Raw genomic sequence first — 1,113,139 nt, 5'->3', positions numbered from 1 at the left:
AGGCTTTTTCATTGTTACTGTATTTGATTTGGTGACCTACCTGCCGCCCACCCCGCCGTCTGTCCTTCTCCATGGGCCTCCCTACTCCCTGAGACACCACAGTATTGAAATTAGGCAAATTTAGAACCATACAGTGGCTTCCAAGTGTTCAAATGTCCATTTATTTATCGATGGACACTGTGTTGCTTCTATGTGTTGGTTACTGTAAACAATGCTGGTATACATAGGGGTGCAGATAACTCTTTGAATTAATATTTTCATTTTCTTTGGGCAAATGGCCAGTAGAGGCATTACTGGATCGGGTGGAATTGCTGTTTTTAATTTTTTAAGGAACCTCCGTACTGTTGTCCAGTACTGTTGCTGCACCAGTTTGCATTCCCAGCAGTGCATGAGGGTTCCTTTTTCTCCACAGCCTCACCTACACATAGATGTTAATCTTTTTGATAACAGCCATTCTGACAGGTGTGAGGTGATATCTCATTGTGGTTTTGATTTGCATTTCCCTGGTAATTAGTGATGTTGAGCATCTTTTCATGTGTATGTTGGCCATCTGGATGTCTTCTTTGGAAAAATGCCTATTCAGATCTTCCACCTATTTTTAATAGGATTTTTCTTTTTTGTTATTGTGTTTTAGGTGTTATGTATTTTGGATATTCTTCATTGGATAAGTCATTGGCAGGTATCTCCTCCCATTCAGTAGGTTGCCATGTCTCTCACTGTAAATGAAAAAGCTAAAGATGACTAAGCTTAGTGAGGAAGGCACATAGAAAGCCACGAAGGGCTGAAAACTAGGGCTCTTGTGCCAAACCTGGCAAGTAGTGAATGCAAAGAAAAAGTTCTTCAGGGACATTGAAAGTGCTATTCTGGTGAACACACATAGGTTAGAAAGCAAAACAGCCTTACTGCTGATACAGAGAAAGGTTTAGTGGTCCAGTAAGAAGATCAAGCCAGCTACAACATCCCCACAAGCCACAGCCTGATCCAAAGACTCTAACTCTCTTCAATCCTGTGAAGGCTGAGAGAGGTCTGGAGAAGCTGCAGAAGAAAAGCTGGAAGCCAGCAGTGGTTGGGTCCTGAGGTTTAAGGGCAGAAGCCATCTCCATAACATAAAACTTCAGGGTGAAGCAGTAAGTGCTGATATAGAAGCTGCAGAAAGTCACCCAGAAGATCTAACTCAGATAAATCAAGGAAAGTGGCTCCACTAAACGACAGATTTTCAGTGCAGATGAAAGAGCTTTCTTTTCGAAGATGCCATTTAGGACTTCCATAGCTAGAGAGAAATCAAGGCCTGGCTTTAAAGCTTCAAGGGACAGGCTGTCTCTGTTAGGAGCTAATGCACCTGGTGACTAAGTTGAAGCCAGTGTTCAATGACCAGTCTGTAAACAAAGCCCATGGTTGAGGCCTACAGATCAGAAATAAAAGACTTCTTTCAAAATATTACTGCTCATTAACAATGTACCTGGTTACCAGAGAGCTCTGGTGGAGATGTACATGATTCCTGCTATTTTCAGCCTGCTAACACAACATCCATATTCTGCAGCACATGAATCAAGGAGTAGTTCTTTCAAGTCCTATTATTTAAGAAATACATTTGTAAGGCTGTAACTGTCCTAGACAGTGATTACTCAAATGGATCTGGGCAATGTAAATTAAACCTTCTGGAAGGAATTCACCATTCTAGATGCCATAATCAATTGTGATTCATGGAAGAGGTCAAAATATCAGTGTTAACAAGAGTGTGAAAGATGCTGATTCTAACACTCAAGGATGACTTTAAGGGGCTTCAAGACTTCAGTGGAGGAAGTAACTACAGATGTCGTGGAAATAATAGAATTAGGAGTGGAGCCTGAAGTGGGGGGTGGGTGCCTGGCTCAGTAGAGCATACAATTCTTGATCTTGGGGTTGTAAGTTCAAGCCCCATGTTGGGTAGATACAGGTGTGTATGAACTGCTGCAATCTCATAAAACTTGAATGGCTGAGGAGTTGCTTCTTATGGATGAGCAGAGAAAGTGGTTTCTTTAGATGGAATCTACTGGGGAAGATGCTATGAAGATTGTTGAAATGACAGGAAAAGATGGAGAATATTACATAAACTTAAGGAGCAGCAGGGTGAGAGGACTGACTCTAATTTTGGAGGTAGTTCTGTGGGTAAAATGCTATCCAACACATCAGTATGCGAAAAAGAAAGGAAATCATTTGATATGGGCAGACTTCATTGTTTTTTATTTTAAGAAATTGCCATGGCCAACCCAGCCTTCAGCAACCACCAATCTTTATCAGTCAGCAGCCACCAATATCCAGGCAAGACCTTCCACCAGCAAAATGATTATAACTTGCTAAAAGCTCAGATGACAGCATTTTTTAGCAGTAAAACACATTGTTTTTTCAGTCATAGAGCCATTGCACAGTCAATAGTCTACAGTGTAAACTTTTATATACCCTTTTATGAAACCAAAAATATTTGACTCACTTTACTGCAGTAGTCTAGCACCAAACCTGTAATATCTTCAAAGTATGCCTGTACTACTTTCACACCATCATCAAGTTGAAAAATTCTAATTCCAACCATCATTAAGTTAGGGACTGTTAGTATATTAATGAGGTTTGTAAGAGACAACTTGAACTCAAGCTCTATAATGCAATTTGTTTTCAAAATATTCAAATCCATAACTTTCTGTAAATAGCTGGCCCAAACATTATGAGTCTGGGCAGATGAACTGATAATTAAAACTCTACATTAATCAAAGTTATTTAAAGGCACAGGATTCCCTTCTCTGTTCCTTAATGGAAAATGAGCCAAGCAGAGACACCAATGATTCTGAGGAAGGAACCAGATGTATAAAGACAACCAACATTAAAGTAGCAATTAGAATTATATGGCAAGAACAAGAAATGATCACTCTTCCAGACAAGGCAACTGGGCAGCTGTATTTGCACAGTGAAACATGTGACATCCAGAGCTCATTGTTTCTTACAGGTAAAGAATAAACTCTTTATATTAAGTAAAACTGGGCAATAAACAAGAAACATGCCAGTCTAACTTTTGAGTAATATGAGAATGTTTTCTACATAGTATATGAAAGAGATATAGTTAGGAAATAATTACAGAGTAATTCTATTATTTCTATATTATTATAGTGTAATTATATGTTATTTCTAATATTTATATTATTTATTGTTCCTACTGTAAGAAAAATGCTCTTAAATTGGTAAGTCCTCCCTGACTAGATGTTGGGTCTCTATTTTTCATGTCTTAGATTTTTTGTTTGTTTGGTTCTTTTTTTCTTACATTTAAAATTGTCAAGCCATAAATAATTCTGGAATAAATTCTAAGGCATAAATGATTATGTCAGTTTAAATGAAAATGCAAATTCATGGTTGTATGGAGGATATACATTTATTAACAGTGAAAAAGCAGCTATGCAAAGTGAATGTTACAAAATACAAAGAGTACCTGCACAGTCTGGTGAGCTATTTTAAGCATTCTCTCAACCTGCATAAGGTTCTCTCATTTTCACCTTTTCTTCCTCTTTTATCTATAACCAGATTTTCAACCTAAACATTAACGAATAGGAATATTTATTGCCTAAACTTTGAGCAACAATTACTAAGGAAAGGGTCAAACAAGTTATCTGATCTTCAGCCCCAGAGATTTTAAAACTGAATTATCTTCTAAAATAAAAAAGAGAAGATGACAGCAACTGTAACACAAGTCACAGGTGCTAGGAAAATAACTCCGATAGGACTGGTCTTCCACTGGATCGCACTTTAATCTGCAGGTAGAGAGACACAGCCATAATATGCGTAAGGCTTGGTTTGAATGTCAACATGAAATTCTCCCCTTTTTGTTCAGAGTCTAGAAAACATACATGTATAGAAACTTAAGTATACATATAATCTAATTTGTTTCAGCTTCCCAGGAGTCAAACTGGGTAAGAATTCCTGATTCTGAATGGTTATCTGAATAGGTTTTTAAATTAATGTTGGGGGATCCCTGGGTGGCGCAGCGGTTTGGCGCCTGCCTTTGGCCCAGGGCGCGATCCTGGAGACCCGGGATCGAATCCCACATCGGGCTCCCGGTGCATGGAGCCTGCTTCTCCCTCTGCCTGTGTCTCTGCCTCTCTCTCTCTCTCTGTGACTATCATGAATAAATAAATAAAAATCTTTAAAAAAAAAAAAAAAAAAAAAAAAAAAAAAAAAAAAATAAATTAATGTTGGGAGAGCTATACTTCACATAATTAGCAATATAGTAAATGTCCTTAAAGGGAAATCCTCATTTAACACTCCCTGACTGGGCATTATAATTTTACACTGAAGTATACAGCAAATAAAAATTTTGAAGGAATACCAACCAAATTCTTTGGGTATTTCAGTAAATTGTTAATAAATTTTAAAGACCACTAACTGAAACTAATTCTTCATATTTTATTCAACAAAAAACCTATATGACTGAATTGTTAACTGGCTGTGAAGCCTTAGTTGGGTATATTGCAAGTTTGCAAATCTAAAGATAATTCACTTTTGAAAAACTGAGTTACTTGGTGATGAAGAAATTCCATACATATTCATTGCTTAGTACTTCATTTGCAAATCTGCTTCTCTCTCACCACACACATAATCAACTGCTATGCTTTGGTCTTAAAATTACCATCTCAAAAGGCAAGCTTGTCTGAAGACATATAGAGCCTTAACATTCTGGTACATAAAACTTAGTTCTGTAAATCCCTACTTGAGAGGGTTTGGTTCTTCATGTAAAATTTATCACAGTGTTACTTGTTTGTGCAGAAATACTCCCTAATTATATAACTTTTTTTTTTTTTTTTTTTTTTTAAAGACCGTGGCAACATAGATAGGAACTGAATTCTGGAAAATACTTATCTGATAAGGACATGTGTTCTAAACATCCAATTTGAACAGAATATTTATATGCTATAACTTCACCAATGTCCTGGATACCTTTATAACTTGCCTGTTCTTGCACAAGAATAAGACATGCAGGTGTCTAGACCCAGCAGCAGCAACACTGACACTATTTGGAAGCCTGGTCTAATGGCTGGTCTTACTAAATTCTGTATTTCTCTAACTCTTGCTCTTCTCTGAATATCCGAATCATATAGAAGGGTGACTTACTGTATAGAATTCAACATAATTTCCAAAAAAAGTACTTTACAGAGAAGTCCAAACTTTATTTAAAACTACATCTTAAATTTAACGATACCAAACATCACAAAGGAAGGGGAAAAAAAAATCGACAGAAAAATTTTTAAAAAAAGGAAAGAAAGAAGAAAACCCCAGAGTGTATCAAGGCTGGAATCTGTCCAGAATTCAGTTTCTGATGTTTTAAACTGCCACGGGCAGAAATTAGCACACCTATCAAGAATGCAGTGTCAAACTAATTTACATCTTTATACAGATCAAAACAGATGTTTATTTAGTGCCAAGTTCATATATGCATTGACTATGTAAAGCGAGTTAGATGAGCTTCTGAAGACCTCTCATACGCTTTGGGCTCCCACTGTTTCTGAAAAACAGAATAATGCGCTTTAAGTTACTGAATTAACACCTTACTTACTAGAATTTAATACTGTTCTCTTTCATTAAAACTTTTAGCATAAAGTTATTATAAAGGAGATACTAATTTAGTTTAAAAATAGGTGACGGGGGATCCCTGGGTGGTGCAGCGGTTTGGCGCCTGCCTTTGGCCCAGGGCGCGATCCTGGAGACCCGGGATCGAATCCCACGTCAGGCTCCCGGTGCATGGAGCCTGCTTCTCCCTCTGCCTCTCTCTCTCTCTCTGTATGACTATCATAAATAAATAATAATAAAAAAATTCAAAGCATACTTAAAAAAAAAAATAGGTGACGGTTTCCATTTGAAGATTGCATACTGAGCAGATACTTCTTAAGAAAACTACCCACCAGAAAAGAAAACTATATAAAACTGACTAAATATCAACCAACAAGAGTGGCTGGGAGGGAAAGCCGGCCAGATGACAAATCCCTGGAAAGTTCAAAGCAGATGGAGACAAGATGAAGGGGGTGGGGCTCAGCCTGGACCCATTAGGGGGCAGCAGGTGAGATTCTAACAAGGAGAACTGGGCTCAATACTGGGAAATTAATTGAAAGTTTGAAATTTAGTCTATGCTTCTCTTCACACCTCATTTCTAGGGGGAAAAAAAAAAAAAAAACTCTTGTATGATTTTTTTAAAGATTATTTATTCATGAGAGACACACAGAGAGAGAGGCAGAGACACAGGCAGAGGCAGAAGCAAGGTTCCATGCAGGGAGCCTAATGCGGGACTCGATCCCAGGTGTCCACGATCAAGCCCTGGGCCAAAGGCAAGCGCCAAACGCTGAACCACCCAGGGATCCCAAAATCTTATATAATTTGATTAATGTATTGATAGAGTAACAAAAAGAAAATCGTTTGATTTTTTTTAAGTTTTTCTTTTTCTTATTCATTCATTCATTCATTCATTCATTTATTTATTTATGATAGTCACAGAGAGAGAGAGAGAGAGGCAGACACATAGGCAGAGGGAGAAGCAGGCTCCATGCACTGGGAGCCCGATGTGGGATTCGATCCCGGGTCTCCAGGATCGCGCCCTAGGCCAAAGGCAGGCACCAAATCGCTGCGCCACCCAGGGATCCCTGAAAATCGTTTGATTTTGATGTAAGACACATTCTCCTCTGGGTGGCCCAGGGGTTGCGCTATTAGATCCATAGAGAAGGAAATCTGGGATTATCAACTGGCTCTCCAATGAGTCATCTTTACACCAAATGGTCTTCAGAAAAAGTAACTTTTAACTATTAGTTACAAAAATGTGTTTTTGTAACCTTAATGTAAGAAGATGAGTAAGAGTGGACAGAAAAAGCAGAAAGAAAAGGCAGTAGCCGCGGAGTCATGACCAAAGCTAATGGAACTAGAAAACAAATATATTTAAAATAAAGGTCATGAACAGAAAAACCAAAAATAATAAAGATCCAAATGCTCACTTTTCATATGGAAGAGAAGAGATGTCTGAATTTTTTAAATTAAGAAAATTTATAAGTATATTAATTCAGAAATATACAAGATCTCACCCAGAAGAACTAAAAACCAATAGTTAAATGGGATACTGCCAGGTTATCATGAATTCTTTTGTATCTTTCCTTCTTAAATTAATGTGCATATCTTACACTGCTAAAACTCAAGATTTTAAAAACAAAAAAATTATCTGATAATACCATTTTATAAATTAGGCAATGGACCAAGACTTTTTACAGAATTAGGCTTCCCTTCCAGTATTTGGCTTAAATCTTAAGTACTAATAGTGGATTTAAAAAACAAAATGATGGTACCAAGGTTTCTTAATTTTTCAGTATGATATGGTTGAAACTCTTACCAGGTTCTTTTAGTGTCTGAGAATTCCCAGCTAATTCTTCGGTCTGCATTTCACATAGTATTTCACCAGATAAATGGTTTTTCTCTTGCTCTTCTACCATTTTCTTCCTTAGATCTGCCTTTGAAATGAAGGAAAAAAAAAAAAAACCTGAAAAATCAGTTTTCATCCCAGTAGTATTTGTTATATAAAGACAAGTTTAATTAAAGAGAGCAAAATACCTCTGAGTATATTGTCAGTTTAAGTGGTAAATCTTCAACTTTCACAAAGTCTTCTTCATCAGATTTTTGACTTATGTTACCAGATTCTGCTTCCTGTAAGATAAATTATATTTAATAAAGGCAATCTACTCTATCTCTGGATCTAAGCCTTTAAAATCATCCATGTCAACAGATAAAATGGATTCTTATATAGGAGTATACAGCAGTAATTCTTTTTTTTTTTTTTTTTTTTTTTACATCAGTAATTCTATCCTATTTGGTTTTTCTGTGTTCAGCTCTATGAATAAAAGCAAAGCTGGAGTGCACAGGACAGGTCGTGCACTTGCAGTTAGGGGGAATGCTGTCAAGCATTTCTGTCTCCATTTGAAAAAAACAAAGAGCCAGCTTATTATGAAGGTTAGAGGAAGAAACAGTAACACTGAGGACTAAAACAATCAGAACAAGAATTCGGGTTTTTTGATAATTTTGTGGAATCCCATCAGAGTGTACGCAGCAGAATATAAGTAAACATTTACAGGCTTTCAGTATCAACTCTATGGAAGTTCAGAAAGATGAGGCATGAATCTAGTAACTCATTTCTGTGATCACTTCATTATTTTCCTACTTCTCCTTTCTGATTTTTAATGGTATCATTTTACCAATTACTCAAGTGGAAACCTTAGATTTTTCCTCTTTCAACATTTCTCATCCATCTCTATCTCTCATTAAGCTTGTGCTTGATATTCTTATGGTAAGGGAGCCTCCTAACAGCATTCTTGACATTATCTTACACAGTCATCAGATTCATCTTCAAAAACCATGACTTCAGCCATTTGTTATTCTTGTGCAAAAACCTTCAGGAGTGTCCCTTGCCTAAATTTCAAATTCAAGTCCCTCTATAATCAGACTTAATTTCAATTGACTGCCTCCTAGAGCAACTCTGTAACAGAGGTAACTTTCAGAGTTGTAAATGCTAATTTTTTGTTTGATGAAGCCATCAAAACAGTTAAGTTACTCTACTAATGTTTTTGAAATATTATATAGACTTCCTTAATGAGAAATTATGAAATCATAATTGTAAACTATATCTTTAGGAAGAAAACTGATGTTAATTAAAAAAAACAAACAAACAAACAAAAAAACACACATTCCTGCTTAGACCTAAAAGTATATTGTTAAAAATCCCTCAATTTTCGCCAAGTCTATAAAACATAATTCAAGATCCAAAAAATAACTTACTATAAAATTAAACTGAAATGAAAATGTCCAGAGTAAAACTTATCTACTTACATCCTAGGTACAGATTTGCTAACATATATGTCTTTCATTTGCCATATATAGAGAAGGGAGTCTTCTGCTATCAAACTGTAAACTTTCAGGTTTATCAAAGATTTATGAAATGTTCTAAAACTATTGAGATGTCAAGCATGGGTTCTGTAAGAGATTAATGATGATTCACAAATCTGTTCAAGATCTGAACTTGAACTCTCTCAAGGTTGCCACCTAAAACTCAAGATCTGGGTCATAAATTTATAAAGAAGAATAGGTTTTGAGATGATCATCCTAATTCACTATCACCCTTCTGTTCAAGTTTAAAGTAAGTTTGAGTAAGAAATATCTTTCAGCAGTTTCTAAACCTAAATACAAACACAAACACACCTAGTCTGTGTTTACAGACTGAAAATGTTAACCTGAAAATGAAGAAATATGCACGGAAATGAAATGTAAATGATACATACATAGTCATTCACTAACACTGGAGATTCAGTATCAGGACTTCCAGCCAGAGAGCTTTCAGGAGTTTCTTGAGCAGATTTAACTTCTTTGACTGTAGGCACCAAGGTTTCGATTTCAGGTAAAGGTAAAGGCAAAGGGTTAGGCTGTTTAGATGAATCGATGGTAGTCAGAGAGTCTTTTTGGACAGCGCTATTCAAAGGCTGCTCATTTTCCAAGATATTGAGGTAACAGGGTTTCACAGGAGTACTATCTTGGTCATCTGTTATGAAAAGAAAGTCTTATCATTAGTGTAATGCAACAGCTGTTAAATTTTAAAATTACACCAACTAGTATGTATGAATGAATAATCAAGACATTTAAGACCCAAAAAAGAGACAATTATAAATTTTTCCTTATCAGTGATTCCTAAAATTATTGATCAGATTTAACAGAAGATGTTTTAAAAATTAGACTCTTGACATCCACCCAATTTCTAATTAAGCAGGATATTCATGAGTAATACCCAGGAATGGGTATTCTAAGAAATCCCCCACATTTATATCTAAAGATACTTTCTTGTAAGATTTTTTTCTATGTGTTTAATTATTTATCAGCTTTTCTCGAGCAGCTATTTGAAGGAAAAAAGTCCTGTTTTCTACAAAGGATTTAGGAGAAGAAAAAAGACATACATCAGGTCCAAAAATACCTTCAAACTTACATTAGCTAAGAATTTATTTTTTTAGCTTTTAAGCACATTAAGGGCACTTTAGATAATCTTAAAATTGAACACTTTACATTTCTTGCCTTTACTAGTAGTGGGATCTTGTTCTGATGGGACATTTTTGCTTTCTCCTGATTTTTCAAAGTCATGTTGTAGTACCTAGAAGGAAAAAGTGATGTCTTAATAGCAAGGCCTAAAATATATGGCCATTATATAGGAGATGGTTAAGAATGTAAGGTTGTCTGTCCAACCTGAGACTTTCATACAAGGGAATTTAAAAATATCTTCTGAAAGTGTTCAAGAAGGCGGCTGTAGTTGAAACTTTAAGATGGCTAAGTAAAAAGGTTTTACTTTTTCCTTAACCTCAAAATAGAGAACTAGAGTATTATGGATTTCACTTTTTTTTTTTTAAATTTTTGTATCAGACTGTCTTGAATGAAACTAAGAGACATCCATTTATATGTAGATGTTAAGTGAATGGAAGAGTTGAGGGGAGAAAGATAAAGCCTAGTGCCTTTAGCAGGAGGAGAGAACAAAATCAGAATCCCCTCATGCACGGAAGGGGAATAGTGTGGATGAAAAGAAGGTGGTGCTGGTGGTTCTTGAAAGCTGTTTAAAGAAAATGCAAACACTGAAGTTCCCTCCCCCAACTTTGACAGAAAATGGGAGATTATATTTTGGATAAGTTGAACTAGTAAGCCTCAAACCTCGGGGGTTGCCAGGGTTAAGGGTGGGGTGCAAAAAGCACAAATAAGGATAGGGTAAAATGTCATGCTGAAAACAGAAGGATTCAGCACAAGTCTATTTGAATAGTGATGGGACCTTCAGCACCATGCCCACATCTAGCTCCTGAACACAGGCACCAAGAAGTATAAATATAGACCTCCTCCTAGGCAGGAGGAGAATAGAAGACCCTTTGCAAAAACAAACCACTCCAGAGAAAGGACCAATAGCTATCAACATTTGGAATTTTCTGTCAAAAAGCTATCTACCCAAATGCCTGACAGTGAAGCCCAGAGCAAACTCAACCGGCTTTCTAGTGTATCTTTTTAGTATAAACAATGAAGGCACCACTGACATTTGAAGAAAGCCTCCAGATGGGTAATAGAAGATAGTGCCTCTCTAAACTAACAGGGTGCTATAAAAAAGTAATCAGAAAACAAAAATATTTAGAAATTAAAAATATGACATTTGTATAAGTATTAAATCTTCCAGAAAGTAAAACAACAACAACAAAAAGCAATGGGACAATAAAAGGAAGAGGAGAAAATCAGAAAATCAACCCATGAGGGCTAATAATATCTGACAGTATTAATTCCAAGAGGAATGAAAGAAAAACGGTAGGGAAGAAATACAAAAAAAAAAGAACATTTACCAAAATAAAGGACATGGTTATTGATTACTTACAGACCCACTAAGTACCCAGTAGAGTGAATGAAAGTAGAGGCACAACAATGCGTATCACTGTAAAACTCCAGAACTCCTGGGGGCGGGGGTGGAGATGGGGATGGGGTTATGTGGGAAAGAAGTAAGATACAAAGAATCAGAACTAAAAAAGGTATTAGCCTTCTCAACAGAGGCACTGAAAACTGGAATACAAAGGAGTAATGCCTCAAAAATTTGAGGGAAGATAATGGTTTAACATGGAAGAATTTAAAGATTTTATTAGACATTTAAAGTCTCAGAATATTTATCCTTGACGCACTCTTTCTCAGAGAAGTACTAGAGATCTGCTCTACCAAAATGAGGTAAAAGGAGAAGACTGGATTTCAGAAACAAATGGAATAAAGAATGACAAGGGGGATTCCCAGGCTGCTAGCTAGTGAGCAAGTCTAATGAAGAGCCAAAGCCAGGATGGAGCAGGAAGGGTATGTGCAGAAAAGTCTACTGAGAAGTTTATACAGCTATTGGTGGGCAGAACAAAGACTTCGGTGTGTGTCAAAGAAAATTAGGCAAATAAAAAATTGAGACAATTATTAATTTCAGGTGAAAAAATTGTATAAGACTAAGCTTTTGCTTAGTTTGGCAGTAATATTTACGTAGTCTGATAAAATCTATGGTTAAATGTAGATTTAAGCAAAAGATACAACTGAATGAGGATAGGATTAATATAATTAAATGAGTCATAAATGATCTAAAAAGTCTTCACCTACTATAATAGGAAGTCAAAAGAGAATGTCAAGTGCATAAGTGAATAAATAAAAATACACACATGCTATTCAGAAATAGAGAGTCAAATAGCCAAAGAAATCATACAAAGTGCTGCCTGTGGGACATGATGAAGTGGAGGTAGCAAAGGGAATGATTTTGTTATATACTATTTCCATGTATGAGTAGGAAATACATAAAGATAAATGAAAACTCCAGATCTTCCAAGTAATGTCAGTTTTTAGGATTTGTTACACACACAAAAAAAAAAAAAGAAAAAGAAAAAGATTAAAGTGCTATAAATATAAGCATTGCTAAATACAAAAATAAACTAGTGTTTTAGATTTCAATAAGGATATTAATGAAATTTGTTTATTCATGAAAACAAGAACAAGGAAGCTGTAAATTTTGACATCTTTAAAAAGATCTGCCTTCAGTAATTAAAGAAGACTGGAGGAAGATGTGTTGGTCTGGAATACCTGATCATCGTGTTCAGTTTCTTCTGTAGCTTCAGTGTTAGCCTGAAGTGACGTCTGGACATCCACAGGTCCCTCTTCAAATTCTTCTATTTCTTCATCCTCATTCTCATCTTCTCCACTTCCATAATTAGTCAAAGCCTGAGTTTCAGCTTTGGACAAGTCTAAGTTAATTAATACAGAGATTTTAGTAAATTTCCAGCACTGAATCTTAATAGAAGCTACCATGTACTGCATTCCTGCATTACACAAGTCCTTTACATATGGTATCTGAGATCTTCAAAAGAGTAAGCAGCTGGACAGCGTGGTGCTGAAAGGACAGGTCATTTGGTCAAGTCCACGCCAGACTGTTCAGAATTGTTGGACACACAATTCTACATCCATTACATTCCACCCAACTGTTTGGATAAGTGACCTAAAAAGGGCTAACGTATACACCCGGTATGGAATCTTTACACTTACTAATAGACACCGGACATTCTTCACTTTCTTCATCTTCCTCTTGATCAGAAACATCTGATCTCACATTTTTGGGACCATCACCATCATATATCTCAGATGTCTGAGTCGGCTTAACTGTTTCAGTTTCATCCTTGTCCTAGCCACAAATACATGTAATGAATTCCTTAAAATATATTTTAAAATATATAAACTTATCAAAAAAATTAGTATCTAATATAAAGTTTTTTTAAAAGAAAATTAAGTTTCGTCAGAAGAAAGGACAATTGATAATAAAGTTTTCTCTCAAACAGGGTAAAAGCTGTTAAAGTTATTTAATCTTTTGTCTCAAAAGCATTATATTTAGACATAAGTTAATTAGCCACATACTTTGTCTTCATCATCAATTTCTCCAGCAGGTGAGCCATGATCTCCTTCAAGAATCCTTTTGGCCTACAAGCAAATTAAACAGAATTTAGGGATGACCTTTCTTAGGATTAAACTTAGATATTCAGTAATTTAACAAATGCTGCATTTTTACCACAATCCAAAGAGTTGAATGCTTTCTTGAATTCTTTCCAAATTAAACTCTTTCATTAAAATCTTTTAAACTAACCAAACTGCCTACCAGACATCTCCCTAAATAATGAGCAGCTCTAATTCAGTAATTCTAAAACAAAAACCTTCACTTCCTCCCCAAACCCCAGCCTCCTTCAGTTTTCCCAATCTCAGTAAATAGCTCTTCAATGCACAAGTCAGACACCAGGAACCAGCCTGTGCTCTAACTGTATTATCCACGTCTCAATCACAAGAATGCCTCACTGACTGGATCGTCAAAATGTTGGTGTGCACTGGAAGCTAATCACATTTCCTCCTGGACTCGTCCAACAGCCTTACCACTGGTCTCTGCTTCCCTCTCTTCTCTCCTACAATTCCAGTATAATATGATAACTAGACAAATCTTCTGAACTGCACATGAGAGATCACTCCTCAATTTCAAAATTTTCCATGAGTTTCCATCATGCTAAGAATAAAATCAAACAGAAGGTCCTTACCATGGTTGCTGAGGTCCTATACTTTTGGTCTTACCTACCTAGGTGACCTCATCTCCTACACTCTCACCTCATGGGAGGTGTTCCTGCTGCCCTGGCCTTCTTTCTGTTTTCCAAACTGGTCAATTCTGCCTCAGTGTCTTTGAACTTATAGTTCTCTCTGCCCGGAATGTTGTTCCCTTTCATTTTCATTATAAACTCTTTGTCTTTCATGCGTTAGTTCATACTTCACCCACTCAAATGGCCTAACAGGACTGCCTATTTTTTTTTTTCCTTTAAAGATTTTATTCATTTGTTTATTAGGGACAGAAAGAGAGGCAGAGACATAGGCAGAAGGAGAAGCAGGCTTCCTGTGGGGAACCCGATGCAGGACTCAATCCCAGGACTCCTGGGATCGTGACCTGAGCCAAAGGCAGACGCTCAACCAATGAGACACCCAGGCATCCGAGACTGCCTATCTTAAAGTAGTCTTTCCGATCATTTATTATGGTTTTATCCTGTTTATATTTTCTTCAAGCTTTTAGCAATAGCTGGAATGATCTGAAACTTATCTAGGTCAGGAGTGAAAGTATTAAGTGTGAAATGGATGGCTTGAACCTTATTTTTTAGGTTTCAGGGAGAAGGGTTTTCTCCTTGTGTTTTGGTTCTCAACATGCTTTCCTTCTCATTATTAGAGAGTCAAGAGGAGGGAGAGGTCTAAGGCAGAAATCTTTTGGTGATGCCTCAAGTTAAGGAGAAAAACCCCATCCAATTTCATATGGAGACCAATTTCATATCAAGACCAATTTAACAGGGTGAAAGAAGCTACAGAAATATGCAACCAAAGCCTTAACTTGTAAACAAGCATGTGTGTTGGCCAGAGTGATAAATATTCCTGGCAGATCTGAGATCTATCGAGGTTGAAATAGCTACTGCAGACAGCTGGCCAAGGATCAGATCCCAGTCTTCCTCTCTTCTCTGAAGACTTAAATGACAGTAAGGTAAGGTATCTGATAATTCCTGTCACCAATTCCTGTCTGCATTCCTGATCTTTGAGCCACTGCTGTTATATCTGAGATTCAGTGTGTGGCTAGCATATGTACTGATTTATGTAATCTGATTAAGTGCCATTACTTAGAAAATACATTGGCTGAGGTCTAGTATAATTTTAGTTAATAACGATCAAGAACTGTATTTTTAGGCTTATTATCTACTCCTAAAATCAAAATAAATGTCACTTACCTCTTTGGCATAAGACTGTATCACTCCAGCTGCTTCTATTTTCCTTTTGCACTTCTGTTTAACAGTTATACTATTATTATCCAAATCTTGCATGAGCTTAAAGAAAGCCAATTCATTAAACAACACTTCAGATATCTCTACAAGAAGATCTTCTCCACAGTCTTTCAGTTTTCTGCCAGCAAATTTTGCCAGTGAATCCTATTCAAAGGTAAACCAAGTAACTTTAAAGATAAACTTTAACTGTGAGTAGAGCAATACAGAGGATTAACAAATTTAAATACTCAGAGAAAAACTATTTTAGTACTTTTTAGTGTGGAAAAAAAGCTAAAACTAATGGGTAAGATCAAGCAGACTCCGCACTGAACATGGAGCCCTATGCTGGGCTCCATCTCAGGACCCCAAGACTATAACCTGAGCTAAAACCGAGAGTTGGACATTTAGCCGAATGGGCCACCCAGGCACCCAAGATAGTTAATATTCTAAGTAGGAATCATGCTAGTCCTGCTTAAAGAGTATACAAAAGGAAAGAACATGTGATCATCCACAGCTTTTGTCCTAATTAATAGAACTGGTAGCCACAAATGAGCAACCCAGGGGATACATATTTACCACAGTGAGAAGCTGAGGTACCCAGAGAGGAAAATACAAAGTCCTCTCTAAATGTTAACGTCAGAGTACTTTTTAAGTTCTCCCCTTTTATATAAAGCCAGCCAGTCATTCTAATTTAAACTTTCCCTTCAGAATCAGTTTAAAAACAATGGCACTTTAGCTCTATTCAAGTTGAAATACAGCATCATCAAATGAATAAGCCAACTATATTCTACACTTTTATTTTTTTAAACATAAAACTGCAGTTCTTTTTCTTCCTAAAAATATGGACTGTGCCATTTAGAAAACAGGTAAACAACTATGTTCTGTGTCTCCTCCTTCCAAAAAACCACCTTATCTAGCACAATCTTGGAAGAAGCACAAATGAAGCTGCCTCGTGAAAAAAAAAAAAAAAAAATTCACTGAATAGGTTTCTTAGAAAAAATGTAGAAGATGGTATTTTAAGCTCTACCTCATGAAAGATTTTCAGTACTCTGGGCAAGATTTACTATAAACTGAACTTTATTCTTCTCTAGGTCCCCTTGTGGGGGAAAAAAAGAATCAGGAATAGCATTAAAAGAAAAGCAGCCAGATTTTCTTAAGGAGAAAAAAATTTATTTCCAAATTAATACTTTGGCATCTGTCTCAATTATGGTAACAGTAGACAAACTGAGGTAGGATTACATGGATCTTGATAAACAAAAATACAAAAATATTTAATTATAAATGATTTATCTTTGAGCCTGATTCTAGAATGGAGTTATTTCTTTCTATAGGAATAAACTACTTAAATTTATAAAAAATAATAAAATTATCCTAAACAGTTTTAAACTGCATAACACATGTCTTATATTCCTTATAGATTATGTGTTAATAAAATTAGAGACAGCACAACTTAAAACCTATTATTGAATTTATAGTTTAGCCTTAATAAAAACAAAATGGAAAATTATAGTGATGGAAATTTGCATCAAGCCTAAGGTTTTTAGAAAGTTAATACACAAAGTGATAATAGTCTCTCTAAAACACAAGAATAAGAAGGAACAGTTTTATGGAAAATTTTTGTAATAAAGATAAAAAGAAAAACCTATTTCCTAGTTTGGAGTAATAATAATACAAATCACTAAACTATCTCAATGGAAAAATACATGAGTGTATTTAACTGTAAAGATGTTTATCAGATGAACTAAGGTAGCCTTACTTAACAAAGGGATTCTTAACCCCAGCACTATTAACAGGCCACATGATATAGTACCAGCCACTTCCTGCCTGACAAATGTCTGCAGGCATTGCAAAATTGCCCTCAGTTGAGAACCATGACCTTAACATTAATTTAAAGTTACTCATACAGCCTAAGAAGTCTCTATAATCAACAGTTTTCTAGTTTCTATGATTTCCCACACTGATAAAAAATTATTTTAGAAAATATCATAGAATTACTTTCTAAACATCCCAACCTTGAAATGTTCTTACTGGGAAGGAGAAAAATCAAAACAAAATTTTATCATAGTTTGGACAGGCCTTAGAAATTATCGAGTCAAATGAAGATGCAGGCCCTAATACAATTTTTTTAAAACCAGGTAAAGGAATAACCTCAAAAGGTACTGAAATGTCTTCCCCAATGGATGCCAGAATGAATATCTATTTGAATAAATTGCGTACTGCCAGAAAATGACAACAAAAAGTTCCAAACTAGAGGGTAGGCCATATAAGTATAAACTCTTACCTGTAATATACTTCCAAGTTGTTTATGAAAGAACTTCACAAATTCTTTGCTCTCATCATTTTGTTGGGTGAGGGTCAAAACCATACGCCTTACTGAAGTTAGAAGTTGAGAAGAGCATACTTCATCCATGTGCTCCTGAGAAAAAATCATAGTTGGTTAGGATAAAAACTTAATATTGTTTTAAAAATATTAATTCACATGATTTTTTTTTCTTGCATAGATGTTTCGCAACATTCAGATATACATTTACAAATATACATTCATAAGAAGAGCCAAACTCCTGCACTACACGTTAGGGATTTGTGTATTCTGACCCACCACAGCAGATTAACAGCCAGTAAAAGAATCAGGCTGAATTAATACTTTTTATCACTTCTTTTCTATATCTTAAGAATTACTCATGCCATGGTTTCCATATGGCCTGTCTTCCCATTTGCAGTTCAGTTCATTTCAACCATATTCTTTCAACTCACCTGCTCCCCACTTGCTCCATGGGTCTTCTAACTCAGCTTTCTCAGTCTTGGCATTAGGGACAGTCTGTGTGGTGTAGGATGATCAGCAGCACTCTGGCCTCTACCCACTAGATGCCAATAGCACCCTCTACTCTCCTAAGAGTCCTGAGAACTAAAACTGTACGTAGACATTACAAAATGTTTTTAGTGTCAAAGTCACCCCCAGTTGAGAACCATTGTCCTAACTTCCCTAACAAACCTTTCTGGGCAAATCTCTTCTCCCTCATCTTCCTTTAGAAGCATGTGCAAGCTACCTAATAATCCAAATCACGGTTTACTTGTGGAAGTGAGTCCATAAAACATCCACATCAAGTATGTCATGATTCTAATCCCTCTTCTGCCGCTAAACTCATTTGGGCAGATCTTCTAACCTTACTCAGGTAAGTTTATGTTCTGGTTTTCTGTAGAAATGTGTAAAATGAGGTGGCTAAACCAGATGATTTCTAGGGTTCCTTAAACTGAAGGATTTAAGGTCATTTTTGAAAAAATCATGTGACAGAAAAGGTAGTTAAAAAAAAAGGGGGGAGAAACAATCCCTCGTCTTCAAGGGCTCAAACAGCAGAGGAGAAAGTCAGATAGATGAATAATCACTACATGCTATGCACTGTCCAACTGATAACACTTTTTAATTCCAGGGGCTATTTCTTATTTATCCCCTAGTACTGGGGCCAGCTCACAGCAGACACTCAGTACTTGCTGAATGTACAGATATCCTAAAAGCAGCACAAACCAGGTTCTGTAAGTAGCTGTGGTAGCAGATTGGAAACAACAATTATCTCTGAAGAAAGGATATTTTAGCCAAGCAGAAAAGAGTGGAGCATTTAAATTTTCGATAATGGCAAACTGTACTAAGAGCTGATATATGAAAATGCAATGGCAGGAATAGGAAATACTGAGTAATTTGAAGTGAGTGAGTGAGTGGAACAGTAGGAGAGTGGGGAGAGATAAAGTTGGGAAAGTATGTATCAGGTCCAGTAGTGAAATCTCTTGAAGGCTAAGGAGTCTCCTGAGTAAACATTCATTTCATGCCCATTATGATAGGCTGGCTAGGCAAAATATGAGAATCTGAGTTAAGATTATGTATTGGAAAGAAGAAAAGTGATTGCTCTTAAGATGAAAATCAATTTTTGACTTCTGGTGACAGAAGTTGTGAGAGTCAAGAAGTCTAGCTTAGGTGACTGGGTATAATGCTGACTTTAACAAAGAAGTTCTATAATCCTACCAAGAAAGTCAAGATTTGAAGTGAAATGAGACATAACAGTTAAAATCTAATCATTAGTTCTACTCACTGGTTGGCCTCAAAAACTTCCTGAAATGCTAAATTTAGTAAGTGAATATTTATGAGAGGACATCAATTAAATCAGACACAAAATGGTAAAAGCAATAAAATTTCCTAACTGCAGATGACTGCATTCCCTAAGCATAAAGCTAAATCATCTAGATATTTTAAACCTCAGAAAATAATTACATAGTAAATAAATATTGCTACCAATAAAGGTTTATAAGGTTTTGATATTTTTACATAAAGCAGGCGTGGTGGTTAGAATTGATTTGTTTATAATAAGAAGGGAAGTTAACCATAAACCTAGATCCCCAGGAGATCCCCATAGCTCAGTGAAGTTCACATAAGAAAGAGAAATAGATGAACTCTGGGTTCTTTTAGTCATATAACTTGCTAGCAGATGCCTCTTGTGCGGCTTAAATTCTTACCCTGTGGTGACAAAGATGCTCTTCTAAGTATCATTATCATCTGACATTCTTAAGCATTAAAGCAAAACTTTGCCAAGCTGCAACTGGTTGTCATTAGGATTTTAGAGAAATCTGCTTGTCCTGAAATCACATATTTCTTCCTTTTTTTTTTTTTTTAATATTTTATTTATTCATTCATGAGAGAGACAGAGAGAGAGAGAGAGGCAGAGACACAAGCAGAGGGAGAAGCAGGCTCCATGCAGGGAGCCTGACGTGGGACTCGATCCTGGGTCTCTCAGGATCAGGCCCTGGACTGAAGGCGGCACTAAACCGCTGAGCCACCCAGGCTGCCCTGAAATTACATACTTCTTTTGAAATGTTAAAGGAAGCACTACATTCTGGGCAGACTCCCTCTAGAAAGTACTTTATTCCAATAAAACACATTTTGATTACTGTATTCACTAAGAACTCACTGAATCCTAGTAGTCTGATAGAGAAGAGTGGGTAGTAAAAAGGGAGTACTCTTTTCTTCCCTTACCTCCTTTTCCTCACTATGACTTCCGCCATTATGGTGCTACTTAATTATTTGATAAAGTTTTAGGAAAGGACTATATGAATAAATTATCTCTGATCTTTGTATTTTGGAAGGACCTACCAAAATCTGAGGAAATTCTGAAAGTCTTGTTTTTTTCCTCCCAATGACCAGTATGTAAATCAGCGATTCTATCCATCTGAGGATCTGTAAGTAGAATTTTCCTGAAGAGCACATCAATGGTAACACTCTTCCTGTACTTTCCTTCTGCACAGATTATCCTATGCTTAGAAACTATAAACGTGAAAATTTTTGTTTTCATTTTCTCTTAAGGAGTTTTCAACTGTGTTCACTTTGGAGCATGAGTGGCAGGGAAGGTCTGACATAGAAAAGTAGTATGTAGTGTGACTTCTTGTTGCTTTATGAAGTAAACTATACTTAACAGGAAGACCAGATGGCATACTTTTTTATCATCCTATTGGAATACAGCTGTTTTATTATCTACTTGATTACACTGCAATTGCCAGCAGGAAAACAATGTGCAGACATTTTTAAAAACACATTTAAAATGAGAGGCATTCTGGTGTCTTTTGGGGTTTTTTTTAGTCCTAAAGTAAAATCTCAATGTCTCAAGTCTGCATTTAGGCAACTCTATTTATCAGGATTTTAAAGGCAGTATGTCTTAGCATATGGGTTTTTTTTGGGTTTTGTTTTACTTAAATGTTTACTTCTATCTTGAGGTTTTAACATGGTCTTCTTTTGTAATGTCAATTTTATTAGACACCATACATACATTTTCATTCTTTAGCTAAAACATGTATTTGTGTGCACTAAATTTTAAAACATTAAAAATTATTTCAAGATAAAAAATATTGCAAATATACTTAGTATATTACTAAGTAATTATAATTTTTTTCTAAGTAATTATAATTTTATCAAAAAAGCCATGCTTAAAGGTATTTATTGGATCGCTCATGATAAAACAAAAGCATTAACACAAAAAAGGCAACACTTATCTATGCCTAAAATGAAAGCAAATAAATGCTTGCATAGTTTAAGTCAACTCAACCTCAAAGAATGGTTTCAAACTATCAAATGTACCCATCTACACAAATATATCTATGTAAATATATATACATATTCTTATAACTTATAGGAAAAGAAATATCCTTTTCTGGGGGGTGAGTATATATTTTACAAATAACAGGAGATAAATTTACAGAATAATTGATGAAACCAATGTGTTTTTAGCTTTCTTTTGTTTACCTGTTATTTTCTGAATTTACTACAATGAAGTCTTTTATAAGTATTAGAGAACAAAACACAGAAAGTATTTATTTAAAAAAAAATATTGCTTACCTTCAAAAAAGGAATGACTTCTTTCATAATGGCTTTAATTTGCCGGTCCAGCTGCTGAGTATCAATTCTAGGACATGGAACAGTAGAAACTTCACTTACAGGTTGTTGTGAACCATGATTTTCAATAGGAGTTTCTATTTTTAAAAAGAAAATGATTCATTAGCAAAATAAAGCCTGTGACATTAGACATATGCGTTATTCAGAATTCTAAATATTGAAATCTGATGATTTTATGCTGAAATAATACAAAGGAGAATCTATATAGTTTTAGCACCCTTATTTAAAAGAAAGTGGTAATAAAACTATTAGGCATCAGGTGAGGCTATACATTTTCTTTACATATAGAACAGTTTTTGTACTTTTACTCAACCGAGAACACACCTTCTAAATTAGTAACCATACTTGTGGCGGCAGCACCATCCTCATCCTCAAGAATTCTGCAGGTGCATCTTATATTTGTGCTACTTTCAGCCTCAGTCTTCATACGCTCGTATTCCCTCATTCTGGCTAATGCCTGATCTAAGTGAATCACAGTGTTACCTACATATGAAACAGAAACATTTTGAGAATATATAAAGCAAACTTTACCATGTATTCCTCACAATGTATTAATTAAAAAAAAAAAAAAAAAAAAGGTCTGACCATAGGTAAGGAAAAGTAGCAAGTTCCAAACACTATACTAGTTGGGTGACTTGGCATATATTACTCTTTTAGATTCTGAAGCCCATATTGATTTCATAGTCACTATGTTGCTTCATGTAAACAGTACAAAGAAAATAAATCCCAAGATGTCACCCAAATTCTGATGAAAAGGATCTAACTGAATGCAAGTAAAGAAGGTAAGGAAAAGGCCTAAGAAAGAGTTCCCAGTTTTCATCTACTTTAGGCAAAGCTAGGTAGGGGTGAAGGATTTTGAGAAAAAAAAATCAGTAAATGAAACAAAACAGAGAGGACTCAAAGTCATTTTGGTAACTCAGAAAGGGGGAATAAATGAAGGAAACAGAGCGGGACACAGAGAGATTTGTCTCTATAATGGGATGAAATCAGCTCAGACTTGATTTCCTCAGAAGAGAGCTAGGCTTAGAGTCCGTGATAGTCACTGTAAGGCAAAAGAAAGACTTACTGCTTTGGTAAAAGGTGCATACCTAATAACAGGGCAAGGCTTGGCCCCTTTCTTTGTAGGCCTTTGGAATCATCTAAATCTAATTATCCTATGAGCAAACACTAGAATAATAGGACGTTAGATCATTTTATCAACTAAGTACCCTAGAGGTCTGAATGATCGAACCTCTGGTATCTGAATTGGCCACAGCCAGGAAAACAAACTGAGCATGTGTTTCTTTTCCCGAGTCTCCTTTCCAAGTCCTGAGATTCTGGCTTTTATTCTTTCCTTTGAATTATATACCCCACCAAGCATCTGTTTTACTAATGATGAAAACAAAAAGTAATGCATCAATGTACATTCAGAATTAGCTGGGTTTCTCACTGTATTATCTATGCTAAGAAATTTCAGTTCTTGCAAATTAGGAAGTGAGTATTATTGAAAATGTGATTGGATGAAGCCCTGATACCTCTAAATTTTTCCCATTAACTAGAAAACCTTAAGGGAAGTAAGTTAACATTTCTTGAGCTATCAGACACGCTAGAAAGTTCTATATATTTTTCAAAGAACATAGAGCAAGATAGGTTAAGACTCCCATTTCCTTAGAATATGCAGTCAGAATATGAGATGATTTGTCAAAGGCTAAAGAGTTAACAGAAGATTCTTGATTTTACACTGATAGACTTTTAAGTCCAGTCTTTCCACCACATTTTGCCTTTTTTAGACTTTTGTTTCTTAATCAATATAATTCAAAGGCTGTATTAAAGTCATGTTCCTAAGATTATAAAAAATTCTGCTTACCTAGATCATCTGTTGCAAAAGGCTCAAAATTTGAAGATACAGACATGACGCTAGCATTATCAGCATCATTTTGCTCACTTATTTTATGTGTTTCTCTCTCAAAGTTCTTCTCAAAAGTTTCCTAAGTTATAGTTTAAAGAAAATAAAAATCACTAATATTTCTTTTAAAAATTTTATGACAAATACTAAAGATTTAATATAGAAGCTAAGTATTTGCATAAAACTATATACTTAAAATTGTGATATAACCAAAGCTATTAAAGGTTGAACAGCCACAAAGAATATTAAAATATTAAGTAACCTTTCAGAACATGTATCATTAAGTAGATGAAAATACACAGAGCCAGCTGCTGATTAAATTCTAACTTGGAAAAGTAAACATTTTAAATTATTTCTACACCCTCAGGGAAATTCTCCCATCTCGGAAGCCTAACAATGCCTAGGACCTTACTATATCTGGTTTTATCAAAAGAAAAACATGACAGCATCATTCGTATTTTTTAAAATGAACTTTATTGAAATATAATTTACATACAACAGTGCACCCACTAAGTGTACACAGTTTGAGGAGTTCTAAAAAAAACATACACCCATGTAACCACCTTCCCTAAAAGACCATTTCCATCAGCCCAGAACGTTCCTTTGTATCCTTCTGTAGTCAGTCTCCACTACACCCCACTCATAATATTTCTATCACCACAGATCGTCTTGCTGGCTCTAGAACAATTCAGTATATACTCTTCTGTGTCTGGCTGCTTTTCTTTCATTCAATATGTTTCTGAAATTAATTCATGTTGTCATATTTTAGAAGTTCATTATTTCTTAATGGCTGAATAGTATTCCACTGTAAGCATATACCATATTTTATCCATTTATCTGATGCTCCAGTTTGAGGCTATCATGACTAAAGATGTTATAAACATTAGAATACAAATGTTTTTGTGGACTTAGGTTTTCATTTCTCTTGGATGACTATCTATAAGAAAAACTGGTCACATGCCAAGTTTATGTTTAACTTTTTTTTAAGAAACCGCCAAATTGCTTTCCAAAGTGGTTGTACAATTTTATAATCTCATAAGCAGTGTGAAAGTTCCAAATGCTCTACATTCACACCAACACTTCTAATTGTCAATCTTTTTAATTTCAGCCTTTCTCGTGCATGGGAGGTAATTTCTCCTGTGGCTTTAACTTGCACACTGACCACTGTTTAGAGATCTTCTTCCTGTAGTGCCTGTTCAAATCTCTTGCTCCTATTTTACCAAGTCGTTGGTCTTATAAGTGAATTGTAAAAGTTCTTTATGTAGTCGGGATTTGTCATTTCTATATAGTCCTTGTCAGATATATGTACCAAGATTATGTTCTCCTAATGGTGTCTTTTGAAAAGCAAGATTCTATTTTTTTTTTTAATTTTTATTTATTTATAATAGTCACAGAGAGAGAGAGAGAGGCAGAGACATAGGCAGAGGGAGAAGCAGGCTCCATGCACTGGGAGCCCGATGTGGGACTCGATCCCAGGTCTCCAGGATCGCGCCCTGGGCCAAAGGCAGGCGCTAAACCGCTGCGCCACCCAGGGATCCCGCAAGATTCTATTTTTAATTAAGTCTAGTTTGTCAATTCCTTTCTTTTCCAGTTAATGCTTTGTGCACCCTAAGAAATCTTTGCTTATGTTAAATCATGAAGATTTTTTAAAGACGTTTTATAGTTTTAGACTTTTCAGGACTTTAATTTCAAAATAATTTCTGTGTATAGTGTGATTAAGGGGAGTCTCACATTCTAAAACTCATTTCACAACTGTGTTCTTTCTCCTAGCTATTAATCTTTTAAACTTTTCAATTATGAAATAAAAGTTCTTTCTCTGATTAAAGGAAATTTAGGCATTATGGAACATGTTTTAGGAAACGGAACCATTTTGTTCCTCCTTCAATGAAAATTGGAAAGTAGATGTGCTTTTGCCATTTTACGGCACTTGGAATACAAGATAAAAAGTGTTTCTTCCTCTCCCTAAACTTCAATTCTTAATCCTCTTTGACTTCTAATTCTCAGATGCCTTTTACTTTTCTCTTTCCTGGCCATAAAGGCTCTTACACACTCTGAAATATGTCTCTGGAATATGTATATGCTAGCTCAAAAGACCTTGGCCTGGGGTGCCTGGGTGGCTCAGTCAGTTAAGTATCTGACTTTGGCTCAGGTCATGATCTCGGCATCCTGGGATCGAGCCCACATTGCGCTCTCTGTTCAGCAGGGAGTCAGCCTTCCCTCTCCTTCTGTGATCTCTCTTGTTCTCTCTCATATAAATAAATTAAAATCTTAAAAAAAAAAAAAAAAGACTTTGGCATAGAAACCTGGGAGAATGAGAGTCTGTATCTGTTCAACAGGGAAACTACTAGCCATGTGGCTATTTATGTTAAAATTTAGTTCCTTGGTCCCATTACCCACATTTCAAGTGCTTGATAGCCCATGTAGCTAATGGCTACCATATTAGACAATGCATATATAAAACATTTCCATCGTTGTAGTAAGTTCTACTGGACAGCACTGCTCTAGATAGCTGAGTAGGAACACTGGATGTTGTGCTGCTGCTGATTAAAGAGCACTAATAAAGGGAGGATGTTAAATTAATGACAAATTTAAGTTCTGGATGAAAAATTAAAGAACTGATTTAGTTATTTAAAAAATGATACTAAAATAACAAGTACAGTTATTTGTGCCGGGTCTGTGTGGTTATGGGCTGAATCTCTGTGTTCCCCCCCCCAAATTCCTATGTGGAAGCCTTAACTCCCAATGTATTAGGAGGTGGGCTTTTGGGAGGTAATCAAGTTCTTAGATGAGTTAATGAGAGTGGGATCCCCCATGGTGGCATTAGCGCCCTTTTAAGAAAAGACATACCAGGGCAGCCCTGGCGGCTCAGCGGTTAGCGCTGCCTTCAGCCCAGGGTGTGATACTGGAGACCCAGGATTGAGTCCCACGTCAGGCTCCCTGCATGGAGCCTGCTTCTCCTTCTGCCTGTGCCGATCTCTCTCTCTCTCTCTGTCTCTGATTAAATTAATGAAATCTTAAAAAAAAAAAAAAAGAGAGAGAGAGACATCAGAGCCATGTGAGGACACAGGGAGAATGTGGCTATCTGCAAGCCAGGAAGAGGGTCCTAACCAAGTACCAATCTGCGGACACCATGATCTTGGACTTCCCACTCTCCAGAACTGTGAAAAATAAATGGCTGTTGTTTAAGGCATCCAGTCTGTAGTATTTTGTTGTGCCAAGCCCAACTAAGATACCTACTTATTAAGGTCAGTATCTTTACATTTATTTAAGTTATCAACAGTTATAAGGAAAAACTTCTAGAATCTTGTCAGATTAACTTTATCATACATCGTATCTCAATTTTCAACTTGCTATTTATTGATACTAAAGGCCAATGTGCTCAAATATTTTAAAATAACAAAGTTAATACCATCTATATAAAATCTGGATAAAAAGGGAGGCAATGGAGTTATGGGAGGCAGAGAAACCATTCCTGCTCTCACCAAGTTATTTCAGTGCATAATAAACTTTAATATAACCACATATTCCCTATTTATGTATATGGCTGGACCACACTTCATTTTCTACAAAAACAAATATACAATTTTCATCAGTTATAACAACAATCCCAAGAAATACTTACATTAATTTATATTTGACATTGTAAAGTGATTTAAAACTGTTATCATTTTTGGACACAAGTTTGTGTTCAGCATAGTAGTGGAGTTGGAGCAGAAAAGAGGACTTGGGGAAGTAGTTTTTAAACACAAGTTAAAAAAAAAATAAACACAAGTTAAAGAGCAAAAATTCAGAAAAAGTCCTCAACAGTTACAAGGAAATTACTAAATGTGAAAAAAAAAATCTTTTGAGGAAATACTATCTTATCAAAAAAACATACAATGCTAGTATATCAGCAATGGGCAGAAACAAAGTAATACCACTTCCAGCTCTCTACATAGAGCAGATATTTGGCATTCTTATCCATGAAAATCAACATACTAGAGCTGGCATAGAAAAGAAATGTATTTGCCATCCCAGGACCCCATAATATCTTTTATAATAGAATTACAGTCCAAACCTTTAAGTAGGTGTTTTCGAAATACCTAGCATATTACCTCTTCACTATCCTAGCAGTTTGCCATCAAATCATTCACTGGCTTATGTGCTATGTGGGGGCTACTGAAGGACACAGTTTATTGAAAATATATGATTTCCCTCACCACTCTCCCATTCCCAAGCTCCTTTACTTCATTCAAAATTTTCTTCATAAAATTGAATACATTAAATTTCATGTTTTTTCCTGGATGACATTCTTTTTGCCCAGGCTTCTCTTCAAACCCAAAGACTTGATTTATCTTGTATTTATTTATTATAGGGTTCTGTGATCTGACTACAGTCTGGTTTACTGAGTACCTTAAATAAACACAAATTTTTACTAAATGTCTGTTGTGAGTCAATTCCTTATATTGGGCATCAGAAATACAAACACAGCTATTTTACACTTTAGCATTTATCTATAATTTTTGGTGTTTGCTGATATATTTTGAGTTATATACCTCACCTCAAGATAATGTGCTACACTTAGCTTTTTAAGAAAGCTAAAAACCAAGTATCGAGTATATTCACAATTTATAACAACTTACTTCTGTTTACTACATACTAAAATTACAACTACATTCATTAATCATTATCAGCTTACATCATCAGTGGTAGCAAGGCTTTCACTGGGGGTAAGCTCTGAGTTTGATGCTATCCAAGTACCAGAATTCACTGACTTTACATTTTCTCCTTCTTTTTCATGGTTCTCAGAAATATGTCTGGTTACTATGTCCTAAATAAGAAAATAAGATAGTTACTTATGTAAAACATTTATTTTTTATCACCAATTTAAACGCATAAGCAAACAGGTAAGTAAATACAATACTCCTTATCTCATACCTTACTTATGAGAAAGAAGTAACATTTAAGGTAAAACACTAAAGAAACTTCTCAGAGAAAGACTTTATCTAAAGGCTACTTAAGCTATACAATAAGTTTTAAAATGGCAAGGAAGCACACGAAAAACATCATAACACCTATGGAACAGGATGTACTTCAGTGTAAGAAAGCAAACAGTAAAATCATGAAGAAAATCGGTACCAGAAAGGGTTAAAAAAGAATGTTGGGTACCAGATACCTGCAATGCATATAAAGCCCTTTGTCTCAAGTAGTCTGTATTAAGTAGCTGAAGTTCATGGAAGAGTTCAATAAGAAAATGTGGATGAGATTCATTTTGAGAAATTAATGTAGCTACTTCAGAATAAATAGTATCCCGCAAAGCTTCAAACATGGAAAAATCACTCCCAGTTTCTGGAAGATATAAAAGATCAGGAAGGTAATAATGGTAAAATACATTCCTAACAATTTCTATTAGCTGATATCATTATTTAGGTTTAAATTACTTAAAAATCAGAACAGACTCAATTCTATTTCAGGACTTCTAAAGTAGAAAAAGAATCTTAAAAATTACCAAGATAAAAATAGTCTCAAAAATATCAAGATATATACTATAGAGAAAATACTTAAATGTATGAATAATATTACCTAGCATTACTCAGGCCATGCTTATTTCTCAAAAAAACTATCTGGAAAATTTTACACATTTCATAGAAATGACCAGTGGAAATCTTTCAGCACTTGAACGGAATTAACTACAAATAACCCTTTTTTTTTTTTTTTTTTTTGCTAATATGAACTTTGTTACAGAGAAGGAAATTCTTTTAGTTAATATTTAGAATAAACTGAATGCTGGCAATAAAAGTTACTATTTTAAGGTCTATTTAGTTAGGACTACTAATTCTCAAATCAGCTATGTTGCATTGATGAAAAATTGAATTTGTGAGGGTACACAATATAGGTCAATTTTGCTAGTGTCTTACTGACCCCACTCAGTGTAAGTCAGACTGGCATGATCCAATGCACATTCTCAGTTTCACAAAATCGGCATCACTCAACAATTCTGCTATATGTGTTTGTTAACACAGAATTATCACTGTTAAAGGTATATATTCAAACCTTTATTGTTAAGAGTGCAAATTAGAAACTTCCCATTTTGAGTTCTCTATTAAAAAAAAAAAAACCTCTAGAGCACCTGGGTGGCTCAGTCTGTTAAGCATCAGACTCTTGATTTCTGCTCAGGTCATGATCTGAGAGTCATGAGATCAAGCCTCACACAGGCCTCCACAGGCCTCAAGATTCTCTCCCTCTGCCCTCACCCCTCCCCACTCTCACACGTGCACACATGCACTCTTCTCTCTCTCTAAAATAAATAAACTCTTTAAAAAACAGAGTTTATTTATTTTAGAGAGACACAGAGACCTAGGCAAAGGGAGAAGTGGGACTTGATTCCAGGACCCCTGGATCACGACCTGAGGCAAAGGCAGATGGCTCAACCACTGACCTACCCAGGTGCCCCTAAAATAAATAAAATCTTAAAAAAAAAAAAATCTCTAAGTAGCTAGTCTAGCTATCAAACTCTGTACCCTTTCTAGAGCAACAGTAGAACCATGGGTAGCTAAATATTTGGGTTCCGCAAATATGTGTGACAAGTTACCAAAGAAAAAGAATTTAAAATATTGAGTGAATATATTGTGCTTTTTAAATAAATATACAAAGATTGTAAATATTTAATTCACTTTTTGCAAGAGAGGGTAAAAATATGCAAAGCAAATGAGGCCTAAAGAAAAAGCTTCCTACTAACTTACATCTTGTATCTTAACATCTTCAGGTCCTAATTTCTACAATTATTATAAAATAATAATAAATATAAAATATTAAAAGTTATGTTAATAGTTTTAAAATATTCAAATATGGTATAAGTAGGAACTAAAATTATCTCTGTAGTAAATCTTTACTTAAAGGAAAAATCCAAGAAGATATAATTTAATATGCAAACTTCCAATTTATATACTGTAGTTTGACCAATTAGAAAATGCTTATTTCAAAGATATAATAAAGCATATTTAATGGCATCTGTCATACCTCCATATATAAAATTATCATTTTAAATTATGTATCATTAAAGATGAAATTATTCCTGAATAATGAATTATGCTGACTGAACACATGCTTCACTGCCCACACTTCCCTAGCCCTACAATAGAGGTGGAGAGTTTTTGCCAGTTTCTCCTCCTAAACTAAAATGCATTAGTGTAGGCTAGAAAAACCCTTGATCTTACTCAGGTTTCTCTGAATCCATCTTATTTTTATCCTATTTTCAGAGTTCTTTTCTTTAGGAAGTGTCAAAAATATAATTCAAGCGTTGTCTGTGCTAAATCTTTGTTTTTCTTTTTAGAATCTCCTAAGATTCATAATAAGCTTTTATTTTTCACTTATGTATAGTGCAGGAGGCATTAATATTTATAATTCTAAATCACACAGAAACATGTTTAAAGAAAATACACAGTGTAAAGACAAAAACGGTATTTTGGAATCTTTGTAACTTTCCATGTATTTTTATTTATCATGGTCTTTGCATGTCATCAATTTTATTTAATGGTTTATTGGCTTTTTTTTATAGATACTGACTAGTAATGAAAAGTAAGCACAACAGAAGTTACACACAATACTTAACACTGCAAATCACTGTAAAGCTAGGGAAAAAATTGTTTCAAAAAACATTAATGCTTTTAAGCATTTAAGAAATATAAAATAAGTAACTTCAAATAAAACAATCAATTTAAAAAATTTTTTTCTACTATCTTTATGAATGTGTTGGTTATGTTACATACAGTAATCGAAAATGAGAACAAGAAAAGCAGCTAATTTTACCACCCAAAAATTACAAATGAAAGCCTTCAGAATTTTATGAATATGAATTCTCTCTCACTTTAACTAGCCAAATGACATATATACACTAAGCTATATCTTAAAATAAAACTAAGAATAATATTTAAGACTAATGGAAAAAAATTAACAAAAAGTGGACACCAAAACTAAGCAGGTTGTTACCTGGTGCTTCATTGCATGCATTTCTGTTAGACTGCTGTAGTATTCTCCTAGCATGTGCTGTAGGAAAGGGCAGACATAAGGATGAACATAAAATGTGTATGAATAGTAAAGACAGGGTATATAATATGAGTAAGTGAATTTTTTTTAAATAAAAGCAAATTTCTTTAAAACTGCTTGCCTGAACTGAAATATTATCACAAAATATGGTTTATAATTTGTTTAAAAATTTTAGTAGGGAAAATATCAGAAGACTTGTTATAAGCTTATATATAAACTTAATGTGACTGATGATGACTATCATATAATAAACTTCTGCTGTTCACTCTCAGAAGCATACACATCAAAGTGAACCTCCTACAACCCCTGAGGGACGAGAGGACTGTAAAATTCAGTACTAGCAGTCAAATATGCTGCACTCCAGTAATCATATAACAAAAACCATTAGTCTATGTTATAAAGAATCTGAAAGTAATGATTAAATCTAAAAATAAGTCTTTGATGAAAATGAATATGTAAATACACACAAGGTATATTTTATACAATTCAAGGATTTTTTTAGTGCACCAAAATTCAATCATTATAGTTTTCTAAGTAACAGTTATAAGGTCTGAAGTCCTATAACTATTATTTAGGTAACTTGATAATATCCAATTAATTAAACAGCCCGCCTTTCAATTTAGTGCCGTTCCCCAACTTCCACCAACTGTTTACTCTTTGAAGATCTCACTCTTCGATAAAGACAATGAGATGAGATAAAAATTACTAAATTTTGTAAAATGTAGGGGTTGTGTCAGAATTGATAGTTTTGCCAAAAGGATCCTTTAGACTTGAGAGAAGGCCAGGATTAAAACTTTCACTCTGCCATTTCCTAGCAATATGACTGTGAGGAAGTTGATTCGAAATACAAACAAATGTGAGGTTTCTTTTCTGATTAAATAAAAAGAAATACTCAATTATGAAAGGTTTAGAAAATACAGAAGAGTTTAAAGATGATAAAATCACTCTTAACATTTTGATATACTTTCTTCTAGTCTTTATGCATTCCAATTTTTGTTTAAACACAGTTGGAATCATACTGTTTAGACAACACTGAACCCCAACTTTTTTTCCTTTTTGTTTCCTTAGCATAGATAAGTACAATTACTGAGATAAGGCCACAACTTTTGAAGCTTTCAAGAAAAACAGTACCAGTTTATGTTACTAGCTGTTTATGAAGCTGGGGAAAAAGGAGGGATACTCTGACCATGTTTCCTCATCTACAAAATGGAAAAAACAATTCAAAGCACTATGAGGCTCAAATGAGAGGAGTACATTTGTTTAGTTTTTAAGTAGTAAAGCATAATACAAACAGTACTACTATGATTTTTTACCAAAGCTCTTATTGACACCTGAGAGCTGAGGATCTCTATTTACTGCCCCCTCTCCATGTTTCTTTGAGATGCACTTGTTCTTTATGAATCAGGAAAGTACCAGTACTTAGAGTACAACAGTGGCAAACATGTACAACTCCATTCCTTCATTCAATTAGCACATACTAAGTGCCTACCATGTGTCCAATGCCATGGGAACATTTAAGGCACAAATATGAAAAGGTATTTATCTGCTGCCAAGAGGCTAAAAAAGGTGACAAAGACACTTAAACAAGCACGAGATGTGACACGGGCAACGGAAGAGATTTACAAAGGCTACAACAGAAACAAGAAAGGGGAAAGAGAAGTTCTCTTTCTCAGATAAGAGAAAGTTATCTGAGCTTCGATGTGATGCAATTTCAGAGTTGCAGAATTAATCTTTAAGACTCCAGTAGAGAAAAAGGCTTACAAAGAGCAAAAAGGACTGAAGGCAGAAGAGACACCTGCTGCGGTGAGTAACAGCATGATAGCTGTGGGAAAACTTCAGTTCTGCGCCAGGGAAAGAGGCAACGTCAAGGCAGAGGGTGGGGAGAAAAGAGCCTAGATACGCAAGAAAGAGCCAAATCTCCACTGGCCAGATGTTACATTAAGGCACTTGGACTCTCCCCTGTAACCACAGTGAAGCCAAAGATTTGACGCAGGGAATGATATGATTTTATATCAAATTCTTATCTGAGATTTTTCAGAACTTCAAATCAGCTCCAAATTACTATCAACTATACCTTTTTGCTTAGAATTGCATCAGAAAGTGTCAAAAGCTAGTATCAGAATATTAAAAAATATTTCCAGTTTACATTTCTTGATGTCAAGGACTTGCACATGACAGAAAATTGTGACACACCAATTGCTTTTCAAATCCAAGATGAAACCCTTAAAGCAAACCAAAAAAGAACATACCTGAAGATATCTCTGTAGACCTACTATATTTTATTATTTTTTCCAGCTGCTCAAGATTCTTTCTGCTGAATACTTTTGCTTGAACAGGCTCTTCAGTCTGGGCTGAATGTCTGTTCCTACTTTTGCAAGGTTCACATGTGCTAGACACACTGGCACTTTCATACCCTTGAGTAAAAAAAGTGATAACTGTTATCATTTGCAACTAACTCAAACTGAAAGGGAAATTGATTTCCATAGTGAAACAGTACAGGTAACTCAATTTAGAATGCTGTGAAGGCCTGGTATAAAGAGAATTCAAAACAGTAAATACAGCATCTTGTGATAACCTTGAAATCATGGAGTAATACTACTATATTCTAACACTTCATCATCCTTTGACACCACCTTAATAAGTACATCCCACCTCAAACTATACTGTAGGCCTTGTAGGACCCAAAATCTCTGCTAGTCTCCAAGTTAACCATTCTTCAATATTAGGAAAGAATCACATCCAATCTACATAAAATGTCTTTAACCGAGAGAAGAGTAATGGGCATACTAGCGTTAGGTATGTCTGCCTTATTATAACTTGTGTATAACAGGACTTGATTTAAAATATCTTACCCACTCATAGGTTATCCATATATTCTACTAAATTTTCCTTGCTATATGGCACAAGTTAGAAATTGAACTATAGGGATTCCTGGGTGGCGCAGCGGTTTGGCGCCTGCCTTTGGCCCAGGGCGCAATCCTGGAGACCCAGGATCGAATCCCACGTTGGGCTCCCGGTGCATGGAGCCTGCTTCTCCCTCTGCCTATGTCTCTGCCTCTCTCTCTCTCTCTGTGGGACTATCATAAATAAATAAAAAAAAAAAAAAAAAAAAAAGAAATTGAACTATATTTTGTTTCACATGGATATTTAGTTATACCTACCAGACTCCCAGTGAAATGAAATGCAACCCTGGTCAATATAGTAAATCTCCATGTTTACTGAGGTTTATTTCTGGGGCATTCTATCTGTTTAACTTATTTATTCCAATGCCATCTTCATTCTTTTAGCCACATAAGTTTTACAGAATGCTTAAACATCTGGTAAGGCAAGTCCTTAAGTAGGTAGTTTCTTTTCTTGGCTATTCTTAGACTTTGTCCTTCCATATAAGCGTCAGGATTTTTTTTTTAATTTCAAAAACAGTCCACAGGGATTCAAAATGAATCACATTAAAGGCATTTATTAATTCAAGGAGAACTGATATTTAATAATTTTACACATTCTCTTCTAAAAACACAGTTATATTTTTTACATCTGTTTGATCTTGTTTGGGGTATTTCAAAAACATTTACAATTTCTTATAGATCTAGTACTTTTCCTTATTTTATTTATTCCTAAGAATTCCCCCCCGCCCTCAAAAAAAAACCTTGGATACTATGGGAAGAGTATTCTCACCAACCCTAATTCCCATTCTACAGTTACTAGGTTAGAGAAAAATATTTGCATACTTATTTTATAACCAGCTACTTTATTAAATTTAGTAATTATTTTCCAATGTCTCTTGGCTCTCTCAGAAAATATAAAAATGTTTCCCTTTTTCAATATTTATTCCAATTATTTAATTTGTCATAATGCTTTCCAAACAATGCTAATGATGATGGTGATAGAGCAGAAACCCTGTTTAATTTCTGAATTTGATACAGATTATATCTGGAGTATTTTCATTTACAGTGGTGTTTGTGACTGGCATTCGCTAACGCTTTTCATTATATTAAGTAACTGCCTTCTTAGGTGCATTTTACTTGTAATTTTTATTAGGAATAATTCCAAATTTTATCTCATCTACCACTAGGATTATGAGACTTCTGTCCTTCAACCTGTTGATATGAAAATGATGTTGACAGATTTCCTGATAATGAACCATGGTTACATGTCTATAATAAATCCTATTGACAACAGTCTGATATTCTTCTTGATATACTGGCAGATATATTTGGCTCTTTTACTTTTGATTTTGTATTAGTAACTGAGATTGATCTATTTTCTTTACTGAACTGTTACCTCTCCTTTTTACCTTTCCCTATAAAGAGGTCTAATCTGACTCATATGTTGTTTCTGATAGGATATACCAAGATCTTTTCATCATGACAAGTGAAGGCTCTAGCTTGAATACAGGATTCTTGAGCTGTGGTACTTTTGCCTGTATGGACATTATTTCACTGTCTTCTACTTCCTCTGTTGTCTGATATCTGTTCTTTCTACTGTGTGTAACTTGTTCTTGCAGTCTGGAAGCTTAGGAGGTTTTTACCTTTTACTTGGAATTAAGGAATTTTATCAGAATACACACAGGAGTATGTGTATACTTTCCCACTTGCCTGCTGGCTGGACAATAGCTTTTGTCTGCAGTCTCCAGTCTCTCTTCATTAAAGATTTGATCTGCAGTCTCCAGTCTCTCTTCATTAAAGATTCTCCTTTCTTATTACTTAAGGAGTACCTTTCTACCCATTTCCCCCCCCCCACCTTTAGTATTTTCTATATATCCTCCTATCTCCAAGATTTGTCATTAAGCCTCTAATCATTTTCCTCCTGATTTTATCTTAGTCCTTTTTGCCCTGTACAATGGCGTAATTCTTCCCCTCAATTTTCTAGGCCAGTAATTTGGGACCTAATACCAGTCATCTTTTTTTGAACATTTGTTTAAACATTAAATGTGAAAATCACTTTTTCTAGTCCTACAGAACTTGTTATAATTCAATCTGCTTAAATGTTTTTAGGGTTTTGTTCAAGTGTGTATTTCCTTCAATAATTGCTTTTACTCGATTTTACCTGTTCCAGTATTCTGCTTCTGTGTCTTCTCTCTGGCTGTTGGTCCCTTTTACATGCATTTTTATATTCATTGGGTTAGTGGGGACTCCTATCTACCCTTAAGGCTGGACTCAACTGCTGCCGAGTTTCACTGGCATGCTGACAGTTCTTGGCTGTCTCACTCCTATGGTGAAGCAACCTCCAACCAAGTTTTCTCCAGGAACTGTAGAGCTCTGATCTTTGCCTGGCAGTAACTGAATGAGCCAACAGAACCTAAAGCCTTGCTACCTACATTCTCCAGACTATAGCCACTCCTCTGCTAATAACAAGTTCCCAATAAACTGTCAATTTATTCTCTGTAATATCAAATCTGGAGTTAACCTTCCCTTTTTATTTTTAAGGCTGTCATTCAAGCTAAGACTTTATCATCTTATACTTCGGTTCCTAGTTTCTTTGTTGGTCTCAGACTTAAAGTCTAGCCACTCTGATCCATTCTGCATGAAACTTACTGGAAAAAGAGCCCTCTTAGTTATTTTTGACCTTCACATAAACAGGTCCAACAATAAGGATATCTAGCTGCCAAAAGTAGTAGAGAAAATGGAGAATTAATGAAGATTCAGGATACCTCTGAGTTACACTGCCTACGTCAGCTACTGTAATACCACCACATGATGGTCATTGCCGTTAAGGGTATGACCTCCTATCCCACTCATTGCTCTTTGTCTTGAACACAATCTGTTTTTCGCAGCATGAGTGGTGAGATATTTAGAAAAAATAGTTCTAGTTATGTCTCCACTTTAGGAACATGACTCAGTGTGTCCTCTGGTGGCACATACCCGTATAGGCCACAAAGGTAAGGACTGCAGCTGAATGTCTTGCCAAAAGGCCTGATGAGCCTCCTGGAGCAGGGAACTCAAAAACATAGGAGGTTTGTGAGGAACTGCTACGTGGCCATTTTTTCATTTGCCTCCTCCCGCCTCCTCCTGTCATGAAGAGTTTATCTCCTCCTGGGTTCTGATGAAATAGGAGACCTTTCCTTCCCACACTTGGAGGACACACCTCCAGACTATAAACTGGTTTGTAGTTGCAACACAGCAATGGCTCCTCAACAGCAGGGGTCCCACCATGCAGGCCGTAGTTGTCACGTGGCCTCTTCTGTTTCAGCGTTCCCCTTGTGGCACATGGAACAAAGAACACAAGGAGCTGGGACTCCTTGTTACTCTTTCTCTGCCTGGGTAAATAATAAACTCTCTGAATCTAAAAAGGATTGTTTCTTTCCTGGCCACAACTGTCAGGCCTTGGCCTTCCTAATGCTTGATAGCCATTTCATCTCTATCTTTGTTAGTTAACAATAGTAAAGGGAAGAGAAAAGAAATGAAAACACTCAGGAATGGTTACAGTACATTAACAGTTCTATTCAGTTTTCCAAGAAAAGAATCAGGAAGGTCTAGACTATATGATTCCACTGCTCTCTAATAATACCAAAAAAAGGAACGGACCTGGTAGACTGTAGCTAAATTACAGATCTGATACCTGAAACACAGAAAGGCAAAGAAAAATGTTCAACTCAGAAAGCCTTAATTAGAATACAAGTTTAAAAAGATTACCACTATCACATAATTTGTAAAACCTTACTTCACATGCAGTGATATATACCTTTTCATATGAAAACCTTCTAAAGATTAAAATACATTAAAATACATACTATCACTGGAAACAAAGTTACATGACGATTTCACATGCCATTTCTGAAAACTGTCCAAAAGTGCAAAAACACACACAAATAGTTCAGTCCAGTAAATCTGGGACAGTATAACTGGCTGTGCTGCCTCTCTCAAGGCAGCAACTTAAGTCCCATCACGCTGGTCTATTTGTCACATCCTATATTTCCTTCCCCAGCTGCTCTCATCTTTTCCTGACTCATCCCACCTTAACTCTTTTTGTTACTACAGTTTGCCTTCCAATATTCTCTCCATCCACCTACATTTAAGACAAGTAAATATTCTTTTGCCTAAGAAATCATGGCTGCTCCTATCCCATAAAACAGCACTAGTCTAGCTCAGTGCCTCTCAGACTTTAATGAACACATATTCATATTAAAACACCTGGATTTGGGGCACTTGAGTAGCTCAATGGTTGAGCATCTGCCTTTGGCTCAGGTCGTGATCCCAGAGTCCTGGGATTGAGTCCCACATCAGGCTTCCCACAGGGAGCCTGCTTTACCCTCTGCTATGTCTCTGCCTCTCTCGTTGTCCCTCATGAATAAATAAAATCTTAAAAAAAAAATTTAATTTAAAAAAACACCTGAATTTTTGCTAAAATGCATACTGAAAAACAGTATATACTCATTTGGTTGGCATAAGATGGAACCCAAGAGGTTTTTTGTTATTTTAAAGATTTTATTTATTTATTTGACAGAAAAAGAGCGCATAAGCAGGGGGAGTGGCAGTCAGAGGGAGAAGGAGAAGCCGACTCCCTGCTGAGCAGGGAGCCCGATATGGGGCTCCATCCCAGGACCCCAGGATCATGACCTGAGCCAAAGGCAGACGCTCAACTACTGAGCCACCCAGGTGCCCCAAAGAGTGCATTTTCAATAAGCTCCCAGATGATGCTGGTGTTGCTCATCCATGGTTCACACTTGGGATACCAAGGGTTTAGCTAATTTGATTTCACTACTTATTAGCTTAATCTGCATACTAGTTGCAGGGTTTAGCTAATTTGATTTCACTACTTATTAGCTTAATCTGCATACTAGTTGGATTCTGCTATCAAGTCTTTGGTGTATGTTTTAAAGTAGGACTCTGACAGATGGGCCTTGAATGCTTGTCAAAAAAATGTGTATGTTAGGTTTCTGGCAGGTATTTTTATACTTCTACAAGAAGAGAGCACACATCAGAATGTCAATCTTTGCTTGAGGCAAAAAAGCTGCATTGTATATACAGAACCGTAACTCCTCAGAATAAAGGGGTTTCAAAAATGCAAATATACCAATTATTTCTAGGTTTAGGTAAACACAGCCATTAGTTGGCTTAAGGGTCCCTTAAGACCCTGGTACTTAGAAGTCCACAAACCAAGATCAACAAGACATGGCACTTGTTAGAAATACAGACCTTTCGATCCCTACACCTAGACAGAAGCAACCTGCCTTTAAACAGGTTCTCAAGGAGAAACTTAAAGTTCAAGAAGCACTGCCACAGCACACCCACATTAACTGGCTAAATATGAAAATGATGGAAAATAAGTATTAGTATTTCTTCATATGACAAAAAGCATTTCTATAGGGGCAAGGTAATAGAGAATAAAAAGTTTGATGAGTTACCGAGGGAGCCACTCTCTAAAAATGGCCGTGGTTCATTACCTATTTAAATGTCCTCTGGTGGCACCAAAAGTAGTAATCTTGGAGAAAGCAGAGTAGTTGGATTTCCATTCATTTGAATCATTGACTGATTTGCTACATAAAATCAGCTCCTCCCAAACCTACTTAACTGATACATTTTTAAGAATAACTGTGTGTGCTGCGAAAACTACATCCCTGTTTAAATTTGCTTGTTTCACCATCAAATCAGACTCCTCAATAGGAGTAGGGGCAGAAGCCAAGGACATGAAGGATACATGAAGAACTGAAATGAAATAAAGAAGCAGGTATTATTCTTTCCTATATCCACAGTTTTCATTAGATTTTTCAAGCGTTTCATTAACCATTATAAGATGAATGCTGCAAATGTTTACAAGGGGTTTTTTACCATCGAGTTTCCTAGGACCTTCATATCCTTGCATATATTGTGAACTTTTGAGAGAGAGTTAGCTGTATGTGGTGATTTTTCAAACTTTTGTCATTATAAGTCTGAAGTACTTTGATCTTAAGCACCAAATACTAACTCCTCAAATCCAGAACAACCTCTCAAAGCCACAGCCAAAAATCATCCCTTGCAAACTTGCAGGAGCGTCCTTTAACTCGAATATTCCGGATTCTAGTTAATAAAACTATTTTTACCTAGCACTAGACTTGAGTAAATTCTTCAAAAATAAAAGAAAATCTACTTTTTAAAAAAAATTACATGCAATAAACACTACAATGACAAGATTCAATAAAACATGGGTTAATGTTTCACCTTATTTAACCAAAGTTAATTTCCTAAAGGACTAAGAGCAAACTTGTTTTAAAAGTGGTTTCATCTACAATATTCAAAGACAGCAATGTAGTTACAGGCCCAAATTTCTCTGAATGAATCAACCAAAGATGTAACAATAAATCATAACTGAAGTGTTGGGTATAGGACAAGATGTAATATTCAAATAGAGTAGTAAAAGCTGGGCATTTTGGCAGTTTTTAGTAACCTACAAGATTTGGAAAACATCTTCTATGCTCATAGTAACCACACAAGCAGGAAATACAAGTTTTAAGAACCACAGAAAAGAATAAATACGACGTCTTAAAATATCTACATTAAAACCTATTTAATAGGGCAGCCCCGGTGGCGCAGCGGTTTAGCGCCGCCTGCAGCCTGGGGTGTGATCCTGGAGACCCAGGATTGAGTCCCATATCGGGTTCCCTGCATGGAGACTGCTTCTTCCTCTGCCTGTGTCTCTGCCTCTCTGTCTCTATGAATAAATAAATAAAATCTTTTAAAAAAATAAAAAATAAAAATAAAGCCTATTTGATAAATTTTAGATAAAAATTGTAAGAGTGACTAAAAATAACTTCATTCAAACAGTGCTTATCCAATTAGCCATAATGAAATGAAGTATGTCAACATGCCAGAATAAAGTTACCAACATTTACACTGAACAATATTTAACAAATTTTAAGACTTACCAGTATTTTTAACTCTGCTTTTTAGTTGAGCAGAATGCCTTTTCTTACTCTTTGATTTAGGAGTTTTATCTTTAGATGCTAGGCTGGCCTGTGCAGATGCTTTTCTCGTCTTGAATGTTTTGGTTACTGTTGTCGGATCTACTGGATCAGGCATACTGCTAAAGCTTTCTAATGACTCTTCATCAAACTGGCGTCTTCTTCGGCCGGTATCTAATTGATTTTTGCGATTACTATTTGTAGTTTTCTCTACAGACACTGGAAATCCAGTCTTGATAAATGGTTTTTCTACTTCACCTTCTTGGTCATATAACCACGCTGTCCTACTGTTTTCCACCTCCTCTCCAGGCTGTTTTTGATTCCTTACCAATGAAAATAAATTTGTACAGTTATGATGATAGAGGCTATAAAAACATTTTCACAGAAATATGTAAATATTATATAGGCTAATGTACTAAATTCCTTTAAACTTTTTTTTTTTCTAAAGAAAGAGCAGAGGAGAGGGAGGAGAGAGAATTTTTTTCTAAAGATTTACTTGAGAGAAAGAGTGTGTGTGTGTGTGTGTGTGTGTGTGTGTGTGTGTGTGTGTACAAGTGGAGGAAGGGGCCGAGGGACAAGCAGACTCCCCGCTGAGTACAGAGACCCACTTGGGGCTCAATCTCAGAACCTTGAGATCACAACCTAAACTGAAGTCAAATGCTTAACTGAGGCACCCAGGTAGGTACCCAAGAGAGACAATCTTAAGCAGTTTCCATGCCGGGCTTGGAGCCCAACACAGGGCTCAATCTCATAACCCTGAGATCATGACCTGAGATGAAATCAAGAGTTGAATGCTTAACCAGTTGAGCCATCCAGGTGCCCCTCTAACTTTAGTATTAGATCCTTCTCACTAAACCATTTTCACCGGCAGAAATTCCAAACAGGTCTAGCATTCATGAAGGGGGGGGGGGGGGGGGGAGGGTAGAAAGTTTTTTTAAAAAGGATGGGACATACAAGGAAAAAACAAAACACTTGGAGGAATAGCTGAGAAAGAGTCATATGTAGTAGAGGGTTTGGGAATATACATGGATCTGTGTCACTTAAATCCACTCAAACAGAACTGGAATTTGGTGAAAACAACTGTTGGTATAATTAGTAATTTATTTCTCCACACATTAAGTCTAGTTTAGTTCTGATGGTCTGGTGTCATTTTCCAAATTTTATCTGCTAACCATTGGCATCCTTTAATATGTTAATAAGTACTTCTTGATCATCTAAGTTTGGAAAATAGACAACATTAAATATGTCTGCAATATTTCTCAAAACTTTATACATGCCAATGTGCTAGACAAATGTCTTAGAAGGGAACACAGTGAGCAAGATGTCCAAGATTTTTATCACAGAATCTCACAGGAACAACAGTGTTCCAAAGAACATGATTTAGGACACTGACCTATGGAGTTCAAATTAAGACAAGATTAGCAAACTTACAGTCTACAGGCAGCCAAATTCATCCTGCTGACTATTTCTTATGGCCTGAGAACTAAAATGATTCCCTTTTTAAAAAAAGATGTTATTAAAAAAATAAATAAAAATAAAAAATAAAATAAATAAAATAAAAAAGATGTTGTTTATTTATTATTTATTTTGGTGGGGGAGGGGGGAAGGCAGAGGGAGGAGAGAAAGAATCTCAAGCAGACTCAGCAGAGCTCCACACAAGGCTTGATCCCACCATCCCGAGATCATGACTGGAAATCTAGAGTCGGCGACACTAAACCAAGTGAGCCACCCAGGCACCCCTAAAATGATTCTTCTACAAAAATAAAGTAAAATAAAATAAATAATTCTTATATTCTTACATGGATGAAAAAAATTAAAGAAAAATAGTTTGTGACACGATTTATATGAAATTCACATTTCAGTACCCACAGATAAAGTGTTACTGGAACAACACAGCTGCTTGTTCACATACTGTTTATGGCTGCTTTTGTGCAAAAATGGCAGAAATAAATGGTTACAATAGGCACTATATGGTCTGCAATATTTATTATCAAGTGCTTTCCAGTAGGAAAGGTTTTCTGACCCCAGCTCAAGACTACAATGTTTCATCTGACCTCTTGTTATCTCCTGTCATTTAATTCAGGGAATCTACCTATAATAGTTGAGATATTGGGGAGGAGATGAGATCTAATCTAAAGTAGGTCAAATATCTTACAACCTTCATCTAGTAGTATTAGTTTCTAGCTCTCAAGTGAACTTAAGGACAGATATCAAATCAAGGCAAAAGACACTGTGTCAGGTCTTATCCCTCCAAAATGAATCCCCTCGGACACTCTGACTAAAACACTGAACTGTTCTAACAGGATTAGTGGCAAATGTATGCCTGAGAAGACACTTGGTAAGATATCAGTTTAATATTCTCAACGCTAACAAGCTAAACAATAACAAGCATCCTCCCTGTGTTTTCAAATTGTGTATATAAGATATAATCACAAAAGTGATATTTAAGAATATCATGGATTATGTTCACAATCAAATACCTTTGTTTTTCTGCTCCAATAGAAGAACTGCTTTCAAAAGGTTTTGGAAAAGCCATATATTCTGTTTTCCCTGAAGAATTCTGGGCTAATGGTTGCTGCTGTTCAGTAGGTGTAGAAATATTCTGAGAAAATTCTCCAAAATTAGAAGGAAATAAAGGGCTAAAATTCATACCTAATAAATAAAAGAAGTAAGATATCAATAAAGAAGTACCTAAAGGTCTTATGACGAAATTAAAAGACAGTTTTAAGTAGATGTGTGGCTCAAATCCATCAGAATAACTGTTATATATAAACTAACACTCATTTGTTCAATCACTGTTAGAGAGTTCAGCCCACTAGGTTTTTGGCATTGATAATACGAAGATAAATAATCCCCTTCAGAGCTAAAAGTTAGAAGTAACAGTACTTGACGTTCATCAAATTACCAGTACCACACACTCTTGTAGGCATTTACCTATTGTTTTGTTTAATGCTCGGAACAACACCATGACATAGGTATTAATTCTATTACGGAGAAAATCAGCTCAAAGATTAAATAGCTACTAACTGGAATAACTCATTCTTTAAATAACATGCTTGGCGGGGGTGAGGGAAGGAGCAAACGACACAGGACACATGCTGACAATCTTTTGCTCTAAGGAAAGGAGGCCACTCCCCTCATTTGTACCACTACTACCGCACCCATGGCACTCCACTAAGCACTACTGACATTCCTAGCTTCCTCACGAGACTCTAAATTACTTTATTATTTTTTTAAGATTTTATTTATTCACGAGAGACACAGAGAGAGAGGCAGAGACGTGGGCAGAGGGAGAAGCAGACTCCCTGTGGGAAGCCCAACGTGGGACTCGATCCCAGGACCCTGGGATCACAACCTGAGTCAAAGGCAGATGCTCAACCACTGAGCCACCGAGGTGCCCCGACTCTAAATTACTTTAAGCTGTTAGTTTTACTTATCTGAATCCATCATTTATATAGTATCTGAGACATACCAGATGCAGAAAAAGTCTGAAAAAAAGCTGAAGCTGAATAAAATTAAATCTAAGCCTACGCTAAGCTTTAGTCTAGAAGTATATCTCCCTACCAAGACTTGAAGCTCCTCTGGAAGAGCACTGCTTTAATCATCTTTTATCTCCTAATCTTCTACACAGGGCCTCGTGTGCGCAGCCACAGGATAGGTTAATTCCCTTTTTCCTTGATAAACAGTTGCTGAATAATTCAAAGGTGTAAGGCTAAGCAATCATTCCTAGTAGTTTACTTAATTTCATTAGCAACCATTTCAACCTTTTCACTATAAAGAATCAACACAGAAGGGTTCGTAACTTTCTGTGCACATACCTCCTACCATTCCAGGAGACTGATAAAAATCCACGCAATAGACAAACAATATTCTCAAGCACTTTGCATTTATTTATTTTCCTCTTAAGTTTTCAGTCACTTACCTGGTGCAAATGATGAAAAATTAGTAAACCCGGGTAGGTTAAATAGATTTACAGGCTGTGATGGAAAGCTGAAAGGACAAAATAAACTGGGAGAAGAAGGCTGTGGTGCACTACTGCCTCTTTCCTGGCTTCCAGGTTTTTCTGGGTGCTGATTCTGTTGGCGCATAAGTTCATTTAGCATTTGTTTCAACCTATAAATATTTAAGAAGTAGGTAACTCAAATCAGTTATATAGCCTTCTATTTACAATACTTTTAGAAAAAATACATGTAAAAAGTGATGCAAGAGCATGCAGAAGAGGTGGACTGTCTTGATATTTACTACCAGAAACACCTACTCATCTGGCAGGCTTTCTTCAGTAACTTGGCCTTTGGAACGACAACTGCACTTACCACTTCGGCCACATAGTAAGCAAAACATAAGAAACTCATTCACTTTTGTTGTTAAAAGCTTTACTGAGAGAGAATTCATATACCATACAGTTCACTCAATATAAGTATGAAATTGAACACTGAAAATTTTTAAAAACTAAAGTCTATAGTATTAAAGGGAAACATTGGGCAAATCACTGTTTACAAAATTCTCAGAAATAGAGAATACTTGAATATTCCATTTTGCTTCTACCCTTTACTCCCAGAAAATAACCATAACACACATGCTCAGTTTTAGCATTTACTATACAGTGTTACTGCTTCTAATAAACAGATTACCTTTGCACATTATTCTGTTGCCATGTTAGCTGAGTATAGCACTGATTCAACTGGTGCATTATAAGGTGTACTTGAGGAGAAGCTACATTGCTGGGCATAACACTGTAAGGACCTGTGAGAAGAGTTTGCAGCAGACAAGACAGCGTCTGTGGAAAGACGAGTTGTCATGATAGTTACTGATGACTTGAGGAAAAATGGGCGCTGCTTCAAAAACAAGATGTAAAAAATTTACTTTCATAATAAACTTTACCTGCTGGTCTTGCATCAAAGTCTGACAAATATTGACACTGAAATCAAGTTGTTTCTTCAGCTGATTAATTTGTTCTTGCCATTGTTCTTTCTCCTCTACGTAAGAGAGTTCGGACATCCAACGAAGGTTTTCCTGACGTTGCATGCTGATATTCTGCTGTCTTGTCTTGGCTAAAGGACGATAATTTCCATCTGCTGTAAAAGGGCGACTATTCTTCCACCTAACACAGATATAAAGCATTAGGTCACTATATGTGATTAGTTGGTTTTTTAAATCTGTAATACATCCTGATACCATGGTTCATAGACCAGTATTTTCTTAAGATCAAAGTTTAAGTTCAAAGGACTTCAAAACTATGGTAATGAGGGAGAGGTGGAGGGCAGGGGAGAGATCGGAGAATGGGAATTCCAGATTTCTAGCTTTGTGCAATTATTTTTAATTTTTTCCACTATTTTTTACTTATGTCTTATACAGAAGTGTCCATGTAATTCTATATTTTACAAAATGAAAATACTGTATCACAAGCATTTTTCAATTCTTCATGTTTTAAACTTAGCCACAAGATATTCCATCATCAAGTGGAACTCCTTAACCATCTTTTGTTCGTGAAACATTTTTCATTGTTAGAAATAACAATGTAAACGAGTATTTTGTTGATAGGCCTTTTTCAATTATCTATGATTTTCAGTTTTGCTTAGCTCCCCCAAACAGCTTTGCTTAGCACAGATCAATGCTTATGAATCTTGATCCAGTCTAGCTGGGATCTTGACAAAACTCTTATGATACAATTAAAAATATATTTGGTCTTTTACCAGTTGCCAGCAGAGCTCCCAAAACTCTCAGCAACTCCTGAGTGACAGAAGTATCTTTTGATATTCATAATGGCCCCCTTTCAACCATAGCTAAATTCATGCTCATGACTCTTGGCAGGCCCTAAATAGCTTCATGAAGGGAATGGGTCACTAGAAAAATCAACCAGGTGTTTGCAGGGTTGGAACTTTCAGCCCCACCTCAATCTTCAAAAGAGGGAGGCACTAAAGTGAGTTTAATGTCAATGGCCAATGCCTAGGGAATGAGACTTCTACAAAAACTCCTTACCAAGCTGGTTAGGAGAGCTTCTGGGTTGAACACATTTAAGTGCTGGGAAGGTGGCGCACTCAGAGAAAACCCTCTTCCCCCAGCCATTCCTTGTTCTATGCATGTCTTCCATTTGGCCGTTCCTGAGTTGCATCCTTTATAACAAGCAGAGTTCATGAGTTGTTCCAGCAAATTATGAAACTTAAAGAGGGCTCGTGGGAACCCCCAAATTTTTAGCCAAGTCAGACAGAAGTATGAGCACATGGAGACTTGGGGCTTGCAACTAGCACTGAAGTGAGGGCAATCCTGTGGGACTGAGCCCTTAACTTGTGGCAACTGCCCTAACTCCAAGTAGTTAGTATCAGAATTGAACTGAATTTATGATACCCGGCTGGTTCAGAGAATCAGAGAAGTGCTTACTGTCACAAAGACTTGAGACTTCAGGAATCCAAGAAAAAGTTAAGACAGTGAAACTAACCTATTCTTAGTTTCTTTTATGTTGTAAGAGTTATGATTCGCACTGTTAGGAGGATACATAGAAAAGTTATCATTCGAACTTGCATCTTGCTCTTCTTCTTCCTCCTCTTCATCTGTCCGAACAACTCCTTCAGAAAGGTAACCATCTTCATCTCCTTCTTCATCTAGTGCACACTGGGTAGAACCTCCCCATGTTGCCATGGTTCTAGAGATTAAGAGCCAAAAAGTAAGAGATCATTTTGGAGATCAGCTAAATACTTTACTATTTACTATGTGCCAGTCATCGTATCATGTATACATGTATGCATATGAACCTTGTGTGCCTGTATAAAATTTCACTTAATTATAGTATCAAGGTGGGTGGTACTCTCTCCACTGCTAATACACAGAATATGTTTACTGTGCCTTCCACAAAACAATTCTTCAAATAAGTTATAAGTGTATCCCCTAGAACTTTTTTCCTAAACTAAACCCCTTCAATTTTTAACTTCTTGAGCAACAGTTTTCTAGATCAGAGCTGTCCAAAGAACTTTCTGCAATAGTAATAATGACCTATATATGTGTATCCAATATAGTAACCACTAGGTACACATGGCTAACGAGCCCTTAAAATGTGGCTAGTGGGACTGAGAAAGTGAGTTATTAATTTTATTTAATTATAATATGAACAAGTACATATAGGTATGGTGGCTGCCACACTGGAAAGCACAATTCTAGAGCCATGGTTCCCAAACATAGATGCTTATCAAAACTATCCAAAGAACTTTTCTAAAGTTCAGATGTGTGGTACTCAGAAGAGAAAAAAAATACTATGATATAATTTGATAAAGTGTGTTTGGGACTTCAAAACAGAATAAGCTCTTCCATGAGGAAAAGAGGTTTGGTGCAATGCTCCAGAAATGCCACTGGAGGATACCAAAAGGTACAGTCACAACAAATGTGCATTTCAAAATGTTATCTCTGAATATTCCCATATAGGTAAGTAATTAACCAACCTTACAGATGGCTAATTTTTTAGAAATATTCTAAATAGGAAATTTCAAGTGAAAATTCTAAAAATTACATTTTTTAAAGCATTACTTTTTTTTTCCTTAATTTTTGAGTGAGTGAGCAAGCATGCGAGGCGGTGGGTAGCAGAAGGAAAGAGATACTCTTAAGCTCCACGGAGCGTGGAGCCCAATGCGGGGCTCAACTTCATGACCCAAGACCATAACCTGAGCTGATATCAAGAGTCAGCCGCTTAACCGAGACACCCAGATGCCCCAAAACTAAATTTCTTAATCCTTAGGAAATTTACAAACAGGAGATTCCTCATTTAAGTAAAAATGTGCTTATTTCTGGCCTGTTGGGTACTACAAAGTAACAAGTGTTTCACTTTCATAAGCGTAAAACTTAACTAAGAAAATAACGTTTATACGCTCAAGAAAACCTATTATCACCATTTGATCAAGTGCCTTGAGAAGTCAGAAAAGAGCTGGATTTAGTTAAACTGAGTCACTAAGGTGATGCTTAAGGATTAGCCTCACTGGAAAGAGCAGATTTGTGCTAAGAGGGGAAATGAAGCTGCCTGCCCACCTCACATGCCTTAGGTAGGTGGTTTTGTTTTTCTTTTTTAAGATTTTATTTATTTATTCATGAGAGAGAGAGAGAGAGACAGAGGCAGAGATCTAGGCAGAGGGAGAATCAATGTGGGACTTGATCCCAGAACCCCGGGATCATGTCCTAAACCAAAGAAAGAGACTCAATCACTGAGCCACCCAGGCGCCCCAGGTAGGTGATATTAAAAGAAGATTTAAACACTTCTCTTACTTTTCTGTTCTACTCTGTTGAGGCGTACACAGGTTCTCAGATCCATCACTTCTCAATGACACAGCCAGAGGGGATGTAGTTTCAGCTAGACCTTGCCTCCTCTGATGTTCAGCCATCAGTGCTTCAAGCTGCTTTCTTCTCTGCCGTAGCTCTTCCCTTAACATCTCATGTCTTCGCATTTCTGACCACAGCTATTATTTTAAAAATCAGAGTCAAGTTAGTACGAATATCTGGATTTGTCTTAGCCTTAAAGAATAAAAGACAAAGACTTCTATTTTCACTCTATGCTTTTAACACTAAGAAATCCCATGGTTAAAATAATATTTTTGTGATGCGTAAGAAAAAATGAGGCATTAATTCTAATGAAAGCAAGTAGTAGTCAAATATACTTCATCAACTATTTGGAGAAAGTCCTATCTACAAATCACATATAAATAAAAGGCCAAAGAGAATAGGTCTTTCTAACTAAAATGATTATGGTTTGCTGCAGGTATTCCTGAAATACAATTCTGCCAAATATTTGCTAATAATTTTGAAATTATTTTGAAAAGAGCCCAACTTAATTACTTTTTTGAAACAATTATTTCCTCTCAACTAAAAGACACAAAACAAGCTGCACTTGAAATCATCTTTCACAGATACTCAGTTTTTCCTTCAAAACGTGATGTAAGACTTGGGAACAACAGATACAATATACAATACCTCATTATCCACTCCTGAAGGATCTGCAGGCTCAAAAGCAGATTTGCTTGTACTGGTTTCATTCCCATTAACAACTGGGGTTGAAGTAACAGCTGGGATATATTTTTTTGTGGGACAATTACCCGCACTAGTGGCTGACAGCTAAAAAAGGATTAGTAAAAAACTATTATGAGGAATTAAAGCAATTGTTAATTTAATTTCATAAATGTAGTTATTTTACCATTTTCCTGGGGCTCTAATATCAAATTTAATTTGTTACTATCAGACCTCAATTGCTATCATGAGCCAAAGAAAGCCTGACATAACAAACGGATGAAAAGAGAGGGTAAAGTGGATGAGTAGCAGCTACACCTCAGAAGTGGCAGAGACAAGAGGGATAAAATGCTACTGTGCAAATTTTTATATACTCAACCCAACCCTCATATATATTCTTCCAGATGTTAGACTAGGGAGAAGGGAAAAGGACTAAAGTAGAAAAGATGAAGAGTTTAGGAAAAAAAAAAACTCGTTACAGAGAAACATCATTTAATGTGCTTCCCTTTCTTTGAAAATAAAACCTGACAGTAATAAAGCTAACCAAACATTTTTCTTTTTTTAATTAATTAATTAATTAATTTATGATAGTCAGAGAGAGAGAAAGAGAGAGAGAGAGAGAGAGAGAGAGAGAGAGACACAGGCAGTGGGAGAAACAGGCTCCATGCACCGGGAGCCCGACGTGGGACTCGATCCCGGGTCTCCAGGATCGCACCGTGGGCCAAAGGCAGGTGCTAGACCGCTGCGCCACCCAGGGATCCCAAGCTAACCAAACATTTTAAGAAAAATCTCAAAAGAAACTGATGTTCGTGTCCTGTGTTAACCTTACTCCTACTCCTGATTATCTGACATGGTCAAAACTTACTCATTCTCTGTCCAGTCTCAAAGGGTATTATTTAATAAGCAAAGTACAAATATTTAAATTCATTTCCTTAGATAATTCACGATGGTTTAAGAGCTTTATTATGCAATTTTAGGCCAATAAAAGACAGAAATGCTATTCCCTTAAATGCAAAGCTGCAAACAGAATACTTTAATATATTAGTTATGAATACTCCTGTTCTGAATATAAAGTAGCTAGCCCAACAAGTGAAAAAATAGAAGTAATCAGAGTCAATTCCTATGTGCTAACTTTCACAGTAATAAATGTATATCCCTAACCCATTTCATTAGTTCACACATTTCATTAATCATAATAGTGATATAAATGTGTCACCTCAATACTAGAAAAGAGAAGAGTACTTTCCAATGACATTAGGTTTTAAACATCTTTTTTTCAGACAAATGGAAAGAAAGTAAGTTCCTAATTACCTGTAAGTCAGGGCATGCCTTCTGTAATGCTTGAATTTTCTCTTGAATCTCAATCAGTTTCTTTCTTTCTTCCTGCAATTGTCTGAGCTCTCTCTGTTGCTGCTGTAGTTTAGCCTCATAAAACTTCTCTCTATAGTTAAATTGACATTACATTTTCAGTCTCCAATAAATCCGATGGTAGCATTAAGCATGACCTAATACAGTATCTAGCCAAGTAAGTACCTTCTCTATAATAAGCACTAAATTTTTATTAAATTATGCCAATGAGCTTAACATACCTTGCCTTCTCATTTATTCCAGCATCTTTCTGTGTTTTATTGGCATTTCCTCTAGTATTATTTGCACTTTGTTTGTTGTCTTCTTCTGCTGGGTAAAAATCATCCAAATTTGAAGTATTGGCAGAGATAACTCCATGATCTGCTGCATCATCATCCTAAAAAGCATCATTAAATTAAAATAATCTGGAAATCTGACATTATCTGATTCATACCTTAAATACCACTATTTTGTAAAATTTATAGAACATAAATATTAAAGTAGATTAAGTAAATGATTTTTAGAGGACACTGAAGTTCATCCTCTACCAATGGCAGCAAAAGTACTAAAACAAAAAAAGGGTATATTTATAATCTGAGCCGCCAATTACCACTAATGACAAATGTTAAGTTGCCTTTTATCTTGATCAGATACTGAGGTATCAAAGAACAGATTCATAGAGAATATGAAAAAGAACAGAAGCATACCATGAGAGCTGGGAACTCTTGATACTAAATTTTTCTTAGAATGTAACTTTTAAAAAAAATTGTATTTATTTATGTGAGAAAGAGAGAAAACATATGAGTTGAGGGAGGAGTAAAAGGAGAGGGAAGACAATCTTAAGCAGACTCTGCACTAAGCAAAGAGCCCAAGGCAGGGTTCGATCTCACAACAGAGATCACGATTGGAGCTGAAACCAAGAGTTGATGCTTAACCAATTGATCTACTTAGGCACCCCTTAAAATGTAACCTTTACATTTATTATTCCAAATAATCATATCCACTGTCACTTGCTTAAAATTTTCTATTCTCAGTTTGGTCTTTAATTTGCCTAACCAGTGCCAATGGCTCATAATACAAAAACTAATGAAAATATGTGTCATGATTATTGGAAAAACAACTCAAGTTCTTAGCTTCCTAAGGATAGGTCTACATCTGTTAAAATCAATGTACTTATCCTAAGGGAGGTGGAAGCTTGTTGGATAAAACTATTGCATTTTTTAAAAAACATTTAACTCTACATAATTTTATATTTACTCATGTTTTCTCTGAGGACCTCAACTGAAACTTTAGCCTTTGGAAATATCATTCTAATAAAACCTTAGAGAGAGCAGACTCAATTATAAAACTGACTAGGCAATTTTAAGTTTATAGACAGTGTTATTTGGTCTTCTTACTCATCTAAAAACTAACCTAATTCATTCCTAGTGTGGATAAGAAGATTGGAAAGAAACTGAATTGGACTACAATAATAGAGAAGCTGCATCATTAGGCCTTTTCACATAACAAAAAGTGGAAAAATTAAAAGTACAAGAAAAAATACAAAACAAAACTGCCTGATGTTTCAGAGCCAGTGAGAAGGTACCTGAATAACTGTATATCAACTCCAACACTAAAAGAAGAAAGTGACTCAAAACTTACTGTTTTACCCCAGTTTTTTGAAAAAAATCAATCAGTATTTACCTGTACCATAGCAACAAGATCTTGTAACTGTCTTAATTTCTGTTTGGCAGCCATAAGTCTATTGATCTTCTGTTCAAATTCAGCGTCTTCTGCAGCCTCATCAACCAGACTGCTCCTATGACTAGTTAATGAAGCCCCACTGACTCCTTCATCTTCTGCTTCTTCTTCTTCCTCATCGTCTTCACCTTGTGCACCATGAATCCCCTGTTCTCCTTCTCTATTATAGTGACAATCTGCTGAAAGCATGTGTCAATGAAATTAAGACTTTAATAAACTTAAGGAGAGTATTAAGAAAGAAAATCCACTTCAAAAAAACCATTAATAGTCAATCATACCTAAAGAAGGAGGCATGTTCAGAGTCCTTATGTTGGCAGCAGATCTGTTGTTAATTTCACAATTAGAATTAACTGATCTCCCCTCTCTATTATTAGAAACACACTGTGCATTAGAATTACTATTTACTTCATTCCAAGTGGCAGCTACTTGAGGATTTCTAAAAGAAAGGAAACAGCCTGAAGTTACTTAAGGTAAAAAAAGAAGAAAAAAGAAAATCAAAGTTTTAAAACTGCTGATAAAATAATCCCAAACTATGAACATCATTGGCTATTTTTCCATTTAAATTCATATTCTGAATAATCGGCTCTTGCTTTCCATAAACGTCTGCTATTTAGAAATTTAAGAAGAAAAATACCCAAAAGAATCAAAATTATACCTAAAAATAAAGAGGAGGGAAAATGTTAAGTTAGATACTTCTTTATGATTTACTTGCATTTGATCTAACAAACAGCAAATTTACTAACCTACTATACTTAGTGCTTCTCTATTTGTTTTTTTTTTTTTTACAGGGCAAATAAGATTACACTGGCCAAAACAGGAGACTTAAGCAGACTTACAAGAGAAAAGCTTAAATAAAAAGGAAGTACCATTCTATTGAGGTTTTTTGGTTCCATGTTAGAAGCATTCAGTTAGGAGAAACATGTTACAAAAAACAAACTTTAAGTTCTTACCGAATGTTAGTAACAGGTTCAGGGTTTTCATGTTCAGAATCATATTCTGACTCTTCAGTTTCTTCATCTTTTGTGTTTTCATTTACAGCATCTGTCATCATATCTGATGTTTGTTCGTAATAATGAACTAGTTCTCTTAGTTCATTCAATCTCTTTCGAACTTCATTTAACTTCCTGATAAACAACAAAAATGTATATATAAGACCCATTTTAGCAAAATAAAGTATGCAGTATTTCCATATAAGAACAGCCAGCAGAGACAAAATCCAGACCTAGTCAAATACCCAGGGGGTGTGACTACAAAGTAATGAATTTAATTTCAAAGATAGAGCTTACTCATCACTCTATTTTCTTATGACTATTTATTTATTCATAAGAGAGACAGTGAGAAGCAGAGACATAGACAGAGCTATCTATTTATTTATTTATTCATGAGAGACAGAGAGAGAGAGAGGCAGAGACATAGGCAGAGGGAGAAGCAGGCTCCTTGCAGGGAGCCTGATGTGGGACTCGATCCCGGATCCCAGGATCATGCCCTGAGCTGAAGGTAGACACTCAACTGCTGAGCCACCCAGGCATCCCTATTTTCTTATGTCCTATCAGGAACAAAAGCATTAAAAAAAAAAAAAAGTTTCAAGAGGTTATTTGAAGCAGGCTTGGTTTCTTAATAAATAGTGAAGTACTAAATAACCAATTTAAATACTATCTCAGGCAAATCAGGGATGCAGACATTATTAGGCCTTTATAGAAGATTCCTGTTTATAACATATAGAGGTCTATAAAGTGTATAACATGTTTACTCAAAATATTAAGTTTGTTGAGTTTCCATTAAGTGCCAGGAAATATGCCAATTTTTTTTTTTTTTTTTGCCAATGTTTTTTAATCTGTCAAACACCTGTATGAACAGGTATATTATTATTCCCATTTTGCAGATGAAGAAACAAGAGGCTTAGTGAGGATAAGTTATTTGTTCATGGTCACAGAGCCTTGTGAGATACAATTTCAAGGCTTTCTGACTCTAAGCCTGGGCTCTGAATTTAGAATCATTTGAATATAAAAATCTTTTGTTGCAATCCCAGCTATTTCTAATCTTTTTTTTTTCTTAAAGATTTTATTTATTTATTCACAAGAGACAGAGAGAGAGAGAGACAGAGACACAGGCAGAGGGAGAAGCAGGCTCCATGCAGGGAGCCCGACATGGGACTCGATCCTGGGTCTCCAGGATCACACCCTGGGCTGAAGGTGGTGCTAGACCGCTGAGCCACCTGAGCTGCCCTATTTCTAATCTTTTAGCTAGAAAATGGGAATGCATTAGCTCACAAAAATTACCTGTATTACAATGTCACATTTCTCTTAGACAGCTCAAAGAATATAGGTGTCACACACACACACACACACACGCACACTCACTCTTCTACCACCTCTTCAAGAATATTTATCATTTGGGACACCTGGGTAGCTCAGCAGTTGCGTGTCTGCCTTAGGCTCAGGGCATGAACCTAGGGTCCAGGGATTGAGTCCCACGTCGGGTTCCTAGCATGGAGCCTGCTTCTCCCTCTGCCTGTGTCTGTGTCTCGCGCTCTGTCTCTCATAAATAAATAAATAAAATCTTTTAAAAAAAGAGTATGTATATTATGTAAATTCGGTTTTTCCAGAATTTTCAACAAAAAAAAAGCCATAATTTATCCCCATTATTCAATTCTAATCTATGTAAACAATGTTTGTAAAAAGGTTTTACTGGAGTTTTTCAGTTGGATTTAGATGTCCTTCGTTTTCACTCTCATTCTGAGAAACTAGAGAAGCAACAGGATAAGGAACAGATGATGTGAAGCTGTTGGATTCTCCATTGACAACTGGTGCTAAGCCTATAGGAGCAGAGGGTGCTGAAGTTGTACTTCTCTGATCCACACTTCTTTGTGGAGAAGCTGAAGAAGGCACAACTACAAAAAAAAAAAAAAAAAAAAAAAAAAAATTAGACAAGACCAGGTAACGTAAGTAAACAAATACGGCATCAAAAAATATTCACGCAGCTTGCTTATATCTAAAACTAAAAAGTAAAAACCATTAACATCTTAAATTCTGTAGCTTTAAATTTCAGAAACTTAAGGACATAATAGCCAGGCCACTTGTTCAACCAAAAACATTTAAAACAGAAAAAAAAAAAAAATAAAATAAAAAAGGAACAAGGTGGAAATTGACAAGAACTATTACATTCCATCTTAAAAAGTGACCAACATGTTCCTCTGATAAACCTGATTCTAGGTTAAGTTATACAGGGCAAATGTGTATGATGTTCAGCACCCCATCTACAAATCTTTACAACCCTATCAGATTAGGTCCCTAAGAGTGTTCCAAATCCACAGCTCAGAGTAATTATATCTGGTCTCCAGGATGAAATTTTCCTTGCTCCAAAAGATAAAACAAACTGTTAAAGTGACTGTAGTAAATTCATGCCATAAAATACAACTCAACAATAAAACTTTCTAATTAGATGATGGCTCATCTTCTACAGTCCTTGAACTCTGTTAATTACTTTTCTGTCCACATGGATCAAAGATATCTCATACCTTTAAGGCAATGAATGATGATTAAAAAGCTTTGCACTTCTCCATCTCCATCACTTTAAAACTATGTCATTTATCTCTTTCTCAGAGGGACAACTATAATTATTTGTTGCTCATATTATCAATTGCTACAACTGGTTTCCAGCAGTCTCTTTGCTCTATTCCTGACTGTTGTACCTTTTGCTGCTGAAAAGACCTTTTTTTTAGAGTCATCAGTAGGCAGAGTGCTACTTTTTTATGTATATAAAACTGACCACAGGGCCTTGAGTACAACTTTGGAGTATTAAGTTTTTCTTAGCTGTGTCCATCTGTATAAAATAAGCACTGGGATCAGATTATAATCTAGAGGAGAGACTAGCAAAGGTCTGGGAAAAGAAAGGATCATGTTTTAGGCAGAATTATTAAGGTTTTTCGAGGGGATAGCAAAGAAACAGGAGAGGAGTAAAGAACAAGGAACAGGGACTCCAGAGAGGTTTTTGGTATCCCTTGTCTTTTTTTTTTTTTTAAATATATTTTTTAAAGATTTTATTTATTTATTCATGAGAGACACACAGACAGAGAGAGAGAGGCGGAGACACAGGTGGAGAGAGAAGCAGGCTTCCATGCTGGGAGCCCGATGCGGAACTCGATCCTGGGTCCCCAGGGTCATACCCAAGACAGGCACTCAACCTCTGAGCCACCAGGCATCCCGTTATCCCTGGTCTTTTCTTTAATAAGACAGCTGGCATGTTGAATAATGACCAGCTAAGGTTGACTACAGATCAGTTTCCCATACTAGAGTTCCTATTACTGTTTGGGTAAGAGGCAGGGACCCGGCTTGAGAAGGTGTGAAGACAGGAACTGAGGAACAGTAACTGGATTTGAATCAGACAGAGGCAAGTAAAATATCTGTGAGGCAGGAAAGGTAATTCCTAAAGCATAACTAGTAGGACTATGCTTTTCCTATCCCTCTTAAGATGATTATTTATATACTGCAAAGAAGTTGTAAACTTTTTAGTTATATAGTCTACAAGTTATAAACTATAGAAGTTACTAATTTTCTGCATTAAACTGTATGTACTATATACGTTTTTCATGTCTCCTTTTTGTATAAACACTTTCTAAATCTGTTTCAGAGTTTTTAAATCCAAGTACAAATTTGGATTAATTTTTCCTTTAAGGGAAAATTAAATATGGTAAAAAATCCAGTAATGTATGTTCAAGTATCTAATAGTTTACCTTCTCTTTTTCTTTCCCCTAAATTAAAATCCTACCTAGTTTCTAAGGCCTAACTTTATTCTTTCCCTTTACTGAATTATAGAACAGATCTACCATCTATTTGGTTATCATCATATATTGCTGTGTTACTTATTGCCATGTTACTTAAAAACTTTCCCCATGCAAGTCCTATCTCCCCTCAAATACTGTAATTTTCTTGAGGAACTAGTTCATTCATTCATGACATATTTACTAAATAACTACTGCATGCCAGTACACAGTCATGTGTCCTCTACCTAATATTGCAGAGCCAGATTTACTTACATGATGAATTGTTCAGATGTTGATCTCGAAGTGTATGAAGTTCTCCAAGTAGTTTGTCCATTTTTTGTTTCTTTTCCTGTAATACTCTCATTTTGCTAAACAGTTGTACTTTCTCATCAGGTAAGTGTTCTGAAACTGATGGATTCCTGCTCTGGGATACCTCCCTAGTTAATGAAAGACTTTCTGCTTGTCTTCTATTGTCTGGAACAGTTGGAGGCTTATTTAAAATAAAAAAAGAAGACGAAGACCACCAAAGTAATTAAAGGTTTCATTCTCCTTTTAAAACACATTAATACTCTCCATAAAAAGCAATAAATATTTGTCTAGGTTGTGCTGGTGGGTAAGCATATGCCTTTCCAATTCCAAAGTTACACACTATTTCCTAATGTGCCACTATAACATATATATGGTTCTATGGACACACATAACTACATAGTGGTCTTGAATTCACTAGACTGAATTACTATCTGGATCTAAATTAAGTGCTAAAAATGTCATACATTCTGAAATTAAACTTAAGAACTTTCTCCAAAATTGTTAGTAAAATGTTTAAGGACAGATATTCAAATATAACCTAAGCTTTAGAGGTTAAGATGACCATACAGAATCATTGAGAGGGAAAAAGAACATATTATCTAGTAGCACACAAAAAGAAAGTTTCACTCATCACTCCATTCAAAGTAGATTTTCCTCTAGTTTAGTGTTTCTCCAACTGTAGTCCCGACACTGCCAGCAGTGGAATCCCATGGTGGGGAAGCCCACCTCAAATATATGAATCATACATACTTTTGGGGGTGAGGGGATCCCACTGATCAGAAAACTACGTTTTTGGTTTTTTGTTTGTTTGTTTTTAAACAAAACAAAATGCCAGGTGATATTTATATGCTTAGTGAAGTTTGGGAACCACTGGTTTAATTACTATGATTTTAAACTCAGCTATACTAAAAATAATTAAATTACCTGAGAATCACGAAGCTGATTATGAAAACGCTGAATTAAATCATTCAATTCTTCATTTAGTTCAGAGGTGATACTAACTCCAGATACGCTACCTGTAGTTTCTGTTACAACTGGAAAGAAAATTAGCCATTCATTAAAGCAAAAAAAAATCAACAGATCTTTTCAATTTCTGTGAAGCTAAAAATAAATTCTGGAGGGATAAAAATGAATAAAAAAAAAATCTTACGAAAAAAAAATCTTACGTAATAATTTAAAACTAGTTAACCCTCAGATTTACCTCTCAAGCAATCATTTTAATAGAAATTTCCATCTAATCTGAAAACAGAGACACAGAAAACTCTGGTATAGTGGTTTATCTTTTTCTGTCCCATCCAATTAAGAATAGTGACTCAATGGAGCAGGGAGAGGACAGGCCTATCAGATTGGGTGAGGGGAGTGGCAAGGAGAGTGGTTAATTTGAAAAAACACAGCTGATGGGGATCCCTAGGTGGCACAGCGGTTTAGCGCCTGCCTTTGGCTCAGGGCGCAATACTGGAGACCCAGGATCGAATCCCACGTCGGGCTCCCGGTGCATGGAGCCTGCTTCTCCCTCTGCCTATGTCTCTGCCTCTCTCTCTCTCTCTCTCAGTGACTATCATAAAAAAAAAAAAGAAAAAAGAAAAAAAAAAAAAACCCACAGCTGATACTGACAGGTCTCAATCCTTACTTCTCCCACAGAATCAAGACAGGTGCTGGCAAACTTTTCCTAAAGATTCAGATAGTACATGTGTTAGGCTTTGTGGAAATATAGTTTTTGTCCCAACTACCCAACTCTGCTATTGCAGGGAAAAAGCAACCATAAATATATAAACAAGCATGGATATATGCCATAAAACTTTATTTTACACAGTGGGCCAAATCCAGCTGGCCACAGCTTGCTGACCTTTGCAGAACAGATAATTTACTAAGTAGCTGCATATGATACAACTCATACTACAAGACCATAGTCTTTAGCTTCCTATGGCAGTATTCCTGAGGCAGTATTCTGAACACAATTTTGATAATGGTTACTGCTCTACTACCCAACCAACCCTTGCTTATCCTTTCCAGTTCTAAAACAGACATTGGCTATAAATTTTTTTTTATTTTTAAATTTTTTATATAAATTGTTTTATTTTAATTTTTTAAGATTTTATTTATTCATGAGAGACAGAGAGAGAGAAAGAGAGAGAGGCAGAGACACAGAGGAGAAGCAGGCTCCATGCAGAAGCCTCATGTGGGACTCGATCCTGGGACTTCAGGATCATGCCCGGGGCCAAAGGCAGGTGCCAAACTACTGAGCCACCCAGGGATCCCCCAATACCTTCTGTTTTAAAGAAACGTATTAGCCTTTTCAATAAGAAGTTAGAATTACAGGGCTAAACAGAAGCCCAAGTTTCTACTGCAAACTCTACTTTGAAAAGAAATAAATTCCAGTGTAGATAACTAAAACATTGCTAATTCAGTAATTACAGAACTCTCCCATGACTATTATTTTGCCTTGCTTACATACAAGAAGATTAAATACTATCATTCTAGTTTTTTACCAGAAATCTCATAAATACAAGAGAAAATATTTCAAAATTACTAACCTAAAATTCTTTTTGAAATAATATAAAAAACAAATTTAATCTTAAACTCTTGTTCATTCTCCTGGTGCCTGCCTCATTAACTTCAAAGAAAAAGGAAAGGTTCATATATTCAGAAAAAGACAACCTCTAACCTAGAATTCAAGAAATCTGATCTTTCTAATATTTCATATTAGTACAGGCAAGTCACAAACTCTTGTGTTAGAGCTCCTTCTCTACAAAATAAGACTAAGAGAAAAAACTGATGACTAATCTACAATTTTGTGATAATCAAAATGAGATGATATAAACCTAAGTATTTCAAATAACATCACCACCTCAGGCAAATCTCTGAAATCTAGATCTTGGAAAATATTTAAAAGGTTAGTCATTAGCCATTAACTAGTATTAATAATTATTTAAATATTTTATTTTAAATTATCTATTTCCTAAATATAAATGTAAAAGCTAATGAGCTCTGGACTTTTCAACGAAAAAATGAGTTGAAAAAATATGTAATCACTTCTATATATTACACATACATGTTAAGATATACAATTATATAATTATTACAAAAGAGTAAGTTACTTGCAAGCCATAAAGTTCCATATGCAAATGCATAATTAAATTATATGTAACAGAGATCAGAGGGCTAAGCCACTGGACTAGGTGTGGACAGCAGCATAAATTGAGTAGTAGTAACAAGGTAACCTCAGTGAGGACCTAAAATATAAAATAGTTCACAGGAAATAAATTATTAGTACCCTAGGATAACAGACTGGAAAATATACCTTAGTTTTACTGAGTTTTAATAGGTGACAAGTTGTTTTCAACTTCATGAAAAATTAAACAGGTTTGAAGATGATGAAACAAACTATAAATTTAGATTCAATACTAAAGAATTCAATGCAATTTCTACCTAAATGATACATGGCTATAAAGGAAGAAGGAAAAGTGAAAAAAAAAAAAAAATGTTTGAGTCTCAGAAAAGCTATATATAGAATATAAATACAGTTCAAAGGAACTAGTGTATACAACTGAGCACCTGACACAACAAAGCTACTATGGACATCAGAAGCTAAAGCAGCTCTACAAATGTACTCACTGTCTCCCTTGAGGTTTTGACCTTCCCTTGGTAGGCAAGAAAAGTATGGTAATCCCAAGTGAATAGAGTACAGAAGGTGGGGAAAAAAACCATGAAGAGCCCTATCAATGCAAGGTACAAAAACAGAACTACAGCCTGCCCCTTTTACCTCTTAAGGGTACTCTCTGATGAAAAGGAGAGCGAGCTGGCTGGCTGCCCGGTACAGTATGATGGCCAGGTGTTGTCCCTGCAACCTTTTCTGCATAACCAGAGATAGAAAAGCACAGGACAGCGTAAGCCTCATATGTAGGTTTCTAAACTAGTCAACAATCAAGATCTGACTATATAATAACCAGCATCCACCTTGCAATACCATTATTGAGACTTGCTTATAACAACATGCTAGGCTGTAGCATACCAGAATCATCCATCACAGCAATAGCTTGCTCTGCTTTGTGCTGCAGAGCAAGAAGAGCAGCCTGTCTTCCCTGCAGAGCTCTCAGTTGCTCCTGCTGTTGTAACATCCTTTTTAATAAGTCATGCTGTTTCTTCAAATTTTCTATCTCTTCCATAGGCTCCTGCTGAGGATCTCTGGCCTGGAAAATAAGACCAACAATACTTATATATCTGATCATTAAAATTCATACTCTTGTTTCAACTACCAATGGCACAGTACAGATATAGAAGATAAATTAGTATTAAATACTCAATCCCAGATACAGTTTTAGTAGACTTGAAGAAAAGAGTAAGAATAAAATGATGACATAGAGATAGCCTGCCATGTTAAGTAGGCTAGATAATTTCACAGTAAAAGATAAGCAACAGCTTAGCATGAAGAGGAATTAACCAAGATAAAAAAGGAAGTCAGAAGGTCAAAAAGAGCGCACGCACATGAGCACACACAAGTGTGTGCACTTATAAGGCTACTATTTACACACACACACAAATCCAGGCCTTACAGCAAAGGAAGAATAGATCATACCAGGTTAATATCCTAAAATATCCTTGAAGATCAGACTAAAAAAACCTATTGCCCCACTTCTAGAAGCAATATTAAAAAACACTAATAAACGAAAACAAACCTACTATTTTCTAATCAAGGACAAAAATTGCAGAAACACATTTTTACTTGGCAACTTGATGTAAACAGCTTTCATTTACTTGCATCTCATTCCATAAGCATAAAATAAAGCAGAAAACTTCATATTTTGTATCCAAGATATTATGTTTTCTCTTAAAATATGCTCATTTAGCTGAGTCTGAGAACATAAGGAAGTAGAAAGACTATGATTGGAATATTTGATGTAGAAATCAGAGAAGCCCAGTCAGTGCTGCCTCAATCCTGTACTGACTGACTAGACTTCATGAACATGGAAGATAAGTAACTATCTTGGTCAAATCAGTATTTATTGAAGATTTTCCCATTGTCTTGAATTGCCAAAAAAAATTAAAGCCCTTTTCAAGTTAACTTCTATGTACTCAGTTCTCTCCCAACATTATGCAAGAAAAAAAAAAATATATATATATATATATATGCAAGCAGAGTTAGGTTGCTAACATTTACATTCATCATTCATTCCTGTCAAAATTGGTCTTAGTTCTGGTTTATTCCAATTTAAAATCCTCCCATTTAAAAAATACGTAGTTCAGACCTCAAGGTAACCTTAAAGCTAGCTAATTTTAAAGCGTTTAAATAACATTCTGGAGTTTTACCCTTTAAAAAGCAAATTTTTAAAAAGAACTTTAATCCTTGTTAGTCACATTTATTTGCAAAACTCTGATACTCAAATTGTAAAGATTTCTGAACTTTTTAAGTAAACACAATTATCTTCAAATTTTTCACTAATCCAAAAATGAATTCTCAAATTTTGAAATTAGTAGTTTATTACTGTTTAATAAACTCTGCATCCATATAAGTAACATTTCAAACTAATACTCAGAAAATCTGAGCTGAGGGAGGCAAGAAGTGACTACAGTAAAATATAAAGATGAGAAAATGGAAAAAAAAAATACCTAAGGATTAGAACATGCCAAACAGATGGTGCATGGAATAGGAATCCAAAAGAGAAGTGAAGAATATATTCACCCTTCAAACACATATTTTCACTTTCACTTAAACTTTTTGAGTCACCTCCAACATGTACATTTTTAGTTTACAGATAAAAAAATATCTTAGACATGAACTCCAAAGTTGCATACAGGTAACAATCCAACTTCAGAAAACTCTTATCTTCCTTTCCTCTAGTCAAGAGGTTCCTCCAATCATTCTTCATGATCCAAATATACATTTGTAACTTTAAAGTACTTCAGAAAATATGTACTCCATTTTTTTTCATGTGAAAAAGGTGAGGAACTGTAAGTCCAGAGAAGATAAAGCTGTGATTTATCCAATTATCACAGTTAGGGCAAGTCAGGTTCCTAAGCTGTAGGTTAGTGTTTTCCACACCAGATGGCTTGCCCCAAAATTACAGGCTTTAGATGGTTTTAAATACAAACACCTAAGACACAATGTCTAAGGAAACAATCTGGTTTGGGAGACAAAATTAGGCCATGTGAAATAACTAGAAATGATGAAAATAATATCAGAAAAAAGAGAGCAGATAATATCAATAAAAGCTTTATAAAGTTTCTAAAAGCGGCAAGCAAATGTGCAGGAAAGAGAGAATGGAAAAATGATGAGGGCATGGGTACTTGTGGAAGGCTTCTTTTTTAAAATTATGCTAAGTGTTATGTCTATAAAATATTCCATAAAATGGATTCTGTCCTTATAAGCAGCTGGAGAATATCAACCATTTCCCATCAAGCCATTTCCTATTCAAGGCTGCCCTTGAATCTCAACTTTTTTTTTTTCATTCTTTCCTAACAGAAAATGGTATCTTAAAAGGATAAGTAGGGAATGAAGGTGAGGTGGGGACAACACAATTCTGCACAGCAGAGGAAAAATAAAGTCAGTTGGCGAGAATGAGTGTTTTCCTAATAAAAAAAAATACTATGAACAGAGTATTCAAAGAACTACCCTAGAATAGCTCTAAGAATCGAAAGATTAAAAGAGAATCAAATTGAATAACCTCCAACAAAAGAGTTCAGTAAAGAGTAATATTCACTTATAAGGCTACTATTCAAGGAAACTGAAAAACAGAAAAATGGTTTTTAAAAATAAATATATCACCTTAGGAAAAAAAAACTGGCAGATATGATACTACGCTGTAGTTACTTCAAAAGTTCTGTTTGTCACTGTTCAGACTTAAAGAGAACAATAAGTTCCAAAGAATATTTATTGTATAACACTTTCTCTTTTCCAATGCTACTAGTTTTAAAAATAATCAGCTACTTAATTTACTTTTGGGCACCTTTTGCTTACTACTTCATAGTAAGATCATTTTAGCTGATTTCAAGCAGTATCCTCAAATTCTTATAGGAGCCGGGGGGGGGGGGGGGGACTGCAAAAATACTTAGAGGCTTTGTTGTTTCCAAACAGCCAGAAAAAAAGTATTATGTACATAACAAAATAAAGACTAATCCTAGTTAATACAAGCTACTAAAAAAAACATAAGAAATTAGTATAATCTATACTTAATAGAACTGTATTTTATTCTTGCCAAATGGATATGAACACTTTTTTATAAATGCTTTCACTGAAACTTGTTTTAAGTGTACTACACAAAGAGCGGTCTTTAAACCTTTCCTAAGGGTCTTTATGCAAATCACAGAAAATTAAAAGAATATTGGGAGCAAAAATTGGAGGAAATAAACCAGCAGAAACAATTAACAGACAAGTCAACTTTTAAGTATTTTTCTAAAAAAGAAAAAGAATGGAAGAGGTTTTCATTTTCAACAAGAACAAAAATATACACTACAAAAGGAAAAAAGGGGAAAAAAAGCACTATAAAAATACTTCATTCTTAGAAAAAACAGGGAAACTAATAGCTTACTCCATTTTTTTTTTTAATGAATGACTACCAGAATTAAAACAAAACTTAAAAGTACCATGTTCATCCATGAATGCAAATATCAAGAAACAAAAGGCAACTAATGGTTAAGGTTTAAGAATGTTCTGAGTTCTCAACAGCAAAAAAAGAAAATGGATTAAGTCCTTTGTTAACACAAATTAGATACGGCTGCCACACATAACCCATGGAGTATAAGAAAGCAGAGAAGAATAAAAACACTAAGGGAGAGCATTTTTACTAGGGCGAATTACAATATAATTAGCCATGTTAATAACATATATTTAAGAGTAATAGCAACAACAGAAAGGCAAATAAGGAAGAGGAAATGTGAACAAAAGAGGGGCTCATTTTAGAGACTTCCCAAATTAATATTGTGAAATATACCTTTGAGGGAAATCCACGTTTTCGGTTATATTTCCTATCAGGCCTCAGTTCCCTGTCACTCTGAGGAGGTCTGTCACCTTTCCCTTTTGGACTTGTGGTAACGTCAATGTCTGAAACCTGTTCTTGTGAAGCTGAATTCCCTAGTTTGTCCTCAATGCACGGCCGAATTCTCAGACTAAAAGATTCCTCCTTTATTAAATAGTGTAGCATATTAATTTCTTAACACAAACTCCTGTTTAACATACAAGCCAGCCTTGTGAATAAATACAAAAATTTTACCAGTCCATCTCTTTAAAAATCAATCCACCCTCCCCCAAGTGGCAATAAACTTAGACTTTTAAATTTTTGTAGACTAGACTAATGCTTACTATAATCAAGTATCATATTATATCCTAGGCAGGCAATTTCCAAACTATACAACTGAAGCACTTTTAATATTTATTCTGCTGTTATTAATATCAACTTTCATTATGTCGTTTTATGCTTAAAAAAATTCTCATCATGGTGAACACTTTATATGCTAGTATATAAATCAAAATAATAAACTATACCATTTCCCACCCCTCCCCAACAGAATTCCTTTACCCACATTCCCCAACTCTTCCATTTCTGCTAGAATGAAATATGAGGAAAAAAATTATTCTCAGCACCACTGTAAACAGACAATTTCCCCACAACAGAATCTATTTTCAACAGTTGTTTGGATCAAGTCCTATGAATATCTATCTCCTGGTGAAAATATGTAGGAAAAAAAATTCAAATTTCCTCTTCAAATTAGGAAGGGCAGGGAAGAGAAAGGATGCAGGTAAGAAACTATGCAGGCCAATACTAAAAGGAAACAAACCCTCAAATTTCTCATGCTGAATGGTATTTTGGAACGTATCTCAGAAACAAAAGATATACACACATGGTCATCATTTCATAAGAAAAGCTTTACTGGTAATAGGTTTTGAAGTTTACTAGTGCATGGTTATAGTTGCACCTGCTAAAATAAAAACGCTTAGAAAGCATGTTTTGAAGCACACTACCTTCTATGAACTAAGTTTATTTTACAAAGCTTTCCTCAAAGTTCTGTAAATCCCTGATTATTTTTCCAAAAGATAGTATTTTGATAAAGTTCATTTTACAGAGTTAGAAATTGTGTTTTTCTCACCGTGAATAAATCATAATGTAAATGCTACCCTGTACAAACTTTATCTCCATATTTCAGGTCATCTAATTTTGCTACAGTTCAAAGCTAGCCCAAGGTGTGAAAAATCCTAGTGGCCTTCAAATGAGTCCTCAATAGCAAAAGAACTTGGACTCTTCCAAGAGACAATATACTTAGTAATGATACTTTGTACTTCTAGCTCTTATATCCATGATGAAGTTTAACTTTCCCAATGCTTCTTAAAATGAGTAAAGCTGTGCTAATGAAACCAAGAGATCTGCAAGCAGATCACAAATCATTAGATTTTCAAATCAACCATGAAAACATTTAATGTCACTAAGTAAAACTTTTATACTTCCACGTTTAAAAAGAATATATACAGCATTAACAATTTGAGGGTTTCTTCCCTGAAATATACTTTTCATTAAGGAATGCCTATAAAAGATATCCTCTTGAAAAATAGGGGAAAAGTTTAAATCTTCATTTCCAGCACTTTTAATTACCAAAAAGCCGCTTACCGTGGTATCTGAAGCCTCAGACTGCACATCTATGTTTAGCGATGTGCTCTCAGCTACAGAACCAGATCCCACAGCTGAATCTATAGTCCGAACATCCTCCTCCTCATTTTCTCTAGCCTGAAATATTTTAGTGGTATAAATCATACAACTATTAAAAAGGGCAAGAAAATGTTATAATGGATGGCACGATTTTTTGAAAACATATTAACTCCTCTGGGGTGGAATCAGAATGTCATCAGTATATGTATACACTAATAATACCAAAAATATAACTCAATATATCACTTAAAAGGTCCAAAACTTACAAGGATTTTTTGAAGAAATTTCATATATGACTTTTCTTGTTCTTTAAGGTGATCTATTAGATGAGTAAGGCGCTCAACATTAGCAGATCTTTCATTTTTCTCTACAAGATCTTCCCGCATGGAACTAGCTTTAGTAATATAATCACGAATCTGAACGAGCCTGCTTACAATCTGCATGAAAAACATTTGGGAGTAAAAAAAAAAAGCATGAAAATAAAGAATATGTAAAACTGAACATAATGCATTTCACAGCAACACTTCTACATATTTTTTTATTTCAAATATAGTAACCAAAGATGTGTCTAGGTTTTATCATTTGAATTCATACATGGAAAAGATCTGAATCATATTTAGAATTTAACCAAAAAATAACTGTGAATTTAAAATTTTCAATAAATAAATTTCACAACTGGTTTTAATTTATATTACCTAAAAAATTTTATTTACAGAACTGCATGCCTTTAAACTGCTACTGATGTAAATTTTTTCTCATGTTTACTTTTTCCTTATAAGTATAAATACTTTTTTGAAAGTATTTATAATGATTTAAGAAAATTCTTACAACAATTACTCACATTGTAACTCCTCTCTACTAAAAATTGGCAACACAGACATTGGCAGGTAAACAGAAGATTTTAATTTACAATATGCCATTTCTACAATCATTTTGGGTAAAAAGAAATTTATACTAGATTGAATAAATCTGAGAGATTAATGAGGAGAGTCTGGAAATACCTAACTAAAATTCCTATGTGCATAACTCAATAAAAATTTCTTAATATTTCTGCTTTGAAGTTCGTGAAAGGAGAAAGAGTGAAAGAAAACATTTTTCACCTGGCTGCTCTCCATTGCAGGCTCTCCTCTTCCATCTTCTTCAGAGACTTGACAGTTTTGCAAAAGATCATTACTTAAAGCGGAAGCAAACAACTCTTTACATTGTGTTGACCCAATCATTTCTCTCTTTGGAGGACTTATAGCAGCATCTTTGCTCTTGTTAGTATTAATCTGCATAGGTAAAAAGTTGAAGGGCTTTCGGTTCTCACTAAGCTGACGTTTGTTGTTAGCAGCTGTTGCTCTCCCTTGAGAATCGCTTCCAATGCTTCTCTACAAATGAAAAAGAAACCAAATCCCACAAACATTAATTTTTCAACAATGAAAAAAAATGCCAATGTTCTTAATTAGTTTCATCATCAGATATTGATTCAGGAAGTAAACATAAACAGCTCTGTCCAAAGATTCAAAAAAGATTCAAATCTACAAAAAAGTCTTTTACTAAAATATCAAAATTTGATCAACAACTCCTCTTATTCCTCATTTTGTCAGACATAATTCAACTGATGAATATGAGGAAAATCAATCTAAATGAAGTACCAGGACTACGAACTGTATTTATAACTTACATTGCTAATCATACTTGTTTACCAAATTCTGTATGGGCTATGGACCCAATGAGTAGATCTTAATATAAACATTAGCATTAGAATCTCTCTAGATGAAGCACTGCCTGAAAAACTGCTCAGCTCAGTGCCTGGTATGTAGTAAATGTTCAGTAACTGGTAAATAGACAACTAAATGGCAGATGATGACCACCATCATCGTACCAGACTTGAACATAGCTTTATGCATATTTGGTAAACTGTTTCTCTCTCTAAAGCACAGATGTTGACAATAAAACATCTGTTAAGAGTTCATTATCATATCCATTTACTTTTAAGTTCCAAATTTTATTCCAGTGATTATAAAACCAACCAGTTTTATTTTAAATTTGAGGTAATCAAAATTAATTAATTAATTAATTAATTTGAGGTAATTAGAACATCCCACACTTAGCCAATGATAAATATTCTAAACTGGATCTTCCCTGTTGCTTAATAGCAATCTTACTCACTAACATGTAAAATTTAGTTTCATGATGAAATGATTTACATTAGTCATAGAGTAGTAGTAATAAATAAAATCACAAAAGAGTTGTCCTTAGCAAGTTTAGAAACAAAACCTTTGCTGTCCCAAAGCTCATAATACCACCACCACCAATTAAAATTCTTTCCATATATGAAGAAATTAAGAATAAGGAAATAAAGAGCTCACTTTTTATTATTAAATTATTAAACCCATTCTAAATATTTCCCATAGTTATAACTTCATTTTTAAAATGCTTCACAAACCTGATCTAAATCACTGAAGTTTATCCGCTGTTTAAGTTTCTCTAGTTCGGCCTGCTCTGGGACAGACATCTGAGTCACATATCTACTATGTGGAAACGAATGTGGAGTCTTTGTTCTTCGCCTTCCCACTCCTGGTGATGACTCCGGAGAAATATCATTAGTTACCCTTTTATCACTTTCTACACCAAACTTTTTCTTATTCTTTTCTGATGATTTATTTGCTTTCTTCTGTTGGCCACCCCAATCCTTTAAAAAAGTAAAGGCACAGGTTAATCCAGCCTCTGTCAAACCAGAAAAGTAATTTTATATGCTTAAAAATTTGTAGTCAGTCTTAAAGATAAAAATGACAAAATATTTTTCACATAAACATATAGCCTCACAATTACTTACTTCTACTACTGTGTTTTCTTTCCCCCCGTTACATCTAACCTAAACTTCACAGATGGTCCTTCAGAAAATAATTACTTTCTATCATAGATTTTTAACAAACATAAATCCCAAAATCCAACCATAGACTCAGTCTGAATATTTTCAAAAGCATTTTCTAAAATGGCTACCTACTATTTATAAATTGGATAGTGAAAATAATTATAGATACCTTTACTGGCTTCCTTTAAAAACAGTGTATAAGAAGACAGATCTAGAATCAACCTGGATCCTAAAGTAATTATTGTTATCTATCTGAAGAAATGCTCACTGTGTGACCCTCGGCCATTTACTTAACTTCCCATAGTCTCGTTTCCTAATCTCTAAAATAGTGACACCTTTAAAACATGATTAAAAATGACATTTATAAAATATCTACTAGCATGGTGCCTAGCATATAGTAACCAATAAACAGAACTATTCTTACTTTTCATAGACAAGAGTGTACTATATAAGACCTGACATGAAATAACAAAAACGATTCATGTTTTACCAGGAAAACATTTTTTTTTTTTTTTTTTTTACTTAGTTATACCCACATAACCTAGATCATTCAACAAAAAGGTCTATATAAATTCTTACCTTACCCATATTGAAAGAATTGTTTAGTTTTACTACCGTACAACGCTTTGGGATATTCTCCTCATTTATAACACAACTATTTCTCTAGGAACTGTCCGCCCACCCCAATCCATGTTTGAGTGTTCTTTCCAACCTGTTGTTCAACTTACCCTACCCCTTCCTGGCCACAGATGATTGGAAAAGAGATGCATAATCTCTAATCCAAAGTGGGATAATCATACTTTAAAATTTCAAATTGGAACTAAAAGATAACTAGTCAGTATATAATTGTAGTGATAACTGAAAAACTTTAGAATGAAAGGTCAGCCATAGTACACTATATAAACCAGAGAAGAGAGAAAGCTGGTGTGCAAAAAGAAAGTTATGTTAAGCAAAAGCACACAGAAGCAAAAAGTCAGGGCAGTGAAAGTGCAATTCTTGACAATTTTCTAGTTCCTTTTTCTAACCCCTTCCTAAAACCCAGCTTCATTTAATTAACTTGTTTTCCATAAAACATCTTTATACACTTAGAATAAATCTCCTTTTTGGCTTAAGCTAACTTGGGTTGATATCTGTTACCTGCAAACAAAAATGTCTTCAACTAGTTTAACAAACAGCTCAGGGTTATTTAATGTCTTGGTCAAAAAGAAAAAAATGTGTTTATAAAATGTCTAAGTGAATTTGATTTGGCTAAGTCAGGGGAAAGTTTCGTTTTAATATTAGTAATTATGACACACCATCAATAAATTATCATACCATATTGTTGAGTCGGTCATCAACACCCTCATTGCTCCAGTTTGGTAAATCCTGATCATTTATGCCTTCTTCAAAAGGACCTCCTCCTGTGGCCATCCTAGTTTTACCAATTAATTTTCTGTAAAATAAGTGAAAACATCTTTAACATATAAAAACAAACTAATTTTTAAATCATCTCCTGAAACTTAGTGATATAAAAGAATCTCAAAAAAAGTTTATGCAATAAAAAGTGGTAGTATCAACCACATATAGACAAATCAATTTAGCTGCCATATACACATTATGATTGACTAAAGTTAAGTTGTTGGAGTGATGGAAAGGGGAAGGAAAACTTCAAAATACCTACTATGTGTATTGGCCTGCACGCTTTCCAGGCTATTTTATTTAGTTAATTGAACACAGTCTTAAAAGGCAGAGCAATGATCATGTAGAAAAAAGTTTATAATGGCTTGAACCAAAACAGCTCTTAGGGAAAAAACCTAATACTCCCAAAGACCTGGGAATTTGTTTGGTGTCAAAGTTTCAAAGAGGGTAGAACTGCTCTGCATAGAGAAAGGTTTGGTTTTAACAGGAACATATGGTAAGCAAGATAAAGAGAAGGCAGGGAGAGAGAAAAGCAGGCCTAGGTGGGTGAATGGGCAAAAATACAGTGGCCTAAAATATTTTAGAAAAATGTTGCCTACTGCTTTAAATTGTATTGCTTCTACCTCAGTTTTGCCTAAATCTTGAATGGTCTAACAAAGTCGCAATTTCTCCCCACTATAACAAAACAAAACATACTAAGAATTTTGTGAATATCAAGGAAGGTACTGAATTTCATACCTGGGTCAAAGAGATGAGAAACAGAAAGAGGAATGGTAGAAACAGACATTCAGAAGCAGAGATGATCAGCAGAAATGAGATTTCTACATAACCTCGTGGAGGACTGTGGCTTTGCACTGGATGTGGAACTGCGCAGGATGGAGAAAGACTGAGTGAAAGAGATGGGAAGATAACTTTATCTAGAATCCAAGGGGCAGAGAAAGCCATTAGTATGGTTATAACAGGTTTCTGATTTTACAAATAACACTAATACTCAAAGAGGTTAGATAATTTTGCCAAGGTCACTCAGCTAAAAATGTCAAAAGAAATTCATATCCAAGTTGCTTTGACTATAAGATCCTAACTTATCCCATTCACTAGAGAAAAAATTAAAAGCATTACCACCCATGACAAATTAGGAATTATCTATGTTCTAATGCTAGAATATCTACTAGAATAATAGATATGCATAGAGTAATAGATTACAGAGTAATCAATAATAGAGTACAGAGAGGTTAAATTTTTATCTCAAAAAAATGGTGATAAAATTCAACACTTAATTTGGGAAAAAAAAATTTTCTTTTTGGAAAATTTTTTTAAAGTACAAATACACTGATGCTTCCTTACAGTTATATGTATTATTACACTATTTGTGGGTTTTTTTAATGAGCACATATTACTTTAATAATCTTCTAAGGAGTTGAAAAAAGTATACTTTAAACCAATAGCCAATAATATTAAAATAAGATAGTAAGGACATCTCTATTAAGATAAAGACCAAAATAAGAATGGCACATATCAGTTATTTAGCATTGTTTTTAAAGTTCTACAAAATGGAAAAATATGAAACAGAAATATTAACACTGAGAAGACGAAAGGTGGTATTCCTAAAAAATATGCATTAAAAAACAGAGAATGTCAAAATATCACCAGCAAGCACACAGAAAACATACTGGAGAAAAATGGTGCCACTTGTAATAGTGACAAAAAAAAAAAAAAAAAAAGAAAAGAAAAGAAAAGAAAACATCTAGGAATAATGTAATTTCACCCCCCCAAAAAACACCAGTAAACTATAAAACAGCGTAAGGGAAAATTCACTAAGTAGAAAAATAAACTATCTTCCCTGATGGGAAGACAAATATTATAAACATACCATTTTTTCTAAATATGGACTTAATGAATTCCCAAAGGGATTCTTCTTAAAATGTGACAAAACAAGTCAGTATAAAAAATTTAAATATCTGAAAAATAAAAGCAAAAGTAGCAATAGAGGTTGGGAGGGTAGAAAACTAGTCCCAAGAGATATTCAATCATACTGAGTAACTAAATGATTAGATTAGTATTAGTTCCCCCACGAAATCCTGAAATATACCCAGTTAGAAAAATGTAATGAGGAAAAATCATCGTAGCGAACACCTATTTTGTTCACTATATGCTAAGCACCATGCTAAATATTTTATAAGCATTCTGTCATGTAATCCTCATAAAAATACTATGATGTAGGATGATCCAGGATTATTCAATTATTGAGACAATTTGCTAACAATTTTGAAGATTAGAGATTTCATATAGCATTTCTCAACTAGAATCCTTCATCTCAAATACAGAACACAGAAAAATGAGCTCAGTAACAATTTTTTTCAATTCTTCAAGGATGGTACATACCCAGTACCATTCCAGACATAGAAGAGGTTTTAATCCACAATAAACAGTAGATGCCTTAAGAGCTTAATACCCTCCCAGTTGAAAAAGGCTGCCTTGTACCAAACACCAAGAGAGTAAGTAGATTAAAAATAGATAAGGAAGATTTAAAAAATCAAACAACAGACAGACAGGAAAACAGGATGGGACTTAATCAAAATCTTAAAAACATGGAATGCAGAAATAAAAGGGAAAAGGTTTAACAAATTTTTTTTTTCGCATAAAAGTAAATCCTACGTTTGTAAAGAATAGTAAATGATAAAACAGGAAAAATCTGAAAGAATGTGAAACATACTGTCAATATCTTTACCTCATAAAGAATTCATGGGGGAAAAAAACAAAAATACATACACATACACACACACACACGCACGCACACACCCAAACCCAAGACAGACAAGTATACACAGGTAATTTAAAAAAAGTCAGTAAACAGAAAATGATAAAAATATTAATAATGAAGTCCAACTGCAAATTAAAATAAGGGACCATTAAATTTGCTACATTACACGTACTTTCTAGTCCTGATGACAGCAAAGGGAAACGAATTCTCAGTCACCGTGGTGGTGAGAGTGTAAACTGGCATAACCTTTCTGCAAAGTATTTTGGCAATACTGCATCAAGACCTAAAACTGAGTTTTGACCCAGTAATTCTCTCTCTCCACAGCTAATACAAGAAAACAACTTAAATATGGGGGGGAGAAGGGACTACAATGCAGGACTACGCTATAATTGGGCTAAACTGAAAACAAACTAAATGTCAAACAATAGGCTGGATGCTATTAGACAAGAGTACCCTTCAAAATATAAGTATGAAGGCTGAACGATATTGCCTGTTTATAAAATCATAGAGTATAAAAGGAAAAAAAGAAATGTAAAATTGCATATAGATTAAAAAAACTAAGAATACATACTAAAGTGCTTACATGAAAGCAACTGTTGGTTGTGGGGGTAGGAATGTGGTAATTTTTCCTGTCTTCTCATATATTTTTAGTAATATTTTGCATTATTTTTTACACTAGAAATATATTTAAGAACTTTACAAAATAATTGATATCCATAGAGGTATGTCCAGTGAACTGAAATGACATTTAAATGAATCATTTTGCACCTATTTCCAAGATTTACCAATGTATTTTATAATATTAAAGAAAAGGTACTGCAGAAATTCCATATGCAGTAGAGGCAATACCATCTTCAAAAGTGCTAAAAGCTAACTGTAAAATGTAAGTTAAATGGAAAATTATTAAGATATTCAAGTAAAACTCCTACATACCAATTTTTTCCTAAAATAGTGTATGCTAACGCTTTCTATTAGTAGAGTAATAAAATTTACTTTAAGATAAATTAAAAATGTATCTGGAGAGAGAATGGTTTACATTTTATTTTTATATTATGATGAATTTCCCTAAATGAAGAGCTTCTTCTAAGAACCTATTTATAGGCTACAAGACTGTGAAGACTATTAAGGTTAAGTTTTTAAAATAGCTTATAAACTAAATATTAGTTTGGGAAAAACAGGTCAAATTTCTTAAAAATCTTTTTAAAGACTATTTACTATGTAAAGTCTATTGAATTTACAGAATCAAATAACTGTCTATAGCTACACTGTGATGAGATAAATACTCATGAGGATAGAATAGTGACTTACTGATACTAAATGTGTTTAAAAGGCACACTCCTAAAAAATTTTTTTCAAGTTAAATAAAATAAAAATAAAAGGTATATTCCTATAGGAGTATTACTATGAAGCTAAAGAAATAATAGCATGTATATCAAAATGATAACAGCTGATTTACCTAAGAGGGTAAATTAACTCCCCCTATAAAACACAGGCAAGGATATTTCTCTTCTTCAAGCCAACTTCTCTAACCACCTTCAAGTGACCTTTAGAAATGATGCCTGTTTTTTTTTTAAGATTTATTTATTCATGAGACTGAGACATGAGACAGAGAGAGAGAGAGAGAGAGACAGAGACACAGGCAGAGGGAGAAGCAGGCTCTATGCAGGGAGCCCAACATGGGACTCGATCCTGGGTCTCCAGGATCACACCCTGGACCGAAGGTAGCACTAAACTGCTGAGCCACCCGGGCTGCCCCGATGACTGCCTTCTAAATTTTGTTCTGTAGACACATTAATGTTATTATTCAAATAGTCTGTTATTATTTAAACTATTATATGGGATGACTTTTAATAATCAAAATACTAGGTATGTAGACAAGAAGACCAATTCAAGTAGGCTTCCAATGGTAGAATCAATAGGACTTCGTGATTATTATGTGGGAGATGAGGCAGTGAGAAAGCTGTTCAAGGTTGAGTCCTAGGTTTTGAGCTTGAACTGGGTGTATGATACACTCACAGTGACTGGAAAAGGAACAGGTTTTTGTTGAGAAATTATGAATTCAGTTTTAGCCATGCTGGGTTTGAGGTGAAATCTAGGCTAGAGAGAGATATGCAACTCATCTACTAAGAAAGGTACCTGAAGTGGTACAGCAGGCACAGGGAGGAGAGAAGAGTAAGACTGTGCCCGGAGGGACACCGATATTTAACAGACCAGAAAATAGCACTAAAGAAGGTAGAAAAAGATAGGAGGGAAACCAGGAGAGTGGGTGAAAATGTACAGAGGAGGTTATTGGTAAGAATGCCAGATGTTACTCTGTCACATTAAAAAAAAAAAAAAAAAAAAAGTACTGGTAAGTGTCAACTTGGATTTAGCAACAAGGAAGTTACTAATGACCTTGGTACGAGCAATTACAGCAGGGTGAGGAGGATCAATCCATTAACTGGAAAGCACTTATTGATGGGAAGGGGCAAAAATAAAGGTCACTAGGTAATTTTTTCAAGGAATTAGTCTGTGAAGGCAAACAGGCAGAGAAGGGTATGAAGAAAGTTTTGTTAAAAGCATGTTTAAAATTTGTTTGCCAGGAGCTAGTAGAGAAAGATCTTGAAGATGCAGAAAAGAAAGGAGATAGTATGTGGCCTCTGAAAAAGCGGGAGCAACTGGGACTCAGGGTGTTAAGAAAATGACTAGCTTTAGACAGAGGAACACCTCTTTTGTTGAACAAAAGCAGGACAGATGGAAGTAGATAGAGGCTAGTCAGCAGATCTGTTGGCAGGAAGCTGAGAGAGTCTCTAAGTGACGTGAAGTAGAAAGAGTTGATTCTTAAATGTGAGGGTGAGACAGCAGTGTCGGAGATGTGAGAGGAGTAAAGGAGAATGGCTGTGGGCAACACTAAGGACTCGGGAGAGCAGAGAAATCACTAATCTGCAGTGTGGATTTCTTTTCCCCAGCAGTGCTCAAAAGTATTCAAAGTATTCAAAGGATAGAAATACTCCTTTGAATCCATTCAAGGGGTGGAGAGAGATCTTGCCAGGCAGATTTATTAGAAAAACAATAAAATGGAAAAGCTGAAACCACTGGTAAACAATTAGCGTAACGGATGGAGAGGAGTATGGGAAGAACTAAGGATAAAAGTTAGATTCTTCTACTTTAAACAAGCACTTTTACCCATCCTATGACCTACTAAACTAATTTGCAACTAATTAAGTTTCATTTAGCTATTTTTGAGAGCCTTATCTGGCTCCCTTTTCTCGCAAAGGTACAAAATGCAAAAATACTATGGCATTTACAAACTTTCCATGACTGATCTTATTGAAGAAAATCCTGCCGCAGGACTCTTACCATAGAAAAGTGTGTGTGTGTGTGTGTGTTCAATTACAGTATTAATTGCCACAGGAATACCTATGACTGACCTAAGGTTAATCTTTGAAATAAGAATATAAAGAAAAAAATAATTAAGTAGAGAAAAAAATGTTATTTTTCTAAATTCTTTAAATTCAGATATTATCTGTGAAACGGCATTAAATTACTCTTAACCATCTCTGGAAATACCATCTTGACGACTGTAAATGAAGATTTCAGAAATACTCATCCAAATAATAATGTAGGAAGTACTGTTTTTTTTTTTTTTACTCAGAGTCACAAAAATAACCAAAGGTGGTACTTTATATATCGGCACAAGTTTTCTAAAGTTTGCATTATTTGAAGTACTTCTTTTACTTTATTTTTAATTATAAAAATACCTGGTACACGGTTTTGAAAGTCTTCATACAGTGTCCAAGTGTATTAAGCACTTTTAATGGAAACTGAGAAGAAAATGAGTAAGTATTTAGTTTTAGGTGTTGTTTAGTCAGTTTCATTTGAGGAACTTCTCAATTTCTTCTCTGTGCTTAAGATGGTCAAGTACCTAGAAAAAAAAAAAGAAAAAAAAAAAGGATTAACACAGGATCTTCCCCACAGCACTTTCAATTTGAGACCCTCTAGACTTTCCAGAACTTAAGATATCTTGGTAATTACCCTCTTCAAATTAAAAAAACAAAACAAAACAAAACAAAAAAACCCTGTTAAGACATTGAGGGGAGGATAAAAAGACTAACAAAACATAACATTCCATTTGAATCAATAAAAACCATATCAGAACTATGTACTAATTATTGCATCAGGTCTATCTCATGGTATAGTTATTCTGTGTAGAACATTTCACATCAACAAAATATACACGTGCTCAGAGAAGTGAGAACAATGAGGTGAATTAAATTCTGCTTGCTAAGACATCTCCCTCCCTACAACTTATATTCAAAGTCTATCACTTCCTTGTCATGGGTTACATATAACACCCAAATAAATCTGCAGGCCCTGCTATCGCCATTAACCTGGAATCTCAGTCTTCACTGCCAGTCCCATACTCACTGGTAACAGCTTCCTATTATCCCCTTCCACTAGAGCATTACAAACTTCCATACATCCCCCATCTGTCCCCCAACGTTCCTCCTATTTCTTTAGGTTCAATATAATTCCAAATCCCTCTAAAATCACTATTTCCTCAGCAGGAAATCCTTTCTAAAAGGAGTTCTGCTCTTCCTAGTCCCTCAGATTCACAAGGATCACATTTACCATTCTTATTTAACTAATGCTTCATCTTCCTCTTCTGAACAAATTAGTCATCAAAATCTCACCCCCCTACCTTGGGTACCACTTCCTACTATCCTCTCCAAGACAGTCTTGCACTTTTCTTGGTAACAACTGGCTCGTGGTTTCATCCTCCATGTCATTTCCTACTTTCCTGATTTTTCTAAGACTGTAAATTGAGATCTAATGTCTATCTCATCTTCTCTATTCCAATACAGTTTTCACTCTGGACTGGCAATTTGTTCAAGGTCCTGAAGTTCTGAAATCCTTCCTTCTGATTGTTAAGTCCTAGCATTTCACTTTCTTACTTGGTCATTCTCCCTGAACCTGCTCTTGGCCCTGCTGCAAACTTCCAGTCCCTTGGTCATTCTTCCTTCCAGAAACCCATTAATCCCTTGCTTCTTTACTCAACCCCATACACAAGCCCAAGTAAGTCATTCCAAAAATGCCTTGCAAACATCCTTGACTTCCTCACTGATTTAACCGTCCTATCAATTCAATTCTGGATAAACCCCACTACCTGCTCTTTGCTTCTACTTGCAAACTGTCAGAGAGCAGAAAAATAGTTATAAAATGTCATTGGCTATGTTCACTATTAAGGTACACTATATCATACTGCACACACACAAATGAACACTTTCAAAACGTAGATTTATTCGATAAGGCACCTTGCCTGTTTTGCTCACTACCATATCTCCAGTACTTTACAGTCATTAAGTCACCCACTGTAGGCACTCAATTAAATTTGTAAGATGAATGTATTACAATGTACTCTGTTGGCTTCTAAATGAATCCCCTAGTGTGATTTCTATTTTTCCCAAGTGTCAAATAAACTTGTCTCTTTTACAAATGGTCAAATCCTCTAATGAGAAAATCAAGGCCTTCTAAAGTGAGTTAACATAATTGCCCTATATTTTTATTCCATCTCATACATCTTTCATAATGTGTCAAAAAATAATTATTTATAACTGGTTTTATAATTCTTTTTATTTTACTAAATGCCTGCTGTATCAAGAACTCTAATACGCAAACATTTGACCTTCCCTGAGTTCTATTTTTCTTGTCCTGTTAGTCTTCCAATTAAAAAAAAATACTGAAAACTGTAATAAAGAGATAAATCAACTGCCAATCTGTACTTTCTCACGTTAGCTTAGTTCATAAAGGAACAAAGGACTTATCTGCTTTCCTGGAAAGCAAAGATATATTAGATTATATTTTGAAAATGGGTTATCTTAAAATTTCAACAGTGGACTTAAATTCAGACTCTGACACTTCTTAAAAGAGCAATTACTTCTTAAACATTTAACAAAAATTTCTTCTGATCCTCATCCATGAATCATTTAATTTCTCAGCTGCCCTTGGCAAATAACTACTTAACTTCCCTCTGAACTTACATGGACATTTTTTGCTGGTCAGAGAGTATCTGTACATAACCAGCATTTGATAATGCACTGTGCATAAAAACTTTAATTCTAGACACCTAAAAGAAAAAAAAGCAAAACTTAAATCAAAAGTGGATGTAACAAGTTCAAGAAGTAATCTGTAAATAAAAATTTCTAAAATCAACTAATAGAAAAGTTGTAGAAAAGGACTTAAAATTACATAGATTTGTAAAAAGAGGCAATCCAATAGCTGTCATAGGACAAATCTAAACTCGAACGACCTGAAAAAATTCTGGAAAGAAAGACATTTCAAAAGGCATTGCTTAAATTTTTCCAGTATTTAATAATTAGGAATGACATGGCTCTTTTCTAGCAAAAGTATGAAAGCAGACCAAAGTGGCATGCCAAAAAGCAATGCACACAGGGCAGCAACCCCTGGTCTGTTTACTAAATACAGTGAGTGGGTCCTCAACCACGCACTGGTATGTTGATAGCAGTCTCCATTTTAAAGTCTCCAACTATCAAACAAAAAACAGTAACATAGATAATGTCAAATTACCTGTTTAAAAACTAGTTTTAAACTACTTCAGAAATGGCTCCTTCCCTGCTTCAGGCTTCAAAGCTGTTGCCTGCTTGTGATTTAAAAAAAACAAACAAAAAAACCACTTTAGTAAATTTACTTATACTATGGAGTATAGAATAACAAACACTATACTTACAACCTAAAATGTCTAGAAAAATGAACAGAAAAGGAAAAATCCAACTTATCAATATTTTAGACTGGTTACGTTAGTGCTTGTGAAAAAACCACGTGATCTACGTAAACGTTTAAATTATCCATACTTCTAAGATTCTACCCAACAAAGGGATACGTTAATAGCTACTCTGGGATGTGGTAAAAACGGTTAACTCTAATTATCCTGAAAAGAGCCATGCCAAAGTTGACTGCTCCTGTTGTCATGAACTTTCTGCCACTCCCAACCATTCAAGAACTTTGTATATCCAATAATAATAAAGTTTCTTTCCTTGAAAGCTACCCTACAAGAAAACAACTTTGTCACTGGAGACACACAAGGCTTACTGCCTTCAGTTTAGACCCTCCGTCTTACAACGGTTTCCAGGACGCTCACCGAGAAGGTGAGACTGAAAAGAAAAGAGCAGGTGCACCAGAAGCCCTAGGGCACCCACTCCAGTAACCAGAGAATACCAGAGGGCGGAGTCTGGAGGGCAGTAGTGGGGCGGGGGCCGCAGGGGGCCCAGCGAGCCCGCTGCTCCCAGCGCCAAACTACCCTCCGTTCCTCATAGGGCGCACGACACGGACCTCAAAACCCGCCAAAAAGAAAAAAAATAAAAAAAAATAAAAAAAAGAAAAATATCCGACGAGGCGAGGTCCTCCGGAGTGGGCCGCAGGACGAAAAGTTTGGGCGACCCGCCTCCCTGGCAGGGCCAGTTCTCCAATCCCCAAACGCCAGTTTCTGCAGAGCAAGCAAAGCTTCCCGAATCCCCACTCCGGCGTTTACGTTCCCCGACCCTCGGCCCCTTCTCACCGGTCCTGCAGGACACACAGCTCGACTACTCCCGCTCGCCGCATGAAGCACCTCTTGGCCCAGTCGGGGGCGCCTCCCCCCCCCGCCCCAGGCCCCTACTCCCACCCCGCCGTCCCGCTCTTCTGCTCGGAGGATCCCCGAGACGGCAAACCCCGCGCGGCTCACGGCGCAACGCAGAAGCGGCGGCGCTCCTCACCCGGCCTTCTGCACCCCAAAATCCGGACGCCGACGGGCCCCCCCAAGGGAGTCTGGGAGTGGGGTTGGGGGCGGGGCGCGGTCACGTCGGCCGCGGCCGCTCTGGGACCCCAACTAGAGCCCCGGCGCCCGAGCCCCAGGGCGGCCTCCTCCTCGGGGCCAGAAAATGAGGGGCGGGGAGGCACGGCCGGGGGCTCTGCAGCCACCAACGCGTCCCCCGGTGCCCGCCCAGGCCGAGCCCACGTCCTCCGGCCCGACCGCCTGCCCAGGGGACGTGACGCCGGAAGCAAGAAGACCCAGGCGCGGGGCCCCACAGGGTCGCGCGTCCAGGAGCCGCTGCTCTCCCGCCCCTGCGCCGCGCCGCCCTCCGTTGCCAAGGGCCGGGGACGCGCAGCATTACCTGTAAACGAAGCCGCCGCTCCTGCCGAAGGTAGAGTAGCGGTCAGGCCCCACGACCCGCCACCTTAGAGACCGCAGCAAGGAGCGCCCACAAGTTCCCCGGCTGCCTAGGGCCCAATGGCCGCCTTCTCCACCTCAGCTACTCGGCGCCAACCGCCGCAGCCACCGCCATCTTAGATCTCATTGTGGTGGGAGAAGAGGGGCGGGGGGGGCACTGCAGAGGGGGCCGCGCGCCGGGAGACTGCGCCGTCGCCTCGGCAACGGCCGCGCGGGGGCGAGAACTCGGCCGCGCAGGAGCCGCAGTGCGACCGACGCGCTAGCCCGGAGTCACGTGACCGCCCGAGCCTGTGGTGTCACCTCGGGGGCGCTTTGAGCCCGGCGCCGCTGACGCAGAGGAACGACCGGAGACTACATATCCCAGAAGGCCAACTCGACCCTGGTTTATCGGCGTCCGCGCGTCCATCGCGAGAGGGAGAACTACAAATCCCGGCATGCTGTGGACCTGCGGGCGCTGCTCGGCGACCTGTGCGGAAAGGGAGTTCGAGCCTCCTCCTCAGCTGGAAAAAACGGAGGCTCGTTCTGGGTTTCTGTGTGGCTGGCTGTCAGCTCCGGATCCCGCTGCAGGGCGGGGAGAAAGACCGAAGTCCGTCTTCTGTTTCTTGCCCACCCACATCCGGGTTACGAAGAGACGAAAACCAGAAGGCCCTTTAGCAACGAACTAGTCCTGATTGTACACAGTGGCCGTTGATAATGGGAAGCTAATTGGGTAAACCAATTAACCAGATAGCTAGCTACTCGGGGAGAATCCTAAATGTTAAGGATGAACACCACCTTGGATTAATGTCTTCCTTTTTTTCCTTTGGAAGAACCAGATGATTTTAATCAAAATTTAGTATTGGGGAATTTTCTCTTAAAACTAAGTCTCTGAATTCTCTTTTTATTTATGCTCCCACCTCGGCAGTAGCTCTATCAAGAACGGTATATGGACAGATTTTTCTCGTTTAAAAAAAAAAAATAAGGAAAAATTGGAAGAACCAGATGGTTTTAATCAAAATTTAGTATTGGGGAATTTTCTCTTAAAACTAAGTCTGAATTCTCTTTTTATTTATGCTCCCCACCTCGGCAGTAGCTCTATCAAGAACGATATATTGACAGATTCTCTAATTTAAAAAGAAAGAAAAATTCAACCGAGTGAATGCTAAGATCCAACTGGCTTTATTGGACGAATTAGGAATTAAGCAGCGTTCCATCTAGCAAATAGGGAGATCCTGCAGCTGTAGAAACGGGAATGTTTGTAAGGGCAGATTGGGGGTGGAAAAAAGGAAATTATTAGCAAAGAATGGAAAAAAGGAAATTACTAGCAAAGAATGCATTGATTCTGGCAAGGTTGCCTTCCTAAGTGAAAAGGAAAGCCCTGCCAGGTGGATTACTGACCTACTGATGGCCAAGTAATTCTGACTAAAGGTTACGTTTACTGGGGTGTTGAAACTGCATTTAGGTCAGATATTAAGGCTGAGTTGGTTGAGGTGGGGTTTAGCATACACGTTCCATTTGGGGGCCTGCTGTTTCCCTTCTAACACTCCTAACACGCCAAAAAAAGGGGGGGGCGGGGGTAATGACTTTTAAGGCCTTTCGTGTACTTACCTGAAAAGTTAAAACACTTCCAATTTTACCTGAGTGCGAGGGCATTCTATATTTCAGACAGTTTGTGAGATGAGCTTAAGCAAAGAGTAGAATGAATGAATAATGGGCATTTAGGTTCCAACAACAAATTGTTCTCAATCCCCAACAGAAGTTGTTCAAAGAAGCCGAGTAGTAGTAGAACTGTTATCTCGATACATAATTCAGGTAAATTAAACTCTTTCTGAGACTATATTCAGGTTCAAAGTCATCGCAATGATCTTTGTCACTGTCTTATGTTTTTGAGTACATTTCTGTGTGTCTAACGTTGATGATTAGGTGACGAATTCATAGTCCCTGCCCTTGAAGGCTAATATTTTAAAGAATGATGGAGAAGTAGGATGTGATGTAAATAAATTCTGTTTTGTAAGAAAACAAAGTGCTATGAGAATCCAAAGCACAGGGTGCCCTATGCCCCATTCTAATTACACCACTAGATAGCTCTGAGATCTTGGGCAAGTTTCTGAACCTTTCTGAGTTTCAACTGCCCGCTCTATAAAATAAAGGGGAGGGAACAATAATATTGCCTACCTTGCAGGGATTTTTTTAAGTAGTATTTGATAGAAGGCACAAATTAAGCATTTTATCTGTTGTGATTTTCTTAATTCTCCTGACTCTCCTGAAGAGATTGATTTCACATTTGTTCTATTTTAGAAACAAAAGGTTAAATAAATAACCAAAATTCTGACAGCTCCAAGTGGTAGAGTCTAGGTTATACTGGGGTCTACTAAACTTGGAGGGATTGGGGGGGGGGACTTTTTTGATTAAATAAGAGAATGAATGGAAAAAGTTAATATGTGGTAAGGCCTCAAAATATTAGCTATCTTTATTATCATCACCGTAATCATCTTTTTGTTTATATATACCTATTATTTTTAAATATGTAGAGGCTATTGTCATTAAAACAATTCAAATGATTAAAAATATTATTTAAGTCAATATGGTCATTATGCTTTCAAAATTCATGGTCTCTAAAAAAAATGTCAATACTATTATGTCTGTTTAGCAGGGGGAGGAGTCTGAGAAATTTTTACGTTAAAGAGAGATCCTCAAACTCAAATATGAGCATACTGATCTTAGCAGAGAACAAGGGAAAGAAAAAAACATGAAAAACTATATAATTATTCCAGATCTCCAAAACCTTAACATTCAGAAAACAAACCTTATACAAAAGAATCAATTTAGTATTAGTAATGTATGAATATCGCCAATAAATGATACGATAGTAAGTGCTGTAGGAATTCAGAGAAAAAGTATTGATGCATTGCTTCAAAGATAATGATGGCTTCAGGATTTCTGCATAGGATGAAATTAGGAGCAACAGGTGGAAATGTAGATGGGGAATATAGTGGTCTCTCAGAGATACATGTTGAAACTACCTCTCAGTTTTCCACATTTAAGAACAACTTGATATATGTATTAAACATGGGAGAGGAGGCCTAAATGGAAAGCACGCTTCAGACATATATTTCATCCAGAATTAGTGATGGATAAAGCAGAAATGAGACTATATGAAGCAGAGGATTCCTATGGGGGGACAGGGAGAAAAGAAAGAACTGATGAACAGGTTTCTATCTATTTATACAAACTCTAGAAAATCTTAAATGGTGATCTGAAGAGATTGGACTTTGTTCTATAGATAGTGTAAAATCACATGGAGTCTTTGAAAGAAGCAATGATATAATGAAGTAGTTATTTTAAGACTTTAATCTAGTAGCAATGTTTAGAACAGGCTAGGGAGAGCAGAGACAAGGAGAACAGGTGGCAACTGGCATGAAGTAATTAAGGTCTGGCCTAATGTAGCAGGATAAATCAAGTCAAAGAGTTGCTTTCTGATTGTTGTGTAAAATAGCATTTTTATGATCAGGGGGTGCTTACAGTAGAACATTTTGGGCTATCTCATTTATCTCTTTAATGTGTTCTGTGTTCTATATCCACAGGATTTAAGTACAGTGAGAGCAGAAACTGTGCCTTTTGTAGTTCTTTATATCACAAAAGCCCAACAGAGTTCATTTACTGTATTTTGATATTCACGAATTTGGTCTTTGAAATAACAAGTTTTCGCAATACCTAGGTTTAACCTGCAGGTGGTGATAGAACTTAAAGGAAAAATCCTTAGTGACCACTATACTATTATAACTGAATTTTGTGGTTGTTTTTATATGTGATTTTTTTATACACCCAAGAGACTATATGACACTTCTGTAAATTATATAGCACAATAATAAAAGAAATACTCAATAACCCACCGCCTAAGCTAAAATATAGAATATAATCAATCCATTTAAGGACACTTCGTGCTTTTCTCCAAACTCATTCCCCTTTGCAAACATAATTACTATCCTGTATGATCTCGGTGTTACTATTCTCTCATTTTCCTCATATAGTTATATGTATATATGCCAAAATAATGTATTGTTTGGTTTCACTTGTTTTCTAACTATAAAAACGTCATCACACTGAATATATTCTTGCTTAACTTGCTTTTTCATGCAGCCTTGTTTCTGAGATTCATCCATGTTGATGGGTGGAAACTCAAAATCTTAAGAGCAGAATGTAAAATTAATTTTGGAATATTTCAAAAGTTGAATCCAAATGACATTATCTTTATTCTTCATATTAGCTTTGTGAGTAACTTGATGGAGGAAGGAATTGATTATATAAACAAGAAATCAGTTGAAGAACTCTGACCTAGTTCTTACATTTTTTGGTTAAATTTAAGCATTTCTTTCCTTTAATATAGCCCAGAATTTCTCAATCATGGCATGATTGACATTTTGGGCTGGATGACTCTTTGTTGTAGGGGGCTGTACTGTGTGTTATAGTATATTTATCTGCATGACTGACTTCCTCCCCTTAGATGCCTATAGCACCCTACCTACCCTGATGTGACAACCAAAAGTGTCTTCTGACATTGCCAAATACCCCCACACACACACCTAAGGAGGGTAGGGTGGGGGCTGAGGGCAAAAATCATTCCTGAGTGAGAAAAACTGGTCTAATCTTTGCATTGAGAAAATCATGTTACTGAGGGTTTTTCTTTTTCTTTTTTTTTTTTTTTGAGGGTTTTTCTTATGTACCTCTTTTGCTCAAAAACCTAAACTTTCAAATACTTAAATCCATTAATGACTATATGTAATTATATCGACTAATTATATCAAATCTACATACATAAGTAATATTTCAAGGCTCTTCTTACCCTCCTCCATTTTCTCCTTATCTAATTACTTTGACATCTCTCATTACTGCCTAGTTCAGACTTTCTATGACTGGATTCCAAATACCTAATTCCTGCTCTCAACATACAATGTTAATATTTACACCAGTCTGAACTACCCTTTCCTCCATAACCAGTTTATATCCTTTTCTTTCAAAAATCACTCATTCAATAAATGTACATGACAATCCTAACCATATTTGCATTTCATCAGTCTCAACATGGCTCAGCTCCTAGAATTATGATATGCTGCTGCTTAAATATTCTTCTGTATATATATATTCTTGGGGGTCTATATATTTTTACTCCACTTTCTCTATTCATCATGAACCTAATTAGAGCTGCAATAGTTTAGTCCTATGTGGAATGCTTACTTCCAAGGACATATCAAGTTAGAGGGGCTTAAATAAAGGGATATAATAATTTAAAAACTACAAAGAAAATAATCTGTACCTTATTTCCTAGCCTCCCATCACCCCTACATCATATAATATTGAAAATATTAACTATACATAGATGTAAGTTAATTAAGTAGAGAAATCAGGCAATTAGGTAGGTGAGTTCCCAAAATATGGAAATATAGGCTGGTATAGATTTTGTTTTCTAATTATATGAAAGATGTTAGAAAAGTATGAAAATTCAGGGTGCCTAGGTGGCTCAGTTGCTTACATGTCTGACTCTTGGTTTCAGCTCAGGTCATGACCTCAAGGTCCTGCAATCAAGCCCCACATCTGACTCTGCACTAAGTGGGGAGTCTGCTTGAGATTCTTTCTCTCCTTCTCCCTGTGTCCTCCCTCCTACCCCTGCTTTTTCTAAAATAAACAAATGAATCTTAATAAAAGTATGAAAGTTAGTCCTCAGCTTTTACTTTAAAAACCTGTTAGTTGAAAATAAAATTATGTAAAATGAAAACTCAACAATGCCGTGGTTATAAGAGAGTAATCTGGAATGGAATGACTTTATAAAAGATGAACCATGAGCCAGAAAATTGTCTTTTCTCAAATAAGGAGATCTACAAGTGACAACTGGATTTGGTATATGCTTGCATATAAGCATGGGCTAGTGAAGAAGTAGCCAATGTGATTTGGGTATAGTGATCTATATAATATCCCTATTATATCATATGTTGGGAACCAACAGATGCATGTGTTATAATTTTTGCTCTTTTACCATAAAAAGGCTTCCCACACTGCATTTTGCATTCTGTAAGAAAGATTCAAAGGTAAGGGAAAAAATGGCAACACATATGTGAACTCAGATCAACCAGCAAGAGGTTAGAATGCTCTTTCTTTACTACAAGATCACTAAATAATTTCCAGTGTTAAAAACTGGGGGAAGCTGGGTGGCAGGATGGACAATCCAATCTAGATAAGGAAAAATGTAAAACCTTGACAACAGGTGCAGTAGAATGATGTAGGGCAAAGATTGACAAACATCTTCTGTAAAAAGCCAGATATTAAATATTTTAACTATTGTGGGCCACACAGTATCTGTCTCAACTACTAAGTTGTGTGATTGTAGAGTAAAAGCAGCCAGGCAATGTGTAATGGACGAGTACAGCCGTGTTGCCATAAAACGTAATTTTGGCTACTGAAATTTAAACTGTATATAATTTTCTCATGGCACAAAATATTAATCATCTTTTTTTTCAACTGTTTAAAAAATATTAAAACAGGCAGTGAGCCCAATTTAACCCATGGGCCGTAGTTTGCTGACACTTAATGTAGAGTACTCAAAATTGAAAGTTTTTCGATAATTAATGATAAATGGAAGGAGAAATTAACAATGCAAGAAAATGCAGTTTCATTACTTTGCAGGATGGTTATTTTACAAAGAATAGTTTGAATAAATAAAGGGAAGATATAAAGCAAATGTAACTGAACATTTGTAGATTTTAGTTTATACTATTTTCTTATATATTCTGCACACACACCACACACACCCTTGGCTAGTTGCAGCCATGCATTGCCTCCAGGAAGGATTGGCAGCCACTAATACCAGAAACAAAAGATACAACTTTTAGACCTAAGAGAAAAGATTAAAATAAGTCAGAGCAGTTCCCACTGCCTGGGTGGAAAGAGGAAGAACTGCTGGGAAAGTTAAAGAATTTTATGCTTTTCCCTGCATCTCTGAAAATAATGAAGGAGAGGAAAAGAAACTCTGTGGGGATCTGTGACCAAAGAGAGCCTAGAAAGCTCTATGGTTGCAGCAGGGAGCTCTCTGCAAGGCTCACCCACCACAAGCCCAGGAAGTCATGTGGAGCTCTGGGAGGAGAAAGACTCTAACCAGCTGACATAATGGATCAAGAATGAGTTTAGAACTCCCCAAACCTATCAAATAGTCTTGAAATCCAATCAGAAAAACAAGAGTTACATTCATCTTCCACATGTGAGTTTGTGGCATAAGAAACATACCCACTTTACTTACACAGTTCAAATGTCAGCTACCTGAGTGTTCCCAAGTCCTCAAGGCTGTTGGGGTAACCATGTCTCCATCATATGTATTAGGAAATCTAATATAGGAAATATATTAGATTTATATTAGGAAATCTAATTTCATATGCTGACATCTTCTAGAATGCTTTGAGCTAATGTTTTTCTATTATTTCTGTTTCTGCTGAATTCTTGATTTCTCTCAAGTCTAGCTTCTTTTGGCTGTTCTTTTTCTCCATCCCACATCATTCCCAAGACAGAACACAACCTCTTTCCCTTTATTTTCTCAAAATACCATGGAAACAAGGCACCTCTGTGTGGAATACTGCTTTCCACTGAAAATTCACAGTTAATAGTGTAAGATGGGGAGGAGGAAGAGGAATTTATACTGCAGCCATTTGGACACCCCTGTTCTTCAAAGATCTTTGGCCATAGCCTTGTACTTCTCTCTGGCTGCCTCTCACCCAACTCCCTGTCATTTGGATACATTATTTCTTCACATTCTACTCCCCACTGTCATCTCATTAACTCCTTCTCTTTCACCCTTTTTCTCTTGGGATACACATGGAAACTCTAAATTCTTCATTAAATATTCATTAACAAAACAATTTAAAAAAAGATTTAATTTATTTATTCATGAGAGACATACAGAGAGAGGCAGAGACACAGGCAGAGGGAGAAGTAGGCCCCATGCAGGAAGCCTGATGTGGGACTCGATCCCAGGACCCCATGATCATGCCCTGAGTCAAAGGCAGGTGCTCAACCGCTGAGCCACTCAGGCGTCCCAACAAAACAATTTTGTTCTCTTGGTCTTGCCTCTAGCTTATCCCAGTGAGACCCACTATTAGAATAATGCTCTTCCTCTGCTGATTAATATGATCCATTTCCTCAGCATGGAGCTCTAAGAGAATTATGTCTTTTTTGAATGCTAAAATCAATTGCATAAGGCTCTTCACTATCCTGATTAGCAGAAATTGTAGGAAGAAACATCTTCATTCCCCTGACATCTCCACCCCTAATCATCAGAAATGGGGGGGGGGGCAGTGGCTAAGTTAGTTTTTAGTAGCCAGTTCTTAGTCTAATCCATAGTGTGGAGAGGTCTCTAAATACAGAGACTGTATCTAGTTTTACAGATAGGTCCTGGGTTTTATTGTTGTTGTTGTTCTTTGTTATACTGCCATCATCTTGTCATTTTTGAAAACCTTCCCACATAGTCTGGGGCCATTATTATCCTCTACACCAGTGATTCTGCTCCTGATCTCTCAGAAGCTTCTCATGGACTCCTGCGTGTGATGTGTGTGTGTGCCTGTGTGTGTGTGTATGTGTGTGTGTGTTGGGTAGAGGAGTTGTAGGACATTGAGGTTGGGGAAACAAAGATTCTCCTTATAATGTTATGGTCCAGGTTTAGGTTGTCCTCAGCCATGGCTGGCTTGGGCTTCCACCCTTTGTCTCTGATTAGCAAAATCCCTGCACAGGCTATAATCATGTTCTCAGATTGGGCAACCCCACTGCCTCTTGTAAAGCTAGTGAAGCACTGTAGCAAGTGGATAAGAGCATGTTTCTAAGGCCACACTACTTCAGGTCAAATCCTATTGTATAGCACCCTTTCTGTCTCAGTTACCTTGTTGACAAAATGGCAATAGAAATAATAATGCATATCTCAAAGGGCTGTTATGAGGATTAAATGAGTTAATATACTGCTCAGATAGCACCTGGCTCACGGTCAGTGATATATAAATGTTTATTCTTATTAAGTTTACAAAGAAAGCTTTGTGCTAATACTGACTTGGGCCTCCATGTTTTTGGAATTCCAACCTGCACCCCCATTTTAGCATAGACTTCAAAACATTTACAACTATACTTCATTGGTTTTAACCATAGGGACTACATGATAGAAACTACTATGAAGACACATGTGGTCTCATTATGAGCACTTGCAGTTAAAGGAACGGGTAAGAAGTCACTGGCTTTGGCTGAGAAGTTAATAGGAAGTGAGGCCCTGGAGTCCTTGAGTGTATATCATCCTCTTTACAAAGCTTGGTGGAAAGGGAAAGAAGAAATCAGAGGTAGGTAGAGACAAGAATTGAGGAAGATTTCATTTTCTAGGGCTTAAAAGAATTAAGCTTGTTTATAGGGTAAAAGAGGGATGAGACTCTCAAAGGAGGTGATATTAAAAGTGAGAAAGGGGAAATGTAATTAAAGAAATGCAGTTCTTGAGAAGAAAGAAGCAGCTGGATTCAGAGCCCAGGTGGAAGAAATAGACTAAAACAAGAGGAATTAATACCTACAGAAGCAACTCTCCAGCAATGGGGGGCTGGCAGTGGTAGACATACACTCCAGGGCTCTGGTCACAGGAGAGAGAAATTCTGATGTGGGCTTCTCAGAGGCCCAGTTGCTGAAGGTAATAGCACACTGATGAGACACCCTTTATTGGCTCTTCTCCCTGTTCCAACTCACTTCACTATTCCCTTGCTTATGCTTCCTGGAATCACCACTCAAATTAATTACTTGCATCCAAATCTTTGTATCATGCTGTGCTTCTGGGAAACCCCAATTTCAACAGATTGTGAGAAAGAACGTTATCTCAGGCTTTCTGATTCCAGGTACTTGGATTTTTTCAGCCAAATCATGCTTTATCATTGCCCAAATTTAAGTTGTGCATTTTGCTTCTATGTCTGGCATACCAGTCATGCTATATCATCAGAGGAGTAGCCTAACATAAGGACATTCTCAAGAGAGATGTGTGGAAGCAGTAGAAGCTAACTGTCAACATGTGTCATTCTCCTTCACTTCCATTTTTCTGAAAATGACTCTTCATTTTGGGGAATAGATGGGTATGTTATCTCTATGTCTACTCCTTCATCTATGTCTAAAGTGATATCTACATTTTCATCTACATATATGTCTGTACTAAAGTGTGGATATATGTTATCATATATATATATATATATATATATATATATATATATATATATAATATGTATATCCACATTTGATAAAAATAGGTATCAGCCAGGGCAGGACAGGCAGTTGGGATATGAATAGGAACAAGGAGGTAGTGATGTATCAGAGTTCTTTATTGGTTTCTGGCTGGCTAATTTAGGCAAAAGTAAATTTATTGGAATTTACGGGAGAATGTGGGACTCACAGAATCAAAAGATGTCTGGGACATCAGGCTTCAGAATAAACAGGAATTAAAGGAGCTATGGGAAGCCAAGTAACAGAAAGCAAGGAAAGAGCAATTGTGTCATAACCTGAAGTGTTTAGCCAATATACTGCTGCCTCTGCTCATTCTGGAATGAATGACCTTCCTTGGGTCTCTTCCTAAAGATGCAAATTCCCTGGAGAAAGTACTGAACTTCCTCATCCCACTACCCACCAGTGTCCCTGATAGGGTGAGAAGATCTAGCCATTTTGGCTCCTGCCATGAAAGTCCTGAATTATTTTTCCCAAATGTTATGGAGAGGCTGTGGCTAGAAATAGAGCTGCTATTAGAAAGGAGGAGCAGAAGCCAGAAGACAAAAGAATAACAAATGTCAACTGGAAACCTCATCAGGTAACCAGGCAGGGCTTTTGGCTGGGGCTGCTTACTGACTGCAGATGAGATAGGACTGGTCTTTGATAAGTGAATAACTGTAAGAACCTTATGATCTAGAGTACACAAGAATCCTTCACTGTAATATGTATGATATAACATTTAAAGGACAAACTTAGAAATATGGGAATACATTGAAATAAGCTTTAGTAATTGAATGAAGTGATGCTAAATAAAATTACCTTAGAATAGGAAAATAATTATTGATATTTTGCTGTGTTCAGACCTGCAGGTCAAAGTTGGCTATCATGGTGCTTCTGAGAAAAACGTTCTGCAGGCTGAACGAGCACCAGGGGCAACAGCACAGAAGTAGAAAGTATAACTTGAGTTTGAGGAATGGCATATATCCAGTCTGGCTGGGGTGCAGGGAACATGAGATTGTTCAGATATTTTCATGCAGACTTTAATTCTTTTAAAAGCTGAACAAATCTTTTAAAGACAATTACCTGCTTTACAAAATGGTTTTTAATTCTCACTTAGCCTGCATGATCAAATACTCAAAATCTGACTCTGGATCTCACCAATTGAAGTTCATAGTTCATCTTTTGGCCTCTTGTCATCTTTTATTTTTTAGCAGGCACTAAAAGGAATTAAAGGGCAACTGACATATTTGTACACCAATGTTTCATAGACACTATTAACAATAGCTAAAAGGTGGGAACAACTCAAATGTCCATAGATGTATGAATAGACAAAATGTGGTCTATACATACAATAGAATATTATGCTATATCATCAGAGAATGATATAGGCAGGAAATTCTGATACATGCTACAACATCAAAACTGGAACCTGGGAGATATTGTGCAAAGTAAAATTGGACACAAAAGGACATATACTGAATGATTCCGCTTGTGTAGGTAACTCGTGTAGTCAATTCATAGAGACAGAGTCAAATGTGGTTCCCAGTGTCTGTGGGCAAGGAGAAGGGGAGTTAGTATTTAATGGGGTCAGATTTTCAGTTTGGGAAGATGAAAAAAACTCTAGAAATGGATGGTGGTAATGGTTACACAAAAATGTAAAAGTTCTAATGCCACTGATGTATACACTTAAAAATGGCTAAAATGGGAAAAGATGGTTGGAATGGTAAATTTTGTGCTGTATATATTATATTACAACTCTTTAAAAAGGCAACCGATAGTTTTTCTCATTGAATCACCAGAAAAGTACAGCAATAGACACTCTCTAGGGTATCTGGACTCTGCTTTCTTCCCCAAAGCCAATGAATAATTCCTGCAATTGCATCCAAAGATGTAGTGGAAATGAGAAAGACTACCTCCAGATCCCACCTTCATGGAAGAATTTGTTGCTCCATTACTTGGTGTTTGTGGTCAGCAGTCTGACCCTTTAGGGATCCTCTTGGCTGTGGACAGCCACTTCCTGCCAAGGTCTCTCTCCTTTCTGGGGCAGCCCACACATAATGATCCATCTAGCAGGGGCTAAGGCCCAACCATTCTGGCCCAAAGCAGGATACCTCTGATGGACCATTTTAGTTCTGGTCGACCATTTTAACTCCCCATAGGTTCTCCCTTTCTCTAGTTCTTTTTCCTTCCTCTCCCTTCTAATCACAAAACACTCCCTCATAAACATCCTGTGCACAAAATTCTATCCCACAGTCAGCTTCCTGGAGAATATAGCCTGAATAAACAGACCAAGTTCCTTAAAAACAGAAAGAAAGGAAAAGATGTACAAAGGAACAAGGATGACAGTGGATTTCTTGTTGGAAACAATGTAAGTAAGAAGCAATGGAGTAACCAGGATGCTACATGCAACAGAACCCCTTTCAGAGTCTAAGCCACAAATATTTTCAGATATGCAAAAACTAAAAAAATCATTCACCAGCATGTCCACACTACAGAAAAGGTCAGTTTGAGAAAACTCATGAAACTATATGCTAACAATTTGTGCACTTTTCTCTATTTTTTGCTTTGATGAATAGTTCATTAAAAAAAAAAAAGGGATCCCTGGGTGGCGCAGCGGTTTGGCGCCTGCCTTTGGCCCAGGGCGCGATCCTGGAGACCCGGGATCGAATCCCACATCGGGCTCCCGGTGCGTGGAGCCTGCTTCTCCCTCTGCCTGTGTCTCTGCCTCTCTCTCTCTCTCTGTGACTATCATAAATAAATAAAAAAAAAAAAAAAAAGAGGCAAGCAGAGTAGTTGACATTTGTTGTGTTATGAGTAAGGATAGCTTTCTTCTCTACACAACCTGATCCTTTGTCCTGGCTGCCTTAATAGTCCCTGATGATTTTGTACAGATGGTACCTCAGTATCTCTCTAATCAATCCAATTATTTTTTAAAATTTTATCTAATTTTTCAAGTTTTTCTTGATAAGAGTGTTGTGCTGATATAACCTCTTTCATTATAGATTAAAGCAGGGTTTTCTGTTACCTTTCTTTATTTGTGAAATTCTTGTTCTGCTAAAAGTGTGAATGAATTTGGCAATATTAGAAAATGATTTTAGGAGAAGGGTATTGTTTCCATCTATACTCACTGCTTCATGTATATACTCTCAATAATAACAAGGGCACAGATAATTTGGTTAATTCATTGGTGAAAATAGTCAAGGGACATGAGATAGGTTTGTCAGGCATCTTGCTGAATGAGACAATCTTCTACTAACTCAGTGGATCGATCCTCCTTTCTTTATCCTTTAAATTCCCTGATTGGCTATTAGGTGAATGGTACATACTGGGAGCCTCCCTTACATATGAAAGTCACCATAGCACTCATGTCTGGCAAAAATTTCTATCCCTGGATCCATCAACTGTGAAAAAGACAGCAGAAGTGTAGCCTGGATGTATGAGTGTTATATGTCTATGGTACCCTAAAATATAGGTGACTGGCTAATTGGATTTTTTCTTTTAGAGATGTGGAATTTGTATGGAAAGATGTAGGGACTAAATTTCCAGTAAAACTAAAACATTTTAAGGGCTGCTGCTACAGAATAAATTGAAGAACTCCTCTTGTTATGGTTTTTAGAGCTGTCCTTATTCTGCCTTCCTTCAGCTTGTTTGTGGCAGCCTGTTATTGATTCTGCTACTTACCTCAACAGCCCTCTAATGAATCCAAATTTTTTTTTGCTCAATATGGCTGGATGAAGTTTATTTCTTTAGCTTGCAAACAAAAACAAAACGAAAACCAGTGTAAGTGAATTACTCTGAAATTCACCCTTAATATTTCATAACCTTTCATTGCTGGAGGGAGAGACAAGGGGTCTACTCTAAAAGTTCTAGAATTTTTCCTCAATGTCTCTAAGAGGGAAGCAGGAAAAAAGCACTTCAATCTTAGAGAATCACTTTAGTGTATACTCTTATGTCATGCACACATGAGTCAGGTCCCTATCCTTTGTTTTTTTTTATGCAGACCTCGTCATTGGTATACCTGGTAAAGTAATTCAAGTATAAAATGTAAACTTTTTAAATGTAAAATTTTAAAAGTTTAATATGCCAGCTTCTGGTCTCAAATGTACATGCAGAAAAATAAGTTCATTGTAGTGAGCCATGTGTGGGCTAACCAAAAAATGAGTTGGAATGCGTGTATAATTGTATAACAATGAATTTTTCTTTCTCCCCAGAAGATGTACAGTTAATTTGAAGTGAAAACAAGGAACTATATCTCAGAGTATTGTATTTAGGTGGTCTTATTTTTTCTAAGAAATAAAAATAATAATAAAAGATGAATACAAAATAAGGACAAATTTTAAATTCAAATGTGCAAATATTTTTTTGTCAAATGTATATTTTCAAAATCTATCCAAGTGTCCAGAAATTTTGTTGGAATAGTTGGCAACCCTAGGAATTTTACCTTTAGATGTGGTCATAGAAACATGAATCATCATGTGTTTTCCAATTAGTTGAATAACGTTTTAAGAGGAGATAATACTTAAGGAATCTAAAACCCAAAGGATAAAAAAAAGCACACATCGATATTGGACTTACATGTGTGAATGAAAGAGATTTATAGCAAATTTATAAAAGAAGGCAGGGAAGTCATACGGTGGAATAGAATGAAAAAAGACATCTTGTGTTACTGCCTATCTCTCTTATGTACAAGGGCATATTTTAAAATGTGATTTTACTTAACATGAACTTGTTTTCTTTTTTTCTCCTACATATTTTTATACGATATAACTGAATTTCTTCCTCATGTGTTAAGTGTAAAAAATATGCCTTCTATTAAAATTCAACATTTATTTGGTTGCAATTTTTTATGACATGTTATCTTATGGAGAGAGTCTTCTTTAATAAGAAAGATGTTATTTTTCAGAAGCATGAAATAAATGTAATTCTGAAGTTCTTGCATACACATCGAAAGAAAAACAAACATTCCTTAGCCAGAGCTCTTTTTATTCTTTGCAGGGGGAAAAAAATGAATAAGAAAACATCTTTTGCACTTTGCTGTGTTATGGAACCAAGTTAAACTTGGTTAGATACCAGAGGAAACTAATTTCAGGTAGACAAGAAACCCCTGAAAAGAAGAGTAATGAATAAGCATTTCATTTTATCCTAACTAGGATGCAGGCAAGGATACTCTGCAATCTGAAGCTACACATTTTGGGGGATCTGTCAAATGTCTGTCAATATTACTTTTTACATGCTTTGTGTAGCAGGCCTAGAGAGTGAGCAGTCCAGGTTTGAGCAAAGGAACACAGGATTCTGGGACAGAGTTCTCCAGGAAACAACTGCATTTGGAGAAGTTCCTCCTCAAGGATTTGGTTTTCCTGTTTGGGATCCTGTAACAGCTGGAGTTCAATCAGAAAAGCAGAGCTTCTAGAATATATAAGGGATGACCTTATGCAATCGTGGGGTCTGGTGAAGTGGTCTCAGAAAGCCCCTTTTTTCACATTTGATGCTGGAGCTACACAGCAGGTCAGTGTAAAGGGCAGTTGTCTGGCTGTAAGGGAAACACTTATCCAAGAGGATGAGCTGAAACCTATATCAGTTCTTATTGCCTCTGACCTTGGGTGTCCCATAGGAGCTGAACCCTAAGCCATGAGCTGAAGGAAGATCCAGGGGAAGGCAGGGCAATTCCAGGCCTGACCGAAATCTTTTGCCACCAGGATGAGCCAACGGGTAGGCAACAGCACATGAAAGCCATATCTGTAGAAAGCATTACTATATTTTAGTATCATTAATTTTTTTTCTATGGGACCATTCCATTTCTCCCAAGAATTCCTGTCTCCTGTCAAGAAATATAAGGGCGTCTGACAGAAATCGGATTTGAAAAAGGTGGTTGGGCACACTCTTTCTATCCATATTTTCATTTAATTTCTCTGTGTATGGCTCCTACCTTCCAATATTCCTGATGTATCCAAATGAAATGACTTTCCAAATCAGATTCTTGTAGGAATAAAAGATGGGCAAGTGGTAAGTAAATAAAGGTGACACGGGGTGGGGAAAGGCTATTGGGCCCAACTACACTTTATATATTATTTCATCAATTCCACTGCCTACCCTCCCCCCATTTTCACCCTTTACAATTACCCTTGAATTTTGTAGTTCCTCTAAAACCTCTACCAATAAATTATAATCTCTTATCTTCTCATGTATCATTTCTGTTTGCTTAGACATTGCAGATATGTGCCTTTTTGTTTCTTTACTGTCATTTTAAAAAGATTTAGGGAGAAAACATAGATAAAAGTGTATAGTCAATCCACCACATTTAACAAGGTTTTGATAACAATTTTCTGTTTAGTGACAGGCAGATCCATATTTATCTTCGGTAGAAAACTTTTCTTCTGCTTGGTGGGTGACATTTTAATGAGCTTTTATTATACAAAGTACAGCCCATATTATATTCTAAAAGGAGAAATTTTTTTGATGTAAGAGGCAAAATTTCTCTGTGTAATCCTGTAAGTGGTTTTCTTTAATGTGGGCATAGCTATATCACCACCAGTGCTTATGACTTAATTGGCTGGGAAGATAGGATTTTTCCCTTTCTTATGAAGAAGGAGAGGAGTTAAGGGTAGGATCTGGTCAACGATACTTCTACCCATGGAAGGTTACATAGCCCCTTCAATATGGGAGTAGTTTGGGTCCATGGATAAAATGAGAGAAGGCTCATGGGGGACCTCTGTGGAGAAGAAAATAGTCATAATTATTATCTCTGTTTATACTTTCCTTCTCTGCATCACAATTTCCTTCTATTTCAGAACAGTTTTGCAAACATCACAGCCTGTTAAAAGCTTGTTTTGGGGTTTCAGAAAGGGACTTATGACCAAGTCTAGGGTAGATTAGGAAAGGAGAAAGTAGCCTTTTCCCACAACCACCACCTCCATCTTGAAATCTACCTGGTAGCAACAGCAGCATTTCAAGACACTACCATGGTCCCAGAACATCAGGAGCTGGCCAAGAACAGAGCAACAGTTTTTTAGTGTAATAATATGGGTTTTCCATTATACAATGTTATGTATCAGTTATACTTTAATTTAAAAAAAGAGTTTAACTAGATAAAATAATAGTAATATGGGTTTTCCAACTTGATAATTGCAGTAGCTTTGTCATTGTCTGTTTAGAACACCAGAGAAGCTGTGAAGGAGTCTCTGACTTATACGACTCTGTGTCTGTCTCAGCTCCAGCCTAGTTGATTCACACATTACATATATTTATCAATATTGCCTAGTTATCCACGAACTCCCCTATGATATAAAATGTTAATCCTCATTATGTTCTCAGGAGGTTCCTTGTAGATGATAACAAATGAGCAAAAGAGAAGAATTTAGGGGCACCTGGGTGGCTCAGTCCATTAAGCTTCCAACTCTTGATTTGGGCTTAGGTCATAATCTCAGGGTTGTGGGATCAAGCCCCATGCTGAGTCCCTTGTAGGGCTCTGTGCTCAGCATAGAGTCTGCATATTCCTCTCTTTCTGCTCCCCCCCCCACTCGCTCTTTCTCTCTCTCAAATAAATAAAATCTTTAAAAAGAGAAAGAGAGAAGAATTTAAGAGTAGGAGTGGATTTTAGGGACTAGTTGATCTAATAGCTTTGTTTTACGAGGAAATTGAGGTTTAGAGAGCCATGACAGAGCATGAATATCAATGCAACTCTCAATTTTCAGTTAATTGTTTCCACTCATTTGACTGTACCATTCATACTGACATAACATGGATTAATTCCATGTCTAGCACATTCCAGAGCTATTTACTTAGGATCTATTAATTTTTAGTTTTCCCTAGTTATATAGACAATAGAAATAGGGTCATTTACTACAACATTGGTTTAGTTTTACTAATTCAAAATGCTTCTCTAAAGAAATCTCTCAGACCCGTGCTATGTGAGAACAAGTTTTGTATTGTTTGAGGACTCTGCCTGTGATGATATCCAAACCAACATTTTAGGAAAGAGTTTTGTTACTTCCCCCTGAAGAGGCTCTGTTGCTTGAATGAAGACAGTTCTTGATGACATTTTTGCTTGATACTTACAATATACTTCATTCTAAATATTTCAGTAAAAGGCAAATTTTAAGTTTAAAATGTGATCATTGTATTCAAAGCACAGGATTTCGAAAGTTCCATAAAGGATGCATCTCTCTGAATTGAGAGTTAAGGCTGGAAAATATAACCATCAGAATATCTGCATACATGAAAGGATGTAGGATCAGCTCTCTGAGTCTAGTTCATAATGGGGCTGAGAACAGACATGTTTGATGCTGCAGCCTTGAGCAGATTAGAGATGGGGAGATCTGGAATTAAACCTTCCCACTGGGACTGGGTCAGGTATCAGATAATGGACAGGTGTCCAATCCAGCAGACACAATCCAGGATCCAGAGGGTTTGGATGACAATTGTACTAAAACTGATGTATGAATTGAGTTCTCTGAATAAGGTCTTCCAAAAGAAGAGGGAGAGAACTTGTCAGTGCTCATCTAATCCTGTCCTGGAGCCAAAATGACCTGATCTTGGTGCAACTGTAACTGTTGTCCAGTGGAAATATTCTCAGGCCAGAGAAGAAAAGTATATCTAATTACTTTACTGTGGAAAACAAACAAACAAACAAAAAAGCCTCTAAGATTATCAATACCTTTATTCATGTTCTTGGTGCACCCAAACTGCTTTTGCCTCACTCTCCAGGGTGATTTTGCCCGCCCATGAGGAATCTTCTGTGCAAATAACTAAACAGATTATCTTACTAAGCAATTCTCTTTTTCTAAACTAATGAGCTAGTTTTTCTGTTTTATGTATCCCTTGATAAACTGTTGAATGTAAGTTAGTTCCTGAGAAACTAATCACACTTAGGGTAAGTGAATTAAATCCAATTTCTTAGACAAGCTAATTTAAGATATAAACCTTAATAACCTCACTATTCTGTTCAGTGAAGCTGTCTTAAAAAAAATCCCCAAACAGCCTGAAAGTATGCATGCCAACCCTTCTTCCATTTCTGGTCCATCTCCTCCAACACTGAATCGAACCTGCTCCTCTTAGAGTGTTTTCTCACTTCTTTCAGCCAGTTATCTCTGGTCCCATTCTCATTTTAAAGGTTTGGTACAGTTAGCAAGGTCACAAATTTGACTTTTTCTCTTGAGAATTCTTCCCCCATATTCTTCAATGCATCTGTAGACTAAAGGAATAATATTTCTCCTATCAAGCTCAGTGTCTGTCAAGCTTTCAGGGAACATTGACCCTAGATTCTATCCTTATTGTCTGATTAGCTTTCTCTGGGTTTTTCTTGAGACAATGTCCCCAAAGACCACGTCCCCAATAGACAGCATTATCTATCTTTAATGATGAAGAGCGCAGACTCTCAGTATGACTATCTTTGAATCCTGGATCCACCTGATGCTACTTGTGTGACCTTGGGCAGGTTGCTTAAACCTTTGTGCCTTGGTTTCCTCATTTGTAAAATGGAGATGGTAACAATATCTTCTCATAGGACTGTTGTGGCTGACTGAGTTACTATATTTACCATGTCTAGCACATAAGTGTGCCACATGTAAGGGGCATTGTTATGGATATTATTGTTCCTTCTCTGATGAAGTGAGCACAGTTTATTAAATGCTTGACCGAGGAGAAGGCAAAAGGGATACAAGGAGGAAAAAACAGGTTGTATTTCAAAATATTTCATTTTACCACAGCCAAATAATCCCATACTTTTGCTTTTGACATTTAATGCCAGCAGCTTGAATTCTCTATGATTATGAATGCATAATTTTCACTTCCGTGTGTGTACATCACTGTCAGGGAGGAAAACTTCTAGTCAACCCGTCTATGTTCTTTGACTAGCCTAATAATTAAATTAACATAAAACAGATTAACAGGAAAGAAATTAATTTTGTATGTATGAGAGGCCCAAAGACAGAGACGCAAAAGGCAGTCAGACAGTTGAAGCATGATTAGCTAAGGAGAAGCAGGTAGTGGTTTGGGGCTTCAAAAGGAGAGGAAGAAAAGTCACTGGAAGAGGAGTAGGGCAAATGTTTGATAAACAAATGTTTGCCATGCCATGCAGATATATCTTTCTTTTCTTTTTTCTTTTTAAGATTTTATTTATTTATTTGAGAGAGAGTATGCACACAAATAAGCAGGGTTGGGGTAGGGGGCAGAGGCAGAGGGAGAAGCAGACTCTCAACTGAGCAGGGAGCCTGGGATCATGACCTGAGCCAAAGGTAGATACTTAACCAACTGAGCCACAGGTGTCCCCAAATATGTCTTTCTGACAAAAAGTTCTCTTTGGTATTAACTCCCTCCTGGTACAGAACCTCTATTTAAATTCTTTTAAGCAATTAAAGGAAAGATGAACAGCTCTTCTTGAGTCTGTTGAGATTTGATGGTCTTCAGCTTGAAATAATCCACATGTCAAAGTGGCATATTTAGGGGTCACGTATTCTGTTCCCCACTCAACTTCAACCTGTTTTCCTTTCCAGTAAATCATCAGGATTAGCTTTTTCTTCATAAACTTAAAATTTCTGAGTGAATGACAGGAAAATGTTTAATGGGAAAGTCAAACACTAGCAATACTTGAGTGTGGAAAACAACAAACGACAGAAAGAAAACACAACTCCTGTATTTTACTGGAATCTGAGTTAATAAATAGGGATCACAGAATGAATAGCAAACAACAGCTTGAGTTACATCACACAAAAAAAGAAATGATGAACCTGGTTTCCAGCCTGAAACTATTACTCAACCAATAGAGCTAGCAAGTTGAGTGTTACAGATTTGAAAATCCTCTAGAGTTTAAAACAAAAGGAACAACTCGTACAGGGTGTGATTGATGCATACAGATAAATTTCGTAATTTTGCACCTCAGGGAGTTTTTGTTTTTCTTAAAGATTAACTAAACTGACCATTTCATCTTGGCAATTATTAGCTTGCCACATTTTTTATAACTAAGAAAATTTGGACATATTGTAGTCGAATGACACTTTAACCCATATCTTTGTAGGTAAAACTTTATTATCCTTAGTACTATAAAGCAAAGCTTCAGCTGAACGTTGGTGTTACTTAACCTTCAAGTGAGAATTATCAAAGTTCCAAGTACAGAAATTCTCTGGATGAGTACAAAAATATGAGTTAAAAAATGAGAGATGAATTTTCATGAAGATACATTATTAGACCTTTCATAAAAAATTCATACAAATAGAAAAAAAGAAAAATATCTGAGTACTGTGATTTGTCATTGAATTTCCATTTTTAGCTTTCCTTCCAGTTAAACTGATTTCCTCATTTATTTGTTTCTGGATTAAAGCCAGAATCAACATTCTCCCTATTTCTAATCAAATAACAGGGAAGCAATTACAAATTCTGAATGCAGTTAGAGGATCCTGGGAGGCAGAGTGGCGGGACCTAGTCTGAGCTGTGTCTCTGACTCATTTTTTACTTCAAACAAGGTATTTAACATCTCTGTGCTTTTGACATAACTGTAATAATGCTAATTGATTTCATAGGTATGATATTAAGCATAATTCAGAAAACAACCATCGACTCCTAGGAGAGGTCAGGTTAACTACAGAGAAGACCACCTCTGCAACTTGGAAAATAGAGTTTTATCTCCTTTCCACTCCCAGTACATCTTGAATGTATTGGATGGGAATATGATGCAAAAAATAGGATTTGCAGTTTTAATATACAAGACGGGGACAATATTATAATTTCCATTTCAGAAGCAAAATCTTCAGAAATGCTTTTCTTTACTTCTCTTTTGGGAATCAAACGTATTTAGCTTTTTAAAGCTTTCACTGAGTATAAATGCTTAAGATAGGTAACAAAGATACTGTTATACTTCACCTTCAGAAAAAGAAAAAAAAATAGAAGAAAATAGTCTAAAAGGAATGTCTAACTCTGTGTTAATGGGCAAACTTTTAAGTAACTGTCTTATATTAAGGGTATAGTCCATTTGTGAATGCTAACTTACTAAACATGTTTCTTTCCAATAGCTCTCTCTTCTTATAATTTCTTATATCTTGTATCCTTTCATAATAGCTTGCTTAAAACACCATTTAAAATTTTTTTACATTAATATGTATTTTTGTTTTGTAATTGTTTTAAAAAGTTATATATCAGCTGAACAACATTTCAGTTTAAAACATAATATTTTTGTCTTTATTTTTTAAGATTTTTATTTATTTATGAGAGCTACAAAGAGAGAGGCAGAAACATAGGCAGGAGAAGCTGGCTCCCTCTGGGGAGCCTGATGCGGCACTGGATCCCAGGACCCCGGGATCACACGTGAGCCAAAGGCAGACACTCAACCACTGAGCCACACAGGTACCCCTGCCTCTAAGTTTAATTCACTATCAACTGACCTAAAAAAATTTTAGTGAGGGAGAAATTGCACTTTAGAGACCTAGAAAAAATTATGTCAAATAATACAGTACATCAAAGAATAGTCATTTGAAAACTATTTTTGTTTTACAAAAATTGAAAGTTTTGTAACAGCCTAAAGCAAAAACACTATAAAAGAACTACAACTGTATAGTAAGGAATTGGATAATCTGATGCAATTTTATCATAAGCCAGATTTGCAAAATAATAATGGTTTACTATGATGAATGATAGATACCAGACTTTCAAAGCATTTGAAATACTCAATACCTAAGCATTTCTTCAACATTGTAGAAGATATCTAGAATTACATTGGATGGAGGGTTGTCTGGGTAGCTCAGGACATGATTTCAGCTCAGGTCATGATCTCAGGGTCCTGGGATGGAGTCCTGTGTCAGGCTTTAGGCTCAGCAGGGAGCCTGCTTAAGATTCTCTCTTTCCCTCTTCCACTTCCTCTACCCACCCCCACCTCCCCACTCCTGCTATCACATGTATGCTCTCTCTCTCTCTCTCTCAAATAAGTAAATAAGCCTCTAAAAGAAAGAATTATAATTGGGCACTGAGGAATTTATATGATTTGAGACATTATCAGGAATTATTCTAAAGATTATCAAATTAAAAAATATATTTATAACGACATCTTGAAATGCCTTATTACTGAAGGAGCTGCCAGACTAGAGGCTGCCTCCTTTCTCTGGGAAAGATCAGATTTGATTATTTTAATGGCGATGAGATGGAAATTTGAGGACACCAAGAGTCAGAGCCTGCCAAAACATTTTATTGACGCTTTATTTTCTATAACATCTCATGTATAGCAATATGTATACATGCTATATAATCTCCCAGCATCTCCCAGAGCTCTTTCAGCATACACTGTCTCTTATACAAGACCTAGAAACAGACATAGATGTAAGACCATAATTTGTTTTGAAGCTCTTTAACTTTTTAAGCTAATTTATTCATTTCTAAAATAAAGTACTTGACCCCAGAAATAATAAAGGAACTTGATGAACCAAAGAAAATATGCTAATTTCAATAGACAGTATAAAAGCAAAGTCTGGAAGGCACAAAAATTTTGTGACTTTGAATTCTTGACTCCTGAATAATTTATCTGATAGCTGGAAGTGGATTAAAATAATGAAGATTTGGTTGCTATCACATTAGAAAAACGAGACATTCTTTTTACTACTGGAAAGAAAAAGGGAAAGTCCCAATCAATAATCCATTAAAATATATTGTTTCTTTTCAGTCAGAAGACTAATTTGAATCAGAGTCACAAATGAATGGTAGTACATCATATTTTTATGCTAATCTCCCAAATCAATGTGAATATACTTAGTGAAAATTTATTTTATTTCTTTAGCTAAATAATTTTCCCTCTCTGAGCCTTGTTTCCTAAGGTGTTAATGATGTTTGGATGATCTCATTTCCTTTTATTATAGTTTTATTATAGTGTACTAGGTTCATGGGATAATGCTTTCTACTTCCAAAATCTCTTTATGTGTTTTTAAAAAAAGATTTTAATTTTCCATCTTCATTTTCTTTTGCTTGCTTATAATAAAACAATTATTCTTGCTTCTTATTTCCTGTAACATTAAAAAATTTTACATGTTTATGACTCTGCCACTGATTAAATGTTAAGAAACTTCCCTGATGTGGAAGGGTAATTTTTTTTTAAATTTTTTTTTTAAATTTATTATTTATTATAGTCACAGAGAGAGAGAGGCAGAGACATAGGCAGAGGGAGAAGCAGGCTCCATGCACCGGGAGCCCGACGTGGGATTCGATCCCGGGTCTCCAGGATCGTGCCCTGGGCCAAAGGCAGGCGCCAAACCGCTGCGCCACCCAGGGATCCCTGGAAGGGTAATTTTTTACTCTTTATGACTTGAACTTTATGACAAATTTAAAAATTAAATGATAAATAACCATAAAGGTACAAATGAAATTTTAAAAAATTAGCGGTATAGCTGTTGTAGTTCTGCTTGAGAAATACATTTATTACTGGGATGCCTGGGTGGCTCAGTGGTTGAGGATCTGCCTTCAGCTCAGGGCATGATCCCAGGGTCCTGGGATACAGTCCTGCATCGGGCTCCCCACAGGGAGCCTGCTTCTTCCTCTGCCGGTGTCCCTGCCTCTCTTTCTGTGTCGCTCATGAATAAATAAATCTTTAAATATATATATATATTTTAAAATATTTAATATGTATATATTATGTAGATAAATATATTTTTAATCTTTTAAAACCTTTAAAATATATATATTTATTACCAACTGAAAAATATGAGTCAGACTAATAATTTGTATTGAGTAGGTATGATAATATCTTTAGCCCATTAAGATAGCCAAATTTTAAAAATGTAAGGTTTTAAGTTTTCAGTTATTTATTTATTTATTTATTTTAATTTATTTTTTATTGGTGTTCAATTTACCAACATACAGAGTAACCCCCAGTGCCCGTCACCCATTCACCCCCACCCCCCGCCCTCCTCCCCTTCTACCACCCGTAGTTCATTTCCCAGAGTTAGGAGTCTTTACGTTCTGTCTCCCTTTCTGATATTTCCCACCCATTTCTTCTCCCTTCCCTTATATTCCCTTTCACTATTATTTATATTCCCCAAATGAATGAGAACATATAATGTTTGTCCTTCTCCGACTGACTTACTTCACTCAGCATAATACCCTCCAGCAGTTATTTATTTTCTCTTGGGATTTTATAAATTCAAATATCTCTTTTTAAAACCAATATAAGCTAGCACACACCACAATGTCATATTTGCAAATCAATACAAACTTTAAAAAGCCATAGTTTATGAATGTTCTCTGTCAATGCTGAAAGAGGGGAGATGACAGAGGCAATCTGATAGAGACATCTAATAAATTCAATAGACAAAAAGAATTTGGTCTCTAATAAGCAACTGTAAAATTACAATAACAGAAGTTCTAAAATTCTAACTTTGTTTCATAAATTTTCTTCTCATCAATTCACCAAATATTTTGTTGAGTATTTGACCCAAGTTGAATTGTTTCCCATAAAGTAACATGTTCAATCCTAATTTGCATTATCTGAGAATGTAACCTTATTTAGAAAGAAGTCTTTGTAGATAGAATCGAGTTAAGATAAGGTCATCTGAGTTAGGATGAACTCCAGTCCAGTGGTCTGGTGTCCTTGTATGAAGAGGGAAATTTAGACACAGGGAGACACAGAAACATGTGAAAGTGGAAGCAGAGAGTAGGGTGTTGCTGCCACAAGCCAAGGGATGCCAAGGATTCCTGGCAGCCACCAGATTCTAGAAGAGGCAAGGAAGCATTCTCTTCTAGAGGCTCTCAGAGGGAGCATAGCCATGTTGACTCCCTAATTCCACACTTCTATCCCCAGAAATGTGAGACAATAAACTTTTGTGGCTTTAAGCCACCCGCTGTGTGGTCATTTGTTATAGCAGCCCTATGAAACTGATACAGTACCTAACTATCTACCAAGCACTGGGATATGGCAGAAATAAAAAGGGTCAAGTCCTTAATTTCATGGCACTTACATTGTAGACAGCAGTGGAGGTGGGTAGACAATAAACATATGTATAATATTTCATTACATTTGAATATATTTATAATTTCCTTAGTGCCTAGTTGTCCTTTCTTAATTAGGTTGAACTGTAAGAAATGTGTGTTTGAATGTTTTAGGCCTACAAAAATGACAATTTCTTACACTTCAAATTAATATACATAATTCATCTCTAGGAATTTGATTACTCTAGGTACTTTATACGAAGGGAAACATACAGTATTTGTCCTTTTGTGTCTCACTTGTCTCACTTGGCATAAGTCTTCAAGGTTAATATTTCATTGTGTATATATCACATTCTGATCATCCATTAATCTGTGGATGGACATTTGGATTATTATTCACAATACCTTTTGGCTGTTGTGAATAATGCTGCTATAAACATTGGTGTACAAATAACTATTCATATCCCTATTTTCAATTATATATGTTTTTTAAAGAATGCAGTTTTATTTGTTTTTCTTCTTAAAATTAGAATTAAAAAATATTTATTTATTGGGGTGCTTGGGTGACTCAGTTGGTTAAGCATCTGCCTTTGGCTCAGGAACCTGGGATCAGGACTTGTCCGGCTCCCTGCCCAGCAGGGAGTCTGCTTCTCCCTCTATCCTGCCAGCCCCACCGTCATGCTCTCTCTTCCTCTCCCTCTCTCAAATAAATAAATAAAATCTTTAAAAAATTATTTATTTAAGTAATTTCTATACCCAATTTGGGACTCAAACTCATGACCCTGAGATCAAGAGTCACATACTTTTCTGAATGAGCCAGGCAGGTGCCCCTAAAATTAGAATTTTAAAATCATAATTTTATCACAATTTTATATAGTACTGAAAAATATATTAACTGAGAGAATTAGCAATAGTATTAAAGTCTAAGGATAATTGCCTCTTCTATTTTGCAAAAAGATAGGTAATTCAGAAGATAGGCAATGTAGCAAAAAACAGTGCCCTTCGAGTATTTATGATTCAAGTAGGGAAGTACTACATAGATTTTTATAAACAACTCGGCAAATTCAAGTCTTGCATAGATAGCTTTTCCTTTCTGATGATCCTTAGAATGTACAACTCACCATTTCAGCTTTTCTTAGGAAAGATCAGTCCTGTTTCCAATGAAATACTTTTAATAATTATGAAAATTTAAACAGACAACAGTAAATACATTGTCAACCTATATCATTTTCCCATATGATTTATGAAGTATAATCATTGAAAGTAATTTGCTTCTTTCTATTTTTTTCTTCCTATTTTTTCTGTCTTTCATTCTGATGGAGGAAAGGAAGAAACATGTTTTAGGGGTTGTTGTATTTTATAAGGCCTTAATTGCATATAATTATGTTTAAATGAACAAGAGTATACAACTGGTATAGCTATATCTATATCTACAAGAAAATAAATCTTACTGTAGTAGTGTTTGATTGCTATGCCTAATTTGAAAGATGGAAATGTATTCATACCTAAATATATACAATATATCTAAAGTAAATTATTATAATTGTAGGAAGAATTTATTTTTCTGCTGGCTCTTTTTCCACCAACAGACCCTTGACAGGTAGAGCAATTATAATCACAGTTCCTTCCAAGAGCTCCTGGACAAAAGAAACATGAAACTAGGCCCACAACGAGAATGAAAATGTGTTTGTTTAAAACATCAGATGCCCTTGGGTAGGGTATTCATTTCTGTCTGAAATTTTGCTAAATGTGCAAAATCTCAATATCTACAATGCAAAGTTGAGGACACTACTGTATTGTAAATAAGGTTTTTAGTATAGTTGATGTTGGCATCTTAAAGAAGATGATTTTGTCTTTCATGACAATAGTAAAAGCCACCTAGAAAAGTTTTAAAATTATAATTCCAAGGTTATTTTATCAATTAGAAAGTACTAGTTGATAGCAAACCATTCATCATACTTCTGTTTCTTGGCAATTCTCTTCTCATTTCTGTCCTCTCTAAAAGCTCACAGAAAGGTTTTTTGTTTTTTTACATTGGAAATTATTTTAAATGTCATAATTAAACCTCATTTTATGTATATTTTAATACAAGCTAATATTTTATGTTTGTTTATTGAGAGAGAGCATATGTGTGTGCACGCACATGAGAGGGTCTCCTTTCTGGTCAAGGAGCTTCTCTAATTGATGGTTGATATTTTGCAGGTGGTTTTCAGCTCCCAAAAGGGTTCTTGCTTTGAATAACAGATCTGGAAGGCTGGATGAATCATATGTTTCCTTTACACGGGGTTTTCTCTCTCTTGAATATCCGAATAATCTTGATGAAGCTGTTTTTGTTTAGATAAGAAACCTGTGGCATCCCTAAGGGAAGATTTTCTCTCTGTAAATTCATCATACTTTATTTGAGTATGATGAACAGTTGTTTCATCTGTGGTTCTAACCAAAGCAATTCATCCTGGAGTTCAAGCAGACATTGCTTTTCTTTTCAATATCTGAAATAATCTTCGTGTTCTTCCTTTTCAGAGTTTTTGACATCTGGACTTCTTTAAGCATTTTGATGAGCTTTTCTTTCATATGAGAATCAAACTTTTTGATGGCTTCCTTACAAATTTTAGATTCTACTTTTTTGTTTATAGTCTAGGATGGTTTTCTCAAATGCATACAAAATGACATCTAGTTCATTAGATGTCATTGGCTTTCTTTCCTTTCAGACACCAAATATGTACACAGTCAGAAATATCTGAGTCTATGGCTTGGGGTCAGAGTCTATGGGGGATGGCAAGAGGGAGAGAGAGAGAATCTTAAGCAGGCTCTATGCCCAGTGCAGAGCCAAAATGGGACTGGATCTCATGACCCTGAGATCATGACCTGAGATGAAATCAAAAGTCAGATGCTACTGAGCCACAAAAACCACCCAATGTAAGTTAATACTTTAAATGTAATTCAATATCTTTAATATAAGCTATATATAAAAGCATCTAGTGTACATAGCACCTGGCATAAAGCAGTCGTTCAATACATGTTTGAATTTTAAATGGTTACTAAGATCACATAGTAAAATATCAGTTTTCCTAAACTATGTTGCTCTAAATTATATCATATGAAGTCATAAAAGGATGACTAACTGAAGAAAAACTGGATCTACAAATACTTACTAGAGCTTTTCTGCAATGAGTTATTGTATGTGTTCTTCTATTTTGTCTGACTTCTTTGCCCACTTAGCTGTGCAATATACACAGCACTCCACTTCTTTCTGTACATTTTGATCATTTAGTTTACAATGTTAGATGAAAGGATTAAGTTATAACAGGTAAATTATATATCTTCGTGGTAAATTGATTGCTATTGTATGGATTTCTGCTCAATGATATTATACAGAATGTTTGGTCTTTACATGTTTCTCACTTTATTTTTAAATTTTTGAGAGAGAATGAGTGGGGGGGTGTGGGGAAGGGACAGAGAGAGGATCTTAAGCAACCTCTTTGCTCAGCGTAGAGCTGGACACAGTGCTTAATCTTACCACCCTGAGATCATGACCTGAGACAAAATCAAGAGTTGGACACTTAACTGATGGAGCCATCCAAGCTCCCCTTTAAGTGCTTCTCTTTAGACTGTTAAGTAAATATGGATATAGGAAGAAACTTAATATATGCCTGCCTTCAGAGAGAACCCTTTTGAAAGAAATAAACAAAATACTGTGCTTATACCTTTCCTGTGTGCATGAAAGAGACTTGTCAACCGGTGGAGTTCTTTGGAGAATGATCAGGCAAGAACAAGGCTCTTCTGTTGGAGTATCACTCAATGTTAGCCTCTGATTATCTTTTCTGTGAGCTTGTTCAGTCCCCCAGAGAGGATCCCCATGGTCTCTGGCCTGGAAAGTGATGGAAGGAGTAGAAAGCAGGTTTCCTGGCCGCCAGGACAAAGTATCCCAATTGTGTGTGTGTGTGTGTGTGTGTGTGTGTGTGTGTGTGTGTGTAGGTGCGGGAGTGTTTGCAACTTATAGAATAAAGTACTCTCCCTTGACCTCTAGTGTGCCTGTGGTCATGCTACCCAGAGACTCTCTGGTTTAACTAGTGAAAAGTAAGCCTGTCTGATGGGGTGAGAGAAACAGTATTCACAGACTACTCAGGGTTTAGATGAGGATTTAGATGAGGTTTAGATGAGGATTGAGTGTCAGCACGTCACCTCCAACCCTGCATTTGAAGCTAGCCTGATGCCTTTAGCGCTGTACCTGGCTGGCACATTGCAGTGCAGCTTAGCTTGGTGAGAAAGAGAAAATAAATTCATGTCAAAAGTCTCTACCTCCTTCCTAACGCTTACTTTCAAAAATACACTGAGCCCATTGTTTTCCCCTTGACCAGGATAAACACAGAGAAGGAAGGAGGATGTATTGTCACTGCAAACAGACTAGTTTTATGGCAAGGGAGGGACATTTTCCCCTCTGAGAAAGATTTTCCTTCCTGGGGAATATTTTCTACAGAGACAAATGACTTTTTTGGAGGTTACTGTAACAAGTTAGATGCGGGGGATACAATTAGCAAGGTGGTGCCTTTGCCTTCAAAAATCTTATTCTAAGCAGTTAGAGAAAGACACGCAAAAAAAAAATCACTCCATCATTTGGCATCGTGCCTGGAACAGAGCAAGCATGCAAACAATGTTTATCCAGTGGATAACTGCTATTTTGGTCTGTAAATATAGTATGGGGGGTCATGGTAAAGGAAGTAATTAATTTTGTCTTGGGGGTGGTCTGGGAAAGTTCAGTTTTTAAACTTAATCACATTTGGGTTCACATATACTTAATTCATATGGTCCTTAATTTCTTTTTTAATAGTTATTTTCATTTCTGACTTGAAACATTGCCTTGCTGAGGCTGCCCTGTTTCTGCTTCCACAGCATGCAGCACAGTGCAGAGCGCAGCAGATTGCTGATCATCAGTAAAGGCTTGCTAACGCTGCTGTTCCCTGACATTGCTGCTGCTTTGGTGCAGCTGTCTCCTCTCCTACCAGATTCACCTGATGTTCCTTTGCAGAAGTGCATGGCTCAGGAACAAATAAGTCACAGCCACATACAGGAGTGAGGTTGAAGTTCACCGGAGAAGGCCAAGTGGGATGTCCCCCATGTGTCCATGCAGTCCATTTCCCTGTGCGTTGCAGGCACATGTGGATAATGGGACAGGCTGTGTGGAGTTCAGGTTAAGGTCATGGGTGGTCAAGGTGGAAAATCCTCCACTCAACTGCCGGGTCTTATAAACTGCTTGTGTGATCTTAGGGAAGTAACTTAACCTCTCTTATTTATTCGTTTGTATGAGGATAGCAGTACTTGCCTTGGAGAGTTATTTGAGAATTAAAGAAGGTGCATCTAAAATACACAGCACAGTTCTAGATTCATAGTAAAAAAAAAAAAAAAGTCAGCCAAAAGTAAAATTATACAGTTATATCTAGCAGACTTTTTATTACTCCCTGTAATGCACATACTCTAAAAACTCATATTCTATTCTATGGTGCTTCCCAAGATGGCATGTGCAGTATTTGTCCCTGAATTTAAGTGTCTTTCCCGTTGTTCTGTAACTGTTTTTGTTGGCCTCAGAAGGACTGAGAACGAACTACTTTGTTACAATATCCATAAAAATTTTTGAATATTAAGTCCTTAAATCATCGCTTCCTGAACTTTGCTACACATTGGAATCAACAATGTTTTAAAAACCCCATGCATCTGACTGCCACCTTTAGACATTTGACTAAATTCTTGGGTATGGAGATTTTTTAAAAGCTCCCCAAGTGATGCTAATGGGCAGTAAAGTTAGGGACCACTTTTTTAATTACATAAAAGTTGAGAAAGAGATACATGAAAAGACCTAGTGGTCATGGGTTCTATAAGAATAAAAATAGGCTAACAATAATTCAGTTGATTCCAGTTTTCTTTTTTTCAGTGGAAACTGTAAGCATAAAATTTGAAGATTATGCAAATATTTCTTCCTGTCTGTGCTCCTTATCTTCCAAAATGTATGAAAAATCACCACTGGCAGCACATAGAAGTTATTTTGAGATGAACAAAATTTTTCATCAAGACTCATGACCTCAAGAGTGATTTATTTTATTTTATTTTATTTTATTTTATTTTATTTTATTTTAGAGAGCACATGCATGTGGTAGGGGGCTAGCAGGGGAGGGAAGAGAGGGAATCCCAAGCAGGCTCCACATTCAGCAAAGAGCCCGATGTGTGGCTTGATCTCACGACCCTGAGATCATAACCTGAGCCGAAATCAAGAATCGGACCCTTAACCTACTAAGCCACCCAGATGCCCCTCAAGAGTGATTTTTTAAACAATCTCAAGAAGTGGTAAAGTGAGTTTTTCTCTACAACTTTAAATAGAGCTTAAAGACATATCATCTTGTTAGCTTGCTTATCCATTAAGACATCAAGAAAAACATTACCTATCATTTCTTTAGTTGTAACTTTTTTCATTTTTCTTTTTTTAAAAATAAAAGCAGTCTTCCATATACAATATGAGTTCTTGTTCATTAGGCAATTATTGTATACCAGGGTATCTAAAAGTATGTCCAAATGGCCACAGTCCTATCGGGTAGAAATTGTGATTTCCATTTACAAATCAGAAGCATTTTAGTAGGTTGCCTAAGGACTACACAACTAGGAAGTGGCTCAGCCAAAACACTGGAGGCAGGGCTTTGTGTTTACAGAGCCTTTGCTTTTTCTGCAAAAGCAACACATGAACAATAGAACACAGAAGCAGAGTCCTTTCTCTATTTCTGCAATTGAATGGATTCAATCTATTTAAGGTAACAGCATCATTCTGTGGGAAGCAAGCATGGGAAAGTTCAGGAGAATTTCCTTGAAGACTCTCAGATTAGAGATGAAGCTGCATTGGACATCCTGGACTCTGCCAAATCTGAACCCAATTCTGGTCTCATGAATAATTCGCAGTAAATAAGTTTATGAAATTTCTTTTGTTCTTGTAGTTGTTTCAGTGAGAGAAGTGTTGAAGATGTTCAGTTTCATCCTTGTCACCACCATTCTGGTAATTGGCAGGGAAAGCTGGGTAAGATCATTTATTTATATATTTATAATACCTGCTTTGACCTGAGTTTTCTTTTATTTTGCAGAAAACCTTTAGTAATTTGGTGTTGAAAAAATTAACTAAGGGAAAAATAATGAAAAAGGTTTCTGGAAGCACCTGGCACATGATGGACACTTAAAAAGTGACATAAACTTTTTTTTCTGAAAGTAAAAACCAGTATTCACAATAAATGAGTAAAAGCTTTTTTAATTTACTGAGGCTATTTAGATAGTTAAATAATCTTAGAAATTCAAAACTATCCTTAGTGATTAAAATTGACCCGGGGCTTTCCCAATATTGAGCTTTCCAATATTAAACCCTATTAGTGTAAATTAAACAAATTATTTGAAAGTAATTATAATGAACTCATGTCTTCCTCCATAAATAAAAGGGAGAAATACTCATTTACTCAAAGTTCTAGGAGTGAGAAAACTTCTAAATTTTAAATAAGCTCACTAAAACCATACATGCAGTCTCATAAAGATTGAAGACCCTTGCCCTGTACTTTCAGTAACTTTTAAATTACACAGTGCAATTTATATTTAACTATATTTAACAATATCACAACCAATGTCCATTTGTTGGAAAACAGCACAGGATTCCAGACACCATGAAATGTCCTTGCTATTCATTTTTGAGACTAGTAGGAATCAGGGAGCTAAGCAAATAATTCAGAGTGGATAAATCAAGGAGTATTGAGGAGAGAGCACCAAGTGCAAATAAGAAATGGTCCTTGAGCAATAGCCAGGGGGGATTCAGCAACGTGGACTTAGAAATGGGAGAAGACCCGTACCACCATTTCCCTATTTTCTTGCTATGTGACTTCCAGTTTTGAGGCTGAATTTTTGTGTTTACAGTACAGGCCTTCATAAGAAGGGAGTGTACCATCCAAATAGGGTGTCTAGTTGTGCTGTTCCGGGCCACCGAGCAGCGGGCCTGGAGTATAGTAGCTCCTCCTATTTATGGAATGAATATAAGGCAGTACACAAAGATATGTACCAAAAGGCAATTGTAAATGGTGAAATCTATCTGGTTGCTGTTTTAGGAAAGAATGTGTATAAAGGTAGTAGTGAAAGCAATCACACATGAAAACATAGAATTTCTCAGAAGTGAACATTGACACTTATCACAGGAGATCATGACGTAAGTTGAAAATAGAGATGTCAAGGTAAAAGAGGCAAAAATTGGTCTTTTGTCCTTTTTTCCCCCACCCTACCTCCAGGAACTCTTCCAGCACCAAGTACTCAAGAGCCTTTATTGAAGCTTCTAGTCCTAGTACCTCCACCAGTTTACCTCCCCCCGACCTCACCTTCCCAGTGAACCCCGCCCCACCATTTTTGCTTTCTCTTTGGAAAGTTCTCAGCCAGAGGCTGAGAAAACTCTTAGAAAGGAGCTGATAAACTCTTTCACATTCAAAATTCTTGGGATGTTTGCCCTTTTAGAGAAGATAAACGACTTCATTGGAAAACTCAGGCTCCTCCCATCCCTTTCTGAAGTAATTGAAGGAAAAAAAAATACACAAAAAGTTAAAGTGACTTCATAGAATTTCCACAGGTAAGTGGGTGAGATACTCAAGGACATGAGGGTCTAAACTAGCATCCTTTATAAAGGCAACCACATGTCATCAGATTATAAATCAAATTTTTAAAACAGTAATGCCAAAAGGTCATTCAAAAGCTTGTGTATTTTAGGGATGGATACACCAACAATGTACAATGGTGCCATAAAAACTTTACTGTCAGGAAAGCATTTAGGTGGCATCATGTAGTAACAGAGTAGGGATCTTGAACTGGATTTGAATCCTGACTCTTTCTACCTGCTAGGAATTCCTGAGCAAGTTTCATCACCAGGGTTGAGCCAATTCCTTCCTCCTGGAATCATTATGAGGATGGAATGAGACGAGTCTAAAGCTGCTAGCATAGTCATTCAGATTACTTTATATTCATATATAATTTTTTAGTAAGCACTTTGCCATAGTTATAACTACTTATTCTTCAAACAACAAATGGCATCAGAACTTTCAAACTGCATTCTGGTTAGAATAATATCCTGAAATTGGAGTTGGGGACAAAATTGAATCATTAATTTGTCCAACTGGTTAGGAGCATTTATTTCCCAATGAGAATGAGATGCACATCACTTTGCAGGCTCTTGAGAACTGTCTCCAGGAGCAGGCGCGGCTCAGAGCCCAAGTGCACCTGCTCGAGACCCGGGTCAAACAGCAACAGGTCAAGATCACGCGGCTTTTGCATGAGAAGGAAATCCAATTCCTCGATAAAGGAGAGGAGAATAATGTCATTGACCTTGGAGGCAAGAGGCAGTATGCAGGTCAGAACCTATTTTTCCTAATTGCTTCAGGAACTTAAAATATACACCCATGTGCAAAGGTGATGCTCATTGTTTGGTACTTCAGGTTTTGCTAAAGAGCTTTTCCTATTCCAGTAACGAGCAACATGAAGCATTATACCAAATTTAAATACCTTCTACCACATTTAATCCTTTTCTCTCTATAACCTCTGCAGGCGATATATAATACCAAAGCTAAATATCTCAGAATTTATATATTTTAATGAGAGATTAAAGACAATAGATTATTTAGATACCGGTGGGCAAATAGTCAATTATATTTGTGAAGTTCTACAATTGAGTTTTGTTTTTAATCGTGCATCATTTCTTGTTACGTTTATACAGTTTTCCCTTCTGAAACTGTTACGTGCTTTAGGGTAGTAAGTAAGGTAATAGAATAAAAAGGCAGGGAAAGAAAAAGGGTCACAATTATTTAGGGAAATACAAGGGCTGTTTTTCCCTGTATATTTTATGGTTTGGTAATTTCCTTGTTGATTGGGTCAGTGTTTCCACCCGGAAACTTAATGACCTTAGATTGTCAACACATTGCACATATCATTGTTCCAATAGAAAATTACTCACATGCCTTCCTCCAGACATCTTTTAAAGTAACCAAACCATAATTGTCAGAAACAAGAATGTCATCTAGAGCACTTTGTTTCTATGTTCGCTCTAGCTACTGCAATGATATGTTATCATTTCTTTGTCTATGTGTCTGTCCTGATCAATCAACCAGGCACTTTGTAAGGTCTAGGATGATGTTTCATCATTCTTTCTTCCCTCTTGCCTATTAGAGTACCTGGAATATAATAGAGCCTCGCACTTATGAATGAAAGCAAGGTAGTACATAGAGATAGGAAGAGCTAGATAAGCAAATATAAGTTGGAAAATAGATCTGACTATAAATGGAAAACTGTAGAGGCTAAAGAGATTCCAGGCTGATAGAATAAAGACATCTTTATTTTGTGTTTCTAAATACACTCATCAGTGTAGGATATAAGAATTGGGAGGATTTTAGAAACTATGCTTCAACAAAGTGCCCCCTTTTTCTTTCTTTACGAAGAACCCAATCTCTTTCTGGTCAGACTTGCATCTAGAGGCTCCTGACACTCTATTGTCCAGCCCCTTGATCTCCTACCTTTGATTCTTGGGAGTCCAACTGCCCTTCCTTCACGTAGGGATCAGAAGAAGGCCTGTGGTGAAGGGATTGAAGGTAGTGTGAGGATGGCCGGTGGCTCTGCGGCATGCAACAAAGAGGAAGCAAGGACAGCTTGGGTAAAAATAGGCTTGGGAAATAAAGGCACTGTCTGAAGCAATCTCAGGGGCAGAGAGCCAGGAACTAGAATCTAAGAAGAGAACCATGGTGATGATTAGGCAATACAATGAAAGAAAGCTCAGGAAAGCCATCAAACAAAAACAGAATCAGTAGAAATTCCTTGAAGACCATGATCCTCAGCCAGGGCTACCCATCAGAATCACCTGGTGACCTTGTAAAATGCTGATGCCAATAAAAGAACTGTGAAGGGTCTGAGGTTTTACTCTATTGGCTGCTTGACAAATTAAACTGCCGCTGTTTTATGGATGCCAGGAGAAGATAAGAGACTGGGTCAGGAGTCTTCATGTTTGTACCAATATCCCTTGCTTGCAAATACTTCGGGAGCAGAGCAGAGTAATCCAGGGAGAATGTGGAGGCACTGGGCTGTGTCCCTGCTGAGGAACCTGAGTTTAAGAAATCAATAAAAATCAATCTTTTATTATGGGTTACAACCAAATTAGCCCATTCTTTTTTCCTTTGTAAGAGACGTTATTGTTACGAAAGTGGACAGAAACGAAACTGTCATCTGCTTTAGAGGGAGACACTGTCTCTATCTTCTAAGGCTATTTACTCTATGAAGATCCTTGAAAAAATAGTCCAGAACATAAACCCTGCTTGCAAAACGTGTAGAAAGGCAATGACCCACGGGAAACTATACATATAGTGCCTAGGTTCTATTCCAATTAAATGAGAATTTAGGTCGCATTTAATGAGAACCCCTACAGCACTGAAAAGGGATGTGCTTTTGCTGATGGATGTGGATGAGATTGTTCAAGACCAGAATCAGGTCAGGCTTCTCCCCAAAGTTCTTTTCATAGGCTGAGGAGGACCATGATTTCCTGGGGTCACCTGGTAGAAGGCTTTGCTTCCTTTCAGGTAGGAGGTAGGTTATTGGGGCAATTCAGTGCCTTTTTCAGTTGATGATGCTTGGAGCCTCATGGTAATGTGGTCAGTTATCCACTTAGCAGGTTTTAGCTACCTATCCTGAGACTGTAGAAAGTGTAAGATACAGATGTTGGGGTAAGATCTCATTGGATTAATTAGGCCAATCATTGTTGATAACAGGGTTGACTCAGAGAAGGGAGTAACTAGAATGGCCAAATGGCCATTTGATTGATGACTTTGTCTTATGGGCTGAGTTGTGCCCCACTCCCTATTCATATGTTGAAGTTCTAACCACTAATGCCTAAGAATATGACTGCATCTGGAGACAGAGGCTTAAAAGAAGAGACTAAGTTAAAATAAGGCCATTAGGATGGGTCCCACCAATCTGACTAGTATCCATGTAAGAGGAGACACCAGGGACACTGGTGCACAGAGGAAAGACTGTATGAGGATGCAGCAAGAGGCAGCCACCTGCAAGGCAAGGACAGAGGGTTCCGAAGAACCCAACCCAATGCTACTGGAGCCTTATATGATTCCAAAAGTGGTACACAGCTAATCTCAAGGGCAAAGAACTGACGGGTGGAAGGGAAGTTCCCATTATTCCAAATTCCAAACTAAGCTCAAAACCCAGGGTATCTACTCAAATATAATCTGAGCAGGTTGTGAACACAGATTCAAGTGTTCAAGTGTCCCATCATGCCAGGAGGCAGGTGATTGGATGATTGTTACTAGTACTGTGCAACCAGTCATGGGAAGAATGAGGTTTACGAGTTAAAACTCCAATCCTTGTGTCAGGAGCGCTGCGTGGAGTCCTTGGGAAACGAGAAGTCACCAAGGAATAAAGCACAAATTAGTTACTAGGAAATGGAAATGCCACGGTCAGTGGAAGACTGTATAAGCAGGAGTTGGATGGAAGAACACATGGACAGGGTCCAGACAAACCATTATAGTGTGTGTATGTCTTATAATGTTACAATGCATGTAATTAGATAGACATTTTCTGGTTTTGGATATAACATTTTTTTAAAGGTCTTATTTATTTATTCATGAGAGACACAGAGGGAGAGCCAGAGATATAGGCAGAAGGAGAAGCAGGCTCCCCGCAGGAAGCCTGATGCGGGACTTGATCCCAAGACCCTGGGATCATGACCTGAGCCAAAGTCAGATGCTCACCTGCTTAGCCACCCAGGCATCCCAGGATAAAACATTTTTTTAAGAACCCAGAAGTTAGTAGATCTGTGTAATATTCTTCATATACAGTAGAATCATGAGGGAAAAGGAGGAATAAATTATAATTTGGCTTTATCTTTTAGCATATAGGCACATAGTACTGGAGAGCCTGCCAAGGGCAAACCCTGGATAAATGAAATATATAACAACCATAAATACTAAAAATATATTTAACATAATATATGTAATATTGTATAAGATATATAAGAACTTGCTACCAAAGTTTGTTTTTGGCTCCCTTAAATTAAAAAAATTAAATTTTCATGTATACCATCTGTCAAAATATGAGTTTCTTTGTTTTTATTTACAAGTTGCCGTATTAGTACTAATTTGTTTTCTGAATTCTAATTCATCTCATGGTAGAAAACACCTGGTTGCATACAACTTAGCAATTTGTACAAATAATGCACAAATCATGTGATTTTTATACAACATATAATTAAATGCATCTTTTGTTGAAGCTTTTGGCTGCTATTGAATTATGTATATAAATTAAAAGATAATAGTGGTACAGTCACATTAATTGGTGACCATCACAACAGCCTGTGGCATCATATCTATTCAACCAACAAGATCACTGGTTTAACCAGATCCCCTTCTGCAGGGCCCTCAGTCTTTATGAGACAAATCTCTTGAGGCAGTACGTGTAGTGGTTAAGGTCAGAGGAGGCACTGACTATATAAGCAGGAGTAGGATCGAAGAATCCCAAGAATAGGGTCTAGACAAACCATTATAGTGTGTGTATGTGTGTTTGTCTTATAAAATTATAACACATATAATAAGATAGATGATAGTCATTTTCTGGCTTTGGATATCACATTTAAAAAAAGAAAACCCAGAAGTCACTAGGTCTGTGTAATATTCTTCATCTATGGTAGAATCATTGAAGTCTGGTTTCAAATTGCAGCTGCCCATCTTGCTAGCTGTAGCCTTTGAGCAAGTTACTTAACCTTTATGGCCCTCATATTCCCCATCTGTAAAGTGGAATTTTAAGAATGCTTCTTTATTGTAAAGATTAAGAGTTACCACATGTAACATGATTACAATAGCAGTTAGTACAAAAGAACCGCCCCATGAAAGTCAGCCATCTATCTGCATTGTGTACTCTCTCCCTTGTTTTCACAGGAGAGAGCCCACACTCCCTATCTCTCAAGAATCATGCCCTCTCCAAAGAAGCAAGATCCTTTCTTCCTTTAAGTTTCCTTCTTAATGTCACCTGGGGGTGAGAATGACTATAGCAGGGCTAGCTCTAGCATTTCCCAGCATGCCCCTGAGTGGCTGCTGAGCTCACATTGGCCTTTCTTTGAGTTTAGAATGTGGGGTACACTGTGTCTTTGGTTCTCAGCTTTGAGCTCAGCCACCATCCCGGGACAAGAGGGAAGTCCATTTGGCAGGCTGTCATGTCACTTTGTGAAGCTTAAATGTTTAGCCTTCCAGCATGTCTTGCTTTCTGCATGATCAGAGAAAGTATTCACCTCGTCCAGTTTAGTGCAGTGTTTGTCAGAGGGCAGGAAATCTTGGCCTCAGTCTAGTATTATGTAAGTGCCCAAAACTCCCTTTTTGTTTTTTTGAACTCCTATGAACACAGAGCTTTGTAACCCTGCCTTTGCCTGCCTATTATTCTTCAGAGAGTTGAGTGGGTCGAAAGATTTTGAAAATCATAGTTTTAAATACCTAGTTAATGTTTCACAGCCTACATTGCTTGACCTTCCTGCTATCACAGTGCAAGTCACATTTCCCCAAGGCAGGTTCCTTGTTTCTAACTTATTTCTTATGAGCAATTTTAATACTGGTGGGTTTTTTTTGGTTTTTTTTTTTTTTTATGTTTTTTCGCTTGATGGGTATTTTTGTGTTTATCCCCCCCCCTTTTTTTTTAAGTTGAAAGCTTTCCTCTGGATTTAAGTTGTGTTTGGTTTTTTCCTCTGGGAAGAAGGAAAAAAAAATTTTTAAACACAAACAAACTTGCAGTTGGCATAAAATAGAAACAAATAGAAAATATTGGCTGCAAATGCTATTTTCACAAAGTTTTCCAGAGGAAAAAGTTATAGCTAATCATTTCCATATTTGCCTGGAAAATAGTTTGAATCTTTGGAGTCTTTACTATTCAGCTCTTTGGTAGGAGATTATATGTAAGCAAAGAGCTCCTTTCTTAACAAGGTTAAAATCTGCTTATTTTAATGAAAAGTGTTGTACAATTTACTTGACCACAAAATGTAAGCTTTTGAACAACACTGAACCAATTTTAGGTAATGTTTTTCTTCTTGTTTAATTGCCAAAAAAGGATTTTTTTTTTAAGAATCTAGCACACATAAAGAATGAGCTTCTGAAACTCAGAAATAAATACACAAATAAAGCCTAAATCATTACAAAGATGAACATCTCACCAAAGCAGTAGTATATGATTGGTCTCAAGCTGGTGAGGGCTTTTTTTTTTTTTTTTCCAAGATTCTATTTATTCATTCATGAGAGACACAGAGGGAGCAGCAGAGACATAGGTAGAGGGAGAAGCAGGCTCCCTGGGGGGGGGGTGGGAGGCAGCCAGAGTGGAACTCGATCCCAGGACCCCAGGATCAGGCCCTGAGCGGAAGGCATACCCTCAACAACTGAGCCACCCAGGTGTCCCTGGTGAGGGCTTTTGGAAGTGACTAAGTTTATTTTCCTTTCTCTTTTAATTCATATTGCCTATTCACCAATTTAATGTGCAGTATATTTTATTTGTAACAAAATAGAGTTGTAGACAGTTTGGCATCAAAACAGTGAAAATGAAGATAGAACTTTAAAATATGCTAACAGAATAGAATTATCCAATCAGGAACAGAATTTTTTTTTTTTAAAAAAAGAAGGAAATTAACAAAATGATAAGGGTAAAGAGTGAAAGTTAGCTATAGTGTTAAGCTATAGTATTTTTACTCAAAAGTCTGTAACCATCTGAGACCATCTCTTAATGCGACCACAACTTCAACCAACCTGTAAACATAGCTTCCTAGGCATCGAAACAATGGTGAAGTCCATTCTCTCGCCATATTCTCTAAATGTGTATGTATCTGCCTAGATGAGACCCGGGGCAATTAATTTATCCTACCCTCAAGCAATTTAAGAAATTCATATCAAATTCAATTCATATTGAAATTCATTATTCAAATTGGTATCTAATGCTTGCTTCAATAGTCAAAGAACTATCATGGCAAAGAAGAATACAGGGATAAAAGGAAGAGTGGAAACTTGCAGTTTTTAGCAAAAACATCTAAGAATGCATGGACTGTTAGAAATTTCAGTGGGTTAGCCTGGGAGGTTGAGCCTGGGAGGTTATAAGACTCTAACAAGAAGATTACTATTTTGAATTCATCTCCAGATGTTCAGAATGATTTATAATGCTTGAAGTCAAGATAACCCATATTAAATTGTTTGAGGTTTTATTTCTACTTCCATTTCAGCATCATAGGAGTGATCAGTTCTGTTATCCTGTCAGATAAAGCTATAAGCTCCACTTAAATATACTGTAATTAACTGAATATATATAATTTTTTCATTATTTTCCACAAAAATCAGAAATAAGAAATCAAATCCCTATTTTATTTTTGTGATCATGTCAAGGAGTCAGATGATCATTAAATACTAGGAAAGGAAATGAGACTTGCCTAATATCTACTGGAAGACATCCAAGATGCAATTTTAAAAAGCTGATTATCTATACCATGTGTTTATCTGTCTCCATTAGTATTGAGGTAATCTTATCCAGAGGCTCCCATGGGGGTGAAAAAAGACACATAACAAATGTTACATTACTTTGTTTTGCAAACAGACTGTTCAGAGATTTTTAATGATGGGTATAAGCGCAGTGGATTTTACAAAATCAAACCTCTCCAGAGCCCAGCAATATTCTCCGTTTACTGTGACATGTCTGATGGAGGAGGATGGACTGTAATTCAGAGACGATCTGATGGCAGTGAGAATTTTAACAGGTGTGCTAATTATGACATAAGGATTTATTTGGAGTAGCATGTGTGAGATTAGAAACTAAGCCTTTTTATTATATCCTGAGGTCTATAATTAGAATTTCACTCTCTAAGTAAGAGACTGAAAGTTCATTTAGTAATCAAGAAAATGTTGGGGGTTGTGAGCAGTAGTTAGGAGGGGTGGGTACCTGGGTTACTCCAAAGGTCCTTTCGGGTTTTGCTAAAATCAGCTTTTACTTTAAATTTTTTTAGGGGCTGGGATGACTATGAAAATGGCTTTGGAAATTTTGTTCAGGAAAATGGTGAATATTGGTTGGGTAACAAAAATCTTCACTTACTGACCACGCAAGGTAAGGTTTGCCTGTTACCAAATTCACTTGAAGTACGATTAAAAAGAAACAACACTAAAATGTTTTCACTAAACCATAGGCAACAGAACCAATTCAGTAACTGCTGTGTTTTGCAGATGGCCACGATCCCTTCTGGGCAATAATCCCCCTTATAAACTGTGGTCACTTAAAACTAGGACCAGAAGCAAAGAAAACTAGATCTGGACTGGAATGGGAGATTTCTCATATATTTATTTTCTATTTCCAGAAAGGAAATATAATGTCATCATCTTTTTTTTTTTTTTTTTTTTTAATGCTTCAAGTTCCTCAAATTATACTTGGGTCAGCTATCTACTGTCACAATAATAGTATGTAACAAACCACTTCAAGATTTATTGGCTTAAAGTCACAAACATTTATTATTGCTCACAAATGTACAAGTTGGCTGGGCGGTGTTGCTCATCAAGGCTGCGTGCTGCCGATCTTGGCTGGGCGTGCTCATGGGTCTGTGACCGATGTCCTGGTCTGCTGGAGGCTGGCTATTATAGTGGGTCTCAGATGGAACCACTGAGCTCTGCTCTTTACCGTCTCTCACCTTCCAGGTAGCTTGCCTGGACCTGTTCTTGTACTGCAGGCAGTGTTCCAAAAAAGAGAGAGTTCAAGTACCGAAGTTTCTTGAGACCTAGCCTTAGAACCGGCACATGATCATTTTTACTGCCTTCTTCTGGTAAAAGCAAGTCACAGGAGCAGCGCAATTTAATGGGAAACAAAACAAAACAAAACAAATCAAAAAAGGGAAACAGACTTGATGGAAGGAGTTACAAAGTGGCATTGCAAAGGTTGAGGCCAACATTTAGGTCATTGAGGCTGTTTTTGCAAAAAACACCATAAGAAATCTTCTTGTCTCTATCCCCTTCAGCTTTTATTTTGAAAAATTTCGAAGATACAGCAAAATTGACAAAAGATTCAACCTACGACCTAGATTCTACACTAACATTTTAGTGTTTTTATTATTTTAATCACATATCTAGCCATCCATCAAGCGGTTTTATTTTATTGACACATTTCAAATTGAAGACATCTGTATGATTCCCCTTGTCTTATGTACTGCATGGGTATCTTCTGTTAGGGTTCAGTATTTGCCTAAAATATCATTAGTTTGATGAATTTTCTAAGTTTCTCTTTCCCATGATCAAAATTTACTCCAGCCCATTGCCTTCCTTGTCTCAAGTGTAAAGCCAAGATCATAGGCAGCCCCACTGAGGTCTGATGCAGAATGTTTTATAAAAGGCAATTGTATTGCTCAAGAAAGTATGCTATATCATACTGGCAATGCATTAAACATAAAAGCAAGAGTTTGCTTGTTTCATCCAAGTTAAGGAAAGTTATTGGTATTTCTATATTCATAATTCATAAGTAGGATTATAATTATAGGGATCTTTGAGACACCAGAATAATAGACAGAGAGAATAGATAATCTTAGAATCCTGAGAACTTTCTTTGCTTGTCCTTCTTGTGATCAATGCTCTCTAAATTTATATAAGATATCCCTTCCTTCAATGTATTTATTTTCATAGTTTTGAGTGCTTTATGATAGATATATAACACTTATCATACCTGCTTTTTTTGGGACACATTAATAGTTATCTGGTTTCTTACTGAAACTATGAAAACTCTAAGAAGTAACACTTGGCTCTTTCTAAATACACAAAGTTCAAAATTATTTGTCAAATTATTATTTTTTTTCAAATTATTGTTAAATGCTTATTCACCCAGATGTACTTTGCCAACACATCTGCTTCCCCTTTATGTTTTAATTGGTGTTCAGTCTCCTACTCTCATGACAGCAAAAATGTATTTATCAGTTCCAGGCTTCACAACCACATATCACATCATCCCAAGGAAAACCCATGCTTTGTCCCTGCATTCTTTAATTGTGAGAGCACTTAAGGCTAGTGAATTTCCTCTGAAAATAGCCTTATCCCCATTACATAAGTTTTGACTGGAAGTGTTTGCAATAAAATGAATTTAGGAATGGTCTGTAATTGCATTTTGATTTAGTTATTGACCATAAAGATATTTAGATGGTTACCTGAAACATTGAGACTGAGACTTCGTATCTCTCCTACAATGTAAAGTATATTTTAGGAGAGTTAACTTAGCCTGCCTTACTGTTCTCATCCACTTCACAGTCTTGGTTCATATAAGCTCTCCTGCCTTTCGATAAGATTAGAGGGGTTTCTTCCAGAATTCCACATTAGAGAGCTCCAGGGGAGGAAGAGTCTGGGGGCTAGAGTGCCACCGCCAACAGAAGCCCACACTCCTCCCACACTCAGTAACAGCCAATCCAGCATTCCCTGCCCAAACAGCCCTGAGCTTGTTTCCAGGACCTGTTCATGCCTCTTTTTATCTATCCCCCTTGAGAAGATTGTGTTGCTGGTGGGCACATCCCTAAGCCTGAGGGGAGGTAAAGCAATAGCTTTTCATGTGGGTGTAAAGAGAGCTTGGATGTGCGGGCTGGAATGTCCACAAATGTGGACAAGGCCCTTTTTGTGCATGATGGAGAATAGAGATAGGGAAAGGAAGAGAGGAAGCAGACCATACACGAGACCCGTGCGATGGAGTCCAGAGGGCCTCTCCCTCTGGGCTTGCAGGTTCTGACTTGGAATCCCAAGGAGACGAAGACACTAAATTCAAACCCAGCCTCATAGGTCATTGTGAAATATTACCTATCGAAGTAAGAGGATAGAACGTATATTATCTAAGTTAGTTTGGTTTATAACTCTCTGGCTTTTGACAATAGTTCTGTTTTCCAAAAAAAGAATAATCTTTGTGATTCACAAATGATGGGACAATGGAGAAAAGATCACTTGATGATACCAACTAGTTCAATTATTATTTACTTTTATGATCAACGTTCTTAAAGAAAAAGCAGACAAATCTTTAAACTTCTTAAAACTTCTATTGTTTCATTTTTAGATTTTTTTTTTTTTGAGAGAGAGAGAGATTGAGAGAGCATGTGTGTGTGAGCAGGGGGAGGGGCCGAGGGAGAGGAGAGAGAGAATCCTAAGCAGGCTCCATACCCAGTGTGGAGACCGATGTGGGACTCGATCTCATGATCCTAAGATCATGATCTGAGCTGAAGCCAAGAGTCCAATGTTTAACCCCCTAAGCCACCGAGGCACCTCTCATTGTCAGATTTCTTAATCTGGTAACTAAATAATGACTTATTTTCTATTGTTCTTTGTCAAATGGATTTCACTAGCTTTTACCAGTAATAGATCTATAAAAAATTTCCATCTTTAATATTTTGTCCCTAGCTATTTTCAAGTAAAATACACAATAAAATGTTCATGCTGTAAATACAATGGAGTCACTGTTTATTCTTTGAAAACTGACTCATGGCAGAAGGAAATGGTTCAAGTAAAATAGAGCCTTGAATTGTTTTTAACCTCAATTAATCAATGTCATCTCACACATCAGAAATACTCAATAACTTCTTGCTTTTTTTTTTTTTTTTTTAGGAGACTACACTTTAAAAATTGACCTTGCAGATTTTGAAAAAAACAGCCGCTATGCACAATATAAACTTTTCAAAGTTGGAGATGAAAAGGTACTCAAATTTTCAAATAAGTAGCATCAGGAATTAATTGTGTAAAATATAAACCCTGAAGCCAGAGGAAACAAAGATATACAGTAAAACCTGTTCTTTTGTTTATTAAATAAGCAATTATTAACATTAACTTAATTATTAACAGTAAATAAAACATTATAGTGACAACTAATAGTGGAAGTTGCCTCTTTTCCTTTAGAATTCCTATGAGTTGAACATTGGGGAATATTCTGGAACAGCTGGAGACTCCCTTGCTGGGAATCTTCATCCTGAGGTGCAATGGTGGGGTAGTCACCAGAGAATGAAATTCAGCACATGGGACAGAGATCATGACAACTACGAAGGGAACTGTGCAGAAGAAGATCAGTCTGGCTGGTGGTTTAACAGGTTTGCATTTTATAAACATAGTTGCGATGGCGTTGATGATATCTTACTGGTCGGCATTAATTATAATATGTGAGGTAATGCTGTCTTCTTTGTAGTACTGGTATTATTAAGTAATCATCCTTATTAGAATTCTTCAGTGATGACGTATTTTTGAGGATTTGCTCATTGTGTGCATTAATAAAGCTTGAAAGGTATTATAGAAATAAATCAAATTACTGCTTATACAAAGATTGCTTGCAAACTGAATTATGGGCAAGTTATCATAAACAGTTGACCACATGGACATGAAGATATAGAGAGCATTTATATATGAGAAATATTTTCAGCGCTCTAATAACCAGTTTGGTCTTTCACCTTCTCCTATCTCATGAAATGGCTATGTTATTTTTGCAATTTTTTCTATGTGAAACTATTTTTCAATCACTCTGCCTTTGGCTCAGGTCAGGATTCTGGGGTCTGGGGATTGAGTCCCACATCAGGCTCCCTGTAGGGAGCCTGATTCTCCCTCTGCCTATGTCTCTGTCTCTGCCTCTCTGTCTCATGAATAAATAAAATCTTAAAAAAATTTTTTAATCATTGAATCCAAGGTCCTCCCAATACAGAAATTTCCTCTAAAATGTTCTTGACACCTAATTCCACCCTCTGGCTGAATACTTCAAAGTTACTTTATCAACTAGCTCATTCTGTTTCTTAATTGTACTCAGTTTTTCCTTTTATTAGCTTGAAATCTGCCTTCTTATATCCTGCCAGATTTTTTTTTTCTCAGTAGTTATAGAGAGTTGTAATTCCCTTTCAACATAACCCTGCAGGCAATGGATGAGAAGATATTTACTGTATTCCTCAATATTTTCTCTTCTCTTGGCCAGATATCCTTGACTCATTTCACTGTTCTCCACCCAAGATGGTTTCCAGATAGCTCCCTTTGTTGTAATTACAAAGTTTAGGCGAGAATGGAAACTTCATACAGTCTTCCTTAAAAATAACCTGAGGGGTCTGCTCTGTCTGCAAAGCAGATGTTCTCCATTAGGCAGTGCATGAGTTTTGAATGTCTTTTCTCTTTAGAAAACAAGGACCACCTCAAAATGTCTGAACATTTAGATTTTCCATTATAGAATCTTTAGTGAGTGAGTGTTTCTGGAGTGTCAGGTTTTCCTATTTTTGAAGACTATCCATTAAGTTCCACAATCCAAATTTTAACCTTATTTTTGTGATGTAAGTCTTTTAAGAGCATTCTGCAGTCCTCTATCTTATTAAGTGGAGGTATATCAGGCATAGTCAATTTTCCCTAAAATGAGAGTCCTTCGTAGGAACATCAGTTATTGTGATGTAGATTTTAGAGTCGAAGATTCTTTTTTTTTTAATTTATTTTTTATTGGTGTTCAATTTACTAACATACAGAATAACCCCCAGTGCCCGTCACCCATTCAGATTCTACGGAGAGAGAGCTAACTGTAGGTAGTGTGCTGTATGTGTCATGTTGAAACTAAGTGGTTGTAAAAACAGTATTTCTCTGGATTTTGCTTGTTTAAAAGTTTTAAAAATAAAACAGTATTTCTCTGGATTTTGCTTTTTTAAAAGTTTGAGTTTTGCATTTAGTTTTTGGTCACTTGTAAAAGAATTGGAACAAATACAGCAGTGAGAGAGGACAGAGAAATAAAGGGATCTTTCCTTCTTACCAAACCAAAGGTGATGATAGTCTTTTCCCTGGTGGTTTTCTTGTGCTTTTAAAATGCCGTCTTTGTTACCGTCTCTTCCTCCTCCTTATTCCTCCCCTGTCCTTTTAAGTTAGCATTGTGTAAAAATTATCAGCATTATGTAAAACTTACCTATAACTCACTAAGTTGTGAGATCCCTTAATGTTTGATTTTGAACGGAAGACCACACACAGAAATAACAATTATATCTGTTAACAGTACCATGAACCGACCTCGTTGACTGGCTGCTATTGTGTCTAGAGGACAATTGGCACACATATCAACATGGGCAAATAAATGATTTACTTGACTTTAGATATAGGAGTTCAGACATGATAAAGAAAGGCAATTCAGTAGCTGAGGCCACTGAACTTTTCATTATCCCTGAAGTCAAAGAAGATAAGTCTGTACAGATGGAAAACCAGTAAAGCTGGAGAAAAAGTCAGTTGTTCCAGAAACTTGGTGCTACTTCTGCCATGCATTCTATTCCTCTTACTTAATCTTATCATTTTCTTCCCTCTTACCCTCTTAAAAAAAAAAAAAAAAAAAAAAGCTTTTTTTATAGTTCTTCTTTGTTTTTAAATTTTATTTATTTATTTATTCATGAGACACAGAGAGAGAGAGGCAGAGACATAGGCCAGGGAAAAGTAGGCTCCCTGTGGTAAACCTGATGTGGGACTCATCCCAGGACCCTGAGATCATGGCCTGAGCCAAAGGCAGATGCTCGACCACTGAGCCACCCAGGTGTCCCAATCCTATAGTTCTTCTGAGTTACATGAAATGTTGGCACTTCATAATTATCACTCACCTGCAAGATGTTCTTTCTCCACATAGTAAACCACTCACAGGGTGTTTATTAATGACTTCTCTGCTTTGCTCACGCAGAGCTCATGCTTTGCTTTTCAACAGTGTAGCCCTAGCCATCTTCCCATCTAGTCGCAAGTTCAGGGTTTTTCAGAAACTGAAAGGTGCTATAAAATTGGCCTCAGAATAGCTAAAAATTTTTATGTTGACCATGCTGTCAGTTTTCCTAATGGGATTCAAATCACAGACCAAATAAAAATTGTTTATGTCTCTAGGAATATAGAGATAGGCCAAAATATATATTCTGGAGGCTTAGAGTATTTTTTTCTCTAACATTACTTTCCATGTAGTTTTAAAAACACAGTAGGCTTTTGATTCTTGCAGATTTAGCATACGTGGTTTCTGTTACATCCAGTTAAATTAGGAGACTGTCCAGATGGTCAGCAGGAGCAAATCACTAATCTGGTTAAGTGATCCAAGCCAAAAACTCAGCATCTATGGATAAATTATATGCTCTTTTGATTCAATAATTTGGGTACTTTCCATAGATTTTTCAAGACTATCCCTTGTGAATGTTCTCCTTATATCCTATTGTCCTTTGTTGGTTAACCAATAAAGAAATATGTCGTAACTCATTCCCAACAGTACACAGAAAATTATCACATACTCTTAGTTATCCCTATCAGGGACAAAATTTATAGATTTTAAAGGAGGAAGTGGGACATTTTGAAATTTGTGATAAGCTAACTAACTTATCTAGATTGGAACAATATATGTTAAAAATTTAGCTCTGCAACTCGGACAAATGATTATTGGTTGATTGCTGGGAAAACTTTAAACAGTAGTTTAGGCTTTGTTTTCCTACCCTTGAGGTTAAAATAATGGAGATGTTGGCGATTTTTAAAAGGGGAGGAAGGGAGTTTGCGGCGTGAAAGCTAAGTCTTGGCAGCAGATGGATGAACACGTAAGAGCTAATTATCCAGGGAAGCTGGCAACAGAGTACCATGCCACACCTTGTTTTGTTAACCCATACCACTCTTGCAAAGGCCAAAGGTTACAAGGTCATGTTTTTGTTTTGTTTAAAAGCTATTAAGAACAGAAATGCTTCTTTTATAGTACCTACAGGTGACCTGGGTTGTATCCTAGGATTGGTTATGGCACTAAAATCCATCACTTAAAAAACCCATCTGCTGATGAAATATCCTGGCTTTGGAAATTAATAAATATTACATTTTCTAAAAAATACATAATTCATAGTTTTATTTTATTTTATCATTTGCTAGCAAATAAAAGGGCTTGGGACATTTATTTTTTCTAGTCCGACTGTTCTGTGTCTTTTTCTTCCCACTAGGTGTCACTCTGCAAACCTGAATGGCTTCTACTACCCTGGCCCCTACACGGCTAAAACAGACAATGGGGTTGTCTGGCATACCTGGCATGGATGGTGGTATTCTTTGAAATCTGTGGTTATGAAAATTAGGCCAAATGATTTTATTCCAAATATTGTTTAATTTTCCCTGCTGGGCTTTCTTTCTGTAATTCATCTAGGTTTAAAGGGATTTGAAAAACAGCAGGCCTAAACACACACATGCATATATGATGATGGCAATTGTTACGTGTACTACTTTTCATTCCTACTTACCTTTATTACTTAATGCACTTTCAGTACAGCAAATATGTGTACTCTTCAAATAAATATAGATTAATGAATTCCTATGTGCAGAAGGTTATGATAAGCACTTATGTTGAACAAAAAATAAAAAGCACAGAATATATAACATGTCTTGGGTAAATATATAATAAATTAAGTATGAATGCAGTTGAAAAAAACACATGAAAAAATCCAGTAAATAACGAATTGCCAAATCCACTGCATGGACAGTAAATATGAGTTCGGATTTGAACTCAGGTCTCTGACTACAGAACTGGAACTCATAAACACGATATAGGGTCTTAATCACTACAAAACATATTTTGGGGATGTTTGTGTAGGTTAGACACTTCTTTCAGAAGATTCATTTTCATTCTTACACTAATCCTGTGGGACATTGTTATCCTCCTGTAACAGAGCTAAACATTTGATGATCTGAGATTTTGTGACTGCTCTCAGTTACAAAGCTAATGATTCAAGGAACAAGGACTCAAATCCCAATTCATTCAAGTTCCAATCCAAAATTCAGTGTTTAGCTATCATGCTACAGCTTCTTGTGGATAGAACTTGGATGAGGTGTAGTAAAAGAGTAAGAGTAAAAGGGTAAAAGTAAAAGGGTAAAGGCAAGATATTCTTAAAAATATTTGAGTGCTGGGATCCCTGGGTGGCGCAGCGGTTTAGCGCCTGCCTTTGGTCCAGGGAGCGATCCTGGAGACCCGGGATCGAATCCCACGTCGGGCTCCCGGTGCATGGAGCCTTCTTCTCCCTCTGCCTGTGTCTCTGCCTCTCTCTCTCTCTCTCTGTGTGACTATCATAAATTAAAAAAAATATTTGAGTGCCAACTGTCAGGCACAAAGGACATAGTTCAAGCCCAAATGAGGCTCATTCTTTTTAATTAAGACATGCACTATAATCAGAAATATAGAAATAATTTTAAAAGCTGATTAGTATGAAGGAGAAAATATGTTCCTGGGGAATGTACAGCAGGGGACCTGACCTGGCTTGGTGGGAGGGGATCCAAAAAGCTTCCTGGAAGAACTAACATTTTGAGCTGAGATTTTTAAACTTGGTGTATGTGGGAGATCATTGCAGGCTGAGAGGGAAACCTTGTGTAAAGAACACAAAGTAGGAAAGTGCACGAAAACAAATAAAACAGATCAGAGAGACAATAGAGTTTCGTGATCCTTAAATCCTTAAACCAAGGATTCTGCTACTTGATAGCTGTGTGACCTTCGGTAAGCTACTTAACTTCTCTGAGCCTCAGCTATCTCATCTATAAGATGAAGATTAGGATAGTACCTGCCTCACAGGGTTAGGTTGAGGATTACACAAGTATTTCAAATAATGCCTTGCATATTATAAGCAGTGAACAAGTACTATGTGATTATTAGTGTAGTAGGCATTCAGGGAAATAATAACAGATGACTTGAATAATAGTTCACATAAAAATCCTAAGGTTAGTTGTACTTTATCCTCTCTCCAACCAGTCCTCCAGAAGCAGTGCTTCTCAACTTTTAATGTCACACAAATTACCTGGGGTCTGATTAAAATGTAGATTTTGATTTGGGGCTGGGGCCTAAGGTTCTAGTTTTTTAAACAAGTTTGCGGACGGCGCAGATGTTGCTGGTCTAGGGATCACAAGCTGAAAGCAACAGGGTAGGAAACTGAGTTCTATGGGGAGAGTCATAATACAGGAAGAAAAGGGCTCCTTGTTCAAATGACTTTAGGAGATGATCTATTGAACAAAATTAAACAGATTTCTTCTTTTAATATTCTACTTTGCATTCTGAATTCCTAAGAGGGACATATACTATGTTGCATTTTTATATCTATTTAGGAGTGTGGTCAGCTGCAAGGTATAAGTCACCTGATTCTGGCAGTCCAAACAAACAAGGATTTGTTCATCTTAACAAGAACTCAGAAGGTGGAACATTCAGTGCTTTGCAATGTGGAAGTGGGTATCTCTGCAATTCACTTTGCTTTTCCCTCAAAATCACAGGTTGTCCACCGCAGTTCCTGCTTTGAGTCTGAGTCAAAAACAGGAAGAAGGGTGAAGGGTCAACAGACTTCAATTTATACCCTATTGGCCAGACTTGTGTTACGTGGCCACCCCATCTGGAAGTAAGATCATGAAAGAGCATATCTAATTTTTCAGTCTTCAGAACACACAAGCAAGAAAAGTGTCTGCTGTGACTCCTCAATGTTTGTCTTTTAATGCAGTCTTGTGAGAACATGATTTCATATGTCACACTTTGGGAAGGCATAAATAATGGGGCACGAGTGATAATTTTAAATATGGGTATTATTTGCCCAAGTAGTAGCCTAAAGAATTCACACAATTAGAAGATCAAAAGAAAAGCTTCTGAAGGAGAAAAGAAATGACTCCACAGAAAAGTGGGAGGGAGCTAAACAAGTATAGTGTTACATAAATCTCAGAATAATAGTTTTTCAATGCAGAAGGAATGATAAAAAAATTAATGCCATAAGAAGATGGAAGAGAAAGCATTCTAACGAAAGACCACTGGATTTAGTGATAATTTTTTGTGCCTTTAATTTCAGTGGACTAGCGGGAAAATAGCCAGAAGCCAGAAAATAAAAGCAGTTAGAAAAAAGTAGATCATTTGAGGAGTTTATACATAAAAGTGGGAGATTGGACGGGTGTACCCAAAGTCAAGACATGAGGAAGACCCCAGTCCAATGTCCTCTGAAATTTCACCACTAAGGAGTCATTTATTAGGCTTTATCGCTTTCTTTTTAAAATGCAAATATGCTTTCAATTTATATCAGCTGATTACATGTTAGGGCCAATAAACTCATGAGTGCTGTGTGTGTCTGTTTTAAATAGAGCAAAGTATAGAGAAAATGCAAGGACGCTGATTGGCTGACATGGGCAGAAGGAGTTTCTACTAAGAAACAAAAGGTATTTTTAAGAAAAGAGAGGGGCTATGTTCCTGAAACCTGAAAGTACTCACTTCACAAATCTGCCCAATACCTAGAGTTTCAGAAAGACTGAGTCATAAAATCACAACCCATCCATAAAGCCCATAATCTCTCCTTTGGCCAGCACAAATTTAGTTGGGGAGAAAGACAAGTCAATCTATAGGATTGACATGAAGCGATAAACAAGATGGTTAAGTGTTTAGCTGTTGCCCAAGAAGATTACAGTCAGACTGTTAAGAACTTAAATTTTACCTTTGCCATTTTTTAGGTGGCAAATTACATCTCTGTGCTAAAATGTGAATAATAATACAGCTGTCTTACAGTCATGTTGCGAGGATTAAATGAGCTAATACTGTGGTTGGCACACACAGAAGTCCCACCTTCTCCACAGTTTCCATGGCTTCAGTTATCAGCAGTCAACCACCAATGGGAACCAGATGATCCTCCTCCTGAAGTATTGTCAGGTCAATAGCTGCCTAACAGACATCACAACACCTAATCTTATCATGTAGGCATTTTATCATCTCGCAGCATCTCAGGAAGAAGGCTGTGTACAGAGCAACAAGCAATTTTGAGAGAGAGAGAGAGAGAGAGAGAGAGATGACATTCACATAACTTATATAAAAGTATATTGTTATAATGTTCCATGTTATTAATAATGGTCAAGCTCCTACTGTGCCTAATTTACAAATTAAACTTTGTCATAGGAATGTACTTATAGGAAAAACTTTGTGCTCCTAGGGCTGGGTATGATCCACAGCTTCAAACATCCATTGGGGGTCTTGGAACATACATATACCCCATGGATAAGGGAGGATGACTGTACTGCGTTCTCTGTAAATGCTTACTGTGATGATGATGATGGTAATGCTAACGAAGAAGAGGAAGGTAGAAAGGAATATGGTAATGGCGAATTCTGTGTTCTGTGAACTTCTCCAAGGGTTGAAGGTGTGAGAAGAGAGGAGATGGTCAGACATTTTCCTGATAAGATAGTATATAAAACGAATTACGACTCTGGGTATACTGTATCTTTTTTACTAGCTCAGCAGTTCAGTGTCTTACTATTACTGGGATTTAAAATTCTCAACAGCAACAACAAACAAAAAATTAGACACCTGGCTTTATCACTTTTTGGCTCAGTCGGTTAAGCAAGCACCTGACTCTTGATTTCAGCTCAGGTCATGATCTCAGGGTTGTGAGATAAGGCTCTCAGCAGGGAATCTGCTTGAGATTTTCTCTCTCAACTGGCCCTCCCCACCCTGCTCTATTTCTCTCTTTCTCTCTCAAATAAATAAGTAAATCTTTAAAATCCTCAAAAATTAGAGGTTGACAACTGTTGTAGAGATTGTCCGGTCCCGTGGTCTCTAATATGGGCCCCAGGGGAGCCTTAGATTTTGATAATGTACCTCAAGCTTCTTGCAGGGAACAGGAAGGTCTTCCCCTTTCTCCTTTCATTTGCTGTGGCTTAATTTGTATCTATTTTATATGTTTGGGTTCCAGGTAACACTTTGTGATTTTATTTTGTTTGAAAAAGAGAAAAAGAAAGAAAGCTTTCATCTCTAAAAAAAAAAATAATAATAAGTTCAGATTTCTCCCTTCATTTTATAGATCAAGAAATTTTCTGCATTTTTCAGATGACAGGTGTTTCTGGGAAGGACTCTTACTCCCCTGACTCAGATGAATTAACAAGCGTTGTAAACCCAAGGCTGTACTCTGTTCTCACGAATGTTGGCACTTCATTTAGAATACTGCCTTAAAAAGCATATACACCCAGTAAAAACTGTGCTCTATGGTGGGCAAGCCCAAGACAAGCTGCAACCTTTCAAAGAGGATAGATAAAAGGGGGAATTAAGCATTCAGTCCTAACAAGCCAACCTCATCTCACAGAGAAAATGACATAGGGTATTGTCTCCTTAACTCCTGGGGTGTTGGCACTGGTTGCAGTTTCAAGGCCTTTCTAATTATAGATGTGCTGTGTAACATTGCCTCCACCTGTACCTATAACACTAACAACGTTCAGCACTTAGCATTATCAAAGACTTTTCCAGCTTGAACTAATTAATTCATACAATTCCAACCATCTGGGACAGATAGTATTATTACCCAGGTTTTACGGACACAGAAAACTTCAAAAGAGGTTTCTCCAAGGTCACATAGCAATTGGAATGGGGCCAGGAGTATATTTTAGAAGTACTAGATTTTTCCATTCATTAGAAGGTGACAACATTACAGTTTAGATTTAGGGGTAATTTGATTTTTTTTTTTTCTTCAGGGTGCTAAACAGATACTGCTTTGTTCAATACCAGCTCACTCTTTGGTTTCTTTTGTAGCTTGTCTCCCAAATGGAATGATTATACCCTTAGGAATTATCAAGTACGTCAAAATTCTTCGGAATACCAGGTAGTTTGGAAGCAATTAAAGGTAGCTAACATGAGCCAGCTGTTTCAACTCTCTTCTTTTCTTCCTGTATTACACCTGTAGTATCTCTTTTCAGTTGAGTGATATTGGAACACAGAGCTCTTGAAACGTAAAATGAAACCTCAGAAAAGTCAGTTATAAAGGCTTCTCTGTTCTCTTCTGGTAGCTAACCAACTAATTCAGATTCTTGGGAAATCGCATATTCCTCAAAGAAGGTCCTTTAGAGATAATACTGGCTTTTTCATCACTAGTTTTAGAAAGATTAAAAATAGCCCATGTTACCCAGTTATGAGAAAGTTAAATTTGAAACAACACTAACTCGTGAGTAGAAAATCACCACCATCCCCTTGCAGCTTTTGTGCTAGTCTAATAGTTGTGACTTGAAAGCATATTGTATCCTCCCATGTTTACTCATGGTGAAGAAGTAGTAAATCATATACTTTGGAAAAAAGATATATATGTATACCTTTCCAAAAAGTCAAAAGCCAGTACATTTTTATATAGACAATAATTATGCGAAGCAAGCAATGTCAAGTTAACATATCTTAATCAGAGTTCCATGTTGACTCAGACCAGTAGGACCAGAAAAGAAATTATTGTAAAAACTTTCAGAATATAGAAGGAATTTGGTGAATATGATTAAGAACTTTTTCTAAATAGGCATCTTTTGAAACACAAGGTCAAAGAACATCTGCATATTGTTTGTATGTGAGTCAGCATATAGTAGGATGTATAACTCAGAGGAACTTAGAGTTTGGAAGGATAATGTTTTACTATCAAGCCTATTTTCAATATCAAGTCATAGGTCTAGGCCACTTAATTTTTAACAACTTCCATAAATACGTCTGATTCACCCTAAACTTTAGAGATTCTTGGTGTCATTCCTCAGAACTCTTCTCACTCAGAGAAGCTGAGCAGTTTGATGTATTAGTTTCAGTTCAAGGCTAATCTTCCAGGATAAACCTAAATGTGAGAAAAGTTTATGTGAAAAGTTCAGATCTATATTCTCACACCATTTTCTGAAACAGAGCAGGAAAATGCAGTGGTGATTGCAATATGCAGATGGCTCTCAGGTGTGCTGCACAATCCTTGAGCAACTCCTGAGGATCAGATGGCCTGGGGCAGGATGCTGAGACAGCTGGTGGCTCTTCACACTCATTCCTTCAGTCAGCAAGCCTGTATCAGCCTACCTGCCAAGGGCATGGATGCCAGCTCTCCCTCTCCTTGTTCCATAATTTAGTAAAATACTAATCCCTGGAGCTCACTGATCACTTTATTTTTTTCATAGGAAAACATTTATCAAAGCTGAAGCAGGGGTGACACACTACTTTTCTTTATACCATCTTTGCCATCATCCAAAACTTCCTGAAAGAGCCTTTTTAGAGACTCAAACTTTTCCATGCTGGATATAGGCCCAGAGGGATCTTTTTCTTTCTTCTAAAGTGTGGGGCGGTCTGTTTGGCCATTTTCAGTTACACTTTCTTTCCCCCTATATCCATAAATAAAACCTGTCAAAACAGCTTTCCATCCCAAGATGTGACAAGTCCTCAATAAATAATACTTTTGGGGCCAGCCAGCACTTTAAAAGATAAAGATTTAAATATTTTAAAATAAATATTTGTTCATTTTACCTAAAAAATAATTCGCTCAAATTTCCTAAATTAATCTTGCTGGAAAATCTTGCTCAGAAAAATATAAGGAAACTCCTTATGTATGAGGAGGGGATTTTGCACAGTGGTTGATGGAGAAAGTTTCCAGAGGTGGCAAGTTATGAGGACACTCTTGTTTGCCTTTTTTTTGTTTTTTTTTTTTAACCACTGGTGTTTATTGGCAGGAAGGTAATACCAGACCTAAGGCCCTTCATAGGGCTGGGCTCTGTCATCTTGGTAAGACACTGTGGCCACTGTTTCCAGAATCAAATACAGTTTAGTCCTCTTCTCCCTGCCTGTACAATGTGGGTTCTAGCAGGGTGATTGCCTCTACTGACTCACAGCCCAAGGGGTCTGCTCCTGCTACTTCTTGGGGGGATTGTACTGATTCGCTTACCCTGCAAAGTTATAGTGGCAGAGGACACCATCCATTGTCAACTTTCTTCGCAGATCAAATCCTAGGAGAACCCAGGCTTTTTCCTCTCCTGTCTTTGTCCTTTCCTCTGGAAGAGGCCAGCCTGGTGAACTCCCTAGACATTGGCTGAGGTCTTCATGTTCCACTACTGCTTGACATTCTCTGCCACAGCTGCTCAGAGTCTCCAGAAAGGCTCCATGTGTGGGCAAGTTCAGTCACTAGGAGCTGGGGTTGGAGACTTAGTCCTTCAGATAGGTTCTCTCTTGTGCCTTTTCAGATGCTGATTCACCAACGCCTCGTAAGGTAATAAGAAGGAAGGGCTGGAATGTCTTCCCTTCCTTCTCAGGTAATGGAAATGCCCTTCAAGCAACAGCTTTAAATTAATTTTGGTTCTAACATTCCTGTTGGGAATTTCCAGATAGAGAGGAAGGGAGCTTTGATGGGATGCACCCTGTATATCACATCAAAGACATGGATGCCTCCTTTTTCAGTGTTCCAGATCACCTGAGTGCCCACAAGAGCTCATTGTTAGAACTTGTTTCAACATTTTCTATTATCACTTGGAAATATTGCTATCAAAGTTAAGCTGGAAATTGAATATCAAGTTTGCAAAACTATGTAGAATTTAAGGTCTTGAGATAGCTGTTCCTCTGTGTTCAGTATAGCAGTTGTTACCAAAGACTACGTATTGATCAGATAAAATAAGAAAAGGCATGAAGTACCTATAAAAACATAGGTGACATAAATACAATATAAAATCATCTAGGCCGCCAGTGTTTAGTATAAGATCAGATTCATTGCAATCTCCTGAAAGTCATGCTTATTCTCTAAGTAAGTTTTCTTGGTCCAGACTGTTGGATGGCATGTAACTGCCAAGGCAGCAGAATTCTCTGAAAGTTTCCAGCATCAGGTTTCCTTGGAACAGGTCCGTGCATGGGTCAGTCTTCTAAAGCAGATGACCTTGCCATGGTTGGTGCTGACTGTCCACTGTAAGCCATCCATGCTCTTACATGTTTCCAAAGGTTGTACAGTTGGAAATATGCACAGGGCATATACTTGGCCAGCATTTGGGTTTAATAATCCCTTATCTTGTTGCTGATTAGATCCAAGTTATACAATCTTTCAGCTGGATGGTTTGGTATAAGCAGAACTCTAAGAAAGAGGATGGGTTATTCATTTCCATGGACCTCTTCTATCAAAATTTTCATGTGACATTGATCTTTGTTAACTACAGTTACCTTTAAAAAGCAGTATGAAGGGATTAGTTCAATATTTATTTGACAAATGTGTTTTGAGCAACAGATATGTTATTAGTCACTACAAGAAAATAATGAAAAATGAACCTATGCAGAATTCATAGTCGAATGCAAAAACACAATGAAATAAATAGAATGACTTTTTACTTTGTCTTACAATAGTAGTCTGTACAAAATGCTATGAAACTTCCAAGGAATGAGCCACTAATTAGACCTGAATCAGGACAGTGAATTGGGTAGAATTAATACATGTTAGGGCAGCCTGGGTGGCTCAGGGGTTTAGCACCGCCTTTGCCCTAGGGTGTGATCCTGGGGAACCGGGATCAAGTCCCATGTTGGGCTCCCTGCGTGGAGCCTGCTTCTCCCTCTGCCTGTGTCTGTGCCTCTCTCTCTCTCTGTGTGTCTCTCATGAATAAATAAATAAAATTAAAAAAAATTAATACATGTTATTTACAAAGATGATGTAGCTACCAAATATAAGCAAATATGATCTTGGGTTCCATAATAGAATTATAATAATTAGCATCACAATAGTAGATATAGGTAGTGACTACTTGGGCTTATCCAACTATATATGGAATACTGGGTTCAATTTGGGGCCAAAATTAAGAGGATTTTAATGAACCATAAGCTGATTCAGAAGAAACTATCCACAGTGAATAAGATGAGTAATATTTAGCTCAACTGGTATATCCAGAGAGAACTTTAGGAGAAACATGCTAGCAGTCACAAATATGTAGGGGATTTTTATGAAAAGATGTGTTTTGTTTATCGCACAGGACCTCAAGAGTAAAATAAATAAATCGATTAAAATATATGATGGATGGAAACTGAAAATATACCAATTTTGGCTAAAGTTAAAAGAATATCCCAGAATCAGAGCTCTATAAAAGATAAAATAATCTGCCTCTTGAGTTCTTAAGCTATTATCATCAGGGAGCTTACTTAATTGAGGCTAGACCTTTTGTAGACAATATTACAAATGCACCTAAGCACTAGTTGGGTAGTTAAACCAAGTGACCTTTTTTGACTCTCCCAAATCTTAGATTTTATGATTTGGAGTTGTGGTTTTAATATTACACATTATTTCCAAGGAATAACAAAGTAGATGAGTGTTCTTTTAATCTCCGCCTTTTGATTGTCTTATGACCAATGTATGACAGCAGTGGGTGATAAATGAATCACTTAGCAAGTGACAGTCTTAACATTCTATACTAAAGTCTTGGTGGTTAGTAATAAAGTCATTCTCTACCACCCAGAGTATCTTATGATTCAAAACTGTTGGGGAAGATGAATACCAAGAAACAAACAAATGAAGTCAGTATGTTGATGCTGAGCAAAGGCTACATTAAGGCTGAGAGAGAAACAGCACCAAGAGGGGCAAATCATGGAACAAAAGGTACAAGGGTATCCTTCAGCAAGAACAGGAATACAGCTGACACTTAGCATGGTGTTTACTAAATGCCTGGTGTTTCATTTCTGCTTACACAGCAATGAACACCCAAACACCAAACACCCCTATGAACTAGATTCTATAATCATCATCCCCTTTTGATGAATGAAGAAACACGGCACAGAGAGGTTAAGGAATAATGCCTAATATCACATAGCTAGTAGTTGATGAACTGGGATTTGATCCTAAGCATCGATGCTCTAGAATTCACACTCTTAACACCTATATCAAGAACCTCTAAGCTGAGGAGAAAGAAACAAATCATAAAGGAAGCAAGAAGTAAGGGCAAGCATAAAAAAAAGGGAAAAAAAATCTAGTTCTTTAAATTCCACCTTAAATAGGTAAATAACCATTATACATGAATGTTTTATTTAAAATCAGGGAAAAATGGGAAGACATTCATAATGAAACCCCAATTCTCCTCTGTTAGAATCATTTTAACAAATTCACTTTTGACTGTCTTTTAGGCACTTGCCAATTGCGACTCATGGATCGCAACACCCCAATGATACAAGCCTGAAAGGATTCCCTTTGCAATTATCTACAAGGACAAAGGAAAGAAAGCACTGCCTTTAATCATAACCTCTGTACCAAAGCCCAAACGCAGGATGAGTGAGAATTGAGGCACCTTCAGATGCAGAGCAATTAGAAAAGGTTATATCTTTCACGTGGCTGGTGGTGGGGAGCAGTGGAAGAAACACACAATATCAAAATGCTATTCCACCCTATAAGCATTAATCTGTACCTGCTGCTACAGGCCAAGGGAATATAAAGTTCAGTTCTTCCTCTGGGTCCTAGGATATTTCTCTCCCATGAATTTGGTACAGTCAGTGTTGAGTGAGGGAAGAGCTCACAAAAAGTCTTTACTATTTCTAATATTCTGGCCTTACAAAAAAGTTTAAGCCATGCGGCTATGCAGAAATTTTAACTTCTCCCTTCTGCCTACATGGTAGGATATATCCTTGAACCTGAGGGTAGGAGCCAACTGAATTCTACTTCTACCAGTTAGTTACATTTGATGTGTTTCACATTAGTTTTACAGAATGCAGAATGATACACCAACACGTTGACATTCATAGAGACATCACAAAATTTTTACTTTGGTAGATGTAATCTTTCAAGCAATTTCTAAAAGTTTGTTAATAAAATCTTGTGGGATTTACCTTAATCAAACACTGCCTAGAGCACTGCAACAATAAGCAAATGAAAGTCCAAAGTAAAAACCCAATTGTTACTTCTTAATTCAAGTCCAAATGTCCAACCCATGTTATATTATGAGTAAAGAGGGCAGAAGGATGGGAAGGGATAGAAGTGGCCCACAGGGACGTCTAGAAAACATCTAAGGCATCTGCAGGCCCGAAGCATGTGTCATTTATTTATACAACTTGTATTTTAGAATGTGGAAAACCATAAAATCTGACAGAAAACCCCTAATAAGAGTCAAAGCGAAGAATTTGTGGTCAGTAGGGGCGCCATGTGGGAGAAGAGGGTGGGGATGATTCCATTTCCTCCTCCTCCAGATTCTGACTCACAAATTTAAAGCAATTAGAAACAAGCATTACTCAACAGAAAGCATATTCACTGTATATTCGTTATTTAATATTCTCCCCCAAATGCTCCAGTGATGCATTACACATAATGGGTAAAGTATAATATTACTATGTCAATTCCAAAGTCAGCTGTGAATCCTTCTGACTAGATGAATATTCAATACTTTTTCAGTCTTTTAATCTTTCCAGAACTAGAAAATATTTAGTGTGGCAATATATATTTCATAATATTAATCAGAGAGATTGGTTTTGCTTTCCTCTTTATTGAGGTGTGACATATGTACTGTTAAGTGCATAAACCTTACTTGCACATCTTGATGAATTTTCACTTGTATTCACCTGTGTGACAACTACCTAAATCAAGATACAGCATATTCCAGTACCCCAAAACTCTATTATGCCCCTCCAATCAATTATCACTACCTATCTTCCAACATTCAACACAATCACTATCTTAATTTCTGCTTGTTCATGAACATATAAAGTTACATATGTGTGTATATGTAAATATGAATGTGTGAATATACATATATATATATACATGTATTGTGGGTATATATACAAATACCTAGACAGACATATAGAGAGACAAAACAGTAGAGTAGTAGAGTAGGTACATTTATGCCTGGCTTCCTTTACTCAACATTTTGTCAGTGAGATTTACTCAATTTGTGGTGTGCAAAGATAGCTCATTCCATTTTATTGCTTGTAGTATATTCCATTGTATGAGGATACCACAACTTTCATATCTATTTTATTCATGAACATTTGGTTTGTTTTCAGTTGAGTCTGTTATGAATACATCTGCTATAAACATTTTTGAGACATTGCTAGGCATGCTTTCCAGTGGGCAAAAACATGAATTTCTCTCATGTATGTACCTGATTCACAAGATAGGCATATATTTAGCTTTAGGAAATCCTGGTAGTTTTTCAAAGTGGTGTTTCAATTTAAATCTCCACTAGCAATGTATGGGAGTTTGACTTGCTCCATATTGTCAACAACAGTTGGTATCATCAGATATTTTGTTTTGTCTTTATTTCTTCTTAATATTAGCCTTTCTAATGGTTATGTAGAGGGGTCTCAACTGGTTTTAAGGCATTTTTCTGGTGACTAAGAGTCTGAAAACCTTTTCATATATATACACCATTATGATCTGTTGTATATCCTATTTCAGAATGTGCCTATTTAAGTCTCTTTCCCATTTTAAAGTTCAGGTGTTTATCATTTTCTTAAATACTTTATATATTTTAGCTATGTGATCTATATTGGATGTAAGGTCAGCAAATATTTTCTTCTCATTTATAACTTGCCTTTTCACTCTCTTAGTGATTTTTTTGATGAATAGCTCTTAAAGTTAACAAGTCCAATTTATCAATCTTGATTTTGTGGTGTTTCTTGTGACTCTTTAAGAAATCTTGGCCTGTAGCCAGAGGATGATGAATTTCTGATTAGGCACAAGATATACAAAGGATTATCCTATCATTCTGAAGTTATAGTGCTTGGTTGTTTAGTGGTTATATTCTATAAGATAGTAATTTCTATGGAAAAAACAAATGAGCTAATGAAATATTTCCTTTGATTTTAGTCAGCTAAATATTTATAAATGATATGACATTCTTGATAATCATTTCCATGTCTATATCAAAAAGACTAGAGATAACAAGTGTTGGCAAGGATTTGGAGAAGAGGGAACTTGTGCACTACTGGTGCACTACTGGTGGGAATATAAATTGTCACAGCCTCTGTGGAAAGCAGTATGGACATTCCTCAAGAATTAAAAAATAGAACTACCATAACAATCTAGCAATTCTACTTCTGGGTGTTTACCTAAAGAAAACAAAAACACTAACTTGAAAAGATATGTACATCCCTGTGTTGATTGCAGCATTATTTATAGTCAAGATATGGAAACAACCTGTGTCCAATGATGGTTAAATGGATAAAGAAAATGTGGTGTGTATATACAATGGAATATTATTCAGCCATAACAATGAAGGAAATTTTGCCATTTGCAACAACATGGAAATAACCTGAGCTCATAGGCACAAAGAACAGATTGGTAGTTGCCAGAGGCAGAGGGTGGTGGGTAGAGGGTAAAAGAAAGAAATGGGTTAAGGACGTCAGGAGGTACAAACTTTCAGTTATAAAATAGATAAGTCATGAGGATGTGATGCACAGCATGGTCACTCTAATTAATAACACTGTGTTGAATCTGAAAGCTGCTAAGTAAGTAAATCTTGACATTTCTTATCACAAGAAAACATTTGTAAGTCTTTCTGGTGACAGATGTTAACTAGACTTATTATGGCAATCATTTTGTAATTTATACAAATATTGAATCACTAAGGTTGTTGTACCTGAATCTAATATAATGTTATATTTCAATTATGCCTCAATTAAAAAATGTTCAGAAAAAAAATTTACCAGAAGCTAAAAAAGAATATGATGCCTAACATACAGATACTGCCTGGATTTTAAGGCTTTCTATTCAATGATCTTATACTACATTTTGTGCACACACAAAATCACAAATTGTACAATCACCTATGCAAATGTGTTTTCCTTACATTTATAATAACTTATATCAGGGAAAAATATTTAAAAAATAAAACGAACAGAAGGCCGTTTATATGTTGGCCTTGGAGAAGCTCCTTAACCTCTCTGGACTTCAGTTCACTGCCTGGAAATGGGGATGATAATAGCACACATTTCAGAAAGTTGTTTTGGAGAATAAATAAATGAATGCATGTAAGGCACTTAGTAAGAGTCCAATAGATATTAGGCATAGTGATTACCATCAAGGAACACCAAACTTGGGGTATGTGTAGTGATATCCAGTTTTACTTTTTTTTTTTTTAATATTTATTTATTTATTTTAGGGAGAGAGGGAGAAAGAATCTCAAACAGACTCCATGCTGAGCTCGGAGCTCCACAAGGGGCTGGATCTCATGATCCTGAGTTTAGACCCTGAGCCAAAATCAAGAGTCAAATACTTAACCAACTGCATCACCCAGCTGCCCCTGGACCCAGTTTTAGATGAGGAAACACTATGAGAGAAGTTAAGCCTATGACCTTAGCAATAAAGCTTGTCTTTAAGCCTACATCTGTATTTCATGGGCTTTCAATTCACCATGTGACAATTGTAAATTGTTCACTGGATACTGAGCATGGACATACCTGAATTTGGGTAAAAATTAATGAGAAATAAGTACAAGGGGTACCAAAACTTATTAAAGATTCTTGAGCTATACTTTCTATGTAACTCACTGTTAGGAGAACCATTTAAACAGATCATAAAGGGGCTCTCATTTGTTTAAACTTGTTGCAAAGCCTCTTGATAGCAGAGCAATGTCTTCTATGTCATTGTATTATTCATAATAAATAGCTCAGTGCTGGGCATGGTGTTGATTTATGGATCACTGAGAAGACCTCAGAGAAGCTAGCTGCTGAGACATGTTATCTTTAGATCCTATTACATTTTAGACTTTAAAAGTCTTGCTTATGTTTTCTATAGTCTGATTTCTAACTCATCACACATTTTCATTTTGGCTTTGGAGTGTGAAGAGGTGTTCTACAATGCTGGTGACTCATCTCTGATGGAACTGATAGGACAGTGATTCTCAACATGTATTCCCCAGAGCAGCAGCAGCAGCACGTAGAAGTTTGTGTGAAATGCAAATTCTTAGGCCCCACCCCAGAACCTATGAATCAGAAACTCTCAGGTGTAAGGCCACATAATGGTTCAGAACAAGCCCCCCTGGTGATTCTGACACATGCTAAAGTTTGGGAAGAATGTGTTGGAGAAGGATTACTAGCTTACCCATCTAACCATGTGATGTAACTTGACTTATTTATTAATAAATTGATCACGAACTCTCCAGAAACCATGTAAAAAATAATCATTTTATTTGTAGTCATTTGATTTAATTTATCTGCTTTTTGGACCACTATAAAACTAACATGAATCAAATTTTAAACATACAAAAGAACATACAAAGAAATCCCTCTTCTTTACTCTTATGTCCTAGAGGTGAACCACCATGAAGTCTCTTTTTGTATCTTTCTAGCATTATTTTGTACATATACCAGCAAATAGTTGTGTTTCTTCCTTGATTTCTTTTCTATACAAGGTGTAGCATGCTCTATACACTGCCCAAATGTAACCATCTTTAATAGTGCTCAACATATATAGTTTCCACATTAAGTTTTGTGGTCTTTTCCATGTTTTGTAAAAGAGGGTATGCTTTATAGAACCTTCTTAAAATAGGGATTTGTTTTGCATTTATGTGTTTCCATTAAACAAATTCTAATGCTATACACTAATAATATCTTTTCTTTTAACTTGATTTCCAAACATCCCATTTAAATGATCACATATATAGAATTATCATATCACCAGGTGTAATTTCTCCTACATCACTCCCCAAAACCTCAGCCTTCTACAAATGTCAAGGGCTTCATCATATATAACTAATTTAGTTTTCAGATTTAGATTTGAACCATGTGTTATTCATTCAATAATGCTGGAATTTATTCCGAATTATGCTGGAGGCCCCTTGCTTTTAGCTTCCTATTAAGAATTATATTGAAACTCCTTTTTGAATTTACTTTTATTTTAGTCTTCTATACCTGGCATAATGCCAATTCATTTTTTTCTAAAAAATGCAACCATATTCTCCTTCTTTATTCTTTTAGCAATATTGCAATCCTGACATTTGATCTCTGCAAGCAATTATCTTGCTTCTTCAATTCTCCCTTTAATATACTTTAAAGGGGTTGAAACATTTAAAATAGCCCTCTGGTCTACGCCAAAACGTTCCCAGCTGTCTTAAAATATGTACCAAATTATACCAAGGGACTTATCTCTTGAAAATAAAGCCCACAGGAATGGTTCTAAATTCCCTAACTTTGAATTCAAGGCCTCCAATATTCTCCCTTTTCAGACATATCTCCCCTAACTAAGCTCTCAGCTCAATAAAGATTGTTATTTTTAGTTTCTTGAGTTTTTGTGGTGTCTTTCTCTTTCCATGGCTTCATGAAGCCCATTCCCCATGATAGCCTGTCAACTTGTTTGCTATCCCTATGTCAAGATTCCTATGACTGAGATGCCCAAGTCCCTAACAATACTACTGCTTGCTTGTAAGCGGGCATATTTTATCTTACTGGGCTTTGTAACCACCTTCCAAGATAAAAATTGTGAGTATCCTTACCCCATGTTACCAATAAGGAAATGGAGACTTATTGGGCTTAATCCTTCTCCTTGATTCTTCTGTGTTGACACACTTGGCACTCACTCTACACTACCTCATAATGTTATCTTTCTATATGTGTATGACTTGTCAACACAGCTCAATTTTCTTAAAAGCACACACTTTATCAGACTGTCCTTCGGTTCATCCCCCTGTGACTTGAACAGGGAAGGAACATGGTAAATGCGAGTTGTTTGACTTGTTAGAATCAAAGAATCAAAACTTTGAGCAAAAAGGGAGCCTTATAGATCACTTAATGAATACTTGTATGTCTCAACAGATTTGAGGTTTGCATAGCCCTGGAGATAAAAGGTACGATGCCACTCATTTTTATTAAAAGATTGGTGATTAAAATTTCTTTAGTTTTAAATAAATGATGACATAGGATAGTATGAAATTTGAAATTTAAATAAGTTATAAGATGAAACAAGAAATGAATTTTTAAGATGAAACGTGAAACTTCAAAGAAACTCTAGAGAAATATCAGAACTGTAACTGGCTGCTTCAAGCTACCCAGACTTCTGGGCGGTAAATTTTTTTTCTCTTCTGCAGTTGGTGCTATTGCTGTTGAAAAAGTTGAGAAACATAAAGTGCAATGTTAATTGAGGCCTGGAGAAGGTAAGCAAATTGCTCCTACTCACATTAACTCAACCAGTATTGATTCAGCATGTGCAACTCACTGTGCAAACACCCAGGCTAAAATAATAAGTAGAACGGACAAGGACACCCACCTTATAAAGTTTGTATCTAAGTGGGGGTAAAGGGAAGAGAGATTCATTAAATTAATATTCAGTGTCTGAACCCATATAACCAGCCGCTCACTTGGTTAGTGCAGCAGAACACATTAAGTAAAACAACTCAAATCTTTGTTGCAGCCTTCCCAGAAAACACCCAAGGGAGAGTCCACTCTCATTGCAAACCAAAACATCTTTAGCATGTTTTCCTGTATCTTACATCCCAATATGGCTTTCAGCAGCTGGTCACTGACAAAAACTTAACTTTCCCAATGTTCTTCCTGAACTTCAGCCTGAAGAGCTCCCAGCACTTTGGCCTCTCCCCTCATCTCTCTTCCCATCCATTTATTTATTTATTTATTATTTATCTATCTATCTATCTATTTATTTATTTATTTATTTATTTATTTATTTATTTATTATTTAAAGCATTTTATTTATTTATTCATAGTGACACACACACACACAGGAAGAGAGGCAGAGACACAGGCAGAGGGAGAAGCAGGCTCTGTGCAGGGAGCCCGACTGTGGGACTCGATCCCGGATCTCCGCGATCACGCCTTGGGCTGCGGAAGCGGCGCTAAACCCGCTGAGCCACCAGGGCTGCCCTATTTTTAATTTAATTTAAAAAATTTATTTCAATTCAATGTTATTAACATATAGTGTATTATTATTTTCAGAGGTAGAATTTAGTGATTCATCAGTTGTGTATAACACCCAGTGCTCATCTATCATGTGCCCTCCTTAATGTCCATCACCCAGTTATCCCATGCCCCCCACCCACCTACCCTTCAGCAACTCTCGGTTTGTTTCCTATAGTTGAGTCTCTTATTGTTTGTCTCCTTCTTTCTTTTAATCTTATTTTTCGGGGCATCTGGATGGCTCACTTGGTCAAGTGTCTGCCTTCTGCTCAGGTCATGATCTCAGGGTCCTGGGATCCAGCCACAAACCTGGCTCCCTGCTCAGCAGGGAGCCTGCTTCTCCCTCTGCCCCTTCTTCTCCCCCTGCTTGTGCTCTCTCTGTCAAGTAAATAAATAAATAAATTTTTTAAAATCTTATTTTTCCTTCCTTCTATGTTCATCTGTTTTGTTTCTTAAATTCTACATATGAATGAAATCATGATATTTGTCTTTCTCTGACTGGCTTATTTCACTTAGCATAATACCCTCTAGCTCCATCCATGTTGTTGCAAATGGCAAGATCTCATTCTTTTCGATGGCTGAGTAATACTCCATTGTGTGTGTGTGTGTGTGTGTGTGTGTGTGTGTATATGTATATATAAAACATATATATACATATACACACACACACATCTTCTTTATCCATTCATCTGTTGATAGACATCTTTTTTTTTTTCCCCACCATCGCCTGATAGACATCTTCTTCCCATCTATTCTTTCCTCAAAAATGAAGCTACCTTCTTATAAGAGATTTCAGTGGTTGTAGTGATGGGAAAAAATGTGAAATCTCATGAACTGATTTTCATATCTCTCACTTTTTAAATCCATACAGCATGGTAAATGTAAAAATGCAAAGTATTTGACCTAGCCTGGGGAATTAGGGCAGACTACTCTGAGAAAGGGACCCATTGAGCTGAGCTCAGACAGTTAAATAAGCATTAACCAAGAAAAGGAGGTAAGAACATTCCAGGCTTAGGGATCACAGTCATTGAAATTTCATGGTGGGAAAAGCATGGAAATAACAAAAGGCCATTGTGGCTAGAATACAAGGTAAGAGGGTAAGGGGAAGAAGCTGGAGCAGGAGGCAAGGTCCTGTAATGCAGGGCCTTGTGGACCATGTTTAGGATTTGGTCCTTTTCTCTGAGAGCAGTGATAAGTTACCAAAAGGAAGAAGGGCAGTAGGGGGATCAGATTTGCATTCTGATGCAAAGAATTGATGTAGGCTAGAGATTTGGGATATTTGTAGGAAGCTCTAAGTAGATTCCTGGTGAGTCAAGGTTGTGTCAGAGGAGATGAAAAGAAGAGTAAAAATTCAGAAGCTTGGGGCTCCTCAGTGGCTCAGTCAGTTAAGTGTCCAACTCTTGATTTCGGCTCAGGTCTTGATCTCAGGGTTGTGAAATCAAGCCCTGCATTGGGCTCCATGCTAGGTGTGGAGTCTGCTTTGGATTCACTCTCTCCTTCTCCCTCTGCTGCTCCTTCTCTTTCTCTCTCTCCTCTTAAAAAAAAAGAAAAAAGAAAGAAAGAAAGAGAAAAAGAAAAATAAAAAAAATTAAAAAAATTAGGAGTTCTTTGGGAATAAATGGTCAGGATTTAGTGCTTGATTGGAAATGGGTACTGAAGAAGAGAGATATCATGGGTAATGTCCAAGCTTCTGGCTTGGGCAACTAGATGGATGAGAATAATAGACAGAAACAGGAAATTCTAGAAAACCTGATTTTGTGGAGAAATTTTAAAAACTAAAATGGCTTGATAAGACAAAAAATTGTGCTTTTACTCAAGCAGTCATGAAACTTCAGAATTTTTTACTTAGTCTTGCTTGCTTTGCTTTTATTGTTTTATCTCATCAATAACCACTTAAGAAATGCATACAAAGCACTTTGAGTTTACTGGGCTATTTTTTTTTTCACTGCTTTCACAGAATGAAATATACATAGTATCATTTAGTAAAATTGGTAAGAAGCAGATTTTATTCTAAATTTCTTTTTTATTTATTTATTTATTTATTTATTCATGAAAGGCACACAGAGAGAGGCAGAGACCTAGGCAGAGGGAGAAGCAGACTCCTCGCAGGGAGCCCAATGCGGGACTAAATCTCCGTACGCTGGGATCATGCCCTGAGCCAAAGGCAGACACTGAACTGCTGAGCCACTCTGGCTTCCCTCTTTCTAAATGTCATATGTTGTACTGTGAAATGTAAGCATAAGTATTATCTGTGTTCACAGTAGGAGTAAATAAGAGATGTTGGGCTATTACTGTATAACAAATCACTCCAAGACTTCGTGGCTTAAAACAACTATATTATTTTATTACTATTTTTCATGATCCTTGAAGTTGACTGGATGAATGTAGTTATTCTTTCAAGCTTCCTTAGTCGTATGTCTGACTGGTAATATGCAGCTTTTGACTGGAATATCCATCTAAGACAACATGTTAACTTCTCCATGTGGCTATATACACGGAGCTTCCACATAGCACAGTGGGGTTCCAAGAGTGATCACCCCAAGAGAACTATGCAGAATCCATATTGATCTTTATGACTCAACCTCAGAAGCCACGTAACAAAACTACTGTACTCACAGGCCCGCCTAGATTCAAGGTAAGGGAATACAGTTCCCACCTCTCAATGGCAGGAGTGATAACTTCACTGTAAGATGAGCAGGTAGGGTGGGATATGTTTTTGTAGCCATCTTGGGAAATAGAGTCTTACAAGATGAAAGCAGAGGGATATTGGACCACAGTAGAGGAAAAGCCAATGCCACTGAGGTTGGATGAATGTAGCCAGGAGACAAGGAGAGCCTGAAGCCCAAAGAAGAGTCTTGCAAGAGAATCTCCCCACGAGCTCCAGATGGAGCTACCCACAGACACCTTGACTCCAGCCCCCTACAACTTATTTTGCACTTCTGACCTCCAGACTATTGAAGAATAAAGAAAGTTGTTTTGTTATAAGCCATGAGGTTTGTGGCAAATCATTATAGCAATAACAGAAAAGGAATACTGTAATAAACTAATGAAATGGAAGAAAAATAGTTTGCATTTCAAATAATTCAAGCCTATATAGGAAACAAACTGAGGGTTGCTAGAGGGGAGGTGGGTGGGGGACGGGGTAACTGGGTGATGGGCATTAAGGAGGGCATATGATGGGATGAGCACTGGGTGTTATATGCAACTGATAAATTATTGAACACTACATCTGAAACTGATGACGTACTATGTGTTGGCTAATTGAATTTAAATTAAAAAATAATAAAATAAATAAATTTACACCCCTAAAAAAAAAGAAAGAAAAAATAATTCAAACCTATATGTTCTTCTACTGACATAAATAGAAGAATGATATGGTAAATTAAAATGCTGAATAAAGAGTATATATATTAAAATGAGTATATACGGTTATAAAATTTTTTCTTTTGATACAGGTAGAATAGTAATTAATCCTCCATCTTTTTCACATTACAAGTTGCTGCCTTTAAAATCTTATGGTTTTATTGATATCTTGCCTATGTTCCGGCTCTAAGACTAAGATAAACTGGGCCAAGAGTTCCATAAATTTAGATGACTACATTTTGCATAATGTATTATTTTAAAGTGATTTCAAACTTACAGAACGGTTGCAAGAATAATACAAGAAACTTCTGTAACCCTGCACCATATTCACTATTTCCATTTTGCCCCATTTGCATGCACACTCTTTCTGCCTGAGCATGCGCACACACACACAATTTTTGAACCATTTGAGAGAGTTGGAGACATTTTCCTCTTTTACCCCCAAGTACTCCTGTATATTTCCTCAGAATATAGACACTCACTTTCATAACCACACTCAAAATTTCAAAATAATTAAGCTTTGACAAAATGCTATTATCTAACTCCAAACCCATTTTTAAATTTTGCCAATTGCCCCCAGAGTGTCCTTTTGTAGCTACTTGTTCTCCCAGTCAAGCATCCAATCCAGTCACTCTCACTGCATTCAGATGTCATCGCTTTGAGACTTCTCTCCTGTGTGACAGTTCCTCAACCTTTCTTTGTCTTCCCTGGCCATGGCACTCTTGAAAAGTGCAGGCCAATTACTGTGTCCAATTACTGTGTATCCCTCAGTTTGGGTTTGTCTGGGGTTTATTCCTAGTTCAGGTTTGCATGCATCCTAGTTCAGGATGCACAGTACAATGTGCCTCAAAGAGTGTATCTCAGAACATCAAATCAGGAGTCACTTGATGTCAGCTGGTCTCTCCATGTTGATGATCATTTTGATTACCTGGTTAGGGTGATGGCTAGGAGGTTTCTCCACAATCAAAGTCATTATTGTTTTCCTCTTACATTAATTAAAGAAGGTTGTGGGGTGAAACTCAGAGACTCTGTAAACACCCTTTCCTCTCTATACTTTCACTCATAGAATGAATTTCTAATTCCACCATCCCCTCAGTGTTTGGTAGCATAGTAGAAAGCATTTCCTCTTTCTCGTTTTCTCTTCTTTCTTCTTCTTCTTTTTAAAGATTCTGTTTTATTTATTCATGAAAGACAGAGAGAGAGAGGCAGAGACACAGGCAGAGGGAGAAGCATGCAGGGAGCCAGATGCGGGGCTACTGTGAGAAGTGAAATACGTCAGACAAGAAAGACAAATATTGTGTGATTTTACTTATATATGGAATCTGAAAAACAAAACAAGTGAACAAATAAAGTTAAATAGAAGCAGACTCATAAATACAGAGAACAAACTGGTGGTTGCTACTGGGGAGAAGTAAGGGGGAAATGGAGGCACAAACTTTCAGGTATAAAATAAGTAAGTCACAGGGGTATAATGCACCACACAGGGAATATAGACAATAATATTGTGATAACTTTGTATAGTGACAGATAACTATTCTTATCATGGTGAGCATTTTGTAATGTATATAAATGTTGAATCGCTATGCTGTATACCTAAAACTAATATAATTTATGTCAACTATATTTCAATTAACAAAAAAATCATGTAAGTGGACTCATACAGTGTTAACTCTTTGTGTCTAGGTTCTATCTTTCGCTGATTATAATGTCCAAGGTTCATCTGTGATTTCAGGTATTCTTTCCTTCTGGATAATTTTCCAGTGTTTGAAGATACCACAATTTGCTTATCCCTTCACCTATTAATAAGTGCTGGATTGCTTTCAGTTTTTGATGGCTATGAATGTTCTTGTTCATGCCTTTTTGTGTATGTACGTTTTCATTCTTCTTCAATAAATATTTAGGAGTAGAGTTTCTGAGTCATAGGGTAGATATATGTGTAACTTTATAAAAAATTGTCAAATGCTTTCTAAGTGGTCGTACCACCTCACAATTTATGGGAGTTCCACCACAATCTGGCCAGTATTTGGTATTTTCAGTGTTTTTATTTTTAGCCATTCTAGTTGGGTATAGAATGGTATCTTATTGCTGTTTTTTAAAAAAATTATTTTAATTCCAGTACAGTTAATATACAGTGTTATACTGGTTTCAGGTGTACAATATAGTGTCTCAGCAATTCTATGCTTTACTCCATGCTCATCATGGTAAGTGTAGTCTGAATTCCCATCACCTATTTCACTCATCCCCCCACCCACTTCCCCTTAGGTAACCACCAGTTTGTTCTTATAGTTAAGGGGCTGTTTTCTTGGTTTCTCTCTCTCTCTCTCTCTCTCTCTCTCTCTCTCTCTCTTTTTCCTTTGCTTATTTATCATTGCAGTTTTAATTTACATTTCTCTGATGACTAATAATATTGAGCACTTTATTGGGTGTTTATTAGACATTCATAAAACTTCATCATGTGTCTCAAAGTTTTTATTGAATTTTTTCTTGGATTTATGTCTTTTTAAAGATTTTATTTATTTATTTATTTATTTGAGAAAGAGTGCATGTGCGCACATAAGCAGGGGGAGGGGCAGAGGAAGAGGGAGACGGACAAGCAGACTCTGTGCGCTGAACACAGAACCTTAACTGGGGCTCCATCTCACTACCGTGAGATCACAACCTAAGCCAAAACCGAGAGTCAGAAGCTCGACTGGCTGAGCCACCCAGGAGTCCCTTGGATTTATGTCTTTTTATTAGTGAGTTGTAGCACTCATTTTAAAATTCTGAGTACAAGTTCCTTGTCAGATATATGTTAACATGTATTTCCCAGGCTGTGGTATCCTATTCATTTGCTTAAGTGTCTCTTGATAAGGAGTCTTTAATTTTTAATTTTGAGGAAATTTAACTTATCAATTTTCCTCTGTGGTTGTTTCTTTCTCTGTCTTAAAAAATCTTTGCCTTCCCCCAGGTTTTGACAATATACTTATGTTTTCCCTTTAGAATCTTGAATTATTCCTTTACATTTAGGTTTGTGATTTATCTTGAACTAATGAGGTAGAGGTTATAGTTTTTTGTTTCCATGCAGATACTTAGTTTTCTAAATAATTTATTGAGAACTTTCCTGTCCTCACTGAATTGCTTTGGCACCATTATTAGTGTGGTTTCATCATGCAGTTTGAAATCCGGGAGGATGATACCTCCAGCTTTGCTCTATTTTCTCAGGATTGCTTTGGCTATTTGGGGTCTTTTGTGGTTCCACACAAATATTAGGATTGTTTCTTCTATTTCTATAAATGGGTACCTTTGTACAAAATGAAATAACCATTCAGGTGTTGGTCAATTTCTGCTTTTTATTCCATTCCATTGATCTATTCTATTGCCAATACTACACATCTTGATTACTACAACTTTATATTAAATTTTGAAGCTAAGTGATCTAAATCTTCTAGCTTCATCCTTTTATTTCATTGTATTTTGCCTAACCTAGGTCCTTTGCATTTCCGCATTACTTTTAGAATGAGATTGTCACTTTTACAAAAATATCTGCTGAGATTATGGGTAGGATTGCAGTACATTTCTATGTCAGTTTAGGAAGAATTGACATCCTAATAATATTGAGTCCTCCAAAACATGAACATAGTGTATCTCTATATTTTTTCAGGTGTTATTTAATTGCTCTTATCAGTGTTAATTTTTAGCATTGAGGTTTTGCATATCTTTTGTTAAATTTGTCCTTATTTTATGTTTTTAATGCTACTGTTAATGGAATTATTTCTTGCTTTGATTTTTTAAATTGTTTACTGTTAGTACATAGAAATACATTGATTCTTTATATTGACCTTATATCCTGAAATCTTACTAAGCTCACATTTAGTTTCAGTACCTTTTTTGTAAATTTCTTAAAATGTTCCATATAACAATTATATTGGACAGCCCAGGTGGCTCAGCAGTTCAGCGCCACCTTCAGCCCAGGGCCTGATCCTGGAGACCTGGAATCGAGTTCCACATCAGGTTCCCTGCATGGAGCCTGCTTATCCCTCTGCCTGTGTCTCTGCCTCTCTCTCTCTCTGTGTCTCTCATGAATAAATAAATACAAATCTTTTTTAAAAAATAGAGGAGGAGGAAAGACTTCCTTTAAAAAAAAACAATTATATCACCTGCAAATAGGAATCATTTTACTTCTCATTTTCAATTGTTATGTCTTTTGTTTCCATTTCTTGCTCTATCAAAATTTTTCAGAATACCAATAAAATAGAAGCAAAGGGGGAGTAGACATCTTTGCCTTGTCTCCATGTTTAAGAGAGGAGCAGTTGTTTACCATCGAAAGGGTCCAAAAGATGCTGCTTCCAAATATGTCACTTTGACATAAGGATTATTTTGAATTGAAGGAAGCTGAGAATCAACAGATGGAAGAAAACTCCTCTGCTTTCCCCTTAACTGCCTAAAAGCAAGACATAAATTTCCCTTTATGAAGGTATCATTGGCATAAACTTCCTCCCTCCCCCTGCCATCTTCTGAACCAGGATGAGAGAACAACTCTTATCACCAGAGATGGAGGGCTAGTGTGGAGATGAGGCTGCATGAACAAATTTTACTAAAATAATATTTACCTCAAATTAATTTCCCTATATATTTCCTACCTTCCCAAAATTTATCAGCCCTAGAAGCCCAAACTTCCTTTCTTTTGTCAAGTCACTTTTCTAAAAAGATATTATTTTTTATTTTATTTATTTATTTATTTATTTATTTATTTATTTATTTATTTATTTAGGATGTGAGAGAGAGAATGAGCAGAGGAGATGGGAAAGGGAGAAGCAGACTCCCCGTGGAGTAGGGAACCTGACTTGACTTGGGGGGGGGCTTGATCCCAGACCTCAGGACCATGACCTGAACTGAAGGCAGATGCTTAACTCACTGAGCCACTCAGGTGTCCCTGCCTAATGATTTTGTCCTTTGTTGAAATGGTATATAAGCCCCTAAGTCTAACCACTTCTTTGGGTCTTCACCTTTCTGTGATGCTCCTATGTGCATAAAAATATTAAAATTGATGAACTGGGTCAGCCTTTTTTCCTGTTTTCTGTCTTTTGTCAGTTTAATTTTTAGGCCTCAGTCCCTAGCCATTGAACCCAAAAGGGTAGAGGAAAAGTTTATTTTGTTTTTTTCTCCCCCCTCCATATCATATCAAGTATGATATTAGCTGAGGGGTTTTCATAAATGCCCTTTATCAAACTGAGGAAGTTCCTTTCTATTCCTAGTTTGTTGAGAGCTCTATCATGATGGGCTCCGCTTTATCATGTACCCCAAACTTTGCCCTTTAACTTTCCAAGCCACTAAGACTATATTTTTCTTCAATTAAAAAGTCACATATAATGCCTTTCTTTCTTTCTTCTTTCTTTGTCTTCTTTCTTTCTTTCTTTCTCTCTCTCTCTTTCTTTCTTTTCTTTCTTCTTTCTTAAGATTTTCTTTACTTATTTGTGAGAGACACAGGGAAGGAGAGAGAGGCAGAGACACAGGCAGAGGGAGAAAGCAGGTTCCATGCAGGGAGCCTGACGTGGGACTCGATCCTGGGACTCTAGGATCAGGCCTTGGGCTGAAGGCGGCGCTAAACCACTGAGCCACCCGGGCTGCCCTAGTACCCTTCTTTCAAGAATTGACTCTCCTCTAGTTTCTATCCACTTCTGGTCACTTTCCAGTGCCTTCAAATAGAAGGCACTGTTTATATTTTTTTCTTAGAGTATAATTTTTTTTCAGCAGCAGGTCTAATCTGATACAAGCTACTCTGCCATTAACAGAACTGAAATTCCAAATGACCACTTAAAAAAATATACTTTTATGCACACATGAAGCAGAGAAGCAGAAGGAGAAGTCACTTAGAATGTCAGGGGATAACACTCAAAATAATTTTGATTTCAAGTGCTTTGTTGACTACTGATGTGTCCACAGTTCTTGAAGGATTGACTACTGATGTGTCCACAGTTCTTGAATCCTTCCTGTAATGTACATCACAAAGTTCATCGTTAAAATAATTTATTGACATTTCTAAGGGAATTATTGTACAGGGAAAGGAAGGATATACATGTTACTTGAAATTTCAGATCACAACCAGAGTAAGAAAATGAGTTTATGAAGTCCAAGTAATAAAATAACTGGTTAAAAGAATAATGAAATGGGAGAAAATATTTTATACGAATTTCAGGTAATTATTACATACTAGCTTTTTTAGGACAGGAACAACATTTTATACATTGTGTTATACTTTATACAGTGGATTTTTAAGAGCATTTGCGCATGGTAAAGCACACAAAAAACATAGTATCCATTTTATAAGTATTCTGGGATGAGTTACGATAAAAGAAAATGACACATTGCAAACTCATATATTTTATCTCAATTTCATCTCCATTAAACTGGAAAAAATAAAATGATTATTACATGTATCCAAGTATTCCTTTTCCATAATAATAATTGGGCTCTCTTAAATATTTACCACAACAAATACTGTGATTAACATATTTTAAATTGTAGGGGGCATTATTTTATTTAAATCTACTTTAAGGAAGATAAGACATACTGTACACTCAAACCAAAGATGTGCTCTTCATTGGAAACTGGATAAATCTGCAATAACTGTCCCATAAAAAAGAACTGGGTCCACTTGGAAGGATTCTATAAATCACGAGCTTGGGTTGAAATCGGTTGAAAGTAAATCTTAATAAAAGCACTTCTCAGTTAAACAAAACTATTTAGTTATTCCTCAAAGAAGGCAAAACTATACCTGAAGCCCTTTAGGGGCTTTCGATCTTTCCAGTGACCCCATTCTTCCTTTTTAAACAATTAAAATCATGTCTGGTAAAAGAATGCAAAGTTATTCTGTTTCCTATTTTAATATTCTTGTAAATAGAGTTCAGTTACAGTTTAGTATCACTTGAGGTCTTCATTAATAATGAGAGGATAGACTAGATAAAAAGATCTAGGTTCTAATATTTCATTTTTGAAGCAAGAAGAAAGAAAAATACTTGCCAGTCATGGAATAAACCTAAGAATCTTTCAAAACCATTGAATCTACTGAAAGCTTTTCCTAAGGACAACCCACGATCAATATAAAAGGCACTGCAGAGAATGAATATTTAATGATCAACAAGCCAATATGCTGAATGTAAGGAATAATGGCTTGGGAAAGTAGATAGAAGGATTTTGTTACATTGAGAGATCAAATGAATTACAATTAGTCTAATGATGAAACCTTTTAAGTCTTTGCTTTATTGCTGTTGCCCTGAAATTCTAGTCATGGGTTTATTATAAATCCTATTTTCATGGTCCACTGAGCCTCTCCACATGCATGCAGATAATACAAACTCATTATTATCCACAATGGGTCTATGAACCAAAGATTAAATTTAACATTATTATTATTATTATTATTATTATGTGGCTTGTCATTTTTACCTTGAGTACAAAACAAAAGACATATCTATAGCCTATGATGTTTTTAAAAAGCTGTTTCAAAGATCTCCCAGCTTCCAGTTCACCTTGGTCTCTGAATGAAAGATAAGGAATAAATCCATCAAGCAGCAACAAAGAAGTGTAATAGGTCAGGTTGACCTGGGAACAGTCAACCTACAGAAGGCTTGAAATCAATCTAATCCGAAAAATTTCCTCCTTAAAAGCAATGGCTTTCTTAATCCATTCCCTTAGAGATGGAAATGGCCAGTCCTCTGATTCTACAAGGATTTTTTTCCTGGAGGTTTTAAACTTTTTTCTAGAGGGAGCCATTCGATTTCCTCAAAGCCTTAGGATTATTGGGGCTCAGTGAGTATGGTGTGTCTTTGCCAATTCATGAGTCAGGGAATTAGGTGGGAAATGATTCTGTGTGTGTGTGTGTGCGTGTTTATGGTAGGGGAGGTAGCTATGAAAAAGCCTCTTTTTTGAGGCTCTCCTATGCAGGGAGCCTGATGTGGGACTCGATTCCGGGTCTCCAGGATCACACCCCAGTCTGAAGTCAACAATTCATTGTTTTCACTTCTTGGAATGCTCTTGAGATTTTCCAGTCTTTTCTTTTTTTCACACTAGAGAAATGAGGATATGGACAAGAGATGTAAGGCCCAAAATGTGGGGGCAAGTTAAAGCAACCAGCAAATAGAAATCGTCTAAACTATTTTAAGGCGCTGTCACTTTGGAACAGTTAAGCTAAGCTGTGTAACCTAGAGTAATTTATTTGACCACTCTGTGCCTCAACTTCTCTGTCTAGAAAATAGAGCTTAAAAATAGTACCCAGTGTATAGGGTATAACCAAGATCAAATAAAATTAATAGATATAAAAACACTTAGAACAATGCTTGGCAAATAACAAGTGTTCTGTAAATGTTACACATTACTATTGCAATTATTTGCATTAAAAAATCTAATGAACAGTTTTATGCCACTTATATCAATCAAAATCTCTTTATGATATAGATAGTATTTCTATATAATTTTCTATATAAGTTTGTAATGTGGTCATGGGTTCAAGTTCTTTTACTTTATTTTCATACAAACATATCCATGTATTACATCTTCTAGTTACTTGTCATTTTAATTTGTATATGGTAATATAGGATGGTTTTACATATTTAAATATTTTTTGGCATTTAAACTAATGCTTATTCTCCCCATTACAGGTAATGCTACATTGAAAATTTTGATATATTAGTTTACTTCCACCAAGAGAGGGAGAAAGGGTAATGGGTCAAAGAATAGAATACGTTATAGATTACTCTGAAGGAAGATGTAGCCATTTTATATTTCTACCATTAACATATAATGTATATCCTCTGCCTTTCCCCAAAGACTTGTCAAGATTGGGTTTTACAATTTTTAAATTTCTTTCTTTAGTATGTCTGTCAGGGGAGATTTCAAGTTAGCTGGGTTTGCCTTTTTTTTTTTTTTTTTTTTTCATTTTCAGTACAACTATGATTTTTTTTTAAAAAAAGCATGATGATTTAGTTTATATTTTCTTGAATGTCTACTGTTTGACTATTCACCAAGTGGAAAGTGGTTATTGATTTACATAATTGCTGATTTTCTCATATATTCTTGGAGAAATCCATTACCAGTTTATGTTGTAGTAATCTATTTTATTTTGGAAATTTTCCTTTATAATATTTTTATTCCATATTTTGTCACATGACAATTGAAAGTTTTCAAAATATGTTCAATGAATCCATCATTCCCCTGGTAACAACCTTCATTCATTTCTCCAATGATTAGAAATGCATGTTCTCTTCACATCTGGGATAAATAAGCTACTCTTCAGTTTTTTTAAAAAATCTTTTACTCTTTGATACAGCTGGAATTTATTTTAGTGTTTGAGTCTCATGTGTTTATGTAGCTGAGTTGATTCTTCCAAACTGTCAGCCAACTATTTGGAAGACCATGTATTAAGCACTTACCCCTTGCCCTATGTTTGTTTTGTCTCTGTTCTAGGTCAAGTTCATGTTTCAAAGTGTGATAACTCAATTCCATATGATTTTGATCATTGTTGCAGTGTGTTTGGTTTTCCAACTAGGCTTGATCTAGGCTGGTCTGAATCTACCTTCATTACCTATGAACATATTTTGACATTTTCATCCATTTACTTTTCACTAGTAATTGTCATAGGAATTTTAGTTGTACTGCAATAACTCTATCTAGCTATTTCTGTTTTTTTTATTTAAATTTAATTAGCCAACATATAGTAGCACACCATTAGTTTCAGATGTAGTGTTTAATACCTCATAAGTTGTGTAAATTAAATATATATATATATATATATATATATATATATATATATATTAAAATAAAAGATTGGGTAGCCCCGGTGGCTCAGCGGTTTAGTGCCACCTTCAGCCCAGGGTCTGATCCTGGAGACCTAGGATCGAGTCCCACGTTGGGCTCCCTGCATGGAGCCTGCTTCTCCCTCTGCCTGTGTCTCTGCCTCTCTCTCTCTCTCTCTCTCTGTGTCTCCCATGAATAAATAAATAAAATCTTTTAAAAAAATAAATAAATCAGATTTATTCCAAGGTATTTAATGATTTGTTGATATGGTGAATTCTGTTTTCTTATTGCGTATAATGACTAGTTTTTGTTTGATTTCATTTAAACTTTAAGTATGCAACCATGTAACATGCAAAGTCAGATCTGTTCATATTCTTTAAGCAGTGATAGTGGTGACAAGATTACCTTTTTACATTTCTGTTTTTTGAGTAATTTGACTCAAATGTGACCTGATTCTAGTGTTCCTTTGTTGAGAGATCTTTAACAACAGACTGAACAATTACTCCTGTTTCTTTTCATTTAAAAAATACCATTAAATTTGTATATTATTTTTGAGATATACATTTGGGATTGAAACACAAAAGCAAACCTAACACAGAACCAGGAAGAGTTGGGCTCCTGGGTGACTCCATCAGTTAAGTATCTGCTCCGGTTGTGATCCTGGGGTCCTACTTCCTCTGTCTCTGCCTTTCTCTCTCTCTCTCTCTCTCTCTCTCATAAATAAATAAACAAACAAACAAACAAATAAATAAATAAAAATAAAATATTTTTAAAAAAAGAACTGGGAAGAGTTATAAAGGTTCAGTTGTTTGGTGCTTAGAGGTCAGATTGACCTGGTTTCTATCCTAATCCTGTATTTATTAGCTGTGCAACATTGGACATATTTATAATTAGACTGGGTTTCAATTTATCATTTGTAAAGTGGGTAAAAATACTCATTTAAGGAGTGCCTGGGTGAGTCAGTCAGTTAAGTGTCTTCCTTCAACTCAGGTCATGATTCCAGGGTCCTGGGATTAAGCCTTGTGTCTCTCTCTCCCTCTGCCTGCCACTCTCCTGCTTGTGCTCTCTCTCTCTGTCAAATAAATAAATAAAACCTCAAAAAATATCTACTTAATAATCCAAAAAAATGAGAAGATATGAATAGACATTTTTCCAAAGAAATAAAGAGATGGCCAATAAACACATGAAAATACGCTAAACATCACTGATCTTCAGGGAAATGCAAATCAAAAGTGCAATGAAAAAAGAAAATCTGCAATGAGATGTCACCTCACACCTGTCCAAATGGCTAAAATCAACAACACAAAAAAACAAGAGGTGTTGATGAGGATGTGGAAAGAGGGGAACCCTCTTGCTCTGTTGCTGAGGATACAAACTGGTACAGCCACTCTGGAAAACAGCATGGACTTTCCTCAAAAAGTTAAAAATAGAAGTACCCTATAATCCAGCAATTGCACTACTGGGTATTTATCCAAAGAATACAAAAATGCTAATTCAAAGGAATACATGCACCCTAATGTTTATAGCAGCATTATCTACAATATCCAAATTACAGAAGTAGCCCAAGTGCCCATCAACTAATGAATGGATAAAGACAATTACTATATATATATGTATATATATAGTGGAATATTACTCAGCTATAAAAAAAGAATGAAATCTTGCCATTTGCTAGACATAGATAGAGTTGGAGTATAATGCTAAGCAAAATACGTCAGTCAGAGAAACACAAACACCATATTGATTTCACTCATATGTGGAATTTAAGAAACAAAACAAGTGTGCAAGAGGAAAAAAGAGAGAGAGAGGCAAGCCAGGAAACAGACTTTTAACTACGGAGAACAAACTGATGATTACCAGATGGCAGGTGGGTGGGGGGATGGGTGAAATAGGTGATGGAGATTAGGGAGACCACTTTTGATGAGCACCGGGTGATGTTTAGAAATGTTGAATCACTATATTGTTCACCTAAAATTAATATTACACTGTATATTAACTAACTGGAATTTAAATAAAAAAATTTAAAAACCTTCTACTTAATAGGGTTGTTATGAGTATTAAAAAATTAACATATGTCAAGTGTAAAATGCCTACATAATGCATTGTACATCATCAAGAGGTTGTGGTGCTCAATAGATTAAATCATATGAAATAAGTATGGAACTACTAGCAAAATATCTGGCACATAATAATCCTCAAATAGAAGAAGATGGTTGCCTTCTGATTTTTCACTTTTATTTCTCTATGGTTGCTTTTAACATCCACAGCAGGCTTCTACAAACCTGTTTAAACATTTTATGCTCTGTGTTGTCAAGGTGTGTACATCATACAGGGCTTCTGGCGATGAAAATCTTCCATTTGATAGTCACTCATGCCTGGAAGATGAGAGGTCATCATTTCTGAACTTGTCAATCCCCCTAGGAAGAAAGAGGAACGAGGAGAGCAAAATTAAAACCCATGGACAATATCTATAACAAATAGATGAAGGTATGTGCATGAAGCCCAAAACACTAGTAGTTGAGGAAAGCTACAGACAGCTACAAGAGCTGAGTGGCATCAGCAGCTGTATTAGAACCCAGAGGGAAGCAATGAAGCATTTTGTCCTACAGTGACAAAAATGCCAAAAAGGCACAACTACCAAAAAGCTTAAAACCACTACCTACTATTTCTACATGAGCTAAAAAAACATTAAAGAAATCATATAAGATAGGAGAGGGTAATAAAAATGGGAATTAGAAAACCTCAGAGAAGAGGTGCTAGAATCAAGGAAAAAGAAGTAGAAACAAAATCAATTCAGAAATGAAGAATACACTAAAAATAACACAAGAATAAATGAGAACAAGAGATATTATGTAAGAAAATAGAAGAGGGAAGAGAAAAAATTAAAAGGAAAAAGTAGAAGGGAAAATAGTAAAAGGATTTGAGAGGGAGAGACAAATTCAGAGACAGGCAAGGAAGATGTAACATATGTTTAATAGGAGTCCCTAAAGAAAAAAAGCAAAGCAGGGAACACACACACAGAAAACAAAACCCTACCCCCCCAAAAAAAACCCCCATAATCAAGGACACTTTCCTGAAATGCAAAACAATTGAAACTTTGAAACTGTTGGAAAGCTACACTAAATATTTATAAAACTTGACCCAGAACTAGTAATATAGATAAATATTATATATATTTAAGCTAGATTTTATTTAAAAAATTGTTTTTCATATTACTCTCTTCTACTTTGACTTTTTTTTAAAGATTCTATTTATTTATTCATGAGAGACACAGAAAGAGAGAGAGGTAGAGACACAGGCAGAGGGAGAAGCAGGCTCCATGCAGGGAGCCCGATGTGGGACTCAGTCCTGGGACTCTAGGATCACGCCCTGGCTGAAGGCAGGTGCTATACCACTGAGCCACCCAGGGATCCCCAGTTAAGCTAGATTTTAAAGGGAAAAAAATTATTGTGGACATTCAGGCAAAAAAGTCCACTCATAAAGGAAAAAAAAATTAGATTTGTTATCAAACTTTTTGACAGCAAATATTTAGACAGAACAAAATGGACTAACATTTAAGATAAAGCAAAAAATATGAGTTGAGGGTTTTCACAGATAAAGACTGCATACAAAATATTATTGCTGCACCCAAACTTAGCAATGGGGTTCCCATGAGCACTTGCTGAGAAATCCACTTGAGAACAAGACTTTTACAGCCAATATGTGTAATATTGAGACATATTGACACATTAATAAGGATTAAGCATTAAACACACACATACACATAGGTATAGATGTGTAGGTATATGTCTGAATACAGTAGTACAGATGGACTAAGTAAGGATATATGAGAGTACAATCTGGAATGGCAACACACTTGACAATGCAGATAAAATACAACTATTAAAAACATGGAAAGATAATAGGGGAAGCAAATACAAAAGAAAATTTTAGTTGTTTTCAGTAATCTTTTTGGAGTTGGTATTAATGGCGTTATATCCTGGAGCCTTGTGTGTGTACCGTGTGTGATTAAGTAAGTTAATAATTGCATAATATTCTAATTCTATCATCTCTTTTGTTCTTGGAAACCAAAATTCTCAGTATGGAAAAATTATATAGGGTCCAGGTACAGATATTAGACAAAATGTAATAGATACATTTATAGAATATTGCCAAATATTCTATATATATTCTATATTCAATTATTGCCAAACTCTGTCCTTGAAATAGTGACTAACCTGCTATCAATGAACTTCTTTAATATCCCGATTGTCCTCTGGGAATACCTTTTACCATTAAAAGAAACTAGCTTCTTAGAGAAATGGCTAATTCCAAGTCTAGGTCAGGAAGTGTTTAAGATAATCCTGGAAAATATTGTCATCTCAGATAGCAAGGAAGTTCTTAAAGGTGACTAATATTACATGATGGGGCCTTAGGAGCCAACTTAAAGAGGTTCTCAAAGGCCAAAGATGAGAAAATTTAATAACTATAATGGATTGAAATACATGAGTTCATAACTGAAACAAAAACAGTGACCCATTTAGTTACTTTTGTGGGATTCCATTCTGGACACTTCCAGACCTCTAGAGTGAGGTTCATCTCTTTATCTGATTGTTCTCCTGTGTCCTTTATATCTTTTATAATAAACCAATAACTGTTAAGTAAATGTTTCTCTGAGTTCTGTGAGCCTCTTTACAAATTGATCCAGCCCAAGGAAGAAGTCACCGGGATCTCCAATTTATAGCCCACTGGTCAGAAGTGCAAGTGACACCCTGGACTTGGATTTGGCATCTGCAGTGGAAGCAGTCTTGTGAGACTGAGGCCTTAACCTGTGCAATCTGACACTAAGAACTGAGTTAAATTTGTAGAGTACCCAGTCAGTGTTCATGAAGAACTGAATTGCTTGTGCTGGGAAAAACAACTGGAGAAGACTGAAAAAAATCCAGCCATGTCTTTCTGGACACAAGGTTTGAAATAGTTAAATTAATGTTTAAACTGTTGTTTCCAGGTATATGTATTTAAATGAAAACCTGTTGAAGTTTCCTTAAATTGCCAAACTGTTAAAATAGGTAACTCTAGGTGTTTACACTAAAAGTGGTATTTATTTTTGCCTTTTGATTTTTTATCAATGGAAAATTTTTCTACACTAAAGGCCATTGAGAGAAATGGGATCATTTCTTGGTACCAGAGTCTATCATACTAGTGTTCTCTAGTATGGGAAGAAAATACAAGAACTTTTATCTGGCTGTCAGCCTGTGCATCTATATTCTTAATCTTATTCTTTTTGTTTTTGTGTATAGTTTATTGAGTCCATATTAGCACTCTAGTGTTAAGTGTAAATAGTGTTAAGTGTAAATATAATTTACAATTAAGTGAATATTGGGCATGCATACTCATTTTTTTAATAGATAGGGAATTATAAACAGAATGATTTAGAGACCACTGGTCTACTCACTTGAACACTTCAGGCATGAACTGAGGGATGGCAGGCATTGGTATCCTGGAGGGAATGATGTCTTGGGAATGCAAGTCTGTCCATAGCCTTAAGTTCATAAGCCAACGGGAAGAGAAATGAGTGTTTTCAGTAATTTCAAATGTGAGATCATATACAAATCATAAATACATGTAAAATAAATCCGTATTTTATCCTTACAACATCCCCATGAGATCCAAAGAACTAAATTTATAAAAGAGAAACAGAGATCCAGGTAAGTTGAATCAATTAAAACATATCTAGGTGTCAAAACTAAATCTTCTAACTCCAATTGATATCCTCAGTTTTGGGGTGATAACAGTATTTTTTTGTTTGTAGTAGATGTACATTCTTATATCAGATTTGTAGACAATACATTTTTTTCCTGAGTTAAACAACAAATAGTTAGCTGTAGGTTTCTATAGCAGATAATCAAATTGTACATTAGTGGGGATTAACCATAATTTTGTAGGTACTCAAAAAGAGATCAGAAGTATACTTAACCAAAATAGATAAATCTTTGGTGGTGTTAAATTACTGTCCTGGATCAGCAACCTGACTTCTCAGTGTTCTAGATACCCAAAGGTAAGATTGTCTTACTTTCTGGTAACTAATCAGGCACTGACTGACAATGTTGGCACATTGCAATGTGTTTCAGGCAAACATAGTATTAGCCTTACTCATTGTTTGGAGAAAATAATGATGATAATATTCTCATCGGCTCTTTTCTGATTTGCCAGCCTATGTTTAGAAGAGTGATTGTATTCTGAGGAATGCTTGTGTAACAGCATGAAGGCTAATTGCTATTGTTCATTTAGTTTATGGCTCTTCCTAAGTCATGATTTGCAAACATTTGTAAGAATTTAGAGCACTAAGCCCATTTGACTGCATACCATCTGCAAGGGGTAAGATCTTCAGTGTCAAATATGGATGGGGAGCTATGAATTGAGACCAAAAGTTCCAAAATGAACACATGAAGAGTCCATCAGTAGATCAGGAGTGGATGCTGGTTTACCAGCCACAATGCAGCAACACCGAACCCATTAGGCTTCATGGATTTGCATTCTTTGCACTCTTTTCAAGGGATCACGGATCAGTTATCAGGGTCCACGGTGGACGGGGGCAAAAAGGAAGGCAGCCCCCAACTCCCTATGGGCCAGAGAATAAGGCCAGTGGTATAAATTAAAAGTAAATTAAAAAAATCTAAGTAGACTGTGACAGTCTCAAAGGTATACGACTTCAAAGCCACAGACTTACTATATTTGTCATGAAGCAATAAATACTTTGAAAATGAAAATACATCCCCTTTCTTAAGGGAAGACTCTGTCTGATTGGAGCAAAAATTAACCGATTCCAAGCATGACACAGTGATGATTCATTGTCAAGAGCAGATTACGCACACCAGTAGTTTCTTTAGTCATGACATTTTAAGCACTCAAAGTAAACATTTTCAAAGTGGTTGCATAACAAACTGGTAGTGCTATATTTTTCTTAATTTCTTCCTAATATGAAGAGGTCAAAAGTAGAATTGCAGAACAAGTTATTTGTGTGTGAGCTAAGATAATCTTGGCATCATGCTATAAGAATGGTTCCTTCTCCAGAGTCTATAAATGGAATAGGAGGACTGCTGCAGATGCCTTCCACGGTATGGGAGGATGAACAAGTTTCTCAGATGCTCTCAGGTCATTCTCGTAAGAGGAAACTGTACTTCCTTATTATTGCTTCTGTTCTGAACTTGCAATAGGAAATTTCTTTCTTGAGATACTTGATTTATAAATCTGCAGACTTCTACACAAGAACAATCTTATTCTGCTAGTCGCCCTTCCGGAATATTGATGGGAGAGTCTACTTGAGTCTCCAAGTCCACTGGGAGGATGGATGGATAATTAGAAACCCAGGAGAAGTTATTTGTGAATAAATCAAGACCATTGACTGCTCTCATACTGTTTTCTTGCAATCATGGCTACAGCGAGTCAGTGCATTAATTGACCATGTATGTCTCACCATCTTGGGACACAAGAATTAAAGATCATGTGGTTATTTGCAATATATATTTTCTCTCAACAGAAAAGGGAAACAGGTCATCAACAGTGCCACATAATTCCAACATTCTGGATCTTTCTCACGCCTACAGTTCTTCAGCACTTACTGAAGCCAAGGGATTTTTGGACATGTTAGAATTTTACTATGAGCATATTTGACTTTCAAAAGCATATATGAAAGAACTGCCATATATATACATATATGTCTGTTTACAGTCAATCCTTGAACCACTGTACTGTTATAAAGCTTGATTGGCCTTTGCTTGGTCCCTGACTGGGCAAACATTTTCAAGTTGAATAATACTTTGGTTTTATTGAAAGCCATTATGAAAAATAACGACATAAAGTTTCTTATGGTATTATATACAATATATTGTTGTTTTCTTTCTTTTTTAAAATATTTATTTATTTATTATTATTAATTTATTTATTTATGATAGTTGTTTTCCATTCCAGAAGTCTTGATTTGAAACACGAGTCCGAAAATTTTCCCTTTGGAAATTAGTGCTAAGAAGAGCTTTGCTTCCCTTGAAGAACTATCAGCCGCTTTTTGCAAATGGCAATTATGTAACTGGTTGGGGCACTTGACTAGCAGGAAGCTCAGTGGTTTAATTTGGTTACTCAATAGTATGTTTACTCTTACCTGTATGTTTTTCCTTGGATCCTATTATACGCTTCTAAATATTTATTTTTAAAAGTTTACTGTGCCTGTCTTTTGGAGCTATTCAAACCCCTCATTTAATGAAGTGGTGGGATAAGCAAATATTACAAATAAGTAACTTTTTAAAAAGGGATCAAGTTTGGGAGTAAAATAAAATGACCCCGTGGAATTCCCATGGAATTACTTCCTCACTACTTAAATCAATGTATTGGAGTTTCCTCTTTGGGAATTAAGCTTGGAACTCTTTTTTTTTTTTTTTTTCCATTTCTTATTGAATGCAACATTGGAAAAATTAGCTAAAAAGCTCTACCCTAGGGAGATGTCAACGTTAATAAAATTCTAAGGAATTTGCTAATTTCTAATAAAATGATACCAACTCATCATTCTCACCATAATCACAGCCTGTTAGAATTTTATGTACTGAATACTTTCTTTTTAGATAGAGAATAGTTTGAAAGCATCAATTAAGCATTTTTCTTTTTATCCCCTCATTAATGCATGAGAAATGTGACTATTTTATCTGTAAGTGAAATTAGTAGGGAGGGAATTTTAGTCATTTTTGATGGCAAAACTTCACATTTTGAAGTTTTGAAACTTAAAATGTGTCAAGTAAACATTTTAAAATGTTGGAATGGGTATTATTTATGATTCAAAATTCAAAAAATACAAAATTATATCTAGTGAAAAGTTTCTCTTCAAATCCTGCCCTCCAGCTGTCCAACTCCCTTCCCAAGGTGCAATCAATCTCAGCAGTTTCTGATATATCTTTTCAGAGATATTTTATGCTTATACAAACAAACGTATATATATATATATGTTTACATACAAGTGTATATGATTTTTCCCTTTTAATAGAAAACGTAGCATACTATTAGGTAGTTGTTTTACATTTTTAAAAATTGTGCACATAATGTGTCTTGGAGATCATTTCAAAAGACTACAAAGAGCTTTCCCTTTTTAAAAATTTTTTGGTTACTAGAACATAGAGCAGTGCTTATTAACGTTGGCATGTAACACATTTGTTTAAATGCAAATTTTCTTTTAGTTTCTCTTTTCTTTTTTTCTTCACTCTTTTCTTAAGCCCTCATAGGATGCCATTCACGGCTGTTTCATAGCTTACCAGTCCATTATTAATGAACATTTATACTTTTTTCAATCTCTTGTTATTGTAAACAATGCTGAAATGGATAAGCTTATACACATCTACCATTTCTCGTGTGTTGTAAGATGAATTATGTTTAGACTTACTGGCTCAAAAGACATGTGCTTTTATAATCTTGTTAGGTAGTATGAATTGCCCTCAGTGGAGTCATTTTAATGTACATGCACATCTGCATTGTGACTGCCTGTTTCTCCACCCTCTTGCTAAGACACAGTGGTAATCAAACTTTCTAATCTTTGTGGTTCTGATAAATGAAAAGGTGTTTTCTCAGTGTAGACTTAATTTGCATTTTTCTAGTGGAGATAAAAAAGTTAGCATAAATTTTTAAGGACAAAGGACCTGTAAGTTATGTGGAGTATTATCTGACCCTTATTACTGTTCCTGGAGCCTGTAGCAGGTTAACATTGGAGTTCAGAGATCAAGAACAGTGGCAAAATGCCCAGAACCAAGATTGGAAAAAAAAAAAAAAATCAACAGGCCCCATTTCAAGCATATTTGCCTTGACAAAGTCCCTGATGATGTCCCTAGAAGGTAACTTCTGTTTTTATGTGCATGCAATTAGAAGCTAAGTTTCAGATTCCCCGAGGACCACAAAAGTTGCTTCTAATTGCTGAGGAGAGGGACATTCCCCCCCCCCCCTTTGCTTCAATCTATCTCTTGGAAAAATGAAGTAAAACAGGTTCTATATTTATAGATAAAACTAAGCCACACAATAGAACTGTGGGGGGTTGGACCAAATCATCTGGGTCACATGAGGGTTATAAAGATTAAATGATATGTTTAACACTAGGACTATTCTGCTTAGGAAGGAAGCATGTTGCTAATTAGCATAATTGCCTCATGACTTGTAATAACTATATCAGTGCATTGATGTGTTTTTTGGTTTTGGTGCTTTTGCATTCAGGAGAATCATTCAATGGTGTTTAATGCTCTTCTCTTTAAAAATAGTCACACACCAAGAAAAAAAAATCACACGCCTTTTAAAGTCACAAATATGTTAGTTACATGTCTGTTTTTGCAATAGGTACATTCAAAGCAAGTTGGCACGCGAAAGAATAGAAAGACAAGATCATGAGTTAGGCTAGATGGGTTTGCATCACCTCTCACTAGCTGTGTGACCCTGAGTAAGTCACTTGACTTCTGAGCTTTCATTTCTTCAGCTGAAAAATGGAGATAATAATCTGACCTATTTACCCTGGGTCTCATTGAGGAAATATTGGGACATTGTAATGTGAAAAGGCTTTGCAACTCTAAATGGCAATACATCTGTTAGTTGATTCCACGTTGCTGGTATAGAAAACTTAGTCAAATACAATATCCTCAGATTAATTCCCTGAGAAAGCTTCTCTTAAAAAGCTTTTAGCAAATTCAAGCCGGTTATAATTATCATTCTTTTTTTAAATTTGGGTCTGGGTTGTCTGACAATAGCGAAGCAACATTATTATACATATTATACATCATTTCTCGTAAGCGGAATAGCGTTGAATGAAGGATATATCTACAGAAGAAAACATTTTATGAGTCTAATAGACAGCTATGGATGAAATTCATTCAGCTTAGCGAAGAAGGACTGCCTCTGTGTTTAGAGAAAAGTGGGTCGGACCTCGTTGATCCCCCTAAGTGTTATAGAGTCTTTCCACTTCTTTTTCCAAGATCTTTCAGCTGAAGGCTCATTTCTTTAACCTTTCATAGGCGTTTGCTAGTCAACCTCTTAGTGGTACGAAGATAAAGCAGACCCGGAGTCGGACGCTCTCAAAAGACAGTCAGTGCCTGTTCCTAGCGGCCCTCGGTCGGGATAATTCTGCAACCTCCGGGCTCCCCGCCCCCCCCGGCCCGCCCCCGCTGCAGTGCCCCGGGGCTCGCTGGAGCCGGAGGCTCGCGGGGACAGCGCGGCGGGCCGGACCGGGAGCCGGAGCAGGAGCCGGAGCCGAGCTCAGCTGCGACCGCCCGCGGGGACGTGAGCGGCCCGGGGACGCGCGGCTCAGCCAGGTGCGCGGGCAGCAGCCGCCGGGCGCCGCGTTGTGCACGTGGCAACAGGTGCAGCGCGGCCCTGGGCTGGCGGCGGGGGGGTGGGGGGGGGCTCGGGGCGCGTCCGCCTGTAGCCCGGGAGCGTGCGGGGCTCGGGGACCCGGACGGGGACGCGGGAGCGCGGGAGGAGCGGCCGAGACGCGGGGCAGAGCGCGGCGGGAGCTCCCGAACCCGCCTCCCGAGGTGCCGCCGCGCCCTCCGCGGCTCCCTCCCGGGGCTCCCTCCCGGGGCTCAGCGCCCCCTCCGCGGCTCCCTCCCGGGGCTCCCCTCCCGGGGCCCAGCGCCCCCTCCGCGCCGCCCGCCTCTGTCTCCAGCAGCGGAGGCGCAGGCTGGGGCCGCTGGGGGGGGGGGGGGGGCGGCGGCGGAGCTTTTCTATTTACAAGTTTCCCCGACTCCCCGCCCTGGCTCCACCCCCCGCGGCTCGGGAGGCGGGGAGGCTGGGGCGCCCGGACTCGGGGTTCCCGCCCGGCCGCTGCAGCCTCCCGGGGCGGGGTGCGGGCCGGGCCGTGCGCGCCCAGGTGCGGACGCCGCGCGCGGGGCGCCTCCGCGGGGGACCCAAGGGCGCCGGGGCGCTCGGGCCAGGGCTCCCCGGGGCTGCGCCTCTGCACGCCCCCCCCGCCCCCGAGGAGGAGGAGGAGCTGCGGGTGAGTGCGGGGTCGAGACCCGTCCGGCCGCCGGCGCGCGGCGGGGTGTGGGGCGGGGGCGGAGGGGACGCCGTGAGCTCGGCGCTGCGAGGCGGGCGGCCCCAGCTGGGGGGGGGGGGGGGCTCTCCGGGGCTCGCTGCCTAAGGCGGTCTCGCCGGGTCCGCGCAGCTGGCGCGGCGGGGGCGGATGCGGAGCGCCCCGGAGCTGTCACCTTGAAAGTGACCGGGGCGGGGGGGGGGCTTGCAGCGGAGTTGGCCGGGCTGTGCTGGCAGCTGGAGGCCGCCCGCCACGCACGCGCCCCCGGGCCCAGCCGCCCCAGCCTCCTGGCGCTGCGGGTCGCTCGGGCCGGTTCTCAGCATAGGCGCCCAGGGCTGCGGTGGGGCTCCAAGGAGGTTGCCGCAGCTCCCAGGGCCCCCTCGTGCCGTGCCTCCCCCCTTCCTGCAGCTGCCTGGTGCTTTTCTAGCTCTCTAGAAAAATCTACGCCTGAATCCAGTCACCCGATTGACTGCTACGCTGCACTAATTCTTGGACTTGTGGGTTGACTCCCCTTAAATTCTCCTTTTTCAAGACTCACTGCACGTGTGACTAAGTTATTTGTTGACTTTGACTTAGCATGATCTTGGAGTAGGAATGGAGAGATCCTGCCGTAGCCTGCAATCAAGTTTCACCTACTCTGGGAACTACTACTGAGAACTTCGTAGTTTGTGTGCTAAGAAAGGAAATCCAGTGTGTCGTGTTTGAATAAAATCAAAGTCTTATGCCAAACGGTGGTGGGGGTGGGGAAATGACAGGGTTCACGTTTTGCCAGGTGATGGGATTTCAATCATCAGCAAGCTAAATCCTTATCCCTGGGCGTGGAGGGTGGGGTGCAGGTGTTAGGAGGAGAGGGAAGGAGGGGGGACCTTCCAGGAGGGAGGGGAATAAAAAGGAAACAAGGCGCTGCTTCCTGGGAACCTATGACCTCCTTAAGGAGTCTAGATACACCAGAGAGCAGTGTGTGGTTAACCCGAAGGGAAACTGAAGAGTTTGGAAATGCAATAGAGTAGACCAGCTTCTTTTTCAGGGATAATTAGGGCAGGAATTGGACAACTTAAGTTGAAACAATGATGCCTTATTTACATGGTGCTTTGCAATGTGTAAAATGCTTTTATGGACTTTTTTTTTTCCCCTTAAATACAGTATTCCATGAGGAAAGCTATACAAAGAAATGCTTAGAACTACTTATCCTTAAAACAAACTTAGTGGAATGGAGTTTAAATTAATATGTACTATTTATTTAACTTGTGCCAACTTTTCCCTCTTTTAAAAATCAGAATTGTAGAGAAAATAGTGCTTGTAGAAGATCTGCACCTTTTAATTCTGTATCAGTAATACATGATTACAGTTTTGGATTATTTCATAAGGTTATAAAGTTCTAGCTAGATTTCTTTCTCAGTATTTCAGTTATTAGACTGAAGCATTTAGGAAGCATGTCATGTCATTGTCCTCTTCTGTTGGCCTTGTTCTCTGTATGCTTGTTGTATAAAAATGGGTAGATTCAGAAAAAGTAGGAGTTAAATAATTCCACTACCCAAATATCACATTATTTTCTTTGTGCTTGTTAATAGAACATAGTTTTTTTTTTTTTTTTACAGTTATATAGTTTATACAAATAACACTGCTGACTTTTTTCCTGCTTAGCATGAGGGAAAAGTTTCCAGGTCACTACAGTTCTCCAGGAATCTTATTTTAGTGGCTACATAATGTTACATTATAATGAGGTAACAAATTATTTATAAGCTGAATTTTATTTCCAATTATTATTAAATATACACTGTTGCAACAAATATCCCTTATAAAACTTTATCTACAGGGCGTATTTCCTTAGGATGTAGTCTTTGAAATACAGTTTTTGGCTCAAAGATATAGAGGGACCATTTGCTTTGCCAAAAAAAAAAAAAGTCTTACCCAAGTATGATCCCGCCAACACTCTGAGTACCTGTGTTACTATATGCTTGTTAATAAAGGCGGAATCATTCTTAAAAGGAAAAGTAATTTTTACAGCTTTATAAGTAAACAGTGCTTTCTTGATACCTAAATTTCCAGGTTGGTTGGTTTGTTTTGAGAACAGCAGGCACAGGTAGGAGGAATGGCAGAGGGAGATGGAGATGCAGGCAACCTGCTGAGCAGGGAGCCCAATGTAGGGCTCAATCCCAGGACCCCGGGATTAGGGCCTGAGCAGAAGGCAGGTGCTTAATGGACTGATCCACCCAGGTGCCCCTACTAAATTTCCAGTGATTTAATTACAAATCATGAATATCCAGAGAATTTAGTTATTTTTCACTTTTATTCACTTTTTTGAATGTAGTGCCAAATTTCTTCTGCTGGTTTGTTAGTATTTTTCTAGTTATAAGAACTTTTATGGATTAATAATAAAGTTTTGCGTTCTTATTGTAGATTTTTACCCCATAATATCTTGGCCTTTTAAAGACCAATACCATGTATTTATAGTGGTTTTGACTTCGAGATGTTCTATAATGTAGTCAAGTCTGTTGACTTTCTCAACAAAATCAACACTTCTGAATCATAGCTTCAGAATTGGGTGATGATGGCGGGCGATGACTTTTAGGAGAATCTCACCACCTCCCCCCGTCAAATTCTGAGTCAGACTTTTCAAATCCAATAGAACAACCTCCAGGTCCTGGAGTAGAGACTGTTGCAAACCAGATTAGGTTTGTTGATAAGAAATAGTTGTGCATGGTATAGACCATTAGGAATAACATTCTTCAAAATCAGAACAAAGTTTTAAATCCCAGGAAATGTTTCAGATCTGTTGTTCAGTGATTATGTAAATAGTGATTAGGCTCACAAACCATTTTTATTGATTTGTAGGATTCGTTTGTAGTGTTTTGTTAGATTGTACAATCATTACAGTTCATACTAAATTGTTGATGCATCTTTTCTTGATGTCTAGATAATGTATATATTTAAAATTTTTCCCAAGTTTCCAACACTACTCACAGATGAAACTATTTGAAGGTGGGGATAAGCAGCCTGATTTTTCCAAACTTGAGTTACCTTTCCATACTAAAGAAGCTTAAATATATCCTGAGAACTTCTAAAAGCCTTGCTGAACATATTCTCCATCTCTTATAGCCCCCAAAGAAGCCACCAGACCATGTAGGAACCTTGAAGATGAAGCTGGTGTGTGTTGTGTTTGAGGGCGTGTAAAAAAAAAAAAAAAAAATGAGCCCAAACTATCTCTGGAGGCAGGTGAGCCTCCTAGGAGATGACTGCTACTTGCCTGGCAGGGACCTGGGCAGCGGTGGTTTTGGCCTTTGGAGAAGTAAGGAGTGACTGAGGATGCGTGATCCTATGCTGCAGGAAAAGAATTAGGTCATATGGGGTAGGACTTCACCGGCTTGAAATTTTTTTTTTCCAGAAAACCCTGCTTTTACCAGGGTTTCCCCATACTTTGGGAAATCTGTTATAACCAGTAGCTGAGTTCAATTGGCAACTACTTCTAAAGATGTATTTTTCTCAATCGGTTTATACAAGATATCTCTGATTTTTTTTTTTTTTAAGAAATGATAGCAATATTATTTGAAATCAGTTCTTACTCTTCTGTGTGGGCAGTTATCCATGATATTAATGCATGACTTTTTTCTTACTCAGGATGAAAAGACTTTTACAGTTGAGGGTGACGTATTTGGGGGTTAATCTTTACTGTGTAGATAAATACAATAAAACTTCATTCCCATATACCATAAGGTATTTTGCGATTTACGTAAACAATATACATCAGGGTAATCACAATCAAGGAAGAGAGGGTTTGCTCAACAAATAGAGAATAATAAGATTGACTCTAGAGGTGTTAGGTAAATAGCTTTCAATCACTTCAGAATTCCATTTTTGGAATCTTTGATTCCAAAACAACTTTATGTATTAAAGCTGGTAGATTTTCTGTAGCCTGCAGTTGAAGCCCGATATTGAAGAGAAAATACTTAAACTGTACTCGCATCTTGTTAATAGGCTTATTCCTAAACTTAGTGTTCTGTGTACGTATTACTTGCATGAGTAAAAGTAAGAAAAATCATACAACCCTCCATTCTCACATAGAAGTTTTATTTCATTTTGAAGTTGTAAAACTAAGTAGATTTAAAGTCACTTAAAAGTTCTTTTGAGGAGACCTGTTTACTTTTTAGTAGGCTTGATTCCATTCATTTTGAGCAGTAAAAGAAGATCACATGCAGGTCATAAGCTTCTCAGACTAGCTGCAAAGGGCAAAATGGTTGCTGGGAAATTACTTCCAGGTAATGTGAATTTTGCCTGAAATTGTAATGATTTCATGTTTCAGTAAGAGTTCAGCTCCACTTAAGCTGAAGAGCAGATCTGGCCAGCTTCCCACCATGTGCACACAGCAAGAGAAAGAGCAGACTGGGAAGAAAACAGACTGAGGAGACCCCAGTCTTAGAGACCCCAGTCTTAGAGGCAAGATGCCATGGAAAGAGGGGTTTAAAACCATCAAATTCCTTATTTTCACTCTTCTACATTCTTATAAGTATTTGTACCTTGTCAATTTATACTTACACTGAATGCAAAGAAAATTGGTGCTTATGTTCGTGGGCTAATCAACCATGATTCAGCTGATCTTCTATGATTAAAACATTCCAGGACATGTGTGTCCTGAATTGGCATTGAGAAAGCAGTTCTTGAGAAGAGTAGGAAGGAGATGTGTAAAAATATATTCTGTTTAAATAAGCGTAGAGCTTATATAATGTCTGTGGCTGTGTTCCTTATGTCTTGACTGTTGAGTTGTTTAGCTTTATACTTTTTTTGCATTGGAAAAACTTGGTAATATTTAACTTGGGGATTATTTACATATATACCAGTATTGAAGAAAATGTCACTATTTCTTTATTTCAGGTGAGTGGTTCATACATGTTTAGAAGTATTCAGCGACAAATGAAAAATTCTCTTAAGTTTATCTCTGTTTTCATGATTATTAACAATAATATCAAGTTAAAACTGCATGTTCTTTTAAAACCTAGCTCACTTGGCTAGCTGCATGGAACAAAAATAGAAGCCTTTATAGATACAGGTCACATAAGAGCTGACATTGAAACATGGGCCCCCTCCTTCTCCCAGCCTTTGTGTCAAGTCAATTGAGCTATATTTACCAGAATACTACCAGTTAAATCACCTCATGCTATAAAAATCCTGTTCTTTAGTTATATAATAAATTACTATACTATAGGCCTCTTATCTAGGCAAGTTATGGAATTGAATCATATGTGCATATTTCTACTAACCTAATTGTCATGTGAGCCAGGGTTTCAGAATTCCTACTTGTTGGTGAAAAAGTCCAAAGAATTGGAGAAATGAGAAGTGGGTTAAAAAGGGTAAATTTTTACACTTGCAAGAAAAATACACTTGTTTTATTAGATCTTCAATCTAGACTCCATGGATATAATGCAGTCATTTATGGAGAGTGTATAGTTAGGATTATGTTTTCACATTAAATGGTAAATGGCATGAGTGAGAATCCTTACTGTTAGAATTTGAAGTTTGCTAAGTCTCAGGCCATGTATTGAGCACTACCTGTGGGCAAACACGGCAAGGTAGAAGGGCACAGATGTGGAAAAAACTTTGGCTCTAGTTTTCAAAGGAGTCAGCAGAAAAGTCCCCAGAGTGAGGTTTTGGAAATGTTACTGTTGAGGGTCCTAGAAATATCCCTCCCAGATCCTGAACATTGTGCCCTATGTTGGAAACTCTACCTGCTACTTTTACTAAACTTTGGTAAAGCTAAGGCAGTTTTGACACTTTTGGTTATCTAAAGACTCTTAATCTGGTGTGTGTGTGTGTGTGTGTTTTAAGATTTGTTTATTCGTGAGAGACACACAGAGAGAGCCAGAGACACAGGCAGAGGGAGAAGCAGGCTCCATGCAGGGAACCCAATGTGGGACTCCGGACTCGATCCTAGGACCCTGGGATCATTGCCTGAGCCCAAGGCAGATGCTTAACCAGAGAGCTACCCAAGTGCCCCTCAAGACTCTTAGTCCTTAATCAGGAATCAGGATTACTCCTAGAATTGTCGAGAAGCAGGATACTTAGCAGTGTAGTCTAGTTTCACCTGCTTGCTCTGGACAATCTTTTCAGTGACCTCTTCCAACATAATTTTGTTAAAACTTGTAAGCTTCTTGAGGATAGGGTCTGAACCTTATGATGTCGGGGTACATTTGCAGTTTTATAATTATTTGTACCAGATGTAGCCTGGGGTAAATCCTCTAGAGCACTAATGGCATAGGAATTTGAGATTCTTTCCTCCAACAGCCACAGCTCCTCGAAGGTCTTTTTTAAGCCAGACACAATAGTTTACTTTTCTAGACTCCTTCCTCTTTGTCCTGTCCCTCGCACTCTTCCCCTCACCCTCTAGGGGAGACAGCGAGAGCAGAGAGAGGTGGCTCACCCTGCCTCCTTCTGAAAGCCTGTGCCTTTAGGCGTTAGGGTAACATGAGCTGGAAGGTGTGAGGTTCGTATTCCTTCGGAGTTATAATTCTGTTTTATTACCAAGTGCCATTCTCAAAACATCTGGCAAGCCCGTGTGCAAATACTTGAGCTGAATTAATTCCACTTGTGCTAATTTATTATAGTCTCCATTTGTGCAGTCCCAAGTTGACAGCTTCTCAGACTTGGGCTGTTTCTTGTTTAGAGAAATATGTACTTACATTTTAAAGAGTAATTCAGATGAAGTTTCAGTCTAGAATTCTTCTTTCTCTCATTGCATTTAATAAGATTTGTTTCAAGAGTTTTTTTCGCCTTTCTGTAAAACTTCTTTATGGCCCACAAGACTTCCTGGTTATTGAATTTGATTCTGTACTTTTAAGAGTTGACTTTTTGTTTAATGCTTAAAAAGTCTTGATGGTGCTTTATGGAGATGCTAATTGCAACTCTGCAAAGGAATTTACTAATACATTTTAATTCCAATATAAGAGGGGAGTGGGTTTAGTCAATAAAATGGGAATGGGCATAGGAAGAGTCCTGCATTTCTCTTTTCATAAAAAAAGTTGAAATGGTTTTATATTGCAGGTATGACTGTTAGGTTACAAAATGGTTGAATCTTGTTACGCCGAACACTTAAAATTTGAAACCTTAAATATATGTAACCAAAGGAAAACGATTTTCTACTTAGTTTAATTATTAGCCTCCAGGGCAGGGTATTGCCTTTTCCTCCCCCTCCTTTCTCTTGCTTTTATTAAGATTGGAATAATAGAAGAGGTATTTCATCATTTTGGCTAGATCTTGTTCACCCTAATATCCAGTGTGAAACCTTGGAGACCTACTTTGTTAATAGAATTGGAAAAAGTGTTACTGGCATCCAGTACATTCGGTATTGGATTATAATGGAGAGTACACAGACTTCAAAATATGACCAATTTGGACTCATGTCTGAGCTCTTCTGTGTTAGCCATGTGGGTTTGGCAAGTTACTTTCCTCTTTTGCACCCTTTCCCCCTCATCATGACAGTGGGGGTAATACCCATTGCTTGGGGTTATCACACTACAGTGCCAAATATATGGCACCTTTTCTGATTTAATTTCTCAGTTGAATTTTGAGAGAATGGTTGCTTAGGCCTGCTTGTGCTCTCTGCTGGGAATTAAATTCCGGGCACAGGAGCCTGATAACTTTTCCTCTTGCTTAAAAAGAACTGGTTTATACCAGTAGTGATTGAGAATATTTATTTTTGGACTCCAGCTTTGTTACCTTTTGGTTTTCTTTGGAGTTCTAGTTTAGGGGATTGCTGATATTTGGTTATATTTGAGCTGTAGTTTTTAAAAATCGAAATAGAGATGAAAATCCCAAAGTGCCTGTGTGTGTGTGACACACACAAATATGATTAAAATTAAAGTGAAATAATAACTCTGGTTTGGGAGAGTACCTTATAAGTTTGACATTAAGGACCTTTAAATTTATTTAGCACAGCAACATTTGAAGTAGACGGTATAGGTTATGAGAGGTCTGTTTTATTACAGGAGAAGATTGACTGGAACTACTTGGATAAATGTTTTATATTACGATGAGTCAGTTATAGAACCAGGATCAGGACCTGCGTCTTCTCTCCTGGTCTATTCTGTACTTCCGGTAGAATACTGATATTTGACTACTTTTAATGCCATAAGAAGTAATCACTGTTGCTAGGATTTTCTTTATATAGGTGCTGAAGTGGGATCAAAAGCGTCACTGGTTTGAGTATGTGACATTTCAGTTGACATTGGTTGGAATTAGGGCTTGTTATTTTTCCACTAACTACAGAACATAAAACAGAATGTTAAATCCTGTAACCAACTAAGATTTGTAGCACAAATGGAAAATTGATAGTTCTATAATATTTTGCGGCTTTTACACCACTTCAAAGAGAACCAGATAAAATTCTAACAGTCATCTGAATCATTAGATTGTGTACAATAATACATTGTAAAATGTACCCATTTTACAGATAGCAGCCCAGGGTCATGTATGTTGAATAGGGATTAATACTTGTTTTTGTGAAACACTTTTTTCTATAGAAATACTGAATCCTATTTCCTTATTTTAAGCTACATGGGGGCAGGTAATTCTTGGGCAGATGGAGTTAATCCCAGGTAGAAATTTAACTAGGAGGTGAGGCCTGGTGTCATCAGAACGGGGAAGAGAATGTCTCATAAAACCAGTTACATCCTGAGTATCAGTCATGGTTTTTAGCCCTAAAGGTCAATAGTTCTGTGTTACCAAAATGACTTCTATGGAATGTATGGTGTTAGGACTTGACAAGTAGGTCTCTTTAGGGAGGTTGGCTCTTTCTTCCTTGGGGCTGACCCTATGAGTTTGATGTACTTACACTGATCCGTTAAAGAACTCTTATTTGCCAATGGAAAGCCTAACATAGGTAATTATTTTCCAAGTAAAAGGTACAGGAAGTTGATGTTTAATAAAGGTTGGGAGATAGTGTGAAGTGCCAACTTGCATAACCACACGCACACATGCTGACATTTTTCAACTGGTCTTGGCAGGATTCAGATGGAAAATTATTTCCTTTTAGCCAAGTGGACTCTGAGGAGATGCGGCAACTGTCTGAATGATTCTAAACAAGGAGCTGCTCATAGGCATTTAACGCTTTCAGGCAAAAGAATTCATTTTAGCTTAAAACTCTGTCCTGCATACTGTGTCTAGCCCCATTTCCCTACAAAAGCTGTGCTACCTTTTGAGGAATTCCTTTACATAACTGTGTACAACTTGGAAACAGAAGAATGCAGAGTCTTCATGTCAAGTTATATCTTTAGCCAAACTGTACAGTCCCTGGCAGTGGTCCTTGACAGGCATTGTGTGTAAGTGATGCTATGGTTTTAGTGGTTTACTTTTAGAGGGACAGCCAGCCCCTTCTATATGGGCTCTGTGGCATCCTGGAATGTGGTTTTACTGTTTATGACTCTCCTGCTTCTTAATGATTCTCGTGAAAAAGCTTACTTTGTGATGGAATTCATGTCGACCGTATGATGTAATCTCTTCAGGAGGAAGAGTTTAATTTTGTTCACCTCTCTGTCAGGAGTACTTAGAATAGTGCTTCTGTTAAGGCACTTAATATTTTAGTGTCTCAGTGGTCTCTTGATTTGAGACTGTAGGTGCCTGGCATGTGGTCCTCAATTGCTTTTCAAGATGATTTCCAGTCTGGGGCTATAGTGCCCTATAGGGTCCTGGACAAAGCCTCCTCTTCTAGGAGGGTTTAGGTGAACGTGTATTGGAGCTAACAGTAAAATGAAAAACTGGAGAAGTAAAGCAGGTCTTATTTCCACAAGATCAGACAAATATGGTAGTTCATGTAGTCAACATGCAAGATTTTCAAGAGGGTCAGAAGGATTAGTTGAAAAGTAGATTATAGAACAAGAACGGGGGGGCGGGGGGGGGGAGACCTCTGTAGGTTCCAGAATGGGTTAATGGATATGTTTGGGAATCTGTGCCATTGTTTACTGGCCACATGATCTGTGAAAAAAATTTTGATTGATATAAAATTAAGTATCACACAATGTACCTAGGTCTTGACAGATAATCTCCCATGTGAGCAATGGTCATACCAGTTGAGATCTAGAACATGTACATCCCTCCCCACCCAGAAAGTTGCCTTGACTGAATGACCAAGTTGCTAAGTCATGGTGCTAAAGTGAAGGTAGTTAATAAAGCTGTAATAATAACAACAAGGTTGTTGACAGTATAACAGTAGCAACTAACAATTGTACTTGTTAGGAAGTTTCCAGAAATTTCATTTCACCCCTAAAACAACTCTAAGGAATGGATTGTTACTGTTGCATCAGTTTTTAAGGAGGAGGAAAATGAGGCCAAGGTTATTTTTGGCTTGGCCAAGCAAGACAGGTAGCCCAGTAACTGAGCACATGAGGGAGCCCTCCATGTCTAGGCAGTTTACAGAGCTGGGGCTGTGGCTAGCAAATGTTAACCTTATTAGCTGTGGAAAGGAAGGTGGGTAGAGACCAAGAATACACATTTGAACTGGGTTTTAATGTCCATTGTTACTTATTAACTATGTTCCTTGGGCAAGATCTCCCACTTCTGGAAAGATCTATAAAGGGGAAGAGGCGTAGGAAGGAGGTAACTGTCATGGAGCCTGTCTGTTATGGGGCTGTCACCTGGGAGGACAACTATGAAAGCACTTTGTGGACTTTGAAGGGCTGTGGGCTGACATCCTTACTTCTGTGGAAGAATTCACTGCCTGCTTGCCCATCCTAGCCTCACATATTTCATAGACTGCGGGCGGACAGGGAGGAATGACAGTGTGTCACAGAGATGGTCCCCACTTGACAGTCTTGATGGGCCGAACAGTGTGTTTACTCAGCTTTTTCTCTCACAGGTCTCTCTGACATTCAAAGCCTTAGTGTTTCCGCTATTATGTCAGCCAACCTCTACAATATTTTAAGTATCCTTAGTTGGCAAAATTAAAACCCGACTTTCTCATGTTGTCTCTCCAGATTTTGGGAGGGAAAATGTTACTAGTTGGTAAAATCTGAAAGGCTCAGAAACACTCTCCTGCCTGTTCTTACCCCCCAGTCCAAGCTTCGTCTTCAGGGAGCTACACTCATTCTCTCCTTGTCCACACCAGTGGAATCCATCCTTTGGGTTCCCTAATGCTGAGTTCCACCTCTACTTTTGCAGCTTTTGTAGTTACTTACTTGTACTTTCTTGTGTTAAGTATTGGCTCTTTGAAGGCTCCTTAAACACGTGGACTGTTTTGACCATTGTCTCCCTACCACAGCAGCTGGCATGTGGTAGGCAAGTCATCAGTATTTGTTGAATGAATGAACATTCTTCTAGCAAAAGTCACTTTATATCAGGAGTATGGAAATGGGCACGGTGGTGCATGAAGTGACTGACTCCCCACTTAACTTCTCTGGGACTGCTCTAGTCCTGTTGTAGGGGATTCCTCTTTTTGTAGCTAATTGGAGGTTCTGAATATTTTTAAAAAAATACTGAAACATCTGCTGCTTGAAAGTCTTTATTATTAAGAAAATAATTATAAGAAAATCGGTGAGGTTTGGATAGCTAACTATAACATCTGGCATTTATGTAATGGTAGGAATAGAATTTTTCTAAATTGTAAATGTGGATTAAGTTAAATCACACATTTTAGGTATAAAAGCTAATTTAGAAAGTTCTTATTCCAAATGAGAGATGTTATTTTGTTTAATGTCTGATTAAAATACTTTATACAGGGGTTAGAATCCTTTAGAGAAAGGCATGAGTAGATCCTGAAATTCTTCATTTAAAAAAAAAATCAGACTGTTGAATTCCACAAATATCATTTGAGTGAGCATGGGTACAAGGGTACAACCTTTTTCCTCCCATTTCTAAGTTTGAATCTTCTTGCATACATCTCTTCCTTTAAACTCTGGGCCAGCCAGTCATGCCATCAGGGCCCATACACCTGTGAAATAAGAGCAGTGTTCCTGAGTTTGGTAAGTTTGAGATTTCTTGACCATACCTGAGCCACAGATTGCTGTTAAGGATGGAATCCTATTACTGAATTGTTTCTTTTGAGAATTTATTGCTGAGGGTAGTTACTTAGGAGCTTCTGTTTGATTGACTTTTATGTGCCATTGATACTAAAGGCTATTGCAGTCAGGCTATCATAATTGGTAGCCAGACTTGGACCCTTCTCATGAACCTAAAGATTTTGCATTAAACACATTAGCTTTAGAAATATAAAGCCAAAAAAAGCTCAATATGTGAGTTTCCAAATTTTTCTATAGCACAACCATATGCATATTCCATGTCTTTTAAAAAAATTATACCATCTATCCCTCCAAATCTGTTGAGGACAGAGTCTAAGATCCCATAGGCTCCCTCTTCCTACTCTCCCTTCTGAGAAATAAATTTTAAAAAAATTAGCTAATTTTGGAGCAGTGGGATTTTTGTTCTGCTAATGAGGGTAAGGGAGGGGACTTGGCTGGGTTTCTTGCTTCCTGAGGTCCATGCTATACTTCTTTGTTCTCCTGGCACACTGCCACATTCAGCAATCCTTCATCCCCAGAATGGATGGAGAAAGGACATCGGAGCAGAGGTGTGCTCATCTTTAGGGCCAGAGACTCCCAATGAGCAGATGTCACAGCCAGAACCAATGAGTAAATCTTCTTTACTCATTGGTTCAAGCTTGTCCTTTCAAATACAAAACCCAGTGTGTGTTATCCTTAACATTTTCATGAGGTCTTCATTTGATGGTATCAGGAGAAATCTGGAGAACAAGCATTTTTGATGCTGTCAACCTATGGGTTCAGAAAAGATGCACAGTTCTTTACAAAATCCAAGATGGGGGATGAGTGAAAGAGATGAATTTTGATGTCATATGATATCCTTGGAGGAAAGGTATAAAATGAAATATATACATGTAGTTTACCCTATTCTTTCAGATGTGCTCTCCCTTGAAATTTCAGTTACCAAATATTCAAACCTAGTTTGAGGTTCTTCTTCTTTTTAGTAGTGAGCTGGAAAAACCAACAAAACGCTTAACTTGAAATTTGTGTTACTATAGTTGTCTTTAATAGAGGTGTAGCAGTGATGGTGTAGAGTTTTAACATCAGATATATTTAGTGTTTCTGGTAGGCCTGTACCAGAAACACTGTATAGATGTTATAGTATGTGGTTATATTAATAAATAGCACAAGGAGATACTTAACTTTTATTATACCATCTTGGTATATTATTCCTTTTTTTTTTTTTGAAAGGTAACTAAAATTTTCTTTGAATATTTTTATCAAGATGTACCTCTTTCCAGGGTTAATAAATCCAAAATTTCAGTGTTGCTACTGTATGATGTTTTGGGGAAAAAATAAATCTCAAAACCAAATTGCTTTAAATTTTTTAGCACATGGGTTAAAACTTTCAGAAAAGTAGAAAATCTCAGCTTTGGTGTTTGGTTGGTTGTTTTTTGCCTGATGAAATTATGGATACCATGGATTGCATGTCTGGAATGGGAGCCCAGCCTTGATTGGGCCAAGTGAGGGTGGTGGGTGGGTTGGGCTGTAAAGATCATGACCCTGCTATGCTTGGGAGGTCATTCTCCTTTGTAGCCTTTGGGAGATTCTTGTAGTGGAGTGTTGTTAATCCTACTGGGACTTGCCTGGCTCCTGAAGGATTTCTCTCTGCTTCATGATTACCTAGGGCCAAGTTAGGAATCAGAGAGGGGCCGCTGGCCTAAAAATAGTCACAGTTTGGGAGGAGGGCCTGAATGGCACAGCGCCACTGTTCCCTTCCTGCTGCCAGAAGATGATGCCATAAGGAGAGCGTCAAATGGGAAGAGTGTGTGTGTGTGTGTGTGTGTGTGTGTGTGTTTGAAGACAGGTGTGAAAAATGTAGAAGAGAGTGAATGTTTTCTTCCTGGCTTCTGTAGAGGAAGATAAAATGTTTTTAGAGATTGACTTTCAAAAAGCTTTAGAAGTAGTAAAAGCAAATATGGGAGGCTGTTCTTTTTATGAGACTGGGCTTAGTGGGATATATTTCTAGATGTTTCTAATTTGTAAGAAAACATTTTGTATTTAATGTTGGTCACAGATTGTTGAGGAATGGAAACGGTGATGTGCCTTGTTGAGGAATGGAAACGGTGATGTGCCTTGTTTCCTAAAGTGCTTGAGAACATAGAGTGAAGCATTGTTTGAAAACTTGAAGATGACAGGTCATTTAAACAGACATTTTTTTTCTGATTCAAGTGTAGTTGACATACATTAGTATACTAGTTTCAGATGTACAACAGTGATTCAACCTTTTTGTATTATGAAGCAATCACAATAAATCTAGCTAACATCTATCACTATATAAAATTTTTGCAGCATTAACTGTATTACCTATGCTGTACATTGTATTCCATGTCTTATTTTATAACTAGAAGTTTGTTCCTTTTAACCCTTCTGCCCATTTTGCCCATCTCCCTGCCTTGCTTCCTTGTAGCACCCACTAGTTCTCCATATTTGATTCTGTTTCAGTTACCTTTGTTTTTGTTTTTTAGGTTAACACATTTATTGTGAAGTTACGATATTGTCTTAGTATGGCTTATTTCACTTGATATAATACCCTCTAGGTCCATCTGTATTGTCACAAAGGGCAAGATTTCATCTTTTTTATGGCTAAGTACTATTCCATTGTATATACCCCATATCCTCTTTATCCGTTCATCTACTAGCAGACACTTAGGTTGCTTCATATCTATTGTAAATATGCTGCAGTAAACATAGGGGTGCATATATCTTTTCAAATTGGTGTTTTTTTCTTTGGATAAATAGCCAGAAGTGGAATTGTTGGACCATATGATAGTTCTCATTTCAATTTTTTGAGGAACCTCCCTACTGTTTTCTATAGTGGCTGTACTGGTTGTATTCCCACTAACAGTACAGGATTCCCTTTTCTTTACATCCTTACCAACACTTGTTATATCTTCTTGATACTAGTTATTCTAACAGATGTGAGGTGATACCTTGTGGTGTTGGTTTGTATTTCCCTAATGATTATTGATGTTGAGCATCTTTGTATGTGTCTGTTGGCCTTCTATGTGTCTTCTTTGGAAAAATCCCTATTCAAATCCTCTGCCCATTTTAAAATCAGTTTGCTCTTCCAGTGCTGAGTGATAAGAGTTCTTTATATATTTTGGATATTAATCCCTTATTGGCTATATCATTGCCATTCAATAGGTTGTCTTTTCAGTTCGTTGATGGTTTCTCCTGCTGTGGCCCCACTTATTTTTGTTTTTGTTGCCCTTGTCTAAGAGACAGATCCAAAAAAAAACATTGCTAAGGCTTTTGTCAAAGAGATTATGTTTATGTTTTCTTCTAGGATTTTTATGGTTTTGGGTCTTATGTTTATGTGTGTAATCTATTTTGAGCTTATTTTTATGTATGGTGTAAGAAAGTGGTCCAGTTTCATTCTTTCAGTTGTCCAGTTTTCCCAGCACCATTTTGAAGACTTTGCCCACTTGTATGTCCTTGCCTTTTTTGTCATAGATTAACCATACAAGTGTACATTTATTTCTGAACACATTCTGTTCCACTGTTCCATGTGTTTTTTTGGTACCAATACCATACTGTTTTGATTACCATAGCTTTGTAGTACAAAGAACATGTGGTATTATATGTTAATATAATAGAAATCTGGGCACCTTATGCCTTCAGCTTTGTTGTTCTTTCTCAAAATTGCTTTGGCTATTTGGGTTCTTTTGTAATATAAATTTTAGGATTATTCTACTCTGGGAAAAATGGCTATTAGTATTTTGATAGGGATTGCATTGAATCTGTGGCTTTGCTTTGGGTAGTATGGACATTTTATTAATATTAATTCTTTCAAGCCCAAGCATGGCATAGATTTCCATCTATTTGTGTCAACTTCTATTTCTTTTATCAGTGTCTTATTTCAGAGTAGAAGTTTTTCACCTCCTTGATTACATTTACTCCTAGGTATTTTGTTCTTTTTTATGCAGTGGTGGACCTATACATTTTATTTATTTATTTAAGATTTTATTTATTTCTTCATGAGACACACACACAGAGATAGAGGCAGAGACACAGGCAGAGGGAGAAGCGGGCTCCATGCAGGGAGCCCAATATGGGACTTGATCCTGGGACTCCAGGATCATGCCTTGGGCTGAAGGTGGTGCTAAACTGCTGAGCCACCCAGTCTGTCTGGACCTGTACATTTTGAACTAAAGTTTCTGGGAAGATTGTTTTACTTACTAACACTTTAGATACCTTTGGTACACATTTTATGTTGAAGCCCTATTGGTTAGAAGAAATTTCTGTCTGAAAGTGATAGACAATCTCTTTCAAATGGTGGCTGTTTTCTGATTGAGTATAATAGATTCAAAACTTTAGTATTTATTTTCCAGTATCCTTTTCTATTTAAGGTGAAACAAGATTACTTCAGAAATTTAAAATATCTGTGATCAAAAGACCAAGAGCTTTGTTTTCCCTCCCAGCCTTCAGGGTGACTGGGAGATCTGATGAGATAAGAAGTAGAGAGTATTTTGTCTGAACACATTGATTTAGGGATGGATGGTTATTGATTTTTTTTTTTTTTAAGATTTTATTAATTTATTCATGAGAGACACAGAGAGAGAGGGAGGGAGGCAGAGACACAGGCAGAGGGAGAAGCAGGCTCCATGCAGGGAGCCCAACGTGGGACTCGATCCTAGGTCTCCAGGATCAGGCCCTGGACTGAAGGCAACACTAAACCGCTGAGCCATCCGGGCTTCCCGATTTTTTTTTTTTTTTTTTTTTTTAATTAAAGGGATCCTTTCACTGCATCTGAGTGTTGATTATTAAGTTTAAGCAATATTCTCTGATTTAGGGGTAGCAGAAGGACTGGACTCACTTGACTTTGAAGATATTTCTTACTATCTTCAGTGCAAAGGCTAATGTGTTGCTAACTTCTATATGAGTGGGTCTATATTTTTTGCATCATGAGGGCCCACAGAGGGCTTTGAGAGGGGATTTCCAATGAGCTGAATTAAAATGCAGAGAGCTCATTCTGATTGCTTTGTGGATAATGTACTGTAAGGAGGCAAGAGGCTAATGATTTACTTAGGCCTTCAGGAGAGGGAGATGGGTGTCTTGGACCTGGAGTAATAGGGAAGGTGAGAAATAGTTGCATTTGGAATGTGGTGCCTATTTGGGTTGCTCACAAGTTTAAGAGGGGAAAGAAAGGAATCAAGGCTGACTGCTAGTTATTTGGCATGGTCAGCTTGGGCTCGTAGAGATGTCTTTTATTGCGAATAAGGAACACTGGGGCAAGAAAGAATTTATGTGAGTCTAGAAGCCCGAAGTTCTTTTAGATGCAGGAAGTTTGAGATGCCTGTTAGATAGGCAGGTGCAAATGTTGGGTTAACAGTTGAGTCTTCAAATCTGGAGCTTTGGGGAAAGATCCGGGCAATGAAATGCTTGTGGGGCTTGCCATCAAACAGAATGTTTTAAAACAAGATGATGATGAGTGTAGCATGAGAAGGGGAGTAAGGAAAAAAAAAAGGGGGGGAGGAGTAAGGGGCTGAGCCATGAATTACTCCCAACGTTAGGAGGTTGGTCAGAGAAGTCAGCAGAGGACTTGGCTAAGGAGCAGCCTGTGAGTTGAGGAGGTAAAGGGAGAGGAGTGCCTCTGAAGCCAAGTAAAGGCGGTGTCTTGGAACTTGAACCCTATAGTGTGAAGAGTTTGTTTATCAGACAAAGGACACTTCTGTTCACTTTTTTGGTAAGTAAATGTATGTTTAGTGATTATTTAGAATCTTGATAAGTTTGAGGAAACCATGGCAAAGTCAGCCAAAATTAAAACAAGTACAGTACCTCTCTTGAAAATACCAGAACAGGAGATTTAATTACCCTTAGGCAGTCTCCTTTCAGGGAACTGTATGCATTCTATTAATCACTATTGAAATCTCAACAGTGGATGCAGGAACCATAATATTCTTTGAGGGCCCCCCAAATCCACAACATTTTTAAATATCTGGCTGCTGGCCATAGTGCTGTTTTGAGAGCTTTGTTTGCTTACCTAGGAAACCTCATTCTGCATTATATCGAAATATTAAAATATAACCACTTCGTATATTTAAACAGTTGAGTTGCTATTCAGTTGTTATTAACTGTTAATATAATAGAAATCTTTCCATTCTTTTCGTCTTCCCTGTTACTTATTCCTCAGCTCTCAGCTAAACATCTGATTTGTTCTGAGACTTTCAACCTATAATAGCAACCAGAAAAGCCTGTGCTTTTTTCTTCACTGACTAAAATTTTTGTTTGTATAGTTGTTTTTTATTTTGTTCACTCTGTAGTAACCCCTAGAAGAGTGTTGGGCACATGTGGGCACCTGATAAATTTGAATGCCATCCAGTATTAGAAAAGAGGTGCTTCAGTAGCTTTGGTTTGGTTTCCAAGCTCAGTGTCTCTATCTTTAAGTCAGATTGGCTGAGGTATCATTTAATCATGGCAAAAAATTTAGGTGGATAGTTCATTGAACTTCAGCAAATATCATCAGCCACAATAAAATTAGAAATTTCCATCATGCAGTTTCTTTCTGTCCCTTTCAGCCTGTTCCTTGACTCCAAGGCAAATACTAATCTGTCTTTATGGTTTTGCCCTTCCAGATATTCTGCAAGAGCAGTACATGCCTTTTGTGTCTGACATCTTTCACTTAGAGTGCTATCTCAAGCACTTAGGCTGTTGTATAATGATCTACCTTTTGATTGACAAGTGGTATTTTGTTATGGATGTACTTCCATTTTTCTTTTTCAGCCACCACTGATGGACATTTACATTTTCTAGTTTTTGGTGATTTATTAGCTTTTTATTCCTGGTTTTAATTAGTAGATAGGAAATTAAAACAGCATCAGTGACCCATAGCCACATACCCCTCTTCATGTCTGTTTTCATTTTCCCATGTTTTTTTCTATGTGTTTTGCATGGCTATCATCCTAAAACACACTAACCTTTTTCCTAGTTCTATAAATTGCATAGTTTCAAAATGGTTGCATTTCACAGAGTTACTATAACTTTCTAGTCAGTTCCTTGGTGAAACTCAGATTGTTCCTAAGCCGTCACAGCTGTAGCAAATGTGCTAACATCTGAAGTTTTCCTATGATAAATTCTTGGACAACAGTTTAAGACTCTTAAAGTAATAGAAATCAATTCAAGCTACCTACCAGGGCAAAAAAAAAAAAAAAAAAAAAAATGGGTAGGGGTCAAAAGGGTATGAAATATTTCTCAGAAGTTAGTGTCCAGAAAGTTGTCAGGTCATTAATTCTTTCTCATTGTTCCTATCTGCTTCTCTTGGGACTCTGGTAGCATTCTCTCTGCAGAGACTTAGTTCACCTGATTCTGGGTGCATGGCACTACTCTGTAGTGCTGGGATTTATGGTTTCCAGTTCCCAGGACTTGTGCAGATCCACTGTGCCTAACTCGCTATTTCAAATCCAAATGCCGGGGGAGAGGCAGCTTGACCCATTTGAGGTAGTTGTTCATAGCAGGACCATTCACTGTTGTGCGTGTAGTGGAGCCCACCTCAGTGAGTAAAAAGGCGATATTCTTAGAGAAAAGGGGTGGCTATAAACTAAGCCCACACTCAGAGATTCCCATTTAAGTAAGATTGCACAAAATCCATTTTATCTGACTGCTAAGTTGCTTTTCAAAAGGGTAGTTACAGTATGATCTTAGGGGGGAGTTGGGAGGGTTATATAGATCTATTTTTTATGTTCGTATTTAGATATTAACAATCATTTAGGTACCTGTTTCAGCAGTTCACATGCTAAGATTGGAACAATATAAAGAAAGAGTCTCATGGTTCCTTCCCAAGGATGACACACAACTTCACGAAGCGCTCTGTATTCTTAAGTCCTGGGGCTGTAACGTCCAGCATAGTGACTATAACGAATAATACTGTATTGCAACATTTAAAAGTTGCTTAGAGAATAGTTCTTAAAAGTTCCCATCCCAAGGAGAAAAAAAGAGTTGTTTGCCTCTTCTTGGGTTTGATCCGTCCCCTACGAACGATGTTTAATGGATAGCTAAGAAAATCTGATTTGTTAGCATTTATTGAATGCTTGCTTTATGTTAAGCATTGTGTCTGAGACTTCTGTAAATACAGGAAGTTTATCAGACAGCTTTTATTCTTGGAACCATGCAATCAAGTGTAGATTTTTGTTTAACCCAGGAGGCGTTCATTACTAAGTGGGCCTGGAGTGGAAATGGTGGAAATGTTTCCTATACAGGTAATCGTGTCAGTCTTTGTCTGGAAATAATAACAACATGGTGCTAAGTGGTTTGGAGGGCCCAGTAGGAACCTAAGCGCTTTAACTATGGAATGCTTGCCTAGAAGCCAGTTCCTAAGTTGTGACACATTGTTGGGTTAAGTGTCTTATGCTTGCTTTGAGTTTCAGGCCCTAGCTGGTGTCCCCTAGGCTGGCCAGGCTGCTTTACCTGGAGTCTGCTGGACTCACCTGGGGACTATTGGCCATGGGTCCCACTGGTTGTCCCAGTGCTACCTCCTTAATTTTAAACAACTTCATCTAAAAACCTTTGTCAGCAAATGCATTCTGGTTGCTCTCATAATCTTACCCTTCTCTAAAATCCTTTTTTAAATGATTTTTTTTGTTGATCTAGGAGAATCTAAATGAAGATTTTAATGATGAAATGTGCCAAGTTAAAGTATCTGTGTGTATAAGTGGATTTTTTTCTATGTGATGGTCTAACTCAGCTTTTCCTTGGCAGCTGTGTAGTGCCACAATGGTCAGCATGATGACGCATGCTATAGCGTAGACCCTTCCCTCTGTGGGTTTAGTATTTCAGATACCAGATAGTCATGAGGCAGCTCAAAATTCTAAGATACGTAATATTGTGTGTTTTTTCTCCTATCCGTAGACTGGGAAAGTTGCGGTTGCAGTGAAGTTATGCTATTAGCTCTGGCTCTTTTAGTTTATGGTTTGCTTTTGGTTTATTTGTGGTAAAATATACATAACATAAAATTTACCATTTTAACTATTTTTAAGTATACAGATCAGTGGTATTAACTGAATTTATAATGTTGTGTAACCATCACCACTGCCTAGTTCCAGAATTTTCCATCAATGCAAACAGAAACTTTGAGCTCATTAAAGAATAATTTTCCATTCAACTTTCCCACCAGCCCCTGGTAACCACTGTCTGTATGAATTTGCCTATTTTGGTACCTCCTGTAAGAAGACTTCTACCGTATTTGTCCCTTTGGTCTGGTTTATTTTATTTAGCATGTTTTCAGAGTTCATCTATTTGTAGCATGAGTCAGAATTTTGTTCCTTTTAATGACTGAGTAATATTCATTGTATTTATGCACCACATCTTGTTTATCTACTCACCTACTTATCTAGTCATGTGTTGATGGACACTTGGGCTGCTTTTACTTTGTGGTTATTATGAATAATACTGCTGTGAACATGGGAATGCAAATATCTGTTCAAGCCCCTGCTTTCGGTCCTCTTGGGTACATACCTAGGAGTGGAATACCAGATTGTATGGTAGTTCGATATTTAACTTTTTGAGGAGCCACCAGATTGTTTTCCACAGCTGCTATGTCATTTTACATTCTGACTATGAATTTGAGAGGGTTGCAGTTTCTTCACATCCTCACAACATTTTGATAATAGCCATGCTAATGGGTGTGAAATGGTATCGCATGGTTTTGATTTGCCTTTCCCAGAAGACTTCTGATGTTGAGCATCTTTTCATGCACTTATTGGTCATTTGTACATGTGCTTAAGGGTAATGTCTCATCAAGCCCTTTATTTCCCACGCAGTGTTAACCTTTTGAATTAAATTTTCTGTTCCTTGGTTTCACTTCACGATCCTATATATTAGTTTTCTTATGTATGAAGAAAGTTGGATTCAAAATTCAGAGGGGAAAGTTTTCTGTTTTGGTGAAAGATGTCTTTTTTAAAAAAATGTCATTTTTTAAACATTTATTTATTGGAGAGAGTGTGTGTATGTGCCCAAGTTAGGGAGAGGGGTAGAGGGAGAGAGAATCCCAAGCAGACTCCCCACTGAGAGTGGAGCCCAACATAGGGCTTGATCTCAGGGTCCTGAGATCAGACCTGAGCTGGGACTAAGAGTTGGCTGCTTAACCAACTGTGCCACCCAGGCACTCTTGACAGATTTTAGCTTTTGAAGCAAAACTTTCTCCTTTTTTTTTTTTCCTTTGCCCCCCACTCCCCTTCCTCTACTCTCTTCTGACTTCTGAGACTGCAGATGATGGCCACTGGAGTCACGTAGTAGAGCAGCTGCTTCCGTTCTCTTCTCGGCGAGAACTGTGTTTCCGCATTGACACCATGACCTAACTGCTGTTCTGCTCCTTGGTCTTTATACAGCTGTTAAGTGCTAGGTGGGTCTTTCTTACATTATGGATTCAATGGGCTTTAGTTTGGGAACTAGCCCTGGAACCTAATCATCATTAATAGCATCTCTCTAGGAAAATGAATTTAAGCTAGAATACATTTCCAAATAAGCTTTGGAGGATTACTTGTAAGTTGGGGACTGCCTATCCCAGCAGTATAGCTCAAGGGTGTGTGATGAGGTGCCTGGGATTTGGAGGATGAGTATGTGCAGGGGCTGCGGAGTGGGTCAGACTGTGGGCTTTGGAATGAGTAGATTTATATTGGAGCCCCACTTCCCTGTTGTGTGCTTTGCACCTAAGTTTCCGTCTTGGAGATGGTACTGTTGCTCCATGTGTATGTAGATACGGTGTCTGAATGTGGGTTGACTCCAACCAAAGTGATGAGGGAGATGTGAGAGTTTTTCCTCAAAGTCCCTGCAGCATTTTTGTGCTATTCGAATTGCAGCATCTTACCTAAGCTTTCCTTTGTGCAGAGAGGCCACTGCTGCAAGCACTGGGTCTTCTGACTTGCTTCCAGCGTCTTCAGAGCACCTCTAGGCATCTTCAGAGCACCCCAGGCCGTCTGTGATAACCGGTGTCGGCTGAACCCTTGAAGACCCTTCCCCCGCCACTGCACCTGGGCTTGTGGTCTGTGGCATCATAAAACATTTTCAAAGTTTGGTGCAGAGATGTTAATTTCCAGTGGTGATTAATTCAGTATTACTTTTGCTTTGGGGATGGTTTCAAGTCTTTGTTTTATTGCATAACTTTTTTCTCTTGGATCCTCACTAGCATGTCAGGAAATAGATAAGTTTCTCAACACAAGTTAACTTTTTAAAAAATATTTATTCATGAGAGACAGAGAGGAGAGACATAGGCAGAGGGAGAAGCAGGCTCACTTCAGGGAGCCCGATGCATGACTCGATCCCAGGACCCCTGGATCACGACCTGAGCCAAAGGCAGATGCTCAACCACTGAGCCACCCAAGCACCCCCAAGTTAACTTTTCAAATCAAGTAGGAGAAAGGAAGGAAAGTTCTGAGTGTGTGTTGCACGTGCCTAGGAAACTAGAAGAATGATTTAGTTTATAGTAGGGGGTTTGTCTTTCTTAGGAACACATTTTTGGAGGTTGAATCTTCTTGATTCTCTTACGTGGATTAATTTGTCTTGTCCTATAATCTTCAGAGTTCTCATGCCACTACTTTTTCAAAGACCTATGTTGATTTTTTTTTTCCTTCTACTCTATCCCGTTGATTATTTGTGCTGATGAACAAGTAGTTGTGCAGTTTCAGGAATTGGAAGAACTGCTCTGTTTCTTTACTCCATTGAGTAATCTGAAATGTTTTCATGCCTAGATCATCTTTATCATTGAGAGATACTGGGTTGCAAAAATGTGGAACATAGGGTGTTTAGATGGGGGCCTAGGTTCTCTTTGTAGAAAAATGTAATCTGTTTTGAGACCCAGTAGAGGACTGAATGTCCTGGCTGCTTATCTTAATTGGCATCAATGATGGTAGCCACAGTGCTTCCCTGGTATGACATTAATGCAGATGAAGCTGGCCTCAGGACCAGATAGTTTTGTCTCCGTGGACGCACATGGCAGTCATAATTATGAATCACTTTATCTCCTTTGTGGTGTAGTCAGTGAGAGATAAAGAACAAGAGGGGTTTGGGTTTAGGTAATACAAGTGAAATATTTACTCCTGTTTACGTCTGTAGCTTTGGGACACAGTCTATGCAATGTGTTACATTAGTGTAGGTTGTCTTTGGTCATTATTTGTTTTTTTAGCAAGTTGTTTTCTGTAGATTTGTCTCTAGTTCGTGCAGATTTTCCTTTTAGTGTATTTGATCTCACTGTAGGATTAGTCTGTAACTTAATGCCATTTCCTTTAACATAGTTGAATGCATAGTGTTTAAAGAGATAAAAATTTGCTTATATCTGAATAGCACCATTAAAGAGCAGCTAGAAATAAGGGTTCTGATCCCAGTCCTGTCTCCAAGCAGCTGTATGAACTCAGAAGCCCTCAGGGCTACTACACTTCACAATTCTAAGAACACTTACCATCCTCTTCAAATGGTACTCCTGTGTTTCTTTTCCCTAGAATGTGGTGTGAATGGTGACCCCTGGAGTAAGGCAACAGGCACTACTAAAAATCATAATTTACACTATAGACCACCGTTTTCTCACATACAGAATAAGGTTGGGTAAAATGAACTCAAGTGCTCTGAGCGCCGGAAGATGCATCCATCATCACTGTTAACCTCTCCCAGGAGAATTGTAAAATTAGTTTTGTTACCAAAAATCTTGTTATAGTTCCAGAAAATTGATGTAATCATTAACAATAGCATTTCTCTAGGAAAATGATTTTGAGTTAGGATAAATTTCCAAATGAACTTTGAGAAATCACCTACTTCTACACTGCACTCTGCCCCTGCCAGAGCAGAGCTCAGGATGGTGTGTGATGTGTGTGGGGCTGGAGGAGACCCGCGTGTGCAGGCTCTGGGGCATGGGGCAGAGTATAGGCTTCAGCACCACCAGGTTTGCACCCGAGTCCCACTGTTAGAGCTCGTGTATAGACTGCCTGCTTGCAAGATTTCTCGGCATGGTTTTCAGGAACTGAATTAGACAATCTGTTGTTGGAATTTAAAAGGCATTTATTTTAGGGCCTATATTGATTCTTGGGTGAAGTCACAGCTTTAGTGACACTACTTATTCATAATGAAAAAGAGTGGTTTTACTGGTTCAAGGTTCTGATTAAATGATCTCAATCTTCTGATCTCAGTTTCTACCAAAGAAATGCTGATCAATCAAAGTACAATCTGTAAAGAGTGGGTTTTATTCCATTGGAGCATAAATATTTTTAATACTTTGGTATTTCAATAAGATTCTCAAGATCATAAATATTTAAATAATTATGAGGCAAATTTTACAAAGGTCCCTTACACATAAATCGCTTGGTAATCTGTGAGCATTCAGAATTCCCTGAGCTTAAAGGCTATGAAAATCATAAGAGTTTTTAATATAGGAAATAGTATTCCTGCACTGGTAGGAAATGAGAAATCAAATTGTACATAGATTAATAAAGATTATACTTTAAATCTGAATTCCTGTTGTGATGTAGATACATACTTAGTGGGTTTCCTTCAAAACTTTTTTAAGTCACTGGAATATTCTGGGTTCCTTAATTAAGAAGCAGTCACCCAGCAACAGTGAATGCTAATTTAATCTGACAAGCAAAAGTCCCTCCTATTTGCAGAGATGTTCCAGATAGACCAGTAAGTTGCTTGTTGTACAGAACTTTGCGTTTTTGTTTTGTTTTCAGGCTTACTGTAAGTGACGTGCAATATAATGAAGAGACATCTGTGTACAAGTTTTCCCCTCTTTTAAGCTTCAGACAAGGCTGTGATGTTTTGTTGGCAAAGAGTCCAAGGAAAATTCTTTAGTTTGAGGGGGTAAAAGGCATTAACGCTCAGTTGAATTACTCTGCAAGACCCAGCTGGTCTTTGAATAACCATGGTCTCCTGAGAGGATTCATTGAATGGTCTGGTGTTTGGATTTCTTTTAGTCGGCTTGCAGTTTCTGCTCTATGAAAAAGATAATTTCTTTTGTACAATCACAATTTTTTTTTGAACAAATAACTTGAGTAAGACCTCTCTTTATTTCACAGGTGTTGATTTTGATACTTTGAGGAATGTAGGCAAGTTACCTTGATACAACTGATTAGGACATTTACATTAAGCAAAAACTCCAGAGTTAAGTTTTAGAAATGATCGTTTTTTTTAATAAGCTATTTTTAAAATCTTTTTATCTATACTTTTCATCTCCTTAGATTTTGTGTTATTTATCAATATGAAAATCTCTACTTCAGGATAAATTCTCAAATATGTAAAAATGGAGAGATTACTATGAACAAATGTGAGACATTCTTACGTATTTTTTGGAGAGGAAGAGTTAACAGTGTGCTGTGTTTTGGGCTTATGTTGTCAAATACCAAAACTCTAAGCAACACATAAAAAAAAAAAAAGTTTGTTGTTAAAATGGACTGTGGTCATTTTATGGTCACATTTGCAGTAGCATGGAGTGTGGCAGGAAATTATATGTAGTTTAGTTTATGTTATTGTTTTTTGGTTATAGCTCTGAGGCAGAAGGGGAGGATCACGTATAAGAATAAAGAATAAGTGAATGAGGCAGAAGGGAAGGGGAGGGTAGAAGGAAACTAGTGCTATCTGAATATTTAAAATGCTTTGAGAAAGTGTGTAAGGCAAATTGCCAGGCCAAACAATCTTAGTAACAAGATAGGAGAATTGGGGTAACACAGCTTTGTTATTTATGCTGCCTTGTGTTTAAAGAATATAGGCTGTCCTGAAACATAGTTATTTGTAAAAGGAAAATGTTTAAACATTTTACTTAAGGAAATTACTGACTAAGCTTGCAGGAATGCGGTTTTAAGAGTTTGTGAATGTGTGGGGTCTTCTACATGCTGGTTTTGAGGTTTTAGGAAATTCTTAAGACAGAAAATCTTGGAATAAAAGTATACTTTTGGAATAAAGTCCAGGAATCAGAATTCTTGAGCCTCAGCAGGTCAGTTAGTTGGTTTTGTGTTGACTTTTCAGTAGACTCTAGCTAGGTAGTTTTCTTCAGTGGTGGTGTCTTTGTCATCAGCTCCGGGCCTCTCTCTACCACCCTGGAAGGCTTTTTAATTACACAATGTGAATGTCCTAAGACTGTACTACATGTTTAACAGAGTAAGTCTGTTTTGAAATGCCAGTTCTCATAAAAATGCATCCATAGGCTTAAAGCAAACTTTATTTACCCACAAGGTTTAAACAATATCAGTTAATTTCTTAATCTTTACTAGTATAAAAAGTTGTTTTTCCCTTGGAGGAATCTTTGTTCTGGGATGCTTGATGATGGTTTTGAGGACTTTGGTATGCCATCTGTCCACCAGCACTATCTCTTACCGCTTGCTTGGTGGTCTTGTAACTGGGGTGATTTTCCTGTTTTTTTTTGTTGTTGTTGTTGTTTGTTGTTTGTTTGTTTTTGTTTTTCGAGGCGAGGGGATTCCATCTATTTTAAGGATTCTTGGCAACATTCCATTGTTCCTACAAAAATATTCTAACTAGTGAAATGCAGCTATAAAGATGTTTTAAACACAAACCTCATGTGCTTTTGAGGGCGGATGAGGAAAGAGAGTGATAAATTACGGGGGTAGTTTTAATTGTTTTACCATGGCATAAACAAAGTTTCTCTGATAGAGTTCATCGTTGAGTAGTATTTTCACTTAAAAACACTTAATTCTGGGTGTTTTAGAAAGAAGTAAATTACTTTTCCTTGGATGATTACATAGTATCTGCCTCTGTGCTTAATATTAACTTTAACCTAGATCTCTTGTTTGTTCTTTGAATTTTTCCTTTATTGCTCGGAGTGGGAAAATAAAAACCTTTTAGCACCTTTTAATGTAAACAAACTAAAGAAAAAAAGAATCAAAAGCACATGTAATTTATACTAAAAGCTTAAATCCCTTTCGTATCTACCTAACATGATTATTTATGCAGCTTTCCTGTACTGTCTGTCGTAGTTTCCTTCTTAAAATATTAACATAAGTGAAATAATGTTTTATTTAACACTTGTGTGTTGGGCACTCGCTGTGTGCCAAGCTCTCAGCCGCTCTGTGCAGAACACAGAGGTAAGCCTTTAAGCTTGGTCTGGCATTTCGTCTCCCTACCATCACTGTGTTCAGATCCATCCCAGCAATTTCCTGCCCTTGGTCTTTCCTCACTGGGACGTCTTTCACACTTCAGCCAAACCAAAGTGTTAGTATCCATTTTAACAGTGTTGGCAGACTCACGTTGTTCCCAGAATAGAATGCAGAGTCTTGAGCTTACCCAACTGCTGTCCTTGATCCTCCCATGGCCACTTTGAGCTTCTTACTCTTTCCAATCATCGTGGTCATTTCAAACATCAGAGCCAGTATGATTCCTTCTGACTGAATTGCCTGTCTTTCCATCTCTACTTGATATTTTCCTTTGACTTCATTTGGCACATGTAAATCTCCTCTCAGTGGTGGTCTGTTGGTTACCTCTGTTGTGTATACATATGGGTCGTCTTTCTAATGAGACACTTGCCTCGATGCAGACACAAGTGTTCCTAACCGTCTACAACAGCCCTAGCCCTTAACTGTGCTCCAGCACATGGTTGACATCAAATACATGTTTCAAACAGTATCCCTGGTTGTATTCATTTTGTAATTTGAAAGTGCACAATTTTTGCTTGGATACAAACTTTAGTCCAAGATCCAAAAGCACAGTTGCCATTTATTATCACGTGTAAGAAGTGAACCGTTCAAGGAGTTTTATTCGTTGATAAGTAAAACCAGACGTAAAAGGAGCTTGATTTATGATCTTTATGAAAACCAACTAAACTGTTCTGTTATCAGAATAGTTCAAAGTGATCCATGAGCAACCCTACCACCATGGTTGTCATAACTAGTGCATCTATGGCTTAACTATGAAAGGACCATCTTCTCCCCTACATCTGGCCACGTACTTTCAGAATACAGATCTGTGTTGAAGGCTTTCTGGTTTCTAGAAAACCTCTATTAAAATGTACAATAGATAATCATGGAGATCTAGGTTCAAACCCATTTTCTTTACGGTGAGAGCAGTGATCTGTGGAGTAGGGCATTTGGTCTGTGGGGAGTGTGGCAGAGATGGCCATTTGCCTCTCAATCCCTATTTTTCCCTATCTTTCATGTTTATAAGATCTTTAGCTGGGTACAAGTAGCTGGTATTGGTGTTCATTTCCCACCCTGCCTTGTAAACATCTGTGGCCATGTGGTTAGGCTATGGATCCTGGAATAGCGTAGGGAAGTAGCTTCCATACTTGCTGTCTTTCCATCCTGCTCAACAAAATACAGAAGGTTCTATTTTGGGCCATAGGTTGAGGTCATGCAAAACAGAGGAATGAGAAAGGTGGAGCTGGGGCTTCTGACAGCTGGGTCACTTAATCCTGGACAACCTATGCAGACTTCTGCATGAGACAGAAATAAAGTTTGGTCTTTTGCCACTTCATTTGAGGTTTTTGTCTACTGTGGCTAGCCTTTGAATCCCAAATATTATAGTATGCTTTATGACTCTGGATGGGAAGTGTCTAGACCAGGGAAGTAGGAACTGCCTTAGAAATGTGGTACATTCTCTGGAGTGGGCAGAGATTTGGTTGATTATGGTCTAAGAGGATTCAAGGTCTGAGTAGTGTTAAGATTCCATAGATCATTTTTAAGGCTTCCTCTAACCTCAGAGTCCATGACTTTGATGTGTTCAGCTTTATGTCAATTACTATATTTCGTCATTTCTAAAATGGACATTTCCATACCGGAATGTTTCTGATATTAGGATATGTTTTATAAGACAGCCCCTTAGCTTTGGCATAAAATCAGAGCAGAATTTGACATTTGACTTGATGATACATAGGCATCCCCCAAAGAAGCTAGAATTAGCAGAAAAACAGTGAAGCATGAATACTGGCTTAAAATGAACAGGTTCCAGTAACCAACCAGGACTGATAGTATGAGCAGTAGCTGAAGAAGTGACTAACCTTACATTCAGAAGATGGCCACTTGCAGCTTAAGTTTGTAGTTTCTTCATGGAGCCCATTTGGTGGTCACTCTTGGCTTTTCCTAAGGTTCAGACCAAGAACAGCTGAGCTGCTTTAAGATTTAAGGAGGAACTAAGAGAGCAGCCTGATTTGGTAAGATGATTCTCTATGGAAGGAGGAAATAAGATAGTAAAGGTTTGAAATAATCCTCTTACGGAATTCTTTAGTTTGTGTCCTATGCTCAGTTAAGACAAATGGTGCTAGAAGGATTGTAAGAAAAAATAACCCACCCTGTACTCTCAGAAGCAGTTTTCCTCTCCACTACTTATCTTATTTACTTCCATATTTTAAATAAAACTAGGACTGTAAATATTGTCTCTGTGACCGAAGTAATGTACTATTTTTTATTTAATCTTTTTTCCTATTTGTTTTCTTTGAATATCTTGGCAGAAATAGCTCCTATCCTCCAAAAGCACCCTCAGATTTCTCTCAGTTCTGTTTTTCAATTGTTAAAACTTTTCAGTGTGTACTAGTTCCATGTTGTTCCCAGAGACATCCTTATTGGGTCTCTGACTTCCTGCTGCCATATGGGCTGCTTGCCATCCAGATGTTGAACACAGGGTCATCCAGGTGTTTCTGGGTATTCCTTTTTCCCTTGTCCTCCTGGATGACACTCATACCTGGTTTATTCCTGTTTCCTGGAGGACACTCCGACCTGGCTTAAATTCTTCACTTTGTTGGCTTTCATTCTTAAATTCCTGAGAAAGCAGGTAAAAGGTAAGATTGAGGCTTTCTTTGCCTAAAGATTCCTTTATCAGCCCTCATATCTGGTGTATGGTTTGGCAGGATTGGAATTCCAGTCTGAAAATATTTTTCTCTCAGAACTTTGAAGATAATGCTCTATTATTTTCTAGCTTTCAGTATTGTAGCAAAGTCTGTAATTCTGACATCTGGTCTCTGTATGTCCCATTTTTTTTTTTTTTTTTGGCCTCTGGAATTATTTTTTAGCATATTAGTTAACAGATGAGTACAAGACCCAACTGCTTAGCTTTGTCACTTCCTAGCTATGTAACTATGGCATATTATCAAACTCTTATGCCTCAGGTTCTCGTGTGTACAGTGAAGATAAAAGTACTTTATACCTCTGAACAGTTGTTTGTGGATTGTAGGAGAATTCATGTAAAACACTTAAAGCTTTTTTGTGCATGAGGTACATATTGGCTGCTATTTGCTGTAATCAAGCTATTCTAAAATATCACAGTGATAAACAGTGGTCAGATCTTGTTTATTATGTAGAACAAACAGTGGACCTCTTTATTTTGGAGACTTTGTCCTTCAACTCTGGGAAGAATTCTTGTATTATTTCTTTGATTATTTCTTACCATGCGATTTTTACCCCCCCTCTTTCAGTTAACTCTATCAGTTGAATGCTGGATCTCTTGGATGAAGCCTTAATTAAAAAGAAAAGAAAAAAGAAAAGCCCTTCTCCTTTTGTACTCTTGTGTGTGTCTTTTGCTTAAATTCTTAAGCTGGGTCTTCTAAAAATTTTAATCATGGCTTTCATGTTAATTTCTATTTTTTTAAAAAAGATTTTATTTATTTATTCATGACAGACACAAAGAGAGGCAGAGACACAGGCTCTATGCAGGGAGCATGACGTGGGACTCCATCCCAGGACTCCAGGATCATGCCCTGGGCCAAAGGCAGGGGCTAAACCACTGAGCCACCCAGGGATCCCCATTTTCATGTTAATTTCTGAGCATTCTAATTTTCTGCTTATATTACTTTAAACATCCTGTTTTTGTATGAATATGATACATTTTTTAAGATAACGATCCTCCTTGCCTCAATTTTCTGAGTTTTTTTTTTCTTGTTTACTTTTCCATTTCAAAGAATATCCTCAAATATTAGGTTGATGCTTGACTTCCTTTTTAAGATTGAGTTCTCTGGACTTAATTTAGTTTCTGCCAAGAATGATCCTCTCCTATTTTGCCTATGGGCTATCAGCCTGATTATACGCTTATTGTGGAGTGGAGCACAGGAAGTAGGCTGGTAGTCCCACAATTCAGTGTACAGAGGAATGTCATTACATTTCCCAGTATGCACCCTGTGCCTCGCCTCCCCTGGGTCTAGTAGCTCTAAATTTGGAATGTCTAATCAATTTCTTCTAAGATTATATAGCTGTTTACTGAGTGGGGGTAGTTGTCTAAATGTACAGGGTATTGGTAGGTGTCTGGGGGCGAGGGGGGAGAAGGGATGTCCCGTGGATCCGTACAGAGAATTGCAGTTGATCTACCTGTAGAGGCCCTGCCTCTCTCTACCTTCTGTTACTCATGTGTCCAGTACCCGGGTCATTCTGGGGTTCTGCAGAGTGTCCTGCCTTCCGTCCTGTGTGATATGTTCTCTGTGACCTTGTTTGACCTCCCTGTGCTCTAATAAATCATTCTTGCTTTCAGATATTGAGGTTTGTGATTACAGTGTCGTATACTGTTGCATTTTTTGTTACTTTTTTCTTCCTATGCAAGAAAACAAATATTTAAATTTATTATAACGGCTTCAAATTAGGAAGCATAAGTATGTTTGCCACATGTTGTTTTGACATAGAAGTGGAAAGATGACCTTCCTGTTTTAGGAAGTATAGGGAAAGGTATTACTGTCCAATTTTAGTTACAGAATGAAACATTCCTGGAAGTGCTATTGTGTTTATAACATTTTTATCATAAATGTTAAAATCACTTTTGTGATTGCCGTATCACTTTTGTGTTACTATGTATGTGCGTTGCACTCACTAAACTACCATCATGCTCAAGGTTAAATTTGGTATTTGAATCTTTCATAGCAATTAGTGAGTTTTAAATGAATTTGTGAAACTTTGAGCCTACATGGGAGTCTGTTTTGATTTTTTTTTTTTTTTTTTTTGGTTAAACTTATACCGATTGAAACTCTAAGCTGAGGATTTTATTAAAAGGTATTCTTGAGAATATAAGAAGTCTTAAGGGCACAGGGTGTTAACTGATTTTTTGCTGGACCCCATGGATTATCAGCACTTTCATGATTGGCTTAGACCAGTCAGAAGGTACCCTGGGCTGGGTGGAGTCTTCTAAATTACGATGAGATGGACACCTATATGAATCCAGGTTTCTGTGAGCAAGGAAGAAGGGCAGGATGTGGAAAAGGGAAGCACCTAGTGGTAACTGCCGTTAAGAGTAGAAGTTGCGGGAATTTGGAGGCAGGGGATCCCAGGAGGCTGTAGCTGCAGGAAGAAGCTGAATAGAGGGATAGGGCCTGTATGTGGCCTTTGGTGAGTGGAAGTGATACATTTTCGCGTTTCCTCCGTGTCCAATCAAGGTAGGTGATTACTTGTGTACTGGATGTACTTGTGTGTGGTACTCTGGGGACATTTAATCACCCACCAGTTGCCAAGTATCTGATATTGTCCTTAAAGTGCAGATACTGGTAAGATTTATTCTTGCTAATGAAATATGCTTTCAATTTCTGGTGTTGGGCATCTCAAACTTGTTGAATAAATTCACTAAAATGGCACCTAGTGTCAGCTATTCTCATATTGCCTCTAAACTCAGAATTGGGGTTTTTTGTTTCCACAAATGCTAGCACAAATGTCTTTACTTTTACCCTATGACAAAATTATCATATAGTATCTTACGAGAATTGATGAGGGAGGATTTGTGCAAACAGGAACCAATTTTTAGTGATATTTTTTGTGTCAGTATGTAATTCCAGGAGTCCTGTGGTACTTGGTTTTGTGATCAGGTGTCTTTATCAAGATAAATACTTAATTGACTGTACCTAAAGAGTTGAGACTATACTGTCTTTGCACTAATTAACCTTACTGAGTCAAGAAATAAAAAGAAACAGTTTTTTAATGAGAGTATAGTGCTGGTGACCGCTCATGCTGATGCATTAAAGAAAGGACTAATGCAAAGGTCATCATACTGCGGCCTGAGGGCCAAATCTGGCCCACTGCCTCTGTTTTATCTATTAGGACATACCCATGCTCATTTACTTATGGTGTAGGGCTGCTTTTTTTCCTACAACACTTGAGTTGAATAAATGCAATAGAGATAGTATGGAACATAAAGCCTAACATACTTCCTGTCAGGCCCTTTATGAAAATAGTTTGCCAATCCTTGGACTAGGTTAACATAGAAAGACTTCTTAGAAGAATCAAAGTTAAGAGGAATTAAAGGGGGGGAAAATGGGACAAAGCAGTTTTTCAGTGCATAGGAGATGCATTTTGAATTACTGTTTGTATATAATTTTCTTCCATACCAATGCAAGGCATAAAGACTACTTTTTTCCTGTTTTTAGATATCACTATCTTTTATGTCTGGACATTATCAGTAAAAGGGCGATTGGAATGAGCTACTCAATTTGTATCCACAAGAATTTGTAGATCTTAGGCTTTTTCATATTTTGGAAATGCTATCTATAAAATCTACCATTTTGCCAAAACAAGAGCTGACTAAAATGATATAGTTTGTAATGATTACACCTTTCCTTCAAAGTAGTTATGGTATTAAGAATATAATCTGCTTTTCCTCTGCCCTGCCCCCCCCCCCAAAAAACCCTCATAAGAATACACTAAAATAATAATTTAATTCTTGTTCTGTTGCAGTCCAGAATTGGTAATTCTGATGGGTAGACAATAATCCTCTAAGCAGTGATTCACAGATCCAGGCTTCTTCCATCCTGTGGTTCCAGTTGGTTCATCTGTGTCAAGCTACATAAAGAGGAAAACCTAGGAAGGATTATTTGTGAGTTTTATGGTCCAGGAATAGAAGTTGTATCTACAATTCCTGCTTACATTATATTGGTTTAGAGAATATGGCATTTACCTGCAAGAGAGGTAGGAAAATACTGTGTGCCAGGAAAAAAAAAAAAGAAAAAGAAAGAAATGGGTTTTGGTGACCAGCCAGTCACTGCCACAATTCCTTACTTACTGTCACTAAATCTGCATTTTGAAAGCATTCAGATGCTGATGACATAGAAGCCTTCACTTACTTTTTTATCTTTTCTTTTTTCCATTTTGTTCCCCTTTCAGGGAATCCCTGATAAATTATCTCAGCTGAAGTGGTATAGTTTGGGCAGAGGAATTGTAGTGTCACTCATGGCAGATTTTAGTGAAGATCCTATGTTTGTATGATGTGCCATAAACTGAATATTGACATAATTACCCCATGTTAACCTTAAAACTAAAACTGCCTGTTATTTTACCACCAAAAGATGGGTCTGTTCAGAAATGAGAGAATTGCAATCCAGGGCAAACAAGCTGTGTCAAAACCGTAGACAAGTCCAGGGGGCATCCTTTTTTCTTTTTTTCTCTTTTTTTAAAGATTTATTTATTCATGAGAGAGAGAGGGAGAGAAAGAAAGAGAGAGAGGCAGAGACACAGGCAGAGGGAGAAGCAGGCTCCATGTAGGGAGCCCGATGTGGGACTTGATCCTTCGGACTCCAGGATCAGGCCCTGGGCTGAAGGCAGTGCTAAACCACTAAGCCACCCAGGGATCCTCTGAGGCATCCTTTTTTTAAGAAGAAAAGGGGTCAGTTGGGAAGGCTGTTAAGAAGTCATGGGCAAAAAAAAAAAAAAAAAAAAAAAGAAGAAAAAAGAAGTCATGGGCAGCCCGAGTGGCTCCCTGGTTTAGGGCTGCCTTTAGCCAAGGGCCTGATCCTGGAGATCTGGAATCGAGTCCCACATCGGGCTCCCTGCATGGAGCCTGCTTCTCCCTCTGCCTGTGTCTCTGCCTCTCTCTCTCTCTCTCTGTGTCTCTCATGAATAAATAAATAAAATCTTAAACCAAAAACTGCCAAGTCCATTAGAATAAACTGGGAGTTCAAAGTATGATGGTTTCTCATTGGTTGACCTATTTCTTGGTGGATGGGGAAAGCAGCTCTTCCTCTGGCTGCGGTCTAGAGTAGTACATGTATGCAAGGTCGAGTGTGTCTCTTCCTGTAGGGTCTGCAGCAGTAGGACATGAGATCTCTCCCTATCAAAACTTCTTGACTTCATTGTAGTGAGATTTCCATTACTGATTTTCACACCTGTAGTGGAGATAAATTCTTCTAAAACTACACTAAAGCTCTGCATAAATATATCTAGTTCTCTCACTCCTTGGCAAGGGTAAGATCGCACTTTCCAACTTGGCTGACGGTGTTGTCCTGTGGCCTGCTTTGGTGAACTGTGAGCAGAAGTAATGTGTGTCACTTCTTGGCAGAGGCTTTAAGAGTGAGTGGGGCACTTGGTTGTGGTCCTTTCCTAGTGTCTGAACATTATGGAAGTTTGTTTTTGTTGTTGTTGGTGGTTATTTGTTTGTTTGTTTGTTTGTTTTTTGAGATGAAGACTCCAGCAGGCTGACTTCAGGTTGACCATGAGTGTGAGTGGGGCTCCCTGCCGGAACCCCTGGACATTTAAGCCACTAAAGTTCCAGATGGCTTTTGCACTGCACCTGTCCTGAGGGGTAGAGGGCAAGTGTTCATGCCTCACGGTCTTCACCCCACTAGCATTTAAGGTTCTAAACTCACATTATATTTATAATTAAAAAAATCCTTTTCTTTTATTTCTAAGAGTGCTAACCATTTGAACTATTAGTTGCTACCCATGTAGGCTTCTCTCAAGGACAAACCTACTTTGGGATTTATACCAAGATTTTCACCCCAAATATCTTTTCCACTGATACTCCTCTTTGACAGGAAAGACTCTTGACTTCTGCCTTTACAAGTGGTGGGAGAGAGTTCTGGAGGTCGTCTAATCTTTCCTGTCACTACCTGTACAGCTGGTGTGGGTAAGGGGAGCAAGGATGGAGATCTTCTCATTGTCTGGGCAACATAGAACAAGAAATCACTTTCTCTGAGTGGATGGGTGAAGAGTAATTACTGTCTCCTCGGGGCTATGGCTGCAGCAAGGGATATGTGGTTTCTAACCTTTGGGGCCACATGTGCAATCCTGGCTGTATTTCTCATAATTCTGGGGGAAATAGCAGTATTTCTGGGCAATAGTTATGTTCCAGTATGGGTTAAAATGTCATGTATAGGCTGTCTGGAATCCTAACAATTGTTTGTGTATTTTTTTTTAAATAATGGAAACTGTGTTCTGAATTCTAAACAACCAATTCATAAAAGGACTCGAACAATGCACTAATTTTCTATGAAGGGAGTTGTGCTAGTTTGTGACAAAGCACCACAAAATGGGTGGCCTAAAACAACAGATTTATTCTTACAGTTCTGAAGATGGGAAGTCTAAATTCAAGGGGTCAGTAGGTCCCTGCTCCCTCTGAAACTTCTGTGGGAGGATGCTTCTTTGCCTATTCCTAGCTCTTGGTAGCTTTGCATATTCACTGCCTTGTCAGCGTGACTTCAGTCTCTGCTTTCCCATTGCCATCTTCTGGGTGTGTCTGCATCTCCATGTGGCATTATTGTGTTTCTTCTCTTTCTATAAGGATTGTAGTCCTACTGGACTAAGACCTACCCCAATGACCTTATCGTGGCTTGATTACATCAGTGAAGATCTTATTTCCAAAAAAAGGTTCCATTCATAAGTACTGGGGGTAGGATGTCAACATATCTTTTTGGAAGAAACAGTTCAACCCATAATAGGAGTTGAAAAATATCTCTGTTCCAGTGTACTATTTAAGTCCATCCTGCTTCCCAGAGAAGAGGAAAATAAGCCCCTAAATCATGATTTTTTTTTTTTTTACAAAGTTAGCTAATTCAATAACAAAGATTATTTCAAAAATGGGCAAAGGACTTGAATAGACATATCTCTAAAAGAGGTAAGCAAATGGCCATTAAGTACATTAGAAGATGCTTGGCATCAGGAAATCCTTAAGCAAATGTAAATCAGAACCAGAAGAAGATACCACGTCACAAACATTAGGGTCTCTCTTATATAAAAACAAACAAACAAACAAAAAACAAACAACAAACCAGAAAATGCTGGTGAAATGTAAATATATTAGAACTCTGCATTGCTGGTGGGGATGTACAATGATACTCCATAGCTGGTGGGATGCTATGGAAACCAGTTGTGATTCCTCAGAAAAATTAAACCTAGAATTACCATATGATCTACTAATTCCACTTTGGGTACATACTGAAAAGAATTACGAGCAGGATTTTGGAGCTAGACATTCACTGATGTTCATAGCAACATTATTCACAACTGTAAAAGGGTGGAAGAAATCCAAGTATCCATCAATGCATGAATGGATAAACAATGTGGCATATACAATAAAATATTACTCAGCCTTAAAAAGGAAAGAAATACTAGCACATGCTACAACATGGACAAACCTTATGTTGAAGGAGTTAAGACGGACACAAAAGGACAAAATATGATGTGATTCCTCTGAGTTACCTAGAGCAGTCAGATTATTTAGACAACAGTAGAATGGTGGTGGGTAGGGGTGGGGTAAGAGAATGGGAGGTTATCATTTAATGGGTACAGAGTTTCATCTCAGATGAAAAATTCTGGAGATGGATGATGATTGCACAGGATTGTTAATGTGCTTAATGCTATATAATGGTACAATTAAAAATAATCTTATGTGGATTTTTACCAGAATAAGAAGTAGACTTCACAGAAGTCATAGATTTAAGATAAGAATTAGAGAAAAACAGGTCAGTAAGTATTACATAGTTTTTGTCTGATAAGTAATACCCCTCTTCTCCACCTCTGTTGAGGAGCAATGGAGAAATGAGATGGAGTAAGGTATCTGGTCTATGAAGAATCAAACAATCTTTGTTGAAGGCTATTTGGAAGGGGATAGCTTAGTGTGAGTGATCAGGGAGCTCCCTAACAAAAAAAAAAAAGAAGCTCCCTAACAGAACACCCCAGAATTTGGTCCTCGCAGTTACCACAGGGCTGCTCTTGAAGATAGAGTGCTCCCGTGCTCTCCACGAGCTGAAACATCCCCAGGAAGACAGTGGGAGGAGCTCTGTTTATTCTCCCAAATTTTCAAATCAGATACATTACTGTACTACTTTGGGCAGGATGAAAGTAAAAGGTCAGATTAAAGCAAAGAAGGATATACTGAACTCCCCCATTGGAAGAAGCATTCCCCTGCAACATCCCTACTTCTTGTTCTCTTCACATACCATGCTTGCAATTTAGTCCATGGTTAATCAGTGCCTCCTATTCAGGAGGTTGCTTCTCAGTCCATTGTCCCTTTGGGCACCTTCCTGGCACTTCTGAAGAGCAGTAGAGATTTGGAAGGCTCTGGCAATTAATTATATCAATCCCAAGATTATAATTAATTATATCAATCCCACTCTGTGCTCAGGGCTTAAGTTTGCTTTCCTCTTTTCAATCTCAAATGATCTATAGCCATGTTGTCTTGCATAGCTTTTTAGAAGTGTGTAGTGAGATCCTGTGACAAAGTTAAGGTGCCAGGGACATAATGGTGCCTACATTTGAAAATAAACTTCTGTCACATGCCCAGGAAAAAAATTAATTGTAGGATGGTCTAACTTTGCAAGTTCAAGTCCAATATGTTAAAATCCAATGGAGTGAAAAGTTCAAAATAGGGGTGCCTGGGGGCTCAGTTGGTTAAGTGTCTGCCTTCAGCTTGAGTCATGATCTTGGGGTCCCAGGATGGAGCCCCGTGTCAGACTCCCTGCTCAGTGGGGAGCCTACTTCTCCCTCCCTCCCTCCCTCCCTCTCTCTGTCCCCTTCTTGCTCATGTGCCCTTTCTCACAACATCTTTTTTTTTTTTTTTTTTGGAGACTTTGAAGCAAAACAACAACAACAAAAACCCCAGAATCAAATTCCAATAAGCCTAGCTTACCAGGCTAAAGTATTCTAGAAGCCTCGGTGGTCTGATTGTTCTGGAAGCCATAGTCTGGGCTGCTTCACAAGAAGGTCTGTCTTCTCGTGGTGTCTGAAGTTGTGCTGGTTCTCAGCCCCTGGTGTGTGAGGAGGATGCAGGTGATCACAGAATGGTCTTCTCTCCTTCCCACTGCCCCCAAATCACCACGTTTTGAAAACAACCCAATCCTCTAATCCTGAAATAATCAGGGCAAAAATCACATTCTTGGAATGTAGTTGATAGTGTTTATGAAGACTGCTGTGGCACCAGCTGAGCCCTGCCTAGTGAGTGACCTACCTTTCACTCTTTGACGAACAGGCATTTTCAGATTTCTGCCACAAGAGCTACTTCTACTGCCTCTTGCTCTGAATCTACTTCTAAGAAACATGATTCCTGAGGAAGATTGATCTCTAATATCTAACAATCCAATCAAGTGCTTATTGGGAACACTGTGGTGGTGGGGGTGTGAGTGTGTGTGTGCACACGCGCACATGTGAAGTTGTGATTCTTGAGTCCTTAAAAAAAAACAACACATGGATTGCAGCTTCTCCCATCCACCACTACCTTCTTGTTCTCAAATACAGAGTGGAATTTCAGTGACTTACTAGCCTAGCATTGCCTATCAGACCTATTATTAACAATTTAAAGCTGGGAACAATCTAGTTTTCTGTAGGGGGGACAGAAAGCTGCTTTGCTATTTTAAAACAATAAGTACCGTGTCGGCCACTCATGTCAAAAAGGGCCTGTAAAGATGCTCTTGCCTAGAGTAATTGTGTCACACTGGTATCTGCCTACCAGCTGTCTGCACACACCTGCCAGGAGGGTAGTTGAAGGTGTATCCGTGTGGCATGCACAAAAAGCGTGCTAAAAGCCAGTGCTTGTGCTGAGGTCTGAATGGTTTTGTTTTAGCTATGCAGCCTGGGCCTTGTTTTCTTTGAGTTACAGACTTGTGCAGTGTTCTTCCATGGAACCGGCCACACCACCTACCGATAGAGTTGCCATGAGCTAGAGTTTCCTACTCAGATCAAAAAGATGTATGGTCTTAAGCTTAAAGTTTTTCCTCAATCTGTGCTATTTAAAACCATCCTCCTCACTGAAAAAGTGAGCTGGATTAGCCAGATATAGGTGGCAAACCACCAATATGTAAAAACACCTGACCTGTGCTTTGAGCCAAAGTGCCATCTACGTTGCTCATGGCAAAGGCCTGGATTACTCTACGCGTGTTTTGCTCCTGTAGGTGTTACTCCTTGTTGTTTTCTCCTGGTTTGTTCCTTCAGTTAATATCTTTACAGTACTGAGAGGGCGCAATGAAGAATAACCCCTTTTCTTTTCTTTCCTTTTTTTTTTTTTTTTTTAAAGATTTTATTTATTCATGAGAGATACAGAGAGAGAGAGAGAGAGAGAGGCAGCGACACAGAGGGAGAAACAGGCTCCATGCAGGGAGCCCGACATGGGACTCGATCCAGGGTCTCCAGGATCACGCCCTGGGCTGAAGGCTGCGCTAAACCACTGAGCCACCGGGCTGCCCAAGAATAACCCCTTTTCAAGAATGCTATTAGGAGTGGCTGAATTGGTTGTTTCAGGAGAAAATATTTTAACAATTTGTGAAAAGTCACTTCCCAAAACCCCATATGCTTCTTTGGGTTGCTGCAGCCACTGCAGTCCTTTCTGGATGATTCCGTGGACCTCCTCCATGATCCTACACCTGAGGGGTGTGGCTGGCTCACCAGGGCTCTGGCTTCCAGGGCTGTGGTCAGTACATGTTCAGGATTGGCTGTTGACTTAGGAGTAGTGTTCGTGCCCTTTTTTTTTTTTTTCTGGTTATGAATGTTTGAGAAACAAAAAGAATAAGGCCCATAAATTATTATGGATGACATTGTAGATGAATTATAATTGCAGATTCTATAACTGTAGAATTTTAGCCACAATTATAGACAAATTATAGATGAAAAGTAGTTTGACGGGCTGGACTATGTTTGAAAGACCCACTTAGGCTTGACTGTAGAGCAGAAGTAGGGCAGTTCTTGCATGCACCCCTCTGCCATAGGGACAGGGTCTGCTCCGGGGGGAGGAGGGGAGAGTTTGTACTGTGTGGTTAGCAGGATTGGGACTAAGGTAGGATCAGGTGAGTGAGGGCCTGGCCTCAAGTCAAATGTGAGGGGTCCCAGGAAACCTTCAGTGATCAAGATAAGTAATACTTAACACATTATGGATTTTTCCATCAATTCTGTTTATAATAATGAAATATATATATACCCTTACAAGGTAGGGTTGGTATTCTGACTTTTCTCTTTGCCTCAGGCTCCAATATGGCTCAAAGGGGCACAGTTAGTTATTGTCTTAAATTTAGTGCCTGAGGGATGCCTGGGTGGCTCAGTGGTTGAGCGTCTGCCAGCGGAATCCCGGAATTCTGGGATCGAGTCCCATATCGGACTCCCTGCATGGAGCCTGCTTCTCCCTCTGCCTGTGTCTCTGCCTCTCTCTCTGTGTCTCTCATGAATAAATAAATAAAATCTTCAAAAAAAATTAGTGCCTAGGGTGAAGGACACTCCCCTCACCCCAGTCCTTGCCCAGCTAGGTCTTCCCAAATTTACCTAATCTACTAATCCACTCTATTTCTCCTGGGTGGAGCAAGTAAAAGGACAGAATGGGGCAGGAGAATTATACCAACTGAACTTCCTCTGCAGGTGGATTTAGAAGCAACATTCTCCATGACTGTACAAATTTCCAGTTTTCTATGAACGGGAGTATTCATGCTCAGAGACGAAAGTATAAAAGCCTACATTAGGGTTCAGAGGTAAGGAAAGCCTATCTTCAGAGTAACAAGTTTTATAGTTGGGTGTGGAGGTAACTGGCTCTGACAGTCCACAGAGAGCATATTGATTGGCTTGTCTAGATGAACATTTTTTCCTCAAGGCTCTGCTACATCCTCCTTGCTCCAACAGTGGTCCATGGATTTAGAGCTTCTCCATCACCAAGGAGATGGAGAGAAATGCAGAATCTCAAGCCTCAACCCAGACCTACTGAATCCATCTGCATTTTCTCCACAAAAGGTCCAGTTGTGTGTAAAACCAGCTGTGCTGTGAAACTTCCATAGCCTTCATTTTGAAATCCATTAAACCAATGCTAGCCATCCTTCTGTTTAAATGGCCTCACCGGAAACCCTCCTGCTCTTAGGAAATGGACTATTTGGTACGCTTGTTCTTGGTTCTGAGGGGTAAGATGTGCTTTACTAAACTCTACTGGAGGAGGTCGAGTTTGTGAAAAGGTAGGTTGCAGGAGCTAACTTAAGAATTCCAGCTGAAACTGTGAAAAATGATACTATGATGAGGCTTAAGGGTAAAACTTTTAGTACCTTGAATGGTTTCAACAGGAGAGATTTATGAGTATGTCAGCAACACATGCTGATGATTTTTTGTTCAACTTCTTTATTTTTCACTTTCGAATAAAATAAAATGGGTAGCTCAGATATTGTACATAGATCGTCTTTTTTGTTCTAAAATAAGTTCAAGACCAGATATATTTTGGGTTTTGAAGCCTAGGGAGCTTTAGTGGTAGGATTAGTGAGTTCATAAAAACTACAAGAGCTGACATGATTGCATGATTTGAAAGCTGTAAATTATAACTATATTCAAATCTTAAGGCTGGTATGCCATATGTAGACATAAATAAGGAGTAAAATTAAAGTTCTTTATGGTTACAAAGTAATGAAACTAGTTTCCGTATATGACTTCTGGAAACCTTTCTTAATTACCATATGAGGTAGCAAGTTTATCTGTACTAAGTTCAAATTACCAGGTTAGATATTATAGGTAATGGGAAGATGTAGAAGATATGTACTGATGTATAAGCCTCTACCGAGTTTATAGTTCAGTTGGCAAATAAAGCACATAATTATTGCATAACGTAGTAGTAGTGTTCTAGCACCCCATTTTTTTTTTATTTTTTTATTTTTTATGATAGTCACAGAGAGAGAGAGAGAGAGAGAGAGGCAGAGACACAGGCAGAGGGAGAAGCAGGCTCCATGCACCGGGAGCCCGACGTGGGATTCGATCCCGGGTCTCCAGGATCGCGCCCTGGGCCAAAGGCAGGCGCCAAACCGCTGCGCCACCCAGGGATCCCTCTAGCAACCCATTTGACGGAGTCCTGTAGTTTCTGTCGTACAGGTGGTTTTCTTATTTGTAAGATGTTTGAAATATCTTCTAGTATTAATATAATGATGGTGAGTTCAATTGAATCACAAGGATTTCATTTATATAAATGATCTTTTTAGGTGTATCTGTTCAGTGTAATAAAAATGGAATTTCTACCTTTGGAAAACAATCATTGTTCTTTTTTTTAAAAATTTTTTAAATTTTTATTTATTTATGATAGTCACAGAGAGAGAGAGTGAGAGAGGCAGAGACACAGGCAGAAGGAGAAGCAGGCTCCATGCACCGGGAGCCCGACGTGGGATTCGATCCTGGGTCTCCAGGATTGCGCCTTGGGCCAAAGGCGGGCGCCAAACCGGTGCGCCACCCAGGGATCCCAACAATCATTGTTCTTAAACTAAGATTTAGAAAGTAATCTTATGCTTTCCAAAAGTATTGAAATAGCTCAAATATTACACTGTTATTTTCATTGACCTTTTCTTTTAGTACAAATAGTTTTTAACCTTATAAATCATTATAAAAATATATATTTTGGTAACCTTACTCCTCTTGAATCAAGAGGAGCTAGCCTATCATATTCTCAGATCTTAGTAGGTAGGGAATTTGTTCTCCCTCATCCAAAATGTTCTCTGAGAAAGATCTCTTTATTTTCCCAAATGACATTCTTAAAAAGGAAACTTGACCATTCTGTTTGTTCTGATAGATAATGCTGCTGAAAGACAACTTGAGAAATGAACTCTTTAGGGGAGAATAATTTATTTCAACCTTTTTGCCTTTTTTTAACTTTTGATTTTGCTTAATAATAAACGTTGCCCAAATAGTAACTTTGAAGGTGTCACAAATGACATTGGAGTTATAGAAATACAAAGACACAAATTCATGGATCAGGTGAGATTATCACAGAACATGAGTCCAGCATGTAGTAGAAACTTAGTCCAGCATGTAGTAGTACTGTTCTTTAAGTGGGAGGGAAGGAATGAAATTGGCCTTCAGGCAAAATAGCTTTCAGCTTTTTTGATAGAATTCCTGAGGGAATCCTTTCCTGACCATGGATTTATCTTCATAGTGATGACTTGAAATTTTTGTTTTCTTTAGAGAAAGTTGAGCTTCCAACTAATTCTATAACTGATAATCTTAAGAAATTTTTAGTATCCAAATCTTTGTACTGCAAATTCTTTACTCTTAGCTACAAAGGTAGAAAATACTTCTGTAAATTCATTTCCTATCAAAACTCTCCTGAAGTACTTCTCAATGCATTGTGTGTGTGTGTGTGTGTGTGTGTGTGTTTTATATAGCTTTGCTCACTTAGTTTGGTTGTTTGTGAATTTAAAAAAAAACACAACAAAACAACAAATATATTAAGCAGTCATGTGAAGATTAGAATGGTTGATGGGTTTTTTCATTACACTTCGTAAACTACTAACTTATAAATGTAAAACATTTAAACTTTAGTGAAATTTAACAACCATTAGAAATGTTTTTATAGTATAATGACTTGGAAAAATATTTGGGGGAGAATGCTGAATAAAATACATGAACTTTAAAAGTAAAACTCAGGTCCTATATCTGTTACATATATATATATGTGTGTGTGTGTGTGTGTGTATATATATATATATATATATATATATATATATATATATATATATGAATATTTTTTTAATAAAGAATCTCCCCCCTTCCACCTAACAATTTGGCGAACTATATCAAGACTCTTTAAAAAAATCACATTCTTTGCCTTGATACATGCTTTTTTTTTATTTAAAGGATTTTTTTTTTTTTTTTTTTTATTCATGAAAGACACAGAGAGAGAGGCAGAGACACAAGCAGAGGGAGAAGCAGGCTTCATGCAGGGAGCCCGAAGTGGGACTCGATCCTGGGTCCCCAGGATCAGGCCCTGGGCTGAAGGCGGCACTAAACCAGTGAGCCACCTGGGCTGCCCTGCCTTGGTACATGCTTATATTTCTAGGAAGTTGTTCAAAAGGAAATAAGCATAGGTAGTCAAAGATTGCAAGTATGTTTAGTGTTATTTATAAAGGAGAAAAACTGGGGAAAAACTAAATATAGAATGTCTGTGTCCTATTATACATTTGTATTCTATTATGCATTTATTTCAAAAGTAACTTGAAATGCCTTGACATATGAATCATTTATTCGGTTTTTATCAGAGTTTTTTAAAAACATAATTTTCTACGTACTTTGGAAGAAGGAACTCAGATAGTAAAACTCCTTAATTGAATCTAATGATTGTGTTTATGTAGACAAAAAATTTCTTTGAATTACATTAAAAGCTTCTGTTTATAGTGCTCATATTTTCTACTACTACTAGAATCTCTTAAATGAATATTGACCTTCATGGAAACAGACAGTTATAATGTATTTACTGCTTTTTGAAATTATAGTCCACACACATAAGTCTAAAGGTGAATAAATATACTTCTTCGTTTAAATATTTAGCTTGAGGGCAGCCCCGGTGGCGCAGCGGTTTAGTGCCGCCTACAGCCCAGGGCGTGATCCTGGAGACCCAGGATCGGGATCGAGTCCTACGTCGGGCTCCCTGCATGGAGCCTGCTTCTCCCTCTGCCTGTGTCTCTGCCTCTCTCTCTCTCTTTCTGTGTCTCTATGAATAAATAAAATAAAAAATCTTTAAAAAAATAAATATTTAGCTTGAACATATTTCCTACTCCCCATAATTAATGCATCTTAGCAAAACTTTTATTAGGGTATTAGCCAAACAACTATTACTTCAGTGAATTTATTGACTTCAGAACTGTGGTGGAAGGGCTCCTGGGTGACTCAGTTGGCTAAGTATCTGCCTTCAGTACAGGTCATGATGCTAGAGTCCTGGGGTTGAGCCCCAGTCAGGCTCCCTCTCCCTCTCAAAGAAGTAAAATCTTAAACAAAAAACAAAATAAACAAAACCTAATGGTGGAAAAACAGTAATTTATATTTCCCATCAGTATATATAAATCATATAGGCCTTATTTTAGGATTCAGAATGTCCTTTTGAGTGTGTGCATGTGTATGTGCTTGTATACGCACACATGCATGCTATTGTGCTGAACATTGCAGCCTTTCTTTCTCCCCACAGTAGAAACTGATTTCAGGATACATGGCCAGAAACACACAGAGTACTGTTAGCGAAGATACTGATCCTTTCAGTTCTTCCATGGTTCCAATTCTGGTTGTATTTAGGTCACTGAAGTTTGATTACAGAGAGGATTACCAAATGGAAAAATGAGATCTCTTAATTCACAAATTTACAGGTCACGGAATGTCATTTCCCCCCCTCATATATATTTTATTTCTTTAGGTCAGAACAGCGACATCTGATTGACCCTTAATACCAGGATTAGAAATTCAATTCAAGTGAATGTATATCTCTGTGACTTACTTGCAGTCCTCTCTTGAACATTGGGTCTTTGATCGAATGCATTTTTTAGGCACGTAACTTTGGCCAAAAGCATAATAAACTTAGTTATTTGCAGAAATCTTTGGATTGGAAAGCTTTAGTGGGTTGTTTTTTAATGATCTTTTATGTGTTCAATTCAGTAGTTTTAAGTGGTATATATAGTATATATAGTGTATATATATATATATATATATATATATAGTATTGTGCAACTATCATCATAGTCTTTAGAACATTTTCATGACTCTCAAAAGAAACATCATCCTGATTAGCAGTTGATGCTCATTCCTTTCCCTCTTACCCTTTCTCAGCTCTAGAGAATCACTGATCTATTTTGTCTCTATAGATTTTCCTATTCTGGACATTTCATGTAAATATAATATATAATAAGTAGTTGTCTACCACTGGCTTTTCACTTAGTATAATATTTTTGATTTGTAACACTATGCATGTTGTGGCTGTGTCAATACTACATTTTTTCTTTTGCTGATTGTTTATTCTGTTGAATGGGTATCAATGTTTTGGTATTTACCAGTCTTTTTTTGTTATTTACCAGTTTGACATTGACTTCTACTTACCTCTTATGACTAATGCTTCTATTAATCCTGTACATTTGTACAAGTGTTTGTGTAGGCATAAGTTTTCATTTCTCTTTAGTAGGTACTTCAGAGTAGAAATCCTGTGTCATGCAATTTAACACTTTTAGGGACTTCCAACAGAGTACCACTTTAACTATTAAGAATTAACAACTTTTTTTTTTTTCAACTTTGAAGTATGTTTAAGAAATGAAAGCAGGGAAAAGAGAAATGTCCTAAATCTTCATTGATCTTCAGCTCATTTGCTGTGTTTGACAGGTCTGTCTGGTAATCACCCTTTATGGACACAATAAGGAACCCTTCTGAAAATGGAAAGGATATTATTATAATTATGTTGGGGCAACAAGCATAAATTGGAACTGTCCTCAGCAAATTAGGATCAATGGTTAACCAACAAGAAGGAAAGGCTCTTCTGAGATTTTCTTCTCTCTTCTGACAAATAATGAGAATATGGGGAGAGAAGGTATCTCAGATGTAAAGGCAGTCATGGTACAATTTTAGCAGTGTTTCTGTCTTCTGCCCCATTTCCTCACATAAAAAAGCATCTTTGAAAGGAGGTGATACTGAGCTAAAGATATTTTTTTTTACCTCTATCCACAAGTGTGGATAGAGGTATCCACAGGTTCCAAATGTAAAAATAAAGTGATTGAAATCAAGCAGTGACTTACTAATTTTAATAATACTTATTTGAATTGATCATTTTGTTTCTTCCAGGGAACAGCAAATCATTATAACTTCAAAGCATCTTAGAAACTTTGAACTGTGCTAAAACTTAGGAGATGGACAATTTTTTCTTGCCTTTCATTTGAAAGGATTTAACGAAGAGAATAAAATGGCAGAGGTTTAAAGTTAATATTCAGGATGAATGATGATAATTCAGATGAGAAGACAGAAGATGAACTGCATTCCTTATTTATGAGTGACAAAAACGGAAACGCATATGCATTCAACCCAAAATCTCCACATACACAAAACTCTTCAGCCAGTAATGTGAATTGGAATTCCGCCAAGCCTGATGACATGGTGGTTGATTACGAAACCAACTCTGCTGTAGACATTGACAAAAATGTTGCTTTAACCCCTCCGTGTTTGGAAGTACTTGATTGCCAGAAGTCTTCAAGTGAGTTGATTGGTAGGGAGGTGTTAGATCTCCATAAAGATTCGGCACTTCAGTCTTACGCACATGTTGTAAGTACAGAGGAGCCCAAGTACCTGTCTAACAGTTGTCATTCCCTAGAATCCTTTCAGGACCAGAGTGCTAAGACAGCTCTGCCTTTCGTGTGGAAACCCAACAACGAGGATTTGTACTACGCAGACTGTCCTGCTGCCTTGGAGCTAAACCAAACATTTGACATGACAGTGGATAATGTTAACTGTACCTTTATAACACGTCATGCCATTGGAAAGGATCAGTCTTTGCATACCCCTGGAAATCTGCAGCCAACCAGCACAAGGAGTGGAAATCCATCTTTATCCTGTTCCATTCATACATCTTCCCATTCTGCTGAGGTACATGTGAGAGAAATGAATTATGATCAAGACCGCTTTGAAAACACACAAGCCCCAGCAGCAGAGGCCCAAGACACAACTTACACATTGTTTTCTGATGTGATGCAAACTGATAGTGGTGTTCCAGATACTGGCAATCAGTGTCAGTATTCGTCAGGACAGGTCACCAGTGACTACACAGATGGGTCACAGAGAAGAGTGGTTGGCGAAAAAGAGATACAAGCTCAAACACCAGTTTCTGAGGGCATGGATGTTCCCTATGGGTCTGTATTACAAGAGTTCTTTTGTTTATCTAAAGATGAACCAAATAGTGAGACACATTCACAGAGCTCATATGGGCAAAAGGAAATGGGCCAAAATCTAAGAGAAACAGTGTCCAATTCTCTTAGGGATGATGAATGCCCTTTACTGGTGCCAGCTTTTGATAAAAATGAAGCCCAGCTACTGAACCCAGAACGCAAAGTCACTGTGGCTGAAGACACACAAAACGCCTCTAATGAAAAGGATTTGGAAACCCAAAATCGTACCACAGAACTGATCTTGAGTAGCCCAACGGGACAAAAGATGGCTTCATCAGTTGAATTGAGTTGGGATGCAAATGATACGGTCATTAGCACAAATCACACAAATCGCATGTCAACGCCAATCTTAGATTCCCCAAATGCAACCTTTTCTATTTCACCTATTGAAGCGACCAAGAAATGTAGTAAAATGGAGAAGAGTCATCGAGAGCTTAGAAATTTACCAAACTTGAAGGGGGCACCGATGACCATGTCTAAGCCTAATCTAGGAAAATTGACATCTAAAATAAATACCCCTATAGGGAGCAAAGTTAGAAAAACCGAAATTATAAGTTACCCAAGACCAAACTTCAAGAATGTCAAAGCAAAAGTTGTGTCTAGACCAGTGCTGCAGTCCAAAGACCCTGCTTTATCAAAGGTCACCCCCAGTCCTCAGTTAACCAATGCCTCACCACCCTCATCTCTCTCTTCAAGACAGTTGACAGCTTTGAGCAAAACCCCAAGGTCTGACTTGAATGCAGATACAAAAGCAGAAATCCTAATTAACAAGACGCATAAGCAGCAATTTAATAAACTCATTACTAGCCAGGCTGTACATGTTACAACTCATTCTAAAAATGCTTCACACAAGGTTCCAAGAACAACATCTGCCATGAAATCGAATCAGGAAGATGTTGACAAAGCAAGTTCTAATTCAGCATGTGAGACCGGGTCCGTGGCTCCCTTTTTCCAGAAGATTAAAGACATACTCCCTGTTAAAATGGAAAGCACAGAATGTTTGGAAATAACATATGCCTCCAGCATTGATAGGATTAGCCCTGAAAAGAAGGGTGAAAAAGAAAATGGGACACCTATGGAAAAACAAGAGCTAAAAAAGGAAATTATGAATGAGACCTTTGAATACGGTTCTATGTTTTTGGTAAGTAAGATTTTTTTGCTTGCTTCAGGGAAGGGTGGAGGAAGCTGAGAGATGTATTAGCAATTATCACAAGTAATCAAAAATGTTGCAGACGTAGTTGTGCATATTTGCTTTCAGGTGTTGATTATTCAGTAATTCTTTGTTTTGTAAGGTGCACACTTTAGAGTGTCTTATAGGTTGCACACTTTAGAATGTTAAGGTATTCTGAAGTGTTTCCTGTATATTACAACATCAGAAAACTGCATATGGGGAAAATAATCAAGTGCAATATTTTGTATTGCATACCAATGTTCCTTTTAATAAGGTGAAACAATAAGTTAATATTTTGGTGTAATAGTTATTTGGAGTTAAGTATCTGATTATATTTTATACATACGAAAATAAAAGAAAGATTTGTTCATGAACTTTAAGATGTGTTGGGCCATATTTAAGAAATGGCATGGCTGGGGAGAGCTGGTAAACAGTATCAACATAAAAATAACTCCTGGTCTCTTGTGGAGGAGGCTGCTCTGGGAAGCGGAGCCCTCTCCTGTGAACAAGGTAATTGCAAATTCTGCCTTGGATCAGCCAGTGTGACTTTGGTGGAAAAATCTTGGACACCCAGATGTGAAAGGGTTGGCCTGGTAGATGTCTGAGGTCTCTTGTAGCCCTAACATGTTGATTCCTGGTCCGTTAAAATAAACCCCTTTGATTCATGTACAGTGAAAAAGCAGCCTGTTGTCTATAGTACTTGTGGCATATCTGATGTTTGTGGGGTGGGAGGAGGAGACTAGATCATTTAAACAAAAAATTCATGCAGTTTGAAGATTATTTTTCTTTAAATACACCTATATTTTTGTCAATAGCATGAAGAAACTAGTTTCTGAGTTTTAAAAATGTTTGTCAGGCCAGTTTTGAGCTTTGTGTACTTGTCCTGAGCCCTGTTTTTCACCATAGGGACTTAACATGTATCTTTGGCCCCACGTAGGCTTTTCTTGGCTTCTGTCCTCTGGGCCAGGAATGGAACTGGGTGCCAGGTAGGAGGGATGTGAGACATGGGTGTTCACCGTGGAGGGTTCATGTCTCAAAGAAGCACATGTGGTGTAATGAAATGTCAGTGGGCTGTTTTAGAAGTGTTTTTAGGGTGTGTTAGGGAATTGTTAGGTCCCTTTAGGAGAGAAGTTAGGAAAGACTGGATATTCTTGAGCTACATCAGGTTAGAGATGTTTTGGCTTTTCCAACTTTTTTGGGGGAACAATGATACCCCACGATGTCTAAACTAATGCAACTGTATTTTGAAACTTGTCTTATTTTTAAGTTCTTTTCAGGTGAAACATAGGAAGCTTGTCTTATATCATTGATAATTTGATGTTTTGCCAAATTAAATTATAACCTCTGGTAATTCTAATCAACATTCATAGTTGAATAAATACATTTATTCCTCCTTGACTTATGGTAGGCTTTCATTGTGTATTGACATCTTACTGCCAAAAAAAACAGCATAAAGTTTCTCTAAAGAACATTTGCCATGAATATAAATTCATTATATAATTTTGAAATTAAAAGTTTTTCTGTGTGCATTGAGTAAATCTAGGCTTTCATTCTACACATGGGAAACAGAAAGCCGTTTTTCAGACTCCATATGGAGTCAAGTGATAGAATCATTGGGTTAAAATGGATTCCAGTACCTTGGGGAAGAAGCACATTCCGTTTCTGGAATCTTGCAGTTAGGATTCCCATATTTTCAGCACAGACACTTATCAAATGGTACTAAAACAAAGCAAACCCAACTTATTCTTTATTGATGTCTTCAATTCAATTCCCTCCAATAGCACTGGTTCACCTCTTAGGTATTTTCATATATCCTGCTGAAGGGAGAGGACAAACCATCACAGGCCACAGATTCTGTGCTTATTGTAGAGAGTTGAATTAGTGAAAATTTGCTTCATGCTGACTCAAACTTCCATTTCTTGATCACTTAAGCAGTACCCAGAGATTCTAAATACACCCTGGATCTATGATGAGATAGTAACGGAGGGATGTTAATTTTCATTGTGTTCTTTTGGTCTGGGGGCTAAAACAGGCCTTGAGTTTAAAAAAATTTTTTTTAAGATTTATTTATTTTAGAGAACACGCCCACACGTGAGTGGGAGGAGGGGCAGAGAGAGAGCACAAGCGAGTGAGAATCTCAAGAAGACTCTCTGCTGAGCATGGAGCCTGCCATGGGGCTTGATCTCAGATCATGACCTGAACCAAAATCAAGGATGGAACACTTAACCGACTGAGTCACTCAGGGGCCCCTAAGTTTATTGAATTCCTCAGTTGCCTACAGTCTCAGTTGTTTGGTCAGGGTTTATCTGAAATTTCAGAAAGGCTGCTTATTTGGAAGAAGGAATTTGATTTTAATTTGATACAAGTTGAGCATAGCGACCCATTACAGACGTTATGTATTGGTGATAGTGATTCACCGCCCCTTTAGCTAACACAGTAACAGGGAAGGAATTGATATTTTTGTGATGCCTGCTCTGAACCACATTGCTCAGGTTTAGTATATCTATGTCATAAAATTTCCCTGTAATATACAGGTTCTGGACTGAGCCCTCTATTTTGTTTTATTGATCTCAATGTGTCTATTTTTTTCTTTTTTTTACCAGTACTATACTGTTTTGATCACTATAGCTTTGTAATATAACTTGATGTCTGGAACTATGGTACTTCTAGTTGTTTGTTTGTTTGTTTGTTTGTTTGTTTTAGGATTGCTTTGGGTATTCAGGGTCTTTTGTTGTTCCATACAAATTTTAGCATTTTCTTCTGGTACTGTGAAAAACGCTTTTGTTGTGTATGTATATGTTTTGTTTTTTTAAGATTTATTTATTTATTTGAGGGTGAGTGAGTATAAGCAAGAGGAGCAGAGAGAGAGGGAGAGAGAATCTCAGGTGGACTATGTGCTGAGCATGGAGCCTGATGTGGGGCTCGATCCCATGACCCTGAGATTATGACCTGAGCCAAAACCAAGAGTCTGACACTTGACTATGCCACTTAGGCACCCTGTTTTTGGTACTTTGATAGAGATTTCATTAGTCTATAGATTGCTTTGGGTAGTATAAACATTTTAACATTTGTTCTTACAATCCATGAACATGGAATGTCTTTCTCTTACTTGGAGTCATCTTCAATTTCTTTCATCAGTGATTTATAGTTTCCAGAGTGTAAGTCTTCCCCCTCCTTGGCTAGGTTTATTCGTAGATACTTTATTATCTTTGGTGCAGTTGTAGACATGATTGTTAATTTCTATTTTTGCTGCTTCATTATTAGTGTACAGAAATGAAACAGATTTCTGTTCAATGATTTTTGCATCCTGTGACTTAATTCATTTATCAGTTCCAGTAGGTTTTTGTTTTTTGTTTTTGTGGGTTTTTTTTTTTTTTTTTGAGTCTTTAGAGCTTTCTATATATAGTATCATGTTATCTGCTAATAGTGAAAGTTTTACTTCTTTTTTACAAACTGGATACCTTTTATTTCTTGTCTGATTGTTGTGGCTAGGATTTCCAGTACTACATTGAATAAAAGTGGTAATAGTGGACATCCTTGCCTTGTTCCTGACCTCAGGGAGAGAAGGTCTCCATTTTTTTTCCATTGAATATGATGTTACTTGTAGGTTTTTCATATATGGGCTTTACTATGTTGAGGTATGTTCCCTCTAAACCTACTTTGCTTGGGGTGTTTTATCATAAATGGATGTTATACTTTGTCAGAAGCTTTTTCTGCATCTTAGAAATATGATTTTTATCCTCTTTTGATTCCCTTTCTCTTCTTGATTACATGATGTAATATATCATGTTGATTTTTTTTTTAATTTTTTTTAAATGTTTATTTATTTATGATAGTCACAGAGAGAGAAAGAGAGAGAGGCAGAGACACAGGCAGAGGGAGAAGCAGGCTCCATGCACCAGAAGCCCGATGTGGGATTCGATCCCAGGTCTCCAGGATCACGCCCTGGGCCAAAGGCAGGCGCCAAACCGCTGCGCCACCCAGGGATCCCTATCATGTTGATTTTTGTGAACATTGACACACTCTTGCATCCAAGCAATAAATCCCACTTGATTGTGGTGAATGATTTTTTCAATGCATTATTTTTTTTTTCAATGCATTATTGAATTTTGTTTGCTAATATTTTGTTGAGAGCTTCTGCATCTATATTCACTGGAGATATTGGCCTGTAGTGTTTTTATTTTTTAATTTATTTTAATTAATTTTTTTGGTGGTCTTTCCAGTTTTGGTATCAAGGTAATGTGGCCTCATAGGATGTATTTGGAAGTTTTCTTCCCTCTTCTATTTTTTTTGAATAGTTTGAGAATAATAGGTATTAACTCTTTAAATGTTTGGTAGAATTCACCTGTGAAGCCATCTCATCCTGGACTTTATTGGGAGTTTGATTCAGTTTCTTTGCTAGTCATTGCTCTGTTCAAATTTTCTAGTTCCTGCTTCAGTTTTGATAGCTTATAAGTTTCTAGAAATTTATCCATTTCTTCTAGTTGTCCAATTTATTGGCATATAGTTTTTCATAGTATTCTTATAGTTTGTATTTCTGTGGTGTTCTTATTTCTCCTCTTTCATTAGTGATTTTATTTATTTGACTCTGCTCATTTTTGATGGCTTTGTCTAGAGGTTCATCAATTTGGTTGATCTTTTTTAAAGAAATAGCACTTGGCTTCATTGATCTGTTTTATAGGATTTTTAGTTTCAATATGATTTATTTTTGCCCTAGTGTTTATTATTTCCTTCTTTCTAGTGGTTTTGGGTTTGTTTGTTTGTTTGTTTCCTAGCTCCTTCAGACATAAGGTTAGGTTGTTAGGTTGTTTATTTGAGATTTTTCTTGTTGAGATAGGCCTGTATTACTGTACACTTCCCCATTAGAACAGCTTTTACTACATCTCAAAGATTCTGGACCATGGTATCTTCATTTTCATTTGTTTCCATGCAATTTATTTCTTTGATTTCTTGGTTGACCCATTCACTGTTTAGTAGCATGTTATTTAACCTCCTTGTATTTGTGTTCTTTCTAGTTTTTTTTTTTTTCCTTGTGGTTAATTTCAAGTTTCATAGTGTTGTAGTCATACAAGATGAATGGTATGACCTTGGTCTTTTTTAATTTGTTGAGACTTGTTTTGTGTCTTAATATGTGATCTATTCTCAAGAATGTTCCACATGCACTTGATTAGTATGTGTATTCTGTTTTAGAGTAGAATGTTCTAAATATATGTTAAATCCATCTGTTGCATTGTGTCATTCAAAGCTATTGTTTCCTTGTTGATTTTCTCTTTGGATGATATGAGCATCAGTGTAAGTGGGATGTTAAAGTCTACTACTACTATTGTATTGATATCAATTAGTTCCTTTGTTATTAACTTTTATGTATTCGGGTGCTCCCTTGTTGGGTGCACAAATATTTACAATTATTATTTCTTCTTGTTGGGTTGTCCCCTTTATTATTATATATGTCCTTCTTTGTCTCTTGTTCCAGTCTGTTTTTTTAATTTTTTTTTTAAAGATTTTATTTATTCATGAGAGACACAAAGAGGCAGAGACACAGGCAGAAGAAGAAGCAGGCTCCCTGTGAGGAACCTGATGTGAGAATTGATCCCAGGACCCCAGGATCATGCCCTGAATTGAAGACAGATGCTAAACCACTGAGCCACCCGGGAATCTCTAGTCTTTGTTTTAAAATCTATTTTTTTCCAATGAAACAATTGCTACTCTGGCTTTTTCTTTTTGACATCTATTTGCATAATGTTTCTCCATCCTCTCACTTTCAATCTGCATGTGTCTTTAGGTCTGAAATGAGTCTCTTGTAGGTAGCATAGAAATGGGTCTTATTTTTTTATCCACTCTGTCAGCTTATGGCTTTTGATTCGCGAGTTTGGTCCAGTTACATTCAAAGTAATTATTGATATGTATTGCTGTTTCATTACTTGTTTTGTGTTTGTTCTTGTAGCTATTTTCTGATCTTTCACTTTCTCTGTGTTTGCTGGTTTTCTTTAGTGATATACTTGGATTCTTTGCAGATCTTTTACTGGTTTGCTTTGATTCGTGGTTAACATTAGGTTTGTATGACAACTTCGGCAAATAGCAATCTATATGAAGTTGATGGATTCTTATGTTGAACCCATTCTTTACTCTTCATATCCCCCTCCCACCATGTGTTAGGTATATGATGTCATATTTTACATCCTTTCATAAATCCCTAGACTGTTTTTTACAGAAATATTTACTTTTACTTATTTTATGTTTCCTACTTTTCATACTCTCACTTATGATCTTTCTTTTCCACTCAGAGTTCTCTTTAGAAGTTCTTATAGGACTGGTTTAGTGGTCATGAACTCTTTTAGTTTTTGTTTAAGAAGCTCTTTATCTTTCCTCCTATTCTGAATGATAGCTTTGCAAAATAGAGTATTCTTGGCTGCAGATTTTTTCCTTTCAGCGCTTTGAATATATCATACCACTCCTTTCTGGCCTGAAAACTTTTTCCTAGCCTTATGGGGTTTCCCTGGTACGTAACTACCTTCTCTCATTGCTTTTAACATTCTTTATCACTACTTTTTGCTATTTTAATTACTGTGTGTCTTGATGCGTGGACCTCCTTGGGTTGATGTTTTTTGTGGGGATCTCTGTACTCCTAGATTGAATATATTTCCTCCCCCAGATTAGGGAAGTTTTCACCTCTTATTTCTTCAAATAAATTTTCTGCTTTTTCCTTTCTTCTGGGATCCCTGTATTGTGAACATTATTATACTTGATGGATTCCCTGAGTTCCCCAAATCTGTTTTTATTTTGCATAGTTGTTTTTTCTCTCACTTGTTCAGCCTGATTACTTTCCATAACTCTGTCTTCTAGGTCATTAATTTGTTCCTCTGCTTCCTCTAGTCTCTTATTCTGCAAACATATTTTTAATTGCAATTATTGGATTCTTTATCTCTGATAGGTTCTTTTTTGTTCTGTGTAAGGGTTTCACTGATGTCCTCCACTCTTGTCTAGTATCTTCATAATCATTAGTTTAAATTATCTATCAGGTTTATTATCTCTCTTTCACTTATTTCTCTTGCTGTGATTTTGCCCTGCTCTTTGATTTGGGACACATTCCTCTGTCTCCTCATTTTGTCTAACTGTGTGTTTTCTGTGTGATGTGAAAGTCAGCTATGTCTGTTGCTCTTGAAAGCAGTGAAACCACACTTTAAATAATAAGGCCATGTTGGTCCTCTTCACAGGGGACTTGCCACTGCCTACAAGATCAGGCCTACCAGGGTTGCTTCATAAAGTGCATGCAGGTGGGGGCAGGGTGCTGCAAGCTATTCCTGTGGGTCCTTTTCCACCAGGATCATGCAGCCTCTGTGGAGACTGGAGGCCAGCTGGGGCAGCTCTGGGAAGTATGGCAAGTGAAGTCTTGGTGCCACAAGCTGTAGGTACCATTCCTTCTCCACAGGAGACACTGGAGAGTGGGGCTGCCCATGGCAGCTCCATGAAGTGCATTTGGGTAGAGGTATAGTTTTAACAAGGTGCATGCCTCTTCTGAGGGAGGTCGGAGATGCAGTGTTGGCAGGGTTTGGGTGGGTCTTATGGGGGAGGGAATCCACGGCATCAGGAGAGGGGTTGGCCCAGCTGGAGGGAGCAGGGCATGGGATAAGCAAGTTTGGTAGTGAGTGCTAGCTGTTTCCTGCAGTTGGCTTGGTGATTATGCTGGAGGTAGGGGAGGGAAATGGTGCCTGCCAGCTCCTTTGTTTCTGGAGAAGTCCCTCAGGGAACTCTGAGATTAGTAACTAACTTTCCTTCTTGTATACCCCAGGCATTTTCAAACTGCTGCTTCTAAACTGTATCTCCTCAGGCTGTTCTTTCTGCTATCTCTTTAAGGGCAAGGACTCAGCTTCCTGTTGGCCCTCCAGTCTTTCCCTGTGCAGCCTGCTGATTTTTAAATTCAACTGGTTGTATGAAAATCAGCTGCTCTGATTTTCAAAGCAGAATGTTATGGGGATTAGTCTTCCCCATGCAGCTTCCCTGGTGTGATTGTTTCTTGTGGCTCTCCTGTGCTTAAAGCTCCCTCTCTTCTGTATCCAGACCCTCTGTGTTTAGCTCTCCACCATGTGTGTGCCCTTCTCACCCTCTTTAATGTGACCTCTTTTTCACATTCAGTTGTGGAGCTTGTTATGCTAGTCTTCAGGTCCTTTTCCAGGTTATTTGCAATAATGTGAGGGTTATGTAGTAGTATATGTGGGTGGACATGAACTTAGGGTCCTGCTATTCCACTATCTTCCCTAGAAGTCTTGCCCTACTAAATTTTTAATTCACCTGGTGTATGAATTCAACTGTCAGTGAATGAATTACATATCTGTGTTAGAAATCATCTACTTATGACTTATTAAAGAAGGGTACCAATGGGGAATACACAGGATAGTTATTAGGAGTATGGATTTAGAGTTACATAGGCTTTCAGATTAGCTCCATCGTTCAGGGGAGAATGACTGGGCAAATTACTTAGTCTCTATGAGACTCAGTTCTTTTTGTAAAGGGAGAATGCAAATAATAGCTTATGGTGTTGGAATTTGCCCTTGAATAAAGCTCAAGGTCTCGTTTCCTGTGGGTAGAATGGGAATATTTATTGACTGCCTATTGTATATTATGGTGACTGTTGGGATACAGAAAGGAAAGCTACCACCTCTGGTCAAACCTCATACCTGGTGTGGTAGGTAACAGTAGAAGATAAAGGGGATGTTAAATATTAAGTTGGGAGTATGTATAAGCTACTGAGATGCAGAAGGCAGGATGGGGTGGGGGAGGAATGGGGAGAGTTGTCAAGGGAGGCTTTAGGGGAGCTATGACATTAGCCACTAGCTGGAACTCAAAGGGTATGTATAAATTGGAAGAGTACTCTGGGTAGAGGAAATAAAATATACAAAGATGAAGAAATATGAGAAGATACTCTCATTTAGGGGATTCCAGGGTAGTGAGTATGATGGGAGCCAGGGGTATAGGACTGTGAACATTAAGGGTTAAACTGAAGGGTATAGCAGAGGTTGCTAGATCCAAAAGGGTTGGGTGTGCCTTGTTAAGGGTTGACTTTATCTGGAAGACAGAGGAAAGCTGCCTAATCCAGTTTGGCCTTTAAGGAGATTACCTAAGCAATGGAGTAAAACATGGATTCGAGTGGAAGCTGGTGAAACCAGAAATCCTGAGGTTACGGTTTCAGTAATTCAGGCTCATGTTAAGGTGGATGCAAAAGAGAAAGCAGTTTACCAAGCTTTAGGAAGTAAAGGAAGCACCTAGAAATAGCTTTTATTATGTATGTTGGGTACCTGGGTATGTTGTGGTAAATATGGGAAGGCAGAGGTGCCTAAAGGATGCTAAATGGAAAGGTAAAGAAAGCTGGGAAATGCAGGAAGTGCTAACTTGGACACGTGGACTTCAGATATAATAGGGTGTAGGTGGCAGTTGAACAGTCGACAAGATCACCAAGGGAGAGCAATATAGCAAGGAAAGACCTGGGTCAAGTTTAGGACCCTTGAGACCACTAACATTGAGACAGGATCCAGAGGAGAAATAACCAGGCAGGTAGAAACAAAACCAGGAAAGTGCTCTGTTGGAGAAGTCAGAGGAAGACCCTGCCATCAGAATCCTATGCCTCAGGAGGGGCTACAGGGAACAAGATGAAAGCTGTAGCTTGACTTTAGTTCGTGGCACTGGTCATCTTGGGAGTAGTTCTGTGGATGGGCACAAAAGACAGATCTTGGTGGATTTAAAAGAGAACTATGAAGAGGTTTAATTCCTTCATACTAAAAATGACATTTAAACATCCATCTGGCACATCTGCATAGACAGAAATTGTTGCTTTGACGTAGTGCCAAGAGGAAATGGTAGGAGGAAGGTATGATCTGGATTAAAATCTTAACTATTTTTTTCACAGGGTTCTGCTTCAAAAACTGCAGCCACATCAGGTAGGAACATATCCAAGCCTGACTCCTCCAATTTAAGGAAAACATCTGGTTCAAAAGCCAAAGTGGGGCCTTCTGTTTCCTGTTTGAGGCGGAATAGTGACAGTAGAAATCTCAATTCTGATCGGGCCTTATCTCCACAGAGGATCAGGCGTGTGTCCAGTTCTGGTAAGAATAAAATAAATCAGCTGTGCCTTATAGCAGTTTATGAATTATTTGAATGTAGGAATAGGCATGTCAAAGAGCAGAAAGACAGGTTTTGGTTATAAAACTAACACATTCTATCCACTACAACATTTAGGCTTTTGCTGACCAGCATCTTACACAGGGAAGGTAGAAAAAGAAGTTATAGACATAGCTCTGATCTTTGAGTGATGTAAAGGCTAGTTCAGTGAAAGATATAGGTGTATAAACCAACTTATAATACTAAGAAAAATTATAAGCAAATAATTGGGTCCCTCTTACATACAAATAATTTCAAAATTAGAAAATTTTTTTTTTTTTGTAAATGTTTATGTGCTTAATAATACTTAAGTATTATATCCTGGACTCATGGTGGTGGAAAGAGATTAGTTTTTCCTTAACTTTTACTGAAAGATGTATTATAAATTTGCAGGGATGTAAGAGTGACTAAAAAGTTAAACTTCGCTAAGATGAACATTTATTTATGTTTATATTTTAGAAGCAGTAATTTCAAATTCCTGCTAGGTTTATGAAGTTGGAGCACTTTAAGAGTAGCTGTTAAGTGTCTTACTGAAATTTGGCAGATGGACAGACTTCTCTGGGTTGCAGATCAGAACAGGAAATGGAAAAGTCAGCCTATGTTGTAGAGACTAAGACAAAAACACTGCTAGCCATTCCAGTTGATTGAGAACACTCTGCAGGGAACAACCTTTATTTTAACAGGTACAACCTTGAGCGAATTAAAGGCAAGCCTGATGGATTTAGAAGTAAGTTCCCTTATAAAAATAGCAACTACTGTTGAATGATCTGGGGAGAAGAAAAAGTGCCTCTAGACTGATGTGTCACACACATGAGAACATTTTGCAGAAACTAACAAAACCAAGCAGATCCCAGAGGATCTCCATACTACTCTACACCTTGATAGTTTTAGGTTTTCTTTTCTAATTCTGTTTTGAGAACTCCTGTTTGAGAAGCCTATAATGAGCAGAAGTATTTTAAGGGTGATTTATTTAGATTCAGACCTAGCATTAAGATCTTGAGGTTCTGAGGAGCAAAGCCAGGAAGCAGTACGGGGGGAGGAGGAAGGATCTGCAGCACATTTCTATTCCCATCCCTGGAGGAGCTGCATAGGAGGAAAGAATTCACTTGAAGTCGTCTTCATTGGAGAGAAAAGAAGAGAAACAGAAGAGAAACAATGATCCTGATTATAGATATGCCACAGTTAGGGAGATCAAAGCTTTGGTTCTTATCATTGATGATAGGTAAGCGTAGTGGTGGTTGCCCGATGATGGGGAGTTCTCTTCCTGTTTGGATATTAGGAGCACCTATGGCTTGGTGGCGCTGCAGAGTCATGGCCAATCACTCCATAGCCTGTAGTTTAGGAGCCCTATATTCTAGTACTACTCCAGCACCAGTGAGCTGCACAAGCAAGTTGTTTATCCACCCTGGGCTTCAGCCTTGCATAGTGAAATACGAGGATTTGAGCATGTAAGGACCTGTCAGCTTTCACAGTCCTTATCTTTCTGGGTGAAGTTTGAGGACTCGCCAAATTTTCTGAGCAGTGGCTACAACTAGTATGATTCTCTAGGCCACAGGATGCTTAAAACTCAGAAAACTGGAAGCACACATACTTTCAGGAGACTAGGCCAGTACCCAGGATAGGATAGACAGTGGTCCCCAGCCATCTGGGGTTCTGCTTTCAATGATTTCAGTTAGCCATAGTCACGCATGGCACAGAGGCAGGTGACCCTCCTTCTAATGTGTTGTTACAGTCAGGAGTAGCCTAACACTGAATTGTAATGCCTAGATCATTCACCTCAATCCAGCTCCTCATGAAGGCATTTTATCAGCTCACCCCTTCACAGGAAGAAGCTGAAAAGAGAGAGAGAGAGACCACATTCACATAACTCTTATTATAGTATATTGTTATAATTCTTTATAATTCTTTATTGTAATCTTTATAATTCTTTTTTTATTCTTTCTGTGTCTCATTTATAAATTAAACTTTATCACAGGTAGATATGTATAGGAAAAAAACAGTACACATAGGGCTTGGTACTATCTGTGATTTCAGCCATCCATTGGTGGTCTTGAAACCTATCCCCTGTGGATGGGAAGATGGGGAGAAGGAGGGCCAACTATATTTTCAAAACTAGGATTCATTTATGTAGGTGATCTGTTCTACCAAAAAGTTAAGCATTTTAAAAGTCCCTTTTCTGTATATTATATAATATCATGCCTTAAGAGAAAGTAGGTCTGTTTACTCTTATGAAAAGACAAGGACATTTATTGAGCTTTGATTAACCTGTATAAAGAAACTTGATAACTAAGTTATGTATTCAAAGTTTTCAGTCTGAGTTAAAAACTAAGTTTTCTTTTACCTGGTGGATTTCTGTATAGAAATGGAAAAAAAAATTAATATAACCAGAAACTTCATGGATTTGCATTTGAGTTTTTATGTGAACTGTTTGAAGACTAACTTGATTATGCTGTATTTAAAAAAAAAAAAAAAAACAACAACAACTAGCTTGTGTGGATGCTCACGATAAATTGAGAGGTGTTTGTCGTGGGGGACAGGAAATTTAATCACCACAGAGTTAAAAGTAGAGCAGAAGATCAAGGAGCAATAACAATGTGCCTTTAGATCATTGAGAGTGTGTTGCCATTTACTGTACAATGTGGTGTTTGTGTATTAGAAAATTGAAACCAAATGAACATCCTCTGTATTCTGTATACAAAGTTACTCTCCTGAAAGGTAAGCAGCAGGAATGTTCCAGCCGACTGGGGTTTTCAATAAATCCTTTCAGAGAACTAAGTAGAAAACCAGATCTGGAATTGAAATAGCCATTTTCTTGAAGCTTTAAACTGAGCAGGACAAAGAATTAGAATTAAACCCAATGGAGCTCTTCCATTTTACTTGTCAGTATCTGGAAATGGTACAGCATGATGACCATAGCTAATGCTGCTGTACGATCTGTATGAAAAATAAGAGAGTTAAATCCTCATCATAAGGGAAAAATTTTTTTTTTGCTTTTTATTGTGTCTGTGTGAGATTGTGGATGCTAATTAAACTTATTGAGGTCACCAATGCACAGTACATGTTAAGTCAAGCCATTATGCTCTACTCCTTCAACTTACACAGTGATGTGTGCCAACTAGATCTCAATAAGACTGGAAAAATAATTTTAAAAATCGGGAAATTTGTATAAAACCAGATTATGACCAGTAACAGACCAAATTCAAAGTATCTTTGTTTAGAATATGGATGTGTTTTAACCACTCCAATTAAATAAGATGAGGTAGTGAGGAAAACTAGGATAATAATAATTATAATGCCAGTGAGAGAACACACTTACAAAATGCTTATCAAGTTTTAGGCTCTGTCCTAATCATTTCATTTATAGATGTGTTTATCCTCACAGTAGTTTTGTGAGGCTTATTCTCATTTACAGATTGAGGAAAACATCACACAGAAATTGAATAACTTGTCAAGGTTGTGCAGCTAGCAAGTAGCAGAGGTAAGATTCAAACCATGCAGTAGAGCTCTGGAGCCCATTCTCCTAAACTTCACATTATCGGTCTAAAGAACTACTCTTGAGGCACCTGTATTGGTCAATTGGTTAAGTGTCTGCCTGCGGCTCAGGTCATGATCTTGGGGTTCTGGGATCGAGCCCTGCGTTGGGCTTCCTGCTCAGTGTGGAGTCTGCTTCTCCCTCTGCCCCTCCCCTGTGCCTGTACTCTCTCAAATAAATAAAATCTTAAAAAAAAAAGAATACAACCTACTGTAGTAGGACTCTGAGTTTTGAAAGATTAAAATTCTCACACTCAGCTGAGTGCTTTAGAAATTGGCATTTCTCTTTTCAGGGCCTTGGCTTAAAGTTCTGTCAGTTTACCATAATTTAAAAGATGTTACATGATTATTGCAAATTAATGCTGCTAAGGAAATCACCGCACAGTTAAATACTTCATGATTCATTCAGGCATTTTCAGGCCTACCTGCCACCCTCTTGTGAAGGCGGTACCAGTTCTTATCAGGTTTTAGATTATGAATGTGTGTGTTCCTTCAGACACACCTGTAATTGCCCTTCCAGTGACCAGCCTGGGCAAGGTAGGATTACGGAAGTGAGACAAAATACACTCCCTGCCCCGTGGATCCTATAACCCACCTGGGGAGGGTAAGTGCATGCTTATGATGCAACCAAAGAGCAGCATAAAAAGGGTGTATTAAGGGTGTGGGAAAAAGCCCCTAAGTACTTTAGGACTTTGGGCAAAAGAAGAATGTTCAGGGGTTGGTCTGATTATACCAGAGCCTGAAGAAAGGCCTCATGAAAGAAACAGTCTTTAGTTTTTCTTCTGGAGAAAGAAAAATAACTTTTTAAAAGGATAAACCTTTGTTGTAATTCAGTTTATTGTGGGTTAATAAAATAGATTCTTCTCAAACCGGGAGTACATCCCAAACTTGTAATGACTTGCCTAGCATCATAGGTTTCTGAGCTTTCTTGCTACGTTGTTTTTTGCATAGTTGTGTTTTGCGAACTAATTTTGTCTCTTTAGTGTTAAAAGGGAATTTAAAATTATTTCAATTTTATATCATTTTATGGTGAGGTGAGAGTTTGAGAGAAATAGCTAGCAAAATTATGAGGGGGGGATACTCACTATAAATTCATAATAACCAGAAATTATCACCTAATAACTTATTCTAAAAACTAATGTGTTGGTTTGGATGTTTCTGTGTTTGCATGTAATTAAAACCTCTTGTAAAAAATGTATCCTAAATTTTCTTGGCATAAAAATAATAGTAGTAGTAATGTTTTTGAGGGCCAGTGATGTGCCATGCTCTGTTCTAAGCTTTCTAAAGCCTCACTTCATTTACTCTCACAATTCATGAGGTATAGACAGTATGCTTATCCCTCTTCTGCAGATGAGGAATTTGAAGTTTTGAAATCTTAGTAACTCACACAAAGTTACACAGTTAATAATTGGTGGAGACAGGAAACCGAACAAGTAGTCTGGTGCTGGGGTTGGCGCTCTTGGCCTCTGTGGCGTATATCCAGGAGTCCGACACACTGACTTCCTCGCTTGGCAAGTGTCTAGTGAGTGCCTGCTTGTGCTGGGCATGAAGAAAGGCACAAAACAGATAAATTCTGGACTTTGTGGAGCTTCAGTTCTAGTCAGGCGTGACAGAAAATTAAATAAAATATTTAGAATGTAATATGATAAGTGCTGAGGAAAAAAGGTGGTGAAGGGAGTTAAATCTTAATATCAGGTGGTTACAAAAGGCCTCACTGAGCAGGTGACAAATGAACCAGTGCCTGAAGGCACAGAAGGAGGGAGGCATTAGGACATGAGATGACAGGCCTTCCGGGGCAGAGCGAACAGCAAATGCAGAGGTGTAGATGAGGGAGCACTGGGGTGCTTGAGGGACAGAGAGCTGCCCAGTGTGTGCAGTGGGGGGCCGGGGGGGGGGGCCGGGAGTAGCAATGAGGACAACCAAGTAGGGTCTTCCAGGCACCTGGGTGACAAGTGTCTTCTCTTTTATTCCTTCCTGACATTTTCACTGTAAATTCTCCATCTTACAGGCATTCCACTCAGTTCTTACTTGGCAAGTAATTGCAGAGAAGATTGCTTTATAGAATGACACATAATGAGGCTTCATAGGTCACTATGAACTTTCTCTTACCTTATGAATTCAAGAAAAGTCTTGAGAGCCTGCTGTGTACTGGGCAGTCTACTAGATTCAGAGAATACAAACATGAAATAATAGGCCTTTATAATCTCACTAGTTGGAGGCTGAGGTGGAAAGGGGTATTAAATCACATCATCTGAATGTAAACTAATTTTTCAAATTGCAGCTGACCTGGCCTGATATCTTGCATTTATTCTGTACTGTAACTATTTTTGTACATGTCTGTCTCCTAAATTGTGAGGTCCATAAGGAGAGTCCAGGTCTTATTTTTTTTTTTTTTTTTTCAGTGCTCAGCACAGCAGACCTATTACACAACAGGTGTTTAAAAATGTTGTCTGGCCTGATTCAAATGGAGACATCTCTGAAATACTGTGTGTCCACAGTAAAGGGAACACCACTGACTGGGCCTAAGGGCAGGCAGGAGAATAGTGATGACATTTGTACTGGCCTTGGAATGTGCCCATAGAAGTATGCCAGACGTGGAAAGTTGCTGGCATTCCCAAGGGTGCAAGTGGAGAGTTATGAAAGGGTATGGTGCGTCTGGAAACACCGAGGGCAGGTTGGCATGCCTTGAACAGATGGAGTGTTGGGGTAAGTGGTGGATGAGTCCCATAGATAGTTGAAGCAGATCAGTTCTTTCGTAGTTGAGACACAAACTTGTAAGAGTCGTGCCAGGATGTGGGAATAGGAAGCAGGGTGAAAATATCAAAAATGTTTTGGAAGAAGAGGGTCTGCTAAGCTTCTGTGGGTGGCAAATAGTCCCACATGTCTCCTCTGTTTGCTTTTTGGGTGGCCATGAAGCAAGATGGAGAAATAGTAAGAAGAGATTATCAGGAGGAGAAAGAACAATGGGTTTAGTTGGGGACATGTTGAATATGAAGAGACTGAGAAGCACCTCAGAGAGTGTGTGAATGTTTCAGGTTTAAGATGATAAAAATGTGTAGAGAGCAAGGAAGCATGTAGGAAAAGACCTGATAAAGATCAAAGCAGGGACATCTGGGTGGCTCAGCGGTTGAGCATCTGCCTTTGGGTCAGGTCATGATCCCGGGGTCCTGGGGATCATGTCCCACATTGGGCTCCCTGCGAGGAGCCTGCTTCTCCCTCTGCCTATGTCTCTGCCTCTCTGTCTCTTGGAATGTAAATAAAATCTTTAAAAAAAAACGGGGGTGGGGGTGGGGAGCGGATGGCTGATGGTCAGCTACTGAAGCATTGGAATGCGTCCAGGGTACAGGCAAGTTAAGCCTTAGAAATAAAGGGAATGCAGCAGTGTGTCGGTATAGACCTACCTGGAGATCAAGTGGGGAATTTTGAGTCAAGAGTCAGAATAGCAGTGGTGGATAATGGACCGGACAGTTTCCTCCTTCATATTGGCCAGCTCACTTTTCTGAGGTTAGGTGATATCTTTGAAGTGAGTTTGTGTAAGATCTGTTCACATATTTATTTTTGTAACCTTTGAAAAGGAAGTAAACTGAAGATGATGTTTGCTTTTGAGTCTCCATGACCTCATCAAAAGAAGCTCTGCTGCTGAGCCTTGGCTTCTGATGAGCCAGGATGCTCACCATGTGCCTTTTCCCACTGGAGTGCCAGTGAGCTCATTCATCACCACATAAGTAAATCTGTTGACAAACCTATGAAGACCCTTGTTCATCCTCTTTGTATGGTAGCTAGGGGAAAGGATGCAACTCTTTTAAGTTTCCCTTGAGTATATTACACTCTCGAGTTTATTATACCTTTAGTTGTGGGACACATATTCTCAGGCCCGTGACCATGGAAGTTATTTTGGTTTCATTTCCACGTGAAGCAAGAGACCTCTTGTGAGCACACTTGCAGAGGCAGGTACGGACAGTATCACCATGAACACTGGGCTTCTATGCAACTCAAGCCCTCGTGAGAACCTTGCTCTGTGGGATGTTCTTGTTTCTCTGTCAAATTACCACCCTCTTAATACTTGCTGTGTTTTTATTATGACTCACCTGTACTACTGTGACTTTGTTTTTGCGTTTACTCTTGAGTTTAAGCTGTCGTTTCTTATGCCTTACTAATACAACCTCGTCTTGGCTAACTCAAGAGTGTGGACTATGAAAGTCACATTTTGCAGTACATATATATAGAGGGCTACTGAAATTCTGTGTTTTGGAAGATAATTCATTCACCTGACAGCTTGGGAGTGTGTGCTCTGTAAGTCGTACTGGGGACCCAGAGGAATTGTGGGATAAGTAAGACTTGGTGTTTACCCTCAGCTATGACCAGTCAGGTAGAGGAGGTGATGAGTTCATTCCTTATCACGTGTATCCTTAGGATACTTTAAAGAAAACTGTAGGATTTCAGAATAGGGTAAAATTATCAATACCAAAGTTTGCTGAAAAATTTTTGCTAGAATATAGATAATTCTATAAGATGATTGAAGTATACCCTTAAAATATAAGTACCAGTCTTGGTTTAGTGTTAATGCTTTCTGCTGTTTAATTTTTGCCATTGAGACTCTAGAAATACAGGGACGCCTGGGTGACTCAGTGGTTGAGCATCTGCGTTCCACTCAGGTCAGATCCCAGAGCCCTGGGATTGAGTCCCACATTGGGATCCCTGCAAGGAACCTGCTTCTTCCTCTGCATATGTCTCTGCCTCTCTGTCTCTCTCGTGGGGGGGAGGGAGTGGAAGGAAAAGTCTTATAAAAAAAAAAAGGACTCTAGAAATACAACTAAAAAGGATACATCTGGATTGAGGTAATTTTTAGGACTTAACTGATGTACTAGGAAGTAGAAATGAAGGGACAATTAGAGTTCAGAGTATAGAATGTAGAGATTGAAGACCAAGTCAATAAATAAAGGTAATTGGAAATACAGAGGAGGGCAGCTGGGCCCCAATCCATTGGTGTTCTGGCCGTCAGTGGGTCCAGACAGAGCCCAGGTCAATGGGCTCAATATCAATGTAAGGAAAGGAGAAACATGGTCTCAGCAAAGGAAATCTTATTTTACCTCTCTTGTATCTTGAAATTAACCAGTTAATTTGGATAGCTCATCAGGTTTCTGCTGCCCCCTTCCTAGTAGGCTTTTTTTTTTTTTTTTAAAGATTTGTTTATTTTTGAGAGAGTGAGAAAAGAGAGCGCAAATGTGTGAGAGCATGCAGGGGGGGCAGAAGGAGAGAGAATCTCAAGCAGTCTCCCTGCTGAGTGCAGACCCCTGCATGAAGCTGGATCCCAGGACCCTGAGATCATGACCTGAGCTGAAACCAAGAGTTGGATGCTTAACTGACTGAGCCACTCAGGCACTCCCACCCCTACTAGTAGGCTATTTTAAAAGTATAACTCTTTCAGTGAAAAGTGGGAAAGAAAAAAAAAATTACTCTTGATTTCATTAATGCCAAATACTTCTAAATTTCATAATAAATGATTCAATACCTTTTCTTTTTGCATTCTCTCCTGTATGTGTGCTTAAATATATTTAATGGAGACAAACAGTTCCCACTGTTTCAGAAATCCCACACCTAATAGGCACTTAATGAGTTGATTGAATTTTTTTTCATTTAAGAGGTGGAGTGCCAACTTTCCTAGATTCTTAAGTTCTTATTCTTTAATAACATGATTTTAAATGACCTTAAAATATTTCATCATTGAAATGCCATATATTTCTTCGACTTCTTTGAACGTCCAGTTGTTTCAGGTTTTTTTAAGATTTATTTTAAAGAGTGTGAATGAGCATAGTGAGAAGGGAAGACAGAGAATTTCAAACTGACTCCATGCTCAGCTCGGAGCCAGACGTATGGCTCGATCTCACGACTCTGAGATCACAACCTGAGCTGAAACCAAGAGTTAGACATAACTGACAGCGCCACCCAGGCGCCCCATTATTTTGTTTTTATAGTGCATGAAACAATTCCACACTGAAGAACTTTGTACATGAGTATAGAGCTGGTCAGATAAATTCCTTGGATACATTCCTTTAGATGGAATCAGAGGGTGTGAGCATTTTTAAGACTTTTGATACATGTTGCCAAATTGCCCTTCAGAAACAGCATACAAGTCGGTTCTCCTACTCTGAGTATATAAGTGTTTTCCAACACCCTTGCCAGTATTTTGACATTGCTAACACTCTTTTCAAATGTTTACTGTTTCAGAAAGTGCAAAACGGTATCTTATTTTAATTGTCATATGCTTGGCACTGAAGTCTTTATTGAGTAAATGTAGACTTGGTGATCAAAGTGCTGAGGTACAGAAGTGAATACAAGATAAAACCATGCCCTCTTTGAAGTTACATTCTGGTGGGAGAGACAGGTAATAAATACATAAGTAAAAGTATATAGGATGCTTGATAATCTAAAGTACTAAAAAGTGATAACTCTACACACTTTGGGTGCAAACAGTGGAAGGCCAATGTTTCCATCCACTGAGATAGGTATAGATGGTGGTGACACAGATATTGGGAGATGGGTAGCAAGAACCAAGCTATAGAGATACTAAATTGAGATGAATAACTTATAAGTGAAGATTTTGAGTAGAAAGTGAGATATACAAGTGTAGAGTGCATAGAAGTCTGATCTACAGGTATAAATTTGGGATTCATCAATATTTAGATGGTATTTAAAACTGCCAGACTGGATAAGACCACTAAGAGAATGCACAGAAGAGAGAACAGGTCAAGGATATCACTGGGGAACTCCTAAATTTTAAAGGATTAGGGAGATAAGGAGGAATCACAAAGGAGATCAAAAAGAAACAGCCAGGAGGGTAGGAGGGAGTCAGTTAAGAGTGTTGTTCTGGAAGCCAAGTAAAGAAAACCTTTCAAGGAGGAAGGAGGAATCAACTGCATCAGATGCTGAGAGAGGAACACTTGGTAGTTAAGGATGCCATTTGGTTCAAAACAGAGGTTGTGTGTTTAACAGAAAGTCTAGAGATGGTAGGTCTAGGTTTGGTGATTCAATAATGTCATCTTCCTGATGCAGCATGTCGTTTTGTCAGTGACTTCAGTTAAAATGTGGTCGCTACGAGTTCCAAGTGCTAAGTCCTCCTGCTACTATGTAAAAGGCTAAAGGTGAAGGACAACATCCTAGAGTTGAAGCTTACTCCCGGCATGTGTGCCTATCTCTATCGGGGAGGAAAAATCCTGTTCAGCACCTTACGTCTAACCCTGTGTCTTTAAGTCGTATTGGCACAGACCAAGATGCATGGTCACTCCAACTTGAAGAAAGATTGGGAATGCAAGAATTAGGGTTTTTAAATCTTTCTATAGTGTGTGAGCAATGGAAATGGGGGTGAGGGATGGCAGTTGGGGAGCCAGGAAAGATGCTAGACACAGTAAGGTTAAACACTTTTAAAAATTATATGGACTATTTTTATTTACTGTTTCATTAAGAGCTTTTGCTCGCTTACATTTGGAAGCATATGATTCTTTGTTTTGATATTGTTCATTGTCCTTTGTAATTTCCTTTTTTTGTGTATATGGTGACTTAAATTTTTCAATTTTTTTATATGGTCCAATATGTTTTCCTTTAGTTTTGCCTATGTTTTTATGCTGAACAAGACCTTCTCTATTGAAAGAGACTAATCTATATCGAGTTATTACAGCTAATTTGTATGGTTTTGTTCTAAACTTTTATTATAATCCTATTTTATTTTTTGTGGTGTGTGTGTGTGATAAGACTAGTGGCTAAATATTTAGGTCACTTAAGATGTTACAAGTATTGTTCTAAGCATTTTAAAAATAAAAATTATTTAACTTTTAAAAGAAGGCATAAAGTAAGTAACCTATAATCATGCCCATTATTTCATATGTGAAATAACAGCACAGAGAGGCTAGTTAACCTGCTCACAGCCGGTGTGTGCTGGAACTGGGTTTAAAACCTAGGCATTCTGGCTCTGGAAAGTTCACTTTTAATCACTACATCATACATGCTTCTCAAATTGTACTTTTTAAAAATTCAGTTGTCTTAAAACTACAAATAAATCTCTTATTTGAAAAACTCTCCCTTATCCTATTCTAAATTTTTATATTTCTGGGATTTATACAGCAGTTTATTAATCTGTCAATATAGTTTTGTGCCAACAACAGACTATTATTTTGTAACATCCTATAATAACTAATAATACAACCTCTTAATTTTTTTATTGTGATTAAATTTGTCACATAAAATTTACCATTCTAATCATTTTTAAGCTTGTAGTTCAGTGGTATAAAATAGATTCCCTCTGTTGTGCAAGAGTGACCATCATCCCATCTCCAGAACTTTTTCTTCCCCAACTGAACCTCTTTATGCATTAAAGACTAACTCCTCGTTCACCACCCCCTTAGTCTCTGGCAATCACCATTCTATGTCTCTGAATTTGACTACTCTAGGTGCCTCATATAAGAAGAATCGTGTGATATCTGTTCCTTGTGAGGGGCTTATTTCACTTAGTATAATGTCTTCAACTTTCATCCATATCCTAGTATGTGTCAGAATTTCTTTCCTTTTTAAAGGATGGAATAATATGTCATAGTACATATGTACCACATTTTGTTTATCCATTCCTCTGTCAGTGGACAACTTGGGTTGTCCATTGGAACAACTTGGTATATACCTAGAGGTGGAATTAGTGGATCATATGCTAGTATATTTTTCGTTTCATTTTTCAAATGGCCATACCATTTTCCACAGCAACTTCGCCATTTTACTCTCTAAGCAATTCACAGAATTCCAGCTTCTTCACACTGAGCATCTTTTCAAGTGTTGTTGGCCATTATATATATTTTCTTTGGAGAAAGGTCTATTCAAGTACTTTATCCAATTTTTTTTTTAAATCTGAGTTTTCTGTTCTTCAGCTGTCATCCCCTCATGTTTATATTCCAGAATTTTTAGCTATTCTTAGTTACTTTAAACTAATTTAAATGGTTTTCTAAAAATTTTCCCAAATCCCCCTTTAAAGTAATCACATGTATTTAGATTGGAATATGATTCAATTAATATATTAATTCAGGGAATAATTAACATGGATATTCACTTATTCAAATCTTTTATGTCCCTCATTTAAATAGTTTTCTGTCATAGCACTTTTTGATAAATTTATAGAAATAGTGTGTACATGTACATGTCTCTGTGTGCAAGGATTTTTATTGCTAAAGTAAAGGATCTTTTTTCCATTTGCTGCTACATTGAAAAGCTGTTTTACAGTATTGATTTTTATAAGCAACTTATCAGGTTTATTTATGTAGTTTTTAGACAATAACACTTACCATTGAAATTAAATTTTTCTAACATCTACATTAGTATTAATGAGAAAACATGGTCCTTTTGGGTTAAGTAAAAATGAACCTGCAGCCACAGTTTTGAACATAATTCATTTCTCCCATAACTTATTTTTTTTTATCCTTTTGGGTAGACTGATCTTAGCTTTATAATAATTCCCAGCTACTGTAGATAATTATCTAAAGGTCACTTTTTCTATAGACTTGTGCTAAAACTGCCCAAGTTATAATTATAGCTATAAACATATTCTCATCTTTTAGCTGTCTATTTGGCACTTTCTCTTCCTGACTAGTTAATGGCCCTACCTTATTGATACTTATTATATTTTATAAAATAACTTCTATTTAAACTATATATGTTAATGTGTAGTTTCTGTATTCTAGACTGGCCTTGGCAATTGTTGCCTTGTCCAGTGAAAATCTCCATGGCCTCCAGCGCTGGCAAGTGTGCTAGCCTCCCGAGCCCTTCTCTGATTTCAGACTTGAATTCAAACTCTTCCTGCTGGTCGGTTAAGCACACCACCACCCCTTGATCAAACCCCAGGGCAAATGCCAAGAAAACTGCAGTCCCCTGCCCTCTCAGTCTTCCCACCATATCCCACCCACAACAGTTAAGCGCTGAAGTTCTTAGCCTGGTATTTCATGCCATCCTAAACAGTAAACTGTCTACCTTTCCAATGTCATCATCTTCTTCCCCATGATACCTGCATACCTAGTATGCCACGTAAACCACAATCCTGTTAAAAAATTTTTAATGAGATACTACGTATTCTCTAGTATTCATAATTATTACTGAAAATATTTGGCAGTGATTTCTATAGAAAGATGTCGGGTGTTTCTAGCACACTATACATCTATGCTTTGGGATTACCTTACTTTCCAGTTACCTTACTATGCAGAGAAGTAAATGCTTCTATAGCATCACCCCCTTGTGAATCTGTTGTCCAGATTTTTATTAAGATCTGTATCTTCTAATAGAGATTATATAGCAGTTAAGGTTTCATTTTTTTTTCATTATTGTCAGTTCCTTGAAACTTCTTCAGAACACTTAAATTTAATCAAATGTGAAGAACAGGTCATTTGGCTTACTGCTGAATCATCTCGTGAAAAATATATTAAAGCTGAATTCTCCTGGTCTGGTTGAGAGTTCAGAGAGGAGAACTTGCTTTGACGGGTAGATACTTCTGTGGCCTGGAAAACTGCTCTTCTTACTTTGAAGGCATTTTGCAAGCTTCTGGGACCCACCTTCTTTCCCAGCCTTCCTGTCAAGAGCAGAGGAAGCCAGGCTGGAGCTGAGAGAGGACACTGTACACCTGTGAATGCCCTGGGAGCTTTCTCCTGGACAATGAATCCTTTAATAGAAGTGTCGAAACAAAGGAGTACCATTCAGGAGTTCCTTCTTTGGCTTTAATTTTGAGTCCTAGGAACACACCATTATGGCCTCATGAAGAACTTTCCAGTAGCAAAGGGACTGTTTTCATCATAACCATATAAAAGCCTCAATTAGGCCATTGATGTCTTTGTTGTGTTTTTCTTAGTAAAATTAATGGGAGTGAAGAATACTGATGCTTGCAGAAGCACAGGAATAAAAAAATGATTAGACTCTCCTTACTTTAATTGTTGATCCAATTTATCTTTTCTTGGTTTATCTGTTTTGAACATCATTTATCTGATTAAATATTTGACTCCACTGACTTTAATAATATCTATTAGTGTTTTAATGTTTTATGTTAGCTTTTATGATAAAATATGCTTATTATCAAAAGAAAATACACATGGAGTAATAAGCATATAAAGTGTGAAGGGAAAATTGCCTATTTCTGCCTCTTTCCTTCCTCTTTCCTCTGTGTGCCACTGTGCTGCATTTCATAACCGCCTCCTAAGATCCTGGCAAATCTTCTGGAATTTTTGGATATATAGGTAAGTGTGAGCTTAAAAAATAGGGTAATATTAATATCTTTTTTCCACTTAATAAATCATTTTATTAGATTTTTAGTTTTACAAGGCATCCCTTAATGATGTTTTGCTGTTAAATGCAGCACGTTTAATTGGATTTTCCAAGGTGGATGTCCAAGTACATTGCTTGTTGATGAAGCCATACTTTAAGCCCAATAGACTCTCTGTATTACTGTCTGAGGCTAAGTGCAAATGCTGTTCCTTCAGTGTTTCCCGTAGACAAAAGATGGTAATAATTACAGGGTCAAAACAAATCTGTTGTCTCTGTGGAAGATTATGCTAACAGCTTAAGTTTAAAAAAACCGCTGAGGCTAGTGATACCTCTGCAGGTAGGTCTTAAATCTTGATGGTTTACATCTAGGGTGGGTTACATGCTGTGAAGTGAAAGGGTAAATACTACCCCTCTGAACTGTAAGAGCAGTCCTATAAGGATTTCCTTGTTGAAGAATTTGGTGTGCAGGTGACTCAGTCTCTCAGCCCAGTATTGCCACATCTTTTAATATTAGTTATGGTATATATGTTTTACTGCTTCTTTAGATGAAGTCTAATTACAGGTACCTGAGGTCAACTTTGCTCTACAGTTAAACATTAGGACTGTTGGTAAAACAGTGAAATACCTTGGTCGTATCTCCACTGTGTTTACCATTGCACTAGGGGAGCCCCCTTCTAGAAAGAGAAGCTCAGGAGGCCTCCAGCCTAATGCTTCTTCTCTGCTGCTGAGTAGAGAGAACTCTGGGCTGGTGGTGGTAGGTTGCCTGCCTTCCTGGCATCACTGTCACTACTTCGGTGTCCGACCCGAGGAAGCCGTTTAACTACCCAAGTAGCTCTCTCCTCTGTGAGCTGGAAATAGTAATGGCAGTGCACTGTTAGGATTATTCTGAGGTTCAAAGGTGCTGAATCTGTGGTGATGGAGGCGTTGTTTAGTACCCTTACTGTCCTCTAGTCAGACTAATGGCCCAATGGGGAAGTCTTTTGCTACGACTACAAGTTGCTATTAAGTGGAGGGTGTGGATCTGGGTGGGAGGGACAATGAGCCATGTGAATGTGGTAGGGCAGGTCATGGCAATCACAGGCTGACGGGGTGACCTTGCTTCTGGTGCCTGGCTGTTTGTTACAGTCAGAAAGGATGCAGGTCTGTAGTAATTCTGAGGCACGCTGGGAAATGTCTGTAAACTCACGATGCTGTCAGAAACAATGCTATGAAACATCCTTTTCTGAAAGACAAGTTGAGTTCCCAAACTTGTTTGGCCTTAACTATACTGTTGCTGTAGCCCAGAGATTTTCATCTGTTACTTGCTGTATCTACCTTACTTACTATTTCCAGTGATGATGCAGACTCATCATATGTTTTTGCTCTCAAGGGGCCCTAATTTACTAAATGCATATTCTCAAAGATATGTTTCTGTATCTCCAAAAGCAAGTAAAACTGGTGGCTAGATATATATTTAAAAATCAAATGAATATTTGAATATCTGTTACTTGCTAATTATTATAAGGACTATAAAGGAAAATGTTTCCTTTTATCTAGTTAATAGACTGAAGAGTCTATTAGTATTAACAAAGGACAAATAAGCTTGTAAAAATTAAGTGTTTAATGCTTCATTGTAGATGACAGAAGGTATTATCAGAATTTACTCCTGGCCTTTGAAAAAAAATTAATAGCTATTACTATCATCTGTATAATTCTACATCTAGTTTTTTCTAACTTGATTGAAGTCTAACTGACAATTAAAATTGTAAGACATTTAAAGTGTACACTGTGGTGATTTGACATACATAACAGAATGACTTTAGTTATGGAGTTAATTAACCTATCCCTCACTTCATGTATTTCTCTTTTCTTTTCTTTTCTTTTTTTTTTTTGGTTGATGTCCTTTAAGTTCAACTCTTAACAAATTCCAATTATATAATACAGTGTTATCAGCTATAGTCACCATTTTACATTAGATCCTCAGACTATCTTCTTATAGCTGAAAGTTTGTCTCCTTCCACCAACTTCTCCCTATTTCCCAAACCTTGCTCTTGGCCTTAAAAAATTCATTCAGCGAATATTTATTAAGTCTTACCCCATACTAGACACTTTGCTAGGTCCTGAGAGACAGATGGAATTGGGTCTTTTTCCTGTTCTCAGGGATCTTAGAGAGTAGTCTGAGAGCCCTACTGAAACATGCTGTGGTGGAAGCAAGTGCTGGTGTGGTAAAGGAAGGTATGGCCCATGGCACATGTGGGAGGGTGACCTGGCAGGAGAGGTTTTACAAAGAAGTTAGGATTCTCAACAGTGTTTCTCATACTTATGTGTATTTGAATCACCAGATTTTGTTAAAATGGAGGTTGTGATTCAGTAGATCTGGAGTAGGGGCTACAAATGAGTGGCAAGGATTTAAAAGAGCTGTCAACTTTGTATTCATCAGGCAAGGGAGGGCACCAGATGGAGAAGAGGCTAGTTCATTCACAAAGATGGGCATAGCTGAAGAATAGAGTAAAAATAAAAAGGCCTGTGGAAATAAGGTGGTGTGTGTGCACGTGTAGGAATAGGAGCATGGCAAAGCATAATGGGGGAGAAGTTGATTGGAATCAATCCTAGGACTGCCATTTCCACCTTTAAAATTAAATGTTAAGGTTAAAAATAAGATTACCCTGTAGATAATGGGGAGCCACCAATTTTAGACTGGGTCATGACCTTTTTTTCATGTTCAGGAGATCAACATTATGGACTTAGAAAAAGTGGATGGACATAACTTTAGGAGTCTAATATAGTTGTTGAGGCAAAACATTAAGGGGGTGAATAAGGATTAGTAGGATTTGGATAGAGAGGAAGACGACCTCCTCGAAAAGAAATGATGTGCCTCATGAGATTAGAATAGTACTTCCTCGGGGATCCCTGGGTGGCTCAGTGGTTTAGCACCTGCCTTCAGCCCAGGGTGTGATCCTGGAGTACCGGGATTGAGTCCCACATCAGGCTCCCTGCATGGAGCTGGCTTCTCCCTCTGCCTGTGTCTCTGCCTGTCTCATGAATAAATAAATAAAATCTTAAAAAAAAAAATAGCACTTCCTGGTGTCAGCAAACTATATTGATCGGAGCAGAGCATATACCCCTGTAAAAGAATAGCATGTATAAAATTAGTAATGGGAACCCTCACTATAATGAAATTGGAGGTTTGGGCAGGGGGAGCCCTACCACCACTTTGTTGTCAGTAACAATACCTATGAGAAGACTAACTTGCAAGCAGATACTATCGTCTCTGCAGGAGGAAGCCCTCCACCCCCACCCCACAAACAACCCAGCCAGTGAAAAGCCTTTATACATCCAGCTCCCAACTTACTCCAGCAGACTTTTTATCTATGACAGCCTTCCCAACTTCCCATTGCCCTCTCCTATGTTCGAGGGACCTGCATATGGCTTTGCCATGGCTTGCTGATCTTGAGTTGCAATTCTCTATTACCAAATAAACTCTTCTTTTGCTAATAAAATAACTGGCCATTTGATTTTTATAGTTATTAAGCACAAGGATATGGCTGGAGATATGTAGAACTTCAATGTGTGTGACTTTAAATGCTGGATCTAAGGAGTTGAAGCTCCTTCTCTATTAAGATGAAATTTTTATGAGCATAATCACTGAACTTCTACAAAGCAATGAGCATCACTTCCCAGAAATACTGCTTCACTCACTTATGAGGCCATTAGGAATATATGACACCATCTTTTTCATCTAAGTTTTTTCAGCTCTTCATATTTTTCAGTGGCATAATACTATTTAGTATTGAGAATCTTCATGTTAGATCATATGGGGATGTGAGGAAGAAAGGATGATTCCAGGGTTTTGAGGCTGGGAAAAAGGAAAAATGGATTTATAATTAGCAGAAATAGGGAGAAAGGCATCTAAGTGTTGAAATTGAAACATTCAGCAAGGAATTTAAAATATGAGTGGCATTAGTATCCAGAAAGGATAAAGCTGCAGGTGAGAATTTGGGCTGCATCCATATGGACAAGGGTTAGAGTAAAATAAATGAAGATTCTGTGAGAGATAGGAAAGAAGAAAGTTGTAAAGGTTGAATTTGGGAAATGCCCATAATCAGGTAGCAGGTGTGAGCATCAGGATTGTGTGGTTTCAAATATGCCAGAGAATATGAAGCATACATATTTCATTGCCAGGTGGAAATGCTTCTGCAAGAAATTTTTTTTTTTTGCTATTTTTTAAATAGGAGTTCGATTTGCCAACATAGTATAAAACCCAGTGCTCATCCCGTCAAGTGCCCCCCTCAGTGCCCGTCACTCAGTCACCCCCACCCCCCGCCCACCTCCCCTTCCACTACCCCTGTTCGTTTCCCAGAGTTAGGAGTCTCTCATGTTCTGTCTTCCTCTCTAATTTTTCCCACTCATTTTCTCTCCTTTCCCCTTTATTCCCTTTCACTATTTCTTATATTCCCTGTATGAATGAGACCATATAATCTTTGTCCTTCTCTGATTGACTTATTTCACTCAGCATAATACCCTCCAGTTCCATCCATGTCAAAGCAAATGGTGGGTATTTGTCGTTTCTAATGGCTGAGTAATATTCCATTGTATACATAGACCACAGCTTCTTTATCCACTCATCTTTCGATGGACACCGAGGCTCCTTCCACAGTTTGGCCATTGTGGACATTGCTGCTAGAAACATCGGGGTGCAGGTGTCCCGGCGTTTCACTGCATCTGTATCTTTGGGGTAAATCCCCAGCAGTGCAATTGCTGGGTCGCAGGGCAGTTCTATTTTTAACTCTTTGAGGAACCTCCACACAGTTTTCCAGAGTGGCTGCACCAGTTCACATTCCCACCAGCAGTGCAAGAGGGTTCCCCTTTCTCCACATCCTCTCCAACATTTGTTGTTTCTTGCTTTGTTAATTTTCCCCATTCTCACTGGTGTGATTATTTCCACAATAATACAAATCTTATTGTGGTTTTGATTTGTGTTTCCCTGATGGCAAGTGATGCGGAGCATTTTCTCATGTGCATGTTGGCCATGTCTATATGTCTTCTTGTGAGGTTTCTATTCCTGTCTTTTGTCCATCTCATGATCAGATTGTTTCTTGGGTATTGAGTTTAATAAGTACTTTATAGATCTTCGATACCAGCCCTTTATCTGATCTGTCATTTGCAAATATCTTCTCCCATTCTGTAGGTTGTCTTTTAGTTTTGTTGACTGTTTCTTTTGCTGTGCAGGAGCTTTTTATCTGATGAAGTCCCAATAGCTGCCAGAAATTTTGTTGTTGTTGTTGTTGTTATTGTTTTAAGATTTTATTTATTTATTCATGAGAGAAACACAGGGGCAGAGACAGGCAGAGGGAGAAGCAGGCTCCATACAGAGAGCCTGATGTGGGACTCAATCCTGAGGCTCCAGGATCACGCCCTGGGCTAAACTGCTGGGCCACCAGGGCTGCACAGGCTGCAAGAAATTTTGAATGAAAACCATTTTAAGTGTGACAAATAAAGTCAAGATGAAAGGGGAATGAAAAAAAATAGTACAGCACCACCTGGTGGTAGGCAATAGGTAACTTTTTTAATGAATTTTTTTCCTCAAATTTTTCTTTCTGTTTGGGTTTTTAAATTGTCATCTATTTATACAGTAGCCTAGTGTGTGAATGGACTAGTTTGTTTACTTTTTAATCAACAGTATGAGCAGAAGTCATAGCTTTGATTTTAACTTTGCCAGAAGCTCCTGTGTCACATGGCTCTTTTGATCGATTGCTCTGTCCCACAAAACTGAGTTAATTACTCCAGGTTACAGGGTTACATCTACCCTTCACATGTCCTGATGGTCTCCTCATCGCCTCTGCTCTTCTGCCTCTAAATCAAAACTAAAAAACCACGTCTGTGTGAAGATTTCATGATTCTGAGTATTCATTTTGTGTTTTGACTCAGTAGTTAGCACAGGAGATTAAGTTTATAAGCCTAAAGCTTTCAAAATGAAATTTTTTTTTTTTAACCTCAAGGAAAGCCTATGAGGAATTCTGTTTTCTGTGTATAAAATGATTGATTTAATTGAGCTATGTTTTTCCTGTTCGGTATTAGTATCTATTTGCTCATTTCCTCTTTAAAATTTCCTCACCAAACAACTAACAGATTTATTAACTTGAGCAGTTGTGGACTGTCAGTGTACAGGCACCACGACAGATGCTGTGAGGGATATGGGATATCAAAGAACTGGTCCATATCTAAAAGGTAGTTGAAGAGGATCATCACGTGAGTAACTAGAATACCGGATAAAACAGGATTATTGGGAGTGAGGTTGGAGAGGAGGGCAATTCGCTCTGCTTTAAGGAGGCATCAGTTTGTTTCTGGTGGAAGAACAAGGACAAAGCGGTCATAGTTCTTGAACCTTCTGGGTGTGGAGCGCTGTTACAGGGTTGCCATACATTCATTCTTTCTTTCTTTTCTTTCTTTTCTTTTCTTTCTTTTCTGTCTTCTCTTCTCTTCTCTTCTCTTCTCTTCTCTTCTCTTCTCTTCTCTTCTCTTTTCTCTTCTCTTTTCTCTTCTCTTTTCTCTTCTCTCTTCTCTTCTCTTCTCTTCTCTTCTCTTCTCTTCTCTTCTCTTCTCTTCTCTTCTCTTCTCTTCTCTTCTCTTCTCCTTTTCTTTCTTTTCTTTTCTTTTCTTTTCTTCTCCTATAACTTCTACCACTGCCCTGACTATATACATGAGGTGAGCAAGGGAGGCTCAGAGAGGTTGTCGATGGTCCAGGGGGGCCCTCAGCCAGCGCGTGAGAGAAACAAGAATGTGAGCGTGTGGAGGACGAGGCATCCAACTCATGGCTGAGTTCCTGAGCACGTTTCCGAGAGGCAGCAGTAGCTTGTCTCACAGGATAGTGAGGAGCCGTGTCCTGGAACTTGGGGAATATTAAAATGGGTCACTTAAAATTTTAAAAAGGTGACTGTCCGCTTATCATTTCACCTTTAAAGTTGTGGCATAACCTAAGAAAGGTTTGCGTGGAACCAGCAACGCTCTGTGACTTTGCCGAGGCCGCTCGCACGCGTGTTACCTTAAGGTTACTTCCCCTTGCAGCTTTCCCCGGGTGCGGCGTGAATTTTAAAAGCAAACCGGCGAAGCGGGCCGCCCAGTGTGCTCCCGGGGAGCCGGTGGCCGAGGGACGTGGCCCTTGGCTGCAGTCCCCGGTGCCCTGCCCGGCGCCTCCCAGGGACAGCCCGGTTGACTTGGCCACCGTTCCAGTTCTGTGTCTGACTCTCCGAAGGCGGTTGTAAAATGCTTTTGTCCCTTCCTTTTTGTCTCCTGACAAAGGAGTTTACCCTACACCCACAGAGCCTGTCTAGCGGCGATGTGTCCCCGTTGCAGATGAAGCATTGAAATCAATGAGTCTTTCTGAGTGTGATTTGCTAGCTGGTTTGATCTGTTCTGTGTAGCGCCTTGGAGCTTACAGACCCCCCCCCCCCCCCTAATTCACTAAGAGCAAGCATGAGGGTAGGGGAGTGAACATGGCTGCAGTTTTTCCTGCTTAAGATCGCTTTGATCTTTTTAAATGACTGTACCAGGAGGATTTCGCAGTTGTACAGAGACGGATATTTCTTCAAAAATATTTATCAATTCTACACTCACCCCACCGGCTGGCTCAGAGAGGCACTATGATGCTACCTTGTTGACACTGCTGGTCCTCGGATCCTACAGCCTTTGTATAGTTCCTTTGTTAGCCACGCTTACTGGGAAGAGAAGTAGGTCGCCGATTTCTGGTTTGATTCTTTTCTTTGTAAGCATGCTTGCATTTTATTCAATAAATGGATTTAGCATCTCTTGATTGTTATTTTTTTTTTTTTTATGACTTGTGATTTGTTGATGGCCATAATTGTGGGGCGTATTTAAATTTAAGTTGTGAATGGTTCTAATAGAGTCGATCTTATTCTAGATTTTTCTGTGTTTTTAGACTGTTAATATAATTCAGTGGTGTTGTCGATGTGCTGGGCACATGGAATTACCTTATTATTAAAGAGTCTTTGGCCTCATTTCTGATTAAATAACCAGTAGTTTTACGTGTGTTGCTTACAGTTGTGTGAGTATAGAAAAATATTTTTCTAGAATTCAAACCTCACATCTTTGATGATTTTACTCATTATAAGCAAAGATTTTAAAGATGTGTACCTTTTAAAGATCACCTTAAAACATGAAAAAATCATTTTGAATGGTCTTTTTTCTATTTCTGATAATGATGGGTCATGTGAGGAAATAATCTCTTGATCAGTTTTTTGGTACATATTGGGTTAAACATTTAAACCCCTTTCAAGAATGTATTCTTGCTTTGCTGCTCATTTCTTTGTGATGCGATACTGCTAGTGGCATCATTTAAGAACTTCTGAGATTGCACAGTGCTGTTGTAAAATGAGCAGCTGGTTCTTGGTACTTTGGAATCCTTTAGAAATTACCGAGTTATAAAACAAAAGACTAAATATATAAGAATAAATTTCTCTTTGGAGGTTTTAGCAGGTTCTTTCTGTGTATTCTTCTATGCATAGAACATTTAAAATTTAATGGTTTTCTTTTGGATATTAGCCTGAAATATTGCACAGTAGTTTCTATGTCAAATGTGCTCATGGATAGAGTTTAGACATTGATAAGCTCTCCGAGATTCAACTAAAGTCCAATTATTAAGATCATTGGCTAAAAATACATATTGTAGGTTTGGGGCTATTGTATAATTGTAGAAGCAGTCTTTAGCAAATGTGTAATTTTGCCCGCTTTGTGAACGTGAAATCCAAAGGCTTCCTTCTTCAACGCTGGCAAAAAACAAAAACAAAAACACTTATTTTTGAGAGACAGTTGATGGTGAGGGGGGAATTGCAAGAGATGCACACCAAAGCTGCTTGTACTCTTGGAATTGAGGCAAATAGAAGCATAGCTAAAGAAATGGAGTATTCTTTTACCTTCACCAGCCCTGGCTTAGCAGGTGTGCTATATAGAAAAGGGCGTTCACCTCAGACTCATCCTAGTTTTTCTGCTCACCCCTGGGAAGTTGAATTATCTTCCACTATCCTTAGCCTCGGGATCCTCACCTGATGAACGGGAGGGCAGTACTACATCATCTTAAAAATCCTTGCAGCAACAAATATTTCTGACCACTTCGATTTTCTTTACTACAATAAGACGGTGTCTGGTAGTATGGAAGGTGGGTGTTTGATTTGTTGGAGTGATCAAGCTGATAGAAGGGTTCTTCTTATTTACCCACAGTCTGATGGCAAGTGAGTATTGTCTCACCTGCCAACACAGGTCAGTTGGTCAGAAGTACCTGGAGTAGATCATTGAAAAGTTTATGTTTGACTAGGGATGTCTGCCATAGGTGCGGAAGGGGTGAGAGGCAGTGGATGTACTCTGGCCCTGTATTACATGCTTGATACTATGCCCATCCAAATGGACTACTTAAAAAGAAAATGCTATTATCTAGACCGGCATTAATTTTTTTTTCATTTTTGCAGTGTTTTTCTGGGGTGCAAATGAGACATTCTTGTTACTACACAGTTGAGTAACTTTGCTTTTAGAATTTGAAAGTGTAGATTTCAGTAGCGACTTGGTTTCAAGCCAGGTGGGCAGATGATCTGGCACAGTGGGTAGCATTACACAGATTGACAAAAAAAAAATTCAAGAAATAACAGAATGTTGGCTCTGTGTATAAACATAACTCAACGAACAAAACAAAAGCTAATGTTAACCAGATGCTAGAATGTACTATGAAATGTTAGTTTGCAAATAAGTCTGGTACAATGAGAAGCCCTTCTGTAATAAGAAAATAATTTCTTTTGCCTAGACTTCTCTGAGAATTTCTTTGTGTTCTCTTCAGATTCCATCATCTCCCTTACTCTTTTATTTTGTTTGAATCACATTTCGACCATGGGGAGATGAAACTAAGGATTCCAGAGAATCTATTATTTTGCCGTAATTGAGGCTGCTAGGACCAAAGCTCACAACAGAACAGGGGCAATTCTAAATTGTTATCACAGGTGCTGGGGCCTGGGTGACCACACGTGGGATATCATGTATTGATTCTACAGACAAACCGTCACCGAGGGGTGGTGGCCCGTGTAGCACTGTGTTGAGAATTCTGAGGATGCATGTGGCTTCAGTGGGACTATAATAGAAAACCTACAGTTCTTCCTTCCCATATAAGGAAAAGCCAGTCCTTCCTAATGTGTGTCTCCTTGACTTTCACACTGCTACCCCACTCACAACACTCTGGTCACAAGATGTGTGGCAGTTTTTACCACCACAAGCAAGTCATTAGACACCAGCTGGGTGGTCTGCTATCCTGACACCGTCTACCAGAGATGGCATCTGATTCCACAAGTTAAGGGCTCACCCCCTTCAGATGCCAGTCAGAAGTCCAGGTGACAACATGGACTTCTCACAAACCAGCTGTAGATGGAAGATTCCAATGACTCCTATCTGGGTATGATAAATTTGCTAGAGCGGCTTACAAAACTGAAGTACACATTTATTTACGTTTACCAACGTATTATAAAAGGATATAACAAGAGGATACAAATGAACATCAGAATGGAAATGATGCTAGGGGAAGGTATGCAGGTAGGGTGAAGAGTGTCCATCCCTCCACAGGTGTGCTACTCTCCCAGCACCTGCGCATGTCCACCAGCTCAGAAGCTCTCTGAACCCTATAGTTGGGGATTTTTCTGAAGGCTTCCATAAAAGGGCATGATTGATCATTAAATTCATTTTTAGCCCTTTTCCCTTCTAAAAAAAACGAAGAGCCGGACCGAAAATTCTAAGATTCTAATCATGGCTTGATCTTTCCAGTGACCAGCCTCTGTCCAGAAACCTACACAGAGTCACCTCATTAGACAAAAGCTACTCCTGTCACCAAAGAAATTACAAGGATTTCAGGAAATGTGTGTTAGGAATTAGGGGTAGAGGCCTGATATATATTTTCTATTATCTCATAGGTACTGACTACCATATTTGTTTATGAGGGCCCTGTGAGAGCATATGTACCATTTCCAAACTTGATTTTCAGACCCACTCATTATACATAGATGAAGGGATTCATAACTAGGCAGTGGCCAAGTCAGGGCCAGAACTGAAATATCATAGATCCCATTCCATTGATTGAAATTATGAGTTATGTTGGAACTTTTGCCACTAGAGTTTATCATTTGGATATAATAGCTCTGGACAAGGGGAAATTTAGATACCATCAGGATATCCAACCAGCTGTCATGTTAGGAACTGAAAGAGAAGGCAGGAGAAATATTTTCAGCATATTATGCCTCATAGAGAAATAACATTTTTCAAGTAGGGATTACTAGAAAGCAACGCACAAACAAAGAGTATTTAGGGAATTAAACGATGTGTAATTGTTGGTCATCAAAGTGTGTGCAGCTCAGTATAATATGTCCCCACCGTTAGTGAACTGGGAAAGACTGAAGGTGGGAAGTATGTGCCGTAGATGATCAGAAAGAGTATGTTAGTACGTGTGTGTGTATGTGTGTATGTGATTGTACCTAGTCAAACTCAGAAATTTTATCCTTGTGTATGGATTTTGACCCATGTTATGAAATTGATAGATCTGTTGTTGGGTCTAATATTCATGCTGAGCCTGAAGAGTGGCAGTTTGTTTCTGGGACAACACCTCCTGTCTCTGTGTGTGGCAGAGTCCAGGGATAGGAGTATTGTGCCTCTTGAGAAATTTGTGCTTTAGTAAAAATCATTTTAGTTTGTTCTTTGGAAACTGAGGTCTTTGTTTTTAAAGCTGAGAAATGAAAAGTATGAATGAATTTGGGAATCATACAATTTTTTATTAGGTCTATAAATTAAACTCAAACTTTTCAAAATCTGAAGAAGTGACTTATGATGTCGCTTATTATGATCATCAGTGCAGCTGATGAATTAAAAAAAACATTCCAAGAGGGGATCCCTGGGTGGCTCAGTGGTTTAGCACCTGCCTTCGGCTTAGGGCATGATCTTGGAGACCCGGGGTTGAGTCCCACGTCAGGCTCCCTGCATTGAACCTGCTTCTCCCCCTGCCTGTGTCTCTGCCTCTCTCGCCCTCTCTCTGTGTATCTCATGAAGAAATAAAATCTTTAAAAAAAAAAAAAAAAACAAGTTTCAAGAAAAGAAAGACAAAATCCGGATTGTTATAATACATGGTTAAGACCTTAACATGATTTACTTCTTTTTGGAATTTTGATTTAGCAAAAGCTAAATGCTATTGAAACCCAATATCCATTTTATATGAAAACCTTAAGATAGGTTTTTGATGAAATTTTGCTTCTGTTAAGACTGTGAAGTCCTATCCCATCCATCCTTTAAAAAGTATGTTGAATTTTATAGTAGTTGTATCTTCACTATTATCATTTATATTAGCTCCCTGTAATTTTAAGCTTGAGAAAAACCAAGTCTTTGGGTTCTGGAGAAAGAGAACTGGAAAGCAAAATAGGAAGTTGACAGATCTCTCAGTAGGAGGGAAGACTCTGTTGATATGACCTAATATTGGAAAGGTTACATGGTCACAGGAAGAAGGGACAGATGGTTCATTGTAGAGTGACTTGATGTCTTTACAGTTTAATTGTGGCATCTATAAACACTATTGTAGGAGTTAGGATGGTATAACCTAGCGAAAATTTCTGCTTTCAAATTTACAACAGTTATAAATAAAGTAGAATCTTACCCTTTTCTAATGTGAGATGAAGAATAGAATCAAGGTTGGTGATAAATGTATGATTATGTGTTGAATATTAGAATAGAACTGGATGCTTAGAACTAAGATTTGAACACCATTGAAAATGATGATAAAAAATCCAATCTGGGTTGGTGGCAGGGAGCTTAATCTTGAGAACCAGGTAGTGAATGAGTGCACCTGTAGATTTCCCCTCTGGCCCAGTGAGTCTATAGGTATATGAAAATGCCAGTGGTTTGTATGATTAGTAACAGAACATGGATAAAAAGATCAACTTTTATAGGAGAAGGGGACCAGAAAACTTTCCCCAAGTATTTTGGTTTGGATTTTTTTTTTCTTGGCTATGGAGAAGTGCTGGGTTTATGCTTGAGCATTGTGTAACATGGTGATCCCTTAGGAAAAACAAAACGGTAATGTTAAAAATCCTTATAGAAGCTAAACTTCTGGACAGTGTACTTTTTCAAAGATGACTTAGTTATAGAGAATGGTGAGTTTAGAATGGCGTTTTAAGGAAAGACTAATTTTTTAGTTGTTCCCACATTATTAACACAGTTGGCTGCCTGTGTTTATTATGTTAGATTATTGGCACATCTGCCTTGTCTTCTTGAAGATAGATGCTCTTCCTACCTGTACCTCGGGCATGCTTATTACATGGCATGGATGGCCATATAATTTATCTTCCAACTTTTATTGGGGATGAAAGCTCAACTGGACAACATATACTTCAAACTTGGATTATGCCAGGATGTATGGTTGCTTTGGTTGTAGCATTTACCTTGCATCCCTGAGGACAGGAGCTACATATTATCAATCATTACATTTCCAAGGTGCAGTAATGACTGGCACATTGTAGATGCTTAGAGAACACTTGTTGATTCATGGAGGAAGGAATACATCTTGGAAAGTTGATGCTCTATTTATCTATAAATAAAGTGCACTTCTCTGTTTTGTTGCAGCTGGTAATGCCGCTGTCATCAAGTACGAAGAAAAACCTCCCAAACCAGCATTTCAGAATGGTTCCTCGGGATCCTTATATTTAAAGCCTTTGGTATCCAGAGCTCATGCACACTTACTAAAAACTCCTCCGAAAGGTATGTTCCTCATTGCAGTGAAAAAAGGGAAGACAAGACTCTTTTAAGTCCTTACCTTGTAGAGAGTTAAATTTTGACAGCTAGGTTCGTGGTATATTGAACAGTTATTTACAGAGTCTCTCTGAAAAAAGACACGATACATTTTTACAGCAAAGGAACTCTTCTTCTGAGAGTGGGTAGGTTTTGTAGTTAAAACTTGACATATATAAATTAAGAGATAGAACACAAGTATAAGGTAAAAATAAATGAGACTTCCAGAATTAAATTATTCTAAGCTAGTGCTCTTGAACAGTGAGATAGAAATGCATAATTTACTTCCCACCTTTGGTCCAAGCCATGTTTTTTTTTTTTTTTTTTTTTTCTGTTCTTTCCCTTGGTGTAGTACTCGGTAACTGCCGTGGCTATGAAGGACTTTCAGGTTTATAAAATATGTGGTATATACTTAATGTGCAGCTTTATCACCAAATCTCAAGTGCATCTGAAGCCCATTAGAAGTTGGATTCATGCTTAGGGAATTGAAAGACTGCTTAACTGAAAGAATTATGGATGACAAACTTGAGCTCTGATATGTGACCCATATTATAGGTAATGGTTCATTAGTTTTTTTTTTAGAAAAGTATTTTATTTATGCTACTTAGTAGATCTCAGCTACTGTAGTTACTCTAGGATATGTATGTCTTATCAGTAACAGGAAAAATATCTTCCAGTATTCCAATTTTAACAGGACAAAATTGCTTAGTTATAGAGTAAGAAACAATTAATGATTTTGGGGAGGAGGAGTTTAAAATATGTACGTACCCTACCCTGATATCTAGGTTAAGACCTATCTAATGAATTTTCTTGATTTCTCTTAGTCATAAAAACAAAGGAAAAACAGATTGCAAATATTTTCTTAATAGACAATTTCAATGAGAAAACAGTTTGATGAAAACAATGCAGTGGTTTGTGTAAGTGAGCTGACAGGGAGGCAAGAGAAGTATTCCAGCCTGGAACAGAGAACATCTTGTCAAATATGACTGAAGAATATCTGCCTCGATGACACCATGTACAAGAAGTAATTAGACTTTTATATATCTCAGTTTTACCTTATGTTCAAGGGAAATACAAGTCAGCAGGTTATGATCCTGAGTTGTAGTTAAGGACCCCCTCTTTTTTTAGCCTGTACGAATTAGCCTTTTGATTTGGCAATTCCTCTACTTTTAACAATGACTGAATGTGTCAGTACCCACAGTGGTACACACTCGCTCACTTTAATGTCCAGGAAAACAGAGAAGCAGACAGAGTCCTCTTTCATTCCATCAACCACAGATAGCTGTTGCATTCCTTCCACTTTTCTCAGGGTGCAGCGTGTACACTCTGCTCTTTTTATTGTGTGGCGTATCACAAAAGCTGCTTCCTTTTTGATGGCTATGACCTACTCTGTTTTCCAATTCCATAAGTTCCTGGACTATTTCTGACTTTTACTGTGGCACATAACACTGAGAGGAACAAACATCTCTTGAGTGTAAGCATTCCTCCTTTCTGATTCTAGTTAGTTCTGATGGGATATCTCTGAAAGAGGAATTACTGGTTAAACTGTATGAATCTTTTTGAAATTGTTAATATGTTACTCAGCACTTTTCCAGAAAGGTTTAATCTCTCACGGCAGTGTGAGAGTGTCCATTGCTATTCATCCTTCTCCACGTGTGTGAATCTATGTAAAGAATCCTATGATAACTTGAGGTTAATCACCTAGTAATACATATCCGTGCTTTCTCTTTTCTACACCATTGAAGAGAAAATAGGCATAAATACTGGCAAAAAGATTCTTCAGTGTACCAGCAGGTTATTATCTGTGCATGGTCTTAAATACGTTTCTAGTACATCAGATGACCCATTGCTGGGAAGACATTCTTCCTGGAATCACATCAGTATGTGAATCTACAGGTTTTATTGACAATAATAAAGTCCTAATATTTACACAAACACCAGTAACTAAAAAGAGATGTCATACTTTGATGCTAAATAACTTCAGAGAATTGGGACTTTGATTCCACTGACAACTTTATGGAATAGAGTTGCTTGTCTTGCTATTGAATTTGAAAGCTTTTATATAATCACAAAGATTTTACTTGACTGAGAATGAATGATTTTTATTTATAATGGCCACATATTTTTTTTTAGAAGATTGATGATTGAGAAAAAGAAATGCTAGGGGAGGGGCTGGGGGAGGGGGGTAGAGAGAATCTCAACAGGCTCCTAAGCATGGAGCCTGACACGGGAACTCTGAGATCATAACCTGATCTGAAACCAAGAGTCAAAAAAGAAAAAAAAAAAAAGAAACCAAGAGTCAGACACTTAACCAACTGAGCCACCCAGGTGCCCCTTGATGGCCACATATTTAAGAGATTCACATATTTAAGAGATTATGGTCTCTGTAAAATTCTATAGATAGAATGTGGCAGCTATTCTAACAATCTACAGATTACTCGTTACATAATTTTACATAATTTCCAGATTATGCTCTGGAAATGACAATTTCTGGTCAAGTAGAAGCATTCCTAGTTTTCTTCTAGTGACGTATCTTTGTAGCCCTGTATGTATTACCACCACCACTTGTATTTTTTGCCATATTTGTTAATGTATAATTAACAAAATTGTAATACTTATGGTGGTTTGATAGACATACACATTGCAAAAGGATCCCCTAGTTATGTTTCATATTGTGTCAATTTGGAGAAAAAGTTTCAGTATTTTTTCCTTCATAGCTGAATAGCAGGTGAATTGGATTTAATGGCTGGCAGTTTTAGAAATCACACACTAGTCGCTGTCTTTCATAAATACCCTGCTTTTTTGCTCTGTCAGCAGTGGGATAGCATAAACTGTGTAATATGTGTGTAAATTCAGTACGGTTAACATTTGTACTCCAGCTGTTCTTGACTGAAAAAATACTTTAGTTTTCATATCATATTTAATTTGTGACAGTGAATTCATATCACCCTTAAACTAACATCCTGATGTTATTTGGAATATCATTTTATACCTAGAGTGTACTTGATAAAGTTGGTTGTATTTCAGTGGTATTTCTCATCTGGAACCTAAAATGTAGACAGTGGATTGTTTTTGAAAATACTTTCTTTGTTTTGAAAATATTTTTGTTTTGTCTTTTGTGTAGAAAATATTTTTTTAGAAAATATTTTTAAATGGCTAATTTTTGTGTGATATTTTACTTAAAATGTGTATTTTACATTTTTTTTTTTATTTTTTAGGTCCCGCAAGAAAAAACCTATTTACAGCTTTTAATGTGGGTAAGTGACAACTTTAAATATGGAAGGAGAAAAAAGAATCTTTTTGTAAAGTCATGTTATTGTTGCAAGTATTTAGGTGTATTTACAGTGATGATTTTCACTATTTTTGCTTAAAAATTGAAAGAATTTCAGGCTTGTGGCATGAATTTAACTGCTGATGACTTGGACCAGAATAGTTTAAAATTTGGTCAACATGATTAACAGCTATTGGATGCAAAAGGACATTTTATTAATAACAGATAATTTTAGATTTTTAAAATTATTTTTAAAAATGTGATCTAAAGTGGAGAATATACTTTTTCACAATAAATGCTCTTTTAAAATTGTATAGTCTTCCATTGCTAAACCTTAGCATCAGGTTTTAACACCTTTTAACAGTTCACCTTAACATTTTTCTGTTCTTTTTTATACTTCTGAACAAACTTGCATCTGTCCTTAAAACAGCTTCACCCATTTGAAGCACTACTGGGAATCTAAAAGTTTTGTCTCTTGAAAAGCCTTAAAAACTCATAAAATGTCTTTACTACAGTTCCTGTATTTGATCGAGGCTAACCAGGTCCCCATATACTACTGCATTCTCTAATTTATTATTTATTCATAAGACAGTTATGTGGTTTCTAAATGCATTGAAGGTTAGAACAACAATTTAAAAGGGAGAAAGGTTTTGTAGTACACTGACTATGGTTTACCATGCTTGTGACAGTGTTGAGTGCTACGGATAAAATGGTGAGCCAGAAATGAACAAGGCCCTTTTCTTCAGGAAGCTCGCAGGAGGTATAAATTTGTGAGGCACTGTATTTAGGCAGTAATTTAAGAAAATAGGATTGATATATTAATGTAGGGAATAACTAATATGCTTGATGTTTCAAAATTGTGTCCAGTTTCTCAGCTTAAACAGGGATGCGTGAGGGAATTATATCACAATTTGTTAACCTTTTGTAACTTCTTAAAGCTAGAGAAGACTCAGCCATCCAGAGTGATTTAAATTCTTTTTCTTTTTAATTTATTTTTTATTGGTGTTCAATTTACTAACATACAGAATAACCCCCAGTGCCCGTCACCCATTCACTCCCACCCCCGCCCTCCTCCCCTTCTACCACCCCTAGTTCGTTTCCCAGAATTAGCAGTCTTTACGTTCTGTCTCCCTTTCTGATATTTCCCACACATTTCTTCTCCCTTCCCTTATATTCCCTTTCACTATTATTTATATTCCCCACATGAATGAGAACATATAATGTTTGTCCTTCTCCGATTGACTTACTTCACTCAGCATAATACCCTCCAGTTCCATCCACGTTGAAGCAAATGGTGGGTATTTGTCATTTCTAATAGCTGAGTAATATTCCATTGTATACATAAACCACATCTTCTTTATCCATTCATCTTTCGTTGGACACCGAGGCTCCTTCCACAGTTTGGCTATCGTGGCCATTGCTGCTATAAACATCGGGGTGCAGGTGTCCCGGCGTTTCATTGCATTTGTATCTTTGGGGTAAATCCCCAACAGTGCAATTGCTGGGTCGTAGGGCCAGAGTGATTTAAATTCTAAAGGTCCCCAGTGGCATGAGTTCAAATATATTCTTACTAAACTTTTTCTAATTAAAAATACACAAAAAGGGGATCCCTGGGTGGCGCAGCGGTTTGGCGCCTGCCTTTGGCCCGGGGCACGATCCTGGAGAACCGGGATCGAATCCCACGTCGGGCTCCCTGCATGGAGCCTGCTTCTCCCTCTGCCTATGTCTCTGCCTCTCTCTCTCTGTGTGTGACTATCATGAATAAATAAATAAAATCTTTAAAAAAAAATACACAAAAAGTATCCTTATACACATTGAGATTTTTATTTTCTTTTGTTTTAAATTTCTGGCACATCCTGGTATTTAGGAGAAAAAGAGAGCTAATGTGCTTTAGAATGATTTTATGTTAGAAAATCAGGTAACTTTTAATAGGAAGCTAGATGGTATGATAACTCTGTTTAACTGAGAAACTTCCAGAATGTTTCCCAAAGTGACTGCACCATTTTACATTTTCACCACCATGTATGAGGGGTCCAGTTCCTTCACATTCTTACCAACACTTGTTTTTATCTTTCTTTATTATAACCATTTTAATGGGTATGAGGTGGTATATCTCACTATGGTTTGGGGTTTTTGTTTTGTTTATTTGCATTTCCCTGATGGCTAATGGTATTGAGCCATTTGTATGTCCTCTTTGGGAGAAATGTTTATTCAAATCCTTTGTCCATTTAAAAATTACTTGCACTGTTGAATTGTAGGAGTTCTTTATATATTCTGGATACCAGATCCTTATCAGAAAATGATTTGCAAATATTTTTCCCTACTCTTTCGGCTTTTTCAATAGTGTCATTTGAAGCACTAATATTTCCAATTTTGATGAGGTCCAGTTACTTGATTTTTTCTTTTATTGCTTAGGCTTTTGTTGTATTTTTTAAATTGAAGTAGAGTGGATATACAATATTAGTTTCAGGTATATAATGGAATGAGCATTTATATACATAGCCAAATGGTCACCACGATAAGTCTAGTTACCATCTAACACCATACAAAATTATTAATACATTATTGATTGTATTCCCAATGCTGTACTTAACATCCCTGTGACATATTTATTTTATAGCTGCAAGTTTGTACCTCTTAATCTCCTTCCCCTATTTGCCCATCCCCCCACCACCCTATTCTCTGGCAACCACCATTTTGTTCTTTTATAGTTGACCCCAGATCAACATGGGTCCACTTTAAGACTTTTTTCAATAAATACAGTACAGTAGTGTAAATGTGTTTTCTTATGATTTTCTTATTAACATTTTTTCTCTAGCTTACTCCATTGTAAGAATATAATATATAATATAGCATACAAAATATGTGTTAATAAACTCTTTAGGTTATCGGTAAGGTTTCCAGTCAACAGTAGGCTAATAGGTAAGTTTTAGGGGAGTCAGAAGTTGTATACAGATTTTTGCCTGGGAGATTGTCAGCACTCCTAACTCCTGGATTTCTTAAGGGTCAACTGTATTTACCATCTATCTCTTTTGTTCATTTCTTGTTTTTTAGATTCCACATATAAGTGAAATCATCTCTACCTGTTTGACTTGTTTCTCTTAGCATAATACCCTTTAGGTCCATCTATGTTGTCGCAAATGGCAAAATTTCATTCGTTTTATGGCTAATATTCCATTGTATATCTATACCATGTACTCTTTAGCCATTTATTTATTGATGGACATGTAGGTTACTTTCATACTTGACTATTGCAAATAATGCTGTACTGAACATAAGGGTGCATGTATCTATTCAAATTAGTGTTTTTATGTCCTTCAAATAAATATCCAAAGGTGGAATTGCTAGATTGTATGGTATTTCTATTTTAAAAAATTTTTTTTTATTGGAGTTCAATTTGCCAACATATATAGTGGTATTTCTATTTTTTATTTGTTGAGGAGTCCACCATACCATTTTCCATAGTGGCTGCATCAGTTTATATTCCCACCAGTGGTGCATAAAGGTTTCCTTTGCCTCACATCCTCACCTATACTTGCTATTTCTTGTCTTTTTGATAATAGCCACTCTGATGGGTGTAAGATACTGTCTCATAGAGGTTATGATTTGTATTTCTCTGATGGTTAGTGACATTGAGCATTTTTTTCATGTATCTGTTGCCCATTTATAATATGTCTTTGGGGGAAAATGTCCAGTTTCTCTGCCCATTTTTTAAAATTTTTTTATAAATTTATTTTTTATTGGTGTTCAATTTGCCAACATATAGAATAACACCCAGTGCTCATCCCATCATCTGCCCGTTTTTTAATTGGACTCTGATTTTGTTTTCATTTTTGGTGTTGAGTTGTGTAAGTTTTTTATATATTTTGGATATTAACCCTTTATTGGATAGATCACTTGCAAGCATCTTCTTTCATTCAGTGGGTTGTCTTTTAATTTTTTAATGGTTTCCTTTGCTGTACAAAAGCTTTTTAGTTTGATACAGCCCTAATTGCTTATTTTTTCTTTTATTGTCCTTTGCTGAGGAGACAGATCCAAAAAATATATATATACTGTTAACGCTATATATATATTTTTTAGTTTTATTGTTTCAGGCCTTACATTTAGTTCTTTAATCCATTTTGAGTTGATTTTTCTGTATGATATATAAAAAAAAAGGGGGGTCCAGTTTTATCTTTTTGCTAGTAGTTATCCAATTTTCCCAACACCATTTATCGAAGAGACTGTCTTTTCTCCATTATATATTCTTGCTTCTTTTGTTGTAGGTATTGACCTTATAGACATGGGTTTAGTCTGGGCTCTCTGTTCTTTTGATCTATGTTCATTTTTTGCCAATACTATACTGTTTGACTACTAGCTTTGAAATATAGTGTGAAATCTGGGAGTGTGATACACCCAGTTTTGTTTTTCTTTCTCAAAATTGCTTTGGCAAGGTATTTTGGGTCTTTTCCGGTTCCAAAAAAATTTTAGGATTCTTTGTTCTAGTGCTGTGAAAAATCCTATTGGTGTTTTGTTAGGGATTGCGTTCAATTGCTTTGGATGGCATGGGCATTTTAACAATATAAATCCTTCCTATCCATGAGTATGGTTTATCTTTCTATTTATATGTGTCATCTTTGATTTCTTTCATCAGTGTCTTACAATTTTCAGAGTGCCAATTTTTTATCTCTGGTTAAATTTATTTCTAGGTATTATGAATGGAATTTCTCCTTCATTCCTTTTTCTGATAGTTTTTAGTATATAGAAGTGCAACAGATTTCTGTGTATCAATTTTGTATTCTGCAACTTTATTAAATTCATTAATTCTAGTAGTATTTTTGTTTTCGGTGGATTTTTAGGGATTTCAGTGCATAGTATATGTCCTCAGTCTCTTCCTTACCAATTTAGATGCCTTTATCTTTTCTGTTGGCATGTCTAGAATTTCCAAAACTACGTTGAATAGAAGTGATGACCATGAGCATTCTTGTCTTACTCATGCTCTTAGAGGAAAAGCTTTTAGCTTTTCACTGTTGAGTATGATGTTACCTGTAGGTTTATCATATATGGCCTTTATTTGTGAGGTATATTCCCTGTATACTCATTTTGTTGAGAATTTTTATCATAAAAGGTTGTTAAATTTTGTCAGGTGCTTTTTCTGTATCTATTGGGATAATCATATTTATCTTTCATTTTGTTAAGGTGATGTATCATGTTGATTTGTGGATGTTCAACCATCATTGCACCCCTGGAATAAATCTCACTTGATCATGGTGTATGATCCTTTTAATGTATTGTTGAATTTGGTTTCCTAACCTATTGTTGAGGATTTTTGCATTGATTTTCACCAAGAATGTTAGCCTGTAAATTTCTTACAGTGTTTTTGTCTGGTTTTGGCATCATGGTTTTGGTAGAATTCACATGCCAAGCTGTCTCGTCCTCAACTTTTATTGGGAGCTTTTTGATTACTGATTCAATTTCATTAGTAGTAATTGGTTTATTCAGATTTTCTATTTCTTCCTGATTCAGTCTTGGAAGATTGTATATTTATAGGAATTTATCCATTTCTTCTAAATAATTCAGTGTTTTGGCATATAATTGTTCATTGTAGTGTCAGTTGTAATTTCTCTTTCATTCTGACTTTATCTGGGTACTCTTTGTTTTTCTTGAAGTGTCTGGCTGAAGGTTTATCAGTTCTTATATTTTCAGTGAACCAGCTCTTACTTTCAGTAATTTTCCCTTTGTTTTTAAAATCTATATTCCCATTTATTTCTCCTTCTGGGACCCCACAATACAAATGTTAGTCTGCTTGATATTATCTCATAAGTTTCTTAAACTATCCTCATTAAAAACATTTTTTTTTCTTTGTGCTGGTGAGCTTGGATCATTTCTACTCCTCTGTCTTCTAGATCTGTCTTCCAGAACACCAATCCATTTTTCTGCATTCTCTAATCTGCTGCTGATTCTCTCTAGTGTATTTTCATTTCAGTTATTGTATTTTGAGCTATGATTGTGGGTTTTTTTTTTAAATGTTATCTATCTCCATATTGAAGTCCTCACTCTGTTCCTCCATATTTCTCTGGTGTTAGATGAGTTTTATTTAGGCTTAGGACTGTGATCTCTTATCAGGTAGATGGCTTATCTTTGTTTCATTTAGTTCTTTTTCTGAGGTTTTGTCTTGTTCTTTTGTTTAAAAACCTATTCCTGTCTCATTTTGTCTATCTGTGTTTGTTTCTATGTATTCAGTAGATCAGCTATGTCTCCTGATCTTGAAGGATTGGCTTTATATAAAAAGTGTCCTCTGGCGCCTGGAAACACAATATCCCACCGCCCCAAGTCCCCCAGCATCAGAAGCAGGTGCTCCATGGTGTTTTCTTTTTTGGGCTATGTGTTCATTCCCCTTTCACTGGATCACTACTCTTGTGGACAAACTGGTGGGTGGAGCTGGTCTCTCTCCAGTTCCTGGCAGGAGCTGCTTTAGCTTCATGCTGTCTGAGGCTACTTGCTAGATGTTGCAGATAAAAACTCCTTGATACATTGCGGGGGAGGGGGGCGGTTGTCCCAACTGGGATCTCCTGCTGGGTGAGGTAGACCTAGTAGGCTGGAGGTGTGTTTTCTGTTATGGGTATGTTGAGCAGGGCACATCCACAGAGGGGTGCTGGGGTAGCCAAGTGGTGCTAGTAATATAGAGGGAGAATGTCAGAAATGGTACCCACCAGTGTTAGGCTAGCTAGTTAGGAGGGCAGAAAAATGGTACCTGCTAGCATTTCTGCCCCAGAGAAAGTTCCTGCAGATCCCTGCACCTTTGGCACATGCCCTAAAATCAGTCAGCACATCTCTTTCATATATAGCCCAGGTGTTTCTCAAACTGCTGCTTTGATGTGTCTCAGATCAAGTAAGTTTGTGTGCAGGCCTTTTAAGAATGGAGTCTTGGTTTTCTGCAGCCCTCCAGCTCTCTCAGAGTTAAGCCTCATTGATTTTCAGTGAGGGACTCATTTCTTGGTACCAGGATCCAGGGCTGGAGGCTTGAATGCCTTGCTCGTCAGGGAGGATCTCTAGGGCAATCCCTCCTGCTTGTGTATTGTTGTGCTGGAGGTATGGATCCCATACAAACTGTCTCTCTGCCTCTCCTACCCATCTTGATCTTGCTTTTCCTTTATATCTTTGTGGAAGAGCTGTTCTACTAGTCTTAAGGGCATTCTCTGGAAAGTTGTACATGTAGTTGAAGCCTTGGTGTGTCTGGGGGAGGAGGTAAGCTCAGGATCCTCCCGTTCGGCCACCTTCATCCTCTCTCTGATTTTGATGTTCTGTGGAAGAAGCCATTGATTGATGCAAGGTTTATGCCTATGTTTTCTTATAACATTTTTATACTTTAAGCTCTTCAGCTTAGGACTGTGATCCATTTTAAGTTAATTTTTGTAAATGAAGTGGAGGGTCCATCTTCATTCTTTTACACATAGATATCCAGTTGTTCCAGCACCACTTGTTGAAAACAGTAGTCTTCCCCTCATTGAAATGTCTTGGCACTTTTGTTAAAAATAGTTGCCTGTAAATGTGAGGATTTATTTCTGTATTCTCAAATCTATCCCATGGATCTATGTGTCTCTCTTTGCTAATACCACACTGTTGATTACTGTGGTATATAATAAGCTTTTGACATCAGGAAGTGTGAATTTTCTTACTTGTTCTTTTTCAAGATTCTTTTGGTTATTCTGGGTTCCTTGAATTTCTATGTGAACTTTTGAATCAGTGTCCATTTCTGCAAAGAAGTCAGCTGGGATTTTGCGAGACATTGCATTGGATCTGTAGATGAATTTGTGGAGTGTTATCATTTTTACAATATCATGTTTTGATCTTCTTTAGTTTCTTTCAATAAGTTCTTTTGTGAATATTTGTATGCAACTTTCCTATGCTTTGGAAGGTGCTATTGATATTGGTCACAATAAAAGTGCTGGTTAAATCAATGTAATATGCTAATCTTAATCTCAATTAAATCTGAAATATGGAAAGACATTCTTCATGTCTCAATTCTATATGTAAACTGTTATAAAGGATATTTTTTTCTGAGAGGCATAGTAAATAATCCCAGTATATTATTCCCTTTCTACAATAAACTATTTGCGTTAGACTTTTCTACAATAAACTCTTTGCGTTTTTCCTTTTTACAATGTTGGACTAACATCATGCCATATTTCCAAAGCATATCATTGACCCTTGATGCATCAGTAACCCTTGACAAGTGTGGTTATCAGATTGGCAAATTAACTCCTGATTAAATGAGAAAGGAAGTGGAAAATAGGAATCAGATTGTGGTTTTCTTTGGCAAAGCCTTTATCTATGGAGTAGAAATGAGGGATATGATAGAGAATTCTTGTCTCCAATTAACCCTTAATAACTAATGTTATAATAATTGCAGTGGGGAAGATTTTTTAAGGTATCTGGATAGCAGTTTAATCTATATTATGTGGTATAAACATGTATTTTTCAAAATTCATAAACATGATTTTCCATTTTTCCCCCTGGCTGATGGTTACTTATTATTTAAGACTAACCTAGCATTATGATGAGCCCACTGAGGAAAAGTCAGTGTTTTGGCTTTTGGAGAAACATCTTTGATTTTAAGAAGTGGTATCCAAGTAGCCAATGACTTTGGGTGGATCATGTAACCTCTCTGATAATAGTTTTCTGTGTAATTGAAACGAATGATCACTAAGGTTTCTCTCTGCTATAGTATTCTATGACTACAAAGCACCTTGACCTTCCTTATATTCTGCTTGCAAATGCTCTTTTAGATGATACAGAAGACAATGTTCCACACGCAAACATGTTCCTCTGAGCATTAAATTTAAAATAATTATACCATGGCTTTGAGATAGTTTTTTTTTTTTTTAGCAACAAATAGTTGTGAAGATTAATCTGGCCATCTCTTCATATTTTGTTTTAGTAAAATGGTCACTTAATTGTAGAAGTTTGCTAAATTCTAAAAAGTTTAGCATGTAGAGGTTTAAACATCAACCCAATAGTTTTTTTAAATTTGTGATTTTAAATAAATCCAGATAACTTTATGTCCTGTTTTGTTACTTAACATGAGTAATCACTTCTATTGACTATTACATTTAGCAAATGCAGAAATTTTTAACTATTCCTCTTGAATATTTGAGACACCTCTATCACATAAATGATTCTATGATGGACAAGTCTCTCTTTCAAAGTTTGGGGAAGTTTCTTGAGATAGATTCTTAAAAGTAGTTTAAACAAATCAATACCTTTGCATATCTTATAGTTATTTCACTCAAGTGAATTACTTTCTAAAATCTCCATATACCTGTATACCATGATTGCAACAGAAGACTGTTGGCTTCACTATACTCTGGTTAACATTGGGTATTATTTTTAAATTGTGGCTAATGTAATAATTGAAAGCTATATGTCACTGTTTTAGTTTAACTTTTCAACAGTTACTTCAGACACTTCCATTATCTCATTAGGCAATAAAGAGGAGCAGAAAGAGAATAAACTTTTGAGGCATTGAATATTGGATTGAATCTTGGTCCTGTCACATTCTTTTTGTGTCCTGACCTTAGGCTGGTTTCCAAGCCTCTCCAAGTCTCAGATTTCTCATTTGGGAATATGAGAATGTTATAGGAATAATTCCCAGTATAAAAGTAATTTTGGCTTCATAGAATTTTTGTATAAAAAGCTCTCAAATGGTAGCTGCTTCTGGGGCTAGGGATCGTGATAATGATAACCCTTTCCATTGCTTAGGGTTCTAGTGACTTATTCTGAGTTCTTTTGCAGATGTTTAATTATTCTCAAAGCAAGTAGGAAAAAACACCTAAAGTCAAGAACCATCCTCCTGGGATCTAGCTGCTGTAATTTATTTAAAGAATCTGATGCTAAAAGATTTTAGCCAACATTGATTCTAAATAAAACATGGTTTTAGAAGGAAGATGTCCCACATACCACATACTATAATTACCTTGGTTCTACCACACATTAAAGCTGTTTGGGATACCAAAGCATGAGAGATGTATTTATCCAGTCCCCTGAGTGTTTTACACAAGATCATCAGGCTCAGGAGCCACAGTGTCTGCCTTGGAGACTGGAAAATGCACTGCTCTCTGCATACCCATTTACTAAATACAGCACAGGAGGATAAGGTTGCTTTTTTGTATCCCTTATTTCCAAGTGTTAGGAAACAGTTGAGAGTTGGAAACCTGCTCTGATGAGGTAATACTCACATAGCCAGCATTTCCTCTGGTGAGAAAAGGGATGAGCCTGTCTTTCACTGTTGGTTTATGATTATAACTTTTATCCTACTTAAAAAGCAGATTTTGTTTTGATATGTGATAAATTTAGTGTTTCACATCAAAGTGTGGATTATTTAGCAACTCTTGTTGGGACACAAAGGGTCTCTTTTCAGGAGGAGCTAGATTCCCACTTTACATACTACATACAAATATAGTCCATATTGATGGAAGTTTTAAACAAAAAAATAGGATGACGAGAAACACTAAGAATATCGACTTGGAAGAAAAGACCTCTTCCAGGAACATTAGTACAAAAGAAAAGATTAATAATTATGACAACAAAAGTTTTAGACTTCCCTTTTGTCAAAAACATTGTAAACACAGTGATGGACGCTAACCATAAGTAAATTTATTGTAGTGATCATTTTTCAATCAATACAGGTATTGAATTATATTGTACACTTGAAACTAATATGTTCTGTGTTGGTTATATCACAAAAATTATAAGCAATAATAGCAAACAACAAACTGGGATGGCACATGTAACACATTCCATATTTCAAACCAGCAAGTAAAGATGACCCCAGCAATAGACAAATAAATGGACAGACACAAAAGAAAAAAACATGAAAAAGTTTACAAATGGCTAATTAAAATAATGTGCTAACAATGCTTGTGTGTTTTTAAAACTAATATTGGTTTTGGTGTATGAGTGAGGACCAGGTACCACACACATAGTACTGAGGCTGTATAAATTATAACAGCCTTTCTGGAGGTACTATGGGGGTATAAAAAAGTCTTCTACTGGGCAGCCTGGGTGGTTCAGTGGTTTTGCGCTGCCTTCAGCCCAGGGCCTAATCCTGGAGACCTGGGATCGAGTCCCATGTCAGGCTCCCTGCATGGAGCCTGCTTTTCCCTCTGCCTCTTTCTCTCTTGTGTCTCTCATGAATAAATAAATAAAATTTTAAAAAAGGCTCCTACCCAGGAATTCCTTTTATCAGAATTGTTTAAAGTGAAAATACTGATTTTTTAAAATTGCCTTTCAAAGTTGTTTAGAAGGGGAGAGGGAATTGGAAACAACCTGAATGATTTCAGCAACACCTGTTTAAGTTAAACCACTTGTTGAAATTATGTTCACTGACATTTCAGTGACATTTTTGAAGCCACTAAAGCAATATATAAGAGGTAGCTAATGCCTTGGAAAGATAGGAAGTTTTTAAATATACTAAGTTTATTAAGTTTGTGTTAAGTTCAAAAATTGGTTACAGAGCACTATAATGTATAGGTAATTTCACTTCTATTTTTTAAGAAATATTCTACAGTGAAGACGGGTTTTTGTTTTTAAAAACATTTTACATGGATAAAACATAACAGCTTTCATTTTTTGGAGATCAAAGAAATAGTAGGCAATGTCACTGGTCTTGGAGAACTTATAGTCTTATGGGTAGACAGAAACTAATTTTTCTTTCTAATAGTTTTATGTGAATTTTAAAATATTCATAATATAGGCATTCCTCTTCCTACTAAGGAAGAGGACATTGTGGAAAAATTGGACCCTGAGTTGAATTTCCTACAATTGGAACAGAGATGTGAACATAAGACAGTAAAGATTACAAGGTATAAAAATGAAAAGAGTGTGGCAGTTGTGTCGTGTTGGGAAAGTAAGGAAATAAAGATTAAGATGGATATACTTGGTGTTAGAATTTGGGGGAAGATTGGATAGAGATGCTTGAATCCCTGGTTTAAATATTAATCGGCAGATTCTTCATGATCATTAACAGGACACACATCAGCCCTGGTGTAGTTGCATTTCCTAGCATCTAAGCAGCCCTGCACAGCATATGCTTGAATCCCATCTAGAATCATAACATCACTGTATTCTAAACTGAGTCTGATTAAGTACCTGCACATACACACACATGTGCACATACACTTCCATGCAGACTGCAGTGGAATCTGCGATTCTCTTGAATGTACTAGGATACTGTAACATATTGGCCTGCCAAAAACTTGTATCATTCATATCACATCTTTTTTTGTTTGTATATTAAGCCTTCCTAAAGACTCTCCACAGTTTTTTATTTGTGCCATTAATAGAAACTCAGCTTATTCTGTACCCTTTTAATAAAGCTGTTCTGTTACTTCAGTTTGCTTAATTTAAAAGTCTATTTTTTCTTTGGCTCCTATAATTTTTGTTTTTAAATATGGGAAAATAGAGAAACCTATGGCAGACAAATTGAAAAAAATCCTACCTACTCCAACTCTCGGTGGTGCAGACATTTTTGTATACTTGGCTTCAGGTATTTTTTTTTCTTATTCTTTAAAGTTGAGATCTTACTATTCATACAATTTTAAATCATGGTTTTTGTTTTTCCGCTTGATATCCTAATACAAGCTTTGCTCCCCTTCATAAAAACTCCTCTTATTCCTAATTTTTATAACTGTAATAACATTGTTCTTAGGTAACAAAAGTTCCTTAGGTTTTTCTTTACTGTCCTCAGTGATCTTTAGACATTCTCTTCAGTTAAGTCTTTGTATAGTAACCAAGATGGGCACTTATCTTTAGGTACTCTTCCTATATTTGGCATAATTTCAGAAACTACCGCTAGTGCAGAAGTGATAACAGCTGACCAAATAAGTAATCAAGGAACCTTTTTGAGCCAGTTTTTAAATCCATACTTCCTTATCCACCCCTCCCCAAAGTTCATATGTTATAAAAATAGTTGTAACACCTTAATAACTTCTCATTCACTTATTTAAAAACAAATACATATAAAGTGTTTAGGGGAGTACCTGGCACATTTTTTTAAGAGTTGGCTGTTAGTATGAATGAAAAGAGCATCCCTTTGCTTTGGCTCACGTGTGATCGCCACCAGGGGGCAGACTGTGCTGGGAAAGAAGTGAAAACCCAGCTGGAGCTGGAACACCTTTCCTGTGCGTGTGTGCCTGTGGTGCACCTGACTGCACCAGCAAGAACCGCTTTCTGACTTTTGACTTTCTGACTAGTGCTGCTGCTTTTTATTCTCATAGTTTCTTGTTCTGTTTAAAAAAGATCATTAGCGACATTTACTTCTGATAGATGTGGGAGCTTAGTGCAGTTGAAGTCAAAATTTTAATGAATGTGATGAGCTGGTGGCATGTTGCTAATTTCTCCTTTTGGATAGTCTGGGCTAAAGGATTTCCCTTTTGCACCTGGATTGCTCAGTCGGTGAAGCGTCTGCCTTCTGCTCAGGTCATGATTCCAGGGTCCTGGGACTGAGTGGAGCATCGGGCTCCCTTCTCAGTAGGCAGCCTGCTTCTCCCTCTCCCTCTGCCCCCAGTTCATGCTTGTTCTCTCTCTCAAGTAAATAAAATCTTACAAAAGATTTCCATTTTAACCAGGATAACCTAGAGTTTACTATTAACTAACAGACAAAAAGCCATCCAAAACAAAAAACTGCATGACATCTGAAATGGGGTGGTATCAGGTCTGTTTTTAACACCAACATTTAATTTGATTCTATTTATGATTGTCATGCTGATTGATATTTTATTTATTTTTTTTCAAATTTAAAAATTCTTTTTAATGTTTTGCTTCCCTTGGTTTTCATTGTCATTATGATATCAACAGACTTTTATTAATAAAAATACATTTTTACTCATATTGAAAGCCTGTGTTTTTCATTGTCGATGGATAAGACTGGAGGGATGTTTCCCGCTGTCCAAGGTAGGCCTAGTTCTAGCCCTTGACCTGGAAACACAGACTATAACTCTGGTGGAGTCCCAGATCCCATCAAGGTTATTTGCACATTCTCAGCCTAATTACGCATGAACACCTTAAAAATATTCTTGACCACTAGGCAGGTGGGAAGTTGTTCCAATTGTCAGTTACTGGAGAAAAAGAAGCTGGTACCTAACTCTGTTCCATCTAGAACAATCCATGTGGCTTTGGGAATGGCTGTATGAATGTCAGCATACTGGCTGAAATGACAACAACACATCTGACTGTAATTCCAAGGAAAGATGAACTCCTTTGTTTTAGCTATTCAATTTTATTTTTTAAGTGAAAAAGTAAATATTAAATACTATTATCCAACTGTATAAACTCTAGTATTATATATATAAATATGCATATTTATATTTATAAAAATAATAATTCATTTTCTGGATGAAGAACAGAGGCTTGGAAGTTAACTAGGTGATTCACAAGCTCTGCTGAGTCTCAGAATCAAGGGTAGTAATGTTCAGGCCACACCGACCAATTACATCTGAATCTCTTGGGGTAGGATGTTCGTATTCTCCTTTTTTAAAGTTCCCCAAGCTAAACATGAGAACAAATGAATTAGGTCCTATTAGGTCAGAGGCCGACACAAGTTGTACTATTGATTATCTTAACTCAAATATAGCTTAGCTTTTGCTGTGTTCTTGTGTGTGCAGTTTCTAATAAAAGGAAGGAAGCTGATCCTTTGCTCAACGGTACTGAAAGGTGAGCTATAAAATTGTACCCCAAGAATGTAACAGTGCTCTATTTCTAACCTGTAGAACTAGTCTTCATCCACAGGTGCTTATCAGGCTCATTCTTCAAACTTCAAAAGAAATACAGATATCCAGAAATTATTCTAGAGCAGCTGAATCAAAATCATTAGGAGAGGCACCTGAGCTTGTAAACTTTAAAAAAAGTTCATGATTTTTGATGCCAAATTTTGGCTGAAGATCTTTAGAGGTGTGCCACATGGTATGTGCTTAGCTGTATTCGGTTAAATTATAGGGAAGCTGATTTTTAGAAAAATAACTTTAAAAAATCACATAGAGTTATCCAGCAATGGAACAATCTATTTTAAGGCAGTGAGCTCTCAATAGCTAGAAAAATAAAGGCAGAAGTTGGATTACCACCTGCTGGGAATGTTGTCCAAAGGCCCTCAAATTTAGTAAGTAGTTGGATCACCTGATATCTAAGGTTACTCTCAATTCTTAAGTTTCTTTAGCCAAAACCTGCAATCGATCACCTACAATGGATGTTCACATTGTTGTGAAAACTCATGATTTTTCCAGAAGTATCATAATGATATTGTTTCTAAAACTGGCTAGAATGAAGTAATATCAATGAAATAGTGTTAATGGAACATTGTCTCTTATACTGGTCTTACCAAGGGGAATACCTTTCCCCTTGCTCGAATGGACAGAAGGGACTTTTTCTTCCTCCCTGGGAGACAGAAGTGTGGGAACAAGCTCTGTGAATCCTCATTCATTTCCTCTCAAAAGACTCTCATCTGATGAGTGGTTTTGGGAGCAGGAACTCAGCACGTGTGGCCCAGCCCCCAGTGGGTTCTCTCACCTTAAAAGCTAAATGGTCTCAGAATGCCAAGGTGGCCTCTATCTCTGGCAAGGCAGAGGTTTGCAGTTGTATGCAGGCAGCGAGATATTTTAGGGAGCCTGATAGGAAAACAAGACAACCTGGCTCTCTACTTTGGCTTCCCTTTTATAATAAAGCTGACATTTTGATCTCTCTCAGACTCCCATGTTTTATTTCTTAATTTGTTCCAAAGTAAAGAGGGGAATAAGAGAGTTACCTATTGGTGTCCTTAAGTCCCATAAGCATCACAATCGAGTCATAAATTGTAATTGCCCTTGAGTTCTGAGATAGCATTCCATTATTTTCTTGAAACTGATGAACAACCATAAAGTACAAAGTATTTCCAAAGTTACAAAAGGAACACCACATGTAAAAGGCCATCTTTCTTTACTGACATAATTTGGGAATTCTAACTGCTCAACTATCTGTTTTTAGCAAACAATAACATTTTCTAAGATTGTACTTCTTGAGAGTAATCTTAGTCGTGATCTGCAGCAGTTGGTCCTGGGCAATTTGAAGAGAGGTCTTCTTTATCTTCAGAGGCTGTTCCACACCAAATACAATACAGATGTTCTTCTCTTAAATAACCAGTCAGTATTTGTAATTTTTCCAGTATACTTAAGTCTTCACTTTTATAGTCATCTTCATCTTGCTCTTTTTTCTCCTCTTCGTCAGTCTCCTCTTCAAGCCCTAACCAGTACCATGCTTCCCTGGGAACCTGAATGTTCTTCTGTGTATCCAACTGCCGGCAGGCTTGCTGGCTTCTTTTCAGGTCCCCTTCCAGCTTCACTTCATCTTGCTTATATTTAAGTCGCAGTCGAAACTGCTCTGCAGCTGTTTCTTCAGCTTGGTTTTTCATGTGAATCTTTCTCCTACAACTTTCTAGTGTTTCCTCTGCTTTCTGTTTCAGTAATGCCTCATGACCAAGGCCGCTTTTTCCTGTTTTGACGTTAAGGGGGATTGGCTCAACAATACCATCTCCACTCTTGCCAAGGGGCTGACCACTTTTATATCCCATCTTTTGCAGCAAGGTAAACCCTTTGTTTTCACAGCCTAGAGCATTCTTCAACCCAATGTCACGTCTTTCTTGTTCTTCTTCTTTTAAACTCTTCTGCCTGTTTTTCAAATTGGCTTCCTGTTGCTTTTCTTCTTTCCGACGGGCTTCTCGGATCTGCCTTAGCATTGGCAATCCTGGTCTAATGGACATTGGACATTAATGGACATTAATGAAGGAATCAGACATATAGTCCTCTTCTTCTGCCGTGTTCAACTTCATATGGCAAAGGTATCTGGTAGCTCTACTAGCCCTGGACCAGCTGCCGAGAGCGCGCGCTGCACATGCGCCCACCTACCAGCACAGGACTTCTGAGCCTCAAGTCTCACCTGAGTTTCCCAAGCAAGCAATCCTGATTGATATATTTTAGTCACAAGTTTTTGAGGGATGTTGGCAGGAGGAAAGGTAGTTACAGCATATTAATATGCAGAACCTGGGAAAAGGGTAGTTGTTTAATAATAAACTGTGATAAAGTGAAAAGACAACATCTAACTGTAGCTCTTCCTTAATTCCTTGGATATTTGTGGTTCTGTTGCCATGGATACAGGGTGTTTTTTTGAGATCCATCCTGTGTGTGTTAACAAGTTATATCTTTCCCACAGCTAACCCTTGATAGAAAATTGGGTTTGTGTCCCTTGTTGACAGCTTTTAAGATGTTAGGCTCCTGGGTGGAGGAGGAGAAGGGAAAAGGAATTATTCAAAATTTATCACTAACAGTTTCTACATTTATTTCTAAGTCTTGTTTTCTTAGGAAATCTTGGAAACAAGCATAGATCCTTTTTTATACATTGTTTTCTTTTTTAAATCAAAAAGGGTTAAGTGTTGGGTTATTCCTGGTTATTAATAATATTACCTTTGCTTAAGTGAGCATGTTGCCTGGCTACTTTATTTATATTCCTACCTTCATCTTCCTTTAGTTTTTGCCACCATATTTTAATGTACTTTTACAAACTACCAAAATAAACACTGAACAGATCCCAGTAAAACAGATCCTAGCTTGTTCCTAGTTTCAAAGCATCACCATGAAAGGCCACCTGATTTTCCATAAATGCAATTTATAAAGCAGTAACTGTAATCTTAAGAATGTGGCTTGATTAATTTTATTCCTCTGGAACTATTCTATTACATCCGATAGAGAAAAATTGCATTAACCTCTTCTGTAGATTAGTGCAGTCCTCAGAACCTATTAAAGTTGAACTTTAACCTTTTTGTCAATCTGTTATAATAGAAGTTTTATTAAAAACCGTACCTGGGAGCATCCATTACCTGAAGGCATTTAAAAAAAAAAAAAGTGTATCCAAAGTATCAGGTTTACATAGAGATTTATGTTCAAAAGTGTTAGGTTTTTGAGATCAAAAAACATATGTTATATGTTTTATGTTTATTGGGAAAAAATACCCAGTGTTATTAGTGTGAATATAATTAAAATTTTTAAAATCAGAATATAGATTACTGAAAAGAAATCTTAATTTTCTCCTAATTCCTAAATCAGCATGAAATACTCAAAGTAGTTAATTTCCCTCATCCATCTTTCAAGTAGTGAGAGAATCCGTGACATTATTGGTGGTTATATAAAGCTCCTAAGACCACCCACTTTCTCCTCCCCTTTACCATCTCTGATGAAAACCATAACAACCCCTTAAGCGTGCACAGTGTGATGTCATTCGGAGGCTCCTTACTGCTGGATCTGCTAACAGGAGATTTTAGTCAGAGGACGGGTATTGTTTTGGCAACATCTGGAAGTGAAAACGGAAGCCAGGAACACTTGGATAGCTCTGGGTTGCCTTTTTTTTTTTTTCCCCCTTTTGTGTCTGTACAGTGGAATGACATTTGCTATGTAGGCATGTTTTCTCCTGCGGTTATTTCTTGGCTTTGAAGAGTACTGAGTTTAAAAAGACAGTATGTGATAGTTCTGGAAGCTGTTTCTTCTGTGAAATCTTTTTACCTGCTCTGAAGACATGTTGTTGTCTCCCAAATTCTCCTTATCCACCATTCACGTCCGACTGACCGCCAAAGGACTGCTTCGAAACCTTCGACTTCCTTCAGGGTTTAGGAAGAGCACTGTCATTTTCCATACAGGTTTGTCTTGCATACATGTCGGTTTAGTGTTGCTTGGGGGACATCTTGATTAACTTGCAGCTGCTTATCAGAAATAGTCTAAGGAGATACCTAATTGAGGAAAGAAAGCTGGGAGAGAATGGGGCTTTCTTGGTAGAAACAGGCATTTTTGTTCTTAACATTTCAACACATGAGCGTCTGATACTTTGATTCCGTGTAAGCAGACGTGTGTGCGTTTTGTTTGGAGAGAGCAGAATTGTTGCCTTGGAGCTCCCTGGCTCCTTTCTGACACTTAAGATCTGTAGAAAACCACACCTGTTAAATTACTTTTTGCTTCAGATGATTTTGGAGCTGGGACATATGGACGTTTCTCTGATCCTTAAAGGAGATGAAAGGAGAGGGTTTCTATAGTTTTTTATTAGATACTGTCTCACTGAGATTATGATAGGTTAGTTTAATATGCTAAACGGTTTCTAAATTCAAAATATTTCCAAAGTAAAACATCCTAGTAGTTGTGGAGAGGTAATAAGTGAGCCCCCCACCCCTAAAAAAAAGTAAGTTTCCTAGCTTCCTGGTGAAAATGTTTGCAATCGCAAAAGACTGCCTTTGATATTTATGCTTGTATCTGTCTTTTATTCTCTGTGCCTAAGATGGAAATAAATGTAGTGTATATTTTAGGCATATGTAAACCTGCATGGGATTCAATTAATTGCCTCACATTGCTCCCTTTTGTTCACATAATAACTGCAGCTATGGGTAAATTATGTTGGTTTTATGCTGTAAAAACAGGTGTGGTAGTATATTTACTCTGGCTGGTTAGCATTGACTGTAACAGGACTGTCTGAATATGTAAACAGATTTTTTTTCTTCTTTCATATTTGTGTCAGCCCTGATGTGTCTTGTTTTCCATCCCATACCTAGTGATTTTTTTTTCAGCTGACTGTTCTTAGTTTTCCCAGAGGCATCTCCCTTCCCTGAGGGATATCTCTCATTTTTTTCCAGCAGCTTCTCCTCATGTTTCATAACTCCCCTTGACCTGTCACTGAAGTCTGCCAACCTTTCCCTTGGTCTGAGCTGGCAACTGAAGGTAAAACAGCTGTTAGGAGGCAGAACAGTGGCTTGCTCTCTCCCAGCCTAAATGCCTTTGTCATTTTTTTCTGCCTTTATAAAAAAAAAAAAAAAAAAAGGAAAAAAGGCTGCCTTGTATTTGCAATAATCTGTATGATCTAAAATAGCTCCAAGTTAAAAAAAAAAATCTGTGCTCCAAGTGAGAAAGTCAAACTGTACAGAGGTTATATAATTTAAAGTGAGTCTGTGTCTTGCCCGGGACCCCTGTCCTCTCTCCAGGGACCACCACTCTCGTGGGTGCTTGCAAAGCCTTCTGGTAACTTGCTCATTATATGTAAGCCTATGTAAATTTTTATAGATTCTTTCCTTATACAGAAATAATATATATATATATATATATATATATATATATATGCATTTTTCTATAAATTGCTTTTTAAAGTTAATATAACTTAGATTTTCATGTTAACACATTTATCCCTGCTTTTTAATGGTTATGGGCACCATGATCTATTTAACCAGTTTTTTTTAAAAAAGATATTTTTCGGGGCCCAGGTGGCCCAGTGGTTTAGTGCTGCCTTCAGCCCAGGGCGTGATCCTGGAGTCCCAGGATCGAGTCCCACATCGGGCTCCCTGCATGGAACCTGCTTCTCCCTCTGCCTCTCTCTCTCTCTCTCTCTCTCTCTCTCTGTGTGTGTCTCTCATGAAGGAATGAATGAATAAATAAATAAATCTTTAAAAATAAAAAAAAGATATTTATTTATTTGAGAGAGAGAGTAAGCATGAGCTTGGTGGGGTGGTGGGCAGAGGGAGAAGCCGACTCCCCCTTTGAGCAGGGAGCCCGATGTGGGGTTCAATCCCAGGACCTCAAGATCATGACCCAAGTGAAAGGCAGAAACTTAACCTACTGAGCCATCCGCACACCCTTTACCAGTTTTCTCCTAGTGAACATTTCAGGTTGTTTATTGTATTTCTGTGAAGCAGATAGATTTCCAAGGCAGTTTAAGCAAAAAACAAAAGGCTTTTATTATCAGAGTTTGACTAATTGTTGCTATTTTTAGGTACCTTTTGATTTTGGAATTTCTCTAAAAACACTTTTCAACATTAATTTGGCTGCAGTGAAATTTTTAGAGCCTGGGTGTACTTAGAAGTGATCTAGTTGGGCAGCCCAGGTGGCTCAGCGGTTTAGTGCTGCCTTCGGCCCAGGACGTGATCCTGGAGACCCGGGATCGAGTCCCACATTGAGCTCCTTGGATGGAGCCTGCTTCTCCCTCTGCCTGTGTCTCTGCCTCTCTCTCTCTCTCTCTTTCTCTCTCTCTCTCTGTGTGTCTCTCATGAATAAATAAAAAACCTTTTTTAAAAAAAGTGATCTAGTTTACCTTCTTTTACGCCAGGAAGTCAGAGGCCCAGAGAAGTGGATTAACGTGTTCAAGGGCACACAGTAGCAGACATGGGATGAAAACTGAGACCTCTGTTTAGAACTCTTGGCTTCTAGATTTTCCCGGCTCTGACTTTTGCTGTAATTCTGTTAGATCTGGTGAATAGTCATGATGAATAAGAGGGTTGTATTTTTTCCCCCTGCGTGAGAAGCATTTAAAAATTATGTAAAGAATGTAATTCTACTTAGCCCCTGTAAGAATCTTTTGTGAGCTTATCCTGTATTACATAACTTTAAGGTCAGAGAAATCTTGCAAGGAAATGGGTACTAAAGTCCCCGCATGTATTCTTAGGGTCTATAAGCTGTAACTTGTGTTTGTATTCTTAATAAAGTGAATGCTGTTGGTTGTCAGAGTGGCAGTGGTGCTGACCTCGATTCCAGGAACCTGGGGTTGTAGCCTTGGTTCTGCTAGTAACCAAGTGAATGGCCTTCATCACTTACACATACAGAGCTATAAAATAAAGGAATCAGATGAAATGATTTCTGAAGTCCCTTTAACCTCACATGCTATAAATTTTGCTGGCTATAGATTTAAAAAACCCTGGATGAATTACATCTGAAAATGCATCTTATCTAAATCTTATCTAATTCTCTCCTTATTGCCCAAACTCAGTTAATACTCAGGACACCATGTTTTTCATGGTGTCTCTTTATGACACCATGTTTTTCCTTTATCCTGTCATATAACATCAGTCATGGTGAATCCTTGTTTTTCCTCATTTAACCACAACTAATTGGTTGTAAGAACCTAAGACTCTGTCCTCTGAAATCTCTATTTGGTTTTACTCTGCCACTGCTCTGGTTGTCTTTTTTATTAGGTGGAAGCACTTGAAATTACTTTTCTTGTAAGTGAAAAATGGCCAAATATTGGCAGTTTCATATGTTTGGGTTATTTGAAGGATTTTGTATTTGGTCTTTGCCACTAGCACCCCCCTCCCCCATTTCTCTAAGTGATGAATTTTTATTTTTATTTTTTTAAAAAAAGTAAGCTCTACACGTGACTCTTCATCTTAGGGTTATGAGTTCGAGCCTCATATTTGGTATAGAGATTACTTCAAGCAATTTTCTTAAGTTTTTATTTATTTTAAATAAGCTCTAAATCTTTAATAAACCAGCATGGGGCTTGAACTCAAGACCCTGAGATCAGGAGTTCCATGCTCTACTGACAGAGCCAGCCAGGCACCCACTTATGACTTCTTCCCAAATGTCTTTCACAATCTAGGATTAATTCATTCATTTTATAAGTAAATACTTATTTAGACATGGACTGTGTGCCAGGTTCAGTGCTAGATGCTGATAATCTAACCAGGACTGAGTCACACATGGCTCCTGCCTTCACACAGCACATAATTAAACAGAACATCAAGTGATTACAATAGAGCATAGACTAGATGCCCAGGCAGCTCCTAGCGGGTGAAGCTAACCTTATCCTGGCCTTCCAGAAAAAGTGCTAGTTAAGCTGAAATCTCAGCATACGTGGAGTTAGCCAGGAAACAGTGTTTGAGGCGAAAGCCTGGAGCTTAGGGAGAGGTTGGCTCCTTCAAGGAAACAAAAGAATTTTAATAGGTGTGAGCATAGAATATAGACAGAGGTGTTAGCAAGAAGGAAGTAATCACAGGGACCCAGGTAGACCAGGCCCTCTCATTGAACCTTTAGATAAGGAGCACCATCCAGTATGTTGTTATCGTGTGGCACCCATTCACAGAATGTGTTGTTGAATCCAGGATGTCATGGTGTCTGTAAATAGGGCCAAGAAAAGGAAGAGTGAATTTGTCAGAGTTCTGAGTGATCTTGCAGGAGGGCAAGCGTGGATGAAGATCTCTGCGTCAGGGAAGGTGCTAATCTTCTACGAAGTCTATAAGTGGTTTCAGTGACTTGCCAAAATGCTGGCAATAGTCTCTCTTGCTAAAATTGTCAGCTCTATTTCAGAATTTTGCTTCTGCATATTGGTTCTGATTTTATAATGAGTCTGTGGAAGGAAAAGAATCTTCTCAGTTGAAATCTTACTTACCACTGGTTTTATTAGAATTCAATTTTTCTTTGAACCTGGAGATACCTGTACTAGTTATTATAAAAAAAAATGCCATTTTGAACCTCAAAGAGTTAATATATGTTTTTATTAAAGTGAAAGCAGTTTACTGCACTTAGAATTCATTTTGCTGAGCTAGTGATATTAAAAGCAGTTATTATAGGGGTTTCTGGGTGGTTTAATAAGGTTAAACATCCAACTCTTGATTTCAGCTGGGGTCATGATCTCAGGGTGGTGAGATCTAGCCCTGGGTCATCTTATGTGCTGGGTATGGAGCCTCCTTAAGATTCTCTCTCCTCTTCTCCAAAAAAAAAAAAAAAAAAAAAAAAAAAAAAAAAAAAAAAAAAAAAACACAATTATCATAGCAAAGGGAAGGGGTGTAGTACATATATATTAAGAGGGGCAGAAATACTATTTTTTTATTTTTATCATTTTTTAAAGATTTTATTTATTCATGAGAGAAGCAGGGACATAGGCAGAGGGAGAAGCAGGCTCCATGCAGGGAGCCCAATGTGGGACTCAATCCTGGGTCTCCAGGGTCACGCCCTGGGCTGAAGGCAGTGCTAAACCACTGAGCCACCCAGGGATCCTGAAATATTATTTTTAGAGCGAGAAGAGGGGGAGGAGGAGGAGGAGGAGAGAGAATGTCAAGCAGACTCCCACTGAGCAGAGAGCTGAAGCGTGATCTGACCCTGAGATCATGACCTGAGCACTCACCACTGAGCTGCCTGGGAGTTTCAGAGGAGGGACAGAAGTCTACCTGATAGAACAAAATATTCTATTTACTTAAAGCCACACGAAAGAGAAACATTTTGACTAGATGGTAAGAGCAAGGTAGAATATGAATAAATCTGTTTATTAGAATGGAAGTCATTAAATGTTTGGCATTCATTTTTGAGACTGTCAAGAACAATTTTTAGCTGCGATTTAAGACAGCTTGACTAAGAAGTAGGTTATTTGTTTCACCTAACTTGTTTGTCTCAGCTAAAATGTTGTCCAGTGGCTCAGCAATGTATCAACATCTCTGCTTATTTTCTTAGCTTCCTCCTCGTGACCGTTGTCTCATGATCTCAGGATGCTGCTCTAGGCAGAAAAAAAGGTTGGAGGTGGTGCCAAATCACTAAAGCTTAATCTCATTGGCTAATTCTCAGTCACCTGGCTAGCGACCTGCAAGGTAGGCTAGGGAACCCAGTGACTCATCCAGTCTCTAGAGCATGCAGGTGTAAGAGGCATTAGAGCCTCAGTAGAGTACCTGACCCAGAGAGGGTTAAACCCTTAGTTCTCCAAAGCTGATATTGGCTGCTTATAAAAAAGGGGAGTATATCATTTAACAAGTCTGATCTTATAACAGACTTAATTTTTTTTTGTTTTGTGACATGGATGGGTTTTGGTTATGGTTAGCTATTTTGTCATTATTTCAGTTAGACACTTTGAAGTCACTCTATTTGATTCTGATGTTAAGTGAAGTAGTTTTCAGTGATAAAATAATATGTTGAGAAAGAACGTCTCAACTCGACATACGGCTTTTATATATGTAAAACATGTTAACGAAAGGTTAATGTTTTTATTAGTACATTTGCGGTAGGTATTGCCAAGGTGACCCTAAATAAACTTGGATTTCTCTTGTGTTTCTCTCTCACATGGCAAAATGAAGGAGTCAATGAAGCCATTTTAGAAAGCTTCCATTAAAAACGCTATGTATTAGAACTTGTGTGTAAAAAGTTAAAAGATTCAGTCGTTTGTAGATTACAGAAGACATCAGAGGGACCAAATTCAAGAATAAAAGGTGAGAGATGTAGCCTTCCACCACTCCTTTGTTACTGTACTGTGAATCCACATTCTTCTTTTGGCTTCCTTGAAAGCAGGCTTGAAGATCTTGCTGGCCTTTTGCCACACTGGCCACTCACCGTTGTGCATGACATTATGCTAAAAACATTTGTCAGTGATCCATACTGAGCTCCTGTAGTTGGGGCAGTCTTAGAGCTACAGCTTTGGTATGATGCTAAAATGTACCCTTAGGCAGTTAGAGCGGTCTACTTAAGACAAGGATGTGTTAAATCAACTTTCACTCATAACAGGTTATATTTTGATAAATTTTTAGAAGTTAGATGTAACTCACAAGTTTCACATAGCTGAAGTCTTTTACTACTCTAAGTTGTGTTTTAATGTAGTAATCTGTTTTCTCACAAACGTGGAAACTACATCATACATTACAGTTTGGAGTTGAATTCAGGATGGGAAGAATAAGCAGTGTTTTTCACCAGGAACAGCTGGAGGAGTGTGGCAAGAAAATTTAGTAAATACGTAATTATAACAATTAGAATATTCTGATTGAGTTTTGGTTAACAGCAAATCATCCTATAAATAAAACAATACAGATTATAATACTTTGTGTTAGCTCTAAAGCATGTTTTAGAGCTAAAAACACGAATTTTAAATACACATTATTTATTATGTAAAAAGACATCAGATGTGGCTTTAAATGTTTCCAATGTTGAACATCATTTTTCTGTGGTTGTCTTAGGTGATATGTTGTTATTTTAGCACAAGAGAGTCCTCTTTATAAATACCATTTGTCTGGCTCTTGGGGGAAAATTAAGACTAATAAAGCTTTCTTTTGGGTGAGAGACTTGCCCTTTTTCCCTTTGTTCCCTGAGAACAAAGGGACCTGAGTTTGAGGTGCTTGTCTTTTCAATTTCTTTTCCTTAACTGGTTAGTATTTTTGAGAATAACCTTCTCTTTTTTCATTATTTGTGTCATAAAAATTTCTAGTGTTGGTTGTTTTAATTGGCTTTTTCATTTCAACTGTAAGACAGTGTGTACTGTAATACACATCTTTGACCCACTCTGGCACATTTGGGCACATTTTTCCCCCACATTCAGGTCTTATCGCTACATGTGCCTGGGCTCAGTCATGCAGTTTTCCTAGGGTCCCTATTTTGCAACATAGGATTGCAGGAACAGAGATACAGTGGTTACGGATGCTCTCTGTGGCTGCAGAGCACTGACCCACAGGGGATGGCCTCATTGGCACATCAGTGACCTCATGTCAGCTGGCTAGCTCAGCATGTAAAAGTCAGAGAAAAGAACGCATTTAAAAATTCCAAACTGGATACTCCCTCCTATTAGAACATGTATTTCCCAATAGTTCCCATTTAGTGCTTTGTTTCCATGGGCTATCCCAGGGTAAGCACCCATGACCCAATGCATAGGAAATGGACTGAAAGAACTTACATAGAGATAGGGGTCCCTTTAAAGGGTTTGGGAGTGCTGGGTCAGGTTAAGGCAGAAAGAAGGGAATTAGTTGTCTGTCCAAGCTGCTAGCAGAGACAGGACCCTCACCAGCCCATTAGTTCATTAGCTACATTTTGTTAACCCACACATAATAGTTTTCAGTGCAGATAGGTAGATACTAAGATAGCTGAACAGGAAGATATCAAAACTAAGGAAATATGATTCAGCCAAGATGCTGGGAGGGGGTCTTCATGCATCCCTGTATACCACCACCTCCTTCTTCCCCAGAAGACACCAGGACAGGTCCTCCTACCACCGCAAGGTTATCATGGTAGATTTCGAAAAAAAAAATATTTGGTGAACAAATGACTAGGTCAATAGGTATACAAAAAAACTAGGCAATGTTGGTTACTAAACAGTGTATAGTTTTGCATTTCATGGAAGCCAAGGCAAACTATTCTTTCAGGGCTTGTCTCTTACTTGACTTTAATATTTGGAAAGTCAGCATGTTCAATAAATGGCTTGTTTGACCTTAAGGTGAATGTGTCTTCAGGAGATAATAGGTTGGTCCACGTCTTAGTGGTTAAACTTTTCTCAAAAACCTTTTTGTCTTGTCATGGGGGTCTATATGCCTGAATGTTGGAAGCCTAAAAAGAGGGCCTATTTCTCTTTACCCTACTACTTTCTTCAAGACAGTGATAAATACATGCATTAGGCTAGTCTGAAATTTTATTAAATTGAAATTTTGGATTGAAAGGAGCAAAGATAGCAAACAGTGTTATCCAATTGGCTTTCAAGTAAGCACATGTCTTAAATTCACGACTTTTGTTTTCCTGATGGAGGTTTCAATTTCATTAGAGTCGGTACCAGGAAGATTGGATCACACACGATATTCTAACTATCTTGTTGATGGATATCCAGATCTGTGTAGAAGGTAACATGCAACTTTAAGGGTTTCTAAGTTGATTCTTTGAAATCACATGTCCTGTTAATGGTAAAATAAACGATTTTACATTTTTAAATTCAGCTGCATTATAAAAATGGAAACATGTTAAAAAAGACACAAGGGCAAGTTTGGTTCATATTTTGATTTGCAATAAATCATGATTCCTATAGGATTTAAGCAAAACTGTTCTTTTAGTATTATGAAGTACCCTCTTTATGAGCATTAGGGCTTTGAGCATCGCTGGAGATTTTTGCATCATCTCTGATCTTCAATTGGGCCAGGAGTGAGGAGGGGGGAAAGATGCTCAAACTAGGTCATCAGCTACCATGTACGATTTTATCCTTTGGGAGTACTGTATATGGAGCAGAAGATTGAGGTCACAACTTGATTTTCCAGCTCTAGGTGGAGGGCAGTCTGTTTACAGTTTATTTGCTCTTAAGTTAAATTTTGAAGACATCTACTCTTAGAAGACAAATATATCAGTGTTTTCTTTCCTCCTTAAATGTAAATCTATTTTGAGTTGTCACATATAACAACAAAATCTGTATTATTTAGATTCCCATCTCTATTCCCCAAGGAAGAAACACAGACTATTTTTTTTTATGGCTAAGTGTTGATGATTAAAGGGCTCAGAATTCAGTTTAACCACCTTTAAAAAATACTTCTTAATTTTGAAAAGGTGATAGGTTTACCCAATGATTAAAGAGTATAAAAAAATATACTAGAACACCTTGTATCTGTCTGGTTCCTATTCTCTTTTCTGAAAAGGTAAACATTGTCAGTACTTGTATGTGTATTATGCAATAATTTTGTTAGGAATTTATAAGCAAAATAGAAAATGTACTCTTACATTTTCATTGTCTTTACACAACAGAGCTTATTATCTACATTGCTCTGTACTGTTTTCTCATTTACTGCAGAATCTGTCCTAGTTCTTCATTACAGTTGTGATATTTCACTATGTAAATGTACCATAAATTTGTTTAGCCAGTCCTCTACTTATGGACAGTTGGCTTGTTTCTTGATCTTGTCTTTGCAAACAAGTTTGCAGCATCAATCCTTCAGTTATGTCATTGCACTCCTGTGTAGGATTCACAATAAGATAAGTTCTTGCTGACCAGCTATGAAGTCAACAGTTGATGTTAGAATGTAGTAGAGAAGGCTTATCACAAAGCTTTTAAGTTCTTAAACATCAATATGAGTGTATAAAGTTATGCAGACCAACATGATCAGAAGTGTTTTAAATGTTTGAATGCAGTTCTTGGTGGGTAATGTTGAAAATGGCCTCATGATGCTCAGGTCTGACTATTTCATTACTACCAGAGGCAGACCAGTGTTGCATTCAGGGGTTGCATCTGAGGTCTTCGTGACTGGATAGGTAAGAGCTGATGCTGATACTAGGGGCTCCCTGACTCTCAAAATGCCAGTTCCCCAGCCATTAAGAAAGCCTGAAAGAAAAGGTGGCTATCATGTGAACAGCTGGCTTTTATTGAAGCACAGGTGTCATCGCTCCCCCCCTCCTATCCTTAGAGTTAACACCTTAGCACCAGAGCTGCAGGTGAAGCCGGAACCAGGCAAAGCACAAATGAAAAACAGCTAAGCACCAAGAGATGTGTGTCACTGGGGTGTAGTCAGACTTGGGCAATTGATGTTTTCCAGGCTGTACCTTAACAAAAACTACTCACGTTCATTCTAGAGTGATCTTAGCATTCCTAATACATTGTTGGGTCCGAGAGAATTTTCTACCCTTCCACAGAGTTTATGTGCCCTTGAAAACAGTTCACAGTCCCAAAATATTGGAGAATAGGACTTTTATAAGCACAGATGCCACTTTGTTATGAGAAGCTAAAGCAAACAAAATAATAAAGGAAATGTATAGTTGCCAGTCTCACTCATGGACTTAAGCCATCTGAATTCTCAGCAGCAAACTAGGGAACGGTTGATCCTGTTCCACTGACATATTGGAAAAAATTAAGAGTTTGTCTTGGGGAGTAGGGTGGGGTTGTGAAATGGGTGAATAAGGTCAAAAGGTGCAAACTTTCAGTTTTCAAATGAACAGGCCGTGAGTATGTAATATCCAGCATGGGACTAGAGTTGATAATATTCTATTGTATATTTGAAACTTGTTAAGAGAGTAAATATTTAAAGTTCTCATAAGAAAAAAAAAGTTGTAGCTGTGTCTGATAAAATGTTAACTAGACTATTAGCATCATCATTTCCCAGTATATAGTGAATCATTACATTGCGCATCTGAAACTAATATAATGTTAAATGTCATTTATACCTCAAAAAATGGGGAGAAATTATATTTCAGATGGTAAAAGGGGGGCAATTAATTTAAAAAAGGAAAGAATGTGTCTTAGGAATTTGAAGCCACTATGGCTTAAGAAAACCTTTAATGGGGGATCCCTGGGTGGCTCAGCAGTTTAGCACCCGCCTTTGGTCCAGGGCGTGATCCTGGAGTCCCAGGATCGAGTCCCATATCGGGCTCCCTGCATGGAGCCTGCTTCTCCCTCTGCCTGGGTCTCTGTCTCTCTCTGTATCTCTCATGAATAAATAAATATAATCTTAAAAAAAAAAAAAAAACCTTAACAAAATTGATCAAATTAAACAAGCTAGTAAAAACCATAATGGTTTCAGAGGCCCGGTATACAGTCGACAAATCCAACTTACGTTTTTTAAACACCTCAAAAACAGTATGGACAGATTCTTGGCATGATACAGATGTATTATTTTAAAATCTACTTTATGTACATTGAGAAACATAGCTAATCTTAAACCAGAGAAAAATAAAGCTATCATTCTTTTTTTAAAATAATATTAGAAATGGAATTAAGTGTTTAATAAGAAAAAAGATAAACAATATCAAGTGATTTATCCAAACAATATTACTAGCAAATACTTTAAGTAAATCGTAAGAACATACAGTGAGAGAAATTTAGTTTACGAAAAAACCAAACATGATATGTAGCTCTTGCCTAACTTTGGCATAAGAAATTTGAAGGAAGATATAAAATCTGGTGTTACAAAAGGAGTACCTGTATTTTGAACCTGAAGGTGGAAAAAGAATGTTCAATAAACTAATTTAAATGTATCTCCCTATGAAATAACTTACTAGAATATGACCAGTGAAATTCATCTGGAAGTCTCAGTAGGCAAGAATTTTAAAGAATGTTTTCTTCAAAAATGTTAATATAAAATATTTACATCTCAAATTTTATAAATAATTATAACCTAACATTTTTCAAACTCTGATGTTGTGTTAAATTAAAAAAATAATTAGCATAGAAATTCTAGAAAGAGAATCAAACATTGTTAAGGGATTCAAGAAATAATAAAGCAATCTATCAATAAATTAAAGAATATTTCAGTAAATATTGGTAGGACATAGCAATGATATTAGAAGAATGAATTTATATCAATAGGTTATGGGAAATTCTAGATTACCAAAGAGTTAAAGGCTATTTTTTGCTGTTTGTATACAATTATGTAAAACTGTAATAAAACACAGATGTTTATCTATATGTAGGTTTATTGAAGAGTATCCAAATAACAGGCTTGATATACTAAAATGACATTTTGTTACAATTATAGCATAAATAGTTATTTTTCGTTTTTTTTAATTTTGTTATTTATTTATTTATTTATTTATTTATTTATTTATTATTTATTTATTCATGATAGTCACAGAGAGAGAGAGAGAGGCAGAGACACAGGCAAAGGGAGAAGCAGGCTTCATGCACCGGGAGCCCGATGTGGGATTTGATCCCGGGTCTCCAGGATCGCGCCCTGGGCCAAAGGCAGGCGCCAAACCGCTGTGCCACCCAGGGATCCCCTAGTTTTATTTTTTAAATTAGTTTTTAAAGACTTTTATTTATTCATGAGAGACACAGAGAGAGGCAGAGACATAGGCAGAGGGAGAAGCAGGATCCCTGTGGGAAGCCTGATGTAGGACTTGATCCCAGGATCCCTGGATCATGACCTAAGCCAAAGGCAGACTCTCAACCACTGAGCCACCCAGGTGCCCCTATTTTTGGTTTTATAGGACATCTCCACCCTATCTCCACTTTCCAAGGTGGGTGGGAACAGTAGAGAATGCGAGGAAGCCTAGCTTCTGACTTTGAACCTGTCCTATGGATGCCATCCGTGCATGGACAACACCCTTCCCATCCTGGAACCTTGCTTTCCCTGTGGAGAGCTACTGAGTGGATGAAAGAGAGGAAAAGTGAGAACACTCAATGAGCAATAAAACACTATGTAATTATTATATGTTACATGAGAAATAGAACACCTAAGAACATTTTAGGAAATGATTTAAATAAAGGACTACTAATTTCAAGTACTTTGACAAACTGTAAAATATTTAGATTATTTTTCATTAATTAGTTCATTAATATGGGACCTTATAAAGTTCTCCCTTCAGGATTTTAATATTATGACTATGAACTAGGTCACTTTTCTTCATCTGCTTTGGAAGTGGTGGTTAGTGCTAAACAGCCGTTAATGATTACTGAGAAAGACTAATAGGCAAATACTTTCCCCTTCTCTTTAAGTATTTTTAAAACACAATAGATATTTTAGTCATCTTATAATCATGAGTTATCAAGTATTAACACAAATACGAATTCTTTAACCATAGAAAGTACCATAGAAAATGAGAGCCTCCCCCCATCTCCTATTTTAAAAAGAATATATTGAGTGTATTTTGTCACTGGTTCTTGGAGCATAAATACTGAGGATTGTTTATTTTCCTTCAAGAAATTACTATAGCTTTCCTCCTCTGAAGAATGTTTTTTAAAGAAATCTGATAGATTTCTCTCTTTTTTTTTAAAGATTTTATTTATTCATGAGAGAGAGAGAGACAGAGACAGAGAGAGAGACAGGCAGAGACACAGGGAGAGGGAAAAGCAGGCTCCATGTAGGGAGCCTGATGGTGGGACTCAATCCCGGGTCTCCAGGATCACGCCCTGGGCTGAGGGCAGGCACTAAACCACTAAGCCACCGGGGCTGCCCTCTGAAGAATTATAGAAAATAATTCCTGTCTATAAAATGTTCTTAGGTTTGCTACCACAGAATGTGAATATTGTAGGGAATGCCTCTGAGAACAAGGGAACATTTTTTTTCTCTCTCAGCTTCTTGTATCTTTTTTTCAGATTTAGTTTTGTTTTGATTACTTGGCCTACTTATTTCAAGAAGCTAAGGAGCTTGTTTTGTGTGTTCCGTTAAAAAAATTGTTTGATATTTAAAGTGACTGGGACATTTGGAATAGTTCCAACACTGAACAGTTGTTCATTTAAAGGAGACTAATTCCCAGGACACTGGGGCATAGAAAATGAATAATCAGCACAGCATCTTAGTTGGATTTGGAGTATTAGTATGAGCTTAAAAAAAATACATAGGCCCTTACTACTACTTGGAGAAGGGAAAAACAGTAAACGTTGTGTTTCATAGAAAACGGAAAAGTATAGTCAAGAGTATAAGTGCTTTTAGCACTTAAGGAGCAAAATGTGAGTAGATTTTTCAATATATGTAATGATTTACTAGAGATTAGGAAATGACTCATCAGCAGTATAAATCTTTGTAATAACCTGGCCATCAGCAGGAAAAGATGGGAAGATGTAGAAAATGTGTAGGAAGAGGGAGAGGCATTGAAAGGCCAATCACTTATGTTTTTCTTTCAGCATATGTGATCAGAATATAGTCAGGGAACTTGTCACAGGGTACTATACCAATTTACCTAGAAAATTAGAAATTATGATATGAATATTATTTTGCACATAATTTTCATGTTTTTGGATTGCTAAATCTAATTGTTTCATATACATAATTCTCTGCCCCACGTAAATCTTAAGTCGGAGCTAAAGACATTGTCTGTGTTTATAAGTTCCAAACATCTAGATAGTTGATTAATTCCTGTTCTGATCCATATGCTTTCCTTACGTAAACATAACTTAAATGTATTTCTGTGGTTTATCTAGTTGTTTTTGAACCCAGATGGTAGTGATTATAAAAATTAAAGTCACATATTTTCCTATGTATACTTATTCCCTTTACAGTTGAAAAGGGCAGGCAAAAGAATCCCAGAAGTTTGTGTATCCAGACACAGACATCTCCAGATGTGCTATCCTCTGAAAAAACACTTGAGTTGGCCCAGTATAAAACAAAATGTGAAAACCAAAGTGGATTTATCCTGCATCTCAAGCAGCTTCTTTCCTGTGGCAATATCAAGTTTGAAGCATTAACAGTTGTGATTCAGCACCTACTCTCTGAGGTAAGGATGTCTACCCTCTAAACAGTTTTTCTGATTGAGTTGAGGGGTGTAGGAGGGGGGCCAGTGTTCATGCTCTTGTCTTGTGAGTACTGTTCAGTTAATGAATGATAAGACCAGATATAATTCTTGCAATTATGCTTTGTCAACTCACTTGATACCTGAGTCATTCTCTAGAAATTTGGGATCGAAACATTTCTCCCTATTTTTTCTTTTCCAGAATCATTTAGACCAACAATGACATAAGGTAATTGTTACGTACATCTCCAGCCTATATTGGCATTATTTTACAGTTGTCTAACTGTATGTAGCTTTCCATATCACCTTTAATTTAATGCTTTGAAAAACGAGATTTATTATATTTGTGGGTCAAAGAACACTTCTGAAGTAACCCCCATTATGGGTCTGGGGACTTTCAGAATTTCCATCTAATTCTAAACTAGTTTCTGGTACAACAAATGCAAAACAGGTTTTCTTTGCTTACTTATTCTTTTGTGACATTCTACAAGGATATTAGTTCAGAGACTGCTTAAAATTCATTGAGAAAACCAAGTTTCTGTGAACATATGCTACTGGCCTAGCAACAAAAACTACAAATATCTAAGGGGAAAAAAAAAAACCACTGGGATGAGATTATACTTAAGCTCTTTAGATTTTATTTATTTATTTTTTAATAATAAATTTATTTTTTATTGGTGTTCAATTTGCCAACATACAGAATAACACCCAGTGCTCATCCCATCAAGTGCCCCCCTAAGTGCCCGCCACCCAGTCACCCCCACCCCCCGCCCTCCTCCCCTTCCACCACCCCTAGTTCATTTCCCAGAGTTAGGAGTCTCTCATGTTCTGTCTCCCTTTCTGATATTTCCTACCCATTTCTTCTCCCTTCCCCTCTATTCCCTTTCACTATTATTTATATTCCCCAAATGAATGAGACCATATAATGTTTGTCCTTCTCCGATTGACTTATTTCACTCAGCATATTAGAGTGTGTGCACTTGAGCTGGGGGAGGGGCAGAGGGAAAGAACCTCAAGCAGACTCCCTGCTGAGTTTAGAGCCCAACCCAGGGCTTGATCTCATAACCCTAAGATTGTACCTGAGCCAAAATCAAGAGTGACATGCTTAACCGACTGAGCTACCAAGGCTCCCTCCCCTCTTTTGATATTTTTCAATCACAGTTTAAAAAGAGGCATATTACATAATATCTCAAGAAGAAAACTGTCCAATTTGCTTGTTCTGTAGTTCAGTTCAACAAATCTATGTTCATTTCCTGCAGAGGCTACTATGATATGGTTGCTGGTCTGGGGCAGGAGAGCCAGGCACTTGCTCTGTGCCTTTGCAAGTTACCAAGCTAAAAGATAGTAAGATCAGTATTTGATGAACATTTTACAGCTTTGTCCAAAAATATTTTTTTGAGAAGGAGTTGTAAACATTTACCTAGTTTTTAAATTACAGTAGTATATAGTCTTTCTGTTTCTCTTTAATATGTAAGGAAGGAATTGGAAAGCTGGTTTATATAACCAACTAAGCTAAATTGGAAACCATGTAATATCAAATGTAGGAAATAATTTGTCTATTTTCTAATAAACCAATTACTTTGTTTTACTATATCTAGCCCAATCAATCCCATGTTCAATGCTCGCTTCGGCAGCACATATACTAAAATTGGAACGATCCCATGTTCAACCCCTTTCTCTCCTTTCCCTCTCACATGAGATGAGTCACCAAGTGCTGTGAGCCCTCATTCCCACAGTGTGGCTCTCCTTCATCCCCTCTTTTCCATTCATACTGATGCCAACCTTGTTCAGACTCTGGATAACTGTCCACTAGATTATGATAACTTCTTAGTCTTTAGACCTGCATTCTTTTCACTATAATCTACCCCAAGTACTGCTAACAGATTTATCTTTCCAAAGCATTCCACTCTACTGATTAAAACCTTCAGTGGTTCTCCATTGTCTACAGCTGACCTGTCCAATATGGAAGCTACTAGCTTTATGAAGCTACCAAGCACTTGAAGTGCAATGAGGCTGAATTAAGATATGCAGATAGGCGTTAAAATACACATGGATTTCAAAGACTGTAGATAAGAGGTGATGTAGGATTCCTTGTGAATAACTTTTCTGTTGACTATATGTTGAAATGGTGATATGTTGGATATTCTGGGTTAAATAAAATATATAAAATTTAATCTTTTAAACTTTTAAGAAATGTAGCTAGTGGAAATTAAGGTTATATACATGGCTAACATTAGATTTCCTCTGGATGACTCTGGGGTATAACTTGGAATGTAAGTTTCTAATTTGGCACAAGCTGCCCTTGTTAGCCTCACCTCACTGCCTGTCTGCTCCTGCAGTATGATTAGTGAGGTAGAGGAGAAGCAAGAGGAATCTAATATTATTGAATATTTACTAAGTTTTTTTAGGGGGTGTGGGAGGCTATTGGTACTTTTATTTTTGTGTTTTGTTTTGTTTTTAAATGTATTTTATTTAAATTAAATTTGCCAATATAACACCCAGTGCTCATCTTATCATGTACCTTCCTTAGGATATTTATTTACTACATCATAGACATTCTTATTAAGTCTTGTCCAAAAACATAAGTTGGAATTTACTAGGAAGAAAATGGAGATGTAGAGCTGTTAAGTAACTTGACTATCAGCAGACAGCTGGTTAGAGGAAGACCAGTACTTGAACTTGGGTCTAGGATACAAGAAACTCAAAATTGCCTATGAACTTCCTGTACATTTTCATTTTAAAAAAAAAGATTTTATTTATTCACGAGAGACACACAGAGAGGCAGAGACATAGGCAGAGGGAGAAGCCGACTCCCTGCAAGGAGCCTGATGTGAGACTCGATCCCAGTATCACGTCCTGAGCTGAAGACAGATGCTCAATGGCTGAGCCAGCCAGGTGTCCTACTTCCTGGATGTTTTTATCCTTTGTTCATATTCCATTGCTGGGCTATTGCCCTTCTCCCTAATACCTACATATTCAGTGGCATCGCATCACTACCTATGTTTAATTTACATGAATTTATTATACAAACAAGTAGAAAATGCAAATTAAATAGATCAGGCAAGGAAAGGCCTCTCAGTGAGGAAAGGCCCAGAAGTGAATGTGAGATGAAAGGTGTCTGCTCTTCCTTTGGTTCCTAAATCCCTAACATGGCATGAACCTTCCACAATCCATGTAATCCCAGTGTTTCAAAATACTTTTTCCCCCTATACAACCTGGCCCCCAAATACAAACCAAACACTTTATCAGATACTCAGTTAGAGAAGGAGTAGATCAAACACTAGAAGAAAAACCTCGCTTGGTTGGACATACTGAGAGATGTTTTGTCAGTCCACAACAGGGCAAACTCTTTTTTTTTTTAATTTTTTTTAAATTTATTTATGATAGGCACACAGTGAGAGAGAGAGAGAGGCAGAGACATAGGCAGAGGGAGAAGCAGGCTCCATGTACCGGGAGCCCGACGTGGGACTCGATCCCGGGTCTCCAGGATCGCGCCCTGGGCCAAAGGCAGGCGCTAAACCACTGTGCCACCCAGGGATCCCCAACAGGGCAAACTCTTAATGAGTTTCTGGGAGACTTTAACTGTATGTGAATTTCATCTTGCATCTGATTTAGGTTTTAATGCCCACATAATTGTAACTCCACTCCATTTCTTAAAATCAAAAACTCTCTTTTAGGGGTACCTGGGTGCCTTGTTGTGCGTCTGGCTCTTGGTTTCGGCTCAGTTTTGATCTTACGGCCATGGATGCATCTGACTCCAGGCTTAGCAGAGTCTGCTTGAGGATTCTCTCCCTCTGCCCCTCCCCTCACTTGCACACATGAATGCACGTGCACACTCTCTCACAGTCTGTCTCTTATTCTCTCTCTAAAACAAGTCTTCAAAACAAAATAAAACAAAAAACCTCCCTATTTCCTGGTCCTTCTATTTCTCTATTCCGTTCACCTTCTGGATGCTAGGAGCACTTATATTTCTCTGTTGCTCTCTACTATATATTACAGATAGCCATCTGTAATCATTTTGCTTAAGACCAGAAGCTCACTGAGAGCAGGATCTGTGTCTAGTTCTTTCTTAGGAAACCAACCCAGCATCTATGGTAGGGCTTTATACATAACAGATGTGCAGTGTATGCCTGCATGAACAAATGAATGGACAGGGTGAACTCCCAGATGTGAGATGAACATGTAAAGTCTTTATGTAAATGTTCTTTGCTCTTTATAACCAATCGACAAATATTTACTGATTGCCTAATATGTACAGGGCACTATTATAAAACAGTTAGAAAGGAAAGACATAACCAGGGGAAAAGTTAAGTAATTCTGCAGAACAATTTTCCTCTTAACCCTTTGATTCTCTCATACCCATTATAGAAGTGATTGATTGATGTATAGACAAGATGTAGATTGTAGATGTAGACTGATCTATATATACATATGTATCTTATTGTTTTTCTAAATGGTTTTAGAACATTAGAGTATGGGTAAAGATTGATTATAGGGAATCCTAGAACCAAGACTTATCTTTTTGTTGCAAGTCTGTTTAACAACTATAACTTTCCACTTTTGTGGCAGACATAATTCATTACATAGAAGTTCTTTTTTTAAGATTTTATTTATTTATTCATGAGAGACAGAGAGAGAGAGGCAGAGACACAGGCAGAGGGAGAAGCAGGCTCCATGCAGGGAGCCCAATGCGGGACTTGATCCCAGGACTCCAGGATCACGCCCTGGGCCGAAGGCAGGCACTAAACCACTGAACCATCCAGGGATTCCCATTACGTAGAAGTTCTGATAAGTATCTCATCAATCTGGAAACTAATACCATGCTTTCTGTCTCCCAGAGTACTCACTATTGCTAGTTTTAATTTGTTCCCATTCTTGGTTTATCCTTGCATAGTTGTGCAGTGTTCTGTACAAACAGCCAAAGTGAAATCCAACGTAAAGTAGCAGCCAAATAAGGTGAATTTGGAGTGACACTGTTTACTATAAGTAAAAATATCTCAGAACAACAACAACAAAAGAGTGGATATAATTCATTGTGTGAGTGGCAGGAAGGAGAGGTCAGAGATAGCACACATCTGAGCCATCTGACGTGACTCTTTTCTGCAAAATCCCCTGTGCTGTTGATGCTTTTCAATAGCCAACAAATTCAGGCCCACTGATGGGACAGCAGCCAGAGATTAAGTGCCTGTGTCCCAGGGCCTCCTAATTAAATTATGGTGAATCCATTTTTTCCTTGGAGCACTTAATATATTTAATGCATGCGTACGAAAGCATATTTCTATCCAGATTCCCACCTCCCTCTTTTTTGCACGTTGTGTGGAATTCTGTAGGTTAAAATACAAAGAGGATTAAAAAAAATTATTATCTAGACTATAAAGAGTTTATTATCTAAGGCAGAAACACTGATATAGGAGCAGCTGAATAAAAAGAAATAGGCAATCAGTACCTAAGTGACAAAATGTGTTTTTATCATCTACAACTGAAGGGTAGGTATCTTAAAGGGCAAGCTCCCAAAGAGAGGCAGAAGCTGACACTTACTATGGTGTGGGCACTGCAGGTGGCATTTCACATAGGATCATATATAAAGCCCTTGGTTTTTCCATTATTCTGTACTGCTTCCCCCCAGATGAGGTCATCTGCCTTGAGTGATGACTGAAGAATTGAGTATGGACATTTTAGTTCTATCTAGGTCTCAAGCTTCTTTTTTTAAATTAAAAAAAAAAAACACTCATTTATTGATGTGAGAGGCAGAGAACTAGCAGAGGGGGAGAAGGAGAAGTAGACTCCTCACTGAGCAGGGAGCCCAACAGAGTACTGGATCTCAGGACCCTTAACTGACTGAGCCACCCAGGCACCCCCATCCCAAGCTTCTTGAAGGTGAGAACCAGATCTTAAATTTCCTCCATGTTTTCCCTAGCATTTGGAATGGTCCTTGATTAATTGGTACAGAGTAATAACTTGCCAATCAATTCAGAAAGATAAATGTCTTATCTAGGCTTTGGGGGGAAGGAGATGGTGACTATGGTTGACATGGAGTATTCCCTGAAAGTTTATATAACAGGTCAGATAAAGACCATGCATCCAAGATTGTGGAGATAGGACACGCATGGCAAGCATGACTTGACCAAAACAGGAAGGGATGTGAGTCTAAACAGGTAGTGGAACACTGAGGTTCATGGAACTAGGGTAAAGTTTCTTTTTCGTGTACTCCATGGAATACTCTTTGTGAGGAAGGGCATTTATGTGTACAAAGAATATGGGACATTGATCTAGCAGCCCTCTGCAGGGTCGTGGGAAAGGTTGCTTTCACTAGTACAGGAATGAATGGTGGAGGTAGCAGTAATAGAAAAAGTGTGATAGATTCATGACACCTTAGGAAGACGTGACTGAGTTTGGAACAACCCATTTAGACAAGAGACAGAGATGACCTCCCGGCTTTCCTGCCACCATGTACTCAGATTGACAGAGCTTGGGAGAGAGACATCAGTGGCTTCTGGGCTTTAGTACAGGAAGGGTGAGCACAGTAGAGCTGGGGGGAAATGTTCACGTGGATTGAAATTCCTTGTCCCCAGAAATCTCTTTAATAAGCCAAGAGATCACATGGTATGTATTTGGGCTAAGATGTAAGCATTTTCACAAAATTACTCCTGGAAATGATATACCAACTTAATTTTCCAGTCCTCACTTTTCACATTTCTGGAAGTTTGAAAAGTAATTTAGCTTCTTGCAGCTTTGCCTTCTACTAGAAAATTAACTCTCGTTGGGAAGGGAATTTTAAGCAAGTTTCTTAATGTGTTGCAGGATTGTTTATGGGTATTATACTGTCTTTTAGTTTTCTTGACACTGAGTGACAAAACTTGCTTATATTTACTTGACCTAGATTACTAAGCAAACAAAATTAAGGCTTAAGTTTATGAGATCAGGAGAAACGTGTATTGTATGCATTTTTCTATACTTTTCTTCCAATTTTATCCAGCTTGATTTTCCTCAGTTTAATTTCTACATTAGAAAACTCCTGACTTGTTCATTTTTAAAAAACTGGGACTCACTGATTTGGGATTTCAGAACCATGTAATACTTCACTTTAAAGATCAAGCATCTAGAATCCCAAGAATGGCAAAATGGACTCATGAAGAAGTGTTCCTTAAATCTCATCACTGTTAATTATCCGTAAGACAGCGTTGGTGACTGTTTGTTAACCTCCTTAGGTCTTTAGTAAGAGACCATCACAAAGTAAAAGCTTTAGAAGGTTATCTGATCCCCAACTCTCAAATCAGCATTTCACACTTTACCTTTATAAACACCAGCGGACCATGTTCTAAAGCATCCCGATTAAATTTCGTGGCAAACACCATGCGCTGCATCCTAATGTCATTTTCAATTGTAAGTCACAAAACACACACTTGGATTGCTCTTCACCTAGTTCATAGGCTCCTCTCGTCCACAGGTTTTGGAGAACAAGTTTTTCTTTTCTCCTAGTAAGTGTGATAATCTAACGTCCTCAATTAAAGAGGAGACTAAAAAGGCTCACAAATCTAAAAATAACTCCATCATCCAGGCAGAGGAGGTCAGTTTTTCTTTCCACTGTACCAGCTGATATTTAAGTAAGTGGCCATCGATCAGTCTAATGTCTGGCTCTCGTTTTTCATAAATGAAGGGCTGTGGCTTTAAGTAATCGCAGGCTGCTCGTGCCAAAGGCAGAGGCTGCAGAATCAGCTTCTGCCAGGAGAGAGGCATACGGTAACCTGCAGGACGGGAAGGAAGGTTCCCGAGGACCAATGGCGCTCCTCCTGGTAGAGCTTTGAATGTAGGCAGACCGACCGGTGGGTGGTGTGGCCACCTGTGCACTTCTTGGACAGTGCGGGGGGTGGGGGCAGTTGGAGACAGAAGCTGGAAATGGGCTGCTCCAGCAGCAAAATGTGCCTCTATGCTCCATGTGCAGCAACAAGGGTAATTAGTATTTGCTTATAGTGCTTTTCTGGAAGAATGTCAGAGACGGAGGCAGAGGTTGTCTGGAATTAGGGGGGGAATGCTTTGAATGACAAGCAACTTTTGCCCGCAAAAGACTTGGGTCTCATGATCTCTGCAATAGTGTGATCAAGATGCGGCGGGAGCTCCGTCTTGGGTGATCTAGTAAGGGCATTTTCAAAGAGCTTTGAATCCTGCTTTTTTTCTCAGTCATGCCCTGATGGTAGGGAATCTACCTTTTAAGAAACTGTATCTATTGCTATACGTGTGCGTGTGTGTGTGTGTGTGTGTGTGTGTGAGAGAGAGAGAGAGAGAGAGAGAGAGATTGCTTTGAGTTGTGGTAACTTGGAAATTGTTCTTTTTTTGCAGGATAAATAGCTTTTTCTGATACTGAAACAGTTGCCTGATTTTCTTTGATTTGTTTCTCTAACATCTCCTTACAATCATAGCTGATCCCAAATATAATAATCCTTAGAAAAATAATGTGGAACGGGGTAAAATTAGTTTAATTTTGCCTTTTTTTTTTAAAGGGTCCTTTTTTGCTGTAGCTTAACCACAAACTTCTATCTTCTTTTTAGAAGGATTGACCTTATAATGAAACTTTTTTATTTGCAAATACAGGACAAAGTGCATATAAGTGCATATGTTTAGAACATTAAATATTTATCTTAAACTGATTAGTGCTTTATTGCCCTTGGAGGAGGAGAATGCATTAAGACTTAAGTATGCATTTGCTGAAAGGTTCTGCGAATCAGCAATGAAGCATGGCTCAAAGTAAATATTTTTAAAAGTGCCTCAAACGAAAGTTTCATGGGGACCTGAGAAAATAAAGATTTTTTGAAACATGAATTTCCTTAACAACTAAGGGACATCTGTGTTTTTTTACAACACAAACTGTTAGCCTAAATGATTCATATCTTGGCTTCTCCGTTCTGAGTCTCATTTTCCTGGTGATAACAAATGTGTGCCTTACTGAAAGGGACCCTCTTGAAAACATTAGTAACTTGATGTGTGTTTTCTGCAGCGGGAGGAAGCACTGAAACAACACAAAACCCTATCTCAAGAACTTGTTAACCTTCGAGGAGAGCTAGGTAAGAGCCTTTTTTTTTTTTTTTCTGCCTAAGTTTTATAAGATGAGGGGACGAATGGAAAATTTGGTTTTCCTCTCTGCATTGTGGCTGGAGTTGCATGCTGGCAGTTGTTAGCTGTCCCACTCTGGTATCTGTGCAAACACTTAATATCAACATTTCTTTTGAATCTTGGCAGCTTGACCTCAAGTTCACAGAATTCCTGGCACTCATCTGACTAAGCCTAGCAGAGCTTCTGATGACCAAAACATGGCTCTTCCTGAAGGCAGGGACAGAGTGATTTTTGTGATTGTGTGGGTTCCTGTTAGATAATCCCATCATATTTTTTTCTGAACCTCTGTCCATATAGAAGGATGGTGAGAAAATGCCTTCTCTGATTATGGCACTCACATTACACTTGCTCAGGGCACTTTGCTAGGAGTGAGTATATAGAAAAAAAGGATGCAATGCATCCAGGGTTGCCTGTCTAAAGAAGGCCTATTCTGTGCTAATGTCACAATATGAACAGCGCTGGTGGTGAATAAGGACCCAAGTAGGGGCACTGGTAGGCTTGTGCCTCTGATGTCTGTGGCACTCATCACCCATTGCTGCTCTTCCCAGGCTGAGCTCCATTTGAGTTCTGGTCTCTCCTGGAGGGGTCTTCAGGGCTCATGCAACAGATTCAGGACTGCCTTTTCCTACCTCAGCTGCTGTGCTGGAGTGAGCCAGCTGTCTTGGGATTCCCCTGTCTGCCACGGGCACCTCAGCCCTACAGAATCAGCTTCCTGCATTAGCCTCAGCCAGGTCTGGAGTTGTTCATTAAAAGGCTGGGTTCCTTGCCCTTTGCAATTTCTATGTATGCTGGCAGCTTCCTCTTAACGTGTGAGTAGCGATGTGTATAAATAATGCAAAAGCAACAGCCAGAGATGAAAATTGTGTTTGTCCAGTTCTAAAAGAAGCTCTGCTCACTTTTCTTTGGACGAGACTAGAATTTCAGCACTGTAGATGTAATTTGCTGGACTTGAAGTTTTGAGGTCTTTCTGCCCCTGCAGCACTCCACCCTCACCAAGGCAAAGATCAGATAGCCATGAACGTGGGCCCAAGGCCTGTCCCTGTTCCTCATCCCTCTTCACCTTCCAACAGGAGGCAGCCCTGAACTCCTAGCTAACCCTCCAGGTTCTTAATACCTAGCTGGGGCTTCATTTTCTCCTGACCTTATTTTAGGCTATGGAAATGAAGAACTCTTTATAGAAAAGTAATTTTAATACAAATGAAACTTCGGGACCCCAAAGACTTGTGAGTTCTAGGGGATACAGTTCAAGGAAATCACAGCTGAGAAACAGCCTCCTGGCTGTAGTGGTCAAGGCTTTCTGCCATGTTACTTAACTTGATTACCCAGATGAGCAACTTAATTTGCTTTTGTCTGTGCCTTAAATAACGTAATGGATATAGAGTGAGCAGGTCAGGAAAGAAGCCTTTTTGTGTATGTGTTTCAGAGTTCATTATGGCCCAGTGGAGGTGGAGATGAGCCTACCTGATGGTTCACATTTCAGCCTCTCCCCAGAATGAGGCAGAAACGCCAGCAGAACACTGTTCTCATTCATGCTGCTTGAATGGGGGATCCTCTTCTTACCTTTTAGTGGACAGCTCAATTAAATGATTTGAATTGGGACCCAGGTCCTTAGCACCTCCAGTTGGTCACATAGCCTGACAGGAAGTAGCCATGTTTGTACCTCATCTGTGATAAGGAGAGTGTGCCCTGGAGTATCCAGATGCAGTGGGTGGCCTATGCCTATTGTTCAGTCACCCAGGTGGGAGCTGGGTGACTCCAGGAGTAGAGGACTCTTGTCAGGGTGATGAGTGAGACAACAGTGGGAATGTCTGTCAGTGGAAAGGACAAGGGGGAATGTGACCATGCTCCAGGGTCATGAGGTAGAACTGCTGAAGGAACTACGAAAAGCATTTTGGGAATGGTTTCAGTCCTGTGAGGGGAGAGAAGAGAAGCCTTTATGTAGTTCTTCTGATGAAACCATCCAGGACAGATACTCGGAAAGCTGCCGGTGGGATTGTGTGTAGCATCAGCTGAAATGGAAGACTATAGGTTACAGAGCAAAGTTGGAAATGCAGTTTTATAATTTGAGGCAGTAGTTTATTTATTTTTTTTGTAAGATTTTTTTTTAATTTTTATTTATTTATTTATTTATGATAGTCACACAGAGAGAGAGAGGCAGAGACATAGGCAGAGGGAGAAGCAGGCTCCATGCACCGGGAGCCCGATGTGGGATTTGATCCCGGGTCTCCAGGATCGCACCCTGGGCCAAAGGCAGGCGCCAAACCGCTGTGCCACCCAGGGATCCCGAGGCAGTAGTTTAAAGTGGTTAGACTGTGTGGCCACACTGTCTAGGTCCAAAGCTTCAGTGGCTGAGTGACATAGAGCAAGTGACATTACAGGTCCTGAGTCCCAATTTCATTCTCCGTCAAATGGCACTAAAAATTATCTGCTCAGGGGTGTTCATGAGGAAGTAACTCACTGTAAAGTGCCTGGCACCGAGTGTTACCTACTAGTAAACAGTAGGTATTAACGTGTGTGCAGTTTACAGCTGTGTAGCAATTGCCCACATTTGCTATTTTGTGGGCAGTGACTACTGCAGTAAGGAATTGAAATTAGACCAAGTATTATTAGAAATCCCTTGAGTTGGGTTGGGTTTTGTTTTTGTTTGTTGTTGTTTTGTTTTTTTGTTTTGTTTTGTTTGTTTTTTTGTCTTCAGACTCCAATGGCAGTGAGACAAGATTGATTCTCTCCTCGCCCAGTAGAAGTGCTTGCAGTAAGGATGGAGTCCATAGTCTAGGATTTCTGTCTGTGTATCCCCAGCTAGGAGTTGCTTGACTTCTTTGAGCCTAGTTTCCTCACTGGGAATGCGAAGTTATTATATATTTTGCTGGATTGTCATGGAGCTTGGTAAAATAATAGTCTGTATGAAGCAACTGGCATAGTGCCTCATCCACCACAGGCACTTCGAGAAAGCTGCTACCATCACCGTCATCCAAGTAGCCACCATTTCTCTCCAAAATAATGGGGTGGGGGCTGTTGGTGTCACTCTCCCGTTGAATAATGTTTCTTCTGCTTCTCTATGAAAACAGAGGCAAGGTTCCCAAACTAAGAACTACAAAACAAAACACAAAACAGCTGAAACTTAGGAGCAATGAAACCCAAGTAGAGTCTGTGATAGTGACCTTCAGAATCTAATTGCCTCCAACCTGTCCTCTCCATTGACCGACTTTTCTGTTGTCTCACTCGTTAGTCTCACAAGTGTCCTCTACGGCCAAGTTCACCCAACTGAGCTCAGAACAAAACCGCAAGGCTCCCCTCCCTCCAAGGAGTCCTCTGTATTTTACAATCATGTATTTATTTAATCTTGTGCTTTCTTGTTGTCTTCAGATAGTAAATTGCTTAATTTCAGAGATTCTTTTCTTCTTCCTATGCAAAAAAAAAAAAAAAAAAACCCGTATATATAAGCTTTTCATTTTCATAAGTAATTGATAAATATTTATGGGCATTTGAAGTATTTGAGGGTTTTAAAATTTCTTTTTATTTAAGGACGTTGTGCAGAAATTAAAATTGCAAAGTGAAAGGAAAATAGCCAATGGTTTTAGTACCCCTGACAGAGCTTTTATTTCTGCATATTCTCTTGGTTATTTATATGAATATTTATGACTTTATATCTTCAGTTTTTTTTTATGAAGGTATGACTTACAAACAACAGAATACTTATTGACACATATACTCTTGTAACCTACATCTTTATCAAGGTATTAAAGGTCTCTGTCCTCTCAGAAAATCTCATGAGATGAGGATGACACCCCTCCTTCCCCAGAAGCGAATATTGATCTGATTTTTATCACATAGGTTAGTTTTGTGTATTTTAGAATTTCATATAAACAAACATGCATTCTCGTCTTTTTGTGTCTGGCTTTTTTCATAAGCAAAATGGCTTTGAGATTTATCCATGTTATTTTATGTGTATTCTGATCTGTTTAGCTTGTGTCAAACACTTTGCCATGTTGCCTTATAATCTTTATTAGATTATGCTGAATGACTTGAGAAAGTCTTAGTGAGTGGATGTAGCTTAATTTCACTTGCCCCTGTAGTGTTAGAGCGAGGGTTTCATCATCTGCTGTTATCCCATCTATTCCCCTGGTTTTAACTACAACCTATAGGGTGATGATGTACAGATTTATTTTTCTAGTTCTCTCTTTCTCAAGCTGCAGATACATTTTGCCTAGTGAAGAGCTGCCTCCAGGAGAGCCAGTTCAATGTAATCAGACCTTTCTGACTCTCCAGCCCCTTGCTTCCTAGAACCCCTGCAGTGTCTCCTGATTCAGACCTCTTCCTCAAGGTCTGTTCATCATCATTTGCAGTGACCTGATAATTCACTCACCACCTAAAGTATCACACACCTTCTCCTCCATCCTCTACATGATAATGATCTGTGTTCTGAGTATCGCCTGAATCTTTCCTTCCTCAGCCTTCTGGCTCCTGCTGTTCTAATTTAAGCCTCATAATTTGTCACCCCAAATATATTCCAGTGGTCACCCAGCAGGTCACCTTGCTCCAGGACTGCTTCTGTCCTCTGTGCTACCAGGACTGTATTTAAAATCTCACATCTGTCCTATACTAGACATTTTTAACAAACATAAATGATTTAATTTGGGCTTTGACAAAAAGTTCAGATATACTATAGGCACCATGTATGATTTGACTGGAACCTGCCAGCCCAACTTTAGGATGTCAGGACATTCTTTTGCCTTTCTTTACACCTTCTTTCCCCTCCTCATGCCCCAGCCATGAGTCCATTCATACCTCCTTGGACCTCTTTGGCACATGTTATCCTCTCTGCTTGAAATGCTCTCTCCTTTTTCACTGCCTTTCTATTTTTGTCTCTTAAACTCCTCACTAGCTACAATACCTAGCTAAGTCCTAATTAAAATACCATAGCTTCAGTTGAGTTTTACCTCATCTTTCAAGCAAGTTACTTGTGCCTTCTGTGTCCTTCAGGATGCTCTGTTCTTAGGGTTGTTTCTAGACCTCCTCTCACAGTCCAGAGCCATGAACCCTGCAAAGGCAGCATCTCCCTCACATTTGCTGCTCCACCTGCCGATACCTTGTGCCTGGCACTTAACTACCTCAGTGAATGAATGACTTTCACATTAAAGATGGTAACCAAAGAAAGTTGGTTTTATCCTTATAATATTCTAATAGTGGTTTTTGTGTACAATTGTTTTCCTGTAAACCATTTAAAAATAACATGTATGTTTTTAGGAATGAATAGTAATATAAAGTAAGGCAAGCTGTAATTCTCTTGGAAACATTTTATAATTATGTCTGAGCACCCCAGTTAGATCATATTGAAAGTGTCAGCCCTTGAAATAGATAACAGTTCAGTTTAATGGTCTGTTATGCACAGCAAGCATTTGGCCTCTGAGATAGAGGATAAACACATCAATGATTTTTTTAGGAGTTGTATTGGATCAAAACCAGTATAATAGAGAACCATAATTATGATCTTTGAAGGTTCCTACTGCTTTTTGGTAATGTTCATCATTAGAGTCCTATTTTTATCTAAATTAATGAAGAAAAGGTATTTTCTTTCAAAATCTTTAGCCATCAGAATTAATAGCTAATGTATATCCCTTTTAGAGCCTTCCATCTATTTTTATTTAAGTTTTTTTCTTCTAAATCCTACTGAGACTTAAATATCTGGTCAAGTGAACTAGATTTCAAAACTTTGAAATGCCTTTATTCCCAGGCATTCATATAAACTTAGAACGGTTTTTACTGAGCTGTTCAGACAATGCACATCTTCTCTATACATTTATCCTAATTGTTTCTATTTAATGACACAAATGGGATTTGAACCTTTAATTCACTAAGAATTACAGTAATTCCCATAATAATTATATAAAAGACCAGTTGATTTTTTCCTGTATATATAAAAATAATGAGCTGAGTAGGCAGTAACATTTATTGAATGCCAACTCTTTCCTGACAGCAATATTCAGCTCTAAACCTGCTGGTTAGTATTTTATTAAAAGACAGGACAGGGAAGGGAGGGAAGAGGAAGGAAAAGAAACTGAGGTTTGAAAGTGAAGTAACCTAAGATCAAACAGCTAGAGAGCAAAGTGCCTGGATAAGGACCTAGGATAGGTAGGTCCAAACTCCTATTCACGGTAACAGGAAAAGCATGATGCAAATACTTGAAAGATCAGAAAATGATGTGATATAAATCCTCCTTTGTGTTGGTAGCAACTTTTGGAATCTTTTTATTTGATTCAAGAGTTCAAGAAGTACTGTTAGATTAAAATAGGACTTGTTATTATCAGAGGAAAGTGACTTGATTCTGCCAGAAACAGTATATAAATTGTCTAATCAACACTTGTGTCTATGAACTTGAGGCTACCATACACCTTGTGGAATGTGTTAATTCTTTCATTAGTTTTGTTTACAAAATTAATGTCTTGGCCTAACAGCCTGTGTATTTTAAAGTAATTTTAGAACTCTTTACAGTGACTTAACTTTAAAGTTAAGAGTTACAGCATTCCAGAAGTGATTTTTGAAGTGGACTTTAATGAAAAAAACGGTTAATATAATGAAAACCAACCATCTACCAAAAGAGAATTCTTTCTCTCACTGAGTTGAGGATAGGTTTTTTTTTTTTTTTTTCAGATTTTATTTATTTATTCATGAGAGACACAGAGAGTGAGAGATATAGGCAGAGAGAGAAGTAGCTGCATGCAGGGAGCCCAATGAGGGACTCGATCCCAGGTCTTCCAGGATCACACCCTGGGCTGAAGGCAGGCGCCAAACTGCTGAGCCACCCAGGTGTCCCAATTGAGGATAGTTTTGATACCACCTGAGACTTAGCTCATTTTTCCCCAACCATATCCATCTATCCCAAACTCAGCCTTTGGCTGGCTGTGTCTGTAAGTAAAAGGTCATGTACAAGTCACCTATACAGATGCACGGCATTCCCAAGGTTATCTGTTTTCAAAGCCTATGAAGTCGTCTTCCTTGTTCTCTTCCTTGTCCTAACTTGTCCTTGTCCAGTTTTGATAGGTTCAGTTTGGACTAATTTAATGTCATTTGTCCAGAACAGTGGTTCCCAGACTTCACTGTGTAATAAAATAGATTGGGTTAGAATGCTGATTCACAGTTCTGACTCAGGCGGCTTGGGAATGGAGCCCAGCAACCTACTTTTAATGACCATGAAGGTGATTATCTTGTAGGTGCTCTGTGGGCTATACTTTGACACCACACGGGTTGTCCAGAATGTTGTTTCTTTTATTTAAAGTGTATACAAATCAAATAAGCACAATGAGAGAGTAAACAGTAATTCCAAATAACACCAGCTGAACTGAGTCCATTCTTGTACATAGGCTTCCAAATGAACATTACATTTATTATTTTTATTTCAATGCGATTTCTTTAAAGTCCTAACTGATTTTTCTCAGGCCTGAAGCTTAGAACATTATTGCAATTACGCAGCCAGGCTTGCATCTCTGATCCACTTTCATGCTCAAATGTTTTCATTGGTCCATGGAATGTTACTGCTGTGATTATGAGAGCATCTGTTTTGCAGCATGTTGTTGGCCAGTGGGTAAGTTGAAAAACAGCAAAGCCTTTTCAGACTCATATTGGCAGGAAGAACCAGAGGCTCCATGGAGGCCCAGCTGGCTCCTATGTACCCAGATTAGCTGGCTGGGCCAGATCATCTTCCCCCATTCGAGTAAGATTTTGTCAGGACTAATCTTATTCGAATGGGGGTAAAAAAAGATTTGTTTTGTTTACCTGCCTTATCTTGCAGTCAGTCTTTCTAGCTTGCACAAGAGAATGAAGCCCTAAGACTCTCAGGCTTAGAATATGTATGGATTAAATTCTCTATTACGCATCTAAAGTTGAGAAAGTAGCCATGCAGGTCAGGTTCTGGGCTCTGCGCTGTGGAATCCGCATTGAAAAGGTTGAACGGATTGGAGTCCTGGACACAGTTCTGCCACTTTGCTACTTCAGTTCCCTTTCCAGGAAAATGAGATTTAAGAAAATATCTTATTAACTTCAAAAACACTATTACATGAAATCATAGGCATGAGAGCACTTTGTAAAGTACGAACTGAATTTTAAAAGTAAACTGGTATGAGTTATGGGAGAATTGAGAGTGCAGGCATTTTGTAAAAGCAAATTCCTCATAAGTTATGACTATTGAGGGGCTTTTGAAATCAGTTCATGTTGGTTCATAGAAGTCCCAATAGCTATCAGAAAGCCATCTGTGGCTCATTTCGAAATTTAGAAAGAGACCACGGTCTGCCTCATGACTGCCAAATTTCTTGATCATATGAAAAAGTAGTACCTTTTGGAAAGCAAAACTGGAGCTCTTGTGAGTTGATCACTCTGCAGACAGTTTGTGAAGACTACAAAACCATCACCAAACAGTAAGGTTGGCAAAGCAGGTGGTATGTGCTCCGCCTGCCTTGCTCCCCAGGGAACTGAGAGGCGGGAAGTTGGAATCTCCCACTGTTGGATAGTCTAGGTCCCTACCCTGAGGTTTGTAGGCTACTGCCCCTCTATTAAGTAGCTACTGCCCCTCTATTAAGTAGCAATTTACTACTTAAAAATGGCATACTGATGACCTTATTCACTTATATTACTATCTTCAATTTTAAACAGATGAGACCCTGGTTTAAGAGAGTAACCTACATAGGCATTCTCCTGGGAGTGCGTCATGACTAAATAGCCCTTGGTAGAATAAGAATAATATTTTGAAGTAATTATGCTACTGTGGTAAAGTATAGTGTTCCCATTCATGGTTCTGGGGCTGGGGTACAGGAGAAGTAAGATAAGTTACATATTTGTTTCCCCTTTACTTTTATACACAGTTGGGAGCATATTATACATGCATTTCTTTTTTTTTATAGATTTATTTATTTATTCATGAGAGACAGAGAGAGAGAGGCAGAGACAGGCACAGGGAGAATCAGGCCCCATGCAGGGATCCCAATACGGGACTCGATCCCGGGTCTCCAGGATCACACCCTGAGCCAAAGGCAGGCGTTAAACCACTGAGCCACCCATTTCTGCACCTTGCTTCTCAACACTTAACATTCTTTATATATTGAACTTTAAGAACTGTTACCAGTCTAAAGAACTATTAAATAATCTTATTTTTTGGAAAACATTCCATTGTATGGATACACTACAGTTAATTTAACCAGTTCCTTCCTAGTGGACATTAGGTTGTTTCTGATGTTTTGCTGTTATGGAAGTACTCCAGTGAAAAACCTCAAACATCTTCATTTTATATATGTGGGAATATAAGATAAATTCTTACTGGTGGAATTGCTGGGTCAGTGGACTGTGCAGAGAAAATGTGACAAGCCAAAATTGAGGGACGCCTGACTCCATTATGGGGAAGAAAAAAAGGAAAGACCTCACAGACCAGGGAAGACTCAGGAAACATGACAACTAAAGGCGATGTGGTGTCTTGGATGGGATCCTAGAATAGAAATAAGGGACAGAATTTGGAGTTGAGTTCATAATATTGTACCGAGGTTGGTTTCTTAGTTCCAACCATGTCCCTTGGTAACGTGCAATGTTATTAGGGAAGAATGGGTGAGAGGTATCTGGAAATTATTGCATTTTGCAGCTTCTCTGAAGATCTAAAATTAATCTAAAATTTTTTCCTTAAAAAAAAGCATTAGTGGAAAAACTCGTGAAATCCAAATGAAGTCTATAGTACAGTTACTAGTATTGTTCCAGTGTTAAAACCTTAATTATGACAAATGTCCCCATGATTATGTAAAATGCTAATATTTGAGGACAGTTAGGTGGAGAGTGTATAGGAACTCTGTGTACTATCTTTGTAAGTTTTCTATAGATGTAAAATTATTCCACAATTAAAAGTTTTTTAAAAGCAATTGTATTTCCCTGAAAAGTGTGTACTTTTTTTTCTTTTCAAATTTTTATTTAAATCGTAGTTAGTTAACATAGTGTGTTATTGGTTTCAAGGGTAGAGTTTATTTATTTTTATTTTTTTATTTTTTTATTTTTTCAAGGGTAGAGTTTAGTGATTCATCACTTACATACAACACCCAGTGCTCATCACAGAAAGTGCCCTCCTTAATGCCCACCCCTCATCTAGCCCATCCCCCACCCACCTTCCTCCATCAAAACTCAGTTCTCTGTAGTTAAGAATCTCTTATGGTTTGCCTCTTGCTCTTTTGCCCCCCCCTTCCCCTGTGTTTATCTTTTTTGTTTCTTAAATTTCACATATGAATGAAATCATATGGTATTTGTCTTTTTCTGGCTAACTTATTTTGCTTAGCATAATACCCTCTAGTTCTATCCACATTGTTGCAAATGGCAAGATTTCATTCTTTTTGGTGGCTGAGTAATAATCCATTGTGTGTGTGTGTGTATACACACCACTCCTTTTATCCATTCATCAGTTTATGGACATTTGGGCTCTTTCTATAACTTGGCTCTTGTTGATAATATTGTTATAAACATTGGGGTGCATGTACCCCTTCAAATCTGTATTTCTGTATCCTCTGGGTAAATATCTAGTTAGTGCAATTGCTGGATTATAGGGTAGTTCTATTTTTAACTTTTTGAGGAACATCCATACTGTTTCCCAGAGTGGCTGTACTGGTTTGCATTCCCACCAACAGCACAAGAGGGTTCCCCTTTTCTCTGCATCCTCACCAACATCTGTTACTTCCTGTATTGCTAATTTTAGCTATTCTGACAGGTGTGAGGTGGTATCTCAACATTGTTTTAATATGTATTTCCCTGATGATCAGTGATGTTGAGCACCTTTTCATGTGTAACCATCTGGATGTCTTCTTTGGAAAAATGTATTCATATCTTCTGCCCATTTCTAAACTGGATTATTTGTTTTTTTGGGTGTTGAGTTTCATAAGTTCTTGATTTTGAATACTAACCCTCTATAAGATAGCTCATTTGCAAATATTTTCTCACTCCGTAGGCTGCCTTTTAGTTTTGTTGATTGTTTCCTTTGCTGTGCAGAAGCTTTTTATCTTGATGAAGTCCTAGTCGTTCATTTTTGCTTTTGTTTTCCTTGCTTCTGGCAACATGTCTAGTAAGAAGTCACTATGGCCAAGGTCAAAGAGATTCCTGTCTGTGTTCTTTTCTAGGATTTTGATAGCTTTCTATCACACATTTAGGTCTGTCATCCATTTTGAATTTATTTTTTTATACGATGTAAGAAAGTCGTCCAGCTGAAAGGAGTAAAGGTCTCTAGCACTTAAAGCAGGTGCCTTACGTCCTGAGTGGCCAGAAAGAGAGAGGGACCCAAAGCAGGCAAGAAACACTGGACAAAAGCATCTCATCTCTCTCATAGCTAGTGCAGAGAAGGGGAACGCGGCTCAAAGAAGAGGTGGCACCTATAGCAGGCCTGCCGGAAGCACCTAGAGAATGTGTGACTGTCTAGTTGGGGAATGAAGTCCTTTTATTCTCCTCTTTATTTATTTATTTTTTTTCTGTTACAACCTCCTATGTGGCATCATGAAAATTGGTATGATTTCCATATGACCTTACCTCTTCCTTTTTTCCTTTTTTTTTAGATTTTATGTCCAGCTTAGATAAAATCATCTAAAAGTTGGCAAAGTTCTATTATACCCAATGTTAAGAGCAATAGGAAGTGAAGATTGGAAGTGGGGTGGGTATTATAGTGCTCTATCGTGTGTGCATTTGTGTGTGTGTATGTGTGTGTGTATTTGAATACTAGACAAGCAAGTCTTTTTTTTTATTTTAAAGATTTTATTTATTTGAGAGAGTACACAAGTAAGGGGATAGGGGCAGAGAGAGAAGCAGTCTCCCCATTGAGTAGTCAGTCCAATGCAGGACTCCAAACTAGGACCCCCAGATCATGACCTGAGCCAAAGGTATAGATGCTTAACTGACTGAGCCAGCCAGGGACCCGCAAGGCTGCTTTTTAACTATCACATTCTGTTATGGAACCTCAAGCGTGCCTTTGAGGACTCTTCAAACACATTTGAACTGGTGGACTTTTGCAAGACCAGGAATAATAATAACAGCACCATTTATGGTGTCCTGACTCTGGTCAGGCACTGGGTCAGGTGCTTCACATGTATTACTTTATCTAATCCTGCAGGGGAAGTACTAATATTATCTCCATTTTTTCAAAAAAAAAAAATGAGGAAATAAAGGCTTAGGAAGCTTAAGTAATTTGCTCAAATCACATGGCAGGTAAATGGTGTGACTGAGAATTAAACCTAATTATTCCAGCTCTATTAAGTCATTTATTTATGTTCTTGAGAATTAAAATATTTTGGGTTGTCTCATGATGAAGCATGCTACCCAGATATAGAAGTGAAGAAAGCTCTGTATCATTGCAGAAGAATATTACAACTTCAGGGCCATGGTTGTGTAATGCTTTTCTCTGTAAACAGTACATTTATCAATCTCCAAAGGGAAATTGGTCTTTATGAAATGGAGAGAATACAAATCTAACCTTCCCCTGTCAGAAAGGACTAATTAGGTAATGGCTGTGCTTCTGCTCCTCAGGACTAATAGCTAAAGGGCCCAGGATGAATCCAGTTCTATTTTTCAGTGGTTATAATTGACTATGACAGTGGGCCTTTTCTAGAGGTCATCCAGATAATTATATGAAAAGAGAAAATTTTTAGCACTTCACTTTTTCTGAAATATTTTTTCCTTGATCAGTTATATATGCTTAAACCTTGTTGTTCCTGTTTTGTCGCTGGCCTAGAATTCTTTACAGGCTTGGTTTGTCCCAGGGTGAAAATGTCAACTTCTGTCACATGGCCTCCTGCTTTAGGGCTGATCTTGTAAATGAGTTAGTTTCTTTCTTTCCTAATTCTGAAAATTCTTTCTCATTCTAAGGTGGACTGCTGGAGAGGGCTTTTGTAGTTGACCCATGTGTACAAAAGTTACAGTTCCTCAGCTCTTCACCAGGCATCCTTCATCACAGACAGGCTTTTTAACAATCACCTAATAGAAATGTTTAAATATCAGGACAAAAAGAATACTTTGTACTATATGGACTTTGTATTTGTGCAATAACTTCTTGAAACAGTATTACCTAACACTGTGAAAACTCCTTGCTTGCTTACTGGAAATTCTGAAAGATCTCCTCTTGTTTTGGCTTTTGTTGGGTACCTGATAAATTGCCTGAAAGGGAGTGGAATTCTGGAGAGTATTTGAGGAAGAGACAAGGCTGAGAACAAGGGGTAAGAGCAAGCACGGGTGGCATTAGTAATCTCTCCTAAACTGTCACAAGCACAAAAAAAAGTCCATGACTAAAGCCAGAGGGTCACATCCATCACCCCCTGGTTCCCCGCACAGTGTGTGTCTGGCAGCAAAGGAGCACTCAGACCCCTTGATGTGATGTTTACATGGATGTCCTTTAAAAAAGTACTTCATGAGTCTTTATGCCAAATAAAAATGATCCTTCAGGAGCCCGGGGCCAATTAATTCAAAGTAAAGCTGTTTGTGTGAGGGATGATTTCAGCCCAGCTGTCGTCCACATGGCACACCAAGCCAGTAGCAGAGCAAAGGTCTGTGCACAGCTGTGGGCTGATGTCACTGCTTGGGGTTGGGCCTGCGCTTCGGATTGTTGTACTAACAGCAGTAAATCCTCTGCTTCCCATTCTGACCCATTTTTCCTTCCCCTTCCCTTCACTTAGCTCACTTAGCTTCACTTAGCTCACAGTGGCCAACCAAATGTAAACACTTTTAAGTTTTGTTTTCTTTCTTTTTTTTTTTTTTAAAGATTTTTATTTATTTGAGAAAGAGAGCAGGCATGAGTGGGAGAGGGAGAAGCAGACTCCCCAGACTCCCTGGGGAGCCCAGTGATGCAAGGGGGCTCGTTCCCAGGACCCTGAGATCACGACCTAAACTGAAGGCATACACTTAACTAACTGACTGAGCCACCCAGGTGCCCCCCGCCTTTTTTTTTTTTTTAACAGTGGCTCATGTGAGAGGATTTCCATATATCCTATTTGATTTTGAAGTCTGCACCATAGGTATACATTCAAACTGACGGTGGTTTCACTACAAATAAATCTGTTAAAATTCAGCAGAAGTAACATACTGTTAACTTCACATACAAGATCGTCTAGTTTTAGGTTCCCTTAGACATTCTGTCTCTATTAAGGAACATTCAAATCAGCTGGAAGCATACTATAACTTTTTATTTTTTGACATTTGAAATTCCAATGGAATTAAGTGAAAAGGCTGTATGAAACCAGGAGTGCCCTGACTAGAAAGTTGTTTGATGTATTTACTGACTGCTTGCAGAATATTTTTCTATTGGCTACTTTCATATAGTGTGTGGAATTCACACACAAAAGCATGTGGGGCTGTCATTTTGTTTGTGTACTTGGGAAGGTTAGTGGAAGGTTAATGGAAGCTCGTGTTGTGTGTACTTGCTTGACTAGCATTTGTCTTTAAGTTTTAAAACACTTTTTTCAAAGATTGATTGATTGACTGATTGATTTGAGAGAGCACACACAAGCGGGGAGGAAGAAATAGAGAGGGAGAAGCAGACTCCCGGCTGAGGAGGGAGCCCAATGCAGGGCTCAATCTTAGGACACTGAGATCATGACCTGAACCCAAAGCAGATGCTTAACCTACTGAGCCACGCAGACGCCCCTAAACATTTGCCTACTTGAATCATTGTGAATAATACAATAAAAAAGAAAAGTGGAAAGAGTTTTGTGTGACCATCAGCATAGTCATTATCTTTCATTAAGTTCTTTTCAAGAAAAGAAAGAACTTCCAAAATTTAGTTCCACAGGACTGCTTGTCAGTGATGGTGCATTTGATTGCCTCTATAATTGGGCCCCCATCTACCTTGTTGGGTCTCATCTCCCATTGTTCTGCCTCATGAACGTTCTAGTTCCCAAGGCACACTGACTGCATCATCTCCCACCGTTGCTTACGGTAGAATAGTTGTCACTCTCAGTATCAGAATGGCATTTATAATCCTATGGCTCAGTTTTTTAAAGTGCTGACGTAATCAAAACCGCAGAGAGATGACATTTCACACCCATTAGGATGGCTCAGAAGAAAGGAAAGCAAGTTTTAGTGAAAATGTGGAGAAACTGGAACTGTCTTGCATTGCTAGTGGGAACATAAAATGGTGTAGGCATTATGGAAAACAGGATGGTGGTTCCTCAAGTAACAGAATTACCAGCTGACCCAGCAATTCCACTTCCAGGTACATACTCAAAAGAATTGAAAGCAGGGACTTGAACAGATATTTGTGTGCTCGTGTTTATAACGGGAACATTCACAGTAGCCAAGAGGTGGAAGCAGCCCAACTGTCCACTGACAGCTGAATGAATACACAACATGTGAGCTATCCATATGATAGAATATTATCCAGCTTTACAAAGGAAGGAAATACTGACATGTACTACAACATGTATGAACCTTGAAGACGTGATGCTGAGTGAAATAAGCCAGGCACAAAAGGACAAATTCAGTATGATTCCATTTATATGAGGTGCTTAGATTCGCAGAGACAAGGTAGAAATAATTGCCATGGGAGGAGGGATTGAGGAGTTACTGTTTAAGTGGTAGGGAGTTTGAGTTTGGGGGAAGGGAGAAAGTTCTGGAGATAGCAGCAATGGTTGCACAACAGTGTGAGTGTACTTAATGCCACTGAACCATACACTTAAAAATGATTTGCAATGGTAAATTTTATGTTGTATATATTTTGCCACAACTGTACAAAAATTTGTTTTAATATGCTACCAAACCTTCCAGACCATCCCAGCTGGATGTAAACCACTTTGAGGGCCATTTATTGGATCCTTAGGTACTGCCCTGTATTGTTGCTTCTCAAAAGTATATGTCTTGTCTTATCAATTAGACTGTGAGCTTCCCAGTGAGCTCCATGTTGTTTCTCACTAGTTTCTAGCACAAAAAAACAGCTGGGTGGGATGGGAGAAAGCACAGGCTTTGGGTGCAGACCATCAGAATCCAAACTGCTTACCACAGTCCAGCTTCTGCCACTTACTTAGCTATGTGCTTATAGGCGAACTACTTAACCTTTGTTGGCTCCCTTGTTCATTTAGTGATGAGGTTCTCACAGAACTTCTGGGAGGATCGTATAATGTGTAGGGAGCTTCATTCTGTGCCAGTCACTGAGTAGTAGTTTTATTCTTTTTTTTTTTTAATGCTCCTTTCCCTTTCAATAAATATTTATAGATTTATTTGAATCTCAGTGGTTCTCTTCAGCAGACACTATCCTTGCCATTATTCAAGATGGTCCATTTTGCCTCTGAAAGAATCCCAGTAGGGGACACATGACTAATATTTCTACTGCCACATGGCATATTCCCCAGAAAACAAGTCTACCTCGTTGTTGGAAATTCATCCCAGGAACCAGCCAGTTCACATGACTTAAGTAGAATGATCATTAAGCTAACCTATCCTTCTCTCTGCCCTAAAACTCCTACTCCTTCCACAGCTGCAGAAATATATAATCCTTACCAAAAGAGAGGTGAGGACTAACAGCTGACTTACTGGTACTGATTTTATATTAGTCCATGGGTATTTTAGGATATTGAGAACTTGCATCTTCCTGACAGAGTAGCACTCCTTTCACCTGTATTGAATGTCGGTAAAGGAAGGTCGGAAAATCAAAAGTCAAGCTTCCTGGGAAATGATAGAGATCTTCCAGGATTTATTATAGTGTGAGTGGGTATGCAGTTATGTGCAAGTTCTGCAATGTATTGTTAATCCTTATGTGTTTTCAGTAGTGGTGATGAAGAGGTAAGATGATCTGATTTTAAATTATGTTTTTCAGATTACTTTGTCTTTAAAAATAATACCCTTTTGATATGTTTATATATAGCTTTTTTTTTGGAGATTTTATTTTTTATTTAAATTTAGTTTGCCAACATAGAACACCCAGTGTTCATGCCATCAAGTGCCCTCCTTAGTGGCCATCACCCAGTCACCCCATCCCCCCAACCACCCCCTCTTCTGCAACCTTTTTTTTTTTTTTTCATTTGTTTCCCAGAGTTAGGAATCTCTCATGGTTTATCTTCCTCTCTAATTTTTCCCACTCAGCTTAATAAAGATTTTATTTGACACACAGAGACAATACAGGCAGTGGGAGCGGGAGAAGTAGGCGCTCCTCTGAGCTGGGAGCCGGATGCGGTGTCCCATCCCAGGACCCTGAGATCATGACCTGAGCCCAAGGCAGACATTTATGGGACTGAGTCACCCAGGCACCCCTATGTTGTAGCTTTTAAAATGTGTTCTTTCTAAAGTTGGTATGCTCTGGTGATTTGTGTTCAACATACTCTAATACTTTGTTTTTATTACTGTATTTTTGAAATCAGCTTAAATTAAGTAGAAGCTTAAAATCCATTTATTTCTTATCTCCGATCTTCCTTGCCCCTTGTGTCTTAGCTTCTCCCTACAGGCTCTTCAGCCTTAGAGACGCCTCAGCCAGTCAGAGCCTCCCCTCCTTATGGCCCCTGCACTGATCGGTCAACACACAAAGGGTGCTTCTCCCTTGGAAACCTGGTTCTTTTCAAGTACTAACGTTACTACTTGCTAGATGGTTGTGTGTTAGGCGGGGTGAGGGGGTCGAAAAGGGGTATTGGTTTTGGTTTTTATTTTGTGGTTATGGGGCTTTTATTTTGCTGCCAGTGACCATTTCTTCTTGTTCCTATTTATCGTTCACTTTTATACCATTATATTTGAAAATCTGGTCAAGAGACAACAAAGTACTCAGAGTACTGTGCTAATGTTTCCAGAGTCCTCACAACTATGTGAGAATGTGGTGAATTTAGGATATTCAGCAGATGAATTTTTTTTTTTTTGCCTTTTTCCCCTCTTTTAGTCACTGCTTCATCTACCTGTGAGAAATTAGAAAAAGCCAAGAATGAGTTGCAAATAGCTTATGAAGGATTTGTCCAGAAGCTGAACCAGCAGCACCAGACCGATCTATCAGAGCTAGAGAATCGGCTTAAAGAATTTTACACCGGGGAATGTGAAAAGTTCCAGAATATTTATATTGAAGAAGCAGAGAAGTATAAAACTCAATTGCAAGAGCAGGTCTGTGCCTTTGGAGTCTGATCATGTCCTTGGTCATGACTATTTGAATTCTAATTGTTTGATGAAGAACTTCCTTTGAACTTCTTTTTATTTAAATAAGTGAAAAGAGGTTTTTCGATTTTTTCTTAGGATCAAAGCAATGTTGAGTGAAAGAAGGAAAGAAAAAAAGAAAAGTTAAAAAAAAAAAAACCTTCCTTACTACCTGGAAGTAATCCCTTTTGATGTTATACTGCTACATGATTGGTTTGCATTTCTTCTTTTTTAAACTGACACTTAATAACCCACATTTTTCATTTAATAGTATATCATAAGCTTCTCTTTAATTTTCTCACTTCCTTTTAAAATCAATTCTCCATTTAGTAAGTATTTACTGAGTGCATACTATATGCTGGGCACGTGCCAGGGACTGCAGATATGAAGACCAGTATGACAGGCATGGATCTTCTGTGGTCCTATCACCGTGAAACATATCATTAATTATGATGAACTTGGCCTTTTGCATCAGTGAACCCTGGAGAACCTGTGTGTTTGTGTTCCTGAGCGAGGAGAGAGTGGAGAATTGGGAGTGACAGATCCAGCTTGGGTTGTTCTATCCATATTGTCAGGCAGCCTTTTAACTTGAACGCAAGTTTATGTGTCAAGTGTCCTAATACTGCTGCTTATTATTCAACTTAAGACTTTTAATTTTACTGGTAAACTATTTTTTTTTTTGCTTCTAGTTCGACAACTTAAATGCTGCCCATGAAACTTCTAAGTTGGAGATTGAAGCTAGCCACTCAGAGAAGATTGAATTACTAAAGAAGGCCTATGAAACCTCCCTTTCAGGCAAGAATTCTTTTTTTTTTTTTAATAGAATCAGATCTAATGGAACAGCATGATATGTTTTAAAATGGAAATGATTCATAACTTTCCCTTCCAGAGAATACCCTGTGGTATTCAGTTGGGAATGTTTTTGCTTTCTTTTTGCACTGTTCATTGTAAGCAGATGCCCTTTCCCCCTTCGGATGCAAATAATAGTTTGTCACAAATGCCTTTTAAGATGTGAGACTAACTTTTATAGAACATAAAGGTCTTTTTGGCAGTGGTTGTTCTTTACCACCTGAAGTTGCGGGAAGTTGAAAGTGTTAGTTTATATCCTGGACATGGTAAAGGACCCATGCTAAGCAACACTTGCTTGCCAGTAGTCTTGCACAACAGACAATGCTGTGAAAAGAACATGGCACTTGCTGAGTTAAGAAATAATTTTTTAAAAAATTATTTTATCATAATTAGAAAGATTGAAGTAGAAGGAATAGAAGGAGCCACTTCTTTAAGAACACAGAGGGTAGTGGAAGTTATTACACTTAGCTCTGCTTGTCCCATAGAAGAAGCCTGTAGACATGGGGTAAGAACTGGCTGGCCTGCCTTTGGCAAAGGCTTTTCTCATCAGAAAAATAGAGTTGTCACATGAAGTCAGAGATGATAATATGTAAAAGTGACTGGCCCAGGGTAGATATTTAGTAAACATTGTCATTCTTCCTTCCTGCTAGAATTGGGTTCAACTTTAGACTTGTGTTTGATTCATGAAGAGCAAATGGAAAAGTGCACAGGAACTCGAGTGCAGGAGTGTGAAGGCCAGTGTTTGAGGCCCACACACCTGAGATGGACATGCTGTATCCTGTGGCCTCTGGGCCTCTGTGCTCTCCATCATAAAATGGAAGTATCTGTGTTCCTCCCATCATAGGCCTAATTGGAGAATAGCTAGCTTAATTCATTTAAAAGCATCTTACAAATATAAAGTAACATAGTCATACGGCCTCATAATCAACTCTTAGATCTACGTGCTTTAACAACTATTGAATACAATGATCTCATAGGATGTCATTGCCTCCAAAAAAATCCCTTCTTTCCAGAAATCAAGAAAAGCCATGAAATGGAAAAGAAATCACTTGAGGATATGCTTCACGAAAAGCAGGAATCGCTGGAGGTAGGTAAATCTTATTTACACCTGCTTCCCCAAAATACCCTCATTCCTGAGGTTTGTGTGGTTTGGGCAGTGTTTCTGTGTACATTTGCTATGTTTCTGGTCTCTGCCTGTTAACTTGTGCTCCACATTTCATTGTTTGTTTTAGAAACAAATCAATGATCTGAAGAGTGAAAATGATGCTTTAAATGAAAAGTTGAAATCAGAAGAACAAAAAAGACTATCAAGAGAGAAAGCAAATTTAGTAAGTTGTGTGTGCTTCTCCATCACTACTGAGTTTTCTTCTGTTCAGCTGCCTTGGAGGGTCAATTAAGTGTTCAGTAGCTAGAGAAATGATATGGGTTTGGGGTCCTTTTCATATTTTGCAGAATGACTTTTTTAAACTGGCTTCTTTGTTTACTGGTGTCTTTTTAGAAAGCCTCAGAACTGACATACAGATGAAGCTCAGTACATTGCAAGTGGCCTAAGCTGATAGCCACAGGAAAACAAGAAAACTGACAATGAGAGTTAGGGTATCATGGGAAAACTACACTTTTTTTTTTTTTAACTAACTGGTATATTGAGATATAATTGACATATCAGGACATTCATCTCTTTAGATGTGCAGTTCTGGATCACAAGCTGCGCATCAGTCACCTGTTATCTACTTTCAAAACATTTTGCCATCCCCAAAAGAAACCCTGTACCCCTTCCTCTCCACACTCCATGTCCTCCCTGCCCCCAGCTCTAGGGAACCACCAGTCTACTTTCTATCTCCATGGATTTGCCTATTCTAGACATTTCATACAAATAGAATCCTGCTCTGTGTGGCCTTTTTGTCTGGCTTCTTTCACTCAGCTTATGTTCTCTAGGTTGATACATATTGTAATATGTGTAGGCACTGTGTTCCTATTTATGTCTGAACGGTATGTCCTATGGATAATCCTCACTTTTGAAAAAGTACAAATTTATCTCATAAGCTCAACTTTCTCTTGCAACTTGTATCCTTACTCCCCCGCCCCCACCTTACTTTTGAGAAAAAAGAAATTCTTTTCTGTTTCTATCTCCACCACCATTTCCATTCCATATATTTGTGCACGGAACTGCAGAAGCAAAGTTATTTTGCCACTTAAAATCTGCCAGCTTGAAAAGTACGTCTATGTGGGTTCTGAGTGAAATCTTTTGCTGATGTCTTTGGAGGACACCCTCTAGACACTTGATTACAATTAGATTAGATGAGATCATCTCCAGTGAAACTTCAAAGCTATTTATTCTGGAAGATTCTTAGACAAAGCAGCGATTTAAAAAAAAAAAAATCTCTAGATTTACATGCAGGGTGTAAACCTTCAAGTGGTTCCAGAAGCAGATTTTAAAGAGCTTCCTGGAACTGCAGCAGCTTTTGAAAGTGAACGGAAACAGATTGAGGAAAGCAGGGTTACCTGATGCCTGACCTCTGTGGGAGCACATCTGAAGCAGGCACAGGCTGGCTGGGAAGTCGGCAGAGCTGCTGTGGGGACAGGGCTGTGAATGCCCCAATATTAGAAATGGATGGAGTGATTATTCTGTCCCCTTTTAACAAAAACAAGATGGGATTTGCTACCTCTGGGGAGGGCGGAACACCATATGTAAAAGGATGGCAGTACTTGAGACCTCTGAAATTTGGGAACGAGCCCTGGATTTGCAGGCTTGGGTGTTACGCCTGCTCTGGCACTTTCTGGCTCTGGCATGTTCCCAGATCTGGGCGTCTGAGTTGTGGAACTCACTATCTCCCATGAAGTGAGGGGTTTGAATAAGTAATCTGCGAGGACCCATTCCCTGATCTTCCTTAAGGATTGATCCGGAGCATTAACCACTGCCCAGCAGGATAGTTTGGATGATCAACACTATTGACACTTGTCTGAGAAAATCCCTATTAAACAGCTGATCAGTAGATCTGATGCTATCAATTTGTATGTTTTGAATGGTTCACTTGGATTTCCATAAATAAAACAAGGAGTCAGGATTGCACCCTGGTGGTGTGCTCCAAGAGGATGTCTCCCCTTATGTGGTGTTTATTTTGGACAGAATTTTCGCAGTGCATGTGCTCTATGCCGTATAGGGGTCAGGTCACAGAATAAAAAAGAAGTATAGGCCAGGCCAATATAGTCCCATCGTAATAAAAGTCCCAAAGACACAGGACATTATTGTCATTTTGTTGTTTTGCAGAGCACCCTATAAATGGACTGCCTTTTCATTCCTGATCAGTTACTGACTTTGTTGAGAGAGAACAATGATTCCCTTTTTCCCTCCAAACACCAGTAAAGGACTTGTAATAGCTTCATCTCTAGCCAAAGTTGTTTTGTATTGTGAGCAATGGGTTTTTTTCTCTTCCAGTAAAGTACTTGGTACGACCAATATTTTTCCATGTTAAGTTCTGATGAATGAGTGAAATGTTTGTTTTCAAAGATGAAATGTTTAATTTCATTCCTATAACCAAAGCCTTTGAGATTACGGTTCTTAACCCTTTTTTCCACTTCTTTCTCTGAAGCTGCTGTAAGAAAGTCTCTTGCTACTTGTTTGCCCAGTTTCTAAATCTAATCAAATACACTTTCTATTAAGAATTTAACAACATGTGTTAAGCAGTCAGTCAGAGCTGTGTTCTGTTGTGTCTGTTCCAGAAGAACCCTCAGCTCATGTATCTGGAGCAAGAGTTAGAAAGCCTGAAAGCCGTGCTGGAGATCAAGAATGAGAAACTACATCAACAGGACATCAAGTTAATGAAAATGGAGAAACTGGTATGTTTCTTTCAGAGTTTTACCCAATAGAACAATGTCTGTGGCATAGGAACTGAGCTCTGAACTAGAACTGTGGAGTCGTTTTAGCTGCTGCTTAAAGATACTTGGAAATGTGCAGACAGTAGAAGAGGTTACATTTTCTTCTGTGGGTTTGCTTGAGGCTTATCTGTTGCTGCCTTCTGGAACATTTTTTTCAAGGAACATAAAGCAGCATTTGGGTCCTTGGAAAAATCACAACAAACTAATTAGGCTTCTGTTTCAGGCATCTGTGAATCTTGACCCATCTAGGAAGAATTTTAAAATCATGTAAAAATCAGTACTTGAATATATCACCAACTCTAGGCTGGTGTCTTTATGCCCAAAGCAGTTGAATATGTAAGCTAACCACCTTAGGGCAATTCAACTTTCTTTCTAAATTCTTAATCTCTCTCGTGAAGTAGAATGTGATAGAAAAGTCGTGCTCTCAGAAAATTAATCTGGTTGGATAAATGCAAATGTTATGAAAAATATGAATGAAGCTGAGTTTGAGGCCCCTAGGCCAGAGCACTGATGTCAACCCATGACAAGTCTCCCCGGAAGTCCGTGCTCGCCCAGCCCTGGAACACAGATGCTGGTAGCCAGGAGTCTCACCAAGTGGACAGGGTTTGACAAGGCAGCCTCAGTGATCCCAGCCATTGCTGTACTTTGCTCTTGACTGTGCCAGCTGCCTCACGGTGCTTGTCCCTTGTCCTCTGTCCCCTAGTTATGAGTGATTCATTATTGAGTAACTGAGTGCCTCGTTCAAGCTCAAACCAGCTCTGGACAACAGGGAGTCTAGAGGCAACTCTTTGTTTACTTTTTTGTTTGTTCGGGTTTTGGTGTTTGGTTTGGGTCAGTTTTCTTCTAGAGACACCATTACCTCACTGTGGAGGGGAAGGTAAAGGTGAAGCCCCCATCTGGATATATGAGTGCTTTGAATTGCCAGGAAGTTTTGATTTTTTCTTTTAAAGGAAGGAAAGAAGAACTCTTAGGATTTATTAACATGCCTAATCTAGTGTAGACCCCAGTTCCTGCCAAAGGGCATCCTGTAACATCAAGCCTGATACCTCAGCTAACATGGCGCTCACTGGTGATACAGTTAACCTTGTTAATAATTTGTTGCCCCATATGCCATTCATGCATCCAAACTTTTTAAAATACCATATACATGAAGAACAGTCTCTGCTGTAAAATTATCAAGACATTATAATTTTTGTTGATCCATAAGTATTTTTGTTTCTTGCCATGTCCAAGAGGTTATCATGGTATTAGCATTGCATGCACATATGCAGAAGAATGAGTTGATTGATAAAGTAGTCACGGGTTTACCTGTTGTATCTATAGGTATACCTCAGTGAATGTTACTGTGGGCTCGGTTTCAGACCCCACAATGCCAGTATTGCAATAAAGTGAGTCAAATGCACTTTTGGTTTCCCAGTGCATATAAAAGTCTATTAAGTGTGCAATAGCTTTATATGTTAAAACAAACAAAAAAACCTCAGTGCACATACTTTAGATAAAAAATGCTATCTAAGCTTTCAGTGAGTTGTAATCAGTACTCACTGTAATCACAAGTCACCATAGCAAATGTAATAATACTGAAAACGTTTGAAATATTTCCAGAATTATCAAAATGTGTCAGAGACGTTGAAGAGAACAAATGTTATTGGAAAAATTGTGCCAGTAGACTTTCTTGACACAGGGTTGCCACAGATCTTCGATTTGTAAATAAATAAATAAATAAATAAATAAATAAATAAATAAATAAATAAATACAATATCTGCAAAGCACAAGGAAGTGAAATATGATAAAATGAAGTATGCTTGTATTTGTAAACTCTAAGCCTCTGTAGAAATAAGGCTCGTAGAAAGCAAGGAGGCTTTTTCAGCACAAAAATTTTGGTATGAAGACTAGCTTTGCCAGTGGTCAGCTGTGTGGCATCACCGGGGCTAGTCTCTTCTATAAAAAGAAGAATTGGATGAGATGATACTATCAGGCCAGTCCCTGCCCAGTCTCTCATTCCAAATCTCACCAGCTCATGTTTTATCTTGAATTCCTTTGTGATGACTGGGAGTTCCAAGGCTCCCTTTTTTTCTTACATTGTCTCATTTGGGGGAAATTTATTCCACCTGACAGGCTTGTCCCGAGCATTTTCTGGATCATAGGAAATGGTAAGAACACCAGGACTCCCAACCAAAAGTCATAATCAGAGCAGATGAGTCATATGAGTCATACGCTGTAGAGACAGGGATTAGAATTAATTCTGTCAGAGCTGTGATGTCACTACCAAAGCAAGTAATAACAGTTTACCTTTAGAAAGTCATGGGATGTAATCAACTCTTTGTCACGTTAAGCAATTAGATGTCTTCTGGGATTATAACTTTTAATCTCTCCCCTGATCAATTTGTTTTCCTTGAAAGCTTAGCCTGGGCAGGCCAGCAGGAGAACAAATGTCTCTTCACTGAACCGAAGAGGGAGGCTCTCTCTGATGCCCCTCTTCCCGGTTGGTGCTCTACAGAGCTTTGAGAATCAGCACTTTGTGCAGCCACCCCAAGGTAAAGGCTCCAGAGAACCTGGAAACCATGTGGAGGGCCACAGTAGACATTGCCAAGAACTGTTAACTGCTGGCCTGCTAGGAATTTTCTTCGAACATGGGAAATTTTTTTTCTCCCGAATTTACTGTAGGAAGCTGTAGTGCAGGCGAGCTGCTGTTCTCCTTTTACCACCTTGAAACTGAAAGAGGCGCACAGCCCCCAGTGCTGCCCAGGGCAGAGCACCGATTCTCAGGAGCGGATCTAAAACAATGTGACCCGGAACAAATCCGTTCCCCCTGGGTGTCTCAGTGGCCTGGCATACATATTTTTAAAAATCTGTCTCCAGGGATGCCTGGGTGCCTCAGTGGTAGAGCATCTGCCTTTGGCTCAGAGCATGATCCTGGGGTCCGGGGATCGAGTCCCGTATCCTGCTCCCTGCAGGGAGCCTGCTTCTCCCTCTGCCTATGTCTCTGCATCTCTTTGTGTCTCTCATGAATAAATAAAATCTTTAAAAAAAATAAAAAAATAATAAAAAATAATAAAAATCTATCCCTAGATGTTCTGTGTTGCTGCTTTAGATTCTTCTTGAATGCAGATACTTCAGTCTATTACTAAACCTGCCTTAATTAAATCTGCCCCAGTGCTCTGGGGTGAGGAATGTGCTGAAGGGGAGGGGCTTTATTTTTAACCTATAAACATTGGCATTCTCGTTTACACCAAGGTGGACAACAACACCGTGCTGGTTGACAAACTGAAGCGATTCCAGCAGGAGAATGAGGAATTAAAAGCTCGGATGGACAAGCATATGGCAATTTCAAGGTAAAAAAGAAAAAAACAAAAAACAAAACGGTCCTGCGTTTCCTGAGCTCCTCCCTTCCTTGAGTGACAAGTGTTGCTCTCTCAACCATGCTCCAGCAATGCGCCTCTGCAAGTGGGACTGAAGCATGTGGTTGGTTGAACAAGTGCTCACGGCCCCATGGAAAATTAGATGGGAACACTTTTGTGCATTTGCCACCACAGTGTGGGCCACTGCGGTCCCTGGCTTATTGATCCTGAGCGTGCTTTTGGGGAAGGAGCATCCCAAGTCCAAATAAGAAACAGCCCCAGACATAAGAGAGTCAGAAGACATGGAGAAAGGCTGTGGGAGGGTCACCCAGCCAACCATGACCCCCTCCCCAGCCTACCCCCCTACAAAGGTACTTTACCTTTGGCTCAGGCTCAGGTTCCTGGTGTGTGGCCAGCAGCCACACCCCCTTGCCCAGCAGTTCTGTGCAGGGCTCCCCTTTTGTTCCCAAGGGCTTGTTTCGGGGGCTCAAATTTTAAATGCTAAGCATTTTTTTTCAAGTGGTTTTTTTTGTTTTTGTTTTTGTTTTTTGTTTTCAAGGCAACTGTCCACCGAGCAGGCCGTTCTGCAGGAGTCTCTGGAGAAGGAGTCCAAAGTCAACAAGAGACTGTCCATGGAGAACGAGGAGCTGCTGTGGAAGCTGCATAATGGGGATCTGTGCAGCCCCAAGCGGTCCCCCACGTCTGCCGCTGTCCCCTTCCAGTCCCCAAGGAACTCCGGCTCCTTCCCCAGCCCCAGCATCTCACCCAGATGACGCTTTCTGGAAACCAGGAGACTGTCCGAAAGCATCTGTACAGTTCTGCGGGACTGACCCTCACCATGCTCACGGGAGCAAGAGCTACAGTGGTGGACGTGTGATGCCCACGCTGGGACTGGAGGGTCGCCACCCCCGAGGCTCCATAGGAGACTGGAATGCTGCAGGAAGACTTGCACCCAGCCCAAGAGCCTCCTCCCCAAAGATCTCCGAACGGATCTACATGGACACCGTTGCACAAAGCACTTAAAGAATGAGAGGGTCTTGTTCATTGCCTTTTTCACCTAAGCATAAGGGGAAAAAACTCTCAGGGGCCTGTTAAGATTTATAACCTTTATAATGTTCGTCACCACAGACACCTTCTTGTGATTTTTACTTTGGTCTGACTGGGGATGTATGAATGAAATGGATGCCCGGAGTGTCGTGTGTCTGACGCTGTCTCCTTTGCTGTGTACTCAAAGTCAAACGCGTATATCTGGGTATGTACTAATCAAATAATAGCGTACGCATTTCTGCAAAAGCCATAGAAGGAGGAGCAATAGTTGCTTGGATCAAGATTCTCTAGCACCAACTCAGCTCAAGCCCTTGACAGTGGGGAGCAGTAATGACAGGAAAGGCTTTGACTTGTCCGCGTCTACACAGTTCTGTATCCTTCTGGAGTAACTTGGCAGTGTTTTGGTGTTGAACCATGTCAATTGATGCTACTTAGATTTTTTTTCTGTAGATTTGTAACGTACCCATGTGAACCTAACGAGTCTACAATCTATTTTCTCAGGCTATGAGCAAATATAGAACCCTAACTTTTCTAAAAATCTGTATAAAGAAAAACGGCAGCACCAGTGGATTTGCTTCTGCCTTACTTTGATCTATGCCCACAGATTGAAACTATCTGCTCTCCCATCATCCTCATCCCCCCCCTTCCTCTTCTCCACACCTCCTCCCCCACCACCCCACCTCTCAGCAGAGCCACAAAGGCAAACCTTCTACCTCCTACCTACTTTTCTCTGGGACAAGGAATATGCTTTTCCAGAGCCAGCTCGTCATCAAAGTGCCAAAACCACTTTCCAAACAAACCAAGGCCTGGCTCTCATAGAACACATTTTGGGAAACCCTAGAGAGGATGAAGAATAAGTCATTAGCTATGGTAGGATTGCACGCTTACTGATGCGTAGCAACAGCCTGTTTCAGGCAGTGATGCAGTATTTAAAAAATAAAATAAAAAATTGGGGGGTGGTGGAGGAAGATAATGCTAAGTTTCCATGTACCCTTTGAGGAATCCTGCCATGAGAAAGTAGCAGAATAGTCAATGAATAGAAAATATGTAGTATACACAGCTCTGAGTTATATTTCAGTTTTTTTTCAGAACTTATTACCGAGTTATATTTCAGTTTCTTTTCAGAACGTATTACCTCCCCCAGTTCTAATAGTTTGGAGGGAAGTAGAAGGAAGAATTGTGGCTTTATCTCCTTCTCCCTGCAAGTCAGTATTTACTAACCTGTGTTGCTGAGGTCCAGTGGCTGTACAAGTGACCCCTATAGTGTAGTAACAGTCGGGATACTAGAGGTGGATATTTGAGTCCTCATTTACACACACACACTACATAGCGAACTGATATTCATGGTGCATGGTGGGATGCATGGTGGTTTTATTAGTGACTGTGTCTGAAGCCTTGAACCTCCAACAGCTTCTTATGTATATAACCTTCTATGTTTGCTTCTGATAAATGGGAATCTGGGTTCACTGCTGCCTCCTGGAATATCTCTCTGCCTGCCCTTCTGGGTTGTTTTCAATGCCATTAGCCAAAGTTGGGTTTGCCATCTCCTACACATGGGAAATCTTGTGCTGTTCCTTGCTGTCCTCCATACTGTTTAGGTGTCTGGGGAAATCAATCTCACACAATTAGTACAAAATGTCTTCAGATAATGGGAGACAACAGGAGAGTAGATAGGAAACGAGACTGAGAACTTTAAGATTTTTTTCCAAACCAAATGTTTTTCACGTAGGATGCAAAATGTTGGCACGTCATAAAAATATGGATGTGTAAACTAGTTGTGCTCAGTTTGTAGTGATGGAAAATGTATTTTACTTTGATCAAATAAATAATGCTGGAATATTCAATATAAGAACCGCAACCTCTGACCTACTCCACCCTCCAAAGAACCCAATTTTTCACCCTTCTCAAGACCCAGGTGACCATTTGTTTCCCAGGAGCTTCCAATGCAATGACCAAATTGGTCACAGGCTGAAATCTGGCTCTGAGAGCCAGACTTACAGGTAAGTTTCTCTGAATTCTAAGCTGTGTGTATTGGAGAAATTTTGACTGATCTTAACAATTTTGCTGTATAAGGTAAGAAAATGGGAAGAGCTAAGCTCTAAATATTTTTGAAGATGGTAAAAAAGCCTAAATGAGGTTGAATCCTCCTTGATCTAGAAATCTATCTTGTATTGAAAATCTTTCAAAACACATACTCTAGAATGACCCATCTAGAGCTAGTACTTTGGAGTGCAGCAGCTTAAAAAAGCAAATTAAATTCATTTTTTTGATAACTTTATATGCAGCATGATACATAGTTGAACCATGTACTGTTCCATTTTTAGATCCTCATGTATTATGGTTGTGTTATCAAATAGTATCTTAAGTATTGACCCAGGCATGCTGCCAACAAGTCCTTCTGGGTGTACTTCCTAAACAAATACTTGGCTCATTTAATATTTTTTATAAAAACTTGCTCATTTAATAGAGTTTTAATTTTAACATCAATGCTTTTTTATTATAAAAAAGTAGAAAATGCATGTACATAGGTAAGCAATCAGAATACATGCTTTCTGTCAGAGGAGTTAACACTTCTATTATTAGACCGAGTGACTTCCTTTTAGTTTGGATGTCTGGGTCTGACTCACAGGGCCGGGGGTGGGGTTTGGCACTTGACATCAGCCTCTGGCAAAGCATGAGTCAAAAGAACCCCAAAGCGGGTCATGTATATACGAATGAACTTTCCATCAATTCATTATACTTCATTTTCCAAGTCAGGAAAACTCAACAGTGGTGGCAACTGTAGTCTCCCCTTGGAGATTCTGAGCAGTGCAAATATAATATCCTACATCAGTGGTCTCCAAATCTTCGATTGTCATGACGCTCTGGGAGATTCTTGTGGTGTGCCCCAGGCCTCTATGGATCAGCCGCCAAGTGTCTTGAATTGTCACAGGCCTTTCATCCTGTTGAATGACACCCCCATGCGCTGAAGCACAAGCAACAAGCTGCTATAAACAGCTCCCATTCACCCTACACCGTTGGGTGTTCTTTTCAAAGTGTAAAATACGTACTTAGACTATTTGGTATGTGTAGCACAGGGGAGCTTTTATGCTGTATAAACATTATTCTGTTTGGCACGTTCTTTCTGCTCTTCAGTAAATGGCTACTTAATACAAAATTTATTCTTTTGGAACCCCAAGAATGTGGAACTGGTATTAGGCAAAAAAAAAAAAAAAAAAAAAAAAAAAGAAAAAGTTTCCACTGCTCTCCTCTTTACATTGCTCACTCACTGGTTCTTAGTCTCAGAATTTAAAGCCAAATGTGAATGAATAAGAGCTCCTAACTATTCAGATTTGGGGGAGGGAGAAGTAGAATTAGTCAAATATGCCAAAGGACTCCAGTGGGGAGAAAAGTTGTACCGAGGATAGGTAACATGATGCCCTTGATGACATAACTCCCTATTTCTAGAAAGTAAGATGGTCACTTTTAAGATGCTTCATCCAACTTTGGTAATAAGAATGTAGTGTGTTCTGGATTAGTTTAACATAACTGTAATATTACCAATGTTAATAAATACCCTTTCTGCTCATTAAAAAAAAAAAATCTGTTGAGCATCATTGATGTCTTTGAAGTGTGGCAACACTTCCTTTACCAGGAAACTACTTTTCTCTGGGGAGAGTTATTTTCCACCAATCATAGCCTGTAAGCCAGAAGTGTATTGGCTACTGAGTCTGTCTTGGGAGGCCAAATCTCTTCTGGCAATGAAGGAATTATTCCATGTTGGTAGCAAAGCTGTTTATTTTAGTGAGCAAAACAGGCACAGAGGCTAAATGGGTAGTTATCGCTCTTTGGAAAGTCTATTTTAAAATTATCTCTGGCCTCATAGCACCTTTTTGCCATGGCCTAGGCTTATATGCCCACTTGGTGGATGTCCTCACCACAGGGCACAGTTTGTATGGGGAGAGCACTCTGCTGGAAACTCATTGGCCTCCAATTGACCCAGCATTGGGGGTGGGGAAAGAGGGAGGCCCCATCCTTGCTTAAAGGTTATGAAGAAAACCAAAAAAAAAAAAAAAAAAAAAAAAAAAGGTTATGAAGAAAACCTATAGAGAGAGTATGCTGAAGTGCCTAATGGAATCCACTTCTTCCCTGTCCTTTAAAAAAAAAAAAAAAATACTTTTAAATATACTGAAATCTCTTAGAAAACCAATAAGCCTGCACTTCTACCATAGTTCCACATATTTCTCACACTTCTTAAGTTCCTATCTCTTCATTTAGGGGTGAGGATGGGGGACAAAACTGTGAATGGAGAGAGCCCACCCTTACCTTCTGTCCTGGATAGATCCACCTGAATTCCACCTCCACATCAGGTTCCCCTAGGACAGTGCAGAGAACACTGAGGTCATCCCCACTTCTCACTTTGTTTGAGGATGCCAAGATGGTTGTTGATGGAGGGCCTCTGGGAACTGAAAGAAAGGAGACAGGGAAAGTGAGATGGAATCCATGAGTTTGTCTCTAACGGAAAAAAAATCTTGAGACCTGCTTAGTTCTTTGAACGGAACTGTAACATTTCTGCCTGCCTTCCAGCTTTCCCAGCCAGCTTCAGGCCTAGGCTATCCCACCACTTCTGGTTTCCTTGGATGCCACCTCTCTACCTTGATGGTCCAGGATGGGGTACTCATCCAGGACTCCTGGGCCCAGCCATTATATTTACACTAGGAGAGGAGGCTCAAAGTTCTGGCAATAAGAGGAATAAGAAACATGAGAAGAAAGTGTGTGGGGAAAGAGCAAGCAGACTATCAGAAAGGGGCAGTCTGGGAGGAGGGCAGCTGAAGGGGTGAAAAACAGACCAGTGTGGGGCTGCCCATCCTCAGAAGGAAGAGGAGAATGTCTGAATCTGAGGAAAAAGACGTTTGCAGGAGGGGCACAAATACTACATCTGTTCATAGTACCTTTACTTCACAGCACTGCAGAAACGTTTCTTCACTAGGGGTTCGTTCCCCCAGGACATTTTGATGGCAGCCTTGAGCAAGGCAATGGATTAGGAGCTGGGACTGTAGCAGTAAACAACATAGACGTGGTCTCTGAGCCCTTGGGAGCCTCTAGTCGTGGTCTGGGGAAGGCAGACACTGAGCAAGTAATTGTACAGTAAATGTAAAACTTGAGCTGTATTATGAATGATGGAGAAGCCCAGTATGTTCTAGAAGTTCAGAACAGTCTGAAAAGCAAGGAAGGCCTCCATGATTGGGAGAGCAGTGTTTGAACTAAAACCTGAAGGGTGAGCCTAACAGGTGTCCCTAACAGAGGGAGAAGCTAGGAGGTAGCCGCAGCCTGGGAATCACAGTGTGCAGAGCCTCCAAGGTGAGGAGGATGAAAGCCAGGTGGGCTGCAGGTCAGGGAGGAGGAGGAGTGCAGAGGCTGGTCCAGCAAGCACTTGAGTCCACGAGCAAGATTCTGACTAGAGGCCTGAGAAAAGCAGGAACCTACTAAATGGCTTTAATTTTAATTCTAATCAGCTGCAATGTGGAGGACAGAGAGAAATGGGGAAATCAATTGAAAATGTAGTTGTATTAGTCCCAGGAGCAGATGACGACAGTTTGAACTTTTTTTTCAGTAAGGATGGGGAGAAATAGGGCATGAAAAGTAAGATGTGAAAAGGATTTGATGGAAGAAGTGAAAAGGACTGGGAGGGAAGAGACAGGACTGTCAGGGTGACTCCCAGTTTTGGGCCAGCACATGGGTGACTAGTGCTATTGCTAAATCTGGGAAAACTGAAGAGCCAGGTCCTGGAGGAAGACTCAGTTCGAGGCAGGGCCCATGAAGCAACCAAGTGCAGATACCAGATTGGGGGTTGGACACCAGAAGCTGGCACTCCCAGAGCTGGGCCACACACACTCGGGAGCTACCGGTGAGCAGACATGAAGCAGAGTGTGGATATGGCCGAGGCTGGCCAGGAGGAGAACAGGCATGAGGAAGAAGAGTGTCTTGTGGACCTCCAACATTCACAAGCTGGGGAGAAGCAAAATGCTGACAAATGAGAATGTGAAAAGTCAGGGGAAAGGAAAACTTGAAGCCAGGGAAAAGGCATTTCACATAGGTGTCATGTAATCTAATAGGATGAAGACGGACACTTATCTACTGGATTTAATAGCCTGTGAGTTCCAAGGCCCTGAGCAAGAGCTGCTTTGGTGGGACACAGGGTTGAGAGATGAGGAGCGTGTAGGAGAGAAGGAAACACGGAGAATGGGGAGCACCCTCTCAGGGCATTTGGCTGTGATGGGATAAAGAGAAGACCTTAGTGGATGGCTGACGATGGTCAAGGAGGGTGTAGACTTACTTGGCGGTGGCGTGTTGGGGGCCATTGCCTGCTAAATCCCATGGCTGAGAACGAGAGGCAATAAGGAGTCCACATTCTCATTTCGGAGAACCATTTGTTCTTGGGGCCACTCATGCCTCTTCAGGGCTGCTCAAGCAGCAGGATTGCACACACAGACCACCCACCTTGGTCAAAGAAGAGTTCTTGGGGAAAAGTACATGAAAAGGAACCATTTCTTCAACTCACCTACAGGGGCTGTGGGCAGGGGGTGCTTTCTGTCCTGGAAGTCAGGAGAGGGAACCCCAAAAGAATCAGTTGTTAAGGGGACAACATGTTATCCTGCAGTAGGAAACTCTGCTGGCTGCTCCTGTGCCACCGGGGCAGGGACAGGGGGCCTAGATTGTGTCTCTGCTGTAAGTTTCTCATTCTGACATGTTCCAGAGTTAGGGGAACAGAAGGACATAGAGATGTCAGGGGCTATATCCTTTCTGAGACCACACCACATCATGGACCAAAGAGTACATGTGAACAGCAGGGCCTTCAGCAGAGGACCCAAAAGGAGAATCGGGTTGAATCCGACACAGGCATATGCCCGACAGGGGCTGCTTAGGGGTGAATTCCTTATCCATGGCAAGATATTGGAGCCACCATCTGTCCCATTGGGTTCAAGGATAAGCCAGGTCAGTAAATACTACCAAGAGACAACTGCCTCTGGACTGCAGCCTCTCTCCTTCTAACCCCTCCACCACTACAACCCTCCCACCCCCCCCCCCCCCCCCACCGACTCCGAGATGCTGGAGTCACCAGTACCGCCTGCATGCAGGTGAACAGAGCAGAAGCAGACTTCATGTCAAATGTAGGGTTAAAGATTTTAAATGAACAGTGTTAGAAACTGGAATGAGACTGTCTTACTAATCAAAGTGCCTGTTGAATGTCGAATTGAACTGAGATCATTAAGGGACCCACGTCCCTTAGGAAAGTGGGTTTCAATATGGCAGAGTTGAAGAAGAGGAGAAAGATGTATTTCATACATGAATGAACTCACTGAGTCAGAACTCACTAAAATCACTCAAAAAATAGTTCCATTTTTACCAGAGAGATTTGAGCATACTTCAGTTGTGTCAAGAAGTGGGAAATGAGGCCAACTGGAAGAGACTGAACTTACCCATCCATAGCATTTGCCAGTAGCTCTTGGCACGGGAAAGGCTAGAATCATGTTCTCCAGGGTAGTATTTCCATGGACAGTGGGAGGACAACAGATGGGCAAGGAGTTGAGGGCACTGACAGAAAGCATAGCAATGTCAAGGCCTGCACCCCAAGCTGGAAGGGCAGGAAGGGCAGGAGGGCACTGGGAAATGTGGGGAGGAGGGTAGAGGTGAGGACAGGCCCAGCGGAGTCACTGATGACTGAGCAACGATCTGAGCAGGGATGAGGCTGTGTGTGAATTGGACGTCTGACTCAGCGAGTGACTATCCAGTTAGAGCAGCTGTGGCTGAGGACAGGCTGAAGTTGCAGCTGAAGGAGGTGTTCCCGAGGTGGAAGGGATGAAGTGGTCAGTGAAGCAGGCGCGATGAACTCCAAGTGGATGTTGATGTCACCCAGAAAGTGAAGTGACAAGGAGGACAACGAGCGAACAAAGGCAGTGACTGGAAAGGAGACGAGAAAGGTGGTGAAGCCATGAGACTCAGAGTAGCAGAGGTTCCTAACAGAGGATGGGAGGGCGAGGGTGAGGAAGTGAGAATGAGCACAAGAAAAACTTGACCTTGAGTTGGGGAGGGATGGTGCCCTTAGGAGACCATGGATTTTGGTTACAACAAAGAGGATGCTCTCATCAGAGAGGATGTTCTAAGAGGTTGGAAATACTGGAGAATTGCTGATCCATCACACAGAGGTAGTACCAGAGTGAAGAGTGGATGAAGGGAGTTGAGGCATGTTGGGTCAGGTCACAGGCAATTCTAGAAATGGCGGTACAGCAGAGGAGCCTTTAAGAGCAGCATTCTGTGCCTCCTAATTTCCATCCACAGTTGGGAACAGCAGTACATGATACTGACCAGCCGGAAGAGACTAAAGTCTCCGTACTGGTAGGAGCAGGCTCACCTTCCACGTAGAGCAGCTGGTACTTGACTGAGATCTGAGACTTGCCCCCAGCCTCCGCCTTGCAGTAGAGCACCCCCTGGTGGTCGGAACGAGGTTGCAGATACACAAAGCCTCTCTTCACATCATAAACAATGTCTGTCCCATTGACTGGGATTTCCTTGGCTGGGAACTCCCTGTGGAGGGTGACTTTGGCTGACAGGACAGTCACCCGACAAGGAACCACAGCCTGCCTGTCCGGGTTCAGGTAGACAACATCAAAGTAACTGGGAGAAGGTACAAAGAGTTCTCCTTTCTCTGCAAAGGGAAAGATAGAGATTTATTTATTCTGGAGAAACAAGAGTACTTTAAGGATTTTTACATTCTTAGGGCACAAAAAGGGACATGCCAATATACTCCGATACTAAGTTTTTATGCATAGAAAAAGCTATTTTTTTAATGCTTCCCCCCCCGCCTTTTTTTTTTTTTTTTTTATAAAACAGATTTTACTTCCCATCTCCTTAAAGGAAACAAAGAGGTTTGAGATCAAGCCCGAATCAGGCCCATGAATTACCCCACTGAGGAAGCAGGGAAAGAGACTGATGTCTTTAGGAGGTTAAGAGAAATTTTAAAACTCTTGAACAATCTGCTGTGAGTCTGGAGACGTTAGCCCCAGAGCACATGCTCCGTAATGGCCCAGTGGGAATGGTTCCCAGCCCAGCAGAACCTCTGAGAGGCCCAGCCCAGCAAGAGTGCTGGTATCCTCATATGTCCTTACAACCCAGAGGACCTCATTTCCTGCCAAGGTCAGTGGAAAGAGAATCAAGTAAGGACAGCCAGTTCACTAGTCTCAGGTTCTGAGCTCTGCTTGTCTAACTCTAGGCTGGGGAATTCAGTCCATTTCTTATATCCTCCTGTTTGCTCTGAAATCACTCTCCCTGTACTTTAAATTCTGATGATGGCATTTGGTCTTACAGAAATGAGAGAAACAAGAACCGGCTTGCCCATACATTTATTCCTGAGGAGAGTCAAGGGACTGTGGGTTAGGGTTTTGTTTTTGGCATGGCACATTAAATCCTTTGTTTTCTGGATGATTCTGTGAGGGAATATTATAGTTCTTGCTAAGAGAAATCTTTGAACGTAATCATACTCCAACATTTATTAAGTTGTTCCCTGTTTTTCCCTCTCAATGTTCCTGAAACAAATAATTCTTCTTGGCTGTCTCCTCCACCAGCCCTCATTGTGTCAGTTATATGATATTTTAGGTTGGGGACAGAATTCCTAGACACAACATCAAATGTCTTCATGGATCAAGAGTTCTTTGGCTATGAGTGCCAAGTTCAATGACAGGGAAGTCTTTCCCTGGCTCTGAGATGGAGAAGGAATTGAAATAGGTCATGGCTCAGTGAATCTCCATCTTTGTAAGGCTCTATATCACACTGAGTGATTTGTGCCACTTTCATGATAAATTGGCTGAAAGTTAAGGGGCACTTTGGTCAATGTTGTATCTAAAACCCATGTGTTCACACAGAGTAAGTCTATATCCTTGGATGTATCACCATAATCTCTGTGCTTCTACATCCCATTTGCACAGAGAAGAATCTGGAGTAGTAAAGATAGCTTTTGAGCAAAAGCACTTGTGGAATTTCTGACTGTGAGATTTAGAAGCGACATTTATTTTAAGGTTTTATAGAGGGAACTGAACCAGTAAACAAAGCCAGGAAAATAAGTGAATAATCCGAATTCCAGAATATAAAAATATGATCTTGTACTATAAAACAGTCTTTGATTAAGGAGGGCACATATGATGTGATGAGCACTGGGTGTTATACTATATACTGGCAAATTGAATTTAAATACAGAAAAAAAATATCTGAAAGAAGTAACCACACAAGTTGCTTTAACAGAAAAAAAGACATATTTGTAATTAGCAGATTCCATCAACCACCAACAAAAACTTTGCTGAAGTTCATCTAAAAAGTTTTAGATGACATATGACCCCTGCAAACATTTGCAGCTACTCAAGTAGATGGCAAGCATTACTTTAAGAAAACTAAACACATGGAAATTCAGATATTCAAAAGAAAAACTACATAGGCTATAAATTCAAATCCAGATTTCAACAAACTCCATATTTAGTAAAGTGCGCATTAATGTGGTTTTAGTACATATGATAATTGGTGCCCAAGGCTTTGCCGGGAGAAAGCCCTCCTGTTGGTAATGTTCTCACCTCCACCAGGGTGGTAGTTACATGCGTATACTCATTTGAGGATAATTTATTGAGCTGTATACTTATATTTTGTGTAGCTTTCTTTATATATACTTCAATAAGAGCTTAGAGAGAAAGAAAAATAACCCTGAGAGCCTCCCACCCCAGATAAAGATTAAATAGAACATGTGGCAGTCGCTTAATCAAAAATTGTGCAAATCAACAACAGTCAAAAAGAGGCTTCATAGTGTTTGCAATCAAACTCTGGGAAACACACAGACATAATGAATGCCAGACATTTCTCTATGTGGGTAGCGGGGCAGCATATGTTCTGAAAGAATCAGAGCCAGCAGCGGGAAGCTCAGCTTCCAGAATAGCTCATCTTGGTTTCACAAACCCACCCATGCCTGAAAAGATAAATGCTAAACCCTATACTGAAAATCTAATTGGTCTCTTGGCTTGGTGTGGAGAAAAGAGAAAATGATATAACTCAAAGGTCATGTCCCTTTTTCATCCAGGTTTCTTTAAAGTTGAAGTAAATATTTTAGCCTTCCTGGGATTCACTAAAGAGCTTGCCATAAATTAAGAATGAGGACCTGGCTCTGAAACTCAGACAGCCCTTAACCCTAGTGGGATGTTCAGCTCAAGGGGTGGGGGAGGGCCTTTAGTTCAAAATCTCAATTCAAAACCCAATATTTTAGGAAGATGTGCTAGTGCTAATCATGGCAGGGAATCTTCATTCTGCAATTTGAGATATGGCATCAGTCCTTGTCCAGGATAACAGGCTCTAAGGGCACATGGGCATTTCTGTGCAGCACATTCCAGAACGAGGCTCACAAGGGATTACCTATGAACAACTGTTAGCAATTCTCCTGACAACACCACTTATGCTAGCTAGTGTCCTTCTGCCTGTCTATCTACCTATCACTTTGTCCTAGAAATGGATCAGGGCAGCAAGAGCATTAGATCCCAGGTCAGGAAAATAAGGGTTGACTCTTTCTCCCCACTACTGACATGGAACACTGAACGAGTCACCTTGCCCTTTCAAGTCTTGGTGTGAGCATCATAATTTCTAAAATAGAGACAGTAAAGTAACTTCTACTTATTTCCTGGGGTGTGGTGATAACGGAATGAGATACATGTGACTCCCAAATCGCAGAGCGCTCTGCTAATGCATCTTCTTGCTAGAGAGGAGCTATGTGGGAGGAAAGGGGACACACATGAGATCCTGCTAAAGTATTCACTAATGGCCAGGTCTTAAGATCATTTGGGTCACAGCGGCTACGTCAGTGGAGGTCTGAAAGGTGGAAGGATTCAGGATGTAGACAAAGCCCATAAAAGAAAGCCTTCTGGCTTCATCCAAAGTACTAAGGACAACAGTAGCACCAGAGGGTGGCATTTGTAGGATTCTGGAAAGCTGTTCCTTACCTCTGAACCTGTTGGAGAACATTGTGCCCCAAACGTCATTGTGTAGACAGCTCTGCAGAGAAAGGAGACTGGCAAGCTATTTAGCAATGCCTCTTTCTCCAAAAGCAAATTTTACCTGGCAGAAACACACCCAAGGCTGCCCAAGAAGAGGTTTCCCTCTGACCTGTGCATTTTTAGGGACCTCACTTGGCACAGGGATGGGGCTGGAGCCACTAGGGCCACAACCTTTGGGAATCTTGCCCCCAAATTTCCACTCACAGTATTCCTAGGAACAAATGTGAGGAGGCCTTTGACTGAGCATCCTATGACTATGGAGCTCTAGAAAGGTCATCATAGGTCCTGAGAGCACAGTGACTAAGAGTCTGCAGCCATGCTGTCCAATAGAGATTTGTGTGATGATGGGCATGTTCTCTGTCTGCAGTGGCCAGGAGGAGCCACCAGCCACATGTGGCCATGGAGCACTCCAAACAAGGTGAATGCCACTCAGAAATTGAGTTTTAAATTGTTTGATTTTAAGTAATTTCCATATAAATCTAAGTAGTCACACATGGGGGCGACTGGGTGGCTCAGGCGGTTAAGCAGCCGACTCTTGATTTTCGCTCAAGCTGTGATCTCAGGATCATGAGATCAAGTGCTGAGCATGGAGCCTGCTTAAGATCCCGTCTCTCCCTCTGGTCTTCTACCCCTCTGGCTTGCACACATTCATTCTCTCTCTCTCTCTCTCAAAAATAAATGAATAATAAATAGTCACACATGTTTAGAGGCTGCCGTATTGGACAATGCAGGCACAGACTCTGGAATCAGACTGGGTTCAAATCCTGGTACTGTCACTTACCCATATGACCTCAAGGAAGTATTTAATCTCTCTAAACCCCCTCTTCCCGTGGAAGCAATGGAAATGCTGTTAGTACTTACCCTGGAGGGTTGGTGTGAGACTTGCATGAAATGATGGACATAAATCCACAGAGCCCAGCAAACAGGGAGTGTTCTCAATATCTCATCATTAGATACTCAGAAACTCTGGCCCAGTCCAGAATTCTGAAGAATCCCACCAATACACCAAAGAGTTTACCTGTGAAGAAGATGTAGGTGGAGCCTGTTTTGGTCTCGTCTTTCCTGCAGATGTACCCGTGACAGAGCTGCCCCCAACAGCTGAACTCGCCCGTGTCGGCCGCCGTGGAGTTGACAAGGGTCAGCTGGCCATAGCGCTCGTGCTGCTTCACGCTGTCAATAAAAGCAAAGCCAGCTCACCTGGGCTGGGGCCTTGCAGCCCCCACTCTCCGCGACACTGTTCCCATACGTAAATCCCTGGTGGCCCAGGCAGCGTGCCCTCTCAGAGGGCACAAACTATGAAAAGCAGACTTGGGGGAAACGTGTTTGTAGGGGTAGGGTGGTAGTCAGAGAAGCTTCTAAAAAGAAGAAATGACAATTATGTTTACAACTAGAGGAAATTCTGGAGTTTAAGTAAAATTACTGGTACATTAGCCACACACCCAGAGAAACTAAAAAGACTAAAAGAGCTCTGGGCAGGTGTTGCTTCTCAGGAGTTGGTTTAAACAGCAGTCAACATGAATGAAAGCACACACCATTATCCAGTATGCAAGATCTCTGGGATCAACAAGCATAAATCTCTGAATATGAGCTTGGAATCTCTGAGATGCCACATTATTATAATAAAAATTAAAACTTCCCTTTGGAAGTTTGGGGGGGAAAATGCTTGGTTGCTAAGATCCTGAGCCCCAGTGATGCAGCCCGCCTCTGACACAGTATTTAGAACTTTGGGGCATTTAACTTTTCCTCTAGCCTCACACACTATTATTTCTACTTTAATTTTTTTCATTTTGTCCCTTGTATTTTTATCCTGTTGCATGTGAATATGTTTGCAAACTGCTTCAGTTCCTTCTGAAATGAGGAGAGACATAAATGTTAACATTGAACACTTTTATTAGCTGATCATAATGGTAATTAATTATATGATATTGTGACAGGAGCCCAGATGTTTCATCAATGGAACAGATGTTCCCCTGCGGCTTATGAGCCTCTGCATGTAGGGATGCCAAAAGAAATGGTTTTAATCTGAGGATGCATCTCAAATATCTAAATGGCTCACCCCTCTGAGGTCCATATGCTTTTGTGATGTAGTTGAGATTCTCCTGTTTGTATTTTGCAGCAACGTCAGTGTGGTCACCATGTTAAATTTAGCACACAACAAAACGTCAGGTTGGTCCTAAATGCAGCCCTGTTCTGGTTCACCACTGAATGGCTGCTTTGCCCACCAGTTCTGCCAAGAGGTGCCTCTGTACTCCCACTCCATCAACTGCCTCCTTTCAACCGAACGGAAATCTCTCCTCCTTCAGGAAGCTTTTAATTAGAATCAACTCTGGATTTCTCCTAGTGATGTAATTAGCTCCCTTGCTCTCTCATGGGTGCCTCAGACACCCATGGCTTCCTGTTATTACAATGGATGGTAAAAACTTCTGAGGGCTGGGACTGTGCCATATTTGCTTTATATTCCCTAAGCAATAAATCTGTGCAGAGCACACTGTAAAGATTCCCTAGAAATGAGGGCATTGAAATTGAATTGAACCACAGGGTTAGAACTGGAAAGACTCTTAAAAAGAAGGCATCCTGGGCAGCCCGGGTGGCTCAGTGGTTTAGCACTGCCTTCAGCCCAGGGCCTGATCCTGGAGACCCGGGATCGAGTCCTACATCAGGCTCCCTGCATGGAGCCTGCTTCTCCCTCTGCCTGTGTCTCTGCCTCTCTCTCTCTCTCTCTCTGTATCTCTCATGAATAAATAAATAAAATCTTTAAAAAAAAAAAAAAAGGCATCCATTCAGTGATATATGGAAAAAAGAAAGTACTGGAGAGCTGGGTGAAGAAACTGGATGAAGAAACTGAGCCTCAGAGAGAAGTGACTTTCTTGAGACCCACAACTGGAGGACACTAAGTAAAAAACTTGAATCAATTAAGTATGTACTGAATAGCCACTCATTAGATAAGCAAATGCATATAAAGCACTGCATGCCACACCAGGTTCATTGTATTGTTCTGATTATAGCTTAATTACATATAATTGCAGACTAGTAGTAACTATTGTGACTACCAGATGTAGTCAATGACAAATAATACACACCCAACACTGGAGATAATTAGCACAGCAAATAAGAGTAGATCTCAAAGATACTACAATCCAGGCAAGGGGTTAAGACTAATATACATGAAAGGATCAGGGAATGACAAAAGGGGAATTCACAACAAGAACAATAGGAATTCTGAAAAGGGATTCATCCCCGTGGGTTGAAGAGGCTGAAGGCAGCTTTGAGGAGGAGGTGAGACAAACTGGCCTTTTAAAGGCCGGGGGTGGAGTGGCAGGGAAATGAGCTCACTTGCTCAGGAAATTACAGCACCAGCAGGGCTGGGATGGACCTGGTCTGCTCATTTTACCTCAATGCCATGGCCTGAGTGCCTGGTGGGTGGAAGGCACTCAATACTGATTTGGGGATTTAATATATTATCACAGAGGAGATGGTGGGAGGGGGTTGGGAGTCACCAGGCATCTGCTTGAGAACAGGCAGCAGAGATCCTCAGATTTGGAGGTGTTAAGTGGTGGCCCACATTAGCCAGGGCAAGAGTGAGGAGAACACACGTGGGAGAGGCAGGAGGAAGAGGGGGAGGTAGGACTGAGAGCCTGTCACTGTGATGAACAGCAAGGGAAGTGCTGGGGCCAGTCTGGGTGTTGGCAGAGGAATGGAAGCAAATTCAAGGCATTTTTTCTTGGGAGACATTTATGACAGACCAGGTATAAGAGGTGGAAGAAAGAGATATATTAGTCATGACCACTTAATTTGTATTTCTATGTGTCGGCAAGAATGGAGTTTTAACCAACTGAGATGGAATCATTGAGAAGAGAAAGGAGATTAGGGGGCAAAATAATAGATCAGCCACTGGAGATTTTGAATTTGTGATGAATTTGGGTCACTGAAGTGTGGATATCAGTTGATGTGACAGTTGGAAACACAAGCCGGGACACAGAAAAGATGAAACAGTACTAGATTTGTATTTGGGGGAGTCATCTCCAGAGTAAAAAGTGAAGCTAAAAGAATGAACTCAACAAGAGAAAACATAGAAAAGAAATAGAAGATTGAGGACAAATCTACAGCCAAAATGGGGGCCCAACAGGAAAAGGAAATGTAGATAGAAGAGAGAAGAAGCAAGAAAGTATCTTCAAGGATAAGGGTCAAGAAATGGATGCTTGAGCTATATGTTGGCAAATTGAATCCCAATAAAAAATTTTTTTAAAAAGGAAAGATGGATGCTTGAAAGCTTCATATGCCTTTAAGAGAGATTCATGAACACACACACACACACACACACACACACACACACACTTCATTTGGCAGAATGATAGTTTCTGGCAATGACCAAAAGGGTATTTTCATTTGGGAGGATAGTGCTGGCATTCAGCAGATAAAAAATGGAAAGGTAGAGAGAAAACAGAGGTGGTTATCTTCCTAGGTGGACCAAAATATCTGACCACACTCCCTGTAGAGCTCAGAACTGGGGTATAAAATCAGTATTTTGTTGATAAATGTTGAGCACCTTCTACAGACCCAACACTTGCTAGCACTGTAGTGATAGAAAGTAGAAGATGCCATTCCTACTAGGAAAGTAATTGGGCACATAAAAATTTAGCACTTGGGAATAACCCTAGCATCATGAAATCTACATGTTGTATCTTTAGCAGGATTGGGGGTGGAAGGAAGGAAATCCGCTGGAAAACATTTCTGGATTTTTCCACCCCCTCTTGTATGCAAACAATATAAAACAGGAAACAAATTATTTAGCAGGATTACAGTTTAAATGCCTGGATTTAAAATGTCCATTTCTTTTAATGGTCTCACATAGTCCAAGCAGGAGGCTACCCAAAGGGGTGGACTATGACCTAAGGACTCTGGGGACAGAGTCTGCACACTGAAATGGAGACTAGAATTCACAGAGCCCTGCAAAGAACTGGGAGACACTTCATATAAAGACTTTCCCCTTCTCTTATAACCATTTAACAAATCCCCAGGAATGGAACAGTGGATGGTGTAAAGTTTGAGTGGAGAAAAAGAGGTGCCATGACAAAGTATCCCCCCAAATTATATTTAAGATAAACAGAATTTGCACTAATTAGAGGCAGCTCTGAACATCCCAGCACACCTCTGCTAGGTCTTTCTCTTCCAGACCTGGCCCAATGAGCTCAGTGATGGGCAAGTCCAAGTTTCAAAGAGTATTTAAAATTTAAGGGCAGGGGGATCCCTGGGTGGCGCAGTGGTTTGGCGCCTGCCTTGGCCCAGGGCGCGATCCTGGAGACCCGGGATCGAATCCCACATCGGGCTCCCGGTGCATGGAGCCTGCTTCTCCCTCTGCCTGTGTCTCTGCCTCTCTCTCTCTCACTGTGTGCCTATCATAAATAAATAAAAAAAAAAATTTAAAAAAAAAATAAAAAAAATAATAAAATTTAAGGGTATTTAATATTTAGGACTGTGGGGGTACCTGGTTGACTCAGTCACCCAGCATCTGTCTTTGGCTCAGGTCATATCTCCGGGTCCTGGGATTGAGCCTTGTGTTGGGCACCCTGCTGGTGGAGAGTCTGCTTCTCCCTCTGCCCCTCCCCCTGCTCTCTCTCTCAAATAAATAAAATCTTTTAATAAAATAAAAAATAAAATATAGGGCTGTGTATGTGCATCCACACATGAGTATACATGTGGCCTTTACAAACAGTCTGTTCCTATTAATAGAGGCTTGAAGCTTCTAGCATGTTGCCCAGCCTACTCTTTTCTGGAGGGGTAAGAAGGCTATGTCATGGGATAGAAAAGGAGGTTGATAACTCTCAAAGTTAGGGACCACTGTGGATCTCACCTGGCCAGTGACCAGGTAATGATGGTGGGGTCCATGTTCTAACCTTTCCCTAAGACTCTATAAGCCAAGGGCAGTAGGTAAGCTCTGGATTACAAAATAATTATCAGTCCCATAAATACTTAATGAGTGCAAATTAAATGAGAGATTCCAAAGTAGACAGTAAGGGACACAATGTTATCTAAATAGCTTCTTCCTTTCAAGTTTCCCATATACAAAATGCCATGGAAGTCCAAGAAGGGAAACCAGGAAAAGCTTCTGGGCTGAGAAAGTCTTGAGAGAAAAGAAAGATTTCAACATATAGAGTAGGAGGGCATGCATTCCAAGTTAAGGAGATCCCCTGAAAAGAAACAAAAGGTACTTTTTCGTATGATAAAGAAATAGTTGACTGGAACATAGGTGGACAGAGGTCTATGGTGACAGGCAGCAGTCACCTGAGGCTTAAGATCATAGACTCTGGAGCCAGATTGATGGGATTTAAAGCCTAGCTCCACCAGTACCTTCAGACTCCTTAGCTAGAGCTCCTGCCTTTCACAGGCTGACCACACCTACTTCTTCAGACTTGAATTAACAATAGATAACATTTAGGAGTGTGGGACATTGCACTAAGCCCTTTGAATAAGTTCAGGACTTAGAACAGTGCCTGACACAGAGTAAGAGCTTAATATATTTTGGATATTGCTAATTATTATGGTCCTTTAGTTCTCATGACCAATTAGGATGGAGGCGTTATTTTTCCTCTTTTACTGATGAGGACATTGAAACTTAGAGAAGTATCCTGTCCACTGTTTTCAAAGTGGGAACAGTAGAGCTTCTAATCTTAGTGTTATGAAGACTCAGCTTAAAATGTTTGTAAATGAAAAGGGCATGGGTTTCTATCATACTGAAATGAAGCAACCTAAAGGAATTTTGACTGAGGGATGGTGCCTCTAACTAGCTTGCAAATCCTATTGAATATGGACACACACCTCAAACAAAAACATAAAAGATCTGATTAAATTACCTGAGTAATATTCTATCCTATTTTCTATTTAAATGGCCAATTAACAGTTCAGTGAGTAATTGAAGGGAACAAGAGCAGGAAAACAACTAGTCATTAAATATCTACTGTATAGGGATGAATGGGTGGCTCAGTGGTTGAGCACCCACCTTCAGCTCAGGTCATGATCCCAGGGTCCTAGGATGAGTCCCATATCGGACTCCCTGAGGGAAGCCTGCTTCTCCCTCTGCCTGTCTCTGCCTCTGTCTCTCATGAATAAATAAATAAAATCTAAAAAAAAAATCTACTGTATAATGGACAGTACCTAAGGCACACATTACTTTTTCTCAATCCCATGAGATGGAGATGATCAAACTAATAATAATACATAGGTAGTGCTTAGTAGTGTTAAGCCCTGGTTTAAGCATTTTATAGATTTTGACTAATTTCATCCTCATAAAAGCTTTGTGAAGTAGGTGCTATTATCTGCCCCAAGTTATAGGTGAGCAAATTGAGGCCAAAGAGGCTAGGTAGCTTTCCCGAGTTAAGTGTTAGAACCACAGAAGAAGAATTAGAAGGTTAGTTTGAATAACGTTCCCAGGGCCACTCAACTATATGAGCCCAGATATTTTGCAATGGAGACTGTGTTGCCTCTATTGACATGAAACAGAAGCATAAGGAGTAAGGGGGAAAGATGCAATCCAGAATCATCCTCGTTCAACATTCACTTCAAAAAATTAATTATTTATCTTCTACCACATGCAAGGAACTATGCCAAGTATCAAAGGAGATAAAGATTCATGTATATTTGCTTGTTCATATTTCAAGTGTTTGTACAGGGCTTGTGTTTAAGCTTCTTTTTAAGAATGTGTCAGAAAATAATTGTTCCACGATACTCTGGGAATGGAGCCATATCAACAAAGTACAACCCTGGGAAACAGACAGCTGGTAAAACATACCAAAGTTTCACAGTTTATGATTTTAAAAAAATGATGAAAAGAAATATGTATGAGAAACTAGTAGAGAACCAAATATGCAAAATGAGGAACTAAGTGAATATAGTTTCAATATCAGAAACTAAGCTGAAACATCCTTCCCTCCTTCTTTCTTTCCTTCCTTCCCTCTCTCCCTCCCTTCCCTGTCTCTCTGCCCTTCTCTCCCTCACTGCCCCCTTTCTCTCCCCTACCTCCTTCCCTCTATTCTTCCCACTGTATGTTTGAGGACTATTCAAGGACCTACTCAAAACTCTTGCAATATAACTACCATATTTCTATTCCAACAACAGGTTATGTTCATGTATGTGAATGGGACTCAGGATTTTTCTACTATAATGACTTATGCCAGATTCTTCTATATTTTTAAAAAAAGAAGTAATAGAAGGACCCTGAGCTCACCTCCTCCCAGAACACAACAAAACTATAATTACATATAGAACAACTTATCTCTGGAAACACCTTGAAGGCTAGCAGAGCAGCTTTATAGATATAAGAAAAAGCAACACTAGATATAAAGCAACTATAGATATAAAGAAAAAGCCACACTGAGATAGGGAGAAGGGTCAAAGACATGGTCTAGTCAGGACACACAACCCTGGAACAATGAGGAGGTACTCCCTGAGGAGTGAGAGCTTCAAGCCCCACATCAGGAACCCCAGCCCTGGGGACCTAAAATAGGAAGATGAGCCCCAATAATGTCTTGCTTTGAAAACCAGCAAGGTGTAACTCCAAGAAAGCCAGAGACTATAGAAAACCAAAACTCCACTTTTAAAGGGCTTGCACACAAATTACTCCCACTAAGACCTAGCACAGAGGCAGGAGTTTGAAAAGTGCTTGGAGGGTGGGGTGGGGAAGGGCACCTGGGTGGTTCAGTCAATCAAGCATCTGCCTTCAGCTCAGGTCATGATCCTGGGGTCCTGGGATTGATTCCAATGTCGAGCTCCATGCCCAGTGGGGAGCCTGCTTTTTCCTCTCCTTCTGCTGCTTCCCTAGCTTGTACTTTCTCTTTCTCTCTCTCAAATATATATATCTTTTTAAAAAGTGTCTGAGTCATATGTCAGAGAGATTTACTGACTAATTTTTGTGAGGGCTGGAGGGGCAGGGATCCCTTGGAACTTCATCTAGGAAGGAAAGTGCTGGCAGGTATCATTTTATTTTGCTCTTCTTCTATCTACCTGGGGCAGGGGGGCCCAACACTGATGGGTGCCATTTCTGACACATGCTCTCTACCTTGCTAGCACCATTCACCCCACCTCCACAATTCTCCTGTGGACCCATCTGACCAGCAGATGCCCCACCAAAGTGGCTGCCACTCTGCCACACCCAGGAGGTGGTCTTGGCTAGGGCTGGTACTCCCCAGTTCAACTGCCATACTTGGTGGGCAACTGTGGTATGGATGGTTATCCCTCAAATGAATCACATCCTGAGAAGGGGGAGCCTGCCACATATTCCAGCACAACCACATACACCAGCACTACCACAAATCACAACTGGTCCTCACAGCTAGCTGAACCAGAGGCCATCCCTACTCTCCAGCCCTGCAGCACCTATTGCCCAGCCACAAGAAGGTGTATATGGATCACCCAGGGGACACCCCTGGAGTGCCTGGTTCTGCTGACCCTGGGAGGATTGCTTTTCTGGGCCCCAGAGGACACCTACTACATAAGGCCATTCCTTCAAGACTTATCTACCTAATAAATAGAAACAAACACAAAGAGTCAGACAAAATGAGGAGACAGAGGAATATGACAAAACCTCAGAAAAAAAAAAGAACTAAATGAAAGAGAGATAAGCAATCTACCTAATAAAGAGTTCAAAGTAATAGTTATGAAGGTGTTCACTGGGGTACCTGGGTGGCTCAGGTGGTTAAGTGAAGGTGTTCACTGAACCCAGAAAAATAATGGATGAACACAGTGAGAACTTCAACACAGAGAAATATTAAAAAGAACTCATCAGTATTTTAAAAAAAATACATTAGAGAGAATCAACACGAGATTAGAGGATGCAGAAGAACAAATCAGTAATGTGGAAGACAGAGCAGTGGAAGTCATCCAAGTGGAACAGAAAAAAATTGTTTTAATAAAGATGGTTTAAAAGACCTCTAGACAATGTTAAGCATAAAATTCACATTATAGGGATCCCAGGAAAAGAGAAAGAGAAAAGGATAGAAAACTTATGTAAAGAAATAATAGCTGAAAACTTCCCTAACCTGGGAAAGGAACTAAACATCCAGGTCCAGGAAGTGAAAAAGCACCAAATAGGACGAACCTAATAAGGTCCACACCAAGACACATTATAACTAAGCTATAAAAAAAATTAAAGAGAAAATCTTAAAAGCAGCAACAAATAAGCAACTAGTTACATACAAGTTATATACATCAGCTGATTTTTCAGTAGGAACTTTGCAGGCCAGAAGAAAATGACATATTCAGAATGCCAAAGAAAAAGTTTGCAATCAAGAATACTCTTTCCACCCAGGTTATAATTTGAAATTGGAGAAGTAAAGAGTTTCCCAGACCAAGAAAAGTTAGAGGAGTTCATTACCACTAAATAGACTTTACAAGAAATGTTAAAAGGATTCACTGGAGAATGAAAAAAATATCAATGATAAAAGTAAATGTATACGTAAAGCTACTGGATCAACCATTTATAGAGCTAGTATGAGGGTTAAAAGACACAAGTAGTAAAATCAACTATACCTACAATAATTAGTTAAGGAGTATACAAAATAAAAATACGTAAGATATGATGTCAAAAACATAAAACATGGCAAGGGAGAATAAAATTTAATGCTTTTAGAATGCATTCAAACTTCAGTGACCATCAACTTAAAATAGGCTATTATACACATAGGTTGTTATATACAAATTTCATGATAAAAAAAACACAAAGGGAAGATACCAAGAAAAAAAGTAACAGAGAACTAAAAAACAACCAGAAAAAAAAATAGCAATAAAAACATACCTATCAAGAATTACTTTAAATGTTACTGTACTAAATGATTCAGTCAAAACATATACAGTGAGGGGCACCTGGGTGGCTCAGTGTTTGAGCATCTGCCTTTGGCTCAGGTAGTGATCCTGGGGTCCTGGGATCGAGTTCTGCATCAGGCTCCCTGCCGGAAGCCTGCTTCTCTCTCTGCCTATGTCTCTGCCTCTCTGTGTCTATCATGAATAAATAGGCAAAATCTTTTTTAGGCATATAGTGAATGAATGGGTAAAAAAAAAAAAATAAGATTCCTTTATGTGCTGCCTACAAGAGACTCACTTCAGACTTAAAAGCACATTTAGACTGAAAATGAAAAGATTTTTAAAAAGACATCCCATAAAAATGGAAATGAAAAGAAAGCTGACATAGCAATATTTATATCAGACTTTAAAACAAAGACTATAACAAGAGACATAAAAGGGCATTATATAATGATAAATGGATCACTCCAAGGGGATATAATGATTATAAATATCTATGCACTCAACATTGGAGCACCTGAACATAAAAAGTAAATAATAGCAGTCATAAAGGGAGAAATTGAGAGTAATACAATGACATTAAGTGACTTTTAACATTCCATTTACATCAATGGATAGATTATCCAGACAGAACATCAATAAGGAAAGAGTGGATGGCTTAGTGAAGTGTCTGCCTTCAGCTCAGGTCATGATCCCAAGGTCTTGGGATCGAACCCCATAACACACTGAGTCCCTGGTCAGTGGGAAGTCTGCTTCTCTCTCTCCCTCTCCCTCTGCTTGTTGCTCCCCGCTGCTTGCACTCTCTCTCTAATAAAAAATAAAATAAAAATAAACAGTGGCCTTAAATGAAACATTAGACTACATAAACCTTGTAGATATACACAGAATATTTCATCAAAAAACATCAGAATGCACATTTTTTAAAGTGCACAAGGAACAGTCTCCAAATTAGGTAACATGTTATGTAACAAAACAAGTCTCAATAAATCCTATCAAGCAGTTGGTCTTTTCTAATCACAACAATCTGAAACTAGAAAATTTCACAAGAATAAAACAGGAAAAAACACAAATGAGGCTAAATAACATGCTACTAAATAATCTGGATCAATGAAGAAATCAAGAGGAAATTTTATAATACCTTGAGAAAAATTAAAACGGAATCACAATGCTCCATAATTGGAGGGAGCAGTATATAGTGACACAGACCACCTAAAGAAATAAGATAGAAAATAAACAATCTAACCATACATTTAAAGTAACTAGAAGAAGCATAACAAACAAAACCAAAGTAGTATAAGGAAGAAAATAATAAAAGGAGAACAAAAATAAATAAAATATGTACTATAAAAAAGTGAAAAGATCAATGAAACCAAGAGCTGTTTCTTGGGAAAAAAAGAAACAAAATTGATAAAGCTTTAGCCAGACTCATCAGGAGAAAAAAGAGAAAGGGCTCCAAAAAAATCAGAAATGAAGGAGAGGTTACAACTGATACTACAGAAATACAAAGGAGTAAGAGATGCTGCTATGAACAATTATACACCAGCAGCTTGAAGAGTCCAGAAGAAAAAAATTAATTCCTGGAAATATGCAGTCTTCCAAGACTAAAATCAGAAAGAAATAAAATACCTGCACAGAATGATTATTAGTAATAAGATTGTAAACAAAACCTCCCAACAAAGTCCAAGACCAGACAGCTCCAGAGGTGAATTCTGCTAAACATTTAAAGAAGAGTTAGCAGCATACTTCTCAAACTAGTCCAAAAAATGAAAGAGAAGGAATGCTTCCAAATTCATTCTACAAGTCCAGCATTATCGTAAAAACTAAACCAGACAAAGATATTATTAAAAAAAGAAAATTATAGGCCAATATACCTGATGAACACAGATGCAAAAATTCTCAAGTATCAGGAAGCCAAATTCAAATATACCTTAAAAGAATGATACAGCAATTCCATCTGTAGGAATAAATCATAGCTACCTATATGTTTACTGCAGCAATGACTCAGATAGGAAAAGTGAGAAATAATCTGAAATTCTAACAATAGGGATTTAGTTAAACATAGTATGGCATTATAGGCATAACACAGAAAAGTATGCATGATATGTTAGGGAAAAAACTAATCATAAAACAGTTTGTACATTTTGATACAATTATTTTATATATAAAAATAAAACTGGAACCTTATATCTAACAGGGATAGAAAAAGAACAAAGTGCAAAGTCAGTAGGAAGAAGTAAATAAAAGATGACAGCAGAAACAAATGAAATAAAGACTAAAAAACAATACAACAGAACAATGAAATTAGGAGATGGTTTTTTGAAAGGATCAACAAAAGTAATAAGTCTTCAGCCAGACTCATTAAGAAAAAAAGAGAGAGAACTCAAAATCAGAGATGAAAGAGAAGTAACAACCAACACATCAGACACACAAAAGATTATAAAAAAATATTATGAAAAATTACATGCCGACAAATTGGACACCCTAGAAAAAAACGGATAAATTCTTAGAAGCATATAACTTTCCAAAACTGAATCAGAAAGAAATAGAGAATTTGAACAGACCAATTACCAGCAATGAAATTGAATCAGTAATCAAAAAACTCCCAACAAACACAAATCCAGGACCAGAGATCTTCACAGCTGAATTCTACCTAACATTTAAAGAAACCATACATATTCTTCTCAAATTATTTCAAAAAACACAAGAGGAAGGAAAGCTTCCAAATTCATTCTATAAGGCCAGCATTACCCTGATACCCAAACCAGGCAATCACTACCAAAAAAGGAAACCAAATACCAATATCTCTGATGAATCAATGTAAAAATCCTCAACAAAATATGAGCAAACCAAATCCAACAATATACTTAAAAGATCATTCACCATCAAATGGGATTTATTTCTAGGATGCAAAGATGGTTCAATATATGCAAATCAATCAACCTGACACATCACATCAACACAAGAAAGGATAAAAAATTTGACCATCTCAATAGAGTCAGAAAAAGCATTTGAAAAAGTACAACATCCATTCATGATAAAACTCTCAACAAGGTAGGTTTGGAGGGAACGTATCTCAACATAATAAAGGCCATATATAATAAACACACAGCTAACATCACAGTGGTGAAAACTGAGATCTTTTCCCATAAGATCAGGAACAAGAGCTGGATGCCCATTCTTATCACTTTTATTCATCATGGTACTAGAAATGCTAGCTATAGCAATCAGATGAAAAAATAAAAAGCATCAAAATTGGTAAGGGAGAAGTAAAATTTTCACTATTTGCAGATGACATGACTTATATATTGAAAACCCTAAAGAGGGCAGCTCCGATGGCTCAGCGGTTTAGTGCCATCTTCAGCCCAGGGTGTGATCCTGGGAACCTGGGATCAAGTCCCACGTCAGGCTCCCTGCATGGACCCTGCTTCTCCCTCTGCCTGTGTCTCTGCCTCTCTCTCTGTGTGTGTCTTGCATGAATAAATAAATAAAATCTTAAAAAAGAAAAAGAAAACCCTAAAGATTCCACAAAAATACCTACAAGAATTGATAAAGTCAGTAAAGCCACAGGATAGAAAATTAATATACAGAAATCTGTTGCATTTCTCTAAACTAGTAATAAATCTGCAGAAAGAGAAATTAAGAAAATAATCCCATTTACAATTGCACCAAAAATAATAAAATACTTAGGAATAAACGTAACCAAGAAGGTGAGAGACCTGTATTTCCAAAATTATAGAACACTGATGAAAAAAATTGAAGATGGGACAAATGGCAAGATAGTCCATGCTCATGAATTGAAAGAATTAATATTGTTAAAATAAAAGAATTAATATTGCCCTAATATTAGGGCAGCATGGGTGGCTCAGCAGTTTAGCGCCACCTTCGGCCCAGGGTGTGATCCTGGAGACCCGGGATGGAGTTCCACGTCGGGCTCCCTGCATGGAGCCTGCTTCTCCCTCTGCCTGTGTCTCTGCCTCTCTCTCTCTCTCTCTCTCTCTCTCTCTCTGTGTGTCTCATGAGTAAATAAATATTTTTTTAATGTCCATATTACCCAAAGCAATCTACAGATTTAATGTAATCCCTATCAGAATAACAATAGCATTTTTCATAGAACTAGAACAAATAATCCTCAAATTCATATAGAACCATAAAAGACCCCAAATACCCAAAGCAATCTTGAGAAACAAGAACAAAGCTGGAGATATCTCAATCCCAGATTTCAAGATACACTCTGTAGCTATAATAAGTCAGTATAGAACTGGCACAAAAATAGACACATAGGTCTTTGGAACAGCAGAGAGAGCCCAGAAATAAATCCACACTTACATGGTCAAGTAATCTATGACAAAGGAGGTAAGAATATCCAATGGGTAAAAGACAGTGTCTTCAAAAATGGTGCTGGAAAAAGTGGAAAGCTACATGCATAGGAATGAAACTGAACCACTTTCTTATATTACACACAAAACTAAACTCAAAATGGATTAAAGACCTAAATATGAGACCTGAAACCATAAAACTCCCAGAAGAAAATATAGGCAGTCATTTCTTTGATATCAGGCATAAAAACATTTTTCTAGGTAAGTCTTCTCCTGAAACAAAAGCAAAAGTAAACAATTGGGACGACACAAAAATAACCATCAACAAAAGTAAACAACCTACTGAACAAGAGAAGATATTTGCAAATGATCTATCTGATGAGGGACTGGAACTCAAAATATATGAAGTCCTATATAACTCAGCATCAAAAGAACAAATAACCTGACTAAAAAATGAGTGGATGACCTAAACAGACATTTTTCCAAGAAAGCCATACATACAGATGGCCAACAGACACATGAAAAGATCCTCAGCATCACTAATCATCAGGGAAATGCAAGTCAAAACCCCAATGAGGTATCATCAGTAAGAACAGCTACAATAAAAAAGACAAGAAATAAATCTTGGCAAGGATGCGGTGGGAAAGCAACCCTCGTGCAGCGTTGGTGGGAATGCAAATCGGTATAGCCGCCATGGAAAACAGTATGGAATTTCCTCGAGAAATTAAAAACAGAATTATCAGATGATCCAATAATTTCACTACTGAGTATTTACCCAAAGAAAACAAAAACACGAATTCGCTAAGATGTATGCATCCCTAGGTTTATCGCAGCATTATTTACAAGAGCCAAGATATGGAAGCAACCCAAGTGTTTTATCAAGAAATGAGTGGATAAAGGCGATGTGGTATATATACAGTGGAATATTACTCAGCTATAAAAAAAAGAATGTAGAAAGATCTTGCCATTTGCAACAACATGGATAAACCTAGAGGGTATAATGCTAAGTGAAATAAGTCAGAGAAAGACAAATAGCAGATGATTTCACTCGTATGTGGAATTTAAGACACAAAACAAATGAACAATGAAAAAAGGAGACAAACAAACAAATAAAAACCCAGACTCTTAAATACAGAGAACTGCTGGTTGGCTAGAAGGGAGGTAGGTAAGGGGACAGGTGAAAGAGTAAAGGGGATTAAAAGTATGCTTATCATGATGAGCACTGAGTAACATACTGAATTGATGAATAATTACATTATACACTTGAAACTAGTATAACATTATGTGTTAATTATAACCTAATAAAAATAAAACTAAAGCTGGAAGATTCTATGCTACGGTGTTAACAGTGGATCTTGGGGTTTTTAGCAACCTCTTCTTTTTACTAACCTATAATTTCTAACTTTCTAAATTATATAAACTTGATTATTTGGTAATAACAAAATAAAAACTATAATAAAAGCAAAGCAACTTAAAACCATTTATAAAACTTTAGAACAGATATTCTATAAATATGTGGTCATGGTTGACTCTTTTGTAGTTTAAAAATCTGGAGGTGAGTCATTTTTTTTTTTTTTTATGTTGCCTTTCTAGCATGTGGATTCCAAAAGGCAGGAGCAGTAGAGATTCATTTGGAGGCCCGAAAAATCCAGTCTATTATTTTGTTCTGATTAAGAAAAATATTGCCAGTTGGAGTGTAAACGTAATTGAATACAGTATGACTTTGTTCTCAAATCTGCCCTACTCTTCTTGCACATGTAACCTGTCCAGGCTGTGCCACCTCCCTGGAACTTAATCCTGGCTTCCCAGGCTCCCAGATCTTGTTCAGGCTCCCCTCTCACCTGGTTCCCACTCTCAGTTTTGTTTTTGTTTTTTAATGGAGCCACAATTCCATCTGTCACCCAGGCTGAATCTTGATTATCAAGCTGAGTCATGACATCAATGACTCTCCATGCTGTTTCCATTCCCTACGTTTTATCAACCAATAAATTGATCTTTCCAGTAAAACGCCTCCTCTATCCCCTTCAGATATTCTACAAAACTGTCAGATATACTTTTCTAGAAACCGTTTTATTATTACCTCCAGCTTTATAATAACAGGAGCACAGAGAGTCAACTGTGGTCATCTATGCTTGGTATTCAAGTCTCCCAAAACCTCCATCATTTACCCCCCTCTCTACACAACAAAACCCCCTCCTACCCCAGACACACTGGTTTATTTCCATCCCAGTCTTCCAGCCATCTCTTTCCCACTGAAAGCCTCTCTTATTTTCCATCTGGGCTAAACCTGTTTATTCTTCAGAGTTGTATTCTTAGATCATTTGCGGGGTGCCTGGGTGGCTTAAGCGGTTGAGCTCATGCCTTTGGCTCAGGGCATGATCCCGGGATCCTGGGATCAAGTCCTGCATCAGGCTCCCCAGAGGAAGCCTGCTTCTTCCTCTGCCTGTGTCTCTGCCTCTCACTCTGTGTCTCTCATGAATAAATAAATAAAAACTTTAAACAGAACAGGATGTGCTCACAAAAAGACACCTTTGTCTACTTGAGTGTTTCCCATTTCACAAAAAAAAAAAAAAAAAAGAAAGAAAGAAAGCAAGCAAGATCATTTGTGTTCAGGGACACTTCTAAAATGGTGATATTAAGAATAGGCCCAAAATAGTGTCACTTATGTTAAGCCCCACCAAGACTTAATACCTAACCTAACTGTAATTTCAGCCTCTTCTAGGAGTGGAATTTTAAACCTATCAATCTGGAATTTCCTGATTAGCCTTAGTGAGGTCGTCTGTATGATAAACCTCCTGCCACACCCCCTGAGCCAGTGACCACGCTTGAAACTACCCTTTCTCTTCTTTTGCTAATAATTTCCTTGTCCCCACCCCTCCCCCAATTTCTGCTTACAGGAGCCCTCCATTCTGTATAGCTCTTGGGAGCCTCTTCTATTTTGTTTTTGAGATGCTACCCGATTTATGAATCTTTGAGTGAAACCAATTAGATCTTTGAATATTCCTGGTCAGATTTTTATTCTTTAACAGATTTAGTGGCAGTCATAGAACTGCCAGAGACTTCTGCTGTGGGATTTCTTTCCATGTAGCACCTGTGGCTCTTGATCACACTGCTTTGAAGAATGAAGAGGGAGACCAGATGAAGAGCGGTGGGCAGCAAAGTTTATTGAGTGATAGTACAAAGCTCCCAAAGAGGGAGGGGACCTGAGAGGACTGCTGATTTGGCATTCAAATCTAGGAGCTTCTATAGGCTCTTTGGTATGGGCTCTTTTAATCTGATTGACAACCCACTCCCCATGCACCTGTCACCCAGTCAGGTTTCTGTCCATGAGCTCCTCTACTGATCAGAGTTGTTCACAAGGGAAAGGGTGGAAGGCTCCTTCCAAAGGTTTCCTAGCCTCTGGAATCCAGAATTCATGGCTACTACTGCCCTTAGGCATGCCGGCCAGCTACAAGCCACCAGACCAAGCTGTTTGTTTAAATAAATATCCCACTGACTGTTGAGCTAGCCCCGGGGGCCTGGGTTAGGATGCTCAAGGCCATTCCAAGGCCATTCCCTTCCTTTTGGTCACAAGTCATAAGCCCTCCCCCAGTAGGAAGACCTAAAGCTAGGACACTGAGTGAAGTTGAGAATAACAGGATGAGGTCTTTTCCTTTGCAAGGGAACTTTCCTCTTAGGACAGGGGCCCCTAGTCCTGCCTGCGTTTCTTCTGACTCTCCTTCATTACTCCTAGCAGCTTTGTGGACAACAAGAACACGGGTGTGGCAGCTGCAAACACTTTGTGTTCTCTTTCTCACCCTCTCTGAGGCCTATGGGTAAGCTCCTCTTGGTTCTGAGCTCCACTCACTGTGCGTCCAGCTCCAGATCTCATTGGCTTCCAATAGTTCCCTTTAGAGCCCTTGGTTCTATCCCTAGATTCCACACTGAGTACTGCTGTTGGCGGCTGCAACTCCTAATGTGTTTGGAATCAGTCCCCATTTTTGGATTCTGCTAGTGCAATCCTTGCCCCGACCCCCAGATTCACTATAGGGAACTGCTGGTGGTTACCAGCCACAGGTGGACTAGGTCCAACCTAAAAACTGGACAGGGCCTAGGATGTGGGCTTATTTAAGAAATGCACTTGACAGCAGGGGATCCCAAATGGAACAAACAGAAAGGATGCCTCCTTTAATTGGTATGCTTCCAAAAGTCTTCAGGATCCCAAAATAACTCCATTGAAAGATCCATTATAAAAGGCTAATGAAAAATTAAAAACACAAGAGGTACTTAAAGCAAAAGATGATAGGGTGGATGTGACTCCCACTTTCTCGCATCTTTTTTTTTTTTTAACCTGAGTATTCACATTTTACTAATTCTCTGTCCGAACTGCCTTTTCACTCTGAAGAGACTATTAGACAGTTACCTTTTAAAATAAAACTACTTGAGGTTGTAGACAAACCACCTCAGTTATCCTTCATTCCTTGGTCAAAGACCAAATTAAGGGCCATTGTTAAAGAAATTTCTAAGCCTAGGGAGGAATTTTTTTGTTTTTTGAAGAAATTTTTTTGAAGTGTTTTGAAGAAGTTAGAGTCATTTGGGGGGGGGGGGGGGCTATGTCTTCAGGGAGCCAGATTTTTCTCAACCTATACACATGTGAACAGGACCTGGTAACACCCAAAATGGATGCAGGAAGCAAGATGGCAAAACCCTGAGGATGATATCTGAGATCCTCAATCTTTAACATCTTGGGGACCAGGAAAAGCTCGAAAAACAGCAACAGAACCCTTACAAGCCATTCCTAGAGTCCTCCCTGCCTACACTGATTGATCTAAAATACAGATGTGCAGGATCCCTGGGTGGCGCAGCGGTTTGGCGCCTGCCTTTGGCCCAGGGCCCGATCCTGAAGACCCAGGATCGAATCCCACGTCGGGCTCCCGGTGCATGGTGCCTGCTTCTCCCTCTGCCTGTGTCTCTGCCTCTCTCTCTCTCTGTGACTATCATAATAAATAAATAAATAAATAAATAAATAAATAAATAAATAAATAAAATATAGATGTGCAAACAAACAAAAAAGATAAATCCGTGGCATACTTTAAAGCCCATTTGGAATCCTTTTCCTAAAGCCATTCAGGATTCCATACAATAAGTTCACCCCACTGGCTCTAAAATGACAGCAAATAGGATAGGAGGCCACTCATCTGATTGAATTCATGTCTCAGCAAAGCATTTTATTTTTTATATTTTTAAGTAGGTTCCACACCCAGTATGGAACCCAACATGGGGCTTGAACTCAGGACCTGGAGATCAAGAATTGGTCTCCCAACTGTTCAAGTCATCCAGGTGCTCCTAAGTTAAGCATTTTATTTTATTTTATTTTTTTATTTTTTTAAGTTAAGCATTTTAAAAGGACCCTGGAATAAGACTCCAAGCAAAAATTGCCCCAGTGATTAGCTTTACAGCCACAAGAGCTCCAAGGCCAGAGACTCAAACAATACCTGGGGCTCCCACAATGCACCCTGTTAGGGGTCCTTCAAAATTCTGGTCCAAAGATTGATTCCTCCACTATGATCTACTGGAACATTAAAAGAGATTGTTCTTCAAGGTCATATGCAAATTCATCTCTAATGCCCTCATCCCTACTTGTAAAGGAGGGTTCTTATAGAGGACCTCCCACAATTAATGGGACTGAGGAATTTGCCAGTAAATGATGACTATAGTAATTCCTTTACACAACCATGGGGAAACTAAAATCAAAACTAATGGGAAAGCTTGCCAAATTGTAGTTAATACTCGAGCTTTGCTTTCTCCTTTAAACCCCACCCTCATAGGCCAACAAATCCTTTAGAGTAAAACAGGGGTTCCCATAGTGGAGGTATCTCAAATTCAGAGAGAATTTTTATCTCAACCAGCACAGATCACTCTGGGACCTTTGACTGAAAAACATTCCTTTCTGCTATGTGAGACAACCCTAACCAGTCTGCTAGGTAGAGATCTTTCTAAATTAAAACATAGTATGTTTTATGTTCAGTGAAGACCTCACCTTCGAGTTTCCTGACCAACCTGATCTTTTATGTTCTCTACATTCTGTCTTTGTAATGAAAGAGGAAGAAGGTTTCCAACAAAAGTCCTCTAATTTAATTGAGGTGCTCACAAATCTGTGGGTTACTTCTAATGTGGGCATTGGAAGAATAAAAAGTGCAGAATCTCTAAAGATTCAGAAAAGATATAACTAAACCTCTCCTGAAAGTACCTCAATATCCATGAAACCTGAGGCCATACAAGGCTTCACCCACAGAGGAGACTTCATCACCCAGGCGCTAATCATTCCCTATACTAGTCCCTGCAATAGGCAGACTTTGCCGGCCCAGAAACCTAATAGGTAAGGTGGTAATTTGTCTAGGATCTGAGAGCTATTGATAACATGGTTACTCGCCTAATAGTCCCAAACCTGGATATCCTGCTGTCACAAATTCCACCAGACTTAAAATGCTTCACTATTGTAGACTTTTGCGAAGTCTTTCTCAGCATCCCTGCAGACACCAAGAGCTAATGTCTGTTGGCCTTTACTTGGAACAACAGACAATCTACCCTGACGGTTATGCCTCAAGAGTTCAGTGACGCCTTTCTTATTTTCTCAAGTATCTAGCCAAAATTTAAGCCTTCTCTAGTTCCCTGCAAAATTGACCCTTTCACAATTTGGACATGGCCTTTTGTCGTGCTCAGTTACCAAAGGGGCACCCTTAAGAGACTGCATTTACTTGCTGCAAATAGCTGAAAGGGACACAACGCCTCTAAGGAAAAATTGCCATTATCTCCACGCATTGTTCATTACTGAGGTCATCATATCAGTGCTGAAGAAATTCAGCTGTCTCCAAAAAGAATTAAACTAATCCAGGAATTTCCTCGATCCACAACCAGGCAACACCTTCATGGATTTCTGGGCCTGGCTGCTTATTGTAGACTAAGGCGTTCCTAATTTTTCTCTATTAGCTTCCCTACTCTATATGAACTTACTAAAATTTCCATCCCTGAGTCCCTTTCTTGGGAAGACAAACATGAGCAGGCTTTTACTAAGCTAATAGGAGTGCTGTAAGAACCACCCACCTTGGGGCTTACTATTCAAAAGCTTTCACTTTATTTGTGCGGGAAAGGGATACTCAAGCCTTGAGAATGCTCACGCAGGAACATAGTAATAAACATAGACTTGTTGCCCATCCTAGCATACAACTTGATTAAGTTGTTCATTCCTACCTAGCCCAGCTGTTGTAAGGCTATAGCCACAGCTGCAAGATAACGGAGGACTCAGCAGATCTGACCCTAGGAAATGGCATTTAATTGCAAATTCCACATGTGCTCCAACGTCTTAACTCTGAATTCATCCAATATTTCTCTGTATGTAGATTAACTTCCTATGAGATCCTTCTGCTTTCACCATCTACTCTACATCCTGCTCACTGCAATATCCATATTCCTGCTATGTTACGACCTGCACTCAAGGCAGGAAAGCCCCATAACTGTGAGGTAATAGTGTCCCATTCTGTGACTGCTGATTTACGAGATATCCCTCCAACTAATCCTGATCTAATTTTGTTTGTTGATGGGTCAAACTGTAGGAATGAAAAAGGGAATTTTCAAGATGGTTATGCTATTACTATGACCTACTCAAAAGCGGAAAACTCCTCCAAGCTAAAGCCACCCCACAAGCAGGGCTCTGTGTCCTTACCCAAGCATGTCAGTTATTGGCAGGACAGACGGTTAATATTTACACCGACAGCCTATATGCCTTTGGGATTATTCATGATTTGGGGATGCTATGGCAGCAAAGGGGTTTTCCTACATCTTCCCTGGGACCCCAGGGAAAAATGAGCAACAAGTAAATAATCTTTAAAAAAAAAAAAAAAAGATTTTATCTATTTATTCATGAGAGACCCAAAGAGAGAGGCAGAGACATAGGCAGGGGGAGAAGCAGGCTCCCTGCGGTGAGCCTGGTGTGGGACCCCATCCCAGGACCCCAGGATCACTACCTGAGCTGAAGGCATATGCTCAAACTGAGCTCAAACTGAGCCACCCAGGTGACCCAAGTAAATAATCTTACTGCTATACTTTTACTTTCTATAATTGCTGTAATCAAAATAAAGGCTCACACTAAAGGGACTGGACCTGAGTATCAGGGAAATGCCCCAGCTGACTTTCCTACAGAGGTGGAACCAAAAGAATCCATAAGATTGTAGTACATGTTGATCAAGTCCGTCCTGCTTTTACAAAAAAATGGCCCTCCATCTCAGAGTTTTGCCATCTTGACATCCTCATAAAATGGCAACTATCTGTTCCTGAGTCACAGAAATTAAGATGGGCCAACAATAACTATTAAGTAAATGACCACTTGGGACTACAGGAACCTCAAGACAGCTGCGTGATTCTTCTTGGCTCCCTGGCAAACCTCATTTTTCACTTTGTGCATTTCTTCATCCACCATAGTGCATTTAGATGACTCAAATTATGAATCAACACTAGTAGGGATATTAGGACTGAGTTGGACAGGTAGGTAGTCAGGGCCAGAGTCCCCGGCAAGAAGATACAGAGTCAGGACAGCTAAAATCAAACTGCACTGTCATCCTGTGTTGCAGTTTAGACTGGACCACACTAGCATTCTGCTTTGCAGCCTTTGCAGAAATGACTTCTGCAAAATATCGTAAAATAAGAGAACGAACCACAGAAGCATTTGCCAATATCATGGGCAAGGGGCAAGGAAGACCTAAGCCCCCAGATTTCAACAACAAAAAAAAGGCACATGGACATTAACCTATAGGTAGAGAAATGTGTTACCAAGGCCCCGATTGGCACGACTCAGCACACCCTGATCACTTAAGATAGCTCCGCAAAAGAACTCATAAAACTCCCTAAACTTAGAAACTCTGAGGGCAACCCACTCAGATCCCCTCTCTCTCTGGGAGCTTTATATCCTTGCTCAATAAACTTTGCTTTGATGCCTACCACTCTTTGTCTGGTCTACCTCTTCATCCTTCAGAAAGGCAGAACCAAGAACCCAGGCACTGAGGCGCCACACAAATCTGGAACAGGGAGATTTCTATAAAATTACCAAAATAGTCTACCTGAAAGGTTCATGATCCTGGAAAGATTATTTTTGCTTACAGAGGCTTCAGACCTCTTCTCTCTGGACACTTTGAACAGCTTCAGCTGGCTTCATTCAAAGTACTCTTAGTGTGGTTATCAACATGTTATCATACATGTGTTTTCCAGATGGGTTGAAGCCTTCCACTAGTGTAAAGCTGATGCCCTCACAGTGCCAAAGAAACTGTTAGAAAATGTATTTTCCACTTGGGGTACACTTTCCTCAATCTCCAGAGATTGAGGCATCCACTTCACTGGGAAAATCATACAAGCCTTAAGGGAAATCTTGCAAACTTCTTGGAATTATCACCGTCTGTATTATCTTCAATCATCAGGCACGGTCAAGAGAACTAATGGGATTCTTAAATTTAAAATTTCTAAACTTTCCAAAGCTACTGGACTCCCCCGGCCTACGGTATTGCATTCGGTCTTGCTGACTGTTCATAGAACATCCTCTGGAAACAAACTCATTCCATACAAGATAGTCATTAGCAGACCAATGTCTCTTGATATGCAACTTCTTCCAATTCCTTGTTCTCTCATGTTAGTATGATCAGCTAGTGTACATCCTTAATGTTTTATGTTCAAGCTAATATCAACAGATTAAAGAGGCTTTCTTGGAACCCAATTCAAAGGATCCTGTTGTTCACCTTCTAGAGCCTGGTGACTGGGTAGTCTAGAAATGTCAGCAGAGGAAGACAGTCTTTGAGCCTTGTTGGAAGGAACAAGTGCTTCTGACCACCGACATTGCTGCAGGACTAGAAAGCACTGAGCCTTGGATTCACATCTTCGAGGTATAGAAGCCTCCACCTGACATTTGGCCCTGAACAGATGCTACAACTCAAACTGACAAGGAAGAGAAATAGCTGACACTGAAGTAGACTACTTCTGCATGAGATGCCCAATCAAGACTTCATACTTAAACTCAAGAAACCTTCTCTCCTTTTTTCTTTTCTTCATTCTATCATTGGCCTGGAACGATAATGCCCTCATCTATATCTCCCAGGGCACAACTAAGGGGATAAACTTTCAGATTGCTAGATTTGTCCTAGTGTAAGAGATGCACTGGTCTCCCCTGTGACCACCTTCTCTATTCCCAACGTCACTGCAACTACAATTGACCCACCTTAGAAATATGTGTCCAATTAGACACATTTCCACCTGGAAATCTGAGTACATTTGTGTCTCCACATTCCCATGATTATTCAGATCTGATTTACCTCCACTGACTACAAGATCTCACTAACCTTTGTGAGGCACTTTGGATGACTTTTATTTCAGGATAGGAGATTCTCTTCCCATGTGCACTAAAAACCTCCCTGACCCCTGGCTTAGGAATAAATACAAATGAGAATATGGTTAGAAACCTCTCCTTAACTCAGAGACACTTCAAATTCCATTGCCAAGATACTAATGGCCCAGCAAAGATCCTTAGGTTCTCTGGCCAAAATTATTTTTGAAAACATAACTATCTTTCAGCTGAGCAAAAAATGCCCGTGCAATGGCCAAAAGCACCTGCAGTACCTAGTCTATCACTTCAGGGATAGCTGAAACTCAGTTATATAAGGTCACTGAGCAAGCCACGAGGTTTAAGAGGGGGACTCGATCTACATGGGTCTGTTTGGTTTGTGTCCTGGGGACCATGACTCCAATGTGTGCTCCAAACATTGGGAATTAGCCTGCTTAGTTACCATAATGATAATCTCTCTGGCATGTTGTATTCTCTCAAAAGCTTTAAATGCAAGTCTGCACCAAGCACCAAGCAAATGTCTTCCTAAACCTGGAATGTCAAAAAAGGAACAAAGAGGATGGTTGACTAAAAAGCTGTGAGCCCTAAGTCATGACCTGTGAATATCACAGAGATTCAGGAAAAAATAGGAGCCATGAAAGCTTTGAGAACAACCTGGTAGCTGAGAGTGGTGCTAATGCCTTAAATCTTTATCACATCTCTCAGGCTGAGTTTCATCAAAAGGGGGAAATTGTTAAAGAGAAATAATAAGCTCAAGATGGAGTCACTTATGTTAAGTTCCACCAAGACTTAATATCTAATCTAACTGCAGTTTCAGTCTCTTCTTGGAGTAGAATTTTAAACCAATGAATCTGGAATTTCCTGATGGGCACTTGTGATGTCAGCTGTATGATAAGATCTCCTGCCATAACCCCTAAGGGAAGTCGACCTTGCCTGAAACAAACCTTTCTTTTCTTTTCCTAATGACTTCCTGTCTCACCCCATTTCTGCTCATTAAAGTCTGCCTGCAATTTTTGTTCTTCAAGGAGTGGTTGAGAGCATGCATTCAGGACTCAGATTTCCTTGGTTCAGATCCTGCCTCCACTACTTATGACTGGCTCTATTAGGATAGACGGGGTCTAACAGGATACCTACAGGTCAGCAATGAGGAAGTCAGGGCCAGCAATTGGGAAGATCAGAGACCTGACTTGGCAGCCCTCCACAAGAAGCCGGATCAAACCAGACAGGCCCAAGATGGCAGATGCCATGGCAGGATACCCCCAACCTAATTGGGAAGAAGTGCAAAACCCTGCTTCCCTGCCCCAAATAATAACTATTATGCTCCCAGTCAACAACTCCTGATAAAAGCTAGAAACCCAAACCTTGGAGGAAGAACACCCTCTGGCTCGCCTGCTCTCCTATCTTGAAAGTGTACTTTCCACTTTAATAAACTTTTCTGTTTGTGTTATTTATCCTCTACACTATGCTAGTGTTTGCCCTTGAATTCATTCTTGTGATAAGATCAAGAAAATTTGGCAACTCCTTTAGCTCTGGCTGGGTGGAGTCCCTAAGGTTCAGGATCTCCCTAACTCACCTGGTAAGAGCTCTGTGACCATGAACAAGTTGCTTAATCTTACTGTGCTCAGTATTCTCGTTTGAGACATGGAGATAATCATAGTCCCTACCTTGTAGGGTTATGAGAATTAAACTAGTAAATGACCAAGGTCCTAGAAGGACGCTGGCACAGCCTAGGTGGGCACAGCCCACAAATGTTAGATGCTATTGGGTACGGCCCCAGTAAACACTGATCAAAGCTTCTTACACCCTACATTTAAAATACCTTTATCACATAGTGCTTTGCAGTGTGTAACTCTCAACTCCCTATTATTTCTATTCTCTAGTGAAATGATCCCTTCCCAAGCAGAAACCATGTTTGTCTGTACCCATTGCCTTCTGCCTGGCATAATGCTATACAGATGAGAGTTATAGGTGACTGAGCAGAAGAGAACAGAATTCAGCGTGTGAAACAGAGCTGAAGGTTCTTACTCACTGGTCCCACACCATCTGACTTATATTAAGTACAAATGCCAAAAGTTATTTTTGAACTAGAAGGGACCTTAGGAATCATCTAGTTGGATCCTTCATTTTACAGAGAACAAGTGGCTCACCCAAGGTCACACAGCCAGTTGGAGCCAGAGCTGGGAATGGACTCCCTTGGCATACTTTCCACTGTACACTGGAATGGAAACCTATGTATTATTTCCAAAACATAGCCAAATTCTGACGTCATGTGTGACTTAGAGGAAGTTTACAGGTGACGGTAAGAGATAAACGTAGCAGATGTGCACTCACCATGTGGAGACACTCGTAGAAATAACAGATCATTGTTGTCTTGTAACTCTGACCAGGTCATCTTTCAGACTTGGCAACCATAGGATTCTGAGGCATAGGGGTTATTTATGTTAACAATTCACATTACTATATTTCTGGCAATTCTAATCATATTAGGTAGAGGAAGCCCATCAGCACTTCTGTGAGTGACACACACAAAAAAAGCTTTCCCCAGCTCTGCTTAGCTAAAGGCTCAAGACCACATTTTCAGGGAAGAATAGACCCTGGAAGAGGAGGGGCAGAAGACAATGGAGCCAGCCTCCACCACCCTTGTTAGGAAAACAAGCTGTGGGTTACTAATCTGCTGGCATACAGCCACAGTGAGTGTATTATGGCCAAGTTATAATAGTGAATGCAGAGCCTGAGGGCCAGGCCCCATTCACACCCTGCACAAGGAATACACAGCAGAGAAAGATCCACCAAATCTCCCTTCTTGCTGACATTTTCAAGGTGTCCACTCACACTAATACCACTTGGTTGGTAAATCTGAACGAGCCTGAAGAAACAGACTACCTTCTTGAGACTAGAGGGGCATTGGAATTTAGATTCAAGCCTAGTTTACTTTTACTAAAAGCTGCACAAACTTTAGAAACCCTTTTAGACCCTCTGTGGGTCTAACCTAATCACTTATAAAACATAGGGTCCAGGCTGAAGCTGTGGTTCCCCAAGCTGATGGCATAGGCTGACCTCTTGGAGAACTTTTATGTTCTTTCCACATCTCTCCATCTTATCCTCAAGGCCAGTCTGCTGTGATCAAATAATCAATCACTCAACAAATTGATCTGCCTCTCTAGCCCTTGCTGACAGCCACCTTCTCTCCTTCCCATGAGCCCCCCACATACTCGCGCTTGACCACAAGTTGTCCGTAGTTGCTCTGTAATTACATATGGTATGTGTGTCATTTATTCCACTAGTTCAAAAGTTTCTGTGGTCTGGACCATTTCTGTTTTGTTTTGTTTTTTTTTCTCACATATGCTTTCCTGACATAGTGGATATCTTTATACATAAATTAAGCTACCAGTAAGTCTCTCTGGCACACACTCTGCCCAGCTGAATGCCTATTAGTCTCAAGCTGCGTCACACATGCCCTTGTCCCCCCTTCTGCTTTTATACATACGGTTGTGGTCACCTGCCTCTTCTCCCAGGGTGGCCTGCTTATCTTGTACCATTTTGTGAGCCACCTACGTAAATAAATGTATTAGGGCATATTCTCTCATATAATTTTTGGTTGGTACACAGGGTCCCACATCATGCTTTGTCCCAGCTACTATGTCAAGTTCACAAGGAAGCGCAAGGTTCTAATGGGGAGGTATGAGTCTGCACCATCTGATCTCCCCTGAGGCAAGTGAGGCATCAGGGGACTTGGCTACTATGAGGTAGCCAGGGTGAGGTTGGAATTAAGGCAGTACACAGTAGGAAGTGATCTGAAAGATGGAATCCAGGGCAAAGTCAAGATCAAGCCCCAAATAATCTAAATAAAAGGGCTTGCACTGTAAAACATCAAGCAAGAGAAGAGGAGAGGCCCCAGGGCAGAGTGGACAGTTTGCAAATGTAGGATGATAGAAGGTGACAGCCGAGCATCTGGGCATATTCCTCTAGGGCAGTGACTTCACACCAGCCCACCCACAGCCAGGGCCATGCTAGAGAATATTGCTGTTAAGGGGAGCTGAGCCCACAACCAGGAAGCCAAGCTCTGACATCTCAGTTTAGCTGGTTTTTATAATGTGCCATTGTATACACTTATATACCAGTGAACCCAAAATTTCCCATTTTATAGTTTATCCTTAATTCCTCTCTTCTTGCTTCCTCTCTGACATACCTTTCAAAATGGCTTTATTTACATTTTGCATATTTAAGTACTCGTCAGAAGGTGATCATATTATGTTAACACCCGTTTTCACTTTTTTGTACATTACATCCCACATCTCACGCATATATACATTTTTGCGTGTGGTGGGTATACGTCTTTTTTAAAGCAGGGTTCATGTGTTAAATATAGGCAATCACTTAATGCTATCCTATAAACAATCCCCCCGTTTTGCAAAGAGTCTCCAAAATTATGATAAAAGAACGTGTTGTGATATTCCTATAGTGTCTTTGGTTTGAGGCATTAACTCGACTTTACTGTAATCTTACTATATTTTGATACTGTGCAACATATCTGGGATAAATCCAGCCTTATGAGAACGCTCAGGAAATGAAATGTTTTGGCTAACAAAACAATTCTTTTTAAATAAGTGCGGGAAGCATTTTCCCCCCAAATTGTGTAATTCACTTCAACCCAATCTTCCACCTTAAATGCCTAGGAGATAGGATACATTATCTTCAAGTACTAAGGACTATTAGTCTACATATCAGTAAGCACTCGGTAGCATTGCAGACCATCTAGAGTTTGTACAGATTGAGATAAATGTCTACAACAATTTTTAAAAACAATTCTTGAGAAACTGGCTGTTTTCTCATGATTTACTTCTTTGGGGGTAGTCTTCTGAATAAAAATAGCTCATCTTTACTGAGATGGCTTACTGTGTATCCCAAGCTTTACTTGCATGACCTCATTTTATCCTGACAACACCACAATGCGGCTGGTTCTATTATTGTCCTCCCCCACCCAAGTCCTGAACGGAAGAGAGCTGTGTTTTTCTGCAATCTGAACACCGTAAGAACATCTAGTACACCTAGAGAAGTCTTGTACCCTGCCACCCCCGCCAATCCATCTCTGGAAATGCTGGAAGGCCTGACACCGGCGCCATTGAGTCTGGGAAGAGAGAGCTGTACCTTTAGGGCTCGATAAGCTACTTTTTTTTTTTTTTTTTAAGTAGTTTCCATGCCTAGCCGGGAGGTTTGGCATGAGGCTTGAACTCACTACCCTGAGACACCTGAGCTGAGATCAAGAGATACTTAACCAACTGAGCCACCCAGGTGCCCCTACTATTTACTTTTAATTCAACTGTTTTCTGGAGTAGAGAGCCATTTGAAGGTAAGCATCAGAGTTTGGTTGCAATATAGCTTCTATTTCCTACTGCTGCAAATTGATCCTGAGGGGCACATCCAGGTAAATCCCAAAGCCGAGGGAGAGCGCCAGAATTTTCATGAAACCCCGTCATTTGTTCTGCTCAGAAAATAAAGCAAAATGAGCTTTGAAGGAAAATGAGTTTGAATTAAAAAGAAACCTGCACAACCATATGAAAGTATTTACTGCCTTTGAACCGTATACTTAAAAATGGTCAATATGCTTATAATAGTCAATTTTGTGTTACGTTTGACTAACATAAAATATATCAAAGAAAAAAAAAAGACATCTTGCTCGGTAATAACACCAGAATATTATTCACAATATTTACCAAAATCTGGACAGTGGGATTCTTCTGTTTATAAACACTTCTTAACCTCCTTCTCTTTTTCTTTTAAAATGTCCTCCAGACCACACTCCCTTGTGATGCCATGAAGGATTAGATTGGCCTGGAGCCAGCTGTCTGCTTCTTGGCCTGCCCTCCCTTTGTGTTGTCTGTGGGTGGAGTGAGCTGTTGCCCACTGTGGTGGAGAGAGAACTCTGGTGCCCTCCCTTCTTTCTGGAAGCTATTTATTGTTTTCAGAGGAACCAGCCATCAGAGAGATCTCCTGTACCCCACCCACTCCTCCCAACTTAAAGTTCTTGACTGGAAAATGCTAACATCCGACCAGACACACAGAAACATCCTGAAAGACAATGTCTGGGCCCTGATTTTCTAGGGAGGAGAGCCAGGTTTTCTTTATGACCACATCAGCCCAGCTTGTTTTTTACAGTTTTGACAACCCTAACAAACTAGCCTAAATCTACAGCATCTGTCTGTTCTTGCCCAACATTGATTTATATTTAAGCCATCATCTGGGCCACCTTTCCTGTTTTTTATTTTCTTCCCCAGCTCAATACTGTGCCAAGATTCCTCTGTTCTAAACTCTGAAAGTGTGTTATGAGAGGAATAAAAGGTTTCTAGAAAAGATGGAAATGACTTATGTTATTTGCCCAGTAGAGGTTGATCAGATGGTCCAGAATATTAATGTTTTTTTTTTATAGTATCAACAGAAAAAAGCAAGTTTTTAAAATTTTTTTTAATTTGCATGGAAACATTATGCCTAGAATATGTCTGTAGACCTCAGTTTGTGGAAGATGGGTGTGAGGTACATGGAGGGAGAGTGGGTACACCTGACACTAGGAAGTGATGTTGTCTTTCTCTTAAAGGCAGTGAGGAGTAATAACCCTCACAGTGTGGCGTATAGATCCCTCTGTACTTTCGATGTGTGTGTATTTGTGAAGGCTTTAAGTCAACAACTCATAATGCCCTTACATTTCACTCTAAATTCCTCAGCATGACCGACAGAGTCTTCTACAGGCCGACTCCTGCTTACCTTCCAGCATCATTTCTCCATGGTCACCTCCTTTCTGTTCTACTACCTCAAGCTACCCCATCTTCCCCTCAACATCCTCAATGTTCCAGGTGCTATACTCTCTGAGCTCTAGGCAGCTCCTTATGCTGTTCCCTCCTTCTGGAATTCTCTTACATTCTTTTCCCACCCCTTTCTTTACCTGGTTAACTCCCAGCCTTCAGGTTATTACCTTGAGTTTTCTCTCCTCTGACCCTGTGCTTCACACAGCTATATATTAAAATTGCTTATTTAATAGTGTCTTTCCCTATTATTAAAAGATCTATGGGCAAGGACTTTGTGTTTATCTTGCTCATCATCATATCTCCAGCATCTACCTAGCATAGGACCTTGAACATCATAAATACTAAATAATAATAATAATAATTGTTGGAAAAGAAGAACAAAAAAAAATTAAGGGAGAGTGGTGGGGGAAGATGAATGGACAAAAGCAGGAAAGCAGGAGGGGGGCCAGAAGAAGAGTCAGGAAACAGAACAGTCAATAAATGGTACCAAACACAGTCAGAAAAATATCCTTGCTGTTTCCAATCTCAAAAGAGAGTGGAGATATATGTGATCTGGAATGGACTGAATTCAGTTGATCTGAATCAACTTTAGCACCTAAAAATTCAGACTCTTACTATTAGCTTCTGAAGCTCTGCCCAAGCTGTTCAAGGGCCCAGAGCTCTGGGAAGACTCAGGAGGACTCGGCACTACCAATGAATTTATCCTAGGGTGGGCACATGAGGTTAAAAATGCCCAGCCCTTTTTTATTTGTTAGGAAACTGATTTCTAGACTGCTTAAAATATAACTTGAAACTGTGACCACTGAGTAGCCCAAAAGAATGAAAGAACCATCAGCACAAGTATGCAATCATTTTACCCCACCCACCTTCCTTTGAAATGTTTTTTTACTGGTGAAAGGAAGAGAAGTGTAACACAGCTGAAACCTGCCATCTAGTGGGCCTTCTAATGACATGAGCTCGCCAATGTGAAGGAAGCAAACATCACAGGAGGAAGACCTGGAAGAAGCCCAAGAGCATGCATGCATCATCTCGGGTCTTCCCTGATGGTCAACGTCTACCTTTCAGGATAAGGGATCCTTTACGGCCTTCTGACAGAGCTCTTCTTTTCAAGTAGCCCAATGTAATGTTTTCACATTCTGATTTCCAAAAGGTTAATGGAAATCAATGTAAAATTTTGATCACTTTCAATTCAAAGCTATCCTAGCAAGAAATCAGAGTATCCCTTTGGAAAATCATGTTTTATATCTGTTTTGGGTCCTAACTGTAGAAATCAAAGTATCCAAAAAGCAACCAAAAAAAAAAAAAAAAAAAAAAAAAGAGGAGGAGAAGAAGAGGAGGAAAGGAAGTCAACAACAAATCTATCTTCCTTGAAGTTAACTACCTCCACAAGGCCAAGGGTGGTCTCTGGTCTAAGTGTGTCCCATGTGACATAGCTTAAAGCACTTGAGCAGAACAGCAGCTCCATGTTGGGACCAAGGGGCCGGGGTCTAAGGCTCACACTGCTATTCACCCATTGTCACTTGGGACAAGCCATCTACATTCTATGATCCTCAGTTTCCTCATTTGTTAAAAAGAGGCACTTAGAGGACACCTGGGTGGCTCAGCAGTTTGGTGCCTGCCTTTGACTTGGTGTGTGATCCTGGAGTCCCGGGGTTGAGTCCCACATTGGGCTTCCTGCATGGAGCCTGTTTCTCCCTCTGCCTGTGTCTCTGCCTCTGTATCTCATGAATAAATTAATTAAAAATATTTAAAAGAGGCACTTAGGCATAACAACTACTAAGCTTCCTTTGATCCCTCAAGTTCCATGAACTTGTTCCTGAGTTACAGGCCTCATGACCCCAGAGAGGCCTGACATTCGGCCCACTCTATGCTCAGCCCCCCACACCATACTCATACTGAGATACTGATGGAGGGCATGAGTGTATCGATGAATAATTATGATCATCTCTGTCAAGCCTACAGCTAAGTCAGGGACACAAACATAAAACAGTGATTGCACAATTGGTGATGAGGGCTTCAGTGAGGGTGTGTAACTCAGCCTAGCAGGGGGCTGAAAGGATGGGACAGGCCTGGGTTTGAAGATTGCTGAGCAGCTTTTCCAGTATGTTCATTACAAGCAGTAAGACTCAAATGGGCAAAGGCCCAGGCAAGAAGGAGACTGGAACATCCAGGCATCAGAAAGAATCCCCAGAGCCTGAAGTATGAATAAGAGAAGGAAAGTGAAACAAAACAGGAGGGGAAGGCAGAGGCCACATTATGTATCAGGAGTTTCAACTTAAATAAAATCTTAAAAAAAATGAATTATTTATTTGATAGACAGAGATAGGGACAGAGAGCACGAGCCCAGGAGGAGAGGTAGAAGCAGACTCCCCACTGAGCAGGGAGCTCTACACAGGGCTTGATCCCAGGACCATGGGATCATGACCTGAGCCAAAGGCAGATGCTTAACCAACTGAGCCACCCAGGTGCCCCTCAACTCAATTCTAAGAGTAACAGAATTACTCTGTAGAAGGGCTTGAGGCAGAAAGGTGGCAGGACCAGATATGCTCTTCTGAAAGATCTGACTGCTTGCAGAAGACTAAGGTCAGGTTCAAGATTGGGTACAGAAAAGCTAGTTACAAGATTATGCTGTAGTCCATGTACAAGATGAGGGTCATTGCTTCCATGATGGAAAGAAGAAGGAAGATTCAATAAATAATTAAATAGCGACATCATCAGGACATCCGGTAGTCGTTGATTGGATGTGGAAGTAAAAGGTAAGCATCCAAGGTGATTCCAGACCTTTGACCAAGGGCAACTGGGTAGAATTAGTGCTAATCACTGAACTGAAGGACATTGGGTGTGAAGAAGGCTTATGAGCTCAGTTTTAGATGGTTCTGTTCAGAGAAAGACTCAGGTAGTTGAGCAGGCCACCAGAGAGTCAGATCTGGAACTCAGCAGAAACATCTAGGTGTGCCATATGATCAGTGGAGGACATTTGGTAGCATGTAATGAGAAGAGAAGAAGACACGGAACTAATATTTTATGTCTTGGAGAGTAGATGATGCAGAGCTGCCAAAGCAAACTTCAAGGAGAGGCCTAAGAGCCAGGAAGAAAACTGGCAAAAAATGACATTGTGGAAGCCAAGAGCAGATCGTTCTTTTCTGTGGAATGGATGTGGTAGGGCAAGTCACATGGTGACTGGAAAGTAAACACTGTACTTAATGATCTTGACCTTGGTGATGAAGTGCATGTGAAATAGGGCAGGAGTCAGGTGCTTTAGGTGGAGGGTGATAGGAGAGGACAGTGAAGATGATGAGGGTAGACAGAGACTCTTCTAAGGGGCCTGGCTCTGAAGGTGAGAGAGGAAGGTGGCTGGAGGGCACATGGGGGCCAAGGTTGGTGGGGTTTCTTAATATGGAGAAGGATTTTAGGAGAGATCTCATTGAGAAGGGGGAGGTTGACAATGCCAAAGAGGGAGGCAACAACTGATATCTCAGGGCTTCTGAGAAAACATACAAGGGTGAGATCCAGGACACAGGCAGAGTTTGGCCTTAGGAAGAGAAACCCTTCCTCCACTGTAACTGTCAGAGTAGGGAAGGAAGAGATGTGATAAGATGAAGTCAAGGCAATTCAAGGGCTCTAACTTCTCAATACGTTAGGTGAGAAATGAATTAGATCAAAGTGAGAGAGATGGAAAAGATCAGAGGTTTAGAAAGAGAGAAAAAGTGAGCTCTCTAGAGAAATCTATCCAGCATTGCCAGACACAAGTGAAGTGATCATAATCTAATGGCACCCATCCACCTACTTGCATGGTTTCCTCTATCAGTGTTCAGTGCCCAAGTGTGGACAAGAAGAAGTGGGTGAACAGGTTCATTTCAGGTTGGAAATTTCCAAGAAGGAATAAACAAAAAACAGAGGGCAACATAATTTACTTAGGTTTACCAAGAGGTTGGTAGAAACAACAGACCCTGGAGTCTAATGAGCACAGAAGGGGACTAGATGGATAAAGAGGGAGAAATTGCTGGGCAGGGTGTGTGTGTGTGTGTGTGTGTAAGTCAGCTAACAAAATGGCTCCATGATGGGAAGCAACATCAGGCTCTGAGATAGTGTGGATGGATCCAAGGTGGCATATCACCCTAGATATAAAATATATTCACATTTTGTTGTCACCCTCTGCCCTACATGTATAGTACACACATGTATTTATCTCTGAATGTTGAGTGTACAAATGCATGACCAGGAACTGGCTTCTGATATGACCGTTAAACCCATGGAGAAACCAAAATCTATTTCCTTAGTTTAGGTGTATGTCAGGCTCTGTTGGAGGTGCTAGGAATCTGATGATGAATCAAATAAACATGGTTACAGGTTTACATTTTCATGGGGGAAGATGGACTTAGGCTCCAGTTTGTAAAGAATTAATCAATTAAATGAAAAAGGAAAGAGGTGTACAATCTTTTGTGGACCCTCTATATTAAAAGTTACATTGGCTGTGTGACATTTGAGTCTTGATCAGAATTGACTGTCCCAAAAGATCACTTGATTGTTGTGCTTAAGAAATATACACTGCTTAGTAACAATTAGTTGCAATTTGCAGAACATTTGCCATTGGCCAGGCAGTGTTTACAATAGATAATATAATCTCCATATTCCAGATGAGGAAAGTGGGTTTTTAGGCAAATTACTGATCAAAGATCGCTTTGCTGGTTGGTGGTAAAGGCAGGATTTGAATCTAACTATGCCTCTGTCTGACCTCTCTGTTCCATAACCTGTTCCCTCTTCTGAATTTGGACAAAGCTGGCAGCGTTGTGAACTTTGTTCCAGAAATCTACCAAAATTGCTTAAAGGGACCTGGGTTTGTTGGAAGCACACCTGGGGAGCTTCCAAACCCAAAGCTGTCAGAACACTGGTAAGAACTCATTCCACAGGGAAAGAAAACACAGGATGAATACCTCTCTATCCAAGGGTACCATGTTCTGGGAAAGATGTCAAGAGTTAATTTGTGGATTCTCTGGTGTCAAATAAATCATGATTTTGTTGTTGTTTGATATAAAGTTATGACTAGATGTTTTTCACATTTTTCACATTTTTTGGTAAAGTCCTTGGGGGCTCACATCTGTCTTTACTTTCTTATAAAGCCCTGACTGTATTTTGAATGAATACAATTTAATGTTAAAAAGTCAAAGTTGGTTTTTTTTAGCTCTCAGATATTTCTCTTCAATTCAGATTCATGTTCATTTTACTTTGAGTCCTTAAGATATTTTCAAACATACTATGACTAATACAACTTTGAAAATACTTCTAGAAAAAAAAAAGAAAATACTTCTAGAAAATACTGTATTTTCAAGAGCCAAATCATGTAGATTTAAAATACTATGTGTAAATCAAAGACTAACTGTTCATAATAAGTTAAAAGAGTTAATTGTTTTTTTTTAAGTGTGTAAATATCACTTTGAAAAATTAAGTCATTTAAAAGGTATACGGTAGTAAATCTTTCCAGATTTGTCCCAAGCAGGGCACGTATGCACATACTTTAATATACACACACCACACATACCACTCTTCTTCCAACCCAATATCCCTCAAGGAAAACTCTACACTATTATATCCCCCAAAGCCAGAAGAGTATCTTCAGAATAAAATGTGAAAGAGTCTTAATACAAAAGGGAAGATAGATGAAGAGATATTACTTGTATATATTTTAACTTCTTTATTCCCCGAGGTGTATGTGTGTAAGAAGGGGAGAAGACTACCTAATCATTCAATAGCTAAAGCTAAATGCCAAGGACTCCAGTAAGCCCTGTGAGAAATGCAGATTAACAAAAGGAGTCATAAGTATGAAGAGTGATTAAAAGAGAAGGTACCCAGGGCCATTGGAAAGCACACCCCCGGGAGTGGGACACGGCCTCCAGGAGAAAGCCAGGCAGGCAGGCTGAAGTTAGCCAGGTGAAGACGGGGCCAGGCACATTTGATGATCTTCCGGGAGCCCAGGCCAGTGAAATCAGATGCTAATCAAGAGATTAGAAGCAACTCGAGAGAGATTCTGAGTTAAGGGAGGGTCTCATTGGTCAGGTGAAGATGCTGGACTGTATCCCCAGTGGAGCCTCACCCATTAAGCAGGGAAAGGGCATGGATAGATCCACATTTTTAAGACCTTTGTCCAGCCGCAGTGTCAAGGAGCCCAGGAGGACAGGGGTGTGGTTCGTTGCTGCATTTCAAGATCAGAGTGAGGGACAACACTGGCTGGGGCTGTGGTCAGACGGGTTTACAGTTTGAGAGGATGTGGGATTGGGAGGGGAGATGGAGGAGATAGAGATACTCCCCAGTTTAGCATCTGAGCTGCTGAGTGGGTGCAGGTGTCCTGGAGGGAGGGGAAGAGGTGCGAGGGTGGAGTTTGTGTGGAAAATGAACCTGTCAGCAATACAGAGAAGTTTTAATGCCCAAGATCCCCATTCTTACTCCAGTCAAGTCATCCCAAATAGACAATATCCTGCATTTCCTTTTCCTAAGTCATATGAAGAAAAGGCTGGAAAGAATCCTGGTATCATGCAGTCTGAGTCCCTTCATTCTGTGCATGAGGAAAGGGAGGCTCAGGGATTTTGGGGGACCCCCAAAGATGCACTGGACCCCCAGCCCTAAGGCCCCGGGGCCCCGCCTAGGACCTACTGAAGCATGTTCCATGTTCTTGCTTTTTAACACTTTTCCTAAGCATCACCTTGGCCACTTTTCGTGCAACCTCCAGAAGACACTCAAATATGGTCCTGTCACCAACTGAAGCTCTGAACATAAACCTCACATATTCAGGAAACTTAAACACAAACCAGAAGCAGTTGAAAAGTTCAAAATCAGTTTAAATTGGCTTCTCCTCAACTCATAGGCATCTCCAAGTAGGTCATTTCAAGTTTTCATTATGATTACATAAAAAATAACAGAGACCGGTGATGGGGCTCATTTTTTTTAACGGTATGAATTCTTAAATATCTATACATCATATTCAATTATTTGTCTTTTGGCTTCCTATAAAATTTCACCCTTTTAACTCATGTGGAGAGTATTTGCAATAATTTTTTTTAAAGTGGTCAAAGAAAATCTAAGGCTTTTGCTCTTTGAGCTTTCATTTTTTATAAGCTATTAAGGTGAAGTGGTAGATGGCAGAAACAATGCAGTATTTAACACTAAACCCTTGACCAACACAAGTAAAAATAAATAAATAAATGCTCACCTGAGGCGAGAGTCCTTAAAGGTGTCAAGATAGGCAGGATAACTCCATTCAATTTTGTTCCCTTTACATCGAAGCTCTAGAGTTTGCCCTGCTGGCAGACTCAAGGTAGCAGCGGGTTTCTGGAAGCGGCCTTTATCCATCATATGTATCATTATTGACTGTGTCTTTGGTGGAGCATCAGCTGCATCCCTGTCCTTTATTTTAGGAATTTTGGGTTTCACCTTTTTGTTGGTAGGCTTGATTCTATTCTCTCCCGGCTCCTTTGGATGCTTGTTCTTGGGAGGATGCTGGCCAGTAACTAGTACAAATGTGAGGAAAGAACAATGCACTCAAATAGTAATGAACCAGAGGATTCAACATCTCAAGCAGGTAACTTTTTGACACTCTTCTCATCCATGAAAATTATTTTCAGGAATAATCTTTATTTTCTCAATTCATTCTTTAGTTGCAAAACAATGAGTCACTGAGAGGGAATACATTTCAGCTTCAAAGATTTTATTCAAATTTAGCAAAATACTGCACATATGAACTAAAACTTGCACTTACCAAACAACAAGACTATTCCTGTAATTCACCCTGTCTCACAGTCTCTAAGGGGTCACAGAGAATGGAAGCATCAAAGCTACTCAAGGCTGTTTCCTGTCCTTGCAGTGTCAGGGCTATCATTGCTCATTCTGAATTTACTGTTTAAATGCAGAAATAGGTAGCCTCCAGGGAGCGCAGACACAAACTACACCACAAGCACACTCAGAATAGGCCAAACCACTATGAACTGTCTCCCAAATGAGTGTGCACAGCAGAGTCTGGGTGTATCTGAGTGGACAACATCCACACAGCATACAAAGCTTAGGAAAGAATAGGACCTAAACTTGTGCTCATTTATAATTGTTTTAATTTTTAATTTAAAATTTTTAAAGAATTTAGAGAGAGAGCGTGCACGCACACGAGTGAGGGGAGGGCCAGAAGGAGAGAATCTTTTTTATTTTTTATTTTTATTTTTTTTTTAATTTTTATTTATTTGTGATAGTCACAGAGAGAGAGAGAGAGAATGAGGCAGAGACACAGGCAGAGGGAGAAGCAGGCTCCATGCACCGGGAGCCCGATGTGGGATTCGATCCCGGGTCTCCAGGATCCCGCCCTGGGCCAAAGGCAGGCGCCAAACCGCTGCGCCACCCAGGGATCCCAGAATCTTAAGCAGACTCCCTGCTGAATGAGGAACCCAACAGGGGGCTCCATCCCTAGACCATGATCATGATGTGAGCCAAAACTGAGTTGGCGTAACTGACTGAGCCACCCAGGTGTCCCAAACCTGTGCTCATTTAAGGCTTCCACATAAGTTATTAAAAGCTCAACAGTAACTGTAGCAATGGTTTAGAACTTAGCCCACAAAATATTTGGGGATTTGGGGGATTATTTTATCACCAACATTGCTGATAATTGCTGGCAAAGGGTGATAAAAAGCTGACCTACTTTGGGTCCATTTTATTACTGTATTTCCTTTCTCTATAGAGAGTTCACCCTATTGCCTGCACCCAGGGAAGATCGCTTCCACTTCCCTTCCCTTAGTATGCCTCTGGGCTCCAGAAACCTGAAATGTCCGACATGCCTGTACAGCCATGGACTTGTGTCCATCCAGCAAGAACAATGAAAAGAAGACCATGCAGTTTCAGTTTGCCCATCTGTCTGCATGAACTCAAGGGCAACCTCATTATATACCCACAAAATTACAAAATGTCCAAACTTATAGGGTCCTGAGAGGCCATTTAGGTAAAATTCTCATGTTGTAGACTTAAAAAATTAAGAAGATACTGAAAAGTTAAGTAAGTTGCACACAGTTGGTTAGTGGCAGAATGTGAGAGTAGAATTCAGGTCTTCTGACTCTTCTCCCAAGTGCTTATTTCACTATATGTAGATAAATATCCTGTATATATTTTGAATAGATAGCCACACAAATCTTGGCCAATTGAGGGAATTACAGGGCATTTGTATAAAATGGGGAGAAGTGACAAATCAGGAGAAAATCTTTTCCTTTTTGATGTATGTATTTATCTAATAAGTGGTATACTTCAGATTTAGCATGGTTAAAAGTACAAAGATACTGAAATTAGGATAAAAAAATGGAAAAAAGTAAGTGTTGCAAACTCTTATACCAGTGGACCAGGTAGGTGGCCAAAGTAAACCAAGTGGGCCTGATAAGGCCATGACCTGCTGTTGCTGGACCTGATGCCTCAAAGGATGGTAGAAATGTAGATTTCCTGATTGTTAAATATCAGAAACTCAATTTCTAGAAATTTCATATGTGAATCCTGAGGTTAGAAGTCAGGTAGTAATTTTCCTTGGATGGGTGAGATGACCAGGAGGGGATATGGGGAGAGATTCCAGGAACACTCTCTCTTGATCTGGGCTAGTTACAGGTGTGTGCAGTTTGGGAGCATTTCATGGAACCATACATACTCTTATATACTAAAAGTTCACTTGATCTGGACTCAACTGTGTACTGATAAATTTGGCTTCTTTTGCATGTTGCCCTTTGTCCTTTGAAATAGGAGCCATTCAGATTCCACTTTTAGTTCAGCTGAGCCCAGAGTCTGGAACTAATCTCACTCTGAACCCAGTATCAATCAACATCAACACCTCAACATGCTGCCTTCTTGTATGCCTTGCTCCTTGAGCCCTGCTCTTTTCTACCACTTCAGGTTCAGTTGGGATCCTTCTTTTCCTAGGCCTGAGTCCCTTATTATTTCCCATTCTTCCTCTACTCTGGCTGCTCTGGGTCACGGGCCCTGCTGAACTTTCTCAGTTCTTCCAGGGAACAGAATCGTGTTCTTGAGCACCAGTCTCCAAGGTGAGTCCCCAGTGCCTGCCATTGAATCTGCTGTTTGCCAAGATTTCTCCTGATCCTGCACATTTGGCTTATTTACCCTTGAAGTTCTAAGGACAGAGGAGGGTGGGCAGTGGCACACATGCACATATTTCCCCAACCTTCCAGAAGGAGAAGCACTGTAATCATTGGGAACATGTCAGATGAACATGAATACACTAATCCAGCAACATCTATTGTGAACAGAAGCCTTAAGTTTGCAATAGAGTCAAAGTCACAGTACTTTACTCAAGGCAGAAAATTAAAGTGTACCATTATAATGTCCATCATCTGTGCCCCACAGGCATTTTGATCACACTGTGCCTATGGGATTCATGGACCTCTGGGTTGAAGTCTAATTTGACGTGTTTTCTTTATCATGTAACAGGAATCCAAGCTATCAGAAATGACCACAACTGTCTGTAAATCCTACGGAATTTAGACAACCAGTGCAACTCACCTGACTTCTAAGCTCTCAGATCCTGTGGGACTCTGCTACTCAGGAACATTAGATTACTTAATTTTGGATATTATGCATCCAAATATGTGGTATTATCCCTGCAAAGTAATCTGACTTGTTCACCAAATAGACCTATCAACACGTCTACCTGTATAGTTTGTCCAGCTGCCTGAAAATGGAATGGATCCACGGTTTGATAACAATGACACTAAATTAGTAGAGCCAGCCTACTGGTCCCACAGATACCCAGACAGACCTGAAATTGAGTGATTCCCAAATTCCATGTCTAACTTCTTAAGGAATATGACTTTTCTACCTAACTATGTAAATTATTTTCCAAAGGACTAAAAAATTGTATTATAGATAAACGAAAGCCCATTACCATTGCATTTTTGAGACTATAGCAGTATAGTATATTTTACAGAGAAATAGGTGGCAAAATTCACAAATCATTAAATATTATTGACTTCAGGACCTAGCTGCCACTTAGTAGTTGTGTGACATTGGGAAGTTATCTATCCTCTCAGTTTGCTCATCTGTAAATTGAGAATTATATGGTAATAATGACCATCTCATTGACTGTTGTGGGAATTAAATGAGTTAATACATTTAAAATGCTGAGAATAGTGTCAGACCCATTTAAGTAAGTGCTAATTAAGTGCTGCTTACTGTTTTGTGATTGTCTCATGATAATGTTTCATGGTGATCTCCATGATAAACTTGTGATGGCAGTAAAGCAGTTATTCTTCTTCCTAATTTACGGGAAATAATTGAGATCACAGATGCCAAGTAGCTCATCCCAGGTTACTAAGAAGCTAGTGAAGAAACAGACCCTTGGATGCCAAGTCTAGAGTCTTCTCCAATTCATGCTATTGTCTTTTGATTCACTTAAAGATTAGCATATTGTAACAGTTTCTTTGCTTCTTTTTTTTCTTCACAAACCTCATGTGTAGTACCCTTGTCTAAGTGGTTTCTTTGTGTGACATGCCCCAGGCTTTGACAAGAAGTTCCAAATCAAACAGAACATGATGCCAGGGAGAAGAGTACAACCTTCCTGGAAGGACTGGTTATGCTTTTCCAGGCATTCATTAGAATCCCTAAGTGAAGAGACACTGGTCAAAAGCCTGCCAAAAAAATAAAAGGAAAGGAAAAGAAAGAAAGAAAGAAAGAAGAATAAATGTTATAAAACAAGAAGTAAGCAGGACAAAAGATTGTAATTCTTCAGTACTGAGGATTCCAATCAAACCTTTAACAAAGGTGACCTGACCATTATCCTAATTCTGTAGATGAGAATTACGTTGCATGAGTTAAGAAAGAAAAAAAGCCAAATTCACTAGCAGAATCACTAACAGCTGCTCAGATGAGGACTCGATACGAATACAATCATTAATACAAAGATCTGTAGCTGTTTGCCTTTTTTTTCCTCATGGACGGTTAAGGGTGAAGATCTGATCTAATGTGAGGGTAGCATGAAAATAACCACACTATAAATTTATTGAATAGCTCAGGGTTCCCCAGCAAGTTATATAAACTGATGAACATGCCCTACTCCAATTTTTTGTTTCTTCATGAAATACCTCACAAAAATACAAGAACAACTCTGAGAAGGTGGGAAAGAAATGACAAACTGGGAAATGAAAATGTAAAAATGAGAGGCTTTCCTTTCCTTACTCCCTTTGAGAACCCTACTCCAAAATACCCTCCTGCCATTTCTTAAAGTATCATTTACTTAAAGTATTTCTAAGAATAAATACTTCTATTACAGGATAAAGATATTACTTTGATAGCTCCTGCCCAACTTGCACTAGGTCGCTGGCCTCTTCCGGGGCCAGTGCAACCCCAAAGTGGCTCCCCATGACCAGTCTCACCCAAGAGTGTGCCCACAGCAGCTGTGGCCCAGCCACAGCAGGAAGGCATATGCAGCCCTCACAAGGTGACCCTGGAATGTCTGATTCTGGCAACCCAGAAGGACTGCACTTCCAGGCCCCACAGAATGCCATTTACATGACACTATGTTCTTCAAGACTGGAAGATATACTAATCTACCTAAAACATAGAAACACAGAGAGTCAGAGAAGGAGGAGACAGAGGAATATGTTCCAAACAAAGAATAAGACAAAGCCTTATAGAGAATTAAACAGAATGGATATATAAGCAATCTATTGCTAAAGAGGTAAAAGTCATGGTCATAAAGATGCTCACTGGACTCAGGGAAAGAATGGATGAATACAGTGGGAACTGCAACAAAGAGAGAAAATATTAAAAAGAATCAATCAGAGATGAAGCATATAATAACTGAAATAAAAAAACACTAAAGGGAATCAATAGCAGATAAGAAAATGCAGAAAAATGGATCAGTGATATGGAAGACAGGGTACTGGAAATAACACAAGATTTTAAAAAATGAGAATAGCTTAAGGAACCTCTAGGACAAGATTAAGCATACTAACATTTGCATTATAGAGTTTCCAGAAGGAATAGAGACAAAAGGACAGAAAATTTATTTGGAAAATAATGGCCAATGGAATCCCTGGGTGGCTCAGCGGCTTAGTGCCTGCCTTTAGCCCAGGGCCTGATCCTGGAGTCCTGGGATTGGGCCCACATTAGGCTCCCTGCATGGGGCCTACTTCTCCCTCTGCCTGTGTCTCTGCCTGTGTGTGTGTGTGTGTGTCTCATGAATAAATAAATAAAATCTTTAAAATATATATATAATGGCCAAAAACATTCCTAACCTTGGGATGGAAACAGGCATTCAAATTCAAGAAGCACAGAAAGCCCCAAATAAGATGAACCCAAAGATGTCCTTACCGGGAGAAGCTGAGGTCATCATCGAATTTGAGATATTTAAAGTGGATACAAAATTGTTTCAACAATGGAGACAATTAAGTACATTGTTGTGGGTGATGGTGCCATTGGTAAAACATGTCTCCTGACATGACAAACAAATTTCCCTCAGAGTATGTACCAACTATTTTTGACAACTATGTAGTCATGGTTATGATTGGTGGAGAGCCATATGCCCTTGGACTTTTTGATACTGCAGGCAAGAGGATTATGATAGATTATGACTGCTGAGTTATCCACAAAGAGATGTATTTCTAGTCTGTTTTTCAGTGGTCTCTCCATCCTCATTTGAAAATGTGAGGGAAAAGTGGGTGCCTGAGATAACTCACCACTGTCCAAAGACTCCTTTCTTGCTTGTTGGGACCCAAATTGATCTGCGAGGTGACCCCTCTACTACTGAGAAACTTGCCAAGAACAAGCAGAAGCCTATCACTCCAGAGACTGCTGAAAAGCTGGCCTGTGACCTGAAGGCGATCAAGTATGTGGAGTGTTCTGCACTAGTACCAAAAGGCCTAAAGAATGTATTTGATGAAGCAATATTGGCTGCCCTGGAGCCTCTAGAGCCAAAGAAAGCCACAGGTGTGTGCTACTATGAACATCTCTCCAGAGCCCTTTCCACACAGCTGGTGTCAGCATTGTACTAAAAGCAGTGTTAAATCAAACTAAAGATTAAAGATTAAAATTTGTTTTTGCAATAATGACAAATGCCCTGCACCTACCCACCCACATTCATGTGAGACAAGGCCCATAGGTATGGTCCCCTTCCCCCTCTCAGTACTAGTTAATTTGAGTAATTGTGTATTGTCAGAAAAGTGATTACTACTAGTTATTCTGTTGTTTCAAAAAAATTTTTTTTGTTGTTTAAAAGCAAGGCATGCTTGTGATGATTCTGTAACAGACTAATTTGGGTTGTTGAAGCTGCTGCTGGGCTCCATTCACTCTGGAGAATGATCTGGGACATTTAGGGGTTTTTTTTTCCCTTTTTTTTTTTTTTTTTTGCAGGGGTGGGTTGGTGGTGCAGGGAGTGTGTGTGGGGGGGTTTGTTTTTATTTAGTCATGTTTTTTAAATTAATTAACCATTGGACAGCCCATAAGGGGAGGAGAATGGATTGATTCCACATTCCACTTCCTAGATCTAGTTTAGAAAACTTGTTCCCCACCTAGTGCTCTTAGGAAGGAGTAGTAAATGCCTCATTTAATAACATATTCCTTTTTGAAAGTTGCCTTTTCTCTCCACCCTTGGGTAGGTCCAGTATTTGATGAAACTCATGAAAGTGGGTGGAACCTGTCTTGCCCCTTCTCTTTTCTAGGATGCACTATATATGTGACTGTGATTTTCAAGGAAATTTGTTTGCCATTTGCTGAATTTTTTTTTTGAAGTTAATTTCTAACTTCTTTCATTGATAAATGAAGAAAAGTATTGCATCTTTTGAAATACATCAAATGGATTGAGTATGTAATTAAAAAACATTTTTTCCCTGTCATTGTCTTATATGCTTAGCATAGATGTCCAGCTTAATAGTGTATGATATGGTGTTCCTAGAATACAACTGAAGACCTGGTAAATCGAAGAAATGTGAGAGGTGGCGCTAGGAGACAGATGTCTAGGGGATGGTACACATCCTCTTTTAAGTTGGGAGGATGGAGACCTGTTTCATGAATAAGCTGGGGAGTAGGGGTGAGGAGAACATTTAACAGCATGGGGACCAGTTAGGGGAATCCCCTTTTTTCTGTTTTGCATATTAGGAACCCTAGAGTAGCTAGTTAAGGCTCTCTAGTTTAATAAAAAAATTATGGAGTCTTATGAAGACTCTTCATAAGCGTTAATAGGGATTTTATTCACTTATTTTTGTCACAGTTTCCAATTTTAAAAAATATTTAGGTAATCTTCTTCCCCTTCCCCAAATCCTATTTCTTGTAGATTCATTAGTGTTGAACCAATACTTTCTCATGTCTTAATTCTTTGTATATGCATTCTTTTCAGATGTATTAAACAAAAAAACCCTTCAAAAACAGAAAACACAAAGATGTCCATACCAAGACATTCAATTCAATTGTAATTGAATGTCAAAAATTAAAGATAAAGAGAGAAACTTGAAAGCAGCAAGAGAAAAGCAACTAGTTGTGTACAAGGGAACACCCAAAAGACTATTAGATGGTTTTTGAGCAGAAACCCCACAGGCCAGAAGGGAGTGGTACAATATATTCCAAATGCGGACTGAAAAAACTGCAATCAAGAATACTCTACCCCACAAGATTATCATTCAAAACTGAAAAAGAGAGAAAGTTTCCCAAACAAAAGTTAAAAGAGTTCATTACCTCTAAATTGGCCTTACAGGAAACATTAAAAGGACTTTAAGAGGAAATGAAAAAGCCATAAGTGGAAGAAGAAAATCGTGAAAGAAAAAACTCTCACCAATAAAAGCAAATGTAAAGGGAGTAGATCAAAAACACCTATGAAGCTAGTGGGAAGGTTAAACGACAAAAGTAGTAAAATCAACTATATCTACAATAATTATTTAATGGATACACACAAAAAATAATGTAATATGATGTCACATACATAAAACATGGAGAAGGTAAAAATGTAGTGTAGTGCTTATAGAATGTGTTCAGACTTAAGCAATCATTAACTTAAAATAGATTGCTATCTACATAGCATGTTTTATATTAACCTCATAGTAACCAGAAACCAAAAACCTATAATAGTTTTACAAAAAAAAAAAAAACGAAAACAAAGATTTCTAAACATAGCACTAAAGAAGGTCATCGAATCACAAAAGAGAGCAAGAGATGAAGGAACTATAAAAGCAACCAGAAAACAATGAATAAGTATATATCTGTCAGTAATTACTTTAAATGTTGATAAATGCTCCAATCAAAAGACATAGGGTGAGTGAACATATAAACAACAAGACCCACCTCTATGCTTACTATAAGAGACTCAGTTCAGTACTAAAGACACACATATAGACCAAAAGTGAAAGGGTAGAAAAAGAGTATCCATGCAAATGGAGATTTAAAAAAAAGACCTGGGGTAACAATACTTATTTCAGACAAAAGAGATTATTTACTTGTTTGCAGGATACAATATTAACATACAGACATTTGTTGTGTTTCTGTAACACTAATAATAAACTAGCTGAAAGTAAATTAAGAAAACAATCTCATTTATATTTGCCTCACCAAGAATAAAATATTTAAGAATAAATTTAACCAAGAAGGTGAAAGATCTATTCTGAAAACTGACACTGATGAAAGAAAATGAAGATGACATAAAGAAATGGATCATGGATTATAAGAAATGCTCATGGATTATAAGAGTTTATATTCCTAAAATGTCTATATTACCCAAAGCAATTTACAGATTCAATACTATCCCTATCAAAATATCAATGGCATTTTTCACAGAACTAGAACAAATAATTCTAAAATTTGTATGGAACCACAAGAGACCTCGTTAAAGCAATCTTGAGAAAGAAGAACAAAGCTTCAGGTATCATGCTCCCAGATTACAAGTACACAACAAAGCTACAATAATCAAAACAGTGTGGTACTGGTGCAAAAACAGACATACAGCTCCATGGAACATAATAAAGAATCCAGCAGTAAACCCTTCTATGGTCAATTAATCTATGACAAGGGAGTAAGAATATATAAGGGGGAAAAAACAGTCTCTACAATAGTGTTGGGAAAACTGGAGAGCTACATGCAAAAGAATAAAACTGGGTCACTTTCTTACACCATTTACAAAAATCAATATACAAATCATTATGTAAAATCAGAATGGATGAAATACCTAAATGTAAGACCTGAAACCATACAAGAAAACATAGGCAGTAACTTATTAAACATTAGTCTTACCAATATATTTTTTTGATCTCTCTATAGGCAAAGGCAACAAATGAAAAAACAAACAATTGAGACTACATCAAACTGAAAAGGTTTGCACAGCGAAGGAAACCAAAGACAATCTGCTGAATAGGAGAAGATATTTGCAAATGATGTATCTAAAAAAGGATTAAGGGCAGCCCCAGTGGCTCAGCGGTTTAGTGCAGCCTTCAGCCCAGAGTGTGATCCTGGAGACACAGGATTGAGTCCCACATCAGGATCCCTGCATGGAGCCTGCTTCTCCCTCTGCCTGTGCCCCCCCACCCCGTCTCAAACGAACAAATAAATAAATAAAAATTTAAAAAAAGGATTAATATTCAAAATATATAAAGATGTTGTGCAACTCAACACCACAAAACCAGTCTGATTAGAAAATGGGCACCGAACCTGAATAGACATTTTTCCAAAGATGACATACAGATGGCCAACAAACACATGAAAAGCTGTTCAGCATCACTAACCATCAGGTAAATACCAATCACAACCACAGTGAGCTATCACCTCACACCTGTCAGAATGGCTAAAATCAACAATATAAGAAACAACAAGCATTGGCGACAATGTGGAGGAAAATGAACCCTCCTGCACCACTGGTAGAAATGTAAATTGGTGCAGCCACTATTGAAAACAATATGTGAGTTCCTCAAAATATTAAAAATAGAAATACTATATGATGCTACAATTCCACTTCTGAGCATTTATCTGAAGAAAATTAAAACACTAAATCCTAAAATATATATACACTTCTACATCCATTGAAGCATTATTTATAACAGCCTCAAGATATGGAAGCAAAACCAAAGTGTCCTCTGATAGATGAGTGGATAAAGCTGTGTTATACATACACAACGGAATAGTACTCAGCCACAAAAAAATGAAATTTTGCCATTTGTGACAAAATGGATGGACCTAGGGGGTATTATACTAAGCAAAATATATCAGACAGAAAAATTCTGTAAGATTTCACTTATATGTGGAATCTAAAAAACAAATGAACAACTAAAACAAAACATAAGCAGACTCATAGATACAAGAAATAATCTACAGGTTACTAACACCGGGGTGGGCGGGTGGGGGCAGGGAACAGGTGAAATAGGTGAAGAAGAATATGAGGTACAAGCTTCTAGTTATAAAATAAGTAAGTCCCGGGGATATAAAGTACAGCCTAGGGAATATAGTCAATAATATTGTAATGACTTTGTGCGGTAACTATAGTCATGGTGGTGAGCATTTCATAAAGGATATAAATGTTGGATCACTATGTTGTACCCATGAAATCAATGTAATACTGTAATACTGTATGTTAATATTTCAATAACAAAAACTACTTTGAAACATTATTATATCCATTAGAACAGAGTAGATTGTGCTCTTTTTTAAAAAAATAATTGATATATTAGTTTCAGGTGTTCAACATAATGATTTGCTATTTGTATGTGTTATGAAATGATCACTGTCTTCTTGAAGCACTCTATTTTCCTGCCTCCTAATACACAGAGCTCTCTCTTGGGGCTTGTTTTATTTTTACCTCCATTGCTGACAATTCTGTTCAGCATCCTTTCCTCATCTTCCTTTCCTGCCTGACCTGAGTCCCAAGGGCTTAATCCTTGCAACTCACCTCAATCATTTATGACACTCATTCTCTTAAGTGGCCTCACACAGCCCCCCTGTAAGAGCAGTATTTATATGCTGAGAGCCGCTGCCTTGTCCTGTCCTGACTTTGCCTCTAAACCCCAGATCTGAACAGTCTGCCACTTACTCAGCACTGCCACTTGGAAAGCTAGTAGGCATCTCAAATTGAACGTGTCCAAACTGACCTCTGGATGCCCCTTCAGGCTGGCTCCTTCCCCAGCGTCTCTTTACCCATAGATAACAACTCTATTCACCCAGCTGCTCAGGATAAAAACCTCAGAGTCCCACATCGTTCTTTCCTTTCTCTCCTAGGCCACATCCAATCCAGCAGCAAATCCTTTTGGCTTAATAGAAGCAGAACCTTGTCTGGAGGAAGTACGGCCTACATCCACTGCGGCTGCGCTCACCAAGCCATTTTGCACAGAAACTATTAAAATTATTCCCTGGGTAAGCTCCCAACTTCCTCCCTAGAGCTCCTACCTTTGAAAACATCAATCGCATCATGGGCACTCCTCTGCTCAAGACCCTGCAGTGTAGAATAAAGCCCTAAGTCTTCCTGTGCCTACTAGGCTTTGCCATTTCCTGTCTCCCACCTAAGGGTCCTTTGGCAGCCCTGAGCCCGGGACTGCCTGGAAGCCGCTGCCCCTCCCACCTCCCATCCACCCCCAGCCTGTGCCCTTGGCTCTTCGTGACACCTGCTGTGCACATGCTTGCTCTCTCCAGGCAGGCATCTGACTCTGCTGTCCAAATCAAGTTCTCACTCCCCTCTGTGCTCCTTCCATCCTCGTACCCCGTGTTACACATTGAATTGTGCCCACCAAAAGGGCACAAGTCCTACCCCCCTGGTACAGCTGAGTGTGACCTTTTTGGAAATAGATCTCGGCAGTTGTATCCAAGTTAAGATGAAGTCACCAGGTAGGCTCCCATCCAATGTGCTGCTGTCCTTATAAAAAAAGACACATGGGGTGCCCGGGTGGCTCAGTGGGTTAAGCATCTGACTCTTGATATGGCTCAGGTCATGATCTCAGGATTGTGAGATCAAGCCGCAGGTAGGGGTCCGTGCTCAGTGGGGTTGTGGGGAGGTAAGGGGATGTTGCTTCAAGATTATCTCCCTCTGCCCCTTCCCCCTGCTTACTTGCTCTCAAATAAATAAATCTTGAGAGAGAGAGAGAGAGAGAGCAGAGAGAGAGAGAGAGAGGAAAATGCCATGTGAAGGCAAAGACAAATGGGGGAAGACAGACCACCATGTGGCAACAGAAGTGACCATTGGGGTGGTATAGCTGGAAGCCCAGGAGCACCAAGGACAGATAAGCCACCAGCAAAAGCCAGGAAGAGGCAAGAAGCCACCAGTGTTGCAGAGGCAGCATCATCCTGCTGACACATAGATTTCTGATTTCTGATCTCTAAGCTGGGCAAGAGTGAATGTCCGTTGTCCTAAGCCACCTGGTTTGTGGTACTTTGTATCAGTGGCCATAGGAAACTAATACATCCTGGCTATTGATTCTTCATGCCTCTTAGCACTTCTTGATATTTCATCTTGTCTACTGTCTGTCCTCTCCACTAGATTACGGGCATCACAAAGTCAGGGCTTTTCAACCCTGTCCAGGGAAGTCCATTAATCCTCGGGACTCAGTCCTCTGGCCGGCACGCTGCCCTGTCTCTCTGTGTTACCCTCAAATTTTTCTCATTTTTGGCTCTTAAGATCAAAAATTATTTTGTATCTCAAACATAGGAGCCAAGATCCCACATGCTTAGAAACATTATTTGCACCCATAAATGATGAGAATTTTCACAATTCTTTTTTCATTATAAGGATTTCTGGACTAATTTTTACACTCCTTTTCCAAGGAATACATTGAGACACAAAAATGCTGCAGAGTCCTGGTTGAAAAATCACTGGCCGTGTTTCCTTCTCTACCCCTTAGACATCTGACTGCTTTGCCCTCACATCACAACAAATCTCTGCAGTCCTCCCAGAGAGAGAACCTTTCCCAGGATACCAAATAAGCCCACGTTAGACTGAAGATCACATTAGCTTGACCAAAGGTCTGGGATAAATTCAGCAAAACAGTAACAAATCCATTTTAATGTATTTAGTAAATAAATATTATATATTAAAACTATTTAAGTAAATAATGAAAAATTGGTAAATGCTTGTGGTTTTCTACATTTTTATGTAAAAATAGCAGCACCCCATGAAGAACACAGTGGTACCTATTCCTATACAAATGCTGACAATCCTGTGCTATAAGTCATGCCTGCCTCTAAGTGGGATCTTGGGCTGTTTATTAACTGTTTTCATGCCTCACTTTCACGCCACCTGAGTAGTACGTGCCCTCCTGCCTCCTGCTCTTCACGAGAAGAAATAACACTAGTTCTAAAAATGTAAATAAAGCATTTTAGGTTTAGGCAAGGCAAACCTCACTGACTTAGAAGAGATATAGAACCAATATGTGCTTGCAGGGAAGTCTTTTACTATTAGAAGATTTTTTTCTAGAAATGATCAGAAAAACAAAAACCTCAACAAAAGGATGAGCTGAGTCATGGGCCTTATGCATGCAGTGTGTGTTTTGGGGTGGACAGGGTGTAGCATATTCCAGCCTGCCCATCGGAGATTGGTGCTGGAAGGGCTTCTGTATATGCCTCTCTCGTTGGCCTGTTCCTGGCCCAGCCAGCAGCATGTTAACTCAAAATAGAAACAAAACAAAAACAAACATTCTTAATGGGTTTAGGAAAACCGTTATGTAATTTAATGAAGCAGATATACTTTTCTAATTATATATTCAATATTTTCTTGATAACTAGTATACCTATACTTCTGAAAACAAAGCCACGGTATTATTATCACACCTAAAATGTATCAATTATTTCTCATAAGATATCGTTTGTGCTCAGTTTTCTCTGATTGTCTCAAAGGTTTATTGCTGGTATAAATTACATTTGACTTAAATGGATGCTAATTGATTTAAGCAGATGTTTGTAATCATCCTCAGGGTCTGGACACATATTGGCTAGGAAAGATCCGGGAGGCAGTGGGTGAACCTGCCTCCTGATGCTTGGAGGGAGGTATCTTGGGTGAACTGTACAGCCAAGTGAGTGAGCTATTTGAAGTTATTTTGTCTGGCTATCTCCTGCCTTAGTAAAAAAAAAAAAAAAAGAAAGAAAGAAAAAAAAAAGATATCAGAATCTGCATTTCTCTCATTTGAGCAGTCATATACCAGGACCTGCCAGGAGCCTTTTAACAGAGCATTTTATAATGTGACCTCATGCCAACTCCTCTCTGGAGAAAGGGTGCCTGTTGCTCCTGGTGCAGAAGGACTGCCTACACTTGATTCAGCAAGTCTCCAGGCTGGAGTGTCCTCACCTCAGCTTCAAACTCCATGACCATTTTGGACTTTGCTAACTAGAATGTGGTTTTGGGGGGGGGGGTACGAATGCTTCCAGTTTCACGGGAAATACAGGAACTGCTCAGGATGGAATAGTGGATAAAATGTGAGCCAGGTTGAGGTGGTTCCAGAGTGAGATTGCATAACAGCAGAAGCGGCTTTCAAGCAAAACTAAGCAAAAATCGTGGCTGTAGCTGAGGAATTCCAAGGGAGGTTCCAGAATACCAAGATGTACCCAGGCGCCAAATGTACTGTACAAATAAATAACATTGTTTGGATAAAAAGAGGGGGAACCAAACAAATGCTAAAGTCATATATAAAAATATAGATACAAGAACAACACACACACATACACACACCCAAAGCCTGAGCCTGCGGTTGTGAGTCTAAACAACAGGATGGACCCAGGACAAGCACACATTCAAAAAAGTAAAGAGGCACAAGGGCGCCCATATGCTGCACAAAAATGCATTATTTTCTTCATCTTTCCCCAATCAGTTAAGAGGGGTTAACAGTTGCAGGGTTTTGATTCATTTTGGGGTTTAATACATAGAATATCTGGTCCGAGATTTAGGTAGATCTTGCAGGATTGAAGCCCAAGGTGGTATAGGAAACAAATCAAAGACTGCAGCTGGGAGGAGGAGGGAGGAGGAGGAGGAGGCTTCAAATCTTGCCAAAGCATCGGCGACGGCTTGCTTGGGTGGCACCCGCCCTCGGAAGGAGCCCCGGGGAGGCCACCCGCGCAGGGTGGAGGCGAGCCCCGCTCCCGCCGCCGCCTCCCAGGACACGTTGACACTCGCGGCGGGCCCAGGCGCTGCGGGGGATGCTCGCTCGGCCCGCCAAGGGCTTTCCGGGAGCGCGGGGGCGGCCCTAGTGGGGACCCCCAGGGTCGGGGTCGGGGTCGCCGCCCAGGGGAGCCCCGGGGAGGTGGAGAGAGGGAGGTTAGGAAGAGGCAGGTGCACAGGGCAGGGTCAAAAGTTCCGGGAAGAGCTGGCTGGAGGACTTGGCCGCGGGAGCATCCTGGTTGGGGAGCCGGGCTCAGTGCGGGCACAAGCTGGGTAGCCCCCCCCGCCCCCCCGGGGTCGCTCACCATCCTCCAGCGCTTCGTGCACGAGCAGAAGACCGAGCAGCAGCCACACGTTCATCTTGGGGGCCGCGGCGCGCGGGCAGAGGCGCAGGGCCCGGGCAGGGGCGCAGGGGGGGCGGCGGGCGAGGGGCGGGGCGGGGCGGGGCGGGCGCCGCAGCCGGAGGATTCGGTTTCATGAAGTGGAAACCAGTTTGGGGGAAAACTTTAGTTTTTCTGGTCTTTCTCTTTCTTTAAAAAAAAAAAAAAAAAAAAAAAAAAACCTGTACCGTGACCTCTCCTGCCCCCTGGCGGGCCAGCGGGGAGAGGCGCTTTGGTGCGCAGAGAACAGGACGGCGGGGACGGCCCGTCCCCCCTTGAATTTCTCCCCCTGAGGGTTTTACCGAGTTCAAAACGTTGGCGAGGCTCAGTGTAAGCCCTGCAGGTCCCGATGGGGTCGTATGTAGCCGTAATTGTCCTACTATCACCAGCGCTCTTCCCCCCTGTCGCTCGGGCAGAGCCGTAATGCTCTGTGGAAAGCGCCCTCGAAATATTTCGATTTTTTCGCGCTCACTAGCAAGGCCGTGGCCCTCAGCTGTTTCTTACTGTTCCTGTGTGTGTGGCCAGAGATGGGCTCTGCACCCGGCTCTGTTCCTGCTGGACCCCGGCATCTCCCCGGCCACGGCCACGGGGATGCTAGAACTCTGGGGCTCCCAGAGGGGGAGGCTGGCCTTCCAGCAGAGGGACCCACGCAGGCCAGCTGCTTCCTCAGGACCCCAGCACACACATGTTTGGAGAAATGACTTGGTCCTTTTTATTCAGAAGTCCCCCCTAAAAAAGAAAGGAAAGAAAAGAAAGAAAGAAAAGAATGAAAAGAAAGAAAAGAAAGAAAGAAAAGAAAGGAAGAAAGAAATCCCACTGCCCTGTGTGACACTCAGGTGTGAGGAGGGACTGTGCCAGAAAGCAGTTCCAAGTAACACCATCAGGGCCCCCCGGTCCCCAACATGTACAAACACATCTTTCCTTCTGAGTCCAAATCAGACTCTGGGTTTCTTTTCAAGGTACTATCTGTGTTCTCTCAGGAGGGTCCTCAGTTCTAGCAAACTTGCCCAGCTCCTGCAGGTTAGGAAACCCAGACAGGTTAAATGGTGCTGCATGGACCCTTCTGTATTCGATAGAACCATGAGGAGGTGGTGATTAAAAGGAAAAGGAGAGGGCAGCCCTGGTGGCTCAGCAGTTTAGCGCCACTTTCAGCCCAGGGTGTGATCCTGGAGACCCGGAATCGAGTCCCATGTCAGCCTCCCTGCATGGAAACTGCTTCTCCCTCTGCATGTGTCTCTGCCTCTCTCTCTCTCTCTGTCTCTCATGAGTAAATAAAATCTTTAAAAATAAGGAAAAGGAGATAGTTTTGCAAACCAAAATATAATTAAAAGCTAAATGGTGTGATGTAGGCTATTAGTAGTGAAGTTCACAGAGGTAAGAAATCAGTGAAAAGAAAGAAAAGAAAAAAGAAAGTGAAGTTGGAGGAAGTCGCAGGCTAGGGCTTGACTCTGGAAAGTAAAGGAGGGATTGGAGGGGTCAGGAGTGGGTCCTTACCAATTGCTTGGCCAGTAGTCAGGAGAGCATGGGCTGAGGCACAAAGCACGACTTGGCCGGGTGGCACAGGCTGGCCAGGCTGGAAGGGTAGCTTCACTGTGGGAGGAGTGTGGGAAGGAGACTGGGGCAATGTCTGGGGGCTGTGGTGCGGTGGAGGAGTTAGGCCTTCATGTGGGTCTTGGCAGAGAGGGTCATAGGTTTCTGAGCTTGCAGACTCATGGCCAAAGCAGCTTGCAGGTACAGGCATGCAGATACATTCCCCCAGGTGAGGAGCAGGGTCTGGACTCCTAGCCCCTTCATTCAAACATTACTCTTAAAGTGAGCTTAATTCAAAATGACAGGAAAGGAGCTTCTCCCTCAACACTGAATAAAACAAGCTGAACACAAACCAGTACTTATCAGCCACTTCACGCCAGAGGAACCAAGGCTTCCCGTCCCCAGCTCTGGTGTAGTGGAGAGAACTGTTGCCTGGGAACATGGGAGACCAAGGTTCAGGTCCTGGTACCACCACAAGCCCTCAATTCCCTCAACCTTTCAGGATTTGGGCTCTCTCCTTGGTAAAGGAGAGGATTAGTGCAACATGTGTTTACCAGGTGTTTCTTATGAAGATGGAGCCATCCTTGCTCTTTCATGGAGTGTTTACTAGCCTGAAGACAAACACTTGAACCACCGTAATGGGGTGCTTCTCAGTCATGGAGCACACACAGTTGTGCTAAATCTGCCTGGTCTGCCCCCACTGAGATCCCTTTTCATTCTGACTCCATGAAGTTGACAACCTCACCTCTTACTCTATGTTGGAGCTTGGGTTCCACCCACACCTCCTCTCCCCAATTCCACACAGTCACCAGGTGCCACTCTGTCATGCCCTCCATAGCAACAGCACACTGCCCTCGCCCACCCCCTAGTCATCCTGTGGGTTTACTGCACCCCATAACCCCCTCCCCTGTTATACCACCTGCCTGCCCTCTCACCACACCCTAAATCCTGGCCTCGCTTGCCCTCCAAGACTTGGCTCAGACCTTGCCTCCTCCCAGCTGGGCTTAGCACTTCTCAGATAATGAAATTTTCTATCACAGCACTTAGAACAAAAGGCAGAATTTAGCTGTGAATCTGTTATGCTCCTTTCTCCTACACTATTCTATGAGTGCGAAGGCAGGGAAGTGCATCTTACTAAATTTTGTATTCCACCACCGGTTTCTGGAAAGAAAGAATTATTTGTTAGGAACTTAGTGTGTTCCAGGCAATGTGATGCACCCTTAGCATCCATTTCTTGTTCATCCAATCAACAAGCCTATAAGGTAGGCTGTATCGTTAGTATCGTCCCCATGTTATAGATGAGAGTGCCCAAAGGTAAACTTATAGCTGAATCATAACACAGGTTTTGCCTGACTTCCAAATCTGCAGATCTAACCCCTCGCTCTACTGGTTAAAATGAAGGGCTGAAATCACTACGGATAAAAGCTGTCAAACAGGGCCTGCCTGACCTATAAACTGGAGATGCCATGAAATTGTCCCTCTTAAGCTCCTGAGACTAGAGGCAAATGAGTTGTGACTTGCCTCAATGTTGTACAAGATGGCAAGGGAACCAGATGAGTGGAATTGCACACCATTCCACGGGGACAGCAGACACACACTCTGCTCCTCCTTTTGTAGGAGCCTGCAGAGTAGATGGCTGCCATAAAAGCAGCCATTGAAGAACAAAGCTAAAATTATAATGAATTGTTTAAAAAAAAACCTCATGCAGACTGAAATGAAGGTTGAGCATCAATCTTCATTCAGACACGAGGAGAGTCCAGAATCACTCAGGAGCTCTTCCCATCAGCCCCTACGTGGTGTTGACAAAGAAGAGAGACCAGATGGCACCACATAGGAAGAGAATTGGCGTTAATGAAGAGCTGCACTCAGTTGCTCCACATATGTTTTCTTTTATTTAAAGAACCTCTCCTCCCCCAAATTACTCAATTAACCCACTTAAAAATATTTTAAACCTCCACGGAATTATATATGACAGAACATGATAAAAGTAAAAACACCTTTTCATGACCCCTACTTCCTACTAGCTATGAAATAGTCCATAGGCAAGATGCACCATGGCTTAGTAGTTGTTCTGTTGATAGCTAGTTTGGTTGTTTAAAAAACTCTTTTACAAAAAATGCTGCAGTAACTATTGTGATCAAAATATCTTGATGCTCATGAAAATTCTATAAGATAGACACCTAGAAGTGAAATCATTCAGCCAAGTTCATGATCTTTCATATTTTTGGTGAACACTGCCAATTCAACAAAGCTGTCCCTGTTTACAGCCAATTCCGCTTTCCTTGGGAGCAGCTTGACCCCCGCAGTCGTGCTCTTCAGTATTTACAACCTGGGGAGGGGTGGGGAGGTCTCATTATGCTCTTTTTTAAAAAAAAATTAATTTATTATTTATTTGAGAAAGAAAGAGAGCATGAGCGAAGGAGGGAGATTGGAGGGGAAGAGGGAGAAGAAGCAGACTCTCCTGCTGAGAAGGGGGGGCTCCCCACACCCCAGGATCATGACCTAAGCCAAAGGCTGACACTTAACAAACTGAGCCACCCAGATGCCCCTCATTATGTTCTTTTAATTCCCATTCCTTTTGTTACTATTGAGAATTAGCTTTTTATCATATTTTTATTAGCTACTTGTGTTTGCCTATTTTTGAAAATTGAGTTATTTTTATTATTGTCTTATAATAGTAGAATCTTAATATATTCTGGCTCTTTAGCTCTTGGGTGTTATACATATTGCAGATATTTTCTTCTAATCCTTTGCTGGTGTTTTAGTTTAATCGTGTCTTTCTTCAAACAGTTACAACCAATGTTTAAGCAATTACATTTTCAGTAACGTCTCTCATGGCCTCTCAGTTTTGTATCTCCTAAGGTAGGTCTTCTCTGCCTCCAGTTTTCCAACTATTTTGTATTTTCACCTAAAACCATAATTTTGTTGTCATGTTTGGTCTTTAAAACCATCTGTAATTTTTTCCTGTTTTTAGTATCACAAGTTAGAAATCTAATTTTATGTGTTGCCAGTTGGATGGTCAACGTCACGTTATCATTTGTTAAACGGTTGGTCCTTTTTCCATCTTTTTGAATAGACCTTTAGTGTGTATTAAATTACATATGCACATGGGTCTGTTCTGTTTTATTCTATTGATCTCTTTATTTACACCTATGGAAATACCAGACTGCTTTAATTGGTACTGACCTAGTATGTTCTGTCATTTGTTTTGGTCTCCATCATTGTTCTTCTGTTACTTATCATTGTACATTTTTCTCTTCCAGATGAAGTTTGGAATTAGCTTGTCAATCTCCATAAAAACGTTATTGTATTTTGATAATGATTACATTCGATTTATGTTTGGGGGAAGAATGGTCATATTTACAATTTGAGTCTTCCCATCCAGGAATGCTATAATATAGCTTTCAACTTATTCAGAAAGTCTACTTTTAGGTCCCTATTATACTTTATAATCGGTTAAGGTTAATGCTGGTATTACAACAATATTAAAAGTCTGCATTTCCAGGTTTATTTTGTATCCTATATCTTTAGCTAAATGTTGGCTACCTAAATGTATGTGTGAGTGTGTGTGTGTGTGTGTGTGAGTGTTTAGCTATGTAGCTAAACACTTACATAGCTAAATTCACAGTTCTATTTTTTCCATGTAAGTCTTGCTTATTAATAGGTTGCAATAATAATAAGCAAGCCTTATTTCTTATTTTTGCTTGCTTATTTGCTTTGCCATTACAAATGACTTTCTCCCAGTGCCTTGTCAAATTGGTTAATTGGTACATCAAAAATGATTTTGGAATTTTACTTCCCCAGTCTCTTCTATATCACATGCAATTTAGATAAATTTAGGCATCTAAACTTATCTGAAGTCTGTGTTAATGGACTGAACTGTGTCCCCCAAAATTCATATCACAGAATGTGACTGTATTTAGAAATATGGTCTTTAAAGAGATAATTAAATTAAAATGCGGTTATTAGGGTGAGTCCTCAACCTATATCACTGGTACTCTTAGTCACAGGCACAGAGGGAAGACCACATGAAGATACAAGAAGATAACCTTCTACAAACCCAGGACAGAAGCTCAGAAGAAACCAACCCTGTCAACGCCTTAATCTCAGACTTCTAGCTTCCAGAGCTGTGAGAAAATACATTTCTATCGCTTAAGCTGTGAGTTTGCATTACTTCATTATGGCAGCCCAAGGGAACAAATAGTCTGTTAGGATGGGAGCAAGTCACAAGAAATATAGGGGCTTTTCTAAGACATGTAGCTGCTTAATCACAGGCTTATTATCCTTGAATGAGACCATCTCAAGATGACTGAATTTGAAAAATAAAACTGCCAAAAGTGTATTTTTATGGATTGTATTTCACTGTAAAAACCCATTTGCTTCTTTTCTAGAGTGAGAAAGAATTTTATTACTAGACTCTCTGTTTGCCTTGGTCTTTTCCATCCTTCCTGCAACAATTGCTGGAATACTGGCCAATTAAAATAAGCATTTTCTTACAGGTCCAAGTCAAATACAACATGAAGCCTGGTTTCCCAAGGCATGATGAAGTGTTGTGTGCTTGTATCTGATCACCTTAATGGAACTTCTTATGAGTCCAAATAGCTTTCTACTGATTTGGGGGGTTTTTTAGATAAATGATCATACTACCAGCAATACCCACTTTATTAGCTGCTGCCTGTGGGCTCCCTCCACCTCACTTGCACAGCAGCCTTTACTGTTTGTCATCCACTGACCCCCAACATCATGAAACACAGAGTGGCTCAGGGACAGGACAAATCAGGGAGTCCAAACCTTCTCCAAACCATTAGATCCTTCCTGATGTAGGAAGAAGAGAGGCTGGAAACACAGCAATGGCCTTTTAAAAATAGTGTCCAGGGAACCAGTGTCACCCTTGGGAGGAAATAGCATTACTTGAGGGACTGTGCATTACTGCCTGTTTTTAAAGAGCTACAACAGCAGCCCCTAGCACTGGCTTAACAATGACAAGCTGGAGAAAAAAGATGAGCAGCAGAAGGGACAAGCGAAACTTGAGAACTGGAAGGGAGAAGTGAGTGGCATCAGGGATGGGGAATAGGCTGCTTCTGGAGACTTAGGTCTAGAGAAGGGTATTGCTTTCAGTTGTCTTTAAAAGCCCAGTTGTTACACAATGTGTATCCCATGGATGCAGTGTCAGCAATCCCTTTAGGTTACCAAAGGCCAAAGTGAAAGGTCTGGACTTCCATTACTATTTCCTTGTTTGTGAGTTACTTTGTATGTTGCATTTTCATTATAAATCTTAATAAGTTTTCTATGACTAACCTGTCCTGAAAAATCTCCCTACTCCTTTGCTCCCTCTACTCTTTCTCCCCTTTTGAACCTGTATAGAGCAACAGGTATTTGTTATGTAAGCCGAAGGAAAAAAAAAAAGTCCAAAATCAGGACATTTCACTCCTCAAACTGGTCTTCACTAACTATAGAAATACAACCAAGATGAATATCTTTTTAAATCAAGGTTTTAGCAGGAGGTAACTTTCGTGGTTTTAAATACAGCTCTGAAAATCTAATAGAATGCCAATCATTGTTGATGCTCCTGTAGCCACTCATCAAGAGACACATGGGGATCCCAGAAATTTGGTTTACTTAAAATAGGTGAAACAAAGACAAGTACTTTCCCAGCTCCAGGATATAGCATGCTGTAAAAATGTATTTCTTGTCTCTTGGTAACCAGAGCCTTTAAGTGGCTAGGGGGAGAGGGACAACTCTAGGCTAACATGTAAGTGACTTAAAATGCCCATTCTCTCTTTCCTTTTTCTCTTTTTAGTGGTAAACTATCAACTATCCATTTTTCCCTGCTTACTTTCTCTAAATGCTCATTTTTAAAAAAAGATTTTATTTCTTTATGAGAGAGAGAGAGAGACAGAGACACAGACACAGACAGAGGGAGAAGCAGGCTCCATGCAGGGAGCCCGACATGGTACTCGATCCCGGGACTCCAGGACCACGTCCTGGGCCGAAGGCAGGTGCTATAACGCTGAGCCACCCAGGGGTCCCCATAAATGCTCATTTTTTAAAAAGTACCTTCTATCAGTCATTTACAACTCTGTGCCAGGTCAATGTTTCATTTCCAAGAACAATGGCATTTTAAGTCTGATTTCTACCAGGACAATGAACTCCTGGGTCCTTGCTTGAAGAAATGGCAGATATCAATGCACAGATGGGGGAAGATTTTAGAGACCTGGAGGCTCAGCCACTGGGGAACTTATGTTCCTCAATAGTGTAGTACTAATGGGTTAAGGGGCCCAGAGTCCAGAAACAAGCTTGCTCTCCATTAGGGATATATGGGCCCACCTTGAGTGGTAGAGTACTCCTGGGTGGTACAGTCTGTCTTATTTTCCTCTCCATGTTGGATGCTCCAGTTTTATTTATTTATTATTTAAAGATTTATTTTAGAGAGAGCATGCATACACGCATGTGTGTTAAAGTGGAGGGAGAGGTAGAGGGAGAGAGAATCCCAAGCCAACTCTCTGCTAAGCATAGAACCCAACCAGGGCTCCATCTCACTGCCCTGAGATCATGACCAGAGCTGAAACCAAGAGTCAGATACTTAACCAACTGAGCCACCTGAATATGCTTGGTTGCTCATTTTAGCAGAGAGCAACAAGGATTCTTTATCCAGCTTTTACTAGAAAAATTCAGGTAAATCAGCATTGAATTCTTCTTTCTGGATAGTTTCACCCCTACTTTGACCTACTTTAAAAGCCAAATTGAGATACTGTGATAATGGGTTATTTTGGTAGGTCTTTGAGATTTCTTCCCCCCGAGATGTTTTATGGTATGAAATGAATCACTTCTTCCACACAGATGGGGATTTCTCAGTACAATCTCTTGGCAAGTGGGCTTTAAGCCCTTCACCTGAAAAGGAAGCCTATTGGTGGCCTTCTTTAAAGAACACTAGGAGATAGGGCACCTGGATAGCTCAATGGCTGAGTGTCTGCTATGAGCTCAGGTCATGATCCTGGGGTCCTAGAATTGAGTCCCGCATTGGGTTCCCCACAGGGAGCCTGCTTCTCTCTCTGCCTATGTCTCTGCCTCTCTACGTCTCTCATGAATAAATAGAAAAATATTTAAAAAAAGAACATTAGGAGATAGCATTCTTATTGTCTGGGTTCCCGGCTGTACCCACAGACCAGATGCAGTTCCTTGGGCAACTAATTGCCTTCATGGGATCACATGGTACCAGGGCGGACACAGGGCATGGAAGCCTAGTAACAATGGTAACAGCCAACAATTAGATAAATTAGCTTTTAAGCTTCTGCTTGGTAAATACTTTGCTGTTTCCGCTTGGTCTTCAACGCTGGCTAAACTGGTATTACAGTTTTAATTCAACATGGTGTTCCCTCCAACTTATTAAAATCAGTGGGAATTAAGTATAGATACAAAGACATTTCAAAATAACAAACTAATTTAAGAGATTTGAAATTTTAAATAACATTGAACCATGTCAGAAAGCTCGAACTCCTTCCTCTCAGAGGTTAAGGATGGTTGAAGTTGGTAATATTTCTTTCTTACACTATAAAGAATGTGTTAGTTGTTCATAATGGACCACCAATTATTAGAGGCTATGATTTGATAAGGGAACATTGAAAAAGGAGCTTCTTGCAGATAAAAGCAATGATGAAGAGATTGACAGTTGAAGGTGTGTGGTCAGGTGTGTGGGTCCTGGGATGGTATGCTTCAGGAGCAAGTGGTATTTTTTAGAACGTGCCAAGCAGATTGAGGGTATGTGAAAACATGTCTTTTATCTAATAGGACTTGGGAGTCCCCATGTAGCCCCTAGGCTGCCAGGTGAATATTCTTGATGTTATAATCATTTCAGTTTAGATTGTACCATATTTCTGAGCTTTAAAGGTTCTCAAAAGATAAATGTGAAAGGTATGCTCTGGGTATGTGTGATACATACACATATTCTATTATTACAAGTTGTATTACAATTTATTTCAAAAGTACATGGTCACATTAGAAAGCATGTTTTACAGTGGTAAAGCAGCAATAATTTTTATTTAATTCTAAAAAATAATCCAATTTTGTAAGTAAAAGGAACTCTGATTATCATTTAAAATATTGAAATTTGAAATTATCTATCAAACAGAAAATCTTTACATTCAGACAAGTCCATTCCATCTGTTGGTTTTTTACAGACATAGAATTTCTGTAGGGTTTTGGGCCCTATCAACAGTTTCTGTTAAGTACAAAGAACACAACAGAACAACAGAACAATGTGGCTGCCTTGGTGGGCACCAAAGATGAAGAGCCCATTAACCAGGCTGGGGCCAGAGAAACTAACCCTATTGGCAATACAAGCTCTTCACCAGCTGAGCCTGGGACCATGCACTTTCTACCACAAGGCTGTAAGCACCCAGACAGGGACTGCAGTGGGCCAGACCCTATGGTATCAGTTCCAGGAAGCAACCATCCTTCCCATGAGTCATGGAGGTTCCTTATCATTTACCCTTTATGCGTCCCATAGGATATTCAAAACTGAAATTAAGGACCGCAAATTCCTAACTTTCATGTGAAGTCTTTCACTTTATATACCACCCTATCATCCCAAGACCCCACTCAACAAGGGTAGCTTTAGATGCTTACACTTTGCAGGCTGCCTGTTCCTAGAACCAGCCCAGGCTCTTGGTCATGATCCTCATGGGACGCCAGTAGTCACAGAAGGTTCTTTAAGGCCAGAGATTATGGCAGCGGCTTCAGCCATGGTGTAGAAAAGCTCAGTATATTACTCACAGCCCATAGGGTTGCCAACTGGGTTGAGCCATAAGAAAATGCATTTGAGATCAATAAGACTAAACTGTGTACATATAAACATAATGAATGTTACAAAAACCAACAACCACAAAAACAGAGCAGGCCTCTCAAAATCTAGAAACCAGAAATCCATTTAAAAATGTTTAAATATAATTATACAAAGAGAAAAAAATCTCAGCTAAACAACAAAGTCAAGCAATCTCATTTCCAAATCTACATGGCTAAAAAATGATCTGTGCTGGCATTATTTACTACCTGAACTTTGGTACTTTTTCCCTTGATATTTTAGGACATGTCAGAGAATGTAAGTAGAAAATGTACAGAGAAGGCACTAGCAAAAAAAAAAAAAAAAAGAGAAAAAAAGTTAATCCCCTCTCCCCCAAATTCACACTTATCATGTGAATTTTAATACTCCATAATGTTCACTCTAAACCTGATCCTTCCTTTAAAATTCTGTGGAAATGGTAGTTTGGGTGTTAACTAACATTGCTTGACAGAGAAAATCAGGCAGAGAGCATCATGAGCAACAACATGAGGGAGAGTTGGAATCTTGGCACAACGTTATCATGTGGTTTGTAATCTCAGAATATGCCCTGATTTATGAAGAGAGAAGACTGATCTGCTCCCCCAGCGTTATCAGTACTGGAGGACAATAATTTTCCTTATTCTCCTTGCTAAGCATTCAAATTAGTTTAGAAAGTAACTCGGTATATATAGAGTCTGATTCAAAATAGGTTTAACAACTATCTGCAAATACCCAGGACTTAGCAAATATTTTGGTTAATTTTTTAAATTAAAAAAAAGTAAAAAAAAAAAAAAAACTCTTTCATTCAGAAAATTAAGAGAGGCTTTGTATTTTAAAGGAAAATAATCCTGTAAGAGCTACTTTCTATTGACTATGGTTGGTAATAGAAGAGTTTTAAATATATCAATCAATGTTACTTTTTCCTCAGTGTATACATCCCAAATGATGTTTTTGGTTTTACAAAGTTTTCTTGATGTTTATCTCTGGGGGAAAATGTAAGTCAGCAATAATGTGTATTTCAGTATTTATCAAAAGTTGTAAGTTTTCTCATAAACAGGTTTTGAACTTGAATTTGTATGGCTACCTTTTTAAATGGGGGTAGGCATGGCCTTTATGTGGTTATTCATGAATCATCTTTTCCCTTTCTTGTAAAGTATAAAATGAAGGTGCTATTATGAGAAGTTTCTCATTGAAAATATTAAGAAGGCATATTTCCTAGTGTAAGGAAGAAAAGTAAACTGTTTTTACTCAACCACAATTAAGAGAATGTACGGTGTACATTTTTTTCACGTCTGGAGAGGAGTTTATATAAGTGTGATTGATTCCTTGTCAAATCTGTACAAAACATTTTGGTAATCCTAAGAAAGTAAAAGCAGTATTTTGTTCAAAAGGTTATGAATTCAGCTACAGGCACAGGGAGGTGGTAAAAGAGCTGACAGTACGGGCTTTTACTAATAAACACATAGCAAGATAGAGATATACCAGGAAAACAATAAACAGAAAAACCCTAACACCTCCCACCCCTACTCCATGTCAGATTACAAAGCACCTGTTATAATGTACGAGAGTTTAGTGATTCCATATTAGATACATTATAAATATCTTTCTTAAAGAATCTATAGAAAATATACATATAAAATTGCTGTATATTGCAAAATAGTTTAAAACCTAACAATTTTGTATAAGCATACCTATCAATATAAAACTTTATTTTTTCTCCACATCAATTGGGTTTTTTATCCATACAAGGGTATCGTTTCCAAAGCCCATCATAAACCCAACTGACGTATATACTTTTTGAAATACACAGACATATACATATATATACATATACTCATAGAGATATGAGCACATATTTGAGTCTTCACAGAAAAAAAGCATAGTCACCGACCAACAAAGCATCTTTTCATAGATATTTGTGTTTGCAAAGTGTTTTAATGTGGAAAATAAATTTTAACTAAATTTTGCTCCTAATTGAACAGAGTGGGCATTAATAGTTTTAGCTGCCTATCACATCCTAAATAAATTTCTTTATTTTATTATGGTAAAAGACTTACATATTTTTATATGAAATTCCTTATGTTCCCCGTGTTAAGGGCCTAGTCTAGATCGATTAGAGAATTAAAGGGAGTTCTCAGTGTAATACTATAACAAGGATTTATGATCTTGCCTACAGTCCTTACAAAAATATTTTACTCCTTGCGTATCCAACTCTTCCCCTCAGTAAAACATGCTTGAAAGAGAATTGTGGGCTTCAGATTTTACCATGTGCACCCTGGAAATTGTGGAATGTCAGTACTGTAGCTCTAGGTCAGGGAAGCTCCAACACTAGCAGCCAAAACCCAGGCTTTCTATTTATTTGATATTTAATTACAATAAACTCTTGGTTAGACAAAATAATCACAACTTGCTTTTTAATGGCATCAGTAAAATAACTAATCTCTTGGAAGAGCTGTCAGAAAACAAATGTTTTCCTTGCTTTTGGATTATGCTGGTCAACTGGTGTGCTTGATAACATTCATCCTGGGAATGTGACCCATATATATGTGAGTGTTTCGCCCCTAGCCTCACCTAGTAAACCATTTAATTATTTGTAAGAAAGATAATTCATGAGAAGCAAAGCACACTGCAGGTAAAGAGTTCACTATTAGAGAACCCTATGAAGTAAAATGTAGTAATTATCTCTAATTCTTACATATAAAAACAAATCATTTACTCCTATAAAGGTTACTGTGTTTATATAATTTTAATTCAACTATGTTAATTTTTTTTTTTTTTAGCTTAAGGTTTTAAATAGTCATGTATTTAACCCAGGTATCTTATTCTCCAAATATGGGTATTGACAGATTTAGTGTGCAATTAAAAATAAATGAGATAAAAAGCGCTACACAATTCATGGGATGGGGGAGGACAATATCCTTAAAAGGTTTCCAAAAGAAATGTCAAAGGCAAATTGAAATCCAAACCCCTCAAATTGGGGCAAATGCAATTTAATATATGAATAGGCACTTTAAACTCAGAATAGGGAAATTTTCTTGTTTCCCTTCATTTCTTTCTCTTTGGCATGTGGTAAAGACATAATTTGCGAGCATAGCCCCTCATATCTAGGACAAGACAAAATAATAGAAACAAAGGAGTGAATTCTGTACCCGATGAGCTTTAAAAAAAAACAAAACAAAACTGAACTGTGATTAGTTATTAAGTAAAGGAGAAAAGTGTAAATTGTTCTATCAATTGTGTGATCTGGAAGGTTCTATCACCTTATTTTAAGTGACTTTAAAGACAAGGATGCTTGGTGTCTACTTATCCAAGCGTTTGCCTGACTCTGATTTTCAAATATATCCTCATCGCTGCCACTTACATAAGCTTTCTGGCCACGAGACCACCTTCACTTTCTAGAAGAAAGGGTCCCAAGTAGATCACACATACTGCTCTGCAGCCTCTGCCTGGACTGAGGGGACTATATCATTTACAGCAGGCAGAGGCCACTTCTCCCCAAAACGACAGCCACAGAGCTGGGTGACCCAGAGCGCCACCCCTGCCCGCTGCAGCAAGGCAGACGCAAACACTCCTGTTGGCTGGAGTTCTCGCCAACTGCCACAGTCTGTAGAAGAAAAATCTGTCTTAAACCCAATGCTGGCATTTACAAGTTATAGAAAAGGCTCATTTCTTATCCCTCCTCTTCCTCCTGACCAATGACAGACACCGGGATGGGTAATTGCGTTTTTAGTGCGTTCTAATTGACATTAATGACACCTACTAAGGAAAAGCAATGGTTGTTTCCCCAAATGCACCAGGCACATACAAAACACTTTTCTACTCAGTGATTGCTTCCATTTCAGCACGTGCAGCATAAGCCACCAATTAATGACAACACCAGACAACTCTAATGCAGTAACAGTAAGACACAAACAACTTCTCACATTCATATACTGCAACGTATACATACATACGTACACACATGCTCCTACTATTTGGGGGATATTCATCGCTGAGGAGAGAGCTTAGGAGCTTCCCCCAGATACGCAATTCGCCATCTGAGGAGGTGCTGTCCAGGTGAGTAAGTATAAGTTAGGGTGAACTATGTCTGCAGCAAAGCCACGGCAACCTAGCATGATGATGACACCCTGTCATGGTTTACTCCGTGTAGGATATGTATGTTAAGACTGTGGACCAGCTCAGCTCCTACAAGTGTTAGCATTCGCTCGTCTTTTCGTGAAATATGAAAGGTAAACTGAGGTTTCTTTGGTGCTGGTCGTTGGCTTGAATGGCAGATTTTTCTTCTGTTGCTGCATTGATGTTGTCTGGGAAAGTCTCTTCATCGTCGTCTTCCTCTCGTGGATTACCCTCCAGGCTGTGTCTAATGCCGTAGGCGAAGTAGATCAGGAAACCTTTTAGGGGAAACAAAAAAGAAAAAATACAAAGAAGAAAACAAACCTCAATGTTTTAAGTATGTCAGAAAATGACTGAATATGGAAACTTTAATATAGAACTGAATGGTTTTTTGTTTTTGTTTTTTGCCTTCTCTTTTGGGGCTATTTCAGAACAGAATGCAAGTACAGGATACATCCACAGAAGGTTCCTGGTGGACAGTTTCCCGGCTTAATGTGCTTCTGCGTTTTTAACACCCAATCTTTATGGAATTTATGTTTCTCTCAGTGAAATGTTTTTCAGACTTTCAACTTTATGTTGAAAAAAATTGTACTTATTTTCTCAAAACTCAACACTACACTGTAAACAAAAGGATATGGGGATTAAAATCTCAAATTACACCCCAAACACAAGTGGTGGGTTGTCAAAATCAGTCATATACTTCGGAAAATATACTCTGTGTAAATGAAGGGGACATGGGTATGCTTTATGCATCACTGTTACCAGGAGAGGCTAGATAATGATGTACAGAGCAACTGGTTATTAACGGCCATGCTGATTGGGATTTAGAAGGAAAGGTTTTACATATCCCTACCAAGTAGTTTACTACTTACATGTAGGCATTTTGCTCTGTTTTAGTTTTATGTTTAAAAATTGGTTGAGAGTTTTTGGTTGATGTGAAATGCACTATGATTTTCCCATCTGAAATAACAGGAAGTATAGTTATTAGGGATAATTCTATTGCCTTTCCTGTCCTCAAAGGTTTAAAGACCCAGCCCTAAAAAGGTAACTGAGTAGGGAAAAATTAGAGAGGGAGACAAACCATGAGAGAGTCCTAACTCTGGGAAACAAAGAGTTGCGGAAGAGGAGGGAGGTGGGGGGGATGGGTAACTGGGTGATGGGCACTAAGGAGGACACTTGATGGGATGAGCACTGGGTGTTATATGTTGGCAAACTGAATTTAAATTAAAAAATTAAAAAAAAAAGACCCAGCCCTCTCTGCCCTCAAATAAAGGTACTACCATCACCATTTTACAAAGAAACAGGCACAAAAACAGGGAGGTAACTTGGCCTGGGCCGCAAAGTGAATAAATGGCAGAGGTGGATTCAAATAGAGAGAGTCTGGCTCCCTAGTTCATGCTCTTAACCAAGATCAAGTACATTAAACCATGGTGGGCTATGTTTGGGAAGAGAAGCAGGGGTTCACAGAAAGGCAGGAAGCATGCTGAAGTTCTCTGCCACATTCAAAAGAGAATCTTCTGGGCTCAGAGGAGGGGAGTGAGTTCGACAGTCCTGTGCCCTGGGGTTTTTGGGCTTGCCTCCCTGGGATCATATGGGCAGGACCCCAAAGGAATGGCTGTATGGTTACATCCATCCCTGAGGGTGTGGCTGACTGGCAAGTGACTCCTGTTAGGATCCTGGCCCTGAAGCAACAGAGCCACCTACCAGAAGTGGTCACAGTGACAGAAAAAACAAACTAGGGTAACCTATGTGGAATGACCACCTGTGACCAAGGCACCAGCTCCCCAATCCCCTTATAGAAGGTAAGGTCCCCCACTTATGGGCAGAACTCTGATGTGGTTATGGGGAGATAAGCAAAACTGACAAGTTAAATCTCCCATCAACTCAAGTGGATCAGTGGCTTAAAACTGAAATTGAATTAATTTCCAGCAAAAGCAAACAATTACATATACAGGAGTGAATCAGGCTCATTCCTGCTGAGCCAATGAGGGGACGGTCAAAAAGCATACTCTTCAACTCCTCAGGAGACCCAAATCAATGCAGATTTAGCTCTTGTTTCTCACTGCTTCACCTTACACACATTTCTGTTCACATTTTTAACACATGTGCTCAGTGCTCTAGTTAGAACAAATGTAAACTCATTTTTTAACTCAATTTTCACATAGGAAAGGAATCATAATAAAAATGTAGTAAAGATATAAATAAACTCACTCCTGTTGTTTAATACTAAATCCCAAGGTTCAAATAATAATGAATTTAGATAACAAAAGAAATTTCATGCTATTAGCTCAATCCAAATGTCTTCAGAAATCCACTGGTACCCTGGAAAGAACTGGGTTTGGAATCAGAGCCTTGCATTGCCATACACAACTTCGATCCCTTAGCTGTTGGGGGCTTTTTCTCACCTATTAAGTTGGAGAAAATAAATCTACAGGGCTACTGGGAGAATTCAATAAAAAGATAAAAAAGTAACACCCAGAGAAGTAAGCACTCAGGTGATCTGAAATTTGGGAAATGAAGAAACTGACAGGAAACCTTTATCTCTAAGAAGGGGAAGGGGATATATCTCTAATCACAGAGCATGAAACTGGAAAGACAGAACCATGGTTCAGAGAGCTAAAACATTAAAGGACCTACCGAGTGCCATCCAAATGCTAAACCTGATCCAAGTGTCTGCGCTCAACTGGACCATCAAGTAGATGTTCACCAGGATGCTGAAGGCTGGCAAAAATGGCAGGAATGGAACCTAAGGGGGGGAAATAGACTCACATTTGCAAAGCACATTCCCCAACTCTTTCAATATGGTAACAACTAATTTGACATATATACTTCCACACAGTATCAGGAAGCTTATAGTCTTACAAAAAGGACAACCCGAAGAAAGATCTTTCTTGTAGAGTATATACTAAAGGGCGTGTCATATTTTATATGAGGTAAGTATGGCCTGAAGCCAACAAGGGATTCCTTCAGCCTGCTGACATCGGCATCATCACCAGCATGCAATTGGAATCACGGTTTGGTTTAGTTTAGGGTTTACTGGTTTAGTTCAGATGTCAACAGGCATGCCCCTGGAAGTCTGGATACACATGCCATCTGCAGGGGATCCTTCCAGGAAGCTCTCTTAGTTCAAAACTGACAGGATAATTATAGCAGAAGGGCTTTGGGTAAGAATAATCTTCCTGAGAGAGTACTGAATTTCTAAAGGAAAATATTCTTTTTTTTTAAGATTTTATTTATTTATTCATGAGAGAGAGAGAGAGAGGCAGAGACACAGAGGAGAAGCAGGCTCCATGCAGGGATCCTGAGGCAGGACTCGATCCCAGGACCCCAGGATCATGTCCTGGGCCGAAGGCAGGTGCCAAACCTCTGAGCCACCCAAGGATCCTCTAAAAGAAAATATTCTACTTATTCTTTGATATTATAGGTTACCTGACAAGGCATTTGTTTACTATTATGTATAATAACATGATGGGAGCATATTCAAATTTTTGAAAAGCCCTGTATAGAGAATCCTTGTGTCAATAAGGACATCTCAAAGAACTGTGACACTCTGGTTCTGTACTGGTTAACTTCACCAGAAGCGTCTTTTTTTTTTTTCTTTTTTTAAACAGCTTAAAAACTAACACACAAGATAATATTGAAGATTTCTAATGTTCATGATACATACCATGAAGGCTACTTTTTGCTGATTCTGGGGCTGCCTCCAGATGGTGAGCACAACAGCAATGCAGAGAACAAGAAACAGGACAAGAAGAGCAAGGCTCCATGCTTCCAGCCGGGCAATAGCTTGGACTCCGTAAGTGGTCAGGATACTCAGGCCCAACACAAGAAATGCTGCAAAGGTGATATGTGTATAGCACAAAATCAGAAGACGCATTTCACTCAGATTCCCCCTGGTTCAAACAGCCTATGTTGAGAAGATATCAAGTTCTTTCCACAGCTTCTTTGCCAAATACTAAGATTCTTCATTTTCATTACAGGAAGAAATGGCTGATTCACTGATGTAAGAACCATTGCTTGCTTACTCACAACTATCTCCTCCTCCCTTCTTGGCACTACCATCTGGCTTTTTCTGCCCAAGTGTCATCTGGGTCCACCTTTCCGGTATAGTCCTCAGACTATATCACATGGATTGATGTCATACTATCAGGGGTAGAGATTTTCTTTTTTTCAAATGGGAAATGGCAAGTCTGTCCATTTTCTGCTGTTGGCTAATGCAAACAAGCATTAAATGATCTGTGTTTTTTCTCCCTCTTTCAGAAGGTGACATCACCCCTGCCCCATTTCTGACCATCACGCCTGCATTCGGGGGTCCCTCCTCCGTGCTCTAGAGAAGCCTGTACTTCCCTTAGCTTGCCACCAATAATCCTGTTCCTCAAAGCCCAATGAGAGCAAGGACCATCTTTCTTGCTATCCCAAGGGCCCAGCAGAGTTCTTGGCACATTGAGGGTACTCAGTAAATGTTGCTAAAAATATGACTGATTGTGTAACTGTAGGTGAGCAAACAAGATGTTCTGTATTGCCTCCCAGTTTCATTACTGGCAGGTGTTCTTGGCCGGATGCTTGCACACAGGGGGAGCACCCTACCAGACACTGAAAGGCACCGGTTTTGTAGAGCTGCCACTCACACCTCAGGGATTTCTTCCCTTCTTCTTCAATACATGACCAATTTATCCTGCTAATATAGGATCTCAGCTATTAGCGACCTGTTAGGTAGAGATTTGGGGGCTCGTGACAGTGGCAAATATATTTTAAGGCAAGATAAGACCGTTTGCCTTCTTTCACATCACACCTGCTCCACCTATGCACACCTCGGGCCTTCTCTAATGGACAAAGCGCAAAGGACTTACCAAGAAATCCTACCAGAAAGCTCACAAGAGAAGATGACTGCTGTGTAGGCAGAGCTGAGGGACTGAAGAGGATCCGCAGGCTGAAGCCCTGCCCTTCCAGCATGGTGACCTGGGACTCGCTCTTCGAGGTGGCACTGGCACATGATCCCAGAGCTTCTTTTTCAGGACAGCACTTGGGCTGCTCGTAAGATAAGCCGGGCTGGTACCTATCCCCAAACAGATGTCTGTGTCTTTATTCTCAAATAGACACTCGGCCCAAATCAAGGAAACACTGAAAACTCTAAGTGAGACACCTGCCGGGTCCCCTCTTGTGCAGTAAATTGACACTTCTCATGACTCTATGACTCCAGCCCCAGAACTCCCTCTACAGCAACCATCAGTTTCCTCTACAGTCATTTATTTTTTTTTTAATTTTTATTGATTTATGATAGTCACAGAGAGAGAGAGAGAGAGAGAGAGAGAGAGAGAGAGAGAGAGAGGCAGAGACACAGGCAGAGGGAGAAGCAGGCTCCATGCACTGGGAGCCCGATGTGGGATTCGATCCCGGGTCTCCAGGATCGTGCCCTAGGCCGAAGGCAGGCGCCAAACCGCTGCGCCACCTAGGGATCCCTCTACAGTCATTTAGTTACAGAGTTACATATTAGATTGCACAAGAGAGTTACACTTTCACTTGAGGCAACTGTGGCTACAGGAGGATTATCCCCAAAATATATCTGTCAGAAAACGGCACAGAAACTCTGGTTATGCATCAGCTACAGGATGACACTCAGGCTTCAGGCTGGCATTCAGCTAGCTGCCCCTGGCTATCTAACTCTGGCCTCATGTCCCTCGGCCTTCCTTTCTGTCCTCCAGTTTAACCCAGACTAATTGCATCTTCCATTCTGCCACCTCCCAACCTCACGCATGCCATGTCCCCTCATCAATCTATCCTCTTCTCCAACCTGTGCCGGGATTTCCCTGCTTCACCCCCTAGGATCTGCCCCAGTCCCCTCAATGTGGTCTCTTTCCCTCTGAGCAGCTTTTTTTTTTTTTTTAAAGATTTTATTTATTCATGAGAGACACACAGAGAGAGGCAGAGACACAGGCAGAGGGAGAAGCAGGCTCCCGGTAGGGAGCCCATTGAGGGATACAATCCCCAGGATCACAACCTGAGCTGAAGGTGGATGCTCAACCACTGAGCCACCCAGGCATCCTGAGCAGTCCTTACTTAAATTGAAAAGTAACATTTGTCCTTAGTCTAAAGAAGAAATATGCTCACTGAGAAAAAAAATACTCAAAATATAACAGAAGGAAATCAAAACCACCCACAATACTACAACCCAGTGTTAATCACTGCCAGCATTTTGGTACAATTTCAGCCAGGCATAAGTGTATATGTGTGTGTGTGTGTGTGTGTGTGTGTGTGTATATATATGCAAAATGACTTCTTCACATAAATTTATGTTACAATTTAAATAAATTCAGATGCTACATGCAGCTTTGCTGAGTTGGATACATTTCTCCATATAATTAAGTACAATTAAGAAAAAGAATCTACTGAATAAATGTACCCTTATTTAACTATTCTGTTAGTGATATTCAGGTTAGCTCAATTTTTTCACTATTGTAAATTACCTTTTCATAAACAGCCTTTATATATATGTGTGTGTGTGTGTGTGTGTGTGTGTGTGCGCGCGCCTCACTGAATAAAATCTTTATTATAAAATCTCAGCAGTTGAAATATTGGGACAAAAACTATAATATTTTAAGTGTTTTTATACACTATAAGAACTTGCCGTTCATATAGAATTTTTTAAGATTTATTTATTTATTCATCAGAGACAGAGAGAGAGAGAGAGAGAGAGAGGCAGAGACATAGGCAGAAGCAGGCTCCATGCAGAGAGCCCAATGTGGGACTCGATCCTGGGACTCCAGGATCATGCCTTGAGCTGAAGGCAGACGCTTAACTGCTGAGCCACCCAGGTGTCCCCCCCGCCTTTTTTTAACCATTCATATAGATTAAGCCAACTTATTACTAATTATCAATTGAATTTAATTCTTTGCTAAGGACTAAGTACATTTATTATACTTTATACTGATGTTTTTCTGTCCATGGCCTCTTACCTCTGTGAGACTGCTAGCTTCTTGAAAGCAAGGATTTTCTTTTTTCCCTGGGCCCGATATGACACACACCCTTGAGAACAACAAGGACACTCACCTGAGGATGAGAACACACGCAGCAACCAGAGAGTAGGCCAGAAGAGTGCCAATGGACATCATGTCCACGAGTGCCTTCAGGTCAAAGAGGAATGCCATGACAGCTATTGGGAAAAGAACATAATGATAAAGAAACATGGCCTATGATAAAACTCCATACAGCTGACAACTTTCCAGTCAGGGACAACAGGCATTTTATGGTTCCTGGACCAATGATATGTCAAACAAAACTATAGAACATTTATTTCTCACAGTTAGAAAGATGATCCTTGGGTCATATAAACTGCTAGTAAAACTTCAAAAACGCTCAACCATCTATCAAGTATAAAACACATTCTACTTTGATTACTTAAAAAATATTGGCCTGACAAAGAGTGAAAATATTATTTGACAGTATACTCTCCTTTGATGTTTCAAAAAAAAAAAAAACATTGCTCAGAAACGCTGGCTAACTCCTTTTAAGACAACCATTAAAAAATTCAAACAGAAGAGCTTTCATTAGAAATGTTACATAATCATTCAACTTCCATCCGCATTTTGAGTTGTGCCATATACAAAATCATTTCCAACTAAATTATGTTTCTGATGTAGGCGAAATTCCACTTGCTGGTTAAAACCCCCAGTCTGAGCAGACTGACTAGATCTGAGAGATGAATCTATGTCTTACACTCAAATCTCAGTAATGTTGTGAGGCAAAATATACTCTCCAGTTGAACAGGGAAACTTGCACTTAGCAACTGTTTCTCCATTGAAACATCAAATCGTGGTAACTTGACTTGACCACAGAGCTGTCCCCTATCATCCTAAGTAGAAACACCACATTCCATTCACATGGTATTCCAGATATCTCTTAGCAAGCTTTATATCTCTATGATCTCAATTTTTCTTTGATCCAACAGTTCTATGAGACAGGGGTTATTATACAGGTTCAACCAAATGCAGTGGCCAGAATATGACTGTGTTTGACCCCAAGCCCAGCCATTTCACATGGCTTGACCTGACAAGATTATGATCCTCATTTTATAGGCAGGCTAACTTTGCATGGTTACAACTATGAGGTAGCAGTAGAGTTCTTTGGAAATTCTACTTGTACCCTACTTCCCCGTGCTCCTTCTACAACATCACATGGTTTCTTTAAATACACCTCATGCCTTACTTTGAAAACCCTCTGTTGCGAGTGTACTTATACATTAGATTATTAGAATTTCAATATGTTTTATGAAAATTGTAAGTAGCAAAATAAACAGCCAAGGCAGAAGAAAATGATGAATTATCCAGACAAGCTCTCCGATCTAAGGTAAAAACAATCTAAGTAAGGCTTTGAGGAGTAGAAATAACAAAAATAGTGTACTTTAGAATGCTTAAAAACAAAACAAAAAAACCTTCTGCTACAATTATCTTCTTTTAATTATTAATGTCATTATAATATATTATGCTGCTACATTAAATTCTTCCTAAAGAAAGAAGGATAATTTTTTTTAAAGCTGGGAATACAAAATAGAGGATTGCCGAGCAAAATTTCAGTGGAAAAAAAGTAAATGTTTTTATGGAATAAATAAAATGTGTGATCCTTTATCAAGATTTATATTCTTTTTAATAGCATAATCCACTGTTTAATAATAAAATGGGCTTTAGATCATCTAGTGCAACTCTCATTTCATGGGGGTAGAAATCTAAGCACTAAGATAATAGGGGACTTGACCTTCCAATTCATGTCCACTATAGTGCCAGGTGTATTAGAAAATATGTACAGGGCCACCTGGGTGGCTCAGTGGTTGAGCATGTGCCTTTGGCTCAGATTGTGATGCCAGGGTCCTGGGATCAAGTCCTACATCAGGCTCCCCGCAGGGAGCCTGCTTCTTCCTCTGCCTATGTCTCTGCCTCTCTCTGTGTCTCTCATGAATAAATAAGTAAAACCTTTAAAAAAAAGAAAACATTTACAAAGTGAAGTTGTTTAGGTCATTACTTTCTGACTCTGAAAAAAATACCATTTCCTACACAATTAAGAATTAGCATTGTGTAATATCCCCAAAATTCAGAGTCTCAACCAAGTTACCAGTTTTGGTTGGGACTTCCACTATCAACATAGCTTTATAAAGCTTGAGGAAGTCTCTCTCTCACTTTCTGTAACAGGACCTTTAAGGCTACTCTCTCAGTCTGCAGAATCTCTTTGAAGATTTCTACGTGGAATAAGAATCTGGCCAACAGCATTTTACAAAGATGTTATGACATCCCCAAAGGTAGGCATCTGGGTTTTTTTTTTTTTTATAACATGAGTTAAGTATCAAAACCGTTGAAAGCAAAAACAGATTCCTAATAGGGTGTAAGAAGAAATAGTTGTTAGTAGGTCTTAGAGAACTGTGGTGGTCCGGGAAGTGCAGATAACCCCACGCCAAAGGCAGTGATTACCACAGCCAAGTATCAATTACTCTCTCATTTCTTATACTTAATTACAAATGAGTAAAAATACAGTGAAGAACCATTACAATTCTCTGCACATTTGTTAGAAACCTAAAAGGTTAAAATAATGAAACAGTAAAAAATCCCAAAGGGTCAGTTAAGAATAAATTTCAGCAGACCACCACCACCACAATTTCCAGATCTCAATGCTCACAATTTATCAGTGATTGTTTTTTTCTTAACTTACATGCACAGCAAGCAGACCCTCTTTATAAGTCCATGCATGCGCATAAAATGTTCAAGGCCAATGTTGAAGAATCCTATGTTTGTAAAGCTTACCAGAAATGACCCCTGCCGTCAACGTGGCAGCAACAGGTGACTGCCTCTTACTCACTCTGCCAAGAAATCTAAACAGTAAACCATCCCGGGCCATGGCAAATAGAATTCGGGGTAAAGGAAACATAGAGCCAAGAAGACTAGAACAGAAAAATTCATAATCCACATGTGAGTTATTGCAAGTATTACTCTAGACAGGTATATACAGGTAAAGGTGGGACACACTAAAATGCAGAACCTATCCCCCAAAACTTGAAAATATGAAAACATTCACAAAAAAAGTTATTTATATAAATAAACACAGAAAACTGCCTAACTTTGCATTGCTCTTCAGAATCCTTGTTAAAAAAAAACAGATCCCCCTTTTCTTAATAAAAGTCGACTCTCTCTCACCTGCCACCGCACCCGATGATAAAGTAGCAATTATTGGTGTCTTCGTTTTGGAATTGATTTGAGCTAGACATTTGAAAAGCAACCCATCCTCCGCCATAGCATAGATTACACGAGGCATTGGAAAAATGGATCCAAGAAGACTGAATAAAAAGCAAACACATGCAGTATGGCAAACACATTCATGCAAGATTACATCTCAGAACAGAAATTAAGTACTTGTATAAAACTCAGCATCACAGCTTTGATTACAAAGTCTTGTTATTTTCAACACATGTTATGATTGGGCATTTAAAAATATTTGCCAGTATTTACCATTGTGCTACTTATTCTGCTGCAGACATTTGCCCAGCACACTTTCCAGACTGAGAACAATATTGCAAGTAATTTGTGCATGCCCCCAATTATTACTGAATTAAGACTAGATAATTAAGATTTAGGAAAACCAAAACCGATTATACCATTAAGGCATCTTTAGTGGCAATAACTCAGAAATTAAAATTCCTAAACTGATATGAAATTAAAGAAGAGATTACATAATTTGATTTCATAGTATAGTCCCTTCCTTTATTCGATGGTTATGAACTTCTTATATTTACTTTACCATTATTTTTCCTCATTTAACCTGATGTTTCATCAAATTAGTAATAATAGCCAGCAGCATAAGATAAGAGAAAAAGGGCAAAAAACCACAAAAAAAAAAACAGAAAAAAAAACTCACTGTAAATTTAGTACATAGAAGTAGCCACGATTGTAAGTCAGGAGCAGCGAAGTTTAAGAAAACGCTCTATGCTTTAGATGCTTCGAATTTCTTGTGTGTTTACTGGCTGCACCATTCCATACATGACTTAGTTATAAAAAATAACCATTTAAGAGAAAATATGTAAAATATCTTATTTTAAAAATTCATTTTCTTTATCTTTTGATAAAGCTCGGCTGTACTTGGCCATGGATAAGTCTTTGTCCATCTATCTACTTAAGACCATGATGGTATGATGTCTTCATAGTTCAGATTTTTGAAAGTACTTGAAATTATTCAGAACAAACCTCAACACTAGCACTTGGCTGAGAAACCAAGGGGGGTAAATTTCTAACTGCTGCTTAATATTATCTTGAATGGAAAATAAACAAGATTTTCAGACAGACTAAAAGCTAGGCTGATGAATTCTATAAAAAAGATTTCTTTTTCCAATTTTGGACTTTCAAAAACTTATTTTCACTTTAAGAAAATAGTAATCAGGCAAATAGATGAATTTTCTCTTTGTAAGAATGTCCTACAGTATACCATGATATGAACTAGAATGAAATAGCTTATGATCATGTGTTAATTTGAAATGTGAGTAGCTCAGGGAACCTGAGAAATGAATTCTCAAGTACTAAAACAAGTAGCTGCTGCAAATCTGAGTACTTGAGATTCAACTCCTCTTTGCTGTCCACATATATTATATGAACTTCCACCATTGGTTTCAGACTAGTAATTTCTATTTCTAGACCAAATTCATTCTGCTGAGTGCTAAGAGAAAAAAGCTCAGTGTTTCACAATAAAAAGCACATTACACTGACAACGTCATAGCATACAGCTCCCAGTCATATAGATGCGATATTATTTTAAAAGACAGCAGAAAATGTGGGGTCTGCACATAAGGTCTTGCTTGTCTGTAGCACTATAATACCACAGGCAGCAGAGAAACACGCTAGTATAAGCATCCTACAGTTTTATACTGCATTCATATATGAATATGCATAACATACATATATGTGTATGTCTACAGGTATATCAAAGCCATTTACATTTCTCCTGAAGCTTGGGACCATCATTATCTTGAAAAACTGACTTTTAACTGATGGGTGAAAAAGGTTTTATCACTTAAGATTTTTATATGGCAATTCTGGTCAAACTATTCAGGGAAGACATAGTTGCATAATATATTCCTTATTATCAAGATTATTTTTTAAACTCATAAAAGCAATTCTTTGAACACTGACTACTTTGCAGTATTGCCAACAGCCCCTGAGTCAAAGGCAAGGTGATGTACCTCGTTGACAAAGCACAGAGGGAGCCAGCAGCAACAACGTATTTGGCAGGACCCCATCCAACATATTCAAATGCTACTGGAAGTGGGCTTTTCTCATCCAGGAGGTAATATGGCATCATAAGTGTTAAAGCTGCAGAGACCCCAAAGTAGGCCATAAAGCAAACAAGCAAAGAAGTCACGATTCCAATAGGAATAGCTTTCTGAGGATTCCGGACTTCTTCACCTAGGGAGATATAAACAAAAGATTTGCATGCTTAATGAAATATTAATAGATACATGGGTTCTTCTCATGCACAGTCATTTCACTCTGCTTTTGTTCCTTCTGTTTTCTTAGGTTGCTCCATGTATTCTACATGAAATGTTTCTTTTGTGTAATAGCATAGAGTACTATGTTATTACACAAAATTCCAATTCCCAGAGGCAAGAAGAGAAAGCAAGAAATTGTGCAGGTCAGTTTCCTGTTTCAAGAAAGAAAATGATATACTGGTGTTATTAAATATTTCGTGATAGAATGGCAGTCTTAATCTATTGGAAAATGATTCACCCACAGAAATTAAATGACTGTCATGGCATTCTGTGGGCCCTTAAATAGGAAGGCTTCCATAAATACGAACATAAACTTTTTCTAGCCAGTGCATCAATTTATATTAAACTCTGGTTTCAACACGAAAATAGTACTTTGAATCTTTCTAGTAAGATTTGGCATTTAAGTGCCCCAAAATGGCCAACGGCAAAGCCATACAGTAATACGAACCAGAAGAAGCACTTAGACTAATTCTGGCATGATTATTTTGTTGCATAAGATAAAGAAAAACGAATTACCACAATATGTTTTGTCCTACTAAAAAAGAGACAATTTAAGAGCATGATCATCATTTGGTACTCATTGAGATAGTACTAGAGGTTACTTTCAAATTGAAGGTTAAGGACAGTGATCATGACTAATATTTATAAAATATTTGACAGCTTGCAAAGAATTTTTTACGTGTATTGTACTCTTAAGTAACCATAACATGAGAGGCCTCCCAACTTTACCAACTAATGGAAACCAAGGCTCAGAGCATTTCACTAAATTTCTTCTTATCATATGCCGTATGTGTCACAGCTGAGTCTGGAACCAACCCTTATTACCCCAAATCCCACTCTTTCCTTAACCCTCTGCTGCCACCCATGGGTACTCCTGTAGAATAAGGAACACCTTTCCTTCTACATGGAATCAAGATTCTGCCCTTACCAGTTGTTGCAATGCAGTCAAATCCCACAAAGGCATAAAAGCAGGTAGCAGCCCCAGCCAAAGTTCCTGCAAAGCCATAAGGCATAAAGCCACCAGCCCCATAGATACTTGTTCCATTTTCAGAAGGCAGATCTCTAAGGAAGAGAACAAGCACAGTGGAAAGTCATTTTCATAGAAAACTGTTTCTTGGAAGGCTATTGTGTTCACCAGCTCTTTGAAGCCCACATATATAAAATTAAAAGTAAATCCTGATTTTTCTCACCCTGTCCTAGGGGTCTTAGTGGTGTTCCCAAAAATGGCACCCTCTTGGGTTGCCAACACTTAACTGGAGCCTGATCAATAGCATAAGCTCAAGGCCCAGATCCACTCTGGCTAAAACTCAGAGCCAGGCAACACTGTGATAGCAGAGATACCATATATGGGCCGTGCTCTGAAACAAAGACATAAAACTTCCTCTTCTCATGGACAGTTGGGAAGACTGCACATTTATAAATTTTACTAATAAGACATTTGAAAAGGTGAAATCAAATTCTCTTGGCTTGATTAATATTGAAGTTGAGTATTTTATACCATGTTAAAAATGGCATAAAACCAGAGGACTCTAATTTTTTGCCTCAAGAGAATGGCTTCAAACAACATATGTAAAGAAAAACATGTAGTTATACTTCACTTCATGTAAGAGATATTTCTGTAACCTTATTTTATTTACATATCAGAATATTAACATAAATGTTCAGATGAAACCTTTTGTAAGTAATTATTACTAATTTAAGTTTTGAGACTATCAGGTTTAGAGCAAAATACGTGAGCAATTCTGCTTATGTAACCAATGACACTTTTCAAAAATCAAGGCCTGAAAATTACTAAGAGGCTAAAAGACTGCAATAAAACCAAATGGTACTTTCAAAGGCGGAACTAAGGGATGCATGACTCAAAAGGATCTACTGTTTTGTAAAGGTGGAAAGAGGGGGAAGAGGCATCCTTCCAATAGTTAGGATCTCACTTAGCTCTTCTCCTATATCTCCTGCAGAGCTTGAAGCTGAGAACCGGCCACTGCATGGCTTCAAATAGCTGCTCAACAGTGAGTGCACCTACACATTTATGTTTGGGGGGCGAGACTGTAAGAAGAGTCTTGGAATAGACCAGACCCTCAGAAATGTCTCCAAAGCAAAAGAAAATTGAGAACCTCTGTTGTAGAGGAAAATGTAAGACAAAAGCAGGCAATTAAACCAAACCAAACCAAACCAAACCAAACCAAACCAAACCAAACCAAAACCAAAACCAAAACCATTCAGTTAGAGGGAAGAACCCAAATATTATACCTGGCACTCGCTGATATATTTTTGAGAAACTCTTCACTAATCTTCCAGTTTGCCACATTTCCTTTCACAAACCCAGCAACCATAACAAAGAGAAGGACCAGGATATTAATAGCTGTGAAGATTTTATTCACCCAAGCCGATTCTTTTACTCCAAAAGATAAAAGACCTATGGAAAAAGAAAGGGGCTTTTAATTTTTTTTTTTTTTACTTAAGTTGTAGCAAAAGCAGTAGCATTTTGAGGCATTTACAGTCTTTAGGATATTATTTTACCAGCATCCATGTATTTAACTTACATTTATCCCTTTCTCTTGCGAGTTTGACTCACCTAACCGTAACAAGATCTGAATACAACCAACTGGATTGCAGAAGGGAGATGGTGCTCATAGCCCAGAGATATTACACTCCAAGAAATCAATAAATCTAGTAACTTTGGCTCTTATTACCAATGGGTAGGTAGAGGTAAAGGACTAAATTTTAATGAAATACTGTTCTAAAAAAGCCACCTCAGAGTTAGTGGCTGCAAAATTCTGAAAATAAAAGCTCAATCGTATGTCGGCTTCATCATGTTTACAGAATACATAAGATAATTCAACGGCCTCACCAGAAAAAAATATGTTTTTAACTGATTCCCATTTTAATAGCTTTATTTTATATTCTGATTGCAAAAGTAATCAATTTCCTATTCAAGGAATTTGAAAACACAGAAAAAATACAAAAGGAATAAAGACCAAGTATAATTTCTTCTCAAGAATTTCGGGTGTAGGGGATCCCTGGGTGGCACAGCGGTTTGGCGCCTGCCTTTGGCCCAGGGCGCCATCCTGGAGACCTGGGATCGAGTCCCATGTCGGGCTCCCGGTGCATGGAGCCTGCTTCTCCCTCTACCTGTGTCTCTACCTCTCTCTCTCTCTCTCTCTCTCTCTGTGACTATCATAAATTAAAAAAAAAAAAAAAGAATTTTGGGTGTGCCCACACACACACACACACATTTTCTTTTTTTTTTTTTTCACACACATTTTCATATTGACAAATAGATAACTTCATGTTTAACAACCTCTTCTACAATATGAAGACACTATAAGCCCTTATTTAGAGACTGTCTGGTAACTCTCAGTTTCTTACATCTATAAATAGTACTGACAGCATCATCCTTTTATAAATATCTTTGTACACTTTCTATTTATTGCTTTATAATAATGTTCTATAAGGTAATAGCGTATCAAGGGTATGTCCTTTCATATAAGGCTTTTGGTTCACATTTTCAGAAATATTCTCCAGACATTTTGGCCCAACTGAAGCTGCCCATTTTTTTCTATTAGGTTATTCTATTTATATCAATTTATAAGATTTATTTATATAATAATGCTATAAACTGTGTCATATATTGCATATTTTTTTCCCAGTTAATCATTTACTTTTTCTCTTGGGGTTGATTCTATCTATCTATCTATCTATCTATCTATCTATCTATCTATCCAACTATCATATATATATATACACACACACACACATATTTATTTATATATATAGATAGATTTAGAACATAAATTTTTCCTTTTTAGTTTTCTACCTTTAGAAAGATTTTTCCCAATATTAACCACAAAACATTTACCTTTGTTTCTTTCTAGTACTTTCATGACTGTATTTATCATATATATGTGTGTGCATGTATTTTTTTTTAGAAGAGAGAACAAAGAGAAAGAGCATGTGCAAGTGGGGAGTAGGGGCAGAGAGGGAGAGGGAGAGAGATCTTAAGCAGGTTCCACATCCAGCATGGAGCTCAATGCAGGGATCAATCTCATGACCCTGAGATCATAACCTGAGCCAAAATCAAGACTCGGATGCTTGACTGAACCACCCAGGCACTCTCATCACATTTTTATCTTTAATACATTTTATATAGGATATGAATTATGGACCAAAGATACTTGTTACTACTGGGGAGAAGATAGTGATACTCAGGGATTATGTCCACATCTATTTGCTTCTTCCACAAATCTATACCATCCAGATCAAATAAGCAAAATTACTCAAGTAGAGATGAGGAAAGCTGAATTTCATTTCTCTATCAGTAAAATTCCCAGAATTTCACAATAATGGAAGTAAAAATAGGAGAAAAGATAGTGCATGAACAGTATACTTACTGGCTCCGTCACACTAGAAACCACTATACACCTACACACTTTGGAAATACACACTATACACTGTACCACTATCCACTTGGAAAATAACAAAGCCATTCACATGTTTTATGAGAATTTCCCAGTACCCCACGTGCACTCTCTATTCTGGGATCCCTACTTTCTGCCAATAGATTATATGCCAATGAATATCTCCTCGAAATACTGCATGCACTTTCCTGGGTCTTTAACAAAGCAAAAGCTTTAGCTGACAAGACAGTTGGTATTACAATAGAAATTAAAATTTATAATCAGAGGTTCTGATCTTTGGAGATCCTAGGGACAAAGGTATCATGTGAGCTTAGCCTATATTTAAAGTAAAAGCACACTGGTCAATGACACAGGGCAATGATGCAGGCCAAGGCTTGAGTCCTGCCATGGACCTTCATAATTATGTGTCACAGCTACATGCTTCTCATCGCTTTGAGATTAAAGCTGAATATGTTAAGATCATTGAAACCATCCCTAAATAAAATATGATGTAAGTAACTTAGTGTTAGCTAAGCTGTTTAGAAACCAAAACAAATGAAATCTATCACCTGTTGAAAACAATTGTTGTAATCTTTCTTGATTTTACAGATAAAATGCCAAGCATGTTAGAGCTATAAATTTTGTTGATGTTCCTAACCCTAAATAAAATATTTAATGAATGACTAACTCTTTTAAGGGTAAAGCTATTTTTAAAATCATATAATTGTATAAGTAAAAAGTTCATCGTAGAAAGATATTTCTGTCACATTTTTGTAGTAAGCAAGGGAGAAAGTAGCTGGAGAGAAGGTTAGATAGGAAAACAAGGGGCGGGCTGTCCAGGGGATATCAGGTAAGAAGTAAGAGTACAGATTTTATTCTGAGTGAAACTTTGATTGATTTAAGCAGGCGTGCCAGTGAGGATAGTAATCCAAATAGAAAATGTTTAAATAATTAAAACAAATATAAGGTGGCAGTAGGGATTAACTATGCCTACAAAATACAACTATCTGCCAACTTCTTACTATATAATGAGCAAGAAGTCTAAACAAGATAGACAGTCATATCCCCATTTTATGGATGAGGAAACTGAGTCACAGAAAGATTATACCACTTAATGTTCCAAAGATAGTGAGTGGCAAAGTAGTACTGAAAACCTGATTGTTCTAATTCTAATTCCTGCGCCTTTCTAAACCACTAGACTACATGGCTAGAAAAAATGGGAAAATACTAGCATCAAGTTTATCTACATAATGTCTACATTCAAAAATGATAGGTGGTTTGAATATGCCTCCTTTTCAGCTAAATACCTACATTACATAGACGAAGGCATGAATAGACAGAAATTCTTCCAGAAATGGTATGCTCGCAAATACCCTCAGTTGTAGCTAACGAGATAAAATAATGACAAAAATTATACATTCTTTCTTACTGAAACTTCAGTCATTCCTGCAAATCTCCAACTGGTATTATAATGATGTGCCTTATCTTACTCTTTAGTGCATTCCAACTACCATTTACTTAGAAGTGCTATTTCGACCATTCCACACAATATAGATTTATTTTAAAAATATGTCTATCATATAATATAAAATGTGATTCCAGCTGGTGGCGAGGCCCACGGACACCTAACAGTTCCCTAAACATATAAATATGCCACGTGTTTTGAGAACTCAGGCCCCAAATCCAGTAGTTACTTATTTTCCTGGGATAATTAATCTGGCTCATCTCAGGGAGGAATGTAATTGGTTTTCTTACCTGCTAGCAGTAATATAAGGCATACAGCAAAAAAGTCAGGATACTCTGCAAGGCCGGTATAATTCATTTTGAAGTATGTCCTGAAAAACTGACCAATCTGTTTGCTAAGAAGTTCATCAAAGGTGCCACTCCATGCTCTTGCAACACTTGATGTACCTTCCCAAAACACAGAACATTTAGAGAATGAACGGGTCACTGGGAGAAGATGAACAGAACATCCTTTGCTATCTATTCTGGGATGAACTTGGGTTAGTTTGGACAGAACTGAAAATTTTAATCACATATAAAATTGTCTTGATAATTTTACAATTATACATTAGTAACTGAATGTTCAAGTTCATAACTGAAATCAGCTAACTTTATTTGCATTTAAGAACTATGGGGTGTTTTTAAGAAGCAAGTTTCAAACCCACTAAAAAGTGTATTCAGAGAGGAAGCAGAATCACTGAATTTTGCAAGTAGGAAACATTTTAGAGGTGAGATAAATGGGACCTAGGGTGGTCACGTAATTCAGTCATGATCACGTAGTCACTAATGCACACCTACAAGGATCTCTGCTTCAGGAGTGCTAGTTCTACTATTCCATACAACTAGATTGATCTTTTTTGTTTTTGTTTTTGCAACATACCTATCACGTAAGATAAAATGAGATTCCAGCCAGTGATGAATGCCCACAACTCTCCAACAGTGACATAAGTGTACAAATACGCAGACCCAGTTTTGGGAACTCGGGCTCCAAATTCAGCATAGCAAAGGCCTGCCATCACGGAAGCAAGGGCAGCAATGAGGAAGGACACCACAATACTGGGGCCAGAATCTGCTTTGGCCACCTCTCCAGCAAGGACATAAACCCCAGCACCAAGAGTGCTTCCGACCCCCAGGGCAATGAGGTCCATGGTGGATAAGCAGCGGCATAATTTGGAATCTTCTAGACTGTCCATAGTGACGATTTTTCTCCGGATCAGACATCGGGCAAAAGATAGCGCAGCTCTGCAGGGAATCATTCTGAAGTGGATGGCCTGAGGAAGAGAAGGGAGAAGGTTAGAAGGAGATCAGGAATCATCATCCCCACGTATTGTTGGCCCAGCTTTTTTTTTTTTTTAAATTTATTTTTTATTGGTGTTCAATTTACCAACATACAGAATAACCCCCAGTGCCCATCACCCATTCACTCCCACCCCCCGGCCCTCCACCCCTGCCCAGCTTCTTAATACAATTATGGCACCGTTTTGTTCTTGGTTTTGTTTTACTCGTTACTAGAAATGCAGCCTAGAGCAACCAGAAGGAGGACGGAAAAAGTCAAAGCTGTGAATTTCTTAGAGTTCACCCATACATGGCCTTTTAAAAGGAACTGCAACAAATGGCTTATTTGGGGAACAAAGGAATGGAAGCTTTGGGTGATTAAAAAGATTTGCCATTGTTATTGCTACAATTTTTAAAGATTTGTTGATAGAAATCCCTTCCAGGACATGGATCATTTGTCCTCCCTACAAACAAGGGGATGAATTGCCTCATCTTTCTTTTTGTCAATCATTCATTCGACTCCTATTTTTTATGCCTTATTACATGCCAGTGATTGTGCTAAGCAGTATGTCTAGAATGACGTGCTACATATTTATGGTCTCCAGCTTTATGAGGCTAGCAGTCTAGCTATTGTCTACAAGCAGGTTAAAAAACACCATCATTATGTATTTTACAGCTTTATCAAATAGGTCTTTTTTCATTTCAGTCTGTTTCATTTTAATATGAAGCCATTTGAATCTTTTAGAATAAAAAAAACTCCCCCAAAAAACATACTTGGATTTTTCTAAACAAAACTGCTATCCAACGATGCTTTGAGTAAGAATTTGTAGTAAAACACATATGCTTATTTACATTTACTTGAGATTTCTAAATAGATAAATAATCCCCAAGCCCATGCCAAATATGATGTGTTTTTTTTTTTTAAATAGAATGAATAAGGTAGACAGAAAAGACTTACTCCCCAAACCACACAGGCTCCAACAATTTAACACTGAAAAACATTATCAGGTTATAAAACAAAGTATGGATCCTAATAAGGAAAAAATATATATGTGTTACAATAAAAAGTCTGAAGTAAAAAATACCAAAATATTAACCGTGATATCTTTGGATGGGGGGCTAATTTTTACTTTCATGTATTTCATAGAATATATATTATATTATATTGCTAATATATATTTCTAAATGATCTCCAACAGACATGTATACCTTGTGTGCAAAAGACCTATAAAATTTTTTTAAGACCCTACAAGGGCCTTGAGACATATAGCTCAGCAGACAGGGAAATAACAGAAATAAGGAATATAATAGTATATGAAGCTTATCAGTAAATAAAATGAAATGTATTTATGAATAAACAAATACAAAATCTAAAACAATAAAATAAAATAAAATAAAATAAAATGAAATGAAATGAAATGAAATGTATTTAACTTTCAGAAGTACAGAAGTACTCCACTTCCGGAGCACAGTGATGTACAGAGACGGAACGCTGTCTCCTTTGGTCTCACTATACTCATTATCAACAACATAAACTTATGAGATCACAGCTTTGCATCTTCTCTGAAGAACTTAGAGCTTTTTATCCTATAAAATTTATCCTTGAACATTTCTCATCCTTCATACTATAAAAGACAACCATTATTAAAATTATTTTATTTAAAAATAATAAATAAGATGAATTTTCTATGTTAAATCTAAATGATTTGATGCTGATAAGAGACACAGACATTTCTGATGAATAACCCAATTTCCATTAAACCTCATAGATAAAGCAAACTCCCTGAACATTATTTACATATCAATATAAGTGCAAGTCCTTGACTTTGAAAGCAGCTAGCTCAAGGAACGCAGAGAAACATCCTACAGAAATATGAAAATGAGTGAAACATTCCTTGATAGTAAAAATAAAGTTTTACACATTGGTGTTGTCCATACTACCTAACAGAGTGCCAAGGCTCACACTTCACAAATGCTTGTTGAAAAATTTGCAAATACACGAGACATCTCCAATTTTGCCAATATTCTAGTTTCCAAAGTGAAAACCTAATACTTCTCTAAATCAAATGTGTATCGATTTCTACACCTATCTAGGCCTTAAAGGGCTATTTCTCAGATAACATAACTAAAAGATAAGGAATAAAGTGAACTGCTTAAAAAAGAATCAGGAAGGGAAAAAGGTGAAGTTATATAAAGCCAACTGAGATGGGGAGAGGGAACATGGGGGTGTTCAGTAAATGCTGACCTTCCAGAACATTCAAGTCTTTTTATACAGAGGTGTGCAGAGGTCAAGGAATAGGGATCACTGCCAACTGAAAGTTGCTGAAAAGTGCTCAGAAATGAAGAACCACTGAATTTTAGCAATGATTTAAGATCATGTGAAGATGGGGGGATGCCTGGGTGGCTCAGTGGTTGAGCATCTGTCTTCAGCTCAGGGTGGGATCCTGGTCTGGGGATCGAGTCCCGCATTGGGCTCCCTGAGAAGAGCCTGGTTCTCCCTCTGCCTGTCTCTCTACCTCTCTTGGTGTCTCTCATGAATAAATAAATAAAATCTTTAAAATAAGAAATCATGTGAAAATGGGACATGTCATCTACAACTTTAGGAAACAAGTGATGGGCAAAATGAGTCATACCTGTTCATCGTTTAACTAAATAAAATGCTCTTGATACAGTACTTCATCAACCCCAGTTTTTATGAATAAAAGATGCAAATTCTCCAACGATTGCATATTTAAGGAGAAAGGACCTAGAAGGAAGCAAGGAAAACTAAGAAGAAAGGTGAGTGGAAGGATTGTGAAGGAGCTTTTATTTTATTTTCTTAATTTTTTTTCTGGTAATATGGCCATAATGCTGTTTGTGAAATTTCTAAAAACAGACAAAAACAACAAAAAACCCACACAAAATCCACCATAAAAATGAAAGGGAATAAGCCAACCATTATTACAAACCTCTCTGAAATGTTAAAAATAGTGAACACTTTCATGAACATTTACCCAAAATGAATACATGAGTGACCCTCATCCTTGTCAATAGAAAAATGAATTTAATTTGCTCCAGATTACATAGGAAGCCAAATGGTTTACAGAAATTTATAGCTTTAATCTAATGATATCTGATAGCTACTGCCTCTTGTGTATTAAAAATGGAAAGTATTTTACATTAGTTTTTCTACGTTGCCCTGGGGAAATACGACAGAACTGCCATTTGTCAAGCATTCATTTGCTTTGAGTAACAGAAACGCATACGTCATAAAATCTTCTCAGAACGAACAGGTTACACAATGTCCCTCACAAACAGTCTCAACTACGCACACCTATCTGATAAAATACTGATTGCAAAAGCTATGACACAAAACCAATTTTGCAGAAATATAATGGGATGGAATTAAAGTAACGTAAAAACATGCTGGGCCAATTTAATGAATCATTATTAAGCAAACATATGTTAAATCCTGGCAGGTAGATCACGCAGTGTTTAGTTAATAAATAAAAAAGAACACTCTGCTTTTGTAAAATAACGTTTTTTGTGGAGACTGATGATGAAAGTAGAATGGCAACAGGGGAATGAGGGGAAAAAAGATACCTGGGCCTACTATCAGTGGTAGAATTTGATTATTTACATATTTTTAATAACTTTTCCTTTAAAACGCTTAAAAAAGATCTGCTCCTTTTGCGAGATGGTTATGATAACCTTATCACACTTCTCCAAGTTATTTTCATGGCTGAAAAAAACTCTTACTCATCCTTATCCTTTGATTCAGGTCTGTATCTACTGAATTTGTCTGAGCTTTGCTGGGTTGTCTCATCAACAAATAACTATACAGAGAGAATACGCAGGAATTCTGAAAGTAATTTTTTTTAAAGATTTTATTTATTTATCCATGACAGACACAGAGAGATGCAGAGACACGAGCATTGGAAGAAGCAGGCTCCATGCAGGGAGCCCAACGTGGGACTTGATCCCGGGTCTCCAGGATCACGCCCTGGGTTGAAAGTGGCGCCAAATTGCTGAGCCACCAGGGCTGCCCTCTAAAAGTAATTCCATTGGTCTAGAGGGCACAGTTTATCCAAGAGCAATGATCCACACCATCATATCCACTGCGAGCTACTGCTATTGTGACCGAGGACTAGTATTTCCTACAGAAATGTATAGTAATGGATAATTATCTAGGTTTTGGAAGAGACTTTTTGAAAGAAAGCTTAGATCTGAAAATGCTATTGACCAAGAGAGGGTTAGAAGGGATCTACGATATACGCTGTCACAGAAAAATATGTGAATGAATTTACTGAGCTCAATGATACAGTGAGCTCTCCCCCAGTCCCTCCCTCACCCCTAACCCTAAGTATGATTGTTTCAAGACACCTAATTCCCTACTGGAGCCCTATTAATTCTTGCCAAGAACTAAACTACTTTCTTAGAAACTTGGAATCACCTCCACCTCAAACTTCTTCAACCCAGGTTACAAACTTGACAGTATAAAATTTTAGGTCAAGTAAATTCCTAGCCCTGATGATATGACAATGCCACAGAGCAGACTTCCTTTCAACTAACCACAGAAATCTTTTAGAATCTGCTAAATACAGTCAAAAGTTGATCCTGGATTTTCACTTGGGCTCAAAAGTTTGATGTAGTATTTAGTCTCACAGAAACGAATCTTTCCTCTCCTCCCCTAAGTGAAATCTCACACTTAATCCTCTGTATCAGTATCACAGGCCCTGACAATAAATCTTATAGGAAAAAGCAGCTGCAGCCAGACAGGGGGGCGGGTTGTCCAACAAATTCTCAACAAATTATCTGCTCAGAATCCTCACCAATTCTTCCTGCCTCATTTGAGTTGCTAGTTTCATGGTGAGACAATCTGCACTTTCTGTTTCTGGACAGATAAGGGAAAAGGAATTAAACCATAGAGAACTGGTATCTCTGCCACAATGTGTTTTCCTAGAGCTTTGGGGCTGCAAGCTTCAAACCCAGTGTCAGTCACATTTCTACAAATTTAAAGTTCAAAAACATATTTTCAAATTATACTGTAGGTTAAATAATTTAGTGAAAAGGAGAGGAGGGATATGGACATAATATCATGAAATTATTGACTTTCATTCTTTTTACTTAAGTGTAAGAGATTACTTTCTCAAAAAAATATATCAAAAATATAATTCAGGTTAAGGGATAGTACAAAATGGTTAACTGCTCACTTTCATTAGTAAAAAACAAAAACAAACAACAACAAACCTTTGCATTCAAGCCTAAAACATTTCTTTTTTTTTTTGAAAACCAAAATACTTTTTCATATACATTTATATTTGGTCCAAAGCTTACCTTTTTCCCCAAATCAAATTTTCTGAACAATATCTTCCTCCAAAGTTTTCTCATATAGGTGAACACAAATGTAGAAATAAGTAAAAGTTAATGACCCAATTCAGGCCAATAATCAATGTAGCAATGGCATTTAAATTTGCTTCCCTTTTATATCAAATCAGTACTATAAGGAAGTTAAACTTTTTCAAACTTTCTGATACAAAATCCAGAGAGAGATAAGCATCTTTCCTAAGGACATCCAACAAATGAAAAGCTGGTAGAGTTTGCAAAGGTACTTTACAATCTGAACCCATTTAGCTTTATTTAGTAAAGGCAAAAATACAGGAATAAGGCAGATCTAGCTGTCTCATTCAGATAGATGCAGAGCAATTAAAAAACATTATGCTTTCTAGGGGTGCCTGGGTGGCTCAACTGGTTAATTATCTGCCTCTGCTCAGGTCAGGATCTCAGGGTCCTGGGATTGAGCCCCCTCCCTGTGAGGAATCCCTGCTCAGTGAGGGTCTGGTTCTCCCTCTCCCTCTGCCCCTCCCATCCCCCACTCATTCTCTCTCTCTCTCTCTCTCTCTCTCTCTCTCTCCATTCTCTCTCTCTCTTTCTCTCTCTCAAATAAATGAATAAAATCTTTTAAAAAAAATAAGTTTTCTAGCATCAGTTTTTAGGTTGGAAAAGAGGGAAAGTAAAAAAAAAAAAAAAAGAAAAGAAGCCAGAGCCCTCAGCACCTTGGTAACCAGAGTATCTGCCCAGTCAGCACCCACTTCCACAGTCAAGGATCTTGGTGGCACACTTTGGTACCAGGCGGACGCCCGTTCCCGTTAGGTTTTAGCAATCTCTGGCTAATAAATCACTCTGAATGCCAGAGGTTACCACCTGTTCCCTCTCCCCTGGCAGCTATGGAAGGAAGTGTCCTCTGCTAGGCCCTGTCATCTTATATGTACCATTTCCAACATCAGGAGAGGACCTTCCCAAAGTGATTGCACACCCACCCCAACTCTCTAAGAGCTATCCTGATGAAACTGATGAGCATTCATTCAGTATTTTCCATATGCCATGTCCTTCTAGTTTACTCCTTCAAGAATCTTCACAGTATCCATACAAGATCAGGACTGTTGTGAATCTCACAGCATAGAGGAGGAAACAGAGACAGAAAAAGGCTAGGCAAAATTAGTTAGCAGGTGGAATGAGGGATGAACCCTGCTTGTGTGACTCTGAAGCTTTTATTCACAACCACGAACTCCTGCCATCTTGCCAGGGAGCTGTCATTACCCACCTACCCACACCTCCTTTAAGGAAGAAGAAGATCCCACAGCACTCTCCTGCCACTCCCAAGCCACAGCTGACCAGACCAGAGATAGGCCCCTGACTCAGGGTTACATATCTAAAGGCTGAGTACGCTCATTCAATATTCTTGAAAATCTGAATAATACAACTGAAAGGGTCGATGGTCTAGTGCTCAGGCCGAAGTCATGCAGACTGGGAGCCAGGCTGACACCATGTGGAAACCAAGTGGCTGAGAGCAAAAGCAGTGATTCAGGGGAGCAGAGAGAGAGACCTGCCACCCCAGCGGTGAGACAAGGAGGGGAATGCATGGGTCCACTTCTCCCTTCCCTGAAGCCTTGTCGTCCTTCCTGACTTTGGGTGTGCAGAGTCCCCTGAGTCATCTCAACAAACTCACTATTCACCTAAGCTATTTTGAGTGGTCTCTGTTCCTTGAAAGCAGAAGCTACTAAAGAAAATTAAGGTGGTATCAGCACATCCTACTCTCTTGGGTTCCACTTCATTTCAACCCTTCAAGTCTTTCACTACTTCCTCCCATTTCTGGTGAATTTCCTGATAATCCCTCTTCTTTCCAAGAGCAGGTATGCTGATGGGATAACTTGATTTATTCAGATATTTTTCCAGTAAGGTACTCAGTTGAGTTTAACATACATTAGTCCTGTCTTTTCTACTTACCTACAGACATACATACCCTCTCTCTTAAACACAGCCTTTTACAAGGCAGAACAAAATCTTTTCTTCTTGGACTTACATACTTCCAATCTGGGCTCCCGAGAACACTATTTCTCCACTGTCCACTATTGATCAAAGAGCACCCTACACCTGGTCAAGTTCCTAGCAATAGCAAACAAGGGTTCTACAGTACTTACTCAAGACGTTCAAAACATTGTTGTCATCAATGAGTTTAAACCAATTATTCACTTAATGAAAGGAGGGCTAGCAAAGGAAGCACAGGAGGTATTTTATCACATTGTAGAAGGTTAAGTTTCCTGAGTCAGAGAAGGATGAGCTGAATTTGGCCATCTGAATGCAGTTGCCAAATGTAGTGGCAGAAGGAGGTCAGGAAGGGAGCAGTCCACCCAAAACACTGGAGGGAATGGCAAGGCCAAAGGAACAGAAGGTGGTTCAATATGCTATAGAGCTTAGGGGCATGAGGAGAAGCTACAGGAAAACAGAGTAAGCAGAGGGATCCCTAGGCCACACAAGGAGTTTGGACTTTATCCTGAAAGCAGTGGGGAATCACTGAAGGACTTTAAGCCAGATATACAACTTGAAAACTGTTTATCGTTTTGACTATATTATAGGGAAAGGATGGGAAAAATTAAGACTGGAGTTAGGAAGAAAGGAAATCATGTTCCTGCAATGATCAAGGCACAAAGGACTGTGACCCTGAGGTGAAGGCAGTGGGGTGAAGTGGATGGATCTCTGAGCTGTTCGGGAGGTGAAGGAGAGAGAAGTTGGTGACTATGGTATTTGGGCCCATGGCTTCTAGATGGTTTGTGTGTCCTTCACTTAAGGAATGAGAGAGGAAGGTTCTTTCTGACCCCCCTGATTTTTAGATCTGTATGGGACTGTCATGTGGTCAAGAAAGCTCTAGAGCAGAAGGCAGGAGACAGGAGAATTATCAGCACAGAGAGAATAATTAAAGGGACAGTATCACCCAGTGAGAGATTGTACATGAGAAGGGAAGGGAACAAAACACCAAAGATCCACACATTTAAGGAATGGGAAGAAAACGACAAAGAAGAACCCATAGAGGGGCTGAGAAGAGACAAGAGTGGTAGAAGGAACCAGAAGTTCTGACCCAAAAGGGGAATGAGCCTTCGAGGAAGGAAAGAGTGGTCAACAAGGTCAGACAGTGCTTGAAAAGAAGGAATGAAATATGATCTTAGGATTTAGTGACAAAGAAGTCTTTGGTGACCTTGAGAAGAGAAATTTCTGCAGCTTTGTGGGGAGTGTAAGTCAGGTGCCTTGGGCTGAAAAATGAGGAAAGGTGGGGAAACAAAGACAAGTTTATGTGGTTTTCTTCAAGCATATGACATGAGGGGGGCCCATGGAGTCGAAGGGAGACTTTGTATAAAGAAGGAATTTACTGGGTTTAGACCCTGAAGGGAAAATGCTAGGAGAGACAGAGATAACATATAAGAGGGGGGCGGGAGGAATGGATCAAGAAGGTCCTTGAGATGTGGAAGACTGAGATCCAGAACTGAGATGAACAGTCAGTACAAGGAGAAATCCATCTTTACCCTAAGAATCAAGAAGGAGGACAAGGTGGTACAGGGACACACAAGTTCATAGGTGTAGGTGGTAGACTGCTGTACTGTCATTTGGAGAACTTCTAAAATTCCAACTTCATGTGGTGTATGCAGTGACCCTTGAAAAACACAGGTTTGAATTGCACAGGTCCACTTATGCACACATTTTTTTGAATACAGTACAGCACTATAGATGTATTTTCTCTCCCTTATGATTTTCTTCATAACATTTTCCTTTCTTTAGCTTACTTTCATGTAAGAATACTGATATAATAGATACAAAATACAAAATATGTGTTAACTATATATAATATATTATATTATAAGGTTTCTGGTCAGCATTAAGCTACTAGTAGTAAAGTTTTGGGGGAGTCAAAGGTTACACCTAGACTTTTGAGTATGAACAAGGTTGGTGCCCCGATCACCATGTTGGGGGCAATTGTAGTTTATAGATGACAATAAATGGGAATGAAAAAATAATGTCAGAATAACTTCAGCAAAACCGTACATGGATAATTTTTTGTTTTGTTTTCATCACCAAAAACTTGTACTACCATTCTAAACATGAGAAAATAAATGCAGAGTAACTTTAAGTATATGCTTCTAGAATATAGTTAAAACTTCCATGTCTAGCTCTTTGTATACTCAGAAAACAGACACGGTAATATGTGGTATGGTGACTTTGTGGAACAAGGTATTCTAAATAAATGAGATTTCTAGATAACTAAACTATAAATCTCTAAATCATTGACTGCTGTTGCTCCAATCTTGCCACAATTTAGAAATGCTACTGAATTCTCTAATGGCTATCTGCTGTGCTAACAGGTGCCTAAGCTGCTCATCTTTGTTAAGAGGGTGATGTATTAGTATTCCTGTTTAAAAACAAATATATACTATTTCCTTAATTCTGATTTTAGGCCACTGTTCACACAAATTAGAGCCAGCTCAAGGATATCAAAAAATCCAGATGAACTGGACAAACGCAGGCTCCTGCTGAGAGCCACTGCTGAGGAAGATTTTTTACTTATTTCTAAATTGTTAGCTGAATTTCAGATTAAAGAATCTAGAAGTATGTTCATGGACTAGGAGGTGTGTTAAAAATACATGAAAGCTCTTATTGTCTGAAGAAATACTTCAGAACACTCTGATTTCCTCTAATCATTCTCTTTCCAAACACAGCCAAAGTATCCCTCTCAAGTCACCACCCTGCACCCTCCCTTGAAAGCTAACTAATTTAATTAATTGTTAGAATTCAACCACTTTTGTTTTAATGCTAAGCAAAATTCCTTTCAACAAACTGTGGCAGAAAAGGAATTCAAGCAGAATTCAGATTCATTTTTAGTTCAAGTTCACAAAATTTAGACAGATACTATGCTGTGCAGTCATGGTTTATGGTTTGGCTGGAAAGTCACCTTCTTGAAAAATTGTCGTTTTTGAAACGATATTTTCAATTTTGCAAAGCATGCTCTGATGTGATACTTCTTAAAATACAGAAACAATGTGTCGCCGGAGATTTTTTTATCATTAGCAATGACATGTTGGCAGATTGCTGAAAAACTGCTATTGGCTGAGAGCGGTTTGGAAGTTCATGTTGGCTTCAAATAAATCTGAATAAAACATTTCTATTCTGTGTTCAGAGAAAGTAATTAAAACAGTGCCAGTTCTTCATCATCACGATTCAGAGCCTCTAAGATTTAAGTTTAGAAGGTGAAAATTAAGAAAAAAATTTTAAACTAAAATAACTTGAAATAATGAGGTCCTTAACACCAAGGTCTGACATTTTTTGTCGCATATATTCTACTTATTAATATGCCATTACTGCCAACAATTTCTTCAACTTGAGTTTTCACCAAACTTTTTCTTAATTTTTGTAGTACTATTGCATAGACTGAATTTCACCTATCAATTGCTGAATGAACTTCAAATTTCTCTAAAAGATTAAGGTTTACAATTTCAAAAAGGAAAAAGGAAATGTTCTAAATGCAATTTACATATATATATGTGTATATATATTACATCTCTTTTCCATTCTTCCATGGATGGACACTTAGAATGGAAAACTACTCAGCCATTTAAAAAAGAATGAAATCTTGCCATTTGCAACAACGTAGACAGAGCAAGAATGTATTATGCTAAGCAAAATAACTCAGAGAAAGACAAGTACCATATGATTTCACTTATATGTGGAATTTAAGAAACAGAACAAATGAGCACAGGGAAAAAGAGAGGGAGAGACAAATCAAGAAACAGACTCTTAACTATAGAGAACAAACTGATGGTGACTAGAGGGGAGGTGGGTGGGGGATGGATGAAATAGGTGATGGGAATGAAGGAATATACCTGTTGTGATGAGCACCGGGTGATGTATGGAATTGGTGAATCACTATATTGTACACCTGAAACTAATATTTAAATATTAGTTAACTGGAATTAATATTTAATTAAATATTAGTTAACTGGAACTGCTAACTGGAATTTAAATAGAAATTTACTTAAGAAAGTAAATGCAATTTCTAAAGAACACTCCAAGGGGCATGAGGATACAGGCTGAGGGAGAAAGACAAACACCACTGGCCATGACCATGTAGTATGCTTGAAGGTAAGGGAAGTTCAGGGTACTATGGGGACAGAGAGGAGGGTGCACCCTGTTTGGACTCAGGCTGGGCCTGGGGACTTCCTGGCAGGAGCCAAGACTAATCCGATTCCTTATCCATACTTTCACTCTAGAAGTCATTGAAAAAAAAGAAGAAAGAAGAAAAAAATGGAATACTGCTTAACTAGTCCTCAGAACAAAGCAGCATCCTTAATCTTTAAAAACTAATTTTGAAATTCTGACAATTTATATAATCAGCCACTTTTAAAATCAATTACTTTGGGATACCTGGGTGGCTCAGCGGTTGAGCGTCTGCCTTAGCTCAGGGCACGAACCCCGGGACTGAGTCCAGCACAGGGCTCTCTGTGAGAATCCTGCTTCTCCCTATGCCTATGTCTCTGCCTGTCTCTCTGTGTCTTTCATGAATCAATAAATAAAATTTTTAAAAATAAATAGTCAATCACTTCAAAGTTTGATCTTTCCTTTTCCTTACTTTATTTGAAAATTTACTTTTTTTGGGAAAAAGATCCTGAATTTTGTATAAATAATGAATAACTACTGAAGTTATTTCCCTAATAAATCGTTAACAAATCCTTGAAATAATCATATGAATCTGTAAATCCTTAATCAGAAATTCCTGGAAACATCTATTTTGATTTTTAACTTCCAATAGCAACGGCTTAAGTTGCTCTACAATTTAAATTCAAATGGTCTCTTAATCTGCTGAAAACTCTACTTGGTAATGGCTGATTAATGAGAGTGCCCTATACAAATAAATTATTTAGATAACATGTGAAGAGTGGGCTCTGCAAGGAATACAATTTATAAAAACAAAAAGCACTATAAGACCTACCAGTTAAGCAGAAATCTAAAATATAGGTATACATATATGTCCTACTCATAGAGATTTTCAAACTTCTTTTAAAAAACATTCATTTTTAATCCTTTTTGTTAGCCCCTATTAAAAACTATTATCTTGGCCTTCTTGCCTCTAAAATCTCTATAAGTATTCTGTATTACAACGGGGCAACGGTACATGTAGGGTAGTAAAACAAGAATGTAACAAAAAGATAAATCAGCTTCCTTCATCCTCACACACTCCTTTGCTGCTTTGCAAAGTTCATCTGACCTTCAGAGTGTTTAGCACCAACATGCAGAGAGAGAAATATCACACATGGGGCTAGGAATCCAGCTCCAGCCAGGAAACCAGCACTGTTATGTCCTAATCTTGACTTTACATGATGCCAGTGAGAGGAAGCAACTCTTTGAAAGCATGCTGTGCAGAGATGTGAAAATAATTATTTTGGTCAAAGAGTTTAATAATGTCTGTAACTTTAAAATATGCTTGGAAAGACATTTAAAAAAATAACTCCAAAATAACAGAGGATTATGAAATAGACGGAGTGAGCTGACCTTTAATACTTTGGATCTGTTTGCTTACACTTGTATCTAGCATGCCTCCTGCCATCTCTCCAACTCCAACAGGTGAGCCTGGGCTTCATGACCTCCCCACCTGCCCTGGGGTTCAGCCTGCCTTCTTCCTGACCTTCTATTTTGCTATTCTCCACTGGAATGCCGTAGTCCAATCTGTCCACCGACTACCCCTTGCACATTTGCCTTCTTGCCCACATACAGGTGACAAGATTTATTGGCCACGGTGTTTCTGGTCACCCCAGATCATGTCTATGGATCATGTCTATGGTCACCCCAGGTCATGTCTATGGAGGGCTCCTCCCCAGGCCTTCCCAGCCACTGCAGAGACAGCAGGAAGGGTCTGTCTTGCTTTTCTCTCTCGGCTTCTGAATTTCCTTCTGACTCAAAGAAGTGAAAAAACACACACCACACACTTAAAGAAATTAAAGCCAAGAAGCCAGGCTGGTTTATATAATAAAGGGCTGGTGGTGGGGGGAGGGGAGGGGAGCAGGAGAACACCTACAGCTCAGAGAACGTCCTCTGGCAGGGAGAAGATGGAAAGAGGGGGAAGTGCTGGTGTGGGGTAAGAGCTGGATGTCCTTCAAGAGGTACAAGGGAAAGTTGAAATTCCATTTAGGTATACTGTTGGCAGCTGGTCAGTGTTTCTTTGAATATGACCTCCCCCACCCAAGGGACTGGGTCCTATGGCACTTGGGTAGTGCTATTAACTTTCCCTTGTACTCTGCAGGGTGGTGAGACCAAGACCACTTGTTTGGTGTAAAAAAAGATTGCACCTATTTAGATACCATCACTTCGAAATAGGATTTATTTGGCTTAACATAAAGGACTGGCAATTGGTTCCTAGGAACCAGTTTGCTAGAACGAGCCAAGTAAGGACAGCTGACAGATCATCAGGAAGGGGAAGAGGTAGTTGTACCCAAGATGCAAGAGGAAGGACACCTGCTGCCATCACTGCAGAGTGTCCGGAAAGACACATGCATCTAAATAATTCTGCAGATTTTTTTGGTAAAGATTTTATTGATTTATTAGAGACAGTGTGTGTGTGTGTGTGTACATGAGCAGACGGAGGGGCACAGGGAGAGGGAGAGGCAGGCTCCCCCCTAAGCAGGGAGCCAGACAAGGCTGAAGGCAGACACTTAATTGCTTAATCCACTGAGCCACTTAGGCGCCCCAAAGGTTTTTTTTTTAAATTGAGATATAACTGACATATCGCATTATATTACAAAGATTTTTTTTTTAAGAATTCAGTTGTTGAATAATCCCCAGTGACATTTAATCTTAAAGCCTTTTAATGCTCTTACATTTTAATTCCAAAGTATGGTAAATGTATTTTAGAAATCTGAACATCACATTTGAAACCCTAGGGGATACTTCTCGTAGGGGACCTTGGAGGAAATCATTCCCCACCTCATCTTCAGTGTGGAGCCCCTTTCACTGCTGACGAGGGCGGGCCAGGCACAGAAGGCCTCTTCCCCAGCACCCTGTTCTCTCCTAGTAGCTCCTACTGCTGGGCGATCTCTTTCATGGAGCCCTCCTAACTCCTGCCCATTGGTCTAATTTGCCCCAACAACAACCACAGAGAAGTCTTCTCACTCAAATAATTCCACACGGCTACCAACCCATGACTTCTCTCCTCTCAGGAGAGAACATGAATTCAAAGTTACAACTACTACACTCTGAAAAACACTAACTAACAAAAGCGTTCCAGGTGTGGTCACACAAGTATAGCCTCAGTTGCTTATTATCTTCTTCCATCCTATGAACTTTTATTAATTCTTTGTTTTGTTTTGTTTTTACTTGCCGCCCCCCAAGTCACCTCCACATTGCATCTGAAGTTCTGCTGGTCTGGTTCCTCGCGATCTCCTAGCTCATCTTCTGCCTTCATACCCTTGCGCTACCCTGGGTTTCCTTTTAACTTTCTCAGAACTCAGAGCCTCTTCCTGCCTTCTTGCTTTCAGCACAGTTAGCTGTTTCTTCTTCCTGGAAGGGGACTCCGCCTCTTTGCCTGGATAGCTCCCAATCATCCTTAATGCCCTCCCCCAAGCTAACTGTGGTCACCCTATTACTTGTTCCCATGGTGTTGTATTTTTAGGGCACTTTTTCTTTTTTGAAATTACAGTCAACCACTTGGGTGAATAGCTTTTAATCCTTGTTACAGGTTGAACAGTGCTCCCCCAAAAGATTTGTTGAAGTCCTAAACTCTGGTACCTTATTTGGTGATCTTATTTGGAAACAGGGTCTTTGCAGGTGTTATCAAGTGAAGATGAGGTCATTAGTGTGAGCCCCAATCCAATATGATTGGCGTGCTTATGAGAAGAGGGAAACGCCATGTGAATGACACACACAGGGAGAATGCCATGTAATGACAGGGGGAGACATCACAGTGACGCAGCTGCAAGCCGAGGAGCACAAAGATTCAAGGTCACCACTAGAAGAGAGACAGGCAAGGAGGGAATCTCCCCTACAGGTTTCAGAAGGAGCATGGCCCTGCTGCCATCTTGATTTTAGACTTCTAGTTTCCAGAACCATGAGATAATAAATTTCTGTTACTTTAAGTTGCCCAGCACGTGGTACTTTTTTATGGCAACCCTGGGAAATTAGTATGTTCCTTTAGACTAGAAGCTTCTTGAAAGAAAGGTCTTATTTTATTCACTTTTTGTATTCTCTGTATACCTAGTGATATGGATGAGAGCACAGTCAACATTTGTTCAGTGAATAAATGAACCAGACTTGGTTTGTAGTCAACTAAAAGCCTAGTATTCTCTTCTCAAAGATATGAATACAGATGGGTCATTTAGAGTTCATATTGTTTCACTGATTATTTTAAAACCCAATTCAGAATTCTAAGTTTTATATTACTTGGGATTATGTTGTATTACGAATCCATCAATCTACTAAGTGCCCTGCCTAGCTTTATATCACTGCAAATTTAAGCATGTCTTCTATCTTAATCCAATGATAAATGATTAAAACTGTTAAACCTGACATGGCCAAGGGCAGAGTACCATGGCATGCCACCAAGAACATCCCTCCAAGCTGGTATCGACCTATTAATCAACACTCTGGTATATCATGCAACCAACTAGAAATCCACATTTCTCTCCAGCTCAACCAAAGGTTATCATAACACATAATGGGAAATGCTTTCTGAAATACTAATGCATTATGTTTAAATTTCCCAAATCCACCAGCCTGATAACCATGTAAAAACAGAGTATGGAGCTTACAAGGCATAACTTGTCCTTGGTGAACCAGTGCCTTTTGGAAATCTGTCACTTTCTACCTGAATGCCACAAACTGCTAAGATTTTGCTAGTGAACTGTGTTCCAGCACCCTCATCTGTGGTTTCCAGGATCTACACTGGCCTCCATTTTGCAAACTCTTTCCTTTCTTCTGCCCCCTTTCATATATTTCAGGACACCTCCAAGATTACAGATGGTCACTCCACACTCCTAACTGCAAATTATTTTGGTATCATGAGGTATAATTCATCCGGGCCTAAAATTGCAAACTAGCTGAAAGTAGCAAGGATCTCTCTCACCAATTTGGTTTATGGGCTCCCTTCCAGTTATTTGTTCTATCCTTCTATTTAGATAATCACCTTTTGGTAAAGATAAAAGCAAAATAGGGATAGCTGGTCATTTAGGGAATGTTCTAAGGTATGAGCAAATGATTTCCTTGTCACCAAAAGACAAACATTTTATGACTATCACCAAAAAGTGTAGTTTGTGAAAATTCTTTGGACCTTCTAAACTCTCACTACTCACACTCTCTATTTGGTTTATCTTATGCCAACAAAGACCAAGTTTGTTTAAAAATCTTTCACTGGAAGGTTTCAACAAATTCTACTTGCGGGAAAGTCCTTGTTTGCAAGCAACAAAACAAAGTTTCATCATCTATGGCTCTAGCACCATCGCGTTGTTTAATGTACTCTGAACATGGGCTCACATGCACCCAATCATCACCAGCAAAGCACAAAGAATTCTACCGCGATAATTTGAAGGTAAACAGTTCATTGTCAAATTAAAACCCAGGCAAACAAATCCTTCTAGTTTATCACTTATGTTTACCTCTCAGCCCTTACCTTCTCACTGGTAAAATGAAGATATGGTTCTCATAAGGTAGTTCTGGGGGACAAATGAGATAATACACCTAAAGTGCCCACGACAAAGCAGGTACTCCATGGAAGGCAGTAGCTGTTGTTAATTTATTATAATATAAACCAAAGACACATGTTTGACATTCATATCTTGGAATGCCCAATATAATCCACTTATAAAAGCCATTAATTTTTATTTTAAAAGATTTATAGATAGAAATTAAGATTTAGGATGAAATAGACTGCTAGTCTAGGACTCTAAGTTTTCAAAGAAAAAACCAAAGCCAGGGACAGACAGCTAATGGAACTTGCTCAGAATGCAGGTCTCCCCACTCCACCCGAGCTGTGCTGAATGTAAAACATGAGATGTAGAACCTATAGAAAACACAAATTAAAATGATGAAACATGTCTAAAATATCAAGAATTATACTAAGTATGGTTGACACATTTTCCAGTTAAAAGAGTATCATGTTGAGTTCTCTAAAAAATTACAGTTACGTGTGTTATTACAATGAAACATCAAATCAAAAGAACCTGGAAATGTTGATAGTACAGAAAAAACAACCAGGTAAATGCCAGTAATAAATGAACAGAAACAGAAAAACCAAATAAATAAATACTAATAAAAAACAAAGCCGAGGGGATCCCTGGGTGGCTCAGCGGTTTAGCGCCCGCCTTTGGCCCAGGGCGTGATGCTGGATCCCCAGGATCAAGTCCTGCGTTGGGCTCCCAACATGGAGCCTGCTTCTCCCTCCTGTGTCTCTCTGACTCTCTCTCTCTCTCTCTCTATGTCTATCATGAATAAATAATAAAATCTTAAAAAAAAAACAAAGCCAAGGTAATTATATTAACATAGGATACAATAGGCATTAAAAACAAAAACCTTATTATATAATGTGGATAGATTACATCATGTGAATAGATTAAATTTATTGGGAAATTATTCTAGATTTCTATGCACTAATCAAATAACCTCAAAATACATGAAGCAAAATTTGAGAGAACTATAGAAAGAACTGACAAATGCATGCCCGTAGTGGGAAATTTCAATTTCCCTCCCTCAATTGTTGATGTTAAAGAAAAAAATTATCAATGCTGCAGGTGATTTGAAGGTCACAACTGGTTTGACTTAGTTCACTTACAATCAGTAATTATAATATGCTATATGTCAGTCTATTTTAGCTAGGGGAGATAGAGCAGTGAACAAAACACAGTCCTACCCTCATGGAAATCACATCCTAGATGAGGAGACAATAACCACTATGGAAATAAATGTAGAGGACTAACAGGCAAAGAACCCAGTATCTAGCAATTAGAGAATCCATACTCTCTGCGAGCCTATGAGAAACATACACAAAAACTGATATAACTTTAGACCATTTAAAGTAAATCTCAACAAGTTTCAAAGGAAACCAAATCATACAAATCTGACCACAATGCAGATTGGTCAGTTAGATCAATCACACATCCATTTTAAAACCCAAAGTTTTGGAAATTTATGAATATACTGAAGAAATTCAGAATAACTTGATAGATTTTATAGAGCTGCAGGTTTGGAAAAATCTTCCAAGTTTTATTTTTTTTTTTTTTTTTTTTTTTATTTTATTTTTTTTTTTTTTTTTATCTTCCAAGTTTTAAACGTTCCATTTGTATGAAAAGAACTACATATAAGCTACTCTAGTAGAGTTGGGCTGAATTTTTCAATATGCTTATCCCAGAATTTACCAGTTCCTTCCAGTTTTTTTTAAAACACTGTTCACCATTTAAAAAGTTATCCTTATAAAATCTTAAAAAAAAAAAAAAAAGAAAAGAAAAAGAAAGAAAAGAGGGAAAAAAATAAAAGAAGGGGGAGTCGGGGCACCTGAGTGGCTCAAGCAGTGAAGCATTCTACTCTTGATTTTGGCCCAGGTCTTGATCTCAGAGTGGTGAGTTTGAGGCCTGTTGGGCTTCACCCTAGGTGTGGAGCCTACTTTAAAAAAAAGAGGAGATCTTCTCTTCATCCCTTTTGTTATAGATTGAATGTGTCCCCTTCAATACCTCTTTTGAAAACCTAATGCCCAGTGTGATGGTATTGGGAAGTGGGGCCTTTGGGAAGTGATTAGGTCGTGAGGGTGGGTCCCTCATGAATGGGATTAGTGTCCTTATAAAAGAAACTCGTGAGAGCTTAGTTGTCTCTTGTGCTTCATGAAGACACAGCAAGAAGGCCATTTATGAACCGGGAAGCAGGTTCTTACCAGACCCTGAGTCTGCTGGTGCCTTGATCTGGACTCCCCAGTCTCCAGACTGGGAAATAAATGTTTGTGATTTAAGTCATCCTGCCTCTGGTATTTTTGTTTTAGCAGCCCAAACTGAGACACCTTCCTGCTTCCTACTTCTCACTGATTGGAAGGCAGATATGGGGCTGAAACTTGAAGACCTTCCTTAGACTATGAAGTTGAATGCTGTCTAGTGAAGATGGCAGGAGAAGAAGCTAGAATACCTCTTGATGTGCCTTTGATCCAGTGGAGCCCGTGCAGATGCCCTCTAGACTTTACATATCAGTGAAATAAGTCGCTGGTGTAAATCACTGTTGTCTGGGGTTTTCTGTCACTGACAGCTGAATCTAAATCCTAATGAATACAGAGAGTGTGGTAATGAAGTTGAAATGAAGATACGCAAAAGAGGTTTAAATTTTCAAGATTTTATCCATCTATTCATGAGATACACACACACACACACACACAGAGAGAGAGAGAGAGGCAGAGACACAGGCAGAGGGAGAAGCAGGCTCCATGCAAGGAGCCCGACACTCCCCAGGTCTCCTGGATCACGCCCCAGGCCGAAGGTGGCACTAAATCACTGAGCCACCCAGGCTGCCCTCCTCCTTCTTTTAAAATATACTTCGCGGGATCCCTGGGTGGCGCAGCGGTTTAGCGCCTGCCTTTGGCCCAGGGCGCGATCCTGGAGACCCGGGATCAAATCCCACATCGGGGTCCCGGTGCATGGAGCCTGCTTCTCCCTCTGCCTGTGTCTCTGCCTCTCTCTCTCTCTCTCTCTCTGTGACTATCATAAATAAATAAAAATAAAATAAATAAAATAAAATATACTTCGCAAAAGACACTTTCCCTTACTTGCTACTAGCCAGAATTAATCCAATGCTTCAAGAGGAGCCAGGAACCCAGTCTTTATTTCGGGTGTTCATGTATATGCCCAGGTAAAAACTGGGAAGATGTGGAAGAAAATTAGGTCATCTGAGAAAATGTGATAAAATACGGTTAAAAGAGTCCCGTCCAGGGGCACCTGGGTGGCTCAGTGATTGAGTGTCTGCCTGGGCATGATCCCGGGGTCCTGGGATCGAGTCTGGCATCAGGGAGCCTGCTTCTCTTTCTGCCTATGTCCCGGCCTCTCTCTGTGTGCTCCTCATGAATAATGAATAAAATCTTAAAAAAAAAAAAAAAATCTCACCCAGTCTCTCCTCTCTGACCAGGTGCCACACAGCAGCGCATGGCCTACTCAGGTCCCCACACGTCTACTCAGCCTTGCTTGGCTGGGGCCAGTAGGGTTTTCTCGTACCTCCTTGACAGTTAATTCTAGGCACACTCTTTCTGTGTCCTGTTAGTTTGTGTGAACTTCTTGGCTAAGGAATTACAGTGTCTTATCCGTCCCAGATTCTTTCTTTTCTTTTCTTTTCTTTTCTTTTTTTCTTTTCTTTTTTTTCTTTTCTTTTCTTTCTTTCTTTCTTTCTTTCTTTCCTTTTTTCTTTCTTTCTTTCTTTCTTTTCTTTCTTTCTTTCTTTCCTTTCTGATTTTTATTTATTTATTCGAGAGTGAAAGAGACAGCGAGACAGAGAGGCAGAAGGAGACGCAGGCTCCATGCAGGGAGCCCGATGTGGGACTCAATCCTGGGACTCGATCCTGGGACTCCAGGACCATGTCCTGGGCTGAAGGCAGGTGCTAAACCGCTGAGCCACCCAGGGATTCCCCCCCGCCCCCAGTAGGGTTTTCCATCCCTCAGGCCTCAAGGATAGCCTGGATCATTCCTGTCCTCTTACCTACAAGAGGCTGTGCTGCTACAGCCATTTGTCTTTAAAGCACAGTCTGATATTCTGTAGCTTCGGTTAAGAGAACTTCAGTTAAAAGAAATTCCAAACAGAATTTCCTGGGCACGGCCCAGTGGATCCTCTCTCCCTAATAAGGAAGCCACTTGACAGGCAACTTTAAAGTGGGAAATGAAAGCAGGAAGAAATCTGCCTTCACATTTGGGGTTGATTTCTTCCTTTTACAACCAGCTGCATGCTAACAATGTATCATTCTGGGCATGAACACAAGAAAGGAGTTGGGCTTTCTTCAAGGCTTTGCTTTGGGTTTTCCTCCTTAGCCAAGCATATCCCAGCACCCATGCTAATGAGGGATTTGCTGCCAGAAAGCCAGGAAGAGGCCACAGCCCAGCTCTTCCAGGGAAGAGCCCCTGTGTGGGGCTCTTGGCACCACCTCTGGGCTGAGTCCTGCCGTGGCTGTCTGCACCGCAAGGTCTGGCCCAGGAGAAGGATTCCAGAAGCCCTCAATAGATGGCAATCTGGGACGGATAAGACACTGTAATTCCTTAGCCAAGAAGTTCACACAAACTAACAGGACACAGAAAGAGTGTGCCTAGAATTAACTGTCAAGGAGGTACGAGAACCCTACCACGTGAACCTGATATAAATTCTTCCAGTCCAACCCTGTCCCCTTCCCACCGATCACAAAGAACAAACTACAGGCATTTTTTAAAATTATTTTTTGTGCGTGGGAAAGACACAGCTAGAAGTATGCCAAACATGGCCTAAATTCTGTGAGGCTTTCCCTCCATTTTCCTGAAATACAAACATGTCTTTTGACCTCCCTCTATCAAAATATACAGTATCATATTTTAAATATATTTTTCCTAAAAGGCAAGTACCCTATAAAAGGCCCAAGGATTACAAAAAAAAAAAAAAAAAAAAAAAGACAAATAGGAAAAAAGATGTAGTTACCTTACATATGTATTAACCTAAATAATAGTATCTACAAATGGGTGACCATAAATATCATTATGGTACCATGTTTTCTTCCAAAATCAAATCGTATCTAACCCTAAAGTAGCTTCACAAAGGTCATTTCATAACACATGTTTTAGCTTGAGGTTAAGATTTTAAGTGATGTTAAAGCAGGTAACAGAATTTATCTGCTTTTAAGATACTTAAAACTTTTTATAGAGCGGCGCTGTGGTCACAAATCAGTACTGGAATATAAAATAAACATGCTACTCTATTTTAAAAGATATCCTCCTCCTTTGAAGACTTGGAAATTTGTATATATGAAAATACTAACACAACTTCTGATGGGACTTCGCCATTATGCCCAATTACCTCAGTTTAAAGTGTCAGTAAGCAAGGTTCTCATTCCTGTCCTCTCAGCTCATCCCATGGTCCTCAAGTCACAGGAGCTCAGTTACCCCTTGTTGCAACCCAGACACCCCATAGCCCATCATAACAAACACCGTATCTCCTCATTCGAACTCCCAAACTGAACCCAATCTGTATTTTTAGCCTCACCCTCCTTAGGATTAAATCAAGTAATACAAGTAAAGTGCTTAAAACAGTGTCTAGCACATAGTACACACTCAATAAATTACTGACCTCTTACTACTATTCCGCTTCTTGACTCCTTCCTTTCCCCCTCCCCCTTTCCCCTTCCATTCCACCTTACTTCAGTCAATGCAAATTATGTGTTATTTTGTCAACAGATCATATAGTTTTCAGAGTCCTTTGCTTATGCTGTTTCTCTGACGAGAATGTCTTCTTAACCTCCTCTCTGCTATCCTATCCAGATAGCCTATCCTTTCTAGGTCTTTTTCAAATCCCACCCTCTTCATGAAACTTCCTCTTGATCCCCTCAAGTGGAAGTGATCTCTCTTTGAAGAGTCCATAATATCCTGTGGACACCTCTCTGGATATGGCATTCATCACCTGTGCTCTGGACTAGAGCACCATATGTATTGGCTTATTACCCTGTCCCTAACACATACACATTTGACAAACCTGCTGGGCAGAATCTTTGTTCTAAGAATCTTCATATAATCCCTTTGGAACATACCACACATCCCCTGAATTGAAAAAGATACTAAAATATTTTAATTGTTTAATTTTTTTTATTTTAACAATTTCTGCATTGAAGAAGTAGACATTTGAAGAATTAAAGATTTCACATACACATATATATTATTTATTATAGGCAAAAAGAAATTTTCCATGTACCTCTAAACTCGATAGGACTCTGCTTTGAAATATTTGACGAAACATACCACAGCAAGAAATTTTCTACCTTTGGTGATTCTTTCCTAAAACACATTTTCTATTTTTTAAAAAGATTTTATTTATTTATTAATGAGAGACACACGGGGATAGGCAGAGACATAGGCAGAGGGAAAAGTGGGACTCAATCCCAGAACCCCAGGATCACGACCCGAGGCAAAGGCAAACGGTCAACCACCAAGCCACCCAGTTACTCCACATTTGCTATTTGTTATACACAACCTGTTTTAAGATTTAAAACTCATTTGTTGCTTATCAAAGCTTTAAAATGGCCCCAATTCTAAAATCAATGCCAAACAGTAAGCAAAATTAAATATAGCTTGAATACTGTGTTTCAGTATGATAATCACTAATAATTCATTCTTACAGCAAACTCTTATTTTCCCTCAATTCATTGTTGAGGAAGAAGATGTTTCATTCTATGAAATGTTCAATAGGTAGACAATGATGGTAGACTGGATCCATTATCAGGGTTCATATAAGAGGAAACAGAGTATTCTTCTTGGGTCATTCTGGAAGGCTTTATGGAGAGGGCAAAGTAGGAATATTTTAAGCAAACAGAGTCAGCATGGCAAGCTGAACGTGAACATTTGTTTTAGAAGCCTGGCTATTCTTACTCAGAAGACCTGGAGAAACTCATCTTCTGTATAAGTGACCCTGAAGTGAATGAGGGGAACAAGATGTAGAAGCAGGGGAAAAAGAGAAAGAGTCAGAAGGGTTTGCGGCAAAGATTAGGGAGCCTCACAGCAATTGGCAACAAGCACCTATGTATAAGGCAGGGTCGGAGGCAAAAGAAGAGCCCAAAAATCCACATCCTGAGTAAAGGCTGACCTGGAAGAACTGAGCTGAAAGGAACAGGATTCAGAGCAAACAACTTGCAGTTACCATGGGAAAAGAAAATGGCAGGGATCCCTGGGTGGCGCAGCGGTTTGGCGCCTGCCTTTGGCCCAGGGCGCGATCCTGGAGACCCAGGATCGAATCCCACATCGGGCTCCCGGTGCATGGAGCCTGCTTCTCCCTCTGCCTGTGTCTCTGCCTCTCCCTCTCTCTCTCTGTGACTATCATAAATAAATAAAAATTAAAAAAAAATGGCAGCAAGAGTACTGATACTTCTTGAAGAGAACTCAATCATCAATTTAAAATTCAAGAAGGGTCTGGTAAGTTCCTAGAATGAGACACGTTTATAAAGAGCATAAAAATAAATCATTTTCACTTTTGCTGCTAGTACTGATGCTTGCATTTATCAAGGGCATTCCAGGTTATAGGAGCAGGGGAAGTGTATCACATATATTAGCCTGACCAAATCCCCAATACCTTTATGAGGTAGGTACTATCACTATCCTTACTTTACAGATGAGAAAACCAAAGCTTAGAGAGGTAAATACGAGTAGCTAGTGCCTATTCAAGTGAGGGCACAAAGTCATGTCTTCCTGACTCTCCATAATATAATAGAGTATGATCATTAGCATTTTAGAAGCAATGTCATGAAGTCTCACAATTTAAAAACAACAACATCACAATTAAAAAAAAAAACTACTACTACTATTTCTCCTTTTATTCTCTTTTTTGCATATGCTTCTCTTTCATTACAGCCCTGGAAGTTCTTGGTTGGTTTCCACCATCTAAAGAGACAAGCATGAAGTTTACATTTCTTTCAGAACTGAAAGTTTCCCAGGAAGAGGGCCAGTTTGGGGAAACAGTGGTCTGATGAGCAAAGTGTTAACTAGCACATCCCAGAAAGTGAAGCACAGGCAGTCTCTGCCAATAAATAGTCCAGTTATGAAGTACACATTCTAAACTGAGCTGAAACACTATCCAGAGTGTGCCTTAAGGAAAGAAACTTGTCCCCTCAGCCTGGTTAAAAGCCAATGTTAGCTAATGGTTACATCATCGAGCTCAATATAGCATTTCAGGAGAAACTCAGAACGGATGGAGTTGCAGGGTACTCTTCCTTTAGTTTTGTATGTTGTGTGGAAAACAAAATGGAAGGAAAAGGAATATATATTTGAGACTATCAACTAGGGAGACAACACAATTCAAAGGGGGTTCCATTTTACCACAGGCTTTGAGATACGAAAATGAAAAGGAATAGCTGGGCTCATACATGGCTCTCCTATGATGTTCTGGGTGCTTGACATCCTTTCCTTTATTAATCCCTCACAACCATCTCAGGGCAAACACTGTCTCATCTTCAGAGGGTGCAAATGCTTGCTGCTCAGAGATGTTAAGAGATCTGTTTAACATCTCAGAGCCAGATTTGAATCTAAGGTTTTGTAGCTTCCAACATCTACGCCCCTTCCTCTAAGCCAAAGAAAAGTGCAGAATTCCAGCTGTTTCCAGGCTCTTGGCAGCCCACCTGATACCCATCTGATTAAAGAAAGACAATTTGAAGGTCATCACTAAGATGTTACCAAAAAATATATGTGGAACACTTTGGGATTTTAAAACCTTATCTCCAATAGAGTTTCACCCTTTAAACTCATGAACCACTACCATCTTATGACTGAAAGCATCATAATTATTAAAATATAAGCTATGGAGGAAACATATTAAGAACCAGGAAGAATAAATAAGCATCATAACTTATGTCTACATTGACATTTTTAACATATTTAAAACTCATTTCTTCTAGCTACAAAACCGTCCAGTGATCTACTATAAGAAGACTTCCTGTGATAAAAAGCTGGGGATGTTTACTGCTTGTATTAAAACAAACATTTTCTGAAACATCATATTAATTTCATAATTTATCTAGTTTATTCTTTACCCATGTCTTGGGTTGTCAAATACCTAATATTCTCAATTCTCCCCATACTTCTAAATTCAAAACATTATTTCAAAACAAATGAAGTCTTGTGGTTCTACAAATCACATCTTTCATGTTTTAATTTTGCTTAGATTTTCCTCCAAATGGCCTTGATAACATCAGGCACCTTTCCCTTCTATTACCAAAAGCTTTTCTGTGCCCTCGCTTTGCGCCTGGGAATTAACTGATATAATTCATTAGGAGTCAACATTATGCTTTTAATCCACACAAGCAATCTGTCTGAAGGGATGAAAAGGGGGAAATGAGCAGAGATGTTAGATACGTATTTGATACACCATCTGAAGTTTTATATAGAATTCCCATTTAACTCCTTAATGGCACAGAGCCTGCTGCTCTAATTCTGGTCTCCTGTTTTGACTCCTCTTGGGTGCTGGTTACAGGGGCGAGGGCCTGAAAGTAAACCCTCATGACGTAGAAGCTTCAAAAGGGCAGAGACTTCATTTGACTGCTTTGTTCACAGGTATATTCTAGATACCTACAGAATGCCTGGCACATAGCAGATACTCGAATAATTCCCAAATGGATGATTGACACCATCTTTTTCTTAAGTGTTGATCAAGTTTGTCTAGTAAGGAGTGACTGGGATATGGTGAGGGGTCTGGAAACCATGTCACCACTTGAGCAATGAAAGCAGCAGCAGATGTTCAGGTATGAAAAGCAGGGATGTAGTTGGGGCCCAGAGAGAACCCCGCTCTAAGCCCAGCCTATAAGCCTGAGAGTTAACCAGCCATGTGTCTGGGCAAGTCCCTGGAGTCTCCATCTTTCCATCTTTGAAACAGAACTGCTACAAGGATTAAATAAACAAGAAAGGTGTCTGGCAAAAAGCAAAGAATTTATGAAAAATAAATTAGTATTATTTCTACATTTCACTTCTTTTCACTCTTGGGGGAAGAAAAAGACTTAGAAATGGTAACTTTCTTCAGGTATGTGAATGGCAACCTGTAAGAAGACAATGACATTATCCATATTATACTAGGAGACAAAACAAATAAAGGACGTAATACAAAAAAGACTAAAATATTGACCCAATAAAATACAGACCTAATAAAGAGTGTTTCTACCCATAAAAAATCATCCACCAATAAAGGTATCAGATTTCTGTCATTATTTTAAACAGAGGACAGGTGATTCAGAATGATCCATAAATTTGCAGAACCAGGTTTAGTTAAAAGGGTATTAGCTAAGGTATCTGCCAACTCGGATTCTCTGATTTAATGATATGATTTCTTTTTCTATGGGTAAAAAAACTACATTTTTTCATGATTCTTTGAATGTATAAACCAGCAGTCAGATGATAGACAATTTACACCAAGGACAATATTAAGAAATCTCCCATCCCAATCATCATCCTCATCTTTACCCTCTTCCAAAAAGTAGCAGTCATATAAATGTGCAGTGACTAGAGAACAAAAACCCCCACAAAGTATGTCCTCAAAATAGTGATGACTTTGGGAAAGTGTCAAGGGGTATTACACCATTACATATCCGCTATTCAGATCAAATAAATATTGCTTTGGTAATCCTTTCTCAAGTTTAAAGGTTTACCTGATGCAATAAGTCTATTTTCAGGCTAACAACTGTGATTCCTCTTTCTTTCCCCTTTCCCCTATAGAGCATATTTAATCACAAGAATAGGTCCTGCCTTTAAGAGTAGCTCCAACAATGTACCTGCAAAAACCAATGTCCTACAAGACCAGAAAGAAAAGCTCTATCGTTTACTCTTTTGGCCCAGATGATGACAATGCTTAACACTGGAATATTCAGATCACACACTAAGAGGAGATATTATCTTTCTCATTTCAGTAAAATTTATCAGCGTCTGCACTGCTTTTATCCTCATTACTGTTATGCTTCCAATACGTAAGGTAGTTGTGATTCATAAATTTGAAACCGTAACATCTGTTGGAAGGTGAGGCTTTAATTGGTCATTTTCACAAGGCAACATTTTTGGCTGAATGAAAGGATCGTGAAGGTAGCCTAGGAGATGAATATAGAAACTAAGAAGCAGGGAAAAGACATACTACCCAGGCAAGGTGGAGTTTTGTTTCTACTCAGAATAACTTTTAAGAGGAGAGGGAAATCTGGAAAACTTAAAAGTTTAAGTTATTTCCGAATTAGATAGAAGGAGTCAACTGCCATCAGTTGCTGTTACATATTTCCCAGCTTCTTCCTTTCTATGTGCAGTTTTAAGAAGGGAAAAGATATTTGGAATTGCTTTATATACAGTGTGTTCTGGCATATTTAAAGAGAGCTAGAATAAAAATAGTTTTTCTTGTTGTTGTTGTTTTTCTGGGTCGCATTCTCATGCCACACTGACTCTTTTCACAACGTCAGGGACTCTGATGGGCTCCTCACCAGCCATTCCTCCCAATTCCCAACCTATGTTTTAGTGCATGTAGTATTTTTAAAAAATGCCCTCTAGTTCACCACATACCTTACTATTTTGCACTAACCAGTTTCATTCACTTGCATTATATGCCTGGACCCAGGAAATTGGGACCAAATCAGTGGGAGCTTCTGTGAGGTCAAGGAAGCTTCATGAATGTGCAGAGGGCCTTTTGCTCCCAAGCAATCCTGTAAGAGTGGAGCATGCATATTATTGCCATTTATATGCTATTTGTGGATTGAGATAAGCTCAGGACTTTCTTTACTGACCTATGCTATCACATAGATGTATACAAAAGGTAACTTATCCTGAGAATAAACGGAAACTTTTCAAATCTTAGAAAAATAACCAGGCAATATTTTAAATTTCTTTTTGTGTGAATAAAGGTAAAACACTTGATTTTATTTTTATTTAGTTAGTTTAAAGACAATTTGTAACTATAAAAGCACTTTAACACCTACTAGGATGGCTACTAAAAAAACCCAGAAAGTATTAGGTGTTAGCAAGGATATGGAGAAATTAGAATCCTCCTGCACTGTCAGTGGGAATGTAAAATGGTACAGCCACTAAGGAAAACAGTATAGCAATTCTTTAAAAAAAAAAAAAATAATAACCACATGATCCAGCAATTCCATTTCTGGGTCTATATTCAAGGAAATTGAAAATGGCAACTCAAAAAGATATTTACACATCCATGTTCATAGCAACATTATTCACAACAGCCAAAAGGTGGAAGCAATCTAAGCATCCTTTGGCAAATGAATCAACAAAACGTGGTCTAAACACACAATAGAATATTATTCAGCCTTAAGAAAAACAGGATATTCTGACAAATGCTACAACATGAATGAACCTTGAGAGCATTATGCTAAGTGAAATAAGCTGGTCACAAAAATACAAATACTGTTTGATGCCACTTATGTGAAGTCAAATCCACAGAATGATGATTATCTGGGATTAAAAGGAGAGGGGGGGAAAGTTGTTTAATGGGTATAGAGTTTAGTTTTAAAAAATGAAAAAGTTACAGAGATTGGTTTTACAACAAATGTGAATGAACACTACTGAATGTACACTTAAAAATGGTTCAGACAGTAAATTTTATGCCATTTGTATTTCAACATAATTTTTTTGAAGAAAAAAGACTTTAAGACTGTTGAGAAAGGCTATATATAGTTTACTCCAGATCAACTTGGGCTTCTTTTCTTTTTTAATTTGAGAGAGAGAGAGAGAGAGAGAGAGAGAGAGAGAGAGAAGCATGTGCAAATGGGGAGAAGGGGCAGAGAGGATAGAGAGAGAATCATAAGCAGACTCCCTGCTGAGTGTGGAGCCCAACGCAGGCTAATCTCACAACTGTGAGATCATGTCCTGAGCCAAAACCCAGAGTTGGATGTTCAACCAACTGAGCCACCCTGGCACTTTGGGTTCTATATTTTAATGATAGATATTGAAGTGTATGTCTCTAGGGCTTAGAAAAAAGCCATGTCATTTGTTACTCTGTTTTGGGTATAGAGATACTAGTAAGTTTGACCTAAAGTGTAAGTTCTAAAAGCTCAAAGAACATGTCCCTTTTTAAAATTGTGTCTATGTATAAGTACACAGAAAACTCTTGCACTTGGTGGGCATTTGTAACTACTGAGTGGCCATATGTCTTAAAGGGAAAAAATGAAATTATAAAGCTTAAAGTTTTCTTTGGGTCAATGAGCCAAACATTACATTTGCTTAAAAAATGCCAAAAAGGGACATCTGGGTGGCTCAGTGGTTGAGCATCTGCCTTCTGCTCAGGGCATGATCCCGGGGTCCTGGGATCGAGTCCCGCATTAGGCTACCTGCAGGTAGCCTGCTTCTCCCTCTGCCTATGTCTCTGCCTCTCTGTGTCTCTCATGAATATATGTACTGCCGAAGCGAGCACAGTCTCTCATGAATAAATAAAATCTAAGAAAGAAAGAAAGCCAAATACTGTGGTGCAATCGTTAGTTCCATATGTCCCAGTTTGTCAAGAGGTGGCCCTAGTATGGGTTTTAACTCTCTAAATTCTAGTTTTCAGGGCCTATGTTGTAAATGGGAAATTTTTTCAATGACAGGTTGCTATTTAGGCTTCATAAAACCCCCAATCTAATTACCTCGTAGCAGCAAATCCATGTAAGATGGTTGTTACCCTTGATAACGCTGATCTGAAATATGTTCTGCCAGTAGAGGTTTTTTAAATGTAATAGTTTTCAAAACATATACTGATTAAGGTTTTAGATCTTATTTGAAAACAAACCAAATTCACTGAATTCTATCCCTTGAATGATTTCTATAATAACAAAGGTAGTAAATGGTAATAACAAATGTAGTAACTGGTAATAAAAGGATTTCCAAAAGGAGTAACCATGTTACTCTAATTCAAGTCATAAACTAGCTCCATTTAAAAGTTAGTTGGAAAAGCAGTAACTAAAAGTGATGACTCACAGGCATACTTCTTGAGTAAACACATCAGCCTTTTTTTTTTTGAGTAACTACAAGGTGCTCTTCCACACAAGGTTAATGGTATTCTATAAATGGATGGAAATGCAGATTTTTCTTAAAAAGTTCACAGAATTACCCTCCCTATACTCACTGTTCATTTTTATGCTCTGGAAAGGTTGCCCATTATCCAAAAGTTAGCATTTAGAAAGAGGCTTGAGGGAAAGGGAGAAGAGGAAGAGAATGAGGAAGAGGAGGAAAAGCAGATGTTGTTTCCACACACACTAGCTCCCTAAAGCCTCTGCCAAGTGCATGTAACAATGTTCTTCAAGGCTGACCTTATCCAAAGGAGAAAATACAACTCAGATGCCAAGGAAAGCAGACAGTTAAGGATGACACCCAGAGCACGGTCTACAAAAGAGCTCAGCCTTGATGGCTAAGTCTCTGATGAGCACTAGGCTCAGGTTTAACAAGATAGTTTGCCCATTCACTTGCAACTAGAAGGAGAATAATTAAGGGAGGAGGAAGAGGAAGAGGAGGAGGAGGAGGGGGAGGGGGAGGGGGAGGGGGAGGGGGAGGATGGAGAAGAAAAGAAGACAGCGAATGAAGAGGAGGAGGAGAGAAGACAAAGGAGGAGGAAAGAGGAGGAGGGGAGAGGAAGAGGAAGAAGAGGACCAAGAGGAGGAAAAAGAAGAAAAGAGGACAAGAGGACTAAGAGGGGCGGGGGAGAGGCAAAAACCTGGAGTCTGCTTATAAATGCTTCCTTGATTACAAGCTGAATCATCTTAAGCAGCTATAGAGGCCACCTACATCCCAGCTACATATCAGAGTCTCTAACATCTGAGTGGTATCATACTTGATACGGTCAGAAAAGACATCAAGAAGTTCTTGGTAGGAAAACCTAGGGAATAATAAACAGGAACTATCTACTTGCTATTCTTCTTCTAGAGCGGGAAAGGAACTTAAGGGATGGATCTTCTGATGCTCTAAGCCCCTCTTTTCCTAAGCACTGAAATAGAGTTGGAAAAAAATTAGCATTTACTGGGAATTAAGAGAAAATGTGGTTTTTCCTACAGCTATAGATATTCTCAGCGTTTTATTGTTTTTAAACATGAAAACATTGTCATTTATCAGTTAGGAAATTTTGACTTTTCTGCAGATATGTCTGCACATATACAAGCTCCAGCTCACTCTTCCATTATATACACACACTTCTGAGGAGTGGCTAGGCATGATTCTGCTTGGAATGAAATGTATAGGTGCCTTCTGAGCCTAGAATCTCATGATTTATTAAAACTAGCAATGTGGTATTTTATGCTTTCAAAGATGTGGAAAATTCAATTTAGAAAATAACTGCAGCATAAGTTCTGTTGAAATGAATACTGGAGAAAAATTACTTGCTCTGCCTTAAAACACAATTCTACAGGGGCACCTGGATGGCTTAGTGGCTAAGCGTCTGCTTTCGGCTCAGGTTGTGATCCCAGGGTCCTGGGATGGAGTCCCACATCAGGCTCCCCACAGCCTATGTCTCTGGCTCTCTCTGTGTGTCTCATGAATAAATAAAATCTTAAAAAAAAAAAAATCCACGATTCTACAAACATCATTTTGTTGGTGGGGGAAAAAAAAAAGAATAAGGATTCTTGCATTCTTTTTACATCTTTTATTTCACTCAATAAAAATTACACTTGGTTCAAGAAGATGACACTTTTCTTCCACTTCTTAAAAACAGCCTGACTTCTGATTCATGCATACAAAGTTAGAAGTGAAATTATATGATTTAACTTTGCCAGTTTCCCTGGTCTAATAGGTAATGCATTAAAATTATGTGTGACGAAGTCAAGTTTTCAATTGAGCTTTCAATTACCATTGGCACCAAAAGGCTGGTGTCTGCACTCCTCACTCACCAATTCACCTCCGCAGCAGCCACATCATTCTGCCTGCCTCCCGTCACCATCACCTCCACCTTTTGATGTCACACAAGAGTTAAGCAAAAACCATGAACAGGCTGGTTGATTAACAGAGAGTCAAACATTAGCTGTCCTGAATAATTTCAAAATTGGGGGATTAGAGAAATGATAGAATCCTCAAGGCTTTAAGGTTTAAAATCCTTAAAAAAAAAAATGAAGTTACTACTATTCCAATGTAGTTCAATGAGATCAAAGTGCCTGGAGTTTTCAAGATGACCGGAGCAATTTATCAGTTTTGGAAGTAGTCGGGGCATGCAACATGCCTAGAGTTGGTATTGTGGTCAGAATAAAAAAAATACTTTAAATATTGTATAACTTTTAAAGTGGCAACGCTAGGTTTATCCTTTACATTTTTGTACTCTGTAGCAAAAGAGATCAGAATAATGTAAATATGCTATTCATTATTCAGAAGGTTCCTACAACCTATTTCAGTGAGATAAAATGCATCATCAACAGAAATTTTATGCAAAGTCTGCTCTTTGTTCGGTTCACTGAACTAAGTGCAAACCATCTGTTACCTATGATAATCAGAAAAAGCAAAATATCAAACAGCTTCTTTTTTAAAAAGATAGCACAACAACACTCCAAACAGAACTTACTTGCTTAAAAGCACCACTTAGGAGGTTTGAATGCTAATGACTTTAGATAGCTTAGATCCCATATTTTAAAGTCATTTTATTTTCAGGTTAAGATTACATTTTTCTTTTCTTTTTTTTTTTTTTTGTAAAAGCAAGCTATTAAAAAAAAAAAGTTGTTCACATTCTAAGAATGCCATTACATGAAAACATCTTATTCAAATGTTAATTTCCAAGAAATTTTAAAATCTAAAAGCTAAAGTTAAAATTGTACTTTGATTCTCATTTATAAAATTCCTACCACATAAGTGGTATGATTATGATTTGCTTTCACAGAAGCAGAATAGCCTGATATAAATCAGGGCTTTTGCTCCATCAAAATCTTGAAATCAGGTCTTCACTCAGCCTAGCTGTCTGACCTCAGAGAAGTTACACTTCTTAGGATCTCAATGTCTTCACCTATTAGAAGAAAAGTCTAAAATGTCTTTTCCAGGAGCTTACCCCCTTCTTTTTCAAACTTGTCTAGCACTATATTTGGCTGACATATACAAGTGCTAGGAGTCCGAAACCATCCACGGCCAGGGAGGATGGAGATGAACACTTCCAAAGCTTCACAAATTACCCACAAATTACAGTTTCCAATGCATTGTAAGGTTGGGATTTGGAATACAAACCCAGCTACCATAACAATATCTCATCTTTTTTCCAGTGGTAGGATCAAATTTCTGGGATACTGAGACTTATTTATGTATTATCATCTAATAAAAAAGTGATTTTGTTTTAAAGTGAAATTGTTTCAGGTGACTTTAAAACCAGTCCAAGATACGTTTTCAAAGTTCTAGTACTACAAATTTTATCAACACCCACTATTGCTTCTCAATAGCGACAAATGTGCTTTGTGCTCTTTTCTTGATGAATACAGAAGTATTCATCCCACTCCACCTACACAACCACTACACAACCTACACAACCACTATGTCACCAACGTAATGCATTTAAAGAGGGCAACAAAACATTACAAATCGTAAACACTTACAAAGCAAGTTTTGTGAAAGACAAGAATTTCAGTAGAGAAATCCACTCTAAAATTCTTGACTTTGCTTCACTGTTACTCATTAGGTACAATATTAAGCTTCTGCATGGCTTTTTAGTTACTCTTTAGTTCTGCATGACCTCTTTAGCCCCATTAAACTGTAAATTTATTAACTTCCAGAACTTTCTATAAGAAAATCCACATCAGACTGACATTGAGCCATAAGGTTGGATTTCAGGTGTCTCTCCAAGGATGCTCTGATCTTAGATAAGAAGAAAGGGCGTGGACTATTCTCCTCCATTATTCTTTTCCTTCCCATTTATATATATATTTACAACTGTTCAATTAAAGTGATCTCAGCTCAGTTTAGAATCAAATTTATTTCCTGGCCCATAGATGGGCATAGAAATCTGTGAATCTGAGAACTTGGAAGAAAAAAAGATGGTGATGCTGGAGATAAGTGAAGTCCAAAGTGCCCCTCTGAGGGCAGGCAACTGCTTTCACCATTGCACAAATGAGAATGGTCATCATTGTTTTTACTGTCATAGCTTTTAACTGGAGCTTCCCAGGGCCACACTTACCTCTGAGCCTTTTCTCAGCTTCTCCATGGAGGCCAAGAGCAGCCTTAAATCAGCAAGAAGAAAGGATGTATGACCCAAGAAGGCCCCATCCTGCCCCAAAACATTCTTTCCTAAGGTACTTCTCCCAGGAGTTGAAATGGCTTCTGAATCACAGGGTCCTAAAGCCCCAGGTATGAATTCAGGGCAGCTTAAACTGCCAGATACATTACACAGAATTACTGGGGCATTTGTATTTTTCATGTATATGTGAGATTCGTCTTCCTTCCATGAAAATATATAAAAAAATATATATAAACAGAATCAAGATGGACAGAAGGAGGGGCTTCTTCTCTATCAAAAAACCGTAATTACCATTCATTCAAATACCGCTGATCCAAATTATATGAAGCCTGTCATGAAACCTTTCATTAGAAAAGACTAAGTCAATGCAATCTTTCCTTTTCAACTTGAATCACTTTACTTCTCCCATTTGATTCACTTGTCCAATCTTTTAAGAGTTGGACAGTTAAATTTCAGAGACTGCTCAAACAGCAAGGACCTCAAGTTGTGAATATTAATATGACTCTACTATGATTACATTAATATGATTCCCCTACCTTCCCCTCTAAAAATGGTCATGTAAATCTGTAATCTAGTTTGAGGGGCCAAAGAGGAGAGGATTTGGTAGAGAAGTAACTCTGAATACCATCAAATTTCATAGAGATTAAACTGTGATTCACTGGAGCCATCTCATTCATGAGGTACATCCACACAGCACAGAGTGGGTGCTCAATTTTTACTCCAAGCTGAAACTCATTGAAACACTCAGCAGTGCCACCTGTTTTAGGTGATGAACAAAGTGAACTCTCAGTATGTTTTGGACTTGAATGACGTTTCTTATTCTTCTGCCAACTCCTTCAGATAAGTTTAGGTCAATGCAAATGTCAAACCTGAGAACTGAAATAGCAATCTCATTTTGCTTGTTTAGAAACAGTCAATTCAGCTTCGTTTTCTTGCACACACTGCCCTGGAAAAAAGAATTAAGAGTCCTAACATGGCCAAGACACTCCAGAGTCTTGAGCCTTCAAGATGGAGTGTCAAAGCTCACCCCTGGATCTAAGTCTCGCAGAAATGTCTCCTAAACAATTGCTCAAATAACAATACAATTAAAGAAACTTCTTAAAACTTGCTGTTGGATTCAAACACAAACGTAAAATTGTGTTAACATGGTCATTAAAAGCATATAAAAAGTCTACACAGACTAGCCTGAATTTATTGGACATAGATTTTCCACATCTAAGTTGACACAAACTATCAGTGAGTTTTCCTTTAGATTTGTATGCAGTTGCAAACATCTTTGCAGACTATGAGCCCATGCAAAAATGGTAAGCATCCTTTGCTTCAAGAGACCAGGAACATTATGGAAGTGAACATAAAGTGAATTTCAGGAGAAAAAAAAAAGTCACTCTAAAGAAAGCTGCTTTTCTGAATGAAAGAGGAAAATTTCATTCAATACAAACATTCTCTACTTGAAGGAAAAACACAAGACATTTATAAAGACTTTTATTTGCTTATTTATTTAGGAGAAATTTATTTAAAGTTTTATTTATTCATTTTGTATTTTAAAATAAAAATAAAATGAATATCCACTCACCATCCAACCGAAAAACTTAGAGATAACATTAATGGTCATAAATGAGCCAATCAGTAGCGGCATGACAATAGAGTGCTACAAATGAATATGGAATTCTGAGTACCTACGGTCTAGTAAACAAAAACCTTGTGAAGTGATTTTTACTAAGTAGAAATAGAAAGATTTGTCTAGTACACTAAAGATGTAAATTAATTACCCGTCCTTCCCCCCCACCCCAACCCCCCTCAGGAACAATGATCAGGTGTTTTGTTTGTTTGTTTAACAGTATATTCACAAGAACCTGGAAACCTGGAAGGCACTCCATGGCACTCAGCCCCATGTCTTCATGGAGCCCTATCACGTGCCACCCAAGAATTACGTCTGACAGCAACTGAAGACTGTGGTCAATATAGTTTTAGTTGTACAATCTCTTTTAAAACATTTTTTTGCTTCTACTAGGTCAACAGTAGGACACTAAACTAAATGTGCTTTCTTCTAACAAAATATCTCTTCCCTCTCTAATGTGGGATAGTATCTCTTCAGCTATCAGCACTTTTTCTCCGGTTCTTGTCCATTCCAAGCTGAAAGCAAAGATCAGAGCTATCACTAGACTGGAGACAGGGACTGCCTTCCCTATCTTCAGTGGGTGTTCTGTGCAAGAAGCAATAATGGGAGGATGGATGAAGACCTCTTATGACCTTTCCATTCTTTTCTTTTTTTTTTTTTATTTATGATAGTCACACACAGAGAGAGAGAGAGGCAGAGACACAGGCAGAGGGAGAAGCAGGCTCCATGCACCGGGAGCCTGACGTGGGATTCGATCCCGGGACTCCAGGATCATGCCCTGGGCCAAAGGCAGGCACCAAACTGCTGCGCCACCCAGGGATCCCTGACCTTTCCATTCTTGACAAGGCCCTTTATGGGTTTTAAACTCATTAAGTTTGCATAAATGTGTCATGCTTGCCTAATGTAACAACTCAACTGTTAGAGTGAGAAATTAAAATAATCTCATGTTCTTAATTTGATTGCACTTTTGGAATGGCTTTATTTTTCAAGATTTCCCTCTAAACTATAATCTCCTAATGTGTTTTAACTTTTCTTCTAAGACCCGTCAGGGTAGTTTGAATTTGCAGTTAAACATAATCTTCTAGAGGTCCAGGGTAATAAATGATACACAATTTTGCCAAAATCACAGTATAAGTCTTATTGCCCTCCCAAATGCATATTTTGGTGAATAACTGCTCAGCCAGAACTCAAGTTCAAGTGACTCAAGTTTTACCAAAGAGCACCTAGAAGGAGAAAGAAGACTGACTGGCTTTAACAGCAATAACAGTGATGGTAATGATGATAATACCTAAAATGATTGGGCATTTAGTCTATGTCGGAAACCAAACATGTACTTTTATTAGAAAGTAAAGTTTAGAATAGATTGTTATCCTCTTGTCCTGAAACTTTCAGCTGTCTGTGTCACTCATATGGTAGCTTTATCATTCTGTTTCCATTGTATGTTTACTTGTTACCTTCTTCACTGGGTGGTCAATGCCCAGAAAACAGGGACTAAGTTATTCTTTGCTTCTCTATGGACTCCAGATCTGGGCAGTAAATATATACAACACATAATCATACAAAATGGATTAACTAACTGTTGTTCCTGGAAGACTCCAAATAGAGTATCTCATAGGATATTCTTAGAATCAAAGTTATAAAGTTGTATTTCCTATTCCAAGGCAATCCTAATGTAGCAAAACAATAACTTGGATGCACACACAACTGCTGAATATTAACAATTCTGCATATGAGTTGTGGTAAATTTTGCATATTAATTTCACAAAAATAAAATCCAGTTGTTTCTACTAAATGCATACCTTCTTTTGGAAGCCAGACAGCATGAATGGGGAGAGGGAGGGAATACAACCCACATGCTTTGGGAAAATACACTCTGCATATGATACAGAGAGGACTTCCCACTCCCACCACTCAAAGATATTTCAAGTTCTAGAGATTGTAGTGTGATTTTTAAAAGTAGAAATTGAGTTGGATTCTGAAAATCTGCCTCAAGTTCATATTGAGTGTAAAAAAACCATGGCTGAACATGCAGACACCCTATTTTTTCCCTTAAGGTTCAATATACAGTCATTTAATTCCACTATTACTTACACTACTCTCTCATATTCCGCTAGTGACTATCATCATTTACGAATATGACAGCTAGATACCCAGAGCCAAGGCAAAAAAAGACTCTAACCAACCAATCTTTATTTCTAATGATTAAAGTACCAACTCCTATAACATTTTTCGGTCCACATAGAAGTTAAAAAAAAAAAAAAAAAAAAAAAAGAAGAAGCTTTAAGGTGTACTTTCTTTCTTGATTTTTTGAAGAGACAATCATTTCTTTTTAAGTAGAACAGATCCACATATCTTAAAATCTGAAGTAAAAAAAAAAAATAGGGGAGGAGCAAAAGTAGAAGTATAAAGTGAAAGCCTCTTAATTACAGTATCATTCGACATCCCCAGTGATGTGAAGTTCCACCCACCATGATCAGTAGGCTCACTAGGAAGTAGGCTGTGACAGCATGAACAGGATTGTATTACATATAATTGTATAAAGACTTAGGGAGGCTTCCTGAAGCCAGATTGGGTTAAGAAAAGAAAAGAATTTTCCCCAGAACTGTGGGAAAAACTAGCAAGAATTAACAAGGGACATAAAAATTCTTTGCTGTATATTGTTCACAAAATATTCCAAAAATGAATACAACATAGGGCTTTTTTTTTTTTTTTTTACACTCCTGGAAGAAATGTTAAGGAATGTACTTCTATCATCTGCCTTACTACCAAGTCCCAGATTGGCTCATGTTCTGAAGAACGTTAGTAATGCGTAACACCAGAAATTAGTATGGATTTTATTTTTTATTTTATTTTTTGAAGGGGGATGGAGAGAGGCATAAAATCAAATGTATGACATCTTTAGAATGAAATCATCAAATAGGACATGGTAGCCTGATAATTCCATTTTGGATGTGAGACACCTAATATTTTCAAGAACTTATGTCCATACACACCCAGAAAAATAGAACCACAGATTTCCCTGTGCAGAAAGATCCAAAGTAAAAGTCTAAATAGGAACAGAGAGATGTGACCCACATATTTAAAACCAGTCTTTTAAGTAAAAACCACTTCAACTCAAATCTTAAAGTCAATACTAATGGTACTTACCAATGAGAAGGTTAACTCATGGCAGAAGAGGCCATTCCCACAAACATTTAAAGTTTAAGAGTCAATAAGCACACAAAAAAAACCCCAATAGAACACTGCATGCTTCCACAGATTAATATATGTTTATTAAGTTAGACAAGAAAAATTGATAAAAAAGGAAAAATTAATAGATAAATCATGCTTTGACTATTTTAACTGAGCTACTGAGAACCTGGTCGTCTACTTAGAGTCTAGTGGAAACGAACCCCCAGTTGTTGGTTTGTTTTTATCAACAGCATCTACATTATTTCCACAGCCACAGATAACACTTCTAAAACAGCCAAAAAGGTAAGTGAAATACATAAGAAGAATTATGACAATTTTATTACTACCAGTAAAACAAAAATGCCAAGCACAAGTGCTTTTGACGATAGACTAGGAAGCACCAGCTTCTCCATGTATTAAAGAGTGTGTTCCTCACTCGCTTTCTGGTGTAGATGATACTCAAGTCATCTGCTTACAAGTATTGTAACTTTATATAAAATTACAACAAAAAACCTACTTGTAAATCCATCAATGAAGGGTTTCCCAAATGTAAAACTAATTGAAGAATCCTTTCAAAATTGGAGCGACACATTACTTTTGGTGGTCCGGTGACTGCTACAGAGTAGGAATCCAACAATTTTCAAGGAGGGATTATACATTCAAAGATGTACATAACACCTTCTCTCAAATTATTGAAATCAGTTAGCATTCACTCAACAATAAGACATACAAGCATGTGCCACGTGCAGACACTGCATTAGGCAACAGAATGAAAAGTTACTAAAACAAAAGACAATGAAAAGAACGATTTCATGAAGTTTTTTTTTTTTTTAATCAAGGCTTTATCGGTGTGGCTTTCTATACTCAGATTAAAGGTATAGAAATAAGTTAAGCACACAGATTTTCCAAATCATTTAGACGAGCTGTATCACATAAGTGATATCCTACTGTTAACTGAGTTTTTCAGTATTCAGTTGGATGATAAAACTTCCAAATGAGGCACACAGTACTAAACATGTGACTATTTAGAAAGATATTCAACTGAAAATTCTGCTTTTGTCTTAAATGTATGATATTCCCTTAAGTGGTCTACAAGAAGCCAGTCCTTTAAATCCATGTGTTGGGATGCCTGGGTAGCTGAGTTGGTTAGCCGTCTGCCTTCGGCTCAGGTCATGATCCTAGGGTCCTGGGATCAAGCCCCATGTCGGGCTTCCTGCTCAGTAGGGAACCTGCTTTTCCCTCTCTTCCTCGCTCAGGCACTTTGTTGCTCTATCTCTCTCAAATAAATAAATCTTTAAAAAAATATCAATGTGTTCATATAATGTTTGGGGAAATAATAAAACAAATAGCAACATAGGGTGTTTCCAAACCTCTGTTCTGAAAGTTGGTCACGAAGGACATCAAAAGAAAACCAGCAGATGGCCCTGAACACTTAAAAAAAATACTTACATAGGTATACAGATGGGGATATACGGAGTGGCAAGCAAATAAAACAGAAGGGAAGACAGAAACTAAGCTAAACAAAGTAGTCACCAAAGGAAAACTATGGGAGAAGGCCCTTTGTAAAAGTGGGCTCTTCTGAAAGAGCAGAAACAGCCAGAGATGAGGATCCAGGTCTGGCCGGAAGAGCCAAGAGAAGCGAGGAGAACTTCAGCAAGGAGGCGTGGGAAGACAACAAAAGGTGAGCCATGCAGAACGGAGATCAGGCCCTCCCACTCTGCAAAGGGGAGTAGTTTTGTAGTGGAAAGCAAGAACTTGAAAAGTCTTCAGTTGCATATGCACAAAACCCAAAAATATATGAGAAGATGAAAAACTCCAGAGTATTCCCAGATTTTTCAAACTCCAACAGCTACCTTATCTCCCCTCCCAGCCTCTAATTCTCTTTTACAGACTCTCTTTTACAGTGATAATGATTAGAGACTCTGGAATCAAAAGGGCTTTGCAGAGGACGTGCTAAAGAGGCCAAGGATTCTGCAAACTGAATCCCAGGAGATAACCAGGCAGCATTTTACTCCGGTCTCTCCAAGGCTGAGGCACACCCTTAAAGATTGTAATGCCTTAAGGTAAATGTCATTCCCCAATCGGGAACAATATGGAAACCGAGTGAGAGCAAGAGAGAAAACAGAAAAAAAAAAAAAAAAATCATAAATAATGTGGCCTCCCAGCATTAACCCAGAGTAACCAACTAGGAACTTTTGAGTAATGGAACAAATAAAAAATGCATATGTTCTTCTGCACTAAAACGTCATTTCATATTAGGCTTTAGTGCAACTAAAAGAAAAAAAAAAGGATTTGATTTACAAAGGGAAAAAGCAGCTGTAAGAAAGTATACACTTAAACTATTCTTATCCCGTACATCCCTTAGAAAAAGAGCACAAACATAATTGTTTGCAATTTCCTGGAGAGATCATTATTAATGCTTAGAGGGAAAAGAGGTGACTGAAGTTTTTAAGGACTTGCCAAGCCAAGGGTGCAGAAGTATCAAGTCAGAGGCCATATACCCACTAACCCGATATGCCAGCAGCACCCCTCCCTTCAACATTCTGAGAGCTCTAAATAAACCCTCATTAAAAGTATGATTGTTTCTGCACATGCGACTCGATTAAACCTTATTACCAGCCCTAAGGGTCAACGAAACGCCTCCGGAGGCAGTTCTGCATAAACGCATGAAAAGTCTGAATAGGTTGAACGTTTTTAACTCCTAAGCAACCCAAGCAACTGTTTGCACTGATAAAGACGTGCAGGACTTCCCGTGAGCGTATTTGTAAGCATCTTTAAGATGACCATCCCTGAGGACGTTACTCCACGGACTGGGGGGGACACGCGTAAAGACATGCTGGAGAGTTCCGCGGAGGAATGGATCACTCTGCGGCGACGGGCTTGGCGATTGCCTAAGCCTCGGGGACGGCATTTCGAGTTCGAGGCTGACGACCGCACGACATAGGCTTTAGAGAGCACAGCCCGCCCCCGACGGGTTCGCAGCTCAGCCCTCTCCTTGCAAGTAGCTCAAGCACGCACGCAGCACGTTTTACCTGTCCTTCCAGTCCCGCTCAGGTCTGGGACGCGAAAGGCTCCCGCAGCTCCACGCGCCTTTCTATGTTTACACGTATTTATTCATGAGAGAGAGACACAGAGGGAGGGAGGGAGGGAGGGAGGGAGGCAGAGCCACGGGCGGGGGAGCAGCAGGCTCCACGCAGGGAGCGCGACGCGGGACTCGATCCCGGGCCTCCAGGATCACCCCGGGCTGCAGGCGGCGCCACACGGCTGAGCCACCCGGGCTGCCCGCCTTTCCAAGTGTAAACCGAGAGTCTCCGGGCCCCTCGGGGTGCAGGGCGGGCGGGGGGGGCGCGCGGCTGCACGGGGCTGGCGGGGGCGAGGCGCCGCAGCCCCCCCGGCCCCCCCCCCGCGGCCCCCGCGGCCCCCGCGCCCGGGCCGCCCCTCCGCGCGGCCGCACACTCGGCAACTTACTGGGGCGGTGGTGGGCGAGCGGCTGGAGCGAGCCGGGGGCTCCGGGAGGCCGAGCGAGCTGCGGCCGCCTCGCTGGTCGGCGCGGAGAGGAGCGCCCGGGCCGCCGCGCTGCCGAAGGCGGGCTGGGCACGTGGGCGCCCCTGTGTGTAGCCGCGCCGGGGGCGGGGCGGGGCGGGGCGGGGCGAGGCGAGGCGGGGCGAGGCGGGGCGCTGCCTCCGGGCCGCCGGCCGCGCGGGCCCGTCCTCCCGGGAGGCGGCGTCGGCGGCCGCGCGCGCCGCGGGGCGGGTCTGCGGCCTGGAGCGCGGGCCTCGGCGGTGCCCCCCGCCCCCCCCCCCGGGTCGCTCCAGGCGCAGCCCCTCCCAGGGCGGGGGTCGTCCCCGCGACCCTTGTCACATCCTCCTAAGAATTCGTTAAGAAGCAGAACGACGACGTGCCACGCACCGATATGGTCACCGGGAGCCCAGAGTCCGCTTCGCCCGGTGGCGCCACCCCGCCAATACAGACCGTGGAAGTTCATTAAAAAAAATGTGCAGTTGCTATTCTGAAAATTCCAGGAGTGTGACTAGGTTGTCATGACTATTTTAGGGTGGGCGATAAGAAAAATGACATCTGCTATTTTCCAAAAAAGCCAGAGCAGAAGTTGCGCAATCACGGTTCCTCATCCTGCGCTATTGTCTGTTTTAGGAGCCTCCGATAAGGTTGAAGGCACAACGTGAAACCCTCGGTAATTTTAATCCGAAAAGAGGCAAAGCGTTGGCCTGAATGGAACAGTGAGTGTGTCTTATTATTTTCCTTTGATAGAAAGATCTGCCTTATTTTGTTGAATATTATGCTAAACATCAAAGGATTCAGTTATTTTATTTTATTCATTTATTTTTTTTAGGACTCAGTTTAAAGGAGAAAAAAAAAGGTTATGCTAGATGTCTTCTTATTCATCTACTAGTAATACTATTAGCTTTGGCAAAGCGCCAGATTCATATTGAAGCTTTCCACGTACACTTTTATGTGTGGCATTCTAAATCATGCCTAACTTCTTTAAGACCTGTGTTCCCAACAGAATCTGATTAAAGATTTGGGACTTCAAAAACTCTTACATGCACACGATCTCAGTGACTATTTCCAGAATCCAGCTACCTCCTTGAAGCCATCAGTGGGCTTCTTGGAAGAACTAGAAGTCTAGTAGCATGGCCAACTGTAAGGATATTTATTATCTCTTCTAGTAAATGTCCTAAGTAAGAGAGGTTTTTTTTTAAATCAATATAAAATTAGCTTTACAATATAAAACAGATTACTTATACAACTAATCATTAATGATATAGAGGAAAGTGATACATGTTGATACTGACACCAATTTTACTCCGTCCCATAAGGGTTAGAAGGCATTTGCATCAAGGGGTGAAGGAGATTCAAGATGTTAAGAGACTTTGTCTAATTTCTAAGGATGAGGCATCTGATATAAAATTCTCCACCTGGTTTTCTTAGGAAATTACAGGTTGCTATTTTAAATACAAGAAATTATTTCCCCATATATTTTTATCTAAACACCCTCAAGGGACAGTCTGTGATGAGGTTGCACCACAGTGATTTGAGATAAACTAATCTATCTGACATTTAGAAACTGCCAATTTAGTCAGAATACCAATCTTTGAGTTTATCTGGTAATCTGACTATCTGATGTTGGTGCTTCCTGAAACAAGAACACATTGTGTGCATGTGTGTAAATAATAAAAGCTATTTCATCTCTAAGCAAAAATGAGCAAGTCCTTTCTAATAAGCACAATGTTTGATAGCTATCTTGATGCACTAGAGTCTTTGACTTATGTATTCTTTTTCCTTTTTGAAGTTATTGATTAACTGTGAATCCCACGTCTCATTTTTGGGTTGTTTCTCAGCTTTTAGAATGTATTTAGACGTAGAAAGAATGGCATGTGTATGGATCTATCGTGAGTCTTTAAGATGGACTAGGAGAACCAAGGAAATGCCATAGGTAGAAACAAAACACTTGAAACGGATTAAGCTACTTTGACTCTATCTTCATCTTCATTTCCATATGCACTGTTCTGTTCCTACTACTCAGAATGGAATTTGCATCCTCTTCCCAGTTGAGTCACATTTTCACCCACCTCGTTCTACCTCACCGTGTCTGATGTACTACACTTTTCACTTGCATCTGTCAAGCTTCCTCCTTTGGGAGGGAACAGAAAATCCAACTTAGTCATTTTTCAGTAGCAGGAATGATCTAGGTGGTTGTGTCCCAAAGATTTCAGAAACATTTGTGCATCTGAACTGCTACGTTTTATGAAATTGCAGGGAATTTCAAGGGACTTTTGGAGCTGAATAAATTACACACCCTTTACTCCTACACTTGCCAAATACAACCCAAAGTAAATCTCACCTCGCACAAATAAGGGAATTACTTTAACTACCTAGACCGGAGTTGATTCCTATTAGTTCTAATTTGACTCCATTATCCTGAAGCTATTTCAGCGAAGACAAAGCTAAAAACCTCCATTTTTTTTTTCCTTCTAAATCTTTGGATACTGGGTACTGTGTTACAGTTGAATTGGCTCGAAAGAGAAAAAAGATTGGATCGGAGTTCAGGCCACTAAAGTTTCGAGGGCTTTTAGGCAACTCTTATTCTCCACTGCCTTTTCAAAAACGTGCAAAAAATTAAAGGCAACGTTCCACTGGACACATTCCATATTTGCCCATCCCTAAAGATAAGCAATAAAATATTGAAAAAAATGGTTGGAAAAAGAACAATAAATCCTTAAAATGACAAGTCATACTTTAAATTTGTATTTTTTCTTCTTGTCTTTAAACTAAGACCAAAGCATGGTTTCGCAATGGTTTCTCAGTCCTGCGCTGCTCTCCCTATGAATTCCCTGCGTCCTGTCACTTGGCTTGTTTCTGGGGTTTCTTTACATTGGCCATTAATCAAGAATCACCCAGAGCTCCACCCGCTCTGTGCTGCTCTGTTTCCTTCTGCCAGGATTCCTGCTGGGACTGTATCTGCTGGAAAAAGTCAGCTTTCTCAATCCAAACATCTTTGGTCGGCCTGTTGGTCTAAGGATTGAAAACCAGGGGTTTGGAAGAGAGTTCAGCTAATGTAAATCCTCTTTTTTTTTTTTTTCCCTTCAGCTTTAACAAAGATTCTCATTGCTTTAGAGATGGCTTCCAAAGCATGTTGAATAGACTTTTCTCAAATTCTCTCCTGCTTGCTGTCCCTTTCTGCTTTGAAATTGTCTCCCCCACACCCTTGACTTCTGTGATCTCCTCCTTTTCTTCTTGGCATCTTCAGCACTTTTTGTCCTGCTTGCTAATTATGGAACTCTTAAGATTAAATTTTTAAATTTTTTTTTCATTCTTATCCCTATCTGCCTTCACAATCTTAGGATTGTAAGGCTCAACCAACTTAATGGCATTGATCCCAAAAGCTACTTTGCCAGACCTCATCTTTCATCCTTGCTTCAAACTATGCCTCTGGTGAGATGAACTTGCCAGCACCTGAAATTACATGGTTGAAAACAAATCCCTCTCTTTCTTAGACTTGTTTCTCTCTCTCTCTCTCTCTTTCTCTCTCTCTCACTCTCCCTCTCTCTGTCTGTCTCTTTCTCTCTTTCCCTCTCTCTGACTTCCATCTCACTATTCTTTTGGGATTCCAGGCTTATTACCTTTAATTCTTGTTTACTTCTTCTCCATCATTCACAACGTTCTGCTATTCCCCCATTTATTTTCTATCATGGGAGTCATCCTTTCTCTTGATTTCTATGAATTCATAGCCTTAATCTCTATTCTTACTATGTTAAGACATGCTATTGCAGCCTTCTAGTCTTCTAAAAAGTTTCTTATTGATGGAAAAATCAAACTAAACTCCTTCTATCTTGTAAGTCTCCATCAACTGCTTCAGTAAATTTCTGCAAATTATCATTCAGACCTGTGCTATCCAATAGGGTGGACACTAACCTTGCCACAGGTGGGTCTTGAGCACTTGATTTCTGACTAGACCAAATTGAGATGTGCTGGAGAGTAAAATAACATACCGAATTTCAAAGACTTAGTACAATCAAAATCATGTGAAAATGATAGTTTTTTCATGTTGATTACATGTTGAAATAATGTTTGGGAATTCAGTGGGCTAAGTAATATATATTACTAGAATGATTTTCTCCTGTTTCTTTTGACTTCTTTTCAATGTGACTCTAGAAAATTTCAAATGACAAATGTGGCTCATCTTATGTTTCTGTTGGACGGTGTTGTGTTAGACAATCAACAAGCCAATTCTGGGCTAGACACTGCAACAAGCCAGAGGCAATTTTTAAAAAGGAAAGATTAATCCAGACAGCTCACTCCTTACAACCTGGTTGATGAGACAAGACATCGAGAGCCATTGATTGACACAACCAGAAGGTAAACAGCGAATAACAGAAGATTCCCCGGTGGGAGCTTAACAGAGAGAAGTGGTCTGAGATACCTTTTCTGAAGCAGTGAAATCTCAAAAGATGGTTGCAGGATAAATAGTGTTTCTTTTCTGTAGCTATAGAAGTAAGAGAACAGCATTCTGGAATAGAAGAGAAGGAGAGCACTGAGTGGGCCTGGGGTAAAATGTGTAGACCAACGTGTCTAGAATGAGCATTGTACCCTGAAAGGGACTCAGGTCTACACAATCTCCTGTATGTTGATATGCTCAATCATCTCTAGAATGACTTCCTGCCTGCTCTTCATGAATTTCTCTCCTTTCTTCCAGATTTCTCCATACTCAAGACCTGAAGCTACAAAATAAAGGTATATGCATGTGTTGACAGCCAGATGTTCACTCTGCTTCTGACCAGGCTTCCAGAAAGTATACTTCAATGTATGCTTTTGGACAATGGTACAGCATGGTGTTTCACTTTCTCCTCAACCAGGTAATCCTTTGAATGGAGAGTCCAAGTCATGTAAAGAACAGAACTCTGTTTATTTAATTTGCCACCTACATAGGTTGAGTAACCATTTTCATTTGCCTGGGGACTGTCCCAGTTTCAGCACTAAAAGTCCTGTGCCTTAGGAAACCCTTCAGTTCCAGGGAAACAGAGATGGCTGCTCCACCTCACTTACTCTGCCATATTCTGGACTCTGACTTTGTTTCTCATTTCTAGCTACTGGCCTCCTGCTAATGTGCTTTCTCTGGTCACAGCAGTGCTGACTTCACAACATTTTTTCTTGGCTTTGGTTTTGTGATTTCCGGGGGAAGATTGAGGGGTGGGTCACAATTCTTCGTATTAAATTCACCTTCCCTTTTAAAAACACATCACTGCATACTGTAAGGAGGAAAGGTGTTATGCACTCAATCAAAAAGGGAGAACTTTTCGTGTTCCAAAAAGTAGGAACCCAGAAGTCCTAGTCCAAGTAGATTTATCTCATCACTGGAACCTAGTCATCTGTCACTTCCCTGTCCTCCTGGGATCACTCCTGGTTCTTTTGAAGCCATACTTCTCTAGTAAGTCCTATTCTTGTTCTCAAGGGCTGTTAGCTAAGGGGAAGCATCAAAATGATGTAAAAATTCCTAGATCAGAAATTCAGAGAAGTAGGTTCAATTGCAAGTTTTGGCAGCAAAAGGGTATGTAACCCTTTTGGAGGTTAAGAAGGCTCCAAGTCCCAAAGAAGTGAAGCCCAAATGAGGAAGGTGGATTTGAGTTTTTAAGGTACTGAACTGAAATGAAACCTTTCAGATCATTTCACCCATGTCACAGATTCATAAAACTAGCTATATTAGAATCACCTACCCCAGAGTTCTAGCATCAGTCTGAAAAACTGATTCCAATTTCCACTTAACAACAACTTCTTGCACAGGGCTGTGAATTCCAAGTTGCAAAACTTGGGTCTCAAAATATTTGTGTGGAAAATGTTACTGTCTAGCACCTTCCAAGGCTCCTCGGTAGCCTTGTCAAAAGATTAAATTCTTTGAGATCAAACAACAAAAAGTAAATGAACCTCTGGTGGTAGAGAGCACAAAGGAAAATGGACAGTTGATTCCTGGCAAAGCATGACTTTCATGCCTTTAACCATTTGGCTTAGATTCACAAGATCCATACCTTCAAAAGCTCCATGAGTTGGTAATGTGTCCTAAGACCTCAGGGGTTGCATGCCTCAGAGAAGATATTTAAAAAGTTCCGACCTGTTTTACTTTTATATTTGGATTGGCATGAACTTATGCCTCTCAGCTAATTAAATAGTCTTCCCCTCCCACCCTTTTCTGTCCTAGACAGGTAGGCAGAGTCTGTTTTAATGATGAGCAGTCTGGTCCACCGCACTTCTTCATAACAAGTCAATGCGGGCTTACTCAGGCAGGGGGAGAACACCTGGCATTCTTCCTTAATTATATAGAAGGGTCAGAACTGCTGGCTCTCATGTGGTTTATCCCCTAATCTCGGCTATCACATCAGACCACACTGTCCAGGGCAACTGTGCATTTTCTCCAGCTTAACAGGAAACCTGCCCTTTTATGATTTTGCACGGAGCTGGAGGGAGAACTCTTATAGCCAGGCTAAAACTGAGTAGGATCCTGGCCTAATCTGGAAGGCACTCCAGTTCTGTTTAGGTTAATTTTGAACCTTTCCAAAATTTAATTCTGTGGAAAAGATCATGAAATAAAAAGATACAATTGCATACAAATGTACAATAAAAAGCACAAATTAATGCTGCTGGTTGCTGACTTAACACATGATTTTGAACAAAAAGTTCTCAATTGCATTTTTTGTTTCTTTTTTCTGTGCAGTGGGGATAATAACACTTTAACTTCTTCAAAAGATTATGAGGAGACACACAGGGGAGGGGAATTACTGTGAACAAGTTAAATCACTGAGGTTTTATTCTTTTTTTAAAAAAAATATTTTATTTATTTGAGAGAAGAGCAAGATAGAAAAAGAGAGCATGAGGAGAAGGAGGGGCAGAAGGAGAAGGAGAAGCAGACTCCCCACTGAGCAGGGAACCTCACTGGCAGCTAGATCCCAGGACCTTGAAATCATGACCTGAGCATAAGGCAGATGCTTAACTGACTAAGCCATCCAGGTGCCCCAAATTTTGCACCAGCCATCCAGGTGCCCCAAATCTTGCACGAGTTCATACCCCATTTAGTTTAAACTTTGGACCCAGACACAATTTAAAGTTAAAAATCTAACTCTTAATTCTCAGGTTATATGTGTAAATCATGCAATGTAACATTATCTTCAGCATTACGCTGAAACAAATAAAATAGGGTTTTAAAAACTGACCCTTCAAACTAGATTGATCTAAGTAAGTCCTTTAACAATAGTTCTATCTTTGATACCATCCTCCATTGTCAGCAGTAGTAACTGCCACAGTGTGACCTGTGACCCATGGATTGGCCAAAAGGACTTCAGCATGCTGGTCATGCTTCTTCCTCTTTTTCTTTCTTTCTTTCTTTCTTTCTTTCTTTCTTTCTTTCTTTCTTTCTTTCTTTCTTTCTTTCTTTTTCTTTCTTTCTTTCTTTCTTTCTTTCTTTCTTTCTTTCTTTTTTTAATTGAAGTATGACTGACAGACAACATTATATTAGTTTCAGGTGTATAATATAATAATTCAACAATTGTCTATATTGCAAAATGATCACCACAGTAAGTCTAGTTACCATCCATAACCACCCAAAGTTACAAATTTTTTCTCTTGTGATGGGACCTTTCAAGACTTACCTTCTTAGCATCATTCAGGTTTACAATACAGTATTATTGACTTTTCACCATCTGTACATTATATCCTCATGACTGATTTATTTTACAACTGTTAGTTTGTATCTCTTGATTCCTCCCTACTTCCCCTTTCTCCTGAGCCTGTGTAGACCTTCTTTGTAGTCGTACAGTTTTAGAGAAGCTTAGTGCAAAAAGTAGCTAGCAGAAGAAAAACAGGGGAGGAGGAAAACCTTGAAATGACAATATTTTTTTTTTTTTTTAAAATTTGTTTATTCTTGAGAGACACACAGAGAGAGGCAGAGACATCGGCAGAGGGAGAAGCAGGCTCCCTGCAGGGAGCCCCATGCAGGACTCCAAACCAGGACCCCGGGATTGGGATCGCTACCAGAGCCAAAGGCAGATGCTCAACCACTGACCCACCACGTGCTCCGAAATGACATTTTAATTTTAAACTCTCAAGCATGTCACAGCCTCTGCAGGTATGTGATAATTTTTCAAAGTATACAAAAATATGTATTTTGTTAATAAAGGTATCTAAGTATGGCTCTCAAAAAACTCTACTGGGCCCCCAGTTCAATTGCAGAGGCTGCAATCTCAGCCTTCCAGTGAGGCCAGGCAGCTAACACCAAAATGTGAATCCAGATGGGCATCAGACCATAATGAGGTGGGGGAGGGAAGCTGTGGAACTAAGAAAGCACTCAAATACAAAAGTTTAAAAACACTGAGCCAGATGGTGATACACAAATAGGCTGAATCATACCTTAAGGCTGCAAATTTTCAACATCTGCTCTAAGGTTTACTTATATAATCAAGGAGTCAATCGAAATCATTTATCAAAATTATTTTTTAAACCCCATTCACTACAGGCTTAGTGGATATTTAATTTTCTGTAACATTCTAGTATGGTACTCGCTTGAAGGTACTCTGTATTTGTTTAAAAATCAACAAATAAAAGTTCAGTATAAATTTCTTTCAAAAAGTTACATAATATTTCCCATGAGAAACTCCACTTGCTTCTGTGGGAAACTATACAATGGAGTTTATTAGCAGTAAGATTGTGCATGATCATCAGAATAGCAAAGCGATCTTTTTTACCTGAGTGCATATTCTAATCTGCCTGTATGAATTATGTGAGTAAAATCTTTGAAGTATTGTTGAGGAAGTAACTTGGGTAAATTGAACTTGACAGAGCCCCTTTATCTAGTTCCAATGTGATTATATTTTGAGGCACATATAGAATCATCAAGAATCCTGGTTTAAAATATGATTCAATGAGTACATTCCAGCATTAGATAAAGCAATACAGGACAATGAAAACTGTATTGAATAAGGGGAAATTTAACATCAATAATTCAACATTAACTTTGGGGGGGTTTAATTTGATAGACTGTCTCACATCCTTTTACATTTAAGAAACTTGTCAGTAATATATAAGGGAGTAAGCATTCATTTTACAACTATATGTTGCAGATGCATAAGGTTTGGTTGGTTGTGCCCTGCAAAGCTGCAATAGGTGCCATTCATGTGAACAAGGTAAAAGGCATCCCTTTATGCGGAGTATGATTTACTCAGTCCTAAAGGTAGCCTCATTGAGGATTTAGGAGTTAAGTAAGTTGTTCTGCGTCGTATGATTCTCAAAGAACAGAAATCTGTCCATTTAAGTACCTAAATTTAAAGTGCCTTTGTGTCTCTGTGTGTATGTATACATAAATATATAAAGATTGACAGAGAGAGTGCACATGAGCATGCATGCACAAGGGGGAGGGGAGGGGCAGAGGGAGAAGGAGAAGCAGATCCCTCCTCCTGCTTAGCAGAGAGCCTTGCAAGGAGTGGGACTCCATCCCAGGACCCTGGGATCATGACCTGAGCCGAAGGAAAGCAGACACTTAACTGACTGAACCACTCAGGACACTTAACTGACTGAACCACTCAGGCCACCCTATAAATATATATATTTTAATATATATTAATATATATATTTTATATATTTATATATATAAATGTAAATATATATATTTTATATATATTATATATATATAAATATAAATATATATATTTTAAAGATTTTATTTATTTATTAATAAGTTATACACAGAGAGAGACAGAGACACAGGCAGAGAGAGAGACAGAGAGAGAGAGAAAAGCAGTCTCCATGCAGGGAGCCTGACGTGGGACTTGATCCCAGGACTCCAGGATCACGCCCTGGGCCGAAGGCAGGCGCCAAACCACTGAGCCACTCAGGCTGCCTAAATATATTTTTTAATGGACTTTTTCATTAGTGTACAGTTTCCTGGAACCTTAAAGAGACTCTGAAGAAGAAACTTGTACCTTTGGGTCAGGCTTATGAGCATGAAAATAATTAGAGTGCTGTTTTATCATGGATATTATCCCAGTGGTTATTGAAGTGTGCATGCTTAATGACAGCTTCAACAGCATTTTAAAGAATGTTATTGATATGACTTTAAAGGAAAGACAACTTTCAAGGATCCTACTCTACTTTGGAATTTCTCAGAAACAAACACTGAGACAAAGATTTGAGTGGAAGAAATTTAGATGGGAGGAATAAGAAATAGGGAATTAAGGCAGGGAAAGAAAGAGAGCAAATACAAAGTGTGTTAGCAAAAGAAGTACCACAAGTGGAGTGGAACCTTCTGCGGAAAGTGTAGATGGCATATCTCTGAATTATTTCACGGAGGGAGAGGGAAATGGGATATTTATGCACCACTTCCACCATCTTTGGTCCAGAGCTTTTCCTGGGGTCTGTTAACTCTCTCAGAACGTGGGCAAACATGCTTTAATGACCAGAGAAAGCCCTACAAAGGCATGTAGGGCACAACCTTCCCTGTTTTCATTATGTAATAGCAACCCTATATCCTTTTTTCAGCCAGGACTTCCTTCTCTGCTTATTGGTCATCTGGAATAAGAAGCTGAAAATGACAAGGGAGAAGATATAACTTCAGATTCAGTGAAGGGGCGCCTGGGTAGATTAGTCAGTTAGGTGTCATGACCTTTGGCTCAGGTCATGATCTCAGAGTCCTAGGATCAAGCCTTGCATTGGGCTCCCTGCTCAGCAGAGAGTCTGCTTCTCCCTCTCCACCTGCCTCTCTCCCTATTCATGCTTTCTTTCACTCCTTCTCAAATAAATAAATAAAATCTTTTTTTTTTTTTTTTTTTTTTAAAGGAAGATTCGATGGAGCCCTTACTCTGTCCCCTTGTAGAAGGATCCCTCTGCCTTCCAGGAACCAGGACCTCTGGCCCACCCTAGACAAAAGTTGTGGGGGTGGGAAGCCCAAATTCCTCAAGTCATTTCCTGATCTATGCGTTTTAAGCAGGAGAACTTGTTCAATTAAAATGGACTATGACGTGGATCAAAGCCCCATTTTGCCAAAGATGTGACATTGCTTTTGATTTATTATCATGGCTGATGGGGGCATTTTCAGGGACTTCCATCTGGCTTTTCTTCACATATGACTTACCCTGTGTAGGCCAGTGAACCAGGGTGAGGTAAGGTTTTATCAGTTCTAATTATAGTTGTTTCCATGATGCCCTTGGGCAACAGAAATTTCCACTTGCTAGTTCCATAGATCCACTGGTTTGACTATGAAATGAACTGAGGCCAGGACTCCGATTTCATTTACCACCGGTGCACCCCCACCCTAAAAGGTGGCTATGATGCAGGTTTAGATCCACGGGCATGAGTGATCTAACAGCTGCATCTAACAACTGAGCTTAAATCTGCTGAGGAAATGTAGGAAATAGTTCGAACATGTGCCTCGAAGTTATCTCACCCACATCAAGAGAGAGCTGAGGTATGTGCATACCAACTCCCTTGCAAGTATCTCAGTCATAGGATGAGGGCTGCTCTAGGAGGGGTGATTCTGAAGCCTATCTGGCTGCCATGTGCTCAGCTACAGCGGACTATGATGGCAAGAAAAAGCCTTCAGTTGCAGGCACTGGTAGTTGGAGGTCAGTATTATGTGCACCCACTAAAACAGAAATAGCCAAAGGGGTAAGCATGAAACACTGATATTACCTTCTACTTTTAATTAACTTTTAACTTTTATTTATTGTATTTTATTTTATTGTATTTCTTAAATACCGCACAAACATAAAACTAATTGTTAACTCCTTTGCTTATTTATCTTAGAAAACAAGAAAACCAACCCAAATTACAAGTTAAGAGGACAGAAAATTTGCAAACCCATAAAATTTAAGTTAACATTAATTCAGTGTGGGAGATGATATTTTGCTAAAACTAAAATGCCACATAGACTATAAGTATGATACTCTGCCAGGATTTTTGAATTAGTCTTCCTTTGTTTCATGCGAAGACTCAAAAATTTCCACCATTTTTCCTTAATTATTAAAGAACTTTCATGTATATAGTGAATGTAAAATCGTTTCCCTTCACTTGGCTTGAATGCATTATTTACATGCTAAGCCATTCTCTTTTATTCTTAAGAGATATAAATCTTGACAATATACACCTATAAACCTTCGGACAATATAAAAATATAATGTTACAAATTCAAACCAGAACGTGGGGCTGAGAAAATGCAAATGTCTAAGTGGAAGTACTAAATTTATCATTTTTCATAACATCCAAAGGTTATCTGTAGTTATCTAAAGGAATTCAATAATAAATAAGTAATAACAAATGAGTAATAAATAAGGTATCTAAAGGTACCAGGAATGGGGGTGCCTGGGTGGCTCAGTTGGTTATACATCTGCCTTCGGCTCAGGTCATGATCTCAGGTTTTGGGATTGAGTCTATTGTCAGGCTCCCCACTTAGCAGGGAGTCTGCTTCTCCCTCTCCCTCTGCCCCTCCCCCACCATTCATGCTGGCTCTCAAACCAGTAAATACATTAAAAAAAAATAAAATAAAAAGGCTATCAAGAATAGCACATATTGTGATGTTGAATATTATTTCAACTTCTTAAGGATTTTAATTTTTTTAATTTTGGAGAGATTTTTAAGGAACCGAATTTTTAAATATGGAAATCCTAATCTCAAATATCAATTCTATCAGTTTTTCATTGGTAACTTTTTCTTTGATTGAATTGAAGTAAAATTATACTGAATGCCACTATTTCTGTAAAAGTAACATATACACCATGATCCTAGTTTGTTTTTTTAATTTTCTTTCCTCTCTTCCTTCCTTTGTTCTTTCAGCAGAGGGAGATGGCTGGAGTTATATATATATATTTTAAGATTTTATTTATTTATTCATGAGAGACAGAGAGAGAGAGAGAGACAGGCAGAGACACAGGCAGAGGGAGAAGCAGGCTCCATGCAGGGAGCCTGACGTGGGACTCCATCCCAGGTCTCCAGGATCAGACCCTGCGCGGAAGGCGGCGCTAAACCGCTGAGCCACCCGGGCTGCCCTATATTTACTTTTGACTATTTAATCTTGGCTATTTCATTTCTGGGTGATAGGAATTTGGGGACTTTTAATTTTTCTTTAAATTTTTCTTGAATTTTTATAAGATAAAATCAGGAAAAGTATTGGGAAAAACTAGTGTAATCGAGCTTGATTTCCATTATTTTTAATTATGTCATAGCTTCTGTACTGATCTAAAGATCAAGACATATTTTTAAACCAATCTCGATTATAAACCAACCTAATTTCTAGGGGCCAAGTGGTCCAGGCATAGTATTATATTTATTTTTTGACAGTTCTCTTCAGCTTTTGGATATTAATTCCTTGGGATGAGTATCTTTGGCCCAAAGAAATGGAAAAGATTTCTTATTCTTTACCTAGTTATGGTTAAAATCTATCATTCCTCTGTGGCTGAACCCATATTTTAAGCCCCTGCAATCTGTTGCTATGATGAAATCTTACAGAATTAACAAACTTGAGCCAGTGTGACCCTATATCAGGGTGATCCTCCAGGAGTCATAGGAGGCTCAGTGGTTAATCCCCTATATAGTTCTTGAAATGGAACTGGATGAAAATCAAAACTATATAAAGGAAAAAGGCAGTTTTAGGGTAAATATGATTCAAACCTCAGACATTAATGTTCTCTATTCCATGGACAATTAAGTGTGTTTGAAATTTAATGTCTTAACTTAACATTCCTTGTTGATAACTCGGCAGCAAGAGGCAAAAACTTAGAAGGTCAGGGGGCACCTGGGTGGCTCAGTGGTTGAATGTCTGCCTTCAGTTCAGGTCATGATCCCGGGTCTTGGGATCGAGTCTTGCATCAGGCTCCCTGCTTCTCCCTCTGCCTGTGTCTCTGCCTCTCTCTCTGTGTGTGTCTCTCATGAATAAATAAATAAAATCTTAAAAAAAAATAAGAATCTACAAAGTCCATACAACTAAAATGCTATTTTACTCAAAATCTAATACCTGCCTCAGCTACAAATGCAAGTTCCCCCCAGTTCAACTGATGTTAAATTCAGCCACAGGAATTCACGTCAGACTGTACAAGGTACAAAGGACTCACGTCTATTAAAAACAATCCTATACCTGGAATTCCCAGGTGCTGCAGCTGTGTCAGGATAATAGATATTTTTTTATAAGATTTTTAAAAAAATTTTTGTTTATTTATGATAGTCACAGAGAGAGAGAGAGACAGAGAGAGGCAGAGACATAGGCAGAGGGAGAAGCAGGCTCCATGCACTGGGAGCCCGATGTGGGATTCGAATCCGGTCTCCAGGATCGCGCCCTGGGCCAAAGGCAGGCGCCAAACTGCAGGCTGCGCCACCCAGAGATCCCAGGATAATAGATATTAAGTGGAGTTTTTCTTGCTGTCTCATGATTGCTGTTAAGACCCAAGCCTGAGGGAAACAGAGACTGAGGGTCCTATACCCTAAGTTCAGAGACACTAGCAGTTGGGGCCCATACCTCTGTAGCAGAGAGGAAAGGCCTGGATGAGAGGGGTGGGCTTGGGGAGGATGTGCTACTCGTGGAAAGGAGTTATCCCATCCTTCTCTACAACCAAGGATGGGGATGCCACCAGGAAAATTATTTCTAACAGTGGAAGGAGAGGTTAGCATTGAAGTTTGCTATTTAATATATATTGGGTCAACAGACTGAGCGACTTGACAGAGGTCAAAGAAGGAGTGTTAGTGTGGTACTGAGATGCTCAGGGGAGCTAAAATCCCACCAGAGCCCTGGCTGAGTTCTTGGTTTAAGAAGAGTACAGCAAGACCTACTTGTGCCCATTGGCCCAGGAATGGCCTTGGGAGTGGACTGGAGGCATTGCCGGGACCATGGCATTATGGGGGATAAGGAGGTGGATGCAGTGGGGCAACATGATATAAGTTACCAGCTGGCTAGAAGATATTAGCTCTTGAAAGGGGCTCCCAATGATCAAGGAGGCTGCTCCAAAGTGACCTCTTCAACCATTCACACAAGGACAGTGAGCTAGAATAGCAGGTAAGGTTGTCAAGAGAAAAGGACTGCAACCTCACAGGATATAGTAATTAGATGTCTATCTGTCTGTCTCTGGTTCTCCAAAGCCAGAAATCCATCTCATGCCTCCTTCTCTGTCCCTTAGACTGGCTGCTCTGTTGAGGTGAAGGGAGATGGCTAGGTTCGAAATAGTTATGAGATTAAAATTTTGAAATGAACTGGATGGGGACTTCTGGCCAAGATGGAGTCGGGGCACCAGGCTTATATTCACTCCTGAAACTAAACACACACACACACACACACACACACACACACACACACGCCAGGCAAAATATACAAAGCAATGCTTTTTAAGACATGCAATTAAGCATTGTTGGTCATTATAAAAGTGCATATTAAAACTAAAATGAGATATCAGAAGGAGTAAAATAAAAAGACTATTTCACACATTGGCAAGGATTTGGAGGAACTGGAACTCTCAAACTATTTTGATAGGACTATACAACTACTTTGGAAAATAATTTGGGAGTTTCTAAAAACATTAAGCAGAAGTCTATCATATGCCCCAGCCATTACTCAATTAGGTATTTATCTAAATTTTTAAAAGCAGAGATGCCCAGATATAAAAACTTGTACGCAGATTTTTCACAGCAGCTTTATTGGTCATAACCCCAACCGGAAGCAACTCAAGTGTCTGTCAGCAGGCGAATGGATGTACAAATTGTAGTATAACCATATAATTGAATACAACACAACAAGAAAAAGACATGAACTATTGGTTCCTACAACAACATGGATAAACCTCAAAATATTTACGTCAAGTGAAAGAGACCAGACAACAAAATGACAGCATGCCCTTTAACGGAAGGAGGGCAAAGAAGGGTTAGGAGGGAGAGATTCCAAAGAGTAAGAGAAAACTCTGGGGAGTGATGGTTGTATTCACCATCTTGAGCATGGTGATAGTTTCATGGATGCTTCTAAGGGTCAGAATGTATCGAATTGCACACCTGAAACATACTCAGCTCATTCTAGGCCAATAACACCTCAGTAAAGCTGATAAAAAGTAAAGAACCATAATGTGGCTATAGGATCTAAAATGGGACTGATCGAATCGAAGTTATTGAAAAGTTATGAAATTGGACTGAGGGAGAATTGAGTCCTTCCTCAGGCAGAGATAGAGTAGATTAACAAATATAGTGGGGATGGGATGGGGACTGCTATCCTTTGTATTCTAGTTTCCTGAAATTTGGCAGTGCATTAGTTACAAAACCAGCTATTCACTTGCAATCACCAAATGCTACAGCCAACCCAAGAGCTTTCATTATCCTCTGATATCTTGAAAATGCAATGTTAGTTCTGCTAGTGCATTTTCAGGGACTCATGGCCGAGATGTCATGTGCTCAGGCTTGAGAATTAATCTTATTTCTCTTCCCTCCGGGTTCTGAGGGACAATCAAGAAATAGACACGGAAATTGGGGTCAAAATATTATCTTTGATTTATTATAACTGGATCAGGGAATGAGCTTGGATCTAAAGTTTGACACCTTTACGTATGATTTGAATATTTGTTTATTGTGAGAGAGAGAGAGAGAGAGAGAGAGAGAGAAACAGCACTGGGGAGCGAGGGGAAGAGTGTAAAGGAGAGAAAACATCAAGCAGCCTCCCCACTGAGCACGGGGCTCCACACAGGCTCCATCTCATGACCTGAGATCATGACCAGAGCCGAAATTAAGAATCCGATGCTTACGTGATTGAGTCACCCAGGAGGCCCATTATTTGAATTTATTTTACCAGCACCTGGACAGCTGAATTTCTTCCTTGCTCTCCTCCCCACTCTTCCCCAATGCCAAGGCTGAGACCATTGTAGTAAATTCACCCAAAGGAGCAAGTGCAGAGGAAGAGAAAAACATTCTGTCTGTGTGGCACTAATATGGCACTGAGAAGAGCTACTTGAGAAAACGTTTGGAATCATAGGAGGCATTAAATGTCATTACAAGCATCAAGCTGACTAAGGGTCTTCTGTAAATAAGTAAGTGGATTGGCATTCAGGTGCTATGAAGTTTTAAAAAATTTTTTTGCTATTTTTTTTATTTGATGCACACATTGCTAGTATCAACACTAATCTCAGTACATTTTTTTCAACTGATATCTAGTTTACAAACTAGTCTTTAGTTGAAATGGATCTTCTCCATAGCAAAGTTGTATAATACATTTCTTTCAGGTATATGTCAAGAATTCCACATAAGTTGTTTAAGTACAAACTGAAATAAGATAGATATCATAACTATGATAGATATGAAGACATGCACAGGATTTGCTCTTTCATTTTGAAACACATGATTGATGCAAAAGTGTTGTATCATTTGCTCATTTAATTTAGGTATACTCAAGTCTATTATAAAGGGAAAGTGAGAGGGAGGGGAACAATTCAAACAGCACAGTTCACCTACTCTTCTACTCATTCTTTATTCACCCAAATTACACATGTGATGCTCTTGACTCCTTCACTGCTCTCAGATCCCATGTGTCTCATATCTCACTACACTGAGTATGACTCTAGGTACAAGGTACATGTACTTGGGATGCCTGCCTGGCTCAGCAGTTGAGCATCTGCCTTCTGCTCAGGTCTTGATCCAGGGGTCCTGGGATCTAGTCCCACATCAGCCTCCCCACAGGGAGCCTGCTTCTCCCTCTGCCTATGTCTCTGCCTCTCTTTGTGTGTCTCTCATGAATAAATAAATAAAATCTTTTAAAAAAATTAAGGTACATGTACTTTAACATAGTCCCTACATGCAATCCATCTAACTCACTCGCTGCCAACCAAAGAAGTAGTGATCTGTTCCAGTGTTGGAGGAAGTACTGATCTTATAATTAGTAAGAGATTGCTTGTCTCTTATGTGGGTGGCTGTTGGCATCCAAACACCACCAACCTAAGAGATTTTCAAGAGGAATGATTTTTCTTTACCTTTTGTTCTACCTATTTACCTGAACCCCTACATAAGATATAGCACCTCTGTAATATTTGCTATCCACTGGTGTTATTTAGTAAAGAGATTTGAGGAAGAAATAATTCTGTTTTCTGTCAGAGCATAAATTTGCCATCAACTTTGTAGCTGGTTGGCCAAGCATATTGACTTAAATGTGAGGCTTACCCATGTTTTGTCCCTCTATAAAGTACAATTTTTGAATATCTTTGTATTTTGTTCCCTTTTCCATCTTTAGCAACAAAACTAATCAATTTTATACTAGAAGGTATTATTTTGTACTTGTTCCTTTGTAAGTTCACCAGAGGGGTCATTGCACTTTTTGTTTTAATGATAAAAGAGTTTCCATGGCTTCTTGCCACTCCTAGACAAGGTTGTAAAACAAACAGTGACCTGGGGACTATAGGTGACAGGGTTGTTAGTCTAATAAAAAAGTTTTCAAATATTCTTCAATATCCTTCTTATTTATTTCTCTCTGTAGCTATTATACAAGATCATCTTTCATATTCATTTGTCCCAGTCCTTCAACAAATATTCTGCATTCATGCCAGTGTGCTGTGTTCTGTATTTGCAGTTAATGACTTTACTTGGAATTAGATATTTAAAATATTATTTATTTTTAATGACTCATTCCTGGGCAATCTTTTATTGATTAAACTACTGAAAACATAACTTCAATAGAATTTATAACTTTACATGTTTATTTCTTCTCATATTTGAGGTTACTATTGATACAATTTACATGTTTTTTATATTGTGCAGCTAGTAACAGAATATTGTAATTATGATTGTTTTTGCTATATTCCCTTTTTTAACCTTTTATAACTAGAATTGTAAGTGATTTATGCACCACCATTACTATTTTGCAGAATCTTACTATAACTCTATATTTACCATTACAAGTGAGATTTGCACTACCTTTTTATGTTTTTGTGATGTTAATTTGTGTTCTTTTATTTCCACTCAAAGAACTCCATTTAGCATTTCTTGTAAGGCAGATCTGGGGATAATGAAGTTCCTCAGCTTTTGATTGTTGAAGAAAGTCTGTATCCCTCTTTTGTTTCTGAAGGATAGCGTCTTGGGGTATAGAATTCTTGGCTGATAGTTATTCTTCTAAAATATTTTAAATATGACATCCCATTCTCTTCTGGCCTGAAAAGCTTCTGTTGAGAAATCTGCCAGTAAGTAGTCTTATGGGGTTCCCTTGCATCTAACTTCTCTTTTTTCTCTTGCTGCTCTTACAGTTCTTCTTCTTCTTCTTCTTTTTTTTTTTTTTGTCTTTGATTTTTGACACTTTTATTATACCGTGTCTTAGTGTAGCTCTATTTGGGTTCAACCTATTTGAAATCCTTTGGGCCTCGTGGATCTGGATGTCTACTTCTCTCTTCAGGTTTTGGAAGTTTTCAACCATTATTGTTTTAAGTATACTTTCCACCCCTTTCTCTTCTGAAATTCCCATAATGTGAATACTGTTTCTTTTCATTGTGTCCCATAAGTCCCATACACTTTCTTCACTCTTCTTCTTTTTTTTTTTTTTCTCCTCTAACTGGATAATGTCTAACATCCTAAACTCCAAGTTGCTGGTTCTTTCTTCTGCATGGCTGAGTCTACTTTTGAAACACTCCATTGAATTCCTCAGTTCAGTTACTGTATTTTCAAACTCCAGGATTTGTTTCTTATTCTTCTTTTTAAAAGAAAAAAAAAGATTGATTTATTTGTTTATTTTAGAGAGAGAGAGAGAAAGAGAGAGGGCAAGTGCAGAGGGGTGGGGAAGGGCACAGGGAGAGAGAGTCCTAAGCGGACTCCGGACTGAGCATGGAGCCCTGCGTGGGTCTCCATCTCACATCCTAGAGATCAAGTTCTGAGCTGAAACTAAGAGTCAGATGCTCAACCAACTGTCCCACCCAGGTGCCCCATGTTTTCCCTTTTTTTTTTTTTTAATGGTGGCTATCTCCTTTTCAAACTTCTTTTTTCGTTCATAGTTTGTTTTCCTAATTTTATTTTGTTATCTGTGTTTTCTTGTAGCTCACTAAACTTCTTTAAGAGCATTATTCCAAACTTTTTGACAATTCATAAATCTCCATTTTGGGGGGTCAGTAATTAGAGCTTCATTAGTTTCCTTTGATGGTGTCACACTTATCTGATTTTTTGTGGTCATTAATTCCTTACATTGGTATCTACACAATAGGGTAATGGGGCTCCTGTTCCATACTTTATAGATTTAGTTTAGCACAGACCATTCTTCATCAGTCAGCAGCTTAGTTTGAGTTTTTGGATGTGTCTTCTGGTAAGGTCCTTGGGCAGGTAGGACCTGTGGCCTACTATTATGGTTTCTTTTGGGGCAAGGCAACTGTTTGAGCTCCGAGGACAGGAATGGGTTGGTGTGGGGGTGCCACTGGCTGAGAACCATTGCCTAGCATGGTTCCTTATCCAGGTGAGGCTGAAAGATGGGCTCTATGGTTAGGCTTACTAGATGGTCAGAAATGGGTACTATATTCAGTTTTAGATGAAACTATGAATTAGATTTCCTATCCTGGTAGGGCAGAAGGACAGGACCCAGGGCCTGTAAAACTCCTTGTTTGGGAGCCTGAGTCAGGCCAGAGCATACACTGAATTCCCTAGTCAGGTGAGGTCACTGGTTTTGCTCTGCAGATGGGGGAAACCATTGAGCTGTACTCTCTGTTTAAATGCTACTGTATGTATGGCTGTTGAATTGGCTACACAACTGCCCCTATGCTTTGGTTATTTCCCCTTGTTGGATAAGCTGAAGGCTATATTCAGTGATTAGTGAGTCTATGGATTAGATTCCCTGCCCAAACACAGTGGGGAAGCAGCACTAAACCTAGTAAAGCTCTTTGTTGTCTTTTCTCAAGCCAACCTGCATCCCAAGTTCCTGGCCAAACAAGGTCACTGACTTTGCTCTGCAAACTATTGGCTCTCCCTGTCTTTCTCTAGCCTTGAGAAATGCTGAGTTGCACAGCTTCCAAGCGTTGTTACCAGTCCTTCTCGTCAGATAGGACGAGAAGACACTCTCCACAGTGGGTGGGGTTGTGACTCCACTTCTTGCCTGGGCATGGAAAAACCAGGCCCTAAGGACAACAAAATTCCTTATTTGAAAATCTGAAGCAGGAATATGTGCACTCTGCCAAGTTCTCTGGTCAGAGTGAATCTCTGACTTAGGTGAGCAGATGAACAAAGCTGGTGGTTGGGATTTCTACTTGGGCACTGCAGGTATGAACTCCATCTGCCAAGATCCTTGTGCTGGTTGTGGCAAGTGCCTCCTTCCTCTATCATCATCAGATTTCTAGTGGTTGAACTCCCAGATTCCTCTGCAATCCTCATAGTGTGATATCAGAGTAGGGGCTCCCACAAAATGGCCCACAATGCTGGAGAGGGCTGGTTGTACCCCTTGAGTTTTCTTTTCCTACTGTAGGAACCAGCGGCTCAGGAGAGACTTTTGTGGTACTGTGCTGGCCTGGGGGAAGGACAATGTGGCCAACATTTAGCTGCTTCTCCTATTCTCCTAATGTAGTTTGTCTTGGTCCTCTGGTACAGGGGATGTGTGGCCTCACCCCTATGTTTTAGGATTCTCTCAGTGGTGACTCATTATTGAATAATTATTAGTTGTTCTTCTTGTGGGGCAAAGTCAGGAATGGTGTATGTTGTCTTTTCTGTCTTCACTACCATGACTAATTATAAAAAGAAATCTAATCATCAAAGAATAAAACCCATACGTACATTTTTCTCCAGCCCATACTCTCCATTGAACTTCACTGGTGATAGAGAAATGAAATCAGCAACATTTTCAACTTTCTAATAAGTGTATGCCTATGTGATCAGGTGAGTGGATATTTTCAAGCCTGGGCTAGATAACTTCTTAAGATTTTTTTTTTTTTTATGCTATGGTTCACTATCAACTCCAAGAAAATGAGGCACGTTGCAATCCAAGGTGTCATAGGGCAGTAGGGAACCTGGGATTTGTATTTCTGCTGTGCAGTGCTCTCTTCCTGTCCATTGGTAAACCACCTTGTAGCCATAGAACCATTGAAAGCTAGAGCTTCACTGGGTCTCTGGCATGACCCAGTATAGCTATCTCATTTGTCACAAAAGGAAATAGAGATCTGAGTAATTTAAATTGTCTTTCCCAAGGCCATACCCCTAGTTAGTGGTGGAAGCAAGTGGGGTGGCGGGGGTGGGGGGAGTCCAAGCAGGATGTTATGATCTTTCCACTATCATTTTGCTCCTTGGAGCAAAGCATGTCCTATGACATACATAGCCTATATGTAATGTAGGAAAATTCTCTAGAATTTCTCTAGTCAACTGGATGTCTTGACCCCAGGGAAGAACATAATATCAGGAGAGATGCACCACCAATGCATCGCTGCTCTTGTAATGAAGGTGGCAGGTGTCCTGTGGGTCAAGGTTGAAGCAGTTGGCAGGAGAGTAGTACCTGCCTCAAACATGCTTCACCACTAGACAAATATGGGATTTCAATACTTAGGACAACTTGTCCTTTAACCTTGTGATTTCAAACAGAGATGTGAGTGGAAGTGTAGGTGGAGAGACAGCAAGACAATGACTAGGCATTTGTCAAAACCGTTTGTCAACTGGTTGAAACGTGGCACAAGCCTGTACAAATACAAAAAATAAAGTACCAGTGGTAAATTATCAGAAAATAATAATAATTCTAGTGTTGCTTTATTCATCTCTAATATACTGATTGATTTTTCTCCTAAAAGATTAAAATGATGTCTTCTTAATGGTCAGGAGAAGTTAGGTTATGTCTCCAGGGTTAGGTGAAGTTAGAGGAGAATATTATACAAAAGGCAAAGCTTTAAAAAAAAAACTTAGGAAAAAAATAAAATAAGGCTAAATTATTTTATTGTCCTGTCTGGCAGCCCTGTGATTAGCGTTATCAGGGGGTGTGTGGAGGGGGTGTGTGGAGGGGGTGTGTGGAGGGGTGTAGCTGTAGAGCTGCAATCGCTGCTTTCTATCTGGTGTTGACGTAGGTGTCAAAAACCAGCTGACAAGCTTGATGTTGGGCAATTCTTGTGATAACTTAGTTCAAGCTTCTGCTCTTAGGCAAACACCGAAGTGAAAAACAGACTGTAAATATTCACTAGCTAGAGGGTCCAGAGACTAATCAGGTTTTGCTCCATGCATGTAGACATTCGATCTCAGCTGATGGTCAGGACAGGGTGGTGCAAGGCATTATATGCTTTCTTATTTAGAAGCCCACTAATGACAAATTCTCTGCTTTATACCACTCACACTGATCATGAAAATAAATATTGGGCTAATGTTAAATAATGTTTTTAGGGAAATACACAACAGGGGTAACCTGATTTTTTGAGTATAAAAGGAATACTACAACACTTCTGCAGGGGTTCGAATACAAAAATTATGCTTAATCTGCTGCACCCACGGAGTTATCTATAAAAAATCATTTCAAGAATCTTGTGTTTTTAGAATTCTCTGGAAAAAAGTAGACCTTTCTAAAAATGATAGAGAATACATATACAGACGATTTTTTTCCTTTTGGGTACAAATAAAGTTTTGCTTAATTAAAAAAAAGGTAATGCTGTGTAGTTCTGAAGTACAGCTGATATATGTCTGGCACTTAAAAATTAAACTTTATGATAAAGGAATAAGGAGTTACTACAGTTTTGAGTTTCTTTGTCAATAAGAATGAGGTCTTATAATGCTTCAAAAATTCTTTAAGGCAATGCATTAGTTTTTATCTAGTTCACAGAGATATGGGGCTTTTTTTAAAACAATGTTTTATTTATTTATTCATGAGAGACACACACACACACGGAGAAAGAGAGGCAGAGACACAGGCAGAGGGAGAAGCAGGCTCCATAGACGGAGCCTGATGTGGGACTCAATCTTGGGTCTCCAGGATCAGGCCCTGGGCTGAAGGCAGCGCTAAACCACTTGAGCCACCCAGGCTGCCCAAATGTGGGGCTTTTAAAAAAAATCATACAAGTAGAGAAAACTTCCATAGTCTACTTTCCAAAAGCTTTTGGTTGAAAATAATAATCAATGTGTTGTGAAAAATTCAAATATGAAACATTACAGCAAAATAGGGATAATACAGCAAGATCCACATTCCTGAATTTCTTTCTTTCAAACACAATAGTTGATTTTAACAATTTTTTCTCCTATGTGCTCATTAACTCCTAAAGGAAAGAGATATTGCCAATTTCACTTCTACTTAAATTAGTAAATTTGAACACAGAACTTTCTCTTCTTTTTTTTTAGTTTCGTGTATTCAATAGAAAATCATAAGCCACGCAGTGGTGATCCATAGAGCCTGAGATTAATAAGGCATATCCTCAAGTGAGACATGAAAATAGGGAAAACTAAAATTCAGCACCTTGCCAAGCCAAGTTTTTACTAGAATTCATTAAAGGATACAAACAAAAAGAATTTCACTGAGTTTAATTGAGAAAAACACTGTACCACGCTTTTCCCAGGGATGTTTTGACAACCACTGTTCTGCTTGATTTTTAGGCTTATACGTATTTTAAGGCAAATGAAATCCATATGTTTCTGATTTACTTATGCTCAACTCATCAAAATGTAGTTGTATGAGCTTCTTGAAGTCTGAGCAGCTTCTAAACCACACTTATCCTTGTGAAATAGAACTCAAAGACAGAATTGGATTGTATTTAACTATATACTTATTTTTAAACTATCTGAGGAATTTCACTGAACTCATGTGGCTTAATACATATTATTATGCTATCTTTTGGAAATAGGCAAGTGGTACAAAATGTTTAGCCAAATAAATCCTCACTATTCCTTCTGCCCACTGCCTTTTTGATTGCATTGTTTTTCAAGGGAAACAGAAGGAATTTGGCCTGCAAAGAGAAATCTGTCCTTTCCTCAAGGAACATAATATATTCAATTGCTTTTCTCTCTAATTCTTCATATAAACAATAATGCTTGTCAGCTGTGAAATCAAGTAATTCTCATTTCTAGTTCTTCATTGGACTTTTATTCAGGGAATTTTGGTCAGAGTTTGATTATGGTTTAAAAATAAAGTGTTAGCTCTATGAAGGCATGAAGCCAGTGACTGTGATCATCAGCCTTGCATTCCCACATTTGGCACAAAAAACTATTGGTTGAAGGAATGAGTATGTCTGGTTTTGTCAAGGTCACTGGTATCCACTCTTTGTTCTTTGGGCTTCAACAGAGTATAAGCAGCCCTATATTTATTAATAGTAGATGTGCTTTGAAGATAATAGAAAGACATAACAGTAATTCTGATAACTGGGTTTTGCAGAAGATTTAAAATATTTTAGGGTTCCCTGAGTGCAGGTTTAGCTCCTGCCTTTGGCCTGGAGCATGATCCTGGAGTCCCAGGGTCGAGTCCCATATCGGGCTCCCGACATGGAGCCTGCTTCTCCCTCTGCCTGTGTCTCTGCCTCTCCCGCTCTCTCTCTGTGTCTCTCATGAATAAATTAATAAATAAATCTTTTTAAAAAATAAAATATTTTAATGGCTCAGATCATTATATTATCAAACATTCCTCAGGCAGCCTTTCAAAGCTAAAGTATTACAACCAAACTGAGATTAAGGAGAGTCACACACACACACAAAATCCATAGGATACCTCTACTCTGGTATCAGTAACATTCCATGCTACCCCATGAGAAAAGTTCTTCTCCAAAGACAATGCTTCTAGGGCGAGGGGTTTCTCTGTTGCCTCTTCACCCACCTGTTGGTGGCTGGAGCTCAGCCCCAGTTTTGTCCTTTTTTCCCATGAAGCTTATTCCACAGAGGACTCTACCATTATTTTGCAGTCCTGTCTAAAGGAGATTTTATCATGACATTCTCTCCTCTCAGTAGGGCTTAAGGTAGCAGTAAGATGTAGACAAAAACAAAGCATTTATGGACAGACAGACTTAGGTTACCCACTCTCACCTCCCATCCCCCCAAAAAAACAGTGTAACTGCTCTGAACTTCAACTTGGTTATTTCAAATGCAATTATAATGGCTAGCTTGAGGACTGTAATGCAAATTAAATAAGAAAACATACACAGTTCCCAGCACATAATTGACTTTCAAAATACTAGGTTTATTTCCTCTCTATTCCAACACCCTGAAGAATATCATATCTACCTATGCTTTCATTTTTATTATTTCAGAGCATACTTGTCACGTGCCAATTGTGAGCTAGGCAGTCTGTTGGGTGACTTGGACCCTAGAGTGCAGAAAAGGGTCATGACCATGTTCTTCTGGGATTTCAAACTGAGTGGGAGAGAGACATTAAAACATACAAATAATTCACTCATATTTGAAATTTAAGAAACAAAACAGATGAGCATAGGGGAAAGGATGGAAAAATAAAATAAGATGAAAATTGAGAGAGAGGCAAACCATAAGAGAGGCTGAATTCTAGGAAACAAACTGAGGGTTGCTGGAGGGGGGTGGAGGGATGAGGTAACTGGGTATTAAGGTGGGCACTTGATATAATGAGCACTGGGTATTTTATGCAACTGATGAATCACTAAATTTTACCTCTGAACCTAATAAAAATAGGAAAAAAATTTAAATTGTACATATGAATAAGTATTTACAAGTTACACCACATTGTGAAGGAAAAGTAGAGATCTGTAAGCACTGTTACTATCAAACATGTCTCCTGATCAGCCGACTCATTTCCAGGCAAATATCAGGATTCCTAACACGCAAAGCATTTTCATGGTCCTAGCCACAGTCACATGTGACACTTTCAAATCATATTAGATTTTTATGAATTGGGAGGGGATAGATACTTGTGTTTATCAGACATATATAAACCCATAGAAAGAAATGTGGGATCCATGTTAAAGCTTTAATATAAAGCGAGACTATCTTTAATGTTTATTTATTATAAACTGCCAGATTATTAACAGATTTGCACCTAGAAGACTGTATGATGCACCTGCTTGCCCTAAGCATATCCTATAGGCAAGACTTCCGCTGTAAAGTGAACAGAGAATAGCCATCATACTGCCCAGGAAAGGCAGTGGGTTTGTTTATTTTTTCAGTTTTATTGATATTTCTCTATACGTAAAAAATTGCAGGTATTTAATGTATACGTGTTGATGAGTTTGGACATATGCCTATACTTGTGATACTATCATCACAACTAAGGTAGTAAACATAGCCATGATCTCCAAAAGATCTCTTGTGTCCCTTTGCTTTTGTGTGTGATAAGAACATTTAACATAAGATCTGTTTTCTTAACAAATCTTTAAGAGCACAGCACTGTACTGTTAACTGTAGGCACTATGTTATACAGCAGATCTCTAGAATGTATTCATCTTACATAACTGAAACTTCTACCTATTGAACGACTTCCTAGCCCACCCCAGCCCACCCAAATCATCTGGCAACCACCACTCTATTCTTCTATTCTCTGTTTCTATGAATTTGGCTCTTTAGGTACCTCGTGTAAGTGGCATTATACAGCATTTGTCCTCCTGTGACTAACTTATTTCACTTAGCTTAATGCCCTCCATGTTGTTGAAAATGGTAGGATTTCTTTTTTTTAAAACCAGATAATATTTCATTGTATGGATATACCATATTTTCTTTACCCATCCATTTGTTGATGGACATTGGGTTCTTTTCAGATTTTGGCTATTGTAAATAATCCTGTAATGAATATGGGGATGTAGATACCTCTTTGAGAGAGTTATTTGTCTCCTTTGGCTGTATATCCAGAAATGGGATTGCTAGATCACATGGTATTTCTATCTTAATTTCTTGAGGCACATCTGTACTGTTTTCCAGAGTAGCTACATCAGTTTACTTCCCACCAACAGTGTGCAATGGTTCTTTTTAATTTTGTTGACGGTGATTGAGAATTCAGAAATAATGTTAATGAATGATGAATAGGGGCCCAGGCCATATGCCATAGAATATGCATAGCAGAGCTAAATCATTATTGTTAATAGTGCTCGACTAAGTTCTAGACCATGTGAAATAGAAAGTAGAATGCAGAGAATATCTTCCTCCTGATATAAGACTTCTCTCAAGCCAAAATTAAAAACAGACAAGTGTGATTTGTTTCTATCTTGTCCTTCCTACTCCTCACACCAAACATCCAGAGCCATGGTGTTATCCAAAAGCTAAGTACTTGAGCCTCTTCAAAGTGGTAAAAGTAAAAATTGGTAGGTGGGAGATTTTATTTGTTTTATTTTGTTTTTTAGATTTTATTTGTTTTGAGTATGAAAAAGTGAAATTATATTTAAAAGGCATTGAGAATGCACAAAAGCAAAAATCCAAATCCTCATTATACCAATACACCTCTATTCTTATATATTTGTTCCTTCTCTTTTGCATACATGTAATGCAAACTATTTGGCATCCTGATTGTGTCCTTTTTATTAATTTCTATGCATTTTTCCTTTTGTTACTTTGTATTTTTAACCATGACATTTAATGACAGTTGGGTACATGCATGTCTTATGTCATTAATCCTCCCACTTGTGCTGGAAAATTAGATTGCATCCAAATTTTTTGTTACTGCAAATAACACCCTGAAAAATGTCTTCCTGCATATAGTTTCCTCTTATTAAAGATATTCTCTTTAGAGATCCCCAAAGGGAGACTTCTAGGCAAAACGTTTAGAAAAAATGTGTGCCAAGTTATTTTTCAAAAAGACTCTTTTTTGAAGTGCCCTTAGAAAGGTGTGAGAGCACCAACTACACTTATTTCTTGCCCATCCTGCCTACTGCCTGGCTTTTCAAAATCTTTCTACTTTGAAATATTTATAGCTTCACAGACATCTGCAAGGAAATGTAAAGAGGGGTCCTGTGCACCTTCACCTCCCTCTTCCAATGTAACATCATTGGAAGTTTCTATAGAAGTATAATATCCAAATCAGGACATTGACATCAGTACAATCCACAGGGCTTAGTCACTACTTAAACTTGTAGTTATTGTATGTGTGTATGTTTATATGTGTGTGTATGTGTGTGTTTATGTGTCTCTGTGCAATTTTATCACGTATGTAGCTTCATGAAGCCACCACTACAATCATGATGCATTACTATCCTGTCGAGAGACACCTTTCATTACCCTTTTATAGCCACACCCACCTCTCCTCCCCAAGCCCTAACCTCTGGTACCTACTAGTCTGTTCTCCATCTCTATAACTATATTGTTTCACTAATGTGACATAAATTGAATCTTACATTATGTATCCTCTTGAGTTTTTTTCTCTCTTCATAATTTCCTTGAAGTTCATCCAAGTAGCTGCATGCATCAGTAGTTTGTACCTTTGACTGCTGAGCAGTATTCCATGGTATGAATGTACCATAATTTGTTTAGTCATTTACTTGGTAAAGCACATTTGTTTAATTGCTAGCTTTGGACTGGGAGGAACAAAGCTACTGTAAACAATTATGTACAAGTTTCTTCGTGCAAATGAGTTTTCATTTCTTGGGAATAAATGCTAACAAGTGCAATTTTTAGGTATAGGGTGACTGTATGATTAGTTTTAAGAAACACTGCCAAACTGTTTTCCAAAGTGGCTGTGGCATTTAACATTTCTATTAACAATGAATGAGCAATGTGTTTCCCTGCATTGTTGCCAGCCTTTCCCACTATCATTATTTTTAAAAATTTTAGCCTGATACTTGTGTAATGATATCTCATAGTTTTATTTCTCTAATGGGTAATGATAGTGAATATCTTTTCATGTGCTCATTTGATGTCCATATATCCTCTTTGGTTAAATGTCTATTCACGTCTTTTGCCCATTTTCTAACTGAATTTTTCTAATTTAAATTTTTTAAATTTATTTTTTAAAAGATTTTATTTATTTATTCATAAGAGACACACAGAGAGAGAGGCAGAGACACAGGCAGAGGGAGAAGCAGGCTCCACGCAGGGAACCCGACGTGGGACTCGATCCCGGGACTCCAGGATCATGCCTGGGCCGAAGGCAGGCGCCAAACTGCTTAGCAACCCAGGGAGCCCCTCTAATTTTTTAAAAATTCAGTTTTGCAAGCTTTTTATATGTTCTGTATATAAGACTTTCATTAGACGAGTGATTTCCCAATACTTTCTCCAAGTTAGTGACTTTTATTTTTCATCTTTTTAACAGGGTCTTTCACAGAGAAGTTTTTAATTTTGATGAAGTCCAATTTATCAATTTTCCTTTTATGAATATGCATTTATGGTCAAGTCCAGAACTCTGTTTAGTCCTCATTCCCAAAGACTGTCTCCTACTTTTTTCTAGAAGTTTTATGCTTTTACATATTATTTAACTCCATGATCCATACTGAATTAAACTTTGCATAAGGTATGAGTTTCGGTTATAGATTTTTGTTTTGCCTGTGGATGTCCAATTGCTCTAGCATCAATTATTGAAAAGGCTGTATCTCCTTTATTGAATTGCCTTTGCTCCCTTGTAAAAAAGAAATTGAATCCACATTTGTGTGGACCTATACTTGGGTATCTATTTTGTTTCACTTACCTATGTGTCTCTTTCTCTGCTAGTACCACAGTCTTGGTTTACTATAGCTCTATAGTACACTTAATCTTGAGAAGAGTGATTTGTCCCAATTTATTTTCTCAAAATTATTTTGACTCTTCCTTTTCTATATAGATTCTTGAATAAACTGGTCTATGTCAACAAGAAAACTTGCTGAGATTTTGATAGGAATTGTGTTAAACCTATAGATAAATGTAGAGAGAATTGACAACTTTATTATGTGGTGTCTTCCAATCCATGAACCTCATCTGTCTTTCCAATTATTAAAATCTTGATTTCTTTAATCAGCATATTGTAATTTTCATTAACTAGATCTAGAACTTGTTTTGTTAGATTTATACCTAAGTATTTAATTTACTTTTTAAATGGTATTGAATTTTTTGTTTGGTTTTCACTGTTCATTGTCAGTATGTAGATTTTTTTAATAAATTAATTTTTTATTGGTGTTCAATTTACCAACATACAGAATAACACCCAGTGCTCATCCCGTCAAGTGTCCCCCTCAGTGCCCGTCAGTATGTAGATATTTAATTTCTGTCTGTTGATTTGTGTCATATGACCTTACTAAATTCACTTTTAAGATATAGAGGTTTTTTTTCTTTTTGTAGATTACTTGTTATTTTTATGTAGCTAATCTCATTGTCTGCAAATGGAGGCAGTATCCTCCTTTTTAAGCTGCATGTCTTTTATTTCTCTTAGTTGCCTTATTACCCTGGCTACAATGGTTTGAATAGCAATGGTGAGAATGTATAGACTTGTGTTGTTCCTGATCTTATAGGGAAAGCAATCATTCTTTCATCATTAAGTACGATGTTAGTTATAGGTTTTTTTGTAAATAATCTTTATGAAGTTGAGGAAATTTGCTTGAATCTCACTGTTCTGAGGGTTTTTTCTTTTATATCATGAATCAATGTTGAATTTTGTCAAATACTTTTTTTTTACATCAATTGATATGATAATTTGTCTTCTTTAGTTTGTTGATATAATTGGTGGGTTACACTGATTGATTTTTGAATATTGAACCAGCTCCACTGAGGGGGGCACTTGACCGGATGAGCACTGGGCAAATTGAACTCCAATAAAAATTTTAAAAAAAGAAAAAAAGGAAAGAAGATTAGGAAATTGAAAAAAAAAATTGAACCAGCTCTCTATACCTGGAATTAATTCTATTAGTTATGGCATATTATTCTTTCTATACATTGTTGGATTACTAAAATTTTGCTGGGGATTTTTGCATCTAAGTTCATTAGAACTATTGGTCTGTAGTTTTTCCTGTGTATTGTTGTCTGGTTTTGGTATCAGGGTTATTATAGCCTTGTTAAAGAAATTGGGAAGTATTCCCTCCTCTTTCTGAAAGACCTTGTATAAAACTGGCATTAATTATTTGAATGCTTGGTAAAATTTTCCAGTGGGAACATCTGGGGCTGGATACTTCTTTGTCAGGAGCTTTAAAATTACAAATTTAACTTCTTGAATACTTACAGAACTATTCAGGTTATCTCTTTCATCTTGTCTTACTTTTGATAGTTTGTGGAGGGCAGGAAAGGGGAAGGAGAAAATATCTGGGTAAAAGTAATATTACCACAGTGTTAAGAAAGCTATACCTGGAAGTCAGCTCTAAATTAACTTCCTAATAGATACCATTTGTTACTTTTCTCACTGACAGAGATTCCACACTCATAGATTTTTTTAGAGGATCTACTTTTGGTATTGTTTTCTTTCAAGAGCACATATGATTAGGGTAGGTCACTGTGGCATAGCTATTAGTCTATATATGTGGTTCAAATATTTTTATAGTTATAATGTGTGGTGATATAGGCTCACTACCAGTTTAGCAATACCCACTTCAGGGTACATCTAAACTTAGTCAGGTACAGACACTGGATGGTGACAGAAGACCCAAGCATCTGTCACACAATGAACTAAGCTAGAGTAATCCCAAATGCCTTAGAAACAAATAAATGTCTTAAAAATCAACTCTAGGAAATATGCTCTTTAATTTCAATTTAAGAATATTGATTATAAAAAAGAAAGAAAAAGGCTGAAATTTATTTCTTAGAGAAATTAATCTCAATGTTAATGAAATTGTTGTTGATTATTAGGAGCAGCAAGTCCCCATCCACTTCTTCCTCTTAGCAGTGGCTGAGTATCATGGCCAAGAGTTTCCTAGCACCACACCCTTGGAACCATGGTTGGAGGCTGTTCCAATGTCTCCAGCCTCTACGGGATCCATACTCTATAAACAGAGTTTAGTCACTCAAACCTTTGGCTGTTTAATCAGATAGTTGGCAAGGTTGCTATTGGCTGCTCACAAAAAATTCTTGGTTTTGTAAAGCATACCTGTTGAATGGTATTTTTGTGTTGGGTTTTCATCTTTATCACTTTTTTAGCAAATATTCATTGCATGGTTACCCTCTCTTCAGAAACAGATCTGAACATCATGAGGAATCAATTTTGTTAAGCCTACTGGAAGAATGCAGGACTTGAGGTTGTCAACCAAATCTCCAGGCCTGAGTATGAGTGGTCATTAGACCATCAAATAATCAAGGACCCAGCTGGTCACAAATACCAGCCAGGAACATCCAAAAGTTATCCTGACACATACTAAAACTATATACCCATTACTAATCCAGTTTTTGGCCAGAATGCCTTTAAGAATACAGTCTAAATTTCATAGGTCACAAAAATGGGCATTTTTTGGTGTTGTTTAGTTTTAGAAGACACTGATGAGTACTGTAACTTCAAACTATACAAATACACACATTGTAGGATTTGATCCTATACCATTGCACATTGTAAGGATTTGGTCACCACATGAAAGTTATCAGATTCCTAAAACATGTGTTTTATTCATGTTTCTGCTGTTGTATTTAAGATATTTAAGAAATAAAAATACTTAAATCAGAGATCCACTTCTAACATATTTATTCAATCTTTTGTTCTTTCCTAGACAGATTATGTGGTGTTGTTGTATCAAATGGAAGTGAAAACAGTGAGACATATGTCCTTTAACTTTATGAACAAATTTTATTGCCAAGTAAGCTTGTAACAACATCTTAAAGTGTTCACAATATGCAGGAGTGATGAGTTGAAAAACTGAAATTGCTTCATGTATCATCTTGCAGAGTATGACAACTGGAAAGAGGCATTGTGGACAGAAACTCCATAAATAACAGCTGCTCATGCTTAAAACTGCAAGGGAATGTTCCCAATATCTTCTTTTATGAAAACATTTAGCTTGTTTCAAGTTCTCATTCTTCCCTGAATTTTGTACTTCCTGAATGTTTTTCAAGTCTGCTCCTCTATCCATACTATTTTGCCTTTCTGTTCCATTCTGAGAGGTAATAAGACCAGGAGTCAAAAGATGCCTCTGATTTCCCTAATGGGAAAACACCCCAATGATAAATGTTGCACCAGGGTTATGTCATCCCTTAAGTCAGTGTTTCCCAAACTTCTCTGAGGCAAAGAATGACCAAAGCATGTGTTAAAAGCACTAATTTCCAATCTGTACCTTTGAAGACTCTAATACAATAGGCTTAGTGTGAGACCCAGGCATCTTTCATTTTAATAAGTTACTAGGATATGTTTATCTTCAGGATAGTTTGGAAGATGTTGAATTAAAGTAGGTTTTCTCTTATTGTGTTTCAAGAATCACCTTTAAAGGATCCCAACCACTGAAAGAGACTGTGAAGATTGGGAGGGTACCTGGGGGGCTCAGTTGGTTAAGCCTCCAACTTTTGATTTCGGCTCAGGTCATGGTCTCAGGGTCATGATATTGAGCCCAGCTTTGGGCTGCATGCTGAGTGTGGAGCATGCTTGAGATTCTCTCTTTCCCTCTGCCCTTCCTCTCACCTCTTTCTTTGAGAGAGAGAGAGAGAGACTGTGAAGGTTGTATTGTACCTAGCCAAGTAGCAGGTGCTGGAGCTGAAGTTCCATCAGCCCTGCTGGTTAGGATGTTCTTGCTGGCAGGAGTGTGCAGGACCTAAAGAAGGAGAGCTTTTAAAATCAGTCTATTCAAAGGAGACACTTTTTTTCTAATTGATATCCCATTGCACACATGCTAGCACCCAGCTTAGAATGCTGGTTTTATATACAGATTTCTGGATTGTTACTCCAAATCTACTGAAAAAAGATCTCCATATTGGGTTGTATTTTAAACAAACTCCACCACTTTCCACCATTGTGACTCTAATATGTATAAAATTTGGAGAACCACCAACAGCTTATATCCCAATCCTTCAAATGGTAATCTCTTTGATAGATATGGGTCTGCATTCTTTTCATCTCTCATTTTCAGGCCTAACATCAGAAGTTGCAGGTGGCACTGAACAGAAATTAGAAAGGCTTCTGGGACTCTAGTGTGCTAACAGCACAACTTGAAAAAGCAGAGCTCATTGGTCCTCAGGTCCTTGAGCCCAAAGGCACTTTATCCATTTCTATATCTTTGGATCTGGAGCCTCATTAAATAAACACTGCACCCCTGAACTGTGACTCATTTTGGACCTCAACCAACACCATCACGACCTGCATAGCTGCATTAACCAAGCACTTCTGTGTCCCTCATTTTCCTCTTAGTTTCCACATGTTACTAGATTCTAGTCCCCATGTTCCCATTGTACTGCAACTCATTTCAAAGTTTGTCTCCATTCTCTGTACATCTTGTAATGTCCCTGAACCCAACTTTCTCTGACAGCTTATCTTGTTCTTGCCACGTTGCCTCCCAATCACTGATTCTCTCTGCAGCCCTTTCTCCTTAACCCACTCCCTTTTTTTTTTTTAAAGATTTTATTTATCCACTTATGAGAGACACAGAGAGAGGCAGAGACATAGGCAGTGGGAGAAGCAGGCTCCCCACTGGGAGCCCGATGTGGGACTTGATCCTTGGACCCCAGGATCACGCCCTGAGTCAAAGGCAGATGCTCAACCACTGGGCTCCCTAGGCGTCCCACCCCACTCTCTTATCACCACCCAACTGGCTATGATCTACCCACAGGGATGGGCTGAGCCCCTGGTAACCTTGGCAGAGGTATGCTGCTTCAGGACATGCTAGTTTCCTTCTTGTGAGACAGAACAAATGGCTCCTTTGGATACTCACAACCTATTAAGCTGTGCAGGGGCCACTCAGGCTTGGATATCTGGGAACAGATGGTATTGACTTGATTTTTACTTCTCTTCTCATTTAGTTCTATGACTTGGCCCTTTTTACAGTAATGTGAGTCCAACACATTTCACAAGGCAGTCTGATTTAAAGCCTGGTGAAATGGGACACAGGAGAAAGAGCAAAATTGAGAGTACCACAAAACACTTGTGATAGGCACTGAGTGATGAATCACAAAATTCTACCCCTTAAACCAATATTACACTATATGTTAATTAACTAGAATTTAAATAAACACTTCAAAAAAAAACAACTTAGGCAACTTTCCCAGGACTTATTTATCTTACAATGGGAAGTTTGTATCTTTTGACCACATTCACCCAATTCCTAACCTCCTAACCCCCACCTCTACTAATCACAAATATAATCTCTTTTTCTTTGTGTGTGTGTTTTTTTAAGATTCCACATATAAGCAAGATAATATAGTATTTGTCTACCTCTGACTTGTGTCACTTAGCATAATCCCTTGAGGTCTATCTATAGTTAACACTGCTATATAGGGTATTTGAAAGTTGCTAAGAGATTAGATCCTATAATTTCCCATCACAAGGAAAATAAACTTTTTGTAACTATATGAGGTGATGGATTATATTAACTGAGTTTACTGTAGTAATCATTTCATAATACATATATATCACTATGCTGTACACCTTAAACTTATAAGTGCTATGTGTCAATTTTATCTCAATAAAACTGAAAAAACTTAAGCAAATGCACTTCATAGTTGCCTGTGAACTATACATAGTGATTTAAACACTGCTAATGTCATGTTATTGTATATAGAAAATCCTAAAGACTCCACCAAAAAACTATTAGAACTGATAAATGAGTTTGGTAAGATCTCAGGATACAAAATATGAAGAAATATTTTTTATTTCTATACACTAATAATGAAGTAGCAGAAAGAAATTAGGAAATCAATCCCATTTACAGTTGCATCAGAAAGAATAAAATATTTAGGAATAAACTTAACTGAGGAGGTGAAAGACCCATACTCTGAAAACTATAAAACACTGATGAAAGAAACTGAAGATGATACAAACAAATGGCAAGATATTCCATGCTCATGGACTGGAAAAACTAATATTGTTAAAATGCCCATACAACCCAAAGCAATATACAGATTTAGTGCAACCCTTACCAAAATACCAACAGCATTTTTCACAGAACTAGAACAAGTAATCTGAATATTTGTATTCAATCGCAAAAGACTCCAAATAGCCAAAGCAATCTTGAAAAAGAAAACAAAGCTGAAGGTGTTAGAATCCCAGATTTCAAGATATCCTACAAAGCTGTAGTAATTAAAAAAAGTATGGTACCGGCAGAAAAATAGACACATAGATCAATTGAACAGAATAGCGATTCCAGAAATAAACCCATGCTTATATGGTCCATTAATCCATGGCAAAGGAGACAAGAATATGCAATGGCGAAAAGATGGTCTCTTCTATAAATGATGCCAGGAAAACTGGACCACTTTCTTACACCATACACAAAAATAAAGTCAAAATAGATTAAAGACTAAATGTGGGACTGAAACCATAAAACTCCTAGAAAAAAATCACAGGCAGTCATTTCTTTGATGCTAGCCACAGAAACATTTTTCTAGATATGTCTCTTCAGACAAGAGAAACAAAAGCAAAATTAAATGATTGGGACTACACCACTAATGTAAAGCTCTGCTTCTTTCTTTTTAAAAATATTTTCTAATCTTAGCATTTCCTTTTGAATCTATAGCTGAATTTTTCTTCCGATGCCTGTCTTCCAAAGCAGAAAATGTCCGTAAGTGTTCTAAGTTTCCCCACTTTGAGACATGGTAGGGGACGGCTTTCCTATTCTCAGATTCTTTCTCAGTATCTGTTACTGCTGTTGCTCCTGCAGGTTGAAACCAGGCTCCTCCTACTCGAGTTCAGATGATTCTATTAGACATGTCTGAAAACATTTCCCTTACGAAAGGAATTGGTCTTTAATGTGGTTTTGCTAAGCTTCGTATAACAAGAGTCATAAATAACATCACTGGAGATCAAAAATAAGCTTTAATCTTTTTAAGTTTTTTATTGATGTATAGTTGATATATATATATAATATATATATATATTATATATATATATATATATATAACGTAGTGATTCAATGTTTACATGTACTACAAAGTGATCACCACAAGAAATCTAGCTACCATCTGTCACCACATGAAGTCATTACAATCTTATTAACTACATTCCCTATGCTGTCTATTACATCTTCTGTCTTATTTACTTTATAACTGGAAGTTTGTACCTTTTAATTCCCTTCCCCTTCTTCACTCATCTATCCCGCCATCCCCTTCCCCTCTGGCAGGATCTCTATGAGATTGTTCTCTGTATCTATGAGTCTGCTTCTGTTTTGTTTTGTTTGTTTTATAACATTCTTAAATAGCTTTCCAAGGGATCAAAGAACATCAATTTGGGGAAATCATTTGTTAGGAAACAAAAAACACAGCTGCAATCAACTGGTTCTTTCTAGATATTATCTTGTCAGCAGGTTGGATTGAGCTCTGATTTCTTGTTAGTCTACGATCAGTAGAAAAGGACTGTTTCTGAAAGGGAAAAGATACACATTTTGTTTATTAAATGTCATAAACGAGGTGCACTGTTTTCTTTGATAACACAAATGAGGATTTAGTCTTATAAAGCAATTTTTCCCCCTGGAATTTGCCCTGAGAAAACGGTGTTATCGGTGGATGGCTGCTGATCCCACCTAACTTAACCATGCTTGGGTCATCCTTGCCGATGCCACTCAGTGATGTCAAACATCTTGTGACACAGGTGTCCTAAAAAGTTTTGCTAACTGATGGGACTTTCAGTGGCCTTGAGTACAGAAATTAGTGTGTCAAAGCCAGTTCTTAGATTTAAAGAGAGTCTCCCCTTGGAACAGAACAACCTGAAACTATTCAAGGTTCTACATGCTTCAGTGACTGACTCATGTGACCAGAACAACACACCAGCTCACGGGGTAACGTCACAGAGGAAGAGGAAGGGGGACAGACTCAGGCAAATTTGCCAAATGATGTCCTGTCTCCTAGTGTTGTTTTTCTATCTGCTCATCTTTCATTGTATTTAAAGCTTTCAAGAGAACACCAGATTGAAAGAGACTTTTATTTGCAAGACCAGCAAAGGAAAAAATATAAAATCCATCACTTACTCAGATAATTAGGAAAATATTTATTGCTATACCACACCATGGTAGCTTGGATTACCAGTGGCAAACAGCAGAAGGCTGGGGAGTGGATGGGATTGCCGAGAGCACAGCTCTTGGTATTTTCACTCAGCCCTGGTATTCTTTCTTGAAGAGAAAGTAAATTAGTGCTCTAATATTAAACAAGAGTGCCCCAAAGAGCATACATAATATTTGAAAACCAGGGTTTATATTTGGAAAGCTCTAGAAAGTGATCTGGTGCATTTCTTTGTTGGTTTGAGAGGATGAGGAGATAGATGGGAAAGTTGTGGTTAAGGATTTTGAAAGGTAACAGGTGGTTTGTTATTCCTCTTCTCATTTTAAGGCCCAGGTATAAAGAATATCACCTCAAATCTTAGTGGGTTGAGGTTGAGGGGAAGGATGAAATAATGGCTAGTGACAGGGTTCAGATAGCAATTCAAAGTTTATAATAAGTTCATAAACTTCTGGAAGCCCCCAAACCTACCTGAATTGGTCACAAGAAAGCCTCTCATGAGATTCTTCAGTTACTTCCTGCTCTAATCAGGACATATATATGTAAATGTCTTTTACCAGTGTATCTTCACTTTCACTTCCAGGCGAAATGGGATGTGTAGGTATGATTGAGATGTAGAATGAAACAACATATTTCACATATTATTATTTGATGACTATTTCTATAGCTTCTATCATAAGCCTTTGGTAGTCAATAAGCTCTATCTGTTAATTTTTTTGAAATGTAATTTTAATAGAGCTTGTTCTATCTCCCCTCTTATTTATGTATGTATGTATGTATGTAACTGTGTTTATTTATAAAAGATTAAGAAAAGGGCAGAGCAATCTGGTGTTCAGAGATATGGACATAAAAATGCCATAATCTTTTCATGTTTTAGGGAGAAAAAGTGTAGCATGTCTGAAGAGACATGATTTTACCTTTATCAAAATCTCTATAGGAAATGATAAGGCACATTTTAAAGACTTTTTTTCTAAAAAACAAATATAGTAACTGGCTTGACAGAGGGAAAAACAGATAAGACTAACATTTAAAATGTCTATATTTTTCTCCAGGGAGCAACTACTTAGTACTATGAAGAATGGCAAATATTAATATTTTCAGTTTATAGGGAAAGTCTGAAACTTATACCAAAAGTTTCAAAGCCCTGAACCTTGAGCCTTTGCCAATACACAACATTTATTTTTGGCTCTGTGTGTGCTCAAAGAGTTTGATTATACTGAGCTTTATGTAGCCTTTGATTTTTGTCCAAAAGTTTTGTCCAGCACTCTTAACGAGTTCTCCTTTCAGACAGGTTAGTGGCCTTTGCATAGGGACTGAAATGTTTGCAGCAGTTTGGCTCATTTTAAATAAACATATAAAACCAATGATGGCAATGGAGAAAATACACAGAAACACAGCTCTGGGGCCTGTGTCACAGCGGCCATGATTCATCAGTAAGGCAGTCAGAGTTCCAGAGTAAATAATTTCCATTTTACCACTGGACTGGAAGATAGAACTGATTTCAAAAAATTAAGTTTAAGAATTTTGACATCTTATACTTGGGACTATTTTAGAAATACATATATTTAAACTTCCTGGTGCTTAAAGTACTTGGGTGGAGGAGATCTTACCAGTGAGGAGAAACTCTCCAGGGGCTAACCATGAGGGTAAGAGGTTACAAAAACTTGATTATGAAGCCTAAGCACATCTAGTTAATAAAGGACAAAGATATTTCTCACAAAAAGGCAAAAATAATCAAACTCATTTTATTTTGTTTTAAATTTGTTGAGTCCAATGATTAAATATTTCTAAGGTAAAGTCTGAGTGATCCTGTACTCCTTGAATTTAATGAATGGTACGTTGTGGTTATTAATTTATTCAAACACATATCAAAGAATTTTGAAAACAAACAACTATGCTAATTTAGTATACTATCCACAAGGTGTGGAGGGGCTCAGAGTTCTTATTCAAGCAATGATAAAAATTTAGATAAGAAACATTTTTGAGAATGTGTAATCGAGCTACTAGATGTGCAAGGAGAACCTCATGAAAGTTCCAGCCAATCATTCAGTCATCAGTGATGAATTATCTATCTATATGGCAAGTGCTGTGCTAGGCAATGGATCTATGAAAATGAAGGATTGAAACTGAGTCATTCACCATCCAGGGAGCGTCTGAATATATATCAGATTATTGTAATACACCATGACAAGTGCCATGACAGAGGTATCAATGGGGTACTGTAAGAAGACATAGGGAGCAAAAGATAGAGAACTAGAACACTCAGAGAACTAGAAAAGGCTCCATAGCTGAGTCAACCTTTAATTAAGTCTTGGAGGATGATCAGGCATATTCCTGATGAAGAAAGAGCTGTCATTCCAGGCAAGGGAACTGTCTGTTCCAACATATGGAACCCTAAAATCACCAGGTCTTTTAAAAAAGCTTAATGTTGCTGGAGTATAGTTAGCTAATAGGTGAGTACAGGGTGGGATATGGGTAGATTCTCCCATTATTATCCTGCCTTATCCATGTCTGCTCATTCAGTTTATAAAATTAGACTCAGTGATCTCTGGGTTTCAAAATTCTAAAATCTTATGAAAGGAAAAAAAAATCTGTTCTTAGTTGGAAGGAAAGAGCTCTTTGGGGTGAACAAGGGTGTGGGATTGTTTCCATGAAAATGAAGATTTGCAGCTGCCTCACATAAGCTACATTAACAGTAAAAAGAAAAAAAAAGAGAACTTTTTTTTCTATTATTAGTATGTTTTGTCATGTGCCTCTAGCACTATTTGGAAGGAAAATGACAATTTTCTCTCCAATACTAGATATTTTTCTTTTCTTTTCTTTTTTTTATTAGACTCCTTCAGCAAAAGGAAAGTTTTTGTCCTTTCCTGAACAGAAAGTATGTATTTTAACATCAGTTAATCTACCTTTAAGAACCAATTCAGTGTCTCTTATAGATAGGTACATAGGCAGGAAATTTAGAGTCCAACTTCTGGGTGGAGGTACCCTGTAACAAGATTCTTTTCAGAAACCAAACTGAACCTCAAGTTATTGGGATGAGAGGAATGACATGTAAAACTGATATCCTGCTAATGAGTGAAAGAAAAATAAAGAGAAAACAGAAAATATTCCCCACACAGTACATAATCTCAATTAAAAATGCAGAAGTTGGTAAAATAAAAAACGTGGGTTATGAAAAACAAAAACACCTGAGCCTTTTTTTAAAAAAACACATTATACTGAAAATTACGTGAGTCACATTCATGGGGAATGAAGGAGTCTGTTGGTTACTTAAATAATTAAACTTTAACTCAAAATCACAGAGACTGTAGCTAAACTTTAAATTGAAACTCTAAAAACAGACAACTACTTTTTCAAATGATATTTCATTAGAGTGTAGTTATACAAGTAGTTAAAGGAAATTGGAAGAAAGTTGTTATCTGATTTTTTGAAACTTGGATCTTAGCTAATTTTTTTTCTTTTGGTCTCAAACTCCTAAGGAGTACTTGACATGTTTTGCTTCTTTGAGATCAATATAGACCACAGATTGTTCTGACATGAGCAACTTCAACTCAACCCCCTTACGATCTATCTTTAGTGGAAAAATAAGCTGTCAGATGAGAAATCTTTGCATTTCCCTGTTCCCTGACTCTCCATAGCAGACCTCCACACCTTCATGCACCCAAAGCTTAGCCACCCTTTATGACTGAATTCAAGCCATCTCTCTGTAAGATGTCTACTTGATCATGTCTGCTTGAGTAATTGCTTTCTGCTCAGACATTCTTCAGGATCTATTGCCCGTAATTTAACTGGCAACAAGTCCCATGTTAGTTCTTTTTATTATCCTGGAACTCTTGTACTATTGACTTGCAGTATGAGCAGGTGTTTGTGCCTAGTCTCCTCAACGAGATCATTGTTCCTTGAAGACAGAGACCTTTTCTTCTTGGTGCCTTTACAGAGTTTAGTTCAGCAAATATTTGGTGATTTGAATAACTGATTAATTCAACAAACATTTACCAGGCAGCTACCATGTGATGAATTGACATAGACCCTGTGTCTTTTTCTAGGTTTGTAGTAAAGGCAGACAGTCATCCCAAAGTCAATTCAATGTAAAGATCTTCATCTTCCATAGATAAGTTTTTTATAAGTTAGTAATTTGAGAATTTTTATTTAGCAAAAAGAAGAAAGAGGAGGAGAAATTGAAAATTTTAAAGGACTTTAAAAATCTAAATGTTTATATTCTCTTCCATCTCTTTAACAGCATTACTGTTACATCATATATTTATGGCTAATGGTGTAATGACAGAAGGGATATACATTACTGCTCTGAGCTTAGGGGCTCCCAACAATGCACATGAACCAAATGTGAGCCTCTGTCTGAAAAAATCTGGTGATTTGTGTGACGTCAGTATGTTGCTACCCCCCAATAACATGATATCTAATCAATAACCTGGTAGAAAGGACATAATATGGGAGTTTGAGTTAGATCATCTGCTTTTGAACCTAGCTATATTGTTTAATGAAGTTACTCAGCTTGAGTTCTTAGAAACCTGCAGATAATTATGAAGATGATAATTATAAAGTCTGTCTTCACAGTGTTGGTATAAAAAATAAAGGAGATAAGTGTAGGGAAAGGGTATTTGCAAACCATAAAGTCCTTTTGGCTATGACTATAGATGTTATGTTGGCCCATCACCCCTCCACAATTCATTCAACAAATATTCATATCATAAGCTAATAATTGGATATTTTTCTGTTACATATATTGGGATTTTAAAACAACTAGTCATGGCAATTAAATGACAATATTACCACATAATTTTTTAATTCCCTTTTAGAGTTATGCTTTTTAAAAGCTGTGGATATGGGAGATCGGGCTCTTCATTTCCTCATATTTTAAGTAAGGTAGTAACTATTTAATCACAGACTTACATTCCTTTAATTGATTTCAAACATCAGCATAAAATATACTGCAAAAGCCTTATTATAAAACAGAAGACATTTACTATATTTCTTTTAAAAACAATAGTTCTTAAATGCCTACAAATGATTGGTATAAAAGATTGAGGTATCAGATCAGCCAATCCCAACCCATACAATTAAAAAAAAAAGAATTTATCTGGTAATAATAGGCTGGAAACAAGAAGAACTGAGACTAAGCACTATGTCCAAGCTAGTAAATTTATTTATCACCAGAGCAGAAATCAGAAATTCTGAAACTACTTTACATGCATACTAAGGTTGAACAAATAAGTAAATGAATTATAGCTAGTGAGAGCCAGGTTTCTCACTGTTCAGATAAAAAGTTAAAAATAAGTAGGAAGAGAAATTAGAATGGACCCTGTGGTTTTGGATTAGAGTCAGAGATATCAGTATGAATTCCTGTTTATTTAAATATATATGCAAATAGAACTAAAAGTGATTTTAGCTATGTGTGTATATGTGAATTAGAACACATACATATATTGGCTCAGCAGCAGTAACACCCCAATATAAGCACACTCAGTGCCAGATTTTGGTTTCTAACTATCATTCTGCAATAAAAGAAAGCAGGCTCCTTGGAGAAATGGCTTATTCTATGGCTGGTGCGAGGAAAACAAAAAAAATGAGCCTGGAGCATCTTATAGTGTCAGGATATAAGGAAATGCTAAGGAAGAAGGATGAAGAGAAAAAGGAAAAGGAGGAAAAGAAGAAAGAAGAAAAAGGGCATATCAAAGGATACTGGAGCCAACTCGAAAGAGCTCTCTATTGACAAATCTGGAACAATTTGAAGAAACAAACAATGTTAGTATTGGGTTAAATATGTATTGATGAGTCTGTATTGGTATAAATGATTAAATAAGTGAATGAGTAAATGAAAAGGGACAAATCTTCCTTACGTAAGAATGCCAAATAATATATGTAGCTGTTCCCATCTCTAGAAGGTAAGAGCTTGATTCCCCTACCTTTAAGTGTGGCCTGGATATAGTGACCTGTCACCAAAAAAACAGAGAATGGAAAGGGAAAACCGTAAATTTATGGAGGAGAAACTTGGTAGACATCCTAGGTAGGTGACCAAGTTTAACCTCACCATGTGGATATCACCCATTCCCTAACATCATGTGAAGAGAATAATGCCCCACCTCTGTGGTATTCTTACCAAAAACCTATAACCCTCATGTGATCATGAAAAAAGAAACCCCAAATATGGGACTAGCCCAAAATGAGATAAAGTCTACAAAATATCTAACTTCAAAAGTGAAGTCTTCAAAGTATCAGTCATGAAAAATGAGGGAAAATTGTTATAGACCAGAGGAGAAGCTAAGGGGAAATGTGATAATTAAATGTAATTTGGTTTCCTGAAACAGGAAGAAAAAGACATTTTTTTTAAATGTGAAAACAAAATAAAGTCCATAGTTTAGCTAATAGTGTTATTTCTTCAAATGTACATGATGACATAATATGTTAGCATTAGGAGAAACTGGGAGAAGGGTAAGTGACATCCACTATCTACAATTCTTTGCAACTTTTCTGTAAAATCTAAAATTACAGCAAAATAGAATGCATGTTTAAAAAAACTCTCATATTTGTCAATAAAAAAGAGTTAGGTACAAATGCATGCTACAATCTGGATGAATCTTGTGAACATTACATTAAGTGAAAAAAACCCAGTCACAAAAGGCTGTATGTATGTATGATCCTATTTGTCTGAAATACTCAGAAGAGACAAATTCATAGAGACAAAGTAGACTAGTGGTTTCCAAAGACTTGGGAGAGAAGAGGAAGGGGGAATAGTATAGGTCTCTGTGGTGGGCAGGGAACAAAAATAGTCTAAAATTGGTTGTGGGGATAGTTACACAACTCTGTGAATATACTAGAAACCGTTGAATCATTCACTTTAAAAAGGTGGATTGTATGCTACATGAATTATGTCTCATTAAAACTGTTATTAAAAGAAATCTCCATGGGAGTCTTTATCTATGGCTGGATGTTGAAATTCAAACATTATCATTTTTTATCACTATCAGTTTTTCTCCATTTCTTGGTTCTGCCTTCCTTTTTGCTGGTGACTCCCCCAGGCTCCACATGGAACCTCCCGGTTCACATTGTGTTCACTTGTTCACTTGCCAGCAGTTCTGGTGACATGAGCCATCTCTCTCCCTTTGGTCCCTACAAAAAATCTCATTTCACTTTGTTGGTTCTGATTGGATGGTGAAAAAGTTCTTAAACCCCCTCCACATTGGTGTGATGGGGCAGGGATAAAAGGGGTGGACCAGTTTGGGTAGTGTTGATAGTTACTCAGGAAAACAAATAAATGGTTGTATGGTTACCAGGACAAATGTGAATGAACGGGGACGAGCACAGTCACATATATCTGCTGTAACTTTCCTGTTCCCCATATAGAAGTTGATAGAAAGTAATCTTTAACTTAAATATATTAAGTGGATTTCCCTTAAAAAAGAAAAGAAATATGTCTTTTCTAAAATTTTCTCTGAATATTCACCAAAAAAACACAACAAGAATAAGAAAAAAAAATCGTGCCAGTTTTTGAGATGCTCTCAAATGCAAAAGACAAAACTGGGCAGGTGGTCTTCTTTTATAACAATTTAATTAGTTTTTAAACTTCACTCAAGGCAACATTATACACCACCAACTAAAATGCAAACCATTTCAGGCTAGGTGAAAACTGTTCAGTTCTGTGGCTATTAGCCACATGTCACTCTTTTAGATACAGATTAAAATTTGTTAAAATTCCATGCAACTAAAAACTCAGTAATGGTCCCATTAGCTCCATTTCAGGAGGTCACTGGCCGCATGTGACTGTCTAATGGCTAACATGTTGGACGATGCTGTTGAAAACTATTCTCAGCATGGCGGGTCATTCCAGTATGCAGTAATGGTTTAAGCTATTATATTTATTTCTAGAATTGTATCACAGATCAGATACCTAAAAACATCTCCTATAAGACAACTTAATTACCCAGATAAAAGGCCATTCTAAGAAGGCTACAGAGAAGGCTCACGATTCTTTACCTTCCTCTACTTAATATCCAGTTTTATGAGTTTGGCTGATGCTCTTTAGTGGCTATTGATAATGGTCCCATCTAGGCATGACATTTGAGTCCTTCGTGGCCAGACCCCAGAGTGTCTTTCACTAGTGCAGTCACCTCTCTCCCCTACCTGAGTAGACGGTTCCCTCTCAACATCATCTTGATCACTGGCCTAGTACCTCTGGCTGTATGCAGCCCTATGTGCATGCCTGGATGGAACCAAAGTAATTTGCTCCTGGTCACTGCTGCTGGGACCACAGATAAACAGTGGCACTTTCTGCTGCCACCAGAGCCAGCACAACTATTACACTGAATCTTTTCTTTTTAATTGAGATATAAGTGACATATAACATTGTGTAAGTTTAAGGTATGCAATATGCTGATTGATACAAATCTCTATAGTGCAATATGATGAACACCTTAGCCTTAGCTAACACCTCTGCCAGGTTACATAATTATCATTTCTTTTTTAGTGGTGAGAACAATTATGATCTAGTCTTTTAGCAGCTTTGAAGTTTATAACTTAGTATTATTGACTATAACATAATGATTCACCCCCTCTCTCTTTCTCTCTCTCTCTGTTTAAAAGATTTTACTGGGCAGCCTGGATGGCTCAGCGGTTTAGCACTGCCTTCAGCCCAGGGTGTAATCGTGGAGACCCAGGATCGAGTCCCGTGTCGGGCTCCCTGCATGGAGACTGCTTCTCCCTCTGCCTGTGTCTCTGCCTGTGTCTCTCTCTGTGTGTCTCTCATGAATAAATAAATAAAATCTTTAAAAAAGATTCCAGGACCCCAGGATCACGCTCTGAGCTGAAAGTAGACGCTCAACCACTGAGCCATTCAGGCATCCCAACACAATGATTCTCTTATTGGAATTGTCAGACATATAAAAATCAGGTGCAGAGCATACACCTGGATTACCTTGGTCCTCTTTGTTTTTCTCGGCTTCTCAGGAAACAGAGAAAAACAGGGATCTCTGTGTAATAGCCTTTTCATTCCCCAGGACCAAGCTTTGTGGTTGCCTTCCCACAAGTTAGAAAGAAGAGCCGAACAAACATACAGGTTGTCAGATAGGCACATTTCTATTGACAGCCTTGTGCCTATGCTTTCCCCATCCCGATAATCCCAGCTACCAAGCCCATGTTCATTCATATCAACTTTTCCTTAGGATCCCAACTACTCTGGCTCATACAAATCTGGGTCCCTAGAGACAAGGCCTTTGCACACTCACCAACAGCACTCTACATAGCACCGGGTGACAGTGAATGACGTCACATTACTTGATTACACAATAAGCCTTTTACAGACCTCACTGTAGAGTTTCACTTTTCCAGCCATGCCATTCAAATGTGAAAATGTTCTTATAAAATGACTGCGTGGAGCGTTTCCAAAAATTATTTACTTTTTAAATTTCAAACTATAGGATATAGAAATAATTCAGATTTCCATAACTGAATAAATTACAATCATTAAAAAGGTTTGTGTATAACAGCTTTATGGAGGTGTCATTGACATGCATTACTACCATGCTTCCAATATACAATTTGATAGGTTTTGACATATATGAAACCATCAGGATCAAGATAGTGATTTACCACCAAAAGTTTCCTTGTGTCCTTTGCAATCCTTGCTCTCCTATCTCCACATCTACCAAAGAACCTGCCCCTCCCAAACCCTAGACAACCACTGATCTGCTTTCTATCATTATAAATTACTTTCTATTCTCTAGAATTTATGTAAATAGAATTATACAATATGTCTGTGTGTCTGTGTGTGTGTGTGGGAGTCTGGCTTCTTTTATTCAGCTTAAGTATTTTGACATTTGTCTATGCTATGTGAGTTAATAGCTCTCTCTTGTTTTCACCTGCTGAGGATTACTCATTATATGGATATGCCACAATTTATATACACATTTACCTGGTAATGAACATTTGGGTTGTTTCCAGTTAGGGAATATTACAGAGTGTGCTATGAGCATTCATATTTAAGACTTTGAGTGGACCTATGTTTTTGTTTCCTTTGGTTAAATACGTAAGAGTGGAATGGCAGGATCAAAGAGTATGTATATGTTTAACTAATTGAGAAATTGCCAAATTGTTTTCCAAAGTTTTGTACCATTTTTCATTACCCCCAGTAGAGAATGGGAGTTCCAGTTAATTCAACAACTTTGCCAACACCTGGTAGAATTAATCTTTATAATTTTAGCCATTCTTATAGGTATGACATGGTATCTCATTATTTTTTAACTTGACTGATCTATGGTTCTATTGACTGATCATGTTGAGCATATTGTCATGTGCTTATTTGCCTTCCACATCTTCTGTGGTGAAATTGTTTAAATTTTGGGCCCATTTTTAATTTTTAACTTCTTTCCAGCTTTAAAATATAATTGACATATAACATTGTGTAAATTTAAGGTGTGTGCAATGTGATGATTTGATACACATATATATGGTGAAATGTTTACCACAATAAGGTTAGTTAACACAGTCTTCATTTCGCATAAATACTACTTGTATTATGTTGAGAACATACTCTCACAGCAATTTCAGCTGTACAGTACAGCGTTATTCACTTAGATTCCCTGAATTTAGATCTGGAAGTTTATACTCTTTGACCAACATCTCCCCATTTCCTCCACCCCTCACCAATCACTATCCTATTTTCTATTTCAATGAATTGGATGTTTTTAGATTCCACATAAAAGTGAGATCGTGCAGTATTTTTCTCTGTTTGACTTATTTCTTTTAGCATAATTGTCACAAATGGCAGGATTTCCTTCCTTTTTTGTGGCTGGATGATATTCCATTGCATATGTATGTATGTATGTATATTATATATTATGTTATATATATTCATCTGTTGTTGGACACTTAAGTTGTTTCTGTGTCTTGTTTGCCTGTTTTTTTTTAATTGTATGGTTTTCATATTACTGAGTTTTATTTATTCATGAGAGACAGAAAGAGAAAGAGAGAGAGAGAGAGAGAGAAGGAGAGAGAGGAGCAGAGACATAGGCAGAGGGAGAAGCAGGCTCTTCGCAGGAGCCCTATGCCAAACTCGATCCCAGATCCCAGGATCACGATCTGAGCTGGAGGCAGCCGCCCAACCGCTGAGCCACCCAGGTGTCCCCATATTACTGAGTTTTGAGAATACTTTACATACACGTCCTGGATACAAGTCAGGTATGTGACTTGTACATATTTTCTTTCAGTCAATGGCTTGCTTTTTTCATTCTCTTAAGATGCCCTTCAAACAGCAGAAGTTTCTTAATTTTGAGAGCCTGGTTTGTGATGTCTTATTAATGGATTATGTTTTTGGTGTTTTATATAAGAAAACTTTGCTTAGCCCTAGGTATCAAAGATTTTCTCCTATGCTTTCTTTTAGAAATTTTATAGTTTTATTTTATATGTAGACCTATGATCCATTTTGAGTTGAATAATGTGAAGTAAGGATCACAGTTTGTTTTTGTTTTGCTTTTAATTTGCACATGGATATCCAATTTTCCTAGCACTTCGTTGAAAAGACTATTCTTTCTCCACTGAATTGCTTTTGTACTTTTGTTGAAAGTCAATGGACCATATATGTGTGGGTTTATTTCTGGACTCTGTACTTTGTTTACTCTATTTGTCTATTCTTAAGCCAATATCACATTGTCTTGATGACTATAAGTTCACAATTTGCAATTTAGATATTGTAAGTCCTCCAAAATAGTTCTTATTTTTCAAAATTGTTTTGGCAATTCTAGGTCTTTTGCTATAAATTATAAAATCAGTTTGTCAATTATATAAAAACAACCTGCTGGAATTTTGACTGAGATTGCACCAAATTTATAAATAAATTTGGGGAGCAAGAAAGTAATAATATCGAGTCCTCCAAAACATGAAGTCTTCCTAAACATATATATAGGTCTTCTTTAATTTCTCTCAGCAATGTTTGTACTTTGCAGTATACAGGGTTCACACTTTTTTAATGTTTATTTCACATTTTAAACTTTATTATAAATGATATTATTCTTAATTTCCAATTATCAGTTGCTGGCATATAGAAATATAATTTTTGTATTGTTGTTGCCTCCTTCATCCTTTTAAAAAATTTTATGTAAGTAATCTCTACACCCAACATGGGGCTTAAACTCACAACCCCAAGATCAAGAGTCAGATGCTCTTCCAACTGAGCCAGTCAGGCACCTTGTATTCTCTATCCTTGATAAGTTTGTTAGCCAAATAGCTTTTTTTATAGATTCCATTAGATTTTCTGTGTATATAATCATGTTGGTTGCAAATAAAGACATTTAGTTCTTCCTTTTCTATCTTTAAATTCTTGTTCTTGCCTCATTGCACTGGCTAGAACCTACAGTACAATGTTGAGTAATAATGGTGAGAGTGGACATTTTTGACTGCTTCTGATCTTAAGGAGAAAGTTTTCAGTCTTTCATCATTGAATATGATGTTAGCCATAGTCTTTTTTTTTTTTTTTTTTTTGTAAATGCCCTTTATCAAGTGGAGGAAGTTCCCTTCTATTCTTAGTTTGGTGGGAGTATTGTACTTTTAATCAGGAATGGATGTTAGATTTTGCAAAATGATTTTTCTTCATCTGTTCAGATGATAATATGGTGGTTTTTTAGTCTATTAATATGGTGAGTACATTGATTTTGGATTGTTAAACCAATCTGCCTACCTGGGATTAATAGGGCTTTTAAACAGAGAAATACATCAAATTGGATTTGAGTTTACTTTACTTGACTACTTAGTGATTGTATCACAGTTTACTAACTCATGAAAGATTAGTTGTTTCTCTAGCTATGATGCTCTCAATATATCTCAAAAACTTAATTTTTTAGAGTGAAATAATCTTAAAACATAAAATTTGTAATGATAATTGGTTTTCCAAGGTTAAATGCGATGCGTTCTTTTCTTCAGTCTTCTTAGAAATAAGAAAATATCTGAAGTATCAACTTTTTATGAGCTGTTAGGCATTTTCAACCACATAAGTTTTCAGTCTAGGACAAAGTATTTTGTGTGGTTCCACCTGTTTACATAACTCTCTTTCTCCCACTCCATTTTGTGAGAACATTGGTTGGGAACTAGTGTAAATCAACTCCCCTTTGGAGTCATTTTCCCCAAAGGAGGTGGCAGGAACACTGCTCTGGGTGACCCTGGTAGTCCACAGAAGGACATAAAAGGATTGAGCAATAATACCACCCATTAGCTACTGTTTCCCGAGAGATGTACAGGAAATGTTCGTGATCAAATTTCAGTTGAAACTCAGGGCAGGAAATGACTATTCTCATCAAAGGGGATTTAAAAGATTCCCTCAGGCCTCAGAAGGCAGTGAGGCTGATTGTACTATTGAACAAGTTGCCAAAGTGAGAAGGCAGATAATGAGCTCTTGAGTTGGAGACACAGAGCCAATCAGCCATCAACCATTTTATTAACCAGTAAATCAGGAGTAGACTGGAAGGAATCCAAGCTCTCAAAAGAAAAGAAATGATCAAGACATAACTTTCAAGAACATCAAGCAAACATGCAAGCAAAGACTAGGAATTTTTGCAAGACAGTGTCTATTAGTATATGATTTTGGGTTACAGAGACCGGGGTCTGAGTACTGCCTGCACAACTTCTGATCTGTGCCTTTTCATTTTCTTTCTGAGCCTCTATCAGTCTTCTTATTTGTATTATCATAAGGTGAAGTACAAAACGCAACTGGTACATAGTTGTAAAAGGAGAAAGATGCTATACCTACTCTGAAGTGACTTCTAAGATCAGATTCTGTTCAATGGAAAGGTGCTTCAAGTTGCTGAAGACTTAACTGGTTGGTACGTGGTAAAATAAGAACTGGGGAGTGCTGACTTGCTTTGCAGGTCACAGAAACAGAGTTTGGAGTTCTCAAAACAATCTTGGCAGAACAGGCATAGAGAAGTGCATGGGAGTAGAGAAAACCTGAGAGGAAGACTGAGTGAAGAGCCAGTGAGAAATTTTCCATGTTCAGTGCAACAGCATTTCAACAGCAGGAATGACATATTTTAAATGAAAAATTTATAGAACTTCCCTATATATTGAACAGTTATGCAAAATTGTATCTTTCTTCATTTCTCTATAATAAACTAAATTTTGAGTTACCCTTTCTAATGGGTAGTGACAAGAATAAGCTTGATTCAAGGTTAGCTTCGATCTGCAGGGTTTGAAATTCTGTGGATTATGGCTATTTTCTCCCTCATTCTCATTCTCCCTCAACCGTTTCCTCCCTTCTGCCCAGGAGGTGACATGAATCCCAGAAAGAAGGGAATTTAACTATTATTCAGATCAGGGGAAGACAGAGCTTGGTATTCAGTCATCCTATGTACATCTCTGGCAGCTGCTGAGCTTCAACTTATCCCACCAGTCTCTAGATGTGTGTCCTACTCCGTGTGCTGAAAGAAATACCATCCTCCTGATAACCCTCCAGATTATCAGTCATTGCAGGTCATTCTGGGTCCTCCTCACTAGAGCATATATGAATCCTGGTTCCCTCCATGTCCATTGACCTGGGTACCATCCCCATGCCCCTGTCAGGGCCATAGTAACTTTCTTCTGCTGTTCCCATATCACCCTGAGGATGCATGAGGTTGCCTTTGGATCAGATGTCTAGGCATATCTCTCAGATTTTCCTGCGGCCAGGATGAATGCAGAGACTCACAGCCCTCCTAGGCTAGGCTCTAAGAAGGAAGGCCTGGGTCCCTTTCTGCTTTGGATTTCTAGTTGCCTTTCCTACCTGGACTCAGCCGAGGTCAGGGGTAGGGCCAGGGGCCAGAGACACTCAGAAACTCCCTCTCTTCTTTGAAGTCCTTTCTTCTAGCCAAGAAAAGTCTTTTATCCTCTTCTTGTGTGGCTGGAAATGGGCTCTTCATCTTTCTTCTCCCTGTTTATTGTTTGAGGATAAACTTGATGTCTTCTTCCTTCTGGCTTTGATTCTTAATAATGAAAGCTAAATTTCTGGAATTCAGAAAACTCGTTTCCACCAGGTTTATGGCTCTCAGCTCAACATTCTGCTACTCAAGGGCTTTTTGGTTCTAGCTTATATCTGACCTCTTAAGTGTAAATGAAAGATGTTATAGTTTGCCTGAGTAGAGGGAGGAAAGATAATGATAAAAGAAAACATGAGATGGAACTTCAATTACTATTTCAAATATTATCCATTACATTAACATGTACTTTCAGGTTGATAGTACTACTGAGCTATGTGACATAAGCAACCCTAAAAATCCTTAAAAATTATCAGCATTGTTTATATATTCTCAAATATTTAGTGTGGTTGTATTAGGTAGAGATAGAGAAAAAGGTTGAGTTGTAAGTCTAAGAGGACATACCATGGAAGAAAGGCAACAGGACCCAGATCCTGCATTGACTTTCCTTTTCACCTAAAAATCTACAAAAATTCGGATTTTCATAAGGTATGGACTGTAGATTCAAGCCAATTTTATCTCAGAGAGTGACTATCACCCAACTGATATCTGGGTTAAAGAAGAAATGGCAATAGATGTTAGCTAATTGTAGTAGTAATGGTAGAAATATAAATTGTTGTGGTATGAATGTTGTTGAAGAAACAGACATCCTGGTATCAATTATCTTGGGAAAAAACATGAGATAAGACTAACACGGTGAGTATTCCCTTGGCAACACTTGTTTGGAGTCCTAAGTGAGAGAATCTGAGCTGATGTTCTAATCCACCTGTATCTTCTATAAATCACTAACTGCAATATAAAACGGTGTTCCAGAGGATCTCAAAATAGTAATTGATCAATGTCTTGTTATTGACCTTGCAAGCAGGTGATGCCTCTGAATATATGTCTAGAGTTGCTATAATTGAGTACTTTTGGATTGTCTGAAAGAGGATGGGATAAGTGTATTAATCTGGGTTCTCCTGAGAAACAGAACCAATAAGAAATATACAGGAGAGATTATAGGGAATGTATATGTACATAATATATATATACATATATATATACACATTCTATAATTCTATTATTCTCTATATATCCTATATCTATAAATCTATATCTATACCTATATACTCTTTATATTTAGGCCTAGATATAGATAGATTTATTCTAAGAAATTGGCTCATGTGATTACCAGGGCTGGCAAGGCTAAAATATGCAGAGCTGGCCAGTAAGCTATAAATTCACACAGGAGTTGACGTTGCATTCTTAATTCCAAAGGAAGTTTGGAGGCAGAATTCTTTCCTTTTTGGGGATCCCAGCCTTTTTCCTAAGGCCTTCAACTGATTGGATGAGGTCCACCCACATTATGGAGAATAATCTGTTTTAATCAAAGTCTGCTGATTTAAATGTTAATAACATCTAAAAAATATCTTCACAAAAAATACCTTCACAGTCTGGTTTTTGACTCAACAACTGGGCACCTTAGCCTAGTTAAGTTGGCATATTAAATTAGATACCAAAATTAGGAGGTTTACTGTTTTTCTTCTTTAGAGACAAGGACAATGGAAAGCATAACTGACATAATAGTATTTGCTCCGTTTAATTTGAGCACCAGTGTAAAGATGGGTGAGCTCAAAACTAAAGGAGCTTCATGAGAAATTCTGTAGACTCTGGGCTCAAGCAGAGCCACTTTGTGGTTCAGGAAAATGTGACCCAGAGGTGGGAAGAAAAACATCCTCCCTACCTCTGTGGGAAATTCAGTATGGTTCTAAGCTGTCAAAATGGTCAGCCTGGAAGTGCCAGGAAATAACTCTCTTGGCAGAGATGTTAGCCCCCTCCTTGAAGGCTTCAGCAGCAATGGATGAGGTACACCCAGCTGGGGCTTTCATGACAGAGGCTAGAGACCAGCTTGTGGAGAACAGGTGTTCCTGGGCATATCTGAGCAGCTTGTAGGAATGCCTTCCCATGCCTGAGGGGAACATTTCTGGAAACAGGAATTTCTGTCTGAGCAAGTGGAGACGATGAGCCAGTGATAGACAAATCCACAGGCTAGAAAGACCCAGAGACTTCTTGGTTATACTCTCGTTATTTTATAGACTGTGAATTCAACTAGTCTCAATACAAATTTTGAGGATTTCATAAGAATTCTTACAGGTATTGTCATCTATATCTATCTACAAACTGTATGAACTCTACGTAATTATTAAAAACCAGTCTATGGCTCAGGCTGAGCTCTGCTGAAGGCATACTATGTAGACGTATAAATGAATGTATTAACTGCACAAAATCTGGTTTTTGGTCAAACTCATAGAGCTGTCTGAAGGTCAGTTGACTTAATTAACTTAAAACAGTAAGCTAGCTAGTTTGATGAACAAGAGCATAAGATAAGGAGTAAGATAATCATGAATTCAAATACTGGTATCACCTTTACACCTCTGTGACTGGGATTGGTTGTTTAAGTTTTGTTTCTTCCTCTCCTTACAGTTCTGTTATAAGCTCTGGCATATAGAAAGGATCCATTAATTAGTAGTTATTAATCTTATTACTGTCTACTTCATCTATCACCAGTTCCATGTTTTTCCTCTTCTACTTTAGCTGACATTTGTAAAAGTTAAGTGTATAGTCTCAACTGTGGTTCCTAACCTGGGTGGGTCTTTGGAATTAGAGGGCATTTGTGGATGCTTTGAGGGAAAGACTATTTTACTTGTCACAATGACTGGGTGGGGGAAGTGGGGGAGGGTTCCACTAGCATTTAGTGTCCAGAGATCAAGGACAATAAATATTCTGCAATTTGTGGGTCAGTTTTGCACTCTGAATTAATGGTCCCATTTAATTGTGCCACCCAAAATACCATTGAGAAATGCAGCATTTTCTTAACACAGTGAAATAAAGCAAATCTAAATTAAGCAAAATAATTAACACAAGGCACTCACTGTGAGTTTGGTTTAGAGTTTCCAATGATAAATGAAGGTTCTTTGGTTTTCTTTTAAGCTGAAAAAGATTAAAATAAGTAATTTTGCTTGGTAGTATCTCTCATTACGTCTTGGGAGAAATAATTTGAGGAAAGTATTCATCTTGGCAATACCATGTATACACTTCGCTACAATCTGATTTGTAGGAAATAACCCTTCTTGGTGCAATGAATACTGTGTGTGTGTGTGTGTGTGTGTGTGTGTATGTATGTATTTTTATACTTTCTATTAACAGAGATAAATTTATATGGAAAGAGTTTTCATTCTCCATAGTATTCTAATTGATATTAATTTTTTTCAGAAAAAGTGTTGCTTGAAGGATGAGGTAAAAGAATAAAGGTAACACCTTGACTTATAAATAACCTACATGACTTTAAAACAGTCTGTACTTTATGTCTTCCATAATGATGACCTCAATTTGCAGACTCTGCACTTCTTATCAGCTGATGAATATACATTCAGAGGTGTCTCATGGTGATGTACTGGCCAGTCAACATACTACTTTACATTAAGCTGCTTTCTTTTCTTTCTTTCTTTCTTTCTTTCTTTCTTTCTTTCTTTCTTTCTTCTCTCTCTCTCTCTCTCTCTCTCTCTCTCTCTCTTTCTTTCTTTCTTTTTTTTTGCATAAAACTACTTGGACTGTTTTATTGCATTTTGTCATTATTTTAAATAATTAGTAATAGGAAAGGGATACTAGTGTCATAATGATTATAGCAGATGTAAATAGCCATGATCAGGCATTTAGCTTTAGTTATAAGCAAGTATTTTTGAACTAAGTCTGTCAAGTATGTATTAAATTATGAGGGAACATTTTTTTAAATGCACACAATGCTAGAAATACATTATTGAAGTTTGAGACTTATAGCTGAAGTGTACTAAGGTAGCAATGGAAAAATCTTTAAGATTAAGGATTGGGGATTAATAATGAAAACACTCCAGAGATCTGAGGCTCAGGGACTTTCCCAGAGTCCCTGTGAGTGAATGATATGGCTTGTAGCAGCTCCCTCTGCTGAAGCACAAAGGCTTCAGATGTCCAATCTTCACTCAATAAATATTTTAACATAGCCAGTGAACACTGTCACATTTCCTGCTGGATCCTAGGCAGCTTGTTTCCTAGTCAGCTTCTCCTCCTAAGATTAAAACAAATTGCTGGGGATCCCTGGGTGGCTCAGTAGTTTGGCGCCTGCCTTCGGCTTGGGGCATGATCCTGGAGTCCCAGGATCAAGTCCCACATCAGGCTCCCTGCATGGAGTCTGCTTCTCCTTCTGCCTGTGTCTCTGCCTCTCTCTCTGCCTCTCATGAATGAATGAATAAATAAATAAATAAATAAATAAATAAATAAATAAATAAATAAATAAAATCTTAAAAAAAAAGATTAAAACAAATTGCTTCGTTTCATGACAAGGCCACCTCAAGTAACCTAAGTGAATTGAGATACAAAATTATTTCAGAAAAGTATTTTTGGGGGCACCTGGGTTGTTCAGTCAGTTAAGTGTCTGCCTTCAGCTTGGGTCATGATCTCAGGGTCCTGGGATTGAACCCCATGTTGGGCTCCCTGCTCAGTGGGGAACCTGCTTCTTCCTCTCCCTCTGCCACTCACCCCAGCTCATGCTCTCTCTCTCTTGCTCTGCTGTCTCAGTCTTTCTTTCAAACAAATAAATAATCTTTTTTAAAAAAGTATTTTTTTGTCTCTATGTATTCGCCCTATATTTTGATGTTTAGGGTATGCATTATGTATCCTGCAAAGAGACAAATAATACCAATTTCTATCACTATTGGGAGTTTTGCAGTGTTTTTTAAAAAGATTTATTTATTTATTTGAGAGGGAGAGAGAGAGAATTTCAAGCAGACTCCCCATACAGCACAGAACCCCATGCGGGATTCAATCTTACCACCTGGAAATCATGACCTAAGTCAAAACCAAGAGTTGGATGCTGAACTGACTAGCCACTCAGGTGTCCCAGTTTGTAATATTTTTACACTTTCTAGGAATGAAAGCTCTATTTTTAGTCTGTTGTGAGTCTATTGTCCTGCTTTGGTTTTCAGGGATTGCGTACACACAAAGGTGGGTCACTAAAGATAAGGTCATGGAGAGTGACTGCTGAGCCACTTCTATCCCTCTCTCCTCTCTTGTGTTCTTTTTTTTTTTCTTGTGTTCTTTAATTCAAAACTTTTACAGTTTAAACGATGCTTTCAAAGCTGGACCAGAATATTGTCAGTTAAAATAAATTAAGATCCATTTTTCTCAATTAAAAAAATTAATAGAACCATCTCTATTCAAATTTTCCCCCTACAAATTTTGTCATTCCCAAGACCAAAATGAATGTACAATTGCTAATAAATATTACCATAAAAATCAGGGCAGGCTATGAAATAGATCTTTTATTGAGACGTTATTGTAGTTGAGATATTCTAAATAGGACTGCAAAAATAGTCACATAGTTATATATATATAACCTCATATCTTGGTAGAATATTATTTCATAGTCTGCAAGACCATGGAATCTCCAGCTATTCTTTAACCTAGCAAGCTAAATGAGACAGAGTTGAGATATTGGTCCTCAAGAGAAGTCATCTCTGCTGGCACCTCTTTCACTGAAGGCTGCCAGCCACTACTACTCTTGGGCTTGTGGAAATGCCCTCTTCTGCTTCCAAGGGGAGGAGGAGGACTGTTTCTAAAATGCATGCTCAAGCCAGTCCCTATGCATTGTGATGTAGACATAATGTTATAAATAAAAGTTCAATACAGTTTTAAGTAGCAGCATAATTAGTACCATTGTTTGCATCACTTCTGAGGAATGGCCCAGAAATTTAGTCATTATTTGTGAAGACTGAGCACTAAGCAACCTACTTATAACACGGCTTCTGGACTAGAATTCATTCATCAACTGATGATTATCCAAGGAGACTCTCTGCAAAATGGTAAAATGACCAGGGACAAAACACTGAAAATAAACTGCATCTGTTCTACTTGAAAATAATGGGATTCCTATTCTGTGCTATGTTCAAGCTGTTTTGTGCAGTGGCAAGACTGTCAATACTGACTGCCAGATCTAAATGTGAACATAGGTGGTTCTCAACAAGTTAGGTCCAGATCAAATCCTTGTTAGTTCACCATTCTGAACAAATCTTGTTCATTGCTTTTGTTTACAAAAATATTCTCTCTGCCAAAGAAGAGAAGAATTTTCTTGCAGAGCCATCATTCAAAATTACTCATTATCTCCACAAGAAACTGTAATGCAACCCAAGAATAACTCTTACATTTGTTTATTAAAAATCTTGAGTTGGCCTGTCTATGAGTTCCACGTTCATACACACTTTGCTAATATTTAGTGTCTGTATCTAAATAAAAAGATGAGGCAGATTAAGGTAGGTTTACTAATTATATTAATCCTGTGACCTAAACATCAAAGATGCATTTCAGATTTTTACTACAAGATCAAGTAAGTAATTTTTACAGAACATTGGCTTTAAAGCTCCACAGAACATTCCTACAAACTTGACTGTACTTCATAGAAAAATTTTTTTTGGTTGTAAAAATAGCACTGCCAAGATCCTGACAACTCAATGGGGAGCACCCTCCTTTTTTCTTTTTCCAGCTATTGTTTTACATTTGGGATATTTGTTTTTATTATTTCCTCATGGAGAATAAGCCTGCTTTTATCCTTAAAAAAGGATTACTTCTCAGAAAGATTATTTTTGAATTGAAATTTTAGGAAGTATATACTTAGAAGGTCTCTCAACTCTTCAGGATCCAACTTAAGTTATGCTTTAAAAAAACAAAATAAAGTTTATTCTCCACAAACATATCCGCTTTAAGTTATGATATTATGTCATGATTACTGATTATGACTAGTTTTGAATTGAAATGGCCTTTAAAAATCATATTTTAAAAATATGATTACAATCTTTACAATTATTAAAATATGAACTGTGAATATTTATAAAATATTTTAATATAAATTTTAGTTAGTATACAGTGCAATATTGGTTTCTGGAGTAGAATTCAGTGATTCATCACTTACATACAACACCCAGTGCTCATCACAGCAAGTGACCTTAATCCCCATCCCTCATTTAGCCCATCCCCTCCGACCCTCCTCCTCCATCATCCCTCATTTTGTTCTCTATCATTGAGTGAGTCTCTTATGGCTTGTTTCCCTCTCTCCTTTTTTTCTTTTTCCCTTCCCCATATGTTCACCTGTTTTCTTTCTTAAATTCCCCATGAGTTAGATCATATGGTATTTGTCTTTCTCTAATTGACTTATTTTCCTTAGCATTATATTCTTTAGCTCCAATCATGTTACTGCAAATAGCAAGATTTCAATTTTTTGATGGCTGAGTAATATTCCATCTTATATACATATATATTACCTTTTCTTTATCTATTAATAAGCTGATAGACATGTGGGCTCTCTCCATAGTTTGACTATTGTTGATAATGCTGCTATAAACATCGGTGTGGGTGTATCTCTTTGAATCTGTACTTTTGTAGCCTTTGGGTAAATATCTAGCAGTATAATTGCTGAATTATATGGTAGTTCTATTTGTAACTTCTTGAGGAACCTCTAAACTGTTCTCCAGAGTAGCTGCACCAGTTTTATAAAATATTTTTTAAACATTAAAACCACCCACAAACCCACTACCCAGATGTGATTGCCATATGTTTCTTTCTTCCATTTTATTTCTCTTTACTTTCACACATATATACCCATGCACACATGGATTTTGAAACCCAACTCAGATCAGACTGTATATAGTTTTGTATCTGGCTATTGGGCTTAAAAATTTGCCAGAAATGTTTTTCCTGTCATTAAGTATTTTTTGAAAAATTTTAAAGCTCATGCAGCATTTTATATATGGCCACATAACATTTAATAATTCTATTGATTTTTGATATTTGTGGTTTCTAATGGTTTACTAATCAAAATGTGACCAGGAATACTGGCTGGACTGGAACTGGGGCCCAAATACTTCCAGATTGTTACGTGAGGCAAGTCCCGTCCCATAAGGGTTCACTGGAATATGATTCTTTCCACAGGAGCTTTAGAGCTTCCTGAATTTACAGAAACTTGAACTTTGGACAGATATTTGCTAATTTCTGAAGAATTAGGGAAGCCTGTGATGCAGGCTGAGTACCAACCTACCCTACAAATACACCCAACTGAATGCACAATGGAAAATGGGATAAAAATGAAAAGCTGTCCCCAGACTACAGGTAAAACTGGTTGGGGTCTTGATGCCAGTTAATTCCTGGATGATCTGGGCCCTTGTGTATCTTTCCTGAATAGGGTTGCTGCATCTTCTGGTGCTGTTACCCCTGGACAAGGCAGTACCACCTAGGAAGTATTCTAGAGATGCCCTGAGTTCCAGGCGTACCCCATCAGTGCCTCTACTGGAGAGCAGCAACCCCATTTCCCTCTGCATAATTAGTTAGGGTCAATCTCCATGGCTAATCACATATCGCTTCTTTGGTATGCTTTTAGTTTAATGCCAATCTCAATTTCCAATTCAACAAAACCATTGTTGTGGCCCCCAGTAGAAGCAAAAACTACCTTGGTTTTTACAACCTCTAAACCAAAAAGTCCAAAATCATAGGGAGCAAAAAATAGTCAGTGTTTCAACAGGTTTCATAGTAAGAGGTACTATTCCCATTTCCACCCCTGGCTCCTTGGATTCCTATATTCTACCTATAGGAAATGGATGAGAATATTGAAAACTCATTCAGAGCATACACTCCATCTTGTAGGACATCACCCCACTCTTTGAAAGTGTTTGTCTCTTAGCTGGAGTCATAACAGAGTCTTTAATAGGTCATTCCATTAGTATATGAGGCCAATAGTTTCTGATGAATGCATGTATGGCAAGACCAATGAATCCTGTGGACATCTGCCCACTTCTTATTTTTGTGTAGCACTTTTTTTTGGGTGCAGATATATTTTGTGGGAGACTCTGAGAGTGAAGAAGCATGAAGTCCAATAGTGAAGTGCTGACAGAGGTTATTGTGGGGAAGAAAGAAAATTCATATTTAAAGTAAGTGTTTATTCTATTGAGAGAGAATATCTACTCTTTCCATAGTGGAAGGGGTTCAGTATAATCAACCTACCACAGGTGGCTGGCTGTTTCACCAGGGATGGTGTTGTATAGAATAGGGGGAAGGTAGGGGCTCAGCATCAGTCTCGGCTGTGGTACTCAAATCAGACTCAGTGAGGGAAGGCACATTGCTGAGTTCATATACAACCTTTTTCCCTACCACTAATGTCACTCACGCATGAGTCCAAAAAGTAGGCTCTGCCAAGGCTGGGAAAGTCTTGACTGACTGACAATAATAAAATGGACCATATTGTGCATATAATTATTGAGAATGTCACCGTGTCACTGAATCAGATGTCCTATAGTATTTATATAGGACAGTAATATTTTCATACTCTGGGCTCATCCTTAGACATCAGTCCATAAATATTTTCCTTAGTTCTCATTGCCAATCTCCAATCCTTTTCCTTCCAAGTTCCTGACATTTGAACAAATTGGGGGTCACCTGCCTTAAACTGCCATTGATCTGTACACCTAGACAGCTGTCCTTCAAGGCACGTGAAGTTCCCAGAAAAAAATAACATAGAGCTCTGCACATCAGAACAAGTGCCCTCCCCCCTCCATCCTTTGTAGGAGTAGGTGGGAGATAGGAAGTTACTGTTTTATGGGTACAGAGTTTTAGTTTCACAGAAAAAGAGTTTGAGAAATGGATAGCAGTGATGATTGTATAGCAATGTGAATGTACTTAACACCGCTAAACCATACATCGAAAAACTGTTAAGATTGTAAATTTTGAGTTATGTGTATTTTTCCAAAATCAAAAATAAACGAAAACTTTAAAAAATTAGCATAAAGGCAGGGTGGGCCTGGTGGTGGGCCATGCTGGGAACCATGTGTGATTCCTTAGCTGCAGCTTGCCAGAGGCTCCATACCACATCTCTATCTGCCACTGCAGATTCCTTGAGCATATTTGGATCTGCTGGGGTCAAAAGGCCACTGTGGTAGGTGTGTTTTCACTACAACCCAAACCAGCTGGAGAGCCTTTTCTTGCTCCAGATCCCACTCAGAGCTGGTAGCTCAATGGGTTAGAGCAAGAAGTGGTAGGGGTGCAAAGAGAAGTGACATGCCTTTCAGACTGGAGAAGCTATTTCAACTTCTGGGAAGTGAAAGCTATGTCCCAGACTATAGCATATCTCCAGAAACTTCACTGTGATGGCAGGCCCCTGAATTTTCCTAGATCGTATCACCGACCCTTTGACATGAGTGCCTTGCTTGGGCATCTAGAGCACATGCTACCTTTTGCTTATCAGATCTAATCAGCATGATGTTGCCAGTGTAGTGGGCCAGCAGGGTATTCCTGGGATAGTGGAGTGATTGAGGTCCCCTGTGGACAAGTTGTGACAGAGACGCATAGAAGTGCACTTCCAGATGAAAACAAACTGCTTATGTTAATCTCTGCTTATTGGAAGGACAAGACAAGAGCTATTTTGGAAGAACTGCATCTGGAGGGAATACTGAAGTGAATTTTGAAACCTCAAAGAATTTGGCAGACAGGAACAGTATGCGCAAAGACACAAAGATAAGCCGATACAAGATAAAGGAGGTGATTGAGTGACTCATTGATACATTCAAAAAAATATTTCTGGAGCACCTACTAAATGCCAGTGACTCACTTTGCTGAGTTTGTACAAGAGAAGGGCAGGATGTGGTCAGGCCTGAAATGACAGAGTAAGGAAATGGTACTTCATTCAGAAGGCTGTCGCAAACCACTTGAAGGTTTGTCAGCTGGAGAGGGCCAGGAGCGAAGTGGCTTTTTACAGTGATGAATCTGGTAGCAGAAGCTACTATTCCAGCCAGGATGAAGCAGTGGGGACCTGAACTAGAGAAATGAAATGCGAAAGGAATGTGAAGGAATGCGAAGGGATCAGCTGAAGGAGGAGGGAATGTACATGTGTCTGAACATGGGAGCCATCAAGACGCATAAGCCAAATATAACTAATTAACTCCAAGCTTTCGAGCTTGAGTGATTGGGATCAACACGAGAAATAATGAGGTCAGGTGGAAGATCTAGGATTAGGTAGGTCATAAAATAGCTGGTATCATGGGACTGAAGCTTCCTGAGGGCAGGGGCTACCACTGCTTTGGTTCCCATTTTATCTCCAGTCCTTGGCACAAGGTGAACATTCAAAAAGTATCTGTCACAGAATATGTTAAATGCTCAATCTTACTGAATTGTCACATCTACCCTAGGAAGGAGGTGTGATTATCTCCTTTCTTTTTTTTGCTATTATTATTTTTTATAATTTTGAAGTACTTAAGGCAATAAAAATATAGTAAATACAATAAACATCCATATAGAGAGAGATCTAGTCCTCAGCTTGAGAAACAAAATAATACATGTTTTATCATTATCCCCATCTTATAGCTGAGAACCCTAAGGCCCAGGATGGTTAGAAAACTGGTTTATGGTCACACAGCTGACACACACCAGAGTTGTGATAAGAAAAGGGACCTGTCTGCCCCCAGCGCCCATGTTTTCAACCCTACCCACTTTGTGGCACTGATGAAACCTCTGGGTAGAAGCTCTCAGCAGGTGGAAGGAACATAATACATGTGGCAGAGAGAGAACTGAGAACTAAAAATATTGATAGGGGAATAATTCGCATTGAAGCGACAGCTGAAGGGATGGCAGTGGAAAGGCAATACACAGTAATAAGTGGTCTGAGGACAATACTTGGACTTTAGCAATGTGCCTTCTTGGAAGGAGAACAAAATTTAAGAGACTATTTTAAAACCTTTCCTGTTCACAGAGTAAGTGCTGTTTTTATGCTGCTCTAGAGTTTCTTTTTTGGTTCCTAGAGAAAGGGCAGAGCTGCCTGTAATCCATGGAGTGCTTACTCTCTATAACTGGCATAGGGCGAGGCCAGAGAAGGCATCGATATTTTGCATCATCGAGACTATAAAAATCTATGTTATAAAACCTATCCCCCCCCAGGCAAAAATATAGGTTTTCTGCTTCCATCATATTGAGTACCTAATACAGGTCTATCTGAGACTGTGCTTTTCAGAAACATGTGCCCTCCTCCACACATTACATGGACCACTGAGGTTTGATAGGGCTGAAGAGGAGTGTATACAGTTTCTAATCATTAGTAATACTACCCCCTGAGGAAACATTTTTTGGTCTTCACTGCCAAATCAGAAGTTTTTAGTTGCCTCAGGAGAAATGTAAGTATTCCGGAAAAAAGTCTTGCAAGCATTTGATAAGTATCCAAATCTCCTCAGGCCAATGAAGATCACAAGATTTTTGGGTAAGTTCCAAGTTAACATCAAGGTTTTGTTTAAAAAGTCCTATAGCAATATTATTTACAATCGAAATATCTACGTGATAAAAATTTCTTAAGATGTTCTCCAGAAGTTTCGTAATATACAATAGAGTACTTTAAGTCTTGGCCTATAACATATGTCCTTAGGGCTCTTTAAGGACATTTGCAACCCCCTTAAAAAATATCAGAAACACAGAAGGGGGAGATAGGATATTACTGTGACTCTCTCTGTAAAGTCAGGATAGGCTAGTCTAGGTACAAAATTTAAACCATTAAATCTCAGTGGCTTCATGCAACCACCACCACCACCACCACCACAAAAACATGTTCTTTTCATTCAAAAGAATCTGCTGTGACTCTTCAGTAACTGCTTTTCAAGTAATGACTGGGGCAAACGGTCTATTTCTTTCTTCCTTCATTTCAGTCTAATGCTAAATAGTTTTTTGAGTATCAGTCACATCATATATGTAGAGTGAATTTACCATCATTATTTCTCTATAACCTTAAGACTGATCTCCAAATATCAAGACAAAGAAGAGGGGGCACCTGGGAGGCTCAGTCGGTTAAGCTTCCAACTCTTGATTTCAGCTCAGATCAAGGTCTCAGGGTCCTGGGATCCAGTCCTACATAGGGCTCCATGGTCAGCAGGGAATCTGCTTGAGATTCTCTCTTCCCCTCTGTCCCACTCCCCACTCATGAGTGCTTGCTCTCTCATGCTCTCTCTCTAAAATAAATAAATCTTAAAAAAAAGGGGGGGGGGCAGAGGAAGCTGAAGGGCCTCACCCAGGTTTTGCAGATCTTTGGCTCCAAAATGGTACACGTCACTTCTCACAACCAACTGGACAGAAATAGCCACACGGTGCCACCCAACAGTAACAGAGTTGAAATGTATAGTCTTCTGTGTGCCCATGAAGAATAGGAGAATATTGATGTGTACAGTCATATCTCCCATTTTTACATGGTAAAAAACCACTGATACTGTACTGTACTGATAAAATCAGTACAACTATGTTGTGCCTTGGCAAGGGAAGAAGTAGTTTGATGAATATGCAGGTAACTAGATATAACCCTACTATCTGATGTTTTGCTTGATGATGAGAATAGTTTTGTTGAAATATACTTATTTTCCATCAAGGACTCATAAATACTAGAGAAAAATAGCCATTTTTGCAACCCATTGGGCAAAGGCTGATGTAGTGCAAACCTAGGAGTGCATCCATCTGTGAATTATGTAGTGTTTTAAGATTAAGGTTTTTTTTCTCCCCTTCTCACTTCTTGGTTCTGGGGCCATCTGGGAATTTCTGCTTCTTGAAGACTCACAGATGCAGCATTCATCCAAATTTCCCATGGTTTGTTCTAGATACACCAAATATAGAACTTTAAGGACTAAGTATATGATTCTGAGTCTGCCCATTGTTTCCTGTACATAATTAATATGGAAATTGCAGGAAGTGAATCAATCTCCTGGAAGCTTCTTTTGGCATTTCCACATGCTCTGCTACCTTCATAGCTGGTCTACTTTTTGTTGGTGTTATTTGCATCACTATTTTGGAACTTGGTATCCTTCTCCTCTAAATCTCCCTTCAATCTCCCAGTATCTGCCAAGGTAGCTTGTGTGTGACCATCAGTTAATTAATGTTAGTGTTTAAGTTTTTATTTTAATTCCAATTAGCTAACATAGTGTTATATTAGTTTCAGGTGTACAATATAGTGATTCAACACTTCCATACAATAACTGGTGCTCATCACAAGAGGTGCATCCCTTAATCCCCATCACCTGTCGCACCTATCTTCCCTCCCACCTCCCCTCTGGTCACCTTCCGTTTGTTCTCTATAGTTAAGAGTCTCTTTCTTGGTTTGTCTCTCTCTTTTCTTCCCTTTCCTCATTTGTTTTGTTTCTTTAATTCTACATATGAGTGAAATGATGTAGTATTTGTCTTTCTCTGACTGATTTATCTCATTTGACATAATACTTTCTAGCTCTATCCAGGTCCATACAATTAATGTCCATGTTTCTTAAGTAAAGGAGTAGCTAGTTTCTCATTTTTGACCTACTTAGGGTCAACACAGTTTGCATTACAATGATGTACTCTACATTCCCTCAGGTCACTGCCCTCCAACTCTTGTTGCTTTCTTCAATCTCTTTTGCCCCACTGAGTGGTGGCTCAGGGAAGCAGTGAAACTTGGGGATGCAAGGGAGGGTAATTACCAGAAAGTACAGAGTGGCCATCAAAGGTCAATACAGTGTATATAATCTAGTAATCTGAATAGTGACAAGTGGGGGAGGGTTCTTCAGAGAATTGTTAGATCAAACTAAAATGTTTATTTATAGAGATTTCTTTCCCTATTATTTTATAAATTTATTATAAATTAACACAGCTTGTTTTATTGCTGATTTACCCTGATAATTTGAATATAATTTTTGACTCGTTTTAACCTAATGCTGTTTTATAGCTATGATAATGGAAGATGTATTTCTGAACTAATCTGGAAATTTTTTCTTCAAATTAGGCCATTTATACCATTCAGATTTATGTCTTTTCACGCACCAGTTAGTGTTGTGAGTGCTTAAAAAACAAACAACTGCACTAATATGAAGGTCAGTTGTATGCAAAAACTACTTACCGAGTAAACTGTTGGTTTGCCCACCAGCAGAGGAATAGAAGAGTCCTGAAATCACATAATTCCAAGATTGTTATCCCATTCAGAATGCAAACCTCAAAACGAATATAGGATTCTTAGCACTTAGGGAATTTGGAGATGTTAAGCGCCCTTTAAGATCATTTAGGCTGGTGACTTTCACGTTCCAAATGAGGAGACTGAGCAGAATGAGTTGAGAGCGCTCCTGACTCTATTGCTGGTGTTCTTTATTAAGGTAGAAGTTATACCCTGGGTCAATTTTGCCAAATGCAAACATCAACTTATCTTTTTTGTTCTAATGGTCTCCCAGGGCACTGGGAGGTTGAAATGATACTCCGGTTCAGTCAGAGCTAAGTGGAGACGCCAAAGGAGCACCCAACACGGTGCCACGGGAAAAGCAGCTCTTCCAACAGTTAAGTGGCAGGTTGATGTGAAATTCCCGACTTCACAGAACACCTCCTAAGGATTTAACACTGCTGCTTATCCCAAACGCTACGCGCGAGCTGCTCCCGCGTTCCAGCATGTTCCAGCATGTTCCAGCATCGCAGGGACATACCCACTAGGCCGTCCTGGTCCGGAGCGCAGGTGGCAGCCTTCCGTCCGACCCGCCTGAAGTCCCACCTATCCTGGGACGCGCTGGAGGGAGCGGATCCACGGGCGGCGCGGGCTCCCCAGCGCTCCTCCAAGAGGCCACACCCCGCGCAAGGCCCCCATTGTGTCTGGGGGAACAGGGGCCTCGCTGGGTCACGCCGGCGGCCCCCCTGCGAGAGGAGCCAGCCGCCCCAGGCCAGCCGGGCCTGCAGCGGGCGGGGGGCGGGGGCGCTGCCGGGACCCGCAGGCCGGCCTCGCGCGGGCGCCGCCGCACCTGGAGGCGGAGCCAAGGCCCGTGGCCCGCCCGCTGCCGGGCGCGAAGCCCCCTCCCCGCGCCCCTCCCGCCGCGCCGCAGAAGCGCGCAGGTGCGGGAGGCCGCGCCCGCCGGGACCTCGGCGAAGCGGGCGCACCATGGAGCACATCCGCACGCCCAAGGTGGGTGCCCGGGCGCGGGCCGAGGAGGGGCAGCGGGGGCTGCGGGAGGGATGCTGAGCCGGCCCGAGGCCCGGCTTCCCGCGGGCGCTGGCGAGTCGGCACCGCGAGCGAGCGAGCGAGGGAGGAGGAGGAGGAGGACGCAGCGCTCGAGCATCTCCTTCCAGGCCTAGCTCTGGCGCTGGCGGAGCCAACCTCTTGTCCTTGAGAGCGCGCGCTGGGCAGGGGGCTGGGCGGGAGGGAACCCAGTTGTCCCTTGAATAATAGGGCTGCTGATCTGCTGATAGACGCCCCCTTCTAGTCTGGCACTGCACTGCTGCTGCTGCCGCCTCCCCTCCCCCCAATTTTCTGTTGGCTGCTCTGAGCAGCTGAAAGAGAAACCAGCCTTCCCGATTGATGACAGGTGCAAGGAAAGGAGTTAAAGTACGCGCAGGTGGATTGAAGGCTCTCTTGGAAGCTTGTTGAATCTAAGGGTTCGGACCCACACGGCTCCCCCTGCGGCTCCCCCATCGTCAGTGGACCTTACACAGAGCGGACGATCAATATTCGCCGTGGGGTGAACGTTATTGTCAGTCCTTGCGTCTCCTTGCCTTTTCCACCAGTTTTCTTTCATTGAGGAGAAGGGTGCAGCTTACAGATTGGTCCGCTGGTGTGTTTGAACACAGCACCAGCTTTGGGCCCTCAACGAAAAACGCCTGGTCCCTGGTCCTTCCAGAGAAATTACACTGGAATCGTCGATGGCTGCACCAAACTTTCCCACTCGTAGTTGCGCTAGTCATGTAATTTAGAGTGAAAACGATGGTCAGTATTCCTGTCTGATTAAAACCCTGAACTGGTGAAAGAGTATATTTCAAAAGGAAGTTGGCTATCTCTCTTTACCACCACCACAGCTCTTTGTGTTTCCAGGATGATCTCAGTCCCAAATCTAGGCCCTTGATAGAGTTAAGTCAAAGGTGGGTCTGTGTGGTCACAATTTAGGTGGCCCCAGGGATCCCAACCATTTCATGCGGGTCTGAGGGGTGGGAATTGCTTTTAAATCCAGTAAGAAGAATTCATCTCTAAATTCTAGAATGGTTCCTAAGTACCTCTTTGTAGAAGCAGCTTTATGATGATCTCATGTCAGTGGAAGAATAGATCTTTTAGTTTGCTAGATAGTTCCAATGGTAAATTTAAATTGTATTGATTTTGCACTATGGAATTAAACTGTTGCTTTACTATTGGGAAATTGTAAACATAGAAGAGCGCGCCATAAACCACAAGGTAGGTGGCTCAGAGCTTTCAGGATTTAAGTGGTGCTAAATTATTTATTCCGGGATGACAAATTTAACTCATGAACTCCCTTCGTCCTTGCCAAGGGCATATTTTCTTTGTCGTGGTGAAGGGGGCCCTTTATAGAAATATCTGATGTGATTGTCAATAGCAAGAGTGATAGAGTGACATGTCACTATAGAATATGAATTTGGGGGGTAAAGGCTTTTTCTAATGTATGTCTAAACTTGTACAGCAAGTTTAATGTATGTCTAAACTTTGTACAGCAAAGCCATGTGTTTAACCCTGAGCAGCAAACAATATTCTTTTATAATTGGTTTTTGTGAACACCCTCTAAACAGTGTAGTACCTCAAATCAGAGATCCCTTTCTATCTGGAAATGGAAAAAATGGAGAATCATCTGAAATGTCATTGGATGGAGGATCATTAACATTTAGGATAACACAGGTGGAAAAATTATATACAGAGATTTGGTAGATCAGATTCATTTACTCATTCATTTCATTTCACAAGCCTTTGACAACTTTCATGTATGAGGCTCCATTAGGTCCTGGGAGCATGAAGCATCAGGGAAGTCCTTGTTTAGAAGGAGGGGCAGTTGTAAGTTTGGACAGAGACATATACAAGAGACAGTGACCAGAGGGGTGGATGGATGGAGAACGAACTCAGCTATAGAGGGCGAGGGAAGTCTTATAGAAAAGTGGAGTCTTAACATGGAAGACTGGGAGCTGTCATGCAGTTGTGTCAATAGGATATATTGTAAGATATCATTACAATCTCAGAGAAGCTGAAACCTTGTGAGTGATAAAGATGGAAGTGATGAAATGATTGCTTGAGGCTAAACAGCATCTCTTCATTTTGCACTTTTAAGTGCAAAACTAATTTTCACAGTATAAGTGAAAAATAGAACATGGGAACTACTTACAGAGTATGTGTTGCAAAGTATATAATTAATGATGGTTATATTCATCTTTATTATTTGCTTCCAGTATGCTCTGGGGGAACTGGAATAGGTAGTTTGCCTTAGATTTTTCATGATTCATGTCTTGGGCTATAAGGATATAAGGTCATTCACAAATTTTGTTTTTTTGACCCACTGTGGGTTTGAAGTGATATTTACCATGTAGATAGTAGGTTTTGATTTTAAGAGGAAAAGAAATGCATGTATGGGTGTATAATGTACAGTTGCTTTCCTACTACAATGAAAGTCATTCATTTACTCTTTATAAGCTGTATGAAATCCATCACAGCCTCTGTGTTCTGCTTCAGTCTCTGGAGTGTAGTTTAAGGAGACAGATGCACATGAATAATCTGGAATACTTTGCACATATTTCTTTGTGTGTGCGTGTTTAACTGAAGCCTTTAACAGAGCATATGTTAAGCAGGGTGTTTCTCTCCCAGAATGGTTCCTTTATAGAAAAAAAGAAATGTTCCCAGGACAAGCTAGTTTGCAGCTGGGTCAAAGTGAGGACACCAAGCATTACCTGTACTCATCACAGTGAACTTTTGGGTTTCTATTTCACTGCCTGGATTGATTGATTGATTGATTAATTGATTGATTGATTGATTTTACCACTTGAAAGCTTGCTAGTAAGAAAATATTCTGCAAGAAGTTTAGGGATAATTTGGGTTTAGTTTTATGAAAAGGCTTCAGGACTCCAGGATATAGCTTGAAGTGTTTTGCGGAATTTGGTTTGGTACTGGACTAGGATCCTGGCTAAGTAATCTCACTTTTTATACTTTGATTTTTCTGGAACAGTTTTTTTTTTTCTCCCCACATCAGTAAATTTTAATTGTAAAATAAGATATGTGATGACCTCTCAAACTGCAAAGCTGATCTTGAAAATGTCTGCCCTTTCCACCCCATCCCCCACTCTGAGCCATTACTGGAATAGCGTACTAACTGGTAATGTCCTCTTCACTCTTCTCTAACCGCTTGTCTACAGAGGGAGTCTGGTGATGCTTTTATGGCACAAGGTGATCATGTTACTTGCCCACTGAAATTCCTGGGTAGCTTCTGTTTGTTTTTGTTTTTCGGTTATTTTTTTAAGATTTATTTATTTTAGAGAGAAACAGCATGAGTGCAGGGTGGGGGGCAGAGGGAGAGGAAGAAAGAGAATCTCAAGCAGACTCTGTGCTGAGTGTGGAAACTGACTCTGGACTCCCTCTCACCGCCCTGAGATCATGACTTGAGCCAAAATCAGGAGTCAGAAGCTTAACCACCTGAGCCACCCAGGAGCCCCAGGTGGCTTCCCTTTGTACCCAGTATATAAAGTGAGAATGCTCAGAGTAGTCCATAAGGTCCTGTGTAGACTGAGCCCTCTTCACATTCTTATTCACTATCCTCTGGTCACAACTAGCCTTAGTGGGTTTCTCAAATGTAAATTCTTTTCCACCTCAGGACTTTTGCACTGCCGTTCCATCTGGAGGATACTCTTATTTTCACTCTTCATGTGGCTAAAACTCATCTCTCTAGTTACAGACTGGATGGAATTTCCTCAGAGACATTATTATCTAATTCCTCCTCTAAGTCATACTTGCCTGTTATATTGTATCCCCAAATGCAATGTTTCACCTTATGCTCCTTGTTACAAGTTTTAGATTTATTTGAGTGATTGTTTATTTTTCTTAAAGATTTTATTTATTTGAGAGAGCAAGCATAAGCAAGGGGGAGGGAGAGGGGGAGAGGGAGAAGCAGACTCCCCACTGAGCGGGGAGCCCGATGTAGGACTCGATCCCAGGACCCTGAGATCATGACCTGAGCCAAAGGCACACTTAACCCACCGACCACCCAGGTGCCTTTGAGTGATTGTTTAATGCCCAGCTTCCCTGCTAGACTGGGAGCCCTGTGAAGATGAGGATCATATCTTTGTTCACCCCTAACATGTTTCCTGGCACCAATTAAGCATACAGTAAATAAATTAAATAATAGGAGGAGTGAGTAATTCTTGGTCTCAGCTCTTCAGTTATTACTGTTTGCTTTGGTGATTCAGGCCTTGTGTGTTGTACCCGTGACTAGGGACAGTATTGTGAATCCTCTAATGGATTTAGTGTTTAGTACTTGTAGATGTCAATATATTATGTTACATATATGTAATGATATATATTTTGTGATTATATATAGTTTTACTAAGATAGAATCCAAATACTATGAAATTCACCATTTCAGTCGTTTCAAAGTATATGGTTCAGTGTGTGTTAGTGCACTTAAACAGTGTTGTGCAACTATCACCTAATTCAGAGCATTTTCATGTTCCATCCCCAAAAGAAACCCCGTGCCCTTAGTAGTCCCACTAATATACTTTCTATCTCTGTTAGATTTGCCTGTTCTGGACATTTTGTATAAATGGAGTAATCTGAGATGTGACCTCTTGTGACTTCTTTCATTCAGCATCATTTTTTCTAGGTTCATCCAAGTTATACCCTGTAATGATAGACTTCATTCCCTTTTACTGCAGAATAATATTCCACTGTATGGATAGACCACATGTTGTGTATCCATTCATCAACTGATGGACATTTGGGCTGTTCCCACGTTTTGATTATTATGGATACTGCTATGAGTGCTCCAATACTTGTTTTTTTAATCTGTGTGAAAGTAAGGTGGGTTTTGTTTTGTTTTGTTTTTGTATAATTAACTTACAATGTTACCTTAGTTTCAGATATACAACTTAGTGATTTGACAAGTTTATACAATATGCTGTGCTCACCACAAATGTGGCTCCATTGGATCCATTTCATCACTGTTACGCATCATTGACTGTATTCCTTATGCTCTTTTTATTCCCGTGAGTTTCTCGTTGCATAACTGGAGGCCAGTATCTCCTTCTTCCCTTCACTCATTTTACCCAATCCCCTACACCCTGAAAATAAAATTTTAATTCTCTAATTCCTAGAAGTGGAACTACTGGTAATATAGTGATTCTATGTTACTTTTTGAGGAAATTATGATTACATTTTATGTATTATATAACTAAAACTTTATATGTGATTCAAACAATATAGAATGACTTGTATAAAGAACCTAGATACTTTGGAAACAATTGTTTATGAATAGACGTGTGTTATGAATAGGTGTGAATAGATGGTTTGCATCAAAAGGGAACGGTTTCTCAGCCAATCCAGTGAGCATGACATCATATTTCTATCATTCCAAATTCAATTCTAATTTGTGAGTGATCCTTTTTATATAATCATAGTATGCTTTCTCTTTTTTTTTGCTTTTTCTCTCTTACTGAACTTTTTGCCCACTCTCATATATATATATATATATATATATATATATATATATTCAGAATTCACTTACCTGTTTATTGTTTTTATGACTGCATATTATTTGTGTGACTGTAGTTTGTGTAACCTATCTCCACTATTAGGCATTTGCATTTTGAGCCCCTGTGAAAATCTCTGGTACTGTTTTCTTAATATATACTGTCCAAGTAGTAGGAACAATCTTATGAGGGTGTTACATAATATCTTTCAGTATTTGAAAGATTCTCATATGGCCCAGTGTTTAGGCAAATTCTTTATAGTCTCAGCAGAAACAAAGGATAATGATGGTAGAGAAGGTCTTGCTGGATATAGAGAAGTTGTTTCCCACAATTGTGCCTGTTTGTATAAAAGAAATTAGTTTATCTCTTAAAGGAATAGAGGTATCTAAACAAATGTCTCTTGGCAGTGAAGATATGGAGGTATTTCAGGCATCTGAGAAGAGAATGGACTAGAATCATGTTTGTTTTTTTAATTGAAGTATAATTGACTTACAAGATGATCAGTTTCAGGTCACTATACACTATATACACATATAGTTATATGTTATACACTATAACATAGTGTTTCAACATTTACATACATTATGAGATGATCACCATAAGTCTAGTCACCATCTGTCACCCTATATAGTTATTACAATATTATTGACTATTCCCTATGCTTACACTTTACATCCTTGTGACTTATTTATTTTACAACTGGAAGCTTATACCTCTTAATCTCGTTCATCTATTTTGCCCATCCACAGCTCCTCCCCCCTGGCAACTACTCATTTGTGATCTGTGTTTCTAAGTATGTTTGAGTATGTTTCTGCTTTGTTTTGTTTGTTTAATGTTTTAGACATTTACATATAAGTCAAATCGTATGGTGTTTTTCTCTAACTTACTTCACTTAGCGTGATACCATACCTCCAGGTCCATCCATGTAGTTGTAAATGGCAAGACTTCATTCTTTTTTAACACTGAGTGATATTCCATTGCATAAATATGCCAAATATTCTTTATCCATTCATCTACTGACAGACTCTCAGGTTGCTTTCATATCTTGGTCATTGTACATAATGCTGCAATAAACAGAGGGGAACATCTATCTTTTTGGATTAGCGTTTTTGTTTCCTTTGGGTAAATACCCAGTAGTAGAATTGTTGGATCATATGGTAATCATATAGTAATTCTATTTTTAATTTTTGAAGATCCTCCATACTATTTTCTATAGTGGCTGCACCAATTTACATTCCCACAGTAGTGCATGAGAGTTTCCTTTTCTTTACATCCTTGCCAACATTTGTTACTTCTTATCTTTTTTATACTAGCCATTCTGACAGGGGTGGGGTGTTGATTTTCCTTTCCCTGATAATTAGTGATGTAGAGCATCTTTTCATGTGTCTGTTGACCATCTATATATCTTCTTTGGAAAATGTTCAGATCCTCTGCCCATTTTTTAAATGGATTGTTTTGGGGTGTTTTAGTGTCAGGTTGTCTAAGTTCTTTATATATTTTGTATATTAGTCCCTTATCAGATATATCATTAGCAAGTATCTTTCATTTAGTAGGCCGCCTTTTTTTGTTGATGGGTTCTTTTCCTATGAAAAGCTTTTTAGTTTGATGTAGTCCTATTTTTTTATTTTTGCTTTTGTTACCCTTGTCTGTGAAGACAGATCCCCCCAAAATATTGCTAAGACCAGTATCATTGAGTTTACTGCCTATGTTATGTTTTACAAGTTTTATGTTTTCAGGTCTTATATATCTTTGATCCATATCAAGTTTATTTTAGTGTATGATGTAAGGAAGTGGTCCAGTTTCATTGTTTTGCATATTCTGTCCATTTCCCCCAGCTTTGGGAACATGATACCTCCAGTTTTGTTCTAAGATTGCTTGGCTATTTGGGATCTTTAGTGGTTTCATACAAATTTTTAGGTTTACATTTTCTAGCTCTGTGAAATATGCCATTGGTATTTTGATAGAGATTGCATTGAATTGTAGGTTGCTTTAGGTACTATGGACATTTTAACACTATCGATTCTTCCAATCCATGAGCACAATATATCTTTCTACTTATTTGTGTTGTCTTCAATTTCTTTCATCTATGTCTTCTAATTTTCAGAGTATAAGTCTTTAACCTTCTTGGTTACATTTATCTCTTAGGTATTTTATTCTTTTTGTTGGAGTTATAAATGGGATTGTTTTCCTAATTTATCTTTTTGATATTTTGGTATTAGTGTATAGATTTATTAGGAACAGATTTCTGGGTATTAATTTTGAATCCTGAAACTTTACTGAATTTGTTTATTAGTTTTAGTAGTTTCTTTTATGGAGTCTTTAGAATTTTCTAGAGCATTTTGTTGGCAAATAGTGACAGTTTTACTTCCTCCTTTCTAACTTGGATGCCCTTTTCTTTTCTTGTCTGATTACCAGGGCTAGGATTTCCAGTACTACGTGGAATAAAAGTGGTGAGAGTGGGCATTTTTGTCTTGTTCCTGATATCAGAAGAAAATCTTTCAGCTTTTTACTGTTGAGTATAATAGTGGGTTTGTTATATATGGTGTTTATTATGTTGGGGTATGTTTCCTCTATACCCACTTTGTTGAGAATTTTTATCATTTTGTTAATGTAGTGTACACATTGATTTGCACATATTGAACTATCATTTCAAAATCCCACTTAATCGTGCTACATGATCCTGTTACTGTATTGTTGAATTTGGTTTGGCAATATTTTGTTGAGGAATTTTGTGTTCATGTTCATCAGGGGTATTGCCTGTAATTTTTTTGTATTGTTTTTGTCTGATTTTGATATCAGGGTAACGCTGGCCTGAATTTGGAAGTGTTTCTTCCTCTATTTTTGGGGGGAATAGTTTGAGAAGGATAGGTATTAACTGTCCTTTAATATTTGTTAGAATTAACCTGTGAGTCTATCTGGACTTTTGTTTACTGGGAATTTTTTGATTACCTATTCAATGTTATCCTTATATTTTGTTCAGATTTTCTATTTCTTCCTAGTTCAATTTGGAAGATAATTTGTTTCTAAGAATTTAGCCATTTCTTCTAGGTTTATTCATTCGTCTTCTAGGTCCAGTTGGTTGGCGTATAATTGTTCATAGTAGTCTTTTATAATCTTCTGTATTTCTGTGGTGTCAGTTGTACCTATCCTTTCATTTCCTATTTTATTTATTTGGGCCCTCTCTGTATTTTTCTTACTGAGCCTGGCTAAAGGTTTTTCAATTCTGTCGTCTTTTGACAGAACCAACTCTGAGTTATGTTTACCTTTTATATTGTTGTTAAAGTCTATATTTTATTTATTTTCCATTTATTACTTCTAACTTTGGGCTTTGTTCTTCTTTTAGTTCACTGGGTGGAAGTTAGATTGCTTATTTGAGATTTTCCGTATTTCTTGAGGTAGACATGTATTAATATAAACTTCCCTCTTAGAAATGCTTTTGCTACGTCCCATAGAATTTGGACCATTGTTTTTCCATTACCATTTGTCTCAAGGTGTTTTTGGATTTCCTATTTGATCTTTGTTGACCCATTGGGTGTTTAGTAGCATGTTGTTTGACCTCTCTGTATTTGTGGGGTTTTTCCTAGTTTTATTTTTTCTTATAATTCATTTCTAATTTCATATCATTGTGGTTGGAAAAAATGCTTGATTTCAATCTTCTTAAATTTATTGAGACTTGTTTTGTGGCCTAACGTGATCTATTCTGGAGAAAGAAATGTACTTTCAAGTACATTTACACTTGAAAGGAAAGGAATGTGTATTCTGTTGCGTTTGAATGTCATATTTTGTATATATCTATCAACCTGTCTTGTCTAATGTATCATTTAAGGACTCTGTTTCCTTATTGATTTTCTCTCTGGATGATCTGTCCACTGGTGTATATGTATGGGGTGTTAATGTCTGCAATATTATTGTATTGCTGTCAGTTTCTCCCTTTATGTCTGTTAGTATTTGCTTTACATATTTAGGTGCCTTATGTTGGGTGCATAGATATTTATATTTAAAATATCTGTCTTTTTACATAAATATTACAATTACTACGACCTCTTGTTGGAGTGATCCCTTTATCATTTTGTAATGGCCTTCTTTGTCTCTTGTTAGTCTTTGTTTTAAAGTCTGTTTTGTCTAAGTATTGCTACCCCTGGTTTCATTTCATTTGCATTGAATATCTTTTTCCATCCATTCACTTTCAGTCTGTATGTGTCTCTAGGTCTGAACTGAGTCTCTTGGAGGCAGTATATATATAATACAAGACAATGAGTCTTGGTTTTTTTTGTTTGTTTGTTTGTTGCCATTCAGCCAGGTCTTTTAATTGGTCCATTTGGTCCATTTACATTTAAAATAAGTACTGATAGGTATGTACTTATTGCTATTTTTTAATTGTTTTCTGGTGGGTTTTATATTTCTTCTCTGTTCTATAATCATGTTTGAGTTTCCTCTAAGCCAAGTTACTTCAAGTTTCATACTTCTCATGCATGGAACTCACTGTGTCCCTTGGAAGTCCATAATGACCATGGACAGCTCTAATCATTAAGAAGTTTTCTTTAGTAAGAATCTGTTTCATTTTAGTTTTTAGCAATTAAGTCTAGCTCTGTCTGTTGGGATATTGCCCAGTACATCAACCTTCCTTCCAGGAAATGGCCCTTCAAGTATTTCATTTGATGCTGCCATTCCCCTAGCTCTTTCCTCCTACGTAAGTAGTTAGCTTACTGTCACCTTTTCTAGCCACCAACCAGTGGCTTCGTTTAAGTCCTGGTTATTTTACTCAGGGAGTTACAAATATGTGATTACTTCAGAGCTTGTTGAATTGGAAGAGAGTAAAATTCACTATTTTTAAATTGTGCATACCACAGAGCCACATCTCAGTGGCCTTTTGGTGAACTGACTGTGGAAGAGAACCCTTAACTCCACATATTGTGCTGTGAAGTATATAGCCTGCCCTGCCTTTTCCATATGTGATAGTGTTTTACCCTCATCTTTGTTGAATATAGTCTCATTGGATTTGGTTTATTGCCTAATCCCTTACTCTGTCTTTGGATCCTGGTACACTTCTTTTGCCCTCTCAGTTTGGTACCACTGGGATTTTAACAAGCTCACCCCATTACCTCATCTGTAATCTCATCCAAGAAGGAAACTAGATTAGGTGGATGTGACTTCCTAGTAACTAAAGCCACTTTGGCCCCATCTCCCAGGATCTCAATCCTGATAGAGATTAACTTCTCTCAGTTTGGTGCCATCCACCATTTGTCCTTCATCACCTCTCCAAATAGCTTATTGAAGAAAAAAATGAAGTCATCTGTGATGATGACTGAGTGAAACCACAATGTTACTGCTGATTGATGGTTTCCTTTTCTAGGGTCATACAAAATTCCATTAAAGAAACAATTTTAGAATGCTACTTTGAATTAATGTCAAAGTCACCAACTTAAAATTACAAAACTCCATATCCCCCATTTGAAAATAATGGTCTGAGTTGCAAGGGTTCTCTGTGATAGAGATCAATAGAGTCATGAGAAGATTCTTTTTCTGTGTCATCACCAAGTGTTCTCTCTTCTTTCAGTTTCATTTAACAAATAATTTTCAGGTCATAAAAGTATTATTTTTGATTCTATATTAGAATTTATATAGAAATTAACCACTGTTAATATTTGAGAATATTTCCTTCTGCCATTCTTTTTCTTTGCATGATTTTTTTTTTTGCATAAAATACCTTTTTATTTGTTTGTTTAGAAATTAAGGATAACCTAGTTCAGTTTTGTAGTATGCTTCCATTAACTTACCGTATTGTGGTCTTTGAAAACATGCTTTTAGAAGACTGTTTTATAATATGGAAATATCATTATCACATTAACCATTTCCCCATAAGGCTATTACAATGTTACAATTAAAATCTTGTTTGTTAATTATTATCTGCATGTGTGATTACTGTCTTAGGATAGAACCCTAGATGGAATTACTGTGTCCAGAAGATGAATGATGGACATATATTGCCAAATGGCCTTACAAAAACATTGTCAATTTTTAGAAACGAGGTATAGTGTCTTTCTCACTGTGCCTTTTTTTAAATTTAAAAAATATTTGCTAATTTGAAGAACGGGGATGGCACTTCATTCTTTCATCATATATATTTTTTTTACTAGTGATGTTGAAACATTTTCTTTTTTTGTTGTTGTTGAAACATTTTCAAAGATGTTTTTGACATTTTGTCACTTTTCTGTATTATCTACCTTTTCCATTTCAATAATTGGTGATTTCATTATGTGATATATGTATATATATATGTGTGTGTGTATATATATATATATATTTAATAACAACTTTACTCAGAATCCACATAATATAAAGTTCTTTTAAAGTATACAATTCTAAAAAAAAAAAAAAAAGTATACAATTCTGTGCTTTTTTTGTATATTCAGAGTTGTATATCCAACACAGTTATCTAATTCTAGAACATGTCATCACTCCAAAAAGAAACCCATACTTATTAGTCACTCTCATTTCTCCCTCCTGCTCGCCCATCAACCACTAATGGACTTTCTGTCTCTGTGTATTTGCCTTTTCTGGACATTTCATATAAATTGAGTCATGCAGCATGTAGTCTTTTGGGCTTGCTTTTTTCACTTAGCCTAATGTTTTCAAGGTTCATTCAAGTTATAACATGTATCTGTACTTTGTTTATGTGGGGCATGTTTTTCTTTCTCCTAGGCAGAATCTTACTTCTCTAAGAGTAGAACTGCTGAATTGTATGGCAACCCTAGGTTTAACATTTTGAGGAACTGCCAAACTTTTCTAAAATGACTGTACCATTTCAAAGCTCCACCAACAATGTATGAGAGTTCCAGTTTTTCCATATCCTTGTCAACACTTGTTACTGTCTTTTTTTTCTTTTATTCACCTTAGTGGGTGTAAGGTGGTACTTGTCACGATTTTGATTTGCATCTCCCTGATGACTAATTTTGTTGTGTGTGTCTTTTCATGTGCTTAGTGGCCATTGGTATATCTTCTTTGGAAAGCCATCTGTTCAAATCCTTTGATCTTTTTTAAAATTGATTATTTGTCTTTTATTTATTATTTAGTTGTAAAAAGTTCTTTATATATTCTGGGTACAAGTCGCTAACTACATACATGACTTGCAAATATCTTATCCCATTCTGTCCATTTTCTTTTTGTGATCTTGATGGCATCCTTTGAAGCACAAGAGATTTTAATTTCGATGAGATCTAACTTAAGCATTTTTTCTTTTATTGCTTGTACTTTATTTTTTTTTTGTTTTTTGTTTTTTTATTGCTTGTACTTTAGGTATCAGTCATATCTATGTATATTTTTTGAAAAGCCTTTTTTCTGCTTATGAAAGTACATTGAAGAAAATTTAGTTCAAAAATGCATAAAGAAAATAAAAATCATGTGTATCGCAACACCTAGGAAAAACTGCTGTTAACTCTATGTAGATTATCAGCACTTTTCTTTATATATAAATAGAAAAGTAATATAGAAAGATTAGGTTCATTTCTTTCTTTGTATGTATATATAATTTTAGGGGGTGAGAACTGTTTTTTTTATCTGTCATAATACACTATAAATATTTTCCTCATTTTAAACATTCTGAAAAGTCATCATAACCACAGCATCTCACATTGGATGCATTATAAATTCTTCATGTTAGTAGGCACTTCTCCATGGCTTTTAAATGTTTCTGCACTTTTACTCTGAACTACCTTCTCAAGGATGATTTTACTGCAAATGGCCTTGGAAGATAGAAATAGTTTCTCCCTCAGGGGCAAAGGGAAAATGTGTTTGCAGTCCAAGATAATAAACATTATGTTTTCCTTGGAGGCAGAGGTTGGTTAGGGTTGCTGGCATACTTATGAGATGACTTGATTTATGAGATTGACTTTTCTTAAACACTAGGCTCTGAGTTTCCTCATCTGTGACACAGATCTACTCTATGTGCAACATCCATCCAGGCTGTTCTATCTTGCCCATTAGACTTGGAGTTAGGGTGCTGGCATGGGAAGCTGATGGAAACATGAGGCTTGTGCTTCTAGGTGTGCAGTTAGCAATAAAGTGCTTTGTTTCTGACCCAGGAGTCTAGTGTCTCTGTCAGCCTCCATGAAACCGTGGGAGGCTAACAGTATGTTGCAAGTAGATTAAAATCTCAGACACTTCATAGTTTTTGACAATTTATCCCCTACTATTTGATACTTACTTTGTCTCTGTTTTTCTCTCTATAATAAAGAACTGTGGTAAACATCAATGTATTTAAATTGCTGTGCAATCCCTGTTACCTCAGATTAGATTTCTAAATTATTTTGTCAGATTTTCTATATATTTTTATTGATTTTTAATTTTTATTACTGAAGCCTAGTTGACATACAATGTTAGTTTCAGATGTACAACATAATGATTCAACAATTCTATACATTACTCAATGCTCACCATTACAAATTACTGTCACCATACAATGTTTTTATAGTATTATTGACTGTATTCCAAATGCTGTATTTTTCATTCCTGTGATTTATTTATTTTATAACTTGAAGTTTGTAATTCTTAATCTTATTTACCTGTTTTGCCTATCCCTCCATTCCCCTCATCTATTGCAACCACCACTTTGTTCTCTGTATCTATGAGTTTGTTTCTGTTCCTTAGTTTGTTCATTTGTTTCGTCTTTTAGATTCTGCATGTAAGTGAAATCATGGTATTTGTCTTTGTGTCGGACTTATTTCACTTAGCATAATACTTTCTAGGTCCATTCCTATCATTTCAAATGGTAAGATTTCATTCTTTTTTATGACTAATATTCCATCGTATATACATATATGTATATATACACACCACATCTTTCTTTCTCCATTCATCTATTGCTGGGTACTTGGATTGCTTCCATATCTTGCCTATTGTAAATAATGTTGCAGTGAACATAGGGATGCATACATCTTTTCAAATTAGTGTTTTCATTTTCTTTGGGTAAATACCCAAGAGTGGAATTACTGGATCATATGTTATTTCTATTTATAATTTTTTTTGAGAAACTTCCATACTATTGTCCACCGAGGTTGCACTAATTTACATTCCTACCAACAGCCTACAGGGTTCCTTTTTCTCATTCTCATCAACACTTGTTATTTCTTATCTTTTCGATCCTAGCCTTTCTGACTGGTGTGAAGTAATATCTCATTGTGGTATTGATTTGCATTTCCCTGATGATGGGTGATACTGAGCATCTTCTTGTGTGTCCTTTTGCCATATGTATGTATTCTTTAGAAAAATGTCAAGGGGGATCCCTGGGTGGCGCAGCGGTTTGGCGCCTGCCTTTGGCCCAGGGCGCGATCCTGGAGACCCGGGATCGAGTCCCATATCAGGCTCCCTGCATGGAGCCTGCTTCTCCCTCTGCCTGTGTCTCTGCCTCTCTCTCTCTCTCTCTCTCTCTGTGTGACTATCATAAATAAATAAAAATTAAAAAAAATAAAAAAAAGAAAAATGTCAAGGTTTTCAGCCTATTTTTAAATCAGATAATTTGTTTTATTGGTGTTGATTTGTGTAATTTCTTTATGAATTGTGGAGATTAACCTTTTATTGGACATATCACTTGCAAATATCTTTTCCTATCCAGTAGGTTAACTTTTTGTTTTGTTAATGGTTTCCTTTATTGTGCAAAAGCTTTTTAGTTTGGAGTGTCCCAGTCATTTTTTTTTTGCTTTTGTTTTCCTTGCCTGATGAGACATATCTATATCTGTATATCCATAAATATGTTGGTAAGGCCAATGTCTAAGATATTACTGCCTATGGTATCTTTTTTGTAGTTTTATGGTTTCAGGGCTCACATTTATCTCTTAATCTATTTTGAGTTTATTTTTGTATATGATGTAGGAAAATGATCCAGTTTCCTTTTTCTGCGTATCCCTGTCCAGTTTCCCCAGCCCATTTATTGAAGAGACTCCCTTTTCCCCATTGTGTATTCTTGCTTCATGGTCATAGATTAATGGCCTACATAAGCATGGGTTTATTTCTGGGTTCTCTATCCCATTCTATTGATCTGTGTGTCTATCTTTGTCTTAGTGGTATACTGTTTTGATTACTGTAGCTTTGTAGTATATCTTGAAATCTGCTACTATAGTGTCTCCAGCTTTCTTCTTTCTCAAGATTGCTTTGGCTACTTAGGGTCTTTTGTGTTTGCATAGAAATTTTAAGATTGCTTATTCCGGGTCTGTGAAAAATGCTGTTGGTGTTTTGATAGGGATTGCAGAGACTCTCTAAATTACTTTGGGTACTATGTACATTTTAACAATATTCATTCTTCCAATCCATGAGCATGGAATATCTTTCCAGTTATTTTTAATCATCTTTAATTTCTTTCACTTATATCTTAAAGTTTTCAGAGTACAGATCTTTCACCTCCTTGTTTAAATGTATTTCTAAGTATTCCATTCGTTTTGGTTCAACTGCAAATGGGATTATTTTCTTAATTTCACTTTCTGCTACTTGGTTATTTTATATAATCTTTTTTGATAACTTCTGCTAGATTTTCCTCTAGAATTTTCTGCAAGCAGTGTAGCAGGGGAACTTTTTATTAATAATAATAATGTTATTATTATTCTAGAGAATGGTATGTGAAGTAGGGCTTCTCATTAATTTATATTTCTGCCTATTGGTGAGATGGAATATACTTTTTGTGGCTGTTTATAACAGTAGCAATACAACAATAGTACTGATGAAAGAAAATCTTTATTTTTTTTTAATTTTTATTTATTTATGATAGTCACACAGAGAGAGAGAGAGGCAGAGACATAGGCAGAGGGAGAAGCAGGCTCCATGCACCGGGAGCCCGACGTGGGATTCGATCCTGGGTCTCCAGGATCGTGCCCTGGGCCAAAGGCAGGCACCAAACCGCTGCGCCACCCAGGGATCCCCAAGAAAATCTTTAAATAGTACTTGCTATGTGCTAGGCACTATATTAATTGATTTGCACTAAAACTACTCTATGAGGTAATTAGTATTATTAGCCCCATTTCATAGATGAGGAAACTGAGGTAAATATTCAGCCAGAGATCAGGAGCAGAGTGAGGTTTCAAAACCAGACAATGTGGCTTCAAAGATGTATGCTTTCAAACACTACACAATCTTGTGTTTTGCTATTGAGAGCAGACGAGAGAATGCAGTTTGGGTTCTTGGTGGTTTTATAGTTGCAGTCCTTTCTTGCATTCTTGCCTTCAGGTTAATGGGCTGTCTCTGTATTATCAAACATTCCCCTCATTTTTTCTTATTTTTGCAGCTTGATTTTATCAAAGGAATCAAGCCCTACATTGTGTTTTGATTCAGATCTGTCTAAAGACAGACTATTGCCCAATTGCTAGAGGTTCTCTTATTGCACAATATTTAACAGTATTGGGGGGTATAGTCTCTGTCATCAAATATGTTCTTATACTTCAAATACAAGGCTGATAGTTATGGTGAAATAATCTACTTAAAAGTTGAGCTGTGACAGTTATATTTTCTTTAGTTTTCGAAGTGGGAATGGATGGTCTGAACCAAATTATCACAGGAGTTGTGGTTAAGCATTCCTTAAAAACCACTTGCACTTCTTGAAATTCCCCCCTTAGTAGGTTCAGCAAAAGTTTATTTGAAGTCTGGTTGTCCCATGTGTGGCTTGGGTGTACAGAACACACAGTGTGTCACAGAACTTAAAAATCCATGTTCTTTCATTCAGTGTTTATATATAAATGCAAGTAGCTGTCAGGTAGCTTTCTAATTAGGGGGATACAGACTATGTGCGTATGTATATGTGTGTGATGGAGAAAATGACATGAAGAAAAATAGTGAAATAAAGGGGGAGGGGGATGTTGGTTGGAGCAATTTAGGATTGCTATTTTGTATATAATGATATCATGGCCTTCCTGAGAAAATGCTTGTAGAGCAGAAAACTAAGAAAGTGAGGAATCAAGCTATCTGTATATCTAAGGAAAGCAGAGGAAACACTTGGTGACAAGGTCCTGAAGTGACTATGCTTGGAATCTTCAAGAATAGCAGGGAGACAGCATGGTGGAAAGGAGGGAGTGGGGTAGTGGGAAATGAGGTTTGACAAGGAGCAACGCAGGTAATGTACCGACCTTCACTCTGGGGAGGAGATCCATGGAAGTTGATCTGAGCTCTGACTTACATTTAGCAGGGTCTCGGGCAAAAGTAAAGTGGGTGGAGGTGGGAGCATAAGCAAAAATGTCAAGAGGGGACTAGAGGGTAGCAGTGGAGTGAGAATAAACTGGATATAATAATTTATAAGTACAGTGGTGAGGATTTGTTAATGGAGTAGATATGAGAGCAGAGAGAAGGAGGAATCAAGGATAACACCAAGGTTGTTGGCCCCAGCACCAAAAAGATGGATTGCCAAGATTAGAACGGCTACGAGAGGAAGATTGGAGGTAAGCCAAGAGGGACCCCAGGAGTCAATTTTGGACATACTGAGTCTGAGAGTTCTGTTAGACACACAGGTGATATCCTTAATAAAACCTGGGCACTCCCTTAAGGAACTACAAAATGATAATACAAGAGCGGCATGCATTTTTTTAACACTATTTCTTTTTTATCATATATATTTTATAAAGAACTCAAATCTTTTTTTTTTAATTTATTTTTTATTGGTGTTCAATTTACTAACATACAGAATAACCCCCAGTGCCCGTCACCCATTCACTCCCACCCCCCCGCCCTCCTCCCCTTCTACCACCCCTAGTTCGTTTCCCAGAGTTAGCACTCAAATCTTTTTGAAAGTAATCTGATGAAATCAATTCAGTGAATAAATACACATTATGGAAAAATTTCTCATAACACATACGTTTGTATTTTAGGTCTTACTTCCCTCTGGATTCCATTGTCTTTAAGAACAATTTAATGTTGAGTAGTCTGTTATATATCATGTACATAAATGATGTATTTACTTTCAATAGTTTAATATTTCTGCTTTACTGACCTTGCCAGTCACCTATAAACATGGCCTATAATCAAATACATTTTCTTAGAGTGAGAGTTATGTAATATTTAAAGGCATGCTGGATGATTCTTTTGTAATATGAGAGATCCTCCTTTGCTTCACTTTCTTTGGTTTGTATATTTGCATCTGTTTTCAACAAACAGGTACATTTATAACTTAACAGCAACAATGAAAAAGAAGCAACTCAATTAAAAAAATGAGTGAAGGACTTGAATAGGCATCTCTCCAAAGGAGATATACAAATGACCAATGAACGTGTGAAAGATGCCTAAAATCACTAGCTGTTAGGGAAATGCAAGTCAAAACCATGATGAGACACTTCATACCCATTAGGATGGCCATTGTAAAAATAATGAAAATAACAAGTATTGACAAGGTTGTGGAGAAATTGGAACCTTTGGACATTGCTGGTGAGAAAGCAAAATGGTGCAGCTGCTATGGAAAACAGGTTGGTGGTTCCTCAAAAAGTTAAATATAGAATGCTCATATTGCCCATCAATTCCACTTCTAGCTATACACCTAAAAGAATTAAAAATAGTGAAACAGATACTTGTATGTCCCTGTTCATTGCTGCATTATTCACAATAGCCAAAGAGTGGAGATATACATGTGTTCACTAACAGATGAGTGGGTGAACAAATTGTGGTATATATATATAGTGGAATATTATTCAGCCATAAAAAATGAAGTTCTGATACATAATACAAAATGGATGAACCCTTAAGATGTTTTGCTGAGTGAACTAAGGCACACAAAAGGACAAATACTGTGTAATTCCATTTATATGTGGTATCTAGAATGAAGACATTCTTAAAGACAGGGGTTGGGGGTAAGGGAAGTGAGAGTTACTGCTTAATAGAGAGTTTCAGGAGATGAAAACGTGTGGAAATAGAGGTGATGGTTATATAAAGAATATACTTAATGCTACCACATGGTGCACGTGAAAATGGTTAAGGTGGTAAATTTTATGTTATGTGTATTTTGCCACAATAAAGAATACAGCCAACAAATACATTGTCTGCCACATACTGTATGCTCAATAAGTATTTATTAACTAAGTAAATTTTTGGAAAGAGGGAAGGAGGGAGGGAGGCAAGAGGTAAGGAAGGGAGGAAGGGAGAAGAGGAGGAAGGAAGGGAGAGGGAGAAAGGGGAGGAAGCAAGGGAGAAAGAGGAGGGAGGGAGGAAGGAAGGACTGAAGGAGAGAGGGAGGGAAGGAGGAAAAAAATTCTTTAAAGCTCAAACATTTCTAATTTTGATGAAGCCTCACTTATCTATTTTTCTTTGGTTGTTTGTACTTTAGGTGCTTTATCTAAGAAACCATTGCCAAACCCAAGGTTACAAGGTTATACAGTTTAGGTCTTTAACTATTTTGAATTAATTTTTATATTTGGTGAGAATTAGAGTTGTAACTTAATTCTTTTTTGTGGAATTCCAGTTATCCCAGCACCATTTATCAAAAAGTCTTCTCTTAATTGTCTTGGCACCCTCGTGGAAAATCAGTTCGCTAGTGAAGTGATTTTGCATAGACCATAGATGCATGGGTTCCCTACTGGACTCTTAGCTGTATTCATTTGATCTCCATGTCCATCCTTACTTATCACACAGTCTTGATTATTGTATTAGGTATATGATCTTGAATGAGTCACCTGAGGTCTCTCAAAGCCTTGGTGTTCTCATCCATAGTTAGGAGACTAAACCAGAGAATACATTTAGAGCACATAATTACTTGGCATTCAGTACATTATAGTTGCTTTTATTATTTTTATTATCATCTTATTGCACAAAGAGGTGGCCACAGGATTATATGCTGAAAGAACATCTATGAAGTTTGATAATAGAAAACATTTTCTTAATCCAAACATTTCATTTGACACTCATTGACTTTCCCACCATACAATGGGTGACATTGTTTCCTCTGAAGGCACTCTACAAAGACTGCCTTCCTGTAACCCTACTCTACTTCACACCCATATTTGAAAGCATATTTTTCTTTTATAAAAACATTAATTTATCAAACACGATGAATCTGGATCGACATGGATTTTAGGAAAGGTGTCAAGTTTTGTTCGGGAAGCCTTTGCAATGGCCTGTGTTCCTCAAAAAAAGGCCTCAGTGACATCACCCTGGATTGCTGGGGGAGACTTTTTGGAGTGTATGTGTGCAAAGAGACACACTTTGATTTTTTTCATGGATGATTTTTTTCATGGTAACATTAACGTTTTCAAAAGGGAGATAACGGGAGGCATTATATACCAAAGATGACTTTGGATATCTTGTGAGGAATGATAGACATGAAACTGTAATGTTATATATGTGTCTGCTTTATTCATTATTGGTAAATTTCAGTATTTGTCCTTGAACTTTCATCATTAACTGATTTTGTTTGGTTATCACTTCTATTCCCGCCAGAAAAACTGTCTAGAATGTTTGTTTTCACAAAACAGATGTACATATACTTTCTCATCCTTATTTAAAGCTTATTTTTATTGGCTTTTCTATTCTGAACAAGCTGTGAAGTATGCATGAAATTAAACCATTTGACCAAGCACTCAAGATTCCATGATTTTGTCCCGTGTGATGGTTCAGTTTTGTGTTCTTATGTTGCACTCAGAGAGAGTCCAAGCAGCTCATTTTGTACCATATTTCTTAGGCCAGGAACAGTCTAAGCTATTTTTTTTTAGTGCCCTTTCCCCTGGTGGACAGCTAGCTGAAGCCTTTGGGAGTAAAAGTACTTCCCAGGACATAAACCCAACCCTTCCTCCCACAGCCATTTAAAATAGTTTAAAAATAACCCCCACTTAAAGTTTTGTGGCAGGCTATGACAACTTTATAAAAATTGTGTGTTTACTTTTCTCCTCTTTTTCATTTGTTAAAACACTGCTTATCACAGATTCCCGGAGAAATAAATTTATTGCCAAGCTATGAAAGAAAATTTCATTCCCTAGGGCATGTAGCAAAGTATAAGTTATTTAGAACGTTCTAGGTGCTCTTACACAATAGACTTACACACTGAAGTGAACTGTTCAGCCAGGTTGGGGAGTAGTGCTTGGAGAAAGGAATTCTGCTTTCTGGAGCTAAGTGCATAGATTGAAAGACACCATTCAGGCATTCAATCATTCACATGTACCTTCGTCAACTATTCCATGAGTGCTTCATGGATGCCGGGTACTGTTTAGGCCCTGGAGATCCAGGGGTGAACTAGACAGACAATGTCCCTAGTTTCATGGAACTTACATTGTAGGAAAGAATTAAATTTAGAAATATTGCCATATTCTTTAAACATGTATATATAATCATATAATCACTGTAAGCCAAGACCTTAGAAAAATCCTCCATTTTTAGATTTGCCAAATCCTATTACCTTTCCCCTGGAAACCCCCCAGTTATTTCCCACGCCTTTCAGAGTGAAAGCCAGAGCCCCCACATTGTCTTGGAAGGTGCCACAGATCACCCTGGCTACCTGGAGCCCCTCACAGACTCCGGTCCAGACATCAACTCCTTGTAGCCCCATGAACATGTCCAAGCTGTTCCAACTCAGAGCCTTTGACTTGTGGTTCCTTTCGCCTGGAATGCTCTTTCCCCAGATTTCCTTATGGCCAGCTCTCTTACTTACTTTGTTTCTCTACTGAAATATCCAGTCATTTGATAGGAGGGGACTTTTCTGGAATTGCTGATGCCTCTCTACACCCACCTGCTTATCCTGTTTGACCTTCCTCCCTAGCATCTTCTGTCATGCATGTATGTATGTATTTTACTCACTGCCTGTTCCCTGCCCACCCATTCCTCAGCTGAACGCAAGCTCCATGCATGCAGTGACTTTGTCTTGTCCTCTGCTATATTCTCAGTGCCTGGCAGAGAGTAGAGCTGTACAGCGAATAGTCACTGAATGAATGAATCAAGGGAATGGTTTAATGTGATGTTGTGTCTAAGCTTTACTGCCTTTCAACAGCCTTGTTTCTTAATATTTTCATTCTTATTTTTTTATACAATTATGCTAACATTTCATTAATTCAAAAGTATTTTACAAGAAAATAGGAGACTGGCTTCCAGTAAAAATGTTGTATCTGGACTTGGTACCAACCTCATATATTTTAGTTTTGCAAGGAAAATCAGACTATAAAGTTAACATTATTACCAAAACTTCAATCCCAAGGATTTTCACAAAACCTGTTAAAAATGACAGCGTGAAAAAAAACCTCTTACACAGTAACTCAAAGTTCAGCTCTGCAGTGTACCCACAAACTGGCGGGACATTGATATCCTGATCTCAACTCAACAAATAAGGATGTTATGAAGAGCTATGTATTCACCTGCAGCAGTCACATAATAAATTTAGAACCTAAAGCAGAGGTAAACTAACGTTCTTGCAAGTTCTCAGATTCTACACTAACAGGGTAACCTCTGCCCTGTGTGAAGGAAGACAAGTGGACTTAAAAAAATAAAAAAATCTCCAATCTAGTTTAATGGTGTAGTTCTTATTTTTTCCTGGTGGCTTGTGTTCCCAGCAGCTTTTAAAGACTTATTTCTCAACTATAGCTTCTTACCATATCCCAGCTGTGGAAAAAAGTCAGAAGTCTTTGTTCTAAATTAGTTTCATGGCACTTAGTATTCACCTTTGCAAATGAAGTTTGGTGGGGTTTTGTTCCCCCCCTCTCTATTCCTTGTTTTGTACTTGCAACATCTTCCACGATTGAGTATTTCTTCTTGTCTGAAAATTCAAATTCAGTAATAAAGCATTCCTAGATAATCATACCAGATTTTACCTACTAGTGCTCACACACTTAATTGTTATGATAATGTTCATTTTGATTCACTGGACAAATATGTTAGCACATACCTGTGCTAGGCATCAGGATAGAAAGATGAAAAGGGCTAATGCCTGTCCTTCATGTCTGACGATCGTGGGGTGTGATGTTGCTCTGAAATCATTGCTGTGGTGTCTCATTTCAGGAAGCTAATAAGCCACAAACTGTGCCTCTTTCTTTCTTCCCACAGTTATTTTTTTTTTAATTTTATTTATTTATTAGAGCATGAACAGGGGGAGGGAGAGGGAGAAGCAGTGAGCTGGACGCGGGGCTGGATCCCAGGACTCAGCCAGCCCCACTGAGCAGGGAGCTGGATGCAGGGCTGGATCCCAGGACCACAGGGTTATGACCTGAGCCAAAGGCAGACACTTAACAGCCTGAGCCACCCAGGCACCCCTCTTCCCACAGTTCTAATGTAAGTATGGACCTAATGTTGTCATGGTGCTGCAGAGAATAGTGGGAATAAAAGCCCATGCCTTCCATGAGGATGAATAGTCTGAGAAACAGTACAAGTGATCCAGTGAAAATAGCAGGTAATAAGGCAACACAGAGAAAATCAGAAATAAATAGCAATGGCCAGAAGGGTCACGGTGATCCAAAGGGCAGAGAATGGTCCCTGTGGAGTGGAGTGGTTGAGGAAAGCGGTGTTACAGAGGCAGGTCTTGGGTGTTCAGCTGGAGGGGCCACATTGCCCTTGGTAGCCTCAGCTCATTGTGATAGGAAGCTGTGAACCTTTTCTTCCTGGACCCAGAAGAGACCACCACATCCTCGTGTCTGCAAAGCATTCTGCTTTATACTTATTTCCCAGAAATAAGTGATGCCTCCAGAGGGCTGTGCTAGAGGAGGAGAAGGAGAAGAATGTGGTGTGGATTACAGGTCTGTCCTTCGGGGCTGGGAGCCCTGGGTGAGGTATGGGAATGTGTAAATGAGCTGGAACCTGGCCTTGCCCTGGATTGACGACTGTACCCCTCTATCCTCTGGCATTGATACTTACCAAAAGGTGATGGGAGGGAGGCATACGACTTAGTTCTCTCCATGACCAGCTGTCTCCTCTCTTTGGACCAGCAATAAGTTCCAGTTGGCACAACTTGACCTCAGAAAAATGTTTTCCCATAGAGCTATATAAGTAGACGGCCTATGCTTTGCTAATAGTGCCTTTGTCAAAAATATGTCAACTTCAGAAGCATTTTAGAATTTTAGAAATACTTTTGGAGGAAAATCATCATCCAAATAAGCCTTTGACTTTCTGTAGTGCTTCATAGTGAGGTCTTAGTCTCCTGAGACTGTTTTAGTTTTTTAAATGATTATTGTTTTGAAACCACTGATCTTTAACAGACCATTCCATACATTTATTCTTTGAGTTACAATGGGCCTTGCATCTGTTCTCCATTTACTTGCCTCATCACATCTTTCTTCCTCTTTTTCTCTTACTTGGGCTTGTTGAAAATGGTATTTTTGGTTGAGGTTATTTTAAGGTGGTGTTGAAATAAATCCTGGGACTGTCCTCTTATTCAACAACACATGTGCTTTTAAGCCTACACATCCAGGGTCATCCTACCAAAATAAATTATATGGACCCTGCACAAAACTCTCAAGTGCCTGACTTTTTATTTATGAGAGTTGGCTGCTGGCATAACGTTTGTAGTTTCCCCAGAGCAAAAATGGTCTCCCCTTTTCTTGTCTCTGCCTTTTCCAAGAATTCCTAGCAGTTAAGTAGCTACGGCTCTGTGTCCCCAACTATTTTAGCTTTATTATCCCTCTCAGGGAATTTTTTTTAAGTTTGTTAAATTTTGGCCAAATCTGTTTTAACAATTGAATAGGTAGATGGAACTCAACAACCTGCCCATTTATAGGCATTCAAGGCTATCTGAAGTCCAGATATTTCCTTCACCTTGACTTGAGCTGGGTAAAAATATCTTATCTATATAGGAAATTTGACTGATTTTTTTATCTTTTAAAAGCAAATTCTGCAAAGCTTTTAGTTTTCCCAGAGTATAACATTATTTGTTGGAATTATTTGTTGGGAAGATTTGTAGGTGGCTTAAAAACCTGTAGAAATATGTCTATCAAGTGCCCAATTTCTCATGTGGAGAAGACTTAAATTTTCCAGAAAACTGGGGAAATATATAGATACTTTACCTTGGAAGCTGACACACTAAATTGGTATCCTTCTAATGTGCATATAATTCCAGAATCTATTGATTTTCAGTGTCCTTTTGTGCAACTACCCTAACAAAATAGGCTGGGTAGACATATCTATCTTTTCCCCCCTTACTTTTAAAAATTAGATCAAGCTTATCATGATGAACTTTTCAATCAATATCTGCCCACAGGTCTACCTAAATCCCTTGCATTAGGGATTTCTAACTGGATTTTCATCTTTCCAAATTTGAACCATCTTACTTCAGTTAATCTGGTTGGATTTGGTTCTGTTCAGGTTCTGCCTTGGGGTGAGGGGGTAAAGTTGAAGATGTGAGCTTCACAGGCTGGATGGTAGTGGAAGAAATGGAAGTAAGGATTATCGTCACATGCATAGACTCTTGTAGATCAGTGTATCTTCAAAAAATAATTGGTGGCGTCTGGCATATGAACTGGCAATGGTTTGAGGTATGCAAAAGGGAACCTGCTGAAAAGGTAAGGGTGGGCCAGGTTGTGGAAAGCCACAGCAGCAGAGAGCCACTGGGGTTTTATATATGGAGTGACATGAATGGAGTGTATGATAGGATGACTGCTTGGGTGACAGTACTGGGACTAGATCGTGTGGTGGACATGTGCTGGCCTTGGCTGGTTACCCTCCATTCTTACCACTCCCTCTTGGGAACATGCCTGCTCTGTGCTCTGTCCCTGTGTTGGTATGGCTTGTGCCTCAAATCTGGCCACCATCGTGTCTTTGTTGGTTTAAGGATAAGCACATGACCCAATGAAAGGCAGGGAGTGTTTGCTTGGGCCTTTGGTACTTTTCTTCACTGGTGGGAGGTGTGTCTGGGTTGCTGGAGCCTCTGTGAGGAGAGAGCCAAGAGCCAGCAGAGACGGACCACTGAGAAATGAGGATGAAGAGCTGGGCATTTTGAACCCCTGGCCAGTCTGAAGCCAGCCCCATCCCAGATGTGTATGGATGCATATTTCAGTAAGATCCCTTTTGACTTAAGCAATACAGGTTGAGATTTTTCTCTCTTGGTCCTGGAAGATTCCTGACAGAGGTGGAGTTAGATAATCTGCTGGCAGTATTACTCATTAGAAGCCTTTTGATAAATAGTCAGGGTGCTTGGTACAGAGTAGACACTCAACAAATTAATAACATTAATTAACAAATTAAAAGGGCTTAATTAAATTAAAAGCTGATGGATGGCAGCTGCCTAATATTCATGGGGTTCTTTCATAGGTACTTTGCTTTGGAGGCAGCTTGGAAATAGGATTATTTTTATGTAGTCTCAGTGTGTATATCCCACTAGTATTTGTGTTATAGCAAAGAGGGGCCTTATAAAGGGCCAAATGTCCAAGTATTTCTTCTGGTTACATGTCATATATTTTCTTGGACTATGCTTTGTGATTTTTGCCCTTAGTTCTCCAATATCTGACCTCTGAATAAAATGGTCCTGGGAAAAGACTTTCATTGGTTTTACAGTTTTAAACAGATTATATCTGCCTTTTGGGAGAAGGATTAGTGTTCGTGATTATTCTATCGAATGGCTAGATTAGAGAACTCCTGAAGCCTCATTATGACCCCTTATTATTTGTTTAAACAATTTCATGTCAGTGGGGGGAAAAGTGCTTTTTATTTTTAATTTTTTTGCAAACAAGTTTATTATGTAGCATTTTGCAATATGATTTTATTTTTCCAGTTTTGTTGAGATGTAATTGACATGCAACATTGTATTTAAGGCAGACGACATAATGATTTGCTATGTGTCCATATAACAAAATGAGCACATCAGGTCTAGTTAACATCCGTCCCCTCATATCACTGCAAATTTTTTTTCTTGGGATGAGAACTTCTAAGATCTACTCATTCAGCAACTTTCAAATATATAGTACAGTATTAGAAGTGCTTCTTTTTAAGTTGAAAAAACCAAATATCTTTTCTTCTGTTTAAAGAGATTATAACGATTCTAAATGGTTCAGGAATGTTTTGTTGCTTCTCTTTTTCTTCTTTGTCAAGTAACTTTGCAAACACAATCATGTAGTCCACCTTTCTTATATTTGTCGCTACCACTACTTTAACAGTGGAAGATGAAGTCGTAGACATGAGGTAAGCATTCAGTGGGAGCAAGAAGTAAGTCTCTGTTATGGATTTGTTTATTCATTACTCTTTATTAATAACTACAGAGGTACACACTATTTTTTTTTTCTCACACATGAACTTACTTATAGGTGGGATCATTCATTATCCTGGAGCTCTGGCTTCAAACTTAAAACATCTTACTTAGCAACACAGGGACACCTACATAAATGAAACCATTCAGAATTTCTAATAGGGTAGACATTTCTATAATTAAAGCATGGTTGGCTAGAAGAAGTGGAATTTGATTTTTTAAATGGTTCTCCTGATGCTGGAGGATGTCATTACACCTTAGGATGTAAAACATGCCAATACTCATTTCCAGACTCTGTCCAGCTAGTCCTGGGACCACTTGAGGGACCAGACTTTCCAGGCTGTCATGACCACAATACCATGGAGAGTGGCTCCTCCAGACAAGATGAAGCAAACAGGCAGGGTTAAAATGGCCAACCAAGCTGCTCTGTACTGAATTATGAATGCTTTAGCTTTAGCCAGAGATTTTTACTTATGTAGCTCTCTAATTGAAATTTTAGGGAAAATGGAGGATAGGCTATTGAGAGCCATGATGCCTTACCTTATTTACAATATTAGTCTTGGACTGAAGAGACAGTGTAGAGGAGGGGCTTGGAGAAATGGATGTGGGAGTCAGATACTTCTGGTTTAAAATCTGGCTCTGCCACTCTCTAGCTGTGAGTCTGTGGGCAGTTGATTTACTCTTCACGCACTTCTATTTTATCATTTGTAAAATGGGGTAATCATGTCTGCTTTTTAGCTAGGATTAGAAATAGGGTATGGAGCACACTTAGTACAATACCTGGCACATGCTAGTTGCTCAGTAAATCACAGTATTGCTGTTCTTATTACCCTTCCTTCTTTCACTCCCTCTGCTCAAGGGAGAAGTTAAAGGGACTCTGCCACAATTGTGCTTCCTTTTTTACCGTTGGCATTTCTGGAAAAGTAGTCCTGAATTGGCCTGACTGTGATTCTCAGCAGTTAGCTAGTGGGGGAGTGAGGGAGGAGGCACTGCTTTAGGCCAGAGCAGCCTCCACCCACAGGCCTGTGAATGCCCAGGGATGGCTCCCCAACCTGGGAGTTTCCATGTCCCAGTTCTCACATCTCACCACCTCTCCTAATCATTGTGTTCATTACTGTGAACAGTAATTACAGTGTCCTGGACCTATATTAACTGTTGTGTATTTCAAACTACTGTGTATTGTGTATTGTGTATTGTGTTGTCCATCCTCACATTTTGTGGCTCATATGACATGTTCTGCTTACGATGGAAGAACCCTTTAGGAGAAATTAACTCTGTCTTGACTTTTTAGTTTTTCATTATTGTAATGGCCTCAAGTTTGGTCTCTGCACAAGTTCCCCCCTTGACACATAGCCACTTTCTGACCAGTGATGTGGGAATTTGATGGGTGGGCAATTAGAAGCCAGATTGGTCTGTCCACCATGTAGCTTGAATATCACCTTGTTAAAGACTATAAAAAAGTGGGTGGCTAGATTGATAGACTTTAATATCTTATGTTTTCAGAAATCAGATTGGCATTCTGATGTAAACATACATCATGTATAATGTCTTCTTTCATTTTAACTTAAAGAATTTTATGAGCATTAATATGAAATATAATACTTTAGGAAAGATGCAGTCTGGTGTCATTTGTTAAAGAAAGGCAACCAGGGTTCTTTCTTTTAAACACTACAGTAAGATTCTTTATTGGTTCAGACTTAAAACCAAATGATACTTAATTATCAGAGGTAGAAATAATCTAGGAAGGCTTATACCAAGTCTTCCAAGTTCCCCAGGGAACCAGGTCCTCAAACTCCAAAAAGAGGAAAGAAATGGAAAAGGAGCCTGGAGATTGGGAAAGAGCCAGTGGTGCTCAAGCAGCTTCTCCCCCAGGCTAACGGGCCATGTGCTTGGACTTGCCGTGTTCCTATCTCTCTTTTGGGCCCTAAACGCTGGATGTTGGTGCAGAGTCTGGTGCTTCCTTTTCTTAGGAGATCTCAAGAGTTCGTTTGGCCAGCCATGTTATCAAGTGCCTGGATTTCTGGAGAACTTAATACAGAGTCATTATGGTTTGTATTTTCACAGTTACAATTGCATGTGCTCTGTGACCTCTGTAAAGGACCAGTACCACTGCATTCTTTTTTTTTTTTCTTCGGATTTTATTTCTTTATTCATGAGAGAAAGAAAAGAGAGAGAGAGAGAGAAAGGCAGAGTCATAGGCAGAAGGAGAAGCAGCCTCCTTGTGGGGAGCCTGATGCGGGGCTCGATCCCAGGTCCTGGGATCATGACCTGAGCCAAAGGCAGATGCTCAACCACCAAGCCACCCAGGTGCCCCAGTACCACTGAGTTCTAAGTGCGGCCTGGTAACTTGGAGAAAGACACTAAATATCCTTTTGGTCCTTTACAGAAGTGGGAGCCCAGAGACAGTGAGTAAGCTCCCTGGCCCCACAGTGCAGTTCCAAAACCAGAACCGGCACCAGAGCCCAGGCCTCCTGACTCGCAAATACTTTACTTTTCATGTTGGTAGAACTAGGAAATGTCATGATACCAAATTTAGCATGACAAACTATTTATCTAGCTGCTTTTCTTAGATTAGAACATAAACTTGTCCTAGGTTTTGGCCACGGTAGGCATTTCAATTTCTCTCTGTTCAGCAACCTCTGGATCCCTTCCCCCAAATGATTGACAGTGACCTTCAGCCTAATTTATATATGGTATTGAGGACGTGGTCTTTGGCCCAAGCAGAACTGGCTGCCAGTGACATTTGCCTTTCTTCTGTCTTCTTCACTAAAAGGTAATCCTACCCTGCACTGTGGACTGCTTGTCCTGCAGAGTAGCTCTACCTTTGTAAATAGTCTGGGATGATTCTGGAATCCAGAATGTTCCGTAATCCAGTATTCAACCTACAGAATAGAAGATCAAGGCTCATATCCTATTAAGATTGAAATTAGAAAGTGGTGTGATGGAGAGTTGCTGAAGAGAGGCTCTGTGTCTCTGTGATTTACAGGGTCCCCCTGGTTCCCAGGCAGCGAGGGACGGTCGGAGCAGGACTTGTGTTCCGCAGCCGGGTGTCCTGTTTCAGACCTCGCAGTGACGTGGTAGGGCCCTGGGTTTACACTGAAGCTTTTCAGCCTTGGCCTAGAAAAGCTGATGAAACCTTTTTTCCCCTCAATCTAAAGCCAGCAAAGCAAGGATGGGAATGAAAAGGCCGTTAAACTGGGGCACAGGCTCTTCCAGTGAGCCTGGAAGATTCCTGAGGATAGACAAAATTTCAGTCTTCCTCACCCTTTCGTTCTTTGGGTCTAACACGGTGCTCCGCATAGGCATTTTGTTGAATGGAGGTGGATGTTTGGTGATCTCTCTTTAATTACTTCTGAGGACCCTGAATATCTCCTGCCAGCATCTAGGCTCTTATATTTTGGGCTTTCTCTGTCTTTGGGTTAATTTCAAAGAATATACTGGTAGTGGTTTGTGAATATGGTTTTATAGAATAATTTTGTCTGAAAGCATTCAATTTTCAAACACCAGTTTTCATGTGTTCATTTAACCATAGAACTGGTTAAAATAAATGTTTATAAATATGTATTGATTTTGAAGAATGAGACTAAAATGTCCTCAGAGGCATTCACCAGTGCTCACAGCCCTGGTGTTATGATGAAGTTGGGCCCTGAGTTAGGCAGACCATAGCTCCAGGCTGAGCCACACGCTGCCTGAGTGGCCTGAGGAAACTGGTCCCCAATAACTGTGAACTGGGGATTATGTAAGGACCTAACTCATGAGGTTCTTGTGGAGATTAACTGAGGTCGCTTATGCAAAGTGACAGCACAGTTCATGGCATGGTACTCTAAAAATATTTGTTATTGTTTTTATTATTATTATTTTGGTAATTTTGACATAAACCAAATGACAGCTAAGATTGGCCTGATCCATGAACTATCGGGAAGGCTATTTTGAACACTCCCATTCTTTTCCCCTTGGAAATCCAAACTCTCCCTGGAATTCCTGCCAATTCCCATGGAGGTTTGCATTTCCAGTCTTTTCTGGTATAATCTTCTACTCCTACTGAGGTAGTCAGGTCAGAGATTGTCTCACATCCACTCCTGCATCTATGCCACCCAGCTATGGAGAATTAAAACCTGCCCCTTACTTAGCTACCCAGCCCTCGTCCAACCCATCAAGACATCATGATATATAGCAACTATCCTGAAGATTTGGGGTAAAAGCAAGGCTCAGTAAAGCAAAAGAATTTTCCTTCCCATCCCTGGGATTGTTTCTTCTGGCACTTCACTACCTAATAATGCTTAAATGCAGTATAAGTATTTTCTAAAATACACCAAAAAATTATAAGTGCTTATGTTTGGGTTGTGGGACTAGGACTGGTTTTCTTTCCTTCCTTCTATATTTCTGAAACTGTAAATATTATGTAAATAAGTATACATTTTAAGTTTTGTTAAAGGACCAGTTTTTAAAGCTGGGGGAGAAAGCTTTATAGGATTGGGGAAGACGTCAGTATTAGCAGGATAAATAAATCCTTGCCCAGGAAACCTCATCTCCTTTTCCGATCCTTTCAGATGTATTTCTCACAAGTTCCTCCTAATGGGAATTGTTGTATTTCCTGTGAGTATCCCAGTTCCAGATGCCCCCTTGTTGGCAGCATAATAGGATTTTTTTCTTTAACATGTCTTAACATGGCAGTTGCTTCTGGAAGGCTCCTTCTATCCTTTGGGCTTCCACTGTTCCAGGATGGAGTTTCAGTGGTCAGGCTTTACCTGCCCAGTTCCACCCTTCTACAAACAGAAGAGTCTCTACTTTCTCAGCTCCTATGAAGTTCACTTCTCCTTCCTCTGCATTAGGGCTTCTGATCCCTGTGCTCCTAGGACCACTCCTGCCAAGGTCACCAACATCTTCCATGTTACTGAATCCAGTGGACAGTTTACAGTTACTGCCTTACGTGATCTCGTAGCAGCATTGAGAATGGACACTCCCTTTCTCATAAACTACTCCCTGTGCCCATGGTTCCTTGACAGCACATTCTCCTGACTTTTCTCCTCCAGCTGGATTCCCTTCTAGTTTGCTCTTCTGATTCCTCTTCTATCACATCTTTAAAGGTTGGATTTCCTCAGATTTCTTTTCTTCTGTCTCTACATGTTCTCCCTGGGTAAGCTCTTTGGGTCTTGTGGTTTCAAATATTATTTATGTGCCAATGACTACAAATTTAACTGCATGTCAGCAAATCTAAGACATCAGTGATGGTAAGTTGCACCCAGATTTTTTTTTCCCTACAAAGAAAGACAGAAGTACTGCCAATTAAATGACATAACGGCTTCTTACACATTAACTGTAAGACGAATTCCATTTTCAGAAATGTCGGAATGTGAATAAGGCACACCCAATAATTAATGTTTTGCATAAATGAACTGCTGTTCGCAAAGCATGAATACCCAGTGTGTCTTAAGCATGGTGTTCCTGAGAATGCACAAATGAATTATAATAACATTATCTAGAGAAGCTGGTCCTGTCTCTCCAGGCATGAAATAAGCCTTATTATCTTATAGCTTATTGTATGTCTAAGTTAGAATTAAGTTAGCTGAACAGTGAGATGGAGTTATTGAACCAGTGGTTCATCAAGATGGTGGCCAAACTCTTGAGATTTGTTTGATTTTATCTACAGTTGACTGACTCTAGAGTCACAGTCAAGAATGTTCTAGCTATCTTAGTGTAAACCATGCGATGGCCCCTGAGCAGTGCTCCCTATCATCATAGAGCTTCTCAAACAATTGAGTTTTAACTTTTTTTACTCATTTATTTTGTTGCTACAGATCACTGGGAAATCATGCTCTTCTTGTTTCCCTCATTTTTTTTTTCTCCCTCTACTTCAAAATTACTTTTAACAGCAATGGGACCTATAAGAACTATTGCCAAATTTTGAAATGTATTTTTCCTGCAACAGCAGCCAAAGTTAACAAAAAGACACAGAAAAAAAAATCTCATTAAGTATTCTAATCTGCCACCATCTGTGAACCTCATTTTGTTTCACTGATGCTTTCCAAAAATAATCTGAGTGGTATAGTTTCCTTCACTGCTATTAAAAGAATAATCTATACTAAATATTTTTGCCTCAAAATATTATCTTATGTTCAATCTGATTATCCCAATAAAGTTTTGTCTCCTTAGTCCTAAGGGCAGGGAAAATTATTTATATTCCATTTTTATTTTTTTTATTATATTTTTTCTTTATTTATTTATGATAGTCACAGAGAGAGAGAGAGAGAGAGAGAGAGAGAGAGAGAGGCAGAGGCAGAGACACAGGCGGAGGGAGAAGCAGGCTCCATGAACCGGGAGCCCGACGTGGGATTCGATCCCGGGACTCCAGGATCGCGCCCTGGGCCAAAGGCAGGCGCCAAACCACTGCGCCACCCAGGGATCCCCTATATTCCATTTTTAGATACTGCTAACTAGTGTATCACCCCTGGACCTCCACTTAATTTAGGTAGTTATATTTTAGCATGCAAATCAGTATTTTCCCATAGAAATGTTCCAAAAATAATATATCCCCTTGCTTTTCTTCTCCCACAACTCTCTTCCATAAGGTCTTTCTTGTAGTTAGTTCAGAATAGAACATTTACTGACAAAAGTTTAAATAAAATAATCTGATCATGTGGGAATTAAAAAATAATATTTCTTAAATACTCCTGGGTCAAACAAGCAATAAAAAAAATACAGTTATAGACTCTTCTAGGAAGGAAGAACAATAATACTGCAAATGAAACTCATAAGGTGCAGCCAAAGATTTACTTGGAGGAAAATTATTGGACTTAAAAGATTTGTTATTAAATAAAAGGGATGATAATGAATGAGGTGACTCAAACCTGAGAGTTCAGAAATGAACAAAGAAACAAAGTCACATAATAAACCAACAAAAGCTGAAATATTACTAACAAAGGAGCAGAAATTAAACAATTAGAAAAGAGAAATATTATTAAATCTATAGGCCCAGGACCTGTTATTTTGAAGAAAACACTTTGCTTATCTAATCATAAGAAAGTAAAAACATAATTCACAACTTAGGAATGAGAGACAGGGTAAAGAGGGAGGGATTCATCCACAGATAGGAATTAAAAGAGTTTAAGAATTTGAAAAACAGCTATTAGAATATAACTTGTAAGGAAAATAGATGCCAAAATGAGATTTAGTAAAAAAAATAGTAACATTCAGGGCATCATAACCATGACGAATTCACCTGATAAAAGTAGAACAAATAGGCTGGTACTTGTCGGTATCTCTTGAAAGCAGAGATGCAAAAACAAAACAGAAATCAAAACAGTTATAGCAGATAAAATAATAAGACATATTAAAACACCAATCCGGAGAATCCAAGACTTCTTTAAAGATTGAGAAATATATTCCTTTTATTGGTAATATAGGACTAAAGTAAAAAAGCAAATATTCATCATATTTAAAAAAGACAGTATTCATTCCTGATTTTTAAAAGTCAAAAAGTCGGGGGGTGGGAGTGAATGGGTGACGGGCACTGGGGGTTATTCTGTATGCTAGTAAATTGAACACCAATAAAAAATAAATTAAAAAAAAATAAAAGTCAAAAAGTGAATGAAGAATAGGTCACTTCCCCAATGTGATTTAAACAAGTATCAACATCAAACTTAATGGTGAAATATTGGAAGTGTTCCATTAAAAACAAGTACATGAAAAGATGCTTATCATTAATCTTGGGGGAAATGTAAATCAAAATCACAGTGAGATACTGTCTTACGCCTACTGGGATGGTTGTAATCAGAAAGAGATATAAAAAGGGTTGTCAAAGATGTAGAAAACTTGGAACCCTCATACACTGGTAGTAGGAATGTAAAATGGTACAATGGCTTTAGAAAACAATGTGGGAGTTCCTCACAATGCTAAACAGAGTTACATATGACACAGTCTTTCCATTCTTGGGTGTATTATGTGTGTATATATATGTATACTGAAGAGAAATGAAAACGAATGTCCTCACAAAAACTTGTAAAAGAATGTTCATGGCACATCATTCATAATAGCCAAAATGTGAAAACAAGCTGAATGTCCACCAACTGACAAATGGATAAATATAATGTGATATATCTGTATCTATATAATGAAATATTATTTGGCAATACAAGGAAATGCAGTACTGACATATTTCACAAATGGATTAATCTGGATTGAAACATGAGTTGAAAACATGTTGCTGAGTGAAGGAAATCAGTCATAAAGTACATACAACATATTGTAGGATCCCTTTTATATGAATGTCTAGAATAGGCAAATCCACTAAGAAAAAGTATACTGATAGTCACCGAGTGCTGAGGTGACTGGGGAAGAAGAGAAGCCTGAAGGCTGTTGGGCACAGGGTTTCTTTCTGGGGCAATGAAATTTTTAAAAAAATTGATTGTGGTAATGGATGCACGAGGAGAGATGTACGGCACAACGTTGTGGATATACTAAAAACCACTGAGTAGCACACTCTAAGTGAGTGGATTGTATGGAATGTGAATTATATCTCAAAGATGTATTTTAAAAAGAAAAAAATGAAAATGTGAGTGCTATTGCTATTCACTGTTAATCTGAAGGTGCTAGTTACTGCCAGTAAACAAGGAAAAGAAAAAGATGTATAAATACTGGAAGAGAAGAAACAAAGTATTGCAGAAAATATTCCTGTCTACTCAGAGCATCTAAAAGACATTGAAACAATTAATAGAGGCAATAAAAGAGTTTGGTGAAGAGAAAGTTACAAAACACACAAAAATTTGGCCGTCAGCCATTCTCCTTACTAATATAAAAAGTTCTTACGAATACCTAAAAAACGATGATCACCTAGTAGGAAAGTAAACTGGTGACATGAAGACCATTTGCAAGAGACGCAATGATGAATAATGATATGAAAGGAACATATCAATAACAAAAAAAATACTTTTTAGAACTATGAGCTGGTAGGTTAAGACACTCTTATTGAATGAGCATCTTTTACATAGACATTCACAAGGCCTCAGGAATCATGCAACCGCCTCAGACTAAATTGTACGAATAAAAACATATTTTAAATACCAGATTCTTTATTCACCTCATCAGATCCCTGGAAATTGGGAAGAAGTGGGATGGGATTCCTCCATGCTCTTCTCAGAAGGTTGGTTGGTTCCAGGGCTGAGAAGACTGAGGCAGCAGAATGTCTTGAGTGTTGTTTGACCTTGGTGTCCTGAGGAGTGCTCATTAGGTCTTCTATTCCCCTGCATCTTCCCTGGAGCAGGGAGGAAGCCCTGTGTTCTCAAATACATCAGGGCCACCACTTCCATATTAGGCTGAATACGGAGCAAATGTGATTCACTGTTCCCCGAGGCTTCCTCATGGAAGCAGGTAGCCATCCTGACCTGAGGGGGTGAAGGCTGAGCCAGTGTCTGTCTGTAGATGGTTGACCCTTGACTGTAGTAAGTAGTGCTGCCAAGCCCACCATCATTTCAGGAATGTTCATCTGGTGGTTGTGGTGACCTTGCCTTGTTAGAGTCATAGTTCCTTTAATTTCCACTTACCCTGTAGAGGTTGTCTAAGAATTTCCATTATATTTCCTATTGGAATGATACCAGCACCCATATCCTTGAAGCTGCTCTGCTTAGAAGAGAGGTATGCTCAATAAAAATTGTTTCCAGAGATCTCCCATAACCATTGAAGGTCATTGGTGAAAATTCCATTTATTAGAGAAATTTTTATTATAAATGAATGTGAGCATCTTAATTTGGTAGATTTTTCCTTGTAAACATGCAGAACATTTCTCTGATACTTTTTGCTCCCACATGTATATTTCCTGCTAGTTTATGCAGAAGCAAACTGCCTTGAGACTGTTTCTACTACCGAGAAATACATAGGGAAATACATTATTGTCCATTTAATAGACATAATTCATACGTGGTGGTTGTAAAAACTCTGATGCATACACTTCTTGCTTTATATAACTATAGTGAAATAAAAATGCTGACTTATTTAAAATACAGAAAGGCTATTAAAGAATAAGGTCTACAAATCTTTTATGGTACATTTAAAATAATATTTTAAGTAATTGATGAATTTTTGTCTTGATATACAGAATCATATACTGGTATCTAATTAAGAGAACAAGTTTTGGGCTTTATTATTGGAAGAATTCTCAAAATTATATTTGGGATTAAATTCAAGATGTCTTACTATTTATTCATATGAAGTCTTTTGCTTTATTATAACTCTGTCAAACTGATTTCTCTAGGTCGAAAATGTCCGTTTGGTAGATCGGCTATCTTCTAAAAAGGCAGCCCTAGGTACTTTGTATTTGACGGCTACTCATGTCATATTCGTGGAAAATGCACCTGACACAAGAAAAGAAACATGGGTATGCATTCTCTATTTTTCTGTTGCTTAAAGTAACAAGTTTTGACCCTCCTTTTGTTTGTGCTTAGGGTGAGGTGGGTGGGCTTTTGGTATTTGGGTGTTGAGAGGACAGTTTCTGGAAGGTCAGCTTTGCCTTTTTCTGCAGAGAGTCAAATCCACTTGATCTGCTTATTCATCTTCAACACTAATTATTTGAACATCATCAAAGACAAGCCTAGAAATAGCCAGAGATATAAGTGCATCATGTCTCAGCTGTCAAGTAGAGATTCCAGAATATCAGTGCCAGATACAGCATTAATGTAGTGCTTTATTGGAAAGACGTTTTATTTGCAGGATGCAATAATGCAGGCCACTTAGTCATCTTATTATGTTGTCTTCACTTTTCCAATTTGAAAAAGAAGGCAAGAAAAGCTAGGGAAGTGTCCCATTGTCAGGTATTTCTGCTACTTAATAATAAGACCCTTACATCTTATTTGATATAGCCACCCAACCGTGACACTATGACTAGAACCAGAATCCCTGCATTGTAGATTTTTCCCTTTTCTATATTCTATAAACATTGCTACATTTTCAGCAGAAGGTGGCAGGCATTACTGGGTGGAGAGGACTTGTGACAGGTAGTGACTATACTTGGGAGCATAGCATGTGTGGACTTAATAAATCACTATATTTTACACCTGAATCTAATGTAGCAATGTGTGTGTGTGTCAACTATACTCACATAAAATAAGATAATGAATGCTACCATTGATTGAGCAGAAGCCCCAACCACTCTGGCCACTAAAGCACCAGAGAGATGTATTTTCAGCATGACTTTCTTTAACATAGATCTCTTCTCCAGCCTGCCTGACCACCAGCAACTTAGAAAACAACAATCTTAAGTTGCTATTGAACTTGAGCATTCCATGTGGAATTAAGGAGCATGGTGGCACCTCCCAGTGGAGCCATCTCTAGCTTTTGTTGATTGCGAGGTTTATTTTACTAACTTCTCATGACCTTCTTTAATTTTAGCTATTAAGTGCATTCAGCATGTGACTACCAATATGTTCCCTTACCTGGACTTGTACAAAATTATATGCTGAATAATTGGCTCTAAATAATTAGCCTGGATATCAGAAGGCTTGGTAATGAAAAATAAAATGATACATTTAGATAGTTCTTTCCCAGAACATTGGTTCTTGTCATCTGAGTGCAGCTGTTGAGCTAGCTCGAGATGGGGAGAGTGTTTCTTGTCTGTGTTCCTTCAGAGATCTGTGTTACCCCTTGTCTCATTTACCAGTTATTTGTGCACAGCTTCTCCACATGACTTTTGGTTGTAGATTCTTCACAGTCAGATTTCCACCATCGAAAAGCAGGCAACAACCGCTACTGGATGCCCTCTGCTTATTCGCTGCAAGAACTTCCAGCTGTTGCAGCTCATCATACCACAGGAACGAGACTGCCACGATGTGTACATCTCTCTGATACGCCTTGCAAGGCCAGGTAGGGTGCAGGAACCAGGCATTTTGTATGTCGCACCCTTAAGTTCACAAATTGTCTTCAAGAAATATGCATAGCTCAAGAATTCTGGTGTTTTAGGAATTATATGCTATCCCAGTCCTCAGAGGGGCCAAGAACTCTCCATGATTCCTTGCCTTTAAGGCAATGAACCTCTTTGATTATTCTTACTATTCACTTTATCTTTGGGAAGGGGGGGGGTCATAGCTTTTCATTTTGTAGTGAAATCGTACTAAAATTGTGCCCTTGCCAGACTGTGATAGTTGAGCCACCGTGCTTGAAGCCTAAGCTAAAACTGATAAATTGTTTTGTGTGAAAAATATTAATATCAAACAGTTCTAGGGCAGTTTCCCCTCTTGGGGCTTTTAAGGCTCTGTTGTTTTTTTTTTTTTTTATTGCTTTTTGATGGTGATATATGTTTCCCAAGGTTGTAACTAGACCTTTGTTAGCAATAGTTGTATTCACAGTATGGATATGTTAGTTCTCCTAAACAGAACCTTCTTAAGTGTCATGGGAAGAATGTTTAGTTGATTTGAAAAATAGATGCTGACAGTTACTCTCCTGTTATGTCCCTCGGGTTGGGGTCTTCAGAGTTACCTCTTACTATACACTTCCAGAAGTGTATAGTCTTGTCTTTCTGTGTGGCTTGTATGGATTGTGGTGTCCTCTCGCTTAAAAGAAATAGACATCTGAGTTTCTGGGGAGAATTTAGTAAAAATAAACCTTTTATATAAGAGTAATGTCTATGGTAGTGTTACACCAAAGTCACTGACAAGGAAGATGGGATACGTCTTTACAGTTACTTTGCTAACTGCTTTTGGATTCAGGACAAGAAGTTCGATCGTAACGTCTGCATGGGGTTTAGTTGGGTCCTCCGTTTCTTATGATGTGATCATCTCGTGTAGATAGTGAAGAACTAAAGTTATTTCATGAATATGATGCCAGGGAGCTGTCAAAATCTGATAATTTTGACTTGACTTTGCTTCGTGTTCCAGGCAGCCAGTGGAGGCTTTTTCATCTCACTTTTTCATCTCACTGTGTTGCAAAGAACTGCAGAGTTAGCCAGAAAAGCAGTTGAACTTTTTAGAGAATGCACTATAATTGGAACAGAAGTTCTGGGAAGATGTATGTTAGGTTGCGTGCAGCAGGGAATGCGAGGAGAATTGTGTGCCAGCAATTTCTGTGTCACTGATTAATGGGTGTACTGGATAATAAATGTGCTCTGACCGGATTAATAGGATTTAGGAATAGCCCAGAGAACTGGGAAAGAGCTGAGTGGCTGGAAGAGCAAATCACAGTGACTGTGAGGGCTGTGGCCAGTGATGACAGCGAGTGCCAGGACTCTCGTTGTGAGGGCCCTCAGGGAGGAAAATCTCTGTGGCCCTCACTTTTTAAAACACACACTTTTTCTTAAAGGTGACATTTGGGAGTTAGGTATTAGAAATAGCCGGAGAGCCAAAAAAAAGGAAATCATGGTAATTAATTGAATTAAACCTATTACCTTAGAAGATTTTTAGAAAGCTACTAGCATTTTCAAACATGGAATTAGAAATGCCAGTTTGCATAAAACATAGTGCTCTAATAAGTGTGGGAAGATGAACTAGAACCCAGACAATTTCACAGTTTAATGTCAGAGGCAATGCTAAAATTAGGACACGTGACAGCCTATAACCTAGGGACCAGGCTTTTGAATCTGGGTGGAGGTAAAGAAAGGTGGAGGGGGTCCCAGCTGGGAGTAGAGGTGGCTTATCAGAGCCATCTGAGGATCTTTTACAAAATACAACCTCCCCCTCCCGTAGGTCTTTCAGAATAGGAGTGTGTGTGTGTGTGTGTGTGTGTGCATGCACGCGCGTGCATATAGTATACTTTGAATTCTAGTAGCACGATATAGCTCTCTGTGGTTCCAGTTAGTCACCAACACAAATCAACTTTTTCCAGCTACCCTCATAGACATAGCTAAACTGCAGGATCCTATGGAGGACACTATATATATATATATATATATATATAGTGTCATTTATCATTTTATTATATAAATGATACAATATATTTATACAATAATATATAATAAATATATATATGTATATTTTTTTTTATAAAGAAGAAATGCTTGGGAGTCCATTTCAGTCAAGTCTTATGAAAGAGATATTTTCAGAGCTCTTGAGATTCCCTCTTCACTGAGTTAGGTTTTCTAGAATAAGGGTACATCAAACTACTAAAACATTTAGCGAGGTTTTATTGGTTTGTCCTCTGTGTGAATTCAGACTTGGTAAGAGTGAAAAATTGAAGTAGCCAAATTCAGTAAACTCTTTAATTCTTAGTCAAGAATAATTTAGTTTAAAGTAAAGCTTTGGCCCCAATGAAAAATGGATCCAGCGTACTAAGAAGGATATACATTTTTCTGATGAGAAGACCCCTATTTCTCAGAGAGCTCCCACTTTTCCCATGTGCATTCGCCTCTCTCTGATTGGCCTTCTGTTGTTTATTTTTCTATCAATTATCTTTCCCTCGGTAGTGTTCGTGGACCATTTAACATTTAAACCATCTTTGTTTATTTTCCCATTTTTTCTAAACAAGTGTTTTTTTTTTTTTCCAGTTCTTAGTCCCCAGTTCTTCTGTACACTTATATGTTTTTTAAAATCTCATGATTGAAATCCTATCATTTGCTTAATTTACCTTTTTAATTTTGCTTAATTTTACCTTTTTGGCTTAATTTCACTTTTAACGTTCTCGTCTAAGTCATGGCTCCATATACAGTGTCTGCGGTGGTGATTTGCTTTTTATTGACGACACTAATCTCTGAGTCCAGGAGTCCTTTTCCACCACGAGGTAGCTGCCTCAGCCCTGGTGTTTCATTCAAATACTTGTGCAAAAGAAACAGCAGACCTTTCCTGATTCTTATTCTAAATCTGCCAAGTCCAGGAATAGCTGTGCTGTCTTCTCACCCCGTGTAAATGGTTTTCCAGCTCTGGTTATTTGAGGGTGCCTGAAGGTGCAGAAGGTTGGGAGCAGCTGAGCTTTCAGTTGTGATTTTTGGTTCTAATAAACTGCACGTATGTGCATCTCCCGGTGCTGCCCTTCCCAGACCCACCTCTGCATTCTGCAAATGCCCATTCCTGTTTGTTCTTTCCTTTCGATTTTTAAAAACTTTGCCAAAGGGAGACCATCAGGAGACCATCAGTAACATAACTTTTCTTTTTATTTTTTAAAGTATTTTTTTTATTATAGTATTAAGTTACTTTTTGTTTCTCCCAATGAGTCTATCATGGTAATTCCCCAGTTTTGTTTTGTTTTGTTTTGTTTTTTTCTGAAATATTCTGTTCTCCAGAACCATTTAGCCTGATACCTGGGAAACAAACTGGGTTGTTTTTCTTTTTTCTCTAATTGCTTTGTCTTACCCACAGCTGCCTTATCTGGTGGAGTGAACACCCTTTCCTTTTTTATGAGAGAGAAGGAGCAAGGGTGGGGTGCAGAGGCAGAGCCATTTGTAAGCTTGGTGGTTCCAAGTTGAAAATTGCCACTTGATGGCGTAAATCTTCCCCAGAGAGGAGGAAGAGGGGGATGGCCCAGGAGCCAAGGCCCTGATGAGAGCAACAGGTGTGGAACCCCTTGCAGGATCAGGTGCTTCCCTGTGTTAAGGAGTCCATGATGAACGGTAGTGCTCAAAACCTGCATCTCTTATGCTGTCTCCTGAGTCTTGAAACACCGATCTGGCTTTCCTAGAAACATCACCCAGATGCTACCCACTCTTGATTTAATCTAGTATTTTAGAAATTATTTTTTTTTTCTTTCTGAATAGGAAAACCTTCAAGTCTGCCTTTGCTTAGCAACTGTAAGCTTTAGGTGGGTAAATAAAGTAAATACCAGAATGATTTCTGATTTTAAAAGTAAATACCAGAATGATTTAAAATTTTCTTTAAAAAAAATAATGTTTTTTTAGATTGGAGGTACACGTTCAGCTTACTCCAGCATATGGAGTGTTCACTTCTTATGGGAGCAGCCCTGGGGGAGGGTCCTTCAGCACACCTCCTGTTGAACCCTGCCGCCTCTAACAGCAAAAGGCATTTGATGTTGGATGTGATGGCTCAGACTTTGTGGTGTGAGAAGCCAGTGGAGTATTTAACATGTCTGTTTTAAGAGATGAGGGTGAGAAACCAGGGCTCTGACCTCTCTGAAGGAGGTGTGTCCTCTCAGTTCAGATTCTGTAAAGACTAGATTTCTCTAGCCCTACTTTTGTTGTTTTTAACTCCCCTTCTTGCTGATTACTAAGAATTCTGCTATGTATTTTGCAGGAGATGGAGGGCAACAGAACATTGTGAATGGGAAATATTCAGTAAAATTTACATCTGTGTTAGTGGTACTTTTTAATTTCTCAGAGTAGGCTATCGTCTGCCAAAGGCTTCCCCTGGGCTGGCCTTTGGGTAAGAAGCTCGCCTATGTGAATAAGACCGAGTTTTGGCTGACAAAAATGGCGGTTTCTTTGCCCTCATGTAGAATTTTACTTAACTTGAGCCAGAGCTATGGGTGATTACCCTTTAGCTTAAAAATAACTCAAAACATTTCACAGTTTTAATGGCAACTGATTCTAATGGCTCCCAAATCAAGAATGATCTTCTTAATGACTGCTATAAATTACTCTTCCTTTAGTTGGTGTTCTGTGTGCTTGTTTTCCCCCAATGCCAGCCAGTGTGAGCTCATACACAGAAAATTCTCAATAGTTCTAGAATGGTTTTCTCCTTCTACCTTTAAACTTAGTTGTAACTATTCAACAAAGAGAAGTTAGCTTCCATTATTAACCCTATATTCACAAGTTCTTCTTTGACTGCAGGAACTGAGGCTTTCTCTAGAGATTCTCTTGGCCTCTTGAACAAATTGCATTTGCGGTTAACATTATGATATCAGAGGCCTGAGTCATGAAATGGTACTGAGAGATGGAAAAGATGTGTCAGTGTCCAGATGATGGTTCCCAGAACAGGATCTCACTTTCATAGGCTGCCTACCGCAGTAGCTGAGATTACAAGAGATGGTTCCTACTGAGAGCAGCTACTCTGTGTGTGTACAGGTACCTGGAGGTGTGTGTTTCCTTATTGGTTAAAATCATCAGTATTCTAAAGCTTGAAGTTTAGAGATACATCAAAAGAAACTGAAATAGGACATAGTTTAACTGATAAACCAACTTTTGCTTCTTTTCTACAAGAAAGAGTACATGTCTAATGAAAAAGTCTAGTCCTTAAAATATGACCCTTATCTTTCTTCTTCCTTGTAGATGAGTCATTTCCATAGTAGTCACAACAAGCCCGAAACTGAGTTTAGCTCCCAGGCTGCTAGTGTGTTACTGTGGCCTTTTGCTGGTGGTGAGATCCTTTATTGGGTCTCCAGACACACATTGAAGAACAATTAAATTAGCCACATCTGAATGCATCAACAGATTAAGGCATAAAGGTGGAGGGGACCTAAGAAAACTGTGAAGAGAAAGAAATCTATTGGAGAAAAAGATGACTCGGGGTGGAACAAGGGAAAAGACACAAAAGTGGTCCATCTGGGGAGAAGGAGAAGGATCTGCCTTAGAGAGGCAGTGCGTGTGATTAGGGGCATGCACTCTACAGCTAGATTGCCTAATTTAAATCCAGAATTCCCACTTACTAGCTGTGTGGCCCCGGGTATGTTCCTTAACTTCTCTTTGCTTCAGATTTCTAGTCTGTAAAATGAGGCCCATCATGGGTTAATACATTTATCAAGAACAGAATCTAGAATGAAACAAGGGTTCAGTGAGTATCAGCCATGATTTGTCTTTACCAGATTGCTTGGATCTGCACTATCCAAGATGGTAGTCTGCGGTATCCAGTATGGCTGCATGTGGCTGGTGGGCCTTGAAATGTAGCTAGAATGAATGAAGATGTACTGTCAAGTGTGAATCACACACAGAATTTCAAAGACATTATGAAATAAGATATATGAAATACTAAAAAGTTTATTATGCACATATCAAAATGATAATAATTGGATATGGTGGGTTTCTAATGAAGAATATTGGTAAAATCTTAACTTCATTATTTCTTTTTAGTTTTTTAATGTGGCTACAAGGACATTTTAAGTGACATATGTGGCTTGCTTATATTTCTGTTAAATAGCACTGGCGTAATTGCTTCCTTCAACATAACAAAATCAGAGCAGGAAAATCAGATCCTAGCTCTAAATGGGAAAGGCTGTTGGGCCTGGCCTCACAAGCAGAAAGGGTGTTACATAAAGACATGGACATCTTGGCAGAATTGAAAGCAGACTTTCATCATGCCTCCTTGAATTTGACCCTCATGACCAGGGTGCCTTGCACAATGAATTGATTTTTTTTATGAATCCTATGAATTTTGTATGAGCAGTGCAATTATGGCATTGATGTGTTTGCTAAAAATTCATATTTCATTCATAAAATAACAGTTTTCAATTGTTATTTTATTTTTCATATTGTGGCAGGGGCGTGGGCCTCCATCTACCTCTGAGAGGCCATCCCAAATCCAAGCTTGATAAACATAAATTGAATTCTTGATGTCTAATGATGCATACATTCTTAATTAATTTTTTGAAGATTTTATCTATTCATGAGAGACACAGAGAAAGAGGCAGAGACATAGGCAGAGGGAGAAGCAGGCTCCCTGTGGGGAGCTTGATGTGGGACTCAATTCCAGGACCCTGGGATCAGGACCTGAGCCAAAGGCAGATAGATGCTCCACCACTGAGCCACCCAGGCATCCCTCTTAATTAATTTTTAAGCTCCATTTCTTATTTGGAGAATATGTTTGTCTTCAAAAACTTTTTTTTTTTTAAAAAAAGGCAAAAAATGGAAAAGGCCTTGTTTCTGAAAGGAAAGAAGCTCTTGTGAAGTTGAGTTTGCTTGTCACAAAATCCCTGTGCCACTGATGGGAGGAGGTGGGTGGACCTGCCCACAGAGATGGGGTGCTCCAGGAGCGTCCCAAGAGGCAAGAAGCTGGTTTGGCTTCTTGATAAACTCCAACCCAGGCAGAATGCTTTTGGGGAAATTTGGTCCTAGTTTTGATTTGGCTTGATTTGGCTTTATTCTCCTTTTTCTTGCAGTGAAATATGAGGAGTTATACTGCTTTTCATTCAACCCCAAGCTGGATAAAGAAGAAAGAGAACAGGGCTGGATGCTGATCGATCTCAGTGAAGAGTACAAGCGAATGGGCCTCCCTAATAATTATTGGCAGCTCAGCGATGTGAATAGAGACTACAGAGTGAGTGCAGGCATCTAGTCAAATCCAGATACTTAATTCAAGTGAACTCATGATCCAAATAGCTTAGCGTGACTTCTGTTTAATCTCCTTTAGTTTTTATAGCTCTTTGTAGATATAGATCTGTGGATTTACAAGTCTCCCTTGGTTATTACAAGTGCAATTCTTACCTGCAACTAGAAACAAAAAATTTGGCCAAGGGAACCATAGAGACCACCCCCCCCCCACACACACACACATACACACCTTTCCCTCATGATTGAGGAGCTGGAGACCCAGAGAAGCCCAGTGGTGGGCCTCTTCGCCAGGCAGTGGTGGGGAGAGCCGGCCAGTGCCAAGTTCTCCCATCAGCTCTTTTTATAGTGTAGCGAGTGATTAGTGGGGAAGTCACAGAGACTCTGATGGCAGTCTGGCACCAGCTCCTCTCTGTACTCACTGAACTCTTGATTGGTACACAAGGTCACCAAGAGGCTTCCCTAGAGAAATGGGGAGAAATGTGTCTATGCTTACAAAGGCGTATGGAGAGGAAAGGAAACAGGAGAAGCAGAATCAATTTCGTATTGGTCCTCATGATGGGCTTACAAATCAATGTTGGTTTCCCTATTAATTTTTTAAATATTTTAAGTAGTAAAAGTAATTTAAGAATGTTGCAGAGCATTTATAAAAGAGAGGAAAAAGAAAAAATATCCAGCATCTCAGTGCCCTCACATTCTTCCATTAGATTTTAAATTTTTCCTTCAGTATCTTTTCCTCATCTGCATAGTTTAATAACTCCTTTCTCATCTAAGTAATACATTTAATTATTTGAAATTGGAAAACACAGAGGAAAAGGAACTGTTCAAATATATATAACAAATACGGAATCATGTTACACATGCCTTGTGTTCTGCTTTTCTTCATATATCGTGTTTTTTTCCTGCCAAGAAGTATATTTTGTATCATTTAAAAACATTATGTAACGTTAGATAGTATGGCCATATCCTATTCTTTCTACCTAATCTCCAGACATTCAGAGGACTAGTATTTTTTCCTATTTTAAATAAACATGGTGAGAACATCCTGGTAACTATACCTCCACCCATATTAAAATCCTTTTTAAAGACAGATTCCTAAAGGTGAATTTCTATGTCAGAAAGTTTATACAAATTTTTTTTTAAGATTTTATTTATTCATCCATGAGAGACAGAGAGAGAGAGGCAGAGACACAGGCAGAGGGAGAAGCAGGCTCCATGCAGGGAACCCAATGTGGGACTTGATCCTGGGACCATGGGATCATGCCTTGAGCTGAAGGCAGATGCTAAACTGCTGAGCCACCCAGGCATCCCATACAAATTTTTATACATATTGTCAAAAAGAACTGCAGGAAAATTGTCCCAGTTTATATAAATTCTCAGTAGTTTGTATGAGAATGCTTGATTCTTGTGCCTCACTGGGAAAGAGGTTCATTCTTAGAAAGTTTTCTTGACAACTTGGTAGTGGGACAAGTGATTTCTCATTTTAATTTACTCTACATGCTTTGATTCCTTGATATGTAGATTTGTATATGCCAATTGACCATTTATATCTAATCTCCTGTTATTGATCATTTCTGATTACATTTTTAAAATTTTTTATTATTGAAGAATAGGTGACAAACAATGTTATATTAGTTCCAGGTGCACAACATAGTTACTCAGCTATCTTTATGTTACCTAATGCCCACCAGGGTAAGTATATTCACCACACAGTGTTATTACAATATTATTGACTATATTCCTATGCTTTACTCTTCATCCCTGTGAGTTATTTATTTTATAATTGGAAATTTGTACTTCTTCCTCCCATGCTTCCAGAACCTCTCCCTTCTGGCAACCAATTTGCTCTCTATTTGTGAGTCTGTTTCTGGTTTGTTTTTTTGTTTTTGTCTTTCTCTATAATGACTTATATTTTACTTAGCATAATGCCCTCTAAATGCATTCATGTGCAATAAGATGGCAAGATCTTATTCTTTTTTATGGCTAAGTAATATTCCTCTGTGTGTGTGTGTTTATAATATCTATATATATTATATAGATTTTCCTTATCTATCAGTGGACGCAAATTGCTTCCATATCTTAGCTGTTGTAAATAATGCTGCAATGAACAGAAGGATGCATGTATCTTTTCAAATTAGTGTTTTTGTTCTCTCTGGGTAAATACTCAGTAGTGGAATTGCCAGATCTTATGGTATTTCTATTTTTAATTTTTTGAGGAATCTTCATACTGTTCTGCATAATGGCTGTGCCATTTACATTTTCACCGACAGAGACATGATGGTTCCCTTTGCTCCACATTCTGCCAACAATTGCTATTTCTTGTCTTCTTGATATTAACCATATTGACTGGTGTGAGGGGACACTTCTTTGTTGCTTTGATCTGCATTTTCTTGATGATGAGTGATGCTGAACATCTTTTCATGTGTCTGCTGTCTATTTGTATGTCTTCTTTAGAAAAATAGTTATTCAGGTCCTCTGCCCATTTTTCACTGGGATTATTTCTATTTTTTGTGTTGAGTTGTATAAATTCTTTATATATTTGGGATATTAACCCTTTATCAGATATATTATTTGCAAATATCTTCTTCCATTACATTTGTTTTGTTGATAGTTTCCTTAGTCCCAATAGCTTGTTATATAAATTTAGTAATAATTAACTATATTGTATATATAGTATGTAACATATATACACACACACACACATACACACAAACACACACAAATATATATATTTGATTGCTAGCTTAGAAATAAAAACAGTATCGTCCTGGTACAAAAATAAACACATAGATCAATGTTATTAAACCTCCCTAATGTTCCCTCCATATCACCTCTGCTGTAGTGTCACTGTCCCCAATTTGGTGTTGTCCTTGTCTCTATGTTTCCACATTTGTAAGTAGTAAAAATGTGGTATTATTTTGTGTTTTTTATGCTTTCTATACGTGGTATTTTACTGAATGTAGTTTACTGAAACTGATATTTCACTCACATTGTATTTGAGAGTCATCTCACTTAGAAAACACGTCTATTATAGTTGCCACATGCCAGGCACTGTTCTAAAAACTTGACAGATGTTAGCAGTCCCATGTGGTGGGTGTGGTTAATATTCTTGCTTTGCAAATGGAGAAACTCAGGTATAGCCCAATAGGTAACTGTCTAAGACATCGAGAAATGAAGAAGCTGTTGATACCTGTAGCTCTCCTTCCTTCATTCTTCACTATTGTATTATACTGCATTTTACAGATGGACCATGGTTCAAAAAAATTATCCTTATCACCCTCTCCCTCCCTTTTTGTTTTATCATCAGAAAGCTGTTAACTGGTTTATACATGACTCATAGTGTATTGAGAGTTTCCATTTAGGAGTAGAATTTCTGAGTTAGAAAAATTAAAGAGATTTTAGCCTTACTAGGTATTGTCAGATTCTTTCCAAAGTGAATGCATGGACATATAGACCTAATAGCAAGATAGACAAGTTTTCCCTACTCCACAGACTCGCTGATAATTGATACTGCCTTTGTTTGGTGATAGACCTACTCATTGACTCAGCAGTCTTACTTTTGGGAATTTATTTTAAAAAGTCAACAGTATACATACACATAGTGATATATAAGGTGACTTATTGAAGCATTGTTTGTAACAGCATATATTAGAAGAAAGCCAAGTTTCTTAGTAGAGGATGAGTTAAATAAGTTTTGCTCTACCCATATATTAAATTAATGTGTAGCCATTAAAAAATATGGTAGATTCCATCTACTGATAAGGAAAGATTACTAAAGTATATCATTAGGTTTAAAAAAAGTAAGGCATAGAGATGCCTGACTGGCTTAGTTAGTGAAACATGTGACTCTCAGGGTTGTAAGTTCGAGCTCCACATTGGGTATAGAGATTACTTTCAAAACTATCTTAAAAAAAAAAAAAAGCTAGACACAGTATATTGAATATAGTGTTATATCTTTTATCTGAAAAAAGAATGAGAAAAATAAGAAAATATGTTTGTATGTGTGTAATTGTCCCAAAGTGATAACCTGGAGAGTAGATGGGTATGGGGTGGACAGAACACAAGGATGAGGATGTGCATCTTTTTGTATTGTTTCATTTTATAACCATATGAATTAATCAAAAACTTAAATTGGAAAAAGTGCCAATCTTATTGGTGTGAAATGGATCTGTGTGGTTTTATTTGTATCCTCCCCATAACTGGCAAGTGAGCCTGTATTTATTGGTAACTTAAGTTGATTCTCTGTGACTTGCCTATTTGTTATTGTTTATCCTTTTTTTCTGTAAGGTTATTTGTCTTTTTCTTATTGATTTGTAGAAGTTCTTTACATATTCTAGCTCATGATGTGTTACTGTTTATAGCTGTTGCAAATATCTCCTCTTAGTAGATATTTACATATTGCCCCTGGGGAATCTTTGGATCCTCAGGGTTTTGAGTTGTGTTTCCTATTTTGTTCCATGTTTTAGCTTATTGCTTTTTAAAATAAACCCTACCTACCTATAAATTCTCCCAATTAGAGACTATATAATTTCCATAATTACATTTGTACTAATTATGGTTATTATGGTTTTATAATGACTTGATATTGTGCAGGTCAGTTCCTTACACTAATTCTTCTGATATCTTTTTTTTTTTTTTAAGATTTTTTTTATTCATTCATGAGAGACTCAGAGAGAGGTAGAGACACAGGCAGAGGGAGAGGCAGGCTTTCTGTTGGGAGCCCAATGTGGGACTCAGTCCCAGGACTCCGGGATCCCGACCTGAGCCAAAGGTAGATGCTCAACCACTGAGCCACCCAGGCATCCCATTCTTCTGATATCTCAAATTTATAGATTTGGGGGGTAAAATGGACATGTTCACGATACTGAATTTCCTTTGTTATCACACTTAAATCTAACAACCAGAGTCGTACAACTGTGAATAGATATCTGGGGCTTCTCTGTCTCAATCATGATGAAGTATGTGGCAATTAATTTTTAGCCTTGAAATGAAAGGAAGGAAAATCCAAGTTTACTAAAGAAAATTGGATACCTTTTTAAATTTTTAAAAAAATATGACACACCCTTGAGTCAGGAAGAAAATGAATCTAAGCTACATCTTGTGGAATAATATTTTCTTGGAAACACAGGTTCTTCCTATTTTTGATGAGATTTCCTTCTAGAATTAGCACCACAAACATGACTCATATTTAGTCACTTAAGTCTTAAATGTAGAGACTACAAAACACGAGTTACTCAATGTTTATTTTCCAAAGTAACACACAGCAAACCAAAACTACAACCAACAAACTGCGTTGAAACAGAAAAGGTGAAAACCTAGGGGATTTTCTGATTTTACTAATACCAATGAAATAGGGGGAAAGATTATATACCTTTATTTATTGCCAACTTATATAATAAAAGTTGATTTTCTCAAAACTTTCAAATAGTCCATTGAGAAAGTTATGGTGTCATCCGTTACTTTTGCTTTTCCTCTTGTGGTTGAGAAAATGTTTACTTTTTCCTCCCTTCTTTTTCTTTTTCTTTTTCTGTTTCTTTTTCTTTTTCTTTTTTAGATAAAGTGGGGGAAGGGCAGATAGAGAGAGAATCTTAAACAGGTTCCATAACCAGTGTGGATCCAAACATGGGGCTTGATGTAACGACCCTGAGATCATGATCTGAGCCAAAATGAGGAGTTACCCAGGCACCCCTATTTCTTTCTTTTTTTTTTTTAAGATTTTATTTATTTATTCATGATAGTCACAGAGAGAGAGAGAGAGAGAGGCAGAGACACAGGCAGAGCAAGAGCAGGCTCCATGCAGGGAGCCCGACGTGGGATTCGATCCCGGGTCTCCAGGATCGCGCCCTGGGCCAAAGGCAGGCGCCAAACCGCTGCACCACCCAGGGATCCCCCTATTTCTTTCTTTTTAGAAAAAAACACAGGTTCAGAGCCTGTGCTGCTTTGTTCTGTTCATGCGGTCTTTGGAGGCTAATTATCACATCACCATCATCTCTATCATCATTATTCATAGTCCTACTCATAAGACTTGTCTGCAATAGTCAAACTCTCAAAGTGAAGATTTCCTTCTGTATGTAACTCTTGAAAACATTTTTTTTTTCAGATTTTATTTATTCATGAGAGACACAAGAGAGAGAGGCAGAGACATAGACTGCCTATGGGAGAGAGAGGGAGAAGCAGGTTCCTAGGGAGGCTGATTCAGGACTCAGTCCCAGGACCCTGGGATCATGCCCTGAGACAAAGGCATACGCTCAACCCCTGAGCCATCCAGGCATCCCTGAAAATGTTTTTCTTGAATAAAGTAGTTGTCATTCATTACTAGGTTAAAATTTTACTGTTTCTCTTGGAATAAAATGTATAATCTAAGCCAGTAATTTAAAATCTTGTTTATTTCAGTTTTCTCCAGCTATATTTTGTGTATTATATATTATTTAATTATATATAAATCATTTTATGCAGCTTATTCCCTCCTTCTTCTTCCCTAATATTACATGGTATATTCCTTGAAATAAATTTTAGATCTTAAATGTTTAAGAAGAAAGTTGTCAGGGTACCTGTGTGGCTCATTTGGGTAAGCATCTACCTTCAGCTCAGGTCATGATCCCCAGGTCCTGGGATCGAACGCTGCCTCTGTCTCCCTGCTCACTGGGGAGTCTGCTTCTCCCTTTCCCTCTGTAGCTACCCCTGCTTATTCTCTCTCTCTCAAATAAATAAATAAAATATTTTTGAAAGGTAGTCTACAAAAAAAAAAAAAAAAAAAGATAGTCTATGTAGATCTATCTCAGTCTCTGACAACTAACTCTCCAATGTGCTAAATTGATGGTCCTCAATAAATACAGAGGTATAATTAAGATGCTTTGGATGGCATCTCAGATGGTTACTACCCTGCCATGGCAAATGCATTTACTGCAAGATTACAACCAGGTCTACAGAGATCAGCTTTCCTGGGAATATAAAGTCCTTGAAGCCAGTAGCTGTTTTATTATTCATTACTATCCTAGCACCTAACATAATGCCAGGCACATATGAAGTATTCAGTAGAAACTTGTTGATAGACAACAGTATTGTACTATAATCAACAAACTTGCCAAGAGTCTAGAAGTTAATGATTCTGACCACTGAAAAGAAAGGAGAATTATGTAACGTGATAAAGGTGCTGATTATCATTACAATGGCAATCACAGTACAGTATATAAATGTATCAAATTAACGTGTACAATGGTATATGTCAAATATATTTTTAAAAACACATGTTGAATGAATGGAAGAATTATCAAAAGAGATTTTTTTCTTGGCAAGACCAAACCAAGATAGGCGGGTATTCCACACAGGCTAATTTATTTAGTGGAGGACAAGCAAAATCATTTCCTCATTAATAAAAAAAAAATGTATGCAGAAATTATTTTAACTTCACTTTCATTGGCTCAGGTAGTCATATAAAGAAGGAAAATTCAGAGGAAAGCCTTTTCTGAATATCTCCCATTCTCTCTGAACTTTCTTATGTGATTTTCCAAACCAGGCAAAATTTTGGAAATTTTGATTAGTTTCAGAATTTGGTGGTGTAAACTTCACTGTGCATTATTCATTGTCAGAATTTTAACTATAACTGTGTGAGCTTCTTGCAAAAATGACAGTGGTCAGTGCTATGCAGAACCATTTTTTAAAAAAGATTATTTGAGAGCACGAGAAAGATGCATGAGCAGGGGGAGGCACAGAAGGAGAGGGAGAAAGAGAAGCAGGCTCCCCCAGCACTCGATCCCAGGACCTGGGATCATGACTTGAGCCCAATGCAGATGCTTAACTGAATGAGCCACCCAGGTGCCCTCAGGACTGTTTTTAAATTTCTACATGAGGGCAGCCCGGGTGGCTCAGTGGTTTAGCACCGCCTTCAGCCTGGGGTGTGATCCTGGAGACCTGGGATTGAGTCCCACGTCGGACTCCCTGCATGGAGCCTGCTTCTCCCTCTGCCTGTGTCTCTGTCTGTGTGTGTGTGTGTGTGTGTGTGTCTCTCATGAATAGATAAATAAAAATCTTTAAAAAAGTAAACTTCTACATGAAAGTGCTGTCAGCTTTCATGAAAGCTTGATGAATTCACTATTTTCTAGCTTGGTTAAGAATTTGTGTCTTGAAACTTGAACTAACTGGCACTATGGGTCTGACTTTTTATTCCAAAGGTGTTTTAGCTTTTTGTAGAGCTTCCCACTCAAGTGCTTATCAGAATGCTCTTATTTCAGTTCTGAACCTTGAATTCTTTTCATCTAGACCTTGTGCTCTGGGGAAAGCAGGAGTCCCCCATAACTGGCCTCATCGGCCCTCACTCAGGCAAACCTCAAAAGTCCATGATTTCCAACACTGTGGAATGGGAACACCCGGTACTCTTAGAGGGTGGGAAAGCCTTTGCTTCTTTTCTTGGGAAGGAGGAGGGTGCAGAGTGGATAGCAGTCAGGTCCCTAAGTAGGGTGGGGCCAAGAGCACTCAGGAGAGTTGACTCTGTTTACCTTCCTCTTGATGCACCAGGGATGGTGCATGTAAAGGTTACAGCATGAGACAAGCTGAGCATCCTTGGTCCTGGGAGGCCACAAGAGGACCCAGCAGGAGCTCCCCAGTTCCAAGACCCACCTCTGTTATTCAGAAAGGCTGTATGTATCAGGCATGTTGAGAAATCCCATTTATTACTTTCTTATTTTATTTCATCATAAATAACTTTGCAATTCCCTAGTGTTGTAATAATGAAGAAAGGTGATTCCTACCTTACTGAAAACCTCCCAACTTCCTTCTTAAAACTGTTATTTTAAGAAAGTGTCATAAGCCTGGTGCCATGACTACATGTCTCTTTAGCCTCAGACAAGCAGGTGTGGTCTGTGGTGTCATGTTTTGGCCAACCGACTGAAGATGGGTTCAGACACCAGATTTGCATGGGGAAGAAGGCGTAGTGTCTTGTGACAGTAATTCCAGGCAGAGCTCTCTGGGTCCAACTAGGTTGAGCCATCTGTTCTTGGTACAAGATTTTCCTCCAGAGTATCGGTGTTCCTGGAACTGGATTTCCTCCAGAGTGCCCAGGCCAGAGTCTCAAAGTCTTTCAAGTCTTCGGTAATCTTCCCTAAAATGTCTTCGGCTCATTGCTGAAATCACACGTTGAGCCAGAGAATGTCACTTCTCTGGCCCTTTTATCTCCGGCTTGATATTGCTCACCAGTCTGGTAACAAAGACAGAGGATGCAGGCGAGGGAGGGCTACATCCTGGGGCAGGTGTCAGGAGCTGAGGTGGAGGCTGGGCTCTTCCTTGGGGTGGGTTTGTATTCCCTTCAGTTCCATTTTTCCAGAGGGGTAGGTGTGAGCAGAGATGGACAGAGGACATTTGTCTAGCACATTTCCCTGTTGCTACTCCTCCTTGGGGACTCCTCTTACAAGACCAAGAAGATGCTTGACTTCTGAGAAATAAACAGCTACTTTGGTGAAGCCCAGGAACTGCCATCTGGGCAATCTTCACTTTGCAAAGAGATTGATCGAGCAATGTCAACATGCCGAGCAACAAGTCAGTGATTACTGTTGCCACCACTAACGTTTATTTATGTCAGACTTTGTGGTTTATAAAGTGCTTTGTCATGGGTATTATCTGATTTGACCCCTCTATCAACCGCATGGGATATTATTTCTGTGTTTTATCAGTTTTAGAGGCCAGCATAATTTGACTCTCGGAAGGTCACGAGGTTGGCAAATCAGAGCCACGTTCTAAACTGCTGATTTCTGACTAATTCACAAGATTATTCTGAGGCTCTAGAGTTTCCACAGTGGGAATCACTGCTAGTGATTTCTGCTAGTGCAGGAGGAGTAAAGTCATTTCTTACCATTTGTGAAATCACACCTAAGAAACGAAAACAAAGCTGTTACACTGTGTGCTACCGAGTCAGATCTAGAAACTTACCTGAGCTGGAGGCTTTGGGAGGAAGCTTCTTGAAAGAGGTGGAGTTGGGTTGTCTCTTGAAGAATGGAGAAGATTTGGGAGGATCGAGGGGGAGAAATATCCAGGGAGGGCATGGCCTTGACTGCCAGCTCAGAGGCAAGAGTGAGCCTGGGGTGTGCCAGGGACGGAGAGGTTCCCCTGGGGGGCTCACTGCTGGCACTTGCCTCCCACTGGTGGGCTGTCTTTCACTCCAAACAGGCAGCTGAACTTTTTTCAGCTACCAAGATGCCGAATTATAATTTCTTCATTTTTGATGAAAGAAATGCTCACCTGTTGCTATCTTGCCACTCAGAGTGCCCTCAGAAGGGACCATGCCAAAGGATGGTGTTTGCTCTCCTTTGCCATGATTTCATGGAATCAACAGCTCCTCACTTCTCTGAAGTGGCTGTTGGTTTCCTCAAAATAGTCTCTGTAACTTGATTAAGAAAACTTAAATGTGCACCTTAGAAGTAAGTATGGTGAATGGAATTTCTTGTGGCAGTTCACAAGGCATTACTAGATGGCCTTAAAATCCCCATGTATTTTCCGTGACAGGTTTGTGATTCTTACCCTACTGAACTGTATGTTCCCAAATCGGCCACGGCACACATCATAGTGGGGAGTTCCAAATTCCGGAGCAGACGGCGATTTCCTGCCCTTTCTTACTACTATAAAGATAACCACGTAAGTCTCAAGGCATGCTTTTGTTTTATGTTTTGCTTTTCTTGTTTTATCATAAACAGGCATTTTTCTAGCAGCCCTCTGCTGTGTGTGTGTGAATTCTTAAAGGTATGTGGATATTGCTGTGTGTGGTATTACACAACACAACTGTGCTTAAACGTTACCTCATGTTGACCTTTCATGTTTATTTGATAATAAACTAATGGGATTCAGTCTGAAAATACCTAAACTTAATCATCCAAGTGAATGCCTGTCCTTTTCTAAGTGGTCACCTTGGGAAGCTCTGTGCTTGTTCAAACAGTGCTGAAGAGACTCTTTGAAATGCTTATTTTAGGAAGGCTCCCAGAATCCATGGCACCTTCTTCTTTTTTTCTTTTTTTTAATGGCACACTCTTTTGAGTGTCCTCAGTATAAGAAATCTTTATTTATGGAGAGCAGGTTTAGTTTTTAAAATATTACTTATAAGGGACCCCTGGGTGGCTCAGTTGATTAAGTGACTGACTCTTGAACTCAGCTTAGGTCTTGATCTCAGAGTCATGAGTTCAAGCCCTGTGCTAGGTTCTGTGCTGGGTGTGAAACCTACTTTAAAAAAATTATAAAAGGATTAGATTTGCTGCAACTAATAGAGCCTCTAAGTAACAGTGCCTTAAACGGGATAGAACTTTATTTTTCTTTCATATAAAACTCCAAAAGCGGGCAGTCCAGGCCTAGAATCTTGGTTGTTCACTACTCAGCCTGAGCTCCTGCACCTTTCTGCTCTGCCTTCCCTTGTCTTTGACCCTCATCAAGTGGCATAAGAGATGACTTCAGTACTACACATCATTTCCACACAGCAGCGGGGTGGGAGGGCTAATGGGCCTGCACAGCTTTCTGAGGAAGGCTCCTGAAACCGCCACAAGACACTTCTGCTCGCAATCCTGTTAGAATTGCGCAGAGCAGGAAAGAAAATAGTCTTATGGGTAACTGTGTAAACAACTAAAAATTATGGTTCCATTTCTGTGAAGGACAAGAAAAGAATGGTCTTTGCCACACACTTCAGAAGTTATTTGACTTTAGCCAGGTGACAAGTTTGATTTTCAAGCTAGATGATATAGTTTGGGATTCAAAGGCAAATTCATAGCCATAAACAATTGGTTGAATACATGTGTGTGAGTGTGTATGCACGCACATGTACCTATGGGCGAGGGAGTAGGGTAGGGTCTGTGTCTGATTTCATTTAGCAGTAGGAGTTTCATTAATTGAAAGGATATAAATCGTCTTACTTCTAGTTATGCTCACTGCTTTGAAATGGGGTCTAAAAAAGGCCAGTATTTTGTTAATGTTCTGTATTACTTGACTCCAACTATATTTCACTCTACACAGAACTGGAGCAGTGATGAATGAAAGATATGAATTTCTTAAAAAAAAAAAAAAAGATGGAGCGAATAGAGAATTTCATGATATTGCATTTGAAATTATGATGCCAGGAACACTGACACTTTTTATAATATCCATTGATAAAGAAGTAAGAGAGGGAGGATCTTTTATTTTTTTATTATCGTTTAAGAGGCAAAGGTGGGCTGGGCATTTAAAAAGTAGGCGTAGTGTCTATCCTGCTTCTTTTCCTTCTGTTCTGATATTCTTGAGAAAAGGGATTTTTTTTTTTTTTTTGGTCAGTGTGAGTATTGCAAAGGGCAAGTATGTGATGTCTCAGAAGAGACTAGAAGTCTTAGACATTAGACCACAGAGGCCAGCTTCTTCCCCAGCTGACCTCAGATTCTCATCATTTCATTCCTGCTCTTGTGTGCCATTCTTTTTAAGATTAAAAAAAAATAAAAATTATTCATGAAAGACACAGAGAGGCAGAGACATAGGCAGAGGGAGAAGCAGGCTCCCCGCAGGGACCATGACCCGAGCCAAAGGTAGATGCTTAACCACTGAGCCACCCAGACATCCCATTGTGTGCCATTCTTTACTTGATCTCCTTTTCTCTTGAGAAGGAATCATACAGCCATCATTTATAATTTAAAATAATTGATTTCCTATATTTAGAACTTTAAGAAAGACAATACCTCATGTTTTAGCTCTTCTTAAAGTACAAAACAGAGATGTGTTTTTGAGCATTGCTCTATGAACTGGTTACCCCAGGGAAGCACTGAATGTGCCTGTACATGCATACCCCCTCTCCCACCTCCATGAACTAGACTCTGTCCAGCATGTAGCATAATGATCCATTTTGTTTTATAACAATATTGAGGTTTTAGTATCAAGGTTTCATTATGTAAATGTATCTGATGCATCCAGTAATTTTTTTATCAAGGGAAATATTGTCGAAGGTGGATTTCTGTGGTTAGATGGATGATTGTGAGGTAACATAGCAACAGCTCATGTTGTCATTGCTCAGGAAAACTCACACATAAACCAGGCAGTCCTCCATAAAAAGTAAACAGAAAAATCAGGTAGAGATTATGTAAACTTGCTGATCTTTCTTCCTTCCCTTTTGTGGTTTTTAGACATTTTAAACTTAAGAATATATATTCCTCACCCAATAAAACTTATGCTTGTGAGTAAGAATATCATATGTTTTGGTTAAACTGTTCCTCACAAACTGTTTTGTTATTTTAGGGACCCTTTTGTTGGCTGGAAAGGTGGCTTAGCTGATGTGGGGTTGTGGGATCCGTAGTTAGATTAAGATGCGAAATGCGCATCATCGCATGAGCTAGAAGTCCTGTGGAGAATCCTCTGATCTAAATGCCCCTGCCGAGGGTACATCATTCCTTTTGGATCAGCTTTTAAGATACGTGGTGTTGTAATCACTTCCTATTCACTTGTTGGTGAGATTAGCATTCCTGCCCTAGGGTTCCAGGGAAGGCTGAGCACATGACACCTGACAATGGGCAGAAGAGGTTGTCAGCAGTTTGTTAGTTGTACATACTCACTCCCCAAGGGAGGAGGACACGGCATGCTGTGCAGGGCCACAGAGCACCTGCACTCAGGAATTGAGTGAACCAGCAGGGATTGCAGGAAGCAGGCTTTGTAGTGAAGAGGGTGAGATGACCTCAGGTTCCACTCACGGCAGGATGTGAGTGGCTTGTTTAATTCCATGGGCTAGCAGGAAACAGAAACCCACTATTCAGACGGGAGCAGGAGCTGCATCTGGTCTGTAGAGAGAATTGGTTAGCCAGGAGGCTTTATCCATAGGAGCAGAGTGGGCATTTGAGGCCTTCCCAATTTTACCAGATGTCAAGAGCAGCACAAAATAAAAATTTAGGCCTTGAACCGCACAGGAGTTATACAGAGCCATCCAGACTCCTTTCGGATATCAAACTATTAACAGCTTTGTAGATAAAAGTTAGAGATGTATAAATGAGAAATGTCGCTTATATTCGGAAGCCTGTTACCTACCAGCCCTTAAAATTGCTGTATCCTTTGTTCTTTCTTACTAAATGTTTCAATTATTTTTAAGAAAGCAGTTTTGCTTTCTTATCACAATATTGTGATCTCTAAAAATCACAGTGCAAATCTCTGTGAAACCAAGCTCTGCAAGATTTCCAAACAGGTGATGTCCCTTAAGAAACATATAGACCTTTTTCTTCCTTTTATAACTCATGTTTATTGAAACTCGCTATGTGTTAGGTATAGTTCTAAGAAAATTATATATCTCATCACAGTCTGTAGGTTTTTTTTTTTAGAGATTTTATTTATTTATTTGATGGAGAATGAGCAAGAGAGCACAAGGACAGAGGGAGAGAGAGAAGCAGGCTCCTCACTGAGCAGGGAGCCCGATGTAGGGCTCGATCCCAGGACCCTGAGATCATGATTTGAGCCAAAGGCAGATGCCTAAACAACTGAGCCACCCAGGCGCCCACACTCTGTAATTTTGATATTATTATCCTCATATTGTAGATGAGAAAACCAAAGTTCAAAGACAGAGGCTACCGTCTTTGTGTCAGTTACCCATTTTTTTAAGCATTAAAAAAATGTTGGATATTTTAATTACCAGTAGCATTGTAAATGAGCAGCTCTGGTGACAGTGTACCATCGAAGCTTTACCTCTGCCCTCGGGTGAAAGACATCAGTAAGAAAGGCTGCCAGGTAAGGGGAGTGTTCTCTCAACAGCGTGACTGTCTGGGGTACGTACAAGGTGAGCAGAAGCGCTTCAGGACTACTTACTGCTCCACACAAAATTGGTCACTATGTTAGCACCAAGGCAACAGAGAATTCCATGTGGAGTGTATCTATCGGTTATTAAGAATATATAACTACAAAATATGAAAATGTAGTTGGTTTAATATATCTGGTTTAGTTTATTGACCACGTTCTATAGTGTAACTGTTCTGATCTAACCCTTTACTTCAAACTAGCTGCTCTCAACCTGCAGGTGATCATTGATGGTTGTGGTCATTCCCTGGCTGCTTTTCCTTTCTTTTCTTTTCTTAAAGATTTTATTCATTTATTTCGAGAGAGAGAGCATGAGAGTGGGGTGAGTGGCAGAGGGAGAAGCAGACTCCTCCGCTGAGCAGGGAGCCCCAGACGGGGCTCGATCCCTGGACTCCGGATCATGGCCTGAGCCAAAGGCAGACGCTTCACCGACTGAGCCACCCAGGTGTCCTCCCGGCTTCATTTCATAGTTGGAGTCTCACTTGTTTAGTGAGCTCAGGTGTGGTGCGTGACGATTTCTCAGACAAATTCTCACCAGTTAAATGTGCTTCCTTCCCATCCAAGTCCTCTGATAGTCTAAGACCTTACCTGGGGGGAGCTGCATTAATGATCTTTCCCTAACCCCGGTGAAATATCTCATAGAACTTGCTCAGAATTGTGCTCTCACCTGTCAGAATAGCCTCAGGGCACGGGGCAGAGCCTGATCCCTTTGAAGAGCAGAAGCCGCAGAACCCACAGGAGAAGCACTAAGAAAGCCATCTGTGGCCATCTCTCCGTGGCAGCCTCCTGCCTTCTGTTCTCAGCGCCCCCTCCCCACCAGTGGTCCCCACCACTGGTCCCCGCCAGGCCTGCCTTTCTCCCCAACCTGTCCTCATCCAGGTTCAGCACTGCCCACCCCCAGTCGCTTTCTCTTCCATCCTGCAGTTGCACTTCAGCCAATAATTCAGGAATTCTCCAACTCCGAGCAGCTCTGCTGCCCCTTTGCTTCGCTTGCCGCTCTCCCTTGCGCTTCCCTCCTGAATTCTGAATCTGGCTGCAGGGCCCAGAGTTTAGTTTAGTTTTGTTTTTTTTTTGTTTTTTGTTTTTTCTTTAAATCTATTTATTTGTTTGAGAGAGAGAGAGAGAGAATCTCAAGCAGACTCCCTGCTGAAGGCAGAGCCTGACATGGGGTTCGACCCCAGGACCCTGAGATCATGACGTGAGCTGAAACCAAGAGTCAGATGGTCAATTGACTGAGCCCCCCAGGTACCCCCAGAGTTCTTGACCGACCTCGGTGACTGCCCCTCACTGTTACAGATGGTACTGGAACTCTCTAGCAGTCGCGCATATATGTGTCTAACTGTTCTGCGATCCTCGGACTGGCCAGCAGGTCCTCAGCTGAAGGATGGTATAGTGAGTGAGAAGCATCCCCACCTTCTCCAATGAGGAGCACCCAACGCTTCCTTTTCTTCCAGGGAAACTCAAACCTGAGCTAAGTTGTCCTGGGTTGAGCATTAGGGACAGTTAAGCTGTGCTGGGACCCTGAGCTGGGTTGTCCCTTTCTGGATAGAGTCTGAAGTGCAGGCACCCTGAGCGAGCTTAGCCATGATCGTTTTCAGGGTTTGGCCTGCTTCGCCTGTCCGCCTGGAGCGAGCAGGTTCCCTTCCTCACTGACCCCCGCTTCCTCCATCCTCCCATCTGGAGGACTCACAACCTCAGTGCAGATTCCTGGAAAGAGTCATTTCTTTAAGTGTGAAAATAAAATCTAAGTCCCTAAAAAGTACTTTGCCATAAAGTGTAAGTTTTAGGACTGCGAGGATGTATCCATACTCCCCTACTGCTAACTCAGGGAAAGGTTTATGCTATTGTTTATGTTGTCTGACGATACAACATGCTCTGTCGGACTTGCAGACTAGGGAAATTGCAGAATAGAATACAGCCTGATTCCAGAGAAAACCCCTGCTTCTAACACGCTAGGGGCAGCCTGGGGATGTGTCTGCTGTCCTAGGTGTCAATGCCAGTGGCAGCAGCCTGGGCTCTCGTCACAGTGGAAACACCCCCATTTAGGATTAGAATTGGTTTTTAGTATTCGTGAGGTTTCTAAATGACTGGTAAAAAACTGATGGAAACCATTACAAAATAACTTTTTTTTTTTAAAAAAAAACCAGTCTTGCTATTAGCAATATCCTGTAAATTTTAGGACAATAGTTATTTACTTTATATTTCTACCTTCAGCAGGAAGATTAAATAATGCCAGTGAAAGGGAAAGTAGGCTGTTTAAGTGGCTTTATATTTCATAATTTAGGTCCAGCCTAAGCATGCATGTTCACTCCTAATTTTTTACACAGAAACTTTGCACTGCTTACCCTTGTAGTGGTTTCTTTGGCCTGTAATTAAAAAGAAACCAGCCTTGGTTTTTGGAAGGCATTGAGATCCTTCTGCAGGTTGGCTCAGGGCGTGAGAGAACCAGAGGCTCGTTGTTGGGGATGCAGTCGCGAGGTGCCGGTGGGAACAGTGGGGCACCTGCCTGACCCTGCCGTGTCCCGCAGGCCTCCATCTGCCGGAGCAGCCAGCCCCTGTCCGGCTTCAGTGCCCGGTGCCTCGAGGATGAGCAGATGCTCCAGGCCATCAGGAAGGCCAATCCGGGAAGCGACTTCATTTACGTCGTGGACACTCGGCCTAAAGTAAGTGTCGCCGTTCACATCGGTGTCTTTGCAGCTTTGAAGTGTGGACCTGGGTGGGAGGAGGCAGAGGTACAGGGGCCACCATCCCCTCTCCGAGGGCCTCATCTGCAAAGAGGCTGCTCCTTCTTGGATAGTCAGGATGTGGCTGCCCTGCTGGGCTGAGCGTGTCTCCACGAGGTTTCCACATCTGTGCGAGTCCACAGGTGACCTGAGTGCCTCACCCGCAAGGTACTTGGGAGAGCTCCCCGGCTCCTGGCATTGTGCTGGGTACACAGTGCAAACAACAAACGAGCATGGCTTAATTCTGGAGTTTGCCCTCCTAAGCACCACCAGATTTCTTTTTTTTATTTTGGTTTGTTTCTAAAATGACCTTTTCCACTCTGACAATAAGAAATTACTGTGGATCTCCCACTGTTTAATTTTTGTGAGGTGTTCAGCTATATACCGTGTCAAATTCAACTTGCAGCAATCCATGTCTGTGATTCCAGAAGATTTACAATATATAATGTCAAGTAAAAAAAAAAAGATTACAAAATACTATGTATACTATTATGTTTGTGTCAAATAAAACTCAGGTATATAAACGTTTCTATTGAAATTTTTAAAAATCTGGAAGGATAAACACCAGCCTGTTAAAATTCCATGGAGAAGAGAGGATTTAGAGAGGTAGAGAACTTTCTACATGTCTCTTGTTGAAAAAATTACTTTAATTATGCAAGTATTTATACACTGATTTTATAATTTAATAAAATAATCCAGAGGAAGTAATGGATCTAGTTGTCAAGAGGTAAGCTAAGTTCATCTTGCAGGCTATCTTCCATACAGATTTCCATTTTTTAGGTCCAATTTAACTTCCTATTTCACTGCTTAAACCACTTCTTTGTAAACCAGTCAACAAAACGAGTCCTCAGAAGGATGTGCCAGTGAATACATACCAAATCACCTACAAGTGCATGGAATATATCAGACACAATGAGATTATAAAGCAAAATGGCCTTATTCAACAGATTTGGCATTCTAATTTCTTGCCAATAATTAAAATGTACCTGGACTTATGCCTAAAGAAAGAAAAAAAATACATATAGCCCATCTCTCCATATGGGTTTGGAAAAGTGCTCAAGATCTACTAGTAAGCAACAAGAGTGAGATACAGAAAATATGTATAATGTCATCCCATTTATGTAATAATAATTATAAACAGATATTATTTTTTTAATTTTAATTTTTTTTATTTTTAATTGGATCATATATTATTCTATGTATTGAAAGAATCTGAAGGAATGTATGTGAAGCCGTTAACAGTGGTTTTTCCTGTGGGGCAAGAGGAGGATTTTAAGAAGGTGTTCACTTTTTAATTATTATAGTTTGAAAACATTTTAATCATGAAAAGGTTAAAAGAGCATTAGAACCTTTAATGTTAAACATAGTTACCTTATCATCAACAATTCTACCCCTAACTTGAAAGAAATGAAAACATATGTCCACCAAAAACTTATCTGTGACTATTTCTTCATAGTTAATAATAGCTTAAAAGTAGAAGCAACCACATGTCCATCAACTGAGAATGAATTATTAAAATGTGGTATGTCCATTCAATGGAATATTATTTGGCCATAAAAAGAAATGAAGTACCAAGATGTGCTACAATGTGGAGAAACCTTGACAATGTTACACTAAGCAAAAGAAGTCCGTCACAGAGGACCACGCATTGTATGATTCCATTTATATAAAATGTCCAGAACAGAGAGATCTGTAGAGGAAGAAGGTGGACTGGTGGTTGCCTTGGGCCAAGAGGATGAGAGGAATTGTGGGTGACAGCTAAAGGGGAGAGGATTTCATTTGGGGGTGATTAAAGTGTTCTAAAGATAGATTGTGCTGATGGTTACAAGACTCTGTAAATACACCAAACACCACTGAATCGTGCTGTGCACTTTCAGTGGATGAATTGTAAGGCCTATGAATTATATGTCAATGAAGCTATTTTTAAAAGGAACATAAGGACACAATAAACATTAGAACAGGAAGCAGAAAGTATGATCAAGAGCCCAAATCACTGAAAGTATCACCAATATTAAGAATAGGTAACTGTAGACATAATCTATACTCGTGAGCCATATAAGAATTGAGAATTGGATATTATCCATTATGTAGGCACTCAGCCCCTGGCGGTTTTCAATGCTCCTCGGAGCCTCATCTCACCAAATACGGTGATTCATGACCTGGTTCACTTAATTTGATGTTTTCCTCGTTTCCGATCTGTGCCCTGGTCATACCCTCAACCTCCGACTGTCCCGTGCTTCTGACGGAAGTGCAGCTGTGGGATGGGTGTGGGCGGGGCAGCGGAGCAGGAGTCCCTCTCAGACACCAGGTCAGCAAATCAGTCCTGGAGATCAGTGATAAGACCCAGGTTACAGCTAGATCCCGTTCAAGTAGATTATAGGCAAAGGATTCTCTTGCTTTTCGGTAATCTGAAAGCAAAACACACTGGTAAGAATTTAAAAAAAAAAAAACAACAACAACGAAAACAAAACAAACATCAACAACAAAGCTGTTCTGCTTACAGATTTTCACTTGAAAGAAACCAGAAGACCTCTGACTTTACTTTGTCTTCGGATTTGTGCTTTTCTCTCTGGCTGATCGCCCTGTAACCCCTCCCTTCTAACCTTGACTCTTTTCTGTCCTCTCCATTGTACCTTTCCGTAAGTGAAGTGCAGCTGTTTGGAATTTCCTCATGACCAGAGGTGAATTAAAGAATGCCTGCATCTTAGCCAAATGGACTGAACACAGGATAAGGAAAGAAGGGCCAGGGCTTTGCTGATTTGGGGTGCCCTTCTCTTGTCCTATTGTCCCAGATTTAAATAAAGCCAAACAGATTCACCTACTCATTCCAGGGCCAGGGATTCAAGTGTGTACTATGCCCCACGTAAACCTTCTGGGAAATGTGACAGCTGTTGAGGCAGGCATATTCCGGATTTAAAATGAATTAATCCAGAGGATTTGATTTGAAGGGTATATTTAGCTCTAAGCATGTTTACTGTCGGCGATAAGAAGTATGACGCTGATCCATTAAAGAAAACTGGCGTCTCATACAAGTGCCCTGTACTTGTATTTGCTCATGCATACGTACACACACATCCTGTGAGTTTTAAACTGTCTGCTTAGAACAAAGTCTGTTGATTTTTGGTTCCTGCAGAGTGTTAGGCTTCCTTGGTAGCCAGGAGACGGACCCCATGCCTGCTAGAGGTGGTGGGGAGCCGGGAAATGGGGCACTGCTGGGTTTGCTCTCAGGTTTAATTAAAAAGAGAAAGGATTAGGAGGCCACTCGGATCATTGCTGCCCTGAAAGCAAGACTGGTGAACGCATGCACGCTGCCTGTTGTGAGGAAAGCCTTCTGGATTGCTCGTTGACATTAAAATCTTGAGAGGCAGAGGCAGTAAGGTCCTCAGCATGTATTGAATATCTGCTCAAAAACAACTATACCCTTGAGGTCATATATTACTGCTGGGATTTGGTGCATTAAGAAGATAGGAAACAGTATTAATGCAGTAGATGTTGAATTGTAAAATGAGAGGGAAATAATTTTATCCCAGCCTTGTTGATGACTTCTTGTTACTTCATCCTGGGACTTTGCTCAGCTTGCAAAAATGGTCATTTAATTCTTACAATAATCCTGAAACTTGGGAGATGTTTTCTTTTTATGGCTAGGGCTGAGATTTGGAGAGGTCAAATAATTTGCCCAAGGTCACACAGTTCAGGACAATGCCCACATGCCATCCAGGCTCATCTGACACCAAAGCCTGTGCTCCTTCCACTCGACCATGGTGCTGTTCGCAGAAATCTCCAGGGGAGCCTTGTGTCCAAAGGAGGCTCAGGAGGGCTGCTTACCTCCGAGCACACACCCAGTGGAGCTGGAGACACAGAGCTGAAGGACCAACCCCAAGCTCATCCAAAATCAGGCCAGGCCAGAGGAGCCAGCGGGGCTCTGAGCGGGACTCTGATGGCAGCACCTTGGGAAGAAGCACTGAGAGGTTCTGAGAAGGAGTGAGGCGAGGCCACCACCTGCCTTTTGTCCTTGCTCCTTCTCCAAAGACAGCTTCATGGCTATGGTTTCTAACTGCACCCTGTACGCACTTTTTTTTTTAAGTTGCATGACAGGATGTTAAAAGTTTTTGTGTTTCTCTAGGATCAGTAGTTAGGTGGTTTCTACTCACCAAATCCTGTGAGGGGGGATCTGAAGAATCGGTTGTAAAGATTAGGGTGCCTGAAAGAGAGCGTGTCTGTCCCATCCTTGCTGATGGCCTCCATGGTGGTGAGCAAGGGGAAGGGGAATTGGAGAGCACAGCGTTCAGGGGCAGTGGAGCAGTCTTTCTGCCTTTTGTTTGGGAGTACAAGGATGGAGGAATTTCCTGGGGGGTCATGTACACACTGACTTAGGAAGTGCACAGGAACCATCTTGCTAGTGTCCCTCCAAAACAGGCACGTCCCCTGGTGCTTCCCAGCTGCGTGTGACTGTGGGGTGGTTGCTGGGGAGCGAAGGTGAGGGGATTGGAAGAGTCTCAAGCCAGGGGGTGTCCCATGTCAGCGACCTGTGTACCTTATATCTCCAAGAGCCCACACGCGTGCCCTAGGGGATGCCGCATTTGGACACTTGTCACCGAGAGGGCAGCGATGCCCAGTGAGTGTCACCAGGAAAGCAGTGACGTCATGCAGAGAGAACCAGTCTTGCCTGCTTTGTAGAGAGATGTTTACCACATATCCCTCCTCTGCACTTCCCCCGCTACACACACCCTCCCAAAGCAGCGCCTAGAAGAAAGAGGAACAGGAAGGGAGTGGGAGAACAGACCCCTCACCTGTCCCCATAGCCTGTAATGAGGAAAACAGAGAATTTTCCCTCATATAGGGGATTGGAATTTTAATGGAACTGCATGGTGATTTTCTCTGTTGAGCGTAACCCAAAAGCTATTCATTCTGTCTAAGATGTCCTCAGGGGTAGGAGAGGAGGCTTTCCCTAGCAGAGTTGTAGACAGTAGTAGCAAGAAAGCAAGCCTTCCCATATTTTCATGTTTATGCCACAAGTTAAGGTTCTTCATGTCACCAGTTACAGATGGAGGGAGGGAAAAGATCGTCATGTGACGCCCGCTGCGAGGCCGTGGCCCAGTCTTCCTCCTGCCAAGATAACTTTTGTTCTCATTTCCCAACGCCGTCAGATCGGCTCCTGTCATTATTCAGGTACAGGGTGTACTCTACTGAAACTTGAGACTGCAAGGCTCAGATAGTTGTAGTCTTTTGAGTGACCAAGCTGACCATTAAGTTGATATTAAGATTATCGTTGGCTAAGTTCTCATGGTTTAGCTGTCTCTGATTGATTTAGGGTCAGAGGAAGAATCTGATTGTGTTTCTTAACATTCTTGGGCTGTTCACCTCTCTACTTCAATCTTCAGTCCTTTGTTTGGCCGGCCAGTCAGCAAGTCTTCACTGAGTCGTGCTGTGTGCCACTTGGAGGGATTTGACCACAGACCGGCCCTGCAAGCTCCCCATGGAGCCTACATCTTCTACCCTGGTCTAGTGGATCTTCTCTGCCATCAACACTAAATCTTAAAATTTTCAAATAAACCTGCTCAGAATCCTCCAGTTGCCCTCCACCACTGTGGGTAAAGTCTGACCTTCTTAATTGAGCCTCTCTGTAGAGGATGCTAAATGATTTTTAGCTTCCTCTCTTGCCTCTGCAACCATCCATGAACCATCTGCTCCCCGGTTGGCTCACTGATCCCCATCTGCCCCTTGATTTTGCCTCTTGCCTCTTCTGGAATGCCCTCCCCTTTGTCTCCGTTTTCCAGATGATTGAAGTCGATCTCTCAAGGCTTTTTGCTTTCATGAAATGTGACCCCCAAGCCCCTAGGCCACATGGGGCTGTTCTGGACTCGAACTCCTGCCGCCGTCATAGCCGCTGCCTGTCACTCAGCAGCCCTGGCTGGTCAAGTCCATTGTGATCTGGTGCCGTGTGCTTTCCTTGCCACGCTTAGAAGCTTATGGCCGCAGAGACAGTTTCATATTCATCTTTCTATTCTGTTCAGCATCTGACACACATAGGTGTTTGTTAAGAGTTTGTGGAGAAATAAGTAGGTTCTTTTTGTTTCACTAAAGAGTTTGTGCCTAAAGATGTTGAGATTATCAGATAGTAGAGTGATCTTGGGTGAGAAAACAGGGCATTTTCTTTCCAGCCCTCCTAGCCATTTGTCTCTTGTGTTCCTCACACATAAACTGAAGCTGTAACACATTTACCTTCAATGTTTTATTTCTTTGAGAGTTTTTCGAGCTGAGATGAATAGCTTTTCCGTCGGTCATGAGATGGAGTTCTCAGCCAAAGGCAAAGGGACAAATTAGACTTACTCTAATACTGTTTGGTTCATACAAGGGACACTGTATCTGGAAATTTATAAAATAGGTCCAGATAGCTTCTTGAATTTTTATTAATCACACAGCCTATTTCCTGCTTTGAGGGTTAGGCATTTGCTACACTACCCTGATAGGTCTCCTGTGAAACCCGTGGAAATCTTGACAAAGTACACTTTGGATGATAGATTAAATATTGCCATCTTCTGTTCATTATGAGAAGTACCATTGACTTTCAAGAAGCCATCTTGTGTTGCTCCTTGGCTTTGAAAGACTGTCAACAAATTATCCCAGGTTGCAGGTACTCAACCTTTAAAAATGGGAACACAGAGTTCTAATTATACATTCAAATAATAATAATGGTATTTGGGGTTTTACTTATTATGCTGTTTAAAAAGTATCTTTGCAGTATGTGGTGAGTAGGCTTAACGTGAATTATTCAAGATACAGAAGGAATATAAGGCTCATTATCGCAAAAGGATTCTTGCAAGTATCCTATCAGTTGTTTTATTTTATAAAGCTTGTCGTTAGGGATAGGCCAGCGGCTTTGGAAAATAATTATACAAAGAGATGATATTTTATAACAGTAAGTTTCAAATGAATGATGTGTATAGGTAATTTTAGAAAACAATTTCCCCTTTAAATATGCAAAAATTTTAAAGCATAAACATAGGTTGTCTTCAAAATAACATCATTTTTGTATTTTTTTCCTTAAGGCCAAAGCCCTTCTCCTCATAGTGTGCCCAGGAGAAAGGTGACAGTAACTGGAAACAGTGTCTGGGGCTGATGTGGCTCAGCTGACATCACAGGAGCTAAGTCATGAGCAGAACTGCTGTGGAGATGTCAGGCATCTGCCGGCCCCAGCTCTGAGTGGCACTGGCTTGCCCTCTGCTGTTTTATTTTTCGCTTCTAATATGTGTTATGTCTATTATTTAAATTACAAACCTAATATATCTTGTTGGTAACAAAAAATACAAAAGCATCAAAAGTAGTATTGACTGTGACCCCTGGCCCTTGTCACCTCTGTTTTTTTGCTGTACCTGTGCCAGGTTGGTATAGGTGTTCATATGTTTTAATCCACTTAATCAAACACGTATAAACATAAATACGTTATTTGTACCTTAATTTGTTTTACAAGAAATGAGATAATTGTATGAATATTATCCTGTAGGTTACTCTTTTCATTTAACACATCATGGGCCAATTCCAAATCAGTCTGTGTGTGTTTCTGTCTCCGTGTCTGTCTCTTTTTCTCTCAAATCCATGTCTTTTTGTCTCCGTAGAAGTTCAGGGTAGGAATATGCCATAGATGAAGTATGGTACATTCTTAGGTTTTTGAGTCTTTACTATGAGGAAGTTCTAATAAACATTCTTAGACATCTGTCTTTATATGCTGGTACTTCTAAAGATCTGGGTGAAAGAATATTTATGTTTTTAACCTAGCTTAATTTTTTAAACTCCAGCTTTTTGCAAGTATTTGTTCCTATCCTCTCAGTATCACTGTAGGCCTGAGACTGATCTATTTCTTCTGGCGTTGAGTTCTTGGTGTCAGGATAATCCACCTGCTTTTTGTGGACAGAAGAGGAACACGGTCAGTGACTGGTGTTTCCTAGAATGGGACCACCTACTTAGCCAAACAGCAAGGATGGAATATTAGCAGTAATACATCCATCCCAGGAATGTACGTATTTCCCAACAGAGGCCAAACTTGTCTCCTTCCTGGTTTTAGTTACATAGAACGAGGGCAAAAGTTTGCATTTAATAAATGTCTTCAAAGTCCATTGTCTTTAACCCAGTTTGCACTGGGAAACCCCCCACCATATACAAAATTGTGGTGATGAAAATGGTCCCAAAGCCCTCCTAACAGGTGTCTAGACTGAAATAAAGGGCCTGGAGAAAATGGCTCTGGAGGTAGTTCTCCAGGCGCTCGTCATTTGAGTCAGTGATTCCTGCTCGAGGTTTAATTGGTGGATTCTTGTAGACAGATTAAAATCACATTGCCATTCCTGTAGGATAATGTGTTTATTGGCAATATAATACTGGAAGATATAATTGAACTTACGGAGCTTTCTATTGCCAGCTGCCTCTGCTAATATTCTTCTGCAAACCTACAGGTTACAATGTTTGGTTAAGTCAGGGCAACTTGGCTCTATCCCAGAATTCCATATTCAAATTTGGCATCTCTGACCGAACCCATGAAGAGGCATCTCCAGAAAGCTTTCCAGCTAAGAAAGTGTGCCTCACATCAACACATTTATGGTGTTGAATGTAAGCGTGAGTGCCTGGAATCACACAGCTCAGTAGAATGTTCCCATGATCTCAAACATGTTACGTTTCCGCACATCATTTTGAATGCTGTTATGGCTGTTGGTGAGCTGTATCGGTCGTTTTCTGCCCTGAATATCACTGGTGACTAACTCTGTTTTGCTGACCACTGGCAGCTCAATGCCATGGCAAATCGTGCTGCAGGGAAAGGCTATGAGAACGAAGACAACTACTCCAATATCAAGTTTCAGTTTATCGGCATAGAGAACATCCATGTCATGAGGAGCAGTCTGCAAAAAATGCTGGAAGGTAAGTCATTTCCTTATGCACAGCATTAAAAAAAATACAGTGAACTATGGTAACGTCAAGTGGAATAAGATAGTCTTTTGTTTCTTACATTGTTTTTACAATAATGCTGTTTATATAGGTGGGATAAGTTGAGATGAGAATATCATATTGCAGGGACTCTCGAAACATTTAAGTCTTCCTCTTATTTTTTCTAAGTGTCATGGGGAAATGGTTTTTTAACTTGGTTAGCAAAGCCACGCACTGTCCAGTGCTTAGTATCTAAGATAAAAGTGCACAGGAGTTTTTCTTTCTCCCTCATCATATTAGTTTGACCCACGTTCAAGGCTATTCGGAGATAAAGCAGTCCTACATTTAAAGCAGCAGCCGACTCTGTTCATGTGTGGAGATGAGGTGTATAAAATGAATCTGAGTGGCCGAATGGCCATTAGAAGGGAGGGTGTTGCAGGACCTGATACTCATTTCTCAAAAGCAGCAACACTGCGGTGCATCTGCACTCAGATCACTTTCCCACGCGACGTCCCTGCGCCCCGGCCCCCAGCACCTTCCACCAGGGGACACATGCACACAGGCTTATGGGGGAGGAAACGACAAAGATGGATTATGTAAGGTATGATGGCCATTCTTGCGGCCAAACCAGCCATAAGCTGATTAGCAGAAATTCTGCATTTCAAGCAAAACCAGCCTCATTTACTGCTTATGCTCCACATGATTGTGAAGGCACTCGAGGAGGAATCTGCCACCCCGTCCACGACTTCTGGCTCTGGTGGGAGTACAGGGAAAGGGGGATGCAAAACCCTTGGCTTTGTGCATTGAGGTCGCGGAGAAGCTGTGAACGCTGTGCTTGTGCTGGCGGTGAAGGCCCTGGAAAGGGTGGGGGGTGCTGAGTGCGGGGACAGTGGGCTGTGAATAGGAAATGTGGGGGTGGGGGGGTAGGTGTGAGGGAGGACCAAGAAAATGCTGAATGACTTTTCCCAAGGAGGACACATTTGCTCTCGGTGTGCAGGTCTCTGCTTGACCAGGAGGACAGTGGGTAGTGAGAACGTGCCCACAGGGCTGGAGGGCCTGGAAAGACCCGCTCCTGATTTCCATTTCCCTTGCCGGACTCCCGGGGCCGGCTCCATCACTGTAAAACATGCAACCAAGCAGTTCCCCCCCTTCCCTGGGCTGTGTTACCTGCCATAAAATGAGAGGCTTAGACTAATTATTTCTGTGGGTCCCTCCAGCTGTGTCAGGTCTGTGACTACAGTTTGAGGCCCCTGGTTGCGAATATTTGAGACTTGGGTGTTTGAATGCTTAGGAGAAATCTCATCCTGTATCTGAAAAAAAATCAGGGCCCCAGAGAATCTCCGTCTTATTTCCACATGAGAACTGCCATGTTTTATGCCACTGTGATACCTTGGGCATGGTTGTTTGAGATGCCTTTTTTTTTTTTTTTAAGAGGATACCTGGGTGGCTCAGTGGTTAAGCATCTGCCTTCAACCCAGGGCATGATCCTGGAGTCCCAGGATCGAGTCCCACATTGGGCTCCCTGCAGGGAGCTTACTTCTCCCTCTCCCTATGTCTCTGCCTCTCTCTTTCTATGTCTCATTAATAAGTAAACAAAAATCTTTTAAAAAAGAAAGATTTTATTTGAGAGAAACAGAGCGAGCACAAGCAGGGGAAGAGGCAGAGGGAGAGGGACAAACAGACTCCCTGCTGAGTGGGGAGCCCCACAGAACCCTGAGATATGACCTGAACCCAAGTCAGACCCTTAACAGACTGAGCCACCCAGGCACCCCGATTGTTTGAGCTTCTTAAACTTGAGCTCACTTATGTTTGAGCTTCTTAAACATAAATAATCATTGACAGTTTGGCTGTCCCTGCTATCAGCTTTACTTTTTAGGTGTCAAAAAATTGGACTAGCTTTGCACTGTTATTAAAAGGATGGTCTAACATTAGTATGAAGGGTGTGCATCACTGTCAGAATCATTAAAAAACACGTAGTTGCTATGCTTCATATTTTTCATTTAGTAATTTCATAAACTGACTTTTGAGCCACATACATTTTCTTCAATGCAGAAAGTAGCTCTGAGGAGTTTTTGTACCCCATCACTCTGACCTTCGTTTCGGAATTAGCCTTTTTTTGGTCTCTTATTAGGAACCATTTCTGCTTTGTCCTCTTACCTGTGGCCTGACTCTCTTCTCCTAAAGGATAGCTGACTGACCAAGTCCTCGAGGGCAGTCCCTGTTGCATGAGGGATCACAATAATTGGGCATCACTTTCCAGCTCACTGTCAGCGCAGTGAGCAAGGACAACCTTCTGGATACCTTTCAGGGAACTTGACCAATGTTTGACTATCTGTTTTTACCAAGTAAATTATAAACCACTTGTGGAGGCTCAGCTGATGAAGTGATGCAACCAGACCCACCTTCTAGGGCTTTTTCTGTTTCCAACAGCTGTCCTTGGCATCAAGAGAGATTGAAAGGTTCATGCTGCTGGTTATGTGGTAGGAAGAGGCATAGTGAACTTTTATTCATGGTTATTATTTTCTTGGATTCTTTTAACCACTGTTAATTAATATTATCAGAATGGATTTTGAAAAAAAAGGAAAAAAGGAAAAAAAAAAGAATGGATTTTGAATGACAGAGAAGAAAAAATTGCTTGCATTCTGGCTCTGTGAGCAAGAGCTGCAGGATATTTCATCAGAAACTGATCTTGAGGACTAAGTTCACATCCGGTGTAGGTCCTTTTATAGAGCTCACTTAATTTTAACTTTGATTTATAAGTTCTGAAGCAAACTTTGTTGCTTTGCGGTATTTATATCTATCTCCCAATGAGACAGAAATGATGCCTTCCAGTTACATAGCAATTTTGTAATTGTTTTCTATTTCCTTCTTTTTCAATCATATAATGTTTTTCCCTCAAATAATAAAATGGTGCCCTACATTTTCTCTTTTTATTGGAACGGTCAATAAGAAAGCCCACATTTCTTTGCCATGTGGACACTTCTATATATGCTCTTCACAACATGGCAGCTTATTTTTTCAAAGCATAACTCTCCAGTGCTACAGTCTAGCATATTACATTTCATATCCATCTATCCATCTATCTATCTGTCTATTTCTTTACATAGGCTCCACACCCAGTGTGGAGCCCAACATGGGGCTTGAACTCACAACTTTGTGATCAAGACCTGAGCTATTGTCGAATCAGACACTTAACCAACTAAGCCACCCAGGTGCCCCATATTTAAAAATATTTTTATATTACATAATTAATTTAAAAGTTTTTAAAATATTCACTTCCCAGGATCTCATAACAAAGCAAGATTTGAGCCTAGTACCTCCTGTCACGTTAGAGCATTCCTCATTGATATGTGGGTACAGCATTGGAGAGGCTCACAGATAACCACCCCACGTTGTAATGGTGTTAGAACATCTACAAGGTGATTACTATGTACCAGACATTATTTTAATTCTCTCAGGTGTATTTATTCAAGTAGTCCTCATGGAAGTCTTGCTAGAGCTATTTTTAATACAGTCATTTTACAGATAAGGAAATGGAGGAAATACAGAAGCTAAGGAACTCGTGCCAGCTCATGACAGTAGGTGGTAGAACCAAGATTTTCACCTAACCAGTATGGATCCAGATGCCACACTCTTAACCACTTGACTTTATGGCCTCTCTAGGTAGCGGGTTGGGTAGAAAGTGCCCTGGCCTAAGAGTCAGAAGATCTAGGTTTGGGTTCTTGCTTTATAAAAGTCTCTGAATAAAGGTGAATAAACCTCATTTCCGGTATTTGTAAAACAATGTGAACGATGTATTGTCTCTAACTTACAGATTTATTGAAAAGATTCCTTGCAAACTGTAAAGTGCTTTCTAATGTAAAGTGTATTATGCTTTCTCTTGGGAAGCAACACTGCACTTGGAAGTAAGTACTGAATAAAATGGGTCAGTTAATGCACTATGGATGAAGTTGGGCAGCCAGACAAGTATTTGATGGGTCCTAGGCTTTTTTTTTTTTTTTTGTAACTTTTCTCAATTTCTTTATTCAAGAGACATGGAGTAAAACAGTGCAATTTCAGAGGTAGGGAAGTGCTTTCCTGGTGACATGGTCACTGTCCACTCAGCAAAAGTCCGTCAAAAATAATTTACAAAACCACCTGTCAGGCCTTGTAGATGTTTTCTCAGCAAATTACTTTACAGAGATAGAAACCTCAGCCTGATGGCAGGTCGTATGGTAATGGGTCCAGAGCACAAGAAGAAAGGCCAGTGTCCATTGAGCGATTTGGGCAATACTACAGTGAAAAGCTGTTTGAAGGGGGCCAGAGTCAATGCAATTAAAAAGATGGAAATCTTTGTATTGGACCCCGAAGTGTAACCACTTTTGTCTTTTCCCCCGGAATTGTGGGCATTGACAGTGGAGAACGTTTTGTGGCAAAATCAGATGGCCCCAGAGAGCATATCTGATTTGTACTCTGTGTGAAGGTTCTGAGGCCCATTATTCAAAACCTTCATTAGGTGTAGAAAGGACAGTTGAAAGCAGAGAATGTTGAGTACATCATGGGAGGCAGCGAGTATTATGGGTATCTGACTAACCACTCCGGTTGCCCTGCCAAGTTGCCTTGGGCACACCAAGGTCTAGAAAGGAGCAGTCCCTCACACACCCAGCTCTAAGAGGTCCATGAAACACTTCTCTCTGCTTAGAATTAGGGTTGTGGCTTTCAGTTCAAATGCCCCTTTTGTTGGATACCTTCTTGCTCACCTCCTGTCTTTATGAGGTGATGGCTACTTCTACCTGGAAGAAATGGAGTTCAACTCTTTATAGATATTCAGATTTAAGTTCTTCATTTTAAAGTGTTTCCTATTATGCTGCCTACAAGTTGTTGAAGTTCTACCACATATGAGCTAATGAAAGGCAACAGAAGTTCATCTTGTTTCCGTTCTCTGTGGTTTGACTTTTTACCACTATTAATTCCCTCAATTACTAACCTGTTAGATGAGACAGTCAAGGCCTGGCTGAAAATCTGGTTATTGTCCTTCAAAATTTAGCAATAAGGCATGAGTTTCCATGCAAAAAAACCTTATTACCCATTAAAATAGAGCTAGATCGCTTCACGTCTAAGGCTTTCCAAAGAGCATTCTGCATGACCAACAGACCTGTCCTGTCAGGCTTTACTAGTTATCAATTCATGGTCACTTGGAGGCAAGAAATGGATCATGAGCGTGTACCTTGCTCTCTGTGGTGTTGTAAGAGGATGTAAAATGTGGCTGATAGAGTGCTGGGTGGTATCAGCTAATCTGGACCATAATATCCTAAGCACTAAGGCATGGAGGAAAGAGCCTGCGCCTTGGGGGTGTATGTGCAGCTCAATTATTTACTGGCTGGGTACTGGATGATGACTAAGTAAACTTCTTAAAGCCGTCTTTCCAATCCTTGTATTGGGAGTAAATAATACCCTTACGGGAGAGACTGTGGAGAAGCAAGCCCAGTACCAGCTGGGTCCTGAGCACCGTAGTTTGCTCAGACATTCATCTGTATGTCAAACAGCTATTGAGAGTTTTCTACATGCTGGGCATTGGACGGAAAGATGATTCATTCATTAATACAAAACAGAGTGCTAATTTTGTTGTAGGGTAAAAATCATGGGCGGGGAGAAAAGATGATGCTCGCTTGTTACTGAGGGCTGTCCCTGGGTAAGGCAGGGGGTCCGGTGTTTTCACTGGATGTCCACGCCAAAGACTTTTTCTCTCTTGACATTATCAAGGAGAGGACAAGAGAAAACAAAGTGATTTAATGACAGACTAGGGACTATTTTTATTCCTAATTATGCTTTCTCTTGACATTCACTGAGACATTTCAAAGATTAATTTCACCTTCAGAATTACTGCTTTATATTTTGTTAATCACGATGGCCAGTTTTTGTACAACTAGGACATTTACAAAAGGAATGGTTATAGAAGACAGTGCCTCCCATTGCAACTAAAGATAGACGTGACTCATTTGAGTGACAAGGCAAGCTGTTCTTCCATAAGGCTGAGGTTGAGATTTGGCAGTTCAGTATTTTCTTGTAGTGACAGTGAGGTTTGAGATTTGGTGAGAATGTTGGTTCTGGCAGCTTTTGCAGCTGGTATGATGGGTGTGGAATGAGTCTCCATCCGCTCCCTTCCCTGCCACTTCTGCTGCTTATTCACCACGTCCATCATCTGCTGTCACCATCCTCATTGTCCAGGAGCCCTGAGCCTTCTCTTCAGTGCCGACCGCTGGCCGATATCTTGCATCCACCCTGACTTCCCAGCCTCTTAGCATCTTCTCCCGGCCTAGACTTCTGTATTGCCATTTGCTCTCAGTTCCCTGTTTAGACTTTCAGCCTTACCTTCAGCTAACTTCCTGCTCATCCTGCCTGGCTCAATTTGCAAGCTGACTTAATTATTCTCTGTTATTGGAAAAAATATGGAAATTGGAGTCAAGGGAATGAGACTCCTATCACAGTGTACTTACTGGGCCACTGGCATCTGAACCTGTACCTCTTCGATAAGTTGAGAAAATCAGACCTACTGTAGATGGGAGGTTGTGTCAGGTCATTGAGAGAAAACCACCAAACACCAAGCCTTGCATATAGTAGGTATAATATAAATGGGCACACACTTATTTATTTGTTTGCCACAACTGGTGTTTTTAGACAAATTCACATGCAAAGCTAATAAATGCTGAGGGCATTCTTTTGTGAACCTGCTGCTTGATTTCCTGTAGGCCAATGGTAATTAATATTACCGGAACACGTGTATATACATGGATTTATACACACGTTCATGTTTATTCGTAGCTGGACATACACATACTCATGCACGTGTGTGCTTGTGTACAGTGTTTTCTATGCTACAACTTAGGCAGTGCTAACAAAGATATAAAGAATTTAGGCTTGATTGCATCTTACTAATTTATATTATCAACAAATTCTTTAAAAGAAAGCAAGGCTGTACAAGCATGGGTTTCATAGAATTATTATATGGCAATTCCAGAAAATAACATCATGCACAAGGCTGGAATTGTTCTAAAGAATAATCACTAATCTTGTTGGTATTCAGTGGAGATGCTAATATGCGAAACTCCCTAGTTAACGTAGAGTTCTCTAAGAGAGGGGCCATGTTGCTTGGCCTGGGTAGGGAAGTGCATACCACTAACATTGATAAATTGAATACAATTCACGCAGAGCTCAGAAGTTCATTCTATGTCACCATGGTGGGCTCTAAGTAGATGGCAGACCGTAAAACAGGCTTAACCAGACATTTCCATGTCACAGGCCATCGTTAAGTCTTCTTTAATGGGTTCACCTGCCAGGATGTTCAGTGAAGGGAAATTATTATCCTTTTACCAGTTCTTTGTTTTTCTTTTTCTTTTTCTTTCTTTTTTTTTTTTTTTTTTTTTTTTTTTTTTTTTTTACATTTTTACCAGTTCTTTGAAGATCGTCTCATCAGATCTGGCATTTTGACTCCAAAACAGGAAAGGGACAAATCAAACCATCAGCAGAACTCAGGAGGCTATCCTGCTGGTAATTAAGGGAGTGCCATGAAATTTTCAACTTTAGGTCTTAGGAGACAAAAAAGAGCGATCCTGTGGGGGTTCAAATGGAGACCACCTTTGCAGCCTCCCTATCCCCCCCTGCCCCAACTGTACACGGAGAAATGAGACTGGTGTTAGGAACTCTCTAAAGAAGATCACCCAAGGCTCTTTTTCTTCCAAATAGATTTCTTCTTCCTCTTATCTCTTATTTTCTTATGTCCTGTAATCATCTATCTTTTCTCTTTTTAGCGTTATCTATATGTGTTTAGGGGATATGGTTGCCCTTTTATGTAAAACAAATATTGTTAGACCTGGGCATTAAACTCCCAGCGAGTACTAAGTGCGATTCTCTGTGGCATATGCCTCTGATGTCAGCTGAAATGAACTTCGTTCAGCAAAATGGTTTGTAAATATTGGTTTGGGTTTGGCAACAAGAGTGAACAAATCGGTATTTCTGCCTTATCCTGAGTTTATCCAAACAAATCCACTAGTTTTATATTTAAAAATGCAGGCACGGATTGTTTGAGTCTCAAGTGTTCCCCCATCTGTCCCGTGTATTAATCATCTCCAGAGCTGTTTGCTCTGACCCGGCCGCTCAGCATTTGGCGCTCACACCCTCGCAGTGGTTACCTTGCTTGAAAACCTGGTGAGGTTATTCTACTTGACGTACACAGTTTTAGTGTTCCTGAAAACAGGAATGTTCAACGAGGAGCCATTCTCGGTGTGGGAAGAAAGGAGCTGGCCTGGCAGGAAATACAGCAGCTTGTCCCCTTGCTGAGTGAGCTAAACGGAGAGGGCAACACTGGAACGTTCTCTCTGGCAGTACATGTGAGGGCCTCGTTTCTGTGAGCTGTCTATGCCTCTCTTGCTTTTGGCACAGACCCATCTCCAGGTTAGCTGGAAAGCCTGGTGTCTTTATTTTTAAACTTGCTGTCATTTCCATGCCTTGTGGGAAGAGAAGGTGAAAAGGATCATTTGTTCTTGGGCTGAGCTTCAGAGTTTGGGTGCCAAGATATCCCTCAGGCTCCCCGGACCTTTTGAAGTAAACAGGAATGCCAACGAGCCCTAAGCCCTATAATAACAACCAGAAAGTTCGGCCTCTTTAGTGAAAAGGGGGGAGAAAAGAGTGTTTGCAAGGTAATGTTATCTGTGGAAGATTTAAAGGAATCAGTGGAGTCCTGAGACTCTACGTGGTGGAATGTGTGTATTTTAGGATTAAGTTGAACACTTTGGGTCATGGCCTGGGGTTAAACAGAAAGACCAAACAGCAGGCGCCCAGGGAGTGGTGGGAGGTCCCAGGCCGTGCTGGAATTTCAGGCCTTCCCACCGGGCTGGGTGCACAGGCAGAGGCGAGCCTGTCCCCTGCAGGAACCGAGTGGTACTGCTGGGCAGTGTCACTTGGCGGGCAAGGCAGGCTTGCCCAATTTTAATCGGGAGGCTGTCGTCCTGCCTTTGCATCAGAGTCCACAGTCTGTCTTCAAACTGGGTACACGCAGCTGAACTTGCGAGAAGACTTACGAGGTGCGCCCTGGCTAGCTGGCTTCACGGCATTGACTTTGATGTGTTCTCATTCCTAAAGCTGCTGCCCCTTGGAACGCTCCTTGGCCTGGGCTGGAAGCCGCCTCTCCTTTGCCACCTCCCCCTTCTGGTTGCCCTTTTGCCAACTTTACAAAAGACAGACACACCCTTTAACACATCCTCAGTCTTATGGTGTTTTATCGGAGGGTGCAGGAGAGAGTGCATCATTTCAAACGTTATTGCAGGGGTGCACGTGCAGGAACGTTTGAAGACTGCTAATCAGGTTAATCTTCCTCGAGCCATCTAAATCACTGCTGTCCCAGAGAACTGTAATGGAAGTCACGCGTGTAGACAATATTTGTAATTTTACATTTTCTAGTAGCCGTGTCAAAAAAAGGGAAGGGAAATGGGTGAATTAATTTTTATGCTACATTTGTATTTAACTCGATATGTCTCAGATATTATTTTTTTAAAGATTTTATTCATTTATTCTTGAGAGAGAGATAGAATCAGAGACACAGGCAGCGGGAGAAGCAGGCTCCATGCAGGGAGCCCGACGTAGGACTCGATCCCAGGTCTCCAGGATCACACCCTTGGCTGAAGGTGGCGCTAAACCGCTGAGCTACCTGGGCTGCCCTGTCCCAGATATTATCATTTCAACATGTAGTCACTACAAAAACTATTAGTGAGATATTTTTTTATTCTCTTTTTCATACTGTCTTTGACATTTGGGACACACTTTGTGCTCACAGCATGTCTCAGTTCAGACTTTGCTCCATTTCAGATGTTCAGCAGCCACGTGTGACTAGCAGCTGCTACACTGGATGGTACAGTTCTAAGTGACAAAATGTATAATCTTTAAGCTGATAGTATGTGGGAGGCAAGGAACATTTAGAGTGGTTCGTGTTTGAATTGCAAAAAATAATATAACTGAGATCGATAGACATTGCTTAAGAGCATGGACTTTGGAGTCAGACTGAATCCCAGCCTCACTGCTTATCAGCTGGTGACCTTGGACAAGTTACTTAACCTCTCCTTGCATTGGTTTCCACTTTTATAATAAAAAAATAACAATAATAAGAGTCCCTTCTTCATATGATTGTTATGACTGTATATAAAGCACCTGGAGGAATGTCTAGCATCTGGTAAGCACTATTTAAGTTTTGCTATTATTATTAATAGTAGTAGTACCATTTCTAGTTAAAGCCACCAGGGTAGCCATGGTATAGTAGCAGAAACTCTAGGCTTTGGTCAGAAGACTTGTGCTCTCCTTCCATTGATCACATTGTGTCCTAACCTTCCTAACACTTTGAGGTCAGGTGTGAATGAGTCTGTACCTCCTACCTCTTAGGGCACCACACTAGATGAACAAATAATAAAGCGTATTTCATAGCTACCATTTCTGAGTCTTCTATCTCTCAGCATAATATTTTCTCTCATATTACCCTTCAATTTACTCTTTGAGGAAAGTTTTTTATCCCCCTGGCACCCTGGAGGAAATCAAGGCTTGGGTAACTAGCCCCAAGTTGTGTGGCTGGGTGGAGACTGAGCTGGAATTTGAATGCTAGAAGGTTAGACTCTGAAGCCCATGGCCTTGAGCAGGGCTGTTGAGCTGTTGCCCCTGCATACATCATGATTAATACTAAGATGCACAGATTAGTTCACATGAAATTAAAATCTAAGTGAAACCCGGAGGTTTTCCCATTTCCCCAAGATATCAGATTAAGTTAATATGAAACACCCTCTAATAAGAACACCTAGAAGTGCCAGACAAGTATAGCAAACATTTTCTTTCTTTTTTTTTTTTTTAAGATTTTATTTATTTATTCATGGCAGACACACACAGAGAGAGAGGCAGAGACACAGGCAGAGAAAGAAACAGGCTCCATGCAAGGAGCTTGACATGGGACTCGATCCCGGGTCTCCAGGATCACATCCCAGGCTGAAGGCAGCATGAAACCGCTGGGCCACAGGGGCTGCCCAGCAAACATTTTCTTAAATGAATATCGAACTTATAAGACAGAAGAGGAATAAGCCATCAGGTAATCAAGACTGTGGTGAGATACCACTGCACATCCACTAGGGAGGCGATAGTCAAAAGGGCAAGTGATAACAAGTGTTGGCTAGGAGGTGGGGACATTGGAACCCTCACACATTGCTGGGGGGAATGTAACATGGTGCAGCCGCTGTGGGAGACAGTTTATCTGGAAGCCTCTCAAGTGGTTAAACCATGTGACCCAGAGAGTCCACTCCCAGGTATGTCCCCACGAGAAATGAAGCATACTTCCACATAAAACTTGTATGTGAATGTTCATAGCATTATGCATCAGAGCCCAGAAGTAGAAATAACCCAAATGCCCATCAGCCGATGAATGGATTAAAAAATGTGGCAAACCCATTCCGTGAAATATTTGGCCTTAAAAAGGAGCGAAGTACTTATATGCTACAACTTGTATGAACCTTGGGAACATTATACTAAGTGAAAGGAGCCACTCACAATGAGCCAAATGTTGTATGATTCAGTTAGATGAAGTATCTGGAATATGCGAATCTATACAGAAAGAAAGTAGATTAGTGGGTTGCCTAGGGCTGGCGGACAGGGAAAATGGGTGACTGCTAATGGGTTTCTTTTGGGGGTGATAACATCCTGGAATTGAATATGGTGATGGATACACAACTCTGTGAATATACTAAAAATCAACGAACACTTTGAGTGAGTGAATTGTACTGTAAGTAAATTCTATCACAAAACGTTTAGAAAAGAAATATGAGGAACTCCCCACCCACCAGAAGGGAAGAGTTGGGGGAGGGGAGGGGGGGGACATTGCCTTCAGTGAAGGCTGAGAACTTCAGATTTTGTTTAGATTTGCTTTTCATTTTTCAAAAAGTGTTGTAATTATAGAGGGTTATAAAAAAAATCATATAATTCTATGTGTGTAACCAAAGCAAGAGCCAAAGTGCCATCCTCTTCCCCAGCCATGCCCACTTCCATTCCTGCTTCTCAGGAAACCGCTTCCTCTTACCTTAGGCCTTGGCCTGCATGTTTCCAGTGTCACCTGAGTTCACTGCTGTTGCCTGATGTTTCCACTTTGGGTAGCGTCTGCCGACGTCCCTCTATGGAAGAGGAAGGATGGCTGACCTCTCACATCCCTCATCTGCCTCAGAGAGTTAAATCACAATTTTGATTAGCTCCTTATTCAGTGTGTACAGTTTTGTTGTGTAATTATTCTCTTAGCTGAGGCTTTTTTTATAAAAGTGCTCTGGTCCTGTTTCCTTTCTAGAACTGTCTTCCCTGATGTTAATAAAGTAGGGAGTCTGCACTGCCCTACAGAGTTAAGCACGGGGAGTCTGCACTGCTTCATTTTTGCCTTCCAGATATCCTGCAGATGCCTGCGGTGGATCCTTACCTGGGACCCTGGAAGGGGGACTGTGGGCATCCTGGCTGTGAGTTAGCCGAGGTGACCAACCATGCAGCCCCACCGCGGTGGCTAACATGATGCTTTTCCCCAGCTGCTAGGAGCGTGAACTCAAACACGTCGGGAAAGCGATGCATTTTGTGTTTCGTTGGTGGAGACTTCCATTCTTCTGCTCCAATTCAGTGATATGAAACCGAGGTTCAGATTACTGTTCTACTGTATCATATTCTTGGGGTGCTAATCCTGTACCTTTTCTCCTGTGTCTCTTTGCTCTTACCTGAGAATACTGTACTCTGGTGTGTTGTAATTTTTTATACTTATCTTCAGTGAAGTTAACCTGTGCGATCCCACAAAATTATGGAAGTGTTGCTCTTGAGCAGTTGTTGGTTTGCTGCTGCCAGGGATCATGAGGCTGCTGCCCAGACATGGTAATTTCTCAACTAGGGAATCTCACATGTAAGGAAAAGATACCTTTGGATCCCAACCACATATCAAGACTAGACCTAGCATTTCAACATCTCAAGATAAAATTAAATTTTTCAATTTTTTTTTATTTTCTTAGGATAAATTTTTATTTTCCTCATGTGGAGCCCAGGCATCCTGGTCACCACCCTGCGTCCACAAGTGGATTTTTTTTTTAATGGCTCAGTTTAATCCCCATTCCAACTCCGACTCACACAGACCCCACATTTGACCGTGCCTTGCTGCCGGTTATATTTAGCGTACTGAGGCATGTATTCACCCGCTCCCTGCACCCCCACTAAAATGATAAGGAAGTGGTTAAAAAAAAAAAAAAGCAAAACACAGAAGAGTGAGACAGTGGGATAACGGGAAAGGATGTGGCAGCAACAAAAATGTCAACGCTGGAAAATAGATGGATGAGTAATAACAGTGAGTGAACCGACGAGACAGAAGCTGAAATTTATGGTGGGGGTGTGAGAAACACCGAAGCAAGCCCGACAATCCCGCAGACCCTCTGAAAGCTCCAGAATGAAGCATGAGGTTCCTCTGAAACAGGTGAACTGATTGACTGTTCGTCCTTAGACCCCCAGCCTCCTCCCTAACCTGTGCTGCCCAGTGAAGGCTCTTACCTCACCTTCACGAGGGAGGATGAGTGAACTTTCTGGAAAAGTTGACTAGAGAGACTCTGAGCTCCCAGACAGCAGGCGTAGCTGGAAGAGGGGGCAGGAAATACCAGGCCAAAAAAGGAGGCAGTACGTAAACGAGAATGGAAGAAGATTCCCCATGGTTCACCTCCCAGCCCTGTTCTGAGCACATGGCATCTGGTCTTACTGAGTCACTCAGACATCGGAACATCCCTCCCTGGGACCTGCAGCCATTCCAAGAGAACAGTTGCCGAACCTGAAGTTTGGGGGTTCAGGCCCCCCACTTCTCACACAGCAAAGCCCCACAGCTAAGAGACCTGCAAGTGCACCCAGCGCTTACGTATAAATGGACAGAGGTCACCGGACACTTGGGGAAAGCCCACCATGGAAGACGGAGACAACACGCACACGCACACACATAAGCACACGCGCAAGCAAGGAAGCGAACCTAATGAATCCAGAAAAAACCGATTCATCCAGACAGTAGAAGACATGAAAACAAACTGGCATTAATCACCTTAGAGAAGTAACAGTGGCCCCACCGAAAGCACTGGCAGAAGCAGGTGTTGGGTAGGGTGTGGGAGGAGGGACTAATCCCAGGCTGCTGGAGAGGATGCAGCAGCTCCTGGAGCGGCTCCGCGATTCCTGGTGGGATCCGCTGACCCAGCCCATTTCACTTACTGAAATGCATGCACAGGGAGACTCTCCACCCGGAGATTGTAGACAGATGTCTTTTGAAGCACTGTTTATAAATATTGAAAAAGAAGACATGACTACAAAAAAAAAAGAAAGGAAATCTTGCCATTTATGATGACGTGGATAGAACTAGAGGGTATTATGCTGAGTGAAATAAGTCAATCAGAGAAAGACAATTATCACTCATGGTTTCATTCATAGGTGGAATTTAAGAAACAACAGAGGATCATAGGAGGGAGGAAAAAATAAAACAAGATGAAATCAGAGAGGGAGACAAACCATAAGAGACTCTTAATCATAGGAAACAAACTGAGGGTTGCTGGAGGGGAAGGTGGGTGGGGGAACGGGAGGTAACTGGGGGACGGACATTAAGGAGGGCATGTGATGTGATGAGCACCGAGTGTTATGTAAGACTGGTGAATTACCTCTACCTCTGAAACTAATAATATATGTTAATTGAATTTAAATAAAAAAAAGAACCAACTAACAACTGTAGGGGAAAGGATACATAATCTGAGATATATTTAGAGTGGGGTGTTATGTGCTTGTGAAATGCGTGAAATCTAGTTGTATAATATGGCTGTCTCAGTAATAAAATGTTGGATAAAAAGATCAAGTTGCCAAGGCTAGAAGTGGGAATGAGGATAATTAATAGTCATGAGGGCTAACATATAAGATAACTCTTTGTTCTAGGGGCTGTTATTATCCTCACTTTATATAGCCAAGGAAACTGAGGCGCAGAGAGGCTAAATGTCCAAGATTACACAGCTAGTAAATAGTGAAGGGGCATAAACCTGCCTGGTAATGTTCATAGACTTTAGGCCGAAGAGCAAGAGGACATAGGAACATGGGACTTTATTTGTAACATTTTTTTCTTTTCTTTTTTTTTTTTTTTAAGAGATCTGAAATGATTGTGGCCAGTCTGAGTGTCCATTATATTATTTTAAAATCTTTTATATGTTCAAATATTTCATAACACATTTTAATGACCAAGGAGACCATAACCTTGGAAATAGCCTACTGCTGAGTGCCCAGGGCGGCGGGGCTGACCCATAGAGCTCGATTCTATCCATCAGTCTGTGTATTTTTCACTGAGCTTCAGCAAAGCACCTTTCCCCGTCCTGTTCCGCACGTGCTTTATCATCGATACTGGCGGTGTGCTCTCGTGCAGGTGGTGATATGGGCCGGAGGGAACAGCACCGTAACCCCAGACAAAGGGACCATGCTCGGGGGTCAGAGCAGGGCCAGAGAGAACTCAGTTCTTTAGCTGCTGATTAGGTCCCCGGAGAGCTGTGCTTCCAGCTGGGCAAGAGTTTGAAATTTTGCCTAAACTACTTTATAACATGGTTAAGTAGAGCCTTTGCCGGGAATTTTGGTGTTATTTTCTTCATCATTGCTGTCATCTCTGACTCAGAATTTAATCACTTGTGTGTTTTCTTTCTTTTTTTTTTTTAATGTGGCTCTTAGATTGCGGGAAATGAGAGTGAACCTTCTCTTATGTGGCACATTTGAGGAAAGGACAGCTGACAAATATTGTAATGAACAGTTACTCTATTCCAAATGTGCAATACTTTTTTTTTTTTTTTTAATATTTCACTTAGAAAGAAAGTACCCAAACATGAGTCGGGAGAAGGAGAGGGAGAGGGACAACAGACTCCACAGGTTGAGCACAGAGCTGGACCGGTGGTGGTGGCTCCATCTCATGACCCTGAGATGACTGCCTGAGCCTGAAACCAAGAATCCAACACTTAACTGAGTGGGCTAACCAGGCACGCCCGAGTGTGCAGTACTTTAAAAAATTAACACAGTTGAATCTGGGAGGTTGGAGTTGGAAGGACACTGAGATATGGTTTAGTACACCTTCCCTATTTTAAACATGAAGAAACCAAGGCTCAGAAAGTTGAAATGACTTGTGCAAGACTATGCAGCTGTGTACTGACAGCACTGGGAGTGGGAGAAAGGGCTCCATGCTCCCTGCATGTGTCACTGCACCACAGAGTACAATAAAATGTACTTCAGCCAACAAACAGATATTTTCATGGAACATTATTTGTCATTGGTTGATTTAGAGGACTCCTTAAAACTACTTCATACGTATAAAACCCATACACTTTGGAATTGTAATATTTCTGATACGTAGTCAGAACGCTAGCTCTGAAGCTTTTTTGTGCTTTACGTTAACTAAAAGTAAGCTCTGGAGCTGAAATTGCTTGTGATAATATAGAAGTATTGACACACCCGCCTTAGTTGTGTAAATATAGATATCATTATGATTCCAGATGACCTTTCTTTTCAAGGGGAAACCTCCTAACTTGATGTTAGAGCAGCAGTTCAGAAGGACAGGATCTCATTTTTACTCCCAGTTGGTGGGGGTTGTTGGCAAGAGGAGTTGGAACATTTCCTTCTGAGATGTTTCGGTTAGTTCTGTGTTTTCACAGTGGTCCTCAACTGACATGGTCGAGTGCTGCGGAGTTCGGAGTGGGCAGGCGCTGGGGTTCGTCACAAGAACTTTCCTCTGTAGCACGCTCATTCACGTACACCAGAGATAGTGGTCCACTGCCAATATCTTTGCTGGAAGGGTAGATAGATCTTCTCTGCTGGACCTCTACGATGGTCACAGTCAATGATTTTCATTAATATTGGGGTCTAAACTTTACAAGTATGATACTGCTGAACAAATGCAGCCTCCCCTGTGACCACAGAACGTAGAAGTGCCTTACTTCAAGTGGTTTAGGAGAACTTCAGTAAGTATGGTCATTTATCCTGATGTAGTTTCTTCCAGGAAATACAACGAAGGAATCATTAACAAACTACCTGCAAATATGATCGTATGTAAAGTAAGAGCTTGCCATTATTTTGCTTTCATGACATGATTTATCTTGCAGTGTGTGAGCTTCAGTCTCCCTCCATGAGTGACTTTCTGTGGGGGCTGGAGAACTCTGGCTGGTTAAGGCACATTAAGGCCATCATGGATGCAGGAATCTTCATTGCAAAGGTACGTAGTAAGGGCAGAGCAGCTGGGGGACTCTGACTTCAGAACAGAGATCCCATTTGCTCCCAATCTGCTGTGGCTGCCCCCCTCCCCGCAAGTAAGCTGTGGCTCGCTGAGTGGGGAGCTGGCTTTGCAGACCACAATGCTTGGCCTCTTAACATGTGACTTTGCAGAAGAGAGGACAGTGCTCTGCTGATGGTATGCTAGCACAGCAGTAAATGATAAAACATTGTTTAGAGTGTTCTCTCTTTGGTTAGGCTTGGTCCTAATTGGAGGAAAGAATTTTCTGTAGGAGAGTGCATACATCCAAATGTGTGACGCCTCAGGGACCAAGGCCGGGCTTCCATCTTAGTAAACAGCAACTCCTTTGTCATGAGGGCAGGTCAGGTTTCCAAACCTGGTAGGCAGGTTCCCTTCTGCCACAGGAACAGCGTTGCTGCAACTTCCATGTAAGCAGGGTTTGAATGTGTTGTCTATTTTGTTTCTCGATGTTTTTTGTTGGTTGTTTTTATAAATCCCTCTCAGATTTATACCTAGAGACAGCCATGCCTTTTCTGAGGATATGATATGCTCCCCTTTATTAGATAATTCATTTGTTTCCCAAGAATTTATTTAGTGCCAGTCACTTTTATAGGTGCTGAGCATGCAATGCTGAATAAACCAGATCAAGTCTCCTCTCTTACAGAGCTTGCATGGGACACAGAAAATGAATAAATAAGAATAAACAGAATTTCTGGTACTTCAAAGTGCTATGCTGCAATCTCTGCCATGTTGCCCAATTTACATTTCCTGCCAGGATACTCAGCTAAAAATTGTGTGTGCATTTGCAATAGCAAATAGAAATTCTTTTCTTTGAGACTTGCTGCTATAACTTTTACCTTGTTTTCTCTTCCTTCCCCCACCCCTGGATGCATGACTTGACTCCTATCCTTTTATCTCTACTTTCATAGTTGTACTTCTTATAATTTTTGTGTCTTTCCCTTTTTGGAAATGATTGAGACCAGTAGCAGCTGCAGAATTGCAGTATTGGAAAGCTCTTAAGGGAACCTGGAGGGGAGGGAAGGGTAGAAGGTGGGCCAGGACACGTTTGGGCAGGAAGCATGCTTTTGTTGTACCACATGTGCTTAGCTGTAGTGGTCTGGGGGGGTAGCGCCTGGGTATGATAGGTTGGAAAAGTTTTGGTTGCCAGCACCAAACCACTCCTTGGGCTCTACCCTAATGGATGGCGCGTGAACACTAAATTAGCTGTCTGGTTTTTTTTGTTGTTGTTGGTTTTTTTTCTCCTCTCTTTTCTTTTTGTAGGTATAAAACCAAAACTGGTTCTGATGAGACATTTTTCCTTTCTGTAGCCATTCTTTCTGACTCTTTGCTGATTCTGTGTTTTTTAGGCAGTTTCAGAGGAAGGGGCAAGCGTGCTTGTTCACTGTTCAGATGGCTGGGACAGGACTGCCCAAGTGTGCTCAGTGGCCAGCCTCCTGCTGGACCCGCATTACCGGACCCTGAAGGGCTTTATGGTGAGTGTGGCTGCCAGGCCACTCGGCCCACACCGGGTCTCTAGCAGAATGGACCTCTCTTTCGGGCAACTTCTTTCTCTTCCCTTGTTATTTTTCTCATAGTAGATTAGCAAGATTAAAGGAGAAAAGGTTGGGGCTCAGTTGATGAGTATCTGCCTTTGGCTCAGAGCGTGATCCCGAGGGCTTGGGATAGAGTTCCTTCCATATCGGTCTCCTCAGAGGGAAGCTGCTTCTCCCTCTGCCTATGTCTCTGCCTCTCTCTGTGTGTTTCTCATGAATGAATGAATGGATGAATGGATGAATAAATAAATGTAGAAAATTGGTCTTGGAATAAAAAAGTGAATTTCTGGGATGTTGGAACCAATTCAAACTGGTGCTGTTCAATGTGAATTTGGGGGCAAATACAGAATATATTCAATAGTTTATAAAATATAAAATAGCTTTATACATTATTTGCTCACAAATATCTTAAGCTTGAGGTAACATGTAAACATGTAGTAGAAAATACTTTCCAGGAAAAAATATTTGGAGATAAAAAGTCTTCTGTATTATACATGCAAAGTCCTTGAGAGGAAAACCTTTTTATTTACTACTTTGATTTTTTAGATAGTCCTTCACAACTCTGGATGAGAGTATTGAAAGTTTGTTTCTGTGCTCTTTGTTGAAATTATGAGTACACCCTTTCCTAGATTTTCACCTTTTAGGTGTGCATCATGGGGCGACGTGTTACTTCCACCTGCAGAATCTGTGTAGTTGCTGGGATGGTGAATCTCTGGCCAGGCTGGAGCCCTGTTCTTAACATGATGGCAGGGGCTTCCTAGTGACTGGAAGATTACCTGGTTCTTGCCTCTGGCACCATGGTTTGGTAGAAAGTGCTTCAGTGGATCCTGAATCCATGCTAGGGATAGATGCTGACAGAGGAGCCTGAATGGGATATCTCTACTGCTAGATCTCCTTCATCAAGTAATACCCGTTGACACTCTAGGGACAAGAGAGAAAAGGCAGAGGCAGGTTTCCTTTATAGGCTTTTTCTTTTTTTGTGTCAGGGAACTTCCAATTACCTGTGAGAGCACTGAGACTTCAGATTGATCTCTCAGCTTTAGACTCCTCCCCTGGATTCCTTCATTCCATTTGGAGAGTGGAGGGTCTCCGGCTCAGGCACTCCTTCACACCATCCTCTACCATTATTGGTTCTTGATTCTGTCCCATTAAGTTTACATATTGTCAAGGGCAAACTTCAACCACTCCATACATTTGTAAGGGAAAATCTCTGGCCATTTTAGAGCATTGGTGATAGTGATGGGATTGGTCTATATTATTTCTTTTTAAAATCTAGACAATTGAAGATTATAAACCTATGCTACCCCAACTCCAAAGCAGGTTGAAACTCCTCCATTATGTCCCAAACCCCCAACATTTTAGAATTTGTCTAATGTGTGGTAAAAATCACAGGAAAATATTCCTATTACCTCTTGTAAGGAGGTTGGTACTTTCTGAGATGGGCTTTGCTGTAGAAAGAGCTAGGTTATGAGGTAGCATCAACCACTTCCTAGTTGTGTGATCTTAGTATTTAACTTCTTTGTTTTCCCTTCTGAGAAATGAGAGTGATCATACTTGTCCCACAATGAAATGAGATTATATATGAGCAATATGAACAGTGCTTTCTAGAAAGCTCTCAGTGGGTGCTGCTATTACCTTTTCATGTATCCATTCCCATTTACCCTTCCTGTGGATGACCTTCAACTTTACCCTTCTGCTATGCATCTCTATATGGGTGGACAATGAGTGCTCATTTATCTGCAGGCTACCCGAGGAGTGACTTCTCTAAGAACCTTTGAATCCTTCAACATTGATGGTTGGGGTCTCTTATTTTTCCTTGTTTGCTTCTCTCCATGATATTTATATATTCTTTTTTGTATAGGTATTAATTGAAAAGGACTGGATTTCCTTTGGTCATAAGTTTAATCACAGGTAAAAAAAAAACTTAAAAATCTGTTGATTTGAATGTGTAGGATAAAAAAAAATCTGTTTTTTAAGTTTTTAATTGAGTGGGGGAAAACAGCCTTATTTTCTTTGTGTATCTTATTCAAAAAGTTAGTTATATATGTTGTAACACAGATAAACGAAGTTCTAATTACTGTTGGTATTTATTTGTTGAGCAGAACCAAATAATGTTAAATTGCTCCAGGAAACAGAATGCTATTAATTGGCTGAGAACCGATTTTTCCTTTTTTCCTACCATATGCATTTGATTCATTAAATTATTCCATTTTTGAAGTGCAGATACTTACTCTAAGCTATAAGGTGTGATATGTCTGTGGAACAGTTTCTCTTTGACCTTTCACACTGGGAATTAAATTGGAGTTTGTCTCAGATGTCTGCAGAAAGTTCCTGAAGGCTGCTGGTCTGGGTTTTGGAGTCAGATTCAGCCCCCAAACCCAGACTGTGGCATTTACTAGCTGTGTGGCCTTGGGCATCTGTCCTGAGTGTTGGGCCTCCCTCCCATCTGTGAAATGGGGATACCCTCCCTGTTCCACAGGGCTATAGCAAGGCATTGCTAACTAATCTAGTTCCTTGCCTACCCATACTAAGCTTTCAGTAAATAGAAGTTACTGTTTCTAGAGCCACCAGTGTCCCTTCTGGTGACAGGGTTGATAATGCCTGACAGGTGTTTAATCAAGCTCTTAATGCTGGGGTAATCGAGTCTTTTAGAGCTAAAATTTTAGGCAACATGCTAATAATATTTTAAATACACATTTTTGTTTCAGTGTTCCTAAAGTAAATTCTAAATTCATGGAACTGCCCATATTTAATTGTGTAACTTTTGCATTTAGCATTAATCATTTTCTGTGGTCTTCTAGAATTGTTTTTGAAATTATTTTTCCAGGAAAACACAATGATTCTGTTTTATAAATGAGAAAATTAAAGCCCGCAAACATTTAAAGTAACTTCCTTTCTTTCTTTTTTTTCCTAAGTAGGTGCCATGCCCAACGTGGGGCTTGAACTCACCACCCTGAGATTAAGTCAGATGCTCTACCGACTGAGCCAGCCAGGTGCCCCTTGAGTAACCTTCTTAAGGTCACATTGTTTTCATTGTTGGGGTTCTACTATCTTATGGCAGTTAGCATCTCTGAGATAGAGGATATATGGACAGAAAAAATGTGGAAATGGCTAAAAGACTAGCTATATAATTGTTTTATGAGGAAACCATTTTTAAAGCTACCAAGTTGAGTGGAACTCAAACTTTTAAGAAGTTTTCAGACAGTTTCTAATATTTTCACTCTTGGAAAAACTCCTAAGGTGATATTCACTCATTTCTCTTCCTAAAGTTGGTTATCCATTGCTGAGCAGATGAGGTTCTCTATTGTTATTTTCAATGTAATGATACCCAAATCATTCTTTTGGATTCTAAAATTCACAAATAGCACATAATAGTGTAAAGACTATGCAGCCTTCATTTAAAAATCAATAGAAGGGGCGCCTGGGTGGCTTAGTTGAGCATCTGATTCATCTTGGCTTGGGTCTTGATCTCAGAGTTGTGAGTTCAAGCCCTGCATTGGGCTCAGTGAAGGGCATGAAACCTATTAAAAAAAAAAAATCAATACAAATGTGAAGGAGATTCTAAAATACTTTTGAAAAACAAAGATGGGAGATATAAAGGTATATGGGAGTCTGGGAATATGGGAATTACCAGATGGGAAATAAATTATGTGACAGGTTTTAACATTGCTCCAGAAATATCCTGAGAAACTTGGGAAACCACAATTTTTTCAAGATGTCTTTCTTCCTCTTCCCTTTCAACAAAATAGAGCAAAAGCAAAAACCTCTAATGTTGCTTAGATATTTCTTCCCACACTTCCCCAAATTGCTAATTAAATAAAGTGGAAGATTTACTTAAAAAATCCTGATGTACTTTTGAAACTTGAACTAAAGGATGCTCAAAACAAACAAACCAAAAAAAAGTTCTTTTGCCATGGAAAGTTCCCTTGAATTTTACCTTTTGCACTAATGCTTTCTTTTCTGTGTGTCCCTTCTATAGCCAGACCTTCAGCTCAAAGCTTCTCTTAAAAGTAGAATTAAAGAAGTTAATTTTTTTCCACTTCTGCCCTCCAGGTTTATATGTTTATTTAAAAACTGAGGTTTCTTTTGTGATTGCTTTTGCATTCATAGCTTTATAATTTAAAAAAAAACCCAACTTGCTATAAAGTCTCTAATATTTTTTTCATAGATATGGCAATCTAGATGGTGATCCAAAAGAAATCTCTCCAGTTATTGATCAGTTCATTGAGTGTGTCTGGCAGTTAATGGAACAATTTCCCTGTGCCTTTGAGTTCAATGAGAGATTTTTGATTCACATTCAACACCATGTTTATTCCTGCCAGTTCGGAAACTTCTTATGTAATAGCCAAAAGGAGCGACAAGAACTCAAGTAAGTGTTTGGTTGTTTAATTTTTATCTAAGGATTTTGTGATTGAGAATTTCAGATGGCGTTTTAACATTCTGGAGACTATTTTAGCTACATATCTATAGCAACATTTTAAAGTTATTTTTTTTTCTGACATCACTTCATAAATGGTTTAATGTCAGCAGCCGACAAAGATAGACACAAGCTCATTTGCCCCAGTGATATCTACAGACAGAATGGTAGACTTGATGCTCTCATAGTGAAAGGAAATTTCCTGGAGTCAGAGAATGTGATTTTTGCATTTAAAAGAAAAAAGTTAGATATCTTCAGTGGATATACTGTCTTAGTAAGACCTGCAAATCTAACTGGGAAAGCACATTTCAAACGCAAGCCGTTCTTTTATTCAGATTAAAACTGTATTGTTTTTATCCAGAGGGAGAATCAATGAAATGTAGAATTTAAAATAAATTGCAAAAGATAAATGAATAATAAAATAAAATAAATTGCAAAGTCAAAAACTTAATAGCCAAATGCTTTAGGAACTACAATGAGAGAACAGTTTTCAAATTTTCATACAATGATTTTAACTGTGGTGTCTAATAATATCAGATTTAATATTGGAAATGATCAGTTCAAGTAAAATGGACTCCACTGTTCTCTCAGGAACTTCAAGTGTGATTCTGGGTAAATGGTAAATGATGAAAAGTACCAGAGTGCATCCTTCAAGCTCAACTGTTTTCCTAGACTGTTTTGTGGTTTGCTGTGATGGACCAGTCACTTTAATGGTGTTTGCTTGGCTTTGAATCCTGGCTCTTCCACTCACTATGTGTCTTTGTGACTATGTGACTTTTAGAAACTGCTCAAATCTCTTTGCCTTGGTTTCCTCATCTGTACAATGGACACATCTCACAGTTCAGTGAGGACTGGATGAGAGAAAACAGGTGAAGCATTTAAATAGTACCCGGCAAATAATAAAATGTCAGTGATCATTTGGGGAAAATTTCCCCCAAATTATATAGTTTTATTTTGCACTCAGAGAAATTAAACATCTTGCCCAGGTCAGTACAGATAGCAGAGAGGTTGAGACTATTACAGTGCCTTCGGCTATATCATGAGGACACACACCGACTGTACATTTTCCTGCTACAAAACAGGGACACCCCAGATATTCACGTAACAGTTATTGGTCCTTTTCCAGCTTTAATATTACACATCTACAATTTCTAAGAACCAAGATAAGGTCATTTTCAGGCTTCTTTTCTTTATAACAGAATTCAAGAAAGAACATATTCTTTATGGGCTCACCTGTGGAAGAACCGGGCTGACTACATGAATCCTCTATTTAGAGCTGATCACAGTCAGACCAGGGGAACACTTCGTCTCCCCACAACGCCATGCAACTTCATGTACAAGTATGTAAACCTTTAGATCTTACTGAGTATGGCTATGAAAAAAAATATGTAGATTCTGCTACTGTTTGTTATCTGGAGGCCAAAGCGTATGAAACACTGAGCCTCAAGGCTTCTTTTGGACATAAAACACACCAGAGGTTGCTTAAATATCTGATCTGGTATTTTTGCCAGTGTCCCCTCTCCCTCTTCTTTCCTCCTACATGTGGAATTCTCTTTAGAAGTTGATGTTTTATAATAATAATACTATTTTAAAAATGTAAATTCCAATATTATTATTTTTTAAGATTTTATTTATTTATTCATGATAGACATAGGGAGAGAGAGAGAAGCAGAGATACATGCAGAGGGAGAAGCAGGCTCCATGCCAGGATCCTGACGTGGGACTTGATTCTGGGACTCCAGGATCACGCCCTGGGCCAAAGGCAGGCACCAAACCGCTGAGCCACCCAGGGATTCCCCCCAATATTATTTAAAGGCAAAAAACAGGGAGGGAGGAAGAAAGGAAGGAAGCAAGAATGGACAGATGAAAGGAAGGATGATGGATCAAATAAACCAAGTGTCTTGTAAGTTAAACCACAAATTTAGGTAGTGATCATGACTTAGCTTACCTTCTTTCTCTGCTGAATCTCTGCCTAGTGGAAGGAACTATCTTCCCATGGAAATAAATTATTTTAAGACTGTACATATTGGGATGGGAGAGCAGGGTGGCATCCTACAGATTCTATTAGGGTTATATGTTATATTTTATCCTTTGGCTTCTCTATGTAGAGGTTGTATGATGTGGAAGGATGTCTCAGAGGTCAGCAAAAAGACAAACTTCTACAGAATAAAATGAGAAACGCTTTTTTCTCCCTACCCATCCCCAAAAACGCTCTTAGTGCTTCATAGCTTTTCTCTGTAGTTTTTTTTCCCTCCTCAATTTGTTTTTAATTATTTCTATCTAATTATTTCCCTAGAATTGTAAATAGCATTAATTGTCACACTAAAAACAAAAACAAAAACTTGTAAAACAGAAGTTTGAGAGCTGTTGAGATACAATATAATCAATTGAATTGCTCCAAATTTGTTAGTAATAGTCAACAAATATGTTGAGTCAAGCACTATTCTAGGCACTATGGATAAAACAATGAATGACATCAAAACCCTGCTCCTTTCTAAGTAAAGCATGGATCAACAGATACTCCTGTGATGATAATATTTATTCTTTGCAATCGTGCAGGATTAAAAAAAAAAAAGGAAGACTTATTGCAAATGGAAATGTCAATTTTTGGTGGTTGTGAGAAAAAAAAAAGCAAACCAAACCCTCAAATCTGTAACTGAAAGATTCCAAATGTTAATATAATCACCGATTTTCCAAATTTACTTCAAAATTAAGAGCCATTTTCTTAAAAAGAAAAAAGAGGGGCAGCCCAGTGGCTCAGCGGTTTGGCGCCGCCTTTAGCCCAGGGCGTGATCCTGGAGACCCGGGATCAAGTCCCATGTTGGGCTCCCTGCATGGAGTCTGCTTCTCCCTCTGCCTTTCTCTCTCTACTCTATGTCTCTCATGAATAAATAAATAAAATCTTAAAAAAACACAAAAAATAGAAAAAAGAATATGGTAATATGTGCTACTTCAGTCTGCTTTAAAAACATACATGCCTTCTTATATAGGACCATACGTATAAGTAGACTCATCATGAATTTACCCTCCCAAAAGGGTACTGACCCAACAAAAATAGAGCATCAATATGAAATCATTACCTTAAATAGGTGTCTTCTTTGAGCTCGTAATTCTTGACTGTTAGGACTTTGGGACTGTGGCATTAAAGATGCCTTAGAAGACTTGAGGAGGTGACTTTACAGATTGTGATATACTGGCATCCTAAAGCTCTACCATCTTTTGCAGGTTTTGGAGCGGGATGTACAACCGCTTTGAAAAGGGACTGCAGCCCCGACAGTCTGTTACAGATTACCTTATGGCAGTGAAAGAGGAGACCCAGCAGCTGGAGGAAGAACTAGAGGCCCTAGAAGAAGTAAGACACACTTGTTCTTGTTCGTCTTTCTGTGCTTATTTCTTGACAACCACTGTTCCATGAAAGTCTCTCATAACTCAGGATATATGAATCGCAGCAATATAGCCATTTCATACTTTTAGCAAAGTACCTGAAACAGAACCCTATCAGGTGAGCACCCAGATGTTGGAAACCCCAACCCACATACTCAGTACATTTAGACATCTTGCTTGGGGCTCACTTAGATGGTTTGTTGAACTAGTTGGTTATTCCTACTGTAGGTCAGGTTTTATTTTGTTATTGTTACTTGAGAGAACTAAAATGAATTCTTTCTGGAGAGTACATGAAAAAAGGGATTCAGAGTGAAGGAACAAAATCAGATATATGTACTTGTAAAAATTTCTCTACTTTTAAGAATAATATTATATTAGGCTATAAATGGTAATAGCTGAGATCAACTTAGCAACAGCCTAGTTTTGACCTTTTATAATTTCCCAGTAATTGGCCAGAAAGGTTATAATATACATATTTTTGCTAATTATATAACTTTGTTTCCAGTGATACCACGGGTTTTACTTGCTCACTAAAACCACTTGGATTCTTTGCTTCATTCTGCCTCACTTATGCTCAAAAATTTGCAACCAATTCCTCTGGTCTTGACGTAAATTATGAATTAAGACTAAATATTTAAATAAGATGAAAAGCCTTTTCCCCCCTCCTGAGATCATATGTATATTGGTTATGTTTAAATGAAAGTTCACAAAATACCACAAGATGAGCTCTAACAAAGTCCACTCTTTTACCTAATGGATAGTCACCTGGAGGTCATCCCTAAGAATGATGGCTTGGGGGACATGCATTGTGGTTCAGGGACCCCAACCATAAAGATAATCACTTAGAGGTAGCTGATGTGGCTTAATTTTACATAATTGGAGAAATAGTTTTTGACTGTGCATCAAAATCACCTCACCAAAAATCGTACTGCCAGGGCTCTAAGCCCAGTGATTCTGACGAGAATCTTTGAAGCACCACAATGATTATAAATTGCCACCAAGGCTCAGAGACCTTGAATTAAATAACACACTTAGAAAACTGAAACGAGGCACAGTATTTTAGGATTCTGGAGCTCTGGTAAAAACCTATAATTTTTGCCATTTTAGGTCCACTCATGACATCACTAGGCCACTTTTATTTCCTCTTCCTAAAGATACCCAAGCTTTATGAAAAACTTAGGATTCTTCTAATCTATTCCAAAATTCCTTTTGTTGAAATACTAAAAATGAAAAAATTACTTAGAAAAAACCTTAATTAAAAAGACTTTGGCTTTTTTTCGTTTATAATAAAGTCAAAACCCCTCAGCATGGCATTTAGGATCTTCCCACAATTCAGTAATCAATCCTTTCAGCTTTATTCTCTATTCCTCTTGCTCAAATTTAACTGTTTTCTGCTTCTTGTACACAATGACATCTTCCTACTTTTGTGTTTTTTCTTCTGTCCCTCCCTACTGCCATAAATGCTCTTACCATCACCTCCCAGTTTAATTCCTTCACAGACCTATTAAAATGCTCCATTATTCTTGAAGCTGACTTGGATATCTTCCCCCTAGCCATCCCATCTGCCCTCTTAAATAATTTTTACTCTTCCAAATTCTTACATGATCTGAACTCTGCCTCCATATTCCAAGTTCTTTATGGCTGGCTCTGTATTTATCTCTGTTATTCACACTGCCCAGTACAGTGCTCTTTGCACATACCAACTTAAGATGAATGCTTTTGAAATGAGTATACAATACTTGGTCTTTTAACACCTCCTTTGGTGACACCAAAGGATGAAATCTGGTAAATGTATTTTCAACAACCCTAATGTCCATCATCTGATGAAGAAGAGATAAACAAAATGTGGATATTCATGCAATGTGGTATTAAATAATCATAAGAAGGAATGGAGTTTTGTATACAAGCTATATTGGGGATGAAGCCCAAGAACATAGACTAAGGGAAAGAAGCCAGACACCAAAGAACATATGTTGTATGATTCCATTTATGGGAGATGTCCAGACCAGGCAAATCCATAGAGATAGGAAGTAGCTTAGTGGTTGCCAGGGCAGTGGGAAGGGGGAATGGGGAGTAACTGCTAAAGGATATGGGATGTTCTGGGATGAGGAAAGTATTTTGGAATTAGGTAGTAGGGAATTGTTGTGTAACCTTGTGAATATACTAAAACCAATGAATTGTAGATTTTAGAAGGGGAAGTTTTATGGTAAGTGATTTATATCCTAATTTAAAAACTTAGTAGTCATCCTTCTTTCTATACCTGTAAGGTTTTACATAATGATTTCATCCAATGAACTCAAAGTACATTTTTTTTTTTTTTAAATCAGGAATGAGGTGTTTATTACCTGATTGCCGGGTGCTGAACCTAGGGTTTTTTGTTTTGTTTTGCAGTTTACAGAAAACCTATATACTAAGGCAGGTATTACCTTCCTTAATTAGAGATGAAGAAACCAAGTCTTGGAGAATCTTTCACATTATACCCAGCTGGAAAGTAATAAATACTAAATTATTTATGGTTTTTCCTTTTTCCTTTTTTTTTTAGAGACTGAAAAAAATTCAAAAAGTCCAGTTAAATCACACTAAAGTGAAAAGTAAGCCGAGTGAACCCAGCAAACACTCAGGGTTTTCTACCTCAGACAACAGCACAGCCAACACTCCCCAGGATTACAGTGGAAATATGAAGTCATTTCCATCCAGGAGTCCTTCACAAGGTGATGAAGATTCTGCTCTCATCCTAACCCAAGACAATTTGAAAAGCTCAGATCCAGATCTCTCAGCCAACAGTGATCAGGAGTCTGGGGTCGAGGATTTAAGCTGCCGGTCTCCAAGTGGTGGGGAGTGTGCACCAAGTGAAGACAGTGGCAAGGACCGCGATTCTGACGAAGCTGTGTTTCTCACTGCCTGAAGTTTCCCTTGTGGAGATCCAACATAAAGGACACACAAGAAACACTTTCCAAAAATAAGGGAGCAGTGCAATTTAAAATAAAAAATAATTCAAGCAATGGTACATGTCCTTGAGAATTGTAAAATGTAGCAATGAAAAGGGAAAAAAAGTCCAACTCCTAGTTTCCGTAGATGCTGAAACAGGAAGTAGCCATTTCTTTTATCAAACAGATATAAAAGAAAAATTATTCCCCATTTTAAAAGTTGTTCTAGACTCTGAAAGTTTTGTTCACTATGTAGTGTTGACCTCTTCCATCACCTGAGATATCAGTACAAATCTTCCTTGTCATAGCATGCATCTGCTCAAAAAGTGCCCTGACTCCTCCTCCTCCCCTCACACCTGTTATCCTCAGCCTTTCCTCCTATTTTACTTCCAGACAGAGAGTTTGTTTTCTAAAATATTTGACATTGCCTTCCCTCGTGACTCTGTTACCAGTATTTCCAGTAACAGAGTACACTGTGGAAACCTACCCCTTTTGGTTGGCAGATGTGTCTAATTGAGGAGCTTTGTGATTGCTTGAGCTAATCTTTCAGGTTTAGTGATCACTTTAACTTTTCCTTAGATGATATATTTTGAATCGTTATTATAATCTTGTTTCTTTTTCTGGAATCTCATTTAAAAAATGCTGAAACTTCTAGAATTCCCTTTTCTCTAACATAGGTCTAATACCTAATAAAATAGAAGCAACATTTACTCTTTGGTTCTTAACATCAGAATTCAGATATTAGACATAATATTTTAAATTATAAATGTTATAAAATATAGCAGTTTAAAATAACTGCCTTTTATTACTATTCTAGAGACTTCATTACCATGACAGTGTGGGCCAACCACTAGCCTGATTCTTTTAGTATAACAAAGTTAGTAATGTAACATTTTGATGAGGAAAAATACTGCTTAAAAACTAGAGAATTTGGTTGTCTATTTAATAAGTTTTATCACTTATCATTTTAGACATTGTGTAACTGGTTACTATAATTTAACATTAATAACCACTCACTGCTGAAAGTTCTAAAGAGTTTGGTTATAAGCTTTTGATCTGAAGAAACTTAGTGGAGAAAGTTTGGACAGAGATAAATAACATTTACAACTGCATGGTTTTTAATCATCAGTACATTCTAGAATGTAAAGGACCCACTTTTATAATTTGCATCAATATTTTTTTTTCTTTTAAAGATTTATTTTAGACGTAGTGTGGAGGGGAGAGGGAGAAAGAATCTCAAGCAGACTCCCTGCTGATTGCGGGCCTGATCTCACAATCCTAAGACTATGACCTGAGCCAAAGTCAAGAGTTAGATACTCAACAGACTGAGCCACTAGGCACTCCTAAATCAATATTTTGAATAGGTAAAATCTGTTGATAAATTTTGCTGAACTGGGAATAAGAGAAGGAAGAGGAATGACAGAAGTTTCTGATTTTACTCCCCTTCACAAGATGACTAACAAGATCTAGAGCTCAGGAGTGAGGTTAAGCACCCCCCCCCCCCCCACACACACACACACACCAGGGACCGAGACAGACCGCATTAGCTATATGCTGACCACATTGCCCCTGTGCCAGGCTGGCTCAGCACTATGTGGAGATCTTTCCCTTGACCCTATCTGGTTCTCTAGTAGGACTAGCCCATGGATGACATCTAGCCCCCACCCACCCAATGTTGTGAGTTGCTTAGTTGGAGCCCCTCCTGAAGTTTTACTTCACAAGGACTGCAGGAAAAGCTGTGGGTTCAATCACTAGAAGCCTTAGATGGAGAAGGGGCAAGACTGAGCACAGAACAGCCTAAGTAATAGTCCCATCCAGTAGTTTTGTTCATCTGCAAGCCAAATCAGTGGCACAATTTGGGGAATTTGGAAGGATTCAGGCCTGTCAAATTTGGGTCTCAAAAGAAGCTGTTCTGCTGGCTCTGGTGTTTGGTCTTCCCATGCCCTGGTAGAAGAGCTGAGCCATAACTACCCCTGCTGCAGATCATGGCTCCTGGCCCCTCGTGATCAGAAAATCTATTCAGGAAAATTTGAGAATTGCCTGAAGTGGGCCCTTCCAGTCTTGCCCACACAGTAACCAGAGACACAGCTCTCTCCTGCCCCTACGTCTACAAAGCATGGCCTCCTGCCCATCTGACAGGAAGGGCTGGCAAAAAAAAAAAAAAAAAAAACCCTTGGGAGCTATGTATGTAATCCAACTCTTAAGCCAAGGAGTGGATAGGCAGAAGTGACAGCACCAAGAGCAAACTCAGTGGTCTTACTTGGCCAGGGAACTTGAGGCATGGCTTGGCTTGAGTCAAGATGAAGGGCATTAATGGCCTTTGAACTGTTTCTCCTGCTGCACCCAGCCAGGGAAACTAATTCATAGCCCCACTTACTGTTGAATACAACCTTCAGCACACCCACACAAACAACCTAACCAAAAACACGCAGGAAAATGTAGAGCCTATCCAACAGCCCCATTTACAGTAGCACTTGAATAGAGCACAGCCTATGGCTTCCATGTCTATAGAGCAAAACCTGGTGGCTGACCAGGATATTCAGTCTTTACTTTTGCCTGAATCAGGTCCCCAGACAAGCTCTACAGGTCCTTGTCCTTATCCTCCTGTCCTACTAGGGCAGAGAGGCTAATTCATTGCCCCAACAAATGCTAAATACAGTACTCAGTCCCAACCTTCTAGAAAGCCTAATCAGAGAATCCAGGAAATCACAAAGACCATCCCACAGGCTGACTTGAATAGGGAACCAAGCCAGCAGTATTATCCAGCTATTCTCAATCCCAGACATACCCCTGACCTCAGAGCATGAATAGCTAGCTGCCTTGCCCCAAAATAGACTCTAATAAGATATCCCACTTACCCAAAGATGTTATCAGCAGACATGTGCAGAATCCCAGACTGAGCTTGACTGGTGAGGAAATGTCTGCCAAATCAAACATGCTAAGTCTGAAAGAGGAGACCCCTTATTCAAATATGCAGGTACCAACTAAGGAATCAAAGATTTTGTGAAAAATCAGGTAAGTATTATACCATCAAAGGAAATAAATGAAGCTCTAGTAACTGACCCAAAAGAAATGGAGACCTGTGAGCTGTCAAATAAAGAATTCAGAATAATTCTCATCAAGAAATTTAGTGAACTCTAAGAACACACAGCTAAAAAAAATAAAGAAAATACACAAACAAGAAGTTCAACTAAGAAATAGAAATTAAAAAAAACAAAAAAAAAAAAAAACAAAAAAAAAACACTCCAAATCCTAGAGCTGAAAAATATAACTGAATTGAAGAATTCAATAGAGTTTCAAAAGCAGACTCGGCCATGCAGAAGAACAATGAACTAGAAGAAAAACAATTGAAATTACACAGCTAGAGGAGCAAAAAGAAAAATGAAAAAAAGTGAAGAGAGGCTACAAGAATTATAGGACACGATGAAAACAAATAATATTGGGATTATGGGAATTCCAAGAAAAAAAAGAAATGGACAGAAAGTATATTTAAAGCAATAATGGCAGAAAACTTCCCCAACCTGGGTAGAGAAATAGATACTCAGATCCAAGAGGCCCAAAGGACCCAAAGAGAGCTAAATCAAAACACTTTACCATTAAATGGCAACAAAGACAAAAACTTTTGAAAACAACAAGAAAAAACTGAGATTACAAAAAAGAGAACCCTAAAGGTGGACCTCTCAACAGAAACTTTTCAGGCTTGAAAACAATGGGAGGACATATTCAAAATACTGGGAGCAAAAAACCCTCAAAGTTTCAATCCAGATTTGTATACCCAGTGAAGACGTCCTTCAGAAATAAAGGAGAGGTAGACTTTTCCAGACAAAAGCTGAGGGAGTTCATTACCACTGGATCTGCCTTAAAAGAAATTCTAAAGGGAGCTCTTTGAGTGAAAATAAAAGATTGCTAGTTAATAACACAGAAACATAAGAAGGCAGTGTAAAAGTCACTGCTAATGATAGTGAAAAATGATTCTGTAATAGGGGAATGGTGGTGTTTAAGTCATTTAAGTTTTAAAGTTAAAAATGGGCACCTAGGTGGCTCAGTCAGTTTAGCATCTGCCTTCAGATTGGGTCATGGTCCCAAGGTCCTGGGATCAAGCTCCACATGGGGCTCTGCTCAGCAGGGAGCCTGTTTCTCTGTCCCCCTCTGCTGCCACTCCACCTGCTTGTGCATGTGTGGTCTTTCTGTCAAGTAAAATCTTAAAAAAATGGTTTCTTATAAAAAACAAAAAAAAAGTTAAAAACAACATAGTAAAAGTAACTATATCTTTAATAATGTTATTATACAATAAAAATGTAAAATGTGAGAAGTGTAAAGCTTAGGAATCCAATTAAAGTTGCTGATAGTTAAAAATAGGGTGTTAAATTTTAGGATATTTTATGGTTCTCATGGTAACCACAGAGAGAAAACCTTTTAATTACACAAAAGAAGATGACAAGTCAAAGTATACTGATGACAGGACATCAAACCACAAAGACAACAGGATAAGAAACAAGGAACAATGGACCTACAAAACAAACAAACACAAACAGCAATATTAAATCCTTACTGATTGTTACTTTAAATGTCAATAGATTGGGCAGCTCCAATGGCCCAGCAGTTTGGCGCCGCCTTTGGCCCGGGGTATGATCTTGGAGACCCGGGATTGAGTCCCACATCAGGCTCCCTGCATGGAGCCTGCTTCTCCCTCTGCCTGTGTCTCTGCCTCTCTCTCTCCTTCTCTCTCTCTGTCTGTCATGAATAAATAAAATCTTAAAAAAAAAGTCAATAGATTAAATTCTCCAATATATAAAGACACAGACTAAGTGGATTAAAATAACAAGACCCAATGACCTCTCTCTCTACAAAAGACCTGTTTCAGAATTAAAGGCAAACAGACTGGGGATCCCTGGGTGGCTGAGTGGTTTGGCGCCTGCCTTCACCCCGGGGCATGATCCTGGAGTCCTGGGATCGAGTCCCACGTTGGGCTCCCTGTGTGGAGGCTGCTTCTCCCTCTGCCTGTGTCTCTGCCTCGCTCTCTGTGTGTCTCATGAATAAATAAATAAAATATTAAAAAGAAAAGGCAAACAGACTGTGAAGAAAGACATTTCAAGCAATGGGTACCCCCCCCCAAAAAAAGCTGGGGTAGCTATACTTCTATCAGACAAAATAGACTTTAAAAATTGTAAAAAGAGACAAAGGTCATTATATAAAAGATAAGGGGGTCAACAGAGCAAGATGACATAACAATTGTAAATATTTATGCACCCAGTGTTATCAGCACATAAAGACAATGCAAAATGAACAAATCTAAAAGGATAAATAAGCGACAATATAGTAATAGCTGGGGACTTTAACATTCCACCCAACAATGGATAGATCATGCAGACAGCAAATCAATAAGGAAAAAGCAGATTTGAACAACACTATAGACAAAATAGACTTAACAGTGATATATAGAACATTCTATCTGGAGAGCAGAATACATTCTTCACAGGTGTGAATGGAACATTATCTAGGATAGAACATGTGAGGCCAAAAAACCCCCAATTCTTAGCAAATTCAAGAACAATGAAATCATACCAAATATGATTCTCTGACCACTCTCTTCAGGAGAGTGTTGTATAATTTCCATTGTTTTTCTATAGTTTTCCTCGTTACAACACTCTCCTGAAGAATGAATGGATCAAAGAAGAAAGGGAAAATAGAATATTTTGAGACAGATGACAATTGTGAGAGACAATAAGAGCAATTCAAGGAGGGAGGTTCATAGCAATAAGCATCCCAGATAAATAATCTTTTTTTTAAAAAAAAGATTTAATTTATTCATGACAGACACAGAGAAAGAAGGCAGAGACATAGGCAGAGAGAGAAGCAGGCTCCATGCAGGAAGCCTGATATAGGACTCGATCCCAGGACTCCAAGATCATTCCCTGGGCCAAAGGCAGGCACTCAACCACTGAGCCACCCAGGTGTCCCCCAGATAAGTAATCTAACTCTAGTCCTTAACAAGTAGAAAAAGAATAACAAAGTAAACCCCAAGTTAGCATAGAGAAGGAAAAAGTAAAGATTACAGCAGAACTAAAGGAAGGTGAGAAGCAAGCAGTAGAAAACATTACCCAGACTAAGAGGTAGTTCTTTGAAAATATAAAATTGACAAACCATTAGATAAATCAAGGAAAAAAGAGGAACCAAATTAACAAAATTATAAATGAAACAAGGAGATATTACAACTGATACTCTAGAAATACAAAGAATCTTAAAAGGTTAATATGAACAATTATATGCTAACAGGAAAACATAAGGAATTAAAAAATATTAGCATGCAATTTACTGAGACTAAGAAGAAACAGTCTGAATTAGACTAATTACTAGTATGGAGGTTTAATCAGTAATTAAAGCTGTCCCAACAAAGAAAATTCCAAGACCAGATATCTTAACTGGTAAACTTTATCAAATATTTAAAATAAAATTACATAGATCCTTCTGAAATTCTTCTAAGAAATCAAAGAGGTGACACTCCCAAACTCATTTTACAAGCAACATCACCAAAGCCAGAAAAAGATGCTACCAGAAAACTATGAACCAATATCCCTGATGACAGATGCAAAAATTCTCAATAAAATACTAGCAAATTGAATTCAGCAGCTCTTGAAAAGGATCATTTACAATAATCAAGGGTAATTTATATCTGGGATGCAAGGATGACTCATCATGTGCTAATCAATCAATGTGATACATGACATTAATAGAATAAAAGAAAAAATAATCGTGTGGTCATTGCAATAGATACAGAGAAAGCATTTGAAAAAATGAACCATCCTTTCACGATAAAAACTCTTATCAATTATATATAGAAGGAATGAATCTCAACATAATAAAGGCCATATATGAGGGATGCCTGGGTGGCTCAGCAGTTGAAAGTCTGCCTTTGGCTCAGGGCATGATCCTGAGGTCCTAGGATCGAGTCCTGCATCAGCCTCCCTGTGAGAAGCCTGCTTCTCCCCTCTGTCTGTGCCTGTGCCTCTGTGTTGCTCATGAATAAAATAAAATCTTAAAATAAATAAAATTAAACAATTAAAAAATAAAATATAAAGGCCATATATAAGCCGACATCTATTACAATATTCAATGGTGAAAGGGTGAAAAGCTTTTCCTAAAGGGAACATGACTAGTGTGCCCACTCTTAACCACTCATAGTGAATACTGTATTGGAAATCCTTGACAGAGCCATCAGGGAAGAAAGAAAGAAAAAGTATCAGAAATGGAAATGAAGAAGTAAAACTGTTATTTACATATGACACGATTTTATAAATAGAAAATCCTAAAGACTCCACCAAAAAAAGTTAGATCTAATAAATGAATTTGGTAAAGTTGCAGGATATTTAATTAACATACAAAGATTCATACTATTTCTAAATAGTATGAATTACTATTTTGTTAAATAGTAACAAATGACCTGAAAAAGAAAGAACATGATCCCATTTATGACACCATCAAAAGCAACAAAATACCAAGGAATAAATTTGACCAGGAAGTAAAAGATCTTTACTCTGAAAACTATAATATACTGATAAAAGAAACTGAAGAAGACACAAATACATGGAAAAGTATCCTGTGTTCCTGCACTGGAAAAATTACTATTGTTCAAATGTTCATACTGCCAAAAGCCATCCATAAATTCATGCAAATCCTTATCAAGATTCTAGTGGCATTTTCCTATAGAAGTAGAAAAAAATCCTAAAATTTATACAGATCAACAAAAGACTCTGAATAGCCAAAGACATCCTGACAAAAAAGGAAAACTACCAGTAGGTGTCAAACTTTCTCATCTCAAGCTGTACTATAAAGCTATAGTAATCAAAACAGTAAGATACTCCCACCAAAGCAGACAAATAGATCAATGAACAGAACTGAGAACTCAGAAATAAACCCAAACATATGGGGTCAACTAATACTTGGCAAGGGAGCCAAGAATACTCTGGAAAAAGTCTCTTCAATGAACGATGCTGGGAAAACTGGATATTCACATGTTAAAGAATGAAACTATATATCTATCTTACACCACTTATAAAAATTAAAGTAAATTAATGACTTAAATGTAAGACTTGAAAAAATGTAAGACTAGTAAAAAGAAAAAGGAATAAAGGTCCCTGACATGGGTCTTGGTCATGACCTTTTTTGGATGTGACACCTAAAGCACAAACAGCAAAATAAAAAATCAGCAAGTAGAGTCACATCAAATTAAAAGTTTCTTTTGGAAAAGAAAAAACACAGTGAAAAGATAACCTGTGAAATGGGAAAAAAGTATCTGCAAACTATATATCTGATAAGGGGTTAATATACAAAAAATATAAAGAACTTATAAAAACTCAATTATAAAAATAAAGATAATCCAATTTAAAAATGGGCAAAAGACTTGACTGGACATTTCCCCAAAGACACAAGAAAGGCAACAGTTAATATGAAAAGATGCAAGTCAAAATCACTAACATATCACCTCATGCCTGTTTGGGGGGCCATCCTCAACAAGACAAAATATAACAAATGCTGGTAAGGATGGAAAAAGGGAACACTTGTGTACTGGTGGTAGAACTGTAAACTGGTGCAGCCAATATGGAGGATCCTCAAAATATTAAGATAGAATTACCAAACCTATCAGCACACAGCAGCAGTTGAGGTCAGGACCCACAGCCTTCCAGACCAAGGGTCACCCCATGCCAACCAATTACCCGACAGGGCTTATGGTTGGTCCTGGCAACCGCTCAGGCTAGGGGCCACCAATAACTACCATGTCCACAGCACTTGTGCACAAACTGACACAAGAGGGAGTGTGCAGCTCACACAGGGGGTACCCTTGGAGGATATGGCTCTGGTGGCCAATGGAGATTGCGCTTCTGGGCCCTACAGGATATCTCTTACTTTAAAAAGCTACTCCCTCAAGACTAGGAGACATAGCTGAAGTACCTAATACACAGAAAGAAACAAAGAGAGGCAAAATTAGGAGGAGACAGATTAGTATGTACCAAAAGAAAACCTAAAACAAAACCTCAAGAAAAAAAAACAAAACGGAGATGATTAATCTAACAAAGAGAATTTGAAGTAATGGCCATAAAGATGCTTATCAAAGTTGGAAGAACAATGGATAAGGTGAACATTTCAACAAAGAAAAAAATGTAAGAAAGTACCAATCCGAGAGTAAAATAACAGAAATGAAAGCTACACTAAAGGGAATAAACAGCAGATTAGATGATAAAGAAGTATGGGTCAAAAATCTGGAAGACAGGGTGGCAAAAAATTACCCAAACCAAACAGAAAAAAAAATTAAAAATATGATAGTTGAAGGCATCTCCAAGACATCAAGAATACTAACAATCACATTACAGGGATCCCAGAGGAAAAGAGAAAACAGTAGAAACTTTATTTCAAGAAATAATGGCTGAAGACTTTAACCTGGGAAAGGAAGCAGACATGCAGGTCCAGGAAGCACAAGTCTCAAACAAGAGAAACCCAAAGAGATCCACACCAAGACAAATCACAATCAAAGGTCAAAAATTAAAGACAGTATCTCAAAATTAAAAGGTCAAAAATTAAAGGTAAAGAATAGTATCTTAAAAGTAGCAAGAGAAAAGCAATTAGTCATACAAAGAAACCCCCCCCCCCCCGCCCCCACCCCACCATCACCATCACAGAACTATCAGCTGATTTTTCAACAGAAACACTGCAGGTCAAAAGAGAGTGGCACAATATATTCCAACTGCTGAAAACCAAAAACAAAAAACCTACAACCAAGAATACTCTACCTGGCAAGGTTATTATTCAGAATTGAAGGAAGAATAATTTCCCAGACAAGAAAACACTGAAGGAGTTCATCACCACTAAACCAGATTTTCAAGAATATTACAGGAAGAGAAGAAAAGCCTATAACTAGAAATAAAATATATGGAAAAAAAATCTCACTGATAAAAGCAAACATATAGTAAAGATAATGGATCAACCAGTTATATAGCATGAAGATTAAAAGACAAAAGAAGCAAAATTAATTATATCTATAATAATCATTTAAGGGATTCACAAAATTAAAAGATGTAAAGCATGACACCAAAAACATAAAACGTGGGACAGGGGAGTAAAAATTAATTGCTTTTGGAATGTGTTCAAACTTAAGCAACCACCAACTTTGAAGACTGCTATATACATAGGTTGTTATATATGAACCTTCTGGTAACAACAAAAAACCTGTAATAAATACACAGTAAAAGAAAAGGAATCCAAGGGTAACACTAAAGAAATCACCAACACCAGGGAAGAGAGGAAGAATGGAATAGAGAATATAAAAGCAACTAGAAAAAAATTAAGAATATAACAAATTCATACCCATCAGTAATTATTATAAATATAAATGAACTAAATGCTTCAATCAATAGACAAAAGGTAGCTGAATGGATAAAAACAAAACAAAACAAAATGATGCTGATTACAAGAGATTCAGTACAAATGAAAAGACATACAGACTGAATGGGAAGGGGTGAAAGAAGATATTCCATGAAAATGGAAAAGGAAGCTGGTAGCAATATTTATATCAGACAAAATAAATTTTCAAACTGAGGTTATAACAAGAAACAAAGAAAGGCATTAAATAATAATGGATCGGGCAGCCCCAGTGGCTCAGCGGTTTAGTGCCGCCCTTCAGCCCAGGGCCTGATCCTGGAGACCTGGGATGGAGTCCCATGTCAGGCTCCCTGCGTGGAGCCTGTTTCTCCCTCTGTCTGTGTCCCTGCCCCACTCACTCTCTCTCTCTCTGTGTCTCTCATGAATGAATAAATAAAATCTTAAATAAATAAATACATAGATAAATAGATCAATCAAACAGGAACGTTTAACATTTATAAATATTTATGCACCCAACCGAGAAGCACCTTAATATTAGGAGATACAAAGAGAGAAATTGACAGTAATATAGTAATAGTAGACTTTAACAATCCATTGACTTCAAAGGACAGATCTGCCAGACAGAAATTTATTTATTTTTTTTTCAGACAGAAATTTATTAAGAAAACATTATCCTTAAATGACACATTACACCAAATGGACTTAATATATACATAATATTCCATCCAAAACAGCAGAATATACATTCTTCTCAGGTTCACATGGAATGTTCTCCAGGATGAATCACATGTTAGGCCACAAAACAAGTCTCCATAAATTTAAGACAACTGAAATTATATGAAGCATCTTTTCTAACCACAAAGGTATGAAACTAGAAATTAGTTACAAGAAGAAAACTAGAAAAAAACACAAACACATGGAGACTAAACAACATGCTACTAAACCACCAATGGATTGATGAAGACATAAAAAGAGGAAATTAAAAACAAAAAACCTTGAGACAAATGAAGTAACAACATTCCAAAATCTATGAGACACAACAAAAGCAGTTCTAATTGCAAGTTTACAGTGATACACGCCCACATCAAGAAATAAGGAAAATCTCAAATAATCTAATCCTACATCTAAAGGAACTAGAAGAACAAACAAAACCCAAAGTTCATAAAAGGAAGGAAATAGAAAAGATCAGAATAGAAGTAACTGAAATATAGACAAAACAAAACAAAAACAATGAAAAAGATCAATGAAACTAAGAGCTGCTTTGTTGGAAAGATAAACTTCAAAACATTTAGTCAGACTCATCAAGAAAGAAGACAGGGCCCAATAAGTAAAATCAGGAATAAAAGAAGCATCATAAGAGACTACAATGAATAATGACATACCAAAAGATTGGAAAACCTAGAAAAAATGGATAAATTACTAGAAATACATAATCTTCTGAGACTAAATCCAAAAGAAATAGAAAATCTGAACAGACCAATTAGTAGTAATTGAAACTGAATCAGTAATCAAAAAACTCCCAACAAAGAAAAGTCCAAAACCAGATGGCTTCACTGAATTCTCTCAAAAATTTAGAGTTAATAACTATCTTTGAACTATTTCAAAAAAAATGCAGAGGAATAAATGCTTCCTTACTAATTCTATAAAGCCAGCATTACCCTGATATCTAAACTAGAAACAAACAAACAACAACAACAAAAAGTTATAGGCCGATATCCCTGATGAACATAGACGCAAAAATTCTTGACAATATATTAGCAAACTGAATTCAATGATAAATTGAAAGGCTCTCACCACAACAGAGCTGCACTTATTCTGGGGATGCAAGATGGCTCAACATTTGCAAATCAATGTGATAAACCACATCAACAAAATAAAGGATGAAGATCTTACGATCATCTCAATAGATGCATAAAAAGCACTGGACAAAGTACAACATCCATTTATGATAAAAAGTCTCAATAAAGTAGATATAGTGGAAATGTACCTCAATGTAATAAAGGCCACATATGACAAACTCATAGCTAACACACTCAACAGTGAAAACCTAAAAGCTTTTCTTCTAGGAGTAGGAACAAGACAAGGATGTTTATTCTGTTTTTTTTTTTTTTTTTTTTTTAGATTTTCTTCATTTACTCATGAGAGACACACAGAGAGAGAGAAAAAGAGAGAGAAAGAGAGAGGCAGAGACACAGGGAGAAGGAGAAGCAGGCTCCAAGGAGGGAGCCCGATGTGGGACTGGATCCCAGGACCCCAGTATCATGCCCTGGGCCAAAGGTGGCGACCAAACCGCTGAACCACCCGGGCTGCCTGATTCTCACTTTTATTTAACATAGTATTGGAAGAACAGCCACAGCAGACTACCAAATCAATACACAAAAATCTGTTGCATTTCTATACATTAAAAGAGAAAGACACTAGAAAGAAAAATATACTAGAAAGATAAAATAAAATTCCAAGGACAATTGTATCTGCAAGAACAAAGACTTAGGAATAAATATTACCAAGGAGGTAAAAGACTGCTGAACAGAAAACTATAAGACATTGATGAAATAAACTGAAGATGATACAAATAAATGGAAAAACATGCCATGCTCATGGATTGGAAAAATATTGTTAAAATGTCCATACTAAAAAACAAAGTGATACAGATTCAATGCAATCCTTATGAAAATTCCAATGGCATTTTTCACAGAACTAGAATAACCCTAAAGTTTATATGGAATCACAAAAGACCGTAAGTAGCCAAAGCTATCCTGAGAGAACAAAGCTGCAGATATCCTGCTCCTAGATATAGGATTATTATAGCATGCTAATGGCACAAAACCAGATGCATACATCAATGAAACAGAATAGAGAGCCCAGAAATAAACTTACACTTATGTAGTCAATTGATCTTTAACAAAGTTGGCAAGAACATACAATGGAGAAAAGACAGTTTCCTTAATAAATAAATGGTGATGAGAAAACTGGACAGCTACATCCAAAAGAATGAAACCAGACCACTTTCTTATACCATACCCAAAATAAAATAAAATTAAAAATTAAAAATAAAAAAATAAAATAAAAATAAAATAAAAAAGTACTAAAGACTTAAGTGTATCATATGGATCCACAAAACTCTAGAAGAAAACACAAGCAGTGATTTGGTTTTAGCAACATTTCTGGGGGACCTATCTTTTTAAAAAAGGACAGCAGTAAGCAAAAATAAACAGGACTATATCAAACTAAAAAGGTTTTGCACAGCAAAGGAAACCATCAACAGAACAAAAACACAACCTCCTGAATAGAAGATATTTGTAAATGAAATATCCGATTAGGGGTTAATATCCAAACTATATTAAAAACTCCAAAATATATTAAAAACTCATCAACTCAATATTAAAAAAAATAAAGAATTTTGATTTGAAAATGGGAAGACTTGAAAAGCTATTTTTCAAAATAAGACAAAGAGGTAATTAACAGGCATATGTAAAGATCTTAACATCAGCAATCATGGTGAAATGCAAATCAAGACTACACTGAAATATCACTTTGAATCTGTCAGAATGGCTATTATCAAAAAGATAAGCAATAAAATGTTGGCAAGGATGTGGAGAAAAGGGAACCCTGGTGAACTGCTGGTAAGAACATAAATTGGCACAGCACTATGGAAAAACAGTATGACATTTACTCAAAAAATTAAAAATGTATCTACCAAAAGATCCAGCCATTCCACTTCTAGGTATTTATCTGAAGAAAACAAAATCACTAATTGGAAAAGACATATGCACCCCTTTACTATATTGGCAAAGATACTGAAGCAACCTAAATATGCGTATATACGAATGGATTAAATAACTGTTTATGTGTGTGTATGTATATTTATATACAGATACACAGTGGATTATTATTCAGCCTTAAAAAGGTGAAATCATATTATTTATGATAACTTGGAAAAACCCAGAGGGTATTATCCTAAGTAAAATAAGTCAGAGAAAAACAAATACTGTATGATTTTGGTTATAGGTGTAATCTGAAAAGCAAAAAAAAAAACAACAAACAAATAAAACAATACATGAACACTCACAGATACAGAGAACAAACTAATGGTTGCAGAGAGGAAAGGGAGGGATAGACGAAATAGGTGAAGGGGATTAAGAAGTACAATCTTCCAATTACAAAATAAGACGGGATATAATGTACATGTAGAGCATTTAGGAATATTGTAACAACTTTGTATAATGATAAATGGTAACTAGACTTACTGTAGTGATCACTTCGTAATATATATAAACAAATCATTATGTACACCTGAAACTTAGAAGAAAATACTGCCTGTCACAAAATGTCCTTGAAAAAGGAAAACTGAACTACCATGTGTTCCAGCAATTCAATTTCTGGAAACACATCCAAAGGAAACAAAAACATGTAACTCTAAAAGGTATCTGCATGCTTATGTTCATAGCCAAGACATGGAAACAATCTGTTCATTGATGTATGAACAAAGCAGGTGTGTGTGTGTGTATACATATATACACACACACACACACACACAATGTGTATGTGTATATATACATACATACACAATGTGTATGTATACGTACATATATACGTTGTATATATACACACACACACACATTATATATATATTGTATATACAATATATACAATAATACAATGGAGTATTATCCAGCAATAAAGAACAAAGGTATCCTATCACTTGTGACAACAGGAATGGACCCTGGGGCCATTATTATGCTAAGTGAAATAAGTCAGAGAAAAGCCAATATTGTGTATGCTCTCTCTCATATATGGAATCTAAAACAAAAAACAAAACAACTCAGGAAAAGGGATCAGATTTATGGTTGCTGGAGGTAGGGGTATAGGGAGGGGGAACTGGAGAAAGATGGTGAAAAGGTGTAACCTTCCATAGAGCATGAGTACAGCTAACACTGCTTCATGATACACATGAAAGTTCAGTTAATCCTGATAATTCTAATCACAAAGAAAACAGCTTTTGCTTTTTAGTTTATCTATCATAGATGAAATGATAGACACTAAGTCTACTTATTGTGGTAATCATTTCACAACGTATATACGTCAAACCATTATGTTATATATCTTACACAGTGATGTTTATCAACTACACACCAATAAAACTGAGGAAAAAAGAGAAAGGACAAGAAAGATACACTGCTGAAATCTCTAGTATGAATGGTTTGGAGGGGGTATAGTAATATCTTTAAATAAAATAATCAATATTCAGTTGACCCCCTGAACAATATCAGCTTGAATTGCATGGCTCCATGTATATATAGATTTTTTTTTTCAATAAAGCACAGTAGTATAAATGTATTCTCTCTTCTATAATATATAATTTTAACATTTTCTTATCTCTAGCTTACTTTATTACTACAGTATATAATATGTATGACATACAAAATATGTGGTGATCAATCATTTATGTTATTAACAAGGCTTCCAGGCAACAGCAGCCTACTGGTGTTGAAGTTTTTGAGGAGTTAAAATTGTACATGGATTTTTGTCTGTGAAGTCGGTGCACCTAACCTCTACATTGTTCTAAAGTCAACTGTAATTGTTTATGTGTTAATTAGTTAAAAATAGGACTCTTAATATGTTAGAGATGTGTTATATAAAAGTACTCTGTTAATGTAAATAAAACAAGTGTAATTCTTTTAGAATATAAAAGTTAGCATACTATACTGAGGAATATTTGTTCATTTTTTGCAACTTATTATATATAGTAATACCCTGTTAATGATACTTAGGATATAGTTGTAATGGATTTTCTATTATTATAATACAACTCACTACATGCCATTCCTATAGTTATCTACTCTTAGAAGCTTCTTTACCTAATACTGAGGATGGGATTTTAATTTCTTCCATTTGGCAATTTATATCTACAAAAATAGAGAAGTAAAAAAATTTTTAAAAATGACACATTACATATATGAAACAAAACTATGCATTTATTCTGAAACACAAATAGTATAAATATATATTTTAAAATGTCTTTAATGTGATGTCTTTCACATTAGACACAAACTCTTTTTCCAGCCTTCCCAAACATTTTACAAGTTACTATAATTTATACATGTTCATTTAGACTTATTAGAAGTTAATCTAATACTGATATTTATATAAAAGGTAACATTTATTGCATATTAAAACTTTATTATGCTTTCACAGGGTCTAGAAAGAGCATGGCTAATCCAAAAGACTAAAAATCTCTATTAGCACATTTTCAGTTTAAATGAAACATCAATCAGGAAGTATTTTATTGAGGGTACCTGGTCTAAGGCATAGGTAATAAACTAATGTAAGTATTTTATTGATGGTACCTGGTCTAAGGCATAGGTAATAAACTAATGTAAAACTGACTCAAGGCAGATTACTTCTCAACTAGTAATATTTAGAGTTCAAGTGACTTGCTACTCACTAATACTTTGGAAAATTTAATAACTTTGACCATGATTCATCAATCAACAAAGAACTTTTTTTTAGAGTAAAGTTAGGTGAGGATAAGGAAAAATCTGGCATATGGTTTTATTCTTTAAGATCAAGTTTACTTTGCCCCTAAAAATGAATTCCAATTTTAACTGAAATTCCTTCCATTAAAGCAAAATGTAATTTATGATCAAACTTATCTATCAAAGAACCTCTATTCCAATAGGAATTTCCTACTCTTATTTCTAGGAAATCTTCCAACTTTGAAAGAGATATCTTTACTGTACATCCCACTTATTTATAAAACCTTCTTCTATTTGAGATATTAGTGTTTAAATTTCTACCTATGACAAACCTGTACTCTGAATAATAACTCCTAAGCTTTCCTCCATTTCCTGATTTCCATCTGGTTTTCTCTTACATGTTAAAGTAAAATCAAAATCTCTGCCTTGCCACGCATTTTTCCCCCTCTGGCACAACTTCTCCAAATGACCAATTTTTAGAAGAAAACAATATAGCCATAAAATTGCCCCCAAAATCATGTACTTTTTCTACTGCAATAGAAACCAAAATTCACAATTATTCAAATGCAGACATTTTTCTGTCTTGGACAACTTATACAACCTATATCTGAACTAATGGTCTATTGGTTAAATGCAAATATTCATGATTGAACTCCTCTTTTTAATGACTGGGTTGTAAGGAAGTTGCCTAATTAATTTTGGAACGAGGAAACAAGCTAGGTTAACAGGTGCAGAATGAAATGAGGAAGAAGTTTGGTTTAAAGACTAAAAAGCATTGAGATGAATATGTGATTATATAGAAATTAACTGTGTAAGAAAATGTGTTTTTCTGGTTTGTTTGTTGTGTTTTCTTTTAAATTTGTTTCTATGTGGAGGGGAAGTTAGATGAGCACCCAAGCAACTAAACCATGTTTGAGTTACTGTATAGTATTTCCACAGTGCCTTATTCTGAATAGGTGTTTCCTAAAATTAGTAGATCAAATGAATTTATGTCCCTTTAAACTGTCTGTGATCTGCTGGTCTCTTATTATGGGTTCTATATAGTTTCTAAGAAAGATACCTGATTGATTGCAAAAGACTGGAACTATTATGCCCTCTATTGCAGTGACTGCTGGGAAAATCGGAAGTTCTGCTGGTCTGTACAATATGGAAAAGTTTCTAAATACCCAGAAGACTCTGCCACAAATTTAAAACACTTACCTCAGTTATTTCATCTACAAATCCATAAAAATCATGTCTGGTCATTTTGAAGATTAAACAGCATGCCCTTAGCACAGCGCTAGTGAGACAGGCAATTAGTGAAAGTTAACATCTTTATTCCAATTATATATTTATAGTCCATATGAATACTTGCTCTTCCACAAAGCAAAGACAGATTAAGTATTTTTCAAGTCTAGGAAAATAATTTTGTTTTTCCTAAAGTTCTATTGCCAAGAATGTGTATAGAAAGAAACAGAATGAAGGAAAAAGAAATCTGTACTACTATATGCTGGCATTTGGAAATAACAATATATATTGAGATGAAATTTAAACAAAAATTTGCACTAAATTGTTTTGTGATTTAGATACTAACTTACCAAGCCTCAGATACATATAGTTACAGATTTTCTCCTTTATTAGCTTTTACAGCTACCCATAAAATGTGTTCATTCTGAAACATGGTACAGAAGCAAACTACTGAACACTGTATCATTTAAAGAGCAAATTTAATAAAACTAATTAAAAACTGGACTGCCTAAAAGTTAAATATTATTACTAAAGCTGTTCTCTTATGAAAAGCTAACTCACAGTAAAGGTCAAAAAAATTCATTGACTTCTGTGTCTAGATTTTCTATTTATTAACAAAAAGATTGTTTTTAACACTAGGAATTTATAAAGTATTTCATTATCCAATCATAAATCTATCATATTTATATAAAAAAATTAGTATGAAAGTTTATGTTGGACTGGGTGAAGTGGAAGGCAATTTTTTTTCTGCTAGGTAAAATAATTATTTAACTGTATTGCTTCTTAAATGTATCTTTAATTTTAAAAATTAAACAATAAATGGGCAGCTGATGTATTCTCTTGATTTATTGTGTATTAAAAGTTACTTTTTTCAGATGGCACATTAGTAGGTTTGATATTTCCTGACACTATGAATAATTTAAAAACAAATGTTTTTTAAAGTTTTATCATCATGATAGAAGGAAAAATAAGGCTTTCTATAGTTGAAAATAGTCATTTTTCAAAAAGGTTAAGAGGAAAAATATCTAAACAAACCATTTTTGATAAAGAAATGAGGCAGTTTCAAACTAAAAATATAAATTTAAATGAAGCAACTTTATAAAATATTGATACTAGCTAAAATTACATGCATAGGTACTTAATAAAAGAGGAACAGCAGTGGAACTTAAATATGATAGGATTTATCAACAATAAATAAACATTTATAGTGCAAATCATGCAGAAAAATTTCTCAAAGCAAAGACCACAGCAGTTATTCTATAATCTGTACAAAATCAGTCTCAGTTCTGCATATAGTCTATCCAGAATATTTATGAATTCAGCCATTGTGATGAAATGCCAATTTGCAAATCATACATATAAATGTGCTTAGTCTTGTGTCATTTCTGTCTTGGTGGTTTATGTTTTCAGGAAAATCTGAAAAGAAAAGAACATAAAAAACCCTAAGATTTAACTTAAGATGATAAATTTTCATCTTCTTACATTCTTTTCCAATTAAGATCTACCTGTAAGAAGATAACTTGACGATGAGGGAAAAGAAGTAGGGAAAGGATTCTAGCATGTCTGTATAAATACTCAGTGCCCACTTTCTTCTTAAACCATATTAAAAATCAACCCTTACCCAAGGGACTGGCAGTGTGATTTGTAAAACAAACAAACAAAAACAATTCAATGTTAGCACCAATGTCATATACAACTAGATTAAGAGAAGGGGCACAGAAGTCTGAGACAGAGATGAGAAAATCCTGCCACTTCCCTACTTCTAAATGCTCCTTTCTCAGAGTCCACTCCTTCAGCCCACTTGTATCAGCACAAGATCCCATGACCCAAACTGTTGCTGGGCCGGTCTCTTTTCTGAGGATCGGTAGTGAAACCCTTGTTCATCTCCCTGGGCTGCTTGAACTGTCATTATATGATCAGATCTGCGGGCAGCAATGGTGGAGCATGTGCAAGTGGAGCAAAGAAAGGCTCTCTGAAGAGCATGTCAGGAAGCACAAGAGAGTGAGAGGAAAGAACAGAGACACAGAAAAGAGAAACAAGTAGCCTTGGCAAGAGTATGAGAAGGAGAAGTTATTATGGCCTCCTGTCGTGTTTTCACTCTCAGCAACTGAGCTGTCCAGTGTGCATTTTGCCTCTATAAAGTATGAATTGTTCAATAATACGAGCTTTTATTTAACACTTGTTGGGGTGGGAACTAGTTTTCGCAACCAAATCACCCCTAAAACTAAACAGAGGAGAGGAGAAGAAATATCTTGAGATCAGATAAAAGTGTGACCAAAGATACAGTGATAGAAGAAAGAACAGGAAATAGAGAACTTAAGGGGAAAATGGAAAATTGAAGTGGGTACTCTCAAATACATGCCAGATTATAGAAGGCTTAAAACCAGAGAGAAATTTAACATTTATCCTACCATTGCTAAGGTCTCACCATAAGTTTGCAGCAGTGAAATTATACCACAGGGTGGTATTTAAGGAAGATTATTGTCAGTGCTGTGCAGGAAGGAGAAACACTACATTCAGGGGACTGGCAAGACAGTTACCGGAATCATTCTGGTGTGAGATGAAAAGCGACAGATGAAGTTCATTGTAAAGGAAGAACTGACAAAGGAGACTAGTGAGAAAGATGTCAATGAAGTGATATGGTATACACCATACACCAGCTAAGAGATAAGAACTAACTATAGTTTCTGATTCTACCCAACACTGAAAAAAAAAATATTTAAGCTGACATCATTGTAACAAAATATCCAAAAGATTTCCTGGTTACATGCTAATGCATATAAAATTATGCTTAATGTATGAGGCATTTCATGTGTTATCTAACACAGAAGCTACGACAGAATTATGTCAGGCCCTGGTAAGAAGACTTCAATTAAAGAATATTCATGCAATAGCCTTCCGACACAAACTTTCTGGAAGACAGTTTACCTATAGTGGGGCATGGAATTGGCTATGCACTGTTATTGCTTGTTGAAGTTTCTCTTCCTTGGCTCTTCTACAGTGGCAGATCTAGAAGATAAATGATTTAAAATACCAGTCACTTCTCCAATGATTTAACTATTACTTCTTAAATTATGACAGAATATGAAGTAAGAATCCTTTAACCTGTTGACATTTTTTAACTTGTGAATGTTTAACGTAGCTCAGAATTTAAGAATACCCAACTCCGTAAACACTGACTTGTATTGGGAAGATAACCTTTGCTTGTGAACTAACAGAATGTTAAAACAAACCTTGACCCTTTAATTCTGATTGTGGAATTTCAAGCATCTGCATTTTAAAAATATAAAAACAAAACCCTACTGTTGTTAACCAGGAAGCTTAATAAATACAAGCTTCAAGGTATAGTTATATAGTACCAGAGAAGAAGGAGCCAGAAACCAATGCCTTACCAATGTTCTAAGCATAGTCTTTAACGCCCCTAAACTTTAATTTTCTCTCATGGAAAATGGGGATAATAAAATCTGCCCACTTTCCTTAACAGGATATGCATACATATAGCACATGTTTTACAAAGTTTATTAACAAAAGGTTACTTTTCAAATGTGATGTTTCAGAGAAATTAGGTAAATATTTAAAACTCTATCAAAGGGCAAAACACTGTTAAGTAGATTTTCTTAATTTTTCTTTAAGTATAATGGAAATCAGAACAGAATAGAAACTATTCCAGAATGTTCTTAATATTATTTACAAATTTTAAAATAATTTGTAGGTTATTCCCTTTTTAAATAACTTGTTGAACTTAAGAAGTTGTATACTCCTATAATTATTAAGACCAGACTTAAGCTGATTTACTTGCTTCAGTACAAAATGAAAGTAAGATGTTGCTATCATTCTTAAAGAATAGAGGCTCTTCAGTTTCTCCTCATGGCACTCAAAACTCCAGCTCAGTAACATATTAAAGTTTTTTTACTCATGAATATACTTAAGTAATCTGATATTGCTGTCACTTGTCCTCAACTGAAGAGTATTACATACTGTTCTCTTTTCCATGAAGCTACTGAGAAAATCATCTATTTCAGTTTTTCCCTCTAAGAAATCTTCAGCAATATTATCAGATTCTTCCTCAGCTTCATGTGCAGCTACTTTCAGTCTTGCCTGTAGGGCACTCACACTACAACTCTGAAAAAGAAAATCAAGTACTAATTTAGTTTACACTGCTCAGAAAAACTCCTTAGAGGCAAAGGAAATGAGACGGGATAGTGAGGGGCAATTCACTATATGCTTTAAATAGCCTCTTTTTTGAGGAAATCTGCTACCCACCAACTTGCTCAGCTTTTGGATACAGGAGTAGATACCAAATACAAAATAATCCAATCCACTGGCTGCAGACCACTGAATGAGGGAAACTGAGCCAATCATTGTCTTCAAGAGTTAGGAATTAGGTCATTGTGGTAGGCACCCTCTAAGAGGACCCTTGTTATCCCCACCTCCTGGTACTTCTGTGTAAGCCCCTCCTCTTAAGTGTGTGCTGGACATGGTGACTCCCTTCTAATGAACAGAATATGGCAAAACTGATGGAATTACATATAATCAAATAGACAAAAGACCTGTACAAACACTGCTGAGAGGAACTGAAGAAGACATAAGTGGAAAGACATCTTATGGGCATGACTGGAAGACTCAGTATTGTTAAGATGACAATACTACCCAAAGTGATCTACAGAGTCAATGCTATCAATTCCTACCAAAATCTCCGTGACAGTTTTTTTGCAGAAGGTAAATAAAAATTAATTCAAAATAGATTGAAGACCTAAATGTATGAAGACTTTATTTTTTTATTTTACTTTTTTAAGTAGGCTTCATGCCTAGTGTGGGGCCTAACATGGTGCTTGAACTCACAACCTTGAGAGCAAGACCTGAGCTGAGATGAAGCATTAGACGCTTAACTAACTGAGCCACCCAGGCATCCCAAGACTATTTTTAATAGTTGTCATACTAGTGGGTGTAAGGTAGCAACTCACTGTGAAATATTACACACAAGAATGAACAGGAATGAGCCATTTTCTCAACACCCTTGCCAACCCCGGTCATCTATCTTTACAAGTTTGGCTCATAAGGATGATATAAATTTTGATTATTATTATTACTAAAAGGTTCAATATCTGTTCTAATGTTTCTATCATTTATTCCTGGAATATTTACTGAGTATCTACTATGTGCCAAGTACTGGACCTGGTACTGGGAACACAGGGGAATAAGATATGGCACGTTTCTGCACTGCACAGTCCAGTTAAGTGATTTATATACTTTACACAGAAGACTGACTCATCATCCCCAGAGTCTGAGTGAACACATGTAGATACAGGAGTAGGAATCAAGGTTGTATTTTTTTTTTTAAGTGTTTCAAAAATCATTTTAAGCATGTCTTATATAAATGGCACAGAAGACACAGTAACTGTTAAAGCAGTTTGTCTACTGGACATTCATACTTCTCTTTGAGTTTCTTGTTCTTTTCTATGCCTATCTTGGGCATCACTATCTTATTCCTAATATTAAGAGGATCCTGGAAATTGACAGTTGTGATGCTTGCTATTGGTTTCTAATATTCTTTATCAAGTTAAGGAATTAATTTCTATTCTTAGCTTACTAAGAGTTTACAAAGAATGATGTGACTATTATAAAAAGCTTATTCACCATCTTCTAAACTCTAATGTGCAGCTAAGAGTGCTTCAGTTGCCTCTCTCAGACTTTCTGGTTAAGAGAGAGGGAGGACTGCTTACCTTTGATCCCTGACTCTGATACTTTCTATTTATATGACCTCATATAAATATCCCTGTGCTTCAGACTGCTTATCTGTACTATGAAAAAACTAATGACATCACCTACCTCCTAGGATCTTGAGGGAATAATGGGCAATATATGAAAATAGCTTAATGCAGTGCAAGACACATAATTATTATTCAATGTTAGCTATTATTTTTGTGTCTTTAATTCTAAAGGATGACCAAATTATCTGAAATCCATTATAAATTTCTATTCTCCTTTGCCATCATTTTTTTTCCTGTTGTTTTATTTTCTATTTTTTGTTTTATTACATTGGCTTTATCTTCCAGTATTGCTTTTAAAGGAAAGTGGATGTTGTTTTTATGACAATGGTTATTGATATGAGATAAAAAGATTTTATCTCCTATTCCTATTTTTAAAGATTTTTCATAAATACGGGTTGAATTTTATAAAGTGCTTTTTTCAATTTAACTGGATTTCTAGCATAGAATCTATTATTTGTGGTGAACTAAAGTTTATAATTTTCATTTATTTTTCAACTTTCTAAGTTTTCATTTAAGATATCTATACATAATCTTACAAGTGAGACTAAAGTTCAAGTTTTAGATTTTATTAGAGGACGTAAACTGGCATTTATAATAACATTTTTAGGAAAGTTATTTATAGGGCTTTTTGTATTTTTCTGCCTTGGAACCAAATATAGTCTTGCATGAGCACCAATAATTTATAATGCCCCATAACTAAGAGCTATTCATCTCACTTGAAAGTATCAAGTTTTATAAAGACAGTCACCTAATAAATGCTTTCTGATAATAATGAAAGTAAGAATGCAGCTCATACATATTGAGATTAAAAACTCTTATGGCACAGGAAAAGAGCTAAACATCTTACCTCACTAAGTTCATGCTGCCTTTGCATCTTCTTTTCAAAAGCAGATTTCAGTTGTGTAAGCAATTCATACTAAAACATAAAATAAAAATGTTATTTTATTACATTTTTAAATTGTATGAATTTCTTTAAAATGATAATTAACTCACCTTATCTAAAACAGTTTGCCTTTTGGCTTCCAAGCTGGGCTCCAAAAGGAGATTTTTTCCTGTAAGATAAATTTCTGGTTTATTTCTAGGTAAACATCATATTTTTCTTAGGAAATTTAAGAAATAAGAAAGACATACTTGCTAGCTCTTCAATACTTTTTACTAAGTCATCCTTGTCAGTAATAATCTGTTTTAGTTGGGGCAAAGTCAGAAACTGTTCTAGTAATATTTCCTCTTGTTCATTCATATCTGTAAGCTGTGACACACTAGAAACACAACAGAAAAGTTAATGAATATCAGTCATCTAGTTTTTCTCCATAATAAATATTCGTAATTTTTTCCATTTTATTCGGTTGATATGCCTCTAAATAATTTTTGACCTATCAATATTTATACATAAGAAGGGAAATTATAATCTTAAAAAACAAATAAAAATCAACAACAGTGGAACATAAAGTAGTCTGAAAGTAGTAGTGTCCAATCACAATAGGACCAGTAAGATGAAGATTCATGAACAATCACAACAATGTTTACCTGTATCTATTTAGCTAATAGATGTATGGCTATCACAATAAAAGATAAGTACATGAATTTGTGTGTTTACTGATATTCATAAAATAGTTAAATAAAAGCAATTATGAAGGACTAAATCAAAACCAAAAATCAATACCCATAGGGTGAAAGAGGGAAATGGATGGGTGGGAGAGGAATAGAAGCTAAACCTTCCTGATCATATCTATCTATTAGTTTTGACTACTGAGCTATATAAAGCACTGTATGATTTTTAAAAATCAAATTAAAAAAAAAAAAGCAGTCCTTAAAATTCAGAGCAAATGAAAATAAATAAACTTTTTTTCCTAAATTACGTATCATCCAGAGAAGTATTATCTGGTTAACTTTAAAAAAAGCAGTATCCAGCTGTACATGTCAGGTGTGATAGAGCCAAAACATAAAATAAGTATAAAAACCAAAACTCTTGGGATCCCTGGGTGGCGCAGCGGTTTGGCGCCTGCCTTTGGCCCAGGGCGTGATCCTGGAGACCTGGGATCGAATTCCACGTCGGGCTCCCGGTGCGTGGAGCCTGCTTTTCCCTCTGCCTGTGTCTCTGCCTCTCTCTCTCTCTGTGTGACTATCATAAAAACAAACAAACAAACAAACAAACAAAAAAACAAAAACAAAACTCTTATCCTGAATTCAATAATCACAGTAATACTACTAGTATTGTAATTCTGAAAAAGAACAAGCGCCTTTCAGAGAAATTATTTCAGGCCAGGGAAAAGAAATTTCACAATGAGCCCATGGCATCTTTGTTTTGTCAGAAAGGATATATAGAATCCAAGGTGAAGAGTCTGCTAGTGATTAAAGATTGAACTGTTTAAGCATCAAAAAAGAACAGTGCGGGATCCCTGGGTGGCGCAGCGGTTTGGCGCCGGCCTTTGGCCCAGGGCGCGATCCTGGAGACCCGGGATCGAGTCCCACATCGGGCTCCCGGTGCATGGAGCCTGCTTCTCCCTCTGCCTGTGTCTCTGCCTCTCTCTCTCTCTGTGACTATCATAAAAAATAAAATAAAATAAAATAAAATCTTTAAAAAAAAAAAAAAAAGAACAGTGACTGCAATAGATTGAAACACATCAAATATTTTTTTAAAAAATTTATGAGTTCTTAATAACACAGAAACAACTACCAAAACAAAAAACTTTCCCTCTCAAAAACTTTGGAGCTTGTTTGTGCAACAACTCATTATTCTGAAACTTGAAAAAAACAAGGATTTATCTTTCCATTCCTATACAAAGGGTATTTCAATAAAACTGAATAGTTGATACAGAAAGTTGTTCTTCAAAAAATTCTGGCTGATTTTGGTAGTAGAAAATCACATTTGCAATCCTTAATGAAATACTGGATTCCAGGTTTCTGTTTCAATCTTAATGTCACTAAAAATAGGGCAATGAGACATCATTGTTACCTCATGTGATGTAATAGGAAGTATGCACGCATTAGGATGTTAAGTATTCTTGACAAAAGAACATATTTTTTTGCAGCATTGAAATATAACTGACATATAACATTGTGTAGGTTTAAAGGGTACATACAGCTCAATGATTTAATACAACTGAACCCAAATTTAACTAAAATTCTAGATCCAGCCATGAAGAGAAAGAAATAGGGGAAAAAGAATATCTTCAATGGTACCACAGGATGCAATCAGGCAAAAACTGGATATAGAAAATTCCACAAAACAACCGATTTCTTCAATAAATGTACAATAATATAACATGTATAATATAGCATTTTCATAATTTTTTAAAAGAAGGAAAAAAAAGAATCCTTCATAACATTGAACAGTAACAACAACAACAAAAAATTGAACAGTAACTACTTCCTGAGGTTGCTGCAAGCATTACAGTGTATAGGAAATCTTAATACATATGTGATACATTGTAAACTTTCACTGACTATTACTAGCAGGAAATAATGAATCACTATTTAGTATAAATGAATATAAAACACTGGGTCAATTAAGGTGAACTTTTTTTTTTTGAAGAGTAGTTTTTCTCATGGGTATTTGGCCATATATCCCTAGTGGGGTATGTCCTAGAGACAAAAAGAACTACAAAATTGTTTAAAATTATACTCAGAAGTCTTGTAGTAACAGCCTTATGAGTATTATAAAACTTCCATGGGGTATAAGGGATGCAATGCTTCCCAAGTTGAGTGGCCACAAAACAATTTTTTTCATAAAGTACCGTAGAGAAGTAGCGTTCCACGAGAAATGGGACCTTACATTTGAATACTACAAATTAATGTGTCATCCATTGCAATACAATTTGGCTGTGTAAAAACACTGTGCTATTACTTTATAAGAACATTAATGTGTTTCTCTGTGTATAAAGTTCTACCTAAAAAGGAACAACGAAAAGGTCTCAAGCCAAAAAATATTTGAAATCACCAGGAATGATGTCTTGAGAAATAATTTTTGTAATAATGTAAGCCTCAAGAGGGAAAGGACACCATTATCCTGGTAACTATTGTATCATTCCCAGCAATGAGGACAATCCTTGGGTACATACTAAGTCACTCAATAAAGACAAACTACAAGACATAAAACTGACTTATATAACTATATAACTTTCCTACCCAACCACAATTTAGAAATATTGAGGATTTAAAAAATTTTTTTCTTTAATATGAGTATGAAAATGATGATCTGCTTTGTATTTATCATTGTCAAATAGACAGTGAATACTATCATTACTTTCCCAAGTTTTTTACCTTAGTTCTGAGAGTTCTGGAAATGTATCAGGAACATCTGGCATCTTGTAACCAAAACCATTTTGGCTTATCTAAAGAGAGTTTGAAATGATATTAAGTTTTAGCCATTTTTTACTTCCTATTTACTTGCAAATGTAATTTTTAATGTACCACATCCTATAATGTTTCAGCATCCACCTTTATTTCTGCACATTACATTGTCCTTATTCTGCCCTTCTTTCTTTACTACTATTTTTCAGGGTACTTTATACATAGAGGGTTGATTTTTTTTGTTTTTTTGGGGGGTGAGGATCATGTAAGTACTTGTGTTAGCTCTTTCTTAGGCAAGTATATGACTGTTCAATAAAACTCTTAAGTGTATCTGTCTGTGACAAGTACAGAGAATTATCTGTGGATTTCATTGATATATATGGACACACTTGCCTCACGTAAAAGACACTGAATTTTAAAAAAAAGTAGTAAGTTGCAAAAGTCTTGAATAGTTACATAACTAAGACAATAAGATAGATAAGGAATAGATAATTCATTATTTTATAAATGACTTTTTAAAACTGAGGATCTGGGGATCCCTGGGTGGTGCAGTGGTTTGGCGCCTGCCTTTGGGCCAGGGCGCAATCCTGGAGACCCGGTATCGAATCCCACGTCGGGCTCCTGGTGCATGGAGCCTGCTTCTCCCTCTGCCTGTGTCTCTGCCTCTCTCTCTCTCTGTGTGTGACTATCATAAATAAATAAAGAAAAAAATATTTAAAAAATATAAATAAAACTGAGGATCCTGGAAAGGTTCTCTTTTAATTTTGTTTATACTAATTATAATTAAAATTCATAATATTCACAATATTTGTTCATAACATTCTTTAATACAATGATGAAAGGTATTGGAAAGTAAAGTCTGCTTGGGCCAATATTTTAAATTACTACAAACATGAAAATTAGTAAGATTGAATACAGTAAGGTTTTATAATACTTAGGTATTACTGTGGATGATACTCAAGGTTAAAATGAAGATTTTAAAATTGCTTCATATGTTTTATTCATTAAGTATTAGTCTCAGGGATCCCTGGGTGGCGCAGCGGTTCGGCGCCTGCCTTTGGCCCAGGGCGCGATCCTGGAGACCCGGGATCGAATCCCACATCAGGCTCCCGGTGCATGGAGCCTGCTTCTCCCTCTGCCTGTGTCTCTGCCTCTCTCTCTCTCTCCCTGTGTGACTATCATAAATAAATAAAAATTAAAAAAAATTAAAAAAAAAAAAAGTATTAGTCTCAGTAACATCCCACATGGCAACAGCTACCAGCTTATTTAAGGACACAGAATATTTTCAAAACCAATGAGACACTTGAAGCCCTTGGCATGGTAGACAGCAGATCCTCCACAATCTGATACCTACTTCTCTTACATGATCACTTCTTGCACCTTTGCCTATTTCCTATATGACAGCCAGAGAGATCTATTAAAGGCAGTTTCACAAAAACGCAGTTTGGTTTATGCCTCCGTGGTTTTTTCAGTACTAATACCTCTTTATGGAAGGCTTCATATAACCCCTTTCATCCTGACAAATTCATTACCATCTTCAAAAGCTGGCCTTAAACATAAACAAATTTATTTTTCTGTCTCATATTGAAGTGAGCACCTACTACATGTATCAAGTGTGGTTTGAGGCACTAAGGATAAAGTGGTGAAAAAGGAGAAACACATTTTTTATAAAAGTATCCCTTCTAGGTCTACCTCCATTCCTAGGAGCACTAACCATTTTCTCAACTGCATCTTCACTCTAACTCTAGACTCTCTCTTCTACTCTACTGGAAGTTTCTCACTTACATTTAAGTGAGAAAACTCACTGGTTTCCTCTGAGTTTTTTTTTTTTTTTTTTTTTGAATTGAAAATGTGATTTAATCTTTTAACCTTTGTGCCCTAGTTAGTGGCTGGCATGAGAAGGCATATAATAAATATTTGTCGATTGGATGAACTGTCAAGGATACAAAAATAAGGAAAACTGAAGATACCCACCGGTGCTGATGTGTCTGTTGTAGGAACAGGTAGCGGCAGATTTGAAAGGATGCCAAAAGGAGCTGCAGGTTTGGCTGGTGTGTAACTTGTTGTTGAAGAAGAAATAGTGTCAGCAACAGACAAAGAAGTGACAGTCCTGTTAGGTTCTTGTGGGGGAAATGGAGAAAGAAATGGGAAACCCTGAGATGCATAAGGAGGCAGCCCACTTGGATTACTGTACAGGCTGAAGAGAAAGACAAAAAACAAAAACAAAAACAGTAGATTAGACTTTAGGGGGAAACCTATAAAACTACTGCCAATTAGTTTGAGAATAATAGATAACAATGGTCATGCCACAGAGACAGGATCTTGTTACTATAATCATATAACTGAATTAAAAATTCTATAAATTGATTAAATATGACCCCCTCTCCCCCCAAAAAGAAAAACGTTTTAGAAAACATATAATTCCGCTCATCAGAGTAGAAGTGAATAGATAGGCTTTTTGGGTTTTGAGCATTCCATTAGCATAAATCACTGACATCATAAAGAGAATGAAGAACTTTGAATCCAGAAAATGTATTTACAACAGGTTGCTTGAACAACAGCTCTCACTTTATCTAGAAAAATATAAATGAAATTCATGACTGGTTTTCTAAATGATCTTAAAGGAAAATAGTTAAATGTATAGAAAAACTGCTAAAAATGTTAAAATATAAAAAATACACATTAAAAAACACACACGTAGATTAGAAAAAGTGGTACAGCAGCATGTACTCAGGATTGAATCAGGGAGCACTATTTTTTTCTGCATGTAATAAATATTTGGGTCCTGGTTCAAGATGACAAGACAGTAAGATCTTGAAATCACCTCCTACCAGGAGTGCACTAAATCTTCAGAAACATGAATAATTTCCTCAAGAAAAAACCCCTAAAATTTAGTTGTGTAAGTCCTACAAATCAGCAAGCAAGAAAAATTAATATTGAAGGAAGCAGGAGAGGCTAAGCCACAATCTCCCTGTAAACCCAACCCTCCACACAGAGATGTCTAACCAGGAGAGAGCTCAAAATCTGAAGCTTCTTCCTGAAGGGCAAGAGTTTGAACCCCACACTGAACAGTCTCTCTTTTAAGCTCTGCATCTCAAAGAAGAGTCCCCCAAACATCTAGCTTTGAAAACCAAAGGGGCTTGTGTGCTTGGACTCACTCACCCCACCCAGAACCCAGCACAGAAGCAGTTGATTGAGAGGCACCCAGATTTTTAGCTGAAAGAGTCTCAATTCCTAATCTTAAGGAATTGAGCTTAAGGGACAGGTACCTAATGTAACCCACAACCATCAACCCACTGGGATATGCTCTGGGGACAAAGGATGGTGGGACCTCTCCTCATGTTCTCTGTCACATTCCAGACCACTAATATCTCTTGGAGGAAAGCTCTTATGCACATATGGTGCCTTATTTTTATGTCTGGTGCTCCAGTTTTGGTAGCTGTCATCCACGAGATCCCACTGACTGCACAACTCTGGAGGTAGGGGGTTCATGTTCCTGGGTCCATGGGACTGTAAAACAATGACAGGCTACTACTCCCAGGGCGCTGCACAGACAGCAGATTGAACACACCCCTAGTCTTCCTGCGAAAGAGTCTGATAAACACACCTAAAAGCTTTTGCTTGATGAGGCTTCTGGTCTGGCACAAAACTAGAGGTCTAGGGAGGCAATCCCAGGAAACGTAGGTTGGTGGATGCCATCTCTGCACACTTCCTCAGCCTCACACCAGCTTACCAGTATCTCCAGAAAGAAGCTTATACAATCATCTGGAGCCTCAATTTTGCAACTCTATCTCAGGACCACACTTCTAGATCACCTGGCTTCGGTGGCCAGCAGGGCTTTCACTTGCAGCCCCACAAGACTACATATATTTGCATACTTTAAAAAAAGCTACCTGAGGGTCTGGCTTCTAATCAGCCTGAATCTAGGTGATGGATGAGATCCTCTCAGGCCCTGGCACACTCTCAAATACTGGAAGCTATTAAGAATATAATAGGCTCCTTGGACAATTACAATGATTTTATAGACAATCAAGAGGTAGGGCAAGTAAATAATAAGGTTCATCTCCTGGTCCAGTCCTCAATACTGAGGTGGCTTGAGTCTTCAAGGTGGCTGTTTTATCTTAGGCATAGAAACAAACAGAGAGTCAAGGAAAATGAAGAAAAAGAAATACAGTCCAAACGAACAAACAAATAGAAAACCTTGGGGAGGTGGGGGGAGGATATAATAAAATGGAATTAAGTAATTTACCTGATAAGATTTCAAAGTATTATACTTGGGGGAAGAATGGATTAACACAATAAGAGCTTCAACAAAGAGATAAAAAATATAAAAAAGTACCAAACATGAGTCAGGGAGGTTAAAAAAAATACACTGGAGGATCTCAACAGCAGACTACGTGAAGCAGAAGAAATGTTTAGTGTATTCAAAGACAGGGCAGAGAAACTCATCCAATCAGAAAAAAAAGAAAAATGCTCCCTGATTTGAAACTATATTACAATGTTACAGTAGTCAAAACAGAATGTTACTGGCATAAAAGCATGCAAATAGATCAATGGATCTGAATACAGAACCCAGAAATCTATGCATACCCTGTAACCAAGAATACACAATGGAGAAAGGACAGTCTCTTTAATAAACAGTACTAGGGAAAATGGATGGCCACATGCAAAAGAATGAAATTACCACTTCCTTACATCAAATACAAAAATTAATTCAAAATGAATTAAAGACTTAAGTTTAAGATCTGAAACCATTAAACTCCTAGAAGAAAGCCTAGGAAGTAAGATTCTTGAAACTGGTCTTGGTGATTTTTTGCATCTGATACCAATGGCAAAGGCAACAAAAGCAAAAATAAACAAGTGCGACTATATCAAACTAAAAAACTTCTGCACAGCAAAGGAAACTATCAACAAAAAGGCACCTTACTAAATGGGAGAAGATATTTACAAAAAATATATCTGATAATCAGGAGCTAATATCCAAACTACGTAGAGAAACCATATGATAGCAAAACACAATCCAGTTAAAAGAATGGTCAGGGATATCAATAAATACTTTTCCAAGATAACATACAGATAGCCAACAGATACATACAAAGATATTCAGCATCACTAATCATCATGAAAATGCAGATCAAAACCACAATGAAATATCACATGATACCTGTTAGAATGGTTATCACTAAGAAGACAAAAAAATAAGTGTTATGGAGGATGTGGAGAACAGGAAACCCTGTGTACTCTTGGTGAGAATGTAAATTGGTGCAGCATAGTATGGAAAACAGTATAGAGGTTCCTCAAAAAAAACTTAAAAATATAATTACCATACGATCCAGCAATTCCACTTCTAGATATTTACCCAAAAAAAATGAAAACACTCAAAAAGATTAATGCATCTCCATGTTCATTGCAGCATTATTTACAACAGCCAAGATATGGAAGCAAACAAATGTTCATCAATGGATGCACAGAAATAAAAATGTAGTGTTATATATGTGATGGAATGTTATTAAATGACACCTTGCCACTTGTGGTAATAACATGGATGGCTCCTGCAGGCATTTTAAGTGAAAGAGTCAGGAAAAGAAAGACAAATACTGTATGATCTCATTTACATGTAGCATCTAAAAACAACAATACAGAACAGTCAAGTTCACTGATACAGAGAACACAGTGGTAGTTGCCCAAGTAGGGGGTTGGGGTGAGTGAAATGCATAAAGGTGGTCAAAAAGTACAAACTACCACTTATAAAAGAAATAAGCCAGGGGATGTAATATAGAGTATGGTGACTATATTTAATAATACTTACTGCATATTTGCAAGCTGCTAAGAGACCCTATGTTAAATGTTCTCATCACAGGAAAAATTCCAGTTATATATAAGGACAGATTAAGTAGATTTATTGTGGTGATCGTTTTGCAACATTTGTACAAATGTGGAATTACATTGTACACCTGAAACTATATAATGTTGTATGTCAATTAAACCTCAAAAAATATTTTACATTTTTTTCTCTTAGAGAAGTTCAGAGAACCAGACTCTAAAATAAGTAGGGTAATTCAGGCCTTACTGCAGGTAAAAATAATCTAAACCAATATTTAAATTAGTATTAGTTTTATATGGGTCAGTCATTCTTATGTAAAGGATAAAAAGGCTTATGCTGGTTTTAAATAAAGTGCTAATACTCAATAGTTCACATTGTTTTCGTGGTATAATAAGAAATGTATTTGGTCTTCAAGTAGGTTCCTGGCACAGAGTTCCTAAGATAGGAACCTGTTTTTGTTATTCATAACACTGAATCTATGCTAATGAGGTGACTCTGTTTGGGCTCCTACAGTCTCAGAATGGGACAGGTCACTAGAAAGACACAATGATGAAGGGCTGGAATTATGAGCTACACCCACTGACCTCAGGGAGTAAGGGGCTGCACACTAAGCTCTATGAAAACTCTTGAACAATGAGATCTGACAAACTTTATTGGTGAATGCATCCACATCGGGAGGGTAGTGCATTCCAGCCCATGAGGACAGAAGCTTCTACATTTGGGACTCTCCCAGTCCTTGCCCTGTGTATCTCTTCACATGGCTATTCATCTGTATCCTTCTTAAGTTCTTTTATAATAAACTGGTAAACATTAAGTAAATATTTCTCTTGAGTTCTTTGAGTGGCTCCAACACATTAACAGAACCTGCAAGGTCGGGGGTGGTTATGGGAACCTCTGAGTTTATATCCAGTTGGTCAGAAGCAGGAGAACAACCTGTGGATTTGACTCGTGTTGGAAGCGAAGCAGTCTTCTGATACTGAATCTATAACCTGTGGGACCTGACACTATCTTCAGGTAAACAGCATCAGAAATGAATGAAATTTATAGGAAACCCAGTCACTGTCTGCTGACAACTGGAGAATTACTTGGTGTTGGAAAACACACATAGAGTACTGAAACATGCTCCAAAATATATAAAGCTTGAACAATTTTTTAAACTGGAGTATTATTATTTCATTAATGACAAATTAACGAGTTGGAATTATGTTGGAAAGTAATTTTTATTATGGATTTTGAAACATACAATGGTACTAAAGTTCATATGGAAATTATAGAGAAAAGTATCTGAAGGAGGGTTAAGAAGAGATTAACTGTGACAGCAACACAAATTATAAAACTTTAATAATTACAAGAAAAAAAGAGAAAAGAGAACTTTTTTTTTAGAGTAAATAGTGGTAAATGGATATGCAGATCAATGGAACTAAATATAAAATCCAGCAAGACCCCAAAACACATAAAAGAATAAGGATATTTAAAAAAAAAAAAAAGAGAGAGAGAATAAGGATATAAGACAGATCAGAAATAAATGGAAAAAAAGATCAGTCAATAAACAGTGCTGGAAAAATAAAAATAAAAAAAAGTAAACAGTGCTGGGACAGCTTGAAAAACTGAATTAGAGTCAAATACTTATAACAGGATAAAAACCAAATTCATCAAAAATTTAAATGCTTAAAACTAAATCTTACAAGAATTAGAAAAAATCATTGGGAAATAATAACCTTCGGGTGGGAAAGAACATTCCATCATCCCAAATTCTGAGGTCATAAGAGAAAAAGATTAATTGCTTGATATTAAGAAAGAACAAAAAACAAAAACCTCTACATGACAATGCCCATTATAAGTTAAGACAAATAGCAAATTGGGGGAAAACATTTAAAACTCATATCACGGACACAGGGATAATTTCTCTTCTAACATATAAAAAATTCCTACAAATTGATAAAAGACTAATAACTCCATAGCAAAATGGAAAACAGGATAGAAGACAGATTACAGGAAAGAAAAACATCTCTAAATCATAGAAAAAAGATACTGAACTTCATTGTTAGTAAGATAAATACAACTAAAATTATACTAACATATTATGTTCTGCTTATAAATTGACAAAGATCCATTCCAGTAATATATTATGATGGCAAAGAGTATGGGAAAGTAAGCATTGTGTATAGTGGAAGAAGAAACTGTTGGAACTTACTCTGCAGGGCAATTCTGCAGTATTTGTCAAAATTACAAACGTGCATGCCACTTTGAGAATGTATCCAAGAAATAAACTCATATTTGGCTGGAATTTTATTTTTAAGGTTATTTGCTACAGCAGTGAGGGGTAAAGAAGGTAGGCCTTTCAGGAAAGAGTGGAAACAAAAGTATCCATCAAAAGGAGTCCTGTCAAATAAATTAGACTGCATCTGTAAAACAAGTACTTTGTGGTCACAAAGAATAAAGAAATGCTTTATGTTCCAACATAGAAATCTCTCCAAACTATACCCTTTAGTGAAGAAAAAAAGGGAGGAGGGGTATAGTATGCTACTATTCATATAATGAAGGAGGGAATAATGCTCCAACTACATATTTCTTTATATGTCATAAAATATCTTGGAAATTCTACGCATACTTATTCGAAAAAATTCTGGATATCAGCAAAAAGAAAAACTAGTTTACACGGGAGAAGAAAGTTGGAAGGAAGACTTTATTCCCTATCACTTTATATTTTTTGAATTTTGATTCAAGTAAATACATGATCTATTGATAAAATTAAGTTAAAATATGTTTTCTAATTTAGCTTATTAAAAAAACAAAAGGGGGGGCTCATCTCGGAGTTCCTGTGTGGCTCAGTCAGTTAAGCATCTGCTTTCGGCTCAGTTCATGAGACCCGCGTTGGGCTCCCTGCTCGGTGAGGAGTGTGCTTCTCCCTCTTCCCTTGCTCCTTCTCTCTCTCTCTCTCTCTCTAATTCACACACTCTCTCAAATTAAAAATATTTTAAAAAATTAAAAAATGGCTCATCTTTATGTTAAAACTTTTATCTAAAGATATGATGTTAGTGACATAAATAGAAGTTACTTGGAAATAATATGACCAACATGAAAGAGCATTTGTGTTATCCTTGAATTAAAGTCTTTATTCTAAACCAATTTGCTTTGTTTTGACCTCAGTAGCATGTACAACTTATTAAAAAATCTCTAAGAAATGTATCAAACCAGCATTTTAATAACCTGCACATAATCATAGAACTTATTTGAAATGGGAATAAGTAAACTTATTGGCTTATATTTTCAAATAAGGTAAATGAACTTATATCCAACCCTACCCAGTCAGAAAACAGGAAATACAGTTTTTATGTAAGGAATATTGGTGAGGCCTATGACTCCAGGACAAAGACACAAGAGAGCAAAGATGAGGGCTGGGGCTGATGGACCTAATGAACTGGATAATCTAGCTAAGGAGATTTCCAGGCAGTGTTCAAGAGGCTGCCTGACTCCTGAGCAAGAGCAATTTCTTGAAAATTAGGTAGGACTGGGATATAAAACCGAGAAATATTCTGAGAAAAGAAAACAAAAAGACCAACAAGAAGGTGCATCATCATTAAATTTCAGAATACCAAAAATGTTTTCTAAAATTTACAACGGATCAGAAATCAAAAAGGCATTGGACACTTTGCAATAACAGAAGTCATATAGACAACAATATAGCAATATCCTCAAAATTGAGTGGAAAAGCACTTCAACTTAGAATCTGAACTATACTGATTATGAACTCTAAGGGGTAGATTAAAGATTTTTCATTTCAAAATTTATCTTCTAACAATCTGCGGCATATTGTATTTTCAAAAAATGGACACAGCAACATTTCTGGTCCCATACTCCCCCAGAACCTTGCCATTCCACCAAGAAGCCTATTTTTCCTTCCCTTGAATCTGATCAGGATATTGTAACTGCCCCCACAAACTGAATGCAGCAAAAATGACAGTGAATGTCATGCTGAAGACATCAGCGTCTAAGTCATAAAAGAAATATGACTTCCTCACAGCTCTTAATATGTTCATTCTGGGGATCACCATTATGTTGTAAGGAAGCCCAAGCCACAGAGAGAGGCCACGGGTAGATAGGCATTCCATCTGACATCCCCAGGTAAGGCCTCTGATGAGTAGGCTGAGAGCTCACTGATGATAAGGACAGCATACAGGAGCTCTCTGATGAACCCTTCCTGAATTGATGATTAGTGAGCAAAATTCATGTGTTCAGCGTTTTTAGCCAAAATTTTGCTAAACCTTAGTAGCCAGAACAGATTTTATCACCTAGAAGTGGAAAGCTGCTGGTATTTAAAAAAAAAAAAAATAGAAAAAGAAAAACCTAAAACATAGGAGTAGCTTTGGAACCTGACAGGTGAAAGCCAAATGCACCCTCAAAGAGAAGCCTGAGGGCCTGTGAGGATGCGCCAAAGAGTACTGGCAGGAAAAGTGAGGAAAATGTTGGAATGGGAACTTTGTTATGTATTAGTAGAAAGTTTACCAACACTGTTGGCTGCAATAACGGGGAAAGTAGACAAGTATGACTCATTTTATTGTGCTTCACAGATACTGTTTAAAAATTGAGAATTTGTGGCAACCATGCATCAATCAAGTGCGGGGTGTAGCAGCAAGTGCTGATATAGAAGCTGCAGAAAGTTACCCAGAAAATCTAGCTAAGACAATTAATGAAGGTGGCTACACTAAACAAGATTTAATTCTAACCCTAATTAAACAGACTTCTATTGAAGAAGATGCCATCTAAAACTTTCATAACTGGAGAAGAGAAGTCAATGCCTGGCTTCAAAGGTCCAAAGAACAAGCTTACTCTCTTGTTGGGGGCTAATACGGCTGGTGACCAAACTGAAGCCAATACTCATTAACCATACTAAAAATCCTAGGGCCTTTAAGAATTATGCTAAATCTACTCTGCCTATGCTCTATAAATGGAAAAAAAAAAAAAAAAAGCATGGATGACAATACATCTGTTTATTACACGGTCTACTGAATGTTATAAGACCACTATCGAGATCTGCTCAGAAAAAAAAAAAAAAAAAGGTTCCCTTCAAATTCTGACTACTCATTAACAATCCACCTAGTCACCCAAGAGCTCTGATGGAGACATACAATTAAGAATAGTGTTACTTTCGTGCCTACTACCATGATATCTATTCTATAGCCCATGGATCAAGGAATAATATCGACTTTCAAGTCTTATTAAAGAAATACACTTTGTAAGGCTATAGCTGCCAAAGACAGCGATTCCTTGGATAAACCTGGACAAAGTAAACTGAAAACTTTCTGGAAAGTATTTGCCATTCTAGATACCATTAAGAACATCTGTGATTTGTGGGAATAAGTCAAACATGTAAGGAGTTGAGAAGCAGTAGATACCAACCCTTACGGACAACTTTGAGGCATTCAAGATGTCAGTGGAAGAAGTAATTGCAGATGTGCCAGAAATAGTAAGAGAACTAAAATTAGAAGAGGAGCTAAAGATGTGACTGAGCAATCTCAGGATAAAACTTTAATGTAGTTACTTCTCAGGTTTGAGCAAAGAAAATGGTTTTTAAGATGGAATCTACTCCTGGTGAAGATGCTGTGAAGATTGTTGAAATGACAACAAAAGATTTAGAATATTCCATAAACTTAGTTGCTAAAACAGCAGCAGGATTTAACAGCACTAACTTCAATTTTGAAAGAAGTACTACTGTGGATAAAATGCTATCAAACAGCATTGCATGCAACAGAGAAATCATTCATAAATGGAAGAGTTCATCAATATGGCAAATGTTACTGCTTTAAGAAATTGTCAGGTCATCCCAAACTTCAATAAACACCTACCCTGGTTTATCAGCAGCCATCAACATTGAGATAAGACCCTCTACCAGCAAAAAGATTACTACTCACTGAAAGCAAGTTCAGATAATGGTAGGCATTTCTTAGCAATTGACAATTTAATTTATGTAATTATTTTATCTTTTAATCTTTTATTAAGTTTTTATTTTAATTACCGTATAGTTAACATATAACATATTAGTTTCAGGTGTACAACAGAGTGATTCAACAATTCGATTCACCCCGTCCTCATCATGACAAGCACGCTCCTTAATCCCCATCACCTATTTCATCTAACCCCCACCAACCTCCCTTTCTGGTTACCATCAGTTTGTTCTCTATAGTTAAGAGTCTGTTTCTTGGTTTGTCTCCTTTTTCTTTGCTTGTTTGTTACTTAAATTCCATATGTGAGTGAAATCATATGGTATTTGTCTTTCTCTGACTTTTTCACTTTGCATTATACTCGCCAGCTATACCCATGTCGTTGCAAATGGCAAGATTTCATTCTTTTTATGGCTGAATAATATTCCACTGTATATATGTATCACTTCTCTATCCATTTATCTATTGATGGGCATTTGGGTTGCTTCCATAATTTGGTTGCTGTAAATAATGCTGCTATAAATGTAGGGGAGCATGTATCTGTTTCAATCAGTGTTTTGTATTTTATGGGTAAATACCCAGTAGTGCGATTAGTGATCATAGAATACTTCTATTTTAAAATTTCTGAGGAACATCCACACATTTTTCCACAGTGGTTGCACGTTTTCATTCCTACCAATGATACAAGAAAGTTCCTTTTACTCTACATCCTTGCCAACACTTGTTTCTTGTGTTTTTCATTTTAGTCATTTTGACGGGTATGAGGTGTTATCCCTTTGTAGTTTTGATTTGCATTTCCCTGATGATGAATGATGTTGAACCATCTTTTCATGTGTCTGTTGGCCATCTGAATATCTCTGAAGAAATGTCTATTCATGCCCAGTTTTCTGAACACTATTTCATGAAGACATTGCTGTTTTCCCATTGCCTATTCATTCCTACTTTAACAAAGATTAATTGACCATATAGCTGTAAGTTTATTTCTGGGTTTTCTATTCAGTTCTATTGATTTATGTGACTATTTTTGTGCCAGTACCATACTGGTTTTTTCAAGATTGCTTTGGCTATTTGGGGTCTTTTGTGGTTCCATATACATTTTAGGATTGTTTGTTCTAGTTTTGTAAAAAATGCTGTTGGTATTTTGATAGGGATTGTATTAAATCTGTAGAATGCTTTGGGTAGTATACATTTTACCGATATCTGTTCTTCTAATCCAGGAACATGGATTGTCTTTCCATTTCTTAGTGTCTTTTTCAAATTCATCAATATTTTATTTCACAGAGAATAGGTCTCTCACCTCCTGGGTTAAGTTTATTCCTAGGTATTTTATTATTTTGGTGCAATTGTAAATGGGACTGTTTTCGTAACTTCTCTTTCTGCTGCTTCATTATTAGTACATAGAAATGCAACAGATTTCTATACATTGATTTTGTATCCTGTGGCTTTACTGAATTCATTTACCAGTTTTAGTAGCTTTTTGGGTGGAGTTTTTAGGGTTTTCTATATATAGTATCATGCCATCTGCAAATAGTTAAAGTTTTACTTCTTCCTTACCAATTTGTATGCTTTGTATTTCCTTTTGTTGTCTGACTGCTGTGGCTAGAGTTTCCAATACTATGTTGAATAAAACTGGTGAAAGTAGACACTTGTGCATTGTTCCTGATCTTGGGGGAAAAACTCAATTTTTCACCATTAAGTATAATGTTAGTTGTAGGTTTTTCATATATGGCCTCTATTATGTTGAAGTGTATTCCCTCTAAACCTACTGTTGAGTCTTTTTCATGAATGGATGTTGTGGTTTGTCAAATGATTTTTCTGCATACACTGAAACAATGATAGGGTTTTTATCCTTTCTCTGATATGTTGTATCATAGTGATTAACTTCATTTTGTTTTTAAAGATTTTATTTATTTATTCATGAGAGACACACACAGAGAGGCAGAGACTTAGGCAGAGGCAGAAAGCAGGCTCCCCATGGGAGCCTGATGTGGGACTCAATTCCAGGACCCTAATATCATGACCTGAGCCAAAGGCCGATGCTCAACCACTGAGTCACTCAGGTGTCCCAATGACTGACTTTTGAATATTGAATCATCCCTTGCATTCCGGTAATAAATCCCACTTGATTGTAGTGATGATTTTTTTTAATGTATTGTTGGGTTTGGTTTGCTAGTATTTTGTTGAGGATTTTTGCATTTATATTTTATCAGAGATACTGGCCTGAGTTCACTTTTTTGTGGTGTCTGTATCTGGTTTTGGTCGCAGAATTATACTGCCCTCCTAGAACGAATTTGGAAATTGTCCTTCCTTTTCTACGTTTTGGAATTGTTTAAGAAGAATAGGTAATAACTCTTCTTCAAATGTTTGTCAGAATTTGCTTATAAAGCCAGCTGGTTCTGGACTTCAGGTTTTTTGGGGAGTTTTTTGATTACTGATTCAATTTCCTTGCTAGCCATCGGTCTGTTCAACCTTTCTGTTTCTTTTTTCAGATTTGGTAGGTTATATGTTTCTGGGAATTTATCTATTTTTCCTGGGTTGTCCCAATTTGTTGGCATAATTTTTTTTTCTTTTCTTTTTTTTTTTTTTTTATGATAGTCACACAGAGAGAGAGAGAGAGAGAGAGAGAGAGGCAGAGACACAGGCAGAGGGAGAAGCAGGCTCCATGCACCGGGAGCCCGACGTGGGATTCGATCCCGGGTCTCCAGGATCGCGCCCTGCCCAAAGGCAGGCGCTAAACCACTGCGCCACCCAGGGATCCCTCATAATATTCTCTTACAATTGTTTGTGTATCTGTGGCCTTGGTTGTTATTTCTCCTCTCTCATTTGTGATTTTGTTTGAGTTCTTTCTCTTTTTCTCTTAATAACTCTGGCTACAGGTTTATCAATTTTTGATTTTTTCAAAGAACCAGCTCCCGGTTTCACTGATCTGTTATATTGGTTTTTTTAGTTTCCCTATTATTTACTTCTGCTCTAATCTTTATTATTTCCTTCCTTCTACTGGTTTACGGTTTTGTTTTCTCTAGCTCCATTAAATGTTAGGTTGTTTGAGATTTGTCTTGCTTCTTGAGATAGGTCTATATTGCTATAACCTTCCCACTTGGAACCACTCTTGCTATATCCCAAGGATTTTGAATCACTGTATTTTTTTCATTTTTGTTTCCACATAAGTTTTGATTTTTTTTTTTTTTATTTCTCAGTTGACTCATTCATTGTTTAGTAACATGTTACTTTATTTCCATGTATTTGCTCTTTCCAGAGTTTTTCTTATGGTTGATTTCTAGTTTCTTAGTATTATGGTCAGAAAAGACACATGGTATGAGTTCAATCTTTTTGAGTTTGTTGAGACTTGTTTTGTCACCTAAAATGTGATGTATTCCAGAGAATGTTCCATGTGCACTTGAAAAGAATATGTATTCTACTGTTTTAGGATGGAATGTTCCTAATATATCTGTTAAATTCATCTGGACCAGTATATCATTCAAAGTTTCCTTGATTTTCTCTTTGGATGGTATGTTCAATGATTTAAGTGGGAAGTCCCCTACTATTACTGTGTTACTATCATTTAGTTCCTTTACACTTGTTATTAACTGTTTATGTATTTAGGTGCTCCTATGTTGAGTGCATAAATATGTACAATTATCATATCCTCTTGTTTGATTGTCCCTTTTATTATCATATAGTGTTTTTCTTTGTCTCTTATTTATCCTTGTTTTAGTCTACTTTGTCTAATATAAGTATTATTACTCTGACTTTCTTTTGACATCCATTTGCAAGGTAAATGTCTCTCCATCTTCTCACTTTCAATCTGTTGGTGTCTTTAGGGCTAAATGAATCTGCTGTAGGCAGCAGATAAATGGGTCTTTTTTAAAAAATTAATTCTGTCATCCTATGTCTTCTGACTGAAATGTTTAATCCACTTACATTCAAAGTAATTATTGATAGTTACATATTTATTGCCATTTTGTTATTTGTTTTGTGACTGTCTTTAGTTTCTCTCTAATCCTTTCTTCTCTTGCTCTCTTTCATGTTTTGCTGATTTTCTTTAGTGATATACTTGGATTCCTTTCTCTTTATTCTTCATTTATCTATTACTGGATTTGAATTTGTGGTTATCATTAGGTTTGTATAACATATCCATTTCCTTCCCCAGATTAAGGGAAGTTATTATTTCTTAAAAAAAATTTTTTGCCCCCTTTTTCTCTCTCTTTTTTTCTGGGATCCCTTCAGTGTGAATGTTATTATGTTTGATATAGTCACTGAATTCCCTAAGACTATTCCCAATTTGCATAAATTTTTCTTCTCTCATTTGTGCAGCTTGGTTACTTTCCAAAACTCTGTCTTCTGTATCATTAATTTGTCCCTCTATTTCATCTATCCTGTTATTTATTCCATCAAGTGGATTTTAAATTTCATTCATTGTGTTTTTCATCTCTAATTGGTTCTTTTTTCGTCCTTTTAAGGGTTTCCCTGATGTCTTCTCCTCTTTTCTCAAGTCTAGTGAGTATTTTTATGATCAATACTTTAAATTCTCTATTGGGCATATTACTTACATTCATTTCATGTAGCTCTCTGGCAGTGGTTTGGTCCTATTCTTTCACTTGGCACATATTTCTCTGTCTCATTTTGTTTATCTCTCTGTGTCTCTTTCTGTTTTAGGAAAGTCAGCTATACCAACTGCTCTTGAAGGTAATGCTTTATATCTAAGAAGTCCTGTAGTGCCCGGAGGTGCAGTGCTCCCTGTTCCCCGGGACCTGCTGCTTCAGAGGGTGTCTCCTATGTATGTTGCATGTGTCCTATTGTGTTCTTGCCAGTTTTCCCTTCAGTTCAGTTTTCTGCAGTGGCTTTTTGCCCACTATGGGCTGTTTGGTCCCCAGCAGAGGTGGGGTGTACTGGTCTGTCTGCTAAGTAAGACCTGGAGCCTCTACTGTTGGGACTGGATCAGCTTAACCAGATCTGCCCACAGTGCCTGGGTAGGGCATGTACTTTTAAGAAGATGTACCTCAGACTTTTGTAGCACCTGCTACCACACCTGGTACAAGGACTGATGCCCTGCCAGATGTGTGGGTTGGGTGTCAAGGTATTGGTGAGGGTTGTGCATGTCTTCTGAGGGATACACTATACTGCTAGGACTCAGGCAGTATGACTGGGGAGGGCAGATCCAATGCAGCACAGTAGACAAGGCTTGGTTTAAGCAAGTTAGGTAGGGAGTGTCGGTGCTGCACTGCTTCCCAAAGGTGGCTGTGTCTTTAAGCTGAGGTGCAGGGCAGAGAAATGCAGGTGCCAGCTCCTTTGTTCTAAGAGGTCTCTCTGAGATCTCTCTCTTGATAAGCTCTGTAATGAGTAAATCACTGTCCCTTCCATGTGTCCCAGGTAGTTGTCAAATTGCTGATTCTATGCTGTACCTGCTCAGGCTGTTTGGTGTGCTGTCTCTTTAAGAGTGGGGGCTCCACTTCCTAAGGTCCTCCAGGCGCTCCCAGAACTGAGCCTGCAGATTTTTAGAATTCTAGGCTTTAAGTCTCCTTGGTTCTAAGAACTCACAAAATTCAACCCCTCTTGCTTTCAAAGCCAGATGTTATGTGAGTTCATCTTTCCCTTGTAGGCTTCCTTGCATGATTATGTTCAGAGACAGCTATAGTCTGTCCAGAGATGGCCATAGTCTGTTTAGGTCTCAAATCACATCTTACCTTCTTTGATGTGGCCTCTTCTCTACCTTTGCTCGTGCAGTTTACCCTGACAGTCTTCAGGTCATTTTCTGGATTATGTATGCTGATGTGAATGTTATCTAGTTGTACTCATGGGACAAGGTAAGCCAGGATCTCATACTCCACCACTTTCACCTCTCTCCCCTCATGTGCATATTTTTTTAAACGTAACACTATTACATACTTAATAGTCTACAGTATAGTCTAAACATAACTTTTATATGCACTGGGAAATTCAAAAATTCATTTGATTCACTTTACTGTGATTTTCGCTTTATTATGGCAGCCTGGAACAGAATCCATAATATGCCTGTACTTATTGAATTAGATGATCTAGCTAAGAAGTCCAGGCAGTATTAATGGTACCACTTACTTCTAGTTGGCTATAGTAAAACCTGAGAGAAGAGAGAAAAATAAAAAGAACTGCTAAAAATAAAGAGAGAAGATCTCTTGGGTTTAAAAAGAAAAATGTCTCTCATTCCTAGCTTCTCTAAAGTTTTCAAATTAAGAAAGAGCTTCAAAGAGATGAAACCCAAGATGGGCTAGAAAATTCTTTGTTAATTCCTCTGAAGAAAACTGAGGCAGTGCCTTAGATAACTGTCTAGCCAGACAAAAGGCTTCCTAGGGCTTCTAAGAAACTTAAGGGAGCCTAAAGGCTTATTTTGTAGACTTGTGGGTATTAGTTTTGTCTAAAGAAATGGATGTAAAGTGGATTCATAAGAAAACTACAAATATTTTTAAGTAATTGTATCATCTTGGTCTAAAAGGGATAGAGACAATATCAAATGAATAGAGGCCTATGGACCCTTAGCTTCTATAGAAGAGAAAACAGGCTAAAAAAACTACTCATCTGCAAATAAGGGCTACATTTTACAGAAAGAAAGCTGATTCAGAAGGCAATATGAAAAACCCAGAATTACTCCATCAAGAATCATTTCCAGAAAGTGAAATTAATTCCTTATCAAAGAAATGGCAACATCTTCCCAGCTGGATTCAGAACTGCTATGGCCCAGTGGCTCCTGCATAGCTTCCATTTTTGCCCTTTTTCAGTGGAAGGGCCTAGAGTAGTTTTCCTAGGCCTATGCACTGCCCTATGATAGGTGTGTGGGGGACAGTTACCTGCTACCCTGTCTCTTTAGTTCACTTGTCTTCATACCAAAAAAGACTGTACTTGAGGAACATACCCAAGAAACCTCATCTGTACCTGAACTTAGATACTTAACCCTCAGACCCTCAACATAGCCTGATTCTTTTTTTTTAACATGAGCCTGATTCTGTAATGTGACAGAGTCTGGAAGTTTCAGGGGAAGGAGCTGAGCACATTTTTGCACATAAGAGAGAAGTAAATTCTTATTGCCAGGATTGTGACAGATTGTATTTTCCCAAATTTCCATAGATAGACTTCTTGACCTTTGCCTCTCTATTAAGAGATGGAATCTATTTCCTCCTCTTTGAACCTAGGTGGGACTTTGTGACTAACTTAAAAGTGCCAGACAGGAAAGTTAAGAGAGCCTTTAGAGGATTCCAGTCCCTAGACTTCATGCCATAACAGCTAATACAAAAAGTGGAATAAAAACTAATTATCTCCAGTAGTCTCTAACCAAACTGCAGATTCACAAAGAAAATACATGTCATCAAGGTTTGATCTGAAAGGTGCTTTGCAGAGCTGCTGAAACATGTGGAATATTAAAAAGATAAAACAACCAATGGAAAAATGGAAGTAATTATTAACTCCAGAAAAAGCAAAAAAATTATACCATAAAGAAAATATAATCACGACCAAGTACTTAGTTCAGCAATGGGGAATATTTACAGAAATATTTACAGAATTTAAGTAATGAAAATACCAAAAATGAAGTTAAGTAAAAATCATGATATCACAGAGAGAATGAGGGGAAACAAACATTTATGAAAGATAAAGATAACTAAAATCCTCATCAATCATAATAGAAGGTCAATATATAATATCTAAAATGAAAGAACCAAGATATGTGTGTGTGTGTGTGTGTGTGTGTGTGTGTATATATACACTGTTTAAATTATTCAGAAAGATGAAGGTAAACATTGGAAAAGCAGCTACAAGAAGAAAACAAAGTTGCCTCTGAAAAGCATGAATGTATCTGCGTGAAGGTGGGAATGTGGAACAAAGAGAACTGCCTTTTAATATCATCTGAAAATTTAAACTATATTATGATTATTTTGATAAGAGTAAGTAAAATAAATATATGCAAACTTTTTTTGGTATAAACATACTTACTATGGAAATGCTGTTGAAGAAGGAGCTAAAACTGGAGGATTCTTCCAAAACTCATCCAACAGACTCTGAATAATTTTTCCAAGATCTGAGTGCATTGTAAACTAAAAGTAACAGTAATACAGCATGATCAAAATCACTTTCAGAATAAGTCTTATTAGGATAATATCATTCTAAAGCTTATCTTAAATCTCCTTTGGCACAGCAAGAATCAAATGAAAAACAAAGGATATTGTGTCAAATGACCAGATTAGTAATCTACAACTGACAATATTTTCCCATTGGCTCAATGCCACAAATCGGTTAAAAATCTATTTAACCAGTAATGCAGCAAAAATATTTCCACATTTTTTTAAATAATTTGAAGGTTCAAAGGTAAATACTCAGAGTACATTTAAGTTTAGTCCTTCAAATTAATCAATCATTGATATATCCTAAGAACTTTGAGACATATTTGAATTTTATCCCCTCCTAACAACTACGGAAAATCTACTGTGAACCAAAGTTCTAAGATCAACAGGTCCTCATCACAGAAAAACAAATAAAACAAATAACCTTCAAATCAGTATTATCTATTAGATATATTGACCTTTTGCGGGGGGGAAATTACTTAGACCACATGAGATTTTAAATGCATTTTAAATTTATAAAATATGCAGTAGTAAAGTAATAATACACCTGTTATACTACTCTGAAATAAATTATACTATATACATACATTGTTTACTAATGGAGAGGTAACATATACTCCTTGTTTATCCATTAAGTGATGTTGTATTGGTGGGTAAACACTGATCACTGGTTTTTCCTGAGGAAACTGTGGAGGGAGTAATCTGTTAAAAGTAGAACAGATGAAAAAAAGATAAATGTTATGTTATATAGTCATAATTCTAAAATAAAGTTATAAGCAAATTAAATTTTCATGCTTTCATTTGGATTAACTATTCACAGTAATAAGTTGTATTATGGTTGTTGATTGAAAATACACAAAATGATACACTTGAGCAACAAAATTATAAAGCAATTCAGGGATCCCTGGGTGGCGCAGCAGTTTAGCGCCTGCCTTTGGCCCAGGGCGTGATCCTGGAGACCCGGGATCGAATCCCACATCGGGCTCCCGGTGCATGGAGCCTGCTTCTCCCTCTGCCCGTGTCTCTGCCTCTCTCTCTCTCTCTCTCTGTGTGTGTGTGACTATCATAAATAAATAAAAATTTAAAAAAAATAAAAAATAAAGCAATTCAATACAGTAAAATCTTCTTAATGTAAAATATGGATACCCTGAGTTACAAGATATTATTCACATATGTCAATTAATTGCTTTCAAGCATAATATACCAAGTTATGCAAAATCTCAGATAAAATCAGGTCAGGTATTTGTATCAAGAGAACCACAGGAACCAATTTGACTATTAGACCACAGGTTCTGGCCATATAATTTTCTTGTGGTTTTCCTACTTATGAAATGCTGCCAGGAATTATTACACCATCTATTGAATTTTTAAAGAATGAGTAAAAAAGCAAAAGCAAAAGCACTATGATTAAAACAGTACAGCTGTCATTATGCCTTGGTGTTATAAGGGTATCTTCTAATTGTCCCCACTAACACAATTCTTCCAAGTCTGAGGTCCATCACATGGTTTCAATCAAAGAACAATCAATTCTCAATACCAAAACAAACAACAACAAAAAAAGGTGAAAATCTTAACCTTTAAAACCACCACAAATTTAAAATTCAATATTGAAGTCCTAAATGGATTTTACTGGATATGAAACTCTTGATTTCTAAATGTCTCTAAACTCAGAAGAATATGCCCCTTTAAAACTGTCTCTCTGTTCCCCTGTTGGATCAGAAAATGGTTTGTATGGCAGCACTGTCAAGAAGAAAACTGGGTCCTTTTCGGCTTCTCCTACTTAGCCCTTCCTAGAGCATTTGGTAGAGATAAAACTACTTAATGTATATAGTCAAAGATGTTAAACCAGTCTGGTAAGGACAATGAATAGCCTTAGAGCCCAACAAATCTGGGTTTGTACCCTAACTATGTTACTATCTGTGTGTGTAATTTGTCCAATTTGCAGGGCTGCTGTGAGGATTCAAAAACTCCTATATCAAGATAACACAGCATAATGCATGGCATTATTATACATTCACACTTTCATTCACTTATTCAACTAGGATTTAATAAGGCCTTCTCTGTGCAGGCACTATGCTATACAATGAGAATATGAAGATGAAGAAGCCATGGTTCCTATCTTCAAGTTAGGTGCTTCTTACCTCAACCAAACACCTACTCTAGCACCCAGCCACCTCCTGCAATCTGAGGCAATAACTTTAAATACTTTCATACTAAAGATTAATAATTATACTTCCAGTTAAATGAGTACTTTAGCAATCATTTTGTCCCATCTTTCCTCTTAAATAACCTCATGACTGTAATTTTTAACTGAATTATTTTTCTTTAAATAGTAGACCAAATTCAGCCTTGAACTTTCTGGTTGACATAGTCTATCTGTTGCTGAAGACTAGAATATTTTCACTTGTTTCTAATATAGAGGTGGATATATGTCTAACAGTTTTCCATATGCAACTTCTTTGATTGTTTCTCATCATTTGTAGATTTTCTCTTTCAGTCTACCTCCGGCTAAGATTTTAGTGCATATCAATAAAAACAATGACAGTATTATTATTATTACATCTTTTTAGTGCACTTCTTCTTGAATAGTTTCTTTCTTACAACAATATACTTTACAATGTCTTTAAAAATTTGTTTCACAAAACTGTGTGACTTTAGTAAGTTATTGTTTCTAGAAAAGGAATATTTTAAATAAGTTCACTTTAAACCATTTACTTCTAATAACTAAGAAAATAGGAAAAGATTTTTAAAAGTACTAATACATAAAAATACAGGATACAATTCTACTCACATATTAATGTTAATTGTCAGGTTGTTTACGGTGAATGGCAATCTGTATTCCACATCTTTCTGTATTTCAGCTATACTGTAGGAGAAAATTTGAGAGAAAAATTCACCTGAAGGTATAAAACCATTAATGTTAAAAAGAACACCAAATGTTTTTAGACCCTACTAAAACTATTAATTTTAATCACTGAATCTAGCCATATAACTTGTATCTTGAGGGAAAAATGATCATAGATTTATCAAATAAGCAGGCAATAATATTCTGAGATATCCAAGTGTGTGTGTGTGTAGGGTATAGTAGAATGGGGACAGATGCTGAGGTAAAGTGGCAAAGAAAAACTCTCATACTAATGCTAGACTGATTTATTATCACTTTAATTCATCATTAGTAGATGTAATTGTGATCCCTCTGGTTAATACAAGTCAGCAAGAAATCTGGGTTCTGACTATAATTCTGCCATACCCAGCTATATAGACAGCTCGGGAAGTCTGGGTCTTAATAGCTTAAACTTAAAAGCCTGGATGAGATGTCTCCTATAGTCTTATGACAGACTGCTGGCTGCTCTCCAAAAACAAGTAACCTCCCTTTCTCTCTAAGCAAGAAAAGTCTGATTTTACTCTGAATAGCAATGTCCTAGCCTTTGCAGCTAGCTGTTCTTACAAACTTAAGTTTTAGCCAATAAGATAGATACAGAGAGGTTGTAGGATAGAATTACCATGAAAACATCTAAAAGAGTCCATTTGCCCCTCCTGCCTCTACCTGATAGCCACACTTCTAACAAGCCATCCTGGGCCACGAGTGACCCTGAAAATGGAAGTCATACACAAGGGAGAGCTAAGCAGAAAGAAAGAAGTAGTTTGGGTCTTCAATGACTATGGAATTGTCAAACCGAATTTCTTTTTTGTGAGAGAAAAAAAAAAAATTCTATCTTGTTTAAGTCAGAATTTTGGGAGTCTTTGCTAGTAGCAGCTGAATATAAGCCAACTAATATAATTTCCTTATACTTTAACATTCTATATTTAGAGTCTAATTTAGTTTATTGTTAATTGCAGGGATACATTACTACAATTATAATCTAGCAGCCAAATCTTTGGGGGACTCACTCCAAATTCTAACGAATATTCACAATATTTCCAAAGAGAAAAATGTTAAGTAGTATTAATGAGTTAAGGTTGAGAAGAACCTTAATATTCAAAAAGACATGAAGCTTTTTTAAGCATGCATACCTTTGGAAGATCTAGGGTTTACATAATTTTTTGTTCTTTTGGTTGCTTCAACTAATGCTCCGTATTGACATCCCATGGAATAGGGTTAGGATTGAGATGAAGAAACAGCTGAGAACAGACTCAAAAATATATTCAATATTAGGACTTCCATAGTTTTATAGAAGTTTCTCTTTGGGGTTTAGTTTTGGACTAGAATACTAACAACCTGCTCAGTTGTAGGAACACCATATAATCAATTCAATGGCTTAAGTTTTCTATTCTTTTATATTATTTTTAGGACTCTATGATGTAACTGCTTCAAGGCAATACTGGTCACAAAAGCATCCATCAGTTCTAAGCTAAGCAGAACATATTCATGATTAAAAGTATGACCTCCTAATTAGGTTTCCTGGGTTCAACTCTCCCTCTAACTATTACTTATGTGATCATATGCCAACTACTTAACCTAAGGGACAACCCAGGTCGCTCAGCGGTTTAGCACCGCCTTTAGCTTGCTTCTCCCTCTGTCTGTGTCTCTGTGTCTCTGCATCTCTCTCTCTCTCTCTCATGAATAAATAAAAAATCTTAAAAAAAAAAACAACCCAAAAAACTACTTAACCTAAGCCTTGTCTCTCAAATGGAAAATAGGAATGTCAGTTGTTAGATTAAATCAGATAATACCTTCACAAAATACCATAATTGTTCAATACATGTTCAATTGTTCAATAAAGAATTAGCTATTATCAAATATGTATTTTGAACATGCATCGAAGTTGGAGCCTTTCTAAATCTGTAGTACCAAAGTTTTAACTCAGTTTTTCAGTGTATTTTTATATAAAACAAATTAAAGTGAATTTGACTAAAATAATTTTTACTTAAGCCATTGGTTAGAAGTGCTTTCCTTGTCTCCACAATTAGAGTGTTGACATTTATTAAGTTTTGACAAGTTTCCTTCACAAATGAAGTATAATAAATAAATGAAAGCAATTCTTATAATATTAGTGAGAGGTGTACCATCATTAACAAATTCCAATACAAGTTGTTCATGGCAATTGCTGGACTTCAGGACATGCCACTGCAAAATATGGCACTTCAGCATCTTGAATATTTTCAGCTGAAGGAGTTTAAGAGGAGAAGCAGGAAGGTTACCTTCTTCTCACCTCTTACTCTTTCCCTGAAACTGATCATGAAATCCTCATGTGAAATATGCTCTCCTCATACCAAGAGGAAAGTAGCATCCTCCACCTCAAAAGACAGAGGGACACTAAGAATAGTAACAAGCCTTGCTAAGCTGCCTACCCCCTCCTTGACTACAATCACCTCACATTCCTTTACCCATTGTATTCCTCCATGACTGCGCACTTCTTAGAATTCTGTACACTTTTGATAAAACCCAGCATTAAAAAACTCAGGTCTAACTATTTCTCTGGGGTTTTCCTTCCTTATTAAGTCATCCATCTCATTTAAACTTACATTAAATAAGTTTGTAGGTCTTTCCTCCTGTTAATCTGTCAGTTTAATTTTCAGGCCCACCAGGGATCTTAAGAGGGTTGAGGAAAATGTTTTCCTCCTCTACACTAGCTGCATTAGACAAAATGGCAGATATCTGTTTACTTAATTAAAACTAGAACCATCCCCTGAATATTCACAAATGTGATTTCAAATTTTTTGCTATTTTAAATAACTTTTTAAAAAAGATTTTATTTAGGGATGCTCAGTTTAGCGCCACCTTCGGCCCAGGACATGATCCTGGGGACCCGGGATCAAGTCCCACATTGGGCTCCCTGCATGGAGCCTGTTTCTCCCCCTCCCTGTGTCTCTGCCTCTCTGCCTCTCCGTGTCTTATTTATTAAATAAATAAATAAATAAATAAATAAATAAATAAATAAATAAAATAAAATCTTAAAAACGATAAAAAATAAATAAAAGATTTTATTTATTCATGAGAGAGACAGAGAGAGGCAGGACAGAGAGAGGCAGAGACAGAGGGAGAGAAAGAAGCAGGCTCCCAATGGGGAGCCCGATGTGGGACTCAATCCCAGAACCCCGGGATCATGACCTGAGCCAAAGACAGATGTTCAACCACCGAGCCACCTTTAAATAACTTTTTAAAAACTTATTCTAGGGGTGCCTGGGTAGCTCAGGTAAACATCTGACTCGATTTTGGCTCAGGTCATGATCCTAGGGTTAAGGGATCAAGCCCTACATTGGGCTCTGCTGGAGATTCTCTCTCCCTCTGCTCTCCCACCATAAATAAATAAACAAACTTCTCTAAAAATGATTCATTCCCATTGGTGGCCATGGGGGATAACAAGCAAAGAGAATATAAAAATCACTCAGGAAGTCGTATAGCCAAGATAACCTCTAACACATTGGTATATAACGTAATCTTTCTATATTTATACCTTTATGTAAAACAAAATACAATTGTATGTCTACACAATTTTGTAACTTGCTCTTTTCTGAATCAGTAAATGCTATTTTAAATTATCTTTTTAAAATGGTTATAAATAATGTTTTACTATATTGTTTCACCTATCCTCTATTAATTACTGAGATTATTTCCAATTTTTACTATTACAAATTACACTTTGATAAAAATTTTTGCATCCTTATCTTTGAGCTGACAGGTAGCAGTATTTTGGATGTTAAGTACACACACATATTTTAAAGTAATACTGTAATCACACTATAAGAGCAAATTTGAATGATCTTCCATTAATACTATTATGTTCCAGTTTCTCTGAGAAGTGGATTACTATGGTTTTGCCTCATCAACTCTAAATTGGTTTGGAATTAAAGAAAGCTGAAAATTCTGTGTTAGAATGTGTGATTAATTGGCATTTTCATTTCTTCCATGGTCCTTGAAACTATAAACAAACAGACCTTGAGATGCAATAGAGGTACTGGTTATGGTTAAAAGACTCCTTTTGTAGAATCATTTATCTCTGATGTTATTACATTTTGTGTAAACTTGTATTTCATAAGAAAGACTTTGTTCAATTGTACAGCTACCATCTTAAAGAAAATACAGAAATGTGTGGTCTCTGAAGAGGGACACAGGATGAAGAAAAAATATCAAGTGACTAAAAAAGATCAAGATACTGAGAGCATGCTTTTTCCAGTGTTGGGTAAATGGAGGAATGTTTATAGCTAAACCTAGCAAATAAGGGATTCGAATGCTTTGATAAAGATGGCAGATCAAGATAAGACAACTTCCCTTTCCCAACTAAATCTCCAGGAAGTATTACAAAAGTCTAAACAACCAAATCTGTAACAGTGCTGAGAAGCAAAGAGTAAGCAGACAAGAAGTTCTGAGGAATTTCTAAGATATTAAAAAAATGGATTAGATTTAAGGAAAAGAATGATAAATAAAGAAACAAGAAAAAGAAACCAAATACAGGAACTAATGACAACCCAAAACATAAGATCAATGTAAAGTAGGAGTTGTTTAAAGGTCCTCCAAGCCCTTGAAGGAAGTCAATGCATATCAAGAGTGTAGAGGGCCACGCAGAAGCATTTCTCAGGGTAAGGAATGGGAAGACATGTGCAACAGCAGGTAGCAATCTTCTCTTTTCCCTGCTTGTTCCAACCAACAGATAGCACTAATATTTGTACCCATAAGAACTGTACTCAAAAGTAGCAGTGCCTTAGGAAGGCTTCCGTGCAGCCTGTTTCCAGAAGACAGCTATCAGCTTGTCCCATATTGGAGCAAAGCATTTTTTTTCATTCATCACCAGAGGCAGGCTATCATAAACAGAGTTAAATATCCACCAACAAGTCAACAAAGAATTTCAAGCAGAAATGAACATTGATATGAAAATGAAAAATTAAGAAACAGGAAATTTAAAATAAATAGCTCAAATATATGGTTCAATACTCTGTTTGGAAAATGTTTCATACTATATATTCTTTTCTTGGAGAATACAGATGCATTTTTAGCATATTAAAGGCTTTGAGAAATTCTAAAGCATTTGATTTTTGTTTTCTCAATCTGTTTGACATGGACCGCGTTCTTTAACAGTATTCTTTGCCTACCGTTGTGTGGAACACAGGATAATGAAACAGATGTGCAAAGGCCTACAGGAACACAGAAGAGAGCACCCAACTTAAACAAGGGTGGGGGGGGTGGGGTCTTCAGGGAAATAAAATATCTAAACTACATTTAAAAATCAAGTAAGAGTTAACATGCAGGAAAGAGAATCAGCAAAACCAATTATACATTCTAGACAGAAAAAACACCATTGGAAGAACTTCAGATATGAAATAACACCGGGTCCCTAAAAAGTCTACATATCCTTTGCCATTAAAAATTTCACAACCTCACTGGCTTGTTAAAAAGAAAAGCAGAGGTCCAAAATTGAGACACTTAGGCCAAGTCACCATGGTGGGGATTAATACCTAACCTAACTGCAACCTCCTTAGAAATGTAGTCTTAACCAGTCAGGAATTTTCTACACAGCACTAAATGGGGTGATCTGTCACATGGGCCTTTTCCATAGCCCCCAAGATGAGATAACCCACCTAATTAATTAGACTCCCTACCCTTTACCCTTAGGGAAAAGTGACCCTGGTACAATCCTTTTCTAAATTTTGCTAACAATTTCTTTGCTCCATCATCCTTCCTATAAAATCCTCCGGTTTTGCACAACTACTGGGAGCTCCCTTGCTCCCTAGATGGGATGCTGCCCAATTCATGAATCATTTAATGAAGCCATCTACATCCTCAAAATTTGTTTTTTGTTTTTTTTTTTTTTTTTTTTTAACAGGTTTTGTGGAAGCAGCAGGATCTGAAGTGAACTTCTAAAAGGCCTTCAGGGATAAAGAGAAACATAGGTGCAGCACTCTGTGAACCTTTCAAATTCACTGTCTTGTCATACATTTCCAAGGACTGTTGGTGAGCTCCTCTGGGTTTGAGCTCCACCCTCTTTGCATTTGAGCTTGGGTCTAATTGGCTTTGCAGTCCAGGGTTAATGAGTCAGTCTACACAGACAAGAGACTCTAACAGAGCTCCAATCCTTAGCCCTTGGTTCAGTCTATAATTCCACATTGGAATCCCTTCTCCAATTGTAGTTGGAGTCCTCATTGACTGGTATTTACTGGTTTAGTACCTTCCCCATTTCCAGTCCATTGTCTCCATTCACTAGAGTCTGCTGGTCAGCCTGTGCTGGGAACTGTTGGTGGCCACTGGCTAGAACTGGACTGGGTCTGCCTTAAGAACAGGCTGGGTCTGATCTGAGCTGGATTCGGTCCAGTATGAGGCCTGTGGTATTATTTTAAGTAAGGGCTAATTGATAATGGGAGTCTCGGATGCCAGAAATAAGGCTGCAAACACTGGTGGGCATGGGTCAAGCATTTAAATTCAAAGGCTATTAGGGCACCTGCCACCTTTAGAAAATTTCTGTGATAGAATAAGTTGGTTGCATTAATGCGTTATATTGACACTAGGTCACCCACCAAGATAATTTCTGCGCAATGAGGTACACTGCAAAACACGTCACAATTCCCAACTCCATCACATGTCCCTCTAGGTATTAGTTTGATTCTGAGAAACCCAGAGGCCTAGCTAAAAAAAAATGTGGGGGAATCTTTCATATCCAGAGTTGAGCAGGCTGCCTTCTGACGTACTTATTACCTCATGTCTAAAAACATAAACTTCTGTAGTCTCATAAGTTGCAAACATTAAGTTAAATGACAAGATCTTACTAAAACCAACCTAGGATTACAATGGCCATTATGATAAATGCTCCAATTAGAGAAATAATTAAGGAAGTGTACTTGAAAGCAAAGATTCTTAAACAGAATGGAATACCTATTTTAATTGGTATGCAGAAGCCACCAAAAGGTTTCAAAATTCCAGAGTTTCATTGATTCACTGCAAAAGGCCAATGAAAAAGAACAGTATCTAAAACAAAGACTGAGACTAACATATAAAACTGCATTAATTCCTACTGTTCTCTCTCCTTTGAGTATTCTTTCTAGTAATCCTGTCAAAAGGTCTGAATGGCCTTTTGACTCTGAAGAGACTAGTAGTTACCTTTTAAGATAAAGACCACCATAGGCTGCAGGCAATCCCCTACAGGTACTTTCATTCCAGGATTAAAGGCCAATAGTTAAATAATTTAAACCCACAGAGGATTTTCAAAAGGTTTGTTTTGTTGTTGTTTTTGTTTTTCTCAAAAGGTTTTATAAATAAATTACCTCCTGAGCCCAATATGCAGGGGAAAAAAATATTCCCTTCCTTTCCGAATCTTATTAAAACCAACCTAGAATTACTAATTAGAACTAATAATTATTGAACTATTAATTATCTCCCAGAGATAACTACTGCCTTCTTGATTGTCTTATGTCCTGAGAATTTGGCTTGGCTTTCAGCCCACCTGGTACAGGCAGGTTGTGCCTGGCTAAATTTGGGAGTGACTGGATCTTGTAAAGATAATATCTTTTGCACCCTCTTTGAGGATGCTGCTCGAGTCCATGGGGTTAAAACTGCCAGAAATATTTACTGTATGGCCTGGCTGAGACCTGACAAAATATCTGAAAGGATTTACTAACTCTGTGATCAGAAATTTGGCCAAGTTTGAAGCAGATTCAGAGCCTGAGAAGAATTTAAAGACTTCTTCCCTGAGCTAAATATACCCAGAGGGTGGAAAAACACATAGGTGGATGGGTATGGGTGTCCTCTGATTACCATTTAGGTGGCAACTTAATTCTTTGAGGAATTAAAAACAGCTTTAAACCTGTCAGAAGGGCCAAAATCAAAACAACAAGAAATAACAAGTACTATGAGGATGTGGAGAAAAAGGAACACTCAGCCACTGTTAGTGGGAAAATAGTTTGGTACAGCCACTGTGGAAGAGTATGGAGGTTTCCCAAAAAAGTAAAAATAGGAATCCCATTTGATCCAATAATTCCACTATTAGGAATTTATCTAAAGAAAATTAAACCCTAATCTGAAAAGATACATGCGCCCATTTATTGATGCATTATTTACAGTAGCCAAGATATGGAATCAACCTAGTGTCCATTGATAGACGAATGGATAAGGAAGATGTGGTAACATATGCAATCAAATATTACTCCACCATAAGAAAGGATTAGCTCTTGTCAACTGACACAACATGGATGGACTAGGAGGGTATTATGGTAAATGAAGTAAATCAGATTGAGAAAGATAAACGCCATATGATTTCACTCATGTGGAACCTAAGAAAACAAATGAATTAACATACAAAAAGCAGAATCAGACCTTTAAATACACAGAAATAATGGCTGCCAGATGGAAGGCGGGTGGGAGAGTGGGTAAAATGCATGAAGGGGAGTGGGAGATTCAGGCTTCCAGTTATGGAATGACTAAATCATTGAAATAAAAGGCATAGCATAGGGACTATTACCAATGATACTGTAATAAGAAGTGTTATGACACATGGTAGTTACACTTGCAGTGAGCAAAGCCCAGGTATAGAGAAGCTGAATCATGTTGTAGACCTGAAACTAATGTAACACTGTGTGTCAACTATTCTCAAATAAAAATTTTTTTTTAAAGTATAAGAGGTCAACCTTTCATATTATATTAAAATTTAGCCCTTAAATTAAAAATAAGGAAAAACTTAGATGTAGCTTCTTTTACAACTATTGAGTTTTGTGTTTTTGTACCTAATTCATGGCAGCAATTTAAGGCCATAAGCTATGAGGTCTCTCTACATCTGTATCTTTATGTGTGCTTCTTTATATACAGTAAATGTGTGGTATTTTCTACCTCCAGATGGTATTTTTAAAGTTTATTTGTAAATTTAGTTGGCTTAAAGATCTATTTAATTGGCTTAAGGAAAATTAAGTGCTTATGTAAATTAAATTCTCAGAAATATAAAACACCCAAATATTTTTCAAGTACCTGGATAATCTTCTAGTAAATTAAAGCTAGTTTAAATTCATTGGCTTAATTAAAACAGGCATGTCTTTAGAGTTACCAACATTAAATATAATGCAGATAAATTTCATTCTACCTAAACTTATTAGTTTAATTAAATTTGTTATAATTTGTCAGTAAAAATAACTTAGAATGATGGTTGGTTTTATCTAATGTCTCATCAAGTTTCGTGGGTAATCTAAACATAATTGTTGGAGCAAATGATTTAGATGTTAAGTGGGATAAGAATTTATAGATAAGCTTTTTAGCAATTCTATTTTATGGTATGTGTGCTTAAAAAAACTTTTCCAAAACTCTTTAGCTTGGGATTTTAGGACTCTTGTTAAATCAAATGATGGAAATGTATTGAATATTTAGGTTATTTCCAGATAGGATAAAATGCTGTTATTGAACATAGGCTTATCTACTTTTGGTTTATTGCAAAGAAACTAAAAGATATTTAGAGGGACGCCTGGGTAGCTCAGTGACTGAGCATCTGCCTTTGGCTCAGAGCATGATCCTTCCTGGTCCAGGGATCCAGTCCCACATCGGGCTCCCTGTGGGGAGCCTACTTCTCCCTCTGCCTATGTCTCTGCTTCTCTCTGTGTCTCTCAGGAATAAATAAATAAAATCTTAAAAAAACTATATACATATATTTAGATTTGCTAATTTTACACTGGAAAACTGAAAAAAAAACATATGCCTCTAGAAATTATGAAATGTATTAATAACTTGCTAATCTAAAAAATGCTGATAGGACAGTTCACAATTCCTTCTTAGTTTTCACCAGAAATTAAGATTTCTGTTAAAAATTCTAATTGTTATTACAGCTACTAAAAATAAAAGAAACACCTTTATATGTAAACAAAGAGTGTGTTTTTGTTTTTAATTAATTAATTTATTTATTCATGACAGACACATATATAGAGAGAGAGAGAGAGAGGCAGAGACACAGGAGGAGGGAGAAGCAGGCTCCATGCCGGGAGCCCGACGTGGGACTCGATCCCGGACCTTCAGGATCGCTCCCTGGGCCAAAGGCAGGTGCCAAACTGCTGAGCCACCCAGAGATCCCCAAGCGTGTGTTTTTGGTCAGAGAAGAACTAAGGAATGGAGATACATTTTTTTGTTGAGGGAAAAGAAAGTAATTTTGTCCTAAAGCAAGGTTGGTTGTTTAAAGAACAGGACAAAATCTGAATGTAAAAAACAAATAACAAACTTATAAAATAATGAAAAAGGAATCTTTGGAATGGAATTTTATGAGTGGTCAGGGCTAACATTAAAATGAGTAAGTTTTAATACCGAAAGTAAGCTGGTACAAAAGTAGAATTTGATATTCACTGTTAAAAGAACAAAGGGGTTTTTTGGACTTTGGGTCTGTTTTTGATAACAGATTGTGAAAGCATCTTTACAAGTATCAAGTTTCATAATGATCTGTAATCGTATTTAAGCAAACTTAAAATTTTTTTTTTTTTTTTTTGCTATTTTTTACAAAGTTCCCAAAACCAAGTTCCTAATGAAGTCTTTTTGACCTGTAAAAAATTTGGAGTTCTTCCAGAAGTGTCTCTGGAACACTTTCAAAAAACTTGTTAAACTAAGTAGACTTATCTGACATATTAAATTACATGGGCAGCATTGTCAAGTAAGATGTAATACTGTGTCTTTCTTATATTGTAAGATTGTGTTGTATGTGTGTGAAGTTCATTTTGCTTCTGCAAAAACTGGCCCCTCGCTGCCAGATCTTTGTCACCCTGATATCCCTGTAACAAGGCAACAGTCTGCTCCTGAATCAGAAAAAAATGAAGATGGGTCAGTAATAGCTGTAAGATAAATGAACAGTTGGACTATGGGAACCCTAAGATGGCTGCTTGGTAATTCTCAGCTCCCAGGAAAACCCCACTTCTCAGGTTTTTGCATTCCTTTACCCACCGTAGGGCATTTAAGAGGACTAAAATTACGAATCAGCACTGGTGGGGAGGTTTCTACCTGTCAGGTCCATAATCCTGGAAAATAACTTTTGTCCAAAGAGGCCTCAGATCTCCCCTCTCTGGACCCTTTGAATATCTGCTGGAACTCCCTCTTAGTGTCAGTTATCAATATGTTCTTGTTATTGCATGTATGTTTTCTGAATGGGTTGAATCCTTCTTCTGTGGCAAGGCTAATGCCCTCTCTGTGGCAAAAAAAAAAAAAAAAAAAAAAAAGAAAGAAAGAAAAGAAAGAAAAAGAAAAGGAAAAGGAAAAGGAAAAGAAAAGAAAAGAAAAGAAAAGAAAAGAAAAGAAAAGAAAAGAAAAGAAAAATATGTTTTTCAGTTAGGGTATACCCTCCACAATATCCAGTTAGTGATCAAGACACCCACTTCACTGGACAAATTATATAAAGCCTTCATGAAAAGTTTTCAAACTTCTTGGAATTATCATAATCTCTATCGCCTTCAATAAGACAAGGTCAAGAGAACTGATGATATTCTTAAACTTAAAATTTCCAGACTTGAAACTACTGGGCTTCCCCGACCTAAGGTACTGCTTTTGATCTTGGGGACTATTTGCAATATCCTATTTGGAAAACAAACTCACTACACACAAGATAGTCACTGGGATACACCAATGTCTATTGGTATACAACCCTCTGTTCATCCTGTGTCTCATGCTAGTATGACCAAGAGACTCTCTAAGTCTCTAATGTCTTATGCTCTCAAGCCTATCATCAACAGGTTAAAAAATCCTTTCCAGCAAAAAAAGTCATGACCTATGGATGTCATAAAAAGGAACAACAAAAACCTCCACAACTTCAGAGCCATGGCTGAGAGTGGTGCTAATGCCTTAGATTTTGACCACATCTCTTGGTCAAATTCTAAGGTGACAATTTGATCAAAAGGGGAGTAATTGTTAAAAAGAAAACCAAAGACCCCAAATGGAGGCTCTTATGCCAAGTCACTAAACCTGGGCTTAAAACCTAATCTAATTGCAGTTTCAGCCTCCAGAAAATTCCTGATCAGCACCAATGAAGTAATCTATCTGTCATATAGGCCCTCTTCATCTCCCTCAAAGGAAGGTAATAATAAAACTCTTTGCCCTTCCCCCTAAGAGAAGGTGATTTTACCTATAACGGTTCTTTCCTTTTGTCAATAGCTTCCTTGCCCCACTCTCTTTCCTACAAAAACCTTCCATTTTGTACAACTCCTTGGAGCTCCTCTCTCCACTTGCTAGATGTGATGCTGACCAATTCATGAGTCGTTAAATAAAACCAACTAGATCTTCAAATTGGACTCACATGAATTTTGTTTTTTTAAGTCTGTTGATATCACCACCTTCATGGACTGAGTGGAAACAGGATGATCATTTTTTTAACTTAGGTAGCACACAGCAGATAGCTTAGGAGTTCAGGGGGATGAGGAGAAGAGTAGATGTGGCTGGGTTCAACCAGCAATGGAGAAATGACTGCTTGTGTTGTTAATTTTTTTAAGCAGGTATGGACTGATAGTACTGAGGGGAAAACTAACTATAGACAGTACTTGAGCTGTTATGATCTACATAGGAAAAATTTTCTTTTTTTTTTTTTTTAGGAAAAATTTTCTTAAATGGTAATATGATTTATTATGACATATATTCTGCAATTGTAACTTAATCATGGGTTATAAATGGACTATATGATTTAGTGCATCAAATTAAGATTCACTTAATTATGGGACTGCTTGACATACACAATTTTAAAGTTCAAAATAAGAGTGCAATGCCCTTTATAGAGTCATAGTGTTGACATTTTGTAGATTTCTATAGCTTCAATAGGCTAAGGCATAGTAAATTCTTGTAGGATTTTTTATTGCAACAAGTTAAGGTGATTTCCTTCCACAAAGAAGTTTTAACCTCAAATACCTATAAAAAGATAACATACAATTGCTTGCAGCACAAAAGGCAGTAACCACAAACTGGGAAAGTAGAGAGAGGAAAGCCCCATAAATGAGGCAGCTATTCTTCAGCTCAAAGCAAATGCTATGTGGATCTTCCAGATCTTTTTATTTTAAAAGAAAAGCTGGAGGGGGCAGTGATTATATGGAAAATCATTAAACCTGCTACTTAATTTTGTAGTGAACCTAAAACTGCTCTAAATTAAGTCTTATTTCTTTTCAAAGTTGAAAATCTGGATATTTTAATGAAAAATCTCAAATTAAAATGCCAGCAATGGATCCACATTTTAAAATGTAATGTTGAACAAATTAAAATGCATACACATATCTTCTCATCACAAATTTGTTGTGTCACCAAATTTGTGTAGGAGTCCTTTTGAGCCAACAATAAAATCTATAGGAAAAAAACTATGGAATTTACGCTTACTCAGAAACCCATGAGGAGGAAGTTTTATTAACTGTGAGCAAAGGGTTAAACTTAACAGCTACAGAATAAATAACTACACAGCAGCAGACTCTTCAAGGAAGTTATAAAGCTAAAGGTTTGGGGCAATTAGAACGAATGATGGTATCCAGGGACTGTCAGCAAAAGAAAACTCCAAAAACATTTTTTAAAGACTATGCAGATTAGCACCATTATTTTTAAGAAAAAATAACTGCCATTTACTGAGTATAACAAGTTTCCTTACATGCATTATATCTTAAATCCCTCAAAACAGGTATATTTCATTTGTGAGGAAACTATCTGAAATGGACGAGCTTACTGAATGGCAAATCCGAAGTATTCCTACCAGAGGCAAATGAGCTGTAGGTGAACTTCTGAGGGATTCACAAACAATAAGCTGGCAAGAAACATGCAGGTTAAGAGGCAAAGGTTCCATGTGTATGGATTCTTTGCAGTGGAAAGAAGAAATTTGATTTGTCATATGCTTACTATGTGCCATGTACTCTAATAAATACTCATATATGTCACTTAAATGTTAACAATCTTTCACGATAGGAATCACAATTTCTGATTTTACAGATGGGAACTGGAGGCTCAGGGAAGTTAGGTAACTTGCCAAAAGATCACATTGCTATCATGTGTTACAGCCTAATTGGAATCCAGGTCAGTTGTGTACAAAGCTTTCATTCACCTAAGTCATGCTGTTTTTCCTAAGGTCAATAATTTTTGCTTACTTCCATATATATTGCTCAAATTCATTTTGTCTTTTATCTTTACGAGAGTGCTTACATCCAGGAACCTGAGAAAGCAACAGACTTTCACAGTTGGGTGGGGCAATAAGAGATCAGGCAATTAATCCTCTTACTTCAGGGGTCCTAAGGTCATTAAGGTTATGTGAGCATCCAAGTTTGCCCTGCAGTTAATGTTACATCAAGGTCTCCTAACTTCTGGTTCAGAGCCTCTTCCATTAAGATAGTCATCGTAATAGAATGAAAAAAAGCAATTCTGACAAACATAAAAACCCCCAAATTACATTTCCTTATTAAATATAAAATAAAAATAGCACCAAAATTACCATGTAATTATTAAAATGAATGTAGAAGTTCTTTACTGAGAGAGCTGATATCTCTAAGTAAAAGGTAATAAAGATTGTTATTTGTATAACTTTAAATTCACATAGTCAATAACCATTCCCAACACAGTTCCAGGTTACAGTTTTAGAGCTAAGGAAATAAAAGAAGCTAATTAACTTAAATATTGTTAAGAAAGAAGAAACCAAGATAGCTAGAATGGTTAACTGATAAAACCATCAGTTCTTAGTATTTTCTGATTGTAGTACAATGCAGGGAAATAATTAACAGCTTCACTTCTGAAGAATCTTTAAATACAGGGATTAGTATCACTTGGCAAATTTTCAATTGCAAGAAATTGAAAACTCAGGTTCAAAGTGGTTTAAACAGTGAGGGGTTACTAATCTTAAAAAGGATTAAATCCAGGGACGCCTGGGTGGCTCAGTGGTTAAGCATCTGCCTTTGGCTCAGGGCGTGATCCTGGGGTACCAGGAACGAGTCCCACATCAGGTTCCCGCGAGGAGCCTATTTCTCCCTCTACCTATGTCTCTGTCCCTCATAAATGAATAAATAAAATATTGGGGGGCGGGGAGGACTAAGTCCAGAGGCACCAAAAGTTCCAATGCTGATACAGTATCACAATATTATCACGGACATTCCATCTGTCTTTCATGATCCAAGCAGTTCCAGATGTTCCGTAATTAACAATATCCAAAACATAAGAGAAGAATTTCCTTCTGAACATATCCATTACTCAGAAAATATTTTGAGCAGCTCCCCAGCTGACTTCTCCTCCAACTCCCATTGATCAAGAGTCCTGCTTTCACAACTGGCAGTGTGAATGATTGGTATAAACTATCACTATTTGCCTACTGGAATTAAAAGAGCACAGCTTCCCTGAAGTATGTGATCCTGCATACTGGAAACCCAGATAAAAACTGGTGTTCTTTCAAGAAGTCAGGAAAATTGGATTTGGGTGGGAAACCAAGAGTGTCCGTCAAAGCGAGCTTCTTTAGGAAAGGAAGTAGAAGAAACAACATAACTAATTCTACCCTTGTCCATAAAGACAGGACTGTTCGTGGTAAACTGAAAACTATGATGACTATTATTCAGAAAGTGGAATATATTATTTGAGTCTAGTCTACAAAACTTTCAGTTTCCATTTTCATAGCAGACAAACATGTTATTATGCTTTGGTTAAAAATTTTTTTTGTCATCTATGATAGTTTCCCATTTTGCCTGCCTTACCAGTAAGATCAACATGAGGAAATACACATAAAATTCAGCTCACCTTTAGGATGCACTCTAAGATGAGTTAAGAATTTCTTAAGGTAATTAAAAAAGGAGATTAAATTCATTTAAGGAAGGAAATCAAACAGATGATTTCCTACAATGCAATTTTTTTTTATCATAAGGAGTTAAAAAAAGAAGAAAAGAGCTGGAAAGTATAAGAGAGAATGTGGTTACTGAGGAAGTCAGAAGTTGGATACTTTCCTTTGCTAGGAAAGAGCAGTTGATCTTACATCTGAAGGATTAGAGTATGAAACATTAGGGAAGTGGGCCGCATGCAACAAGATATTGATATTCATAACTTAGAAAGTTTTTCTATTATTCACCAAAATATCACTTGAAACATTCTTTCAACTTTCGCAGAATGCACCTTCAGAATCACCAACCACAGTGTCTTACTGCATAACAATCTTTCAGTATAATTATAGTACTGAAATTTGGCTACTTAGGCAACATATTGTCATATACTGCATAAATAGATCATTTTTACCAGCTAGTTTTAGAATGTATGACATGAGTTCAAATGGCAGATTTAACAAGAACAGATGGATGACACTTTTTTTCTGGCATTGTAAATTCCTTGAAAACTGAAAGTACATCACCTAATTGTCTCCAAAATTATCCAAGTATAGTTTATAAATGTGAAATATTTCAATAAAACAAAACTACAAGTATTTTTTATAAAAGAACTTAAAAGCTTAAGCCAATTCCAGAATTTCTTAGATTAGCAACTGTTTTAGAATGTCACCTTATTTGGGAGCTCCCCCCAAAAAAACCACACAAGAAATTTCAGATCAGTCACTACCCTTATTTACTAATCTTAGCAGCAAGAGGCTGTATTTAAAAAATTCAACTCCAAACTCAAAGAATAAAAATTTGCCAGCAGTGAGAATATTTAACAGAATATATTCCAAAACCTTAAAGGCAATTAATTCCAAAGGTGTGGTTCTAAAAAAGTATTTTGGCAATATAGTACTAGAAACAATCTTCCAAGCTGATACTTTCTAAGGAGACAAACTTTTGTTATGCTTCTTCAAAATGAGTCAACTTATTTTATAAGCATATCTCTTTTTTTTTTTAATTTTATAAGCATATCTTGTAAGAACGGCTCCTACAGGTTAGTACAGAACACTATTTAGAATAAGACTGACTCGCGGCGGGGGGGGGGGGGGGGGTGAAAGAGCAAGACTGACTTGGAAGAACCCTGGGAACTTAATTTTCCAGAAAGGAAGCCACCATTAAAACAAATAGCATGCCACTCTTCTGTTAAATACCATACATTTTCAGCTTTTGAAACTTCTGGACCAGCAGAATTGAGACAAAGAATCAAGAAACATCTGAAGTTCAATCAGCAGTAGCCACTTGTTCTGGCCGTAACAACTTTGCAGTGAATTTTTCTTTTAACAACGTATTTAATTTTAAACCATTCTACACTGTAACTTACTTGCTCCAGGAAAAATTATTAGAGTAACAGATAAAGTGGCCCCTAATAGTCTTTGAACAGGAATTAACCTTATTGTCTCATATGTTTGTTTGTTTGTTTGTTGTTTTTTTAAATGCATGCTCTTTTTAAAAAAGAGGGCTGACTGATATTGGTATCTTTACAAAGACATGTCGTGACACTGTTAAGTAAATAAACTTGCATATTCCATAAAAGGAGGTAGTCTTAAATTTTTGTAAACCATTAGAGGCCATAATATTTGCAATATAAAGGGCTGAAGTTTACAGAAAAAAAAAAAAAAACAGCTGAAATAATTTGAATTGCAACATATTTCTAACCTGATCTGCTGAAAATGAAAAACTCCTGGGAAGGGGGAATCCCTGGGTGGCTCAGGGGTTTAGCGTCTGCGTTCGGCCCAGGATGTGATCCTAGAGACCCGGGATCGAGTCCCGCATCGGGCTCCCTGCATGGAGCCTGCTTCTCCCTCTGCCTGTGTCTCTGCCTCTCTCTCTCTCTATCATAAATAAATAAAATCTTAAAAAAAAAAAAAACCCTCATAGGAAGACAACAGATTAAGATGAACATAAAAGGCAATTCCTGGGTGTGAGAATAAGAATAATAAAGTGAGAGGAGCCCTAGACTAGTAGTTGGCCAGATTGAGGGGAGGCTGCTGGAACCGGGTAGATCCTAAAGACTTCAGAAGATTGAGTATGTCATTCCCAGCCAAAAAGAATCCACTGATAAAACCTCTGGCTCCTCTTGCATGTTACAACAGTTTCTTTCTTTTTCCCAAACGTTTTTACACTCTTGTGAAACCTGGAGGTTACTCTTTACGGTTCTTTTGAGCCACGGGCAGTACTTTAACAATCCTGGTAATGTGGCAATCAGGTGGGCAAAGGAGAAGGCCGGGGAGGAGGCCGATCATACTGGATACAGACCGCAAGGCAGATTACAGCCGCCAGAACTGATGTGTCAGGAGGGATGAGCAAGTCACAACTGCAAGAGCGGAGCCGCGGTGAGGCCCGAGGGAGGGAGGAAGGGTCCGGGGCAAAGTCCCGACCGCGGGTCAGGGATGGAAGAGCAAGCGTGCGACCCAAGACGAAGCCAGGTGTGCCAAGAGGAGGCAGCCGGCGGCAGCGGGCCTGAGGAGCTCCGAGCGGCTATGGCCGCGGCCCACCCTCCCGCCCTACTTCGTCCTCCTGTCGGGGAGGCAGCGACCGGCCAGTCACCTGGAGTGTGAATTCCGGAGGGACTCTATGAGGCGCTGCTTCTGCTGCTGGAGGCTGGTGAGGCCAGCGGGGGACCCAGCTGCGGAGGAGGAGGCGCTCTTGGTCAGCGGGAAGAGCCAGCTCATCCTCCACGGGTCCCCGCGCCCGAGGCCCCGGAAGGCTCCGGCCTGCTTCTGCCAGCTGCTCCGGCCCGCGCGCGGTTCCCCAGCGACAGGACGAGCGGTCCGAGACGCCCGGGTCCCAAGTGCCGGGGGGGCCGCGTCTCCTCCAAGGAAGCCCGGCCGGGGGGATCCCCGGGGCCTGGGCGACGGGCGTCAACACCCCGCTTGCCGGCAGCTAGAGCGAGGAAAGCAGCCGCGCGGCACACGCAGCTCTACCTTCCCGGCCTCCACGCGCAAACCAGCCCGAGCGGCGGCCCGACCGCCCGGCGCCCCGCCACCCCCGCTTCCGCCCCCTGCGTGCTCCGCCCCCTCTGCGCGGCGCGTCATCACCGAGCGCCCCCGCCAGGACGTGCGAGAAGCGACGGCGCAGCGCGGTGCGGCGCCAGCCCCGGCTCCCCTTTCCCCCTTGCTGGGCGTGAGGTGTCTATGGGGCACCCGCTACTGCCGCCGCCACCGCCACCGCCGCCGCCGCTGGTTGCTGTCTCTATGGCGAGGAGGAGGAGGAGGAGCGCGAGCTCAGCGACACAAGTAGATCTTGCGTCTGCCGGGGGGGGAGGGGCGGGTTGGGGAAGTCGAAAGGGGGCGGGAACGACGAACCTGAGAGGGTGAGCGATGGCGCCAGCTGGAAGGCGGCTGGCGAAGGAAGGAGCGCGGCGGCGGCGGCGGCGGGGGAGGGGGCGGCGGCGGGGGCAGGGGCGGGGGCAGGGTAGCGGGCTGAGGGTATGTCAAGGGGGCGGCGCGGAGTGATGACGCAAAGGCTTTGTACCTGGGGCTTCGACGTTGTTGGACGGAAATTGGGAGTGGAGGGCGGTGGCCTGGATCCTCCGCTCCCCGGCTCCCCGTAGTTGTTCCCGCAGCAGTGCTCGGGAGTCGGTCTGGCTCCATCAGTGGTTATCAAGCACCTTCACCCCGGCCCCCTGCCAGGGAAGAGAGTTATCCATGACTTGAGTGCCTCGGTGCTTGTCCTCTCGTTTCTTCGGGAGCCCGCAGTACGGAGATTCGATCTCCCGTGATGAGAAGGCCTCTGGTGCCTGGTCGGGGCTTCTGGAATCGTAGAGAGAGAGGGGGAATGGCCGTGTTAAGCTACAGGGTCTTCGGAGTGTGGGTGTGGGTGTGGGTGTGGGTTCGCGGAGTGGGGAGGGTAATAAAGGTGAGGTCCCTCTAGATCTCGGACTTCTGTTCTTAGAGGACTTGAGGTGACATCTGTGACTGAAGTGTTTTTGGGGGGGAGGATCATAAGTCCCCTTTTTTACCCTTTTTAGGAATTTCTTCCCCCAAACTTCTGTGAAAAATGAAGGAGCCTTTGGAATTTTTCTGTCCAAGATGGGGCTGTACTCTTATCGTTAGGTAGCATAATACTCTGCTTATGGACCAGAAACGAGAGATGTGTATTTGGTAACTTGGGGGGGGGGGGGGAGATGCTCAAGCTTTTAGGAAATGAGAAAACAGTTTGAAATGCATACACCCTATTGTTTTCTCTCTTCCTCCAGTTTTGGACAGTGAAACAATTTCTGTGGCTGTTACTTATTTTTCAGAAAGAGCTTTTTTTTTTTGCCCCCCTCCCCTTCTGTTGGTGGTAGTGGTTTACTAAAAAAGGTCCCTTCTAATCAGACTTGAATAAATGCCACTAAAGTAGATTTTGTCATCAAGTTAGATTTTGAGTGTTCTGTTAATGAGTAAAAGCAAACACTCCTTTTGTCCTAGTAACATCCGATCCTGTTTATATCACTATTTTTTTCATTTTCTATGTGGAAATGGATGTCTTTATAAAGTTTTGTTCAGAGAAAGAGTTTCATTCAGAGCAATCTTTAATTAATGGAAAGTTTTTCAAAGTGATTAGTATGTACACATAAAAAAAGACTGTTACTTAATATTGATATTAGAACCAGAAAACCTATGTTGTAGGTCATTTTTTCCTACTGATTAACTGTGTGACTTTTAGACAAGTCATTTCCCAAACTGATTATCTTACAAATTAGTGACTTTGAATAAATAATTTTTTAGGTTTGTATCAACCCAATTATCCTGTGATTCAGATTTCTGATATTACTGGTTTTATTATTTATTATTATAAATTTGGTTTTTATTTTGACAGGTACAAAAATAAAGGATAAAGTATTTTATGAAACAAACAAATCTTCAATCAAGTATAACATTTTGATGCTTGGCATCTAGACTTCTGTGCCCTCACTATGCCAGCAGCAACTGTAGATCATAGCCAAAGAATTTGTGAAGTTTGGGCTTGCAACCTGGATGAAGAGATGAAGAAAATTCGCCAAGTTATCAGAAAATATAATTACGTTGCTATGGTATGCCTATGCTCACATCCTTAAGATGCTTCTTATAAAAGAGGAAGAGGGATTTTAAAAGCCCTGAATTCAACCCATCTAGTTAATATTTTAGGGATTAATCTAATTATAAAAAAATTTTATCAATGTCCTCCAACCAGAGACCATCAAGAACGCTCCTGCAATGTGACAAATTGGGTTTATTACTCATTACAGTGAGGGAAAATGCATGCCACTGTAATCATGGGATATTTCAGTAAGAGTGTTAGAAAAGACTTTTAGGATTTGGGCTTCTGTCAGGTGGTTTTAGGGAGGGATTAAGGAAGCAGGGCCTTGTGCAGAATTGGATGCTGTTGGGAAGCTGGGGTAATTCTGTGACAGGGTATCTTAATAAGTCTTAACTAGAATGAGAGAAGAATAGAGTGAGAATAAAGCTATAAAGAAGCAGCATTCACTTACATCAGCCAAGCTAGAAGGATGTTTGATCATTTTTGTGGTTAGAATAATGTTTATGTTTTTGTCTATGTTCAGTCATGATGACAGAGTGGTCTTGTCTGGTGATGAAGTATGAAACTGTTTATACTCAACAACAGATGAATGTTAGAACTTAGCTGTGAGTGCCAGGTCAGCTCCCAGCAACACTTAAGGTGTAACTGATAATACCAGATGAGCGCCCAAAAGCTAGGGAGCTTCTGCATGTCTTTTCAGAAACTCAGATCTCCCAGTAAAACTTTGTTGGTCTGCAATTTTTGTGTTGTTTTAATCATTGGAGTTGATGAACACACTGCTGTTAAGCATCTCTGCTTTTGCATATAGTATTCAATCTACCTCTACCGTCTATTCAGTTAATTATTTTGCTGCTTTACCTACTGTACCTTGTACATTTGTGGTAATTACCGTACTGTTTTCTAGATGTAAGCTCTGCAAGGCAAGGGGTTAGTGTCCTAGTCTACCTTTTCTCTCCCACAGCACACCTACCATAACACAAACATCCAGTGATGTGGTTGGTTGTTGAGTTGGACTGAATTTAGAGTTTTAATTTCTTTACCGTTTCATAGTGACTTGATATTCAGATTTTGTTCTTAGCTTCCCAGTTTGTTTTAAAATTAAAGTGATATATCATAGTATCATTTCCTCAATATTTTTAATGCAAATACATAAATGTGCTTCTGTGGGGAGAGGCAGGTTGAATGGTGAATATATGAATATTTGAGTGTACCTAGATACCCTATTTAGTAAAGGTATACTTAACCCGTAATTAGAATTGAAGTATTTTTTCCTACAAAAATTTATAGTGATCATTTCTTAGATGATAAGGAGTGACATTAGAGATGTGATACTGTTTTACAGGAATAAGTGGGTATCATGCAATTTTTGATGATGTATAGATTATAGAGAGAGAACTATTTTACCCCAAGAAATGAAGAGGGTTTTGATGTTTAGACAGACTTTGTCTCAGAGAAATGATTGCAAAGCATGATGCATTTTCCATTCTTTTTAACCAGTTCCTTGGTTTTAACACTAGCATACTGTGAGCATAGTTTCACATACCCCTTGAGGAACATGAATTTATATTTTCCCCTCCCTTGGGAAGAGAATATTTGGTGCACTTATCATTTATTACTGATACTTAAAGTCATTAAGTTTAAGATAAGAAAGTCATTAAGTTTATTACAGTTTTATGCTTCTAAAAAGTGAAGTTCTTCATAGTTAAAAGGTAATTTGTATTTGAACATGAATGTGTAGAGCATTATCTATAATAGGATTATTTGACTTGAACTGAAAATTACATATTTATTCTAAGAATTTGTGAATTGTGGTTTTAATCATTTAGTAAATAATGAATCTTAAAACTATTTTACAGGACACCGAGTTTCCAGGTGTGGTTGCAAGACCTATTGGAGAATTCAGGAGCAATGCTGACTATCAGTACCAACTATTGCGATGTAATGTAGACTTGTTAAAGATAATTCAGCTAGGACTGACATTTATGAATGAGCAAGGAGAATATCCTCCAGGAACTTCAACTTGGCAGTTTAATTTTAAATTTAATTTGACGTAAGTGGGAAATAAATATAACCCAAACTTTTTTAGCTTAATTTTAAGAATTGATTTCCCTCACGGTGAAAAATGCTAACTGAATTTGGCACAGTTATCCTAGAGATACTTAAAACCTAATTTCAGAAGTTTAGATTTCTTCTTACGGGATGAAAGAACTAGGATAAAGAAGACTTTATATTCAAATACTTTGAATTTTGAAGATGTTGTTTGAAAAGTATGACTGCCACTTTTTTTGAAACCTGAAAAACTTTGGGTATTGAAATCACTTCTTGATAGAAAAAATAACCTTACGTTAGTTTTACTTTCAAACTTTGTTTGCAGTTTGAAATATATATATCTTTGTTGTAGTAATTATCCTTGTGAAGAGATTAATATATCTGACTCCAGTTTATGAGTAGATTACATGTCAGAGGCAGTAAGGCATTTCTTGGAAACTTGGGTGGATTTTCCTTTCAAGTCAATGTTACATAATAGTTACGTTTCCAATCAGCCCACAAAACCTCTTGTAACTTACATATATAGGAGAGGTAATGGTATCCTTGAACTTTATTTCTTTCAGATACAGTTCAGAATCTGAATTCTAAGTTAAGCTCATGGTTGATAGTTTAGGGAAGTTTAGAGTGTTTTTAAGTGAGGGCAGATTGTTTACAAACTGACTCTAAGGTGGGGAAATACTTAATATATTCTAAGTTACAATATTGCAGTGTCCTTTTATTTGACAGCTTGTACTTGTGTAATATCTTATATCTGGTTTAAAAAAATAGTAAAAGAAGCTGTGGGACAGTTAGCAGTAGTGCCAATGTAAGAACCTCAATAATGTGATATTTAGCATATAAGATCTAAAAAGCCAGGGCAGATGGTTTTAGAGAATAGTGTTATAGTACTGTGGCTTATAATTACATTGTATTTAGCCTCATTCTCTGTTTTACTTTGTTGGATTTCATAATGTATACTAGAATCTTGTAAAGATTCTGTACTCTCTATGTAAACTGGTAATAACCTTCTATAAGTACTACAGTACTGAAATACTGAAAAATGTCTTTTATCCTTTTCTCAAAAGAGAACCATTTTTAAAATTAGTTCTTCACCATTTCATTTGTTCCATGTTATTTTTTTCCCAAGTTGATCATTAGAACAATGTTTTTAAACTAAGATACTGTTGTGATATAAATACATGAGTAAAAGGGGACCCATCCATGTCTCCATTCTGGTAAAATTGACATTTTCCTTTGCTAGAAACATCTTTGTTATAGTAACAACTGCCTTATTATTATAATCTTTGAAAGACATTTTTTCTTATACAGAGAGGGCTACTTGTTACCAAGCTTTGCTACTATTTATACTAATGTTAATGTCCAAGAAGTTGTTTAAGGAGAAGGATATAGTAGAATGCACTATTTAAGTAGAAATGATTAATTGGAAGATAAAACTGGGACTACCTAATGTAGAGACAGTACGATGAATAGAATCTAGGTATTTTGAAGAAAGATGAAAATTGACTTTTTTCTTGAGTGCCCGGAATGTGTCAGCAACTGTGTTAGGCACCAGGGATAAATGTTGAGAAAAGTTGGTCATGGTTTATAACTTAATGTTCCTGTAACTTTTCTGTCTGCTTTCTATTGCCAAAGTCCAAAAATTAGAATTGTTAGATAACGATGAATGTATAGGAGTTCTCTCCAAACTGAATTTGGAATTGATAATGTAAAATGAAAATTGGAGTAGACTATTGAGGAGCTGTGCAAATTAAAACTATCAAAGGAGATGAGAACAAATTTCTAAAACATCAGTTTGATGATTGTAATAATTCTTAGTGTTTGAGGGAATCATTTTGATAGTGTAATAAAGGTTATAGGACATTGTGGGTTCAGTGGTAACTGAAAGGAAGCTGATAATCATTTAAGCAAAATGGCAGAGGAAAGAAATGGAGAATCATAAGTAGAAAGGACAGAATCAAACAGTGGGTGGTTTTGATTTTGTTTTTTGGGTCACGGACAGGCATTTGAAGGCTAAAGGGCACCTAAGTGTCAGGTATGGAGTTGCAGGCTATTTGTGTTGTCTTTCATATAGCCTTTGCAGATTTTTTGAGCACCTTATGTATTCTTGGTTTGAGTTCATTAAATATTAAGCTAGTTGACCATTCATACATTTGTGACAGTCTGTATTCTGGTTTGCCTTTTCTCATGATTTTTAGCAAAAACAAATATATAGCGTGTGTGTTTTAAAATGTAAATGTAAAATGTACAAACTATAAAATGTTTAACTTGTGTTTAAAAATGTGAATTTGTATAGTAGGCTGAGCTTATACTTATAGGTAGGTCGAAAAGTTGGGACGCCTGGTTGGCTCAGTTGATAGAGCATGCGACTCGATCTTGGGGTTGTGAGTTTAAGCCCCACGTTGGATGTGGAGCCTACTTGAAAAAAAAGTGAAAACATATTTCTTGAATTTAACATACTATTAAAGTTTGGTTGGTAATTTAACATACTATTAAAGTATGGTAGTAAAGTTAGGTTGGTTTCTGTTTTTAGGATATTATTTGAAATGAGCAGCCTTGTATATATCTGCTTTTTGGGAAAACCTTTTTTAGAGATTTGTACATGGCTTTCACTCCTGTTGGGTTATTATACCTGAATATTTTGCCACCTTAAACTTCAGTAGTTGATTAGTATTAAGAGCAGTCACTGCTGTTCTGAACAGATTGTTCTAATCAGTAAGTCAATCCCTACACCTGCAGCAATCCTTACATTTTGGACACAACAGTGTTTTCACTACTTTTTTGAGATTTGCATCCTCTAATATATTCCTGCATTTACTGAGATTTTTTTTTCCATTTACTAAGATTTTTGAGGGTGGGGAATGATTTGAAAACTTGAAATGGATTGGGAAATGGACAGTCTTGATTCGGAATTGAATTGTAACAATTTTGGAGTTTTCCTTACCAGCAGGAAATTTTCTTCATCCTATTTAGAGATTTATTAGCCTACCTGTATAGAGCTTTCGGCTTTCTCTTCTAATGAGTTGGGCATTATAACGCATGGAATTGGTTCCAAATTTTAAAATATTTCCTCCAAAGAAATTTAAATGACAGTATATTAGCTTACGCTGCATTGAGTTATGTAAACTATGCAGAAAAAAGAGAAAGAAGTAATTTATCCTCCCCTTTTTTTAACCAAACTTGTTGATCATCGAATGCCTGAAGTACTTATCCAGGTCTTTCTTCTGGATATTGTGATTCAGTAGGTCTAGGCATAGGACCTGGGATTCCATATTTTTGATAAGCTCTCTGGATGATTCCTGTTACTGTTCTACCTCACATGTTTTTTGGCATGGTGATAGACATTAAACAAAATAGACAAAAATCATTGCCCTCTTAAAGCTTACATTCTGATTGAGAGTGTACTGTAATAAAGATTAAGTGAGCATATGGCCCAGAATAATGTGAGCCTAGAGAAAGAATCTGTTATGCTTTGGGTTGGTTATAATTTGCTAAAGTATGCCTCCCAGTGTGGGTATCAGAGCCTGGTGAGTGAAACTTGCTGTTTAAGATACATATTTTTAGTGTAATAAGGCTAATAATATCTGTTGTTTAATGAAAAAAACTTAGATTTATTCAGATATCTTTCCTAAAGGGTTTTTCTGTGGGGAGTTTTGGTCTAAAGTGATGATTGTAGTTCCCCTCTATTTTCTCAAATGTTTCAGAGGCTAGTTGTTTTGTTTTTTTTTTTAATTTTTACATTAAGGTACAGTTTATATACAATGTTATATTAGTTTCAGGTGCATAAGGTTCCATACATTGTGTAGTGTTCACCACAATAAATGTATTTACCATCTGGTGTCATAGAGCATTACGTTTTGTTATTTTTCAAAGACATCTAGAAGCAGACTGATGTCCAGAGAATAGACCTTAAGAATACTTTTTTACTTAAAATGTTTCTTTTGGTTTAGTTATATTGTGGCTTTTAATAGAGTTTTCTATTGCCAAGTGGTGGAAATTAATATTCTTGCAATTTAAAAAGTAAATGAAAATACAATGGGCAGTGCACAAAATACTTCTCATGTATTCTCAGAAACCTATACCTTTGTTTTGATCCTTTTTTAATTTAACATTTTGGATTCCTGTGTGTGCTTAGAAATTAGGGCTTGCTTTTTTGCCTTAAGTAAAATCTTGAAGGACTGGTTTATATTTAGATTTCCTGGTTTGACTTTTGGAAGGTGATTTTCTAGGATTAAGATTGTTAGAAGAAATTATTGCTGTTATAGCAAAGGCTTTCATTTTAAGCATGTTACTGGTTATTGGAGCCATTTGAAAGGCTCATCATTAGTGAGAGGAGGAATCTCCCTTTTTCTTTAGGATGGAATGTAGTTTCACTTAGCCACATCAGATGTTTTCTCCAGCTTCTTCCTGGAGCTGCTGGGAGATGGGAGATGTATATAGGCTGTCACCCCAGTGGCTACAGCTCCATCTGGCAGCTATAAAAAGACTGCTGAGACTGAAAGCCCCTGGAAAAAACATGTCTTTTATTTTGTGGTGGTAGCCCCTGGTGAGTAGAAGACCCTTTTTTCAAACTCAGTTAAATATATCTAACTTGTGAAAGGCAAATGAAATTGAATCGATAGTAAAGCTTAAAATCTTACCCTTGGACTGTTTTTAAAAGATGAATTACTGAACAGTTTTCAAAAATAATAACCTTTATATTTAAATTGTATTTTCCTTCATATATGTGAAGCACTGGAATAATTGGACCCAAGCCAATCCTCTGTTTCGTTGTTTCTGGCACTGTAGTTGTAGATGTAAGTGGGAGAAAAACAGTTTGAAGTATGGCGCTTTTGAAGGTTGTCTTTCTTTTTCTCCTGCCAGGGAGGACATGTATGCTCAGGACTCTATAGAGCTACTAACAACATCTGGCATCCAGTTTAAAAAACATGAGGAGGAAGGAATTGAGACCCAGTACTTTGCAGAACTTCTTATGACATCAGGAGTGGTCCTTTGCGAAGGGGTCAAATGGTTATCCTTTCATAGGTAAAAAAGAAAAAAAAATTGCATTGAAAATAGCATTTGTGTTTCTGTTTCCTAGCTGCTTTATACTTGGTGTGGGTCACTGTTCGAGAGGGAACTGGCTGCCGCAAAACAGTCTCCTCTCTTAAGAAGCTAATGTTGGTCTGCTTAAGGGTTAATTTAAAGGTATGAGATTCATTTTTAGCCTATGAGAGAGACTGTATTACATAGTGGAAAAAGTTAAGCTGATAAAGTAGATCTTGGTTTAAATCCAGCAATGCCATTTGGAATCAATGTTACCAAGAGTCATTTAACATTTCTGAGCCTTAGAATTAAACCATTCATTCATTAAGAAAATATTTATTTAATATCTACCAATGCCAAGTACTGCAGTATAAGATTCTAGGAATTAAGCTGTGAGCCAAACAGACAAAAATCCTCATCTTCATGAAGTTTATATTCTGGTCAGAGTAGGCAATTTTTTTTTTTAAATGATGACATTTATATTGTGGTTTATTGGTTAGTAAGTGCAATGCAGTAAAAAACCAGAAAGAGAGTGTTAGGGGAGGGTAGAGGTTGTGGATTTTATTATTTTTTTTTTTTAAATAGAGTGATCAGCTGGCATTACTTAGGTAAATATCTTGTTTTAATGACCAATGATATATTTAGAGCATTTTAGTAAAAGACTTTACACACAGTTAATTCTCAACAAATAGTCATTTTTAATTCTTATTATAAAATAAGACTGGATTGTTGAAGAGAATTTCCAGAAGGGGAATTAGTTCCATTTTTTAAGAAGAGACTTCCAAATAAGACAGAGTTTTCCTATTTAGGTAAACTAAATTAAACTGGAAGCCCAGGGACTAAAAGTGGCCTCGGTAATTAATTTATTTGGCCTTCTCTTAATGTTCTTACATTGGGTCCATTCCACACATTTAAAAAAAAAAAAGGAGTCTCCTGCATTTTCAGCTCTAGCCTCTGGAATGATTATAGTGAAGGACTGTTCATATTGCAAACTCTGGTGTAATACTAAGCAGTAATTTTTAAGTTGGTACCGAACATAGTAATTCTCACCTGTCATCTTTTCTCTTTGTTCTGCATTTGAGCTTTACTTCAGGAGACAAGACTGAAGTCTCTGTTAATTTGAGGAATGTTTTTTCAGTTTTTTGTTTTGTTTTGTTTTGTTTTACTTCCTGGTCATAATTAGCATCATCCTTGTCCTTTTGTTGTATAGGACTTACTTCATTCAAAAAAAATACTCTGAGCAAATACTGTGTGTTAGGCATTGGAGATATTAAGAGGAACAAAGGGCTCATGTCTTTTTAGAATGTAGAGTCTAAAAATTAGACTCCACTATTTGTCAAGGTATGTTTTATTCTAAATGCCATTTTAAATATTTTCTTCATATTCTAACCTATTTCTAGGAGATAAAGACTAGTTTAAGAAATTCATAAACCGGAAATTCTCATAGTCTTTTACTAGTAGTAAGCAAAAGTATTAATTTATATATAGTTAGATAGTAATTACTTCCTTGCCAATTACCAGAAATTTAAAGGTTCTGCCATTTATCGCGTATACCGTAGTGTGCTTTACCAGTCTTCAGTAGTAAAGCTTCTTTTTTCTTTTTAATATTAGAAGTAATTCTGAATATTAAATAGAAATTTTATTTGTATCCCCTCAAAAGACCGATTAATATCGTCTCTCATCAAATATGTACTGAGTTCCAGCTATGTGTAATAAAAGATTTTGAGATATTTTTTAAAGTGTGATTCCTACTTAGACTAGTGTAGAAAACAATACCTGCATTTTAAAGCATAGTAGGAGAAAACACCTTGTATAAGAAATTACTGGGAGTTAGGCTCTTTGAGGAAGGTGCCTTGTAAGAGGCCCTTGAAGTAAATAAAGGTAGACAGAGAAAAAAAGTTAATTATGGCACAGGAATGGAGGGACATATAAAGCTATGGGGAAAAAAACACTAGAGAGAGGAGATCTTGATCTGAAAGTGTGGGAGTTGGTATTTTATTCTCTGGATTTTAGTTCTCATTGTTTACTACTCTTATTTCTTCCATGTGCAGCATTTTCATTGGTATATCTTGAGGAGCCATAGGAGATAGGAACAGAATTTTGAGGGAAGAGAATGACTGATAAGATCATGTAAGGAAAAGAAAATACTTCCATTAGGGAATTACTCTTTGGGTTCTTTTTGTTTTTGTTTTTAATTTTTAAGTATTTTAATGTGGGGCTTGAACTCACAACCCTGAGATGGGAGACTTAAGCAGCGATCAAGAGTTAACACCCTTAACTGATTGAGCCACCCAGGTGCCCCACTCTAGATTTTTAAGCACATGACCTCTTTATGTAAAGTATGGGAAGAATTGTATTATTTTTGCCAATTCTGCTACCTTTTGACATTTTCAGCCAAGTTTCCATTCATATTTATTTTTCCATTTCCATAGTTATTTAAAATTTTTTGAGATATCTATAGAGTGGTTTGATATTCCTCTTAAAGAGTTCTTCCTTCAGAGTTCAGCAAAATAGTAATCTGTGACTGCAGGTTTGGGATGCTAGTATATTGATATCTGAATGATAGTGACAAGTTCTTATCACTCTTGGTAAGGTGATGGCATTTTCCCATTATCATAAACGTGTCTTTTCTCTCATGTGCTTTTTTTTTTTTCTTTTTTTGGTTGATTCCTTTTTTGACCTACAGTTATGACTTACTTATAATTTGTATCAGAAAAAAAATATTTTTTCACCTCTGGTATTTATGTGTCTCTATTCTATATTTAATTCTTTTGTAGTGGTTATGACTTTGGCTATTTAATCAAAATCCTGACCAACTCTAACTTGCCTGAAGAAGAACTTGACTTCTTTGAGATCCTTCGATTATTTTTTCCTGTCATTTATGATGTGAAGTACCTCATGAAGAGCTGCAAAAATCTCAAAGTAAGGCTTCAAGTGGCAGTTGGTAATCCACACTATTTAGACTGAGTGATAAGTAAGATCCTAGCCTGGGATGTTGTTTTAAGCCATATTTTAAATTTTATATTAAATGTAGTTACGTTATCTGGTTATTTTGTTGCATAAATAATTTGTAGGAAGTCTTTTTCAGAACTTCAGCATACATTGGCAATATAAATTCTCAGCAAAATTCATTTTTTTTTTTTTTTTTTTAATCTCAGCAAAATTCAAACCAAGAATCAGGTTTCTCATGACTGCTGGATTGAAAATCATAAACCTGAACAAAAATGTGAGGACTAGTGAGGCTCTCATGCACAGAAGTGCAAGTTTACACTGCCCAACATATGCACTGTCTATCCATGCAAGATAAAATCTGAGGTGGCCAGCAATGTACAGATGGTAGTCAGGTAGCAAACAGTTTCCTCTTCAGCTTGGATAAAAATTTTGTTCGTTCTAGTCATAGGATCACGTTCCTAGGATTATACATGGAAAGGTTTTTTTTGTGTTTTGTTTTTTTTTCCTGTTCTAAAAGATGTCAAGCAGTTAGTGCTATGGTAATGTGTAGTCCTGTCTGGGACAGTAGCTTACATTCTGATACTGCTAAATGCATATGTAATAGTTTATTATTTCTGAAAATTCTTTCAAAAGGAACGTTTCTTTAATAAGTAGAGTGCTCCTTCAGTTTGAAAACTAATCCACCCATGGTGGCAGACTCCCAAGGAATAGAAGGGCTTTATTTTTTTTTCATATGTGTTTGTATAGAAGCTACAACTAAAAAGCACATTTAGGTAAAGTGGTTGCTTCATAGAACCTTCGTCAAGGTTGATCATGTTTTTTTATCAGGTTTTTAGAAGTACAAATAAAGTTCTACTTTTAGGAGATGGTAAAAACTCTAAGAGCTTTACTTTTAAGCAGAAAGAATATTGTAGGAGTTGAATAAGGAAACTGCTTTTGACAAATGAACTTAAAATCAGAAGCGAAGTAGTTTTTTGGCCGAAGTTTGCTTGCCTTACAACAAAATATGGTATATAACTGGGGAAATTTTTAAGAAAGATTACTTTGTGTTTGTAGCACCTAAAAGCAGCAGGATTGTATATAATTTGAAGAGACTTCTTAGCTGTGAGTCAAGTGAACTTGCAGTTGTAGTAGGATAGCCTTATTGCTGTAGAAATTGAGTTCACCTCCTGAAAGTATTACATGCTGAGAATCCATGGTCTAAATGTTTTAATCTGGCTTTAGAAGTGCTTTGTAGAATCTGACATGTCTCTACAATGACATTTTTTTAGGAACAGAATCAAATTACTGCTCCCTATGTGAATGATATTGGGAAATTTCTAAGTACACCAGATATTCTGTATATGCCCTGAGTGAGCTGCTTTGTCAAATTTAGGTTGAAGGCAAAGGTGCTTTTTGACCTATGGTCACTCATGCTGACTGCCCTTATTCTGTTGCTCTCCTAAGCAGCTGCTAATGATACCTAATCCTCATGTTATTTTTAGCACAGAAGTAAGCACTGTTTGTGCAAAGCACTGTTTCAAGCTGTGAATCAGAGGGCTAGTTTGCCTTAACAATTTAGAGAGGAATTTGGGTCTGTTTTGTTGTCGTCCTGTTCTTTTTTTCCTAACTTGCCTCCAGTTCTCCCTCCATTATTGTGCTTCCCTCCCTGCCCTGTTAACTTCTCTTTTATTCATTCTCTCTTCTTTTCTTTCATTGTCATTTCTTTGTGAAGCCTGGCAATATTAACATAAGCAGATCTCAGGAGTTGTAACTTACTCTTCTTAACAAAACCGTAATTAAGCACTTAATGAATTTTTAAGGATTTGGTTAATCGTAATAGCTTTATTTGGTAACAAATTTAGATGAAACTACTTAGAGATGATTGATGAGAAGCTTAAGAAAATTTGAGAATTGCCAATGGGCAGTTTTATGTTGATGGATGGATTGACTATGAATGTACTTGGTAAATGTTCCCTTGTAGATCTGTTCTCTTGTATAGGATCTGCTTCCCTTAAATCTTTAGGAAAGTTATTTGCCTGTCACATGCCTTAAAGCATATGATGAAGATAAATTTTCCCAATTAGGATCTCATTTTCTACTAAATTATATACTTCTCCCTTTATTCAGCAAGTACTTTAGTTTGTAATTCACCTTCTCTTTTTTTTCTGATCTTCATATGGTCCACCACCTTTCTGTGCTAAAGTCCATTTATATTTTGGTCAGCGTCTGAGTTACATAATTTTTGAATTCGGGGATTGTACTGATTCTGTGTTGACAGATGGATTTTCTTTCTCCTAGGGTGGTTTACAGGAAGTTGCTGAACAGTTAGAGCTGGAACGGATAGGACCACAACATCAAGCGGGATCTGATTCATTGCTCACAGGAATGGCCTTTTTCAAAATGAGAGAAGTATGAAGACATCAGTGCCTTTTTCTCAGTTGGTTGTTAGGTTGAGAACATTAAAAATCTTACGGCAAAAGTTTTTGGGCGATAAGTGCTCATTAAATGAAGATCCGGTTAGAGGTGCATGTAGGCTGTGTCCACCGCACTTGAATATGGTGGAAAGTGTTCAAAGATAAGTCCTCTTGAAATGTAGTTCAGAGGGCAGTGAAAAAATGATTTCTTCATAGACTGAAAAATGAAACACTTTAAACTACCTTAGGAATCATATAGGTCCAACCATACTATTTCTTAGATTAGAACTGAAGCCAGAGGCTAGTAACTTCTATCAAAAATGTCACCCGCACATTACTAGCAGAACTCTAGAATTCTTTCTGTAGACCACATCGGTGCTGCTGCTGCCAAGTCAAGTAATCTACATGTTAGGTTTCCCTGGCATTGTCCTCTCTTAGACATTAAACTGCTGGTAAAATACCATTTGCTCATGCCATTTTTCAGCACTTTGAGGATTTGTAGAGTAGTGCTTATATAGTGCTTTTTAGTAGATTCTTACAGAGAGGTTCTGAATTCTCAAGTGGTTAAGTAAATCTGAAGTAGTTTTTGAATCAAAAATCACACTGAGCAGAGCCCTTCACGTGGCAAAAGGCAGTACTGAATATAAGCTAGTCATGGAAGAGTGGAATTGAATGAACCCAAGTTTCCTCCTAGCTTACGTAATGGAGTGATAGATATAGGTATACCTCACTGTAAATTAAATGCAAAGAATTTCTTTTTGCAAAATATAACTGTAGAATTCTTTAGAGTATTCCTCTTAGACGCTCAAGAATTGACTGAGAACTATCTGGAAATTTAAAACTTTTGTAGCAATTGTATTAATAATAGAAAGCATAATAGTTGTTTTGTTTTGCCAAGTATTGATTCAGAAGTGATTTGGACTGTCTATTCGTGACAAGTAAATACTTCGTTTTGTACTTCTTCCAGTGCTACATTAGAGAATTAAAGCAATCTTTGGATTTTCAGCTTTGCATTTTAAAAATACCTTAATGGTTCAATTAATGGTGGATTCTCTGCTGCTAATTTGTTATCTTTATTTTTCTGGGCTTCTTCAAGAATAGTAACCTAGTGTGAATGTTCAGATTTATTGTCCAGAATGTGTTTAGGGTTTGATTGTTTTCAGCCAACTCGGCCTTGCATGTAGACTCAAGGCTACTTACAAGCCTAAACTTTTTTCTCCCATCATTGGCGATATTCATTCATTTTCACCATTGAGTATTGTTACATTAATGAAATAAAAATGCCTGCCATTTTCCCATCATTACAGACTCTCATAAAATTGATCTAAAATGTTCATAGGAAAGACATGTTTATACATTTTTTTTGTAATCTTTTTCTTTGGTTTCTCTTGAGCTCTCTGTACTTCTTGAGGACATTAGTCTTACTCAGTGAATTTAAAATGTGTGGCCTCAAAGGAGCATCATAGGAAAGAGCTGTCATTTTAGTTAATGAACAGTCAGTACTTACATTGCTGAAATATAAGTTACCAGTGGTACCTTTTGGTTAAAATTATCTTTTTTTTTTTTCCCCAAAATTCCTTTTTAGATGTTCTTTGAAGATCATATTGATGATGCCAAATATTGTGGTCATTTGTATGGCCTTGGTTCTGGTTCATCCTATGTACAGAATGGCACAGGGAATGCATATGAAGAGGAAGCCAACAAGCAGTCATGACATGAAATAGTCCTTTTATTTTTATTTGAGCTACACACAAGCTTGTATATAGGTTTTATCTCTGGTTGAATCCCTTGAACAATAGATACTATTTTTTTTCTTTCATAGCCCATTTTATTTTCTGCCTTTCAGTACTAGTATGACCATTCCTATCTCAGATCTTAATAAATAGAAAAGCATTCAGGTTAAATTTGGCCTTAACTTAATATACTTGTTAGCAGGCATGTGTGACAGAGAGTGGGGAAAGCTGCATCGTATTGAATATTTTGATAAACTTTATCTGCTTGGGCTTGGTTTGTTTTTCCCCCTTCCTAAATTAACTAGCACTGACTGTAATTTATTTCCCTGTTTCATGTCTCCCTTCCATTCTGCAGGAGTTTTAGCTTTTTGAGATTGTGGACCATCAATTTTGCACTTTAGAGAGTGATTCTGACTCAAATCCTCTGTTTTATCAGAAATTTTGGCTTTTCTTGCTCTTAGCTGGAAAAATGACCATCTGCCAACCTTATACAGTATTTACTTGTTTTTGACCCACAGACATAACACATGCATTGTGCAAACGGTTGATTCAGCAAGACTACAAAAAAAAAAAAAAAAAAAAAGACAAAAAACTACTGAGGAGCTTAGTAACTGCTGTTTCTGTACGTAGTGTTTAATCTTCCAAGCACATCTAGTGTCTGTCAGTTTCTCATTGGCATGTATAGGCTGCTCTGTGACAAGAATTTTTCAAACCAGCTTTACACCCTTCAGGAGAAATCCCTTGTGATTGGATGTTTAATGTCTGCCAGGAAACTGGCATCCAAGATATTGAAGCTGCAGTTATTTTATGATAGCACACTTCTCTTTGATATGCTTTTTATTCTGTCACTGTTTACCCTTATTTTTAATTTTTTAAACATTTTATAGCCATACTTACGATGCTCTTGCTTTTTTGTTGATTCCACAGATCAATTTCATTAAAGTCCAAAGATAGCAAGTCTTTAGGTATATTTTGTACCAAATTAAATTAGAAGACAAAAAATTGTGCTTTCATAGTTGTTACAAAGATAAATAATGGAGAGATTTGGTGCAAAACAAAATACAAATATATATAGCCATATGTATATATATGTACATATGGCTATATATATATATAGCTAATTACAATTACCTGAGGAGTGTAATGCTTGTTTATTTTTTTGTGTATATCTTTGCAATCTATTTTATATATATTGACAAAAGAGACTGTGAAATATTTAGCCATGCAGAATATGTGACCAGACCAGAGCATGTGTAGGAAGACATTTTGGTAATCATTAACTCTTCCCTGAAATGATAGACTACAAGTTATGATGTGTGTTATCTACATTTCAATCAGTAATACTAGCAAATCATAAAATGTAGCCACATTGGTTTGTTTCCTTTGTACATTCTTTATTCATGATTATTACAATGCTGTTAACTGGGTGGTCCTTTTTAAACAAAATGTTATTTGCAAAACAGAGGGTATTTGTTTTTAAAGCTTTTGTAAATAAAGGCTTCAGAAATGTTTTCTTACATATGTTGATGCCTGGTAATTTTGTTTTAAAGATATTTATTTGGGGGATTTTTGTTTTTTAATTTGGGCAAATGAATTTAGTAACTCAGTAACTTCTTTAACTGTAGCTATTAGTCTCTTAATCGAGCCTTCTGCATTTCAAACACTGTCAGTTTATTCTTTTGAATACCTCAACTAGATGTTAAGAATTGATTTTTATCTCCTTTTCAGGAATGCATTTATTCTGAAAGACAAAGTAAATGCATTTGATATGACTTACTGTGGCTTCTTTTTAAAGCTGACAATATAACGGATAATTGGTTTCTTTTTGATTTTCACCTCCTTAAAAAAATAGGAATTATAAAGATTCCCTTTTGAATAGCCACATAGTTGCTGAATTTCATAGTTCGTGTCAATTTTGGTTTTTGTCTCAAGAAGTAATAAAATTTTATAACTTCTACAAGAGGAATATTATGAACTTTACTAAATCTAGCTTTTGGGCATAATTTAGCTGATAATTTTGTAATGTTCCTAAGCCATTAATTCTGGACTCACCATCTTCTATTTAAATCTCTTGGATCAAAGATCAGTAAAGTACGTAAGGCCTACAGGCCAAAACCAGCCTACTGCCTGGTTTTGTATGGCCAGTGAGATGAGGATGGCTTTTATGGTTTTAAAATGGTTGGGGGAAAAATAAAATCAAAAGAAAAATACTGACATGTGAAAATTAAGTGAATTCAAATTTTAGTGTCCATCAATAAAGTTATTGGAATGCAGCTACACTCATCATTTCTGTACTGTCTGGCTACTTCTGCACCACAGTAGGAAGGCTGAGTAGCTGCTACAGAAACTGCTTATGGCTTTCTCATCCTTTCACATTCCTTCTTGGTATGCTACAAAATCAGTGATGCAGATACGATGTGAAAGCATTTGGAGTGCCTGGTCTATCTATACAACAATTTATTTTTCTGTTACCAGCTTATATCCATTATATCCAAACAGAAAACTGTACTTTGAATGATGTGCCTTGAAGGCACAATAGAGTGTTAACTAAATCATATGGTAAAATAATGTGTCATGCAATGATACTGTAACTGCTAAAAAATGCAATATATGTTGACATAACCAGACCAAGCACTCATCACAATATACCCAACTATTGGGAAAGCGTAAACATTTTAAAACGGAGTATCTCATCACATCATGATTTCTTCACAAAAATAAGTGAAAAGTCTATGTCTGGCCCATTTGTTAGCCAAGCAAAGCCATTTACTGATAGTTATGTCATGGTTTCTGAATGTAGTAGCCCAAAGAAATAACGTCTAGAGAAAATAATTTTAACAACTTAGCCTTTTGGAAAGAATGGTTGAAGAGTGAGGACATTGGGTATAACATTTACAGTTAATTATAAAGGGACAGGATTTTGAGTATTGTTCTTTGCCTCTAAATAAAATGTTCTAGTACTTTCCCAGCTATTCTTTGAGAAATCAATGCTAAGTTTGAAGTGACCAAAGAATTAGTTTCTTTTCGTAGTCTGTATGGAAATACAGGTGAGACCATTTTCAAAGAAGTTGAGAAACCACTATGTCATTGCAACCCGAAATCGACTCAGATGTATTAACAACTGTAAAAATGCGCATGGAGCAGAGAAAGGTTGAGTTGGTCAAATTTAAAACCTTGTGAAAATGGCAGGTAGCCATTTCACTTATCACCTTTGTTCTCTTTTTTTTTTTTTAATTTATTTATGATAGTCACACAGAGAGAGAGAGAGGCAGAGACACAGGCAGAGGGAGAAGCAGGATCCATGCACCGGGAGCCCGACGTGGGATTCGATCCCGGGTCTCCAGGATCGCGTCCTGGGCCAAACGCAGGCGCTAAACCGCTGCGCCACCCAGGGATCCCATGTTCTCTTTTTTTCTAAACAAGAATAAACATTTCATTGTTAGCCGGTGTCTTACTAGTGCAAAGACCATGTGAAAAGAGAATAAACCAAAAAAATCATACTTGTGTTACACGTGTGTACAGATTCTCCTCCAGTTGATTCTTTATAGCCATTCTGGGTTTACCCGTAACGTCTCCTTGGCCTAAGGATATTTTTTAAAGAACTTTGAAACATTTGCATGTTACACTAAAATCAGTGTGTAATTAAAGTTGCTCTTTATTAATATTCTCTCATAATAAATGATGGGGTCATTTAAGGTGCTTCTAATACCAGACTTTAGGGGGTTATATTATACTTACTGAAAAAGACAAGAATTCTAAACTCTGTCAATAGCTTTATTTTCATAGTTGGATAAAAGACAACAGAAGAACTGAAGCTTTCTGTGATAATCAGTTTTTAATTCAGCATCAACAGAATTCTACTTTGGAGCATTATTTTTTTTCTCAAGCACCTTTATCTGTCAAACAAGATAAAGAATTGTTATTAATAAATTCAGGTCAGGAGAGCCCCTTCCCTGGAAGATGCAACATAAATGATTGTTTTTTATAAATCATAAAATAGTACTGTCCATTCTGAGTAATGAACTCCTTTACATAGCATACACTGGAGCTTAAAATCACTTCTCAAAAAGCCCCTTTGGTTTCACTGGTACTCAAAAATAAGTCAAAAGATGAATCATCCTAACACATTTTTTCCCCAACTGCTAATACTGAATACTAGCTACAAATAAGAACACCAAAGATCTGTGGGTACTGTCACCAGTTTTGTTTTTGCTATCACTTTCCTGCCATGAGAAAAAACTGCAAGTGATTTGTTTGGCATTGCCCAGTCATATTTTAACTTTTTGTGGAATAAGAACAATTAAAGAGCTCTGAGTAACCTAAACTGCCTTACATCCTCTCTTTTTGAGGATGGAAATACACTGAACATTGTGCTGTGGGACACATGTATGTCGAAATAGGGAAAATCTGCTCATCTAGAATTTAATGGAGTAATAATTTTTCACAGGTTGTTTTCCTGAAGCATGAATCATGATTACCACCTTCATTTTTAAAGAACATATTCTATAAATCCTTTGTATTTGAGTTCTCTAGAGGATGTGGTTATTGCCAAACATACGCCATATTTCCCAGTTACCTGTTGAACAAGCGTACTCAAGTTTTATGGTCTGTTTCTAATTGCCCTCAGAATCATTTTAACCAATACATACTTATCCTGTCATCCACCTCTCCTCAAAAGACCTATGTTATGACCAGGTTGTAGATCAGCTTTGTCTGCAGTAGTTCTGGTAGACTTAGGAAAAAGTGTATCTTTAAAGCAACTTCGATTGTCAGTGCAAAGGCAATTCCATATAGACAGCTACTAAAGGTGATCAACCAGACTTTATTATGGTATAACAGGAGGGAATTCATGAATAAGCACTTCCTTGAATGTCCCATCATTGATTTAGATGCAATAAGTTTATCTTTGAAAATACAAACCCTCTTTTCACTGCACAATGGCAAAGTTAACTAAAAGTATATGAAGTATTTGTACATTTAAAAAAAATCTTAAAAATTTTACCTATATATACGGTAGAATTTTGAAAAACAGGAAAAATCAAACATCAATCAAATGGATGATCAGGATAGTTGAAGTATAAGTGTCTAAGTATAAGTTTGAGTTGAACAATTAAATTTTTTAAAGCAAAATGTTTAAAATGTTTTTAAGGTACATTTTATAAATATGTACAAAATGTAGGTCTATTTGATGCTTTATTCACTCGGTAAACTTTATACTGCATATCTAATGAGATATGCCATCATCTCTAAAAATTATAACCACCTAGATTAAAAACAAAACAAAACCCTTAAAAGATTATTCACTGTATGAAAACAAAAAGGGAACCATTACAACTTAATGGAAAAAAATTTGTAAAAAAAAATTTTTTAAATCTGATTCTAATGTGTACTGACTCATGTATATCAATAATTACACAAAAGGAAAAACTTAACAGTACTCTAGCAAGGTACAGAATAAAAACTTCTCTTTTTTTCTTCTATTTTGACAAGGAACATGTCACAGAATCCTATCCACAAAAATGGCTATAGTACTGTGCTTTGAAAAAAACCTGGCTGCGTATAATTCTTAATACATCATGTGATGCTGTTGCCCTTAAGACTTCTAGCAGTAGCTATAGGTTCCAACCTGGCACTTCAGGTAATAAAAAATGATGACCAAAAAATCCTTTAAAAGTAAAAAGTAAGAATGTATCATATCTTCTGAGATTTCCTGAAACAGATTGTCAGATCAAAGTCTTTAGCTTTAAAAAAAAAAAAAAACTGAAAGAGTGCCATCCTATTACTCAAAGAATTACACTCAAATGATCTATAAAATGAACTTCACTGATACTGATTCTTTCACAAACTCATTTAAATATAAAACTTTATATTTCTAGAAAGAATGGGTTTTGCAAGGATCTTTTTTACTCCATTATCCTCTGGTCTACTAGTCTATTATGTGTTGCATTTTTGTCTAACTCAGATTTTGAAAAGTTTAATACCATTTTCTCTTTGATTAAATACCAGTTCCTTAGCTATGTAAGTTTTAAAAGATAATCTGCTTTAAATTCTCAAAATCAGTACCAAAAAATGTTTACAGCTTATTCTAATCTCTAACATTTACAAAACTTACACTCCACATAAAAAAAAAAAAAAAAAAAAAAAGAATAAATTTTTTTCAAATAGTGCATACAAGGCACAAGAGCTTCCTAGTATATTTACTGAAGCCGAACATTTGGCATCAACAAACACACCACTTTAGTTTACCTTAAACTCAATTTCCAAACAGCACACCATTTAGTTCATATTGAACTAAATTTCTAAAAGTATATTTCTTTTAATGATTTGCATAATTTAATCTTAAGTATTTGAAGAAATATAAAGTATAACTGTCATACTTTCGATGAGGGGACACAGAAATAATATAGATACCAATGGAGGATTAATCTATTGGCCCATTAGGAATTATTAACAAATTCAATATTTTAGCTATATGTTCAATAGAACAAATAACTTTTAAAAAATGAGATTTTTTAAAAAGCCAGAATGGCAAAAGAACATCATAAATGATTTTTTATAATTTTCAGCCAATTTAAGAGGATCAGAAGAGATGAAAAATATATTGTGGATGTAGTAGTAATTAATGTATTAGTTATGATAAAAATTGCTAGCTAGTTGCTTATCAGTGAGCTCAGGCTTCAATGACCATACATCTTTCCCAGCAGGGAACAAAGGCTAGAATTAGATTAAAGTCTGGCAAAAATGGTGGTAATCTTCAACTGTAGGCCACTTAAAATTTGCAATGAATTCATAGTCATTATAGTTCACTCAGTCTGGGGCTGGATTCACAACAGAGGGAATGCTACCTCCAACTCGTTGGTAACTAGTAGGTTTTATAAATAAAGCTGTCATTATACGGTAATTTGAAATCTTCCAAATTTCAATATCTTAAATAGTCTCAATTTTCTGAATCAGAAACTCAGATGATTAATGGGCTTTTTATGTATAGACATTGTACTACCCAAATATTTGGGTGAAAATCAGCCCATGAATTTATTCCAAGTTTTTATGATAGAAGATACTTTTGCCTTTGATTCATAAACCATAATTACTTCTAATATGTAAGAGGAATTTGTGTTAGTTCAAACAATCTGTATATTGAATTTAAAAATGTGTTATGTTTTAAGCAACAGCTTGGAGAGAACTAACCAATTCATATTCTGCATATCCAGCCAAAGGAAAATGGGAACAACTGGCCAATGGTGCCTTCCTGTGGGAAGCCTCTTCCATCCACCTACAGCATGGATACCTTGAAATGAAACAGAAATCATGAAGCTATTGTGTCAACTATAAAAAAACAAAAAAACTAACCACTCATTCAGTGTTTGTTGAATAACATTCCTTGTTCAAAATTAAATATTTCCTAGGCAGAAAGCTCAGATATGTTCTTGAATACAGACTTCTATATCAGTGCTTCTCAAACTATAATAAGCATATAGAAGAAGACTAGAGGAGCTTGTTAAAATGCAGAAAATGCAGATTCTGACTCAGTAGGTCTAGGGTAAGGTCCAAAATTCTACATTTCTGTTGAGCTCCCGAGTGATGCCAATACTGCTAGTTTGGGGCAGCAATTTGAATGGCTGGTTTCCTTGTTCTGCATTTGTCTGAGGCCAGTAGGAGTTTAGGAGTGACAGCTGAGTTGGGATGGGGATTTAGGAAAATACGTTTGAAATTTCACATACATAGAAGCACAGCATTTTTTACTCGAATAAAGAGAGAAGGTGGAAAAGGCTAATTTGACTTATATATTAGTGCTACTATGGGTCTAGGCACATGGCTATCTGCAAAGTATGATGAATGAACTAATAAATATTTTATAAAAAATCCCAAAGGTAATTTATTAATGTACATCAAAAAGAAAGAATATGAAAATATATTTCAGTATTATCATTAAATTAAGCATATCAATATCAGATATTATTATTCAATATAATGTACATTGAAGGAATTGCAAGTCTGAGATGTGAAGCAGGAAAAACCATTTTTAAAACTTTTAAAAACTATTTGGAATATTAGCTACCTTGGGAAAATTCAATTTTTTAAAGAAACATTTAAATGTCATGGGTTAGATCAATAGAATGAAAAACATATCACAAAATCTTTTTTTTTTTTTTACATCGCAGCTGATTCATGCTTCCATTTGGCTATTATGACCATTAATGTCATATATTTGTATATAATAAAATCAAGTTTCTGTGAGATTTTTAATTTTAACCATGTTATTCTATAATTATTTACAAAATGTTTATTTAGAGCCTACTATGTTGTCTGATATTATGCAATGTTGAGAATAATGATTTTCAAACTACATTAATCTTGTGTCAAAATACCGGGAAGTCTATGTGACTTACACACAATGTCACTATGTAAACTACTGTAAAATATTTACCACGTATGACCTCACAAACATTCATAATTAGGACTAATGATTCAAATTACTGAAAAAAATCCTATACAACTTTATATGGTTTATAGAACTATTTCTGTAAAATATTTTAATAGTGACATTTTAAGAATTACTTCTGGAAATTTAATATTGTCTCTTTGCTATTTAACCAAATTAAGATTAAATTTTCACTACCCTAACCGTAGTTATGATTTATCTGATCCACTACACCTTATATACAGTCATCCAAAACCAAAACATTAGTCAACTGGCAAACTGCCAGATCGGTACTTTGCTGTTATTTACATAGCTATTCATGAAAACAAAACAAAGAAACAGATTTAAGAAAAAAAATAACAACACAGATTTGAGGATTAAAATGGGTTAAAAGAAACAAAAAACAAACAAAATAAAAACGCAGATATCCATGAAGTACCTTGACACAAATGATTTTGTTTCAGATTCCACTCTCTTGTTTTCTTTAGAGTTTAGGATTCTGGACTACAGTTTTGTAAATAAAAATTTGTCTTGATAGCTTTACTGTTCAACTCTACACTGTTTATTTTAACAGTATATATAGTTGTTGGTTTTCTTTAGATGTCTATGGCTTTGTTTCAAAAGGGCTTTTTACTGTATTGACTGCAGGCTTATAAATAAATAATCTTTTAAAGATACTGATTTGGAGCAACAGGTTTAAAAAAAATTATGGTTTAAAGAACATTATTTGGAACACTTGTTTTAAGGATAACACACACTAGGGGGTCCTACAGTAACCAAAAATGATGGAGGTTTGCACTAACAAGATATAATTATCTTGTACTGAGACCCAGTGAGATTCTGCTGATAGATGGTCAAGGTTATAACCACTGTATATCTGAAGGATAGAAAAACTAAAAATAAAAAATTACAAGATTCTATCATATGACAAGATAATTACCATGTAAGTTCAATAGTTTAGGAACAATCCTTGCCATTTAGTGCATTCCTATAAAAATTAATTTTGTACATCAACTCATTTCTATTTTGTGTCAAGTTAATCTTACATATAGCTAAAACCAAAGCTAGGTCCACATTCAGAGGTCTCCAGCATAATGAATAGGATCCTAAGGGTGAACTACAACATCTTAAAATTTCAATTACTCAAAAATAAATAATAATGTCTATGGAAACTATTTGCCCTAAGAGAACAGAAAGGCTATTAAAAATATAAAACGTCACAATAAAGGAAAAACATCTTACTTCCATAAAGTATGAATTTATTTTGTTTGAAGAGTTAAGTCTCATTCTCCATGGTTAATGCAGGATTGCTCATACCTTCAAGAAAGAATATAAATTAACATTTTGTTTGCAGGGGGTTGCTTTTGAATAAATAGGCAGGACTTGTTTATCCATCTATGAATCCCCCCAATATGCTTCCAAAGGTGCCCTGCAAGTAGTACAGATTTGTAAGGTAGTCATATGGAAACACACACACACACACACACACACGATACAGTGTTGACTCCCACCAGTGTCACAAAAGGCTCTTTTCTTTTTTTAAAGATTTTATTTATTTATTCATGAGAGAGACACACAGAGAGAGGCAGAGACATAGGCAGAGGGAGAAGCAAGCTTCTCGCAGGGAGCCCAATGCAGGACTCGATCCCAGGACCCCAGGATCACACCCTGAGCCAAAAGCAAATGCTCAACCACTGAGCCACAGAGGTGCCCCTCAAAAGGCTCTTTAAAAAGAGATATTCAGGGGGTGCCTGGGTGGCTCAGTCAGTTAAGCATTGAACTCTTGATTTTGACCCAGGTCATGGATCTCAGGGTCGTGGGATCAAGCCTCAAGTGGGGCTCTGCACTAGGCATGGAGCCTGCTTAGGATTCTCTCTCCCTCTCCCTCTGCCTCTCCTCTCACCTCCATCTCTAAAAAGATGAATAAAAAGAGATATATACCTCAGGAAGTGGGAGGAGTGAACAAAACCATGAAAGACACATTAGACCTGGCAATTCTCACATCATCTTAGGGTATTCCTTCTAATTCTACATTTACCTCCCTCAGTCTGGTGAAACTAATCTTTGAGCCCTTTCTCAGCTCATCCTTCTCACATTTTCCTTCCAACTTTTAAGCACCCTTTATACTTTAAATAAGTTTTCAATTCATCCATCCAAGTAACAGAAAATTAATCTAACATGCCAAATGATTAATAGCACATGGAAGCCAAGAAATCACTTCTATGTTAGTGCAGAACTATACAAGGCAACATGAATTCCTTCTGAAAGAAACAGAGTTCTTTGTCTTTCCACCACCTGAAAATTATTCTCCAACTATAGATCATTTCTTTGCCTCTAAGGAAACTGATGGAGTCAAAGGGCTAATAGGTGACATCAACTTTGTTGCGGCAAGGTCTAGTCCTTCCCATAGACTGGAAAATGTAACGGCAGGTTTGAAAAAAGACAGACCAAATTATGGATATTCACATAATAGGGATATTCATGCCTATATATAGGCATATATGTTACTTAAGAATAAGTCTCTTTAAAGAAAGCCTATATTTTAGGAGGATATGATTGATTGTAGATTAAATAGTGACCTTAGAATTTTTACTTAGGAATGCCTAGTTTTCATTTTCACTAAATCCCAAAGAAATTTCAAAGAAAACAACAATCACTTTAAAATGGAGGGAGCCAGGGTATCTGGGTGGCTCAGTCAGTTGAGTATATGCCTTCAGCTCAGGTCATGATCTCAGGGTCCCGGGATCGAGCTTTGCATCGGGCTCCCTGCTCAACAAGGAGTCTGGTTCTCCCTCTCTTTCTGCCCTTCCCCTTGCCCCCACTCATGCTCTCTTTCTCTCTCCTTCTCTCTTTATGTTCTCTCTCTCTCTCTCTCAAATAAGTAAATATTTTTTTTATTTTTTATTTATTTTTATTTATTTTTAATAAATATTTTTTTAAAAAATAAAGTGCAGGGAGCCAAAGTCAGGGAGGCTAGGAGAGTTTGAAGAAAGGACTAGAAATGAAGGAGCGATTTTCTGGCTAATAGTGCCTTAATCATGGTTATTTATAGGGACACCACACATATATTTATACACTTGTATGTATGATCATACGTTTTGATTAATCTTCACCAACCTGAGAAATAAATAGCATTTTATTTATTTTTAATTTTTATTTATTTATGATAGTCACACACACACACACACACAGAGAGAGAGAGAGGCAGAGACATAGGCAGAGGGAGAAGCAGGCTCCATGCACCGGGAGCCCAACGTGGGATTCGATCCCAGGTCTCCAGGATCGCGCCCTGGGCCAAAGGCAGGCGCTAAACCACTGCGCCACCCAGGGATCCCAATAAATAGCATTTTAAAGAAAGAAAGCTACATCTAAAAGAGGTTAGGTTGCTACAAATATCACACACTAATCAGGTGTCCAAACTGGGATTTAAAATCAGGTCTGACTTCAAAGCCTTGCTTTTTCTTTGCCAATAAACTATTTTGACTGAAGTAGTCAAAGGTTAAAATCAATAATAACAAGGGAAATGTAAGTGGGATCCAAAGAAATAACAGCTAAAGTTATGATAAGTATGCAGTAACTTTACTTTGACATTTTGAAATTGGATAGAATCTTAAAAGAACCATATGGTTTAAGATCCCTTTTACTAGATATTTTTCACTCTTTTGTCTGAGTTGATTATATTTGCCATTACATATTTAGATTTTGAGTATATCATTTTATTTGTTAGGCAGTAGTAACTATTTGTTTCTTATACTGGAATAAAAGCAATGCAGATCTTTCACAACATGATCTTTTCAGCTTACAGACCTTAATCAAAGTATTTTACAAACAGAAGTTCCTGAAAATAATTCTAAATTTAAAATGGGAGTTCAACTCCGAAGCTAGGAAGAATCTATAAGAATATGATGAAATTTGTGCACTACTTTCACCTTTTATAAATAAAATCTATTAAAATAGCCATGTAAGCACACCCTTACCAGCTTTGCCTTTTCCCGGGTTTGTGCTGCTTTCTGTCCAAGACTGAGAATCAGTGAGAAGATGGCTCTGGGACTCTCTCAATGGCTTTGCAGGAAACTGATGGTTTTCAGGACTGAGTAATAATAATCAACACCATAATCATATGTTAACTCTTAATAGTATTAAGCTAAGGGTTTCTCAAGGTACAGAATTCAAACCACTTCCCAAGAGAATTGGGTGAAGGGGGAATAAGGCATTTAATCACATTGACTCACAACGAGAAAACCATTCTTCCTTCCATTCTCTTTTCATTCTTCTAAATACAGTAAGATGACAATCTTTAACTTTGGCAAGTCTCCATTTTTAAGACAGAGAACAGGCTTCCGCCCCTAACTTTAGCAGGTGAGGGAATCTAGTTAGAATTTAATAGGACTTTATTAACAATTTTATTTTTTAAAGTCATATTCTATTTATGGTAAATTATACTAGTTTTCATTTCATTTTTCATTTCATTTCACTATATATTAGTGATATAATGTATGATTTAAAAATAAGCTTCAGTACCAATTTAAGTATATCAAATAAAAATATTAGTTTGGTAAGTGGTATGGTGATATGGAAAAAAATATATGAAGGTGATGGTAGAAAGACAAGTTTGAGAAAAATTGGTCTAGTGTTTCTAAAGTGGCCTAACTTGTCTTGAACAAAGAATTCTCTGTCTTCCTCTATAAAACTGAAACAACAAATTTGAGCACTATCTTGCAGAAACGTTGAAAGCATCTGGTATCATCAGGTCTTACAAATGTGATGTTTAACCTGAGGAATAGAGTCTTAAAAGAAAAATTTAAGTTTAAAAATTTAAGTAGACATGCTATATATCAACATATGTCAATATATAGCATGAAAAAATATAAATTAAAATAGCATTTCACTTAGATAAAGTTATTGGCAGAGAAACTATAAGTATACTTTTAGAACACACCCTGAAACCATAATTACTATAATGTTCAAAAGAAAAAAATACTTAAAATTCTTCCAAGAATAATTTCACATATGCGAGTTGACTATATTTTTTAAAGGATATGCTTTTGCTCCTTGATAATTACCTTATATCTAAAATTTGAGAATAATTCAATTTTGTGTAGTTTTAACATCCCCTTATTGAAATTTTGGAGGTAAGTCTAAAAAATAAAAAGGATATATTTTATTTCTATGAAAAAAAAACCCGTAACTCTTAACTCTCTTTTCCTCTAATTATTATTCTTCAAGAAAGGGACCATATACCAGGTATAGCATAGTAACTAGGTTGAGGTTTAGAGACTCCTTGCAGATTCATTGCTGCTTATAAGACTCTAACAAATGACAAGGAAGGATCCATTCATTCAACAGCATTCATTGAGTGCCAATTACATCAATGAATAGTTTCTGATCACATGGAAATTTCATTGTAATTAGGGAGGAATAATAATAAGTAAGCATAGATATAAGAAGTCAGGTGACAGTAAGAGCTATGACAATAGATAAAGAGCAGTAAGGGGAAGTGGAAGAGCAGGTTGCTATTTTACAAAGGGTTTTCAAAGATGGCCTCTATTGTGAAATTACACCTGAGCTAGAAGTGAATGAAGAGAAGCTGAAAGATCATTCAGAAAGAGAAAGAAAAATGGTTAGGAAGAGGAATTGGCAAGTACAAATGTGCTAAGTAAGGGACATGCTTGGTATACTTGAGGACCAGCAAGATCTGTGTGTCTAGGGATTGTGAGAGAAGGGAAAGTGGTAAGGGATCAAGTCAGAGAGGTACTGGGAGTAGATTAGACAGGACAAGGTCAGGACATGCATTCACTTTTATGCTGGTTAAGATGGGAAGCCAACAGAGGGTTTTGGGCACAAGAGTGACACAATCTGATTCTTAATCGAGAACAGACTGGAGTAGGGCAAAAATGGAATCAGAAAGATCAGTAAGGACGGTATGGAAATAATCTAGGTGAGAAGTGACAGCTTGGACCAGAAAGTAGTCTGAAGGTGGTAAGACTTGGATTAATGGAATATTTTGAATGTATATGTGATAAAATTTGCAAATGAAGTAAATACAAGGTCATTGAAAGAGGAAGCTAGAATGACTGCACAGTTCCTGGCCTGAGCATCTGGGAGTCTGAGCATCACTAATTGGGACATATGGAAGAATGTAGGAGATTTAAGCTGAAGGTGAGAATGTCAATGTCTGGGAATTAAGAATTCTGCTCTGCATCTGTTCAGAGGGAGAGGACTTTTAGGCATTTAAGTGGTGGGAATGTTGAGTAGATAGTCAGATATAAAACTCTAGAATACAGAGGAGAGACTATCACTTGCCATAACAATTCTATATGGGCTAATCAGGGGAAATTATATAATTATGCAAAAGATATGTTAGCTGTCAAAATACAATCTCAAAATTTAAAGGAAAGGGAAGAGAAGCCCATAGTGGTTACAAGATCACCTAGCTGGGCAATAGTGCCAGAACTAGGATTTCCCCCAAAGCCTATTTAGCAAAAAGAGAGATACTATTTCAGAAACCCAAATCTTCTTGAACTACAGAAGCCCCTTAAGAGGCCAAAAAAAAAAAAAAAAAAAAAAAAAAAGATTATTGAAAACTACTACTAAAATTTATAAAAGCCTGGAAATATTCTAAGTAATCTATTAAAATGAGATTTTTCTGCATCAAGATATAAAAAAAAACCTCTTAATCCTTCAATGTTCAAGCCAAAACTCAGAGGGTATACCCCAGTAAGACTGATGCCTTTGAATATCCCTGTAAAACACATTGGAATGGCCTCCTCATTAACTGGTTGAGTCTGGTCTGTACAAAGGTCACTCTAGGGATGGGGTGGTAAACAGGTTTCATCTCTTAACAATTTAAAATGTTTTGGAAAGGCTACCAGGATCACTAACTCAAAAAGAATTCTAGGGTCATGACAGGCTCCACCAGAGAAAATACTGTGATCAGTAGGACATCCACACTAGATGGGAGTCATGTAGGGTCAGGTGTTATGAGCATGGCATTCCAGCAACTAAGAAAAATCTCTAACATTCAACTAAGAATGATATGGTTATGCTCTTGCTATCAGCTTTCATTTAATAATTAGAGGTATGGCCATATTCAAATAAATCTGTCTTAAATATGCAAAAATTAGTGTTTCAAACTCACAAATTCATAAATAACATTTTAAAAAGTTTGAGTAGTTTTGCCTTTTGCTTGTTGGTAGCAAAGTCAGAATTAAATTTCAAGGTCTTCCTCAAATTCTTGATAGACTGGAACCAAAAAACTTAGAGCAAGGGCAAAAGTCTCCAAACACTAAATTTCCAAGACTCCTTCCCTTCTCTTTCCCCAAAAAAATGGTTCAGATGATGTTTACAGGTTTTTATCAAACATTAAGAACATGGCACACTATTGAGTGGGTGTGGGGGATTCCATTTGATCTCCAAAAACCTAATCCAGGTAAGTTCTTCTGATCTTTTTATAATATTATAGTTACCTCAGAAAGGACCTGGAGGGTCAGAGGTCAAGTTTATTGTCCACTCACCTGATCACTGGGGGAGCTAATGTGGACTGAATATTCTCTTCTTTTATGCATTACATTTTAAAAATCAGTCAACCAAAATGTACAGAGAATCAATATCTGTTTACCCACTACCTAGAGTAACAAGTTTTACAAGTATAATTGAAGCTTGCTCTGGGCCCCTCTCTAATCATACTTTCCTTTCCCCCTCATTCCAAGTGGGAACCATTATAGTGAATTACGTTCTTCCATTTTTTTCAAAGAAATATAGAATCAAAGGTCACAGGAAGATAAAATACATTTTTTGAAAGTAAAATAGAAAAAAATATGGGATTACTTTTTCGATGTTGAATTCAATCCTGCAGGAGTAGATGCTTGTTCAGGATCCTGATTAACAAGGCAAGTTGGAAAGGAGCAGCCATCACCTAGACTATAATTAAAATGAAAACTTATAATTGAGCAGTAAACAAGACAACATAAGTGAAGCTTTGATGTTTGCGAACAGAACACAGTTATATTATGGACAAAACATGTGTATCAGACATTGGCTTCCATACAGAACGTTTAAGGAGATGAGTTAACTGACTACCACATTGATATAACAGTGAATCATAAAACAATTCTTAAAAAAAACAGGAACTTGCATGCAGGAGGATAGTTCCTCTGGTGGATTACTTTCATTAGTTTAAAACTTGAATATTTTCACAACAAAGTACCTGGAAAAAATGGGTAGCAACCAGTACTTCTTTTCATCACCAAAAACTTGTCGCATGTTTTTACTGAAACCCAAGCTGAATCCATTCTTATCTGTTCCATGTCGAAATACGGGACTTCTAAATGCCTCTACAAAACACGGTTGAGCAACTCTGTGAGTTTAGAACATATCTAGTAATCCCCGTAGTTATAAATTATTGCTCTAAATGAGAGAACTCTAAAAATTGATGGCTAGCTTCCTGTGAGTACTTATGTCCCTATCAATAGGCTCTGCAACACGGATTGTCTACTCTGTTTTAAAATAATCATAAGATATGATTACATGTATTTTAATATTTAAAGACCCTGCTCTTATAGCAGCACATGTGCATTGCAAAACATTAGAAAACACAACTGAGCAAATAAACTAAAACTTTACATCTTCTGGATCTTTATTAAATAGATGTGTGGATGGATAGATGGATGGATATAGATTTACACAAACCTATACAGTTTTTTTAACCAATGAGACTGTACTTTATATACACTCTACAAATTCCCTTTTTTCCAGTCAATAAATTCCATTTTCCAATTTGATTTAAATTTCTAGCTGGTCAAAAATTTACTTTAAAGCTGGCTTATCTGAAGCAGAATCCAGTGCAAATGCAAACACTGTGCCTGGTTGTACATACTCTGCCTAATGAAGCTGGGCTTCAGAGAGGCCATGGGACGTGTCCAAAATCATACAGCAAATAAATGACAGCAGTGGAACCTGAGCAAGGTAATGAATGTCCCTTCTATTACGATACAAATTCTTCTTAAATAATGCTGATAGGCAAAATCTGAACTTTTATTTTTGGAACATGAACAAACAGAAGTTTGTTTACTTCTGAACAAACAGAAGTATAATGATTTTTTGTCCATCATTTAAAAAAAGAAAATACTAACAGAATCATGGTACTATGAAAAATGTGGCAATTTGGAAGACCTTTAGCATTTGTCACCCTGGGTTATATATATAGCTTTTAATAAAATATTTTTATAATTTTAGGACTATATTGCCTAGAGGAAGTTCTTTCAGTGTTATAAGTTAAATCTAGAAGTTCCTAAACTTCTAGAAATAATTTATTTTCTGCTGAATTATAATTTATTATGAATTATAATTTAATTATCTAACATATAATTTGAAATAAGATAATTTGTTTAGAAATTATTATATCAATATAATATTTGAACAATATCTGAACAATATTGAGCTGACTACCACATTATTTGAAAGTAAAATAGAAAAAATATGGGATTATTTTTTGAACAATATTTGCTGTAGTAAGATTTCATCTGAAAATTAAAAATTAACATGTGCTGACTATATACTATAATTAAATCTTCACTACTCTAATCATGGTGTCTCTCAGCTCAAAGTGTTCTTTGAGAGACCATAAGGATTTATAAGTCCTCATTGCATTCCAAACTCCTAATCTTAGCCTAGAAGATAAGTCCCTCAGCTTAGTCCCTACTTACTTCTCAAACCTCATAACATATTTTTTGTTCTTTAGCTTTCAATGCTCTAGCCATGTAGATAGTTTCACAAACATTTTAGCTTTTTCTTTTTTTTAACTAGAGTGAAGTTCACAGAATATAAAATTAACCATTTTAAAGTGAACAAATCAGTGGCATTCAGTATATTCACAATGCTGTGTAATTAATGACCAGATTCCAAAATATTTTCATCATCCCAAAAGAAACTCCAAATCTATCAAGGAGTCTTTCCCTAGGCCTCCTTCTTCTCATCCTCTGAAAACCACCAATATGCTTTTTTTTTTTCTAAGGATTTACCTAATCTGGATAGTTCACATAAATGAAATGTAATATTAATCTTTTGAGATCAGCTTCTTATTTACTTAGCATATTTTTGATGTTCATGCATGTGGTAGTATCTCATTTCTTCTTATGGCTGAGTAATATTCGATTGTTTAGAAAATATTCATCTGTCATGGACGTTTGGATTCTTTCCATCTTCGGGCTATTGTGAAGAGTGCTGCTATGAACACTGACATAAAAGTATCTTTTAAATTCTCTGCTTTCATTTGGGGTATATATCAAGGAATGCAATTGCTGGGTCATATAATTTCATGTTTAGCTTTTTGGGAAGCTGCAACTGTTTTTCACATAAGTGGATCCACCATTTTATATTTGTACCAGAAAAGTATGAAGGTTCTGATTTCTTCACATCCTCAGCTACGCCTGCTTTCTAGTTTGTTGATTTGGGTGTGCATTGGTATCTATGGTTTTGATTTACACCATCCTAATGATTAGCAATGTTTTTTATGTGGTTTTTGGCCATCTATATATTTTCATTAGAGAAATGGCTATTTAAATGTTTGTTCATTGGCACCTGGGTGGCTCAGTCAGCTGAGTGCCTGACTCTTGGTTTCAGCTCAGGCCATGATCTCAGGGTCGTGAGATCCAGCCCTAGGTTGGGCTTTGCACTCAAGCAGGGAGTCTGCTTGAGATTCTCTCTCCCTCTCCCTCTGTCAGTCTCCTACTCTCTTTCAAAAAATATATCTTTAAAATAAATAATTAAATGTCTATTCAAATTCTTTGCCAATTTTTGAATTGAGCTGTTCATCTTTTTTGGTTGTTGTATGATTTCTTTTTATAATTTAAATACTAAGTCCTTATCAGATAAATGAGTTGTAAATATTATTCTTTCTGCTTTTTTGACAATGTCCTTTGATGCACACATTTTTACAACTTTGGTAGAGTCCAATTAATCTATTTTTTCTTTTGTTACTAATGCTTTTGATATTATATCTAAGAATTCTTTGCCATATTAAGCTCCTTAAGTTTTACCTCTATGTTTTCTTTTAAGAGTTTTATAGTTTTAGCACCAGTTGTTAAAGACACTATTAAGTTCTCCACGAATGGTCTTCGTACTATTGTGGAAAATCACCTGGCCAAAGGAATATGGCTTTATTTCTGGATTCCTCATTCTACCATTCTATTTCATTGGTCTATATCTCTATCTTTGTGCCACTACCACACTGTTTTGATCATTGTAGCTCTGTAGTAAGTTTTGAAATCAGGAAGAACTTTTATTTTTTGTTGGGTCCTGTTTTGGCTATTTGGGGTATCTTGCAATTTCACATGAATCTGAGGATCAATTTTGCCATTTCTGGAAGAAACGCTATTGAAATCGTAATTGATATCACATTAAATCTGTACATCACTTTGGGTCATACTACCATCTTAACATATTGTCTTCCAATATATGAACATGGGAAGTCTTACCATTGCCTAGATCTTTAATTTCTTTCAGCCAAGCTTTGTAGCTTTCAGTGTACTATTGTTGCACCTCCTTGGTTGAATTTATTCCAAGGCATTTTACCATGTTAGATGCGTTTGTAAATGGAATTGTTTCTTTAATTTCCTTTTGGATGGTTCATTGCTAGTGTACAGAAATACAACTGATTTTTTTTGCATATTGATCTTATGTCATGCAACTTGTTGATTTTGTTCATTAGCTCTAATAGTTTTTATTGTTGATTCTTTAAGGTTATTTATATAGAAGACCATGTCATCTGCAAAGAGAGATAGTTTTACTTCTTCCTTTCCAATCTGAATGACTTTATTTACTTTTTTTGACTAATTTTTCAGGCTAGATTTTCTAGTGCAGTGTTAAACAGCACTAGTGAAAGTGGCAGTCCTTGTTTTGTTGCTGGTCCTAGGGTAAAGATTTTTGTTTTTCACTATTGAATATGATACTATTTATAGAGATCTCATAAATGCCCTTTATCGTTTAAGGCTTAAGGAAGCTCCTTGTGTTGAGGAAATTCCCTTGTGTTCCTAGTTTGTTAAGTGTTTTTATCTTGAAAGGGTGTTGGATTTTGTCAAATACTTTCTCTACATCAGTTGAGTTGATCATGTGGGGTTTTTTTCCTTTCATTCTATAAATGTGGTGTATTACCCTTGACTGATTTTTGTATATTGAAACACTCTTGCATTCCTGGGATAAATCCTAATTGGTCATGGTATAACCTTTTTATTAAGCTGCTAGATTTGGTTTACTAGTATTTTATTGAGGATTTTTGTATATACTCATAGGGGATACTGGCCTACAGTTGTCTTAGATGTCTTTATTTGGCTTTGGCATTAGAGCAATGGTGGCCTCATAGAATGAGTTACAAAGTGTTATCCTCTCTTCTAAGTTCTGGCAGAGTTTGAGAAAATTTTATGCTAATTTTTTTTTTTTTTCTTCATTGGGAGGTTTTCGATTACTGATTCAACCTCCTCCCTTGTTACAGGTCTGTTCAGTTGTGGTGATTGTTTTGTTTGTTTTTAAAGATTTATTTATTTATGTAAGAGAGAGAGCAGGGGGAGCGGCAGAGTGAGAAGGAGACAAGCAAGCTTCCCACTAAGCAGGGTGCCTGACTCCAGGTTCAATACCAGGACTCTGAGATCATGACCTCAGACAAAATCAAGAGTCATTTAACTGACTGAGCCACGCAGGCACCCTGGTCTGTTCAGATTTTATATTCCTTAGATTAGTAGTTTGTGTGTTTCTAGGAATCTGTCCATTTCATCTATGTCGCCTAAGTTTTTGTTGTTCCAGGCATTCACTTATAATTCTTTTTATTTCTGTAAATTCAGTAGTAATGAATTTACTACTTTCATTATTGATTTTCATTATTTGAGTCTTCTCTATTTTTTCTTTCTAGCTAATGACTTGCAAAATTTGTTAGTATTTTCAAAGAATGAATTGTTGATTTCATTGAACTTCTATTTTTAATTTTTTAACTTATTTATTTTTAAAGATTTATTTATCTATTTTTGAGGGTGGGGAAAGGGACAGAGAGAGAGGTTGACAGAGTCCCAAGCAGACTCTCCACTGAGTGGAGTCCAACATGGGGCTCCATCCCACGACCCTTGAGATCATCACCTGAACTGAAGCCAAGTGTTAGACACTTAACCCACTGAGTCATCCAGGCACCTCATCAACTTCTATTTTTTAAATTCTCTATTTCTGTTCTCTTCTTTTTACCATTTGCTAGCTTTGAGTTTACTTTGCTATTATTTTTGTACTTCCTTAAGATATAAGGTAATTGATTTGACCTATTTCTTCTTTCTTAATGAAATAATTTATAGCTAGGTATATACATTTCCCATTAAGCACTGTTTTAGTGCACGCAGCTCTGTAGGGCTTTTGAACATACTGTTTTCTCTGCCTGAGATGTTAATGGTTTTTACCATGACTGACTTCTTAAGTTAAATACTCATTGTTTTGGTGAGCTCTGTCCTGTCCATTCTACCTAAGTAGGTTCTCATCCACAGTTCTTGGGGCCTGATTCACACTTCAGCATCCTATTTGTTTCCTATATAGCACTTTGCATTTTGCAATTACTTTTATGTTTGGTTATTGATTTTCTGTGCCCCTTACTAGACTACTTAGCCCTTGTTCACCACCATATATACACAATGCTTTACACACAATGGACAGTCAATAAATATACAGCACGAGTGCATTTGTAGGTGTCTCAGTCGCCAACCCACAAAACTGTGTGTGAAATAAAAATGATTTTTAGCACATCAGAATGGGTTGGCATTTAATCATATGGCAACTTTCGATGAGTATCTATTTATGTCTTTAAAGTTCTGTTAACTACAATAATTGAATACTCACCTAATGTAGATTTATTTTTGCTGACTAGCCAACAATGATAGCCAAACAGAGAAGACAAGCTGACAGAAAACATAGCTGCAGCAAAGAATAAAAACATAATATGGAACTTGGCTTGAGTATCGGGTAGGCCATTCTATAAAGAAAGGAAGAAAATAAAATGTTTTGTCAAAGGGATAAGTATTCCCCTACTTTTGTAGTAAGATTTTTTTTTTTTTTGCTCTACTTTTTAAAAATGTAGATATGGAGAAAGATACATGGCTTTACGTTAAAACTTTGAGGAAAAAATAATGTCATAAGATAAAAAATGTTTACTATTAATGAATACAGATTTTAAAAGTATTAAAATTTGGGATATTTTGTTTTTCATAACTGAATCATAGAAAAATGATAGTATATGGGTAAACTGTAACACTAGGAAGCAAGATAAAAAGAACTACAAAATATAGTTTTTAATTTACTTCCTGAAAATGTTCTGTTAACATACTACAGCTTTACAAATGGTTAGTTTTATTATAATGCCTGTAAATGAAGGTTAATTGGCACAAATACTATACTTATTGATGTTTTACATTACTACAAAACAACAGCATCAACTACAAAAACACATACAACAACACATCCACAATAATGCTTTAAGCTATTTTAAATAACAGCATCACAGAAAAGATCGACACTAGTGCATAACACCAGTCTGAAACAAACCTTTACAGTATCCAGGTAATAAAACAGGCCCTCTCAAAGCAAAATTAGCTTGTCTCTTACTATACGTACTGTCCAAGGAGACCTGAACCCAGTCTAGAATAGTGGGCTTGGTCTATGAACACTTGGTGAAGCATCAGAGCTGCTAGGAGGTATCCCCTTCTGAGAGAAGGTTATACTATTCCGATATCCTATATTGACACAGGTTCACCAGGTCTCACTCCTAGCTTTTGACAGCAGAATCCTCACAGTGAAAACTGGTCATTCCTTTACATATATATTTATGGTTTGGAACTAAAACCATCCAGAGGATTGAGAAGCAATGAGGTAATATTCTTTCAGACACTGATTAGGGATCATTCTTCATGCTAGACATAAAAGTATTCTTGAATGCTAGGAGCCTGTCCATATACCTGTATATTCCTAGTGGTTGGCAATGAAACTGGCACACAGAGGCATTCAATAAATCTTTACTATTCAGTGTGGCTCAAATCTGACCTAAATTATCTAGGAATTTAGAGAGTCTTACCATCATAAAGGATAATTTAATGAAAATAAAGCAATCCTGGCCTGGGATAACTGGTTTTTTTACTATTGTTTGGGGTCAACAAGGAGTATCTATGGATATTTATAATACTTGGATATTTATAATACTATAATTTTGTTTTGCATACATTTAAAATACATAGCACAGAAAAACAAATGAACTACTTAAAGCCTAATCAAGCAATACCTAATAAAAACTCAGGATATTATAAAGACATAATAGTTTTAAAAAATAGTCTTTATACACATAAAGAAAATACTTCAATTTTTAAATACTGAAAAAAACACTCCTAATAAAGTCAATTCTCATTATTCGCAATTGTTATGTTCTATAAAGGTGTCATGAACACTGACTGTGTAAATATGGAACCACTGCCACATGAAATTTACAGGGTTAGGTTCTTAGGAGCTTTTGGTCACAATATTCTCATCAACTGATCAATACAACCTTGTTTTATGTGTGTTTCTGCTTAAAAACACCATACTGACATTTAATATATATAGTTGATTCATTACTTATAGCCAACAGCAGTGTAACTCACATCTGTAGGAAGCTTCTCCAACACATGTATTTTCACCATAAGGTATATTAGTCTTCTTTTGCTTAGAAACACGAGAAGCACTTCAGCATCATGCATGAAGACCATTTTAAATAGCAAAATCACCAACAAAAAGTACAAAAATGCAAAAAATAGGTGACACTAAACAGACTGAAAAGCATACTTGTTTACAGTAGGAGAACAAGAAGAAAAAAGAAGGCAGTGTGCTGCCTTGTTTGATCTCAACTGGGAATGTGCACATGGGGTGAGTCAAATTTTTCCCACGCTGTGCATGTCTGCAAATGACCACAAAAGCTCTGTGAGCACTGAGTTGGGGATTATAAATAAATTTTAGCAAGCAAGAGAATTCACAAATACAGAATCTGTGAACAATGAGGACTGACTATATATAAAAGATTGACTATATATTAATAAATCTGTGAACAATGAGGATTGACTATATATAAATGAACAATGAGGATTGACTATATATATATATTGATTGCATATAAATTTTGCAGACCCTAGTCTATAAAATTAGTGTCTGAAATAACTCAATTACTGAAAATCAATTATATATTTTGTGTACCAGAAAAAATCACCAAGGTATTGACTTACTGTCCAAAATTTGATAAAATACTGTAAATCTGTAGCAGCAATAAAAAGGCAGTACAGCAGAGAATAAGCCAAGAAAAGGAGGAAAAATTTGTAATTTGAAAATCCAACACAATTGTTCACCCTGTTAACAAAACAAAAACAATATTTTCAGTGAGTGGTACACTTTTAAACTAGGTCTACATATGCACACCTTTAACACAGAATTTGGTTTCCTATCATTTAAAATTTATTGGCATTTCTTTAAGTATGACATGACTCATAAGATTTCTTTACACATACAAATATTGAAGAAGTCCATTTCACTAAAAAGGAATTTCTATTTATACTTTTAAATTTGATATGTGGTATTGCTTTAATCAATCATGAACCATGTAACTATGTTTCTTTTTTTTTTATTATTTTTTTTATTTTTTTATTTATGATAGTCACAGAGAGAGAGAGAGAGAGAGGCAGAGACATAGAGGGAGAAGCAGGCTCCATGCACCGGGAGCCCGATGTGGGATTCGATCCCGGGTCTCCAGGATCGCGCCCTGGGCCAAAGGCAGGCGCCAAACCGCTGCGCCACCCAGGGATCCCTGTTTCATGTCCAATTTTGTAAATAAGCACATCCCTAAAAACAAAGAGCCAGTGAGAAACCCAATGAAGTCAGGCAGATAAGAGGTATCTACTAAACTCTTTCTCTTTGGATTTGATTTCTAACTATGATTAACTTAAATCTTTCAGGTATTCCCAAATTAGATGAAATATCTGCGAACTACTCACATGCCATCAGCATACCAGTGAAACAACCAGATTATCCAGAGGAGGTTTAAGAAAAGAAATAGGATTGAGAGTCAGACAGCCAGGGTCAGAAAGTACATCTGACACTCAATAATTATGTGGTTTTGACCAAGTCTACAGGAATTTCATTTTCCCTATCTGTCAGATAAACGTTCCAGGGGAGCTGGCTCTATAACCTTTGATTCTAAACATGGAGATTGGTAATTCTCAGTTTGAGTATTTTGGAGAGAGGAGGAGAATTCAAACTATTATGTCAATTAAGTATAAATACAAATACAACTAATACTTTATAGTCACACTTTTCCATCAAAAGTTTTTTTAATTTTCCTTTTGACAAAGACAAGGGAATTGCAGGATGATCATGTAAACACGATACAACACCTAAGTGGAAATGGCCAGTATCTTCACTGATCAAGGTCATTTTGTTACTTGGTCTAAATAAACCTATCGCATAGAATATACACAGATTGTTTCCTCTCCTCAAATATCTATCTTACTCTAATGTTCCCAAGCTGATCTCATTCTCTACTGACTTTGCTAACAAACAGAGACATTTTTCTTTTAATACTTTTAAAGCGAGGGGCACCTGGGTGGCTCAGTTATTGAGCATCTGCCTTCAGCTCAGGGCATGATCCTGCAATCATGTCCCACATCAGACTCCCCGCATGGAGCCTGCTTCTCCTCCCCCTTCCTATGTCTCTGCCTCTGTGTCTCTCGTGAATAAATAAAATCATTTTAAAAAATGATTTTCACAGTGAAACAACGTACACGTGAAAAATGTTTACTCAACTGTGCAAGACCAATAAGCTCTAGAAGTCTGCTGTACTACACTGTGCCTATGGTTAACAATAGCGTACTGTGCACTTAAAAATTTGTTAAGAGTAGGTGTCATGTAAGTGTTCCTACAATAAAAAAAAAATTTAATTAAATAAAATAAAAAGGTAAATGTTTTCCTGGCTTATGAGTAAACTGAAAATTTGGGGATGGGGGAAGAAAAGTGTTGATATCACCTATCTCAAGAAACATAAAGTAAAGGGAACAACACTGGACTTAGTAACTTTGGAACATAAGGGTTTTGTATATGGCAAATAAGTTCATAAAGAAGACAAAAATTGTAGGTGCACATTGTATAAAAACAGCTATGGTTCTAGTGTGAGTGCAGACCAATTACTAAGATTGCCTTCTATGACATCTGAATGAAGTAATGGCAAGGAATAATACTGCAGAGTTCCAAACAAGCCTAGTCTAATTGCATTCTATCTCCAAAGGATATAGGATATTCCCTTGGCTTCCCTGTGTTGGTTTCCAGAGGAGAGAATGCATAGACAGAAGCTGGGGAGCCATAATACTTTGAAGAGGGGGTGAAGACAATGACTCTCTTGTGGACTAAGGGAAAATAAAAAGGGATAAGAAAGATGGTTTCTTTCCCTATGGGAATGTAAGAAGCAGCTTTTGTATTAAATAATACAAGCATGGCGTAATGTGCCTTATCTGCCACTTAGGAAACAGAAGAGAAAGTCAGTAAATAAAAACCAAGTATCTTAGACTTTGATAAGTACTTTACTCTTGAGGAAATACAGTAATAAAATATCTCTTCATAAGACACAGTGAAATGTTTTAACTCCCTACTGCTTTGTAGACTCAATTTGAAAAGGAAGAGATGGGGAATCCCTGGGTGGCTCAGTGGTTTAGTGCCTGCCTTTGGCCGGGGGTGTGATCCTGGAGTCCTGGGATCGAGTCCCACATCGGGCTCCCTGCATGGAGCCTGCTTCTCCCTCTGCCTGTGTCTCTGCCTCTCCCTCTCTCTGTGTCTCTCGTGAATAAATAAATAAAATCTTAAAAAAAAGAAAAGAAAAGAAAAGAAAAGAAAAGAAAAGAAAAGAAAAGAAAAGAGATGTATCCTGAGTTTGAATGATTTTATATGGAGAAACAAAACATGCCCAAGGCAAATATCCCTTATATACTGTTTAAAATTCAGTGCAAACAGCTATTGGCCCTAGAATCAGGGCAATTGCTTTCTGATTCTAAATGAAGAAAAGAACATAATATAGGCAGGGGGGAAAAAAAAAGGAAAAGAATGTGGCCTTTTGGAGTCCAAAAAATTTGTCATGTGACCTTAAGCCCACTCTTTAACTTTTCTGAGCTCTACTTCCCCCTCCTCTTTAAAATTGGACAAAGCAGGGATGCCTGGGTGGCTCAGCATTGAGCATCTGCCTTTGGCTCAGGTCATGATCCCGGGGTCCTGGGACTGAGTCCCACACTGGGCTCTCCACAGGGAGCCTGCCTATGTATCTGCCTCTCTCTCTGTGTCTCTCATGAGTAAATAAATAAAAGAACAAATAATTTCTATAATTTCTAGAAAATTATACAGTACTTACAACAGATTTCACATTTATATCTATATATAATCTCTAACACATTATAGGCACTCAATAAATTAAAGCTAAAATTACTGAATTTAATTAGTGTTACCTTATCTTTGGCAAGCATGTCAAAACATATCATTAATATAATTAATGAATGAACGAAAATTTTATGTTAAAAGAAAAAAACTCTTCGGTGGGAGACTCAATAAAGTAAATACTACAGGATTTCTATTTTAGTTCAAACACAAGTGTGAGGTTGATCCCCTGACCATCTTAACTACCCACAGCAGATACGCTGAAGCCACTGACCACGGTTTTCTGATTTTTCAAATGCTCAAAGTTGACAGATACTGAACTTTAAAATTATATGTAAGACCTGCAAAATAAGGTTGCCCTAGAGATTGGGAACATCCTGAAGATCTTTTAATAAATGACTGTTATATTGACATAATAGCTATAAAAAAGATTATATACGGATAAGAAAAAATTTTACAGGATATATTAAGTGAAGAGGGGAAAGAGGCACAGACTCAATCCACAGTGGAACTACTCGCATTAGAAAATGTATAAAATATTTTTGTGTGTGTATAAAAAAATGTAGCGCGCACACACACACACACACACACATTTATATCTGAAAAGTACACATGACATTTAGTGATATGTTCCCTGTGAAGAGGAGAGGCAGCGGGGGAGAGAGAACCAGGAAGATCACTTTATTTTTGAAAATTTTTTTATTTTTTAAGATTTATCTATTTTAGAGAATATGAGGGGCAGAAGGAGAGAGAAAGAGCATTCTTAAGCAGACTAGCAGGGAGCCCAATGCGGGGATCGATCTCATGACCCTGAGATCATGAACTGAGCCAAAATCAAGAGTCAGCCCCTTCACCGACTGAGCCACACAGGGGCCCCACTTATTTTATTTTTGAATTGAGAACCGAGAGTACGTATTATCTATAAATTTTTTTAAGTTAACATTGTAACTTGAAATTTCAAATAAATAAAATGGCTGCTTCATTCAGCTGGCACCAAGAGAACACAAGGCCCTTGGCACAAAACCCTTCCTAAATCCACCTGGCTACTGCTGGCAGCAAGGGCGTGCCCAGAGCTGAGGCACTGGCTGTGACGGTGGCCGTGGCAGGGGATGCCACAGTGCAAAGAACCAAGGACACAGAAGCTGAAAGGCACTGCAGTCAGCTCATCCAACTTCCATGTTGCCATGCAGAGTGAGCATGCTAACAAGGAGTACATGGGTATGTAATCTGCACCTATTTTTAAAACCTCTATAGCCTTATATCTGTTCCTCTTCACTTATTTAACAGGATCTGTCAAAATTTGAAAGACTGTCAAATTATGTCAAAAGTCTCTTATAATGGCAAATTAATAGCAGGTTTAGAAAAATTGCTATCATAGTAAATTGTTATTTCCTATTTATGTGCTTTAGTGAGGACAACAAGGGCATGTAAAGCTTGGGATTAATACTGGTTGTTTCCACTTCTCCATTCCTTATCATCACAATCTCATACTACTGTTAAGTCAGAAAAATCAAGGTCAATTCTATGTCCCTGATTTCTTTCCCACTCTACTAAATTATACCGAGAATACACAGCTATTTGGAAAAGAAGAGTGTCTTTGTATGCGTTCCCCCACCACCACCCCAAGAGCAGACCCTGAGACAAGAACTTGGATACAGTTTATTTGAAACAAGGAGGACAGAAAGGCACATAAAGCATGTCTTGTTGGCCAGGCACTTGCCAGTTGGGGGTGGACTCTGGAGGCATTAATGCCCTGGCATGTCTGGACTGCTTGGCTGATCAGCTGACCCAGCCTCCTCGGCAGAAGAGAGCGCTCTTGGGCAGAGAAGAAAAGAAAACAGTAGTGCCTGAGGCAGGAACTGCCAAGGGCATGCCAACTGTCTGCAGCAGATGCAACGAAGGCACAGGTGGATCGTGCACCTATGGGTGAGGCCCGGACACATGAGCTACTGGGAGGAGCAAGAGAGGAATGCAGGGAGGATTAAGAAAACTTATAGGGATGCGTGGGTGGCTCAGTGGTTGAGAGTCTGCTTCAGCTCAGAGTGTGATCCTGGGATCCTGGGATCAAGTTCTGCATCGGGCTCCCCACAGGGTGCCTGTTTCCCCTCTGCCTATATCTCTGCCTCTCTGTGTGTCTCTCATGTACGTATAAATAAAGTATTTTTTAAAAAGAGAGAAAACTTATAAGATGTTGGGGGAAAAATCACTTGCTGAGAAAGAACAGAATGAATGAAAGAACAAGGAAAGCAAAAGAATGACTACAAATGAATATTAATAGCAAGCGAGGCTATTCATTGAGAACATTACTCTCATAGGAGTTAACTGGCCTTAACATCTGAAAGAAGAAAATCTAGCTGGAGAAAAGCAAGAGGTCTCTAGAGAGAGAAAATATTGTAAAGCCGACATTCCTCTATTATTTCCTGCTAAGATAATTATTCCCTATATGTTTCCACTTACACCTAGCACAAATTTGAAAGCATGTCTACCGTTTTCTAGGGTCACTGGAAAGAAGGCAAGCCTTTGTAGAATAATCATGCCCTATGTCCAAATCCAACCTAGCTGGCACCCTGAGTATAGTTGTCACCGATAGGTGCACACTGAGAAGAAAAATCAGAGGGAGAGGTAGAAAAATCAATCTTCATTAGTTAATTAGAGCTTTCAAATCATCCTCTGTTAAAGTGCCTGATCTAAAATTATTTTTTAAGTGTTAATAAATTTCAAGTGGAAACCTTGTTTAAACACATGTGTATTTATGTATTTGCAATTCTCCTCAATGTCAAGTTTTATTTAAAATAAATTGTCAAAGCTTGAGATGAATTAATTTGTTATTCAAAACTTCCAGTGAGGTATTGTGTATAATTTATGAATACATTTTGGTGTAGTTTCTGGGAAGGGTTTCAGAATCTTTCTGTTTATGCATGTGCAGACAAAACCATTTGTTCTAAGTAAATATGACAAATTAACTTTTATGATGTTAACCTACTGGCTTTAGGGCAGCCCAGGTGGCTCAGTGGTTTAGCGCTGCCTTCAGCCCAGGGTGTGATCCTGGAGACCCGGGATCGAGTCCCACGTAAGGTTCCCTGCATGGAGCCTGCTTCTCCCTCTGCCTGTGTCTGTGTCTCTTTCTGTGTCTCTTGTGAATAAATAAATATTAAAAACAAAACAAAACAAAACAAAAAAACCCTACTGGCTTTAAAGTTATTCCATGGAAATTCTCCCGAGTAAAACCTCTTTTGAGCTAATTCGACAAATACTAGAAACTAAATCTCAAAGTACCTCCTGGTTCAGCTAAGGCAAGATTTCACTTATAAAAAGATTTAAACAGATAAATGATTCAATTTATTAAGTTCTAAGGGACAGAAAGGTGTTTAAATATAGAGCCATACTCACCATGGGCAATGATGATCCATCTTCAAAATACATCTAAAAGAATAATAAACACACACACACACAAAATTTAACACCTCATAAAATTTTAATCTCATTAAGTATAAAAAGGAAATATAAAAGTTATTTAGAAAGTTGTGGCAAGTAAAATATTGCAAACCTACTTATCTAAAAATTCAATAAATAAAAGTCCTCATCTTAAATACATTATAACCAATCCTAGTTATGATATATAATTATAGAACTCTCAAAATATACAATCTTTAAAATACAAATCAAAAACCCATTTCGTAAAAACAATCCAATATGTTAAATACAATTACCTTATGCTAAAAAAAGTGCAAAATTGTCAACAGATTTACAGAAAGTCTGGATAAAAGTTTACCCTTTAGTATCAATCTTTAAGCTAAGTAACACTGTCCTTGTGGTGTATTCAGTATCTAACAATATCTGATTGTTGTGAAGTCAAATGAGCTAACTTTATAAAGGTGAAAAAAGAGTCACAGAAGTCTTTACTAAACAGAACTAGCCAAGTCTGAGTTACCAAAACTCGTGTACTTCATTCACATCAGCGTGAATCTGGGGGGAAAAGGGACAATTAGGTGATTATGGTCCTAAGCCACACTCATATTAATGCAAGGGGCTGTCCGGTTCTATGTCCTAAATAAAGGTCTCAGAAGCACAACTAAGAAGAAAAGGAAATAATCTGGAAAGCAGTGAGGAAAGAAACATTATTAATTAAAAAGACCACCAGCATGTACACATTTTAGAAGTAAAAGGTTTTCTTACTTATCACAGACGGAACAATGATGGCAGCGGTCTGGTTTTATGAGTTGGCATCTGTCACAATATCGGATTGCTAGGGACAAAAAGCTCCACTTAGTCTTAGATTAAACACTGAATTGAATATACAATTAAATGGCTTTTTCATCTATCCAAATTTAACTTCTAAAAAAGCAAAGTGAATTTGAATTTGGTAAAAATGAGATATTCTGCTGTGTAAATACAAAAATAGAATGGCTTGCCTACAGCCTGTCTCTCTTTTTCTTTCTTCTTTTCTTTCCTTCCTTCCTTTCTCTGTAATCTCTACACCCAACATGGGGCTCAAACTCATGACCCTGAGATTAAGAGTCACTCTGCTCAACAGCCTGAGCCAGCCAAGTGCCTCCAGCCTTAGTTCTCTAGAGAGGTTTTTCAAGAAAAGAGAATCTTTGGGAAGAATTTTTCTAAGGCATTCCTAATTGTCAGTAATGGTGGAAGGCTCACAAAGAATGCAAATATGTCCATTTCTATCAAAGAAAACAAAATGTCTCCCTCAAGTAAATCAACTTCTTTCCAGTACCTTAACAGGATAAGTACCTGATGATACAACCACATTTTAGAAGTTTTATGTGAAACACATTTTAGAAACACTATTAAATTCTATTAGTTGCTTAAATTGGGAAAGAGCTCACATGTTCTCTGTTGGGTGAGATACAAGGTTAGAAGTGAGTATTGGAAGAAGCATTTCCAATACACGATCTTAATTCTTGTAATGGTAATCCTGATCCTTTCTTCTCTAATACAGATAGCAAAGACAATTATGGATGACTAAATTGAAGATGCTATTTCAGTACACAGACATCTTACAAGATACAAGCAGTCTACAAAATTACAGGAGAACAGTTATTAGGTGGGCCATGGGTCAATAAAAATCAAAATAGTGAATTTAAAATTTGGAAAAAGTACTTGAAACAAATAATTACCACTGTTACATTAGCTAATATTATGATCTTTGAAAAAGGTAACAGTTGCTATAAACTAAGATTAGGATGAGTTTTTTCAGACAAGACCTATATGAATTATTTTCAGTATTAAAATAAGTTTTCAATCATCCCCCTTACACAGCTCTCTTTTTTCCTGAACTACAGAGATTAACGGCATGACTGGCTCATTGCTGAATGAAGAGGTATCATAGCTACATTCCAGGGAAAGCTACACAGTATCACTGACTCATGCAGAGCATTACAGCATATTGTAAGCAGTATCATCCAGAAGAAATATAATGTGAGCCACATGGTACTTTTAGATTCTCTAGGAGTTATGTTAAAAGAAAGAAAAAGAAACAGGGAAATTATTTTTAAGATAATATAATATTTGACCTATGTCAAAAATGTTATTTCAACATATAATTAATATACAAATATCAATCAAATATTTTACATTTTTTCATACTAAGTCTTTGAAAACTATTATATATATTTTTTACATTTATAGTTGCACTTTAAGCGGTGAGTTTGGTGAGCAATGCTATATTTTCTCCAGATGGTGATTATTTCAACTTTAAAGTACACTGGGGAAACAAAACAAAACAAAACAAAACAAAAGCCAAAACAAAACAAAACAAAAACCTCTCAAATAAAAGTGGGTAATAATTCTCAGGAAATCAAAACAATGTAGAAATAGTTTTTTTTTTATAGTCTTTCATAAACAGAAATTTACTCTCATTAAAAAAAAAGAAAACAATCCCATTTACAACTGCATCAAAAATAATAAGATACCTAGGAATAAACCTAACCAAAGAGGTGAAAGGCCTGTATTCTGAAAACTTTATATAAAACAATGCTGCAAAATATTGAAGATGACATGAAGAAACAGATAGATGTTCCATGCTCATGGATTAGAAGAATCCATGACACAGTTAAAATGTTCCTACTACCCAAAGCAATCTACACATTTGATGCAATCCCTATCAAAAAACCAACACCATTTTTCACAGAACTAGAACAAATAATCCTAAAATTTGTTTGGAACAAAATATGTGAATAGCCAAAACAATCAAATAAACCCACAATTGTAACATCAATTAATTTATGACAAAGGAGGCAAGAATATTCAGTGAAGAAAAGATAGTCTCTTCAACAAATTGTATTGGGAAAACTGGACAGCAGTAGGCAAAAGAAACTGGACCACTTTCTCACACCATACAAAAAAATAAACCCAAAATGGATTAAAGACCAAAATTATGAAGAAATTTACAGGAAGACAGGAAACCATAAAAATCCTTTTTTAAAAAAAAAAAAAGATTTTATTTATTTATTCATGAGAGACCGAGAGAGAGAGACAGAGACAGAAACACAGGCAGAGGGAGAAGCAGGCTCCACGCAAGGAGCCCAATGTGGGACTCGATCCCAGGACTCCAGGATCATGCCCTGGGCTGAAGGCAGGCACTAAACCACTGAGCCACCCAAGTGTCTCACCATAAAAATCCTAGAAGCACGGCAGTAATTTCTCTGACATTGGCCATAGCAACTTTTTCTAGATACTTGCCTAAGGGCAAGTGAAAACAAAAGCAAAAATAAACTATTGGGATCACATCAAAATAAAAAGTTTCTGCCCAGTGAAGGAAACAAATCAACAAAACTAAAGGGCAAACTACAAAATGGGAGAGGATATTTGCAAATGATGTATCTGATAAAGGGTTAGTATCCAAAATATATAAGGAATTTACACAAATCAACACAAATAATCCAATTAAAAATATGAGGAAGATATAAACAGCTACTTCTCCAAAGAAGACCTCCAGATGGCCAACAGAAACATGAAAAGATGCTCATTATCTCTTATCATCAGGGAAATGCAAATCAAACCTCACTGAGGTATCTCTTCACACCTCTCAGAATGACTAAAATCTACAACACAAGAAACAACAGGTGTTGGTGAGGATGTGGAGAAAGAGGAACTCTCATGCACTGTTGGGAATACAAATTGGTGCAGCCACTCTGGAAAATACTATGGAGGTTCCTCAAAAAGTTAAAAATAGAACTACCCTACCATCCAGCAATTTCACTACTGGGTATATAGCCAAATAATACACAGACACTCATTCAAAGGGATACATGCACCCCTATGTTTATGGCAGCATTATTTATAATAGCCAAGAAATGGAAGTGGCCCAAGTGTCCATCAATTGATAAATGGATAAAAAAGTCATGCTATGTATATATACAATGGAATATTACTCAGCCATAAAAAAGAATGAAATCATGCCATTTGCAATGACATGGATGGAGCTAAAGTGTATAATGCTAAGTGAAATAAGTCAGAGAAAGACAAATACTATATAATTTCACTCATGTGGAATTTAAGAAACAAAAAAAAAATGAATAAAAGCAAAGAGAAAGAGACAGACAAACCAAGAAACAGACTCTTAACTATGGAAAGCAAACTGATGGTTACCAGAGGAAAGGAAGTGGAGATATGGGTAAATAGGTGATTGGGATTAAGAAAGGCACTTGTCACGATGAGCACTGGGTGATTAAAATAAAAACGAAAAAAAAAAAATTCCATGTGCCAATATCAACTAAACTTATACCGCTGTAATTTAAAATGAACCACCTGATTATCACTTAAAAGCTCCTACCAAAGAGAATTTTAACTGTCTTGTTTTCATTTTTTCAGAGTTTATCCATATATCTCTTATGTAATTTAAAACCCTTTTGGGTAATGTTGAAAAGAAATTATTATTAATTTCTGTGTGCAAAACGATAAGCTCCATCACCTCTAGCTGTTATCTTCTTAGTCAAAATCTACAAAAAAAAAAAAATTTTTCGTAGAAAGAGATCAAGGGCAAGAGAGAGCTAAAAAAGCAAAGAGTCCTCATTAATAAGAATAAAAATAAAAAACAATCTAATAAAGTTTGGTGATCCCTGTAAGAAAGCAGAAGATGGCTGGATCAGGAAAAAGCACAGGACTACCAGGTGAGATAATCTCCTGCTTCACCTTGCCCAACACTAAAGTGTGAATGTGGTTGGATTTTTCCCCTTGTTAGGGCAGTCAGTTTCATATAGGCAACCGGCATTGTTCTCTTTGGGGTTTGGAGGAAGTACTGTGGATTTAAAATGGATAGTAAAATCTTCAATTACATTACCATCCACTTTCTTCAATTCTGTCTATAAAATATAAAGTACATGAACATCAACTGAACTTTTCAGTAGCTTTAGTAATCCACAAAATTTCTCAGGACGAAGAAGCAAGTTTTCTAGAGAACCCTGAGGTCCTGGCTGGGGGTGAGGTAAGAAGCACCCCTCTCACGTTCTCGCCTTGGTGGGACTGTGGCTGCTCCCCTGAATGTCCATTCTGCACCGTGTTCACCTCTACATTCTATATATTCCAGAGGGGGATCAATCAGACCAACATCATCTATTATACTTTGTGTGTAATTTAATTTAGTTGATGACTTTAGTCAGCTAATATTGATTTTTGCAGGCATCCAGAATTTTTGCACTGAAAATATAAACAAAGGTTATATTAGGAGATCCAGACTGTATTCCATACTTTCACAACTCTTAAGAACCATAAGTTCATCTCAGGAGGTAGGTATCTAACACCTGAGAGGAACAGAGATTAACAGCCTTAACATTATACAAACTACACAAGGAGATGACTTATAAATCCAAAGTGTAGTTATTATTAATAGAAATTAATACTTTATTATGGTATGACTTATGCTTCTTCCCTCTTAATCCAGTGTATCAAGCTGTACAGTTAAAAAGCCCTGTCCTAGGAACATGGAGACTAGTTTTTCATACCTGATACCATCACTGTCATTACTAGTTTTGGAAATTTGTGCAGTAATTTATTTTTAAGGAGATTAAATTTCCTCAGTATTTGCTTAGGCTTATCTAGGGTCAATATACATAGAAGTATACAAGCACATCTGTCTTTGTGCCACAGAACCAGTGGCATTAATATTAAATCAAGAAATTGCCACTTGCCCATTGAGAAATAGGAAAAACAAACAGGTAAAAATTGTAAGACCTTGACTTAGATTCAATTATGATTCTCAAGTGAGTTAGAAACAAATATAAATAATATAAAAATATTAATGAGATATGTTACAGTCTTTTTGCCATACTAAATCTTTGAAACCAGGTGCATATTTTACACTTAGAGCACAACTGAATTTGGAGTGGCCATATTTTAAATGCTCAACAGGACATAGGGCTAGTGCTACCAAAGTGGGTGGCACAGGCCTAGAGTTATAAAATTTCTGGCTGAGTCTTGGTGTGTGTCCATTTTAAAGACAATTCTTTAATTACATAGTTGTTAAACTACCTAAAAGGTCTTGACCCAGGTAAAAGAGATTTATTAACTGAATTGCATAAGGAAAGGAAAGGAAAAGGAAAAGGAAAAGGAAAAGGAAAAAGAAAAGGAAAAGGAAAGGGAGAGAGAGAAAAAAAGGTGAAAATTACCATACATTTTAAAGATAAAAAAATTATAACAATACCTTAAGTTTTATACTACTTTATACAATTACTGCTTTAAATTTGTGTAAAATTGCCAATGTTATGTTCATTATAGATATTGCTCCCTTTTAAAAACGAAGATCTATAATTAAACTTTTAAACTTTAAATATAACTACAAATCAAGATTTCAGCAGTTCTAACATCTCCACTGAGTCCCAGCTAAGTGACTAGAAAAGCCACAAGACAAGTAAAGTCAGTGTGGATGCGATTGAGATCTCTGGGCCACGCTGTTATTCACAGGTCTGTTTTGTGGAATTGTATAGGAAAGATTCAATAAACCACCCAAGACATAACACAATGCGTTTCAATGAGTGTTTGGCAGTTTCAAGTATATAAATATGCTGACAGTCACCACAACAATCGTGCCAAAGCGCTCATTATCATGTACCTCCAGACATGGTCCGGGTATAGATGGGAAGATCTTTGGCTGCTCGCCTAAGAACTTCCTGATGGGCTTCTCCTCTTGGCTCTCTCTCCAACAATTCTTTTTCTGCATAAGAGAGATGGAACTGTGGAAAAAAACTGAATTTCAGTCAGAGTTCTCAAGAAATAGCACACTGGTCTACTACACCTACAAAGAGATATATATAAAATATCAATAGTATGTATCATATAGATTCAGAGTGGTAATAGAGCTTGAATCTGGGCAAGTCTGTTAATCTGGTAGAGCATTAGTTGATGCATCTAGAAAAAGAGAATAATTACTAATATCTGCTTCCTTTGATGTTCGTGAAACTCAAGAGGAACAGAGTATGTAAAGTTGTTTTATAAACTGTAGAGTTCGGGGCACCTGAGTGGCTCAGTCAGTTAAGCATCTGCCTTCAGCTGAGGTCATGATCCTGGGGTCGTGGGATAGAGCCCCAAATCAGGCCCCCTTGCTCAGCAGGAAGACTATTTCTCCCTCTGCCTCTGCCTCTCCCCTGGCTTTTACTCCCTCTCAAAGAAATAAAGTAAAAAAAAACAAAACAAAAAAACCAACAGCAGACTTCTACTCCAATATTAGTTATATTAATAAATGAAATGGTAAAATAAATTTGGCTTGATGGACACATTTTTCAACTGAATATTATTAGGATAAATAATATTCAGAAATGAATTCATCAAGTATGTTTTCTCATCTAAGTGAGTTTTAATTTAGGGATAATCATATGAATTCTCCAGCACTCAAAAGAATTAATCATGTATTTTACTTCTTAACCTGTCAATTTGGCCTACCCAATTAAAAATATATATTTGACAAAAATCAAATTGGTTTGAGCTGCACATATACCCACAAAAATGTCACAAAAAAACAGTTTTAAAAGTCTGTATAAAAAAGTATAAATCTGTTCCAGGAGATATGTACAAGGATACTCACAGCATCAAAGTTAAAAATGTAAAAAATTAAACACAAGCCAAATGTCCATCAAAAGGATAATGGATAAATAAACTGGAGTATGACATATCCACATAATTGAACCCTATATTACACTGCACAATTAATGAATCACATATATTCATATATATAGTAAATTGTGCATTGTATATGCTCTTTTGTATGTATATTCCATAATTTTTTAAGTTTTAAGAAAGTGATCTAATTATGTCAATGAAGGAAAGAAATATAATTTATTGAAAATGCAGTCATCATATTTGAACCTACATCTTTCTCTTTGGAGAAATATAAATTAAAAATCTTTGTTTAGAGGTTGACAATTCTATTGAGGTTATTTTAAAAAGAAAAACAAATTTCCAGCTTTCAAATGTAGATCATTTCTAAGCTACCATGCTATTACCATATGCAGAACATTTAGTTAAATATACTGTAAAATTTCAGACTTATTAAGGTAAAGAAAATAAAATATTTTGCCTAAGTAGAAATTTACATCATACAAATTATTCTAAATTAGTATAACAAATTTACTGGCATTAAACTAGTAGATAAAAAAAATAAACTAGTAGATAGGTTATAGTTAGGTCTTTAAGAGTTTCTAAGATAATTGAAAAAAGAATTCACATTAAACATTCCTTCTGTTATAAATCCACAGCATTTCTTTTCCTATTAATTTCATATTGTTCCAAAATTACACTTCAACCAGTCCTTTCTCAAATGAATACAAATAACAAATAAATAAAGGTCACATATATGAAGGCATAGTGCATTCTGTCAGCTGCTCTTCACTTGCTTGCTACCCTAAATCTCAGTTTAAAAAAAAAAAAAAAAGAAACATTTATACAAGTATTCTGATTGGTCGAATATATATGTGAAGATGGTGAGTGGCTGTGAGTAGTGCTGAATTTCCAGCCTAGAAAAGAAAGATCTTGCAGCCTGATCCCAGAGGCTGTGGCAAAGGAACAGTAGATTAAATATCTTGGAATCAAAGGAAAATTTGGGAACTACATTTCAAATAGGTAAACAACTATCTCCCAATTGGATAACAGATTCCTACAAGTTATTCCATTGTTTTCGAAGATACTCTTAAAAAAAGAACTTTGATAGGAGGCGGGTGCACTGAGAATGTTGTCACTCTTTAGATCTTATTAACTAAATTAAAGAGCTGGCAAAGAAAAATTCAAATTTTTTAGTGATCCATCATATGCAATTGTATTGGTTTATCAGGGGATTTGTCAGATATTCTGGCTTATTTAACAATTCTAGGTTAGGGGGATCCCTGGGTGGCTCAGCGGTTTGGCGCCTGTCTTCGGCCCAAGGCGTGATCCCCGGGATTGAGTCCCACATCAGACTTCCTGCATGGAGCCTGCTTCTCCCTCTGCCTGTGTCTCTGCCTCTCTCTGTCTCTCATGAATGAAAAAATAAAATCTTTAAAAAAAAAAATTCTAGGTTAGACATCATGCACCTTACTACTTTAAAATTTAAAATGTGCATTCATTGTTTTGAAAGAAAAAAAAAACAGTGACATAAAGGTAAATGGTCCTAACAGAACTGCATATCTTGTTTGGAAATATTTAATTGGTATAAAGGGTATAATATCAAATGATGTCATAATGCTGTAAAAGTCAAGAAAAAGACATGGTCATTGTAAAAGTGTCTGTGACACACTTGTGAAAGTGTCTTCGCACATGCTGATTCCTCTCCCTAGAAGGCTAGTCCTCACTCTATAGATGGCTCCTTCTCATTTTGCAGATTTCAGCTTAAATGTCATCTTCTCAAAGAACTTCCATGATTCCCTTACTAAGGTAAGTACCCTGAAAATTCTGTCCCTTCCTCCTGTCACACCCTCCCTTAGGTCCATATATTCCTTCTTTGCATTATGCACCACAATTTTAAATCATTTTGTTTGTTCATTGGTCCTTGTCTAACTTTCCCACAAATACGTAACCCTACAAGGGCAAGAATCAAGTCCTAGCACAGAGTCCGCACTCTCTTACAATTATGAAATGGATAAAATGTCAGTAGTCCTATGTTAGACCAATCAAGGAAAAATTTATTTTATATCTCAGTCCCCAACATTCCATTCTCAGATTCCCACCATTTAGGCAGATATATTTCCCCTCCTTATTTCTAAAATTAGTTTAAAGTATAGTATTGAAAATCAGTTTAATAAAGACTTAATATAGTCAAAAGAATTAAAACCAACAACATGTTACCACATTTTCTTATGGAGTTTGGGATCCTTTTTACCTTAAAGGAAAGTTTTAGTGAGTGAACTGAAAGACTGCTGAGATGTTTAATGCTTTTATTAATAAATAAACAATATACTTCATCATGTCCAGAAAACCAAATACAGGTTGGTAGAATTATTACTCATATAATAAGGATGTTCAAATATCTAATATTAACGTGGAATACACCAAATAGAGTCCTGTCCCCCAGAACACTTTAATGTGCCAAGGTTTGTCATGGATTTGAAGAAATAACATTTGTAGATATCTGAAAGAATGGAAGATCTCCTAGGGTGGAAAAGATAATATCTTTGACCTACCACCAACTTGTAAGTTATGGCAGTCCTCTGGCCAGTTAATGGATGTTGTTTTGTCTTGTTTAAATAGCTTTATCAACTTTAAAATTAAAACACTTTAGATTTATAGAAAATTTGAGAAAATATTACATGCTTCCCATATATCTTCTCGCCAAAATGCCCATATTATTAACATCATCTATTAGTACATTATGGTACATTTATTACAATTAATAAAATCAATACTGATGCATTATTACTAACTAAAGTCTATAGCTTATTCAGATTTCCTTTGTTTTCACTGAATATCTTTTTCTGCTCTAGGATTCCATCCAGTACACCACAGTACCTTTATTTGTCCTATCTTAAGTTCCTCTTGGCTGTGACAATTTCTTAGATTTTCCCTGTTTTTGTTGATCTTGACAGTTTTTCTGGATGCTGCTTTATTAAAATCTGATTTTTTTTTTTATGATTAGGTTTGAGATTTGTTGTTAGAGGGATGAAGACTGCAGAGGTAAAAGTGTCCTTCTCATCACATAATATCAAGGAGATATACTACCAACATCGCCTATCCGTGCTTGCATTAAACTTAATCACCTGGTTGAGGGAGCGTTTGTCAGGTTTCTCTACACTAAAGTTCCTCATTATTTTCCCTTTTCCATCCTCTGTACTCTTTGAAAGAAATTTACCACCTGCAGCCTACATTTAAAGAGTGGGGATTTATTCTTGCCTCTTCTAAGAGCAAAATATCTACATAAATTACTTGAAATTCTCCAATAAAAGAGATTTTTCTCCCCATTTATTCATTTACTTATATTAGTAGATTGATAGATATTTATTGTATACTTTTGGCTATAATCCAATACTATTTTATCTATTTTGTTGCTCAGATTGTTCTAGTTTCAGTCATTGGGAATTTTCAACTGGCTTCTGTGTCCCTTTGAAATACCACCATCAACCTACAAATGCCCCCCACGTAGAATGGCCTCACAATTTTTTTTTTTTTTTGACTTTACAATGGTGTGAAAGTGATATCCATTCAGCAGAAACCATACTTCAGCTTTTGAATTTGTATCTTCTCCTAGGCTAGTGATATTCAATATGATCTTCTCTGATGATGTAGGGCTGTGGCAGCAATCCACAGCTCCTGCCAGTCAGGTGATCACAAGAGTAAACAACTCATACACTTAAAACCGTTTTGTCCCCATACAACCATCATTCTTCACTTTCAGTACACTATTCAACAAATTCAACAATTTATTATAAAATAGGTTTTGTGTTAATGATTTTGCCTAGATGTAGGCTAATATAAGTGTTCTGAGTATGTTTGAGGTTGGCTGGGCTAAGCTATCACACTTAATGGGTTAGATGTATTAAATGCATTTTTAACTTACTATATTTTCAATTTACAATGGGTTTACCAGGACATAACCCCATCATAAGTCGAGAAAGTGCTCTATTTTATTTTATCTTATTTACTTTTAAGCCCTACCTTACTTTTTATCACCATAAGATGATGGCTATTACCTTACAGATGGCTCTTCTTATTTAATTTTGATTTTTACTTTTTATTGAGGTATAACTAACATACAATATTATATTAGTTTCAGGTATATGACATATTGATTAAACAATTCCATACATCACTCTGTGCTCACCACGTTAAGTATTGTCACCATTACAACGTTATTACAATACTATTGACTATATTCCCTGTGCCATATTTTTCATCTTTGTGGCTTATTTATTTTATAACTGGAAGTTTCTACCTCTTACTCCCTTTTCCCTATTTCACCCATTTCCCCCCCACCCACACTCTGGCTCATCCTGAGTTATTTCCTGCCCTAGTTCTAGAATCAGTCATTTCTCCAAGGATTCCTCCTTCCTTTTACTAGAAATTAGAAACCAAGATTGGAAATCAAATAGAGTTTTCAGGCTAAAGAAGAGTATAATTTTACAAGGATATACAAATTAAGAAAAAACCTGAAATCTAATAACAAATAGGACACTCACGGAATTGTATGCTTTACTAAATAAAATCTTTATAAATAAATAGGCAACCAATGGCTTTTCTTTTTCTTTTTTTTTTTTTTTTAAGATTTTATTTATTTATTCATGAGAGACACACAGAGAGAGGCAGAGACATGGGCAGAAGGAAAAGCAGGCTCCCTGCAGGGAGCCTGATGCGGGACTGGATCCCGGGACTCTGGGATCATGACCTGAGCTAAAGGCAGATGCTCAACCACTGAACTACCCAGGTACGCCACAACGAATGGCTTTCTTAATGACATGTAATGCCAAAGGTCTGATTAAACTGTTGGCACTCTAACTTGCTACCATTCTCTTTTCAAACGATTTTGCAAGTGATTTAAATTTCCCTGGTCTGGTCATTCAACTTTTGAGAATATTAAGGAAATAATCCAAAATATAAAGTGTGCACAAAACATATACAAACATATTAACAAAATCATTGTAATACAAAAAATTGGGATCAACCTAAAAATCCAAGTTAGGTTTTTACATATTTCAGTGAGAATATTATGCCATTATTAAAAATGACAATAAACCAATGATGGACTATTATGTGGGGAAAAACTAAAAGATGTGCATGTTGGATACAACCAGGAAAAATAACTCAAAAGAAATTCAGCATGTAAACTGTCTATATTAGCCTGGGGTGATTTTTTTTTTCCTTTTTCTTTTTGTCTAGTCACCATTCTCAAAATATAATTTAGTATGGTTATCTTACTTTTATGGGAGAAAATCTTATAAATTGAAAAACTATTAGCAATTTAACAATCCTGTTATATAAAAGGTATATTTAGTTCCAGATTACTTATAATTCTTTCAATAGCAACAAGAAAATATTAACATTATTTTCTTATACTACATCTTCTCTGCTATTTTAGTCCCATTTTCAAAGATTTTTAGCAGTTGAGAGCACTCTATTGTCAATTTAAGTCAAGGACTCCACAGTTTATAACTGGGAGGGTCTCTGGATTCTGATCAATTAAAAGATTAGGGTGATATCTTGCATTTTACTAACTCAGGATTCTTAGCCAGAGAGTTGGGGCTCTTTCTTTCATAATAATGGCCTCCAAATTCTCCTGATAATGGACCCATCACTAAAAAATACTCTGGGACCAATATGCATATTTATTTATATATGTAGTATTAGCTAATATACATATGAAATTTTCATATTACATATGAAACGTTTTATATGAAACATTATATATTTTATACTTATATATGTTTATATATATTACATATATATTTCTGTAAATTTCTATACCTTATACATGTAACTTAAGTTAAAAAAAAGAAACACTAAAAAATAATAAATGGAAATGCTGTTTTTTTTTTCTTTTTTTTTTCTCCATGCTCCAACTGATGTCCTGGATGCACCTGCCCACAGTAGTGTCCATTCTCTGTATTAAGCCATGGATACTGGCAAGAATGTAGGCTTGATGGTCAAAACAACTTCAGTTTGAATGTTAGCTGTACCACACCACAGAGTTCTAGATGCTCTGGGATAATTAGCTAACATTCAGAGCCTATGCTCCATTTGTAAAATGGTAATAAATAGTATCTAGCTCAGGGTGCCTGAGTGGCTCAGTTGGTTAAAGCATTTGCCTTCAGCTCAAGTCTTGATTCTTAAGTTCCAGGATCGAGCCCCAAGTCAGGCTCCCTACTCTGTGGGGAGCCTGCTTCTGCCTCTCCCTCTGCTGCTTCTCCTCCCACTCATGCTCTCTCACTCACTCTTAAATAAATAAATAAAATCTTTAAAAAAAAATAGTATCTGTCTCACACAGTTGTAGGAATCAAATAAAGTATATGGATTTTGTTTTTGTTTTTTTTGTAGAAAAATCATAAACAAAGCCTGGTACAGCTGTAAATCACTCTCCTCAGTCTCGACTGCTCCCTCAATACTGTGTCATTTCTTCCATTTCTTCCACTTTCCCACTCTCTCTAACCACTATTTCAAACCTCTCCTCTCCCCAACCTCAGTCAACTTCCCTCCCTCCCATTCTTAGCCAGTGATCTCACACATAATTTTAGGGGGGAAATCAGAAGTTACTTCAACTTCTGCCAAAGTCATAAACACAAACCTGCATGTGTACATGTAACTTCTACTCTACATCCAATCATTTAGCAAATACTTATTGATCACCTTTTACGGGTCAGATACTGCTCTAGGTACTGGTTATGGGTCAGTGAACAAAACAGATAAAGTTCATGCCATTGCAGAGCTTACATTCTAGGAATGACATTAAAAAGTGATTATTTATGAGTCATAGAATGATATGCCATGGAGAAAAATATAGCAAGGTTAAGGTTTATAGGGGATTCTGGAGATAGGGTTTAACCACTTTATACAGAGTGGTCATGGAAAACCTCAAAGATAGGGTCTTATTTGAGCAGAGATACAGAGATAAGAAGTAAGTAAGGGACCTGGCCACACAGTTATCTATGGGAAGAATGTTCCAGGTCAAGGAAAATACCAGGTTTGTAGATCCCTGAAGTAGAAACACGCATATTGACATATGAGCAAGGAGAGAGGAATGTGACTAAGGCAGTGCTGAAGAGGGTCAGAGAGGTGGTGTGGGGCCAGACCCTGAGCAGCCTTTTAAGCTACAGCAGAGAATTATGTTTTTACTCTGAGGGAGCTTGGATATCAAAGAAAAGTTCTAAGCAAAAGAATGGTATGATCTGTCTTGTGTTTTGAAAGGATCCCTGGATACTATATTGAAAATACACAGGATCGGGAAACTGGTTGAAAGGGCTATCAGATAGCAAATGGAAGAATTAAAAGTTGATTTTAGACTTCCAGCTTTGGGATGAAGGATGAAGCTTCGCAGGACTTTGGGAAGGGAATATGGGCAAGACTGTAAATAGTGAAACCCTATGGGGGATTGCAATGACTCAGACAAAAGAGATGATTGAGACCCTGAATTAGGGTAATGGTATGAAAAACAAAGAATGAAAGAAAATAGAGGGGAGGGGTTGGAATCAAAAAAGGAAAATTAGAAAGTAAAAACAGCAGGATTTGGAGGTTGGGGGAAGGGGCAAGGAAGCAGGAGAATTCTGGGCAAGGCTGCCAAGCTTCTAGAAGGCTGGAATGTCCAGAAAGATGAGCTGGATGGCAGCAGCATTAACCAGTATAAGAAACAGATGAGTCACAGTTTGGGGAAGGGGAAGGGGTGACTTCAGCCCTTGATGTGCTGTATTTGAGGTGTGAGTAGATTAAGGAGCTATGTTTGGCAGGGAGACATATAAATTTGCAATGGGAGAGGTCAGAGCCAGAAATAGATTTGGCAAGTGTTAATACAGAGGTCATAGGTAAAGCACCAGATAGGATAAGATCACCTAGGACAGGCGTCTGCATTCTTCTTCATACCTACAGCTAAGACCAAGATGGGGGTAAGAGAGATAATAGGAAAGAAGCAAATCCAGCAGGAGGGATGAAAAAAAGTTAGGAAAAAAAAATTAGTAGAGAGTAGAAGGAAAAAAAAAGGCCATATGTAAAACATTTTAGGCCAAGCATACCACTAATTCTGTGCAAATATCTGTGGTTTTCTTTTTAATATCCTTTCCTAGGTCATATAGCAAATTTATCAGCCTTTCTGACCACAGCTGCATTTTAAACAGATTACTTCAGGGAACAATTTGCAGTGGTGCTTCGATCTGTCTTTTCTTTTTTGAACTTGGCCAACTAAGACTCTACCATTATTACTGGAACAAAGTTTATTTCAATTCAACAAACATGCACTGGACTAAGTGCCAACAATACAGCAATGAGTAAAACACAGTTCTTTGCTCCAAGAACTTTTAACCAGGATGAAAGACTCAGCAACAAATACTTTGAATGCTCTTTTCAAAGTGTAAATTTGACCGTATCACTCTACCTAAAACTTTCTGTAGCTGGGACTGCTAATCCCCCCCGCCCCCTACAAATAAATATCCACAGTTTTCTTCTTGTAACATGGTTAATATGGTTAACATGGCCACTGAGAATAAAGACTACATTCCCAACCTTCTGCACAAAAATATATGGTCATATAACTAAGTTCTAAAGTAAGTGGAAATGTCATCAGCAACTTCCAGAAGGTATCCTTAAAGGGAAGGACATTTACTTCTACTCCTTTATCCTACTTTCTCTGACCAGCTGTCTGGAAGGTAGATGTAATGGCTGAAAATGGAGCATTCATCTTAGGCCAAGAAGTGATGTTGGAAATGGGGGCTACACATATCAGAGCAAGAAGCTGTGAACTAGCTACAGACTTTGAATGTAAGATAAAATTAGTTACATTGTTATTTTGTTGTTGTTTCTGGTGGTTGACAGCCAACTAATCTACTGTTAGTATAACTGATAATTATAATACAGCAATATCTACCTTCAGCTCTATCTATTTACCCATCCACCACCGTGATGTTTGAGTCTACAGTAGAAATGGAACACACAACAGATTTAATATTGGATATACAATACTCACCCTGTGCAAAAATAATATTTGCCAAATGAAAATTCAAGTATTTACAGACACATTAATATAAACAAATCACTACACTTAATAAATTTGCAACATTAACAAAAAGACATAAAATTCATTCTTTAGACATCAATATTATTGACTTCCAACTTTAAGATAACTTCATTAATATTTTAACTTACTTCTTTTGAAGGATTCATTGGTAATGTAAAGATAGTTTTCCAATATGACCAGACAAACATTGCAAAAAGTAGATGATAAGCAATCAGGCACACAACTAAAATGAGAAGAACATAATTACCATTATAGTATGCAAATGCAAACTAAAACCATCCATGATATTTACAAAAGATCTACTTGTTCTCAACCAAATTCTTTAATAATTTAATTATTTCATATCCCATGATTAGAAAACTCTCATCTGTAGACAAGCCCGTCTATTGGCCAAATGGCTACAGGGACCTTTCCTAAATTATAAAAGTAAGGCAGCTATGCCTGCGACTTTAAATCATAAACACAGAATTAAAGCATTGGAGGCTTTAAGAACTTTACTTCACTGACGAATAATAGCAAACCCAGTTCCTATTTGAGAAGCAGTTTGCTAATTTTGCTTAGCTGTGGTCAAATCTGTGGCCCTGATTATGCTAATGACAACATATTTAAATAGAGACCATCTGGACAAAAAGAGATTTCCTCCAACAAGAATTCAAGTGTCTTGTTTATAGCAGGGGACAACTGTTAAGAAGAGCATAGTTTTTTTCAGGCAATGTGTATAAACACACCTTGTATGACTTTAGTCTTGAAATACTGTACTATGCAAAGTAAAATATTAATTTTGTATACAGTAACAAGGATCAATTCTGAAAATACATTAATATACAAATTAATTCTGTAAGACAGCTGAATAACATTTGTAATTTAAAATGCAGCCTATTTGGTATTTTAAAACTGTGGCACTTTTTAAAAGAATGATGACATTCTTCATTTATCATCTTTTTAAAGAATGACGATACAGAATCATTTAAAAATTCAATTATTCATTAAGGCACTTAAATGAGTGTGAAATAACTAGAGCTAATGACATTTTCTACAAACAATACGGGTGACTCAGGTGTGAGGCAATACTCTAAGTTGACACAGGAGTTGTTTGATATTCCTACATCTCCAAGCCACAGGAATCTTTGGCACAGTGGCTACCATTTCAAGGGAGAGGTCTGTGCCAAGCATCTGAGAGAATTCAGTCTGGGGAGTGAGAGAAGTTTTTAACCCCACCTTGACTCTGCATTCTCAAAGTATGATTTATTAATCCCAACCAAATCTCAATGAATGCTATTTTTTAAAATTCTTTTTAAAATTTTATATCAAAAACAATAATAAACCATAATCTTACCTTGTTCTCCAACATTTTCCATGGACACTAGAGAAATAAACAGAAAAAAGAGTATAGATTAGGACACTTCTGGCAAACACAGGGCCTGAAAGAGACATAGGGCACTCGAGTAGGTTAATAACCTGGCTCCCCTTCAAACCAACATTCTCCAAATATTTGTTCAACTTTATTTCGGGGAGAGGTGAGAGTGAGTGGAAGAAGGAAGCCATGGTTGCATTCAGTCAGGGCTCTGTTGGCATTTCAGCCCTGAACACCACACAGAGAACAAAACCAGTCAGGCCTGCCCCTTCTGGGTCTTAATCCTAGATCGATGGTTTCTCAGTCTTCCCAGGGTTCAGATAAAAACAGTGTTCTCCAGGTCATCACATCTCCGGAGACATTTATTGCTCTTTATACATTGGCAATTGCCTAGTTAACTCCCCGGAAAGCATAAAATGTTGTGTCCATGGCATACACTCTTGTCAAGTTTCTCAAGTATAAACGCTGGTGCCCAATGAGTAATAGCTCCCTACTGTACAATGAGAGATGCAGGAAGCATGCCTGAGAAACTGCCACTCCTTGGAGGCTGCTGTAAACACCCCAAGGTAGATGAGGACCCTCCATCAGGGACCACATAGCTGAAACACGCTGGGACAGGAAGCTGTATTTATAACAACCCAGGCAGTTTTCCTACCTTCTATACTGTCTGCTTGTTCTGTTTTCCATATGGTCTTCCTCCATTGTGACTAGAGTCTTTTTTTTTTTTTTTTTTAGTTAAAAATTACTTTTATTTTTACATTTTTAAAAGATTTATAATTATGAATTTGATTTATTTGATTGATAGAAAACAATCCCAGTTTTTTACATTTTCTTGAAATTGTTTTTTTTAATTGTGTCTTTTAAGGAATTTTTTTTTTTTATTGGTGTTCAATTTACTAACATACAGAATAACCCCCAGTGCCCGTCACACATTCACTCCCACCCCCCGCCCTCCTCCCCTTCCAATACCCCTAGTTCGTTTCCCAGAGTTAGCAGTCTTTACGTTCTGTCTCCCTTTCTGATATTTCTCACACATTTCTTCCCCCTTCCCTTCTATTCCCTTTCACTATTATTTATATTCCCCAAATGAATGAGAACATATAATGTTTGTCCTTCTCCGACTGGCTTACTTCACTCAGCATAATACTTTTTTGGAAGTTTCGGCCTATCTCAAAGTTGGAAGTAGTAGTGAGCAAAGGTCTGGTACTTCCTGGAATATGATTCCATTGCTATTGATAAGAAGCAGTTCAGTAAACCACTGGTAACTTAAGTCTAGTTCAACTTTTAGTCATAAGTACATCCGAAATCCAAAACTTCAAATACTAAAATACGCCCTCATAGTAGGAAAAAAAAGTATTTCCCCCTTAAATTAGCAAAGAACAGTTATGTAATTGTTGCTAGAACAATTTGATTTTAGGTACTTTCATTGCAAATGTGTATTGCTGTGATCTTTCTTAGTCAGAATTTTCCTTGCCTTCAAATTCAAACTCTTTTTTTGGAGGAATTATTTACACCACATATACACAGTAACTTTTCTTTATAAATCCACAACACTATTCCAAATTCAGTTCAACACAGATACATCCTAGCCCCATATATTCAGTCTGATGATGACGAATGCCAAGAATAAAGATTTGATTCTAATGAATGAATTGTAAGGAGAACACTATAGCTACGCTCTTTTTAATTTATCTTTAACTCATTTACTGAAAGACATTCACTACGCTAGGCTTAGTCTTGAGGATAAAATGGCAAATAGGATTCCATCCCCGTGCTCAAAAAGCTTAAAGTTCATGATCACTCAAATTCAAAATTAAAACTAACAAAAGACAAGGACACGCGGTCATTAAGGCATTGTCAATTAAGAAATCAGAGCAGCTCAGATTCAGAAGATTAAAACAAAAATGGTAGTAGCAGCACAAATACGCTTTAATATCTCCAGTCCTCACAAAGTGTCTGTGTGTCTCACGTGTCTTTGATCTCCTGTCTAGCTGTTACCCATTTTTCTGGCCTTTTCACGGGAAAAATGATTTTAACAATCATTCAAATGTACTGTCTCTACCCCTGCCAAATTCCTATTACCATCTCAACCAACTCCAGCTGGCCTTGCACCCCAGACTCCACTGCTCATCACTCCCATTTAGGTCACCAAAACTCTCCCTGGCAGTGGAATCTCCAGACTCAAGTTACTCCAACACAATTAATGATGCGTTTGTCAAAAACAGTTCGTCCAATTGACAGTGAATTCTCCGACTGAATTGGCCTGCAGGAACACCCTGAAGTAGAATCTTTTGTCCCTTTAGCTACTTTCCAAGAAGCTGTAGCTCATTTTTCAGGTATTACAGATCAAAATTTGGGCGGTAGGAGGTACATGACAAATCATTCCCGGGAATGCTAGTGACACTGCTGCCAGACCATTTTAATGACAGATTTAAGAAAATACATTATTCAGATCAGTATTTCCAGTTGAATTCCAATTGTATTTTCTTCCTAGCAAATGTTTTTAATTAATGTTCCTTATAACAGATTTACTTATATTTTTAAGCCTTTATCAAACTGTTCCTTTCTCATTCTCATCTGTCATTGTGATTGTATTGACAACTGCAGTCCCTCCCTAACCTCAGCTTAGGCCATTCCCCTTTTTATGCAGGATGCTTCACCACTGGAGGCTACCTTGCTTCTTTTTCTTCTTCTTCTCCTTCTTTTAAGATTTATTTATTTTAGAGGGAGAAAGAGAGCATGTGGGGGTTGGGGAGGGGCAGAGGAGAACCTTCAAGGAGACTCCCCACTGAGCGCAGAGCCTGACTTGGGGCTCCATCCTATGACCCATAAGATCATGACTTGAGCCAAAACCAAGAGTCTGGATGCTTAAAACAACTGAGCCACCCAGGAGGCCCCAGGCTGCCTGCTTCTTGAATATGCTAATATTGTGTCCTCTGCACCTGCATTTAGCTGGATGGTAGGAGATCTGGACTCTAGTCCAATCCTCCCAATATGTGTGACCTTGACCATGACATTCAGCTGTTCTGTGCTTTGATTTTATTGTTTAGAAAAAAATCGTACTTTGACAGTTCCTCTGGCTCTAAAATTATCCTAAGTTCTACCCTGATGTATTCTGAAAAATTACTTACTTTTAAAAACCAAGGACAAAAGTCACCTCCAAATAAATCTATCCATGGGTTTATAGGAAGAATTTGTCAAGGACAAAGTGGTGGCCTTCCAGACAGAAACAAAGAGTAAGGATAAGGCTTCTTATGCAGAACATCCCAACCCATGGCTTCCAATTGTGCTCAAGACTAAGAGCCTAATAGCCCTGACCACAAACATCATGCCAGTCTACATTCCTCATTGGATCCTCATCTAATTCCTTAAAAACTCATTTTATAACAAGGCAACCATGGTCTCTTTTAAAATGTAAACTGATAGCATCATCTCACTAAAAACCATCCCATGGCTTTGCACTGAATTCACAGTGAAGTTCAATCTCCTTATTTTCTCTGGGTTGAACAAACATGATCTGGCTCCTACTTACCTCTCCAATATCACTTCTCAACAGTCATCCTCTTGCTCACTAAGCTACAAATAGGCTGGCCTTCCGTTTCTAGAACATACTAAACCTCAGTGTCTTCATGCTGTCTGAAAAGCTCTTCCCCAGCTCCATTCTTGGCTAGCGCTTTTTCATGCTTCAAGTTGCAATTTCAGTAACAGTTTCGCACAGAGTTTAGCACAGGTCCAGCTCACCCCTGCAATCATTAGGATATACTGTTTCTTTCTTAACACAGTCCAATCTGCAATTATTTTTGTTTCTTTTCCATGTCCCTCTCTAAGGTTTGAATTCTATCTCTCCCTGGATCCAGGTTTTATCTCAGCCAACTTACTTAGCCCCTCTAAGCGTTATCTCAATATTTATCCCATTGGGTTGTTTTGTGAGTTAAACTAGGTAATGTAGGTAAAAGAACCTAGAATAGAACCTGGCACTAAATATTAGGGGCTCAATAAATGTTAACTGAATATGGAACATAAATATCACAAAAGAGGGAAGTGTTAGGAGTTCCCCCAAAGTTTGGTGTTAACTGTGTTAAAAACAATCTGGAGAAAGAGGTACGCAGTGCATTTTCAGCTTGCAGGAATGCTATAATTTTCTAGAGAGTGTCATGTGAAGTCAGGGGGAATAAATTGCTGGAAGACTTTTTGAGTGTGAATAAGAAAAAAAAACAACAACCCTGCAAGTGAATTACAATGTGGGCAAATTAATACAAGAAAAACTAAAAAGTGACTTTTAAAGTATATTTTCTTTCCCTACCCATTCCAGAGATTTTATTTATTTATTCATGAGAGACACACAGAGAGGCAGAGGGAGAAACAGGCTCCCTGCAGGGAGTCTGATGTGGGACTCGATCCCAGGGTCCCGAGATCACCCAGCTGTCCCCCTGTCCAGGTTCTGATAGAGCCTGACATGCACCAGATTCTCAGTAAGAGGAGCTGCGTCATATGGAGAAAACTAGGACTTGCCAGGTGGCTTGATGCATTCCTCCTGCCTCTAACCCAGAATTTATATCTAACAAACACTCCTGAACTAAAGTATATACTAGAAATTATCAAACAACCACTCAAGATGGTTGAGGAATCGCTGGAGAACTTTCCCTGAAGGATGGCACAACACAACCTCAAAGACAAAAATGAACCACAGTAAGTCAGGCAGTATAAACCACATAGAGGAAGTCTCTTACATAAGAATAGGTTATGGTCCAAAAGATTATGCAAGGCATTTGTCATCTGGGTGGTTAGGCCTCCATACTGGCCACCAAAAGCTTTTCTAATGCATAACCCGCCTGGAACAATATTGCAAAACTGTAAATTAACATGTTATAAAAATTAGCTATTCTGTGAAGGAAAGGCTTTGGAGTTTACAAAATCCAAACTCATCGCCTTTCCATAGCAGGCATTCATACATATTTTTAGCAAAGACCCCTGGATTCCTCAGCTTGGGAAAGCACCACAGACTGAGTGGCTTAAACACCACACAGCTGTTTTCTCAGTTCTGGAGAAGAGAAGTCCAAGAACAAGGTGTCACAAGGATTGGTTTCTTCATAGGCCTCTTTCCTTGGCTTGTAGAGGACCGTTTTCTCCCTGTATTTCACATCATTTTATCTCTGTACATGTCTACGTCCAAATTCCCTCTTGTAGAATACCAGTCAACTTAGATTAGGACCCACCCTCATTAACCTAATTATTTTAATTTAATTATTTCTTTAAAGGTTCTGTCTCCAAATACAGTCATATTCTGAAGTCCTACAGGTTAGGATTTCAAGCTATGGATTTTGGGAAGACACAGTAGAGTCTATAACACTCCCCAAAATAAGACTGAAGCTTGAGCAGGGTGAAGGCTGGTGGGGTTTAGAGGGCATCACAGGCCAGGGAGGGGCAGGAGGCAGACGTCAGGGGGTAAGAGAGAACTAAAGGAAGGAATAGTTAATTGAATGCTTACTATATGCTGATGATTGTGCTAAATTTTTCAAATGTTTCTCTCATACAGATCTTACAGCAATCTGTGAGGAAGGTATTATCACAACTTTAAAAGTTAGGACGACAGTCTTACAGAGGTAAAATAACTATTCTAACGTTATTCAAGTCATAACATATGGAGCTAGGATCTAAATATAAGTCTGTCTGACTCCAAAATTCTTTCAAGGACTCCATGTGGTCTCCCAAGTTCTGAATGCATCCCCCAGGGCTTCTCTGTCCAGGGCAGCCATTCCTTCTTTGTTGCCATCACATAATCCTGGCCTGTTTAATATCATGCTACCACCTGTTACTTCTGATTTGGGATGCAGGGTTTAAAATGTCCTCTTTGTCACCCCTTCTCCAGTAACCTAGAAATCGATCATTTTACAAACTTTGAATACAAAAAATTAAAATATTTGGTCAGATTGGGGTGCCTTGTTGGCCCAGTCCACTAGGTGTCCGACTCCTGATTTCAGCTCAGGTCATGATCTGAGAGTCCTGGGATTGAGCCCTACATCAGGCTTCACACTCAGCAGAGTGTCTGCTTGTGATTCTCTCTCTCTCCCTCTCCCTCTGCTCTACCCCCCCTTGCATACTGGCATGCTCTCTAATAAATAAATACATCTTTAAAAAAATATTTGGTCATATTTCAGAACAGTACTTGAAGTTGGAGTTTTGTGAGCTCCCAATTCAGTAATTAGGAAGGGAACAGAGCATCAGGTTCCTGGGACAAGAGTGAGATGATGATATAGGAAAGATTAGGAGATGGGAAGGGGGTTTGCTGATCTTACTCCTGAACAGTAGAGGGAACAGTGTACAGGCTCCTAAGGTACATCTCCCACGTGTAGAAACTGGCAATAAAGAGAGATGGACCATTCATCTGTCCTGATATGGTGATCTGTAATTCTTACAGTTATCAAGATCTTCTAAGTTAGAAATATTTTTCTCTCTCAATAACATGTTTTAGCAACGTGACCAAATCATAGCTCCAAATATCTAAGAAGCTCTACTCTATAGAAACAGTGTGAAACCCAACTTGTCCAATTGAAAGCTGAGAATCAGCTTAAATCATTAAGAATGTTTGTGGGTCTTTCAATACATCATTTTTGAAAGGGAAATTAAAAAGCTTTGTCTCATGATTATGGCTCTGAAAACTCACTGCCACTTTCCCCTTGGCAAAGGCCAAGGCAATTCCTGAATCAGTAACTGTACTAAACAGTGCCGTGAAATACGGACATATGACCTCAGGGCTGGTCTTAGCGTCCTCATTTCACAGCTTAATCAATGGAATCCTATAATCCCTCTGTCTCAAATTAAAACAGAAGAGATTCCCAGGGCCAGCAAGTTGTGCGGATTTCAGTGCAGAGGAGTTTACCCATTCCATGAAATAGAACTGTGTGGTTCTCCCTCTTTCACACATGGTCACAATCCACTCAGATACCTACAGTGCCTGGATCTTTTCAAGGCCAACTGCCTACCTTTCTAATTGCAGATGCCCTTCTCTGGGTTGGAGCTGAAGGGCATGACCAACTCCTCTGAGCCATGCAAGTCTGTAGTGGACGCTACACCCCTAGCAACGTTTTACCTGGTTCCCATATGCAGGTTGTCTGCTATGAGGGAGAAAGTCAAACAGGGGTTTTAGATCCTGAAAATATTTCCCTCATTAATCAGAACTAGAGTTTTAGAATTGGAGGGGCCTTAATGATTACACTGCCCAATGTAACTATCACCTTTCTTACACAGGTATGTACATATTTATTTATTGGTAGCAAGCAAAAATGCCACTTGTATTTTGTTTCTTTCAGCATTTAAAGATGTACATGGTAAAATGGAAACAATTTTTGTAGTATATTTTTTAGTGTCATTGTATCAATCTCATTATTTGATATACTCAGAATAACCAGAGAAGATAATACTAGGAGTGCTTTCTTCTTACTCCCAAACATTGGCTGTCTGATTAGGTAGAAAAATTAATGCTTCTCATCTGCTTTTCCAAAGAAACAACTCTGAAAAACCTCCCCAGGCTAGCGCTACATGCCGAGTACTATATGACCAGGGTACATATTGCAAAGCACATATAATACAAAAATTAGGCCAATATTTCTAGGTTTGTGTAAAATACTTGGCACTTGTGTAGTACCCCAGAGGAAGGAACTGTATAAAGCTGTAATTCCAACCTTTTTGCCTCTGATGTTCATCAGAAGAGAATTTACAGTAGCACCCCTGAAGGGATAAGTCAAAAGATTTAAAACAACATTAGCATAGCAATAATTACTGCAGTATCGCACTGGGTCACAATATCTATTAACACATGCAAGGGTGTCAAACTGGGTATCATCCTTCTATACGGAGACCCTGGGAAGTACTATCTTCTTTTGTAACTTTACTGTCACATACTCATGCAGGAAACTCACACACACAATCTTCCTTTGATCTCAGCTTGAATTAGTGTTCTCCTTCTAATGTGCAACCAGTCATACCGTTGCACTACACTGCTTTTACCTACAGCACTGGCAGTCTGCCTGACAGTAACTGCAGGAATGTATATTCCATTGCAGCAGATTTGGTATAATTTGATATAATCATAAGCCGGCAGCCTCCACACAGAGAAGAAGCGTGTTATTGCTCCCGCTATATGATACAGTATATGACAACAGTGCAGTATTATACAAATACCACCTAATTATATGGTAGATGGATTCATTAACGTTAAGTGGGAAGTTCTAATATTTGTGTTCAGAATTGAGTAAGAGACATCAATATTTGGACTGAGTCTCTTCCTCTGTTCATTGTGTGAGCTGCATTTCGTTTTACTGCCTGGATCTCTCCCCAGTTGTACATACTGATTTTTGCTTCTGTTTGTAAATCATTTTCACTAACCCCAGCCCTGCAGACAACACAAATGCCTTGCTATTCATTGGTGAATTGTGTAGTCCCTGTACTGTGGATAAGGAGCTAGTTCAGGATTAATACCACAGGTTACTGATGCATCCACAGAAACACATGTGTTTCCCCCACTTTTCCCCACCGGCTCCTGTTTGCCAAGTGTGTGTACCATTGACACTCGTGAATGTGTTGCTCTTTAAAAAGATGCAATTTGGGCAGCCCAGGTGGCTCAGTGGTTTAGCGCCGCCTTCGGCCCAGGGCGTGATCCTGGAGAGCAGGGATCAAGTCCCACGTCGGGCTCCCTGCATGGAGCCTGCTTCTCCCTCTGCCTGTGTCTCTGCCTCACTCTCTGTCTCTCATGAATAAATAAATAAAATCTTAAGGGCAGCCCCTGTGGCTCAGCGGTTTAGCACCGCCTTCAGCCCAGGGTGTGATCCTGGAGACCCAGGATCGAGTCCGATGTTGGGCTCCCTGCATGGAGCCTGCTTCTTCCTCTGCCTGTGTCTCTGCCTCTGTGTCTCTCATGAATAAATAAAATCTTTAAAAATAATAAAAAATAAAATCTTAAGAAAAAAAAAGATGCAATTACTGCCACTTAGCAGTAGGGTTCTGGTTACTCAAGAACTATTGCTGAGTTTTAGACTATGTACAATAGGCCAGCAGCTCTCAGCATTTCTGTGTTCGGCATACCTGATGACCTGTGTTTCATGAGGGACATGCTCCCCAGTAATAAAGGCCACCTCATGGGCAAAATAGGATTATTCACAATTCCCTGACCACCCACTTTCCTGCTGCACCATAAAAGGACAAGGCAGTTAAAAACTGTTACAGTGACATTGGGATGGACCTGACAGATGCCTCTGGAAACCTTCAAATTTGGATGTTTACAAGGGCATACACAGACTTCTCTGGAATCACACTTTCATCAAAAATCAACTGTTGCAGGAAAACTGTCTGATGATCCCTAAAAAAATTAAACCTAGAATTACCATATAATCCAACATCACATTTCTGGGTACATACCCATAAGAATTGATCTCAGGGACTTGAACAGATGTTTATCTGCACAACCATGTTCAAAGCAGCATTATTCAGAATAGCTGAAAGGGGGAGACAACGTAAATGCTCATCAACAAATGAAAGATAAACAAAATGTGGTGTATACATACAATGAGATATTACGGATCCTTAAAGGGGAATGAAATTCTGACACAGGCTACACCATGGATGAACCTTGAAAACATGCTTAGGTGAAATAGACACAAGTGTACAAATATATAATTCTACTTCTATGAATTACCTAGAACTGTCAAATTCACAGATACAGACAGTAGAATAGGGTTGCCAGGGGCTCAGGAGGGGAGAATGGGTTTTATTGCTTCATGGGTACAGAGTTTCAGTTGGGGAAGATGAAAAAGTGCTAAGATGGATGGTGCTGATAGCTGTACAGCAATGTGAATGCACTTAATGTCAATGAACTGCACGCTTAAAAATGTACACAGAAAATGGCAGATGGCTAGGGGCATCTAGCTGGCTCATTAGGAGCAGCATTTGACTCCTGATCTTGGGGTCATGAGTTCGAGCCCCACATTGGGTGTAGAGATTACTTTAATAAATAAAACTTTTTAAAAAATGGCAGGTGGCCAAAATGGTAAATGTTTATATTATATATATTTTGTCACAATAAAAAAAATTAAAAATCACTTTCTTTAGAGCCTTTCCTCAAACTGACAAATTATAGCAATATTCAACTTGACCTAAAATTTTCTTTCCTACCTTTGGTTATTTCCACAGTCAAGTGTTTTGTGTGTGTGTGTGTGTGTTTCCTTTTCCTTAATCTTTTCAAAAAAAGGAATCTCAGAAGTGGTAAATAGAGAAAAGTCTCTGTAAGATGTAGATGCCTGGCTAGGCATTTCCACTGAAGTGCTTCATTCATGAGCCTTCCCAGATTCTCAATGCCTGGGTTTCAAAAGAATTTTTGTCAAGGCAAAATGACAAATTCCACTCCTTCTTGACCCTTCCAGTCAGTAGGAATCAGAGGAAACTGGGAATGTAAAGGGCCTTGGGTATTCACTTCATATGTGTATCTGTCTCGGAATGATAGCCTTAACTCAAAGTTAAATTATGCAGCATACTCTATTTGAGAAAGGTTGGGGCAAGAAAGAGGGAGCTGAAACGTTTTAGAAGGCCTTTCTTTTTTTAATCTAAAAGGGATTTAAAAAATGTCAGCACATCACGGGGAAATTTCAGTTATCTGAAAATTATTAAAATGGAATTTGAGTGCTTTATGCACATGTATTTCACTTCTTTCTTAGTGATTATTTTTATACTAGTGCTAAGATTTAATATACTCTATTGTAATTGTTCTTTTAAATTTTCAAATGGATTATACAATTAATTTTATCTCAATCCTTATTATAGATGATTACATTTCCAAATCCAGAAAGAAAAAAAAAAAAAAGTAGCTGATTGTTGTATTTGTGTATCAGTTTGCTAAGGATGCTATAACAAAGTGCTGCTGAAGGCATGCGACCTAAAGAAGAAAATGTATTTTCTCACAGTTTTGGAAGCCAGAAATCTGAGATCAAGATGTTAGCAACTTTGGTTTCTTCAGAGGTCTCTCTCCCTGGCTTGCAGATGGTCATCTTCCTCCTGTGTCTTCACCTGATCTTTCCTCAGTACCCATGTCCAAACTTCCTCCAGTCATATGGTGCTAGAACTCATCCTAATGACCTAATTTTAACTTAATTGCTCTTTAAAGGCTGCATCTCCAAACACAGTCACATTCTAAGTTACTGGGGGGTAAGTTTTCAACATAAATTTTGGGGGGCAGGGTGGGGAGATTCAGCCCATAACTTGAAACTATAAAAATATTACAAGCTTGTTTGCGAACATCTGAGTGATCAAATAATGAAAAGGTAAAATAGAGGCACCTGGGTGACTCAGTAGGTTAAGCATCTGGGTTTGGCTCAGGTCATGATTCCAGCATCTCTGGCTCCAGCCCCAAGTCAGGCTCCACGCTCCCTGCTGAGCAGGGAGTCTGCTTCTCCCTCCCCCTGCTCTTGAGTGCACACTCTCTCAAATAAATAAATAAAATCTTTTCTTTAAAAAAAAAAAAAAAGGTAAAACAGATAATGCTCTCATAAAGGCTTCATGTTCTTCGAAGATTAAAAATGTCTACTTGGGCTCACAAAAGGCTCAAAGTTCAGCTGATATTCTTTCATTTAAGAAAAGTAAGTATTGAATACTACTATGTGTCATCCTCTGTGTCAGAGCTACAATATTAATCAGACATTGTCCCTGCTCTCATGGACTTTTCTGTAGATTATCTTCGTATAATGAAAAAGTTAAGCTTGCCTAATAGAGTAAAGCCTTTTTTAATTTGGATTGGATGATTTCAGATTTCCCAGCAACCCACACGCTGGTATATATGCTTCTTTTGGATAAACCTTTTCAATTTGGAGTCTGCTGAGTAGTCAGTAATACATCCAAAATAAAAATTCAATATCCACACTGTTAAATTCTCAGTCCTCATTTGATTGAACGCATGAGTCTATTTGTTGATTCCCACCTCCTCCTTGAGCCCCCCTTCCTCTCCAGGCTTCAGGACACCATATCCTCAGTTCTCCTCCACTTCATGCTGGTTCCTACTCACCTTCTGAACTCTCAAAGTTTTGTCTCTGCTCACTTTCCATTTATTCCTTTGGGGGGACAAATGTATCCAATTGTTCTTGAAATCCATTTGTATGCTGAAGACTCCCCAATGTATTCCTCCAGTCCTGACTCTTCCCCCAAATGCCAGTTATAAATGCAACTGCTCACTCAGCATCTCTATTTCAACATCAACATGCCCACTACTGATCTGAGGTCACCTCGTTCTACCCAGAACTTTTCCATCTTAGCTGATCGCCCTCCTTCCAGGTGTTTAGCCCAAAATACTGGAATCGTTTTACAACTCATGAAAGTCTGTCTGGAAATTCTGTGGCCTCTGCTTTACAAGTGCATCCAGAATCTGACTACCTCTCATCACTTCCACTACCCTCACCGTGATGTGACATATCATTTTTTCTCACATGGAGTGATGGAAGTAGCCTACATTACTCAGCAGTAGGAACGATCTTTTTAAACGTTAAGCCAAAGCATGTCACTCTAGTGCTCTACATCTTGCAATGGATCCTCCTCTCATTCCAAGGAGAGCTGAAATCTTCACAATGGCCTAAGAGGCACTATACAATTTCTACCTTTCTCTATCTCTTTGACCTTGTCACCTACTTCAATTGCCCTTGGCTAAAATGCACTTAATTCTTGGATTTTGTAATTATTTGTTAAAATGCAAGTTTTTCGGGGGGGGGGGGGTGTTATTATGAATCCCTACTCTTTACTCTCCTCCAAATGACATTCTGCCCTTAGTTGTTGGCCTTTTGGAGGTCCCAGTCCTGGAATAGGCTGCATTTCATTAAAACTACACTATGATCAAAACCTTGACTAAGTCAAAGTGATTTCTGTCCTTCACCCCTTCACATTAACTGACCTCTCTGGAGATGCCCCCACAAGTCATAGTTAAGCACATCAATCTCTTACTTCCTTTCTTCCTAAAACATGTCATATGGAGTTGCCTACCTAGAAAGAAATTCAATCACAGATTAGCTCCTGCAATTCACAGCAGGTGAGTTGTAAGTGGCATCAGGCGTTTCTCATAACAGCTTGACATCAGCTGTTTTGGAGCAGGCTGCTCTTCCCACTTGTACCCCCAATGTGAATCACATGTACAGTATAGAGACCATATTTTAAGTCACACCATCTTTCATCCCTACAAATTTGGTGAAAAGCCACACTTCACATTCAGCTACCTACCACTGTGAGATGACCCTTGGGGCCCCAAAATGATTGAGGACAGACTGCAGTCTGAGTTTTAGACACCTCATTCTAAACATACCCTTCAAATACAATGAAAATCCAGTTTTCACATAATACAATTAACACAGAGAAACTTGATTTTACCTCTATATAAGAAAATATACATCCATGACAAAGCATTTTAGTTTTCCAAATTTCACTGAATTATAATTAAATAAGTCTATAAAGTTCTTGGAAATAAACTGCTTTTTTACAAGGATTCTATCTATTATTAGATGATCATGAAGATAAGCTGCATTGAAACTACTGTATTCTTTGGATGTTGCTTTTAAAGGATGCTTTTAAAAAAGGATTTTTATTTATTGGTGTTGGTTTTGTTGATGCACTCCTCTAGATCATTCTGCTCCTCCAGGATGGCAATGCTAGTGAAAAATAAATAAATGCTAGGAATGCTTAATTTACACTTCACAAGAGGAGAAATTTCAGGATACCATGAAAAAATACTGGCAAAGACATAAAAATCATCTATAAAAGCACTGCTCCTTCATTTGCATTTTTTAAATGTAATCAACAACATATCTGAAATGAACTACTGTCAAGTATGCATTTTAGAGTGCAGAGAAGTGCTAAGATGATCAATGCAGCACATATTTTTGCTCAAGAGGACCTCCCAAATAAAAATGGATTTTGTAACATTTCTGGCACTAATATTTATAATTAAATTTCAAAGTTGCAATCAAATAAAAAGTCAAATTAGGAAAAATGCTACACAAATGTTTCCAAATGTGGCAGGATTTTGAAAGGAAAAATTTCAAGCAATCATAGCTTGTTACCTTATTGCTACCATATGCTTCTTAAGAAATCAGGTCACTTGTCTCCTCCTGCTGCCCTCACCCCACCCCCTGCCCTCCAAATTCCACCCTTTTGCACTCTCAGCGTTTGACTGAGATAAAAATTAAGACATGACAATAAAGCTACCCTTAAGGGAATTATAAGATATTTCAACAATTTTCTAATAGACTACTAAAGAAATTAATTCAATTATGTTCTAGCTTTATTATTAGTTCCCTGTGGTATCTCTAAATGGTAATATGAAATCATACGGTTCCACATAATATTAAGAATGTCTTTCTAAATGATCTTTCTTTGGAAAACTATTTTTCCAACAGAGAGCATTAAGGATCTATGCCATGTTCTAATCTATCACTTTGCAAGTTAGATATTGTATTTCTATGGTCATGACACACAGTGCTGGAGTCTCGGGAGACTCATGAACTCACCACTTCCAGGAGAAAAGAGGGCTGAGGGATGTGATATAACCATCAAAATACATGAAATCAGCAGCATAAACTATAAAATATAAGTCATGGGTCCTTTTTTTTTTTTTTGAGATGAAAAAGCACAAATTTCCCAAAAAGATGAAAAATAAAAACAAAAACATTAACGAGAATCCTCATCCATGCTAATCTCTGGTGGGATGTGTGTGTGTGTGTGTGTGTGTGTGTGTGTGTGTGTGTGTGGTTTTTTTTTTTTTGGTCTTCCTGGCATTTCTCCCTATGATGTAAGCCAAAAAGATCAAACACCTGCTCTTGCTGAACCCTGTTGCCTGGAACATGGGCACAACAATTTCAGCTCAGCCAGCTGATGCTCCTGGAATCATCTTTACAAGAGTCACAGTAGCTGCAGCGCTCTGTGATGGCCAGCCACCACAGCAGCAGCTCTTACCAAAGACCATTCCTCTGGTATAATGTCCGCTTCATTTCATCCACCTTCTCTCGGTTTTTGCCTATTTTCTAAGCTAGGTTCTCCAGTCTTTCCATAGATTCAATGAGTTGTTTTCAGGAAGTTCTCTGCTTCCTCCATTTCACCCACCAAATCATAGGCCCTGAACTGGAAGCTGAGTAAAAGTTGCCCTGGCAGCAGGTAAGGAAGGTGGGGCTGAAACAGCCAACTAGTTCGTAGCAGGAGCAAAAATTGCTGGTTGTAATCTTACTCTAAGATATTTACATGTGGTATGATTTATAATATAATTAGAAATTCATTACTACTGAGGTGCTCTCCATCAGCTCTTTTTACCTACGTCATTGATTATTCTTTTATGCTGGTCCAGCAACCAATTCACAGGCTCCTAGCAGTGGGGTATTTTGTTTTCCATTTCTGCTTTCCTGCCTCTTCGCTGTGGGAGTGGCATTCCGAAAGGGAACAACTCTCTCTCCTTATGCCAAAGCTGGACAGAAGGTTTCAGGGTTTTTTCCCACCACTCCAGAGGTAGTTTTTTCCTTAGCTATTAGGACAAGATCTCCATTATGTCTTCCTCTAAATCACCTCTGTGGGAAAGTAACTGGCACAAAACAGGATTCAATAAATGCTTTTGAATGGACCTTCCCCAAACCCTTCTAAGCTGACTTCTTTCTAACCTTGTGGAAATGCACCCTCTCAGGAGACAATTAATTATCGTGATTTAAGAAACCATCCCTTTGGCTTCTGCTTAATTACTGGAAACACTGGAGCACATATTTAATTTAATGGCATGGATGACATTCTCAGTAGGCATTTGAAAGCAAACTTTCTATAACAAGTTTTAGTTTAAATTGAGTTTTTACTACTGGATCCTGCTCTTTCACTTACTTACATTACCCAAAGGCGTGTTCTTATATTAAAACACTGATCTAGTAAGACTTACTAAAATCACAAAGAGATCAATTCATTCAATAATTATGGAGCACCTCTGCATGCTAAGCACTGTGATGATTGTTTGTTGTCTCTGTTATATAAGATACGTTATCTCTAATAAGATTTAATAGCAAACAGTAATGCTGCATTGTCCAATATATCAAAAGAAAAAGAATTCTCTGACACACTAAATGGAACCAAGAAAGCATTAAGCAGAGTCTTCTCTTCCCCTGCTTTCCTGGGAATCATTTAAATTAAAGTCAAATGGCAGCACAGATCAAGAATTTGGAGCATATCATCTCTTATACATTTGAATTTCAGATTTGATGAAATGTTTTTATCCTCCTTTCATATAATTTAAAATCTTCAAAATATTTGAGAATGTCAAGAAGTCACAGAACTGATATATTCTGAATCATTACTGTCAACAAGAAATGATTTCTAAGTCATTTAAGACATTAAACATTTACATCAATTTTCTTTGGCTCAGTTATCTTCTATGTCATCTAAAACTATTTTGTAATTATGGAGAGGTAACACTTGTATTCCGAAGATCATCTGCCTGTAGTTTTTTTTTTTTTTTTTTCAAAAGAAGCTTTAATGTCCTGGAGATTTTTTTAAATGATAGTTTACCAATAACAAGAACACACTTCTATCTCTGTCTAGCTCAAGTTCAATTCATAATGGAAGGTAATTCACTGCCCCATTCAGTCTCCATTCTTGAGCTTGCAATGACCTTGAGTTAATGGTAGATCGTAGGTTAACGGTATCCAAGCTTTGAGATTTTATATATTCTATCATTAAGGATGTTTGTTTAAAGGAAGGAAAACATAACTGTATCTCTCCCAAACTGATCTCAAAGTATGTAGATTAGCTAATTTAATTCTTGAACATCTTCAATAATCACTGTGGTACATAAGAAATTGCAATCATTTTTGAGGATTGTTTATTAACAAAGACTTGCAAACCTGTGAGCAAAACTCCAATATTCTAATGGGCTCGCTTAACATACTCCCAAGTCAGCAATCTATTGCCTAAGGGCTAAGTCCCACCTGCCAACTAGTTATAAACTTCACTGGAATCAGGTCACACCCACTTGTGAAGGTAACTGTCTACAGCTGCCTTTTTGCTACAGCAGCAGAGTTGAGTGGTTGTAACTATGTGGCCCAAACTCTAAATCATCCTAAAATTCTGAAATCATTTTGTAAAGACTGTTAGCTCACTTTTAGTGCTGTGTTAACTCTTACTCAGCAAAAACAAAGTTTAACAGACTTGCTAAATAATCCCATTAGGCTAGAGAGATTTAAGAGGTTTGAAGGGAAAGAGAAACAGACATTTTAACATTCGCACCGCAGCAGCTGAAGTCACAGCTGACACCTTCACTGGTTCATTTGGAGAAAGAACACAGATAATCTCTAAGCTTGTCAAGCTTCATGGTGGCTTCGAATGCCTCAAGTAAAGCCATAAGCAAACGCAGAACCACATGAGTACACAATGATTAAGAACTGTTTCATGGCACCTGCCTCAAGTGAGGGCGGAAAAGTCATACGTTTTAGAAAAATGTAAGCCAAAATGGTAAAACGAGGGTAAGGGGGAGGTTTCTTGTACTATTCTTGAAACTCTTCTGTAAATTTGAAATTATAACAAAATAAAAAGGTAGAAAAATAGCTAAGACAACTTTGAATGTTAGCACTTAGAAGGGAAAACTTCAGTTACCGTGGTCAACAAGCAAAGTTAACGAGGTAACTGCCATAATGGGCTTGTAAAACATATGAACCATGTCTAGTGTGTCCACTGAACCAAGGATGATGGAGACTGCAACTACCTTTATTCCAATTCAGCATCCTAAAGTACCATCTTACAAATTTTACCCTTCAAATTTACCTAATTCAAATTAACTAAAGGCATCAAAAGATGGATAATACACAAAAAAGGCTGGGGTGGAGAGAGAGGGAAGGAAGGAGGGAGAAATAATATGAATAAAAAATCCTAATCAACAAACATGTTCTGACTGTTCACAAGTATTAGCAGACCTCTTTTATCTTTTCTTTGGTAGACTGGAAAGAAACTTAACCAAAAGACTTGACTCTCATACAACATATGTATACCCCATATATTTTTATATATAAATATTCCAAGAAGAGAGATGACTTTATAATTTCATTAAATACAACCACTAAACAAACATCATGCTAACTGAAAAAGTGCCTAGAGAGCCACACACATTCACACTGTTAAATATAGAAACTAACTGTAATGAGAATCATTATCTCCAGTTTCCAAGGATACCAGGATAAGCACTACTCCTAAATTGCAGTTCATTCAGCAAAGGGCACAGAGTAATTTACATTCAGGGTCATCCTCAGCTGACAGCAGATGTAAAAGGAGGACTAGGGTAAATCACCCTGTTTATTCTATTTCTATTCTGTTACCTATTTCAGTTTCCAGTTACTACCATGCTCTGGTCCCAACCCTGGCCAATGTTTATAGGTGAAATTTGGAAAATCTGATTGTAGATAGCAACTTCCAACAGAAAAGGAATCCACAAAGGGCAGGGCAGTCTGAGATGTGATTAATGCAGGGGAGGGGTGGGGGTGGAGGTAGGGAAGGTTGGCATTCCCCTTTGCTTTGTTTATGGAAAGGAGAGGAGGCTGGTTTTGTGTCTGTCATACTAGTACCATCTTTCCCAGGGCTTATAAAGGAACTGTTCAGTTCAACTCCCTACTCAACCAAGGCTATCTAGCCATGCTATTAGAGCTTACTATTCCTAAACTGCCATAGTGTCTAGAATGAAATTTGTTTTCAATTTGTCCTGCCTTCTAGACTCTACAATCTAGACTTTCACATGATCACTGTTTCTATAGTAATAAAAATATAAAAACTACTGTCTGACAACCTCAGAGATATTGCCTCTGTATCATCTATTTGTTTATTCAGGGCCATTTATTGATTGCTTTCAACGTGACAGGCATCGTACAGGCCAGATAGGCAGTGAGTGACAAGAGGTGATACGAGACTTCACTTTTGATCATCAGGGAAATAACAGGCCATGTCACTTAGGCAGTTTAAACCCACCAATTCAGGTGATAAAGATTTCACAGATGCTTTAGATTTATCTTAAATTTCCAGAAAGAATATATATAAATGTGATCCCAATATAACTGTGACTTTCTATTTATTCTTTTCTCTATTACTCTTCCTCTATTACCTATCTATCCAATACAGAAAAACCTCCCGTGTAACACTTTACCAGGATAGAGGTAGTTGCAAGGAAAGAAAAGCTCTGCCTGCCTTCATAGGCTTCCTCCTGATGAACATGAGACAATGTGCCAGGCTAAGCTTCTTAGCTTAATGTGATGATCTAGGAAAATAAACTCCTGTTTTGATAATCAAGACTTCCATGATTTCCCTCTTCTGAAAAAGGCTCAATAGCTGAAACTGTTCATTGCTTTTAAGAGGGAGAACCAATGCAATGCAACAAAGGTTTCTAGTAGTTATGTAATGTATATAGTATATCTCAACAAGACCAGCTATTTTGATAGTAACAATAATACAAAAAACTAAACCATGTTTTTGAAAACTTTCTATACATTTTAGACCTCAATGTAACATATTTAAATAATATGATGATTTGAGGGCAACTCAATCCTTTTTTTAAAAAAATAATTTCTTTTGTACTAAAATCATTTTCAATTCAATAAATCAATAGTATCACATTTAAAAACTAAGTTAAAAGTGATGTCAGTAACGACTTGGGGGCATTATAATGATACCTATTTCTTACAAGGAGCAACATTTTGAGGTAAGATGGCTTCAGACAAGATTCCACGTCTGAGTTGAAGTTCTGAAATGCTTTAGTTAATAAGATTCAACTAAGCAGGCCACTGTTTAACATTTCTCCTTGTCCCACCCGAAGCTAGTGCTCAGTAGGGCAAAAACATAGACACTTAGATGAAATACCAAACACAAAAAGCATTTACAAGTCACTGGCAGAAAGGTCATCCTGTTTTAACACACATTCCGATAGCATAGATTGGCTTTCACAAACCTCTGAAGGTGGAAGCCTGCTCGTGTGAAGGAACATAATTAGATTCCCTAATTATGGACACTCAATCCCCCCCCCCCCCCCCCCATCTTCAGCACTGACAGTACCCTACTCACCAGTTCAGGACCTAGAACTTGGACCTGAGCCACCTTGGCTCTCTGGATGAAAAAAAATGCTCCTATAGTCACCTTTTTTTTTTTTTCTTCCCCTCCCCTATTACCGGAACATCTACATTACGGGTCCTGCGTATTGCATGTGTCTTCAGAAATACTTTCCAAGAGCTCCCCCACCTCCGCCTCCCGCTACCTGGAGTGTACCACCGGCACCCCCGATCACACGCGCTGCAAAGCCGCCCCTGGGCGCTGCCACAAATGTCCAAAAAGTGGCTTAAGGACAACAGGAGGAGGCGAGCTGGGCCCCGGAGGCCGAGGCCGAGGCCACCCCCCCCCCCCCCGCGCGGGCCCCGGCGGCTCGGGCGACCCTGGCGCGGAGGCTGCGGGCGGCGGGGCGGGCGGGCGTCCCCCGAGCGGGCCCGCGAGGCCGGGGGTGTGGCCGCGGGGGGCGGGGGCGGGGGCGGGGGCTGGGGCCGCGGGGCCGGGGCCGCGCTCTCCGGGCAGGGTGACCCCTCCGCCGAGCGGCGTCCCGGGACCGGGGGGCGCTCACCTATGCACAGCTGGACGGCGTAGGCGTAGTAGGACCAGCCGAGCAGGAGGCTGATGAACACCACGGGGACCCAGTAGAGCACCCGCCGGCACCGCCGCCTGACGCTGCCCGGGCCCGAGGGCGCCATGTTCCAGCCGCAGGCACCTGCCCAGCTCCGCCGCCGCCGCCGCCGCCCGCGGGCCTGGCTCCGGGGCGGACTGGCCGCGCCCCGCGTGCCCTGCGGGACCGACCCGGGGGCGGCGGCCGGGTGCGCTGCGGCCACTGCCGCCGCCGTGGCGCTAAGTCCCCATCCCGCAGCCCCACGCCGGCGCCGCGGGGTCCCCGCTGCTCAGCCCGGTGGAGGCGGCGGCGGCGCGGGAGGGCGGGGGAGGGGGAGGGGGAGGGGGAGGAGGGGAGGGGAGGGGACGAGGGCGGAGGGGGAGGGCCGAGAGGAGGCGGCCGGAGCCTCCGCCCCGCCCCCCCCCCCCCCCCCGCGGCCCGCTGCGCCCTCGGGCGGGCTTCCCAGGCGCTCCCGCCCCGCCCCGCCCCGCCCCGCCGCGGGCACCGCAGGGACGCCCAGGGGGCCTGGAGGCGCCCCCCTCGACCCTCCGCCCCCGCCCGGGTCCCGCGCCCGGATCCGGCCCCGGGCGCCCCTCCCCCAGGTCCCCGCTGGGCTCCCCGTCCCGGACCCGGCGGCCGCACTGCGCGCGGGGGGGGTGGAGAGGACCGAGCCGGCCTGGGGCGCACGCGACCGGCATCTGCCGAGGCAGATAGGGAGCCCCCGCCCCGCCCCGCCCCGCCCCGCCCCGCCCCAGAGGCGCGCCCACCGCGAAGTCTGCGGGCTGCCTGGGGCCCCTGCTCGGGGTCGCGGTCCTCGGGCGGGGGCAGCGGGGCCCCTGCGGGGGGCGGGGGGCGGGGGGCGGGGCCACGAGGCGGGGCGCACCTGCCCCACGGGGCCGCGGCGTGCGGATCGCGAGGTCTCCGCGGTCACAGCCCACAGGACTCCCGCTGGGAATTGGGGCTCTTCTGTTGGTTCCTCGGTGGCCCTCCCCTGCCGGGGTCCGGTGCTCGCGGGCGCCTTCCCCGGCCCCTCCCCGCTGCGAGCTCTTCCTTCGCGGCGGCGACTCTAAATGCAGCTGGTTCTAGGGTGGTCGCTGAAACTCCTGGGAGGGACCCGAGGGGTCGTTTAGACCAAAGCCCTGGTTCTATGGGCGATGAAATGGGGGGGGGGGATCTACCAATGCTTTTGAGACTGTTTCCATTTCGCCTTCTGTTCAGGAACGCACCTGATTCCAAGTGGAAACATCTCAAGGAACGTACAGTGTCGGAATTATATACATAATTACCGCGGATAGTGTGCACACTTTCACTTAACATAAATGAATGTATGTGTTCACACCACACAGCAACCACACTGAATGAGGAAAGTGGCATAAATTCAAAGAAATACAAGCTCTGGTGTCTTTGAGATTATCTTGCTGTTGACCAGATTAAAAGCAAACTAATCTCCCCCGAAGTAGCTACTATATGTTACACACGCATTAAATCCCTTCGCACTTCTATTAAAAAAGGCACAGACAATGCCAGTCAAATTTCTGTGGGATTTTAAATAATTCAAAAGGAATATTTCTAACCCAGTGAGCATTTTATTTTGGTGCAGCACCTTACATCCTTTACTCGATATCCTGTAGAGTAGATTAGTATAAAAACACAACTTGCGTGGAATCAACTTTTTCCCATGAATATCAACCTTATGCTCCCAACCAGAAGAATCTAAAAACCAGAAATAAAATCCCTACCAGGACTGAAATACTCCTACAGAGACTAGCAAATCCGTGATGGAAGGTCACTGAGGACTACCAAAGTATGAAAAGTCAAGTCACATTTCCCATACTGGAAACTGGAATAAAGTGGAAATTGTGCCTATCTGGGTAATAGATGGATGCTGCCTCTCTTCAGATGGCCTTACCAAGGTCTTGAGGTCTGAAATGGATTAGCATTAAACAGTTGCTTCTTTTGGAAAAATATGCAGGTGGAACATCTTTGAAGGATGCTACACTGTTACTCCTTATCTAAAATGTTAAATGTCGGGATCCCTGGGTGGTGCAGTGGTTTGGCGCCTGCCTTTGGCCCAGGGCGTGATCCTGGGGACCCAGGATCGAATCCCATGTCAGGGCTCCCAGTGCATGGAGCCTGCTTCTCCCTCTCCCTGTGTCTCTGCCTCTCTCTCTCACTGTGTGCCTATCATAAAAAAAAAAAAAAAAAAGTTAAATGTTCATATTTATAATAAATATTTGTGGAATAATTGCAATCTATTTTTAGCCATTTTAAGAGTACTACTATTATTGAATTCTTCAATGGTATCACTCTTATCTTGAAAAAAAAAAAGTCTAGCCCAGAAATAATAATTTCCAAAGCCATACAATGACAAGACTTCTCTCTGCACAGGCTCTAATAAGGCGGACATAAGCATAGGTACACAACTGTAAGCTCTTTGGTGAGTAGCCAATCTCTAGATATTAGGCTCTGATGCGAGTGGAGGTATAACTTTAATTTTAGAATAGAGAGCTTTGTTTTTTTTTGTTTGTTTGTTTGTTTGTTTTGCCTTATTCAAGGCTGTGCATCAACAGGAAAACAATTTGAAGGTCATGGACAATTAAACAACTTCACTAGAGGTTCACTCTTTTTTTAGAGAGAAAAGAAGAGAGAGACTCTGTGACTATCATGAATAAATAAAATCTTTTAAAAAAAAAAAGAAGAGAGAGAGCATGTGCATAATTGGGTGGGGGTGGGGCTGGACGAGGTATGGGTAGGGGGGAGAAGGAAAGAGAGAATCTCAAGCAGGCTTCTCAAGCAGGCCATGCCCAGCTCTGAGCCAGACATGGTGCTTGAACTCAAACCCGGAGATCATGACCTGAGCCCAAACCAAGCATCAGATGCTTAAATGACTGAGTCACTCAGGTGCCCCAAGACTCACTCTTTAGCTAGAAGTACAGGAGGTTCAACTCACAAATTTTAGATATTCAATAATTACATCAAATTGTGAATTTCATGTAATGTTTTGATTAAACTGCAATGGCCATTTATGAAAAATGGAGTTGGCCACAGCTAAAGAGGAAGAGGGCAACATAAGGAAAAGGGAATGGCTGGGCAAGCAGGAGACCAACAAGGGCCCTACAAGCAGAAGAGAGAGGCCCCCTCATCTGGCCCACCAAGACCCTAAGAACAGTCATTCTGTCCTTACCAGGCCTCTGCCCGATGCTCCACCCATTCAATAGTTTATAAAAGTCATTCACCTCCAAACTTTCAAAACCCCTGTGAGCAGACCCTGTCCCCACAAAGGAAACTTGATTTTCCTCTTCTCTCTCCAGTCAAGATCTCCTTTGAACCATTTTCCCAGATTCTTTAGTGCCCACATCTGAAATCTATTCTGCTATCCTTGTTAATACTCCAAATCTTCCTTCTTCCTCCAGATCCAGATTAAAGTTTTCACTTCCTTCCTTCCATAGTGTGAATCATGAATAGCATGACCACCAAGCCGGGGGAGCCATGGACCCGCCCCATCTCTAGAACCTCCGTCCATGCTGCCTATACTGTACCATCCTTATGTCATCTTTTCAGCCACATCACCTACCAGAAACTTTATTAGGTCATTTGCTTGATAGTGTCTCTTTCCTTTTAAAAGTGTTCTTAGGGGGAAACATTGCATCTTTAAAGCATAAGGTCAATTTTGTTACTCTCAGCTAGGTGAGAAATTGATTGTATTGATTTCGCTATTAGGGTATGGTATGTGACAAATACTGCCTTTTAAATTTACAAGGACAGAAAGGAATGAAGTTGAGATCTGTATGTATTCTTTTACTTATGACTCGCCCACCCTTCCTAGAGTGTTCTGCAAAAACCTCCTGTACTTCCAGCAAAAATACTGATAATTCTCTTTCAATGTTTTCTTAAAGTAGACTTAACAGTTTTTTTGGGGGGGGGAATCCTGTTATAAGTCATCAATGCATGACATCAATGACTCTAATGTTAATTTGCACTTTTATAATAGTGGCCAAGATCCTCTCTGTCCACATGTTGTTTTTCTGGATTCAGAAAGAAAGAAAGAAAGAAAGAAAGAAAGAAAGAAAGAAAGAAAGAAAGAAAGAAAGAAAGAAAGAAAGAAAGGAAGGAAGGAAGGAAGGAAGGAAGGAAGGAAGGAAGGAAGGAAGGAAGGAAGGAAGGGAGAGAGAGAGAAAGAAAGGAAGGAAAGAAGGAAGGAAGGAAGGAAGGAAGGAAGGAAGGAAGGAAGGAAGGAAGGAAGGAAGGAAGGAAGGAAGGAAGGAAGGAAGGAAGGAAGAAGGAAGGAAGGAAGGAAGGAAGGAAGGAAGGAAGGAAGAAAGAAAGAAAGAAAGAAAGAAAGAAAGAAAGAAAGAAAGAAAGAAAGAAAGAAAGAAAGAAAGAAAGAAAGAAAGAAAGAAGAAAGAAAGAAAAAAAGCAGTCTCAGGAAGGGAAACTCCTTTAGGGAATGTAGTTACAGGTAATGCTGAGATACACTTTGGCTCTCAGAGACCCATAGTTTGAAATTAACGTGAAATGTAAATTGAGTATAATGGAAGATAATTCCAAAGGCTTAAGAAATATGAGGTTGATTGGGTCAAAAGATTGGGGAAATTATAAAGTGGAAAAAAACTGTCTTGCAAATTTGGCCTTTGAAGCCCTTTAGAGCTCTAAAATGGTATTAACGTGTCTTGCCACTAGATGGCAGGGGCACACCAAGCAGTGCAGCTCTAGACTTTTCATAGATTTCAATAGCACCAACCATTGGCTTAACCAAGGCAATTATAAATTATGAATTTAATTTCATGACAATTATACATAACTATAATTATGTTATACAATTAATGTTATACTTCAATGGCAAGTGATTAATAAAAACCACATGCAGAAAATTGAAAAAATTAAGATAACATTTTTTTCTGTAGAGCAAGTCAGTTTGATTCTACTTCCACTTCTTTACAGTTTGCACTAAGGTTAATTTTTTTAGAAATAAAAAAATTCATTTAAATGAATGCTGAAAAAATTCACTTAAATGAATGCTGTGGCCTACACAAACCCACCTCCCTTGCCTCAAAATGGAAAGAAGGCAGTGTCTATGAACTCAAAAGGTAGGCAAATATTTCTACCCCACGGACTGACAGTATCTTTAAAGAGTAACACAATGACAAAGGTTTGATTAGAAATTATTTGAGCTGGCCATTGTGGAGTTGAAAGGTCAATGGCCAGCAGAGCGAGGGCAACAGAATCCTGCAGCATGGTGGCAAGTGTCCAGTGCTGTCAAGGCCAGTAATGGCATCCTACTCAGACTGTTCGTAATGGCAAGAACATGGTCATACATCACATTCTTCTGTGCTGGCTCAAGGTTCATTCTTCAGGCTTCCTGTTGATTCTGTGAGGAGTCTACATACCAGCAAAAATATTTTTGTGTGTGTAAGTCAACCAGCATTGACTTGTGTTTGCAACCAGGAATGTCAAGTGGATCCTAGTTTTAATTTCATTCCGCATCCCATTTCTTATGGGGTCAGTTTCAGCTCATGGAGACCAAGGTGCTTTGAGAAATTAGGGATACAGGAATTGGGGACAGAGGAACCTGCTTGGTGCCTTTCAAGTCATAATGTCTAGGCCTGCACTGTCCAATAAGTAGTTGCAACCTATATGTAGCTATTTAAATTCAAATGAAATTAAATACAATAAAATTAAAAATTCAGTTTTCTTAGTTGCAGTAGCCACATTTCAAGTGCCTATTGCCAGATGGATCTAGCAGGAACTGTTTTGGATAGTGAAGATCTAGAATGTTTCCATCATCATAGGAAGCTCCACTGGACACAACTGACTAGACATTTTATCTTGTCTGTATATTCATGAGGCAGGCTTTAAATGCATATTTATAAGTGCAAGAAACAAAAAGTCTCCTCTCTAATTCTATCTCTACTGTTTTAAAGAAACAAAAAAATGAGGGTTAGTAGACAGTTGAAAACATTTTTTTGGTTTGTAATGTTAGGAGCTTTATTTGAAGATTAAGTCTAAAGATAAGGAGCCAGATGAATCATAACAGAGAGGGAAGAGGTAACACTATCTTTAACCTGAGGCTTGTATACAAATGTTTACTTTCGAAAGATTTGCAAGGAGAAACTTATCAGAATACGTTTCCCAAATTCCTAAACTTTCTTCCTAGATACCTCCAGCCTTAAAGCACAATATCAGCTATCTTCATCCAGTGGGCATCAGGATACTTTGCCTTTTGTTGTTTGAGCAGATAATCATTGAGGTGCCCCCAAAATAATTGTCTATATTCAGCTCTGTCTCTGTCAGGCTCTGTCTCTGTAGGGTAGATGATTAGTCATGCTGGATTTTCCATGTGGCAGAAGTTGGGGGAGGTGGAATTAATGTGTCTTGTCCAGTGATCTGTACAAACCCACATTAGCTCTGGTTCAAGACATTCTCTTCTGCAAAAATAAATAAATAAGTTTATTTATTTATTTAATTTAATTTAAAAAACGTTCAGTGTTTTGTATTGGTAAGTATTTTTAGGGGCTTTATATTGGTAAGTATTTTTAGGGGCTGCCAGAGGCTTTAAATGTAACTTGAAGATCAAGCTCGCATTGAAATTTATAATTGTGGAAAGAAAAATAATTAACTAGGGTTTTTTCAGGCCTATGAAAAGAACTGGGAAAATGAAGAATAAATATTTAATGATGACGTTTAAGAAAAAAAGGCATGTTGGCTTTGGATTTGTAGTAGCAAAATTTTGATTGTCAGGGATTCTTCCAATGGCTAGAATTTACCCAGTGTAAATTATGTCTTATGCACAAGAGTCTTTGAGTCTATAATTATTTCCAAGGGATACTTAGATACTCTAGACTCTGAATTTCTTTGGATTATTTCACTGGTTGATAACACTTTTCCCCACTGGCTCATATCTCAGTCTCTTTGATAATGGGTCATGCTATGAAATGCTAGGTGGATAGTGGAATATCAATGATTTTTATATCTGGAATATGAGACAACACGACTTTTTGTTTTTCAAATACTCAAAATAGTAGTTGAGGGTTCAAAGTCCAAATGACTAAAGATTTTGGATCTTATGCTCAGAACCAAATAATAGACTTGAATAATAAATTTTCATTCTTTTAAGCTTTCCCTTGAATTCAGTAAAATAATAAAGATAACATTTTTCTTAATTTCCAGAAAGTAGAAAAGATTGAACAACTTGGGATAGTCACTTTGTGAATTGTTGGAAAATGTTCATTGAATTATAATGTAGAAATTGTAGAGTTTTAAAATATTTTTAATGGGTAGGAAAGTTAAATTGGACTTTATTTATACATGATGTGCTAATGAAATATTTCCAGTGGTAAAGATAGGGACCTATAGGAATTTATCATTACTTTTTAAAATTTAAATTCAATTAGCCAACTTATACATCATTAGTTTCAGATGTAGAATTCAGTGATTCATCAGTTGCATCTAACACCCAGTGCTCATCACATCACATGCCATCCTAAATTCCCATCACCCAATTACCCCATCCCCCCACCCACCTCCCCTCCAGCAACTCCCAGTTTGTTTCCCAGAGTTAAGAGTCTCTCATGGCTTTTCTCCCCCTCTGATGACTTCCCATTCAGTTTTCCCTCCCTTCCCCTATGATCCTCTGCACTATGTCTTTTGTTTCCACATATGCATGAAACCATATAACTGTCTTTCTCTGACTGACTTATTTTGCTCAGCATAATACCTTCCAGTTCCATCCACATCAATGTAAATGGTAACTATATCATTACTCTTTGATCAAAAGGCAAATTCCAGTGACTTAAACTAATGTTATAAACATCAGTATTCTTTTACTTTGTTAACTAGAGTAACCACTGCCATGACTTATACTGCCTCCAACACTGGAATAAAATATCTAGATTGGCTAAAAGTACTAATTAATTTTCTTTATAAAAAGGCAGTTATAAATAGCTGAAGAAACATAGAAAATCACAGAAGTTTCCAATATGTTTACAAAATTTAAATATCATGAATCTATTGAGGCTACTTAAGTATCAGCCACAGTATCAGACCTTTTAAAAAATCCTGCAGTGTATTATTTAACAAATATTCATTGAAAGCCCAGATATACAGACTAGAGAATGTGGTCTCTAGCTTCAAGGAGCTTAATGGGTTAATGAGACCAACGTACAGGTACTTTCAATAATAAGATAAAGTACATTTAATACTGTACCAAGTACATCACTGGTAAAGGAGAGTGCCTCAGGATGCCTGGAACAGTAAAGGAAACCTTCCTCAGGATGCCTGGAACAGTAAAGGAAACCTTCACAGGAAAAGTAGAATTTATACTAAAGCACAAAAGATAAGTAGGAGCTTGCATCATGGGGAAATGAAGGGAATTTTTTTTTTTTTTTTTTTTTTTCCCACAGGGAATGCCTTCTTCTCTTGAGCAGCCTATTTTGGGAACTAGAAGTAAAGGGCATATATGAGTCAAGATCCAGCCAGGAAAGCAAAACTCACACCAGGGAATTTAGTGGGAGGAATTAAATATGGGAAATCAAATTTTAAAATGTTGGAAGGTTGAAAGAGCAACCATGGGGAGGTGAGACAAACCTAATATTGGCAACTGCAGGGGGAGGTCACTACCAGCCCAGGTCCGGAAGGATGAAGGGAAGGTGGTGGTGCTACAGCCCAAGATGATGGGTCACCTGGTAGATACTGGGGACCACTAAGGTGATTTATCTACTGGTGGAGACAAGGCTTGAGGGAGAAAAAAAGGGAGAGAGGAGGGAGAAAGAGAATGAGGGAGAGAGAGAAACACAAAATTTATTTGGAAGCCAGATGGCAAAGGAGCCAGGAGGACTGTGATTTACAGGAATAGTTGCCCTAAGTGTAAAGCAAAGCAAAAGAAGGATGAAGAATAATCTAAGAGCAAAGAGGCAACTGATCAGTGCAAGGGAAATTAGAATGGAGGAATCTTCAAAAGATGAAATAGGTGCCAGCTCATTAAAACCAAAGATGAAGGTCTTGTATGGGTAGAGCTTTCACTAGAGAGCTTTCAAACAATTTTAAGCAGGAGAAGAAACTCTGGGTATGAATTCCAGTTCTGCCACTTACTAGCTCTTTGACAAAAAAGATGCTAAATTTATGCTAAAGAGACAATTCTGAAAGCACTGTAGTGAATACGGTGGAAAGACAGAAGAGTCTAGAAAACTCTTGTTCTTGACCAGTGGAAAGAGAATGAAATCCTGAATTGGGACCATGACAAGGGGGATGGAGAGGAGGAGTCAGATTCTAAAAAGACCAGAGAGATCTGAAAAACAGGAAAGATCAGATTTCCTAGATTTTGGAGTCTGCAGAAAGGGAATCCAGGGGAAGGCCCAGGGGCCAGGCCCATCACCCCCACTGGGCTCCAGTCCACGATAGCAGGGCCTGAGTCCATTTTTAAGGTTCTGAGATCTTAATTTTCAGAATCCCCCTGCATTTCCTTCGTGACCTCCAGTCCCCACGTGACTATACAGTCTACCGAGGAAAGACATGCTCCAGCCGCCTCCGCTGCCATTAACCATAACTTCCATGAAAATGTTACTTCTATATAAGATGCATACAGGATTACAGAGTTAGCAATGGAAATGGTGATTTCTTTCTGCTTGGGAGGGGCCTACACAAACCCATTCCATTTGGATCACACAGGGCATATGTGAAATTTTCGTTTGGGATTTTATCTGTCAGTTACTCCTTGTATAACCCTTCACTCTCTTTTTGTTCTGTTTTGCTAAAGTTTGCTCCTTACTCAGTGCTAGGGCTGCAACTTTGAAAAGTCACTTCCTTGTCCTCCATGTTTGAAATGAAAAAGTAGAAGCAGTAAAGAGATTAGGCAACTTGCCCGAGGTCATAGGGCTCTGCTACCCAGTCAAGGAACCAAGGACCCAGGCCTTGCGACTCCCAGACTGCTGCTGTTTGCTCTTCACTGTGAGTCTAAAGGGACTGACTGACTTGGTTTCTTCTAAAGTCCACATGTGGCTAATTTTTTTTAAAGATTTATTTATGTATTTTAGAGAGCAAGAGAGCACATGAGGTGGGGGAGATGGCAGAGGGAGTGGGAGAAAGAGACTCTCAAGCAGACGCCCCATTGGGCCTGTCTCCCAGGACTCTATCTCATAACCCTGAGATCCTGACCTGAGCCAAAATCGAGAGTCGGATGCTTGAGTGACTCAGCCACTCAGGCACCCCATGGTTCGTTTAAGAAGCTAAATCCAGGAAGTTCAAGTTCACAGGGGAACTAGTGAAATGCCATTGTTAGATTGTATTTAAAGAATATGAAATATGCCTGGGATAGTCAATAGAGTCAGGGAAAAGATCTAACCTAGCAAAAGTTGAAGAGTCACTTAGAAGCTGAGGTGCTGTTGGCATTTAGGGCAAGACAGTTATTCATTGTGTGGAATTGTCCTGAGCTCTGCGGACACAAAATGAGAGGACCACCTCTCCTTTGCACACAAAATGAGAGGACCACCTCTCCCAGGCATTCTGACAAAACCATCATCTCCATCTTTGAGACAAATACTGTTAGACTAAAGAAGAATACAGAAGTTGCAACCTTAAATAGTTGGTGGAATGTGGGAATATTTTGCCATAATGTTCATTCATAAAGAAAAAGTACATTTATGTCAAACTATATAATAAAACACTCTCATCTGGAAGAAGATTACATTTATCTCCAGAGATATTGAAGACAAGATGAAGTTTTATCATGTTTGCACTGGCATGAGCAGGGTCATATTCTCAGGCTAGATATTAGTAATAGAACCAAAGTACCAGTGTTAGAGTTCCATTTACCTCAGGTGGTTGCATCAAAAAATCTGGTGTGAATTCTAGTTGGGACACTTTCTAGCTGTTTGATTTTTTTTTCAGATTTTATTTATTCATGAGAGACACAGAGAGAGAAGCAGAGACATAGGCAGAAGAAGAAGAAGGGCCCTGCGGGGAACCCAACGTGGGACTCAATCCCTAGACTCTGGGATCATGCCCTGAGCCGGAGGCAGACACTCAATCACTGAGCCACCCAGGTGTCCCACTAGTTGTTCCATCTTAAGCAAGTGACTTAAATTTTTTGACATTTCTTGAGGATACTTCTTGTTTCCTCAACAACAACAACAACAACAACAACAACAACAACAAAAATGGAAGAGCAACATGTGGAAGTCCTTTAATAAATCCATTCATTCATCCATTCAATAAATTTTGGTGACTTCCCATGTTTAAGGTATTATGATAGGTGATGGATACATGGTGAGCAAAAAAGCCAAACCAAACCAAACCAAACACAAAGAGCATGGCTTAATGAAGTTCATAACACAGCTAAACAAAATGTCCACTTTTTATAGCTGTTACTTGAATGTGAATAACTTCCTAATGAAGTATGATAGTATATACTATCAAAAATATCCTCCTGGTTTGTAAACTGTCTAAACTTACTTAAAACCTGTTTGAGATATGTACTTCCAGTTTCAAGAATTAATCTGAATTGGACACCTGCTTGGCTCAGTTGGTTGAGAACTGAGGGTGGTGGGATCTGGCCCTGCCTCAGGCTCTTTGCTCAGTGGGATGTTTGTTTGCTTGAGGATTCTCTCTCCCTCTCCCTCTGTCCCTTCTCAATAAATAAATAAATAAATAAATAAATAAATAAGAAGTGATCTGAATTGCCATGACCTACAGCGTGCGTAGTCTATGTCTAAAAGTGAAAATGTCCATAACTGGTGTGATATCTGGACATATCTATATGAACAATTTGATGCCAAAATGTATATTCCTCAAACATCGATGTCAATTTTTAGTATAAAGTATAAACTTTATGCAAGATTTTTGGAATCTTCTCATCAAAGTAGAGCATTGCCCAACTATTTTAAATAATCTCCTGGGTAATTTAATGGATATTTCCATTTGGTTTTTAGATTCTTCATCTACCCTTCTTTATGTTATAGGTGGCTCACCTTTTAAGATCTACATCAAAGGATTCCTTCGAACTCTGGATTCTGGTTGGTTCAATCCGTGGGAGGCAAGCAGGTGATCCAGAAGGCTAGAGAATAACATGGGGGTGTTTTTTTCACCTCCCACAGCTGGGTGTCTCAAGATCACAGCTTCTGTGAAGACAGCTGCTCTCCTTCTTTGCCTCTTCAAGCCTGGGGCAGGGCCACCACCTACCTCCCAGGGCTGCTCAACTGTCTGTGTTGGTTTCCTTTTATTAGATGCTTCTCAAAAACCACTTTTGGCTATACTTTCTTCCCTACCTCTTCCACCACTGATATGACCCCTCGCAAGCCTATCTATAAATCTGAGTACAGTCTATTTTTTGCTGCATAAAAAAGCACACAAATGCCTACTGAATCCTTATTTAGAAAGTCGGTATTATCTTTAATTACCTCTTTCAAAAAATAACAGAATTATACATTATAGAACAATACATAACAGAAAACTTGGAGATAGAGAAAGAAAAATCTTCCATGAGCTCACCAATTAACACAACCATTGTTGTTATTTTAGTATGTTCCCATCTGGCCTCTTTTTTTGTGCATATTTTTCAACATACAATTTTGTGTTCTTTCATAAATTTATCACAAATGTTTTTCATATCACTCTACAGGCTTCAGAAGTTTATATAATTATACAATATTCTGTTCTTTAGAAATACTATAATTCCTAAGCCATTCCTCTGTTGCTGAATATTTAGGTATGTTTTCTAATTTTTCACTGGTATAACATAAATAGCTTAATGAGGTCATATAGCATTTCCCTTATATTTCATTTTTCCTTTGGAAATAGACAAATTAAATAGAAAAGTCAACTTTGAAAAATGATGCAACTGTAGTAACTTTAAATATGTCTACAGATTCTCTCAAATAGTGGAGGCTAATTCTCCTCTTGAGAATTAGACTGGACTTAGTGACATATAAGTGACTCACTTATAATGAATAGAATAAAGCAGAATTTGTGGTGGACAGTTTCAAAAACTAGGTAAAAAGAGATACTGTGACTTTCTCCTCTCTTTTTCTCTGATCACTTCTGGAAAAAGTTAGCTGCCATGTCATGAGCAGCCCTATGGAGAGGCCCAGTTAGCAGGAGACAAAGGCCTGCAGTGAACAGCCATAAGAGCGAGACTTCTGAAAGTGGCTACTCTAGCGTCAGTCAGGGCCACAGTCTCCTGGCAGTAGTCCAATGTAGAGAAGGACTTATCTCAAAGATATTTGTGAGTGTGGCATTTGGCTGGAGAGAACCCATAAGGTTACATGGGAGAGCCCCAAAGTTTTGAAGAGAATTATCTTCATAGCAGCATTGCCGGAAACAGAGTCCTTTGGATTTCCAAACTTCATTAAGTTGGGAACTACTGAGGAAATCACACAACTGCACATACAAGCTACATTTCATGAAAAAAGGGATAACTAAGGTGACAGAACCAGAGAGCAGAGCTCAGAGCCGTAGAGCATTATTCCTGGGCAGGAGTAAGACTGAATCTTAATGAAGGACTTTCTAACATTTCAGCAAGGCTTTCAGAATTGTTATGAACCATTGACTCTTTTATTCTTCTCAATTTCTCTCCTTTTTTATTTTATTTTCTATTTTTTTAAAAAAAGATTTTATTTATTCATGACAGACACACAGAGAGAGGCAGAGACACAGACAGAGGAAGAAGCAGCCTCCTCACAGGGAGCCTGATGTGGGACTTGATCCCGAGATTCCAGGCTCAGGATCACACCCTGAGCCGAAGGCAGAGGCATAAACCCTGAGCCACCCAGGTGTCCCCCCCACCCCAGTTTCCCCCTTTTAGACAAGAATGTCTGAGTGGTTATCCTGTCTCTGTTCTACCATTGTATAGTGGGTATGTGTGTGGCGGAGGCAGGTAACTCTTGTTCACACACCTTCAGGTTGAGAGGATCTTTACTGAAGGACTATACCTAAGGGGCCTCCTCCATACCAGGAACTGATATGATGATGAGATTCTGGAGTTTGAGCTGACCTATTTGATTTTGTGGACCTTGGGAAGTATATTTTACATGCAGGAAGACTGTAAATAATCTGTGGCCAGAGGATGGACTGTGGTGTTTTAAAATGTGCACATAGATTCTTTGATATTGCTCCCCTCAAGAGGCAGAGTCCAATCCCCCTTCTTGTGAGTGTGGTTGGACTTAGCGTCTCATTTCTCATGGCTAGAATAAAACGGATGTGAGAGAGGGAAGCTTTCGGAACTAGGTTACAAGACACTGTCCCTCCATCCTCTTGCTCAGATAGTTTATTCCGGGAGGAGTTAGCTGTCATGGCAAGAGTAGCTGTGTGGAGTGGCCCATGTGGCAAGAAGCAGAGTCCTCAGAGTTAGGTGTCTCTCGTGTTTTGTCACCCTCACTGAAATTTTCACTCATTTTCTCTCCTTTCCCTTTATTCCCTTCTCTGGGAAATGAACAGGGGGTAGTGGAAGGGGAGGTGGGCAGGGGGTTGGGGTGACTGGGGGGCAATGAGAGGGGCACTTGGCGGGATGAGCACTGGGTGTTATGCTATATGTTGGCAAATTGAACTCCAATTAAAAAATTAAAAAAAAAAATAGAAGAAGATGACAAAGCAGAGTCCTCCAGCTGAGAGCACTGGGAGGGAGCGTTCCGGGAAGTCAATCCTCCAGTCGCAGCCCATGCCTTCAGATGCCCAGTCCTAGCTCACAGCTTGATTGCGACCTTGCAGGAGACCCAGAGGCTGAATCACCCAGCAGAGCTGCTCCCGAATTCCTGACACTCAGGAATTGTATGAGATATTAAATGTTTTCTTAGGACACTGCATTTTGGGGTGATTTGTTATGCAGCAATAGATAACTAATACAGCAAAGGAGAAATATTCTTTTGTAGCATTGGTCAAGTAAGTTCAAATATGAAGCACTTAGCTTTCCAATGTCAGGTAATCATGGCAAATGATTGCCACTTGAGGTACATGGAAAAAGCCAGTGAGAGACAGAGGGCACATGTATTTACTCTCAAGTATGTGAGTAATTGTATTTATTAGTTTTAATATTAGAAGGCAGACACATGGTTAGGAAATGTGTACAGGAACAAGGTAAAAGTCAGGCAAACACAATATTTGCCATTCAGGCTTGAAATGCCTTACTTCATTCGGTCATTCATTCATTCATTCACACATTATCCACTTATTCTTTCAACAAAGATACATTAGTTATCTATCCAATCCCATGTACTACACTAAACACAGGGTTGAGCAATGCTTTGCAACAAGAATAAAGATTTATTCCCACTTCTTCAAGGAAAACACTACATTTAAAAAAGGTGTTGTGTGGGAATATGAGTGACTAGCGATCTGAAGCCAAATTAAAAAAAATATATATATATATATCCACACATACACACGTATGTCTTTCAGGATGACTAGATTTTGTTTTAAATTAGCTTTGAGCAATAGAAGCAATTTTCTGCTATAAAAAGGGATGCATTTTAGCTTTTGACTTAACTCGATTTTTTTAAACTAAGAGTGGGAAAATGTAAATTATGTCAATATGTAATTCAGAATCCTGGAGATAGGAGCAGAAGGAGCTGACAGGAAGACAGAAGATTTTTTCTTTTTTTGGCCATAGGCAACCCTCTTTTCTGTTTTTAGGAAGAAAGAAAACTAGTAGACAGAAATAGTCTTAGGTCCATGGGCTCTATATTTCATATGCATACCACAAAATATTTAATAAAGTCAAGTAGGTGCCTGAAAACCAAGAAAATTCAATAGCTCATCAGCTATTGGTGACAGCAATGAAAATAGGCAATATACATATAGGTTAGGTTTAAGACATTCGGCAATATCATTAAAAAAATTTTCAAAAAATATTTTCTTTTCACTGTGTTTAATTCCCTATGATAATAAACATCATTCTATACTTTTCAATAGCTCGCGAAGTCATTACTTTTGTATTCATCTTCAAGGTCAAGTTTATGAACAAGTTACAAATAAACTGATTCTAGATGAATTAGGGATATTATTTTAGGAGTAATGATAACCAACATTCATTAAGTGTTTGTTAAACTCGAAGCCTGACAGACCACATCCCCTCGAATCCTCCCAAAGACCCCAGGACTCAGCTGTGATCACTGTTGCATGTGAAAAAGCCCAGGCCTGGAAGGTGGAAGAACCTTGCTTGACTACGGGGGCAGGTGGTGGTAGAGTCAGGATTTGAACTTGAGAAGTCTGGCTTCAGAGCCTTGCTTAATTAACCAGTCTATTCTGAATGGATGGGTTAAATGTATTTCACCTCTTTATGTATATTTCCCAATTTATCTTTTTTGGAAAAGTAACGTTTTCTTGGATTCTGCTGTAAGTCCTTGCCCATTTTCTCTGTTCTATCCAAGGATCATTGAACCTGAGAATTATGCAAGTCCATACCTGTCTGCATGATACACTGACTCATTCATTTTGTTGAAAGGTAGAAAGCAAATTGGCTTTTAAAAATACATAGGAATCTAATTGAAAAATGTCATGAATCACTTTAATGAGAAACTAGTAGCGAGATCTCAAGTACAGAGAGCCTCAGACAATTGCTTTTTAAAAGCACTGCTTGGCTATACATATTCATCTCGAATGAAAATGTCTCTCTAGCAAGACACTGTATGACAATTGTAATCACTGAAGTTTAGGATGGGAGAACCATTTCAGTGACTTTTAAATAATTGTTCCTTATTCCGGCTCAGGTCTGACGCTGCTGGACCAATGCACCACCGTGCTTGAGCTGGAGAGCTCCCTGGCAAAGTCCAGTCAGACATCTGTCTCTGCTTTCCACGGGCCTGATGGTCATGTGGATGGGCAACTCCCAAGGGTATAGCAAGCTCTAAGTTAGAAAGTGATAAGTACTCGGATTAGGAGTGGGTGAAAGGCTTGTCTCCACTGCGTTGTGATCTCTGGCTGGCTGCCGGCGATGCATCATGGCACTGCCATGGGTGATAGTGGAGGGCAGGAGGTCCTCCACCATCCTAAGCCCCGAAGTGCAGTGGGGTGTGGGTGCCTGCCCCATTCCTACCCATACCTGCACCCAGGTCCCTGCCAAGGGCTGGAGGTTGGAAACAAACAGTTGGGCTCCAAGCCCAATCTCCATTGTCTCAAAGATTTCACCTATAAAACAAAAATTCAAAGAAAACATTATTAAGAATTTGAAGATGGTGACTGGAGAGCAGTAGACCCCAATTGTGATGCCCTCCTGTCCTGGGCTTTGTGCAACTCCATCGATCATATGTCTATGAGACCAGTGCTGCCCAGGAATACTATGAGCGAGTTAGTTGACCTGCAAGGGGGTAGATGTTTTTATATAAAACATAGTTGTAAAATAAAATACTGAGAAAATAACCTTTTATTGTTTCTTCCCATGATTCATACATGAGAAATTTAAAATACTTACTTTATTTTCTTTAAGACAATTTCAGAAACATTTCACTCATGCAAATAAAAAAAATCCCACAGGAATCTTGCCCACTCAAACCACATTCAGTCCTCTTGGTTAATAACAATTGTAATGGTACTACTAGCTAAACATACCTATGAGCCAGACAGACATGGTGCTAATTTTTTTTGACATTGTGCTAATTAAGCACTGCATATAAATTTACTTTATATACATTATTTCATCTAATCCCTATAATATGGGACAGATACCATTTTTAGCTCCACTTTGGAGATGAGGAACTAGATGTAGGGAAGTCAGCTTGTCTAAGACCAGGATATGAAAAGAATGGTCTGCCACAATCAGACTTTATTACATTAATGTAGAATAATTTAATATTTGGAAGCCTACAAAGCAGATATAGCGCATCTGGAGGTAAATTGGAAAAATGTCTAATCGTCAGTGGAAGCTGAAAAGGCATTTGAGATGATTCAGCTCTCATTCCTTTTTCCAGACTCTTTTAAATCCAGGAAATAAAGGATACAAGATAAAGTATTTATTTCAAATCAACAGGAAAATATTATCCTTCATTGAAAACATTAGAGATAACCTTATTACACAGGAAATCAAGATTTCTGCTATTGCTATTAGTATTTTCATTGCTCTGGGAACTATAATCAGTGAAATAATACTGGAAATAGAAATAAAAGCAATAATATAGAAATGAGAAAAGACACACTTGCATATAATAAAATACACCATTTGCATATAATGTGATTTGCCACCAGAAAACTCAAGAGAATCAATAGAGAAAAATGTCAGAACTGCTAAGAGTTTAGTTAAGTAGCTGAATAAATAGATGATTTTCTATATTCCAACAGTAATGATAGAAAAATCAATGGGAAAAATTCCCATTATTAGAAGCAACAAGTATGTAGGATCTAGAAAAGACCTTATCAGAAGTAGTATGACCTAGATAATGAAAGCTGTACATTTTGAGGATAAATTACTGGGATAATTGTTCCTGGATGGGCTAAAAATATTATAAAAGTGTTGTGATGGTTAATTTTTTTAGGTCAACTTGACTGGGCCATGGAGTACTCAGATATTTGGTCAAATGTTACTCTGGGTGTTTCTGTGAGGGTGTAACATTTAAACTGGGAGACTAAGTACCACAGATTGTCCTCCCTAATGTGGTGGGTCTCATCCAGTCAGTCGAAGGCCTGACTAGAATAAAAGGATGTCTTCCTCAAGTAAGAGAATTCCTCCTGCCATATTGCCTTTGAATCGAAACACTGGCTTTCCAGCCTGCCAGCCTTAGGATTGGACCCAAATCATCAGCTCTGCTGAATTCTCAGGACTTCAGACTCAGATTGGAACTAGACCATCAGCTCTCCTGGGTCTCCAGCTTGCTGACTCACCCTGCAGATTTGAGACTTGTCAGTGTCCGTAATCTTGTGAGCCAATTCCTTCGCATAAATCTCTGTATACACGTACATCCTATTGGTTCTATGTCTGTGGAGAACCTAGTATGGTGTCATTTCTTCTGAAATTAATTTGTCACTCTACAGTGATTCCAATAATCACTTGGGAGGAGATATGGTAAGACAATTGTAAAGCTCATCTGAAAGGATAAACAGGAATAGTTAAAATTTTTGAAAAGAAGAGAAATTTCACTGTGGCTGTTGTAGGGGGAGGCAAGCTAGTCTTATGGAATATGAAAACATTATGAAGCTACAATAATTAAAACAATGTGCTTGCAAGGATAGTCAGGCCAGGAAAGAGAACAATATCTTAAAAGCAGATTCAGATATATAAAAATATTTAAAATACAATTTGCTTTACATTATATGGCAAAAAGGAAGAATTACTCTGCAAATAGTGCCGGATAAAAATTGGCTCAATATTTGTAGGGGAATCTAGTGTTAGTTCCTCATTTTATTTTACCATTTAACAAAATTAGTCCTAGGTGAATTTTTTTTAGTTAAATGCAAAGATAATGCAAACCATAAAATATATGACAGAGTGGTTATCATATTGGGAGAGGAATTTCTAAGCTTAAAGGCAATGGAGGCAGGGCTCCTGGGTGGCTCAGTCAATTAAGTGTCTGACTCTTGATTTTGGCTCAGGTCATGATATCAGGGTCCTGGGACTGAGCCCTGAATTGGACTCCATGCTGAGTAGGAGAGTGCTTGACGATTCTCTCTCCCTCTGCCCATTGCCTCCCCCCAACTCTGGCTCTCTCTGTCATTCTAAAATAAAATTAATAAATCTTAAAAAAAAAAAAAAGGCAGAAAGATGGGTGGTTGCTCTTCTAGGTGGAGTGATTGGTCCCAACTACTAAGAAGAAACTGGGTTCTGCTACTCATTAGAGGCAAGAGGACTGCTTCTGTGATCCAGGGTATTTTGTGGGTTTCTTTTTTTTTTTTTTTAGATTTTTTTAAAAAATTGATTTATTCATGAGGGATATAGACACAGGCAGAGGGAGAAGCAGGTTCCCTGCAGGGAGCCTGATGTGGGACTCGATCCCAGGATCCTAAGATCATGCCCTAAGCCAAAGGCAGATGCTCAACTACTGAGCCATCCAGGTGCCCTTGTGGGTTTCTTAGGTCTCTATACCCCATAGGAAAGGTTCAGGGGAAACTGCTACAGCAGCAGCAGCAGCAGCAGCAGCAGCAACAACAAAGGCAGGATGACTGGGACTTTTCAGGAATGAGGGTTTAGATTAGTCTACCAGGTAAAAAATGCTGATCGGCTGATTCTTCTGGCTCAAGTTTGGATAAAGAAAGAATAGTGGAAGAAGGAAGCCTCGGGTAACAATTAGGACCTTGTGACCAGTTACAGAAATGACTATAGTTGCTTTTCATATTTTCCTTTTGCTTCTTACAGATCTGTGCTTATGGGTGTGTATATGTCGACAATATCCATCTCTTCTCTTCCCTTTCCTTAAAAATATTTCTATACAGATTGTTAGAGGTTAATTCTACAGTTTTTTCATCATTAGGCAACAGAACATTTAGGAGATTTTTGAGAGGTGATTAATATAGCCACAGTGGTATCTAGAGTGATTTTTGGGTTCCGGTAGGCTTGTTGCATTGTTGTAGGGCATTCTGGGGTGTGTACAGGTTATGCCGAAAGCTGAGTGGTCAAAGGGGCGGACCATGCTCTTTATCAACTTATTTCTTTTTGCCCCCAAATTCACCCTTTTTGCTCACTCTGTAATAATGAAGGTGGATTTTGTAAAGGTTTCTCCTTTGCCTGCCAGCCTGGTGTTAAACATCATCAGAGGAGGGTTCTGGGAGGACAGTGGAGGAAGAAGAGATCCTCAGTTCTGGAATCTGAGTCATCCTGTTGGTTTGCTGGACCCTTATGGAAGGCTGCCTCTCTAGGTCCTGGTTCCAACGGCTCCCAGCCACCAGCAGCAGTCCCTGGCACCTAACAAGCTCCAAGGCTCACTGAGGACTCCATGATGATTGAGGGCTCGAGGTCTATGTAGACGGTCTTCCCTGGTACCTTACAGCTTTCCAGCAAGTCCCACATAGGAGGCACCACAGCATCTTACCACCTGGTGAGTCAAAGTGGCGCCCTCTCCATAGAGTCTTTTCCTTTAAACTCTTTAACATATTTATAAATGCTCTTATTAAAGTTTGTGTCTGCTAATTCAGACATCTGGGTCACCACTGGAAACACCACTGTTTCCATGGTCCATTTTATCCCGGTTAAGGGTCACATTTTCCTGCTTCGTGTCTAAAATAGTTGTCTATAGTAGATATTGTAGATACTACATAATTAAAGATATAGATTTTGCCATCTTCCTTTGAAGAGTACTGAATTTTGTTTTGTTACTACACTGGCGGATCAGCTTGTGCCTATTGTAGATTAATTTTAGATTTTATTAGGATGGGTCTAGAATCACTTTTACTCTAGAGTAGCCTTACTCTTAAGGCATTCCTTTAATTCTCGAGTTGTTCAATGAGACCTTTGCACCCTGCTGATTTGACCTCTGATGTCTCCCAGGGCTGTGTGACCTCCAGTAGCTGCTTTCTGCCAGGCTTCATGGAGTCTTGCCCTGCTTATGTGCCCTTGGTATTCAAAGATTTAAGAATTTCCCTCTGCAGATTTCTGGTGCACGTTCCCTGCACCGCTCCTCCTTCTCTGGTCCTCTGTCCCACACATTCCCACTACCTGAACTGGCCTGAACTCTGGTTTCATTTCTTCCACCCCATGAAAACTTTTATATATATATATATATATATGTATATATATATATATATATATATATATATATATATATATTTTTTTTTTTTTTAAGATTTATTAGAGAGAGAGAGAGCACAAAGTGGGGAGTAGCAGAGGGAGAGGGAGAACAGGGGGCCTGATGTGGGACTCGATCCCAGGACCCTAGGATCAGGACCTGAGCCAAAGGCTTAACTGGCTTAACTGAGCCACCCAGGAGCCCAAAACTTCTATATCCTATTGGGGCTTCACTTCCCTTTGCTGCAGTTTGGGAAGTGTTCCCAGGGAGAGAAACGGTGAATATAGAGGTCAGCACACTGGTGTCTTCCTCTCAAGGAACAAAGCCCTAAAGTGTTTATTGTCCAGTGTTGTAGTTTATGATAGAAGAATATGTCTACTACTGATTTCAGTCATGGCGGGACCCAAAACTCTTAATTGAGGTTTTGATTTCAGCAATTAAATATTTTATTTCTAGAAATTCTATCTGGTAAGTGTATCTGTTTAATCCCAGTGGCTTTTTTTTTTTTTTTAAGTTTTTGTGATTTCATAGTTTGTTTCATACATGGCTCTTGTGCATTCTGTATTCAGTTCCAACATCTGATTCTTCGGGCTCTCATGCGTGGTCTCTGTTGATTCTCACTCACAGTGGCTGGCCTTATCCAGATTTGGTAGTCTTTAAGAGATTATGCTTGATTGTAGTCTATGAGAGTCTTGGTGGATGCTTTCTTCTGCTGTGGCCAGTGTGTTTCTCACCCTGTTTGTGTGTCTACTTGTCTCAGGACCTCCTTCAAGATTTTAGATCAGAGAGGGGGGCAGGTCTTGGATTCAGCTTCTCCTCCTGACCCTGCTTCAGGGTTCAATATGCTCACAGATTGTCAATAGAGAACTCTAGCCTCAGGGCAGTCCTGCCTCTTCACAATGCCTGAAGGCTCCGCATTATTCTAGTTTCAAGCCCTTGTGAACTCTGTTGCTCCAGCCTGGGATCCTTACCTATGTTCCTGGTTATTTCTAGCAAGTCCAATTCAGGCTGCCAGCTACCTAACCTAGTCTTCTCCCTGGCTACTTGAGGCTCAGCTCTTGGATTTTTAAAAATTTATTTTTACCCCCCTCCCTTTACCTTTTTTTGAAGGGAGAAACCCCTGGAGACTAGAAATGCTTGTGTGTGTTGTATTTGGTGGTCTCGCTATTGTGGAAAGAAGTTTACCTTTGACCTTCTAAAATCTCAAGTATTGGGGAGCAAAAACACATGTATTCATTATATAATTAGGAAAATAACAAAGAAGTCAACAAATATCTGTATCTGAATTACTAATGTGCATTATTTGTGTGGTAAATAATCACTGAGAAATTGAGTTATTGGTATATTCTATTTAGTATTTTCGTGATGTCTGATTTTTTCTCAAGTCCAAATACTAAAGGATACTTTCCGTAGACTGAATCTTTGTAAGTTTTAGAAAAACATATTTAAGTTGACAAATGAAGACTGACATTTGGCTATGCTTTAATAGGCTGAACACCAAGCAAATCTTTTCCTTTATTTGTTCATTTTGCAATAAGTCTTGACATCACCTTCTCCTCTTTCTTAAATTTGCTTACTTAGCAGGGCACAATGCAGTTTTGATGTGCAATCTGATTTCAAAAGAATCTTTGAGACAGCTAATCTTCTGTACACTCACTGTAATAAAATATTACAGCACAAATGGTACATAAGATACTCACTTTCTTGAGAACCTCTTAGCACCAAAGAGCAATGACATAAAAAAGTATAGATTTTCAGAGTGTTTTTTTTTTTTTTTTGGTAGATTTTCCAGCTTGAATCTTTAACTCTTATAACACCTAGAGCTTGCAAAGAGTAAAGCATTATATGCCATAGACTGCAAATATGTTTATTCATTGTCTTTCATTACTAAACTCATTTTATTTCAGTTTAAAATCCACTGGCTTTACCCTTGAAAATATGCGAGAATGCCTTACTGAATTAGACTAATAATCAACTTCAGTTCTTTGTCTCTTATGGTAAAACATCACCAAAATATGTTTTGTGAGAGTATGGCTGCTATCTTCAACTTTTTTAATCTACTGATTTCCACCATCTTCCATTATCAATTAACCCCTTTCTTATCCCTGCCATCCAAACTGAAATCATGTGATATTCCATAAATTCATAATCATCACTATGCTTTAATTTTTCTTAAAACTGTCTCTTTGAGAAGTAACCTAACTCTGGATTTGGTGAATAAATCCACCCAACATGTGACCTTCATGATTTATTCTTTTTCTGCACTGAGATTCTAAGTTTTAAAAACATGCTTTTCTTGAAAAAATAAACACATGGTAAAAATGCAAAGTAGTCCAGTAACAGCTCATTAAGTCTATGAGCTTATGGTCCCCTTCCTTAAATAGATCTATGGCCCTGTCTCCACAGGTGACCAGTTTAGTTCTATATGGGTACTTCTAAACATATTCTAAGTTTGGAGGTTAAATACATTGTTTTAGACACAATTTTTTTCCACTCCCTCTTAGAGCCATACAAAATGACAGAAAAGTATAGCTTTCTTTCTCAGGGACAAGAGAAGTGGGCTCCAAATTTTCAAACTTCAGAAACAGATGGTAATTAACTTCTAGACCAAAGTGAACTAAAATGCCTGCAACAAAGAGACACTCTGAAAGAGGCAGATTGACCCTGCAGAGGTCCTGAAAGACTTAAGAGTGGAAGGACCCAGATACCTCTGAAGCTGGCACTGTAAACAGGATGGACTGAAATTCTGTTTGTAAAGCATTGAGACCCCAAGCTCCCTCCTGCACCAACACCACCCCACCCCCACCCCCCCACACCAGCAGAAGACTCTTCAGAGGTCCAAGCACAGGGATTCCGTTTACAAAGACTAGCACATTTGACTAGCACAGCTCTGGATAAAATAGTGGCTAGGCTTTGAACCAACAGGCAGAAGAGATCTGACGAAAGAGAGAGGTTTATCAATACTGAAAAAAGTCCAGCTCCCTCGTACAAAATGACTAAGCCAGAACAGCAATGAGACTCACCTGTCAAAGCTAATTCCATGTGCTTGCAATTTAAGAGTACAAATGTATAGCAAAAGGTTACCAGATATTTGAGAAAAATCTGAGACACCCCAAAAACAAACAAAAAAGAAAAATGAGGCAATGAAGAGGACAGAAGAAAATCTATAAGAAACTAAAATAACCAGAGGATAAAAGCTATTGAATAAACAAGAACAGGAGGTAAATTCAAAGAATGACTTTAAAAAGTGACAGAATAAACAAAAAGCTCAAGAGAATGGTTAGACTGTAAGAAGGTTTTCAAAAAATCTCAAGTAATTTTTTTAAAAATGACAATAAAAAGTGGCACCTGGGTGGCTCAGCTGGTTAAGCGCTGGACTCGGTTTTGGCGCAAGTCATGATCTCAGGGTTCTGGCCTTGAGTCCCACATTGGGCTCTGTGCTCAGCAGGGAGGCTGCTTGAGATTTTTCCTCTCCCTCTGCCTCTGCCCCTCCTCCCATTCACATGAGTGTGCGCTTGCGCTCTCGGAAATAAATTAATCTTTTAAAAAATGACAATAAAAAGAGATTAACAGTAAGAAAGAGAAAAATTACAGGTGGTGTAGAAGCAATATCTGAATAGAAACTCTCAGTGGACGGGACAGAGAAAAGAGGGGAGGGAGCACTCAAAGAAATTTTTATTATGGTTTTGTTATATTTGCAGAAATAAATGACATTAAGTTTTTAGACTGAAGACTATGGAGTGCCCAGCACATCAATGAGAAACAGTCTTTACCAATTTATATCAATGTGAAATTTTAGAACAGTAGTGACAAAAAGAAGATTCTATTGACTTTTAGAGAAAGAAAAGAAAACCAAACAGGTCAGGAATCAGAATGAAATGTATCTTGAGAACAATATTGTAAGCTGGAAGACAACAGGGCAATCCTTTCAAAGTTCTTAGTGAAGAGGTGTGCCATTCTCGATGCCTATCCCTGGACAACTTGTTACCTGAGCATGTGTTAGAATAAAAGCATTTTTAGGCCTATAGATCTCAAACATTTATTTCTAATGCAGCCTTTCCCAGGACACAATGGAGGATGGTGCTCCACTTCAAAATATGAAAAGATAAGAGGAAGACCAGGAATATGGAGAGGGTGAAATAGAATGATAGAGAAGGGAGATCCTGGAATGACAGTTCTGCGTCAGGACTAGAAAACAACCATTGTAGATGGAACGAAAGCCCTAGGAGGCATCTCTAAAATCATGAGTAAAAATTTACATATTTACCTGATGGGTTGGAATGCATTAACAATGTATGTTTAGTTCTGGAGATGAGTCTGGGGATGAATTAGTGATGGTAGGTAAATGAGAAGTATACAAAAAATTAAAGATAAAAAATACCTCTAGGGAAAGTAAGATGTGTAAAAAAGGAAATAATTGATGATGCTGTAATAATTGATTTCACTAAAATTATGCTCTAACTATGCTGAAAGGATGGGGAAGGGGAAATGTCTGTCTTGGAGGGGGATTGTGTAAGACAGTCAAATTCCTATCTTCCTTTGGAGGAAGTCAACGATTAGTAATCTAAAAAAATTAAATCAATCAATCAATCAATATCTGTATAATATATTATCCTGAAATAGGAAGGCAGATTCCAAGAGAAACTGCTACAAGATTGGAAAGTGGCATAGCCTCAGAGGAGCAGAAATGAGGGCTGATGGGAAGAGAGATGCTGGTTTTTATTTTAACCCTCTAGAGCTTTTTGACTTTTAGAAATATATACATAGAACTTTGATGAAGATACCTTAAAATATAATTCTATGCAATGAAAGTGTGTTTTGAATAGACGCAGCATATTGTAGATTCTTCTGTACTTTGCTGTGCTCCTATAAAAGTGCCTTGCAGATCATCTCATATCATAAATGGACTTCATTCTTTTTCATAGTCACATGAATGTCATTGTATAGTTATATTTGTTGGCACACAAATTTATCAACATATGTATTGGGATATTACAACCCAGAAGTAAAATTCTAGGTGAAAACTTTGGGCTATTTCTATATATTGCTCTCCAAAGATGTTGCACCCAAACATATGGCCTCACTGTTAATTGCCACACATAGTTAACCAACACTGTACATTCCAAACTATTCCATCTCTTCAGTTTGACATGAGAAGGGATATATTGTCATTGATAATTTAACTTGTATTTCTTTAAATTTGTTTTTTTAAGAACTGTCTATGCATTTCTTTAAATTTTTCTAAAAACTGTTCAATCTCAATTTAAAAAATCTTTCCTCATTCAGATCCCTTCTCCAATTCTCTACTTACTTTCTCCATCCTGCTTCCCATAATTGTTTGTCCTTCTCTTCCTTTATAATACTGGACAAAATTTATCTTTTCCAGAAAACGTTAATAACAATGTTTTTATTTCCTCTAAGCATTGTATATTTATGTGCCTGTAGTCACAATTATAGGTATATTCCTCAGTTTTTAGTGTGCCAAAAATACTGATTGTGATCTACTGATTATAAAGATATAGAGAATTATATCTTTGCATTGATTTTCCTCATACAGTATTTCACAGAATACAAGATGTGATTGATTGTAGGACAAAGTTATTTCATGAACTATGAAAAAAATAAAAGTGCTGCCAATTAAAAGAAAAAAACACACAATGTTTTCTTATCACTTAGAATTTTTATTTAATACTTAGCGAATATTACACAATTCATATTTTTACAGCCTATGGAAGTAAAAGCACTATGTTAAATGTTAATTTATGGCTATAAAAGAATAGGAGTTGTCTTAGTAAAATGAGGTCTATCACATACCAACATTAGTAGTGTTGGTTTAATCACTTTAAGACATTTAAACACTCAGTTCTGTAAAGCAAAATTGATACTTCATTAAGTCACATGAAGCTTCCTGAGAAGCTTTCCAGTACCTATGACTATAATTCTACAATATATGAATTCCTATTATACACTTTGAGAAGCTTTATGGCTCTGTGATTTATTTATTTACACCTACTAAAATACTGGTGAGATTAATCTCATTGGCATGTATTGCCATACCAGAAGGTCTAAAATCAATGTCGGTTTGGTTATCAACAAAAATTTTCAAAGTTCAAAGCTGACATTTTTCAGAAAGACAGTAGTCCACAGATATACATAAAACAAAGTACTATTAAGTTTCTTAGTTCAAGGGCAGGTATATTTATTTTAAGATAATATAAGAATGTACAACACTTTGTTATTTTACAATTATATATTATAATAAAAACAATAAATTGGGACTTAAGTTAAATGAATTTCTAAATATGAAATGATCCTGAGAAATAGCAAAAACCTTTTAGGATGTAGATTTTCTGTAAAGTATGACACTAAAATTTATCTATAGCTTCATGTTTCCAAAGAATAATTTGTAGAAGGAAATACTGAGGATAACAGCATACATTTAGTCTGTTACTATTTTCAGAGCATTAACAGTTTTTTAATTGATGTAAACAAAAATCCAGGGAGATGTTTTTACCTCCCATTTTATAGATGATAGAGTTCAACAGTGATAATACAGAGGGACTGTAATTTACTACTTTTTTCATTTAATCAGAATATTTTATTTATTCCCATTTTAGTATTATGCTGCAGCCTTATAAGTAAAGGAAAATTCATTTACACTGAAAAGCAATAAAGACTGCATATGTAGGATACCTTGGGAGACTGACAGAATTATGAAGAATTTTAGTGAACGAATTCATTTTTAAATCTATATTTATAGAACTGTTCTCAATAGCAATTTCTCCACGTAGGCAAGATAATATAGCTTATAGTCAAAGATAAAAGTAAATTGCATTAAAAAAATTTTTCTGGATATCAAATAATTACTATCGAGAACATTCAGTGCAAGATAAAACAGGCCGTGGTCATGTTAAATGAGTGGACTGGCATTTTCATGTAGTTAGTCAATTGAATCAACCTTCAAAGCAGGTGAAATTAAACTATTATACCATATGGAATCTTCAAATCTATGAATCATATAATTCTATATCAATGTAATAAATAATACCAGATAAAGAATGTTAAAAAGTTTAACAAATACATTAATGCTAATAGTAACTTTTTCTTGGAAATAATATTTTTATAAATAGGCTGATGTGGAACTATCAACTTCACATTAATAACTTATAAAACCAAAGTATTTCCTATTTTCATATGCAAAAGCAAGGTAATAGTTGGAGTGTGTGCAATTTACATTAAATACATCTTAAAAAAGAAGATAAATGAACTTATCTTCTACATATAATATATAAATATATTAACTTAAATTCAGTCTTATTTTTGCACAGTATCCTTTTATAAATTACACTTTTTAATTGAACAGACTTCCATTAAGTACTATCAAATTATTTTCTCCATGTGAAAGTCTCATTTTGTTTCTCACTAGAAAGTTTCTCTTTAAGTCATATTGTTTTGAAATAATGAATTATTCTTAAATTATTCATTATTACTGGCTGTCTGGCATCCCTTCTGCATGTGGTCCTTTTACAAGAAACAAAATATTCTATTAAATATATACATCACTCTTCTAAACCATTTTATATTTGCATTTTATAGTACTCACAGACTAACAATATGCAGGAAGTTGCAAAGCTGCAAGAGACTATTTTGACTGGTGTTATGAACATATGCCATCTGCAGTGAGGAGCAGCAGCATGTTCAAGACCATAATTGCAAGGACAGGGATGGCTGCCATAAATGCTACTGCTTCTACCATCAAGATGTGACTTTTTTTGAGAAAAAAGAATCTACATTTTAAATTTCTTTACTGCATACATAAAAGAATACCAAACATTCTGATGATTTTGGTAAATGAACAAAAACTTTTTAAAAACTTTATATGATTCACACAATGTATAATGAGTACTTTTATAAGTAAAAGTATAATGTAAACCATCACAGTGTATTATATAGTGGCTTAATTTCTATTTGTTTTTCAAAACTATCTTAATGTAATTAAAAACTTGGTAATAATGGGGATTTATAAACAATTCTAAAGGCCCTAAAATAAATCTCAAGGAATATTCATTTTCTGAAAATAAGTTCACAGTTCAAAACCAAAGAAAATATGTTGTTGCTGTTAATTTTTAAATGATCTAGATTCCAGGAGTCACATTGTATTTTAAAATGAGGCAATTTCTAATAAATAAAAAAATATTTAAAATACATTCTTATATAGTCATTGGAAGTATCTACATACTTCTGAAGGGAATGAAAAAGTACAAAGAATTCAGTAAATCAAGGTAAAAGCTCAACTTGATAACATGTAACATGTAAAGTTAATGAGAAGATGCATTTTATCTGTCTTTTGTTTAAGAGTTCGGTCAAGAAAAATTATAATTAGCATTTCATCTTTTCCTTCATTTCCACATGTTCTGATCTCAGACCTGCTTCCACTCTCTGAAATTTGTGCTTCTTCCATTGTCGTGTAGATAAGAATCGTTAAAACTCTGCTTTATAAGTACCTAATTAAAAAAAATACATATATGTATATATATGTAATATTATATGTATTACCTATAAGCAATATTTAGGATGAAATCAAGAGGTGATGACATTAACTAACTAGTATTATGATATTAATGTGAAACAGTAAGGCACATCATAAAAACACTCAACAGAAAATACAGGATTCAAAACAACAAAACATTTCCTTTAAACTTAAATTTTAGTATTTTGTTTAGTAACTTGTCTAACCTTCGGTATTACAAAGGTTTAAAAGAAATGTTGTTTTTGTCTATGGTTCTATGTACTACTACATGGTTGAGAATACTACTTAAGTGAACAAATAGTATGGTCCTACTTTTTTCTAATGTTAGCGAAAGTTCTTATATGCAGATGAAGTTCTTTCAAATAGAGGAAGAAGATCTGACTTCTTTTGTTCACTCAACAGTTACCACCTTAGATAGATAAATAAGCTTACTTGCTGCTAAACATTTTAGACCCAAAATGAGTTTCCCAAATGTGTTCCATAAAACATTAGATCTGAAAGCTTTGCAAAATAGTGGATACTTGGGTTTTCTCTTAGACAAATAAATAGTGGCATATTAACATTTAATAAGTTCTAACGTAGAAGAAACTTACCGAACCATGCTTATTATGGTATTTCTCAAACTTACTTGACTAAGCAGCTTTTTTGTGTTTTTTGAATGATACATATTGATAGCCTATGGAACTACTCTGGGAAACACTGCCATAGACAAATACAAATGTTTCAAGCTCGGGAGAAACAGCAGGGAATACACATATTTGCAAGCATGTATAAATGAACGAAACCTTCACTGTTTAGATCTACCTTAAGGAGAACCTACAATCCAACCAAAATTTTGTAGCTACGATAGACTTTCACAAGAAAAAAGGAAAAGCAAACCTCTCATTCTGGAGATGAGCAGCAAATTTGAATTATTTCTTTGGACTGACATAAACTGAATGAATTTCCTGCATCTTCCTCAACTACTGCATTCTGTGGTGATAGTTTAGTGAACAATAAATAAGATAGCTTTGCCATCAGACAGAATGGGGCTCAAATCCTAGTGAGCCATTTACTAGCAAGTTATCTTGGATAAATTACTCAGTACATCTTTATTTTCCCTGGTTTTAAATGGGACATCCATCTGTGAGGATTAAATGAGACACTACACGTAGAACACCTCATATAGGGCCAGGAACCTAAATAACTAAAAAGTTACCTACTATTATTACAGCAGATGTTTGGACATGATCCTATAAAACAGTAACTAATATTCCTTAGATGCTAATGGTCCTAGATTATAAAAATCCTATTTGGATTCATTGTATTGTATCTTCTCAGATACAAAATTGTAGGTTTAACAGAAAATTTTTTATTCAAGACCCTCCAAGAGAATTCCAGTCAAATGATTATTCATTCTAGTTCATTTTTGGACCACAGCCTAATAGCAAACTAATGCTTTGGAGTGACTGATTCTTAAATTACTGGTCTAAAATGAAATCATTAGAAGATTAATTTGTAAACTGAATTAGTGACCTAAAAGTAAAAATAGTTATAATTCTGTTTCTTTCCTAAATGTCATAATAAAAAATAATAAATTATGATCCTTCGTTACTGAATGAACTTAGAGAGACTAACATACTTATCTGCTATGAAGTTCCTTCTTTAGACAGGATTTAAAAGTGGGATACTTCTGAACTGTTTTATAACCCTGTAGAACAAAGGATTAAAAGTATGCAAATGTAACTAAAACGTTACAGGGCATGCAATAAAAATATGGGGTATGCAATAAAAAGTAAAGCAAAAATAAAAACATTAAACATTTGAGAGAGAAATACAGTGTCACAGGTTTTATAGCATAGTTTGTATTTTAATTCCATCTTGCTGCTCTAAAGTTTTTAAGGAAAAGTAAGTTATTTTCAATGTATATTTATCCTTTCAGGTATTTGTGCTATCAGACTCAAATGTTAACAACTGACCACTAGGTGGCAGTTAAGTACACAATATCTTGACCAACAGGGCTTGGATTTACAAAAATCATGAAAAATCTTTAAAAATATTAAGATTTCTTGATTTTTTCTTTTTTTGGTATATATAACTTTTTATCTTTTTAGATGTATAGTACTTTGGGGTATTCTTACCAAAGAGAACATTCTAGCTGTTAATAGAAAACTTTTTCTTGTGGCACATCTACAAATATGTTAAATGTATGAACTTTTGTTGACCTATACTACATTTCATTACTTAAAACACATTTCTGAGAAAAAAAATCATTAATAATTTTCAATATAAGATGTAAACAGGAAAAAAAAACAGTTCAACAAAGTTTTTTTAACCTTGTTTTCTATTTAAAGTTACTGAAGATGTAGTGACTTAATAGCCTCAAATTGCTGGTCGAACTCTGCATCATGCAAAATGGAAATCGTGCTATTTGATTATCTAGTACCAAGTCTGAACTGCCTGTGTGCTGAATGAATTAATCAAAAAATATTTGGCAACATTTCTCCCCACAAACTGAGATGGAGACATTAAGTTAATTGCATACGAAAAAAAGTTACTAAAATTCAAATTGATTTATATTTTTAAAAAGCATTAACTTTTAACACCTCAAAGTTTTTGAAAATAAGTACAATCTTATGTTTTCTCTTGTCAAATATAACATTTCATGTTTATATCCTTAAAAATTAATAGAAATTGTTTTTGAAACATATGGAGCTTTTTCCTTTTTTTGTTTTTAAAAAGAATATCAATAGGCTTCAAATTTATAGGTTTACCCGGAATCCTCTATGGAGTCTGTCTTTCATAATTCCAATAAATTCTTTATAACTTAATTGATCATCTTTGTCAACGTCAAAAATCTTGAAGACTGTATTCACTAAATGTGGTGAAAGTTTGAGGCCAGTAGCTACATAGACAGCGCGCTTAAATTCATCTAGACAAATGTTACAGAAAAGAAGTAAATAGTTAATAATGTTTTTATAATGTGTTAATTACTTGAAAGGTTATAAAAGAAGTTTTTCCAAACGGGGGTCATGACCTTATGTAACACATGACTCTTCCGTTAATCATGCTATCTTTTAGGGAACAGAAAATTTCTGTGGTTTGAATTAAAAGGGCCAATAAGTAGCTATATCTTAGGTTAATAATGTATTTATAGTCAGTGGATGTTTAATGAGCACCTACTATCCGCGATAGACACTTTAAAGATTAAGATGAATAAGTTATCAAGACACTTAAGCCAGTTGGCTCTTCTGTAGATAGATATACATCCCTCAAGGTTACCAGCGGTTATGAGGTTTCTTCCTCTTTGGATATTTATAAGCATCATTAGTTCTTCCCCATAAAATGAAATGAAGGCCAGTAATAGACTCAATGGAAAAACTTAGCAAATTTCCCCAAAACTCTGCTTAGGGAAAATAGATTTCCCATCGAAGTATACACCATACTTTCAGGCAACTTGATGGCTAATATGAAAACTGCATTAATTTGTTGTCAAAGTCCCTAGAAACAACATAGGATTATTTTTTGCTTTTAAGTTTTGAAAGATGATTACTTACCTTGTCCTATAGAACGACTTGCAAAATTATACATATTCAAGGCTATTGCAAAGTCTTCCAAGTTGTTCAAAAACTGGAAAAATGATCTGAATTCATCAAATGTGATACCCTATAGTGGGAGAATATATGTAAATATATTTAGTTTTGCCAAATTTATTATAATAAGTATACTTACTAGAAATAAATAGATTAAGCATCTGCGATGTATCTTGTAAATAAACATTTCCAGGGTAGATTCTGAAACCTTTCTCCAAGCAGAATGTAAAATTCACTCAGATATATTTCCACTGCATAGGGTTGTGACCAATAGCAATAACAGGTGAAAATATTTTTAAAACACTGTCATATCGGGATGCCTGGGTGGCTCAGCAGTTAGGCATCTGCCTTCGGCTCAGGGCACGATCCTGGAGTCTCAGGATCGAGTCCCGCATTGGGCTTCCTGCATGGAGCCTGCTTCTCCCTCCCTGTGTCTCTCATAAATAAATAAATAAAATCTTTAAAAACTAAAATAAAAAAACCCCACTGTCATATCAGCACAGGTTTCAAAAAATGATACAACAAAAATGAATAAAAAAGTTTCAGAAATAATTCTGTATTTCAGGCCTAAATTTTTTAAACCCTGTAAGTAAATATGATTAAGAAAAAAAAAAGAGGAAAACAATCCCTAAAACACCTTTCTCCTCTACATGTATTCCTTTAATACAGCTTAGTATTAGGTAATCAACATCTGTAATCATGACAATGCAAAAATCAACATGTTGAATAAGCCAAAAACAGTGTACTTATTTCTGCCACGATAGCACTGTCAGGACAGCAGGAGGAAGTGCAATGAGTGTACACTCACAGGTCTGGGCACTACACACAGGGCTCAGTGAGGAACTGTGGAAAGAATTCTAGAATGTCACTTACATAAATTGCAATTATTGCTACTGCTACTAGTTCAAATAAACAGGAACATTATTTGAAGCAAGCACAATGTATTTCAGATAATACAAATTTGGACATAAAGACCTACATTTAATTACTGTGTTCTCAGCAAAATTGAGAAAGAAAACAGAAAAAGAGCAGAGGGCCAAGAGCTGAGGCTTAACAATTGAACACTTTAATATAGTCGAAAAAGGGAAAGGAAAACTAGCAAGGTAGCACTGGAAAGCCAGGGAAAGAACCAGAAGAGTCTAATATAAGCCAACTACTGATTAAATGATTATCGAAATAATATTCATTACCAATTTATTATCAAAATAATACTAATTTTTGGTATACATTATTTCCACTTCACTTGCAACCCTAATTTTTACTTGTGAGGAGAATTCTCACTGTCATTTCTTTTCACAATTTTCTCTTTGTCTTTCCTTATATCCATTTATGGCCACCCCAGCCCTGGATCCTGCTTTGTGACCTGATCCCACCTGCCGTATTTTCCAGGGAGAGTGTATGAATCAATTAGGGGGACTGAGCCAGAAGGGGTCTGTCTTGATGCGGAGCGCTTGTTGCTAGGGAAACTGGTCACTGTTTGGGTTCCGTGTCAGTTTATGCTGCGACCAGCTGCCACGGCAATTTTTAAGTGAAGTATAAACAAAAATGCCAATACTTGTAAGGAACATAAGACTAAGAAGCAAACCACAGAATGACAGAATACAATGTTTGCCATCTGAATCTTCAGATTTTTTCAAAATAGTGTTCTCATGTTGAGAAGCCAACTCAAATTCAAAACTGTATAGTAATTCTTCTATATAGGTTTAAACTCTTTGTGTTTGGAAATATGGAATCGTAAACTGAAAAACAGGGCATTCATCTTGAGGGAGATAATTTAAAGCAATCCATTCTAACAGCAGTGAGGGAAAGTGGGTCAGAGAGAGGGAGGATGGCCATTTCTTCTTCTTCTCCACCTTCACTACCAGAATCACTTTTGTAATGCATCATCTGGATTTGAATGAAATGTGTCCTAATTGTTAGAAGTGAAGTGAAAAGAAGTAACTTACATTTTAACAAAAACAAAGTGATGATAACTGAAAAAGTTAAAGCATCAGAAAGACATGAACTGAGAGTTCAGAAATAAACCCAAATACCTATGAAAAGATTGATTTTCAGTAAAAATGCCAAGGCCATTTACTGGAGAAACAATGTCTTACTTTTTAACACCTTTTTAAACAAATAGTGCTAGGAACACTGTATATCCACATGTAAATGAAAGGAGTTGAATTCTTAATTCATTCTATATACAAAATTTAACTGAAAATGGATCAAAGACCTAAATTTAATAGCTAGAGTTGTAAAAATCCTACAAAACCAGAAACAAAAATTTCATGATCTTGGAATTGGGTAACAGTTTCTTCCCTCTTTTTTTTTTTTTTTACATTAATATGTTATTTATTTTCAAAGTGGAAGGGATGTTGTATCTCTTACTTGGTAGTGGTGTGTTAAATATGACATCCAAAGTATGAGCAACAAAACTAAAAATAGACAAATGAGACTTTGTCAAAAGAAAACACTTTTGTATATTGAAGGGTACTATCAAGGAAAGTAAAAAGACAACCCACAGGAGAAAATATTTGCAAACTATGAAGACATGGGCAAAAGACTTGAATAGATATTTCCCTAAAGAAAATGTACAAATGGCCAAAAAGCATAGGAATAGATGCCCAGCATCATTATTCACTGGAGAAATGCAAATCAAAACCACAATGTCCCACTTCACATCCACTAAGATGACTAAAAATAAAAAGACAGGCAATAATAAGTGTTATTGTGGAGAAAAGGTGAAGAAATTCGAAATTTCATACATTATTATTGGGATTAATATTGCTATTTTGGAAAGCAGCTTGGTAGTTCTTTAAAATGTTAAAAATTAAGGATGCAATGTGACCCAGCTATTTCCTCTGAAGTATATATCTAATTTTCTGACAATTCAAAACATATGTCCACATGAAAAAATTGTATATAAATGTTCATAGCAGCATAATTTGAATAGTCAAACTGGAAACAACTCAAAAACAATTCATCAACTGACAAATAGAAGAAATGTGGTATATCTATATAATAAAGTATTATTTGGCAATGAAGTGCTGATATTTGAACTTTGAAAAAGTTATGCTAAGCAAAAAATTACAATGCATACAAGAATTAGGAAAATATGGCCATTGACAGGGGAAAAAGTCAACAAACCATCCCTAAGAAGTTTAATCATTGGACTAAATAGACAAAGATTTTGAATCAACCATCTTAGATACACTCAAAGAGCTAAAGGAAACCAAGGATAAAGAAATAAAGGAAATCAGGAAAACCATCTGTAAAAAAAATGAGAATATCAATAGATGGAGACTGTACAAAGAACCAAATAAAAATTATGGAGCTGAAAGGTACTATAACCGAAATGCAAAGTTGAGTAGATGTTCAGCAGCAAGTTTGAGCAAGCTGAATAAAGAATCCATGAACTTGAAGATGGGACAATTAAAAGCATTCAGTTTGAGGAACAGAAAGAAAAAAAAAATTGAAGAAAAGTAACAGAACCTAAGGAACCTGCAGATACCATCAAGCATACCAAAATACACATTATGGGAAAAGAGAGAAAAAGAGAGAACAGAGCAGAGAGAATATTTTTAAAAATAATGATTGAAAACATTTCTCTGAAATTTGATGAAAGATAAAGTCTACACATTCAAGAAGCTTTATGAACCTTAAGCAGAATAAATTGAAAAAGACTCATAACAAGACATATACTTAAACTGTCATAAGACAATAGCATTCATGAAAGCAGCAGGAGACAAGTTCTTCTTCATAAATAAGAGATCCTCAGTAAGACTAACAGCCGATTTTTCATCAGAAACCATGAGGCCAAAAGTGAGTAGAACAGTTCAGGTGCTAAAAGAAAAAAATCTGAAAATCAAGAATTCTATAAGTGGCAAAGTATTTCTTCAAAAATGATTATTCTCAGATAAACAATATGTGGTAAAATTATCCTTCAAAAACGAAGTAAGACATCCTCAAATAAACAGCAGCCAAGGGAGTTCATTACTAGCAGATCTGTCCTATAAGAAATGCTAAAGGGAGTCATTAAGGCTAAAAAGAAAGGAAACCATATTCTAACTCAAAGCTATATGAAGAAATTAAGAATTCCATTTAAGATAGAGCTAATGGTAATTACACAGATTCCACTTCACATCCACTAGGATGGCTAGAACTAAAAAATCTATATATTCATCCATGGACAGGTGAATGGATAAACAAAAGTATACATACAGTAGAATATTACTCGGCCTTAACAAGGAATGAAGCACTGATACAAGTTACAACATACATGAACCTCAATAATATAATGAAAGAAGCCAAACATATAAGGTTACATACTATATGATTCTATTTATATAAAATAGAATAAGTAAATCCACTGAATCAGAAAGCAGACAACAGATCCTAGAGGCTGGAGGAAAATGCTTAATAAGAATAGGGTTTACTTTAGATGTAATGAAAATGCTTTGGAAATAAAGATGGTATTCACACTGTGTCCACTGAATTGCTCAATTTAAGATGGTTTACGTTACATGATGTTTACCACAACAAAATAAACAAAAGACTAGAATGAGAAAAAGATTAACTTGAAAAATCCAAATAAATCATTAGAACATTATCAGCCAAATAAAATAACCATTCAGAAAATATGGACTTACAAGGGCCTCAAGAGTGAACTACATTTGTTCTCAACACAAAATGCATGTTATGAATAATTTGAATAGGTAACTGATCTAACTGACAACTAGATAATAACTTTTAATATATAAACAACTTTAAACGGTTGAGGGAAATGGACCATTTTGGAATAAACAGAAAATTCAAACTTGAAAATTTACTGGTTGAATGACCTGAGACAGGTCACTTAAATCTTTCTGAACAAGTTTCCTCAAACTTAATAGTGAATTTTACTACTTTCTTATTAGTATTTACATTACATAGTTATTATGAGCAACCCTCTCTCTTCTATAGTCTCTACCTACATTCTCTTCTAGATAAGTTAACCTGGTCTGAGGGCATTTACAATTAAGTTATTTTATATGGCACTATACTCATCTTTTCAAAATTCAAAAGGGACAAAAGCATGTACAATGCAAAATTTCCCTCCCTCCCACCCTTCCTTAGCCATGCAGTTCCTTTCCTTGGAGGAACCACTGTCTCTAGTTATGTGGGTCCTTCCAGAATTAGCATAGGCTATCTTTTTAAACAAATGGTAGTATATTATACACATTGTTTGAGACTGTGCTCTTTTTCACTTGCTGTGTGTTGGAGATCATTCTATAGTAGTATATAAAGAATCTTCTTCATCTTTTTTCGGGAATACCTTTTCTATTCTATAGATACAACATAATTCATTTAACTACTGATTTACTAAAAGACATCTAGATAGTTTCCAATCTTTTGCTATTACAAACAACACTAATAAATAACCTTGTATATCTGCCATTTCACATGAATGAATATATCTGCTGGTAAAATTCACAAAAACAGAAAAGCTTTAAGTTCTACTTCTTTAAATACTATCAATTCATTCAATAGGCATTCTAGGTACTGAGGATATATGAATGAATAAAAAAGATGAAATACCAGTACTACATTCTAGTCGGGGAGACAGACAACAAATAATAATAATAAAAAACAAGTTTTGTTGCTTACCTAGATAAATAATGAAAAATAAACAAAAACTAAGCCTATATTATATTGCATACTATAATATAGTATGTTAGATGATGATAATGCTATGGAATAAAAAGATAAGGGAAGAAAGAATAGGGAATACGAAGGGAGGGGGTTATAGCTTATACAATAGATTATTACTTATATAATAGATTATATATTATTTATATGATAGGTGATTATTTATACATTAGATTGGAAAGAGTAGGCCTCATTGAGAAATAACATAGGAAGCCATGTGGATATCTAAGAGAAGAACATTCTGGGCAGATAAAGGACATATACAAAAGCCCTGAGATAGAAGACTGCCTGGTGTTGAAAAGCAATCAAGCTGTCAGTGTAACTGAAGCAGAGGAAGCAAGGCGGGGAATGGGAGGAAATGAGGTAGGAGGAAATGAGGGAACAGCTGGTGTGGGCTTTGTAGGCCACTGTAAGGATTTTAACTTTTACTTTGAGTATAATGGGAAGTTAAAAAGATCTGAATCATGTTATATGTCATTTCCTTAATTGCTAAATGGAGAACAAATTGTAGGGAGGCAAAGCTAGGAAGAAAAGAGATGATTTAGGAGGCAACTGTAATAATTCAGGCAAGAGAGAATCCTGGCAAGGGTAGTTTAGCAGTGGAGATGACAAGAATGGTCAAATTCTGATGGAGGCAGTGTCAAGAGGATCTGTTGATGGATTCTATGTGGAATGTGAAAGTAAGGAGTCCAAAATTTTGGCTAGAACAACTAGGGGAAATGGAGATTTCATTAATGAGGCAGGAAAGATGGTGTATGAAATTTTGGGGATGATCAGGAGTTTTGAGGTATCTACTAGATACCCAAGTGGAGATCTGAGTAGACAGTACAATGTAAAAGTCTGAAATCCAGGGAACATGTTTAAGCTGTTTGCAAGTCTATACACTAATGATTACCAAAAATAGTCCTTAGTTAAGACTGCAATAGATTGCACCTTAACATTTCAGAGTCACCATAACATATCCAACTGCCTAAGTTGTTTCTTCATTTAGATACCTTATAGCAATCTCAACTTAAATTGTCCGAAATGAAACGATTTCCTAACCCCAAACTTGCAGTCTTACTTATTAGCTCAATGAATGGCACCACTGTTTGACAACGCGGTTCAGGCCCAAACCCTAGGAATTCTTGATTCCTCTTTTTCTTTTACACTGAAATCTAATCCAGCAGCAAGTTAGATTTTTGCAACTAAAAAATAGTATAAAGAGTTCCCATATACTCTTCACCCTGGAATTGAACTTTTTGAGTTACAGATTTCTATGTTGCCATTTGATAAAAGAAAAAGAAAGCCGACTCATTAAGGCCCTAAATAATATCCTAGCAGTAGTAGAACTTCTAATATTTATTTTTAGGGAAGTGTCTATGAATTGAAAAATTCAGTTTATCATGTAAAACAGATAAAAGTCCCCTAAGAGATTATGTAAACTAACAGCCAAATGCATCAAGTCTTTTCTTCTCATTCCTTAGGAAACTGAAGAATTGTTAGCACTGTCACAGTGTATCCATTTTAAACAAAGTCAAACTATTTGCAAGTTTCTCTTGGATAGATTAACTTGACCCTTCTATAAACACAAATAGAAGGCAATATATCCAAAACATCTCATGCTTGAAGGGGTACTTGTAACACCAGTTCTATTTAGTTGCAGTGATGCATTCAAATACCACTAGGTAATGCAACTGCTCAGAATTGCTGACAACACATTTGCTGCTAAACAAATAGACAATCAGTTGTCCCACGTTCTTAACCATTCATGCCATCCAAACTCTTTGAAAAACTTCACTTCACTTCACTTGCTGATAAGATCACTCACTCATCAATGGCCATCTTCAAATGACCTTTTATTAAGAATATTACAAAATAAAGTGTGACTGAAATGATGTCAATATAAACTTTTATATGAGGGGATGTTTATGTAGTAGTCAAAGCATATATCTCAGCAGAATTCTCTTCAAAAACGATATTCAAAATTTGAATAAAACAACTGCTAATAACCTTAAAGGTTTTAAGCATATCTAAGATCTAATGAATCTCTACCCAGAATTTTACATTAATCAATTTTTAAAATTTAGCCAGACAACTTAGGACACTGAGGAAAAGAGAATGAAATATATCCAAAATATCTAATAATCCACAGAGGAGAAAAAGAACTAAGAAAGGATGATATATTCTATAGATGTACACAATTATAAGATAATATATGTAATAAAATAGATATAGGGAATTAGATACCTTTTCTTCAGGTATACTGTAACGCACATTTTCCAAAAATACTGATGTATTTTCCACATTTGTATATCGTAAAAGAATATGAGCAAAATCTTCTTCACTGATAGTGTTCATCCCATTAGAGTAGGAAAGGAATTCTATTTCTAGAACTTCTGTCTGAAGGTTATCCATAAATCTATGACAAAAACATAAAGAATGAATAAGATAAATGAAAGATGATGGCAACAGATGATTTATCAACAGATAAATGAAGAGTGACAGCCTCTCAGGGCTTTGGCTTCCTCATCTGTAAAATGAGGATAACAAAAAGACTTTGCAGGGTAGCAATGAGACTTAAGAGAGTTATTGTGTAGTGCCTGGGATTTACTACAGTAGACACTATATCCATGCTTATTACTATGGCTTGCTGAGACAGAGTTGGTAATATACTTTCTTAGGAATATCAGGAAATGACCAATCCAGATATCCAGGCATTTCTTATCATTCAGTAACCTCCCATTATACTTATCAGTATAGTGACTAGTATACAGGTACTGATGGAAATGCTTGTTAGAAAATCTTCAGTTAAGAAGATGAAACAAAAAAAAAGATGAAATCAGCAAACAGGTGAGTGTTTCTGCATCAGATTATTCCTAAAGACCACTGACTTTAGCATTTTAACATTTTTCAAAACAAATACAAAATTAAGCTCACCTATAAAAATCTTCAAAGTTGAGCTCAGCTTTTCCTTTCTTTCCAAAAAAGTGTACAAGCAGTGTAGTATCTGTTACTAAACTTGTAATGTCATCAGCACGCTTAAAAAAAATCACAATTTAAAGGTTAGCTGAAATAAACAAACAGAATAGGGATACCCAATATATCTCAAAGAATTTTATCAACATTTAAATGCCAAGAACATGAATGTATTAACATTAGAATGAAAAGCTTAAGGCTGCACTAATAAATGCCATTGCAGTTAAAATGAAGTGCAATATTTGAAAATAGAAATATGACTGATATTATCTTTATCCTCAAAAAAATTTAAAGATAGGACTATATTATTAGTTTTCTTTATTTATTTATTTTTATTTTTTTATATTTTCAATTTTCAACCTCAAAGTATGTATATAGGATATCTGTGTTTGGGATCCCTGGGTGGCTCAGTGGTTTAGCGCTGCCTTCAGCCCAGGGTGTGATCCTGGAGACCAGGGATCGAGGCCCACGTCGGGCTCCCTGCATGGAGCCTGCTTCTCCCTCTGCCTGTGTCTCTGCCTCTCTCTCTCTCTCCGTGTCTCTCATGAATTAAAAAAAAAAAAAAAAAAAAGGATATCTGTGTTTTAAATTATCTAAAATAATTAAAATCTTTTAGTAATCATCTAAATGTTTTATCTTCATTTATGTCATTTAGTTCAGATTTTCCTAATCAACCTAAAAAATCAATTTTTTTAAAGGATGTTCAAAAGAGGCAAATTCTTCAGATGTATGGAATATACAGGGCTGACAAAAGAATGGTCTTAAGCTGCACAAAATAGTTTCCTTTGAGCATGATACTTTTCTATTGTATTCCATATTTATGATAAACAGAAGATACTGTATTTTGAGAAACTCCTTAAAAGTCTTACATTATTTTTTGAATGGATAAGAGATTAATTCCAGAGGACTTCCAGAGGTTCCAACAAGTGTATTCTTAAAATCATTTAATTCTAGTCCTTATAAAGTTTAATGGCCTATGAAAGTAGTCCTTCTTTCCTTTAATGTGGTTTTATAGATTTTCCTTTCTTTTTCCTCCCTCCTCTTCCATTCCTTACTCTTTTTTCCTTCCTTCCTCACTTGGTCATTAACTCATATCTATCTTATAAACTCAGGTACAAAAATCATAAAATTCAAATGATTATAACTCTCCCCCATACATTATCCTGGGAAATATAAGAAAAATAAGAGGCTTAATAATAACTAGCATTTTCTGTATTAAAAAATTAGCTGTAAATGTCCATTCAAAGGTACATACCTGAAATGTTACTTCTTGGACAGTATTCTGTTTCACAGAAAACAGAAGTAAAAAGTATTTATTTCTCTACAGAGGGTAAGTTGTGTTCTATGATCTCTGACAAAAAGTCTTCATCTTACCCATTTCACACTAACTCTTGGTAATCTTTTGATTTCTTATAGCTCTCTTCCCAATCTTTCATAAAGATAGCTATTCTGTCCTTCATTACATTTGTTGGATCTGTATTTCCTTCTCCCTAGACCAAATATTATTAACTTCTAATGACTAATTTGGCATCATAAAGACATCTTGTGATTGGGCTTTTTCCCTCCTACATGCCTTCTTTTAATCCTTGTTTTTCTTAAGTGGTCCCTTTGCCTCTTTGATTACTTAGGCCTCTCTTAAAACCTCCAACATGTAGGGTATCTTCTACTTTAAATTATCTAAAATTGTTGAAGCTCTTTAGTAAATTGTGTAGTCTTATTTATTTTTGTTTAGCTTGGATTTTCCTAAGTAATCTCTAGCATATAACCTTCTTATAATTGGGTTGAAAGATTTCTATTTAGTTTAGTTTGCTGACAGGTCCCAAGTATTTTTCATATATATAAATGTGTTTGTGTGTGTGTATATACTTCCTCCCCTGTAATATATATAACTTCTTCAAAGATCTGATTGCCAGGGAGAAAGTAACAGAACCTGGAAGCCAGGTGTCACATACTATCTTTTAAATATGCCTCCTAAACAAGCTTATAATGGATATTGAGGAATATTAGTGGTGCCAACCTTTCAGTGTTCTATATATGACAACAGACTAGGATAATTTTGAGTAGTGCTCAAAAGACACTATTACTTTCACAATAGCTTTAGGTTGAGGAGACAGACTGCTATAAGAAGAGGATTTAAAATCAGAATGCCTGAGTTCATAATCTTTAGTTTCCTTATCAGTAAAATAGGCATAAAACTATCTATGATCATGGTTTTGAGGATAAAATTAGACTATGAGTTTAAATGAAGCATATAAATGTTAATATTGGCATATAAGATGCTTTGGAATAAAGCATTAAGACCTTTGGGAAAAAAGAGAGATCTATAAACAGTCTTTTGTGATTGTATATAATCAAGCCTAGTCCATTATTATCCATGGAACAAGCTTAAGTAAGTTTGGGAAGAAAATATTTGAGAAGGCATGCCTAATGGAGCACAAGAGCTCTGGAGGTTCCATTGAATCAGAAATCAACATTAGGAACTGGGGTATCTATCTAGAAGCTGGAGGGGTGGAATGTGGGGGAGAGATAAGGTAAATCAGAAGAGAGGCCATGGCGTTTTAGAAAAGTTGCTTACTTCACAAATAAACACTGGTGTGGTGAGCATATTAAGATGATGAGCTCAAAGCCAGTCAAGGATTCTGCCTTTGAATCCTGACTTTTCTCCTTATTAACGAAGTGACCTCGGGGAAGTTAATCTCTCTGAGGATATTATTACCCTCAAGAATAACAACAGTACCTACCTTAAAGTGTTGTTGTGAGGATCTGGTAACACATCTAAATCATTTACCACTAACTGGCATATTGTACATGCTCAACAAATATTATTATTATTTTTGCCAAATCAATATATTTCAGTTGAAAAAGGACTTGACAAGACAGAAAAGATAATAATGTTGAAGCTTAGTGGAAAAAAGTTTTACATGGCACACTATTACTTCTTTTTTAACTGAAACTACATATGTGTTATATAGATCTGACCAAAAAATGCCTTCAAATAAGAGGTCACAGGAACACCCAAAATTAGTGAACTCAGGTAACAATTATGAAATGTTTTCCTTTAGTGCAGTGATGTCCTTTACCTCAAAATCTAACACAGTGAAATGAGATGGCTTTGTTTTATACAGGTTTTCTATAATGACCTCATTCTTTCAGCTTTTCTCATGCCTACTGAGCAGAGCAGATCTTCGTTTACAGTCTTTCATCATCAAAATCTTATTAGACTTAGGTTGCACTTATCCAGATAATCCAGACCCACAGAGGCATAAGTAACAGTTTGACATTAGAAAAAAAAAATTAGAAAATGGAAATGGTGAAAACTTTTCTCTCCCCATTCAATGAAACAGAGCACTATTGGGAGTCATTGAAAACCATACCAGTGTCCTTAGTATCCTAACAGTGTTATATAACTTAAATCACAGGGGAGTTGGGACAAAAATAGAGACTTTATCCCTTTGATTCTTGTGTCCATTGTTAAAATAAAATGAATTCAGGTGTTTTCATAACAAAGCAAGAAAAATCCACAAAAAAATCCCATGGGCCATTTACATGAAAGGCCCTTATCTTTGTTGTCAAATGATTTCATCAAAAATAAAATAGATACATTTACATGGAATTAAAAAGTATGTAAAAATATTACAGATTTTAAGATAATCTTTCAACCTATTTTTACTGATTACAATGGGATAATAATTTTATTGAACTCTATCTAAGGGCAAAGGGGAGGGAAATCAAATATATTTCTAAGCTTTCCTTCTGAATCAATTTGAATCCTGAAATACTTCTACTATAAGCAATTCAATGTTATGGTGGCATTAGTAGTAACCTATAAGGAATTTCAATGAGTTGTAACTCAACTACGGTTAATTTTCAATTATCCTTTCTAAAGTGGGAGGGTAGTAAGAGATAATCTCCAAATAATTATTTTACTTTAGAATACAATGTAAGTTTTGTTTTCTTCTTTCTTCTATCAGATTTACTTTCATGATGTTTGAATCAATTCATTAATTAATTTTGTAATTTATGATTATAGTGTGGATTGATTATAGCCCATGATATGCTAGTAAACTAGCTCTTTAGGAAACAAAACAAAAGCCTGATTTGTAGTGTTTGCCAATTTCTATGGTATTAATACTTCTATCATAGCCACTTTCAAGTACCAATAGGATATTACGGATGTTGAGTTGGAAGACATGTACAGAATTAACTCTAGGAGCCATAAAAGCCAGCTCCAGCAACCTCTGACAGAATGATAAACATCTTTGAAAGGTCTTATGCCTACCTTATAATCTTTGAGTGTATGTAAGAACTGACTAGGCTTCTAATACTAAACCTCCCAAGACTTGAATTAAATTCAACATTGAATTAGTGGATTGTGTCTAATTGTGAGAATTTCGAGCAGAGTTAAATTAGATTACAGATAGGCTGGAGGCCAAGGTGAACAATCTAGGAGGGAGAGAGAGCAGTGATAGGCCTGTTAGTTTGAAGCTAGGACCCAGTTTGTTTCTAGGACTCTAGGGCCAATGTCCCTATTTGCTCTTATTTGTAGGCACTGACTAGTATGTGCCTGCATAAATGATTATAGAATTAAGTACTTCTGAAATATCTTACATGAAACATCTATTACCACTTTATGCCTAAAGAAACTGGTTCAAACCCAAAAGGTGATTTTAAAAGGTTAATTACTGATCATAATTACATCATATTGACATATCAGGGGTAAATTAGAGAAAGGGCAAAATGCTTTATTTATTTGTTTTGGGATTTTAAAAATTGAGCACAACTGACAACATTAACATTTCTAAGTACCTGTGCCAGTCTAGAGATGCCAATTGGAGAAACACTACATACAGATAAGAGAAGTCACACCTGGTTCCAGTTTACTTCTATAGATATTTTTAGGCATAATTTTTAAAAGTCAAACTTCAGAAAACGAAAGGAGAAGCCAGCTTTAAAGATGCAAAGAATGAAAAATATATCTTCGTATTTACTGAAAAGTTCTTTGTGGTAAGACTGATAGTCATTTCTAATAAATTCTTAATAGGATATATGAAATCATGTTTAATGTAGAAGACATATAGTCCATCTTTTAAAATGACAAATCCCTAAAAAAAACAACAAATAAACCCAAAACAAAATGACAAATCCCTAGTAACAGTGGCATGATGAGTGAGTGGTGGAAGTAGTCCACCTGAGTGCAGCAATAAGGTGCATGCCTATGGAATTCCAAAATAATAATAAATAACAGTCAGTCTGTTTTTAATTTTCTATGCACTGGCAACCCAAAACAATGTCAAGTTAAAGTAATCCTCCCTTCCTTGATTGACTGCTCCTACCATACCTCCCTTACTCACTCTTGGTAAGCTACACACAACTAATATTAGGAAATTAAATGTTTGAATCTACCATAACTCTAAAGCATTAGTTGTCTTTTACTAAGTTAGAAGTTTCAACACTTCATGAAACAATGTAAAATTATAAGGTTAAAAGATTCAGTGAAACTATAAAATAGTATTCTCAAATTTCCTAAAGTGATCCTTAAGTTAAAAATAACAATATCTCTTTTTAATTAAGTTGGAAAGTCACATTTTCTACAACAAGCAAGTTGAGACTATTATATTATATAACATAGACTCTTATAGGTGATCTTGCAGCCCCTGCCAACACAGGTGACATATTCAAATATATCATTTACATATAGAAATTATTGCTTTACTGCAGAAAAAGGAAAATATAAAATTATTTTTGGTTTCATCATTATAACTCTAAAATGAAATGAAGACTAGTTTAACAAAATGGCAAATAGTACAGGGTCCTGGTTGAGGTTTAATTATACCTCTGCGAGGTCTGAAAAGAGTGCTTGGCTTGTATTACGTCTCAGTGTATCCCAATAGCTTCTGGAGACAAGTTCCTCAGCATCTGTTTTAAGTACCTGTAGAAGTTTTAAGAAGTACATCTGAAATCTAAAGAATAGTCACAAAGAATGATAATTTATACACTTTAAGTCTCTTCTAGCCAACCTTGAAAAGAAAACACATTAGCTTACCTGTTTTGTTTTCTGCTGCGCACAACAGTATTATATTACATTGCTGGTAAACCCAGGGTATTTTCAAAGGTGTAATGGTATATAAGCACTAGCTGGACATACAATGTGGCTTTGTCAAAAAGAATCACATTCCTCAGCCCTCCCCATGCTGTCTACTGAAACATGGGTAACTTCTAAGAAAGTGTGAAACAAAAACTTTATTCACACCTTATGTGAAGTAAATTCATTCTGAGAGTATTGTGGTAATCTTGTAGCAACCTATAAAAATTATGCTTAATTTAAAAATCAATTATTATTGCCTAGTATATATCATGTTGATGCATCAAAGAATAAAAATGACCACATTCACATGTAGAGAAACAAAATTCAAATCAATCTAAAACTTGTCAAAAAGAAATATGCCAGTTTAGGTTAAACTAGTCAAAGCTACTCAGGAATTTGGTAGGTTTGTCTACTGTGAGTAGATACAGTACTTTCTACTCTATCGCAAGGACAGAACACTAGCTTCTGTCTCAGAACTGGCTAATCTGAAGAAGGTGAAATCATGATTAAGATGTGCAGTCTAATCTTCATATGAAAATGTAGAAGTACAAAAACAAACAAACAAACAAAAAAAAAAACAAAAAAAAAAAACAAAAAAAAAAAAAGAAAATGTAGAAGTACAAGCGTAACTTGGGTCTCTGTAAACATAATTAAATGCAGTTTCTGTCAGGATTTATCAGAGAAGATTTCACAGGGTCTCAGGCTTAGTATTCTGGTTCTTGTGAGAAGAAAATGCTGCCTGATGTACATAGGAGTGAGTGTCTGATGATGAAGAGAACTTTTATTTTTGTGTGTTTATTTTAAGTCTGGTGCCACTAACAAAACTATAATGTGTTTAGGAGTTATTTCAAAAAACTAAGCTTTAATTCATTATTATTAATTAGAAAAACACTGCCTACTGCCTATATTTTAATAAAATCTTAATAATAAAGTATTATTTTGCAGGAACCACTTAGATAAATGTAGAATATTTATTACAATCAGTGTAAATGCAGCAATATGTCAGAGAATCTACTCTTCACACCCTCTAGTAACAAAACAAACTTTAACTAAGAGTTATAAGCAAAGTAAAATTAGCTGAATTCAGAACAAAGTTCATCTCTTTATATAAATATATTGTAGAACCTCAATAAATGTTAGCTAGATTGAATATTCTGAAAATATTATCTCAATATTTTTCAATGTGGATACATTTTTTATTGTAAATGAAAAGGTTAGTATATGATAAAGAAAGGGGTTGTTAAACCTATCGGACTAGAAAATCAGGCTGACCACACTACTATTTGGAGGTTAACAGGAATAACTGATTCACTTTGTAAAGTAATGCCTCCTTCCTTCTTCCAACCCTGGTCACCATCACCACTCACACACACACTCCCATATGCACACACACCAACATGGATGACATCAGAAGGATGTTTACAAAATATTAAAGGGTAAAAGTAGTTTGACAAACTATATTGATATGGATCTCTATAGAAAAAAATACACTTTCTGAGCATAGAAGTAAATATATTCGAACATGATGATTATCTCTGAATGGTGAGATTAAGATGTTTTCTTTTTAAAAATATTTTAAGAATGTATATTTACTTTTTTCAATTAAAAAAATCTTATTTAGAACATAACAGCTTAATAGTCCCCTCTGTTGAAAGCTTTCACACTCAATATTTAGGTCCAAAGATTAAATTATGATAGAATACATAACTGAGTTGCTGTAACTGCTGATATATGGTTTTTTATCCATGCTCTTTTAGATTAGAGTTTCTGAGAAAAGGAATAATATTCTCACAGCAACTACTGTCATTTCTATATTAAGGGGAAAAAAGCTCATATATCAGTGATTTTCTTGGCATAGTCATAGATTCCTATAAACGTGTCTCTTCAGGAGCCAGTATTTAATTTTTTAATGATTTAGCTGATGAGAGTAAATTTTCAGAACATGCAAAACTAGTGGAAAAGCTCAATATCAGAAAAATATAGTATTTAAAATAAGCTTAAAGTAGCAATGACAATCAGAATAGATTTTATAGCAAGAAATGCAAAGCAGATACAAAACCAAAGTATCTGCCTACAGACTAAAGAGAGACTGAGAGGGGAGATGCCCAAATATAACTAACTGAGCATTGTGATGGTTATGTAATAGACATTATGATGCTCTGATATGTAAATATGGGAAAATTTGCAAAGAGTTCCTTAAGTCTTCTTCTCAGGGTCTTTGATTAATACATGAACTTTAGGCTTCCTTACTAGAATGTTAAGTCAGTTGTAGACTTTTATTAAAAGAGGTAAAAGAAGACATAGATAGTTCAGAAGAACTTAAAAAATGAATGGCACAGGCAAAATGATGTCTCAAATGTACTGTATTCTGTAAGTATGACACATTTTTTGCCGAGGTTTAGAGTCTGTTATTAGTAGAGTTTTGGTCAAGAATTCCCTATGCCTTTTTGGCTGAGCTAAAGTAGGAATTCTACTGAAGACATTAATGACAGAAGGAAATTAATGATGACATTAATGATAGAAGGAAAGAAGGAGGTATGATCTGAAAAGTTCCTAGGCTGAAACCCTAAACCCCAAGGTGATAGTATTAGGAGGTGGGCCTTTGGGAGGGGATTATCAGGTCAAGGTGGGGTGGGGCAGAGCCTTCATGAATGGGATTAGTGCCTATAGAAGCCCAAGGGAGTTCCCTTATCTTCTTCCACCACATAAGGACATAGGGAAAAAGTGCCATTTATGAGCCATGAAGTAGATCCTTATCACGCACCACACTGCATCTGCCAGTTCCACGATCTTGGACTTCCCACCTTCCAAAACAATGAGAAATGTTTGTTCTTTATAAACCACTCAGTTTATGGTATTTTTATTATAAAAACATGAATTGACTAAAACAGAAGGAAAGAAGGAAGAAAGGAAATAAAAGAAGAGAGACAGGAAAGACGGAAGAGAAAACAAAGTTAGGAAAAAAGAAGACTGATTTCAAGAAGGGAATATTATCACTGTGGTAAGCAGAATAATGGCTCCCTGAAGAGGTAAATACCCTATTTACAGTTAGTATCTGGGAAAGATTATACTCAGAGATTGGGCAGGCTTGGAAAACAAAAACAAAACAGAAGCCCAGAGAACCAGAGAGTAAACTGTCTTTACTATTAGTGATGCTCAAAAAACACATACACAAAAATTAAAAACAAACAATAAAAAAATTTGTATAATCTGTGCCATTATGACAACTGTGGCCTGGAAAACTATAATCTGAGACTTGTAATTTCAAGTTACATAGAACTGCAATTTTCCACAGAAACACACACACACACACACACACACACACACACACACACCCTTAACCCAGTCAGTAATGAGTCTCCACAGACACATTCCAACAAATACATGCTCAAAATACAAAATTACTAAACACAGAAGAGCATAAACCACAAGTGAGAACCAACAGAAACAAACAAATAAACAAAAATAGAAGACCTGCCAACTTCAGATATTGAAATTATTAGGTATAGAATATAAAATAAGTTTAATAAGCTTAAAGAATATGAAGCTGTATTTGAAAGGATTTTTTTAGTAAAAACAAACTACCAAAAATTAGTTGGCTGATCAGAAAAAGAACTAAATAAAGCCTCTGGACATTAAAGATGGAACCACTGAAGCTTGGTATTATATTACATGTAGCTAGAGAGAAAATTAGTGAACACGAATGTAATATGAATAAGTTATACAGAAATGCAATGTGATGATAAAAATATGGCAAATTATTAAAGAAAAGTTAAGAAAAAGTTGTACACGTAGAAGACAACATGAATGTCTATGAAAGTTCCAGAAAGTAGTAACAGATAAAATGGTAAAAAGACTATATCCAGAGAGATATTGGCAATGAATTTCCAAGACTTAATGAAAGAAAACAATACCCATACTTGAGAAGCCTGATAAATTTCATGATAAATAAAGGCCAAAAGACAGATACACTGTAGTAAAATTGTAGAATACGAAAGGAAACAGAATCTTAAAAGTAGGTAGAAAGAAAAACAAGATTAAGTACAAAATAATTAGATTCAGAGCTGACCTTTCAATTTCAATAACAGAAGCCAGAAGACTGGAATGATATAATTTGCTGAAAATAAATATCAAACTACAATAATATATCTAGTAAAATTATCTTCCCAAATAAGGGCACAGATAAATAAAGATAAAAAATGAATTCATAGAAACAGAACAGATTGGTAGTTGCTAGAAGCAGGTTGAGGGGTAGAGGAGTGGATGAAGATGGTTAAAAGATACCAACTTCTAGTTATAAGATAAGTAAGTCCTGGAGATGTAAGGTACAGCATGGTGACTACAGTTGATATTGTACTATGTATTGGAAGTTGCTATGAGAGTAGATCTTAAAAGTGTTCATCAGAAGAAAAACAATTTGTAACTATCTGAAGTGACAGAGATCAACTAAACTTACTGTTGTACTCATTCTCTAATATATATACATATCAAATTATGTTGTACACTTTAAACTGATATAGTATTATATGTCAATTATATCTCAATACAACTGGGAAAAAATAAGGGCAAAATAAAGTATTTCCAGAAAGAACATCACTTGAGGATATATATGTTCTGAGATTAATATTGTAAAAATTAGGAGAGAAGGAGATTAAAAAGGAGATTAAGAAATGGTAAATATGTAATTCTTTTTTTTTTTTTTTTAAAGGTTTTATTTATTTATTCATGATAGTCACAGAGAGAGAGAGGCAGAGACACAGGCAGAGGGAGAAGCAGGCTCCATGCACCGGGAGCCCGACGTGGGATTCGATCCCGGGTCTCCAGGATCGCGCCCTGGGCCAAAGGCAGGCGCCAAACCGCTGCGCCACCCAGGGATCCCTAAATATGTAATTCTAAACTAACACTGATACTATATACTTAAGAAATCTAGTTTCTGAGATTTAAAAAAAAAAAATTGTATAACCTCAAGTATCCCTGCCAGGAGAATGAAAGACATCAAAGCACTGTAAGACTATTTTTAAGGAAGAGGTGAAGATAGAGCCTATCTAGTGAGAGACTTGATTATTTTAAGTATACTTAGTATTAAAATTTCAAGAATAACTATACAAGAAATAGAAATATAATGAGTGTCTTCTAAACTAATAGGAAAATGAAAAGAGTAAAAATAAATCTTAGTTAATTCAAAAGAAAGGTAAGAAAGAAGAGTATATACAATGGCTAAAATCCAAATAAATTAATAGTCACAATAATGTAAATTGATTGGATTTGTCAAATTAAAAAGTACAAATTATCAACCCATATAAAAAAGAACCAATAAAATACACAGATTATATGCTTTAAAGAAGACATATCTGGATATAAGGAGAGAGGCTGAAAAGATAGATCAGACTTCTATTAATGACAGGATAGTAAACAGCACTGACCTTCTCACTGACAATAACTGAAAAGGTTGGGCAAAATATAAAAGATATCTTTTTAGAAGTATCATAAAGACATTATTTGCCTCTGGTACTGTGTTGATTGCTGGTGTGGTGGGTGAAACTGCTGGTGCCTTAGTACAGTGACAGCAATGGCATCAAAGACAAATCATTACGTTCTATGTAAATCATTACATTCTTCAGTTCCATATACTCACATCAAAGAAATTTACTTAAGAATGTACTTGCTAAAGAATAAAACTTACAATTTTTAAAATTAACCTTTGAGCACACATATTTTTCATATTTATTGTGATGAAACTAGAAACATTCATAAAGCACTTCTGTCTTCTGAAGTATGATGGTTGTCTTGAGAAAAAAACATTAGTGCAAGGGTTTGTTTTGCAGGATGAACTAGTCATTTATTTAATGAACTGTCATTTTTACTTGCAAGAACAACGGCTAGAGAAACTGTAGTGATTCAGACTTTGGTAGCTGACAGGCACTTTTGTGAAAATGAACCAAGTGAGCCTGTCACTTCAAGGCCAACAACTGATAGTATTTGTTGCCAAAATAACAGGTTGCAACAGGTTGAATGCAGAAACATCTATGAGAAACAGCTCTCTTCTATTAAACCAGACATTATAGAGATTTGCAAAAAAATGTGAAATACCATTTTCTTCACTACATTTTTAAACTTATTTTTCATAAAAAATATCTGTCTTGTGAATTTATTATTTCTAAACAGATTAATAAATACTTTTAAATTTCTCTTTTAATTTCTAATGTGATAAATATAGATGCAACCAACATAAAAACTCTTTTGGGTCCTCTATACTTCTCAAGAATGTAAAGGGATCCAGAGAACAGAATGCTTGAGAACTGTTGTTACAGTAAAAAAATTAAGTGAACTAGGATTTGATACAACAGTGCATATGAAACTGACAATCCTGATGGTTGTGTCAAAGAAGCAAGAACAGAAAAATTCATATAATATTATTCCATTTGTATGAAGCACAAAAATGGGTAAAACTAATATTGTGGAGGATGCATTAAGTAGGTGGTAAAACCCCAAAGCAAAGCAAAAAAGTGATTTATATAAAAGTAATGATTGTGGTTATCTTTTTGGAGGAGAAGGAGGGATTATGACTAGAAAGACCTGTGAAGGGGCATTTAGGGACATGGCAATGTTTTATTTATTGATATATATGAGGGTTAAGCTTTTATTATTCTTTATTTTATATTTATATTTTGTTTGCAGTAAATTTCTTTTTTTTTTGCAGTAAATTTCTGAACTAAAAAGTATATTTTAAAAATAAGAGAAAGTTGCATCATTATTAGAGTAAAAAATAAAATAGAAATAGAAATATATAAAATATTAATAAAAATAAAGTTGATATATTTATTTTGACAACTATATTGATTTTTAGGCAAAAAAACATTTCTAGAGATCTGCCTTCTTATATCAGGCAATAACAACCCTTCAAAATATATAAAAAATTTAAAATAACAAAATTTTAAGTAGAAATTAACAAGTCTATCACTGTAATGTATACTTTAACATACTAATTAACAGATCAAGCTGACAAAAACATTAATGATACAGGTTTAAAACCTGTATTAACATGTTTGGTCTTAACAATATAACCCTATACCCCCAGTTGGAGAATACACATTCTTTTCAAACACATTGTTTTAGTCCATAAAACATGTCTTAACACATGTTGAAAACTGTATAAAAATTGGCATGTTTTCTGATTACAATAGAATTAGGGTAATTAGAATAATCTTTAAAACACTTAAAGAAATCATATGGGGCATTTCAAAGTAAAATATACTTGACTCTGCACTATTTATTCTTTTGAATTTTTTATACTTATTTTCATTGCTGTGGCAAGATAATCAATAGTTGAATATGAGAAATATGGGAAGAATCACGGTTGTTTGCAACAGAAAAGGCTATAAGGTAACTATCTTCATAGATATGAAGGAGAATGTTCAACCTTACACTCTACCAAGAAATAATCTGACATAATACAGGCAGAAGCTCCTGTAAGAGTGATTAAATTTTCTAACAGGCTATTGCGGAGGCCACAGAACCTTTCTATAGTCAAAGTCAGGAGGGTCCCTACCTTTCCTGAATGAACTTCAGGAAAGAACTAGAAACCAGGAACTTCTTCCTAATAGTAGAATCTTAGGTTATATTCAGCTCCAGGATCTGTATTCGCATTAGATACTTTGACACTACAGTTGATCTACAATTTTGGAAACCAGCACATAACTACCAGTTAATATATAACATTGTACTAATATATCTGTGCAATATGGATATCATGGTATTTCACATAAATTTTGGGGCCAACTGAATTTTTTTCTAATTTTAAACAAGTTTCCCTTGGTGCTTCCATTTTTAAATTTTTTAAAATAATCATCCCCTTCTGAACAAAAAATCATTCTATTAGAGGGAAAAAAAAGTCAGTATATATAACCAAGTAAACCCTAAGGGAGTTGAAAAGTCATGTAATCCATTTAATAATAAGATGGTATCGTTTAAAATGACATCAAGTTATATCCACTTAAAATATGTTTTATATTCTTAGATGGAAAAATTATGTCTTCAGTTAAATAATAAAAATAAACAAACATTACCACAATAAAATGTAAAATCATATATTTACTTTCCTATTAAATAAGCAAACAATATAAATGAAATAGGCAATTTAAATCTGCTTAATATTATTCTCTTACTGTCTGAGTGACTGCAATTTATATATGTAAATTAAACTAGAGCTATGTTAGTACCTGTTTCCTTTTAACAATAATACTCTGGAATGTATATGTTTAATAACTGCATAATCATCTATATGAAAATTATTTGCATTTAAAGGAAAAATATAAAATGCCAGTTGGAAAAATGGGTCATGCAATGACACACGAGATTAGAAGATTAAGTAATAAACTCACAAGTATTATTAACATTTATTAAGTGTTGGAGGGCATATGGCATTATAATCAGATTTTCATTTTATACATTCTTACAAATTTTTGCAATGATTAATAGAGGAACATTAAAATCTTTAAGAAAATGGCAGACTTTATCTAATGGAAAACAGTAGTGAATTTTGCTGTAAAAGTTCAAAGTAATTGTAAGGTATCAATTATGTTTCAGTCATAAGGGTCTCATGGACTTGGCTTATTCTCCAACGTGTTCTAGGTCCATTCCTTGTGACTGAAGCAAGATAACTTGGGTTTATTTTTTGCTGAATCATTCTCCAATGTATGTTCAAATCTAGGACAGAGTTAATTTTATTGTTTGGAATTTTGATTAACTCTCCAACATAGGAGACAGCATACCTGCTTGTAGAGTTGGACACTATAACACTTTCAGCAGGACACTGAGTCAGTAAACCTGAATTCAAGGGCTTCTCTCAGAGGGAGTTTCTATAATTTGAAAGATTCTTCTAAGTGACTTAAGGATCCTGGGGAAATTAAATGAACTGTGCACATTTACATACAAAAGGGGCTATGGCCTATTCTCAGTTGTTTAGTAGCTGGGCTAACCAACAAGCTCTGACTTTCCAGGAAGAAGGAAAGAAGAAGAAACCTTAGCATAAGTATATCTGGAAGATCATTTGCAGGAACTCTCAACTTTTTCAAGAAAAGAAGAGTCTGAAAATCATAATCCTCTTTGCGAAATAACATGATACACTGATACATTAAACATATCAGGTATCATACCAGACTTCTGTATATACCACAGGCAGTATCCAGGAATCAAAAATTTTAGAAAAATTTTGCAGAAATACTGATGACTAAGAAAAGTCTATCTATTAATATTCTCTTTATTAGAATTGAGAAAATACTATAGCTGATGGAAAGATCTAGATCTTAAAATACCTGTGTTCTGCAGGAGCATAGCCTGAGAATCTGCTCCATAATTTGTACTTAACTCTTCAAAAACTGCTGAAAAATATAAAATTTTGATTATTTTACCAGAGCTTCTGGCTGTTGTTCACTCAGCTTTTCCTTATTTTAATCTAAAGTTAAAAATATACAATTGCTCTGTAAATTTTATTCTTCTCATAAATCTAGGAAGGAAATAAAAATTTTGGCTTGGCTGCACCTTATCATATTCAATAAATTCCTAAACATTCTCAATAGCAGATATAGCTGTATATAAAGAAATAGCATTATAAGTATAACAGGTGAGGGCTATTTACATAAAGAACATTTAAAGTATTGTACATACACTATTAGTAGGAGAATGGTATCCATAAAGTTGAAGACGCTGACATAGAGCACAAAGGGCCAAATGAAGTGTCACATTTCAGAATGAACCCAAGTATAGCAAAAGAAAAAAGAAAAAGACGACAAAATAATCAATTAGGAAGGGCAAATCATTATGCTACATTCTATATAGAGCACACACACAATACAAGTGGGATAAATGTTAAAGATGAGTAGCAAAGTTTTCAAATCTCATAATTAAATATTAAATGAATCTGTGCTCATTTCAACCATTTTCATTTTAACTTTCTGATAGAACTATTGCTTTGAGTAAAACATTCCTCTGAAGTACACAGTTCCATTTAGACATGCTTCAGCAATTCTATACGGGTTAGGGGAAAAATCTAGATGTAGCAGCATGGCAGTGGAAATGGTATGAGAGATCTGCAGTGGAATCTTGTTCTATTTTTAGTGCTGTGATCTTAGGCAAGTTAATGAACTTCTCTAAGATGGCTTTCTCATCTGCAAAACAGGTATGATACTTACCTGGCAGAAATGTAATGAGGACTACATGGGAGTAACATTTATAATGGATATAGCACAGAGTGTCTCAGAAATGTTATGTTGCCTTCTTTCCTTCGGAAGCATATACTGGTAAGTGGCTACATGTTTTAGCTCATTTAATCCCTGTAACGATCACATGTGGTCATTACTACTATTATCCCCATTGCACAAATGAAGAAACTGAGGCACAGGCAGGTTAGGACCTGTTCAAGGTCACCCAGATAATGAATGACAGAGCTAACATTCAGACTTTGAAAATCTGGCTTCTGAGCCTGTGCTACACTGTCTCCCTAATGAAATCTATATATTTTCACTATAAGCCAAATATCAACTGTTTAAAAACTCAAAAATCTCATCAGTTCAGATTTGCATTATTTAAAATGTGGCAATAATCAACAATAAGTTACCTCTAATTATCAATGTTGTTAAACATAATAAAAATATTTGTAGAGAGTTTTACTGTCTTAGAATGCTGTTTGTTTAGTTCAGAGGCTGTACTAAAAATTATTTCTGAATTGTTTTAAGGAATTGTTTTAATAGCTAATTATGTAAGTAAATTTCAGGTGCACTAATTAAACTGTACGATAAACACCTATGAGAACCTGTGCAGATCAATGTCTCTAGGAAGCATTTCTTTACATATAAGCAAATTATACAGTATATTACTTATAAATTATTTTTGTTTTTTAAAACAAGTTTCCTCCGTATATTTACTAGAGAATGCTTCACTGACCTATATACATATAAAATTATACAACTTAGGGTATGCTAATATAATTTAAATTTCATAATTCAGATAGACTTTCCCTAATTAATCCAAGTTAGCGAGGTTTTATTGTATCACTATTATGAACTATTTGCATTAAATCAGCATTAACTTTACCTAAACCTCAGAGCCCAGCTTTGTGCTGACAGTGTAACTTTTCCCAATATGGGTTGTCTGCTATCATGTCTCCTTTTCCTCTCTCCCTTTGTTATTTGATTTATGTATTTTAGTAAATGTTAAAGATTAGAACAGTATTGTGTTTTTCCTGAAAGATCCATAACTCCTTTTTCAAAGTAGCATAAATAAACAAATAAATATTCTGAAACTAATGTAAAAATTGTTTCAATTATGCTTAAATTAAAAAAATTAAATTTCTATCTACCACTGAAATATAATCTATTCTATCACTGAGGTATATCAAAAGATTAATTAACATAGTTCATGTTTTATTAACAACTTGTTTATCCAGTTAAGTATATTTAATCTATCAAAATTAAAATAATTGCTTACTCGTTCAGTATGTTATCTACAGAAAACAAAATTTCTGAAGGTATTTAATTCTCCATTGTTGTTTGCTAATACTCTAAAAAATGGCATTATGGGGTTAATTCCTTTGGGATTTATTGATTATAATTTGAAAACCATGAGACCTGAATTAGACAACTTGAAATGCTCTTTTTAATCCTTGGCTAACATTATAATCAGCTCTTTGATTTTTTGAGTGTCTTCTATAAGCTTTGTCAATTAGAATATTGGGGGTGGCTCAACAAATATTGATAACTATATCACAGTCAAAAATCCTATGAAAAATAGGTATTTCACATCCTGATAATCTGATTTTATTAATATAAATATAAATACACACTTAATCTATTAGGATTGAATATGGCACCATTTGCTACAGATAATCCATGTTTTTAAAAAACTTATTACATATCCTTACAACAATGAAAATAATAAAAAATGTTGCAACTCTCTGAAGTTAATTATTTGAATTCCAAGTAGACCAACTAAACTACTGTACAGAGCCACTAGTTTGCAAAGGAAACAGTTATCATTTACATCTCAACAAAACTGTGTTTCTGCTATCTAAGTAAGTACCAGATGAAAATACGTTATAATGGGTAAAAGTACAGTTTGGGAACTGCCCAGGTTAGACTCCAATCTTGGCTTTTCCATAATTACAGATAATAACAGAATTGTTGGCAAGTTAAATGCATGCAAATCATCTACTACAGTCCCTGATAGTAAGATCTCAGTACTTGTTTGTTATTTTTATTATGTGAACCTAGGATACTATCAGGCTGAACTATATGGGACAAAGAGAAAACTGGTAGGAAAATGGTGGGAAATGTTGCTTAACTCTACCTTCAGAAAAAGTTGAAAACATTACTCATCCGTGAAGAGCCTGTATTTTTAAGAATTCAAAGAAACACTATTTCCTTGTTTTTGCTTCCACATTCATATGGCTATAGTGCCACTAAATTCACTCACATACATAATTAAATCTTTGCAATTCACCTTTAAATTTTTTCATGCATAATGATCTGTATTCATCTATTATATGATATACCCTTCAAATCTCATGGTTAACAACAATATGGATGAAAATGATATAATGAGTGTGATTACAGACACAGATGTTTAATATCAATATTTGATATAATATTGATACAGATGCATATAAATCTGAAGCAACTTTTCTATGTAAGAACTTTAGGAAGTTTTCCTGAAAGGGACAGCTCCAAAGTTACAGACTTTAAATATTCTTTCTCAACAAGAATAAAATAATACTCAGCTAGAAAACCCACCTTAATCTACTATAAATTATTCTTACCAGCATTGCACGTTTTTCTTCATCTCCTTTTGTTTCTCTCTTTTCATTTTTTTTCCTGAATATCTCTTGAAGCTGAAAAAGAAAGTGATCACAAATAAAATATCCAGTGAGTTTCTTGGTACCTACTTACCACTCTGCTATGTATATATTCTAAAAGAATTAGCTTCATCTACCAAGAACATTAAAACTACTATAGATACATTTTCTGATACCAATTTTTTTTTTTCCTGAGAAAAAGAAAACACACCCTTTGCAACTGGCAGCCTATGGTTCAGTTAAATGTATACAATTATACCTTTATCTCTAAGACATAAAGACAGGGAGTCTGTAACACAAATAAGAGATGAAGACTACTGGGGTATAAAGAACACTGGAATAGAATTCAGGGACTCTAGGTTTGGGCCCATCTTCTGTCACATGCTAATTTTATGATGGTGGACAGTTCATTCATCCCTTACGAGGCTCCAATGTACTCATATATGAAATGAGGATGCCCTCTAAAGTCCCTTTCAGGTAACTGTACATTGTGGTGGAAGCATGCGCTCTGCATATAACCCCCTGAGTAAGTTACTCTAATTATTCAAGGGATTGTTTTCCATTTTGGGAACATGGAGATAATTCCTTACTTCAGAAGAGTATCTCTTTTCTCCATTATTACTGAGGTATAGTCACAAATCTTGTAAGAATGTTGTGCAGAGTAAATATTACAGACAGTTACTCAGGCACATTGCCTGTCACATAGTAACCACTCAAGACATGTCAGCTATATTATCAATGGTATTATTTCCTCTTTAAAATCCTATTTTATGGGCAGCCTGGGTGGCTCAGAGGTTTAGCGCTGCCTTCAGCCCAGCGTGTGATCCTGGAGACCTGGAATCAAGTCCCATGTCAGGCTTCCTGCATGGAGCCTGCTTCTCCCTCTGCCTGTGTCTCTGCCTCTCTCTCTGTCTCTCTCTCTGTCTCTCATGAATAAATAAATAAAATCTTTTTTTTTTAAATCCTATTTTACAAATGGAAGCCTAATCCTCTATCACAGCTTTCTGGTGAGGTTGCTGTTCTTGGCTGTGTAACTTGAATAGGTTTTTTTTTTTTTTTTTTTTTTTTTAATTTATTTATGATAGTCACAGAGAGAGAGAGAGGCAGAGACACAGGCAGAGGGAGAAGCAGGCTCCATGCACCAAGAGCCCGATGTGGGATTCGATCCCGGGTCTCCAGGATCACGCCCTGGGCCAAAGGCAAGCGCCAAACCGCTGCGCCACCCAGGGATCCCCTGAATAGGTATTTTTAGCTTGTTTCATTTTGTATGGCAATACTTGAAAGTCAAATAAAATGTAATATCTCCCAAGACAGTAATGACATAAATACAGTACAAGATAAAAGTTATTAATAAATATATTTATTTTCATACTTTTTCTTCGTGTAAAGAGTTTTTATAGCAAAGGTTATTAATAAACATTTTATAAATAGGCAAGAGAATCATAGATTTTAGACCTCTATGAGGAAGTAAGCTCAACTCTACCCCCTGCTTTCAGGAATTCTTTGCTGTTTACAAATAAAACAAACAAACAAACAAACAAACAAAAAAATGACTTACAAAGGCAGCAGTATAGCCACTCCAAAGAGTACATTGCAGCTTTTTATAAGAGTATAAAGGGGAAACAGAAGTTCTCTATGAATGTTTTTACCTCCTATCTCCACAAACAGACAATATTCCGAATGGCGTCTATACAGGCATCTTTCAGCAGACTGAGTTCTAAGTTACTCTGTTAGTCGATGGGGTAGAACTTGGCAGTGTTGCCACAGAAAATTTATTAAAAATCATTTAGATTACTAGGCCCATTTTGAAAGACCTAAAGTTTTATGCTATTATAACAAAACTATATTAAGTTAAATCTGTGTATTTTAGCATGTTAGGAACATATGTCTATTTTGCAGTGAAACTGGAAACTCTCACCTCCCCACCATTCTGAAAAGCACTCAAATGAAGGGCCTTTCATGGCTCTAGGTCTAATTGTGTGGCTCAGGGACTGTCCTCAGGCAAGGGCTACATGGGTATTAGAGCAAGCCATTTGAGAGATCCCAGTAATTAATCTGCTGGCTTCCTTTTGAATGGCTACTGATTAGCTACAACAAAGATTTTGATCTTTTCCCTTTCCTACCACAGAAAACCATGATTTCATAGTTTCTCTTCCACATTCCAGCCTCTGAGGAAAATAGTAAGCTGTTTAAGAGGTTTTTTTGAGGGATTTTTTGATGGCTTGTTACAAAGGAAAATAATAAATAAAATGGCTATTTATTTACTATCTTTCCCTTTTCTCTTTATTAGGAAATACAGGTAAAAACAGAGTTGAACATAAATGCTAAGGGAGGAGTTGTTACTGTAAGGATCTCTTCTTCGGAGAAAAAATAGAATAGGCATTTTCTCACACAAGCAGATGCTTGTTCCATGGGTAAAAGGAAATAGAAAAATTCTGGAAGGGGGAGTGGCAAGATGAGTGAGCTGTGAGCAGTGAGATGATGTTGCCAAACAAGTACCAATGCTGAATCCATCAGGTAAGAAAGACTGAAGGTAGATAGGTAGATACCTAAGAACCATCTTATTTCTCCTCACTTTAGATCACCCCGTTCAAAGATAAGAGAAGGGAATAGCAGAATGGTGACAAGACTGGAATGTAAGGCAGTCATGAGTGGAAGAGAAAAGCAGAAAGAAAAATCACAAATCCTATTATGAGGAGGAAAGGAAGTTCTGTGGCAGAGCTGTGGCTGGGGGCTGATACGATGGGGTATGAGTCTAACTGAGCATATACCACCTCTCTGGATGGCCTGTATCCACCCAATGGAAAGTATCTGACTCATTTCAAATGTTCAGAAAACATGTAAACAAGTATAATCATCTTTATATAATGGGTACAATTTATATTTTTATAATATAAAATTATTTAAAGTACACAATACTATACTTAAGGTGAAAGCATAAATTTTTCACTCTTCCTTCTACATTATTCCAAATGATGCAAAAACATAAGAATATAAATAAACAATATTTAACTATTGATGAAATGCAGCATTTAATATACATACCACCAAAAACTCCTTTTTATCCACCATCTCATTGCCATCAGTGTCAAACATGTTGAAAGCTATTCTAAAACCTGCATGTGGCTCTGCCAGAAAGAATAGAAAAGTACTGGTGAAATGGAAATTTTTTTAAAGATTTTATTTATTTATTCATGAGAGACACACAGAGAGAGAGGCAGAGACATAGGCAGAGAGAGAAGCAGGCTCCATGCAGGGAGGCCGATGTGGAACTCGATCCCAGATCCTGGGATCATGCTCTGAGCCAAAGGCAGACGCTCAACCGCTGAGCCATCCAGGCGTCCCTGGAAAAATGTTTTTAAAGTACAGTTGTAAAGAGTTAATTGTACAAAAATACTTTCTTTAACCAAGAGATTAAAAGCAGTAGGTTACTAATACTTAAATATAATAAAAGCACTCTCTCTCGCGTGCGCGCGTGCTCTCTCTATATATACATATATATATATTTCTGCTTCATTTATTAGCATACTTAGTAACAAAATTGATAATACACTTTGAAAGCATTTGTGTGATACCTGCTGCACAGCACAGACAGTAATATTTAACTACCTTACTTCTAAAAATAAATACTTCTTTTTGTTATCTAAGTTTGTCAGTTTAAAAGGGAAATATCAAATCATCACTTATGTTCAACACTTAGAACAAAAGAATAAAAATATGACACAATGGTCCAGTCCTGATTCTTAGGAAAATCAGAATGGAAATGACCTATGAAAATAAATGTCAAGCATAAGAGATTACATATTTGAGTTTAAACTTCTAGAAGCTTTAGAAGCAGAAACATAAAAAAGGCTTGAATAATTCTCAATTCCCCCAAAATACAAGGAACAACTGCTTTCCTGAGAAAGACATACTTTTACACACTAAGAACTGCTTTAATTTTATGAACCTTATAATGAGGGTCAATCCCTTTATCCCTTCTAAAGCATAAAGAAGAAAATCTGAACAGAAGAAACTTTGAACATGTCCTTCAAAGAAGAGCTCAGTGCACATGCCTTTGAGAAACATCTGACCTTTGTTTTTCTTAAAGATTTCATCCATTCATTTATTTTAGAAAGAGGTAGATAGTGCATACACACACACACACACACACACCCAGGTGCATATGCATGCATGAGGTGGGGAGGGGAACAGGAGGGGGGAGAGAGAATTTCAAGCAGAATCTGTGCTGAGGCAGAGCCTGATGCAGGGGTCAGTCTCAAGACCCAGAGATTATGACCTGAGCCAAAAACCAAGAGTCAGTAGCTTAAGGGGGACTGATCCACCTAAGTGCCCTTCTGATCCTTTCTTTGGAGATGACTGGCAAAAAGTTTTTAAAGGGGGCCTCCCACAGATACATTTGGTATTACCTGTCATAAAATCTTGAAGCTAGCAAAAGAGAAGCATGTAATCCTACTTTCTTAACCGATAATAACTGTCTCTGAAAATAATGGAAACAGAAGCCAGTCTTATATGCAAGCTCATTTCTTGCATATAGTTTACTAACTGAACTTTCTTTCATTAGCATTCAGTTAAGAAAGAAAACATTTCATCACCTCTGATAACCCAGTTTTAAGCTTTAAAGTGATCTTTAAAATATACAATGAAAAGAAGTCCTTACAAGCACTGTTTGGAAGGGAAAATGAAGTTAAAACAATAAAAAGCAAAGAAAAAAAACCATAGACAGGTAAGGTGGATTCTCTAGCCCACTCCCTACCAGCTCTGTTTTCACATTTCTGTTGGTTCTACTCTAAAAGACATTACAATTTTTTGGTTCAAATTCCCAGAAGTTTCTCAAATGGGTCCTGAACTCCAAAGGAAGATTCACTGCATTCAAAGATCCCAACCTTTACATATAAGCAAAACCACCATGTATTTTTTCTAACACTCTTAACCATACCCTGTAGCATCTCAACAAATGGTTTTCCTAACCAGTTCTATTATATTCTTGCCAGTCACTCTGCTGCTTTAGGTATTTCAAACTTAGAGTTTTATAAACCAAAGTTGTTCTATAGCTAATAACATTAACTTTTTATCAAGTCTCTGAGACACTCCCTGGCACTCTTCTAATTTTCAAGGCATATTCCTCATTGACTATCCTTGAATCATAGTGTCTTCTAGTCTGGAACAACCTCAGATAGTGCTATTACCACCTGCACCAACGCTTCTTGTTCTTCAGCACCAACATTTTAATTTCATTTTGAGTCCAGGAGAAAAAAAAATACAAGAAAAAAATAAAGGATGATAATTTTCGAAATACATATGCACAATGTACATTCCCCAAACTTCCCGTAATAGAACTCCAACATAACATTTATTACTAAATTCAGAATAACACAATGGCTCTTAATTTACTAATCCTAGAAGTACAAGGAATTTTAGGACTTGTTTCTAATGACAGAGTTTCACTGATAATTTGTATTTCCATACATCTCCACAAATCCCCACAAACAGAAATCCCTCTAGTGATATTCTTCCATTTATTCTTTTTTTTTTTTTCACTCATTTACCAACTGGTTTTTGAGAGGCTACCATGTGCTAGACACTGTTCTTGATACAGAGATGGACAAAAAAGAGACAATCTTTGCCATCATGGACTTTGCATTCAAGTATGGGGAGATAGACAAGAACATGAAAACCAAAAAAACAAATACTTTCAAATAGTTTTAAGTGCTATGAGGAAAATAAAGCAGGGTAAAGGGATAAAAAAGGGAGAGGTAAGAGAGGGAGCCATTTTAGGGAGGACTGTCAAAATGGGTCCCTATTTCACATTCAAAGGAAACCTGAATAATGTTTATTATCATGAGGCTCTTGAGGAAAAAGCACTGATGGCAGAGGGAGCAGAAAGGACAAATTCCTGCTGTGAGAATTCAAGGAACCGAAAAGCCAGGTGGCTGTCTCACAGTCAACAGTAGCAAGTAAGTTCCTGCATTAAATGCAATGAAATTTAACTGAAAACATTAGTAAGCCCTTCATATATTTCATAAAAATTGCTGCGTACGAAAGGCAGAGAATTAATTACAAAGCTGTTTTAGGATGTAAGATGGGTATTCTGATACACTAGCTAGTTAGAAGACATTCTTTCACGCTAGTCTTAAGAAATATGTGATTTCAATGAGTGTACTAGGAAATTTACAAATCCTTATATGACTTTCACGTAGATTAAACCACAAGAACTGATATAAGATATAAAGCTTATAATTTATGAGCATAAATACACCATAAAAACATTTATGTTTTCGACTCTTAATAGTGTTATGATTAACATTTGCTGCTAACATTTAGACATGAGTTTTGCAAAATAACCATGGATAAACCTAAGGTGATTTTCAATAGTAAGAGAATCTAAGATTTATTTTGCAAGATTCTCATTTAAAAAGAAAACTATCCAAAAGTAGATTTAATGAGTACACTTACTTGTTAAAATACATAAAAGAAAAAGATATTCTGTGTAAGAAATCACACCTAGAAGAAAAACAGTATTAGTAATGCTATATTTCAAATATTACTTTATATTTATCAAGTAAAATATTATTCTTATAACAATAAGCAATATTAATAAGGAACTTATTTAAAGAACTGCTAAGTATTGTTTTAAATAAGACTAAATTATTATAAAATCACAGCAAAAGAAGCAACACAATTAACTTTGATTTGTTTCACAATGCCTCCGTAGAAACCCATGCAAAATTCCCATTAATGCTGCTAGATATATTGGCAAAGAAAGGAAAATTATACTATTTACTAACTTTAAACTTATGTCAATGGATGAATCTAACATAAAACAGAAAGGTTGAAAATGGTTAAACTTTAAAGTGTTTAAAGTACTTAATTACTTCTTAGTAACTCTTGAAAAAAACATTTAGATATTCTTGCTTACAAATCAGATTTCTGTATTGCATTAAAAAAATGAAACTGTATTTATCACTTTTCTGCTTTCAAGTTACCATTTATTATTCTTGACAAACTTAATGCTTCTATCAAATGTACTCTAAGATATATTTGTTTTAATTAAATGGCTTACATTTTCTGAATATTGCATCCTGAATTCCCTGTAATCCCAGAATTACAAAGCTTAAAAGGCATTTGTTTGTAGTAAATACAAATATATAATCTGTTACTCAGAATCTTGCTTTTGGATGTAACACCCAAAACTAGAATAATGCTTAGCTGAGTTTCCAGGTGGACCTTGAGAAAATTAAAATCAGGAATAAGTCAACAACACTTCTCCAGATATCAGATAATTCTAATGTTCAGTAAAAAGGTATACAAAAATCCTTAAGTAATCAGATCATAAACCTTGAAACTCCATTTTACCTGATGTTCTTTTAGGCTACCCCCTCTTTGTTACAGAACAAAGAAAGGAGTCACTGTCAGGCAGTTTGTCAGAAGACTTGAAGGGAACTGGCTAGAGGCCCTGAAAGCATTCCCTTCTTTTGTTTATACTACAATATTGTGACCTATGGACAGATAGTTCTGGTTGACTGCCATGAATGTTATGGGAGAAAGATTCTGGAATGGTCAATGTATATAAAGATACAATACCTAGGTTCCATAAGATCCCTCAAAAAGGAAGGAAGGAAGGAAGGAAGGAAGGGAGGGAGGGAGGGAGGGAGGGAAGGAGGAAGGGAGGGAGGGAGGGAGGGAGGGAGGGTAAAAAGAGAGGGAGGGAGGGAGGGAGGGAGGGTGGGAGGGAGGAAGGGAGGGAGGGAGGGAAGGAGGAAGGGAGGGAGGGAGGGAGGGAGGGAGGGTAAAAAGAGAGGGAGGGAGGGAGGGAGGGAGGGTGGGAGGGAGGAAGAAAACAAGAAAGGAGGAAAAAAGGAGAGAAGGAAAACAGGATTAGAAAATGGGCTCTATGTCACTACAATCCATCTCACTGACTGTTGTTCTAACTAACCTGGTGGAATACAAAAGAGATGCTGGTTGGTATAAAGAAGTTTAATAACCACTATGTATCTTTTATTTGTTAATTGACTCAAGATTTCCCTCAGTGAACAATTATTTAACAGTTAGAGTACTAATCATAGTTATCATGGCAGGTACTTTTCTGTAGGACCAAATAGTCTCTGGGGTAGTATAATCCACAGACAAGGAAAACAAAGTTAAACTCAGGATATAATTTAATAAAAATGATCAAGAAAAAGAGAAATATTACTAAACATGAACTGTCTAGATTCTTAATGCTTTCCAATTACAAAAATGGAAAACTATTAGACTGACCTTCCAATTTATTTTAAGGCCACTCAAGATCAAAAAAATAAAATAAAATAAAAATACATATGCTAAGCATATAGTAATGTTGTGATCTTTAGAGAAAGAGGGTAGAAAGATGTCAACTAGGTTTCTTTTAAAAATTCAAGGGATTCCTGGGTGGGTGGCGCAGTGGTTTAGCGCCTGCCTTTGGCCCAGGGCGCGATCCTGGAGACCCGGGATTGAATCCCACGTCAGGTTCCCGGTGCATGGAGCCTGCTTCTCCCTCTGCCTGTGTCTCTGCCTCTCTCTCTCTTTCTGTGACTATCATAAATAAATAAAAATTTTAAAAAAATTTAAAAAAAAATAAAAATTCAATAAAAAATGTTCTAAGGGAAGTTCCTTAAAAACATATTTAGTTCCTATATCATGATACATTACAGTTGGCTGTTATAACTAAGTTTATGTAAAATATGTCTTCAAAAATGTTGCATATCAATTACTTTTTTGTAAAACTGCGTAACATTTTCTTGCTGGGTAATATTTTAAGCAGATAAAATTCATTTGTAAATTAATCTTCAATAGCTCATTGGTCACATGTGGCTATCTAAATTTAAAACAAATAAAATTAAATATAATAAAAAATTCAGTTCCTAAGTTACAGTAGCCACATTTCAGATGCTTAAAAGCCCACATCTGGCTAGTGGCTACTATGGGAGACGATACAGAAATAGAACATTTTCATCACTACAGATAATTCTGTGGGATAGCACTGAATAGATCATTTCCCCCAAAAAACTTGAAAATATGCATGTAACACAAAGATTAGGGCAAGCCTAAACCTAGGGTTGCCATATTTAACCCTTTCTTTGAATACAAAGAACCACACATTTATTTTTCTCAGATTATACTTGATCCAATTTGTATTTTCCCATGAGAGGTGTTAACTAAATATTTTTAAATTTGCTAACTTATCTTTCTGAGCTTTGAATTTTCCTGATCCTATCATCCCACTCTAAGACTTGAATGACAATCTTTAAAGACAACTTCCAGGAAAAAACTTCTAAGAGCTTTAAAGATTCCATGGCCCTGATTTCACAAAGATTTTAAAAACCTACTTATAAAAAGCCTACAGTAAAAGGTAAGGTGTTTACCCCTTTCAGACTCCATGTGAAAAAGGTAGAAGCAATCTGAATTTCTAATTCTACTCAGATAAAATACATGGATTATAACTACTCCTTTAAAATATTTGTCTTCATGCTAGAGTATATATAATTATATTTAAACCAATATCCATTAAAATTGATGAAAATGAAAAAGCTAACTATATAATTTCTTTAACATTTTATTTCGTATTCTCATAGTTGAGAATATTAAAAAGTTTATTTACAAGAAAAATTCCTTTTTAAGATTAAAGAGATTTTATTAATTAGTCTTTTCTATAAATATGTACGAAAAGTAGAGTGTAAAAGAAAACTGCAATAAAGCTAAATAATCTCATTGCAAGGAAATGTATGAATTAAGACTTAGCTTAGAAACATAAATATGGATCATACAGTAGGTCGAAAAAGTGGATTTTGCAGTGCACGTTATTTTGTTTTTTTGTTTTTGTTTTTTTTAAATGGCACTTTTTTTTTCTTTTTAATTTTTATTTATTTATGATAGAGAGAGAGAGAGAGGCAGAGACACAGGCAGAGGGAGAAGCAGGCCCCATGCACCGGGAGCCCGATGTGGGATTCGATCCCGGGTCTCCAGGATCATGCCCTGGGCCAAAGGCAGGCGCCAAACCGCTGCACCACCCAGGGATCCCAGTGCATGTTATTTTGAAAAGAAACATATTCAAACTGGGTGACCAAAGGACACATCCAACATGCAGAGGCAGAGGCAGACTCCCCGCGGAGAAGAAAGGCTGATGTGGGGCTCAATCCTAGGACAAGAGCCAAAGGCAGATGCTTAACCAACTGAGCCACTCAAGTGCCCTGAAAAATGCTTTCTGTAAGTAAATATATCCTATACTGCTCAATGATTGAAAAATATTTTTTTGTAGCTATAACAGTTCATTTAAAAAAATAACAGTTCATTTTCTTCTAAAATATTTGAAAGACATGAATATATATAAAAATAAGAACCACCTTTAATCCTGCTACCCAGAAACAATCATTAATATTTTGGTATTTTTCTTGTCAGTTTTTTCTCTATGCACACACACATAAACACACATATGTAACTAAAACAATTTTAAATATAAGGAAAATATATATAAAGAGTATAAATAATATAATGTCCATTTCAAAATGTATAACTACTAAAGTAAACTTGCCTTTTTCTTTAAGATTACGAAAAAGCTTTGATGATCCTTTCCAAACTGGTGGTGTTTCTGAGAGCATTTGATTTAATTCCTATAACATAAGGTATCATAACATTGATTAACAGGTAAACTACTTACTTATAAAACAGATAAAAAAATTTTACTGCCTTATACAAAAAAATTCTCCACTTAAAAGACCTGAGATATGGTTATATTTATTCTATTCTATATGTGTGGTTCGTTTAACCACAAAACCCAGTATTTGCCCATAGTCCAAACATAAATTATAAAGAAGCAACATTGAATTCAATTAGAGCTACCAAAAATTTCAGATAAATTTAGCAACTGGAGGAATACATATAAAATAAAATAATAAAATTAAGATAAAACAGTGAGTTTAAGTTCAGAAACCAGTTAGAAAAGGATAGTTTCATGAAAGTGTTAAGTAATGTTGGATTTCCTTATCAAGGTCAGAGATGATGACCTAGCTTCACATGCTGTCTCTTTTCTGTAGCCCTCTTGGGTTTAGGGAATTTTGTAGAGGAAGTAAATGAACAGAAGATCAAATTGAGAAAGAATAAAGAATATTTTGGTGGTGACTCAAAGAATGCTGACATCAGATGAAGTACAAGTGCAAGAGTATTGAGTGATTGTGATCACTATTTCCTTTTTTTTTCTAATTTTAACTTAAATAGTCAATAAAGAATATAGGCTTCAATTGCTTAGTCAGTCTTTTTTGTTTTAAATCAAATTACCACAGCAGTTTGGGAAACTATTTTGGAAAAATTAAACATTTGAATCATTGCTCAGATACGAAAGGAATTTTGAATTTATTGTGCACACTAAGTACAAAATAATTATCTGAAAATTATATTTTGGCTAATTGTGAAGAAAAATTCATAAGGATTTGATGAGATAAATTGAAATAAGTTGAAATAAGAAAGGTAGTTTGCGGGATCCCTGGGTGGCGCAGCGGTTTGGCGCCTGCCTTTGGCCCAGGGCGCGATCCTGGAAACCCGGGATCGAATCCCACGTCGGGCTCCCGGTGCATGGAGCCTGCTTCTCCCTCTGCCTGTGTCTCTGCCTCTCTCTCTCTGTGTGACTATCATAAATAAATAAAAATTAAAAAAAAAAAGAAAAGAAAAAGAAAGGTAGTTTGCTAATAAGTAACCACTGAAAACACCAGAAACCATTTCTATTTCCAGAACTGATTCTTATTACTTAATGTGAGGTTCCCCAATAACCCAGGCATAACCTGAGAACTTGTTAGAAAAGCAGAATTTCAGTTCCTATCTCAGATCTACTGAACCAGAATATGTATTTTTAACAAGAACTCTAGGGGATTTTTTTTTTGCACATTCCAGTTTGAGAAGCACTTTAGACAAACCCTTCCTGATGTGGTTGTATCTAAAAATGTTCTGTGACATTATAAACCATTTTTTTCTTTCCTTTTTTTTTTTTTTTTATTACAAAGCTGGCTGACAGGCAAATAAGGAAATCCTGTAATGCCAAAAGCAGGAGAGGTATTTTTAGGGAGTTTATGGATTCCCTGAAGCCCATCTGTGAACTGTGCTTCCATTTCCTTCATAATGCTATCTATCTCTGCACTCCAAGTAACAGATGCTATTTATCAGTAGTGTCTGATTAGAGTAGCAATAGTACAGAGGTAAGAATGCAGGTATGAATAATGATGAGAAACTAGATTATTTACTGCTTAAAAAATAATAAACTGAAATATTTTTGTTAGAGCAGGAGATTAAAAAGAACATTCTGCATATATTTTATATACCTTAACGTATACCATATCTATTATATAAATATTAACTTCTTTCTCCACTTTTAACTATTTCTATGTATTCAACTTCATCTCTTCTATCTTGAACTCCACTAGAGTTTACAACCAAAAGAATCATAGCTACCCTATTACTGAGTGACTGATTGCCCTCTATGTGTTTAACAATGGGCTAATACAATCTCTCATTTAGTTTTAAAAAACAATCCTCATTATGCATATTTTATTGAGATTTAAAGAGGATAAGAACTCAAACTCATCCAGGGTCACACAACTACTAAACGATTCGCCAGATCCTTACTGACTAAGCAGTTTATTTTAGTAATAATTTGGCTTCTTCTGGTCTGGATTATCTAATTAACACACACTGATCTTTGTCTTCTGTTTGCTTTAAGAAGTTTTAAAATGTATTAAAATCTGTATTTCCACTCAGACTGGGAATTTCTTTCCCCATTCCTAGCCCGTCATATGTCTCTTACATGTGGTGGTGGTGTAATAATAAATAATTTGACTGGCCTTTGCCCCTGGTTCCTGGAAGACTCTATATCCCTGAATCACACTTAGGTTATGGGATGCCCCAGGACAGGTTACCGATCGCCAGAAAGAACCACCATGGGATTGGAGGATTGGGGCTCTGAACTCTCCCTACCTCTGGGGAGGGGTAGGGAAAGAGACTGGAGATTGAGTTCAATTATATCTATATAATGAAACCCTCAATAACAACTCAATACTCAAGCTCAGTGGAGATTTCAAGTTGGTAAGTATACTGACATGCCAGGAAGGGTGACACACCTCTCCATGGGGAGAGGGCATGGAAGGTCTGTGTTTGGAATCTTCCTATACCTGTCCTCAGAGTCTCTTTATGTGGCTAGTCCTGTTTGTGTCCCTTAAAATAATTATAAATTTTTAATTATAAATATAAACGTGCTTGAATTTTTAATCAGTCTAGCAAAGTACTTAATTTAAAGGGGGAATTATGGGAGCCTCTTGGATTTGTAGCCAGTTGGTCAGAAGCATGGGTGGCCCTTGAACTTGTAGCTGGCATCTGAAATAAGGGCAGTGTTGTTATGGACTGTGCCGTACATCTGTGGAGTCTGACACTAACTCTGGGTGGTTAGCATCAAAGTTAAATTGTAGTATTGCAAGTTGGTGCTAAATAAATATTTGCTGGGTCAAACTCATTTTCCTAGAATTATAGCTGCCTTGTAAAAGATTTATATAATTGTCTTAAATAAATACAATTTTGTCTTATATAGTTAATATATATATACATTATAGGAAAATTAGCAAGTACTGAAAATAAAAGCTAATTATAATCCAGGTATGAACCGTAATTGAAAGTTTTACTTAAATCCTTTTAGTCTAATTCTTCCTCTAGGCATAATTACATAGCATTTTTGTTGTTGCTGCAAATATTATTTTCTACATATTGTTTTATAACATACTCTTTACACTTAATACTTCATGGGCATATTTTCCTGCCAAATATTCATTTCATTTTAATGGCTACACAGCCATTAAAATATTAGCAGTTCTGAAATGTAACTCTTTATACTTTTGAAAATTATTATGGAACCCAAGGAGATACTGTTTATGTGGGTTATATCTATGAGTGTTTAATGCATGTGGAAGTAGATATGGTAATTTTTTAAGATCTATTTATTTTAAAGAGAGAGAGAGAAAGAGAAAGTGAGCAAGACTGAACATGGGGAGGGGCAGAGGGAGAGGGTGAGAATCCTTAAGCAGACACTCCGTGAGCGGGATGTCCTATGCGAGGCTTGATCTCAGGACCCTAAATCAGTCCTGAGTTGAAATTAAGAGCTGGCTGCTCAAACAACTGAGCCACCCAGGCACCCTGAAATGAGAAATCTTTAAAACATAGAAGTGTATAAACATATATTCTATTAGGTGTCAGAGTGATGGTATCATCACTCAACACTTAAACAAGTATCTTCTCAGTGTTAGTATAAAAATATTTTTTACTTCATGGACTCCTGAAAAGGTGTTTGCACTTTAAGAAGAGCCAGTCTATATTATTCTGCAACTTGCTGTGTTACTCAATCTTCAATCTTCTAGGTTCATTCATGTTGATTCCTATAGCTCAAATGTATTTATTCACTGTGGTTTTGTATTCCTGTAATTTGTCTTTGATATGCCTATTTCACAATTCTTTTATTCATTTCTCCACTGACTGACATTTATGTTATTTTTTTTATTCTGGCTATTGTTTGATGCTGCAGAAAATGTGTACAGTACTACTGGTATATTTCTCTAGTATACTTCTCTAGAAGTAGACTTTTTGATATACACTTTCAAATTTATTAGATATTGCTAAATTTCTCTGAAAAGTGAATATGCAAATTTACACCCTCACCTGGTTCTTCTTCTTCCTTGCTAATTATTGGTACTGTTAGATTTCTGGAAGCTGATAATCTGATGGGTGTGAAATAGTATATTATTGGCTTAGTTTGCATATCCCTAATCACTAGTAAGGTTGAGATTCCCTTTTTTTTTTTTTTGAGATTCTTTATATATACCTACCAGCCATTCTACATTTACCTTTTTTTTCATATTGAGCTGATCATCCTTTTTTATCAATTTACAGGAATTTTATACAAGTACAGTACATTTAATGTTTTCTGTTAATATAGTGCAAGCATATTCTCCCATTTGTCACATCTCTTTTAATATTGCTGGCACTCTTTTTTTTTTTTTAATTTTTTTTTCTAATTTATTTATTTATGATAGTCACACACAGAGAGAGAGAGAGAGAGAGGCAGAGACATAGGCAGAGGAGAAGCAGGCTCCATGCACCAGAAGCCCGACGTGGGATTCGATCCCGGGTCTCCAGGATCGCGCCCTGGGCCAAAAGGCAGGCGCTAAACCGCTGCGCCACCCAGGGATCCCTGCTGGCACTCTTTTTATGCCGAAGTTTTTGATATTTACTTTAGTAAAATTTTCCAAAACTTCCTTTGAGTTTTGCTATATGTCTTGTCTAATGAAACCTCTTGCATCCTTTATTTTACTTCTAATATTTCAGAATTTTTGCTTGTCAAAATAAGAACTTAATCCATCTGAAATTTACTTTTGTATATGGTGGTCAGTTTGATATTTAATTTTATTTAGCCCCATGTTAGAAAGACTACTGTTCCAATACCTAAAGGTCAATCTTTCCTCCAGTGATTTATAGATCTCCCATACATGCCTGGGTCTGTTTCTGGATTCTATATTCTATTATTTTCATCTAATTAAAAAATTCTTGCAATAATATAATGCTATTTTAATTATAGATCTATTATTAATCTTAATATGAGACAGGCCCAATGGTTCCCATCCTAATGTTCATCTGTTTGCTTCCCTTCCATCCTTTTCAGAATTGTTCTGAAAATTCTGGGCCCTTACAGTTCCAAATGAATCATCAGTGAACATGATATATTTCTGTATACTTATATTATTTAAAAAATATAATAATATCTTGCACATCTTCTGTTAGGTATACTAAGATCTAAGAGTTTTTGTTGCGATTGTGGGAAGTGTCATACTTGATAGCACAGTTTCTAACTGCTGTTGTTGATGCAGAAACACCAGCAGTGACCTTACTAAGTTTAGTAAAACTAAATTTGAATAAATTTGAAATCTATGCATTTTTATATTTTTCTCTCATAGTTATTGTCCCAATCCTTAGAACCTCCTTCTTTTGTCTCGTCATACTACACGTTAGAGCCTGAGTTAAGTCTACCTCAAGTTTACATTTGCATAATTCTCAGTACCCCTGAGCATGACTATATTTAGAGACAGGGCCTTTACAAAGGTTAATTAAGTTTATTACATGGGGTTATTATGGTGGGTCCCAATCTAATATGACTGATGTCCTTATAAGAAGACATCAAGACAGAGACATGCACAGAATAATGACGTGGGAAGATGACACAGGGAAGAAATGGCCATCCACAAGCTGAGAGAGGCCTCAGAAGAAACCCATCCTGCCAGTAACTTGATCTTGAACTTCCAGTCTCCATATCTGTGAGAAAATAAGTTTCTGTGGTTTAAGCCACCTAAACTTTGGTATTTGTTATAGCAGCCCCAGCAATTTACTATACTACTTTAGCCTAGATTTATAGTAAAACAGTGAGTAATAGCTGTGATAGCAGACATATTTGTATTCTATCTAATTTTAAAGAGGATTTCTAAAATTTCACATGAAAACATCATGTTTGACACTTGATGATCAGATGAGCACTGGGTGTTACACTATATGTTGGCAAGTTGAATTTAAATTAAAAAAATTTTTAAAAAAAACCCCAAACAGAAACATCATCAGCTATAGGCTATAGGCTTTTGGAAGAATCTTTTTTTTTTTTTTTTTTTTTTAAGATTTTATGTATTTATTCATGAGAGAAACATAGAAGGCAGAGACATAGGCAGAGGGCAAAGCAAGCTCCCTGCAGGGAGCCTGATGTGGGACTTGATCCTGGAACTCCACGATCACGCCCCAAGCCAGAGGCAGAGGCTCAACCGCTGAGCCACCCAGGGGTCCCAGGAAGATTCTCTTTAACTGGTTAAGGAAGTACTGTAGAATGCCATACTATTTTTTTTTTTTATGATATACTAATGTTTTTTATCTTTTTTATATTGAAGGTTATCATACATTTAAAAAGTGCAAAAGGAATACACACACACACACATATATAATTTAAAGTCAGAAATTGTTAAGAAATAGAAAATACCAGTACTTTGGAAGCCTCTTTGCACTTCTCACTGATATATCCTTCCATCTCCCTAGAGGTAAATATTGTCTTGAATTTAATATTCATTGTTCCTTAGTTTTCCCACCTATGAATGCATCCTTAAACGGTTTCTTTTTCCTAGCTGTAGACTTTATATAATGGAACTATAATTTATGTTTTTGTGAATTTGCTTGTTATTATGTTTCCCAGATTCATCTAGCTTAAGCACCAGTATAATTCATTTGTTTTTACTTGGTATAGTATTCACTGTATGAATATATAAAAACTTATTTACCTTATTGATATTATATTATAGTCTTTCTGGCCAATTATGAATAACCTAATAACATTTCCGTGAACCTCTCATGCATGTACAAGTTTCTCTAGGTATATTCTCTAGTGTAAAATTACTGGATCATAGGGCATATTCAAGTTAAACTTTACTAGGTATATGTATATGCACTGTTTCAAAAGTGAGATCCAAGAGAACTGCTAGGTACAGGGTATGTCTATCTTTAATTTTAGTAGATAATGCTAAACTATTTTCCAAAATGGGTATGCATATACATAATGTGCATGCATATGTACACCAAGAGCTTTAACCTACCTGTTTGGTAAGCGACTTCCATGTTTTCACAACTGTAATAAACAAATATAAAAGAATTAGATAATAAATACTTCATGTAATGTATATCTAAATTCAGTAACCATCTAACCAAGCTTATATACCTTAAAGACAAAGTATTTTTTAACTTTGAGATGTGGATCTAAGGTATGGTTTTATTTGTGTTTTGTATTTGTTTCATGTACTACAAACTAGTTACAACAAATGATATCAGTGGAATAGGACACATATTTTCCATAATCATTATCTTACTTTGGGGATTTCTGGATTTATAAAGTTAACTTACTCCATGTTAATCATCCTTTGGGCTTAAAAACACAAATACTGATATTTATTAAATATTCATACTAGAATATAAAATATCAACAGAGAGAAATTATATTTTAATTATAATGTTACCCATGATTTCTACGATGTTAGTATCTCTGGTTATAATTCAAATCCAGGTCTCTCTAGGGTGAAGGGGAAGGGTGGGGGCAATGAGAAAATGAGATGAAAAAGAGAGCAGGTAATGGCAATAGGGAGCTAGCTCCTCATCCTTTTTTCCCTTCTTTCCCTGTATTTAAGAATAATTTCTGGAACAAGAGTGTTATCACTGGATAAATTACCTGAGATCACTTTCTTTTTGTGATTCCTCCTCACATCCTTGAAGATCTCAAACACTATAAATCTTATAATACTGGAATAAGTGCACAATCAACACTGCTGTATCCTTTACTCAGATTTGAAAACTCTGAATATCTGATGTCAGCCCAAGAAATTATCTCCAGGTTTATATGTGATTAAGCCCTATAACACAGCTGCATTAGGAACTGGTAAATATTATTTCAGCTACATTACAATAATGACAACCAATAATTTTTCTATATAGTAATGTGGCTATTTCTTTATAATTAATGATAGTTATAGTAAACAGTATATCAAAGTCAAGACTAGAACAAAGGCAGTTTTCGCCATTTAACATTCTTAGTTTTTAAGCAATATAAGTCACTTTTAAGATTGAAAGGATAGAAGTTTGTTCTAAAACTCAGCAAACTGATTTTTATGGAGATCGATTTGTTCTCTATGTAGCAACAACATCCTTTCTTTACCTAAGATAGTCTGTACAAATGTGTAATCAAGTGATTAAAATCACAGGTTTATAAAGAAGAATTCAGCAGTTAGCCTTAATTCCAATACATTTATTTAATAGAGACATCCACCTTTCCATAATGAACAGAAGATTGTAAATAATATTTATTACCTTCCTTACTTGAAATGTTGCAGTATGATCAGAAGAAAAATAAATGGCACAAAAGTACATGCACATGCTCTTAGGCAATGTTCAGAAGCAATTTATCAGAAGAGGAAGTTAGACACACTCTTGAGTTTTGTAGGGTTTATGAGATTTCCAGGGTAAATTATTCACAAAAGACATATTCATTCTGCCGGATATGTCACTATGTTCAGTATTATTAGCTTTTTTTTATAAAGACTAAAGAGCCATTAAGATTGTTCTTCAAAGGATTTTCTGATTTTCTAAATTCCTTATTTAATATGAAGTTACTACATATATAAATATAACTCTGGTGAAGAGGGACTTCAATGCTATAGGATGTATTTTATTTTTTCAGTTATAAGTTGATATTCATTATATTTTTAATACTTTCATGTACATCTGAAAATTTTTAACAATATATTTTTAAAACTAAAAATAATACTTGTAGCTATATGCAAATAATCAATTACTTATTTTAGTTCTAGAAGGGAAACTTGTCTTTTGGGTTCTATTTAAGTAGGTAAAATAAATTTACTAGATTTCAAACACAAACCTATAATCAATCAACAAATGCATATCTCGATTAACATTTATTTGAAATATATTAAGAGAATGTTTACACAGTATATCACTTTTTTCCTGTTAAAGACTTTTTAAAAAATGATGATTATGAATTCAAATGATGATGATGGTGACAATGACAAAGACAGCTACCTACATTTATTAAGTGCTTACTGTGTGTCTGGTATGATACTAAATACAACCAATATCACTCAATCCTCAAAAGTCTCATGAAGTTGCTATTATTTTTATTTTTTATAAATGAGGCGACAAAAGATTAAATAACAAAGTTCTCAAAGCTAGTAAATGAATGCTAAGGTTTAAATATGTCTGTCTAATTTCAATATGCCACATTGATAAACATATATGATTTAATTATTCAGTCTATGAAACACATTTTCTCTTCTGAGGTAAATACTTCTTTTTATAATCCTACACTTTAAAAAAAGTTTTTACAAATATCTTGATATTTAGTGATCGTTCTTAGCTATGTTTTAAAAGTTTCAGCTTGAAATTAACTAATGTTAATTTGTGGTTGTTAAATGCCCTGTGCAGATTTTTTATAATGGAATGTTTTCCTACAAATGATGGTTCTATAATACCTTGAAAAGAATCACCATAAAATTTATTTCCAAAAAATAAAAAGCCACCAGCAGGCTTCCAGTGACTATATTATGATGAAGAAAAAATTAAGAAAATAATGAATTAAAAAATTTTCAAACTATGAAATTCTAAATTAAGCATTACTTAATGAATGACTTCTCAAATATAAGTTTGACAAATTATAGCATTTGATGCAAAAATACCATTTGATATTCTAAAAAATACATAGTTATATCAAATTTGTGCTAACTTAAATATAAAAGGTCCACATTGTATGAAATCAATTAAATGTATGGAATGCATATCTGTTTTTGTATAAGAGTCTTTTTCTACATAGTCACTATACTTATGAAGCTTAAAATATTTAAAGAGGATAAAAAGTATCAAATAACCAATTCTAAGGCTAAATATGGTTATTTGGCACATGGTAAGTACTCAATAAATATTTCTAGAAGGGAAGGAGGAAAGGGAAGGTAAAGGAGCAGAGATATAATCCTTACCATAGCCCTCAAATTTTTCCAAAAGAGTCCTACTTCATTTGTAGCCTTTTCTATTACTACTATCTTACATACTCCCAAAGTGAACTACTTTGAATATACCATTTGCTCTCCTGATCCCATGTGTTTGTTCACGTAGTTCCCTTTCCATCAGTTACTAATTTCAGAGTCTTCTGACAAAATATAGCATGATAAAGTTTCTCCTTCAACTACTCTATTTCATTTCCTTTCTATTTTACAGCCAAATATCTTGAAAGAGTCCTTTATACTCACTGTTTTCATTTCTTCATCTTCTGCTATTGCAAGCTAGTCTTTCTTTGCTCTAATGACTACACTGAAACATCATTTTAAAAATCATCAATAGCCTTCAAATTACTAAATCTAGTAGACATTTTTCTGTTCTCATCTAACTTGACATCTTATTTGACCATTCTGTTCATTTTTCTTGGCTTCTATGACTCTATACTCCTGATTTTATTCCCATGTTTCCAGATACTCCTATTTTTCCTTTTGAGGCTCATCTTTCAAGCCTTTGCACCTTCATCATTTAAAGTCTAGGAATTCCTCAAGGATTGGTTCTTGGTCAGCTATATTCTCATACTATACTGCCTTATAGGCAGTGTTATCCATACTTACTGTATTAATTACCAACCACATAGATGAATCCTAAATATACACTCTACCCAACCCTCTCCCCTCATCTCCAATGGAAATAATCTAAAATGTCAAAAATTAATTGATTAAAAATTAATTTGCAAAGTAGCCAATTTGCCAAATTATTTAGATTTTTTTTTTAACTTTTAGACGTTTGTTTTCATCTCACATAGTTACTTTTTTGGTTACTGCTAAGAATGCTTAAGAACTTATCATGGCACCTTGATACTTTTTCTTCTGCTGAAATGCTCTACTTTCAACTTCCTATTAGCCTACTTAACTCTTACATGCAATTCATATTTCATGTGGATATTTATTTTCCCAGGGAAGATTTCCCTGAGCTACCTAACTGACCTCTCAAAAATATGCTCTCACAGCTTCAAGTTTCTTTCATGGCACTTATCACAGATGTAATTTACTATTTATTTGTATACTTCATTGATCAGCATGGGTTTTATCCACTAGACTGTAAGCATCATGAGGGTGGAGAGTCTATTTTTGTTTGTTTGCTTCCCTCACCGCTTTATTTCCAGTGCCTAGTGCAACACCTAGCATTTGACAGGTGTCTTTGATTACATGTCATAATTTGCTATGAGAAGAAATGGGAAGTGTGCATAAAGTACTCTGTTGCATTCCAAAGTACTATGGCTGTCTTGAGGAAAAAGTACTGTGATTCTTTGAGTTGTGAACTGAACCCTTTTTCATGGAACACAATTTTTACTTGAAAGAACTGACAAATTATGATTATTTGGACTTGGGTATTTGGCAAGCATTTTCTTAAAAATGAACAAAGCTATTGCTTCAAAAAAACAACTGACAATATTTGATGCCAGTGATAACATTTGAGCTTTCAAGTAAAAATTAGAATTTGGGAGAACTTGTATACACCACCATGAGTTTGACAGCTTTCCAATAAGACTTTCATGGTAATATTATGACAATATCACTGAATTATTTTTTTAAATAAATCGCCTAAAAATATGTCAATATTTGGAAGATCTGCATAACTAAATCAACCAGTATCTTCCATTTGATGTTACTATATAAGGGTAAAAGATCCATTCCAAGTGCAGTGGGGGCCAATGGATTTTTTCATAACAGATGACAAAGTTTCAAATTCCACATTACAACTAAACTCTAAGGAACTACCACTAGCCTTTGAAGTATCAAAGAAGAATATCTACAATAATCTGAAAGGGCTATTAAAGTACTCTTCCTTTTCCTTACTTCTTTACCTGTGAGGCAGATTTGCTTAATATACTTCATGAAAAACAACACACTGCAACTACTGGATAAAAAAAGCAGATGAGAATACAGCCATCTTTTATTAATCAGACGCTGAAGAAATTTGCAAGACTGTACATAATGACAAAGAGTTTGAGAACCACTGCTCTAACACATGGAAAGATGAGTAATAGTCTATATTTGCACTGTAGGGGCCATGACAAATACAGAAAAGATATAGGTAGAATTCTTGCCCCAGGTCTAGCTTCAAAGCCAGTCCTCTGAATTACTCTGTTCATGCTGGATATAAGAATTGAATAAGCAGAATATGAACCTATTATAAAGAATATCAAGAGTGACGTGGTTTTTAAGTTTGATGAACTAAGAAAGAGTAAATAAATGCAAGTTTGTGAAAAGAGTTTATAAGAAATATTAATTTAGTAAGGTTATATAGCATAACGTCTTTTGAAATACCACATTACTTGGTTAGTTGTTCTAAAAACTTACCCTGCTCCACACTTTAACAAACTGGAAATAAGAAAAAAATCTTATAAAATCATTAAGAGAATTAAAAAATATATACTTACATTTGGGCTCATCTGTTGTAACAGCCAAAATAAAATCATATGGAGTCATGAATAACTGCCCTTCACATTCTATAGAAGCAAACAAACGAAATCTCCTTTCCCGCGATGTAGCATAGAGGTCTAAGTCTTCAATGTCTGATCTGTTGATAGCAACCTAAAGTTAAGCAAGCAAATAAATATGGACTGTGTGAAATAACATCTCCTTCAGAAGCTAAATGCTTTTAATTATGCTAAAAGTGAATTAATAAGAGTAAATGACAAAGTGTGAAAACGATGTCTTCTGGAGAATTTAATCATTTTATAAATAAGTTACCCATATGAATAAAATGAATTCATGTTTAAAAGATCTTACTATAAATATCATTTTGGGCCTGAAAATTCTAAACTGGCACTTGAAGGACCTGTGATTTATTTCTGAAGTTTCAGTTTCAGAAAACATCAAATTTCTGAGCTAACAGTTTCTTTTTTTTTTTTAATTTTTATTTATTTATGATAGTCACAGAGAGAGAGAGAGAGAGAGAGAGGCAGAGACATAGGCAGAGGGAGAAGCAGGCTCCATGCACCGAGAGCCCGATGTGGGATTCGATCCCGGGTCTCCAGGATCGCGCCCTGGGCCAAAGGCAGGCGCTAAACCGCTGCGCCACCCAGGGATCCCAGCTAACAGTTTCTTTAGAAGGAACATTAACTCTTGCTGAATGCTTACTATGTGCTTTCTATATAGCCTTACTGATCTAATTAGAAATCTGCTCATAGTCTATGGATTTTCTAAAAGAAGAATTCTGATATGCTATTCAGGGCTACCACTAAGAAAACCACTTAGTGGCAGTGCTTAGGTTACAACTGAAGTTGCTAACTCTAGATCCCTAGAGTAGAGTTGCCACCAATGGTTGTTCTGAATTCTACCTAAGGTGAAGATTAACAGAATTAGAAGGAATGTTTATATATGGGGGTGGCAGGGGGCGGGGGGGGGGGGGGGGGATAGAGGAAGGAAGTGTCTTTTGTTTTCCTTAATTTCAAGACCTTTCTTTGTGGATAATTTTTCATTGCTATTTACTTTTTCTCTGAACTACAGCAAATTTGTTAATAGGATTTTTTTTTTTTTTTTGCTGATTACAAAAGTGATGCATAGTAATTGTATATAATTTAGAAAACAAAATTTTTAAAGTTTATAGATACAATTTTTTTCTTTTTTGGCAAAAATGGAATTACACTGCACTGTTCAGTAATCTGATATTTTTCAGTTATTAATATATCAGGGCTATTTTCTCACTAAATACTCTAGTAGATCATTTTTTTAGTAGCTGTATATTTCATATCAAGTGTTTACGCCATAGCACAATTTATGAATTGCTCATGGCTAAATATTTACTTAGGTGATTCACAGTATTTTACTATTGTAAAATGATGTTAAAATGACCAGCATAGAATATATTTACATATATGTACAGAGTTCCTTGAGATAAATTCCAAGGAGTGGATTTGATTGGTCAAACAAAACCTTTTCATATATATTTTCACTCTGCCTCTAGGGAATTAATAGCAATTTACATTACTATCAATAATGAAAAAATTATATTTTATACATTTCATAAAAATTATTTTATAGTAGAAGAAATTATTATTTAGGATGGCAAGCTTATTCTTTTTATTGTTTCTTCCATGTCTATGATGTCATAATGCAGATTATGTATAAACTATTAAAATTATTTAAATATCAATATCTTGAGAAGCTGTCTCAAAATAATCCATAAGAACTTTCAATAAGGAGATTACATCTTGCATTTCTAAGTTACACTTTATTAAATGAAGAGCCAGGCAAATGACTAGTATTTTCCCCACTATTCTGAAGATTAAGACTTTTAAAAAGTAGTCAAATAAAATACAAGTACTCAAATAAAAACTAAAAAAAGGGATCACTCCCTACTTTTTAATGGCATGTATAAGAGACAGAATATATATGTCAGTGCCTTTAAGAAAAAATACAATCTATACGGAGGGACAAAATACTAGTTGGAGAGACAAAAGGTGCAAACTTGGAAGAAAAGAATGAGTCAAGTTAGAATAAATCAAAATAAAGCACTATAGAAGTTGAGGTTAATAGGAAGGTTTCATAGGGCACCGGGGTGGCCCACTTGGTTAAGTGTCTGCCTTCAGCTCAGGTCATGATCCCAAGGTCCTGAGACTGGGACCCTGAGTTCGGGGGGATGGTCCCTGCTCAGTTAGTAACCTGCTTCTCTCTCTCCTTCGGTTGCTCCCCAGCTTGTGCTCTCTTTCTCTCTCTCTCAAATAAATAATCTTAAAAAAAAAAAAGTTTTCAAGAAGAAAAAAACAGGAGTTTTAACATTAGGAAGAGATATGAACATCCTAGGTTTACACAGCATATTTGAAAAGATGGTAATAATCTTCCCAGAGCAGAAGATTTACATTCATGGAAAAGGGTAAGTAAACTGATAACGATTTCTGAATGCCAGACAAAGCACTGGAATTTAATCAGATAGAAAACATGGCTTTAGGAGATTCTTACGTAGAGCAATGACACAAAGAAAATGTTGCTTTAGAAAGATAAAACAGCTCCATACCAGAGACAACTTAGTTCAGTAGTATGTTAATAACAATTACTCAGGTAATCCATAAGTATTGGGAAATTGTTTTGGCTCTGTCATGATGAGAAGTGAAACACTGAACAACTTAATGTCAATAATGGGCAATAATTTCCCTGAAGAGTCTAACAACTTAGGTCCCTTTCTATACATATATCCCATGGGGTTCTTCTTCCTCCTAGGATAGGGAAATCAATCTTGTCTGTGACCACAGCTTACTTTCTTGCTTATTTCCTGCTAGGCCATTTCCTTGGACCTAATTGGCGCCAATCAACCAAGACTCATTTCCAGGGAACTTCGGGAAGGATTACTCTGTGTGGAGCTCTCATGGTTTCTACACCACTATCTGAAGCCATGCCTTAGTCTAACATCCTGAACCACCACAATTTTTGCATCTAACATCTTTATTTGTCATGATCTAATATGGACTTGATCTGTGATTTCTGCCCCTGCCTGCCGCTGCCATTGCTGCTCATGATGTATTTGTGTTTTCTCATCAAACTTTTCTTTCTAAGTGTCTGTCATTGGTCCCAGCAGGTCAAACCTGCTTGACCACTGCAGCTGGGAATTTGATCCACCTTCCATGAGCTAATGCTGACAACTCTTCCTTCTCCTTAACTTCTACTAACAATCAATCCACAAAACCTGTTACTCTCCCTCTCATTTCTCACATCTGCCACAGTCATCACTTTTGTGTAGGCACCCAGTACTTCCCTAAAATTTTACAGTAATGGCCTGTGATTTTTGCCTCTAATTCATCCTACACTGAGAGAAAACAGGCAGAACTACAGAACAGTGTGAAATCTTTTAACCACCTGAGTAAATGTATCAGAAAAAAATCTGACCAAGTGGAGTTTAAGGTTTTCATTAAAACTCTACTGTATGAAAGAATTCAAGATTTCAAGTAATATTACAAATTACAATATTATAATATTATTACAAAGCTGTAATGATCAAGACACTGGCACAAAAACAGACCCTAGATCAATGCAACAGAACAGAAAATCCAGAAATGGACCCACAACTATATGATCAGCTAATCTTCAACAAACCAGGAAAGAATACCCAATGGCAAAAGGACAGTTTCTTCAACAAAACGTGTTGGGAAAACTGGGCAATAGATGCAACAGAAATAGAGGCAATAGAAATAGAAAACATGCAAGAGAATGAAACTGAACCACTTTCTTATACCATATACAAAATTAATTCAAAAATGGATGAAAGACTAAATATGACACAGGAAAACGTCAAAATACTAGAAGTGAACATAGGCAGTAACTTCTTTGACATCAGCCTTAGCAACTTCCTACTAGGTACTTGGAGGCAAGGGAAACAAAAGCAAAAGTGAATTACTGGGACTTCAAAACAAAATCCTTCTGCACAGTGAAGGAATCAACCAACAGAACTAAAACACAATCTTCAGAATGGAAGAACATGTTTGCAAATGACATACCTGACAAAGGATTAGTATCCAAAATCTATAAAGAAGTTATCAAATTCAACAGCCAAAAACCAAATAATCCAATTGAGAAATGGGCAGAGGAAATGAATAGACATCTTTCTGAAGAATACATACAGATGCCTAACAGACACATGAAAAGATGCTCAACATCACTCATCATCAGGAAAATACAAATCAAAACTACAATGAAATATCACTTTAAATATGTCAGAAAGGCTAAAATTAACACAGGAAACAACAGATGTTGGCAAGGATGTGGAGAAAGGGGAACCCATGTATGCTGTTGATGGGAAAGCAAACTGGTGCAGCCACTCTGGAAACAGTATAAAGGTTCCCCCAAAAGTTAAAGATAGAACTACCCTATGATCCGGCAATTGCACTACTGGGTATTTATTCAAAGGATATAAACGTACTAATTCAAAGGGATGTAAACACTCCGATACTTAATAACAGCATTATCAAAAATAGTCAAATTATGGAAAGAGCCCAAATGTCCACTGACTGATTATTGGATAAAGGAGTTGTGGTATGTGTGCCTATGTGTATCTGTGTTTGTGTGTGCATGTCTATACACACACGTAAAATGTAAATTAATCAGCCATCAAAAAGAAATGAAATCTTGCCATCTGCAAAAATATGGATGGAACGAGAATGTATTGCTAAGTGAAATAAGTCAGACAAAGATAAATACAAATATGATTTCACTTATATGTGGAATTTAAGAAACAAAACAGGGCAGCTTGGGTGGCTCTGCGGTTTAGTGCCTGCCTTCGGCCCAGGGCGTGATCCTGGGGTCCCAGGATCAAGTCCCACATCAGGCTCCCTGCATGGACCTGCTTCTCCCTCTGCCTGTGTCTCTGCCCCTCTCCCTTTCTCTGTCTCTGTCTCTCTCATGAATAAATAAAATCTTAAAAAAAAAAGAAAAGAAACAGACAGACGGGGGGCGGGGGGCAGAGAGAGAGGCAAACCGTAAAACAGATTCTTAACTATAGAGAACAGCTGGAGGAGAGGTGAGGGAGGATGGGTTAAATGAGTAATGGGGATTAAGGAGGGCACTTGTGATGAGCAGTCGGTGTTATATGCAAGTGATGAATCACTAAATACTACTCCTGAAACTAATATTGCATTATATATTAAGTAACTGCAATTTAAATAAAAGCTTGAAACAGTAACAAAACTCCACTTAATGAATTCTACCCCTTTTTATCTTAGCAATAGTATCCATCATTTTTGATAATGGCATTAGGTGATGCCTACAGGTCTACAGATTTAGCAACACCTTAAAAAGAAGGGCTGGGAAGGAGTTTGAGAATGGTTTGTGGCCCAGACAAAAAAGTGAATCCTAAAAGGGAAGAATCTGATTTATGTATAAAAGAGAAAACCAGAGCCTGGTGCTTAAAAGGGTTTCCTTCTACTGCAGACTTGTTGCTTCTTTCACTGCCTCTTCTCAATTTAGTGTGATAAATCATGTAGTGCAATAATATACATTGGCACTGCTCAAGTGTAACATAAACTGGTAAAAAGTAAAAACCAATTTTCCCACGTTAACCCAGTATCCTGTCCCGATCCTAGACTATTATCTCTGAGTAGAAGGAATGGGTTCATGTGGGTGGAGAATGGGATGAAGTAAAGAGCAGAACAAGAAATCAGTACTTTGGTTGGTTTTATATTTTCTATTCTCTCCCACTGACTTATTTATCTCTTCCCACTCAGATGCCATATTGTTTTAATTACTAATAGCTTGTGGTTATGTTTTGATATTCGGTAAGGCAAAATTTCATCTTATTATCAATCTTTTAAAAATATTCATGGTGATTCATACTCAATTTTCTCTTCTAAGTGAACTTTGAAATTAATGCATCAAATTCTATTTAAATAAAACTACTACCATTTTGTTGGGGATGACATTCAATTTTGGTGTAAAAGACTTGATATTTTTTTCCCATCTGGGAACATGGATATCTATTTATTCAGGTCTTCAACTATGTCTTTCAGTAAAATTTTGCAGTTTTCTTCATATAAGTTTTAAATATTTTGGTACATTTTATACCTTCTATGTAATTATGAATTGTGAATGGAACCTTTTATTCCTATTACATTTTCAACTGATTATTTCTGATGAATGGGAAAGCTACTGACTTTGATATATTTGCTTTGTATCTAATTACCTTTTTAATTCATTCATTTTAATAATTTTTCCTTTGATTTTCTAATAATTATAAATTCTTTCACAATAATGACATTTGTAGCTTTTCCTTTTTAGTATTTATGCTTTCATTGCCTTAATTATGAGAGGTCTATGTCTCTATGTTGAATAGGTATCAGTTAATAGAAAGCATTTTTATCTTTTTCCATGTTTTGAAGAGAATGGTTCTAATGAATTGCCATTAAATGTAATGTCTGCTGTTGGTTTTGATCATTATCTTATACCTTAAATCAGGAATGGGTATCTGTTTTCCTTTGTTCAGTGCAAATAAATGTGTTTAGAGTTAGACTGGTCCTCAGACACCTTAGAGATCATCTGGTCCTCTTGTTTCTTTACCTTTTTTACCAAAATAGAAGCATAAATATGAGTCCTCAAACAAAAATTTTAAATGTGTTGGGCAAGTACAAGCATAGTAGAAATCCTCAAATAAAAATTCAAAAGGTATTGAAAAAAACTCTATTAGTTATATTAGCTCTTTAACAATTTTTAGTTTCCAAGATGAATATTTAAAATCAATTAATCAGCTAATGTAAATTCATTAATTCATCCAACAGATACTTGGTGTGTACCTACTTACAAATGAATTAATTATAAAATAATCAATTGGAAGCTTACTTAATCTAAAACTGTGTTAGAGACAAATGTGAGTAAGCTTGGTTTAATCATGGTCTACCTATATATGCCCACTTACAAACCTTCCAACTGTCCACGTGCTTCTTTCTCTGTAGTTTATAAACAGACTATTTTCTTAATGAATGATCTAACAGCACAGAGGAAGAATTTAGGTTTGGTTTTGTTTTGTTTTACTGTGCTATAGTTCTAACCACATTAAACTTTACAGTGTTTAGGAGGTCGATAAGGAGCGGTGGTCCATGAAGTTCAACTAAGGATACTGATTTGATTCACTAGAAGCTCTGAGTAAAGGGACAGCTTCAGCCTAGTAAATTCCCAAAATATTAGAAGGAACTCTCAGACCTTTAAAGGATTCAGCTTTACTTTTGAACTTTCCAAGGTTTAAAAAATCTAAACCTTCTGAAGTTCTAACATCACTATTATGAACATTGAAAAACAAGAACCAATAAATAAAGGTGAAAAATGATATTCAAACCAGTTTACTAATCCTCTTGGCAGTCTTGCTTGCTTACAAATGACAATGATCTTGTATCATGTTAATGTTCTGAGCATTTTAAAATACAGCCATTTCCCTGTAGCACACTGGTGTGAACCTATGGGTATAATCCTTATATTACAAGGTATACAAAAGTATACCAGTATTCACTGGCTGATCTACTTTACTTTAATACCTTTCTGCTTACCTACAACCAATATATTTTTCTAAAGTTAATTTCTAAAGCTTAAAATTAACCTAAATATTTTCCATTAATATGTATTGTTTCAGGGATCCCTGGGTGGCGCAGCGGTTTGGCGCCTGCCTTTGGCCCAGGGCGCGATCCTGGAGACCCGGGATCGAATCCCACATCGGGCTCCCGGTGCATGGAGCCTGCTTCTCCCTCTGCCTGTGTCTCTGCCTCTCTCTCTCTCTCTGTAACTATCATAAATAAATAAAAAAAATTAAAAAAAAATATGTATTGTTTCAGTAAATAATACCTTTTGCATCACAAATTCCCAACATAGAAAAACTTATCAATAAGTACAATATACTTAAGATGAATGGAAAAACTGACCTGTAAGCCAAAAAACCTGAATTATATACTGTTAGTTGTTAAAGCATTATTAAACTGAAAACCTCCATTATCAATCCTATTAATATTACATACTTAAAAAGTAAGCCTTTCAAAAGTAGTTATACAATATAACTAGTCCATTTGTGGACAGCTGGGAAAATACTGACAGGAGTTAATGTAAGTCATGGTCATTTAAGAAAAATTCTTAATTTCCATAGGTTGACAAACTTAAAAACATCTATTTGGGAAATTGAGGAAGTGACAGCCTTTAAATTGTTATGGAATATTAAAGAGAAAACCCTCAAGTTTAGAGTGGTTACAAAGGGAAATAGCCTCTGTAAGAAGCTGGAGGAAACTAGAAGCATAGATGGAGCTGAAGACTGGTTAAGCTTCTAAGAAATAATTTCTCCAAAGTAGACACAACACAAAGTTTCCACAATCCATCTTTCCTGGAGATGCTTCTTTTAAATGACTTATTATAAGGTGAAATATTTTCTTTCTATATACTCCTGCTTTTGGAAGTTTTTGTTGTTATCAGCAGACCCACTGAAAAGGCTCATGAAACCAAGCTAACACTGACCAACATCTAGTCCTAACTTGTTCATAGAAACAAGAATGAGTCTAGTTTCACTCTGCCTGAGATGAGCTCTGGGAACTATAATAGTCTATGAGCTCTAGTCAGTTCCAGGAATATTTTAGATCAACTCAACCCTTCATTTCTCTGGAAGTGAGAAACATTTGCAGCTATTTCCAACAAGATGAATTTTTGCTCCATATCAAATAGTCTAGTGATTCTTCCACTCAGACTCTCAGAAAGAATAACTTCTGCAGCCATGCCCTCTCTACTGTATAAGATATTGCTCCAAATCAAGCCTAATTAATCACATCCTTGTAATAACATACCTGAAACTTTAACAGTGAGAGTGTTGAGAGTTCCCTGAGAGTCAACACTGTACTTTTAATAAATCCTAGTTATTTTCTTTACACATCTCTATTATGTCACTTGTACTCCTTTCCCTCATTCTTATTGGGTTGCAATTATCTGTTTACATATCTGTCTCTGCCATTTAACCAGGAATTCCTTGAAAGGAGTAGTTGTTATGTTTATAAGAACTTAACCAGTGATTAACAAAATGCCTGGCTCATCTAAGGGGCTTGGTAAATGATTATCGTGTGAACAAATAAATGCCTGTAGATGAAAACAAAACTAGCTACTAATAAAGAGCCAAAGGGCTACTGAGTCTGGGTCAGGCAGGAGACGAGGACAAACAAAAGAGAAACTTCTGATTCCAAACTAGGAATTCAGAGTAAGATAATAAAAGATAATCTAAAGTTTTAGTGAGAAATATATGGCATAATTTATGGGTATCTTTTTTAAAAGTTGTTCAAACACATCTTTAAAATTAACGTTAGTAAATGCTTAAGTTTAGCTATTGCAATAAGAAGGCATATGAGATTGGGACACCTGGGTGGTTCAGTGGTTGAGGGTCTGCCTTTGGCTCAGGTCATGATCCTGGGGTCCTGGGAATGAGTCACACATCTGGCTCCCCACAGAGAACCTGCTTCTCCCTTTGCCTATGTCTCTGCCTCTCTCTGTGTCTCTCACGAATAAATTTTAAAAAAAGAAGGCATATGAGATGTATTTTTTATTTTATTATTTTAATATAGTAAAAAGTCTAGTTAAATGAATCTATTCTTAGGTAGGGATGAAGACAAAAGTAATTTGTGGAACACTCAATTCTCAGGCACCCCTCCCAAGTGACTGCAATATATAAAAATTACATATGTATATTTTTTTTCATATTTAGATTTTAAAAGGGTTCTATGTACTTAAAATTTTAAAGTTCAATTGACCCTTGAAAAACATAGGTTTGAACTGCACGTGCCCACTTACACATTTTTTTCAATAAATACAGTACAGTTCTGCAAATGTACATTCTCTTATGATTTTCTTAACATTTTCTTTCCTCTAGCTTACTTTATTGCAAGAATACAAAATACATATAACACACAAAATATGTGTTAATCCACTGCTTATGTTATTAGTAAGGCTTTCCAATCAAGTAGACTATTAGTAGTTAAGTTTTTGGAGGAGTCAAAAGTTACACAGGGATTTTTCAATTGGAGGGGTGGTGGTGCCCCTAACCTCTGCATTATTCAAGGATCAATTATAATTATGATGTTACTAGCTACATATTACTTCACTTAGCTTCCTTCGGTTACACATTATCAATTCTTTTCTACAATAAAGAATAATTTTTGCTTCTATTATAATATTGCTTCAAAACGGGTAATGAAATTCACAAATTTTTCTAACTTTTGATTATAGGAATAAGAACAAATGGATAGGGATCCCTGGGTGGCGCAGCGGTTTGGCGCCTGCCTTTGGCCCAGGGCGCGATCCTGGAGACCCGGGATCGAATCCCACGTCGGGCTCCCGGTGCATGGAGCCTGCTTCTCCCCCCGGCCTATGTCTCTGCCTCTCTCTCTCTCTCTATGACTATCATAAATAAATAAAAATTGAAAAGAACAAATGGATAGTGCATTTGGTGAGAATTTTATCAGTATATGGATTAGGGAGGGCCAGAAAAAGGAGAATACACCTTTTCAAATTTGAATGAATAGTGGTAGTTATAACATAGACTTGGGGGAAGTCATTTCTAAAACAAACCACATCTGTAGGATTGGAAGCCTCAAGGGAAGTAACACTTCCAAATACCTTTATCAGTTCTTCAGGAAATACTAAACTGCTGTGATTCACTTAGGTTGACAAGTCGACACATTTTATCTTCCACCTTCTGTATCTGTTTCTAAAGTCTTAGACACAGCCACTATTGACCTCAAGTTTAATGTTTGCATTTGCACTCTCCCTAGCTGTTTTTCCAAATTTAGCAAAATGCTTCTGTATCTCTGACCTTTTCACAAAACATTGCCCTGAGATTAAGAAAACACTGGGTCTGGCCCACCATCCTTAAATGTTGAGAGATGTCCAGTGTAAACAGATGTTTTGTGCTCCACCTCCACAGACCTATGCACATTAGCTATGGTAGGCTGAACAGTAATTACTGTCCTGAAGCTTAATATATAAAATCTGAATTGAACCACCTACAGGGAAAAATATAACAGTCTTCAAATTTTTGTTCTACAATTCTAAAATTGAGTTATTCCTCAACTAAATTTGGTGACAGATTGCTATACTCAAAATATTAAAGAAAAAAAATCTAAAACCTCTAAAAATCTAAAATCTAAGTAACAGAAAAAACCAAAATTACCGAAAATTCATATATATATATACTTGTTTTATTGTTTTTCAACTTAAGTTTTAAATTCTAACAACTTTGTTTCTTTCATTAATACAGTAAAATTCACTCTGAAAATAAAGTATCATCACACTTCAAAATAATGAAACTACAGCATGTGTGACTGACAAATATTAACTATTAAATGTAAACAGTCATGATTTCTTGGCTTCATATGGTCATATTCTAAATTGAGATGTTAAAAATTTTATAGGGCTATTTTTCACAGATTAGGAAAATATGGACATTTAAGAGACGGTATCACTGCAAAATTTTTAGATGTGGCAAATTTTGTGAAAGAAATGGAATTTTTCATTTCAAAAAGATCTTGCACAACTGCTAATGAAAACTATCCAAGCACAGACCTCAGAGTTGGCACATAAATTATCTTACATTTAAGTACAAGGCTGCACAGCAGAAAAATGAAACCGAGAAATCTAGAGGTAAAAGAGAATTAAATTTGCCTTTTCATTTTATTCCTCCTAGGAAATTACATTTTATGCCTTCTAGGAAATTATTTTATGGGAATTACTTAACATTCTTTTCAAGTTTGCTAAAAATGTTTAGGGAATTTTCTTTCCAGCTCTAGAAAGCTCTACCTTTTTCTGTTTCACTGAAAAATTGTGAGCTACATTTTAATCTCAGCTTTCCTATTTATAAAAGGAAGCATTGGGATGTCTGGGTGGCTCAGAGATTGAACATCTGCGTTTGGCTCAGGGTGTGATCCTGGGGTCTGGGGATGGAGTCTCACATTAGGCTCCCTGCAAAGAGCCTGCTTCTTCCTCTGTCTCTGCCTCTCTCTGTGTGTCTCCTATGAATAAATAAAATTAAAAATCTTTAAAAAATGGAGCATTAACATGGAAATAAAAATTTCAAACACATCTGTAAAACAAAATGCATAATTTACTCATAAAAATAAGTAATGATCATTTTCAGGTAACTTTGTGGAACTTAAGTCATGCTGACATGAGCAAGATGAGTGCTGGGAGAAACCATAAAAGCTACATTCTTTTAATTACCTCATCTTTCCAAAAGAAATAAAAATATTGTGTCAGTGCAATTATCTTCTTTGGAATTTCCAAACTCAGACCTTTGCAACTAGTACTTAGATGTTACTTCTTAAGGTAGTGAAACAAGGGCCTTCAGGCAACAGAGTACATCATTATCCTTCCAATGAATAACAGAAAGCGAGGGTTCACTGCCAAGGCACAGTCTCATGTTACTTCAGGTCAGCAATTCGAAAATTTACTCTGTGGTAAGGTCTGATTTTCCCAGGGAGGCAAGATTAAATGCCAGATAAAGGATTCACTACTTGACAATTAGAGAAACTGATGCCTACAAGCTGATAATACCCTAAAGAGGTAACTTGAAACAATTATATCAATTATCTAAACACTGTATAATATATTATCTTTTAGCAGCTGAGAAATAGGGCCATGAGAATGAAAAATGGAAGAGGGAAAAATGAAAACCATTTGTATTAACCAAAATTATTTTGATTACTCATCCTTATTTTTTCTTTAAAAATTGTTTGATATCAAATCACATCAATACTAATTTTTAAAAATAAAGAATGACTAAACATTTATCTGATTTCATGTAGGAAGCTGAGCATTTGTTATTAGGTCCTACCTGATATTGGCGATAGTACTAACATTTTTATGAAACACTGAAGGGCAAAAATCTTTTATTTATTTATTTATTTATTTATTATTATTTTTTTTTCAAAAATCTTTTAAACTTGGATTTTTATTTTGTATTTTCTGGATAAGAACCTTATGAAATTCTATTCATATCCATTTTTATTCTAGCTAAAAAAGATGTTCACAGAAGTATTATACTTGGCTTTCTCAAATGGCTTCAGGCTCATTTAAAAGCTTCTAAGAAGATAAAAGGGGTAACATTTTCTTTGCTTGTTGGGTGGTCGAAAGGTTAAATATCAAATTCCAGTGTGGGAAAATCCCAAGTACTCTAGGTGAAATGTTTTGATGCTACTAGGCAAATGTGTCCATGTGGAAATACACAGTCTGAAGACCAGCCAATAGTATTTCCCTGGCTAAGATCAAACAGAAAAAAAAGTCGTAAAATTAAAAAAAAAAAAAAAAGTAACTGACCACTTACTCTAAAATCTCCACTTGTATTGCTATAGTAGCTTACATTATAAGGTTCTTTACAAGTTTACAGAGTACTTTCACAAATATCATCTCAATATTGACAGGAGGATAAAGTAAGTAAAAGTAATCTAAAGAGGCAGTATGCATAGTGGTTTAGCATGTGCATCTCATCTCTTCCAGCCTTTGCTCCAGCAATACCTCCCTTACCCTGATTACCTACCACCCCACTATTTTTCTCTCTTATACTGAAAACTTCCCTTCAGCATACACATCCTGGCATTCCTCTGGTCCTAGAAGGCTTCCTGTCCTATATCCTGTCCCACTTCATTTAGCTACTCTTCCCTTCCTCCCCACCTTGTCTCCTGCATTCATTTCCTGTCTCTGAATTCCTCTACTTCAATTGGTTCTCCCCTCTACCACTCCACTAAAACTGCTTATCAAGGTCATCGATGACCTCTTTGTTGCTAAATTCAATGGTTAATTCTCAGTTTTCATCTTATAGCGTCTGACAGAGTCTGTAACTTTTTTTTTCCTTGAAATAATTTTCTCAGTCCCCAAGACATCACTTTCCTGATTTTCTTTTTACTCCTCTGGCAGTTCCTTCTTGGTACTTTTTCTGGTACTTCTTTGCTAGTCCTTAGAGCTTGTCTCTTTTAAAAATCTATAATTACTTATTTGATGATCTCATCTGGCCTTTACATATTATAAATACACTGACAAATACAAAATTTATACATCTAGCTTTCTGAAATAATATAAGAATCTGTTTAACAAAACAAGTAAGATGCTTATTTGTTTTTAAGAAACAAAATATGTAAACTGACCATATGTAAGTATTTACAAAAATATCAAGATAAAAATATGGAAGTTATAAAGGTTCAATGAATACTCAGAATTTATACAGTAGTGAAAATAAATTTACCAGGAGTACCTTTATCAATATAGATAAATTTCTTAAGTATAATATTAAATAAAAGTATGACTTATAAAAGGATACTATAAAATAAGTATATATTACTCAGAAGTATACTCATTTGTAACAGAATTATGAAAACACGCAGGGGAATTAAAAAAATTAAGTTTAGAACAGTGGTTATCTCTTTGGGGAAGAGAGAATTATGAAAGAGGTATATATATGGTGATGGTTTTTTTTTAAGCTGTCAGTGCATATATAGCTATGTATTATATTATTATCTATTCATTGTATTTTTGAAAGTTGGATATATATTATTTCTAAGAAAGAAATCATTCAGGTCTTATTCCTTACCTTATGTGGAAAAATGCTAAAATTTATCAAACAAACATAAAAAAGATCACTTTGGAAAATTTTAGATAAACTACTATACAATTACACAATTCTTGGGTTAAAAAAGAAATGAAAACTGAAATTACAAAGTTTTTTAAAATAAATGATACTTAGGGACTCACAAGCAGCAGTCTGTAATTTGGTCAAAGCCATTACTGACACGTGAAAATTAATACCCTTAAATATATTTTTAAAATAAGAATTTAAAGTAAATAAATTATACAAAGTAAATAAACTCAAGAAGCCAACAAATGAATAAGATAAATTTGAGGAAAACAGAAGAGAATAATCAGTAAGATAAAAGCAGAAGTAAACAAAACAGTAAGACAGTAAATGAATTTAATTTTAAAAAGTAGTATTTGAAAAGACCAGTGAAGCAGACAAACCCCTATCAAATCTGATTTAAAAAAGAACTGAAAATGAAATACATAAACTGAACATAACTATAGTATATAGTATATAGTGTACTATAGTATATCCAGAGTTTAGAAAAGTACCCAAATATAAGAATCAGAAATCTATAATATATTGATACAGTAATATTTTAATATAATAATCAGTTTAAAAATAATCAGTTTAAAAGGCAAAAATAATACAGATAGTATGGTCACATCTGTGTTACAAAGAAAATGATATATGTGTTGTTTAAGTTTATAGGTCTGTAATATATTTTAAAGGCCTCACATGAAAGAAAACATTTATGACCTATAAAGTGGAACAGGATTTAATTTTTACATATCCTAGAAATCAATAAATTAAAAAAATTGGCAGAAAATATTAAAAGGCAATTTCTAGGAAACTACAAACAAAAAAATTCCCCACCTCACCAATAATCACTAGAAATGGAATATAAATCATTTTTTCACACTCAAATTGGAAATAGTTAAATTTGATAATATTTCATAAATAGGACAGGAGTCCATTACAATTGATGACAGAAGTGTATTTTGATTTAACCATTTTGAAGAACAATTCAATGGTTGCTATTAAAATCCAGTTGCTGTGGACCTAGTGATGTAACATGTGCATCTCCACAGAAACCTGAATATTCACTGCAGCACTGTTTCTAATAGTGAAAAACAGAAACAAAATTCCGATCAGTGAGATAATAGTTAAATAAATTATGGCACACTGGAGTACTACAATGGAGTAGGAGTGTACAGTATAGTAAAGGATATGGTAGATGAAGAGGTGGTACTAGCGTAAGATTCATAGGACACATAGCTGGGTGAAAAAAACAAGTTATGAAAGAATGGGTAAAAAAAAAAAAGACAGAAACCAAAGTCATGCTTTAAAGAAACACACACACACATACACACACATAGACTTTAGAAATAAAGTTGTGGAATGCTGTATTCGTTTTTAAAAAGCAAACAGCACATGCATCATTATCATGAGCCTGGTTTCATAAAAAGGTTACTAGCCTAGTCTAGAGAAGCCTTCATCAGGGTCAGACAGACAGCAACTGAGTCTAGGACCAAATCCAGTGTTCTTCCACATTACATCACTCGGGATATTGGAATAAAAGTGTACTGGTTTTGTAATCCTTCAGGCCTATGTTCAAATGTCAACTTTACCACTTCCTAGTTAGGTAACCTTAGGAAAAATATTCTCTCTGAACTTTAGCATTTTCAACTGTAAAAAATGGGCAAATAAATAGTAACTCTACAAACTGTAAAGATGAAAACTAAATGGGAACACTTCCTTCTCCCTCGGCCAATAGCATCAGCTCATCAAGAGTGTCTCCTCTATTGATTAACAGGGTCCAGAAATAGCCTTTGGCAGCTCAGCTCCATATATAAAGTTTGAGGGATCAAATGCCTCTGTGGTGCTATAAGTTGGAAGTCTCTAAATATGTCCATGATGATAAAACTATTCCAAAGGCCTGGCATTTCTTATGGGTCCCATCAGCCTCATGGTCTACCACCTTTCTCTCTGCCTTCCTAACTCAGTTCCAAACATCTAGATTATACTGCATATGGTATTCTATTTATTTCTTCAGACTGATGGCTGACCCTTCTTGACAAAATCTCTATGTATGCACTGAGCCACTGTCTTCTGGGCCTCATTCCATGACTCCCAAGACAGTTTTTCTAGACTGCAACTGAAAAAAATGAACATAACACACCATTAAGTTTGGACTATTTTACCCTAAATGAATCACCTTGAATTTAGCCAACTATATTAGTTAGGTTGGGCTGCCATAAAAAAATACCACAGACCAGATGGCTTAAACAACAGAAATTCATTTTCTCATAGTTCTAGAAGCTACATGTCCAAGATCAAAGGGCCAGCATATTCAGTTTCTGGTGAGAGCTCTCTTTCTGGCTTGCAGATGGCACAGTCTTTCTATTTCCTCACATGGGCATATTAAGAAAGTGTGAGTGAGCTCCCCAATGTCGTTTCTTATAAGGACATTAATCCTATCTGATCAGGAGCTTACTTTTGTGACCTCATTTGACCTATGCCTTCCTTAGTGACCTCATTCCCAAATACAGGCACTCTAGGGGTAGAGCTTCAACATACAAATTTTAGGGGGACACATTCAGTCCATAACACCAACTATCGAGTGACTCATGTGCCCTTTCTTTCTATTCACATACAGAGGTCTCAAAAATGTTGGCAGTTCATCTCCCTCAAGCTGGCATTTTACCGTCTGGAAGAATTTGAATATCTGGAGATATTATTATATACCCCCTCTTTTGGATCCTTTATAAACAAACAAACAAAGTAAGATAGGTCCTAGCATCTTTGGCCTACTTGTACCCCAATGGAGGGGTTTCCTGCCCACAACCAGCCTTGCCCTACTTGCATCACAGTGGGTGATCCCCTGCATGGCAGTTCTAACCCAGGTTCCCTGCCTGCCAGCACTGGCCCAATGCACACAGCTTCCAGGTTGCCAGTCCTACCGTATGTTTTCCTGTTTGCCAACCTCAGCCCAGCAACTGTGGGACAAAGCTCTAGCTGTGAATCCACCTTTTCTAACAAGGCCTAAATCTCAACCTAGGGAGGCAGCTGCCCTTCCAAGTTTGTTCTCTCCTTAGGTTCTCTCCCTCAGCCCTAGAATATTCTTCTGAAATTTGATTCCTTCTCAGTAGCTAACCTCCTATAAATAGTGAAGAATTCTTCATATTGAACCTTATCTGTTCAAATTACTAGGTAGTTTTCATCTTCTGACTGGCCCTTGGCACAGAATAGCTTGCGGTGAGTGTTACTGGGTGTTTCACAGTGCTGCCCCCTAAGTACAAGCAGAACAGAGACACACTAGAGGCAGAGAAAGAAGCCTCTGCTGCCTACAGTGTCCCGTGCTGCAAATTCTAATGGCAAAAAAAGCAATGTTTGCAAGTTCCAATACCAGCATTATAAGCAGGGTACTGAAGGGCACATTTGAAGCTGAGGCAATAACTTGACACCTAGCATTGTAACCTTGCTGTTATCCATACACAGTCCCTATTTAACTGCATTTTTAAAAAAAGGTAACATATACCAAGACCTACCTATGCGCCTGACTATTTTAAGCTCTCTGAATAATCCTGTAATATAGGGACTATTACTATTCCTACTTTACAGAGGAGGGAAATGAGACAAATTTAATTAGCATTGGCAAGGTACTTGAGTGAAAAAGCGGAGATTCAAATCCAGGTGTTCTGACTACAAAGACCACACTCTCAATCACAACACTATGTTAACTTCTGTTTCTATTGCTAAGACAAAAACAAGCTTTAAAATGTGAAGCGATTTGTTCCTTTTCTGGAGACCACTTCCCCCACTGGTCCTGACACATCATTAGCACGGCACTGTTTCCTCTCATGCGCTTGGGTGCTGCTCTGAGCAGCATCACCATTTAGACCAGAAAGCTGGTGGGCACAATGAGAAAGAAACAAAACAAGATGACAGTGGAGGAGATGCTGCAAGAGGAGGAGGAAGGATATGTGGTTTAAAAATTTCCCGAACATTGAGTGGAAAAGGCAAAGTGGAGTACCTCCTAAAGTGGAAGGGATCCTCAGATGAGGACAACACACAGGATCCAGAAGAGAACCCGGACTGCCCTGACATCATTGCTGAGTTTCTACAGTCATAGAAAACGGCATGTGGGACAGAAAAAAATACAGGAAAATTGACTCTGATTCTGAAAATAAGGAAGAGAACAAATCAAAGAAGAAAGAAGAGTCAGAGGAGCCATGAGGTTTTGCCCAGGGTTTGGAGCTGGAACAGATTATTGGAGCTATGGACTCCAATGCAGAGCTTGTGTTCTTGATGAAATGGAAAAAAATCTGATGAGGATGACCTGGTCCTTGCCAAGGAAGCCAATGTCAAGTGCCCACAGGGGATCAATATCCTTCTATGATGAAAGGCTAACATGGCATTCCTACCTCCCAGAGGATGGTGACAAAAAAAATGGCAATAATTAACTTCTGAGTACCAGCCCCTGTCACATCTGACCATGGTTTTCAAGTGGGAAAGGAAGGCGTTTTACTTGTCTTGACACCATAGAGGTGGCCTGAGCAGATGTCCTTTGAAGAATCAGTACAGTTTTTGTGCCTTAGAGCAAGTGCTTTAAAGCCTTTCCAGCTATGTAGTTTGCACACTCATCCCAGTGCGGGGAAGGAAGAGAAAGAAGTGCTGCAAGGGCAGCTCATTCTGTACGTGGCTAAGAAAAGGAGAAAGCCTCCATAAAGGAAAAAACTTGCAGAATGAGTGTATGAGTGTAACAAACGATACTCTAGATCTTCAAAGAGCATCTCCACAACACAAAGCCTGCTTTTCAAAAGTATTAGCTCTGCATTTTTATAGGGCAGTGTGTATTTAGTTTCAGCAATTTTTGGTATATTATTTGGTGGTAGGACGGATGGAGTAGGAAGGAAGAGAGAAACAGGTAGGATCATTCTTGTTAAAATTTGGGGCCTGACTGGGAAAATGGTGAAACAATGGAAAGAACAACCTAATGATGATTTGGTTCTATGACCAGAATATTTAATCTTTAAAAAAAAAATGTCACTGGTGACCTCAGTGAGGACTGTGAGAAACTGTTTAAAAGCTGTGAGTACCTGAAACTTACAAGTCAAGGTATTCCCTGCCTGTGCCTAATGCTGTTCCCAACGAAGGACTATACCAGTCAATTAGTCACCAGGTGCCATTTGTAGAATGGAAACTGGTTGAGGAGGGCAAGTTTTATTGAAGCATATACCAGCCCAGCGTCCCGTCTTAGAGGTGCTAATTCTTGACATTGACAAGACTCTTTCTTTTTCAATTATAAAGCTATAAATATCAGCCTGTTAATCCAAGCAACTGGCTGAGGTATTTGGGGAAGGAAAGAGGGTGGTATAGAAGGTAGAACTGCAGGGGAAGAAAGGCCCATGCTCTTAGAATGGAAAACTTTTGGAGCCTGCTTTTTGAACTTTGAACTCTGAAACTACTGACAGCACAACTTCACACAATCACTTTGAGAGGTGAATGATTTCAAAAGCCCTGATCTCAGAAGATTAAACTTTCATACCGGGGCAGTGGTTCACTTTAAAACACAAAACAAAGCAAAATTTTTTCTAATCCTAAGAATTACCTAATACCCAAAATGCTGTCTTGAATCATGAGATCCATCAGTTCTTGACATTGTCTAGACCTGTACCTAAAAATGTATTGTAAAATCTTTTTAGGCATGTGTTAGGTTTCTATGAAAACTTTAAATATAAACTTTGTACCACATTGTCAGTTTTTGTCTTAAAACTATAGATTTTAAAAAAAAGTGAGGAGAAACTCTATTAGAGGCAAATTGTCTTCAATATTGCTATTAAAAAAGACAGCACACTTAGTATTTATCTCTGAAAGGAAACTAAAAACAAGTATGTCAAAATGTTAACAAGTATTAATTCTGAGTGCTGGAATAACAGTTCACCCTTGAACACAGGTTTGAATCACATAGGTCCAGTGCTATAAATGTATTTTCTCTTGCTTATGACCTTCTTAACGTTTTCTTTTCTGTAGCTTACATTGTTATAAGAATAAAATAAGGTGTATGTATATAATAATATGCATATAATACATATCACATACAAAATATGTATTAACCAACTGTTTATATTAGAAGTAAGGCTTCTGGTAAACAGTAGGCTATTAATTGTTCAGATGGGGAGAATCAAAAGTTATAAAAATTTTTGACTTTACAGGGGGTTGATACTCATAGCCCTGCATTGTTCAAGGGCCAACTACATATATTTATATACCTGTTAAATTTGGCAAAAACAACTTTAAAAAGAGAATGTAAGAAAAAAGCACTAATAAAAGGTATACAATCTTAAAAATAATTCAAATTTTCACTTGTAGAAATTATTATTGTAAAGGGTAAACAGGTTTTAAAAATCATATAATATTACTTAGTTTTGACAGTTTATTCCCATTATGTTTACATTTTATTTTCTGAGAGAACTTAAATGTCCCTGAATTTAACAAGAATGAAAGCCAAAATGGCATCACCTGGGACAAAGTTTATAAAACTAATGTTTCAATTTACAAAACAGATTTAAAAAATATATATACAATGGAATATTACTCAGCCATAACAAAGAATGAAATCTTGCTATTTACAATAACATGAATGGAACTAGAGGTATAATACTAAGTGAAATAAGTCAGAGAAAGACAATTAGCATGTGGCTTCACTCGTATATGGAATTTAAGAAACAAAACAAATAAGCAAAGGGGGAAAAAGAGAGAGAGAGAGAGACAAATCAAGAAACAAAAAAACAAATCAAGAAACAGACTCTTCACTATAGAGAAAAAACTGATGATTACCAGAGGGGAGGCGGGTGGGGAGATGGGTGAAATCAGTGATGAGGATTAAGGAGTGCACTTGTACTGATGAGCACTGGGTGATGTATGGAGTTGGTGAATCACTATACATCTGAAATTAATGTAACACTACATGTTAATTAACTGGAATTAAAATAAAAACTTTAAAAAATTTAAGTTTAGAGAGGATTAAAAGATGGGAAGATCAAAAAAACAAGTTATAATCAAATAAATTGTTAGAAAAAATAGTGATTTTAAGATTAAAGAACTAGTATAGCTGAAATGGACCTCACAAATTCAAATCTATCATCCCTAAGAAATTTCATAGAATGATAACCCTGAAAGGTTAAATGACTGAGTTAGTGTTACAAAGGCAGACAGTGGTAAAGTATTAAAACTGAACCTCTTTACACACCATATCTCATTTGAGATATAAACGTTTTTAAAGGCCTAATTAATATGTACTCTCTAACTTCATTCTCAAGATTTTATACTTAAGAGAATTTTATGTGGGGATTCAGTTTCATTATCTAATAAAGTGAAACATTACCATCTAGAAAGTTCTCTAGGAAGGAAGACAAAAAAGGCTGATGCTCAAAGAAATAGATTAAGTTCTTCTCTATCTTCAAATACAGAATTATGCAGTGTTTATTTGCAGGAACCATAGCAGGTTCATAAATTTCTATCAGATTATAGAGTATACACCTGGAAAGTGGCTCTAGATCAGGTTCAAAGAGGTAGTGGTTGTACAGATTAGGCCAATGAATTTCTCCTACCACAAGGAAACATGTAAGGCTTGAGGTAGTAAACCAGGTTCTCCTTCAGGTTTCATCAATGCAGTAAGATTATTTTTGCTGACTAAAATTTACTTAGATTGCCTGAGGACAATATAAAATCTACACCTTTATATATCATGTACATATTTTCAATTAAAATTCCTATTTAATAAACTTGAGGCATTATTAGTTCTTATGAGAATTAAAAAGTTATGGTTATCATGTTTGAAGTAGTTGGTGGTACAAAAATATATTAATTATATTAATGAAATCATTAACTCTTCTTTCCAGGCATACAGTTACAGTTCATTCCCCACTATCTCCAGCACTTAGATGTGGCTATATGACTCAGTTTATAAAATGTAATATGAATGGCAGTGATGTGTGCCACTTCCAGGCCAGGTCCACAAAACCTTCCCACAAGAATTCCTCTGTCCTCCACCACCCCTTTTTGGCTAGCTGGTATGTTGACATGCTAAGTAACTTTGGAAGCCACTTATTAAAGATGGCAGAGTCACTATCAGTTTAGATGCCTGAATGACATCTAGAAGGAAAGCCACATGCAGGAGTCTTCCTTTCAACCCATACACAACCCTAGGATTATTACATAAACAATAAGTCAGCTTTTATCAGGTCAACTCACTGAGACCTGAAGGTCTACTTATTAGTGCAAACTAGCCTAATAAAGGCCTATTTGAATCCAATTCTGCATCTTAAATAGATCCTGAATCTTGGAGATGATGTGAATGTCTTGACAAGAAGCAGAAAATGAAAACTTATAATTAGTTAGTTATGGTGTTTGTTTAAAAAAAAAAAGGTATTCATTTATTTATTTGAGAAAGAGAGAGAGAGTGAGCACATGAATAGAGGGTGGGGAAGAAAGAGAGAGGGAGAATTTCAAGCAGACTCCACTCTGAACACAGAGCCCAACATGGCATTTGATCTCATGATCCTGAGATCATGACCTGGGCTGAAATCAAGGTTCAGATGTTTAACCAACTGAACCACCCAGGCACCCCAACAATCTGGTATTTCTTTCTGGAGAAGAGTAAGTACATTGTAGGACTGTGATAGATCCTAAAACTTAAGAAGCTACCCAAGGATTTTATGTGATTGAGGGTGGAATGTTTACTTTTTCAATAATCTTCCTTCATCCATAAAAACTGGTCTTAAACATACTCCCTAGTTTAACATTTTTGTGGAACTAACTGATTCTGGTCACCTGTCTTTTATCAATCAATTTTATTTATTTTGTAATTCATTTTTATATTTTTGTCACTGAGATGATGAAGATACTCTGCTCTTCTTTGCCACCAACTTCACTTAGGCACTAATATCAGCCAAATAAATTCTGAGTCACTGATGCTGTTAGAGGCAGATATGCCCTAGTTATATAACTTTGCCAATGGCAACTTGTAGGCATTCCTACTCACTTAAAAGAGGACTCTGAACATAACTCATGGTTTTCCTCATCACCACAAATCATGTCAGAGAGAACGTCAACATTCAATGTTGGCCCATCTGATAACTTAGCCTCAAAGTTCTCTCGCTTCCCCACTTCAAAATTCAAGGGCAAAATTCTATCACCACACTACATTATCACCTAGAACTGCTCCATTTCTTAGGCTACTGGGCACTGCTAGAAAAAAAATCAAGGACTCTAAACTCTAAACTCCTTTCTCTAGTTTTGCAAGATGATATCTTCATTCCTATGGAACCAGAAGTGAGGGAGAGATAAAGGTAAATTTTGTTATGAAGAAGTAATAAACTGAGCAAATTTACTTCTAATCATTTTCTCTGTGAAAATGGAGGTCATTTGCTTGAGACAGAACAGAGAGGTATGCAGCAGGTAGAGTGAAAGACAACATTTTGAAGTGGCTGTTGTAGGATTAGAAATATAAGTATTAGAGACATCTAAAAAGATTGTTAAACCTATCTCCTCATTATAGGTTTCCATTTCTCAAAAGTTTATACCTAGATAGAATTTCTGAATTATTAGGCATGTGAATCTTCAACGTAAACTTATTTTCCAAAGATTTTATACTCCTACTGAGTATGAGAATTTTTGTTGCAAAAGTTATTGTCAATTTTTTTTAATTTTACCAATCTGATTGGTAAGAAATGATACTTTGTTATGGCTATAATTATATTTCACTATGGTTATAATTATATTTTCCTATTATTAATGATGTTGATCATCTTTTCATGTGTTTAGTTTTCTGAGTATCTTTCTCTTGAATGGCCTGTTGAGACTCCCTGTCCATTTTTTTATGATGTTGTCTTTTTTAAAAAATGATTTGCAGATCATTGCTTTTTGGATACATATGCTTTGCAAATGCCATGTATTACATATAAGTATCTTCTGTCATTCCAAGACTTTTATTTTATAGATACTTTTGCTTTAATGAAGTGAAGTACAACAGCATTTTCCATTCTAGATTGTGTTTTGTTTTAAAAATCCTCCCACCACCTTATGCCAAAATTTTGTCTTCATATATATATCCCTCTACGTAGCTTTAAGTTTTGTGTTTTTTTTTTTAATCACATTTAAGATTCCAATCCACCTGTATTATTATGGCATGAGGTAGACATCTAATTTTATTTTTGTTTCCCACATAGAACACTTTACCTTCAATCAAGCCTTACTGTCTTACATATCATTGTTCAATATTTGAGGTCCACCTTGTTTTAACTCCTTTCAACATAGTAATAATTACCATTTTAGTTGTAGTATATAGTCAATGTTTAAGAATTCATTTTTTTTATCAATTTTTAAATTCACCATTGCTTCTTGAATTTCACCCTTCATTTTATGTTCCTGTTTTCCTCATATCTTCTTTAGTTTTTTCAATGATGATCTGAAAGTGGTAAACTGTCCCAATCTTACAAAAATGAATTTATTTTACCCTCCTTCCTTAATGACAATTTACTTAGGTATAGAAATCTAAGATGACAGTTATTTTTCTCTCAGCATTTTGAAGACAATATTATACTGTCTTCTGGCTCCTATCCACCATCCAAGTTAGTCTTGAATCAGGCCAACTAATATCCCATTTGTACACATCTGTCCTTCTTCCCTTTATCTTTAATTTTATAGTTTTACTGCAATCTGACTAAATACATATTTATTATTTATCCCAACCAGGACTGTTTATGTTTCCTAAATCTGGGGATTAACATCTTTGTTCCTTTTGAGAACTGTTCAACCACTCCTCTTAGAATGTTGTCTCTCTCATTCTCTCAGTCTATATGCCCTGGTAGACAAATTTTAGACCCAGTCTATTTTTCATGTCTATCGAATTCTCCTTAATATTTACCACTTCCTTAAAAGTGTGTTACATTCTGTGTAGTTCCTTCAAAATTATCTTCTGGATTCCTAAATGCCTCTTCAGTTATGTTTTATATGCTGCCTTAGCTATGGAGCCTTCAAGAACTATTTTTACATGGAAATTCTTTATTGATTCTTTTTCATACCAATTTTTCATTATCTTTAATCATTTTGCATACACTTAACTTACAGATTCAACCAAATTATCCTAATATTTAATTGTTAGGAATCCACTCAGTTTATTAACACTTTTGAAATAAAACTTCATATATTTTTGTACTTTTGGATTACGAGCTTACCCTCTTCCAGACCTTCTCTGTAAGAATTACAAATGGTCAGTGTTCAAAGGTATTTTCCTCCGAAAAAGTTTTGTATTTCTTTCTGGCAGTGATATCAGCTCTTTCTCTGAGTAACATAAGTTCTAACTCTGAACTTATATGAGGTGGTAAGAGGCCATGTTTATACATTCTCAGATTTTTTTTTTCGACTTGGAATCCAGGCAGACATCGTCAGGTTTCCCTGTCATCACACTAGGAGAATGATTTTTTCTAGTCCATTTTTTTAAAGAGGGCTCTGAGTGTTTCAGTTTCAACTTCCCAAGGTCTTGTTTCTATCCCCAAACAGGCATTAAAATCCAAGTCCCTACAGTTCTATGAATAATAACTCACTGCTTACCCAAGTAAGCCACAGCTCACGCTGTTCTAGTTACTAGTTTCCTCTTTATTTCTGCCCCTGGAAATTTCCCTTAATTTCTTATGAGTACAGTATGGCATTTATAAGGAAGTTTAAAATATTTTTATGACAGTTTATATAGTATGCTATATTATTAGAACCAGAAGTCTAAATCGTTTTATTAAATGAGCATTCCATAACTTATTTATGAGGATTTTAATTTAATTTAAAAGCCATTTAAAAGAAAAAAGACAATTTTGCTAATAAAGTATACTTCACACCTAACCGAGACTGATAAATATCTATTACTTATTCTCCAGTTTTTCCTTAGAAAGAGAACTCTGATTTTCAGCTAGGCACAATAGCACACAGAATAAAGATTACATTCATCGGGCTTTGTTGTAGTTATATAAGCTAAGTAAAAATGACAATTTAGACTAAATTCTGGCCAGTAAAATGTAAATGAAAGTGCTTGTTGAGACTTCCTGAAAGGCCAATTAAAAGGCGCTGACTTGGGCAGCCCAAGTGGCTCAGCCGTTTAGTGCCACCTTCGGCCCAGGGTGTGATCCTGAGACCGGGGATCGAGTCCCACGTTGGGCTTCCTGTATGGAGCCTGTTTTTCCCTCTGCCTGTGTCTCTGCCCCTCTCTTTCTCTCTCTCTCTCTCTCTCTCTCTGTGCCTCTCATGAATAAATAAATAAAATCTTAAAAAAAAAGAAAAGGCACTGACTTTGCTATACAGGGCCCAGATAGATTTCAAGCTATCTGCTCTTGATGGCACCTTGCTTTCACTTATTTCAACCAATGTTATTTCCATAATCTCTAATCCCTGAGTTTAAAGCTGCTGTAGAAGGCATTCATAAGTAGAAATGGGCACGCTGATCATTGTAGAGGGAGGAAGTAAGGGATAGGAGAGGGAGGAATCTCTATATTTTCCCAAGCTAAACAATTACATGAAGATCACAGTCACTTTTGCATTAGGATGTAGTGCTGTGAGTGAATCAGCAGGATACCAAGATGCCTTCAGAGATTTTTCTAGGTTAGGTACCTCTGACTCCTCTGTCTGTGAATACCCTGATCCTAGTATTAGTACCAAAAGAATTAAACTAACTCCCTAGGGAGCCACTCTGCTATTCTACAACTAAGAAAGCACAACTACAGATAACTTGAATTTTACAATATATTTAAGAATGCCACTTTCCCAAAAAAAAAAAAAAAAAGAAAGAAAGAAAGAAAAGAAAAATGGCACTTTCTCTGTAGAATCTAAGAAACCCTCCTTAATAAGACACATCATCAAAATATGAAAGAGACATGTTTCTAGAACTTCCCTCAAATACACTCTCAGGTACCTGACTAACTTATGTTCTTGTTTATCTGACATCCAGATGATCCCTCTATGGTTCACTTCTCCATATCCTTCCAATTTCACCATTCTTTTGAAGATCAATGTGCAACCCAATCTCCAGCTTTAGCCATGTTTTGTATTCTGCTGGGCAAAAGATGTGGGTAAAACACCAAAGACACAGAGTGCTACTCTCCTATAATTTGCAAGTTTGCCTGCTCGCCTGCACTTTTACAAAAATTTCAAAATAACTACCATAGTAATTCAAGATAAGTTCTAGATTTTAGTGATACATATGAAATATTTTTGATAATTAAATATTTAGTTCACAATAGCACCCAGTATTTGTACTTCTAATAAAATTTAGAATACTAGGTCAAAGTACCAATTACAAATTTTAATATTACTCCCCAAATAGGTTGTATTCACTTTGATTAAGTCTGTGTTATAAACCACTTGAATCAAAATTCTTATCTTTCATGATGATCAAGTAATCACCAGGGCTGGCAGATCAGAAGAGAACATGACAGGCTTATGTGACAGTTCATGTACATAGTCCTGGACCAAAAAGTTACTAAGTCTGTATTCTTTACTAGAAGGACATAAAATCCTAATATGATCAATTTATTTGGAGAGCAATCAGTATGGAGAAAGCCAGATGACAACAAAAGTTCAAGTTACACTCATCTCCTTTCACCACAAATCCTAGTCCAAAAGCTGCCTATGATTGTTTGCCCATAGGACTCTATTATTACGTTTGATGGTAGTAACAGCTTCAAACCTTTCTTAATTTTCTGGGGATGATAAATGAGTGTGCTTGTATGTATATGGAGAATTACAAGTCACATTTTATCTTCAGAATAGTAAGAATAAAATTAAAGTACATTTGACCCTTGAACAATGCGGGGGCTAGGGGCACCAAATTCTGTGTAGTTGAAAATCTATATATAATTTTTAATTACCCCTAAACTTAACTACCAATAGCCTCCTGTTAACAAAAAGTCCTACCAATAACTGAAAGTCAATTAACAATTATTTTCTATGTTATATGTATACATACTGTATTCTTACATCAAGTAAGCTAAAGAAAAGACAATATATTAACAAAATCATAAGGAAGGAAAAATACATTTACAGTACTGTATTTATGGGGGGAAAAAATCTGCCTATAAGTGGACCTGCACAGTGCAAAAAACTCCTGTTGTTCAAGGGTCAACTGCAGTTGGAAGAAGTTTAGATGATCCTATTCCACTATAACTAATATTAACAGGTTGAAGCTACCTTAAACTGCATGTAACCAGGATGCCTGGGTGGCTCAGTGGTTGAAGGTCTGCCTTCCAGCTGGGGCATGATCCCGGAGTCCCACATCAGTCTCCCCACAGGGAGCCTGCTTCTCTCTCTGCCTGTGTCTCTGCCTCTCCCTCTCCATATCTCTCATGAATATATAAATTAAAAAAAAGAAAAAAAGACATTTAAACTGGATGTAACCTATGGGAGCCTTTCTGACCTGATGTGAAGCTGGTTAGAAAAAATCTATTTTGAATTGTTCCCAAGCAGTCTGAATAATCTATTAGATCCTTCCAGAGAAAGGGATAATCCAAATATCATACTTAGTCCATATATATATATATATATATACACACACACACACACACACACACACACACATATATCAGATAGATACCATTCTTATCAGAAAGCAGAAAAAATGGAATTATTTAAAATTCTCTTATATATACTTTCTATATTCTACATTCTGGAGCTGGAGTGTTAAATGAGTAAAAGGTAACTTAGCGAATGGGGAAAAAGCAGAAAACTTGGATTCTACTCTCCAATTTAGAAAAATAACTTTTCAATGAATAAAAACTATGCTAATCAATTAAGTGATACAGCACTAAATTTTCACATTTTACTTTGCTTATATAATCAATATGTCAAAGCATAAAGGAGTAAAGGGTTACTTAAAAAGAAAGATGAAAAACATATCTAGAGAATCCTGTTGAGTACACAAATGACTAGGCATTTTCTTTAATGCTAGATAGATGCTGTAAATAAAACTTGTTTAATTTTTTTTAACACATTTTTCTTCATCACAAGTGTTTACACTGTTAAACAAAATAAAGTTACTTAAATTCTTAGTGTTTGGTACAACAATCACAGGAGATCAGTGAAAACTAAGTCTCTAGTTTAAACTCGCCCATCAAGTTTAAATAATAGAATAAAATCTCTAGTGCATTATAAGTTTGGCCTATTTCCTACATAAGTTAAATATTACATCATGGGTAAAAAAGTACTAATCAGATCATATTACTAAGGCTTATACATCCTAAGAAGTGGAGTAACATAAACAAGACTTAAAATAGCAAAAGCTGTGACCATGTAGAAATATCCATTGAAAAACTTCTCCATTTCCTGAGCAAGTTAAAAACTCATTTTATCATTTAAAAACTCATATTCAACCTTGCAAATACAAAACATGAGCAAATTAAATGATTTCATGGTCTTTTACTCTGTTTAACAAACAAAATAGTTGTTTGTTTTTTTAATGGCTATTTCCATTCACCATTCTTTCCCAAAATCTCTATCTATAATGGTTAACCTACAAATTTCTATCATCTTGCTCTCAGAAGATGACATCACCTTCTATTTCACAGTGAAAATAGAAACCATCAGGCAGGAACTCTTTCAACCATTTGCCGCTAAGAATGTGTAATCTTTGTGTCCTCCCATCCCTTCTTCCTGGCATTGTTCCTACTATCTATGATTAAATTCTTCCATTGTGCTTTAATGTTTATTTTCCATCTATACCTTGGTTCTTGGTAATTTATCCCCTCTCCTTCCTTTGGTTTAGTGTTCCTCTTCTTTCGTTCAACATTTAAACATATTTAAAGGTCTTTCATCTTAAAAAAAAAAAAAAACCAATTCTATGTCCCTATGTTCTATGTTCTACGTTTTTCTCCCCCTTCTCCCCTTCATGGCCAAATTTATAAAAGCGTCTCAACACTTACCTCATCTTGCCCACATCACCTTTTCTTTACCTTTACTCCAGAATTTAATTTTCACCTACCAGATCTCACCAAGATCATCCCGGACCTCCTTATTGGTAAATCCAGTGAACACTTCCTATTGCTCATTTAAGATGAACTCCTCTGGTAGCACCCACTGAAACTGACTACAGTACTTCTTATCAGTACTTCTATAGTACTTTGCTGGCTTCCATGACTCTCCTGGCTATGCCAGTCTAGACATTACTTCTCAGCTTTCTGCAGGGTTCCATTTTTCTGACAGTTTCTTACATCACTGATGCTCACCAGGACTCTTTCCCTAGGTGCTTTACTCTTCATGTTCTACGTATTCTGAACAACGTCATCCATTCTTATAACTTTCAACACTTGGTGATTTCCCAATCGATTGCTATTGCACAGATTTCTCTCCTGAACTTCTGACCTGTGTATCCAACTGGAAACTTCCCTACGGCTATCCAGAAGATACCTTGATCCACTGTACAAGTTAATAACATCATCGATGTCCACTGCCCCCAACTTTTTTTTCTCCTGAGGGTCTAGTCTCCGTGAACACTCACAGCCTAGCCAGTGCCCAAGACAAAAACTTGAGTACCCATCTCAAACTCATACCTCTCTCATTCCTAAAATCCAGTCAACTACCAATTCTGTTGATCTGATGAGCTCTTAAATCTCTCTCCAATGCAGCAACTTCTCATTGCTTCACTGCTGTTTCCCTAGTAAAGTCATAATCATTTCTTGTCTAAAGAAATAGTATGAGTAAAAACTGTTTGACATGCATTTTTTAAATTACAGAATATAGAGAATGATATCCTCTCACATTCTCATCTAAGAAGTAAGAGCATTTTACCTGGTCTCCTCCTTTCCAGCACTGTATCCCTCCCTCTACTTCCCCGTCCAGTCAAAGAATATTCCTAAAATGTAGATTTGATTATATCATCCTCATGCCTCAAAATTTGTCAATGCTTCCCTATTGCTCTTAAGGTAGAGTTCAAACTCCTTGATAAGCCTTAGCAGATCTTGTACTGTCTGCCTCCTGGTTACATTTCTGGCCTAAAGTCGGTCTGATCACTCCTGCCTCAAATTCTCTGCTATACAGACACACTGATCTTTCAATTCTGGAAACACACCATGCTCATTCCCACACACGTTATTTCCTCCTGGAACACATTTCTTCACCCGCTTTGCCTCCCTGTTTCCCCAACAATTCCTACCCATCCTTTAAATCTCAACTTAGATATATCTAAGCCACACTTCACATTGCAAGCCTGGTTATAGTCCCTCCTGCATGATCCCCCCTATTTTTCCCATCGCATCACTTTACCATATTGCATCACAATTATTCTATGTCTTCACTAGACTGTAAGCTACAAAAGGACAGGAGTTTAATTTCATCCACCACTAAATCTCCAATACTATATTTCAATAAACATTCCTTGAGTGAAGTATTTGAATGAATAAATGGATCAGTGGGAAAGATGGATAAATTGTTTCCAAATTGGACATGAGATGGAAATTTTGATTTTTATGATGTGAAATTGAAAATAACTGCTTAATACACGAATCTTTAAAAAATTAATCATTTGGATAGACTCATATACTCATATACATACATATACTTCCCTAATACTTTTCCAGGACCAGGAAAGGTACTACTCTTTACACATTAACGGCCATTAACATAATATATACTATTTAAAAGAGAAAGAAGTGGAGGCGGAAGAGATTAAAGGAGCCATTTGGTGACAGAACTGCTACACTGACAACAATTAAGAAATTTAAAAAACTGGTATGGGAATCTGGTGGTCAACAGTTTAAATACATAATTTCACACAAGCAACCACCTCATAAAAAAACATTAAAGTATTTAAGACTAAGGACTCTAAAGAGAATGAATCTGTTGTCTTCTCATATGCTTAGAGAAAGAGAAGAAAACAAAAATGTATGCGGTATGCATCTATTATCTAATGAAATTGAAATTAGTTACTAAATTTACATCTACTACTAATGCTATGACTCAGTGTCTAATCATTAATCCTCACAGATAACACAAAGAGGTAATACACCCATTATTTTATCTGGCATTAATTTTCTAATCTTTAAAGTCACATGCATATTTGTATGGATAAGGTGATTCTGTGAAAGCAAGCTTGCTAAAGAACTGTAATAATAAAATACTGTAATTTATTTCAAGATTTAGAATTCATTCATTGAATTATTAAATAAGAATTTATTAAAATCTCATGAGCTACAAAGCTTATGTGCTTTATGGAGGATGAATGAAGCCTCCCTCAGAGAAGCTTCAAAAATTTAGGGCTTGGGAATCGCTGGGTGGCCCAGCAGTTTAGCGCCTGCCTTCGGCCCGGGGCGTGATCCCGGAGTCCCGGATGAGTCCCATGTCGGGCTCCCTGCATGGAGCCTGTTTCTCCCTCTGCCTGTGTCCCTGTCTCCCTCTCTCTGTGTCTCTCATGAATAAATAAATAAAATCTTTAAAATACACACACACACAAAAACCCTTAGGGGTAATATAATTGTTTTAATAATCTCAAATGTCCGTTTTAATCTATAGGTAGAAAATGACATCCATTTCTCAAAAATTATTAAGGATAAATTATACATTCAACCAATAAGAAGGAAGCTACATTTTACTTTACTTGGGATTCATAAACAGTCCAGCCCCAAATTATATAAACAGAATTGCATGTGAGAATGTGAGAATCAACTAGGAAGTCACATTAAACCCAAATACTATTTACCTGAATTCCAATTCAAAATACAATTCAATGTTTTTATCATTTTTTAATGTGATTATATATACCAAGGAAAAAAACCTGTATATACCTTCATTCAAACTGATTGTTGTGGATTATTTGACAATGTCCAAGTCTTAAAAAAGAACTACAAATGAGAATTTTTTAAAAAGTTAAGTTTAAAGTCATGATATTTCATTTCCTGATTCACAATGTGGATCTGAATAAAAAACATTCATAAAATGTTGTAACTATCTTTCACTGCAACCAAGACAAAAGGTGTATGCACTTTTATCTTTTAGTTTTTAACTAACTCCTAGCTTGGTATAACCAGAAATAGGACTTTTTTTTCCCCCAAATTCATCCAAATTTTATTCTGTAATTTACTTAGAAAAAAAACCCCTACACTCAAGTCATTGTATGTGAATCTATAACATGGTCAGGCCACTAGAAGAAATGTTAGGTTAGAATCTGGTCCATTTGCCATGGAGTGATTCAGAAAGCAAAAAGAAGGGATCACCCACCTAGTTTAGCTATTCTACACAAAAGTAACCTATCCTCAGTTTTACATCTATGTGGCTTTCCTCAGTCTATAAAAAGTTAGGAATCTTCTCCATTTACACATCTGGCAAATTCTTCAATATTCTGGGAAAAAATAAACATAACTTTGTCTCAATATGTGCTGCTTTAAAAAGAGGTTGGGAAAAATATACAGTGAAAGAAATAAAAAATTCATGATTATTAACAATTATAGAACTATATCAAAGAGATTCAAATACTGTTCTTGAAAGCAAAACTATGTGTAAGTCATAAAATAGATGTGTTCTGTACAATAAGTAAAATATGGATTAAAGTGTATTAAGCAACCAAACTTTTTTATTTTGGACCTAAAACTAAAACACAGTTATAGAACAAAATTTTCCCACTACTAAAAATAATGTTTTAAGGCTAAAATTGTAAAGTTCCAAACAGAATCTTGTCACCATCTCTTTATAGTATTAATAAAGTTCAAGGCCATGTCTACTGAAAAATTTTGGCAAGCCAAACTTCACAATTAAAATAAATATAGTGTCACGTGACTGGTCTTCCAAAGCCTGGAATTTTGACCTTCACTGAAGTCTTCCGAATTCTAATGCTATAAATAACCAGCATTTAGCTGAACAAAATATTAAACTATTAATTCTCACAGAATGTGGTTGTGGCTTTTCAATGCATATGTCCCATGCAATGTTTAGCATGGGCTTATACACTTGACAAATATTTATTGTGTGTCTACCAGGGCTAGGCCCCTTATCAAGCAATGAAGATTTAAAGGAGACCACGACCAATACAATGCCTCTCCTTACAGGGCTAAAAAAGCAGAGAAGACAACAAACAATTGCAAGAAGTCATCACCTAGGAGGAGAGGATAAGCAGAGGCATTTCAATAACTATAAAGTAAGGGAAAGCCTCCTGGAGGACGTTGAGAGGCAATGTCTTAAAAACAAAAATCTTTTGTTGGCACACACACACACACAATGGAATATTACTCAGACATCAGAAAGGACAGATACTTATTGTTTACATCAACATGGATGGAACTGAAGGTATGCTGAGCGAAATAATCAATCCGAGAAAGACAATGGTTTCACTCCTATGTGGAATATAAATAAACAGCACTGAGGATCATAGGGGAAGGGACAGAAAACTGAATGGGAAGTCACCAGAGAGGGAGAAAAACCATGAAAGACTCTTAACTATAGGAAACAAACTGAGGGTTGCTGGAGGGGAGGTGGGTGGAAGGATGGGTAATTGAATGATGGGCATTAAAGAGGGCAAGATGTGATGAGCACTGGGTGTTAGATGCAACTGATAAATTATTGAACACTACATCTGAAACTATGTATCATATGTTGGCTAACTGAATTTAAATTTTAAAAAAATCCTCAAGGCTATATTAACAGATCTGTATATCTGTAAGTTACTGCTATTCACGCCTATCAGTTAAATTCTGTATTCTCATACATGTACAGGTTAATTTATTGCTAGGCTTATGCTCAGCATAACATGCTGCTTAAAAGAAGTTTTATAAATCAAAGGTTCTTATAGCTTTAAAGCACAAAAGGAATAATTTCTACCACTTCAGGAAAATCAAATGAGCAACATGAGTAAAGTGGCAATTAAATACTTCTGAAAAAATGGCAGACCTCATGAGTTTCTTTCAACCTCTTCCTCTCTTAACCATATGAAAATTACAATAAAGGTAATTTTAAAAAAAAAGAGACATAAAAGAAATAAGAAAGAGAAAAGGAGACTAAAACATTCAAGAGAATTCATCAAATTTTTATAAAATGGAAGAGATGGAGGAATGATAATTGATGTAAGGAGGCAGAGGCAATACTTGAGCACTGTGGAGAAGGAAACCAAAGGGAAATAAGCTGACTCAAGATACAAACCCTAGGAAGGATAAGGCCTTGGGGATACAAGGAGTTGTGAAGTCAGAGTAGGTGTTGGGGCTGAAAACAGAGTATTAGATAATAAAACATAAGAACATCAATAGATTATCCTCCCCTTCCCCCCACAGGCTCTCACATACAGGCACATATGCACCTGCATCTAGATTACAGCTCCTCCACCCTTTCCTATTCTTTGGAGAAACTCAATGACACCAAAGAAAAGGACTTATAAAACACTGACATTTGGGGGCACCTTGGTGGCTCAGTTGGTTAAGCATCCGACTCAAGATTTTAGCTCACATCATGGTCTCAGGGTTGTGAGATAAAGCCTGGCAACCAATAGAGTTTCCAAAAAAAGATCACGCCCAGTGTAGTGCATGCTTAAGATTCTCTGTCTCACCCGTCCATCCCTTCTCCCTCTCTAAAATAAAACAAAAACCAAAGAACACTGACATTTAGATGCCACTCTATTAAAAAGGCCAGATCACTAAATGAAAAGCCATTCTCACGTATAACTAGCTTCTGAGTAGCTCTCAAATACAGAGACGCAACAACCACAGATATGTGAGGAAAACTCTAAAAATGAAAGTGAGAGCTTAGAAAATCAAACAGGAATAAAAACGAACCTGGAAGAAACAACACAATGCTTGAAGTGGAAGACAATTAAAAAACAAAACAACACTATGATTAATATCCTTATACTAGAAAGAGAAATTTAGCAGCCATAAAATAAAATAGAAGGCTATCCCACAGGAACATCAGAGAACAAAAAATAGTTTAGAATTAAATTAGGATAGCAGAAATAAAACTTTCAATAGGACAGATGAAAGACCGAATCAAAGACATCACCCATTAAAGCAAATAAGCAAGATTAAAAAATTAGAAGATCAGAATTAGTTTAGGATCTGTCAGCGAGTTTAACTTCGGACTGATAGAGGTTCCAGAAAAAGAAAAAAAGAGAAAATGAAGGGAAACTGTCAAAGAAGTAATACAAGAAAAGTATATAGTACTTTCAAACATGAATTTCTATATTGAAAGCAGTCTCAAGTTCCTAGCACAATAAATGAAAACACGCCCACAAAAAGCTCTTTATTGTGAAAGTTTCAATACCAGGGGTAAAAAGAGATCATAAACGTTTTCAAAGGGGGGGCAAGACTGATTGCAAAATGAATAACAATCAGAATTGTATGATTAGAGACTTAGGAAGAGTCAGAGAGAGGCCTTTGGTATTATTTGTAGAGGAATTTTTATAAACCCTAAGCAATTACCCCATGTAAGTATAAATAAGTAATTAAAGGAATACAATTACAAAAACAAATTTATTGAATGCTTACATGATAGATGTACAATTCTAACTATCCTACAATTCTATTTAAAATGTATTAATTCGGGGATCCCTGGGTGGCTCCGCGGTTTGGCGCCTGCCTTTGGCCCAGGGCGCGATCCTGGAGTCCTGGGATTGAGACCCACATCGGGCTCCCGGCATGGAGCCTGCTTCTCCCTCCTCCTGTGTCTCTCTCTCTCTATGTCTATCATAAAATAAATAAATATATCTTAAAAAAAATAAAAATAAAGTGTATTAATTCATTTAATTTCATACTATGAGGAAAACAGTACGAAGTGTGGTCTCTTAAAAACTACGTGATACTATGTCTCAACTTTAAAAGTAAAATTAATTTAAAAAAGAATCTGGTTTTTTTAAGGTAATATTGTTTTAATGCTCTCTACCTTCCTTTTTTTTTAAAGATTTTATTTATTTATTCATGAGAGACACACAGAGAGAGAGAGAGGGGCAGAGACACAGGCAGAGGGAGAAGCAGGCTCCATGCAGGGAGCCCGACGTGGGACTCGATCCCGGGTCTCTAGGATCCTATCCTGGGCCAAAGGCAGGTGCTAAACCGCCGCCGAGCCACCCAGGGACCCCCTGGTTTGGGGTTTTGATGGATAGGTGATACCTGCAGCAACCTCTGAGGTCCCGATGCATCATGACAGCATCATCTCGGTCTTCCCAACAGCTGCGTGACCCCCCCCCCCCCCCCGCCCCCGACAGCCTGGCCTACGCCTGGTGTCACTCACTGGAGGTGCCGATCGGGGCCGCGCGCCTCACACTGCGACAACCTGCAGTGCCGCTGTCACAGCGGCCCGCAGCCCCAAGCGCACCGGCACGACGTCGCGCCTTCCCTCCCTCCCGGCGCTCAGGTGCACCTGGCAGCCCTTCCCTCGGGCGTCACCTGCGCCGCCCCCCCCCCCCCCCCCCCGCGCACGCGCTCACGCACCTACCGTTTCCTTGGCAGCCGCGACCGGGATGGGCAGCAGCCCCCGGCCGCGGGGCGGGTCCTCCGGGTCCGCGGCCGCGCTGTCCGAGGCGCGCCCCGGGGCGGGCGCCCACGCGGAGTCGGCCCTCGGGTCCCCGTACAGCTGGTAGCACACAAGGCCGACCAGACCCCCGCCGGCCGCCGCCGCGATGCTCAGCTCTCCCCAGCGCCGCCGCCGCCTCCACGCCGCCTCCGCCACAGCCCCCTCTTCCTCCTCCCGGCAGGAGAAGGGCCGGCCAGGCGGGCCCGGGGCCGTCCCCGCAGGCCGCCCCCACAGCCCGGGAAGGGGGTGGTGGGGGGAGGGCGGGGGCGGCAGCCGCGGCGGCGGCCACAGGAGCCTCCGCAGCGCAGCCATTGCGGGAGCTGCCCGCACCAGCGCTCGGAGGGGGCGGGAGCGGAGGGGGCGACGAAACCTCGCGAGAAGTGGGTGTGCGGAGGCGCGAGGCTGTGCGAGAGCGACCCCTGCGACCGAGCGGCCCGGGCCCCTGCCGCCCGCCTGCCGCTGGGCGCGCCCCGGGGTCTCGGGCGGGGGGTCCCGGGGAGGGGCGGGGCGCGCCCACCGCCCCCCGGCGCCCCGGAGCCTGAGCGCGCCCGCCCCGGGGCAGCACCTGACTGCGCGAGAAGCCGACACCGCAGCGCGCGGCCGGGTCAGCAGACGGAGAGAGCCGTCGGGTGCGGGGTCTGCGGGGCGGGAGAAGGTCCCGGCCCTCGAGGGCGTCCAGGGCGTCCCGATCTCCAAGGTCGCGAAAGTTTTCGTGGTTGCACCTTCAGGTGTCAGGTGTTAGCGTGGCCCAGGTCAGAGGCTGTTGTGACTGCACAGTGACAGTAGTCCAGGGGGGAAGGCTAACGTTTTTGGGTTACAGTTAATTTTTGTTTAAGATTTTATTTATTCATTCATGAAAGATACAGAGAGAGAGAGAGAGAGAAACAGAGGGCGAAGCGGGCTCCATGCAGGGAGCCCGACGCGGGACTCGATCCAGGGTCTCCAAGGTCACGCCCTGGGCCCAAGGCAGATGCTCAACCGCTGAGCCACCCGGGGATCCCCTACACTTAATGTTTTTTGAAGAAAACGTTACCATGCGTAGGGTCACCAATTCAACAAATTAAGTGCATGGGACGCTATTGGTATCAATATGAAAAATAAGTGTGACCGTGTCAGCTTTATTGTTGCGACTCCTGTTTGCTACCCTGTCGGTGTCACTTCCGTGAGAAAGTATATGTGGCATTCTTCCCAGTTTCCTACCCCTGAGCCCAGTTTTGGTTAAGTGAGTAATGCTAGCTTTGGTCTCTGCTCTGGAATGGTGCTGGGAGCTCCTAAAATATTGTGGGTCTAGGGGTGGGAACTACAGAATCCAGTTGTCTCACTTGAGCTGCAGTCACAAGGGAATATGACTAAGGGCAAACAAAATGAGGTTTTCTGACCCAGATCCTGCCAGCCCCTTGCCTATAGGTAATTCATAAGATAACACCTCAGTTACATCTCGTTTTAATATAGGTTATTGGAATTTTCACTGAAAATGGTAAACAGAAAAACCCCTATGAACAAAAATGTGCTTATTTTAGGATGCCATCTTTCTGTTTCTTTTACTTTTATCCTGTTTATATATAATCAATGCCATGAGGAAGACCCAGTAGTTCCTTGTGTTATCACTAAAGATTCCTCACATTTCTGTCTTCCCTGAATTTTGGAAAGTTTTAGTATTCCCAAAGAAACATTTATTCTCTGGATATATATATAACACAGTTCTTCTTCTGGCATTGTTTACTTTGAACTCAACACAATTTCCAGATTTACTCATAAATTTCCAACATGGCCTAATGACAAAATTCTTCGACAGACAGACTGATGAATTTTTATTACTGGCATATTAAAAGCTGAGTAGCTCTAAGGAGAACTGAGGAGGTAACACAAAAGCATTGTATTACAGATCAGGAAAATGACAGAAATTCTCCATCTGAGATGGCTTTCAAATAAGTATGTATTTTCTTTCTAGTTTAAATAGATTGAATGCTCTTCTGCAAGTCATTTCTCTGGCTAGAAACCAAGGTCTGCTGTGAGAGTTGCTGGATAAAGGTTTGTCAAATACAGAGCTTTAGATAAAGCTCTCTCTGTATGCAAAAGTTGATCTAATTATAACTTTCCATAGTACTTTTCCTCTAAAAGCAAAATTTCCTTAAGAACATTGCTTTCTTCTCATATTTGATGCTCTGTGACTACATAAAAATAACCATATTCCTTTAGTACCTGTGTATTTTAGAAAGTTTACTTCTCAGGGGGAAAATTTATAGGAAAACGATAGTAGGAGTTTTGGACTTTTTGCAGATTAAAGATAATATTAGATCAATGTAGGTTTAGTCCAATTTCCTTCAACTTTTATGTCAATTCCCTTGCACATTAGTAACATCCAAGAAATGTCCCTATTCCACAGGGAGAGTCAACAATTCACTTTTGTTCACTATGGTCTAAGTAAAAAGAAATGCTCTGGAGCATTTTAAAATCTCACAACAGCAAGAATAAAGCCAAAGAAGTTTTTACAAGAAAGCATATTTATCAACATAGAGTGATAAACTAGGCAGCAAAAGATTTGGACTCTTGGTTTTGCTACATAATTTTGCTACATCCTTCCATAAACTTACAATGTTTTAGAAGTCACAATTTACTATGAAATAATGAAATTGAATAGGTGGTCACTTTCTGAACCCATGGTCCTTATACACCAAAATGCTCCAAGCTTACCAGTAAAGCAAATATAAATACTTTAGGAGATTTTTCACATATAATTTCCCTTTTAAAAACCTATAAATGCCTTGCAATTGCTTTAATTCTTTTCTATTAAAATTCCATACTATGACCTAATTATTTTATCTTTTCACTACTTTTTTTTTTTAAGATTTTATTTATTTATTCATGAGACACACAGAGCAGAGACCGAAGCAGGCTCCATGCAGGGAGCCGGATGCGGGACTCGATCCTGGGACTCCAGGATCACACCCTGGGCCAAAGGCAGGCGCTAAACCGCTGAGCCACCCAGGGATCCCTAACAAAATTCCTATTAAAATATTCTGCTTATATTAATCTGAGCACTGGAATCTTGACTAGTTAAAAAACGGAGCAGAGCACTTGGGTGGCTCAGTTGGTTAAGCATTTGCCTTGGGCTTAGGTCGATACCCTGGGGGAGCACCAAATCAGGCTCCCTTCTCAGCAAGGAGTCTGCTTCTACCTCTCCCTCTATCCCTCCCCTACTTGTGCTTGCTCTCTCACTTGCTCTCTCTCAAATAAATAAAATCTTAAAAAAAAAAAAAAAGGAGCAATTATATCTAAGGCCCTACATCAGAGCACATGAGTCCCCTACCAACAGGTGCACTCAATTCTGATGAGAGGAAGTTACCAGCCAAAGAGCAAGGCTGCAGCAAGCCCCCTCTCTTGGGAAAGTTGTCATAAATATTGTCCTCATCTTCAGCACTGCCTTCCTTAGGGTACAACTGGCAAATTCAAAGGAGAAAGTAGTGGGGAAGAAGTGTTCTCTGGAGTCACAGCTTTTTCTAGGTCTTTTGTCTTTATAGGGCTAGCCGCTAGGAGTCTGGAACTCAATTCTTTAGTATCCAGGGTTATGAAAGTTACCCAAGGCACTGAGGGTCTGGTGTTTTTTTGTTTTTGTTTTTACTATCTTCCATCCCTAAAGACAAATTGACAGTGGCTTGTCTCCTGTCCTTCTCTTAGTGAAAACTAAGCTGTATCTAAGCTCCATTAAGCCAGAACATGGATTTAGCCCTCTGCAGGCACATAGCAGGACCCCAGGAAATGTTTATTAAATGGAGAAGGGAAAATTTTATTGTTGTAAGGGGAAGAGGCCAAGACGGGAAGACAATTCAAGGACAGGGAAATAAAGTAGTATATCAAAGGCTAAAGGAGCTGATAAACCAAGTGGCACATCTGGAAATGTAATTAATGCAAACGGAAGGCCAAAAGGAGAATGCAAAGGGTTGGCAAGGAAGGATCAGAGATATAGTTGTGGAGAAGGGTTGATTTGGGAACAAATTCTGTGATTTTTTTTATTTGAAGCCATCCTTGTACATATCATATTCTGGTAAAATCCTGCTGGACTTAGAGCCTTAAAGCAACAGGGGTTCCATCAGGTTCTTTTGATCCTCTGAGGAATCCCAACATAATCCATGGCTGAAGGTCAGTAAGTAGAGCTTGACATTTGCCTTCTTGTTACTACATATCTCACTGGTGACAACAACCAAGCTGCCAGTTGTATACATTTAAGTTTTTAGTTTCAAGACAAGTGATAAACCTACTTTGACCATTACATCTGTCCAGTCTGATTTATATGATTTCTGACTTTATGTGATTTTCAGAGTCTTTGCTGACACTGTATCACTGCTCAGTTCTTGCCATTCGTCCCTCATTTGGTGGCCAGAACTTGTCTTTTTATGTATTTGGGAAACACGGAGAAACAAGCATACCTCCTATTAGCAAAGCCTCTTTATTTTTTTTAAAAATTTATTATTGGAGTTCAATTTGCCAACATATAGCATAAGACCCAGTGCTCATCCTGTCAAGTGCCCCCCCTCAGTGCCATCATCCAGTCACCCCAACCCCCTGCCCACGTCCCCTTCCACTATCCCTTGTTTGTTTCCCAGAGTAAGGAGTCTCTCCTGTCCTGTCTCCCTCTCTGATATTTTCACTCATTTTCTCTCCTTTCCCCTTTATTCCCTTTCACTATTTTTTATATTCCCCAAATGAATGAGACCATATAATCTTTGTCCTTCTCCGATTGACTTACTTCACTCAGCATAATACCCTCCAGGTCCATCCACCTCGTAGCAAATGGTGGGTATTTGTTGTTTCTAATGACTGAGTAATATTCCATTGTATACATAGACCACATCTTCTTTATCCATTCGTCTGTCAATGGACACCGAGGCTCCTTCCACAGTTTGGCTATTGTGGACATTGCTGCTATAAACATTGGGGTGCAGGTGTCCTGCCGGTTCACTGCATCTGTATCTTTAGGGTAAATCCCCAGCAGTGCAATCTCTGCATTGTAGGGCAGTTCTACTTTTAACTCTTTGAGGAACCTCCACACAGTTTTCCAGAGTGGCTGCACCAGCTCACATTCCCACCAACAGTGCAAGAGGGTTCCCCTCTCTCCACATCCTCTCCAACATTTGTTGTTTCCTGTCTTGTTAATTTTTCCCCATTCTCACTGGTGTGAGGTGGTGTCTCATTGTGGTTTTGATTTGTATTTCCCTGATGGCAAGTGATGCAGAGCATTTTCTCATGTGCTTGTTGGCCATGTTTATGTCTTCCTCTGTGAGATTTCTGTTCATGTCTTTTGCCTATTTCATGATTGGATTGTTTGTTTCTTTGCTGTTGAGTTTAATAAGTTCTTTATAAATCTTGGATACTAGCCCTTTATCTGATAGGTTATTTGCAAATATCTTCTCCCATTCTGTAGATTGTCTTTTAGTTTTGTTGACTGTTTCTTTTGCTGTGCAGAAACTTTTTATCTTGATTAAGTCCCAATAATTCATTTTTGCTTTTGTTTCCCTTACCTTAATAGATGTATCTTGCAAGAAGTTGCTGTGACAAAGCCTCCTTCTGTGTGAAAACACATTAGCTCTTTCCCAGTTGTCATATCCTGTTTTCATGCCTGATAGTGATTAAAACTTCTATGCCCATTATAAGCTGTCTTCTGGAAAAGAATAACCTCAGAATAATATAATGATCATCCATTATACAAGATGACAAATAATACAATCTTTCTAAAACTGTTGGCAATAATAACTAGAGTTGAACATGCGTATACCCAATGACCCATCAATTTCCTTTCTAAGGTGAAATACTCAATAGCAATGAGTATTTATGTGCAGCAAAAGATACACAGAGGGATAGTAGTAAGAGGCCCAAAACTAAAAAGTATCCATATGTTCATAAACAGTGGCCTGGATTTATTTTTTATTTTTAATATTATTATTATTATTATTATTATTATTATTATTTATTTGGGTTTGGTTTTTTTTTAAGTGTGGTATATTCACACAATTGCATGCTATATAGCAATGAAAATTACTGAGCTGCAACTATATGCATTCACATGGTTAAATTTCACAGAAAGTTGAGTCAAAGAAGGCAAAGGCAAAAGAACAAACTACTATTTCATTCATAATGTTCAAAGACAACAACAAATATATACGTATGTATATATGTATACACACATATCTATACTTACATACACACATACACAAACATACAGTTTAATAAATCATGATAGTGGTTTCCTTTGGTACAGGGTAGTGACTAGAAGGAGGCTGGGGGCAAAGGGCGATTCTAGAATTCTGTTCATATTTTGTTTCTTGATCTGCGTGCTGAGTAGACAGTGTATTCACCCTGAAAATTCATAAAGCTGTCTGCCTACAATTTGTAAGTGGACAACCTTTTAATGTATGTTATAGTTCACTAAAAAGTTTATATAAAATAAAAAGTAGATTTTCTTCCTAATGCTCTTACATGAATGTGTTATTTACTAGAGGACTTGATAAGTTATGAACTGTATGACTGAGAAAGAATGTACAAAGTTTGCGAAGAGTTAAGAGCAAACATTGAAAAGTTGGAAATTAATGGAAAAGGTAATCTTAATATAGCATAAACTAAGATGCTTAGTAGATATTTTTCTCATTCACTAAGAAAATACCAAAAAGAACTTGTTTTTTTAAGCAACAACTTAGTGTTTTATCTTCTTCGACCTGTAACATTTTCTCCTGTAAAATGTCCATATGGACAGACCTAGTATATCTGGTGGTACAACCAATATATACCCTTGTTGCTGGCTCTAACCCCAGACTGTCAGGTGTTAGATGGGAAACTGCTTTAAGGGCAGATAACTAGGGATGCCTGGGTGGCTCAGCGGTTGAGCATCTGCCTTTGGCTTAGGTCTTGATCCCGGGGTCCAGGGATGAAGTCCCACATTGGGCTACCTGTGAGGAGATTGCTTCTCCCTCTGCCTATGTCTCTGTCTCTGTGTGTGTGTGTGTCTCTCATGAATAAATCAATAAATAAATAATTTTTTTTAAAAAAAAGGGCAGATAACTAGATAGAAAGGCAGCCTTCAAAACAGATGGCAAGATTAGCACCAAGAAGGAACCATTAGAGAAATCAAACATAGCATAAGGTTAAGTTCACGTACTTCCCTGAAGAAGCTTATAGGAATGGCAAACCAGTTTCATTTCTTACCAATGCCAATTGATTGGTACTGGCTATCCAGAACACTGTGCTGAGCAAAGTTTTCAGATCAGGTCAAGAATTCACAGGAAAAAGTACATTGATAGATGGGTATGTCTGCAAAAAGTATGCTATCAGATTGGTCTGAGCTGTGTTATGGGACCACCTTGGTTTCCTTGCAACTCTCCAATCAGAGAAGACAGTGTAAATAGTAGAACAGAAAAACTGGAAAATGTTTAAATGTTTCCATAACACACATGTGAACATTTTATATTTGCCCCTGAAAAATTTAGCAGATGGAAAAGAATTTAGAGATAAATTAATCTGGAAAATTTGTAAACTTTTTAAAGTTTTTAGGGATAGTGTGGGGAGTTCTTAGTGGAACTGTCAAAAGAAATCTGATACAGAAGCCCCCAAATACATAGTAAATAACGGAAGAATGTTTCTAGCTGAACACAGGAGGGTGTTTGGACCCTGTTCCGTTAAAGCCTCCCTTTAAACTCCCAAGGCTGGTCCTGAAGCATTTCTGTAGAATCTAAGGGCCTAAAAACCACTAACATGTATGCAGTTTTATTTTTTTTTTCTGATGTGAACATTGAGAGGCTGTCAGGTTAACAAATTCTCTCTGGGTCTCACATTCAGGACTTGTGCTTCAATATTCTGTCCTACTGCATAATTCCTATTTTGGAATCAGAAATAGAACTTGAAACAGTTGTGTGTGTGTGTTTTTAAGGCACATTAACTTGCAAAAAAAATGGTATTAGCTCAAATAAAAGATATTTTTAGGATAAAATCATATTGAGCCAGGGAAGAGTGGTACTGGGTCTTAGGAAGTATGATATGCAGGTCAGCTCTAGAGATCTACACAGTAAGAGTTCAAGGACATTTATTCTAACATACTGCTGTGAACATGACTTGACTACTAATTCCATCATTCTCTGTGAATCTTAGTTTAGGTTCTAAAGAGAAAACATTGACTTGGTGTGGCCATGGTGTGTTTTCTACCTTTGTTAGTTTCTCACTGTTGAGCTAATCAGCTGTGCCTGGAAAGAAAAGGGTTGAGTCACAGAGGAGCATTTTCTAGCTTTTCTGTTCTATTATTTCTGGGAAATAGGGAGAAGAGCTTCTCTTAGAAGGTCCCATGGGCTTCAATGGTGTGTTAGTGAAAGTTTAACAATGAATTCTGGGGTAGAAGAGGAGAAGAGTTGTGATTTGTAGCATTTATAGATTTCTATGCTATAAATACTCTGACCATGGCTGATGCCAAGCTACCTATGTGACAAAGATACAGTAGCACATCATCATATAGAATCTTCACTAAACATGCAGAAAGATAGAATAGGTATAGGAAAATAATTGGGAAGTGATAAGTTCTTAGAACTCATTATCTTTGATTTTAAGACAATTTATCTGATTGTAAGTTTACATATTTTAATTTTTTTTTCCAAGAGATGAACTTTATTGCAAGCACCCTTGGGCGAGGTTCCATGACTCAGAGAGAGAGAGAGAGAGAGAGAGAGAGAGTCGGGGAAGTCGCAGTGAGTCGGGGAAGTCGCCATATTTTAATTTTTAATAATGTCTCTATCAGCTGGCTCACTAAATTCCTGAAAATTTAGTAATCAGTTCTATTGAACTAGCTGGCTCCAGGACACTACTAGCAGGTACTTAACAATTATCATATCCATTAGAGAATTTGGGAGCTCTTGAAGACCAGTGTTTGAGACAAGAAACAAACAGTATAAGTAGGACATAAGAGTAAGCCAAAAAAAGATCAGAATTAAAAATTTACCTCTAGCCACAAATAGCTAATTAATTTACCCATCCTTTAGTCAATGTGGGTTAACAACCTTCCTTCCCTTCTAGGGGTTGTTAATTAGTTTCAATCAACCTATATAGAGATGTTACTGTATTCTTTCCAATTAATTATATTTGCTATTCCAAAGACTTGAAGTTAAGGAATTATGTCAGGTCTGGATGGGAAAACGGACAATCCAGAACCAAGTGGAGACTACTTTTTTTTTTTTATGTTCTCCTTTTCATTTTTTAAAAAATTGAAGTCTAGTGGACATACAATGTTACATTCGTTTCAGTATACAACAAAGTGATTGGACTTGTCTGTGCTCATCACAAGTGTAGCTACATATGTTACATACAATGCTATTACAACACCATTGAGTGGTTATTCCCTATGCTGTACCTCTCATCCCCATGACTTAATTATTGCATAACTGGAAACCTGTTTTTCTCCCACTCCCCTTTACCCATTTCACCATTCCCCCCCCCCCCCCCACTCTGGCAACCATCAGATTACTCAGGAGGAAACTATTCTTTTTTTGGGGGGTGGGGGGGAGAGACTACTCTTGAGCTGAGTCTGCAGCTCCCAGCTAGAAAGCTGTGCATTTAACAACTGATACCCAATAGGAATCAGCTCTGATCTCACCAGGTCATTAGGTCTTGCCTATGCTAATGTTAATCCTTAGCTTTGATTAAAATATTTCAGCAGGATGGTCCTTAACCTCCACGTGTTTGAGGTCCTTTTACAATACAACAATATAATGCATCTAGATAATATTTAAATTTATTACACCTAAAATTTCTATATTGTCCACAGGAAGATAGTCATTCTGAAGCCAAAGTAATCAACAAGTGATTTAGGTCACTATGCATCTTTTTCTGTTAAAAATAAATCAGTTTGCCTCAAACACTGGAGACTGATCTGAAAACAAAAAAGTCTGAAAATATAGGTGTTCATAAATCCCTTGGCAACTGAAGCATATCAAAACTCCTGCACTTTGGAAAAGATTCCAAGTTTTTCAGGAATGTTGCAGATCTTATGTTCAGGAACCTGTAAACCTCAGACCACCACATCAAGGGAAATGAAGTGAACCTTTCACTTGGAAATAAGACTTTATAGAAAAACCACTAAATGAGCTACTCTAACATCATCCTGCAGGTGCATGGGGCTCCTTAAACAAATTATTCCAGATTAAGTAGGCCTGTTCCTCCATCCTCCCAGCGTTATACAAGGAAACCATGTTTGATTAGAATTTTAGTGTGTGTGGTATTTGTTTCAGGGCACATGCTTTGATCAAAATCTATGTAATGGAGGCCTGTGTTCTCTGATATCTAAAATTAATCGTTGAACTCTTGGCTATGACTAAATATAATAATTACACTGACCTATTAAATATCTATGTGCCTATAAAGAATTTGTCCCTAAAGTGAATTTTAAATAAAGAGAAACATCAAACAATGATGAAAACAATATGTGAAACTCAAGATCATTATCCAAACCAGGTGCTTTTTCAAACTGAAAATGAACCAAATGAGGAAGAAGGATGAGCTAAAAGTAGGGGTAATAGAGTAATTCATCATTAAGTCTTTTAAAAGTGGAAACAAATGAGAAATGAATCTCAGAATATTGTGTGAATGCTCTTTGTTCTTCTTTCCAAGTTGCTAAAATAAAATTAAAATTTCTCCAATAATTATGAAGGACTCATATGATATCTAGCTAGAAGAGGTCATTAGGCAGTTAAAAATTTGGAACTAGAGCTTTGGGAGTGATGTCTTAAAGGTGGTGACTGACCATTACGCAGCTTTACACTGAAATTTAGTTGAGCTTTAAATGTGGTATTAGTAAAAAATATCATATTTTGAAAGCTTACAAATACTATAAGTGGATTATGTTAGAGTAAAAAAATTGTAAGTTATATAGTATTTACATAATGGGAATTTGCAGATACATCTATGAAAATATTATGTTTAAGAGAACTTCAGAAGTTAGAATCTCATGTATATAGATAAATATCGTGATCTACATATTTATTTTGATAACAATATTTGAGTTTCATAATTAGAACCTTCCTTATCTTCTTTAAAACTCTAATTTTAAGAAAAGGAGAATTTAACTGATTTGAAGAGAGAGGTTTTTCTCTAAAGGTTTGTCTATAATTAGTCTATAAGGCAAAGCTACTAAATTTTATTTTCCAATTAAATTTAACCTTGAAATTTGGATAGCAATCATAAAATTTTAGATTGAATGGGACCATAGAGGCAATTTAGTCTGAGGTCTGTGTTTAGATAGGAGTAAACTAAATGGAACGTGTCTTACCAGGAGATGTTTTCTGATCTGGCTTTTGTTGGCTACCCCTCCTTTCTTTGGCATTTTCCTAACAGGACTCTGCTTAGATAGAACTTCTTCTGAATGCTTCCCAGTTCCAAAGCCAGTTTATCTGCTTTCAACAAAGTACTTCAAACTTGCCCATCATAGCACCACCAGTATAATGTTATTTAATTATTTATATCAGCCAGCTGGACCATAAGCAACAGGAAGATAGGGATGGTTTTTGCCTTGTAACTAACACAGATAGTACCTGTTATGTAGTAAGAACTTCTATATCTTTTGAATGAAAGACAAATATTTGTTTTTATAAAATTACCAAAAATCCATGTAAATTTAATATGAATAGAGCTCTTTCTTCAAGACAATAAAGAATATAGATATGAATTAAATTATTGGTCAACATTAAGAAAACCAAGTCAATAATCTACTAGGTTCAATTATTGTCCTGAAAAATACATTTCAATGGATATAGCTCATTAAAAATACTTAAAATTCATTACACTGATAACTTTCAGGAAATAATAGTGGATCAGAGTTTACTGAAGTCAATCATAAAAGGCTACTGTCTGAACATTTCATCTCTTATTTTCATAGGCCCACACAGAGGCTATTTGCTGTTGCAATCACGTGTTTTGGTTGTAGATCCTGACACATGCATTTTTAAGGGTGTTAATATTCTCAAAGAACTGCTCTTTTTATTTGTTTAGTATTATGCAAACTGCTCTGAATCTAGTTCCTTGCCGATTCATTTACTCGACTCCGCTCCCTGTCCTTGAGCTCATTTCTCAATTTCATTGCCAGCTAGAAACGTAGAGCCTTGTTCACAAGAATAGCTGGAGTCAAATATTTTCAGCGTCAACACTTTCACGGTATCCTGACAGCTGTACGGTATATGCTGAGCTGTATTTTATTCCTGCTGAGATTATTGACATCTTCACAGTTTTCCTGTGATTTTTATCTTTGCCAATGACATGCTCATTATAACTGTGCCATTTCTGTTTTCATTTTTGGAAGGGAGACTTGGATGAGGAATTTAACAACAGCATGACTAGAAGCTGAAATGAAACTTGGCACCATTTATTCCTGTCTATCAAGGTCCCTCTTGGCCTTATCAAGGGTCTGGCAACGTGTGTTCCCACACCGTCCTCTAGTGGCTGACCCCAAGGGAGACCTGCTATCACTCTGCCACTGTGATGAAGACTGTCCTTTCAGTGCATGGACTTGTGAGCAGAGTTTATTATTTTTTAGGATGAAGAATTTTCTCCTGGGGTGTTTGCGTTCTCTAACAGTCAAATTAAATTTTACAGCATTGAATATACATCCTATGACTTAGAAGCATTCTTAGGGGAAATCTAAAAATAAATTTAAAAATCCATGGTTCTGGAAAAAATCCTAAAATGTATATCCATCAACCAACAAAGATTTACCAAATATAAAAAATATGCCAGGCACCTTTGTAGGTGCTTGATATACATAAGTGAACAAAACAAAGATTCCTGCCCACAGGGACCATACATTCTAGCATGAGGACAACAGTTAAGAACATGGTTCCTTTTGGATTGACATTCAGAACAGACTGCTTGTAAATGTGATGTGTTTCAAAAATTGTACTACCGGGAACTGTATTCTTAACATTCAGTAATGTAACTGATGTTTGCCTTATCTTCTCTAACCTGCCTTCAGAGCAAGTTGGAAGTGACTGGCACCATGTCACCGGTACAGGGTACCATAGGCATTACTAGCCTCCCATGTGCTAATGTTGCTCACTCCAGAGTGACCATTCTGGAAAGCTATTTCTTGTCTTCCTAAATTGTGTGCCAAATGCAAGAAGTGTCTTTAAGTCCTCTTTCCACTCCCCTTCTCCCAATTCTCCTCCCTACACCAGCACTAACTTCACTAAAGTCTTTCTGAGCAGTTTTTGCCTGAGGCTATGCTCCAGTTCTGCAAAAACAGGACTGGTTACTGGGAGGCCTCTAATTAGGGGAGAAAAATGGGTAAATAAGGCATCAGTTACTCTTATCGTATTGCTTTACTGGAAAGGTGAAATTTTAAGGTAGTTTAATTAATCACTTTTCCATTTTCTGTTTTTTAAAAAGAATGTAGTTCATCCATATTGATGTTACAATAAATTAAACTATTGTATCTCCATTCTTGTGATGGTGTGTTTTATTTTTAACTCATTCGAAGGAGAGACAATGAACAGACTCATTAATTATTTAAATCTACTGACTTCCTGAATTTTATGAAGATTCTTTTTTTTTGAGAGTAGTCATTTTTTTTTCAAATCAGAATTTTAATGGCAATTTTATGCCCTCAGAAAATGTGGTTTATTTGAATATTTATGGTTTAATTTGTATTTATTATAATAAAAATATTCTTTTAGTGTTTATGTGGAATTATGTTTCAGTAGGATGAAGTGTATTTAATTTAAAATACTGTTTCTTGGGTGCTTGGGTGGATCAGTCGGTTAAGCATCTGCCTTTCGCTTGGGTCATGAACCCAGGGTCCTAGGATTGAACCCCATGTCTCATGGGCTTCCTGTTCAGCAGGCAGTCTGCTTCTCCCTCTCCTTCTGCCACTCCTCCTGTTTGTGCTCTCTCTCTCATTTGCTATCTATCAAATAAATAAAATCTTTAAAAAAAAAAAAAGATACAATAATCACTTAGGGGCACCTAGGTGGCTCAGTCAGTTAAGTGTTGACTCTTGGTTTGGGCTCAGGTCATGATCTCCCGGTCAGGAGATGAGCCCAGTGTCAGACTCTGTGCTCAGCAGGGAGTCTGCTTCTTCCCTCCCTCAACCACCCCACACCCCACTCATGAACACACTCTCTCTCTAAAATAAATAAATAAATCTTTAAAAAAAATCACTGAGATGTCGTAGCACTAATGATTTTCATACACATTTGTCTATTTGTAGGCTTCCTACAATACTTCTGCAGGTTGGACAGAACATGTAATTATCCCAATTTATAGAGGAAAAGATTGAGCCTTGGGGCTCCAGTAATGTAATTTTCTCAAGGTTTTATAAATATTGAGTGACAATATCTTGCTTGTAACTAAAAAGTAAGGAAAGAAAAAAATACAAGGTAAAAATCAAACAATGTTTGTTATTACTCTTGTTGTTCTCTGTAAAGCGGGGATGGGGGGGCTGAAATAAGTAGGCAATGACAAAGATGTTCAATTTGTGCCAGAATTTTATTCTGCTTAAGTTTGGTCCCCTGAATTATGTGATTTCACGGTCAATCAACTTTCCTTTGGGGCACCGGGGTGGCTCAGGGGTTAAGCATCTGCCTTTGGTTTGCGGCGTGGTCCTGAGGTCCTGGAATCGAGTTCCACATCGGGCTCCTGGCAGGAAGCCTGCTTCTCCCTCTGTCTTTGTTTCTGCTTTTCTCTCAGTGTCTCTCATGAATAAATTAATAAAATCTAAAAAAAAAAAAACTTTTCTTTTTCCATGTCTGATCAATACTATTCCTACAAAATATCCAACCTGTTCCAGTAGAAGTTTGGGCTTTTGTGCAGATCAAAACCTATGCAAAGAGTTCAGGAATTTTGATTTAATGTCAGTTATCATATTTAACATCCGTTGAATTTAGATTTTTCTCTCCTACAGTTAAAGTGCTTCTAATATCTGAGCTGTGACTTTTCAAAATTTACACTAAAAACTTTTATTTTGATATATTGCATGCTTACCAAAAAGCCACAGGAGTAGTACAAAGAACTCCACATACCCTTTATTCATATGCTTTGTTGACACTTCACTCCACCTGCTTTGTCATCTCTCTTTTTCCATTTCTAGTTGCATAAACATTTTTTTCTGAACCATTTGAGAATAGTTTTGCAGACATAATTCCTCTTTATCCATAAAGTTTTATTTTGGATTTCCTAAGACCTTTTCATATGTAACCACAATGCAACTGTTAAAATCAGGAAATTTAATGTAGATACAATGCTATTATTTAACTCACAATCCATATTACAAATTTGCCAGTTGTTTCAATAATGTTCATTATAGTTTTATTTTTTTCTGGTTCATACTCCATACCGGGACCATAGGACACATTTAGTATTCATGTCTCTTTAGTTTCCTTTAGTCTGGAGGAGTTCCTCAACCTTTCTTTTGTTGTGTTTTTTGATTTTGACATTTTGGAAGCATGTAGGCCACTTGCTTTATAGAATGTCCCTCGCTTGGGGTTTATCTGATGTTTCCTCATAATTAGAGTGTGCATTTTTGATAGGAATACCAAATAAGTGACATTATCCCCCCTTCTTGGAGTATTAAGAGGCATATGGCACTGGTTTGCCTCATTGTTATTTACTTTAATTATGTGGTTAAAATATCATTCACTAGATTAGTCCACTATAATGTTACTGTGCTCTCTTTGTGATCAAGAAACAACTTGTGACTGAATACTTGAGACTAAGTAAATAGCCTCTTCTTCATCTAACATTTTACCCCCTAGTTTTAACAGGTATTGATGATTTCACTGGATTAACAATGAAGAATGCAAAATGGTCATTTTTTAATTCCATCATTCCTTCAGTATTTATTAATTGATACTCTCCCATAAGGAAAAGTTCTCCCTTGTCCTGTATTTATGTATTTGTTTGATTGGTTGTTTATTTAAACAGTTGCACTCATAGATTGTTATTTCATTCTATAAGTATTTTGTTCCTATCATTATTTTGATGCTCAAATCGTCCTGGATTTGACCTATTTCCTATTGACATGTCTTCACTACTTTTTTAGTACTTTCTTGCCATCTGGCACCAAAAGATGCCTCCACCCTGGAGAGGAACTTTTTCAACTTGATAAAGAATATCCATTAAAAACCCTAAAGCTAACATGTAACTAATGGTGAGAAATTTGAAGCTTTCTCAACAAGATCAGGAACAAAGCAAGGATGTCTCCTGTCATTATACCTTTTCAATAACATACTGGAACTACTAGCTAATGCAGTAAGACAAATGGAAACAAAAGCTAAAGCTATACAAATTGGGAAGGAAGAAATAAAATTATCTTTATTTGCAGGTGACATGATCATCTATATAGAAAATTCAAAAGAATCAATGACAACAACCAAAAGTCCTAGAACTAATAAACAATTATAACAAAGTTGTAGGATAAAAGGTTGATTACAAAAGTCAATTGCTTTCCTATATATGCCAGCAATGAACAAGTTGGATTTGAAACAAAAAACACAATGCCATTTATATTAGTTCATATATGAAAAGGTATAAATCCAACAATATATGTATAAGGTCTAAATGAGGAAAACTACAAAACTCTCATGAAAGAAGTCAAAAAAGAACAAAATTAATAGATCACCCATGTTCATGAACATGAAGACTTAATATCGTCAAGATGTCCGTTCTTCTAAACTTGATCTATAGATTCAGTGCAATCCCAATCAAAATCTCAGCAAGTTATTGTGTGGGTATTGACAAATTGATTCTAAAGTCTGCAGGCAGGAAAAAAAAAAAAGATCCAGAATAGCCAACATAATATTGAAAGGGAAAAATGAAGTTGAAGCACTGACAATATTTGAAGTCAAGACTTACTATAAGGTATAGTAATCAAGACAGTGTGATACTGATGAAAAAATAAACAAATAGATCAAGGGAGCAGAATAGAAAGCCCAGAAATAGACGCACATAAATACAGTCAAGTGATCTTTGACAAAGGAGCAAGGGCAAAACAGTGGAACAAAGATAGTCTTTTCAATAAATGGTGCTGGAACAGCAGGATATCCATATGCAAAAAATCAATCAGCCTAGACATAGACCTTAAAATCTTCACAAAAATTAATTAAAAATAGGTAATAGATCTGTGAGATAAACGCTATAAAACTATAGAAGATAATGTAGGAGGAAACCTAGATGACCTTGGGTATGATGAAGACTTTAAAAATACACCACCAAGGGTGCAATCCATGACAGGTATACTTAATAAGCTGGAATTCATTAAAATTATTAAAATTAAACCTTCTGCTCTGTGAAGGATAATGTCAAGAGAATGAGAAGACAAGCAACAAAGAGGGAGAAAATTTTGCAGAAGACACATCTGATGAAGGACTATTACCCACAATATGTAAAGAACTCTTAAAAATTCAACACAAAGAAAACAACCAGATTAAAAAGGCTTTCACAGATACCTCACAGGCAGCAATAAATATATAAAAAGATGGCAATAAGCACAGGCTTTCACAGATACCTCACAGGCGGCAATAAATATATAAAAAGACGGCAATAAGCACATAAAAAGATGCTCCACATCTTATGTCATTAGGGAATCGCAAATTAAATTAAACCAACCAGGTATTACTACGCTCCTTTCAGACTAGCCAAAATTCAAAACTCTGACAACACCTAATCTTGGTGAGAATGTGGAGCAATAGGAACACTTGTTCAGCACTGGTGAGAATGCAAAATTGTATAGCTATTTTGGAAGACAATTTGGCATTTTCTTGCAAAACTAAACATAATCTAACATACAATCCAGAAGCCACACTTCTTGATATTTACCCAAAGGAGCTGAAAACTCATGTCCACACAAAAACATGCGCACAGATGTTTATTTTTTTCACACAGATGTTTATAGAAACTTTATTCATAGTTGCCAAAACTTGGATAACCAAGATATCCTTCAGTAGGTAAATGGATAAATAAACCATGGTATATCCAGACAATGAAATATAATTCAGTGTTAAAGGGTAATGAGCTATAAAGTCATAAAAATAACACGGAGGAACTTTAAATGTATATTACTAAGTAAAAGAAGGCAATCTGAAAAGGCCACATACTGTACGATCCAAATCACATGATATTCTGAAAAAGGCAAGACTATCCAGACAGTAAAAAGATTATGGTGCAGGAGTTGGGGGGCGGGTAAGGATGAGTAAGTGGACACGATTTTTCTGGCCCTAGAACTACCTTGTGGGATAGTATAATGATGGATACATGTCATTTTATATTTGCCTAAGCCCACAAAATGTCCAACACACCAAAAGCGAACCCTGCAAACTATCAATTTCAGGTGACAATGATGTGTCAGTGTGTATTCATCAATTTTAATAAATGTCTCACTCTGGTGGAGGATGTGAAATTTCTGTGCCTTGCTCTTATTTGCTGTGAACCTAAAACTGCTCTAAAAAAATAGTCTTAAAAAAGAAAGCAAGATGCCCCAGCCCTGGAACCAGATATTTTCCATGGATCATTTTAGGAAGAGGTTGAATCAAGAAACCAAGATCTAGTATAGGTTTGCATCTAAGCCCCGTGGTCAGAGTGGAGGTACACACCTACACACATACACATGCTTGCACCATAACTGTAATTCCAATTCAACACTATAGGATTCATTCTGGTCTCATCTATCTTCATATTTGTATCTCTACTCTCTAGCAGTGAAACATCTAGCTCTCGTTATCATAAATATATTTACTCCTTTGTTCAATCTTACATCAATCTAACCTCCACTACTGAGAAAAACAATCTTCGTAACTGAAATTTCATATTTGTTCATGTATTTTTCCTTTTGTCTCTAGACTGTGGCTATATAGTCTAAGAATTGTTTCTGAAAATTAGTATTTAAAAAAATTATTATTACTCCCTTCTGTGTGGTTATGTTATTCACTTGAATTCAGTTAGGTCATTTGTTGCTGATTTTATTCCTTGCCCCTCCCCACCCCCCAATTTTTAAACATTTTCTTTTACCTAAAATATTAACAAGATTAATATTTCTCTGAAAGTCAAAACTCTATGAAAAGTTGTTCTTAAAAAATTATCACTCTTTCATCTCCTCTACTCCATTCACATCCATCCCAGATAATTAATTAACAAGGTAACCAATTTCATTAGTTTCTGGTTCATCTATGTTTATGTTTATTTTTGAAAAAAAAAAAGGCATATGCACATGGAAGTTTCTTTTTTCCCTGCTTTCCTACAGAATATGTAGCACACTATGTGCAAAGTATGCTAAAGCTTTGCTCTTTTCGTTAATAATATCTTCTGGAAACACTTCATATTAGTTCATAAAGATCTTTCTTATTCTTTTTTTCCCTCAGCTGTGCAATGCTCCATGGTATGAGTGTACCATAATTTATTCATTTAGTTTCTTATGTGCAGAAATTTATGTTGTTGCCAATATTTTGTAATTATTTTGTAAAAATAACAAATAATGTTAGGCAAATGTACTTATATTTTATTTAGAGTGTAAGTCGTGACTTTTAAATCAGCTCTTTTTCTTTTTCTCAAGTTAAACACATGTAGAAGTATCAAAAGGCATTGACTTCTTTTTCATGTGTTAAAAAGAAAGATTCATGACAATATGCTTGCTGAAAAGCTATATAGGAATTATATGGTCTGGAAAAGTGTAACTACATTTTGTGGAAGTAGAAATTGTAGCACATATTTGTATAACAGCAAGGCAAGTGTGGTCTCTAGGAAGTATAGGTGAAGTTGATTAGATTGCAGTGTATACTTAAAAGTTGAATAATGCACTCTTGTAAAACACTCTTCAAAATTATTTAACTTCCCATGATATCATCACAGCATGTGCAAAAAAAAATCTTTAGTGTTATCTTTTCCTGTCACATGACTAGTGCAAACAAAAGAAATCCTTATCTTTTTGTTTCTATTCTGGCCCTTTATAAAATGGCATTAAGCACCATTCAAAACTTACACATTAAAGGTTTGATTTGGGAAAAAAAAGATTTATTTCATATTTCAAACAAATTACATTTGCTAAATTATGAAGCAAAACTTTTTCCAACAACTGAAAAGTCTAGCATCTTATATGCACAGAAAACTTTATAGTTTTAAAACCACTTTCCTGTATTTTCTCACATTTAAGTCCCATAGCAACCCCAGACATAGTGAATGAGGCAGGAGTTATATTGTACTTTTGTTACAAAAGCTGAAACAGAGGCATGTAGAGAGTTTAAGGAAATTGCCCTGGGATATAGCACTCTAGACTAAGCCCTGAACTAGAATCCAGAACAATTTTTTTCTTTATAAAGTGGGATGTGCTTATCTCATAGGGTTATTGTGGTGATTGAATAAGGTAATGCACTTGAGAATGCTAAATTTGTAGAAAAAGAAGGTAGTTTTATTATTAGAGTATTTGGGCTTTGGTGGCTATGTGTAAAATTTCCTGATATTTATATCTGTAAGTAATACAAGAGACTTAAACAGTCTAAGAGCTATAGATCACACAGCAGGACTTCAAGTGTTCATGTGGGGAAATATTTCATAGACTGATATAGTACCTCAAGGAGCAGGTGACCGATACTAGATATCCATCATGGAATAATTAACAGTATTATATGTTGTACAGAACTCAGACCTTGAAACAAACCTCATTAAAAGGTACCTGGTCTTAGTTTTAAAACCTTTAAGTATCTCTTCTGTAAAAGTAATCAATGTATGCGCCGGCTACTTTAGTTATCCTGCTATGAGATTCACATGACTTTGATCTAACTTTCTTTGATTTAACACTGCAATTAAGAAGATTTGGTTCAAAGTAAAAGCTCATTGGTTGATGTTTTACACTGATGTGATAATGTTTACACAGATGTGCTTTGAAATCTTGCTTATGGTGGATTTGGGGGTCCTGCCACAAGACAGATCGCTGTTATCTGAAAGGTGAAATAATGTGGCATTTACCTGGTACAACCTTTAAAAGAGACTTCGAATATACGTTTCTAAAGTGATTTATCTGTTTATTGTTTTTACCTGGTGTTTTTGTTTTATTTCATATCTATCAACAGTAAATCACTTGCTTTAAGGACTCTTTTATAACTTGGTTGCACAAGGGTAAGTACTTAGGGCTGTAGTGATGAAAAGGTGTAACTTTACCTGCTTTAAAGCACCTGCCAATTAATTAGCAAAACAAAACAAAACAGAAAACCCTTCAGAGCAAATAAAATAAAGCAGTCACATCCATTTGTGCTCCCAGGTTCAGGCTTCTACTGGACAGACCATGAAATGACTAAAAATAAACTTTAGTGATTCCCTAAAACTTTTTGCTCAGGGGAAGCATAAATCTGCCAAATGATTCTCAACTCCTCTGCCACTGAAAAATGTTAATGGGAAGATCTTGAATTAACTAGTGGTAAAAAACCAAATTTTCAAGGTTTATAATGGGCAATATCCACCCCCTTCACTTCAACGACTTTTTATTTTACAAATGTGCCCGGACACTCATACATTTTTTTTTACCAGTAACTTTTCCTGTCTCAAAGACACATTCAAGAATCAGTGCCGTTTACTCATTTTTATAATTAAAATGTGAACAACAACAACAACAAACAAACCTTAAAGAAAATGCCTAACCTGAAAAGAACAGGGAAATGCTCTTAGATTGAATAAGGGCAGTAGAGGCCACTCACCATTTATGACACTATCACAGATATTCATTTTCTATTTGTGGCAAATATAAGAATATAAACCATCTGTTTTCAGCCTATTTGGGTTTACCCTTAATCCCTAGATTCATGATTATATTATGTTATTATACGATGTTCTCGAAAAGTCCATGACCCCAGCACACAATTTAAAACTTCCATGTAGATATAAGGCGATCTTGGTTATATCATGTGCTATCCGAGTAAAGATAAACATTAAAGAGAACCTGGGAAGGTGGTGGTGGTGGTGGGGGGTGTATGTATTCCTAACCTAACCTTGATTATGTAAAGAAAATCCCCCATCTAAATGATAAAAGAAAAGAGTAATGCTTGTACATTTTATTAGTGTTTTAAAATTAGTGAGTTAAACTGTCAAAGCTTTGATTTTCCTTTCATGTGTGTCTGGGCAGGTCTAAGCCTCAGGTAACGCCCTTTTTCCTTCTCTCTCTCTCTTACTTTTCTTTGCACCTGTCCACTGCAGGCTCCCAGCAGCTCCCAAGGAGTCCAATTCTCCTCCTCTTCTCTCCCTTTCCTCCTCCTACCCATTCCCTCCTCCACCCCCTCCTCCCGCCTTCTCAGCTGCCCCCCGCCCCCCCCCCGCCCCCTTCTTCTCTATACCTGCCAAGCTGGGCTCCTTTTTTAGCAACGATCCATCACTGCAAAGGAGCCCAACATCAAAGGCGGTTGCACAGCAGAAGCTGAACAGCATCTCGGTCGTTCCAAAGACGACCCCAAAGAGGGGCCTTAGCTGCGCCTCCCCGAAGTTGCTGACTAGCTCTGGCCGGAGTGTGGGAATGATTTTTGCGACAGCATGGATAGAGGACCGTCAAGGGCCCCTTTTGGTCACTTCCGAAGAGCAAAAACGTGTTGAGAGGAGGCTGGTTTAAGATTTCAAACAGAACCTCCCCAGTGCGCATGAAAGGACTTGATTAGCATATGTCAAGAGGACCCGCATATATACTCGGTGTGTATGTACACAGGACTCTGATCTGATCAGTTTGCGGAGTTGGAGCCTCAGCCCCCAGCCCCAGCCCCAGCCCCAGCCCCAGCCCCAGCCCCAGCCCCAGCCGGGTATTGGCAACGGCGGCGGCAGCGGCAGCGGCAGCGCATAGATGTTCCTGCAAAGCCAGCAGCCGGCTCCCACCTGCCCAAGGAGAGAAGATCGCTCCAAGGGAGTGAAAACTCCCCTGCCATCCCAGTGCAAAGTCCACTCAGCGACCTCACCGGACTAACCGGGTCTTTCTGCGCTTGTTTTTGCTATATATATCTTTTTTCTCCCTCCACTTCCCCATCCCCGCTACACTTTTTTCCTGGGGTCTTTTGTGCTCCCGGATCCTCCGCCTCTCCCTCGGGCCCCTCCATGGCTCCCTTAGCCGAGGTCGGGGGCTTCCTCGGCGGCCTGGAGGGCTTGGGCCAGCAGGTGGGCTCGCACTTCCTGCTGCCTCCTGCCGGGGAGCGGCCGCCGCTGCTGGGCGAGCGCCGGGGCGCGGGGGAGCGGGGCGCCCGCGGCGGGCCCGGGGCTGCGGAGCTGGCGCACCTGCACGGCATCCTGCGCCGCCGGCAGCTCTACTGCCGCACGGGCTTCCACCTGCAGATCCTGCCCGACGGCAGCGTGCAGGGCACCCGGCAGGACCACAGCCTCTTCGGTACGTACGCGCACCCGGAGCCCCGGCTCCTCCTCTCCCCCGGTGCTGAGCGCGTCCCCGGGACCCGTGCGGTGCACGGTGCGGGCTGGGAGCGAGGGCGGCGGGCGCGGGGACCGGGAGGACCCGGCCTGCCCTCCTGCCGCCGCGCCCTCCTGCAGGCCTGCAGTCCGGACGCTGGGGGCGGGAGGAGAAGGGCTGGTGCTCCGCACGCACCTGGCGGCCCTGCCCTTTTCTGCAGCCCGGGACCAGACCTGGACTCGGAATCACATCTTGCTTGCACTTCTTACCTCGCAGGCAGTTTTTGTTTTGCTTTTTTTTAGATCCCTGTGTTATTTTCTCCTGCTTCCTCTCACATTTTCTCCAGTACTATTTACCTAACAAGAATTAATAATATCGGACGTCTTCCGTTTCTTTAAAAACATGCCTCACAGTCACGCACTTAATAATGCATCCATGGCTTCTGTTCGGACGGTCGCTCTCCCACAGGATGGGAGCATTTACGTAAAGATTTAGCACCCGAAGAGGTAACAGATTAACTTTCAGTGAGCACCGTCGCTACTCTAAGGCTCACCTGGCTGCAATTCTTTGAGCTCTTTAATTTCTATTTGGGTGAGAAAAGGAAGGAAAAAAAAAAAAAAAAGCCTTCCAAGCTACTGAGCATGCCCAGTCGTTCAGCCAGGCTCCTCTTTAGAAATTGTGAAATCCGAAAGCAAAGATCTTGGTATTGACCGTGTGTAAGAGGAAATGGGGAAGCGAAAGAGGATATGGGTGGGAACACAGAGGGACGTGTTTCCGAATACCTCCAGCAATGCCTGGGAGCAGAAGGAGTTAAAAGAAAGAAACAAGCGAGTGATCCTGTGACACCAGATTGGGAAATCATATGGTTTCTACTGTGAATTACTCTCTACTAGCAAGTGCCTTCAACAGCCTGAGCCTTCATTTTCTCTACAAATGATGAGGTTAAATTAGGTGATGATTTAAGGATGCTTTCAGGTTCTAACATCTCAGGATCTTTTCGCCTTCGCAGGAGTTTTCATTATATTAGAGTTAACCCGGTAGGATTCTCAAAGGATTTTTGATCATCAAACTTGGGACGTCACTGGAGAGATTTATTGTATTTTTTTTTTTTTTAAGATAGAGCATTTACTCCTCGACAGCAATGTGAAAGGGCCCAACATCTGTCTTCCTTTCTCTTCCTTAGCACTGAGGGATTGAGAATCTCATTTCGGAATGGCCCTCTTTTATCTTGTCCTCTTCCCCTTGTTCTTAGACTCATTCCTTTTTTGAGTTGCAGTACTCATTAAAACTTTGGAGAAGTGTAAATCTCGGTTTGAGGGGCATTTGTAACTCTAGATGTAGAAATGAGCATGTGGTGGTCATTTGGTAGCACTTAAAGGCTTAGAAAATTAACTTTTTAAAACCCATATGTTTGCAGCTTTCCCTGATCTCTTTCAAATTCCCATTGACTATGAGTCAAGAGTGTCATGACCTAGTGGCCAACCTTGGGGTCACTTTTAGAAAGTGGTTTCTAAATGGAGGAGGCTGAGATTCTGATTCTAAAGAACTTTGCTGACACCAGGTGGCTCAGTTTTCTTGCTTTTAAGAATTACTGCCCTCCATTCATTTTAGAAAAAAATCCTCCAGCTACTAGAAAGATTTAGAAAGGGACACAAATGTGGTAAAATTTATAAGTACAGCAGGTAGACCTTAAGTGGAGGTAATCCTCAGACCCCCTTCCCTACCCCCGCCCCTTGTGATACATAGTATAGCCTTAGACACCTTTAAGACACTTGTGACTCAACTGTAATTCCCCAATGACAAGAGTGGTTTCTTTCACATTGTCTCTCTCTCTCTCTCTTTTTAAAAAAAAGATTTTATTTATTTATTCATGAGAGACACAGAAGAGAGACGCAGAGATGTAGGCAGAGGGAGAAGCAGGCTCTAGGCAGGAAGCCTGATGTGGGACTCGATCCTGAGACTGCAGGATCACACCCTGAGCCAAAGGCAGGTGCTCAACCGCTGAGCCACCCAGGTGTCCCACACATTGTATCTCTTTTATAAGACTATAGGAAGAGATATAAATCTATGGGAAGAGACTATAAATATTGGAGACTTGATAACATTCATTAAACTGGTATTTAAATCATTTCCTTAAGAAATGAATGTTGTATATCAGAATTACTATCTTGCTAGAACATTTTCTTGCTAGAATTTTGCATAATTATTTAATAATTGCAAAAATATGACTTAAATCAATTTTTGTGATGGCTTAAGTCACTCTATAGCAGAAGGCTACATATTAAGACAAAATATTTACTGTTACACAAAGGGAAAAGAACCCAGATTAGTTCTGATAGCCTAAAAGAGGTTTTCTCTACCATGCATTACAGTGCATCCTAGTGGCCTTGGAAAGCTAAGACATTGTAATTTACTAGAAGGAAATATATGTGAGAAGAAAGTTTATGTTTAGCATGTATGACATCATATGCTTCTCTTTGTACTTGCCTTCTTTTCCTAGTGCTTGAAATATTAATTATAAAATTATTTTGCTATTTTCTTTTCAACTCATTTATGTCATCAAAGTGAGAATTTTGAAAAAGCTTAAGAATGGCTATTTGTGATGTTAAAGTAAGTAATATGTTTGATAGTTTATACTAATTTGCCCATGAATGATTAAATGAAAAATTCAGAACCCTGTATTTAAAATTTGAAAACCACATCAATAGAAGCTAAACAAAAAGGTCCCATGAGGTTAAAATAATTTCCTATCTGATTTCACTCTACATTTATAATAGTTTTTCTGCACAGTAGTACAGTAGGAAGATTTTGCCTGATATATAAACATGGAATCATTACTTAAAAAAAAAAAAAGTTTAACCCGAGATCAAACATATTCTTTTAAAGGCTTTTCCTTTATTCTCTCCTATTCTCCATAGATTTGTCTGATGTGGTTGCATTGTGGGTTGACTCACCTGTTTATTATGATTCTTAAAAAGGCTGGCTTTGAAAATGATACCAGAAAGACAAAGTACCCCCAAGTCTTTTTATGGGACACTGGGCATTAGAAAATCTATCTAAAATCTGTGATTACCTCTTAAGGAAAGTTTTTCATGTCTACTCTTTGTTAAGGAATTAGCTTAGTTGCCACCTCATATTATAAATAAGAAAGACTTGTCAAATCTCATTTAAGAATCAAGTGATTACAAATTACTATGCGGTATACTATTTCCTTGAGGAGAAAAAGGATCAGAATTTAAAAGTGTGGCTAAAATCTCTAAGGAACACAAAAAACACATCACCTTTTTCTCATCAATCTCTGTGAACCATTGCAAAATTATTAATACCCGGTATGGATGAAGTTTTAGATGTTGCTCACTTAATATAGTTGAAACTATTGAATACAGTTATTCTAAAAATATATGTGATTTCTTATCTTTCTGCAACTACATTTTTTACAAGATAAAAGCATTACCTTAAAATCAGAAGTAAGATATAGGTGGTTTACCATTTAGTTTTGCAAGGAAAAATGGATACTTTATAAGACCTGTTATATAATTTGTTCATATGGAAATGAAACATATTTTATTATACTTGAAAATTGGTTCTATTACACATCCTAATAGTCAGTTTGTTCATTGAAAGACAAGAGCATCAATGTAAATCAGATACTTACAGAGAATTAAGTTATATGTGAGCCATAGTACACTTTTCCATTTGAATTCAACATTCAATACAAATTCAAGTAATTATACATTTGTAACTGTATCCTGGATGAAATCCTATTAATATATCTTCTTCTCCTGATCATGTTTTAGATCTATATTTTTGTTTCTAACAGGAATCACTCACTAATGAGCTTGGTAGTACGTTTAATTTTCATTTACTCCCCACTTCTATGTTCGTTATTTCAGTGGCTGTCTTATGGAGCCTGTGTCTTCCTGCTATATCTTATCTTCCCTCTACCTTTGGCTCTCCATTAAGGCACTGACTCTTTCCAGCCACTTATAGGCTATTTGGTAGCGTATTCTTGCTATAAGATCCTTGATAGCTCTAGTGTTCTATGTGATCTACTAATGGTTTGAAAGAGCTCATTTGAGCTCTTGGGAATCTATGTTTAGAGCTTAAGAATCTATGTTTCTGCCAAAGAATGAATTAGGCTCTGGACAGAATAGAATGCTCTGTATAAGGGTTAGCTAGATTTTGTGCTTTCTCTTGGCCTTGGGAATACCACATGTCCAAACAGAAGCTTGTACAGTAAATCAAGATATGACTTAAGAGCAAGAATCAGGATAAATGGTGCACATTTATACTGTTTGTAGAGCTTAAGAAGGAGTAAAAGGTGAAGGTAGAAAGCTATTGAGGAAGGCAGTTTCAAGCATCGAAAGCAGGTTTATATATTTTCCAGCAAAAAGTCTGAAGAATACGACAAAGAAATTAGTCCAAAGGTTAATATGTGTGGAGAAAAAGGGTGATGCAAAGGGAAGCATTACTTTTTTTACTATGATGTTTTAGTGTATTATGTGGAGAATGTATGATACTAGTTTATCTATTGATAAATGAAAATAATGTTAGGAAGTTATTGATAGCAAAATCTACTTGCATGCTAAAATCTCGGTATTTGGCTATCACATTTAATGAATTATAAAGTCCTTTTACTTCTTTGAACTATTAAATTTATTTTTAAGAACCATGTGAGAGGAAACAGCATACTGTGTAATCTATAAAGTTTTGAAACCAATGTATTGTCCTGAAGTAGAAACACTGGATTAGGGCTCAGAAGATGTGAGTTCAAGTATCCATTCTACTAATTCCAAATATCATATTCTTAGGCAAGTTGGTAAATCTTTTTGAGTCTTGGTGTCTTTAGGTGTAAAAATGGGGAGAATATTATCTTCCATTCCTATCTTAGGGAATTGTTTTTTGAGGACCAGATAAAAAATGTAAGTAGAAGCCCTTTATAAACTATGAAACACTATTATATAAGGTATACTGGCTGCTACTAGGAAAAGATTGACTTGATTCATAGTTAGCAAAACCAAAACAAAACAATCGATAGAACATATATAACTAATGGAATCACAGAGAACTAAGAACATCTCTGTTATGTACTGATTTATGATAATAATAGCTTCCATCTGTTGAATGCATAAATGTGTCAGTCCTTACTGCTGTCCTAGAAAGAGGCATTTCACTCATTTTGTACATGAGGAGATGGAACCCCAAAGAAGATAAATGACTTGTGTAGACAGAATGGCCAGTAAGGACTATCAAATTTTAAGTTACTGTAAATTTTACAGTAAGTTATGCAAGTCAGTCTGGTTCATGGTTTTATATCTTTACATTACGCCATGATGGACAACTTTACTTTTTATTTTTTTTCCATCTGTAAAATGGGAAGATCATCATAACTAATATGATTGTATAGTACTTTTCAGCTTATAAAGGACTTCTACCTACATTATTATACTTAGCAATATTGGTCTACTATTTGAAGGATTTTCAGTAGTCATATGTTCATTAATATGTCATTATTTGTCATTACTTTGTTTATAAATGTAGGTATCCTGGAATTCATCAGTGTGGCAGTGGGACTGGTCAGTATTAGAGGTGTGGACAGTGGTCTTTACCTTGGAATGAATGACAAAGGAGAACTCTATGGCTCAGTACGTATTTTAAAAACATTATTGTAATTCTTGAAGATATGACTCTATTGGCAGTAAAAAAACATAATAATGCATGTCAGAAGAAATACGAAAAATATACATATGTAGAAATTAAATATCTATATCCTGATTAATTTCCATGTGTCTGGGCAGTAGTGTAGTCAGTCAATTTCAGTTTTTGGTGTTTTGTTTTTGGTTTTGTTTTTTTGTTTTTGTTTTTGTTTTTGTTTTTTTAGAGAGAGAACAAACACAATAGCAAGTGGGGTAGGGGTAGGTAGGGCCAGAGGGAGAGTGAGAGAGAGAATCTTAAGCAGGCTCCATACCCAGTATGACCCTGAGATCTTATGACCCTGAGATCATGATCTGAGCTGAAATCAGAAGTTGGGCGTTTAAGTGACTGAGCCACCCAGGCACCCTCAATTTCAGTTCTTAAGCCCCAAACACTTACTGCTTTTAGCTTGCTAGTTCCACCTGCCCATTATCCTGGGTCTTTCTACTCTCCTCTATATTTTGATCATTTCCTACCAAAGACAGAGAAAAATGATATTTTCTTCTTGCCATGTTAAGTTCTTTTCTCCTTTAATCATTTATTTAATGAAATTTTCTCTACCCAAGATCATCTTCCATAGCTAAGTATATATGTGGCTGGCCTTCATAAATAGGAAATGAATGAAGTTTTAAGTAATTGTAAGCAACAACAGAAAATGGCAGCCATGCTAGTTTGATCATATCTTGATAATTATAGGAACCATGATTCAAAAAAGCAACTGTGATCCATCCCTTAGGATAATATACAGTTCATCTTAAAGAGGCAAGAAATCACTGGGCCTTTACTACATTTACCTAATAGTAATCTCTAGATAAAAGTTAATAATAGGTAAAGTATCATCAAACAATTAATAAATACATGTAGGGAAGATATATGATTTGGAATGATGGTTTTGAATTAGGAATTTAGATGTTAAGATCCTGAGTATTTACAAATGATAGTAGAAACTTGCTATGTAGAACTTGGGCATCTAACAACAGAACATGATTAACTATAGGCCTGTTATGTGGGGGTGGTAGTAGGAGGGAGATATATAATGAAGCATGGGAAAGTTCTGCATATTTATTAAGTATTTGAAAATGAAATTGAGAATTGATCTTTAACTTAAAGTTCTTCCAACCAAACCACTAGGAAGTTTAGCTGCCTGGGAGAAAGAATTCCAGATAACATAAGAACTAAAACAAAATAAAGCAAAAATAATTCATCCTTTTCCCTTCTTTGACAAGGATATTATTATAAGCAAAGCAATAAAAATATAAAGATGAAACTTTTCTAAGGAAATTCTCACTAAGGTATTTTTTTAATGGTTGTTACATTTTTTTATAGGAGAAATTGACTTCTGAATGCATCTTCAGGGAGCAATTTGAAGAGAACTGGTATAATACATATTCATCCAACATATATAAACACGGAGACACTGGCCGTAGGTATTTTGTGGCTCTTAACAAAGATGGAACTCCAAGAGATGGTGCCAGGTCTAAAAGACATCAGAAATTTACACATTTCCTGCCTAGACCAGTGGATCCAGAGAGAGTTCCTGAATTGTACAAGGATATACTTATGTACAGTTGAAGCATGATAGTGTCTTCACTGAACAGCCAAAATATGACCATTCTTTCTTGTCAGAGTTCACATCATAGAATAATAACCCAGGCTCAGAATGTTATGGGGTTTTCTCCTGGGAGACTGAATTTGGAAAGAATACTGAGAACAAACAAAAAAAAACTTATTTTGACTTGAAGTAGACCAAGACCTCTCTTTATAAGTGGATTAAGTTCCCTTAGGTACACTGGCTCAGTACTTACTGGTAGCTGAAAATCTATTGAACTGTGGATAATGGGAACCCCACCTGGTTTGCTGCTGGTACCTCACCTTTCTGGATTATGTTTACTTTAAAAGTTATGGTAAAAATAGAAACTTCATGTTGAAGAACTAAATTGACACAGTCGGCCAAGATTATTGCTATATAAATTCTGAGGACCTTGCAGGGTTTTGCAGGTTATGGAGTTATATGTGAAAAACCTGGATGAAATGTGGACTTTGGAACATGCCTCTACCAAGATGGAACATTTTTTTAAAAGGATGGACCTATTTATACATTTTCAATTTGCAAATATTTATTATATATATTTATTTATTAAAGAGTTTATTTTTTACTGGTATATGAAGATAATACAAAGAAAAAAAACAACAAAAATTCTTTTATTGTGCCATTACTTTGTTGTGATGTCCTGAGCTGTAGAGAAGACATCACTTTTGCAACATAGTAAACGTAGAATAAATCTTGAATTTCTTTTAAAAAATATAGCATAGATTATATATATTTTTTGCAGTCAATTGCCTTCTAAGTGTAATATTGGTTCCTTTGGCTTAGAAAAATGCTTTATCAAACTGTATTGAATTCAACACACATTCAAAAGGGAATTAAACATTTTTATTTTGTGTTTTGGTTTCATTCCTTTTTAGGTGAAAGTTGTTCTACTTATATATTTTTAAATGACAAAATTGAGAATATTTTGATATTTAGAGAACTTCTAATGTTGAAAATTATGAAATAGTATAGGCAATTTATGCTCACTTATTTTCTTATTCAGTGTGGCAAAGTCCAATTCCCTCTCCCCCAGTATGATCATGGAAAGAATTAGTTTGTGTGGCACCGGCATTAATACTGGTTTCTGAGTCTGGTACCTTTTTCATTATATCTCCTGTTTAGTCATTTATTCAGAGAATAGTCATTAAAGCCTACTACACAGAAGAAATATTAGGCACTAAGGAAGATGGTGGTCAAGACAGAAGTGAACCCTTCATGGAACTTAATGTGTAGTAGGAGAAACAAATGGGAAACAAGTAAGCTAACAAATAAATACCATAATTGTACATTGTGATGTGCTCTTTGGGGGAAATAAGGCTCTGTCTGACACAGAAAAGAAAGAACACATTTAGGTAGGATGAGTCAGAGAGGGCTTCTCTAAGGAGCTGACACTTGTTGGCCGTGAAAAATAAGAAGGAGCTGGCCAGATTAAGAGGAGGCTAAGATCCTGGTAGGAAGAGGAAACAAGGAGCCCAAAGTCCCGATGGGGGTGAGAAAGAGCTTTGTGGCTGGAGTTTAGTGAGCAACTGGGACAGGGGCACAAATAAGTTTAGAAAGCTTTGCACAGACACCTGGGTGGTTCAATCGTTAAGTGTCTGCCTTCAGCTCAGGTCATGATCCCAAGGCCCTGGGATGGAGCCCCACATCAGGGTCCCTGCTCTGCTGGGAGCCTGCCTCTCTCTCTCTCTCAAATAAATAAAATCTTAAAAAGAAAAAGAAAGCTTTGCACATACAACTCTGGTGGGTTCTTAAAGGTCTTTCTTAAGGTTTGGTTTTCTTCTTCCCAATAGTTGTCAATGTCACGACCCCCTAGATGAAGAATTGAAACTTAGGATGTGCTAATGATAATGGTAGCAGCCCCTGCCAGCAATCCCCAACCTGCAAGGCTTGGGAAAACACAGATTGCTGGGTCCCAGCCCCAGAGTGTCTGATGTGCAGATTTGGGGTAGGGTCTGAAAGTTTGAATTTTTAACAGATTTGGTCTGGAGATTATACTTTGAGAGCCACTAGTCTAGAGCAATGCTTCTCAAACTTTAATGTACATACCGTATCACCTAGGGAGCTTGTTAAAGGATGGGTTTGTTAGATTATAGGTCTGGGGTGGGGGTGGGTCTGAGATTTTGCATTTCTAACATTGTCCCAGGTGATGCTTGATGCTGCTAGACCACAGATTGTACTTTGAAGGGCAAGACCTACTAATGCTTTAATGCTGTTTGGAGTTATACATGTTCATTACTAAATTTCATCTAGCATGACTTTAAATGAATAGAAATGTGTGGGGTGAGGATAGGGTATTCAAAATACAACTTTAATAAAGCTACATGGAAATGTGTGTGTGCAGTGGGGGGGAGAGTTGTGTGTGTACTTGATGGTGTACTTGATTGTGAGAGACAGAGATAGGGAAATGTTTGGCTCAAAACCTCTTGGTTTTATAAATGTAAAAATAAAAAATGTTTTTGTGGTAATACTTTAATAATGTTCGAAATAAAATAGGTCTTATTTTTACTTTTATTTATAAATAAAAGTAAAAAAAACCTAGTTTGGTTCAATGTTTGATACATTTATTATTTATTTGTTTATTTAATTTTAAAATTTTATTTCAATTTGCCAACATACAGTATATTGCCCAGGGCTCATCACATCATGTGTCCTCAATGCCCATTGCTCAGTTACCCCCTCCCCCTACCCACCTCCCCATCAGCAACCCTCAGTTTGTTTTCCAGAGTTAAGAGTCTCTCAGGATTTGTCTTCTTCTCTGATTTTTTTCCCATTCAGCTGCCCCTCCTTCCCTTTATGGTCCCTTGCACTATTTCTTATATTCCACATATGAGTGATACCTATATATAAAGTATCCATCCCCAAACAAGCTTATGCAGCATTTCAAGTCTTTTCCAAAATGATGCTGGTGTCTACACTTCATAATTATGAAGGAAGTTTTATAAATTTAAAGAGACTATACACTGATAAAAGATAGCCCACAATACATATCGTTACTCAAACAAAGAAAATACTTTGGAGATATGACGAGAGTACAGGTTAACTTTTTTTTTATTGTAGTAGCTGCTTGTAGTGATTTGAAATATGAAGAATGACTGAAGCAATAGTTTGACAAACTTTCAGAAAACTAAGAAGTCACTGTATCTTGTATTCTCATTATACTTATATTTTGGCAGCTCTTCCTAGGTATGAAAAACAATTTGCATCTGCTGAATTTGCACTATTTGAAGAAATGATCTATTAGGTATCTGAATAGATTTCACTTGATACTCCTAAAGGGAGATGATGTATGAACACATTATTTAATGCATGAAAGGATAATTTAGTTTATTATCAAATCAATAGTTTTATCTATTAAATTAATTATTAATAATTAGATAAATTAGATATTATTAGATAAATCTACTAAATTAGATATTATTTAGTAATATCTAAAACTATTATATCCTCAGGATGCTTGGGGGAAAAATCCCACAATTAGTCATCCATTTTGCTTGTTTTAATTTTCTTTCATTTTTAAATGTTCTATTAACAATCACATTAACTTACATTTTCCATTCTTTCTTGCCTGAAATAGTAAGTATCAACTGCTCAACTTCTCTACATTTCCTGCAATGATATAAGAGATCTCAGTACATGAAGGTCTTGTCAAGCTTTGGTATGCCGTTCCAAAGAGTCTGGTTTTCAATTAAATGCAACATTAAAACAATTCAGAAACCTAAAGCTATCAACCATTTGTGAGAATATGGATCTATTGTAAAATTGATATATGTAAGTTAGAAAGCCACTCAGGCCAGCACTTACATTGATAATGCAGGATGTGGAAACTGCCAGTTCTGTGAATTAATTAATGATTAGAAAGATTATGTATATACACCAAAACTCTGACTTCAATAGATAAGTTGTTATGCTTATAAAAGGCAGTTTCTAATTTCTTATGATACAATTTAAGAGGATATTATATATTATTGGTAAGTGAGGAATTAGTACATCAAACAACTCATATGTGTTCAGTGCACACTATTTCCAAAAATAATCTTAGGATATCTGGGGGGTTTAGTCCAAATAAATCCTGGTTTCAAATTTCTCACGATCAATACCTTGATAAAATGTTTCCATTTCTGTTTACTCTAGTTAGAGATCCATAAACTGAAGTTGGACTCGATTAACCTCAGCCTGTTGGTTCTTAGGATGATATCTTATTCCTCGAGATATATATGATACATGAGACTAAGACACATCACTTTCCTTTAGCCATCAATATAGTGTTACTAAGTAGGGTATTTTGGTTAATAGTATAATGTTGGTTGGTATGATTAATGCATATAATTTCTTGATCCATTGTTAGAGTTACTCAGTATCTATGACACGCCCTTAGATCAAACCTACATATTTTCATAGAACCTACAAATTATATTATTCTAAGGTTTCCAAGCTGAGCCTATTAGCCAAACCTACTGTGGGCTAGTAGCGTGTACAGGGGTAGTGGTGAAGAAGTTGAAGGGAAGAGGGTTGATACATATTTCATGCAGTTGGTTGAATAGTTCACTTCTGTCTGAACAAAACAATTCTGCAGGCCACATTTAAGTATTTAAATTCCTTAACAATTATCTTTCTTTTACTTGGTTGGTAATATATATAAATGATGATGTGGTAATGAAGGAACAGTATTAAATTGATAATGTTTATACCTAATATCAATTTTTTTCTAGTATGGGCACTTATAAATCATACAACATGATTTTAAACACTTCACAATCTTTTTCTAAGCATATTAGAGCAAGTTTCATTGTTCCTGTGATTATTTTCTGCCCAACAACACTTTAGTACTTTGGGCAGGGATGAGTTTTGAACAGTCTGACTTATTAGAGTGGCCATATATTGACTGATGAATTTTTTGACTGAGTTTTGCAAAAGAATTAAGCCCTATAGATTAATAGTGTGAGTATTTCTTAATTTTTCCAGGGAGCATATGTGTGGTACTATTTTAAATGTATAGAACACAAGTTAATGTATTACACATAATGGGTGTTTGGGGATTTAATTCTTTCATGAATCCTATTGAGAGCCAATTGTGAAGTTGGCTATGCTATCATCCAGAGTGCTCCCTTCTCTCTGCAGAATTAGCTGTTTCCCACAGGACTAGACATGTTAATATAATTCTATTAACCAAAATTCTACATACCATAAAATGTTTAATGTTTGGGTACTAAGGTAATCTGAGCATGACACCAAAGCCAATCAGATCTAAGGAGTTTCTAAATGGTTCACCCTATTTCATACTCTTCGTATTTCGACCCCAATGGGCTCATGGAGCTGTAATGAAATGTTCTAGTTACATGGCACAGGTGCATTGCCTTGGATTTGTGGCAACAAACACTTACTGAATAGCTTACCCAGTAAATAGAAATATTTAATTTACATTGTTGGGCAGCTGGAAGTGTTCTAGTGTTCTTTTTAACCATTTTGATACATTAATCTCACCCAGAGACAATCTTAAGATGTATATAAATCAACTTTTATTAGCATTAATTAGTTTTTTAAATTGTTAGAATAGATTGATTTTTTTTCTGGTAAAGTGTTCTTTTGCATGTCCCAGCTATTGCCCTGTTCAATGTACAATTGGATATAATTAAGAATTTGACACCAAGGATCTTCTCTGTATAGATACCCCCCTGGAATGGGAGGCTTAAATGTATCAAGTAGCTCATGACTGCTGTTTAAATGTTTTCAATATATGCTGAAAGTAACCTCGTCTCTCATCAGTGTAAGCAACCTCAAGGTCAGGCCTCCAAAGTGCAATTGACTGGACAATTAGGGTGTAGTGAGATTATAGCCTATTATTATTGATGGCTAAAGGAAAGTGATGTGTCTTAGTCTTATGTATTATATATATCTTGAGGAACAAGATATCATCCTAAGAACCAACAGGCTGAAGTTAATTGAGTCCAACTTCAGTTTATGGATCTCTAACTAGAGTAAACAGAATTGGAAACATTTTATCAAGGTATCGATTTTGAGAAATTTGAAATCAGGATTTTTTTGGACTAACCCCCCCAGATACCCTAAAATTATTTTTGGAAGTAACATGCACTGAACACATATGAGTTGTTTGATATACTAATTCCTCACTTACCAATATTATTATTATTATTATTATTATTATTATTATTATTATTATTTCCTATTATTACCTAGTAGTATTTATCAACAGAGTAGAAGGATCAGAGAGAACTACACTAGAAAAGAAAAGTATGAGGAAAAAAGATAACTAAAGGCTTCTTAGTTTTAAAAGATTTCTGAACTTTAAAATTTCCCTGGCTCTGTCTGGCAAAATATTCAATATTTCCTGGTTCCTTGGTCACTAAAGCTCCGTGTAATATATGAATTGGCTTTTAAGTGGTTTATATGTATGTTGACACCTATTTGGTCAATGGGAGTTTTAATTTTTACTTTAACATTTCTAGCATTCAGAAATGAGTATCTGTGCTTATTTCATTAATAAGTTTCCCCCCAAAATAACTAAAATATAAGAAAATATAATTTTAGACATGTGTTTACTTTTATTTTTTTTAAACTCAGTTTCCCCCAGTGAATCATGTATTCTTTGTCTCAATTCAGTAAATAAGTCAGCTTTACTTCTCTTTTCTCTTTAGTGCTTTAGTATAAAGAAGCATTCAGGACTTACCATCTGAATTGCATCAGATCCCTTTATGGTGGTGGATCTGGCCAGGTATGTCTGAAGTTCTAGCATATTTATTGGCTACACTGTTACCCTCATCTCATTTGCCCTGGAGCATGAGTTATGGGAGGTGGTACTCTGAAGGGAGCAATTATTGAGAAGATAAATTGTTATCATGAAGAAGACTCCACCTTCAATCATATTGTTACCAAACTTGGTTGGGGTCACTAAGCAGTAAAAATTGACTAGAGGCTGAGCGGGCATTCCAGGTAAGGCTTCTGCTAGAGTGCAAGGATGACAGCACAAAGGAAAGAGTCCTGGGGTTGGCTACTTGAGAAGAGGTCAGGGAAAGTTTTAAAGAGGCTTGGGGGCGGGGGGGGGGGGGGGGGGGGGTGTGGGGGTGGGGAGAAGAGTGATGTTTAACCATGTAGAGGTAGGGATTTATCAGTGCCTGCACACTTGGAGATTATGCTTTTTCATACATTGCATTTATAATTAGCATGCTAAATCTCCATCCCTGGGCATGATTTTTAATATTATAATGGGGGGAGAAGTCAGTGAAAGGTCAGCCCTAGGGTCCACTGTGGTTTGGATTGGTTTGGTATGGTTCTCACAGGGGCTAACTGGTTGTAAGGTAGGCCATGGGGCTTGTTTGGAGCTTGTGGATTTTGGCTTCCTGATGGCAAGCAGCACCCACAAGCTGGGCTAGTGAAGTGAGTTTTTTGTTTTGTTTTATTTTTGTTATTACTAATTTTTTTTAGAGAGTCCAGTCCCTGCTCTGTCTCAATTTTGTTTGCCTACAAACCGGGATTTTGTAGCTACAATATCTTGTCAGATATAACCAAATTCTTAGTGGTGGCAAAAAGGACTGTTCTGTCTTTGAGTTGCTCTGTTTTAACTATGACTCAATAAGTGGCTGATAATTGATTTTCAAGATGAGTCCACCATTTGACAGACTTGACAACTTTGTCATCTTCTCAGAGACATGCCAATGATTCTATGTCAAGAGATCACTGGAAAGTCATGTCTTGGTTATATTGGCTATATGGGCTGAGAGGTTAGAAAGTTGCTTGTGTAAACTTTAAGGAATCTTCTGTCCAGGAGGCCATATAGTCCAATGATGAGACTGCAGCATATTACTGGGATATGTCAATATCCATACATGGCGCTTACTTCTTTGCCTCTGGTTTAGTGATATGGGTTTTAGGAAAAAATGTATCAACTCATTCCGTGCATAATTTATTTGTTCCAAATAATAGTACTTCCAGGAAAGTTATTGTTTAGTGAGGGCCCTTGAATTTCTTTTTTCTGTCAACTTATTCTATTATTTTTGCTAATGAAACTAAGAAGGGAAGACAGAGCCTCAGATATAATTATTTCTGCTACTCAAAGTGCCACTTATGAAATGAATACATTTTCTTTCTTTGTAGAGATTTTATTTATTTATTTGAAAGAAAGAGAGAGAGTGAGAGAGAGTACTGAGCATGAAGGAGGGGGGTACTGGCAGGCAGCAGAGGGAGAGGGAGAAGCAGGATCCCCACTAAGCAGGGAGCAGGATGTGGGGCTCAATCTCAGGACCCTGGGATCACGACCTGAGCCAAAGGTAGACACTTAACCCACTGAGGTACCCCATGAACACATTTTCTATTGAATTAGGTCAGGAACATCTCTTTAAATATCACCATATTAGATTATAACATGGTGCTGAGAGTTTATCCTTGTAATAGGACAATAAATGTGTAATTCTGGCCTAATGGAAGTAAACTACATGGTGACCAAAATTAACAGGGATCTAATAGAATGCTTTTGCTATATCACTAACCACCGATTACTGAAAGGTTGATTCAATGTCCACCTCTGTTTTAGACTAGTCAAACCAGGGAATTAAAGAGATAAATAATGTTTAGGGTTATTCCTAGTTTTTTCTGCATCCCTATTATGTGAATTGTGATAGTCCTAATGTATCTTGGTATTTTTGTGTTTGCAATAGTGATAAAGAGTTATTCTAGAGATTTCCTTTTGGCATGTCCTATTGTTGGGGTCCTACTCTTTAAGATTTTGAAGGTTCTTTCCATCCCCAGAATCACAATAAGTCTGTTGAAATTGCTCAGGGAAAGGAGATATCATCCTGGGAAAACATCTTTGGTCCTCTGTGTCAAGCAATTATCACAACTCAACAACCTCAGCTACTTTCTCCTCCATATACTACAACTGTCAAAATAATTTCTCTCCCTATTATCAAGTTTTCCAGAATTAATGTTATCTTTGATCCTATATCTACCCCCTGAGATTCTTGAATATTATCCTTTGTTCAGAACAGGTTACAGAGTTTAGGGTCTCTCCAGGCAGATCTAATGTTTTAATGGGCCTGCATGTTAAGGACTTTGGGGCAATTTGTTCTTCCCTTTGAGAGACTGGGCCCACTCTCAACTTTAGGGCCAGGCTTCTTAAATTAAAGAGAGATCAGAAGAAATCAAAGAAAATGCTTTAGAACTTGTCCTTTGTTTTCATGAGCAGGGAGTTTATCCTTAAGATTTATGAAGTCCTTGTCTCAGTGTTCCCTCTCTTGGCTCAGCTCCCAGTGATTTTGAAGTGGCTTGTTGCTTCTGTGTGGAGGGTTTGCCAAGGTTGTTGCTATGGATGCAGTGCCTGCAAGTATAGCTGATTCTTGTATCCTATTGATCTCCTCTGAATCTAAGCAATTTGCCAGTGTTCTTCTTAGGAACTGAGAAAAATCTAATGACCCTTTGTCTTAGCCCACAGGGAAATTATTGTGCATACAGCAGGCCCAATCCACATCCAAAGCTTTCCAGTAGTCAATTCTCCAGCAATATCCCATGAAATACATGCTTCTGGCTTTTGGGAGGTAGTGACATAACCTTTTGGGAGACACTTAAGATGTAATTCCCTTGCATTTCAGCATGAAGATACTCATCTGGGTTTTTTTGGGTTCACCTCTCCTGTTGGTCAGGTTGGTAACTATTTGAAGCTCTTCCTTTTTAACCTCCTTGATCCCTTACTTATTGGTTTTCCATGGTCAGGGCAGCTCCGTTACTTGCAACTCAGCTCTTGGTTTCCATGCTTTCCCCACCAAAGAAGCAAAGTATTAATTTCAATGGAGGTGTCTTCCCTCACATACTGTCTTTACTACCTCTCCCTCCTTTTTTTTATTGTGCTAAACTATACATAACATACAATTTCCCTTTTTAACTATTTTTAAGTATAGTTTCATGGCATTAAGTATATTCACATTGTTGTTCAGCCATTACCATTATCCACCTCTAGCATATTTCTTTTTTTAAAAAAGATTTTATTTATTTATTCATGAGAGACACAGAGAGATAGAGAGGCAGAGACATAGGCAGAGAGAGATGCAGGCTCCATGCAGGGAGCCCGATGTGGGAGTCGATCCTAGGACTCCAGGATCATGCCCTGAGCCAAAGGCAGACGCTTAACTGCTGAGCCACCCAGGCATCCCTAGAATATTTCTATTAGCCCAGAATGTTCCTCCTTGCCCCTTGAAGTCCCTCCATCCTGCATCCACAGCTTGATGCAACTGATCTGCTTACTATCACTATAGATTAGCTTCTATTTTCTAGAATTTAGTATAGATGGAATCATTCCCTAAAGCCTCTTAATGTTCTTGAGATATTTTCTATTATTACATGTGTCAGAGGTATATTTTTCTTTACTGCTGAGTAGTATTCCATTGTAAGAATATGACACAACTTGTTCATCTATTCAACGGTGGATGGACATTTGATTGTTTCCAATGAATAAAACTGCAATATATTCCTAATTTTCTTGGATAAACATTTAGGAGTGGAATTGCTGAATTGTATTTATAATAAACTGCCAGCCAGTTTTCCGAGTGGCTATACCTTATTACACTTAAAGAACATTGTATAAGCGTTCTAGTTATTTCACATCCCCATCAATGGTATAAACAGTCTTTATAGTTTGAGAAATGCTAGTGATGTAGAAGTATCTCATATAGTTTTAATTTGCATATAATATGCACTTTAATTATTAAATTCCCTAGTGACTAATAATTTTAAACATATTTTTGTGAGCTTATTTGCCATCTGTATATGTTTTGCTTATATTCATTGAGTTATTTATCTTATTATTTTTGAGTTGCATTCTAGGTGTAAACCCTTTTAAAATGTGTATTTTGCAAATATTTTCTCCCAGTCTATAGTTTATCTTTTCTTTCATTCACACGGACTTTGATGAGCAAAGCTTTTAAATTTTGATGAAGCCCAATTTATGAATTTTGTTTATGCTGTTTGTTTTGCATCTAAGAAATCTTTGCCAAGTCCAAAGCCACTAAGAATCTCCTATATTTCCTTCTTGAAATTTTTATAGTTTCAATTCTTATGTTTGTGTCTATGATCCATTTTGAGGTTATTTATGACTGTTAATGTTTAGAATTTTAAAACATATGATGTAACTTTCCTATACTCATCAGCTAAAGATATTTGAGAATTTATTAACATGCCATCTCAATTATCATAGAGTGACAAGTATAAGCCCAAGAAAATATAAATATATATACTTATAAATGCATTTTATAGATTCATAAAAATGTTCCAAGATATTAAAATATCCTGGAGTCTCCCATGGCTCACTCCCTTTCCTGAGACTCATTTAGAAAACATAATCTAGATTGGTTCTTTTAGACTCTGAGATGAAGTTTAGAGAATAAATGTCTCTTAGGAAGTGCTCATGGATTAATAACTGTGGAAGAAAAGGCAAGCAAATATAGTTAGGCAGAAGTTGAGCAGTGATGCAGAAGTGATGTCAGACTTGGCCATCTTGTACTATGGAGCTACCATGGCCCTAACTCACTGGGACAATTGGCTCAATTTTTTTTTTTTTTTACTCGTGCTTGAATCAGTTGCTGATTGAGGGTCACTGCGAGTAGTGGGGCTCTCTGCAGCTGAGGCAATTCATGAGGGGCCTGATAGTGCCTGGGCAATTGGGGCAATAAATCCCTCCTAGTAGAGACATGTGGATAATGAATCTCCATGTCCATACACTCTACCTGTTGTTGCTCAAATCAATATTTTCATGAAGGGAATATGAATTGTATATCCCTTTGTCTTGTGCTCACTCTCATATCTACCCTGCTGTGTGTCGGATCCTATGCAGGTAGAGCAAATCTTTGGATAGTGCTTCTGGCTGAGACACTGTGGGCAGAAAAGACAATCTGTACCCAGAAACTCTATTTCTATCTGAATCAATCACAGTCCTTCTCAGAGTGGAAGGGGTCAAATTGGAGATAACTTGCCATCAAATGTACAGATGGTCTGTCTCCTTGAGGAATGGTGCCATAACATGGACTCAAGATTGGTCTTTGTTGCTGACAGGTTAGATATTTAGAGGAAGCTGTAGACAGATGCATTATGGAAAGTAGGAGCCTGTGCTGCTGGGTTGGTGCCTAACTTCTGTCTCTGTCACCAATGCCACTTTTTAATATGTCCATCGTTCCAGCCTTGGGCTGGCCAATAAGAGCTGGCTGCCATCATCTGGTTGTCATTCTGTCTACCTGGTTGTTTAGTGCCTCTTTCATGGAGGGTGCTCTTAGATTGGTGTTAATTTTAAATACAAAGCTCTTCACACTATATACCCACTCTTGTTTATCATATATATTCTTTCTGCCAGACCTCTTTGTCTCTGATCCTCTGATCTTTTTTCTTTAGGATTTTGACCAGCTATCCAGCCTAACCACGAGTCCTTTTATGTTCTAATTTCAGGCCACTTCTTTTAGTGTACAAAGTAAATGATCAGATACACTCTCCCAAACACTGCCAATTGGGAGGATTTTCCCTTTGTTAGACTATGTAGTGGCTTGTATCCACGTACTGAGCTGATCCATCTGCAAACCAAGCTAAGGCTTTTCCATCTTCTATCAGCTATTCCTTACAGATTCTCTTTCTGATCCATGGGAGAGAGCTGAGGAACAGGTACTGGTACAACCATGTTGGATGACACGAGTATGGCTATCTAATTTGGGGGGTCAAGTAGGCTTTAGCTCATGATTGGAAATTCTAGCTGTATAGTCACTTGTTGTCCCATATTCAGGCTTTCAAATTGTATCATAGTTCAATAGCATGCCAAGAGTTGCATTTTAAAAGATGTATTCCCTATTGAAAATTGTGTGACTAGGACCTGACTTGTGATTTTCTCACTGGCCTTCCTATAAATTCCACATAGTATCTTTTTCCACCACTAATATCTCTAATACAAGAGGGTCTTTTGGCACAAGTGACAGGGTACAACTTGGAACTTACCATAGGCAGTCCTAGAATCTCTTGCTTGCTTAAGAGCATCTTTGACTAGATTTTATTTTAACTCTATTACTTTTAAGCTCTCTTTCCAAGGTCTGTGAACAAGGATCTGACCAAAATGTCTTCGTAGTGCAGGAACTCTAGCTGAACTGTCAGAGGAGACATCTAAAATGGATTCTAGGAAGGGTTGTTTCTATTCTGTGGCTCCTGAGGATGCTCTCTGTTGCCCTTGACAGATTAGAAATGGTTATATTCATAATGGACATCCTGTTGTTGTTGTTGGTTGTGTGTGTGTGTGTTTAATAGAACTGGGGCAGAGAGGGGGATATAAAAGAAGAGAATGAAGGGGTAGCAGAAAATCCTCCAAATTAGCTGTATGTTCAAGCTAGGTGGTGGTAATGAGTTTCTCTTTTGTATTTTCACTTCTTAGAAAGGCATGACTGAGCCCAAAGCTACTAGTGTATTAGTTCAATACACTACCCGTTATTAAATATGAATAAAAATACAGAAATGGTAAAACATAGATACCAGTACTTTTACTCATGAGAAGAGGAAAATAAGTACTATTTATTTAAGAGCAAAATAATTGAATTTTAGGACTTAAAGATATCTTAACTATCATCTATCTAGCTCAGTCTCTTCATTTTACAAATGAGAAAATCTTTTATCTTATTGACTCTTTTCAATAAAGTCATGAAACATTTTGTTGTTTATAAGTTAGTAAATGTATCCATATGCTTTTATAAGTTTCTTTTATGATTTTCGCCAGCAATGATGAAATTAGTATGTTTTGATCTTTGTGCAACTTGCTCAGAAGGAACTTAAAAGAAGTATTTAGGAAAATCCAAGTGCTGAAACATTTAAGATATGCTTTGTGGTCTAAATTTTGTGTGATTGTCAGCCAGGAAGTTTTCTGATTAAGATGGCTTGCCAATTCCCTGCCAAATACATTATTTATTACACTAATGGGGATTTCCTATTTGAGATGTTAAAAACAAAATGTTACCAATATTATTTCCCTTAAAGTAATTGACTTAGACCAATTGATGCATTCTAATAAGTTGAAATCAAGAATATAACAGATGTCCATAAAGACATATAGGTATTTTAATGGCATATACATATTGAAATAGGCTAAATTTCACTGTATTAGAGATTTCTCATTCATTATTGATAGTGAAACGTGAAGCTTGATGTTACTGAACTTACACTTCCTTTTTTGGATTTAATATTTTGTAAAAATGAAATAACTTTTAGCAAGGACTGAAGTGTGTTGGGTTAAGATGGCAGTTAGAATCCCATAGTTATATGCACAAATTTTAGAATTTTAGAGTCTCCTCAAAGTTATAAAGAAGCTTCTGCACACTCATGTGCGTGTGTGTATGTGTATGTGTGTGTGTTCTCTCATAGTAGTACCTACCAAGGGAGGTGTGTTCCAAGAATCTAATAAAGGCTGTATATGTGTAGGTGAATTAGCAAGCACCCTACATTATGCCTAATTTTTTAATAAAAAATATTTATTTATTTCACAGAGAGAGAGAGAGCGAGCAAGCACAAGCCAGGGAATAGCCAAGGAAGAGGGAGAAGTAGGTGACCCACTGAGCAGGGAGACTGACATGAGGCTCAATCAGAGTACTTTGGGATCATGACCTGAGTTGAAGGCAGATGCTTAACCAACTGAGCCACCCAGGTGCCCCATATCATGCCCTAATTTTAACCAAAGAGCAAAATGTGAGGCAAATTTTCATAATTGTTATAATTTGTTTGTAAATTAAAATAAAATTTAAAACTACAGATAGTGATAAGTATTACAGAGGAAAAGGACAAGGTCCTATAAGAAAGACCACTGGGCCATTTCCTTTAGTTGATACAGTCATAGCCTTTCTGGAGGTAAAATAGGTAGACAAAGGATTTGTGCAGAGTATGTATGGGTGACAGGATGTGTATGGACAGCAATCTAGACAATCCAGAGAATAGCATGGAAAAAGCTTTTTGCATTTGGAAAGGAGTATGATATGTTCAAGAAACTAAAGGAAGGCCAAGTAAATATAATGAGGACAAGCATAGCATAAGATGAGAATGAAGAGGCTAGCATATATTTACCACAGCATGTAGGGCCTTGTGCAGCATACTTAGTTGGTTGAGTCCTCTTTTAGTGCAATGGGAGGTCATGAAAAAATTTTAAGTAGGACAATGACACCATTTTATTTATATCTTTAAAAGGCCACATTGGGGCAGCCCTGGTGGCCCAGTGGTTTAGTACTGACTTCAGCCCGGGGTGTGATCCTGGAGACCTGGGATCAAGTCCCATGTCGGGCTCCCTGCATGGAGCTTGCTTCTCCCTCTGCCTGTGTCTCTGCCTCTCTCTCTCTCTGTGTGTTTTTCATGAATAGATAAATAAAATCTTAAAAAAATAAAAATAAAAGACCACATTGCCTACAATATGGACATTGGGTTGGATTGGGTAAGAGTAGAAGATAGACATTGTTTGGAGACAATAGTGTTAATCAAGGTGAGAATTGAAAGAGCTTGGACTGAGATGTTGGCAGTGAAAATGGAGAATAATGGATAGATTCAGGGTATTTTGAGGATACAATAATCTGTCTTAGTAATAAATAGAATGTGGGAATAAAAGAGAGCTATGTCAAAATGTGCCCAGATTTTTCACTTGAGCAAATGGGTAAGTAAGGGTGTATGTGATAGTATCATTTATTGAAACAATGTAAGTCTGGAGGAAAAAACATGTTGGTAAAAAATCAGAACCCCAGTCGTGGAAATGTTAATTTTGTGATATCAGTGAGTTGATAAAATGAATAGGTCAGCAAGCCATCGAACATATAGGTCTGGAAGTGTGGGCTAGACATATATATAATTTAGTAATTACCAGCATGTGGGTGTTGGGGAGGAAAAAAATGAAATTTTGAGTCACATCAGGTCAAGTAGAAGAAGTGTTGGATGCTAGATAAGACAATCATGAAAATTTTGCATTACATAGACCAAGTAAAGAGCATTCTAGAAGGAGGGAGCAATCAACTGTGTTGCTTGTTACTGAGAGGTCTAATAAGATGAGAATTAAATACATGTTGATTAAATTTAGGAATATGGGTGTCAATGGTCATTTCAGGAGGTGATTTCAAAAACAAGAAGGACAGATGTCAGATTAGAGTGGATTGAAAAGGGAAAAGGAGATGAGAAAGTGGAAAAAAGTTGTAGAGACAATTGTGATAGACACCATTGGTTGGCTACCCAACAGCTATTTCCCAAATGCTAAGTTTTTTCAGTGGTATTTGAGTGGTCAAGTCCCTTGAGGCAGTGAATTAATATGCTCAAATCAAGCAGAGTAGGCTCATTCACCTTGCCATGTGATTGAGTCAGCCATGAGCATTTTCTACATTCTGGATAACTTCCTCCCAGTCTTAGCATAATACTAACATTTAAATAAAATATTCCAGTTAATGAAATAACTTTGATTTAGTGGTGTTTATTCCAACATTCTAGAACTAATCATGAGGAATTACTCTAAACTGAAAATCTTTTACTCTTTAACAAAACAAGAATTGTAATTATTAAAATCTATTTCTCATTTGCTATATGCCAGACATTGTGCAATGTGGTTTTTGTATAATAGTTCATTTAAATTGCCAATAACATTGTGAGGCCTATTGAGTATTATTTTTCAAACAAGTCAATCAAGACTTAGAGAAATTAAGTAAAATGTCCAAGGTTACAATCAGATTAGTGGGAAAAGCAATCAGTGATTTATTCAATCCATTCGAATCATTCAGTCCCTACAGAATACAGTGCACTTTCTACTGCATCTTTGGAAAGAGTGTCCTATCCCTGTACTCGTCTACACTTGCCTGCTTTCTTCATTGCTCAGACCTGCCCTTTTGATTCCATTGGCTTTCAGCCAACTATTCCACATAAAGATTAAATATGTTGATTTTACCAGGCCAATTGTAGTGGAATGATAAGCTTTCCCTGAATATAGTTGGGGAGGGAGACATACTATTTAAGGGCTGTCCATAACAATAAGCATTAATTTAAGATCGTATTACCATACAACTTTACATTAGGCTCAAAGAAAGGAATTCATTATATATTTATAATGTGAAATCAAAGAAATATTACATAAAATTATACAGCTCTGACAGAGAACCTGATCTTGGTAGATTATTTAAATTTTCTTTTTCAAAATATGCAAATATGTAGTGTTTTTGAAGAGTGGAGGAGTTAAAAAAGTGTACCTGGTTACAAATCAGATAACAACACTTCTAAAGGCACTAGTATTCTGTGACCCTAGCAGAGCTCATAACTTTTTTGAATCTGTTACCTCATCAATAAAGTGGACATAAAACTGCCTTGTTTCCAAGATTGAAATTGAAATGAAATAAAGTTAAAACCATGTTTTCTGATCATAGTAAAGCATTTATACAAAAAAACTGTAATTTGATGTTTATTGTGTTTAGCTACTGTGGTCACCGGCAGTTATTATAGATAGTGAGAAAAATGCTGAACTACATTCATATAATGTAAATAGATAATAAATGCTGTTATAAAAACATCACAAAATCTTACAGGGGTACAGAAGGGTAGATATAGTGAGAAATGAGGTTGGAATAGTAAGTTAGGTAGAGAATATAAGGTCAATCAAAGATATACTAAAGAGTTTGGCTGTTACTACAATGTGCTTACTCAGAGTTTCTAAGTATAGGAAAAACATGACAAATGTCAGTGTGATAAAGATGGTGGTTTTGGATGAATTGGAAGAGCAAATATAGGAGTTATGGTTATCTTGGTTATATCTACAGTTATATTGGTTATCTTGCTACTCTCAAAGTCCAGAAATTCTAGTGAGTCTCAGGTAGGGCTATCAGCACAAAGAGGAAGGGATGGTGATTCAGTTAACTACTGTCACCTAACAAGATACCTCAAAATGAGTAGCTGCAGCAAAGGATAATTTCTTTCCCATCAGTATATGGATTAGCTAGATGGTCCTACTACTAGTTTTGTTGGTGCACATGCCTGTGGTTGCAATACTATAGCTGAAAATCCTGCAGAGTTCAAAATGATGGACTCACTCATATGTTGGGGTGTTGGTGCTAACAGTGAGTGAGGGCATCTCTCCACTCTTCCATGTGGCTTCTCATCCTTGAGGCAAGATTGATCATGTTTAATCTATCACAAATAGTTTGAAGGATTTTGGAAGTAAAGTTGATGGTATTTTGGGGCGGGAAGTGAGATATGGGAAATAGAAAGAGGGAAGATCAAGGTGACTCAAGTGAGGAGTAGATAGAGGTGCATTCATTGAAGAAATGAATACAAGATTTGTTGGAAGGTGGCCCTGGGGATTGGGAGAGGTTGAAATAGATGCCTATGGAATAATCACAACAAGACTGTGGAAATAAAGATTGGAATATAGAATAAGTTTAAAAAAATTTTTTATTGGAGTTCAATTTGCCAACATATAGCATAACACCCAGTGCTCATCCCTCCAAGTGCCCCCCTCAGTGCCCATCACCCAGTCACCCCAACCCCCCACCCATTTCCCCTTCCACTACCCCTTGTTCATTTCCCAGAGTTAGGTGTCTCTCATGTTTTGTCACCCTCACTGATATTTTCACTCATTTTCTCTCCTTTCTCTTTATTCCCTTTCACTATTTTTTATATTCCCCAAATGAATGAGACCATATAATGTTTGTCCTTTTCCGATTGACTCAGCATAATACCCTCCTAGAATAACTTTTTAAGAAAGGAATAGAAATTTCGCTTACAGGTCTGTAATACTGTAAAAGAGTGTCAAATTTCCTAGTGATAAAGGGCAAAATAAAAAGGAAACTAGACCAAAGATGGAATTCGGAGAAATAGTAATATTTAAGGGGTAAATGACAAAAAAAAAAAAAGCTAGCAAAAGAAATTAAATTTAAAAAGTCAGAGAATGAGAAAGATACATAGTGAGAGAGAATTATTACAAGAGTAAGTCTGTAGAAATCATAAGGTAATTATTAGAAAAACCCCAAAATGTATGCTATGCAATGCATAATATTTACTTATCAAGAGATTTACAGTTGCAATGAATCTGTCCTCACTTTTTTCTTTGTATAAAGGATTTGTATTTACTTGATGATTTTTTCGATTGAAAGAAGAGATCTAAAGTAATAGATATATTTTTAGATATAAATTTATAACTGAGAATTTTATACTTAAATAGAAAGTTAAAAGTGGTTGAGACACCAGGAAAAGTCATCTGGAAATTAACAGTGAACTTCCTGAGAAGAGCAAGTGTGTGAATTACCCACAGCATAGAAATGTTCCTGAATCTGACTGAATAGTGTTAGTACAAACCCCAACAGTGGATGTAACTAAATAGTTCTTGAGTGGGGGAAGGAAAATGCTTAAGTTAAAAAAATGCATTGTTTCTAAATGTCTATCATTTCAATCTTTAATCTTTAAAATTTATTCTTTAAGAAGTAGGAATGGTAATAATGTAAATGAAATGATGCAACTTACTATGTGACTTCCAAGGGTACACTGTAGTCTGAAACATGGGGACAGACTCAGTACAAAGGACCCAGGAAGCTGATTTAAACCTCTCTTAAAACAATTCAGTTTTTGAGTCATATTATATTTACTACAAGGGAGAGATTGTGGGGCCTGTGGGTTGGTTTAAGGCTCCAACTGTAATTGTGAATTATCTATTTCTCCCTTCTCTTCTGTCCGTTTTTGATTTATGTATTTTCTGGCTCTGTTATTAAGTGCACACGTATATGTTTGTAATAATTAATATGTATTCCTGATGGATTGATCCTGTTGTCATTATGAAATGTCCTTTTTTGTCTTTAACAATAATTGTTGTCTTAAAATCTGTTATGTCTGATATTAGTATAGCTATTGCAGCTCTCTTTTAATTACTGTTTGAATACAATACCTTCTTCCATCCTTTTACTTTCAACCCATTTGTATCTTTAAGATGTGCCTCTTGTAGACAGTATGTAGATCAATGATTTTTTAAAATGTACTTTGCTAAAGTATGCCTTTTTATTGAAGTTTTATCCTTTTACAGTCAATAAAATTACTCATAATATTTATTCTGGCCATTTTGCTAATTTTTATGTGTCTTATGTCCTTTTTGTTCCTCTATACCTCTATGTCTGCTTTTTTCTGTTCTAAATAGACATTTTTCTAGGGTACCATGTTAATTGCCTGTTGCTTCATTTACTATATATCCTGAGTTATATGTCATATTCTAAGCTAGCATTTAAAAAGTACAATACTTGGGACATCCGGGTGGCTCAGTGGTTGAGCATTGTCTTCGGCTCAAGGCATGATCCTGGAGTGCCAGGATCAAGTGCCATATTGGGCTTCCTGCATGGAGCCAGCTTCTCCCTCTGCCTATGTCTCTGCCTCTCTCTTTCTCTGTGTCTCTCATGAATAAATAAAATCTTTAAAAAGTATGATACTCCATAAGAATCATCTAAATTGCTTTGTATACATGAAAACTTCTGGCCCCATACTAGAATTACTTCATCAAAGTCTTAGTGTGTGTGTGTGTTGGGCGGGGGGGGGTTGTCCAGAAATTTTCCTTTTTCACAAACTCCATATGATTTTTATGAATCTTAATTTGAGAAATTTGGGGGAAAACTATTTTCTCACCTCAAATATTAGAACAGAAAGAGGAAACTAAGGTTAATCAAAATTTCAATGCACCAGCATCTGTGCTAGATATTTAAAATACATTATTTTGTTTAATCCTCACAACTACCCTGTGATGGCCAGAGTATAGTCCTCATCTCTAATTAATTAACTCGCCTAAGAACATACAGATAATAAGTAGCAGAGTCAAAAATGTAATTTAGGCTTTTCTAGTGAATAAAGAGAAGGAAAATCCCAGACAGTGTAGAAACTACAGAAAAAGAAAAGTACTCAGAAGGATATTAAAGGAAAGGGAATACATCTACTTTGTTTTCTCTACCTGGTAAGAGACTCTGATGATTGTTTTATGCAAAAGACTTAGATGAGCAGTTTGAATCCTGGTACTAACCTACTTGTGAAAAATCAGAGGCAGCCCAAGCCTTAAAAATAATCTATCCTCTGTAAGAATTAAATTACCTGTGGTTTTATGCACATTTCTTTTAAAGTCGTTTAGAAGTGATTTTTCAAAGGTTCTTTCTCTTTTTTTATTGATAATTTAATCTAAAGAATATTTGAGTGCCTTTTTCATAATATGGGGAATGTTTATTGAGTGCTTACTACATCACTGCATTATGTTAACTACATGCATTTTTATCATATTTAACAATAATACTACCAATGAGTCAGCCCATTTTACAAATGAGAAAAAAGTGACACAGAAATATGTAGTAATATGACCATGGCTGTCTTCAGAACCTGTATTCTTAGGCACTAAGCTCTCTGCACTTTGTTTCTACTCTAACCATCTAATGATAAATAGGCTTTGAGTGATAACAGTAGTCCTTGAAACCTTTGCATGTGTTTCTCATTTTCTAAGTTGGAACTCAGCTTAAAACAACCTCTAAAAATCTCTACCTATTGCCTTCTCGGTCTCCAGACCAAGTAATCTGTGATTAAAATTGAGTTTTACAGGTATCTTTCCCATGAAGTTAATAATACACAGGTAATATACTTTCCATACCTCCCCCCAAACAGACATTGGATAAAGTGTTCTGTAACCTATGTGTGCCTACAAATTATAGAAAAGAAGGTGTAAGAAAGAGGGTAAAAATTTGGGAGTGAGAAAATGTGAGTCTGAGTTCTGATTCTGCCACTGTTTAGTTACATGACCTTGAGCAAATAAAGCTAACCTTAATTTTCTCATTATAGAGGGAGCATAAAAACAATATCCCTTTTTTAAATAAAAGACTTGATATGAGGATCAAATGTGATAATAAACATATGTGAAATTATTTTCCATCAATAAATTGAGTGCTATCTTTCAAGGTATTTGAGCTTTATGCTTTAGAATCATCTTTAAAATAGGATTAATTATAATGGACTCTTCCTAGGCAGTGAAAGGTCTATAATGAATGACACTTAAAATTTATATACCTTTACAAACCTGCAAGTAATTTCAATCTTGGCATTGAGCATTCATTATCAATAACTGTGACACATTTTCTCAAAATTTACAAAATCCCACTCTATACTTTAGTTCATTTGCAAGATGGGAATAAATCTGCTTTGCCAATTTATTGTGAATTTTAAGTTAATAAAACATGAAAATGTATTTTATAAACTGGAAAAAGCTATATAGGTGTTATTAACTATTATCCATGATTTTGGAAAATGTGTTTTGATAAAAAAGAAATAAACAGTATTTTAATCTTTTGTATTATCTTTTTTATTTCACAAACTTTTGTTTTAAACAGCAGTTTCAGGTTCATAGCAAAATTGAGCAGAAGGCACACAGATGTACCATATATACCCTGTCCCCCCATATGTAAACCTCCCTCACTATTGAGATCCTACCTACCCCACAGTGGTACATTTGTTACAGTCAATGAACCTACATTGAACAACATTATCACGTAACATCCATATTTACACTAGCATCCACATTTGGTGTTGTACATTCTGTGGATTTTGACAACTGTATAAATGGCATATATCCAACATTGTAGTATTGTCCAGAATAGTTTCACTGCCCTAAAAATCCTCTGTCTTCTGCTTATTCGCTCTCCCTCCCTTCTGACAACATTGTCTTCATAGTTTTTCTTTTCCAGAATATCAGTTGGAATCAACAGTGTAGTCTTTTCAGATTGGCTTCTCTCAGTAATATGCATTTAAGTTTCCTCCAAGTCTTTTCATGGCTTGATAGCTCATTTCTTTTTAGTGGTGAATAATATTCTGTGGTCTGATGTGTCACAGTTTATCCATTCACCTTTTGAAGGACATATTAGTTGCTTCCAAGTTTTGGAAATTATGAATACAGATGCTATAAATAACCAGATGCAGACTTTTGTGTGGATATACTTTCAACTCCTTTGGGCAAATACCAAGGATATGATTGTTGGATCATATGGTAAGATTAATGAGTTTTGTAAGAAACTGCTAAACTGTCTTCCAAAGTGGCTGTACTTTTTTGCATTCCTACCAGCAATGGATGAGAGTTCCTTTTGGTCCACATTATTGCTAGCATTTGGCGATGTCAGTGTATTAGATTTTTGGCCATTCTAATAGGTGTGTAACAGTATCTCCTTGTTTTGTCATTCCCTAATAATATGTTATTTGGAGCATCTTTTCATATGCTTATTTGCCATCTGTATATCTTCTTTATTGAGGGATTGTTGTAATGTCAAGGATTGATGGCCACCAGCACAAGTTAGAATGAAGCAAGGAAGGATTATCTCTTTCAGGTTTCAAAGGCAGTGTGGCCCTGTTCATATCCGAATTTTGGACTTCTAGCTTCCAGATCTTTAAGACAATAAATTTCTGTTGTTTTAAGCCACCTGGTTTGTGCCATTTTGTTTTTATTTTTTTTTTAAAGATTTTATTTATTTATTCATGAGGTACACACAGAGAGAGGCAGAGACATAGGCAGAGGGATAAGCAGGTTCCCTGCTAGGAACTTGATGCAGGACTCAATCCGGGACCCTGGGCTCACCTCCTGAGCCAAAGGCAGACCCTCAACCACTGAGCCACTCAAGGTGTCCCTGGTTTGTGGCATTTTGTTATGGCAGCCCTAGGAAGCTAGTATATCACTTCATGGGTTGTTTTGAGGATTAGATTATTTTATGTCTATAAGTTATCAAGCCCAGAGTCTGGTGCATGGTAAGCCTTAAATATAGTGGTTTTAGTAATTTTAATGCCATTGCACTGAATTATGATCATCTTTATATTTGTTTGTCTACTGTGGAAGAGACTCCAAGTTGTCTATCATATTATTAATAAGATCCTAAATTTTACCAGGCATATTACATCCATTCTAAAAGACTGACATTGATATAGTTAACCAGTCAATGATATAGCCCCCTTTTCCTTCATTTTATTTTACTCTTTTATTCACGTTTCCCTTAACGAGTATGATTACAATAATTGTTTAAATGTTAAGTCACAAGAGAAAAGAAAAAGTTAAAGATTCTGCAATAAAATGAATCTTGGTGTACCTGTGTATGTTACCTGTGTATTATTAACTTCATGGGAAAGATAACTGTACACTGCTTTTTAATTGTATTTTGGGGCATGTATCTACAGTGATGTTACCATTATATATGCTATTGCATTCTCACAGACACATCAATGATGTTCTTCATGAATTCTGGTTCTCAAATCTAAAATTAATTTGGGCTGACATAAAAATGTCAGTGTTCTTCAAATAAACATTTTTAAAGAATCATTTTATATTTAAGAATTCAACTTCATCATGTACTTTTAATCAGAAACTCACGAAACAAAGGAATTCATTTTGAGAAAACATGAAGCTCAAAAAACATTTTATGTGCTTACTGCTAGACCTCACAAGCTGTTTTGCTAGTTTAGATACCCATTTGAAGAAGAAATTCACCTGAGCACTGCTTTTAAGAATGTTTTTGGGTAGTAATGCAATCAATCAGGTGATTGCAGGTTGAATGATAGTCTGGTCAATTAGGAAACCATCAAAGCACAGAAATGTATCAACTGGTGTCTTCTATCACAAGATTCTAACAGAGCTCTAAGTCTGACCAGTAGCTTGTTGGGTAGACCACCTTCATTTTCTTCAAACACATACCTCTCACAGAGAAAACTTCTTGCAGGGAGGTTGAGAGTACAGAGAGAAAACAAAACTGAAAGATGAGAAATTGAAATGAGGGTAGGGGAAGGTAGTAAAAAGGGGAGGAGTGTTAACCTTCTAAAGAAACTCTATTGTTCTAACCCTAGAAAGTCATAAATTCAGAGACTCGTCCTGTCACAGACTCAAAGGGTCAAGGAAATCCAAGTCTATTTTGGGATACCAGATCTGTGGGGAAACCTAAATTACCAAGTAACACACAAGTAACTGAAAAATTTGACCAGCCATCCTTCAACGTTAATAGGTTACTTAACGTCTCCTGTTGCAACAGTGCAATTGAAAATGAAGGCTCACTCCCTAGAAGTAACATAAAGATGGTGAGGAGGAGGAGTCAGCTGGGTACAAACAACTTCATTCTCACCAAGGCATATTCTCATTCTCACGTGTGCTCCAAATAATTCATGGCATGATCAGTCTTTAGCAAATAATTCACATCCATAGGCTTGTTAACTTTCACAGAGTCTTTGAAGGTTTTTTATATATCAATTATAAGAAATTATATGTTATTACATATTACATACATAATATATATTGTATATATTAGCTACTTTGTGCTACCAACCAGGGGAAATACTTAAATAGAAATCTCAGAGACCTCTGAAAAAGGACTAATGTGCTAAATAAGAAAAAAGAAGCAAAATTTTCCTATGTGTAAATTTCAACAGTAAGACTGGAGATCACATAAAATAACATTCCTAAATATAGTCTAGATATAACTCAAGGGGGGAATCTTTATTAAAAAACAAGTAGGCCTTTAAGTAAGGAGACACTACTGGCCTAATGGAGATGCCACGTTGACCTTTACATACATTTGCAAACATAATAGCATTCATCTCTGAGGATGCTATTTAAAATAGTCTCTAATGATAAGGATTACAAATATGAACAAATTGCTACTTCAATGTTTCCTCTTTCACCATATAGACTCTTTCAACACAGTATCAAGGTACTTAGCTGTTATGAAAGCTCTGCCTGACTGTAAACACTAGCACATCTTCACAGTCATGGGTATGGATGTTATTCCATACTCAGAAGAGAAAGTATGACTTGACACCTGGAAGGTTTGGTAGGTAACCCTGCAGGAGGGTAGACCCCAGTGTTGCGTGAAAAGGTGGAAATAGCTACAGTAGATGAGGTTTGTGTTCTGTGATCAAGCCCTCTTGACTCATCTGCACCCCACTCGGGAATGACATAACACCTATGTCACAAAGTGTTGGTCAGACAAAATGAAGTGATTTAGGTACATCGCTGAGCACGATGCTGGCACACAACAATAATATTTGGCAGGCAGAGAGATAAGCACTTCACATGGATTATCTCATTTATTCTGTAAAGTGTCCCTATGAGGTGACTATTATGTTACTTTCTTTTCCAGACTAGGGAACTCAGTCTTGAGGAGAATAAGCCTCCTACCTAAAATCGCATAGCTAGTGAATAGTGTAAGTGGGTTCAAACATAGGGAGTCTTCTTCACTCAGTTTTTCTCATTAGGCTATCCTGTCTACAGTAATAAATGCTGAATGGACATTGTTACCATAATTTCTCTTTTAGCTCTATACACACTGCATGGATTCAGTCAGAGCCAGGTAAATGTTCATTGAGTGCACATTTTCCTTATCTTTTATATTTTTAAATTTTAATTCCAATATAGTTAACAGTGTCACATTAGTTTCAGGTCTACAATATAGTGACTCAACACTTCCATACATTATCTGGTGCTCATTTCAACAAGTCCACTCCTTAATGGATGGGGATTAACCATCACCTATTCCCCCACCTGCCTCCCCTCTGGTAACCAACTTTGTTCTCAATGGTTAAGAGTCTGTTTCTTATCTTATCTCTCTCTCTTTCTCCCTTTTTTCCTTTGCTCATTTCTTTGGTTTCTTAAATTCTTTTATTTATTTATTTTTTATTTATTTATTTATTTATTTATTTATTTATTTATTTATTTATTATAGTCACACAGAGAGAGAGAGAGAGAGAGGCAGAGACATAGGCAGAGGGAGAAGCAGGCTCCATGCACTGGGAGCCCGACGTGGGATTCGATCCCGGGTCTCCAGGATCGCGCCCTGGGCCAAAGGCAGGCGCCAAACCTCTGCGCCACCCAGGGATCCCGGTTTCTTAAATTCCACATATGAGTGAAATCATTTGGTATTTGTTGTTTTCTGAATGATTTACTTCACTTAGCATTATACTCTTTAGCTTCATCTATGTGGTTGCAAATGGCAGAATTTCATTCTTTTTTATGGCTGAATAATATTAAATGAGATATATATATATCTCACATATCCTTTATCCACTCATCCGTCGATGGACACCTGGACTGCTTCCATAATTATAAATTATGCTACTATAAAAATAGGGGTGCATACATCCCTTTGAATTAGTGTTCTTATATTTTTTGAGTAAATACCCCAGAGCATAATTATTGGATTGTAGGGTAGTTCTATTTTTAATTTTTTAAGGTACTTCTCTACTGTTTTTCCAAGTGGCCGTAACAGATTGTATTCCCACCAAAAGTGCAAGATTTCTTTTTCTTCACAAACTCACCAACACCTATTATTTCTTGTGTTTTTGATTTTAGTCATTCTGACAGGCATGAGGTAATAACTCATTGTAGTTTGATTTGCATTTCCCTGATGATCAGACATATCGAGCATCTTTTCTTCTTCTTTTTTTTTTTTTTTTCGAGCATCTTTTCAAGTGTTTGGTGGCAATCTGGATGTTTTCTTTGGAGAAATGTTTGTCCATTTCTTCTGCTCATTTTTATTTTTTTATTTTCATTTTATTTATTTATTTTTTGTTTTTATTGAAGTTCGATTTGCCAACATATAGTATAACACCCTGTGCTTGTCCCGTCAAGTGCTCTCCTCAGTGCCCATCACCCAGTCACCCCATCCCCCCACCTACCTCCCCTTCTGCAACCCTTTGTTCGTTTCCCAGAGTTAGGAGTCTCTCATGGTTTGTCTCCCTGTCTAATTTTTCCCACTCAGTTCCCCTCCTTTCCCTTATAATCTCTTTCACTATTTCTTATATTCCCCATATGAGTGAAACCATATGATGATTGTCCTCCAGTTGACTTACTTACAGCATAATACCCTCCAGTTCCATCCACATGGAAGCAAATGTTGGGTATTCGTCCTTTCTGATGGCTGAGTAATATTCCATTGTATACATAGACCACAGCTTCTTTATCCACTTATCTGTCAAAGGACATCATCATGGTTCCTCCCACAGTTTGGCTATTGTGGACATTGCTGCTATGAACATTGGGGTGCAGGTGTCCCGGTGTTTCACGACATTTGTATCTTTGGGGTAAATCCCCAGAAGTGCAATTGCTGGGTCGTAGGGCAGGTCTATTTTTAACTCTTTGAGGAACCTCTACACTGTTTTCCAGAGTGACTGTAACAGTTCACATTCCCACTAACAGTGCAAGAGGTTTCCCCCTCTTCCACTTCCTCTCCAACATCTGTTGTTTTCTGTCTTGTTAATTTTCGACATTCTCATTTATGTGAGTTGGTATCTCATTGTGGTTTTGATTTGTATTTCTCTGATGTCTCCTTCCCATTTTTAATTGGATTATTTGGTTTTGGAGTGTTGAGATTGATTATTTATATTTTGGATATAACCTTTTTTTGGATATGTCATTTGCAAATATCTTTTCCCTGAATTACATTTTAACAATGTCTACAAAAGAAAAAAATCCCCCATGCTTTTCACACACCTAAAACTCAGACATATAAAAATTACCTTGGGAGGCACTTGGGTGGCTAAGTTGGTTCAGTATCCGACTCTTGATTTCGGCTCAGGTCATGATCTCAGGATCATGACATGAAGCCCTGCTTGAAGCTCTGTGCTGGGCATATAGCCTGCTTAAGAGTCTCTCTTTCTCCCTCTGCCCTTCCCCCCTCTAAGAACTATCTTTGTATCTTAGAAAGATATTTTCTTTTAAAAATTCTTAATGTCTTTTTTTTAATCTCTGTGTGAAAAATCTCACTTTCCTACCTTGCCAAATAAACTCAGTTTTCAAGTCCCTTTTTGTCTATGAAACATTCCCCAGCTCCTAGATCCACCAACATTTGATTGATGCCTCAATTTCAGCACATATCTTCCTGTTCTGAAAGAAGCTATCTACGTGTTCATCTGCATCACTAAACAATTAGGTCCTTAGGGGCATGATGTTCTATTTCATCCGTGTTTCAAATGCAGGGGTTGCCTAGTGGGCACAGAAGAATAGTCCAGTACCTGGATAAGAGTTACAATATGCTGAAACCCATTTCTAAGAATGCTGTGAGTTTTTCAGTAGTTTAAAAATAATATTGATGGGTTACAATTTTTTTGCCCCTATGAAGTTTTTAAAAAATATTTTCAGAAGTATTGGAATTCCATAGATAATTTCTATTTTTCATTCTGTTATTCTATCATGCATAGATATTTATATAAAAGGTGTAATACTTGCCTTAATACACAGGCAAGAATTTATTGAAATAAAATAACAAAGTTTATTGGTTCCTACAAATAATGAAATAGTAACAGACTGAATCATATCTCAACAAATAAATGGGGTTTTGGTCTTGGGAACAACAGTTCTATCCATGGACAATAGACCATCCCCTCCAAATTAGTTTATAGTAGTGTTACATGTAAGAAGAAACCACAGAGGCACACATTTAAGTAGATTCTAGGAAATGGTAGTGCTCTGTTCTGAAAATAACCAGAAAAGGTAAAAAGTAAAGCATGGCTTCTTCAATAAGGAAAACTTTATAAGGAATTGGGGGAGAAGAGAACCATACATATTTCAAAGCTTCAATTAGATTTAACTGCATGAAAATCAGATTGCATCCAGATGAAAATGTCAGAAACTATAGATTAAAATGCTAGATAGATTCTAAAAAGAGTTATTAAATTCAGAGTTCTGTTGGGTTGGGGTCAATAAGATAACATTTAAAGAATCCCTGTGTCCTAAAATATTTATATAAAAGGTTGCACCTAGAGGGGAAAAAGGCTTTATTAATAATAAAGCTGTGTGTGACTTCCCAGAAGCTGCAGTATCTTCCAGAATGAAAAACAAGTGAGTGAATACAGAAAAGCAGAAATTCCAAGAAACCAGTAATGAGTACTTTGTGTAACATGGTAACATGCTGAAGGCTAATGCTATGCATTCATTAATATCTGAATACCAATGCTATGCATTCATTAATAATATCCGAATACAAGTTGGTAAGAAGAAATGACAGCTCTGATTAAAGACAGGTAGTCAACTAATTCTGTGCGGACCACATGTGAGAAACAAGATGAACTGATGGAAGGTAGTGACCTGACTGAGAAAGGTTAGAAAGAAGCAGGTAGTATAGGTACAATTGTGCAACTGAAATTTACTCTCTTGCCATAGTTAATCACAAAGACTAAATTTACCTGGATGAGATTGAAGAGATTTTATACAGGACAAAAAATATAAGTTGACTTTAGCTGTTATGTGTAAATAACATATAGCAGTGTTTTATATATATATTATATATTATATATGTAATGCATAAATAATATAGAAAGCGTTTCCAGTATGACAAAGATCATAGCAACACATATCATCGTCAAACCCTGCCTTGGCCATTCAGTCCCTTAGCAATCTATTATGTCAACTGTGACTTCTCTATAATTTCAATTCCAGGCATCCTGAGGGGTGACCATTCCTTGTTATTTGTAGTTTACCTGTCAAAGCATTCTGTCCCCAGTGATCTTCCAGCCCCAGTGGTGCCTCCAGTCCATTCATCCTACTATCCTAAGGATCTTTTGTCATCCTTCATGTGCTCACTTCTCTTCCTACTCCACTTCAATTTCATGATCGATCATTATGATGACTCCACTTCCCCTTCCCAGCTTTGTTGAATGTGTACTTGTCAAAATCACAGTTTTGATTAAAACCACCTCTTCCTATCTGTACCTATGAAGCTGAGTGAGGCTGGAGAAAGACATTTGACTGTACTGTCTTACTCTTAGAATCATGACCAAGAATTTCAAGTGGTTTCTTAATGCCAGGCAATAACATTAAAATTCTCTAGTACACTTACTCCCACATACTCTTTTGGCCACCCTATATCTACTAGCATCTTCACCCACAAACTTTGCTTTCATGCCTTTTGAACTTTCCATGTGGCTGTCTGAGGCCAATCCTGCACTAGATCCTATGTTTTCTCATCTGCTCAAAGACATCTTCAGCAATTCTCCACTTTCTCTCCTATATCATCATGTTCCCTGCTCTCTCTACGGAATCATTCTGGCTGGCACACCATCTGCTCTGCTGTTATTTCCTCATTTTAAAAGCCAAAACAACAAACTTTCTCTTGATCTCACTTCTCTTACTGGATAACAGCAGATTGTCTTTCTTGCATTGACATCAAGATGCTATATCCTGTTGATTTTCTCCAATCTCACTTATCATTCCTCCTCACTTTCCTTTGCTAGTGGCTCCTCCCTAACTTTTTAATTTTCAAGCATCCCAGTGCTCAGAACTTGGTTCTTTTCTTTTCTTTGATGATCTTGTTCAGCATTATGGTTTTAAATATCACATGTACCCTGGTGAATCCCATTTATATATCTCTAATCAGGACCTTCCTTGTGAACTCCAGGCTAACACTGTATCCAAATATTGTATTGACATCTCTTTTTCGTGTCTAATATTGAACTCAACATGTTCAAAAATACTCCCTCCCCCAAATTTATTTTACCCATAGCCTTTGCCATCTCATTTATGGATGACAGTTCCATACTTCCAGTCATTCAGGCTAAAAACGTTGAATTCCCTCTTTACTCCTCTCAACTTTCTCTCACCTTCTGTTCAATCTGTCCAGAATCCTGTTGGGTCTGTCTTCAAACTATATCTAAATCTGACTGCTTCTCACCTCCTCTATTACTATGGTGATCTGAGCCACTGCCATTTTTCACATTGATGATGTGATGGTCTCCTTACTGGTCTCCCTGATTCTACCCTTGCCCCCACCCTCTGGCTGCTCTATTCTCTATCCCAACAGCCAGATGATGCTTTTTAAATCTAACCCAGACTGAGTTACTTTTCTGTTAAAAAACTTAGCAAAATGTCCCAGTTTTACTTAGTGAAAGCCAATGTTTTTAAAATAACTTACAAGGCCTTACATTATCTGCTCCTTTTCCCTACATGTTCCTCTCTTTGATCTAATTTCTTACCCATCTACTCACATTTTACTCTATTTCAGCAATATCCTAGTCTTTAGTATCAGTTGTTTCCTCTGTTTGGAAGAATCTTCTAGTGATCTACATGACAAATTTCCTCATCTCCCTGCTGTTAAATATTATATTCTGACTGCCTACTCCAGCATGTCGGATTCCCTTCTTACCCTACTCTACATTATTTTTTTCTATAAGCATTCATCATTTTCTAACATACTAGATAAAATATTAATGCATCATTTCTATTTCCATTAAATGTCTTCCTTCCTCTTTTGGAACGTAAGCACCAGGCAGGCAGGGATCTTAGTTTTGTTCACACGTGTAATTGAAGTATCTAGAATAGTCCCTGTCACTTAGTTCTCAATGCATATGTTTTGAATGAATGAATATGAATATAATTTGTGTGATGTTAAATCTGTTTTCACACATTATATTTGAGTTTAGTTGGATACATTCAAGATATGGTAGAGGGAGCTCATGTAAATACTTAACTTTAACACATTTAATTCTCTTCTTACACCTTCTAAGAGATATCCTATCCTTCACCAAAATGTTAGACTTTGGTTTTGAATGTTGTGCTGCCATCTAATGAGGTAAATATAAATTACATAAATGTTTTTCTTCTGCTTGTTGCTATAACTTTTTCTTCAAAAACAGTAACACCTAACCCTCACAGAGTTTCAAAGACTTGAGGAGAATGTTAACTAGCAAAATCTGATCCAGATCCTTGAATGCATGCAAGTAGAAGCATGCAAAGAGCTCTCTTGAAGTCTGAAAGCACTCGATGTACAAAGCTGATGCAGAGTAAAAGATTATATCAATTACAAATGTATTATCTTTACTTCAAATAACATTTGCACTGGAAAATGAAACAAATCACTTTATGGGTCACACTTTTATTTACAAAATAAACCTCTGGTTTGACCTTGTACTGACCTGCAACACAGGGAATTTCTTTACCATAAAATGGAGCTTAAAGGGAAAATTTGCAAGAAGCTTGGGAAAATGAAGTAAAGAACCATATTTTTTTCTCTACTCCTGGGACTCAAAAACAGCTTACGGGGGGCTGGAATTTTAGAGGTAGTAGACCACAGTAGAGTGATTTTTGCATGAAATGCCTCACAGGACTACAGACATGGTTAAACTTTAAGGACCTTTTAACAAATGGAGATATTGAGGCACATAAGCCTATCTGATAGTCTTGATTGGTTAGGTAGCAACACCCTGGGATAACCAATTAAAAACCCACTCACAACTTGAAATATCATACACAAATTTATTGCTGTGGCTCCATTATCTGTCATTTTACAGGTGCCGTGCATATCTAAGTGTTTCCCAATGACTAAAAAATTATCTACAGTATATTGGACATCTAATCCACAATCTATCGTTAGTTCATATATTTTTTCCTCTTCCAGGAAGTTGTTTCTCTACCCTGTCCTCTGTGATTGATAAGAAAATAGTTTCTTTCTATTTGCTTTAGTTTCTTTTTTTTAACTTAAGTTGTGTATGTTTAGAATATACGTAATCTTGAATTTTCTCCTTTTGAAGAACAGACATCTTAAAATTCACCAGTATTTTATAGAACCACAAAACCAAGTCACTTTTTCATTGGTGACTGACTATCTGAAAGGTGATAAACACAAAGTGGAAAATTAACATACTGGCTAAAGTTCTATGCAAAACTTATTCTGGAATGGCTACTTAAATGCATTTTGAGAAATCCATTCACTTCCAAATATTTTTAAATCAATTATCTATAAATGAATTTACTAATAAAACATCTGTTTTTGATTCCAAAATCATTTGAGATTTTGATTTGGTAACTCTCATAATATGACAAAACCTTAACAGCCTCTGGATCACTATGTCAGCTAGAGAGTCATGAGGCTAAATCTGTGTTCCTTCTTACTCCACAATTCATTCTGTCTACTGAAATGTTTGAAGCTCCATTCTATTCCTACCCTTATCACTCTTCTCCCATCTCATGCTTGGAATCTGAACTTAGGAATTATAATGATCAGCAGTTATCATATCATATGAGGGGGGAAACACTACTTAAAGTGATTAGAAAGTTTTGACCATGCTTGTAGAAATTGACTTGTGTCTTACACTGTTTACTACTCCTGGCCTTGTATTTAGAATGAAGTACTAATTTATTTAAACCATGTTCTGTATATTTAAAAAATCCAAACCACCCTATTTTTATCTTCTAAGAAGCAATAGCAATCTACCAATAGCTTTTTGAAGGTGCATGGATTGCTTTTTATGGCTGAAGAAGTATGATCATGTACTGTATTGTTCACCTAGTACAATCCAACATGAAAATCAGAGTGCAAACTGTTAAGTTATAAATGATTATTATCTTCACGACTTTTGCTTTTAGAAGCTTTTGTTTTCTTCAAATTATGTGAAACTCACATTTAGTTTATTTCTCTTGTATGTTTCATCACCACTATATTATACAGTATGTGATAGCTCTAAACAGGTAGAGGAGGGATGCCTGGGTGGCTCAGCGGTTAAGTGTCTGCCTTCGGCTCAGGTCCTGATCCTGGAGTCCCAGGATTGAGTCCCATCAGGCTCCCTGCATGGAATCTGCTTCTCCCTTTACCTGTGTCTCTGCCTCTCTCTCTCTCTGTGTCTCTCATGAATAAATAAAAAATCTTAAAAAAAATAAAATAAACAGGTAGAGGTTAACTAAAGATCTTGTTGAGTCTTCCTTTCTTGTTCAATCCTTTTGTTAATTTCTCCCCAGATTGTTCAATTGTTCAGTGTTCAGTCCCCCAGATAGATGAGAACCATCTCCTGTCAAGGGTATGAGTAAGTACGAGCTACTGCCAGAAACATGAAAGCAAGTGCAGGAATTTCATTGGAGCTTACTCTCATTTCAACAAATAATTAAAGGGGGTTGAGCATGTGAATCATTTCTGAACCAGAGCATTGAAGAAGATGTATGACACTGAAGAATTTGCTCATCTTTGTGGATGAGGGTTTGTCTAAACTCACCAAGATGTGATTAAAAGGCTATGAAGGGGCAGTCTAACGTGAATGGGTAACCATATATTTAATGAAAAAGTAGAGCATTATTTAATTGGTCAATAATTAGAATTAGCTTTGTACAGTGCATACTTACCAATGTAGAATAAGGGCATTGGCCAATTACCAAGGGTTAGGGAAAGCTTTATCCAAAACCAAAAGATTTTCTCCTAGTCACAGTTCTATAAACGTTCATGTCGTGTAGGAAAATGCCTATTTTCTTTTAGTGCTTGAAGTGTAACTTCCTGCCCAAAGCTATTCCCCAACTTTGTGCATTTCTTTCACAGCACTTAGCACAACATAGATCTGTTGCATATGATATGTGTGTGTGTGTGTGTGTGTATGTGCTTGTGTGTGTGTGTATGTATCTTCCCCCACTAGACTGTAAGCTCCCAGGGGCTGGAACAAATGTCTCTCATTATTGCATCTTCATTGTCTATCGCAGGGTATAGCCCATAGGTATAGCCCATAGCCCATATGCAATTATTCAGTGCATAATTGTTGAATAAATGAAACTGGCAATTATATATTGTATTGTGCCAGATAATTCTTTAATGTAACCAGGAATGTCTGAATTCCAGGGAGGAGCACAATTTTATGTTCAAACTTGATCTGTCCCATTTCACATCCCTATGCTAAAAAAACCTCATACAGATAATGAAGCAAGAAGGGGGCTTGAATACATTCAACATAACTAATGGGGAGCTTCTTTTCCTGTAACAACTTAGAATAATAGAGATAATTCCTACCGTAAGAATACTGTAAATCTGGTAATGGCAGTGGAACTAGCAAGGTGTCACAGAGGTGATCAGTAGGTAAAGACTGAAGTTGCATGCATTCCATTAAGTGGATATAATGGCCCAGAATGAGCAACTTGGCTTCCTCTGGCTTCACTTCCTTCATCTGAAAGATGAGGAGGCTAGACTACATGATGTAGTTTCTTCCTGTTTACAGATCTTTGTTGTACACAGAGATTTGAGATTAATTTAACAAGAATGGAAGACAAAAAGAGATGTTGGCTATCCTAGAGAACTTGACACTCAGGGAACTTGTGAAAAAAAGCATGGATAGAATGATCCATACTTGATCCTGCTGTCAGGATCAAGCTTCAAAGATGATAATACATCTAGGATATACTTCAGCTCACAATATTGCCAATGCACTCCTGGGCTTTATACTCTGCTTCCCCTACTGTGAATAAACTTTGGCTAGCTCTAGTTTTTAATTTTTTCCTTCCATCACTCCCTAAAGATGCGAAGTCTTAGGAGTAACCAATCAGCCAGGGTTGGTCTCCTGCTTATGGCCTGGTTAACCTGGACTATCTGTCTCTTTGTCTTTCCATACAGAGAACCAAGGCCTTGTTTCCTTTCTTGTGTAGCTGATCAGTTCCTGGAGAGGCAAAAATAACAAACCTCTGCTATATTCAACTTGTGACAAACTTACAATCCAGTGAATTCTTTAATCTTACGATTCCGAGGCTGATTAGTAAAGCTTCATGGCATCGATCCGAGATGTAGAATATACATTTTAGGCAGAACTAGAGGATGAATGGTTTATGTGCCAACCTCTGTTGCTGTGCAACACAGCATACCCACTGCTCTGAAAGCTGCTGTTCTGGGTTTTCCAGAGGATCAGAGGGCACTCTGGCTTTTTTTTTTTTTTTTTTAAGATTTTATTTATTTATTTGACAGAGAGAGCACAAGCGGGGGTGGGGGAGGGGGAGGGGTGGGGGATAAGCAGGCCCCTGCTAAGCAGGGAGCCTGATGTGGGGCTCGATCCCGGGACTCTAGGCTCATGATCTGAGCCGAAGCCTTAACTGACTGAGCCACCCAGGTGCCTCGAACTCTGGCTTTTTGAGATTTTGGGTGGCAGCCCAGAAACTACAGTCATTGAGAACGACATTTGTATTCTACTCCTGTGCTAATTCCATTTTCTTATTGCCCTGGAGCTTTGAAATTTGACTACTGCTATGGCAATAAAAATGTACCCCATTGATATGTGTGCCATGGCTGCTTTTATGTTATCTTGTAGTCTCAAGGAATTCTTGGTTAGGAAGGGAGATATGTAAAGGTTTCGAACTGACTTGATCTTACTTAAAGAAATAACCTAACATAATTTCAAGCATCCTTTGTATGTGAGTAACTCCACTCTAATCTGCTAACCTCCTCAGTTCTGATCTCCAATGTTTCAATCATATCTTCTAGCGTTTGATTTAAACTTTGTAGTTTTATGTATGTCCATACAAACGTATCATGAATCTTTTATGGATAATGCCTATATATAGTAATTTACTCATTTAACAAATAAGTAAGCACATGTAGTTTTCTAGGTGCTGAGTATACAATTAATGCCCAATACTTGGTTTCTATTCTCAAGTATGATTGAAAGTGGCACTAATGCAGATGTGCATAGCTTTATGTGGGTGTAAGTGGAATTGTCTGGGAAAAAGCTATACCCAGAAGGGAAGCTGAATAAGACTGGCTAAATGAGAATAAATTTGTAATGGGACAGCTATACATGAGTACTAATTTTGAATTAAATAAAGGCTCACATGTTTATATAAATTCACATGGCATGTACATTCTCAGTTAGGGCTCTGTTTGCAAGCTCAAAGCATCTAGGATTGCTAATATGTGTACACATATGCCATGGGGTAGAACATTTGTTGGTTCACACACAAAAATACAGTGCTGATCTCAGAGCCATCTGTCATATGCTTGACTAGATGGTGTTAGAAAATTTGCAGATCTTTGAGGCAACTGAAGAGTGAGATGCTGAAGTAGTATGAATAATTTGCCCAAGATTGGGAAGGGCTTAGAACTATTTGATTCTTCTAGTTAATGACCACTGTTTATTTTAAACCTTACTCATTGTATATGATCAAAGACACAGTATAAGAAAAGTAGGCAAATATTATTTCTGGTTTCCTTTCTGCTTTCCTCTATCTTTCTGTTGTGTGTTTCTGTCTACCAGGCTTTGTGCTGCATCCTGGGGATTTCAGGAAGACTAAGACACAGATCCTGGCCTCATGGAACCCAATTTCCCTAAGGGAAAGCAGACAGGACAAGAAGTAAATGTAATGCAATTTTATAAGTACTGTGATAACAGCATGACATGAAGTAAATATAATGGAATATGATAGTATTATGGTAATAGCCTGGGTCAAGATTTGGGAGAACAGAGAAATGAACATTTAGTTGTTACTGCCCAGCAGGATTGTAGAAGTCTTTACAGAGGAGGTGACACCTGACCTGGTTGTTGAAGGATGGACAAGATTGTGCCTTGTTAGGAGATACATCAACAGGGAATTGCAAACTTCAGACAGACCACATTTCCTTGCTGTTCAAAACAAGCCTACTGAGTCTATGTTCAATGTCTCAAGAACTTGAGGACATGTGTTAATGCTGAAGCAGCAGGCTAATAAAATTCTAAAATTGGATTAAAAACTTGGACCCCCCCCCCCCAAAAAAAAAATAAAAACTTGGACCCAAGTCAGGATTTGATGCTGATACGGGGAAGGAAAAGAAAAATAGTATTTGTTGATTGTTACTCTTTCTGGTGCTTAACATAGCTGATCTCAATCTAGAAATCAGTGAAGTAGGTATTAGTACTTATTCTTTTTAAAGGTAGGAAAAATGTTTAGGGCCACTTAGCAGTGTCATGGCCAATATTTGGACTTGGATTGTTCTGACTGAAAAAGTCAATGTAATTTTCTCTGTTTTTCACCCTGTTTCCTCTATGCCCCTGTCTTGAATATATGCACAAATACATAACATTATAAATAAACAAAAATACATGCATACATACATAAATCCACATACACATGTATATCTTCTTTATGTTCTTTACCATGGTATGAATCTATTTTTGCAGGAATACTTTTTCCTGCCAACTTAAATGATTTGGAAATAAAATATAAATGCTTTATTAGGGAATGACTTTGGAATTTTATGTGAATGGATATCATTAGGCCTAAATCTGTTATAAGGCATGCTCTTTTGTCTTATTTTGGCACAAAATTCAGTAGGACAGCCTGTACCGGAGGCAAGGCTCAGCCCATCACCAAATCTTTTTACTGAGAAGCTTTCAACACATAGCTCAGTTACTATTTACTAACACTTGCAAGTGTTAAAATCTTTCATGTCAACAGTTTGGGGATCTGGCTATTGAGTCAATGGGGGCATTTTGTTGACTTCATAGGGTTTTTACAAAGAAGATCAAAGGGATGCATTATGTTTCAATACATAACTTTATAGGACAGATGGAATCCACCTTTAAAGACTCGTGACACTTAAAGCCAGATTACCAAAAGCTTCAGACACTAAAACCTATTAGCTTGCTCAAATCTTATCCTCACACTGTCAGCACATTTTACCTTCATTTATAGGTAGTGGACAATTCAGTGTGAATTTTAACTACTGCCAAAGTTCAAGCGTGGGTTAGAAGGATGGGCACTGAGATATAGGTTGTTCTAGTGATGCTCTGGTTTGGTATGTGGACTTGCTCTCTTGAATGGTTATATCACACGAGTGACTAAATCACTTTATTTGAATATAAAAATTACTCACTCACGGCTTTTGGGAAGAATTCCAGAGCTTGATATTTGGCTAGGTGATAGCTTCACAAATCTGTTCTATCTCTATTAAGAAAAGAGCATGAAAGAAAGTTTTTTCATTTTTTAGAAACTCCAAAGGGATCCTGCTTGTGACCACATCTAACATCGAAATACTCCAAACTTTGAGCTTTCCCCCTCAAGCCTTGAAACAAATTGCAGTGCTATAAATGAAAGTGGTGTATCTGAATACCCTTATTTTTTTAATAAATGAAAAGAAATGATTTCTATGTATCCAAACCATTATTAAAGCTCATCAAAAATCTTGTTTTGTGAAATCCTTTTAGATATTTATGGTAATTTGAAATAATTATTTTATAAATTAAAATGCTTTAATGACATCTTGTCATTTAATGACATAGGCATTTAACTCAGTGTTTGAAAAATATTTTTAAATGTAATTAAGTTTCAATTGCTTTAACATATACAAAGTCCCGATACTTTAATATCTTTTATACATAATGCTACTTTAAGTGGTGCTGCAAAGTGAAATCTTTTGGATTTTCTATAATGTGATGCTTATTAGAATTTTTATTTTTCTTTTACTTTAAAATAAGCAGTTGAGTTAAACATTTTCCCAAATAGATGCTGTATTTGTTCATTTCTTAGTCACTCATCTATTTATCAACTTAGGGTTTCAAAAAATAGATTAAGACAATTATATACTATTTCTAAAATGATATGAATACATATGGCACTAAATTAAGTGTGAAAATAAATGTTTAAAGGTCATAAATTACATGTCTGGTATTTGTGAGATAACTGTTTTTCAAAAATGTTTTTTTTTTCCAGCATATATATATGCTCGATTTATGCTTGATACATTTTCTGGTAATAACATAAAAATTGGCTACCATACCTGCTACTGAGTGTCATCAGTTTAGTTTCCCTTAATTAATAATTTCCTTTGGTGTTTTTAGAAATTTGCTTTACCCTCCCCTCATTTTTGCTTAGGAGCAACTAAACTTTTCTTTTTCCTATTAATCTATCATTTCCTTCCAAGCATGTTGCCAGATAAATTCTATAACAAAACATGTAATCTTTGGAATATACAGCAGTTTTGTTTGCGGGCTCTTTCGAGCGTCACCCTTTGAAGAGGGTGCTTTTCCACTTCTGTCTTGTGAGGACCCATTAGGAGCAGAAGAGGTGAAAGGCATCCACCCATCCAACAGGTGTGTAGGTGGAAGTCTCTGTCTTCCTTTGTTGGCAGCTCTGAAAGTGCAGGTGTGGAACAACAGCCTCATCATTCTGTTTGATAGTTCAGCTTTTGTGTGTGTCAGGTGGGGACATTTACACTAAATCTGAAGGGAAAAACCTCTCATAACTTTGTTGTCTAGTCTGAGAAGCATAAAACAGATTTTTTTTTTTGACTGGTTTTAAAGCTGAAAAGATTGGTGTGGCTTTACCTGTCAGGCTTATAGGTAGAAGTCTTGTTTTAACTTGACCATAAAACAGATACAATTTATTCCTTATTAAAAAAATAAACATTAAACAGTTTTCAGTGGAACACTAGATATTTCCTGGATTTAGCCAAGTGATCTTGGGTGAAGTGAATGCTTTGCCCTGATTGGAAAATATACCACCTTTAAGACACTTCTGTTTATTTAGACCCTTTGGGTTTAAATTATAATTGTACTTTGTTTTTTATCACACTATCTGTCGCCTTAAATTAAGATGTATGTATCACCAGGTCAGAGGCACTGAAGAAAATCTCCCTTTAAAATACCAAAATTATCTCTAGTATCTCTCGGCCTCCCTGGCTCCTATCCAGCTGTCACTTCTGCTCCATGATTCATTCTTATAATGTTAACCAGCTGTTGATTTAAAAATCTATTGTTGCTGGAGTGCACTGCGGGATTTTTGGTTCTTTCTGAAATAGCCAAAATAGTGTAATGATTTTATATTCTTTATACAAAGAAGATATGTTACTGTCATTCTGTAATCCAGGTGGAAAAGTACATCTCTTATGCTTTGAATTACCTTCATGTCTGAGCATGACTAAAATGGAAAAATAATTCCTATGTTTGCCCCTTATGGAAAAAGTATCAGGAAGGTTACCAGGGTTCCAGAGTAGCAACATGTGACAACGTGGATTTTCCTAAATATCTTGGTATCACATGTTCATTTTTTCTGATCCATTAACATTTTGGTCTATGTCACCCAAGGGAAGAGGCTGCATGATTCAAGGAATGTCAATGACCTGGCAAATTGAAAATCATTTGTTCTTCCAATTACCATTTATCTTTTAAATCACAGAAATTGTTAGAAAAGTGAAGCCGTTTGATTCAAGGATTTTAAAATATCCTTTACATATTTTTAATGTTAAACCTTGTTTATGATGCAAATCAAATATTGAGTACTGCAGTAAAAACTTTAATGTAAAGATCAAATAACTACATACATTATAATAATTATAAGAGCTACTATTTATTTTGTGCCCTACTCTGTGTCAAGTAACCTCTTTAATCTTTATACCAAAAATTGTTCAAAGTATGAGAAAACCTAGGATAGGAAAATTTGCATAACTTGCGGTCACACATCTAATAACTAACAGCTGAAATTCAAACCCAGACCCATCTGATTCTCAAAACAGCTTCTCTTTCCACCATCGTACTTGCTTTTTAGTTAAGTAGGAAAATAAAACTATTAAAAAGAAAGAATTAGGAGTGCCTGGGTAGCTCAGTTGGTTAAGCATCTAACTCTTGATTTCAACTCAGGTCATAATCTCAGGATAGTGGAATGGAGCCCCTATTGGGGCTCTATGCTCAGCAAGAGTCTGCTTCTCCCTCTCCCTCTGCCCCTCCCCCTACTTGGGCTTGCGCAAGTACACTCACCTGCACTAGCTCTCAAATAAATAAAATCTTTGGAAAAAAAAAAGGTTATATAAAAGGTGTTAGAATTAATTGCATTTTCAAGTTAGAGTACATTCATTAACAATCTACCATTGGGTTCACTGTATTACCAAAAGTGAAGTTTTACTATATTTTGAATCTTATCATTGAAAAAAGATAATATTGGAAAAAGAAGAGACAGGAAGTCAGCTCCTCCTACTCAAATGCTGCCTACAGCTAACTTAACACACCCTTGGCCCCAGAGTTGGTCTGCTTTGGAAAGAATGGTGGGTACAGATTTGGTCAGAATTTGGCTGAATGACGAACTTGTTCTTTATATTCTTTGTGGTAATATTACCATGTGTATGGTAATATGGATTCTTATGGATTTTATGACATTGTTTTTACTGTTCTTATGGATTTTATGACTTTCTTATGGATTTTAAGACGTTGTTTTTACTGTTCTAAGTATTTTTACCCTGTATTTTTAGTGTATCAGAAGAGCATAAAGAAATTAAACCTAATTCGCAGGTGGATTGAGGAGCTCAGATGAGTTCACAATCATAAACTGACAAACCACTGTGTCCTGTTTACAGCAGAGGCTCAGTAGGTATTCGGTTGCTACTTTTAATTAAATACAGCATTTCCTCCTGATCAGAACTTAGCTTTATATCCTGAATGATTTTTCCATTTTACTTTTACATCCTTCATAATATGGTTAGCAACTCTATAGTTAACATGTTACAAGAACCAAATTAACTCCAGGCAAGATATAACTTCTGTTAAGCCCTTCTTTCTAATCTTAAAAATTTTTCTTTTGTAGACTCAACTTATTATAGATATTTAGCCAGGTATTCAGTCTTTTTTATAGAGTTCATATTCAACTTCATAGTAATGAATTTGATATTATTGAAATGTAATAGTAAGCCTCCAGTGCATGTAATGCTGAAGTAAGTCTAATGTATTTGTGTTGATAAACACATATGCATGTTGCCCTACCTAAATCTGTAATATTTTTACATAATTAAAATATACAATTTGTTTTTTCACATGCAAGTAAACCTTAAAGAAAATTATATGCTCATAGGTTTTTGGAAGTGAGGTGAATTTTTGAGATATTTTCTTTTTCTCTCTTGACTATTCTTTTGGAAATAGCATTATTTGTTCTTTTCTTAACTGTTCTAGGATACTTTGAAGTAAAGGCAACATGTTAAAGCAAACTATATTGTTTTATATTAGATAAGTTACTGTATAAGATTATATATAAAACAGAAATGCCTTCCAGTACTGTGTAACCATTGTTCAAGAGTAGACAAGATGTACCAAACGGATCATTGAATTTCTTTATGTGCTAAAGATCCAAATAAGTTTAGTACATTGTGATTAATTGATAAAACTCTTAAATATCTTTTAATCTCAGATTTCTCTTCCTCTCTTTGTGATTTATTTTCTCTAGCTTTATGGAGATGTTATTGACATAATACATTCTGTCAGATGCACGATGTATTGCTTTGATGCACCTACATGTTGCAAAATGATTACTACTATAGCTTCAGCTAATGCCTCCATCAGGGCACATAGGCACATACTTACTCTTTCTTTTTTGTGGTGGGAACATTTGAGACATACTCTCCTAACAACTTTCAAGCATATAATACAGTATTATTAACTATAATCACCATGGTGTACATTAGATCCCCAGAACTCATTCATCCTATAACTAGAAGTTTGTGATTTTTGGCCAACATCTCCACACTTCCAGATCATATTAACTGATCATATTTATTTTATTTTAAAAATATTTTTTAAGATTTTATTTATTTATCTATGAGAGAAACAGAGAGATGCAGAGAGAGAGGCAGAGACACAGGCAGAGGGAGAAGCAGGCTCCATGCAGGGAGCCCAACAAGGGACTCGATCCCGGGTCTCCAGGATCACGCCCTGGGCGGAAGGTGGCACTAAACCACTGAGCCACCTGGGATGCCCTAACTGATCATATTTAAAGAGGTACGTATCTTCTACTGAGAAGTAAAGTCTAATTTTTCTTGAAATGAACTATCTTCATCCATTTATCATCTTATCACTTTTGAAAGGGAAATTTGGATATGAGATCTTATATGTTTTGTTCTCCTTAATCTGGAACATAAGCAAATAGCACAAACCCCATGATGAAAGACAGTTGACCTAATTTCACAATATAGACTACCGAGGAGCATATGACTTTGTACTAGACAGTATGACCTTGGACATGCAGCTGCAGGTGATTGTTAACCATCTAAGCATATTTCTGATGCATTTAGGAGAGCCAGAAATTTGTATTTTTATGTGAGAAACTTCCAATTTTTAAAGATTGGCAATGAATTAAAAAGCACCATGTTTGCTAGAATGAATCAAACAGCTTACTGCCAACAGGGCCTCCAGTTTGTGAAAACTGGGCTTAGTTTTCTCTTCGTTTCTCTTCGTTTTCAGAGAAATAATAGATTGCCAAGATATATTTCTCTCCTCTCCAAATGTTTCCCTTTCTTAGCTTTATTAATGATATTTTTGTTGTTCTTCTTTTTATAGAAATATTAGTGTCCAAGCATTCAGATTACCTATTTTGAGGCTCTGTGTTGAGCCCAAAACTTTAGAACTAATGTAGCCCACTTTCCTCATTTTATAAGTGAGAACATGAGACAGGAGCACTTGTCTTTTCATACTCCTTTATCTTATGATTTGACCAGTAATGTTTTTTTCCAGAGGATTTCCCCCACAAAGTAAATTTCAGTTTAGTTCACTTGACTTAGACTGTGGTATTCTCAGAATAGAGTTTCTATAAATATATATATATATATTATATTATATATTTATATATTTTATATATATATATAATGTACTAAGAGATGCTGTTGTATATATTGTCTACTTTGTCCTTTAATACCCATTTATGAGAACCCTCACTGGAGAAACTTCTACTGAATATCAATGCAAGAAAAAACATTGTTTCTTTGATGCAACCAGAATTCTGTTTCTTCTGTGTTTTGACCTCTGTTGGCCCCTGGGAAAGTAAGAGTCAAATTAGCAATTGACATTTAGTAACAAACTTTAAGATTTTAAGGCCTGGTTTTATCTGCCTAAAATTATCCTTGGTCTTTTTATTTTATTATTATCTTTTTTTTGTTGTTAAAGATTTTATTTATTTATTCATGAGAGACAGAGAGAGAGAGAGAGAGAGAGTCAGAGACATAGGCAGAGGGAGAAGCAGGCTCCATGCAAGGAGCCTGATGTGGGACTCAATCCTGGGACTCCAGGATCACACCCTGAGCCAAAGGCACTCAACCACTGAGCCACCCAGTGGCCCCTTTGTTGGTCTTTCTAATGGTAGAGTCTTTCTCTCTCTCTCTCTCATTATAAATGTCTATTATTTTTATTACATTATATATATTTTTGTAAGTCACATAGAATATTTTGCAGAAATACTTGGAATGTAAATAAAAATATGTCTGTATACTTACATTTATACATGCATGCACATATACACATTTATATGAAAACAACTCTTGAGAGCAGGTGGTATGCTATTACATTCTTTACAATTGTCGACTAGCTTTAGTAGCTGTCATTTTTAAAATTAATAATCCACAATAAGCAGACTATTTTTTTAATGAATTGATTTCTTTAACATATTTATTGTGCCAAGAGTGAATGATTAACAAAATAGTTTCTCATTATTTCAGGCCAGGATGCTATTTTTCAGGACAGCATATAAAAGTGGCTATAGAAAGGATAGCCCCTTTGTATTTAGGTTCTTTAAATTCATCTGCTTTGCCAACCTTGAATTATGGGGTTCCTAAAGTAGAGACAATGTTGCAGTAATATACATTATACATTGTGTAATTCTGTTTCTCACAGATGCTAACTAAAACCCTTCAGTGATGGAAGCAGTTGGATTATTTTCATTTTTATGGGAGAGCATTGTTGCTCCTATTTTTATAAGGAATGGAAGTAAACCAAAACATTGTTGAGAATCTGTATTGTTCCAGGTACTCTGTCTGTACATTTGCTCATTAAATTCATCACCATTCTCACAAAATAGATTATTACTCTCATTCAGATTGGTTAGAAACTAAGGTTCACACTTGCCTGAGGTCATGTAATTACCAGTGATTCCCCAGTTGGGCATCAAACTTCATCCACCCACCTTTGTATGGCATTGCTCTTCAGGAAGAGTAATTTTGGGGATTTGTCTGAATTAATTTTATGCTCACCTCCCACCTACACACCTCTGCAATATGAGGTTTTAATGTTCAGATAAAGAAAAGATTTGTTAGGTGTGGAAGTCAATGTTCATGTACGTCTAATGATAGTGTGATTAGAAGCTTACATGTATTTGTCTGAACTGAACCCATATAACAAAAATATTTCATTTAGAATAAGAGTAATTTAGAATAATTTTATCTTCCTTACAAAAGTGTTTCATTTAACTTCCAGTGCCCTTAGTTTGATTAACAATTTTAAAACATTTAAATTTCTTGTTAGTTAAATATATAAGTCAGAGGAATTCTTTGCCTTCATCATGCCCCAAGCTATGTTCCTGCCCTTTCTCCTAAGACTTGTGACTTATTAATAGTATAAAGCATTTAATATCTAATCTATATTTAGATCTTTTTATACATGTATGGCAGATAATTCTACTGAAATCACCAGGATTTAGCTTGCAGCTAAACATTCTTATCTAATTAGTTTAATATCTTAAATAATGCTAGTATAATTTTAGAACATTTGGGTTGATTTTTTAATACATTACTCAGTGACAAATGACTGACCCAAAGACATGGGCAGATGGTTTTGCATTGTAAACTCCTGAAAGATAGGGGCTCTACGGGCTACCCATTTTTTTTCTATTGATTAATGCCATGACAAATAATTTGTTTTAAATAAATAAACTTATTAGCTAAAAAAATACTACAGGAAAAATAATTTCAGTTGACCTTTACTTTCTTCTTTTTTCATATTGTGAAAATTTTCTTCAGCAGGCATGTGTTATTTATACTATCAAGAAAAAAACAATGGAGCCATTATCATTTTAAACAACTAAAAATGAACCAGTGATCTGTAGGCTATGTTTTTGTGGATCAAGCTGTAGATTAGATAATACCTCAGAGGAAAAAACCAACATATTTTTGTTTTTGTTGTTTTGGTTTCGTGTGTGTGTGTGTGTGTGTGTGTGTGTATAGATTGGAATGCATTTACAAATAAGTAGCCAGAAAACAAAACAAAACAAACAAACAAAAGTAGCCATAATACAAAACAAACATCATTTGGCACACTAAAGATTGGGCTTGTACAAAGATTCGGGTTTTCATATTTTGCTTTTATAGGAGAACTCTAGACCCCAATTCTATTGACAATATTATTTATGTTGCATGGAGTGAAAAGATTCCTGTGCTTTTGATTATCACCATTTGAGATTCTCTAAATTTAGTTGAGACACAGAGTGCAAGAATAACTTAGGCTGTGGAATAAAAGCTGGACCCAGTCCTAATGGGTGTTTTTAACCTAAGGACTCTATATATAAAGTGATCACATGAGATTGAAATGAAGAAAATTCGGGCTTCTAACTATCGGGCTCTATCAAAAAAAAAAAAAACAAAAACAAAAATCCCAGCCCAGTCCTTATTATCAATAGATTTTAAAAACATATTTTGATATTTATTAGTTCACCTTCAAAATAGATACAGATGAATCTGGAGAGGAGAAACCTTGTTAAAACAAGTAGGGGCACACAGGGATTTAAGATGATATCTCTAATGAAATACAGAGCTTCGGCACTGTGAGAAAATGAAGACTTGGGCCAAGAATCAAAGAGGAGCTCAATAGTCTTCAGAAGGCGTTTTTATAGTCTGGGATCAAGGGGGTTTCATCTGCTGAAGTGTCGAGGACCAGTAATGGTCTGTTAATCTAGGAGGTGCTTTTATATTGTTTTCTTTGCAATTTCTGGGATTGTTAAAGCTTAAGAGTAAGAGGTTGCAGGCTAGAAATCAGATGTGCTCTAGAGGCAAGATGTCCCACCTTCGTGCAGTGCCATGTGATGTTCAGGAGGATTCCCTTAAAGGTTAAAGATGTCGATTATTCTTAGTTGCTTCATTCACATTCACATTTGAGGGACCAAAAAAGCCCCAAAAATTAGAGATGGAAAGGAGAGGATCCAAAGGCATAGTCAGTTATTCAGTTTTCTGAATTGAGAATAACAGTTGCACTTAATTTATTTTTGGATATATGACGTTTGATTCTTCCACACTGAAATGGCCTGTGGCCAGTATAAATTTGCTCTACATAGACTTGCCATCTAATTTGAATGTTTATAAAGAAACCTAGGCTCTTCATAGTAAATATTGATGTTTTAATATTGGAATATAATCTTAATTTAAAAAAAAAGTGAATAAAAATTGCTTGTTTTCATTTTGAATGTAGTAGTACCACATCTTACTAGGGGCTTACTTCTTACATTAGAGCCTGCAAAAATCACACAGAATCAAAATTATGCTTGAAAACTCCTTATATCTTCCACAAAGTATGACATATCTGATTTTATGTGAACAACTTGTGCAATAATTATGTACATACTGAAATAAAATATACAATAAAGAGAAAATAGAGTGGAATTTCATGGTATATAAAATTTGTCAATTGCAACTTTATTATTTTTATTTTTTCCAAACATACTGTTTATGCAAGTTAAGTATGCATCTGAAGAAACTGTACTCTGAAGAAAAACCAATTAAATATTTGATAAAGTGAATGAAAAGCTCTTTGGTTTTCAAAGGTCAGTGTAGTAAGCATACCTAAAAGGTAAATGTTTTCTTGGCATACTTAATCAATAGTAAGATTGTGGATTAAATCATCATCATTGGTCTCAACTTGGCTGTTCTCAGGAAAGTGCTAAATTGTCTAAAAAACCTTCCTAATGGCTTTGAAAGATGATTTCAGCAGTTAAATCCATGAAGTAATTTTATTAAACACCCTCACTCCTATCCTTTCTTTTCTGTTAAACATTTAGAAAACACCAAGTAAATCTGCCAACAGATGACCTACTAAGAATATTCAAAATTCTGGTATAAGTAAAGGACAAAAAGTCGTTCTGATTACTTTTTCCATCACTGATTTGTCTGCAAAACCTTCCCATCTTGAAAATGATCACCACCACCATAAGAGTCATGAAATTTATTTGCTAAATAGAAAAAAAAAAAACAAACTTCCCCTCCTTTTTATCTTTAGAACACCTCATGGTAGGATGACAGGTAGGCTAAATTAAACAAAAATACTTTAAAAATTGAGAAAAATATTTTCATATTTTAGCTATCTCATAGTTTGTGTTGTATATTACCATGGCAACCGTTTTTCCTCCATGGCTATTGTTTAGAAATCTAAATGACTGTAGCTGTTAGTTAAGAAAGTGGTGTTTAGATTTGACAAGTTATCTCTTTTGAATTAGGCCAAAGTGAAGGCAGTTGTAGCCCTGGCTTTGAGACTGGGCTCCACACAGAATTCACACTGTGCGCCTCTATGGGTTGTCCTGAGGGTTAAATAAGAGTAATCTGTAAAATTCTCCATACACCTTAGAACATTTTAAATTTATAGTTTGAAGGCAGTATTGCATAGCACAGAGTAAGAGCATTATTGTCGCAAAGTTAACCTCAAAACCCCGGCTCTTTAACAAACTGTCAGCTCTCTCAGTGTACCTAAGTTCTTCAAATCCTAGAATAATCATCAATAAGATGAACACAATAGTAGTATCTAGCAGATAAAGATGCAAAGGTTAAATAAAATAATGCATGTGAAGTGTATGGCCCAGTGCTTATCACCTGGTAGGTATGCAACAAATGTCTGTTTTTAAAAATTATAATTCTTTAAGATTCTCAGGGACTAAGGAAGTTTCATAGCAAATGCACACATAAACAAAAACATGTTTTCTTACTGAAGTCTACAAAGTATAATATTTTTGAATAGCTTTACATATAAAATGGAACACAAATAAACAAACAAATGACATATCGTTCATTATTTGTCCTCTGTCCTCTTGAATTTTCTACCACCATGAGGTTCGTCGGTCTTCAAAGACTCAGCAGAAGGGATCTTTTAGCTGAAGGGATCTTTTAGCGTTATCTGCTCTCAGCCTAAATCCATTACACCAAGGGGATCCTTTTCTGAGAGGAACTAGGTGGACTTTTTTGCTTTGTTAACATGTGTCTGTGAGATAGAGTGAGAGAGAGAGAGAGAGAGAAGGAGTAGTAGTAGTAGTAATAGTAGCAGAGAGCCATTGAAAATGACCCACCTTAATGTCAGATGAGTTGTAATAGCTCAAACCTTAGTGAAGCTATATGCCAGAAAGTAATTTTTAGCTATGGTAGAAGACTTTTGTATATGGAGCACAGTGTTCTATAACTAACAAATTCACAAATTTGTACATTTCTTGTGAAAAATAATGATTTTAAAATGAGTTCCTATTAAGACAGGAAAACTATGAAACCTAAACATCTTAATAAAATTCAAATATACTGTCATTTGTTAATAAGCCCAATGGTTTAATGTGTGCTAAACAGTTCGGTTCAAATACATCAATACTTAGATTGAAAACAAAAGTCTAAAGAGAAAGAGCTCTCTAACCTCCTCATGAACTTTAAGAGTTAATCTTTGCTTAACTTTGAACTACATATTTTGAAATTCAAGAAAGTTTTGTTATATACTGTAATAAATTTACCTATAAACATGTATGACATAATCTTAGGTAATGCCAAGTACATATATTCTAGAAACCCAAGGATGATCCCAGATAAAAATTTAGTAGCATGGGTTTCTAGAATATATGTACTTGGCATTACCTAAGATTATGTAGGATTACAGACCTGTTTATTGCATCTTATCACCTAAAGGGAAACTTTCATAGGGAAATGGACTAAATGGATTATACTGACACCTCAAGTATTTAGTTAATTTTATTGTGATTATTATTGTTTCTTAAGTGGTAACTGGGAAAAAATAGGGGTGAATCTATTGAGTTTTAACCTTCTGAGTACTTTATGCTTTTTTTGCTTTTATGGTTGGATTTAGGAGTGAAAATTGATATATTTAATAATCAGTATGATATAAATTAATATAGAGATCAAAACTTTAAAATACATTACCATTTTCTCTAAATAAATACTAATATAAAATATAATACTGCTTATTAAGTGATTTAAGTTGAAGTGCAACTCTTCAAATTATTCAATAATTTTCAAAACATTCAAATCTAATTTCTTGAAACTATTGACTCCTTTTGAAACTGTTGCTATAATCTTCTCGTTTTATGTGACTGTTACTAACTAGATGATGCTCATGATTTCTCATGGAAACTGTCATACTACATGGGAAAGTGGCAAGCAGCCACATGGTATCTTGCCTCAAACACTGTGCTGATTTGATTTCTCTGGAGCCTTGCAACAGGCCAGTTCTTTTTTTCTGGGAGGATGGCCAGCAAGTTAACCATTACCTTCATAATCGCACCACCTTACAACTCTTCCCAATTAAGTTGGTATTCAGGTGACATAGCTTCCACGAGAAGAGAATTTCTTTTAAAATCAGTGATACGTTGATGACACCATTTTTTTTTTCTCAGCTTCTGCTAAATTTAGGGCAATTATTAAAATTATTTCTTTTGTTTTGTTTTGTCTGTTTCAAGTTTTTATTTACATTCCAAGTAGTTGGGCAGCCCCGGTGGCTCAGCGGTTTAGCACCACCTTCAGCCCAGGGCGTGATCCTGGACACCTGGGATCGAGTCCCACGTCAGGCTCCCTGCATGGAGCCTGCTTCTCCCTCTACTTGTGTCTCTGCCTCTCTCTCTGTGTCTCTCATGAATAAATAAATAAAATCTTTTTAAAAAATTCCAAGTAGTTAACATATAGTGCAATATTAGTTTCAGGAGTAGAATTTAGTGATTCATCACTTACATAAAATACCCAGTGCACATCACGGTGGCCTTCTTAATGCCCATCCCCCATCTGGCCCATCCCCAGCCCACCTCCCCTCCAGGAACCCTCAGTTTGTCTTCTAGAGTTAAGATTCTGTTTTATGGTTTGTCTCTTTTTCCCCCCTCATGTTCATCTGTTTTGTTTCTTAAATTCCACATATGAATGAGATCATATGCTATTTGTCTTTCTCTGCCTGACTTATTTTGCTTAGCATGATATTCTCCAGCTCCATCCATGTCATTACAAATGGCAAGATTTCATTTTTTTTATGGCTAAGTAATATTCTACTGTATGTATACCACTACTTCTTTATCCACTCATTAGTCAATGGACAGCTGGGCTCTTTCCATCAAAATTATTTCTAATCAGCTTAATACTTTCTACAACAGACAAATACTAAGTATCTGTATCATACCAAGTAATAAAAATTATATATTGGAAGTCATATTTAATAAAGACAAACTTAATTCTTCAGCTTAGAAAAGAGGTATTATAAATAGTATCATTAAGCATGGTCATTTGCAGGCTGCCTGGGATTTTTTTAACACCTAACCTCTGTTTCTATTTCCTGACCTGTAAAATACAAATGATGATAATAATCATAATTTTGAATAGATTAATGTATGTTTAGAATGGTATTTTATGAAGGTGATTTTATTTTTAATAATCAAATCAAATATATACTGTTATGTACATAAAGGATGGACATGTAGTGAGGGTTTTGGGTTTTTTTGTGATTAAAGTTTAAATTTTATTCTGAGGACACCTGGGTGGCTCAGCAGGTGAGCATCTGCCTTCAGCCCAGGGCGTGATCCCTGAGTCTCAGGATCCAGTCCCACATCAGGCTCCCTGCATGGAGCCTGCTTCTCCTTCTGCCTGTGTCTCTGCCTCTCTCTCTCTCTCTCTCTCTCTGTGTGACTATCATAAATAAATAAAAATAAATAAATAAATAAATAAATAAATAAATAAATAAATAAATAAATTTTATTCTGATTGCAGTGGGAAGTCATTGGAGGTGTTTTTTTCTTTTTTTTTAACTGATTTTTACTTTTTTTAGAGTAGTTTAGTTTCATAGCAAAATTGAGCAAAAGGCACAGAGATTTCTTCTATTCTGCTCCCCTCCAGAAATGTCTAGCCACTCCATTATCAACATTCTCCACCAGAATTGCATATTTGTTTTATTAGTCAACTAGAGTCCATAGTTTATGTTGAGGTTCACTCTCGGTGTTTATACTATGGATTTGGAGAAATGTATAAAGACATGTATTTGCTATTATACTGTGGTACAGAGTAATTTCACTAAAAATCGTCACTCAAAATCTTCTTTGGTGAGGTGTCTGTAAGATCTTTTGCCCATTTTTAAACCAGGTTGTTTGTTTCCTTATTGCTGAGTTTTAAGAATTCTTTGTATAGTTTAGATTAACAGTGCTTTATCCAATGTCTCTTTTGCAAATATTTTCTCCCTATCTGGCATTTGTCTTTTTGTACTCTTAACTGTGTCTTTCACAGGGCAGAAGTTTTTAATTTTAATAAAGTCCAGTTTACTAATTCTTTCTCTCATGGATCATGCCCTTGGTGGTGTATCTAAAGGTCATCTAGGTTTTCTCCTATGTTGTCTTCAAGGTGTTTTACAGTTTTGTGTTTTACATTTAGGTCTGTAATACATTTGGAGTTAATTTTTGTGTAGAGTGTGAAGTCTATATTTAGATTTGCCTTTTTGGTATGTGGATGTCCTTTTGTTCCAGAACCATTTATTGGAGGGACTATCTTTGCTCTATTGTATTGCCTACGCTCCTTTGTCAAAGATCAGTTGACTATATTCATGCACTTCTCTCTCTCTGAGTTTTGAATAATATGGGAAAATTTCTAAGCTGACCTGACAATTACCACCAGTTTATTTGTTAATAACAATGCACTTATTTGTTCATTCAGCATTTTTTAGTAAGTAAATAAATAAATAATACTATTTACAAGATCCTCTGCTAGCTGCTTTGGTAAATACAGAGATCAAGACATGACTCTATTCCCTAAGAAGTTCGTGTCATCTTTTTGCTGGCTACACAGGAAGTTAACTGGGTCAAAAGACTGTGTTTAGAACTTAAGAAGATCTTATTACCTTCCTCACCTAAGTTACTGTGTCAGATACACATATATACATTCATGTACGAACATGTACCAGGAACTATCACTTATTTTAGCTGGAACATATAGAAAATGCTGTCATTTGGTTTGTTCTCTGGTCTTTTTGTAAGGACCAAGACCCAAGTTCTGGAGAGAAGGGGTTCTAACATAATCGTTAAAGTTAAAAAGTAAATTCACTAAAGTATCCACAGGACTTTGAAAACACAACTCAGCACTGGCAAATACAATGGCTTTGATGCTAGCAGCTTTGACAACAATAGAAGTGTCACCACTTGTTCACTACCATACCCAGTTCTTTGTCACTGGGCACATTTTCCTTAGCATGGCCTCAGTAGTATTGGCAAAAGATATTCTTATAAGAATCTAGTATAAAGAAAGGGGGTGGTGAGTAGGGGGGAGAAGATCACGTGGAAATTTTATGAACATTTGTGAGATATCCCAGGGAGCTTTGAAAAATTGATCTAGGAAAATTCTGGCCAGAGTTTGAATTGGTATGCTGACAGCCAATAAAATTCCACAGATAGGTTTAACTTAAGTTTACACATAGCTGAACAGAAGTGAAATAGGATGTAGTTCAGTGGACAATACCCAGAGGAGAGAGGAAGAAGAGATCTTCATCGTTACTCTTGAACTTCTCCAGCAAATTTCATCTCCAAAGCTTTTTTGAGGGAGACTTATTTTTGTAATGTATTGTTGGATTCTGGTTGCTAATAGTTTGTTGAGGATTTTGTTTGTATGTTCATCAGAGATATTGGTTTATAGTTCTCTTTTATTATAGTGTCTTTATCTAGTTTTGGTATCTGGCTAACAATGGCCTTGTTGAATGAATTTGGAAGATTTCCTTCCTCTGATCCTGGACTTTTGTTTGTTGGAAGTTTTTTTTATTACCAACTCAATTTCATTACTAGTAGTTGGTCTGTTCAAATTTTCTATTTCTTACTGATTAAATTTTGGGAGGTTGTATGTTTCTAGGAATTTATCCATTCCTTCTAGGCTATCTAATTTGTTTGCATATAGTTTTCCATAATATTCTCTTATAATTCATTTTGGATTATAATCCATGTATTTCTGTGGTATCAGTTGTTATTTCTCTTCTTCATTTTTGATTGTATTTATTTGACCCTCTCTTTCTCTTCCTCTCTAATTTTTTTTATGCCTCTGGCTAAAGGTTTATCAATTTTGTTGATCTTTTCATGGAACAAGCTCCTGGTTTCATTGTTCCATTTAATTATTATTTTAGCCTCTATTTCACTTATTTCTACTTTAATCCTTATTATTTCCTTCCTTCTACTGGCTTTGGGCATTGTTCTTTTTCTAGCTCCTTTAGGGTATAAGGTTTAGTGGTTTATTTGGGATTTTTCTTGTTTCTTGAGGTAGGGCTGTATGGCTATAATCCTCCCTCTGAGAACAGTTTTTTTGCTCTATCCCAAAGATGTTGGACTCTCATGTTTTCATTTTCATTTCTCTTCATGTTTCTTTTTAAAAATTTCCTCTTTGATTCTTTGGTTGACCTATTCATTGTTTAAATATTTTTTTTTTCAATTTTTATTTATTTATGATGGTCACAGAGAGAGAGAGAGAGAGAGAGAGAGAGGCAGAGATATAGGCCGAGGGAGAAGCAGGCTCCATGCACCGGGAGCCCGAAGTGGGATTCGATCCCGGGTCTCCAGGATCGCGCCCTGGGCCAAAGGCAGGCGCCAAACCGCTGCGCCACCCAGGGATCCCCTATTCATTGTTTAGTAGCATGCTATTTAACCTCCATGTATTTGTGTTCTTTACAGTTTTTTTTCCTGTGATTGATTTCTAGCTTCATACTGTTGTAATAAGAAAAGATTTTTTTTTTAATTTTTATTTATTTATTTATGATAGTCACAGAGAGAGAGAGAGAGGCAGAGACACAGGCAGAGGGAGAAGCAGGCTCCACGCACCGGGAGCCCGACGTGGGATTCGATCCCGGGTCTCCAGGATCGCGCCCTGGGCCAAAGGCAGGCGCCAAACCGCTGCGCCACTCAGGGATCCCTAAGAAAAGATTCTTGATATGATTTCAATATTTTTTTAAAAAATTTTATTTTTATATAATCTCTACACCCAATGTGGAACTCAAACCTACAACCCTGAGATCAAGAGTCACATGCTCCACTGACTGAATCAGCCAGGTGTCCCATGATTTCAATATTTTTGAATCTGTTGAGACTTGCTTTGTGGCCTAACATGCAATCTATTCTGGAGAATGTTCCATGTGCTCTTGAAAAGAATGTGTATTCTGCTGTTTTGGATGGAATGTTCTGAATGTATCTGTTAGATCCATCTGGTCCAATGTGTCAATCAAGCCACTGTTGTCTTATTGATTTTCTGTCTAGATGATCTATTTATTGATGTAAGCAGGGTGTTACAGTATACTATTCCTATTGTATTACTATCAGTTCCTTCTTTTATGTCTGTTAATAGTTGCTTTATGTATTTGAGTATTCCCATGTTGGATGCATGCATTTACAACTGTTACATCTTGTTGGACTATTTCATTTATGACAATGTAATGTCCTTCTTTGTCATCTGTTACAGTGTTTGTTTGGTTTTACTTTATTTTTTTTTGAAAATTACATGTGATTTTTATTACTATAGTCTTCCACTGACTTTTGTCTCATTTTCATGGAGGCTTTTGACCTTTGTTTTTATTTAAATTCAAGCTAGCATACAGAGTAATATTAGTCTCAGGTGTACAATTTAGTGATTCAACGTTTACATGCAACACCAAGTGTTCATCACAAATGCCCTCCTTAGTCCCTAGCACCTATTTAACCCATCCCCCTACAGACCTCCCCTCTGGTAACCATTAGTTTGTTCTCTATAGTTAAGAGTCTGTTTCTTGGTTTTTCCTCTCTTTTCCCTCCTATGATCATTTGTTTTGTTTCTTAAATTCCACGTATGAGTGACATCACATGGTATTGTCTTTCTCTGACTGACTTATCTCACTTAGCATTATACTCTCTAGCTCCATCTGCATCTTTTTGCCATTATAATTATTATCTGTCTTAGTGTGGATTCTATTGGGCTGATTGTGTTAGAGCTCTCTGCGCCTTCTGGATCTAGATTTCTGTTTCCTTGCAGATTCAGGAAATTCCTTCCAGATTCAGGAAATTTTCAGCTATTGTTTTCAAATAAATTTTCTGTCCTCTTTTCTCTCTCTTCTCTTTCTAGGATTCCTATAATGTGAATATTATTATACTTGATGATATTGCTGAATTCCCTTAAACTATTCTCACTTTTTATTATTCCTTTTTCTTTCTGCTGTTCAGCTTGGTCACTTTCCTTTACTTTTTCTTCCAGGTCAATGACCTTCTTTTGCTTCCTTTAATCTACTATCGATTCCCTTCAGTAATTAGTTCTCTTAATCTTCCATCTCTTTGTTAAAGTCTCACTGAGATCCTTCACTCTTTTCTCAAGTCCAGTGAGTATTTTTATGACCATTATTTTGAATTTTTTATTGGGCGTATTGCTTATCTCTATTTCAATTAGTTATTTTGCTGTGGTTTTGTCCTGCTCTTTTATTTGGGACATTTTCCTCTGTCTCTTCATTTTGTCCAATTCTCTGTGCTTGTTTCTATGTATTAGGAAAATCATCTATATCTCCTGATCTTGAAAGTACTAGCTTTATGAGAAAGAGGTCCTGTGGTGCCACATAGTATAATGTCCTCTACTTACCAGGAACAGGTGCTTCAGGAGTATGTATTAAATGCACACTACTTTTGTGTGTGGGTTGCTTTTGCCTTCATTCCCGTTGGCTGCAATTGCCCACTGTGCCTGCTGTGGGCAGAGTTTGGGCCCCATGTTGTTAATTCACAAAATTAAGCCCCACTGGTTTTCAATGCCAAATGTTTTAGGAACTTGTCTTCCCAGTTGTAGGTCCTTTGTGTCTGGAGTGTCTAGGTGTGAGATATGCTCCTCTCCCTTCATGTTTGTGGTGTCCTTCCCATTTGTGATTCATCTCAGCAGGAGTTTGGATCTAGATCATGTCTCTACCCCTCCTGCCATTCTACTCCTCCTTTCCTTTTTGACATGGTTTCCCCTCAATGATTAACTGTGGAAAGTATGATCTGCCAGTCTTTGGGTTGTTTCCTGGGTTAGTTGCAGTGGCTATTCTCAAGGTGTGTCCATGGAACAAAGTACGCTTCTGATCCTCCTAGTCTTCCATCTTTCCCTAGCCCCTCAATCTGATACATTATTAACAGGAGTGTAAGCTGGTACATCTATTTTGGAAAATTATTTGGCAAGATCTAGTAACATCAAACACATGTACATCTTATGCCCTAGCAATTCCTCCCCTAACAGAAATGCAAACAGAGGTACAAGATATATTACATGTACAAAATATTCATAGAAACATTATCCTTAATGACCAAAAATGGGAAAAAAAACAAAATATCCATCAGTTAAAGAATGGACAAATAAATTGTGATATATACATATGGTCCATTATATTCAGCCATAAAAATAAATTAATGGGTAAATCTTATAAATGTCAATTCAAGAGAAAGAATCTAGATAGAATATAGTACATATTGTGTGACTTTAGTTACATACATACAAAAACAGGCCAAAATAATTTATTGTTTTAAAATTCAGGATAGTGGTAATCTCTGAGGAGGAGTGATGTGTAATAAATGGAAGGAGGAATATGAGAATATTTTATTTTTTGGCCTGTGTAGTAGTCACATGAATATGTACACCTCATGAAAATTCATAGTGCATCTGGGTGTTACACTATATGTTGGCAAATCAAACTTCAATAAAAACAAATAATAATAATAATAAAACTAAAAAAAAAGAAAATTCAGAATGCAATACACTTAGGATTTCCATATTTTTGTATATGTATGTCATGCTTCATAAAGAAGTCATTAAAGCTCAAAAACAAAGCTTTGAGGACATTGCAGTTTCCATTTGCATCCTTTAGCTACCAATGGCTATTCCTACAAATCAGTATGGTGGTATGTAAGCATAAGTGCAAAGAAGAAACAATACACTCAAAGTAATACTGTTTTTTTAAAAAAGATCATGTGGTGTTGCTGAATTTAGATGGAGTCCAAAATGGAATATTACATATGTTTTACTGACATAAAATGAATGTGTGCCTTTTTCATTAAAAAAAAAATCTAGGATCTTTGTGCAGACCAAAGTAAATCCATTTTACATGGAATAAATGCCTTTTCTAAAGATGTGTCAATGTGTATATAAAATGTCAATTGTCTTGCTCTTTTATTTTCTTGATTAGTAATAAAATCAGAAACTTTATTTGTATCAACTCAATAAAAGCATTTAGCATAGAGTTCCAACTAACATTTAGAGACAATAGCTGTTTGGGGTTTTTTTTTGTAGTTATTGCCAATACGTTTATTTAGTTGAACATTATTTAAATCTATGTAAAATATAATCAGAAAGAAATCAATTTTTCTATTGGAAGGAAATTGACTATCTTTTAAAGATTCGAAAATTAAAATGTCAAAAGTCAAATGAAATGCAAAGAATATAAGTATTGCTGTTTTATTGCTGTATACAAATTTGCTATCACAAATGAACCTTATGAAATGACCATATTTATAGGTCATAAATGTTTAAAATTAATAATGTTATTTGGAAGACACTAATATAAATGGTGGGGAAAATTTCAGAAATATAGAAGGAGTTTGTAAACAAATTACTTTGTAAGAGTCTTTCAGTTTTTTTGTTTTGTTTTTGTATTCTTTAAGTATAATTAACACAGTGTTATTACTCACCCCTATGCTAATTGCAGCATTGTTTACAGTAGCCAAGATATGGAAGCAACCCAAGTGCCCATCCATAGATGAATGAATTGAATGGATAAAGGACATGTGGTATATACACAGACACACACTCATACACAGACATACACACACACACTGAAATATTACTCAGGCATAAAAAAGAATAAATTTAAGAAACAAAACAAATGAACAAACAAAGAAAAAAAAAAGACAAACAAAAACCAGACTCTTAACCATAGCAAACAAACAGATGGTTACCAGAGGAAGTTCTGTGGGGGAAGGGATGTAATAGGTATAGGGTATTAGAGAATATACTCATCATGATGAACACTGAGCAATCTATAGAAGTGTTTAAATAGTATATAGTATATATATAATACTATATTATATACTATAATAATAGTATATAGTACACCTGAAACTAATATAACACTGTATGTTAATTATACTTTGATAAGACCCAAGTTATGATTTAGTTCTTCAGTTTAAAATCACAGTAAAAAATTAATTTTCCTTTGGCGAGCCATTTAAGAATCATTTATTACTTGCATTATATGTGCAGTGGAATATAGTATACCTGTCTTTTAATCTTGTTGTGGATCCTGTTGGAGAATAAGGAAGGGCTCAAAAGTGCTTTATGTTCTGAGTGGATGCATACCACAAGTACTATGCATTTTGGATTTTATTTGTTGCACAGCATTCTAATAAGTGAATGCAAGTAGCAAACTCACTTATAATGTCTTAGTTTGTGTTCTGTTATCTGGCCTACTGCAATAACCTTGTACTTCCCCTGATGACATTAAGGTTTCCTTCTAGTTTATCCTTTACACCAGTGATTTTCAAACTTAAAAAAAAGAATGCAGCCAAATCTTTTATAATCAAGCTAACTCTCAGTTGAACCCAAACAAACTCAATACACAGATAAAAGGAGAACCTCTGATGTCTTTGGAGTGAGATGACTGAGGCTGGCCTCTCTCATCTCTCTTATCCTTCTTCCTTGCCTTCCACTGAGGTCCACCCAAAACTTGGTAGAACTGCATGAAAAGTAGTACCACTTGGTAGGGCCTCTTAAAGAATCGAAAACTAGTTTAAGTTTCATTTCTAAAGTCCAAACCTGGTCATTCCATTCCCATGCTTAAAGGCCTTTGTATGTCTCTTTGCCAATAATTACTAAGCTTCTTAAACTGTTTTCAATACCCTCTAAAGTCTCCCCTCCCCCATCAAACTTTAAGGTTGTTATATATTTGTATCTGTACCCAGATCTTTACGGTTTTAGTTCTACCTTCCCATGCCAGTTTCCTAAATGCTGAAACAAAACCATGTAACTTTCCCATCTCAGAAAGTACCATTGACATTCTATCTGAGCATTTGCGCAAGTTGGTGTCTTTGGAATTTTTTTCCCCTCTTGTTTATAACTAATTCCTGTCTTCAAAGCTTCGGTCAAGCCCTCCCTCTCTGTAGAGACTTCTATGACACTGGAACAATGAGAGGAGCTTTCCTACTCCAGTGAAGTATCTGTTTCCCCAGTGGTCTATGAACGTTGTCTCAAGAACAATGTTTCCTCAAGAACATTGTCTGTGGGATCCTTGGGTGGCTCAGTGGTTTAGCGCCTACCTTCAGCCCCGGGTGTGATCCTGAAGTGTCAGAATCGAGTCCCACATCGGGCTCCCTGCATGGAGCCTGCTTCTCCCTGTGCCTGTGTCTCTGCTTCTTTCTCTCTCTCTCTGTGTCTCTAATGTATAAATAAATAAAATCTTTAAAAAAAAGAATGTTATCTCCATGTTTGAGTCTTCCCATCTACTCTTTCAACCACAGCCCTTGTGCTGAATGGCACACAGAAGTAGTCCGTTAAACATCTGCGAATGAATAAATGAATCAAATGCTCCCACATAAATAGAAAAGAAATGAAATAGATAAATAGATTTGCTTGGATACAATGAGTTTGGATGCAGATCTCTAGGTTCCTTAAAATGGTGAAAAAATGAATTTTGAGAAATATACTTGAGTGTATGTTAGCCTATTCTGCCCTACGAGATTAGATCCTTTTGAGTAATAGCTGTTAATGTCTAAAATTTTATGTCATGCTATTTACCATCAAAACTTTTCCTTTTTACTGAAGTGATGCACTTTTCTATTCCTAAATGTGTACCTAATGTAGGAGAATGATCCTAGCTCAGCAACAGATGTGCTTACCAAGAGTTGTTCCTGCATGTTCACTTCAAAAAGAAATAGTGCCTCTTTAAGAGAGGCCTTAAAACTTAAAGAAAATTCTTCCTTAATCTTAGATTTTAGTACTATTTTTTGAGCTTGAAATTCCATGGTAATCTCCTGTCTGGAGTACTAATCTTTACCACTTGAAGGGACACTTAGCATTATTATTATTTGATTTACGAGGTTAATCCTTAACTGTAGGTTTGTCATTGAAAGCCATTTTAGGAAGGCAGCATTTTGGCAGGAACTTTAACCACAAGTATTTAGGGAGTTTCTTTTTCATTCAATGACCACGTGAGACCCAAAGACAGTAGATGATACCAAATACTTGTTTATTTTTTAGAAGGCAAACTCTTAGAGGGCAGGGCCCTGGATTTTTTCAAGGTATTTTGCAATAGATTATGATTATGAATGGGTTGCAGTGAAAGCAATGTTTTGAAAATTATATGTCTCGAAAATTTTTGTGTTATAAAAAACTATTGCCATTTGAAATGCCCTGTTTCACCTTTGAGCCTGTAAGGAAGAACATGCTGACTGACTATTAATATTCCACTTATCCTATAAACATGATAACTCTGCACTAGAAATAAATATTTGGTGATTGAAGTACTAATGGTATCTACAATTGTTGCCACTTGTTTGTTCAGCATATAAATATCGTCTCCTATTTTGCATCTTCTCCTTCTTATGTTTCTCTGGATTTTAAACACGTATATTTTCATAAGTCATAGAAAAATGAATGACAGAAAAGAAGGAATATAGAAGTAGATCTTGAATTATAGCTCTGGAAGAGATTCTATAAAATGAGTGCACCATCTTAAATTTATAGATAAAGAAATAATAGTCCATGAAACTAAGGGATATGCTCCAGGTCACAGTTAGCTAATTGCAAAAAGATTTCTGGAAAACATAGTTCACCAGGCTCTCAGTTTCTCCTTCTATTGTATCAATCTTTTGAATATGTTTAAATTGGCCAAGTCATTACTCATTTGCCTTCTCATTTCAGCATTAGTTATAGAAAAGTTTTCTAGGGCTTACTTTAGCCTTTTCATGGTGGCCGCTTTAAGTGTATGTAGGTGACTCTCAGATGAAGTTTTAGGTGACTTGATGCAATTTCCATCTCAGTTTCATGGATATAATTTTAGTTTGGGACAGCTCACAGGCTATGGGACCTCTGAGTAGGGCATTTATTTCAGACTCTCTCCTTTTTTTTTTTTTTTAACAGCTTTAGTGAGTTATAGAAATTAGGTAAACTACACATATTTAAAGCATACATTTTGATAAATCTTAAAATGTGTATACACCTGTGAAACCATAACTATTGAACATATCCATCACAACCAAAAATTTCTTCATGTCTCTTTATAATCTCTCCCTTTTGCCTCATCCCCTAAATCGGTACCCAGCCCCTGTTGTCAGGTACCCACTATTCTGCCGTTAGTCACATAGATTAGTTTTTATTTTCTAGAATTCTAAATACATAGAATATATAGTAAGTACTCATTTTTTTGTGGCTTCTTTCATTTAGCATCATTATTTCGAGATTCATTCATGTTGTATTGAGTATTGATGGTTTATTCCCTTTTATTAATAAGTACTATTCCGTTGTCAAATATACCACACTTCACTTATTTATTCATCTGTTGATGGACATTTGGGTTATTTCCAGTTTGGGGCTATTACAAATAAAGCTGCTGTGAACACTCAGGTACAAATCTTTCTATAAACATAAGCTTTCATTTCCTTTGGGCAAATACTCAGGAGTGCGATGAATGAATCATGGAACAGGTGTAAATTTACCTTCATATGATTCTGTCAAACTGCTTTTCAAAGTTCTTATTTTGAATTCCCACTAGTAGTGCAGGAGAAATCCAGTTGTTCTACATCCTTGTCTATACTTGGTGTGCTTGTTTTTTTTTTCATTTTAGCTATTTTAATAGATGTGCAGTGGTATCTCATTGTGGGCTTAATTTGCATTTACTTAGTGACTAGTGGAGTAGAACATGTTTAATCTTATTTGCCGTCAATGGAATAGATAAACTTATCTATTTACAACTTTTGTCCTTTAAAACATCGTATTATTTTCTGACTATTGTATTTTGAGGCTGGTTTTTATATTTTGGATCAAGTCCTTTATCAGATACATGACTTCAAAATATTTTCTCTCCTGGGGCTTGTGTTTTAATTTCCTTAGCAGTATATTTTGAGAAGCAAAAGCTTTTATTTTGATGAAGCTCAATTTGTAACTTTTTGAAAATTGATTTGGTTAGAAATGTCTAAGAAATCTTCACCTAACTGGGGTCACAGTGACTTTTCTTACATTTTCTTGTAAAAAGTTTTATAGTTTTAGGTTTACATTTAGGTCTATAGTCTATTTGGAATGGATTTTTGTATACATTTTTTTCATATGGTTATCCAATTATTCAACATTATTTATTTTAAAGACTATTATTGTTTCACTAATTTGCTTTTCCAGTTTTATTGAAAATCAATTGTCCAAATAAGTGTGGATCTATTTCTGGACTTTCTATTTTGTTTCCCTAATATATTTATTTATCTTCACTCTTTTGATTGCTGCAGCTTTATAATAAGGCTTGAGATCAGGTAATGTTAAAATTCTAATTTTGTCCTTCTTTATGAAAGAGGGTTTTTTTTTGTTTGTTTTACCATATTAGGTCCTCTGCATTTCCATATGAATGTTGGAATTGGTTTGATAATCTTTACAATATAAAACTTGCTGGGATTTTATTGGGATTATGTTTAATATTGAGTTTAGTTTGAAGAGAACTGACATTATAACAATATTGAGTTTTCAACCATAAATGTGGTGTATCTCTCCATTTATTATGTCTCAGAAATGCTTTAAAATATTCAGCATACAGGTCTTGTACATCTTTTGTCATATTTTTCCCTATTTTGTATTTTGATGGTGCTATAATTTTTTAAAATTCAGTTTTTAATTTTATTAAAGTTTTTATTTAAATTCCAGTTAGCTAATGGGCATATGGGTGGCTCAGTTGGTTAAGCATCTGCCTTCAGCTCAGGTCATGACCTCAGGGTCCTGGAATGGAGCCCTGCATTGTTTCCCTGCTCAGTATATTATTATACTGTCCTGTCCTTTAAATATCTAAAAATTCTACACATTTTCACAGATACTTTGCCACATGCCCCACAATTCGTGAATTTTTTCCAGACTGACTATTGAGAACAGGCAATGTAGCCAACCCTGTAGCAGTGCCACTGTCTTTCCTGTAATCCTTTTTGGATGTTTTATTCCTTGCCTTGATGGTTTCCTTGAATGCACATTTTTATAACTACTTAGGACACATCTCTGAAGTTCTCTCCCTGTGCTATTCTTTTATTTCCAGTACCATGTCTTGTGAACTCTAGCTGCTTTGGTCCCTAGGACTCTCTGTAGCATCTTCTCAGTTCAGGTAGTCCACTGGGCTGTGCCTGGCTCGCCTTCCTTACACATGGCCTGGAAACTCTTTCATGTAGTAAGTGGGGGGAGGTGTAGTGCTGGGTCTCATTTCCTGTCTCTCATTATTTGTTTTCTCATGTTTAATTTCTTGAAAACTGTTATTTCATGTATTTCATCTGGTTTTTGGTTAAGTTGGGCAGGTAAGTCTCATCTCTGTTACTCCATTTTGACAGAGAATGGAACTCTCTTTGTCATTTTTATGTTATTGTAAGGAAGTTTTTGATTGATCTGTACTCCAGAGCTTTATTGATTTAAGCCAGGTAGAATTTTAACACTTCAGTTAAATTCAAAATTACTTTGAGGTATATATTAAATGAAATATTACAGTAACAGGTGATAAAATTGATGACATACAGGACGCCATGAGAGCACATAGAAAGATAAGAACTAGGGGATCCAAGGACAATTTTCTGTAGGAAGTACCATTAATCTGAGATCTATTCAATATTAACTAAGTTAAAGTAGAAGGGAAAGACTATTCTGGATGCAGACAGTGGCATTCTTTCATTTATTTATATCCTCACAACACACTCAAAAAGCCATTTTTAGGCCTCTCTATGTGTCAGGTTGCACTGCAATGAACAAGATAGGCATAGATCATACCCACATGGAACTGACATCGAATGAAAGAGACAGAGTGAAAGTAAGGATGGAAGATATATAAAATAAAAATAAATAAATAAAAAAGAATATATATAAAATAATTTTGTATTATTATAATTATTAAGAAGTAATCTATCAACAGGATAACTGGGATCATGTAGAGTCTTCTTTGAAGGGTAATGAGAAAATGCTTCTTTGAGAAGATTGCACTTTGAGCTAAAACCTAAAGGATAAAAAGGACCTATTTATCTGGCTTAGGTCATGATCTCAGGATCATGGGCTCAAGCCCTGCATCAAGCCCCATGTCAGGCTCTGCCCTGGGTACAGAGTCTGCATGTCCTTCTCCTTCTGCTCCTCCCCTTACTCTCTCTCTTTCTAAAAATAAATAAATAAATAATAATCATTATTAATATATTTGTCTATATCCTTATAATCATTTTCTTCTGCATTTTAAAATATGATTGCCATCATATACCATACATACAATTTTAGTTACTAATTTTTAAAATTAATTAATTTTTAAGGCATAATCTTAAAAGAAAAAATGGTTATGTAAAAAGGATTAATAAACAAAATGACAAAGTGTTCTGACATCTAGAAAATTACCATTGTTAATATTTTGATGTATCCCAGTATTTAACCTTATTTTTATTCTCTCTCCCTTAAGAAGCCTTTTTAGACATTATCCTATTGCCCTCCCCATCACCCCATAAAATTTTAATACCGTAGATATACAGTATATTCATTTACTATTTTATGTTTACCTGTGCTTTAGACATACAAAGTCTAAGGTTGTTTTTTTTTCCCCCTCTGCAAGAACTAATTCTGTACCCTTGGGAGTGATGTTGCCCAGTTGAGAATGCATGGTCTGTTTGTATGAAAGCATTTTTTTTCCTTCTGTGAACATATATTTTTATGTTATTGAGATATAACTATATGTATTGATTTTAAAGTATTCTTAATGCAGAGCCATTCATGAATTTGTGGTAGAATATGCTATGAAGAAGGTCATTGTGACAGATAATAATAAACTACTGGATGGTTTATTAGTCTTTTTAAAATTAATACACACTGGCTCACTATGAATATGAATTTTTCAAAATAAAAAATGCTTATTTGTGCTAAAACACACACAACATAAAATTTACCATTTTAATTTTTTTAAATGTATATTAAATGTACTCATATTACCGTGCAACCAATCTCCAGAGCTTTTTCACCTTGCAAAACTGAGATTTTATTCTTAATAAACAACAACTGCCCATTCCCTACTCTTTACAGCCCCTGGCAACTTCCATTCTGTCGCTATGAGTTTGATTATTCTCGATACTTACATATTCATCATTTTGTGCCTGGCTGTTTTCATTCAGCATATTGGCCTCAGTTTCTTCCATATTGTTGCATGCGTTAATATTTCCTGTGTTTTGAAGGCTGAGTACTGTTCATTGTATGTACAGACCACAGTTTGTTTATCCATCTATCTGTCAATGGACATTTGTGTCGGTCTATCTTCCGGCTATGGTGAATAATGCTTCTACGTACGTGGATGTAGGTCTCTCTTTGAGACCCTGCTTTCAATTTTTTTTGGATATATAAGAATATGAATTGTAAAGACACAATAACCAAATACATTTCCCAAGATAAGAGTAATAGCAGAAAAATAATTACCAACTGAGTCAAACACTGAAAGTCAAACTTCTACCCTATTCTTTGAAATTCTCCTGACCAAATATAATCTATCTGAGTTTGAAGTTCAAACTGGTTAAAAGCACATTTCATAGGCTTCATGATGTTTCTTCCAATTTTTGAGTTACTATTTGGTATTTATCTGTACTTAATTGGAATTATATGTTCAAATAACTTTAAAGAAAGAAAAAGACTAATATATTTTCTCAGTCTATGTAATAGATTCAATTTCCTATTCTTTTCATACATTTAGGTTATGTTACAGGGTAGAAAATTCTTGGATAACAATCTTTTCTCCTGCAGTGACTATAGATATTATACCACTGTTTTCAGATATGTAGGGTAGAAAAAGTAAGAAATTTGTGGCTGACCTGATTTTTATTTTCATATATAGAGCTGAATACTTGTGGAGTTTTTATTTTATTCCAGTATTTCAAATATTTTCCAAGGATACATCTATAATGTAAAGTACATTTCTTAAAGGCAGTGACTTTTGACTAACTGGAAACATTAGTGTTTTGCTTTTCAAGGAGGAAACATTTCTTCAATTGTGAGTATAGTTATTTGTTTCCATCTTAATTTGTTTGGTTTATCCTTAGATTGGATCTCCATTCCTTATTCTTCACTTTTGTTACCATTTTCCTCATTATTTCCAGCTTCTTTCTTTCTTTGTTTCTTCCTTTGTTTTTTCTTCCTTCCTTTCTTTCTTCTTTGCATTTTTTCTTTCCATTCTTTTTTTTTTTTTTAAGATTTTATTTATTTATTCATGAGAGACACACAAAGAGAGGCAGAGACAAAGGCAGAGGGAGAAGCATGCTCCTTGTAAGGGAGCCTGATGTGGGACTTGATCCCTGGAACCTGGGATCATGACCTGAGCCAAAGGCAGGCACTCAACCAATGAGCCCCCTAGGCTTCCCCTCTTTTCATTCTATTTGTTTTTTTTTATTTTAAGATTTTATTTATTTATTCATGAAAGACACAGAGAGAGAGACAGAGACACAGGCAGAAGGAGAAGCAGACCCCATGCAGGGACCCCCGTGTGGGACCTGATCCCGGGACTCCAGGACCATGCCCTGGGCCGAAGGCAGGTGCTAAGCCGCTGGGGCACCCAGGGATTCCCCCCTTTCTTTTCATTATAATAGAATTTTATAAGACTGTCTCACAGTTCATTGATTTGGTTTTTCATGTCACCAAGTTCTGCCCTTCACTGCCTCCTCTATACATTTTAATTCTACTATTGTTTCTTTGGCTTTCTAAAAGTCCTTCCTTATTTCACCTTTGTCTTTTAAAATTTCATGGCTTGGGGGGCATTGTAGTGTCATTAAGTAAAAAATATGCCGAAGTTGGCAGAATTTCAAACACAAATGCTCCAAATTGGAATTAAAATTTATGAGATACAATAAATAAATAAATAAATAAATAAATAAATAAATAAATAAAAATTTGTGAGATATTCATATGCCTTCCTTTATGCTTAAGAGTTGGCAATAGATGACCACAAAACATGAAAAACCACATGCAGCACATTGTGCCTGATGCATAGGAGTAATCAGTAAATGTTTTTTTGTTCTTTGTTCCCTGTTCCCATTGTCCTCTCTCCCTTTTTTCACTCCTCCTTTCTATTTCATTGTGGGCTGAGATTGAAGATACAGGCATAGAATTAAGTAGCATATAATGTGTCTTTGTTAATGGGAGATAGCCATCATGTCAACTCCAATGACATGTTGAGTGTCACAGATGAATAATGCCTGTGTGTATACACACATATACACACATACCTACATATACATAGATATGTATATCATATATAGACACAAACATAAAAATATATATGTATATGCTGGACACAAAGTCAGTGATTTCAAAAGAAGAGAAGGATATAAATTGTATATCATGTTTCATTAGTAATACAAGGGTAATAGAGTAAAGAAGTATTTTGCTGTCCCTTTCCATCTTCATCATTTCTGTGTATACCTTAATATCAGAAATATAATTATTAAATACAGATTTGATATTTGAAAAAATATATTTTGGAAGTAATTACTTAAAGCTATATAGTTTGACTACTGCTCTTTATACACCCTGGGTGGCTAAAGCTTTAAACACCTCAGGTGTCTTGAAGAATGATCAATGGACCATTAAGCAGCTATATCATGCCATAAAGCTATATTCCTGGCAGCAGGTGACCCATGTCATCATGTTCTTCCTTGCCTGCCTTCTAAAATAACAGTCCGACAGCTTTATGTACCCATGTGTAGCCTGGTAATGCGACCCCAGGCAGGGTGCAGGGATCATGTTCAGCTCAGATATGTTGACCTATGGTCAAACAATGAGTAATATGTCAGTCACAGCATTCACTTCCAATACGAGAACTTTGTTCTAAACTATAACATCCTTTGGTATATGTCACCTTTGTGTAAATCTTCAGCTGAAATCATAATTTTGAGGAAAAGAGATGGGTAAATGTAGTTTTGAGCCCTTTCTGTTTTTCTTCTCCTAATGTGTATACCCCAATCAACTGCCAGTCAAATTCATGGAATTCACTTCATGCATATCTTTGTGAATGCTTTATGATCATGAGAGTCAAATGAAAAAGGTGGCAAACAAAGCAAAGGAGAATGACAACTAAGGACAGCATGGTAGGTGAATGGAGTGATGCACAATTCATTGCTTTGAAAGATGGGTAAGATACAGAGAGGTCAAATAGAAAGGTTAGGTTATGCTGGGCAAAAGAGTTTAGTGTTTGGTGTGGAAGACAAGATTCTTGAGAAGAGTAGAAACTTGACAAAAAGCAGTATCTTAATAAAGCAGGGAGCCACAAAAGAGCCTAAAGCAGGGGATGGTTAGAGATAAGAGAACATAACACTATTTATCTATGGGTCAAGACATGAGAGCCATAGAGGACAGAAGGAAAGTATCACCTAGAAAGACAAAAAGAGGCAAATTTGAGAAAAATTATGTAAAGAATCATTAAAATACGGATTTGTCATGCAACTGACTAGGTGAATGGAAAATAGAAGTCTACAAATTATATGTACTAGAATGTATATCTCTAAATCTTTCTCCTTAAATTATATTTTGATATAATATGAAATACATATGTATATACATACGTATATGTAACACATGATAACTCATATATTTTCAAATACAGGAAAGTAACACCTAGAAAGTTACAGAAGATAGGTTAGCAACTGAGGGGAAAAAGAAGACAATTGATATTGTAAATATTGAAAAGAGATAATTACTGGAGAGCAGAAGTAGCCCCCCTGCCCTCTCCCCCTCCCCCGCTGCTCGAATATCCTTGAGATAAACAAAGAAAGTGCCAAGTACACAAAGGTTTTGACAGTATATCCTTACATCCACGGGCATGAAGAGAACCATCTGACCTGGAGTCAGGTCAGAAGTTCCTGGTAAATTCTTACCTGGCTTAGATTTTTCATGGCAGACCTGAAGTTCTTTAACTGCATTGCTGGAGAGGTAGCTGGAGAGATGCCATAGTGAGGTCATACTATAATTGCATACATTTATTGTTTTCTGAACCAGGCACTCTTCCAAGACTTTTGTATGTTTTCATTTGGTTACCACAATACTTTTATGAAGATAGTATTCTTCTTTCCCCACATTTTGTAAGTGAGGAATCTAAGACCCAGTGAAATTAAGTAACTTGATTTGTGTTACCTAGCTGATGGATGTTAGATCAGAATTCAAACTCTGACAATCTGACTTCCAGATATCCTGATGTCTTTAATTATCCTGAATTAAATGAGAAAATGAAGCAAAGCTTTTTCTTCAACCTCTATCAAAGAAACACTAGGGGCTCCTGGCTGGTTCAATCAGAAGAGCATGTGACTCTTGGTCTTGGGGTTGTGAGTTGGAGCACCAAGTTGGGAATAGAGGTTAAATAAATAAAACTTTAAAAAAAGAAAAGAAAGAAACACTGAATTGCTGCTCCCCCTATTAAAATCAGAATATGGGAATCAGTGAAATATAGTTGTTGAATTCATACTTGTGTTGGGTAATATTGCCATTTGCTCTTATGTTTGTTCCTACAATCTGTTTTACTTACTTCTCCTGGCTCAGCTACTTCCATCTATAGGCCTTGGGCTCTTCATACCCTGGGACTAATTGCTGTATTGGAAAGAAGCAGATGTACAAAACATCCTGGCTGAAGCATAAGACATCATTAGCATGTTGTGACTAGAGTTCTTATCTTGCAGCTAGGCCCCCTTCCTGTCTTTCTGATATTCCTGTTTCTAGGTAGACTAAATTCCTGATACTCTAATTGTAGTATATGGACTGTCAGGATTGGTGTTCTCTGGAACTTGTTAGAAATGCAGAATTTCAGATCCTGCCCTGGGACTATTGAATTAGAATTTGCCTTTTTAAAAAGGATTATTTATTTGTTTGAGAGAGAAAAGAGAGAGAGTACAAGTAGGGTGAAGGAGCAGAGGGAGAGGGAGAAGTAGATTCCCCACTGAGCAGAGCCTGGTGTGGGGCTCAATCCCAGGACCTTGGGATCATGACCTGAGCTGAAGGCAAAGGCTTAGCTGAATGAATCACCTAGGCACCCCCAGAATCTGCATTTTTAATAAGGTTCCCAGATAATATGTATGCACATTCAAGTTTGAAAAGCAGTGATCTAAATGTTTTTCTCCTCTCATTGGTGACATCTTTGTGTGGTACCTGATTTCAAATATAATTTCTGATCTATTGTGTAAACTTTGTTTCTGGCACTTAGAATCTATTGGTTTGTAGATATCTACCTAGTTTCTTAAATACATCCCTGTCCAGACTTTTACAGTCTGTGAATTTCTCAACTTTTCCATTACTAGTTTCTTATTGCTTCTTCCATGATCTATCCCTACTCATACCCTTAGAACTAAAAGAATAATAGTAATTATATTACTTAACTATTTTCCTATTAAAAATAGAGCAAAATGAAAATATATATAACCAAAGAAGCAATTAACCTATGTAGAAATTAATATTAATGATTTAGACCTAATACTTAAGCTGTTTTGTTTTTATTATAGTTAGTTACATACAAGGTCAACAGAAAGCTCCACCTCCATTCTTGCCAAATCTGCAGTATGTGGCGTTACACATGAAAGGGAACTTGATAGTGTATAGTAGTTCTTATTTTCTCATTACCTTAAGCAAAAAGACAAATCTCCATTCATCACTGTTCTGTGGGTAATGATTAATGAGTGTCTTTGGTTGCCTTTTTCAGAAGTATAGAAGAGGTCAATTGGCTGTTTTCCTCTGTTGTTACTTCTAGGATTCCTGTGGTGTGTGAGATATTTATTCAATTTAGTATTAGTCATTCATGGGGATTTCCTGTGTAATAACTTTTAAAAGTAGAATGTCAAAGGAGAGCACAGAGGCATATTTATAGACACCCATCCACACCCTTTTCCCTGCAGAGTGTGCTTTGCAAGCACTGCCCTGAGATTTCTTTGAAGATCCAGCAACAGGTAGAGTCCAAAGACAGAAAGCTTTCTTCTTGGTAGAGTTACAAAAATATTTTACCTATGAAGTTTAGAAAACTGCACAATTCTAGGTATAGAGAAATGTCAAAATGCATGGTAATTTTAAAATTATGAATTAACAATTTGAAAATTAAATGGTAGAATCAGGGATAATAAGGGATTATTCATTGGCGCCTTCATGATGACATTCCTATGACTGTTGCTATTGTATTCCCTTGTTATCTTTCATAGACATGCACTGAAGAGTGAACCAGGCACCCTGTCAAAGGACTTCCTCTTGTGTGATTATTTTTACCAATGCTGCAAAGCTGAGCCATTTGGAAAGATTCTGCTCTCCCAATGAGTGTTTGCAGCTGGGGAACAGTAGCCTACACAAAAAACTTCCAGGAATCCCTTGGGACACTTTGAAACATTTTGGAAAAGCCTTTATCCTGAGTTGCTCTCCAAAGGCAAGTAATGACAACCAGAAACACTTGCTCATTTTTCTAAATGATTGAATTCAAGCTTTTTTTTTTTTTTCAAATGATATTCTTGAACTGTAAGACTGTGTCATCATAAAGCGAGCAGAGCTCTAGTTATATATATTCATGTTTGCATCATGGTTGTCCTCACCACCTCTAAAGATTTCTATGGTGAAGTTATTGTGTGGCAATCCATATGGAATTTTACAAACTGATTGGCTATTCACTGAGATGTAGAGACACAGCTAGATTGTGCTGGGTGGATCTGCTACTGAGGCAAAAATCAATTTCAAGCCATTTTTAGGGACAGCATGAAAGCCAGAGTAATTCTTAAAAGTGTGGTTAAAGAGATTTCATACTTTACAGTCTCAGAATATAAATGTAATCAGGGGGCAAGATAGTTTTTCACACTGAATAATTTTAAAATCTCATAAAATAAGAGCATGTTTAAAAGGAAAGCCTCATCAAGGTGTTTTCATTTGGTTGTGCCATGTATTGAACAGCTACAACATGATATAGTGCTTTCCTTGATATAATTCCTTTCTCTACTGGTTCAGATCTTACTTGATACATGCTGAGATCCTTTATTCATATAATTTTTTTTTTTTTTATGATAGTCACAGAGAGAGAGAGAGAGAGAGAGGCAGAGACACAGGCAGAGGGAGAAGCAGGCTCCATGTACTGGGAGGCCGATGTGGGATTCGATCCCGGGTCTCCAGGATTGCGCCCTGGGCCAAAGGCAGGTGCCAAACCGCTGCGCCACCCAGGGATCCCTAATTTTTGTTTTGTTATACACCAACCTATTTAAATTCAACCTGTATTTCAAGGAATATTATATTTCTTTGTGATTATGCTCTTTCATGAGAACAATCCTGCCTGAGTTAGTCCCAGGCTGATCCCAAGATCAGTAAGCACAAGGTCTTGCATCTTTTGAACTGGAAGTCCCCACAGGGCCAACCTAATCCAAAGCACTAATTTTAGAGTTGAAAGAACAGAACTCCCAACAGATTACATAATCCATGGCCCAGGTGGGACCAAGATTTTTGTCTGCATCACTGTTAATGCTCTTCATACCTCTTCATGGTATATTACTTAGCACTTAGATAAATACTATTTTGCAATTTTCAATTTTAAAATGTGCTTTCCTCTTTCAAACTAGAAGCTTCTTGAAGATATGAATATTGTCTCCCTTGCTCGAAGATTGGCATAACAGTTACCATATAGCATAGTTATTAATATCTGCAGTAAGTCTGCATATTAGTTAGCAATTGCTCTAATAATGCTATTTAACAAACTCTTCCAAAACTCAGTGCCTTATAAAAATAGTTTTATGTAGTTTACTTGTGAGTGGGTTGGTTGCAGACTGTCTGATTCAGATTTTGCTTGGCTGGTTCTGCTCCAAGCTGTGGGTCCATTTGGGCTTGTTGTCTGCCTGTGGATATGGTTTCAGGTCTACTCCAGGTGTGTTAATTGTGTAGTCCAAACTGAATGGGGACTACCCAATGGAAGCTCATCTTGTGTGATGGTTCAGGTGCCAGGGGACAAGTTAAATGGCCCTTATACATTTCCAACCTCATTTTGAACCACTTCTGCTAGGACCCCATTGGCTAAAGCAAGCCATATCCCTGTGGCCAAAGTAAAACAATCAGAAGTTCTTTTGATACACCATGAGGCTAAAATAAATCTCATGATCAAGGGAAGAGAGGAATAACTAAATAATAATCCTCCACAATTGTGATCCTATATTCAGAAGTCATTCTTGCTGTTGCTCAGACTCTCTACACCCTTGGTAGATTCTTAAGAAAGAAAAGAAAAAGTTGAAACATGATACTTCTTGCCAGTTAACCTTCTTGCTTGGGTAAGCCTAAAACACTCCTGCTGCCTACACTTTGCTGCCCCAAACGATTTGGACAGTGCCTTCTTTCCTTGTTCACCTTGGCTTTCTGAACTCTTGAAGTCAAAGGCCTTTTGGTTATAAGTAATGAAAATATGACAGAATTAACACAACAAGGGCAGCCCGGTGGCTCAGCGGTTTAGCGCTGCCTTCAGCCCAGGGCGTGATCCTGGAGACCCAAGATCGAGTCCCACATCAGGCTCCCTGAGTGGAGCCTGCTTCTCCCTCTGCCTGTGTCTCTGCCTCTCTCTCTGTGTCTTTCATGAATAAATAAATAAAATGTTAACAACAACAAAAAAGAATTAACACAGCAACAAAAGGAGATTTATTAGTAGAGTGACTGTATTAGTTTGCTAGGGCTCATGAGCTAGATAATACCACAAACTGGGTAAACAACATAAATTTACCATCTATAAGTCCAAGGTGTTGGCAAGGTTAGTTCCTTCTGAGGGGTATGAGGAAGAAGTTGTTGTACTCTCTTTTTGTCTTATAGATGGCATCTTCAGTTTACATGGTACTCTTCCTGTATACATGTGTGTCTCCAAATTTCACCTTTTAAAAGAACACTAGTCATATTGAATTAGGGCCTAATGACCTTATTTTAGCTTTATTACCTTTGTGAAGACCAACCATATCTCAAAATAAGGTCACATTCTGAGATACTGGATTAGAACTTTAACATATGAATTTGTAGGGATGGGGCAGGACACAATTCAACCTATTACAGGGACCATAGATTTGTTTGCCTGGGACAGTTCCAGTTGATACTGTTTCCCTGGAGTTAATTACCTAAGAGTGTCCCCTTTCAATTTCAGTAATGTACTGGTTTGAGTGATAAACTATATGATCTTTTACTTAGGAGAATACAGGGGTACCTTATTAATTTCACAGGCTTCAAGGGGAGATTTTGACCCAAACCTGGAAACGATCTAGTAATAGAGTGTTTATCCTGTGCTCTATAGTCATATCATTTATTCATTTAAAATTGCTTTTTTAAAAATTAGATTGCACCTTTTTTCACATCTTTTTAACTTAAATTCAATTTACCAACATATAACACCCAGTGCTCATCCAATCAAGTGCTCTTCTCAGTGCCCATCACCTAGATAACACTTTTTTTGTAAGAATCTGTGCTTTCTGTCCATTTGCTTAGTGAGTAGTTCATATTTTTAAGCGTTTAAAAGCAATAGGTTCTTAAATTTAATAAATATGTATGTAATATCTATCTAATACACATATATAACATATATATAATGTATGTTATTATATATAAAGTGTAAGTTATACATATAATACATATTATATATAAACACACATACAAAGAAAATAAACACACACACACACACACACACACACACACACACATATATATCTGAGAGTATTTCCCTTTAAGGACTTTAACTATTTTGTGTCCATCAATTCCCATAACACTTCTCTAAGCAGTTATGGGAATGAAACTTATAAGCACTATTATACTTTTATAGATGATAAGAGCAAGACGACATGGCAGTGCCATGCTAGAGGCAGAGCCATGCTAGAGGCAGAGCACACAAATGCCTTCTGTTCTAATCAAATGGTCTTAGTTATACAAATTTCTAGGCACAGCAGCTAAGTCAGCTCAGCTCTTTGAGCAAACCAAGATCCTCTTAGTCTTCATCTTGTCCAAAGGAAATTTTGGGAGTTTCGACAAACAAAGAAATAAAAGCAGATAAGGGGATTTGGGCTAATTTAAAAAACAAATGAAGACAAGATAAGAAGCTTTTAGGACTGTCTCTGTTGGGTGAGAGGACCTACTAAACTGTGAAAGGGAGGGGACCTGTGGGCTTAATGCACAGAGGAAATGCCTCTCTGAAAACAAGTGCTGGAGATGTGAAAATGTAGATGATCTCAGGAAGGAGATGGCAAGAGACACTTTGAGGTCGGGCTCTTTCCCAGCTCCTGTTCTCAGAGTTTGCATTAGCAGGAGAGTGAGGATTTGGGAGGAGGAATCCAGGACTCCCTGCTCCTGTCTCAGCACTCATGGGTGTTGTTGTATCAGGACCCATCATAAAGACACATTTTTCACATTTCAACATAATGCCTTCTTTTATAGCAAATAGGTAAGTACTATTAAAACAGTACTAAAACAGTAGGATTTGCATTTAAGTGTGTGACTATAAAATGTCAAGTTAAATCCAGCTGTAATGAAGACTACTTCCACAGAAATCTGTTGGTCCGAAAGAATGCTCCAAAACTCAGCCAGAACCTGTTCCCCATTCCCCCAGCTCTGTGTCTGCTCACATCTCTTTTACCTTTCAAATTTCTTTCTTTCTTTCTTTTCTCTCTCTTTTTCTCCTTTCTTTTCTTTTCTTTTCTTTCTTTCTTTCTTTCTTTCTTTCTTTCTTTCTTTCTTTCTTTCTTTCTTTCTTCTTTCTTTTTTCTTTCTTTCTTTTTTTTCTTCTTTCTCTCTTGTTTTTCTATCTGTCTGTCTTTCTCCTATCTATATCTGTAGATATAAAGATACCAAAGCTATCTGTTGAATCCTGACCCTTGTTTTGAGTCCTACACTTTCATTTCCAGCTGTGGATAGGAATGTCTGTGGGATAGCTTGTGTATGCTCTTCTCACTTCACATGCAGTATTGCTAAAAATTATAATCATCATTCTTCTCCACAAGTAGGTTTCCTATTTGAAGTTCTAAATTCTCTCAATATTACTACCATTTTTCTGCATCTCAGCATCATCTTGCTTCTTATCTTTTAATCATCCCACCCTAACTTGCTGATCAAATCTGTTGTTTTGTTTTGCTTTGTGACCCTGTTCAGGATCATATCTCCCTTTCATTTACTCTACGTCTGGCTTTGTTCAAACATTCAATCACCGCTCCCCTGTACCATCATGACCACCTCCTAACTGGGTTCCAGACTACAGATATTTTCCCCTGGTCCATTCTATTTCAGGTCAGATTAATATTTTTTAAATCTTTTTAAAACAAAAATCTTTAAAAAGTATAAAATCTTTGACATATTTCCTCTGTTCAAACGCCTTCAATATCTATTACTAATAGAATAAAGTCTGAGGTCTTGAACTGGCAACCAAAAATTTCTGTTGTTTTAATTTCTTCTCTACCTTTTGTTCTTATACTTCACATTTTTCAGGTAAAAAAAATATGACATAATAATGATTTCTTTTAGCTTCCTACAAGAATGAGATATTTAATGATGATTTTCATCTTATTAAAACTTCTTGCTACAATAAGATTTTATAAAAATAATTTGTATTTCTTGATTTTTAATCTTAAGAACAATTTAGAGATTATTTTAAGAGATTAAATCTTCAAATAATATTTTCAATTTATTAAATATGAAAACTTACAGATTTATTTGAGTAAAGAGTCTATATATTTCACTGGCTTACCATTTTAGTACAATTTTAAGTAGAAGTGATATGATGTGTTCTTCACTGCTTGGTCAAACACCACCTTCAAGTTAATCCAGACCACATAAGAATGTAATAACATAAATCCTTCCCTAATGATTCTTAGTTGAAATGAAGGCTTTATAGAATAGATGTGTCCTGAGTCACATCTGTATCGGAGTTCTCACTTATAAGATACATTCACTGCACTCCACAATTTGTATGATTTTTATCTCTATTTTTCTATAACCCACATTCTCTCTGTTTCAGGAAAGCTTCACTGTTCCCACTTGCCCAATGAAGTAAGGAAATGAAGGCCTTGTTGAGGTTGGTGAGCATGAAATTGAAAAGGTAAGTCAAATATAAGAATTATTGTACAAGAAAAATGAACTAAATTGATTACAGATTGACAATAGAGGATGAAATTCCAGGTTGCTTATGAGAATTGTAGTACTGCTGACCTGGAAATAGGGAATTAGGTGTTAGAGGTTGACTTAAAAAGAAAGATGATGAACTTAGATTTAAACATATTTAGTTGCAATGTATGATCATAGAATGCCCAAGCACAGGTAGAAAATTTAAGATTTGAGTGGCTAGGATTGTAACTGTCAATTAAGGGTTATAAGATTAGAGATAATATTTAAAATCGTGAGAGTAAATAAGATCACTTAAGAAGAGACTATAAAGTAAAGAGAACAGAGCTGAGGACTGTCAAAAATCCATTGCTCCTCAATTTAGGTTCAGTATCTATTCAAATATATTCACTTAAAACTTTATCTCTGTTGCATTGGTATTTTAACTACCTGTCTGCCCTGCTTTTTCAATTTTTGCTAAAAATCTCAAGTTAAAAGAATCATGGCTCTTATTCTGACCTCCAGAATCTGCATCTCCTTGATTTCCATTAGCTTTTCTGGACTCTGACCACACCATTGACTTGATCCTTTGCATTTCATTTCCTTCCCTGGTCTTAGTTTCTCATATGCTGTTCATTTTTGGTACTATGATAGTCTTAAACTATGGGTATGAAGAGAAAAAGAAACTAGTGGAAGATGGGGAAGAGTGGTTATAAAAATTTGAATATCAGAATTATGAGGCATAATGGAAGCTAAGAGGGAAGGCAGAAAACAATTCAAAGACTCTTGAGGGCTTATATTATCAAATACAATATCTATCTATGTCATAAGAATGCCAGCAAATTATAGGACCATCATAGAAACTCCTCCAGATTGAATTGTGTCTCTCCAAAATTCGTATGTTGAAGCCTTAACATTTAATGTGTTGCTATTTGGAGATGGGGCCTTTGGGAGATAATTAGGTTTAGGTAAGGGCCTGAGGATAAGATCCTCATAATAGAATTAGTGCCTTTATAAGGAAAGACTCCTCTAGAGAATTTGTTCCCCCTCTCTCCCTGTCACACACAACACAACGAGAAGACAGTCATCTATATGACTCTCTAAGAGAGCCCCACCAGAGAACCTAATTGGTCAGATCCTCAATTTTGGAATCCCCAGCCTCTAGAGCCATGAGAAATATTGTTTAAATCACCTGGTCTATGGTACTTTGTTTGGCAGACAAGATTGACTATATAAGGACTTTCATTATTTCATTTAGGCTTTACAAATCCCTATCAAAAATCATACCTTAATGTTGATATTTTCAATGTTCAATAAAAACTGACAAAGTAAAGCTCTCATGGCATTGTAGTTTATCAAACTGAAAACATTTTTAATTGATGAAGTGTAAGATTATATTTTCTGGGATTACAAATCTGATGGCATCTTTTTTAAAAAAATTAAATTCAATTAATTAACACATAGTGTAGTATTAGTTTCAGAGGTAAATTTTGGTGATTCATCTTCAGGGGTACTTCTGACTTCTAAGATCAGAATTAGCAAAATTCAATATTAGCTAGAAGAGGTTTCATTAATTTCTGTTATACACACTTTTCAGTAATTTACAATGTAACATTCATAGTTTCATGGTAAACAAAAAAGATCTATTACATTTGACTTACAAAAATTATGAAAGACCTTTTAAAAGATGCCTAGTTCATGGCAAATGCACAAATCTGGTATGCTTCCAGGGTCAATATTCCATAGATTAAGAATTCAGTTATTCCTGGATAGTTCAAGGCAAAGTAAATGTAGATTTTGTGCCTATTTTGTATCTTTCTAGAACTATGGTAGACTTGTGATCAAGTGTGTACCGGACTATTATTTTAAGCTCATCCTTAGATACCTTACCCTTTTGCTACTCTGTTCTCTGCCCTTCAAAACATAGTAAACTACGTTCTCTTTTGAGCAGTCCTGGTAATAACTATCATTTCAGCTCAGTGGAGGTGACTTAAATACCAGTAAAATCTGACAATCTTGTAATCCTTTGGCTTAATACCCACCTGTGAACTATCTGGAACTATCACCTGCTGCTAGGGATATTGACGGCTACCTTATGTCTGATTGCACAGATAGTGTAAATCACTAACAAAATTCTCATACTTCTGAGCTGTAGGGCATTAAGTCCTGATAAGAACATTTTTTTTTTTCAATGCAGGATTTTGCTTGAGCCTCATGCTCCTTATTTGGATTTGGTTTTGATAATGATATCATTGTCAAAGAAATTTCCACAAAGTTCAGAACCCCATGGATTAAGGAGGAAATGAGTTATGTCATTATTTCATCCTATTTGTGCTTTCTTGCTCCTTCTCTGCTGTAGCGTCATGGCTGTTAGAACAGTTGAGGCCAAAGATTTCAGAGCATGGAGTTTTTACCAAGGAGACCAACATTAACCTTTAGTTTGTTTTTGTTACATATGGCATAGGGATTAAAAGTATCTTCTGACCCAAGGCCTATGGTCTCCTTTGTTCCATTTGGAAAAAGAGCTTCTGAATTTTATCAAGTAGTATACAAAGAACTCTAGAGTGATTCGTGTTCCTGTATGTGGGTGAAGACTTTTAAACATACAAGCTAGCATGAAATCAATGCTCCTGTCCTCAATAATAAGCAAAACAAAAAAACCCACACAATCTGAATCACTGCAAAAATGACTCTGGAGAGTAAATCAATACTGGTCCAAGCCTTGTTTTAACATGCACTGTAATGAGATGACTATAATTTTTCAAAGACAAAGGTAGGGCAACCTAATAACTTCCAGAAAAACTTGTCATAACCATTACAAACAGACATCCTAAATTGGAGAATGAAGTTAATTCACAAAAGATCACAGATGAACTGCAAGGTAAATCTCAGCAATCAGGCATTTGAGATTAATAGCGAAACTACCAACTTTTCTTAAAGGTCTCTTCTTGCTTCCTTCTTGCCTCCTTTTTAAGATCTTCCCCCTACCCACACCATAGGCCTTTTGGTCTCTGTTTCAGTGTTTCTTCTTTCTTTCTATGTCTGTTGAAATACATATTTTATGGTTGTTGGATTTAGAGATTCATGCTTTTAAAAAAAGATTTATTTATTTATTTATTTATTTATTTATTTATTTATTTATTTGAAAGAGAGAGAGACAGAGAGAGAACACAGGAGGAGGGAAGAGCAGAGGGAGAAGGAAGGAATCATAAGCCAACTCCCCACTGAGCCTAGATCCCAGGACCCTGAGATCATGACCTGAGCCAAAACCAAGAGTTAATCACTCAACCAACTGAGCCACCCTGACGCCCCATGCTCTTTAATATTTCTCTTTCTGAAAGAAAAAAATAAAAACCCTTCACAGTGAATTTAATTAAAAATTTTTTTTTCAGTAGAAGGAATAAAAAGAAGGAGCAACATGTATGAAATATAAAAAGACATAAAAAAGTAGAAAAGGAAGCAATATAGAGGAAAATGAAGGAGGATGGGTGAAAGAAGAGAGATGAAATGGGTATGAAATGGGACAGGCAGAGGGACAGGAAAGTGTAGGTGGTGTTGGGATGATCTGAAAAATGAGATCAGAGAAGGTTAATGAGATCAGAGGAGGCTCAGATTTAAATTTGGCAGTTTGGTTTAACAACATAAACCCAACATTTAATTCTTTCTAATTTACGACTTTTTACATTATCTCAAATTATTTAAAATGCAGTGTTGGACAGAAAGAAGCACCTTTAAATGAGGCTCTTAATTACTTACACTGTTGGTTGTTTAAACTGTTAATGCTGAAAAGTGTTAGGACAAAAAGCAAAATTTTCTTCCAGTCAGTGTAATTCATGCATACTTAAGTCAATATTAAGTCAGGCTACAGACAATAGAACTCTTGAAGCTAGGTAGCCAGATGATACAACTATCATTTTATTGTCTTTTTTACAACAAAAAACTCTTCTTTTGATAAGAAGTAACAGTATTTTCAATAATATGCCTACTTTTTGCAAAATCTCTATTTTCAAACAACCTCAGTGAAGTGTATTGACGTATAAGGACACACATATTTAAAGTATAAAATATAACATCTTTTAATATGAAAATGCCCATACAATCCTCACTTACATTCATTAATTAACATATCCATCATTGCTGAAAGTTTCCTTCAGCTCTTTGATAAGTCTCCACCACATTTCTTCTCTTCCATGCTCCCACTATCTCTGAAGTAACCCTGGTCACTATACATGAGTTTGCCTTTCCTAGAGTTGTGTATATGCAAAAACAAACAATACATATTCCCTTTTATCTAATTTATTTCCCTCAGCTTCATTATTCTGAGAGACATCCATGTTGTAGTGTATACCAATCCTTTTTTTATTTTAAGATTTTATTTATTTATTCATGAGAGATAGAAAGAAAGGCAGAGACATAGACAGAGGGAGAAGCAGGTTCCTTACAGGAAGCCCAATGTGGGACTCAATCTCAGCCCCGGGATCACACCCTGAGCCAAAGACAGATGCTCAACCACTGAGCCACCCAGGCATCCCTGTATCAATCCTTTTTGTGGCTAAGTAGTATTTCATTGTCTGAACATCCCATAGTTATCTATTTGCCTGTTCATGGACATTTGGGTGGTTTCTAGCTTGGTTATTGCAAATGAACATTTGTGTACAAGTTTCTGTGTGAATATATGTTTTTCTTTTTCTTAGGTAAATTTTTAGGAATGGAACGACTAAGTCTTATGGGAGATTCCCTTTTAAAGAAAGTCCCAACAATTTTGCAAAGTGGTCAATCATCTCAATTCTCACCAGGAGCGAACTAGAAGTCTTTCATTTGCATTGATATTTTGATCTCTTGTTTCAAGCTATAATGAATTCTAGGACCTTTTAATACAGCAAAGCTTGAAACCATTTTGCAACATTGAAACAGGTTTGCTGAAGTAACCCTTGCACATTTTCTTAAGTCTCTAGTTTGAGAAACCTGGAAAAATTTATGCCAAATTTGAATGCCACTACAACTTCAGGAAGTAAATTATACACTTATATTAATATTTTATATTTAATATTTTAAGGAATCTTTGTTTAAAGGGAGACCAGAGAAATACTCACCCATATCTGGTGAATAGGAAAAATGATGACTGTATAGGTTTGATACACACATTTTATCAGATACTATTAGGAAACCAATGGCTGTGCTATTTTGGGAGCCAAGATTAGTGTCCTCCTAGTCACTTACATTTTGTGTTATTTGTTCTAAATTTATCAGGGTTTATTTGATCAGAGAGCAATAATTAGGACTGATTACTTCCAAAGGAACCTTTCTTCTCCTCTGCTTCTCACTAGGTAAAATGCTGCTAAATTAAAAATACGATATCCATGAGATACATATGAGTCCTGCAGGCTCTGTGATAACTTCAAATATATTTGGAGAAGGTATTTATGATTCTGACTTAGATATTATTAAGTTAGAATTGGATATAGAGGGGATATACCCAACATTCTTAGCAGTAGGATCAGCACTGTTTTGCTTAATCAATCACAAAACCAATTCACACTTGATAACCTCCACATCAGAATTTAAATATTTTGGTTTTCCTCATTTTCCTTCTTTTCCATTCATTTATTTGTATTAAGTCAAGGATTGTACCAGTTCCATCCCAAACCTGTATTAATACTGTTTTACTAAGGATTTTTGGACATTTCTTAAGGTTTTTTCTTCCCTAATAATTTTATTTGTTTGTTTGTTTGTTTATTATTTATTTATTTATTTATGAGAGTGAGAGAGCATGAGAGGAAGATGGAGAGAATACAAGCATAGGGAAGGGTGGGAAGAGGGAGAAGCAGCTCAGCAGGAAGCCTGACATAGGGCTTGATCCCAGGACTCTGAGATCATGACCTGAGCTGCAGACAGACACTTAATCAACTGAGCCACCCAGGCACCCAATACTACTTCTTAGTCAGAAAGTACTTTCTAAGAAAAACAAAATCTCTTAGGCCTTCCCATGTGAGACATTGAATTGGCTGGCATGCTAAAACAGAGTTGGTTTAGAGAGATTATCAAAGAAAAGTTAGAGTATGAGCTACTCAGTAGATATAGTTATTCTTAAGAAAAGAAGTTTCCTATTTCCAGTTTGGTAAATTTTCCTGGAGTATAGAAATATCTAGACTAAATAGGATAGAACTTATGGCAATATGAAGACTTGGTATTTATTAAGGATTAAAATTGTCCCTTAGTTCAATTTTTTGCTTTGGAATCGTAGAGGGGAGCAGGCCCATAAGCAAACTTTGGGGCATTTAAATAGTGCTTGTAGTAGACTTTCCCTTATTCATTTAAAACTTTGGCATCTGTGTCACAGGCTTTCTATTCATATCAGTCTCTGCCATCATCCTGCCTGGCTTTAGCATATCATGGGAGAAACAGCTAAGAGCAAGACCTCTCAGCTTGGTGCACTTCTCATCTTCAGTCACTATAATTCCTAAATATCTGAGCCACAGACCCCCATGAACATACAACTGACCCTTGGTAGGAGCATAACAGCTTCATCTGCAAGATCATTATTAACCCAAATACACTACTCTAGCATCACAATCGCCTTTCTCTGCTGTGAACTTACTACTCTGATCACTCTTCAATTTCATTTGCACCTTCAGTCCATGGATTATCTATTTTCTTCCAATTCATCAGCCCCTGGCCTTTCTTCTCTTTCTGCCATATTACACACATTAAATTTTCCACATCTAACATTTTGTTTCACCTATCTGGAAAATACCCATTGAAGATGAACCTGGTACACATGTTTTCTGCATCTACATCTGAACCATAGAGCCCTCTTGGAGAATGCCACAAAATAAAGTTTGTTTGTTTCACAGTCCATTTTTGACAATGACTTCAAATGGACTGTCAATGTGGCACGCCATTTTCTCAGGTCAACATGCTTCCACACAACACTGGTGGAGGGATTGCTCTTAATTAGAAAGACGAATGGCTTCTTTATTATAATAGGAAGCACTATGCTAGGATGTAAGTTGGCAGAGTAAAGATAAATCAAAATAACTTCTTATTTTCTAGAAGGATAACTATCTATAAATAGGGATAAACATTAGCTAAACCACGGATTATTTTATTTTATTTTATTTTATTTTATTTTATTTTTAATTTTTTATTGGTGTTCAATTTACTAACATACAGAATAACCCCCAGTGCCCGTCACCCATTCACTCCCACCCCCCGCCCTCCTCCCCTTCTACCACCCCTAGTTCGTTTCCCAGAGTTAGCAGTCTTTACGTTCTGTCTCCCTTTCTGATATTTCCCACACATTTCTTCTCCCTTCCCTTATATTCCCTTTCACTATTATTTATATTCCCCAAATGAATGAGAACATATAATGTTTGTCCTTCTCCGACTGACTTACTTCACTCAGCATAATAACGGATTATTTTATATGTCAGATAGTCTTTCCTGCAAAGAAAGGTTGTTGACATTATTTTCTGTCTATCTGTTATAAATTGTTCACCATAACAGGTGAATTGAGAAATTTTTGTTTAAGTTTCTAGCATCAATATTTGGTGAAGCATGTAGTTTTATGTCTTGAAACAGTGTCTTGACAAACGAGAAACAGCAACAATAGATACACTCAGCTGGAAAGTTCAAGTTTTGAGTTCTGGACATGGCATTTTCCTTCTAATTCATCTTTTAATTGATAGTCCTAACACATCATCGTGATCATATCACTTATCTTCCATAAAGGTACCATGGGTCCCATGGCCTGCCATATCATTTTCAAAACAATGAAATATAGTTGTCAAAGTCATCCATATTTGATCCCACTCAACATATTCAACATTATATTTTTCCATATGTAACCTTATTCTAAACCCTTCTGGTTCAATCCATTACCTGTCTCTTAATTATTTCACACTTATATCTCTCTTTATGAATCTATACTGTCCAGCTGAGAGCAATAAATAGGTAATAATAGTAGAGAGGGAATTTTCTCATTCAAAACCAGCTAATTCACAATCATGAGGTAGAATCAGCCAATGGGCCTTAAACATAACATCTGGGAAGATTAATGTGAATTGAGTAAAGAAAAGAACATGGCTATACTAAGAAGGAGTTTCCAGAGCTGAACAGAAGAGAGGTCATCAAGATTGGACATAATAATAATTTAAGCAATTAATCATCACATATTTTGCTCTGTAATCATTCCCTTTGAGCAGGAGGGAATAATTCTCAGGTCAGCTGAAGGAAAAAGAGGCCAAGTTCTTAACCCCTCAATTGATAACGTCATGGTCTGTTTCTCAGTTGTAAGAGAGGAAAGTTTGAAAGTGAGCTGGTAGTACAGCCACATCTCCCTTACCTGTCTTCCATCCCTTCATGCCTACCCACAGACTTCAAAAACAAAATGAAACAACACAAACAGCTTTCAAGCTAAAGTGGAATTGTGCCAATAATGAGACAAGAAGGGTTAGAAGTGAACCAGGTGCTCAGCACCCTTTATTCCTTTATTCCGCTCCCCAAGAAGACAGTTTTGTAAGACATGATGAAATTTTGGTTTGCAGATCCCATTCTTGTCTGCCATTAGCTGTTTTACAGAGATGATAGGGAGAGGTGTTAGCAGCAGACTGTCCCCTGACAACCCCAGGTCTCCCAAGGATACCAGAAAGGAGTGCAAGAATCACTGAACTTATGTATTGCCTTCAAGAAGGACATAGAAAGGCTGATGGAGGGTCTGGTGAATCCCAAGAGGTCTAGAATTCAGGGAGAGAAGACCGTAAAAGACCTGATTTTACCTGGTGATTAGACACTGTGGCCAAAGTGCAGACACCTCTGAAGAGTAGTGTCAGAGATGGAGACCTGGTAGAGGTTGGCAGACAACAAAGCAAATTATATTTAGGGTGGGATGTCAGCGTGGGATTGCTATTGAGCAATCTAGAGAAGAAGAACCCTTCCCACAGCCCTACAGCAATTGTATAAAACTGTAGGAGATTAGAATGAACTCTAGCAAAGAGAGGGTAAGGACGGTATCAAGTGCATCTTTGGAACTAGCAAGTATCACCCTTCACTGACTGAAAAATCCTGAATCTGGATTGAGTGTATCTGAAATTAACCAGATAAAGTTTCTGACTTCCCAGCAGATAGTATAAGGATAGTTTTCAGTCATAATATAATTGAAAAATTTTGCATTTCAGTGCATATCAGTTTTCTAGGCTGTCGTGTGTATGAAGTGCATTCCAGTTTCAGTCAGAAGGCTCAACTTAATTGAGACATTAGGGAAAAGCAGTGTGGGCTTAGTTGTAAAGATTCATAGCATGACAGATTTTATTGAATTGTATCTTTGTCAACTGGCTTTGGTTTTCTGAAGTGGGTCATATATGCAGTGGCTTTCAACTCAAAGGCAACACTGGGCCCTGACATGAAAATCCCTCTCCTTCATTTTTCTAAATCTTACTCTCAGTGTCTTTCCTCTGCAATAGGACTTCTTTGTCTCTTTCTCAACATATTGTTAATGAGTTCACTTTCTCTACACCAACTTCATTTTTAGTTTTCAGGTGCATTTTCTAAACATATTAATGAATATCAGTGTGGAGTAGGATCAGGGAAATACAAAGATAATCGAACAGAGTTAGATTCAGTCTCTCAGGGAAGGTCGATGAGTGGATATGAGCTATCTTAATAAAATATAAGAAGTGTTCTATTAGCATTATTGTCCAAGTGAGTAGAAGTATAGAAGATCACATGTATAATTCTGTTTAGTTAGATCATAGAAGACTTTCACAAAAGGTGAAATTTTAGCTGGTTATAGATGGATGAGTAGAATTTCCAGGTCAATGAGAATGGAAAGGATATTTTAAACAGTAATATAAGTTATAAAAGTTATTTTAAAAAGTGTAAATGTTAGTAAGACTATTAGTAATTTTTAATGGCAAAGAAGAAATATCACCTGTGATTTTGAAATATAAACCAACAAAGCAACAAAATAAAAAATAAAAAAATTATGGAGAGATATTCAGGGCAGAGTGGAGCACTAATGGTAGATGACTGGATAGATTAGAGGGGACACATGCACTCCGATGTTTTTAGCAGCAATGTCCTCAATAGCCAAAATATGAAAAGAGCCCAGATGTCCATTGACAGATGAATGGATTAAGATGATGTCGTGTATATATACAATGGAATATTAGTCACCAAAAAGAATGAAATCTTGTCATTTGCAACAACATGGATAGAACTGGAGGATATTATGCTAAGTGAAATAAGTCAGTCAGAGAAAGACAAATACCATATGATTTCACTCATACGTGGAATTTAAGAAGCAAAACAGATGAACATAAGGGGAAGGAAATGAAAAATAAAATAAGATAAAAACAGAGAGAGGCAAACCGTGAGAGAAACAAACTTAGGGTTGCTGAAGGGTAGTGGAGGGTGAGGATGGAGTTATTGGGTGATGGACATTAATTAGGCCCTTGATGGAATGAGTACTGGGTGTTATATGCAATTGATGAATCAATAAATTCTACCCCTGAAACTAATAATACAGTATACATGTTAACAAAATTGAATTAAGAAAAGGAAGTGAACTAGATTACTTAGGTAGAGGAGGTGAAGGCTCAGCTATAGCAGCAGCAACAGAAATATAGGAGACACTTGTAACTTCACTTCAGCAATTGATGAAAATCAAATTTAGCATATTAAGGATATTTAGTGTCTTAATTATTTCCTATGTGGAAGGCCTATGCCCTAATTTAAATTGTAGGCACCTAGAAAGAGGGACTCCATCTTTCATTTCTCTTATTTTTTTTTTTATTGGTCAGCAAAGTATCTCTAGAGTGGACACTGCTTAAATAATTTTTAGTTGTCTGACAGCCAGAAATGGATGAACTATTTATTTATTTATTATTTATTTATTTATTTATTTTAATTTATTTTTTATTGGTGTTCAATTTGCCAACATATAGAATAACACCCAGTGCTCATCCCATCAAGTAAGGCAAAGATTTCTTAAAAAATAAAATAGAAAATACTGTATTTGTACTGACACCATGGTCTTACACACCTGTTCCAGAATAATATAAAATTACAACCTCACGTTGTCAGTCTTTGATTTTATTTTTTATTATTTTTTTAAAGTTCAGATTTTATTTTATTTTATCTTTTTCAATAACAAATTTATTTTTTATTGGTGTTCAATTTGCCAACATACAGAATAACACCCAGTGCTCATCCCATCAAGTGCCCCCCTCAGTGCAAGTCACCCATTCACCCCCACCCCCTGCCCTCTTCCCCTTCCACCACCCCTAGTTCATTTCCCAGAGTTAGGAGTCTTTATGTTCTGTCTCCCTTTCTGATATTTCTTACACATTTCTTCTCCCTTCCCTTCTATTCTCTTTCACTATTATTTATATTCCCCAAATGAATGAGAACATATAATGTTTGTCCTTCTCTGATTTACTTATTTCACTCAGCATAATACCCTCCAGTTCCATTCACGTTGAAGCAAAAGGTGGGTATTTGTCATTTCTAATGGCTGAGTAATATTCCATTGTATACATAAACCGCATCTTGGATAAACTCATTTTGAGCAATGGTTTGCAACTGCTTCTGAGATTAAAAAAGTCAAAATCACAGACAGTGATTGGACTGATTGGTCATATATAATAAAAGATTATAGGTCTCATTTCTGTCAGCACTGTAAACATCAAAACTGTTTACCAATGGTTTATTGCTAACTGATTCCTCCTAGACACTATCTTGAACATGCAGATATTAAAGAATTCTGAGCACTTTATATCCTAAGGTAAAAATACCTTACTTTTAATTTTAAAATTAGAATTTTAAATATTCAAGCTTTTAAACCATACTTCACTATTGGTAACATTATTTGAACTTAGACATAATATTAATAGTAACTTATCATTCTTCTATTTTTTCCATTACAGAGGTGAAGGACAGGCTCTTAGTTTGTAAAACTGGTCTACCTATTTTCATCTCTAATTAGCGTGCATATAAAAAAATTCTTTACATCTATGTAGTCCTGCTTTATTTTTATATATTTTTCAAAGATTTTATTTATTTATTCATGACAGACCGAGAGAGGTAGGAACACAGGCAGAGGGAGAAGCAGGCTCCATGCAGAGAGCTTGACATGGGACTCGATCCTATGTCCCCAGGATCATGCCCTGGGCTGAAGGCAGCACTAAGCTACTGAGCCACCCACTCTGCATCCTGTAGTCCTATTTTTTTTAAATTTATATTTATTTATTTATTTATTTATTTATTTTCTTATTTTAAATGAAATCCCAAACCTTAGCATTTATTATGACTCCAACTTTGCCTCTCTTTTGTAAAGTTATCAATTTTTATTTACATTGCTATACTTCTATTGACATTTTATTTTTTTCTACTTTGCTAACAGATATTTTCCATTGGTTAAATTGGCATAGCCAACTTGGATCAGCAGCAAGACACATACACACACACACACACACACACACACACATTGTCAACCATACAATCATAACTGGGTTGCATTATCAAGATCAAGTTATGGGTCTCCTTATCTGGGAATAATTTTATTTATTTATTTGTTTGTTTATTTATTTATTTTAAAGATATTATTTATTTATTCATGAGAGATACACAGAGAGAGAGAGAGAGAAAGAGAGAGAGAGGCAGAGACAGAGGCAGAGGGAGAAGCAGGCTCCATGCAGGTTGCCGAAGTGGGACTCGATTCCAGGTCTCCAGGATCAGCTAAACTGCTGAGCCACCCGGGCTGTTCTGGAAAAAATTTTAAATTGTGTCATAGTTAGCACTTGAAATAATACGAAACCGATCTATACAATCTTTCTCAACTTCTTTTGGTTCTTTGTCAGGTGAATGAGATAAAAAAAAGAGCCAATTTGTTGGATTACCACTACAATACTATTGCTTACTCTGATGATTGTTTTCCTTCTTAGACTTTACCTTTTATTATGCCTACCTCAGGGAAGGGAAGCCACAGAAGAAATGTGGAAAGAAACAGAACTTGAACTTCTAAGGGCAAGGTCCTGGCAATAATGTTATGATTAAAAGAGTATTATAGCAGCCCAAATATAAAACCCTGGGTGAATATTTACCATTTACATCAACATGGATGGAACTGGAGGGTATTATGCTGAGTGGAAATAAGTCAATCAGAGAAAGACATTTATAATACGGTTTCACTCATAAGTGGAATATAAGAAACAACACAGAGGGTCATAAGGGAAGGAAGAGAAAACTGAATGGGAAATTATCAGAGAGGGAGACCAACCATGAGATACTCTTAACTCTAGGAAACAAACTGAGGTTGCTAGAGAGGAGGTTGGTGAGGGGTTGGGGTAATTGGGTGGTAGGAATTAAGGAGGGCATGATGTGATGAGCACTGGGTATTATATGCAACTGAAGAATTATTGAACTCTACGTCTGAAACTAATGATGTGCTATAAGTTGGCTATTTGAATTTAATTTAAAAAATAAATAAAACCTGGGCTGAGTAGGATGAAGGCAAAACAAAGAAAAATCAGAGATAGAAAAGAGCTGAACTCTTCATGGGAAGAGTGATAGAACCCAGCTAGGCTTGGGAGTTCTAGAATAGAGGAGACCTGGGTCTTGTTTCCTAGGCAGAAACCATGAAGTTGATAAGGTCCCAAGTATGTCCTACCCTGTTGCAGTGAAATGACAATATAGTAGCAATGACAGATAGCCATGTTTAGATACAGTGACGCTGACTAGGCAGCAAATTTCCTTGAGTCCCTGAGTAGTGTGTGACTTTTCCCATGCTGTTGCAAACAGTGTGGACATTAGATGGTAGAGAACTGAGGAATTGAAAGGAGCTTATTATTTAAGAGTACGGTAAGAAGGCTACATCTAGGGATCCCTGGGTGGCGCAGCGGTTTCGCGCCTGCCTTTGGCCCAGGGTGCGATCCTGGAGACCCGGGATCGAATCCCACGTCAGGCTCCCGGTGCATGGAGCCTGCTTCTCCCTCTGCCTGTGTCTCTGCCTCTCTCTCTCTCTCTCTCTCTCTCTCTGTGACTATCATAAATAAATAAAAATTAAAAAAAAAAAAAAAAAAAAAAGAAGGCTACATCTAGAAGTAGTGGGCTGAAAGATGGAGCAGCTCCATGGAGGCCATAAGAGAAGACTGAATACTGTCAGGATGATGCCAGCTGACAGGTGGCCAAAGATCTCCTCTAGATTCGTGTCCCCTAAATAATGACCATAAAAATATACACTGTCCTGAAGAGAAAGATTAGGTAGGAAAAATCCTGAACTAACTCTGCTTAACCACAGATGACCAAATTTAGCCAGAAAACCAGGCTAAGTCCTGGTTTTCTACTACATGGAAAAATGAGAACTTTGAAGAGAAATTGTTAGAGTAAGAAAAAAAAAAACACACACACTTTTGTATATGTCTCATATTCATTTATGAGACTTCAAGAGATGAACATAAAATATATATAATATATATATTGCCAGAAATTGATACAGATCAATGCAGAAATAACTGACCTTTGGGTTTAGATCCAGAAGCTTAATATTCATTGAACTCAATTAATGATTTGATTAATGAAAACCACAGAGTTATTGAGAAAAGATCAAGGCATGTCTACTTTGAAAGGCTGTTCAGGTGTTAAAAATTCCTGTAGTGCTAGAATAGTCCACTAGACATTGAACAGACAAAGGGGACTTCTGTTGCATTTCAGCCTTCCTCCCATTGGTGGTTGGGCACGAGTGGGACATCATATGGTTATGATGGAATCGAATGAAATCTCAGCTGGGGGAGCCTGGCTGGCTTAGTCGGTAGAGAGTTCGACTCTTGAGCTTGGGAGATCATGAGTTTGAGCCCCATGTTAGGCATAGGGATAACGAAAGGAAGGAAGGAAGGAAGGAAGGAAGGAAGGAAGGAAGGAAGGAAGGAAGGAAGGAAGGAAGGAAGGAAGAAAAGAAGAAGAAAGAAAGAAAGAAAGAAAGAAAGAAAGAAAGAAAGAAAGAAAGAAAGAAAGAAAGAAAAAGAAAAGAAAAAGAAATATTAGCTAGAGGTAAAAAGGAATCAAGGGAGTTTTGGGTCAACATTAGGTTCAGGATTCAAGTACCCCTCCTAGCTTCATCAGTAACTGACATCTGCAGGACGGTCTCTGTTTCTTCACCTGTAAAAGCAAAAGAGTTGATCCACAATGTTTCTTTAACTGTAGGTGTTTAGGAATGATAGGTAGGAGGCAATGTGTGTAGCCACAGACATAGAAGTATAAGCCTTACTTTTCAGTATTTAAAAATCATGAATGGGACTGCTTTATTTTCCGTCCTCTCTTTGGAGCTCTAAATAAACAAAAATAGAAAAAGTCAGACATTTACATGCCTATATCCTTGACCTCTGGTCCAGGGAACACCTAAAATTTAGAATAATTAGAAAAAAAACCCCTCAAATTGGAAATAGCCCTTAATTTATTTCAGTGCCTTCTCAATGTGATTTCTCTGAGATGAGAAAACAGTTGGAGCATAGTGGCGATTGTTGGTGTTCTAGTTTTAGACAATCTGGAAGAAAGGAGGTTAGCACACAGTGTTCATTCAATGTGTGATTCCTTCCTTATGCTGAAAAACTTTCCCCTCTTATCTGGATCCTCAATACTCTCTGTAGCTTTCTAACTTCCTCACTTAAGTGATGTACTAATGGGCTTAGCTCTATGTGGAATTTCTCTGGCAATGCAGATAGTAAACCATACAGAGAGTAAACTCAGGGGCCTATTGACTTTGATAACAAAGTCCAAGAAAGGAGACCCTCCTCGGTGCTTTGCAAGAAACTACCTGTGTCAACACACCCACTCAGGTGAATAGCACACCCGTCAGAGGCCAGGTGGACTAAATACCCTCTTCGCTGTAGAAAAGAGGAGCAATGAACTCAAAGGTGAACAAAATCTTGGAAATAAAAGAAAGAGCAACCAGGATGACAATGTGGTATATAACTTCGCTGTGGGGAGAATGTCACTTCTGTAGGTAGAATTTTTCTAGCAATGAGTTTTGATTACTAGGGCAAATGGAATTAGAAGAACACTTTGAAATTCATCTTCCTATCATCATTTACAAAATCATTCATTGTTGTGATATATTATTCAGTGCCAAATATCGCAAGAGAATCGATTCTGTAAGAATACAGGATGGGCTTTTTCTTTCTTCCCCCTGATTCTCCCTCCCAGCCCCAGGTTATTAGGTGATGATAAGTATTTGTAATAAGCAAATACCACTGTCTAAAAATTCTGCAAATAACTCAACTGAGAATTAAACTGGATTATTTTTAAAGGTCAGTAGATACCAATGGTTCACAGAGTAATAAATCCTTGAGATATGAAATCTTACACCATTTTCTTCTGAGAATTATTAACAGTTTAAAATCAAGTGGAAATATGGAAAATCACCAGCTCTTGGCAAAGGTCAGAAGATGAGGATCTCAAACTCAATTCTCATTCTTCAGGAACCGGTGCCCTGGAACTTTACATTAGTTCTGAGAAAGTCTCAATTGGTTTGGAGAAGATTCATTTTGCAAACCTTTCAGCTCCTCCCACAGAAGTTCCCCTCTGCTCACTCCCAGGAAATTTGCTCTTCAAGTTTTGTTTAGAGAGAATCTTCCCTTTGGAATGCTTGCCAAGTGGCTGGAAGCTCTTTGCTTGAATGGCATTGTCTGTCCTGGGAAAGGCTGTGTGTCCAGGCTGCTCTTGTTTACCTCTACTGGGATCCAGATACAATCTCATTTGCTTGTCTCATTGTTTCATCGGGAACATTCAAACCATTTCCCCACAGTGGCTCGTGGTGATCTTGTGAGGCCTTCAGAAAAGCTGTCGGCAGTTGTGTGGCTTTTCTTGATGCGTTCTTGAAGAACAGCCTGGCTCACCTTTTTCTGAGGTTAGAACATGGTGAAATACCATGCTTGTGTTAGTCCTGTTTCGTGGCTTCTTTTACTAGATGCTGGTGCCCATAAAAAAGAAAATAGGATTTTTCCATCTGTCATTGGAAAGGAGCAGTGGTAGCATCAATTTTTAGGCTGTATTTCCCTCCCCAAATGTGAAAATTTCATATTGCAATTCCGATGTAGGATATGTGAGACGTATTTTATGTGCTAACTAATGTTATATCGGCCCACATTTTTTGCTGTTGCTGTGGCAACCGGCAGTGTGCGGTTGTAGCCTGAGGCCACCTTGCTTCAGGGCATTGCTTATCTTTTGCTTTCTGCTCTCTGTTTGCTTGCCCATTCCACCCCTGCAAACTTTGGCCAATGGGGATGGGAGGTAGGCGGTAAAAACTCTTTTCTTTCACATCTTTGGGCAGATAATCTGAGGCACATTATACATAGTTTCTCAGAGAGCTCCCAGCTCTGGTTGCCAGATAAAATATAGGATTCCCAGTTAAATGTGAATGTCAAATAAACAACAGATACTTTTTTTTTGAAGTAGAAGTATGTCACAAACATTGCATGAGACATCTACCAAAGGAAAAAAAAGCGTTGTTCATCTGACATTTAATTTCATCGGAGTGCTTGCATTTTTATTTTCTGAATCTGGCAACCTTATGTCCAGTGGAATTGAGACCTAGTTGTGTGTGGCAGTACCCAGGTAGCACCATACCCTTGGATCAGAGTGATTTCTTTTCTCCCCAACCCCCCTGCCTTCCATCTTCAAAGAAATTATCCACAAGCCAGCTTTTGTCTCAGGCTCTTTTTTTTGAGAAAGTCAAGCTAAAATGTAAGGCTAAATATGAAGCACTGTAGGCGGTAGCTCATTGGTTCGTAAATATATAGACTATAGCTCACTGAGAATAACTGGGTTTATAATTACTGGGTATTTTCTGAGTAATCCACATGTCATTCTTAGTTCTTGTCTTTTGAAATCTAGGTAAGATTGATTAGAACTGCCAATGCTCTCTGAAAGGCCAAAGCTGCTCCTTTTTACCCACAGATATATGCATTTTCTGAGATGCTTATATCCTGTTGTCAAATCATAATCCTGTGAATTAGTTTGGTTTGTGGATCACCTCACTGACCTACACATCTTGGATTGTCCTGCCTACTGATAGTCCAGATGTACAAATCAGCTCTTTCCCCAATCCCCAACCAAGGTTCAAAGGCCAAACCCAATCAGGCACTAACCAACCTAACAAATAAAAGGTTTTTTTTTTTACAGTAAACTTGATTGCACATTTGGGTTTCAAATTGAATACCACAAATCCTTTTTCTAAAATGATCCTTTGCCTTTGCCATCACTGGGAATTGTTTCCTGGGCTGCCTTGTCCCTTATAGTGCTCAACTCTGGGTTCCCAGAGCCCCTTTCCTCACTCCCTCCCCAAGTCTTCTCAAAATGAATCCCTAGCCCTTAGCACAATGTCAGGCAAATGGAGAATGCTTGTTGACTCTATAGATGAATATAGTGCTTTTTATGCACACAATTTTAAACCAAAATTTGTCCAATGTTTCTTCTTTCCAAAACACTTCTACTTAATTTTTTTTTTGAAATTTTCATTATTGTTAACCACCCTCCCCACCCAACACATAATTAAGAAGGTAAAAACAGAAGAAATTTACCATATATCAACAGAATATTTCTCACAGCATGTAACAGTCAATAAGTTTATTATTGCATCAGAAGCACTGATTAGAATAAATTCTGTGGATTTAGGCTATATGGATTTTTAGTAGAAAGCTAGCTATTGAAGAAAACAGCAATGATTACATCAAAGTGCTGATAACTGGGAAAAAAGTATCAAGAAATATATTTTATGGTGGTTGGCCATTTATGAAACTCTTTATTTATGAGATCTGTCATTTACAAACCATATGTGAGAGCCTACTACTCGGTTCATAAAGGTATTTCTTTAAGGAGAAAATTCTCTAAAAGTGTATTATTCATCTCTTCTATTTTTCCCTGGGCCTGATATTTTTAAACTTTATTTTATTTAACTTATTCTTTTTTCTTGGGTTAATCCCTTTGTGCCTGGCTCTAAATTGAAAAGCAAATAAACATTTTTTCCAGCTTTATTGAGGCATAATTGACAAATAGAAATTCTATATATTTAAGGTGTACAAACGTGATAGTTTGATATATGTGTACATTTTGAAATGATTACCACAATTACATTAATTAACATATCCATCAACTCACAGTTATTATTTTGGGGGAGTATGGTGAGAACACTTAATATCTACCCTCAGCAAATTCCAAACATACTGTACTATTAACTATAGGCACCTTAGTGTGCATTAGATCCCCAGAATTTACCATGAGGCTTACCTGAAACACCTTACTAAGTAGTTTTTGATGGTAAATCTATTTAAGTGACTTGGTTAGATAAACTGTAGGTGAAAGTATTGGAAACCACAGGCAATCTGATATAAGGGTAAATTATTTCCTAGATCATGCCAACAGAAACTTATTTATTGCATCAATGTAAATAATAACATTAACAATAATATTATAGAACAATATTAAATGTTTCTGTGTATGTCAGACATTGTGCTGAATGATTTACCTGTCTTCTATCTCAATACTCTTGTGCAGAAGCTGCTGCCATGACTTACATTTTATACATAAATTAAGTGTTTGATTTATGGCCCCTACAAATAGTAAGTGAAAAAAAATCAGAAGTCAGATCAAGGTATAGCTGAACTCAGAGTCCACATGCCACATCATTTGGGAAATAAGGATGTGAACTAAATGGGTGGTCCAGGGATGCCTGGGTGGCTCAGTCAGTTGAGCATCTGCCTTCAGCTCAGGTCATGATCCCAGGGTCCTGGGATCCAGCCCGGAGTCAGGCTCCCAGACCAGCAGAGAGTCTGCTTTTTTCTCTCCCCCTTCTCTGCCTCTCCTGCTTCAAACAACTGCCCATGCTTTCTCTCTCAAATAAATAAGTAAAATCTTTAAAAACAAATAAATAAATGATGCGCATGATCAGGGTGAGGTCTCTTGGTAGTAGAATGAGGAATTGTTATAATTAGAAATCAATACAAAATTTATTTATGTTGCTCTTTTTCCTCCTCACTACATATTGATGAAGTTCTTATTTATAAAATCTGAACAAAGTGCTCATTAATCTTGCTTTGTCATAAATCACGTTATGTCACTACTATACACACATGAAGGAAAAAGAATCTTTTAACACAATTGAGGTCCTGACTCCAGGTTTGAAGCTTAATTTCCTATTTCTGTTTACCGTTTGGGAATATCTGTGGTTAGTTTGGTGACTAAGCTGATGAACTACAGTAGCTGCTTTGATAATGATTCAATCTCAGTTTAGTTACATCAAAAAAAAAAAAAATCCCCACTCCAAAACAAACCCCACAGAACAAAGGCAAGTTAGGAGAAACACTATACGTTAGAAAAAGTCTTTGCATGTTATTGCCGAGATAAAGATAAAATAACTCTTTGGCATTGTTCTAATATAGGAGTCATTTTCTTTAGGGTCTTTGAACTCCAACTTCTTAAATATCTTTAATGTTTGTGGGCAAGAGATAATGCTAGTAGGTAGGAGACACACAGCAGCATTCTATTTCTGTCTTCTCTTATTGGATTTTTTAAGCCCAAGAGAAAACCCCAAAGCTCTGCAATAGAAGGATTCTGATAGCTCTTTATGCCCTGTGGAGATAAACAACTTTACATCCAATATATAACTAAATATTTTTCATTCTGCTACTATCTCTTGGAGTGATTATTCTCTTAAGCAAATGACATCTATCAGCTCACTTCATTAGCATTAAACTTTTGTTTGCATGAATTCAGGTTTTCTTAATTTTGAAGAGAAACCTTATGATAGATGGTGTATTCATTTATTTTAAAACCCGTGGTTTAATTTTGTTTAGTAAAATCAGCTTCCAACAAGTGTGTTGTGGGTGGAGCATCTCACATCGTTACTGATAATTCTGTCTGGGGCTGGCAGTAGGTATGTGTGGCTTGTTCTTTGCTCATGCCATTTTGCAAGAGATTGGGCCGAACAACTGCACCCACGAATCAGTTATACCACCAGGAATTGAAAAACTTTTCAGCTGTTGTGAATGAAGTTGGGGGTGACACAAATCTTGTTTGGAGAGCTTACTGTGTGGTGCTGGAGAATTAATCTTTGACTGTAAACCTTCTTCTCTTTCCTTAATCAGATAAACTGTCTGGCCTGAAACACAGGTCTTTTCTTTTCACAGACAGCTCTGTTTTCTCCCCAAAAGAGATTTTGTCCAACATAAGGACATAGTTCCTTATGTTCCATAGTCTAAGGAGAAAGAGTCTTAGACTTGTATTAGACTTTTATTCTTCTTCTAATAGTTATGAGAAATAGAGAAAATTGCTATTAAAAATTTAAAAATTTGCTTTAGGAAAATTTGAGGTGAGAAAATAATTTGCATCTTCCTGCTTTGGTGAAGTATAACTAGACTAATTTAGTTTTTAAAAAGGTATTTATCTCATTTCAATAGGAAATACAAACATGACTTAAAAACGAAATATGCCTTTACCATATCACTGATGGGTAAGTAGAGTTTAATCATAATGGTACAGGCATAGCTCTTACTTTACAAAATGATAGTATATTTTTTATTTGATGTTTTTTACTTGGTATTTAAAAATTTTTGAGATTTTCATATCTCTGTTGCTGAATATTTTTCATTTAAAAGATTTTTTAATGTAATGACATAATTTTTACTTTTTTCAGCCAATTGTTCACCAAGTGTTTGACAATTAAATCACTTTTTTTCTCCTCTCTTTGCTTTTTCCCTTCCCTTCTTTCCTCCTTAGTGGTTTTTTTTTTAATATTTTATTTATTTATTCATGAGAAACAGAGAGGCAAAGACACAGGCAGAGGGAGAAGCAGACGCTGCATGGGGAGCCCAAGGTGGGCCTCCATCCTGGGACTCTGGGACTCTGGGATCACGTCCTGAGCTGAAGGCAGATGCTTAACTGATGAGGCACCCAGACCTCTCTTTAGTATTTTTAAACTGCTCTGGATACTGGTCATATAAATAAGTGTATTTTTTATTATCACATCATAGGATACAGTTTAATGACTTACCTTGTGTCTTTTCTAGTTGCTTTCTTAACAGATTAGTCAATTTATTATATTTACGTTCAAATATTACATTTACATGTCACACTGGATCTCATGCATCAGTTAGTAAATTCAAATTATTTTTTTGGCATATGTTTTTATTGGAGTTCGAATTGCCAACATATAGTGTAACACCCAGTGCTCATCCCGTCAAGTGTCAAATAATTTCTTGTATATGAAATATTTTTTGTAATAATATTTATAAAAAGGAAGATATATAAGGAAGAGAATTGGACACCCCCTGATGTTATAAACGCTTTTGATATGAACTTTAATGATCCCCACCTCTTGGCAGTCCTAGTTTTGTGAATTCTCTCCTCCTGAATAACTCGCTTCTAATAGAATGTAGTAGTGTTGAGAGGATGTAACTTTTGTGATTAAGTAGCAAAAGATTGAGACCTCCATCTTGTTAGCAGACACTCTCTGTTGCTGGTTTTAAAGAAGTGAACTGCCACATGGAAGAGGCCCACACAGCAAGGAACTGAGGGTCGCCTCTGGCAATAGCCAGTGGTGAACCATCAGTCCGACGCTCCTCAAAGAAATGAGTCCTGACAACAATCATGTAAGTGAGCTTGATTCTTCCTCAGTCAAGACTCCAGAGGAGACCCCAAGGCTTGATTGATGATGTAGTTACCACCTTGTGAGAGTCTGAAGTGGAGATCCCAATTAAGCCCTGCCTGGATTTCTGGCTCATAGAAATAGAAAGATAATGAATGTGTGTTGCTTTAAGCTGCTAATTTTGGGGGTATTGTGACTCAGAAATAGATAACTGATACAATTGATAACAGTTCATTGTTTTCTTTTCAAGTCTTTTTTTTTTCAAGAAACAAATATATATGCATATTAAAATTAGGATAACGTAAATATAGTTTTGCTCCCTGATTTTTCCTACACATTTCTATAATTAATACTAAATAAACCAACAGAACCCAGATTTTTCATCGTAAAATATATTATATGATTATATAAATATAATTGATGAAATAATGCATAGACTTTTAGTTTATTATTGATTTTATGATACTAAATAATTCTGTGAAAAAATTCTTCTACATAAATATGTTGCTTATTCATTACTTTTTAAGCATATGAATCTAAAAGTGATTTACTTGAATAAAAAACATTTTATTACATAATATTACTGATGTTGGTGATATTACCAAGTCCCATCATTCCAAGAATATTGGTGATATTACCAAGTCCCACTGGTGATATTACCAAGTCCCATCATTCCAAGAAGATTGCCTTGATTTTTTATTTCTACCGGAAATGTGTGAGATAGTCATCCCCTTGTCATGTATTAGTTAACAGTGATATTATAATTATTTTTCTTACTTAAAAATTTGATAGATAAATTTTATTTATGTTAATTTCTAAAAAAAATTGATCAAATTTTCACTGTTTAATTAGCCATTTGGATATTCTATTTTTTAGTAAAACTCTGGCTCAAATTTCGGTGATTTTTATATTGTGATATTTGTTTCTTTCTCTACTGATTTTAAGAGTCATTCCATATTAATGATTTCAGTTTATTAGATAGTATGCAAATAGCTTTTTCTTAATAATGTACCATACTTTAAAAATCATTGTGTTTTAAAATAACATTTATTAAAAAAAAAATAAATAAATAAAATAAAATAACATTTATTTAGATCTTGATTCTAAAGCAAAAGGCACCAAATATTTTCACTTTTCTAGCAGCATCTCTCTTTCACCCATACACATTCATTGTTGACATTCCACCTAGTAAAAATATCAATGCCAACAGTCTTTATTAAACCTGTGTTATATGTAAAGCATCTTTTATTTACTTAAGCACTGTAATATGTATTTTCCTATTTGATAGTCATCACAACCCTGTCTGTCTAGGTAGGTACAGAAGGTCTTATTATCCCAATTCTATTAATATTTTAAATGTAAGTTCAGAAAAGTTACTTAATGTTGCAGAGTTTAGTAGTTGGTAAAGTTGGACACAAACACATCCAATACTTCTCCCTTCATGGTTGTACTCCATACTGTATATCCAATATTATTCTAGGTATTGATGGCTGCAGACAAAAGAGGGTAGAGAATTAATGTCTATAATGTGCTAGATTGTTTATGTACATTAGCTTATTTAATCCTTACAACAATACTGTAAGTAATAATTTCCTTATTTTTATAAAGGAGGCATAGAAGTCTCAAAGATTTGCTCACTCAAAGTTATAAAATTATTAGAGGATATTATCCAGCTCCTAGGCAGGGTGTATTTAAGGCCTATGATCTGCTCTTTTATAGTTTTGAAATGGCTTAGTGTAGGGAGCAAGTGGAATTTATTAAAGAGCTGGTTTCTTTTAATACTTCTCTTCTTTCATTGTCTTTGCAATTCCTTTCTTAGGACTCTTTCACATAAATGAGGTTTCACTGGGACTGAATTTTTTACTTGGTTAACATCTAGTGTTTGGGTAAGGCTTATGTCAGGCATTGCCACCTCCAGGAAGCCTGACTTGAACTTTTTTGTCCTTGCTCAGAAACTACGTGTATCTCCATCATGATACTCATCTCATTTATTCTATTTGTCTATTTGAGTATTTGCCTAACCATTTAAAAATGTGAATTTCTTGGAGGACTACTTGTGATTCATTTTGAATTCTCCTTGCCCACTACAGTACCTGGCTCATGGTGGGTGCTCAATAAATGTGAGTGAAGAAAAGGATGGAATGGCAGGGATGTTTCAGACTGTAAGGGGATGTAGCTGGCTCGTCTCTATTTCTGTAGAGCATAGGAATCTTAGGTGCTTAGAATATACAGTCTCAACATCTGCTTGTATTGGAGTTCCATCAGAAAGGTCAGAAAAAGGGTTGTTTTAGGCTTTACCACTGTGGGTACCTATTTGAAGCTTTTAAAATAAATTCAAGAAGATTAAGATAGAATGGTTAACTTAAATATGACATTTTAGATTAAATGACACTTTCTAGAGGTTCCATAGCATTTTAAAAAAAGAAAAAAGAAAAAAAAGGTGGAAAATCTGCCCTAAAAATGATACACATTTTAATTTTACTGTCAAATGATACATGCTTTAATTGTACCATTTTTCTTGAATAAATTTGGAGTAGTCATATACTCCATGCATGAGCATGAATATGTGTATGCATACACATGATATTTACCATATAGCTTAATTATGGACTATAGTTCAAATGCTGGATATAAATGGTAATTCTATCATTTTTTTTCAGTTTCTGCAAGTAGAAATTGAAGGCAGTGATAATCATCATGTTTTATATATAGGAGAGAATTTAAAACCCTTTTTCTGAAAAATAAAAATAAAAATAAAAACTTTTCCTGAAAAAGCATTAATATACTAAAAAAGAAAATACTAATTTTAAATACAACAACCAACTAAAATCCATTCATGTCTTTTATTTAGTAGTTTGTGATTCATTTTTAAATTAATATAGATGAAATGAGCATAGTGCACAGTAATCTTCTCTTTAGTGGGCTTGCTGATGAAAGTGGCTTATCTTCAAACTTCAAAATACATTCCTGAAAAGATGTAAACAATTAAATTGATAATTAAAGCTGAACAATGACATATTAGAAAAGTTAGCTATAGAGTAGTTAGTACTAGGCTATGTGTATGCAATGCAAAGGAGTTGAACTATGTATTTGCATTTGCCCCATTTGAAATTATATAATTTGGGAGGGAAACATTTCTTGACAAATCAGCGGGGTCACTGCCAGTTTGGATCAAAGAGAAGCTTCTGGCAGAATAATCTAAATCCCAAAGATCCTTGGGATTTTTTTTTTTTTTTTTTAATTTTTATTTATTTACGATAGTCACACACACACAGAGAGAGAGAGAGAGAGAGAGAGAGAGAGAAGCAGAGACACAGGCAGAGGGAGAAGCAGGCTCCATGCACCGGGAGCCCGACGTGGGATTCGATCCCGGGTCTCCAGGATCGCGCCCTGGGCCAAAGGCAGGCGCTAAACCGCTGCGCCACCCAGGGATCCCGATCCTTGGGATTTATAAACCAGTTATAAATTCTCTGCTGAAGAATTTCCCAAATACAGGAAACACGTTGATACTATTAATTAATGAGCAAAGTTTAAAAAAAGAGGATTTCAAAAGGATGGCACTTCTGAATATGAATATTGATGGACCTACTTTAAGGTCACAGAATATATGTAATAAATATTAATGGATGCCTCCTTTTTTTTTCAAAGAGACAAAATATCACTCTCAGAAGAGTTAGATTTTTAAAGAATTCTAATTATGGTGTTCTCTTTAATTCCCAACAGAATCCTATACCCTAAAAAATCTGAAACATCTGTTTGATTAGTAATTTCCATTCAGTAACTGTGCTGTACCCACTAGCCACACACATGCTCTAGCACCATCTAGCTAGATTCCAAGGTAATTCATTACAACTCAGTTTATTCTAGTCTGTAATTATTCCATCTTTTCTTTTCATCTTTTAATTATACTGTATTATTTAGGTGTTTTTGTCTTCCCTTCTCTTTAAACATTGCCCCCAGGGATTTTTTTTAATCCTGATTTTCATAGTCTAATGTGGTAAATGGAGTCCCACTCCTCTGAAGGGGTATTCATCAGTGATAAATTCCTGGCACATTACAATAGCATTTATTTCTATCATAAACATGAGGCTCTGATTAGGTTTGCATTTTTGGAAGGTTGTTCCTTGAAGTTACTAAAATTCCAAGATTAGTTGCCTCCACTCACACTGAAATTAGTTTTTGACAGTCAAGAAGAGGTTAAGGTAAGACTCTGGGTTCAGTAGTACACCCTTCTGCAACAGGCCAACCTTGGCAGGTCTTGAGTGCCAGGCTGAGGAGGTAGGACTAAAACACAGTAAGAGAATGGAGGTGAGGGTGGGAGTGCCAGTGACAGAGGCACAATCTATGGAGAAGCAGAGGATGGCTTTCAATAGGAGAGTCCTAAACAAAACCAAGGAACTTGAAAAGGAGAGAGTAGAAAAAGGAGATGGGAGACATGAAATAGAGAAATCAAACCGAGGGAAGACAGGGGTCAGTCTGGGGTAAAGAAAGTATAAGAACAAAGGAAGTCCAACAAAGAAAAAAAAATAAAGGAAGAATAAAAGAAGAAAACCGAGAATAGGGATTTGTTTTCACCTTCACAGTTAACATTCTTATGTGATACTACCTGTCTGAAAACCAGGGTCTGCAAACTGGAACCAAATCAACATTGTTGATAGTTAACTAATCCACCAACATTCACTTTCTTGATCTTAATTCGATAGGGAGAAATTTACACGAGTTGACAATACATTTTGAAATAAGAAGCTGGTCTTTGTATCCCCTCCATCTTCAGAGTCAGTTTACTCCTACAAAAGAAAAAAATTAAAGAAAATCGAGATTTACTTTAGTGAGTACTTTACATATTACTAACTTTTTCTCATGGAGAAGCTGAGATGCTCATGGGTCCCCAAAGAAGCTGAGAGACATTCAGAGCTTCCTCCATGAGAATAAATTGGTATTATTGTATAAAATCATATTTCAAATGGCTTTTTTTGCAGTTGACAATGAGTCAACTCATCGTAATAGGTGCATATGTAAGGATTTTTGACAGTTCCTTAATGTAAAAGAATATGAGCAGAATTCTATACAGTGCTCATCGAGGTAAGTGTCCTCTTGGGGCAGCCCAGGTGGCTCAGTGGTTTAGCGCCACCTTCAGCCCAGGGCCTGATCCTGGAGACTCTGGATCGAGTCCTGTGTTGGGCTCTCTGCATGGAGCCTGCTTCTCCCTCTGCCTGTGTCTCTGCCTCTCTTTCTCTGTATGTCTCTCATGAATAAATAAATAAAATCTTAAAAAAAAAAAAAAAAAGGTAAGTGTCCTCTTAATCCCTTTTTATCTATTTCACCCAGCCACCTCCACCTCTGGCAAACACCAGTTTGTTTTCTGTATTCAAGAATCTAACTTTTGTTTATTTGTAATATTAATGGTTTTGTAAATATTACTTACCATTTCTCATTTAATGAATGTGTCACATGATTCTGCAGGACTTTCTCTTTGCTATTCCTCAGTACTACTTTGTGTCTCTATGATACCCAATCTCCCATTTGTCTTGCCCGGCTCTCTAGCTTCTGTACAGGAATCCCTCCATCACGAATGCCATCTGTACTTTCAGGAGACTTGTTACTAATCCTTGCTTGGTTATGAACAGGTAATTAAGATATCAGCAGGTATTGGGTTGAGACTTACCTCCTTGTAAACATTTTTCAGAGGAGATCTATATCTATCTATCTAATCATCTATATTTTAAATGATAAGATAATTTATTCCATTCTACAAGAGACCCAGAAGTGGGTCAGGCTCTAGATTAGGTAATGCAATGCTCAAAGATGTCAAGGACTCAAGTTCTTTCTTTTTCCTTGATATCTTCAAAGTCACCTCCACCCTTAGGCTGATTTTTGTCATGGTTATAAATGGTGGCCACAGATTCAGATCAACAATGCTCAGAGGAAGACAGACTCAAGACTTTTACATCCTATTTTTTTTAAGAGGTGAAGAATGCTGGGGTGCCTGGGTGGCTCAGTCAGTTAAGCATCTGCCATAGGCTCAGGTCATGATTCCAGGGTCCTGAGATAAAGCCTTTCCCACCATCCCCCACCACTGCACTGGGGCTTTCTGCTCAGTGGGGAGCCTGCTTCTCCCTCTCTCAGCTCCTTCCCCTGCCTCTGTGCTCCCTCTCTCTGTCAAATAAGTAAATATAATCTTTTTTTTTTTTTTTAAAGGTGGAGAAAGCTTTCTTAGTAGCCATCCAAGAGACTTGTAATGCCTTGGTAAGGATTGGGTCACGTTTATTCCTTAACATGGAAAGAGGGGATTACAATGATGGGCTAATGTGCTTCTCAGTCTTGGCTGCATTTGAAAGTGGGCAAAACTACTGATACCTGGATCCCACCCCCCAGGGATGCTGGGATGCAGCCTGGAGCATTGAGACTTTTAATGGAAAGATATTTTGAAAGGGATTCTTAAAGGAAAGAAATGTTCAAGAGTTAAAGTGATAAAAAAGGTACAATAATAGTTGGTTGAATACATATTTTTAGACGAAACTTCCCAGTCACCACAGGGGTCTGCTGTTAAGGCAGCCCCTACTCCTACAGTCCCAAGAAGTTTTAGCATCACCACCTTCAAGCCTTTACAGAGATTTGTCCATAGGGCTTGTTCCATATGGCTGGAGAATTGCAGGAATATGAAATTATTAGCCTTTCAGTGCTTTGGCCTGGTCCTGTCTGACTCCTAGGCACCATCTGACTGCATCTGTGAAGCCACAGTATGCTTTCATGCACGTTGAACAGGTGAGTGCGGGCTGAAATCCAGCTTTCTCTGCTGCTTGGAACTTCACTCTGGAGCCAGAGTGTCCTGGGGGACAGTGGGGTCTTTATGGAGGGTTACAAATGCAAACCTTTTAATCACTTCTACTCTCTATAGAATGAGGAATTTTGGCTTATTGCTAACAACTGAAAGAAAAAATTAAAATAAAGTATAAAATACATTACACTCTGTATAGTCCTGTTTTATTTAGATTCTCTTCTTAGGATACCATTATAAATACTCTTTGGTGTGCTATCCAAAACATGGCAAATTTTCTAATTTTTTATTCTAAAGATTCATGATAAGGTAATAGAGAATACTTCAGTGTTCTCTCATTGTAAAAATACTAGATCAAGAGAGGTTCCATGAGACTCTTTCCTGAATATCTAATCAAATTCCTGAGCTGTCTAGTTGCATGTATTCATGATTCATTTACTGAAGTTTTAAAGTAATGAGCCCTGACTTTTAAAAAATGAGCTGTTCTAAGTTGCTTCAGTTGGACTCCCAAGGACAGATAGCATCCCCAGAAAAGTGGAAACATAAGACCAGATGGCAGTTTTATTACTAATTCAGGGCTTCCTAATAACTAGTTTTTTTTTTTTTTCTAATTTCAGGAAAGGCAACCCTTATAATTTTCTCAATTTCTTCATTGGTATAAGTAGCACTATAAAAAGTACTTCATTTTAATTCTTTTCCCATCACAGCTATTAACAAGCATTGCATTTCACATTTCATAGGCATTGTCTCATTTATTGTTCATAATGACTCAACCAAGTTAGGCATTTTGGCCTTGTTGCAGATGAGGAAATTATAAAGCAACATATCCAAGGTCACACATCCAGTAGTGGTAGAGCTGGGATTTGAGTTCAAAATCTAACTAATCTAATCTGATGGGTCTAAGTTGGAAGCCACCCTTTCATTAGGTGATATGCGCACCAAATAAATAAATAGATGATAGAAAGATAGATGGATGAACAGATGGATAGATAAATGTGTAAATTGTTGTCCTGCTACAATACTGGATTACCTAATGTTGGATTTGTTATTCACTGTACCATTTAAAGTTACTTTAAAAACTTGACTTTAAAAATACATATTGGTCCAGGGTGCCTCAGTGGTTCAGTTGGTTAAGTATCAGACTCTTGATTTCGGCTTAGGTTATGATCTTACGGTCTTGGAATTGAGCCCTGTGTCTGGCTCTGTGCTCAGTTGGAGTCTGCTTAAGAATTATCTCTCTCCCTCTCTCTTTGCTCCTCCCCACTCAAATAAGTAAATAAATCTTTCATATATATATATATATATCTTTCACATATATATATATGATATATATATTATATCCCTTCATATGTCATATATATATGAAAGATATATATATAATCATATATATCATGATATTATATATATATATATAGCCTGTGAAGGGATATAATTATTGCCAGCTAATAACAATAGCAACAACACCAATGACAGTCATTAGAATTAATTATACACTTATTATGAGCAAGCAAGGTCTTCTGCTAAGAACCTTATATAATAAAAATGATGATGATAATAAAAAGAACAATAGTACTATCATTACAACTATAAAGTAAGAGCAAATAGTACTTAAAATGCATTTTAACTTAAAATGTCCCCGCTACTTTTCCAAGTATTTCACATGGATTTTCTCAGTCCTTCTAACAACCGTATGAGGTTGGTCCCATTATTCCCTCCATCTGTCGAATGAGAAAATGGAAGTGCATAGAGGTCAAGTACTTTTCTCAGGATTGCCTAGTTGGTAAACAGGAAAGTTGAAGTTTGAACCCAGGCCATTTGAATATAAAGTCCTGTATTTCACTACATGATTTAATGTGGTCATTCAAGTAAAATAATATATGTGATTTGCTCCTTGAAATAAAATAATGATTCTTTAAATTCAGCTATGATCTCAGGGCACCTGGGTGGCTGACCTAGCACAGAGTCTACTTGAGATTCTCTCTCTCCCTCTCCCTCTGCAACCTCCCCCCACCAAATAAATAAGTAGATCTTTTTAAAAAATCAGCTATGATCTGTTTCACTGAATTACATTTAAGAATAAACATTCTTGGGAAGCCATCAGCGAGGGAGAAAAACTATGAGAGACTTTAACTATAGGAAACAAATGGTTACTAGAGGTGGGGTAGGGGGAAATGGGGTGATTGGGTGATGGATCTAAAGGAAGGTATAATGTGATGAGCACTGGGTATTATATGCAACTGATAAATTATCAAACACTACATCTAAAACTAATGATGTACTATATATTGGTGAATTGAATTTAAAATTTAAAAAATATTAAAAAAAGAATAGGCATTCTTGTGGTAGTAAGACTTTAGGTCAATATTATATAACAAATATGTATAACATTAAAGAGACAAATTGCCTAAATTAGATTCTCTGAAAAGTCTCTTCTAAATAGAATACATCGTTTTCAATATTCTATGTCCTATGGACAGGTTCACATATAGTAATTTGATAAATATTGCCTTTGGGATTTTAACAACTCTATTTTCAGTTTTAATGAAATTTTGAAGTTTTGACATAAACTTAGGCAGACCATAGAACTAGTCTTTCTCCAGAATAAATTGAAATCTAGAATTATATATTTTATTATTATGTGAGACTGCCATTCTTAAATTTTAAAATTTCATTAAGTGGGTTTTAGACTTTAGGGACTTATAAATTTGGAGTGTCTGTAGAGTTTGTAAATGTGTGTACCATATTTTTTTCAGTTTGCTGTCACTGATGAAACTGTGTAAGATGGCACTAGGTTTTTATACCTACCAGTCTCCCATAGATATGCAGGATGGGCCTAAAGGCAGCCTCTCTGACTTTAGGAAAGGGCTACTCAGGTGGTTCTATTTGTTGTTAATGATGAGCCTATTCAATTCAACGTGGAATTGCTGTGTTCATTGTATTAGGCTCTATGACTGATGCAAAGATGGGGCTTAGCTCCTGTTCTTGAGTGGCCCAAACTAGTGGCAAGGTGGAGCCTTCATAGGGCACTCTAACATTAGGCTGGTGGTTATACAAACTGGTAATAGTAAATCAAACCCAAGTACTATAACAATATATGGTTGAGAGAGTTCATTTCTGATTGAGGGGGATATTGAGAAGTGTTTTAAGAGATGGAATTTGAACTGGATTTAAAGGATATGCAAGTCCTTAACTTTGATGTATGGGAAGGAAGATCATTAGCAGGAGTAGAAGCTTTGGAACCCTCTAGGCCAAGCTAAGAACAGTCACCCAAACTCTTTTCTCTGTTAATATTGGGTGTATCACTCCACCTTTCCCTCAGTTTTCTCACTTGCAAAAAGAGGACAAATTATTTGCTTCATACAGGTTTTTCCCCCCTCTGAGGGAGAGGGAGAGAGCGAGAGCAAGAGAGAGAGAGAGCACATACCTGAGTACAGTGAGGGGTAGAGGGAGAGAGAATCCTAAGTAGGCTGGCTCCACCTCCAGTACATGGCTGGACATGGGGTTCCATCTCAACCCTGAGATCATGACCTGAGCTGAAACCGAGAGTCAGTTGCTTAACTGACTGAGCTACCCAGGTGCCCCTGCTTTATTGAATTTTTGTGAGGATTATATGAGAACCTAAAATAAATGCCTAATGTAGTACACAGAATGTTATAGGTACTTGATAAACTGCATAAGCCCACACAGACCACACATACACACAAACACTCTGGAAATAATGTGCCATGTGAATATAGATTGTCACATTTTCAGTATTTTACTGGAGAATTGCTAATTGATAGTAGAATTAAGTGAATTTTATTCAATTATTAGTTATTTTTCCTTACCTTTTAAGTGATCCTTATGTGGTTTGCCTTTCTTCCTTTGCTATTCATAAAAGAGATCCCAGATTTTCCTGGGAATTAAAGTTTCCCAGGAAAAGAGAGTTCCGAGGTGAATATATGGAAACCGTACTTTTACATATTTGGAGGCCTGTTTCCTATGTAATAAAAAGCAGAAAGCAAAATCTATTTCTTTTCATGACAATTTACTCTTTTATGTGGGAGACAAATATTGTTATTACTGAGAGAACCGAACAACCATTGACCTGCGAATGATGGTGGTTACCTAATAGTCTGCAGAGTGGGCGATGAGTCTACTGGAAAGCAGCCCAAGGTGGAATAAATGATGAAATAAAATGAGAATTCTTTCTTCTCTGAGTCCTCATCTGTGGACTGAAGGAGCCTTGCCTTTTACATTAAATGAGGACATCACAGAGGATGTCTGCGGGGAGATGAAGAGGTTTTGTTCTCTGAGTGGACCTAGTCAGAGGAGGGCGATGGAGCACTGCTTCATCTATTTGAATGACTAGAAATGTGGCATGGTGCCCAGAAATTAGGTCAGAGCCCTTGGATGTGGAGGAGAGGTTTTTTCAAGATTTTTTTTTTTCTGGTGTTATAGCCTGACTCACGGAAAACAAATCGATTCCATAGGAATTTGCCCCTGAGTCTAGGTTTTTAGTTGAGGAATCAATTCAGAGAAAAAAATTGCCTATTTATTCTGTCTTCAAAACAATTTACCTTCAGTAATATTGGGTAACATGTAGGTTACTTGTATTCCATTCAATTATCTCTGTTTAAAAACACTACTATTATTCTGTATAACTTCTAAGAAATATATAATTTGTGGACCTCTTCCAAAGAATTCTTTTCGACAAGATGGAAACTGGGAATAATTATATTAAACATAATCTATCCTAAGAATGTTCTATTAAGAATTCCTCTTTGAACATAATTATATATATTAATATTATTCAAATAAATGTTATTGTCATTTAATTAATACTAATAGTAGTCAATATTATTAACTTCTATTTAATCATAATTACATTAACGATCCCTCTCATTAAAGAGTATTTTAAGTGGCATATACTTAACAGTATTTCACTTGGGGGAGATGTTGAGATACTAACTATAATGTTTAATGGAGAAATTTTTAAACATGAAATTTGTAAATTAGTAATTATCTGTATTGTTTTAAGAGTACTTAAACTGAATATGGAGTTTTCTTCAATAGTTGATATTGTGAGATTTTAAGTTTGTTATTATTGAGGGCTTTACATGAGTGATTTAGTGGAAAAAAGGTTTTTAAAATGTAAACATTAGATAAAGAAGTATTACAATAGTCTTGGAAATACCAACAGTTTGCTTTTAAACATGAATCTTGATTCATGTTGATTTTAGGACATAGTTTTTTAAAAATAATATGGAATCTAAAAAATATCTCAAAAATTTTTTAAAAATTTATTTAAAATGAAAACAAGAAGTCTGTTATAGAATACTCTGATTCCAGGGTCATTGAAAACATTTTTTATTGGTTACAGAAGAGAGGTGTTTTTTTTTTTTATGATTCTCTGAGTATTTATATATTGTGGGGGTTTTTTTGAGGTGGATCTGCTGTAAAAAATGCCAATTTCTCCAAAAAGTAAAAGCTATTGTTTAATTACTCCTAGTTCAAACACGGAAATTTTAGAGAACTCTGATAGATAAGTACCTATTTCCTGTGAGATATATCAAATTCTTTTTTAAAAAATTGTATTAATTTAAAAATGATATATAGAATGGAGGAATTCGTGGGACATGAATGAACATGCTAAGTATACATTTCTTTTTACAATGAAAGAAATACTGCTTCCATAGAGAGATAACTGGGGAAAAAAGTTTGAACCATTTTGGAATGTTGTGCAGAAGGTGTGTTGAATGATTCTACTTAGTAGACAGATATTCCATAATTTCATGTGAACATTTTTTTTTTAGCTGTCAAGTGTATATTCTATGATTGTGTTTTGGAATATAGTCTATAGAACATAATGACTTACTTTATTTGATAATGACCATAAGAAACTATTTTTATTACAGAGGCAAGCAGAGGAAAAACTAAATTTCAAAATGGCATTTGATCCAATTTATATATCCCTTATAATATTTTGAGGGCTACATTTAAATATTTACATTTATGCACTTTATAAATATTCCAGGGAATTTTTAAAAATTCATTAATTCAAAGCATATATGAGGCCCTTGAGGTAGCATTGTGAAGAAAAATAGATTTTAAAAAATGCCTGCTCTTGGGGATATTACCTTTAAATTGAGGGAAATGGATAATAAACAACATAATAGATATTTAATCACGTAGTCTGGGTTAAAATCTGTGAAAGCAGGAACATAAGGCAGAGTACAAGGGATCAGGAGTAAGGTAGTACAAGAAAACAATAAAAAAATGTTTTCTTAGGTTGGTCGCTTGTTTGACAAAATAAATAAGATACAGCAGTTCAAAATCTAGTGGTAGTAATGGTGCTGGTATGTGAGGCAAAACATGATATATAATGCAAAAGAGAAACAATCTTTAAGTTCTTTTCTATGACTTTGTGATTTCAATCTAATTATGAACATTAATCATTCCTTTACTGGATACTTTCTACATTCCAGGCCCCATAATTGAACACAGTAAATGGTTATAGCCTCCTTCCCAAATTGTATATCAGATTATTCCTTATGCCTGCTGTGTGCATTTTAGAGGTAAATTTGTGATAAATTTCATATACACATAAAGACTCAGATGTAGATATATTCATTGCCTTAGTGTTTGCAAAGATGGAAAACTGGAAACAGACCAAATAAATGTCCATCAATGGAGGAATGGATAGGTCAATTATGGCCATTTTGGAAATTGTGGAGCAGTTAATATATTGAGCTAAGATTATTATATGTTGTTGTAGAACACACTTAAGATACACTGTTAAGTTTTGAAGAAAATAGGTTTCAAGACAATGCATCTAGGAAGATGATAATATTAAACAAATTCAAACAAAATAACTGTATTTTGGTTTGTATGGTAGATCACTTTCTATTTCCCAACTCTTCCCTTTGCCTCTGTACTGGAATTGCACATTAACATCATTTTTATATGAAATGCTGACTTTATCATACACTAAATTGCTATGATTATTTTTGTCTGTATATCCATGACCATCATCTTCCTGGACATAATGTGTTGATTAATGGAATGCTAGAGGGCAGGATGTGAGCAGAAGCTTTAAATGTACTTGTCTGGTTTCACCTGATCTCTTACACGTCTGCTGTCTGCCTCAAGGATCTAAACTGATCCAGAGCTTGGAGCAGAGTTGCTCTAGCTGCCCCATAACCCCTTGGCCAATAAAAATAAATGTTCTAAGGGGTGACTTGATGGTGCAGTTGGTTAAGCTTCTGGAACTCTTGGTTTTGGCTCAGGTCCTGATCTCAGGGTTGTGAAACTGAGCCCCACGTCTGGCTCCAATCTCAGCGTTTTGTCTATTTAAGACTTTCTTCCGTCTCCCTCTGCTCTTCCTGCAGAGTGCTCCGTCTCGAAAATAAATAAATAAACCTTTAAAAAAATGTTCTGAGTCATTGATTTTTGAGGTTGGTTGTTATGCAACATTATTGCTACAATAGCTGACCCATATAATAATACATTTGTGTGTGAGTCCATAGCAAAATCAGGAACAGTAGCCACCGGATTATTAATTTTTATCTCTAAGAATTCAGATTTAAATGTAAAGAGGGAATTAAAATTATTTTTTATACTCTTGAATTTATTTTAATTTTTTAACTTAAGTTTTGAGTAGGTGACATACTTTTATGTTTCACATATCAAAACATTACAAATATACACTAAGAAAATCAGCTTCCACTCTTTTCTCCCTCCACTCCATTTCTGCCATCTATAGATAATAAATTAGTATCTTGTTAATCTATTCAAAGCCCTTAATGACAATAAAAGAAAAAACAAATTTATGTTGTTATTTTCCCCCTTTAGTACCTATGTTTTGTTCTTGGCATTGCTTTTTTTCTTGCATTTGTATGTCATAGAGATCTTGTCATTGCAGTATGTACTTTCTTCTTTCTTCTTCTTCTATTTTTTACAATGGCATAATATTCTACAATGTGGAAATAACTTAGTTTTTTCAACCAGTCCAATATTTGCTAGGCACTTGCATTGTTGCTAGACCTTTTCTGCTACAAACAGTACCCAAAATGAAAAGTCTTGTATCATTTTCTAAGTGTAGAACCATCTGCAAATATAGTTTCATCTTTTCCTTTCCAGTTTTTATGCATCAAATGTTTTCTCTTGTGTAAATATGTAGCTGAATATGTTTAATACAAGTCTAAGTAGCAGTGTTAAGAGAGGCCATCTTTTTCTTGTTCTTTCAGCATTTCCTCATTAGGAAAGATGCTGGTGTTTGGTCTGGGATGATCTATAGTCATGTTGTATCAGTTGGGTTCTTTGCAATAGATAAAGGAAGATTGTTTCTCTACTCACACACTTCTGACACCAAATGTGTGGGGTTTTCACTCCAAGCAATTCCCCAATTCTCTGCAGAAACCAACTGGATATCCTACAGTTTAATTCAATTCTGACATTAACTGCCTGGAGTTAAGGCAGATCCCTCAAGTTAAGGGCTCAGTCCCACAAGACTGCCTCAAACTCCAGATGCCAATTTTAAGTATTGGATTCCTAGGTTACCTACACTTCTGTCCAACTTGACTACAAATTGGGGGCTCCCATGACTTCCTTTTCAGGTTCAATAATTTGCTATAACAGCTTACGGAACTCAGGGAAATACTTATTATTACCAGTTTATTATACAGAATATAAAGGACACAAATGAATAGTCAAATGGAGAAGTACACAAAATGGTCTGAAGGGTTACAAGTGTAGGAACTTCTGTCTCTGTGGAATTTGGGATATGTGATCTTCTGGGCTTATAGGGATTTGCAGCAAATTGGGAGCTCTCTGAACCTCCCTATTTAGGATTTTTATGAAAGTTCCATTACATAGGTATGATTGATTAAATCCACTGACCATTAGTGATTAACTCAATCCGCAGCCCCTCTCTCCTCCTTGGAGTTGGGGAACAGGGCTGAAGCTTTCAACCTTCTAATCCCATGATTGGTTCCTCTGGTCACCAGCCCCTCCTTCTAGGAATCATCTCATTTGCTTTAACTCAGGTATGGCCTTGAAAAGGGCTTATTATGAATAACAGAAGATGCTCCTCTAGCCCCTCCAACTCAGGAAATTACTGGGGATAAAGAATAAACTTATATTTCTTATTATATATCACAACATCACAACAGTACAACCAAACTAAGTAATTAATGAGAGTTTAATGAAGAAAAGGCTTTTATAAAATGGTGGACAGTATTAAGGCTACTGAAAAGGGATGGTAACGTTTATAGAACTAACAGTAGCGAGGTGGCATGTCCCTCCTTAGGACCAAAGGGGAAGTAGGAAATGGAGGTTCTGGGAAGAGAGAGAGCTGTGGGCAAGAGCCTCCCAAGAGAAGCTGTTCGATTAAGACAATGTGTTAGATTTCTTAATATTGAGTCATCCCTCCCTGCCTAAATCTAACTTTATGCCTAATGTTTTACCTTTTTTTAAACTTCATAAAAATTAAATAATAAAATACATATACTAATGTGTCTGCTTTGTCTGTTTAATATTTTGAGATTCACCCATTTGTGTGTAGATATGTATAGATGTGTATTTTATTCGGTGAATATTCTATCCATTCTACTGTTGAATATTTGGTTATTCCAATTTGGGCCATTAAAAATATTGCTCTTGGGCAGCCCCGGTGGCACAGCAGTTTAGCACCGCCTTCAGCCCAGGGTGTGATCCTGGGGACCCGGAATTAAGTCCCATGTTGGGCTCCCTGCATGGAGCCTGCTTCATTTATTTGAATAAATAAATAAAATCTTTAAAAAAAAATTGATGTTGAACATGCTTGTGAATGTCTCTTAATGTACATATGTACACATTTCTATTTACCTAAGAATAAAATTGCTGGGCTGTTAGGAACGCTTATTTTAAGCCTTACTAGATACTGCTAGGCAGTTTTCCAAAGTAATTGTACTGCTTTACACTCCCAGCAGCAATATAGTAGATCCCCAATTGCACCATATTCTTGCTAACTCCTTAATTTTAGCCAGTCTAGTGGGTTTTGAGTGGTATCTCAGTGTGGTTTTATTTTAATTTCCCTTCTGTCTAATGAGGACAGATACCTTCTTTTTTGAAGTGCTATTCAAGTTAGCTAATTTTTCTACTGGATTTTTTTTTTCTAATTTATTTTTATGAGTTCTTTATATATTCTGGAGATGAGTCCTTTGTCATATTTGATTATATTCTCTCACATGTGAGTTTGTCTCTTTGTATTATTAGGATTCCTTTTGGCAAATAAAAAGTCTTAATTTTTATGTGGGATGGTTAGTTAACGTTTTCCCACATGGCTACTGCCTTTTTTCCTATTTACAGATTTCGGTTGTCTAAAGTTCCTGAAGATAAGAATTATCTGTTTTATTTTTTTATTTTTTAGACTTATTTTTTTAAAGGTTTTATTTATTTATTCATGAGAGACACGGAGAGAGAGACAGAGACATAGGCAGAGGGAGAAGCAGGCTCCATGCAGGGAGACTGACGTGGGACTAGATCCCAGGACCCCAGGATGACAACCTGAGGCAAAGGCAGATACTCAACCCTGAGCCACCCAGATGCCCCTCTGCTTTCATTTAAGACTGCCTTGTCCAGTACCGTAGTGACTATTTAAATTTAAATGCAGGTTAATTAAAATTAGATGATATTAAATAAAAGATTCAGTCTTTCCACCACTCTAATCACAATTCAAGTATTTAGTAGCCAGAGGTGGTTCAATGGCTATCCTATTGGATACAGCAAATATAGAATATTTCCAGTGTCCCAGGCATTTCTATTGGCCTGTGCCATGCAGAATAATGGGAAGATGAAGGCCATATTCCTATAGGAACTAGAACTCCTTATATTTGATTTTTAGCAATGAGAATTAATCATGTTATTTTTGTAACTAAAATAAGAAAGGAAATAGTAAATATTATTATTTATAATAGTAAATTAGTTTAATGAGCTTTGTTTTGAAAAGAAGCAGGTATGATTGTAGGTATATTGTAATCTGATACCTAGCCAAATTTCTTTTTTTTAATTTTTATTTTATATTTTATTTTATTTTATTATTTTATTTATGATAGGCACACAGTGAGAGAGAGAGAGGCAGAGACACAGGCAGAGGGAGAAGCAGGCTCCATGCACCGGGAGCCCAACGTGGGATTCCATCCCGGGTCTCCAGGATCGCGCCCTGGGCCAAAGGCAGGTACTAAACCGCTGCGCCACCCAGGGATCCCCCTAGCCAAATTTCTAAAAGATCATTTGTACTATAAACTAACAGGAACACAAATTTGGTTGTTTTTTTTTTTTTTTTTAATTTTATTCATTCATTCATGAGAGACACACAGGCAGAGGGAGAAGCAATCTCCATGCAGGGAGCCTGACATGGGACTCTCCCAGGTCTTCCGGATCACGCCCTGGGCAGAAGGCGGTGCTAAACCGCTGAGCCACTGGGGCTGCCCTGGTATTTGCTTGATAATGATACAGCCTTTCCCCAAAAGAGAATCCTGTTGTCATGTAGAGGTGTTTAACAAACTTCCTTCAACTGTTCTGATTTGTTTGGAGACCACTCTAAATTGTTCTACTTTACAAAGCTCCTTAATTTAAAAATCTTTACTCCTCTCTTTAACATATTTTCATCTTTAGTACATTAAAATTTTGTTTTGTTTTGTTTTTCTAAAATGTAGCTGATACCTTTTCTTTCATCATAAAGTTCGTGGTTGTCTAGAGGATTACCTTATGGTTTGTTTTTTTGAAAGATTTTATTGATTTATTCATGAGAGACACAGAGAGAGTCAGAGACACAAGCAGAGGGAAAAGCAGGCTTCCCAGGAGGGAGCCTGATGCAGGACTCAATCCCAGGACCCTGGAATCACAACCTGAGCCAAAGATAGATGCTCAAACACTGAGCCACCCAGGTGCCTAATGATATGGTTTTGAAGCAAAAGTTTACAAATATTTTCCTTGCTTCAATTTTAAATTGATAAAATTTATAAGTCGGATTTTAAGTAATTTATGTGATTTTTCAGTGTGGAACCCAGATAGAAATCCAATGATTAATTACTGCCTCCCACTTGATGAATTCCTTCACAGATCAAAGGGTAACTTGTTAGCTACTTGAAAATACAAATTGGTTAAAGCCCATGTAGTCCTGGATTGTTCTGATTTCCAAAGTTACCTGTCAAACTTTGAACTAGAGAAAAATGACAAGTTGGAAGGACTAAACAAAAATTACCTCCTTAAAGGGTCCACTGACAATGATAATACATTCATTCATAGCTAGACTGTGTGTGGATGTTTTACTCCAAAGATAACAATGCAGCTTTCATGATGGTTTTGCAGCATATTTGTATTTTGGTAACTTAATTTTTTTTAAGATTTATTTATTTATTTGAGAGAGAGAGAGAGCACAATATTGCACGAACATGTGTGTGCAGCGGGTGGAGCGAAACAGAGGGGGAGGGAGAGGAAGAGAGAATCTGAAGCAGACTCAGTGCTCAGCATGGAGCAGTCTCAGGGCTCAATCTCCCAACCCCGAGATCATTACCTGAGCCAAAACCAAGAGTTGATCGCTTAACCAACTGTACCACCCAGGCACCTCGATAACTTAATTTTTCTAAACACAAAGCAGTCTACATTTTCTCAAATAAAACAGATGAATATTGAAATCTGACAATTTCTCTGTAATACATACTTCCAGAGCATATTGTATGCTCTTCCAGCACTTTTCACAGTTGTAATGATTTCATTATTTTGAAATCATTTGTCTAGTATCTGTCTTTCCAGCTATACTATCAGCTGTGTCTTTTTGTCTAAAATTATCTCCACTTCAAAAATAAAATAAAATTATCTCCACTTCTTAAGACCGTAACCAGTCCTCTATGTATACCAAGGCTATGGGACACTTAGAATTTAAAACTGTTGGGACACCTGGGTGGCTCAGTTGGTTAAGAATCAGATTCTTCGTTTCAGCTCAGGTCACGACCTTGGGGTCCTGGGATCAACCCTGTGGGGCCCCTCATCTGGAGCTGCATGTTGAGCCCGGTGCTCAGTGGGGAATCTGCTTGAGGCTTTCATTGTGCCTCACCCTCTCCTGTGTGTACACCCGAGCTCTCTCTCTCTCATATAAATAAATAAATGTTTTAAAAAAGTAAAACTGCAAATAAGTACTCCAATGTTTGTAGGTTTATTTGGATTCTTATTCCAAGGCTGATTTTTCAAAAGCTTGTTCAATAGGATTTCTAATAATTGGTAAATAAATCTACTTTCCCCCATAGTATTCTGCTATCTGTTGTCTTTTTCTCTCTACTCTTACACAGACATTACTTTGTCTCTTCTACTAGATTGATTATCTGTAGGGCCAAGACTTAGTATTTCCAGTAGGGACTCAATTTTTCCTGATTGAATGATTGACTGCTTGGTTGAACATATAAAAAAATACCAATCCATTATTAACATAAATGTCCTTATTAAGTGAGCTTCTACCAAGGAAATAATTCTTAAGTAAAAGTTACATTTTTATTAAAGTATATTCACTCTAGTCCTCTTGGGGGAAAAGAGAAATTATGAAATATTTAATGTATTATAAAAATTTGAGTTATTTCTAAATAAAATTAGCCAGAACTCAATATTTAATAAGTGCTACTACCCCCCATCTAAACACTGTTCTTAAAAAATAAACTGTTCTTAAAGTTAAGCCTAAGTGCACCTATTGGGAATGCCTCAAATTTTGAGAATTAACGTTGATGAGTAGCTTCAGTAAAATCATCTTGTTATGATTGAACAAGATTAATACTGTCATGAGGATAATAATCAGACTCTGAAGGGATTTTGAGAGAAGATTTCTAAAATACATTTGTAGTGATGATAGTTCAGTGAAATAAGTATTTTTGGTGGAATACTTGAAAGCTAGACTGTTAGATTCTATAGTTTTTACTAATAAAGTCTCATTATAGTATGAGTATAAAATATTTGTATAATACTTCAGAATTTATAAAATGTAATTTCATGGTGCATCTCATGTCATCTTTGAAACCAGAAGCTGTTTGGAATCTACTTTGTTTTACAGAATAGGAAACTGAAATACAAAAGCATTAAGTGGTTATTCAGGACCTAGTAGTTTGTCAGTCTTCAGATTTTACAGTCCAGTCTTTTGAGGGAAGGTAGGACTCTGATCTTCTTCTTTTTTTTTTTTTTAATTTTTATTTATTTATGATAGTCACAGAGAGAGAGAGAGAGGCAGAGACATAGGCAGAGGGAGAAGTAGGCTCCATGCACCGGGAGCCTGATGTGGGATTCAATCCCGGGTCTCCAGGATCGCACCCTGGGCCAAAGGCAGGCACCAAACTGCTGCGCCACCCAGGGATCCCAGGACTCTGATCTTCATGTTTGCCTCAGTGTCTTTTCCATATGAACAACATGGGTTAGGATGGTTTGGTTTCCTACATATATGGGTATAAAAACTATGTATAAAACTATGTATAAAAACTACATATATGGGTATAAGCATATATGCTTATACGCATATGCTTAAGCGTATTAGGATGGTTTGGTTTCCTACATATATGGGTATAAAAACTACATATATGGGTATAAGCACCATAAAGCAGTGTCTCTACACTTTCAAGATGATGGAATCAAATGTAGCTAGAATAAAGAAATGCAAGCTGGTTCAAGCTGGTTAAAAAATTCTCAAAGATATTTGAAAATACTTCTTTCAACGTAGCTTCTTTACTTAGTAGTGTGAGTATTTTAGCCACTGAATTATGGATTTTTTTTTATTAGGGTTTATCATTGCAGGAGTGAAAAGTAAAGATTGCTTATGTAAAAGTTGACTTAAAACTCTATTCTCTTCTTTAGTCTCTCCCATGTACAGGCATGTATCTTATATAAAATATACAAGGTAATTATTAAATTCAGCATTTTTTTCTTCTCTTCCCATTCCTAAGATTTTACTCTTGAATCCTTAATTTATTGAGAGCTTGCTGGGAGGTTCAGAATGGAGTGTTTTTATTTCAAAAGATGAACTTCAAATACAATCTTCCAGCAGGTTTTTATCATGCAACAGGCTTTCTTTTACTAAGTACATGACTTGAGAAAAAGATTTGAAAGAGATGATACATCCAGGGTCATTTAAGAGCTTCCAAATGACCCTAGGAGGCAGCTTGTGGCCTCTGTATTACCAAAAGAAATAAACTTGTCTAAAAAACCCCAACTTGTTGTTATCTAAGACATTGACAAGTATCTGACCTTGATGTTCCCAGTAAATTGTGATAGTAAACATATGAACAATTACTTTTCTTTGTTTCCTTTCTCTATTGCCCAAACTTAAGGCAACATTAAGATTATAATTTTTTGATTTTGACCTTCTCAATGCTATAAAAAATGAAAATGGTTAGAATTCCTTTCACATGTTGATACACTAATATATTCATTATTTTTTTATTTAAGCAGTAATAGAAGTAGTGAACATTTTAGAATTCTAATATCTTTAATACTCTGGGTCTCTAGAAGGATGGATTCTAGAAGAGAAATATTTTAGCTAGTTGTAATATTCCTTATTTACTGTAAAGCTTGGAATCAATTGTAAAAGAAATGAGAAATATTTAATTTAATTTGGGTAAAATATGGAATAAAGTAGTAAATAGAATCAATACTAATATTCAGGATGTGACTAAGCAGAAGTTATAGAAGTTCTTTCATAACTTCAAGATTTATATTTACCATCTTGTTGCCAATTAATTATTTAATTAATTAAGCAAATAATACCTCACCATTTGCCAGGCCTTGTTCCAGGTACTTGATATTTGTAGGTTAATAAAACAGATGAGCGAAATAGACAATGAGTCCTGCGCACCAGCCACCTATATATAATGCATAGGATCATTTTATACAAGTTCATGCTGTGGATAAAATGCATGTGCACATTTAATAGATTTTAATAACACAGTAAACAATGCTAATGGGGCATCTAAAAGCTAAAGAACCATTGGAAACACATTATATTAAGTCACATGTTGGAGACCCATTTATTCATTATGCAAAAAATACTTCACACACACACTCAGCATGGAAATGCTAAATGAAAACATATTCTTTACTGATCTTAGTGGTTGTAATAATCATGGAGTTGTAAATCCTAAAAATGCAATAACTGGTAGATGGGAAAAGCTCACTTACTGATGTCTAAACAGCATTAACCCATGCTACTGTTGCAATAATCCTCAATAATGCAGTGCAGTTTTTTTCTTGATGAAGCAGACTTGTTGAGCCATAGAGGATCAGTGTGACTTGTAGTAAGTGCACACTCCATTTGGGTCAAGCAAGATGTCCTTGTTGGGACATTTTCATCTATTGATAGGAGACTGCAAAAGAAGTGATTCCCTCCACCCATTACCTCCCAGTGCTTGTCACACTGTGTCTCAAGAATAGAATATCTCTGGAAAAATACCAACATTTTCTTGAAATATAAAGCCATAATTTTATTAAACAATTTATATATCTTACACTGATTTTTAGAGCATTCTTGTAGATTTTTATTTATTATAAATTATACATACATTTTTATCCATATTTATTAAATGACTTATTTATTTGTTATACTTTTTTACATTTAGAAATATGTGGACTAAAAGTAAAATGTTTTAGATGATTTTAAGAACATACACAAGAAATTTACAAATCTTATTTCTATGTTGATGACTAAAGAGAATCAATGATCTATTTGATTGTTTTTAAGCATATTGAGACAATTTATAAGAGATAGAGTCATTCCAGCAATTCACCCAACTTAAGCATTTTAATAAAAAAAAAAAAGACTTTCTGTTCTTGTTGCTTTTGTCCCAGAATTGGGGGGGGGGGGGGGGTTTGAAGGGAGAAGCAAACTATAGAGTAAGCTTTTAAAAACAGACAAAATGATATTTTCCTTTAGAATGAGCAAGGCAAGTTTCATTGAAAGAAACACATCTCAGGTAAAGCTAGTTTTACTTTTATGCTTCATCTTCTTAAAACTGACTGTAGAGAGGCTCATTGTGTGCCCTACACTTTTTGTTCTGGGCACCTGAGCAGTGCACAATGTATCACTTATCAGTAGAACAAAAGACTCCTTCATCAGGGGAGCGCCAGGGAACATGACAGCTGCAGGCTCAGAGCTTCTGTAGGCTGCTACTTTGCTGGGAAGGAACAGGAAATAGACTATTCATGTGGACTTTCATGTCTAACCCTATTTAATTTGACTCAAGTAAGATTAGCCTCTTTCAAAACATATCCATCCATGTTGAATGGTAATCCTAGATGTTTGTTTCTTATGAGAGACTTGGTTCAGAAAATGTAGAAAATAAATTGTATCATGTAGCTTTTACAGTAGAAACTATAACGATTTTACTTAGCCAAAGAGTACTGCCCTATATTTTGAACAGCCTACATTTTGGAATAATATCTGTTTATTAAAAATTACAATATAAAAATAATAGGTTTTTTTTCTGACTGCAAGACCAAAGAAAATCAGGAAGGTTTTGTGCTATTGATAGTGTAAGTAAATATTTTAAAATTTTTCATTTTGTTTCATTGTAGTTTAATTCTAAATATTGATCTCGTTATTGAGTATATTCCTTTATCTTTATGAAAATATATTTATTCTTGTAGTTCTCTAAGATTTTTTTTTTTTTTTTTTTTTTTTTTTTAGTTCTCTAAGATTATACTCATATTCCTGCTAGACCAAACAAGAATTCTGTTTGGAGGGTTGCTAAACTATAGAACCCTAAACTCTTGAGCCATTATAAGAGAAAGAACTTTCTTTAAGCTCAAAGATCTCTTAACCTCTATGTAGGTCACCCCATGTGAGAATAATTTAATGCAGAATATTTCATGCATAAGATGTCAGCACTGATCATGTTTTCTTTCATTTTATGTGTCCCTGACATAAATATTTGAGTAATCATGAATTAGAATAGATATAATGATATTTATGCCACCATATACTCTACGTCAAGACTAAAAACAGAATAATGTTATATATTTGCAATAGGATTAATTGTAGAACCTTATTAATTGAGAACTCTGGGGGAAAGAAAGTCTATATTAAAAAATTAATAGAATGAAAACATTTTACCAAACACCTAATTTATAGCCTGATTCTTAGTGATGTAGTAAAGATATGTCATATAGAGGTTCTTGTTTCAATAGTTAAGAATTGCTTCTATCAGTTTTTGCCAGTAATTGAGTCTATAAAGCTTGAATATAATTTTCTTCCTTCCAAGAATTATCTCTTGATCATCTATAATATTTATGACACGGAGAATAACTATAAATAAAACAACATGATGTATTTTAGGTAGTTTGTTCATAAACACTAGAATATTTGTATTAGTCACTTAAATAACTGAGTGATTAAAATTAATTTTATCACAGTATAATTACAAACTTATGTTTTGTACAGATCTAACCTGCCATTTAGTGTTTTCTGCGTTAGGTCAGAACATTGGTCCAACGTTCAATAAAGAGTATCTGAAATTTGTATTTGGTATGTTGCTTTTGTTCTAATTTGACACCAGATTATATATGCATATCTATATATCCATATCTTTATATATATCTGTATCTATATCTTTTATCCAATCTATTAATTTAGATATAGATTACATGCATCTACACACTAAATAAAAATGTATATATTTCTGTATTTAGATAGAGATATATATAGATACACCCTGGTCCATATACAATGGGCCTGATAAAAATTATAGAATTTCAAGAAAACAATATAATTGTCTCTTAAAAATATTCCCTTTTTCGAGGCACCTGGGTGGCTCAGTTGATTAAGTGTCTGCCTTTGGCCCAGGTCGTGATCTCAGGGTCCTGAGATGGAGCCCCATATGGGCTCTCTGCTGAGTGGGGAGTCTGCTTCCCCCTCTGCCCATGCCCCTCCTGCTTCCTGCCATGCTCTCTCTCTCTCTCAAAAAAATAAATAAAATCTTTTAAAAATTCTTTTTCTTTACTTTTCATAAAATTCTTGTCACATTGAAGCAAAAATGTTGAAATAGTAAAAAAAGGAGTTTGAATTGAAATTTAATTTCTGAAGATTTTTTTGAAAAAAAATTTGAGATGAACTTTTGATAGTGTTATTTGAGCATTATTATGTTATGTTCTCTCCATGTTATACCCAGCTGTTACTTTCATCATCTTCTGTTTTAAAATCAGCCAATTCACCTGTCTCCCAGACTGTTGTTTTCCCTGACATACACTGCTGACTGTAGAATCTACCAGGGATAATTTTTTGGAGTGGTCTAAATTTTCTTGTTCTGCTCCATTCTCAGAATTTCCGGCCACATGTGCTCTGATCATGGTACAGTTAGAACCAATATGTCTTTTTTCAGTTAACTTTTTAAATTTTATTGACCAATATTTGAGAAATTTCTGTAGTCAAATTTCTTCACTGGTGTTTCTTATTCTTTTTTTTTAAGTTATTTATTTATTCATGAGAGACAGAGAGAGAGAGAGAGAGAGAAAGAGAGAGAGAGAGAGAGAGGCAGAGACACAGGCAGAGGGAGAAGCAGGCTCCATGCAGAGAGCGCGACGTGGGACTCGATCCCTGGTCTCCAGGATCACACCCCGGACTGAAGGCGGTGCTAAACTGCTGAGCCACCCGGGCTGCCCTCTTATTCTCTTCACAAACATCTTTCTTCATCTCATTACCACTTCTGTAGCTGTTAGTAAAGTAGTACATTTTGTATGGTGAAATATAAATGACTCCTGTTAAGAGTTAGAGCATGTGGGGTACCTGGGTGGCTCAGTTGGTCAAGGGTCCAACTCATGGTTTTAGTTCAGGTCATGATCTTGGGGTTGTGGGATTGAGATCCACCTCAGCTCCCTGGTCAGTAGGATATCTGTTTGACAATTCTCTCTCTCCCTGTCCCTCTGCCCCCTCGGTGCATGCTCTCTCTCCTTCTCAAATAAATAAATCTTTTAAAAATAAGGGTAGGGTTATGTATTGGTACCTGGTATGTTTGATCATTCTGTATGTTCCAATAAATGCTTGCTGAATTAATCCTCAGAAGATATCCCTGATCATTAGAAAAAAATATATTCTTTTTTTTTTTTTTTTTTTTTAGTTCCTGGAAGCTCATTTATTTTCAATATTATTCTTCCAGGGAAAACAATTTTTGTAAATTGCATAGCTGTTGGAAAAATGGTAATATTAGAGTAGTAATAAAATAAGCTATTGGAAAATTAGCTTCCTTTATTGTCTTCTCTTCCCTGCCTTTCCTGGGGCTGTTGGTCTTCTATACAGTTCTACCTCTATATTCCTTGGTTTGTTTTTTTTTTTTTACTTTTATTGCAGGAGTGTATTCATCTTCTTTAACCCGTGCATCAGCACTGCAGCCATCCTCTGTATCTGCATGTCTCCTCAGCCGAGATCTTGGGAAACTTTCCTGTTTCAATGTGCATTAGGTGTATGTATGTGCTTGAACAAATACACTACTGATGAAAATCACGGCCTCTGCCCCCTCCCCACTACTCAAGATAGTTAAAAATCATGGTTTACATACTCTGTGCAATTTTATGTTCTCACATGGCTTTAACTGCTATCTCTCTCTAAACCAAAGAACCCCAATTTATTACTTATACGGAGATATTTATCTTCCATTTCCAATTTATATCGTATGTGCAGGTGCATGTGTGCATCCACGGCACCAGGCTTCTGAGATGAACCTTAGTGTCCCTTGTATTCTCTTCTTCGTGCCTCTTACCCATTTCATGCCTCATTTGCATTGAGGAGTGTATTTCTATCATAACTGTACTCTCCTTGATTCTCATCTACTTCTTTCTTGACTGGATGGTTCTATTTGCTCCCCTCCTCTTCTGATGGGAATTTCTATCACTTCCCAGTTACCTTACTTCTTCATGTTGCTATTAGAACTATTTTTTGACAATCACACTTCTGCCTTTAAAAGTTGGTAAGTTGTCAGTATCTAAGCAAACCAACCAACAAACCTTAACGTGGCACATAAAATCTGATACAAAGTGGCCCACATGCACCTCAACACACTCCCTTCTCTGCTTGCCACACATTATTACTCCAGAAAAAAAATATGCATGGAGCCTAGCACATAGTAGACACCCCATGAATGATTGTTCATGAATAAGACTCAGTTTAGGTACCAAAAGCAATTTAAAAATAAACTAAAAATAGACAAATAGAAATGTGTGAATTCTGTAGTGATGTAAGCAATGGTCTAATTAATTGGTTCATAGACTCCAGCATCAGAATTACAGAGTGGGCTTGTTAAAACCAGAATCGCTGGGGTGGACCTCAAGTGTCTGATTCAGCACATCTGGAATGGGGTCTAAGACAAGGTCCCATGATGGTGATGCCTCTGGTCCAGGGGCCACACTTTAAGATCTGCTGGTCTAGTTAATACCATTTAAATTGTCAACTAAACTGAAAGTCATTAGTTTTGCTGTTATTGTTGTTGTTGTTCTCCATCTACTTAAAGGGCCTACTCTTGTTCATGGCACTTGTGTACCATCTACATGATTTCTATTGTATCTTGAAGTCTTCCAAACCTCCTGTGATGGTTAATTTTATATATCAACTTAGCTAGGCAGTGGTACCCAGATATTTGATCAAACACCAGTCTGGATGTCTCTGTTAAGCTCTTTTAAAAGATGATGTTAACATTTACCTCAATAAAGTTTGAGTTAAGCGGGATTACCTTCCCTAATGTGGGTGAGCCTCATCCAAATAGCTGAATGCCCTAAGAGAAAAAGACCCAGCCCCCTGAGGAAGAGGAAATTTTTCCAGCAGTTGGCTTTGGCACTCCAGATGCAACATCCCCTCTTCCCAGAGTCTCCAGCCTGACAACCTACCCTGCAGATTTCAGACTTGCCAGCCCCCATAATTGAATGACTCAGTTTCTTAAAGTAAATCTCTTTCTCTAGCCCTTTCTCTCCCCCTCCCCCACCCTCTCTCTCTTTCTTTTTCTCTCTCCATATAGACTTCCTAAAGTTTCTGTTTCTCTGGAGAGCCCTAACTAATATGCTCACAATGTCCTTGTTCACCATAGGCTGCCACAGCATTGGGAATCACTTGGTAGCTACTCTTAGTCTTTTGCCAGGCCTCTGTAGAGTGACTTGATACCGTAAGGACTTTTTTTTTTTTTTTTTTTTTTTTTTTTAGTATTTTGGATAGATATGATATAAGGACTAAGATTTAAAAAAAGTACTATTCAAGTGTCAATTATACATATGGGCCTTAAAATTTCTAATCTTTGTTTAGACTAACAAATCCTACTGTTTTTTAAATGACATCTGTTAATCAGAATACTAAGCTAATAAACAGAATATAGAAGAAGCAGTACACTTTTTAAAAAATTTCTATTTAAGAGCTAACATTTTTAATTGGTAGTTCAAGGTTAATTAGGAAGGGAGACAAAATTAATGGTCATGATGGAGTGGAGTTGTATCTTTTTTGCTTTTATAAATATACTGATTTCAAGTAGAAATTAAGTGCTGGAGAAACAAAATGGAAAAATAATGACAAAATGCCCCTATCTCAAGCTTCTTGGTTCATTGTAAGAAAATTATTTTCTCATTTTCTCTTAGTTGTAGGCACTTCAGTGGCTTAATTACATTTTAGCAGAAACAAAGCATCGACAAGCATTTTGTCCAATTTCACACTAAGGAACATGACCATTATATATACATTTTTCTTTTCTCCAGCTTATATCAATAGGAATGTAAGGATTACACAAAATAATTGCATAAATGCTTACTTCCTGCCAATATAAAATGTCACTGAACACAATGGCAGGGTCTTTCTCCAAATCACTGCTGACTTTTTGGTCTGACCTATGAACGTAAATCACATAAGCTACTTAAAGTTGGAATAATGATCTCTGGAGATTAAAATGATGAAAGCCCTAAGGCTGGCCTGATGCCAAATTTTGATTTCCTGATCGACCTTTGGGGCATAGTGTGGCAAATTTTGGAAAATTGGTCTCCTTTTTTGCAATTCACCCCAATTTAGCTACTGTCATATTTAATATGTGGCAAATTTTTGGCCAGGTAATGTACTCTAAGAACCATGACACTCTGGTATCGTTTTCCCATTTATTAATAATGAGGCTGTGTAGACTAGAGGGTAGGGTGCAGATTTTGAGTAGACAGAAGAATGGTCCAAATTCCAGATTTTCTTTCAGTGACTTAGGGCAAGTTAATTAGCATCTGAGTACAAATTATGAATAAAGTTGTGAGAACCTCTCAAATAGTATTATGCATATCAGAGGCCTAGTTCACTACTGGTCACTGTTGTATCACTTAGGAGAGTCATGCATTTCCACTTCAATGTCTCCTAGACATCCCCAGTTTTACACCCCAATACTAGACTCCTGATCTCCAGCCCCTGCAATGTTTTATCTCAGTTGATCTTAACTCCATCCTACAATTGCTCAGCCTCACTATTTTCATTCCCCACAGAAATGTTTGAGAAAGCTTTTAGATTTCATTCCCCACTTGCAGCCACTTTGTTGCAAGCTATCACCATTCTGCTAGCTGACTGCAATAGCTCCTGAGTCTTCTCTGTGCATTCATCCTTCAACCACTAGAGTTACTTTTCTAAAGATTTTATTTTTTAATTCTTATTTATTTATGATAGTCACAGAGAGAGAGAGAGAGAGAGGCAGAGACATAGGCAGAGGGAGAAGGAGGCTCCATGCACCGGGAGCCCGACGTGGGATTCGATTCCGGGTCTCCAGGATCGCGCCCTGGGCCAAAGGCAGGCGCCAAACCGCTGCGCCACCCAGGGATCCCTAGAGTTACTTTTCAATAGAGCCACCATAGTGGTCTTTCAAAAATGTATGACAGATCATGTCACACCTACTCATGAACCGCCAGTGGTTCTGCATTTTCCTCAGAGTAAATGCCCAAGGCTCCAAATGGCTCACATGGCTCCTTCTGCTTTGTCCCAAACTGTATCTACTGCATCAGCACTCTGTGATCTTATATCTACCTCTTCTCTCCTAACACTTTTTTTTTTTAGAGAGAGAGAGAAAGAGAGCGAGGGGGGGTGGAGGGGGGTTGCTGAGGCTGACGTGGGGCTTTATCTCATGACCCTGAGATCATAACTTGAGCCAAAACCAAGAGTCAGATGCTTAACTGACTGAAACACCCAGGCATCCCTCCTCTCTCTCTTTCTCTCTCTCTCTTTTTTTTGCAGGCTCACTCCCTCTCTCCCTTAACTTGTGCTCACAAATCACCTTCTCAGGAAGGCCTGTCTTGACCATGGTACTTTGAATTCCTGTGACTTTGCTATACTTCTCCATATTATTTACCACCTTCTAACACATCTGATAATGTATTATTTACCATGTTTGTTATTTATTTTATCACATTTACTGTCTCTCTCTATATGCTAAAGTATAAAGCCCTCAATAGTAAGGTATTTATCTTTTTCATGGACACATATACCCAGTACCTAGCACAGTGTCTATACATGGTAAGCTGATACATTATCTTATATATAATCAATATCATGTTGGTTCACCATCAATTTAAAGATACACAGAACACTTTCATTTATATTATTTTCTTTGAATTATAACTTGTCTTCTCCAAAAGTACACTGAGTAAATTATGTAATCTGGATTCAAATTCATGCTCTCATGCTCTTCCTATTTTTCTTTCTCCATTACTGCACTTCCCTAGGAAAGGCAATGGGAAAGCATATCTGAATTTAGATCAAAGATTAATATGATTTAATCTGTGCTTTAGGAAGGATCACATAGGGAAATTATGTAATGATACTGGGGGGAAAAGAGGCTTTACAAATGTCAAGGAGGCTTGAACTAAGAAACATTGTGTGAGTCTTTTTAGTGTAGAGTCTACAGGACTTTGAAACTGGGCTTGAGTGGCTAGAAATAAAGAAAATTCAAAGATGACTAAAACTTTGAGCCTGAATAATTAGACAATGGAACTACCAAAAAAGTATTCACTTTCAAGAGGATCAAGGAAACAAGTTTAGTCAATGGGACGAAGTCCTTTCTTTGCTTAGAAGTTAGTTATTAGTGAGATACAAGAACCTCTCTGTTCAGTCTAGACAACTTTCCTAACATTGTAGCAGATTTAATGATTGAAATACTCTGTTGATTTAAGATATACTTCAAAATACTTGGGGAAAAGGAGGTGAGAATCCTTTTGGATAAGAAAATACTGTGTTTGATGTAGAAATGAGAATTGTGGTACATAAATACACATTCTATTTTCTGATAGGTGATGTCATTTTGGGGATCACCTTATCAACTTTTTTTCTATATTGATTTCTATATTGATTGATTGTTTGGTTTTTATTTTGCCCTTATACCTTATAGTTCAAACTATGAAACTCGGTTAATTAATATTCTATAATTTACCTTTAAATGCTTTTTTATTATACAACTGGAAGAAATAGTACAATGAATGCCATACACTCGCAATTTGGCTTCAATAATTATCAACTCTTGACTAACCTTATTTCATGTATTCATCCATTCCTTTTTCTCTCCTCAACTGGGTAATTTTGAGTTATATTCTACACATTATATATTTTGTCTATCAATATCCAGCATATTTATTAAAGATAAGGGGGATGCCTAGGTGGCTCAGTGGTTTAGCACTTGCCTTTGACCCAGGGTGCAATCCTCGGTCCCGGGATCAAGTCCCGCATAGGGCTCCCGGCATGGAGCCTGCTTCTCCCTCCTCCTGTGTCTCTGCCTCTCTCTCTGTGTCTATCGTGAATAAATAAATAAATCTTAAAAAAAATAAAGATAAATATGCTTTTAAAGAATCACAATGTGAATAATTTCTTAATATCAGTAAATATCCAGTTTTATCAGTATCCTAATAAGCATTATTTATTCAAATATGATTGAGTACCTCCACTTAAAGCTAACATTTATCCTCTTATTCCATATTTTATTTTGGCAATATCTGTAAGGTGATTTTCCAAATTAAATGTTTTTTCAAATAACCTGCAGTCTCCTCAAGTAATAAATGGTATATGAAGTTCAATAAAAGAAGGGACCATTGTATATTTGTTCATCAGTTATCACCAGCTCTTAGAACATTATTGGTACATAATTATTGACTTAATGAGTGAAGATTCTATCCATCATTTGTATATTTTGTCTTTTTAGCTCATATTAATTATCATTATATACTAGGTTTGTCTATTAGGCCATAATGTTCTTCCATTACTTTGATTCTTTTGATTTTATTGTTTTAGTGACAATGCTTTCACTTTGATTAACTCTCTTACTTATTTCTCTTTTCATAAAAAACTTTGAAATCTTTCCTATATATAAATGTATCCATTTATATAAGTTATATATGTATATAAATTTTCTTTCTCTCTTTTTTTTTTTTTTTTTTTTTTTTTTTTTTTTTTTTTTTTTTTAAATTTTTTTTATTTATTTATGATAGTCACACACAGAGAGAGAGAGAGAGGCAGAGACACAGGCAGAGGGAGAAGCAGGCTCCATGCACCGAGAGCCCGATGTGGGATTCGATCCCGGGTCTCCAGGATCGCGCCCTGGGCCAAAGGCAGGCGCCAAACCGCTGCGCCACCCAGGGATCCCCAATTTTCTTTCTCTCTTAAGGAGGGAAAGACAACTTTCTTTTTGACAGCTATTTCCCCTCTAAGTTGTAGGATTACCATAAGTAGCCAAGTAGAAGTATGTATCTTTCTGTAGCCTTTAAAAAAAATAAAAGACTTATTTATTTATTTGAGAGAGAGACAGATGAAGCAAGAGCGCTAGTGAGTAAGAGGAGGGGCAGAAGGAGAGAACTCTTAAGCAGACTCCTTGCCAAGTATGGTGCCCAACGCTGGGCTCCATTTCATGACACCTGAGATCATGACCTGAACCAAAACCAAGAGTTGGATGCTGAACCAACTGAGCTACCCAGGCTTCCATTTTTGTGGCTTTCTTAAAAGGAAGGAGGTTTTTTGTAATTCCCCAGCAAAATTCTCTTTGCATCATTAGTCTTATGTGGGTCATTTACTTATTCCTGAACCTGTCTCTGTTTCCAGAGAGATCCCAATGATGATGACTTAAAATCACAACCAAGACAAATGAAGCCAATGATTGTTTTAGATGAACACAAGGCTTGCTCCGAAACTGTAATGTTGATATGTAAAATGTGGTGGGGAAAAGGTATAAGGGATATTTAGAAAGAGTGAATTACAATGGTGAACACAACGTCTTTAACAATGTTTTTTTAGTATTAAATATGTGTATATTTATCATATACATATTTAATATATTTTTATAATATATAAACATGCATTATACATGAGAACTTACAGATTCATATTCTGATGGGAAATATGAAGTCTCTGGATGAGAAAACAGATCACTTATTAGTTTATTTATTATCTTAGTGCTGGTTCAGAGCTCCCATTTCCATGAGGCAATACGGTAAAAGCCTGATGTACATATGGTGGGATTACATCTCAGGAGATGAACTTTAAAATTATGAGACTCCAATCTCACACAGAGAGGCTGGCCTCCCAACCCATCTGGCCTGTGCAGGGAGGGAGAAGGAAACCTTTATACTGCAGAGTATACAATTCTTCTCCAGGGAGGTGGAGGAAAAGTTCTCTGGACTCCCTGCAATATAAGCAAATGGCTCCAGGGGAGATATCTCTAAATCTCTCTGGAGCAATACACCGTCTCTAGCTTCTAGCATATTTGTTCTCCATCACCCTTTAACCAATACCCTTTGCTCAGAAAGCTCATATTGCCCAAAATGTAAAAATACTTTCAGAGAATCATCTCCCAACATTTAATAGCTCACCAAGATTCTCAAATAGAGATTGTAGAGCTTCATGGAAATTTCAGTCTGGTATATTAACAATACTACTTACTTTAATTATTTTTAAAGATTTTATTTATTTATTAGAGAGAAAGAAAAAAATGAGCAGGGGGAAGGGCAGAGGAAGAGGGAGAAGCAGACTCCCTGTCTGCTACCATAGTACTGGATCACCCAGGAAGTCTGTGTCATTCTATTCTTCTCCATTAATAAATTTGAGAATATAGTCAATTGTCATGGGTATTTGTTTAATTTACCAGAATCTACTCCAAACCCTTAGTTTGGGTTCTCATTTAGTGAAAGGTTGTAAGATTAACTTGTGGCTCTCTTGTTCTTTATCACCAGTGACTCTTTCCTCTGCCTGGTACTGTAATTGTGATGTTTACCTGATGATGTCCTTGACTACATTGTGATCTCGTTGAAGGGGTAATGTGGCTATGTATTTTATTCACTTTTGTATCTCTGATGCTAAATCCCAAGTCTAGGGTTAAATACCTCAATAAATATCCTTAAAAATATTTTTAGGGGATCCTTGGGTGGCTCAGCAGTTCAGCGCCTGCCTTTGACCCAGGGCGTGATCCTGGAGACCTGGGATCGAGTCCTGCCTCAGGCTCCCGGCATGGAGCCTGCTTCTCCCTCTGCCTGTGTCTCTGCCTCTCTCTCTTTCTCTCTCTCTCTCTCTATGTCTATAATGAATAAATAAATAAAATCTTTAAAAAATATATTTTTAATTAAGATATTCATTACTTAAAGTAACATTCACCCATTTTAGGTGTACAGTTTAATGAATCTTACTAATTAAATATAGTCAGGTAACCAGCCCACCACCTAGATATAACCCAGATCTCTCTCCGTAAAATATGTCCTTATGGCCCTTTGCTGTTGTTGCCCACCCCTGAACCCTGGCTAACGTAACTACTCATCTGTTCTAAAAAAAAAGCAATTTTGCCTTTTGCAGAATTTCACGTAAAAAAACCCCCAATACATGGCATTCAGGGCTTTTATGTTGTGTTGGACTGTTTGATATTCTCTATCAGGTTCCTGGGGTGTATGTTCTCTCTTTTTTGAATTTTTTTCATTCTATTCCTCATCTTGAGTAGTGTCATGGTCTTTCACACTTGGAAGTTGAAGTCTTCTATCAGCACTGATAAATAAAATCTGAATTGAATTTGAAGTTAAAGAAGGACTTTGTATAGGAAGAAGCAAAGTTTTGTGTTAAAATTTTATGTACATATAGTCAATAGGACTTGACTGATGAAATATGAGAGATAAGTAAAGGCAGAGAATTGAAGTATAATTCTGAACTCCGTGACTTTAGCAATGATATGAAAGTCACGGAATTAAATGAGCTATTACAGAAGAGCAAATTGAAGCAGGCTTTTAAAATAATGCACTTTTAACCTATTTAATGAGCCTTTCTAAATTCTTGATCAAAGGAGTACTATGATAAGAATTTCATGTTAAGAATATCTTAGAATCATAAGAAAGGTCTGAAAGGGGCTTTGGATCATTTCTAGTTCAATTTCTGTACTGCATTAGTAAAGTAGTTAATATCAGAATAAGCTCTTCTGAATCTAGGATTGATCATGTTATGCTGTAATTGTCATTTAATCAGATTGAATGTCTTCTTATGGTTTCATTCTATACGACAAATTAACATCTTCCCCTTCTTCATTAAAATGATTTTCCTTTCTCTGCTTTCCTTAGAAATCCTGTTCCTTTTTCTCCATCAAACCATGTCTATTTCTCAAAGGCTTCCCAGACAACCGCACATGCTCTACTCATTCTAAAAGTCCATCCTTTCCATTGTATGAATTTCTGATTCCAGAGAGCTATGTAATTGCCTCTGTATGTTTTTGTACTTCTGCTATTTATGCTTTATTAGATTTTTAAAAAGGTAACATTTATCAAGTACCATGTACAAGGCTTTTCACTTTTTTTTTTTTTTGGCTAAGTCTCTCACTTAATCCTCACAATGGCATTAGAGGGTAGTATTCTACTTCTCCAATTGAACATAGAGACAGGAAGAGATTAGGTACCTGAACACTGGTCACACAATTAACAAAAGGCAGCATTTGTATTCATCAAAGAAGAAAATGCACATAGAGTTCTCTGTGCAAGCTGTACACCTCCATGTATGTAGTTATGGTAAGAATCATTTATACTTCCATCTCCTCTGTTAGATATGAAATGACTTTAGTGGTAGAGCTCTATCTTTTTTCACTTTGCAATCTCCCAGGGTTTATTCTTATGTTCCCAGTGTTATTCATACTTAGTTTTGAGTGACCAGATGATTATCTTTTCCTAGAATAGCAATTGTTTCATGACTTGATGTAAAGCAATAGCTGATCTGACATTTGCTAGCAAATGCTAGCAGCAGTGCAAGCCAAACCATACTGCTTATCAAGGTCCAGCAGAGCCCTGGTCACTGAGGCAGCGACTGTTCTTTCAGCCGATTACTTGCCACTTCACCGCCACCGGCAGTTACTTTACGTAGCTTGGCCTGGCTGTTCTGTAGCTTGCTCTTTAATATAGATCATTTACCAGAAGTAAACCTATCTTACAATGGTCATCTTTCAAATGACTTTGAGAGAGACTCAACGCAGTAATTATTCAACTTTATTGCCTCACTGACTAAAGAATTTTTCGCTTTCATGGGCTGCCAAACTATATACAGAGAAAGTGCTGGTGGCATGACCAGAAAGAAGAGCCAGAAAAGCAAACTCCTCTCCCTGGAGCCTCTACTAAATAGCTGGCTTTTAGATTTCTGTGTTTCAAGTAACTCTCTGATATTGGCAGCTGTGATTAGGTATTTGACCCCCTTTATCACCTGTTCATGTTAACACGGAGGTTCACAGTGTTGTTTCTTGTCACAAGAACTACGCTAAGATAGAGGAGCCTAATTGCGTATTTTGTCATGCTGATATTAACGACCCAGAGGGAGGCAGAGAACCAAAACAAATTGAGTAGAGAGAATATTTTACCAAGGTGGCAACCCATGGCGCGGAGTGCTCTGGAAAGACGTGATTTGGGCACAACCAGCCAGGTCTCAGATGTATTTGTTACCACGTGTTTATGCTGTCTGTGGGCAACAGGTGCCTGAGGTATCATTTGAATGGGGACAGACCGCTATTTTTTTGATAATCCAGGGTTACCATTATCAACAGATACAAGCGTATTAAGTGCATCTTAAAAGAACACACCAAGTACGTAAGATAATAGTTATTTGATCCTTAATGAAGACTTTTATCTCATTTTCTATTACTCTGACAGTGTATTATATTGCATTAGGCCAATTTGACTTACAATTTTGTGGAATACAACAGCATTTAAAATCATTCCAGGAAATCTGGTCTGCCTTACACGATTTTGTACTTAGCTGTGGAGGATATAGTGTAAGATTTAAGGCAGTTGAAAACAAAGTACCCAGCAGGCGATTTCAAGGCTATGGGTTCTATTTCGTTTGAGGATGAAATGAAAGAAATATGTTCCTGTGAGATATCTGTATGAGATTCAGTGATAAGTATAATCTCAACACAAGAGGTGAGGAACTAATTAGAATTAAGGAGAGGGGAGGGTTAATGCTGCAGCTCTGAGTCTTCCTTTGCAACGGATAGCAGAGGGATAGGTAATAGGAATGGCTCGCCAAAGTAGGGATGCTAAAAAGGCTGATGTGGCTGAGCCAACTTAACAACAAAAACAGAAGAGTATTATTTGCTGTATAAAAACTTTATCATATAAAGCTGTTGAAAGCAATGAGATTTCACATCAGGATTTTTAGGGGTCTATATATTCTTTTCTTGGGTAATCTTAAAAATGAAATCATCATATGCACTGTACATGTCTATGTACATGTATAATATAGTAATAATAGTTCCCCCAAAGAATTATTGCAGGGAGTTAACATATGGATGTTATAATTGACTTTCTTATATATTTTAAAGCAACAAACTTTTCTTAGGTTTCTAACATTATGCTTGACTAATAAATAAACTAAAATTTGACTAAAAATAAACTAAACCAAGAAGGTAGTATGTGATTTTTATATATGACAAGATTTATGGCCACATCCCGCACATGATGGCTTCTTTAGTCCAATTTCAAGATATAGGCAATAAATCCCCCTTCCTCTGAAAACATCTTTTAAAGCTCATAGACAAGACTAATATATAACCTATATATATAGGCTATGTAATATTATAAAAGAAGGGGGCTATTGATAGGAAGCCTAAAAGGAGTAGCAATAATAAGACACGACAGGGCAGCTGGGGTGGCTCAGCGGGTTAGCGCTGTCTTCAGCCCAGGGCGTGATCCTGGAGACCCAGGATTGAGCCCCATGTCAGGCTCCCTGCATGGAGCCTGCTTCTCCCTCTGCCTGTGTCTCTGTGTGTCTCTCAAGACAAATCTTTAAAAAAATCTTTAAAGAAAATAAGATATGACAAATAGAAATATTTGTACATACTCTCTGTTGAGAAAATTGTGTGTAGGTTTGGTGGGGGAAGAGTTCAGAGACTGGTTAGTTCTGCCTTTCATGCACCATGGAATAAGGGAAGGTGGAATAGTTGTCTTTTATTTGCTGAAGTTGTAAGTGAAATGGTGTCTTTATTTTAATCTAAATCAGAAAATGCAGTTCATGCTGACATAAGGTAAATATTCTACAAGTGGCTGCACTGTTTTATGTTCCCATTGAAATAGGGTTCTTTTTGGTTTCCCTGAATCCTTGCCAATACTTGACAACTGTCTGGTGTTGAATATCTTCATGTGTGTATTGGCCATTCCTATATCTTTTTTGGTGAAATAACTATTCAAATATTTTGACCACTTTTCATTGGGTTGTTTATCTTCTTAATTATTGAGCTGTAAGGGTTCTTTATATATTTTGGATAGAAGTTCTTTATTGGATATGTGATGCTCAACATGTTTTTTTAGTGTGTGGCTTGTCTTTTTAATTACTTTTTTAAAAAGATTTTATTTATTTGAGAAATAGAAAGAGAGAGGGAGATAGCAAGCGAGCAAGAGAGAGAGAGAGAGAAAGGGAGAGGGCCCTCAACTGGCAGAGGGAAAAGCAGACTCCCTCCTGAGCAGGGAGCCCGATGCAAACCTTCATCCCAGGACCCTGAGACCATGACCTGAGCCAAAGGCAGACACTTAACTGACTGAGCCACCCAGGTGCCCCTACTTTCTTTCTTTCTTTCTTTCTTTCTTTCTTTCTTTCTTTCTTTCTTTCTTTCTAAGATTTCATTTATTCATTCATGAGAAACAGAGAGAGAGAGAGAGAGAGAGAGGCAGAGACACAGGCAGAGGGAGAAGCAGGTTCCATGCAGGGAGCCCGACGTGGGACTCGATTCCAGGACTCCAGGAACACACCCTGGACTGAAGGCGGTGCCAAACCTCTGAGCCACCTGGGCTGCCCACCCCTACTTTCTTGATGATGTAGTTTGATGTACAAAAGTTTTGAATTTTGATGCAGTCCAAATTATTGTTTCTTTTCCTCGTGTATTTGATGAATTCAAATAATCATTACATAATTCGAAATGACCAAAATTTACTTTTACATTGTCTTCTAAAAGTTTAAAGTTTTAGTTCTTATATTTATATTTATGATACATTTCAAGTTACCTTTTATGGAGTGAGGTAAGGGTTCAGATTCATCCTTCTGCATGAGGATGTTTGTCTTAGCACCATTTGTTGCAACGACTTCCTTCCTCCATCAAATTGTCTTAGCACCTTTGCTCAGTAATAATTACTTGTTGGGCACAATTCTCATTGAAAATTAATGTGCATATATTTGGTTACTGTATACTGCAGTCAATACCCTCATCATGTTCACAAAACAACCTAGAGGTAAATGTTAAATCTATAAATTTAATAATATTCAAGACATTGTGCAATTGTATTAAGTGTTTGCTATTATAGAGGCCATAACAAATGCAAGAAAGATATTAATCACTTAATAATATAATGTATATATGGTTATGAACTATGATAAGTACTAAAATGATTTTTATTATCAAAACAGTAGTTCAATGGTAAAACTACCATCAATTGCACTTTTCTTATAGTACTGAAATATTAATTTTTATACTGATTTTATAAATTTTAAAGCTAGAAAATATTATGATCATATTAACAACTGGCTATGTGGGTTATAAAAAGAAACTACATAAATAAAGTCATTTGCTATGGTCTGAATATTTCTGGCTTTCTAAAATTCTTATGTTGAAACATAAGCCTTAAGGTGGTTTTAGGGGATGGGTCTTATGGATGGTGATTAGGTCATGAGGATGATGCACTTCTACATGAGATTAGTGCCTTTATAAAGGAGACCTGAGATAGCTTCCTCATCCCCTTCTGCCATGTGAAGACACAATAAATCTGCAACTTCGAAGAAGCCCTCTGTGCTGACACCCCAATGTCAGATTTCCAACCTTCAGTATTGTAAGAAATATATTTCTATTTTTTATTAGCTACCTAGTCTGTGATATTTTGTTACAGAAGCCCATGTGGACTAAGGCATCCTCTAACAGTTCAGTGAAGATGAATTTATTCACCAAGTTTTATTGAGCACTGAGCTAAGCACTGAGGATTTATGATATTCTTTTATAAATGTTTGCATTGTAATTGTCCTTTGAAGGTTAAAGCCAAGACTTTATTCGTATGACTCTGGGCAAGTCACTTAACTCTTTTTACCCCAGTTTTCTTTTTCTCTTGAGTGGGGATACTAATTATATTGATCTCACCAGGTTGTTGTAAAGATTAAATGAGTTAATATATATAACATACTAAAAGTGACACTTCACTCACAATAAGAGTGAACTGTTATTGCTCACTTAAATGTAAGCTTTTTGAGAGCAAAGATTTTTGTTACTTTAATTCATTTATATATTCTAATTTCCTAGAAACACGTCTGACACAAATTTAGGGTTTAACTATTCGTTGAATGGGTAATAGAAGATATGGAATGCTAGTTTTCATTAGGGCAAATCGTAGGAATTTGTTAGACTAATGGCTTATGCCACTGAAAGTCTTTCCCATGTCCTTCACCTGTTATAATTTCCAAAGTGTATGACATGTCAACAGAATGCACAGTTAGAATTACCTTTGTAAGTCATAGATTTGGAGCAATGTTACATTGTGGAAGTTTTATACAGACACATGGACTAAATTGAGGTAAGTGTAGAGAAAGACACAAATGGATTTGGGGCAAAACAAAACAAAACAAAACAAAAACCAGAAAAAACCCCACTCTCCCAGAATACCTGTTTAAGGATTTCAAAGATTTTAAGGGAAAATCTTGTCATCACTTTCAGGTGGTAGTTGATGTTGTGAAAAGAGTTTAAGAGACAAAAGAAGAGTAAGAATGGGAAGTCTCCTTGGTTTCCACAAAGCTTCCTCTAAAATTATTGAGTCTCCAATAACATTTAGGATGGTTTGAGAGAAGAGTCAGTTTCTAGAAACAAATTTAAATGTGAATACCACTGTAAAAGACGCCTTGGAAACTCTCATTGCTCGACACTCTGAGCTAAAGATCCAGTCAAGTCTAGATTCTATCAAAGGAAGATTCTTACTTTAAAAGGAAAAAGAAATTTGATCACTTCTGAGTGTAGGCAAAGTCAATTGCTGAAATGAATTGGAAAAGGACACAGTTTCAAGAAGAAAGTGAGAGTA

General features: G+C 37.5%; 13 protein-coding genes, 5 long non-coding RNA genes, 1 other non-coding gene and 2 pseudogenes across 102 annotated transcripts; 11 read left to right on the top strand and 10 right to left on the bottom strand.

The window, feature by feature from the left end:
* Positions 1-5,162: 5,162 nt before the first annotated feature.
* On the bottom strand, positions 5,163-83,682 carry PCM1 (pericentriolar material 1). 50 transcript variants are annotated; one of them, XM_049094942.1, is made up of 46 exons: positions 83,542-83,682; positions 81,959-82,031; positions 79,132-79,295; positions 73,369-73,547; positions 72,547-72,664; positions 70,804-71,049; positions 69,473-69,742; positions 68,639-68,809; positions 68,334-68,450; positions 66,666-66,854; positions 62,750-62,927; positions 62,501-62,590; positions 59,662-59,771; positions 58,702-58,918; positions 56,355-56,556; positions 54,617-54,790; positions 53,945-54,102; positions 53,610-53,845; positions 52,169-52,323; positions 51,891-52,020; positions 50,547-50,687; positions 49,845-50,035; positions 48,037-48,240; positions 46,482-46,701; positions 46,232-46,377; positions 45,523-45,713; positions 44,081-44,252; positions 41,565-41,923; positions 33,976-34,140; positions 31,670-31,726; positions 28,857-29,029; positions 28,380-28,511; positions 23,663-23,783; positions 22,141-22,299; positions 21,760-21,893; positions 20,524-20,607; positions 17,668-17,802; positions 15,354-15,551; positions 13,471-13,533; positions 13,105-13,240; positions 12,646-12,806; positions 10,093-10,177; positions 9,321-9,577; positions 7,603-7,695; positions 7,385-7,502; positions 5,163-5,521 (listed from the first exon to the last, which is right to left on the bottom strand). In XM_049094942.1, exons 5-46 carry the CDS (start codon positions 72,640-72,642, stop codon positions 5,496-5,498), a joined length of 6,660 nt encoding a protein of 2,219 aa, XP_048950899.1. In that variant the 5' UTR covers positions 72,643-72,664; positions 73,369-73,547; positions 79,132-79,295; positions 81,959-82,031; positions 83,542-83,682; the 3' UTR covers positions 5,163-5,495. The 50 variants fall into 50 exon arrangements, with proteins under 50 accessions (XP_048950899.1, XP_048950900.1, XP_035555703.1 ...); XM_049094943.1 differs by having other exon boundaries at positions 73,369-73,516; XM_035699810.2 differs by having other exon boundaries at positions 81,959-82,028; positions 83,542-83,681.
* On the top strand, positions 82,244-89,277 carry LOC125752652 (translation initiation factor IF-2-like). 2 transcript variants are annotated; one of them, XR_007402668.1, is made up of 3 exons: positions 84,084-84,306; positions 85,333-85,388; positions 89,128-89,277. XR_007402668.1 is itself a non-coding variant. In XM_049094983.1 (2 exons), the coding sequence occupies exon 1, from the start codon at positions 82,989-82,991 to the stop codon at positions 83,607-83,609; it is 621 nt and encodes a 206-aa protein (XP_048950940.1). In that variant the 5' UTR covers positions 82,244-82,988; the 3' UTR covers positions 83,610-84,306; positions 85,333-87,464. The 2 variants fall into 2 exon arrangements, 1 of the variants encoding a protein (XP_048950940.1); XM_049094983.1 differs by lacking the exon at positions 89,128-89,277 and having other exon boundaries at positions 82,244-84,306; positions 85,333-87,464.
* A 15,876-nt stretch (positions 89,278-105,153) lies between these two features.
* Positions 105,154-135,130, top strand: FGL1 (fibrinogen like 1). Of its 2 annotated transcripts, XM_049094941.1 has the most exons (9): positions 105,176-105,283; positions 107,927-108,080; positions 116,696-116,775; positions 118,941-119,121; positions 126,372-126,531; positions 126,778-126,875; positions 130,379-130,467; positions 130,667-130,854; positions 134,704-135,130. In XM_049094941.1, the coding sequence occupies exons 3-9, from the start codon at positions 116,722-116,724 to the stop codon at positions 134,861-134,863; spliced, it is 930 nt and encodes a 309-aa protein (XP_048950898.1). In that variant the 5' UTR covers positions 105,176-105,283; positions 107,927-108,080; positions 116,696-116,721; the 3' UTR covers positions 134,864-135,130. The 2 variants fall into 2 exon arrangements, with proteins under 2 accessions (XP_035555746.1, XP_048950898.1); XM_035699853.2 differs by lacking the exon at positions 107,927-108,080 and having other exon boundaries at positions 105,154-105,283.
* A 42,480-nt stretch (positions 135,131-177,610) lies between these two features.
* On the top strand, positions 177,611-343,226 carry MTUS1 (microtubule associated scaffold protein 1). 7 transcript variants are annotated; one of them, XM_049094939.1, is made up of 14 exons: positions 177,611-177,751; positions 227,105-229,339; positions 239,271-239,466; positions 267,959-268,093; positions 271,342-271,380; positions 304,836-305,050; positions 314,058-314,124; positions 332,019-332,233; positions 332,953-333,058; positions 334,126-334,199; positions 334,345-334,440; positions 336,836-336,949; positions 340,224-340,321; positions 340,887-343,226. In XM_049094939.1, the coding sequence occupies exons 2-14, from the start codon at positions 227,252-227,254 to the stop codon at positions 341,098-341,100; spliced, it is 3,657 nt and encodes a 1,218-aa protein (XP_048950896.1). In that variant the 5' UTR covers positions 177,611-177,751; positions 227,105-227,251; the 3' UTR covers positions 341,101-343,226. The 7 variants fall into 7 exon arrangements, with proteins under 7 accessions (XP_048950896.1, XP_025324901.1, XP_048950897.1 ...); XM_025469116.3 differs by having other exon boundaries at positions 177,612-177,751; positions 336,833-336,949; XM_025469193.3 differs by lacking the exon at positions 177,611-177,751 and adding an exon at positions 178,232-178,434 and having other exon boundaries at positions 336,833-336,949.
* Positions 198,199-198,306, top strand: LOC112664685 (U6 spliceosomal RNA). The gene has a single exon (XR_003139889.1). It is a non-coding gene; the product is annotated as a U6 spliceosomal RNA (small nuclear RNA).
* LOC112673807 (G patch domain-containing protein 11-like) lies at positions 287,233-288,981 on the bottom strand. The gene has a single exon (XM_035699861.2). The coding sequence runs from the start codon at positions 288,157-288,159 to the stop codon at positions 287,431-287,433; it is 729 nt and encodes a 242-aa protein (XP_035555754.1). The 5' UTR covers positions 288,160-288,981; the 3' UTR covers positions 287,233-287,430.
* A 617-nt stretch (positions 343,227-343,843) lies between the features above and the next one.
* On the bottom strand, positions 343,844-409,252 carry PDGFRL (platelet derived growth factor receptor like). The gene is made up of 6 exons (XM_025469652.3): positions 409,068-409,252; positions 392,905-393,202; positions 354,452-354,603; positions 349,767-350,060; positions 345,680-345,819; positions 343,844-344,316 (listed from the first exon to the last, which is right to left on the bottom strand). Exons 1-6 carry the CDS (start codon positions 409,120-409,122, stop codon positions 344,128-344,130), a joined length of 1,128 nt encoding a protein of 375 aa, XP_025325437.1. The 5' UTR covers positions 409,123-409,252; the 3' UTR covers positions 343,844-344,127.
* LOC112673868 (cell division control protein 42 homolog) lies at positions 399,097-409,039 on the top strand (annotated as a pseudogene).
* A 9,427-nt stretch (positions 409,253-418,679) lies between the features above and the next one.
* On the bottom strand, positions 418,680-486,844 carry SLC7A2 (solute carrier family 7 member 2). Of its 3 annotated transcripts, none has more exons than XM_025470014.3 (12): positions 486,707-486,844; positions 442,898-443,288; positions 442,270-442,425; positions 438,368-438,533; positions 437,046-437,179; positions 435,812-436,034; positions 433,779-433,918; positions 430,651-430,753; positions 428,454-428,659; positions 427,271-427,437; positions 426,241-426,349; positions 418,680-423,881 (listed from the first exon to the last, which is right to left on the bottom strand). In XM_025470014.3, exons 2-12 carry the CDS (start codon positions 443,271-443,273, stop codon positions 423,685-423,687), a joined length of 1,977 nt encoding a protein of 658 aa, XP_025325799.1. In that variant the 5' UTR covers positions 443,274-443,288; positions 486,707-486,844; the 3' UTR covers positions 418,680-423,684. The 3 variants fall into 3 exon arrangements, with proteins under 3 accessions (XP_025325799.1, XP_025325920.1, XP_025325866.1); XM_025470135.3 differs by lacking the exon at positions 433,779-433,918 and adding an exon at positions 433,389-433,525; XM_025470081.3 differs by lacking the exon at positions 486,707-486,844 and adding an exon at positions 486,271-486,288.
* Positions 431,736-438,954, top strand: LOC112674025 (uncharacterized). The gene is made up of 5 exons (XR_004805659.2): positions 431,736-431,946; positions 432,783-432,889; positions 436,146-436,260; positions 438,076-438,126; positions 438,683-438,954. It is a non-coding gene; the product is annotated as an uncharacterized LOC112674025 (long non-coding RNA).
* Positions 486,845-487,137: 293 nt separating the features above from the next.
* On the top strand, positions 487,138-659,326 carry MTMR7 (myotubularin related protein 7). 7 transcript variants are annotated; one of them, XM_049095075.1, is made up of 17 exons: positions 487,139-487,476; positions 490,913-491,116; positions 491,454-491,613; positions 494,682-494,870; positions 594,411-594,533; positions 595,852-596,014; positions 603,119-603,276; positions 613,782-613,910; positions 620,576-620,710; positions 629,545-629,677; positions 646,843-646,952; positions 648,338-648,463; positions 650,385-650,434; positions 652,692-652,892; positions 654,140-654,280; positions 656,166-656,292; positions 658,867-659,326. In XM_049095075.1, exons 4-17 carry the CDS (start codon positions 494,853-494,855, stop codon positions 659,227-659,229), a joined length of 1,977 nt encoding a protein of 658 aa, XP_048951032.1. In that variant the 5' UTR covers positions 487,139-487,476; positions 490,913-491,116; positions 491,454-491,613; positions 494,682-494,852; the 3' UTR covers positions 659,230-659,326. The 7 variants fall into 7 exon arrangements, with proteins under 7 accessions (XP_025326131.1, XP_048951032.1, XP_048951031.1 ...); XM_049095074.1 differs by having other exon boundaries at positions 494,672-494,870; XM_025470417.3 differs by lacking the exon at positions 494,682-494,870 and having other exon boundaries at positions 487,255-487,272; positions 487,391-487,476.
* LOC112674273 (uncharacterized) lies at positions 603,336-613,838 on the bottom strand. Its single transcript, XR_003145357.3, has 3 exons — positions 613,209-613,838; positions 603,520-603,749; positions 603,336-603,449 (listed from the first exon to the last, which is right to left on the bottom strand). It is a non-coding gene; the product is annotated as an uncharacterized LOC112674273 (long non-coding RNA).
* Positions 659,327-660,423: 1,097 nt separating the features above from the next.
* Positions 660,424-729,315, bottom strand: VPS37A (VPS37A subunit of ESCRT-I). 8 transcript variants are annotated; one of them, XR_007402736.1, is made up of 13 exons: positions 728,525-728,981; positions 710,037-710,111; positions 707,833-707,947; positions 707,118-707,218; positions 689,367-689,589; positions 687,363-687,433; positions 684,231-684,358; positions 684,093-684,151; positions 683,947-684,015; positions 681,307-681,450; positions 680,257-680,337; positions 677,302-677,380; positions 660,424-675,531 (listed from the first exon to the last, which is right to left on the bottom strand). XR_007402736.1 is itself a non-coding variant. In XM_025470990.3 (13 exons), the coding sequence occupies exons 4-12, from the start codon at positions 707,875-707,877 to the stop codon at positions 680,257-680,259; spliced, it is 921 nt and encodes a 306-aa protein (XP_025326775.1). In that variant the 5' UTR covers positions 707,878-707,947; positions 710,037-710,111; positions 711,260-711,367; positions 728,525-728,663; the 3' UTR covers positions 677,401-678,744. The 8 variants fall into 8 exon arrangements, 7 of the variants coding, with proteins under 7 accessions (XP_048951034.1, XP_025326775.1, XP_025326826.1 ...); XM_025470990.3 differs by lacking the exons at positions 660,424-675,531; positions 677,302-677,380 and adding exons at positions 677,401-678,744; positions 711,260-711,367 and having other exon boundaries at positions 728,525-728,663; XM_025471041.3 differs by lacking the exons at positions 660,424-675,531; positions 677,302-677,380; positions 728,525-728,981 and adding exons at positions 677,401-678,744; positions 711,260-711,367; positions 712,399-712,534.
* On the top strand, positions 697,252-704,573 carry LOC118350967 (uncharacterized). Its single transcript, XR_007402737.1, has 3 exons — positions 697,252-697,341; positions 697,788-699,149; positions 703,619-704,573. It is a non-coding gene; the product is annotated as an uncharacterized LOC118350967 (long non-coding RNA).
* CNOT7 (CCR4-NOT transcription complex subunit 7) lies at positions 729,008-746,652 on the top strand. 5 transcript variants are annotated; one of them, XM_025471478.3, is made up of 7 exons: positions 729,008-729,213; positions 730,781-730,994; positions 732,838-733,031; positions 737,891-738,052; positions 740,830-740,974; positions 743,285-743,395; positions 744,986-746,652. In XM_025471478.3, exons 2-7 carry the CDS (start codon positions 730,878-730,880, stop codon positions 745,112-745,114), a joined length of 858 nt encoding a protein of 285 aa, XP_025327263.1. In that variant the 5' UTR covers positions 729,008-729,213; positions 730,781-730,877; the 3' UTR covers positions 745,115-746,652. The 5 variants fall into 5 exon arrangements, with proteins under 5 accessions (XP_025327263.1, XP_048951038.1, XP_025327592.1 ...); XM_025471615.3 differs by lacking the exon at positions 729,008-729,213 and adding an exon at positions 729,459-729,641; XM_025471540.3 differs by lacking the exon at positions 729,008-729,213 and adding an exon at positions 729,459-729,674.
* A 2,234-nt stretch (positions 746,653-748,886) lies between these two features.
* Positions 748,887-815,433, bottom strand: ZDHHC2 (zinc finger DHHC-type palmitoyltransferase 2). 5 transcript variants are annotated; one of them, XR_003145609.3, is made up of 14 exons: positions 815,107-815,433; positions 794,460-794,486; positions 793,252-793,346; positions 783,065-783,185; positions 777,178-777,247; positions 776,392-776,424; positions 769,821-769,941; positions 767,419-767,551; positions 761,762-761,888; positions 761,383-761,475; positions 757,533-757,645; positions 754,798-754,872; positions 752,322-752,421; positions 748,887-749,029 (listed from the first exon to the last, which is right to left on the bottom strand). XR_003145609.3 is itself a non-coding variant. In XM_025471248.3 (14 exons), exons 2-13 carry the CDS (start codon positions 803,893-803,895, stop codon positions 754,832-754,834), a joined length of 978 nt encoding a protein of 325 aa, XP_025327033.1. In that variant the 5' UTR covers positions 803,896-803,968; positions 815,107-815,246; the 3' UTR covers positions 749,936-752,421; positions 754,798-754,831. The 5 variants fall into 5 exon arrangements, 4 of the variants coding, with proteins under 4 accessions (XP_025327033.1, XP_025326958.1, XP_025327154.1 ...); XM_025471248.3 differs by lacking the exon at positions 748,887-749,029 and adding an exon at positions 803,892-803,968 and having other exon boundaries at positions 749,936-752,421; positions 815,107-815,246; XM_025471173.3 differs by lacking the exon at positions 748,887-749,029 and having other exon boundaries at positions 749,936-752,421.
* Positions 815,434-830,130: 14,697 nt separating this feature from the next.
* Positions 830,131-836,695, bottom strand: LOC118350966 (uncharacterized). The gene is made up of 2 exons (XR_004805660.2): positions 833,941-836,695; positions 830,131-832,254 (listed from the first exon to the last, which is right to left on the bottom strand). It is a non-coding gene; the product is annotated as an uncharacterized LOC118350966 (long non-coding RNA).
* Positions 836,696-842,434: 5,739 nt separating this feature from the next.
* MICU3 (mitochondrial calcium uptake family member 3) lies at positions 842,435-937,969 on the bottom strand. Of its 3 annotated transcripts, XM_025471865.3 has the most exons (15): positions 937,565-937,969; positions 899,502-899,655; positions 894,100-894,131; positions 886,986-887,064; positions 882,893-882,940; positions 879,482-879,564; positions 876,401-876,472; positions 873,256-873,294; positions 863,338-863,433; positions 857,466-857,566; positions 856,776-856,947; positions 848,841-848,949; positions 848,058-848,215; positions 846,926-846,994; positions 842,435-845,278 (listed from the first exon to the last, which is right to left on the bottom strand). In XM_025471865.3, the coding sequence occupies exons 1-14, from the start codon at positions 937,952-937,954 to the stop codon at positions 846,926-846,928; spliced, it is 1,602 nt and encodes a 533-aa protein (XP_025327650.1). In that variant the 5' UTR covers positions 937,955-937,969; the 3' UTR covers positions 842,435-845,278. The 3 variants fall into 3 exon arrangements, with proteins under 3 accessions (XP_025327650.1, XP_025327715.1, XP_025327793.1); XM_025471930.3 differs by lacking the exon at positions 873,256-873,294; XM_025472008.3 differs by lacking the exon at positions 882,893-882,940.
* Positions 918,043-918,585, top strand: LOC112675468 (chromobox protein homolog 1-like; annotated as a pseudogene).
* Positions 937,970-960,316: 22,347 nt separating the features above from the next.
* Positions 960,317-969,149, top strand: FGF20 (fibroblast growth factor 20). Its single transcript, XM_025472223.3, has 3 exons — positions 960,317-960,995; positions 966,555-966,658; positions 968,034-969,149. Exons 1-3 carry the CDS (start codon positions 960,710-960,712, stop codon positions 968,277-968,279), a joined length of 636 nt encoding a protein of 211 aa, XP_025328008.1. The 5' UTR covers positions 960,317-960,709; the 3' UTR covers positions 968,280-969,149.
* A 91,696-nt stretch (positions 969,150-1,060,845) lies between these two features.
* LOC118350968 (uncharacterized) lies at positions 1,060,846-1,064,943 on the bottom strand. Of its 2 annotated transcripts, XR_007402744.1 has the most exons (4): positions 1,064,773-1,064,943; positions 1,063,489-1,063,548; positions 1,063,326-1,063,379; positions 1,060,846-1,060,988 (listed from the first exon to the last, which is right to left on the bottom strand). It is a non-coding gene; the product is annotated as an uncharacterized LOC118350968 (long non-coding RNA). The 2 variants fall into 2 exon arrangements; XR_004805662.2 differs by lacking the exon at positions 1,063,326-1,063,379.
* Positions 1,064,944-1,113,139: the final 48,196 nt, after the last annotated feature.

This window comes from Canis lupus, chromosome 16 (assembly GCF_003254725.2).
Source record: "Canis lupus dingo isolate Sandy chromosome 16, ASM325472v2, whole genome shotgun sequence".
In the NCBI taxonomy this organism is placed as follows: domain Eukaryota; kingdom Metazoa; phylum Chordata; class Mammalia; order Carnivora; family Canidae; genus Canis; species Canis lupus.
Note: the sequence above shows the minus strand (reverse complement) of the source record. Positions and strands in the feature narration are given on the sequence as shown.

What these genes read in the sequence shown, in the direction of transcription:
- FGL1 (XM_035699853.2), top strand. Translation starts at nt 116,722, where the DNA reads ATGTTCAGTTTCATCCTTGTCACCACCATTCTGGTAATTGGCAGGGAA. An exon ending in GGCAGTGAGAATTTTAACAG is followed by an intron (nt 126,532 to 126,777) that starts GTGTGCTAATTA and finishes AAATTTTTTTAG; the next exon opens with GGGCTGGGATGACTATGAAA. An exon ending in TCACTTACTGACCACGCAAG is followed by an intron (nt 126,876 to 130,378) that starts GTAAGGTTTGCC and finishes TTTTTTTTTTAG; the next exon opens with GAGACTACACTTTAAAAATT.
- MICU3 (XM_025471865.3), bottom strand. Translation starts at nt 937,954, where the DNA reads ATGGCTGCGCTGCGGAGGCTCCTGTGGCCGCCGCCGCGGCTGCCGCCC. An exon ending in TCGTAATCTTAAAGAAAAAG is followed by an intron (nt 882,941 to 886,985) that starts GCAAGTTTACTT and finishes TTTTTCTTCTAG; the next exon opens with GTGTGATTTCTTACACAGAA. An exon ending in ATAAAAAGGAGTTTTTGGTG is followed by an intron (nt 876,473 to 879,481) that starts GTATGTATATTA and finishes TTTCTTTTTCAG; the next exon opens with CTTCAAGAGATATTCAGGAA.
- LOC125752652 (XM_049094983.1), top strand. Translation starts at nt 82,989, where the DNA reads ATGAAGCACCTCTTGGCCCAGTCGGGGGCGCCTCCCCCCCCCGCCCCA.
- PDGFRL (XM_025469652.3), bottom strand. Translation starts at nt 409,122, where the DNA reads ATGAACGTGTGGCTGCTGCTCGGTCTTCTGCTCGTGCACGAAGCGCTG. An exon ending in TTTAAGGACTCTCGCCTCAG is followed by an intron (nt 354,604 to 392,904) that starts GTGAGCATTTAT and finishes TTTTATTGACAG; the next exon opens with CGTGAAGCAGCACGAGCGCT. An exon ending in CACCTACATCTTCTTCACAG is followed by an intron (nt 350,061 to 354,451) that starts GTAAACTCTTTG and finishes TTCCCTTTGCAG; the next exon opens with AGAAAGGAGAACTCTTTGTA.
- MTUS1 (XM_025469116.3), top strand. Translation starts at nt 227,252, where the DNA reads ATGAATGATGATAATTCAGATGAGAAGACAGAAGATGAACTGCATTCC. An exon ending in TTCAGCACCTACTCTCTGAG is followed by an intron (nt 305,051 to 314,057) that starts GTAAGGATGTCT and finishes TGTTTTCTGCAG; the next exon opens with CGGGAGGAAGCACTGAAACA. An exon ending in TAATGAAAATGGAGAAACTG is followed by an intron (nt 336,950 to 340,223) that starts GTATGTTTCTTT and finishes GTTTACACCAAG; the next exon opens with GTGGACAACAACACCGTGCT.
- PCM1 (XM_049094942.1), bottom strand. Translation starts at nt 72,642, where the DNA reads ATGGCCACAGGAGGAGGTCCTTTTGAAGAAGGCATAAATGATCAGGAT. An exon ending in ACATCTGAACAATTCATCAT is followed by an intron (nt 56,557 to 58,701) that starts GTAAGTAAATCT and finishes TTTTTTTTGTAG; the next exon opens with TTGTGCCTTCTTCAGCTTCT. An exon ending in CAACAGAGTAGAACAGAAAA is followed by an intron (nt 48,241 to 49,844) that starts GTAAGAGAAGTG and finishes CTTAATCTCTAG; the next exon opens with AACCATGGCAACATGGGGAG.
- VPS37A (XM_049095077.1), bottom strand. Translation starts at nt 728,649, where the DNA reads ATGAGCTGGCTCTTCCCGCTGACCAAGAGCGCCTCCTCCTCCGCAGCT. An exon ending in CTCCGGAATTCACACTCCAG is followed by an intron (nt 710,112 to 728,524) that starts GTGACTGGCCGG and finishes TTTCTCCTACAG; the next exon opens with TATAGCTGAAATACAGAAAG. An exon ending in GGCAAACTGTTTTAGATAAG is followed by an intron (nt 684,016 to 684,092) that starts GTGAGTTAATTA and finishes TTTATGTTTTAG; the next exon opens with TATGAATTGCTTACACAACT.
- SLC7A2 (XM_025470014.3), bottom strand. Translation starts at nt 443,273, where the DNA reads ATGATTCCCTGCAGAGCTGCGCTATCTTTTGCCCGATGTCTGATCCGG. An exon ending in CTCTGTGCTTTGTCAACGAG is followed by an intron (nt 433,919 to 435,811) that starts GTACATCACCTT and finishes CTTTTTATTCAG; the next exon opens with TCTTCTTGGATCCATTTTTC. An exon ending in CTTTCTGGTAGGATTTCTTG is followed by an intron (nt 427,438 to 428,453) that starts GTAAGTCCTTTG and finishes TCACCTTTGCAG; the next exon opens with CATTTCTTGTGTTGGGCCTG.
- LOC112673807 (XM_035699861.2), bottom strand. Translation starts at nt 288,159, where the DNA reads ATGTCCATTAGACCAGGATTGCCAATGCTAAGGCAGATCCGAGAAGCC.
- MTMR7 (XM_025470484.3), top strand. Translation starts at nt 556,031, where the DNA reads ATGTTCCAGCATCGCAGGGACATACCCACTAGGCCGTCCTGGTCCGGA. An exon ending in GATACGCCTTGCAAGGCCAG is followed by an intron (nt 596,015 to 603,118) that starts GTAGGGTGCAGG and finishes TTTTTCTTGCAG; the next exon opens with TGAAATATGAGGAGTTATAC. An exon ending in CAGGAATCTTCATTGCAAAG is followed by an intron (nt 646,953 to 648,337) that starts GTACGTAGTAAG and finishes TGTGTTTTTTAG; the next exon opens with GCAGTTTCAGAGGAAGGGGC.
- ZDHHC2 (XM_025471173.3), bottom strand. Translation starts at nt 815,233, where the DNA reads ATGGCGCCCTCGGGCCCGGGCAGCGTCAGGCGGCGGTGCCGGCGGGTG. An exon ending in CGCCGTCCAGCTGTGCATAG is followed by an intron (nt 794,487 to 815,106) that starts GTGAGCGCCCCC and finishes TTATTTCTCTAG; the next exon opens with TGTCCATGGAAAATGTTGGA. An exon ending in CAATGAATCCTTCAAAAGAA is followed by an intron (nt 783,186 to 793,251) that starts GTAAGTTAAAAT and finishes TTTTTTCCACAG; the next exon opens with TTCCATCTCTCTTATGCAGA.
- FGF20 (XM_025472223.3), top strand. Translation starts at nt 960,710, where the DNA reads ATGGCTCCCTTAGCCGAGGTCGGGGGCTTCCTCGGCGGCCTGGAGGGC. An exon ending in GCAGGACCACAGCCTCTTCG is followed by an intron (nt 960,996 to 966,554) that starts GTACGTACGCGC and finishes TTATAAATGTAG; the next exon opens with GTATCCTGGAATTCATCAGT. An exon ending in AAGGAGAACTCTATGGCTCA is followed by an intron (nt 966,659 to 968,033) that starts GTACGTATTTTA and finishes ATTTTTTTATAG; the next exon opens with GAGAAATTGACTTCTGAATG.
- CNOT7 (XM_025471478.3), top strand. Translation starts at nt 730,878, where the DNA reads ATGCCAGCAGCAACTGTAGATCATAGCCAAAGAATTTGTGAAGTTTGG. An exon ending in AGAGCTGCAAAAATCTCAAA is followed by an intron (nt 740,975 to 743,284) that starts GTAAGGCTTCAA and finishes TCTTTCTCCTAG; the next exon opens with GGTGGTTTACAGGAAGTTGC. An exon ending in CCTTTTTCAAAATGAGAGAA is followed by an intron (nt 743,396 to 744,985) that starts GTATGAAGACAT and finishes ATTCCTTTTTAG; the next exon opens with ATGTTCTTTGAAGATCATAT.